The sequence below is a fragment of the Mustela erminea genome, chromosome 4 (genome assembly GCF_009829155.1).
Source record: "Mustela erminea isolate mMusErm1 chromosome 4, mMusErm1.Pri, whole genome shotgun sequence".
Lineage (NCBI taxonomy): Eukaryota > Metazoa > Chordata > Mammalia > Carnivora > Mustelidae > Mustela > Mustela erminea.
The window spans coordinates 129,286,043-130,372,463 of NC_045617.1; the positions used below are offsets into that span (position 1 = coordinate 129,286,043).

General features: G+C 42.4%; 4 protein-coding genes, 3 long non-coding RNA genes, 1 other non-coding gene and 1 pseudogene across 15 annotated transcripts; 6 read left to right on the top strand and 3 right to left on the bottom strand.

Annotated features, from left to right (window-relative positions):
- The first annotated feature begins 52,783 nt into the window (after window positions 1-52,783).
- On the top strand, window positions 52,784-52,921 carry LOC116589617. Its single transcript, XR_004285376.1, has one exon. It is a non-coding gene; the product is annotated as a small nucleolar RNA SNORA8 (small nucleolar RNA).
- A 15,124-nt stretch (window positions 52,922-68,045) lies between these two features.
- On the top strand, window positions 68,046-69,733 carry PPP1R3G (protein phosphatase 1 regulatory subunit 3G). The gene has a single exon (XM_032341014.1). The coding sequence runs from the start codon at window positions 68,068-68,070 to the stop codon at window positions 69,121-69,123; it is 1,056 nt and encodes a 351-aa protein (XP_032196905.1). The 5' UTR covers window positions 68,046-68,067; the 3' UTR covers window positions 69,124-69,733.
- A 20,290-nt stretch (window positions 69,734-90,023) lies between these two features.
- Window positions 90,024-256,940, bottom strand: LYRM4 (LYR motif containing 4). Of its 2 annotated transcripts, XM_032341016.1 has the most exons (4): window positions 256,626-256,940; window positions 211,154-211,274; window positions 197,230-197,344; window positions 90,024-90,464 (listed from the first exon to the last, which is right to left on the bottom strand). In XM_032341016.1, the coding sequence occupies exons 1-3, from the start codon at window positions 256,709-256,711 to the stop codon at window positions 197,279-197,281; spliced, it is 273 nt and encodes a 90-aa protein (XP_032196907.1). In that variant the 5' UTR covers window positions 256,712-256,940; the 3' UTR covers window positions 90,024-90,464; window positions 197,230-197,278. The 2 variants fall into 2 exon arrangements, with proteins under 2 accessions (XP_032196907.1, XP_032196906.1); XM_032341015.1 differs by lacking the exon at window positions 197,230-197,344.
- LOC116589102 lies at window positions 130,102-143,575 on the bottom strand. The gene is made up of 3 exons (XR_004285199.1): window positions 142,975-143,575; window positions 132,224-132,227; window positions 130,102-130,135 (listed from the first exon to the last, which is right to left on the bottom strand). It is a non-coding gene; the product is annotated as an uncharacterized LOC116589102 (long non-coding RNA).
- On the top strand, window positions 202,511-204,560 carry LOC116589098 (annotated as a pseudogene).
- A 336-nt stretch (window positions 256,941-257,276) lies between the features above and the next one.
- FARS2 (phenylalanyl-tRNA synthetase 2, mitochondrial) lies at window positions 257,277-780,168 on the top strand. Of its 6 annotated transcripts, none has more exons than XM_032341009.1 (8): window positions 257,277-257,659; window positions 309,930-310,016; window positions 396,782-397,416; window positions 428,823-428,982; window positions 449,802-449,933; window positions 573,826-573,986; window positions 635,851-636,002; window positions 779,869-780,168. In XM_032341009.1, exons 3-8 carry the CDS (start codon window positions 396,805-396,807, stop codon window positions 780,005-780,007), a joined length of 1,356 nt encoding a protein of 451 aa, XP_032196900.1. In that variant the 5' UTR covers window positions 257,277-257,659; window positions 309,930-310,016; window positions 396,782-396,804; the 3' UTR covers window positions 780,008-780,168. The 6 variants fall into 6 exon arrangements, with proteins under 6 accessions (XP_032196900.1, XP_032196901.1, XP_032196904.1 ...); XM_032341008.1 differs by lacking the exons at window positions 257,277-257,659; window positions 309,930-310,016 and adding exons at window positions 333,669-333,775; window positions 353,277-353,311; XM_032341010.1 differs by lacking the exon at window positions 309,930-310,016.
- Window positions 508,968-521,635, top strand: LOC116589100. Its single transcript, XR_004285198.1, has 3 exons — window positions 508,968-509,287; window positions 509,914-510,087; window positions 520,773-521,635. It is a non-coding gene; the product is annotated as an uncharacterized LOC116589100 (long non-coding RNA).
- Window positions 780,169-964,351: 184,183 nt separating the features above from the next.
- Window positions 964,352-964,754, top strand: LOC116587842. The gene is made up of 2 exons (XR_004284668.1): window positions 964,352-964,566; window positions 964,671-964,754. It is a non-coding gene; the product is annotated as an uncharacterized LOC116587842 (long non-coding RNA).
- A 1,440-nt stretch (window positions 964,755-966,194) lies between these two features.
- NRN1 (neuritin 1) lies at window positions 966,195-975,304 on the bottom strand. 2 transcript variants are annotated; one of them, XM_032341018.1, is made up of 3 exons: window positions 975,030-975,304; window positions 970,719-970,863; window positions 966,195-967,384 (listed from the first exon to the last, which is right to left on the bottom strand). In XM_032341018.1, the coding sequence occupies exons 1-3, from the start codon at window positions 975,082-975,084 to the stop codon at window positions 967,156-967,158; spliced, it is 429 nt and encodes a 142-aa protein (XP_032196909.1). In that variant the 5' UTR covers window positions 975,085-975,304; the 3' UTR covers window positions 966,195-967,155. The 2 variants fall into 2 exon arrangements, with proteins under 2 accessions (XP_032196909.1, XP_032196908.1); XM_032341017.1 differs by lacking the exon at window positions 975,030-975,304 and adding an exon at window positions 972,314-972,473.
- Between the last annotated feature and the right edge of the window lie 111,117 nt (window positions 975,305-1,086,421).

The following is a 1,086,421-nucleotide window of genomic DNA, read 5'->3' on the forward strand; positions in this document are numbered from 1 at the left end:
AGGTACTTATTTCCTCCGGCTCTCTTCAAGATTTTCTCTTTTATATTTCTGCAGGTTGAATATGATACATCTTAGTGTAGTTTTTTGATATTTTCCTGCACAATACTCTCTCAGGTTCCTGGATATGTCGTTTGTTGTTTCTCATGAATTTTGAAAAATTCTCGGCTACTATTACTTCAAATACTGCTTCTATGTCTTAGTCTCTTTCCTCTCTTCTTTTATTTCCAGTATGTTTGCATTCCACCTTTTTAAATTGTGCTGCAGTTCTTGGATGTTCTCTTCTTTTTTTCCATTCTTTGTTGTCTTTGCTTTCTAGTTTGGGAAGTTTCTATTGATGTGTATCTTGAAGTTCACAGATTTTTTTTTCCCCTGGCATGTCCAGTCCATTGATGAGCCCATCAAAAACATTCTTCATTTGTTATAGTATTTTTGATTCTAGCATTTCCATTTGATTCTTCCTCAAGCTTCCATCACTCCGCTTACACTACCCATCTGTTCTTGCATGTTGTCTACTGTTTCTATTATGACCCTTAACATATTAATCATAGTTATTTTAAATTCCTGGTCTAATAATTCCAAGACTTCTGCCATAGCTGAGTCTCGTTCTGATGCTTGCTCTGTCTCTTCAAGTTGTGTTTTTTTTTTTTCTCTTTTACCACACTTTATTATTTATTTGAAGACTGGACATGACCTGCTTGATAAGAAGACCTGAGGTAAACATGTCTTTAGTGTGAGGTTTTGCTTATCTAGCTGGGAGTTTATCTGTATTTACTCTTTGCTGAAGCTGTAGGTGTTAAAGGGTGAAATTTCCCCTGTCTCCTTGGGTTTTTTTCCTCCTCTCTTGTCTCTGGGTTTTCTTAGAGACTTCTTCAGTAAGATCTGAGGCTTGTGGGCCTTTCAGTTGTAATCTGTTACTGTGCAGGAGCCCTGCGGCTGTGCAGGGGGGAGGTGTGGAGGGAGGGGGAGTGTTCCCAGACCTAGTCTATTAGATCTCAGTTTTCAAAGAGCCTGTGCCCCGGACTGTGACCTTTACAAAGTGTTTCTCAGGCAACCACCACTCTCCCCTGCTCTTAGGTAAAACAGAGAGTTTCATGGGGCTGTTGTTGGGTATTTTCCAGGCCTCAGGTCTGTTAGACTCTGGTAAATCTCAAGGTGGTTAGGCTCTAGCAAAATACTGTTCCTTGAGGGCAGGCTTTTGTTAGCATGAATAAACTGCTCTGGCCATATTTCAGAATGACTACTTCTCCCCACCCCTCATGGAAGGCAGGAGGGAGGTTTTCTCTGATTTCCACTCTGGACACATGGTGGGGCTCCTATCCTCTGGACATAAGCTCACAAAAGTGCAGGGTCCCCTAACTAAGATAGGACAGGGTCCCTCTTAATTTCTAATTCCCAAGTTTGTGCACACTAGGCCTCCAGCAAACTGTCAATTTAAGTTTTTCTATCCCAGTACTGGCTTCAGTGGCAGCTTCTGTTCCTAGTAAGCAGTGAGCTTCAGTATTCACCGACCTCTCCAGTTTCAGAGAGAGTAATTTACTCTAGACTTTACCTCTCTGATGAATCTAACAAAAATGGCTGATTTTCCATTTTTTCAGTTTTTATCCTGTTGTAGGGACCAGAGTGACAATTCTGGCTGAAAATCAAAAGTCTCATTTCATTTTTTTAAAGCTTGCATTTCTTACAATAAATAATGATACATATTTTTTGATGCACATGTACATTCATTTCTGTTACCCCAGGAGTGAAATATCTTGGTCTCTGGATGTACTAGTTTTTAGGGCTACTGTACAATGCCAAATACAATGTAGTCCCTCTACATACATGAGACTTTCTGTTCCATTACTCACCAACACTTGGTATTGTTAGTCTTTCTAATTTTAGCTATTCTGGAGGATGTGTGAAAAATATCACTGTGATTCTATTTGGATTTACATAATCATTAAGGAAGTTGAAGACCATCTGGATACCTTGTTTTATTAATTATGTATTCAGGTCTTCAGCCCATTTTTCTATTAAACTGCATTTTTTACTGACTGATTTATAAGAGTTCATTTCCCATCCAGACACGGACAGGAGCTCTTTGTTAATTACACAGATCTACTCCCACTCTGTGAATCACTTCTTCACTAACTTAATGATAATGACATTATCCCTATCATTAGTGATATTAGTATCATTATCACTATTATTAGTATCATTATCACTATCATTAGTAATAATGATTAATGACAGAAATTCTTAAATTTTTTAAAGATTTTAGTTATTTGAGAGAGAGAAAAAGAGAGAGAGCACACACAAGGATGGGCAAGAAGAAGGAGAAGCAGGCTCCCAACTGAGCAGGAAACTCCAACATGGGGCTCAATCCCAGGATCCCAGGATCGTGACCTAAACCAAAGGCAGCCATTCAACCAACCGAGCCATCCAGGTGCCCTTGAAATTCTCAATTTGAATGTAGTCCAATTTATCAATCTCTTCTCACATAGCAGCTGCTTTTTGTGATGTTTATCTTTGCCTACCTCAAGGTCATAAAAATAATTTATCTTATTAAAGTCTTTTTTTAAAAAATTTACTTATTTACTCTTAGGGGGCAGTGAGGTGCAGAAGGAGAGGGAGAGAAAAAAATCTCAAGCAAAATCCCTACTGAGCATGGATCCCAACATGTGGCTCAATCTCACAACCCCAACATCACAACATGAGCCAAGACTAAGAGTTGGACACTCAACTGATTGAGCTATCTGGGTGCCCCTCTCACTAAAGTTAATTTTTAAATATTCCTATTTGAAGCTACTTTCTCTCTGAGTTGATTGTTGTAGATGGTATCCAATAGGTTTCAAGATTTTTCTTTTTACATCTTACTATCCAAATGATCAAGCACCATTAATTTTTCTTAATGTATTTTTTATCACTGATCTACAGGACAATTGACCCTGGAACAACACAGTTGGAACTGCGTAGGTCCACTTACATATGAATTCTTTACATTACTGTAAATCTATTTTCTCTTCCTTATAATCTTATTAGTAACATTTTCTTTGCTCTGGCTTACTTTATTGAAAAGAATACAGCATGTATTATTCATATGATATTCAAAATATGTATTAATCAATTATTCATGTTGTTGATAAAGCTTCCAGTCAACAGTAGGATATTAGTAACAAGTTTTGGGGAAGCCAAAGGTTATACATGGATTTTCAATCACATAGGGTATTGGTGTCCCTAACCCCCATGTTATTCAAGGGCCAATTGTACTTGCTTTGTCAAAGATCACATGTCCACACATGTGTGGGTTGGTCTGGGGGCTCTGATATCTTCCACTGGTCTAGTTTTTTTTCTTGTTTCTGTATTACTGCCTTAATTTCTGTAGATTTGTATTAAGTCTTTGTATCTATGGAGTAGTTTCTCTTAGTTTTTTAAATATATTTTGGATCTCTTGGCCCTTAGCATCTCATGTAAATTTTAGAATGAGACTATCAATTTCTATTTTAAAACCCTGCTGGGTTTTTTATTTTATTTATTAATTAATTTTTAGTTGGATATTATTATTTTCACAATGGTCTTTTTGTTTCTGATTTTTCCTGTTATAATTATGATGAAAGCAGGGACAGTATGTTATATAGTCTTTTAAATCTTAAACTTATCCAGCAAGAAGAAATCTCTTTTAATTAAAGTTTATAACTGGTTGTTCAAACAGATTTGTTAGCATAAACATTCAGTCAAAATTGGTAGGTGGATCTGGAGTTTCATGGGAATCTCCAAATCCCAGGAAGGACAAATGGAAATCTTGATTGTTTCCACAGAAACAAACTATGGCTGGGTTCTCAAACTCCTGGGGGGGGGGGGGGGCAGGTATAGACATATTATCCATGAGCTCAGATTTCTCAAAAATATCTTTAGATGGTAATCTTAAAAATTTACATAAGAATACTCTGGATATTTTGGATGACCTTTATTTTTATAACCAAGTTGTATAATTTCTACAGCCAAAATTATAACAAAGAAAGTCAGAGAATGATATGTAAATGTCTTTGTTTCCATATCAGGTGTCACAGATTCACGAAAAACTTACAAGCCTCACTTCACACCGTTGGCATGAAATAACTACTGATGAGGATGAGGGCTTTAAGCTGTCCTGTGTTTTGTACATCAGTCTGGTGTAGAGTAACACACCAGATTTCAATAATAATTTATGTTATTAGGGGTTTTTTTATTTGAGGATAGATTACCACAATAATAGTGAATATGCTTTCAGAAGAATCTATTCCAGTGTTACAAATTTACTAGTGTGACAAATATTTTAATTTCATTCATGATAAATGTGTTGTCCTGAGACTGACTCCAGTAACCCGCCTACCAGAACAGGCAAGAAGCTGCCCAGACCCTTCACTCTACATGTGAGTCAGTCAGTGTCCAAAGTTGAACTACCTGTCAGGTATTTGAATGTAAGAGTGGCTTCCAGGTGGAACTGACTACTGGTTCCTCTCTTAGAGGCACAAGGGGTCAGGCACATCTTTCTACAGTGAAACTGCCCTGTAGCTCAATATTCTGGGGTGCTGACCTTTGCTGTTGGGGATTACAGTACTGTCTAAATTGGGGGCAGCTAGGGTAGGACTGAGGAGGGGGTGTATCCACTCATTATGTATGATCCAAGGGTCAAAAGCAAGGAGAGCCTTTGGTTGAAGAAGCAGAGTATACAAACTGTGTCAGATACGGAAGCACAGTTGGGTGCTTCGTCACCTCAAAGGTGTAAATCCATGTCACATTTTAAATGAAGGGATATGAAAAGTGTGAGGAAAATGTCCAGGCACATAGCAAGGCTTGACTTTTGGGCTCAGTATCCTTTGTCTTGGGGAATGATGAGGTTGTCATCTGTTGGCCCTGACCAGGGGTTCGATGGTCTGGGCAACAGGGTCTCCCAAACAGGAACGTAGGTCTTTATCAGTTCTAGGGGATGAGTTGTAGATGTCAAGTTATAATTGACATGCATTACAGAAATATGCTGCTGATACTCCACTGGCAGGAGTGAGTTGAGCCCTCCCTGGTGTAGAGAGTAATAGAAAAGAGGGTCCCATTCATGCATCTGTGCTTTGTGGTTCTAATGGATCTGTTTTAAGGGAACTACTTGGTGAGCACTGATGAATCTGCTGCAGATAAAGTAAATCAGGGATGGAAATAGGACAGGGCTTTCCACACTGGCCTGGGGCTGAGTAACTCAGATGGACACCAGCTGAGCCAGTAATGAGTCTTTGTGAGGGAAACTGGTCACTGCCTGAGGTTCTCATCATACATCACTGAGTTTATGGAAGTCTATAACCAGTCAAATAATTAACATGTCTACTGCTAATTATTTGTTGAGGGTTGTTTTTTTTTTCCTTTTAGTCAGGGGAAATGAGAGTGGGGGAGGAGAAAAAGGAAGAAACCCCAATGGGCGACAAGCCCACCGATGATTAACAATATCATTGTGGCATTATTCTGACTCACAGCTTGCTTCAGGTTGGAGTTTAATTGCTGTTTGCATGTTCAAATTGCACATTTGGTTGCTTAAGGTCTTTCATAAATGCTTTAATTAGAAAACTGTGGTGCAGGACATTAGGACTTACTGTTGACCTTCACTCCACCCCTTGCCCTACACTCCACTGTTCTAAAATAATGGAAAATAGTTTGGTTGATTATATACTACTTATGTTCCAAGAGACCAGGGAATACATCTGTAGTGTTTACTGCTGTATTCCCAGGGCTTAGTCTAGTCTGCAGTTGGTTCTAAATAAATTATCAATGAACTAAATACTACTTTCCATACTGCTTTGCTTCAAACTTCTGAAATAATACTAATAATTTCTAAGTTACAGCAACTTTTGGTAAGTGATATGGGAAACTAAGGCAAAAGAAATATAGAAAAAAATTAAACTTCCTTGTAAGTTACAGTCCACTGACAAGTACTTAAGACAGGCAGAGTGACCTTCCTCCAGGAGCTCAACTGCCTCCATGCAAATACTTTGCTAAGAGCAAAAGGCAGCCTTAGCTTGAACTTAGCCTGACCCTCAGGATCCAGTAAGTCTTCTTTAACATATAAAAATACCTTTCGAAACATCCTTTATCTCTACCCCCACAAGATATATGTTAGCAATCTTCCTTCAAGCATATGGCCCCCCGATATACACCTGAAGGGTCTCATGACTAAGGGTTTACTAGATAGTAATAAATGACCTTTTCCCAACAACAGCTAGACTCCTCAAAATCCTGGAAACTTTGCTTCCAAACTTCTTACAGATTTATGCTATTCCTAAACCCCTTCCGACTTGTAGTACATAATCAGCCACTTCTCACAACCTCAGTTCAGCTCTTTCTGCCCACAGGTCTTGTCCCCATGCTTTAATAAAATCACCCTTTTCTTAAAATCGAGGATTCTTGAGGCACCCCTCAAGAATTCTTTCTTGCCCATTTGCTCCCGTTCCCCAACATTTCACATCAGTAAGCTTCATACCACTTTCCTTCGCAGTGTTACACATTTATTTTTAAAGCCAACTCCTTGGAGTGCCTGGGTGGCTTAGCCGGTTAAGTGTTCAACTCTTGATTTTGGCTCAGGTCGTGATCTCAGGGTTGTGAGTTCGAGAGCCTCATCAGGCTCTGTGCTCAGCAGGTCTGCTTGAGATTCTCCCTCTGCCCTTCCCCCCACTTGTGTGCTCTAATAAATAAATTTTTTAAAAAAGCAATAACCCTTTATTTAGATTAAGGAAAACAAATGAAAATAAGCACTTTGTTGGCCCACTCATTCAGTGTTCTAGTCATATCAGACATCCTTCATTTTCATCCAGAAGGAATTCTGATAAAAGATTCGCTGGCAATATGTTTAGACAATCCATAAATGAGATGTTCAACCAGGCTTATATAGGCCTAACCCAAACATTTAGAGCAGGTCAAAAGAAATTAGCAAAGCCAAGTCTTCTCAAAATCTGGGAGGTGATATCCTTCAGAGATCTAGACCACGGTGGATTTTGAAAGGACTCTCTTTGGAATGACCCACCTGACTTTCCAGGCTTCAGCATCTCCCTCTGTTGACTCAGAAAGGAGCTCCTGAAATAGGACCTCAGCTACCTGCACTGTGATCTCAGTTCGTGCTTCCTGAGTAAGTTCTTCTTTCCAGCTTCTCTCCGTTTTCAGATGGAAGACAGTGTGACAGGCACAGCATCCCCTGCAGGAGCTAAAACTACCCCCTCCAGCAACAAGGACTATCTGGAGCCAGTGGGACCCCCACCAGTGAATGCAAGACAGAAATGACCTGGCAAAAAAGATGGAAGACCATTCCATGCTCTTGGATCCGAAGAATAAACATTGTTAAAATGTCTCTACTGCCTTGAGTAATCTATACTTTCAATGCTATTCTGATCAAAATTCCACCGGCATTTTTCAAAGAGCTAGAGCAAACAATCCTAAAATTTATATGGAATCAGGAGAGACCCCGAATTGCTAAGGAAATGTTGAAAAAGGAAAACAAAACTGGGGGCATCATGTTGCCTGATTTCAAGCTTTACTACAAAGCTGTGATCACCAAGATAGCATGGTACTGGCATAAAAACAGACACATAGACAAATGGAACAGAGTAGAGAGCCCAGATATGGACCCTCAACTCTATGGGCAAATAATCTTCAACAAAGCAGGAAAAAATATACAGTGGTAAAAAAGACAGTCTCTTCAATAAATGGTGCTGGGAAAATTGGACAGCTATATGTAGAAGAATGAAACTCAACCATTCTCTTACACCATACACAAAGATAAACTAGAAATGGATAAAAGACCTCAACGTGAGGCAGGAAGCCATCACAATCCTAGAGGAGAACATAGGCAGTAACCTCTTTGACATTGGCCACAGCAACTTCTTTCAAGATATGTCTCCAAAGGCAAAGGAAACAAAAAAATAAATGAATTTTTGGGACTTCATCAAGATCAAAAGCTTCTGCCCAGCAAAGGAAACAGTCAACAAAACAAAGAGGCAACCCATGGAGTGGGAGAAGATATTTTCAAATGACAATGCAGACAAAGGACTGATATCCAGAATCTGTAAAGAACTACTCAAACTCAACACACACCAAACAGATAATCATGTCCAAAAAATGGGCAGAAGACATGAAGAGACACTTCTCCAATGAAGACATACAAATGGCTAACAGACTCATGAAAAAATGCTCATCATTACTAGCCATCAGGGGGATTCAAATCAAAACCACATTGAGATACCACTGTACACCAATTAGAATGGCCAAAATTAACAGGACAGTAAACAATGTGTGTTGGAGAGGATGTGGAGAAAGGGGAACCCTCTTACACTGTTGGTGGGAATGCAAGTTGGTGCAGCCACTTTGGAAAAAAGTGTGGAGATTCCTTAAGAAATTAAAAATAGAGCTACCCTATGGCCCTGAAATTGCACTACTGGTTATTTATCCCAAAGATACAGATGTAGTGAAAAGAAGGGCCATCTGTACCCCAATGTTTATAGCAGCAATGGCCACAGTCGCCAAACTGTGGAAAGAACCAAGATGCCCTTCAACGGATGAATGGATAAGGAAGATGTGGTCTATATATTATGTAGTATTATGCCTCCATCAGAAAGGATGAATACCCAAATTTTGTATCAACATGGACGGGACTGGAAGAGATTATGCTGAGTGAAATAAGTCAAGCAGAGAGAGTTAATTATTATAAGGTTTCACTTATTTGTGGAGCATAAGGAATAGCACGGAGGACATGGGGAGATGGAGAGAAGGGAGTTGGGGGAAACTGGAGGGGGAGATGAACCTTGAGAGACTATGGACTCTGAAAAACAATCTGAGGGTTTTGAAGGGGAGGGGGATGGGAGGTTGGGGGAACCAGGTGCTGGGTATTGGGGAGGGCATGTATTGCATGGAGCACTGGGTGTGGTACCTAAACAATGAATTCTGGAATACTGAAAAGAAATTAAAAATATAAATAAAAAGTTTTTTTTAAATGACCTGAACTTCACCACCCACCCACACGTATGCACCGACTTCTGTCCTGCATTCCCCTTACATAAACCTGGAAGGATCTGCAGCACTTTGGAGACAGTGTTTGCGACGCTAGTCTGCTATCCTCCAGGTGTTGGCTTCCTGGAAATAAATTCCTTTCTTACTTCACTACCTGCCTGTGGATTTTGTCAGCAGCAAGTGGTCGAGCATGGTCTGTTTAGGAACCCCAGAGCCAGCTGCAGGTCCGTTGGTGCAACCTGAGTGCATCCTATGCCCACAGGCCTTCTGAGAAAGTGGCTGTGCTTCTCACTATCCCAATTCAGGGAGGAGGTGCTGGCCCCAAGGGCTGCTAATATATGGGAGGTCTCCATTTTAGGAGTAGACTGACATGAGATCTCTGCCCAGCAAGAAGGAGAATCACTATCTTAAGCAATCAGATCCTTTCTTTGCAGGGATGTGAATTTGAGACCCTGTAGAGACCACCAGCACTTACTGATCTGGGCAGAAACGTAAAACAGGCGAGAGAAAAGTGGCAGAAGTGACCAGTCTTGACAAACCACAACAAGCTAATGTCCAGTCTTGAAAAAACAGCTGGTTGTGGAGTCCCCCAGATGCTGCTAGAGGACCAGAGCAGAGCTGTCCACAAATGACCTTCCTGCCGGGCCCAGAGCCCCATACGGAGGGTGGTCTCTGTTCCTTCCCCTCCAGTCTCCTCAGCTAACCTGGAAGAGCCTAATTAACATGCATGTAAATAAGAACTCTCTGGTTCTAAAAGTCTAGAATGACACAGAGCACAGTAAGAACTCATTAATGCAGCCCACTTGTGCCAAGTTTCTAATTACTCCATTTAGACTAATCTTAAGTTTATTTGGTCAGCAAAATTTCCTTATAGATAGCTCAAGTTAAAGAGAGGGCGGAAGAATTATTTAAAATATTTCAGAGAACAAGCTATAAGTTTAAAACTACTTTATTGAAAATGTATCACCTGAGGCTCCTGAGTGGCTCCGTTGGTTAAGCATCTGCCTTCAGCTCAGGTCATGATGCCAGGGTCCTGAGACTGAGACCCACATCAGGCTCTGCCCTCAGTGGGGAGTCTACTTGTCCCTCTCTCTCTTGCCCCTCTCTACTTGTCCCTCTCCCTCCCCCAAATTGTGCATGCACATGTGTTAGGTAGAATGAAAAAATGTTAATCTATATGCTTTATTTTTCAACAAATACTGATCCTCTTTCTGAGCCAGGCTCTATGCTAAGTATCAGAACACAGAAACACAGAATCAAGCAGATAGAGCATAGTATTGTGTGTTAATTTCTAAAATAAAATAAAATTCATTATAAAAACTATCTCAGTGTTGGTTTTTGCCACCCAAAAATATGTATGTATACACATATTCAAATACCTATATACACATATGTGTGTGTGTGGATGGACAGGTGGATGAAGGAAGGGCAGGAAGGAAGAAGGAGGGAAGGAAGGGAGAACCTTGCCCTCAAGCAGCTTAGAGCCTGGTGGGGGAGACAGACAAATGCATGAACCATTGCATCGCTGAGACAGAGGTATATGCGTGGTATGTTACAAACAGAAGAGGAGTGTCCGTCACCCTGGGCCTGGGGTCAGAGAGACTTCTGGGGACAACTGGTAAGGAGGTTGAGGATGGATCAGGTGACCAGATAGAGAGGAAAAAGAGGGCACCTCAGGCAACGACAAATAGGGGAGCTCACACGGCAGGCATAGTGGGAAGGACAGTTCATTCTCACCATCAGCAATAGCTGTGCTGTGTGAACTGAGTGCAAATGCCGAATTAGTGAATCCCGGAACACTGCTCCTAGGGAAACCCACGATTAGGTTCCTGGGAGCCTTCAGGCACAGTTTTGTCAATCAAAACCCCATGTGTGTTATGTAGATTCATGTGCCAACATCCTTGCAAAAGAAGCCTGTTTCACCAGCATTGAAAACCTGCTCTTCCACATAACACCTTTCCTCCATTATGTTTAGCAGGTGTTTCTTAAAATTCTTCTGGGGCACCTGGGTGGCTCAGTGGGTTAAGCAACCAACTCTTGATTGGCTCAGGTCAGGATCGCAGGGTCCTGGAATCAAGCCCCACGCTGGGCTCTGCACTCAGTGGGGAGTCTGCTTGAGGATTCTCTCTCCCTTTCCCTTTGCCCCTCCTGCGTGCCCTCACACACACTCACTCTCTAATAAATAAATATATTAAAAAAAATTCTTCCAGAGTCTCCAGATTTGCCTCACTTGCCTCCCATGCAAGTTTAATGCTTCTCTCACTGTATCACCTTTGAAACATGCAAGTGAGCCAGCCCTAGCTGAGAAGGGTTTAGCATTTCCCTGACCACAAATTTCTCTGGCTTTCTTCACAACACTACCCATTATGCTTTTGTTGTTGTTGTTGTTGTTGTTGTTGTTGTTAACCAACTGTTGTCTCATGAATCCACAAGTGTAGCTGTTTTTCCATCTTTTTTTACCTTCATCACCCACTAAAGATGCTGCTTTATCACTCTCTAGAATGGCCTCATGTACGAATTGGTGATTTTTTTTTTTCTGGAGGTATTGTATCACTAATTCATTGACATTGAACTCATGGCTGATGGTCTTGTAGTTCATCTGAAATGAAGTTCATCTAACACAGTACTTTCTTGATAAAGAACATCACAGCCTTCTTGCACTTAGGAAGACCAGATATCACTTTGGCCTATGCTGGGGGGCCATTTTAAACAGTGACATCACCAATAAAAAGCACAAAAACATGAAAAATGTGGCCTAAATAGGCCATGAAAAGGATACTTGTTTACGGTAAGAGCTAAAATGAAAAGCAGAGTGCCATCTGGTTCAGCCTCAGCTAGGAATGTGCACATTAAATGAGTCCATTTTTCTCCCTCTCTGCACATCTGTAAATAACTGCAAACGTGCCAGCAGTATTGATTTTGGAATTACAAATATATTGTAGAGAGTAGGCAACCGGCAAACACGGAATCCACAAATAATGCTGATAGGATGCACTGCTGGCCGAGCGGACGGAGGCTGCTGGGAGTGCAGAGGCTTGCTCTTGTCTGATCGCCATGCACTGCCACCAGAGGGTTTCAAACAAGAGAGTGACACGATCTTTGCTGTAGAAAAAGCACTTGTCTCTAAATGTGAAGAGCGGGTTGAAGAGGGGAAGACTGGAGACAGGGAGGGGATGGCTGTGCTGGCTGAGGGTGAGAGTGAATGAACTCAGCCAGGGCAGAGGTCTGGCGAGCGGGTCTGAGAGCCGTGAGAATCCCGGAGCCAGCGTTGGTTTGGGGATGAGTGGTGAGGGAGGAATGGAGGACAACCCCCAGGGTTCGGGCTTGGGCAGACGTGTCGGGTAGGGCCATGGGTGAGCTCTCTCGTCTCTTAGTCAGAGATGCTTGAGTTTAAATCCAGATTCCACCAACGCACTAGCTGTGGAGCCAATAGACGTTCTCCTTCGCTTCTCTGATCGTCAGTGTTTTCTTCTCTAGTATACAGATTCTATATAACGGGAAGATAACACCTCAGAGTTACTCTGAGATTTAAATAAGTGCTGGTGTTTTCATTTCCACTCCTACAGCAGTAAGGAAAATAGGGAAAGCAGCAGCATGTGGGGTTTGGGGAAGGAGGATCCCACGGGACACGGAAGTCGGATATGCCCGTGGGCATCCATGGACAAAAGCTACTTGATATGCTCGCAAGAGGCCGGGAGCAGAGTAGCTGGGGGACAGACATACAGATTTGGAAGTGATAAGCAGGCAGGTGGCTGCAACAACCACAGAAAATGGGTAGTTCCGCCTCAGGGGTCTGAAGACGAAGCCTGAGGAATCCCCGCACAGAGGAGAGGCTGGAAAGGAGCTCAAGAAAGAGCAGCAGGAGGAGGAAAACCAGGAGAGTGTGGGATACTAGAGGGCAGGAAGGAGAGTCCCTGACACGGAATGAGTTCAGTTAGTGTTCTGAAAGCATAAACTGAAAGTCATAAAACTGTTCAGCTGGATGGGACCCCAGAGATCTTTTAATCTAATCCACTTAGCTCTTCTGATGAAGAGAAAAAGATTCAAAGAGGTGAAGTGAGTTGCTTGAGGCCACACTATGATTTCATAGCAGGATCCCTGATGCCTAAGGAGTAATAAAACACTTTTTCTAACAAATATTCTAAAATTCAAAATTGTTCCTATTTAGTCACTCTGGACTTTTTCCCAATGTGATGAAATTAGTGAGATTTTATTGCTGTATAAGAATAACGTACTAAGATGCAGTACCGTCAACCAAACTGTATTTCATGGATCTGTTTATAGGGTACATTTTAGTAAATCATGCTCCAATGAATTTAAAAACATAAGAATATACAGTCAACTCAGCAACATGCAAAATGATGAAACTGGACCACTATCTCATACCATACTCAAAATGGATGAAAGACATAAATGTGAAAGCTGAAACCATAAAAATCCTAAAAGAGGACACAGGCAGTGAATTCTTTGACATCAACCACAGGAACTGAAGGACCCCAGGTCAGAACTATACTATAGCCTATAAGTTTTAACATTCTTTTTATAACCAGCTTATGCTAACTAATAAACTGTGTCCAGCTGACCATAGATAAGGGAGTCAGCAAGCAGCATAACAGGATAACGAATAGCAAAAAATCTGTTTAACCCAGCTGTTTCTGGCTTCTGTATAATAATGCTTCTAATGCTTTGCTAAGAAATGAAAAATTGCTTAAACCCTCGCTCGCTGTGTAATCAAATAAAGTTATACCCCCCCCTTGTTAAGAATTTCCCCTACTCCTAAGTAAAATTGATAAGGGTTGTCTCCCGTACCAAGGCCGGAGACGTGCGGTTCAGCACGTACGCTAGCTGGAGACGTGCGGTTCAGCACGTATATAGATAAAGGTTAGAAACGTGCAATTCAACACGTACCCTCTACAGTACGGTGACTGGCCAGAATGTAGGTCTTCCAAAGCCAATCCGCTAACACCAAGTATGCCTTTTTTCAAATGTTCAAATTGTCAGCCAATCAGCCCCGTCCCATCCGGGACTTGTATGTACCTGTCTATAAAAATCCTGCACCACCCCAGCCTGGTGTGCTCAGCTAGCAGGAACTGCTGGCCACCCGCAGGCGCTACTGACCACCCGCAGGCGCCTGTGTAACAATAAAGAACCTCTTGCTGTTTGCATCCTGTGGCAGTGTTGAATTCTTGGGAAAGGGGATCCGCGAGTCTTTCATTTGGAGGTCCCACCGAGATCATCGGACTCCTGCCCAAGGATCCAACCGACTCCCACCGGGAGGTAAGCTGGCCAGCATTTAAGCTTTAATAACTGTGTTTTTGTCTCCTATCTCGTGTTTTCGTCTGTCTTGCCTATACGCCTGTATAGGATTGTACAACAGCGTGCGTTGTTGCTTCGTATTTTGGGCAGCTTGAGAAGGAGTTGACGAACTCGGACTTCTCCCCTGCCACCCTGGGGGACGCCCCAGGGATTAGAGGGGCCCGCTTTTTCGGGGCCCCACAAGTATCCAAGGGATACGTTTGTTTGTCCGCCACAGGGGAGCCTCCGGGTTCCCCTGGGCGGGTTTTGTCCACCACAGGGAGACCTCGAGGCTCCCTTGGGCCGGTTGAATTTGTACTTTTGGTTCTGTACAGAAATCGCGCAGCGTCCTTCTTGTTAATTGTTTTGTGTGTCTTGCTTATTGTCCTTGGTGTTCTCTTTGACTCTAAAATGGGGCAAACAATTACTACCCCCTTAAGTCTCACTCTAGGTCACTGGAGAGATGTCCAAATTCGAGCCAACAACCTGTCGGTGGAAATTAAAAGAAGAAAATGGCAGACTCTCTGTACTTCAGAATGACCCACCCTTAATGTTGGGTGGCCCAAAGATGGGACCTTTAACATTAATGTTATTTTGCAGGTCAAAGAGCGAGTCTTCGATCAGGGACCCCAGACTAAGGGGCTTTTGCAGAATGTGTTTGCCCAAATGAGTCAGCTAGTAAACTTTCTCCTGACATATTCAATGATAATTACATAAATAAGCCTTCTTCTAGTAAACCCAGGTTGCTGGGCCATCCCTAGCAAAGGGGACTCTGGCTTTATTTCTCTCTGTTACTCCTAATAGATATGAGGGCTTCTCCCTCACTCACTTCCCATGTTAATGGCTATAACTGGAGCCAACTGGGGTTAGTCTAACTCGAGACACAGACTATAGGGAATATTCCCAAGCAGCTGCCGAAACTCTCTTTGTTTCGGGGAAGTTTCCCTGTGTTCTCTGGCTTGACTTGGACTGCCTAACCCCTCCCCCCTTGCTGAGGGGAAAGCATGGTGTCTGCTCCTCTGTTGGGCCTTATGAGCTCTAAAACCGGGAATCTTTTCTCTGCCTCCTGGCGGTGCTTTGTTTCTTCTGTTTCACCCTTACGTGTTTCTGTACCAACGTGTGTGCAGCCTGCATGACTGGCCTCTAGATCATGCACCACAGCTCCTTCTCTCTTCACTGTCAAGGAGCAAGAAGAACACCCCCTGGACCTAACACCCCCCCCCCACTGCAGATCTTCCCAACCATGTCTCAGGTAAACATTCAAAGTGGAATGGGTCCAGATGGAACGTAAATCAGTGTTGGAACTAAGTTAAGTTTGTTGGTTTAATTAAGATAAGACCTGTCTTTTAAGTTATCAGCAGTAAATGTGAAACTTCGAAGTTTTAAAATTTGTTAGCAAAGAAATAACTAAACTGATGGTTAATTGTCTGTCTCAAAGTTCTAATGGGTAATTGCTGAAGTAACTTTCAAAGTCTTTGGTAACCTAAAAGTTTTAAAGTTTTGCTTGGATGACAAATGGAATTAAATTGTGGACATCTAGGTCTTAACCAAACAGGATAAAATGCTAAGTCGTTAATTATCGGATGTAGGTTTGTGCTTTTGACTTCTTACTGCAAAGAAACTAAGAGTATTTAAATCTGTTGGTAAACGTGTTTTGCACTTTTCATAAATTTGCACTGTTTCATAAATTTGTCATCTAAAGAATTGTTAACAGTTCACAATTGGTTAATAACTAAAGGTGTTTCTAAGAATACAAAGTTCTGCTTAGTGTAACTAAGACTGATAGAAATAAAGGGAAACTGTATGTAGGAAAGTAGGAGATATGTAAGAAAGATTTAAGGAATGGGAATACATTTTGTTGAAGGTAAGGGAAGATAATTTTGTCCTAAATGAGATGGTTGTTTGGAAGGAAATGACTCAGGACAAAACCTAAATGCAAAGGAAAGTTGTAGAAGATTTGTGAACGGAAATCTTCACAAAAGAAATTTTAGATATGGTCAGGACAGACTAAAAAAAGAAAGAAAAACAGCCTCCAAGGTAATTTAGCACTCTCCTGACCTGCCTCCACACAGATTATACTTCCAAGTATAAGGGCCATTTGGCCTTGAGAGATTAAGGAAGCAGCCCAACCTTGAGGGACTGTGAAAACACCCTGTTACCATCCTCCATTGCCTGTAACCATAGAAACTCACTCTAATCTGTAAAGAGTGAAAGGGGAGACTGATCACCTCCCATTAGCCAGAGATGCCCAGAAGGGGAGGGTATCCAACCTTTTTGAATCTGAAGAGTGCTTGACTGTGTGAATGTGTCTGTATGGCTCCACCACTTCAGCTACGGAGTCTGAGTGGGCTGCACCCTGAGTCTCGCGGGGCATCATACGGCATAACGGTCATCTACTCCATGGAGTAGCCTGGTCCGGGGCTTATGCGGACAGGCCTTAGCTAAGACGCTCCTAAATTCCCATGAGGGATGGGAACAGGACAGCAGGGGAAAGATCCCACTCCCTTGTCTGCGACATCATTCATGATGGGAGGGAAACCCAGAAAACTCCTATCTTAAGACTGCACACTTAGAAATAAAATAAAAAAGGGAAAGACACTGGTATAAAAAGCTGGTTTTTTTTCTGTTTAAAAGGGGCAAAGTTTTCTTAGCTAATTGATCTGTTAAAAAGTGTAAATGGTTTTCTCTTTGCCTGCCTGGAAAATTCAGTTCCTATGTTTTGTTTTATCAGGTGTTTAACATCCCTAATTATATTTAGGCATGTGCTTCAAAACTTTCTGAGATCTTAGCAAATGTTGACAAGATTTAAATTGTAAATCTCTTTAACTCAGGCTTTTCCTTGGTATGTGAAGTTGCTCATGAAGTACTACTGAACTAGTGATAAACCTTGGGTTACATTTGGGAAAATGCTATAACTATTCTAGAGATTCTACGCATTTCTTAAAGTTTTAACGTTTTGAGAGATCATCGCTTGATACTGTAATTATGGAAATGTTATGCGTCACAGAAATAACCTGATTTCCTTGCCAGCTAAATTGTAAACTCTTGTCTCATCAGCTCTAACCATATCCATTCCGAGTTTGGTCATTTGTAATTGTTTTAATTCTCTTGTAAAATGAGTTTTATCTTAAAGGAGATTCCTATAAAGGACTTTCAGGACAAATACAGATATTTGATATACTTGAAAATCCTAAAACTGAAATGGGTAAGAATTTCCAAAACTGACTAAAGCCGCATTCACCAGAATTAGTAACATGGGACTGAATGAACTAAAAGATTATAGTGTTGTGTCTCTTAATGTTTTGTCTTATTTTAAACATTGCCGGTTCTCTCTAATGGTTGCTCTTCCAGACTAGGGATACTTTTTCTTAAGTTATCTGTAACTTATAGAGATGTATAAGTGCTCATTTGTAAAAGTGCTCAAAGCATTCAAGCTTTTCTCTCTATCTGAACCCTCTGAAACCAAAAGGTCTCAGCAAGCATTCTTCCATGGCAATCAGTCATTTGCATAAGTTCAGTAAGAATCTGTTCTCCTTGTAACAGGACACCATTGGAAACTGGTTATTTTACCAAGGCTTTGACTGGGATGTCATATTTGAAAAGACTCAGATATGACCAGACAGTTTAAAGGAACTAAGGTTGACTTTATGAAACCTGGAGCCATAAAGCCCCTTGGAACTGTTGGCCTGATACCTTGCTTACAGAGTTCCCAGCAGCCTCACCAGGTGAGTAAAGAATGTCACTCCTTGGTAGGTGCAATCTCAGAAGAGGAATTCGCCCAAATCGACAGGTATTGCAGGCATGACTGATGGCAAGTACAGGGCTTGGCTTCTGGCCCGGAGAGGCTACTAAGTTCAACCTAGAGATTCCTTATAAAAAGTTCCAGCAAAGCAGATGCTAAAAGATCTATTGATCACACTCAACGGTTCTTGCTGAGCTTATCTAAATAATTAGGCCAAGTTTGTAAAAACTGGACTTGTTTCACAAGTAAATTAGTCCTGATTTGGCTATCTCTATAAATGAGGGTTATTTTAGAGAGAAAAATTATGTTTTAGTAACACACCTTTATGGATGTTAAATTCTAGATTTGATTGTCTTTAAGCGTTTGTTTACCTAAGCTAAACAATTTGAGGTAAACTTCAGAGAAGTTACACAATAGCTCATTTAGATGATCTTCGTGCTTTTTTATTTTGTGGGGATATTAGTAGAACCCCCTCACACATGATTAAACAACTGGAAAACGGGATTGATTCCCCTACAATTGTATAACTTAACTAACACCTTATGTGTGGCTGGGATAATGAAATTGCCTAAAAGCCAGCCTATTGCACTCGATAGGATTAACTATGGACTTGTGGAGACAATGGATGACCCCACTTTCTTTATGAGTGGATTGAATGGGGGGACTCCCCTTATCTCTTGACAAGTTTTCTCACTTGCCAGTGATCCTCTGTAATCAGGATATTGTTAAGGCTGGACCACTCAAAGGTCTTCTTATTGGTTCCATCCCTTAGTCATATTTATCCTAGAGGCCACCTCTGTTGAGGTGCAATTGCAAATAGATGCTTTAGCAAAACCTAGAGCAGCCCTCATAAAGGAGCCTCAAAGCTCACTAGGGAACAGTCCCTGACTGTAATGACTTCACATCAGGTCGAGATTTGTCTTAGAAGCCAAAGGCCACCAATGGATGATGGAGGCCAACTAATTAAATATTGGGCCATACTTATAGATATGCCAGAAATAATACTTAAAATTTGTCAAACTTTAAACCTAGTTACCTATATGCCTGAACCTGACCACTGTACTTCTTTCTTTATAGAGCAAAAATGTTCAAAGGTTATTGATCTTGCTTACTCTACTTGTCCAGATTTAAGATGCATCTGTTAAAAATGTGAATGACAGTTTACTGATGACAGTAGTTTTCATAAAAAAAATAAGAAAAGCTAGGTGTGCCATAGTGCTCACTAGCACTTTGCAATTGCCAAAGCCTAAGAATAAACATTAACACTGACTCCAAATATGCTTTCCTGGTACTACATGCCCATGGAGCTATTTGGAAGGAAAGGGGATTACTACCAAGCCATAACTCCCCAATCCAATATGGGCCTAAGTTACAAAACCTTCCTTATAGCTATACTAAGGATAATATATATCAAATCTGAGATACATATCTGTGGCTTACACCCACGATTGGACGGCTCAGTCAGAAGGCAGTTTTATGCTGGGAACAAAGAAATCATATGTATGATACTTGGGCAAATAACGCACGATATCTGGGATGGCTATCACTAGAAACGTGTTCCCAAGTAATAGTACTCCAGGCTACTGACTGGTTTGCTACTGACTGGGCAAGGCGACCTGGCATTAGATGGCCAGCTCCAAACGGAACCCACTGGATATGTGGAACCAACCTGTGGCCCTGGCTTCCTCCAGGGTAGATAGGTCGCTGTACTTTAGGATTTGCCTGAATTCATGGGTGCATTACTAAAACCATTACAACCCCAGCTAATCTCCCCAACTTGAAACAAAGATGGACGCGATCTGTTTTAAATGGTATGATCACTTAGCATCCATTTTTGTTCCATCTGCAGAACTAGAGGATGTCATGTGGCATGTAAAAGCCCTTAATAAATACACTACAAAGGCACTCAATGATTCACTAAATAGCATCTCCCTACTTAATACCGAAGTGTCACAGATACACAAGGCAGTCCTACAAAATAGGATGGCCTTAGATGTCCTGACAGCAGCCCAGGATGGGACATGTGCAATTATCAAGACAGAATGTTGTGTGTACATCCCAGACTATCACAAAAATGTCACAGGACTAATAAAATATATGAATACCCAAATTAAGGCCCTACAAGATCCTTCTCTCTCTCTCAGTGAATGGTTAAGTTCCTGGTTTGAAGGAGGACTATGGCCGAATCTCCTTTTCGGGCTTCTCATTCTTATCGCCTTATTAACCTTAATATGTTGCTTTGTTCCATGTTTCTCTACTTGGTGTCGAGACTCCCATTGCTACAATGACTACACCACGACAGATGATCCTTATCGCACAGGAGGACGCCTCTTCACTGTCAGCACTGGATTCAGCTGTCTCCACCTTTCGTAACTCCCTTATACATTTCTACCCTGATCGATATTGACCCCAGTAGGTAGGGACAGCTCTACGCCCCTATTCAGCACGAAGAAGTTATAGAAGATGAGACCTTCCACCTTCAACCCCCTTAAAGATTTCAGGGTCAAAATTGTTCAGGGGGGAATGAGGGAGCAGGAGGCTGGCTGAAGATGGAGCAGGGGCTGATGCCTTGCACCCCCTCTCCACCCACTCCCTTTGGTAATATGTGTGACATTCCACAGGCACCCCTGACTGCCTTAAAAGAAGAATGTTGCTTTTATGCAGATCAAACTGGAGTAGTCAGAGAAACTATGGATAAACTCAGAGAAAGACTTGCTCAAAGAAAAAGGGATTTTCAGTCCCAGCAGGGATGGTTCGAAAACTGGTTCAACAGATCGCCTTGGCTTACTACTTTGTTGTCATCTATAACGGGCCCTCTCATCATTCTGTTATTAATTCTAACTTTTGGCCCTTGTGTCTTAAACAGGTTAGTACAATTCATTAAAGATCGCCTGTCTGTTGTTCAGACTATGGTCTTGACTCAGCAGTACCAACTACTTAAACAAGTAGAGTCCCGAAAGGACTCAGTTAAAGAACAAAATAAATGGATATAAGATTATATCCATGTTAAAGAAAAAGGGGGGAATGAAGGACCCCAGGTCAGAACTATACTATAGCCTATAAGTTTTAACATTCTTTTTATAACCAGCTTATGCTAACTAAGAAACTGTGTCCAGCTGACCATAGATAAGGGAGTCAGCAAGCAGCATAACAGGATAACGAATAGCAAAAAATCTGTTTAACCCAGCTGTTTCTGGCTTCTGTATAATAATGCTTCTAATGCTTTGCTAAGAAATGAAAAATTGCTTAAACCCTCGCTCGCTGTGTAATCAAATAAAGTTATACCCCCCCCTTGTTAAGAATTTCCCCTACTCCTAAGTAAAATTGATAAGGGTTGTCTCCCGTACCAAGGCCGGAGACGTGCGGTTCAGCACGTACGCTAGCTGGAGACGTGCGGTTCAGCACGTATATAGATAAAGGTTAGAAACGTGCAATTCAACACGTACCCTCTACAGTACGGTGACTGGCCAGAATGTAGGTCTTCCAAAGCCAATCCGCTAACACCAAGTATGCCTTTTTTCAAATGTTCAAATTGTCAGCCAATCAGCCCCGTCCCATCCGGGACTTGTATGTACCTGTCTATAAAAATCCTGCACCACCCCAGCCTGGTGTGCTCAGCTAGCAGGAACTGCTGGCCACCCGCAGGCGCTACTGACCACCCGCAGGCGCCTGTGTAACAATAAAGAACCTCTTGCTGTTTGCATCCTGTGGCAGTGTTGAATTCTTGGGTAAGGGGAGAACCTCTTTTTAGATATATCTCCTGAGACAACGGAAATAAAAGCAAAAATAAACTATTGGGATGGCATCAAATTAAAAGGCTTCTGAACAGTGAAGGAAACAATCAACAAAACTAAAAGGCAACCTACTAAATGGGGGAAGATAACTGCAAATGACAAATCCAATAAAGGATTATTATCCAAAATATATAAAGAACTTATAAAACACCCAAGAAATGAATAATCTAATTGAAAATGGGCAGAAGACATGAATAGGCATTTTTCTAAAGAAGACATACAGATGACTAACAGACACATGAAAAGATGCTCAGTGGTCACTTATCATCAGGGAGATGCAAATCCAAACTACAGTGAGATATCACCTCACACCTGTCAGAATGACTAAAATCAGTAACACAAATAACAACAGGTATTGATAAGGATATTGTTGGCAAGGACATGGTAGGAATGCAATGTAGAAAGGGTAGGAATGCAAGCTGGTGCAGCCACTGTGGAAAACAGTATGGGCGTTCCTCAAAAAGTTAAACATAGAAATACCTTATAATCCAGTAATTGCACTAATTACCCAAAGAATACAAAAACACTAATTCAAAGGGATACACACACCCCATGTTAATAGCAGCATTATGTACAATAGCCAAATTACGGAAATAACCCAAGTGTCTATTGATTGATAAATGGATAAAGATGATGTGATATACAAGGGATATTACTCAGCCAAAAAAGAATGAAATCTTACCATTTGCAGTGACATGAATGGATCTAAAGAGTATAGTATGATGCTAAGGGAAGTAGATCAGAGAAAGATAAATAACCATATGATTTCACTTGTACTGGAATTTAAGAAACTAAACAAACAAAGCAGCAGAAAAACAGAGAGAAAGGCAACCAAAAAGCATTCTTTTTTTTTTTAAAGATTTTATTTATTTATTTGACAGACAGTAGGCAGAGAGGCAGGCAGAGAGAGAGGAAGAAAAGCAGGCTCCCCGCTGAGCCAGATGCGGGGCTCGATCCCAGGACCCTGGGATCATGACCTGAGCCGAAGGCAGAGGCTTTAACCCACTGAGACACCCAGGTACCCCAAGAAGCATTCTTAATTATAGAGAATGATCAAATATTTACCAAAGGGAGGCAGGTGGGCTAAGTAGATGAAGGGATTAAGGAGTACATTTGTCATGATGAGCACCAGGTGATACATGATATTGCTGAATCCCCCTACTGCACACCTGAAACTAATATTACACTGTAGGTTAACCAACTGGAGTTTAAATAAAAACTTAACAAAAAGAAATATATGGTCAGCTAATATTCAACAAGGAAGCCAGGAATGCTCACTGAAAAAAAGACAGTCTGTTCAATAAATGGTCCTGGGATAAGTGGATGTTCATATGCAAAAGAATGAAACTGGACCCATAACATATACCACTGTCAAAAATTAACTGGAAATGGGTTAAAGACTTAAATGTATGACCTGAAACCATGAAACTCCTTGAAGAAAATACAGGACCAAACTCCTTGACTTGGGTCTCGGTCATGATTTTTTGTATTAGGCAATTAAAGCACAAGCAAAAAGGCACAGACTAAAAAATTTAAAAAGTGGGATACATTAAACTAAAAAGCTTCTGCACAGCAAAAGAGATCATCAACAAAGTGAAAAGACAACCTAGAGAATGGGAAAAGATATTTGCAAGCCATATATCTGATAAAGGGTTACTATCCAAAGCATACAGAACTCATACAGCTCAACAGCAAAAAAATAAGAAATAAAAATAAAATAAAAAAATAGGCAAAGGACCTGAACAGATATTCCTCCAAAGAAAATATACAAAAAGACAACAGGTACTTGAAAAGATGCTCAACATCTCTAATTAAAGAAATTAAAATTAAATCACAATGAGATCCTACTTTATGCCTGTTAAAGTGGCCATCATCAAAAAGACAAGAGATAACAAGTGCTGGTGAGGATGTGGAAAAGAGGGACCTATGCACTGTTGGTTAGACTGTAAATTGGTGCAGCCACTATGGAAAACAATATGGAGGATCCTCCACAAATTAAAAGTGAACTGCCCTATGATCCAGCCAAGTCCACTTCTGGGAATATATCCAAAAGAAGTGAAAATACTAACTTGAAAAGATACCTGCACCCCCATTTTTAGCATTATTTACATTAGCCAAGACCTAGAAACAAACTAAGTGTCCACTGATGGATAAATGGATAAAGAAGTAGTTGTGGTAAATTCCATACATATAATGGAATATTAGACACGAAAACAAAGAAACCGGAATATTTGTGACAATATGAATGGATCCTGAAGGCCTTACGCTAAGTAAAATAAGTCAGACAGAGAAAGACAAATACCATATGATCTCACTTACATGTGGAATCTAAAAATATAGAAACGAAAAAACAAACTCAGAGAAGCAGAGATCAGACTTGTAGTTACCAGAGGCAGGAGGTGGGGGTGGGGGGAGGATTGAAGGAAGGTGACAAACGTCCAGTTATAAGATAAAGTAGTACTATAGATATACAACATGATGACTATAGCTAACACTGCTGTACGATATACAGGAAAGCTGGTAAGAAGGTAAATCCTAAAAGTTTTCGTCACAAGAAAAAAATTTTCTCCTTTACTCTTTTTCTTTTCTTTTTCCTGTGTCTATATGAAAAGCTGAATGGTTAGCTAAACCTATTATGGTAATCATCTCACAATATAAATAAATCAAATCATCATATTGCACACCTTAACTTATACAGTGATGTATGTCAATTATTTCTCAATAAAACTGGAAAGAAAACTTGAAAGCTTAAAAACAGCAGAGGTCATAACTCATGTTGAAGATAAAACAATAGGTCCAAAATGGAGCCGCTTATGCTAAGCCCCATGTCACCAAACCAAGATGTGTAACTACAGTTTTGGCCCTCCCAGAAATGGACTCTTAAGCCAGTCAATCAGGAATTGCCTTATCAGCACTAGTTAGGCAATCTGCCTGATAGACCCCTGCCCTCCCCTAAAGGAAAGTGATCTTGCAGTAACCAGCTGTTTTTTCACCTCATATAACTTCCTTGTTCCTGTCCCCTCCTGCCTATAAAAATCTTCCATTTTGTACAGTTCCTCAGAGTTCCTTTCTATCTGCTAGAGTGGATACCGCCCAATTTATAACTGTTGAATAAAACTGGTAAGATCTTTAAAATTGACTCAGAACTGAATGAGTTTTTATCACTCAACAAACTCTACATTTTAGTTTTAATATATGTAAATTACCCCATAATAAAACTTGGTTTTAAAAACAGAGCAAACAAAAAGTTTAGACTTTTAAACTAAAAAGTAATTATTTTCTAAGTTAATTTGTACACAAGGACCTAAGGGATAGAAATATTTAAATATTGGAACTTGATCCTTCTTATGGCTTATGGCTTGATCCTTCTACCTTATTCTTTGTTTCCCTCACTATGGAGCAGGAATAATAACATCTTGCAACTGCTCATAGTTTATTAATACCTGTGAAATTCTTGAATAAAAACATTAAATACATGATAAATATTTTCTGGTAAATATTATCTAACTACATTCATAAATAATAGCATTTTATAGGCACATTAGAATTATAAATTAAAGCCCATTTGAAAATATACATAAATATATGCATATATATATACATACCAGTAGGCAAAGAAAGCCACAATTATCAATGAACAAAGACAGAAAACATCCCTTTCATATAAGATTATTTTGATCGATATAATAAAAATACCCTGTGGCTGGTATCTTTTCACTTAATTGTTTAATGTCATTTGGGCTCTGCCTAAATCATATGAAATTCGTATATTGATTCATATAAATCATATGAAACTATAACACTGGTGGCCTTTTTCTCTAGCTAATGAAGAGAAGTAGAATGATGAAATTATCCTGAAGATAAGCCATTTCGTTTATTCAAAATTTGCCTCTGGTTTAGGAATCAGGGACTATACAATAATAGAGCTTTGCATTTCTAGAGGGAATGGTGCTACAAGTCAGTTTCTCAATCTTATTAGCACTACTGAGATTTGGGCAACTGGATAATTCTTCACGGTGGCGGGGGGTGGGGCCTGTCCTGCGCATTATAGGATGTTTAGCAGCTTCCCTGGCCTCTACCCAGTAGATACCAATAATACTCCCACCCCAATGTGCGACAACCAAAACCGTCTCTAAACAGTGGTAAATGTCGCGCGGGGGGGGGGGCGGGTAGCGTGTGTGTAAAATCCACCCTCACAACCACTCCTACAAAAGCCTTTTTGTGCACAAGTGGGCTCCCTTTTAAATGCACTGAGGACATAGGTCCACAGGGGGCGGTAGGCATTTCCAAACTGTCATTTCCCATCAGTTGGGCAGATACAGCAGGCTCCAAATGCTTGGATGTCTCCACTTCCCACCCCTAGGCAGAAGCAGAGGCACAACAGGGGCTGCCTGCCTGGCACCTTGAATGAGCTGAGGTAACCACAAGTCTTGTCTGGTCACAGCACTGCCCAGATCCTCCTGGGGCTCATGCCTCACGTCCCTACACTCTGCAGCTAGGGCATCCTTTCCGGTTTTCCTCCATTCTCCAAAATCCTTATCTTAAAAGTTTCCTCTTATCATTAATTATGCTATAAACATGTTGATATTCTGTACAAACAAAAATAAGATCTTTGAGTTCTCTATTTTCATACATTAGAACTTGAAAACAAGACTAGAGGAAAGAAAGTGCAGAAAAACATAAAGAAAGTGCTACCTTAAAGCTGGGGAGGGCCTTAGCGCTGAGCTTCCAACAGTCACACCTGCTACATTTTAAGGCCTCAGTTGCTGCAGGTGGGAAATGCCTGCCATATTGGACAGCACAGACAAGGAACACTGCTGTCCCCATGCAAGTTCTTGCAGGTGGCACTGTCCCAGAGAGTACCTAGGTCACAGGCCTCATTTGATAGATGAGTAACTAAGTCCTAGAAATTGTATAAAATAATCCAGCTAAAAAGATGCTTGGCGGGCGCAGGGAGAAGAGCTTGCAATTCTGAATCTCCTGGTAGTGAGCTTGTGCCCCACGTTGGGTGTAGATATTTCCAAAATAAATAAATAAACTTGGGGGGGAAAAAAAAGTAATAATCCGGCTAAGAGAAACAGCAAGCTTGGGGCAGAGCCAAGACTGAAAATCTGATCAGTTAATTCCATTCTGCTTTCTTCCAGATGCTGCCTCAGTGTAGGTCCAAGCTTGGACTGCCCCAGGGCGTTCTGGCCTTCACGGCTTAAAAACGGGTGCGGGGGGGGGGGGGCGCCTGGGTGGCTCAGTGGGTTAAAGCCTCTGCCTACAGCTCAGGTCATGATCTCAGAGTCCTGGAATGGAGCCCCACATCGGGCTCTCTGCTCAGCGGGGAGCCTGCTTCCCTTCCTCTCTCTCTCTCTGCCTGCTTCTCTGCTGACTTGTGATGTCAAATAAATAAATAAATAAATAAATAAATAAAATCTTTAAAAACAAAACAAAACAGGTGTCAGAGGCAGAAAAACAATCCCAAATAATGAAGACAAGGGACCAACACTGTGTAAAATGCTAGTCCAGTTCAATAACTATGTGCCATATGCCCGCGGCCACCAGGAACTTGGCTCCGGACTGAATCCCTGTCGGAGTCAGAGCACAGACGAAGGTAAGCCCAGGGCCCAGCAACAGAGTAAACAAGGTGGGACAGGTGCTCAGGATGCCTAACACACACAGGCGCAAACAGGAGGACCGCCTGGGCCACTTCGGGGACTCTCAGATCAGTTCTGCTCACTCGCTAGCGGCATGGAACTTCCCCCGCCCCGCGGAGCCCACGAGGGCCTACATCCACCCGCCACGCCCAAAGGAAGTCCCGCCCCAAGGCAACACATCCGGGCCTTCACGCACATCCGCACAGCCGGGACCTTCCCAGCTCACGCACCCCTCCCATGCCACGTCTCCCACTCGTCCGTTTCTCAGGCTCTATATCTGCTGTGCTGTGTGGCCCGTCCTCAGCCTTAGTGGTTCTGGGGGCCTGAGAACCAGCCTCCTCTCGCTGTCTTTCTGTCTCACCCCCGTGCCCAGCCTCTCACCATATTCCATTCCTCTTTTTTTTAAAGTTCTAGAACCTACTCCATCCCCATTACCATCTTTGTTCTAGCTCCCGCCATCTTCTTCAGAAATTATTTTAATTTAGCTTTAATTATTTTAAAGTGTGACATTCATTCGTTTTTAGCATATTCACAAAGTTGTGCTACCATCGCCCTAGTGCAGTTCCAGAACGGTTCCCCTCCCCAGAAAGAAGTCCCACCGCCACAGCAGTCCCACAGCGGTTAACCAGCCCCCGCTCCCTCTCTTGGCCGCTCCCTGACCTCTGCTAGTCTACTTCGTGTCTCCAGAGATTTGCCTGTTACAGACATTCCATATAATGGACTCACACATTGTGTGATCTTGGGGGACTGGCTTTTTTTTTTAATTAAAGATTTAATTTATTTATTTGACAGGCAGAGATCACAAGTAGGCAGAGAGGCAGAGAGAGAGAGAAGGAAGCCGGCTCCCCGCTGAGCAGAGAGCCCCTGTGCTGGGCTCGATCCCAGGACTCTGGGATCATGACCTGAGCCGAAGGCAGAGGCTTTAACCCACTGAGCCTCCCAGGCACCCCGTGACTGGCTTCTTTAACTTAGCATGTTTTCAAGCTCCCTCCTTCCTGTAGCACCTGTCAGTACCAGTACCATATTTCTTTGTAACGGCCAAATACCCCCACTGCATGTATATCTCATATTCTGTTGTTCCTTTCGTCAGCTGGTGGATTTTAGGGTTGGTTCCACTTTGAGACTATTATGAATAGGGCCGCTATGACCGATGTTCTACAAGTTTCTGTGTGGACCCAAGGTTTCAATCCTCTGGGGTACCCCATCATCTCTCAATAATACTCGTGGGTAAACCTTGCCGTTCTCCCTGCATCCAGGCTTATCCTCTCACTTCATTCTCCAAACCAACATTAGAGTATTTTATTTATTTTTTTTAAGATTCTATTTATTTTTTTGTCAGTAGAGAGCACAAGCTGGGGGAGCAGCAGGGGAAGCAGGCAGAGGGAGAAGCAGGCTCCCTGCTGAGCAAGGAGCCGGATGCGGGATGTGATCCCAGGACTCTGGGATCATGACCTGAGCCAAAGGCAGACGTTTAACCGACTGAGCCACCCAGGCATCCCAACATTAGAGTCTTTGAAACACATAAGTCTTCTATGTGTGTAAATCAGATCATCCTGAGCCTGTTTTTAAAACCATCCAATAACTTTCCATTGTGCAGAAGAGAAAAACAAAAACCAAAAACCTCAACATGGCCTACCTCTTCAACCTCATCTCCAGGGTGAGGGTGGGCCCCAGGGTGATTGACCCCTGTTTCCCCTAACTCACTTTTAAATGTTTCTTTCTTAAGATTTTATTTATTTATTTGTGAGAGAGAGAGACAGGGGGACAGAGAGGGAGCAGCAGGCAGGCAGAGCAGGCAGAGGGAGATGCAGATTCCCCACTACTCGAGGAGCTCCATGCAGGACTTGATCCCAGGATCCTGGCTGGGATTGTGACCTGAGCTAAAGGCAGATCCTTAACTGACTGAACCATCCAGGTGTCCCTCCCCAACTCACTTTTAGGTAAATTGAGGCTACAGGGAGGGCCACCACAGCAGGAGGAGTTGTTATTGGCTTCTCTCCTGTCCCCCAGTCCTCTGCCCCGGGAGTGGGGGTGGGGGATGCTTAGACAGTGGGGATTCTCTTTTCTCCCCTCGGGCCATTCCTGAAAATCCAAGCCTCAAGATCTCAGGCTGCTAGTGCTTCAAGGAGTCTTGGGACCTTCCAGGCTGGTGATCTGTGGGCTGTGCTCTGGGAGCCCCTGGGGCTGCTGGGATACGTATCAGCAAAAAGATACTTGAGAATAAATTTATTTTTTTTATCCATTGTGATTGGTTGACATGTCTCATATGTCTCACTTATGTCTTACTTATAGTTTAAACCTCCATCTCTTTTCCTAGATGTATATTTTGTTGATATGTGGGTCATTTGTATTGTAGAGGTTCCCAAAGCCTCAATTTTGCATCTTCATTTGTTTTTCTAACACATTCCTCTGGCCTCTTTGTCTCCTGTAAATTCCTTAGACCCAGAGGTTTGGGGAGATACAGGATCTGTTTTGTTTTTGTGGTGGGGATGGGGGAGGGACAGAGGAACTTCACAGGCAGAGATGGTGGTGTTTTCTTCTACTGGGAAGATTCAGTGTCTGGTGGTCCAGCCATTAACGCTCATTGCCATGTCCTGACCCATTAGGAATTGCAAATTGGAGGTGTTCTAATTCTATTACTCCTTGTCCTTGTATTAGCTGGAATTCTTTTGTAACCCTCTTTGTTGACGGAGGAAGAAACCAAGGCTACGGCCAGCAGAACTCTTTTTTCTGCAAGCCAGCCTTGCTCGCCCCCCTCAGGAGGGAGTGTCCCTGAACGGCAGGTGGCCCTGCTTCCCTGGGATGCCTGGAGAGGCAGGTGAACCTGCAGTGGACTTCTGGGACACTGAACCAGGAAAGGGAGCCGATGAAGTACAGAAGGGTGAATGCTGGCAGGAAAAGCAGACAATGAACTTTAAATCAAAGTAGTTATAGAAGCAGGCCCAAGCTGGGGCCTGGGGCAGAGGTATGGGAAGAGGAATCCTCTCGCTAATGACTCACCAGCCAGCAGGCACAGGCAGGAAGAGCTGTCTCCAGAAATCTCATCACAGATGAGAAGAGGAGGCGGCATGTGACCCGGCTTTCAAGAAAGTTTGGTGGACAGGTCCCAGACACAAATTTAGGGGAGGGAAGGCAAGGGTGATGCGGGCAAGGACATGGAGGGGCTTTGCGAATCCTCCTCCCATCCCTTTGGGCTCCTGACCCAGCCTGAGAGCAGAGGCTGGGAGACCCAGCGGCAATTTTTCAAACCAATTAAGGAGAAGGCACTGAGGCCCCGGGAAGGCGTGCTGTCGCCCTCTCCTGAGTCAGCAGGCTCGGACCAGGACCTTTGGGGACAACATCTGAAGCCTCTAATTGATCCCCTCAGAGTTAAAAATAAAAAGTAGCAAGCAGCTAGTCTTCTGACTTTAAACTGCTGCAGGAGGGAGTCTCCTTTTCAGCAGAGGTTTTCCATCAGAGATGCCACAGGGCAGTGTCCCCGCTGGCTTGGCTGTTGGCACAGAAGCTGTGTAGATCCCTTTTCCATTTGCACCGTCTCCTTCAGGAGGCCTCCGGTCCTGAATTCATCAATTAGCCAGAAGTAAGCTCTGTCTGCCATGACAATACGACCATTCAAAGCAAAGAAGCCCAAACCTTTGGCTGAGAAAAGTCACAAAAACCCTGTGCTCCATCTTAAACCTGAAAGTCTCTCTTAGGACAGCTGAGTGAAAAGCTATGGAATAGAACAGAGAAAGTGGGTCAAACCATCCCTTTTGGTCATTTGGCAATCCGTAGGCCACACTGCCGGCTGTGAAGGCTCTACTTTTCCTCCAATTTGTCTGGCATTGTGTGCATGTTTCTTCAGGGGGAGGAAAAAGAGAGAGAGAGAGAGAGAGAGAGAGAGATTGAGATTCTATTCTCCAAGTATGAGAATCAGAATAGAAAGGTCTGGGCCTGCAGAGTTGGGAAGGGAAATGAAATCTGAGCATTCACTGTCCTTAGGAGTGATACCCAGACTTCTCTCTTTCCCAGAACATGAGAGCCAAAAATACTTTTCTGCTTTTCTATGAAAGTTGGACAGCAGCAAAATCGTCACTGACTATCGTTTATGAAAACACAGCTCAGTACAATGTAATCCATATAAACACGGGATCCCAATATGGCCCTGTCCTGGCACAGTGTTGCCTTCTAAGAAATAACAGCCTGACATAAAAGTAGGGTTGAGAGGAGTCCAAATCTGTATTTAGTCTCTTGAGGGAACTTGAAAGAGGAAACAGGTTTTAGACACAGCACAACATCTACAAAACGTTCTATTTCTTCATCTTTCTCTACCCTGGCGCCCATGCCTTCCATCAGCGCTTCCCACGGACCCTACATCTGACGCCTGGCCCATGAGGGCCCTCTCCCTCCTCCCCTTCTTCCTCTCTGGGTGTCTCTTCACTCTCTCTCTCCATTGTGCCTTTTTGGATTCCATCATTTTCTTCTTTTATTTTCTTCGCACCTGAATTCTGTACAAAATAGCCCTGAAGAACCAGGAATCTATTGGTAAGAAAGTGGGAGGTGACAGGAGGTGGAAAGGTTAACAGGTTTATATATGCAGTTTTGTGCTCTTCCTTTGTTGGATCTTTGTGAGCCTGGCCAGGCAGGAAAGCATAATTACTGTATTTCCCGAAGGAACTTTGCCTCGGCCCTGATCCCAATGCTTTTTTTCCTCCTTCCAGTTGATCAGGATTCCTGTCCGGGACTTCTGAAGACACACTCTGGGGGTTTTCAACATTTCCCTTTGCAGACCAGGGAGCAAAGATATTGGCCTAGAGGCTTAAGCCCCCCTCCTCCAGGATCCCTGTGTCTAGCAAGATGAGGGGAAGTTGCTCTTCTTTCCAGGGGCTTCTGGCCACTAAAGGACCCATGCTGTCACAACCAGAAGCAGACAAGGTGACAGTTTCATCCTCTGAAAGTCTGAGACAGCTGGAGGTGTCACCCGGTACCACCGTCCTGGGCCCTGCATCAACCATACATTCCCACAAAAACCACAACAAAGACTCTTATCCACAGCTACCCTCTCCCTCTACCTCCAGATCTACCCTGGTGCTTCCACTGGGGACCCACTACCCATGGTTTGTCCTGCCCCCTCCTCTTGGGAACTGTGAGTAGTAAACGGTCTTTTCAAAGGCCATTGTCAACTAATCTGTTGGGCTTTAGTATACCTCAAATTTTCTATTAATACACCTTGTTTGTTTGTTTGTTTGTTTTTAACAGCTAGGAAACGTCTTATCACATTACATGTCAGGGGTTCAACTTCAAGAGCATGAGGCTTACCTTCTTCATTTCAGGATTTCCATATGCACTCTGGTGCCTAGCTCTGATCTCTTGGATTTGTTCCAGGAAGTTAGCCATGGTTTCTTCCTTCTTTCCCTCCTTTCCTTTCTCAGCCCTGATTAACTTTAACAAAGTGAGAACTTCGCCCATTCGGTTTATGATGAAATCCAGGATTGATGAGCCATTCTTAGTGCTCAGGTCTCCTGGACTGACCTGACCCAGTCACTTCTGATTTTCCAAGCTAGGCTCTTGCATCTTCCTGGTAGAGGGAACACTCTAGCAGCCTGTCCAGTCTGAACACAAACACGAAGAAGTCTTTCCTTTTTATTTTATCCACCTTCCTTTGCCATTCTAGAAAAATTTCTTAACTTCTCATAAAATTATTAGTCTTTTGAGATTAGATTAAAAGTCAACTTCTAGCTGCTAATTTCATAAAGACATCAGATTGGTGACCAACTCCCATTTGTGAGTATACTCTGTTTCTATCATCAGTGCATTTTCCTGGACCTCTCCTTATTTTAGCACTGAAAGTCCAGCACCTTAGGCTTGGGAAAACCAGGTTGGTTTTTCATCTGACTTTTACACATTCTCAACTTCATGAACTTATCTAATGCTAAAAGCAGACTTTCCAAACCATATATTTGCCTTAAAATTGTGATTCCAACTCTGGTGAAGTTTCCACGTATGCCTTTGTCTTTCTGGTGGTTGTCCCAATCTGTAATGGTTTGTATCTGATCCACTTGTGTCTGGAGTGCTATAAATCCAATAATATGGCAGTGAAGACACATTCTTGGATTGGCCTACAGTGATTATTTTAATCCCAGATATAGCTGAGTACCATATCTTAGATCCAACATCTCATATGGTAAGCCTTAAAAAATGTAATTCATATAAACCTAGACATTCACATGACCCATTCTCAGTAAAGCTGTCATATTAAAAAAGCAATTCCAGTTTTATTTGCATTCTAAACACTAACATATTGCTCATTTTATCCTTATTATAATGCATCAAATAGCACAAAGTGGAAAGAGTTATGGGTACCATGGAGTTCTGCTAAGTAGTTCTGTGCCCTGGTGAAGGCAGTAAAGAGGGTATCCACCTCTGTCCCCTTCCCACTTGAGGTATCTTTTAGAGTCAGAAGGCTCCTTAAAAATCAGTCAGCATTGCTCTACCTCAGTAGTTTTCTACAAATATACATGTTTAATAAATTCTGGATGATTAAATGGCCTTGTTAAGCTCAATCTCTCAAATTCTCATTGTCTACTAACATACTTTATTTTCCATTAAAGTTATGAGCATCTGTATCCTAAGATTGGTACAGAATATAGAAGATAGGCTAAAATTTTGGTGACAGACAGATCTTGATGATTCTGTCGAAATTTTTCATATGATCACTCTTTCATGACTATCACGGTTCAACATTTAAAGACAGGCTCTAGGGGCGCCTGGGTGGCTCAGTGGGTTAAGCCGCTGCCTTCGGCTCAGGTCATGATCTCGGGGTCCTGGGATCGAGTCCCGCATCGGGCTCTCTGCTCAGCAGGGAGCCTGCTTCCCTCTCTCTCTCTGCCTGCCTCTCTGTCTACTTGTGATCTCTCTCTGTCAAATAAATAAATAAAATCTTTAAAAAAAAAAATAAAATAAAGACAGGCTCTATTCTTGACACTGTGTTTCCAAGAGTGCATTCTGAACCATCCATCATGGACCCCTACTTCACCTTGTGATTTTTTTTACATTAGGGTTCCATATGGATGGTGATGCAAGGAAGAGGGTAGCAGCCCAAGGAAGAGGGTGGGTAGGTGTGGCTGAGTAGTGTACCTCAAGGGAAGAAACCAATGCTTAAAGGAAGGTAAGTATTGGCTGGAAGGGGACAATAAGAAGGGACAGAATGTTGGTAATCCCTCTGAGCTCATGGAACTGGGGAATAAGTATGGAAGAATTAGCAGAACTTGCTCCAGAGAGCTGCAAGGACAGCAGTTCCCTCAGGGAGAGCAAGGAGATGGAGCACCCTTCAGGGAAGAAGTTGAGAAAGGAGCTGAGGACAAAGGGAGTTTCAGTTACAGGGTGAAGAAGATGTGAGTGGGCTCACTGCCGAGGAAGCTTCGAAGAAGAGCCAGCTTTGGAAGGAAGAGCAGTGCAGTGATGAAGATCTCATGGACATCACCACTGTGAGACAAGCCTGACGTTTGTCAGGACTATGAGACCTTCGCTACCACCTCTGGCCCCAGAGGACTCTTGTGTTCCTGAAGTGAGAACCTGCATCCTCCTCTGCACAGACAACATGAAACCCCTGCCCCTATGACCCAATGCTGAGAATCTGAAGATAGGCTCTTCTTTCAGGCCTGAGGGCATGGGCTAGTAGGGAGCTTGCCCTCAGAAGACCCAATCCACAGGAGGCCAACTTTTCTACCTAAGCTAGCTAATGTACACTACATGCTGTGACTGAGAGTCCCTTGCATCCTGCTATCTCCACAGAACTATCTCCAGTCAAAAGAACACAGCAGCTGAGATAAACAGTTTCAGAATGTGTAGGGCCTAATACTTAATAGCAGTAGAACCTTCAACAGGTAAGGTATTGACTGTTGTAACTCTGTTTCCTCATCTTTAACATGGGAATAATAATGACTCATTAGAGTAGTACATGGCCCCTTTAATTGAATACCTAATTTGGATCTCTTTTTCAATAAAAAATGTTTTGTTTTCATATTTTTTAAAGACTTTTTTTAATTAAAGAGAGAGAGCGTGAGAGCACAAGCAGGGGCAGGTAGAGGGAGAAGCAGGCTCTTGCTGAGCAAGGAGTCTGATGTGGGGCTCGATCCCAAGATCCTGGGATCATGACCTGAGCTGAAGACAGACGCTTAAACAACTGAGCCATCCAGGCATCTCTCAAAAGAAAAGTTTGGGTAGACCACAAGAGACTCTTAATCTCACAAAACAAACTGAGGGTCACTGCGGGGAAAGGGGTAGGGAGAAGGTGGACATTGGGGAGGGTATGTGCTATGGTGAGTGCTGTGAAGTGTGTAAGCCTGATGATGCACAGACCTGTACCCCTGGGGCTAATAATAATTATTATATGTTAATTTTTTTAAAAGTTTGGGTAGAAAAGTTTGAGATCTCTTTTCCAAAAGAAAAGTTTGAATGTAAGAAGGTGGTGAAGTAGGAAACATCCAGAGTCCCTCTCAACAACTGGACTGGCAGAATCTCTCTGATGTAACCATTTTATACCCAGGGAGTCTACTGAAGGCTTGCAACACCTAGAAGAAGGCTTAAATGGTAAGTTGTAGTTAATTTCGGTCAACTTCCACTCTTAACACAGTAGTCTCCCCCACCCATTAGGCCCCTGCTAGGCAGCCATGAATATGTTCCCGAAGAAGTTTGCACACAGCTGCAAGAGCTAGAATGGGTGAGAAGGACCCTGTCCTCTAAATAACAGGGATTGAGCTCTGATCACTGATTGCTGCTTCTGATTGCAGAGGTGCAGACACAGAGTTGGGCAACACTGTTGTAGTCTTCAGTTCCATTTCTGAAAACCCTGACTCCTCCAGTGCTTTTGGGGGGATTTAAACAGCTGGCCCCTGTTTTGGGAAGCTTTTTTCCCTCCGTGTTAGACATTTAAGGACTAAGACATTCAAAAGCAACCACATAGACATTTAAAAATAGGAATACATATACATTTACACGCATGAATTTAGAAAGTCACAACATGTACCTAGAGAAAGGCACAAGCTCGGAAAAAGAATGAGAAGACATTGGGTTTACATTTCAGGCTGACCTTTATAAAAACAAAACCAGCAAGGGAAGAATCTGATTTCCACGCTTAACACATGATAAGACTCAAATGTCCAGTGTTCAACAAAAAGAATCACAAGGCATATAAAGAAACAAGAAAATATGACACAATCAAAGGGGAAAAAAAAGTAGAGAACAGACATCATCCCTGAGAAAGACTAGATGGCTGATTTATTAGATAACGACCTTAAAACAACTGTCTTGTAGATGGTCAAAGAACTAAAAGGAGATTTGGATAGAGTCAAGAAAAATGATGTATGAACAAGACGTACATGTCAATAAAAAGATAGAAAACATAAAAGAGATTCACAAGCTGAAAACTACAAAAACTGAAATGAAAAATTCATGAAAGAGAATCAGAACAGCTTTGAGTAGGTGGAAGAAGTGGTGGACTTGAAGACAAGATCATCAACATTCTTAAGTCCAAGGAACAAAAGAAAAAAGGTTAAAGGAAAGTCAACTGAGACAGCAGGACATGTAAGATGCAATCAAGTGGACCAGCACACATGTTGTAGGAGTCTCAGAAGGAGGAGAGAGAGAAGAGAGCAAAGAGATTATTTGAAGAAGCAATGTTTGAAAACTTCCTAAATTCGATTAAAGACATGGAGATAAACATTCAAGAACCTCAAGGAATCGAAATAGAATAAATACAAGGAGACCCACAACGAGAGACATTATATTCAAACTATCAAAAGACAGAGAATCCTGTGAGTCAGTGAACAAATGTGTTTACCTGTGGGGTAGCACAGCAGCACATATACTAAAATAGGAAAAATGTGGAGAGGATTAACATGGTCCCTGTGCAAGGACGAGAGAATCTTGAAAGTAGCAAGAAAAAAGTGACTCATCCCATACTAGAGATCAATAGTTGCAGAAAAAATGGTGATGGAGAACACAGCTTCTCCATCATCCCATGAGTGATTGAACAGCTATCCACAAACAAAAACAGCTCTGGAAGACCTCTAGAGTCCACTTGGAAAGTTTAGCATTGGGACGCCTGGGTGGCTCAGTAGGTCAAGTATCTGCCTTTGGCTCAGGTCATGAACTTGGGGTCCTGGGATCAAGACCTACATGGGGCTCTTTGTGCAGTGGTCCCTTTGCCTCTCTCCCTGCTTGTGCTCTTTCTCTGTCTGACAAATAAATAAAATCTTGAAAGAAACGAAGAAAGAAAGAAAGTTAGCTTGGCAACACTGCATAACAAAAATAATGGAGAATAATCAAGAACTGCATTTGCTTGTATCATCCCATCCCCCACACTGGCATTGTGCAGCATCAGGAAGGAACTTGCCAGCTGGAAAGAGCTCCTCTCACCAAGAAGGAAGAGCAAGGTGAGCAACAAGTTTTTCCAGGCTCCTGGGGCACGGCACGAATGATCTGCTTCAGTACCACCCCAACCAGACTAGTAAACCTGAAACACACAGAGCTAGCTAGGAACAAGGAAGAAAGGCAGTGGCTTGATTAGCAGACATGCAGTGAGAGCAAATGCAGTTTAGAGAGATCTGCTCTGCAGACAAACTCAGCAAACTTTGCTACTGACAAAGCCCGGGACCTGCAGAGCTGCTACAGATCCCCTGCAGATTTTGCCAGCTTCTACCCCACAGGTAAACACATTTGTTCACTGAGGCTGGCTGATTAATTCCCTCCTCATTCCCTCCCACCCTGTCCCTGCCAGAGACATCCATCTGACAGCCATCCAAGGTCTCTGTGGCTGCAGCTGTGCAAGTATAAGATACCAGTCTCCTGAATACCGCCCCTCACCTCTCCCAGAGTCCTGGAGCTACGCCTGCAACTAACTTAGGCTTCTGCAGCTGTAGGAGCACAAGACTCTAGCCTAGACCCTCTCCCTGCTAACCCTCTCCCACTCCCTGCTGTGCCCATGCTCTGGGGTAGCCTCTCCAGGGGTGCCTCTACACATCATCAGGTTGATACCTATCATTGGCCTCTGCAACAGTGTGTGTACCCTGGGGGTGGGAATAGGGGGAGGAGAGTGTGAAGGCACAGGTGAGCATGCCAACAACCAGAGGCCTCCCACATTCTCAAGTCCAAGTAACAAAAGAAAAAAAGGTTAAAGTCAAATGAGACTGCAGGACATGTAAGGTGCAATCAAGTGGACCAGCGTACATGTTGTAGGGCCTGTGAGCCCTATCCAACTGCTTGTGGGTCTGAGCCAGGCCCTGCCTTCTTCACTGGCCAGCAAGCAGCACTGTGCCCAGCAGTTAGTCCCTTCTGCTGTGTTACCTGCATGTCCCTTTCATGGTTACTGTCACTGACCTCCACTGCAGTGTGCATGCCTGGGGGAGGATATGCAGCCACAGAAAAGCATGCTGATAATCAGGCCCAGTTTCTGGTGAGTTCATAGTTGGCCCCAGACCTTGGTATCTGCTGTGGCCCCATCACTATGTGTGTGTCTGTAACACCTTTACCACTAGCCAGGGACCTGCAGCTGAGCCCACAGCTGAGTATGTGCTCACTTATGGTTCTGGCCCACCACCGCTTCCTGCTGAGGTTCCTGGTACGTAGAAGTACTTCTGAGGACTCCAAAAGCTCTTGCAGCCCTGCAGACCCTCTGAAATTCTCACCAAGGACTATATAGTTGTTAATGTTGTAGACGCCAGTGACCTGAGCCAAAGAGACATCATGCCCCCTCAGACCCAATGTTGCCATGTATCCCCAAACGTGGCACAATGCACCATTAGACCCAGGGTCACACAGCAGAGTCCAGCATGCCCCCATCCACAGATCAAAGCTTCCCTTACTGAAATCAGTCTATAAAGTCTAGAAGAGGTGACTACTTCTCACACCTACACAAGGCTACAGGGGTCATGAAGAGTCAAGGAGCATGTCTCCACCAAAGGAATACAGTAAACTTCCAGTAATTTTCACCAAAGAAGTGGAGATGTAGGAATTGCTGAACAAAGAATTAAAAAAATCTCTTAATGCTCAGAAAACTACAAGAAAACATAGAGAAATGATTTAACAACATCAGAAAGACAAAACAAGAACAAAATAAGAAGCTCAACAAAGGGGACGCCTGGGTGGCTCAGTTGGTTAAGCAGCTGCCTTCGGCTCAGGTCATGATCCCAGCGTCCTGGGATCGAGTCCCACATCGGGCTCCTTGCTCAGCGGGGAGCCTGCTTCTCCCTCTGCCTCTGCCTGCTATTCTGTCTGCCTGTGCTCGCTCTCTCTCTCTCTGATAAATAAAATCTTTAAAAAAAAAAATAAGAAGCTCAACAAAGAGAGAGAAAACATTAAAAAGAACCAAATGTTGCAGCTGGAGAATGCAGTGACCGTACACACAAGAACAGCTGTCTATGACAAGCCCACAGCTGACAGTATCCTCAGTGGGGAAAGTCTGAGAGCTTTTCCTCTAAGACAAAAATGAGACAATGATGCTCACTCTCATCACTCTTATTCAGCATGGTACTAGAAGTCCTAGCCAGAGCAATCAGGCAAGAAACAGAAAGAGAGTCATCCAAACAGGAAAGAAAGAAGTAAAACCATTTTTGTTTGCAGATGATGTGCTATTATATAGAGAAGATCCCACAGACACCACAAAAAAAAACTCTAAAAAATGAATCAACAAATTCAGTAAAGTTTCAATATAAAAAATCAACAGACTAAAAACAGTTACATTTCTTATATGCAACTGATGAATCACTGAACCTCTACCTTTGAAACTAATAATACACTATATGTTAATTAAGTGAATTTAAATAAAATAAAAATTAAAAAAATAAAGTGAGATTGTACAAAACTGTAGCTTATGACAACAACAACAAAAAAATAGAAACAGTTGCAATTCTATACACTAACAACAAACCCTGGAAAAGAAATAAAACCACCCCATTCACAATAACATCAAAAACAATAGAACACTTAGGAAAAAAATTAACTGAGGAGGTAGAAGATCTATACCCTGAAAGGTACAAGACTTTGATGAAAGAAATTGAAGAGGACACAAGTAGAATGATATACAATATTCATGTATTAGAAGGGTTAATACTGTCTGAATGTCCATTTTACCAATGGCCATCTATAGATTCAGTACAACCCCTATCAAAATTCCAATGGCATTTCCCATAGAAATAGAAAAAACAATACTATAATTTGTGTGGATCCACAACACCTCCAAAGCAATCCTAAGAAACTAAAAGGCAACATATGGAATGGGAGAAAATATTTGCAAATCATATGCACAATGGTTACCTGGTCATGACTGGAATCCTCATCTGAGTGTCTCTACAGGGGTGGAGGGAGGAGGTGGAAACACAAGGAAATAAGTTAATCATCGTTACATAAGTGCCTTGTCCCAGGCACTATGCTTCCACATATGTTTATGATTAATTGCCATCATTCTGAGAGGTTGGTGCTACTGCGTCCATTTTGCAGACGGGGAAACTGAGGATTGAAGAATTGATTAATTTGCTCAAGATCCTAGAGTAAAGACATGGGAAACCCAAAATTCCAACTGAGTTCTGCCCTACGCCAACGCTTTGGGTCTTTTCACAGGCTTATGCCATCACCCAATCTTGAGCTTACTCTCAGTGTCAAGTCATTCAGAGTATTTCTAAACACACTTCTGATAACAGTGTTATTATAAGGCATGCCAAGGAGACAGAGGAATGATGCCTGGTTATAAGAGAGGTAGAGATAGAAAGAAGCGTAGGCAGGAGACAAGAACTGACTCGCTTTTACCATGATGAAGTCAGGGTGTCTAAGATTGTTCCAGATCTCTGCATGTTACATTGAAAGGCCAAATACAACATGTCCCTCAAGATTTGCCCCAAATGCTACCTGACCCCATGCTGTCTCCACTGTATACTCCACTTTTTAATCCCCTTGGTTCAGTTAAAAGGGTTTTATTTACCCAACTGCCGTCCCAGGACTGAATATATTCTACCTTGCCTCTTTCCACCTCTACTCCATCCAGGCAGAGATCTTTGAAGTAGGAGGAAGGGATCCTGAGCTAAGTGGGTCTCTGGTTACCACGCCAGAACCTACTCAGAAGCCCAGATTGTGGCTTCAGTTCAGGGGGCTGGAGAGAAAGCATCCAAGGGGACTTACTAAAAGGTAATTTGAAAGCCATGCAGATCCTGCCAGATGGTGTCGCACCCAAATCAGCAGTTGAAGTTTTTGGTCCCAAGGGCCTCTTTATTGTAACTATTATTGTTGTCATCATTATTGTTTTTGAAGACCATGAAGGAGCTTTTGTTTATGTGGGTTAGACCATATTTACCATAGTAGAAATCAAAACAGAAAAATCTAAAATATTGATTGATTTAAAGAAAACAATTATGTTAACATAAAAAAACTTCTTTTGTGGAAAAACCCTGTATTTTCAAAAACAAAAAGAAATTAGAAAAGCAGCACTGTTTTATATATTTTACACCTCTTTTTAGTGATGGCTTAAAGAGAAGACAGTGGGTTTGCTTATCTAGCTCTGCACTCAATCAGTTGTGATATGGACTCTGCTTGAAGCATATGAAGAAAATCCAGCCTCAACTTGATATATAGTTGAAAGAGGATAGTGTACCTTGGCTAACTGAATTTAAATAGAAAGAAAATAAGGAAAGAAAGAAGAAAGAAAGAAAGAAAGAAAGAAGAAAGAGAGAGAGGGATGAAGGAAGGAAGGAAGGAAGGAAGGAAGGAAGAGGAAAAAGTGATTTTAATAGCCTCTTTGGATGAATTAGACATTCTTCTTTGATACTACACCAAAACTCAACTAGATGTACTTTCTTTCATGTAGTTACAGTGTGGAATCTGAAACCTTGCTAATGAGCTTTCTTTTTTTCTTTTCTTTTCTTTTTTTTTTTTTTTAAGATTTTATTTATTTATTTGACAGACAGAGATCACAAGGAGGCAGAGAGGCAGGCAGAGGGCGGGGTGGGGAAAGCAGGCTCCCTGCTGAGCAGAGAGCCCCATGCGGGGCCCAATCCCAGGACCCTGAAATCATGACCTGAGCTGAAGGCAGAGGCTTAACCCACTGAGGCACCCAGGCACCCCACTAATGAGCTTTTCATACTCTGTTACATTACAATTAGGTTTATCTCGCATTTTGCAAGGATCTTTTACCCACATGTGATTTTGTAACATCACTCATTGTTGTTTGGAAAATCAGATTTCAGAATTTCTGTTTCTTCTGAAGTTCAAATTTTAAATCTGGCCACACATTCTTTCTGATGTTTTCCTTGAAATCAGAAGCTCATTTTACTGCTTCTCAAGAAAATGTCTACCAAATACCCGTGTATGTTCATAGTTTATTGGTCATTCTTTCAAGTAAAAATGTGTTGTGAGAAAAGCAGCTACTTCAACTCACAAGCCCACTATCCCTAAAGTGCTTTCCCTCAAGGCAGTCATCAAACTTAGCAGTAGAAGTGCTTTATAATTACTCCCTTTTTGTCACATAGACTATCAAAAGCCCTGTACTTAAAGGTTGAGATTTTACTGGATATTTCTGATTTTGACTGGTTTATCTAGGATATTCTTAAATGTTATGGGCATGGTTTTACCCACCATTGCTTTTGCACACCAGTGTAAATGTTCTCGAAGTGAAAAAAGGCAAACCATGTCTTAATGCTGTATAAAAATAGTTTTGACTTCAGGAATCCCCAGCCTCTCCCCTAGAGTCTAGGAACCCTTGGAGACATTAAGTTGGCTGTCCTATCCTGTAACAGTTGCTCAAGCATGGCTTGTGCTCTGTCCAACCTAGAGGGGGAGCTCAAGGCCTTCTGATCTCTTCCCCACCCCCACCCCCCTCCTCCTTCCCTGTCCACCCTCCATCCTGATTTTGGAACCAAAGGGGCCAGTACGGAAGACCCAAAGGGATCTTAGCTTTAGAGCTTAAACTTCTCTCATTTTAGACAACATCCTTCCTTCCTTTTCTACATTTAATTATTTATATGACCCCCTCCTCCTTGTCAGGTTCCAAATACAGTTCCATCTCCTTTATTGCTAATCACACAAGACCCAGTGTCTGTTTCTTAAGGGTTTCACCTCTCTGCAGAGTCCCTAGGGCTCTCTCTGCCTAGAGAGAGGAGATGGCTGGAGTTCAATGAGACCACTTGGGCCACCACTTGTCTTTGTCACATGGGTCACTAATGAAAATAGGCTCTGCCCAGCGGGACAGAGGACGCTCCCTAGATGCTGCTAGCTGTCGGTCCAGACCCACTTTCCCAACAACCTGCCCATACCCACTGTCTCCATGGGAACAGGATGCTCCAAATGCACAGCCTTTACTTCTTACCCCACACTCAGTCATCATTCTCCAAACCACAGCACCAGCACTCACAAGAGTGGACCTGGAGGAGTTTCTCTGGCACACCCTGGTCCTACCCCTACAGCATGCACACCCTCTGTCCTTGCCTTTTTTGCTTCTTGGTCTTCTGAAATCCTGTGCTTGGCTCAGCTTCAGGTACCTTTGGGGGTACTCAGTGGGCACCCACTTCCAACCTATAGACCGCACTGACGACTCTTGGCTTTGCCTGCCTCCAGAGGTTATCTTTTCCCCTCCTCTTTTGTAGTCTGCTATTATTTTTCCTATTTTATCAATGACATATTTGATTTTACAGCTCTGTATAGCCACATTATTCGAGTATATCAAATTGCCTAATGTCTGCTGTTTGTTTTCCATTTTATCTTTCTGCTTTAATTTCCTTTATTTTTTTAAGGTAAAAATGTCATGCTTCCAACTTGTTTTCCTGGATTTTCTATTAACTACTTTTAATTGAAAAAGTAATAAAAGCACATGATGAAATGGAAAATGATAGAAGGGTAAACAATGAAAAGCAAGCAAGATCTCTGGTCTGCTAATCCCTGTCTCCAGAGGCAACAGTGTTACCAGCGTCTGGTGTTTTCTTCCAGAAAGGGTCTATGCATATAACAAGCATACTCCTCCCCCTTTATTGAACCAATAGAAGCTTGCCTTTCACACAGTCTGGACCTTCGGTTTTCTTTTTAACCTCGTATCTTGGAGATTGTTTTATATCAGGATGCAAAGAGCTACCCCAATATATGTATATTGTGTGCATATATATATATATATATATATATAGCCATGAAGAAATGATGAATTTTTTTTTGTAAGATTTTATTTATTTATTTGACACAGAGACACAGCAAGAGAGGGAACAGAGCAGGGGAAGTGGGAGAGAGAGAAGCAGGCTTCCCGCTGAGTGGGGAACCCGATGCGGAGCTTGATCCCAGGACCCAGGGACCATGACCTAAGCTGAAGGGAGACGCTTAATGACGGAGCCAACCAGGCACCCCAGAAATAATGGATTTTTATACAAGCAAATTTCTTTTTATGCTTTGCAGGTAAATTCACGTATGGCTTTTTATCTGTGTTTCTTCCTTAACTCAGGTCTTCTCCTACCTAAGATTTTTTTCCCCTGTACTGTGCTTTTTTCTAGTCTCTTTTGCTTTCAATTTTGACATTAAAATTTTAAATCTCTCTGGAATTTATTTTGAGAATTAGAATCAAGGAAGATTTCTTCCCAAATAGCCAACTCCCTTTACCAGTAGTAATTTTTTATACATTTTTTAAAAAAATACTTATTCATTCGTTTTAGAGAAAGAGTGAGGGGGGAGGGTCAGAGGGTGAGGAGAATGAGGATTCCAAGCAGATCCAATGCCAAGCATGGAGCCCGATATGGGGCTTGATCCCAAGACCCCAGTCAGGACACAAGCCGAAACCAAGAGCCAGAAGTTCAGCAAACTATGCCATCCAGGCACCCCCCACCAGTAGTAGTTATTAAATGAGTTGTCTTTTCTCCACTGATGCCAAATACCACCTCCATCACATAGTTCCTATTGTTATTTGCATTTATTTCTAGGTTCTCTGTTCTGTTTTAGTGATATGTCTTTTTAGTCACATGTCAGAATCAATCTATTAAGTAAATAGCTTTAAAATCTGCTTGAACATGTGTTAGGACCAACTTCCTACTCATTCTTTTTTTCTTCTCAGAATTTTCCTGGCTATTTTCATATAAACTTTAGTATATAGTGCTCCAAAATAATTTTCATTTTTATTGGGGTCCCAGTAAATTTGTGGATTCTTTTAGGAAGAATGAATACCTCTCTACTATTGTCTCTTCCCCTTCATGGACAGAGCCCTTCTTTTCATTTATTTATGTATTCTTTCGTGTCTCTCTTTTTTTTTTTTAAAGATTTTTTAAAGACTTTGTTTATTTATTTGACCAACAGATCACAAGCAGTCAGAGAGGCAGGCAGAGAGAGAGAAGGGAGGAAGCAGGCTCCCTGCTGAGCAGAGAGCCTGATGCGGGGCTTGATCCCAGGACCCTGGGATCATGACCTGAGCTGAAGGCAGAGGCTTTAACCCACTGAGCCACCCAGGTGCCCCATCTTTTGTGTCTCTTAATAGAAATGTAGTTTCGTTCAATGTGCAAATTTGAGCTTATGTTTTTTGTTAAGTTTTTCTGTAGGTATTGTATACTTCTTGTAGCTTTTATTAAATGGAATATTTCTTCCACTAAATATTCTGTCCTCCTCGCCCTAAGTTTTTAGTTTCATTATATAAAACAGAATTAGGGTCTTTATTGTGGGGGGCATTATTTTATTTTTAACTCTTTAATATTTAATTCATTCTTAATCTTTCAATCCTATTTTTTTAAAAGATTTTATTTATTTATTTGACACACATAGAGAGAGCACAAGTAAGCAGAGTGGCAGGCAGAGGGAGAGAGAGAAACAGGTTCCATGCTGAGCAGGAAACCCAATGCGGGGCTCTGTTCCAGGACCCTGGAATCATGACCTGAGCCAAAGGCAGACGCTCAACCAACTGAGCCACCCAGGAGCCCCCAATCCTTCCCTTTTTGTGATTTAAACTTATTCCTTAGGCTTCAGCTTTTTGTCTCCTTTGTCCCAAATATGATCGATAAGCAGTTTTCTGTTTCATGTATCAACTATTACCCAATGTAGACTTTCCCATTGTCCACTAATACCCACAAACCACCTTCCACATATGACAATGAACATCTCTGTCTTCCACGTAGGCCTGACTTCAGTCAACATTTCAGTTCTGGCTGCATTGCTACCTCTGCCTGTAGATTTCCCAACTACATGAATATTTATTTCATTGTTGCCCTTAATATAAAAGAATAAACAACTCTAAAATTAAGAGGGTTAATTTTGTTAATTTTGTTAATTAAGAGGGTTAATTTTGTTGTAACACAAATGAGATAAAGACAGAATATTAGTTGTGCCCCAAACTTTTAGCTTCCTAGGCTTACATAGGTTTAACATGTGTTCATTAGAAGGGTAAGGGGTTTGTGTGTGTATGTGTGTGAGGTGATGAAAATGTTTACATATATATATATATATATATATATATATATATATACATACATACATATGTGAACTTTGCTTTGCTGCCCACCAAAAATGTATGTATGGATGGATATATATACATGTATGTATGTGTATTTATCCACACATACATGTATGTGTATATACATGTATGTATATGTATGTATATGTATGTATGTATACATGTACATACATACATACATACATACATTTTTGGTGGGCAGCAAAGCAAAGTTCACCAAGCAATAGTAAAGTTTATTGAGTGAGAGTACAAAGCTCCCCCAAGAGGGAGGGGACCCGAAAGGGTTGCCCTGATGAGAATATTCTAAAACTGGCTATGGTGATAGTTGCATGTATCGGCGAATATACCAAACACACACATTGAATTTTACACTTTAAATGGATGAATTGTATGGTACGTGAATTATATGTCAATAAAGATGTTTTCAAAACAGTAAAAGCAAATGAAAGGAGCTGTTAAAAATGTGGGAAAAAGAACATCCAAGATTATATCCATAAACCTGGGGTAGGAGTCTGGGAAATGGAGAGAATTTGAATACATGGGATGACAATTGTCATAAAAAATTCTTTTGATCCAAATGCAAGGAGTTTTTCTGAAGAGGATTTAATAGGCTTTAAAAAAAAAAAACTAATGATAGGGGTATCAGTAGTGTATTTATAGAGAAGATAAGAGTGTTGATCGGATACCGTCAAAATCCCCTGCTCAGCCTGTGCCGATTTATCCAAACTAAATCCATCTCTTGGCTTTGCCTGTGGGGCTCTCTGACTATGCTGAGAGAACCAGCTTTAAGGGAAGAATCGCTTTTCAAAAAAAGAGCTCCATTTGGATGTAATTTACATATCACACAGTTCACCCATTGTATATGATTCAAAGGTTTTCAGTATAGTCACAGATACAGGCAATCACCACCACGGTCAGTGTGAGAATGTCTTACCATCTTTTTTTTTTTTTTAAGATTTTATTTATTTATTTGAGAGCGAGACAGTGAGAGAGAGCATGAGCGAAGAGAAGGTCAGAAAGAGTAGCAGACTCCCCATGGAGCTGGGAGCCCGATGCGGGACTTGATCCCAAGACTCCAGGATCATGACCTGAGCCGAAGGCAGTCGTCCAGCCAACTGAGCCACCCAGGTGTCGCAATGTCTTACCATCTTAAAAAGAAACCTTAGGCCCTTTAGCTCTCAATCCTGCCTCTCCAGTATCACAGTCCTAAACAACCACCAATCTACTTCCTGTCTCTATGGAGTTCCCTACTTGGGGTATTTCATATATATGGAATCTTGGAATTTGTATTTGGTCTTTTGTGGTTGGCTTCTCTCATTTAGCTTATTTTCAAGGTTCACACAAGTTGTAGCATGTGTCAGAACTTTCTGTGCCCTAACAATATCCCCCTGGGTATAGATACTGTATTTTGTTAATCTAGTCACCTGTTCATGGACACTTGGGTTCCAGCAATGTGGCGGACAAGAATGATGACCATGACTCCTCTCCTGCTATCAATGCATAGATAAAGCCTGAATAAAACACACACACATCCCCATTACATATGTTGTCTCATAAAGTTGATTGTTTTAAGTTGGAGGAAAAAAAAACCCCACATACTCCCTTTCTTTTTAATACATAACCAAGTTTGGGAGAATGAACTGTAAAGCCTTGGAATCAAAAATAGAGAAAACAGAACCCAAGTGGTAGGAAGCAGCTGAAGCGGGAGTGTGGGCTGGACACCTGCAGAGGGGTTGCGGGGGTGCTGAGGGCTATAGCAGATGCCCAGGATTTCAGGGATGTGGTGCTCGGTGCATGAGTCAGACGTACTGAGAAAGTGTGACAGGTCCAGGCCATACGTGGGGGTGAGGTGGATGGGGTCTGAACGCAACACCTGCACGGTCCAAGAACTGAAGCCTGAGAAGATAATACAAAATCAGACCTGTGACCATTGACATCTCCAGAGGTGTGCACAGAAAGAAACATCATACTCTTCTGGACCATGCCCACATTTTTACCATCAACGGTTCACAGAACTCCCCCCAAAAACCATGAAAATGAGCTTGCTCACAAAGTCTTACACAAACCATTGGGAGAGATAAGCATTATTCAGAGCTGCAACACCCAGAAACGGAATGTTTATCCCATTATTGAGGACGTTGTGACATTTGTAGCTCCCTGGAAATGGAGATCTTTTATACATGTGTATCGCTCAACTGTTGGATAATTAACTCTTGTACTTTTGTATAAAAGTAAGATTTGAGTACTGATATTTTGCTCTTTTTTTTTTTTTCCTATTCTTCTGGTTTAAAAAGCTATTGCTCTAATTTCCTGATAATACTTAGTTTTCCTCAATCTCAGGACCTCTCTGTGTTTTTCTTCTCCCATCACAGTTTTATTTCATTTATAGTCTCTGTTTTAGAAAGTCCTGAGGTAAGTATGGCCAGAGGTAGGGGGCAGCACAACAGGAAGGGTTAGAAGTCTTGTTTATTCTGAGCTGCTCACCCTTTTCTATTGAAAGTTCATCCATTTGAAGGTGGTTCTTTAAAAACATAACAAAGCAAACAAAACCAAACCTGTGTTCACCACCTCCCTAGCCCAGGTGACTCTCAGGACAAAACACAGGTTCTCTGTGCAAACGGACATGAGTTCCTGGCTCCAACAGTTGATTTCTGAAGTCATGTGCTTATGGTGACACTGCACCGTTCAGAGTCTGTGAGTCCCCATGAGTAGGTAACTGCTGGATGGGGGCAAACCAAAGCCCGCTGCCACCGGGAGGGACATGGAAGGAGGAAGTTGCATGGGAAGGGACCTTGGGAAGAACCATGCGACACTGCTATCTCCATGGTCAAGGAGACCATGGAGATGGATGGCCTCTCCAACTGCTAGCTACAAACCAGCCCTCCAACGAAGGCATTTCCATCTCTCCTCTTCCATTGCCAAGAGGCACAGGAAGACTCTCTGTGGGGATTTCCCCTTCGATACAAAGCTATCCTGAGTAGCATTGTTTAAATGGAATAAGGGGGGTGGTAGGCTTAGACTTGCTTCACAATGCTATAATCTAAGAAGGCAGGGAGGCCCGTTTCATCTACCAAAGCCTTGGTCCCATGATGCAATAGTGCAGTGGGAGATGGCTGAGGCTGGGCTCTATGGCTCCACTGGACCGCCAGGGAAAGCCAGGTCCTTCCCCAGCAGCCACATTCACCAAACTTCTGTTTCCAGTCCCCATGCCTTCCCATCACGGCACCTACTTGTCCTATCTTCCTTTCCCCTCCCCCTTACTTTGTTTTTAACAAACATCATCATTCACATTCGTGTGAACATGATCCGAACCCCTCTAGAATAAAATCCCCAACAATCCCAGAACTTGGGGCTGGCTCCACTCTGTACCCCAGCACCAGCACTATGCTATCTGTTCGGTGAATGAGCAAGAAGGCTCCCAACTGTGTTACTGCACCAGATCTCATGCTGGGTACCACCGTGGACGGTGATGCGGGAGCCACCTTCCAGGGCTAGATCAAGCCTTTTACGGATGGCTCAGCTTCTCTAGGCAACACGCTCCTGGTATCCTTCCAACAGTGGGAGGGCTGTGCCCTCCAGCTGCCCCACTTTCCCCAGACCCTGAACAATCCCTTCATCTCTGTTCACACCAGCACGTTGGTAACCTGACCCAGGGACTACCATCTGCTTCCTAGGAACTGGCTGGTCACACTTTGCCTCCCAGAAAAGGAATGTGACCTGCTCAGTGGAGGCAGTGGTCCAGTGGGAGCTGCCTATCTTAGTGGTCTGAAACTCTGCAGAGAGGCTTAGAGCCACATTCTTTCAGATCTGGTGGATTCCCCATGGCCCAGAATCTCCTGGAACTTTACAGGAGCCCCTTCTCAATCTGCTTTTAGCTTTTGGGGCATGTTTTAACAATACATGCCTCTTAGGGACCTGGGGTTTAGAATATTCTCCAAGTTTTTGAACTTCTATCTGCTGGATGGAGAAAAGAAAAAAAAAATGGATAGAAATAAGAGTGACAGATGAATTATTCTTCCTACCTTGCTCACACAAGTTGCCATCCCAGCTGGCCCTGATCTGTCCTCTGGCAAATTAGAGGTGATATCTGTGTTTGCATATTTGTCTTTATTCATCTTTTAAAATTTGTTGTATTTTTAAAATAAATAATAGACTTTATTTTTAAAAAACATTTTACTTATTCAAGAGAGAGCGAGAGACAAAGCAGGAGTGGAGGGGGAGGAGTGAGGGAAGGGGAGAAACGGGCTCCTCACTGAGCTGAAGAGGGAGCTGGATGGGGGGCTCAGTCCCAGGAGTCTGGGATCATGACCCAAGCTGAAAGCAGACACCTAACTAACTGAGCCACCCAGGCATCCCTAGACTTTATTTTTTAGATCAGTTTTAGGTTTACAGAAATATTGAATGGAAAGGGTAGTTAGTTCCCACATATCCATAGCCCCCCACCCCACTTTTTCCTGTAATATTAACATCTTGCATTAATGTGGCACACTGGTAATACCTGAGAAGCCAGTATTACCACACTATTGTCATTTCAAGGCCATAGCTGACATTAAGTTTCGCTTTTGGTGTTGTACTTTGTATGGGGTTGGACAGAGGCATAATGACATCTTGCTGCTCTTACAGTATCATACAGAATAGTTTCACTGCCTTAAAAATCCTGCTTTATACATCCCGCCTCCCCCAAACCCTGGCAATCACTAATCTCTTCACTGTCTCCATAGTTTTGCCTCTTCCCATAATGCCATAGTGTCAGAATGATACAGTATGTGGCCTTTTCAAATCGGCTTCTCTCATTTAGTTTCCTTCCTGTCCTTTTGTGGCTTGATAGCTCTTTTTTTTAACTTGCTGAATAATATTCCTTTGTATAGATATACCACAGTTTTCCATTTACCTAGTAACGGACATCTTGATTGCTTTAAAGTTTTGCCTTTAAATTTATCTCTAATCATATAATTGAAACATACATATATTCATCTGAAGAAAAAATAAGCAATATAGATAAACAGTAATTTCCTTGTTAATACTCCACCTCCTTCAGGTTTAACACATTGCCACGTGCATCTTTTTAGATATTTCTTCTGTGTTTATAGACACTTATGTACATCGACTACATTAACGATCTATTGCTGTGTAATACAATTACCTCCATTTAGTAGCATAAAACCATAAACATTTACTGTTTCACAAATTTTGAGTGCTAGGAATTTGGGAGTGGTTTAGTTGGGTGGTTCTGACTCAGTTTCTCCTGAGGTTGCACTGAAGATATCATCCACTGCTACAATCATCTGAAGGCTTAGATCCATTTCCAAGGAGGTTTGCCCAGAGGATGGGCAAATTGACGTTGGCTGTTGCCCAGGGCTGTCTGAATGTTCTCACCATAGGGTGGCTGGCTTCCCTAAAGCAAGCGGTTCAAGGACAGCCCTCACTGGCTTTGATGACCCAGCTGGGAAGTGGTGCACAGTCACCTCCACAGTCTCCTACTGAGGGCGGGGAGTGGGGGGCCGGGACGTTGAATACCAGGACACGATAATCCCTGGGGGCGATTTATGGATGTGTTTTGTGACTCTTGTAGGAAACTTTATATTTGGCAAAGGGAAAAATTACAAATTTTAATCACTTTAGGCTTTACCTATGTGAAGTTAGCAGTTATTAAAACAAGTTGGGGGGGTGTGCCTGAGAGGCTCAGTCGGTTAAGCATTTGCCTTCAGCTGAGGTCATGATCCCAGGGTCCTGGGATGGATCCTGGCTCCCTGCTCAGTGGAGGAGTCGGCTTCTCCCTCTGGTTCTCCCCCACACCCCACTTCCCTCCTCCCCTCCCTCCCCTCCCCCACTCGTGCGTGCAGGCATGCACACACTCTCTAATAAATAAATAAAATCTTATCGCACTGCATGGTATCTGCCCTCAGCAGCTCATTCCTGCTGGGTGTTCAAAGGACAGTGCAATAGAAACTCAGTATCTGGCATCGTTGCTTTTCTTGGCTTCGTGCATGTTAAACCTGGTATTTTTATTGAAACAGTATTCTTAACGGTTTTTCATACTGCTCAGCTTGAGATAATTTTCAAGAGGAAGTAATGCTTCTCCTTTTCTAGGGTGTTTGAAATTGAGAACCAGGCAGATCCACACTCAGACCCTAAACAGGGCCCTGAAGTAAAGACATTGGATCCCAAAGATTACAGGTGGGGAGTTCTTAAAGTATGTCCGTATTCAAATGGAGATGCAAGAAACCCACCTGAAAGAACTTTGGAGAGACAGTGACAACTGTGGATTGATCAAGTTCTTTTTAAAAGGGCTGTTTTGAAGATTATGATTCTAACTTTGGAGGAACTATGGTGATAAGCAGTGACTGGCAGTGGAAGGAATCACATGTAAAAAACTCCTTAAATAAAAATTTATTGGCTTTAAAAATAAATAAATAAATAAAATCTTTATAAATAAATAAATAAATAAATAAGCAATCTTAAAACAACAACAACAACAATGACGACAAATCCAATGCCAGTTTGTAGCAATTTGTGTGGTGGAATTTTCACCATCATAATAATGGAATAATAAAATTACTAAATATGAGTACACAATATGAAGATGTAAAATTTGTGTGAACACTAGTTAATGCTTGGATATAGGAATATTGTAGTAATAAGTTCCACATATTTAAAATCTTCTAACAAGAACACCTTACATTTATCTTACGTGTTGGATATGCTCTAAGTTTTACTTTTTTCCCTTAAAATAAAAATCACAGTTCCTCCCACTCTGATTTACTTTAGGCTTGGGCTCATAGATAACAGATGTTTGCCTTACCATAGGGTCTACTATATCCCCACCCATTTTGTGAGGTCCCAGTTGCGGCTCCCAAGGGTTTGGAAAAGCAACACAAGTGGCTTGGGGAAGAAGCAGAGGACAGGTCAACACCTGTCGCAGCACAGGGCGAGAAACTTCCCGGACAGGAGCCACTGCTTGGCGACCCAAATGGTCAAAACTCTCCGGGCAGCACCTCCCAACCCCTCCCCACTCCCAGGGCCAGAGTTACTGTTTACTGTCCTGACTCTCACGGAGCAGCAACTATTGATCACAACTGAGTGCAAACTGCAGAGTACAACCGTGTGCTCATCCGGAAGAAAACTCACGTCAAAACATGTACTGGTGTCTCCGGATGGCAGAGGTACAAATGTTGCATGACCTCTGGCCTGATTTTTCCATGCTGCAGCCCTTATCAGTCCTATGCCCGGGATCCCCTGCAGGTCTACACTGAACACACATGAAGCCCCATGTGTGTTATTTAATCCCATGGGAAAGCAGGACTTGGGACAGAGAGAAAGTGGGGGAAGAGAAGGCTAGGGAATAGTAAATGATTCAGTAAATACGTATAATGAGTACTCACATGTAAAAAATTTTTCCTATAGCGCCTATCATCACCAGATATACTGTATATTTTGTATATGGTCTCCACTCCCAGCCAGACAGTAGAATGGGAGCTGCCCAAAGGCAAGGTTTTGTGATTGTTTTGTTGACTGCTGTATCCCTGCCACCTAGAAGGATGTCTGGCACACAATCGGCATGCAATAAATGTGTGCTAATTGAGTGAATGCACTGTGCTAGTAACAGTCATATTAGAAAACAATCATTGAAAGCAATTTGCGTGGATTATCTTCTTTAAGTAGGCATTAACATTATTCCATTTTACAGGTGAAGGAACGGTTCGGGGACATCACATAATTTGCAGAAATAGCCTCCTTATGCAGACCAAGCCTCCTATCTCACACTCCAGGATAATTATAAAAGCCAGCTAGACACAATCCCTGTGCTCCAAGCAGAGATGTGCTCGATGGAGAAAAGCTCTGAAAACAAGTCAGACCCAACCACGGCAGTAAACAGTTAAGAAGCATACCAGAGAAGCAGGCAGTAAACGCCAGGTCTGAAGGAGTAGAAAAGCGGGCACGTAGAGAAAGAAAAATGCCGAGATACTAATAGGATTATTGCGGGATGAGATTATGACTGTTTATACTTTCTGTTTCCTAATTTACCTGTATTTCCTAATTGTTCTCTAGTAAGTATCACTTCTGTATTAAGGAAAGCAATACATTTATCTTGGGAAGTTTTCCCTTACAAAGTGAAAAACCCAGGGTGCCTGGGTGGCTCAGTTGGTTAAGTGTCTGACTCTGGGTTTTGGCCCAGGTGGTGGTCTCAGGGTTGTGAGATGGATCCCCGAATTGTGCTCTGAGGTGGGTGTAGAGTCCGCTTGGGAGTCTCTTTCTCCTCTCATGCTCTCTTTCTCTTTTTTAAAAAAAAAAATTTCTAAGGCAAGTTTCTTCCTGTTTTTGCCATTTTGCTTCCCCTGTAGCATGCTCTATTACAGGTTTTTTGGATAACTTTTCTTTTCTCTTTAATATTATTTATTTATTTCTTTGACAAAGAGAGCAGAAGCAGGGTGAGGGGCAGAGAAAGAAGCAGCAGACTCCCTGCTGATCATGGAGTCCGACATGGGACTCGGTCTCAGGACCTGAGATCATGACCCGAGCCGGAAGTCAGACGCCTAACTGACTGAGCCACCCAGGTGCCCCTTGGATAACTTTTCAATGATACTCTGTATATGCAAATATATGGCAATATATTTATGGTTAAGGTTTACTTTAATATGGTTTTGAGACAAAATATTTTCAATATACATGTATTTATATATTATGTAAAATATGCTATAGAAAAATATATTAAACATTTTTTTCAAATCCATATTAAATTCAACCTTAACTTAAGGAGTCAGGAAGTACTGCTGAGGAAAGAAATGTATCTCAGATTACTTTCCAACTACTTCCAACAAGCAGGGTCAGGACTCAGGTAAGTGATATGGGCACTTGTTTTGGGCACAAAGTTTAAGGGGCATCAAAAAAACCTGAGCAATCAAGATAAATACTATTTTAATTCAATATTTCAAAAATCAAAATTATGCAAGAAATTAATGAAAAACAAAACATCAAAATGTTCGATAAAGACAAAACCAGTAAAAAGTTGGGGGGAAAATCTCAGTTGCATGGGGGCTGAAACTTACATAATTGCAGGTGTTACAGGATTTTTCCTTTAGGCCCATGGTTCTTAGTCACACTGCTTTAAAGAATGAAAAGGTAGACCAGACAGAGTGGTGGGCAGCAAAGAAAGTTTACTAAGAGAGAGCAAAGAGATAGTACAAAGCTCCCCAAGAGGGAGGGGACCTGAGAGGGTTCCCACCAGTGTTTCTAAATCTAGGGGTTTTTATGGGCTTGTTGGCAGGCTGTTTTAACCTGATTAACCCTCCATGAGCCTGTCACCCAACATAGGTTTTTGTCATCTACCTATCACATGGGAAAGTGTGGATGGTTCCTTCCAGGATGGTATAAGATCCTTTTAAGGATGGTTTCCTTTAAAGGCAGGGGGGAGGGGGCCTTGTCCCTGCTTGCCTTCCTTCCAATTATCCTTCATTATAGGGTGGTAGAGAGGGACAATTTTAGAAAATCCCCACTCAGTTTCTTTCACATAACAGCTGTAAAAGTTGTATTATAGGTTTGTGCCTACAAGTACAGGAAGCTAATAAATTCTAGTTCACATAATCACCATAAAAGAAAAATCTTCCTTTCCCCATGAGCCTCTTCCTTCAGAACATCTCACAACATGGCATCTGGCTTCTTCAGAATGTCAGCTAAGACAGAGAGCCAGAGAGTGCCAACGAAGACCTAACATGGGCGTGACATCGTATCACGAATCCGTAGGAAGGAAGCCTTGGAGTCTACCCACACTCAAGGAAAGAGATTACACAAAACTGGAGGGCATCAAAATATGTCACTTTGGCATGAGGATTATTTTGAGCTAAAGAAAATTAAGAATTAGTAGACAGAGAAAAGAGCTCTCTGCCCTCTGCCTATCTGGTTAGAAGCACAACATAAATTTCCATCTGCATAAGTGTCTTCTCTTCACCAGGAAGAGGCCAACTCTTAGACTCTAGATTCACATCAGCTGAGTCAGCACTGGAGGAATTGTATGAAAACAATACTCTCTTCTGTTAGTTTTCCCTGCACATTTACCTTCTCGGGTTTGAGACCTCTGAAAGGGTTTATCCCATTTCCTTTGTCTTGCTCTTCTCTACAGATTTATTGTTCTTTGTTAAGATGATGGTTAAGCCCAAGTTCTAACCACTAACCACCCCTGTGAGTTACTAATCACTGAGTTTCTCCCTTATGAATGAGGACTACACATGTAAATAAATTGTTGTCTTTTTTCCTGTTAATGTGTTTTTTGTCAGTTTAATTATTAGGGCCCCTAGTAGTTTAAGCATTTATTTATTTATTAGTTTAGGAGAGAGAGAGTGCGCACAAGCGGAAGAGAGGGGCAGAGGGAGAGGGAGAGAAGCTGACTCCCTGCTGAGCAGGGAGCCCAACACGAGGCTTGATCCAAGGACCCCAGGATCATGACCTGGGCTGAAGGCAGTTGCTTAACCAACTGAACTACCCAGATGCCCCAGACCTAGTAGTTTAGAATAAAATGTTCTTCTCCTTATAGCCTAAACATCAGGAGGCAGGATCTCTGGGAGCTATGTGAGAGCTGTCCATCACAGCACCATAGGACATATTCATGGGGTGCTGCTGATGCTGGCCTTGTACCTTCCTGTCACACCACTGGCTTAGTGGACAGAGTGGGCCACAGTAACATCCTAGAAGCCATTCTAACACCAGACATCTTATAATACCTTAGATAGAATATGCAAGCCATTGCACACCACCTAAACATATGCCATTAAATTGAGAGAAGTTGTGTCCTCAACTCATTTGCCCCTCACCTGGATCCCAAACTGCTACTGGACACTCCAAAACCACCTCACATGAGTGGTCTTAACTAATTGTGGTTAAAATACCTTACTCCTGCAAATTTTACAAAAGCATGACTGTGAGTACTTCGGAAGGGGTCAAAGAACACTGAAGCTTTTGGAGTTTCACTGTAAATCTGCCTCAGAGCAAAAGTCACCATTAGTGACTAGGTTGATCCAAAAAAATGTCATAAAGGTGGCAAAATTTGGAAATTGCCTTAAAGACCAGGTCACAAAGTGGAGGAGGGGGCAGGATATTCCAAGCAAGGAGAAGAGCAACAGCACTTTAAGGGAAGAAATTTTAGAAAAGTTTTCTCTAGAGCACTGGTTTCAAAATATGATGGTGACAATGATGGTGATGTTGGTGATGGTGATGATCATAGAGATGGTAAGGATGATGGTGATGGTGATGGTGGTGGTGGTGATGATGGTTATGGTGATGATGGTGATGGTGGTGGTGGTGATGATGGTTATGGTGATGATGGTGATGGTGGTAGTGGTGATGATGGTCATGGTGATGTTGGTGATTACGATGATGGTGATAATGATGACATCATTTTACTGTGGAGTTCTTTGCTCAAACAATATGGTGGGGAATGCCAATATGTAGCACAGGTAAAAGTATGTTTCTCAGCTAGATTTGGAGCAGAAGGCCTAGGGCTCTGTTGTCTCAGCTTACGTCATCCCAGAAGTCTCCTAGAAGAATTTTGCAGAACATAAGTTCTTATAGTGAATAGAGGAGAGGGGTTGGAAAAGTGGCTGGAGTCAGATTATTTCCAGGTAAGGTGTTTGAGCCATACTTGGGAAATGTATGTAGATGGTGTCAAAGCAGGGGTCAGGTAAGATTCTTCCATCAGGGCTATGCCAAAGGACTGGCAGAGGTCATGTTAGGTGAGTGACAGTGACATGGGAAAGAAAAAGATGGCCTCATATAACAAAAAGAAGAATGGGCAGAGGAATAAGACAAAGCAGCCAAAGGTAGCCAGTGAGAGGGAAAAGTCAAGTGCTATAATGAATCCAATTTTTATAGATTTTATTTAATTTATTTGCCAGGGAGAGAGAGAGAGGGAGAGAGCACAGCAGGGGGCGAGGCAGGCAGAGGGAGAGGGAGAAGCTAACTCCTTGCTGAACAGGGAGCCCGACGTGGGACTCCATCCTAGGATCGATCCTGGGATCATGACTTGGGCGGAAGGCAAACCCTTAACTAACTGAGCTACCCAGGCATCCTGAATCCAATTTTTAAATATTGAATCCTATGAATGCTTTTTAAAATATTTTTAAGATATGGCAAAATATATGTAATACCAAATTTATCTACAAGTGCTTTAAGATTTTTACTATTTAATAAAATTAAAAGATACTTGCACAAGACAAAGAATTCAAACAGTACAAGGGGATCTACAGTGAAAGTAAGTTTCCTCCCATCTCACGGCCCCAGTCCCTTAGCTCCGCTCCCCACAGACAACTTCTGTAACAGGTTTTTTCCAGAAATACACCATGCAGAAGCAAACAGATATATGTTTTGCATATATTAATTTTTTCCACATAAAACTTCCGTCCTTTGTTTTTGTTCGTTCGTATTTTCCCACTGAGCAAACTAACCACATTCGTTCTTTTGGAGGAAACTGTCGGGAAGGAGAAAACAGAATAGTGATGCTCAGAGTAACTTCCATGTGACTGGACAGAAAGCAAATAGGGAGGAAGTAGCCAAGCTCTGAAGTTAGATCTGGAGCCAAATGTTGGCTCTGCCACCTGCTCACTGATACCCTTGAGCACATTCCTTCACCTCCTTGAGCCTCATTTATTCTTTCTTTCAAAATTATTAAAATAATGTCTTCCCGTTAGGAGAGCCTGGGCTACAACCAGCCAAAACTCAATTAAACTGGTTTAAATCAAAACGATGTATTGTAAAAGGTCCAAACATAGGGTGTCATGGTTCTCAGTGGGGGAAGGGTGTTTAGAAACAAGAGTATGGATTTTTTTGGTTGTTATGCTCCTGGGGCTGCTAGTGGCATTTTGAGGGTAGGGCTCATGGATATTAAAGTCTTAAAATGTTTGCCACAGATGGTCACAGCAAAGACCTGCCCTGTTCACAAAGCCAATAGCCGCCCCAACGAGAAGCATCAACTTAGCAGCTCATGCACAAAACCATGTCAACCTTCCATTTTCCATGCTCAGTTAGCACCTCACCTCTGACTATAGTAAGATGGTTGTGACTGTTATGGGTCCAGGGCATTGAGTGAGGCTGCGTCATCTCTTGCTCTCTCTTGGGGAAAAGGAAACATCCCTTGGAAGCTTCCCCTCAGACATCCCCATCACATCTTACTGGCCAGGTCACCTGCTCATTTCCTGAACCAGTCATGGGCAGACGCTACTGTGGAGGGGGTAGAGGTAATAGGGGAAATGCGCGTGTGGGAGAAGTGGGATACCTGCTAGAAAGGAGGAAGAGGGGTGTGTGTGGAGCTGGCCAGCCACATGCCCACTACAGTCCCTCACGGGTGTCACGGACCCTATTAGGAGACTGAATCTCTGTCACATGGTGAGAAGGGAACACGTGTGCCCCTTACCTCCTCCCACAAAGAAAGAGGTCAGACTCAGTTGTTCCCTGAAACTTTCAGTTCTGTGTCACACACAGAGAAAAAAAAAGTGGGCAGGCTCTGGCAAGAAGATGGAGAGGGCAGATGAAGGGCCTTCTTCTAGAAGCTGATGGAGGCTCTGCAGAAGTAGTAGATTGGTATCAGTCCTGCACTCCTACAGTTTCGTAGGTTCACTCAGAATTGTGTCACATATACCAAGAACTTTAAGCTTTTACACATTAGTTTATGCTTGTGATCGTGACTGGAATTTACAGTCATCCAAAGCCAAGTGAGAAAAGTCATTCAATATAAGTGAGAGGACTTAAACGTGGCAGAAAACTGATATGAGAATAAAAAGTGAACTGAAACTTGAAGTGTTAATAGATAAGAAGTCAACTCAATTCTGCTGGGCTCTTTAAAATGTAATACTCAGGGGCAACTGGGTGGCTCAGTCAGTTAACTATCTGCCTTCAGCTCAGGTCATGATCCCAGGGTTGGGCTCCCTGCTCAGTGGGGAGTCTGCTTCTCCCCCCAACTTGTGTCCTTTCATTTGCTCTCTCTCTCTCTCAAATAAATAAAAATAAAATCTTTAAAATGTAATGTTTAAAACACTGTTAATGTCAGAAAAAAACCAGTTGGGTATTAAGCCAAACAGCTCTAGGAAACGTACAAATCACACTTAGAACATATTATGCAAATCATGTCAAAACCTTGATCAGAAAACATGAGTAAAACTCATTCAAAGACAGAAACCAAAGATTAAAGAATAAAAATAGAGACATCTTCCCTTAAATCTTTCGTATTAACTTCTCATCCCTTGGTTGTAGGAAGGCGGAAAGGCCCCTCTCTGACTTGGTGAGTTTGGGGGGCTTTGTTTTGAGCCAAAAGCAACATGATTTGTTTCCAGCAGGATCCCAGAGAAGGCTGCAGTGGGGTTCGGACAAGGGGCTGTGCCGCGCACATGGTAGTTCAAAACTTGGCTGAGCAGATTCTACCCTGGGTAACTAGAATTGACCCTTTCTAGGCCCCTAAGACTCCATACTTATTGTAATGGTGACCATCGCGGTGAGCTATGTGAAGACACCTGATGCTGGGAGTTTTTAACACACAGCGATGAGCAAGCGCTAGCTGCATTAGAGATCATTCCAGCCCTCGCTCTTCTGGGTGGCCGAACGGCTTTGGTTAGGCAAACCACTGGGATCTCGCTTGGCTTTATTTTCTCCACTTTTGAAGCAAGTCAGTTGTACATTAAGACCTCTCAGAGTTCCATGACCCTGTTAAAAGCCCCACATATGAGAGAAAAATGACCCAGGCAAGCAGGGTAATTTTTTTTTTTTCAAATTTATTACAGGTCCATTGCATTGCCATATTTCAGTTGTGCTGACAAAAATGGCCGCAGGCGCTCCAAAATTTGATTCTCTCAAGTTAGAGCATTTTTCTATGAAGTTTCTGTGGCTGCATTTAAGCCCCTGAAAAATCACTATGACTTTACCTTAATCAACCTACTCTCCTCCAAAATGCTAAAGAAGAGTTAGGGGAAATGTTTCTAAAGTGCTTCTGCTCTTTTCAAATCCTTTAAAAAGTATTTTTAAAACACTTTAACATATATATGGTGTCTCTATCCACTTAGATTCTGTGTTTGGGCCCAAGAATTAACCTGACAAAAGACAAATGTACAAGAGAAAAGCATAAAAAGTTTATTTCATGTTAGCAGTTTTGTGTGTACATGGAGGCCTTCATTTATAAGAAATGAGGACCAGAATAAACAGGCCTGAGAGCTTATGTACTATTTAACAAAGAACAGTAAGTCGGTGGTGGCGGGGGGCGGCTTGAGGGTTATGGAAAGACAAAGTTTTTCTTTGGGGTCTGGGCTAAGGATGATAAACTGTGGGAAAGCGACCCAGAAATACACAGGGGAAGCTAACGGAAGCTAAGAGTTCGTTTAGTGGGTTTGTTTGTCCAAATTCACCTTGGTGTCCACTCGGTCTCAAGTGATAAGAATATTTTCCTTTTCCTGGTACAGGAAACGTAGGCCCTGCTTTTAGGTAGAAAGGAGGAGGGCAGAGAGCCCTTTCTGGAGCTGCTGTTCCTCACCTCAAAATAATCAATGTACCCGCTATGCTCTGCATGCTTGTGTCCCCTCAGAATTCCTATGTTGAAATCTAACCCCATTGTGAAGGTATTAGGAGTTGGAGCTTGGGGGGGATCATCGGGTCATGAGGGGCGGCCCTTATGAAGGGGACTGAAGAAAACCCCTTTGGCCCCTCCACCACGTGAACCCTTTCCACCACAGGAGGACAGAGTGAAAAGATGCTGCCTGGGACGCAGGCTCTCCCCGGACACCAATGTGCCCGAGCCTTGATCTCGGGCTTCCTAGCCTCTGGAGCTGTGAGAAGCTCATAACCCTGTCTGTTTTTTCTTTATAGCATCCCAAACAGACCAAGACAATGGCAAGGTAGCATATTTTGGGGTGGTATGTTCTGATTGCCTTCATAGTTCATGTTATGTAAATAATATCAGCGTACTTACTGAACAGTCTAACCATCCAAAAAGGAAGCCAATGGTAATCAAGGAATGGTGTTATCTTAAGGGAAAAAAAAGATGTGTGTGATTCTGAGGCACGGTCTCCAAGGCAAAGAATCAAATGACTGTTCTTATTCCGGCTCCGTTCTGGCCTTGAGTGAAAAGTTTGAACAACTTTCCTCTTTGAGTGTCAGCTTGCACATCCGAAAAGTGAGAGTTTGAAACTAAATTCTCTTGAGTCCTTTCTAATTGGTCCTGTTCTATCACAGTTTGGTGCAATTTCGTGGACACTCTTTCATCAAAGGGAATCTAATTCCTGTCTCTTTGACCATGTTGGCATTTGTGACTCACTTCTGAGGAAGACAGTGTAGCAGAAGAGACACCAGGAGGCTTCCAAGACTAGACCAGAATGTTATGCAGCATCTCTGTCTCTCTCTCTCTGAGCCAACAACAGGTGACCAGACGGGCCCTGCAGCCACTGTGCTGGAGATCGCACAGAGATGCCTGAAGACCGCCAGGGGATCTATCCTGGCTGTCCAATCCTCCAGACCAAGCATCAGAGAAGCCCTGCCTGCCTTGCAGATTCATGCAGAAAATAATGCTGTTGTTATTTTAATAAGCAATTATGTTTGGGGGGTGAGCTGCTATGCAGCACTGGGTCGTGAGAACTGACGGTAAAGCTAGGAGCCTCTGAATGCCCGGAGTGAACATTTTAGCAGCTGAGGCATGTGGTATTTGACGTTGGACTAAACACATTTCAGTGCGGTGGACGACAATTTTGAAGTGATTTTGCAGGCTGCACCATTTTAATGACTGACTTGAGGCATCCAGATCCCTCGGTAGAGAAGACATGGGCCCTGTCTGGCATGGAAGCTGAGGGGGAAGGGAACTGGGAGCCAGAGACCACTCCCTGGGTCCTCCTTTTTCAGGAAACAAGGGAGAGGACCCCAAAGTCCCTGTGGGCCCCACGTGGGAGGCTTACCTCTCCTACTTCTGAAGTCTTCCCGTGGCTTCTAAGAAACAGAACTCTCCTGTTTCCTCCAGCCCTTCTGACTGCTCACTCTCTATCCTCTGCAGGCTCGTCCTTTTCCTCCTGGCCTTTAAATGCCCGAGGTGCTAAGAGCTCAGTCCTGGGCCCTTGTCTTCTTCTCAGCTCTGCACCTGTCTATATTTCCGTGGTGTAATAAAAATGTGTATTTGGCCTCCGTCCCCAGTCCTGACATGGAACACCTACAACCCTGCAAATTTCCTGAGAGATGGGAATGCCTTCTGTTATGAGCCCCTTTTGATCACACCTATTTAGCTAATGAGATGATTTAGGGTAGGGCCCTAGATGGCCTCAGGGTAGCCCAGGGAGGAAGAGGGGGCTGGAGATTGAGCTCTATGAAAGCTCTGGAACAATAAAGTGTAGAGAGCTTCTGGGTTGGCGAACACACTGATGTGCTGGGAAGGTAGTGTACCTGGAATGGGCTTGGAAGCTCTGAACTCCTCCCCCTACACTTTTTTTAGGTCATTGTTCCTGAGTTGTATCCTTTACAAAACTAGATAAACTGATAAATGCAAGTAAAGTGTTTTCCTGTGTGGGGAAGGAAACACTTTTCCTCTACCCTCTTAGGTTCAGTGATGAGAGCCTGCAAGTGAAACTGACAAAGACAGATGAACAGGGAAAAAGTATTTCTCTCATATGCACTTGGCACTTCACTAGAGAGAAGTGAAAACCCCAAAAACCTGTTAGGCCAAGGAGCTTATATCCCACTTTAGCAAAGGGTAATAAATTGTGGATAAGTGACAGAGGAAAAGGTGCTTGGGCTTCTAGGGGCAGTAATTGTGAGAAGGTACATATAAGGGGGAAACAAATGGAAGACAAAGGTTATTTAGTCAGGTTTATGTAGGTTACACGGTTTACTAAGTTAATGTAAACTTAAATCAGTATCTTCTCCAGGGTCATGTCTGGTGATGAAGAGAGGGAACCGCATGTAGAAGTGGATAGTTATTATGTTAATTTTACAAAGGGAAAATTATGCCCTGCTTTTAGGCAAAAAGTGAAAGAACAGAGATCTTGAGCCGGCTGTCTTTGATCAGTTTCTCAAAATAATCCTTATGATGAAGTGGCATATTTGCAATAGTGCATTCTTATCCCCTTCACCTGAGTTCTGTGAACCATTCTGGTGGATTATTGAACCCAAAAGGAGGGACTGTAGGAAAGCCCAAATTAGTACTTGACTGGCCCAAAGTATGGTGGCCTGGGGACACCATGTGTGGCTGGCATCTGAGAGAGGGCAGTCTCACAGGAGGGAGCTTTTAACCCCACAGGATCTGATACTACCTCCAGGTGGCTATAATCAGACTTCTGTTACTGGAGACCCAGGTGGGATCAAAAAGAACAGAGAATCTACTAAGCTCAAAATGCCCAAAACGGGATTCATGATCTTGCCCTCCCTCCATCCTTCTCCTCGGTGGTCCCCAGCCCCAGGGACTGCGACCACTTCTAGTAACCGCTCCTGTCCAAATCCTCAAGGCACCTCCACCCCTCCCACTTCTCCCATAAGCACGCTGTGCTGGTTTCACTCCTAAATAGCTCTCAGATATGTCTACCACACCACCATCACCACTACTCTTGTCCTAGGGATGATCACCTTTCCCTTGAAAGATGGCAATAGTTTCCTAACAGATTCGTCCATATTGCCTCTACCCCTCACAGTTTGCTCATCAACCTGTTTCCACAATGAGCTTTCAAAACTTAAATCTGGTTAGTCACACCTCTGATTCAAAACCCTTCAGTGGTTTCTCATTGCTCAAGGTCCTGCGTGGCTGGCCCCTTCCTACCCCTGCGTCCTCAGCCCTCTGCCCTTGGGCCACACAGTCTTCTTTCAGCCTCTCCCTATTCCCTCCCATGTGGGGCCTTGTGTGGGCTGAAATGTCCCCTCAGGGCCACTCCCCTTCCTCCCAGAGGCCTCCCTGACCAGGCTGCATCCTTCACAGCATCTGCTAGAGTGGCTGAGTCTGTATTTGTGTGGAGTTCTGGTTAATGTTGGTCTCCTCCAATACATTGAGGGCTCCTTGAGGGTGGAGTCCTCTAACATTTTCACCAAAGAGTAGAGTGACATGGCTGGACCCAGGCCCTGCACAACCTTGAGAATGATGCCTCCTTAGGTCCCAGTCCTTGGGCACCTCACCTTCTCCCTTCCCTGTCCCACAGTGGGCACATGCTCTGAGAGGATCACCACAGCCTCAAAATCTCTTTGAAATCCTATTTCTATCTTCCGAATAGTTTGCAATTTTGTGTTTAAGTCCATAATACATAAATGTTTACCTAAATGTAAAAATAATGTCTTCTTCCTCAAATCTTAGAATTGGTCCAGAAGGTACACCAGGATAGCTGGTGCCTCTCGGAAGCTCCCAAGTTGACATGCAATTATGGTATTCTATATGGGGTATAGTGGGACCTACCATTCCAGCAAGAGAAAGGCAGAGACCCTTCCTCATGAAGGCCATCCCCAGCCGTGGCTTCCTAGCAATGGGAGAAATCTTTCTTCTTAATCATAGGGGTTCACATGTCACCACACCTAGCTGTGAGGCCGGGGCAACGAACAATCCTTCTATGCCTTCATGTCCCATTTGTCGAGTAGAGATGATGGTCTGAGAATAAGATCGTGCTAGAGGAGTCAGTTCAAACCAGCACTCTTGATGGACAGGTGCTCCAGGAATATGAACCATTAGTATGACTACTCACTACTTTCTGCTTGCCCCCTCACCAAAATGCCTAAGGTGCTGGCCCCTTTTAATTCCCCTTCACATTCTGCCAGACAATAAGGTGTTTTAGTTACAGTGCCTCAGTTAAATGACTTGGGTAGGCTGGCTGGCTTCTTTCCTTCCTTCCTCCCTCTCTCTTTCTTTTCCTGAAATACTGGATCTACGTCTAAAAACGCCAGAATCCCTAGCTTTTTACACAAGGAACCCCACAGGTCCACACGGGTTTAGACGGAGGTCCCAAAAGGCAGACCCTAGAGCCCAGGGTCGTATGTTAGAGACACTTTAAGAAACACCGACCCCCGCGTGGGGCCCAGGACCGTTTTCACAACTCCAGGTGACCCTGACGCGCGCTCACGTTTGAGAACCACTAACTCCAACCAAGGTAAAGTCAGCCTGAAAAACAAAACCGGACAAAACCAACCCCAAAAGCCCACTCTGGAAAGTCTCCCCGGGGCCCCGGCCCGCGCTCCGTCGGCCGAGCCGCGGGTCGGCCGCCTCGCAGCCCCAGCGCGCGCCTGGGCCCCTCGCGGCGGCGGGGAGAGGCTGTGAGCGCGGCGCGGCGTCGGTCCCGCGGGGCCCCCAATCCTCGGCCCCGAGCGCGGCGGGCGGGACCGGGGGGAGGAGTGGGGACGTGCGCCCGGGACCCGCGCTAATGGCCTCCGGCAGCTCCCGACGCGGGCCCGCGTCCACTCCGCGCCGCCCGGCCCCGTCCCCGCCCCGGCCTCGGCCCCAGCCCTCCGGGCGCCGCCACCGCGGGAGCGCCGAGGCGAGCGCGCCGGGCGGGGGCTGGCTGGCGAGCGGGACTGGAGCCAGGGCGCCCTGAAGTTTGGGAAGGCAGGAAGAGAAAGCGAAGGAGGCGCGCTCAGTCCCGCCGCCTCCCGGCTCCCCCGCAGGGCAGCTTCCTTAACCGCGCGCCTGCCCCGCGGACTTCCTGGGCCGATGCGACCGCCGGGAGGAGACCGCTCCGCGACCAGCCAGAGGGCAGACCCGCCAGGCCCCGGGGGCTGACTGTACGGGCAGGAGGAAGGCGGTCGGCGTCGGCGTCCGCGAGAGCTGCGCGCCAGTTCACCCCAGGAGCTCCGGAGGCAGGACCGACGCGGGCCCCGCCGGGGTGGGCGCGAGGGAAGAGGGGGGCCCGACTTCCAGAGCCCGTCTCTCACCTTCTGCCCGAGCCTTCCGCAAACCCGCCCAGTCGCTCCGGCCCGCGCCGCCCCGCTTCCAGGTGTTCCCACGGCTCGCGCCTCCCCGCCCCGGGCCCTCCCCCGCTGCCGGCAGGTTCAATCCCCAGAGCCGGCCCCACGCCCGCATCCTCCTCCCACTCCGGCTCCGGCCGCCGCCGCTAAAACCCGAGGCTCCCGGGTAGGGACTGCCCTGTCCTCTCGGGCCCGGGGCGGGCTCTGCGCGCTCCTGCAAAGACCCAAGGTGTTAAGTCTCCAGAGGAGCCCTGAGCGGGGGGACGCGATCTGAAGCCAGGCGACGTCATGGATCCCCAGGGGACGCTAAGTTTGGAGAAACAGGGACCCGCGCTCTTGGCAGAGCCCCCGCCGGCCGAGGGGCTGCCCGCCCCGGCGGTCCTCTGTGCGGGGAGTGGCGGGGACGGTGGCGGCGGCGGCTCCTCGGAGGCCCCGAGCCTGGACGCTGAGCCCTTGTCCGCGGAGGAAGAGGCTGCCCCCCGGGAGCAGGAGGAGCCGTGGGAGTGCCGCCGCCGCCTCCCGCGTTCCTTCTCGCTGCCCGCGGACCCGATCTTGGAGGCAGCCAAGTTGCTGCAGCAGCGACAGCAGCTTGGCCTGGCGCTGGACCCGCAGGGCGGTGAGGGGGCCGAGGGCGCGCCGCACAGCCCCGGCGGCTGCTGCGCCAAGTGCAAGAAGCGGGTGCAGTTCGCCGACGCGCTGGGGCTGAGCCTGGCCAGCGTGAAGCACTTCAACGAGGCGGAGGAGCCGCAGGTGCCTCCCGCCGTGCTCTCCCGCCTCCGCAGCTTCCCCATGCGCGCCCAAGACCTAGAGCAGCTCCCGGGCCTCCTGGCCGCGGCGGCAGCGGCCGCGCCCCTCTCCGCGCCACCTCCCCGGCTTCGGCCTCTTTTCGAGCTTCCCGGGCCGGGCGCAGCCGCCGAGCGTCTGCGGCGGCAGCGTGTGTGCCTGGAGCGCGTGCAGTGCTCGGCGCCCTCAGGCGCAGAGGTGACGGGCTCTGGCCGGGTGCTCGGCTGCCCCGGGCCGAGAACCGTGGCGGTGCGCTACACCTTCACCGAGTGGCGCTCCTTTCTGGACGTGCCCGCCGAGCTACGGCCCGAGCCGGTGGAGCCACAGCCGGCAGAAGCGTCGTCGGGGGAGCCCGCGGACGCCGGGGAGGAGCCGGGAGCCGAGCGCTTCCACTTCTCGCTTTTCCTGCCCCCGGGTCTACAGCCCCAGGAGGGGGAAGACGCGCCGGGGGCCGCGGTCCACTTCGCCGTCTGCTACCGCTGCGCCCAGGGCGAGTTCTGGGACAACAACGCGGGGGCCAACTACACGCTGCGCTATGTGCGCCCTTCCGACGCGCTCTGAGCCCAAGGCTGGGGCCCAGGCAGCGAGGTGACCTGCCGGGACGTCTTTCTGAGCACCGTCCACCGGGGAAGGAGAGGAGGGAGCCGCTCAGCTGTAAACTCGCACCAGGACAGATCCTTCGAGCAAGCATCGTGAGCCCGGGCAACGCACCCAACCTCCCTGGCCCGTTTTCTCCTAGCTTAGGCCTCCCTAGGCTGCTTCTAGAATTCTCGCCCTGCGCCAGAACGCGAAGAAATTCTTGACCGAGCCGTAGCTTCCTTCAAGAAAAAGGTCCTGACCCCTGTGCACAGCTGTAAGACCTTGGCTTGGGATTTGTTCTCAACTGTAGACCTCGTGTTTTAGCCTTTGCAGCTTGCTGGAGACGCCTCGGGTCTCAGGGAACGGACAGCCGTCCTGCCTCGTCGTGCCTGCCGAGAGAAGGTGCAGGACCCGGGGCGGTCGCCGGAGCCTTCACCCAGGGTCCTGTTTCTCAGTGAAAACCGAGTGGGGCCTTGGCTGGGCTGTCCTTTTCTTTTAATTGGGATCTGGGGGATGTTTGCACAGTCTGGACATTGTTTACTGGGTCCCTGTGTACACATGTCCTTTAAAAAATAAAGGCCACTTGCACACCTTTTCTCGCTGTATTTTCTCTTCCAGCTCCTGGGGGTTTGGGGAGGTCTTGATCTTCCTCAGCTCATCGTGCTGGCCCGTTAACAATAATTAAACAACAGGATTTCCAAGTTGTTCTTCTTCAGTCTTTCCTCTCTGATGCGGAGAGGCCCAGGTTTCTGGTTCGGGGCAAAAAACATTATTTAAAACGTTTTGTAGAAAGCTTCTGTTCCCTGCCAAAAGAAGGTGCTTAGTGAGTTGAAAGAGCAGAGTAGTCTGGTCCGCTTGCTGTAAGCTGCAGGGTCGCTGACCCTCAACCCCCTTGGTGTAGGCAGAGCTCAGAATAGCTTAGCCGCTGGACTTCTCTCGGCCTTTAGCAGCAGGGCAGAGAAGCTGGGCTCTCAGGGCTGGGTGATAGGGGGGTGGGCAGAGGTGAAATGGACAGGTGTCTTTCTGTCCCCACTGGGAGCCCCAGTAGGTACTGATGACCTGACAGATGGTGAAGCGTGCCCAGCGAGTACATCAGAACCAGATAGGGGCTCTGCGGGCTGGCCTTCTTCACGCACCTGCTGATGGCCGTGGATGCCAGGATGAAGTGGCCTTGCGGTAGTAGGACAGGTGAGCATGCTGGGTAAGGGCCTGATCTTTCCCCACACCTTGTTTATCCTTTGGTAGTTTTTCTTTCTTTTGTTTTCATAGTTCCCAGCACATGTACAATCAATGCATTTTGCAGTGGTAATCTTTAAGAAAGATGGTTTCTACTGGTGCTCTAGGGGAACCAGAGTAGGCATAGCACAACCCATGGGCCTAATTCAGCTTGAAGTCTCTTCTTATAGACCCTGAGAGCTGAGAATGATTCTCGAGTTTTTAAACAGCTAGAAAAACTCAAAAGAAGAATATGGTTCTGCGACACATTAGAATTGTATGAAATTCAAATTTCAGTGTCCGTAAATAAAGCTTTATTGGAACACAAGCCGTGCACATTCATTTACCTATAATCTCCGACTGCTTTCCTGCTACAAGAGCAAAGTTGAGTAGGTGCAACAAAGACAATATGGCAAAAGCTAAAATATTTACTATCCGGTCCTTTATAGAAAGTTTGCCAGCTCCTGCTCTAGAGAAGTATTTTTTAACACTATATGCTGAAGAGTTACACTTAATAAAGCAGGTAAAGTTTTAGTAAGGTTTGTCACTTGAAATTAACCCCCGTTTTTGAGAAGTGATACTGTTTACATTACTTTCAGTAATCTTGGTTAGAGTAAACACTAAGATGCCAAATGCACAATTATTACTATACAGGGGAGGAGAATCTACTTGTCTTCTTTCATCTAAGAAATAATAATAAATCAGTACAGCTGAAATATAGCATCTATCTGAATGGACATCATAGGAACTGCCGGATGCTTCCATGCTTCAAAATGAGATGTCTTAAGCCACAACAATATTTAATTTAACTTCTGGTTTGGAGACATCGCTTTTGACTATAACAATGTTTGCCAGAGGTAATTCATTGGTTTGGGGAAAATATTTAAATAATTATTAGTGGAAAGCCATCAGAAGCTAATACATTATAATTTACACTTGGAGTAAAGCAGACTAAAAAATAGCCACGTCTGTGAAATAATAACACTTAGTTCCCATCTAGTTATAAAAAGCTTTATAACAAAAATAAGCAATGTTTAGAATTACATCATTTTTCTGTTACAAAAATAAGCAATGTCCCTTTTTGGGTTCGATATACGATTTCTTTTTTAAACAGTGCATTATTGGGGCGCCTGGGTGGTTCAGGTTAAGCCTCTGCCTTTGGCTCAGGTCATGATCTCAGGGTCCTGGGATCGAGTCCCATGTCAGGTTCTCTGCTTAGCGGGGAGCCTGCTTCCCTTCCTCTCTCTCTGCCTGCCTCTATGCTTACTTGGGATCTCTCTCTCTGTGTCAAGTAAGTAAATAAAACAAAATAAAAAATCTATAAAAAGTGCATTATTGCATAATAATACTTAGATAAATGTATTTTGTATTTTTCTTATGTGTTTAGGAACACATTTTAGCTGAAAAGTATTGATGGTGTGTGTAGCCTCCAGCACAGTTTGACATGCTAGTTCCTAGGATAACTGTGCATTATTTTGGATTGTTTGGGATTATTTAAAATTACACAAGGATGAAATTAGGAGCCCAATATCATGATCAAAATAGAGATCCCCTTGTCTGGCATTCTTTAAAACGGTAAGCCTTCAAATTTGGAATAAAAGAAGAAATGGGTTCTAAAGAAGTGTGAAGTGCAAATTTTCTATTCTTTAAAAAAAATTATTGACTTTCAAAAATGTATTTTGGAATTCAAGCAACTAATTTTAGAAGTACTTATTTCATAATATAACGAATGTCAAACATGGCTTTTAGGTGAGGAAATCTGGCTTTGCTGTCTCACAAATCGTGGAGAATAGCTTTTCTAAGGTCCAGAATTCTGTGGAATATTTGGAAAAGCCCAGTCATGTGCATGCAGTTATAGCCTTTCGAAGTACTGGGCAATCTTCTCAATGTCTATTTTATTTTATAAAGTGCTAACTTTTCATCCTAGACTGATAGCGAACATTTTGTAAGAAACTTAAGGAAGTTAAATAGGTTTTGATTTTGAAAAGGCAGTTTCAGAGGAAGGGGCAATAATCACAAGGCAAGGGAAATATTTAAGAGTATATTTCCCGAATGGAATGAAAACTCACACACTCATCATCCCCCAAAGCAAAATTCCAAAATTCATTGTTTTTTGGCAGGAATATTTACCTCAACTCAAGGAAGTGGGGGTCAGTCTGGTTGAAATGTAACAGCTGAAATATCTTGCCCAGCTCTAATGAGACTCACTTCTGCTCAGCTCATTTAATGATGTTGACCTCCACCAGAGAGGTTCCAGTCTCTTCTTTATGGGCATGTGAGCGCATGGGTCACTGGGTCAGGGCATGTTGAATGAAGCGTGTGTCCTTTTTTTTTTTTTAATTTTAAAAATTTTATTTATTTATTTGTCAGAGAAGGAGAGAGAGCACAAGCAGGAGGCACAGGAGACAGAGGGAGAAGCAGGCTCCCCGCTGAGCAAGGATCTGGTTGCAGCACTGAACCCCAGGACCCTGGGATTATGACCTGAGCCAAAGGCAGGTCATGACTGAGCCACCTGGGCATCCCAAAGCCTGTGTCCTTACCTGAAGAGTTTCAGAAACAGTGGCAGGAAACATGACAGTTTATAGGGAACAGAGTTTCCCCCTTACACCCCCAGGCGTACAAAGACTTCGCTTAGGGAGGTCAGGATCCTGCTCCAGGGAGTGGGTGCTGGGGGGCAAGAAGTCCACGGAGCTTTGGGGGACCCTGAGGCACCACTGTTCAGGGACAGCTTTCCTGCAGCGCTTGCAGGGGGTGGGGGGGCAGTTGTCATCCGAAAACCAAGGCTGCAGAGGTGGGGCATCTTTCTCTCAACCGCGGAAGAAAGCAGGCGCCCAGGGGGCTTTCGGTCTGACCACACCCTCACCTGCTGTACCCTTCCTTCTGACCTGCCTGGGGCTGAGGACTTCCCTGGTGACATGGTGGTTCCTGAGCTTGTCCACCTGTCATCTCACAGCAAAGCAGAGCCTTCTGCTCCTTTCATTTTGGGGAGTCGTAGTGTTCGTCTCTGTACGTTATCTCACGAGTTCCCCATATTGCTGCTTTCCAGCACAGCGGGTGTGCATATTTTAGTAGGACACGTTCTCCCATTCCCTGACTCAGTCGTGTTCCTTAGGAGCGTGTGGCTTGGAGCCACTTGGAGTAGTGTGATTCACATCACATGCGCTTTGTCAGGAGGGCAAGGAACAGCCTTTCAGGAGGAAACGGGATGCTTTCCTTTTCTGTGGCATCATGGCACTGAATCAAATGTGTATTTTTGATTCACGCAAGGGAGCGCAGGTTTGTAGGTTAAAGACAGCCCCGTGACGTGTGGGAACTTAATAAGCAACCCTGACAAACAGTGAGCTGTTTGCAGTCCAGCCTTTGCACAGCCAATCCCCGTGAAACCAGGGCCGGGAAGGTCTTTCCAGAGATCTGCCATGTGCTGGATGCAGTCACAGGGGCAAAGGGCTGGGAGCAGGGTGGAAACTGACAGTCCCGGCTCAGCCCAGTGACCCTGGCTTTCCCTCGGCAGAGCAGTCCTGGCCATCCTGTAGATAACAGGCGGAGCCTGAAACCCGCTGGGAGAGGCCAACCCAGATTTCTCTTCCCACTGCATAATAGAAACAGTCCGCTAGGTGATCGGCCGTGTTTTCATGTTCCTCTTCGGACTCCCTTTAGCTGATCGGGGAGACTACCGGAAGGCAGCCCTAAGTGGTCCTTGAATCCTCCAAGGTATTCGGAGCTAATTAATGAGCTTAATAACTTTGGCTCATTAGGATTTATGCTTTCTTGAATCTTTCGGATAGACTTTGTATTTGCATTTTGTGGAGTCTAGTTTTTTGACCTTGGCTGTCTCTGTGGGGACAGATCTTGGCAAGGAGAAAACAGAGTCACATTTCAGCTGAATATCGGTTTTTGAGATGGCGAAGATCAAGGGCTTACTTTTAAGATGTGCTGGTGAGATTTGCTAGTGAATCTAATAGAATACTTTAAGTCATGAGTTCAGAGCCAGTTCAACCGGGAAATCGACATATCTACAAACATCTCTGGTAAAGCAAAGGTATTTTAGACTCACACACAGACATTTAGAGAAATTAGACCAGTATAATTTCTCCTCAATTGCATTTACTCATCCCATTCTTTTTGTTGGCATTGCTCGGGTCCTTTGAAATTTGCTCCCTGAGGTCATTTCCCGAGAAGAGTCAACAGCATCCTAATGTGTCCTGAAATGGGAAATTCTGTCTGAAAATCTGAATTGAGTAAAGATGGAAAACAGGTAGATTTTGTGAACTAAGCTTGAAACATTTAATCTCTAAGTTGAAAAATTCATGAGCGCATCCTACAGATGGCTTTTCTGTAAATAGCTACACACGTGTAAGGTTGAAGAAGCTTTTACTCCAGCAGACGAGGAGTTTATGATCGCAGGAGACTAATAATTCTTCAAGGGGCCCCCTTGCAGTGCTCTCTAGAGGACATGTCCTTTCTGCTCCTTCCTCGACATCTTTCAGTAAAACATCCTTATTGTCAGGAGGCTGTTCTTGTGCAATGAAACAGGTTACACATTTTTGGAGAGAGTTAGGTTTTTTCTAATTTTACATTATTTAAAAAGAAATGTGAGTTTATATTCAGAACGGCTTAGAATAGTCTAGAACATACCATTTGCATATTCCTGTCTGGTTAAGGAGCAAATTGTGTTTTTAGGCACAGATTTTAGGCATGTTGCTGAGCTCCCAATGTGGGGCTCAATCTCAGTACCTCCAAATCATGACTTGAACCAAAGGCAACTGCTTAGCCACCTGAGCCACACAGGTGCCCCAGGCATGTTGTTTTTGATATTGTGTTTTTCAGCCAGAAAAACCCCAAAGCTGATGTGTCACTTATATCACAATTAAATTCAGACCCCAAGATTAGTGAGGTCTATTGTTTTAGGATCATAAGTCTAGACATCAAATTGAGTTTGAAGGTCCCTGAGATATCCATACATTGATATAAATGGATAATTGTGGAAATAAATGGATGTTAACTGGCAGACAAGTCCTTAACAGTGAAATACAGGACATATTCTTTTGCAAGTATTAATAATCATTTTTTTTGCAAAAATAAATACATAAATAACAGTAATAGCAGTACCTATTTAGAAAGGTTTGTGAGTAATCCCTTTGTCCCCCATTTCCCCAAATCTGAACTAGAGGTTGCTTCTGTTCCTAGATCCTGTGTTACTTGGGACTTTGCTGTTTACCATAAAGTCATTAAAAATAAATTTATGTATTGGTACAATACATGCCAGAGAAACTAGTTTTCTGGCAGAGGAAACAACAGGTTCAAAAAGTAAAAAGGTCTCCTGGGTGGCTCAGTTGGTTAAGTGTCTGTCTTTAGCTCAGGTCATGCATGATCCCAGGGTCCTGAGATCAAGTCCCGCATTGGGCTCCTTGCTCTGCGGGGAGCCTGCTTCTCCCTTTGCCTGCTGCTCCCCCTGCTTGTGCGCTCTCTCTTTGAGAAATAAATAAAATCTCAAAAATAAAAAAAAGTTGTAAAAGCGTTGTATTCTGAGGCTCAGTCCTGTCCTGCCTGGCACTGCCTACCACGGCCGAGAGCCCTGAGAAGGTGGAGGGGATGAAGCTCCTGTCTTGGGTCTCAGGCTTGGACCATGGCTTGTCCTCTCACAACCCCGGCAGGCTCTATCTGGAGCAGGCAGAAGCAGCGTGCTGATGGCCACTGTGAGGTGAAAGGCATAGCTTTTTGAGCCTTGGCTTTTGACGCTCCAGTTGGTTCAGAAGCTCTTACAAATGGAGTCTTCACGATCCAGAGAATCATGTGACAGCCAAGGGCTTCTAAAATGATTCAGCAACATTCTCTGTAGGAGATGGCGTAAGATGCAATGGCAGATGCCTGGGGAACGTGATCTGTTACGTGATGGCAGAGGTTTGGGGCTTTGGGCAGGGAGACCCAGCTGGGTGTGCAATGGCACCCTCTGTGAGGAAAGATGGACTTGGGTTTCGTGCGTCAGCCCTGAGACCAATGTTGTTAAGGCTGACTGTCGCTGCGTTGTCACTGACCCACCCGAGTCATTTCTCCAAAGTCTAAAATGCCACGTAGCTTAAGTAGGTGTGTGTCCAGAGTTCCCAAGCTTTCTAGGGATACTGCCTGTGGAGGGCTCTGACTTGCCATGGGAAGTTGGCAGGTTCCCAGCCCCATATGGGGGCAGGTGGCAGTTCTCAGAGCTAGGGGACAAAGAACCATCAACTTTGATTGGCCAGGGTCTGCCCTCTTTAGCTGAAACAAGATGGTGCCCAATGCACCTTTCTTAGCCAGACAGCAGCCGCAAGAATGGGCCACTATTTCAGAAAGTAGATTATTATGTGATCCATAGAACTTTTTTTTTTTTTTTTTTTACAGTTCTAATAATGGGAGAGAAAATAACCTCATCAGTCTCTAAAGATTTGCTTGAGAAATGTGCACCGTGGGATGTTGGGGTTGACTAACAGGTTTCTGTGAATGTGATTTTTGTTAGTGTTTATTTAAACAGAGAAGTGTAGTCAAGACACAACCTTCATCTTTCTCTCTGATTTTTTAAAGGATAGTGCTATTTTTGTAGTTTGAAAATGTCTTTTAAATTCTGAGGATTTAAAACGAAATCATTTGCTATGTTTATTTTTCTATATGTGGTGCGTCTAAAAAATGCTGAACCCAAAGTTGTATTTTGAATAAAGAACGTAAAGCAATTTGGTACTTTAAAAGCCATCATAGAGTCTGGAAACATTTTTGGTGGTGACTACTGGGACTAGAGGTGCTGTTGTTTGACAAGGCACAGGACAGCACTCCCCCAGAATAATTCTCTGGCCTAAATCCCCCTGCAGAGGTTGGAAAACTCTGAGCTCGGGGCACCTGGGTGGCTCAGTTGGTTAAGTATCTGCCTTCACCTCAGGTCATGATCTCAGGGTCCTGGGATCAAACACCGCTTCCGGCTCTCTGCTCAGCAGGGAGCCTGCTTCCCCCTCTCTCTCTGCCTGCTTCTCTGCCTGCTTGTGATCTCTCTGTCTCTCTCTCTCTCTATCAAATAAATAAATAAAATCTTTAAAAAAAAAAGGCTTTAATGTAGAAGATATTCGTAGTAGGGAAAGCTGTGCAAAAGATACAAGAGAATTCTCTGTTCTATTTCTGCATTTTCTTGGGAGATCTAGACCATTTCCAAATAAAAAGTCATAATAGTAGTAAGAGCAAAATTAAATTAAACCTTCCAAAAAAAAAAAATATCCCCACCATACCCTCCTACACTCTTCGTGGGAATGCAAGCTGATGCAACCACTCTGGAAAACAGCATGGAGGTTCCTCAAAAAGTTTAAAATAGAGCTACCCTATGACCCAGCAATTGCACTACTGGGTATTTACCCTAAAGATAAAAACATAGGGATCTGAAGGGGCACATGCACCCAAATGTTTATAGCAGCAATGTCCACAATAGCCAAACTATGGAAAGAACCTAGATGTCCATCAATAGATGAATGGATAAAGAAGATGTGGTATATATACACAATGGAATACTATGCAGCCATCAAAAGAAATGAAATCTTGCCATTTGCGATGAAGTGGATGGAACTAGAGGGTATTATGCTTAGCGAAATAAGTCAGTCGGAGAAAGACAACTATCATATGATCTCCCTGATATGAGGAAGTGGAGATGTAACGTGGGGAGTTTGGGGGGTAGGAAAAGAATAAATGAAACAAGATGGGATTGGGAGGGAGACAAACCATAAAAGACTCTTAATCTCGAAGAACAAACTGAGGATTGCTGGGGGGGGGGTCAGGAGAGGGGAGTGGGGTTATGGACATTGGGGGGTGTGTGTGCTATGTTGAGTGCTGTGAAGTGTGTAAACCTGGCAATTCACAGACCTGTACCATTGGGGCTAAAAATACATTATATGTTTATAAAAAAATTTAAAAATTAATTTTAAAAAATCCCCATCATTGAAAAGGGTATAAAGCATTGTCAGGTTCTATGCTAGTAAAATCCACGTAGATGTCAGGGTGGTAGGCATGATGTGGGAAACACACACAGGCTCCAAGGGACCCAGACCTGCATGCAGTTGATCCCAGCTCAGCTCTCTGTCTGCTTTCAAACAGGTCCCTTAACCTGTGAGTGTGAGTTTGGGGTAGTAGTTCCCGCCTAACTAGATTGTTGTGAGCACAAAGGGAAATTATTTATGAAGTACCAAGCAGACAGTTGGTTCCCTTTGATCTCTGTCAGGTGGTGTCTATTGATTTCATTCTGATGGTAAATGTTGTTTATCCTCGTAGGAAGAATAAATGAAAAGAATAATAAGAATGAAAAGAATAAATGAAACTTCCAACTTGGGAGACACATCACATCGGCTGCCACTGCACTAACCGTTTGTTTGCCGTTTGTTTCCTATTATTCACATGATGGGCTGGATATTGTGTTTATAGGTTGTTATAACATATACAACGTACCTATGTTCATCTGACTTAGATCTTTGTATTTCCTTGAGGCAGCTTCTTCAAAGATTATCCGCCCTATGTTAAGAAACTAGTCTTTGGAGGGCTTCCTGCTTGTAGACTACTGTTTGATATTGTTGAAAATCCATTCTTTGGGTCCTGTCTTGATTTTTGTGTCCACCCTCTTCTGATTTGCCTCCCTTCCCTCCACACTGTTCCATGTCAGTCCCTTTGAGACTGATTCTCCTTCTGTTTGCCGCACAGTCCTCCAGAAATCCACCGCTAACTCTTTTTTCTCTTATAAAGATGCTGCGAAGTCCACAAGAGGAAGACGGTGTATAATTCTCCTCCTCCTCTTCTTCCTCTTCTCCTCTGCCTCCTTCTCCTTCCTCTTCTTTTTTTAAGATATTTTATTTATTTATTTGACAGACAGAGATCACAAGCAGGCAGAGAAGCAGGCTCCCCGCTGAGCAGAGAGCCCGATGCGGGGCTCGATCCCAGGACCCCGAGATCATGACCTGAGCCGAAGGCAGCGGCTCAACCCACTGAGCCACCCAGGCGCCCTCCTCTTCCTCCTTCTTCTTCTTTCTTCTTTTCCTCCTTCTCCTCCTCTGCCTCCTTCTTCTTTTTAAAGTAGGCTCCTTGCCCTCTAGGGGGATTGAAGGCACAACCAAGAGTTGCATTCAAGGACTAAGCTAGCCAGGTGCCTCCTCCAGTGGCCACGCCCTTCCCGCAGTCACCTCATCGGAATCTATCCATTCTTTCATCAAGAGGCGATGCAGCCCTTCCCTCATGGCTGGCACAGCCGTGGCACTGGGATACATGGGGATGAAGACGTACAGGGGACGTGGCTCTCCGGGAGCTGGCATTCAGGACAGTGGGGCCCTTACGTGACAATTCCAAATCTACAGGCACATTCTCCGCTCTCATGCTCCCATCTTCCTTTCTTCTACAAACCCTAGCTACACTCACACACACACACACACACACACGAGGAAATGCTTTCCTCAAAAGAATCTGACCCTCAGAATCCCCGGAGTTGGTACAGCAAGAGGGTCTGGTAGGGGAGGGCTGGCGGGGGAGGGCTGGTAAGCCTTGGTGGCTCTGCCTCTGCTCCCGTCAGATGATCCTTCCTCATGGCAGAGGGTGGAGGGCAGGGAGGTCTTTGGACAAAGGCCACTGCCTCCCACAGCAGAGAGCTGCTCCTCAACCACGTGATGTCACCCCTCTTCTCACATGCATGCATGTCTAGACATCCCAGGAGTGGGCCTGTCACATTGCAGACCAATTTGGCTGTATCTACTAGAGCAGAATACACACATAACCTCTCCCCCATCAGAAGTTCCGCAGATGTATGGAAGTGCACACACGTGGACGCCAGGAGGCACATCCGAGAAAGGCAACAGCAGCGATGTAAGTCGTAGTGAAACCTCCCATCGGTGCATATGGCAGTCGCGGACAGCATGTGGAGACCTTCACAGCCCATCTGAAGCAGGGCGGATGGAGCAAGTGAGAGACTTACTGGCGCCCATGTCCCATCCCACATGTCCCCGAGACGTGCACCCCTCGAGCCCAGTTGTGGGCAGAACTTGTCAGTGGTGTCCTAACTTGTCAGCCATGTCCTCTTGCCGAAGACGATGGCTGATTTCAAGTTGGTTAGATCCCCATGGGACGTGCCAGAATCAGTTCACTCAATCCTCACAAGTATGGGCTGAGAGCTACGGAGGGGAAACACTGTATCTTCATGCCTGGTTACCCAGAGGGATTTGGCCCTCACTGGTGGGCTCTCGTGCCCTCCTCACTGCTGCCCACAGTGACCTGCTGGGTGGGTCGTGGCCATCGGGGCCACACTTTCCGGTTGTGTGAGATCCTGTCCCAGGTTCTGAGGGTGTCCCCTTTCATACCAGTGGGAGGTCACAACCTGGGCCATGTGTATTCTGCAGACTCACACTTCCCTCGTGGGAAGTGTCTCCTTGGGAATGTGGACGTATGTACCCATTTTGACTCACACATTTGCAGTGTTGTTCACTGGAGTCAGCATCAATGACAGAAGAAATTCTATTTCTACTACTATTTGACCTTCATTGTTCTTATGTTTTAAGGGGTACAGAGCTTAGACCACTGGGCCCCCTTAGAGACTCCAGCACAACTCTGGGAGAGACAATTACTCCTGTTTTATAGCTAAAGAAACTGAGTCTCGGAGAGGCTGAGTGATGTGCCCTGTGAGTAAGAGACGGAGCTTGGGTTTGAATCCAGGACAGCCTGACTCAGATCCATTGCTCTTAACCGGGTACAACCACAATAAACACAGACACAACTGTAGAAAAACAACATATCTGGAGTTCATCCGTAAGAAGGAAAGGAGAGTTTGCTTTGGGTTCTTTCCTTCCTTCTAGGTCTCCCAGGAGGGTGCAGCGCTAGACATCTAGACCTCTTAGTATCAGGACAAGAGGTCACCCTCTCTCTTCTTCCTATTGCCTGTCATCAAAGTTCCTGTCACCTACTTCTTCTGGGGGACTGGCCCAGGGACTGGGTCCCCTTCTCATTAGAGAACTTACATACCGGAAAATGTGAACTTCTTGTAGTCTTCAACACGGCCCCATAGTTCAAGAAACAGCATGAGCCAATGCTCCAAACTGTAAGTTACAGGAACTACTAGCTCAAGCCAACTTGAGCAAACAGGGGTGTTCGCTTGATGGAAATCAGGCTATGACACGAAGCTATCACGCAGTGTCCGAAGGCAGTCGGGCTTCTGCAGGGCCTGGAGCTACCAGAGTCAGGAGGGACTCTGTCTGCTTCCCCTCGCTCAGTCCTGCTGTATCCCTCTCTCCCTGCAGACTAGGGATCTCCTCCTCTCTGTCTACATGATAGATGGAAGGTGGCTTCTCCTAGGTCTGTACCTCTTGAGTTCCAGCAAATAGCCTGGATAGAAATAGAACTCTCACTCCTAAAAAAAATTTGGCCCCCTTTGGGTCCAAGAGAGTTATGCAGCCCTGTTCCATTAGCTGTGGTTGGAAGTGGGGTTGAATTATGGTGCGAGATGGCTGTCAAGAACGCCTGACTCCTGTTGGGGTCTCGGGAGACGGGCAGACACCCCAGTGTCTCTACTGCAAAAAACAGCCCAGACTAGTGTGAACTCTAGGCACAGAGTGGAGCCGTGGGGTGTATGTGTGCGGACGTGAGCTTGCCTGAAGGGAGCTGTGTCGTTGCCCTGCACCTTATTTCAGAGAGAGGCAACCCACCCGGCCAGTTTTTCAGGACCCTTATCCTTGCTTCACTCCCATTCTTTATTTTACGTATCCAATCTCTCCTCAAATGTGTCATTTGGAAATAACTTTTGGACTCACGCTTTCCTCTCTATCCAACCCACACCACTGCTAACCCCAGCCAGGACTTAGACTGCGCATCTATGTTATTGCAACAATTTCCCGGCTGTCTCCCCTCGGGGGCATTCTGCATGTCACTATGCAGTTAATCTGCTGTGTATCGCTGTTCCCTTCTGAACGGCTCCCTTTCCCACCAAATAAAACTCAGACTCCTTCGCTTAGAATTTACAGCTCAGGCAGAAGTAATTTCTCCTTTTGATCTTACCTCCCTTCCTGCATCTGGCCCTACAAGTAGGACCCTCCTAGGTAACTTAACCACGTTAGGTTTTGCTAAGGTATTTACATGTCTCAAGTACGGTGTGAGATGTGCTGTCATTGAGTATATTAAGGGAAGAATCCACAACGGGTCCACTTCTGCATCCCCTGAGGCGTCTGATACAGTTTTCAGATGAATGATAAAACAGCTGAGGTTTGCTGGCTTGTTCTGCATTGAATACGGCAGGAAAACTTTATGTGTAATTTTAACAGCAACCCTGGAAGGTAGGCAGGCAGTTAGATCCATTTCAGAGACGGGGACACAGAGGTTTCGAGAGGCTGCTTATCCGGGATCTCACTGCCAGGAAGAGACAGAGCTGGAGGATGGAAAGAAAGAAGGGCTGTCTGGGACGTCTGCGGCTTGGGGCGACCTTGCAGACCTCATGCTTACTTTGTCAATCCCAAGCTCCCACAAACCAGGATTTGCTCTCTTTTCCGGCGTGTGCTCAGTGTGTCTGCCTCACACCGTGCGCTCACGGGAAGGCTCCGCATCTTCCCAGCCCCGACCCCGCACTCACGCTCGGATCTCTGGGGTTCTCTCCAGTCCGCACTGTTGTTTTCCTCTCATCGCCAGGCTAGCCCTCGGTCATTCCCTCCTTGTTCTGCATGTGTTCAGTTGCGCTCCCCAAATAATTCTCGGGGGCAGGAACCCCCTGGCTCACGCTGGCCCACAACCTGCTTCTACCCCAAAGTTCTCACTCTTCTTTCAGTATGTTCAGGATGTTCTTTTTTAACCACGTGCCTGGTGGGAAAACATGAGCCAAGCAGGAGTCACTGCTGGTACAGTCAGAGTGAGCAGGAGGCGGAGGTCCCCTTTCTTTTTCAGCCGGCTCCAAATGTTGCTTTAGGAATCTCAGCAGCCAGCAGGAGCTCAGAGTTTTCATTTATTTATTTATATTTATTTTCATTTTTTAAAAGTAGGCTCCACTTCCAGAGTGGGGCTTGAACTCACAACCTGGAGATCAAAAGTCGTGTGCTCTACTGACTGAGCCAGCCAGGCCCTCCCAAGAAAATGTTACCAGTTCAGAAAAAAATGGAAACCCACTTATTTGGACAGCCACTGAACTGGAGGCTGAGGAGGATTCTGAGGGGTCAGGGTCTGCCTCTGGGACTTCCTTGTGCCTTTGCAGAGGGCCCAGCGGGTTGCATTGCCCAGTTTTACACCAAAGCCACATTCTCATGGACCGTGGGCTGGGCTGAAAACTATGCCCCCCCCAATTGCACTGAACCCCGATACTAGGGGGATGGGTTCTGATTTCCTGCTAATTATTCCAAAAACAAACATTCAATGGGTCTCCAGGATAGGTTCTTTCCTTTGGGTTTAACTGGAATTGCAAGATTTTACAGCTAGAAAGATTAGGAGTCGTCCTGGAATCTGACCACATTGCCTGGAAGGAGCAAAGGCCCTCGTTGGGGAATTCAGGCATTATTGCAAAATCATTTAGAGGCCCAGCTGGAGTTAGAGCCCCTCGTCCAGGTGGCATCCCCAGGACTTGGGCTGTCTGGCCCCAGTGATTAGTTTGTTTCCACCTTCCTCATTCCTCCCATCGCTCAATATTCCCCTCTTCCAAATTTTTTTTAAGAAAAAAAAAAGTTTCTTTTTTTTGTGGTCTGAGTTACTGATATATCCTCCCCACCTTGAACAAGCTTCTATTTACCAAATCCTGCAAAGAATCAGTGCTGTTAAAGTGAACTACATGCTAACATTTGGCCCCTTAGTCATCTTCAACACGTTACATGTTTGAAGCACGAGTGGAAGAGTAGCTATGGCAGATCTTGATGAGACAGATACTTGGCTTTAATATTGCGGTCTGTGATCCTACATCCTGTGTCTGCCTATATGCATCTAAGGGAAATATTCCTTTAAAAACCCAGAACCAATTATATTGTTATTAAACTGTCTCTGTATTCAAGACAGATGAAGTCACATGAATTCACTTAGTAACTGATGGGAAGTTTTTCTTTTTGTTTTCCGTAAAGATTTTATTTATTTATTTATTTATTTATTTGGGAGAGAGAACACAGGGAAGGGGAGCAGCAGAGGCAGAGGGAGAAGCAGACTCCCCGCTGAGCAGGGAGCCGGACATGGGGCTCCATCCCAGGAGCCTGAGATCATGACCTGAGCCGAAATTAGGAGTCAGACACTCAACCAACAGAGCCACTCAATTGCCCCCAATCAGAAGTTTCACTGAAATGTTTTAGAGATTAAGTGACAGCCATTTAAGTGATATTCTCAGCAGAGTAAATAAGGTTACTCTGGGACTAATGAAAAAAAAAAAAAAGAAAAGGGTCTGGTACCATCCAACATTCTAAGGACACGTATAAGGCAGTAGGAACAGACCAGCTTTAGGAAGCTGTTTTCTTCCCAAGCCCGCGGATCCCCAGAAGTCCAGTTTCTCTGGGAGGGGAGACCTGAGTGTTTTAGTGACAGACACGGCCACACTGGTCAGCACAGAAATGCTAGTCTGCGACCAGCTGGTTCAGAAAGACCCCATCACGTGCAACTCCAGCTTTATGGGTGTCTACATTTGTGTGTGGTCCCAGTTCAAGATGGCGAGACACTGACTGCGATTGCTGTTGCCATTGTGGTGTCAGTGGTCCCCTCAGGCAAAGAACACAGTCAGATTCATTGCTGCCAGTCCTCCTTCTTTGCACGTAAAACTTGGCCCTGGGGCAAAAGCAAGGTTATCCATCTTATTTCTCACATAGATCTCAACACGAGAAGCAATTTTCATGAGTGGTTCCCTGAGGTACTGATAAGGCCTGCAGAAAGATTGAAAAGCAAAGATCTTATTTGTTCTCAGAGGCGAGGGGAGCCGCTCTCTGGGAGAAGGGATGGGCAAACGGTCACAGGAAAAGTCTGCTGGGTCCTACACAAATCACTGCTTTCCCTACCAAGGTCCAGCTTTCGTCTAGATCGTTCTGTGACAACAGACCAATACTAGATTAGCAATGAGGTGTCTGCCAACTTGGGATGTGAGAAGTACAACTTCCCGTGGGTGGTTTTTTTGTTCGTAACAATGAACATCTGCATGGGCTTCCCCACCCTCATTGGTGTGACCTTACCAGACGAGTCTATTCCAACGATCTAGAAAATGTGGCCACTTCTTGTGGCTTCTGAATCACACACTGGGCTGCTGTCCTAAAGCCACCAGCAGAGTTTAATAGGTTGAACTCTTAAAATGTTCTTTGGTTCATATGATTGTGGCTCAGGTCACTATCTCAGGGTCCTGAGATTGAGGTCAGAGTCCAGCTCTGCGCTCAGCATGGGGTCTGCTTGGGATTCTCTCTTTCCTTCTCCCTCTGCCCCTCCTCCCACTGTCTCTCTCTCTTAAAAAAAAAAGAAAAAAAGATAAAGAATTGGTCATCTGGGTTCTGGCCATATTTACCAAGAAGAACTTCTTGTTCGTGACTATGGGTAAGTCCAGAAGAGTTCCCAACTCAGAGAACATCGTTCTTGGCATAGGAAATGCTTTCTCCTTCTGTGTTTTGAGTGCTTATCATTTCTTCCGCTGCTGCTATATTTGTAGCCTGGCCTCGGTACCTGTGATATCCTTCAGTCTAGAAAGCTAGTGAGCAGTCCTAAGCAGCTCATTCTGTAATAAAACATATTGGTGCATTTTCCGTGCACCAATTTGATATTTTACTGTGGATTTTAGTTGCGCTCTTAGAACCATAGTCTTAGAATATGTAGACCAACCTTCCTCCACCTTTCTAAAAATCCTGTATCACCTTTTGCAAAATATGGAAAAATTTCCCCCTACTCCTCCTGGACCCTGAGAGAATATGTATCTATAGGCTTTACCTGTAGAAGGAATATATTTATTTTACAGAGAGCTATGGGTAAAATCTCTTTTTAGCAGTCTTTTAAATTGTTTTCTTCCAGTAGATATTTTTCTTTGTTTGAAAAAACCAGAAATATTATTTTCAACCTTTGGAAGTAAGAGATAAATTGGTAGACACTAGTCTTTCTGTTTGAACTTGAGGTTGTTTGGACCTGGCAGGAGGACAAAGATTCAGACCGTGCCCACTGCTGTCTTGTCTTAGCAGGTAGCCCAACTTCTCTGCTCAGTCACCTAGGCCCCAAACCTGGGACCCTTCCTGGACTCCCCTGACACCCTCTCTGCACTTTACATTTAATCAATTACAAAGTCCTGTTGACTCCATTTTCTTTCTCTTTTTGGTCCTGTTTTGTGCTCAATGCACACACTAATGGGGGCCAGTAGCTGGCAAGCCCTTTTGTCGGTAAGACACGTGACACCTGTCCTCCGCAGGTGCTTGTGGAAAGGGCTCTACACAGGAACCCCACAGTTTCATCATTTGCCTACCTACTCTCTGGTTTGCTAGGTGGCCCTGAAAAAGACCCATTATCACTCTAGCTCTCTGTATTAGCTTGTCATTGCTCCGTAACTATCCACAAACTTGGGGCCTTAGACAATCATTTGTTCTGCATCGTTGGCCTGAGGGTTGGCTGCAGTAGACTGACCTTAGTGAGACTCAGCCGGGAGGAGTTCTTCTCAGGGTGATGTTGACTCCACTTTGCAACCGTCAGCGTCCTAGGTGACGTCGCTACCATCTCTTACCCGGATTAGTGTCCAATCTACCCCTTCCCCCACCACCTATAAAAGTCGGTCTCCGTGCGTCTCTCCCAATCTATTCCCCCATAAACTTCATCCCGCTGGAAAACTTCAACAGCTGCTTACAGCCTCAGGCCAAGGCGCCCTGGGCCCCCCACACTGTGCTCCCTGCTTTCTGACTCCTCCTTGCTCGCCAGCCACCCTGGGCTGCCTTAGTTCCTTGCACAGTGCTCGCCTCCTCCTCCCTTCCCCTCACCCCCCATTCAGGCCTTTGCATATGCTGTTCCTCCTGCCTGGAGAGCTCCTCTCCCTACCCTTTGTGCAGCCAACTCCTCATTTCATCTTCAATTTAAATCCCCCTTGCCTCAGGGAGGGCCTTCCAGACACTCCCGTCAGCTTCTAGAGGACCTTTTAATTTCACCCTTTGTAACTGTCCTCAGAGGTGTCCTTTCTCATCCACGTCCCCTGCTGGACTGTCAGCTCTGTGAAGGCAGGGGCTGCCTTGTTCACTGGTCGCCCCCCACCCCCCCAAGGAACCAGGCACCCACTGGCTCACAGTCAGTGCTGAATGAACGGAAAGACCAGCGGAAGGGGCAGCAGGGAAGGGTCCCCCAAATGACCTAGGGATGCTCAGGGTCTTGGTTTTCACACCTGCAGATGTGGGGTTTGGATGAGGTGCACTCTAATGCCAGGCAGCTCTGCCATTTTGTCATCTCTGCAGATGTCCCCCTAGCCTGTCCCCTTGGGGGGGGCAGTGTGGGTTGTACTGAGGCGCTGGAGATGTTGGATGAAGCTCTGGACGAAGGGGGTTGAGACGGGCTGCTGTTGGTGGCAGGGCGGAGGAGACGGGAAGCCAGATACGACCGACCCACGATCTTCTTTCAGTTCCAGAGTCCAGAGAACTACAGCCGTCGGAACAACATAGCCGTGCCCGTGCTCAAGGAAGCTTTCCCAGCTATGGAAGCACGGCAGCCAGACCAACCGAGTGTCATCTCTGAAGGTCTGGAGAATAGCCATTCTGGGCCAGCGGTTGCATCTCGAAGGTTAACTCATCCTGGCATTTCTCACTTGCTAAATGCTGACACAAGAAAGTCATCTCCAGACCCCAGCCCGAGTCCCTCCTTCAGAACAGCCAAGCACACTACAGGTCTGTGAGGGGGAGTGCGATGTGAGGCTCCAGTCGAGCACGGGGAGCGCTTAACAGTAGAAGCAGAGACCACTCCCACAGGCACGTCAATTCGTTCAAAGTGCCAGAGTCCACCTGGGTCCCCTGAGTTAAGGAGTGTCCAGTGCAAGGCTCTGTCTGTCTCACCTGAGCCTGCAGGACAGGCTCAAGACCGTGGATTTTATGAGATAGGATTCTTTCATGTCTTTCTATATATTCCTAATGCATAGTTATTCTTATCTGAGTCACAAAAATTAGCTGTTTACGGCTCTGAGCCTGTTTAAACCCATTTGTGGGCTTTAATTAACATAAAAGCGACCCGCTGCTCTGTCCCACAGAACAAGCTAAGTTAGCTTGGGCCACTGCCTCTGGGACTCAAATCTGGGTCTCCTCTGGAGCAGATACCCTCTGGTAACCTGACCCTTCTAGGGGAGAGGTTCAACTTGGGTTCAACTGGATTTGGGTTTCCGAGTAGCAGCAGCAGCTGCTTTAATACATGAGGTGTAAATCAGAGGTGACATCCAGGAGCTAGTCCTTGGACCATATCCACTGACGCAGAGTGGAAAAAGTGACCCAGAGATGCACATCCCAGGGTGGGTGACTGTCCCATGACAGTCAGCCGGAGGGAGACAGCACGTTTCCCACGTCACCTACATTCACTGCCGGCTCCGTGCTGTGGCGCTAACATTGTTTACCAGGGTGTGGGGTGGGGCGGGGGGTGTCGGGTCCAAGACCTACCAAGGTGCGAGTGTACAAGACTATCCATGGGCAAAACCGTTCTGAAGTTCCAAGTTGAACTGCCAACCAGGAGTACACTTGTAATCTCTTCTGAACGCACAGTCACAACAAAATTCATGCTCCGTGGGTGAGGAGGGCAGATGCGATCCCTTCGCACGGGAGGGGAAGAGGACCCAGTCTGTTCTCACTTGACTCACAGGACTCTAAGAATTAGAATGCCAGGGGCCCTGGCTCAGGGGCAGGCCCGGTGACACTGTCACAGTGGTTTTAGGATCTGGAAACGTTCACAGGAGCCTGTTCCAAACCTTAACACCTAAGTAATGAATTCACATAGTGCCGTTTACAAAGGTAAACAAGGCACTCTGACAGTATCTAGGTCCCAGATACTGGGTATTCTGGGTCCCCAGCAATCAAGTAAGTTATTTAATACCTTCTTTGTAGGCTTTTAGCTGATGTGTTTCCAAGGCGATATGCACACAAATGTCTTTATTACCTGCAACATCTTCAAAGAGCAGAGCTTCCCGAACTGACTAGACAGTAAAAACACCAGGGGGCCTAGTGATCATGCCTCCCCTCTCACTTACGGAGTCAGAATCCGAGGGCAGGGAAGTGCTCTCGGATTATAAGAAATTCCTCTTATAAAACTCTCCAATTCTGCAGGTGCTTATGGCTCTGTGAAGGGAGTTCAGGGAAGCCGGCTTTGGGAAGCAGAGCCGAGTGGCCCTTCCCCAACCTCAGCGTGGGCTGGGGGCACCCGGATGTGTTAGACTCAAATTCAAAGCACTTGGGGCGAAGCCCAAGATTCTGCATTTCCAACCAGCTCCCAGGCGGGGCTGCTGGTGCCCATCCTCAGACCACATTCAGCAGGGCCGCTAGCATCCTGTCTCCAGGTGGAGAGCTGCGGGCGGGCCCCTCTGTGGCCGCACCGGGCCCAGGTATAAATTGCGGGATGCACCCTCTACTCTTTGGTGTTGCCCTACTCCCTGCCACCCTCCAAATCTTGGGTGCCTAGACTTGCCCCCACAAAGGGAGCCTCCCTCTGGGTCCCCACGGCCCTCTGCAGGTCCTGCCGTCAGCAGGAAACGAAGGCGCATTCATCATCGGGAGCGCATCTGGCATAAAAAGGCTTCAGGAGACAATTCTGTTTATTGTCAACAAAGATGCAGAGGGTGGAGGGGCTCTACATGGGCGGTGATGATACAAAAGAGGAGTGGGGCGGAGAGCAGACACAAGAATACACAGCATTATTCGGAGTGAGCTCCAGCTCCTCGCTTGAATCAAGGAGACCCCGCCACCCTTTCTCACTAGGGCTGCAGAAGGATGGAAACTGGCCTCAGTTTATCAGCTCCTACTGGGCAGGCCGAGCAAGAGGCTATTCTAAGCTGATGGAAGAGGCCACCTGTGGTCTGGGGGAGACCCCGCCCCAAGCGCAGCATGGATGCTGAAGCTGGTCCACGGCTGCCGGTGGTGGCTGGTCCCGGCTCCCTAGGTCCGAGGCTTCTCTTGATTCTCAATGATAAGCTTGTCAGTCGAATACATTTGGCCGATGAGGACCTGAAGGCAAAGAAAAAGACTCCATTAGCTGCAAAAGATCAAAAAGAGCATTGCTAACCTTTAAATGCCAACATCTGCCATCACAGGGCTGTTCCTTGTGGGGAACTGCATCGTGGGGCCAAGTGCAGTCATGGGGTTGGCCTTTGCGAATTCCCCACACCCTCCAAATGCTACTTCCTTCACTGTGAGAACAAGTTCGCGATCCACACTCATTCTTTTTTGGCCTTTGAAATGGCACTAGCAGGCACAGCCTTGGTTCCTTGGGCTGTCCTGAGCCGGCTGAGACCATCCACCAGGCTCCTTGGCTGCTGGCTGGAGGGAGAGCCACCTGGACGTGTGCACGGCAGCTCCTCCCCAAACACAATCCCATCCTTTAGAACTGGTTCTCCCATTTGGAGAGCCTTCAGCATAAAGCAGAAACGGGTCTTGCCTGTGTTGGGCTAGAACGTGGGTTCAATTAAGGGGCTGAGGACCGTGGTCTGGCTTCTCTCACCTCTTGCCTCTTGACTTTCCCACCCTTTCCTAAGTGTCCTCTTACACGGAGTGTTTCTGCTGGTGCCCAGATGTTCCCACTGTCCCAGGTGGATGCTGTAACCATGACCGGGGCCGCCGCAGATGACTGGTCCTTCCTTGGGAACAAAGGGTCTTCACGAGTTTTCTCCAAAAGCATTTCCTAAGTGATACTTTCTTAGAACCTGGTACAACTGGTGCGGGAAGGACTTCAGAGCAGGTGGTCGCTATCTATGGGTAATTCGGGGTCTTTGCTCTCTCAGTACACGCGGGAACCTCTCAATGGTCGCAGCAGCTACCAGAGTGGCCAGGGGTCAGAATCAGGACCCTCATGTGGTCTTCCCATCTTGTTTTAATATTCTATTCTATTTTAAAAAGAGGTTTACTTGAAAGAGAGAATGCATCCAAGTGGGGGAGAGGGCGGGGCAGAGGGGGAGAGAGAGAGGATCCTCAGACTCCCCAGTGAGCTCGAATTCTGATGTGGGGCTTGATCCCAGGACTTGAGATCCTGACCTAAGACCAGACACTTAACCCACTGAGCTACCCGGGCGCACCATCTATTATTTCTTTATTTGCATATAGTTGACATATCCTGGTACACTGCTGCAGGTGTACAACATAATGATTCAAGCTTCTCTAGATCTTCTTCTAGATCTAGCTCTAGATCACAAGCGTAGCTGCCATCTGTCACCTCACAACTCTATGTTCCCAGCTGTACCTTTTATCCCCAAAACTTAGTCACTCCATCAACTGGAAGCCTGTATCTCCTGCTCTCCTTCCCCCATCCTGCCTATCCACCCCCCCCCCGACCAGCAACCATCCGTTTGTTCTCTGTATTTATAGGTCTGATTATGCTTTTTGTTTATTCATTTGTTTTGGTCTTGAGGTTTCCCATACAGGTGAAGTCATTTGGTATCTGTCTGTCCTTCTCATCTAACCCTCTACGTCCATCCCTGTCGTTGTGAATGGTGAGATCTCATCCTTTTTTACGGTTAATACTCTATTTTAAAATGACGGCCCATGAAAGGGGAAGATTTTGACACTAGTAAGGAACAGTGGTGCTCTCTCACCAGTGACACCCTGAGAGACCGCCTCAATGTTCCCATCCTCCCATGCTGCTGGTGATGTCTTCTGGCACGCACCTGTACAGAGGTGTCCCAATGGCCCGGGGGCTCTAGTAACTCAGGGCATCACGGGGATGCCAGGAGAAAGTGAAGGAAGAAAGAGGTCAGAGCCACCCAATGATGGACAAAGAAAGCCGAAGAACAGAGTGGAGATTTAAGGACATGAGGATGATTGAATAGATTACTTTCATTGCAAGTGAATTCCTTAATTTGATAAAAGAGAAAAGGGGGTGGTGATGGTGAGGAATGAGTGTTCTGCACCAGTACCAACAGAAGTCAGTGATGAGCTCTGCTCCCATGTCTTCAGCCTCCCCTCCTCCTGTCCATATAAAGAACACACATGGCTTCAGATGCAAGCGGGAAGGGTGGGTCTGGGATTCCGCGGAGCACGATCTGCATAACATAGTCATAAACCATCTTGAGGGGTGAGACTAGCTGGACGTGGTTTCATGAGGAGTGGAGCACAGAGGCTCAGCCTGGCCTCCCTTCTTGATGACCTGGAGTAGCTGTGGGATGAGCGGGAGCCAGATGCACCCTACTCCAGAGAGGGGGCCGAGAAGCAGTATTCGATACTCTGGGTATTATGTGGTTTTACTTTCAGATGCTAACCTCAACAGACAAATGGGCCCACCATCACTGCTTTTTAGAAAAAAGGCTAAAATACCAATTATTGTAAAAGGAAAAACAGAATTGTCATGTTTGGGGAGGATGTCTAGGTTAATAAAAATAATTCTATGTAACAGCTTGGGCGCCTGGGATCAAGTCCGGCCTCGGGCTCTCTGCTCAGCAGGGGGCCTGCTTCCCCCCGGCCCCCCCGTCTGCTTCTCTGCCTACTTGTGATCTCTCTCTGTCAAATAAATAAATAAAATCTTTAAAAAATAATTTTATGTAACAGCTCAAATGATTCATTTACCTGGGAACTTGGTTTATATTTCATGGATGTGGGGAGAGTTTATCAGGAGCCCCTCTTAGAAGTGTTGACAATACCATGTTCCACGAGTTTATCAGGGTTTTCTCAGGGCTCTAGTGGCAGGCAGAAGTTATGATACGGCCTAAGGAAGAACTCTTTCACACAGCTGGCAAAAAATGGAATCGGCTGCCTTGGGAGGCTGTCATGCTCTGGAAGGGGCAGAAGGTGGGGATGGAGAAGGAGTTCATGCGGACAGAGGTGGGGCAAGACGGGCTCCTTCCACAGCTCAGCCTCTGTGATGACGTATCGGGCCAGGACCCATCTCTGACACCTCTCAGAGCAGCTGGGTGGCCCCCGAGTGGCCCAGAGTCGAGCCATGTGTTCTGATGCCCTGGAAGAAAAGGTGGTCTCCTTGGTGGGCTGTCTGAAGATCCAGCAGCATTTTTACCACACCACAGAATAAACACGTCTCCTCCCACTCAATTCACTTTGTGAACACTGTGTGAACAGCCACCTTCTTGACGGATGGGCTACAACAAGGACACAGGGTTCTCTTGTCGTGCGGCCTTTTCCTCCTGTGCTCCTAAGCTTCCAGGGACAGCGTGAACAGAGTAGTGGTCCTCCTCGTCCACCGATCTAAAGGATGGAAGCTTTAGAGGGGATGGGTGCTCTCTTCAAAGAAATGCAGATATGGTATGGGGTGACTAGTTTGCAAGCAGCTCCATGTAAAAGGCTCCAAAGAAAACTGACGAGTGAAGAGTGAGGGGCGATCCAAAGAACTCAGGTTGTAGGAGCGTCATTCAAAACAAACCTTCAGAAAAATAAACCAAGACGGAAACAGAGAGGGAGGCAAACCACAAGAGACTTTTAACTCTAGGAAACGAACTGGGTTGCTGGAGGGGAGGTGGGTGGGGTGGTAACTGGGGGATGGGCACGAAGGAGGGCACGTGATGTGAAGAGCACTGGGGTTGTACGCAACTGATGAGTCTCTAAACTCTGCCTCTGAAACCAATACTATACTGTGTTTTAACGAACCGAATTTAAGTAAAAAAATTAAAAAAAAAAAAAAAGAACCAAAAAACCCACCAAAAAACAAAAAACCCTTCAAAAAGCCTATCCACCCTTTGAGATGGAGATGCCTGAAGGCTCCCTGGGTCCCCTCTGCAGAAGGGGCTCTCTGGCTCTCTCCTGGGAGCCTCTGTGCCTGGATGGGTTCCTCTGCGTGAGGCCCAGTGGCCGCTGGGGAGAAAGGCGGACTCACGTCCTACTTGTTCTGACGTAGCTGCTTTCACAGCATAGTCTGGGACAGTGCTAGGCACACAGAAAGTGCTCAGTAAGAACCTGGTAACTAAAAATGCCAGTGTCGAGCATTCCCAGTTATAACCAAGGCTCTACTGTCCACTAGTTCTAAAACCTAGATCTGTACGTAATTAGCGCAGTGCTTTGGTGGGGAGCTGCTAGTGGAATTATGGAACTGATCAAGGCAATTCAACAGAAGTAGCCACAGGACCATTTTATTGTAACAAGAATGCTCACTCGCTGTTAAGGAAAATCAAATGATTTAAATTTGGCCCAGCAGAAAGTTTAAAGCTGTAATCCAGGCCTATAAGGGATTAACTCAGAGCAATTACAGAAGATGGAAGAGAAATATTCAGTTCACCCAGGGAGGAAATATTAAAAAAGTTATCTCAACGAGAGCTACAGAGGCGAGGCAATAAATGTTTGTGCAACAGTGCTGTTGCATTTATTTTGGCTATAAAATGTGTCAGCACACACAGGGAGGGGACAGCCAGGGACGGATGCCGCGGTGCTAATGACAGAGCATGTCGCTCCTACGCTGGAGGTGAGAGGAGCCGGTCAATGAAGCGAGGAAGTCCAGTTACTGCCTTCAATTTACAGCCCTTCCAGAAGCCCCAAGGGGCTTAGCTAGCCACATCCGACTATTACCATGCATAAGTTGGTCATTAAAGCTGATCACACTTTTATTCTATAAACTTCAGGAACTGGCATTAGAGTCCATTAGAAAAATACACAGCTTATTCAACTGCAAGTAGATGGGCTGGCTGGCTGGCCTAGAAACACTTATGAGTTTGGAGACTCATTAGACAGATAACCTGCTGGGGAGGAAGGAGGATCCAAGAAAAGAAAATTTAGTCCAACGTCTCAGGTCTCCATTGGTCACTCAGCTGCCGCAATGTGCCGTGCAACGCGTCTCAATCTGACTTGGACCCAGAGGAGCTGGGCTCCATCACCAGGAGTGGAAGAGCCTTGACTACTTCCTGCCTGTTTCACGCCATTGTCAGGAGCATCCAATGCAATAGGAGACTTGAAGAAAATGTACCAATTGCCCCAGATACTTCCTGGGGCTCAATTACATTTGCTGTCTTCATGTTGCTGAGAGGATTAACTAAGAACAGTAGTGGGCATGTGGTCAGGTCTCGTTCACTGTTACTGATATACGTGGCCCGGTGCATCGCCAGTCTGCTGCCGGGAGGAGCGCTACAGGGTGTCAGATCCTGACCTCAAAGATCCTGAAGCCTCCTCACTCTCTGGCTGTAAGTGTCTACGAGTCTGTAATGGTGAAACACACCCGCACTGTGGAGAGGATGTCAGGGATGTCTGACATCACCTCCTGGCTTTGAACTTGAGCTTCCTGGGCTAGACTTGAGGACTGAAGGACCCTCTTCACCTCTGCTCTGGGCCTAGCCCCCTGTCCGGTAGGCCCATGATGCTTACCAGTGGTCTAGTATCAGGAGGTTGCCCTGGGCACTGAAAAGTTATGGGAGAGATGCTGACAACTGACTCTCCCGGAGAAGCCTAGGGAGGGACTGTCCCTGCTCTCTGCCCTCTCTCAAGATGGTAAAACCATCCAGGCAGGGATGGTTCCCTGTCCACTGAGGACAGTGACAAATCCTGCCTCTGGCATTGTAGTAACCACACCAATACGACCAATAATGATAATGCTATTACTACTAAAAAACTACAATGGTAATGATGATGAAAGGTAGCAGTCACATTTAATGAGCATTTACTGTGTACCATGCACTGTTCTTAGCATTTAATTAATTAAATCAATTAATTACAAGTATTTAATTCTTTCTATCACACAACAACTTTATGAGGAAGATACCATTATCATCATCAATTTATAGGCTTTCTACAGGCAAACCCCATCTTTGGATTTCTGCATTTGGAAGGAGTGTAATTGCTCAGATGGGCGTGCCCTTCATTTCACATATGAGAAGCCAGCATCTCAGTGGATGACACCGAAAATATGATGAGAAAAGAAAGTAGTAAGAGTTACATCAACAACAAAAACAACACACCTAGACATAACCTTAAAAAGAATGTGTAAGGCTTTAAGAGAGAAAATGATAAAACTTAAAAATATAAAAGAGTTTGGATGAAATAAGATATACCATGTTCACGGAAAGACTGAATCACATAAAAATGTCAATCTTTTGCTAAATTAATCTACGTTTAACACGATAATGAAAATCCCAATGGTTTTTGGTTTTTTTTTTGAGATATTTGAGGAAACAACTTTCAAGATTATTTGAATGAGTACAGAGTCAAAGATAAGAAAAAGTATTTTGATGAGGAAGATACTAAAGCATTTTTGAGATAAAGCTGAAACACTTGGCACTGGCCCAAGGAGAGAGAAATGAGCAGAATAAGAGTTAGAAACCAGATCTGGCCGAACAGAGGTAGTTAATACACAAAATTATACTCATGGGGGTTGGGGACTTAGCTTGAAGAGGATGTGGTAACTAGAACATTTCTTTGAAGTCTCCTATTGATCTTCACATAAATAGTATATTCCGTTCCATAATATATTTATACTTATTTTATAAAAATGATTTCCCAAGCTGTCAAGTAACTCTGGCCCTTTGGGAAGATGCACTTTATATACTCCATGCCTTTGAGTGCCTCCCGACACCCAGTTGAGAGGCATCTTTTTAATTTCCTAAGGTAGTTTACATTTGATAGGGACTTTGGAAAGTCCCCCCAAAACCTATGTACCACCAATGTAAGTGAATCTTTGATAGCAGAATTTCAGCTTTTGGTCTACTGTCCGCTTGTCCCATGGAAGGTGGGCAGGACATCTGTGCCCCTCCTCTGGCCTATAATGATGCCAGGCAGTTTCCCATGTTGCCAATGCGATTCTCCCAATGATATCCCAGTGTGGAGGGTCACTGTCACAGCCTAGCCTGAGTAGAACAGTTGCTTTAACAACCACTTTTATCATACTTGGTTTCCTAATAAGTTTTAAAAGAGGCAAACTGAAATAGGGATATATGAAATTATATATAATTCTTCTATTTAGCAGTAAGAGGTAAAATCTAAACGTTATGAATTTGGTTTTCCTCTAAAATATCACTCTTGATGCATATGCTCTTTTTCTTTCTAGAATTTCGTAGCCTAAGTTGTTTTTCAAAATGTTTTACATATAGTAACATATATTATTACTTTTGAATTTGCCATCAATTTATGAAATAGAAGAATGCCTGAAATGGCCAATGTAGATCTTTGAGAAGTCAGTCCACAATTAGGTGTACAGCAGAGAAAGAAGTCCAGTCCAAAGAATCCAGAGTGGAATCTTCTTGTGTTTCCTCTCTCCACATATGCTCCATCTCCATTCAACTCTGTGAGCCTTGAATTTTAGATACTGGATGGATATTCCTAATATGGACGGTGGTGGTGAGGACCTGACTTCTTATTTTCTCTGTGATATTCCTAGCAGAGCGGTGAACAAATTCCTATCTTCTCTAAATCCCACGTCACAATTAATACTTAGTGTGTTTCCTCCTCACTAGTAGGGACAAGAGACACCCTAGATGCAGGGCTGTGTCCTCTCATCAGTGTGACCAGATGCCTGGCTTACCCCATTGTCCCAGCATGATTATTAATAGAGCTTTCTTTCAGTCTCAAGGGTTCCCCTTTGTGATGATGAATTATATGGTTGCCCTATCTCTTGTCCACCATTGTCAGATTTCTAGGCCATTCCGTTGTTTTCCTGCATGTCTGATGTTCAGTTGAACGATTTTTAAAAAGCCCACCAAGAGACAGCCTCTTTCTTTCAAATCCCAGGCCATCAGAGTAAAGAAAATCAAACAATTGTAATGGGTCTCAGAAAACTGTGGCCTCAAAGGGTCTGAAGTGATTTCTACCAGCACACTGTCCCTTCTGCGGGAATGCGGCCCTTTTGAACAAATATACATGTAAGGCAGTGGTTCCTAACAAGACAGGGTCAGCTTCCAAGGATACACATGGCCCGGCCCCACTCATGGAGTTTCTCTTTAGGGAGGTGGGGGCGGGGTGTCTAGGCATGTCACCATTCTCTTGCATCTGACTGGCAGCCCTGAGTGAGGAAGGGGCACAAACATAATGGCATTCAGGCTCAGCATTTATTATTCATATTTAAAAATAATCAGTTTTTTTCACCCCAGTGGATGAATATTTTTCCAGAAAACAAACAAAAAACCAGGGTTGATATTTACCCGCCTGGCGCTCTTTGGGCACAGCTCTTCCAGAAGGCCATGGACGACAAGACCAGGCTGGGAGATGTCTTTGTTGCTCTGGGATGGCACAAGGCTGATGAAGGCCAGGGAAGCCTCCCACACCTGTTCCTTAGAGCTGCTGGGGGCTGGTGCATGATTTCTACCTGCTAGTCTGGACCACTGCTCAGGCAAACACTTATAAAACAGGAGAGAGGTACTAGCTGTCTTTCCACTCTATCGGGATATTTTCGCTCCCCGTGCCCGAGGCACAGCTGGCCCCGTGGGGACACTGGATACAAACGGTCTGTCAGCCACCCCTCCTCCCGGAGGCCACAGTGAAGCATTGCATAACAGGCTCTGCGAGATGAAAGCAGCCATGGCAAGCACGAAGGTTAGCGGCACTGCGACTAGGTCACCGAGCCCTTCTTGGAACGGGGCAGAACTCAGGACCCAAACACCACGTCAGAATGAAACCTGGCCCTTCCTGGGGATGGTGACAAGGGCCCAGGCAAAGCGCCAGAGACGCTGGCCTTCCTGCACTCCGCTCGCTGCACCCCAGCCCCTCAACTCAGTGCTTCAGGTCGGCCCTGCCATGGCAGCAAGACCAGAGTCCCGGCACTGCTCTAATTAGTTACAAGGTGACACAACTACCTTGACCGGCGATTCCCAGGCCGGTGCTGGGACCAGCAAGCTCCTGACCAGATGCTTACCAACGTGCTTGAGCAAGATCCCTGACAAAGTTACTAGGACCATCAGGAGTTGTTTTATCCCTTCAGGGACACCTTCTTTCAGGGTCAGCTTGGTTCAATTCTGAGTTTACTTTTTTTTTCCCTCCTTAGAGAGAGAAGGAGAGAGGGAGGGGAGGGCAGATGGAGAGAGAGAATCGTAAGCAGACTGCATGCCCAGCGTGGAGCCCGATGTGGGACTCGATTTCACAACCCGGAGATCCTGCCCTGAGCTGAAATCAAGAGTCTGATGCTTACTTGACTGAGCCACCCAGGCACCCCTTAATCCTGATTTTACATTTGCTTTAAGTAAATATAACTGGAAAGGTCAGGGTGGCAAAAAAAGGAGAGAAAGAAATACTCAGTTACACGATTACCTACCACTTCAGACAACTGTTTCTAGACACTTGCAGATCGACTGTGTTTCATTTGGTTTGTCTCTGTCACCCTCCTCAGATGGCTCACAGCACCACAGGGGTCAGACGGCCCAGAGCACGGCCGCCCACACTACTCTGTTTGATCTCACACATTCTTTACCCTGTGGGCTTCCAGGCTCTGGGAGACCACCGAGGCACCTGCCACTGGAACAGATTCTCAGTCTCCACGGTAGATCCAAAGTCAAGGCTATAGAGCCAAAGAAAAGGCTCCTGACACGGAAAAAAGTTCTACAGTATGAACCAGGAGGTACACTTGTAATTCTTTTTTGAAATTCAGGCTTGTGACGTGCGTGCATTTACTGGCTTATTTTATATATATATATATATATATATTTTTTTTTTTTTTTAGATTTTATTTATTTATTTGAGAGAAAGAGAGAGCAAGCAAGAGAGAGCACAAGCAGGGTGAAGGGTAGAGCAGAAAGCGGGCTCCCTGCTGAAGAGGGAGCCCCATTCGGGGCTCGAACTCAGGACCCTGGGATCATGACCTGAGCCGAAGGCAGATGTTTAATGACGGAGCCACCCAGGCGCCCAACTGGCTTCTTCTAAAAAACAAGGGTAAGTTTGATGCCATTTGGTGTTCAGAAGTCAGTGTCCCCAGACGAGACAATGAGCATGTCCTCCCCTCACAGAGCCAGGCTGGCCAGAACAGTTTCTGTGCAGCACTCCACACTCAGCAGCTTCTGACAGAACCCCATGGCCGCGGCAGCTGCCCTCCCTAAGAAATGATGTAAAACAAGAGAAACAAACAAGTCAAACTCCACCCTCTTCCTCCAACTTGCCCTGTGTCAAGCTCAGCGTCTTTACCAGTCAGGACACAGACCTTCCTTTCAAACAGCTGCCTTGCTTTCCTTTGCGTCCAGCCCCACAGGGACCTGCTACGTCAAGTCCAGGGACATTAAAGCAGATGACCAGCAACATGCTTACTTTCCCAGGGCTTGGGAATCTTCCGGGAATGATATTAAACCTTAAACAGCACCAGAATTAGCCATTTATCAATACATTTGATCGCAAGGCTCATATTTTCCCGTTTCTTTCTAGCATGCTGCAGGGGAGATGTGAGCACAGCTGAACAGTTTTGCTCCTGGAAGTTATTGTGGATAAGGGAGAAAGGGAAGGCCTGAAGCTACAGCCTGAAATGACACCATGAGTCTGATGAGAAGGGGGGTGAGGGGGAGTTTCTGTCTTACCAAGCCTACCTCCCCGATCCTTAGGGCTCTAGCAGGACACGGGAAACTTGCCATCAGCTGACACAGCCTCCACACTGTCCCTAAAGCCCAGTTACTGAACATATTTTCCAACTAAAAGCCCGGAAGGCCAAGAATTGCCCCCAGAAGGGCTCTACCAACTCTTCAACAGAAGCACACATGCCAGCATTGCAGCATCACCAATGCCAACGGCAAGGATGGGCATCTTTTCTTTTCTCCTGTGGCTGTGCCCACTACTGATCTCCACGATGGGACAGACAGTTCAGATTTCTGACACTTGCAAGAGAGAGATGCTGCACTGGTGGAGGAAATAACCAGTCCCGAAAGAACCTGTCGAGGGAATCAGCAGTCAGGAAGTGCACTGTGGTCTGTCTCCCAGGCAGGGGGAGAGAACCCGGCCATTGAATGGTGAACTGCGGACACCCTGCCAGCATTCAGTCGTGGCCAGGCACACAGCTCTCCTGCCCGGGTTCCACTTTCTCTTGCCACAGAGCAGGGCAGGCTGCAGCAGGCGCGACTATCTGGGTAGACCACCGTCCACCTGCCCCCTTTCAGTGCCCTCCCAGACTCCCTGGGAAGGAGACAACCAGCTCCCTGCAGCTGCAGAGCAGCCTCCCCGAGCAAACGGCCGCAGGGGAAGACACCACGTGCAAATAAATGGTGGCTTTTCTCTTAACAATATGGACTTCCTTTAAAGGTGCCCATCGTCAACTGCTAAGGGGAAAGTGCAAGGAAATTAATCTGCCTGCCCCAAGTTTGTGCCGTGGCTGATTTTAAAAAGAGCCTGTGATCATTCTCTTCCATCAGGGCCACTGCCATTCAGCCTTTTCTTTACCTTCACTTGCTTCAGTGAAATCACACTACAGCCATTTCAGGCAGACTGTGACAACCTCATACTCTGTGTAATTATTACAGCAACAACTAATTTCTGTCTAGCACTTTACAGTTAGTTCATAAGGTATCTGTACACTTTACTGGCTTGTCTGATCCTTGTACATAGAACAGACACCATCCTCTCTAATCGGTTTTTTATTTTTATTTTTTAAAGATTTTATTTACTTGAGAGACACAGTGCACAAGCTGGCAGAGAGGGAGGCAGAGGGAGAAGGAGAAGCAGGCTCCCTACTGAGCAGGGAGCCCCATGTGGGGCTTGATTCCAGGGTCCCGGGATCCTCACATGAGCTGAAGGCAGAAGTTTAATCAACTGAACCTCTCAGGTGCCCCTCAACCTCTCTGTTTTAAAGAGGCCTAGGATCTAAGGGGCAAACTAATTTATCCAACATCACAGGGTCAATACTCTGAGTTTTAGCAAAGCTCTAAATTCTATTTCTTTTCTTTTCTTTTTTTTTTAAAAGATTTTATCTATTTATTTGACAGACAGAGATCACAGGTAGGCAGAGAGGCAGGCAGAGAGAGAAGAGGAAGCAGGCTCCCTGCTGAACAGAGAGCCTGATGCGGGGCTCCATCCCAGGACCCTGGGATCGTGACCTGAGCTGAAGGCAGAGGCTTTAACCTACTGAGCCACCCAGGCGCCCCTAAATTCTATTCCTTTAAATCTCAGTGTATTCGTGAGTACAGTGTGGTTTGTTTTTTAAAACACTATTAAAAAGAAATTAAGAACAAACCACACTGTACTCACGGAATACACAGAGATTTAAAGGAATAGAAATAGAATTAGAAATAGAAAAAAAACCCCTTTAAATTAGAGATTTTAATTAGAAATATAAAAAGAGTGGGCGCCTGGATGGCTCAGTCGTTAGGTGTCTGTCTTCGGCTCAGGTCATGATCCCAGGGTCCTCGGATGGAGCCCCACATCCGTATCCCTGCTCGGCAGGAAGCCTGCTTCTCCCTCTCCCTCTGCCTGCTGCTTGTCTCCTTCTCTCACTGTCTCTCTCTCTCTGTCAAATAAATAAAATAAAATCTTAAAAAAAAAAAGAAATTTAAAAAGAGAAATAGAAAAAAATAGAAAATTAAAATAGAAAAAAATCTTTAAATTAGAAATTTTAAATTAGAAATAAATAAAAAAAACCCCACACTGTACTCATGGAATACACCAAGATTTAAAGGAATAGAAATAGAATTAGAAATAGAAAATCCCACTACTTCAAAATCACCTTTATTTTTATTTCTGCAAACTCCTTTTGTCCTGTTTACCCACGAAACAAAGTCGCTGTCTGCACCGTCCCGCACGTACTATTTGGCACTTGGCGCGACTGACCGAGAGAGTCCGGACAGCACCCGCCCCTCCAGTCACGGTTCTACATACACAGCCTTCCCAACTGTGTTTTGTAAACAGCGCGTTTCAAGAGGTCTGGGGTCAACCCCACTCCCAGTAGCCTAGCTGAAAACACAATCAGTTCTCGGCTATGGTTCTTTAACTCCCCCACCTTCTCAAACGTTTTGGAGGGAAGACTTTTTTCCTAGAAAACATATTATTACTTTGATGATTTATGTATCTTTTGCCTCTTTTTTCTGCTCTTTCCTCCCCTCTGCCTCGGTCCCTGTGCGTCTCGTTGGGCTGCAAGTATGGCTTGAGAAACGTGGGTCCCTCACGGATGGGATCTCAGAGAATTCTCTCGGTCCAGGGAAATGGAGATACCCTTTAAATAACCACGACTGCCCTAAGGCAGCCATTTAGGGAAGAATACACATTGCCTTGAGATTGGTTTCTCTGCTTGGGGGGGGGTGCGGGGGGGGGGTCTTCCCTGGCCCACATCCAGGCCAGGCTCCCCACTCCTCCCACCACGCAGGCTCACAGCCTCCGGCCGGGCCAGAGCTTCCCTAACTGCAGTGCCTGGGAGTTTGCCAGAGGGCTCTGTGCCAAGCCCCAGAGACTGACTTAGCAGATCGGGGCTGAGGCCTCGGCCCATGTTTGGAAAAGCGCTCTGTAGGCTCAGGGCCTTCTGTTCTGCCTGTTGCAGCCTCAGACACACTGTCCCGACTTTATATTTTACGCAGTTTATGTGTTTGCTCTGACGCGAGGCTGAGAGCTACTCGAAGTCAGGGGCTTTGTCTGTGCATTAGCTTCCTTCCTGTCCCCTGCGGAAGCCGCACTCTCAGAAGAGGCTGGGAGCGAGTCCTCATCACATGCCCAGTGGGAGACCTTCTGTGTCCTTGCTGTGTGGCTGGCAGAGCCACGGGAGGAGAAAGGGTGGGACCCTTGGCCCCCTACCCCCCGCCCCCAGTCCAGTGCACACAGCTGCTAGAATCTTCTCTGATCTTCTCAAGGTTGCTGGCATAGCAAACTGGTTTCTTCACTCCTACTGAATCTTCAACCCCTGGCCGAGCTCTAGGGCCTCCTCCAACTCTTCTCCGCCTTCGGAGCAAGTGGGTGGAGCCAAACACTTGATTTTGTTGCCTGAACATGGAAGCCCAGGTCTATGCAGGCAGGGTCTGAGCCCATGAAACGGTCTGGGTGCCGGCATCCCCGTGAGCCATCCCCAGTGCTCAGGAGTCTCTGCTGAACAAATGAGTGACTCCTGGGAGCAGGAGGTGCCTGGGCAAGGTCTCAGGTCAAGGCCTATTAGAGGAGGAGGAAGAGACTAGCGGTGGGAGCCGAGACCGGCAGAGGAAGGATTTCTCCTCAGGCAGTCCCTCCTCGGGAGTGCTCTTTGTGCTGTTTAGGAATGAGACCTTCTAGTTTCATTCATCTGAACGACAGAAACGTCACCATCCGAAGCAGTCAGCTGTTCCCTAGGAAGAGTGAACCTGGAAGCCCTAGAGGACCGCCCAGTGGTAAAAGCTTTCCTGTGGATATTCATTTTGACCCCCGAGTCCCAAACTTGACCTGCTGTAAGCTGCTTTCCTTGGGATTGACTTCTGATTTGCTTTTCGGTTCGAGTACGATGGCGGCTCCATTTCTGTCATCAAGGTGAAGGGACCCTCACACTGGAGTCAGCCCCGAGGACACGGCCCAGCCAGTGGGATGAGCCCCTCTTTTATTTACTTATTAATTATTTGTTTATAGATTTTTAAATTTACCTTAGAGGGGAGGGGCAGAGGGACACGGACAGGCAGAGAATGCCAAGCAGAACCCCGCTGAGTGCGGAGCCTGATGTGGGCTCGAACCCAGGATCCTGAGATCATGACTGGAGCCGAAATCCAGAGCTGGGTGCTCAACTGACTGAGCCCCCCAGGCTCCTCAACAAGCCCCTCTCTTAGAGTAGTTTGTTACCTTCCTCCTTTCCCTTCCACCCAATGTCTTAGAGTGATGTGCTCCTGGCACGTAGCTTTAGGAATCTACTACAGAGTTTACCACAAATTTAACCCTTTCAGATTTCTTTTATTTTTTGATAGGAATATCCCACTCTTGTAATGCATGATGGAAGATTACCCAGGGCTGTGAGAACACAAAGAAGAAGGTTGATAAAAGCTGTTTATGTCCTTAGCCATTGGTAGTGACCTTGACAGAGCTGGGCCACCAGCACTAAGTCATTATAACGTGGGGGAACGGAGACAAGTCCTCTGAGGCCACAAGGGGATTAACAGTGTCGCTGCTGTAAATGCTCAGTTATTTGAAGAATGTCAACAACAGGCAGATGGCCAAGGAAAATGTATAAAAAAATTAAAGCAGGGGAGCCCCTGGATGGCTCAGTTGGTCAAGTCTGACTCTTGATTTCGGCTCAGGTCATAATCTAAGGTCTTGGGATCAAGCCCTGCATCGGGCTTTGCGCTCAGTGTGGAGTCTGCTTGAGATCCTCTCTCTGCCCCTCCCCACCATGCGCTCTCTCTCTCTCTCTCATATAAATACATATTTAATAAAAATTGAAGTGAAAGTGATTTTATGTAGTAATGCCACTCCTGGGTGTATGTTCATGAAAAATGAGAACAAATGTCCATGTGGAAAGGTGTACAAGAATGTGTATGGCAGAACTATTCATAATTGCAAAAAGGTGGAAACAACCCAGTGTCCATGACGAGCAGATGGACAAAATGTTGTATATTCAAAGAGCGAATAGATGAACTGGAATATATATATATATATATTTTAAGATTTTATTTATTTGAAAGAGAGACAGTGAGAGAGAGCATGAGCGAGGACAAAGTCAGAGAGAGAAGCAGACTCCCCGTGGAGCTGGGAGCCCGATGTGGGACTTGATCCTCGGACTCCGGGATCATGACCTGAGCCGAAGGCAGTCGTCCAAGCAACTGAGCCACCCAGGCGTCCCCATGAACTGGAATATTATCTAGCCAGGTGAACCACTGACACATGCTACAACAGATGACTCCTGAAAACATTATGCCACGTGAGAGAGGCTGAAACCACACATGAAACCACACATCATCTGACTCCTTGTATACGAAATATCCAGAAGACGGAAATCCACAGAGACAGAAAGTAGGTCAGTGGTTGTCAAGTGCGTGAGTAGGAGAGACTGTGGGGTGACTCCCAGTGGGTGTGGGGTTCCTTTTTGGGGGTGCTGAAATATTCTGAAAGTAATTATGGTGATGGATATTTACGTAATGCTGAATATACTAAAAAACTTCAGAAGGGTGAATTGCACGGCATATAAATCTGAATATCTACACTAAAAGGTGTTGAAAAAGACATATGTAAAGATATGTTAAAAATGCTGTCTATAGGGGTGCCTGGGTGGCTCAGTGGGTTAAAGCCTCTGCCTTCAGCTCAGGTCATGATCTCAGAGTCCTAGACTTGAGCCCCACATCGGACTCTCTGCTCAGTAGGGAGCCTGCTTCCTTCTCTCTCTCTGCCTGCCTCTCTGCCTACTTGTGATCTCTGTCTCTGTCAAATAAATAAATGAAAATCTTAAAAAAAAAAAATGCTGTCTATACTTCTGCTAGCCTATGAGCCTCACAGCTGTTTAGCACCTGAAATATGGCTAGACCAAACTGAGATATTCTAGAAGTATAAAATATACACTGGGTTTCAATAAGGAAAAAAGAGTGCAAAAATTAACATTATTTTTTGTATTGTAGGATGAAATGACAATATTGTAGACACACCAAATTAAAGAAGATATATTAAATTAATTTTGCCAGGTTCTTCTTAATCTTGTGAATGTGGCTGCTAGAAAATTTAAAATTACACATGCAGCTTGCATTTATAGTTTGTATTATACTTCTGTAGAATAGTGCTGGTCTATATCATTTATTATTTTATTTTTTAAAGATTTTCTTTTCTTTTCTTTTTTTTTTATTTGACAGAGAGAGAGAGGCAGAGAGAGAGGGAACAGAAAAGCAGGGGGAGTGGGACAGGGAGTGGGAGAGGTAGAAGCAGGCTTCCTGCAGAGCAGGGAGCCTGATGCGGGGCTTGATCCCAGTACCCTGGGATCATGACCTGAGCCGAAGGTAGACGCTTAATGACTGAGTCACCCAGGTGTGCCTCTATATCATTCTTTAAAAAAAAAAGTTCTACTTATTTACTTATTTTTAGTGGGCTTAAAAATTGTGGTAAAATATATTTTATATATAAGTAATATACTAGCATAAATTAGGTTGTGTTAAAATGTTATCACTTTAACCCTTTTTATCTTGAAATAAATATACAGTCCCAGGGAGCTGCAAAAAGTAGTACAGGGAGGTCCTGTGTACTCTTCACTCTACTTCTCCCAAAGGCAGCTTTTTGTTTAACTATAAATAGCACAATACTAAAACCAGGAAACTGACATTTATACCTTCCATTTACATTCTTTTGGTGTTAAGACTGATCAACCCTTGCTGAGGAGAAGTCTGGGTGTGCAACAAGAAATAGTATCTTAAGGGGCCTGGGTGGCTCAGCTGGTTAAACGCCCGCTTTTGGCTCAGGTGATGATCCTGGGATCCTGGGCTTGAGCCCCGAGTCAAGTCTGCTTCTCCCTCTCCCTCGGACCCTCCTGGCTGCTCTCGCGTTCACTGGCTCTCTTTCATGCCCACTCTATCTATCTCACATGAATAAATAAATACAAAAATCTTTAAAAAAGATTATCTTAAAGTTGTTGATCCTCTGCAAAATGAACACTACTCCTGTTGGAATAAAAAAATTAAGTGGAAATTTAGATTTCTTGCTGTCTGCACAGAAATATTTCATAGAGCCTGAGGACATGACGAGGACCCGTGGTCAGATTCATATTCCAGGTGCAGGGTGCCTGCTGCCATGCCTCGCCCCGCCCTAGCTGAGGGTGCAGGAGGCCCCCTGCCCAGTCACTCAGTTACCACATAAGGGCACCTTGTGGCCTTGTAGGTACAAGTCACTTCTTAAGCTCACCCATCACGAAGGGCTAAATTAAGCTGTCAGGCTTGATCACGGCTGAGCACACTTCCTTGGGGAAAGTCAAAGTCACAAGGCTGCTCGGCTAACTGGCAGCAGATAAAAAGGAGCCACCTTCATCTTTCCCTTTTCAGGGAAAGAAATCACACCTGAAGATTTCAGAGGCCACTTTTCACAAACTGGCTGTCACGCACAAGTGTGTTTGGAGATGATGCCTCCCTCCATTCCCTCCTCACAACCGTTTTGTGACTTTGTCTTATGGGCCCTCTATTTTCTGTCTTCCTCTCTCTGTCTACACTTGATGTTCTGACACAGCTTTGGATGTAAACTACTAATGTGGGGGAAGATGATGTTCGTCCATCTTGCTTTTTACTTACACGTCTGAGGGAGGCCCCATCTCTCCAGATTCAGATGCTCCCCCAGAGAGGACGTCTGAAATTCTCTCAGACAGCCCATGCCACACTGAGCCCTGCACACCTTTCAAAGCTTGGCATGGCCTCACCAGAGCCTCGGACGTCCAGCTCACATATGTACTCGCTCAATGAAGACCTCATTCCCCCTAAGGGACTTCTCTTGGGCACTAGCAGAGAATATGTCCACATGGGTATCATCTTTAAGGGCTTAGAGGGACCAACCAGCTTCAACCGTCCTCAACCCCAGCAATGCTCCCAGGAGCTCAAGGGTCACATGTATGTATGTGGTGTGTCTCAAGACTGTGTCTATCCCATTCCTTCCTGGGGACTGGGGACAGAAGAGATAGTGGCACTGGTCTTATGGGCTCTCCAAAGGGTGACCATATGTATTAATTGCTGCTGTAACAATTTACTGCAAACTGGTAGGGCTTAAAACAACACACATTCTGGAGGCCAGAGGTCAGTTAGTTTCAGTGGGCTAAAGTCAAGGAGTCTGTAGGACTGGTTCCTTCCAGAGGTTCTAGGGGAGAATCTGGTTCTTTGTCTTGTCTTTTCCAGCTTCCAGTGGCCATCTGTATTCCTTGGCTTGTGGCCCCATCCTCTGTCTTTAAAACACATCACTCCAGTCTCTGCTCTGTTATTACATCTCCCTGTCTTCTGTAATCAAGCCTCCTTCTGCCTTCCTCTTAGAGAGACATTAATGATTACAAGTAGGGCCCATGTGAAAAACCCACATATGGTCTCATCTTAAATCAGTAACTCGATTACATCTGCAAAGCCTCCTTTCCCATAAAAGGAGGGATTGATGCAAGGGTTGACAGGTTGCAGGGATTAGGATGTGGACATCTTTCAGGGACCATTTTTGAGCCTCCCACTCCTCATTTCACGGTTTTGTTGAAAACAAACATTTTAAACTTCAACGTATCTTATTGTAGAAAACGTGAAATATAGCTCTCGGTCCATCTTTACTTTACTAGACACGCTGAAGGGAGGGAGAAGTGAGAACACAAGGCAACCTCCAAAAGGCCAAGTCAAAGAGATGTAGCACCAGGGAGACGGCAGGGCAGGGGTGGGGCCTGGGCCATGGAGGGGGAGGGAGGTTGTGCTCTAAAGGGTCTTTATTTCTAAGTCAGCTAAGTTCTTGAAATATGCTTTTCTTATAGATTATGTTCTAAATATTGATTAGGTTCCCTGCTCTCACTACATGACTAACTGAATCTGAAATCTCTCTAGTAAGCAGTACCAGAGAGTGGGACTCTGAGAACTTGGAAGCCTGAATGCGCTATGCTTCCCCTCTAGTCTCCCATCCATCCTCTGACTCTGTGGGACAGGCACAGGGCTGCTGAAACACGAAGGGCCGCTGGCGTGAGCGAGGTCTCAGTCTCAGGTGTGGGGTGCTCAGTGAGTTCACAGGACCACTCTTCCTGGAGATCATGTAGGGCCTGGAGACCAGTGCTGGGGATTCTGGGATGAGGTCTGTGGGCCTGGGGTTCTGGCCGACATCTGCCTCTCTTAAGGGAGCTCTATCAGTCAGGAGGAACTGGAAGGTCAAGGCTGGCGCTCCCTGTTCCTGAGGCTGGGATTGTCCAAGAAGACCTGGGAACAGGAAGCAGGCAGCTGCGGCCACTGCTATCCCAGCGGTCTCCTGCGGAGTAGAGAACGCTTCCCTTTTATCACTGTGGAACTGTAGCCATGGGGGCAACCTAACAGCCGGACTGGACTTCAGTGAGATGACAAAAAAAAAAAGAAGAAGAAGAAGAAGGAGGAGGAGGAGGAGGAGGAGGAGGAGGAGGAGGAGGAGGAGAAGAAAATACCCTTAAGGGAATCTAGGGGCTCGAAAGAAGAAAACGGATCCAAACTATTGCTGTCTGTAACATAAACCTGCTTGGAGAGGTGGCTGACAAGTGGGATATAGCGAGAGCGCTTAAATTCAGGACAAAACAACTAGTAAGCAAGGTACAGATGTATGAAACTTATCTATGTAGGGAAATGGATGTCTTGATGGAAAGAAAGGTACTCTTTTTCAAGTAAGAGTAACAAATTGTAAGCATCAGGCTACAGAAGGCACGGACAAGTAGAGATCCCAAATAAAAGAGGAGAAAAAGGAACGAATCGCTACTTGATAAACCACAAAAATAAGGAGGAGAAGAAGAGAAAACAAACTATAATAAATAGCAGAATGAGGTGGAAAGAATAAAATCGACCCTGTCAGCTATTATACAGACATGAATGACCTACATGGGCTAGATAACAAAACCAACACCTAACAGCAAGTGTGATAAAGACTGAAAACCAAGGAGCAAATTAAGACCAAGCAAACTCTGGAGAAGAAATACTAGTTTATATAAACAATAGACAAGGCAGAGCGGAATCTGAAATCAGTACATGAATAATGAGCAACATTTACTAAAAAGATGTACCCATGAACTCCGCACAGTATGTAGGATGGTTGCTAAGTGTACAAAACCTACACTAGCAGAAATGACAAGAGAAATTGATAAAATAATTATCAAAATCAAATAAAATTATACTGGAGGACTCTGATATTCTTTTTCCAAAACTGGAGAAAGCCAGTACATTTAAAAAGGGAACGACATGTAGGATTTGAGTCATACAGTGAGCAAACTAAATACACATAGTCGTGCCTCCAAGAATATATAAAAAAAAAGTGTCCATAAAATATTTATAAACAATGGCATTTTCAAACATTGATCAGACTTGGCCAAAGAAAAGTCTTAAAAAGTTTTCCATTTCTCAGGTTAAATTACTTTTCATTAGATTTTCAAATTAGCTGTCATGGAGTTGCCCATAGCTTTCTCTTAATGGCATATCCTTAATATGTAATCATTAAAAATGACATTATTGAAGAATATTTAATGGCCTGGAAATTATATTTGAAAGGGAAAAAAGGCAGGTATGAATCATAATTGAAAGGCAATCATTATATGTCTTGGCCTCATAACTTTATCCCTAACTTATATCTTTAAGCAGTCATGGATCCCCAGTTGATAGATCAGGATTTCCCAGCAGATCCTAAATTGTAACCTCGCTGAACCTCAGGCAAGCTTCCGTGATTGTACCCAACTCCTGTGGCTCTCAGGACACTCCCACAGGAAAGAGAGATGGCAGTTCTGCATTCGTCCCTTGAAGCCCCTGGCCTTACGGATTAAGTCTGAGGAGCACTTCGCAATACGTTAGGAAAATAACCTTTGCCGGGCATGCCCCAGGCTTAGAAGGATTAGTTGCTCACTTCAGTTTTTACATATACCTTATACTGTATATAATACTACATATATCTTATGGATGATGCATACATAGAATCAGAGAAATTGATTAGTGAATAATAAATAAATAAATAATGTAGAAATTATCTACATTTTCACAACTGGTATATGAGTTCTAGAGAGCTGCCATATTCCATTCCAGGTCTCCTGACTCCAAAATCTTTTTTTTTTTTTTTTTAAATATTTGCAACCAAGCTTTATTACTTTATATTAGAGCTATACAAGCATATTGAAGGTCAGGGCATGGAAGGGAGGACGTAGGGCCTACTTCTGGGCAGGAGATGAACCTAAAGGTTGCTGGTGAGGAGAATTTGATTCAGAGCCAAATCTGACCTTTTACAACACACATCCTTGGAATAGGCATCTTCTATTCTTTCTAATTAATGTTTTATTTTTTTTTAAGATTTTATTTATTTATTTGACAGAGAGAGAGCAAGCGCAGTAGAGGTAGAGGAAGAAGCAGACTCCCCGCTGAGCAGGGAGCTGGGCGCAGGACACGATTCCAGGACCCTGGGATCACGACCTGAGTCGAAGGCAGCTGCTTAACTGACTGAGCCACCCAGGCGTCCCTCTAATTAATATTTTAAATGGACACAACAAACACAAGAGTCCTTTAGCCACTTAGGTTGGGCTACGAAAGGCTGAGGAAGACGGAGATTTCATTTCGCAGTTTACCGTGTCGTTCTACAGGCGCACATCTCAGCCCCTCGGTTTTCAGAAATGGGAGTTTCAGATGTTCACGGAATGACACCGAGCCAAGAACAGCACCAGCCATCCATCTCCTGGATCTCCTGAAGAAGTGATCTTTGTGAAGCTCCATGGGCAGCAACGCCCCACTTGTCCAGTGTTTGTGAGTTGATTCAGATTTTGCCAAAAAAGGAAGCTGGCTGAGGCGGAGGAGAACAAGAACTCCCGGTCTGCACTCAGCCCGCTGGCAGCCCTGCCAAAGCCCCAGAGCTGGCAGCCGCTGCGGCCTGATCCACACTCACGGAAGCGAAGGAAATGGCATTTTCCTCCCTGAGGTAGGGAAGCAAGCCCTGCTGAGACTCGAGGGGATGGACGGCAGCACCAGCCATCTCCGGATTAGAACGATGACAAGACAAAGTTCACTTCCCTCCCGGACATGTCCGTGGGGCTCTCTGGCCTCTGGCTGTGAGGTTTGCTCAAGAAGTGGCCAGGACAGCACCTACGCTGGCAGGGGGTGCTCTGGGGGACGGAGCGGCTGCTGTCACGCAGTTCCCACCCCCACGGGCCACACTGCCTGCTTTATGTATCTCAGTGGCAGTTAGAAACGGAAGGCCTTTTCCTCACATTAACAAAACCCCATTATTAAATTCTCTCATATTAAAAAAACAAGGTTGAATCACTGTTTTGTACACCTGAAACGAACATAGCATTGCTGTCAACCATACTTCAATAATCCAGGTTTAAAAAAAACCCCACTCGGGCGCCTGGGTGGTTCAGTCGATTAAATGTCTTTGACTCAGGTCACGATCCCAGATCGAGTCCTGTATGGGGCTCCCAGGGAGTCTGCTTTTCTCTCTCCTGCTGCCCACCACCCCTTCCCCGGCTTGTGCTCTCTCTCTTTCAAATAAATAAATAAAATCTTAAAACAAAATAAAACAAAAACGTCACACAGGCCCATGTAAGATGATGGTTTTCTTTTCTGGTTTTCCAACATTTATTTTTCTAAAAAAAGAGAACATTTTGCGCAACTCTAAGCAGTGATTTCTGACAGCATCTGCTGAGTCTAGGAGCTGAAAAGACATAGCTATTCCCAAGAACAAGTGAACAGACTGGCACAAACTTAAATATATCACACCTCCACTACCACCTACAAAGAAGGCTTGAAACCCAGCCTCTATCAAGGATTCCAAGCCTCAGCTGTACACTGGCATCCCTTGGAGTGCATTACTGTTTGGGTCACACTTGAGAGATGAGGATTTACTTGGCCTGGGGTGTGGCTTACACTTCAGATTTATACAAAATCTGTGGTCAAATACATAACAGAAAACTTACCAGTTAAGCCACATTAAAGTGCACGTTAATGACATTTACAGTGCTGTACAACCGTGACCGCTATGGAGCGCAGAGATGGTCCACCGCCCCATACCCACTGAGTTGTTCCTCCTCTTGTCCCCCGACCCTCAGCCTGGCCCCCACTAACCCACCTGATGTCTCTGTGAATTTCCCTAGTCTGGACAGTTCATATACATGGAACCGTAAGATGTATGGACCTTGTGTCAGACTCCTTCCGCTTAGCGTGTTTTCAAGGCTCCAGGCTGAAGCACGTAACGGTATTTCATTAATTTTCCATTAACGAAATGGGTTCCATTGTATGGGTATACCATATTTTGTTTATCCATTCCTCCTCTGAAGGACAGTTGGGTTGTTTCCACCTTCTGGCTATTGTGAAGAATACTGCTACATTTGTGTAAAAGTTTTTCTTTGAACACCTGTTTCAATAATTTTGCTGCATCACATGATAACTTTATGTTTAACATATTTAGGAACGGACAAACTATTTCCACACATGTCAGGTTTTTTTTTTTTTAAAAAGCTCCCTAGGTGAATCTAACATCTAGCCAAGGTTAAGAACCTAGTGGGTTAAGATTCCACTACCAGTTTTTATACAAGGTAAGTGACAAAACAGCAAAGAAATCAGCGAAACCCAGGCGTAAGAACTTAATTTCTTCAGCAAATGAATTATAAGGAAAAACAAGCGTGCGGAAAAAAAGGATGTGGGCAGACCTCTACATTAAAGAAAATTTAAGACATATATCATCCAGAAGCTGATCTGGATCTTAAACACACAAAGTTTAAAAGATTATATTTATGAGACAGTTCAAAATTTAGATACTGTATATCTGATGATATTTAGGAATTACTGTTAATTTGTTAGGAACAATAATGTTATTACAGTTATGTTAAAAAGCACTTTTTGGATTTGTACTAAAATAAAAAATAAATATATATATGAAACACAAATTTTCTTAAAATAATATGGGAGGGCATATATTGGCCATGAGTATAAAATCACTCAAGGTGGTCAATTCAGGGAATTCATTATACTATTGTGTATACTTTTGTGTTATTTATACAATATATATATATTTTGATATATTCATATCTTTCCATAATAAAAAATTAAAAAACAAATTCATATGACCATTATGGAATACAGTATGGAACTTCCTCAAAATATTAAAATAGAACTACCATATGATCCAGCAATCCCATTACTGAGTCTATATCCGAAGGAAATAAAATCAGCATCCCAAAGAGATATGTGTACTCCCAAGTTCATTTTGGCATTATTCTAACAGCCCAGATATGGGAACAACCCAAGTGTCCATCCATAACAGGTGAAGGGATAAAGAAAGTGTGTATATAAATGAATACACACACACACACACAATGGCGTATTATTCAGCCATACAAAGAAGGAATTTCTGCCATTTGCAATTACATGGATGAAACTGGAGGACCCTATGCTAAATGAAACAAACCAGCAAAAAAAGACAAATACCGCATGATCCCACTAGTAAAAATCAAATTCACAGTAACAGAGAGAATGGTAGTTACCAAAGGCTGGGGAAAGGGTGGAGGATGGGGGTGGTCAGATACTGATCAAAGGATATAAACTTTGAGTTGTAAAATGCGTATGTTCTGGATACCTAACATACAGTATGGTGACTATAGTTAGTAACAATAGAATTTGCTGAAGAGAGTGATCTCAAGTGTTCTCGCCACACACGCGCACACCTGCGCACACACACAAAAGGGTGGATGGATATTTTAATGAGTTTGTGGTCATTACGTCCCAATTTATACATGTATCAAAATATCATGTTACACACTTCTACACATAAAATTTTTATTTGTCCAACAAAGCTCAATAAAGCCGGGGAGGGGGGATAGTAAAGAAACAAACAAAAAGTGCTAGCCATTGCAAACGAATATACGGGAAAGAATGCAACCCAATATCAGTTTGTTTAAGAAACCTCATCCCTACTTACTCTCCTCTCCAGCTAACTACACTGCCTGGGACCGTGAACCGAGTGCAGATTCTCTCCAGGTGTGGCTCTTACAGTCACGGGATTAGCTCCTTTGACGGGGTTCACTCTGGGTGCTGCAGGACTTGTCTCCTTTCCAGACAGGATTGTCTTTTACATTTTCCAGGTTAACCCACTCAAAAAAGCTTTCCTGCACTAGAATTTGAAACAAACCCAATACTGTTTTTTATTGTGGCAGAGTACACGTAACATAAAATCGGCCGTTCTCACCATTTTGAGGTGTACGCTGAATGAGCATTAAGCTCACTCCCAACGTTGTACAAATGTGGCCATCACCCATGTTAACTTTTTCATCTTCCCAAACTGAAACTCTGTCCTCATTAGACACTAACTTCCTGTTCCCCCTTACCCTGGCAACTACCCTTCTACTTTCTGTGAGGCCCTCACGTAAGTAGAAATATACAATGTTTGTCCTTCTTGGCCTGCGTTTCTTCACTGAGCATCATGTCTTCAAGGTTCCTCCCTGCGGTAGCCTGTGTCAGAAGGGCCTCCTTCTTAAGGTGGAAAAACGTTCCATTGCATGCACGGACCACTCTGTTTATCTAATCATCTGCTGATGGACACATAGGCTGCTTTCACATTTGCGGATTACGAATAATGCTGCGGTGAACACGGGTATATTGAGTCCCTGCTTTCGATTCTTTTTGGGCATATACCCAGAAATGGAACTGCCAGATCATTTGGTAATTCTATTCAATACTTCCAAAACTAAGTCGGTATTCGGGGCGTCTGGGTGGCTCAGTCAGTTAAGTGTCCTAGTCCTGATTTTGGCTTAGGTCATGATCTCAGGGTCCTGGAATGGAGCCCCGGTTTGGACTCCCTGCTCCGCCTGGAGTCTTCTTGAGATTCTCTCCCTCTCTTTCTGCCCCTGCCCCTGCTTGTGTACGTGTTCTGTCTCTAAAATAAATAAAATCTTAAAAAAAAAAATCCCAACTGCACCAATATTCTTCTAAATAATAACTTGTCTACAATTCCCTGCTACCTGTTGGGATGGGCTGGACTAGGGGTGGAGACGTGGGAAGCAGGAGAGAGAATCTATGCTGAAGAGCCTGGGGTTTGTCATGCAACAAACCTGGTTTCCGTCTTTGCTCTCCAGTCACTAGCTCTGAAACCCTGGTTATATTACGTAACCTGGGAGCCTCAGTTTCCTTACCTGCAGAATAAGATGACACCGATCTTATTACCATTAGTATTTATCATCTCTTAGCATAACGCTTAGCCCATAGCATTCAGCGAGTGGCTTCTAGTCTTTATTTCCACTTCGGTCTTCCCAGGTGTTGACTAGGCAAGGAGCACCCACATCGAGGTGAGTCCCAAGGTTCTAACCACAGCCTCTTCTAGTGGCTTACTAAACTGCCCTGGGGTAATGACACCCGTGGGAAGACTGGCTAGACTTTCTTCATTTCTTGTTGCACAGAACTCTGCACAGAAAGACCTGGTCTCTTCCTGGTGCTTCTTAACATCTTAACATAACTCACATACATCAAAGATTTCAAAATACACAGTCCCGTGGTTTTTAGTATAATGAAAGTCGTGTATCCATCAACACAATCAACTTTCATTATCCACAAAAGAAACTGTACCTAGAAGTTGTCACCCCCGCAACCTCCCAGCCTTCCCAGCTCCTGGCACCTACTTATCTACTCTCTGTCTCTACGGATTGGCCTATTCTGGCTATTTCATAAAAACGAAATCACACAGCATATGTCCTGTTGTGCCTGGCATGTATCAATGCTTCATCACTTTCTACGGCTGAGTATTCTCCACTGAATGGATATACCATATTTTATTTATCCATTCAACACAGTTGAGGAGCACTGGGTCTGTTTCCACTTTTTGGCTATCGTGAATAGCTGCTGGGGACATTCCCCGTATGCCTTTGTGTGTGGACACATGTTCTCAGTTCTCTGGAGCACAGTGTTTCGTCTTTAGAGGGCCAAAGTAGGACTGTTGCTGCCAGGATCTGTCAGGAGAGGGCCAGACCAGCAGAAATCAAACTCCCGGGGTTGGCTCCACTCCAGGACAGCCTTGGAAAGCTGTTCAAGTTTGCAGCTTGTACTCTTGCTGTGTGGATGTATCTTTTTTGAGTTCCTTCTTCTATGAACTCTAGGGAGATTTACTGTTGACTTTGCTGCTTAGCTGGTGACAGTCCTCTGTGTGCCCACCTCTCCTTAGAACCACCTTCCTTGGACATTTTCATATTCTGCATCCAATGTCCTGTTTTCCTACCTGTGTAATTAAAATGACTCAATTGTTGACCTCTTCTCAGAAAAGAATTCCTGCTCCCTCTGGGTAGCTGCCTCCATTCTAGTCACAAACTGGAGTAAGAGTTGATAGGTTTTGTCCTTGCAAGGTGCCTGAGCAGCACCAGCCAAAGTCTCTTCATCGGAATCTATTTTTTAATGCAAAAAATATTTTTTTTACATAGAAGTACAGTTGACATATACTGTTACATTAGTTTCGGGTATATATACCGTGGCTCAGCACAAGTGTAGCTAACTGTCCCCACACATGCTATTCTAACACCACGGACTATGTTCCCTATGTGGTATCTTTTTTTTAAGATTTCATTTGTTCATTTTAGACAGAGCAAGAGAGCGAGAGAGAGCACAAGCAGGGGAGGGGCAGAGGCAGAAGGAGAGGCAGACACCCTGCTGAGCAGGGAGCCCAATGCGGGACTCGATCCCAGGACCCTGGGATTATGACCTGAGCAGAAAGCAGATGTTTAAACGACTTGAGCCCCTCAGGTGCCTCTCCTATGTGGTATCTTTCATCCTTGTAACTTATTCATTCCATAACCAGAAGCCTGTACCTCTCACTCCCCTTTACCCATTTTGCTGCCTTCCCTCTGGCAACCACCAGTTTGTTCTCTGTATTTATGGATCTAGTTCTGCTTTTTTTTCTGGAGGGGGGTGTGTTTTGTTTTTTAAATTCTATTAAAATTTTTAAATAAGTGTAATTATATGGTATCTCTCTTCGTCTTATTCACTTAGCACATACCCTCTAGGTCTAACCATGGTCTCACAAATGGCAGGATCCCATTTCTTTTTTATAGATGAGTAATATTCCATTGTATATATACACATTTTTATCTATCAGTGAATACTCAGGTTGCTTCCATATCTTGGCAACTGTAAATAAATAATGCTGGAATAAACATAGGTGCATAGGGGCTCCTGGATTGCTCAGTGGGTTAAAGCCTCTGCCTTTGGCTCAGGTCATGATCTCAGGGTCCTGGGATCGAGCCCCGTATCGGGCTCTCTGCTCGGCAGGGAGCCTGCTTTCTCCTCTCTCTCTGCCTGCCTCTCTGCCTACTTGTGATCTGTCTCTGCCAAAGAAATAAATAAAATCTTAAAAAAAAAAATAAGTGCATATATCTTTCCAAATTAGTATTTTTGTTTTCTTTGGGTAAAAACCCAGTAGTGAAATTACTCGATCATATGGTAATTTTATTTTTTTTGAGGACCCTTCATACTGTTTGCCACAGTTGCTGCACTAATCTGGATTCCCACTAACACAGCACGAGGGGCCCTTTTCTCCACTTCCTCATCAATACCTGTCTCTTTGATACGAGCTATTCCGTCAAAATATATTTTTGAAGGAAGAGTAGAACATTCCTCCTGCAGTTTTGCAAATTCCAATTTCTGCTTCTCTTTCTTGTATGAGAGCAACTTGTATGAGAGAATTCTGAATTCACATTGGCTGCAGAGAAACAGTCACCTCTTCTGCATAAAATCTGACCTCTGTCAACCACGTTACTCACATATTTGAGGTGCTGCAGACTTAATTTTGCCTCTGGTCAAAGTCTACTGGGTATGGTAGCAGCTCTACAAGTTACAAAAAGGAAAAACAAGTTTGCTGTCTTCTAGGGGATGAAAAAGAAAGATTAAGAATAGATAAGGGGGGGACGCCTGGGTGGCTCAGTTGGTTAAGCGGCTGCCTTGGGCTCAGGTCATGATCCCAGCATCCTGGGATCCAGTCCCATATTGGGCTCCTTGCTCGGCAGGGAGCCTGCTTCTCCCTCTGCCTGCCTCTCTGTCTGCCTGTGCTCACTCGCTCTCTCTCCCTCTGTCTCTGACAAATAAATAAAATCTTAAAAAAAAAAAAAAGAATAGATAAGGGGCTCTGAGAAGGTATCATGAAAGTAAATTCCATGAAGATGAAAGAAAAATGCCTGCTACAATTTCATATACAGAAAAAATGATGTTAAATACCTTTCCTCGGTTAAAGAATCTGAGTCAGCAGTCACTGAGAATGAGTGTTCATTATGAGTGATTTCCAGACTATGTCACAAAAAGGCTTCTATATTTTGACATTTGTGTATTACACACAACCCAAACTCAAAACCCAGGAAAACAACCCCAAGATGCAACAGAAAACAAACCCAGTGACAGATGTGACTTTGGACTTAAGACTCAGGGCAAAAGAGAAAATATGAGAAAGGTAAGAACTAGAATTACAAGAAAGGAAAAGTTCTCTGGGATTTTGAATAGAAGCAAGTGCTAGAGATGCTTAAAAGTTAAGAGCTAAAAATGAGATTAATCCTTTAGACACAGAAATGCTGCTCTCCACAATCATGCTAATTTTCTAAAGTCTGAAAGAAATAAGTCTTTTGACAATCAAAGAAGGACTTCGAAGTGGTTGTTACGGATAAAGCCTGAAAGAGTTTAATCCCAAAGAATATTAATAGTCTTTGAGCACCTACTAAGTTCCAGGCACTTAATGGAACTGAGTATCATTCTTGTTATTGCCTTCTTAGAAAACTGGTATTAAAATCTCTGTTGTAGAGACGAAGACAGAGGCCAGGAAAGGCTGGTGAGCTGCAGAGCAGCAGCTTAGCCCTGGGCCGACAGTGGGGTTGGGGGCGGGGCACTAGCCGGCTGCCCCTGGGGAAACAGGGTCAAAGTTGAAACCGGCTCCTCACTGCGGCTCTATAAACACAGCGAAGGCGTCATAACAAGAACTTTGATCGAGGATCTACTTCGAAGTTAGGCAACAGAATATCAAGTTCAACTCACGACACAGGTCACACACTCCATATACCAAAAATACAAACTGGAGTAGGAGACTGGACAGTGTTATGTGAAAGTAAATGTTTGGTTTTGAAACAGTAGTGGTTTTCGGGCTTTTGACACTTTTGATGTAATGGTGTTTAGTATGACGCAAGATACTCTTTTAAAACGTAAAGCGTAACTAAACGTAAAATGTAACTAAAACTTGACAAGATCTGAAAAAATGGTGGGAGGAAGGGGAATTTATTAAGTAATGATGAGTATATCCTAACAATGTAGGGCTTTAGCATTCAAAATGGTCAATATATACAGGTTTAGACAAACTAGTATTTTAAACATAGTATTTTAAGGTATCTGCTGTTGTGGCCACGGACCTTCTCGATGCAGGTGGAGCTGGGCCCGGGAAAGTTACCTTGTGCTTCAACTTGATTTGTACTTGTGAACATGTAAGGCCTAGCATTTCTTACCACATCTTATCACAATTAAAACAAACATTTAAACCAAAATGTGGCCCCCTTCTTTCCTATGCTGTAAGGTAGCGGTAGGCTTTTCCTCATGCCTGTCAGCCTGTATTTAAAATACCTAGTTCTACATGGATTCAAACCTTGCTGGTCCCCACAGACATCATACCAAGAACCTCCATGTGTGATCATGATTACCTCTCGTTAAAGTTATTTTGGACTTTCTGTTTTTTGATGTAGTGTTTTCATGTCTCAAAAATCTGTACTTTTAGGAAAAGTGATTGAACATTTGTCACATCCGTGGAATTAAAAGGAAGACGGCACTGTTACCTAGGGTGCACGCATTTACATATTTTTGATCAACAGAATGATGTCGCACAGACAGTAAGGTGTACTGCCTAAGGTGCTAGGATTTTAGCCCACATCGCCTCCAACCCTGGCCCTTGTGGTGGTTAATTTTTTGTCAGTTGAAAGGGGCCAAGGGATGCGCACATCAAGCAGTATTTCTGGGGATGTCTGTGATGATGTTTCCAGATGAGACGAGCACTGGAGTTGGTGGGCTCAGTAACGAGAATGCCCTCCCAGTAATTAGGTTTGTGCTCCCCAGGAAGAATTCACCCCGGTTCCTTGACTGAGCTGGAGATGGGATCTCGTTTCACCCTCCTGTTCTCAGGCCTTCAGCCTCGGACAGAATTACACTCTGCCAGCTTTCTCGGGTCTCCTGCTTGCAGATCGAAGGACTTCTCAGCCTCTGTATGGATGTCAGCCAATTTCGCAAAGTAAATCTTTTATATCCAACTGGTTTGTTCTTCTGTTGAACCCTGACTAGTATATCCTCTGACCTCGGACACATTGCTTCGCCTCTCGGTGCCTCAGTTTTCTCCATTGTAAAATGGAGAGTTTGATGATTTCCAAGACCTATCACAAAGCCATATTGTGATTCTACCGTTCCACTCAAAGGAAAACATCTCAAATGGCCTGAGGGGGAACTTATAAACACAGGAATCCTGTAGACTCAAGTGTCCATACAGTACAGCAAAGGAACCTGGCGTCAAATACTAAAATCATGCATTTGAAAGCTGAAAAAGTTTAACTGATAATATAATAGGCCTTTTGTTTTACAGAGCAGGGAACAGCCTTTTGTTTTTTTTTTTTTTTTAGAGAGAGTGTGTGCAGGGGGGAGAGGCAGAGGGAGAGGGAATCTTAAGCAGATTCCATGCCCAGCAGGGAGCCCCACACAGGGCTCAATCTATTTCAGGATCCTGAGATCATGACCTGAGCAGAAATCAAGAGACAGATGCACAGCTGACTGTGCCCCCCGGGCGCCCCAGGGGCAGGGAACTGAAACCCCAAGGAGGCCAAGCAACCCTAGAAGGTTTCAAGACTCATGCTCAGAGCTGGCAGAAGTTCTAGAGATCATTTAACTCCGGATTCTCAAGGTGGGCAGGGGGATTACAATTTCGTTGGGAGGGGGAGGCTTAAGCAAACTTTGGCATCAAACCCCACTACTACTGAAGCATGTGTATCAGGCTACTAAAAAGCAGAATAATCACTGACTCAGAGTTCAGTGTTTGTTTTCCAGGAAAGGAAACTGAGGTCCAGACAGACTAAGATCAGGTCTAACTGCAAGCCGGAGAGAGAACCAGAACTGAAGCCAACCCATGGACCCGAGCATTCGTCTACGGTGCACCTGTCCAGCATTCCCTGAGGACCCACGACATGCTGCACTCTGGTGTTGTACATGTGCAGTGAGGAGACACATATGGCCAAAGTTGCTTTCCAATACATGACTAGATTTCAGTTCCCTCTCTTCGAATCTGGGCAGGTTCTCTGACTCCCTCGACAGATACGACCTGTGATAGTGGCAGCGACAGGGCATGGCTCCAGAGGCTAAGTCAGAAAGGCAAGCTATCTTCTGCCTGGCTCTCCCCTTTGGGCCTCCTACCCTTGGAATCCAGACACCATGCTGTGAGGAAGCCCAGAGTACATGGCGAGGGCATGGGTGCATGTTCGGGTGACCACCTCAGCTGAAAGCCGGTGCCAACCACCAGACAAGCAAGCGAGCAAGAGGATTCCAGGCACCTGCTTTTGCGCCTTCTGCCTGAGGTCGAGTCACCGCAGAACATTGTCCACAAGACACGTGCAGTCTCAGGATCTGAGTATCTCCCCCTGAAGCTGGGAGTGGCAATAAATGAAGGCTGCTGTTTTAAGCTGCTCAATTTTGATAATCTATTATGTGGTGATAGATAAGCAATACGTCAGTTCTAGAGTTTATAGCCTTCGTTAGCGTTCTCGATGCTCGTCTCTACTATTCTACCATTCCACACGGCTTTCCATAGTTCATAGTGAAAGTGAAAAGGCATCCGCTTTATAATTTTCCCCTAAATTTGCAACAAAAGCCCTTCCCCTTTAACTTAGCCTTTGTATTAGGAGAGATTGTTACCTCACAACATCTTTTTTGGGGCTATACCCATGCCCAGATTGGAAGAGCTCAGTATGCTTTTGTAACTGCCTCTTAATTTCAGTCTTTGGAACGCCTTGGCCTAAAAAGAGCACTGTCATCTCTAGCCATGGCTCCTCAGCCTGCTCGTCTGTCACAGATGCCTCACAGAACATCTGCATCGTGAATGTCCCACACTTCAGGTGGCACCTCTGTACCCCTGCTCTACCCCGAATTACCACATGGCTACCTTTTGGATATTCTCCATCCAGCCTTTCGCAAAACTTCCAGGAGCTGAGATACCAATGTATTGTTTCTGAACTGGTAAGACATCAGTGATGCCACTTCAAGTTCAGAAGGGCTCATGGCCATAACTCAGCTGTATAATTCAGATCAGTCACTTGAGAATGCTCAACTGACAACTTGTTAGCACTCCCAAAACCCATGGCTACATCGGAGGTCTTCAGTTTGGACCAGAGTTTGATGGTTGGTTGGCACACCACTGTCACACAGGGTATGAGGACTTGTTTTGAACTGGTGTCTAAAAGTTACACAATTATTTCACTACGTCTTGCACAGGTAACCAAATTTACCTTCTGGTTCTGGTGTCTCATGGCAACCTCTGGGGTAAGGTTTCTGTACTGGGAATCACGTGATCTCATGCTGATTTACGGGCAGGTCTTATTGTTGATACTAATAATTCCTACTCCTTTGATGTAACTTTGGTGATTGTGACATACAGTCGCTGAGAAGATAACAGGGTCCTATCTAAGGATAGATGGAATACTGAGTCCTCCCCCTTGAGATGCAAGCTGGCTGGGGACCTCCCAACAGAAGCCAAGGTCTCTCTCCAGCCTGTTCTGTCTGGCCTGAGTTCTAAAGTTTGCCACGGTTCTCTTCTGCAGTCCTTAAAAACAAGGCATTTCGTTTTGGGTGGGGGCAAATTTTACCCCGGAAAAACCGAGTTTCCAAAGGACTATGAAGAGGCCCAAGGAACGGAAAATAGGAGTCAGATTTCACAGCATAATAGCACAATCGACCAGCAGGTGGCAATAGAGGACTTTGCGAGCAATTCCGGCCTCTGAGTTCAGAAATGCTGGAAGGTAGCTTTTAACGGCTATTGTATAAGTGATTTATGTATTTGGATTCCGCTCAATGTTATATATGCATTACTGAATAAAACATTCACAGTGTATTTCCCACCAGCAGCTGAGCTCCAGTTCCAAGCTTCTGAGTCCTAATTCCCAAGGCTCAAAGGAGCCCCTGACATCAAATTGCTTTCCTTCCAGAATTGCTGCTCTACACCCCAGAAAAAGAAATGCTCAGGGAGAGCTGAGGGAGATCTGATGTGACCACATCATCAGAATGGCTTAGCAAGCATGTGTTAGGAAAAGCAAATGTCTGTCAGATGGTGTCCTCAAGGCAAAGCTGCCCAGGGTTTCCCTGAGCTCCACCGTTATTCCCTGGATTTCCTCCCCCTTGTTCTGCCATGCTCAGCACCACTGAACTGACAGGCTTGGACAAGACAGGGACTAGCCTCAGCATGGGCAAGGAAGAGAAATGCCTTATTTGTCAGAAATATGTCAAGTACATAAAAAAAAGTGACATTCGCACATAGGGTATTAAGTCATGGGGTTTTTCTTCCCGTCTTTTCCAGGGAGTCCCAGCTAGCCACAGCTCTGGGAACGGGGAAAGGTCTTAAGCATCCCAAACAACCCTGAGCTAGAACTGTCTGGCAACACTGGGGAAGGTGTGGGGTGCTTGGTCCCAAGGGTCTTGGGCCATTCCTGGCCATGTCTCGGCAATCCCTTCCCCTGTGGCTTCTCAGCCAGGGTTGTGCCACCAGACTTCTCAGGCCTCTGAGTCTGATGAGCTGTGACCTTTAGATGGGACACTGTAAGTGGGTACGGGCCACAGAACTGCTAACCCAAGGGGTCATTTGCCTTGATGAAGTGGCCCCCTGAGAAGGAAATACTTCTTGCTGGGAATGTGTCTGAGAGGCAGAAAGGTGGTCTCCGTCACCAGGCTTAGAGCTGGGACACGGTTCTGCAAGAAGTCCAGTGGGGCGGGCCCATTCCCGTGGTAGATGCCAACCTACCATTTCAAGAACAAGGCTAGCAAACTGGCAATTTGGCCTCAGTCACTGATATATCGTATTAGCTGAGGCCTGAAGCAAGCTTCCCCTGCTCCTTCTCATATTTGCCTCTTCTTTTGTCTCTCTACTTGAACAAAGGAAAGGAAAGGCAGTTATGATAAGTGGAGATAATATTACTCTCATTTTGCAGGAGAGGAAAATGAGGTTTCTAAAGATTAAGAAATGTGCTCAATTTCACACAACACATGGGGTGAGGAGCAAGGACCAAAACCCAGAGCCGGTCTGACAATAAAGTCAATGCTCCTCATCACCACGATGGTGAGGGCAATAGGTGTGATATTACTTTGTAACATCTCAGGCCCTCCTGCCCACAAAGGAAAAACAAGCTTCATCCAAAGGGAAGACGATAGGATTCTAGCCGTTACGAGGGGGAAGAAAAAAATCTCAGGAGACATGCTGCCAAGGAGGAGAAAAAAACATTACATTTCCTCATTGCTCATGCATATTGATATGAAATGGTATAAAATGTCAGTAAGGCCACTAACAGGTCTTTAATAAATGCTCACTACATGGGCCCTCATTTATACCTGTGGTTCCCATGTGCCGAGAGCACTGCCTGTTAAGCCTCTCTTGCTAGACCAGCCCTCTCTCCTGAGCTCCCAACCCAGCAGAGTCAGTCTCCAGTTTACTTCCAGAGTTCTTCTGTCCTTTTCCATTCCCATGGTCACTCCCCTCCCTCAGATCCGAAATTCTCTCCGGCTTAGAGTATCTCTACCTGGACACTCTGCCTCCACCCTCAACACTGTACAATTAATTTTTTTCATTACTGCAATCCCTCCAGCACATAAATTTGATACTATCCCTTCACGGCTTACAATATTCTAATATGCCCTTGCTACATAGCGGGCTTATCACGCGGCTATCCTGCCTGCCTCATTAGGCCGCGGGCTGCTGCACCACAGGCCACGCCTTCTTCCCCTGTGTGAGGCCAGCCCGTAAGCTCAGAGGCTGTGTCGTAGCATCTTCCCTCATCAGCCCGAATACACCAGTCTCTGCGGAGTCGGGATCCCTGATGAACACCTTGTCCTCCCTCCAAGAGCTCAGACCTGACTGGGAAGGGCGAGCAGGCCTATGCACTCATCTTTCCTCTCATGTCATCTTCTGAGGCAGACGCTGTTATTATTAGCGTGAAGGGTGCGATGCACATGTGAGACATGGGGATTCATCTCCGGTCAGACAGTTGGCAAAGGGAGAGCAGGGGTCCGACCCAGGTGCTTGCCCAGTCAGTCCTCTTAGGCAATACCCAGAGTGCTCGTCAAATGCGGATGCCCAGGCCCCACATGTTAAACCCACTGCGGATTAGACTGTTGGTTGCCTGCCCACAGCTGCCCCTTCTTTGGCACCTTCCCTCCCAACAAAGCTCCAGGTTGTTTAGCCCCCTGAGAGTCTCAGGCCTCGGGGGAGGCCGGTCTCGCTCTAGCTCCACGTTGAGAACCTTGACTGATCTAGGCCAGTCACTGTGGTCTCAAACTATCTGACAGGTGAACGGCTGGCAGACAACCACGTGACCCAACTCTGGCCAATGTCACGGGCTGAGGCCCTGTGGAAAAGACGTCCCTGCTCTTAGGAGAAGACAAGGCACCAGGGACTTTTCTTTTTTTACTGTTGGACATTGTCAAGCTGAAGCCAGGAGGCTTACGGGCCACTGAATTAACCCACCCAGGATTTGTTGTTATAAGAAATGGTCCTGTGGCACCTGGGTGGCTCAGTGGGTTAAGCCTCTGCCTTCGGCTCAGGTCATGATCTCAGGGTCCTGAGATCGAGCCCCGCATCGGGCTCTCTGCTCAGCAGGGAGCCTGCTTCCTCCTCTCTCTCTGCCTGCTTCTCTGCCTACTTGTGATCTCTGTCTGTCAAATAAATTAATAAAATCTTAAAAAAAAAAAAAAAAAGAAATGGTCCCAACACATTCTCATATCATGTCAGGATTTGTGGACAGAGATCACCACAGAGTCATTTTGGATCTTCACGGAAAAATGGAACAGCATGGCAGTGGACAGCACAGAGATGAAGGAATAATCTCACCACCGCTTTCTTCTCCTTCCAGAGCATGAGCCTAACCCTCACAGCCTACAAGAAGCCATGGTCAGGTATCACTGTGTGGTTTGGATATATTGGCATATATCTTTAATGTTGTTCTTAATTGAGTGACAGGTAAGCTTAGCTAAGATATTCGTGCTTGAGCCAAACTTTTTTTTTTTTTAGCAACTTAAATGTTAATTTATGTTCTATGTGAACTCCTTTTATTATCTTAATGCAACAGGGATGGGGGGATTTCCCTTTCTTTAACCAGGAAGCAAACATATGAGTCATAGTCCAGCTGATGTCCTGACATTTTAACCTGGATCTAGGGGTCATAAAGATGATAATTAAAGTGCTGATTAGGCTACTAATGAACAATCACTTCAGGTTTCCCTAAAACACCAGTAAGCAGAAGCAGGTAAGTGTCCCTTTCTCTGAGAACTGTGTTTTATTGTGAGATTATGGTTTAAATATTGGGTTATCAGTGTCTAGGAAATAGGCTGTCCCAGGTTAAGCAAAAAAAAGTCCTTGGATCTGCTTAACTGGATTTTATATGTGCTCATACAACTTCATAAATTTGTTGTATTAGTATGTAACTGTAAATATATTTGGCTGTTTTATACATGAACCCCCCTTTTATTTTTAAAGATTTTATTTATTTATTTGAGGGAGAGTAAGTGAGAGGGAGAGAATCTGAAGCAGACTCTGAGCTGAGCACAGAGCCCGACGCAGGGCTCGATCCCAGAGCCGAGAGATCATGACCTGAGCGGAAACCAAGAGTCGGATGCTTAACAGAATGATGGACTGATCCCTTTTAATCTTTGTTTGAAGGAAGACAGTAAATAGATATACAAAATCTCATAGTCCCAGAAACATCCAATGCAGAGAACTAGGATTTACTTTCTTTCCCCAATGCCCAAGTTCCTTGTGTTAGCAAGTAAAGTTAGGCACCAGTGAACAGGGTTGTGGGGGAAGACACAAAATTGTGCTGTTTCACCTCTCGTTTTTCTTGTGCTGCTGCTGAAGCCTCTTCTCCCATAAGCTCTGGAAGCTTCAGTCTCACAAATGAGTGGCGCTGATGAAGAGATGACTGCCTGCCTTCTCTTTCGTAAATCCGTTGGCACTGAGACGGCGGCAGAGACAACCTCTCTCACGGACAGAACGGTTGGCAGTGGGGAAGCCAGGGCTAGGGGCTTTTCACAGTCTAAATGCAGGAAATAGTCCCTGTCTTCCTGGAACATGCCTGCACCGTCTGCCGCCCCCACCGCTCCAGGGCCCCTGCCTTTCTCCACCCTGCCCTTAATACACCTCTCTTTATCGCCAGGGACCAGACCAAATGTCCTTGCTCCGAGAAGATACGCCTGACTGGTGCATCCCTGGTCACCCTCTCAGGACTGTAGCCCTCCTTATCAGCACTTAATGTGGTCTGTGATAGATTCACCTGTGTGATTATTTGCTTAATGCCTCTTATCAGACTGCCAGCTCCTCAGGGCAGGGGCTGCACCTGCTGTTTACCCCCCCGAGTCCCTCACTGTACAGAGAAACGATGAAGCAGAGCTGAAGGCCTCCAGAAGCCCCAGGCTCTTAGAGACCTGCAGTGGAACGCAGGAGGACTGTACAGGGCTGCTGCTGTGAGCTGTGACAGTTGGACTCCGAACTCAGGTTCTGATCTGGGTGTCTATTGGAACTGTGGCCCTGAATAAGTCACCGTATAAAACATGGATGTGAGGGGCGCCTGGGTGGCTCAGTGGGTTAAAGCCTCTGCCTTCGGCTCAGGTCATGATCCCAGGGTCCTGGGATCGAGCCCCGCATCGGAATCTTTGCTCGGCGGGGAGCCTGCTTCCCCCTCTCTCTGTGCCTGCCTCTCTGCCTACTTGTGATCTCTATCTATCAAATAAATAAATAAAATCTAAAAAAACCCCCCCAAATCAAAAAACAAACAAAAAAACCATGGATGCAAAAGTGTGAAAACTGATTAGTCATGATAGTTTTTATTTTTTTTAATTTTTATTTATTTTTTAAAAAAGATTTTATTTATTTGACAGACAGAGATCACAAGTAAGCAGAGAGAGAGAGGGAAGCAGGATCCCTGCTGAGCAGAGAGCCTGAAGTGGGACTTGATCCCAGGACCCTGAGATCATGACCTGAGCCGAAGGCAGAGGCTTAACCCACTGAGCCACCCAGGCGCTCTTTTTTTTTTTTTTTTAAATGAAACATTTTCACATTAGTTGATAGGTGATCACCTATACTCAGTGAAGAGAAGGGAGACACGGATGGACACACACACACACACACACACACACACACACACACACACACCCCTTACAGTCACCAAGAAGTCAACTCTTCTAAAACCATGCCAAGAACAATTACTGAAAATGACAGCTTCTCATTTGGAATCATTTTTCCTTTTATATGAAAGACATAATGAAATAACTACTAATTAAATCTATAAATACACATGGGGAGATTACTTTGTCATTTCTAATGCACTTCCAAATATAAAATTAAATATAAGTTTTGGATTTCTTTCAGAACTCAAGTTTCATTTCTGATTGACCTAGAATAGCTCCTTTACCAAAATTTCATTTCTGCCACAATGCTTATTTGTTATTATAAAGCTTACCTTTAAGCTTGACTTTTCGTGTTCATTATTATATTTTTAGGATTGTAGAATGACACCATGTTTCAGATAAATGATTGGGTGAGTAAAATTTAGCCAATTTAGCTCTGGATGTATGGTCCTGAATGATCATTAATAATTCAGTGAAACTTCCATTACAAAGTGTGGAATTTTCAGGTTTTTAAAAACTGTAGGTGAAAGAGGTATGACTGTGGTGATACTGAGTAATACCACAGGTATGTGTAAAATGAGGATAATGTTACAACGAGGACCTGACAGGTAACATGCCATGTGGCAAAAGCCTGCCAATGGAGAAGCAATGCAACAGAAGGCCTTCCTCTGAGGGCTCCTTCAATCCAAGACTCTTTTAGTATTTTATGGTCACTAGCTCATTAATTCTTCCAGGTCTCGGGGACACGGGTATCAAGGCCAGCAACTGGCTTGTTATCTTGGACTCTGAAGTGGAGGCCAGGCTGGTGGTGGGGGGATTAATCAAGGTCATACAGCGAGTCACAGAGCTGGGACCTCAGCCTTCCTAGAAAGTCACAGCTCAAACCAGTGGCTGGTCCTTCCTGCTCCTCCAGACAGCCTCCAGGTGCTCATGTGGGGGCAGGGTGGAGAGAACCCGAAACTGCCAAGTGACCCTCACAGCCTGATTTACTTATCTATTTGGTTATTAAATATGTCAGGATAATAAGCAATATACTAAGGTTGGTGGGAAAAGTAGACTAAAAATCTTGGTAGGTCTTATGGAAAAACAAACAACAACAACAACAACAAACAAACAAACAAACAAAAAAACGTATCCCTGACGTCTTTCATTGCCGTGAGATCAGGACATCAATGGGCTTTTTGTATGTTAAATTTAGGTGAATCTTCCCCACTGAGACGTAATTGGAAAAAATGAAAATGGAAAACTTGGAGACAATGTTCCCCTAACTTGAAATATACATATTTAGAAACGTAAGCATCAGATAGCCAATTCCACTGAAAATCAGACGTGTGCATGCACACACACAGACACACACAGTGTCTTAAATCATTCCAGGACAGGTCAACTTACTAGCAATCACTGTGCTAAGTCTGTTACTCCTAGAAGTAAAACATCAGTCACTGAAAAATAACGTAGGATGGACGTAAAGAAGGGCACCGGCCACCTGTCAAACCTTCATGCGCAGAAGCAGCTGTGCCCAGCAGCTTGCCTCTGGTCTCCCAGAGCCCTTGCTGACTTTCAGACATCCACCCTTCGTGCACGCTGCGGCAGTAAGGGGTAGTGAGAGGCAGTAACGTGCCATAGCCCATCTGCTCTACTGCGCGGATGGAAAATCCTCGCACATCATATGCAGGCTTTGTGGGAGGCGGGTGAATGTTAATGGGGATGAACCAGCACCTGTCCTGCAAAGTCACTCCAGTCCCTACCTTTACTCTCCAAGGATCCGGCGGCAAACTGATACCTCTCTGCTCTTCTTACCATTCTTTCTTTTTTGGGGGTGTCTGACTTTCCCCGATTCCAGTACCTCTTTCTTTTCTCTCTGTTTAACCAAGTCTGGGCACCTAAAGGCCATCGAACTTGGTCCCGAACCCCAGTTTTGCCATTTACTAGTTGGTTTATTTGTTTACCCTTATCTTAGCTCCTTCCTATGAAAAATGATACCCACCTCAAAGGGATGTGAAGACTGAGCTACATACAATGCCGAGCGCAGTGCCTGGTATACAGCAGGCAGTTAATAACTGTTAGCTCTCAGCATGGCTGTTCTTTCTCTGCAGCTCTCCACACAGCCACCACAAAAAGCACATGAGATACCAACTGTGCACGTGCTCTGTAAACAGGAGAGTGCCAACTCATGGCCCGAATGCGCCAGCTCTGACCATTTCCTCAAGATCTAGAGCCGAACGAATCACATATGTCTCAGGCTCACTGAAATCAGTCCTCCTCATGCCTCTCCAGTCTGCTCCTGCTCCTGGGTGTGGAAGCTCGATGACAGAACCTTCTGGGGAAGGCCACCGTATGCTCCGGCCACCGTATGCTCCGGCGCCTCCTCTCCCTTCCCTGCTTCTGACCTTCAGTCTCAGCCCGTCAGCTCAGCCCTGCATTCCTGCAGAGCTCGCCAGGCAGGCCAGCAGACTCCAGCCTCATTCCTGTTCACACGAGTACGCACCGGGATATATGACCTCTCACCTGAAGTTGGAGTAATGCCAAAATGCCTTTGCAGTAGCTCTCCAATCTTTTTTGTGCCTTCCCCACTCTGCTGCCAGTCCCTCACAGGTGTTGCTCACACGGCAGACAGCATGTGCAGGGGTTCCTACCTGCCCACTGCCTTCTCCCTCTGGTGTCCTTGCTGGAAACAGACTCCCCAGCTCACATATGCCAGTTCCGCCATCTTTAAGTCCTTGAGCGAATGGTTCCCCTACCAGAAGAGGCTCATCTTGTCCCCAAAAGTATCCAACCACTGATTTCCCTAGCATTTTATTAGAAGGCAACATGATCCAACAGAAAAAGGCTGAGCTTTGAAATCAGAAGGACTTGTTTCTGAATTGTGGCTCAACATACTAGCTGCATGACTAAGGGCGGGTTACCTATTCTCTGAATGTTTGCTCCCTTATCTATAAAATGGGATAATAATATCTACTCCCATGATTATCATGATAATTACATTAAATCTACATAAAGGTACGAGAAGAGTTCCTACGGCACATAGAGAGGCTTAATAAATATAAGTGTCTTTTTCCATGGCTTTCTTTTTTTTTAATCAAAAAAATTTTTTTTAGAATATAATTTTTTTAAGATTATTTATTTATTTATTTGACAGATAGCGATCACAAGTAGGCAGAAAGGCAGGCAGAGATAGAGAGGAGGAAGCAGGCTCCCTGCTGAGCAGAGAGCCCGATGCAGGGCTCTATCCCAGGATCCTGGGATCATGACCTGAGTGGAAGGCCTCTGCCTTCCCACTGAGCCACCCAGGTGCCCCTTTCCATGGCTTTCTCAACTGATATTTTCCCTTTCACTTTCTGGGAGACTTTTTTTTTTTTTTTTAAAGATCTTATTTATTTGACAGAGAGAGAGCATAAGCAGGGGGAGCAGGAGAGGGAGAAGCAGGCTCCCCACTGAGCCGGATGTGGGGCTCGATCTCAGGACCCCGGGATGATGACCTGAGCTGAAGGCAGACGCTTAACCAACTGAGCCATCCAGGCACCTCCACTTTCTGGCATAATTATTTGCGACACCCTTTCCTCTCCGTGGCTGGTCGGTAGGCTGCAGGGGGACAAGTCTTTGTGGGACTTCTTGTTGCATTCTCGACAGCATCCAGCATAACCCCACCCCCAAGACACAGAAGGTGATATACACAGATTTTGTGAATGAATGACAGCAGGAATGTCATATTCTTGTCAACACGAGTCACAGGAATCATTGAGTCAGAGAACTGGAAAGGACCTTAGAAATAAATCACTAACTCAATTTCATTTTACAGATGCAGAAACTACAGAACCCAGAGAAGTTCAATGACTTGCCTCCGGTTGGCATGCATGTTAACAGTGGCAGACTCTGAGCTCTGGCAGTAGGTGATGCCAAGAGCATTTCTTAGGAAAATGTTACCACCCATATAACTTATACCACTTGGGGAAACATCCGCAGGAGATAAACAACTTGTAATCTGAAAACACATCTGTAGTATCTCAGTGCCTGCCATGACAGAGTAGATTAAACAAGGAAACAGAGCTGGCTTTTAGTCATCTTTCAGCCTTCTCATCTTAAAAAAGAGAAGTATATCTCTGTGTTTCTTCTTTGGTAAGATGTGCCTTCAGAAGGCATGGATGGTGAAGTTGAGCGGGGAGGTGAAGGCAGTGTCCAGTTCCCTCCCTCTGACTGGCACTGCCACGCTGCCCCTCCTTCTGCTGGCTGTCCACTCCTGTAAGGATGCTTCCTCCTCTAGTCCTGCCTCCAGAAGGCTGTTTCCTCACTGCCTGGGCTGACTACTAGCTAATCTCCTAACCCAGCTAAAATGAACATGCCAATAGGAACTGTTCCCAGATAATGAGGTAGGAACTGCGTCCTTCTGCAGAAGGCCCTCCTCTTTGGGTCTACTCTATTAATGGCTGGGTAGGGTTTCCAGGGTAGATTAGAAGGCTAATGTAAATGTGTAGCCAGGCTGATGCTTCACCCCCTGCCTTCTAATGGTGAGCTTGCTCGTGGGTAGAGGATGCTATAAAGGGCTGATTAGACAGTAAGAGTATTTAGTGTTTTATTTACCTACAGATTATACATGTAACAACAGTGGTATGGTATGTCCTTAAAGGATACTTAAGACCTCTGGGCTTTCAGGCTCCTTAAATGAGAGGATTATTCGCCTAACTCTGCCTCTCTGTGGCCCCATGATTGTCACATTATACTGTGTTTTTCAGTTTTGCATCTGCTGTAACTTTGATAATGTGAAATACAGCTAAGACCTCAGGTTACAACACAGTGGGAGGGTGAAGAAGTTGGACGCTGGGAAAATAAGCAGAAGAGTGTTAGCTCGGGCAGCTCACTTAACCTGAAAGCCTCAGCTGCCTTCTCTGTGAAAGAGGGGATCCTCAATAACACTTATGTTATATTTCTCATGATGAGTGATAGGGACATAAAACCTAACAGTCTTGGTAACTTGTGGTTTTCAATAGGGATGCTCAGCAAAATTACCCATGTGATCTTAAAAAAACGTATTCTGATGTGTAGGCAGAACTGGGAACCACTGTTAATGGTACTCAACAAATGTGAGGAACTTCTGGTATCTCTAGAGTCATTCATGAACACTTGAATGAAATGATCACATATTCTGTGAATACTGAAAGATACAAAAGAAAGATTCTAATAATTCCAAAGGAGAAAACTGTTTGTCCTTTAGAAGTAGAAATCCCACATAAAAATGCTAAATTGCAGGAATAAAGCCTGAAAATTCCCCCTACAGGGATACACAGAATACTCTGATTTTAAAATTACTGATTCTTCCCTAAATCTGATAAAGAAAATGACTTGCTAAATGTTGTCATAAATACTGCTGCTACAATTTTTACCCAAGTTATAAAATAAACCAAAGAAAAGCCTCCTGTAAATTAGATATTCTCTATCTTTAAGCCAATAATTTTAATCAATATTAGTCTGTGAGTTTTAAATGACTTTCTCCTGAACCTCCCTGTCCCCCATCAAGTCATTATCAGAAATATTGATTTCACTCCATACATTTAATCTTACAAGTTCAAAATATATTCGTCTATTAAGTTAACATAAAAAATGTAATTCAGTAGAATTAAACAGCAGAGTGAATTCTCTATAATACCTGGAAATTGGGCCTATCTAAGGAAGATTTTTAACGTATTAGTGACACTAGCCTGCTCAGTCTCAGCCCTGGAGCAGGTGGGAAAGGAGGTTACAAAGGGGTATAACGGAGTACACAGTACTGTGTAAGACCCAAGACCAGGCTGCACACAGAGGAAACACCACTAAACAAAACTCCAACACCACTTTATAGATCTAAAAAAAATCAGTACAAATGTACAGTAACTTAACCCAAATTACATACTTAGTATTGGGGGGCATCAGAATTCAGGTCCCATTCCCCCAGGTCTGGGACTTTTTATAAATGATGTCACTCTGACAGGATGGCTGGTTGGATGGATGCAGGTTAGGAAGAAGAGTAATATGGAAACGCGGATTCTTTTCTGTTTAGATTCACTGACTTGCCTGCACTGCCTACCGTTAGACTGATTGCTAACAACACTACAGAAACACGGGACAGGTTTTCAGACTCTGACTTTACTAGGCTAATAATTAATTTCTCAGCTACTGAGATCACATACAGAATGGAAGTTCTTGATGCTGGTAAATTCTATCATTTTTCAATAACCGAGTCTCAACAGCTGTGTGTACATGTGCTTGGTAGGGCGGGGGTGGGGAGCCATACATACACATATCCTTTAATGATCACGCACTTCTGTAATCAAGATGTTGTGAAAACAATCAGAGAACTGGGATTCTAATACTGATTCTATCTGTTGTGTTAGGCCTGTTTTCTCAACAGCAAAAAGTGGATAATAGCCTCTTCTAGTTTCTCTGAAGATTAAGATGATAATGAATGGGCTTAGAAGAGCCTAAAGCATTAAACAAAGCAAAGTGGAGATTTTTGGTATGTTATAGCTTCTGTTCATACCACACACACACACACACACACGTGTATGTTATACTTCAGATGTGTCCCAAAGCATTATACATGTTCCCTGTGAAGTAAATATTGGTTGGTGCATATGGATAAGAAAAAGGGGCAGAAGGAGAAGTCTTGAGAGATCTTTGGAAGCAGGTGGGACAAATCAGATATTCTCAGTTCTCATTTCACATGGAGTTCTCCAAAGGTAACCAAACAGGTTGTTTGAAACACAGTCAGCCTGCATCTGGCAGCAGAAAGAGTGAGCAGTGGGGGGTGGGGGTGGTGAAGCAAAGAAGGGGCAACAAAGCAACGGCAAAGGTCAACTCCGGGAGCTGCCACTACATCTTGAAGGGCCTCCATCCTGAGACAGGATGGGGGAACTGCTGGGGAGCTTTGCTGAGCTGCCCCATTTCTGCAGGTGTCATTAGAATAAACCCCCATCTCAGTTCTATGCTATGCAAATGGCACTTCTGAACCTCCTATTATCTGTTTTGTATAAACAGAAAAAGCCCAACACTAGGAGATATTCTGGGTGCCCTTAGGGAGAGAAATCTTGACTGCTGCAAGGCCGTCCTGACGTCCCAGAAGTAGCCCGGCAGCTGCTCGCAAACCTCTTAAGGATTTCAAATCACAACACACATCGTGGTAATATCACAAGACCCTAACCTCCCACGGCAGCCCAATTCCACCTTGTTGAAAGAGAAAGAGGAAACACCCTGCCAGCATTTTGAATTGTGCCTTGTGAATAACACTAAACGAACGCTCAGTCTTCTTCCAGAATAATCCCCTTGAATTCAGATAAACAGCACAGAATGGCAAGTTCAAGTTCAGAGTTTGTGAGTTTTACAAAAACAGAGAAAAGTATCCTTCCATTGTCTGGAAATCATAAGGATATCTGCTCATTTATAAACAGATACTGAGTGAAAGCCAACAACATGGAGAAGCATTTTACCCTAAATCACCAAGAATAACCTAGCATGGCAGAAGTTACCATTTAATGCCTACCCTTTATGACTGGTAACTTCACTTAAATAGTCAGGGACGCCTGGGTGGCTCAGTCGGCTAAGAGTCTGCCTTTAGTTCAGGCCATGATCCCGGGGTCCTGGGACTGAGTCCTGCCTGCATCGGGCTGCTTGCTCAGCGGTCAGCCTTCTTCCCCCTCTGCTTGCTGCTCCCTCTGCCTGTGCTCTCTCTCTCTCTGGCAAATAAATAAAATCCTTAAGACAAAACAAACATTTAAGTGAATAAAGACGTAGGTATCTGCTAAGGACTATGACGCAGTATTCTGGTAATTAGTACTTTATTACCAGGCTCAGGCTGCAATTTCTCTAACACATGAAGGTAGAGATACACAGCAACTGTCTCTCACATGATTAGATATTCACAGCCAGTTAACAATATAAAATGTTCCTGGTATGAGCTCTGCAAATAGGAAGCAACTAAATGGTGTCTAAAGTTGAAAAAAAAAAAAAAAAAAAGACTACTGAAATTTTACATTTACAACATTATGTTTTAACTAAAGGAGAAATCCTGCAGCTCGCTTTAAAAATAGAAACAACACATCAAAATTCCCAGAGGTGGCATTTAGCAGTGAGATTTGGTTTTCATTTCACCTGGCTTAATAATGAAAACATGAAGGATGGCTCCCGATTTCTCCCAGATCAACATATTAATCCATTTAAAGAAATACCACAGGAGGCTGTTCCTCCTTTTCTTTAGAAGGCCGATTTAGTTTGCTCTTGCTTAAAATTGAATGTAGCTCTCAATTGCAACAGTGCCCCAGCCTGAGTGCTGTAACGTGAGCTGGATTTCAACCAAGCCTGTGGGCTAAGCCTGCACGGAGAGCACCGGGGGCTTCGGCTCCGTCAGCAGCCCCTGCTGCCACCCGTGGCATCGGAGGAAAAGGGAATACAGGCCTTTGAACAAGAGTGTCAGCACTGAACTCCAAGGCACCACAAAGTATGGCCCTCTCTGTTGACTACTATGACAGAATCAGAGAGAAAGGAAACGAAGAAAGAAGAAAAATGGTCCCCCTTTCCCCGAAGTTTTATATATACGTATGTTGGGTGTTATTTGAGTGTGATTGTGTTCATGTACATATGCATGCACTTGCACATTTTATATGTACACACATACGTGTATGCACAGATATATTTATTCATGTACACAGTCATAGACACAATATTTGTACAGTACTTATCAGTATTTCAAAGTATTTCAAGCACAAGCAAATACAAGCAGGAAAACCTCTGGCTGGTACTCTCAGCAATGAAAAATGTCATAGGGCACCTTTAATAACAATATTGTTTTCCAAAGTGCTGCCACGGAGTGAGACAAGCCGGCTCTATGGAGGGGTCTTTCCTCTGGGTCCAGCTCTTGAGGTTACGCCGGTTGATAAGAAATCTAAATGATCATTGCCACTGCCTTCGCTCGGTTGGAAGAGGGTCAAACCTGGAAGAAGCAAAGCTTTCTAGAGGCATCATTCCATCTGTCTGAGTGGGAATTTTTTAAAGGTCCATAATTATAGTGGAGTGTGGGTGGGAAGAAGGCCGTGGTACCCTCCTCGTGTAGGCAGGTTCAGAATGCTGCCCTCAGCTGGGCCACACTGGGAAGTGGGGAGCACACAGGTTCTAATGGCACTGCATGGGACAGTCACAGGAATTTTTAACAGGTCTCTGTCCAAGCAAGAGCCGTGCTGGAGACAGCAAGGCTGACAGCAGGTGTCCTAACCACCCCGGGTGACAGGTCAAGCAGGCAGGTCAGTGTGTGGTCTGGAGAGATGTGTGGGCCCGAGACACATAGTTAGGTGGTCAGCCACTCAAGTGGTCCCTGAAGAGGGTGAAGGTGAGTGGGGGTGGGGAAAGGGCAGACCATAGTAATGCAGGGACACAAGGAGATGGGTGAAGAAAGGAGCCCCCAGAGGGGACTGCCTAATGGTGGGAGAGAAGGCAGGAGAGTGGGGACATGCTGAAAACCAGGGCAAGAGAGTTTTTAAGAAAAACGGGTCACAATGGTTGAAAGTCAAGACAGATCACGGGAAGTAAAGGATGAAATTATTTTATTATATTTAATATATATTATATATATACATAAATATATATAACATATTTAATTACAACAGAGAGGTCAGTGAGGGTAGCATTGGAGCTAAAACGCTTTCAGTGGCTCCTCAGTGCCCATTAACCCACATCAGGGTCTCTCTCTCTCTCTTTTTTTTTTTTTTTTAAAGATTTTATTTATTTGTCAGAGAGAGCGAGCACAGGCAGACAGAATGGCAGGCAGAGGCAGAGGGAGAAGCAGGCTCCCTGCTGAGCAAGGAGCCTGATGTGGGACTTGATCCCAGGACGCTGGGATCATGACCTGAGCCGAAGGCAGCTGCTCAACCAACTGAGCCACCCAAGTGTCCCTTTTTTTTTTTTTTTTAAAGATTTTATTTATTTGACAGAGAACACAGTAGGCAGAGAGGCAGAGAGAGAGAGAGAGAGAGAGAGAGAGAGAGAGAAAGGGAAGCAGGCTCCCTGCTGAGCAGAGAGCCTGATGTGGGGCTTGATCCCACAACCCTGGCATAATGACCTGAGCCAAAGGCAGAGGCTTGAACCCACTAAGCCACCCGGGCGCCCCTCAGGGTCTCTCTCTTAAAGCAAAGCTGTCCTCCAGGTCTCTAACTGGCAAATCATATCTTAGGTCTTAGGTCTTCCCATCATTACATTTTGTTCAAGAATTTTCCTTAAAATTCACATCAATCTTATCAACTTCAAATCACACCTCTGCTGTAAAGTTTTATGGGACCACCTCAGTTCAAACGCTCTTGCTATTTCCTTTATAACCTAAAAGGATTTATCTTAATATTTGACAGGGCGACTATGTTAACCTAGCCATGCTCATTCAGCATGTGACTCAGAATCTGCTTTTCCTGAGGCTCATCTATTTCCCCACATCCTCATTTACCCCTTCTCCTTGGCTTTCTCCTTCTAAGCCATCATCTTTCTCTGGAATGTTCTTTCTATTTTGTGTTTTTTGTCTGCTGAAATCCCTCCTTTTTTGAGAGCGAGCAAGTGTGCACATGCGGGAGTGGGGAGTGGGTAGAGGCAGAGGAAGACAGAGAATTTTAAGCAGATCCCCTGCCGAGCCAGAGACTGACCCAGGGCTCATCTCACAATTCTGAGTTCATGACCTGAGCAGAAATCAAGAGTGGGGTGCTTAACTGACTGAGCCACCCAGGCTTTCCCTGAAAGCCCCTTTCTTTCTTTTTTTTTTTTTTTAAATTCTCATAGTAATTTTTTAAAATTTATTTTTTATTTGTTTTCAGCATAACAGTATTCCTTATTTTTTCACTACACCCAGTGCTCCATGCAGTCCATGGCCTCTATAATACCCACCACCTGGTTCCCCCAACCTCCCACTGCCCCCGCCACTTCAAACCCCTCAGATTGTTTTTCAGAGTCCACAGTCTCTCATGGTTCACCTCCCCTTCCAATTTCCCCCAACTCCCTTCTCCTCTCCATCTCCCCATGTCCTCCATGCTATTTGTTATGCTCCACAAATAGTGAAACCATATGATAATTGACTCCCTCTGCTTGACTTATTTCACTCAGCATAATCTCTTCCAGTCCCGTCCATGTTGCTACAAAAGTTGGGTATTCATCCTTTCTGATGGAGGCATAATACTCCATAGTGTATATGGACCACATCTTCCTTATCCATTCGTCTGTTGAAGGGCATCTTGGTTCTTTCCACAGTTTGGCGACCGTGGCCATTGCTGCTATAAACATTGGGGTACAGATGGCCCTTCTTTTCACTACATCTGTATCTTTGGGGTAAATACCCAGGAGTGCAATGGCAGGGTCATAGGGAAGTTCTATAAACTTCAGCATGGTTGAAGTGATCAGAAATGATCCTTTGTTTCTTTGGAACACTTTAGCTGAATGACTACTCTTTCTGCAACTTAGAACAGTAAATGGTTATTTAATTTCAGGTGTGTCCCCTTATGAACGTAATTTCCCCTCCCTCCCAATTGGATCTGAGCTCCTGAAGAAGTAGCAAACTTTGCATTTCAGCACCTGACAGATCTGGGTCCCACCCTCTCGGATTGTCGAGTAGGTTCCTTGAATCTCCATTTCTTCAAATGAAAAATGGAGGCCAAGATGCTGCCTTTGCAGGTGTGTGGTTCTCGTCCAAGTCAGGTGTGAGCAGCATCCGCTCCATGCCTGCAATCAGTGGCAATCACTGACAAGTACATACACTCCTTCCCTTTCTCCTTTCCTTCCTCTGTCTCCTAGGCAACTGGACCATAACTTAACAGAGATGAAAATGCCCCCCAAAACTATATGGAGCAGAGGACTTAGATCCGAAAAATGGGATTCCAGTAATGGATGCATTGTATTCGTAATACAGAAAGTCACAGTCTAACTTCTCTGGACTTCGGCTTTCCTTTTCTCAGACAAATGAAAAATACTGCTACTGGTCCTGTCCAACCTACTGAAAATGCTGAGAATCTGCATGGGATAATATCTATTATACATGTAAAAACTACAAGAAATTGCTAAAATTATTGAATAATCACAATATTCCAAATTATGGTTCACAGTATAGAAATTTAGGTCTTTTATTATATAACAATATCCTCATCTAATAAAGGAAAAACTATGTTAAGAGTAAGAATCAGATTAAGGGTTATAGGTTAAGATTTTATCTCTCATTTGCCCATCGGTTGGTAGAAGACATGGGTAAAGCAACAGAAGAAATATTAAAAAAAACTACTAGCTAAATAATAAATTAATAGGATTTACCTTTAAAAGTTTTCCTTTATTTACCTTTAGACTTTTCTACTGCATTTCTTCAAACTGCTGTATATAACCCATTTTCCCCCCACATCTCACAACCTTAAATAGATTATCAGATGAGTATAAAATAACCTTTGTGGTAAGCATTTGGAATAAATTATGAAATCAATTAAAGCAGTACAAATACTAAATATTAAAATATAGCGCATCAATTATTTTTGGTTACTGAAGAGGAAAGTAAATAAGATATTAATCATGAAGGAGAGCAGCTACAAAAGGCTGTATGAATTATGTAAAAATTCTAGTGATGTATTTTCATTATAGTATATCTGTATTCACAATGGCATTTAAAAAATAAAAATTTCAACAGCCACTACCACCATGTTTCTCTTTGGAAGGAGCTGCCAGGGCTTTGTGCTTTCAGGGTCCTGAGACACTGGAGTTACAATCATGAATTCTTAATCACTGTGGCGGGGCCGAGGAGCAGGCAAGAGGGAGGAGGGCCGGACGTACCAGCCGTCTAGGCCTTTCTTGTCTGCAGCAGCTGCTTCTGCTGAGCTAGCTCTGTGCGTTCATTATCTTCAGTGAGGTGCTCACGGGGTAATTAGGAAGGGAGGGAAATCTCTATCTGTAGGAAATCTCAGCATCTTCTTGGAAAGAGAGTTTAACCACTTCTTATGAGGCATCACCAGGATTCATAACCCTGGAGAAGAACCCTAAAAAGAAGAGGTCTCCCTCCTTCCAATCAAGCCAAAACACAAATGATGCAGTCCATCATCATTTGTAGCGCTTTGGGGGCAATCAAGGGAGTAAGTATTTCAGTTTTAACTGTGCCCCGGACTCAAGCACCAGCAGGGGTCACGACCTTATAGGTACATCAGAATCACCTGGGGAGCTTTTTAAAACTCCCAGGGTCCAGACTGCAACCAGAACCCCAGGTGTCAGCAAGTTTTCAGAGCCCTCCAGGTGATTCTAATTAGTATGTAGTGGGGGCAGAACGCTTTAACCGGGTCAAGTTCACACCTATTTCATTTACCTAAAAAAAAAAAAAAATTCCACTTTGAACAGTTTCCAAGCAGAGAACGTAACAGGCCTCTGCATCCTTCATCTATCCCTGCCATTTACGTGTCCCTTCATTATTTCCCTAAAGATGACACTCGTGAGCAGTAGTAGTGAACTTGATGCGGCTCTGGTTCAGGGAGGAGACGTCCACAGCTCAAAGACAGGACTGGGCTTGGCGGGGAGGGCACAGAAAGGGAGGCGATGGAGGATGAAGCAGGCGGCAGGGGAGATCTGTTTGCTTACATTTCATGGTAATGGAAAAGCTAATTTTTTTTAGGGTTATAAGTATGTGTGAAACCATCTGGTGTTTCCTGCTGTTGCATCCTTTAGATTTCGCATGTTTATATGTCCTTGGCATCAAAACATCATGAACCTAAAACAGTAATATTTAAAGGACATCATGTTTTATTGTAATTATACATATTATTGATTTTTCCTAGGCATGCTGTTTTAGAGTGTCAGTAGTAAAGAAGTAGCTGAAGTATGTCTCCTCTTGTTAAAAGTAAGGAGAAAAGGAAAAAAAAAAACAAAGAATCCCCCCCACCCATGTTAACTGGCCATCTGGATATCACCTTTTGTGAGAGTTCATATTTTTTACCCATTTTTTAGAAGCTGGTGTCACCCTTAAAAAAAATTAATTTTAGGAGTTTAGAGTTTACACAAATATATTCTGGATGTGGATCTTTTTTCAGACATTTTCGCCCATTCTGTTTTTTCATTCTCTTAATAATGGTGTTCTTGCCATCACAATTTTAACATGGCCCAATGTATTAATTTTTTTCTTTTATGGTTCATACTTTCTGTGTCCTGTTTAAGAAACCTTTGTGTACTTCAAGGCAATAAGGTTTTCTTTTGTTTTCCTCTAAATCACCCGCCCACACACTTATTTTTCCCACTTTAATCTATAATCCACTTTTATGCATGTAATGAGGAAAAGGCTAAGATTCTTTTTCCTTCCAAACAGCTATCCAATTGGCTGAACACCATTTACTGAAAAGGCTATCTATCCCTTTCCCACTGCACTGCAGTGTCATCCTTGCCATAAATCAGGTGACGGTATAGAAGTGGGTCTCTTTCTGGACTGTACGTATTCTTTTCATTGATCAGTTAGTCTAGCCTTGCACCAGTAATGCAATCTTAGTTACCAAAGCTTCTGAATAGGTTTTATATACAATAGTGGGAGTACTCTAGGTTACTTTTTTTTTTTTTAAGACTTTATTTATTTGACAGATAGCAATCACAAGTAGGCAGAGGAGCAGGCAGAGAGAGAGGAGGAAGCAGGCTCCCTGCTGAGCAGAGAGCCCGTTGCAGGGCTCGATCCCAGGACCCTGGGATCATGACCTGAGCTGAAGGTAGAGACAACCCACTGAGCCACCCAGATGCCTCTGGGTTTCTTCTTTAAGAATTCCTTGGCTAGTCTTGGTCCTTTGTATATCCATGTGAATTTTTATTTAAAGATTTGATTTGCTTATTTAATAGGAGAGAGAGAGAGAACAAGCAAGGGGTGCGGAAGGCAGAGGTAGAGGGAGAAGCACATTTCCTGCTGAGCAGGGATCCCACTGTGGGAATTGATCCCAGGACCCTGGGATCATGATCTGACCTGAAGGCAGATGTTTAACCAACTAAGCCACCCAGATAGCCCTCCAACTGCTAGTAATTTAACTGGGATTGTATTATATCTATAAAATCAACCTGGGGAACATGGACAGTTTTATAACGGGTGTTCTAATCTCTGAACATGAAATATCCCTCCATGTACAAATACATGAAAAGTGGCTCATCTTCTGGGTTATTAGAAAAATCAAAATTAAAACCACCATATATTCCCTAGACTGGTTAAAATGAAAAAAGACAGAAAACACCAAGTATTACAAAGGATGTGGAGTAACTGGAATATATATATTGCTCATGGGAGTGAGATCTGGGACATCTATTTTGGAAAACTCCTTGGCATTCTCTTCTAAAGCGGAACAGATGCAAAACCTATGACCTAGCAGTTCCATTCCTAGAATGACCATTCACTAAAAGGTAAGTACCACAATATATATACTGGCAGCGTTCAGTCCGAAACTGGAAACTACCCAAATACTCGCCAGCAGTAGGAAGGGTAAATAACTTTAGGAGCGTATTCACACAACGAAAGAACATAAAGTTCTGAGGACAAACCTTCTACACCAGCACGCAATAATACGGACAAATCTCCGACAATACTGAGGAGTAGCTGGTTCCACTCGCAGAAGGCAGCACAACAGGAGAACCAGTCTGTGGGATAAATCCCAACAGCGGTTGTCCTTGGTGGGGTACTGTGGTGAGGAACTATAAAGTCTTCTGGAGTGTTGATAATGTTCTCTTCATTGATTTGGGCTCTGAGGACATGATACCTTCAATTTACAAAAAGACAATGAGCTATACTCTTAATGACAGTGCACTGTTTATATATTTTAACAAAAAGTGTTTTTTATTTTTTTTTAAAAGATTGTATTATTTATTTGAGAGAGAGAGATCACAAGCAGGCAGAGAGGCAGGCAGAGAGAGAGGAGGAAGCAGGCTCCCTGCTGAGCAGAGAGCCAGGACCCTGAGATCATGACCTGAGCCAAAGGCAGCGGCTCAACCCACTGAGCCACCCAGGTGCCCCCACAAAAAGTGTTTTTAAAGGAATTCACAATTGGGTTTTCCATTGAAAAAAACGATTCACTTTTAAACAATTTCCTCGCCCCATCTGCCCCGCCCCGCTCCGAGGGCACTTATATGACCAAGAACCTAAAGGGAATTTTCTTTTTCTTATTCTTAAAAACAAAACAGACAAAACCAGAATAAAAAAAGGGGGAAACTATGCTCTGCAGGAGTCCCCCCCCCCCCATTGGAAATGAGTTTAAATGCAGTGCTTTTGGGAATTCTATCATTCAACTAATCATGTTGAACTCTGTGAGAATCTAATTAGAAGCATTTTCTTTACCTTCTTTAAGATGAGAAAATGGAGAAATGAAGGACAGAAGACATGGCTAGTTTTAATGAATTTGTCTTAATTCCTCATTCAGATCATTACTTATTATCCCTGCCCGTTAGAGTGATTAGCAATAGCTTTAGCCTGGACACAAGTGTATGTCTGTGTTTATTTTTCCATGATAGGCCTCTGTAATGCTCTCTTTACCCATCTTTTGTAAATCTGTTACGCTGACATCCAGTTGTCCTAATTTGTTTTTCTCTAGTTTTGTGTTGATACTGATCAGTGGATGCAATTACAGAATCCCAGGGAATTCATTTTTTAGATGTGACAAAACATAATTTCCCCCAAACTTGGCAACGAATGCTAGCTTACTTCCTTCTAGTCTATTTCTAGGAAACAGGTTACTGAGATTTGAGCCTTACATTTCTATAAACCACTAAATGAAAAGTGTAGAGTGAAACCAAGAATTACAAAGCTGAGACTGTTTAACAAAACCAGTAAAGGGAATACAATTATAATTCATGTTTTAATAGAAATACCAAAAAATGATCATAGTGAGGAAAAAAACCCTCTTGAATAACAAGTGCTACGAAAGTGCTATCTGAAGAACAGTTTGTTCTCTGTTTGTATCTACCCCAGCGCTGGTCAGACATCAAAAAAATAAGAATTTTTGGGGCGCCTGGGTGGCTCAGTGGGTTAAGCCTCTGCCTTCGGCTCGGGTCATGATACCAGAGTCCTGGGATCGAGCCCCACATTGGACTCTCTGCTCAGCAGGGAGCCCGCTTCCCCCTCTCTCTGCCTGCTTCTCTGCATACTTGTGATCTCTCTCTCCGTCAAATAATTAAATAAAATTAAAAAAAATAAGAATTTTTAAGGGACACACTATAATATCACCAAACAGATTTGTGGTAGTGTTGAGAGTTGTCTGTGGAAAATTAAAAAAAAAAAAAAAAAACCCAAACCATTTATTTCTTGTTTTTTAAAATTTTATTTTACCTTTTCAGTATTCCAAATGGAAAAACTTTTTAAAACCAACTTAAATATTGCAGTTTTCATTTAAAAAGCTTAGAAGCTCCTCAACATCATCATCTAAACAGTGCGGAGCTGAGAGGGTGACGCTTGTTTTAAAAAGCCACACCATGTGATTTTGGGGCCCAGTTTCTATGCTGAATATACCATGCAGACATTCTTCATTCTTTCCCAGGGTTTTCTTATTGCCTGTGTTGATTCTAGGGGGTGAGGTAGGACGTGCAGTAGAAAATGATGTTATATCTGAGCCACTTGTCACTTGTCCCTAATTCGTTCCAAGATATCTCTGAGAGAGTAGAAGGGAGAAAAACAAGTTCTCCGAGCCCGTAAGTGACCCACATCAGGATGAACACCCCATCAGCACCACCGAAGACTTAAGCACAGGTAAAACAAAACGGGCTTGAGTTTCCTATGCTTATTTTTGGACTTACGAGGAAAGTAGTAAGTAAGGGGCTTAGAGCGAGGAGGAATAAAATACCAGTTTTTAAGGGCTCACTTGGATGAATGAATTATTGAGAACTGGGACCATTTGTACTTGAGTGAGTATAAACTGAATTTATTTTGAGAGTCTGAGAATTATCCTTGGATATAATTTGTTATATTCAATGGAAGCAAACCCCAAAATAACCACTCCCACTCTACCTGTCCCAAACTCCCAAACCGAACGGAACACAAAACCCCTGTCATTGGAACAGCTGACTTTACAAGGAGAAAGGGAAAGGTCATCCATTTACAGAGCGCCTTGTACATACATGTTCCTCTCCATTCTTACCTGCGCATAAATCATCACAGTGAAGCGTGAGGAGTAAGTAGAATCCACAGTTGGATAAAACTCATGAACCCATAAAAATCATTTTACTATGGCATCCTGTCCCCAAAAGCTGTATCATTAGAATTTGACAAGGCGCATGGTCTACCCTGGGGACATGATTATTTCAAGATGGTACCGTAAGCAGATACATTTAACATTTAAACCTTTGTGGTAATTAAAAAAAAAAAAAAAAAAAAAAAGATCTTGGCAAAGCCAGAGAAGCAGTTTGTGAGGAGGGTCATTTCATAAATGGTGGATCAAAACAAACTGTTTGAAGATGTCATAAATATGCACAGGTATGCCTTGACTTATTCAAAAGACATATTCCAATGACTCTGCTTTCAAAACTCCAAGTCAAAGTATATTTTAAATAAACTAGAAGCAATTAAGCTTGATTATAAAAACCACATAGAGATTCTTTTCTGAATAAAGCAAAGAAGCCTTTGGTGTGTGTGTGTGTAAATTCTTGTTTTGCAGCATTAGACCCCTCAACCCCAACAAGGAGTGCCTACTTCTGTCACAACCTTTCGGGAGTGCCCCATAGTCTGAAAGATCATTTCTAACTTTGCTCTCACTCCCAGACAGCCCATGCCTGGGCTTCGACCCTTATTCATTTGACATAGACCCCTCTACCTATTAGTCAAAACATCTTCATAAGTAAAATCTTAAATTTGTCTTTGTTGTTTTAAGAGTAATACATGCACAGAAGGGCATAAAATAAAAAGGTTGCTTCCTTCTCTCTGTCCTTTGGCCCCCGTCCCCAAAGATAATCACTGCTAACAGCTTCTAACGTCAGAAAAAGTCTCATATCATGACTACACAAACGCACAGAAACACAACCATTGATCCAAAGTTCACTTTTGCTCCTTCACAGACTAGTTCCCCCACATTCTGCTCTGTGCTATCTCTTCCCCTATTAATTCCTATAACATTAATAAGTACACTGTTATGTACTGACCTCTTTCTATTTCTCAACTTGCTTCATCTCCTTTTGCTTTTTTAACAATATACCCTTATTTATCTGTAAGAGCACTTAGGACAGTGTGGGGGGCACACGATTTAAGTTATAAAAATACCTGTCCGATGAATGACTTTACATTCTGAATTTTAAGTACAATTCGCCTTCCTTTTTCTGCTGTCATGGAAAAGGCTGTTCACACACAAACAATGCCGAGTCAGATATTTCTTAATGGGCTACTCTTTGCTGGGAGGAAGCGCCTGTTTATTTGGGTTATTAGTAGCTGGGCTCTGATCCAGAAATCCATTTCTGGAGAAATAGACTGCATTTTATTTTTAGCTATGAATGGGGTATACATTTTGTTTGCTTATTTAAAATAGTTGGCTGCTCTGATAAAATAAAGCTATGGACAGAAAATAATAGATCATTGTTTCTTATATCGTATTACTGGGAAGAAAAAAAGGAAAAAAACACACTTTGTGTCAGAAAATAAGGAGGTGCTCAAAGACTAACCGGGCCACGTCAAAGGGACACAGGAACTGCATAGAAAAAGCTGTCACTGGTAAATGTGGGACAGTGTGGGCATCAAAGGAACAATGGTGGTAATGGACTACACTTTCAACAGACAATAAATTTCTAGTGATATTCAAAAAACAGGGGAAGAAGAGTTAGGGAGGAAAGAGAATGCTCTTCTGTACAGAATTGCCAGCAAGCTGGAAAATCACCCTTTGCAACCACTCGTGTAATAATTCAGGCAAGGGTCATCGCCAATGGATGCTAAAACCTGTACGAAAAGTTGCTGCAGAACAGATTATTCATGAGGCCTTAAATATCACTTATTAATTATAGGGCGAAGGGGAGATCTCAAGCAAATGAGCAAACGGAGCATCCCCAATAAACAGGGTGCCTCCTGACGTGACAAAATGAGAACCACTGGTCACTCATGTAGTATCATGTCAGAATCTAAGGACAATGAGGTGAGTCCGTGTGGCAGGACATTATCCACGACAACTGCCCGGGACTCTCCAAAACTGAAATCTCACAGAAGACACAAAAAAGGGTGAGGAGAGGAGCTGGTGGTCCAGATTTAAGGGGACAAAAGGAATAGGGTGGCCAGCGGGTGGACCCTTTATTGGATCCTGATGGGAGCCGGGAGAGGAAAGAGGATGATGGGGGAATATGGAGAAATTTGTACTGGGTTGTATTTTACGCTAATGGATCATATTAGGGCATCACTGGTAACTGTCCTGGATGTAATATTGGTCTCTTGGCTCTGTGGGAGAATGTGCTTGTTCTTAGGAGACACATGCTGAAAAACGGAGGAGCAGAGTGTCATCAGCTGCGCAAGTTACTTTCATGGGACTCAGGAAAACAGAGAGAGAATGACCATGACAGTGACAGGGAAAGGGGGAGGAGAGCAAGAGGGTGGGCAAGTCAGTGAGAGGGAGCAAATGTGGCTAATGCTAACAACCGGGGTGAAGGGTATAGGGGTTATTGCTGTATTATTTACAAAAAAAATTTTTTTTTTAAATTTTTGAAGAATTTCAACATAAATAGGAGAAAAATCAGACCAACATAATTTTGGCTCTTTTTTGCTTGAGCAACAAACTTAACCACTTAGATGACAGCAGTTAGGTCTGTTAGGTCTGTTCAGTTTGGGAATCAAAGCAGAGATAAAACTGGTCACTTTTTAAAAAGGGCACAAGGAGCCAGCTGACACATTGTAAAGGGCGTCAGCAAAGCTTATCGGACGGGGCCCATGAGAGCATCTCCAAGCAGGTGCCTCTTTTAAAAACAGAGAGTTAACAGTGGCACTGTTAATGGTGTGGCCAGCAGTATAACTTGGTAAGTGGAACAGAGCAGATAACTAACCACTGACTGGTGAAGGTCACCGGGTATCAAGTAGGAGAATTCTCAAATACGGAATCTGCAAATAAAGAGGATCAGCTCTATGAGAAACATATACCTACCTTCATTCCTACACACTACAACTACACACTACACTATTCTCCCTGAAGGTTAAAACCTCTTGTACAGCCTTGAAAGTGCTTCCTGTCTAGGGCTGCGATGCTGATTGATTTGCCTGCCTTTTCCCAACGGTGTCTCTCAGTATCCTGTAAGCCCCATAGGAAACAAACCCGGTTCTATTTTATCCTGTCACCCTGCACTCTGCGCCCGTTGTGTGACTTCTACTAGTCTACTATCTACTAGACAGATAACCAGTGTGATGCTTCTGGATAATATTAACATTTAGATCAGCGGACTGAGTGCTGGAGAAGGTCATCAAGAGGACGTGGTCACCAGCTGACCTGTGAGCCGGACCCCAGCAATCAGAGGCACCTCACCTCCTCCCCTGTCCTTGGAAAGGGTGTTTTGTCCACTGTTTCCACAGTGGGAGCGGATTTCAAGGACATCACCTTGAGAAAACAAAGTATTTTTGAGACTATCTAGATGGTATGTGACTGAATCCAGTTCAGGCCTCTCTATAACCTTTGAAGATTCTGGCAGGCAGGAAGGTACAAAGATCTGTTTCTCTGTGGCCACTCAAGATAAACCCTGTAAGTAAATCCCTTGCTTATTAAACACACCACCTACCAATCTGTAGCAGTCTGCCTCTTTCTTTGGTTTCTCCCTGCCCTTCCTGTATGGGGGCCAGTTCATGAAGCAACACTGAACAAAGCAGACTGCTTTCCATAATGTGGGTGGGCCTTATTGAATCAGTGGAAGGCCTGGCAAAAACAAAAAGGCTGGCCCTCTCCTAAGTAAGTGAGAATGCTTCCTGCCCAATAGTCTTAAAAGGAGTATCAGCTTCTATTCTGCTTTTGGATTCAAACTGACAAAAAAGACTCTTCCTGGGTCTTGAACCTACCGCCCTTTAGACTGGAACTAAACCATCAGCCCTCCTGTGTCTCCAGCCAACTCACCCTGCAGATCTTGGAACTTGCCAGCCTCCATAATCGTGAGCCAATTCCTTGTGACAAATCTCTCTCCCTTTCTCCCTCTCCCTTCTCTTTCTATACACTAAATATCCTCTTGGCTCTGTTTTTGTGGAGATCCCTGATTAATACTTTGGGCAAGGAAAAGCTCAGGCTCAATCTAAAAAGTTTCCCTCATGAGTGACTGGAAGAAGAGCGGTATGATTAACAGAAATTCGGATGCAAGGAGGTGGAACACGTTTAGAGAAAGAAATGATGAGTCTGGCTTTGGTCATGCCAAATGGGACAGTGAGATAGTCAGTTGGATAAATCCCGCAAGCAGGAAAAATGCATGAACAGATGGGCAAAGTGAAGCATGTGAACATCACATCCTATATGTTTAAAATGGTCTCCCCCAAATGCCTCAAATAAATCTTTGATAGCCGTCTGCCAAATGGAAGTCTAGAGTAGTAGAGGCAGTCTATCTGTCTTCAGAATGATTTCATTCTTGATTTCAGCACTATTTTATAACAGTCCAGTATAAAATAGACTATACGTGGAAGAGCATAAAATATTTATTAGACTGGAACCAAAACAATAAATTAACTTCATTCTTACTGGTTATGAAAGTGGTAATAATTAAAAACAGAAAAAAAACTTGAGTGCAAAAACAACGAATACTGTTATGCTGAAAATTAACAAACAAACAAAAAACTGAGAAGTACCTGTAAGCCAGAGACTGAACCACATTCAGGACAGAGGGACCGCTGGCTTTGTACATACATGTGCATTTTTCTAGGGGAGCACCAAAACTTCTTCAGCTGCACAGAGGTTCTGTGACCCAAGAAGGAATTAAATGTGAAATGGCTTTTCTCACTTTGTTCCTTTAACTACGGCCACATGAGTGGCAAGACTTCATCTCCTCTCACAGCACAGGAGCAACACAGTAGTGGAGCATCAAAAACAAACACCTTCTCCTCCCAAACTGGGCATATATAAAATCTCCATACATTGGGCATGAATTTTGACCTCTCAAGTCTATTTCCAGTTATTGATCCTAAAGGATGAGCTAGATAAGTGAACAAAGATGTATCAGTCACAAGGATGTTCGCCAGGGCATTGTTTAAAAAGTGGCACACAGGGGCGCCTGGGTGGCTCAGTGGGTTAAGCTTCTGCCCTCGGCTCAGGTCATGATCTCAGGGTCCTGGGATCGAGCCCCACATTGGGCTTTCTGCTCAGTGGGGAGCCTGTTTCCCCCTCTCTCTACTTGCCTCTTTGCCTACTTGTGATCTCTCTCTCTGTCAAATAAATAAATAAATAAATAAATAAAACCTTAAAAAAAAAAAAGTGGCACACATCTACAGGCCTAACAACAAGGGATTAGCAAAATAAATAAGGGTAGTACACTTGGTGACACCTTATGTGTCCATGTAAAAATGAGGATGCGTATTTCTAATGACTTGAAAACTGTTAATTTTAATTAGGAAATCGCAACATTATACATGATTAGTAGGAGTCCATTTAATGAAAAAATATACTGTCATATGTTATCTATCTGCAGAAGTCACACTCTGGAAGGATGTACATGAACACAATAGTGTTTCATTCAGGACATACGAATTATGAATGATTTTTCTTTCCCCCCTCAAATATTATTATAGTAACTATAGATTATCCATGTAATAAAAAATGCAATATTTCCCTTGAACTAACCTTCCCAATGGCAACAAACCCACTAATCATTCATCAACGTCATATCTGTCTCCAGCTCCTACCCGCTCGCCTTGTCAGGCAAAGCAGGAAAACACTGCTCCTTGAGAGCCCTCCATCCCTTCGGTGCCTCTGTGTGCAAGTGTGAATCACGAACGCCATCCGGCATCTTGCACTCCAAGGGCTTTTCCCAGTTCGCAGCTGACACCTCTTACTGAGAAAGACATACCAGTGCCACACAAAAATGAACAATGGGTGGGGTGTCAGGGACAATGAATGTTAAGTGAGAGCCAAGAGTTATTTTATAATCAGGAATAAATCTGCAAGTTTAAGCTTTCCACAGCCGTGATATAGCAATCAATAGCAGTTGTTATCATTTTGCTGATGCTTGTTAACCAACCGTATACACATTTTTTAAGAGTCCAGGAAGGAGGGCAAGGGGATGGGTGGGGAAGGAAAAAAAATATTTTTTTTGAGAGTCCAAAGTGATGACAAAGCAAACTCTTTTTGTGATGAAAACTCTGCCGGAGCAAAATGTGGAGATTTTATGCCATTGTCAAGGTAGGTGATGATATCCCCCGCCAGCACTGCTTTTATCAAACACAGCAGATTTATACAGAATGCTTAAATTGTTTATTATTATTATTTTAGGTTAATAGGGTAAGGAAACAACGATGAATTGGGGGAAACTGACTCAGAGGTAATCAGTTTCTAGAAGAAAGCACTGTAAATCAGAGCTTCATTGGAAGAGTCCATAAACCTCACTGTGACAGCCACACGGCCATGTGCAAATGACAGGAGGACTGCCATCTGTCTGTAACTCTAGGTTGTGGACTTCAGGAGAAGCACCGTGAGCTAACTGGCCGCATTAGGAACTCTAGTCCATGCCCAAAAGGGGCTCTATGTGATTACAGGCCTGCCTGAAAATCAAAGGTTGGCAGCGAATCTAAAAGGTAACAAGTGAAAACATGTGCTATAGACCCATGCATTCTAACACGCTGGGAAAGCATGCAGACACGGGCTGCTGTAGTGTGGAACAGCGCACAGTCCGAAGAGCAGCAATTTTCAGAGAGCCCAGAGAAAGAGCTGGGGAAAGAGCATTTCTCAACACTCTGAGCAAGAGAGAACCCGAAAACAATGACCACGTGTCCAGTAACAGCCTCTATTCCTCTCAGTTCTGTGCTAGATCCACACAGCTGCCCTGATATGTTTTGCAGAAAGCCCCTCTCCTCAAGCACACGCCACCTTGGGATTCTGACATTCTGACCCAGAGGGCAGAAAGTTCCCCTCCACACGGAGAGGACCACCAAGTCCCGGCACTCGGCCTAAAGCACCTCTTTCATCTCCCAGATACAAAGACCTGAAACGTAATGGAAAATGGGGTGCCTGGTTGGCTATGTCGGAGGGGCGAGCGACTCTAGATCTTCAGCTTGTGAGTTTGAACCCCCCACTGGGTGTAGAGATCACAACAAAACGAAACAAAACTTACCAAAAATCCACTGAAATCATTCTCATGCTCACCAAGTCCAAATACTAATGTTCTAAATTTTAAAGGGATTTGTTGAAGAACTTGGGGGATTAAAAGTACTCAAAAGTTCACAAACCGGTTGGTTATTCATGGCTTTTTAAAAATGGGCTTTTGAGGGGTGCCTGGGTGGCTCAGTGGGTTAAAGCCTCTGTCTTCGGCTCCGGTCATGATCTCCGGGTCCTGGGATCGAGCCCCGCATCGGGCTCTCTGCTCAGCGGGGAGCCTGCTTCCCCCACCCCTCTCTGCCTGCCTCTCTGCCTACTTGTGATCTCTGTCTGTTGAATAAATTAATAAAATCTTTAAAAAAAGAAAATGGGCTTTTGATAACTTTCAGAAATAATAAATCTGCCCCTTCTCCACCTTCACAGATTATACCAAATAAAGGATATGGTATTATTTCAGTAACCTACGGGGTTAGCGCCTAATTAGTGTTTCACTCCTTAAATGTGAAAAGGTAGGAACAATACCTCCCTAAGTGATGTGGAGCCAAGTTTCACAGCAGCTTCTTTACTGTCAATAAATCCATTTTCTAATTATGCACAAAGACATGTTTGTCTTTGACCCTGATTACATTAAAAAATACCAGAAGTATCATTGCTTTAATGTGCATTACAGAAACATGACTCCCTTAGTGAATCTGATCCATTAATAACATCTCTTTAACTACTAATGATTTTTGCAGACATGTAATAAAATATTTTATGGCTGTTTTGAACCATCTGCCCTTCTTTCTCAATATGAGTTTGTCAGAGATGTAGTGAAATTTCCTGTGCTTTGTGCCATTAAGTGTTCGTTACTACCAGCACACAAATTAGACACAGTCGTACTGTCGCACATGCTGTAGATGAAGTGAGGCTCTGGGCACTGCTCAACAAACCAGAACATTCTGTTTGCAAGATTCCCTTAGGCCACTCCTTGGGACAGGAAGAGCTCTAACCTATTGCGAAGCAGCACATTCAGGTATGTACCCAAGATGAGCAGAGATGGTCAATCATGAGCCAATCAGTTGCAGAACAAGAACAAACAGCTGCATTAAAATGCCACCCTTGAAAGAGTTAAATGTGACAGTTAAAAGTACAATCTCTTCTTTGAAACTGATGACAACCTATATTAACATATCTGAAATGCCACTAATTATGTTACTAAAGAGAGCACTTAAGTATGAGTGACCAAGAATACATCGGATCTAGAACATTAAGTTTTCCTCATTTATAAACTTACTATTTACCGCGTGCATATCATGAGCTAGAGACCTCTGATGGTCATGTTCTGAGCACAGACAGGGCTCAGATTTAAATAATATGCAGAAGAGAAATTCACTCTACAAAGAAGCAGGTCTTAAAAGGCATCAGCCAGCTTTCAAATGATGGTAACCTACTTTGCAAGCTGCTTTGACCAGTGAGCTGTCCTACAGCTGAGGGACAGATTCCTGCCATACCTCTTGCTGTGGAAAAAGGAGGCTGTGAGTGGACACTGGCAGCTACTGGAAGGATCTATGTCAAGGCCTTGGGGAAAAGGTCCTGGTGGCTGTTAACGTCATTTCTGGTCCCGAGCTCCAGGGTTCTGTGATGAGAGAACTGTGACTCAGTACGCAGACAGCAGAAAACCACCTCCTCTATCAGCGGACCTGGGGGTTTCCATAGCATGTGCTCAGGAAAGATTCCCTGCCACGGAAGGAGTCCCAGATACTGCTCCCTGCACCGCCCCCTCCCCCTGTCGCCATGTTAGGGTTAAGGAGGAATAAAGAGTTTCCCATAAGAAGCTGCCTCTTTAGATCTCACAATGCATTTTTTGCAAAGAGCAAGGAATGTTCTAGAGAGTATCGAAAAAGCATTAAAATTTCACCTCCATCAAGAGAAAAACAACGAATTTCACCCTGCCAGGGCACCAGTCATGTTACTAAGGAGAGTGTCACCTTTAAAATCAATTACTGTGGTTAAAATGAGGAATACATCCGTCTTTCCCCACTCATGGCTTCACCCAGAGGTGATAATGAATAGAGCCTAAGGGACTATATTGCACAGGGACCTTTTCACACAGACTCAGGTTATACAAAGGAAAATAAAGATCCTTCACTGTGCTCATCCTGTTTGGTGTTACTAGGACATTTCTTCTCAGAGGAAGGGGGTTATTTATAAACTTAGTCAATGATTAGTTCAAAGAGGGCAGGAAGAAAAATAAAGGTTTAGCTTTGGATTTCTTAAATTTCTTCTTGGTCTATTTTCCTACACTTTTATTTTGTTTTTATACTTATAATTGGTAATTCTTAAGTCCCGAATTCTAAATTGAGGTACATATATAAAGATATATTTTTCCTTCTATTTTGAACAGATATCATGCCCAGGACACGTTTAAATTCTAACCAATATTGAGAAAAGCTGAGGATATGAAATGTAAGTCAATCCTTCTTCGACTTTATACAGCTAGTCATTAAAAGTCTGTTCCTTCGCTAGTCAGGCTTAGAGACATCCCACACATAATTAATGTACTAAAATGTTGCCATTCCTATGCTAATGACAGATGGAGGAAGGATGCCTTTCACTTAGTGAGAACCTAGATTCTTTTATTTTTTTTTAAAAGATTTTATTTATTTGACAGAGAGAGAGATCACAAGTAGGCAGAGAGGCAGGCAGAGAGAGAAGTACTCTCCCCGCTGAGCAGAGAGCCCAATGTGGGGCTTGATCCCAGGACCCTGAGATCATGACCTGAGCTGAAGGCAGAGGCTTAACCCATTCAACCTACTTAATGTACCCAGGTGCCCCGAGAACCTAGATTCTTGAACAGAGGCTCTGCAAATATTACTTAAAGCAAGCAGTATTAAAAAGAGGGGTATCTAGACCCCAGCGCACAGATTTTTGTGAATAAATGTAAATGTGCGATCTTAAATATTGCTTTGCTTTATGCCCTTTATAAGAAGGGCTCAGAGCCCGTGCACAGATAATAGTATAAACCCAGATCGCAGGAAGGTCCAGAGGTCAAAAACTGGGGTCCGTGGGTTATATGCGGCCAGTACAGGTGTTTGGCTAGCCCACAGTGTGTTTTTAAAACAATGTAAGCGAATTCAAAAATCCAATTTCACAGTACAATGGAAAGATGTGGAAATACAAAGACTTCATTCTTTCCTTCATTTAGAACTAACAGCTATCCCTTTAAAATGGATGAAAGCTTTCAAGTTTTCCTCCACTTGATTTTTTAATGTGTGCTTATTCAACCTTCTCTTTCTTGCCCTGACCTAGGCATTTAAGTGGTAATGGGATAGGGGTAGCCTTTATTCTTCAGCTGGATGGTGGTGGTTGGGGGGGTGGGTGGGTAAGAGCATATAACTCTAAGGTAATATAATAGAAGAATTATAATTCTTCTGAGAATTCCAGGAAAATAAGCTGTTGTAATACTAAGAAAAAGGGGCCTGTGGCTATTTTAAAACATGGCCACAAATTTTGTGATGCTCTTACCATTGAGAATTGGGGGTCTATGTCCCCATCCCGTGAATCTGAACCTGGAACTGTTGTGACCAAAAGGATATGGCAGAAGTGATGCTATGTGTCTTTCAAGAGTAGGTCATAAAGGCCACACAGCTATGTCTTATTTTCTAGAATACTCTCCCTTGCAGTTCTTGTAGATGTTCTATTCAATAGTCCTAACAGTCCCAGCCCAGGCACCAGACCTGTGTGAAGGAGCCTCCAGGTGATTCCAACTCCTAGTGGCAAGTTATCCCCTGCAGTTGAGTGTTGCCAATGAAGGCTGACATCATGCATCAGAGTCAAACATTGTCATTGTGTACCACCAGTTCTCTATGAGTCTGTTTCTGTTTCATTTATTTTGTCCAATTTTAGAGTCCAAATATAAGTAAAATCATATGGTGTTTGTCTTTCACCGTCTGACTTACTTCACTTAGCATAATGCCCTCTAGTTCCATCCACGTCATTGCAAATAGCAAGATTTCATTCTTTCTGATGGCTGAGTAATATTCCATTACACACATATATATCGTGGTATATATCAGAAGGAATGAAATCTTGCCATTCAAAACAATGTGGATGGATGTGTGTGTATGTGTACACATACCACCTCTTCTTTATCCATTCATCTAACGAGGGATATTTACGTTGCTTCCATATCTTGGCTACTGTAAATAATGCTGCAACAAACATAAGGGTGCATGTATCTTTCCAAATCAGTGTTTTACTTTCCCTTTGGGTAAATACCCAGCAGAGGAATTACTGGATCCAGATTTGTCTTTGAAAATGAAGTTTTCATCTTTGTCTTGAAATCAAGGATAACATCAGCCGATTACCTATTTCACAGTGTTTCCAAGGTTGGGTGGATATGAATCTCAGATTCCCCAAAGTGAGAGAATGTTATTTTGCCTCCATTGGCATAGAGACAGAAGTATTACTTCCAAAACTTCCTGTATGCTTCCCCAAGTATCTCATCATTTAATTCCACATAAGCACTGTTGTTCTTAGGAATATATTTCTTTGATGCTTTACATGACACGTTTCATTTTGCTTAGGGTTGCTGGCTCTTTGAAAATACCTCAAAAATCCTCTGTTTAAATGTTCTAGATGTGGGTCTAACTTGCGAATGACAGCATGAAGGGGAACTATGGAAGCGTGCTAATACAGCCACATCATTAATAACTGAAGGAGGACTACCGAGGTCTCCCATTTCGCTGTGTGTTTAGGGGGCCGTGTGCTCTTGACAGCTGTGACTATTGCTGAAATGTAAGATTTGGCACAAAATCCCTGTATTTCACTGCTAGTTGATGTATCTTCTTAAGGCTTTCCTTAAATGGCATAGGTGATGTATTCTTAAGGATCTCAGAAAGAAGTTTTCCTGGTAATGCAATGAGAGTCAGGAATAATCACATGCTTGCTTGAAATGAAATCTCCTGACCAGAAAACTCTACCCCTGTTCTCCACTATGATTTCTTTTTAAGCACCAACTGCTTCTTTAAGAGCCTAATTCAGTGATGCACAAGCTCTCGGGTGCCAACACAATTATCACCCACATGAAGGATGCTTGTTTAATTTACCTCTCGAGCTACACTCCCATGTTGTCTTGTTATGACATGTTGTTTCTGTCCTACTGCTCTGGCTTGGGGGATATTTTACTTCAATGTTTTCTTCAATTGCTGTAGCTATGCTTATCAAATATATCCTTATGGTGCCAGGCTATTTCAATGACTTACAAAAATAAAAAATCCAACCAGAGTCATAAGATGCTCTAACTTCTGTTCGTTGAGTGGTTTGAAGGGCTAAAGAACAAGTTGTCACACTACAGTGTGTTTTCTGTCATTCCGAATAACTGAGGCCAAATGCATTTACTATTTATGATTATTTATTGTAACCATTAGGAAATGAAGATAGTCTTCAAGAAATATACGTATATGGGACCTCACCCCTTTCTTAAGACTGTCATTTTCAGAGATGATAATGTATTCCAGGGATGGTGTCTTTGTTTAAAACATTTCTGATGGGGCCCCTGGGTGGCTCAGTGGGTTAAAGCCTCTGCCTTTGGTTCAGGTCATGATCTCAGGGTCCTGGGATAGAGCCCCGCATCGGGCTCTCTGCTCAGCAGGGAGCCTGCTTCCCCCCCCCCCCCCCCCCCCGCCTGCCTCCCTGCCTACTTGTGATCTGTCAAATAAATATATAAACTCTTAGAAATTTTTTTTTCTAAAAGCCACTCCTCGCCCTGGGCTCCTGCTATACCCATGTGTGCCACCACTTTTCACTATATACTTAATTGCTCGAGAATGTATGTCTTCCTCTAAGACTGTCAGCAGCTAAGGAATAAGGACTGAAACGGTCTGTTCATTTTATATCCTTGTTGTCCCACAGAACACTTGGCAACACAGTAGGGATTCAATATTTATTGAATGAATAACTCATACATTCTTTTGCATACTGTCGGTGTTGTCAAAATTTCATCCCTTGAGGGTAGATTTACCTTTTGGAAATAGTCAAAAGTGATTCAGAGTCAAGTCTGAAGAAAGTGGCCATGATACAACTCAATTTTCTTATGTGCACTGGAAACTAAAACTGATGGCAATTCTGAAAAGGACGTTTATTGAGGTAAACAGGCAGGCCCTCAAGGCAAATGATTTAGAGTCACACTTGGATGTAGAAATTCTCATGTGTTTCTTAAAAATCATTGTTCAGGATTCTTAAGCGTAACTTTTTCAAAAAAAAAAAAAAGCTTCTAAAAGTGACTCCTTATTTTCTGCAGACATGTGTGTGTGTAGAAATGAAAAGTACAAAAATCATTTGGATCCGTGTTTCTTAAGCGGACATGTAAATATGAACAGACTTCATATACTGGCAATCTGTGTTAGTGTAAAAGGGACCAAAAATACACTTCGCTTTTCCATCTTGGCTTCCTGTTCCATTTCCTTCTCATTTCTCTACATCTCAGCCTGAGGCAAGGCACCAGTATAGGCAGAAACTGACAACCTGGCATTTTCCCTGGCTCACATCGTGGTGGTGACTGTGCACTGTGCACTGGTGTAAAGATCTTCCCCTGATGCCTGCGGTTTGCAGAACTGTGGAGAAATGCAAAAATGGGGATGGAATGAAAAGATACCCCAGGTCAACTGAGGAATGAGGAATGTCCACATAAGGCTGGGAGTGAGATCTGCTGAGGGTCGGCGTCACTGTGAGTTAGCGGGAAGCAGACAGTCTTGGCCCAATGTGATACCGTTAACCTTGACTCAGGCCTGAAGCTCAGCCTCCCTTCATACCTAGAGTTCTTTATTCAATTGCTATAAAGGCCAACTTTTTTTTTTTTTTTTTAAAGATTTTATTTATTTATTTGACAGAGAGAGATCACAGTAGGAGAGAGGAAGGGAAGAGATCACAGAGAGAGAGGAAGGGAAGCAGGCCCCCTGCTGAGCAGAGAGCCCGATGTGGGACTCGATCCCAGGACCCTGAGATCATGACCTGAGCCGAAGGCAGCGGCTTAACCCGCTGAGCCACCCAGGCGGCCCTAAAGGCCAACTTTTAATCCGAATAGATGTACTGCAAAACTGATCTAGCCAGAATTTCTTCTTAAGAAGAAGAAGAAGAAAAAAAGCAACCTGATATATAACTTACATAGAGTAAAGCATTTACATCATTAATGAATCACACGATCTTTGTTATGGTTGCAAGCCCGTCTGCTGGAGCCACCTTTTCACTGTTTCACTTTGTAGGGCTCTGCCAGGCTAAGGCTTCCTGAACACCTGTATTTCTCCATCCTGCTTCCCAGGCTCCTGCTGCTGATGCTTACGTACATGTAATTCCCTCAAAAACACAGAGGCCCCAGAGCACCCTCAGTTAGGACATGTGTATACACATGAACACTTGCCCTCATGTCTGCGTGGGCTCACTGCTTCGGAAGCAGATTGGGGAGACATTCTCCCCTTCCTTACAACGCACACACACTTCCCAACACTTACTCCACGCATCCTGAAACAAGAGGTCAGTCATGAATGTATGATATCTTACTGATCTCTGGGAGTCTCCCTTACAGAAGAGTCGGTCATGGCTCGCTGAGGCTCACACTTCAACCAACTGAAGATTTAGCTGAAATCTACGCCCAGTAACTACTCGCCCCTCATCTTTCCTTGGAATGCTTAGTGAAACACAAAATAACAACACACACTGCAGCCATCCAGGCAACGCTGCCAAGACTCTCCGAAGAGCAGACAGGGTACAGAGGGGGCTGAATGTGAGCCCAGGCCGAGGTGGAGTGTCAGGTAATTCTGGGCAACAGGAAGAAACTGGAGATCAGCGAACAAATGGGAATGAGGAAAACAGCTTTCCCCCAAGCTGCACAGTGAACTTGGAGCAAAAGTACAAGGAGCAGTGAGAGAGGGGAGCTGCCGGCCCTGCAAGGTGGCCAAGGTTGTATGGTGGCCTCATCCCAGGGCTGGCCAGCTCTTAGGATAGAGTTCTGACCCAGGTTATATGGGGAAGTCTAAGACACGAAGCTGAGAAAGAGTAAAGACTATCAACGGGATTAAAAGGTGTGATTTCTAATGAAGACTGCCTTTTCAGAGTCTTCCTCCAGAGAGGAGAAGGAATGAAGCAGCTGCCTCCACCCGAATCCTGCTTCGCTTGTCTGGAGGGGCGTGATGCCTTAGTCCCAGTGGGGAGTTGGAAGAAGTGCTACCCACATTTTGATGGCCTTACGTCTGCACTGTCATGGTTTTGAAAGACCAGTCTTTCATGCCTATATTACCTCTTCTGACCCAGACAGAAAAAGAGGAGCAGAAAGGAACAAAATGGGTGGGATGAAAGAGTTTTCCCTGGCTATCCTCCGCTGCCACAGAGGGTTAAAATAAAGTGAGTTCTTTTAAAGGAAGAGGGTTTACTGGCAGTTCAGATTCGCTGTTTCAAAGCTGAGTAAAGAATGGATTTGCAGGTGTGCACATGCACATGTGCGTGCACGGTTATACACTGTTTTAAGATTAGAAAGGGATGCATTTTCATCACTAAGAACATGCTCTTACTGACCTTCTGAGAGATGCACAACTGAAAAAAAGGGGGAGCAAATACCCCTCAACAATTCCAAGTCAGAGTCCAAGCTGGTATTATTTAGTTGTGGGAAAACATAAGATTCATCACTTCACCCACTTAATTGGAAAATTATATTCATACATTTTTATAAACCGGTGGTTAATTACACATAAAATTTATCATCTAAACCACTCAGTTCTGTGGCATTAAATACATTCTCACTGTTGTTCAACCATCGCCATCATGAACCTCTAACTTTTTCATCTTCCCAAACTGAAACTCTGAACCCATTAATTGACTCACAATTCCCCTGGCAACCATCACTCTACTTTTTTGTGTCTATGGATCTAGTTATACTAAATACCTCTGTAACTGGAGTCATATGAGACATGTCCTTTCGTGACGGGCTTATTTCACTGTATATACAGACCACATCTTGTTTATCCCTTTATCCATCAGAGGACACCTGGGTTGTTTCCACCTTATGGCTATTAGGAATCATGTTGCTGTGAACATAAAAATATCTCTTTGAGACTCTGCCTTCAATTTCTTTGAGTCTATACCCAGAAATGGAATTGCTGGATCGTACAGTTACTCTACGATTACTTTTTTTTTTCCTTTGAGGAACAACCGTACAAGGTGATTTTTGTATTATCTTACCCCATCATGCTTATAATTCACTTCTGGCTCTGGCTCTGCTTACCATTAATTCCTTACTGTGCTTAATCACAGGAGATGTGACTGTATTAGATGGAGTCTTATTATGCCAGTCACACAGGCTAATCAATTTCCTCTACTTCCAGCCACACAGCACAGTTCCTTAGGTAGAAACAAAAAAGCTAAATCTCAATACAAAACCACAAATGGTGATTCAGCTAAGAAGCAGATTGGTCTCGTGGGCTAACCTGAGAATGCTAGCGTCTTTCAGGAGATGGTCACTGAGGAAATCTGAAGAGCCTACAATCCTAGAGGTCCCAGTAGAGCCTCCAGATTGTTCTCAAGTTTTTAATCATCTGCTTACCCCACCTTCTCTGGAGCTACCGTGTATGTATGGTAGGTATACAGGGAGGTCGCCCTGAGCCTCTTCCCAAACTTGTAGCTGTTATCCTCTGACAACTTCTGTCCCTAGCTCAGTTTTCTGTCCCCTCAGTCCTCTGCCTGCATTCTCACGCTAATGACCTTCCAAACACCCTGCCTTATACCTGTCATCCTCAAGTCCGGTGATGCTTGGTATCTCCCTAACGTCACCTACCCTTGGATATGGACCTCACTGACATAGCCAAGCCCCAGACCTTGACTCAATATCCCATCCTTGTGCTTTCCTCAGTCTGTTACCCTGAGCTTGCTCCTCCTCCTCAGTGAGGTGTTTAGTTGAGCGGCCTCCCCCATTCTCATAGCCCACCCGCCCTTTCCAGCCCCACAGCTGTGCTGACCAGGTAGGGCACGGGGCCCAGTCACTGCAGTGACGCTTGAGTGGGTGCCCTTGCTTCTTCATCTGATTTCTACTGCTGCATTCTCCTTGCCAATCCCAGCTTGGCAGATGGCACTAACCTCTCTATCTGCTCCAAATGTTGCAGAACCAGGCTGATTGATCTCACTGCCAAAGTGTGTATTTGACTTTCCCTCTGTCACCTCGGTTGCACAATGATCCTTGTGTGCATTGTTAATGGCCTCCCTTTGCTTTCTTTATACCTACTCTAACAACCCTCTTCACCTCTCTTTTCAAGGCGATGCATCTCAGTGCTACAACCTGAACTGTGTACGGTTTTGCTAATTTTTTTGGAATGAGTCGAGAGCATGTAAGATGGATGAATTTTCCTGCCAAGAAAAACAAAAGCATTAAAGAAACTGTTGATATATTTGATGCCATATTACAAGTTTTTTATAATCCCAAATAGAAACCAGCTCGAAAGATGAATGACAAAGCAGGAAAAAGAAAATGTGGGCTTCCTCAACTGCTTCTTCTTTGCCTCAGATTTGTCTGACCTGTCTTTTTATCTATTCTGGTCTCTTTCTTTCCTTTTCCTAATGGTACTTGAGAATTCTTTAGGAAAACCACTTTCTCCTGAATGCGTTGGGGGCTTGCTCCATTAATTTTCTTTCTACTCTTTATTGCGTCTTCAATGATTTCTTTTGCATTAGTTTCTTCCTCTTAGTCAGCAAACATAATAAAATCTTTGCATCCTGAAAAAAACCAAACCCCCCCCCTGAAATCCTAGATGGACCCAACCTACTTATTCCCCCACTTCTCAAACAGTTCTCAGCAGTTCTGACTCTTTGCTACCGACTTGCCCTGCTGATCCTGTTCTCTCCCATTAAGCGGCTCTCAGAAATACAATGGCTTCCCAACTGCCTCTTCACAAGACAGCTTCCTGATGGGCTCTCTTAAGTAATGGACATGGCAAACAGCATGCTTGGAAACTCTGTTCTGTATGCTCTTCTCAGCTTCTTCTCTCTCTGACTGCTCCCTCTTGGCAACACAGCCCAGTGCTGGGGTTTTGCCTCTTCTCAAATGACTTCCAAACTTAGGTCTCCTGCCCTAAGTGGGCTCCGACCTCTAGGTCTGCATGTTCACTGTTGGCTGGACATACGTAGATGGTATAATGTTGGCGTGTCTGACTTGGTAGGACTCCAGGAGAACATTCCCTTCCTTCCCATGGGTCCTTTGTTCCCTAGTGCTCTGGTAGTTGTCCCACAAAGAAACAAATAAAGCACAGGAACACACAATTGCATTGATTTAAGAAATGAACTTTACCCATAAAGGGGCAGCTGGGATTGGTGCCCAGCGCCCAGACAGAATCAGGTGGCTGGTAGCTACTGCAGGTCCTGCAACCTCAAGTATTCTTTTTCCTTTGTTAATAAGACTGAGATAGGTATTAATCACTGTGACATTTCTGAAACCCGAGGATGTTGTGTAGAAATAATGGCGTCTTGAACTAAACCAACAGTGTTAATATTCTGGAAGAGGATTAGGAGTAAGGGCAGTAACTGATTTTGTAATGAGTACTTAAAAAAAAAAATTTAATTAATTAATTTGACAGAGAAAGAGAGAAAAATCAGAAGTAGGCAGAGAGGCAAGCAGAGGGAGAGGGGGAAGCAGGTTCCCCGCTGAGCAGAGAGCCTGATGTGGGGCTCGATCCCAGGACCCTGAGATCACGACCTAAGCCGAAAGCAGAAGCTTAACCCACTAAGCCACACAGGTGCCCCTGTAATAAGTACTTTTGTGTTGTTGCAGCTACTCTTTAAGATGTTTGGAGAGTTTGGGGGCACCTGGGTGGCTCAGTCAGTTAAGTGCCTGACTCTTGATTTTTGGCTGAGGTCATGATCTCAGGGTCCTGAGTTCAAGCCCCACACTGGGCTCCCTCCTAGGCATGGAGTCTACTTAAAAAAAAAAAAAAGGATGTTTGGAGAGTTTAAAACCAGCAGCTCTATTAGATTAGTAATTGTTTTTTAAATTGGTTAAGAAAATAAAATTTAGCTTTTAATCGATTCATAAGTGTTTAGTGAAGATCCACTTTGAAGTTTCAATTGTTGGATATATAAGATTAATAAATTGATCATTAAATTGAGAATAAACTTCCATGGCTGTAAGCCCCCTGGATATTAAAAGGCAATCGATATTTTAGACGTATGTCATGCATGTCTCCTTTTGTCTTAAAAGTGGTTGAGTGCCATGGCTTTACCTAGTCCAGGTGCTTAGAACCTACAAGCTCAGGCACATGTATTTTAAAAAGGTGGTCCGAGATGTGACCCTGTTTAAGAACCACTATTTAGATTCTTCCTTTAATCAGCATGGTAGACAGAGTACAGAAAGCAGTCAGATTACGAGGCACTTAAATTACTAGTCAAATCACATTTTGCTTGACAGAGATAGACCTTCTATATTCTTTAGCTGAAATGCATCAGCTTTCAAAGAGGCCATATCCTAAGAGTGGGGAATTTGTTATGTTATGGAGATACTTCTTATTAAGAAAAGATTTAGTCTGCATGTGTGTTTTATTTTTATAATCTAGCATTTGCCACATAAAGTTGTAGAAACTATAATGAAAGCGTAAATCTTCGAATTTAAGTGAGTACCTGGCACTCACATATTATTTCATTACTAAAGTCTTTTCCTCAGCTGGCTTAGTTTCCATGTAGAGAAATGTTAACCTACAGCCAGTGTGCGTTTATTTAGAAAGGCATTTGGGAACAGGGTCTCTTGCTGGCTGATCCAGAGCTTATGGGCTAATGGCTACAGGGGAAAGAGAGAAAATAAAATATGCAGCTTTGTAATTTCTGCTCTTTCTTATGATGTATAAATGAAAGGCTCCTTGTGCTTCCAATCCCTGCACAGCATTCCCCATCTGCTGCTGGGGCAGTAATCTTAAATATTGAAATGTGGGATTTTGTAGCTTTGAGTGGCCTGCATTGTTCCTTTTCAGCCTTAGTGAAAATGTTATATAGTGTCTGCCATTAAGAAACCAAATGAACAGTAGCTGTCACTATTATTATGACTATTATTATTCCTACTATTATTATCATCATTACTACATTTGGAGCTATTATTTAGTGAAGCAAAGGTTTTTTATCCAAAAGGGATTAACATGTACCAGTAGAATAATCCTACAAGATCCCAGTTGTTAAGAAATGTCCAATGTCCAGAGAATGAGTCCACTACTGAGTCAAATTCTGCTATGCATATATAATCTTCTATTGTGCGTTTCACATCAGACCTCATTTGTCTTTATTCTACACCCTAACCTTCCCCTTGTTCAGATCCACTGAACCAAGTATGTGGTACAAAAGGGGTCATTGCTCATCTTTTGGCTACATGAGTAAAATAAACAAAACAGGCAGGGAAAAGAAGCTGACCACAAGATAAGAAAGACTGGATCTTATTTAAAGCTCTGCTGGAGACCCTAAGAGTAATAAAAATCAAGCCTTATTGTCTCTTCTCGTGTATCATAAGCTTTCATGAAAGGGCCTAAGGGGTAAATCTGGTCTGTTTTCCTGTCTCCCGACTTGCCTTCATTGATGACAAATAATTTTTCATATATATTTTTGATGTCTACATTATAGGTCCTGTGTATTAAAATAAAGAGGCAAATTGAAAAAATCTAAAGCAGGATACAAATGGCGAGTGGTGTGAAATTTCACAATAAAGGGATTCAGAATTATAAAATCCCTGGGAGAGTCTCCTCTCCTTTCTCAAAAGAGCTGTCTCTTTAAGAGAAAAAAAGCTGTACTTTTCTTTCCCCCTATAGAAGGCAATAGATATTAAACAACCTAGTGTTCACACTTCTATTAGGGCTTGATTTTACTCCGAGGAGATGTTAGAATCCTACAAAAACAAAAAGGACTTGCTTGTATTTTATAAAGATCAACCATATTAACATTTTAATAAACTGATTTAAGCCATCTGGTGTTTAGAAAATGGGTCTGGTTCTCCAAAGAAAATAAACAAGATATAAATAACCCTTGAGTTCATGCTTTTTTTTTCTTAAGAAAAGGAGACTCTGGATCGTGTAGCCTGCATTAGCATTCGCTCATTCCCCACCAGCCCTGCTGGGCGCCCACTATTCTAGGTTGTCATGTTACAAAAACAAACTGCTCTTAAAGTGTTTCCAAAGGGCAATAAACAGACCATCCGCGCAGACAGCAGCACAGTGACAGGGAGCCGTGTTAGAAGGAAAGGACAAATGTGATGGTGTCGCACCTCCCGGGAAAAGGTGAAGGGTCCCTCCTTCTGGATAAAGCCCAGGTAGAGTTCCTCTCTGCAGTGTTCCTAAGCCTCTCTTCCCTTATGCCCTGGCCTTGCCCTGGCCAACTCCTGCTTGCTCCTCGGCTAGTGCTCCTGGAAGCGTCCCCTCGAACTGGGCCCTGCGCTCCCCACCTCCCACCCCACGTGTTCTGTGGTCCTTGTACCTCCTTCGCCTCATCACTCTGGTGTCCTGCACCAGGGCCTCGAGGGCCGAGTCTGTCTTAGCGCCACGGTTGTCCTAATGCCCGGGGGATTCTGGCACGAGGGACGACCGAGGGAACTCGCGTCTGTTGGTGACTGAACGGTGACTGAGCGCTGGCCCTGTGCTGAGGCTGAGGGGGACCAAAACGCTGGGTGAGGCAGGGAGACAACATGGTGGAGGGAAAGAGCACAGGCAGCTGAAGTGGCCACAATGGGGAGTTTTCTAGAGCAGAGCTTGTCTTTCTGATGGCATTGAAGCTTCTGAAGACACACTAACAGATAATGGAAAAAGAAAGGTTTTGCCTTCAAATAGGCTTGGGTTGAATTGAATACAAACACACACTAACTACTTTGTCAAAGGTGAGCTGTATAAAGCCCACAGTATGATACCTGACACAGAATGGGCTCTCAATACAGCAAAATCTAATCTTATCTAGAATACAATGTAAAACACAATACTATCAGGTCTCTGCTCATACCAAACCCAGCACCCAGCAGGAGAGACCGATCCACTTAAGTAAGTGGTCCCCTAAGGATCACATGGCTGGTAAGAGGCAGACACCTCATGGCGGTGAATGTGATCATAGGGAAAGACAGGGCCAGTCAACGGGACTGGGGCTGGCCTGGGGGTTGGGGGTTGGGAGTAAGGAGTGAGAATGCCAGTAATGCAGAAGACCTCTAGAGTGGCCCTAGGATGCCTACTTGGACAAGGGCACACACAGTATTTGTGGCCATTAGGAACCTGGTTACTTCTGCAAGAGCCGGCCTATTGTTGGGACGACAGGGGTTGAGGTGTAAAAGGAAGATGAGGAAGTGGAGCTCGTGAGTGCCAATGGCCCTGTAGAAGCAAAAGGGAAACAAGTCGGACAGGAGCTTGACACGGAAGCAAAGAAGCCAGTGTACTTGTGCGTGTGGGAAATGAGAATGTGCTTTTAAGAAGGGAGTAGTGGAGCCGGCAGAGGGGGACGGGAGGCATCTGACAATTAGTGGGATTTCAGAGGCACGAATTGTGGTCATGGACAGCAACGGAGAACTGCTAACTTGGGTAAAAAATAATGGGTGCTTCTCTATGACGTAAGAATGGAGGCGATGAAGGATTTTCTAGCCCGGTAGTTTGATTAGGACAAAAATGCCTACTTATTGGATAAATGGTACTAGGACAAGGGGATACCATTTTGGATAAAGTTAAGCTGAACCCATACCTCCATTCTTACACCAAAATAAATGCTTGATGCATTGAAAATCAGATGCTATAAAAGCACCAGAGGAAAATATGAGAGAATTTTGGAATTTGGCATGATGCAAAATTTAAAGGCAATAAAGTAAAAAGTAATTACATAGAAATTAAAATCTTCTGTACTAAAAAATGTAGTAAGGAGGGCTAAAAAATTAAATGACAAATGGGGAAAATATGTTTGTGATAAATATGACAGGAAACAATAAAACAGTGAATAAATTAACACAGAAAAGAGACAGAACTGGCTAACGTACATTAACTATCTTTCACCCACAGCTAAAGAGATACCACTTGTACAAGTTGGATTGGTAGAGAGGACAAGGTTGGATGATCTCCGGGCTAGAGAGTGAGGTGAAGATGGGGTTGCTGGGATGGCAGCCTGCTGGGCAGTGTGGGAATGCTGATGTGTGTTTTTAATGCCCACACCTTTGACTTAGCTCTACCACCTCTTAGCCTTTATTCGAAATGACGACACGGACAGGGATGTCTGCCGCTGTGTTGCTCATGATGGCAAACAGTTGAGCTCAGTGTAAATGTCCATCACTAGAGGCCCAGTTAGTTAAGTCACCACATACCCATCCTGTGGAATACTATTCTGCCATTAAAAAAGGGCAAAATATGTTATATGTTCTGATATGGGAGAATATACTAAGTGGGGAAAAAGAAGCTTGTAAAAGCATATTTTTAGTGTAATGTCATCTGTTTTAAACAGAAGAGTACACATACACATAAATTTCTGGAAGGCTACATAAGAATCTTAATGTGGGAAGTGAGATTCAGAATCTCTAGATTCTCTTTCTTCTGCTATGTTATCTTGAAAATATAGTATTTTGATTAAAAAATTTTAAGTAAAGAGATGTACATCTCTGAAAGATCAAGTTACCCAACTTGCAAATCACAGGGGGTTATTGGTTGTGTTCTACTCCCCTTCATTCTAGCATTTGACAATGATCATCATGTCAAGTAGATCCTTTGGAGCTAGGGCTCTCAGTCTGTGTGAATCCTGGGTCTCTTATTGATGACAGTGGGTACATAACTAACTGCACTAGACTTCACTTTCCTCATCTCATAGTACTGGCTGAAAGATTAAATGAGACCGTGCATGTAAATCATTTAGCATACGAAGTAAGTGCTCAATAAATGTGATCTATTATCATTATTAATAAAACTCTTTCATCTTACAGTTTGTCATTGCCCTTTTATAAATAATTCTTACTTGACTTTTGCTTTTCACTATAAAACATTACTATCCAGTCTTCATTTTGCAACAGACCCATTTTTACAGAGTTTCAGAGATATTAAGTGGTTAGCCTAAGATCACAACCTAGAGTTTAAAAGCAGATCTTCTGACTTTAAGAGTCTTCTCCCTCTTGATCATTGCTGTCTTGACCAACAAGCCATCCATGGCTCCTGGATGTTGACATGAATCAATGTTGATTGTAAAATCCTAGGCATTAGGGACCATGAAGCTCTATATTACTTCATATGATACTTTGGACAGAGAAAACCAAAGTGCTACTTACAACACAACTCTGATACGTACAACTTTCCTTAAAAAGATTTAAATAAATCTGTCTACATGATTAGCAATGATAGCACAAAATGTTCAAAAAGTCCAGAAAAGAAAAAAAATAACTCAAAAAGATGGCTAAATCACCTGTCCAAAAAAATCAATACATGTTTCATTTACTCTATGAACCTGATTATGTAGTCCCAAATCTAGGCATTTTTATTAGAGTACTACCATGTTTAATAATTCTTTACATAACAAGTTGACCTGACCTAAGGAATTTTTTTTCCTGAACTAGAAAAGTAGGCCGATATTGGCATCTTCATTTAGTAGCTAAGACAAAGAACATTTATACAATTTTCCCAAGGTCCTTCAATGATTTAAGGGCAGAAACAGATTTGAGTTCAGTCGTTTGCTTTCTAATTTGCTTCAAACACCACACACCGAGATCACACTCTCCCCTGCTTTAATTTTTTCATAGGATTTTTCTGGAATCAGTTCCGAGTTTATTTTGGAATAATAAAGTATTACCCTAAGCACACAGAGTAGACAGTACTGGAGTCTCAGTAAATTCCTAATAAGTTTCAAAATAATTGATTTCCTTGAGTTTTGTTTTTTTGTGTGTGTTTTTTAAACAGTTTGGCTCAAACTGAGAATGCATATTTTTTAAATAGCTGTAGCTTCTAAATGCTATCCTTATGTACAAATGTATTTTAACACAATGCAATTCTGCTTAGGAAAAATCCACTTAAAATTCATTTGGTATTCTGTAGTAGCACCATCTCTGTTCTAAACTATCCTAATGAGGAATCAATGAATGATGGCTCTAATAGGCTATACATTGAAAATTAATTTAATATTATTTATTTAATTGAAATCACCCAACACACACATGAATGCATGCACAGTTTAACTGACTCCCTCTGATGTGACTGAAACTCTAACCTAGAAAACACCATTTATACTTACATTCTTTTCAAAGATTTATTTAATTCTTTCAGAGAAAGAGAGAGCGAACACGTGGGAGTGTGGGAGGGGGCAGAGGGAGAAGGAGAGGGAGAATCCCAAGCAGATTCCACCTTGAGGGTGGAGTCTAACACGGGTTGTGGGATCATGACCCGAAATGAAACCATGAAACCAAGAGTCATGACACTATGAAACCAAGAGTCAACCAACTGAGTCACCCAAGTACCCCAGAAAACATCATTTAAATCAGTCCTCTTCCTCGGACATCTTGGAAGCATTTTGGGACAGACTCTTTCTTGGAACGTGATGCAGTTAGAAATCTCTATGCCACGTCTCAGCTGCCCAAAATTGAGTACTTAGAGGGAAGAAGCTGACAATGTATGTTAAAATTCCTACATTTTCATGGTGAGGTGGAAGGACAGCTATTGGTTTAAGTAACCTCAAAATCCCAATTTTCCCCCAGTCAATTCACTGGCATGTCCCAGCCTAACTGAAAGAAAGATTAAAAAATGTCTAGGTTGCAACTCCCACTGTGTGGGATGTTCCTGGTTTAGATTCCCAACAGTTAAAATCAAGGGTCCTTTATCATGGTATAGTCTAAGATCTTAAGTGAAAAAGATACATCAGAGCAGTGGATGGATCAGCCTAGGTTCTCAAATTAGTCCTCCATAGTATAAATACACTCATTTGGGAAATTTAAACCCAAGGTGCCATTCCCAAAACTGCCATAATTAGAGTTACTAGCATCTAGTTAAGGAGAACAAATGTTGAGTTATTGTTTATGGGAGGTTAAGTGTTCGTTGTACGTAGGATTACAAGAGAACCTGCAGGAACTCATTATGAATATAAAGTATCCCAACTCTACTTTCGAGAAGTGAGAATCTCAGATGTGATCGTACATATTTCTCATCAACAAATAATGGAAAAGCTCCTAACAGTCTCACAACGACTTACTAGAATTAAAGCTAGTGTTTGGAATCACGAAATGATATGAGCAGAGTAGGCCCGAGAGAGCTTCGTGGAGAATGTGGTCTTGGATAATTTTCATACTTCAATCTTGCAAACTGATTTCTGAACTGGAGCCCACAGCTTCAAGAAACCCACATATCTTACACAAAACTTTGTATGTATAGGATATATATTTCTGGGGAAAGTGTAAAGAACTTTTATCAGATATAAGGCACTGTGTTTAAAACCTGCCTCAAGACCAGACTGCTGGGAAGAAGACAGAACAGGAGGACCTGAAGCTCACCTCCTCCCAGGGATACAACTAGATAACCCTCATATCAGTGTGAATAACCCAAAAAACAACCTGAAGACTGGCAGAACAAACTCCACAAAAAAATGTAGAGAAGAGGCCACATTGAAGAGACTCAGCAGGGAGCAAGACATGTCTGCAGGGCTCGTGGTGGGAGGGAGGGAGGGGCCCCCAGGTACAAAGAGGGGAGAGAAACAGACCCCCACACCAGGAAGCCTGCACTGGGAAGGTGAATCCTGCAACATCTAGCTTTGAAAACCAGAGAGGCTGAATATCATGAGTTCTTACAACCAGTGGGACTTAAAACTTTGAATTTTTTAATATCAGCCGGCTCAGCTCTGGGAGAACAGGGAGGGGAAATGAGTCCTTGCCCTTAAAGAGACAACACAAGAAAGAGCCCACAGAGATACAGCATAAGAACAGCAGTTTGAAAAGCCAGTTGAGGATTACAGGCAGAAGAGCTATTTACTCATCTCAGAGCTGTTCTGGGGGGATTCTTCAAGGAACAAAGGAGCTAGCAGGTGCGATTTCTCTCCCCTGCTCCCCAGCAAGACACACAGGCACCTGCAGGAACCAGCTACCCAACTTGCTCTCACTGTCCCTCTCCCCACTGCTGCACTTCAGTGGATCTGTCCCTCCAACCAGGTCTTCCTCAGCCCCTATGCTGCAGGTCTGCACCCCTGGAAGGCCTGCTGTGACCAAACCTTGCAAACATTGTTCATCCAACCCTGTACGTTGCAGATCCACCTCCTCCAATACGCTCTTGGCTAGAGCCCATTCGAAGCGGTGTTCCAAGCCCGGCAGTGTGCCAGCATCCTAAAAGGGGTCAGCATCATTCCAAAGCCACTCCTGCCCCGGGGAGAGGGAAAGATAGACCCACACACCAGTCAGAGTGTGGCCCTAGCCGGGAACAACACAGGGAAAGCACCCTGCCATTTGGTGCTCTGACCTTTCACAAATACCTGGTCTGTCTCAACTCAAGACCAAGAAAGCCCCAGACTGGCCCATTAACATCACGGGAACCAAACACTGCCCACAGCAGGTAAAGAGAACCACTGCAGATGACTGGACTGAAGGAAAAAGCACAGCTACAAGAGCAGGGTGCACACAACACGTATGAGACACCCCTGAAAGTCAGGTTCCCATGAAGAGGGGACATTGCACTGCAGGGCACTACAGGACCTCTTCTTCATAAGGCCACAACTTTCAAGAGCAGGAGATGTGGCTGACTTTCCTAACACAAAGAAAAAGAGACAATCAGGAAACATTGGAATATGTATCACAGAATAGAACAGAATCAAGGCAAGAGACCTAAGCAAAATGGAGATAAGTCGTGTGTCTGATAGACAATTTAAAATAATGATCATAAAGATACTCACTGGACTTAGGTAAAGACTGGAGGACATCAGCAAGACCCTTAACAAAGAGATAAGAAAGAACCAATCAGAGATGTAGAAATAAAAAAATAGGCTAGATGGGATAAATAGTAGACTAGAGGAAGCAGAAGAATGACTCAGTGACCAGGAGGGCAGAGTAATGGAAAGTAATCGAACAGAGGAGGTGAGAGAAAAAAACTGAGCAAAAAGAGAAGAGATTTAGGGAACTCAGTGTCATCATCAAGTATCATAATAGATGTATTATACAGACCCCAGGAGAAGAGAGAGAAGGGGAGCAGAAAATTTATTTGAAGAAATAATAGCTGAAAACTTCCTGAAACTGGAGAAGGAACAGAAATCCACATCCGAGAGGCACAGATACCTCCTAACAAAATCAAGCCAAGCAGATCAACACCAAGGCACATAGTAATTAAAATGGCAAAAAGTAGTGACAGAGAATTTTAAAAGCAGAGAGAGAATGGCTTAAAAGGTGAATTCTACCAAACATTTAAGGGAGAGTCTATTCTTCTCTATTCTTCTCAAACTATTCAAAAAAATAGAAGAGGAAGGAAAACTTCCAAATTTAATCTATGAGGCTAGAATTACCCTCATAACAAAACCAGATAAAGAGTCCACAAAAAAGGAGAACTCTAGACCAATGTCTCTGATGAACAAAAATGAAAAATCCTCAACAAAATATTAGCAAACTGGTATTAAAAAAATTTAAAAAATCATTCACCACAATCATGTGGGACTTATTCGTGGGATGGAAGGGCAGTTTAGTATTTGCAAATAAATCAAGGTGATACATCACATTAACAAAGGAAAGAATAAAAACTATATGTTCATTTCAAGAGATGCAGAGAAAGCACCTGACAAAGTACATCATCCATTCATGATAAAAATTCTCAACAAAGTAGGTTTAGAAGGAACATACTTCAATGCAACAAAGGACATATATGAAAAACTCATAGCTATACCATACTCAATAGTTGAAAAAGTGAGAGCTTTTCCCCTAGGGTCAAGAAGAAGACAAGAGGTCTACTCTTACCAAATTTATTCAGCATAGTATTAGTAGTCCTAGCCACAGCAATCAGACAAGAAAAAGAAATAAAAGGCATCCAAATTGGTAAGGAAGAAGTAAAACTCTCACTATTGGCAGATGACATGATACTATATATAGGAAACTCTAAAGACTCCACCATAAAAGTACCAGAACTGATAAAGGAGTTCTGTAAGAATAAAAAATAATACACAGAAATCCACTGTATTTCTGTACACCAATAATGATGCAGCAGAAAGCAAAATTAAGAAAACAATCATATTTACAATTATAGCAAAGATAATAAAATACCTAGGAATAAATTTAACCAAGGAGGTCTGTATTCAAAAACTATAAATCACTGGTGAAAGAAACTGAAGATGACACAAACAGAAAGATAGTCTATGCTCATAGATTGAAAGAACATCTATTCTTAAAATATCCATAACTACCCAAAGCAATCTATAGATTTAATGCAATTCCTATCAAAATACTAACAGCATTTTTCATAGAACTAACACAAATAATCCTGAAATTTGTATGGAACTACACAAGACTCCAAAAAGCCAAAGCATTCCTGAAAAAGAAAAGCAAAGCTGGAGGTATTACAACTCCAGATTTCTAAGTTATATTCTAAAGCTACTGTAATCAAAAAGTATTGTACTGGCACAAAAAAAAGACACACACATCAAGGGAATAGAACAGAAAACCCAGAAATAAACCCACGATTATATGATCAATTAATCTTTGACAAAGGGGGCAAGAATAAGCAATGGAAAAAGATGGTCTCTTCAACAAATGGTGTTGGGAAAACTGGTCAGCTACAAGGATGGAATGAAACTGGACCACTTTCTAACACCACACATAAAAATAAACTCCAAATGGATTAAGGACCTAAATGTTGAGACCTGAAAAAAAAACCCTTGAAAAGAGCACAGGCAGTAATTACTCTGACATTGGCCATAGTAACATTTTTCTAGATATGTCTCCTGAGGCCATGGAAACAAAAGTGAAAATAAGCTATTGGGACTATATAAAACCAAAAACTTTTGTACGGCTGAAGAAACAATGAAACCAGAAGACAACTTAGTGAATGGGAGAATATATTTGCAAATGACATCTGATAATGGTTTAGTATTCAAAATATATAAAGAATTTTGACTCAGCATACCCAAAACAAATAATCTAATTAAAAATGGGCAGAAGACATGAACAGGCGTTTCTCCAAAGAAGATACACAGATGGCCAACAGGCACATGAAAAGATGCTCACATCACTCATCAGAGATATGCAATCAGAGCTACAGTATCACCTCACACCTGTTAGAATGGCTAAAATAAAAAAGACAAGAAACAATAAATGTTAGCGAAGATGTTGAGAAAAAGGAACTCTCATGCATTGTTTGTGGGAATGCAAATGGTGTAGCCACTGTGAAAAACAGTATGGAGGTTGCTCAGAAAATTAAAAATAGAACTACCCTATGATTTTAGTGATCGCACTAGTGGGTGTTTGCCCAAAGAATATAAAAACACTAATTCAAAAGGATACAAGCATCCCTATGTTTACAGCACCATTATTTATAATAGCCAAATTATGGAAGCAGTCCAAATGTCCATTGATAGACGAATGGATAAAGACGTGGCATATATATGCAATGCAGTATTATTCAGCCATAAAAGGAATGAAATCTTTTGCCATTTGCAACAGATAGTATATTGCTAAATGAAAGAAGTCAGTAACAGAAAGACAAATACCATGTGATTTCACTTTCACGTGGAATTTAAGAAATAAAACAAAACAAAACAAAAGACAAACCAAAAAAACCAGACTCAACTACAGAAAACAAACTGATGCTTAGCAGAGAGGAAGTGGGTAGGGGATGAGTAAAATATGTGAAGGGGAAGAAAGAGTACACTTATTATGAGAAGCACTGAGTAATGCGTAGAATTCTTAGATCACCATATTGTATGCTTAAAACAAATTTAATACTGTATGTTAACTACATTGGAATTAAAATAAAAAATAATATTTAAAAAACCTACCTCAATACCTTAAAAACCACTGATTTTAATTTTTAGGAATTTGCTTTAAGAAAACAGGGATATACATAAAGATATTTACGGCCACATTATCTGTAATAGGGGAAAAATAAAAAGAAACAAGTAAATTTTCCACATTTGGGGGATAGAATAAAAAAATCACAGTTAGGCATAAAATGGAATACTGGAAGCCATAAAAAAATCACGAGGCGAAAGAGAACTGATTCACATGAGAACTGTTCACCATACCTTATGTAAAAAGAGGTTATAAACCCAGTGTGCAGTTACGATCCCCAGAGGGGCTAGAAAGGCAAACCCGGTCTCCATTTTTATTCATGTCAGTGGTCCACGTAGGTTGAATGATCGTCACAGGCAATTCAAGGTATGATCTGAAGTCCTTCTGAGACCAGACTGACCCCCAAGCCTCTGAGTATAAACAGTAGAGGCATGTGATTCTGGGAAGAACATAGCTCCAAGATAAAAACCTCAGAATGGGTTAGTAGGAAGTATCTCCAATGAGAATTGGGTAAGGTAAAGGAGTTTGTTACACTGCAAGAATTAAAACAGACTAGCGAGAAATGTACCGGAATGTAACTTAGGTTTTATCCTCATTAAAAATACACCCTCCTCCCCCGACCCCGCCCCCCCAGTGATATGTAGGAGCAAACTAGGCGACGAGGGAATAAAGAAAAATCAACAGTTTGTAACCACTCAGTAAATAACTGATTTAGGCAAGGTACATTAATGGGTCTGAAAACCACTGGGGAAAGGTGAAAGGTTGATGGGGCACAGGTAATTTTTTAATTACAAAGAGAAACAGGATGCTTACAATGGAAATATCCGGTCAATTCCACTCTAACAAATGATCAGATTTAGCATAAACAAATAATGATACAATTGGCATTAGGGGCCTCCTGATATGATGATGCAAAGGGAGAATGTATCAAAGAAGTGTTCCTGCCAAGGTGATTACTCTGAGTGTAATAACAGAGAAATAATCTCACACATTGGTATTAGGGAATGTTCTAGACTACATTATGTTGGTATCATGAAATTTACCACAAGAAGGGCAGAGGAACTCTTCTCTGTTAAAGGAGACTTCTCTGTTAAAGAACGTGACTACAAAATGCAGTGCTTGATCCTTAAATGAATTCTGATTAGGGGAAAAAAAAACTTATAAAGGTATTATAGAACAACTGGAAAAATATGAAAACGGACTGCATATCCTATAATACGTATCAGTGTTCAATTCTGACATGTGAAAAATGTGTTGTGATAATACAGAAGAATGCCCTTGTTCTAAAATATACAATGAAGTATACAGAGGAGGTATTATGCCTATAACCTCTTTTCAAACAGTTCAGTAAGAAAAAAAAAAAAGGAAATAAAAGATAAAGGAAATACAGCAAAAAAAAAAAAAAGTCAGTACTGGTATAATTCAGTAAAGGATAAAATATTCATTATTTTACATAAATTGTTTAAGTCCAAGTAAAATAATAAATAAAAATTATTATTATATTATCAAATTATTGTTAAGAAGAAAACTATCCAGAAGAACAATATGCTACTTTCTGTTCCAAGAAAACATGCTTGGGATGCTCGTTTTAGTAGTCAGCCCATAAACTATCCTCGGTTCCTACCACAGGTATGGGGGCAATGTGAATCAACTTCTTCGAAGTTAAATTTGCAAACCTCCCATACATGTTATCAGTAAATATCACAGCCATTATAAAACTAAGATGAGATTTTTATCAAACAACAGAATGCTGGTGCACCCCCACCCCCAACATTAATAAACTAAGAAATCACATCCACTCAAAATGCAGAACTAATGAAAATCCGAGGTTTAGAAAAAGCAATGAGTGAGTCTATAATTCACTTCTTCAGAGATACCGTCTATTTCCTCGCTGAGCAGCATATTCTCCACAGGACCCTGTGAATGACTTTTAACATGCTGTCACTTCCAACTGAAGACTACCAGGGATGAGGGAGCAGAGGGGGCGTCGGGCAGAGAGAACTGTGAGGACCAGGAAGGAGGGGCCCCAGGGCAGGGTTTGGCCCCGTCATACAAAGATTCCCTTACCAGGTGAGCAGGGTTAGAAAAGTACAGACTACGGGCACTCTGTTCTCACCTCCCTGAACAAGCCCTGGATGTGTCCTGAAAAAGCACTCCTCACACTCTTCCCAATGTGACAAGTAGCAAGGGTCTATTAGAAAGAAAAGTCAAGGGTCTATTAGAAAGAAAAGTTAATGCAGACATTAAAAAAAATTCTGAGGTCCTAATCATTACTAGACTGTTGGGACAATTAGACCTTTGTACATCCCCCTCTTGGTAGAGCAGAGCATACTGCCTGTGGGGGGCTTGTCATGGCTCACATGGGAAAGTGCTCTGTGGGAGGGGCAGTACTGCTCTCTCCTGTGATCAGATCAACTCTTTCAATTGGTGCAGTTAAAAGACATTAAATCCACAAGCTATCCCCATAATGTATCCAAAGTGTGTCCAGGCATAAAAGCTTAATAATCCCCATTTGTAGTTTGGTAGACACAATAATGAAAAGCACGGCATTCCACAAGAGAAAGCCTAAAATGCAAGATCCTCGAACAAGAAAGTGAAGGGGTTGATACTACAAAAGAAACTCTGAGTGACAATACACTTTCTCCTCCTGTTGAGCAGTAAGTTCCATTTTAGCATTTCCATGTACTGCATGTGATTATTTCTCCTTAAAATGCATTTAAAGAATGTCTTAGGGGCACTTGGGTGTCTCAGTTGGTTAAATTCTGCCGTCAGTTCAGGTCATGATCTTGGGGTCCTGGGATCCAAACCCACGTCAGGCTCTCTGCTCAACAGTGGGGAGCCTGCCTCTTCCTCAGATTGCACTCGCTCGCTCGCTCTCTCACATAAACAAATAAAATTAAAAAAAAAAAAGGCCTTAATAGCTTTATAAAAGCAGTATTTCTGAAGACTATCAAGTTGGTCATTAGCCATTCCAACTGAAGACTCACATGATGGAAGGGCAGGGCTCTTCGACTCTTTCTTTCTAAAGCATGTATAGAGTAGAGAAAAATGGCCACAAGGAGATTTGGTAACATTAGCAGAAAGATTCTGTATGTAGTGTTTCTGTTCTTCCTGTTTTAGTCTTTAAAAAAAGAGGCATCGGGAATCTTAGAGAAGAGAAATGGGGAGGGGGAAGTAAAGTAGAGTTTCTTGGCTAAACTGCTAAAATGGTAGATTGAAGTTGTTTTCTAAATTACCTAACAATCTAAGTAACAAGAGATCCCGTCTATGGCTGAGAGAGACAGAAACAGATAAGGAAAGAAGACCAGTGACCATGACAATCCTCTGGCCAAAACTGGTAGTCAATCAGTGAAGGCCCTTGGAACATCTGATTATAGGATTACAGGTGCCTCAAAAGAAGCCTACTAATTAAAATCTGCATATATGGTTTGATTAGAAGGTAGAGGACAAAGGTAAGGAAATAGAAAATGGACATATAGCACCAAGATACTTGTAATTGATATTTAGACAAGAATATTTGAAATTAATGGTTTATGTTTAATTTCAGGGGCTTTAACAGAAATACAATCTGATAGTTTAAAAGGATGGTAAGCAGGGCATGAAAACCCACAGAATGTGCATGTGTGTGTATAGGTAGATGTAGTACATGTAGATATAGAAGGAGATTTATTTTAAGGAATAGCAAGTAAGGGGTAGGCTACCAGACTGGAGACTCAAGAGAGAAAAGTTGCAGCTTGAATCCAAAGGGCATCTGCTGGCAGAACCCCTTGCCCAGTGGGGGGAGCAGGTGGGGAGGTATCAGCTTTTTATTCTACTCAGACCTGTGAGTGACTGGATGAGGCCCACCCATATCACAGATGATTTACTCAAAGTCCACCATTTTAAATGTTAATCTTATCCAAAAAATACCTTTACAGAAATATCTAGAATAATGTTTGACCAAATATCTGGGCACCTTGGCCCAGCCAAGTTGACATATAAAATTAACTATCACAAAACTCTATCTCTGGGACCTAAAAAGAAGTACTTCTATCACTTACGAGTACTAAATCAGATTCCAAGGAATGCTTCTAAGGAAGGAAGCAACAAACTGGCTGCAAGGGCTAAAAGAATAAATCTGAAGTTATGAAACAAGATAAAAATTCTCAGTGAAGTAGGAATAGAGGGAAACTTCCTCAACTTGATAAAGAATATCTATAAGAAACCTAGAGCTAACATCATACTTAATAGGGAAAAACTAGGAACTTTCCCACTAAGATCAGGAACAAGGCAAGGATATTCCCCTCATCCCTCTTTTCAACACTGCACTGTAAGTCCTAGTTAATGCAATAATACAAGAAAAATAAATAAAAGGTATACGATCGAGAAGTAAGAAGTTACGAATACTAGGTGACATGTTTTATGTACAGATGTTTTCATTCACTACCCTTGATCTTTACCAAAAACCAATGAACAAACCCCCCCCAAAACCTAAGGAAAGCTACAAGATATCTGTAATTTAGTAGGATCATTGTACTGATTCCATGTAATAAAGGAATAACTAATGTACATGAAGTGATTTTCTATTTACAAAGGCTTTCACATTTATAATCTCATTTGATTCTTAAAACTTTGTATGGTAGAGGGGCTGGTATATTCATGATTAGTGGTGCCAGAGTTCAAATTCAGATCCTTTAACTCCAAATCTTGTGCTTTTTATACTATTTATGTGAATTTCTAGAGTATGCTCTTTTCTCCTGATGTACAATGAGGTATTAAAATATGAATGTAATTCTTCAATGTCAAGTTCTGACTTTCATCTTTACTACCTTCTAAGGCCTATATCTCATGATTCATAAACCTACTGAATCCAGAAAAATCACAGAATGCTCTAGAACTATACTGTTTGATATGGCAGCCACTAGCTGTAAGTGGTGATTTAAATTTAAATGAATTAAAAGTGAAAATTCAGTTCCTTAGTCACAACAGCCACATTTCAAGTGCTGAATCAATAGCCACAAGTGGCTAGTGGCTACTGTGTTAGGCAGAGCAGACATACAACATTTCTATTAGCAGAGAGAGTTCACACGAAGACTTAGAGATTAATCCATCATTTCATCCATTTCCCAGCAGAAACGACCAAGACCTAAAAGTTATGTAACCTATGCAAGATCACACAGCTCAATAGTGGAAAACGTAGGTCTCTGAACTCCAAGTTATTTGTTTTTCATTCTACAGAATAATCTTACTAGATGAAACCCAACAGATCCACATAAATCTTTATCAACTCACAGTTAGCAGATAACTAATTTCTAGGCATTCTTTTAGAACATACTGCCCCACTTTCCTTTCCAAGCTTCTAAACTCTTTGTCCCCTTTTCCCTAAAACCTTATCCAGTAAGGACCAGACAGGAGGAATTCGCTGTTCATTAATTGAGCACATATTTAATAATACGTGTTCTTTGTGCTGAAATTAACTAGAGTTGTTTTTTGTTGATCACAACTAAGGATCCTGGGGATGGGGAGGGAGAGAACACAGAGACTATCCCCCAAGCTGAAATTTGCCTCTAATTAAAAGTCAACTTCACACTCCCGATTTGGGGATTAGAGAAGAAAAGTCACCTCCTCTGGTAAAATGAAAGCACCTTGAAGGCCTGGCTCATTCCAGATTCTGAATAAATCCTGTTGAATTCATTGATAGGTTGAATATTTGATAGGGTTTTGCCTTTGAGGTAAGAGCAAAGGATGGCAATAGTAAGAAAAAAAATAGCTCCTGTCCTTCTATCAACAGGACAGACTAGTCAGCCTTCACCTTGACCCAGGCTAACAGGTACTCCCTGGTATACTGCTAGTAACGAGCATCAGCTTTATAGTTCTTAATTTTAAAATTTCTGTTCCCTGGCAAAATGATTAGTTGCTTAAAGTACTGGGTATAACCTGTAAAACTGCTCTGTTCCTTCCTCTCCAAAGTGGATATAAGACCTAGCTCATGAGCTCAAGAGAAGACTACTGCAATAAAACCGTTAACTCCCACAGAAACATTAAGGACTATCATGACTGATTTTTAAGCTGATCTTCAGCAGAGGTCAAAGTATGTCTTAATTTTCCATTCATGTGGAAAACCTTACCTCTAAGGGTAAAAACTACCCATAAATGACCACAACAGAAATAAGGAAAACATAAAAACACTGTTTCATTATTGCAATAGCTTCCGACTTTAGAAAGCTCCATTCATTTTGGTAAAACTTAGAGCGGTAGACTTCATGCTTTTTAAATCGTTTACCTCATTAGCGAAATAAGTTTATGCATGCAAATTTAACGTTATGTTTGTATTTATTTAGATGTTATCCACATGTGCTCCTGTGCTATTAAATTATGTACATTATAAAATAGACACAAAAATACACATTTAAAAAGAGGAGATAAAAATTATAAGTAGTCCCATATTTCCTTTTTGTACCTCACAGGATTGTCCTGCATAACCTCCCCACCTCACCTCACAACAGACAGTTTTAAAGTAAAGCAATGTTGGAATTGATGTTTTAATCACTGTCTGTATTATAAAGTGATTGTATTATGAAGTGTATGTATAAAGTGATTGTAATCACTTTACAGAGGGATGTCAGAATATCATAAAATCCCAGAGTGGCAAACCCCTCTCACGATGGCGTTGATCAGCTTGTGCCTGGACATCTTCAGTGATTATCAGGGAAAGGGAGGGGGTCACAATGTCAGAAACAGTTTATTCAGGAGTTGAATGGCGTTTATTGATTCATGCAGTAATTTCCTTTCTCCCTAATACAGAATATGTGTAGCATGAGGACAGGGGCGGGGACTAGATCTGGCTTATTTATTGCTGCATCCCATTGTCTAGAAAAGTGTCTCATACATAAAAATTTGCAGAATATATAAATGGTGAGTGGTTCTTTTTTTTTTTTTAAGAGACCCTTTTCTCATACCTAGTCTGGCTTTAGTAACAGCGGCATTTTTCACACTTAACTAAAGGTGCCAAGCACCTCTATCAAAAGCACTTTTCGGGGCGTCTGGGTGGCTCAGTGGGTTAAGCCCTCTGCCTTAGGCTCGGGTCATGATCTCAGGGTACTGGGATCGAGCTCCACATCAGGCTCTCTGCTTGGTGGGGAGCCTGCTTCCCCTTCTCTCTGTCTGCCTCTCTGACTACTTGTGATCTCTGTCTGTCAAATAAATAAATAAAATCTTTAAAAAAAAAAAGCACTTCACATTACTAATGCACTGAATCCTCACAACCACTTAGCTGAAGAAAAGCATGTAATGTAGGTACTGTCAAAACTCTCATCTTAGCTGAAGAAAGTGGAACACGGAGTGGTCAAACGGCTGGCCCAAGGGTGGGCACTGGTGAGTGGTTGAGTCGGGATTTGCTGAGGCCAGTGTGACTCCTGGGTCCACACTTGTAACTACGACATGCACAGAAGACAATGTCTAATCTCCTTCATGGGAAAGGCCTTCAGGTATATAAGGATAGGCCTCCTGAGCCTTTCACCTTCATCTTTTTTCTGAACAAAACATTCTGGAGTCTTCAAATACCTAACAGATGATGTGGATTCAGTCCTTCGACACCTGTGGGTCTCCTTCTCCTTAGGGAGTCCCTGAAAGGTAAAGAATCCAGCCATGGGCTCCATGGGGCTCTGGGAATGAGTCCTGGCACTGCAAAGTCACTAAGTGACTCTTTGCAAATAACTTCAGCTTACCACACCTCAGTTTCCCCCCTGGAAAAATGAGTTGATAAGAGTTCTTTTTTTGCAAGAGGGCAAACTGTCCTTTTGTTCAAATTTCTCTCCCAGGAAGAGTCTTGGCACAGTACATCACTCACAAGGGAGACACATTAGCATTCACTTGGACAGTAATGCTGAACTTTATGGGAACATATTGTACTGACCTGGGAAATAGCTTTCTTCTCTTTTCATTGGAATAATTTGGCCCTTTAACTTAATTTTATATGATGACACTGACTCAATTCTCTCTGTCTCTTGCTACACTGTTTTTCCTTCCTTATAGGAAAAAGAAATCCTCATAAAAAAATTTATAATACATCAAAATATTGATAGGAACCTTAAACCTTAATGTCTGAAGATATCTGTTGGCAGGATTTATGGCAGAAGTTCCACTGTTATAACTTGGCAATTAGGAAATATTGATAAATGCAAACACATTATTGATGTCAATTAAAAAAAGCACAAGATTGATGAGCCTCCCAGAGTGCTTTGACACAAACAGTTAGAGAGTAATGTCCATCAATACACTTCTAACCACTATAAATGCCCAGGGAAATTAGGCTGCCAGGAAACAAAGGGTGCTTTCACATTAACAGTGAGATTGTTTAAACAGATGAGCCTCTAGTCAACAGGAATATCTAACAGAACCTCAAGTAAAGTTCTACAGAAAAAAAAGAACACTTATTGGTGATTCGTGATAAGGCAGACAAGCAAAGTATTCAAGCAGAGTCAAAGATCGGGACACACACTGACTTAGCTAAAGGCTGGGCCAAGTACCTGAGTTGGTTAGACCTGATTATACAAGTGAATAGCATATACCAAGCCAGAACCTAAAGAAAAAGGTAGTTACTACGGTAGTACCTCAGAACATATTTTAATATTCCCATGTACCCTATTTTAGAGGACCCGAAAAGAGGCTTAGATTTATTTTAAATGGGCGACATAAACGATCAAGGCTCCATTCTCCATGCATAGGAAGGATTCAAGCCTGCATTACGAAGAGAATGGGAAGTACTGGGAATTTGCAGAGGAGAATTAGTTTAAGGGAAGGTAAGATAACTCATTAAGTTTTGGTCACGATGGCTTTCAAGTGCTGGTAAAACACCCAAGTGCAAATATCTACTAAACGGAGGCTAACAGTTTACATGAGAGAAAGGACCAGATACGAAGTTTCAAGGAGTAAGTGACATCAGATCTGTAAAGAATAAGGTTATAAAAAAGACTGACTGACTTTGGGGTAAGGAGGTCTATGCTTTTGAGACAGCAGCTGAGTTTTTATACGAAAGAAGGTAGAGTTAAAAAAAAAAAAACATCAACCAATACACACTATGTTAAAGAATTCTGAAAGGGGAAGCAAAAGCACATTACCCTGCTCATCTGGGAAGTTGATCTCTTCGATGAAGCTCAGGGAGGGCCTCGTGGAACACTGGAAGACAGCATTCTCATCCAGAGCTTCAGATCATCTGACTCAACCCCCGGCTGCCCAGTGCACACAGCTAAGCCACACCTAACTCCTATATACACTGTAAAATCAACAACATCTTAAACTGGTTCTCACAGAGAGGTGGGGTTTAGATCTAGAGAAGGACTGGCCTGAGGTTCATGCAGAGAAAAAACTAAAAGCAATCTTAACCTTCCCTTAAATTTTCTAAGAGCAACTAGGTCAACATTAGCTTCCCAAGTTAAATTTAAAGCTAGACCATTCCCAGCCACTGGGATGGCCACAAGTATTTGTAAGAATGTGGCAAAATTAGAACCCTTACACACTGCTGATGGTAATGTACAGTGGAACACTTACTTTGGAAAACAGGCTGGTGGCATTCCTCAGAAAGTTAAAACAGAGCTACCATGTGACCCAGCAATTCTGCTCCTAGTACATACCCAAGAGAAATGATAACATATGTCTACACTAAAATTTGTACACTAGTACTCTTAGAAGCATCATTGATAATAGCAACAAAGTGGAAATGGCCCAAATGTTCCTCAGCTGATGAATGGATAGATAAAATGTGATAAAGTCATACAATGCTATTAAAAAGGAATGAAGCATCAACACATACTATGAATGGATGAACCTTGCAAACATTACGTTAAAGAAGCCAGTCACAAAAATAACTTCCATTTACATGAATGTCCACAGTAGGTAAATCCATAGAGACATAAAGGAGATCGGTGGTTTCCAAGTGCTGGGGCAGAGTGGGTTGGGGAGAAATGGGGTCACTGATGATGTGTATATGATGTGTATGGCATTTCTTTTTGGGATGACTGAATGTTCTAAAATGACTGTGATGATGGTCACACGACTCTGTGAATATACTAAAAGCCATTGCATGGTATAGTTTAAGTGGGTGAATTTTATGATATGTGAATTAAGTCTCAATAAAGCTGTTACTTATTTTTTAAAGATTTATTTATCTGAGAGAGGGAGCATGAGCTCAGGGGGTGGAGGGTGAAGAGAGGGAGAGAGGGTGAGAAAAAGAGTGTTGCAAGGGGAGGGGCAGAGGGAGAGCGGGGATGGGCAAAGGGAGAGAGAGAATCTCAAGCGGACTCCCTGTTGATCATGGAGCCTGACCAGGGGCTCGACCTCATGACCCTGAGATCATGATCTGAGCTGAAATCAAGAGCTGGATGCTTAAATGACTGAGCCAACTATGTGCTCTTCCTTCTTTTAAAAAATATTTACTGATTTACTAGAGAGAGAGAAAGAGAGAAGAGAGAGTCAAGGCTGTTATTTAAAGAAAAAAGGCATACACTGAATGTTCTAGCAACTTAAGGAACACATGATTTAGTGAAATCTACACAATATTGGCCTTCACTAGGGAAGAACAGATTGAACTGCCAGATTTCATCAGAAAGTTTTACCAACAGGCTGAATCTTGATTGGTTCTGGAGTTGAGAAAAATCAGACTAGGAAATTTCCAGACAACACCCCGAGAAAAATTTGGTGTACCAGCAGGCCAACCCACCCCAATTTAAGCCCTGATAATCCAGTGCTAGAACATTTGGCCCGGTGCATTAGCATTTGTCACTGGGCTGGCTCCCAAAAGCTGCTGCCCTGTTCTGCTTCCACTGGTCTCTTTGCTGTTCCCATGGTGATCTATCTGAGAGGAGATGCTGAGGACAACTTGTGCATCCGAGTGCTGCGGTGTTTCACAAAAGACCAAAGTAAAGAGCACACTCCTATCAAATATCCTGAAAGGCTGAACAAATCTTACAAGTGTCTTTCTTGGTCTAGAGCTCAATTAATCTTCTTTTCTTTCCATCTATTCCCCCTGAAAGGAGAGAAGGTGTGTAACTTCCTGAATAATTTTACCTACACTTGAACTATGGCTGCTATGAAGACACGGACTCTTGAGATCTTTTTATCGCCAGGGTTTATGTGACAAGCAGAAACACAGGACGGATGAGCTACAATTTACAGGAGCAGGAAACCCTCAGCTGCACTAGATAATATCCCTCAAACAGATAATATCCCCCCAAATAACTTCTCCCTGAGATGAAGAATGCATTCCTGAGAAGATGTCTCTGCTATTCTCTTGATATTAAGCCGTGTCACTCTACTTGGTTTTTAAGAATGTTGTCTTGCACTATCAGCCGAATTCCAAAGAACTCCAACAGGTGTATGCACACTATGGAAACATATGAGATTTCCAGTTATAATAAGAGAGAGTTTCATTGTTCAATATAAAAGAGAACTTAGAGTCTGAATCTCTGTGAAAGTGTAGCAGAACGAAGATGGTCCCTGGGGCAAACGTTAATTTAGAGAGACCCAAAGATCAGTAGGTACAAAAATCAAAGACAACTTGCTGGCCTTCTGGAGTACAGGCACTCAGTGCAGGGTGACAGGTTTGTGGGGACCTGTTCAGGGGCGCAGTATCAACTCCTGGTTCTCGACCTTGGTTGCATGTTGAAATCACCTGGGGAATTTTAACACTGCTGACGCCTGAGTCCTACCTTCAGAATCTCTAATTCCATTGGCCTGGAGTGGGCTGGTCCGCGGGACTTATGAAAGCTCCAGGTGGTTCTTAATGTGTACAATCAAGACGGAGAACCATGAGCAGAAAGTGAGAAGTCCTGTCTTTGAAGACCCCACTAAAGATCAGGTAGACTTTGCTTCCCCCAGTAATAGAAGATACAAAATATAAAGTTGAGTGGAACTAAATCCCATGTGTACTGCAACATACAGGTAAAAAAATGTGTTAAACTTAAGATGAAAACTTTCTTCTTCTCAGGGAAATGTATGGTTGCTTTAAGACTGATGATAGCTTTTCTTTACAAACAGTAGAAAGTGCTTAGATAATGGAAAACTTTATCTGTGTATGGTTGCAAGTATTTGAGGTGATTAAGTAACACGGGTATTTGATAATGGAAAGTGCCAGTCTTCATTTCCTTTTAGTATCAAGGAAGGGCTACAGGCAACCTGGCAAGCCTTGGTAATATATGCCTAAAGGTCCCTCCTGTGTGCCCAAGTGCATGGACAAGCCTATGTCCTCCTTCTTGATGAGACAAAAAACTTTACATCCCTGACATGGCCTGGAAATATACCAAAGCCTCAAAAGGCCCTGAACTGTGGGGGGAGGGAGGAAGAAGTTTAATTTGCTCAAGACACAAACTATCCCTTTTCTTTGAATGAGTCATTTCACTGGTCAGATTTAATTCCCTTCTCTGCACTGCACTCAGCCCTGGGTCAGGCCTCTGGGTCTGCCTCCAAAGGGAACAATCTGTCTTTCAGATCCCGCCAGCAGTGAGGCTCGAAAAGCTCTGAGGACCTAGGGGCGCGGTGCCTCATTCTCTCTGTGTGCCTAAGGACCAGGGCATGGAGATTCAAGAGTCACAATGTTATGGGCACCTTCCCCAGAACCCCATTCCTTGATTTTGAGCACCCACTGATTTTTAGTTGAAAGGAGTTTTCAGGGGCACCTGGGTAGCTTAGTCAGTTAAGCGTCTGCGTTTGGCTTAGGTTATGATCCCGGGGTCCCGGGATGGAGGCCCACATGGGGCTCCCTGCTCAGCTGGGAGTCTGCCTCTCCCTTTCCCTCTGCCTGCCACTCCGCCCGCCATGCTCTCTCTCTGTGCCAAATAAATAAAATCTTAAAAAAAAAAAAATTACATCATTATAAAAAGGGGGAGGTTTCAAGGCTACAGAAGTGTATCTAAATCAAATTTTTATAAAATTCATTTTACTATAAATGCAATGAAAGATCGTACTGTCAGGCAACAAGGAATGGCGATAAGAGACCTCAGCTCAAATCCTGCCTTCAACCACTACGGCTAAGGAGTCTCCCTCTCCTTAACCCCTCTCTCTGTGCCTTGGTTTCCTCACTGTAAAATGAGGATGTGCTGCAGAGTAGTTGTAAATGAAATGACCCATGCCTGCAGCACGTAGCATAGAAGAAGAGATAAAAAGGGTAACCCCTGTAGTCTCCATAGTCATTGGATAACCATAACCAGAATTAATTTTTATAAATGTTCAGTCAACTTCTAGTTACATTTTTCTGGTAATCTAAATTTTCTTTCTTTCCTCTTTTAAAGATTTATTTATTCATTTATTTAGAGTAAGTGAGAGTGCATGAGCAGGTGGAGGGGCAGAGGGGTAGAATCCTCAAGCAGACTCTCCATTGAGCACAGACCTGGACATGGGGCTCACTCCCAGGACCCTGAGATCCTGACCTGAGCAGAAACCAAGAGTCAGATGTTTTACTGACTGAGCTACCCAGGTGCCCCGGTAAGCTGAATTTTCATAATGGTTTTGTTTAAACAAAGAATCCTGGCCAGGACATGATGGTTTTTGATCTTCCTACATTTCTGGGCATGTCTGAATTCACATGAAAAGAGTTCTCCCAAAAGGTAAAGGTGAATAAGTCATAATGAATTGAGAACCTTTATGTTTATAACACGTGCATTCCCGAAAGCTCTGGAGAACTGACCAGAGAGGCAAAGGGGAAGCTGGCTCATCACGCAGTATTTGGTTCCCTGGCCTTGCCTTTGATTCCCCACCTATCACGGACAGGCTGATTTCCCAGCTTCTAATTTCCTTACATATAAACAGAGGAACATGAACCTAATGCCATCCCAAGACGCTACCAAAGGAAGATGCAAGCAATGGAATAAGCATCAGACCGACTCACCAGTCTTTCATTCAGATATTTGGACAAGAATGACTTGTTCTAATAGGGCCTCTCCAGAGCAGCTACAGTAACCTCCACTCTCTTTATTTCTCCCAATCCTCCGCCCACAATATGAATAGATTGTCATAAGTTTGTATGTATGGCAGGACCACTATCTGTCTCAGAGAGAGCTATTATAATTGGTTATAGTTCTAAAAGGTTATGGTTTATGGATTAAAACTCTGCTAGCTCAGGTAAGGTTTTATACTTTGTTGATAAAGGTTATTCCAGAAATAGAATGAATGACACCAAACCACTACTAAGACACTCAAATATACATAATTTAGTCCTTTAGAATTAAAGCACAGAATTAACTTTTATCTTATTTTTTTTAATTTAATTTAATTTAATTTAAATTAATTTAAAAGAGAGAGAGAGAGCAAGTGAGCAAGCAGGGGAAGGGCAAAGGAAGAGGGAGAGCGAATCTTAAGAAGGCTGCATGCCCAGTGTGGAGTCTCACATGCGGCTTGATCCCAGGATCAAGTATGGGATCCTCTGTTCACCGTGGTACTCCCGGTACCTTGTAGTTACCATGAGCTTTCCAGTGACCCTGAGATCATGACTTAAGATGAAACCAAGAGTCAGACACTTACCTGACTGAGCCATCTGGGGGCCCCAAAGCACATAATTCATTCAGCAATATTTTCTAAGCATTATCAGTGTGTAAGGCGCTGTGGTTAAGTGTGGGGATAGACACGGTCCCTGCCCTCAAGGAAACAAGGATCAAAACCCCTATTAAATGAAGAAACCACACATGCAACTCTCATGACTCGTCCACCTCTATGAAGGTATGTGTTCCAACATGAATTCTGTCATTCATCTGTCATCACAAAACAAGTTCTTCAAATACCGATCATTCTTTTTTTTTTTTTAAGATTTTATTTATTTGACAGAGAGAGAGAGATCACAAGTAGGCAGAGAGGCAGGCAGAGAGAGAGGGAGGCAGGCTCCCTGCCGAGCAGAGAGCCTGATGCAGGGCTCGATCCCAGGACCCTGAGATCATGACCTGAGCCGAAGGCAGAGGCTTAACCCTCTGAGACACCCAGATGCCCCAATACCGACCATTCTTATTCTTAGCCCTCTCTGCCCCTACTTTGGTAGTTCGTTCCCGCGGACGCTCAATAGCGCTTAGGAATAAATATGGATTGCCTGAGATGAACATTACAGAAATCTATGGAAAATCTCCCCCAAGCTCTGTGAAGACATGCCTTGTTGATCAGGAACTGTTCTCTGTGTATGAGCGTGAATGAAAAGACAAAGGTGGAACCAAATCTTTCTACCTGTATAGTGTGCTCTGCTTGCTGGGCCCGTTAAGGGCTCCTGGTTTTGCCTTCCCATCTTCTGAATTTAAGGACAGCTTTATTTATTCAAATTAAGGCATCCCCAGTTTCCACTTGCAAATACCAACTGGCCCTACCTGCTCTTTTTATTTTCCTATAGCCTCTCCTTCATTTCATTGCCTGGTAGTCCGCAATGTGACGGGAGCATCTAAAATAAGAAAATAAGAATATGGGGACTGCATTTCCCTTTTGCCCTCCCAGTTCCATTTGGTGGATATGCTTTTATCCACATGTGATAAATATTTCATACAGAAACTGTCACTTGGAATCTAGTCTTCGCAGCTTCACTGAAACCACCGAAAAGCATTTCGGAGAGTCAGACCTATATTACAACAAGTACCATATGCCAAGAGCTTGCAGATTAGCAAAGCCTCTGGTGTCGCCACGGAGAAGAGCGGAGAACAGAGCTGCCTGAAAGAGGGACTGGCGGCAGCTCCCTTTCTGCACGTTTAGAGATCTGGAAGCAAACTGTGACACAGCTCCGTCATTTCAGCCCTTGAGATTTTAAAGAAGTATGGAAAGAAGCAAGCTGATGCACGGACGTGGGTGCAACCATCTTTCATTCATCCGAACATTCACCACGGGCCAGGCGCTCTGCTGCTTGCTTCACAGACACACTTCTCACCTCCCAACAAGGTGGGACCAGGAAAAGGAGGAGTTCCACAGGAAGTCACCTTCCTAAGTTCGGAAAGGTAGGCAGTGACCACCAGGATTTGAAACCACTCCTGATTCCCTGGACGCGTACCCTTCATGCCTCCTAGCAGGGTGGGGAAATTGGAACCGAGTTTAACAGCCTTGTCGCCTACTGTTGGAATTCACCTCACCAGATTGGCTTTTGTTTTCAGCTTCCTCTGGTAGAGCCAATACATTAATTTCCAGAAGGAGCTTCTGGCTTCCTTTCTGGTACGAGCAGTAGCCACAACCTCAGGCAAAGCAGGATACTTAGTTTGAGGGCTGAGTGCAGAGTACTAAAGGTTAACTCTATTCACGGGAGCGGCTTTGCTGATGTTAGAGGGTGTTACGTCTCCGTATTCACGAAGATGCCAGGAAGACTTCTTGTCAGAAAGGCCAAGTCTGCTGCTCTTGCCCTGAGGCCTTCTGCGTCTCCCTACCAAGCCATCATGACTCTATGAAGGATGTAATGAAAGGCTCATGATATCTACAAGGCACCGGGAGTACCACGGTGAACAAGGAAAACAGCCCTGCCTTTCTGGAAGGTCAGAGGCTAAGGGCAGACATGCCTTATGAACACACCACTGCAGTGCTTGGTGGTCCAGTGGACAAGATTTTGGCAGGCAAGGAAGGAGGAGGAAGGGCTTTCAAGGCCTCCACATGGGGAGCTGCTGAACACAGAAAGGTGTTCGCTGGGCATGTATGGTGTGTCTTGTGCTGTGTTGGTCCAATGGACACAGCAGGCCCAGCCCTCAAGGAGCCTGCCGTCTGGCAGAGGAGAGACTCGGCTGCTCCCCCAAGTCGTGACGCAATGGCAGGGCCATGCAGGCAGGACATCCAGCAGGACTGTCTGTGGGACGGGCTCTGCCTGGCACACAGACAGACAGGGGCAAGCTGTCTTCCTAACGTCCCTAAACTGCCCAGTATAGAAAAGAGCAGTCCATGTCCTATCGGGAAAAATGGACTCTGTTCTAAAACACATTTCAGTGAGAAAACTACTAGGTATTATGAAAAACATGGGTGTCTGTAAATTTCCCAGAAGGGTCTGTAAATTTCTCATTTCATAAATGAAAAAAAACACAACAAAGCACCAAGTGTGGCCATGCTCAGAACGTAGTTCAAAGCAAGAGGAACATCTGGTTTTGCTCTTTTTACTGGTCTCTTCTTCTCCATCCCATTCCTTCTTAAGGGCCTGTTGAGGCCCAGTGAGGAAAATCACTTTAGTTAAGTGAGGTGTTTACAATCTGTCAGCTGTCTGAAAGGGCAGCTTCTGTGCATGGTTCCAGGACCCCTGACCTCACCATGATTCGGGTAACGGTCCCGCCTTCACTGGTATTAAAAGCCTTTACGAAGTATAGCCAAAGGGTTTTCTCGAATCGACCCGCTGCTGGGGCCGGCAACCAAGAACAAACATTACATAACTCAGCATTACATAACCCTGTTACTCCCCCACACCCAACAAAACACGCTGTCTGCGAGCACAGGGCAGCTCGCTTTTCTTTTTAAAGTCAATTCAGTAAACGGAGGAGGTCAGTGACATAATTCGCCCTTGGTCAACATCCAACACTCCCAGGTATGTTTCTGGGACCTAACAAACGTTAGCAATTATTTTCTGAGTCAGAAGGTGTCCGGTGGGAGGGAGACCCCAGAGAGTAGCCCCCACCCGAGCCCCAGGAGGAAGGTGCCAGGAGAGGACTTGCCTGCCCACTGGCAGTGACTGTGGGCAGACCCCAGGGCTGCCGGCTCCTGGGCCCCAGCACCTGGGTTTTTACTGGGCTCCAAAGGCAAGTCCATCTTTGTGGAGGCAGTTCTGGAACATGCTCACCTACCAGTGAGACGGAATGACCTGTTGAAAAAAGCCCCAAGTCCGATCTCAATAATGCCAATTCACACACAAATTCCTGTGCCCCTGGAGATCTGGGAAACACGTGCCCCCAAGTCCTTACTTTTCATGGATGAGGCCTAAAAGGTCATGGCCTTAGGGCGGTGCTACTGCTAATTTCTGACGGACTCAGGGGGAATTCCATGTGGCCTCTGGATTGGTGCTATTTTCACTGCATTCTGGAGTTGAGATGGGTGGGAAGAAGAGATGAATTTAGGCCGCAAGAAGTGGAAATGCTTGAGGAAAAGGAAACTATTTAAAATTCTGACTTAATTGTACACAAGCATTAATTGAATAAAACTAAGATTATCATGGTGCCACATCTAAGAGAATTTTTAGAGCCTTCTTATTATTTATAATGGACCATTTCATGACATGACACCTTAATTACCAGACTGGGGAAGAGAGAAAATTTCTGACACAACATTTGGCTTTGGTATTTCAAAAACAGAGCTGGTACAAAACTAACATTAGCTTCAGAGTGGTACTCCTTGGCCTTGAGTAGAAAAATGGTGTGATGCTGATATTTTAAGAGAAATTAAAGAACATGAACAAGGCCAGAGAGGCTACTGAATAAGTGTTAGGATTTCAGGGGAAGTGTATTTGGCTCTGACCCTCTTCCCTTCTCATGGCCACGACTCCTATTATGTCTTTGCATAAAACGACAAGAGTTTTTGGACTCATAGATGTATAATTAGGAGGTCTCTGTCCAACAGCACTAATGAATCTACCCTTCATATATATACAGGTGAAACACATCAAGTTTGAAAAAATCCAACTGCAAATAGCAAGTGCTCAGGAACTGAAGGTATTTCTCGCACATGCCCTGGGCGTGCGGGATCACTGGCTCCCTGCCACCCCAGTGGATGTGGTAGAGAAACACAAATAAACGTAAATGGGGCGAGCCTGTTCCACTGCCCTGCCTAGAAGGTGTGACATTGTTCCACTGTCATCCTAGAAGAAGATCTTCTGCATAAGCATGGCTGAAATTAACTTTGATTACTTGAAAGGACAAGCCAAGCAGCAAGGCATCAAAAGGTTTCCAGGGAAGGGCACTTCAGTGATAGCTTGTCAGGAAAAGCACAGTTGGAGCTGCAACCTTCAGATCTATGGGGAAATTCTGAGCAAACACTTCTTAAATAAGGTGGCTGAACTTTAACATTTTTCAGACTGTGGTTTCTGTATTTTTTTTTTCTTCTTTTGAAGGCAGAGAGAGAAACAGAGTTTTTTGAGAGATGCTAAAGGAGATCAGCTCCTAGGGATAAACTATTCATGAGCCTACAGAAGGTAAGCTATTACCTTCTAACATGAATTCTAAATGAGCAATTAGAAAAGGAAGCCTACCTCTTGCCTTCTTCTCCCAACTCCAGTGTCTTATTTATCCCTGTTAAGATCAGACCACCCACAGTTTGATCTCTCTTCTAAGAACTGGCTGAAAGGTGAGACTAGATGTGGGCCCACCATTCCCCTAATTGTGTGTCCTTGGGGAGTTATTCCAACACTCAAAGTCTAAATTTCCTCATCTAACACATGAGGAAACCAGCATTTTCTCACAAGGCTGCTGTTAGAAACTGAGACAACTTGTTCAAACTGCTTTGTAGTGTCAGTGCGGGAAGAGGACACAATGAGCCAACACTGACAGCAAGCACACAATCATCACCAAGACCACCACCACCACCACAGACCGGCATCACCTTCATCAATATTTATCAGTAAAACCATCTCTTTACACATGCGGTCGATGAGGCAAATAAAGAAGGACCCCAAGATCACACAGTATGGTCCTACCAGAGCTGAGATTACAACTTCCACTCTTCCTATGGATCAGTGTACTTCCTGCTCCAGAGCTCATGGTATCTACGTCCACTTTAAATGCTTCAGCAACAAAAATGGTTCTTTGAGGAATTCAAGAGTGAAAAGCTCAGTAGGCTACATGGGAGAAAGATAATAAGAGTTCCCAAATGAAAACCCAAGCAAAACTTTCTATAAATAGCATTACTGTTGCCTTCCTCATGAGCTCTTCTGAACACGCAAGTATGAAAAAGAACTATTACTGTATCTTAAAAATGCAGAAAGAAAATGGAATCTTGTTTTGTACACGTCGATCGTGGAGGGGTCAAGCAAATTTAAGGCACAATTGCTGACAGGCATTTCATCTATAGGAATGCCATCAGTATTGCCCCAGACTCGAGGATTTACTGGAATTTCTAGAAAATGCAGGGAGGGAGGAAATTAGCTCAAATTCTTCATGAAGTTTTTTTTTTTTTTTTTTTTTTTTTTTTTATAGCTGCAGAAAAACTATATATTGAACAGATGAAAAAAAATGAATGTCATACATTGGCCAAGCTATAAAAGTAATCAACCCTTCTCATTTGACAGGAGTTTGGGGAATCTTTCATTCATACTGAAAGAATTCAGATATCCAAAAGATGAAGGGTTCACTCAGGGGGCAATTCTGGTCACTGTATATAAATTCATGTTGATTTCCTGAGGATTTTTATTGAAGTCCAAGACAGAGTGCTTAAATCTCCTTTGCTTCTGACTGTTTATTAGTTTTTAAATATGAAGATTGATCTTTTGATCTAATCTTAGTTGATCTATATAGGCAGGGGGAAAGTATTGCTGGGGTACCCTTTTAGAGTCCATATATTTCTGTTCTATTAAATGAACAAATAGGTGTGATCTAGAATGAAGACGAAAGGTTTGTCTCCTGAGAGTCAAAATGAGAAAGACCATCTACAAGGTCCCGATGGACTTCAAGATTCCAATCCCAACTCTGCTTCCAAAGAGCTTATAAAGTCAACTCATAATTAGATTGCATAGACTAGGTGCTTGATAAATATCTAAGGAAAGAAACTGTGCACATGGAATTACAGAATATATAGTGTCATTCGATTTATCTAACAGATCATGTTTCATGCAGCTGAGAAGCCAGCCAGGGAGCAGGGAGAAGTCAAATCAAGAAGAAACTAGCGTTAACATGAAGGTGGGGCTCGAGGAAACCACCTTAATCTTTTTCTTGCCTATCAAGTTAACGTATTATTGCTCTTGAATTGCTACTTAATTTTCTTTGAAAGAAAATGCTGTCCTCAGAGATGTGCTGTAGTACTAGTAACACATCTTCTATCAGAAAGGAAGGCTAATAGCAGAGGTTCTAGAAACATTAATAAAATAATTCAATTTTCTGACTTTACTTGTAGCAGAAAGGTTTGACCAAGAGAAAGTCCTGAAATTTATGATGGTATAAATACATAGCTGGCTTACAACTTTACTTATCTATAGCCCAAACTCTGTTGAGTTAAGATCTTAGTAAAAATTGGTCAAGGAAAGCTGAGCATAGAGTAGTTTATTTAAAAAAAAAAAATGTATTAGGTAGGTTTCTGCAAAAAAAGAAGGGGGCAGATATTTATGTGAAATGTTAAATCATGGGATTTTAGAACTGGAAGAAGCCTTAGAAATCATCATATAATCCTTTGATTTTACAGATAGGAAACTGAAGGTTCACAGATACAAATCCACTTGTTCAAGTTTCAAATGATTTAAGTTCCCCACGTTTAAATACCAATGTCTAAAGCACTTTATTTTTCCTGATTAAGGAAAAAATTGATGACCAGCTATAATTCTTTTTTTGTGTGTGTGGGAGAGGGGCAGATATTTTTTATTGTGGAGAAAAGTCCCTTAAAATTAACCATTTTAACCATTTTTAAGTATACAGTTCAATACTGCTAAATACATTCACACTGTTGTGAAAAAAGTCTTCAGAATTCTTTCAACCTGCAAAGCTGCAACTCTATACCCAGTTAACAGAAACTCCAGGACCCGGCTTCCTCCAGCGCCTGGCAACCACCACCTACAATCTGTCCTTCCGTGACCCACTTCCTTCATCCGCTTCCTTCGTTTGTGTAATGTCCTGGAGGTCCATCCATGCTGCAGCATGTGTCGGAAACTGCTTCTTTTTTTAAAGCTGACTAATATTCCATTGTAGGTATACACAGCATTTTGTTTATCTGTTGACCCACTGGTGGGACTCTGTGTTGCATCCACCCCTTGGCTATTATGAATAGTGTATATAATTCTTTTCATGTATTTTGCTTTCTCACTTTCTCTTTTTTAAAGATTTTATTTATTTATTTGAGAGAGAGAGCATGAGCACAAGGAAGGGGGAGGGGCAGAGGAAGAGGGAGAAGCAGACTCCCCGCTGAGCAGGGAGCTCAGTCTAGGACTTGAATCCAAAACCCTGGGATCATGGCCTGAACCAAAGGCAGCTGCTTAACCAACTGAGCCACCCAGGGGGCCCTCTTTTCATATATTTTCAATGTCCCTAATGTAGGAGTTGAATTTTCTTTATTCCATCAAAACAACTGTCATGTAAATCTTAGAGATTCCCCTAAACTATCAAAATGGTACTTACGCCAAAGGTATACACAAAGAGAGATAGACAGTGTGCTATTACTTTTCTTCCAAATGATCTAAAACCATCTTCCCTTTTCACAGGCTTCTTTAAAGGATGAGAACCGTGGGTAAGATATGACTTTTAATTCAAGTTCTTTTTAAAAATATTAAGATCCCATTTAATATACTTTTTTAAAGATTTTATTTATTTGAGAGAGAGAGAGAGAGAGAGAGCGAGAGAGAGTGAGCGCATGAGAAGGGGGAGGGTCAGAGCAAGAAGCAGACTCCCTGCTGAGCAGGGAGCCAGATGCTGGACTCAATCCCAGGACTCCAGGATCATGACCTGAGCTGCCGGCAGTTGCTTAACCAATTGAGCCACCCAGGTGCCCTTTAATTCACGTTTTACCCACTATTTAGGGCACTGGGATGGATGTTGCAGTGACTGACAGTGAGAGAAGACAGACATTGTTCACGAGCTTCTCATTTCACAACCAGCACTCTAAAAAAGTTACCGGTGGTCATTTCTCTTGATTGGCCACTGAAAGACTAAACCATAAAACGGCAAACAAAAGTTAAAAAAAAAAAGAGTTTCAGAGACTCCCATCTATCACCATCCAAAATGCCAATGAATTGGACAATTACTTTGCTTTTAGTGACCTACAAATAAGTAATTAAGTGTAAGCCAAGAAACACTGAAAATGTTCACATACACACAGTCAGGTTAACTAAAAGGAAGGCTTCCTGGAACATCAACCCCTTTCCTAGTATTTTTTTTTTTTAAGATTTTATTTATTTATAAGAGAGCAAGAGAGTGAGAGAGAGCATACAAGCAGGGGGAGAGGCAGGCAGAGGGAGAGGCAGGCTCCCCACTGAGCAAGGAACTCCACGTGGCACTCGATCTCGGGACTCTGGGATCATGAGCTGAGCCAAAGGCAGACGCCCAACCGACTGAGTCACCTCGGCATCCCTTCTACTATTTTTAACAGCTGCATGGAGTCTGCTCTGAATGGCTTGATACTTCTATTTGAGGTGCAGCAGTCATCTTCCCTAATTCCTCTTGTCCACCCTGATGGGCAGTTTAAAAACTCGCCCCTTTTTGATGTTCCTGATGTTCTCATCAAGGCCGCGATTTTAGCTGAAAGCAGTAGCCAACAATTTCAAGAGAAGTTTTCATTTATTTATTTTTAAAGATTTTATTTATTTATTTGACAGAGAGCGAAAAAGAGAGAGAGAGCACAAGCAGGCAGAACGGCAGGCAGAGGGAGAGGGAGAACCAGGCTCTGTGCTGAGCACGGAGCCCAATGTGGGGCTCGATCCTAGGATCCTGGGATCATTACCTGAGCTGAAGGCAGCCACTTAACTGACTGAGCCACCCGGGCGTCCCTAGATTAGTTTTTATTTTTGTTCTGACACCTTACCAAGTTAGAGAAATATATCCAGGTATTTTTTTTTTTTTTTTTCCTGCCAGGTGCTAGGAAGGATTATATAGTCCAACTTCAGCTGGCTCTTTGCCTGGCAGAGTCAAGTTGCTCTCAAGAACAAAACTATCCCAACCGTCTTTGTATAAAAGCAAATGGGAAGCTGTCTCCTTTGCCTGGCTATGCATCACCACCTAAAAATGGAATTGAATATAAATACATCTTTGGTTGGGTTATCTTCAGCTGTGCCAAATCAGATTTCCATTTCTTTGGCAATAGAAATTGGAAAGAATTACTCCAGTTCTGTATATCTTGTGTGAAAACTCACATCAGCCATGTCATTATAGAGACTAGAAATGAAGGGTATTGGAAACCTTGATCATTCTAGAAAACTAATTAAAGGAAAACTTACTGCAGCTTCTGAGAGTAAAGTTCCTTCAGGTATCCTTGAGGTGCCCTTTAAGGAAAATGAGGCCAGCAATCCCATGCCATGCAGAGACTTACACATATCTACAGTGTTTTGATGCTGCCCTTTATCTGCAATGAATGAGAAGCCCGCTTGGATCTGTCCTGTGACAAAAAAGCTGTCCATGAAGAGTCTAATTTTAGATGGGCTTTTTACGGAAATTCTCAATGACTGTTCTGATGTGTATGAGGTCACATTCTAAGAAGATGGTTCTTGGTGTCCAATGAGACAGAAGAAAGAAGCTATGAAAGTACCCAGCAATCACGTACAAAAACAAACATTTCAATGTTTGTTTGTCTTCATGAGCCTTCTTCAGTGACTGTAGCCAATGATGCAAGAAAGAAGTGGATGTTACTGACCTAACACCAGACCACTCTTCCCAGGATGAAGAAGACCCTATCTTTGGGATGGATGCCCAGCGTGCCTGTGAGCGACCCCGCTGTTCTTCACCTTCGCTAACAGACCGTTCAGTACCATCCCACCACAGGCCAACATAAAGCTCGTCATCCGCTCTGCCAGGTTTGGATTTTCCTCCTCTTATCCCACTTGACGCCTAGTACTGTCCTCTTATGGTTTTGGGTAGTCTCACCTTACCCCTAACAGCAAGAATATGTCTGTCACTGCAACCAGCCCCAAAAGCGGTCTCCACGTGAGTTCATCCAGCAGCAGGGTGACACAGGGGTCATCACTAGCAGCAGAAGCATCAGTCCCGATGTCAACCCTCATCAGATGAAAGGAGGACTCACCTGACCCTAGGACTCATTCATTGAAGCTGCTCTTTCTTGGGTCTCTCTCTGTGGAAGATTTTTTTTTTTTTTAAACAACTACTTTGATATTTACTGAAACACCAAATGGATTCTTTTGCTTTTCAGGAGATGAATACAGATGACCGCACCAAGAACCAAATGACAGGCAAGGAATTTTCTTATTCGTGCTGTACTCTGAACACCAAATACATTCAGCCATAACTGTATCTTTTTGAGAGATGGATTTCAATCTCCTATGTTATACAAATCAGTTTGAAACTTTTTTGTATAATAAACAGCAATAAAGTTACATAAATATTCAGGTAAAACTTTTTTTCTAATTAAAGAAAGAGGTAATCATTGATTCTAAAATGACAGCAACTTTTGTTTAATGTGATTTGGGGAAATATATGCAAAGAAGTTGTTTGCTCAAAACAAAACGGAAAACCCCTATCTCCCTCCACACCCCAGCCAAAAAACCAAAAAAACCGAAACAGAACAAAACAACAAGACAAAACACACCCAAAACACCCTGCACTGGCTTTAAGAACAACCTGTGTGGTATAAAACTGTTATCACTGAAAAGCTCCAAAACCTTGCTGTTACCCAGCATGTACAATCCCATACTACAGCATCAGGTGTCGTCACCCAAATACTGAAGTTGCACATGAACCTCCTTTTGTGGGATGCCTTCCTTACTTTAGTACATGTACAACCCGTCCTTGGGGGAGAGGGGAACAAACAGTATTTGGGTAGAAATTTAGTGCTAAATCTGCTAGCCTACTTAAGCTGGTGGTTGGGAACCTTTCTTTCTTTTTCTTTTTTTTTTTAAATATATATATTTTTTAAAGATTTTATTTATTTTACAGACAGAGATCACAAGTAGGAAGAGAGGCAGACAGAAAGAAAGAGAGAAGGAAATAGGCTCCCCACTGAGCAGAGAGCCCGATTTGGGGCTCGATCCCAGGACCCTGGGATGACTGGAGCCAAAGGCAGAGCCTTTAACCCACTGAGCCACCCAGGCGCCCCGGTTGGGAAACTTTCAACAGGGAATAGTTGTTCCTCTCCTAGAGATATTGGTTTTACTCAGTTAACTGTGTAAGGAAAGGGTCTATAACACACGCACATGCACTTGTGTGTACACACACACACACACACACACATCCCTTCTGTTACCCGGAGTGCTTCTTTCCGAGAACCCAGGATGGTAGCACAGCCTTCACTGGACGCACTCTGATGAACACAGAGAGCATCACACGGCTGGAAATAAATCCCAAACTCTGCAGAGATACGTGTTTTCACCGGGTTTCTAGATAAAGGTGCTACACATTTCGGCTGTAGCTGAGAATTCCTAAAATCACAATCTTAATTGGCATACTCAGGGAAATTCTGTCAAAGTACAGAAAGACGGGTCTGGCAAGGCACGCCCACTGTAGCCGGAGCTTCCCACTCTCCTCTGCTTCTTCTATATCTTTTCTCACAGACATGTGGCTGGTTAGCTAGGCAGCTAACAAAGGTGACCACTCTACATCAAAACGCTTGGAAAATACTTCTGCTTTGAAGAATACAAAATCTCTGTGACCTACACAGGGAGAGAAGGCCCGCGGGTGATGGCAATGGTCTTTAGAGGTCACCTTGAGTTGCATGAGTACAGAACATAGAAGTAGTGACACCAAATAAGGTAGGCTCTGGTTGTTTAAAATCTATAGTGGCATCACAAACTCTAATGAGGGGTGATCACTGAGAGCTATTCTAATTCATGCCTATAAATAGAAATCAAAAGGAATACCTTTAGAACAGCAAAATGGAAGAAAGAACCAAGATGAAAGCATGCTTGACCTTCTTGCTTTTCTTTCTGATATGAAAGACCCAAGGGGCCTTGTTTACTGTCTGAGGTAGAAAGTACTTAGGTACTTCTTTGCTGCCCAGATTGTGTGAGAGCTGTTAGCCCAACCCTATACACAACCCAACTTCCGTGCACCCTTTCTGGCACCATCTGGCACATACACAAAAGGCCTCTCCAACTTTTTTAAAAAAAGATTTTATTTATTTATTTGAGAGACAGAGACAGCACAAGCTGGTGGAGAGGCAGAGAAAGAGGGAGAAGCAGATTCCCCGCTGAGCAGGGAGCCCAGTGCAGGGCTGGATCCCAGGACCCTGGGATCATGACTGAGCCGAAAGCAGTAACTTAACCCACTGAGCCACACAGGTGCCCAGGGTCAAACTATCTTTACAGAACCATTTTATACGGACATAATAGGAATTTAAAGAAAGGGGGAATGATGCCTCTGCTGGTTATAGGATATGAGAGGATGTTTGTCCTTGGGAAGAAGTTAGAGACTGACAGACTGGATTATAATTTCAGCGAAGAGTTGGTCTAAGAATGTCAAAGAAAGAACAAGTGTATGCCAGGCTTCTACTGAATGGGCCATAACGATAGAGAGTGAGCAAAAGGAGTCTGACTTGCTCATAATGGAGTAAAAATGATCTGCCATGCTACTTCTTGAAATCAGAGTAATCCTTAGGAGGGTGTGAACCAAGCAGAACCCTGGGTTCTGGCTGAACCCTGACAACCCTTGGTTGCCACAGTGAAGCTGAAATCTCTCAGCGCAGTAGTGAGGACACAAAGGAAGAAGGGCCTCTGAGGAGAGGCTGCGCTGGGTTGATGTGGTCCTGACCTATCTTGGGTACAAAACTGGGGAATGACTTAAGAATATCTTTATCCTTCCATTTCTACTGACTCAGGAGTGCATGTCCTTGAACTTCTGAGTTTGCTCTAAGCTCCAGTCTGGCCATGTGGCCATGGACAAGGATCCAGCTTACACCTTGGTTTCTCTACCTCGAAAAACCAGAAGAATATCTTTGCTAAGAGACTTCTTTAAAAAACTCACATTCTTAACCGCGTGCAGTTGTATTATTAGCAGCACAGCTGATGGAAGGGACTGAAGACATGTCCATAGAAAGCCAGATCCACTTTCAAGACAGCCTAGACAGCGGGGAAGAGGTAAACAGAGTCGGAAGAGGACAAGTCGGGTGAGGGTTACACTTTGAGCACTCCCTTTACAGACCTGCATACCCAACAGCTGCAAATATGTCTAGGGGCTTTGTCATCCACAGAAAAGTGATGCTGAGATTGATGTGCATCTGAGTGGATGGTCTTTGCGTCCAAGTATCCAAGAGAAAGAGGGATCTGATAGGAAGGGTATTACAGCTCATGCCGGTTATGTCTCATTAGATTAGGGCGGGCCCCCTCAGGTTTCCACTTTCTCCTCATGATTCATTCTCTTTGAGGAGAGGTTCTGGGTGTAAGGACCTATTTAACAAGAGGCTTTCATTAAAGTTAAACTGTCCCTGCTCCCCTTCCCCCAGGGGATTTACTTAAAAACAAGTCCGGGAAGCCAGCTCCAGGTAACAAAGCTCAGATACAAGGGTGGGTCAGGCCGGGTGGAGATATCAGGTCAGTGGGGAGGGTTGCATACTGTCTCCCTAGCTACCAAGGAGTAGGGCTCCACCCCGCCTTTGGGAGCCTTTTTGGCCCCAATCCTAATCAAGTGTAATAGTCTGGTTCAAATGTCTACTAGGGTAAATTGTAATTCAGTTTGTCACCTAGCATCACTGTGGAGTTTCCTGTGTGTGTTACAATCTCATTGGTCACCTGTGTGTGGCCAGGCCCGACCACATGGCCTTCGCCCTTAAAAGCTAGTCTGCGAAGCAGAGAAGGTCACCTCTCTTGTAATAGGTGCGTCCCCGAACGTTCGGTCTGATTCTTGATGCTTGGTGAGAAATAAAGCTTTGCTTGACCTTCGCTTTATATCAGTCTAGCTCCTTTAATCACGGACCCATTATTGGGGCATAACAATGGGCAGCCAGCAAGATACCATGAGTTGGTGGCTCAGACCCCCTGCCTGAGATGTATGATCTCAGGGGCCAAATATATCTTCACACACTCCTTTGGCCCACAGAGGATTATGGAGAGTCCACCATAGGGGGGGCGTCTCTAGATACTCCTGATGACAGTAACAGCAAGTATTTACTATGTGCCAGCATCCTTCTAGGGCTTCACATGTGTTAACTTACTTGCTGCTCATCATAACCCATGAGGTTGGGCCTAGTCTCATCTGCATTTTATATCAGGCACCGAGAGGTTAAATATCTGCCTCCAGTTCCAAGTCAGAAGCCCGAGTCAGGATGTGAACACAGGCAGGCTGACCCCAGAGCCCATGCTTTGGCCAGTCAGGTACTGGTGACCATGACAGGGGAGATCCCTATCCTCACGGAGGAAGAGAGAACAGACAAGGCAATAAGTGATGTTATTTTCAGGACTGATAAATGCTGTAAAGAAAATCAAAGCAGGCTGTGGGACAGAGTGACAAAAGGAAGGCAATTTTTAGACAGCGTGGTCAGGACAGCCCTCTGCCAGAAGGTGAAATCAGAATAAAAGTCTGAGGGAAACAGGGAATCAAGCAACAGGCCTGGGGAGAGAGTACTCCAAGCAGAGGGGACCAAGCCTCCACGATGGAAACAAGCTGGGGGTGTTTCAGAGACATCAGGAAGGCATCCCAAAGTGTGAGGGAGACGAGCAATGGAGAGTCTTTGAGAGCTTCTTAAGGATTTCAGATTTTATTGCCATCATGCTATGAAGGCTCTGGAGGATTCTGAGCAGGGGTATAATCTGCTCTAATTTCCCTTTTAAAAAAATAACACTCTGGTAGTATGTGGAGAATAGATCATGCAGGCATGGGAAATCAGGGAGGCACGTCAGAAGGCTATGAGGGGGGCGCCTGGGTGGCTAGTTGTTAAGCATCTGCCTTCAGTTCAGGTCATGATCCCAGGGTCCTGGGATTGAGCCCCGCATAGGTCTCCCTGCTCAGCGGAAACCTGCTTCTCCCTCTCCCAATCCCCCTGCTTATTTTCCCTCTCCTGATGTTTCTCTGTCTCTATCAAATAAATAAATAAATAAAATCTTTAAATAATAATATAATAATAATAATAATAATAAGTACCACAAATTAAAAAAAAAAGAAGGCGGTGGCTATGAGAGCTTCCCTGGTGAAGCTTGACCGTTCTTGACCTGTAATTGACCTGTAATTGGCTAACAAATTCTCTAATGCAATAGGAATGCTTTCACTTGTCAAAACCTTTCTGAGCAGAGTTTTCAGGGCCCAAATAATCATCTGCTGCTCTCCTGGCAAAGCGCCCTGGGCCCGAAAGTAGGCAACCTGTCCCCAACTGGCAAGGAAGGTGCCTTTGCCAGGCTGTCCTGAGGAGGGCACCCTGGCTCCCACAGGTCCAGAAGTTGCAGCATTTTGAGCTGGTTTTAAATGTGGGTTCACTGGGGATGTCTGACAGTTGAGAATCTTTGTGTTCTTGAGAGGGCGGTTTTAGCATTTCAAACCAGGAGGGGACAAGATAATTACATAACAGAAGAAATGGCGGCACAAAGTACTTACAGGCTCCTTTTCTTAGCAGTTTCTACTCTGCAACTCTATGCTAAAGGATAATGCCAGTCTGTTTGGGAGATGCTTGCCAGTGTCTACATCAGAAAGTGCCAAAGAACTGAATCTGAGTTTATGTGAAATGAGGACTCAGGCTGCTTGTTTTTTCCAAGTTCCAGTGCTAAAGCATCCCATAAAATTCAACCAGTGATGCCTGCAAAATGCCATCATCCTGCAGTTTTCAAAATGAAAACTCATTTACCTGCCAGTATCAAAGTATATGCAAATACACTGATCAGTTTCTTTTTCTGACTATCCTATTATCCTTCCATGGCCTTCACTGAAGATAATTCCTAGGTTTGTCTGAATGTGGCAGTTATTCTGTGGCTAGAAAACTGGAGAACTCAAGGACGGTTATCAGAATCTGAAAAGTCATTTTAGAAGGGATTGTTTGTTTCATTACCTTGCAAGACTTTTGAATTTGACATAAAGAGAAAACTACGGTAGTTAATATTGCTTCTTTTTTGGAATTACCCAGAGTTAAGCATGAGGAAGGGTTAGGGATGTATATGTATGTATATCTACACATATATATGTCACATAGTATGACATGATTTGCTGTCAGCCGAGCTGGTATCTCCTGATGATCCTAAACAAAACTCGAGGCGGAACTGAAGGAAATGGTAAGGGATTTCCCTTCCATACTTTATAAACAACTTTACGGCAAGTAAGAGAGATAAGAAACAGAAATAGAGCTTATGGTATGACTGTTGCTAAATCAAAGAAAAATAGTGAAAAGGATGATTTTTTTTTAGAGGACGAGAAAACCAACTAAAAGCAGACTACTCGGCCTCTGACTCTCTAATTTTGCAGAAAGAGGGACATATCACACTACCCAGGAGACCATGCTGCTGCAGATGTTCTGGTCCACTTCCGGAGGAAGAGCAAAGCAAGCAGAAATCAAGGTGATCCCTGGCACTTCTACAAGACGAGACAAAAACACCTTCCAGGGTCTATTACGGGGTCAGTAGCTAAACAGCTGTGCTCTACCCCATTTGCACCTGCAGATACATCTTCCAAGTAGCAACAAAATTCAGGTTCCTCACCAACAATGGTGTCTCCAAGGAAAGGGCAACAACACCTTGAATTACGATTTTAAAAATACTAGGAAAAGTAGAACATATTTATGTTCTCTGACATATGTCAATGGATAAATGTGTAAATATATCATACAAAGGGGCATTTTTTAAAAAGTGTCATATTTAAAGGTCAGCCTTTAGTGAACAATGAGAATGCAGCCCCCAGGAAGGATGCATTCCTGAGATTCTGGAAAGCTGATATTTTCCTTTATGTTCTCCTTGAGTTCCGTAATATGGTAGGTCATCTTTCTGTGTCTATATGAGTAAGAGGAACAGTTTCATGACCCCATGGTATAAATCATAAATACCAAAAGCAGTGATGGCCAATTAAGGGGGATATGTCAAAGTTTACAGCTCTTAATGAAAGACAGTACATCATCGAACCATCTTACCTGTCGACGAATTATTCCAAGGTCTCTTTTGGCTTTATTCACTAGGGCTTGAATTTCTACAGGATCCTTTACATTCTTATTTTCTCTGAAGGCATCTCTTATCCTCCTGACAGCATAAGTTCTAAATGAATTCAAGAGAAAAAAAGAAAAAGTGTCAGCAGTCTGAAGCTATGCTTTTAAATGAAATAAAAAACCTTTCCTTACAAATTAACTGTCTGTATTCCCCTGTGGATAATCCACTTAGATCTTGGCTCTTGGGACAGGCCCATTTATTACTATTCTGGGATGACTAAGCAAACAGATTAGGGGAATAAATCCAGCACAAACAATTCACATATACAAGGCAAACTGTTACTGAATTGTTCCTCAGACTCTTGGTTCTTCAGTTATTCACGCCTGAGTTCTCTCCATTAATGTGGCTAATTGAACCTTTAATGTACAGGAACAAAGCAAGAATTAAAAAAGGTGAAACGACGTGCCACGTACTCATGCACCAAGATGGTGATCTATGCCTGACTCGGGTCAGCTCCCCAATCTTCTCCCATCTTTTAGCTGTTTATTCCTCTTTTAGAATATAACACATAAGGGTCCTACTACAGTCGAGAGTAAAGTTCATAGCAAAATGCTTTCCTCCATCTTTTTTTTTAGATTTATTTATGAGAGAGAGAAAGAAAGTGAGAGAGCGAGAGCACAGGTAGGGGGAGGGTCAACAGGAGAGACTCTTCAAGCAGACTCACAGAGTGGGGAGCCGGACATGGGACTCAATCCCACAACCCATGAGATCATGCCCCGTGCTGAAACCAAAAGTCGGATGCTTAACCAACTGAGGCCCCAGGCACCCCTGCTTTTCTCCATCTCTATAGTGCATACAAATGCACATACAAGCACATACCAATACCCCTCCCCATCAAATAAATTGCATGCAGCAAAGGACAACAGTTCAAGAGGACGGCCTTCAAATCAGACAAGCTTGGCTTTGCTCCAGGCTCCCACTGTTTGTGTGAACTTGGGCAAGATTCTTAACATAAAGCCACGTTTCCTCATCTGTCAAATGGGTATAATACTACCTACCTCTGAGGGTTACTGGGAGGATTCAGCTTTTTTTTTTTTTTTTTTTTTTTAAGATTTTATTTATTTATTTGAGAGAGAATGAAAGTGAGGGAGATCACAGAGAAGGAGAAGCAGACTCGCTGCTGAGTGGAGCGCCTGATGTGGGGCTTGATCCCAGGACCCTGGGATCGTGACCTAAGCTGAAGGCAGTCGCTTAACCGACTAAGCCATCCAGGCGCCCTGAGCAGTCAGCTTTATCACATAACTCAACCAATGAAAGCTCTTCCTAATAACTTAATGAATTAGTACTCCTTTCTCCTCACTACACAAAGTCAACTTCATCCTTCATCCTCAGGGTCATACTATGGTGTGTGGACAGATGGCAGAATGGTCTGGATAATCAAGAGTCCTTAACCTGATGTGCCCCCTACATAGTCATGGCTTTGCCCCATGCCCTCCACATGTACGCAAGACTGAAGACAAGAGAAGGAAGAATCCAAGTCAGTCACAGCAAACACCATTTTCTCCAGTCCTTTTATGTCTCAGATGGATCTGCTTTTAACTTTAAACATCAGTTAAAGAATCCCTGGGAAACTGTTAATAGCATTTACATACAGAGGCAAAGAGATGAGAAAGGGGAATATACCTTCTTTGGGAGTTGGGAACGTGTTTGGGGAGATGGATATAATTTACTGGGAAAACTTGTTTTAGAGGAGACTACTTTCATTTTAGATCAACTTCCCTAAAGTAAAAAGAAATTTTATTTTATTTTATTTTATTTTTTTTAAGATTTTTTTTTTATTTATTTATCAGAGAGAGAGAAAGAGGGAGAGAGAGCGAGCACAGGCAGACAGAATGGCGGGCAGAGGCAGAGGGAGAAGCAGGCTCCCCGCCGAGCAAGGAGCCCGATGTAGGATTCGATCCCAGGACGCGGGGATCATGACCTGAGCTGAAGGCAGCTGCTTAACCAACTGAGCCACCCAGGCATCCCAAAAAGAAATTTTAAATTAAAAACCCAAATGGCAGGTCTCCTTGTGTTTAAAAGCAAAAGTAAAATGAAATCTTGTGCCATTAAGAATTGTGACAGAGAAAGGTAGATATTTTTAGGACATAAGCCCCTGGACAGTTGCTCATCTGAAGCCTCGGTGAGCCAATGGGAGTATTTGCAGAGATGGTCCTGGGTACTCAGGATCAACCTTGGGGCAACCATGACTGGAAATGGAATCCCTAAACTAGTAGACACTATGTAACAGGGGCTCTTTCATTATGAGGACTTGGCAAGGATTTTTACTAGTAGACTTTATCAGATATTCTCCTGGATAGCTGTCAATCTAACAAGATTTTAGCCAGGAAAGCTGAAAGTAATTTCTAGGATACTTTCTTGCACAGCATGATGGTTATTAACATAATACAGTATCACTGTCCTTCCTCACACCCACCCATTCCTCAAAAGAGTTTCTTTGTCAGTGGTGATGGGAGCAGAGCAGACACCACAATTTAATTCTAACATTTTGTTCACATGTAGGACTGGTTTTGGAACAGGAATTTACCCCAGGAGTCATCCGTTGTTTTAGTTCTTCACTCAGGATGCTGCACGGGCTTTTTGGAAAAATGAAATGGTCAACAGAATTCGTTACTAAATTCATTTTTCTAGAAGCCAGTGACCAGCCCAGAATAGCTAGCAAAAAAGGGAGTACGGCTTGGAACATGAAGTCTGAAGTTCCTCTAACGTTGAAGGAAATCAGAAGATAACTTACGACCCTCAATGACTTCTATCCGCTGAGCTCAAGGTCCAGCCTTTTACAGACGGTTGTGTATTCTTGTTGCCTCCCCAGATCTCCAAAGTCCACACCTAGAGGAGCAAAGTTCTAGGTATTTGAATTAAATGTGTCTAAAGTAATCAAAAGTTGTCTTTTGATTACTGCACCTCTAACATGAATGATGTGATGATGGCTCTCTCTTCTTTTCTTGTTCCTCCTCCTCCATCGTCTAAAACATAGAGTTTTTCTTCGCCCAAGGAGGTCACTGCACTGGCTGAGAATCATACAAGTAATTACTACTGCAAGGACAATTTTTCAGTTGTATGAATAATTTTTTTTCTTAAATAGATTTTTAAATTTGGGGGGAGGAGGGGCAGAGGGAGAGGGCAAGAGAATCTTAAGCATGCTCCAAGCCCAGCACACAGCCTGTCGCGGGGCTCGATCTCACCACTCTGAGATTGTGACCTGAGCTGAAATGAAGAACTGGATGCTTAATGGACTGAGACACCCAGACACCCCAGTTGTAAGGATTCTTTCAAGTGATCCTAACTTTGTGAAGGTAATCAAATCTGCCAGAATCCTCGAATTTCACAGGAGAGGGAGATCCACCAATGTTTCGGTTCTGCCCCCGCCTAGTTTTTACCCTGTTTTTACCCTTCGCATTTTTATCCTTTGTGCTTTTTCCACCACTACAAGGGAAACCGTTTATCCTTGAACACATTCTGGCTATTGGTCTCTTGACCCTATCACTGAGCAAGAACATTCCAAAGGAAAATGTGCAGCTGCCGCACGATGCCTGCCTCAGGACGGTCCTAGGAGGAGTCAGATGCTGTTTGAAATAAGGTGTGAAAAATGAATAAATAAAAGGCAACACAACAGCAAGAGCTCCCAACTCTGAGAAAGCGACCCCATCCACAGAAACCGTAAGGCTGTGCTGCTCATACAGTCCTTCTGCCTCCACCCTCCCGAAGCCTTGCAGGGTTTCTTCATGCTTCTTCGTGCAGATTTCCATTTGGCTTTTCTACTCTACCCCAGCCTTTGCCCTCTGGTCCACCGTGAGACATCCGCGTGGACACAGGCTCTACTGAATATCCTTTCAGCTGCAAGGATCAAACTCCTGTATGGGATTCTCCCACCCATTGTAATTTCCCAGCTGCAAAATAAACCGCAGACAGTAACAGAAACTCTGCAGTGCCCGAGGTCTTGCTTTTACTCCCTCCCCGCTTCCAACGCACTCCCTAATAATCACAGTACCTAGAGGCTCACGTTGGTTGCAGCATCAAAAAGGTGCGTTTGGGAAACAAGCTGATCGAATACTGGCATCATCCTTCGTCGCCGCCTCACCCCACAATCTGGTTTCTCTGCTTACCCATCCTATTAAAAGCATTGGGGCTTTTTCCTTCCTTTCCCTACCCCACGTCAAGTATCTAGAAAACAAAACAATGTGACCTTTCTTTAGCCTCTCTGGGGCAAACTCCTTCAATGGCTTGGTAGGACATGTGTTCCATCAACTTGCTTTAACTCAAATGGGCCTTGTCTCTGAAGACAGTGCTTCCTTTATAGCCCCTATGAGAAAGCTGCTTAATTTAGCCATGTCCCTAGATTCCAAGGGACTGCGAGGAGAGTGCCAGTGTGTTCTGCAACCCTACTGCTGCTTACGGATCGTGGGTTCACCATTACACATCTTTGAGACCACGCTACTTAATGAAACCATGTTGTTTGTCCCCATGACACTGTCGGCTGCTGACTTCTTGATGTCAAGTCTCAAGATTCATCAAGGCTTAGTATCCAACAGCACTCAGTGCATACACAGGCCACTTAAAAATTTAAACTTAAACTTTAAAAATTATAATTAATAAAAATAAGATCCTTTAAAATCAATCACTTTTATAATGAGATGGATGTCAGGGCTTGCCATTTTTTACTGAGTTATCTCTGTTTGCTTTACTACTGGAGAGTTCTAGAGCAAGCTGGTGTCTTGTCTCACTCTCTTATCTATTGGTTATTTCTTCTTAGGCTACTTTGTGAGTTCATCTTATTCTGCTGCCTCTTCTATTTTGTACTCTCTAGGGCTCCCTAATGGACCTCTTTTCTTTTAAATAAAATCTCCTCCATTAATTGAATCTGTGCCCAAGGTTTACTATCATATATATATGCCACTGGCTACCAAGTCTCTCTAGTCCATGCCTGTTTTCTGAGTCCCAAATCCATATAACCCAATTAATTGCCTTTTGGACTTGCTAACACAAGACACCCACTACACCTCCTACAGCTTCTTGTACTGAACACTTTCAAACTGAAGTCACTATTCTCTTTCCTCTCTGGCCCCAGTGCCCAAATTTTCCTTTGCAGGCAGGTGCATTTTCATACAGCTAACTATCTAAGTCAGTCATTTGGGGATTCATCCTAAATTTCCTCCTTTCCCTTAACTCCTTATATTCAATTCAGCACAATATTTTATTGTTTCTACCTTTTATATCTCTTCTGAATCACCTTCCACTCCTTCAAACCTTCAGTCCTAATCTTGGTTCAGGTTCTTATCTCTCACACTAATGCAACAGCCTTGGGATTATGGCTTGTGTGATGTACAATAAAATGGATACTAACAACAAGAGAGAGAAAGCTCAAGGACCATTTGAAGGTCATGAGTACTCTGGGAGGATAACAGGGTGAGGGACAGATCAGAAAGCTTCCTTCTTATGAACGTAAGTTCTCACTAGAACATAAGCCCCACACAATAGGGACTTTTCTCCTTGTTTGCCACTGGATCTAAAGGGCCTGGCTCGGAAACCACACTCAGTAAATACTTAGGGAATAAATAAACTTCTCAAAATATCAGAGGCAATATTAAAAAGATCTTTAGGAAAAAGGCCAATAATCAATAAGGAAAACACAACAAAGAATATGAAACTGGAAAGGAAATGGAATGAAAAGCATTTGCAGCACCAAGACTGAAATAACCTGAGAGGCAGTGGTTATAAAATGTGTACTGAGAATTCACTGAAGAATTCCTATTATACAAGCACGATACTAGGGCTACAGTGGACATCAACAGGGTTTTGGACTCAGGAACTAGACAGACAGGAAATCTACAGAGAAGAAAGAGGCGGTAGAAGTCATTTAAAGTGAACATAGAAGGGCTAAGGAGAGTTTGGCGGGGGCAATGGAACAATTCTTAGCTTGACTGGGGTGGCGTTTTCACAACATCTATATTGTCAAGACACTGAAATTGTACACTTAAAATAGATGCATTTTATTTTAGCTTAATTATTTCTCAGTAGGGTGACCTTTTCTTTTTAAAAAAAGATTTATTTGAGAGAAAGAGTGCAAGTGTACGCATGAGTGGGATTGGGGAGAGAGGAAGAGGGAGAAGCAGACTCCCCACACGGCAGGGAGCCCAATGTGGGGCTCTATCCCTGGACCCTGGGATCATGACCTGAGCCAAAGGCAGATGCTTAACTGAGCCACCCAGGGGCCCCTCTCATTTGGGTGACTTTTAAGGAAAACTGAAAAAACTAAATAGTATAGGAGTTATATTTGCCCACTTTTAAGAAAAGCAAAAAGATACCACCAAAGACTTCAATGTTAGAAAAGGATTATGTACATGGTTAAAGTAGAAATTAATGCTGTACTATAGAAACCAGGACAGAGGACAAACTGGAAAATCAAATTTGAAATAGAAAAATTATGTAAGTTGATGAGAAATATGTAAGAAAAAAATTAAACTTCCGAACAGGGCAAAGGTGTATAACCTATGAATAATAAGTGTGAACAAACTGAACGGGGTAGATAATTAGAGTTATAATGGAAGAAGATGTCCCAGGAGTGATTATGAAACATTGGGAAGATTCACTGAGGTTTAACAACCAGAGTACGATGCCAAGAGACTTACTTATAAAACCCTGAACTCCAAGGTCAGAGAAAAAATACTTTAAGAAAGGATAAAGAAAGACCTTGAAGTGGGTAATAGAGAATGGAATATGGATAGGTATATACTCAGACTTCTGTTCTCAAGACTAAAAGAAAACAGCTGCTCTCCACAGTCATTTGCTGTCTTGAGGACCCAAAGGGGGAAGAAAATAATATCTACGATTGATGGCGCAAGTACCACGCTCAGGACACTGTGCTAAGTACTGGAGAGACACAATCTCATTTTATCTTCACAAACTATGGCTCAGAGAGATTCAGAACATTTAGGCCAAGATTACATGTCTAGTAAGTGGCAGAGATGGGTCCTGAACCCAGTGTGATTTTCACCTCTAAGCTATGCTTCTTCCAGAGGTCGATAAATTCCATCCAAATTCTGAAAAATACTTGGTATAAGCCAAGTAGTTAATCGTTTGAAAAGGCATTAAAAAAAATTGTCTCCTGCTTCACAAAGCTTAAAAAGATCATCTGGTCTCTCAACACTGCTTCAAGTGTTCCTACAAATAGTTCGAGCACCAAGCATGTCTTATGAGAAGTAGCTCCGGGCATTACGAGGGAAAGAGCTATTGATATAAGCAGTAAGAGTGAGTGAAATAATTGAGATTAATTGTTTTAAAAAGGTGGATAGTGATCAATAAGAAGACTTGTGGGGTGAGGAGGTGAAATTACTATCAGAAAACCTACTTCGGAGACCAAGGCTTCTTACTCTTGGGGCAGCTATAAATAAAACCTATTACATCCTTCTCTGTTAAAATCCCCTCATGGCTTCCCATTAGCTTCAGGATAAGGATCAAATGCAGAGACGGTGTACTCCTGCTCATCCCTTCTACTCCATCCAGCACCCCTTCCAGGATGGTCCACTGACTCCAGCCATATGGGAAGACTTGTAGTGTCCTCAGTCTTCTCTCCTTTGGGCCTGCTGGTCCTCCATACAAGGAATGTCCTCCCCCAGCTTGATTCCTTGGCTAACTCCTACTTGTCCTTAAAGACCTAACCCAGTTAGAAACAAATATGACAAAAGATTAATATCCTTAGCATATAAATAGCACCTATAAATTGAGTAGAAAAGACATTAGGCCTACAGTAAATAAATGAGTAAGAGTCCAGAAACAATAACTCACAAGAGAGCACAAAGAGGGACTAAATTTAGAGAGAAAAATGGACAGAGATACATGAATGTTCAGCCTCAGTCATAATCAGAGAAATGCAAATTTAAATAAGGTATGATTTCTGCCATCAAATTAGCAGAATTAAAAAAAAAAGAAGGCCTTTATATCGGGCTGGTAGGAGTTATGAACTGTACTTCCTGTGGGGAGAAGATAGCATAGTAATATGTAATAAAGTTGGTAACTCTTTATCCAGTAATTCTACTTTTAGTAACCTACAGAAATAACCCAAAGTAAGCATGAAGATGTATACTGAAAGATGTTCATTACAGAACTATTTGTGAGCATTAAAAGTAAAAACAACCCTAAATGTGTTCAATAATGGAGAAGTGGCTACATAATGAAATTATGCTTTTAAAATTAATGTTTCACAAAACTTAAAGTCCCAGGTGCAAAAGTCAGAGGTATAAAACAATATAAGGAGAAAGATCATTCTCTTTCCCAGTTCTCCTCTGTAGATGCAATCAGAGCAGTTTTTTATTAGCCTCTCAGAGGGCAGATTCTTGTTAAAACAGCTATATTTTTTTTCCCCACAAGTGGAAGCATTTTAAACATACTGAGTACCTTTAATTCTTCAATTAAAATGTATCAGTAAGCATTTCATACCAATACAAATGGAGCTGACCCATAAATGGTTTTGTCATAGTCCACTGTATGAATTAGAATTCATCTGGCCAGGCTTTCATTAAGGGATATTTAGTCACATACAATCTTGCTATTACAAACAGTGCTGTAATTAATCAATATCCTTGTTTACTGTAGCACTGCGTGTCTCTGAGATGAATTCTGAAAAATCGAACTTACAGGGCAAAGGACGTGTATTTATGATACTTAAAATGTGTATTTAAAACATTGTCCAAATTCTGTGTAGAGGTTCCACCAGAAATGTATTAGCGTGACTGTTTCCTAACACCTTTGCCACCTTTATCTAACTTTCCAATCTTTGGTCATCTAACAGGTGGAAATAGTATCTCATTTAGAAATTTTTTGTTGTTGAGGTGTAAAATGTAACATTATACTGGTTTCAGGTGTGCAATGTAATTTGATAACTGTATAACACACTGAAATGACCACCACAATAAGTCTTGGTAACATCTGTTACCATACCAAATGAACTTGAAGGACTTACCCTCCTGGCAACTTTCAAGTATGTTCTGTATTACTGACTGCAGTCAGCATGCTGTACATTACTACCCCATGACTTATTCATAACTCTAAGTTTGTGTCTCTTGAGCCTTTTCACCTGTTTTGCCTACTCCCCAACCCTTTTCCCTTCAGCAACCACCATTCTGTTCCCTGTATCTATGATTTTGCTCATGTTTTGTTCGGTCATTTGGTTTTTTAGATTCCACATGTTAAGTAAAATCATATGGTATGTCTTTCTCTGTCTGACTTATCTCCCTTACCATAATTCCCTCAAGGTTTGTCCATGTTGTCACAGAAGGTAAGAATTTTGTTCTTTTTTATGGCTGAGTAGCATTTCATTGTGTGTGTGTGTGTGTGTGTGTGTGTGTACGCACGCGTGCGCACACACCCCCTCCCCCCACATCTTCTTTGTCCATTCCTCCATTGATGGACACTTAGGTTGTTTTCATACCTTGGCTATTACAATGCTGTAAAGAACAAAGGTGGGTGCATATATCTCTCTGAATTACTGCTTTCACTTTCTTCAGATATATTCCCAGAAGTAAAATTGCTGGATCATATGGTATTTCTATTTTTAATTTTTTGAGGAAACTCCATATTGTCTTCCACATTGGCTATAACCAATTATATTCCCACTAACAGTGCATGATGATGGCTCCCCTTTTCTCCACATCTTCACCAACACTTGTTTTTTCTTTTCTTTTTGAGAATAGTCATTCCGACAGGTGTGTGGTGATATCTCATTGTGGTTTTGATTTATATTTCCCTGATGAGTAGTGATGTTGAGCATGTTTTCATGTGTCTGTTGGCCATCTGCAGGTCTTCTTTGGAAAAATGTTTATTAAGATCTTCTGCTCATTTTGGGGGAATAAAGCTGACCACCTTTTCACAAGCTTAAAGCCATTTACATTTCTGTTTATATTTTTTACCTTTTTTGAACTCAATGATTTGTCTTTTTGATTCATTTGTAAGATCTATTGTGAGAAGTTGAAATGCTCTCCCCAGTCTATCATTTGGCTTTATGATATCTGTGTATTTTTGTCACATAGAGATGTTTTAGATTTTACAGAGTCAAGTGTATAATTTTTATGTTATGGCTTCTGGGTTAATTATCATACGTATGAAAGCCTACTCTACTGTGAGATCACAAGAAAACATTCACCCATGTATTCTTGAGACTCTTCCAGGATTAATTTTTTGTTTCACTCTTTCTGGAATTTATTTTAGTGGAAGGTGTTGAATTTGAATCTAACTTTAGCCTCTAAGGTTAAGTATTTTAAAATGACGGCTATAATTACATACTCAGAATGACGTCAATTGTGGAATATATAGGCACAGAAGAACTAGAAGGAAATACAATGGCATGTTAACAGTAATTGCTTTCGGCTACTGGGGTTTATGCTTTCTAGATTATTATAATAACCACAATTTCCTCATAATTTTTAAGTTCCTAGTGACATCATCAAATCAGTAATATACTTCAAAATAAAGAAGAGTCAGCAATAGAGAAGGCTCAATTCATGGGAGAAGAGATTGGGTTTTGAATTTCTGGTGAGACCAACCAGGCTGGCAATAAATATAAAACTCAACAGTGAAGAATGAGGCACAACCAGGGTGGGGGGGGCATGTGATTGTTCAGAAGAAAGCAGTAGGATGGGAAGAGGAACTAGCTCTGGAGACACAGTAAATATTTAAGAGCAGGCAGAGAAGGTCAGAGGAGAGGCAGAAGAGAGAGGCGACAAGAGGCATTCTTTACACACAGAGAGTAAATAAGATTGCTCCAAGTCCTACAAAGGATAACACCAAGGCTGAAAAGGGCTCCAATGAAGTTTGTAGGTAGGAATTTTTTTTTAAGTTTTTTAAAGATTTTATTTATTTATTTGACAGAGAGAGAGAGAGAGAGAGAGAGATCACAAGTAAGCAGGCAGAGAGAGAGGCGGAAGCAGGCTCCCTGCGGAGCAGAGAGCCCAATGTGGGCTCGATCTCAGGACCCTGAGATCATGACCTGAGCCGAAGGCAGAGGCTTAACTCACTGAGCCACCCAGGCGCCCATAGGTAGGATGTTATTTAGTAACTTTAGCAAGAACAACATCAGCATATATTTACTGACTATAATGTAATAAATATATAGAAGAAAAGAAAACCCTTAAATTCTTGGAAATACACTCATAAATAGTAACTAAGGCTAGAAAAATTTCATTATACAATAAGAATATTTTTAGAATAATGAAAAAGATTATGCATAAAATCTCTGGAATTAGGTCAAAGCCATACTTAGATGAAAATTAATGGCTTATATAGCCTTATTAGTAATAAAATAAAAGTAGAGTTTAATATTTCTTAATATTTTTTAAAAGATTTTATTTATTTGAGAGAGAGAGAGAGAGAGGAGAGGCGCACCTGTGTGAGTGTGCAAAGGGAGGGGCAGAGGGAGAGGGAGAGAAAGAATCTCAAGCAGACTGCACTGAGCCCAACATGGGGCTCGATCTCTTGACCCTGAGATCATGACTTGAGCCAAATCGAGAGTTAGATGCTTAACTGAGTAAGCCACCCAGGTGCCCCTTTCTTAACATTTTATTAGCAAGGCAAAAGAGTATCCCATGAGAAAATAAGGAGAAAAAAAAGCTATTTTTAAAATGTGTCAAACAAATTAAAAACAAAAAAACAGTCAGGGGAAGTAGCTAAGACAAATGTGTTTATTCTTTCATGTTATGGTTTCTGGGATATACATACATTAGAAAAAAAAGTGGTGAGGAAAAGAGAGTAAGGAGGATGGGAAGTATGAGAAGAGGGGTTTAAAAGAATCATTTCAGAAAATGAGAGCATGTGTAGACTCCAGAACCTGACAACCAGAAGGGGCCTGCTGAGGTTGGAAACAGCCAGAATGGTGGTACCAACTTGCCAAACATGGTGATTCTTCTTTTTCTCCAGTTGTGTTTGGTTGCCCAGGTCGTTACGGAAAAGACAGATGTTTGAGGAAATCCGTATTTGCAGGTTTGAGAGATGAGAGTAAGAGAAGGGCAAGACAGACGGTGAGAGAGAGAGAAAAGAGAGAAAAATGCTCCAGGGCTCAAAGGAAGTGGTGTTAGGAATTTCTTCCCCCATGGCCTGAACCGCTGAAAACTCCAGTTCTTAGAACTTAGGCTATCACCCCACTCAGCAACCTTTTGGTGGGATTTAAGTCCTAATCTAAATGTCTAATAATAAACAGTCAAATAAATTACGGCAAATTAATGGACTATATTTATTAAAATAATAAATATGAAAATTATGTACAAATGAGAAAAAATATATTTGAAAAACACGATTTAAAAAAATATTTCATATAACTACAGATTTTCAGTAAGTTTCTATGGAGAATTTTTTAAAGTAACAGTCTCTTTAAAAAGAAAAAAAAAAAGCTAATAAAATAACAGCAAGCAAGAAAGGCACCACCATTCTGTAGCAGATATTCTGAACCTCAGGCCCTGGAGGAAAGGTTTACAAGCATTCTGTCTGGGTTCCCTTTTTGATGCTTAAAAACATTTAATATTTTTAACCTGTAATTCATCAAAATTGAACTTGTAATTATCACTTGGATCCTTCCTCACAGCCACTGACATTTTGTTGCAAACAAGATTTTTCAAAATGCAAACCAATTTATCAAAGTAAAGGCCACCTATAAAACTGGGGTTGGGTTTTTTGCAGTGAGGCATTTCTGCAGTGAGGCATACAGATCAAGTAGCTGGGAGGTCCTGGCTTCTCTTTTATTTGGTTTTAGATGCGGCTCTTTGGACAGCACAGTCCCACACAAGCTGACTCTAAGAGCCGGCGGCGGGGAGGCTCAGATCTGCAGTCCGTTCTTCACATATTCCTGGCCTGAAAGATGACCAGGTCCTTCATTTGTGAAGTCCTGCAACTACTCTCGTTAGGGGAAACACAAGACAATACTCAAGTTTTAACTGTCCTCACATCCACAGAACACCTTCTTATGGAACTGGTCATCTCTCTTATAAGTTAGTCCCATGGCATAAAAGGCTCTGTGTGCAGGGATACGGTTTTCTGGCTGTTTCCCCCTGCACTTACCAGAAACAAGCCTGACCTAGGACCACAAAATCAAGTTCAAGTTTTCATTATGTAATAAGGGATAAAAGTCAGGCTACCCAATACAATTTTAAAAATTTTATTTTAAATTATAGTGTGAACTAGCCAGTGTAAGACTTGACCTTTAGATGATTTAAAATTTACGGAGAATAACTATCCACAGTAAGAATATTCAATTAATTACTTCTGGATTTTCCACTGGGAGGGGGTGGGTGTAAAGCAGGAATGATGGAATCCTCCTGGTCATTAAACTCAAATGTCTTCATTAAAATTTCCTATCAGTGCTGCTACAAAGAAGCCAAATCAAATGCCTTTTATTTCATTCTTTCCTCCTGCCATCAGTCACCAGCAACAATAAATGAGCAAGGGAGGAAAGACAAGAGGGAACAGATTAGTCACCTACCTTGTGCTCAATGTATTAGTAAGGATAATTCACATACCAAAAAAAATGCAGAATGATTCTCCCTACCCCTTCTTACAATGTGTGAAGCAGCAGAATATTTGCTAGGCTATTCAGAAGCAAAGAAAAAACTACATAAAAATATTCCAAGTATATATAGTACCCAGACCCTTCCATAAGAAAACCAGAAACCAGGAGATAAGATAGGTATCAGGCCCTGGAGTCATGACCGCTAAGTACAGTCAAAATCCTGCTCAGCTTCCCCTGAGTATCCTGGCTTTGGAAAGGACAGCAAGGACAAGCTGGGTCTGTTTCCTCAGTCCCTGAACACCAGATTGAATCCAGGGTAAGAGAGGCCATTAGCTAACTTTACTTTGCTTACTTGGAGTTAAAGAGTTCTGAATGCTCTATGTAAATTTATGCAAATGAAAACATTAATCACAGCCCTAGATTTACTGACAAAATCTGGTAGCCCTTTCTCCCTTTGGAGAGCTTTAATTTTGCTTTTCATAGAGAAGAGGCATCTCTAAAGTCTTGTCTAGTCTAAAAATTCTATGAATTTAAAAATGCAATTAACCTCGATGTCTCCTGGGATGTCATAAGCAGCATGAGGCATGGAATATCATGTACCATAATAAAGGGATGGTTATTCTGATCTAGGTGCTCTATTGCCTTGAAACAAAGTTTGTTTGCTTGGCCATCTATAATACAAACAGCTTGTTACTGTATCTTTCTTCCAAGTAGGTCAAAATATTTCCATGCATTATGTAATTTATTGCCATAACATCTTTGTGAATCATCTAGTAGGTGTTTATGTGTTAGAATTTAATTTTATTATAAAGAACTTGAGGACTTTAAGACTAAAGAGAATTGAGCAAACATTTGCATTTACAAATCTGGTTGCTGCTTACCATACTGCTTTTTCACATTAATACTGACTAAATAATATTAGAACGACGCTTGCCATTTATCTGCCCAAACGACAATAAAGTATACACGGAAGGTCAAACACAAATGAAGTCTCGAAATAAACTCTGTGATGGATATAAAGCTAAGTCTCCTCATTCTGCCACAGGACTGGTGGCAATGGGCATCTTTAGCTGTGGCCATACCACATCTCTCCCTTTAGGGCAGGAGGTGGCTGAAGAAAGCTGGCCACAGGCTGTCCCTCTAATCTTCCATGTTTTGCTTACTACTTACAGCTCCTGTCCAAAGTCAAGTCTTGGCAATTCTCTTGGGATACAGAGGATTCTCAAAGGTGGTGACACTTTCTGGACACTGACGTGCATACGTTGGTTAGGAAGACATGGTATTCTAAAGATAGGCAATTACATGTTATTACACTGACAGAAGCCAAGATGATTTGCAGAAGTGTGAAGCAGTTCAGGAGAGGAATGCACTGCATGGCTAATAAAAACCCTTCACCACATGGCACTGGGCCTTTGCCTTTGGAATTTGATAGTCTTCTTCTAACTGCTTAAGTCTAAGGTCTTAGCACTGCTGCTCTTCGGATACTGACCACAGTGTGTAGACACCAGGTCTGACTGGGAAGATATGAAGGGCTTTCTGCTCCGTCACTCAGAGTTAGTACTGAAAACTCACGGATCAGAAATCTGCAACATGCTTTGATTTTGAGTTGCATGAAATTTTTATTACTTGGCCTAAACCTAAGGCTGACTTTTCAATATATATAAATGCTCAGAGCAATAAAAGCATTTGGCTTCAGTGTGGTCTGTAATTCCATGATCCAACACACCCAGCCCATAATAACAAACAGCATGTTCATAGGAGATACGGAACAATGTTTAATGTAGGGTGTACAAACTTAAATGAGTTCCACCTTCTTTACCTCCTAAAATTATAAAACTGTCCACCTTACATTAAAAGCCACACGAGTGTGATAAACTGTATTTACTTAGAACTGTCGTCGATGGATTAACAGAAAAAGAGGCCCCAAACTCTCAGCCCATGTTCAACAAACTGAGGTTTAGTTGGGAAACTTTCCTTGCAGCATTCCTTTGCAAAACATATTTCTTAGAAATAAGAAGTTCTCATGTGTATGAACAACCACAGCAGGCAGAAAACAGATGATCTAACAGATTTGGGGAGGACCTACCTTCTAATTGCCTAGTTGTGCTTTCAAGAGCCTAAAGCAGGTGAAAATCAGATCTGACAGCATTTTCCAACATGTGTTATGTGGGGGAAAAAAAAAAAAAAACAAAAAAAACCCCCTAGTAATCCCCTGGGAAGAGTTACAAAGAGTATTTGCATATTAAAGCAGTAAAGAAACCTGGAAACATGGGAAGACAAAGTTAGGCACCCAGATTCATTCACAGAACCTCTCCCCACGCCCAGTAATACACACTACATTTTGGGAAATGCTGATTTCAACAAACCTTCTACTGAGGCTGCTGCTTTCAGGTTCAACAGCTGGAGACTGAATGGGCAGGTCCCAGGCCCTCTCCAAGTCCTGCTCAGTCATCAAATACTTCTTTCGCAACAACCACTAACTGGTCCAGCACAGTGCCTACACACCAGACACAGCCTTGTTACTTTAATCATATCTTCTTCAATCCTCTAGCAACCCAGCCTAAGAAGGGCGTCAGCTGCTCTTAGGTATATGAACTCCATTATAGCAGAGATCCTCAACAGAGATCCCCAGCCCCTTCTCTCACAAAGTCCTCTGTCACATAGATCCCACAGCCAGTCCAAAGTCAGATCACAGTAGTAAAGGGGATCAGAACATTCTGTCCCCAAATATGTCACTCTGGTATTTGGTTATTTTAAATGGCAGGCAATTGAAAAATAGCAGATGCAGGAAGGGCTGTCTGTCCTTTCTGCCCAAAAGGCAGGGGATAATTTCCCACGAGAAAGATGTCCTCCCAGTACCAGTAGAGAGCAAACATTCTTATCACTGGAGATGGGGAATCTCCGTCAGGATGAGTTTACGCAAACAAGCCATACTGAAACAACCCTTATGGGGTGCCAGGGTGGTTCAGTTGGTTAAGCGTCTGCCTTTGGCTTAGGTCATGATCCCAGGATCCTGGGATCACACCCCACATTGTGTGCCCTGCCTCTCTGGGGAGCCTGCCTCTCCCTCTCCCTCGTTCTCTTCGAAATAAATGAAAAACAAAAAACAAAAAACCCTTACATTCCATTAGTTTCCTCCATATATTTCCTACTTTCCTATAATATATTACCCCCCAAAGCTACAATCCTTTTCTGTGCCTCATCTGCCTCATCACTTCTGCACAGTTTATCACCCTTTGTGAAAATGGTATTACTAGTCCTCAGGTCTAACTTCTTCTTGGGGAGCTTCATTTTTCTATATAGACATGCATATGTCCTATAAAAATGTTAACATGACGGGGCGCCTGGGTGGCTCAGTTGGTTAAGCAGCTGCCTTCGGCTCAGGTCATGATCCCAGCGTCCTGGGATCGAGTCCCACATCGGGCTCCTTGCTCGGCAGGGAGCCTGCTTCTCCCTCTGCCTCTGCCTGCCATTCTGTCTGCCTGTGCTCGCTCTCTCTCCCTCTCTCTCTCTCTCTGATGAATAAAAAAAAAATGTTAACATGAAACAGAATTTGTATGCTTTGTCTTTTGTTAATCTTTTCACAGTTTAATTTGCAGGTTCCTGGTACAGAACACAAGGATTGTCTTGTGTTTTTGCTCTGCTACAGTGGCCTGTGGGATTGCTCAGGACCGTGGACAGTTCTGGCTTGAGAAGATGCCTACAGATCGGTCACTGTAGTCCCAGGTCTTGCCTGATCAGGTTGCAATTCTACAGCTCTTTCCCTAGCTTGTCCCTTCACTCCTCCATTGAAACTAACCACTTGCTTTGCTTAAAGACGGGTAATAAAAAATTTAACTTCAATTTCAACCCCTGATTCTTAAAATGGCCTATACTATATATCCTTCTATCATGTTTAAAAAGAGTACAGAACAGTATTCTGAGAGACACCACATTCACATACCCTTCCTTACAGCATATTGCCATAGCTGTTTTGTTTTATTAATGGTTATTGTTGTTACTCTCTTACTGTGCCTAATGTATTAAATTTTATTGAAGATATATATGGATAGGAAAAAAAACTTCATGTATACTACAGGGTTCTGGGCCATCTGTGGCTTCGGGCCTCCACTGGAGGTACTGAAATGTGTCCCCCTACCATGGACAAGGGGGAACTAAAATATTGTCCTCCCTGAGCATAAGGGAAAGGGATACCTGTATGCAGATACAGAGGTCTTGATAAACAGGGAGAGCAGTCTTAAGAGACAATGGTTTTGAGCTCAAAATATTATTCTTAAAACTCAGCCTGAGAAGAAATGTTCTGAAATCGAAGTCTTGATTTTTGGTACATGTTAAGTGGCTTATAGCTCAAAATGACCCTGAAGGATAAACCATTTTTGTTATATAGGGGTTCATTTTATCACTGATTTATTTGAGTATCTCATCTAAAGTTTTGTTGTTTAAGAAAAGATGGTCCTGGGGGTACCTGGGTGGCTCAGAAGTCGTCTGCCTTCGGCTCTGCCTGTGATCCCAGGGTCCTGGGATAGAGCCCTGCATCAGGCTCCCTGCTCAGCAGGAAGCCAGCTTCTCCCTCTCCCACTTCCCCTGCTTATGTTCCCTCTCTCATCTCTCTTTCAAACAAACAAATAAAATCTTAAAAAAGAAAGAAAGAAAGAAAGAAAGGAAGAAAGAAAGATGGTCCATCGTAACAGCCTTTTAAAAAAGTCTTGAAGGGGGGGCGCCTGGGTGGCTCAGTGGGTTAAATAAAGCCTCTGCCTTCGGCTCAGGTCACTATCCCAGAATCCTGGGATTGAGCCCCACATAGGGGCTCTCTGCTCAGCAGGGAGCCTGCTTCTTCCTCTCTCTCTGCCTGCCTCTCTGTCTCCTTGTGATCTCTGTCTATCAAATAAATAAATAAAATCTTAAAAAAAAAAAAAAAAAAAGTCTTGAAGGTCCAGAACTGGAGTGGATGCAGAGCTCTTTGAGGCCTCTGGTTCTGTCCACGGCAATTCCCTCAAGGTAAAAGTGAAGCTTTCCTTTTCTATTCAGTTTAGATTTTGCCTGGGAGTGTAATTTTACTCCCTGCTGCTCAAAACATATCAAGTCTCTGACTGAAGTGAGTACTATCTCTGTAGGAATGACTGAAAGCCCAGCCCTCTATCTATTGGTTACTCAGCTCGATCTGTGGGTGGCACCAGGAATCTACAATCTTGGGTTTCTTGTGGAGCTGGCTTTATTCCCTGTGGTTTGGTGCCATTAGCCCATATTAAGAGACGCCAGAAGAGAAAACTGTCCTTTGCAATGGACCATATTTATGTTAAGAATGTTTTCCTTCACGAGAAAAATCTCTTGAGTTTTCATGCCAGAAGAGTTTTATTTCTATGCAACTGGCTGTTTGTATATCATAGACACTGACTCGCGCAACCATTCATGATCTTCTCTTTGCATAGGCTCCTGGGAAGCTCGAACCAGAGGTTGTTCCTGGCTGCCTGTTCTCAGCACCCACCTTGCTTGTTAACCTCATTTCAGGTCTCATTTTGGTTTTCCTACCCTTATGTTCCAGATTTTCTCAATAACGGCACACATACAATCTTGATTCACTGATAAAAACACACTGAAATAAGTCAGGAATAAAATTCAATGCAGTTTGTTTTCAGCTCATTTGAGAAGACATAAGGTTGCAAAACTTCTGATTTGTTAATTGAAAATTTGGAACAATAATGCTAAAAGACAGTAAGGTTCCCAGGCTAGCCCAAGGCAATTTAATATAACCCCAATACAGCAAGAGATAGTATTAAGAAAAACTACTGCCATTCAAGATAAGCTCTGTAGGGTAATTCTATATTCATGTTAAAAAAGAAACTTTTCTTATTAGAGAATTTGTATGTAAAGATGCATCACTGATTATCCAAACTCATCTAGGTACAAGATATACAAGTTAAAAGTGCAAAGAAATTCATAAGCATTTATGTAAGAGAAAGTCCAAGGGCCTTATAAATAATCCATATTTTATTCAGTCAAGTTGACTTGCTCTTTTTCCCTTATATAAACAAATAACTAAAGGTAATTTAATTCAGTGAGAGTTGTGAAGTGAATACAGATCTTTGAAGAACAATAAAATGTTAATTTTATGATCCTATTTATTTTGCTAACGCTTCTTCATGAGAGGACACAAATGCAAATTTTGACTCAGGGTCAGTTCTTAATTTTCCAGCATCAGAAAACGAAATCTATTTGAATACCTGAATTTTACAAGCAAATTCAACATATTTCATATAGATAAACATAATAATGTCTTGGACATAGTTATTCATAGGTCTAGACTAAGGTTTATATTTATTGGGCTCTCACTTAGCATTTATGCATTTGAAATCTACATAGTCAAATTTTCTTGACAAATCTTGGCTTCTAAGGGAAGAATTCCGCTTCTATGAACCCTTGGTGCTGCTTTTAAATGCATGACTTCAGAGAGTGGCACCATCGGATGTGGATTTAGAAAACCACTCTGTGAGAAGGTGAAGGATGCCTGGTAGCATTAAGAACTGGCTGTTATGAAATCCAGATGGAAACTGCTTAGGGCCAAAAAAGGCAATCACCGTGGGAACGCAAAATTTCTGCTGGTAAGAGAAATATGGGAGCGGCAATCGATGGGGCAAGAAGATGGACTATGGGTAAAATAAGGAGAAAAAGTGAAGGGATTTCCAGCTTGAGAGCTGAACACCCAGACAATGAAATGAAATGCAGGAGGGCCATGTTTGCTGGGACAGATGTGGAATCTTGTCTAGACACACTCAATTTGGTAGCATACCCAGAAGATGAAGGAAGGTTTTGCAGAGAGAAGGGTTTGCAGGAGGGGAGAAAGGATAAACTAGGGTGAATCATGAGAGCACACACAGGGTTGAAGGCACAACTGATGAGCACACTTCTGGAGGGTGTGAGGAGATCAAGATGCAAGGGAAGGGCCCTCCCATACTGAAGGAAGAGGGGTAGAGGAGGAAGAGTGTCCCAAATAGGGAGGAGACCAGGAGACAGTGAGGTCCCACATGCCAGGGAGGGAAGGAAAGAAGGAAACATGGTGGCAAATGGGCCAAAGACAAAAAAAGTAACAGAAGGAATTTGGCAAGTCAGATTGCGGCAGAATGAGGAGTAAGCTGGAGGGGACAGGAAAAGCACGTGTAGAACACTCCTACCATGAGCAGTCTATCAGGGGATCATCTGTACTCCAAAGAGCACAACCACACTGGTCTATTTTCTACAGGGTTGGCCAGTGGCTCTATTAGAGTAATGTTTTCCTATAGAAGCTGGCTGGCTGCTCTTTAAGGTTCCTTTTGGCAGAGGCTCTCAGACACCATTCTAGTCATCCCCATAAAGGAATAGATGCAGACACGGGACAAGACAAGAGCACGAGCAGACAGAAGCGTGGGAGGGAAGGTGATGATGGCAGTAGAACACTCACATCTCCACAGCTCATCACCATCAGGAAGGAACTGGGGTCTGTGGTCCAGAAACATTTCCTTCCCTTAGGGTAAATGGGGCTATGTGGTCTTGTGTCAAATGAGACTCATAGCACCACAGATTCTCTTGGGAAAATCACTGGTATGCTGTCAATCCAGCTCTGCCCAAGTTCGTCTTCACCGTGTTCTACTGTTGAAAACCTCTCCTCGTAGCGCAGTGACCTTGCCACTCTTTCTGCTCTTCTTGATTGTTCTCTTTCTGATAATATCCTGCCTCCTATCTTCCTTTCCTCTTTTATTTCTCTCCCCTTACTACTACTGGCAGAAATACTGTTTTTCATTAATACTGCTCCTTCCCCTCATTGATAGTTTGGAATATGGTATGTACCCAAGTTAATTTATTTTCAGTATATATCTATCACCCTTTGTGATAATATTGCCTTAGGGTATGTGCACACATTATGAAATATTTACTTAAGAAATCTAAAACAGCATATCAGTTGGGAGCAACTATTAAATCTATTAAAGTATCAACTGTGACATGACAATTTTAAGCATCTGTTTTATCCTCTGTCTTAAAAGGGGCACACAAAGGGGTCACCAAGCTGTTCCAAAGTGAAGGGATCCCTGGGAAATTTCCCCAGGCAGGACTATATAAACCCTCAGGAGTAGTATCCAGTGTGGGTTTTAGCTTTGTGAGCAAGGCCAATGGCAAGCAAGGACCGCCAAGACCATGAATTTGCTTAGGGATATTAAAATTATAGAGCCCAAACTCTGATGTGTACTTTGAAGTCAAGGGATGGTAAGAACAGAAAGAGACCCATGGTGATGTTGGCAGTAGCTCTCCAGTAGGGGTTTTTGGAGAGAATTTACTTTGCTCCTTTACTGCTCTGAGCTGCAGCTTCCTTAGTTGCAAACTGGGGGAAATTAAAAGGATCTGCTTCGTGGAGTTTTTATGATGGTTAAATGAGATAATGCAAGGAAGGGCCCAATATGTGTCTGGCCCATGAGAAATGTTTAAGTATAAAAAAGCTATTACTATGACCGTATTTGTAAAATGGAGTAATAATACCTATTTCACGGTGCTTCTCCGTTGAATGATACAACGCATACTCAAGTACATGATCTACGGTGCTGACACACAGCACGTGACCCATCAATGTTAATTCACTTTGGAGGCCCCCTCTCTTCTTCTTTTCCTCTAAACACTGGGGGGAAGCTCTGTGAAGATGGAACAGATATCCCTGAGGCAGTAAACAGCCTCAGTGCCAAGGACTGATTTCATTAACATTATTTTAATCAGAATTTGAATAAAATCAGTTCTCCCAATGCTTCTCACCCCTGGAATGAAACTATAATTAAGCCTCAGTAGAGTGCAGAGTTTGGTACAATGAACGTGTGTGAGACGACTGCCTCCAGTGGATCTAGAGATCCAAGTGTTGGAAGGCTTCTGCTGTAACACAGTCTTTCTAGAATGAAAACTCTGGGCAGGGCTCTGTTCAGTTTTATTCTCTGCTGTATCTCTGGTGCCCAGCAGAACGCCTGCTATACCGTGGGAGTTCAAAAAATATTTGTTAGCTGAATGGGTATGGCTCCAGGGATATGTTATATGTCAGTGCCTTTGTCAAAAAGTTACTGTCCACAAGGATCATGGAAAGGGAAGTAGGCACAGGAGGCCTCAAGGCAGCTATGGTGTTGCTGGTGGACAACTGACATACCACAAAATAATGATACATGGCATCGGTCTGACTCAGGAATAATGAGGATTCTAACAGAGCCCTCATCCTTAACAATGTCATAAAATAAAATAATCTCAACCTAAGTAAGACAAACTGAAATACTCCCAACCACATTACCACTATCTTAATTTGTCAGTGCTTCATGGATCACAAAGCCTTCACACACAAATTCTGATTTAACAATCTGCTGACCTGTTTGCACTTTTTGTTAAAGTCCCTACTATAGGCAAAGTTGGGGGGAGAGAGGAGGTTTTAAAAAAACACGAGTATGACAAGATTTCTGCTCTTCAAGGACTCAAAATATAGCGGAAACCAGCAAATCCTTCAAGGGCAAATTCTGTTAATTTCATCTGTCTGCTCTTGACACTTGACCCTGGTGTTTCACCTCAATCACAGAGTCAAAGCAGCAGGACTCCAGAGAGATTTATGACCCTGGGAGCACGGAATGAGGGTCCCGAGCCCTGCTGTCCATAGCTCCCATTCTCTTGCACATGTTAAAGACTTCAAGAATAGAAAAAAAATCAGCCAGATTCTCTTTTCTTAGGCTCCAATATTCTGAACACATTTGTCTTCAGGCTGGCAAATGAAAATATAAAGGAACTGCAAAATCAAAACAGGCTGTGCTGAAAGGTAATAACTCTTTCCTCCATCCTTAAAGAGGAAGAAAAAGATGGAAGATACAGTAAAAATAAACACTGGATTCCGTCTTATTCTTCAGGCTTAGAAGGATGCCGGGGAGACAATCCTCTGTGATCACTGTATGCCTGAAATACATGAGGTTTTCCAGGTGACTGTGGACTCAGTTAATTATTTTGGAAATACCATTATAGCCAGGAGACGACTACCTAGGTTAGTAGTAGAGGTTATGAAACAAGAAGTAATTTTTTGCATTTTGGTTATATTCAATTAATGAAAACAAAAAGGCTTATTTTCTTCTCTACTCTCTTGCACTGGTTCTTCTGACCTTTGAAAATCCTTCTCAGTGAAGCAGATGGTGGCATCTTAAGAAAACGTGTCCGTCATCCCTATCACTGACAGACATTTCTGACAACATGGACTTTTCTTCCCATATCAAGTTTTGTTCATCACCTGAGATGTCTCAGTGTTTTGGAGCATTTTTCCTTGTGTTTTTATTTTTTTAGAAGGAAAAGGAAGTGGCTTTTAAGAAACCATATGGCCCACACATCTTGCTTTCTGAATCCAGTCTACCTCTTAATGCTACAGACAGGACATCCTGATAGAGCCTGTTTCTCCATCTTGCTCGTCCTTTAGGGGACAGACCATGTCTGAAGGTTTCAGGGCACAGAGAAAATCCTGTCTGATACAGCTCATGTGTTTAGGCAGAATGTAGGAAGAAATTGTCCGAACCCCGAGATCCTCACTCTGCGGTGAGAAACCTTTCTGCCAGAGCTTGGGAAAGAAAGTTGGGGCGTGTTCTCTCTACACTCACCCAGCTTGAGCCTGAGAGGCCTCAGCAACCATCGTGACATGGACAGGCAGGCCGGTAATGACAGCACGCGCAGCTGAGGATTCCACATGGCAGACCCAGAGAGCCAGCCTCTGGCGCCAGTGGGCAGGGGAGGGCAGGCTGGTGACATGGCTTGGGACACTGCCCTAGCACTGTGTGATCATTTGTTAGTAATGGGCTTGCCTACCTGTACACCTTACAGCGATCCCAAAGAGAAAGAAATCAAGCTGGTTTCATTTGCACGAATGCATTTTAAAATATAATAGATGAATTTCTGGGCGTAAAAAAAGGTTAGATTTAAATTTGGTTGGGCAAGCCAAATGTTATCTTAAAATTCTCTGAGACTCCTCTGTATTCAGATATGTGAAGGCGGAGGAAGTTAAAGAAAACTCCATGACCATCTGCGCCCTAAACACGGTCTCTCCGGTAATTAATCCTTTCACAGATCCTTGCTAATAAGCAGTTACCTGTACACACAGCATTCACTCACACATTGCTTTTGCTTTTCCAGTGTGTTATCACTGAGAAAGCAAAGCTGACTCAAACACGGGCCCTACACTCTGGGGATGACAATATAGTGAACAAGGACAAGAGTGGGGGAGGGGATTAACATGGCAGAATTTTGCACAAAGTGTCCGGAAGACAAGGGAGGAAACACCATACATACGACCCATACATTTGCCATGTACTAGTGTATGTATTTGTGCCTGGCTGAGGTGACAGTGGTGAGCAAAACCATGCATAGTCCCTGACTTCCTGCAGCCTGCGGGCAGACCAGAGGGGCAGCTGTTGCAAAGACCATGCAGAATTACACCTGTCGTGTGGTCAAGGGGCTGAGAGAGCTTATAGTGCTGGGGTGCGCCCTGGTGGGGTCCAGGTGAGTGTGCAGGGAGGGGGACCCTAAATGTACACAGAAAGACCTTTGAGACAGAGGAACGGCATGGGTTCAAGGCAGCGGAGTATTAAGGAAGTTGAGAAAAGGGCGATGTGCAGAGAGCCTCCCAAAGAGGGAAGGTGATACAAGGCCAGAGAAGGAGGGAAACGGACCCTATGGCAAACACAGGCCACGGTAAGGATTTTGAACTTTATTAAGGGCAATGAGAAGCAACTCAAGTTTTTTTTCTGTTTCCTTTATTTTTTATTTTTATTTTTTAAGGATTTTATTTATTAGAGAGAGACAGAGAGAATGAGTTGGGGCAGAAGAGCATGGAGCTGATGTGGGGCTAGATCCCAGGACCCTGGGATCATGACCTGAGACAAGAGCAGATGCTCAACCAACTGAGCCACCCCAGAGCCCCTTTCTTTCTTCTTTTTTTTTTTTTTTAATTAATTGTTTAATAAGGAAATAGAGTGGGGCTGGGAGGTTTCAGAGAGCTTATCAAGAGTCAGCCTATTAGCCGAGTTTTGAAGGATGATTAGGGATTTGCTGTACAAAGGGAGGAAGTGTGTTTCCAACAAAGGAACACGTGTGTGATCATATGAAGGCCTAAAGCTACATGACACCATTAGGAAAATGGGAGAAGTTTGATCTGGATGAAGTGAAAAGAGACAGGAAGAGAGGAGGCAGAACACAAAGAGGGAGATATGTGAAGCTGAGAAGGACTTTTACTGCAGAAGCCATGTCAAGACCCTGCTGCATTTAGACAGGGAGAGTAGCATGGCTGGGTGGGAGCAAGTATATCTCGGAGCCCAAGTTTTGGGTTCAAATCTTGAGTGCTCCTTATAAAGTCCTTTATCCTTCAGTTGGATAAACCATGGTGCTCCTTCTGCACAGAAATCACCCACCTACCATGCTTAGCCCAGTGCCCAGCCCCCCACTCAGTGAGCTAGCCACCTGCACGTAGAGGGGACCAAGAGCAGAACATGTGTGTGGCCTCCCAGGTGAAGAGTAATGCTGAGATGGGCTAAGCTAGCAGGATGAAGAAGAGGCGATGGGCCCAAGCAGTGTCCACGCAGAATGTGGAAGAACAGAAAGCCAGGTAAAGGGAAGGAATCTTGGATGAATGCCCAGTCCCCAGCTTAGCTGGGCAGGCCTGGATGTGTGTGAGTTGCCTGCTGCATCTGGTGCTTGGGCTGGAAAAACAGACTGGTAGTAAACACCAAATCAAGGTGGCAAATGAAACTATGGATTGTGATAAAATTATAGAAGGGGTCCAAAAAGGGAAAAGAGGAAGGACCAAGCACAGGAACCTGGGAATGGATAGACCTTCAGGTACATTAGAGTCTCACAGGAAGGAGAGGTGCCAAAACTAGGTGCTGAGGCTGAATGTTCTGGTCAGGATTCTGGGGTCGCAGCAAACAGAGCCTGTGAGCAACATTCCTTCTGGTAGGCCGCCCAGCAGGGTCTGTCCTCATTTACTTAACACCTCCCGGGACTGCCTTCCTTTAGAGTTTCAAGTTCAGGGTTAAAACTTTAGGTTGCCACTAAAAGCTGGGCTTACTATTTCATGTCTCCATGGTTAGAGGTTCACCAGTCCCAAAGTCTTTTCATCCTTGATCTGAGAAGGGAAGAAACAGAACACTAACTTGAGTCCATTGTAAATCCTCAATACAGAACTGTTGAATGAATGAGAGACAACTGGACCAGGATAGAGATCAAGGGCTTGTTCTGGCTCCAGCATAGCTACAAGGAACTACATTCTCAATTAATTTAGCATTTTACTTGGTAAAGGGCAAAGGAGGTTTTAGATGAGATGCTTTGGCCTATAGAAATGATTTCTGGTTAAGACAACATCACTGTTAGAGATGAGATGCCACGGAGGGATAATTGTATAGGGAACACATTTGTATTTATTCTCAAACTGTGGATGCACAAAAGGAAATGATGAGGGCATTAAAGGAATAATTATGCTATAGAATAGTAATTGTAATGAATTGATCACATAAGTAATTTTCAACTAGGTGAAAGGGGTTGTACTAAATCCACTCAAAAACTGTCCTAGAAACAAAAGAATATAAGGCTAATAGATGCAGTAATGACATCTAATGAGCCATCTGATAAATAAAACAATTACTCTGAGAACAAATAAAATGAATTGAACATTGATGAATATTAACTGGCAAATAAAGAAAATATATGAAAGCTATATAATTAGAGAAACAATAGTGAACCAAGTGTATGTTGTGTTGCAGATTAAGTTAACATCTAGGGCCAAAGAGAGGCTTTAAAATCATGTCTGAAGCAGTGCCTCAGTGGTTACTTCAGCTCAGGTCATGATCCCAGGGTTTGGGATTGAGTCCCACATCAGCCTCCCCATGTGGTAGGGAGTTTGCTTGTCCTTCTCCCTCTGACCTTCCCCCTGCTCATGCTATCTCTCTCAAATGAATAAATTAAAAAATCTTTAAAAAATGTGTCTGAGGGGCACCTGGGTGGCTTAGTCAGTTAAATGTCAGCCTTCAGCTCAGGTCATGATCTTGGGGTCCGGAGACTGAGTCCTATGTCCGGCTCCCTGCTCAGCGAGGAGTCTGCTTCTCCCTCTCCCTCTGTGCTCTAATAAATAAATAAAATCTTAAAAAAAAAAAAAATCGCGTCTGAAACCTCCAGATACTCTCCTGAAGCTGTATCACCACACAGCAAAGTGTTCCCAGGAAACATCTTCCTTGTACCACTGAGACACTGTCCCTGATACGTAATGTTTGATTTTGAATGGTCTTTCTCCTTCCGACTTAAGTCTGAGTCATTCCCTCTAATCCAACATATTCAACCAGTCATGAAGACCAGCTAATTCTACTTTTCAGTATATCTCAAAACCAGTCTCTTCTTTCCATTCATCACCATTACTCTAGTTTGGCCTTCACCATCAGAACTGAACGGCAACAACGCCATTGCCTCCTAACTGGGCTCGGTGTCTTCAATCCGCTTCATGTTTGGGGTGATCCAGCTAAAGATGTACCTGTAGTCTACTTCAAATACCTAATGGCTTTTGCTGCCTAGCAACACGACCCAGCAGTCTGGCAGGGCACACAGGGCTGTGTCGTCTGCGGTCCCACTTCTGTGATCTGTCTACTCTCCTCTTCGCCCTCTAACATCCGTGGCACCAAACTGCTGCCAGTTCTTCAAGTCCAGCAGCAAGTACATTTTTTTTTTTTTTTTTTTTTTTAACATCTGTCCCCTCTGCTTCTGCCTATCTTCACAGCGAATTCGTACTGAATCTTTACAGCTCAGGCAGCTACCACTGCTTTCTACACCACACTCCCCTTCTGGACAGGCTATGTTGCTACCACACAGCCTTAAAATTCCCAGTGAATGTACTGTACTGCAAAGCTCCTTAGGCAAAGACCACAGTTTTGTTTATCTCTGTACCTCTAGCAGGGAGCAAAGTTTCCACCACATGGCAGGTATCCAAAGAAGGTTAGATGAATGAAGGCTCAAACCAATCTCATCACATTGAAACTATGTATTTCGGAGAGAGAGAGTTTTTTGGTTAGTGAATAAATAACCTGGCACAGAATGTGACTCCACAAGTTTAACTTGAGCTGGTTAAATTATGTTAGCTATTGCAAATTTTAATGATTTGGCAGTTGGAATGCCAGCATAAAAGATAACTATGTAGTAGCTAATTTACTTGTATCTGCTGAAACACAGAGATGACTTTGGAACACCTGTATGCTATACATTCCCCAAAGTACTACAACTTCAGCATTCTCATTTTATAGATGACATACTGGGGAATAAATGATTTATACCAAAGTCATAGGGTTCGCTGACCTTAAATTTGAAACATGTTTCCTTTTTCTTTTCTTTTCAGTAATCTCTACACCTAACATGGGGCTTGAACTCACAACCCTGAGTTCACGAGTGGTTGCTCTGGGGTGCCTGGGTGGCTCAGGTGGTGGAGCATCCGACTCTTGGTTTCGGCTCAGGTCATGATCTCAGGGTCCTGGGATCCACCCCGGGGTTGGGCTCCATACTCAGTGGAGAATCTCATTGAGATTCTCTCTCTCCCTTTGCTCCCACCTCACCAATAGACAAATATATCTTTAAAAAAGAGTGGTATGCTCTACCAGCTAAGCCCTTAGGTGCCCCTGAAACAAGTTTTCTTGATCCAAAGGCCAGGAATCTTTCCATGTCAGGATAGCCTTGCTCATGATTCTCATTCACAGAACAATGAAAACAATATTTGAAGCAAATTAGTTCAGGAAGGATACCATTAGTTCAGGAATGATAAAAGAAGAGAGAAGTTCTAGCATCAAGTCATTGCAACTTTCATTTCTCTTTTGTCATGAAAGACTTTTCTGTGAGTTATTTTTTTATTTTTTATTTTTTGGTTTAAATCTCAGAATATTTGAGGGGCGCCTGGGTGGCTCAGTGGGTTAAAGCCGCTGCCTTCGGCTCAGGTCATGGTCTCAGGGTCCTGGGATCAAGTCCCGCATCGGGCTCTCTGCTCAGCAGGGAGCCTGCTTCCCTCTCTCTCTCTCTCTGCCTGCCTCTCCATCTACTTGTGATCTCTCTCTGTCAAATAAATAAATAAAATCTTAAAAAAAAAATAAATCTCAGAATATTTGAGTTAAAAAAACCTGCTATTCTTTCAAAGACAATTCCAATAAGGAGTGGTTATAAAGCCACACAGATAACCAAGATATCACAGTGATACATTGTTATGTCATAACTTTGGAAATTCCGAATTCGCTTCTTAAAATGGGAGGGTAGAGATTACCTGAAGGAATCCTAGTCAAGGCACTCCTATTATAAACAAGTTGTATTACTTAATTTGGTTTCTGTAAAAATTTCCTAAATTGGTGAGATACCACCTAATTGAGAAAATAAATGCTAAGATATATGTAAAAATCTATTACCTGATGAAATGGGATTCAGTGTCAGGAAAGGGGCCGGAGAAGGGAAGAAATAGGAAATGAAGTACCTTCCACTCATGACAAAGTAGTCATATGCCTACTGATGCAAGTCACTAAGAGGGAGATAATTTTCTATCTATTACAGCAGTTCTCAAACTATGTTTTGTAAGTATACTTAAAAAAAAAAAAAAAAGCATTACCCTGGTAGAACAGAGTAATTTAAAGATATTTTACGGAAATCCTATTTATTTACTGCATTTTGTGGTGTAGCTTACTCCTTTATTGTCTTACAACATTCTCTACCTTAATTTTTTCTTTGCCTTTATTCTCTCATTTATTATTTTTTAATTACAATAATTATTTCATCTTACTGTATTTATTCTTAGAAGTTTTTTAAGGGGCGCCTGGGTGGCTCAGTGGGTTAAGCCGCTGCCTTCGGCTCAGGTCATGATCTCAGGGTCCTGGGATCGAGCCCCACATCGGGCTCTCTGCTCAGCAGGGAGCCTGCTTCCTCCTCTCTCTGCCTGCCTCTCTGCCTACTTGTAATCTCTATCTGTCAAATAAATAAATAAATCTTAAAAAAAAAAAAAGTGTTTTAAATGCTTTGGGGCCAAGATGAAGTACAAATAGAATAAGTGGAATCTGCAAACTCTTATAAACTAAACTCAGTAAGCCAACAATGACATGGACTTAAAAATTTTTAGCATTTCGCTCTATGGTCAAGAGTAAAAAATGTTATTTTTCCCCCTATTCAGATTGCTGAATATGTTAAGTATTTTCTTCTCAAAGTAAATTGTACAATTTTTATTTATTTTCAAAATCATTATCACTCAATATGGCAGAACTTAGCAAACAAAAAATTTTTTTTGTAATTTCAAGCATATTTAATTGTAATAAATAATCCTTTGAAGAGTCTAAGAAGCTGTTTTTCTTCAGTACAAATGAACTGTCTCTAGTTGCGGGGACCCGTAGAAAGAAGAGATCAGGTACAATAGTTCTAATACAGTGCCACAGGCTGTCCCATGAGTTCAAAAGGAGATACTCAGAATAAATTTAAGAGTAAATTTGGGAAGAACTTAGAAAATTCGAGAGTCCTCTTTTTCTCTTTTATTCCTCTCCTCCTCCTCTGTGTTTTTGCCTAGCCCGTAATAGAGAATTAAAAAAAATTTCACAGAGAGCTTTAATCTGTTTAACATTTTATAGTGAGCAAAACTCTACTTTGGCTGCTTATTACAGAAGTCTGTGGTTTCTTTGATTGCTCATAATATACACATCAATTTCAAGACTTAAAAAAGAAAACTTTTTACTGGGGGGAAAATCCCAACAATCTTGTTAAGAATGCCAAAAAGCCGCTGGACCACCCGATGTTTGTATTCTATCTACTCCGAGGCTCTAGTTCAGTAATACACATGAGTTTTTAAGAACTGTTAGGAACAAATTGGATTTGGCCATTTGTTCCATGGCCAAAGAATATTTGGCAGTTAAGGTCTTCAGTGTAGCTGTCCTGTTTTAGAAAGGGAAAGGTGCTTGGTGTTGATGCTATTCACATTAGAATTAGCACTATTCAGCTTGGCATTCTTGATCAATCAGAGGCACCTGGAGCAAAAGAGGTAGTCAGTGTCCAAAGATCTGCAACAGTGAGTTCAGAACTTGTGGAGGAAACCCTCTGCCTAGTTCCTGCTGTGTGTGCGAGCTTAAGGTTCTACATCCTCAGCTTCTATGAGAGAGAATAGACTTCTCTCTCTTTTTTTTTTTTTTTTTTTTTAAGATTTTATTTATTTATTTGACAGAGAGAGATCACAAGTAGGCAGAGAGGCAGGCAGAGAGAGAGAGGGAGGAGGAAGCAGGCTCCCTGCTGAGCAGAGAGCCCGATGTGGGACTCGATCCCAGGACCCTGAGATCATGACCTGAGCCAAAGGCAGCGGCTTAACCCACTGAGCCACCCAGGCGCCCCCTCTCTCTTTTCTAAGAGAGGACAGACTCTTCTCTCTTCCTAGAGAACAGACGACTAAATAGGAACCATTACGTAATCCATGCATTAAGACTTCAATCAGAGGCTTTAATCATGCTGCTTTCAGTGGTGTAGCAGGTAGTAATTGAGTTCTGACATTACCAACAGTTAGTAATTTACCAGTCACAAAACGAGGGACAGCTTGTTTAGCTACTTCAGCTGTAAAGAGAAATTGTGAAAGTAAGTATCTTTGGATTGATGTTTCTAAAACTTCTGAAGGCCAAGTCAGAAGATGCACAGCGTGTTGGGGAGTGGTGGGGGAGACTGCCCTGCAGGCTGGGAGGCATTCTAGTTCCCATTCTGTCATTTACCAGTTGTAAGACTTTAGTCAAGCTGTTTATCATTTCTATCCTCACCTTTGTTTGAGACCCATTTGATTACTTGCTGACTATTTCGACTGGCACTTAAAGTCACCTGTGCTGGAACTCCAAACCAGTGCTTCTGGTTCCAAGGTGCCCCTTGTGTTTTACTTCCCTGACCCCTCATTGTCTATGCCTGGAATGCTCCTCCACTCATGCCATCGTGTCCCTAGCTTCAGCAGACACTAACTGGTGGCTGGCTCACCAGTCATTCCCAACTCTTTTCTCTTTGCTGCCTTCCAACCACAGAGGCTAGAATTAACTACACCCTCACTTCCCAGCCCTATACCCAGTTAGTGGGAAAATGTAACAGAGTCCCAGTCAATGCTATAACCAGAAGTCCACTACAACGGCTCCAAGTTTACTCTCTCCTTATGAAACAAAAGCTTACTCTTTCCTGGTTGGGGCACTCTTCTTTCTGCTTCTTGCCTTGAATAAGGATATATTTGGAACTTCAATAGCCCTTTGAAACCATCAGGCATACGAATGAGAAGAAAACGAACATTCAGACACCTTGACATCATGTAGTGACTAATCAGTTTGAGCAGCTACCTACCTCTAGACTTCTCTACGTGAAAATAAACCCCTCATATACTGTGTAAAGGTCTTCTATTACTTGTAGTCAAAAGCATTCCTATTGCTATTATTAAGGTGGTGCTTATGAGGTCAGCTCCTCTACATACCTTTTCCTCCTTTGAACTTTACTGATAATTTTTTTAAAAAAGATTTTATTTATTTATTTGAGAGAGAGATAGTAAGAGAGAGCCCAGCCCTGGGATTGATCCTAGGACCCCAGAATCATGATCTGAGCTGAAAGCAGACGCTTAACCAACTGAGCCACCCAGGCGCCCCATGAACTTGACTGATAAATTTCTAATGGTACTATGAAAATTAATAAAGGGAAGTCTCATTTGAAATGTAGTGAGGAAGCCCTGGAAGGGGACCTCTGACTCACAAACTTTCCATCCAGCTTACCTCACCCTAGTGGATGGGAAGAAGTTCACTTCACTACCCCAGGAGAAAGGTTTTCTCCTTGCCCCACAACCCAGCCAAGGAGAAAATGCCAGGACCCCAACCAATGAGAAACCATCACCACCCTGAACTCTCCACTTTCATCCAACAGTCTTTTGTTCCAAGCAGCCCCTCCCAACCTCCTCTTTTTTCTCTATAATATTCTTTTCCTTTGTTCTCCAGACAGGCCTACGGTTTGACATGGCCTTCATATCCCAAATTGCAATTCCTCTGTTCCTAAACAGTCTCATTTGGCTGGTAACATAATGGGCTCTTTTGTTTTTTTAAGGTCAACAATCAGTTACCACTCTCTACCTACCATTAATGGGATATTCATTTTGATTTGCAGCTTTCACTACAAGAAGTGTAACATTCAAATATTTAATGAAGGAAGGAGTCAAGATGGTGGAGAAGTAGCAGGCTGAGACTACTTCAGGTAGCAGGAGATCAGCTAGATAGCTTATCTAAAGATTGCAAACGCTTACAAATCCATCGGCAGATCGAAGAAAAGAACAGCAATTCTAGAAACAGAAAATCAACCACTTTCTGAAAGGTAGGACTGTCAGAGAAGTGACAGGAAGATAGACCCCAAGGGGAGGGACAGGCTCCTGGCAAACAGCGGAGCAACGGAGCACAAAATCAGGACTTTTAAAAGTCTGTTCCGCTAAGGGACATCTCTCCAGAGGCTAAACCGGGGTGAAGCCAACGCGGGGTCAGCGTGGCCTCAGATCCCGCAGAGTCACAGAAGGATTGGGGGTGTCTGAATGTCGCAGAGCTTACAGGTATTAGAACGGGGAAGCCGGCAACAGAGACAGAGCCGACAGTGAGCTCACAGCTCGGGGTTACCTTGAACCGGTCGCAGGCTTGGTGAGCTCGGAGTGCAGCCGGAGGTCAGGCAGACAGGAGTTACTGTGCGGTGTTCTCTAAGGGCGCACTGAAGAGTGGGGCCCCGGGCTCTCGGCTCCTCCAGCGGGAGACCAGGAGGCCACCATTTGTATTCCCGTTCTCCGGAACTCTACGGAAAGTGCTCAGGGAACAAAAGCTCCTGAAAGCAAACCTGAGCGGATTACTCAGCCTGGCCCCTGGTAAGGGCGGTGCAATTCCGCCTGGGGCAAAGACACTTGAGAATCACTACAACAGGCCCCTCCCCCAGAAGATCAACAAGAAATCCAGCCAAGACCAAGTTCACCTACCAAGGAGTGCAGTTTCAATACCAAGGAGAACAACAGAATTCCAGAGGAGGAGAAAGCAAAGCACGGAACTCATGGCTTTCTCCCCATGATTCTTTAGTCTTGCAGGTAATTTAATTTTTTTTCTTTTTCAATTTTTTTTCCTCTTCTTCTGCTAAATTTTTTTAACTTTTACCCTTTTCTTTTTTAACGTTTTTTAACTAGGTTACCTAATATATATATATATATATATATATATATATATATATATATATATATATTTCTTTTTTATACTTTTTCTTTATTCGTTTTCTTTTTTTAATTGTTTCTTTTCTTTTCTTTCTTTCTTTCTTTTTTTTTTTTTTCTTTCTGAAACTCTTTTTATCCCCTTTTTCCCCCCCTCATGATTTGGGATCTCTTCTGATTTGGTTAAAGCATATTTTCCTGGGGTTGTTGCTACCCTTTTAGTATTTTACTTGCTCCTTCATATACTCTTATCTGGACAAAATGACAAGGCGGAAAAATTCACCACAAAAAAAAAGAACAAGAGGCAGTACCGAAGGTTAGGGACCTAATCAATACAGACATTGGTATTATGTCAGATCTAGAGTTCAGAATGACAATTCTCAAGGTTCTAGCCGGGCTTGAAAAAGGCATGGAAGATATTAGAGAAACCCTCTCAGGAGATATAAAAGCCCTTTCTGGAGAAATAAAAGAACTAAAATCTAACCAAGTTGAAATTAAAAAAGCTATTAATGAGGTGCAATAAAAAAATGGAGGCTCTCACTGCTAGGATAAATGAGGCAGAAGAAAGAATTAGCGATATAGAAGACCAAATGACAGAGAATAAAGAAGCTGAGCAAAAGAGGGACAAACAGCTACTGGACCACGAGGGGAGAATTCGAGAGATAAGTGACACCGTAAGACGAAACAACATTAGAATAATTGGGATTCCAGAAGAAGAAGAGAGGGGAGCAGAAGGTATACTGGAGAGAATTATTGGAGAGAATTTCCCCAATATGGCAAAGGGAACAAGCATCAAAATTCAGGAGGCACAGAGATCGACCCTCAAAATCAATAAGAATAGGTCCACACCCTGTCACCTAATAGTAAAATTTACAAGTCTTAGTGACAAAGAGAAAATCCTGAAAACAGTCCAGGAAAAGAAGTCTGTAACATACAATGGTAAAATTATTAGATTGGCAGCAGACTTATCCACAGAGACCTGGCAGGCCAGAAAGAGCTGGGATGATATATTCAGAGCACTAAATGAGAAAAACATGCAGCCAAGAATACTATATCCAGCTAGGCTATCATTGAAAATAGAAGGAGAGATTAAAAGCTTCCAGGACAAACAAAAACTGAAAGAAACTACAGGAAATATTGAAAGGGGTCCTCTAAGCAAAGAGAGAGCCTACAAGTGGTAGATCAGAAAGGAACAGAGACCATATAAAGTAACAGTCACCTTACAGGCAATACAATGGCACTAAATTCATATCTCTCAATAGTTACCCTGAATGTTAATGGGCTAAATGCCCCAATCAAAAGACACACGGTATCAGAATGGATAAAAAAACAAAACCCATCTATATGTTGCCTCCAAGAAACTCATTTTAAGCCCGAAGACACCTCCAGATTTAAAGTGGGGGGGGGGGGGCGCCTGGGTGGCTCAGTGGTTTAAAGCCTCTGCCTTCGGCTCAGGTCATGATCCCAGGGTCCTGGGATCGAGCCCTGCATCTGGCTCTCTGCTCGGCAGGGAGCCTGCTTCCCTTCCTCTCTCTCTGCCTGCCTCTCTGCCTACTTGTGATCTTTATCTGTCAAATAAATAAATAAATAAATGGAAAAAAAAAATAAAGTGGGGGGGGGAATTTACCATGCTAATGGACATCAGAAGAAAGCAGGAGTGGCAATCCTTATATCAGATCAATTAGATTTTAAGCCAAAGACTATAATAAGAGATGAGGAAGGACACGGTATCATACTCAAAGGGTCCGTCCAACAAGAAGATCTAACAATTTTAAATATCTATGCCCCCAACATGGGAGCAGCCAACTATATAAACCAATTAATAACAAAATCAGAGAAACACATCAACAATAATACAATAATAGTAAGGGACTTTAACACTCCCCTCACTGAAATGGACAGATCATCCAAGCAAAAGATAAACAAGTAAATAAAAGCCTTAAATGACACACTGGACCAGATGGACATCACAGATATATTCAGAACATTTCATCCCAAGGCAACAGAATACACATTCTTCTCTAGTGCACATGTAACATTCTCCAGAATAGATAACATCCTTGGTCCTAAATCGGGTCTCAACCAGTATCAAAAGATTGGAATCATTCACTGCATATTTTCAGACCACAATGCTCTGAAGCTAGAACTCAACCACAAGAGGAAGTTTGGAAAGAACCCAAATACATGGAGACTAAACAGCATCCTTCTAAAGAACGAATGGGTCAACCAGGAAATTAAAGAAGAATTGAAAAAAATCATGGAAACAAATGATAATGAAAACACAACGGTTCAAAATCTGTGGGACACAACAAAGGCAGTCCTGAGAGGAAAATATATAGCGGTACAAGCCTTTCTCAAGAAATAAGAAAGGTCTCAGGTACACAACCTAACCCTACACCTAAAGGAGCTGGAGAAAGAACAAGAAAGAAATCCTAAACCCAGCAGGAGAAGAGAAATCATAAAGATCAGAGCAGAAATCAATGAAACAGAAACCAAAAAAACAATAGAACAAATCAACGAAACTAGGAGCTGGTTCTTTGAAAGAATTAATAAAATTGATAAGCCCTTGGCCAGACTTATCAAAAAGAAAAGAGAAAGGACCCAAATAAATAAAATCATGAATGACAGAGGAGAGATCACTACTAACACAAAAGAAATACAAACAATTTTAAGAACATACTATGAGCAACTCTACGCCAATAAATTTGACAATCTGGAAGAAATGGATGCATTCCTAGAAACATATAAACTACCACAACTGAACCAGGAAGAAATAGAAAGCCTGAACAGACCCATAACCAGTAAGGAGATTGAAACAGTCATTAAAAATCTCCAAACAAACAAAAGCCCAGGGCCAGACGGCTTCCGGGGGAATTCTACCAAACATTTAAAGAAGAACTAATTCCTATTCTCCTCAAACTGTTCCAAAAAATAGAAATGGAAGGAAAACTTCCAAACTCATTTTATGAGGCCAGCATCACCTTGATCCCAAAACCAGACAAGGATCCCATCAATAAAGACAGCTATAAACCAATATCCTTGATGAACACAGATGCGAAAATCCTCACCAAAATATTAGCCAATAGGATTCAACAGTACATTAAAAGGATTATTCACCACGACCAAGTGGGATTTATTCCAGGGCTGCAAGGTTGGTTCAACATCTGCAAATCAGTCAATGTGATAAAAAACACATCAATAAAAGAAAGAACAAGAACCATATGATACTCTCAATAGATGCTGAAAAAGCATTTGACAAAGTACAGCATCCCCTCCTGATCAAAACTCTTCAAAGTGTAGGGATAGAAGGCATATACCTCAATATTATCAAAGCCATCTATGAAAAACCCACTGCAAATATCATTCTCAATGGAGAAAAACTGAAAGCTTTTCCGCTAAGGTCAGGAACACGGCAGGGATGTCCATTATCACCACTGCTATTCAACATAGTACTAGAGGTCCTAGCCTCAGCAATCAGACAACAAAAGGAAATTAAAGGCATCCAAATCGGCAAAGAAGAAGTCAAAGGATCACTCTTCACAGATGATATGATACTATATGTGGAAAACCCAAAAGAGTCCACTCCGAAACTGCTAGAACTTGTACAGGAATTCAGTAAAGTGTCACGATATAAAATCAATGCACAGAAATCAGTTGCATTTTTCTACACCAACAACAAGACAGAAGAAAGAGAAATTAAGGAGTCAATCCCATTTACAACTGCACCCAAAACCATGAGATACCTAGGAAGAAACCTAACCAAAGAGGCACAGAATCTATACTCAGAAAACTATAAAGTACTCATGAAAGAAATTGAGGAAGACACAAAGAAATGGAAAAATGTTCCATGCTCCTGGATTGGAAGAATAAATATTGTGAAAATGTCTATGCTACCTAAAGCAATCTACACATTTAATGCAATTCTTATCAAAGTACCATCCATCTTTTTCAAAGAAATGGAACAAATAATCCTAATATTTATATGGAACCAGAAAAGACCTCGAATAGCCAAAGGAATATTGAAAAAGAAAGCCAATGTTGGTGGTATCACAATTCCGGACTTCAAGCTGTATTACAAAGGTGTCATCATCAAGACAGCATGGTACTGGCACAAAAACAGGACACATAGATCAATGGAACAGAATAGAAAGCCCAGAAATAGACCCTCAACTCTATGGTCAACTAATCTTCAACAAAGCAGGAAAGAATGTCCAATGGAAAAAACCTCTTCAATAAATGAATGAGGCTGTTGGGAAATGTTGGGAAAATTGGACAGCCACATGCAGAAAAATGAAATTGGACCATTTCCTTACATCCCACACGAAAATAGACTCAAAATGGATGAAGGACCTCAATGTGAGAAAGGAATCCATCAAAATCCTTGAGGAGAACACAGGCAGCAACCTCTTTGACCTCAGCCGCAGCAACATATTCCTAGGAACATCGCCAAAGGCAAGGGAAGCAAGGGCAAAAATGAACTATTGGGATTTTATCAAGATCAAAAGCTTTTGCAGAGCAAAGGAAACAGTTAACAAAACCAAAAGACAACTGACAGAATGGGAGAAGATATTTGCAAACGACATATCAGATCAAGGACTAGTGTCCAGAATCTATAAAGAACTTAGCAAACTCAACACCCAAAGAACAAATAATCCAATCAAGAAATGGACAGAGGACATGAACAGACATTTCTGCAAAGAAGACATCCAGATGGCCAACAGACACATGAAAAAGTGCTCCGTATCACTCGGCATCAGGGAAATACAAATCAAAACCACAATGAGATATCACCTCACACCAGTCAGAATGGCTAAAATAAACAAGTCAGGAAATGACAGATGCTGGCGAGGATGCGGAGAAAGGGGAACTCTCCTACACTGTTGGTGGGAATGCAAGCTGGTGCAGCCACTCTGGAAAACAGCATGGAGGTTCCTCAAAATGTTGAAAATAGAACTGCCCTATGACCCAGCAATTGCACTACTGGGTATTTACCCTAAAGATATAAACGTAGTGATCCAAAGGGGCATGTGCACCCGAATGTTTATACCAGCAATGTCCACAACAGCCAAACTATGGAAAGAACCTAGATGTCCATCAACAGATGAATGGATCAAGAAGATGTGGTATATATACACAATGGAATACTATGCAGCCATCAAAAGAAATGAAATCTTGCCATTTGCGACAACGTGGATGGAACTAGAGCGTATCATGCTTAGCGAAATAAATCAAACGGAGAAAGACTACTGTCATATGATCTCCCTGATATGAGGAAGTGTTGATGCAATATGGGGGGTTAAGGGGGTAGGAGAAGAATAAATGAAACAAGATGGGATTGGGAGGGAGACAAACCATAAGTAACTCTTTTTTTTTTTTTTTTAAAGATTTTGTTTATTTATTTGACAGAGAGAAATCACAAGTAGATGGAGAGGCAGGCAGAGAGAGAGAGGGAAGCAGGCTCCCTGCTGAGCAGAGAGCCCGATGCGGGCCTCGATCCCAGGACCCTGAGATCATGACCTGAGCCGAAGGCAGCGGCTTAACCCACTGAGCCACCCAGGCGCCCAATAAGTAACTCTTAATCTCACAAAACAAACTGAGGGTTGCTGGGGGGAGGGTGGTTGGGAGAAGGGGGATGGGGTTATGGACATTGCAGAGGGTATGTGCTATGGTGAGTGCTGTGAAGTCTGTAAACCTGGCAATTCACAGACCTGTATCCCTGGGGATAAAAATATATTATATGTTTATAAAAAATTAAAAACCTATATATTTAATGAAGAAAGGAAGAGTTCTGATACTCAATTTGATAAGCGTTTGGGCATTATTTTTGCTTTTTCTCACATTTTGCATTATTTTTAACCTGTAAAAGGAGAAATCGCTGATAAAAATTATCTCTGAATACAATTTCATCTTACTTTTTAATAAATAATTATAAATATATACTGCATAGTTACTGTGCTAAGCACTAGGGATAAAGACCTAAAACAGAATTTCTGCTTTCAAGGAATGAATGGCAGACACAAGTATACCTACAACAGTAGTGTTTGACATGTGTAATAATAAATCTGAGCACAGTGCTGCCTTCATGTCCACTTACTTTCCACTTTATCTAGAAACTGGCTGTCAGGTAAGGCATGAATCACCTCAATTTCCCATCTTTTCTTATCTTCACCTCCTTCACCCCACTGATGAAAAAGTGTCCCTCCTCCTGTCCTAAAACCAACTGTGCTCTCAGACACAGCACTTCTCACCCCTTGTGGGTCTTCCTCTAGCAGTTATCCAAACTCCCATATCACATTACCCAGACTTCCTGGGGTGGTGGGTTGGTTTACACTCACTGTGGCTGTTTACTTCCTTCTGACTCACTTCTCAATCCCCACAATCCAGGTTTTGCCTTAACTACCTCACTAACACTGCTCAAGTAAAGGTCTCTAGAGATTTCCATACTGCCAACACCAGGGACCACATTTCCATCTTTCTTTATTGGATCTTGCTAAAACAGGTGCCCCTGACCACTTTTCCGAAACACGTGACTATGTTGACTTCTGCGACACTACTCTTCTTGCTTGTTCTCTGCTCATTTTTAGACACTACAATGTTATCCAAGTGTGGGCCAGGAGTCAGTGGGGGGTCTCTGAGACCTTTTCAGGGGATCCACCAGAAAAACTGTTTTATAATATAATACCAAGACATTTGCCAGTTCCACTCTCATTTTCTTATGAGTGTATAGTGGAATCTCCCAGAGGCTAAAGGACATGTGATACAACAACAGGCTGTAGGTAGACACAAATATAAGAATCTACCCTTTTTTTACTAAGACAAACATTAAAGAGACTTGCAAAAATGTCGAACGTCACTCGTCACTAATTTAATGGTCACTTTTCATAAAAATGTTATTTTTGTTTGTATGTAATGGGTTTATCAATTCATTTAAAAATAGGCATTTTAAGATGTTTTAGTTTTGATTTTTTAATATGATATTGATAACTATGGCACACATACACAAAGCTTTTGGGTCCTCAGTTACATTTAAGAATATAAAAGAATCCTGAGACCCTTAAGTTGGAGGACCACATTCTTAGACTGTATCTCTTGGCCTCCTTTAGTGGCTCTTCTTTGACCAACCCCTTAAATTTTGATGTTCTCTAGAACAGCATCCTTATCCCACTGATTTTGTCACCATATACTAAGATTTCTCAGTCTTGGTATGTTTAACATTTTGGGTCAGGTAATTCTTTATTATGGGGGATTCTGTGTTTAGCAGCATCCCTGGCCACTAGTATCCTCCCACCCAAACTGTGACAACAAAAATGTCTCCAGATATTGTCAGATAAAATTGTCCCCAGTTTAGAACAACCACCCTAAATGCTCTTCCTAAAAATTTTGCCTAATATCAAGACTTTTTTTTTTTTTTTTTTTTAGAGAGAGGGTGTACACATGTCAGGGTTGGGGACCAAAGTGGGAGAGGGAGAACCTTGAGCATGCTCCATGCCCACCTCAGAGCCCCAAGACATGGGGCTCCATCTCACAACCCTGAGATCATGACCTGAGCTGAAATCAAGACTTGGATGCTTAACCAACTGAGCCACAAGGTGCCTCAAGTACAAAAAGCACTTGACATGTATTAACTCATTTAAACTTCAACCTTTGAGAGGTAAATTATCTCTTTCACAAAATTTCTATTCTACGGATTAAGAAACTGCCAAACTGAGAAGTGAAATGACTCTTCCAGGGTCATACAGCAAGTAAGTGATGATGGTAACTCCAGCCCTGTTTGCTTCCCTGAGCTTTACACTCTTGTGAGTAACTGCCTTTGCTGGGCATCAGATGACCTTCACTCAAGATGTCTGAAGATGTATTCATAAGTCTTGTCATAAGACCAGCTATTTCTGTACTTCAGTCAGTTAATGGCACAACTTTATACTTAATCTTTCTGTGTCTCAGTCTCATCCTCTGTCACCCCCTGAATCACACTTAACTCTCTAGCAATTAAATAATCTTCTACAGTTTGTTGTTATCTGAGCTACTATGCTGATTCACACCTTTGACCCAATGTCATCTTCTGGGACATGTTCTTGGTTCTACCCCTGTGCATGCCCTTCACAACACTTAACACAGTTTGTGAAAATGGTTTCTATAACTGTGTCCCACTGGGGTTTGTTAAAAAAGCCATTGATGGTAGGTGCTTTGCTGAACCCAAAGCTCTCCAGGTTTTGCACACAGGGCAAATTAGTCTTCAGACAAGTTTTCGGAAGCACTGAAGTAAAATGGACCTGTTTGGATGGAGGCTGGGTTGTGGATGAGGAGAATTGGGAAAATCTTTGTCCTGAGAAGGTCATGATTGAGCTGAATCTCAAAAAAAGGATGAACTCAAGAGTGTTTAAAGGGCATTGTCCAATAGAGAGAACTTCACAAGGGAAAAGGGGCTCTTTCTGAAATTCACAAGATACAGCTTTAATACAGAAGGACATTATTTTTTAACAAGTAAGTTAATTAGAGATCATACTAGTGGGAATCTCAGGTTTTAGGTCCATGATTTCAAGAAAGTATGAAATGATTACCAGATTCCTATAGTTAATACAGTTACATGTGTTACCAGATTCCTATAGTTAATACAGTTACATGTGTGTAATAAATTTAGTTCAAAAACAACTCAATGTATAATTTGAACAATTATTTTCTAAATGTAAATTACCTTACAGTGGCTCATACAAAAACTTGTTTCCAATTTTCTGCCCACCAGTTACAACTTTGAATGGTTTTCTTGCAGTCTACTCCTGCTGACTTGGCATTTATTCACTTCATAAAAATTTTGTCTCGAATGTGGATTTCACCACCTGGCTCATAAATCATTTCCAAATACATTTTTAGTAATGAAAGAGTCCTCAGAGATTACCTAGTCCAACAAGCAAATAAGAATACTGAAGGGATGCCTGGGTGGCTCAGTTGGTTAAGCAGCTGCCTTCGGCTCAGGTCATGATCCCAGCATCCTGGGATCGAGTCCCACATCGGGCTCCTTGCTCCGCAGGGAGCCTGCTTCTCCCTCTGACTCTTCCTTCCACTCTGTCTGCCTTGGCTCGCTCTCACTCACTCTCTCTCTGACAAATAAATAAATAAAATCTTAAAAAAAAAAAAAAAAAGAATACTGAACTACTACAGTTGAGTGGCTTGTTGAAGATTACATATTACATATTCTCTGAAGACTCCTTGGTGATGTGCTTTCATATCCACTCTAGATACATATGGGATACCTAGGGTACCCTCCAGTGTGTGGCCTGTGTGCTGATTCCCAGTTCTTGTTCATTCTTAGGAAATTTAAATGACAAACTATCTTCTTCCAGACTGCAAATAACTGGTTACCACTTACTCACTTGCATATTTTGTCAGTGTCTTCAACAGACTTGAAGTTCTTGGTGCTAGGAACTTGGTTAATTTTTCGTCAAAAATTGCACCAGTATTCCTAATATTTACAAACTTTACCTTCTAAAGACAAAGTCATTAAGTAAAATTATGCTCTCCTATGAAATGTTTCTTTCAACCATTTGACTGGTCTCACTGGTAGTACTGTTTTCAAATTTACAAGATGAATACCTTTTCTATGCAGGTATCTAAAAATTAGTCATTGCTTGAGAGGTTTAATATTCTGTCCCATAACCAACGGTGTAATGAGTCTCCTTATCACAGGGCCTGCCAACTCATATATCCATTGGGAGGGTTGTGCCTATTTGATCAGACTCTGTCCTAGGTCACTCAATCCCTAGGCTGGACAGTCACCCAAAGTGAGACCTGGCATTAAATACAGATCAACGCTGAGAAGATCAGTTAGTTAGTAGGAAACACCAAATCTGAAAGGATGCAGAGAGAAAAACATTAAAATACCTACAGTAACGATGGACCAGAAGTTATAAGGAAGCAAAAAAGAAAGGAGAGGCTGTGAGGCAGACAGAAGAGATATGAAATCAATAAGGGACTCAGGAGCAAATATGAGAAGGGGGCAGGCATGAAGCAAGTTGTGTGCTACACTGAGGGACGGAAGTTTAGACACTCATTCTCCTGCCGCAAAGATCCTTTAAGCGGTATCCCATCTGAAGCGGCCAAGATAAACGTTTCCCATCCCAGAAGTTTTTGAGTTTCTTTCCTTTACAGCTCTTTGAATCTCCTTCTTACAAACCCTGTTTTCGCCCCACGCGCTCCTCAAAGCCAGTGCCCTAAGAAGCAAATGTGATTCTCGCAACTAAGAAAGCTAAGTAAGCACCTAGGATAGTGGCTAGAGCGAGGCTTCAGCTTTCGGACATGTGCTACTGGCTGCTCGCTTCCTCTACCGTCTCTTTGAATTCTAGGGCAAGTTCTATGCATGCGACACACGGATCCCAGCGTGAGCACCTGCAGCTTGCACGTCTACTCTTCTCACGGCAGAAACACACCAGTAACCACGCTCCCAGAGAACCAGGGAGTTCGACGCGGGGGAAAACATCACAAGATCTGAACGTCTCTCTGATGCAAGGAAGGGCAAGCCCGCAAGCCCACCCTCCCTTTCCCCCTCCAGGTTTCAGAGAGCCACGCTGGTGGACAGGCGCACGCTTCCCGGCGGCGGAGCCTTCGCATCCCCGTCCCGAAGTCGCCGGCGCGGGACAGGAGCTCCCCGCACCCCGGACCTCCCGGCCCCCGCCGCCCGCCGGGTCACCTGTAATTGTAGGCGCTGAAATGCTTGCTCTCTCTCAGCATCGCCCGGTACAGATCTAATACTTGTGCGCGGCTGGAGGCTGCCATTTTGGAAGGAAAAACAATAAATGGGTCCTCTTCGAGAAGGTCCCGAGTTTTAACCTAACCCACGAAACTTCAGTCTACGCAAAACCACGAACGAAATAAAAGAAAATGCGGTGTGGCTCGGTCTCGCCCGCGGGCCGGGCCTGGGCCTGGGTGAACACCGGCCCGCGCCTGGAGGCGCTGGGCGTCGCGCGCCGCTCGGGAGGCGGGCGCAGGCGGGCGCAGGCGGGCTTCGGGCAGCTTAAGGGGGAGGCGCCGACCCGGAGGCGTTCCCGTCCTCCGCCCGCGCCTCTGAGGAACCGGCGTGCAGCAGCCCTACCGGAGGGCTGAGGCGGAGATGGGGGGACGGCCGCAGGGAAAGGGCTGAGCCTGTGGAGGGGCGCAGGCCGGAGGCCCAAGCACTGAGCGCGTGCAGCCCGTCTAGGAGCGCCTTCGCGAACGGCTTGGGGTCGTAGCGCGGACACTTAGTCTCCCACCGAAGCGCCTAGTCGCACCTCCGCGAGGCCCGAGGGCGCGTTGCCAGGGTTACCGAGCGCGCCCCAGGTCGACGCTCCGCCCCCGGCCGCAGATGACCCGCCCCTTGCGCTGGGGCCGCCCTCTGCGCTGCCTGAGAGGCCGAGCGGGGTTTTCCGGGGCGCTTTTATGTTACGAGCTCTGTCTGTGGGCTCCCAGGGCCGGGCGCTTTCTGAGCGCAGGGACGGGACGCGCCGAGGGGGTCGCAGAGGCGATGAGTGAGGGACTCCCTGGTCCTCCGGCTACGCTCAGGGCGGCCTGCTAAGGGCCTCAGGAGCAAGGACCCCCTTTTTGTCAAAATGGCAGCGCCCAGCGTGCTGTGAGGGTATCTTTAAGGGAGGGGGTGCGTCGGGTAAGAGCCTTCCCCAGGAGAGTAGGCAGCGTGCCACGCTTCAGAGTTTGAAACACCCAGGTTCGGGTCTCCTGGGCGAGCGGTGGGTAAGTGCCGGCCTCCCTGCAGCGTGGGGTGCGACGCGGGCGGTCAGTCCTGGTGGTGGGGAGTTACTTGGCCACGGGATTTCCCCCCTTTTAAGGTGTTCTTTGAGCTCTGAAGGTTTTGCTTTTGAGTTTTTCAGTCCCGAAGAGTTTTGTCATCTACTGTTTACAAAAGGTGGCGTGGCGTGGGTAATTAATTGGGAAAACTTAAGGGATTTAAGGACTCTCTTCACACCCAAAGCAAGAAGCCGAGCAAGTTTTCTCTTGAAGATCTTCGTGGCTAAGTTTTCTGTCGTGGTCTTTCTCTGAAGACGTCAGCTTTCCAGAATCACCTTGTTACAGTGGTGAATAAAGTCGGTCGTTGTGATCCTTGAACGTAGGACTGGGCGCAGAGAAGCCTGAGCTAGTTGTAGTTACTGTGTTTGCAAAGCACCTGTCTTATTTTGGGACTTTCTCTGTCTGTAGTCAACTTTAGGAAGAGCCACGGTTTTTTGCTCAGAATACAGCTAGGAGTGACTTTAGACGTCAAAAGCAAATTTGCCTCAACATCCGTTCTTCTTCAGCCACTGAGTTGTGGTTGTATGTCATCTCTTTTAAGTTTACGAGGTTTTAAAATGACCCTTGCTTTATATCAAAGTCTCGTATTTTCTGGAACTTTAGGAGCAGGAAACACTTTTCTGATCTTGCTGCACTTTAATGTACTTGCAACGTGGTGTCCTTGCACCCAGATATACGTGTTAATATTACTCGTTACAGTGTAATAGCATTTTTTAAAAAGGTGGAAGAGAACATACTTTTTAAAAAAAGATTTTATTATTTATTTATTTATTTGAGAGAGCGAAAGCTAGAGAGATCACAAAGAGAGGGAGAAGCTGACTTGCTAATGAGCAGAGAGCCCCTCTCTGGGTTTGAATCCAGGAGCCCGAGATCATGACCTGAGCTGAAGGCAGAGGATTAACCGACTGAACACCCAGGCCCCTGGAGAGAACATACTATTATTATTAAACTTCCTTTTTCTCTTCTTTCTTTTTTTGTTTTGTTTTGTTTGTTTGTTTTGTTTGTTTTTAAGGTCTCCCACAAATATAAGTATCAAAATAGGGTTTTCTACAAGGTATCTGAACTTTTGTCACTCTTTTTTTTTTTTTTTAAAGATTTTTTAATTTGTCAGAGAGAGAGAGAGAGAGAACACGTGTGCGCACAAGCTGTCAGAGTGGCAGGCAGAGGGGGTGAGAAAAGCAGGCTCCCCGCTGAGCAAGGAGCTGGATCCTAGGACCCTGGGATCAGGACCGGAGCCGAAGGCAGGGGGTCTAACCTACTGAGCCACCCAGGCATCCCAAATTTTGTCACTCTTGCAGGATGCTCAGGTCATTGGGCAAGTCTTACCTCAAGGTTACTGAAAGAGATTTTAATATTTGAGCTTTTCTTGACATTACTTAAAGGTTCAAGACCAAGGGAATTGCACCTTACCGCAGAGTAAGATCTGGAGCCATTTTCTCTTAATATGCTACAGGAGTGCTAATGATATAAAATGCAACACCTGGGAAAACTACAAGAATAGAGAAAGCTATCAAGGTAAAAGGAAAAAAACCATGAAAGTTATTTTGGTTTGTTTAACAAGTGGGGGGCTTGACTGGCTCAGTTGTAGAGCATGTGACTCAATCTCAGGTTTGTGAGTTTGAGGCCAAGATTGGTTGTAGAGATTACTTAAATAAACTTAAAAAAAATTAGTAGGGCTTGCTTTATTATATATTGCTATCATCTACAAAATGAAATTGGAGTAATTATTCCTGTCTGCAGTCTTTATGTCTAATTATCAGGCAATTTAATCATTAATGTATGCAATTAATGTATCACAATGACCTTAACATCATAATCAAATAAAGCTTTTCAAAGAAACATATAAAGTTTAGTTTGTTTGGGTAGCCTAGTCATCTGTTAGTATAAAGAATAGTTGAGATTAGGAAAGTGGGAGATTCCCAGTAGATTCAATGCTGTCCTCACAAAAATACTTTTACTGTATTTGAAATAATATACCGGTATCTTGGAAATCATTGCCTTGAACAACTAATAAAAAAAATTACATTCCAAAGCTTAATTTCTATTCTTGTACATCTTTATTGCAGAGGTGACTAGTTTCAATAATAGCTCCATTTGATGTTGAAACTGGAATTGGGTCAGTACCTGAGAATTACTTATTTATATGTCCTTTAATATGCATCTATTCTGGGCTGAATATTGTTTTAGGTACTGACTAAAAGGTAGCAGTACCTACTTATTACCATCTAGGCTTCAAAATGTAAAAACTGCCTTAGTATTCACCTGTCCATACTTAAGAAATATTTATACTTCTTTACCTATGGAAAAGGATGTATTACCTTGTATTAAAGTTAGATTCCTATATTACTAATGAGCCCTTAATGCTTTTTGAAAGGAAATTTCTCCAAACATAATAAATAGTAGGACAGAAGTTTATTATCTTAGGCTTAAATATTAAAACAATGTGTAAAGAAAAATCTTGTCTAAATGACCAACTTGGCACAGTATGATTTAGAAATTAAATGTGGATCTAAATCTTTATTATGTGTAGTTGTCATTTGTTTTTATTGATCATTCTAATAGACTATGAAGCTGGAAGAGACCTTGGGTATCAATTTAAGAGGCAGAAACCGAAGGCCTCATTCTCATTCACTCATTTAGTCAACATTATTGAACATTTCCTAAGTGCCGTGTATTATCCAGGATGATGGAGTTACCATGCAGAGAGTCCTTCTCTCCAGAAATGGACAGGGAACTAGACAAACAAAATATTAATTTGTTGTGACAGGTGCTATGATAGGGATAATATTACCAGGTATCTGGGGAGTGCAGAAGAGGGCCATTCAACTAAGACTTTGATCTACGGGGAGACTTCCCATCATAGAAGGTGTTTCCACAATGAGCTAGTAACAACCAGAAGAAGAATGTGGTAAGAGCTTGTAGTGTATATTCCAAGTGTGGAGGCACGAGCGCGTATGACCCATTCAGGGAACTCTGGGAGAGGGCATGGGAGAGACCATCTATGAAACCAGACAGAGTTAGTCTGTACCTCATTCATTATAATGACATTTCTTCTGTTTTGGTGTTAAATTTATTTCTTCAGCGTTGGCTAGTTCACCCAAGTAGAACTTAACATCTGAACTATTGAAATGTAGGTTGGTTTTTCAGGTGTTGTTTTAAACCATATTTTTGATCGTCTATTCTAGGAGTGCTGAAATGCTGTTTACCTCTGCATTTAACATGGTTGACCAGCCTGGTAGATCAAGCCAATGTTCTTTTGGGTATTTGAGGGCTATACATCAAATACTGATCCCATTTTCCAAAAGTTTACAGTTTACATACAATCTCTATGTAATTAAAGTAGAAAGTACAAAGTGCTGCAGGGGAAGTACTGGGGAAGCGTTGTGCGGTCTTAGCATGGGAGGTTGCTTCCGTGGATGGTGCCTGGGCCACACCTCAGATGGACAAAGTGAATGTGGCTGATGACCAGGCTTCAGGGAAGAAATTTTTTTTTTTTAATTTTTTTTTATTACCCAGGTGATTGGTTACAGCCTGATAGAGAAACATTGATCTCTGGGCATTAGGGGGCTTTTTGGAGGTGGTAGTGTTCTTGTTGGACTTGAGAGAATTTAGGTTTGAGCTGGGCCTTGAATTACAGGAATTTGGATGTGTGGGTATGGTGGTAAGATGGTTACTGCTGAATGAAGGTTTACCCTTAGAAAGGATAAAGAAGAGAAAGTCTGAGTGAGGTTTAGGGAAAGATGATCACAGCCTAAGGAACAATGAGGGAGGGCCTTTTGAAGGAGAGAGTAGGAGAGTGCTTGAAGGTGCGTGCAGGAGATGCACCTGGAAAGGCCATCAGGGTGGACACTGAGTCCTTGTAGGAGCTCAGTTAATCCTCTGGAGACCTGATGGGAAAGAAAGCTGTTCACTGCATTTAAGGACAGAGACTCTTAGAAGTTAGATTATTGAGCTAGAGTTAAGAAGCTAGGAAGCAGGGAGGGTGTGTGGGCATTGGTCCAGGATGTGATCCATCTAGCCATGATGCTACACTGCCTCACAGATGGTCTTCAGTGGAAGCTTTAGGAGTTTGAACTATATTAATTTTTCTTGGATAATATGGGTAAACTTTAGACAGATTTGAATTTTAATTTAGTTGGATTCCCACTTATTTGTAAAAGCTAACTGGTTAGCTCCTAACAAATATTCAGAAAATCTCAAATGTTGAATTTTATACTAGCTTTTTAGTCTTTTAAGATAAATTTCATTTTTTTTTTCTTTTACCATGTCTTAGAAAAGACCTAAATTGAATAGTTTTTTTGGTTGTCTGTTCTTGTGTGCCACAGATATTATACCTCATGGGGGATTTTTGAGACTCGCCTTTCCATAGAAGCTCTTTTCAAATATACCTAAGAAAATCAGTTCTCTGAGAAAGTTAGAAAGCAGCTAGATAGTCTTACTTCATTGATTGGAGGCTAAGGGTTCCCCTACTTGTGGGCAGCAACAATAAAACTGACAATTGATTTTGTGTAAAGTGTATCAAATGTCACTTCTAGAGGATTTTTTTTTTTCAAAGATTTTATTTATTTATTCGACAGAGAGAGATCACAAGTAGGCAGAGAGGCAGGCAGAGAGAGAGAGGAGGAAGCAGGCTCCCCACCAAGGAGAGAGCCCGATGCGGGGCTCGATCCCAGAACCCTGGGATCATGACCTGAGCTGAAGGCAGAGGCTTTAACTCTCTGAGCCACCCAGGCGCCTCTAGAGGATTTTTGTAAAACAAATTCTTTGCTTTCTGAAGGAAAGAAATAATCTTTTCCTAATACAAAGCCCCACCAACATGGGAATTCTTTACAATGTGATTTATGGCAATATTCTTTTTTTTTTTTTTTTTTAAGATTTTCTTTATTTATTTGACAGACAGAGATCACAAGTAGGCAGAAAAGCAGGCAGAGAGAGAGGAGGAAGCAGGCTCCCTGCTGAGCAGAGAGCCCGATGCAGGGCTTGATCCCAGGACCCTGGGATCACGACCTGAGCCGAGGGCAGAGGCTTCAACCCACTGAGCCACCCAGGTGCCCCTATGGCGGGCTCCTATGGCAATATTCTATAGATCACCTTCATTCTTTTTCATACTAATTATAAGGGATAACTTAAAGGAATGTTTTTTTCTTGTTTGTATGTTTTTGAATGTTTGTTAATCAACTAGTGACATTGATGGTAATGACAGCTATTATTTATTCAAAGTGTATTTTCTCCTCCAGGAGCATTGCCAGCTAGTTTGCAGACATCTCATATCCATAATTCTTTTTTTTTCCCCCTAAGGATTTTGTTTATTTGTTAGAGAGAGAGAGAGCACAAGTAGGCAGAGTGGCAGGCAGAAGAAGAGGGAGAAGCAGACTCCCCACGGAGCAGGGAGCCCAATGCAGGGCTCAATCCAAGGACCCTGAGATCATGACCCGAACCGAGGGCTGCTGCTTAACCCACCGAGCCACCCAGGTGCCCCTCGTGTCTGTAATTCTTATAAAGACAAATTTGAAGCTCTGATGGACTTCTTTGAGTGGGGAGTAGTAACTGCCATCTCTTGTTTGTCCAGATTAGTTGGTCGTTTAAAGAAAACACTTAGGATCTACAGTATTGACTCTGTTTAGAAGGAAAAAACAGCCTTTGCTAATCACTGATGAAACATCAGGTCATTGTCTCCTGATATACAATACTGAGTCCTGTGATGTTGACTGTTACCTCGGAAGGCTGGTATATCTTTTGCTTTCTTTTTTTTTTTTTTAAGATTTTATTTATTTGAGAGAGAGAACACAACTGGGGGAGCGGCAGAGGTAGAGGGAAGAAGCAAGTTCCCCCCTGAACAGGGATCCTAATGTGGGGCTTGATTCCAGGACTCTAGGATCATGACCTGAGCCGAAGGCAGACACTTCAAGACTGAGCCACCAGGTGCCCCAGGATGATATATCTTTGTAAAGGAAAAATCCTGTAGTTCTTTCCTGCTCTGTGTTTCTTTCCTGTGTGTCTCCTTAACTACGCAAACAGAACATTTCACCTCTAGTCACCAGATGTGTAGGGGTTTTTACTGACACCAGAACAGTTCTCTGCAACACCAGCTGGGTGTCATACAGTTAAGCTCAAATCTGACACTACCTGAAGGTAGCACCAGATTCCATAGGTAAATAAGGGCTCATTCCTGCAAGTCTGACCTCCGTACCCTCTTACTTTACATGCCAGTTGCAAGTAGTTGGTCCCCAGGTTACCCACACCTTCTGTCCAATTTGGCTGCAAATTGGAGGTTCCCATGACCCCTCCTTTGGTTTGACTAATTTACTAGAGAGGCTCACAAAGCTCAAGGAAACACACATACCAGTTTATTAAAGACTGGATTAAGAATACAATTGAACAGCCAGGTGAAGAGAAACATAGGATGAGGTCTTAGAGGGCCCTGAGTGCAGGAGCTTCTTCCCCATGGAGCTGGGGTGCATCACCCTTCTTCTGTGGTTGCGTTAACCCACCTGGAAGCTTTGCAGACTCCATGCTATTGAGGTTTTTATGGACGCTTCCTCATGTAGGCATGATCAATTAGTAGCAACATTTCCAGCCCTTCTGTTCTCTAGAGAAGTGGGGTTGAGGGTGGGGTGGGACCAAAAAACCCAAGTGTCTAATCATGACTTAGTCTTTCTGGTGACCAGCTCCCTTCAGGAGCCTTACAGGAGTCCATCCAAAGTCACTTCTTTAGAACAAACGATGCTTCTAGTGCTCTCATCACTTAGGAATTTTCAAGCATTTTAGGATGCCCGTGTCAGGACTGGGGTCAAAGACCAAATTTCAGAACAAGAGATGCTTCTAGTATTCCTACCATTTGGAAAATTACAAGGGCTCTAGGGGACAGGAACTGAGGGCAGAGGCCAGTATGTACATATTTTCTGTTATCTTGCAATCTTTGATACTTGTCTTAGTCTGTTTGGTCTACTACAACAAAATACTATACACTGTGTAGCTTATAAGTAACAAATTTATTTCTCACAGGTTTGGAGCCAGGGAATTTCAAGACCAAGGTGCTGGTAGATTCAGTGTCTGGTGAAAGCTTACTGGTTCACAGATGGCTGCCTTTTTGCTGTGTTCTCACATGGAAGAGGCAGGGGATCTCTCCGGGCATAAGGGCACTGTTTCCATTCCTTAGGAATCCTCATGATCTAATCGCCCAAAGGCCCTGCCTCCTTATACTAACACCTTGGTTTTTAACTTAGGATTTTATTTTATGTTTTTAAGATTTTATTTATTTGTCAGAGAGAGAGAGAGAAACAAGCTCACCGCTGAGCAAGGAGCCCGATGCAGGACTCGATCCCAGACCCTGGGATCATGACCTGAGCCGAAGGCAGCAGTTTAACCTACTGAGCCACCCAGGCATCCCTAACTTAGGATTTTAATATGAATTTTGTGAGGGGGCATATGCATGTAGTCAGTTGCAGTATTATGCTGGAGAATGTTATTAACAATAGAAGCTCAACAGAATTCATGATTTCTTTGCCATTATAATGAATACTTTTATAAGATTTAATATTTCATAGCATTTTAATTTAGAAATTATCTGCTGAGCACAACTAAAGCAATTCAGCTTGGCAAACCTGTGTCCTGTATATTGTGTAATTGTGAGCTTGAGTTAACTAATAGTAGTTAAGAGTATAAAAGCCTGGCTTGTGTGAAATGGATTGCAGTAATATGGGCAGACAGCGATACAGTGTTAGCTTCAGTTAATAAAGATTGGTTTATTGGGAGAAGTATCTTTGTAAGGATTCCTGGAATTCTGGACTGCAGGGGAGAGTGAAAATGGAGAAATCATGAAATAGAACAAGACTTATCAGGCATACTCTCTTCCCTCCTTGACATTTCCAGGTATGGTCATTGTTCTCTATTTCAAGCCTTTGGGCAGTATGAAATAAGTGCCTGGGCCTGAGCATTGATGGTGTGAAGCTCTGTTAGAAATCCCATTCACACCTTGGCTTCCAGGTGCAACAAGAGCCCCTTCAGCCTCCTGAGACCGGGTTGTGATGGTAGTTATGGGGCTGCTTTCATTTGTAGAGCCCTGGTCTTCCAAGAATCGCTTATACTCCCTACTTTTTAAAGCCTCTGGGTAAACTGTCCTGGATTAATACATTTCTTAACAATAAGGTCAGTTTCACTACAATGTCCAATCTGAGTTGGAACGTCATTCTGTTAAAGGAGAGTTCATGGGTGCTGAGTTATAGTGTTTTCTGAAAATACTCTTTTGTGGTCTTGACAGCTACTTGAAAATAAAATGTTCAGTATAGATAATGTGATAGTAATTCATGCTAATCTTCCTTCTCCACAAAAACCCCCCTCTGCATCACTTTTATTTTATTAATTTTTTAAAAGTTTAATTATTTTAGTGATCTCTACACCCAACATGGGGCTTGAACTCACAATCCCAAGATGGAGAGTTTTGTGGTCTTCCAACTGAGCCAGCTAGGCATCCTTTCCCCATTCTCGCCCACCACCCCATCATTTTTAGAATAAAGTCTAAAAAAGTCTCTGTAAACTCACTAACACTGCCATATGACTCTGAGGAGCCATCGCAAATGCTGATCTGCCTGCCTGGAACATTCCACCTTTCCTAATTTGTCTGGTATGAGTTTAAGAGATTAGAGATACTTAAGGATACCTTCTCAAACTTTAAGCACCTCTTCCTCTTTTAAGCCCTCTTCATGTTTTGAGTGTTGTTTTAAACTGAGAGTGACTATAGTTGCAAGTAACAAAACCCAAGTAAATTTTGAACCAACATAATGACTTTATTGTCTTGTGAATCTTCAAAGTTCGGAAGTCAGATGGGCTTTAGAATTGAGTGATGTTGTCATTTGAGGGATGTTGTCAAAGACCTGGTTTTGTCCTTTTTCCCTCTATGTCTTGTACAATGTCAACTTTATCCTCAGGCTGGCATCCTTTCTTGGTTGAGGAAGGACACCTATGTTTCTGGGGCACTTGTTTCCAGAATGTCAGAAGAAAGAGCTGGCTGGATCAGGAGGGCCCTACAGTTCTCCCTGTTCACCTCTTTGGCCCTAATTGAGTTGTGTCCTCATCCATCTCTAACCAATGACTGCGTTTAGGGCATAGGATTACACTTAGTTTAGTTAGGTTTGAGCCCCTTGCCTAAATCCTAGAGGCAAGAATGGGGGCAGCTGTCCCCAAGGTATACAGGCTGTGGAACCTGGGGAGGGGTTGGTAGCTATGTGGGGGTACACACAATGAAACTGAAGTAGTTACCAAGAGAACGGGGACTGATTTTGGTAAAAGGCAAACAAAGTTCATTACAGCAGTCTTGCCAGAGTTCTGTATCTCTTTTTGTGATTATTTGATTACTATTTTCCTCTGTTAACAGGTTGTATGTTCTGTGAGGACAGGGACCATGTCTGGTTTTTATTACAGTTGTTTCCTCAACACTTTGCATCTAGCTTTGCATGTGCTAGATGATTAATAAATACCAATAGCTGAACGAGTGAATCGATTGTATGAGCTCTAAATAACTTACTTGTAAATATTATTGGGTGACTTCAGATAGTTTTTACACAACAGCCATGCTTCCTTTTGGCCAACAGAATAATAATTTTGTTTGAGTGGCTGTGTGCCTAGTTCCTGGAAATGAATCATAATAGTCTAAAGTAGTCATGGTGATTCCATTCCCTTTTGGCCAGATACTCAGTTTTCTACCTTTCTTATAGCCAGAAGTAGCCACAAGACACAGATCTGGGTAATGACACAAGACGAAAGGGGCGCCTGGGTGTCTCAGTTGGTTAAGCGACTGCCTTTGGCTCAGGTCATGATCTTGGAGTCCCACATCAGGCTCCCAGCTCCATGGGAAGTCTGCTTCTCCCTCTGACCTTCTCCCCGCTCATGCTTTCTCTCACACACACTCTTTCTCAAGTGAATAAGTAAGATCTTTTAAAAAAAAAAAAAGAGAGACAAGAGGAAGTTGGCTGGACGTTTTCTGAAAAAGATTTTGCTTCCTGTTAAAAGATAGGTATTCACAAGAGAGAGTTTGCTTATGCTACCTCTTCTTTCCTGCTTGGAATGCTAACGTGAGGACGAATGCTTGAAGATCAGCAGCCGTCATGCAACCATGAAAAAATCCTGCAAGAAAGGCCAAGTGAATACAAGAGATTCCAACTTAGCGCCTTGACTTTTCTGAGCTGGAACTAGGTACCTGTACCTGTAGACTTCATGATGAGTAGACAAAAATGTGTTTCTTTTAACTATTTGGACTTTCTTTTTTTTTAAAAAAGATTTTATTTATTTATTTGACAGAGATCACAAGTAGGCAGAGAAGCAGGCAGAGAGAGGGGTGGGGGAAGCAGGCTCCCCGCCAAGCTGGCTGCCCGTCATGGGGCTCGATCCCAGAAACCCAAGATCATGACCTGAGCTGAAGGCAGAGGCTTAACCCACTGAGCCACCCAGGTGCCCCAACTATTTGGACTTTCTTACAGCTCAACACATGTTGATACAATAGTACCAAAAATAGTGTTTCATTCTTTCAGCCTTGCCAAAATTTTTTATTTGGAATTTATTGCATTTGTTAATTTAAGATAATTTCTCTGCTATTTGTGAAGCTTTCGGATTTTTTCCATGTAGTTTCTTCATATAAATCTGTTATGTGCATATGGAGGCTAAGCTTTCTTTTCTTTTCTTTTTTTTTTTTTTCCACCTCAGGAATTTTGTATATCAGGGTCCCTCTCTAGAATAATCAGTCTTTTCCCATACTCTTCATTTGACTAGTGATTACATAGATTACATACATGTTCCATCTTCAGCAAGGTGTTTCCTGGCCACAGTTTAAATTATTCCATCTTAATTTTTATTATTCTTTCTTATAGCATCTTATTCTTGACCTTAACTTTTTGTTACATGAAATTATATTGCTGTGTAATTCTGAGACACTGGTTTAATGTTGACTCCTCCCATTTGAAGTTAGTTCCATGAGGGCAGGGACTAGATCTGTTTTGTCTTGTAGGCAACGTGCATGGTAAGTGCCCAGTAAACATTTGTCAGATGATTGGGTGGAAGAAAAGAAGACTGAAATCCTTAAATTTCTGCATCTTCCAGCTTCCTGCCTCATCACCACCAACAATTTTCGGCAACATGAGATGTTCAGTTCTGGCACAGAGTCTGTTAAACCTGTTTAAAGGACATTGTTCCTGTTGGTCAGACTTTCCTTTTAGATTTTATAAGGGAAGTAGGGTAGTCACTTAGCGTACGAACTGCGCAAGTTTCTTGTCAGTTTCTTTAGAAGAGTAATACATATTTTGGACACTTTTTCTTGTCTTAGGATTTTTTCTCCCCGAATTTTGCATTATCTTAAACCTTATTGGCAGTATTTTTCTAATTTGACATCAAGAGCCTCTGGTAGCAAATGTTTTTATTTTATGTTTTAGGACACCCTGGAAGCATGGAAATGATTTCCATTTCAGCAGGTTATTGTGCTTGGTTGCTAGTCAGTTAGAATCTCTGAATCTTCTTTCTAAAAAGTAGTCTCAGGAGAGGCCATGTGAATTATTGACACAAGCTATTGACTTGCGGTGGAGATGCTTTTAAATAAAATTTTTGAGTTTCAGCAGGCTGTAATCCTAGACTGTTGGTAATAGTTTTATTGTTTATAGGGAGAGTTACTCTGAACTTTTAAAAATTATTGTAAACACTGAGTATGTGAGTGACAGTAAGGGAGAAAACTTTACTAGGATTTTGTTGATTTGGTTATATTTCCCAGCTGTCACAAAGCTTTTCCATATCATTTTAGGTAAGTCACTTAATTTGACAGTTGGGTGATGATATAATCCACTTCCTAATTCAGGATGCTGTTGAGATGGTTCAAAGTGGGTGTTGTTAAGTGGTGATTCTAGGACAAGGGGCATAAAGCTGAACTGCTTTGGGGAAACAGAGTTGTGTGGTTACCCTGTTTGGTACGATAGTCTGTGATGATGATGTTACTCTCCACACCCTGGTCTTAAGACCTTGCAAAATGAGGGAGGCCTTCCTTCTGCTGACAAGGCTGTAGATTGTTTTGTTTGTGCAGAGATAGGAATTGCGAGAACCAAGATTCTGAAGCTCCTCAAAGCCTCCATTGCCCTTTTTTATTCCTTACAGGATCCCTGCATCCTTCCTGCTTTCTGTTCAGAGGCGGGATTCTTCCATTTTCTCGATTCTTCTGGATCCCCAATTTGCTGTGGTTTCATCAGCCATAGGAGATTGGAGGTGAGGGTTTGGTGCAGTGAAAGTTTTTCCACTTTAGGGTTGAGTCTCTGTGTGTGACTAGTGGGCTATACTAAGGTGTGGAGGTAAGGCAAGGGTTCTACTTCTACTGTTTTACTTAATAGGGAAACTGGGTTCATGGTTATATCTAATCATAGTCTTATTTTATGTTGTTTGGACTTCTAGACAAAAGCTCCTAAATATTAATAGGAACATAAAAAAGCAATGGGACATTTCAGAACAGGAGATTTGTGCACTTTTGGGTTTTCTTCCTCTGTTGCAGCTTTGCAGCCTGTTCCTTGGAAGGGGCCATAGTCCAGCTGTACCTGGGTTAAGATAGCTAGTCTGGAAACTCAGTCGGCCCCCACGAGAAGGAAGAAAGATCAAATGCCAGTGTGATGTGGTCCTGAGCTTCATGGCACAGATTTTCCTGAGAGTCACAGGCCATGCTTAACAGTTAGTTCTCTTTCTCTCCAGCCATTTCCATTCCTTTTTTAGGCCGTGCAAAAGACATCTGACATAACTTTCTTTTTCTTTTTTTTTTTTTTAAAGATTTTGTTTATTTGACAGAGAGAGATCACAAGTAGGCAGAGAGGCAAGCAGAGAAAGAGAAAGAGAGAGGAGGAAGCAGGCTCCCCGCCCAGCAGAGAGCCCGATGCGGGACTTGATTCCAGGACCCCGAGATCAGGATCCAGGACCCCCCAGCCGAAGGCAGAGGCTTAACCCACTGAGCCACCCCGGCAGCCCTGACATAACTTTCTTACTTGGTTCTCATACTAATTGAATGAACTAGACATTGTTACCCCAGTTTTACCAAAAACCCTGAGGCTTAAAGAACTTAAAATAAGTGGCCCCAGTTCACACAACAGATTTATATTTGAACTGTTTGTTTCCAAAATGGTTGTATTTTCCAGATTGTATCATGCCATATTGATTTGGTGGTAAAAGAGCAGCCTTGAGAAACCAGCAAATAATTTATATAGATACTTATTTTCATCCTCTGATAACACTGTATTTCATCCTCTAATAACACTAATAACACTAATAACACTGTTTTTAGCATCCTCTACAGTGTTTTATTTACCTCTGTGTGAGCTCTCATTCTCGTTGTCCCAGGGTTGGGTTATTTGGCTTTCTGTTTGGTTCTTTGCTTAAAAAAGTACAATTAGTGTGTAAATGCTTAAATAAATATGATTAGAGTGAATGATCATTACTTTGCATACAAAATGTATTCAATATTTGCTATTTGATCAGTAATTTGAGAGAATTTGTACTTTGGTTTTATATTTTGCTAGAATCTCTCTGGACCTGTTTTTTTTTCAACATTGCAGTGTCAGGTTTTTTTTTTTTCCTCCTAGAAATGCTGTACTGCAGGTTCTGCAATTTTAGAATGAGGAATATGAATTTTAAAAGATTCATGATCCTGTCCGTTAACTCAGAGCAGTGGTTTCCAGTCCATGTATAGACAAACTGTGGGATCCAGAGAAAGAAAAGGCACATGAATCCGTATGTTTCCAATGTGCTTGTTGTCTCATTTTTCAAACACATGCACATAGTATAGTGATGGGAAAAATATGCAGTGATAAAAAGCTACTGTGACTTATTAATGCTTTTAAGTAGTTTTGAGTTTTATGGTGTTAGTTGCTGAGAGAGTGGATCTTGAAAATTCATCACAAGAAAAAGTTCTTTTGTAACTATACATGAAGGTGATTGTTAACTAACTAGACTTACTGTGGTGATCATTTTGCAATATCGAATTATTATGTTGTACCTGAAACTAATGTACTGTTATATGTCAATTGTATCTCAATAAAAAAAATCAAAGTACTGTATCCCAGGCTCTTGTTATCATTAAAGGAATTAATAATTCAAAGCATTTAAAATAGGACTGGATTTATAGAAAATACTGTAGAAGATTAGCTTTTGTTATTACTGATTTTAGGGTGGAGAGCCTGGCGTGATTAGCCACTCTGAGTATAGATTTTCGTTAGGAACTAAACATCCTTTATCATTGGGTAGCCATTCATTCATTCAGTATCAATCTTTAAAAAAATATATGTCTGATCTTGTGGAGATTAGATGATTTTTCAAAGTTAAAATTTATTCTTAGACTGAAATAGGTTGGGAACCCCTGCTCTGGTCATAGTAATGCCAGAATGTGTCTGCAGTGTTAACCATTATGTTTCTGTCTCTTGCATGGCTTCAGAGCACATTCCCAAGCCCTGCATGTGGCAGAAACATGTCCTCTCATCAATCAGTGGACTTTTCACTGTCGTAGGTCAGGTCAGTCTTGGCTTCCGCTCTTAAGTAAGTAGAAGTAATCAGTCAGTTCCACCTAGTTTACCGCTAATTGCCCTCTAATTTTGTCTATGTGCTGGACACTATCTTATTAGCAGATAGATGTGAAAATAAATGATCAGATTGTACTTTGCATAGCATTCAATAAATATTAGCCAATACACTGATCATCAATTCAATGGAGTTTCTGGCTAGGGCTATAGTTTCATGATTTACTCCTGTCCCTTGATTTTCTGACATCTTTCCTCTCAAAACTGGGTTTCTTTCCTGCTGCAGGGTGCTTATGTTTGAAGCTAAGTAATGTGAATTTTAAGATGTGGATGTCTCTCTTCTGAGGGCTCAGGTTTATCCTGCCACCCTTCTGGTTCCTGGTCTGTGGCTCATCAGCTCCCATGGCCCCTGAAGGGACTAACTACTCCTGGAGTGCTTACTGAGCTGGCTGTTTTATGGGTTATCTTATCTAGTACTCATCACAGTCCTATAGAACGAGGAGACAAAAATGGTAAGTGGCCCAGTTAGGATTCACAGTTAAGCACATTTTATTGACTCAACTGCCCCCAGACTCTTAGCTTTTAAGCATTTCTCTAACTCTGCTGTTCCTGTCTTCCTGCTATTCCCTTCGCTATCAGGGCTGCACAATTGTTTATTCCCACCAGAACTTGGAATCTATGGGATGTTCCACTTTTTTATTGTGCCACACCTGTTTCATATCCTTGCTTCTTCCCTCCTTATCCAGCCAGGCTTCTTGTTCACTGCTTAATATCATCTCATTGGTCTGCTTCAGACCAGTCTAGTTCTCAGTCCTAATGATTTCCCTGCTCTGCTTTGTTGATGTGCTTTCATTAGTGGAATTGAGTAACAGTGTAAGGAAGAAACAAGGCAAGCATCTGTACACCTGGCTTCCCACTGGGTATTTTTGCCTGTGATTCAGCAATACTGCGTCTGTAACCAATGTCTGTTGAACTAGCCTGGGATATAGGTCACACACATTCCCCCCACTAGTACTTCTTGAAGATTGTGTTCAGTGGCCTAATTATTCCCTGCTTCGGCTGAAAACTTACTTCTTCCTTTACCCACTCCTTCTCCAAAGAGCCCTGTGATTGGAAAAGGCGGTGCTGTGTATATGGCTTTTTCCTCCTGCTATAGGTATCCTTTCCCCCTGAGCTAGTAACTTTACCAGGCTATTCTTGTTGATCACTGCATCGTAATTTTCCTGGAGCATGGTCTACTCTTGATTTGCAGACTCAAATATGTCTTAATTCTAGGAGGGAGGTTTTTCTGTGATGTTTTCAAATATTTTCCTGTTTTTGTTGTTGTTGTTGTTAGGAGTGCCAATAATATGAAGTAGATCTTTTGTCTTATGTGTCTTCCATTTTCTTTCTGGTCATTTTTGTATTTTTACTCATTTCAGACCTGGCCTCCCTGTCCCTGACAGGTTTTTATTCGTGTTTATTTAGCATCTTGTTACTTCTAACTCATTTTGTGTGAGTTTCGTTTTTCTCTCCTATTTCTTGAGCTATATCAACTCACTTTTTATCTTCTGTTTTGTAACCTTTTTAAAAGAAAATCTTTTGTAAATCTTCCCTGACCCTCACTAAGACTAGTTTTTATCTTATTTTTAAAGTTTATTTCTTTTTTAAAATTATAATGTATTACTTGTTTCAGGGGTAGAGGTCTGTGATTCTTTAGTCTTACACAATTCACAGCACTAACCATAGCACATGCCCTCCCTAAAGTTTATTTCTGATTCCTTGGTGTGGGGAAGCAGTTTGGTCTGAACACTTTCTTCGTTTCTTAACCCACTGAGCCACCCAGGTGCCCCTACTGTCTTTGTTTCTTAGAGCAATTTCTCTTTGGTGGACATTTTCTTTTTCTTTTCTTTATATTTTCAATTTTGTTTTCATTCATTAGTTTCTTTGGATAGTTTCTGTTTTGTTTCTTTTCTGATAGTTACTCGTGTCTGGATCAAGGCAGTTTCTCTGCCAAAGAACAGCCGCTCTGCAGCCTCAATTCAGGGCTGGTTATTTCCTTGTCTGAGCCCACTTCAGTTTTGGATGTTCTGGACAGTGTGCTTTGTGTTAAAACCTCTGTATTTTATAATGCGGTGAGTGCTGGTTCGTTTGTTTCCCTTCATCTTAGCCCTGCCTCACCATGGCAGTGACTCACAGGTAGGTTCTAGACATTAAAGATGGTTGTGTGTCTTTGCTGTTCCTTCTCCTTCCTTCAGCTCCACTTTCCCCTGAGTTCCAGGGTCATGTTTATAACACTTACATATGTCATTCTATTGCTTCACAAAGAATACTGGCCTAATTTTCTTGTAGGATAACAATCAGGACCTTTTGCTCTTTAGAATGTGACTTGGAGCTCCCTCTCTCCTGTTCATCACTACTCCCTCCTTTGCTCCCCAACACTCCTCATCCTGAGCTCCCAACTCGCTCAGGGTATTCACACTCTTACGCCGCTGCTCCTGTGCACGTGTGGTCTCTCCACAATGTGGAAATTCGCCATCGAGATCATGGGTGTCCTGGTCGATGTTTAATAAACAATGTTTATGGGAGGAGTGCCTGTCGTAGTGTTTGGCTGTGGTTGGTGTATTTATACATTTATACCCAATTTCAGGCCACTGTGAAAAAGCCACCAAATGCAGAATTGAGAAGAGATGTGCCCGGTCTTTGATGATGTTACTGAGAATTCACTCTTTGTGAAATCTTTTCTGTTCTTCTTTGTAGAGCGAGTCACCTCCTTCACAGCCCTCCAATAACCATTTAGTCTTGAGTTCTAGGTGGGAACTTCTATATCTCTCCCTCTGGTTGTCTGGGGATCTGTGAGCTCCTTGAGGGATATGACCCAATTCTTAGTTACAGTGCCAGATACTCAGTAAGCCTTTAAATAGCCACGTCAGTGTATCAGTGATACTGGTTGTAATGTTTCAGATGGGAGCATGTAGATGGATCTTTGTAGATCTGTTGTTTCTAATGAAAAAAATAAGCCAATGATGTTTGTGTATTATTTTCTTATATACCTTTATTTCTCTGTAATATGCTTTTTATTTTGGTCATGATAATAATTGTACAAAATGGCCTGTTAGTTGCAGGATTTAACAGGTGTATAAATCAAGTGGAAAACTGGATGAGATTTTTTTCCTGTTAACTATAGTTATTTATGAATTAATGTTTGTTATTTTCTTATATATGTCCTGTCTCATACTTCTTATATTGGTCATGATAATAATTGTACAAAACTGTCTAAATGTTGCTAGATTTAATAGGTCTATAAATCAAGCAGAAAACTGGCTGAGTTTTTATTTTTTCCTGTCAATCAGTTACAATTGTTTGTGAATTGATTAGACATCTCAGCTTTCCTATCATTTAGTTGTAAAAGTGTTTGATCCAGATTTCCTGTATCAGTCTTCTAATTTAGCACAGTTTGCTGCTCAGTAACCAATCATTGAGTCCCCTTTGCGACCTGGTCAGATGATGACAGCCCCAGAATTTTAAAGGGTATTACAGTTCATAGTACATAAAAGAGTAAGAAATGAGTCTATGCTATTACCATTCTTACTGTTTTTTGTCTTTAATACATTTCCATTAGTTTTAAGGTTTAGACATTGGGAATGTTGCATAGGGCATGAAGTCAGTATTTAGTAGAAATATTTTGTATCTTACCCTCTTCTCTGTCTAGTTTCCCCATTACCCCCAAAGGGAACCACTATCCAAAGATACTTTTTTTTTTTTTAAAGATTTTATTTATTTATTTGACAGAGAGAGATCACAGGTAGACAGAGAGGCAGGCAGAGAGAGAGAGAGAGAGGGAAGCGGGCTCCCTGCTGAGCAGAGAGCCTGATGCAGGCCTCTATCCCAGGACCCTGAGATGAAGGCAGTGGCTTAACCCACTGAGCCACCCAGGTGCCCCAAAGATACTTTTCTAGCGTTTTTTGATTGGCTTGTCTGTGAATTTTTGCTCTCAGGCTTTAAGAGTTGTCTGATTCATGAAGAGGAAATATTTCAGAGGCATGATTTATCAGAAACTTCATGACCAGAGATCAAAACATAGGTGGGGCAAGGGAAATAAAACCTGATTTACTGAACATTCACTTTGTGCTATGCCCTTTCCATACATTTGCATTTGCACTTTGAGTTTTTATGAGAACTCTGTCTCTGGTGGCACTTTTCCCATCTAATAGATAAATTAAGGCATACAGAGTGTGTGATTTACTGCAGTGTTGAAGCAAAAATTTCACCTAACGCCATAAGACCCTAAAGCCACAGGGGTCTGCTTGCTCTAGGATTTGGATTTCTTCTTTGCCCTTCAGCTAGGCATTCCGTTCTCCTCTGGGAATAGCGCTGAAGCAGTTGAACCATTCTTTGCTCTGACATTCAGATCCATCAATTCTGTCTTTTTCATAATTAGGCATCACTGGCAATTTTGTGAAACAAGTAAGCTATGGTCCTTCTCCACAAGTTGGCCGTGAGAGATCTTTGTTACAGGCTTCAGGAAAGTATGGACGTTGTACTATGGCTGTGAAGCTTTGAGAAATAATTTATTGAATGTGTCTTATGCGTGAGGAGATGAGCTACTGGATGCCTCTCTTCTTGATTGCCCAAGTCCCAGAGGTTGACACAGCTCTCGTTTTTGAATACCTGCTATACTGCTGTTTTACATGTAATTCATAGTAATCTTGATAGAACCCCGATGAGATGGAGTGGGTGCCAGTTAACCTCTGGGAAAAGAGGCTGAAAGAATGTCCTCAGTGGGTCAGGGCTCTACAGCTAGCTAACAGTGGAATGGGGATTCAAACTTTGGCCCATCTGTGTGTAAGCGCAGGCTCTCTCCTCTCCCATGAGCTGCCTCCCACTCATACTTGTTTCTAGGAAAGAGACTGGCATTTGAGTCATCTGAGCAAACTCAGAGGTCAGAACTGTCTTTATCTGAACTTGTTCCCCACTGGTTGTTCCCAGCTCACATTACCTGACATTGCAGATGGATAACCTCTTGGTTTTGTTAACCCACTGGTTCTCTGGCCTCATATTATGCATCTGAGAACCCTTACAAACTACCAGTATTCTCTTCCACTTACATCAAGTCCATCATAAATCCTAAGCATGGGGCCCAGTAATAATATATTTAAAAAGTGTCAGGGGTCTAATGTGTCGCCACGGTGGAGGACCATTTCATCAGCCTCAAGTCAGACAGCTGTGTGAAAGAGCAGGTGGGATCCATCCATGTTTATTGCCCCTGTGCAGGTGTGGCATTGCCATTTCTTGCCAGCACTGTGGTGGGGAAGCCCTGAATGGATGATGTAAATATGTCCTCACATCCCAGTGGTCCAGGAACAGCTTACATGACTATGGGCTAGGTGTATTCAAAGTTTCCTTTGGTAAGCCCCTTTTACAAGACGGAGAACCTAGTTTTAAGCAAAGATAAATCCTGTACTTGAATTTTGCCTCCCTTAAGCAGATTTTAGAATTGATCCTGTCCGTAATCTTGAAATACGTGACAGTTAACATTACACCAAGACTTCCTGCTGCCCCATTTAACCAGTCTTCTTGTGATATATGTGGCTTATTCTTTCAAACCCCCACAGCAGATCAATAAAGTAAAATCTGGTTTTGCATTTACAGAGACCTGAATTTATATCTTATCAGCTGTCGTTGATCTGGTTTTAGCAAAACTTTCTGTGGAAGATGTGAAAGATGTGAAGATAATTTCAAGAGTCTTCTGAGAGTGGCCAGTATTGCTTCTTACTTTTTGGTAAAATAGTTTTATTAAATGCCATTTTGACTGATCTCAGCAATTAATTAAAAATGAAATTTTCACATGAAGAGATATTTGTAATAAGAATGATTTTATGGAGAAATCGAGATAATTTAAAAAATGATTATCTAAAAGTGCTCATAGCCTTCCCAGAGCTATATGCTAGTTGAGGTTAAAATGATACAGATCATCTTTTGGAACCTAAAGCCAAAACAAAACAAAAAACAAAAACAAGAAATATGTTGGCTGCTAGGTATTTCATACAATCCAAGCCTGGGTTAAACAACCCTTGACAATTTGAGAACCTGTATGAGAATTCTCGGCCTTAGCACCTGTGGAGTTTGTGAGCTCTTGGTCTGGAGCAGAGGCTCTTGGTCTAGGCTGCACATTACAGTCTCCAGGAGCTTGTGAAACTTAATGTCAGGTCTCCTCCCACAGCGGTCAAATAAAAATCTCATGGTGGCGCCTTGACACAGATCTTTTTTAGCAGCTTTCCTGGTAATTCAATCAAGATTGAGAGCCATCGGCGCTTAGTACTGCCACCTATGGGTGTGACAGATGAAGACACAGTCATTGCCCATTACCGATTTTGGAATTTTGCAAGGCTGACCTTCTGAAATGTTTGAGGGCAAAGACCTTTTCTTATTCTGTTTCTTAGCACCTCTTCTAAGGGCACAGTAAATATTTGTAAATTAGTTTTATTTCTTTTAAAGCATTCCATATTTCAAGTTGTTCTCTTGATAAAACTGATTATTTCCCCCAGATAAGCATGGCCCTATGTGCACACATATTAAAATGAGGACACCCACCTCCCACCCCACACATACCAAAAAAACAAAATAAAACAAAACAAAACCCAAAAACAAATCCAGGAGATTTTAGGAGATTTAAAGCAAGGGAGGTCATGAAGGCCTAGTGTGTTACTGGCTGGTAGAACAGGAGGGATTCCTTCCTGATCAAGTGATGTCTGTCTGTCCAGAAACTCCCCAGGGCTTTGGGAGAACCCTGAAGAATCTCTCTGATCTGTGTATTCCTGTCTCTATAATAGGCAGCACAGGAACAAATACATGTTATTGTTATATTTTCAAATAAAATCTGTGCTTCTCAAATGCGTGCTCAGTATACTCCTAAATCAACTTTAGAATACCGTAAGGACAAAGCATTTATCCTCTTGTGATGTTTAAGCCTAATACCTACAAAAGCTACTTTGTAATTAACTTTGCCTTTTTGTTATTCATTGATCATATGGTGGCTGCAAAGCAGGATAAACGCACAGGTAGTAGATTTAGTTTAATGTAACTCAAAGCTTTTTGCATTTGTAGACAAGGGCTGGCTCACAATACTTTCTTTAGATTAACTGATATCTGTCACATGTAGATATTCAACTTTTTTGGAAGACTTCAACCAAAACATTAAATGAAGTTGTAATTAGAATTGCAAAGTGGTTTGCTATTAAAACAAGCTTATTTGACCCAGGAGGTTTTAGAATGACTGTACTTTTTAGTTACATTTTCCTTGTTTTTTAAAAATTTATTTATTTGTTTATTAAGTGTAATTGATATACAGTGTTATATTATTTTCACACATGCAGTCTAATGATTTAACAATTTGCCAGTGCTTATCAGTTACATTTTTTTTTTTAAAGATTTTATTTATTTGACAGAGAAAGATCACAAGTAGGCAGAGCAAGAGAGAGGAGGAAGCAGGCTCCCTGCCGAGCACAGAGCCCAATGCGGGACTCGATCCCAGGACCCTGAGATCATGACCTGAGCCGAAGGCAGCGGCTTAACCCACTGAGCCACCCAGGCGCCCTATCAGTTACATTTTTAAAGAGAAGGAAATAGATACCAATTCCAATTGGGTTGTCATATTTTTTTTTTTAGTTACAACAAACATCTTTTATTTACCAGAAAGGTACAAACTGGAAAGCAAAGAAAAATGTGATAAAAGTTGTTAAAGGTAAGGAATTCTGATTTCCAAATGCCTTATACATTTGTCTTTAAAGTCAGATTATTTCCCAAGTGATCTCTGTAGAGTAGAAAAGGTGCTAGCCATATTGAAGCTGAACTTTGTTTTTATGTAGTAGCACACTATCAGAAATACCATGTTTAGAAGTGGATATACTTAGGATATGAAAGATATGCGTGGACTTTTTAAATTGAATTTCTGTGTATTGGAACTTATTCATGATACAGAAGAACACTGGTGTTTTTTCCTTGCTTAGCATTATTTCAATATTTCTTTCAATAAAATCCCAGCATCACATTGTCAGTGTTTATGCCTAGACTTTCATTTTGAGGAATACCCTTGTGCCTTGCCCATTGTGGATATCTCCAAGTAATACCGAGACACAGTAGGTACTTGTGAGTTGGTATCTTGTATCCTGTTTGGACACAGTAGGTACTTGTGAGTTGGTATCTTGTATCCTGTTTGGACTAGAACCCTAATCTTTTAAAATAATTTTTCCTGGGGCACTTGGGTGGCTCAGTGGGTTAAGCCTCTACCTTCGGCTCAGGTCATGATCTCTGGGTCCTGGGATTGAGCGCTCATGGGCTCTCTGCTCAGCAGGGAGACTGCTTCCTCCTCTCTCTCTGCCTGACTCTCTGCCTACTTGTGGTATCTGTCTGTCAAATACATAAATAAAATCTTTTAAAAAAATAATTTTTCCTTAAAGTTATACTTTATGTGTAACTAATCTAAATTATAATTTAAAGTAAAGCCGCCATCAGTTGCTGACATTTTCCAGCTCTAGCAGTATGATCGTGAAGTGGGTGAAGGACTGAACCTAGCCCTGGAGTGTCCGCCTTCAGCCTGCTCTGCCGCAGCTGTGTGACCTGGGATCAGGTTACCTTTTCCTACTTAACTCTCTTCAGTCCAGAATGGAACCAAAATCGTCTGTTCTCTCCCTGCTTCTAGGGACAGTCTGTAGAGATTAGGAGTGTGTTGTCACTATTTTGTGCTATAAACTGAGTATTTGTTCCCCTCACTCCCCAGTTCCCATGTTGCAGTCCTAATTCCCAGAGTGGTGGGGCCTTTGGGAGGTGATTGGGTCATGAGGGCAGAGCCCTCATCCTTAGGATTAGTGCCTAATAAAAGGGCCCCCAGAGAGCTCTGCTGCTACTTGTGAGGGCCTGTTTAGCCAGAGCGATTCCATCGGGTTAATCAGTGATTTTGTTGTTTATGCAGTAAAACTTAAACTGACCCTGCCCCTCCCTCAGGGAACTTACTTGAAAGCAAGTTAGGGAAATCAGTCCCAGGTAACAAAGCTCAAATACAAGGGCTGGTCAGGCCAGGTGGAGACATCCAGTCAGTAAGGGCACACACTGTCTCCCTAGCTACTGAGGACTGTGGGCCCTGCCTTTTGGTTGCCAGTTCTGACCAAGGTGATAGGCTAGTTCAAATATCTACTGGGGTAAATTGTAATTCAATTGGCCACGCATGTGTGACCTAGCATTACTGTGCAGCTTTCTCTGTGTGTTACAATATCGTTGGCCACCTGTGTGTGGCCAGTCCCAACTACATGGCCTTTGCTCTATAAAAATTAGTCTGTAAGGCAGGGAGGGGTCACCTTCTCTGTAAGAGGCGACCCCAAATGGTAGGTTTGATTCTTTTAAAAAAAATTTTTTTTTTATTTAGTTGACAGACAGAGATCACAAGTGGGCAGAGAGGCAGGCAGAGAGAGAGGGAGAAGCAGGCTCCCTGCCGAGCAGAGAGCCCGATGTGGGGCTCGATCCCAGGACCCTGGGATCATGACCTGAGCCAAAGGCAGAGGCAGAGGCTTTAACCCACTGAGCCAGTGGGTAGGTTTGATTCTTGATGCTTGGTGTGAAATAAAGCTTTGCTTGACCTTTGCTTTGTATCAGTCTCGCTCCTTTGATCATGGACCTATCATTGGGGACCTTTCACTACTGTCCTATGAGGACACAGTGAAAAGATGGCTGTCTGAACCAGGAAGTGGGCTCCCAATCTGCCAGCACCTTGACCTGGGACTAGCCTCTAGGACTGTGGGAAATAAATGTCTGTTGTTTGGAAGCCACCAGGTCTATGGTATTTTGTTACAGCAGCTCCAGGTAAGCACTGCTTTGGTTTTCCGTTCAAAAAAGAGGGTTTCCAGGGAGGGCTTGGTGTCACTGCCCAGTGAACTGGGTGAACGAGGTCTGACAGGAGCGCAGGTTTTAGTGTTTTGCTTGTTTGTTTTTTGTTGTTCCTTTTTATTTGTGGATAGCTTCACATGGTATTGTAGCATATGAAGATTATGCTTTTTTCAAAATATAGTAAAATGAAGTGTTTTTACAAGGTCTTTTATTAAAAATGATAGTGGCTTACTTTATTTAAAAGAAGCTTAATTTTAATTACTGAAATGTGTTTGGGCAGAAATGTCACTATGCGATGAATGTTTTGACATGTGTGGATTTAAAATGCGTTCCTTAGCCTGATCTTCTATAACTATTCAACCTCACTGGGTTTTTCAGTTTAGTTGGCATTGGGCTTTTCTTCATTAAGGCTGAAAAAAAATCAAAACCTGATATCAGAAGGGTAATTTCCATCTTTGACTCTTAATTAATTTGGTATGAGAATGCAGTCTTTTTTTTTTCCCCCAACGCCAAGCACTTCAACTCTTTCCAGCAATAGAGGTTCTATTTTTCTCTCTCTGAAAGAAATGGGACGGGAGGGAAATTGCCTAGACAGTTTGGCTCCCATTATGTATAGAGGAAGTTAGTGCCTTTCAGCCTCCTGCAGGAGGCCTTGCATGCACTAGAGGACAGTGGCTTCAGCACCGGTTCATGTCCCTCCTGCCTTGGCTCAGCTCAGGGGTCTTGGGTAGCTCCTTGAAGGGGAACTTGTGTCATAACAAAAGCAACCTGAGACCTGCTGGTAGGGAGCCACTTGGGTTGAAAAGGTGATGAAGGTGGAGAAGACAGTGGGATGAAGAAACATGTGGAAATGGGTGAATGGGGTGCCAGGTAGAGGTGTCCCAGGCACTTAAGCGAGAGAGACCCCAAGGGGTCGCTGTTCAGAGTTCCCCCTCAGTCCTGTCTTGAAAGCCGGGGTGTTTTCACTGCCCCCACCCGAGAGCTGTCAGTGGGGCAGTGACAGTGCTGTGGTGCCCACTGCATGGCAGCTACCGTCTCCTGGGAAGAGGATTGTCCCCCAGTTAGAAGCGGGCCATTGCGGCTCCGAGTCTGCGTGGCTTGTGTGCCCTTGGCAGGAATCATGACCTCCTACCCTCAAGTGGAAGCTGCTGCACTTGTGATGACACTGTCTTGATTACCTGTGTGAATAGTGGCCTGCGAGAACACAGCTAGTTAAAATGCACGGTAGTTCAGAAACAGCGTTTAAGCCCATTTCTTCCTCTACTAAGAAGCAACAAAATTAATTGCTCTTTCTGTTCCTGCCCACTCAGAAGTTGGTGCTTCAAGAAATGAAATGACAAAAAGGCAGGTGATTTAGAGGGAGAAGGAGAAGTGCCTAGGATAATATATGGACGGTTGTCTAACTTCCCCGTTGGAATAGATTTGGGTGTCAGTTAAATGCTTTGCTTGGGGTTTCAAGTTTAATGAGACAGCTGCAAAACGCACTGAAATCAGTTTCTAGAACATGCTAAGCCCTTCCCACCTGGAAGCTTTGGTTCTTTAGTTCCCTCTATTTGGAAACTCTTTCTTTTTGAATGGTTTAATCTTTCCAATCTTGGCTTAAACATTACTTCCTCAGACAGGACTTCCCCCGGCTGCTCTTCTTTATTTAAAAATAAGGTCTCTACTCTGCTATTTTTTAGGTTTCTATTTATCTCTACTTAAATGATTAGTTTCCCTCACAGTTATCCCTGATAACCAGCACAATGCCAGTCCCATAGTAGGAGCTCAGCAGCAAACATAGGTTGAATGAATGAATGAAAATGCTGTGATTGCTTTAGAAAAAGGCACTTACTATCCAGAACTTGATTCAGTGGACATTCTGTGATGATGGAAGTGTTTTATATCTGCACTGGGGAGTGTGGCAGCCACCACCTGCCTATGGCTCTTGAGCACTTGAAATGGGGCTGGTGCAACTGAGGAACTAAATTTTTAACTGTAATTAATTTAAATTTAGGTAGCCACATGTGATTAGTGGCTGCTGTATTAGCACAGATCTAGAGGATGCGCTTTTATCAGCCTTCAACTTTTACTTACTTATTTTTAAAAAATTTTATTTGTTTATTAGAGAAAAGAGTGTGTGCATGTGTGAACCAGCATGGGGATGTGGGGAAAAGGGGTGGAGGGAAAGCGAGAAGCAGACTCCCTGCTGAGCAGGAAGTCTGGTGGCAGGGCTGATCCCAGGATGCTGGGATCATGGCCTGAGCTCAAGGCAGACTCTTAACCTACTGAGGCACCTAGGCTCCTTTGACATTTAAAAAAATTAATATTTAATACTGTCCCATTAAATAGGTGGTTTTTGAAGCTGAAAAGGCCTTCTAAAAGCAGGACATGTGCACAGTTCATTTTACTAAGTACAATGAGTGTGCTTTGTGGTTTACTTGAGATATAGAAGAGCTTATGTCCTTAGTGACATTCTGTGATTCAGTATTAAAATTACATTTTCTTATATTTTTTTTTTTTGTATTATTTCAATTGTATTACATCAGTTGGCTGGAGCCTTCATGGGGTTTAGTTTGAGGGAGGATTCGTCTCGGAATCAGGATTGGGTTTTTGCATTCAGGCCTGCTGTAAGGTTCCTTTGCCTGGCTATCAATTGTCAGCAGCTGTTACACAACAGCTGCCTTAAGACTACTCAGCATGGATCCGTCTTGGATGTTAAAGCTTTTCAAGTGGATTAAAAAGAATTTTTAATAGGATTAAAAAGAAGAAGAATTAGTGGATTAAATTTGAGTATTATATTAGTACTTTCCAAATGAAGGTAGGATTAAAGAAAGAATTATCAGGATAAACTTTACGATTAATAGATTTAAAGTACCAGATTTAAACTCATGATTAATAGACTGCTGATGTTTTATTTAAATTGTCTTTTTTATTGAAGTACAGTTGACATACAATATTGTATTAGTTTCAGGTGTGTAGCATAGTGATTCAACATTATATGCATTATGAATTGGTCACAATAAATCTACCTACCATCTGTCACCATACAAAGTTGTTACATATTATTAACTACATTCCCCATGGTGTACATTGTATTCTCGTGCCTTATTTATTTTATAACTGAGAGTTTGTACCTTTTAATCCCCTACCCCTACTTTGCCCATTCCCCCACCCACGTTCCCTGTGGCAACCACCTCATTGTTCTTGTTGTTTCTATGGGTCTATTTAGTTTGCTTATCCTTTTGTTTTCTAGATTCTGTGTGTAAGTGAAGTTGCACGCTAATTTGTCTTTCTTTGTCTGACTGATTTCACTTAGCATAATACCCTCTAGGTTCATCCAGTCACAAATGACGGGATTGCATTCTTTTTTATGGCTAATAATTCAGAAACTACATCTTCTTTATCTATCTCTCATCCATCTATCCAGGGACCTTATCCATTCACTGTTGACAGACACTTGCTTCCATAACTTGATTATTGTAAATAATATTGCAATCAATATAGGGGTGCACATGTCTTTTTGAGTCAGTGTTTTCATTTTCTTTGGGTAAATACCCAGAATTGGAATTGCTGGATTGTATTGTAGTGCTACTTTTAATTTTTTGAGGTCCTCCATACTGTTTTCCATAGTGGCTGCACCATTTTTCTTTTCCACCAACAGTTCATGAGGGATATTTTTCTCCACATCCTCATCAATACTTGTTACTTCTTATCTTTTTGATAATTGCCATCCTGAGAGGTGTGAGGTGATTTTTCACTGTGGTTTTGATTTGCGTTTCCCTGACAGTTAGTGATATTAAGGATCTTTTCATGTGTGTTGGCCATCTGTATGTCTTCTTGGAGGAATGTCCAATCAGGCCCTCTGAATTCTTTTTTTTTTCCCCTCAAATTTTTTTTTTCTCAAAATTTTTTTTTTCCTGATACTGAGTTGTGTAAGTTTTTTGTAGATTTTAGATACTAATTCCTCATCAGAATATCATTTGCAAGTATCTTCTGTTCAGTAGGTTGCTTTTTCATTTTGTTAATGGTTTCCTTTACTATGCAAAAACTTTTTAGTGTGATGTAGTCCAGCAATTTATTTTTGTTTGTGCTGTCCTTGATTAAGGAGACCTATCCAAAAAGTGCTGATCAGACTGATGTTCAAAAGCTTACTACCTATGTTTTCTTCTAGATGTTTTATGGTTCCTGGTTTTACGTTTAAGTCTTTAATCCATTTTGAATTTATTTTTTTGTGTAGGGTTTAAGAAAGTAGTCCAGTATAATTCTTTGGCATGTAGCTCTCCTATTTCCCATCACCATTTATTGATGAGATTGTCTTTTCCCTGTTATTGTCTTACCTCCTTTGTCATAGATTAATTAGACCAAATGGGTTTATTTCTGGACTCTGTTCTGTTTGTCTGTTTGTCAAAACCATACTATTTTGATTATTAGAGTTTTATAGTGCCATTCAAAATCAAAGATTGTGATACCTCCAGCTTTGCTCTTCTGTCCCAAAATTGCTTTGGTTTTGGGGGTCTTCTATAGTTTCATACAAATTTTAGGATTCTTTGTTCGAGTTCAGTGAAAAATGCTGTTGGCATTTTGATAAGAATTGCATGAATCTGTAGATTGCTTTGGGTTATATGGACATGTTAACAACTTTAATTCTTCCAATTCATGAGCAAGGTCTATCTTTCCATTTATTTGAGTCTTCTTCAGTTTCTTTCTTTCTTTTTTTTTTTTTTTTAAAGATTTTATTTATTTATTTGACAGACAGAGATCACAAGTAGGCAGAGAGGCAGTAGAGAGAGGGGGGGAAGCAGGCTCCCTCCCCGCTGAGCGGAGAGCCCCATGCCAGGCTTGATCCCAGGACCCTGGGATCATGATCTGAGCTGAAGGCAGAGGCTTTAACCCACTGAGCCACCCAGATGCCCCTCTTCTTCATTTTCTTTCATCAGGGTTTTGTAGTTTTCGTAGTATAGGTCTTTCACCTACTTGTTGAAATTTATTTCTAGGTTTTTAAATTCTTTTTGATAAACTGTAAATGGAATTTTTTAAAAAAAATTTGTCTTCCTGATAGTTCATTATTAGTGTAGAAATGTAACAGATTTCTGTATATTAATTTTGTATTCTGCAACTTTAGTGAATTCATTCTAATTGTTATTTGGTGGAGACTTTAGAAATTTTAAATGATAGTGTCATATTGACTATAAATAATGATAGTTTCATTTTTTCTTTTCCACTTTGGATGGCTACTATATCTTTTTTTTTTTCAATATTTTATTTATTTATTTGACACACACACACCCACACACACATCACAAGTAGACAGAGAGGCAGGCAGAGAGAAAGGAGGACGCAGGCTCCCTGCTGAGCAGCGAGCCCAATGCGATGTGGGGCAGGATCCCAGACCCTGAGACCATGACCTGAACCAAAGGCAGAGGCTTAACCCACTGAACCACTTATGTGCCCCCTATATCTTCTTTTTGTCTGAATGCTGTGGCTAGGACTTCTAATTCTATATTGAATGAAAATGGTAAGAGTGGGCATCCTTGTTTTGTTCCTGACCTTAGAGGAAAAGCTTTAAGCTTTTCACTATTGAGTCTGATGTTAGCTGTGGGTTTGTCGTATATGATCTTTATTATGTTGAGGTTTGTTCCCTCTCTACTCACTTTGTTGAGAGATTTTTTTTCATAAATAGATGTTGAATTTTATCAAATGCTTTTTCTATATCTTCTGAGATGATCATACAGTTTTATTTTAAAAAATTTTTTTTTATTTTTCTAAGATTTTATTTATTTGACAGAGAGAGAGAGAGAGAGCACAGGCAGGCAGAGAGGCAGACAGAGAGAGAGGGGGAAGCAGGCTTCCTGCCGAGCAGAGAGCCTGTTTCGTGGCTTGATCCCAGGATCCTGGGATCATGACCTGAGCCGAAGGCAGAGGCTTAACCACTGAGCCACCCAGGTGCCCCTAATTTTATTTTTTTTAATGTGGTATAACATTTGCATTTATTGAACCATTTTTGCACCGCTGGAATAAATCCCACTTGATCGTGGTATATGATTCTTTTAATCTATTGTTGAATTTGGTTTACTAATATTTTTTGAGGATTTTTATGGTAGTGTCTATCAAGGATATTGGTCTGTAATTTTAATTTTTTGTGGTGTCTTTGTCTGGTTTTTATAGGAGGATAATGATGGCCTCTTCTATAGAATGAGTTTGGGTATTCCTTCTTCAATTTTTTGTAGTAGTTTGAGGATATGTATTAACTCTTCTTTAACTGTTGTGATTGAATACTCCTGTAAGGCTATCTTGTCCTGGACTTTTATTTGTTGGAAATGCTTTTGTTAGTGATTTAATTTCATTACTAGTAATTTGTTCAGATTTTCTATTTCTTTTTGATTCAGTCTTGGAAGACTCTATGTTTCAAGTAACTTATTCATTTATTCTAGGTTGTCCTATATGTTAATGTTTAATTGGTTTTTGTTTTAGTTTTGTTTTTTAGAGAGAGAGAGTGTACACACATGCATGAGTACATGAAAAGGGGCAGGCGGGGAGGAGAGAGGGAATCTGAAGCAGTTTCCTTACCCAGCATGGAGCCAAAGCGGGGCTCAATTTCATGACCCTGAGATTATGATCAGCCTGAAATCAGAGTCCAACGCTTAACCAAATGAGCCACTCAGATGCCCCTAACATATAATTGTTTGTAGTAGTTACTTATGATCCTTTGTATTTCTTTGGTACTGGTTGTAACTTCTTCTTTCTACTAACTTTGGGCTTTATTTATTCTTTTTTTTTTTTTTTTTTTTCTAGTTCCTTTAAATGTAAAATTAGTCATTTGAGATCTTTGTTTCTTGAGGTGGGCCTGTATTGCTATAAACTTTCGTTTTAGTACTGCTTTTGCTGCATGCCATAGACTTTGGACTATTGTGTTTCCATTTTTATAGGTCTTAAGGTCTTTTTTTGACTTCCTGTTTGAGTTCTCCATTGATCCTTTGGTTTTTTAGTATCATGTTGCCTACCCATCGTGTGTTTTTTCCAGTTTTCTTCTTGTAATTGACTTCTAGTTTCATATCACTGTGGTCTGAAAGATCTTGATTTGATTTCAGTTTTCTTAAATTTATTGAGTCTCGTTTTGTGCCCTCACATATGATCTATCCTGGAGAATGATTTATGTGCACTTAAAAAAAACTGTGTATTCCTGCTGCTTTTGGATGGAGTACTCTGTGTGTATCTTTTAAGTCCATCTGGTTTAACTGTTGTATAATGCCACTGTTGTTACTTACTTTTCTGACTGGATGATCTATTGATGTAAGTGGGGTGTTAGAATCCCCTAATATTATTGTGTTACTGTCAATTTCTCTTTTAATATCTGTAACTTCTCTTTTCCTGTCAACATCTCTCATTATGCATCATCTATTTAGGTGCCCCTATGTTGAATGCATAGATATTTACAAATATTTTTATCCTTTTATTGTATTGACTCCTTTATTATTATGGAATGCCCATCTTTGTCTCTTATCACAGTTTTTGTTTTAAAGCTTATTTTATGTGATATGTTGCTACCCTAGATTTCTTTTCTTTTCTGTTTTCAAGGGATATCTTTGCACTTCCCTTCACTTTGAGTCTGTGTGTGTCTCTGAAGTGAGTCTCTTGTGGGCAGCATATAAGTGGGTCTTGCTTACTTATCCATTTTGTCACCCTTTGTCTTTTGATTGGAGTACTTAGTCCATTTTTATTTTAAATAATTATTTATAGATATGTATTTATTGCCATTTTGGTGGTCATTTTTTTGCTTGTTCTTTTGGTTATTTTGTTCCTTCTCTTTTTTCCCTTTTCACTTGGTGACTTTCCTTAGTGTTCTGTTTTATATTCCTTTCTCATTTTTTGTTTATCTATTATAGATTTGGTTTGTTGTTACCATGGGTTTATATATAACATTCTGCATACATAGCAGTCTATTTTAAGTTGATGGTTACTTAAGTGCAAATGTTTTTCTAACAACACTACATTTTCATATCCCCCTAAACGCCATGTTTTATGTTTTTGTCATCATTACATCTTATTTTGAATAGCCCTTGACTAATTGTTTTAAGTCTAGATCATTTTACTGCTTTTGTCTTTTATTTTCTTAATGGTTCTGTGGGGGGGGGGTTGATCTACTACCTTTACTATTTTTTTTTTTAAAGATTTTATTTATTTATTTGACAGAGAGAGTACAAGCAAGCAGAGAAGCAGGCAGAGAGAGAGGAGGGGAAGCAGGCTCCCCACTGAGCAGAGAGCCCGACTCGGGGCTCGATCCCAGGATCCTGGGACCATGACCCGAGCCAAAGGCAGAGGCTCCAACCCACTGAGCCACCCAGGCGCCCCCTTTACTATGTTTTTAACTTTACCAGTGACATTTTTCTTTCATAATTTCCTTATTTCTATTTATGGCCTTTATTGGTTTTCAATTTTAAAAAGTCCTCTAAACATTATATGAAAGATTGGATGGTGTTGATGAACTCCTTTAGCTTTTGCTTGTCTGGGAAAATCCTTATCTTTACTTTAATGCTAAGTGTTAACATTGCTTGGTAGAATATTCTCGGTTCTAAGGTTTTTCATTTCAGCACTTTGTATACAGTGTGACACTCCTTTTTGACCTGGAAAGTTTCTGTGAAAAATCAGCTGATAGTCTTATGGGACTTCTCTTATATATAACTAGTAGTTTTTTCTCTCCCTGCTTTTAAGATTCTCTTAACTGTTGACACTTTGATTATAATATGTCTTGGTGTGGGTCTCTTTGAGTTCATCTTGTTTGGGACTCTCCGCACCTCCTGGACTTGATGTTTGTCTCTTTGCCAGCTTAGGGAAATTTTCAGGCATTATTACTTCAAATAAGTTTTCTGTCCTTTTCTTTTTCTCTTCTGCTTCTGGGATCCCTGTAATGCAAATGTTAGTATGCTCAGTGTTGTCTGGAGATCCCTTAAACTCTCATTTTTCAAAAAATCCTTTTTTCTTTTTGCTTCTCCAATTGGGTGATTCCTACTACCTTGTCTTCCAGATCACTGATCTGTTCATCTGCTTCATCTAATCTGCTCTTTTCTTCCTATGTATTTTGCATTTCAGTGATGGTGTTCTTCAGCTCTGATTGACTCTTTTTTGTTTTTTTTCTTATCTCTTTGTTGAAGTTCTTCAACACTTTGTTTTTCCGTTCTTCTCCCAAGTTTGGTGACCATCTTTATGATCATTACTTTGAACTTTTTATCTGCTAGATTGCTTATCTTCATTTCATTTCGTTCTTTTTCTGAGTTTTTGTCTTGTTCTTTTGTCGGCAACATGTTCCTCCTGTTCCTCTTTTGCCTGATTCTCTGTTTGTTTCTATGTATTAGATTAATCAATTATATCTCCTTATCTTGAAGGAGTGCTGTTATACAGAAGGTGATCAGAGGGACCTAGCACCACAAAACCCCTGTGGTCAAATGAGCCAGGTGCCATAGGAGTGTCCCCTGTGTGGGCTACATGCATCCTCCTATTGTGGCTGTGTTGTATCTGGTAAGGACTTCCAGATGTGCAGGGCTTTTGAGGTCTGGCTAGGGTTGCTGTTGCCTGCTGGTGAATGGGGTTGGCTTTCGGCCCATCTGGCAGTGAGTCCCATCTGTGTGGTGGCAGATAGAGCAGGTCTCTGGTGGGCTTAACTAGAAGACCCAGGTGTGAGAGTTGTTGGTATTGTAGTTTGGGGCTGGCACCCTGGGGTGGGGGAGCTTTGGAGAGGCTTCAGTGCCAGTGGACACTATATGTTAGGTATGGTGGGGCAGGGACCACTTGGAAGGGGCCCTGGTGCTGGCTAAGGGTGCCCATGTGGAGTGTTTGGTTGTGGAGCCGCTTGGAAGGGGTTTTAGTTTGGTGGTTGGTTTGGACAGGGCCAGTCTTCAGGGAAGCACGGGACCGAGTGAGTGGTGCAAGCACTATAGATGGAGCATGTCAGGAATGGTGCTTGCCAGCAGCAGGCTGGCTAGAGATGGTAGAAAGGTAAGAAAGACTGCATCTGCCAGCATTTCTGTCCCCAGAGAAGTCACATGACCTAAAATTAGTCAGTGGATCACCTCCATGTATAACCTAGGAACTGTTCAAACTATTGTGTCTGCGCTGGGACTTGAAGTGAGATTCTGTGGGTGCCCTTGAAGAGGACGTTTTTATTGCCCTCTGGCTGTCCTGGACAGTTAGTTTTCAAAGCCAGACGTCAATGATGCGGGTCTTCCTGGTGCAGGTCCCCCCGGCCTTTGGAGCCCAGTATGGAGCTTGGACATCTCATTCCTCATGAAGGGGCTCTGTGGTTGTGATATCCCTCCCTCTTGGCGGGTACCATGAAGTGTGTTGGTTCTGACTAAATGGTGTCTCTTCCACCCCTCCCGATGTGGCTTTTTCTTTATATCTTTTTATCCTTATATATGTCCTTTGTATTCTTATATCTGAATATATTAGAATACAATTGTGATCTGTTCTGCTAGTGTTCAGTGTGTTTGCAGAGATGGTTGTTTTATATGTAGTTGTAGATTTTGCTGTGTCCATGGCAGAAGGTGAGCTCAGGATATTTGTGCTGCATCATCTTGATCCCATCTTCTAATTTCAGGTCTTGAAATTAGAAATAGAAAGAACCAGCAGTTGTATCATTTACAGTTTAAAATAAGGAATATGTTTAAAAGTCATGTTTCATGATAAATTCCTAAAAATTGTGATTATGTGTGTGTGTGTGTATAAAAAAATTTATCATTTTAATGGTTTTAAATACACAGTTCAGGGATATTAGTACTTTTATATTGTTGTGTGAGCATCACAACTATCCATTTTCTAGAACTTTTTCATCCAAAACACTATCCCCATTGAACAATTACTCCCCATTTTCCCTTTCCTCTGGCCTCTGATAGCCACTATTCCAACCTCTGTCTATATGAATTTGATGATGGATTTTTAAATTCTTTTCCAAAGTCATTGTCCAAACCAATATATAATACTGATATCAATGTGTCTATGGGGATCACCTCTTTTAAAATGACCTTGACCTAACTAAATGCCTAATTGCCATATATTGGAAATGGCAGACACTTCTCACTAAGGACCTAAATCCATCCAATTTAGTCACTGCTCCTAGCCATCACTAACCTTACTTGCTTGCCCTGAAAAAGATCATTTTTCTCATTTATAAAAATAATAACTCTGGAAAATTACTTTTAAATGACAAGTGGTAAAATTGACTTTTTTGCTTATATGTTGCCGTGTACTTGGTATTCCAAACTTTTTACATTAAGAAAGGCAAAAAGAAGCAGGGATTAGTTATTTAAAATTTTTAATATTTTCTAACTTAGAATAATGCCACTGTGAACACTGGGGTACTATGCAGAATAAGTACATCCATACTTAAGGCTTCAGGGTGGCTTTTTAGTCTTTTAATGAGCAATAAGAGTTTGGGGAGTTTAAATGGATGTGTTACCTTCACCGAATGACTTGCACCTTGTTGCTGTGGGTATATCACTGTATTCAGAAGACGAAGGAACAAAGCAGGATATCCAGGCCCAAAGAGAGGCTTATTATTGGCATATGTGCTTAGAAGAAATTAGTGGAATGGTCATATAAGGGCTGTGCTAAAAGAAACACACAGTTCTTCTGTCATATCCTCAGTGTGAATTAGGGAACATTTCCTGAGGTCAGTGGACACCAAAGGCCACCAACTGTCTTAGCTGGTGCAGGTGGGGAGGAGAGACATACGTGAGATGGGCCATTCCTGGTGGAAGTCACCACGAGAATTTAGGTTGATGGGTTGGGAAAACAACTGTAGTTCTAGTCCTTGTGAGCAGTTTCGTTCAACTGTAGTCCCTGGGAGGGGAGGGGTTTGGGCTTGTGGGGAGTACTGGGATAGGCCAAGTAGAGTCCAGGTCTTTTGAAGCTTGTTAAAGTTGTGCTTTAGAAGGGTAAGTCCAGGCATAGTACATAAGCTGTATCAGAGAAGGTCATCATTTTAGATGGAAGGTGGTTAAATGTTGTTTAATTATTTTGGAGGAAGATAATGAGGGTCTGTAAATTATGTTGATTCTGGTAGGGGTGGTTAAGAGGGCCAAAATGGCAGCAGTGCTGGAAGATAGAATTCACAGGCCTTATCAGTGGATTGAATTAAGCAGAGTAGGAAGGTCAAGAGTGATCACAAGGTCCTTAGGTTGTAATGCATATCATACAAAATTCAGAAGTATAGATGCATGTATTAGACAAGCCTCTCTTTTACAACCTCTTATATACTTTCTTATATATGTGTATATATACATAAGCTACATTTATATTTATTTTAAAATGTTAAAAATTACCCTGCACAGTAAGCAATGCCTTGTTTTTATTATTTAACTGTGTATCTTGGAGATATCTTATGTCAATACAGGTAGAACTGCCTTGTTCTTAATTTACTAAGCTAGTCCCCAATTAATAGAAATGTATTTCCTGTCTTTGGCTCTGACAAATTGTTTAGTGTAATATCTTTGTTCATGCATTATTTTGCACACATTCCAACAAGTATATCTATAGATTGAAATTACTACAAGTGGGATTGCTGAACGAAAGGATATGTGCGTTTTATACGTTGATGATATTGCTGTTGTTTTCCATAGAGTTTTTATCAGCGCTGCTTATTTCTTAGACCCTCATAATAGTATGATATCAAACAGTATAATCTTTCCCAATTTGTAGATTTAAAAAATCTAATTGTCACTTTGATTTGCATTTCTTTCTGAGTGAGATTAAGCATCTTTTTTTTTATAATTTTCAGAAACATTTGTAATTCCTTCTTGGGAAAATTTCTGTCACTAGCTGATTCCCATTTCTCTATTCAGGAGTTGGGCTTTCATGGAGCACTTATAGTGGTTTCTCATAAATAATTCTGGAGTTTTGTTGTGTTTATTGGGATGATACTAAGGCAAAAGATACTTATTCCTATTTTTTTTTTAAGAGTTTTTCTTAACTGAGGAGTCCATGTTAAATTTGTCAGATGCCTTTTGAGCATCTGGGGGGCTGATTATATGATTTTTCTCCTTTGGTAGTAGGGTAGATTGGAGGACGGATTTTCTATTTCAATTTATTCTTGTATCCTGTTCATGGCAGGCACCAACCAATCCTTTTGGCCATGGAATAGTAGTTTAGTGGTGTCTATGTTCTGCTTGTTCATGTAGTGTTTGGGATTTTTGCATACAATCCATAGTATCTTATTAATCACTAAAACAGCTTTTCAGAGATCACTGATCAGCTTCTGTGGGTTCAGTTACCTCTCACTCATGTAGACTCATTCATCTTGTTCACCTTAGTGGTGGCATTTCACACCCTTACCAATGTTTTCATCTCATCTCCTTAAAATGCTCTCCTTTCTTAGCTTCTGTGATACTAAGAGCTAAGCCATCCACTTCCTGATGAATTCTCCTCAGAGCAGAGTCTGTCTGCCCAGAGCCTCCCTCCTTGACTTTCTTTCAAGCCTGACATCAGCACTAATGTGGACCGACTGCTCACACATCACGTGACATGCTCATCTGCTTGTCCCACCATCACTACATGCTGTGTGTGTCAGAGACTCTTGCCTCACTCTCACCCCAAAACTGCTTCTCCACTTGGTACATTTGCTTCTGTTCCTTCTGACATCTCCCATTTTCATAATGATCCTGGCTCTGGCATGTACCGAGCACCTGCTGTGTGCCAGGCCCTGAGAAGCTGAGTAGCTAGGAGAGAAAATGGGAACAAGGAAGTCAGGCTCCAATGTAGATGTCCTTTTTCTAGAAACGTGATGTAATGGAGAAGAAGACAGTGTTTGAAGAGATGAAGATGTAAAGAAGTTGAGGGAAGCCTGATTTGTTTGGGAGGTGAGGAAGCAGTGAAAGGTGAGAAGCACTGGATGCAAGAATCAGAGAGGCTAATGGGAGCACTGCCTAGGAGGTAACTGATGGGATCAGCTGCCAGAAGAAGAGAGGGATGGAAGGATCCAGAGAGACTCTGGAAGGAGAAACGTCGGGTACAAAAATATGAGCCCTGGGTTAATGAAAAAGGTGGCATTTTGTTCTTGAAGAGAACAGACATTTTAACTTCTTGGAACATTTTTCTTAACGTGTCTATCTTGCCCCTGCAAGTACATTTTTTGTTGTCGTTCAGGGAAGACTGCTTTTTTGTTTCCTCTCAGCAGTTTGGTTATCAGGAGTATTGGGGCAGGTAGAGAAGGAATTACTCTCTCCCAATGCCACTCAAAGCATTTAGGCCATGTGAGCATCTCTCTCCTAGCAGTAGTAGCTGTGTATGGGGGGCAGTGAGCCACTGTGTACCCTGTGAGCTGCTCCCCCAGCCCTCCTGATGGAGGATGTCCTCCCCCAGCCCTCTGCAGAAGTCCTCACAGTCTCAGAACACTGCTCCTTTTCACCAGCTTTGTCACTCTGGTCGTTTGCCCTGATTGTTAGAAAAGTTTGTATACAGTAAATATGGTTCTTATATTTTCTTCTCTCCTCTCGGTTCCTGCTCTCGCCCACCTGCCTCAGCCATATCTGTCCCTCCTTTTGCATGATAGTATTTCAAATACTATGGTAGCTAGCCTTGTATCTCTTCTTCTCCAGGGTAATCTTGTCGTTGTTGTTCTTTTTCCCCTAAATACTTGATTTCCAGGGGCGCCTGGGTGGCTCAGTGGGTTAAGCCTCTGCCTTCAGCTCAGGTCATGATCTCAGGGTCCTGGGATCGAGCCCCACATCGGGCTCTCTGCTTCGCCGGGAGCCTGCTTCCTCCTCTCTCTCTGCCTGCCTCTCTGCCTACCTGTGATCTCTGTCAAATAAATAAATAAAATCTTTAAAAAAAATACTTGATTTCCAGATACTTTATATTCTCCTATATCTAGGAGAATATAACCTGTAATTTCTGTAAGCTTGCATTAGTACATTTTAAAAGAGAACATTGGGTTAATTATTGCCAATGAGGGTACACTACTACCTTTTCTTTTGCTTATAAATAGAATTATAATCTGATTTACTGTCTATGTTCACTTATATACAGTGCTTTTCATGAAGGTATTTAAAAGTTTATAGTTCTATTCAGAATGTAAAGTGCTTTTTCTCTACCTATGGTCCTGCCTTCTGTCACTCTGCATATGGAAAATAAGCATATGTGTATGAGTGTATGTGTACATATTATATGCATACACACATATAATAGTGTGTACAAAAGTATATAAAAATAGTATATATAATGGGACACCTGGGTGGCTCAGTCGGTTAAGCGGCTGCCTTCAGCTCAGGTCATGATCCAAGCGTCCTGGGATCGAGTCCCACATTGGGCTCCTTGCTAAGCAGGGAGCCTGCTTCTCCCTCTGCCTCTGCTGCCACTCTGCCTGCCTGTGCTCACTCGCACGCTCTCTCTCTCTCTCTCTGACAAATAAATAAAATCTTAAAAAATATATATATAAAAAATTAAAAAATAGTATATATAATTATATTTATAGTATATAACATACATAATTATACAGTTCATAAACTATATAATGATGTATAAAGCATATGTGTGTGTGTGTGTGTGTGTGTGTCTATGAGAGAGAGTGTGAGAGTGAGAGAGAGAATAGTCTCTACATGTTAAATAATTTCCAGATTAATTCTGGTACTGCTTGAGAATCTTTCAGAGTCATAGGCCCCTCTTGGGTCCCTTTGCCCCTGTGAACCCTGAGTAGGGAAAGCTGAATCTTTCAGCTAACGGGTCTTTCAGACCTAACGGGGAAGAAAGGCTGTGCTTGTGGTCTCTCGGTCTGCCTTTGTACCTTGTCTCTGTGGAGAGCTGCTTGGTAAGCTTTGGCAAGGAGGTGTCTTTGCATAAAGAACCTGACAGATTCTGTTTCTGAAATCAGCCTGCCCTAGGCATGATGTACGCCAACGGATGGGGACATTCAGTTTTCTATTCCTCTGTGCTTTTCCCACCTTCTAGCCATCCTTCCTTGTGACAAAGAATCTTCTAGAGTGGACCTGTACTCTGTCACTGCTGTTTCCTTCTTTGGAGGACTTTTATAGTATGCCACAAATTCTGTGTCAGAAAAAGCTCTGTTTGTATGAATGTTTAGATGGAAACCTTTTGTAGAAAACACATCATTGGTACAGATGGGGAATTCTTCAAGACAAGAAGCTTACCCCAGTTCATGTGCTTCCAGTCCCCTTTCTCAGTAGGTGCTTCATAGCCACACTTTTGGAAATTGTAAATCTATTTACTCTTCTGAAGGCAGGGGATAGGGAAGAGTAGCAACATGACCACAGAGCCCTCCACTTATTAGAATGTGGGACTTCTAATATGTGACCCCATTGTGGGTATCTGTTTGGTTCTCCTATAATATTTTCTTTCTTCCCAGTCTTTTCTTGTTTTGTTCTCAGAACCCTTCTTAGAATTATCAGCGAGTATCACCACATCCAAGATGTTTTTTCTCCTTGCTCGTTGGCAATGTCATAGTTTTGACTGGGTGACAAACATTTTCTCCTCCGAGTTTTGCTTTTCCATCTGTGCTGAGCCCAGTGATTGTCATATCTTGTCCAACCATCTGTCCTGAGATTTTGCTATCTTCTTTTGATGTTTCTAGTCAATAGTTTGGAGCCATTTCTTATGGTACCTTATTGTTGGCTTATTGAGGGCCAGGTTGACCTTCTGTATTGTGCTCCGAACTCTTCTCACCAATTACATTTGCCGGCAGTACAGAATTTGATGACAGCCATTCTAAGACACAGCATGACCTGTGGTTTTGAATATATGTAGCCTGATTCTCCCATTTGTGATGTCGATGGGGGGCACTGTTGCAGGTGCTGGCCATCTGTAGGCATGGGGGTCGGCTAGACAAAAGTCCTTGCTCTGGTACAACTTATGTTCTCCTCCATGGAGTTTAAGAACATACTCTTAAAAGATAGAGGAAGAAAAATTTCACTCTATTGGCTTTTAATACACAAGTGAGAGAAAATAGCACTGGTTAGTCTGTGCCATTGCTTGACTGCCTCTGATTTTAAGCAACATGCTGTTATTGGGTCTGTTTGCTTTTACATCAAAATGGTACTAATTTTAGGCAAGTTCTAAGACCAATATATGGTTAAAATTCTTTGAGCTACTTGTAGGAAGCATTCAGATGAATTTAGGGTTATTGTTATTACAGATGTAAATAAACCTCTGGTATGTATATCTGTTCCCTTCTACAGTAAATAAAACTGAGTAAAGTTGTAGTTTTACTTATATCTATATATGGTGTCCAAGTGTAATAATAGTGCTTGTTTCCCCCTACGTTGTAATAAGTAACTTTTACTGATAGATATAGGCATTGTACTAACATTTAAACATGGAAGGAGAAATTCTGACAGTATATGTAACATATAGCCTAAAATATGTAACTGTAATATGTCATCATTGTTAAGTCCCATGGAGGTAGCAAAAGTGCCAAAGTCATTCAATCTAGAGGTTGAAGTCCTAGGATGGTTAACTCTCAATATTAATATTGGAGAGTATATTTACCCCATTTGTGACATTTCTTCACAATTGACATGCACTTAGAGCTGGAGAATTTTGATGCTTCATTCATTTGAACAGCAATAATGAGTTATTCTTAAAAATGTAAGAAAATTTGGGGGCCTGGCTGGCTCAGTGGGTTAAGCCTCTGCCTTCAGCTCAGGTCATGATCTTAGGGGCCTGGGATCGAGCCCGGCATCAGGCTCTCTGCTCAGCAGGGAGCCTGCTTCGCCCCCCACCCTCTGTCTACTTGTGATCTCTCTGTCAAATAAATAAATAAAATCTTTTTTTTTAAGTAAGAAAATAAATTTATTTTTAAATTTTATTTTTAAAAAAAGTAAGAAAATAAATAAATAAATTTATGTATTTATTTTTTAAGATTTTGTTTCTTTGTCAGAGAGAGAGAGATCACAACAGGGGGAATAGCAGGCAGAGAGAGAAGCAGGGTCCTGGCTGAGCAAGGAGCCCGATGCGGGGCTCAGTCCCAGATCCTGGGATCATGACCTGAGTTGAAGGCAGTCACCTAACCAACTGAACAACCCAGGTGCCCCAAGAAAATTTAAATAAAATATTTTGATGAAACATTTGACATATTATACAAACCAAATTCAATATTTGAGTCAAAGGAGAAGGGATTATGTTTGAATTTTAATCCTTTGAAATTTGAGTATTCTATAATTTCTGCCAATGCCTTAAAGACTGGAAATGATTGGGGCGCCTGGGTGGCTCAGTGGGTTAAAGCATCTGCCTTCAGCTCAGGTCATGATCCCAGGGTCGTGGGATTGAGCCCCATATCAGGCTCTCTGATCAGCAGAGAGCCTGCTTCCTCCTCTCTCTCTCTCTGCCTGCCCCTCTGCCTACTTGTGATCTCTGTCTGTCAAATAAATAAATAAAATCTTAAAAAAAAAAAAAAAGACTGGGAATGATTGACTGCTTGTGTAGTTACCAAACCAGGCATGGATTTGAACATTAGGGAAAAAAATGGACAAAATGCTATCCCTTCATGCTTGGGTCCTTTTTAGAAACTAGTCAGAAATGCTGAAGTTTTTAAGATTGTTATTAAACACAGTTGATTCTTATGGAAAGAACCTTGGCATCCATCAACAGATGAATGGATAAAGAAGATGTGGTTTGTATATACAATGGAATACTATTTCCATCAAATGGAAATGAAATTTTGCCATTTGTGACAGCATGGATGGAACTAGAGGGTGTTATGCTTAGCGAAATACGTCTGTCGGTGAAAGACAACTATCATATGATCTCCCTGATATGAGGAAGTGGAGATGCAACATGGGGGGTTTGGGGGATAGGAAAGAATAAATGAAACAAGATGGGATCGGGAGGGAGACAAACCATAAGAGACTCTTAATATCACAAAACAAACTCGGGTGGCTGGGGGGAAGCGGGTAGGGAGAAGGTGGTAGGGTTATGGACATTGGTGAGGATATGTGCTATGGTGAATGCTGTGAAGTATGTAAATCTGGCGATTCACAGACCTGTACCCCTGGGGCTAATAATACATTGTATGTTTATAAAAAATAAAAAATTAATAAAAAAAAGCAAAAAAACCCCCACAGTTGATGCTTGGACAACATGGATTTGAAGAGCACGTATAATCCATTTATGCATGCATTTCTTATAGTATTTTAAATGTATTTTTTCTATCTTATGATTTTCTTAACATTTTTTCTTTAGCCTTATTATAAGACTACAGTATATATAACATACAAAATATGTGCTAATCAGCTGTTATCGGTAAGGCTTCCAATCAGTAATAGACTATTAGTAGTTAAGTTTTGGGGAAGTCAAAAATTATATGTGGATTTTTGACTATGGGGGGGCAATCCCCTAACCCCAGTGTTGTTCAAGGGTCAACTATAATGGTTTTCTTTTCCTAAATTTTTAATTTTTAAAAAATTTTTATTGACATATAATTTATGTTTTGTGAGATTAAGAGTCTCTTATGGTTTGTCTCCCTCCCGATCCCATCTTGTTTCATTTATTCTTTTCCTACCCCCCAACCCCCAACATTGCCTCTCAACTTCCTCATATCAGGGAGATCATATGGTAATTATCTTTCTCTGATGGACTTATTTCTCTCAGCATAATACCCTCTAGTTCCATTCACATCATTGCAAATGGCAAGATTTCTTTTCTTTTGATGGCTGCATAGTATTCCATTGTATATGTATATACCAGTTCTTCTTCTTCTTCTTCTTTTTTTAAAGATTTATTTATTTATTTATTTGACAGAGATCACAAGCAGGCTGAGAGGCAGGCAGAGAGGAAGGGAAGCAGGCTTCCTGCCGAGCAGAGAGCCTGATGCAGAGCCCGATGCGGGGCTCGATCCCAGGACCCCGGGATCCCGACCTGAGCTGAAGGCAGAGGCTTTAACTCAGTGAGCCACCCAGGCGTCCCTGTACCAGTTCTTCTTTATTCATTCATCTATTGATGTACATCTAGGTTCTTTGCATAGTTTGGCTATTGTGGATATTACTGCTGTAAACATTCGAGCGTATGTGCCCCTTTGGGTCACTACATTTGTATCTTTAGAGTAAATACCTAGTAGTGCAATTGCTGGGTCGTAGGGTAGCTCTATTTTCAATGTTTTGAGGAACATCCATGCTGTTTTCCAGAGTGGTTGCACCAGTTTGCTTTCCCACCAAAAGTGTAGGAGGGTTCCCCTTTCTCCACATCCTCGCCAGCATCTGTCATTTCCTGACTTGTTAATTTTAGCCATTCTGACTGGTGTGAGGTGGTATCTCACTGTGGTTTTGATTTGTATTTCTCTGATGCCGAGTGATGTGGAGCACTTTTTCATGTGTCTGTTGGCCATGTGGATGTCTTCTTTGCAGAAATGTCTGTGCATGTCCTCTGCCCATTTCTTGATTGGATTATTTGTTCTTTGGGTGTTGAGTTTGATAAGTTCTTTATAGATTTTGGATACTAGCCCTGTATCTGATATGTCATTTGCAAATATCTTCTCCCATTCTGTCAGTTGTCTTTTGGTTTTGTTGACTGTTTCCTTTGCCGTGCAAAAAGCTTTGGATCTTGATGAAGTCCCAGTAGTTCATTTTTACCCTTGCTTCCCTTGCCTTTGGCGATGTTCCTAGGAAGAAGTTGCTGTGGCAGAGGTCAAAGAGGTTGCTGCCTGTGTTCTCCTCAAGGATTTCGATGGACTCCTCTCTCACATTGAGGTCCTTCATCCATTTTGAGTCTATTTTCGTGTGTGGTATAAGGAAATGGTCCTGTTTCATTTTTCTGCATGTGGCTTTCCAATTTTCCCAACACCATTTGTTGAAGAGACTGTCTTCTTGCCATTGGACATTCTTTCCTGCTTTATCGAAGATTAGTTGATGATAGAGTTGAGGGTCTATATCTGGGCTATATCTGATGCCCATTAGCATGGTAAATTCTTTTCCACCCCCTCACTTTAAATCTGGAGGTGTCTTTGGGTTTAAAATGAGTTTCTTGGGCGCCTGGGTGGCTCAGTGGGTTAAGCCGCTGCCTTCGGCTCAGGTCATGATCTCAGAGTCCTGGGATCGAGTCCCGCATCGGGCTCACTGCTCAGCAGAGAGCCTGCTTCCCTCTCTCTCTCTCTCTGCCTGCCTCTCCATCTACTTGTGATTTCTCTCTGTCAAATAAATAAATAAAATCTTTAAAAATAAATAAATAAAATGAGTTTCTTGTAGGCAATATAGATGGGTTTTGTTTTTTAATCCATTCTGATACCCTGTGTCTTTTGATTGGGGCATTTAGCCTGTTTATGTTCGGGGTAACTATTGAAAGATATGAATTTAGTTCCATTTTATTGCCTATAAGGTGACTTACTGTATATTGTCTCTGTTCCTTTCTGGTCTCTACTTTTAGGCTCTCTCTTTGCTTAGAGTACCCATTTTTAGTATTTCCTGGGGGGATGGTTTGGTGTTTACAAATTCTTTTAGTTTTTTTTTTTTTTTGGTCTTGGAAGCTTTTTATCTCTCCTTCTATTTTTAATGATAGTCTAGTTGGATATAATATTCTTGGCTGCATATTTTTCTAATTTAATGCTCTTAATATATCATGCCAGTTCTTTCTAGCCTGCCAGGTTTCTGTGGATAAACTACTACCAATCTAATATTTTTACCATTATATGTTACAGACTTGTTGTCCCGGGCTGCTTTCAGGACTTTCTCTTTCTCTCTAAGACTTTTAAGTTTTATGATTAGATGACGGAGTGTGCAACTGTTTTTATTGATTTTGAGGTGGATTCTTTGTTCCTCCTGGTTTTTGATGCTTGATCCCTTTGCCATATTAGGGAAATTCTCTAGTATCAGTTGCTCTAATATACCTTCTGCCCTCTCTCTTTCTTCTTCTGGAATCCCAACTATTCTAATATTATTTTGTCTTATGGTATTACTTATCTCTCAGATTGTTTCATCGTGGTCCAGTAGTTGTTTTTATCTCTTTTGCTCAGCTTTTTTATTCTCTGTCATTTGGTCTTCTGTATCTTGAATTCTCTCTCTGCCTCATTTATGCTAAGCAGTAAGAGCCTCCATTTTTGACTGTACCTCATTAATAGCTTTTTAAAATTTCAGGTTGGTTAGATTTTAGTTCTTTTATTTCTCCAGGAAGGGCTTTTATTTCTCCAGATAGGGTTACTCTCATACCTTCCATGCCTTTTCTGAGCCCAGCTAGCACCTTGAGAATTGTCATTCTGAGCTCTAGATCTGACATATTGCCAATGTCCATATTGATTAGGACCCTAGCCTTCAGAACTGCCTCTGGTTCTTTTTTTTTGTGGTGAGTTTTTCTGTCTTGTCATTTTATCCAGATAAGAATATATGTATGAGAGACTAAAGTACTAAAAGGATGGCAAAGACCCCAGAAAAGTGTATGCTTATCAAATCAGAAGTGATCCCAAATCGGGAGGAGAAGAAAAAGGGTAAAAAGAAATTAAAAAAATTAAAATATATAAATAAAAAAATATATATTAGGCTGGCAAATAGAATAGAGCCACCCACTTGATTTTGGGTGTATTTTGGTCCTTTAGAAGAAACTACCTCCCAAAATTTTAAAGAAAGAAAAACATATATATACAAAAATAAGGGTAAAAACTATGAAGGGATGGAATATGAGTGCAAAGCAGAAAATTTAAAAGAAATCTAAAAACGGAATTGATAAAATAAGTTGGTTGGGAAAAGTAAGAAGAAAGTGGAGAGAATTTGCTCTGGCTGGAGACTAGAACAAAGCCCTGTGCTAGATTTATGTTATATTTTGATCTATTAGAAGAAATTATATCCCAAAATTTTTTAGAACAAGAACCCTGTATGCATACAAATAATAAAGTTAGATACATGAAGGATAAAACATGACTATAATAATGAAGGTTTAAAAAGATTTTTTTTAAGAAAGGTATTGTTAAGATAAACTACTTAAAAAATGTTGAAAGAGAAAAGAAGAAAAGTTAGAAAAACTCGAATAAGAAAAAAATAAAATTAAAAAAATTTAATTAACTTTGCAAGACTAAGGAATCATGGAGAGCAAGCCATGAATTCCATGCTTTGCTTTCCCTTCCTCTTGAATTCCACTGCTTTCCCTGATCAGTGAGCTTGGTGTTGGCTGGATGTTCTCGGTGATCTTCTGGAGGAAGGGCCTGTTGTACTGAGTCTCAGATGTCTTTGCCGGAGGCAGAATTGTGCTGTCCTTGCCAGGGGCCGGGCTAAGTAGTCTGCTTGGGTCTGCTCCTGGGAGTTTTTGTTCCCTGAACGCTTCCATAGAGCTCTGGAGGATGGGAATGAAAATGGTGGCCTCCTAATCTCCTCCTGGAGGATCCAAGAGCTCAGGGCTTAACTCCTCAGTGTATCCTTAGAGAAAATTGGTCACTCACTCCTGTCTCCCTCGTCTCCAGCTGTGCTTTGAGCTCACCTGGCCTGTGACTGAGTGTTTCTGTCTCTGGCACACTGTGTCATTTGGAGTCTCCAAACCCAGCAGATTCTTGCCCGCAGCTCTTCTGGCAGAGGAAGGTGGGTGTTCTTGAATCTACCACTTATGGGGTCCCTGCTCAAAGAGCAGTGGCCTGAATGTGCCACGGATCACAGTTTAAGGTAACCCCAAGCTGAGAGCTCAGTCATAGGCTCTGTCTTTATAATTGGCTTCTCCGCTTTGATACCTGTGAGCTCTGCTACACTCAGACACCCTGAATGCTTCTGTGACCCCACAGGACCTGAGACCACACTGTCCCCATGTGGGCTTCACCCCCGCTTAGCCTCTGGAGCGATGTCCCTCAAAGGAACAGACTTCTAAGTCTTTGGATTTTGCGGTCTGCTGCTCCACTGGTTGCCCAGAATCAGCCCCTCCCTCCGTGGTCTATCTTCCTGTTGCTTTGGATTCGCTTCTCTGTATGTCCTACGTTTCAGAAAGTGGTTGATCTACTGTTTCTAGCATTGCTCTTCTTCTCTTCGATGGCCTGTTGGGTTTGTTGGTGTTCGGAATGGTTTGAAAACTACCTAGCTGAACTCCTGCGACCTTATGTCATCTCAGTCTGCTACTCCTCTGCCATCTTGACTCTTTCTGAGGACTTTGGATTTTTTTTTTTTTTTTTTGTAAGTTTTAAGTAGAAGAGTGACCTTATATCACTTGTAACTTTAGATCATTTTGACAGGAGCCTGGAGAGCTGGTCAGAGCCACATGTATTGATGGGAGGTAGAGCACTGTACTTGTAAGGGAGGATGAAGGCCTGAAATAGCAGTAGTGGAGGATATGGGGGAGAGGGAGACACAAATCCTGGAGATTTAGAGTTTAGACACAGTAGGGTCTCACAGTTGTTTTTATAGCAGGAATAAAGGGGAAGGACTAAAGGATGCCTTCCATTTTTCTGGATTGAGTAATTAGGTGGTTGGTAGTATTTCCTCATATAGAAATGCACAAGCCAGTATTAGATTTTGGATGTATTGAGTTTAAGGTACCTGGGCAATGCCCAGGTGAAATCCCACATGTGTGAACTGGAGCTCATGAGGGAGACTGACAGTGGAATGCAGAGATCTGACAGACCTTGGCATAATTGAAGTCAGTGATATTCAAAAATAGATGGAACCAAGGAAGGAAAGAAGAAGAAAATAGGGCCAACGATGGGGTTGGTGACCGATAAAGGATGATTGGAGGATGTGGGTCCTTGTAGGAGACTTAGGAGGAGTGTTCAAAGAGGTAGGAGGAAGGTTAGGAGAAAGGGGAAAAATTGAGGGAAGGCACACACTTTGGAAGAGGATATGACCAATAGTGCCAAATGCTACAGATTCTTCAAATAAGATAAGCACTGAAAAGTGGCCATTGGATTGAGTATACGGCGGAGCGTTCGTGACACTACTGAAGATAGTTCCAATGGACAGAGAACCTGGAGTTCATTGGGTTGAGAAAATGAAGGTGAGGCAGGTTCAATATTTACGCCCCGGTGCCTTCTTGAGAAATAAAGAGATAAGAGAAGGGCAGAAGAGACTGTAGCCAAAAAAAAAGTTGTGGGTACTTTCTGCCTGGAATAAATTTGACCATTTTCGTATGTTGAAATAAAATACAACATAATGCTTTGGCCTAGGTGAGAAGAAAGCTCCTTTTGAAGTAGGATACAAGTGAGAAAGATGGCTGCCAATGAAGTGAAGTTTAAGTGTATGCTAGCAAAGGAGCAGGTGAGAACTGGTCATTCTGTACCTCCTCATAAAGAAAGATATGTTAATTTAAAACTAAGAGTGAGCCATGTGATTTTTATGGTGAAGAAACTAGTTTTACTGCATAGAAACTTGGGTGATTTATAAGTCTTTAAGCCCCAGTGGAGGAAAAGTTATTACTTAATAATATCATGGACATTCACTTTTATTTAAAGAATCCTGCTAGAAGACAAATTGGAAAGTCCATGTGTTGTTTGTTTTTTTTGGTCTACCAGGGGGTTGACTCAAATTATATTCCTGTCATTGGCATTTTGGAGCTTGAGGACAATAGAACTGTTACAACATGAATTTTTAGAGCCCATTTTGACCACAGTGAAGTGACTGTGGAGACTGAAGGTCAAGAGTATGATTGATTGGGTGATTACAATTCTTTTTAAAACAAATTAGAGGTGGCAGGTTTGCCACGGGCAAAAAGTACTGCAAGGAAATGAATCTCATCAGCATTTAAAACTTCTTGGATCATCAAAAAGGAGTATAATGTTCAAAATATAGACACCCCCCCCACCCCCCCACAGAGGAATGACTTGCATTAGGAATTCCCGTGTGTGATATTTTACAATGTAGTGTCTAGCCTTATTTTTCTATTAAATCATGCAGGTACTGAATTGGCTATATTTTTTAATTTTTACTTTAGGGGTTTGTACTCTAAATGTTGAATACACTTATCCCCTCAATTTATTTATTTCCTGTATGTGTCTTTATATTTGGGGTCTTCTGGATTATTGGATTTGTGATTAGTTGTGTGTGTTTGGGATTCCTGGTTTAGAAGGAGGCAGGAAGGAAGCAAGGACCAGTGTTAGGAAGGGAAGTCCAGAGGAGGGGATGAAAAATGGAGAAAGAGATGTGTGGGTGTCTTTTGTCTTGGAGTAGGGTGAGATGGTGGTTTTGGAGAACTAATTTTTCTCGGGAAACAAATATGTGTCAGACACCAAGCTGTGCATTTTCATGTATATTACAGGTTCACAGTAATCCTGGCAAGGCAGATATTGAAATTATTTGTAGTTTCAAAGAAAAAAATGAAAGAAGTTAAGAAGATATAGGAAAAGAAGTTTTTTTTTAAGAAAGATTTTATTTGTTTATTTATTAGAGAGAGAGAGAAAGAGAGAACACACGCAAGTGGGTGAGGCAGAGGGAGAGACTCTCAAGGAGGCTGTCCTGAGCACGGAGCCCAGTGCAGTGCTTAATCTCATGATCCTGAGATCATGACCTGAGCCAAAACCAAGAGTTGCTTGCTCAACTGACTGAGCCACCCAGGTGCCCCTAGAAAAGAAGTGTTTTTTTCTTTCTTTCTTTCTTTTTTTTTCCAAAGAAAAGAGCTTTTAAAAGTAAAAAAAATAAATAGTGATGATGATGACGATGATGGTGGTTGAACATTGCTTCAGTGGTTTTATTCTGATATTTTGGGGAGAGAATGTAGCCTTTGGCTGAGTCACAGAGGTTAATGTTGGCTATTAAGCTGGTTATATGGGAGCTTAGTTGGACTCTCTACTTTTGTGTATGCTTGGAAATTTTCATACTTACAGATTTTTTTAAATGATGAAGCCAGGAAGTAAAAATAGTCTATTTTGTGATAAAATGTGAAAGAATATTTACGAATAGCAGGGAGAATTTCCTTTTTTCTTCTATCAGATGTACACAGTATTATTAGCCTATAAGCCCAGAGGCAAAATTCCTAACAAACCAGTTAGGAAATGAAGACAATAAAATTATATTTTTTAAAACATGGTCATCTCAGTTTTATGTGTGAAGACTGCAGAAATTAGATGGATTCTTTATTGGATTGCAGTGGAAGTTTTGTCCCAAGGAAGGAACATTTATTCTAGAAGGAAGGCCTGAACTGGAACTGTCTCATTGAGGAAGGTATACAGCTCCAAGGGGGAGGATTGGAATCTCGTCAGTGAGCATCTGTTTCTGTAGAACACAGTAATGGGGACTGGAGGGAGCTACAAAGGCAGGAAAATAAAATAGTAGCTAATATTTATGGAGGGCTTACTCTGTGCTGGGCACTCTCTAAACACTACATATATTTCATCCTTACTACATCTCTAGAAGGTAGGGACTATTCTTTCTTATTTATTTTTATTTTTTTTTATTGTGGCAAAATGTACGAGACATAAAAATGACTATCTTAACCATTTTTTAAGTGTACAGGTCAGTGGCATTAAGTCCATCCCCATTGTTGTGTAATCCATCACCACCATCCTTCTCAGAAATTTTTCATCTTCCCAGACTGAAACTCAGCACCCATTAAACCCTAACTCCCTGTTCCTACTCCCACTCTGTCCCAAGTCCCTCGCAACCACCCTTCTCCTTTTGGTCTCTATCATTTTGACTGTTCTAGGGATCACATGTAAGTGGAATCAGACAGTGTGTGTCATTTTGTGACTGGCTTAATTCGCTCAGTGTAATGTAATCAAGGTTCTTCCATTGTAATGTGTGTCAGAAGTTCCTTCCTTATTAAGGCCGAACTATATTCCATTGTATGAACGTACCACATTTTGTCCAACTGTCTATGTACTATTGGGTTGCTTCTCTGTTTTGGCTATTGTAAATATGCTGCTACAAACATGGTGGTGAAATATGTTTGAGATCTTGTTTTCAGTTCTTTTGAGTATAGCCTCCAAAGTAAATTGCTGGCTCATATGGTAATTCTATGTTTAATATTTGTAGGAACTGCCGTACTGTCTTCTACAGCAGCTTTACCATTTTACATTTCTGTCAGCAGTGCACCAGGGTTCCAATTTCTCCAGACAGGAGGTAGGTACTATTCTTGTTTCAGTATTACAGAGGAGGAAAAGAGGTGCAGAGAGGTTAAATGGGCCCACACAGCTAACATGTACAGTCTGAATCTGATCCGTGTAGTCCGACTCAGAACCTCTGATATCCGGGAAAGATGAGGCCCAGAGAAGATTAAAGACCTGATTAAGGGCACTATAACTAATGTAGTATTGGAGTCTGGGTTCAGACCCAGGCAGCTTGCCTTCAGAGTTCATATTGTTAAACACTCTTAGATTTAGTGGTTGTTTTTTCTTTCTTTCTTTTTTTTTTTGATAAAAACGTTCTTTTAAAAAATTCAACGTTTTGTAGAAAGATACTAATTTTTGAATACTTCTATATGGTTTTCCCTGCCATTCTAAATTTATGCTTTCAACTGTTCTGTTGTTTAAAATATTATCCTAGGAAATGTGTGCAGTATGTTCGATTTTCTCTTTATTCAGATTTCTTGGGTAAAATTTGCCTTTAAATGTTTTGAATAAGCATGAATTGACTCTGGTAGAATTTTTTACGCATCCTCACTCTACCTACTCTGCCAGAAGTTTGCTGTCAAATAAAACCAAGCAAAGTGATCTCAAGCTGAATTTAAATTGGGGGAAACGTGGAGGGTATCAGTGGTAAACATCAAGGACGTTTTAAAAATTCCAGTCGAGGGAGTTTTCTGGCTCTGTCAACAGAGGATCAATAGCTAGGAAATGTACTTATGTTTTTAACCCCTTATGTTTTAAATGTGTGTTTTGTTAAGAGGGTGTGCATTCTCCCCGAGAGAGTAGTCACCAGGGGGCTTTGTGGCATTCTGAAAACAGTACCCTTCCTCTGTGCGGCCGGCTCAGCTTGGCCTCTGTGTGGGCTCATGTTCCAGCCTGTCTCTAGAGCCTCTCGTACCACTGCCAGGGAGGCACCCTGTGAAAATATAGACCCAGAGGCCTCTTGGACCCTGCTCATCCAGGCAGACCCTCTGGGTGGGCAACTCCTATACTGCCCTTTAAGCCTGGGGGTATAGGGGGGCACTGGGTATGCATGGCCTCAAGCACCTCCCCAGCTGGGTTTGGGTTTTAGACAAAGACTCCTGTCCCATTGTATCAGGGGTCCACAATCAGCTGAAATGACCTTTCTGATCTGGAAGATATTTGTAGAATAATCTTATTCAGTACTCTGTACTCCACCTAGGGAGCTTGAAAACGTAATGATGCCCGAGGCCTGCCTCCAAAGATGCTGATGTAACTGGTCTAGTGGGTGCCCTGGCCATTGGGATTTGTAAAAAACTACATAGATAATTCTAAAGTATGGTGATGGTATAAGATTGTTGCTCTAATTTCTCTTGACTACCTGGTTCTTTGGGGTCTAATTAAGATTTTTACCACTGCAGGTCGCCTGGGTGGCTCAGTTGGTTGGATGACTGCCTTTGGCTCAGGTCATGATCCTAGAGTCCCAGGATCAAGTCCTGCATTGGGCTCCCTGCTCAGCAGGGAGTCTGCTTCTCCCTCTGACCCTCCCCCTTCTCAGATAAATAAATGAAATCTTAAAAAAAAAAAGAAAAAGATTTTTACCACCACAGAAGATACAGGAGGTCTTTTCTCTGGTTGTCCCTATGAGTGGGGATTGTTGGAATATATTTCTCAAATCCAAAGGAATCTCTTCTATTTCGTTTATCTGTGGTTGAAAATTATTTCCGTATCTTTAAGGAATATGTCTTCATATTCACACAATGCTGGTTGCTGCAGAGGACAGATCGTACTTACCTTGCAGAACCTTAAGTTTAAGAATATAGAGGAAAGACAACTGTTTGTTCTCCAGGATTTCAATGCTAGCTCCAGGTCACTGAGTTCCGATTTTAAAGTGAAGACTGCAATGATGTTGGAGCTGACATTTCTGCAGTTCTGGAAGGCTTCTCATTTAGACCATCACTACCTATAGCACCTTTCCTTCTGTGATTTAAATCCTCAGCCATATCACTACTTTGGGAAATTTGACTGTATTTTTTTTTAATAATATTTTTTTATTTCTTTTCATCGTAACAGTATTTATTGTTTTTGCACCACACCCAGTGCTCCGTGCAATATGTGCCCTCCTTAATACCCACCACCTGGTTCCTCCAACCTCCCACCCCCCGCCCCTTTAGACCCCTCAGATTGTTTTTCAGAGTCCACAGTCTCTCATGGTTCATCTCCCCTTCCAATTTCCCTCAACTCCCTTCTCCTCCATGCTATTTGTTATGCTCCACAAATAAGTGAAACCATATGATAATTGACTCTCTTTGCTTGACTTATTTCACTCAGCGTAATCTCTTCCAGTCCCGTCCATGTTGCTACAAAAGTTGGATATTCATCCTTTCTGGTGGAGGCATAATACTCCATAGTGTATATGGACCACATCTTCCTTATCCATTCATCCGTTGAAGGGCATCTTGATTCTTTCCACAGTTTGGCGACTGTGGCCATTGCTGCTATAAACATTGGGGTACAGAGGGCCCTTCTTTTCACTACATCTGTATCTTTGGGGTAAATACCCAGTAGTGCAATTGAAGGGTCATAGGGAAGCTCTATTTTTAATTTTTTGAGGAATCTCCACACTGTTCTCCAAAGTGGCTACACCAACTTGCATTAAGCAACCTAGGTGAAATGGATGCATTCCTGGAAAATTATAAACTCCCAAAATTGAACCAGGAAGAAATTGACAACCTGAATAGACCGATGTCTAGTAACGAGATTGAAGCAGTGATCAAAAACCTCCCAAAAAACAAGAGCCCAGGCCCTGATGGATTCCCTGGGGAATTCTACCAAACTTTCAAAGAAGAAATAACACCTATTCTCCTGAAGCTGTTTCAAAAAACTGACTGTATCTTTGAGTAAGCCATTCAGGCTGAGGGCATCTGGTTTAGAGGAATGCTTTGTCCTAGCCCCTCCTGGGTTGTTTGAGGTTGTTTAAAAGAGTAGTGGTGGATCTGGCATCATCTTTCCCATGTCGGATTGTGGCTTCAAGATTGTTTGGTTGAAATTTCACAAAGTTCAGAGACGAGATTTGGAGTTTGGGGAAACAAATATTCTTTTTGCTTTGATTTGGTTTTAAAATGAGTATTTAGTAAAATTTTCTAACTTTGTCATTGTTTATATTCTGTGTGTTTACGAGCACTCTTGGTCAGTAGTTAAAACAGAGAGGACGTATGATTCATGGCTGTTTTCCTGCTGTGTATCTCTTAGACACCCCAGTTGAGGGTAGAAAATGTTTGAGTTACTCTAGTACTTGAGGACAAGGACTTCCTGACCCACTCCCAAACCTTTCAGATACAGGCACAGAGAAGTTTGTACATGTATATGTGTATGTATGTACACATGTACTTAGTACATGCATACATAATGTTATCTTTATTTATAATCGTACATAGCTGCTAATTCAGAGTGACATGAGGAAATTCTCTTAGGGATATCTGCCTTTTGTCCTCCTTGATTTTTTCAAAGAGAGGCACATTTGGGTTTGATCTGGCTTTCACGTTTAGATAATTTCATAATAGTTGTAGCGGCTGGACTAGGAAGGTGGCTTCCTTCTCGCATTTGTGTGGATTTCTCCTTTTAGTTAATTACCTTGGTGACAGTTGTGTGTAGAGGTGGAATGAGAGCACTGATGGGCGAGGGGACCTGATTGCTTACATCAAAGGCAACAGCATTTTGTCATTTCCGATGTCCTAGAAAATGAAGGCTGTGCCCCACCCCCTTCCCCCCGGAAGGACTTGAAGGGGCTCCTGGATCAGTTGGAATGATTTTTCTGCTCTGTACTCTCATTTGTTTTCCCTGTCTCCTTCCCTGTGATTATTCTTTGGCTGTTGACCTCCAGGGACTGATTAGTTACACGTGTTGCTCAGAAAAGGTCAAGGTTATAACATACAGCACTTAGTTTTCTGTTGCCTTAACTTAGTTTTTAAATGGAAGGGCATGGGCGCCTGGGTGGCTCAGTGGGTTGGGCCGCTGCCTTCGGCTCAGGTCATGATCTCAGGGTCCTGGGATCGAGTCCCGCATCGGGCTCTCTGCTCAGCAGGGAGCCTGCTTCCCTCTCTCTCTCTCTCTGTCTGCCTCTCTGTCTGCTTGTGATCTCTGTCTGTCAAATCAACAAATAAAATCTTTAAAAAAAAAAAAAAATAAAAATAAATAAATGGAAGGGCAACAAGGTACCAGCAAATTCTCTAAAAACATAGCCAGTAGTTTTGTGGAGGAGGTTTGGCTGGCCCCTCCTAGCTCCAGCCCAGCCCAGTGCCACCTCTGGGTCTTTCAAAGCCAGCAGCAGTCCGTCAATGATAGTTTGTGGCATCTTCCTATAGGGAATATAGACTCAAATATTATATTATGGTGATATGGGGAGGGGCCACTCTATGTAGGTTCCATTTCAGTCTGGCTAAGTGGGGCCCGATAATCTGCATTTCTGATGCACTGCCACATGATGTGGATGCTGGTCTGTGGACCACACTGGGGATAGCAAGGCTTTGCTCTAAAAAGCCTACTTAAATCTCCCCTAATGCCTAAGAGGAGCAAAGATGTTTGACTTGTCTGCTTACATGGGATAGCATATGTGCCTAGCCAAATACCTCTGGCCTAAATACTCTCATGGAGAGTCAAGGTTAAAAAAGTACCTGTTTACTAGGTGCTAGACAGAGCTCTCAGAGTTCTTTTCATATACTTGATCCTCACAACAGGCTTAGTGAGGTAGGCACTGTTATACCCCTATTTTATAGATAGGGAAACTGAGGCACAGGGGCGTTAAGTAGCTTGACCAAGGTCACATTAACTAACAAGTGAAAGAATAGGGCTTGGCATGCAGACAGTGTGGACTCAGTACCCCAACTCTGAAAGGATTGCCGTGTGCTTCCTCTAAGGTGTTACATTTGTAAGAAAGTGGAGTCAGATGATGGCTCAGAAATGAGTGTCTTGGTTTGGATATTAGGTGGTTCCAGAAGGCAGGCTGAGTACAGGTGTGTGTTTGGGATAAGGAGGGCTTAGCAGGAGAGAGTGGGTTGTGCTGTTCATGTTGAATGGCCAGGATTAGTGGATGAAGGGAAGACTGGCATGATGCTGGTACCTGAGGAACAGAAGGGCATGTGGAGCAAACTTCTATTTTAGCATTTCGATGTATCAGATACTGTGGTTTATGTTCTTTTTCTTTCCTTCTTTCTTTCTTTTTTTTTTTTTAAGGGTTTTATTTATTCAATTGACAGAGCAAGTGTACAAGTATGGGGCTGAGGAAGAGGGATAAGCAGACTCACTGCTGAGCACAGAGCCCAACTCAGGGCCTGATCCTAGGACACCAAGATCATGACCTGAACTGAAGTCAGATGCTTAACTGTCTGAGCCACCCAGAAACCCCTACATTCATTATTTCTTTTGAACCTTATAATGACCTTAAGGGGTAGGTATCAATTTTAAAGATAAGGGAACTGAGGTTTGGAGAGATTAGGTAATTTTCCCAAAGTCGACAGAGAGGAGGGGGGCATAATTTGAATTTTAAGTCATTTGCTTTGCAGCCTCCCAGGGCAGGGCCTCGGAGTAGAAATTCAGATGTAGAGACAAGGTGAGAATTTGGTTGTTGACACTGCGTTATAAAAGACGTGCTTGGCCAAGGGATGAAGGTAAGAACACAAGAGGTGCAAGGCAGGGAACCTACAGGTCTCAGTGTTGGCCATTTAAAATTGGACTTGAGTTCCCTAAGATCTCTGTGTGTGGGGACTGGTCCCCAGGTTGGACACAGGGCTGAAACTGCATGTGGGGTTAAGTGGCTCCAAGTTTAAATCAATTTCCATCTGGTGATTGATAGTGTGTTGAGATTGGATACTCTTCCTGACCTGTGTCTTTCATTCCTGAGTGAGCCCAGGAGAGGCCAGTCCTGCCCTCACTTTGACTTTCCTGGCGCCACCACAAGTGATGAGTATTTCTGTTTTCTTCCCCCATCTTTCTGATTATTACATTTCTTGCCACAGACATTCCTCATTGCTCCAAATGTGAAAATCTGAGCTTATTTACTTTAAATGATCACACAGTCTCATGTGAGCCCATATAAATCTCTTTAACAGAGAACTAACCTGATAGCATGTGTGCTGTGCCTGGGGAATTCTCTGTCTCAGGATGCTCGCAATGGAGGGAATTGAGTGGGGTTAGCTGGTGGGCACTGCTCATTTCTTGGCAATCATTGACAATATGGGACACCTCTAGGTGATTCTCCATGATGCTGTTCTCTGCACATGGCTCCCTGCCCATCATGCAATGAAAAATGCCTCTGGTTCCCTTCCTCCATGGGTCAAAGAGCAGGCTTTGCCCTCTGGTGTGGCCTCTCTCCTCTTTATCCTTATGATCAAAGGCTTGTACTCCATTTTTTACTGTTTTATTTTATTTTTTAATTTTAACTCAATTACTTAATTAGTTAATTTTCTAAAAAAGAGAGAGAGGGAGAGAGAATAGGAGAATGGAGGGGGGCAGGAGCAGAGGGCAAGGGAGAGAGAGAATCTCAAGCAGGCTCCATACCCAGTGTGGAGACTGACATGGGGCTCAGTCTCATGACCTGTGATCATGACCTCATTCAAATCAAGAGTCCAACACTTTCCTGCCTGAGCCACCCAGGCATATATATATATATATATATATAAATAATTTATTTTTATTTTTATTTATTTATTTTTATTTTTAAATTTTTTAAAATTTTTAATTTATTTTGCAGAGAGAGAAACAGAGACAGAGAGCACAAGCAGGGGGAACAGCAGAGGGAGAGGGAGAAGCAGGCTCTCCGCTGAGCAGGGAGCCTGATATGGGCCTTGATCCCAGGACCCCAGGATCATTATCCGAGCCAAAGGCAGATACTTAACTGACTGAGAGCCCTCCATTTAAAAAAAAGATTCTCTTCTGGGGCGCCTGGGTGGCTCAGTGGGTTAAGCCGCTGCCTTCGGCTCAGGTCATGATCTCAGGGTCCTGGGATCGAGTCCCGCATCGGGCTCTCTGCTCAGCAGGGAGCCTGCTTCCTCCTCTCTCTCTCTGCCTGCCTCTCTGCCTACTTGTGATCTCTCTCTGTCAAATAAATGAATAAAATCTTAAAAAAAAAAAAAAAAAAAAAAAAAAAAAAAAAAAAAAAAAAAAAAAGATTCTCTTCTAATGATAGAAGCATCAGAACTATATTATAAAAGCTAAGAAATAGAAGGAGAAAAAAACACCCCCATTCAGCATCCTAAAACAGTGATTGTTATTTCCTGAAGTGGTTTTTACATGTTTGTATCTGTTTTCTATCTGCATTCCCCATTAGTGCTATGTAATTTCCATCATTACCATTTTAATGGTTGCATAATGTTCTGTAGTATACCATTAATGATTTAGCTGTCTTGTTAACAAGTACATTGCTCCCAACTTTTCACAATTATTAATGACACTGTAAGATATATCTTTGTGCATGTGGCTATTTCCATATTTTGAATTAGATTCTTACAAGAGAGTCCCAGGTGTGGCATTATTAGGTCAAAGAGTATGAACAATTTTATGGCTCCTTAAACATATTGCCAGATTGTGGAACCAAATTACAATGTCATCACAAAGTCATTTGTTTCCCAGGTGGCTAGCCAGGGTTGGGGTTGCAGCCTCTCTCAGTAGGAAGGTGGAGGGTGTGTGTGAGAGTGTGTGCTCATGTGTGCACATACAAAACTCACTGATTCAGGTGTGTATTGATTTAAACTGCAATGACATGGGGCGCCTTGTCATTGTTAAGCATCTGCCTTTGGCTCAGGTCATGATCCCAGGGTCCTAGGCTTGAGCCCCACATTGGGTTTCCTGCTCATCGGGGATCCTGCTTCTCCTACTCCCCCTGCTTGTGTTCCCTCTGTCTCTCTCTCTTTCTCTGTCAAATAAGTAAATACAGTTAAAAAATAAATAAAAACAACAAAAACAAAACCTGCATTGACATTATGCATTGTTCTTGTTAATAGGAAGATACTAGGTGTTTTGTGCCAATATAATAATTGTTCAGTTCATTGTTTAATATCACAGTGTATTAGACAAGGAATACAGCAAGTTATATATATTTCCTGTTACTTCTGGAATTTTGAAAATGTAAAAAAATTGGCAAAGGTTAATTAGTAAGAATAGTCAGCCACTGGGACGAGGTTCTTAATGGCCCTCTCCTTTTTGAGAATGCCTAATGATTTGAGGGGAAGGTGGAATTTGAAGGCGGTCAGTAGGTCAGGCAGTAGGTCAGTAGGCTCCTCTGCTCAGGAGCTTGCCTAACCCTGGGCAGCAAAGATGCCCTTACCTGGTAACTGCAGTTTTCAAATGTGGAATTGAGTGCTTATGTTGGAGGGGCTGTGGGGAAGCTACTTTGATTAGTTAGTAATTTGTTCTAGATCATTGCTATTACAATTTCATCCAGTTCTTTGTATTTCCCATTGGGCTATAAACATTAAATACCTTACATTGGGGACTTTTTTTTTTTTTAAGATTTTTTATTTATTTATTTGACAGAGAGAGATCACAAGTAGGCAGAGAGGCAGGCAGAGAGAGAGAGGAGGAAGCAGGCTCCCTGCCGAGCAGAGAGCCCGATACGGGACTCGATCCCAGGACCCTGAGACCGTGACCTGAGCCGAAGGCAGCGGCTTAACCCACTGAGCCACCCAGGCGCCCGGGGACTGTATTTTGTAAAATCCTTCATTTTTATGCCTGTCCCCTGGATTGTCTAGCATATTGTTTTGTATCTTATGTATGTTGTAGTGGCTTTGTGTCTTCTGACTGACTGACTGACTGACTGAGGGAAATGAATGCTCTATCCAGTGGTCCCAGGAATTCTGCAAAGCCTTGTGGTTATGTAATGGGATTGGCCAGGTCTTGTGCTCCTAAGAGTGAGTGAGTGGGTGTATGTAAAATCTGCAGCCAGCCAACCTCACAGGGGTAAAGGAAGAAGAAACTTGGTGGAAAAATTACCTAAGAAAGTGGTGCTGGAAAAGATCTCTCTCTCGCTCTTTTTTTTTAAAGATTTATTTATTTTAGAAAGAGAGAGGAAGGGAAGGGGCAAAGGGGGAAGGAAAGAGAGAGAATCCTTGATCAGATTCCCCACTGAGCATGGAGCCAGATGTGGGGCTCAGTCCCAGGACCCCAAGATCATGACCTGAACGAGGATCAAGAGTCTGATGCTTAACTGACTGAGCCATCCAGGCGCCCCTGAAAAGATCTCTTGACTCTTGTGTATTACCCTCTGCATCATCTAACAGTTCCTCCTTATTTGATAGATGAAGAGATAGCCTAGGAAGGCCAAGTGGCTTCCTCAAGGTCAAACAGATTGTGGATGATGATTGGGAATTCCCTTGGGTCCCACTCTAGTGTCCTTTCCAGTACACCCTATTACTGGGTGACCCTGTTATTGGGGGTACTTGTTACCCTCATCCCCCCTTGCCCTCAACAGATCTATATTTGTATTTTTTTCCCCCATATGCCCACATTCCCTTCTCTTGTAGCTGCACAGAAATGTGTTTATAGAGGTTGTGACCTTGATGCAATAGGTCAGGTCCAGAGCTTTAGATGAGAGCCCTGATATAGTGTGGGATCAAAATTCGGTTCATACAGAATTACAGCTTTGCATTATCACCTCCGAATTTGAATTGTTAGTAACTTGTTAATTGTTAACTTGTTAATTATTATTAACTTGTTATTTCAGAGGAAGAATATTCAGTATTCATTGTGGTACATGATTGGAGTGTGTATTGGCCACAACTGTGATCCTAATAAAACTCTCATTATGATCCATATGCACAGGGTAGAGATTTAAGGTTGTCAGGGAGCATTAACGTCGAGTTTCTTGATTTCTCTTGTGTGACTGAAATCTAAACCTCAGTGTTGCATTGTCTGTGTGGTGGTTTTCCTTCCTCTCGGTAACCTCTTCCCCAAATACAACAAGCACATTTGTTGGCACAGTGTTAAGTTCTGAAGCTAAGGGCTTTAATAGTGAGGCAAGTGCCCATGGTGAATGTCAAATGGAAGAACTGAGCAGACAAAGCAGGAGGGAGGATGAACAGTCTCCTGGTCCTTTTAACAACACTGTGATATCTGTCCTGGGATTTGAATGATTTGTGAATGACTATAGCCTGCTCAGTCCGAGGTGGCTCGAGGCCTCTGGAAATTGATGTGAGCCACATCAGCTGTCAGTAGTTATAGCTACTGGGTAATCGCGTCTGGAATTTATGGGTATTTACATTTCGGAGGGCTTTGACTATGTTTCTGTAACTTTGGAGTAGAAATGTTTGTCCTTGGTATGACTGAATAGCTTATTTTATGCATGGTGCCAGGGTTTCAAACAGTCTCAGTGTGTAAACCACTTTCTCCCTGCGAGAGCACAAAGATAATCTCGTTAATCCTATCTGTAGCTAGTGGACAGGATGATTTTTGTCTGCATCCCACTAAACTAGCTCCATGCTGCCTTCTGTGCAATAACCAGTAATACGGTTACACGGTAAAAAGAAGTTAGAAGCGTCTTACCAAACTGTTGTTGATAAAGATTCTGCTACAGCTTGCTGACGTAGATACTTTTTTAACTTTGTTTGAGCTCAAAGGGATTAACTTTTTTTTTGGTGATAGGAACTATTAAGCCTTTTCTCAAAAATTTAGAAAATAAGGAAAAACTCAAAGAAAATTATCCCAAGTTCCTTCCACTTGAATGCAAGCCACATATAACATTTCAAAATTATCTTTTATTCCTTTTCTATACATAATTTTTATGTGGTTATAATTAGGTTCTTTTTAGAGAGTAAGAGAATGTGGGAGGAGGGGGCAGAGGGAAAGAGTTTTACACAGACCCTGCGCTGAGCATGGAGCCCGTCATGGGGCTCAGTCCCGTTACTGAGCATGACCTCAGCCGAAACTAAGGGTCAGATGCTTAACTGATTGCGCCACCTAGTCGCCCCTTTAATTAGGCTATTTTTGAAAACATTTTTTTGTTTGTTTCTTTTTTTTTTTTTAAAGATTTTATTTATTTATTTGACAGAGATCACAAATAGGCAGAGAGGCAGGCAGAGAAAGAGGCGGAAGCAGGTCCCCACTGAGCAGAGAGCCCGATGAGGGGCTCGATCCTAGGACCCTGAGATCATGACCTGAGCCGAAGGCAGAGGCCTAACTCACTGAGCCACCCAGGTGCCCCTTTCTTTCTTTCTACTGAACACATATGTTTTTCCTTGTATTATATCCTTTACAAAAACCTAATTTTTCATCGTTTATTGAAATATTTGCTTATTTTGTCAGTGTCTGGACCAGCGGCTCAGCCCTTTCTCGTCAGTGGATTTTGCAGTGCCCCTTAGTCATGGAGACAGACCTGAGCACATTGTCTTTCCAGTTAGTAGTGACGGGCTCCCTCTTTCCTTTGAGAGTCTTTGATTGGCACAGCTCTGATATTTTCCAATCGCAGATTATCTTCTAGTAAACTTTCTGTGCATGAAGTTTAGTATATATTTAGGATTAGTTCTTTTTTTTTTTTTTTTAAGATTTTATTTATTTATTTGAGAGAGGATGAGAGAGAGAGAGAAGAGGGAGAGGGAGAAGCAGATTCCCCACTGAGCAGGGAGTCCAGAGTGGGACTTGATCCCAGGAAGCTGGGATCAGGACCTGAGCTGAAGGCATACGCTTAACTGACTAAGCCACCCAGCCACACCTAGGCTTAGTTCTTTAGGATATTTTCCCAGAGTTGAATTGTGGTCAAAGAAGATTAAACATTTTGATGTTACACACACACACACACACACACACACACACACACAGAGTTTTATGTTGTATATTTTATGTATTATTTTCAACAAGGTGATACTAGCAATGCCTAACTAACCACAGGCTACACACTAACATTGGGTATTACTGCTATTTAAGCTTTGTTAACTTGATATGTAAGAAGTAGCATTGAGTTTTTAATTCTTTGCTTAGCAGTGGGTTTGAGCATTTTGGTGTGTATTTGTTAACGAGTTGATTTCCCGTTTTATGAATTACCTCAGCTTAGTGCTGTGGTGGGTAGGGAAGTGTGGTGCCTTTGGGAATCTTGGTGGAGTGACTATGATTAGGACATGAGGTTGCCCTGTGGACTTAATCTAGGCAGGACCCTGTTTTGAGCCTTAGCTTCTGCCTTACCTAGTGGCGGGTAAGCATTCACCCTCCCCACTTTGCTTCAAGAGATGAGAATCTTTTAAGACTGAAGTCAAGGGTTGGGGGAGGGGGGCTGGCCAGTTTAGACGGTAGAGCATGGGACTGACTCTTAGTCTTTGGGTTGTGGGATTGAGCCCCACTTTGGGTGTAGAGAGTACTGAAAAATAAAATCATTTTTAAAAAAAGGATTGAAGTAAAGGGAGAGTGTGAGATTTTAATTTTTATTAAAAAAATGGAACATGGATGTAAGAGTTTTTTCACTTTTTAAAAATAGGCCGCTACAAAACTGTTCTTCTTCCTTTAATTTTTTCCTGAGGTTATTGAGTCTCTCCTGGGCCCGGTGTTCCCTAGCTGAGGGAGCCCCGTAGTATGCGGTGGCCTCAAGGCAGAACGGGAGCACTGTGTCCTGTGAAGGTAGACAGAGCCAGGACACCTGGATGGTGACAAGAAAGATCTGGGTGAAGTCACAGAAGCAGGAAGGAGCCCAGTGATGTGGACATTTGTAGGTCCTGGAGAGTGCTGAGGGCAAGCGCTGAGGTTTGAGCTGCAGGGGTGTGGTTCTGTAGAAATGGATTGGAGGGGGACCAGGACAGGAAGCAGTAACTCCCCTGGGGTGCCAGGGTAGGCTAGGCACGAGCTGATAGGGGCTTACATGCCCCTGCATCTTAAACCATCTGTGGCAAAGGACCATATTTTTTTTATTTCTAATCTTTGTTGATGGATTTGTTTGTAAATTATGAGAAACATGAATTATTGGAAGAATGTGACAGCAGTGCCTAATTGCTCCAAAAGGATTTGTGTGCTTCCTCTCCCTTTCCGTCCTTACCTTACCACGGGCTGGCTCTGGGCATCTGCAGACCACCCCTCAGTTGTCCCGGCTCTTAACATCCAGCACTACATCAAGCACTTTCTGTGCACGGGGCAGTGGTGCGTGGTTACCATTCTCTGCCAGTGGCTGTGCTACACGCAGGAGAAACAGTGGGACGGGAAGTCAGGCCTCCGCCTTCTCAGCTTCTGTGGTCTTGCTGAATTAGGGGAGAAGTGGATGAAGGTGGGGGAGATAACTAGGGCTTACTGGTGGATGGGATGCGGAGGATGGAAGGAGGAGGGGGCGGACTGCAGGCTGACCGGCAGCAGCAGGGGCTATCTTTCAGTTCTGGAGGGTGCGAGATTCTTTTTAGCCTTGAACTGTTATATTTTAAAGAGAGGACATCCTATCTTTTTAAACAGCAAAATGATTTACATCCTGCTGCAGATTTGCAATGAATCTCCAGGGAAGAAATCTAGATGGCTGGGGACAGGGGTGGGAGGGAGCCTTACTTTTCAATATATATCTTTGTATCTTTGGAATTTTGTAGTGTTTGTATCCGCTCTCCAACAAAATATGTTTAAAAATGGGTTTTTTACAACAGCTATGGATAAATTTGAAATAAGAAATGTGAAGACTAAAAAAAAAAAAAAGGAAGAAATGTGAAAACTTATCTGATGAAACTTTAAAGCTGAAGGGATATGATAGAATGGTTAAAGGAAGAGTATAGAAAGGAAGGCTTGGTAGTAAAAGTGGTCACTTCTCTGGAAATTTGTAAACTAAGTGCTTTCCCAATTCAAAAGAGCAGTAGTATTTTTTGTTGTTGTCATTTCTCCAGAATTTCTCTGGAGAAATAAAAATGTGAGAAAAACCTGGGAAATTCTGAAAAGTATAAGAAATGAGTAGCAGTTAAGCTTATTGGATGTTAAGGTATGGCATAAAGCTAGAATTACTTAAACCCTGGACCTGGACAGTTTAAACTTCTTGCTGTGGAAGAAGAAATAGACAAACAGATCAAGGGAACAAAACAGTATCCAGAAGTAAACCTGAAATGGACCTGAAATTAGATGATGATAATGATGGTTTTCAGATTGCTGTAGAAAATATGTTTGTCCAATATAAATGTTCAGGGAAATGAGACTAAACAAAATGCATGTTTCCCCTTTCACTCTTTACACCCAAGGGAATTCCAGATCTAGATCAAAGATTTAAGTGTGAAAATATGAAATAGTACAACTATAAGAAAACAAGGGTGTACTCATTTGTAATTTCAGAATGGTGAAGACCTTTCTCTGAGCTGTATACTTGTAACACACATGGCCAAGAAAACAGTTGACAGAAAGACAAAGTTAACTATCTTAATTCTGGAAGAATTCATAGATGCAAGTAATAAAAAGACTATTAGTCCAACAGTTTGTGTGTGTGTGTGAATTGGTAGTTTAAGAGAAAATAAATAGATGCTGCTAAAAAAATAAATGAGATGTGCTGCCTTGCCGATAACAATTATTAGAAGGTAGGTCAATGAGATACTATTTTTGGACAGTTTGGCAAAAAAATAAACAAAATTCCAAGTGCCAATGAGAGTTTGGGCAAATGGAAACTTTCACCATAAAAACATGAGACCTACAGACAATATCAAAATAGAATGCCCTTTGCCCTAGAAATCCCACCTTTAAAAAATTATCTTCTATTTGAACTTAACAATGATTTGCTAAGATACGTGGCGGGGGGGGGATTCTTATCCCAGCATCATTTTTTACGATAGAAACCTGGTGACGGCGCGCCTCAGTGTGGCACCGGTCAGGTAAATCCTGGCACCCCCATGTGGCAGTGTCATCTGTAGCCACCCAGAAGGTGAGGAGACTTAGGTGCCAACAGAGCAAGCATTCCTGGGAGAGTTGCTATTCAATGGAAAACAAGATGTGGTCCTGTTTGTAGACAGATTAAATAAATCCCCACTCTCCCAGAAAGGATCCCAGGAAACATTAGCAGTTGTAGGAAAAGTGACAAAGTAACCGAGAAGGGGTTCCATCTGAATTATGTGTGTGTGCGTGTGTTGTCTGTTCTATTATTTTTAACTCAACAGGGAGTATCTGAGTATGAGATCATAGGGCTCTCTTTCTCTGAAACTCACACACATATCTACACTCCCTAATAAATGTTACTTATAAAACAAATCCTGTAACATTTTCTTTATTCATAGATTGTGATATTAGACTGAGATCAACTTACTTTGTTTATCCTGTCCTCTTCAGATACGTGAAACTCTCTTAAGATTGAGACCTTTTCAGTTTTTGATCTTGGTGGTTTAATTAACTAAGAAGAAGACCGTGAGCCTCTTTTTAATCATGGGCATGGAGAGTGGTAGAGAACCTAAAGGTTTGTTAAGTGATGGGGACTAGGGACTTCTGATTTGATCTGGCTGTCAGAAGGAAGACAAAAGGCACCCACAGACTGCTTTCTTTCATAACTATAATTTAATTTATTTCTGATCCGTAGTGATACAATATCTCCAGTGTAGCCCCATGTGAATTTACCTACTGTAGATTTCTTTGGGGGTAAAAGTTAGTTTAAATAACTTTCCATGTGTCATCGGATCTTCTGAATGTTTATGGGTTTTATGCAGTAAACATATTCATCCACAAACCAAATTTAGGTACATAAAGTTCTTGGACTACTAATGAGCTTTTTAGATGTGTGTGATGTCTGTAAATTTGAAGATAATTTAGAAAAAAGCAAATGGCTTGGGACCATCTTCTGGCAGCAATTCAGATTATGAATGAAGCTGCAGTCCTTGTGAGTGTGCCGTCCATTCAAAAGCAATGCAGTCTTATTCAAGGCATTCATGTATCCCCAGAAATTAAAGTATAAAAATTTTAATAAGAATTTCTTTTGGGCTTTGCTTGCTATTAATCTCTAAGTCTCATAACTTACATTTGTATGGTATTTTTGTGTGTATGTGTGTTTAGAGACTTTTTTCCCCCCACATTCTCACTTAGGCTTCCTAATGACCTTGGGAATTGTGTTTATTACTTGAGGATTTATTGTTTTTAGTGTTTGACAGTGGAGGGCAATATTGCCAACTTAAAAAAGACGTTAGCAATGGTGCAGAATATTATAGTACCCAGCAGGAAGAACCAAGGACATATCAAAACTTAAAGATTTGACTCATTTCTGTAGCTGCTGAGAATGTGCTCATTGAGGAGGGTTTTGAAAAATAGGGTTAATTACCAGGATATGCTAGAAAGCGTGGGGCACTTTTTTCTTGCCCCTCCCCTGCTCTGGGCTATTATTTCCTCAAGAGCCATCTCTCAAAATTTTAAGACCATGGGGCCAACTATTGGTTTCTTGTTTTTAAGGGATCCAACCTGGACTTGAATACAGAATGGAATGCGAGTGCTAGACATGCTGGAGACAAGTGTTCAACAGTGAAGGCACAGTCCCATTCCTTAGGAGCTTCCATCTGATGCTCCCTTTTGGGGATGTGTGGTTACCAAGGAGGACATGCCCCCAGAGAACTTGGTGTTTAATGGGGTTGCTGTCTAATCAATAGGCAGACCTGACACTTTGTATTCAGTGTTGTAATAGGGGAAGTACAAGTTGTCAGAGAATGTATAGGCATGGTCTTTAACCCAGATTTTGAAGAGTTCGGATAAGGAGGGGAAGAAGTGGGCGGGGAGAGAGAGAAAGAGAGAGAGAGAGAGAATTTCAAGCAGACTTCCCGCTGAGTGCAGAGCCCCACTTGGGGTTAATCCCATGACCCTGAGATTACCATCTGAGTCAAAAGCAAGAGTCAGATGCTTCACTGACTGAGCCACCCAGGCTTCCCCAGAAGATAATTTCTGATAGAGAATTTTTTAAGGACTCTATAAAGTACAGGGACCTCTTCTGGGAAATAGATTTGTACAAGACTTAGTGAGGGAGGAGTGTCCACAGGGAATAGGCTCAGCAAAGCCTTGGGTACAAGTAAGCACGAGAAAGTGCTAAAAAACAGAAAATGGTTCAACAAGGCTAGTTTGTGGCTTGGAGTTCGAGAATCTTAAGACATGAATTTGGAGAGGGAAGTGTTAGTTTCCAAAACTTTGCTGATTTTGGAATCACCTGGGAATTAAACAAAAATACTGATAACTGGCTCCCACCTCCTGGCATTGTGACTTAATTGGGATGGGGTATGCTGAGGCATTTATTTCCATGTGTAGCAAAATTTGGGAATATCCAAGACAGTTTATGAATGTCTTGTATAATCCTGCTGAGTCATAAGTATTTTATCCACAGAGACATTTTTGGCATGGAGGAGCTACTGGATGATTTTACCAGTAGAGTGACTTGATCAGACTTGTAGTTTGGAAGATCTTGCTGGTTGCTTTGGGGCAAATAGAATTAGAAAGCTGAAACTGGAAACAGGGAAACCAGTCAAGGTTTCCCTTAGATAAATGAAGGTGGCCTAATGGAACGAGTGACAGTAGGGATGGAAGGAGGCAGATGGATCCCTGAGGTACTGAAGAGATGGATTCAGAAGAACTTGTCGTGGGTGGGATGGGGGTGTGTGGGGCAAAGGGGAGTGATCATTGACTGAGGTGGGTGAGAGCAGGGAGAGCAGGGATGTTGTGGTGGAAGGGGTGGGCCTTTCCTCCATATTTCGGCAAGGATCTTGAGAACTGCTGGTTTCTCCTTCCAAGGAATAGTTGAGAAAGTCCATTAATTCTTTGCTAAGCACTGACCTCATTTGATCAACTGCCTCTAGCCTGATTTCCCTTCTGGTGGACCTTATATCTTATTCTTTGCAGTTCAAGTGGATGTCTTTTCTTTAATGATTAATGATCTTGCATATCTCAAATGCATTAAGAGATCTAGTAAGGGAGATTCTCGCCATACTTGTGATCCGTGGGAGACCTTGTGGCCACCGTGGCTCAGTGGCATCTAAAGAGCTTTAGTTTTCATAGTTGGGGAAATGTAAATTTCATTACTCTTTCATATAATTGAATTGGGGATTTATATTACCTTTCTTTTTCAAGATTTTATTTCTTTATTTGAGGAAGAGAGAGAGAGAGCGAGAGATAGAGCACAAGCAGAAGAGAGAGGGAGAAGCAGGCTCCCCACTGAGCAGGGAGCCTGACGCGGGGCTCCATTCCAGGACCCCGGGATCATGACCTGAACCGAAGGCAAATGCTTAACAACTGAGCCACCCAGGCATCCCGTGGAATTTATATTACTTTTATCTAGAAAGTTTTCAGAGAATTTTTGAGGCAAATTCTATATAGCAATCTGGATTTCTTTGAGAAAGAAATACAATCTGTGTAAAAAGTTCAGTTGTGCTCTATTTCAAGAAAATCTAATATACAAACATCTGAAATGATAAAGCTGGCAAATCGTGGGTGGAGATAATTGTTGGTTGATAATTTTGCTAATGGATTATTGGCTTTGAAAAGAAGTGCTTTAGGAATCTTTCATAATGTAAGTTTTCTATGCTCATTTAAATGACTTGAATTTTAGAAATAATATTTTGGGATAAGGAAAAGCCTGTCTGGATATTAGGTAATTAACTACTATTGTATTTGTAACGAGAACCCTGGGAAATCATTAAAAAGGGTTAAGACCCCCACATAATGCTGGACAGTGTCAGGAAAGGTGAATATTCCTTTATATATATGTGCTCTCCGACCTTTTCCCATTACTGTAGCTTTTGTGAAGAGTTGTCTCATCTCTTTCCATGCACGCAGCACCTGAAGAACCCCACAGTGAAATCAAAACTGTGTGTGACATTTTGGTCTGTTGACATGAATGTGATTCTAAAATCGTAAATTATATGTAGTGGCATTCAGTATAGATTTACCTATGTAAATAAGTTTTGAAGCCAGAAATTATAGAGTTCGATGGGAAATTCATTTCCTGGTGAGAAAAAGGAGCTAAGAGAAATTATGAGTATTATAATCTGGAAAAAAAACACTGCACAATTTGAAAAATAGTAAGATCTTAACATTAAGTATTGCAGCAAAGTAATAGCTCTCCCCGTCTTTCAAAGAAAGAATGATACACTGGCAGCAAAACATGTGTTTTCCAAAGCATCAAGATATATTATTGGCAGTGTGTTATTTTGAAAAGAATTTGTTTTTTCTCTACAGAGTAGAATGATTTTTAGAGAAGTGGGGAACAGAGGGCACCCGAATACTTAACACATTTGTGATGGGCTGGTTATAAATGCATGTTCAGAGGCAAATGACCATGATAAACAACCATACAGGAGCCTGCTTCATATGAAATGAAATCATTTGCCTCCTGCCACCTTGCATGGCATCAACAAATGAATCGTGCACGAGACGTAAAACAGCAGATACTGCTGGTGCTCGTCCTGTCATCTGCCAGGGCTTCATTATGGAGAGGGATGCTGGTGGCTCTCCAGACTAAGCTTAACTGGCAGCCTTCACTGACTAATGGAGCCATATTCGTGTTGGCTGACATCTGGTTTTAAAGTTATTTATAAAGAAAAGATCGTTGTAATCCAAACAGAGATACTTTTTAAAAAAGATTTTATTTATTTATTTGACAGAGATCACAAATAGGCAGAGAGGCAGGCAGAGAGAGAGGGGAAAGCAGGCTCCCTGCTGAGCAGAGAGCCTGACTCGGGGCTCGATCCCAGGACCCTGAGATCATGACCTGTGCCAAAGGCAGAGGCTTAACCCACTGAGCCACCCAGCTTCCCCAAACAGAGACTTTTAAATGTCAGATGTACTATGCAAAATTCATCTAGGGTGAGTGGCACCATAGGAAGAATTAGTTGCTTTTCTTAACACTTGTATGTGCTGAGGGTGTTTTTCCTGTGTGCAAATGGCATTCCATATAGCATGTTATAAACAAAATACTTGAAATAAACATAGATTTCTGTAGTTTCGAACACTGTAAATAGGACTACTGTACCACCAAAATGACACATTAATGGGACAACATGGAAAGATCTTAGATGTCCACATTCCTGTCCTCACAATGAGAAAGTAAGCTCAGCAAACTGAAAATCAATGACTCCTCTCAGATCCTTCAGGGAATCGAGGTTACAGGGTAAACTGGAGTCCCAAGAAATGGAGAGAAGAGTGCCTACCACGAATCACAGTTTATCAGAAGCAGAAGTCCTGAAGAAGAGCCCTCCTTCCCTGTCCCCCTCCCCCCACCGCCTTTTCCCCCTTCCCCCACCAGGACTGGTAAGAACAGTTAAACTGTAACAGGTGAATTGCTAGAGGCTTGGTGTGCACAAGCCTGAGAGTTCAAAACTACCAGGGCCCTGTACTGGGGCGAAGGGCTCTATGCTTTCATGAATTTTACTTCCAGGAGCCCTACCACAGTCTCAAAAATCTTGTTTCTGGCAGTGGGAAGGGGAAAGAAACCATTTTGAAATATATCCAGAGCATTTTGTTCTCCTTAACAAAAGCATGCCCTAAAGGAAACTATTTTACTAAAGTTTAACAGACCAGGAGTTTACCAGAACATAACTAACTGACTTGGGGGATGGGAAATACCCTATTCTAGCTTCTTTTATACTTTTGGTCTCACCTGAGGGGGAAAAAGAAAGGTGAGTCACACTTGAAGGTCACAGTCCAGGGACACAGTCTTCCTAGAATATCGGGACCTACTCCTAGCCCTGTAGAGGTCTTCTCTTTCTCCAACACCTTACTGCCACGTCAGTCATGGACCTGGATAATAAGAAGGATTATCAACAGCAAGACGCAGACCCTATGTAAGAGAAAGTCAAAGGCAACAGGGAAGACTGAAAAAGGGATAGTAGAAAAGTTTTTAGCCTCCTGATACCTAAAACTAACAGTAAACCCAGCCTACCTCCTAGCCAGATACACATAAAACTTCACATTGAACACCTCAGTTCCTTTAACACAATACATCATGTCTGTCTTTCAACAAAAAATTACAAGGTATGCTAAAAGGCAAAATAGTTTAAAGAGACAAGTGAAGCATCAGAATCACAGTCAGATAGGGAAGAGGTTTTTGAATGGTCAGACTGAGCATTTAAAATAGGTATAATACACGCTAAGGGTTCTAATAGAAAAAATGGACAAAATTCAGGAACATGGAGATGTAAGCAGATAGATGGAAACTCTGGGAAGAATCAAAATTAATGCTAGCAATGAGAAACACTATAACGGAAAAGAAGAATGGCTTTTGGTTCATTAGTAGACTGGACTGGGCCAAGGAAACAGTCAATGAGTTCGTAGAAACTTGTCAAGAGAAACTTTCCCAAAAGGAAAAAAAGAATAAAAAATACCAGAACAGAATGTTTAAGAGCTGTAAGACAATTAAAAGATTTAAAATATGGGAATTGGGAATACCAAAAGGAGAGGAAAGAGGAAAAGAAGAAATATTTAAAGTGATAATGGCTGAGAAATTTTCCCAGATGGATGACAGACATCAAACCACAAATTTGGGAAGCTCAGAGAACACTGTGCAGGCAAACTGCAAAAAATCTGCACTTAGATATATCATATTAAAATTGCAGAAACTTAAAGAGGAAATCTTGAGTAAAGCCAGAGGAGCTTAACACCTTACCCATGTAAGCTCAAGGATAAGACTTACATCAGATTTTATTCAGGAACCATGTAAGGAAATCAAAAAAACAACCAATCTAAAAGTCTGTACAAGCATATCTCATTTTATTGTGCTTTGCTTTACTGAATTTTGCAGATACTGTGTTTTTTGCAAATTTTAGGTTTGTGGAAATCCTGCATCAAACAAGTCTCTCAGTGCCATTTTTCCAACAGCATTTTCTCTCTTCATGTTTCTGTGTCACGTTTTGGTAATCTTCACAATATTCCAGACTTTTCCATGATTATTATATTTGTTATGGTGACTGGTGACCAGTGACCTTCGAAGTTATTCTTGTAACTATTTTGAGGTGCCACAGACTGTGCCTTTGTAAGGTGGTAAACTGAACTGACAGCTACTGTATGTGTTCTGACTGCTCCCCTCATCCAGCTGTTTCCCCATCTCCTTGGGCCTCTCTACTCCCTGAGACACAACAGTATGGAAAGTAGGCCAGTCACCCTGTCATGTCTTTGAGTGTTCAAGTGAAAGGAAAGGTGGCACATCCCTCACTTTAAATCACAAGCTAGAAATGATTAAGCTTAGTGATGAAGGCACGTCGAACTCTGAGACATTCCAAAAGCTGGGCCGCTTGCGCCAAAAAGGTAGCTAAGTTGTGAATGCAAAGGAAAAGTCTTGAAAGAAATTAAAAGTGCTACTCCAGTGAACACATGAATAAGGCGGCAAAAACAGCCCAATTACTGATACGGAGAAAGTTTCAGTGGTCTGGATGGAAGTTTAAGCCAGCCACAATTCCTTCCCTTAAGCCAAAGGCTAATCCAGACCAAGGTCCTAACTAACTCTTGTTCAGTTGTGTGAAGGCTGAGAGGCAAGGAATTTGCTGTAGAAAAGTTTGAAGTTAACAGACGGTTGTGAAGTTTAAAGAATCCATATTTGTAATATCAAAGTGCAGGGTGAAGTAGAAGCGATGAGGTTCAAACTGCAGCAGGTTATCCAGAAGATCCAGCGGAGGTCGATTCTGAATGAGAGTGGCTGCACTAAACAGCAGATTTTCAGCGTAGCTCAAACAGACTTCTGTTGGAAGAAGATGCTATCTACAGGCTTGCATAGCTAGAGAGAAGTCAGCTCCTGCCTTCAGTGCTTCAAAGGACAGGATGACTCTTTTGTTAGGGGCTGATGCAGCTGGTGACTTGAAGTTGAAGCCAGTGCTCATTTACCATTTCAGAATCCCGGACTCTTAAGAATGAGGTTAAACTATTCTGTCTGTGCTCTAAATGGAACAGCAAAGCCTGGATGGTAGCACATCTGTTGACAGCGTGGTTTACTCAATATTGAAAGCCCACTGTTGAAAGCTACTGCTCAGGAAAAAAAAAAAAAATTGCCTTCAAAATATTCCGGCTCATTTGACAATGGGCCTGGTCACCCAGGATCTCTGATGGAGATGGCCAAGGAGATGAATGTTGTTTTCACGCCTGCTAACACAATATCCATTCTGTAGCCCATGGATCAAGGAGTCATTTCAACTTTCAAGTCTTATTATTTAAGAAATATGTTTCATAAGGCTAGAGCTGCCATAGATATTTCCTCTGATGGAGCTGGACAAAGTCAGTTGAAAACTTTCTGGAAAGGAATCACCTTTCTAGATTCGGGACATTGGTGACTTATGGGAAGAGGTCAAAATTTCCAGAGGAGCAGGAGTCTGGAAGAAGTTGACTCACACCTTTATGGATGACTTTGAGGGCTCAGGACTCCAGTGGAGGAAGAAACTGCAGATGTGGTGGAAACAGCAAGAGAACTAGAATCAGAAGTGGGGCCTGAAGATGTGGCTGAACTACTGTCATCTTATGATAGACTTGAACAGATGAGGAGTTACTTCTTATGGATGAGCAAAGACCATGGTTTCCTGAGATGGCACCGACTCCCGGGGAAGATGGCGTGAAGTCTGTTGAGATGACAACAGAGGATTTAGACCATGACGTAACTTAGTTGATCAAGCAGCAGCTTGAGAGGGTGCGAGGGGGCAAGAGGGTGGACTCCAGCTTGAAAGAAGTTCCCCTGTGGTAGAATGCTATTAGACAGCATCACAAGCTACAGGGAAATTGTTCCTGAAAGGAAGGCTCAATAGGTGTAACTAACTTCATTGTTGACTTATTTCAGAAATTGCCTTCAGCAAACACCCCCGACCCCAAATGGTCAGCAGCCTTCAACGTGGAGATAAGACCCTCCACCAGCAAAGAGATTAGGACTTGCTGAATCAGAAGGTGGTCAGCATTTTTTTTTCTTCTTAGCAATAAAGTCTTTTTAAAATAGGTCACGCACATTGTTTTTTAGACGTAATGCTATTACACACTTAAGAGACTACAGTATAATGTAAACAGGGCTTCTACATGCAGTGGCAAACCCAAAAATCCATTTGACTCATTTTATTACGAGATTCACTTTTTTGTGGTAGTCTGGAACTGAACTCACAGTATCTGAGGCATGCCTGTATCAAATTATCCCGCAAGAGCGAAGTAGAAAGAAAGAATTTCTCAGACAAATAAAAATTGGAGAATCTTCCCTGTAATAAATCTTGCTGGCAAGAAGTGTTAAAAGTTTTTCCAAGAGAAGGAAAACGATACAAGTCAGAAACTTGGATGTACATAAAGATTGGAGGAAGAGGGTAGAGAAGGAATTAAGGAAGGGGCTTCTCACTTCCCTCCCCTGAGGCACTCGTGCCATGCCCGGCACCCAGCACCCTAGCCCGCACCCATGCCTAATAATACAGACACAGAGTTTTCTGGCTTGTTGGCTTAAAGAAGAGAATAACTTTCTCAACTCACAGCTGCAACCTCTGCCTTTAAAGATTACTGAAATGGTTATAGTGAGGTCTCTGGCTCATGGAAGATAGGAATTTCCAAAGACTCTGGGCAAAACTGCAAATAACAAATGAAAATATAGCGAAAGTCTTGTTCCCTTCAGCTTTATGTTTATTAATAATGCACCGTATTGTGTCTTATGCCACAGAAATTTTCGTTATGGTATCATCCTGCCCATTATTGTGGTGTCATTTTGAGATCACTCAGAGCTTAAAGAATAAAAGAATTGAATATATTAAGTGTAGGCATATGAGCTCTTTAAAAGCCAAACATTATTATAGCTTTTCAAACTGGAAATGAAAGGGCCACTGAAGCATCCTATTTGTTTTAAATTTTGATAAAGTTAATATTGATGGCTACCAACCAGATTTTTAAAAAAAATCTTTTGGGATACTCCCCATCCCTTTCTTAAAAAAAGGGTGTCCTTGAGACACATGTGAGAAAGAAGGTGCTGTGGATTATCCCCATTCATGACTGGTGCATTTCTTGCTATGACTTCATAAGGAACCATTATCTGGGAACTCCCAAGTATCTGCAGGAGGCCGGGGCTACGCCAAAGGCTTTTGGTTCTTTTACCGAAGAAGCTGATTTTTGGTGACCGGAGGGACGTTGACCACAGTTAGCTTTTTGCCTTTTTGGCTTTTGTCGCTTTTGTTTGTTCTTTCTCTCCCTCTCCCCACTGCACCACCGCCCCACCCCCGTCCCCATTCTTTTAAGTCTTTAAAATTACTCCCTTCTTAAAAAATTTTTTTACTTTTGTTTTCTTTTTAAAATTTTTTTATTTTCTCAGTTCTCTTTTTTATTTTTTTTTCCAATTTTTTTTCCTTTTTCTTGGTTAATATTGTTAGCTAGTATTGTTAGGGTTGTTAGTTACCATGCTGCTGGGCTTTGCAGCAGTCCACACTGATACAGACGTACATACTGACAGTTACCAGCTCCTTATGACCATGGTCATAAGGGCAACTTCGTCAAGGTCATGTTGACTCAGCCATTATGGGACAGAAGTGGCTGTGAAGGTCATTAATAAGAGTTGGCAGAGATTTAACAGTCTCCAGAGACTATTCCTTGAAGTTCAAAGCATGAAGGTCTTTAATTACCTTAATAATATGAAACTGTTTGAGATGTACTTGACCTACAAACACTCTACCCGGTCAGGGTGTATGCTAGCAGATGTTTGATTATCTAGTGGACCATGGCCATATGAAAAAGAGGCTTGTAACAAATTTTTCTGTGGAGTGTCCACTGTACAGTGCTGCTTCCACCAGATGTGTATTGTCCACAGGGACCTAGAGCCAGAGAACCTGCTTTTTTGATGTTGACCTTAATGTTAAGGTTGCGGACTTTGGCTTTAGTGTGATGTGTTCTCCATCGTCAATAAGCTGAATACCTTCTGTGGCAGACCCCTCTTATTCCCTGGAATTCTTCTGGAGCCATAATTATGATGCCCCTTCAGTGGATATGTAGAGTTTTGAAGTCATTCTTTTTTTGTGATGGCCCTTTGAGGGATTGGAATTCAAAGACCTGTGGAAATGGGTATTGTGTGGAATATACAACTTTTCTTTCTTCGTGTCTCTAGACACTGAAAACCTGCTTGAGAAATTCCTGATTCAGAACCACAGTGACTGAGGCATTTTAGAGGAAATCGTGAGAGACCTGTGGATAGACATGGGCCCTGAAGAGGAACTGAAGCCATACACTGAGCTCTCCCTGACTACAAGGATCCCTGGCAGCCTGGGTTAATGCTGTCCATGGGCTACAAGTGGGAAGAGATCCGCAACTCATTGATGGGCCTGAAGCGTCAAGAATTAATGACCATCTTCTGACTTTGGGCTACTAAGACACTCCAGGTGCTGGAGGACATTCCGTCATGATGAAGTCCCTGCCTACAGCTGTTCCCACCAGCAATGATGTCCTTCATCCTGTGAGGTAGAGGCTAGTGTCTCTATCAGCCCAAACAGCAGAGTACTGTCATTCCCACCTTTATTTTGTTCTCTAAGAGAGAAAATCAGTGGCATGAGGACCGGGAGTCTGGGTGGAAGGCCAGCAGAACAGCCAAAGTGACTGTAAGTCTGCCTAGTCAGGAGATGAAGACTACCACTTGAACACAACTCTCAGTTTTTACCCTGTGGTCTCCTGATCACCGCCCTGCCCCCAACCAAATACCAGCAATGGTGGTGGAGCCGTAGACTGATCTGCCTTTTCCCAGCTGTATGTATGGGGCCTGGCTGGCTCAGAAGACTTTGTCCAATGGGGGATGGAGGTGTGCAAAGTGCTGTGGGGTTGTCTCTGTGGGATTAAAGCTATCTGGCACTCCCATGGTGTTCGGGAGCATTGAGGACAAAGTAACTATGATAGTTCAGTTGATGAGTTAGCCAGGAGCCCTCTGGGGAGTGGAGAGGCCCACCCCTCTGCCTGTACCTGGTGAGACTTCAGAGATTAGACTGTACTTGGAGACTTTCGCCCTTTCCCTGCTCCTCTCCCTCCCTTCTTCTGTGGTTGGGGTGAAGGGAGATGGTTCTGTAGAAATAAACACAAATATTAATGGGTAAGCACTTAATATCTTACTTTCTGAGTTGCTTTTGATGATGGACTGTAAGTAAGGTGATTACTGATTTGAATGGGTCTCATGTGTGTTTGTCTTAGAGAATATAAGGTTGTCACTGTCTTGAGCAGATGGTACAGCAGTGATATTAACACTGATATTAACAATGATATTAACACTGACAAGTAACAGCATTTACTATTTGTTGTCCAAAGACTTTCTCTGCCTTCCTAATTCATTTTAGCCACAAGTGTCCACTTTAGCAGATTGGGAAGGGACTGCATTGGGAGGGTAAGCTGCTTACTGATAGCACAGAGGGGGTGCGAGTGGCAGAGCTCATGTCCCCAGCTAGTGCTCTCTACCCAGTATTCTGTGGCTCCCGTGGCTCAGGTCTGGGGGTGCCAGAGTCCCAGATTTGCCATTCTTTTGAGGTTGGATATACTGTGTCTCTTAAATGGGTAATTTGGTCATAGGAGAAATGGTACAAGCAGCCACTTTGTGGAGCACTTTTCAGAGCTCCTTGTGAATCCATTTGTCTGCAGTCCTTGAAGCAGGACATGGTCCTGAGCACAGATATTGCTTTGAAAATGTGAAATAAAAATGCTGGAAACACTAAGGGTGTGTGGAATTCTATCTACAGGAGGGATGGTGCCTTGTAGGCCGTTTGGCATGCAAGTTAGCCTCCTTGATGTTACAGCTTTTGGAGGAGCGTCTTCTAGCTCTAAACCTGCTCTTCTCCTGCCTCACGTCAGAAATCCTTCTGAGTTAGAGAGCAAATGTGGAGATTGAGGACTTCAGGCTGAACATCTTTTGTATATTTAAAGTTTACTTGTTGAGTTGGAAGAGACTCTCTCCCTAGCCCAGTCCCCTTCCATTAAAGTACCGATTGATGTGTCCAAGTAGTTAATGTTTTGTTAGAAGCCATAATAATATGTCTAATAAGGATTTGTTGAACAGCTGTATTTACTGGGTAGCTACCACGTGCCTGAGTCATGGAGGGCTAGAAAGGTGAGCTCACATCTCCCTGCCTGGCTTCAGCCACAGCAGCAGATCCTCTCTGTGTGTGCACCGGGCTGTTGTCCTCTCAGACTGTCCCCAGGTATAGGGCTCAGAGATCTCTTTTAGGGTTGGACCTGAGCTTTTCCCAGTCAGACTGTTTGGTGAGGCCACTGAAGAGTTCTGGAAAATTTAATGGTAGGTTTTCAGTGTCTCCTTTGCCAGAGGTGCAGCCTTTTTGTGGCACAGACTTTATTCTTGAATATGATTATTGCAGTGCCTGGTACGTAACAGTGCTCACCAGATAGTATTTTTTTCTCTTTTCTCTGCAGTGCGGTTACAAAAAAAGAACTACAGAAATTTCAGAAGAGAGCTAGAATGCTGTGTGTAGCTGAGAGGATCAGGAATGTTTTCTGGGTGAGGCCAGTAAGAGGCAAGGGTTACTTATTCATCTGATGCTGTAGTCTACCTGACACATTTCAGATATGGCTGTGCAATGAGAACATTACGGTCACAAAATACAAACAGAAATGTCTGCAATCTGTTGAGCCAAGTAAATGTTCATTCACTAATCATATAAATACAGAATTACATGGGAGACGATCTGAGTGTCCTATAGGAAAATGATGAAATAAATGATAATATGTTCTTTTGATTTAATATTATGTAGCCATTGGAATTGTTTCAACCAACTTGTAAAATGGTTGCAGTAACACTGGGTATTTAAAAAACAGAGATATAAAAGTGTTGAGTATAATCCCTCTTTTATTAAAACAATGCATGCTTGCCTGTGCATTGGGAAGTGGATTATATAGTGCATTGAGCAATGGGTATTTCTGGTGAGGTTGTGGAGCAGAGAGCCTGTTCTCATGAAAGGGTGCTGGTTTCACCAGCTAGCAGGTAGGTTTGTTTTTCCATTGTTGGCATTTACAATTGGATGATTTGCATGCTTTAAATGGGAAACTAAAGCCTTAAGGTATGTTTTTTTCTTTGTTGTTGGTTTTGGTTTTGATGGGGTGGGGAACTAAGCTAACTGTCCCCAAGGGCTCTGCAGTGGGACAAGGGAGGGTTCTGGTGGAAGCCCTCTTGCAGTGGGGCTCCTAGAAAGGTGACATCCAGGCACCAAGTTCCTGTTTGTGCTGCCCCAGCAGGGATTCCTCTTCCGCTGTCTACTGTGGGTCCTGGTTTGCTTTGGATTTTGTCTATAACTTGCGTCCAGAGGGAGATTTCCAGAAATGCTCCCGGGGATGATGTTGGGAGTTTGATTTGCAAGTGAGGATTCCTGTTCAACTGAATAATCTCCTGTATAATTAATCAAACTCTTGATTACTGTGGGTTAGTTCTATTATTCTATATGTGAAAGGTCCCATCTTCTCTAACCCCTACCAAAAATTCTTATTTTGTTTGAAAGCTTTTTCCTCAAAAGATACTGGGGCATTACTACTTTTATGAGCTTAAGACAACAGTAATTTTGTGTTTCTAGATGGGGTTTTTTGTTTTGCTTTTTAGTTTTTAAATTTTAAAAAATTTTAAAAGATTTATTTATTTGATAGAGAGACAGTGAGAGAGGGAATACAGGCAGGGGGAGTGGGAGAGGGAGAAGCAAGCTCTCCACTGAGAAGGGAGCCCAATGTGGGGCTTGATCCCAGGACACTGGGATCATGGCCTGAGCTGAAGGCAGACACTTCACCGACTGAGCCACCTAGGCATCCCTTTGTTTTATTTTTTTTTTTAAAGCATCTGTGTTTTTCGAGCTGAAAATTGAAGGTATTTATTATGGGAGGTGCTGATGATATACCCACAGGAATACAATGTAGCATATAATCCAGTTATCATAAGATGTAAAAATTCTAGAAAATTTCTCTCTAATCTGTAATCTTTTCCTTGTAAAGAAAGTGGTTCTTTATGTTCTAATACTTACTTTAAACACCCACTGGGTCATGTAATGTGAAAGGACAGGATAGTGTGTCATACAACCTTTCATGCCATCTTGGACTTAACCTGCTTTGTGCAGTAGAGGTACCAAGGCTTGGTCTTCTGAAGGTAGGTTATTTTTCTATAATGTCCTAAGAGATGGTCAAAAGACTGCCTACTGGTTTCCTTTTACCCCCCAATTACACAAGTAATGAGTTAGGCTTTTAAGTCTTATAGGCTTTTCTTTTCTTTTTTTTTTTAGACTTTGTCAGAGAGAGAGTGAGAGAGTGAGAGAGAGAATGGGAGAGAGAGCAGGAGCAGTGGGAGGGCCAGAGGGAGAAGCTGGCTCCCCGCGGAGCAAGGAGCCTGATGTGGGATTCGATTCTAGGACCCTGGGATCATGACCTAAGCTGAAGACAGAGGCTTAACCAAATGAGCCACTCAGGCGTCCCATAAATCTCAGAGACTTTTCATCAGGAGTTTCTGTTATGACGCGATTATCTAGGATGGAGAGCAGCAGTCACCCAGAGTCTTACCAAGATTTCCTGCCGGCCACGTGGAGGCCAGAGTGGAGTGACCAGGCCGGTGAAGGGCTCATTACCGCTGGGCCTTAGGGAATGTCAGGCAGGAAGCTGCCCGCCCCGAGGATTTTCGACGGCTGACCCTGGTTCTGCAGCGACAGCAGCCCTCAGTGTTCGGGGCTTTACAATTATTCAGAAAAGAGTGAGGATAATGCATATCCATTTTACCTGCTTGAAACTAATAGGCAGCTTCCTTCTGGGATTTACTCTCTGTACCAATTAATTTATAATCTATTCCACCTTCTCTTTCCCTATCTGCCAGTCACCGCTCTTTTCTGGGATAGCTGCGTGGAGGAGATGATGATTGTCTTCAAGGTGTTTGCTGCAGTTCACTGCACTGTTCTGGGAACGTGTGGCCCCTCCCACCTCTCAGCCATCGTCCCTCCCCTTTCTCAGTTCTTGTTCTGCTCCTTGCACGGTTTTTGAACTTAACTTACTGGTGAAGGAGCTTTGAGCCCTTTTGGTGGAATGAATTTCCGTTGACTGGTGTACACAGAGAGCACACTCAGGGACCCCAAACATAGGTATATGATAAACTGTGCAAACAGGGGTGGGGGAAATCTAGCTGTTTACTCGAACAGTTCAGTGTCTCAGATTCAGATGATGGAAGCCAGCCTGTCTGTCTTGGCTCACAGCCCCTGAGCTGCAGTCCTGCGTCTGGGAAGACTAGCCCAAAGGCTACAGTGTTCAGTTGAAGGGGAGTCACACTGACTTTCCACCGAGAACAGACCATGTATTTCCTTTGTCACTTCCATGCCTCGTTGGATGGCATGTGGAGAGACAGGCCATCTTGCTGCAGGGAGGCTGTTGTTAGCAAGCACCAGCCAGCATCTGGCTCCTTGTGCTTCCCATACATCTCGTGGGTACAGATCCCGAGAAATCTGAGCATTTTTCAAAAATGGCTTTTTCTTTTAAACATGTTACTTTTAATTTTGTTTCATCTTCTTATGTTGAAAACAATGTGTTTCTGTTGCTTGTCTATTCCATAGGTGTGTAGCATAGCAGTTCCTCTTGGGTATCTCATGCCCTTATAAGCTGGCAGCTCTGGGGGACATTTTAAAGTCTGTGTTTTGTTTTTCCTTTGTCAAAGGGGAGAGGGATTGCTGCCATACTGCGTGCCAGAGCACTTGAGGCAAATCTATTTCCAGCTCAAATATAGCTGCTAAAGAAATTGCCAGAGTGGTGCATTATTAATTCTTCCTTCTCTCCATCATCCGGTTGCAGGCAGGACTGGCACGATCCCACCTGCTTTGCCTGCCTCCCTGTCAGTTCCAGCCATTTCCAGCCTCCTCCAGGCTTTCGGAGTGCAAGGGACCATTCAGCTGTTGAAGAGCAGGAGCCACAAACATTTCTGGTAGTTTATCTCATGCGGCATAATCTTATAGCTCAAACAACAGCTTCCTAAAACCAACTATCAGAATATGTTGCATGTATTTTCAGTTTAGTTATGAAAAAAATTTTGTACTTGGATGGTAAGTTGGGATGATTTATGCTTAGTGATCAGATTTTTCAACTGATTATTATTTTTTTAATCACCAGAAAAAAAGAATGAAATGGAAATCACCAAATATTTCTCATATCTGCAATATATGTGATGAACAAAAGTTATAAAACAGTCATCACTGAAGTATTAAAAATGCCCAACGTTGTCAATTTAAAAAAGTACAATGGTTTAATAAAAATATATAGAAACCTTTAAACACATATAATATATCAAGGGATACATTCTGAAGCATTAATTGGCAGATTTGAAAATAACACTCAGAATACCTAATGGTAGGGAGAAAGTGTTGAGGTGCCTTCTCAGCCACTACTGAGATCATTCACAGGTTCGGTATTTTTGTTAAGCTCTGCGTCTATGTGTTTTTATGATGCAGAAAATGCATGCACATTATTTGCTCTGAAAATTACCTCCTATGTCACCCGTACATGACTGAGCAGCTCCAAAGGTGGTTGGTCCAGGACGGTTTAGCATGGCATTGTCTCAAGTGACCATCAGTGGAGAGTTTATTCTGCCCCTGCTTCTCCTTTTCTCTGCTGTGTAACTCCCTGGATTCAGGACTTGTGCTGAGCCCCGGGGCAAGCCTACGTCACTGTAACTGAAGGGATATTTATTCTAGACAGAATGATCCCTTGATTCTAGAGCAGGGACCCTGGCATGTTGTCAGGAGGAACACTTGTCATTTCCCTCAATGAAATCATTAGCATCTGGCTCAGGTCCATCCTGGCAGGTCTGCGTGAGGCCCACATGGCTGATGTCCCCAGGGCTCCATGGCTGCTTTGAATTCTTCCTGGGGGTCCTTATCCAGGACAGGTCGATTTCTCCCCCTCTAAGTGGCACCAGCAGGGACTAGAGATTGCCTGGGCTTGGGGTTGTTGAGCAAATAACCAGGTTCCTCCTTTTTTTTTTTTCATTCTTCTACTGTCTTTGTTAAGGCTTTGTGTTTGGGGACAATGGCCTTGCACTGTGCTCCCTCTAAAAACTGGGCTTAGAGCATACCAGCACATGGGAGATCTTGAGTGAGCTCTCATAGCAGCAGTGTCTCCATGTGCAAATGCCATCAGAGGCTCAGAGTAATGAGTATGGGGTGTGGACTGCCCTCTTGTAAGAGCAGCATTTTGAATGAGACCTGTTTACATATACTTTGCATCAATTTACATACCAGCCTCTGATAACTAGCTCTAAATACTCTTCTGTGACTTCAGCTAGTTAGTGCTGCTAACCACTGTGGTAGCCAGGCCTGGTATTAAGGGCATTACATACATGAAAAACTGAAAAGGCTTGTGAAAACATAATCATGAATGTAGTAAATCAGCCCGGGCCCCTCACAGATACAGGGGCTTCTTAGCCTGATTCCTTATGCTGGAGTGACAGCACATTCAACACTTTTGAGGGAGATCGTGCCTTTCTAGCACTCACCTCATTAACCCCCACCCTGGAAAAACAAGGAAGGAAAAAAAAAAAAAACCTAACTTTTTTTTTACTATCTTTCATTTAATCATCACTGTGCTAATGGTACCAGTTATTATTTCATACTTTTTCTGTTATTTGACGTGAAATCTACATAGTTCGTGAAGTTCGTTGGTGGTGAGAAGAACACATAGAAAAGGTGATGGTGAAGGTTGCCGATGGGGTTTGCGGTGTCCAACCTGTGTCCTTGCACATTCAGCTCTCAGATGAGCTTTTCCTCCTTTTCACCTTTCTCAGCCTTCATCGTGGAGTGACCAGACCACAGTCTGCCTCACTTGAGAATGGAAAGTTGGGGGGTGGGGTGAGCAGGGGGACAGGTACACCTGCACAGTCCCCTGCCTTGTGTTGATTCCCACTTTGTGGGTTCCACTGGGTGTTGATACTGATTACTGAAACAACATACTAACTCCTGGTTTGTACAGTTGACTTTTAGTAGCAGATTGGGAAGTTTTACCCCCTTCAGAGATCAGGCAGGGGATAGAAGGGATCTGTTCTTAAAGAGTAAAAAGTCCTTCAAATTCATGCTGCTCTTTGTAGGTCACCTAAAAATACTGATCTTAGTAGTTTTAGATCTTAAAATAACTAAATGTGTACCTTTCATTTTTGTTCCTGTTAAATCAGACATCCATTTATACTAGATTTCAGGATAGGATAGAATAAAATACCCACTTCTCCCTATGTTGTAAGAAAATAAATTGGGAAGAGTCTACCTATCGTTACATAGGAAGTTGTTTTAATTATAGCAAGAGACTGCTTAGTGTTTCTCACTGACCTCTTCTACCCTCAGTCCACTGTGGGCATGGTTATTTGAGAATGCGGTCTAGAGAATAATAGTGTGGTCATGCAGAGCATTCCTCTTGCCCTGTTAGTTTTGAGCATGAATGATGTAGCCGCCCCCCCTCCCCTACTTTTTCTTCATTAGGATCTGGTATTAGCCTCTTCGCTGACAATCTCATGTTAAAAAAACGTTAACAACTTGAAATTCGGGAGACCCAGCGTTTGGTTGAACCTTGCTCTCAGGAACTCCTGTGGGGGAATGTCTGCCTCAGTTTCCCAAGCCAGTGCCTCTGTTCAGTCACACCTGTGTCTACAGTTTTTATTACTCTGACTTTGTCATTTTGAAGTAAGAGCGGTGCAGTGTATTTTAGGTGTTGTGGTGCTTCCTATTTTATTTCTTTTGGCTCAGTAAGTTATTAGTTGTAGTAAGAATAGCTTCTGGGCCATTTTAGTTGTGAGCACCTTACACGCAGGTCCAAGGCCTAGATCGTTTTTCTGTGAACCTCATTGTCAGCAGTGGTTTATATAAACAGAAGTTTCTTTTCTGCAGGTAAGCCCACTTCCGTGCCCTCCTTTCCCCCACTACTGTTTTTGACATCACCTTATAAACCTTCAGCAACCAACCCCTGCTGTGGAGGGCAGCCATGGTACAGTTCACCATTCTTGGCCTTGAACTGAGGAGTTAGAGGGAGGGAACCTGTCCAGGGCTGTTTCTGTCAGGGCTGAAGGATCAGAGCACACCTTCCCTAGATGGTCCTTTATGTGGTGGGTGGGTTCGAGGGTGATGGACGGCCGTGTTTCAGCTCCACTTGGGTTTCATGCATTTTCAGTCGCTCTAATCAGCCTTTTTACTATAAAGCATGTGGAGCTGCTCCAACTCATAATGAAGTGGATAGAATTCTTTTGTAATTTGAAGTCAGCCGCCTGATGCAGTATTTTAAGAATTCTATAGCATATCGATTTCCACAATCATTCATGTGCTTTATTTCTTTTCTCCAAACGTTAGAGTGATGGTTCACAATCAAGAATGTGAGTGGAAAAAAAAAAAAGAATGTGAATGAATTCTAGAATGAACTCACTACTATCTCTTGATTGGCTGACTGCATTTTTGTCCTCCCACGTCTAAAATGCCTGTGAGCTATCTTTACTCATAAAATTTTTGATAACAAATGCATCCTTTGTTTTCCTTTCCCCCCTACTAACCAAATTTTCCAACTCTCCAGATACTGCGATCTGGATATTCTATTTAATTTGGTTGGGCACTAACTACTCAGATTCAGCTCTGACCCTGCAGATGAAGGGCTCAGCCCCACCAGATTCCCTCTTCCCTTCCGGCCCCTTCAGATGGGATCCCTATCCCAGCTTGTCACCTGTACATCTCACCAATCAGCTTTCAATCTTAGGTTCTCATTAACCCCCTCCTGAAATTCAATCATTTGCTAGATTGGCTTACAGAACCCAGGAAAGCACTTTACTTACCATTTCTGTTTTATTATAAAGGATACAATTCAGGAACAGCTAAATGGAAGAGAAGCTTAGGAGAGTGTATGGGGATGGTGCCTGTATGTTTCTTTGGAATACTAGGATCAATCATGGAATATCAAGGGTTAGATACAAGGAAGGACATAGATACAAGGAGGACTGGGGGATTAGCTGGCCACAGACTCATATTATAGTAGTTAATGGGTCAGGGAAGGGTTGAGCCTAAAGGAAGTGTGAGATCAGTATTGACAGAACTGGCCTGTGAAACAAGGTGTAGGATATAGTCTAAAAGGGCCATGGTGATTTCCAGAGAACATTTGCTGCTGCTTAGGGCCTAGTACCCACCTCTCTATACTTAACTGGTCTTAAAAGGGAGGGAGTGTTACTTACTGAACCCATTGTCTGACATTATCTGTGTAATTCATGACCTCAGAATGTGAGTGAGGGTGTATGTGAGGTTTAGTGAAAATCATCTACAATTTTTTCAGCCCTTATGTATCAGCTACTTTGGAAATTATTTTAAATACGTTATTTCATTTAATTTTCACAGAGACTGTGAAATGGATGTTCTTCATTTCCACTTTTCAGACAAGAAACCAAAGGCCTGTGAGGTCACATGATTTGCTCACATTCCAGGTTAGCTTTGGAAAGTACCAGAGCTGGGATTCAAACTCAGGACTTTGTCACTCTGGCAACCCATGATGGATACTGAGCACCTACTATGTAGCAGGCACTGGGCCAGGTACTGGAAATACAAAGAAAAATTCAACTGCCTTCACTTCAAGGATGACAACGCATCGTCTTCATCAAAATGCTAAGGAGACTCCACAATGACTTAATTAAAAGCACTGCATAAATGCATGGCATTATATTAGGTTGGCAGTGGTTTCCTGCCAATATGTGAAGCGCTAAGAATCAATAGGAAGAAGTATATGGTTGTAAAAAAAATGAGCAGAGCCATGGAAAGGCTAATTGAAAGCGTGGAATGTTAAGAAACGCACAGATTTATTTATGTAAAGTTTGGAAGATGCTACTCTAGCAGTTTCTGGCTGGTTTTGATGATTGATGATAGACCTAAAGTAGCTGAGCTATTGAGATTAACTTAAGTTGCTTTATTTAAAACCGTGCTCTCTCAGAGAATCTTAATTTTAATGTTCCCGGAGGTATATGCCTGTGTTATGTTGGGGATAAGCAGTTTTAGAGTCAGAGAGGAAATGAAGAAAACAAGGCCAATACAACATGGTTTCAACACTATTTGTCAATATATTGCCCATGATATTGTGCCAGAGCAGCTAGTGAGAATATGGGAAGGGCGAGTAGGGTAAACACTCAGGGAAAGATGGTTAGAATCAAACAAGGGAGGAGCTATAGTTAAAACATAGTGGTTCACAAGATGCCCTTCAACGGAAGAATGGATAAAGAAGATGTGGTCCATATACACTACGAGTATTATGCCTCCATCAGAAAGGATGAATACCCAACTTTTGTATCAACATGGACTGGAAGAGATTATGCTGAGTGAAATAAGTCAAGCAGAGAGAGTCAATTATCATATGGTTTCTCTTATTTGTGGAGCATAACAAATAACATGGAGGACAAGGGGAGATGGAGAGGAGAAGGGAGTTGAGGGAAATTGGAAGGGAAGGTGAACCATGAGAGACTATGGACTCTGAAAAACAATATAAGGATTTTGAAGGGGCGGGGGTGGGAGGTTGGGGGAACTAGGTGGTGGGTATTAAGGAGGGCACGGATTGCATGGAGCACTGGGTGTGGTACATAAACAATGAATTCTGTTACACTGAAAAGAAATTAAATAAAAACACACACACACACACACACACCCAAAATAAACAAAAAACCATAGTGGTTCAGTATTAATAATAGAAGAGTAGATATTAGGAGTTCTCTTTTATTAAGCAAAATGAACAATTCTTAGGGTGATAGATCAGATCAAGAATGTTGTATTGATATAGGGTTTTTACATATGACCTCTTTAATTTAATTCAAAATGCTTTTTTTTGGTTTTGTTTTGTATCAGCAACTGGTAAAATGTCGAATTGCTTAGGCATTCTTTATCACTGAGTCATTTTTTCTTTTTCTTTTTTTTTTTTTTTTTACTGCTTTGATGGAATTATCTCAATGAAATTGGAGAAAACTAAAAGATGGGCTTGGGAGCAGTCAGTATGTAAGTGGTACTATATATTTTGGTTTTACTTGAAGTGGGCTAGAAGGGAAGAAAGAAAAATTGTGTGTAGAGCTCACTCATTGTATGTTAGGCACCCAGCTAGATTCTTTTTTTTTTTTTTTTTTAAGATTTTATTTATTTATTTGCCAGATAGAGATCACAAGTAGGCAGAGGCAGGCAGAGAGAGAGAGGAGGAAGCAGGCCCCCCGCTGAGCAGAGAGCCCGATGTGGGACTCGATCCCAGGACCCTGGGATCATGACCTGAGCCGAAGGCAGAGGCTTTAACCCACTGAGCCACCCAGGCGCCCCGGCACCCAGCTAGATTCTATGTGTAGAGTCTCTCTTTCCCTCTAGGTTTAAATATTGTCTATGAATCAATCAATCTTGTATCTATATAATTTCATTTGCATAGCATTTGTAACATTTTGCAGATGAGATTTCAAAGATTAAATGACTTGCTAGTTAAGGTGGGTGCAAATTTGAACCCAGAACTTTTTCCTTCAAAACCCTTGTTTTTGCTGGAGTTTGCTGCCGTCTTGGGTTTGAAAAGATTGCAGTTATCGGCAAGATAAAACATGAAGTGAAGTTATAGCATCATTTTTTACTTCCTTTTATTTTGAGCAAAATGATGATATTAAGTAGATGTTTTTAAGAGCATCCTATAGTGCATCTAAAAAATGTCTAAGGAAAGTCCTGCCCTACTAGGGTTTTGAACCTTTTTAAAGGATATAGTCACCTAGAACCTTTCTGAATTGCTGCTCTCCATTTAGAGTTGATTTTTAGAAATTCTTTTCAGCCACTACAACTTGTAAAGCTGTCTTATTTGGCTTTTGTTTTGCTTTTCTTCTCTGCGCTGTTGGTATTTTGAGCAACCCCTAGCTAGGTATTAGACCAGTTGCATCCAACATAAAGTATTTGTTTGGACTTTGAAATCTCCCTTTATTCATCTTGTTTGTACACCGTCTGCTTCCTCTTCCCTCTACTTTCCTGGCTGCCCAGACTTCACTAATTTTTAGTCTTACCTCTTCCATGAGTGCATTCCCGGTCACCGTCTGCATTTGCTATTCTTTCTTCGGCACCTCTGTGGGACCTTATGCTGTTCTCTTATTAATCATAGGTTCTTTCATAAATGTATTTCTGTGTTTCATTGTGAATACCATGGTGCTCCAGCTTCCTACATTTTAAATTCTTTGATTTCGTGGATGGTGATTTAAACAATAGTTCTTTGCACAAAAGTCAGATTTAAAAAAAATCTTCTTAAAAATTATTTAGTGTAACTTTATTTTACTAAAACTCTTTGCAGTACAGAGATAAAATGATTTGATCATTTATGGTGCCACAAAGGATATAGGGAATGTAACACTCATAATTGGTGGTGGGGCTCCTTGGTGGGACTTGTAACTAGTGCATTGCCACTTGGGAGATCCATTAGACTGTATCCGTTCAGATGTAAAATGAATATGCCATTTGACCTTGCAGTTCAGCTTTTAGGAGTTGATTCTCAAAATGCAAGAATGTGTATGCAAACATGTGTACAAGAGGATTTTTTAAATAGATTTATTCAGTTTAACAAAATGTTGGAAAAATTGTCAATGTTCATCAACAAGGATGTGGCTGAATTAAATACATGGTGGAGCTTTCGTGTGATGGAATGTGGAACAATCTGCACCATTAAAAAGAATGAGGTAGATCTCAGTGTCCTACTTGACTTCTATGGAATATTATCAGTGTAAATTCTTAACTGGCAAGAATATGATGTAGAGCAGTATGCTAACATTTGCGTAAAAATTAAGTCTGTGGGTAGTGAACAGAAGGGCCGTCTGTACCCCAGTGTTCATAGCAGCAATGGCCACGGTCACCAAACTGTGGAAAGAGCCAAGATGCTCTTCAATGGACAAATGGATGAAGAAGATATATACAATGGAATATTATGCCTCCATCAGAAAGGATGAATACCCAACTTTTGTATCAACATGGACGGGACTGAAGGAGATTATGCTGAGTGAAATAAGTCAAGCAAAGAGAATCAGTTATCATATGGTTTCACTTGTGGAGCATAAGGAGTAACATGGAGGACATTGGGTGAGGGAGAGGAGAAGTGAGTTGGAGGAAATCAGAGGGGGAGTGTTATGCCTGAGTTTTCGCGTCTGAGAGACCACCAAGGAGCCAACACTGATGTAATCACACGAGGGTTTATTTGACAAGCTTAAGCTTGGGCCCAAGTATACCTGACACAGCGGAGAGGGACTTGGACCCCGAGGTGACATGCTTAAGCTTGGGCCCAAGTATACCCGAGGCAGTGGTGTAGGGACTTGGACCCTGAACCAGACTACAGTCAGAGTTTTTAAAGGCAGAGTAGGAGTGGACTCGTCGGTCGGTGGGTGAGGACAAAGGGAATGATGTTAGTCTCTAAGGAATTTTGGAAGCAAGGTCTTTAGGATCTTTAGGGGCTAGCTGTTGTTGGGAGAAAGGTTATTTATTACCAGTAGTAAAAATCTTCTCTTGAGACTCTTCAGATGTATATCAGTGGGTCATATGCTTTGGAATGATCACTGACACTATCTTGGAGGTTTAGAGATAAAGTTTCACATTGCTCCTATTAAGTGTCCTTGTTAGTGAGATTTAGGTTTAGAAGAAATTTAACTTTATTTACATTTCCTTCTGCCTCAGCCTGCTTCAGTTTTATGGTGGGGAGGGTGACATTAGGGCTTTGGGGAACTGAGTTATTTGCCTCTGGAAATTGGGCTATTGTTAAATCTCTAGGACATTTGTAAACCAAGGGAGACTCCTGTCTTGCAGGATTGTGATCTCTGCAAGTTAACTATTTGTTTTTCTTTTAGGGCAGCCAAGGGTAGCTGAGGAATGTAACACATACTACTGAGGGGAGGGGAGCGGGTGGAGAGGGGGTGCAAGGTGCCAGCTTTTGCTTTGTCAAGATGGCTGTACTTATGTCAGGGCTTGACTCGAGGTGGGTACAGCCTTGTTTTTCTTGGCCTCCAGAGGAAACGAACCATGAGAGACTGTGGACTCTGAGAAACAAACTGAGGGTTTTGGAGGGGAGAAGGTGGGGGTTGGGAGGGCCTGGTGGTGGGTATTAAGGAGGGCAGGTATTTCATGGAGCAATGAGTGTGCGTATAGACAATGAATCTTGGAACAATGAAAAGATAAAATTTTAAAAAAGGTTAAGTCTACGGGAGGGGGCTTTATATGTGTATGTGTGTACCTACATGTATTCAATTGTATAATACATATAAAATGTTTATAGGGAGGTACGGGAGGCAGTGGATGTTTACTTTCACTGTTTACCCTTTAATAACATTTGAATTTTATTACCATATACATGATTTATCAGTGAATAATATTAGTTTTTAAAAGTCTGATAGTACAGATTTAAAATTCCCAAGTTTATCAACTTAGCAACAATAGATGAGAATATGTATATAAAGAACTTAGTATGGTTTCAGGTATAATGAGTCATTTAGTAAGTTATATGAGCAGTGGTCATGGTGGAGATGGGGGTGGAGTTGTAATGATGATGTCAGAGCTTGACCTTGAAGAATCCCGAAGGGCAGGGCAGAGTGAATTTTCCATCTCATTATCTTACCATCACCTGGGGATCTAAGTAGTCTTAAAGGGGTGGTCTCAAGTATGGAATGTTTTATAGTTTGGTGCTTTGGTTTAACCTTATTGGTTTTTTTCTTTGTTCTCTTCTATAATATTTTCTTATTTGTTTGTTTGTTTTTTTAATGTGAAATAATTGTGAATCACTTACTATCAGGGAAGTTATTTAAAAAACTCATGTGTCCCCCCCCAGGCAAAAATAAATGATTCAGTCAGTATTTGCAGTCTTGACAGATGAGCCATGCTTGTCTTGTGGTAATGTGGAGCCCTTGTCTTTTGCCACCTAGCTCCACGTGTATATAAGCCCTACTTTGAGAAGCAAGGCTTGCTATCTACCACTTAAGATTAGGATCTGATATTGCACTTCTATGATTTCTGTGATGATGTAATGATTTCTCTGAAGTTGGTGGAACTAAATTTGGTTTCTAAGTCATGTGACCATCTCTTTGTTGCCATTTGACCTGTCAGAGCATTGGTTCCCTGGCAATGTAACCATGCTCTAGTTCTGTGTAGTGGTCCGGAATGGCTACTTCGAAATCAGCATCCTGGCTTCAGGGGTTTTTACTGCTTTAAGGGACTCATACATTTGCAAATTCCACTTCCATTTCAGTTCTTCCCCAATCTGATCCTTTGTTATGACCTAGGTGGGAAAGGGAAACTGTAGGGAGGGCAGGTAGGAAGGACAAGACAACAAATGGCCAGGGAAAGATCCATAGTTAACCAGGGGGTAACCATGTGCAGGTGCTTTGTGCTGATGTTTCTTCTTCAGAGTGCTGAGGCTCCCTGGTTTGATGGACTGTATCTGTGAAACTATAAGTAGTTTTTTTTTTAAATTTGTGCCTTGCATTTACATATTGATGTCTTTTTTTTTTTTTTTTTTTTTGCCAGTATTGAAATTCAGAATTGATTTAAGTAAATGCACACATATCATCCAGATAAAAACAATCTCAAACTGTTTCTTATGGTCAAATATAGGTAGGTGAAAATTAATGTGTTATGAACAATTAGTAATTGCAATGTAGCTCCCCCCGCCCTTTTAAAAATACTTTCCCAATGTTATTAGGTAAAGAAAAATTACATCGAGTGACTCAGGGTGTAGAAGTGTCGTGAAGGAGTTTCTCACTGTTACTTCTACAGGTTAAGTTTTGGAAAAATTATGTGGCCAGTAATAAAAAAATATTTAATATTTATCAAAGTGGAAAGTAAAACAAAGAAACCAAACTTTAACATTTGACATGTAAACATTGACCTCATTTTTATTTAGTTGTACTGCCCAATAGTAAGTGTTAGTACTTACATGTACAAGAGGCATAGTAGGGCGCCTGGGTGGCTCAGTGGGTTAAGCCGCTGCCTTCGGCTCAGGTCATGATCTCAGGGTCCTGGGATCGAGTCCCGCATCGGGCTTCCTGCTCAGCAGAGAGCCTGCTTCCCTCTCTCTCTCTCTGCCTGCCTCTCTGCCTACTTGTGATCTCTCTCTGTCAAATAAATAAATAAAATCTTTGAGAAAAAAAAAAAAAAAAAAAAAAAAAAAACAAGAGGCATAGTAGATAGTGGATAGCAATGCATTTAACTCTACTCGTTTTTTACCTTTGGCCAGATATTTGGCCTTTTACAGCGAAGAGAGAGACAGGAGATTTTATTGTTCACACTGTGCTGAACCCCAGAGGTGCTGCCCCCACTTGCTTAAGGTCTTTCTAGTGCAAACTTAGAGAAATAGTGGACCTGTTTCTTCACAGAGCTCTTGTAAGACTTAATATGAAAAACCACAGAGGCATAACTGTATTGAGCCATTAATTTTCAACTTTTTTTTCCTATCGTGTTTTATTTTTGTTTTTCAGATACTGTCTCTTTTGGGATTAAAACAGACTGAAAGGTAAGGTTGCGTTTTTGTAAGAAAGCTCAGAGTAGAGGGAAAAAAATCTTAGTTCTAAATATATCTTCAAGAGTTATAAGATAAGATAGCTTTTTCTCTGAAAGAACAAAGACATGGCAGTCTGATGGTTTTTAAAAATTTCAGAGACTTTATTTCATACCCATGTAACTGACGGCTCAGAGTCTTCAAACTATTTCTAAGATCAAAGATATTTTTTCACATATTTGAGATCTCATAAATCTATGGGCAAATAAACTATTTTCCAAAGCCCAGATTTGTTTCTGAAATAAAATATAGCTTGTGTTTTCCAGATCTGTACTTAAAATGATGCAAAGAACTATTTATGTGGAGTAGAATGTTGAAAAGGCCATCAGCATTTCAAAGAGCTGATACTCTGTCCCAGAGCTCAAGTAAACAGTGCTGGCTGTATCCTTCACTGCAGAGATTTCCCCCAATTTCTTTTCTAAACTTTCAAGTTTTTTGATATTTATAAATATCAGATGTCTTAAATTTTCATGTCAAATTTATGTGTCCTCCATTTATTTCATCCGCTTCTTTTGTAGAGCAGTCATTTCTAACCCCGGATCAAGGAATTACCAATATTTCTTCTGCTTTTGTTTGTTTTCTTTTGTTTTTAAACTTGTAACAGAACATCCCACAGAACTCTCCACACTCTGTTTAGGCATATAACATGAAGTGGAGATGAGTTCATTTTTCTCCCAAATAGTTTCTTAACACACTATTCCTTATGTAATTTATTTCTACACTGGTTTATGAGGATATATATATTAAATTTTAAAAAAGGAATCTGTTCACCGTATCGATTCTTTCACCAGTTTTCATTGTTGCTTTTTTCTTGTTATTTTTCAACAACCTTCTTGTTTACTCACTTGTTTAGTTTTTCAAATGAAGTTGGGTATTGTTTAAAGTCCTCCTAACCACTCCCATAGAAATTTCTGTTGGGAGTTACATTAAAATAATTTGGATAGAGCTGGCATTTTATACTCTTTAGTCTCCACAGTCAACATATATCACTATTTATTCTGATCTTTCATGGTTCTTTGTAGATTCTTGCAATTTGCTTCGAATTTACCTCTTTATACCCAGTAGTCCCCCCTGTTATTTACAAGGGATCTATCCTAAGACCCATAGCAGGTACCTGAAACCATAGACAATATAGATCCCTGTATATCCTATGTTTTTTTCCTCCCTGTACATACCAATGATAAAGTTTGTAAATTAGGCACAGTAACAGATTAAAAATAACTAATAATAAAATAGAATAATGATAACAGTGTAGTGTAATAGAAGTTATGTGAATGTGGTCTTTTTCTCAGAATTTCTTACTGTACTGTACTCATCCATCTTGTGATAATGTGAGATGATAAAATGCCCATGTGAGGGGCGCCTGGGTGGCCCAGTGGGTTAAGCCGCTGCCTTCGGCTCAGGTCATGATCTCAGAGTCCTGGGATCGAGTCCCGCATCGTGTTCTCTGCTCAGCGGAGAGCCTGCTTCCCTCTCTCTCTCTCTGCCTGCCTCTCCATCTACTTGTGATTTCTCTCTGTCAAATAAATAAATAAAATCTTAAAAAAAAAAAAAATGCCCATGTGAGGGGGTGGAGCGAGGGGAACCATGCAGGCACTATGACGTGGTGTTAGGTTTCTGTCCTGCTGGCAGTACGTCAGGAGGGTCACATCCTGTTCCGTGCTGACTGTGGGTAATTGGAACAGAGGAAAGTGAAACCGTGGATAAAGGGGGGACTACTTACTCATTGTTATTATAAATGATTTTTTCATTGTCACTTTATTTTCTGTTGGTTATTACTGGGATTGAAAATGCTATTGATTTTTAGGAATTTTAAGTTCATTCCCTTGAACAAACTTATTTGTTCTAATAGCTTATCAGTCGATTCATTTGAGTTTCTAGATCGATAGTTATGTTGTGGCCAATAATACTTTGGTTCCTTTTTTTCAGGAGCCCTGTTCCATTACTTCCTGTATGTTCTTGCATTGGCCGAGTCCTAAAATTAAAAAAAAAAAAGATTGGTTGTAAAGTACTTACTCTGTTAGGAATGATTTTATAACTTACCTAGAGACTGCAGGTTCCTTTCTACTGTGAGGAAAGGTTTTTCGAAATTGCCACATTTCCTTGGTAATGCATCAGTGAAATCTGTTCATATTTTGGAAGAATAATTGTAAGTTTAGAGAAAATTTGTTAAAATAGTTGCTTTGAAAACTTATTGAAAGCAGGTTTTTAAATAGATTATTATATATTTTTTTCCTTTTTACATTTCTAGGCAGAAACTTGGTGATAATTGGGAAAGAGAAATTCAGAGTTAGAAAATATGAGTGGGGCACCAGGGTCACTTAGTCAGGTGTCTGACTCTTGGTTTCGGCTCAGGTCTTAATCTCAGGGGGGACTTGAGATTCTCTCCCTCTACTCCTACACCCGCTTATACACACACACGCTCGCGCGCGCACACACACACACACACACACACTCTCTCTCTCTCTCTCTCTCTCGCAAATTAATAAATCTTAAAGAAAAACATGAGTTCAGTGGTTCTAAATTAAAATCTAACTTTTATGGATAATTGTTATAATAGATATTGACTATGTAGAAAAAATAATTTCCATTAGAGACTCAGCAGAATTATCTTTCCTTTAGTAGGCAGGTAACATTTTTTTACTAGTTTACCTGCTTTTGCGGTGTGCTGTTTTCTAGCTCACGAATTGTCTCTGCTGCCAGAAAGCTGAAACCACCTGCTCAGTTTGCTTTGGTGTGTTTCCTTCCTAACCTGGGGGTACCTTTGCCTGTATGCAGGTGTCTTCCCTCTTTTCTCCTCAGCAGTCTTTTGTGTAGCTTGTCACTTGTCTGAGAGTTCTGAATAGAATCTCCATAGAAATGGTGGGAGCTGTTCTCTGGAAGCTTCTGCAGCAGTGACTTGCCTTTCCCCTTGTTTAAGATACCTGCCTTTTCTTCCATCCACTTCGTTACCAAACCTTTCTCCTGGCAGGATTTCTCAGAAGTTCCCTTCAGTGAGGAGGCTTTCTCTGATCATTTCTGCCAGTAGTTCCTCGAGTCACAGGGCGCTTTATGCTTTCTGTGTATTTGAGACATGTTTAGAGTTTTCCACCGTGTTTCACGGCTGGGTCGCATTTCCCACAAATCCCCAGTGGTTGGCACTGCCGCTGTGTTTTGAATGAATGAGTGGGAGACTGCCTGTATTTTGGTGCTAAGTGCTCTGAAACATGCTTCTTGTAATTTTTCTACATGCTGTCCCGATCTACTAGCCTTTTCTGTATATTCTCTTTTTCTCAAAAATACTATCTTAATAACGGTCACAATACATGCTTGTTACTGTTCTTTGCTGAATATATATATATTTTTCTCAAATATATTATTTTCACAGTGATCATGGCATAGAAGCTATAATACATAAGTTGTTTTCTGGGCTTCATATGTTACTATTAAAAATGAGTGGAGGGGCTCCTGGTTGGCTCAGTGGGTTGAAGCCTCATGATCCCAGAGTCCTGGGATCAAGCCCCACATCAGGTTTTCTGCTCAGCAGGGAGCCTGCTTCCCTTCCTCTCTCTCTCTCTACCTGCCTCTCTGCCTACTTATGATCTCTGTCTGTCAAATAAGTAAATAAAAATCTTAAAAAAAAATGAGTAGAAACTAAATATTTTTTTAAATGGCTTTTCCATTAAAATGAAAAAATATTGCTCTGGAAATATACCAAAAAGACATGAAAAATGCAAGATGGTAAAAATAACAGTGTGGCCAAAGTCATGACTTTGTGGTGAGTGGCACGACTCTACTTCTCTGTCATTATTTTATATACTTTTGGGAAAAATGTATTCCATAGCCACTGTGTGTAACTTCTTAGAATCTGTCACTTAATTGGTGACAAGTTTCATCTCGGTAACAAGTTACTTAATTTTACCTATGAAAGATTCCTAACCAACTCAATCGAAGATAACTACGATGTCTCTAGTCATGGTTAATTAGATTAATAACAATATTAATAATCGCTAAATACTTAATGAGCTCCTCTGTGCCTTTCTCATTTAATCATCACAGTTAGCTAGGGTCGATCTTGAGGCTGTTTGGCTATTTATGTTGAGCCTCACTCTGTGATAAATTATCTTGCTCTGGGCAAACTAGTCAGTCACCTAGATGTCTTTTCAGATGGCCTTGCTTCTCTCAAATATCCAGGAAGAAGGTTTTGTTGGATTTGGGGTGGTGGCATGTGCTCCAGGGGGAAGACTGTATATCCTAGAAATATTCCAAACTCATTGATTAGTTTTTAATCAGTCAAGGAGCAAATTCTCACTAAGGTCAGCTTTGGGTAAAAGTTAATCCTATTGTGTGTGTGTGTGTGTGTTTATTCCTAAGGTCTCAGAATGCTTTATAGGAATTGTCACTTTTCTTCTCTGATCCTCATGATTCCTATGTAAATAAATGAATTCATTTAATTTGAAAGTCTTTTCCTTGAGAATCAAAGCCAGGAAATTCGGCATTTTACAAAATCCCTTTTCGCATACATTTCCTAATATTAGAAATTACTAGACAACCAGCAGTACCCTTTCCTTAGAGGAGAGATGGAAGTGGATCTTGGGCGTGGCTATCTGAAGCCTGTCTTGTGGTGGGCATTGGGGTCCTTCCCTGGAAGCTACCTGTTCTTTCACGTCAAGGCTGTGCCATCTTCTGTCCTTGTGTGGAGGTTGCCAAAGCTCTAAATTAATTGGATGTAGGTGGAGAAGGAGCTCTGTCTGCATGGCGGCTGAGGAGACAAAATGGAGGGAGAGATGCTTTTGGGAGTGAATTTTGGTTCCAATTTCACTTGCCTGCTGTCTGGCCATGCATACAGATTATATGTCCTGTAAGAGAAGTTTTGAGGGAAACTGTAAGAATTATCCAGGGAGATGGTAGGCGGAGTTTGGCTGTCTCCTAGTGTGGTGTTCCCACAGCCCTAATGGGATTGTGATGGTGTCACTTTTTATTTTCATATTCTTGCCTTGAGTATCTTCTACACTGACATCCTAAATTCATTTAATTTTTTGGTGGATTTTATTTTTGTCTTCAAACATGTAACCTCTACCCAGAATTATACTTTAGATACTCCAGAGTGAAAGAATTATTTGAACAAAGGCAGGCTATTTAAAACCTCTAAAAATATAGCAGGGAAGTTTCCCCCTAATTACTTAGCATCACATCACATCTTCAGACTGACAAAATTCTCTGTGCTGTTATTTTTCTGTTTCCTTTTTTAATCAATGCTAAGAGCATTTGTGATGCACTTGTTTACAATAGAAAAGGAAAATGAAGAAGCCCCTGATTTATTTTCTTTTGGAATTTGATTTTTACCGTCATATACTATTTGATTGAAATGATGTGCCCCTTTTTCACTGCCTAATTCTGTAGGATATCAAGTCCTGTGAATTGGTGATAAAATAGCCTCTAATCAGACAATCAGAAATTTCAGTTGTATTGGGAAGCTTGATTCATGTAGCTTTTATGATTTGGAGCATCTAAAGGAAGGAGAAACCATTTGCTCAACAGTGTTTATTGAATATACACCCTCTTGGTACATAATACTTAGTGTCTTAATTCAACACCCATTTATTGTCTCAGTTTCTGGAGGTGAGAAATCTAGCCACAGCTCAGGTAGGGGTTTTTTCTTCAGAGTCTTGAAAGACTGAAATTAAGGTGCCATTGGGCTACATTTTCATCTGGAACTTGGGGTCTTCATCTGAATTTGTGTGGTTGTTGTCAGAATTCAGTTCTTTGCAACTGTTGTATGGAGGCCCTTAGCTTCTAGAGGCCTCCCACAATACCCTGTCATATAACTGCCTTTGTAGGTAATTCACATTGTAGCTCTTTGATATTTTAAGGCCAGTAGGAAAGTCTTTGCTGCTTCCAGCCTCTGTCCCCAGGGAAGACCTGCACCCTTGTGGCAAGGGCTCCCTTGACTGGCCTGGATCCATTCAGGATGATCACCCTTTTGATGAACTCACAGTTAACTGATTAGGGACTATAACCACATCTGTAAAACCCTTTCACCTTTGCCATATAACATAACGTAGTCATGGAACTGATAGTCTTCATATTTGCAAATCCTGCTCATAGTCAAGAGGAAAGGATTATATAAGGATGTGGGTTATCGGGGGTCATCTTATGTTGGACAGAGATTTTGGAGCTGAGGCTATGCTAAGTTTTTAAAGGATTACTCTTGCAACTGTGTGAAAGTTGGTTGTAGGAGAATAAGGATGGAAACAGAACAGTTAGGAATCAATTGTAAAATTTCAAGTGAGAGCTACTGGTGGTTTAGATTGGGGTGCTAATGGTGGAGATAGGTAAAAAAGTTGGAATCAACATGTGTTTTAAAGATTTTGTTTATTTATTTTAGAGAGGGAGCACGTGAAGAGGTAGAGGAGCACAGGGTTGGGGGGGGCAAGAATCTTAGGCAGACTCCGTGCTGAGCGTGGAGCCTAATGCAGGGCTTGATCTCAGTACCCTGAGATCATGACCTGAGCGGAAACCAAGAGTCAGACGCTTAACCAACTGATCTGCCCAGATCATCATATGTTTTAAAGGTAGAGCTAACAAAAAAGTTGCTTATGGACTCAATAAGAAGCATGAGAAAGAAATCACATGTGATTCCAAGGTTTCTGACTTGATCCACTAGAAGGACAAAGTGAGGAAGAGCACACTGGAGGGGGCAATGCAAAATCAAGAGCTTAGCGTTGGATGTAATAGGTTTGCGTTTGGATGTAATAGGACTACTAGACATCCAGGTAGAGATGCTGAGTAGGCAGTAGGTTAGTAGGTTTGGAGTGTAGAGAAAGAGGTTTTAGCTAGGGATATAATCAGAATGTTTCAGTTTATGGATGGTATTTAAAATTGTGAGATGGATCAGATCACCTAGGGGAGTGAGTGTAGTACAAGAGGATGGCTTGAGGACTGAGTCCTGGGGCATTTCAGTGTTTAGAGGGCTGATGAGCAGGAATAAGCTAATGACCAGTAAGGAAGAGCTAGCGAGAGAGGAGAAGTCCAGGTGCTGCGCTGAGACCTAAGAGAAGAATGTGTTCCAAGAAAAAGAAGGGAACAACTTTGTCAAATGCTGCTGATTGTTCAAGAATAATGGAGGCTGAGCACTGCCATTGGGATTACTAATATAGAGGTTACTGATGATCTGGACAGGAGCTACTGTTGTGGTTGAATAAATATGCCTTGTGGGTCTAATTCCCAGAGAATGGAGCAGAGGAATTAGAGACATTAATATGTAACACTTTGGAGGTGTTCTGTGGTGCAGGAGTGGAGATTAATGGATTAGTAGCTGGAGAGAAAGATGAGACTTTTTAAAAGATAGAACATATGGCAATTTGTACGACTAGGTAAATAAGGCCTAAAATAGTTCCTTAGAAGAAAACAGTAGAAAAGACTAACTTCCTAGGCCACCAAAAGACAAAGAAGAGGGCACTGAAATTTTTAATTTTTACCTTCCACTTGTTAGTCTTATTATGACTCTGTGATATTACTGTTTTTATTTTATTTATTTAACCAAGTCAGTACATGTGAATGGAAATCTAGATAGTCATCCTCTGGCTACCTTGCAGATCTTGGCAATCCTGAGTGCTTTTTCTTGGAGGAACCATTCCATCTTCCTACTTCTTTGCCTCCTGTCTTGCAGTGAGAAGCCTGTAAATGTGTCTGAGAGTTTTGTGGTTTTTGTGGTTCAGTTTATTTACTTCTCTGATGAATTTTTGCTTATGATTCAATACTAATTTCCTTGGAAGTACTTTATTTTTAAAAAGTAGGTGAAATTAAATGTGAATTGTCTTTGACCAAGTTTTTCATGTATTAAGATCGGAGTGGAGGAACAGCCAACAGATCAGTGTTTCATTTATATCTGTCCTACGGATCTTGGAATTCTCTGCCAATAACATGAGCAATAACCAATAGTTTGTGAGGAGCCAGAGTAGATGTCACACAGCCAGTGCCATCTGCTCAGAGGAGAGAAGCCTACCAGAAGAAATATAAACATACTGCCCAGGAGGGTGGGTTTCAGTCTTTTCTCTGCCACTACAGGCTGCCATGTGCTTTCATTCACAATTTACTCCTGAGAAAGGTTTTAAAACTTCCATGTACAGAAGTTAAACATGTGGCTCTATATTGCCAGAGAACTAAAACATAAATGTGTATTTTTATGTCCAACTGTTATACAATGTCCATGTCTTTCTAGAATATTAAACTTAGGTTAACCTGAAGTGTTGATAGTTGTACAAGGTAGTGATTTTGTAGCTCATATTTGCTTCTGTCTGTAGTCATATTGTCTGCAATCTGAAATGAACTGTTAATACTGTTAGAAGTAAGGAGTTATCAGTGGTAGTTTTATAAGGGGTAGAGCAGAAACTTGTCCTTTCTTCTTTTTAACAAGGTCCTAATTACCCTGGTTCTTGTAATAAGGTATATACCTGGCCAACAGACCCGTGAAGCTCCCCACCCACCCTCTGTATTTGAGTTAGTGGAATGTTCTACTGATGCTAGTTTTCATTTAGTATTTTAGTCATCTTTCTAAAATTTTCTGTCACTGACCCTCATTGCTTGGACTGTCTTTAGACATTATGGTCTTGGTGCTGGGGACATCTGCCTTTTTCCCTTTTCCCGTTGCACGTTGAATTGGACAACTTCTGTCTTCTCAGTGGCCAGCTGACGGTGAGCCATCACTTTTATACCCTTCATTATGTCCATCTTCATTTCAGTTGTGCTGTTAGTTTCCACTCAGTTTCAGAAAAATAAGTAAATGTGACACACTTTTTAAATAATTGTACAAGTGAATGTTGCTTGGCAAAGTAGAACTGTTGGTGACTGTTCTCCACTGTGATGAAGTGGTGGAATGTGTGTGTCCTGAGGCTGATATGTGGCTCAGGAGAGGTGGTTGGATATTGTCCCCTTTAGGTATTTGAAAGCACTGATTGCATGGATGTTACGCTGTAAAGTTGTGGTGCACCCACAAATAACATTGTGATCCTTGCTGATTGTCTTCTGGGGCTGTTTTCTCTTCCGTAAGATGACCAAGTTGGTCTTTGTGGTCTTTAAGACTCTTTCCAATGTGATCACTATGATTTTACTTAAACTTTCAGATCCTTACACAGAAACAGAGTATTCTTATTTAGATATAACTTGAACAAGTTAATTTATCTTCTTTTTACTCAGACCAGCCCAGAGAAGAAAGTGGGAATTATGATGATTTATTTTTTAACTTTCTCTCTCTATTTAAGATTAAAATTTTTTTTTTACTTCTTAACTAAAATAATTGAAGGCAGCTTATAATAAGGATAACAATTTATCATACAGTATAAAAATAAAGAGGACCACATAGGGAAGTGGAAATGAAAGTGAAAAGAACCATACAAAAAATGATAAATATGGTGATTTTAGGGTTGTGGATGCCCAGTGGTGTTGAAAGGCAGAGAGACAGGCTTCCCAACAGGGAGAAAGTGAGCCAAGCTACCAAGTAGTGGTGCCAGGACCCTGCGGGGGGCTTATCCAGGGGCTGGACGGGGTCTTGGTCTCCTTAGTTTTATACCCTGTAGACTCTCATTCCTCTCCTCTTAGGACTGTGGCATCAATGTTATCACTTAAGAGTTTTGAAATGAAATTCACCTCCCCAGGCCCTTTAAAAGAAAAGAAACAGTTTACTAGGTGTAACCAACTAAAATGTGGCAGTGGTCTGTGGCAGCGGTCCTTGTCTGTGGCAGTGGTCTGGGGGTCTGATGAAGGCTGAGGCCGAGCCTTGCCCTGTTCTGGAGCGCCCTCTGCCTGCTTTGCTGGAAGCACTGGGCTGGCTCTGGCCTCCTTTCCTGAGCTCTCAATGCTTATTTCTGAGCATGTGGTCACCGACATGGATGTCAGCCTAGATTTCAGTTCACCAAACGTCACAGAAGCCATTGCGTTTTTTCATGTGGGGACCTCAAGGCGAGTGGCCTCCAGGTCCAGTTTCTCTGTGTCTGAAATCGTGATTCAGAAAGGCCACCATGGCCACTTCCTGCAGAGAGACTGGCTGTTGTGGTGGCAAGGACCTGGTTCTCTGCAGGGAGTATTTGCTGGCCGGTGCCATTGCCGCACAGGAGAGGGGACATGGAGATGACGCTGTAAGTGCTGCAGGGGGATCACAGGGGTTTGTAACAGATCCAGCTGACCTGAAGGGGGGCCCTCAGGTGGGTAACGGGGCAGGGCAGCTGTCTGGCCTTCTCCTCATGTCTCACGTGACCTGCGGTGTCCTCCTGGATACACTCTGCCTCCCTGTTCTGCTCCACTGGGAGGCCAGCTATTGGCAGCTGAGCAGGTGGCTTGGGGAGGAGGCAGTGTGTAAGAGGAGCGGGTGGTCACAGAGGCAGCACGAGTATACCCTTCTGAAGCCTCCATCTGTGTTAGAGGACTTGTTGTGCCCAATGATAGTTTCTCTTCGACCCCCCGGGACCCTGTGCGATGGGAGTGAGGGGTCTTGATCAGAACAGCTGAGATTCATCCTCATTACCCAACTCAGTGGAAAAACTGTAGCTTTGGAACATCGGAAGATGCTTACCAGTGCCCTTTTTTGGTGTGTGTTAACCGAAGCCTCATTTTCCTTTTCTACAAAATAATATCAGTCTTGGATTGTGACAGTGACTAAATGAGATAATATATATGAAGTGCCCAGTTAGTGACTCAACAAATAATAATAATGCCATTATTATTATTATAAGTATTTGTTTGTTCTTCTACCAGACGTTTAGTAAGAGATGTTAGTAAAAAGATAGGTAGCTTTTGGGGATGGTGGTCTTTGATTCCTCCATAAAGGTGAAAAATCTTAAAGGCAAGCTGCTATTTTGACATTGGAAGAATATCGGAAAGACCTAGATAAAATTGGTAGCTTGACAGGGGTACGCCGCATCCCCAGGTAGCTTCAGTTGAGAGGCATCTTGATTATCCAGAAAGATCAACTCCAGAGCTCCGCTAGACAACAGTTTACCTGCAGCTTCTCAGACACATGCATACAAAAGACGTCCACACGCTCTTTGTGCTGAATAGGTAATAGAGATTTAGAGAGGAGAGTGATTTCAGTTTAGTGTTTGAATTTTGTGTTTGAGAATAGCAGGCAATTAAATGCTGGAAAGTGGCATAGGAAAGTGGCTTGAACTTTAAAAACGTTCCTTTTCCTCTATTCTCCTACTTCACCCGGAGTTACTCACATTTATATTAATTATCTCCATAGCTCATATTAGGTTATACAATAGAATCTGAATTTCAAATAAATGTCAAAATCTGAAAATAGGCCTATAATCTTACACAGGCAACTATGAAGAAAATGGACTTTCTGTTTTTGAAGCATTTTGTCCTGTGAAGCACAGACCTTATTTTTCAAATACCTTGTCACCAGTGTAACTAGAAAATCTCATTAAATACTCCTCAGGGGTGCTGGGGATCATGGCAGGATGCGGAGTTGCAGAAGAAGGAGCAGGGGCCTGGTGGCACCTCGTGAGCCTGGGCCTGGTCTGCCTCACACTGACTCCCAAGGATGACCTGTCCCCTGGAAGTCTCTTTCCTAGCTGACCCCTGTTTCTCATCTGGAAGGTCAAGATAGCAAACCAGTGGTCTTCAGGTCTTTCAGTATTTCATTTCTACGGGGAGACATAGGAGGCCCTGCTTTGCACATCTTACCAGATATTCCTGAGAAAGATGGGTGTTTTGTTCCTTGTGGAGTCCCCTGGTTCTTGTTTGGATGAAACTCGTCATCACCTCCAGCAGTGGTTTTCTGTCTGGGTGTGCATGTGTGTGTTTCTTTGCACCATTGGTGCCTTTAAAGCTATTTGCACAAAATTCCAGTTTATTAAGTATATGAGAGTAGAGCAGCCGCTATGGGGTCATGAGGGTCAGGGTCCTTCCTGTCTAATTTTCACCCCCTGAGCCACTTTCATAGAACCCAAGGTCTGAAAACTAGACATTACAGGATGGGAGCCATGTTCTTGAGTGCACCACCGTGTGCTTGGTCTAATCCCATTTTTACTTTTGCCCACTTTTTCATTTTGTTATGAAAAATTTCATGAGCATACAGTCCAATTTCAAAAACTTTTATAATGAACCTCTGTAAAGCTACCACCTGGATTCTTCTTCTTCTTTTCCCATTTATTTATTTATTTGACAGAAAGAGAACACGAGCAGGGGGAGTGGCAGGCAGAGGGAGAGGGAGAAGCAGACTCCTTGCAGAGTATGGAAGCCTCATACAGGACTCGATCTAGGACTCTGAGATCATGACCTGAGTCGAAGGCAGTGACCTAACCAATTGAGCCACCCAGGGGCCCTTCTTTTTTTTGAATCTGTTAATTGACAATTACTACGCTCATTTTACCACATATCTGTCTGTCGCTCTGTCCATCCTCCATCCAGTACATCCTTTTTTTTTTTTTTTTTTTAACAAATTTCAAAGTAAGTTGCAGACATTCTCCAAATACATATAAAAATATAATTCTGCTTTTGAAGGCAAAATTTCCATACGGTGAAATGCATGTATGTATGTGTGTAATCCAAACGCCTGATCAAGATGCAAAACATTACTTATGTTATATACCCCAAGAAGTCTCCTCATGCCCTTTGGAAGATTAATGTTCATTCTTACTCTCCAAAGGAAGGCATTCTTTTATTTTTTTTTTAATTTTTTTTTTTTTAAAGATTTTATTTATTTATTTGACAGACAGAAATCACAAGTAGGCAGAGAGACAGAGGGAAGCAGGCTCTGCTGAGCAAAGAGCCTGATATGGGGCTCGATCCCAGAACTCTGGGAGTCATGACCTGAGCCGAAGGCAGTGGCTTTAACCCACTGAGCCACCCAGGTGCCCCGGAAGGCATTCTTTTAATTCTTTGTCCAATACAGGTTCGTTTTATCTATTGTAATACCTTACATAAAGGTAGTCTTTTGTGACTCGTTTCCTTCATTCATCATCACGTTTCTTAGACACCCATACTGTTGTGCCGTTAGTAACTTGTGTGTATGGATGTAATGGTATGTCTGTAGGATACCATGGTTTGTCCTTTCTTACACTGATGAACATCTGGGCTGTTTCTGTTTTGAAGCTGTTCTCAGTAAAGTTATAATGAATGTTTTCATACAAGTCTTTTTGAAGACATTTTCTCTTGGTTAAATAGCTAGGGTTAGAATTGTAGGGTCATAAGATAGGTGTGTGTTTAGTTCTATAAAACATTACTCTGAAGAGGTGGTATCATTTTACCCCATCCCTAACAAATATACATGAGTTTTGTTTGCTTCTCATCTTCTCCAGCAGTTGGTATTGTCTTTTATTTTTTTAATTAATTAATTATTTTAAATTTAAATTTTTATTTGTCAGTCAGAGAGAGAGAGCACAAGCAGGGGGAGCGGCAGGCAGAGTAGCAAGTTCCACTGAGTGAGGAGCCCGATGAAGGACTCGATCCCAGGACCCCGGGATTATGACTTGAGTCACAGGCAGATCCTTAGCCGACTGAATCATGCAGGCACCCCAGTGTTGTCTATCTTTTAAATTTTAGTTATTATACTGGTATAATAATAATTAATGGTAATAGTGCTAATAACTAGTATTGGTGTTTCACTAGGCTTTATTTGCATTTTCTTACTGACTGTTGATGTCAAGCACTTTTATATGTGCTTATCAGCCATTCATATATCTTCTTTGAAGTGTGTTGAAATTATTCTTTTGTTTTTAACTCAACTCTTTGTCTTTTTACTATTGAATTATAGGGACTTTTTATATATCAGAGCTTCCATATTCATGTTTTGCAAATATTTTCTCCCAGTCTTTGGCTTCCCTATTTATTTTCTTAAAGATGTCTTTTGAAGAGCAGAAAATTATAATTTTCAAAAAATTCATCTTATCAATACATTCTTTCATGATTACTGCTTTCTAATTTCCAAGAAACCTTTGTCTACTCCCAGGTTATGAAAGTATTCTCATAACATTGTCTTCTAAAAGCTTTCCGTTCAGTTGATTAGTTTTTATGTTTAGGTCTTTGATATATCTTGAATTAATTTATGTAAATGCTCTGAAGTGGTGGCTCTGCTCTTTTACCACTCCCCAACATAATCTCTGGTTTCTGGTACTCTGGCTGACTGGTTATTCTTCTAATGTCTATACATTCATGACTGTGTACTTGCATATTCTATTCTTTCTTCTCTCTCCTCCATAAATATTGAGTGTTTATAATGTGTTAGGTGTTAGGCTTAGTATTGGATATATACTATTGAACAAAATATAAATAATCCATGCCACTGTGCAGCTGGTAGTCTAGTAAGGATAAATACACACTAAGCAAATAAACACCAATGCTTTTATATTTATGTCTGTTGAAGTCTTATTTATCCTTTAAAATTCACCTTAATTGAATATTTCAAAACCAGTCAATGTAATCTACCATATCAACAGACTAAAGAAAATCATGTGGCCGTATCAGTTGATATAGAAAAAATATTTGACAAGCTCCAGTACTCATTCAAGATAAAAGCTCTCAGCAGACTAGAAATAAAGGGGAACTTTCTCAATTTGATAAAGGGCATCTATAAAAGTCCTCCAGTTGGGGTGCCTGGGTGGCTCAGTGGGTTAAGACTCTGCCTTTGGCTCAGGTAATGGTGTCAGGGTCCTAGTATTGAGCCCAGCATCAGGCTCTCTGCTCCGCGGGGAGCCTGCTTCCGCCTCTCTCTCTGCCTGCCTCTCTGCCTACTTGTGATCTCTGTCAAATAAATAAAAAATCTTAAAAAAAAAAAAAAGTCCTCCAGTTAACATCCTATTTAATGCTAAAAGACGGAATGCTTTCTCTCTAAGTTTGAGAAGAAGGCAAGGATGTCTTCTCTTTACTCTCTATTCAACTTTGTTTTGGAAATTCTAGCCACTGCAGTAAGGCAAGAACAAGAGATCAAGACATTTAGATTGGAAAAGAAGAAACAAAACTATCCCTATTTACAGATTATATGGTTGTCTCTAGACTATGCCAAAGAATCTACCAAAACCCAAACCAAACAAAACAGAATGCCCTTCTAAAACTAATAAGTGATTTCTGCGATGTCATAGGATATAATACCAACAAATAAAAATCCATCACATTTCTACACACTAGTAAAGAACATGTGGGAACCAAAATTACAAACACAAAAGTAATTACAATCATTCTTCAGAAAATGAAATATTTTGGAATATATGTAATGAAACCTGTCTTGGATCTCTATGCTAAAGATTATAAAATGTGAATTGAATGAAGTCAAAGACCTAAATAAATGCAGAGACATACTCTGCTCACAGATTGGGAGACTCAAAATAGTGAGGATGTTAGTTCTCCCTCAATTGTTCAATGCTATTATTACAAAAACCTCAGCAAAGCTTTTTTTTGGTTTGTTTTCACTTAAAGACGTCCTTGATGAAGCAGTAGAAATTATTAATCTTACTAAATATTCATCTTTGAACCACTTGTCTTAGAAATGTATATAAAAGTTTTTATTTTTGACAGTTTTAGATTTATAGAACAATTGGAAAGATAATTACCACGCATCCCATACCGGGTTTCCCCTCTTATTAACATTTTACATTAGTATGGTACATTTGATACAATTAATGAACTAGCATTGATACATTGTTATTAATTAAAGTCCATACTTTCTTCACATTTCCTTATTTTTAACCTAATATCCTCTTTCTGTTCCAGAATCTCATCCAGGGTACCATATTATATGTAGTCATCTCTGTCTTGAGCTGTACAGTTAGACTTTCCTCGATTCTTATGATCTTGACAGTTCGAAGGAGTATCTGTGAGATACTTTTAGAATGTCTCTCAGTTGAAATTTGTGGGATGTTTTTCTCAGGATTAGACTGGGGGGATGTTTTCTGGGAGAACCACCACAGTGGTAATGGCCGTTTCATCACATCATATCATGGGTTCATACTGTCAGTGTAACTTATCACTGTCAGTGTTGTCCTTCATCACCTGGCTGAGGTGGTGTTTCAGGCTTCTCCCTTGTAAAGTGACACCCTCATTCCCTTCTCTACATACTCTTTGTTTGTTTGTTTTTAACTAATAGATTTTCTTTTTTTAAAGACTTTATTTATCCATAAGAGAGAGAGAGAAAGAGAGAGTGGGCACCAGCAGGAGGAGAGACAAAGGGAGAGGGAAAAGCAGGCTCCCGCTGATCAGGGGAGCCTGACTTGGGGCTGATCCCAGGACTCTGAGATCATGACCTGAGCCCAAGGCAGGCGCTTAGCCTATGAGCCACCCAGGCGCCTCTTTGAAACCAGCAAGACTTTTTATACATAAGCTTCTTCTAAAATTTATAGGCAAAGGCACAGGTCCTAGAACAGTTAAAAATCATCCTGAAAAAGTCAGTGGAATCACTCTATTAGCTAAAGTAGGGCATATGGTATTGGTGGAGGGATAGATCCAAAATAGAGAATCTAGAAAAAAGCAATTTAATGGAAGAAGGATAACCTTTTCACAGAATGGTGCTGGAGCAATTGGACATTCATTGGCACAACAAATGGTTGCTTAATCCTCACACCTTATATAAAAATGAACTCAAAATGGGTCATGAACTTAACTGTAAAATGCAAAAACATAATTCTTTTAGAAAAAACATAGGGTTCTAGGGCTTGACAAAGACTTGGCATCTAAATTATGATTCATAAGAGAAAAAAATGGATGAATTAGATCTCATCAGAATTGGGCTTTTACTCTGCTAAAGACCCCGTTAAGAGGATGAAAATATAAATTGCAAGGCTGGAAGAAAATGCTTGTGGCCTACATATTTGGTAAAGGACCAGCATCCAACATATACAGAACTTTCAAAATTCAACAGTAAAACAGAGAAACAAAATAATAATACAGTCAGAAAATGGACAATGCCATGAATGTACATTTTACCCAAGAAGATCTACAGAAGGTAAATAAGCATACAAAAAGGTGTTCATCATCATTACTCACTAGGGAAATGCAAATTTAAACAACAATGCAATATCACTATATACCTATCAGAATGGCAAAAATAAGAAGGAGTGTGACAGCCCCAAATGGTGAGTGGGCAGAGAACCTGTATCACTTATACCTTGTTGGTAGGAAGTAAAATGTACAGCAACTCTGCAAAACAGTTGGGCAGTTTCTTACAAAACTAACCGTGTTACCCAGCAGTTACACTCTTGGGCATTTATCCCAGAGACATGAAAACATATGGTCATATAGAAATCTGTACACGAATGTTTATAGCAGCTTTTCTTGCCCCCTTTTAATAGCGAAAACATAGAAACAACCCAGCTATCCTTCAAAGGGTGAATTGTTATGTACATTCATACTATGGTATAAAGCAAAAACTCTGTTTTTTCCCTTCCTGTGTAGGGAAAAACCCAGTTCTCCCTAAGGTGTATTTCCTCTTCCTGTGTGTCTTGTCTTTTTTACCTTTACGGAGAATGTTTCTCCTCTGACACTTCTGGTCACTGAATATTTGGAGATTTTTCTCCACATCCATAAGCGGTTCTCAGATGTCAGCGAGGTGTCCCACAATTTAACTCAATTCTGTCACTCTCTACCCAGAGATAAGGTCCCACAGGTTAAGGGCTCAGTCTCATAACACATGCATATACACTTGGGAGGTCCTTTGCAAGTGTCCTCTGTGCTTCTGAGCAACTGCCTGTAAATTACAGGTTCCTTCAACCCCCTCCTCAGTTTTGATTAATTTGCTGGAGAACAGAACTCACAGAACTCAGGGAAACATTTATGTTTACTAGTTCATTAAAGGATATGATAGAGGTACAGATGAACAGCTGGATGAAGAGAAAACACAGAGTGAGGTCTGGTGGGGGTTCCTGAGCGCAGTGGCTTCTGTCTCTGTGCCATTGGGGGTGCATTACCCTTGTATTGTGGATTTGTTGAACCTGGAAGTTCTCTGAACCTTGTATTGTTAGGATTTTATGGAGGCTTCCTCACAAAGGTATGGTCAATTATTAATTCCATTTTTAGCCCTTTTCCCTCCTTGGACGTGGCAGGTAGAGAAGAATATTCCAAGCTTCTACTCAGGGCTTGGTCTTCCTGGTGACCAGCCTCCATCTGGGAGCTAATCTAGAGATGCCTCATTAGAACAAAAGCCACTCCTAGTGCTCCTACCACTCAGGAATTTGCAAGGGTTTTAGAAACCCTGTGTCAGGAATGGGGCCAAAGACCAAATATTAGAACAAGAGATTCTCCTACTGTTCTTATCACTTAAGAATTTATGAGTTTTAGGAGCTCTTTGCCGGAAGCCATGGGCAGAGAACACATATGACCACAGAATATATATTCATTCTATGATCTCACACATGGGTACTAGTTAGCAATAAAATGGAACAAAGTCTTGATACAACAACCTGGATGACTCTCTAGAGACTTATGAAAGTATGAAATATGAAATATTGAAATAATGAAAATATGCAGTCCTGGGGTGCCTGGGTGGCTCAGTCAGTTAAGCATCTGCCTTCCACTCAGGCCATTATCCCAGGGTTCTGGGATCGAGCCCCACATTGGGCTTCCTGCTCAGCAGTGAGTCTGCTTCTCCCCCCTGACCCCCCGGTTGTGTGTGCTGCTTCTCTCTCTCTGTCTGTCTCTCTTCTTCTCTGTCAAATAAATAAAACCTGAAAAACAAAAAAAGTATGCAATCCTAAGGGGCCCCATATTGTATTTATTCCTGAAATTTTAAAATTATGGGAGTGGAGTACAGACTTACTGGTTACCATGGGTGATAGAGGTCATTGGGGGAGAGTTGAGCCTGGCTGAGAAAGGGCAGCTTGAAGGCTCCACGTGTTAGAATGATCTGTGTTCTGAATGTATCAGTGTCAGTATCTTGGTTGTGATCTTGGTGCTGTGGTTTTGCCAGATGTTATCATTGGGAAAACTGTGCAGAGTCCATGGTTTCTCTCTATAGTATTTTTTTTTTTTTAAGATTTTATTCATTTATTTGACACAGAGAGAGAGAGAGATCACAAGTAGGCAGAGAGGCAGGCAGGGGGGGTGGGGAGCAGACTCCCCACTGAGCAGAGAGCCTGATGCGGGGCTTGATCCCAGGACCCTGAGACCATGACCTGAGCCAAAGACAGAGGCTCAACCCACTGAGCCACCGAGGCGCCCCTCTATAGTATTTATTATAACTATTTGTAAATCTATAATCTCAAAATTAAAAGTTTAATTTAAAAAATCACTTTAAGGGTGCCTGGGTGGCTCAGTGGGTTAAGCTGCTGCCTTCGGCTCAGGTCGAGATCTCAGGATCCTGGGATCGAGTCCCGCATCGGGCTCTCTGCTCAACAGGGAGCCTGCTTCCCTCTCTCTCTCTCTCTGCCTGCCTCTCTGTCTACTGTGATCTCTGTCTGTCAAAAAAAATAAAATCTTTAAAAAAAAAAATCACTTTAAAATCTACTTCCTTTAGAGAGCTGGGTTGTCTTCTATCCCTTTGTATATTTGACATTTACTCATTTATTAAGTTCCTACTTGTTGCCAAATTCACTGCTAGTTTCTGAAAACACAAAGAGTGAAGACAAGTCTGGATATAAATATTTGGGATTCAGAAGCATCTAAGGGTTGGGATTCAGAAGCATCTAAGGGTTGGGATCCTACCCAGGGAGGCTGTTGTAGCTTCAGAGAGCGTCAGGGCCATACTTAATTTCACTCGATTGTGTTGGATTCTAGACTGTGAACTTGAGTGGAGGGCCATCGTTTCTTCAGCTTTACACTCCCAGGACTTGCCTTCATAGGTGGGGTATATGATGCACGAGTGCAAGTATGCCTGGAGGCTTCTTGACTGCATGAGCATGGTGGGGTTCCGGATATGCTTACCCTGAAATATACCCCTTGGTATATTGAAAATCTTAAGCTAAAGGAATTTGAACAAAATGACAGAAGCAAGAAGGTCACTCTGCTTCTCCCCACCTTTTCTGAAAGCAGGAGATAAATCCCTTATATGAAAGGTACTCTCTGTACTAGGCAGAAGAATGCATTATTATCACCAGGGAGGGAATTTGGAGCCAAAAAATCTGTACAAACCTTGTTAAACTAACCCTTACCTTCTTAGTTACTTCATCATTTACTACCCCCTCCCCCTTCACAAATTGATTATTTCTCTGTCACCAAGATATAAAAGCTTCCTGCTGTGGTCCTGCTTTGGGTCTTGATTCTCTTATGAAGGCTCCCATGTACATTGTAAACATTTAATAAAATTTGCATGTTTTTCTCCTATTAATCTTTGTCATTTTAATTTTCAAACCCTGCCAGACTGTAAGGGAGTTGAGGAAAACTTTTTTCTTTCCCTACAAATGCTTTAGTTTTTATGAGGGCAGTCATAAGCTTTATGACCAAACAAAAGAATGGGATAGAAAGATGCCAAATTAATTTTTTTTTAGATTGTGGGAATGTATCTTTTCATAATAGGATGAACAGCTACTGATTGGTGGACTTGAAATCTAGCAAATGCATAAAAATCTGTTATCTCCAAAAAACCACATTTTTGATATATTTCTTGTAGTAACTCATGGAGGATATTCAGGAGCACCTTGACAGAATTTTGACAGTGATTCTCCACAAGAAACTACATTTCTCCTCTTCCCCTGGTACGGAACCTCGGTGTGTAAAAGCAGGGCAGGGGAAATCAGATGGAGGTAATTTCTCACTATGCTCTTGCAGTAGTTTTAGTTTTTCTAGGATAAGACATACATACGTCTAAAAAATATAGTATGCTATATGTATAATGTTTTAGCTGCCTTCTCGATTTTGTGATCATCACATAAAAAGTATTTTTTTTTAAAGATTTTCCATTTATTTATTTGACAGAGAAATCACAAGTAGGCAGAGAGGCAGGCAGAGAGAGAGAGGGAAGCAGGCTCCCCGCTGAGCAGAGAGCCTGATGCGGGACTCGATCCCAGGACCCTGAGATCATGACCTGAGCCGAAGGCAGCGGCTTAACCCACTGAGCCACCCAGGGGCCCCTAAAAAGTATTTTTAATTGCTGTTTTTTCTCACATCACTTGCACTGTTAAAGGATAATCAGATGCACAGTAAACATTTTAAGAGCTTATGCAAATATAGATTCGAATCAGGCAATGCCAAACTGAAAATGGTTAGGAGCATTCTATGCACAGGAGCTTGGAGAGAGGTTTTTATAGGGAAGAGGTTGAAATAAAGTAAGGAAATTATTGATTGGCTAGAGCCTACTGCGTGGTTGGCTGTTTGTGATAGGTTGTCCTTAAGTTTTGTAACCTTGAGGTGTTCATGGGCTTAGATTTTGGCTTGCTTATGTAGGCCGCTGTGGTGTTAGAGCCATCTCAGTCTACTGGCCTCTTTTTAAATTTTTATTTATTTATTATTATTATTTTTAAAGATTTTATTTGTTTATTTGAGAGAGAGAGAGAGAGAGAGAGAGAGCATGAGAAGGGGAGGGTCAGAGGGAGAAGCAGACTCCCTGCTGAGCAAAGAGCCCGATGTGGGACTCGGTCCTGAGACTCCAGGATCATGACCTGAGCCGAAGACAGCTGCTTAACCAACTGAGTCACTCAGAGGACCTACTGGCCTCTTTTTAAAATTAATTTAATAGTACCATACTTTATTTCACCAGCCTCTTAGAGCTGGGCACTGAAGTTTTTTCCAAGTGAGAATACTCAGTTTCTTGTTTTGCCCTGCTCAGTCATTTAGAGGTAGTACACTTTGGCCATCGCTATAACAAGACAAGAACACCATCTAACAGACTAAATCTCTGGCAGTAAATGTTTGAAAACAGCTTTTGTTTTCTCCCATTTATAAGGTAGGTCATCTGCTGTCATGATGGTTTTTTTTGTTTTTGTTTTTTTTGGTCAGTAACTTTGATTTCTGAGAGGAAGCCTTAAAAATAATGCTCCTCTTTCAGAAGATTAACATTGATTTTTTTCTTTTTCTTTTTTTGATTTTAATAAGTTTTAAAATTTAAATCCATATAGTTAATATACAGTGTTACATTAGTTTCAAGTGTACAATATAGTAGTTTAACCTGTACATTACTCGGTGCTCATCATGGGAAGGGGGCTCTTAGTTCTCTTTACCTATTTCACCCATCCCCCTGCTCACCTCCCCTCTGGTAATGATCACTTTGTTCTCTATAGTTAAGAGTCTGGTTCTTTCTTGTTTGTTTCTTTTTCTTTCTTTCTTTTTTTTTTTTTGTTCTTCATTTTTTTGTTTCTTAATTTCACATATGAGTGAAATCATCTGGTATTGTCTTTGACTTATTCTGCTTAACATTATACTCTAGCTCCATCCATGTTGTTGCAAATGGTAAGATTCCATTCCTTTTTGTGGTTGAATAATATTGTGTGTGTGTGTGTGTGTGTGTGTGTGTGTTTGTGTTCTTTTATCTACTGATAGACACTTGAGATGCTTCCATGATTTGGCTGTTGTAAATAGTGCTGCAATAAACATAGGGGTGCATATATCCATTCGGATCAATGTTCTTGTTTTATTTGGGTAAATATCCAGTAGTTCAATTACTAGCTTATAGAGTTTTTCTATTCTTAACTTTTTGAGGAGTTCACCTACTGTTTTTCACAGTAGCTGTATCAATTATCATTCCCACCAACAGTGCAAGAGGGTTTTTTCCCCCTCCCCATCGTGGCCAACACTTGTTTCTTGTGTTTTTGATTTAGCCATTTAGGCAGGTGTAAGGCCGTACCTTATGGTATTGATTTGCATCTCCCTGATATTGAATGATGTTGAGCATCTTTTCATGTATCTGTTGGCCTTCTGGATGTTTTCTTTGGACAAATGTCTGTTCCTGTCTTCTGTCCATATTTAAATTGGATTATTTTTTGGGGGGGGGCGTGTTGAGTCATAGCAGTTCTTTATATATTCTGGATACTAACCCCTTATCAGCTACGTCACTTGCAAATATCTTCCCCCATTCAGTAGGTTGTCTTTTAGTTGATTCTTTCCTTTGCTGTGCAGAAGCTTTTTTTTTTGATGTAGTCCCAGTAGTCTATTTTTGCTTTTGTTTCCCTTGCCTCAGGAGACTTATCTAGGCCGATGTCAAAGAAATTACTGCTTGTACTGTCTCCTAAGACTTTTTATGTTGGCAGGTCTCACATTTAGGTCTTTAATCCATTTTGAATTCATTTTTGCGTATGGTGTAAGAAAGTGGTCCAGTTTCATTCTTTTTCATGTAGCTTTCCAATTTTCCAACACAAATCATTGAAGAGACTCTTTTTCCCACTTCATATTCTTTCTTGCTTTGTCGAAGGTTAATTGACCATAAAATTATGTTTGTTTCTGGGTTTTCTGTCCTGTTTGATTGATCTGTGTGTCCGTTTTTGTGTCAGTGCCATACTGTCTTGATGACTACAGCTTTGTAGTATCACTTAAAATCTGGAAGTGTGATTCTTCCAGATTTTTCTTCTTCAGGATCATTTTGGCTATTCTAAAATCTAAAATAATTTAAGTATGTAATGCTCACTCTGCTCAAGTATTTGCTTACTGTTCTGTGGTTGGTTGTGCTTTCTTTGTGTGAAGCAAAGTCCAGGTTGGATCATGGAAAGAGCACTAGGTGACAAATAAAGGAGAAGAGAAGGCCTGCTCTGTAGTTCACCTGGTATCTGCAGGGAAGATATCTCTGGGCCTCAGTTTTCATACCTGTTAAATGCCATAATTGATCTAACTCATTTTCAAGTTCCCTCAGACTTAAAATTTTTAAGTTTCTTTTCAAATTTCAATACTTGCTTAACTAGCCACAGAGAGAACTATCCTTTCACATGTTGGAAAGGCTGTGGAAAAATGAAGCCCAAGTTAAAATGGGGAAGCCAGGCTTCTGAGCTACTCCTCTTTGCAACTTTGTACTTTTGGAAGTGAGTTCTTAGAACAGTGAATACAGACACATATTCTAGTCTAAGTGAAAGATATTTCAAATCTTAGTATGTCAACATCTCCATTATATCCAGAGATTAATTTTCTACCCATGTCATCCTTTTGATGCATAGCCAAGTCTAGGAATTGAAAGGCTATAGGAATAAAAAACTGGCCATTTCAATCTTCCTGAACTGAAACCAGGTACTTTATTCCTTAGGTCTCCACCCAGTCTTATGGATACTTAGCATTTAATTCTAATGAGCTTAATTGTTTTGCTTCTCCGATAGCTTACATCAGAGTGAAAGCCTCAATATCAGAGAGGTTGGCAGAGCTGTTAGTACTATTAGAATAGTAGTAGAGGTTCTGCTGGCCAACTGAAATCAAAGAGGCAAAAAAAAAAAAAAAAAAAAAAAGTAAAACACTAAAAAACTGGGCGATTGCAAAGAATAGCAGTGGCTTTTCCTGAAGAATGAGGGTTGTCATTGAAAAAAATTTAAATTTTATGCATAGCCTTTGTCAAAGAGTATAGTGACATTGCTGCTATGAACATTGGGGTACATATGGCCCTTCTTTTCACTACATCTGTATCTTTGGGGTAAATATCCAGTGGTGGGTATTAAGGAGGGCACGTATTGCATGGACCACTGGGTGTGGTGCATGAACAATGAACCTTGGAACACTGACAACCCCCCCCGCCCCCCCCAAAAAAACCTGAGTATAGTGAGTATTTCTGTAGCAGTGCTATTTAATGCTATTTTATCTGAGGACAGGTCATAAAATTCTGTCCCTCTTTCACACACTTTCTCACACACACACACACACCCATACACCACAAAATTCAAGAGGTTATAACACTTCGGTACAAAGGTAAGTTTTTGTGCCTCCCTCTGTCTCCCAGCCACCAGTTCTCTTTCTTGGAGCCATCTGCTCGTGGAGTATCTTAGCATTCTTGCAGTACTTATTATTCATGAGTTATTCATGGATTCTGTACTTGTGAATTTGCCTAATGGCTAACGTTTGTGACCTCAAAATCAACACTTGTGCGGCTTTCATGGTCATTTGAGGGCACGCACAGAGTGTCAACATTTTGATGCATCCATGTTTCCACCTGAGGTCCAATAAGGTAGTGCTCTGCCTTCTTATTTTGCCATGTATTTAGTGTCATGTTTTTCACAGTTTTGCGTTTGTTGTCAATGATCTTGCTGTCTAAAATGGGCCCCAAGAGCAGTGCTGAAGGGTTGTCTCGTGCGTCTAAGCTCAAGGAGGCTGTGATGTGCCTAATGGAGAAAACACTTCTTTAGATAGCTTCATTCAGCCCTGAGTTATAGTGCTGTTGGTTGTGAGTTCAATGTTAGTGAATCAACAGTGTATATTAAATAGAATGTCTTTTAACAGAAACACGCATAAAACAAGATTATGTATTGATTAGTTGACAAAAATGTGAACAGAGGCTCACAGGGAACTAACTGTATTTCCCCTAGGAGCAGTGGCTCAGTGTTCACTAATCTAGTGTTCTCACAGGTGTTATAGATCATAACTACTGTGAATAATGAGAATGGACCATGTGTATATTATTTTCGTTATTTCTATTTCATATATATTTTGCAATTTCAAGTAATTGCTTCCATGTACTAGCTAATCCTTACAAGTTAGGGAATGTACAGAGAAATGCGGAGCTGTATTTTTTTTTTACAGGGCAATGTTAGTGGAGAGCACAATGTAATCTGGACTGATTGGAACTGACTGAGGCTGATGGAACCCTCTTAAGTGGGCCTAAATTCCACTGTTCTGCCGTCTTGTCACTATATTCAGGATATGATTTAGCATGCACAGAACCGAAATAAGAAAAAAGGGTGTTTGACTTCCATCCTTTTAAATGACTCGCTAAATGAACGTCAGTGCTGTACTTTTAATTACTGTATCATTAGATGTTCTGTGGGGAGAGGGTGGCACAGAAGAAATGTCACTGCTAGTTAATGAATAGTGTCTTTTCTGAGCAGCACAGTAATAGAGAAATCTATAGCATGGGTATTCCTAATGGGGTTCACTCATTTTGACTTGGAAAAAGATTCCTTTTTTCAAGGACAAAACATTGTCCCTGTCCTCCAGTCACTTAAGATGTAGTAGACGGACTAGCAGCTCCTGAAGTGTTCAATGAATGTTGTTTTTTTTTTTATTAACATATAATTTATTATTTGTTTCAGGGGTACAGGTCTGTGATTCATTAATCTTACACAATTCACAGCACTCACTGTAGCACATGCCCTCCCCAGTGTCTGTCACTCAGCCACCTCATCCCTCCCGCCCCCCCTCCACTCCAGCAACCCTCCGTTTGTTTCCTGAGACTGAGTCTCTTATGGTTTGTCTCCCTTTTTGATTTCATCTTGTTTCATTTTCCCCTCCCTTCCCCTGTCTTGTTTCTCAAATTCCTCGTATCAGTTGGAGCATATAAGTGTCTTTCTCTGATTGACTTACTTAATTTAGCATAATACCCTCTAGTTCCATCCACATCCTTGCAAATGGCAAGATTTCATTTTTAATGGCAATGTAATATTCCTGTGTGTGTGTGTGTGTGTGTGTGTGTGTGTGTGTGTGTGTATCACATCTTCTTCATTCATTCATCTGTTGATGGGCATCTGAGCTCTTTCCATAGTTTGGCTATTGTGGACATTGCTGCTGAAGGGGTGCATATGCCCCTTCAGATCACTACATTTCTATCTTCGGGGTAAATACCCAGCAGTGCAGTTGGTGGGTTGAAGGGTAGCTTTGTTTTCATCAGCGATGTTTTATGTGCACATTGGGCAGAGAGGAGAGATGGCTCACTTGGATTTGGGGAAGTATGAAGGATATAAGACATGGTTTCACCGAGATAACATCTCTGGAATTATGAAGCATGTCAACGGGAAGGTATGTTTTGGTTTGAAAAGAAAATTACCAAGGAACTCATTAGGACTGTCTGTTGGGAAAAGCAAGGAAGGCTGGTATTTCTCAGGAAAGGTCTGGTAATGGAAGCGGCAGGGGCCATCCCGGCCCTGGAGGAGTCAGAAGGCCTGGGCTTCAATCCTGATGCTGCCGTTTAGTGCTTTCAGTTTTCAGTTGGACAAATCCGCGTGACGTTGAACAAATCAATGTATGTGTTTTTGTAGTGTTGTCCTAAGGACAAAATGAAAGAAATAATAAAAAGAAAGAAAACCCATCAGAGAGGAGGTGATGTTATGTCACTGTTTATAGGTGGAGACATATATCAGGCCAGTAGCATCTACTTAATAATTGTGGAACTTACAGCAGAGCCTTCATGTGCTGTAATTTATTCCTTTCTCCTCTACAGCCCAGACTCTAGGATTTTGTATGCAGCGACTTTATATAGAGAATCTCAAATAAAATCAATTTATTTAGAATATTTAGGAGAAAATAATTTGTAACCTGGAGGGTGTTTCTTCTATGTAGCAATAATATTTCTAATTGCCGAAAATAGTTTTTAATATGGAGTCTAGTGAGTTGATCTAAAACGGGTTTTAATTTTACTTGCCACAGCCATTCCACTTGCTAAATTATTTCTGGGTGAAAACTTTATTCTTTTTCATTAGCTGAATACTTTTTAATTGTAAAACTGTTGTGTACATGTACATTAGTAAGATCATTATACAGTTATCTTAAATGTGGAAGTTAGAGGATAATTATTCTGTCATTCTCCAAAATGTGGAATATAGCGAACCATGCTATATACCTCTCGTTACAAAGAAAAATAAATGATAACTAGTAGGTTGGTCCAAGTAGAGACAACTGCAGTTTTGATGTTTCACTTGAGTTTACGTTAGGGAGCATAAAGGATGAGTTTGGTACATTTGCTTAATAATATGTGTTTTATATTTTATATGCATGGAGAGGAGCTTTTTTTCTGGCATATTGAGGAAAGGTTCATTCATACTAGTGGGTACTGGTTACGTGATCTTATTTTAACTGACGATACTTTTCTTAAGTGAACAATAGTACAAGAGTGGTTGCAATTCCAAATATGGTGATATCTTTAGACACTTATTAACCAATCTTCATATTAATTTTGCAGCGTCTTTGGTCTGCAGTCATTCCCTCATGCATTTGTTTAATTACAGATTTTAACCTTTTGACTTAGGACAACAAAACTCATTTCTCTTGGACTTGAGTGCCGTATTTTTCCATTTGTTTTTGTGTCCATCACGAGATACTTTTCTCTTGAGTACCCCTCTATTCTTGAATAATTAAAAAGCTTCCAGTATGACAGAACATTTTCAGATCTCTCATTCTTGAAAATATGGCATTTATTAGCACAGAATGGTATTGATAGTCATTTCTCAACTGAATTTATAGTGATGAAAAGCCATCTCTTCTGAATGGGAACATTGTATAGTCAGATAATGACTGTTTTAAAATTGCTTTTCCTGCTCCTCCCTCCCTCCCCCAGACTTAATTTTAATAAAAGACATTATCTACACAAAAGGTAACTATTACAAAAGAAGACTGAAGTGTCAAGGGATTTCTTGGGCTCTCTGATTCCTATGCCCTGGCACCATCTCTCATCAGGCTTGCCCTCTCTTTGCAGCTGCCAAGTTTTCTTGCATAATTGTCTTCACAAATGGTATACTCGTTAGTATTGCAGTGGGGCCCTTGCCAGTCCATGAAAGCCATGTGCCCCAGGCAGCCAAACCCAGTGCCAATTTCTTGCTGGTGGCTTTAATCCATGCCTTAAATACGTTGTTGAAACCAATGACGGATAAATAAAAAGTCACTTAAGGTAAGAAGTACTTTCATTTATCCATGCAAGATAAGAGCATTTTTGACAGGTAAGGGGCCCTGGTGTTTGTGAGCTCTGGACTCTCTTGTATGCTGGCATGACAGCCTCCTGCCTTGGAGGTTTCCCTTTTGTCACTTCCATGTTCCAGAATCCATCAGAAAAACACATCTTGGTGACTCCTTAGAGAAAAGAGATTATTCACTTCATTCTCTTCAGTGCTGTGAAAGTGCCCAAGGTAGAAAAGCAACGTTGTTGTTATCAGTGCCTACAGTCATTTCCAGGAATTAGGCACAGCAGATGCTCTGCAAAATAATAATTGTGTCTAAATGGACAAAAATTAAGGAGAGAGTATGGGATGCTTTCAGTACAACTGTGTGTTAAAATGTTCTCCTGGGCATTTCATTTTATTGGAGATTAATGATTTCAAATACAGGGTCCATTTGAGCCTGTATTGGTTATTTTTCAGTGGGAGAGATGTACTTGTCCACAGATAATTGCTACTAGGTTCATTTGGCATGAAAACTGTGAATATTTCTATTTTAAACATCCAGGTTATTTATGTTGACTTTAACTTAGCCAGCAGGAGATACATTTTCAAGTTTATTTCCAGAGTTTGTAGAAACTGTATCTTCTGCTCTTCTGCACATCCAAGCTGGACTCGGTTTTCTTATTCTCTGTGTCTTGCGCAAACCCTTGCTGGAATAACCTTCCCAGTTATTCTGCAAGGTAGAGCTATGTAGATATGCGGCGTTGTCTCTAATGATGGCCTTTTGCATGTGGCCTTTTTCATGATAGTCTCAATCCCAGGAAGAAAGAACTCTGCCTAGAGTGACCAGCACCTGGGTGTGTATAGTTTAATTTGTCAGACCTTTGTCTTGTTTGACCATGTTTCAGTTGTGTTCTTGCGTTCTATAACAATTTGGAGAGACAGGCCACACACACATAACTTTTATGGGAGCATATTGTTATAATTGTTCTATTTTATTATCAGTTACTTCTGTTCATCTCTTAACTGGGCCTCATTTATCAGGTAAAGTTTATCACAGGTGTGTATGTGGAGGAAAAAACAGGATTTATAGGATTTGTTACTATTTGTGATTTTAGTCTTCCACTGGGTATCTTGGAACACATCCCATGAGTAAGGGCTACTAGTATATATGCATTTTACTTAGGAATGATTATTTATAAGACAGCAGAGGTAACCAGAGTAGTATTTTCCGAACAGTTTATTTCTACTTACATCAGTGGTACAAGCTCACTAATGATAAGTTGGACTGGCAGAAAAATGAAATTCTGTTGTTCCTAGTTAACTGTGCACACAGCCTTACTTTTTCAACTTATTATGGGAAATAATGTTTTTGACGTTACTTTTGCCTAACCCAGCAATGGGACATCTGTAATGGAGCCTGGTGACAAAAGAATTTTATGCCCTTAATAACCTTAAAGGTAAAAACTGCCAGTTATTTTTCCAGCAAAAGATGTGTTTGCTTGGATGTAAAAGAGAATTGTATTCCCAGTATCAACAAGCTGTGCCCAGACCGCAGGCAGGTCTGGGGAATGAATGAGAGGCAAGCTTTTTCAAGGAGAAAAGGAGTAAGTTGGGAAGGCAGTTATGAAGGGAAAGTCCATTTAAGAGTAAACTGAAAGTTCTAAGTATGGTGGCTTCTCATTGGCTGAGCTGTTGCGTTGGGGATGAGGAAAGGGTCTCTTCCTTCAGCTTCCTTCCTTCCATATGCAAGGTCATGTCTCTCACTCCGTCTGTAGTTCACGAAGAGTGGTAGGGCTCCCTACCTCCTGATTTTGTTGTAGTGAGTTTCTGTTATTAAACATGGGAAAAAATAGAGCAAAGCTGCATGCTTGCTGTAGTTAATAGATTCCTCAGTTTCCATAGCTTTCAGCACAAGAACTGTACAGTACAAGAGCTCAGCCTTAAAAGTGCTATTTACACAGTTGCTAATGCTTGCAATGAGGTCAGTTCATCAACACCACAAATGCCTGGTCCTTCCTGATTTGGGACTATAGTGATGTTTGAAACTGAACCTGCTAAGAAGACACTGAAGGAAACCATGGTGGTAATGCAAAGGTTATGTCACACTTTCTTATGCCAGAAGTTGATCACCCAGAAGAGCAATAAATTGAATAAATGCTGAATTTGATAATGTTGTACCTCCTATACGTCCCTTGAATGGTGAGGAAGTTGCTGGAATTCAGACCAGCGTGAGGAGAGTAGTGATGAGGGTGACCCCGTGAATGAAGATGTGCTAATGCGGTTGATAATAAGAAATACAGATTTGGGTTAGTCTGTATTCCCTGCACAAAGCTCCAAACCCTTGTAATTTCTAGTTGTAATTTTAACCCATAGGAGCATCTTTTGTTACATATTTAGTATTGTTCCCAGTATCAGAAAAAGCTCCAGTGCCATAAAGTGAAGTGGGTGTCTTGTTAGTCATGTAACAAACCCTTTTCTAGCACAGCTCAGTTTATCTGAATAAAGTGATTTTCAGCAAGCCCCTAGGTAACCTGAGAATGGGGGTTGATTGTCAAGGGAACTAACTAGACCTTTGAGGAGGGGAAGGGGGACTAGAGATTGAGCTCAGCCACCGTGACTGTTGATTTAACCAGTCAGGCCTGTGGAGCGAATCTTCCATAAAAACCCTGAAGGATGTAGTTGAGAGAGATTCAGGGTTGTTGATCATGTGGAGGGTGGTGTGTCCAGGGGGCATGGAAGCTCCAGCGTCTCTCCCGCAAACCTTGCTGTTGGCATCTCTTCTATCTGGCAGTTTCTGAGTTACATATTTTTATAAAAAGCCAGTAGTATAGGAAGTAAACTATTTTCCTGATTTCTGCTCTAGCAAATTAAGTAAATCTCTGATATATGACTGGTCATCACCTGGACTAGTGATTGGCATTTAAAGCATGGCGGGGTGCTGAGCTCTTAACCTGTGCTACTCACTTCTGTCTCCCAGCAGGTAGTGTCGGAATTCAGTAAATTGTAGGATACCCAGCTGATGTCTGCAGAGAACTGCAGAAGTGCTTGGTGCTGTTAGAAAACACACATCACAGCAGGTGAAAAACCTTATGAGCGCTGTGGTGAAGAGTAGGTCACAGGTCGATTCCTGGCCTTGGAGCAGGGAGATGACAGCCAGCTAGGGGGAACTCAATTGAGGAGAGCCCACTAGGACAGAAACCCACGTTAGAGAGACAGGAGACTGGAACGAGCCTTTTTAACTTCCATGTGTCAGGGCTGGCTCATCATCAGATGGCTGGATAGAGGCTGATGATTACCACAAGGACAGTAATGCTGCCATGCTTTTCTGAGATCCTCCGACTGCCTCATACAATGACCTTCATGTGAAGCATAGATATTAGCTTAGTTTGAACTAAGTTTTAGTGAAAATTGTCCTTAGAAATATTTTTTTTACTACATTACTACTATAATGTAACATTTTACCTTTAACATGTAGTAAATACTTCATTAATGTGTATAATTGAAAAGCATTTGTTTGGTATAGGATCTGGCATCAATTTCCCAGAAAATCTGAATATCTTAGTGATTGGCATTGTGACTGTGACAGTTGATTTATATCTAGGGAGAGGAAATTGGAAAGGCAGAGAAGTTCCTACATGCCAAGCAGTTCACCTGCATTGTTACAAATAATAATTGCTTAGCTGGTCACTGAATGTAATTAATTGAACTGTCTATGGCCATGTTATTTTATCCTGGCATTTCTTCTTGAAATAAGTGGGTTTAACACAGGTGTTTAAGATGGCTAGAGCCCAACTCAACAGTTATGATAATAACTCAACTTTTTCAGACTAAGAAAGTTTATTTTTTTAAAAGATTTTGTTTTCTTAAGATTTTATTTATTTAAGAGAGAGAGAGCACAAGCAGGGGGAGTGGCAGGCAGAAGGAAGAGAAGCAGGCTCCCCACCGAGCAGGGAACCTGATGTGGGGCTCTATCCCAGTGTCCCGGGATCATGACCTGAGCGGAAGGCAGATGCTTAGACACCTGAGCCACCCAGGTGCCTCTCAAAATAAGAACACTTAATTAAAAATGTAATAGATGTCTGTTTAGAAAGTTTAGAAATATAAAAATCCGAAATAGAAAATAAGGACCAGGTGTTATACCTATTAAATCTTGTTTAGTTCCTAAAGATAGTATGCGTGTATTTATAGATAGATAGTATATTTGCATAGTTAAGATCATATCATACATACAATTTTTTATCTTATTTATCACTTTATAAGTATATGGTTATATCATTAAAACCTTTGAAACCATTATAGTTTATGACTGGATAATATTTTATTTTATAGTTCTATAATTTACTTAATTTGTTGGGGGGATGTTTATGTTGTTTCTAATTTTTCTGTATTATAAATCATATTGTAATGAAACTTCTTTGTATAACTTCTGTCTTCATTTACATTATTTCCTTGTGATAAATTCGTAGAAGGGTAATTACCTTGTCAAAGGGTATGAACAGTTTTAAATCTCTTGATAGTGCTGAATTGGTTTCTGGAAAGGTTGCACCAATAACATGCTCAGTAGTAACAGAGAGAGCTGCCTTTTCAGGGACCTTTTTTTTTTTTTTTTTTTTTTTTTTTAATTCATACTACTTGTTAGGAGCATAAGCACACTCTTTTCCTAGACCTTTTATGAGTTAAAGTTAATGGAAGTTGGCCATTTCCCCACCATTATTTTAGTGGAGTAAAATGTACAAACTGTGTTGACTGAGCCACAATTCATATTTCTTGGTAGAAACTGTTTAAGTATTGTATCTGGTGGTTAATGAGATGTGCCTCATCTTTTTCAGATGGTTATGACTGTGTTTGGGTCATGTTTGCTTACCATGGCCCTTTCTGGTAAGCTAATTGTGCTCTGGAGAAATTACTAGTCCAGCAGGCTTAATGTACTGCTTAGTTTCTTTTACATACAAGACCAAGGGAGATTGAAAGGAAAGACTGTTTAAACTGTTACAGAATTCATTCATTCTAACAACAAACATTTACTTGGTATTTTGCTAGTTCTAGTCACTTGAGCTAGATTTATGGTGGTAAAGAAAGCTTACAGCGTTCTCATGTGACCTGTTGAACAATCAAAAGAATCCAAACATAGTCTGTGACCGTATAATAAGATATGTTAGGTACCTTTTTATTTTTACTTATTAATTTAACTTAATTTAATTTTTAAAATAAAATTACATAATACTCAAGATTATGTGATATAATGATTTGATACACACACACATATATGAAATGATTTCAAGAAACTAATTCACAATAGTCTCCTCACAGTTACCATTTTTTTGTGTCTAATGAGAAGTATCTGTAATCTGCTGTCTTCGTGAATTTCCAGTATTCAGTACGATATTGTAAACTGTAGTTGTCATGCCGTACATTAGATCTCTAGACTTATTCATCTTACAACTGCAATTTTGTACCTTTTGACTGACATCTTTCCATTTCCCCCTCCTCTGCATTCCTGGAAACCACTTTTCTTACTCTTTCTGCTCCTGTGTACTTGGTTCTTTTAGATTCCACATTATAGGTGAGATTTTAACTGGGCAAAAGACTAGAATGAACATTTACCTTGGAATTAGGCTGCTGGGTTGTCACCTCTGACTAACTGATTGGCTGCACATTCTTGGGAATATAGCTAACCTGTGACTTGGCTTCTTTATCTACAAAATACGACTGTTGGGCTTAATGATTTCTGTGGTGCTTTGTAGTTTTCAAAATGTTTGAATTTTTGTGAAGATTGAAATCTCTGTTTATAAGCTAAAATCCATATACTATTTTAGAAGCTTAGTTTGGGGCGCCTGGGTGGCTCAGTGGGTTAAGCCGCTGCCTTCAGCTCAGGTCATGATCTCGGGGTCCTGGGATCGAGTCCCGCATTAGGCTCTCTGCTCAGCAGGAGCCTGCTTCCTCCTCTCTCTCTCTCTGCCTGCCTCTCTGCCTACTCGTGATCTCTCTCTGTCAAATAAATAAATAAAATCTTAAAAAAAAAAAAAAAAAGAAGCTTAGTTTGTATACTAAAATGCAATCTTGGGAATCTGAGTTGATTGTTTTGGATATGGAATTCTCATTTTTCTTATATGAGGGTCTAGAGCTGCCCTGTCTAATATGGTATCTGCTAGTTGTATGTGGCCAATTTAAATAAGAATTAAGTGAAATAAAATGAAAAATGAAATCCTTCCATTGCACTGGCCAGACTTCCAATACTCAGTAAGGGTATGTGGCTGGTGTCTACTGTATTTGACAGTGTGGATACAGGATGTTCCTTTCATTGAAGAAAGTTCTGTTGGATGACATGGACCATTGTTTTTTGGTCCAAATAAGCTCTGTTTTAGTAAATAAGGATAACACTTGTATCAAAAAGGGCTGGAAAAAGTGATCCAGTATCTGTTTAAGGTGTATTGGTTGCTGTCCGCTAGGACTTCTTTTCCCTCTCATTTAGTGCGATGTCAGTTTTTCTTGAAATATTCTTGGTCCTAGTTGGAACATAGAATTGAGTACATTGATTTTGACTCTTGAAGAAAATGAACTTCAGTCTCACTTCCCTAAAGATTTCATGGTGTAAAAGTGTTAAAATGTCACTATATAATTTTGCTTATAAGTAATTGTTTTTCGAGAGTTTCAGTTTGGGATGATAAAAATGGTCCAGGGATGTACCATGGTGATGTTGCACAATAGTGCATATGTACCAGTGCCACTGAACTCAGCACTTAAAAATGATGAACTTTATGTTATGTATATTTTAACTGCACAAAACCCGATTTGCTCTAATTAGAAGGAAAATGAGCGTCTGGGTAGTATCAAAATAAAGTTGTGAGTCTATTGTACTTCTACTTCAGGAGGAAGAGTAGAGGGTTGAATTCTGTCACATCTGTCCCAGACTGGGTTTGCCCAGAAAGCAAATTCTGAGATGAAGATTAACATGCAGGATACTTTTTATGTGATGTTGCTCTTGGCATCAACAGTGGGGGTGGGAGGGGGACTGGGAAAAAGCAGGATTAGGCAGAGGGAGATCTTGAGCCTCAGCACAGTCCCAGTGAAGATCTCAGCCACCTGCATGGGAGCATGTCCGCCAGCGTTGTCCTGAAACGTACCCAGCACCCTAACAGATGCAGGCTGCTCATGGAAGGATGTGAGTGATTTTGGGCAAGGTTCTTTCTTTAATCTTTAAAGTATGTATGTATGTATGTATGTAAGTATGTATTTATTTAAGTAATCTCTCTACTCCACGTGGGGCTTGAACTCGTGACCCCAAGATCACGAGTCCCATGCTCTTTCCACTGAGCTGGCCAGGTGCCTCTCGGTGAGGCTATCTTTAAAAATGGTTGAAACCTCAGGAGCATGTGGGTGGATGAATCTTCCATTCTTGAGGGCAGATTTGGATGGTGCAGCACACTTACTCATGTAAGCCAGAAGTCTCTTTTCTGATAATCCACATTTCTGGACTATGTAAATAGAGGACCAGCAAGTAAGAGGAAAAGGGCTCTTGTGGTGTTAGGTCATTCCTACAACCACCAGTAACCAAGAAGAGAAAGAGCAGGCTCCATTCAGACTTTTCATTTCTTTTTCTGATTTGGGTTAATTATTTGTCATTGTTTATTTTTTTCTTACAAAGTTGATATAATAGCTATAAGTAAATGTCCTTTAGCATGACATAGTAATCTTTTATGTCCTCTGATCTTTAATTAGTCAAAGTAGCTTTAAATACTGTATGTTTTCATAACCTGGGATGACCAAAGAAGGAAGGAAAATATGATGGAGTGAATTAGCCCATACTACAGTGGGAGAAACCACCCCCTCGTCTTCAGAGGTACCATCATCAACAAACAAGAGCACTGAGCACTTTTTATAGGGCTCTGAGGCACTCAGTCTAAAGCCAGCAGAGTGATTTTGCCTCCTTCTGACTTTTATGGGGAAATGTATCAAAAGAAAGTCAGCACGGACTTACCTGAATAGCCTTTTAAAAAGAGTCTTGGCCTATTGCAGACATCTCAAAATGTCCTTATAAGTAATAAAGAAAAAAAGTTCATTGCATTTTTTAGTAGTGTTGACTATCTCTAGCATGTTATTTTTAAGTCATGATAGAGTGAGAGGTACATAGAGTTCTTTATATATTTAATGCATGACATTTTTATATTCATATTGTAGAACTAAAACTTTGTACCACTGACTAAAGAAACTCTTATTTATACCTTTGTTTTTGTGCTCTTTTTGCCTCCATCTTATTTCTCTTTTTCTTTCTTTTTTTTTTTTTTAAAGATTTTTATTTATTTATTTGACAGAGATCACAAGTAGGCATAGAGGCAGGCAGGGAGAGAGAGAAGGAAGCAGGCTCCCTGCTGAGCAGAGTGCCCGATGCGGGACTTGATCCCAGGACCCTGAGATCATGACCTGAGCAGAAGGCAGCGGCTTAACCCACCGAGCCACCCAGGTGCCCCTTATTTTTCTTTTTCAATGGCTTAGAGTAGAGTGGAAAAATTATGGGATTTTAAAGTTATAGACAAGGATTCGAGGCCTCTCAATTCCAGGGGAATTGAGTTATGTCATTTGTGAACCAGTATTTCTTTTTCTGTGAATTGTGACTAATAATTGTGTGTACTCCAGGAAGTGTTATTGGAATTGGTAATAAGATGCATGTGAAATTATTTTTATAAAATGTAAAGCACTTGTTATGTATTTTTTCCAAAAGCTAATATTGATTTCTTGATAAGGAGCTGTACTATTTCTCATATATGTGATTCTGACTTTAACATGATTGGCTGATCTAAAGGTAGGCCTACATTCAGTTAAGAAGGCCCCAGGGGCCCAAGAGATTGGAGTGAAGTAGGTTAAAGTTGAGTGTGCCAGGGAGATAGATTTTCTGGTATTAAGTAATATTTAGATCAATATATTTATCTCTACCAGACTCTTGGTTGGTGACTTTCTTGGATTCATACAGAACGTATATTAATTTTTACTTATTTATTTATTTTTTAAAATAGATAACCTTTGAGTCTATCTAGAAATTTCTTCTCGTGACTGCTCTCTGCTATTAGGTTGTTCCTGGATAACAGGTCACCAGTTAATATACTTCTTTTTGGCTGACTCCTGACTTTCCGGTAACCATGTCAATGCTCCTCCTTGTTCCTCTAGTGTTTCCCTACACGTTCTGAACTTACACTTTCTCCAAATCAGTTTCTTTTTTCCTTTTCAAATTTCTCATTTGTATTTATGGTTGGAGAGGGAAACATTTTCAAATTTCTCAAAATTCTCTGAATTTTTATTTTTACAAATAACTCTTAAATGAATTCCTCTGATTTTATGCATAGTGTCCTCCCCTGACCCTACTATCTAATATTCATAACTTTCATCCTGTACTATAGCATTCCTCTTTGAAAAAAAAAATCACATTTACTTGGTGAATGTTGAGATCATACACAATATTTTTCTTTTACATCTAAAGCTTTCCTTGGGAGATCAGGACCATCTATTACAAGTTCCCTCAGCTTCCCTTCCTTTAATTTCAGAAGTTTTAAATATTTTTGTTTATTCTGTCTTTGGTATCCTCCTTCTTTTTTACATCTTCATGCATTTAATAACCCATTGTAATCTGATTTCTGTCCTCACTCATCCATTGAAATTGCTCTGTTGATGGTCATCTTGTCAAATAGTTCTTTACTTTGCCCCCCACCTAATCTCTTTGTCATGTTTTATCCTGTTAGCCAATTTTTTCCCTATCCTTTCCTGTTTTTCCTTTTTCAGTTCTTCCCTCCTCTTTTATCCAGTATTATATGAAGCGCTAGACTCTGGGTATATGAAGATTAACATAAGAGAGAGAGAGAAGGGAGTGTATGTTCTACTTTCAAGAACCACATAGTCTATGGGCGCTTGGGTGGCTCACTTGGTTAAGTGTCTGCCTTTGGCTCAGGTTGTGATCCCAGGATCCTGGGATCAAGTCCCACATCAGGCCCCTGGCACGGTGGAGAGCCTGCTTCTCCCGCTCCCTCTGCCGCTCTCCCTTGTGAGAGTACTCCCTTGCTCTCCCTGTGCGCTCTCTTTCTCTCTGTCAAATAAATAAAATCTTACAAACAAAAATGAACCACATAGTCTAACAACAAGGCAGACAAATATTAATAATACAACAGGCTAAGGTTTGCACACACAGTGGCATTTAGTTTCAGAAAATACCTTGGTTTTCATCTAGAAACTCTGTGCCCCTGCCTTTGTAATATTGTACTCTTTGGTTCTCTTCTGGTTTACTCTTTATATACCCTTTGCTTAAATGGGATAACTTCTAAGATTTTGGTCTTTTGTCCATTTTTAATTTTGCTCTTACCTGCCCATGGATTTTCACATACTTTTATAATGTTAACTCTTTATTATTATTGTTTTTTAAAGATTTTATTTATAGATTTGACAGACAGAGATCACAAGTAGGCAGAGAGGCAGGCAGAGGGAGAGAGGGGAAGCAGGCTCTCTGCAGAGCAGGGAGCCCGATGCGGGGCTCGATCCCAGGACTCTGAATCATGACCTGAGCCAAAGGCAGAGAGGCTTAACCCACTGAGCCACCCAGACGCCCCTAATGTTAACTCTTTATACACATAATTTTCAGGGTCTACATTTCTACCATTAATCTCTCACTTCATTTTCAAACCCATACCTCAGACCGATTCCTAGAAATTATATGACTGTCTTCAGTCATATTTAACTTTAACCTGTCCAAAGCTGTTTCCCTCTTCAACCAGAAATACACATATGAAAATCATTTGAACAAACAAACAAAATCCATCCTGTGTTTCCTGTCTCAGTGAATAACTTTACTGTTTTCTCTGTTACCTGGTCTCTAGAATTCTCTGTGTCATTTTTAACTCTTGATTAAACTCATCTTTTACATATTGGGCATTGAGTTAAGTATATTATGAACAGGATCTAGTTTAATTCTTTTACCATGAGATATTGTTTTCTACGTCCTTATCCATGAGAAACTCGGGAGTCAGAAAGGGCAAGCCATGTGTCCAAGAGTAATACACGCCTGAGTGGCTGACTTAGGGTCACACCCACATGGGTGTCTCTGCAAAGTGTGATCTTTTGCCCTTGGTGTTGTATTGACTCCTCTCACAGCTGGTCTCACAGTCTTCTGTAACAATATTAGCATGTTTAATATCCACATTTATACTTTTGTTACTTTTAGTGGCTCTGTAATCTGCATGTATTTGTGAACTAGGAAGATATTCTTAGTAGTGTGAAGAACTGTGTACTTAGTAGTGTGAAGACAGTGAATTAAGCTAAAGCAGGGCTCAGCAAGCTTGTTCTGTACAATAAGATAGTAAGTGTTTTAGGTCTTTGTGAGCTATCCAGTCTCTGTGGCAACTGTTTAGCTCTGCCTTCATGGTAGAGAAGCTACCACAGAAATATTTAAATGAATAGGCATTCCTGCCTTTCAACAAAACTTTGTATACAAAATCAGGTCATGGGTAAGTTTGGCTTACCGTTCTTGGTTACAAAGTATTTCATTTCCACCATCCAAACTAATGGGTTTTATTTATTAATTTATTCATTCATGTATTCATTTGTGCATTTAAAATGCATTTATGTATAATCTAAATTGCTTAGGTAAGAGAGAAGAGAGGTAATTAAAGAGGTGTAATTTGAATTGAACAGTTGGGAACTATTGATTGAGAAGTACTTGAGTTGGTCAGAGTTGTGAACTTTGTTCATGGGGAGGTGTAAGAGTGTGTGCGAGTTGCATGATCTCTTTGAGTCTTAGTTTCTTTGTAATGTGTAGGAATAATGCATACCTCACAACGTTGTTGTTGAAAGTGTGAGATGGAAGCCCACCGTATAGAGGGATAGCTGCCGTCGGTCGTGTCACTGTCCCTGGTCTCTTGTGTTTTCCATATGAACTGTTTGTTTCTTTTTCTTTTTTTTTTAAGTAAATATTTTGTTTATTTATTTGAGAGAGAGAGAGAGCTTGAGTGGGGGGCAGGGAGGCAGAGGGAGATGCAGGCTCCCTGCTGAGCAGACCTCAGTCCCAGGACCCCAGGATCAAGATCTGAGTTGAAGGCAGACACTTGACCAACTGAGCCACCCAGGTGCCCGAAACGGTTTCTTATAGAGAAATTTAAGAGACAGTAAGAATGGAATCTCCTTCTCAGATGGAAGTGGGAAAGCTATCATAATCTTATTCTTGCTTTGTTATAAATGACAATAGAAAAAAGAATCCCAAATAATTGTTTTGGGTGGGGAGAAGTCATGGAGGGGAATATATGCCGGGCTGAGCAGGTAAAAAGTCTGTAAAGGAAGACAAGAAAATTAAACTTTCCTCAGTAAGCTGAGGGTGGGGTGAGGAGAACAAAGCACGGGCACGAGGATGGGCCATGTGTGTGGGAACAGGACCTAGAAGTGGGTTTGGAAGTGTGAAGGGCTGAGAACCGAGAAGGAAAAGGTAGTCAGCAACCCATGAGCAACTACACCAATGGCACCGTCCCCAGAATTCTGGACTTTGCATATAGCATATGCCTTTGGAGGAAGAGATGCTTTCTTGTGTCTTGCCAAGGGTGCTGGGCTGGGTAGCTAAAAACCTCATAGTGTGACTTCGTGTGAAGATGTGGAAGGTGGCACGAGCATATTTAAAATTCCTGTCTATTGCATTGACAAGGCACTGAACGCTGTAGATGGGAAGACAGATTTTCGTTGAAGTTCAACCAAAAACACTTTTTGAAACAACTGACAAAATAGTGCCATAGATGAATAAATCCAGGGAGTTCCTGGGTATCTTCTCTCATGATGGCAGTCTCCTGCAAAGGTGCTATGCTGAAGCTTCTAATAAGCAGTCACATACATGCACGATAATGTTAACTTGTAGCTAAATATTTTCAGTTACACTTTGGAATGGGGGCACTGTGCTGCCTTGGTACATACTCAGTATGCTTTTGATGTCACTCGGAACAATGGGATTCCCTCCTAATGCAGCTTACTATCACAAAAATAGGTGGTTTCTTAGTATGATTATAGGGCCCTCGAAGTAAAATAAGCACATGGTTGTATGCTTTAAAGTAGCCCAATAGATTAAAAAAATTCCAAAATTTTGAAGATGATTTACGTGATTTAAGTTCATAGTAAATTTTATTTTTTTTTTTTTTTGTGAACATATGGATAAAACAGCTAAAGATTTTCCCTACTGAGTCCCCCAAGTCAGCTTAAAACTTGCTTCTGTGACCCTGGGTAATGAACACGACATTCGTGGTCCTGAATCTTCCATTGTTGCTTTGTTTTAACTCTTCTGGTATTCTAGAGTTCATTCAGCTCCACCTGGCTCTTTGTCACCTGATCCGTGATGTGACCAGCCCGTATCAGATGATTGCTGAAGGGACTTTCCACTGTGACACTGATGCTCTTCTTTAATTAATTAATGTGGTGTTCTTCTTATATTAAATTGTAGACATTTTTTTAAAAAGATTTTATTTATTTGAGAGAGAGCACAAGTGATGAGGGGGCGTGCACAGAGGGAGAGGGAGAAGCAGACCCCCTGCTAAGCAGGGAGCCCTATGTTGGGCTGATCCCCAGCTCTTGGGGTCCCAGATTTATGACCTGAGCCAAAGGCAGACGCTTAACTGACTGAGCCACCCATGTACCCCAAATTCTTGGCAGGTCTATAAAAAGGATCCGGTCTATGCTCTGTCTTCTGGCTGCTCTGTATCCCTTCCCTAGTAAGTGTAGCCCTGTTCCTGGTTTACTATGCGTGCATAGTAGAAACTTGTTCTTTTATAAAGCAAAAATAGAATGGTGGGATGTTGCATTGACATTCAGTTGGAATGACACAACCAGATGTGAGGATAAAGAAGATTTGCATTTTATAAAAATAACTTCAACTGTCCATTGGTATAGTCTATCACTTTGTTCATTTTTGAAATTTATTTATTTTTAATTTTTTTATTTTAAGATTTTTATTTATTAGAGTGAGTGAGCATAATTGCGGGAGGGGCAGAGGGTGAGGGAGAAGCAGCTCCCAACTGAGTAGGGAGCCCAGTACAGGACTCGATCCCAGGACCCCAGGATCATGACCTGAGCAGAAGGCAGACGCTTTACCTATTGAGCCACCAGATACTTGGATTTTTCATTTTTATTTTTTCGTTTTTATTTTTATAAATATTAAATAAAAATCACCAGCACCCAGAGTGGTGTATTTTATTTGAAACATCAGAAAAAGTAAATGTAGTAACAATTTTATAACATTATGTAAGAACATTCTCTAATACAGTGGAATTATGTAGAAGTCATGTCTCTCAAAGGTAAACAGAACTTTGTAGTTAAGGAGGATGGCAGGCAGAAATGTGCAGGATGGATGTTTCAAATATCCCCTTTTCTAATGTATATACTCATGTGCTTCCGTTAACTAATGAGACATTGCTAGGGTCAACCAAACCCTGTCCTTTAGACGATCCTCCTAAACTTTTTGATTCAAGAATATAGTCCAAATAAAAGTAAATTATCACATTTAAAGTTTTATTCAACCTGAGGGATTCAGGACATGACATGACGTGATAAAGGAAATTTTCTTCAGACTCACGGAAGGACAGCTAGAGAATAGAGATCTAAAAGTGAGGTTCAAGGCTCTTTTGGTTTAGAGCAGTACCTATTAAGCCTCTGTCAGCAGATTTCCTTAATGGGATCTTCTGTCTGTGTGGAGGAGGCAGTGGGGGAAACAGATGTCAGTAGGACAATGGGAGGTTGGTAGGAGACACAAAGGACGAGTTTAGTTTCTACAGAGTGAAGTTTGACTTGCGCTTTGCGTGTGTGCTCTTTCCAGAATCTGTGAAAGAAGTTTCTACAATGGTTTGCTCAGCTCTCAGGAGAGTTGCCCAGGTGCATGCTTACCTGGTGAGGAAGTCCAGTAGTGTCTCCAAAGGCCATCATTGTCAGGCCTTGGGCTCGAGACCTGCTGCTTCGGAGCCTGCTGCCCGAGGAGCTCCAGGTGGCATGGTGGAGCTGCTGGGCAAATCTTATCCTCAGGATGACTATAGCAACCTCTCCCGGAAGGTCCTCTCCAAGGTCGGCAGGAATCTGCACCACCAGCAGCATCACCCGCTCTGGCTGATCAAGGAGAGGGTGAAGGAGCACTTCTACAAGCAGTATGTGGGCCGCTTCGGGACTCCGCTGTTCTCCGTCTATGATGACCTTTCTCCAGTGGTCACCACCTGGCAGAACTTTGACAGCCTGCTCATCCCAGCTGACCACCCCAGCAGGAAGAAGGGAGACAACTATTACCTGAACAGGACTCACATGCTGCGAGCACACACATCTGCACACCAGTGGGACCTGCTGCACGCCGGGCTGGATGCCTTCCTGGTGGTGGGCGATGTTTACCGGCGCGACCAGATCGACTCCCAGCACTACCCAGTGTTCCACCAGCTGGAGGGTGTCCGACTCTTCTCTAAGCATGAGGTGAGCCTTGAGACAGTTCTTACCATTGATAGCATGGACATTCTTGTTGAGGTCACTAAAGTTTATCTCAGTGATACAGGTTGTCCTTGACCTTATTTTGCCTTTGTGAATTATGCATCCTTGATGATTTCCTTTGTCCAGGCCAAGCCTCAATATTTTTTGATCAGTTTGTTGTGTTAGTACCTGTAGGAATGAGGGCTTTGGTTTTCCCTCTTCTGAGCTTAGTCTTTCAATACTGACCTGCCTTTCTCTAGCTTTCTTCATATGAATGAATAGTCAGTGGCTCAAATTTATCCTCAGGCCAGGATGGTTAAGATACAATGGTGAAACCTATGGTCAAGTTACTCCAATTCTTAGTCAGTAAAAATTAATTAAGTATTCATACTATTAGACATTAATGAATTTCTTGTACAGTAGAGGGGACTGACAGTTTATTGGCTCAGGTTAGAAACTGTGTTCTGTTCCCAAGCTCTTCACTTATCCTCCCCTCCTTTACATTTGTAGGTGTTTTATATTTTTTTCTTTGTGAGATGCCTAAGTTGTTGCTATTGCTGAAATATATGTTTGGATGCTTAGAGGTTTTTGATCAGGAAATCTGATATTCTGGTTATTCTCAAAAGCACCCAAAACCTTACGTGTTTGTTAGCTGATGATACCATAATATACTGATTTCCTAATTTCTTTTGACAAATTATGAAAATCCCTAAAAGCTTGAGTCTGTTTCTTAAAAACCTGCAATACTACTTGCCTTTCATTCATACATTTTTAAATCTCTGTTTTTATGTAAGAAACAAATGGAATAAAAGGAGGCCCAGGAAATATTTCACTTTACCCTTTCTGCACTTCTTCCCCACATATTCATCAAAGCAGGAGGAACAGTTCCCTCCCATGAACAGATGCTAAATGGGTTGTGGGACATGGAAGGGAATAGTATATGATCCCTAGGCTAAGAAGGAATCATTGTTTTGTTGTAGTGAGTGAGTCACGTTTTATGAGACAACTGTTTGCCTCAGGATGTGCTGTTTTCCTGTGGGTCTGTGATACCCCAGCAGTAGGTGAGCTTCACATGGAAAGGCCACCCACGCTGGATTGCAGAGATGCTTAAATGAGCGTTCTTACTACTTGGAATTGCTGACTGTATTCTAAGTTAGGATTAATACTATTAATCAGGGTATGGGTTTATTGGGAAATGAAAAAGAAACAAGGATAGTCAGGTCACAGCCTAGGAAATGTGACCAAGTGATAGAATGTCGCCTACAATTAATGTGCTGGAGGGGATGTATGCTAGTGAGACAGTGTCCGGGTCACGGTAGCTGGCCAGTGCTCAGTCTAGCTTCCCTCATTAAAAAATGAGAAAAGAAAGTACTCACTGATTTGTAAGCCTGAATGCCATGAAAGTGGCAGTGAGAGCTTTGACACTTACACTAGCATTTTAATGGAGGGAAAATCCAGGCTACCTTAGAAGGTGGAAAATAGGAAGAGGGGTAGGAAGCTGGCTTTATCTTGTTTCATGTTTATTTGGGATCCAGTCCAACTTAGTCATTAGTGGACATGGCTAATCTAGACTGATAATGTTACTGTATATTCTGCCTTATCGTTAAAAAAATTAAACACACACACACAAACACACACACATAACTAATAATACAGTTTGATGAGGAATTCCATGTTCATTGTTTCTCATTTGTTCCTCTTAATAAAACCCTCATGAGATCAATTGTTTCCACTTTAACCATGAGGAATCTGAAGTCCCCAAAGGCTGTCCAAGGTTACCCACTCAGTTCATTGCCCATTCTGCTGCCTTCTGTTGCTTTTTAGGGAACTGTTTTGTAAGTGGGACCTGCTTATGACCCAAATGGTTTGTTAGTTTTAAGAATGGTGTTGGGGCTTGGGATGCTTGGGTGGCTCAGTCATTAAGCATCTGCCTTTGGCTTAGGTAATGATCCCAGGGTCCTGGGATCGAGTCCCACACAGGCTCCCAGCTTGGTGGCAAGTTTGCTTCTCCCTCTGCCTGCTGCTCCCCCTGTGTGTGCTAGCTCGCTCTTTCTCTCTCTCTGACAAATAAATAAGTAAAATCTTTAAAAAAAAAAAAAAAAGAGGGCGCCTGGGTGGCTCAGTGGGTTAAGCCGCTGCCTTCGGCTCAGGTCGTGATCTCAGGGTCCTGGGATCGAGTCCCGCATCGGGCTCTCTGCTCGGCAGGGAGCCTGCTTCCTCCTCTCTCTCTCTCTCTCTGCCTGCCTCTCTGCCTACTTGTAATCTCTGTCTGTCAAATAAAATAAATAAAATCTTTAAAAAAAAAAAAAGAATGATGTTGGGGAAAGAGAGGATTTTGGTTTTGTTTTTTGTTTGTTCATTTTAGCATGGTCTCAACTAAAGTGTTGGGATTAAGTCTGACCTAATCTTTTTTTTTTTTTTTTTAAGATTTTATTTATTTATTTGACAGACAGAAATCACAAGTAGGTCAAGAGGCAGGTAGAGAGAGAGAGGAGGAAGCAGGCTCCCCGCTGAGCAGAGAGCCCGATGCGGGGCTCGATCCCAGAACCCTGGGATCATGACCTGAGCCGAAGGCAGAGGCTTTAACCCACTGAGCCACCCAGGCGCCCCAAGTCTGACCTAATCTTAACCATCAAAAAAATTTTTTTCCTTTCAGTTTATTCCCCTAGAACATGATTTTTCAGTGATTTTAATCATGTTACCTATGTAATTTAAAAATTATATTGTGTACCATACACAAAGATAAACTCAAAATAGATAAAAGACCTCAACGTGAGGCAGGAACCCATCAGAATCCTAGAGGAGAACATAGGCAGTAACCTCTTCGATATTGGCCACAGCAACTTCTTTCAAGATATGTCTCCAATGGTAAAGGAAACAAAAGCGAAAATGAATTTTTGGGACTTCATCAAAATCAAAAGCTTCTGCACAGCAAAGGAAACAGTGAACAAAACAAAGAGGCAACCGACGGAATGGGAGAAGATATTCACAAATGATAGTACAGACAAAGGGCTGATATCCAGGAACTCAACACACACAAAACAGATAATCATGTCAAAAAATGGGCAGAAGACATGAATAGGCACTTCTCCAATGAAGACATACAAATGGCTAACAGACACATGAAAAAATGTTCATCATCACTAGCCATTAGGGAGATTCAAATCAAAACCACATTGAGATACCACCTTACACCAGTTAGAATGGCCAAAATTAACAAGACAGTAAATAACGTGTGTTGGAGAGGATATGGAGAAAGGGGAACCCTCTTACACCATTGGTGGGAATGCAAGTTGGTACAGCCATTTTGGAGAACAGTGTGGAGGTTCCTCAAAAAATTAAAAATAGAGCTTCCCTGTGACCCTGCAATTGCACTACTGGGTATTTACCCCAAAGATACAGATGTAGTGAAAAGAAGGGTCATCTCTACTCCAATGTTCATAGCAGCAATGGCCAAGGTCACCAAATGGTGGAAAGAATCAAGATGCCCTTCAATAGACGAATGGATAAGGAAGATGTGGTCCATATACACTACGGAGTATTATGCCTCCATCAGAAAAGATGAATACCCAACTTTTGTAGCAACATGGACGGGACTAGAAGAGATTGTGCTGAGTGAAATAAGTCAAACAGAGAGAGTCAATTATCATATGGTTTCACTTATTTGTGGAGCATAAGAAATAACACGGAGGACATGGGGAGATGGAGAGGAGAAGGGAGTTGGGGGAAATTGGAGGGGGAAATGAACCATGAGAGACTGTGGACTCTGAAAAACAATCTAAGGGTTTTAAAGGAGCAGGGGGTAGGAGGTTGGGTGAGCCTGGTGATGGGTATTATTGAGGGCACGTGTTGCATGGAACACTGGGTGTGGTAAAATAAACAATGAATTTTGGTACCCTGAAAAGAAATTTAAAAAAATAAAATATAAAAAGTTATATTGTTATCTTTTAAAGTTCTTCTGGTACTAAATAATCTTTATAAGTATTGTTTCAATCCATATAAGGTACATTTCAACAAGAAGAAAAGTAAATACAGGGGTCTGGGTAAAAGAAACAGGGGTAAGACTAGAAATGGATGAACTGTGACAATATATATTTTAACTCTTGATTGATATTGTTTTTCTTAAAAAGATTAAGTGTATCAGCACTCACAAATCTAAATAGGCTAAATTTACCAATTATAGACATACATGACCACAGAGGGCATTTTTCAGTGAGAGAGTCCTAAACAAAATCATACCAGAGGCTGAAAATAAAGGGCAGGAAAAAGATAGGTTAAGCAAATACCAGAAGAAAGCTGGCACAGCACTATTAATATTAGACAAAATAGAATTTGTGGCAGAAATTGATAAATATGAACAAAGAGGGATAATATATCAATCACAATGCTTTATGAATCAGGAATTTTAATGTGCCCAACATCATAGCCATAATACATAAACCCAAACTGGAGAAATAAAGTTAAATTTGACAAATTCATAATCATAGTAGAAGATTTTAAATGACTTCAATAAAAAAACAGTGGCTTAAGAAAACAAAGTGAATAAATTGAGTAAAGATATAGACAACCTAAAAACATGATTAATAGGCTTGACTTATATTTATTTTTAAAGTTCTGTAACTAAACTAAAATAAAATTCTGTAACTATACAGATCTACACAGAAATTCCATACTCACAGTTGGGGGTACATAGTCACGTGGGATACTTAAAATAAGTTGTCTATGTACTGGTTGACAGCTAAAGTCTAAACAAATGTCAAAGAATCAATAACTTAAATAGAACTCTGCTTGACTAGGATGTAGTTATGTAGAAATGTCTTTGGATATTTAAAAACTCATTATAGATTCCTGGGATAAAGAGAAATATAGTAAATTGCAAATTACTTACTAATCAACAATGAAAATATTCTCTTTAAACTGCTCAGATTTGCAGGAAAATAGTCACTTTATTTTGTAGAAACTTGGTAGACCCCACTTAAATTGTCTGATCACAGTTAACATTAATAAAGCAAGATGTGTGGGATGTAGATAAAGACATACTTGTAGTACATTTAGTTTAAATATATTTAGGAAAAATTGAAAACCCTGAAAAATCAATGAATTAAGTGTCATTTTAAGGTGCTAAAGCAAACAACATTCTATTAAAAAAGTAGAAGGGAGGTGGGTTGTATATTTTTTAATAGTCCCAATTCTTACAAAACAGATACAGCAACTGGAATAGCAAAGCCCATCTCCAAGACAAGTGGGTGACAAGGTCACCCTAGGATCTTCACAAATGGCGGGAACTCACAGCTGCCAGCCAGAAGATCTGCATTGTGTCAGAAACTGAGGCCACAGAGGGAACTAGTGAGGGCTGAGGGGTGGAGAGCTTCTTCTGAGTTTCTCAAGGAACAAACTTTGGACAACCAAATTTGCTTGCAGGGCTTTGACATTTAGTGTTAGTAATAACATTGTTCACCAATGACCAGCAACATCACAAAAGGAGGGGCCAGGGCCAGATTTTCAGGTCTCCTGATAGAAGAATACAATGGCAACTCTAAAATCTGGCCCAAATACTTGATCCTGAATCTGATCAAATCTCTAGATCCACCTCCAAATTTATAGGAAGTACAGAGGACAGAGAAACATGTTAAACTCTGTCATGGAGAATTAATAAGCAAAATCCAACCTGTGGGAAATGCGACAGCATTGCTTCTCAAGATGTGATGTGCATAATGAAATAAGCAGAAAAATCAAAAGGAAGACCTTAGAAATGTTTAAGCAGCAGTGTTTAGAAATGTTCAAGCCATCATATTCAAGCACGCCATCACTGAACTTCCTTCATGGAGTAGCATGTAAACTGGTCCCAGTGTTCTAACCCGCTCCTGGCTAGTTGCATGTGCTCGATCTGTGTGGTGGTCATGCACACGAGGGCCCTGTCTCAATCTGAGACCGACTGGAAATCTTCAACTGTCCCTTCCGCATAGAGAGCTTGAGAAGCACTGCTCTGCAGGATAAATGATTCAGTTTCGTCAAATGAACTGCAAGAAAAATAAAAGGGAAATATACCTGTAGAGTAAAAGAAAGATCAAGCAATCACAATGCTTAAATCCTATCAAGAGAAACCATCTTTAAGGAAAAAAATCATTTGAAGCCATTGGAATTTGAATACTCACTGAATATCTGAATTTAAGGAGTTCTTTTATTTATTTTTTTTAAGGTATGCTTGTGGCATTATATTTTTAGAAAGTCATTTTCCTTTAGATTTACATATTGGAGTACCAGTGAGTGAAATGATCAGATGTCTGGTTTAATTCAGAATAATATGGGGCTAGGCACGTGGGGATGAATGGAAGAGGATTGGTCATGAGTTGTTAATTACTGAGACTGGGTGGGTGCTGGATACAGGAGGGATCTCTATCCTTTCTACTTTCGTGTGTGTTTGAAATTTTTCTGATAAAAGATTAAGGAAAAAGATTGAACGATGAACGCTGGGGTTAGTCAGTCAATCAGAAAACATTTGTTGAACACACACTGGGGTTCAGGTCTGTAAGATGGTATTAGACAATCACGAGATGCTCCCTGGTTTCATGTGGAAGACAGCTGTTAAGATTAAAAAACAAACAAACAGGAGGCAGAAGATGTTAATCATACAAGATTACAGTACATAAACAATGAATTTTGGAATATGGAAAAACATAAAATTAAATTAAAAAATATGGAAAAAAAGAAGATTACATTCCATACAGTAGAAGACTGAAATCAATTAAACCTGGGATTAATAGCCTCACTTCCATCATTCTGAGGTGGTTTTACATGTTTTTACCAAGTCTAAAAGACTTGTATGGTCTGTTTCAGAAAATAGAGAGACCTATCAAGCTCATTTTATGAGGTTAGACATGTTAATATACAAACTAGATGAAAAAGAAAATTTTAGAAGTTTCATTTTTATGAACATAGATGATTCCCTGTTTTAATGAACAGATATAGAATTATTACATGAAATATTTGCAAATTTAATTCACTGGTGTATTGTGTCCTACCACGTTATTATTATACATTTATTCCATCATATTATATTTAACTGATGTAAGGAGAAGAAGCATGTGATCACCTCAATAGATGTAGAAAAGTAATTTGACAGCATTTAATGTTTTATGACATAAAAAAATAGCATTTGATGACATTAGAGACTCGATAAAAACTTTTAGCAGACTAGGAATAGAAGGGAACTTTCTTTTTCTTTTACTTTTTTTTAAAAGAAGATTTTATCTAATTGAGAGAGAGAGAGTGAAAGAGAGAGCACAAGCCAGGGGGAGAGACAAAGGGAGAGGGAGAAGTAGACGCCATTGAATCGTGAGACTTGATCCCAGGATCCTGGGATGGTGACCCGAGCCGAAGGCAGATGCTTATCCGACTGAGCCACACTGGCGCCCGTAGAAGGGAACTTTCTTAAATAACATTTGTCAAGCAGTCACAGCAAAGATCATAACTGGTGAGTCATTATAAATATTTCTATCAAAATAAGCAACAATTCAGGATCACTTGCCATCACTGCTTCTATTCATCATTGTGTGGGAAGTTCTACTTTATGTAGTAAGCCAGAAAGAGAAATGGAAGGTATAAGCATTGGAAAACATGAGATTAAAGTTGCTTAATTTTATTTCATTAAAAATAAATAAATAAATAAATAAACTAATACATTATTTTATTAAAAATAAATTGTGTTATTTATTTATTTTTAAGATTTTATTTATTTGAGAGAGAGAAGAGAGAGAGAGAGCATGCATCCATGATCTTGGTGGAGGAAAGGGGCAGAGGGAGAGGAGAGAGAGACTCTTGAGCAGGCTCCCTGCTCCTGCAGACCCTGACTCAGGTATTAAGCTTACTATCCTGAGACTGGGACTTGAGCTGAAATTGAGAGTCGGACACTTAACCAACTGAGCCACCCAGGCACCCCTAAGCTATTATCTTTTTAATTAATTAATTAGTTAATAGAGAGAGAGAGTGTGAGAGAGAAAGATCACAGGCAGGGTGTGAGGTAGAAGGAGAAGGCAGACTCCCTGCTGAGCAGGGAGACTGACACGGGACTCGATCCCAGGACCCCGGGATCATGATCTGAGTGGAACTCAGGTGCTTAACTGAGCCACCCAGGTGCCTATAGTATCTTTTTTTTTTTTTTTTTTAGATTTTATTTACTTAGTTTTGAGAGAGCGAGCCAAGTGAGTGAGCACACGGGACCTCGGGGTAGGGGGAGAGGGAGAAGCAAACTCCCTGCTGAACAGGGAGCCCAAGGCGGGACTTGATCCAGGGACCCCCGGACCGTGACCCGAGCCGAAGGAAGACACTCAACCGACTCAGCCACCCAGGTCCCTTTATTTTTATTTTTAATTAATTAATTAATTTTTGAGATCTAGAAAGCACTTTAATATTCTATCCTTCTTCAAAAAGAAAATATAGAACGCTTCACAAATTTGCGTGTATACAAGGGTATTGTTTTGGTTTTAGTATATGTGCTGCCGAAGTGAGCACCCCAGGTGCCCTTTTATAGATATTTTAGAATATGCCCAAGTAACAAGTGTTCTCATTGTGTGCTAGCTCATACTTTGCCTCTCTCACTTGCTCTAGCTTTCTTTCCTTCTGTCTTTCACACCCATCCCCCCCATTGCAAATACTGTGTTTTTTGGTGGTTTTGTTTAGTTTTTCAGGTTTCTTTCTTAGATAGATTTGTTGGTGTGTGTAAGAAAAATACATGGGAATGATAAACACCAAAATCAAGACACTGATTACCTGGCAGGTGAAGGGAAGGTGAGTGATAGCAGGCATCATCGTTGTTTGCAAATAATACCAAACCTTATGAGTTTCTTTGGAGGCTAGAAGGATTTTTGAGACTAAAAAGTTTGAGCACCACTGTTCAGTTGCTTCAAAAGTAAATTTTTACTGAACATGCGAGGCATTTATTTTGCAAAGCATAGCAAATCTCATGTGTTTGGCAGACCCACCAGAGGGAGCCCATACAAATCCTGTATCTATTTAATATGATTTAAAAAAATTAATAAGTACATACCTGGACTGTGTTCAGAGAAGCTGTGTTTTCATTTTGTCCCTGGAGACGCCTTGTCTTGTTTCACCAGCTGTGCCCTGTGTGTGATTCCTGGGAATGTACTCTGCGTGCGGTGAGCACACCCTGGGGCCCTGGAGGAGGTAAGCTGCTCTGCAGTTTAGTCCTTACTCTGGGCTGCAGACTCTTTGTTTCCTCAGTGTGTCTTCATTGTCTCCATTCCCCTTCTATGACTTCCTCTGGGTCAGTTGTATCCAGAGTCTTCCTCTTATGTACACATATGTGCAAGCCGTACTTCCTCCTGAATTTAAGATTATTCATGATAAGCCTTCCTTTCTTCCTATTTCTGTCTTCAGTATTATTATTAAAAAAACTCTAATTGCTGCTTTTTTCTTTTTTTAATTTTAAGAATCCACATATCTACCTTGACTTTGTCTTCTTTGCTGGTAGTTCTCGAATTTGAGTATATTAACAAGTCCTGGTCCATGACTAAGTTTTTGTGGCTCTTACAGGAAAATTATTGATACAAGAGGAAGGTAGCAAGTTTTATAAATGTATATTTGTTTGCTTTAAAGGACACTTCCTTATCCTGAGATGATTTCTTTGCTACCTTCTTAAATATTCTTTTATGAAGTAATGGTAATGGTATTTTAAAAATGTGCCTAGATTTCCAAAATAAAGCATTGCCAGCTTTATCTTAGTTCCTAGATTTTTTTGGAATTTCCACTAACCATGAAATACAAAGTAATGTCTCATATTTCTAAGTAAATACATGTATGTCTTGATAAATGAAGACACAGTTGTATTATTGAGAAGTTGTAAATATTCTATAATTAATAGTGATTCTTGCATATTCACAGAAACAAAAGGGAATGTTTCTACAGAAGACATGAATAAAGGTATACAGAGAAGTAAGCGTTGATATAATTCGGACCACAACACATGACTGAAATACTACTTCACTCAGAGGTCCAGTTCATGTCCCATCCCATCTCAACTGCCTTCTCTTTAAAAATAATCACTGGTGGGGAGCCTGGGTGGCTCAGTGGGTTAAGCCTCTGCTTTTGGCTCAGGTCATGATCCCAGGGTCCTGGGATCAAGCCCCACATCGGGCTCTCTGCTCAGCAGGGAGCCTGCTTCCTCCTCTCTCTCTGCCTGCCTCTCTGCCTACTTGTGATCTCTGTCTGTCAAATAAATAAATAAAATCTTTAAAAAAAAATTAAAATTAAAAAAAAATAAATAATCACTGGCATTCCCCTTTCTTCCTGTAGGAGTGTGGTTGAGGGGTTCCCTCCACGGTTGTGCTCCTTGCCTGTAATTATTCAGTCTAAGTGGAGTAGATATCCTTCATTTCACACAACCCCTTTGGCATCCTTCGTGGTTCATCCTTGTTAGAAAACCACTCTCATTTATCATCAGGAAATTTCATTTTTGCTCCCTTTAATATTCTCTCCCACTTTCCAGATGGTTCATTAGAACCCTCCTGTTCTTGGGCTTCTTTTCCTGAGTTTCCCCACTGTTACTCTTGTGGTGAGCCAAAGGTAGTCTCTTTATTTCTGCTTTCTATCCTGAATCACTTTTCTACCATTCAGTGAATGACAAGGTTTTATTCTCCACCATGCGGTTACTGGGTTTCCTTAATAGCCTCATGCGGAGGGGCTTTATTGAAGGCACTTTTATTTGGCCCTGATAGATTATAGTCACCATGTTTCCCTAATCTCCTCTTTAAACTCTTTTAGGAAGGACTCCTTCTGTCAAAGACACACTTACATTGAAATGGCTTCTCTTTTTTAATATTCTTTTTCTCCACCCATGTGTTTACTTAGGTGTATCTTTTGACAGGGAAGCAAAAGGCAACTGGTCACAGCTAGGGGTCCACAGTATATTGGATTTGAGTAATACCCCTTTATTGGAGGGCAAAGGGGGTTTGAAGAGCCATTTAAAGAGAGACCAGTCTGTTTTCTGTGGCACAAGGCTTTTGCAGATAATTTGTTCTTGTTATAACAGAATAGAAACTCCATAGCTTCTCAGCCTGAAACCATGTCACTTATCTATAGCACTGGGCTTCCGGTACATCTTGCCTTGAACTTTTACCTTGTGCAAGTCTGGTTTCTTCAGCAGATTGGTTACTTCCTTAAGGGTGTCTCCTGTCCGGCCCAGGATACTGCACAGAGTACAAGTTGGTAAATGTGGTGCTTGGATGTCTCCCACCTTCTGGTCTGCCAGCCTCCACTCTGCAAAGGATGGCAACTAATGTAGTTAAGGGCATGGCAGTTCACCTGTCACCTTTCCTGACTGGGCATTTTTTAGAGCCTTCCAGAGGAGCAGGCGTATCATTCCAGGCTGGGTTGCTGGACAGAAACCACATAGTAATGCATCAGGGAAACTCAACATAAAGAATTATTAACTATAACATAGGAAATTGAGGCAGTGAGAGATTGGCTAGTAAGAAGTAAGGAGAACTCTAGAGAGCACAGAACTCACAGATAAGTGAAGAGCTGCTACCCTTAGGATTGACACTGATCCCCTAAAGAAGAGCCCTATGCCGCCACCCCCCACTGTGGCTCCCTGAATGGCACAGAGGTGGTAGTGGTTTCATGCTGGTGAAATTGCTGGGTATCCACATTCTGGAATTTGCTGGAAATCTGCAAATCTGAGGGGCCAGGAAGAGCTATTTTGAGGGTGGTGTCTTGTAGGGAGCACTCTGCATAAGGTTGCCTGGGAAGGTTCTTGGAGGAGGCAGCTGTCCACTGTGGGAGCTCCTGGGGAGCCAAGTGCTGCTGCTCACCCTGCAGGACACCTGGGATCCAGCAGGAGTCCCTTTGTAATGTGTCTTTTCAGGGACCCATACTGACAGAGCTTACTGTTTTGCTGCCGGCAAAGGAAAATTATTTGAAGGGCCCAACTCAGTTTTCACAGAGCAGTCTATGGAGGATTGATTCGTGGCTGAGGGGCAATGCACTGATAACGAGTGCACAGCTAGCTTGCTCCTTTTCCCAAATATCTAGAAGTCTTTGGGGAGTTAGTTATTCACCCAATAGTTAGGTTGATAGGGAACATTACTTTGAAGGCGGCACAGACTTTTGTCCTTGATTCTAATTTAAAATTTCTGAATATATTTTAGGTCGTGGACAAGCTATCTAGTTACTTGTTCTTAGTACACGGATGTGTAAAGGACAGAGGATATTCTGGAAGGTAAAAGTTGGAACCAGTATAGGATCCGGAGAAAACCAGATCAATATCCTCCGCATCTCATTCCTTGAAGATCTTGGGAAAATCATTATCATTTACAGTCTGCGTTTGCTGTTGGAGGTCAAGAGGACCCCATTAGGTTTTACTGAATCCACATAATTACAGTAGCAGTATTTTTTTTCTACTAGCTGAAGTGATGTGTGAAAGCAAAAATATTTCCACAGTGATATTATGCTCTTTCACAGTAGACTTCACACCTTGCTGGGGACTGCATTTCTTTGTGTGGGGCATGCTATGGAAACCTACTTCCTATGGAAAGGGTGGTGTAATTTCACATTTTTAACTTGGTACGTACCTTCCCATTACTTGGGAACGTAATGTAAGGGAGTTTTCTGTACCAGCCATCCTCAGAATCGGCTAGTAACCCGTGATACATACATCTTGAACTGTCAGTTTAAGTCTTTTTTTTTTTTTTTTAAAGATTTATTTATTTATTTGACAGAGAGAAAGAGATCACAAGTAGGCAGAGAGGCAGGCAGAGAGAGAGGGAGAAGCAGACTCCCCACTGAGAAGAGAGCCCGATGCGGGGCTTGATCCCAGAACCCTGAGATCATGACCTGAGCTGAAAGCAGAGGCTTAACCCACTGAGTCACCCAGGCTCCCCATGAACTGTCCGTTTAGATACAGAAGTCTGCTCATAGATGGAAAAGAAGATGCTCCTGCTGTTTGTCACTTTAAGTGTCTTCTTTCTGAAGCTTTGTCCTCAGGTCTTCTAATGTCATCCCCTAGACTCATCCTGGGGTAGGTCTCTGAAATTGTAAACTAATTAATATGAATGAATTTGAAAGATAAAACAGAGTTCTCTTAAACTAAATACATCATTTAAAGAAAAATGCTATTTTTCACCTATATGGAAACTTTCTATAATGTGGTATATATGATTGATAGCATTTCATCATTGCAATGATTTCTAGCCTTTTTCTTTTACCATTTGGGAATCTGCTGAGAGATTTGGATACTACACACGCAGACACACACACACACACAGGATCTTGTATGTAGTTTAAGGGGTAGGATATGCTCTTGGGCTAGGAGTTACTGTCAAGAATATAGTTCATTCTCCATGTCGATAGTCCTCAGCTTATGTGTGTAGTAAACTGGAAGAACTATTGCTCCTTATTCCCTTAGTATTTCTCTATTCCCACTTCAGTTTCTTATAATACCTCTCTTGGATCACATTGGGATCCAGGCTGGGATTATGTGTGATGGTGGATTACCTGAACAGCAGCAGAAGTTAGGTTACTTAGCCATGGGGAGACAGAGCATGCTGCCTAACTTGGGAATGACCAGATGTCAGCTATTGGAGTGATTGGAAGACCAAGGTTGAAATCAAGAGCTAATGGGGGGCACCTGGGTGGCTCAGTGGGTTAAAGCCTCTGCCTTCTGCTCAGGTCATGATCCCAGGGTCTTGGGATCGAGCCCCACGTTGGGCTCTCCGCTCCTTGGGGAGCCTGCTTTCTCCTCTCTCTCTCTGCCTGCCTCTCTGCCTACTTGTGATCTCTGTCTAATAAATAAATAAAATCTTAAAAAAAAAAAGAAATCAAGAGCTAAGAGTCAGAGGCTGTCTAGGAATAGGTGGGTGACTTGAATTCGTGTTTGGGGAAGCGAAGGAACAATTTCCTCCCATATCTAAGAGCCTTTATCTTGGGGCACAGGACGTTCCTATGTAGTGACCATTCCAGATCCAAGAAATGGAATATTTGTTTTTTGTTTAAAAGCTTGTAAGGTAGAGAGCTACCTTGAGATTGGACTCAGGTACAGAGTTGGGTGGCATGGGTCTTGTGGGGAGCAGATCTTAGCACACATCCAGTAAAAGGTGACTCTTGGAGGCCTGACGTGTGTTGGGGTTTGAATAATCATTGTATGTATCATTTAAGGTTAATGACCTGGGCTTACATCAAAATAGAAAAGGGTTTACATTACACAAATAGGAAGAATAATTTTCTCACTGTAAGAATTATGAGTGAGAGGCCATTTCAAAGGGATTTGGGGTCACCTTATCATCCAGGTGATGTTTCTAATATTTTGAGAAGATGGACCCTTAGAAAGGGGAAGGACCCTCAGTTCAGTTGCCCCAACTCTGTTACCTTTTTCTGTGCAAAAACTTGGGATAGCAATGACGTGTTATTTCTTCAGGAATTTGATGATGGGACCATGTAGATATGTATCTGTCTGCCTTGGTAATAGTGGTATAAATAATTCTTATTTGAACCAAAGTATCAAATATAATTTTAAAACCTAGCTGTTAGATTTTGATTCCATCATGCATCAATATATATTACAGCATTAGTCAACTAATCCACAATAAATATATCCATAGTGATAGGGTTAACAGTGATTCATTGTTCAAAAGCTCTACCAGTGTTTGAAATCTACAGCCTACCTAGGATACCACTATAGATTAACTAATGGTCTCCTCAGTGAATAGTGGAGATTTTGACTTTTCAGATGTATTCCAGGGCTATAAGAGCTTTTTGGCGTTGTCCTTTTATGTTAGTACTATCTGGAAACAGAACCCTAGGGTGTGTGTGTGTGTGTGTGTGTGTGTGTTTTATATAAAGTGATTTATTGCAAGGAAGTGGCTTACGTGATTATGGAGGCTGAGAAGTCAGACCACAGAGAGCCAGTGACAGAGTTCCAGTCTGAGTCCAAAGGCATGAGAAGCAGAAAAGCCAGTGGTATAAGTTCCAGTTCAAATTCACAGGTCCAAACACAGGAGAAGACTGTCATTCTGCCTCAAAGACAGTCAGGCACAGGGAAAAAATTAATTGTAACTCAGCCTTTTATTTATTCTGGCCTTCAACAGATTGGATGATCCCAGTCACATTAGAGAGTACAATCTGCTTTACTCAGCCTACAGATTCTGATGTTAATCTCATCTATAAACACTCTCATAGACATATCTGGAAATCATGGTCAACCAATATGTGGGCACTCTGTAACCCAGTCAAGTGGACACATAAAATTGACCATCACACTCTTCTTGGGCAGCCAGGGTTTGTAGTGGCACGCTGAAAGTCCCTAGTCAGTTCTCCTCAGTCCCTAATTTTGTTCTGTGGATGCCACATTTTAGTAACTCCTAGTAAACAACTTAGTCAGTTACTAGTAAATAACCTTTATTTCTAGATAAAAGTGTGAAGGTATGAAATTTTGCATTTTTTCACCCTTGAGGATTGAATAGATGACTTAAACTTTTGGGTCCTTGGAGCTTACTATGGGTCTTGGCCGCATAGATGGCAAATGTTTTTGGTAGCAGTGCTTGTTTTTCTGGAAGTATCACCTGCTTTTGAGCTGGTGTGAGGGGAGTCAAATCCATGCTCTGCAACCTACTTACTGTCTGGTGACCTTCGATAAGTGACTTAACCACTTTGAATCTCAGTTTCTTTAACTAACACAGCTACAATTCCTGAGTTGGCGTTAAAGAACTTAGCATGATTTCTGACAAGTGGGACGTGCCTGGCAAATGGTCACCACCCACCCATCCCCTTATATTATCATAAAAGTAGATGTCTGCCTTTCTGTGTTGGTTAAGTGTAGATCCAGCTGTAGGTCAACATGAATCAGGTACCTCTTGGGTCCTGCTTTTTAGATCTGATCTAGTTTTACTTTTACTTTTCTTTTCTTCTCTCTCTCTCTCTCTCTTAAAAGCACTATCTTTTCTGTTGACTGATTAGTAATATGTCTCCTGTCATCTTCCTTTACAGTAGGTGATAGAATTTAGATGGGGCCGTGGTCCTGTTATATTTCACCCACCGGCATCATGAATGAGCTGTTGAGCCACCTGGAAAAGGAAGTGGAATCTCTTTCTCTCTTTTTTATCTGTCATTATGACCTAGGAAGAGGAGGACGAGAGATCACCATGTTCAAGGTGACAGCAGAATGGATGACATTTTCTTCTCCTTTACATGGGGGTCGTCACGAGAACCAGGTTGCCAGGACAGGCTGTTTTGTATGGTTGCCATTGTTGCTTTTTGCCTCCACACGTCCAAACATTTGATCTCTTATGTAGTTTGCATACAGCTTCACGTAATTTCCTTGCTTTGATGGATTGAAGTTTCTGATGTTTTCTCTCTATAGGCTAGAGCTTGGCAGAATATTAATCTACTTCCTTTTCCCACTGGTACCCCTAGGAGAACCCCCTCAGAGAAGAAAAGTGCTGAAAAATAGACTTGTCACGATATGCTAGAGTTAATACAGGCAGGCAAAAAAGCTGACCAGATTTCCGCAATAGCCAGAAGCCTTTGGCGGTGTCTCTGGGGAGCGGGAGGTGGGGGCTGGCGGGGATAGGAGGCACTAATGATGCTCCACGGACATTGCTGCAGAGCACCGAGTCTGCGCACGCGCGGAAAACAGCTGTACGGGGTCATGTGGGCGCCTCCTTGCTGTTTTGGGGATTTCCTGACCCTGGCTTCCTGGGAACATAAGTTTTGTCACTAAGCAAGGAAGTGAATAGCCTCTGTGATACATTGAACTCGAGTTTTCTCTCATGGAGACTTCAGATAGGGGAGATTTGGAACGATTGTGTTGTTCAGTGGGGGCCTGTTTGAGTCTGCAAACGAAGGTCTAGTGTGGGGGGATTCCCTGGGAAAGCATTTGAAACTGGAGCTTCTCGTTTTGTAGAACCCCCTTGACAGCCAATATTTTGTTCAACTGCCTGGCAGAGGTTGCTTTTCAACTACCAGTGTATTTTTGTAGCATCTTTCACCGCAGAGCACTGACTGTTTCAAATCTCTTCCCATTACTCCACTGGCACTAAGTTCCATAGCAAGGAGAGGAAAGGAGATAAGCAGTAGGGAGAGAAAATAAGGTCTGCTTTTGCTGTGCAGAGCTTTAATGCCCATTCCCTCCCCATGTGCTAATCCCTGTAACTTGATTAATTGGCTTGTGGTGCATTACAGAAAGTCTAGGGAATGACAAAACTGCTTCAGCATCAATTAGCTAACACAGGAGTGGATGTCCCACAGAGACCCCAGGACAGAGTTGTATTTAACTGGGCCCTTTCAAACCCAAGTCTTCCCAAATGATGAGCAGTAGATTTCACTTCGGGCCCCGTTGTTTAAAGAAATTAAAAACTGTGGAAATTAGCAGCTGAAATTCACTTGGATGAGTCTGCTATCCCTTTAATATGTCTGTCTGTTCATCGCACTAAGACATCCCAATCCTTCCTCCAAAGTGATTTGAATACTTAATATTTGCTGAAATGCTTTAGTTGGATTTGAATAACGCAATTGAATTTGCTTGCTGCATTCAGGGGGAATGAGGGCTTGGGAGTTCCTACGGTAAGATATGCGAACGTGCTTCTTTTTAGAAGCGATTCTTACTTATTTCCCTGCCTGTGAACCAAGAATTAATGAGCAGTGGGCCTGCCAAATATATGAGGCTGTATTCATCAGAATTACAGGCTTTATCTGTCACTCTCTAGGTGACTGGCTAGTCCCTCGGGCTCAGAGGCGATCTGCTTTGTGACAGGTTTTCATTGAGCTCAGTTGGATATGGAATGCCTTTGTGTTTGGATGCCGTATGTTCTTAGGAACTACCTCAGAAACAGGATCATTTGTAAACTAAGGTCCTGACTAAGTGCTGTTCCTTTTGCCCATGGCTTGGTGAAGGAGACAGATAAATAAACTTGAAACTCAACACAGTTAGCACAGTGGAAGAGATACGGCCGAGGCGCAGAAGGAAATCTTTATCCCTGGGGTAATAATAGGAAGCTTACCAGAGAATCTTCGAGAGAAATTTGAAGTTATCCTGGCAGAGAAGGGGAGTCTGTCCCAGGTTTTGGTAGTAGCATCTTTGAAGGCACAAAGAAACATGTACTATGGGATGGCTGGAGCTTGGGAAAGTGATAAGAGGCAAAGTTGGAGAGAGGTATGAACTGCTTCCTGGAGGGCCTTCTATGTAACTTTGGAATTTGAGCTTTAGTTTAAAAGTACTAAGGAGTCTTTAATAACTTTTAAGCATGAGAGTGATGTAATCAGGTTGGCATTTTAGAAAAATAAGTCTGCAGGTTAGCCCATGGAATGGAGCAGTGTAGGTAGCATTGGACCTGAGGAGACTAGTCAGAAGATTATTTATAACCATCTGGGAGAAAACCAATGAGGGCTAAGCCAAAGAAACAACAGGAATGACAGGAGAGAAAGAATGGACTTGAAAGATGTTAAGGAGGTAGAATTTACTGGATTTGGGGGCTGCATATGGGGAAGTGAGGGAAAGGTAAAAGTATTTGATCTGCTTTCTTGGTCCCTTTCCCAGAGTTTGGGATGACAGGAGGAGAAATAGATATTGGGGTTGGGGTCAGGAGAGCTAGCCGAGTTTGGAATATGTCTAGGGGGGAGGATTTGCAGATGGCATTGTTCAGTTGGCAGGTGCTTGGATGTGTCTGCGCCCTGGCATGGTTGCCTTGGATGGAGGTGGAGATTTACGATCTGTGGCTGTAGTTGCTGCTAAGAGTTTGGCTGCAGTCATCTAGGGGAGCATAAGCAGAGTCTGAAGTGTACAAAGCTGAAAATGAGGCTTGTGGAGCACTAATATTTAGTGATAGGAAAGGTAGGAAAGGGAAGCTGTGAAGAAGACCAAGAAAGCGTGACCAGCTGTCTTGGGAAGAGGGGAGCGGTTTGTAGTAGCATGACACTGGATGAGAGAGAGCTTCGTGTCTTTCGTGGACTGTTTAAAGGGAGGAGTCGAGTATCTGTACCGAGGCGAAAGAGCCAAAAAAGAGAATAAAGGATGAGATGTGGGATGATTTCTAAGTAAGAACTTTGAGGAGGCAGAGATTGATTGGGCTAAGGTATGTTCAAATCACTGCAAGGCCTGAAGCCTGACAGAGGAAGATACTCCAGTCCACTCTACTGCCCTGCCTTCCACTCCCCTCTCTTTCCCTCCCCTCCCCCCTCCCCCCTCCTCTCCTCTCCTCTCCTTCTGTCCATCCATCCTTTCTTCCTTCCTCTCTCTCTCTCTTTTTAAACTGAGATGGACATGAAGGACTGAAGGTTGACTGCAAGGAAAATGCATTTGTAAGTGAGAATGGAGGAGCTTTTCTCTCTGATGACTTCTCTTTTTCAGTTAAGATGGAAAGGTCATCCCCCCCCCCCCCCCGCCCCCCGGCAGAAGTAGTGTAGGTGAGACAGTCACCTTCTAGGAGTGACATACCTCATTAGTTTCTGAAGTTGGCTAGAGAGAGCAGCTAATACTTTCTCCAAGGTTCCGTTCTTGACTCAGCACATGCCTGTAGAGGCAGTTCTAAATTCATCAGGTAGTTAAGGAGACATGCACAAGCACCCGCTGTGTTCAGGGGGTCAATACCATTGTGATGATGGTATTAATTCCTGAGGTTACACTGTCACGCAGAATCTTTCCTGTTGCTCCTCAGTTGGTTAGAGATCGTGGTAGCCTCGTGGTAGCCTGTCTTCTTTCACAGCAACAGTTTGGAATATTGCTGTTTGGGCATTAGTCTCACTTTAGCATGCCGATGTCGAGTCTGTGGTCCCTGTATTCAATTTTGTAATAAGCTTTTTGTTTTAGAATATTTCTAGGTTTTATAGAAAAATTGCAGACACGATGCAGAGTTCTATGTACCCCATACCCAGTTTCCTCTGTTATTGACATCTTACATTAGTATGGTATATTTGTCACAAGTAGTGGCCCTATTTTTATATATTATTACCTACATTCATTTTTGTTTATTTCCAAGCCTTCTTGCTCTGGCCTTTTCAATTATCTTTGGCAGGGGGAGGAACACTTGTCTACTGATAATTCAGAAACTTGAGATGAACAAACAGTTTGAGTGTTCTCTCTATTGTGTTTTTGGGGTTGTCTTATCTTAAACCCTACTTCTAAGGCATCTGAGTGGTGTGGTCAGTTAAGCATCTGACTCCTGGTTTCGGCTCAGGTCGTGATCCTCTGCCCTCAGTCTGGAGTGTGCTTAAGACTCCCTCTCTCTCTCTCCCTTTCCCCCATGCCTACTCTCTTTCTCCCTAATAAAAACCAAAAACAAAACTCTACTTCTTATCTCCTTGAAAAGTCATACAATTAAGGAGGTGAAGAGGTCTACAAAGAAAAATAAATATCAACTGGTATCAGTTATGTGTCTCTAATTTTGAAAATATTATCAAGTAAATACAACTTGTTAGACCAAAATCTTTTAAAAAATGGGTTCATAAGGGAGAACAAAGAGAGGTTTTTGTTGTTGTTGTAGAGATTGTGTACCATCGCCAATGGTAACAGGTCCCTATCCTCTTTGCCTGTAGATGGCACTGATTTTATACTGGCCTGTAGTTTTGAAACTACACAATTTGGAATTTAAAAAGTCTCTCTGGTCAACATTATGTCTGTGTTCACTGATGTGCTCTTTGTTTTCACCCCCTGCTCAGCAGAACACAGAACTAGAAGCCTGTCTTGGTTCCTCTAAGAGGCCCATCATAACAGAGTGATTATGAAAGGTGTGGAATTTGCTGATGATTTTGTAAGAAGGAGGAGAGCATTTGTATCATATAATCTGCACTGCAGTCATTCCAGAAAACTTCTGAATGAGCCTGTTTTCCTCTCAGGGTCCCTTTTCCTGTTATCAGTGGAGAGGTAGTGTTCTGAGCCATTCCTTGGTGTAGAATTTAGTTCTCTAGAACCCCCTTCCCAGCTCCAGGCAAGTTCAGAATCCATCAGAAAGAAATCCTCTTTGTCATGCAGAGCTGTTTAATTACTATCTTATATTCCGTGGGCACCTTTGGATTTTCACTTTCTCCACACCCCCCCCCCCCACCATTCTTATTGCCATCCCCTCCCCCCAACTGCCAAAGAATTCTCTTTACTTCTTACTCCAAGGCTATTATTTTTTTACTCCCCTGCCCGCCTCTAATTAATCTGGTAATCTTTTGAGTCAGATCCTTTCCAGTAGAGTCATACAGCTAAATGAAACAGTTTAAAAAATGTCAACTTGCAGAGCTATTTTATGATGTCATTCTGAAACAGCAAGTCCACGGCGTGAAATGACCTTTGGACGCCCTCACTGAGATCTGAAAGCTTCTCCTCCTCTCCTCTTCCTTCTCTTTGGGCGCTGCCTCCTCTCTCCTCTTTTTTTCCTTCTCCTTCTCCTTCTACTGCCTCCCTCTTTCTCTTTATGAAATTGCTGGTTTGCATAGCCTGAATTCGTAGCTATATCCTTGTTTCTCTCTGGTTCTCAGCCTTTCTACTGGAACTGTTTTATCTGGTTGTGTCACTTGGCAATACTTCCCCATGAACACAATCTTGGGTTATATGTTCACTACTTGTATGTGTTTCTTGGGCCTGCGTTTGCTCTCGTGCAGAGCAAGAATGCTGTCCCTGAAGGCTTTAAACTTCTACTCCATGACCTCAGGCAAAGGTGGACTTAGGAGCCTAGAATGAGCTGAATTGGTGGCTGATGGGTGTACCCGCTGGTCAAAACTTCAAGTGCTATTCAAATGACCTTATCATACCTGTTTTAATATTCCAATACAGAAGTGCTTTGTAAATCGAACATATTATATCTGTTTCAGATATATTTTTCCCAGTGTTGCCTTAATGCTACTAATGCAGTTTCATGTTCCAGTACTTTCTTACCTTGTTTGGATTATTTAGAGAACGAGCCTAATTTTTTCTTTGACCCTGAGGTCAGGCTCGGCTTGACACTTCTGGCAGGAAAGGTGGAATTACTTCAGCTTTAATAGGAAGCCAAAAAGCACAGCTCTCGTGCAACCCACATGCTTAACATGTCCTTGTCGGATGCCTTTGAGGGACCTTGCCTTTGTGAGCCCCCGGCCACCCCAGGGGCTCCTTGAACGAAGGTTTTTTTGGATTATTTTCTATGCTGTTTCATCTCTCAGAGTGTTATACCGTGCACAACAATATCATAAGTCTATGCCTTTTCTTTCTGGATGTTTTTTTCTGAACCACTTTTGGATTTGAGCCTTATTTCTTCTGCTTTCTCACCTCTGTGAGGATCCTTTATTTGTTAACACCGAAACCCTTCAGTTCCACCTTTCCACTACTCTTTTCATCTGGTTCTCTTCTTTCCTTTAGGGTTGAGGTAACCCGCATCAAGCTCGGGTGTCATAATAGATGCCACAGGAATGTCCATCTCCTCCCGCTCGATGCTGCCTTTGGAAGGGCATGTGGCCTCTGCCACCCGTTGCCTCCCCGTTGATGAGGCAGACCACTGTGCAGCCTCCGTTTGGTTCCAAAGCAGTGCTCCCCAAATATCTGTCCACACGGATGCACTTACACATATTCATGCATTTGAAAGGCAAACCTTAATTATATTTTGAGAGATTTGTGGGACTTCACACACTAATAATGATTTAATTAGAATAAACCGTCACTGTTTTATATAGGATGCCTGAAGCCATGTTGGTGCGTGAAATTGTGGCAGCTCCTATCTGTTACCATTTTATTTTATTTATTTTATTTTTTTTTAAGATTTTATTTATTTATTTGTCATAGAGAGGGAAGCGAGAGCAAGCACAGGCAGACAGAGTGGCAGGCAGAGGCAGAGGGAGAAGGAGAAGCAGGCTCCCTGCCAAGCAAGGAGCCCGATGTGGGACTCGATCCCAGGACGCTGGGATCATGACCTGAGCCGAAGGCAGCCGCTTAACCAACTGAGCCACCCAGGCGTCCCTGTTCCCATTTTATATTCAGTTCCTAACCCTATCCATCATACTCTGTAGATTCTTGCTACATGGAAGACAAAGAGATGACAGTAGACACACTGTCATGGGAAATTACCACGGAAACTGGAAGATGGGTCTGTGAGTCAGATTTTGGTTTGAATTTAGACTCCACCCCTTACTGTGTAAGTGGAAAGTGACTTAACTTCTCTAAGTCTCGGATTTATCTGGGAAATGGGCAATAATGAGGTTTGTGAGGATTCAGTGGAGACACAGAGTAAGTAAGGTAAGCACGCACTAAGGCAGTAAATACACTGAATGATCTAGGACTGATAGCCACCCGTAGGTAGTACAAGTAGCAGCAGCAGCAGCAAAATTTGTTGTAGGGTCATTTTATCTTTCACAGGAACTCAGAGACATGTGGGTATTTAGCATTACTATGAAAGGTAGGCTATATAGATAAAACTCTGATCATTGAAACCAATGATCATTGGATACTTTTAATTTTTTTTAAAGATTTTCCTTGTTTGAGAGAGAGAGAGAGCAAGTTGTAGAGGGAGAGGGAGAAGCAGACTCCGTGCTGAGCAGAGAGTCTGACGTGGGGCTCCATCCCAGAACCCTGAGATCATGACTTGAAGTAAAGGCAGACACTTAACTGACTGAGCCACCAAGGAGCCCCCAGTGGATATCTTTAAATGGCTGAATAGAAGAACTGCTTTAGCACCCGCAGAGCAGTCCTAAATAACTCCATCCTGCTATCATCCAAGCCCCCTGTATATGTGGCCACTTATGATTTCACGTAGATATATATTATTCTTCTGGCCATTTGCTTTTTTATTTGGTTTTTAAATGTGTGTTTAAAAATCTGGAGCATTTTGAAAAATCCCTTTGACTCTCTAAATTTTAAATTTAATTGGTTTTTGCAATCCACTTTTAGTTTTGAGCCTGATTAGAATTAATTTCTCACATTCATTCTTTTCTCATCTGTAAACAACTTGCCCTGGCTTTTGTAAGCAATTGAGGTAGTGGTGGAATTTGGTGTTCTGGGTCATTTGGGTTTGTGCAAGGACACTTAAGAAAATGTCAGAGAAATAGAAGAAATCCTAGTAGAAAAACAAATGACATAGCCCATTAATGCAGTTAATGGAAATCAAGTTTAATTTCATCAACAGTGGATATCTCTCAAACATAAAGCTAAGAGAAATGCAGCCACTTAAAGGTCCCTGCAATCAGGGGTAAGCTGAGTGTTTTGATCCTAGCGTGGTGGCTAATTGGCTCAGTGATCTTAGCTTCTGGGATCTTTCCTTCTCTGGATTTCATTTTCTTATTTGGATTTGGTTTTGTTGATCTGTAAAGTCTCTTCCAGTTCCAGTATTATATTTGCTCTAGAAATAATAGCTGATTTGTTCATATGGTTTTATTCTTCTGTGTTGTATTGTGCAGATGGCCTTACAAATTTTTGCTTTTCTTTCTTTGAGAATTTTCCAAACTCGAGTCATTAGTGTATGTTACAAGTAATTTTTGGTTATACTTCTGTTTTGTATATACTATTAGATATTAATAATTTTTAAAAAGTAGTCTTAAAGTGACTGAATTCTTTTCCTTAGCATTGTCCTAAACTCTGCTATCTCTGAAGTTATGGGTTTGATATGGGAGTGACATATTTTTCTAGTAGACAATTAAACTAATACATAACTATTAAAATAATATATTTACTTATTTATATATAAATATATATAAATATAAATATAATATATTATTTATCTCCCTAAATCTCAAAAGAATATATGCTGCTTTTGGGGAACCATTGGTGGGTTTTGGGTTTATTATGTCAAACATCCCTCCCCTAGCATTTTTGATATGTTTTTTGTACCTGCATGGACATACCGATGTTCTGATTGACCTTTTAAAACTAGATTGGCCACAGTGAATAATTGAAACCTTTAGTGCTCCAAATAGACTCCCAGAATTATGATATGCTGACTGTGAAAGCTTGGACAAGACACTCTCCACCTGTGTAAAGTGTTCATCGTGGAGTGGGAGGATTTGTGGGTGATGGTGGGGAGGTTCTTATGACAAATGGAAAGGGATAATGAATGGATGAACAAAGTGCTCTTTAAAAAATAATAATACACCTTACAAGGATGAGGTATGATTCATATTACCAACAAGAACATGAGAGTCGGAGAAGGGCACTTTCCTCCTTTGTGAGCACACACTCTGGGGCTGTCATCTTGTGGAACACCAGAGAACAGTCATGGAGCTCATTTTTCTCCTGTGCAACAACATATTTGTTGAATGTGTTAGGGAAGGACCATGACTGCTGAGACGTCCTTGAGCTTTGTGTTCTATTAAGTTGAGGGAATATTTACTTTAGTTTTTGTTTCCCTTAGTTTTGCCCCGTGAATACCAGGAAAATTACTATATTGGACTACATCTCTGACTTTAGGCTCTGAATTTCCACATGATCAAGTATCTCTTGTTTGTTTGGGTGGAAATTTGAGAAAGGATTCCATTTGTTCCTGGTAACAGTGTAATGACATTGGTGTTCCAGAATGAAGGGAACATAAAGCCAATATAATACATGTATACACAACATTACAATAAAGCCACATGGATATTACTGTTCACACAGAACCTAAATATCCAATTAAGAAATATCTAGTTGGATGGCATTGATGAGAAATGTTTTTGTTGTACCTTTTTTAAGTGACATGAAGCAGGACCATTTGTTTTTACCTCCAAGTGTCACTTTGAAATATTTGTATTGTTAATACATAAGTCAGTTTTTATTCTTTATTTATTACTATTTTTTAAAGATTTTATTTATTTATTTGACAGAGAGAGGGTGCACACAAGTAGGCAGAGAGGCAGGGTGGGGAGGAGAAAAGCAGACTCCCCACTGAGCAGAGAGTCTGACACAGGGCTTGATCCCAAGACGCTGGGATCACAACCTGAGCAGCCATTTAAGTACTGAGTCACCCAGATGTCCCCAAAGTCAGTTTAAAAAAAAATATTTTATACATTCGTTGTCCTTAAATAACAGTGGTATAAAAGGATTCTTTCTTGTATTACTCATTAATTTTCTGGCCTTTGGAGTCATTTTGACATTTGGAATGGTGCAGAAACCATATTTGATATTTGGAGTGGTGCAGGAACCATATTACATCTTCTGAAGGGGGTGATCTTCCTCTGGTGCTCTGGTTTTTGTGGTTGCCTCCTGGAGAACAATCATTTGGTAGCCTGTCTCTTGTGGTCAGTTGGTCTTGGGGTCATGGGTTTAATGGGACAGTAGCAAAGAAAGAAACAATTCTTACCTGGCTGTCCTCCTACCGCCCAGTCTTCCCTTGAATGAGGTGTATTTGTATACTTTGAAAGTTGCAGCCTTACAGTCTGGCTTCTAATCATCTGAGGTGACTGAGATCCTCCTCTTTTGGTCAGTGACTGGTGTTGCAATACCCTCAACTACTGGGAGTCATGAAGAACAAAGAAGGCTGCTTGGAAAAATCACAAAAATTTAAGAAACAGCCTAGTGCTGGGGCAGGGTTGAAGGATAAGGTTCACCTCCTACACAAGGCCACTCCAAAAACAGTTCTTTTATCTAATGCACAGAAGCCAACGAGAGAGTTTGGAAAATGAAGACACAGAGGAGTATGTTCTAGATGAAAAAACAGGATAAAACCTCAGAAAAAGATCTTAATGAAATAAGAGATAAACAATTTACCTGAGAGCGAGTTCAAAGTAATGGTCATAAAGATGCTCACAAAGTTAGGAGAACAATGCATAAATGAAGTGAGAATTTCAACAAAGAGAAAATATAGGAAAGTATTGAACAGAAATCGCAGAACTGAAGAATATAGTAACTGCACACAAAAGTTCAACAGAGGGGTCAACAGCAGATGAAGCAGAAGAAAGGATTAGGGAACTTTAGAGAACTTAAACACAGGGCAGTGGAGGAGGAGCAAAAAGAAGCTGTCCTTCAGAATTGAAGAAAAGGTAAGAAAAAGGTGGAACCATCTAAACTGGCTTTAAAATAAATGTAAAGGGACTTCCTCAAGCCGAAATAAAAAGGTGCTAATTAGTAACAGGGAAATATTAAAAAAAAAAAAAATCTCACTGTTAAAGTTAATTATGTAGTTAATTTCAGAATAATATAGTATTATAGTATTGGTGGGCTCATCACTTATAAGTCTAGTATGAAGGTTAAAACACAAAAGTAGTTATACCTATAACTACAGTAATTTGTTAATGGATACATAAGATAAAAAGATTTAAATTATGACATTAGAAACATAAATGGGGGGAGTAATAATGTAGAACTTTAGAATGTGTTCATATTTTTAAGTTGTTATCAGCTTAAAATGAAATTGTTACAACCCTCCTACATTTTATGTAAGCCTCTGGGTAACCACACAACAAAAACCTGCAGTAGATATACAAAAGATAAAGAGAAAGGATTCTAAATATACCACTAGAGAAAATCATCTAATCACAAAGGAAGAGAGCAAGAGTAAAAGAAAGGAACAAAGGAATTACAGAACCACTAACAAAATGGTAATAAGTCCATACCTATCAATGATTATTTTGAATATAAATGTAAATCTTTCAAAAGACATAGAATGGCTAAATGGATAGAAGAAAACAAGACTTGGGGCACCTGGGTGGCTCAGTCATTGAGCATCTGCCTTTGGCACAGGACGTGATCCCAAGGTCCTGGGTTGGAGCCCTGAGTTGGGCTTCCTGCTCAGTGCGAAGCCTTTTTCTCCCTCTCCCACTCCCCCTGCTTGTGTTCCCTCTTGCTGTGTCTCTCTCTGTCAAATAAATAAATCTTTTTAAAAAATATTGTGTAATGTATTATTTTATATTTAGCTTATTTTTTTCTCCACCAGATATATTTTGTTTTATTTTTTTTGCTTTTGAATTAATTTTTTCACCTTTCAGAAAGGTTCATATTTTTGTTTTAATGATAACTTTTATATTTACATCTTTTTAAATGCTCTCATTTCACTATTTTCTTACTTAACTTACTAGTTAGTTTGAAAGGTGGTCTTTAACTATTACCTATAATGTATACAGTAAGCAATGGGTATATTCCACTTGCCACCACTTGGTGCCCTCTCCCTCTTCTTCCATTATTTCTGCTTTGTTTTAGTCTAAAGTCTATAATTTTGTGCATTAATGTGTAATTCATCATTAATGTGGTGAATTTTTTTGGTTGAATATTTCCCAGTTATCTTTTGCTTGAATGAAGTTTATGCTTTGGTGAATTCTTCAAAAAAAGCCTCTTAACTATGAGATTACCATGTCCTTTTGTGTTTACAGCTTTTTCAGTAGACCTGATGTGCAAAAGCCAGTGTTGCTGGGTATAAAATTCTTGGTTCATAACTTTACCTTTCTTTTTAAAAAAAAATTATTATTATTGAGTTGCAAATGTGGCTCCATTGTTGCCCTGTTTTGTGTGTTGTTTTGAAGAATCTGATGCTAGTCTAGTTTCTTTGCTCTTCTAAGTTATTTGATCATTTTGCCTGGAGGCCTAGGGGATTTTTTCTCTTCATCTTTGAGATCTGTTAGTGTTTACCAGGATATGTCTTGTGTTTTGTCCTCCCAGGTACATTTCCTCAAGTACTTGTTTTATCTGGTACACAATAGTTCTGGTCTTGTGTTCTGTTTCTCCTTTTTCAGGGACTTCCAATTATACACATGTTATTCCTTCTTTGCATGGCTTCCATTTCTACCACTTTCTCTCTGACTCTTCTTTCTTCACTTCATTGTTCTTTTCTTGGTTGTCTTTCTGCTTTTCTTTAATGCCCAGATTAAGTCTTCACTGAGACTATGCTTTCCTGTGTACTTTATAGCTTAGACTTCCATTCTGAGATAATTTTCTTCTCTTTCCTTCTTGAGTTCAATCAACTCTTTTCATTTCTTCCTATTTTCCATACATTTTGTTATTAATTTTTGAATTTCTGACTCAAGCAGTTCTTTATACCATCAAATGCTTGTTTAAGTGTATTTAATTTAGTTTTGAAGCATTATGTTACCTTCTTCTGCTCTTGCTTCTTGACTTTGTTTTTGAAGAAAAGGGGAAAAGGCTTAGATTTTTATCAGTTGAGCTATATCGAATGGCTTTCTGATTTGGGGAGGGGCAGTAATAACTCTGGCTTTGTTTCATTTTCTCTGTTATTTATTGTGGGTTTCTGGTTGTTCAGAAGAATTTGTAGTTGTCTGGTGCCCTCTTCTGTTAGTGCAGCAAAGTGCAGAGTATGCAGTGGAATTTTTTGGTTTTTTGGGGATGTTTTTGGTGAGGTGGGGAAGGGATGATTTTTTTTAAATCCTCTAAGTTTTTAGGTTGCTTTATTTTATGGAGCTCCAGGTTTTCTCTTTTGCTTCTTTACTCTGCCCCACCCAGTTGCCAAGACATGTGTTTCATTATTTTCATCTTTTTCTCTTCCATTGTAAGGATGCCTTTTCAGGACTGACTGTCACTTTTAATTTGTCGCGCAGTCCCTGCCTTGTGGTCCCTAGTCACATCTCCTAGAATACTTGTAGGATTTTCACACTTATGGTCACTTACTCTTTCTGGTGGTGATTTTAGATCAACTTTAATACTTCACTAGTTCCCCTTTTCCTCTCTTTCCTTCAATTTTTCTTAGCTTGCCCTGGCTTACCTCAGAGGTAAAAAGTGGGATGGGAATATAATAGTTCCTTTTCTCTGGGATTTATTTAGCTTGTCTGATTCACTCACTTCCTCCCTCCCTCCCCTCCTTCCTTCCTTGTTTTTTATGTGCAGTCATTTTAAAATGTGGGCATTGTCTGTGCCATGATGAGGGCATGGTATTTAATAATTTCATTTGCTCTTTTTGTTCTTAGTTACTTTTAGAATAGGTGTTGAAAGGCATAGACTTTGGCAGCTGCATTGTCTTCAGTCTTCATTGAGCTAATTTGAGTTCTAGGATGGTAGAATCTTTTTCTGAGAAGATTTTGGTTTGATTTTGCTGGGCACTTAGAGGAACTACCAGTTTGTGATTGCCTTAGTCCATTTTCACAGTCTGAGATTCTCTCTCTTGCCCAGGTAATGTGACCCCTAACTGTAAGTCTGGACAAGAATATTGTATTCATCCTTATCATGGGTTAAGTCCTTTAGAGATGGGGATGTTTATTTGATAACCCTATTTGGTCAGACACTGTGGACTTTCACTTGAGCCTCACTTGCCATGGTAAACTGTCACAACCAGTGTTCAGCTTTTCAGTTGATATATTGGATATGTAAATATTCGCAGTGTTTCTCTCTGGCTTATGCTGGGCTTTTTTTTTTTTTTTTCTGGTTTTGTGCATGGTTGTATTACTTTTAAGTAATTCCTCTCTATTGTGTTACTTCTATGCTTTTAAAAATTTTTGTATATTTTAGTAGATTTATGAGGTCGTTTTGTTCTAATTATTTAGCCCAATATTACTAGAAACAGCCATTGACTAATTTTTTTTTATTAAAACATTAAAAAAATTATTTCATGGGATGTTTGGTGGAAAGAATGATAGATTCATTGGCTCCGTTCTCCATCTTGAGTCCTCTCCTAGCAGGTGAAGATCTACTTTGTTGTTAAAGATGGGGACACTTGGGGCACCTGGGTGGCTCAGTGGGTTAAGCCACTGCATTCGGCTCCGGTCATGATCTCAGGGTCCTGGGATCGAGTCCCGCATCGGGCTCCCTGCTCAGCAGGGAGCCTGCTTCCCTCTCTCTCTCTCTGCCTGCCTCTCTGTCTACTGTGATCTCTCTCTGTCAAATAAATAAATAAAACCTTAAAAAAAAAAAAGATGGGGACACTTTTAGTGGTAAATAGCTTATGACTAATATCAGATGGGATTAATAATGATGATTGTGGTGATAATAAAAATTTATTTAATGCAATGTGCTATGCTTTCATATTTAATTATCACAAGTCTCTTAATTTAGCATTATTATTTCTATTTTATAAATTGTTACGGAAACTTACCTAACATAACACTTGGTCTGTGTTCATCCAGATAGTAAATGGCAAAAATCTGTCTTGGGTCCTGTCCTGGGCTTTGGAAATAACAAGGTTAAGCAAAGTCTAGAGTGCTTCCTGCCTTCATGGACTTTACAGAATATAATTCTTATTACACCTTCTTATGTATCTCAGGTCACACTATAAGGACTCTGTAGGATGGTCAGGAATATAATTTTAGAGTCTGAAAGCCTGATTCACTGGTATTTGCACTAGCATTGAGGCTAATATCTCTTTTGAGGAAGTGCCTGTAAGTTAAGCCAAAGTAAAAAGAGATGAGAAAAGATCAGAATGGTGTCTTTTAATTCTCTAAGGATTCTCCATAACATGTAGCACAGTGCTAGTACAGACTAAATGAATATGATTTTCAGTATATTCATTGACTAGAAGTCTTAATGGAATTTATTTCCATACCATGTTTTTTCATGTAGGCTGGCCAGGATACTATTTTTATTTATGCATATTATTCCTCTTGTTTTACAGTTATTTGCTAGCATAAAGGATGGAGAAAGCCTACAGCTCTTTGAACAGAGTTCTCGCTCTGCCTGTAAACAAGAGACACACACCATGGAAGCCATGAAACTCGTCGAGTTTGACCTTAAGCAAACACTTACTAGGCTTGTATCACATATTTTTGGAGACGGTAGGTACTCAAATGCCTTTGCCTTTCTTTGGGAGCTTAAATATTTAACAAATAGCATCTTTCTGAAATCATTAAGGCTAGGTGTGCCTAGATTTTTTTGGGCCACATTGTGACTTAGTGGTTTTGGTCCTCCATGAGGTAGAACTTACAGATTTACTGCTTCATTTCACTTGAGGAGCAGGAGGACATGAAAATGGAATTAGCTTAAGAAAGAAAAACGATTACAACCTTTGATAAGAATGATAATGGATTAAGATCAGTGGGGAGAAAGTCTACAGGCTGATTAGTATTATTTTATTACTATGTTATCATTAGGTCAGACTTGAATGGATAGGGCAAGATTCTCACCCATGTGAGTTGGCCCAGTGGAAACTTTTGCATGTTGGCATACTGATTACTGCTATCAATAGCAAATGAATTAACAGAGAATTTCCTGGAGGAAGAACAATCTTTTTAAGACCTGGATTCTCACTTTAGTCATTTACTCTTTCTTATATCTCCAGGATGATTTTTTTGCCTGTAATGCCTCCCACCCCCTTCACTATTTCTAATTTACTTGAGACAGTGCTTTGCTTATTTTTAGAAAGATGTAAAGAGAAAGCTAGGGGATTTTTTTTTTTTTTAAATCATGACCTGTATTTTATTTTTTAACTTATTTTATTTTTTTGAAGATTTGATTTATTTATTTGACAAAGAGAGAGATAGCGAGAGAGAAAGAGAGAGAGAGAGAGAACACAATCAGGGGAGGTGGCAGGCAGAGGGAGAGGGAGAAGCAGTCTCTCCGCTGGGCAGGGAGCCCAATGTCAGGCTTGATCCCTGAACCCTGGGATGTCTAAAGGCAGACGCTTAACCGACTGAACCATCCTGGCATCCCCAGTCATGACCTGTATTTTAAAAAATGTTTAGAAGATAGAAGCCTAGCATGGTTAGGATTCTCTTTTAGTCTCTTTTTATTCTTATGAAATTTTTAAAGGAACAGCTTTACTGAGTTATAATTGATACAGAATAAGCTATACATATTTAAAATGTACAAGCTGCTAAGTTGACATTCAGTAAACTGAACACATGTACACACTTTTATGAGTTTTGACATATCTATGCACCTGTGAAACGACCAGCAGAATTAAGATAATGACCAGGTCTAATACCCACAGTATTTTCCTCCTGTTCCTTGGTGAACTCTCCTTCCTGTTCTTCTTTACATCTCTTTATCCCAGGCCATCAGTGATCTACTTTCTGTCACTATTGATTAGTTCACACCTTCTAGATTTTCATAAATGGAATCCTATGATATGTACCCTATTTTGGGGGGAGGGACTTGGCCTGTTTCACTTACTATAATTATTTTAAGATCCATCCATGTTGTAGTATGTATCAGTAGGTAGTTTCTTTTTATTGCTCAGTGGTATTCCATTCCATAGTTTGTTTATTCATCTACCCATTCATGTTTGTTTATTCATCTACTCATTGGTAGACATATGGATCATTTCTAGCATTTTGCTATTATAAGTAAAGCTATGCACATTCATGCTCAAATCCTTGTAAGGACACATGCTTTTATTTTTCTTTGGTGAATACCTAGGAGTGGAATGGCTACACCATATGGTAGTTGTATTTTAACTTTCTAAGAAACCACTTAACTATTTTCTGATGCGGTTGTACCATTTTATATTCCTTCCAATAGTGTATGAAAATTGAAGTTGCTCTACATCTTCAACACTTGTTAAGTTCAATCATTTTATTTTATTTTTATTTATTTAGTTTTTGAGAGAGAGAGAGAGAGGAGAGGAGGGGCAGAGGAAGAGGGAGAGAGAATCTTAAGCAGGCTCCATGCCCAGTGTGGAGCCTGAGGCAGGGCTTGATCTCATGACTCTGAGTTCATGACCTGAGCCAAAATCAAGAGTTAGACACATATATGAGAGTCACCCAGGACCCGTGGTCAATCATTTTAATTTTAGACATTCTAGGAGTATAGTGGTATGTCAAAGAAGCATTCAGCATATATAAAGAAGACCTCCAAATAAACAAGTGAAAATCAACCTAAGAGAGAAATGGGTGAACATTTGGTGAAGATGACAAATGGTGTAGCTAGAATGACTAATGAACATAAGAACAAATGTTCACCCTTATTAGTAACAAGGGAAAAGAAAATGAAAACCACCATGAGTTATCAATTATCATATTTCATATGTAAAAACTTACATACCTAACATTTATAAGTGTTGACAAAGATACAGAAAAATAGGATAAAATACATAGTGTTGGCCTTATGTAGGCCTCTCAGTTATCATTCCCTCAGCTGGAGCTCACCTACTACTCTTTATTTATGTCTATTTTTTTGTAACTCCAGATTTCCTACTTATGTGTGAATTCTAACTGTATTTACAAAGGTTCTTGTTCTAGTTCATTAAGCCTCCGCCTTGTTTTAGCAAGGCTTATTAGAGCATCTCAACTGCTGTATTAATGCCTTGCTAATATAATATTTAAGAAACCACTAAATAATCCTATATATTCTTTATATTCCTGTATTTTTATTTTTTTTTATTATTTTTTAAAAAATATTTATTTATTCATTTGGCAGACAGAAATCACAAGGAGGCAGAGAGGCAGACAGAGAGAGGAGAAAGCAGGCTCCCCACCGAGCAGAGAGCCCGATGCGGGACTCGATCCGACGACCCTGGGATCTTGACCTGAGCCGAAGGCAGAGGCCTTAACCCACTGAGCCACCCAGGCGTCCCAATATTCCTGTATTTTTAAAAGGAGCACATCAACTTCCTGCTAGTGTCTTTTTCCAGGGGGAAGAAAATGTTATTAGGGAGGAGGTGCAAATCAGGCTTCCCAGTGTGTTCATAGTGTTTTATGAAAATTAAAAAGAAATGAAGTTAAATATGACAAAGTGTTATGATTTCATAAAATTGAATGGTGGGTGCATGGATGTTTGCTATTTTCTATTTCTGTCTCTTGGTATGAAATATTTTGTATTGAAATGATGTATTATAATAGTAAAACAGGTTTCAGATAGAGATTGCTGGTAGGAAAATCCTATTACAGCCAGCTTTTCTTTACCTTCATGATATAAGAAAGGATCTGTGAGATTTCCAGCAGTACTATTATCATTTAACACTGGGAAGCAGGGAGATTCATGTGTTGATCAGGCCATTTTCAAGGCAGGTTAGGGTAGACGGGATGGCAATAGTGGGTGGAGAGATAGTGTTCCTTCTCCAGTAGCTTTATAAAGAGATTCAGGACCATCTGGATTTTCCCATTGTCAAACCATGGAAAGAATTGTCTTTAGAGCCCTCTCCATTTATGCCTCGCAACATATTTCTTTCTTTCTTTTTTTTTTTTTTTTTAAGATTTTGTTTATTTATTTGACACAGCGAGAGAGGGAACACAAGCTAGGGGAGTGGGAGAGTGAGAAACAGGCTCCCCGTAGAACAAGGAGCCCAGTGTGGGACTCAATCCCAGGACCCTGAGATCATGACCTGAGCCAAAGGCAGACGCTTAACAACTGAGCCACCCAGGCACCCCTTTGCAACACATTTCTATCATCAGATGATTTGCAGTTGGTGAGGTTTAGAAACTGCTGCCTTTTAGGTAAGTGAGTGGTTCTGAACAGGCAGGGAGCCTCCTTCCTTAAATGCTTAGTATTTGTGTTTCTCCTACACGGTTATTTTTCATTCTTTTCTTCTCCTGTCACCTGGTTTAGTTCTCCCAGGCCCTTTACCCTTCAACTGGATAATTCTTTATTATTTTTTGCCCCAACTGAGTAATTCTTATTTATCCTCTAGTGTCAACTCTGATGTCCACCTACCAGGAACATTTCCTCGTGCTCATGCTGAGTCCTAGAGGAGCTGCCTCTTCTGTGTGCTCATCTAAACTCTCTTTGGGGGTGGGTTTTTAGTTTTCAGAGCAGGAAGCACTATCGGATTCTGGCACATTGCGGTCATCACAATATTGAATAAGTGAGACATAATCTCTTGTTTTCAAGGAGCCGTGAATCTTGAATCCCTGTGAGAGACCGGGAAACACGAAGTGTTATGAGAGCTCAGAGGCGAGGCACCTCCTCTGAGATTTGGCACATGCCCCGGGATGGAGGATGTTAGCTGACACTATTCGTTGAGAATAAGCACACAGCAGTGCAGCATTGAGGAATAAAGAACAGAAGAGAAAGGAAGGAAATGGTCAACAGAAAAAAAACTCATGTCCACTGAGAGAGGGTGGTGTCCAATCAGAAAAATTAAAGTTCTCTTTTCTCTACTTCGGAATCTTTAACAGGTTAATTAGTGCTTTAAGCCTCAGTTTTCTTTGAACTTTTAAAAGCCAAGGTAATAATACTTGTTTCCCATGAAAATAAAATGAGATAACATATGTGAAAGGTGCTTCGTAAGGAAAAAATGTTAAATAAACAAGTAAATATGAAAAAAAGAAGGGAAGAAAAATGAGGACACGGCAATAAAAACAGAGAGCTTGTGAATAAATGTAATACAAGGAACAATAGTTATGGTTGATTTGTCTTTATTTTGTCTAAGGATATGAGATATGGCTCCCCACCAGGCTGGCACAGCAGCCAAATGGGTTTTGCTGGTCACCTTCCTGTCCCCTCTGAGCACCAGCAAATATTTTAAAAAGAAAACAATGTTCTAGACCTTGTATAGATTATAAAATCTTCCCAGGGGCCTTGAGGATTATTTTGCTGAATATGGTGCTGGATTTCCTTTATGTGATTATTTTTAATATTTGTATTTGAATAGCATTCAAAATCATGCCTTGAGGTGAAGGTTTCCAGGTAGCGAGCGGTTTTCCTTATAAAAAAACATTTCTGCAGCATATGATTTCTCTGACTGTGGTGCCTAACTTACATAATGGGCATGCTCTTGTTGAGAATCTTAACTTTTGAAGGAGCCGTGAAGTTGCAGCTTCTCTATTTCAAACATTTGCTTTATTTTAAAAATGCTATTAGCCTAGACTTTTAGTCTTCAGATTTCATTACAGATCAGAGTCGCTCTTTTATAAATCTTTGAATTCACTTTTTGTTTGTGAGACAGAGTTGCAGAGTTGTGGAATGGCATTGAAGTAAAAAACCAACTAGCTTGGAGAATACATGTTGTTCGGTGCACTAAAGTCTATCTGTGATAAAAAGCCTTTTATATTTTCTTGCCCTCCAACCATGAGATTATTTTTAACCCCATTCACACGGTAGCCAAATACCCTGAAAATCCTTTAAGACACATTCTTGCGTAACCCCGGCATATCTTTGCCGTGTGTATTGCCAGGGGAGCCGTTGCCAGGAGGGGTATGTGAGCCTGTCCCCAGGTGTGTTTACGTGTATAGACCATCTGCTAAGATGCTTCTCAGGTTGGATGCTTAGCAGGGTGGGAAGGTGCGTCAAACCCAGGTCCATCTTATGAACTACAAGGGCAAGGGGCTGTGGATCATAGGAAACAGGTGCCGTGTGCTCTCCTATAGTTCACGCTGAATCTTAACAACTCCCGCAAGACTCTTGGCTGTTTCTTCTGCACTCCGGAACAGAAGTGCCATGTTCCTACTTCAGGCATTTCAGAGGATCGTTTAACTCTTTTTTGGGGGGGCGGGGGTGCTAGTTTCTGAGCAGACCTGTCCAAGTACAAACAATCTGGGTGTCATTTAGATTAATAATAGCTTTAATTATGATAATGACAGCGCTAGAGGTTAGACATTTAACAGTGTCAAAGGCTGCACACGGATTGTTTTGTTTCGACCTGCATCTGTGATTATAATCTCCATTTTTTTTTTTTTTTAAAACAAGGGAACCTCCACACGGAACAATGCAGTGCCGTGATCACACAGCCGGGAAGTATTAAAGCCGATTTTCACCCCATTGGTCTGATTTCTGGGCCTACGTTAGAGGTTAGCTCTTTTGAAAAGATTGAAAGTTTATCATTTCAGTAATATTTCAGAGACTGTGAGGTCTAAAAAAGCCATGATCTCAAGACAAAAACAAAAACAAACAAACAAAGCAAAACTGGGCGTCTCCCTAGGCATTCTCTTGTGACTCTCCATACTCCTACTCCTATAGCTAGCTGGGGTAGAAAGCCCTCTTTGCTGCATCATACAGGGTTACATTTTAAATACCAAAGATCATTTAAAACTTCATATTCAGTCTTTCTTTACTTAGCCAATGAGCAGTAACTGCCTCAGCAGGGCTCACAATTATCCAGCGACTCATTTTATATTTGTTTTTATGGTCTAAGCCTGCTTTCCACTTTTTTGATGTTGTTGTTATTAGTATCATCTTCCTTTGTTCTTGAAAAGCAAAATTAAAAATCAGAACACACTGTTTCCTTGTGGCAATTTGTTGTTATTACAGCTGCTTTCGTTTCGGGTTTGTTTTTTTCTCCCCTGCCTCTCCAAAGCAGGTTTATTATTTTCTGCTCACATTTCAATTGCGCCAGCATCCTGAGGCTGAGCGAGGTTACCAGTTTAGAATCAGAAATAAAATAACCCTTTAGACTGTTTTCATGCTTCTGGCATTCGCTGCCATTTTTAACGTTTCTAAATTGTTTCCCCAATATTTTATATCCGATTTGGCAGATCGTTTCTTTCAGAGCAACTAAGGTGGGGGTTTAGGATTTCTAACATTTTAGTTTCACTTTCTGTCCTTCAGGATTTACAGCCCTTCTTTGGCACAGTCTTGCTAAACACTGGACTTATCATTTAGAAGACATTGGCCTCATAGCACAGTTTAGATGAGCTAGTCTGATGGAGAAACGGACTGTCATCCTCTGCTGTTGACTAGATACGTTGCCGTGGGCAGGTCAGGTCTCCTACCTTTTGTTTCAAATAAAAAAAAAAAGACCTGTGATGGCTTTTGAGGTGCATGTCCCAGGATTCCCTCCAAGGACCCTGGCTGTTGGGAGTGCAGACGGCTTCCAGCTGTCGGTTCCTTTGGGAATTGCCTCAACTGGGGATTCCCTCCTTGCTCAGGAGCATGGCTTTCCCAGGGCTGCCCACATCTAAAGACTGGTTGTGGCAGAAATAGAAGGGGCCAGCATTTGACCCACCGCCCTACCATGCCACCATGATATTAGGCCACAATGCCATGAGCCCACTATGGGGCAGTTTTGATGGGCTAAGTTCCAGAGCTGTGATGAGGTTAAGGCTTTGTTGGGCCTGATTGCAGCTCACTGACTTCCTTCTGCCCCAAACTGTTGTCACCTTCTTCCTCCGTAGTTGTTGGTATCTCCAAAATAACCTTTTTATCAACCCAGCCTACATATGGTCTCATCCAACATAAATATTCTAGGGCTCTGTATTGTGAATGTTGTCCTGGTCAAGAGCAAATCAGTTGTTGGGGCGCTTGGGTGGCTCAGTGGGTTAAGCTGCTGCCTTCGGCTCAGGTCATGATCTCGGGGTCCTGGGATCGAGTCCCGCATCGGGCTCTCTGCTCGGCAGGGAGCCTGCTTCTCTCTCTCTCTCTCTCTCTCTCTGCCTGCCTCTCTGTCTACTCGTGATCTCTCTCTGTCAAATAAATAAATAAATAAATCTTCAAAAAAGAAAAAAAGAGTAAATCAGTTGGTAATAAAGGTCCCTTGACTTCCGTATCTTTTCACATGTGTTTTTTTCTATCTATCAATACTTGTTAATATAAATTAAGTGAAAGTAGTTGAGAATAACAATTGGGTTTATAGTTGTTAATTCTACTTTGTTCCTAAAACTGAATCAAATTAAAAAAATTTTTTTAAAGATTATTTATTTATTTATTTGTCAGAGAGAGAGAGAGAGGGAGGGAGCATAAGCAGGGGTAGTGGGAAAGGGAGAAGCAGGCTTCCCACGGAGCAAGGAGCCCAATGTGGGCCCCGATCCCAGGAACCTGGTATCATGACCTGAGCCAAAGGCAGATGCTTAATGACTGAGCCACCCAGGCACCCAAATTTTAAAAAATTTAAGCATGTTACTTTGATGATTTTTAAATCCGCTTGTTTGGGCTGTCTGGTGTCTGATATGGAAAGGGTTGTGTTTCTCAGAGTACTCCTAGGAAGTTAAGTAGCAAGGCACTTTTTGCCTTTGGCCAGTGCTAAGTTGCCTGGCTGACTGGGGCTTGGATGTTTTCTAAGCAGGCTGCGCTTATAATAATTTTGGCTGGCATGGTCAACTTCTGTGAGTCTTGGAATCACTAGCTATGAAATGGGGATATGGAGTAACTAGTGTCGTATCCACTAGGAGTGTTCAGGGGAAATACGACATCACCTAGAATCCGGTGGAAAGAGACCTAAGACAGTTTTTTTTTTTTTTTTAATATGTCTGGTAAATGGAGAAAATTTATTTTATAGTTGACATTTCTGGCCAAAGAAATTGGTACAAGGAAACCTATTGGGAGAAAGCTTGAGATAGCCATGATTGAATTGAGCTGGAATATTTTTATGGAGCCTAGAAAAGTCCACAATTCTCTGATTGGACAGGGGCTAGGGAACAGGTTCCCTACTCTAGATAAGTAGGATGTTGAAATTGCTTGGGGTTTTATGTAAATGAAATAAAATTATTGGACCTTGAGGTACAGTGAAAAAAGTACTTAAAATTTTAGGGATACTATAATCAAGGTGACTAACGTGCCAGGAACTGCACCTGTTACTTAGTGTTTCTGCTTGTAGGTGGTTGATATACAGGCAACCAGGAAAACGTTAAGATTTATGGGAGAGGGAAATTTCCTTCTCTACCTTTTAGGTTCATAGAAAGCTCAAATTCTTGCTTCATTTCTTTCACTTCTTCTGTGGCCTCTCTTGTAACTCTAGCTCTGTCAGAAATGGATAATCAACACCAGTCTAGTTATCTAAACTCTGTTATCAACCGCTCTAATTCCTTTGCACCCTTGACTTTCTCTGCTTTCTTGATAAAGACCTAACCTTGAATTGATACTCAGATCAACTTTTTCTGCTTCTCCCTGGTCAGCTCACCACCAGTCTCTTTCTCAGTGATGCCAGGGCACTCCCATCTCACCTTTCCTTCCTGTTAGAGGAGAAGCTTGTCTGTTGCACTAAGAATGATCAGGTGACTAGGTGTGAACTTCATGCGTATTTGGCCTCTTGATCTCATTCTTAGATTCCTGCTCATTTTCTCTTAGAACCATGTTTCCTTAATTATATGTTCTTTCAGTGTTGATTGTTTTTTTCCTTCTTTGTTTCCTTTTGAATAGTTTCCATTACTCTGTCTTCAAGTTCAGCAATTATTTTTTTCTGCAGTGTTTAATCTGCTGTTAATTCCAGCCATTGTTCCTTTCTTATTCATTCCGGTTGTTTCAGTTAGGGTCTTTTTAATATCATTTTTGTCTCTACGTAACATTTTCAATCTTTCTCTTAACTTCTTGAACATACTGAATACTGCTATGATACATATTTCAGTGTCTTTTTTCTTTCTAGTACTTATGTTGTCTGTGTCATTTGTTATGAATCATTATTTATTTTTCTCTACATTGTTTTGTTCTTCTTTGCATGATAATGTTTTGTGGAATGCCAGGGAGTATTAATTTTACCTTGTAATGCTATCAGTATTTTTATATTCCTCATAATATTCCTGAGGTTTGTTCTGGGATTACTTAGAAATACCTTAATCCTTTGGCCCTTCTTGTTAAGTTTTGTTAGACAGGACAGTGTAGGGTTTCAGTCCACAACCAATGTAAGACCTGTTTTAATACTATAACTGATAACCCATTGATTATTAGGTTTTCTGCTTGGCTTTAGGAACTGGCAGTATTCTTGGTCCTTGTGAGCTCCCAGAATTATTCCTTCTAACCTTTTTGTATTGTTTGTTCTCTGGCCTTGGGTAGGTTCAAGTACTGACAGTATTCGGTTGAGTACTAGAGGGGTATTTTCTTTTTGCAGATCTTCATGGTTCTCTGTCTATATAGTCCTCTTCTCTCCTTCACTCTCTCCTACAAATCCTTGTTAACCCTGATTTGTCCACACTCCTAGCTCTGTCTCTTCAGCTTGGGAAAAGTTCTGGGTTTTCTGTGTTCTCTATTGGGGCAGTGTTAGGGCTCACCTCCCAGGAATCAGTTCCTTTGGTTACTTGATGTCCAGTGTCTCGTGTGGCATTTTTTTGTTTTAGTTTCTCACATGGAAGGGTAAAACTGGTTCATTATTCCATGTTGTCTGGACATGGAAGTCTTTCTTTTTCATTTGACACTGTGACTACTCCTTTTTTTAGATGTAGATTTTCCTCGACTTATGGGGTTACGTCCTGATAAACCCATTGTAAGGTAAAAATATCCCAAATAGAATATGCATTTAATATACCTACCCTGTCAAACACCAGAGCTTAGCCTAGCCTACCGTAAATGTTCTCAGAACACTTACGTTAGCCTACAGTTGGGCAAAATCATCTAGTGCAAAACTTAACTGATTAAAAAAAAAAATCTTGAGTGTCTCATGTAATTTGTTGAATGCTGCACACTGAAAAGGAAAAAACAGAATGGTTGTATGCATAGAGAATGGTTGGAAGTGTATCAGTTTATCCTTGCGATCTCATGGCTGACTGGGAGCGGCATTTTGCTGCAGTGCATGAGCCTGGGAAAAGATCAAAATTCAAAATTGGAAGTACAGGTTCTACTGAATGCATATCACTTTCACTCCATTGTAAAGTTGAAAAATCATAAGTAGAAGACCGTAAAATAAGAAAAGAAAGAAATATACCTTTTCTTATTTTTCTTATACCTCTCATCACTTACTCTTTTTGTCTTTTTTTGGCTTCTTTTTTGATGATGCTTAATGTTTCTAACAGGAATTCTTTGAAGCTGGCAGCTGACGTTTTCCTTCTCCAAGCAGAATTTGATAGGGAGATTGCTAAAATCTTAAAGTTTTGATGTTTTAGATCAGGTTTACAAAAAGATTGCCTTATGATTTTTTTTAGGACAACTCAGTGAATTGTGTTTTATCTCTTATGATATTGGAAGCATACTTATTTTAAATGTCAGGTTGTCTTTTTTTTTTTTTTAATTTTTTGAAGATTTATTTATTTATTTCAGGGTGAGGGAAGGGGCAAATTCTAAGCAAACTCCCTGTTGAGCACAGAGCCCTCCATGGGCTCAGTCTCAGGACCCTGAGATCATGAAGCTTGAGCCAAAACTGAGAGTCAAATGCTCAACCAAGTGAGCCACCCGGGCACCCCTAAAATATCAGGTTGTTTTAGAAAATTAATCTCATCTGGAGTGAATTCATGTTTGATAGTTGGTTGTGTTGGTTGGCTTACTTAGCATTAGATTTATTCATGTACTTTAGAATTTTGGTTTGCAGGTACCTATTCATAGTGGAGGATTTTTGTGTTTTTCTTCATTTCTCTGTTTTCCTCCCTCTTGTCCTCTCCTGCTTTGCTATTTCTCCCTTACATGTCTTTGCAGTTGGTTTCCGTGTAGCTCACTAGGCCTGAAATCCAGAATGGACTTAGAAAGATCTGTCAGTTGTGCTAACTAGCTCTGATTTAGGGGATGGCCGATCCAACATCTATGGCTTGGATCTCTGAGCCTATAGCTCTTCAGACCTCCTGCCCCAGGCTGTATTTGGTGAGTTTTTGTTGCTCTTGTTTTACGAGCATGGAACTTATTCCAGTCCAGCACCTGACTCTAAGCTTTTAGCTTCCCTCTGATCCCAAGCTAGTAGTACGTTATCCTTCTGAAGGCAGGCTCCTGGCTCCTTTTCCCGAGTGTTGACCCTGAGCCCTGCAGCACTGTGCTTTCTCCCCTCTCATGGTTTTGCATTTCTGTTCTGCTTCTAGCCTCTGGAAGCGTTTCTTTTACCTTTGAATGAAGATTGTTCCTTTTTGGTTTTTTCCTTTTTATCATCCCTGTTGTAATGTGTTAGAAAAACAAGGAGTCTGCTGGTGTCATCTTGGTCTTATGAGGGCCACTTTGTGTGGAAAGCCAAGTTAGTGTAGTTTTCGTTGTGTGCCGCGGTGAAGGGCAGCATAGGGCTTTATTGTCTGATACCTGGTTTTGAATTCTGGTCGTGGCATTTACTGTGTAAACTTAGATACGTAAGCTGTTGGGACCACCATTCCTTCTTCTGTGAAATGAGCATAGTAGAAGTTACTGAGCAGTGTTCATGCCAGCCTTATACCAGTGTAAGGATTAGAGATAACATGCAAAGGATTTAGCACAGCATCACAGGAAATGAACAGCAAATGCTGATTACCTTAGGAATGCAGTTTAGAAATGCTTATTTTTTTCATATTTTTATAAAAAAAGGTGAAAGATTTTAGATTATTGCCTGACTTTCAGTGACATTCAATTAAAAATCACCCATTTGGTGTTTAGTTTTTCACGTACTTTTCCTTACTGAATTGTCACCCAAATTCTGTGAGTATTCTTATTTTAAGCAGCATGGAGGCAGTGAGGGTAAGGAACTTGCTTGGCTAAAACGGTGGAGCTGGGATTTAATCCTAGACCGAGGCTCGCTCTTTCCATACATTATGACCCACATACCCTTGTCTCTTTGATCAGATTTGTGGAGGGTAGAGTGTGAGCGTTCTGTCTAGAAGGTTTGTCTGTGTACCATCCTTTGAGAATGGTTGGTGAGAAATGTTGAGGACCAAAGGGCCTGTGGCTTTTTGGCTCACCCTAAGCCAGATTGCTGTAAGCTGGCCCCTCTGCTCCCTGCATAGCCAGAAAACAGTCACTTATCCTTGTGTCTCTGACTCCATGCCCACGTTTGGAAGGAGGGGTCATTAAATTGTGCTGTGCTCCATTTTTCAACCCATTGTGAAGTCTAGAGATGATAATATCATTTTCAGATCTAAGCCCTAATCAAAAGAATGCCTCTGTCCCTTGTTCAGGGCAAGAGCCTGAAACAACATTTCACCACACCGGTCTTTCCACCAAGTGCAAGATTGTAATGATGATAATAGCTGTGTGATCAGTTACACTCTCACTGTTGGTGATAGAAAATTCTGGGTTTTTCTTTTTCCTTATTACTTTGGGAATGTCTTAGCCGAGGGAGTCATTGTGGCTGAAATAGTGCTGATAGCTTCTGCTGTATTCTGTGGAGGTCCCACACCAGAGAAGTTTATTGCCTTCTTTCTCTCTCCGAGAGGGAAAAGGTAATGTTTACTATTAACTGTGTAGTGGGACCGATTCTATTCCACTTAGCAGTCTGCAGTCCTGGACTTCAAGCGTATGTGGCTCTGTGGACACACAGGATATCATGGTGTGCTAAAGAGTCACTGTTGCCAGGTTTCTGAGGCCCTGCATGGGGAGTTTGCTGTAAGATGTGATGACTTCAGGCTGCTTGGGGGGTGGGCTTTGCGAATGGAGTCAACATTCATATTCCCACATGGCTGCCTCGAGCCATGTGGTTACTTAGTCCAGAGGATACTCTTCTTATTTGTTGGGGGAGAGACAGGAGACACAACCAGACAGCAAGGTTGAGGAACTCAGCAGGAACCTGGGAATCTTGTCCATGGTGCTCAGCTGCATGGGAGCTGCACAGGGAGGTCAACCTGGGTGGTCTTGTCTCAGCACCCAGCAGATACCCTGAATGTTCAGGCCGGACTTGAGCTCGGGTTTGACTCTTTTCCTAACTAGTTACTAGTTGTGTGTCCTTGGCCCTCTTGAAGAATATTGAGTTGATGGGAGTGCAAAATGGTACAACCCCCACAGAGGACAATATTAGAACTATAATGGTATTTCCTCTTTGGCCAGCAGGGTAGTTTGTTGCGGCAGTGTTATTCCAAGCAGTATGATGGGTATAATTCAACTATAAAGGTCTTCTTACATAAATGTGGCAGAGCCACTTGCTGGAACACTGTGCAGGAGAAAGGAAAGGAATGAGGAGGTACGTGCTGTGTGTGTTCAGGTGGAGAGGGCTCTAGAACGTATCATTAAATGAAAAAAGCCTGGTGTAGAACAGTGTGCAAGAATGCTGTCTTTTATATAAGAAAGGAGGAAAAATAAGACATCCGTGTTCATATTTGCTTGTATCTATCTGGTGATAAGAAGTTCAGGTCTAAGGGAAGGGTCCAAGAGGAGGCGGTAGGACAGGGACAGGGATGCAGTGAACCTTTAACTGATGCCTATTTTTCCCCAGTTTTATTGAGATATAACTGACATACAATGTTGTAATAGTGTAAGGGACACAAAATAATGACTTTGTGTGTGTATATATTGTGAAATGATCACCACAATAAATATATGGTCACAAAAGTTTTGTTCCCTGTGAGGTCACTGAGGCTCTATTATATAGTAAAATGTATCCTCTCACAGTATTTTGATTTTGAACCCTGTGAACATATTATCTATTAAATTTTTTTTAGAGAAGGAGGGCGGGGAGAGGCAGAGGGAGCGGGAGAAAGAAAAGCCTAAGCAGGTGCCACCCCCAGCTCGGAGCCTGACATGGTACTCAATCCCATGACTCAGAGATTGTGACCTGAGCTGAAATCAAGAGTCGGATGCTTCACTGACTGGGCCACCCAGGTGCCCCAAAGTAATTTTTTTTAAAGAAAGCTGTTAGAATAGAGAGATGTTGAGAAATCTGAAAAATAAAAGTGCCTGTATGCTGCTTGCTCTATTTTCAGTTTAATTAAACAGAGGCAGAAAAGATGGAATTGTCAAGTAACTTTGACAGTGGTGGCCAGGTAATTTCCCTAGTGAGACTGTAGTCATCAAGGATGATCTTAGTTTTTCTAAGAATTTATTTCTAGCCTTTCATCCTCTTTCTCCCCACCTTGCTTTCCTTCCTTAGATGGGAAGGAAGCTGAATGCTGTGCCAAAAGCGTCAGGAGCAGCCCTGGTTAGCAGCGCGCGACGTTCTATTTCTCAGCTTCCAACCAATGAAAAACCTGCTGAAAAATTAATGCCCCATAGCTTTTATTAATTGCATATTTGTATAGTCAGTTTAAAAAATTATCTGCTTCAGTGGAGGGAAGCTTTGATAGGATATATAAAATCACGGGTACATGTTCTAGTTTGGGCCATCAACCTTTTAAAATCCAGATTCTCAAACTTCTGGGTGGTGGGTCTGATAGCAAGGTCTCATATTTAAATATAAGGGGTATGGGAAACATAGGGAGACTCCCTCAGTGAGCCAATAAGACAGGACAGTGAACTGTATTATATGAGATCTATGATGAAGGTGGGTTGCGGGTGGGAAGGAATGACACCTGTTTAATGCTTACGGTACGTCAGGGCGGTTAAGCACTGCAACATCGAAAAGGAGACAAGGGTTGGTGGGAGGACACTCCCACACATCCCCTTTCCCTGTGTCCCTGCAATGATTTTCCAGGGATCCAGCAGTAAAGAGGCTGATATGCAAAGCAGATGAAATGCAGTGCTGCCTTTCCCATGCCCCTGGTTCCCTGTGGTTGGCCGGGACAGGTGCTACCTCACCAGAGTGGGGAGAATTAGACTTCTAGCTACCCCTCTCCTGTTTGAGCTCACAGCGCTACGCTGCAGGAATTTTCACTAATCATATCGGAGGTCCCAATTGACTTTGTGCTCTCGTCATTCCTTTTTTTTTTTTTTTTTTTAAGATTTTACTTATTTATTTGACAGAGAGATATGGTGAGAGAGGGAACACAAGCAGGGAGAGTGGGTGAGGGAGAAGCAGGCTTCCCACTGAGCAGGGAGCACCATGCCGGGTTTGATCCCAGGACCCTGGGATCATGACCTGAGCCGAAGGCAGACGCTTAACCGACCAGGCGCCCAGTGCTCTCTCTTCATTCCTACATAAAGTTAGTATCCTCATTTAGGAGAGAAAGCACAGTGAGTGTCCACATTGCCAAAGAGGATCTCTGCCTTTGAGAAAACCTGCACTCCTCTCGTAGGTTCTTTATCAAGACCCTGGTGAGATAGTCGGCATGATACACAATGGAGAGAAGAGGCAGTCTCAGAAAGGTTAATTAACCTGCCCACTGCTTCACAGGAAGAAGGTAGAAATCTGAGACTCAGATCAGGTTTGGTTTATTCTCAGGTGTTCTTTCTTCTACTTGGTTTTCAGCTAAAAGTGAAGGTGTATAATTTTTGACAGGTGCTATAGTCTCGCAGAGTTCTAAAGTAATTTTTTAAAAGCTATGAGTTTCATTTATAAATATGGTTTAGTAAATCATTAAGTCCAAACCAACCAACTAGGGAAACAAAAAACAAAATAAAAAACTTTGGCATTATTTTCCATTAGATATATAACACCTGTGCATTTAATTTCCTTCTGTCATCCCAATAAGAGATTGGGTTAATGCATGATGAATCCATATGATTTGGACATGCTTTCAAAATTTTCCTCTAGTAATATGTAACACAAAGTACATAGTCTTTAGTGGATTTTTTTTGCTGACTCCTGATACATGGCATGTGAATTAAGTCATACTAAGTTTTTAGCTGGCTATTCAGTATCACATCTTTTAATACAAGCTGTATGTCAAGATGCTTTTTCAACCCAATATATTATTAATTCTTACTATAGTTTTGAGGTTATGGGGAGAAAACAAGAAAAAAGTGTAACATAAAAATATTCAGTAAGGGGCACCTGGTGGTTCCTTTGGTTAAGTGGCTGCTTTCGGTTCATGTCATGATCTCAGCATCCTGGGATCAAGTCCCGCATCAGGCTCCCTGGTCAGCCGAGTGTCTGCTTCTCCCTCTGCCTGCCACTTGCCCTGCTCGTGCGCTCGTTGTCTCTCTCTCTCTCTGACAAATAAATAAATAAAATATTTTGAAAAAACAGTATTCAATAAATGATTCCACTGCTAGTGGTTGAAAAAAAATTAATGTGTCAATGTGACTGGAATTTAAATTGTTAGAAAATATAAAAATTATGGTGTTTTGGCAAAAACTACACATTAACTAATAGGATTTACTTTCAAATAAGGACCATGTGTGTTTGAAATAGAGCTACTGGCTTCCCCAAAACTGGCGTTTCATATATTTTTGGCTCTTGCCTGATGTTGTGGAGGAAGCAGAATTTAAGGACTGAAGTCTTTAAAGAAGTGGAAAAAAGATGATAAATGGTGTATGGATTTGGCATTCTTTGCGAGGTCATATAGATTTAAAAAGGAGACTTTTAACAAAGGATCCACAGAGGTGAAGAGGATTAAAGGTGTTCTAACCGCATTGGATGTAACTTTTGCTAATCTGTTCTCTTAGATTCGGTGATATTATTGTGAATGGGTTCTGTTCCACCAGGCAGTGATACTAATCATCTTCATGTATTCTGAAGAACTTTGGTTAACTTCCTGCCTTTCCACACTGCGGGTGGAGTTTCAGTGTGGGGCAATTACTTTCCTTGCTCCAGACAGATGCCTAAGGCCAGGACCTGAGCAAGAAGAAACCCAGGGCCGGGGTGACTGAGGTCTGAAACCAAAAAAGAGCAAGGGTTGATGCAACCAGTACACGGACATTTGATCCTAAGAATTTATGTAACATTAAAAACACTTTAATCCAAAGTATCATTTTTCTTACTTCTAGAAGTGGCCAAAACCCTTCAGTGAAAGAATGTTCCCAGAGAAGGGGCGAGATCTTCCATCCCTTTCCAGTTCATTGCTCATGCTCTGTTGACATCGTGAGCACCAGCAGTGCAGACACGTGTGTGGAGAGAGTCCTGTCTATGCAGGTTTCACTTCCCATAGACTTTATGCAGTAGGGCTTTAGTTTGAGCTTAATACAAATTAATACAAATTGAGAATAGAATTACTTTAATCAACACTTGTGATTATTTTCAGGGCTTAGTAATATCTGAAATAATCTTTCTCTCTGACTAGGCAGGGGACTTAAGGTTTTACAGGTGTGAGATATAAAGCAATATAAACTAAATTCTGTGTGGGGCGCCTGGGTGGTTCAGGCAGTTAAGCATCTGTCTTGGGCTCAGGTCCTGATCCCAGTGGTGGGATCAGTCTCCCTGCACAGCGGGGAGTCTGCTTCTCCCTCTCCTCCCCACCTGTGCTCTCTCTTACTGTCTCTGTCATTATCTCTGTCTCCCTCTCTCTCAAATAAATAAATATAATCTTAAAAAAAAAAACCAAAACCTAAATTCTGTGCATTTAACTTGTCCAAAGGAGTAAAATAAGGATATGCAAGGAATATTAATTTGTGTAGACCTCACCTAACTCTGTTCCAGTTGATTAATCATGTAAGGAGAGAATCATACTCTTAACCCTGAGCACTCATCCTGCTTTTGGTAGAATTTGATCCAAGCCATGTAAACAAAATTGGCTTTTCTAAATTGTTTTCACTAGGTGATTTGTGCTTATCTGCCAGGAGTTACAAAAAAGAGTGATAAAAATGGTTTCTCTGCTAGTCCGTCGGTACTCAGTTATAGATCCCAGTGCTTCACACATTTCTGTTGTCCAGCAGGACTGCCCTTGCAGCTTTTTAATAAAACTGTGGTGGTGGGGGGGTGCGCCTGGGTGGCTCAGTGGGTTAAGCCTCTGCCTTCGGCTCAGGTCATGATCTCGGGGTCTTGGGATTGAGGCCCCTGTTGGGCTCTCTGCTCAAGGGGTAGCCTGTTTTCCCCGCACTCTCTGCCTGCCTTTCTGCCTACTTGTGATCTCTGTCTCAAATGAATAAATAAAATCTTAAAAAAAACAAAACAAAACTATGGCAGGGGATTGTTGGTCTCAGAGATGGACCAACACACAGGTGTACTGATGCCTTTTTCCTCAGAACTTGGGGGTGAATAAGCACCTGCTTTGCACAAAGTGGCTTCTGTACAGAAAAGTCAGAGCCAATCAGGGGACCTGAAGACATTTCTCCAGTGGCCTGCAACAGGACCAGCTTTTCTCCCCCCGTTAGAAAAACTGTTGATGAAATCGATCCAGTAATAAGAAGGAGGGAGCTAGGGGCGCCTAGGTGACTCAGTCCATTAAGGATCCACCTTTGGCTCAGGTCATGATCTCAGGGTCCTGGAACCGAGCGCCAGGTGGGGCTCCCTATTTAGTGGGTAGCCTGCTTTTCCCTCTCCCTTTGCCCAATCCCCCCCCCCTCTCCTACCCTATCCACCCCCCCCCCCACACCCAGCTCATGCTCTTTCTTGAGCACAAGCACTCTCTCTTAAATAAATAAAATGTTAAAAAAAAAAAAAAGAAAACTATCGATATGTGAATCATGGGTGAATCTTAAAATCATTCTGCTGAGTGAAGGAAGCCATACCCCTCCCCCACAAAAATACATGCTGTATGATTGCATTGTTATAAAATTCTAGGAAATGCAAACTCCTTTTGTAGGGACAGAAAGGAGATCTTCAGTTGCCTAGGGATGGTGGGGGTGAGGAGAAGAGGTAGGGGCAACAGGCAGGTTGGTAGGGTTACAAAAGGGCACTAGGAAACTTTTGGGGTTGATGCTTATGTTCATTATATTGATCGTAGTGACAGTTTCATGATATATACATGTCAGCGTTTGTCAAATTTTGCACTGTTTTATGTCCAGTGTAACATTTGTTTCAGCGTATGTGTGACAAGAGGGGGAGGTATGGTATTACTCACTTGTTACGGACAGCAGGTAAGTAAGAAAATAAAGGCAACTCAAATGTTCTTAGAACAATGAAACAAAAATCTACCTTGTCCTTTGTCATCTGGGGCATAGGAAAGGCCCCCATGTTTCATAATTCTGTTCCCATGTGCTCTTTGATTCTTGAAATACCTCCTTTTGATGGGCAGGGAATTATATTTTAGTGGCCAAGAGCATGAGTTTTGGAGTCTGGCAAACTTGAGTTTGGCCTAGTCACCTGCTAGCTGTGTGCCTTTGGGCAGGACACTTGACCTATCTAATTGTCTTTTTCCTTACCTATGAAGTGGGCTGACAGAGGCATAGTAAGTCCTCAATAAATGGAAGCAATTCTTGTTATTATTTTTTTCATTTCACATTCTGATTCCCACAAGGTTTAAAATACAGATAGTCTTGGTTGAGAAAAGACAGTATTTTCAATTCATAGGAGGTCATGTTACCATGGAGAAATGGAATCAGGAGCATTGCTTAAAGAAGAGGAGAAAGATCATTACACGAAGTGAAGGGAGCGTGGGCAGGAGACCGTAGTTGATTTGTCAGCTGCCTACTTTTCTGTGTTCCTCACGGTGGGCATCTTGCTACCACGTGACCTTCTCATCTGCTTTTTCTGTTGTTAGTGACTTCTGCTCTTTGCAGGCTTTAACTTTTTAATTCACTAGTCTTTTTAGTCTTTTTTAACTTTTTAATTCACTAGTCTTTCCCTTTGTCAATTAATATCATTGTTTATGAGTGCCATGTTCAAGATTGCTTATTGAGAAATTTATTCTATCATTTACTAGTTCACTTGTTTAGAGGTGTGAATATTTGTCATTCCTCTGTAGAAAAAAATTTTGACTTTTTAGATGTTTTGCTTACACTTAGCTGATCTTATTTAATTTTGTATTAGTTCTTATAAACTTTATTTAAAAAATACATATATATACTTATGGAAGTGAAAGTTGATTAGTGTATCCTAAATTGGTCATATTGTTGATAAGTAAGTTTGCAGCATACATAGTAAAACTCCTTTTTCTTTAACTCTGAAAAGATATCATTATCACTTAAAGAACTAGCAGAATCACCTGCTTTCCCATGATCTTGACCTAATTTTTTCCCTCTGCCAGGTGTTTGCAGGGATTTGACAAGTGATTGATTTGGTTTTAGAGGGTCCCGGAGCTGCACAAAGTGTTTTTCATATTGAAAAAGACATGCCCAGTTTTTCACAAGTTTTAAGATTTATTGCCTCCCCCTTACGTTTTGCAAATGAGTTTGTTTGCTATTTATTTTACTCAGTGTCGTAATTGTCATTAGCCAAAGGGCAAGCTTGATCATAAGGAAGGATAGACTGCCTTTTAACACTATCTGTTTTTATTTGGTACCTTTGCAGGACTGGACATTAGATGGGTAGACTGCTACTTCCCTTTTACTCATCCTTCCTTTGAGATGGAGATCAACTTCCATGGAGAATGGCTAGAAGTCCTTGGCTGTGGGGTGATGGAGCAGCAACTGGTAAATTCAGGTAGAAAAGAATCCAACATTTTATTTATAGGCTCTCTTAAAAAAGACTTTCTTCTCCTTTAACTTACTTTGCATACTCATTTTCATATGCATTTACATACCCCTGTGGGGATTGCCTCACCATCTTTCTCTCCTCCTGTTGCCCTCCAGACTTATCCCTGACACTTAACTCTGGAAGAACTTAATTTCTCACATCTAATTTCACAAAGATTTCTTGTTTTTGCAGAGCTTCCTCATTACCATTTAAGTGTTGGGCTTGCACTTCCTAATTTCAAATTTGTTGATATGTTGCTTTGCAATTACCCTTAGACATTCAACGCACATCAGAGGAGTGCAGTTTGTCAACTATTTAAGAACAAGGTCAATGTATAATCCTTTTTTGTTCTTATTTCATTGATAATAGGGCCCCAGATTCAAGATATTTCCGAAACCACAACAGACTACAATATCAAAATACTCAGACCTGTAAAGTTGTGTTGTTTACTGCCCTGGTGTTGGCAGTGCTACCTGTTGGAGGTTAAGTGGGAAAATGAGGCTCTCATTATATCCGTATCTGCAGGCACTTGAGAAAGATCTTTACAGCTCTTCTCTGCAGGACCATTGCATAATAAAAATGAGTATTTCTCAACTTAATTTCAGGCTATCTTTTTTTTTTTAATCACTATCTGAATGTAATTAAAGATTATTTTTTCAGAGTATCAGTCCTCCATGGGAAGTCAGTTGGGATTGGGCATTTGAGCAGGAGCTCACTGCATAAGCAGTAAGGGGAGGGAAGCTTATGTGGACTGTACTGTGTCCCTCCTCACTTCCCAGAGTAGGACATTTGCTCTCTGGCCTTGGAGGGCAGTGGCTCTGATCACAGGGCCTCGTGCAGCTGAATGCAGAAGAACAGGCCTTCTGGATGACTAAGAAATGTGAAGAGACCATGGGTAAGGTCATGGGGTTGGAGATTAAGGATGGACTGAGACAGAAGAGATGAGTGGCCAGGAAGTACAAGATTTGTGAGACCGGAGGCCTGGCTTTCCCTTCTGGCTTATAGGTAACCTCTGTCTGCAGGGGCCTGGACTCAGCTCACAGAGGCCTTTCCATTCTGCCAAGGAAGCCTGGCGGAAGGTGTAGCACAGTGCCAGATGCTTCTTGGATGGTTTTCACTTATTTGAAGATCTGACCTAGACAAGAGGGATAGAGAGGTCGCATTATCAGGGGCTGTGAATAGAAGTTGTGAGGCTTGGACCTGGGTGTCTGTCTTAAGTTTTCTGTCATTTGACCACTGTCAAATGTGTCTTTGGACGAGTGGCTTATTAGCCCCTGTGAGTCTTCGTTTTCTCATAGGTAAATGGGCACAATGATACCTCCCTCAGAGTTTCATTATGAGGATTAATTGAGGTGATACGTGTAACATGCCTATTACCACAGGGTCTGGCACATAGTAAACCTTGATTAAAATTAATTGCTGATGTTGTTTTTAATTTTTTTCCCTCAATGGTTAGAGCCATTTATCAACAGAGAATCCCTTTAAAAAGGAAATATTTAACCAGAGACTGTTCACCTATCACAGAACTGATTTCTAACTAACTGGGACTCGATTACCTCTTTGATCTTAGTCATCTTAGTATCCATGATTCTAGTTTGAGAGATTTTAGAAGGAAAAAGAAAATTAAGAATAGTAAAAGACAACAGGACAATCAGACAGTAGGTGTGTAATACACATCTTAGTAGGAAACACAAAATATTAGAAGCAAACATGTAAGATTTAATCTCTTCCTGAGTAGGACCTAGTTCCGAATACTACTGTGGTGTTTTTGTTTATTTTGTTTCTTAGAAGATTTCGAGGAACCCAGGCTTCCTTCCAGAAGTGTGTGTTGTCAGGGGCCAGAACTGGGCTGGTCCGGGGACGGTACATGTCAGTCGTCACTGGGAATCGTGCTTCCTTCTGCCTTTTCCAGTATCCTTGATGGGTTTTTATGAGGTTTATTCATGCAGTAATTGGCCGAATACAGTTATCTGAAACAGGTTTCCAAGTCATTACTGCACATTAATGAGACTGCTGTTCTACAAATAGATCAGCCATGTCAAGTACACTTGAAGGAAATGACAAAGTGAAAGGAAAAAAAAAATAAACAAAACCAAACCAGGACATCTGAGATGCAAATATTTTTGAGAGGTTCACACTCCTGGTAGAATGTGCTTTAAGTTGGTGGGAAATTGTACAGATAAAATTGAATTTAAGTATCTTGCGAGAGAGAGAGAGACAAGAAAAGGAAGAAGAGACGATTTTGTAAAAGAAATTCTGTGTGGGCTTTGCTATTTGAACTTGAAGTTATTGTGACAGAGTTCTGCTCTGTGTTCTCAGACTTGGATATGTTTTGACATCTGGAGTTAAAATATTTTAAACTCTGTGCCTCGCAGTCACTAAACCACAGGCATTATTTGTAAGAACAGCTAATTTTCTGTTTTCTGAGTTCCTGTGGCTTTGAGAAAGGCAGACTGTGCACACCTCATCCCTCTAATTCCATTTTGCTATTCCTCCCATCTCTGCTCTGACATTTTGTTCCTTCCCAATGACCTCCCCCACGCCCCACCCCCGCCTGGTCAAATAGAACTTCCATGGGCGCCTGGTGGCTCAGTGGGTTATGCTCTCAGGATCTTGAGCTCAAGCCCTGTGCTGGGCATGGAGCCTACTTTAAAAGAAAAAAAAAATGACCTTCCAAGAAACACCAAAATGGATGTTTTTTGATCTCCTTCTTTAGAGGTCTCATAGAGGTGCAGGTAAATGTGGAAGGAACTGGAAACCAGAGAAGTCCCGATGGGATGGTGATCTAGCTGCCACACCTGAGCCCTTCCTGTAGGCCAGCGCCTCACTGAAGGCTTCACAGGCTTTCTTCTGTTTAGCTTTGAGAACAAGGCTCTGACGTAGATGCTGGCATTATCTATCCCCCTTTACAGAGCCTGAGAAATGTGCCGTGCTGTGCTACCCAGATGGTAAACTGTGTGATTTTTGAAGTGGCTAGAAATCCATTCCAAGCAAACGATTGTGTCCGACATAGAATGAAGAAATGAAACCAAATGAAACAAATGACAGCAAACCGAGCTCTCCTTGTTCTGTTTTATTCGTGACACCTATAGAAGGGCCCGGCCATCGTGTATGTTATCTCCTGTGATAGAAGGCCTTTAATTGAAAGAGTGAAATGAGATCGCTAATATGAACAGTCAGCCAAAACACCTTATTACACATTTAAGTTGACTATGGCATTGATGTAGTTTTTTGTATTTTGTTTTTCCTGGAATAAGATAAAGCTCTTCCACATGGCTTATAGAATTGTACTTTATTTCTTCTTCTTTAATTTATGGTGTCTTCACCCTTACCTTCAGACTTCTTAGATTTAGTAATTGTGATATGGGTGGTGACTCTTGCCATGATGATTTGATTCGTTTTTCCTTGAGGAGATGTTTTGAGGGCAGCACTGAGTCACGTCCCCGAACACTATACCCTTATTTCCCGTTGGGCTGACTCAGGCTGCTAATGCCTTTTCAGGTAATATATGGAACACAGACGTCTAAAAACATCGCCAGGGGTAACTGTAGGCTGTGATCATGCCAGAAAGGAATTTACCATTTATTCGGCCCTGTGAAACGTAGAAGATTGCGCATAGGCCAGGGGATAGAAAAAGCCCTGTGGTGGGAAATAACTTTTAAAAACCGGAATCTCTTTCCTTACCCTTTGTTCAAATTTAAAAGCGAGCTCTTTGGGGGAAAACTTTGTAAATATGTACATGAACAGTTTCCAGTTTTAACAGTCGCCCTTTGTTGCTGTTCATTTGCCGGTCATATTTTTCTTGAACTCCTCTAAGGCTGTAGAAAAGCAAAATAAGCGTTGTCTCTCCTTTGGGAATAGCACAGCATGCAAAGACATACAGATAAGTGATTACAATACCATGTGGTAAGTATTTGTATCAGAAGTACAGTGGGCAGCCTGGCGAGAATGGAGAGGTTGGAGAAGATTTTGCCCACGCCTTGTTCTGGTTACTACATTCAGGATGGAATGCTGGAAATATGGGTATTTGAAATGCATGGCCCGAATAAGTTAGGCACCTGTATGCAAGGAGTTGTGTACTTGATGTACTTTGCTTGGATGTCCGGGTGGTTTATCTAATGCTTCTTTTCCTACGAAAGTGAAAATCTACTTCTGGTCTCTTACTCTCATGGGTAGCCAATCTGCAGCCTCTACACACACCCGTGACATTCAGTGTAGTAATCTAAGCTGGTGAGCTTTTATTTTTTATTTATTGTATTTATTTATTTAAGCTGGTGAGCTTTTAGATGGCATCAGCCAAGATGTCTGTCTATACTAGGCATATTATTATATACAAGCAGACTTGCCATTCATCTGCTCAGCATCTTTTGTGCGTAAGACACTGTGCTAGCCAAAGAGGAAGGCATGAAAACCGTAAGATGTGACATCTACATGTAAAATGTTGAGTGTAGTAGGGAAGATGAGACTATATAATTAGAGCATGGTAACGTAAGTGCCATTCATGAGATGGAGGTCTGGTTGTAAAGCGGGAATTCTGTCCATCAGTGACATCAGTGGAGGTATCAGAGAGGACGTGGTATTTGAACTGGGCCTTAAACAGTGGTTCTCACTATGTGCCTGGTAATGACCTGGAGGGTCTACTTAAAATGTCTGTTTGCATCAGGTTCTGTGGGTCTGGAATGAGGACTGAGATGTGCATTTCAAACAAATACCCTAGCTAATTCTTGTGAATGATCAGACCTTGCTTTGAAAACCCTGTGTTTAAGTTGAGTATTTTCCCCAATTTGGGGGGTTACAATTGAACTATAATGAACTACTATGTTTAAACTATACAGTTTGATCCATTTTTTACATATGTATACACTCATGGAACCCTCACCACTATCAGGATAATAAACATTTTCATCACCAACGAGAGTTGCCTTGTGCCTTTTTGGTGATCTATCCTTCCTTCTACCCTGTTGCTGGGCAACCACTGATCTATCTCTGTCATTATAGATTAGTTTGTATATTTCAGAGTTTTATATAAGTGAAGTCATACTGTATAGTATTCTTTATATTTTGTTCCTTTCCCTGAGCATAATGATTCTGAGGTTAATCATGTAGTTGTGTGTGTTGACGGACGCCGTACGCCTCATTCATTCCTTTTTGTTGTGTTGTTTGACTGTATGGATATGCCCCAATTTGATTATCCTTTCACTTGTTGATGGACATTAAGTTGTTCCCACTTTTGGCTCTTACAAATAGAGCTGCTATGAATATTTATATAAAAGTCTTGGTGTGCCTATATTTTTCCATTTCCTTTGAGAAGAAACTTAGGAACAGAATGTTGTATAAATGTCAAATAGATCAATGTAATTGAATAGTGTTCAGCTCTTTTATGTTTACTGATATTTTTTGTTTTATTTTATTTTATTTTTTGGTCTTCATGGTCTATCAATTTCCCAGAAAAGAATGTTAACATTTTCTACTATGATTATGGACTTGTCCGTTTGCTCTTTTATTCTATCAATTTTTCTTCATGTGTTTCGAAGCTGTATCATTAGATGTATATGCTTTTATAACTCTTAAGCCTTCCGCATGAATTTCCCCTTTTATCATTATGAAATATCATCTTTATCTTTGGTACTTCTTTTTTTTCTGGAAGTCTGTTTTATTTACGTTCAAAATACGCATTCTAGCCTCATCCTCTGTTGTCAATTGCCTTCATGTTGTTATAGTACATGTATTATGTCTGCCTACGTTGAACACCTCCCCAGTCAGTGTTAAGACTTTTTGCTTTAAAAAGTCATATGCATTTTAAAAGCACAAGAGACTATAGCTTTCTGTTCTATTTACCTATAGCTGTTTCTCTGATCTTCTCTGATCTTATCTTATCTCATTCCTGAGGATGCATGTTTCCTTTTGGTATTTTTCCCATTGGTATAGAAAATTTCCCTTCGCATGTCTTATAGAACATGTGTGTTGGCAATGAATTTCTTTTTTTTTTTTTTAAATATTTTATTTATTTATTTGACAGAGAGAGATCACAAGCAGGCAGAGAGGCAGGCAGAGGGAGAGGAGGAAGCAGGCTCCCCGCTGAGCAGAGAGCCCGATGCGGGACTCGATCCCAGGACTCTGAGATCATGACCTGAGCCGAAGGCAGCGGCGCCCCGGTAATGAATTTCTTAGTGCTCCTTTATCTGAGAAGGTCTTTATATATCCTTTTATTGAAAACAGAATTCTGGATTGACAGACCTCTTCCTCAACAGTGGAAAGATGTTGTTCCATCGTCTTCTGCCTCTGCTGCTTCTGTAGAGAAACACAGAATCTTTTCAGTCAGTGTTCACCTGTATATAATGTATTGTCTTTCTTTAACTACTTTCAGGATTTTTTTCTTGATATTTGGTTTTCAGCAGCTTGATTTTGATGCATCTAGGTGTGGTTTCCTTGGCTTTTATGTGTTTTCCGTTTCATTGAGCCTGAATCTATGCATTTATGTTTTTCACCTGTTTTGGGAAGTTTCTGGTCATTATTTCTTCAGATCACTTTTCTGTCTCAATGTCTTCTTCCTTCCCTTCTAGAACTCAAATTATACCTATGTTAGATCTTTTGATTTTGTCCCAGAAGATCCCAAGACTCTGCTCACTTTTTTCTATCTTTTGCAGTTTTTCACTAAATAATTTCTGTTGATCCACGGTCACGGTCCTGTATCACTTCCACCCAGCTGCCTTGGTCATCAAAATATATTTTTAAATTTCGGATTACTATTATTAGTATTTAGTTTAAAAATTTTTGTTTTTTAACTTTATTTATTGGTTCCTATTTCTCTGCTGATTTTCCTATATTTTCATTCCTATCAGTTGTATTTTTCTTTACCTCATGGAACATAGTTACAATAATTACTTTAAAATATCTGTCTGATAGGGCGCATGGGTGGCTCAGTGGGTTAAAGCCTCTGCCTTCGGCTCAGGTCATGATCCCAAGGTCCTGGGATCGAGCCCCGCATCAGGCCCTCTGCCCAGCAGGGAGCCTGCTTCCTCCTCTCTCTCTCTGCCTGTCTCTCTGCCTACTTGTGATCTGTCTGTCAAAATAAATAAATAAAATCTTTAAAAAAAATATCTGTCTGATAGTTTCAGCATCTGGGTCACATCAAGAATGAATTCTCTTTAGAATTGATCACATTTTCTTGGCTCTTCGTCAGATAACTCTGTTATGCTGGACCTTGTAAATGGTCAATTGTGTGTACTCTGTCCTTTTTTAATCCTGTGATAACTATTGATATTTTGTTCTAGTAGAAGGTCACCTGGTGAGGTTTAGGCCTTAGTTCTGACTTGCTTCCTATGGGCAGTGATTTGGGTCTCAGTGTAAGTCTTAGCTCTGCTGATTTGTGTCCTTCCTGCGCATGTGTGCTTCGGGGGTTGGTCTGTAGCTTATGTGAATGGTTCATATCTTAGGTCAGTTTTCTTAGCCTTTGCTATGCTGGCTTTGGTCTGTGCTGTGCCTGTGTAGCTCAGGGGTAAGGCTGATACTTGTGTAGGTAGAATTAGGGCATCTGCTTCTGGGCTCTCTCCATTCCAGCTCACAGAAGCCTTTCCCTGCATACAGGACAGGTTGCTCTTTGAGTCTCAGCTGCCCGTGATGTTGTGCAGCTCTCAGCTGGGGCCCACCTTTGGGGCAAAAACATGGGAGAAACAAACAAACATGAAATTTGTCCTATGTAGGTTGTTTTTCCAAGTTTTCACTTTAAATCAAAATTTGTTTATTTACTTTTCATAGTGCTCTTTTAGTTTATGTGTGTGTATGTGTGTGTATGCGCGCGCGTGTGTGTACTTGTCCAGGAATTTAAGTTGTAGTGAGAGTGAGTCATAGAGGGCTCATACCCCCACAGTGGGACCAAACTCTAGGTTGGACTGTGAAGACACCCCAGGTACAAGGGTGGATTGCATGACAGAACCGTGTGGTGCTGGACAACTGTGGCTGGGTTGGTTCCACTTATATATTTAATCCTTCGACTTTATTTATTTTTTTAAAAAGATTTTATTTATATATTTGAGAGAGTGCTAGTGCGGGCCTGTGAGAGTGTATGCATATGTGTGTGTGCATCAGCATGGGGAGGGGCAGAGGGAGAGGGAAAGGGAAGGAATCCCAGGCCGACTCTGCCCTGAGCATGAAGCCCCATGTGGGGCTCGATCTCACGACCCTGAGATGATGACCTGAACTGAAACGAAGAGTCAATCACTTAACTGACTGAGCCATGCAGATGCCCCTAATCCATCAACTTTATTCATCAAAATTAAGCATAGCGAATTTTTAAAGTGAAACTACACTGAGATCATCTAAGGTCTGGCAAACCCTGCCCCTGCCCTTCCTCCCTCTCTCCCTCCCTGTTCTTTCTCCGTCCCTCCCTTCCTGTCCTTCATCCCCTACCTTGCCTCCCTTCTTTTAAGTCAGCTTTGGCCCTGTTCGTGCCCTTTTGGAAAAGCAAACAAATACGTATTAGCCCCATGTGCATGTGTTGCCTTGTAGTTCCTCCTAGTGACATATTTTCAAGCTGTCAGAATAGAGATGTCTGTACAAATATTTACTTAGCCTTTGTCCTTTTTCCCTTTTCAAGATGTATAAGATGGTGAGATCATTTTTCCTGACATAAAAGCCGTCTGTAATCATTGAAAAAATTAAGAAAATCAAATATAAAAAAGAAAATGAAAGCAATTCCGTTGTTACCCAGGCAAAACTTCAAAAATATGCATATATATAATTATTAACTATACCCATATGTATACATCATATGTATTTTAGAAAAATAGAACCATCTTTTGAATTTTTTTTTGTATTGTTCTTTTTCACAAGTTTGACATGAGTGTTTTTTCATATTGCCAGATATCTACCTGCATCATCATTGTGAATGGTTGCATGGCTATTGTGAATAAGTCTTTTGGGCATTTATGTATTGATAGATTGTTGGCCATAAACTGTCTTTATATGCATGTCCTTGCATATTGCCCTAGTGTTTCTCTGGGATAAGTCTGTAGAGCAGGAATTACTGTTTTTTTTCCCCTCTGAGGTTTATGATGTGTATTGCCAGATACACACTGGACCAAAAGCACCTGCATTATTTGAGAGTACCTCTGTTCCCACACCACTAACACCACTGTACACTACCAATATCTTTACTTTTTGCACATAAGAGGGGAAAATGTTGTGCTGGTGTTGTTTAAATTTCCTTTTCTCTGGTTACGAGAGTGGTAGAGTGTGTTCCAGAAGTTATGGGCTTAGTCTGTTTTCTAACAGCACTTGAAAGGATGCTAGGGCATATACTGCATCCTTTTTATTCTCCTACCTCAAACTATACCTTTATTCACATCATTGTGTTCCTAACACAGACCCTTTCTATTTTGCTGAGAACACCTAAGCCCCCTTAAGCAAACTCTCAGTTTCTCCTCTTTGCCAAAGTAGGGCGGCATTGGCTCTGGGTTCTGTGCTCACAGTCCCTTACAGTCTGAGGGGTTTGAAGTGGCGGGGGGGTGGGGGGTGGAAGGTTGGGGTACCAGGTGGTGGGTATTACAGAGGGCACGGATTGCATGGAGCACTGGGTGTGGTGAAAAAATAATGAATACTGTTATGCTGAAAATAAATAAATTAATTAAAAAATAAAAAATAAAAAAAGCATCCCACTCCACCACTTGTCCTGTTTTCCTGCTCCATCTTTTCTCTTCTAGTCATTCATTTTTAAAAACGTGTTTGTTTAAATAATTTATGGAGATGAAAGTCACATGGCACCAGATTAATATTTTAAAGTGAACAATTCAGTGACATTTAGTACATATACAGTGTTGTCCAGTCACTAGCTCTGACTCATTCTCTGGGATTTCCATTACTCCACTCCTCTTACCTGCTAAGCAGTTTTTCCCCCCTTCCCTCCCCCAAGCCCCTGACAACCATGATCATTGTTCTGTGTCTGGACTTAACTTACTATGATTCCATATAAGTGGAGTCCTACAGTATGTGACCTTCTGTGTCTGACTTCTTTTACTTAGCACAGTGTCTTGGAGATACCTCCACAGTGTACCAGATATCAGTACAGCAGTCCTTTTAATGGGTGAATATTTCCATTGGATCCATCAATCACCATTTTTTTATGCATTCATCTGTTGATGGGCATTTGGGCTCTTTCCCTATTTTGGCTATTGTATATAATGCTGCTGTGAACACGCATATACATGTATTTGAGTCATTGTTTTTAGCTTATTTGGCTATGTAACTAGGAGTGGAATTGTTGGGTCATATGATAATTCTACATTTAACTTGTTGAGGAAGTACCAAATTGTTTCCCACCGTGGCTAAGCCATTCTACAGTCCCACTAGCAATATATGAAGATTCTGTTTTTCTACTTCTTTGCCATTGCTTGTAATTTTCTGTTTGCCTGGTGGTGTTTTGTTTTATAGCCATCATAGTAGGAAGAAGAAGTACCTCATAGTGATATTGATTTTTATTTTCCTAATGACCAATAATGTTAAACATCTTTTCATATACTATTTGTGTATCATCTTTAGAAAAGTGTCTATGTAAGTTCTTTGCTCACTTTAAAGATTGGATTGTTTGTCTTTTTGTTGTGGAGTTGTGAGAGGTCTTTATATATTCTGGATACTAGACCTTTTTCAAATGAATGATTTGTAAAGATTTTCTCCAATTCTGTAGGTTGTCTTTTTGTTTCTTGATAATATCCTTTGAAGCCCCAAATTTTTAGAGTTTAATGAAGTCAGATTTATCTGTTCTTTTTCTTTTGCATCTGCTTTTGGTATCATAACTAAAACTCTATTGTCAAATCTAAGGTCAAGAAGATTTACCCTTATGTTTTCTTCTAAGAGTTTCGTGGTTTGTGCTCTTCTATTTAGGCCATTGATTCATTTTGTGTTAATTTTTGTATGCAATGTGAGGTAGAAGTCCAACTTTATTCTTTTGTGTGTGGACATCCAGTTGGTCCAGCACCATTTGTTGAAGAAACTATTCCTTCCCTGTGGAAAGCTCTTAGAAGCTCTGTCAAAAATCATTGACACCCAGGGGTGCCTGGGTGGCTCAGTTGCTGAGCCTCTGCCTTTGGCTCAGGTCATGGTCCTAGGGTCCTGGGATGGAACCCCGCATCAGGCTGCCTCCTCAGCGAGAAACCTGCTTCCATCTCTCCCACTACCCAGCTTGTATTCCATCTCTCACTGACTCTCTGTCAAATAAATAAAATTTAAAAAAAAATCATTTGACCATCGATGTGTTGGTTTATTTCTGAACTCTCAGTTCCATTCTGTTGTTCTATGTTTCTGTCCTCATCCCAGTACCATAGTGTTTTGAGTCTTGTAGCTTTGTGGTAAGTTTTAGAATTGGAAAGTGTAAGTCTTCCAACTTAGTTCTTCCTCTATTCATTGTTTACTCTTTACTGTGAACATTCTGCAGTCTATTTTTTTTTAAATGTTATTTTTTTCTTAAGATTTTTTCATTGACATATTCTATCCTTATACTTTGTCTGCTCATTTCTGTGTTTATATCTCTCTGCCTGTATTCCAATCCTTTATTTTATCTTTCAGTCCACTATCTACTGCCTCGCTTTAGAGATAGAGGACATTATGCAGTTGAAACCCCCCTCCATGTATCCCTCTTAGTATCCCTCCTTTCCTCCCTCTTGTGAGCAATCACTGTTTTGAATTTCATGTTATTACCTTGATTTTCATTATAGATTTATTATGTACATTGTAAAAAACAGGTTAACTTTCACTGGTTTTTATTATTTACAAATGGAATCATGCCATCCTCCTATGATTTTACTTTTCCATGTAGCATTGTGATGTTCATCTGTGTTGCCATATGTAGTTTTAGTTTAGTCATTTTTTTTGCTACTTAAATTCTGTTGGATGAACATGCTATAGTTTATTCATCTATTTAATGGATATTCAATTATTTCCTTTTTTTTTTTTTACTATCACAGATGCTATGGCTGAACATTCTTGTACATCTTATGTGTTTAGATATAAGAGTTTCTCTAAGTATTTTATTTAGTAGTGGATTTACTAAGTTAGTACTTATGAACATCTTTAGCTTTATTGGACATTACAAGATCGTTTCTCAGAGCAGTTGGGCCAATTTATATTGCCTTGGGACTTTGTGTGAAAGTTTTTGTTGCTGTCTGTCCTCTTCAACACTTGACCTCATTCATGTTATTTTATTGGCCTGGTGGGTTCAGAATAGTATCTCATTATCATTTTGTTTGCACTTACGTGATTACTCTAAGGTTGAACACATTTTTATGTATTTATTTGACACTTAAAGTTTTTCTTTCATTTCAGTTTGGGGCTCATTTTTCTGTTTGTCTTTTTTTTTTTTTAAATTGGTTAGGAATTCTTTATTTTGAATGCTAATCATTTGTTATTTTAATGTATTAACAATTATATTCTCTAGGTGGTTTTTCTTTCTTTTTTATTTTTAAGTTGCTCCTTCATAAGTGGAGTATATGTATTTCTTACTTGAATAACTTTAGGTTTCTTTATATAACATGATTCTCCAAAAAAGTCACTTCATCAGGGAATGTGAGTGGGTGTAAGTTGACAGGTTCCATAAAGATAACCCTTCTGCTTGTCATGCTTGATTCTGGTGGTTTAAGTCTCTGATGTTCTTGCTATATCATCTGTATTTTCAGCATGAGGATTCTAAATATTTAATAACTTCCAAAGATCTGCCTTCTCTCTCCTAATGTTCTGTCAGATTTGGTCCCACCCCCTGTGACAGTTCCTCTGGCTGGGAAGGTATGCTCTAGGATGCACTCGTTTGACTAGGGAATGTAGCTTGGAGCTTGCCTGGGGACTCCAGTAACACTCTTTGTACAGAATTTGACTTGTTTCCTGGTATATTTTTTAGTTATCTCTAGCCCTGCTTAGAATCCATGTCACCCCCTTAAACAGTTATGTTATTGTAATGAAAATAAAGGTTTTGGTAATTTGACTGAAGCTGTGGCTTGTGTACATTTCTGATGTTCTTGCAGCTGTGGTAACACGTACTCCATACTGTTTGTGGCCTTATTTCCTTTTCTTTCTCTCTCTCTCTCTCTCTCTCTCTTTTTATTGTTTAGAGAGGGAAGGAGAGAGAAAATCCTAAGCAGGCTTTACACTCAGCATGGAGCCCGACGTGGGGCTGGATCCCCCACTACCCTAAGATGATGACCTGAGCCAAAATCAAGAGATGCTTAACCGACTGAGCCACCCAGGCATCCCATTTTGTTGTTTTTGTTTTTGTTTGGGGGGCATAATTTCTATATGTAGGAGACTTTTGGATAGCTGAGAATCTGCCTTATGCAGTATTTTCAGTGTGTAAGGGCTTCTGTATTTGGCAGATATAAAGCACCTGTCATTTAATTTACCCAGCCCTTCTCCCATCAATGTGAACTTAATTTTTCCATTTTCAGCTATTTTTCTTTTTTCTGTTGTCTCTCCCATTCCTGAAACAGTAACCCCCATAGCACAATTCAACCATTAGATTTTAATGCTGATGCAATAGTTTAGAGTTTCCAAATAAGGGGGTTAGATTAAAAAGGAATGGAAATTTGGCAAGTTTAGTTTGTTGCAAATGGTCATTTCTTTCATTAGACTTCATTATTGCTCCCAGTTTGTCTCCCCTCCCTATATCCATACATTGCCCCCATGACTTTGATGCCACTTCTAACTGTGGGAGGAATAGATTTTTTCAGCCCCGTTGATTTTTTTGGCTTGGCCATGTGACTGTGTTGGCCAAAGGGATATTAGCAGATGTGATATGAAAAGGGGCTTGAAATGTACTCGATAGTTGGTTTTGCCTTTTTGGCTTCCCCCTTTTCTGATGAGATGAATGTGCATAGCCTACTGGCTCTAGAACAGGACGAAGCACATGGAATGGACCTAAGTCAACCTGGAGCTGAAGCCCAGCCTGATCTAGACTCCCTGAGCCCCAGTCAAGCCCCAGACGCACAGAGATATGGTTATGGTTGTACACCACTGAGACTGTATAGTGGTTTGTTCATCTGCAGTAGCTGACTCATAAAATGTATATTGTGGCTGTCCTGTGTATTTTTTTCTCAGTTTATGCAGGACTCATAGGTACTTAAGATTCCTCCAATACATTTCACTGGATTGACTTACTTCTTTCAAGTGTTTCTTACCACCTCCCTTTTTAACATAGTGAGAAAGATGCTCAAAAGGCTTGAGTCTTTCTACCCATCCCCTTGCCCCCGAAATTATTTCCTAGTATTTTAGTGTGTGTTGTGGTGGTTTCCTAAACCAGATGGAGATTGGGAGTGGGATTTATCTGGAAAGTTCTCCCCATGGGGTTTTTAAAAAATGCTACTGACATGTGGAGGATTGTGTGTGTGCATGTTTGTGTGTGTATATGCGTGTGCACACCTGTGTATATGTACACATTCTCATTTTAACCTTTTTACAGTTTTAGTGTTAGGTATCTGGCTTGAGTCAGTCTCAGGTAGAAAAGTCTGACAAAAAAAATCACTAGAATGTAAGCTTCATGATAGCGGGGCATTTGGCTTTTTTTTTTTTTTTTTTGTTAACCACCATTGTATTCCCAGTTCCTAGAACAATGCCTAGTACATGGTAGGCACTCACCATACATATTATAAAATTAACAATGGGTATTGAGTGGGTGGACCCCTCCTTCTTCATCCTGATGTTACCTGTTCTCTCCCTAGGCTTACTGAAACAATAAAGTGTGGAAACTGACTTTTTTCCCAGCCCGGCTCCTGGCCTTTCTGCTCTCAGCTGCTCAGTCTAGTCCCTGGATTAAAAGAAAGATACAGTGGGAAGTGCAGGGCTTCAGAGGAAAGATCTGCCTACGCAAGTACTGGCCAATTGTTACTCTGGACATTTTGGGCAGGTCCTGAGAGTCTCAGTTTCTTTATCTAGAAGCTGATGAAGAAACAGATGATATAAACTCCTTAGATTTCCTTTTAGCTCTCAGATCCTATGATTTGGCCTCTTAAACAAGCCAGAGATTTTTAATATTAATAGAACCCACAGGGATTGTGCTTTGTTTTATAGCACCACATGGAAAATTGCATAACAGCAGGACTTTGGTGTATATGGTTGATTAATCAAGTTTCTTGCCCACACCCCCTTAAAGGAACTCTCAGAGTTTAAAAAAAAAAAAAAAAGAATGCTCATATAATTGAATTTTATTTAAACTATTTATGAAACTCTTGCTTCATGGGATCACTGCAGCTTTCCAGGCAGGTAGCGATGTGCTCCTCAATGGCTCAATTTTATTTTCTCCCTTGCAAAAAGGCAATTTAGAAGTTTAGGAATTATTTATGGTACTGTGGGGATAAACACAATCTGCTAAGTTATTTTTCTTGTATCTTTTTTTTTTTTTTTTAAGGTTCATTTCTGTAGTTTAGGTTGGAAGCAGTGTCTTCATAAAATAGCCCAGGAATTTCCACGGATAAAATGAAATAATGTCATTAGGCAAAATTTATGCCAGATTTTCAAATTGTTTTTTTAAAATTGACATAATTCAGGGTTTTGTCAAATGTAACATTTCTCAAAGTGTATAACATGGAACACTGGTATTCTCAGGTGTTTCACATAAGAAAAAATTTGATATTCAACTAAGTGTGGAAATTCACGAGTTGACAAAGCCCTGTAGCTCTCTTTAGCAGAGAGCATCTCTGAGCTAGGAAGAACTAGCTTCATGCAAGGGTAGAGCAGGCAACATTTCCAAACTTAATTGATCACAGAATCTCTTTATGAAATGAACCCTATTGTGGAGTGTGTTCCAAGAAGGACACTTAAAGAAATGCTTGTCCCTTGGTTGCCTGGGGTTGTCAGCAAACTGGAAGGCTCCTAAAAGTGTGTTGGGGGAAGTAATGACAAAGTATAGTAAGATATTCTTTTAAAAATTTTACCTTGAGGAGTGTCTTCACTTGAAGGAAAGCAGCTGATGTTAACATACATAATTTAGAACATTCATTTGGCATTTTACCCTGTTTGTCTGTGGAGCCCTGGGAATTGAGAGGTTTGGGGCTTTGAAGGCATTAGGAAAGAAAAGCTCTGGAAATCCATTATTTGATACTTCCATTTATTAGAATCAGCCTTCCTTCTCTCTCTCCATTCCTTTAACAAATATTTATTAAGTATCTGAGTGGCAGGCACCATGGTAGGTGCTGCAGACAGAGAGATCATTTCTGCCTTAGAGGGATTTGCAGTCCTCTGGGAGGGACTGAGGTCATCGCCTCTGTCCATGGTGCTGTGGTAACAATTGAAGGAAGAAACCATTTCTTGAGAGAAAGGTGAGCAGGTTAGATGATCCTGGAAGACTGAGGAGATATTTTCCAAACAGAAAGAGTGGCTTGTGCAGAGACGTGCAGGATGGGAGGCAGCACTGTGTGTTCTGGGGAGAGTGGTTAGTATGGAGTACTGGTAAAACTGAAGGCATGGGAACTGAGTAGAGGAGGCAGAAAACCTCCTTGGTCATGGTCAGCTCTTGTAGGGTTTGGAGGGAATATTAAAGACCTTACATCTCACCCTTCTGCTAGTAGCAAGTGACTGAGAGATTTTTAGGTAGGAGAAAGATGTGATCAGATTTGTGTTTTAGAAATTGGCATTACTGTGGAGAGTGTGGGTTGAAGAAATGCAAGTTCAAACTCAAGGGTTCCAGGTGCATAGTTCATACTCTAGATGATGAGAGCAGTGATGAGAGCTGCTGAAGCAGTGGTAGGAGGAAGAGAAGAGGACCAGATTGGAGTGAATTTAGGAATTATTGCTAGGCTTTGTGTGCCTGGAGGTTACATTCCTAGAGTGATGAAGAGGTTATGGACTTAGGGACCAGGTAGTTCTGGTTGCACCTTTCCTAGGCATAAGTGATATACAGAATCCTTGGGCATGTTTTGCCACTGTATGCCCTCCAGAGAATAATAAGTGAATTCCATGGCCCCTACCCCCTACCTTCTATATGATCAGTTAGCTGAACCGTAAGTAAGTAGCTTTCTCATCATGGAGGCATTTTTTAAGGAGAGGAGGCAATCAGAGCCAGTTCTCCTCTGAAGTTAAACAAGCAACATTTTCTTCCTGTTTTGAAGAGAGCTTTTCTGAACTGAGTAGGCTGAGTCCAGGTGTATTTCCATTCTGGAGCGTAACTGGTTGGTGAGTAGTCTATACTGGTTGGCTGGCACAGAGACTCTGTCTCTATCTGAGCAGAACTGAATAACTCCCTGTCTTTGGGTATGGGATTTGGGGGAGGTGAGAAGTGGCTTTGGGACTTTTGAATTGATGGTGTTTAACTAAGTCAATTTTTCCTTGTCCATGGCTGGTTATTTTCTCTGTTAGCTATTGAGGGTGCTGGCCATTGGGGCTCCTCATTAATTGCACATACATTCTTTGTCAGGATCTTTGGGGTGCATGGAATAGCAGACAGGGGGGAAAGTTGGTAACATGAAAGGACAGCATTTCATAGGACTTGTTTATTCTGGTGTTTACTAGCCACTGCTGACTGGTTTCCTCAACCGTCATAGGGTAGTTATGCTTGTGTCTGCAGAAAATATCAGGGATATCTTACAATATTAGACCAGAAAGGTCTGTTTGTGAAGGGACATTTAGGGTGGGGGGGGTGGTGAGAGAGAGAGTAATTATAGTTTTCATTAGCTTCTGAAAGGGTTCTGTGACTTTAAAAAATAAGAATCACTGGTCTAGTCTAACTACCCTTATTTTGCATATGAGGAATTAGAATTGCTTAATGGGGCAATTTTAGGTATGTATAATAGAGAACCAAATGCAGGTATGATTTTGAGAGTCACTGAACAATTTCTGACTAACAATGGTTTCTGCCTTAAGGACCTTATTCAGACAAGTGCAGTTTGTTACTTGAAGGTGTCTGTTACCGAGATGGGCAAAGCATTTATTCAGTGTTTACTGAGGACAGGGTGAGGAAGGCGGGTAGCATTTGATGGAAGTGTAGATGCTTGGCAAGAGATGAATAAGGTGGAGCTCCTGTCTGCAAGGAGCTACTGGTCTAATAAGAGGTAAAATCACACACATAGCCCCAGAGACAAAGTCACCATGCCAGGTGGTAAGGAGGATTCAGGGAAGTTGTCCTGGAAGAGTTACTCTGAAGAGGTGTTCTTTCACCTTGATCTTGAAGAATGCATAGGACCTTGCCCCGGAGGAAGCAGAAATAGAAGACCTTCTAGGCAGAGGGGGCATATTCAAAGATACAGACTTTAAAGGATTTGGAGTGGTTAAGGACAGATACTTTTGATGTGATTGGAGTAGTACGTGTTGTGGGACAGATCCAGAGGGGCCTAGAGTGTGATGGGCTTTTTGGCAAAATTAAGTAGGTGGGCTTGCTAACTGCAGCAAGATGGGCTTTATTTGGGAGGGTGAGAGGATAGCGGAGTGGAAGGAGTCCTGTCCATTTACTGTGTAGTTTTATTTTTTAGGTAATACATTTTCTTGGGGTGTTGTGTGTTTAGGGTGTGTGTGTGTGTGTGTGTGTGTGTGTGTGTGTGTACTCTCTTCCACTGCTTTTGCTTCTGATTTTTCTTCTTTTTGTGTCCTTGTAGTTTTGAAATGCAACTCAAATATATATTCTTTTTTTCCTTTCTTGAATACAAGTAGTGTACTATTTTATATCTTTTTTTTTTCACTTACAGTGTACTTTAGAGATCTTTGTATGTTAGAAAGCATACTCATTTATATTCATAGCTGTCTGGTTTTCCATTGCATGTATGAGCCATAATGTTTTTAACTAGTGCTGAGTTGGTGGGCGTTTTGTATGGTTTCCAATCTTTTGATATTAGAAACAGTGTTTCAGTGGATTATTCTGTATACATGTCACATTTCACATGCAAATATCTCTATGGGATTTGTTCATTGGAGTGGAATTGCTAAGGTCAAACAGTGTATGCAGTATAAAAAAATTATAATTTTAAAATCTATATATATATATCTTTAATTTTAATTTTAGTATAGTTAACATACAATGTTATATTAGTTTCAAGGGTATAATATAGTGATTCAACAATTCCATATGTTACTCAGTGCTCCTCATAGTAGGTGTACTCTTTAATTCCCATCACCTATTTCACCGATCCCCACAGTATTTATGTTTATAGACGTCATACCTCGCAAATAGACTTGATAGATAAGCACGTCAGGCTGCCTGTTTCTTGTCTCATCTGTGATGTGTGAGAGGTACTTACTTCCTCACACCTCTGCCAACATGTGTGTGATCAAGTGTTGGGGTGTTTGCTGATCTGACACATGAAAATGGTGTCTCAAGGTCATTTTAATTTGTATTTTTTTTAAAGATTTTCATTTATTTATTTGACAGAAATCACAGGTAGGCAGAGAGGCAGGCAGAGAGAGGAGGGTAGATAGGCTCCCTCCTGAGAGCCAGGACCCTGAGATCATGGCCTGAGCTGAAGGCAGAGGGTTTAACCCACTGAAACACCAAGGTGCCCCTTAATTCACATTTCTTATGAGTAAGGGCTAAGCATCATTTCATATATGTATAAGAGACATTTTTATTTTATTTTCTATGAATAGTCATAATATCTCTTGCTCATTTTTTTCCTAATAGAGGTTTGCTTTTTTAATTTTTATTTTACTTTTTATTTTTTTTAAGATTTTATTTATTATTTGACAGAGACACAGTGAGATAGGGAACACAAGCAGTTGGGGAGAGCAAGAGAGGGAGAAGCAGACTCCCTGTTGAGCAGAGAGCCCAATGTGGGGCTCGATTCTAGACTCTGGGATCATATTTGAGCCGAAGGTAGACGCCCAGTGACTGAGCCACCCAGGCGCCCCCAACAGAGGTTTTTTAAAGTGATGAAATCATGTGATCTGGTTTAAACTGTGTTCTTGTTGTTGTTGTTGTTTTGTGAGAGAATTCCAGAACCATGAAAACTAGTGACAGGAAGACGAGATAGAAGTTGTTAATCCATGTGAGGAAAATGGTGGCCTATGTTTCAGTGGTGACAACAGAGAGGAGGGAAAGTGGATGTCAAGGATATTTCTGGGGTGAAGCAGCCATATCTGGTATGTGGATTGGAAAGGGGTGAACAGAAGGAAGATGTTGAGGGTGATCCCAGGTTTAGCCTTTGCCATTAGGCATTTTGCCTAATGCCATTTCACAAGCTGAAGACTGAGAAGAGTATGGAGATCACTCTCACACTTTGGACCTCCTAAGTCTGAGGTTCCTAGAAGACATCTAGGTGGAAATATCTCAGAGGTAGTTGGACATGACAGACTGGAAAGTGTAAGTGAGCCTCATAAGAGACTCTGGAGTCAACAGTGTTGTAAAAAGTCATGAAATTAAAATAATGTAAGAAAATCATCATAGAGAAAGGTCAAGAGATAGAAGATTGCAGAAAAATAAACATTATCTCGGGTTCCTTTATCCTTTGAATTCACTAGATGATTTCACTGGTATAGGGGACTGTTTTTTTGTGGTTCACGTCTTTATTTGTTCATCATTCATTCATTCAGCATTTACTGAACACCACATAGGGATAGAACATAAAGCTGGTGATGGCCCCTTGCCCTCATGGCGCTTACAGTCAGATGGGAAATGTGGATGGGTGAACGTGCATTTGCAGTCTGGTGTGATGCCTGTTGCGAGGAGGGGCGTGCTCGCTGCTACTTACGAGAACAAAAGAAGCTGATGTCTAGTGTGTGAGACGTGTGTGATGCTGAGAGCTGCCACCAATGTAGGGAAGCCAACAAGTGTGGCTGTGTGCAGGAGAACTTTATTTATGGACACTGACCGTCTCTTCTGATTTTCACATGGCATGAGATAGTATTCTTCTTTTGATACTTTTCGACCATTTAGAAATGTAAAATTCATTCTTAGCCTGTAGGCCATGCATAAGATAGGGCACAGGGACTAGCTTTGGCCTGCAAGCCACAGTGTGCTGATTTCTGTTCTAGGGTAGCTCAGCAGCCTGTTCAGAGGTCAAGAAGCAAGAGAGAGCATGCTGAGGCTTCTGTAGCATCCTTTTCTCAGAGGGCTTCCTTGCACTTTGGGTCTCGTTCCTCCAACCCACCCCATATGAGTCACCAGAGAGATCCTCTTGGACACCTCTTGCATTGTTTCTCTGCTTTTCTGAAAAACTTTCAGTGATTTGGGACAAAGGTCATTAAGATCATCCCCTCCTTGTCTGCTTTGTTTGCCTGAATGTCCCTTCTAGAAGAATTTGGGAAACATTTTTGCTCCACTGACAGTAATGTAGTATTTTAAGTATGATTGGGAGTGCTGTAAACATTCCAGTACTTTCTAGGTCACTGCTCATTCCTATAGATGCATACAGAGTTTGCTTTCATTCTGAGCTTTTTGCATATTTTCCGGAAAAGTTACTTTTGGATTAATTTACATATAAAAGTCCTATATTTTCATCTCATTTTTATCCTGCCACTTCAGGTATAGGGAAATAAATGAAAAAGTCTTCAAATGTTGACTTCCAAGACTTTATTACTACAGACAGCTTCATTATGTTCGTGGAAATCTAGTGTGCTTTGAAAGAATTAATCTAGCCTTACTTGCAATCTGTATATGTTTACATAGAATGAACAAACATTGCATTACGTTTCATGAAAATTCAATTATTCCTGTCTCCAGGAAACATGTTCTGCTTAGTATTTAATTCTCAAGTAAGTCAGTATTACGGCTCTTGAACTGTCATAAGAATTTGGGATTTGGAGCTCACTGCTCACTTTTATGATTCGTGGGGAAATGGTTAGTGGAGACTTTATCATTACCCTCCTGATGCTCTGTTTGGGGATATGGGCAGCATCTGTCCCAGTGGTATGGGGCTAATATGAGCAACTCTTCTTGCTAGGTTTTTCCTAGAATCAAGATAAGTAAATTTAAGGATAATACTGTGCAAGATTAATATTTTGTTTTAGAACCTCTTATATATAGAATCTATTTGGAACCCTATGAGAGTTACTCAAGCTTACCATCTTCCACAAGACTGTAACCTCCTTGAGGTTAGGAGGCATACTTAATTCATAATTGTTAGTGAGGACATGGTAAGTAGGGTTTTCAGCAGGCAGAGACAGATGACGTGGGATGGGGCATACTGTGGTCCTAGCCACTGACTGGCGTCAGGCCGAGGGCCTAGCTGCTTGGAGTCCTGGAGAAGTGATAGGTCATTGGCTGTGGCACAGGACTAAAGAGTTGAGAATAGACCAGAAAGGTAGTCTGGGACTTTACATGAAGCTGGGACTGAAGAACCACTGGAAGTTTCTAGAGGGAAATCATGTACTGAGATCAGCATAGCAGGTCAGTCCTTTCTGACCTGGCCTGGCCTTTGCCTGCCCCTGTAGCATTCTCTGCCTCTCTTGCCTATATATACTCCACGCTCTGAGGAGCTCTCGGATGTGCCCGTGTGTCTGTTTAGTATTTCCCGATGGGACACGAGGCATTCCTGGCACTCACTTGTCATACCATGGAGTCGTTTGTTTATTGCCCTGCCTGTGCTCTGTTCACAAGCTATTGAAGAGAGATCAGATTTCTTTATTTCTATGTCACCAGTGCCTCACGCACGCCTAACCGTTAGTAGGTACTCAGTGGGTATTTATCAAATGTGTGGATGGCTGAATGCATTTTGGCACCAAACCTCCACTTCTGGACTGAAAGATAGATTGGACGGAGCAGGGATGGGAGGTAGCGAGAGTGGCTTGAAGCATCATACAGTAGTAGCCTGGGAGAGAAGTGCGGAGAGCTTGAATTATATCTGTGGCGGTTGGAATTCAAGGGAGGAAATAGATTCTGGAGACCTGAGCTAGTACCCCTGACAGGCCCTGGTGATCAGTGGATGAAACTTTGAAGCATGGAGGGGAGCAGAAGTTAAAGACAGGCCCCTGACATGCACCCGATCTTGGCCCCCCCGGATGTTTGGTTGGGGGACAAGGGACCCATCCTGGGTAGGTCTCATTGGAAACCCGCTTGACCGAGGATTAATTGCCTTGGTTAGAAAAACTCTTTTCCTTGAAGGATGCACAACAGAGTGAATCATGGAGCACTAAAGCATCCTTTGCTTAATAATTTATTTAGATGTATTCATCACACATTTTCTGCAAAGGCTATGAGGTAGTGACATCTATAGATAAAGATCTATCTGGATACAACAAAAATAGAGGGGCAAAAGATAAAGGGAAAATAAGTACAGGAAACTATAAAGTGGAGTTAAGGTTGCAACAAAGTACACATTTATCCCAGTTGCTCTAAGGAGACATAGATTTGGTCCTAACTGCCTAACGGTAAAAAGGAAAGAGGGAAACATAATTAATGAATATTATCTACAGTGTCTACAAGATAAAAATGTACCCCCTTTTGCAAGGAAAGCACAATGTTCTTGACACAAAAAGCTGAGAGGAAAACACCCCTCATCTGCGAGGTACTGTCTTTAAAACAATCAAATTCATAATGTTCTTTTCTTACCAGTGTAAGAGGATTTGATCTGCTCTGTTTAATGTATAATGAAGTTAATTGTGAAAGATCTCTGTAACCTGAATGCACAGATCATTTCCAAATCCCAGTTTCTGTCTTTTGCTAATTGCTCATTTGATGAGTCAGTACTTGTCGCTCCCATGTGCCTGGCATATTGCCAGGTGCCCTGGATGGTACCAAAGTGTGCAAGATTTTCTTCAGGAGTTCACAGTCCCTGTGGGCACTCTAGGCATCCACACAGGCACAGTGTGTTAAACCTAAGAGTTGGCTAAGAAGGTAACCATCCAGGAGAGCTAGGAAAGCAGTACCTAATTCACTGTTCTACGCGAGATGAGACGTCAGATGATGTCTGTGATTGAAGATGCAGGCAGAGGGGGGCTTAGGAAGCTTTGAGAAGGAAGGATGACCTTTTCTTTCCTGTTTGTTTGTTTGTTTTAATGAGAGCCTCAGTATTTTTATGACTTAGTTTATACACTAAATTGGAAATTGAGTCATTAGTTTATTCTTTTTAACAAATTTTGAATTTTAGTGTAGTCATTAGAAACATCATGTCCCTTAATTTTTGTTTTCCTCTTTTTTTCCCCTGCAGAAGTGTGCCCATGATTTTTTTATCCATACCATCGGAGATTACTAACCATGCCCTCCATCCCATAGGTCCATGAACATGCTTTTCTCCTGTCACTTCTACATGCGGAACTCAGAATACTTACGTACTGACTTGCATTATTTTATTGCACATGGTTTGTATGGTTCTGACAACACAGACACTGGTTTCTCAAGGAATGATCTTTTGACAGGTCCTTGCTGTTATAATCTCTTTGTAATCCTTGGATTCTCAAAGCTCTGGAGATAAAATTCAAAACCCTTAGTTGCTGTGCTCCTTGGCCTGGTGCCTGCTGTGGGTCTGGTCCTGAACAGCTCTCTAGCTGTACCGAGTTCCCATCCCCTTGCTCCAGGCATTCCTCCCACACTGGCTTTTCAGATTGTCCTTCCTGCTCAGGTGCACACACGCCCTCCCTTGCTGGGACTGCCCTGGCCCAGCAGAGGACCTCGTGGAACACTGTAGCACCTGCACACTCTTCCGTGGTGGGTGTTGCCATTGCAGTGAAATGATTATGATTGTGTCTTTATTAAATGTGGCTAGCCCCACACCCAGCTCTGTAAGTGCCCTGAGGACTAGGCCTGTGTTGATGGATCGCTCACCACTGACTCACAGCATCATGTAGAACCTGCTGCAGGACTAGTGATCACAGATGCTTGGTTTTGAACTATAGTGTCATTGTGAGGTTCCCTTCTCTGGCCTTCATTCAATACTGTCTTGCTTTTCCCTCGCTTGTTATTTGTTTCTGACCCTGCGGTTGGGCCCCAAGCAGCTTTTTGATTTCAAATCTCTGCAGAGAATTCAAAAAAGCTACTCCAAAGGTAACACGAGCCAGTGTTTGCTGCCTTTCAAAACAGACACAGTTTTAGGGCCAGGGGATGATTTCTGAAGCTTGGGCGTGTGTTGGTCTCCGGGGAGCCAGTGGGGAAGGGCAGGTTGTGTGAGAGTGTTAGTAATGTCCCACGTAGTTTACTGAGCAGCTTCAAAGCAGAGTAATGGGGGTAATCTCAGAAATTCTAAGTAGTAGAGTTTAAAAGCATGGGGAGAGCGATGCTTTTATTTCATTGACCTGAAATCAGAATGTTTTCCCCATCCTGCTCCCAATTGGTTTTTATTATCTTAGTATTCTGTGTCATGGAGGTTTTAAACATTTTTAAGAATAAAATTCTTTGGAGGTGTAAAAACTGCTGCTTTCTAATTTCATTGCTCTTAATTATAGGGTATTCATTGATAATGCAAAAACCGGGGGTAATATGGGACAGTGGGGAGGAGGCCTTGGACTCAGCTTCAAGAGACCTGGAGAAGCCTTGTGGTTTCACAGCTGACTGATGAACTCCCTGGCCGACTGTGCGAAAGGAGGGGATCCTTTGACTCCTCCATGTCTCTCTTTCCTCATCTGTAAAAGGAAGAGATTAGAGATGACATTTAAGATTGTTTGTAGTCTCCATTTATACTTACTTGCATGCATCAGATTTTGTTCATTTAACAAGTGTTCCTTGCACACCTGCTATGTGCCTGCTGCTCCTCGTGGTGCTTGGGACACAGCAGAACGCAAAAGCAAACTTTCCTGCCCTCCTGGCCCTTGTGTTCTGGGAGCACTTGGGGGGTTTAATACTGTTTCACTAGTACTAGCTTATTATGGTTGTATGTGATGGGAGGAGTATGTTTGGAGGATATAGTCAGTGAAGAGAGGGCAGAGGCACTGGCCAGGCAGAACTTGAAAAGTCAGCTTCATCCTACTGTGGCAGGTGGAAATCTACCTGTCTGTTCCCCCAGGCATTTCTCAGAGTGCTGGGAAGGAGGGTCAGCAGGGAGGACAGGATGTTCCTAGTCCCTGCCCCTATTTACCCCCATATCCTGGCGAGAGCAGTACCGTACAGTGGTGAGGAAAGGGAGGCTGACAGTAGCCTACTGCCTTGGCATTGGCCTTGGCATGAGGCTTTCCCACTGTTTGACTTAAATTCCAGTTGTGACACTCCAAAAGTTCAGTGATCCTCCACTGTTTGCAAGACAAAACATAAACACCTGCTTTTCCAAGGCTTTGAACCACCCTCCTTACCTTCCCCTGTGCGTGCCCTCAGCAGTGGACGCCTGACCACTAGGAGCAGAAGCTGTTTCTCCCCTCAGACTCCCTGTGCACTTCAAAGGGAAGAGCGGCTGACTGGTGTCGATCTTCCTACCTTCGGTGCCTAACACAAGGCTGGCACGTAGGAGATCCGCAGAAGCTCCTTGTGGAGCTGTGGGCGTGTTCTCCAGTGATAATTACCATACTTTACCTCTTAGTATGGTTATTTAAGGATTTTTTTTTTTTTTAAACTTTCTAGATCCGAGCTTCTTGACTTGAAACTCTTCTTAAGCTTCAGGCTCTTCTTGACTTTAACTCTAGATCTGAGCTTCTTGTTTGTTTTGTTTATTTATTTCTTAATCCCCTGAAGCACCTGGTTCCTGGACTCATTGAATATTTAATGACCTGAAATAAACAGAATTGAATTCTTAGAAGATAGTTAAATTTGAGAGGTGGAAATGAACATATAGTTTCCTTTCCTGTTTCTCTGGGAGGAAACTGAGTCAAAGAAAAATAAATAACTCATGAATTGATGTCTTGGTCAAGGCTAAAAATTGGGGGATGGGGTGGGGGTTATACTGAGAGATCAGAAATTAAGCAGTAAAAGAGCATTATAATTTGAAAGCTTCCAAATCTCTCTCTTTAGAAGTGTTTCCTACTTTTCACACTCAGATCTGTTATGCACATTATGCACTGTTGGCTGCAAAAGCCTCCAGCTACTGAGTGATTGGCTCCGGCCTGGATGAAGCCCCCGATTCAAGGTAGGGATGAGATGTAGATCGCTCTGGCATGGCTTCCTCGTGGCTCTCACGGACCAGCTGCCCATGGCTCTGCCATGTGGGCCACGATCAGGTCCAGGGTGCAGCTTGTACGTCTACTCCTGCTGCCAGTGCCCCTGGCTGCCTTCCCATTGGCTCTGGTTCACCCGACTCTGCCTTCTGCTTCTTGGGTCTGTCTACCTTTAGTCCCTTGCAGTCATTTAGAGCATGAGGTGCCCAGGACTGGAAATGCAGTACTGGCTTGGTGGGAAAAGGGTTTTGGGCAATACTTGAGGCTCTGTCATGGCTGGGGATGTAAGAAGCCCAGGCTGGCCGGCAAAGCTGGCCTTCCTGCCCAGGGCCACGGAGCACTATTCCCTGGAAAGGGGAGCGCGCTCTTTGGCTCTTCGGCCGGCCAGCCCAGGGCCCTCTGTCATCTAGAATGTCCACGAATTCACCATTGGCAAGACCTGGAAATGACCTGGGTATCCCCTTCACACACTGTCTCCCACCCCCAAATAATGGCTAATAATAATGAATTAATAGGATAAAATCAGGATCTTGCTTTCCCTTTAGCGGTTAGAGCCATGACCCCAGGGCAGCTGTATAGCACCGAGTACTCATGCATAATGCTGAGGCCAGCACTTCCCACCAAAGCCTGCTATGTGAGGACATTTTTATTGTTTCTTCTACCTCGTCAAAATGTCTGTTTTTTCTTATTCCTAAGAATGGCAGGGAGTAAAGGATTATTTATTTCCCTTGATATTTTTCATTTCAAGAATCAACATGGGCAGATTTATGGTGTTCACAAACATGCTGGTAGCAATTTGATTGCAGGAAGAATGAAATTTCGCTTAGGCAAGTGCAAATTTATCTGTTGTGGCGAGAAGGGCCCTGCCTGTATAAATGGTACAACTCTGTCCTGAAGATAAATTTTAACAGAGATGGTAGTGGTAGTTTTTATTCTTCTTTGGTTCTCTCTGATGCTGTAGTTTGAAAATTAAAGAATGAAATGAATTCATTTGGTTCTGTGGACTCTTTCAGCTGGACGTGTTGTTTTGGAAAACTTTTGCATTGACTTTCCACCCATGCGGTTTCACAGAACTGGTGGAACCTGGTCCGTGTGGGCAGCACTGAGGATAATGTGATCCCTCTGAGAGCAGTCCGTTGACGGGTCTGTTACATAGCCCTGCACTACTTCCAAGAAAAAAAAAATGAATTAGTGTTATGTATTCCTGGAAATCATGCCTCTTGGATACTTCAGAAGCAAATTTGAATTTAGGCAATCTAATTAACCTTTAGCTCAGAATGTTGGTATTTCAACAGCTCTTTAAGATAGAGGCAGTTGCTAGTGGTTGCCTCAGACTTATTTCAAGAAACTTCATCTCTGAAAACCAATTTGTGATCTTTTATTTGATCCCCGGTATACTGAGATGTTGCCTTTGTCTCTGATCTTCTATCACTGTACTCTAGTTTTATTTGAGCTTCTTTTCTGTACTCTTGGCTCACTGTGACCCAGGCTCCTTTCCAGATGAGAGTGGGAAGCACCCAGTTGCCTGCCACCCCTGTTGGCGTGCCCAGAGCATACTGTTCCCAGGGCCCAGAGCCTACTGTTCACATCCATCTGTACCTAGAGGGCCTTGGCCTCTGGGTGATAGGGAGGATCCTTACCACTTCCTTGACTCTTTTCTTTTTCTTTTTGAAGGTTTTGTTTTGTTTTTGTTTTTGTTTTGGTCAAATTTATTAACTACACAGTTTAAAGAGTCAGTTAGTTCTACAAGTTTTAGTACAAATCCCAACCGTCCCTCAAGTGCATTTCCTCTACCAACCCCTTGGCTCCCAGCATTTCCATTTCCTCTTCCCTAGAGGCCATGTTTCAACTCTTAGAGCTGATTCTCAGACATTACTCTCTGTCGGTAACACACTCATATTTCTGCCTCTTGATTTCTTTTCATTTTAAGTTTTCTCTTTTAACTATGCAATATCCACCCTAACACTAGAACAGGTGTCCTTTGCATCTCCCAAACTTGTCTGTAGTTAGACTGTGATTTGGAATACATCAGTACTCTGTGTTAGGTTATTTTGATTATCTAAATGCTACCCAGAGGTGAGATAGGAAACTATGGTTCTCTTTTTTTTTAAAATAACTTTTCCACCTCTTTCTTTCCCCCCAGTCCTTTGCCTTGAGCAACCACCAGTCATTCTCTGTTCCCTTTATTTATGAACTTGTTTCTTTGTTATTATTTTGTTTTTGTTTTTGTTTTTATCCTGCATATAAGAGAGATCGTGTGGTATTTGTCTTTCTCTGTCTGACTCATTTCATTTAGCATAATACCCCCAAGGTCCATTCATTTTGTCACAAGTGTCAAATTTCATTCTTTTTTTACAGATGAATAATATTTCCATGTGTGTGTGTGTGTGTGTGTGTGTGTGTGTGTGTGTGTATAACACGTACCATAATTTCCTTATCCATTCATCAGCTGATGGGCACTTTGGTTGTTTCCCTATCTGGACAGGTTGACTTCTACAGCATCTTGCTGTCTATTTTTGCCATGCTCTTGGACATGCCCTGTACCTCTTCTGTATGGGATATACTGCCTCCTATATTTTCCCGAGTATTATATTATTCGGGGGTTCATTTGGAAGAGATAGAAACCACACTAGCCACTAAATAAAAATAGAGATTAGTTGCCTTCCAATTTATTGTAAGTACCAGAGGAGTGGGCTTGAGGCTGGGCCTCCAGGAATGTCCTAGAACCACGCAGCTGCCCTGACCTGTGAAGGGTCCTGCATCATCTGCCACACTGGGATGGGAAGGAGTCGGGAGGACACCCCTGGGACTGTGCACTTTAAGAATCTTCTGCTGTAGCCATAGTCTAAAGATCAGAACCTGTCCCAGCTACTGTCTCTTGATATCCTTGAAGCTGAAGATAGCTGTGCATTGGAACACTTGCAGGAAAATCCATGCTGGTGGTAAAGAGAGCCAGGCCGCAGAAGGATCACCTCATCCAGGGATTTTTAATTCCTTATCATTTATTTGTGACCATTTTTTTTGTTTTCCTCCCTGGGACTTCCTTTTTTTTTTTTTAAGTTTTACTGAGGAACAATTTACAAAGCATAAACTTACCCACTGCAAATACACAATTCGAGGATTTGTGTAGTCAATTTATAGAGTTTTGCAACCATCCCTATCATCAGCTTTTAGCACATTTCCATCATCCCCAAAAAGTTTCCTCAGGCCTATTTGCAGCCAGCCATCATTCCTACCCCCACAGCCCCAGGCAACCAGTGTTCTACTTTCTGTCTCTATAGATTTGTTTTTTCCAGACTTCTCATATAAATAGAATGGTGTAACCGTTTTGTGTGTGGCTTCTTTCACTCCGTGTTTTTTGCAGTTCGTCCTGTTAGCATGTTTCAGGACTTTGTTCCTTAGTGTTGTTGCAGTAATAGTAGTGTGTGTGTTTTATTTGTCTTCTCGCCAGTTGGTGGACATTTAGATTGTTTTTGTTGGGGGCTATTAGGAATAAAGCTTCTGTGAACTTTCATATACAAGTTTTTGTGGGGACAGATTATTTCTTTTCTGTAGATACCCAGGAGTAGAATTGCAGCGTTGTATGTGAGCTCATAATTTACCTTTTTTAAAAAAAAAAAAAATTCAGCTTAATTACTGTGTACTGTGTTACTAGTTTCAGAGGTAGTATTTAGCGATTCACCAGTTGCATACAATACCCAGTGCATGATTTACTTTTGACAAAATTGCCTAGCTGGTTTCCAGAAATGACGGTGTCATTTTATGTTTCCACCAGCAATGTCTGAGGATTCCAGTTTTTCTACATCCTACTAACATTTTGTACTGTCTTTTTGATAGTAGCTCTTTCAGTGGGTATGAAAAGGGATCGCACTATTGATTTAATTTATATTTTTCTCATGAATAATGACATTTAGCATCCTTTAGTAGTGTATATTAGCCATTTATGTATCTTCTCTGATGAAATGTTTATTCTAATATTTTGCCCATTTTTAATTGGATTGTCTTATTATTAGTTGTTAAAGTCCTTTATATAGTCAGTATAAGAACTTTATCTTATATATGATTTGCACATGTTTTATCCTAGTCTGTGGCTTGTCTTCTTATTTTCTTGGTGTATCTTTTGAAGTGGAATGCTTTTTAATTTTAGTAAAATCAAGCTTATCATTATTTTTTAGCTTTTGTGCATCATGCTTTTGGTGTACTTAAAATCATTGTACCTAAAAACTCTTTAATCCAAGTCATGAAGATTTTCTCTGATATTTTCTTCTAGAATTTTATTGTTTTATTTTTCATCTAGGTGTATGATCTATTTTGATATAAATTTTCTATATGCTGTAAGGAAAGATTCTAAGTTCATCTCTTTGAATGTGATTAGCCATTTGTCAAGAACTATTTATTGAGAAGACTGTTCCTTCTTTACTGAATTACCAGTAATTCAGCAATCTGAATTACTCATATCTCTGTTAAAAACCAAATTCTGTACCATCCAGTCTTGATTATTGTGGCTGTATAACATGTTTGAAATTGGGTAGTATAAGTTCTCAGACTTTGTTCTTTTTTTTTTTTTTTTTCCAAAATTATCTTCACCATTTTAACCCCTTTTTATTTCAATATACAGTTTAGAATAATCTTGTCAATTTTACACAAAAAAAGTCTTTTGATTTTGATAGGATTTTGATAGGAATTACATTGAATCTGTAGATCATCTTGAAGAAAATTGCATGGAGTGTCTCTCCATTTATTTGGATCAGAGATTGTCAGACCCTTTCTTAAAGGAGCAGACAGGAAGCAGTTTGTTCTTGGGGGGCCGTTCGGTCTCTGCCACCTCTGTTCATCTCTGCCATTTTGTAGTAGGGGATTAGTAGGAACTGAGCAGCGGCTGTGCTCCAGGAACATCTTATATACAGGAGGCGGGACTGTGGGCTGGAGGTTGTGGATCTGACCTGATCACATTTAATTTCTGTCACACCTCTCAGCAGTGTTTTGTAGTTTTCAGCAGACAATTGTGTACTTATTTTATGAAATATATTTCTATATATTTTATTCTTAAAGGTATTGTGAATGGAATTGTTTTCTTAATTTCATTCTCAGATTATTTATTGCTAGTAAATAGAAATCTGATTGACTTTTCTGTGTTGATCTTGTATTCTTTAACCTTGCTAAACTGGTTCATTGGTTCTAGAAGGTTCTGTGGATTCCTAGGACTTTTAAGGAACCTCGCTTGGGCCCCATATTGTGAAATTTCACATTCTGTACCTTGGGCTGGATTCACTTAAAACCATTGTGTTGAGCTGCCTTTCCTGTCATCTGTGAGAAAGCTAACAGGAATTCCTTTCTTGAATTTAGAGCGTTTATTTTGTTGCTTGTCTTTGTAAGGAAAAACAAAAAGCACAGTTATGTTATTATGTCTCTGCTGAAAATATGACAGGAAAATTTACAGCAATAATAGATGTGATAAAACTTTAATAATACAGATTATCTGTAGATTCATTTCTTGTGCCTGTGGCATAAATACACAAATAGCATTTGCAAAGTATGGTTGCTTAGGTATGTGCTATTTATGAGCAGATTTGTTTTCTAAAAAAAAATCTGGATTAAAGCATATCACACATGCCATTTTTCTGTTGCTTCTGCATGCGAAAACTGCTTTCCTGATTCTGTGTTGTAAAGTCCCCTAACAGCATGTATCAACCCTAGATTGCTTTCATTTTTCTTTTGGTTTACATTACTGACTTCCTTTTTCCACTCCTTATAATAATATCAAACTAGGAAATGCTTTTTTGAAGGGAAGGAATAGAGAAGGCTTTAATATGGTTAATAAGTTCATGCAGCCATGTTAATGTATTAAGTTAAAGGAGGTTTTGTAGGGTGTCCTAGTATAGGTAGTTCAGACTGGGCACTGTGGAGTGGTCCAGGATTCAGCCTCTGACCTGAAGCATACGTACCTTGTGCCTGTTCCCCATCTAATATGAGGGGGTGTGATAATAAATCTGGCTGTGTATGCCTCTTGGAGGCTAACTTTAGCAATTGTTCATTTGTTCATTCATTAATTTATTAACCGATTTATTAGTTTATTTAGCGACACTAAGCACCCGCTGTGTGTTAGTTCCTAACGCAAAGAAAAGTTAGCGCTGTTAAGGGATCAGGGTTCCATCTGGGATAAGATAGAAATAGTTTCTTAATACTGCCATCCTACCAAACTTGAGAGATGGACTGTGACTCAGCAGAGCAGCTGGGCTGGCAACAGCTGGTTCCACCATATGTGCCGTCCCCTCACTCTAGCAGATGGATAGGCATGACCTTGACCATTTCTCAGGGCCAGGTCTTCCAAGTCCACCAGGGCAGTCTGGGTGGAGTCACTGGGAGGCCTGGACTGTCTTTCAGGTAACCCCCAAATCTTCCTCCTTAGGGATGGATACATTATGGTGGAAAGAGCCTCCTCTCTCAGGCTCTGCTGAACCTGCCATTTTGCTTTGTCACTGTCTCCTTTCCGTTTCAGACATCCCTGCCTCATTTTATTTAATTGCCACTGATGAGAACATTCCTTCATAGTGTTCAGTTTTTTTTTCCAACTATAGATCTCCATTTTCCTCTTTGTTCCATAAGCTCTTGGAATACTGGGACCATATGTGATATTTTCAAGTAACTGCGAGATAGCAGCACCCGTTAGCTTTTCGCAAAGCTTGAAAATGGTCAAAATATACAGCAATCCCAATCCCAGAAAAGTACCTCTTTTGTAGACTCAGAACAAATAAACAACCAAAAAAACCCCCAACAACAAAAATACGACTAATTTTCAGAGAGGTCAGTGATTAATCGTGTGATTATGTGATTTAGCGTAAACACAGTAAAAGTAACAAAATGGCTGTTTTTCTAGAAAGAAGATGACTTATCTATTCTAGAGTTCTTGAAGGCACAACTAGAGGAATCAAACAAGCTTCAGTATGAAGGCTTTAGGTTAGATACGGTAGTCCCCCCTTGTCACAGTTCCACTTTCTCTGGTTTCAACTCCCTGAGGTTAACCAGGATCTTCGGATGATCCTCCTTGGATAGCAGGTCAGTAGTAGCCTAACGCCACATCACAGTGCCTGTGTCACTCGCCTCACTTCATCTCTTCACGTAGGCATTTTATCATTTCTCGTAATTTCAAACAAGAAGGGTGAGTATAGTCTAAGGAGAGATTTGAGAGAGAGACCACCCTCACATAACTTTTATCACATCATATTGTTATAATTGTTTTATTTTATTATTATTGTTGTCACTCTTACTGTACCCCATTTATAAGTTAAAGTTTATCATAGGTCTGTATATATATATATAGGACATATAAAAACATAGTGTATATAGGGTTATATATTATCCATAGTTTCAGGAGTCCATTGGGGGTTTTGAAATGTATCTCCTGCAAATAAGGGGAGAGTGCTGTCTATGTAAAGCTCCAGCCCATAGAGATTGGTAAAGATTGAAGTAAGTTACTAAGGGGATATACAACTTTTTGACTTAGTGAGTAGATCTTCTCTTTCTGGGGGCATTTTAAATATAGCTCTCCTGAAAAGAATGGATTTTGGAACATCCTCTGAAGAGACAATGCTAACCCCAAGTGTCTCAAATCTATTTATATAAGAGCAAAAGGAGGGGGGAAAAATCAGGATTTAACTACTTCATTTTTTGTAGTTGTGGTAGGTTGGAAATTGCTATGTTCTGTGTCTTTAGTGATTGCCTCAGGCCTCTGTGTTTTGAAAAAGTAGAAGCAATGAGAAGCATTTCTGAGAGAATAGAGTTAGAAAGGTGGTTGGTGTGTGCTGTGTGTGCACATGCTTCTGTTATTTGTATATTTCTTCGTTTTATGTTAACTGTCATTCATTTAAAGTTAACTTAGTCTGGGCAACCTTCTGGTCTTATCCATGGGTTATAGTTTGCTTATAATTTTGCTCATTGACTTCTCACTGAAATCAAACCAGCTTAGTGCCTTGCTTCTATGGCAGAGTGATTGTACTGGCTTCAGACTACATCCTCAGTTGATTTTCTGTTCTTACGACTTTTTAAAGAACCCTTCTAAATCTTCCCATTTGTGTGTTTCAACCCCATTAACTCTGCCTGGATGGATACACCTCTGATTCTCAACCCACTCTCATTTCAGTGTAAGCATGCCTCCGAAAAAGAGTCCTTCAGTCTTTTATATTTGTTGAGAAGTTCTTGACAAGCACGAGGAAACATCCCTCCCCCATATTTTTTCTCTTACATTGGAAGTTTTATAGTGTAAGCATCATTGGCATTTTTTATTTTTTCAGTTTTTAAAGTAAATGTCTTTATAAAGACCTCTTTATAGATATATCTATCTATCTACCTATATATTTATTTATTTATTTTTGAAAAAATACTGACTCCTGTCCAGCGCTTCCTCAGGTCTATTTTTCCATTGTAGTAGAATCACTCCTATCCTTAATTTAACCATATGTCATTAACCCTGTGGTACGTAACTCTTAGCAGGGTTTGTCTGCCCTTTTCTTTCTATCCCCTGCACACTACAAAAAGCTCATTTCTTTCTTTTTTTTTAAAGTATTTTATTTCATTTTGTTTTCTTTCTTCCTTCCTTCCTTCCTTTCTTTTTTTTTTTTTAATTTTTAATTTTTTATAAACATATATTTTTATCCCCAGGGGTACAGGTCTGTGAATCACCAGGTTTACACACTTCACAGCACTCACCAAAGCATATACCCTCCCCAATGTCCATAATCCCACCCCCTTCTCCCAAGCCCCCTCCTCCCAGCAACCCTCAGCCTTCCTTTCTTTTTTTAAGAGAGCCAGAGAGAGCTCATGAGCGGGAGGGGGGGGTGGCTGAGGGAGAGGGAGAGAGAGAATCTCAAGCAGACTCCCCACTGAGCATGGACCCCCAATGTGGAACTGTTTCATGACCCTGAGATCATGACCTGAGCCAAAATCAAGATGCTTAACTGACTGAGCCACCCGGGCACCCCCAGGAAGCTAATTCTTATGCACATCTCCTATGTAGTTCTTTCCTTTCAAAAATAATGTGTCACGTGTTGTCCCCAAATGTTCCTTCTCTATTTGCCTCTCCAACTTACAAGTGCCATTTCTTCTTCCTTTAGTCCCTTTTCCCTCTCCCATTTTCTCCCTTTAATTTCTTCTTGTCCTTAAAAATTTAACATTAGCCCTCATTTAACTTCTCATTTGCAAAGTCTTCACAGATCCTGTGTCTGATCCTTTATTTCCATTTCTGTCTCCACCCCCGTCCAAGATGGGGCGTTTCTTTGTATTTCTAAAACACCCTGTGTACCTCTCCCCAGTGCCGTTGCCATACTCCCATGCTTTCTGAGTTTCTTTTCTATATCCTCCACTAGATTTTGAGCTCCTTAAAGGCAAGAGCTACCTTAGTCAACTTTGTACCTTCAGGCTACCTCTGAAAACATAATCAGCAAATGTCTGGGGGAAGAAAGTGAGGTAGTGGGCTGTATTCCTTTTCAGAGGTTTTATTTCACTTCCGGATCACCCCAGAGGATGTGAGCCTTCGTAACGCCCTGAGGGCAGCCACCCGTCCTGAGAGCTCTTCAGGCCTGCTGGCAACACAACTCTGTTCTTAGTCAGTTCTCAAATCCGGGAGTTTGATACAAATGCAGGTCCTCCGAGATTCCAGTTGAGGCTGTGTGTGCGGTGGCCAGGATCTGTAGTCTGAAGCAGTACCCATGGTGGGATTCTGGTGCTGGGAGTTGTGAGCCACCTTCTGAGAAGCACTGGGCCCGGGAAGGGCTCACACCAGCTCACGTCTGGGTTCCCTGGCCACGAGGACATGGACACGTCAGCCTTGTGCTGCAGTGGCTTCTCTCCCAAGGACATGTAACCTTCTTGGCAGAAATGGTAAGAGGCACATGTTCCTCAGTTCATGCAATAGACATGTCCCTGAAAAGTTGAATACAGATGAAAGTTTTATAAAAGGAAAACAGGATACCAGTAATGAATTATTTTATAAGTTAAATAGTCACTCCCTAATTTATTAGTTGTTAAGATATATGTTATTAAGAATTAATTTGTTTAAATTAAATGAGATGTTTCTGTGTGTGGCTTAAGTTTTTTGACTATATGAATTTAACAATGATTCTTTCCCCCAGGTGGTTACCTTTTATTAACTAATCCTTAAATGGATACTTTAAGATTGATGTAAAAAATTTTACTGCAGTAGAGGAACTAGTTTTGAACTAGTTCCTGACTAGTTCCTGCAGTAGAGGAACTAGTTTTGAAGCTTCAGAAGCCCTAAGTTAGGGGCCCTTCCATTTCTGAGAAGTTCTGTAATCATTGCACAAGTCGTTTCTCATTATAATACTTGAGAGTCCTTGAAATCACCCCTACCCGCTTGTGAGCTAATAATATCCAAGAGGGCTTTATTTATTTATTTATTTAAGAGATTTTATTTATTTATTTGACACACAGAGAGAGACCCCAAGCAGGCAGAGGCAGGCAGAGGGGGAGTAGGAAGCAGGCTCCCTGCTGAGCAGAGAGCCCAATGCAGGGCTTGATCCCAGGACCCTGGGATCATGACCTGAGCCAAAGGCAAAGACCCAACCCACTGAGCCACCCAGGCACACCTTTTTTATTTTTTTTATTTTTTAAAGATTTTATTTATTTATTTGACAGACAGAGATCACAAGTAGGCAGAGAGGCAGGCAGAGAGAGAAAGGGAAGCAGGTTCCCTGCTGAGCAGAGAGCCCGATGCAGGGCTCAATCCCAGGACCCTGACTGAGATCATGACCTGAGCCAAAGGCAGAGGCTTAACCCACTGAGCCACCCAGAAACCCCCCAAGAGGACTTTTTAGATGCTGAACATACAGTACATCTGAGATGGTAATCAACTATTCTTTGATGATCTGTTTTCTCAGCCTTCTTTGTTAGATCCACTTCCTTCACCAGTCCATCAGAACAGAAGTTTCTGGTATTGACATTCTTATTCTCCCCCACCTGCTGCGTGCTGTAGTTGAGCAACCCAGTCTTTTCCAGTAGCTTCCAGTCTCACCTCTGGTGGCATCTAGCACATCACTGGCCCACCTTTTTCATTTCCATCACCATCTAACTACCTCCTGGCCCACCTTTTTCATTTTCAGATGATGAGAGTGAGGTCGGTAACCTGCTTTCATTTTGGAGGCTGTGAATCTTCACGTGGTGTTCTAGGCTCTTTCAATGAGATAGAATATACCAGAAGGAAAAAAAGTAACTTTACTGAATCGAAGATGGTATCATCAAGTAAATATCAGTTTCACCTTTTCTCCCTGCCTGTCTGCAGGAAGCACACATCCCCAGATGACCCTAGAGTTCCTTTATAATGGTGGTGGCTTTTGGGGCACCTGGGTGGCTCAGTGGGTTAAGCCTCTGCCTTTGGCTCAGGTCATGATCTCAGGGTCCTGGGATCGAGCCCCGCAATGGGCTCTCTGCTCAGCTCTCTTCCTCCTCTCTCTCTGCTTGCCTCTCTGCCTACTTCTGATCTCTCTCTCTCTCTCTCTCTGTGTCAAATAAATACATAAAATCTTAAAAAAAAATAGTAATAATGGTGGTGGCTTTTGAGGCCCATATGGTCATGGGCAGTTCTGTTTTCAAGACTGTGTCTGGTTTTTGGAGTCTGATTCTTAGTGTGGAGTTGACATCTGTGCTTGTAGCGCTTACTGTCTGTGTCTCTCTCTGCACCCTCACGTCCTTGGTGGGTTTCATCTTAGCTCTGCGTCCAGAGGGCAGTGTCTTCATTTTCTAGGTATCCCTGGTGCCTGGCACAGGGAAGGTCCTAGAAATATGGGCCTGGTAATCCTGAAATATACATAGTTAGTCTGACCTTAGTTAATTCTATGAATTTAACTGTAAGAACTTGGTCAGTTTATTTGAGAAGCTGTGATTTCTCACAGGTTTGTGGTTAAAGAGCAGGGCCGTGGGGGTCAATCTCCTCAGTCCTCATCTTGCTCTGCCCTGGCTATGAGGAAAACTTAGACCCCTGAGAGCCTCTTTCTGCCTCAGTTTCCTTATTTGATAAACTCAGCATGGTAATGTTAATGGTTATCTCTTAGGATTCTTAAAAGGATTATGTGTGGAAAATAGAGTATTTGTAGGTACATAACTACATTCTGATAAAGGTTAGTTTGAAAATGATAATAATGTTAGTAGTAGTAGTATTCTTATTATTAGTATATTTCTTCAGACTTCTCATTTTCCTCATCAGTGAAATAAATGGGATTGCACTAAAAGATTATTTCTACGATTTCTTATGCCTTTATCTTTTTCTGATTTTAGATATACATCTGAATGGTTGTAAGTGTTCATTGCCTTAAGAAAGTTATTGAAAGGGAGTAATAAGCCATGTTTCAAAACACTTGTTTCCGTAATATTGTGATTTACTTCCGAATTCCCTTAAATAGAATTTAATTTAGAATAGAATTCCCTTAAATAGAATTAAACACTGATACAATGTTTTTCATCCATTTTCCTTATTGAGAGACTGAGGCCAGTGGTAAAATCCTACAGTCACCAAATATTAGGGCTGAAAGGGACCTGAGGGAGCATTTCGTCCATCCTCTGCAGAAAGTCTGTGATGTTCTCAACCCAAGATTTCTGGTCACGTGTTATACACATCAAGATAAACTCCTTTAAGATCTGTAACCCTTAGTATCAGCAACATCAAAGGCAGTGATTTCCTAAGTGGTATTTCTCATCCTGGAGTGCATTGAAAAATAATATTTTTAAGCTCTGAAAGACTGTACATCTGTTTCCAAAGTTAGATTAATATTTCAGAGCGTGCCAATTAGATCTTTTTTTTCCCCTGGCTGGTAATAGAAAAAAACCTTTTTTTAGCTATATAATGAAAGGAGAATTTGTGTGATGGTGAAGTAATATAGTATCTCATTATAATAACTGAATTCCTTTCATATTCTCATCAAGCATTTCATATTTAAAGAGAGAACTATTTAAGGATAATCCATAACATTATAGAAAGAAACTCATTTTCTAAAATATAGCTTGACCAGAAATCTTTGAGTCTGTATCGGAGGGGGCCATGTCATTCATGAAATGGAATGACGTTACTTTGAGCACTAGTGTTTGATCTTCGATCTTTTTCCTATGTTTACAGAATAGATTATAGATTTCCTGCATAATTTGTAAACTATTTCACTTCCTAAGAATTAGAAAATTATCCACACTCTACAGAGGAATGATATGCCTGAGATGTTGCAGTCTGTTCCTGTTCTTAAACAGTGGATTGGAGAGAAATCCTGAGATAAGAATGAAAAGATCACTTCATTTGTCTTTGCAGGGTAATGTATGCAAGATGAGCTTGTGTAGTCCATCCCTGGTTCAGAATGATGACAGTGAAAGATCTCTGTATCTTCCAGCTACTGTATGACAGGAAGAATTTGAAAATATGTCTTCCTGACAATCTCACTTTGCTGCATTCTGGTCATTTCAAGTCTGATAGGACTCTTGCCGTTGAGAAGGGCCAGAGAGCCATGTGAATTGAATCCCTTACTCCAATGTCTTGACAGAAACCTGTCTTTAGCATTGCTCGTTCCACTCTGATCATTTCTGGGGGATCCTCGGGGGCAGTGCCATGGTCACCCTGTACTCCCCTAGCAGCTGTACGGCTTTCCTACCTGGGCCATCCCCAACTGCGGGCCCACAGAAGCTCCTTGCTGTGCAGAACTCTACTCTGTCGGAGCCCCCTCTGTCCACACCAGCTTCCAGCCCAGCCGCTCCGCCTCATTTCTCTGATCCTCTCGCACTCTTCAGACCCCTCCTCTGCTTTGCGTCCCTCCTGGCATCAGCTGACGAGGTTCAGAGGAGGGGGTGAGGAGTAGCTAATCCCGCCGCTGGATACTTTCTTGTCCTTCTCCCTGGACAGCTGCTCAGGGCTGAGAAAACCCCTCTTCCCCACTACAGCGTGTCAGAATCCAGCAGCTCACTGTTAATTGCCTCCGTAGCAACTCACAGACCATCTGCCGGCTCTGGAATTTGGGCATGTGGAGTTTTCTGGACACTGGCCCTGGTGTCCCTTCCTGGAGCTGGGCTTCTGTCAGTGACACTGACTCAGTTCAAGGGTAAACTGATGATGTCCCATTAAAAATTAAAGGTGATGAAAAAATATGTGATCTTTGCTTTCTAAAAGGATGAGGCTTGGGTGTGGTGGTGGAAATACCTAAGATAAACAGAGCTTTCATAATTTTGATTTTTCTTTAAAGGCCTTAGATTCCCTGATCAACAGCTTTTTTTGAGTCTAGTCTCCTCAGAATTGGAGTCTACCCGGTACTCTTCACTATAGCCTCAGGGTTAATTTTGGGGGTTTAGGATTGGACAGCTTGGATTTGAAGTCGAGTTTTGTTACTTGTCAGTTGTGTGACCTCACACAAGGTACCTATTCCCTGTATCTCGTTCTCCTCAACTCAGAAATGGGAATGATATTGCTACTGACCCTGAGGAGTTCAAATGTTAATAATTGACATTACAGGGAGAGCACTTACAACAGTTGCCGCCACAGAGAAACAGTTCAATGAATAGTAGATTTTAATATATTATTATTTACTGTTATTATTACCAACACCTTTCCAGCAGGAGTGAACTTTGAATAAAGAAGCAGGATCTCTGCAGAATGCTGTCCAATTTCAGCTCTCGGCTCAACTTATTTGTAGTTGAGGATGAAACTGTTTTCCATTCTCATCCGTATAATTTTTAGTTTATTATGATAACTAATAAGTAAATCTAGGCTCAAGGGTAGATTTGTTCTGTACAGTGTTATGGAGGATGGTTCTGGGTTTATTCAAACTAACCTCAGAAACAAAGTTGGAAACTAACTAGTGTTGTGAATGTTAAAAATTCCCCCCCCCCCCCGAAAAAACGAGGCTTTTTCACGTGACTTACCTAGAAAACAGAGCAGTTAATTAAGATCCTGTTGATACCCTGCTTTCTGTTCTTGTCCTGGAAGAATGTAAGCAGAAAGTAAGGTATCCCATTTTTTTTTTTTTTTTTTTTTTTGCCTTTTAATGTTTGCTCACGATGCAAAGTTGAGCACTGTGAATTTTTTTGGACCTTTTTCACCCTGCTGTAAGTAGGCTTGGGTGGCTTTGAGTCAGCTTGGTGTAAGTCTACTCCATTTGTAACAGCCAGCCTATTCTTATCTGTTTCCTCTTCCTCCTCCCTTGCACCTTTCTTCCTGCTCTTTCTTATCAGTAAATGCCTTCTAAGAGTGTAAGAATACTTGTTAGCAATAAGTGAACCCTAGTGACAGGCTTTCGGACACTAAGAGACTGACCTAGAAGCAGCAGTAGAGGGCGCTCGGCCCCTCACTTCATAATAATGGAGCCTGCACCAAGCATCTTTCACTGGAGGAGCTAAAAATGAATTGCACATATTAATTAAGTCTTGCGGAGACCTTGTTCAGTGATCCAGTGCTAAGTGCCTAAAATAAGTAGATCTTATTTTAATCTTGGGGAAACTGGGTATTAGAGGGAATTTCCTAAGATTTCGGAGGAAGAGTCAGAATCTCACTAATGATCTGGAATCTTTCTCTTGCTTTTCCCTACGGTGCCCAGTGTCCCAAATGTTCCTTCATTTAGAAAGAGCCAAAGGGAAAACCCAGGAGTTTTAATTTTCTCTTGAGTATTGCTTTAATGCAAGATATATGAGATGCATGCATTAAATAAATCAGTTATCCACAACGCTGTACCACCAGGGATTTCAAAATTAATCCTTTTCGTAAGATAGTCATTCCAGTGGCTCTTTGCTTTTGGCCAGCAAAGACCCTTAAAACATGGAAAACGAAAACTAAATAGCATTCCTGGAATCCGTGCAGGCAGATCGTATTCCGTGTGATCTTGTTCGCTCTTATTATGTGGTGATTAGAGCAGGGCTTCAATCAGCTGGAGGATTCCCCAAGGCAAGGTCTCGTCCCACCAGTGCACATGGCGTGCCCCGTCTGACACCAGGGCGACTTGAGAATTGAGCCCAGGGAAGCTGCAGTGTGGTGCAGCAGATGAGCACCAGTGGTTGCCATGGAGATCACTAATACTGCTGAAACTCAAAGAAAGGGCACTTGCCGCAGCTCAGGAGCCTGCCTGAAAATGAATGAGAAACAGGCGGAATTTAGAATAGGCGCTCAGCTAGTTGTCCCACACGGAGTTTTAATTTCCTTTGCTTTCCTTTTCCTTTTCCTTTTTCAAAGCATAGATTGAAAGCAAGGCCGTGTTCTAATGCATGCCCAGGCCCCTCCGACCTCATCACAACCTGGCATAGCCTTGGAAGAGATGTATGTTAATGATGGTGCATGACAAATAGGATTGGGGGTGGGGGCCTTGGCGAGGCACGTGCTGGCCCTTCTGGAGCCTGCTTGCTGCTTGTCACTGGGGTTTAGTAGGCACCTTGGGATTTGTCTGCAGCATATGCGCTGCTGTTAATGATTGAAAAATTACCACAACAATTAGTCACGGATCGCTAACGGCAGGGCCCCCGAATGTGATGGACAATGTGATTAAATCCATGTATGTGACAATTAACTCTCCTGCAGGTTTATCCACCAAGGAGAGTGCCCTGGGGGTGAGAGCAGAGGGGAATGGGAAGAGGAAAAAAAGGGGTAACAAAAAGGAGCTGGAGAGAGTAATGCTGCAGAATGGATCTGATACAGCTGGCACTATTGGTTTTAATCTGATCCTGAATTAATCACGGGTTGATTAATCCCAGTTTTATTGCACCTTTCTATTGCCCATTTATTTATATCTCCCTTAATTTATGGAGGCATGACTGATTAAATTCTGACCATTCCATGTTTTTTAAATTTTAAAATCGGGTCTCTCTACTTAATGTGATGTTCTAGGTGATCCAAAGTGCAATTATCTCGTAAAAGCTAAGCAGGCACCAGACATTGCATGTCATGAATCCCCTTATGTATCACAGCTGAGTAACCCAGAATAAATATTTGTTTGCTCAATATTCTGCCTAAGCAAAAAAAGAAGCCCTGTGATGTCAATCTGCTTGTTTATTTGAGTAGAAGAAATAAGAACACACACACACACACAACTTTGTTAAAGAGGAGCACAAATACAGTATATGTCACATAACATTTTGTGCATAAGAAAAACAGTGTTAATATTTGGATGAGCTGTCTGCAAATACATATTCATAGCATAAGAGTGTATTTGTAGCCCATCGATATGTTGATATGTGGGATTATTTTAACCAGTATGTATTGTTCTTATTTTGAATGCATGTTACATGTTATTTTTGATGTTACTCATATTTTATACAAGACACTGCCTTTAAATAATGTCAAGGAGGCTGTAACACAAACCAGCATAAGCAAAGCTCCGTGCTTTGTAAGTCATGAGCTTTGTATGCATGTGTGAGTTAAGAATGCCCCACTCTAATTCATGAAAGGGCATCTGAAGCTTTAGAAAACACTGGAATACATATAAATATGTGGTTTTTCTTTTTTTCAGTTTTCCTTAGGTTCATTTCATTGCTCTTGTTTAAAGTGAATTTGGTAGAAGGCTCAGTTTTTTAAAAAAATATTCACATTAAAGTGAATTATCTTTGTTACTTGCATATTTGCCTGATCTACATGGGCATACAAAGACAGAAGATCTGTGATGTGGGCAGCAGTGTCTTTCAACATGGTAGTAAAAGCAGATAATCAGCACAAGCAAAGATCTAGGGCATTGGTGACACAGCACAGATGTTGCCCTATTAGATACCCCAAGAGACCTGTGTCCCTAACTGCTAATATCACCATATTTTAGAACATCAACCAACCAAGAAACCCAGTCTTGCTGTGAATGATTTGGGAACTTCAAGATCCCCCCTTTTGCAAAATTTGTGCTTTCTCTGTCAACCCCCTGATACCCAGCCCTTCAGTTCTGCCAGAAATTTACATGAAGGTAGGAAAGCACTTCATTCATGCACCAGCCTTCATACCCACCAGACTTAAGTAACTGCATATTTCTTGAGCCAGTAACTCCTGTATTTTCTAATGGCACTCGCCACTGTCTACCTGTGTAGCTTTAATGGTCAGGACCAGCCAGCAGAGTTTATTCATTTGTTAATATAGCAACTCATATATTTACCGAACAAGTGACATATTCCAGTCAATTCCAGGCATATTCCAGATACTTGCAGTGCAGATGAAGATAGAAGATGAGGGGACTCACAAACACATGCTTTATGCTGATAATGTTGTAAAGATAAGATATATATGAAAAGAACCATATGCAAGGTCAAAATTGGCAATTGCCCACACAAGATGTGATTGTTTGCAGATGGGAGATGACTTTTCCTGGGATGTTAGAAAGCTTTGTGGTATTTGACTTGGTCTTTAAAGAGGTTCCCCAATGCACTCATAGCCAGTGGTCAAAAGGCTAGATTTCTTGGACAGTTTCTTAGAAGTATGGAAGGGATGTGTAGGATTGAAGAGGTATGTGCAAGAATGCATGTGTAGTAGTACTTAGGGCGTGACAAGGATGTGATTTGAGTGTATGATGTGGAAAGTGGAAGCTACTGCAGCCACATCATAGAGGCCCTTAAGTGCTCAGCCAAGGAGTTGGTGATTCATTTTTATAGTTGGTGAATTGAGTCTTCATCAAAGAGGATGGGAGGACATTTCATGAAGCACATGGCTTTCAGACCAGGTCATTCTCCTAACTACATCCTGAAAGTTCCCAGCGAAGCTGCGGTAGAATGGCAGCTCCCATCCAAGGCCTTGGAGGCCCTGCATGTCTAACCCCTGCCCGTTGCTCTGTCTTCATCAGACACTTTTTGCCCCCTCTCTACTGTGGTCACACTGGTTTATGTTTTCTGAATAGGCTGACCTTGCTTTTGTCTGAGTCTCTGCTCCTTACTGATTTTTTTTTTTTTTTAATCTGAAACACCCTCTTCCCCCGGGGCTTGCCATGGCTACTTCTTTCTCGTTATTCAGGTCACAGCCTGGAGAGCCCCTCTTTCACTGTTTGCCTATTTCCTAGCCCGCTGTTCCCCTCTCTACATCCTAACACTAAGTGGCTCACCAGAGTGGACACTGGCAATCACCCCCCTCATTTTATCCTCTTCCCTGGTTTGGCTCACATGGCCATTCTGACCCTTGGTAATTTAGGGGAAGGTGCTCCTCTCCCTTCTCCAAGGGTAGACCCTGATTAGGCTTGTCTTATTCATTGCAGTTCTCTTCTGATCGGTGATGGATTTAGTTGTTGGCACATGAGTCAGGGCTGGACGAATGAAATCTGGTGGGCTTCTGGGAAACTGTTTTTGCTTCTGAGAAAGTGTCTTGGGAGGAGGTGGTCTGTTCATCCTCTGGAAGTTAGAAATCCGGTGGCTATATAGAGGTTAGAGGCGGCTGGTAGAAACCTATTGCTGATGCCTTTGAGGAAAATTCTATAAAGCACACGGTGAGAGCCTATGCCTTACTTCTGGTGGCGTAGTAGAGGCAGGCCTCGATGAGAAGAATATGACCCATCAAACAGAACTTGGCAACTGACTGAGGGGTGGGATTTTCCTCCTGATATTCATACTCAGAGTTAATTGGGAGGAATAGGGGATCTAGGAGACAGAGCAGGTGCAGGGAAACAGGTAGGTGAAATTTAGAAATATAGAAGATTAAGTGCCCCTTGAAGCTCTCTCTAGCTGAGAGTTGAAAATCAGGAATGGAGATGGGCTATTTATAATCAGAAGAAAATACCTCTTTCTTTCTTTCTAGATAATTAGGCTTGGCAATTGACTCTTTTCTTTCCTAGTTAAAATGCTTAACTGAGAAACAGGGTCCATGTCTAACTCAACTTTATACGTCCAAACCCCTGGGTGTGTGCTTATCATAATACTTTGCACATGATTCCTTGAGACAAAAAAAACAAAAACAAAAACAAAAACAAGTGAAAGGTTTGACTGTGCTTTGTTCTAACAGGGCTAAGCAGAACTAGTCCTAAGATTCGTTTGATGGTCTGGGATGCATAGGAACTGGTTTCTGAGCAGTCATAAGGCACAAGCAGACCTCCTTCAGACACTATCCCATTGCGCTCATTTCTTCTTAACACTTCCCAATTTCCTGAAAAGCCCTTTGTTGGACTCACAAAAATAATTCTCACTACAGCATCTTCAAGACATGGGTTATGAACATCTTCAACAATTACGAACATGGGTTCTGGATTCAGACTACTCAAGCTTGAATCCTGTCTTACTAGCTAGTTGACCTTGGGCTAACTCCTTAACCTCTTCAAGCCTTATTAAGTATTATAAATTAATTTTTGTTTGATATAAATTACGTGTAATTATACATATTATATGCAAGTTACACATATAATTTATATATATACACAAATCACATATATGCACACACATGCAAAATTTAACATCTTTTGAGGATTAAATGAATTAATTCATATGTTTAGATAGTCTTGACCTACATAAACCACTGTGTCATTATTGACCTGGCACATGAAGGTACTCATGCCCTGTGTCTTAAAAGCCCACAGCTAATACAATCAATGGAGAAAAACTGAAAGCTTTCCCTCTATGATACAGTATAAGGTAAGGATGCTTACTTGTGCCACTTCTAGTCAACATACTTCTGATTGCTAGAGCAGTCAGACAAGAAAAAGAAATCAAAGATATCCAATTTGTGAAGGAAGAAGTAAAATTACCTCTATTTTGTAGGTGACATGATCATATATTTAGAAAACCCTAAAGAGTGCCTTGACGTGCCAGATTGATACTGACTGACATAGATAGCACTTACGAGTAATCTTAACCAAAGATGTGAAAGACTTGTATCCTGAAAGTTATTTAAAGAATGATGAATAAAATTAAGGAAGACACATATAAATGGAAAGACATTCTTTGTTCATGGATTGATAGATAGTTAGTATTGCTAAAATGTACAACCCAAAGTGAACTACAGATTCAGTGCAATCCCTTTCAAAATCCATTGGCATTCTCTCCAGAAATAGGAAAAAAAGTCCTCAAGTTTAAATGAACCACAAAGACCCTAAATGGTCACAGCAATTTTGAGCAAGAAGAACAAAGATGGAGGTATCACACTTCCTGATTCCAAACTTTATTATAATGCTACAGTAATTAAAACAGTGTGATACTGGCATAAAAACAAACAAACAAACAAACAAAACAAAAGAAAACAAAAAACCAGACCAATGAAACAGAATAGAGAGCCCAGAAATAAATCCATGACAAGGGTCAAGAATGCGGTGTGGAAGGGATAGTCTCTAGTGGATATCCACATACAGAAAATGAAGTTGGACCTTTATCTCACATGACATACAATCAATCCAAAATGGATCAAAGATTTAAACAAAGACTGGAAACTGTAAAATTATTAGAAGAAAACAGAGGGATAAAGCTCCTTCACATTGTTCTGGAAAGTGACCTTTTTTGGTTATGATACCAAAAGCACAGGTAACGAAAGCAAAAGTAGACAGTTGGAGCTACATCGAAATGAAAAGCTTCTGTACAGCACAGGAAACAATGAAAAGGCAACCTATGGATGGAAGGAAATGTTTGCAACCCACACTTCTGGTAAGTGATTAATATTCAAAGTATATAAGGAACTCCTACAACTCCATAACAAAAAAAAATGGATTAAAATAGGCAAAGGACTTGAATAGACATTTCTCAAAAAGACATAGTGGCCAACAAGTGTATGAAGAGTAGTCAACACTACTGATCATCAGGGGAATGTAAATCAAAACCACAATGAGATCTCCCCCCATACATATTAGAATGGCTAAAAGAAGAAAAGAAGAGAAGGTAAAGTAAAGGTTGGTGAGAATGCAGAGAAGAGGGAACCCTCATGTCCAGCTGGTAGGAATGTAAGTTGGTGCCGCTGTGGGAAACAGTATGAAAATTAAAAATATCAAATTACCATGGGATCCAGCATTTCCGATTCTGGGGGTATATCCAGAGGAAATGAAATCAGTATCCCCATGTTCATTGCAGCGTTTTTCGCAGGAGCTGAAATATGGAAGCAGCCTAGGTGTGGACAGTGGTCAATGTGTTGGTAAAGAAAATGTGGAATATATAGTACAACGGAGTAGTATTCAGCCTTTCAAAAGAAAGAAATCCTGACATTTGGGGCAACTTGCTAAGTGAAGTAAGCCAGACACAGAAAGACAAATACTGCCTATCTTCATTTACATTTAGAATTCAAAATACTCAAACTCCTAGAAGTAGAGAATAGAACATTGCTTGCCAGGGGCTGAGGGGAGAGAGAAATGGGGAGCTGTTGGTCAAGAGCACAAAGTTTCAATTAGGCAAGATGAGTAATTTCAGGGGATCTAATATACAGCATGGTGGCTGTCGTTAACAATATATATTATATACTTGAAATTTGCTAAGGGGGTAAATCTTAAGTGTTCTCATTGTATACACACACACACACACACACTCTCACACAGGAAACAGTAACTATGTGAGAGGATGGATATGTTCATTAGCTTTGTTGTGATCATTTCACATATATATACATGTATCAGAACATCATATTATTATATACCTACATATGTATCATTTTTGTTGTCAATTATACATTAAGTGTGGGAGGAAAAAAGGAAAGAAAAATAAAAAGGAGACATGAAAAATAATATGTGTGGGACTCTAATTGCAAGAACACAGATTACTATGGTAGCAACAGAGGCTTCAGATAATTTCATGATCTGTTCTGTGACCAGATGCTCTTTAACCTGTCTGTCCATTGTAATTTTATCCTATTGTATTTAAAATTCTAAAATGTGAGACAGAGAAATAATTTTCTAGCTGACAATAATTTATCTTTCACTTTTATGATTTTTTTTTAAGATTTTATTTGACAGAGAAATCACAAGCAGGCAGAGAGGCAGACAGAGAGAGAGGGGGAAGCAGGCTCCCTGCTGAGCAGAGAGCCCAATGTGGGGCTCGATCCCAGGACCCTGAGATCATGACCTGAACTGAAGGCAGCGGCTTAACCCACTGAGCCACCCAGGCGCCCCTCTTTTATGGTGCTTTTAAAGATTATTTTCTTGCTCTCTGATCTCAGTCTGTTTTGGAAAGAGGTGGGGAATATCACTTCCATTTCATGAGGAAAGAAGCCCAGGGATACCTTGGTTAAATGTTCTAGTTACAAGCAGCTGAAGCATGAGTAGAACCTGAGCCTTCTGTTTCCTAGCCCCTGACTGGGGTGCTCATCTGTTAATCCGTCTGTGTCACGAATGCCAAGTAGAATATCCAGGAGACTAGATAAAAGTGTTCGGGCCTTCATAGTTCTCCCACATTGACTGAGGGCTCCCAACTTACAAATGGAAAACAAACACCATCACCACTGAATTGGTTGGTTTGGGTGGCATGTAAATTAGCTCACCTAGGATAGCTTTCCTACCTTTGCCCTACATTGCTGCTACTTCAGGCTGTCTCTTGGCCTACTCTGAGCAGCTGTGAATGGCCAGGTGACTGCAGCTTCATCTACTTTTGGAGGCCATGTGGCATGGCTTTCCCAGGATTGTCCCCGTTCTCAGCGGAGGAGAGGGTGCTCAGTCCCGTGGGTGAGTAAGACAGAGTCCCAATGCTTATTCCAAGAGTAAATATTTTCATAAGCCTCCTGTCTTTTCTTGACTATAAAATATGCAAATATTATCAGTACCATCCTATATTCATATTAATTTTAATATATAAAAGCACTTGTTAAGTGTCATATAGTGAAACGTTGGCTTAAAAATTCCAGTGTGCTTAACATGTCACTCTACATTTCTTGGACACCCTTGGGGATGCCTCTTACCCAGAAGTCTGGGCTGCTGGCATGCGTTGGGCTCCTCTAGGCAGATATTTTCACATGTGACACCTTTGTCCAGGAGTTCTTATTGTAGTCCAGCATGTTGAAGTAGTTAGCATGTTGCCTATAAAATGCGATAGGCTTGTCTGCTCTTTTTCCTTGGCAAAGCTCTATTCTACCCATTCTGTTCAAAGCATTCTGTTATCTTCTTTTTTGTTTTTAAAAAATTTTTTTTAAATTTTAAAGAAGATTTTATTTATTTGAGAGAGAGAAAATGAGAGAGAGAGCATGAGAAGAGAGAGGTCAGAGGGAGAAGCAGGGAGCCTGATGTGGGACTTGATCCCGGGACTCTAGGATCATGACCCAAGCTGAAGGCAGCCGCTTAACCAACTGAGCCACCCAGGAACCCCTAAAATCAGTTATCTTCTATCCCAGTGGGGGCCACCATCAGAGAGGCAACATGATATAGGATGTTTTAGGAATATGGACCAGGGATTGAGTTATTTTTTCTCCTGGTGTCATGAAGTTTTATTCCCAGGCAGTCTCTTCTTGAAAACCCAGAACTAGAAGGTCTCCACATATTCATCTAGGTTTGTCTCCCCAGATCATAAAACCATTTCTAATATGCAGTTGTTTATCTTTTATATTTTATTCATCTTTCTGATTCCCAACTTTCCCTTTGCATAATATATCTATAAAAGTTATAGCATCTTGGAACAAATGCTGTTACAGCTCACATCTCTGCATAATAAAACAATTTCCACAGCCCTGTGCGATGACCCAGTTTAGGTGGTATTGTATTTATAAAACTCCAGGATCATTTTAAGAAGAACATTCTGATTGGAACTAATAGTCTTGACCACCTTACAACTTAATTTCAAAGGTTAATTAACAGCTTTAAGGCAGTTATGCTGAAACCTACACTGCCACACCCAAGTATACAATCTCAGGCAGACATCAGCTAGCCATCTTTTATTTTATTATCTTATTTTATTATTTTATTTTATCTTTATTTTAATTTTTTTTTTTTGAGAGAGAGAGCGAGAGAGAGAACATGAGTGGGGAGGGGCAGAGGGACAAGCAGACTCCCCACTAAGCAGGGAGTCCAACATGGGGCTCCATCCCAGGACCCTGAGATCATGACCTGAGCCAAAGACAGATGCTTAATTAACTGAGCCATCTCAGTTAATTAAGGTGCCACCTCCCCCTTTTTGGTAAGATTTTAATCAGCTAGCCATCTTGATACGCACTGTCCTAGCACAGCTCTCTGCTCCCGCGGAACAGGAGAAAGGATGACTGGCAGATTTGGGAACTAATAGTTTTTCCTCTCACATTTGTGAATGTGGCTCCTAAGCCTCTCCACTATAGTAAGCAAGCAAACGCAAGATACGTTGGCACAGTCATTCACACAGGATGTTGGGTTTTCTTGTCTTTGGCAGGTTGGCCCACCTGCCCCACCCCATCCCCATCCAGAAAAGGGAGTAGGTTGGATAAGGGCAAGGAAAGGTTTGTGCAGGATTGAAGAGAGCCAATAGTGGGGTGACTCATAGCTTAGTGGCCTCTGTTTACAGATGAGGTGATTGAAATATTGTAGGACAAATGACAGAACTGGGAACAGACCATCTCCTGGGGGCTCTGGGGCTGTGTCTCCTGAGACCCAGCTTACGGCCCCTCCTGGTACAGCACGTCAAGCACCTGGCGAAAAAGACATTGCCAAGCGCTTGAATGTTATGCTTTCACTGTTTGAGATAGGTTTTTTTTTTTAATTTCAGATTTTGCCTTTAATTTGTCTTTTTCCTGATGATGAAATCTCAGGTTTTTAACCCAGCGATATCATGTAAGCCATCAGATTAGCATTCCCTGATGCGGAAGATGGAGTTCTGGGTAGAAAGAAAGTTACGTTTATTAACTGCTTCGTTGGGCCCAAGGGGTGCCTGGGCAGTTGTTATGGCCTTGCCTGAAAACCTTCCCCGCCCTTCCATCTCTCTTTCCACTGAACTCAGTACCTACATTTATCTAACAGCAGACCGAGACCATGTAGTATATCGCATATCTGGATATCCACGAAGCGTTTGAGAAAATCTCCCCAGAGGCCCTCATGAGTAGCATGGAGAATTGTGGGCGGGGCAGACGAATAATGCATTTATCTATTTGGACAGACCTTTCCAGAGTGTAGATTATCAATTTAATATTAACCTGCAGGAATATTTATAGCGAAGCTGTGCTGAGCTGAGCCTTCAGACTTGTCTTGTTCATAATTTTTATCAATGACTGTGATGAAGACACGTTTATCAAATTGGCAGTTGACACAAGGCTGGGAGGGACAGCTAATATGATTAGTGACTTGATCTTGAGTCAAGAAAATCTTGATAATCTAAAATAATGCACCAGAAATAACTGGGTAAAAAATAGTAAAGATAAATATAAAATCTTTAAATTAGGTTTAAAAAATTAATTACACAACTCTGGAGTGGGGAGAAGGGGAGGGTGTAATTTGTCACAAATTCAATATGAGTTAATGTATGATAAGGCAGTTGAAAAGTGTAGATGATATTATAGAAGTACAGAGTGGAGTCCAGGGGAAGTATTAATGTTAAGCAGACTGCATCTGGGTTATTGTGTTGAATAATCCCTCCCTACCTGAGATGCACTAGAATTCAAACATTGCCAAATGAAATGTCCATTTTCACGTTCATGAGCTAAGTGGAAAGATTTAATTACCAAGTGAGGTATGTATTTAACTTCTGGATAAACTAAATGACTATTCCTTTGTTCTGTCCTTTGTGACTCTCTGCCACAAAGGACAGACTGCGCTCCCACCCTAAAATTAAAACCAGAGATACCGAATAGGTGTCTTCTTTGTTGACAGAAATGTTTGTCCCCCACCCTACCCTGCCCTTGTTCAACTGTGTGGTGAATTTGAAGTGTTTTAATGGTGCTCTCTGTAAAACAGGTTTCTGCAGGCTCTATAGAGGACTTTAAAAATGAAAACAGCATTGTGTGCACACACATGCTAGTCTGTTGGTTGAATCCATTTTGCAAAATTAAAAATGAAAGCCCTCTTTAAAAAATTCCCTTCTGCAGTTAGCCTGAAGCATAGTGTCTACTGGCAGCAGGAAAAGACAGTCAGTCCTTTATGCACGTCTTACACCTCCCTTTCAATTCCCATCTCTTCGCCCTGGAAAGAAAAATATTCTGGCACAAGCATCTTTTCGTCATCTCTGTTTAGAACGGGTACCACCTGCCTCCATAGCCCAGGGGAGCCCTCCGTGTGTTCCTGCCCGGGCGCACCACATGGTAACGTGGACACTGTGCCAGGCCTACTTGCTAATAGGTTGGGGAGAGCAGGAGAGCCCGCAGGGGGGAGGGGGAGTGCTGGCGCATTACAAAGCATTGAGCCACTGTCCGATGTTCATTAGCTGGGTGAGGCTGCCTGCCACGTGAGGGGGGAGCATAAAAGGCATGGGGTGTATTGCAAGCTGTCACTTGGACACAGAGGGCAAATTATAATTACCACCATGGTTTCTTCAACCTTCTTCCTCTTCTTGGGTCTCAACTAAATTCATTATTCTTAGGTTTAAGGATGGGGGGAAGGCGACTGGCTATTTGTCATCAGTAGTCCAGGATCTGTACCCCTTTGCTTGACTCTTCAAAAGAAAACAAAACAGTGATGTCATTTCCTACCACCAGTTCCACTGCCTCTCAGACTCACAGTTTTATTGGGTATCTGCTGTAGACATGCACAAGAACTTTCTTTTACATTTCTCACTGATTTCCATGATGCAGTCTTTTTTCCTTAGGAATTTAGAATTTCTGTGTCGATATTTATTCCAACAGGGATGCTTAGGTTTGTTTTTGTTTTGGGGTGCAACCCTCAATCCCGTTTTTTTGCTTCTTGGTTTCAAGTGTAAGAGGTGCATATGTCCATGGATGTCTCTAGAAGACTGTCCTTGTAAGCTCCTTCTCAGCATGAGTGAGTTCATCAAAGGGTTTCTTGAGCAAAGGTCTTGCCAGAGTGAGGAGTGGGCCTCATGAAACGGACAGAGAAGAATACTAAGGAAACACAGACTGGCTTCCTTAGAGTCCCCAAATATCTGTTTTTATTGGTAAAATGGTAAAATCCTGAGAGATTGGCAATCTCAGGATTGCCAACTTTGATCTTTTTTTGGAATCAGGTGGGAAATAAATAAAGACGTTTCAAAAATTCTACAAAGTACAAAGCTTCTCTCTCCTACATTTTTGTATTTCTGCAGTCCGTACTTGTCTTACAGTCAATATCATCTTTCATTTATTTTGGCAGTATTTGTTTCTTTCCTAATGGTAAATCAAATAATGTAACGTCGAATAATCAATGATGTCTCAGGTCTGATGAAATATAGTTTAACTGACCAGGGTGTTGTGGATTAAATGAAATAACATGGCGAATGCGGAGTTCTACAAATGTCTGTTTAATTTCACTGGGGCTGGGCCCTTTATCTTGTGCTTCATTAAAGAAGAGCATAAAGATGGATAGAGATTTGGGCTCCTCACTTCCTGTTTGATGTCTCGGCGTGCGATTCCCCCTTTCCTTCCTTCCGTTCATCGCGTGGGAGGACGGGTATTACGCATTGCTGTGCCTGGCAGTCTGCTAGGAACAGCATTTCTAGAGGTGAAGGACAGTTTTTGCCCCCAGGGGAGTTCAGAGCCTAATGGAGAAAGAGAGAGAGAGTGCACACACTTACAGGGGACTGTGATGAATACAGTGGTGGTGCTGGGGGAGCCCAGAGAAAAAGCATCCAGCTCAGTTGGAGGTGGGCAGAGCAGCAAGAGCTTTAAGGAAATAAATACTCAGGGTGAGTCCTAACGGATGATGAAGAAGTTAGCAGGGGAAGTTCACAGTTGGCATTTAATGAAATTACAGTAGGGGAAATACTCATACTTTTCCTGCTCAGGGAAGCTGCCTCACCACCTCCTGGCCCAGCCCTGGGTTCAGTCATGGCTGCGGTGGAATCCCACGAGCTGAAACTCACCTCTGCTGCCACGGCACACATTTTTACCTTCTGCCTTCGGAGCTGCACACACTCACTAGGCCCCTGTCCAAGAGCTTCCTCAAAGTGCAGGCCTCAGCTAAGGGTGACATTTCCTCCAAGTCTATCACAGGGCAGCTTTGAGATCCTACCGTGTACACTAGCAACCCCGTAGCACACCTTTGAGCCTTTCTCCTTTCATCTGTCACTCTAAATGCACCCTCGCTCCAGCTTTGGGATCAGCTCCCTCCACCAAAACCACCAGCAACAAAGTCCTTGCTTCAGGCTCTGCTTTTGGAGCTACCCAAACTAATTGACGACTGAAATGATTTCTACAGTAATTACTTAAAGCTTGCACTGAGGACATTTTTAATAGACTGTAAAACTGACTGACAGAGTGGGCCCAAGAGATGGAGCGGAGTGTGAGTGAGCCAGGAAGGCTGTTAGACAGAGGCGACCGAGAAACAGCAGATAGGAGGGAATATACACAAATGCTTCTAAGCCTTCAGTGATTTATACAGTAATACCCAATTTCAGTACGTTTAGTGCACATCATCAAGGCCAGAATCCCCCAGTGGAGAAAGGAGATATGGAAGTTTCAATTGCCAAGTAGAACTTCCAGGCAAAGATTGATTAATGATGTAATTGTCAGATCGGCAAAGGGGAGTGTGTGGAAGGAGGTGTTCAGAAATGATGATGCGTGAGTTGAATTTATGGTGCGGTGAAGGGCTTTGCTTAGTAATTACTAGAAATAGTTTGGTTAACGGTTGTGTGGCGTAGATATCCTGCCGGTCAGAAGTTAGAACAAAAGCAGATCTCTCTCCTCACCTATTTGTCTCTAATGATACTTACCTGAATATTCGGTTCTGGAATGCAGTACAGTCTAGTATAGGGTTTAGTGATGACGGCCGTGTTCTGGATGCTCTCCAGTATGGAAGCGACTAACCGCATGTCGCTCTTCAGTTTGAGCGGCACATGAATGCCAGTGAGGAACTAGATTCTTGAATATCATGTAGTTTTAATCCGCTTCAATTGAAATAGCCACATGCAGCTATTGGGTCTTCTTGGACAGTGCTGTATAGAATGGACGAAAAGGATCAAAATACCAAAGGCTCACATGTACCATACAGGAAAATCTGAGACCTATCAGTGGGCCCAGTACAAAAAAAGTCTAACTTGCCACACACTGGAAGTTCCAGAGGCAACTCAGGACCCAGGAAGCACGGTGTAGGGTGTCGGAGAGACCTGGGCTAGCTATTTCGAAGAGCATGGTGGGTTTCCAATATATCTCAGTTGTTGCTAAAAGATGGTGTCCTTCTTCGGGGGCTCTGACTCTTGAACGCTCTGCTCCTGTGGATTTTTAGCAGCCCCCCAGGCCCCCTGCAGAGAAGCTGCTCTATCCTTCCGACGCTGTTTCTGTTCCAGAAACTGGACACAGCCCCGGAGGAGCCCAGCCCCCACCTCTCCCTCTGTACCGGCTTATCGGGTAGAAGAGCAGAGACTTTTTCTCCTGAAGAGGAGAAAACCTGTGACCGTAGCTGTTCTGCCTGAATCAGTCAACGGTGTGGGATGCTCATACTCGTGCGTTTTCTTCAGCTTCCACAGAACTCTTGTTTCCTAGGGAAGCCCGTGGACTTGGAGTTGCCACTTGAGTGTAGCATTGGGCCCCTCGTGTCTCAGTTTTCTCCTTTGTGAAATGGGCATCCAGCACATGAGGCGGTTTTGAATAAAACATGAGGTAACGAATGCACAAACAGTTTGTTAAATGTGAGGTGGTATTTTGGTGGCGAACTTAATTAGGCATGTCTTAGCATTTTTTTTTGCGTTTGCTCGTGCTTGGGTCACTTGAATACTATCATGGAAAATATGACAATGCTCACATGGCATGACTTAATGCCACCCTTATACAGTTAAGATTTAAACTGGGAGACTGGGTTTAAAATCTCTTTTCCCAGGATAGTGACTTTGGTGTTAAGAGGACAGCTGTAGGACTGGAGGCTGTGGACTTTTTTTTTTTTTTAAAGACTTCATTTATTTGAAAGAGAGAGCACAAGCAGGGGGAGCAGCAGAGGAAGAGGGAGAAGCAGACTCCCAGCTGAGCAGGGAGCCTGATGGGACTCGATCCCAGGAAGCCGGGACCATGACCTGAGCTGAAGGCAGTTGCTTAACTGACTGAACACCCCAGGCGGCCCTGGACTTTTTCTATAAAACACCAGATAGTAAATATTTTAGGCTTTGTGGGCCATATGCTGTCTCTGGAGCTGCTGCTGCTTTTCTAAAACTTAGAAAGACATAAAGCATATTCTTAGCTCATGATCATGCTAAAACCGGCTGCCGGCCAGATTTAGGTTACAGCCTGTAGTTCCATGACCATGGCTCTAGAGCTGTTGTGTCCAGTCCAGTGTTACAGCCACTAGCCACTCTTCTACTGGGGCTCTTTATACGTTTCAAGTCATGGGAAATTGAATTCCTCAGTCACGTAGCACACGATTCTACCAGGCAGTGATGTGGGATCTTAATGTTGCCACTAACTAGCCTCTCAAACTTAGACTCGTTACTTACTCTTTCTTGATTCTGTTTACACAGCTGTAAAGTACAAAGTACAGCATTACCTCTCTGTAGGATGTGGTAAAGATTTAATGAATATAAAGTACTTAGCACAGGGCCTGGCCACATTTAGTCAAAGTAAACTGTTAATATTCTAAAAGTAGAGACATTTCTATTCTTGGTAATTTTAGTAAAGCTTAACTTTTTAAAGTGTTGTATTTAGAAAAAGGGATTATTATTCCTTTTTACAGGACATTTGTAAAGTACAAGATTACATTGGCTTTGGTTTTAGTACTAACCCAAAGAAAAAGTGCTTCTCTAAGTCCTGAACCATGTTACATACAGAACAGGTACATCTATCTATCTGTCTGTCTGTCTGTCTACCTATCTATGTGTGTGTGTGTCTCTCTCTCTTTTTATTTTTAACTGAAGTATAGTTGACATATAATATTAAATTAGTTTCAGGTGTACAATATAGTGATTTAACAGTTACAATACATTACAAAATGCGTACCACTCTAAGTGAATTACAGTATTATTGACCATATTCCCTAACAGGTGCCTTCTTGTCTGTCATTTCTATGACTTGTTTTCAATTTAACCTTCAATCCAGGTTAGTACTCACCCTATAGTAATTTTGTGAAAAAAATCCATGATAAATATTTGTTCAGCCTAGTGCGTGGTAGACATAAAGGTGAGTTCACAGGGGAGGATGCTCTGCAGTGAGAATTTCAGAGTAAATTATTGTTTTACTTTTGCTTATGAAAGAGTTCTAGCCAACACTGTATTGATTAGTTTCTCCTTCAATGCCAGCGTATCACTTGTTGCTGAGCAACAAGACTTCTTTTATATGTCATAATGAGCCAAATGTGATGTTAGGAGGGCAGCTTGTGGGGTCACGGACTTCTGAAGCCTGGCATTGCTTTCTTTCATTCTCCCGTGGGCAGCTGTCAGCCATATTTACGTCGCGTGAATGTATGAACAGGCCACTAAGAGCTGAGTCGTTTGCCTTTCTGTGCAAAGCCATCTCCCTCTATCCTTGCTGAAGACAGATCATGATCTTTACATGCCAATATTATCAGCTGACAGTGGTAACATTATTAGCCAGATGAAACTTTGATCAATTGAATTGTGTGATTTAGGTACCCTGTCGTATGTTTTTATGTTCTGTATACATGGTACTGTTAGCATCCTAGAAGGGTCCCAGCCCAGACAGAAATGAAGGGGATTGGATGTTGGTTTCTCACGTCCAGAGTATTGGTGATTATTACAAGAAGTTACAAAGTGCGATGTCTTTTTATAAGACAATACTCTGCTGCAGTGACCATGCTGATACAGAGAACGTGTCTTGGTTATTTGTTTCTCAATTTGCACATCAAGACATTTGTGGTTTCTTTCTTTCTTTTTTTTAAATGATTTTATTATGTTCTATTTGTCACCATACTGTACGTCATTGGTTTTTGATGTAGTGTTCCATGATTCATTGTTTGCATATAACACCCAGTGCTCCATGCAAATCGTGCCCTCAATACCCACCACTGGGCTCACCTATCTCCCCATCCCCTCCCCTCTAAAACCTTCAGTTTGTTTCCCAGAATCCATAGTCTGTCATGGTTGTCTTCCCCCTCTGAGTCCCCACCCCCCCTTCATGTTTCCCTTCCTTCTCCTAATATCCTCTGTGCTCTTCCTTATGTGGTTTCCCCTCTGGGATACGCAGTCCTGCTTGTGTGTCTGGGCCTCTGCGATCACTGCCTGGATGGATTCCTTTTTATCATGAGCAAGCTGCTGCCACAACCAAGAGGGGCCCCACCAGGATAGTTCCTGGCCTCGGGGGACAGGTGGTGTTCTCTGCCTTGTAAGCATAGTGTGGAGAAGTGCTGACTATTGACAGGTGAGAGCCAGAAATGGGGCCTCTGGTACAAGGCGCTTGAGGTGGGGTGCTGATGTTTTAGAAATAAGGTATCAGACCCGCAGTCTGGTGAAATGAGGTAAACACTGTAACCGAGTGACACTGAGTCTTAGAACAGAGTTTCTAAGAACCAATCTCAGATACTCTTTGGATCACACAGGGTAGTAATAGTAGCAGGCAGTGGGTAGTTGCTAACCTTGAGGTTTTGGCAACTCTGTGCCAAGTACCAGGGTGAAAATGTACCCCACTTACCTCCTTTGATATTTACAACAGCCCTATACCCTTGGCACTGTAGTTGCTGTTCCGTTTCACTGCTGACCAAGTGGGGCCTTAGAGAAGGTAAATCACCCAGAGTCGCACGTGTGAGTCGGTGGAGCGCTGGATTCAACACCAGCTAGTGCTGACTGTGCCCGTGCAAACATGTGGCTCTTCCTCTCTGGGCCTTGTGTCCTCCTCTGGAGAGTGACTGGTTTGACTAAACTGTTCCAAAATCCCTGCGGTCATGGACAGTCTGGAGTGGTTTTAGGAGGCCTGTGTCTTCTCCATTAGGTTCCTGGGGCGCCTGTTTTCAGTCCTGGAATGACTAGTCTTCCCTCGGTGCCCTACTTGTTTATATGAGTTGAGCTTCCTGACAGCACTTGTGCTTTCTGTCGGGCCCATGATGAGGCTCTGTAGACCCTGAATCAGTGACTTAAACTCTTATCATTCTGTGTTGACAGGGACAGTACCGATTCTGGAGAATATTCTTTCCTTGAGGCGTAGGGATAATTTCCTCGTGCGTAGGGATAATTTCTTCAGGATTTTCTTCTTCATAAGCAACTAGGTGTTAGGGTCCGCTGCATCCTGGGACAAGTGTGTTTTTTCCTATCCCTGGAGTTAATTGTTAGCTTTCATATCGGGCCCTATTTCTTTAACTGTTTCTCTGAATCCTGTCCCCATCTTCACTCAACCTCGCCCAAAACAATGGTGGTTGAATTGCTCGAGCTTCAAACACAAAAGTGCAGCTGTACGTTTGTGATGATATTCAGTTTGGTCAGGTTGTGATTCTGTTTCTTAGGAAAAACCTTTTCACTGATTTTGTTTATATTAAGTACTTAGACTTGACTGGTCTGCCAGGGCTCAAAGTGTTAGTAGATTGATGTCTACTGTTGCCCTGCCTGAATATTTCTACTGACTATGTGCTTCCATTTGATTCCGTGGACAGAGTTCTTCTGCGACTGAGATCTGATGATGCACAGTCACCGTTACAAAGCGTACATTCTGTTCACAGGCCGACGCACGCCTGAAACACAATATGTAAGAAGGTATTTTAGATGTTTGTTTGTGTGCCTTAGATCCCATTGTTCAAAGACAGCAAGTTTAGTGGCACCGAAGAGTTAGCTGTGGACTTGTGGAATTTGAGGTGCCTCTTAGAGATCTATTTTTGCTGAGTTTCAGCCATTATCTTTGGGAAAATCACCAACCCCAGCTTCTCCCACCACAGGCTCTGGTCCTTCTTTAGCTATTAAATACCTCACATTCTGTATATCCAAATCCACATCCATCAATTCTTCCTGATCTCCTCAAACACAATACGTACACACCCATTAATTTTCCTGATTCTAAAAAACTCTTTTCATGTTTTCATTCAATTCATTCAGCAAATATTTATTGAGCTTTTATGTAGCAGGCCCCTTTCTGGGCACTGGGTATACAGCAGTGAAGAGAACAGCACAAAACTATACCTCTCAGAAGCTTATAGTCTGGTCGGAACAGATAAACAACAAGGTGAACTGAGCTAAATACATTATCTGTTGCCCTAAGATTATAAGTGATGTAGTGAAAATGAAGCTGGAAAGGAAGAAAGGAAGTTTAGGTTAGAGGGGTGGGTGAGGGTATTTCAGCTTAGAATAGGACAGTCAGCAGATGCCTCACTGTGAAGGTGGTATTTGACACTTTTATGGTATCATGATCTTCCCAATTACCCAATATTTGAGGGTCTCCTTTGGTTCTCCTTTGTCTACAATCTGTTGACAGATTGAATTGGTTCAACCTGGGCAGTATGGCTTCCATCTCTTTCCTTTCCTCTGTTCATGACACCATTGCTTTTAATTCAGGGCTTTCCCCTCCTCTCCTCCACAGTTGTGTTACCTTCCAGATAAGCCCACCAGTCACTGGTCTGTTTGAAATTTGATTTTCTGATTAGTTATTATTGGCATATAAAACCATTTCTGCATTTTCTGTTTAGTAACGTATCCTCTGAGTTGAGAAGCAGACAGTAATGTCATGCATATAATAATATTCTTATTAAGGTATTTACATAAGAGAAAACACCCATTTCAAGCATGCAGTTGGATGAATTTTAGTTAGTATATACAGTTGCATAACTACCACAGTCAAGATATAGAAAGTTCCCTCACCTTAAAAGGCTTCCTCGTGGGCCTTTGTAATTGTTCTCTCTCCCTACTCCAGTTGTAAGCCATCATGGATACGTTTTCTTTTTCTTTTTTTTTTTTTTTTAAAGATTTTATTTATTTATTTGACAGAGAGAGATCACAGTAGGAGAGAGGAAGGGAAGAGATCACAGAGAGAGAGAGGGAAGCAGGCCCCCTGCTGAGCAGAGAGCCCAATGTGGGACTCGATCCCAGGACCCTGAGATCATGACCCGAGCCGAAGGCAGCGGCTTAACCCACTGAGCCACCCAGGCGCCCCATGGATACGTTTTCTGTCATGGTTTGCCTTCTCTAGAATTTCATATGGAAATGGACTCACACAGTGCATAGACTTCTGTGTTTGCTTTCTTTCACTTACAAAGTATTTGAGATTCATCCATGTTGAATATATTAATATTTTATTCTTTATAATTGCTGAGTAGTATTTCATGGAGTGGATCTATCACAATCAGTTTATCCATTCATCAGCTGATGGACATTTGGATTGTTTTCTGTTTGAGAGTATCACGTATAATGCTACTGTATGAACACCCGGGTACACATCTTTGTGTGGATACTTGTGTTGGTTTCATTTTAGTAAACAGGTCTGGACGTGAAAAAAGAGTCATTTGGTAACTGTTTAACTATATTATTTTCCAAGGTGATTTACTATTTTGTATTCCCACCAACACTGTGGTAGCCAGCCTATAAGATGAACCCCGCTGCTCCCTGCTTTCTGGGGTCCATAGCTGTATAGGGTCTCCTCCCACATTGCATCAGAATTGGTTTGCGTGATCAGTGGAATATTGCAGAAATGATGGTCTGTCCCTTCTGAGCACAGGTTATAAAATACACTGCAACTGTTACCTTGACCGGTTGCTTACTCTTTCTTGAATCTCTCACCTTGGGAGAGCTCGTTGCCATGTTGCAAGCAGCCCTATGCAGAGATCCACATAATGAGAAACTGAGGCCTTTGGCCAACAGCCTATTAGCAACTGCTACCTCCTACTAATAGCTCTATGAGTGAGCTTGGAAGTAGATAATCCAGCCCAGTTGCCTATAGCCTTGGGGGACATCATGATCACAACCTCACAGGAGACTCCAGAGTCAGAACCACTCAGCTGAGCTGCTTTTAGCTTCCTGACCATCAGAAACCCTGTGAGAGAATCAATGTTTATTGTTCCGGGCTGCTAAGTTCTTAACAATTTCTTACACAGCAGTGGATAGCAGATACAAGGACAGTGCTAATTTCTCTACATCCTCAGCAGCATTTGACATTGCCAGTCTTTTTAACCTGAGTGATTCTAGTACATGTTTGGTGGAATCGTTGTGTTTTTAATTGACATTTCTCTGATGACTAGTGATGTTGAATATCTATTCATGTTTTAAATTGCCATTTATATATCTTCTGTGAAGTGTCTGGTCCTACTTTTACCCATTTTTAAAATTGCTTGTCTTTATTATTATTTCTTTTAATCTGTCCTAAAAATCTGTTGTACCATCTCCACAGATGATAAGAATCATTTCCAGTCATGGCCTCTGTAATTGTTCCTGAGCAGAATTAAGTGAGCCTTGCAATAGTATTTCTTAGCAGCATTTTGACCATATCTGACCATACTCAGCCTTAGGCTCTCAGTCTCATTGCCTTTTCCTGGAGTCGCCTTGGGTTTATAGTCCTACACCACTGAAGCAAATTCTGTAGCCAACATCAAAACCTTTTCATATCCTAAATCCCTTCTCCTTGTCTCTTGCCAGTTATTGAGAGTTGCATAAACACAGAGCTTTTCCCCTGTCTCGTGATGCCCCCACTGCCCTTAGAATTGTTTCTTTTTTTTTTTTTTTTAAAGATTTTATTTATTTATTTGACAGACAAGTAGGTGGAGACATCACAGGCAGACACAGAGAGAGAGAGGAGGAAGAGGAAACAGGCTCCCTGCAGAGCAGAGAGCCCGATGTGGGGCTCGATCCCAGGACCCTGGGATCATGACCTGAGCCGAAGGCAGAGGCTTTATCCCACTGAGCCACCCAGGCGCCCTAGAATTGTTTCTCTTAGCATCTGCTTCATTCCACACACATGTGCAACATTCAGCATTTTCTTACCTGATTTACATTTACAATCATCCCTAATTTTTATTTCCACCACAAGCTCACCTTTTTCACTAGTCCCTTAAACACTCACTGCTTTTGTACTTTCCAGATGTCGCCATGTACTAATAATCTTATTATTATAAGAGTAGATGTACTAATCTTATTTTTTGGATTCCTTCACAGTAAGTACAGATAACAGGGAATCCTAGTAGAATGGTCTTCCATCAGATCAGCAGTGTTTTAACACCCACATGGTAAAGTTGCTGTAAAGATCTAATAAGATAGTGTCTGTCTTGACTTTCCTAACTTAAGAGGCGAGTTAAAGGATAGACTCCAAGAAAGTAAAATGCATTCTATAAACATTAATATAGTATTATTGTTTATGGCTGGCCTTGTTTAAATGGGCATTTCCTCACAGCTTTATGTTAAGCCGAGATTTTAAATTCTACCAGCAATAGAATCATATCAGCAAATATTTATTAAATATCTGCAGTGTGTCAAGCATTGTACCAGGTCTGTAAATGCCAAATGGCACTGGGCGTATTTTCTATGAATTTTAATTTATTTTCTATTCAGCAAGTATTTATTAAGCCCATGTTCTGGGCACAGTGTTAAACAGCGTTAGGTAGTAGGTAGATGAAAATGAATAGGCCAAGAATCTCAGAGCCCCAGAGCTCTCAGAGAAGCAGACATGGAGGCGAGTGGTCGCATGAGGCCAGGTTGCATGGACTGGAAATGCCTGTGCTAAGCACAGAGGCAGCTCCCCAGGAGGGTAAGGTCAGTTGTGCCTGAGGACACTGGAGAAGCTTCCTGATTGGTAACCTTGGGGCTTCTTTTTGAGGGGCTAGCAGGAGTTCACCAGATGGCGAGAGTCAGGAAAGGATGTTCTGGGCTGTGCAGGATAAGGCAATACGGAGAAATGTCTTTGAGAACTAGAGTACAAAGTGTTTCTGTATGTTCTTCTGTCCTTACTGTGGAAGGCAGGGTGCTGTTTGCATCAAAAATTGACAAGGTTTTAGAGGGACAGGACGGCATCTGATATTATTCTGTTTTATTTTTGTGACTCGCTGTTCTTTCCTTTCTCTCCGCCTTGACCCAAGTTATTTATGTTAACTTGATGAGCGTATTTGCATCTTCCTCTCCTTTTTTTTTTTTTTTTTTTGGCGATTCTTAAATGCATTTGAGGCTATGTAATTTGATTATTTCAGCGTGTTTGTTGTATAATTGGAGCCCAAATTAATGTAGCCTAAAAAGATACTTCCTTCTAACGTGATCAATTCTGTAATGCTAAACCAATTTGTTATTTCTCTCTGCAACCTTTTGCTTATGTAATTTGCTTAGTGACCATAGCCAGGTTGCACTGCGTCAGACTCAGCAAATCGCACTCCTGTCCTGTCCCCACCAGTTTAAGGGTTTTGACTTCAAAAAGTGTGCCTTTGTGGAATAAGTCTGGTGTTTGCCTCTCGTCTTCCTCTTGGGGTGGTTTCCATGGTTCACAAAACCACCCACAAATTCCTTTGTTTGGCCTTTTTCTCCTGCAGACCTATATTCTATATGCTTCTCATTTTGGAATGAGCCCCCTATCTCACTGTCTTGCTCTCTTGGTATTTCCTTACTAGTTCGTTGCTTTTCATTCTCATTTGCTTCATTTGTTCCTCATTTCTCCAGGAAGATTTTCATCATCTAGAAAGGAGGGAATCAGCATATCTTTGAGCACAGTGCTTGGTACAGAACAGTATTGAAGAACTACTTTTTTAAATGAAAGAAGGGTCTGACAAAATGTGAATAGAATAAATGGCTTTTGTCTTGTGACTAGATCACAACTGAATTAGATTGACCTTTGAGGGGAGGAATAGGCAAGATCACGTTCTCCAGGGCTGGTATTATGTCTCCAGCAGCTAGCCCTGCCAGGACACGGGGATCTGCCTTCCTGCCGCACATGATTTCACGTCTCTCAGCTTTGGTTTCCCCAGCCATGAGGTGTGGCTAAGGATATCACTTATTCTTGGTGTCATTTTGTGGATTAACAGAAATAAGGCACAGAAATTGGGATGCGTCTCACGTGACAGTTAAAGCATTATTTACAATGTTTTTGTTGTAGAGCACCAGAGGTGTAATGATCATTAAATTTCATGAAGTACAACATTATGCCACTATTCTGCTGTTCCTTGCTTTTATTTTGTCTATGGCATCAGTGACCTACCCCTCTGTATTATGAGAGTACTGATTTCATTTGAAGATACAGTGGGCAATGCCATTGACGATGACTGGAAAGCATTGCCATAGGGGGTAGTCATGGGGACTCATGTCAAACGTTGACCTTGGTCCATTGTTGGGGGCACCTCAATCCTCCCCATATCGCTTGTTTTCTCTAGGTCTTATTTTCTGTCCCACTCCCACCCTCTTTTGCACCCTCTTTTTTTCTATGATATAAGTAGCCTTTGTGGGCATAGTTTAAAGTCTCAGGTATGTACTGAAAGTCTCAAGAGTTAGTTCGAGTACTACTGTTTGAGTCAAATTTGGTTTTAAAAAGTAAAATTCTAGATTTTAGAACTCTAGCATTTTTAAATGAAGACACCTTGGTGGTCATACAGTCCAGCCATCTTAATCTCACAGATGAGGCTCAGAGCATTCCAGAAGGCTATCTGAGATTGCATAACTGCAGGACTGGAATTCTGTCTGTGTTTTCTGGTGTTCTACATCACCTTTGCTTTTAAGTGAGAGCATCACACATGGATTCCCCTGCTCTATTTCAGTGTCCTTGGCATGTTCTCATGCCCTTTGTGTCTTCCCGTTACTAGTGTGAGCGAAGTGCTTCGGTTTGCGCCATAGAGGCTTACTTCATACATTTGGGGGAGGATGGTCCTCTAGGAGATGGGCTCGCTGTTGAGTAGAGGCATGCCTGTAATCTGCTTCTCTCTCTTCCCACTGCCTGTCCTTTTGAGGGATAATCTCCTCAGTTGTATCTTTTACATTTTTTCTTCTTTATCTTTCCAGTATCTCCTTTGCCATATTGCCTGCCTGAATTCACATATTTGATGACTGAAATTTCAAACATCCGGAATGCTGAGAGGTTACATTCTTTTCCTTTTTTTCTCTCCCTCCCTCCTTTTCCCCTAGAGCTCAAGTGGTTCAAGGTATCCTAATGGTCTAAAATGTCAAAAGCAAACCAAGTTAAGAAAGAGCAATGGAAAATAACTCTATTTTCCTTCTCGTTCAGATTAATCTTTTTCTTCTTTTTGACCCTTTTAAACAAATGAACATGTTGGCCCATTTAAGGGGTAATTGCTCTTCTCTTGGGAACACGCTTCTCAAAATGACTAGCTGTGTGAGGTTATATATCCTGGGTGACAAAGGTTGGCAGGAGTGAACTTTGCTGTTTTCCTCGGTGGCCTTTGTTCTCTCCTCTCAAATAATATACTTTTTTTTCCCCCCCAACTATAGAAACTGTAGAGGTCAAAGATGTGACTCAGGTTCAACCCAGTGAAAATCGTACCCGCCTTTAATTAGAACATACATTTTTAGCTTTTGATCCCAGGTAGCGGGCCAGCTGGAAGATGTAGATTTGTCATCATTCTCTGCCTGCGTTTCATCTTCTCTTTCCTTTCCTGCACTGCCATAATTCTCTAACTTCATTGTTTCTCTCTGTGGTTCTCTCCCCTTGGTAAGCCCCTCTGCTCCCAGTGGAACCAGAAGAAATTGTACATGGGGTTTTGATATTTTGCCAACTGTTCTCTATAATTAAAAGTGAATTGGAAATGTGAACACTGCCTCTGTTCTGCCGTTGCTTCTGGGGTCTTGTCTAATAGAAACACAAAAAGGTGTAAAAAAAGAATCTAAAGGTAGAGGGAGAAAATGGAAGCAGGCTATCCAGGTTAAAAGGCTCCTAATGGAACATACACCCTAAGCTTTTGGGTTATCTATTCTCAATTTGCTCTGTTATTTGGGTCAGAAGATCATCTGTTGGGTTTTATCCATAATTAAACCAGTAGTAATGAGGTGGTGGTTCGTGCCGCTTGTGATTGGCTTGAGCCACATGAGTTACCTTGCCGGGTGAAGTAATCGAGAGCAGAAACCTACATAGAACTATTTAGAACCAAAAGAGATTTTTATTCGTTTTCATGCTCTAAGCAAGAACAGTAAATAGCACATACCTCTTGTGTCAGCTCTAGATGACTGGTGTCCTGGAGTGCGGGGCAGGGAGCTGTGCATGGGCTAGACTGGAGAGCCCGTGGAAATACTGCAGCATGGCTAGGCCCTATCTGAGTGGCTCCCCAGCCCTTCACTGTGATAGCACTTTTCCTTGAACTCCGACACTGCTGCATTGCATGCCAAGGAGACTTTAAGCTCTGCAAGGCCAGGGAGTATATCTGTCTTTTCACTGTTGCGTCTCTATCACCTTGATCTGTGCCCGACCCACTATGAAGTCTCGAGGTGTTTGATGAATGAAGGAATGAATGAAATGAGAACGTTTGAAGCAGTCCAGTTTTATTGTTTTGACTTTATTCTGCAAGTTCTGAAGTAGGTGCTTGAGGTACCTCTCTATATGGAGATAGGCTGGACATGACATTGATTTACTACGAAAACCGCAGGACACTGAACCTATGGGGAAGGAGTCAGGGGGAGTGTGAAGAGATGCCACAGACCTGTGAGCTTCCACCTCTTGCTCATTCTCCAGTAGCTCATGTTTCATCCGTAATTTCACCTTTCTGATCTCCTGCCTGCTTTTAAGTGGATATGATAGAACAGGAAAATAGCCTCCAAAATACAGCAAAGGAGAAAGGAGAGAGAAAGAGTTTTTGTTTTAATGCCATGTCACCTGGAGTAATGAGAAAATACATGTGAAGAGGGAGTTTGTTCATGCCACAGGGCCTTCCTGTGACATGTTGGGAAGCTTCCAGAACAGTTCACTCTTTCACTAATGCCACGTCCTCTATTTGTTTCTCTTAGCGCAGTGATACAGAGCATGAAGTGTTCTGTGTTTCTCTCAGGATCATGTCTTTCCTGCAGGAGCAAAGACATTCTTAAGTGAAGGCACTTTTTGGCTTAATGTTGAGTTCCTTCCGCTCCTGTCTGCACATGGGAGACAACTCACTGCTTACAGTCATCAGTGCCCCTCACTTCCCAAACGACTCTCCCAGAGCCTGTTCCCCGCCCCCACCAGCGAATTCCTCTGTGGACTTTCTTCCTAATCACTTTGGCCACACCACATAAAACTATATTTTTCTTTTCCTTTCTCTCTCTCTTTTTGGGAGTGGGAGTCGTCAATTTCATTCTCTTTAATATTCAGTTTTGAATGTGTTGCATGTTCTCTGGTTGCTCCGTGGCAGAGCCAGTTGCTCAAGTGGCTCGTTCATCACTTGTTTGTTTTTAGATGTTGGCTCTAGTGTTGGTATTATAGGAGTCAAAGATTATTAAAAGTGAAGCCTTATGAGATGTTTGGTAGTCAGAATATTTTTCAGCAAAGGAAGAGTTTTCGTGAACTTGGTGTAGGTGCTCTACCTGAAAGCTGGAGATCTAGCTTAAAGTGGATAGGAGATGTAGTAGTTTGCTAGGGCTGCTCTAAAAAAGCCCCACAAAGGGTGGCTTAAGCAGAAATTATTCCCTCACAGTTTTAGGGACTAGAAATCCAAGATCAAGATGTTACAGTGTTGGTATCTTCAGATGCTGCCTTCTCCCAAGGTCTTCCATCTGTGCCTGCATGTGTCCTAATGTCTTCTTATAGGGATGCCAGTCTTACTGGGTTGGGGTACACCTCAGTGACCTCATTTTACCTAATCTTTTTAAAGGACCCTTTCTGAAAATATAGTCACATTCTGAGGTATTGGGGGCTAGGAGTTCAACATATGAATGAGGGAGATTGCACAATTCAGCCCATCTCAGGGGGTGAATAAACTCCAATCCAGGGACTGAATAGTACTGAATGAAAATACAAGACTAAGAATAATTCCCTCACAAGATGGTACTGAGAATTAAATGAAATCTTGTGTGTGAAGATTTTGAAAACTCTCAGTCCTGACTAATAAGAATGGTAGAGTCATTATCATTGTTAGACAACCTATGACACGGAATATAATGATTGTTATGATGTAAAATGGTAGTTATTGGAAACGTCATTCAAATCCATGTGAGAAATGAAAGAGTTTGAATTTATGTTACATTTCCCAGAGTGCCAGAGAAACTAGTGCAAGCAGAAGAGGAAATCAAAATCTGGGGACAGTGGCTGGCAGTCTGCATCATTGCACCTCTGCTGAGTTTTGAACAATTATAAAGAGTGGACCTTTTTGCCAGTCCTGTTGAGAATGAAATTCTTAATGCCAGATGAAGGACAAACTAAACAGTATCTGAAATGATTGACTGTCTTGGATTAAATGTCAGGAAAAAAAAAATGAGTAAATGGAACATTGTGTTCCTTTCTTAATAATAGAAATCAAAGTGTTTCACCAAACGTTATTTTGCCCCTTCAGTTAGGAGTCTGTACTATAAATATGCTAAATAAGGTATTAATGTTGACAATGAATGCCACTAGTGTTCTTCAAACTCCTTACAGTTTTCTAAATATATCTTAAATATTTTTCTCAGTGTTGTTCTGATTAACAGCTATAGATGTAGGTGATTTTATTAATCTTAGTTTCATTTTAAGTAAAATTTTAGAAATTGTCTGCTTTAAAGATGTAATCCCTTAATTTATTGTCCTTTACCCCAAAGGGTTAATCCATTAACCTCTCATTGTAATAGGAGCTGGAACATTTGAAGCCAATGAAGTGTTTTACATTATCTTTCATTGTGAATTAAACAAATAATTTTCTATCCTCTTTCCTCAAATTGCTCTAATTTAGGGATCAGATAGCTAATTATACAGATCTGGAGCCAGTTTTGAGAGGGATAAAAATCTCTTCCAAATACATCTGCTTTGGCAGCCTGTACTGGGGACTTCTGTGGGTAGGGGGCTTCCCTGGGGGTGTTTAGGACTTAAATATTTGTTGCGTTAGGCAATTTGATGCTACTGGCAGTTTCAGGGAATGGAATTTAGGGAAAATCTTTTTTTTTTTTTTTAAAGATTTTATATATTTATTTGACAGACAGATATCACAAGTAAGCAGAGAGGCAGGCAGAGAGAGAGAGGAGGAGGAAGCAGGCTTCCTGCTGAGCAGAGAGCCCATGCAGGGCTCGATCCCAGGACCCAGAGACCATGACCCGAGCCGAAAGCAGAGGCGTTAACCCACTGAGCCACCCAGGTGCCCCAATTTAGGGCAAATCTTACAGGATAAGAAATGATTTAAAATTTTTTTTCATATTTCATAGTTCTAAATTGGAAACCCATCTTCCTCTATTAATAAGTGTGTTCTGGTTTATCTTAGAAGATGTTTTTTGGAGGTGCTAGAGATTTCGGGCTCTACTTTTTTCTTTTTGTCCTTGTCACCGGGCTTTTGGCTATTTCATTTTTCAGTCATTACTTAAGAGCACCAACGAGAGAAAAGAGATGACAAGATAGAAATCAGATCGGCCAAGGTAACTATTTGACAGCAAGAAGTCTGATTTTTCTCATGAAGCCAAAGGTGTTGAGATCTTTTGACTTTTGTGTTTCTCCTCTAGGTTTTAATGTTTGTTGGGGGAGGAATCTGTTCTTCCTGTGTCTCTAACAGCAGTGGCACATCCCTACCCGGCACTCCCTAGACCTTGTCTGACTTGATCATTGGATTAGATCTAAGATCTGCTTAGTCTTTATTGTAGTTGTTTTCACTTCCTGTGAAGAATTCATTCTTCATTTGGCTTTGTCTTGCCTACAACTTACTTGTCCAGCGCTCTTGAGAGTAGCTGTCACTGCAACTCCCAGCAGCACTTGGGTCCCTTTCCAGGGTGAACTCGTCTCCTCACAGGGAGATAGCAGCGTGAAGACGAGGTTAAGATTGCTGCATTAAGCTGAGGAAACATCTCAGTTACACTCGGCGAACTGAAACGTCAATGAACCAGGATGCTAGAAGCTTAAACGTGGCAGTTGCCTTTCCACTGAGGCAAGCGGTGCCTTTCTCTCATTGAAGAAGGGGTAAATTTTGGGAGGACTTTATCGACTATGGCTGTACCCAGCTGGGCACTGGCTGCTCTGTCACCTGGCTCTGGCCAGAGTGAACTTCAGGGAACCTGAGAGGTTGGAGCAAAGACCTTTTTTCAGAGTGAAGATTTGGGGAAGACAAAGAGGTGACGCAGACAGTGCCATACTTCCCTGGTGGCTTTTTTCGGCCAGTCAGGCTGGGTCTTTCCTCCTGGATATGAAAACTGCACTTGAGTCCTTCCAGCCTAACTCACGTGAATGGGGGCGACATGGGCAAGAAGAACAAGGGGTGAACAATGGAATTAGAAGGCTTGATTTCTAACCTCAGATCTGTCACTGCTGGGGTCTGGGACGTTGGACTAAGTCCTTTACTCCCGCTGGGACTTGACATGCTCTTTCGTAAGCCGAGTGAGTGAAATGGATGATACCTAATGGCTGCTCTTCTTGGAAGCTCCCCATAGAGTTCTCAGTGTTTGTTGGAGCTTAAACTTTGGGATCCTTTTCTCCCAGTTTGGTTCCCTTTGGCTTGGTGATGTCATCGTGTGCAGAAATAACAAACTGGCACAAAGCCATTTCTCCAGTTCTGTGCACCAGAATATCTTCGATGAGATCATATGTTGCTCTTTTGCTTTGAGAAACCAATTCTGACTCAAATAGTAGTCACTATCTACTTAAAGGCTGGGTGTAGCAGTGACCTATATTTCCTGCTCATTTCGCGTTAGTTTTCTGCTTCCCTGTGTGGCTGCTTTCCTCTCAGTGCCTTCTCTCTTGCCTCCACAGAAATGATCAGAAGGGGCATCCGGGATTTTGGCAGAAGCAAATGCCAGTTGTACCAAGCTGAGGTGGCAGTTCTGGGGGCAGTGTCCTTTGCAAAAGTGTTGTTTTATGAAGATACACTTTTTACAAGATTCTTCGCATCAGCAGTTTTGCCCACTTGACGTTGTTTAACAAGTCTGCTAAGTACCCGATCCAGCTCTCTGCACTCCACCTCTGCTGCCCTTTCCCTCCCCCCTCTTCTCCAGCCTGGAAAAATGTGTGTGGTACAGTGAGAAATTCTGGCCACTTGGGTACCGCCTTTACTTCAGCATCTTTCCAAAGAGGCTGATGTGGAGGCTGGAAAGTATTCATAGAAATGTGGCTTTTCACAAGGCTGCTAACAGCTGCCTGTGACTCTGTGGAAGCAGAATGCAGACTAAATAAGTTCTGAGGAGAAAGAACAGACAGCCTGGGGAGACGAAGGCCAGCCGAAGCAGCCAGGAGCGGAGCAGGGCCAGGCGCTGCCGGTAGAGGCTTCCCGAGGAGAGGTCTGTGCTGTTTCCTTCCAGTGTGTTCCCGCTGTAGCACAGCCAAGGGCAGGCCTGTCTGGCACCAGGTGGTGGTGAGGAGGATCCGAGGCCACTGGGGCAAAGAGCACAGACTCTAGAGTCAGAGGGACCTGGATTTCGTTTCTGAGGGGGCAACGGGCTTGGGTTATAAGCTCTAGAAATCAATTCTTTTTAACTTAAATTTACAAGGGAGGGAAGGGTTAGAATTATTCTAACCCTGCGTCATTCACAGAACTGGTGAGGCCTCAAACTGAACCCTCAAGAAGGGGAGGCACCAAGATAGCTCTAGTATCTAGGACAGCTCCTCCAAAGTGGTATCACTAGAGTGACTTGAAATAAAGCATTTTCTGTCCTTGTGACCTTTCATTCAAGATCCAAATCCTAAAGGGCGCCTGGGTGGCTCAGTCAGTTAAGCGTCTGCCTTCGGCTCAGGTCATGACCCCAGCGTCCTGGGATGGAGCCCTGTGTTGGGCTCCCTCCTCACCAGGGAGTCTGCTTCTCCCTCTGCCTCTGCCCCCGCCCTCCACTCTCGTGCTCTCTCTCTCTCTCTCTCTCTCTCTCTCAAATAAATAAATAAAGTCTTAAGGAAAAAAAAAAAAAAAAGATCCAAATCCTTAACAGACAAATGATGGGTCCTGCCCTGTACATTTTTGTGTGGAGTGGATTGGTAGAGGGCCATAGTGATTAACATAGACAAAGGTTGGCTCACCCAAAGAAAATTGGGTGACCCTTTATAAAAGAAGCAGTTAGGGTTGTTCTGCAGACTAAACCAACACATGTCTGCCTGTCCTGTAAGTGAGTCCTGCCACTCAGCATGTCACTCTCTGAATCTTGGGTCAGACTTTATACTCGGGCAATGCCTCGAGTACCTCAGCTTTGTACTAAGAAAACTGTAAGTCTGCTGAAGAAATGATACCTATTTCATATGTATGCTCACTGGGACGTTAAAAAAGGTAATACATGTAAAACTCTTTGCATGGGCCTTGTGGTCAGTAAGTAATTCATGCTGTTTAGCTCTGTTCTTTGTGTTTTCTTAGCAAAGACCTTAGTTGATGGGGTGACCCAAACACATCTCCGTTTATGCAGCATAGTCCCAGTTTTTTCCTTTATACATAACTTCCAGATTAGCATTGTCTCAGATTCGTCATGTTTAAAATAAACTGTCATTATTACTGGTTGCATTAAAATAAACCAGGATGGGCTAGGAGCATTCTGGCTGGCTCAGTTGGTTAAGCGTCCAACTCTTGATTTCAGCTCAGGTCATGATCTTGGGGTCCTGGGATTGAGCCCTGTGTTGGGCTGCTTGCTCAGTGGAGAGTCTGCTTAGAATTCTCTCCCTCTGCCCCACCCTTGCTCATACTCTCTCTCTCCTAAATAAATAAATCATCTTTAAAAAAATAAAGTCATCTGGGATGGGTTTCACAGATCTCTGCTTTGCACTTCCAGCTTGCCCCGCCCTTCCTCCAGGAGTAAGTGAGAAGCCTGTACAGTGAACACGGTTCCCAGTGAAATCTCACCAGCAATAAGCTCCCTCCTTTTCCCCAAGCCTTCCAGATGCAGCTTAAAGAACACCGCCCTATCGGATGGCAGGCAGCATGCCCTCCAGGAAACAGTGCCCTGAGACACGCGTGCTGGGCTGGGGCAGTTAGCTCCTCCCAGGCCAGAGTGGTGGTAGGAGAAGGTCTTTCAGCCAGCTGTGGTCTATCGGCCAGCTGTGCCAGGGGCCATTCCACAGCATCCAGGAGGCATGGGCCCTTAGCCCTCAGTCAGCTTGCACAGGGAGAATTGTAACAAATCATCCATTGAAATATGTGGAGGAAGGAGGCCAAGCAGTTCTGCAGTGGAGCCTCTGGGACTAAAGGCTGCAGGTCTGCAGGCTCTTGCTACCAGGGTTTGTCACACTGTCACATTGTCACATCTGAATCTATTCATTTATTTCAGTTTTTCGTAATTTTTTTTTTATCTTTCAGTTAATCCTTTGAGTAGCAATTATTCCTCCCTGTCCCCCAGAAGTACCCTTTTCAAAGGGAAAATGAATGACTAGGTTTCCATTTTTCAAGGAAGTTGTTGATATTAAATGTGTTACCTCTCAATATGTACCATTCACATTAAGGGCCGTAACAATATCACTGACTGGGAGAGAACCCAAAGAAATCAATCTGTTGAAGAATCATTTGCATCTAACCAAAAAATTTCAAAGGTGAGAATTTACACATGCAGCATTTTTACTTATTATTTTTGAAAGATAGCTTTTCATGGAGATCAAAGAACTGCTGTTCTAAGTTAATTTCACTCCTTTTGGAGTTTCAGTTTTCTTCCACGCACATTAAAAAATACAGTTGTAGTAGCACCTGGGTGGCTCAGTCGTTAAGCATCTGCCTTTGGCTCAGGTCATGATCCCAGTGTCCTGGGATCAAGCCCCGCATCAGGCTCCCAGCTTGGTGGGAAGCCTGCTTCTCCCTCTCCCACTCTCTCTGCTTGTGCTCCCTCTCTCGCTGTCTCTCTCTGTGTCAAATAAATAAATCAAATCCTATAAAATATATATATATATGATTGTAAATGTTAATATCTTGGTTCCACTAGCAAAAGAACTTTGCAGACAATTAAGTGACCATGCCAATTTTTTTTGATATACAGTGTTATATTGATTTCCGGTGTCCACATAGTGATTCATCAATTCTGTACATAACACGTAGCTTACCAAAGTAGATGTGGTCTGTCACCATACAACATTAGTACAGTATTATTGGCTATATTCCCTATGCTGTACTTCTCATCCTCATGACTAATTTTGTAACTGGAAGTTTATGCCTCCTGATCCCCTTCACCTGTTTTGCCCATTCCCCCTCCCCCCCCCCCCCGGCAACTACCAGTTTGTTCTTTTTATTTATGATTCTCTTTGTTTGTTTGTTTGTTTAGATTCCACATATATGTGAGACCGTACAGTATTTGCCTTTCTCTGGCTGACTTATTTCACTTAGCATAGTATCCTCTAGTTCCATCCATGCTGTTGCAAATGGTAAGATCTCACTCTTTTTATAACTGAGTAATATTCCACTATGTGTGTGTATGTGTGTGACATCTTCTTTATCCATTTGTCTATTAATGGGTACTTAAGTTGCTTCTGTAACTTTGCTGTTGTAAATAATGCTGCAGTGAACATGGGGATGCATGTATCTTTTCAAATTAGTGTTCTCATTTCCTTTGGATAAATACCCAGTAGCAATCACTGGATCATAGGGTAGCTCTATTCGTAACTTTTTGAGGAACCTCCATACTATTTTCCACAGTGGCTGTGCCAGTTTACATTCCCACCAACAGTGCGTGAGGGTTCTTTGTTCTCCATGTCTTCCCCAACACTTATTTCTTGTCTTTTTGATAACAGCCATTCTGACAGGTGTGAGGTGACATCTCACTCTGGTTTTGATTAGCATTTCCCTGATGATCAGTGATGTTGATGATCATGCCAATTTTATATCAGTGTCATCTCATCAGATACTTCAAGTAGAAAATTAGTTAAATTAATTCCAATAAATTTTCAGGGTTTTTTATTCCTGTCCAATTCATGAGATCAAAGGAGAGTTTTTGGAAGTTTGTTCTATTCATGGAAACACATCTGACATTATTGTACTTATGATTGCAAATCCAGTCCCAAGGTTCAACATTTATGGACCAATTATTTAGTTTTGCAAAGTTAACATATTAAAATTTTGTAGAGTACAGTGTTTTAATAAAAACAACTTACTAAATTTATAAAAATTGATCAGAAATATACTTGGATTGATTGTCAGCTATATATATGTCACTATAAAATTTTTGCAGCAAACCTGAAGTTAAATACAAAAAACACCTCGGTTTGGGAAGAACTGTCATACTTGCCATCTTTGCTGCCTGTCGTCAGTCGAATTTTAGCAGTGGCTCAGCTCTTGAAAAACTAATTTGTGTCTCCCTTTACTATTCTACAATGTTATCAAATGTATGAATCCTTTATAGCTTGGCTAGTTTTCTTTCCCCAAAATCGATTGGAAATCTTAAAGCATTCAAATAATGGAACACCAAAACATCAGCATTTGAAGCTTTTAGAGAATTGCAGTTATTAAAAACAAGGCCTAAAAACTAGAAGATACTGTAATTTAGCCTCACAAAAGGATAGCAGGGACTGAAAAGCCACATGGCAAGGGCCCAGAACTTAATTGTGAAATTCTGTAATTCTGATTTAGTCTAATTCTATCATGGAAAGGATTTCTTAATGTAACTTCTGTATTTAATTAGAATAATTTTTATGCTGTAGCACAATGGAATGAAACTGAGATGACTTGTAATATTGCATCATTTAAATTTGCCAAAACATTCAACAGAATCATAAATAGAGACAATTTCTATGAAGAGGTTGTTCTTGTTAATGTAGTTGTTAAGGACCCATATACCCTGAACGGAAGCAGAAAGGCATTTCCTTTGAATGTATTGTGGCTAAATATTTATGCTCCAATAAAAAGAATTGAAAAGATTCTCCATTTGGTAGGATTTCTTCTGAGCATATCACACACCCTCAAAGGGTATTTTAAAAAATCACAATAGGGTGGTCTTCACAGAAGAGGCCGTTGAAGGGGTCAGCAGTCTCAACTTGCACAAAACAGAGCTTTGGAGAAGATTGCAGGCAATTTCATGACTAAAGTTTAAAATACCAAGGTCGTATTGGAAACCTGTACTTTGAGAAAAATACCAGGGATAGAATTTTAAATGTATGGTTATGAAAGTCATCAAGGTTTGTAAATACATGCCAAGACCAATTACTGTTTATACTGCTTTTAAATGTTCATAAAATTAATATAAAGAGGTGTGGGTTTTTTTTGCATTAATAGTCATGAACATATTTTTTCTAGAAAAAATTTGTTTTTGGAAATAGTTTCTGAATAAAGTGATTCTGTAGATCCATCAATGTGTAAGAAAATGAGTTTGCTAACAAGTAAATGCCTCAAAAATAATATAATTTTAATTATTTCCCACATTCATTTTTATTCTCAAAAATGTGTTGGTTTGAATAATACATTATGTGGGCATTTTATTCGCTAATAGCTTTGATGAATATTTAGGATTAAAATATGGCAGAATTAAGACTGTTCAGATCCGGTTATAAAGGGTATGCTGCCTTCGAGACTCCTTGCCTTGGGGTTCCTTCACCCGTGCAGCTCTGTAGTCGAAGTTTAGTTGGACGTTAGCTGTTTTGCTTACCACACCGCCTTTCTTAATTATTAGCTCCACTCCATCTAGACTGTTGGCAGGAGTGGGCCCCCCACCTTGGCTGGGGTGATCACAATTTTAGCCCAGGAATTGCAGATTTAAGGCAACAAACAGTACAGTATCTTTCCAGTGCCAGAAGTTAGAAGCTGTGAAGCCAGGGAACATTTGATGGGATGGCCATGTGTCTCATACTTTGGACCTGAGAGTCAGCAGAGAGAAAAAGAAGAAAGTAGATACAGAATGAGAGACAGGATAATATTTAATTTCCTAGGTGGAGTTTTTCCTGAGGCTCCCCATAGGTTTCACCAGTCACCTGAACATTTTTTATAATAAATTAACCTTTTGCTATTGTAAATTCAAATTTAATTGCTGTCAGTTGTGACCAGAAGAGTCATTTTTTCCTCTCCTGGGTTTAAAACAAATTAAGAATAAGACATCTAAGCGGAGAGAGGAAACAGAATGTCAATGCGATTTCCCCTAAGCTGATTGGACAACCTGGCCTTCCATTCAAGGGGCCCACCATCCCTCCTCTCTAGTCCACCTCAGGCCATGGTAGACTTGACATAACTGATGTAGTCTCTCATCTAGCTGAGGTAGAAGCGTAGGAAAAAAGGAAATTTCCACTGTTTGGGGTCTTCTAATAGATAAGTTCCACCCTGTTCAGAAAGATGGACCAATCAGGTAACTTACTTCTTCAAGGACTCAGTAACAGGAAGAGGGGGAGGTCAGAACAGTTGCTTTACTAGAAATTTCTCTACAGATAGAAACTCAAGACCAGTAGAAACTCAAGACCACCGTAAGACTGAACCAAAACCTGATCCTAAACCCTTGAGATTAATGAACACCAGTATTCATTCATATTCATTCATTCATATGGCCACGGGACTGACTCTCCAGCCAGTCTGTAGTGTGCCAGCTGTCTTACCAGCCATGTCTTCTGTTTAGGACTGTACAAGTGCTCTCCCTGCTGGGGTCAGTGACTAGGCTTTGTTAGCTGAGCTCCAGCCCCTCCCGCCATTGCCTGAAGATTCCCACTATGTATCACTCTCCCGAAGGCCAGCATTTACAAAGGGCGTGCTAGAATCATTAATACTTGTGGATAACGTGCCTAGTGATGCCTTGGACCTGGGGAGGATCTACTTTTGGGGGGAGCAGAGCAGATTTAGCTAATAGATGAGACTACAGGTGAGAAAAGCCATCTGCTGAAGTGGTTGATCATTTAGGCATTTGTGAAAACAGCTAGATATAAAATCACTCTGAAAATTCACGAACAATAAGATAGCAGGGGCAATCTGACAGTTTCTCTGGCAATCCAGAGTCTTCACAGAGAGGGGCTAAAAGGCTAACTATATATTTAAAGACTGCCCCCCTTTCCTGGATGTGTCTACTGTAAATGGCTTTGATTTTTCAACCCAGGATTACTTTCTTCCAGTTTTGCACATTTGAGTGTGTGCACACTGCTGTTTCAGGTTTCAGATCTTTCTAAAAACTGATTCACACAGACACCTAACCTCTCCAACCCCTTTCTGCCACCTACCTTCTCTGTGAATGCAGTGGCTCACAGCCTTTCAAAGAGAAAGGTTTCAGAATTTGGCAGCAAAAAATTGATAGCACCTAACAAATTAGCAGTGTGATTGACAATAGTGGTTACTTACCTCTGCCCTGCCAGACCGGCTTTCCCATTGTTCATTGTGGTCCCACTGGCTAACATTGACTTAGAAACTGGCACACAACTTAAATGTTTGTGTTCAAAAACCATTTGGGGGTTTAAGGTGTCATCTCTAACATATATTGTACCGATTCATAAGAAAGAAGCTCTTTTTTTTTTTTCTTTAAGGCTGACATTTAGCTCCTTTTGACCTATAATGGCTACAAATGAGTTTCATCTCTTTCCTCAGCTGTTAATTTTTAGTACTTTCATTTATGTTTGAAAAAGCAGTTAGAAATGAAATTTCCCAGACAGCAGTGAGTGGGCTGGGGTAGAAGAATGGGGGTTTGCAATGATTTTAAGAGAATAATGGAAATAGCTTTCAAGAGAGGCAGGAATTGTCATTTGAGCAAACGTTGTACGTTAAGGTCATTTTCCAGTGGCTCTGCTCGGCAGTTGGTGACCTCTAGGCTAGTGGGTCAGATATTGAGAGTCATCCTGGAGCATCATGGTGGGAGTGGGGAGAAGGCTAAGGAGAGAGGGAGGAACAAAGCAAAATCAGGAAGCAAGGGAGGAGAGCTCCCAGCTTCTCTTAGGGATTTTATAGCAAGCTTATGTTATTTTGATGAAAGTACGGGAGTTCCCCAAAAAATATTTTTTATAAATATTAGCCTGTTAAAGACCTGACCATTCAATTGAGGATCTGAGACCAGAGTCTATGTCGTGGAGGAGTTTCCTTTTCTTCCCAAATTCACTATATATGGTAAGCAAGTGACAAAGAGTTTTGGGTTTTCATATGAAGATAGGGAAAATAAACAAGTCTTGGAGGTTTTAAAGCTGGGTGTAGTGCAGTTCTTACAGTTGTTATTTTTATTCATCTTATTTTTTTTTTAGTTCCTCTACTTATTAAATAGCACCACAGTCTATAGCCATACTCCAGTCCCTTCTAGGAGATAAAAGGCAAAAATGTGAAATACCTCAAAAATAGTAAAGTATGTGACATAAACCCTGAGTACCTCAAGCGTAGGTGGTCTGCATGTTGAGATCTGGTACAGTTTTGGAAACCACATCCAAGAGAGGATCTTCCCCCAGATGAATTCCTCTCAGCAAATCTTTCTTGTCTTAATTTTTTTTTTTTTAAGCCATCAGATTCTATAAGGTGAGCAGATAATTCAGCAGGAAATGAATAGGGAGTTGAGGGAATATTTAGCAGCAGAGCAGAATGGAGGAGTGGCCAGATGGGCTTTGGTGGACCGTCAGGAGAAGATCTGCTGAAGGAGATGGGAACAGTGCTGGGGCTGGGCTGCACAGAGGAGGCACAGAAGCCTGCACAGTAGGGGAGGAGAATTTAGAACTTAAAGTGTGCAAGCAGCGGGCAGGGCACCAGCCAAACAGGGCAGAGGGCAGAGGTGAGACTTGATGGCCCTTAGGAAATTGGCTTTGGTGGCAATTAAGAGCATATAAGTCTCTGGGCATGGGTTAAGAGGACTCAGTAGGTGACTGGAAGGTCAGCCTGGCAGCAGTGTTGAGGATGGGTGTGGGAGAGGGAAGATAACCCTAAACCATAACGTGGAACGAGTGTGAATCACAGTGTGATCATTGGAAACAGGGGCATTATTAAATGGAGAAGCCTTTTGGAGGAAGAAATGGCAGTGGTATCCAGTGATATTAGGAGGTGATATCTGGTGATAAATCTAAGGTGGGAATCAACAAACTTTTATGTAGAGGGTTGGAGAATAAATATTTTCATGTGTGTGGGCTGGTCTCCAGACAATAGATATGTGAGTGGTCATGGCTAAATTTGGCCTAGTGTTGCCACCCCCTTCAGGTGATGGATGGGGAAGAATTTAGCCTTAGGAGATAGAAATGGACTGTAGGCATAGACTGGTAATCTTGGTGACCAAGATTTCGTTTCTCTGAGCCAAAATTGTTATGAACGCTTTCTTCGTGAGATCCTGAACATCCAGGATTGCCTGCCTCTAGCCACTTCAACCTTATGCAGCCTAGAACTCCAGGATGACCCACTGTTCCAGCTGCACCTCTGTCTGGTGAATGGTCCCTTGCTTACGTTCTGTAGCTGATGAAATGTCACAGAGAAATCTCAGTGAGCATATTGGCAAAATGAGCTGATTGTAGTAGAACAGAACTGGCCCAGATTGTTACAATTCAGCTCAGAAAATGAGGGGCAGTCTCGAAGGGTGCAGGTATGGGGAAGGTGGGTTCTTGAGGATAAGGCAAGGCATCCTTGTGACTTCTAAGTGACTGACTTTTCCAGGCAATACATGATGAGCAAGAGAAGGATGTCAAGAGGGTAAGAAGTCAAGTTCAGTGCTGGAGCTGGAGAGCGGTGGGGCAGAAGGAGGGTGGGCAGAGCATCAGGACTGTTCTCAGAGTGTGGGTGGTTTCTTTATGTGGATACCTGCTATAGTGCACTGTTTTTTAAAAGACAGGTTAGTGGGAAGAGCATTATCCACAATACAACATCTATATATACCAACACATAACATATGTATACTCCTTGATGTGTTTATATATACACATCGTTTCTGCTTTATTTTCCTTTTACTCAAAATACATGATGTCTCCCAATTTTGTTTTCTAATTTAACGTGGAGCTCTGTCTGGTGGTGTTAACTGTAATTTTAGCTTTACATTTGGTGAGGCCTGCCAGTGCGGGGTTGGGGATTACAGACATTGTCTTCTAGATAGATGGCAGGGAAGAGCAGGAACTGCAAGTCTGACGGGGGAGGAAAGGATAGGTTGTTTGGGTCTTTTTCTTGTTGTTGTTTTGTTTTTGTTTTTGTTTTTTAACAAAGATTTTGCCTTATTTCTTTTTCTTCCTTCCCTCCCCCACCCCCCCATTCAACCATTCTGTGATGATCTGAAAACTGAAACATTCCTGTTCTGTTTTGGGGGATAGCAGATGTGTCTGTGATCACTTAGGGGAGATTCCAGTTGGTCCTTTTGCCTTCTCCCTGTGGGATACCATCCCATCCAGCTTCCTTTCCTTAAACTCTCTCTGCTCAAGCAATTTGTCCTTGTTCAGACTTCTGAGAGCATGTTCTCTAAACTTTTCTTTGACCACAGCAGAGCCTTTCTTTTCTCCTCGTCTCTAAGCTTCTGAAGGCCCCAGATGGTTGTGTGCTGGGCGAGGGCTTGCACTTTGTAGTCGAGTTGTTTGTTGGATGAATGGGAAGAACTTGAGCGGTTTGAGTGCAACGCCTGTGTCTTAGTCACCTTGGTAATCTCAGTGCCTAGTAGAGAGCTTAGCAGACTGATCAGTGTTTGCTGAATGAGTCAGTGACTACACAGATGATGAAATAAAGTGGTAAGCGTATTACATTTTTAGTAGAATGGGTTCTGAACTTTGTTCCCGTCTCCTGCCACCATCCTTGTGTCCTTTTGGGGGATTCACCACCAGAGAAGCCAAACTCACCAAAATAATATCCAGAAGAAAAAGGAGCTACTGTTTATTAATGTCTAGACAAATGTCCAGGAACCCATCCCCCGTCACTTGCCCCCCCCCCCCCCCCGCATGCCCTCTGTGCAGGATTTTTCTAATAAGCATGTTTACGATTGGAATCTGTTATGAATTCCCCTCATCAAGTCCAGTGAGGACGTGAATCTGAGCCAACATTGTTCCCTGTACCCTCCCCTGAGCTCAGAGAAGGTCCCTTTACTCTAAAGACAGAGTGGGCATGAGATCTGGAGTGGAAAGTGATGTTCTACAAGTCCATCCCAGACTGGCTGCCTTATTTACTGGTCAGAACCAATAAGAGGAGACCTAGAAGGTTGGAGGCCATAGAAAGAATAATAGTGGCCAAGATGAATAGTTTTTACATGAGAAGGGACTTAAGAAATCTTGAGACTTTCTTGCAGATGACCATGAGGAGAATAAAAGCCATTGTGCTGGTGAAAAATAACCTATGAATTATACTTAACTAACTTTTGAAATCGATATAAATCATGAAGTAGCATAAAATCATTTTGATTTCATTATGTTAATGTTAATACATTTTAATTTTCAGGTACATATGCCTAAAGGCCTCAAGGCTTTCAAACACAAAATAATCAAAAAGCTAATTAATCATAAATGGGCAACTTTCCCAAATAGCTCTAAGAACAGTCACTATTAAGAAATGATACCCTATCTGTGGACATAGAATAAAAATGCACATATAGACAAGAAACTTAATTACAAGCCGTAAAAACCAAAAAGAAAAACAGAGTCTCATTTCCTAGGCTAGGTAAATTCTCCAAATGTATTTGGGGAAAAACTGAAGATAAGGGTTATTTCAAAGATCTATGGCCCTAAATGGGCCTTTTCCCTGTTTTCCTTATTAAACTCATTCTCTTGGGCCTCTTTAGGCTATTGAATCTCGACTCATATGTCTACTGTCTAACTATTTCTTTCAGCCTTAAGAGACCTAGAAATCTGATAAGCATGCCTTTCACTCCTCCAAGTGCCTGCTGAGAACCCTAAATAGAATAGGGGCAGGTTTGGGGTCTATAAAAGGACACGGGTGAACCCTTCCCATGCACGCTGATTAATCAGAACATTTTGCCTATGTTGGTTCAACAGGTTTCACGTCCATTTAAGTGAACAGTTGGGCCCTCTTTTCTCTTTTGTGAGAATGTTTTAAGAGACAGTAGGCAAGTGCTTTGCTGTAATCCAAGCATGCTTCATCTGTGACGTTTTTGGCTTATTCACATGGTGATACAACCACAAGAGACAATGAGAATGGGTTATTAGTCAGCACTGTTAGTTTCAAGAGTCAGAAATCCAATTGAAGCAGAAAAAAAAAAAAAGGATTTCAGATGCTTACATAAGTGGGAGGTCCACGGGGTGGGCTGGCTTCTGATACAGCTGGATCCAGGTCACACAGCTAATTAGAGGTAGAGCCAGTGTTCGAATGTACTCCAGGTCCTCTGACTCCCAGGGCAATTCTGTTTCCATTACATGGTGCTACCTCATGGCCCTTCAATCAATATCAGCTGAATTAAAAGAAAAATGAAACAAGAAGGGTGTGTGTCCTCCCTCGGGTCACTCTAATAGGTTATTCTGGTTTTACTTCTCAAGACCTGTATAGTTCATGTTCTTGAAGGAAAGTAGCAAGGGCTTTGGGGCCTCTTTGGGAGGGAGAAAAATCATTGCTCTCTCCTTGCCCGTATTTCGCTTTGTGTCCTAGGCTAAGGTCAATGATTTTTCCAGTAGTCGTTTGTCCCTCCATTTGTTCTGCAAGCATTATTTAGCATTTACCAGGTTGCAGATGCTGTGCTAGGCATTTGGGATGCAGATGTGATGAAGCTATTGGTGACCGGAAACAGAGGACAATTCATGCAGAAGTTCTATAAGTGTATAAACATGAATACCTTCATTTGTTCATTCTTTTAAACAACACATGAGTGTTAAGCATGTAATAGGTGCCAGGAACCATTTTAGATATCACTGGTGGGCATAAAAGAGTAGAACATATGTGAGAAAGTACAAATAGTTCAAGTTGGCAGAAGTACAGGGTACATAATAGAAGATACAAGAACCAAGGGAAATCCCCAGTGTCAAATCTCCAGACACACTAGAGAAAACCTAGACAGGTGTGATGAAAGAGAGCATCCTGATCCGATCTTCATTCCTGGGGCTCCCATTGTAGGTGTGTAGGTTGGGTTGGAGAGGGTAGGGACTGGAGGCTGTGGGAATAGTTCCCAGGGGAACGGACAGGTAATTGTGCTAGGCAGCGGTGGTTGGGATGGAAAGAAGCTAGATTGAAGAGAGAATCCAGAGGTCAAACCCAGCAAACCTTAGTGACTCAGGTAATGTCAGGAGGAGGGAAGGAACTGAGTCAAGACAGACTCTAAGCATCTGGGTGAATGGCAGGATCATTAAGAGATTGGAACTCTGAGGAAAGGAGCAGAATTTTGTTCCTGTTGTGTTCGTCTTACCTAGAGTAGTGCCTGGCACTTGGTACAGATCCAGTAAATATTTTTTGAGTGAGTACCTGAATATAGCAGAAAGGACAATACAAAGTTTGGTGGAAATATCAGAAAGGGGATTTGTCTTCAGCCAGAAGGTCATTTGGGAGCGTGACCCCTCACCACCACCCCCCACCTGACCCCGCGACAAAGAAGTGATATTTAGCCCAAGGTTGAAAACTGGATAGGAGTTAGCCAGGGAAGGGGGGAGTAGAGCTTTGTAATACATTTGTACGTGACGCTGAAATTCCATCTAGGGCTCGCCTGTTTGTTCTGGGTGCTGCTTTAGTTCCCTCTCCATTCCTGGCTTTGCCTGTTAGCCTCTTCCATCTGTCTAGGTTGCTACTGGGTTGGCCAGGGTGAGAAGAATGATAATGGTTACCCTAGTAACTACTGTTCCTGAAGCAGTTTGTTGTCCCCATCTGTGTCAGCAGCGCTCAGCCTAGAACATAAACACAGAGTCCTTAGAGCTTGTCACTGTCTAACCCGTTACTTAAGGCCGCAGTCAGTTTCCTAGAATGAGGAAGGCTTTATAAACTATTACAAATTCTGAGAGTCAAGAAAACATGGTTCCATGAGGTGTATTTTATAGTTTTAAAAACTCCATTGATAGGTTGGATGTGATAGTTTCTCTATTTGATTCTCTATGTTTGTGTAGAGATATGAGGGCGCTTATAGGAAAACACAAAATGCAGTCATCAAGTAGGAAAAAAAATAAAAAATTAAAATACAAGTGAGGAATAGGGAAAAATATAAGATAAAGTGAATCTAGGAATGTCCCAGATGTGTTTTGATTTTAAGAAAAGTCTGTGTATTGCAAATTCACGAGTATTCAGCCAAACTCTTAAATGAAGCACAAGTAATCTGCCAACCATCTAGTTAAAACAAGTTGTGTGAATTATAATGAAATTCTTTCCAACCAAGTACACATTTTTAATGTAAGGAAATGTACTTCAGACTAACATTAAAAAGGCAAAAATATTTTTTTCACTGTTTTTAAGCGTACCGTGACTTTTTAAATTGAAGTATAATTGAAATACAGTATTGCTTTAGTTTTATGTGTATAACATAGTAATTTGACATTCGTATATGTTGCTAACCGATCACCACGACAAGTCTACACCAAGTATCCCTGTGCAGAGTTACTGCAGTGTTCTTGACTCTCTTCCCCATGCTGACCTTTACATCCCTCTGACGCTTTATTTTCTACCTGGAGCTTTGTACCTCTTGGTTCCCTTCACCCATTTCCAGACCCCACAACCTCCCCCACCTCTGGCAGCCACCACTCTGTTCTCTGTATCTCTGCATTTGGGTTTTGTTTTTTAGATTTGTTTTCGGTGAAGTCCCGTGGTATTGTTTTACTCTGTATGAATTATTTCACTTAGCATACCATCCTCTAGGTCCATCCTTGTTATTGCAATGGCAGGATTTCATTCTTTTTTTTTGAGAGAAAGAGAGAGAGCGGACATGTTTATGGTGGGTAGGACAGAAGGTGAGGGAGAGAGAGAGTTTTAAGTAGGCTCCCTGCCTAGCACAGGGTCCCCTGTGGGGTTTGATCTCATGACCCATGAGATTATGATTTGAGCTGAAATCAAGAGTTGGATGCTGAGCCACCCAGCTCCCCACTCCTTTTAGGATTTCATTCTTATTTATGACTGAGTAGTATTCGTGTGTGTGTGTGTGAGTGTGTATTACGTCTTCTTCACCCATCAGTGGACACTTATGTTGTTTCCATATCATAGCTATTGTAAATAATGTTACAATGAGCATAGGAGAACATACATCTTTTTGAATTAGTGTTTTCATTTTCTTTTTTTTTTTAATTTTTAATTTTTTATAAACATATATTTTTATCCCCAGGGGTACAGGTCTGTGAATCACCAGGTTTACACACTTCACAGCAAAGCACATTCACCAAAGCACATACCCTCCCCAATGTCCATAACCCCACCCCCCCTTCTCCCAACCACCCTCCCCCCAGCAACCCTCAGTTTGTTTTGTAAGATTAAGAGTCACTTATGGTTTGTCTCCCTCCCAATCCCATCTTGTTTCATTTATTCTTCTCCTACCCACTTAAGCCCCCATGTTGCATCACCACTTCCTCATATCAGGGAGATTTTCATTTTCTTTGGACAGGTACCTAGAAGTGGAATTGCTGGATCGTATGATAGTTCCATTTTTAATTCTTTTGCGAAGCCTCCATATTGTTTTCCAAGGTGGTTGCATGAATTTGCATTCCCACCATCAGTACACTTGGATTCTTTTTCTCCACATTCTCACCAACATTTGATATTTCTTTTCTTCTTTATAAGAGCCATTATGACAAATAATCCTAAGACTTGTATGGAACCACAAAGACCTGAAGAGCCAAAGCAATCTTGAGGAAGAACAAAGCCAGAGGTACCAGGCTCCCCGATTTCAGACTACCCCACAAAGCTGTAGTTCTCAGACAGTATGGTATTGGCATAAAAACAGACACCAGAAGTAAACCCAGGCAAAAATAGCCAATCAATTCATTATTATTAATTTGTTAATTTGACAAAGGAGGCAGCCATATACAATGGGAAAAGGTTGGCTCTTCAGTAAATGGTGCTGGGAAAACTGGGTAGCTATATTCAAAAGAATGAAACTGGACCATTTTCTACACCATCCACAAAAACTAACTCGAATTGAATGAAAGACTTGACTAAAAGACCTAGAAGAAAACATAGGCAGTAAGCTCCTTGGCATCAGCCTTAGCAATGTTTATTCGGAAAAAGACAAAAATCTTTATCATCTCAGAAATGTGGTAGCCTTGTCTTGCATAGTTATTCTATAATAGTAATTGGGAATTACCTAGTTTAATTCATTATTTAGAAAGGCTTGGCAACATTTAAAAGTATAAGCATATATGAAATCTGTTGTAAATGTCTAAAAGTTTTCAGCATGAATTTAAAATTCAGACATTCAGGGAATTCACCCCACAATTGGCTGAAACACAAGGTAATCATGCTTTCAGTTTGCAAAGTAACTATTGCTGTGAGCCACTCTGCCTGGCGAAGAGTATCTTCTCTACAAGTGATGCCAACTCTAACTCTTTCCAAATGTTCCAGTACTGTCTTACTCTGACATCCCTATATGTATAGTCAGGAGATTGAAATTGTACATCATTAATCCACCCTAAAATGGCATTAGTGGCTTTTAATTAAAGATATCATATAATACATGTGTAGGAAGGGAAATAAGTGGAACTAGTAAAATTTAAGGAGGTACACCTGACAGTAATAAAAACATTTTTTTGGTGGTTTCAGAAATAAGGTGGTGTAAGTGATCCCACTCATGGAGAATGAATGAAGCCTGCTTGAAATTCCATGATAGTCTTGTCGTTAGGAATGATGGCTCATGTAAAAAGAAAACTATAGGTCCTAGACTCACAGTGACCTTCACTGATAGAGCCATTTCTTGAAGATCTGCCAATTTTAGAAAACTTACGGGTGCTAAAATTCTGTTCAGTGTTTCGTTTTGTCTGTGTTTTTTCAACATTGATGATTTCATAAATCTTTAACCAGATTTTATACTTGGCACATCTTAAATTTAATGTATAGTTTATTGTGCTATTTTAGAATAAAAGAAGTAGCAGAAACTATTTTAAAGTGTGTTTGTATTGGGGTGCCTGGGTGGCTCAGTTGGTTAAGCATCCAGCTCTTGATCTCAGCTCAGGTCTTGATCTCAGGGTCATGAGTTCAAGCCCTGCATTGGGCTCCACGCCCACTACTTAAAAATATAAATAAATAAAATGAGTAAGTGGGTATGCATTTAGTAATTAAGTGTAATATTAATTACATTTGCCACAGTATTCAATTTCAAGGTACATGTCCTTAGAAACATAGTTTCCTAACAGTCATTATTCAGGGTAATGAAGGATGAGCTGCTGCCACCAAAAAATAACCTCAAAAAGCCCAATAACTTAGCATGACCAGAGTTTATTCCTTGCTCTGATGGGGGCTGACCCCTGCCTTTGGTAACTAACCTTGCAGTGCTGGGTTTAGGGTCAGGGGAGAGGAATACAGAGGTGGCACACCAGCTCTTAAATGCCTCACCCCCAGAAGTGACATGTGCTACTTCCTCGTTTCATTGGCCAGAATGTGTCCCATGGCCCCATGATACTGTTGCAGAACCAGAAATAACAGAGTATTTGTTGAGAGCATATTATCTGCCATGCCATCTTGAAAGGAATTGAGAGCAGTAATAACGGATTTTCAATTATACATGTGTTTTCTATTCATAGTGGATTTTAAGTACAAATTTTATTTGCTTCATGTGAATTGTTGACACCACCACATGTGCAGGTTGGTGTAATGGAAAATTACAGGGACTGGTACACATGGTTATGGCGCTAGTTTTATAAGTTTCCATTTGTCACTGTAACCCCTGCACCTCTATTCTCTTTATTGGTGAGATATACCTAGGTCATATCTCACTTTCCTTATCACTTCCAATTTTAAGTTTCTATATTTTATCCAAGCTATACTGCAGGTATACTATTTCTTTAAGTTGGCTCTGCATGGAAAGAGAACTTCTGCAGGGGTTGTGTGTGTCTGCAATACATCTTTGCAATTTTTTGTTAACCAAGGATATCTAGTTGAGCCAACTGGATATCCAACTCTTGATTTCAGCTCACATCATGATCTCATGGGTCATGAGATCAAACCCCACATGGGACCCCATGCTGGGCATGGAGCCTACTTAAAACTCTCTCTCTCCCTCATGTCAGACCATAAGAGTTTGGACCACGTGGGTCCACTTCTACACAGATTTTCTCCAACAAATACAGTGCAGTACTTTAAATCTATTTTCTTTCTCCTATGACTTTTATAATATTTTACTTTCTCTAGGTTACTTTATTGTAAGAATACAATATATAATACATGTAACATACAAAATATATGTTAATTAATTATGTTATTGGTAAGACTTCTGATCACCGATAGGCTGTTAGTAGTTAAGTTTTGGGAGTCAAAGTTATATGTGGCTTTAACCCCCACATTGTTCAAAGGTCAACTGTACAATGTTTACTTAGGAACCAGGGTTTAAACTTATAACTCTGATTTAGTGTAAACACAACTCTAAATCTTTTTAACTCAATGAAGATTTAATGATCTGCTACTGTGTACAATCATTTTATAAGGTGCTTGATATAAAAATGAATAGATCTGGTAGGATTTTGTCTGGAGGAACCAGTATTCTAGCATTGGAGACAGACATGTAGATAGCTGAATTCAGTGTACTTTGGGAAGCGTTGTGATGATGGCGTGTGCAAGAATTCATGAAGTATGAGTCTGTACTTGGTACAGCGTGGGAGGTAGGAAGGACTGGCTGAGCAGAATCTCAAAAACTGCATATGAGAAAGTTTGGAAAAAGAAGAACAAAGGCATAAAAAACAAAGCATGGTAAATAAGGAAATGTATCAAGCATTTTGTTAATGCTAGAACTGTTCTGTTCAGTATGGTAGTCACTGGCCGTATGTGACTATTGAGCATTCAAGATGTGGCTAGTTCAAATTCAGATTTGCTTTAACAGTAAAATATACACTGGGTTTCAGATACTTCATTCAAAAATGAAATGTAGGCTCTCTCATTAGTACTTACAAAATATTGATTACATTGTTGCATATACCACCTGACTATATGTTGGCTAACTGAACATAATAAAAAATAAATAAAATGTTGATTACATGATGAACTGAGCATTTTATATGTATGAGATTAAATAAAATATATTAATATAATTAATTTTACCTGTTTCTTTTGCCTTTTTTAATGTGGCTACTAGAAAATTCAATACTGCATATATGCCTTGCATTATATTTCTGTTGGACAGGGCTATTCTAGGGCATAACTTGTAAAGGAAGATGTGGCAGGAGTTGGTGATGCAGAGGGTGGGCAGGACTCAGGGTGTGGAGAGTCTTGGGTGCTGTTCTCTAAGCAGCTTACCTCTTAATTACTTAAACTGGAAAATCTTAAACAGTTGAGTCCCAAGGTCAAGTTTGCATGTCAGTTAGCTCTGGGCTGCATGGATGATGGTGTGCCAAGCTCTAGAGTGGGGGCTGGGATACTGGCCAGAAGGCTGTCACACTATCCAGGGGAACAGATAGAAGGGTTGCCTAAGGGTGGTAGCAGTGACTTTGGAGAGCACGAATTGGAGTTTCAGAGCGAAGAATCACAGGTGACTCTTGGGATTCCGTTGTGGGTGACTGGGATGGTTGTGTCACAAACTGAGATTTTGTGCATCGGGCCAGGGGCTGGGTAATAGTGAATTAAGTTTTGGAAATGCTGATGGGACTTGATTGTGGCTCATTCACAAGGTGTTCAGGTAGATGAATCTGAATCTGAACGAAAGGCAAGGCTAGGGAAATAGATTTGAACGTGATAAGGCAGTAGATAAAACAATGAGATTCTGTGTAATTACCTAGAGAGAATGTAGACCGAGAAGCATAGGAGGCAGAAATGGTTGCCTGAGAAACACCGACGTGTAAGCATGGGCCAGAAGAAAATACAGGAATAGATAGGACTCTAATTGATGCTGTAATATATGAAGATATATGCTCATAATTGATTTCAGAAAGGATAACCAATTTTATTATAATTTATGTTCAAATGTAGCATTTCTATTAATAGTGATATCAGTGTTGGGATCATGCAAGAAATACATATCTTGATGACTATTTGATGATAGTTTTTATAATTATGTAACATCTATGACTAATAATCCCTAATAAAATTAGCCTTAATTTTATTAATATTATAATGAAATAAGCTCCTAATAAAGTCTATGAATTTTGAAACAAGAGCTTTTTAGCAGTTATAATATCAGCACTTGCAGTTTTGCTGGATGTTTAAGAGATTTTCAGATTAATATGAATTGATATAATGCTTGGAAGGTATTAAAGAATCTTTTTACACAAAATAAGGGTAGTTACTTTAAGGTACAATTCTACCCATAAATTGTTGATGTCATAACCCTGCTGCATATAGTATAGCAGATGAAAAGCACTGTAGGGAAATCTGTCCAAGAAGCTATGAGTAGATGGTAACCAGCCTCTAGCCTTGAATAAGGAAGATGTTTGCTAGTACATTCACCTTGGGTGTATGAGCCGACTTGTCTGTACAAAACCTCAGAAAGCACCCATTGCAAGGGGTGAAGGTGCAACACTTCAAAAAGAAGGATGTTATGCAGCAAATTTGCTATGAGATTGGTGTTGTGGACTGAATGTTTGTTTACCCCAGATTCATATGTTGAAATCCTAATCCCCAGTGTGATGGTCTTGGGAGATACATGTAGCCTTTGAGAAGTGATTGGGCTCAGCCCTAATGAATGGCATTAAGACCCTAATGAAAGGGACCCCAGAGAACTTCCCTTGCTCCTTCTGTTACACGAGGACCACACTGAAAATGAAGACAGCCCATGAAGCAGGAAGCAGGCTCTTACCAGATGCTGAATTTGCTGGAGCTCGGTCTTGGGCTGCCCGCCTTCCAGAACGGTGAGAGATTAATGTTTGTTGTTTATAAACCACCAGTGAATGGTATTTTTGCTTTAGCAGCCTGAACTAAGGCAGTCAGCTCTAGGAAGGAAGCAGCTTTAAATCTGGCACATAGAGGCTCTTGGCGATGTTTGTCAAAGTAGTCTTAATGGAATAGTGCCCTAGAAACCAGAGCGCAGGCAACCTTGATTGCACCAGAGAGTAAATGGGAATTGAGGAAGTGGAAACAGTGGGTGTAGGCTACCCTCTCAAGAAGCTTGTCTAGAGGGGAAGAAGTCAAATAAAAGATGTAAAACAAGGTAGAAGCAGTTCATGGAAGGTTTTGATGGGAGAATTTTAAACATGTCAATTGATTGGAGAAAGGGGTCGTGATTTTGGACACTGTTTGCTGGGTGAAGCTTGGGTATAGAATGAAAATAATGCTGTTAATTTCTCCATCAATCTTGCACCTCCCATATGGCCAGACAAGGAGATCTATCTAATGAAAGAGCCACTCTGTATTCCAAGTGTCCCATTTTTTTCTCTACCATACTCTTAACAACAATATGACTCTGTGAGTAACTTTAAAACATAATGAATAAAATAAGGGTCCCATTGTGTTACCGGATTTAGTTGTCTGGTTATCAATACCATCATGGTGTTTTTGCCTTTATGTCTCAGAGGATAGATCTCAGTGTGCTGTTAATGTTGTTGACCTATGTTGAGAAGGTGCATGATTTAACTTTGAATCAGCAAATGAGATTAGGAGTGATAATTCAAGTATAGAAGTCTTAGCTATAAGGTTAGGTGACTTCCTTAAAATTCAGTTTGCTTCCTGTGAAATAGAGTGACTAAGATTGGGTTCTTCCTGCCAAACAGTCCTGATCAGCTAATTTCCCCACAATGCTAAGCCATTAGCAGATTTCAGGGGAGGTGGAGAGCGGTACTTCCTCATGACCAAAACCAGAAATGTGCCAGAGGACGCTGCTATACCCTAGGCTAAGTGAAACCCAAGGATCATGGATTTTGTTCAAAGATGAGGCCAGGTGGTGGGTATTAAGGAAGGCACGTATTGCATGGAGCCCTGGGTGTTATGTGCAGACGATGAATCATGGAACACTGCATCAAAAACTAATGATGTACTGTATGGTGACTAACAGAACATAATAATACAAAGAAAAAAAGATGAAGCATCGTGTTGGATTGGTTATTTTTAAAGAATGTTTTTATACCTAGATTTGTAAGGCCCGAATGCAGGTCCTTAAAGAGGAAGCTGTGGTTGTAGCTGGGGTCCTTAGATGCCTGTCTCCGTGGTTCTGGCTCTCACTGGGAGTGACCACATGCAGTTCAAAGTGCCTGGTTAGAAAAGTGCTTGCGTCTCTTGCTTCCTTAAGACTAAACTTGCATAGTTATTTCTTCGTATTGGGCAGTGGGTGAAAAAAGTGACCTCTTCTGTCCCCGCCCTTTCTGGACACATTCGAAAAATTATTGCTAAGAGAAATTTCAAGCATTCCCCAGAGTTTGCAGAATAATATAACACTGTTCAAATCAACAACTCAGGAAAGAAGACATTACAGATACAAGTGAGGCCCACAGCACCCCGCCTTGTCCCCGGCAGCAACATGTGAACGTCCTCTTTGTCCACCCTTTGGCCAGCATTTTTCATTGTCGGACCTAAATGTTTGCCAATTTGTTGAGTGAAGAAAAGATGAAGCCATATTCTTCAACTTATCCTTGGAGTTTCTGAGAATAGATAACACATGGAGGAAAAGTTTTCAGAGAAATACAGCCCCAAAAGGAAATTAAATATTCAATAAAAATTCATGATTAATTGATTAAAATTGAAAATGAGAAAATATCAACATATATGTATGTTAGTGAATCAGAACATTCTTTTGGACTTTGGTCACTGAATGATGGATTTGGCTGCTTCCTCCCAGGGAGTCAGGGTAGGCTTTCTTTTAACAGATATTATTTTTTATATTAATTGTGATAGCCATGTACCTGTTCTTTCCTGATAACATCATACCAGCCAGGAGCTCTGGTTATTAGAAGCTTTTGCTTTTATATGTTCTTAGGAGTTCTTAGAAATCTTTCTTTTCCTTTTGTAATTATTTTTGTTTGCTTCTCTCTCTTTTTTACTTGGAACATAAAAAGTTCTGAAATGACTGGATTCTGGAGGCTTAAGAAGATCCTGATGTTTCCTTGTCAGTTTTTGTCTAAGGTTTTGGTTTTGGTGAGGATGAGCAGTGGGGAATTTTCTGTGCATTGACATTTAGTAACCTTTGGTATTCAGAGTAATAGTTGATAGTTGACACTGAAGTTGAGAAGCAATGTTCAACATGTGACATTGATCTTGTCCTACCGGAAATAGGGGATATTGTATCAAGCTGCTGGGTGATGACTTTATGAAGGGAGAGATGGGGTCTCTTGCCTTCTCCCCTCCATCCCTTGTACTGCTTTGTACTTGGTGTTGGTAGGCACCTGGGCAGTAGTCAGGCACCTGGGCAGTAATCATTAGATGAACGCACACCAAAGTTTCCTTTATTTTCCTTCTGAAATAGAATGCCCCATCCCAAACAAAATTTGTAAAGCTGAAAAAGCCCTTCTGGATAGTGTGACCAAGACCTGAAGCTCTAGCAAGGCAAGAAATTAAAGAAGTTCTGACACAGGCAGCTAGGTGGTTGTCAGTCTTAATTATAGAGACTTCCAGAACTCATGGTTGCACAGCCTCTCCAGGGAGCCTGTTCTAGTGCCTAGTTCCTTAGATTCAAAAACTGCTTTTCTTACCTTTAGCCAAATTCTTACTTACTGAACTTTTGCATGGCAGACAAACATTGGTTTCTTAATATAGAGTGTAAGTGGTCGACTCTCCAAATGTCTCTGGAGCTTATATGAAATGTTTATAGTGAGTTAGCAAAATTATTTTTATAGGACAAGGAAAAGTGGCATTGATTTTAAGAATGGTACCATATGCAACTTTTCAGTGAATCCAGATTCCTCCAATATGTCAGAATGTTAGGGCTGATTCATAGTCAGGATAGGTTAGGTCAGGCTGTACTAACAGAGAAGTCCCCTGAAATCTCAGCGGCTTAATCCACTGAGAGTCCATAGTCCACAGAGAGTAAATGTGACGTTGACCGATGTGGAGTCCTCCATCCACATTGACAGCATCAGAACGTGACCGCCATGATCCCCGCAGCAGGGGAAGAGAGGGCTGAGGGTCTCCAAGGGCCAAACTGAGATGGGGCCCATACCCTGTCTCCCTAGATTCTGCTAGCAAGAGCATAGTCACGGGACCCTCAGTTTCTCAGCAAGGAGGATCAGGACACGTACTTGCCTTTGTTTCCAGAAAGATGAAAATGAAGCAGGGTTTTGGTTTTGACATAGCATTTTCTCCCACATAGATTATTCTTACTGGCCTAAAAAAAAAAAAATAAGATTATTCTTACTGGCCTAGATGTGAATTGACAGAGCTTGCTGATGAAAGGGACAATCTGTACCATTGTTCCAAGATAAACTCTGCCAATTTGGTCTGTCTGATTAACACATTATGATGCAGAAGTTTCATGTGCTTAGACCCGTGGAATTGTGTTTTTAGCTTTGCCAACCGATATCTTATTTTTATCTAAGTCTGTTCCCATGTCCTTCTAAATTCCCCTCCATCTGTTTTTTCTCTTATATTCCATAGTCATGGCTAAAAAATGCATTGGGTTTGCCTGAGAAGAGTGAGCAATTTTCCTGACTAAATGGATGAATTTGGGGCAAGATTTAGGAATAAGAATGAAAAAATTGCTTACGTTTAATCCATATTCTTCTATTTCCTTTTCCTATTCCCCATCATTTCTACCCAGTTTAACATTTTATGCTATTCTACTTTGGCTCAGGAGTAAAATATTTAAATACTTCAGGTATGTGTTTGTTGCCCGAGAGACATGGGGAGGTGAGAAGCAGGTATGAGAGAGAAGGAAGCACAAAGGAAGAGAGAGCTGAATGAGGCCATTTAGGAGGAGTGCAGTGGGGAGGGAAGGTTAAATCAAAATGTATTTATAACATGGCATTCAATGAGCTGGACTCGCTAGAGGTAAACCTCTAAAATAGTTTTATTTTTCACACTGGGGCCCTCAGCCAGTTCTAACTGTGCTTCCTCATTCAGAGTGAAATTTCAAGCAGATCCCGTAGCTTTCTTGGTCATTTTCAAGTGCAGTCCAGTCTGATAGCAAAGTTTCCACTTCCCTCTACTTTAAAGTCTTTTCTCTCCCTCAGCTCTGAACAGGGGCACAGGTGTGGAAGCTCGAGCCATGGTAATGGCGGAGCGGGGAGCGGGGTGAAGAGGGTTGGGTAGGGAGGACAGAAGTGAGGGGCCACAAAGGTCTTTTTACTGTTAGATTTGGAATCTGGCATGGGTGTCTTCTGTGTGTGACCACTCTCAGGATACTAGTGAACTTCTCTTGGGGATGTGTTTGTGGATTCCTTAGAGTTTTCTACTAGTGACTTGTGACTGAAGTCAAAAGGGCGATGTCCTATCTGGCTCATGGCCGGGTCCCGCCACTGGGTCACTGTATTCAGTGGTGTCTTTATGGGCTCTTTCTGCTGAGGTCACCTCACCTATTGCAGGCTATACCCATGCATTGGGTGCTTTCCAAGGTGGTGGATAGCAGCTCCTTTATGCTCAAGTGCCCAACAGGCTACAGAAAACTCCATTCTCTTCCTGTTGTCTAGCACACACTTGTTTCTCTGCTCCACGAATACAGCCTTTTCCATTCAGCCTTCAGAGCTTTTCAGGGGTGGGTGAGGGAGTCTCTGGGTCCCCAAATCCAGGTAGATACATGCCGGGTTCTCTAGATGGTTCCTTGAATCGTCCCATTTCCTTGATGGGGAGTCATTCCCTGTTTCCCCTAGGAGGGAGAAAAAGGCAGCTAGTTCTGCAGTGGAAACTCTCCACAGAGGGCATTTCTCCAGTAACACAGTGGACACTTAGCTTTTACTATTGTATCCCAGAGGTGGGGGATGAGCAGGCTTATCCCACTGTCTCCGCATATCGAGAGCGTCTTTCTTTCTTAGCCTTTGGAACCCCCACTGACAACAGGAAATATTCCACTTAACCATCTATTTCATATTCATGCTAGTGAAATAGCCACGATATCCATGCGAACCTGAGAGGATGTATTCGTATCTGATATGAACTGCTTGGTCACAGCGAAGGGTTAGTGCAAATCACAGATTCCAAGGGGAGCATGTTCATCGCTCCTCTCTGGATTTACGTCTCCACAGAACAGTGTGAGGATAAGCCTCACAGCCCCCTTTCTGCATTCTAAGCCCTTGTTGGACCTCTTTACCTCAATAACCTATTTATAAGCCACAGAGTGGCTCTATGACGTAGATACTATTTATTTTGCCCACTTTACAGATGGGAAAGTTGAGTCAGAGAGAAGTTAAATAACTTGCCCAAGGTTACCCAACTAGTAAATGATGCAGCTAGAACTAGTCTGGATCCAGAATCAGTGCTCTCAATCTGTTTAGATTAATAGTATGTGATTAAGCTAACTGCATAGGAAAAGACCATGACTTAGAGTAAGTTTTCCTTTGAGGAAGAAAGCAAGCACTTGTTAGTTGGCAGCTGCTTTCTTCACACTGGCCTGGGATCTCTGTGCACTACCAGGCCGTGGGGGCTTCTTCTGAGTGGGGCTGGAGAAAGTCTCTGAGCAGGGAATGGCCAATCAACAAGGCTTTGTGGAACACAGAGGGCCAGACTTCCATCCTGTGGGCACACTTTCATCGGGAATTTTTAGAAAAGGAGCACCTGGCCTCCACTTACTGAGAGATTTATCTCTGTTCCAACTTTCGTATTATTCCCAGCAAGCAGAATCCCACCACTGCCCAACAAGAGAAATTTCATGCCTATTTGTATACAGATGCTGTCCTGTCCCAGGAGATAGGTCTGTTCCCTGCCTGTCCTTTCTTCCCTGTCATTTTCTCAGATTCCAGAAATGTCCAGAAAAAGAAAGGGGAGGGGTAAGAGGAGGTTTCCCAAGGGAGCTCAGATTTACATTGGGAAAAAGGGCATGAAAATATCTTCATTGAGGGATCCAGTCACTACCATTTATCCCATTCAATCGTGGCCCTTTGTTAATATTGCACATAGGTATAGAAGTAATATTTGCGCGTGACTGAGTAGTTTGAACAGAGGAGGGAAGCCTGGACAAAAATGAGAGCAGAAGTCACAGAGCAGTGCACTAACTTTCCTCCGCCAAGGGAGTTTCCAGGTGTTGGGGAGGAGTTCTCAGGTTTATTAGCTTGTAAGAGTTAAACAGGACTTTGTTAGGAAGAGTTTTACCAGATGACCGTGGAGGAGAGGTCAGAGTTTTGCTTTCCACAAGTGCTCTTGCACTTGCCTCTTTTTTTAAAAACTGATTTTCGGAGGATAATTGTAGGTTGTAGATTCATATGCAATTGTAAAAACAGATCGTGTGTACATTTATCCCATTTCCACCAGCGGTAGCGTTCTGCCAGACTACAGCAGAGTTTATGTAAAACTCGGTTATTGACAGTGACACAATCCATTGATCTTGGGCAGATTTTTCCAGATGTATCTAAATTCATTTGTTCATGTGTATATTTAGTTCTATACAGTTTTATCATGTGTAGAATATTCATCTACACTAAAATGAAGATACAAAATAGTTCCATCACCATAGCGATCCTTCATGTTGTCCTTTTACGACTGTAGATCCCCCCACACACACATCTATCTGCTGTCCCTAACCCCTAGTAATCACTAATCTGTTCTCCATTTCTAAAATGGAGAAGCACCTTTGGGAATTGGCACTTCTCACAGGGTATCATTCCCCGTAGATCCAACCAGGTCGCATGGATTAGCATTACATGGTGTGTGGATACACCACAACTCATTTAACCATTCACCTGCTGAACAACCTCTGGTACACTCGCTTTTGACCTCTTGGATCATAGACAGATTGGTCATCTAGTGGTTGTTTTAACTTTATCTCATTTTATTAACATATCCATAGACCAAAAACTTCTGGAGTGACATGAAAAAAGTTCATCTGGTGTATTTTTCATACTGTTAGAGACACATTATCATGACAGCTTAGTTACTGTTGCATTCCTGCCAAACCAGTAGATGACATTTTGTAACATTCCCAGCTGTGGATACATTTCCTTACCCCATGAGTGCAGATGCCTCTGTAGGAAGGTATTAGGATGTGTTCCATGTTTTTTCAGATTTTGTAATTATCAGCTTCACACATCTGGGAGGGTCAAGCCCTGAAGCATTCCAGTGTGGACATTAGTTCCTCGCCCCCAGTCAATCCGTGATTACTTTGGCTTCTTAAGGAGTGTGCCCTCTAGTCGCAAATACTCTGTTAGACTAGAGTTAGGTTGTCATCGTCATCGTCGTATAAAGAGAACTGTGGGAGTGCAAGAGGGGGACGGAGAATAGGGAGTTAAGATTTAAAAATAAGAAGGAAAAAGTGGTTCAAAGAGCTTGCCAAGAAAGTTTTTGTTCATTTGTCCTTAAGATATTTGGGGAGAGATTGAATCAAGCTGTTTAGCTTTTTGCTCAGAAATGTTCTCTCGTATGTGATAATTAACTTGGCTTCAGCCTAGAGGTTATATAGGCTTGTGTGTTTGGGCTAACACTGAAGGATGCCTTTTCTCTGTGTGTAGAGAGTTGTTAAAGTAGATGGTCTAAAACATTGAAGACCACAGATACGTACCTTAATAATTTTTAGACTATTGGAGCAAAACAGGGAAGAAAACAGAAGCCTTTATAAGATACTCCTATTGATTTGTTTTCTTTTTGGAAAGGTCAAGGAATATTTCCACAGCAGAGGAACAACCCAATTAATATCTATCCAATAACACTCAATGATAATATTATCCAGCTTTTCTTGTATTGACAAGGGAGAATGATGCTCTAGGTTGACAGAGCACAAAAGGTAAAAGAGTTTATCTGAAAACTTGTGTCAACTCTCAGTGGAGATAATAGAAGTGTTTCTCAGTGGTTTTTTCTTTGGGAGTGGGATGCAGTGTGATTTTTTTTTGTTTGTTTTAAATGTCATCTTTTAATTATATTTTGGATAATGATGAAGAGAGATGCAATTTGGTTATGAGAGTAAATCTTAAAAGGCTCAGTGACTTTTTTATCTATTGCTTTAAACAACTCCCACTAGTAAAGATTCTTTCATTAATTGTCGTTACTTGGGAATTATGGAATTATAACAGCTGACATTTCTTTTATCATTCATATATTTAAGTGACAGTGGCATTACTTACTCTAAATTAAGTTCCTTTCATGGTTAAAAAATTACAAGTGTGACAAGAAATAGAGCACTATTAACTTTTATTTTGGAAAGCAATTTTTCTAATACAGATATGAAAGCATACTTTTTCAGAATGCAAGACAGACAAGTATTATCTTTTGGTTCTATAACAGGAAGAAATAGGTAAGTACATCCAACTTAAAACTTCAGGAATTTTAAGGTTTGAAAGGTACGCAGGTGGGTTTTCATGTTCTCCACGCTAAGAAAAGAAGAAAGTGTTCTTCTTTGGTGCTCATGTAAATACTGTAGCAAAGATGCTTTCCCTTTTGACATCAAGGTCCTGAGCCAAATTTCTCTCTTAAGTTGGAGCTGACACTTACAGGTGTCTGTGTTTCATGGCAAATGGAATCAGAGCAAGAACAGGCCACTGGTATCTCTCAGAAGGACTTTGTTGACCCTGCCATCCAAAAGACTGTCCCCTAGGGCCACAGCGCTTCTGTCATTTTGGCTCAGGGTATTTACAGAATCACTTTCCATTTCTGCACCTTTCTTCCTCAAAGACTTCTCAATTCTAGTTAGCTTTTTAGCTTGTGCCTCAGTTTTGATAACTCTTATTAATAAGGAAACTTGATATATTTGAAATAAGTAAAAACATATCTCAATTAACAACTCCGTATAGCATCTGGTGGTGTTTCCTTAGATGCCTATTATGGACGGGGCTTACCATATAAAAATTGATGTGTGAAGAGTCCACATTTAGTTGAACTTGATTAATTAATGACCACCTTAGTGCACTAAGAGTGATTCAGTTTCTTTTTAAAAAGTGTCACCTGCCAATTTTGGGAATACCTTGGTACCTGAAGCTCTCTATGCAATTTAAGCAATTATGAACAAAACACAGCAATCAAACATAAGCCACTTCTATATCAAAAATGGAAAATGTAGAAGACAAGTAAACTATTAGGAAGGCTAACTTTTGCCGAATGAAACTTCGCTGTTACTGTTGTTGTTGTTTAAGTAACCAGTGTGGGGCCTGAGCTTACCGCCCAGAGATCAAGGTGAGGGGAGGTCAAGTTTCAGACGCTCAACCGGCTGAGCCTTCTAGAAGCCCCATGAATGAAACTTTTATTTGCGATGTACTATGCAGCAGTACTTAATTCTCTTGAGTTCTACGATCTTAGATTGAAATATGGGGGAAAGGGATGGAAGATAATATAAATACTGTATTTTGACAACTAGTCAAAGGGAGATATGAGAGGTGGGATGTGAATCCTAGATTTGTTATATTGGAGTCAATATATTTAGCTTTAAAATTTTTTTTCTTATTTTATTTTTTAACTCTTTTTAAAAAAATATTTTGTTTATTTACTTGAGAAAGAGAGAGTGCAAGAGCAGGGGGAGGGATGGAGGGCAAAGCAGACTCCCCACTAAGCAGAGAGCCCAATGTGGGGTTAGTCATGGGATCATGGTCTGAGCTAAAGACAGCACTTAACCAACTGAGCCATCCAGGCATCCCAGTTTAGCTTTTAACTCTCAATAATGCTAAGCGAGGTGTGACTATTCCCTTTACATTTTCAGATGGTTCTGAATTACTCTGTACTATTGTCAGTACAACAGTTAACCAACTTAACTTCATGTTTCTGCCTCCGTATGTTTGATTTTCTCTTTCCCCCTTATTGGAAGAACTTTATCTTTTTAAACCCTGCATGTCATTTAAGACCATAGTCCTCTAAGCCTTCCAAAGCATTTTTGTTCAGCCAACCTTAAAGTAGACCCCTGCCTTCTTCGGTGATTCCAACCTAGCTTCTGTAACTCGTGCGACCTATCACTTACGTGGTCAGAGGTTTGTTCCTCTCTCTGATTTGAAAGTGTACACTGCTCGAGAGCATGAACTATGGATTACACATGCCTGGGCTCAAATTCTAGATTGAGCAACTTACTCGTTTGGCTAACCCAGTGCCATTCCCAGCCCCATTTTTCCTTGGATACAGCACAGTTGAGAGTGTAAGAAACCAGACACTCATTTTCCCAGCATCCCTCATATGTGGTGGTGGCTGACTGACACAGTTCTGGGCAGTGAAATGTAAGGAGGAGTTTAGAGGCCTTCTGAGGTAGGTTTTGCTTCCCTGTAAAGCAATAGGCCTGAGAGTCATGCCTATTAGAACTGCCCTTGCCGCCGCCACCTCCCTCTTCCCCTCTCCCTCCTTCTTCTTCCTCCTCCTCTTCTTTTTCTTCCTCTTCTTTTTTGTTAAGATTTGATTTTTTAGCAATCTCTATACCCATCTTGGCGCTCGAACTCACAACTCCAAGATCAAGATTCACATGCCCCACCGCCTGAGCCAGCCAGGCTCCCCCTACTTCCTTCTTGCCCGGACTATGATGACTACAGATGGAAAAATCTTTTTGCAGTCATGAGAGCACTATGATAAGGATGAAAACCAAACCAAGGGTGATGCAACAAAAAGAAAGAGCAAGCTTCCTTGAGAATATCCTTGAGCTGCCGTACAGAACCCGGAATCAAGCCTACATCTAGAATCCTCGTTATAGGAATGAAACATTTCTTATTTGGACCACTCATAATGAGATCTTTTGTGACTTGCAGCCAGAAGCTTTTCTAGATAGCTTTGTAATCTGGCACAAATTAGTTAAGCTCTCTAAACTTTGGTTTTCTCATCTATAAGGTGGAGCTAATGGTGGCCTAACAGGGTGGATGTGAGGATTAAAAGAGATAGTATTTTCTGACACATGGTAAGCAGACCATCTTCTTTTGGCTCCTTCCTTCATATAATATTGTTTATCAGAAAGCATGTACTGAATATTTTTGTACAAATATAAGCCACAGTAAATATCTGATGACTGAATTAAATGACTATTAAAATAAACAAGTTGAGCAGACTTTTCAAGACCAGCTACTATAGTGGCTTCCCATAGATTTGTTAACATCCAAGTAGATAGGAGAAGGAATTTACCTAATAATCCTGGTATAGCTGGTGGAGAGAAGTTTTTGGAAATTAGCTCTGGGCAACCAGATTCCTTACTACAGTAGGTTAAGAAAAATGGCTACAAATTCTAATCTTCTCCCTAATTCTTCCTTTACTCCTTAAAATGTAACTTGGCCATGTGATTTAGTTTGGCCTATAAGGATAGTGGCAAACCTGATGCAGGAAGAAGATTGTAAAGTGTTGGCACCCTGGGACTTGTTCTTTTAATGCAAGTAGGTCCCTGCAAGCCACCATGTACATAAACCTGAGCTAGCATGTTGGATGCTGAGAAAGGACAAAGGTGTCCTAGCTGACAGGCAGCCAACACCAGATATGTTAAGTGCTAAACCTAGTTGAGAATAGAAAAACCTCTTCCAGAGCCCAAAGTGCCAACCAATATTGAGCTAAATGGATAGTTTTCTTAAACTATTAAGTTTTTGCCACAAAAAATAAGTGACATAGGGTTGGTCTATATCTAACCTGATATAGGGTTAGATAGATGGGTGGTGAGTATCTCCAGATGGAATACCTAGAGAAGGAGAGAAGGGCACCATATCCCTTTTGGAGTGTTCCAGCTTGGTTCTGGAATCTGAAACTAATCCTGAAGAAGCATCAGACAGATGATCTCAAACTGACAAACATTCTATAAGACAATTGGTCAGGGTTCTCCAAAATGTCAGTGTCTTCCAGGACCAAGAGAGGCCAAGTAGCTACTCCAGGGTAAAGCTGTCTCACTAAAGAGAAATGGTACACAAATGTAGTATGTGACCCTAGATTGACTCCTGCACTGGAGGGAGAAACGCCTGGAAGGATATTCCTGGGAAAACTGACAAAATTTGAATATGAACTACAGATTAGAGAAGAGTATTATATTGGTGGGGAATTTCCTGAATTTGTTAACCATGCTATAGATACATAAAATAATATTTTTGTTCTTCAGAAATATACATGGAAGTATTATGGACGGAAGGAACTTGGTGTAAGGAGCCAACTCTGAAATGACTCAACAAAGTATTACATATAATACATATATTTATGTAATTATGAATATGTAAATAAATATAAAAATAACTGATATAGCTACTAGCACACTCTTTTGACTGAGGGAAGTTTTAGAGAGTGTGCTCACTCTTCTGCAGATTATACTTTCTTTGTGCCCAGATAAAGTGAGTTGTGACACATGAGCACCATGGAGCTTCTAAGAACAAACCAAAATCATGGTCACTAATTGTTGATAGCAAGGTACTGTATGTGTGGTGTTTGCTCCTTTAGGGTAATGACCGATGGGAATATAGAGTTCCTGTATTCTGACTTTTGACCAATGACCTGCCGTGACCAGTGTGCACCCCTAACTTGCTGACACCATTAGCTTCTTGGGCCTTCTCATTGGAGCACTTGGACTGAGACATGCTTGTCAGTTCTCTTCCTTAAGGAAGTTTATTACTAAGCATGGCTGTGCTAGCATCGTTCATGACTCAGGGGTAATACTAGCTCTCCACCAAGAGATGCCTACCTTATTGATGTAGGCTTGACTCCTGCACTTCCTGCTTGTGGACATGGCGAAAAAGAATGGCCGAGGAGAGTTATCTGGCTGTCCTCTCAGGGCCATTTTCCTTGCTTTTATTAAGGTGTAAGTCATACTTCTCTATCGGTATTCGCAGGACAAATACATGTTAGTCTTTCTGTATTTGGAGGATGAATCTCTTCTGGCATCCTTTGGTTTCATTTTTCTGGAATTTTCACGTGGTTCTTGATCCACTATCACTGGTCTTTTAGGATGTTCATAACCTTACTAAGATCCCGATTTCCATGTTTTATGGCATTGAGATGGGTGCCCTGGGTCTATACTTTTCCCACCGATGCATGATGGCTAGACTTTAGAGAAGGCAACCTAAGGCCCACATAAAAGCTGAAATTTGTTATTTGTCTTGAGTCCTGAGAGAAGGCTTCAAGAAGACCGGATTACATGCATTAAAATTATCCTTGTCTCCCCAACAGGACCTGTCTCACAAATCGCTCTATTTGGTGCTCTCCCTGTTCTTTGGTTTATCAGGATTTATGTATCTGTCAGCAAGAAGCAGAAACCATAGATAACAGTGGTTTAAGTCCTATAGACTTTTATAATTTATTTCAAAGATGAACAGGTCCTTCCTAGTGTGTAGGCTGCAGGAGTGGTTTTGGAAGGCCCAGGCTCTTTGCACTCACCCTCTCTCTTCTCAGCACAGTGGCTTTCATCAGCCAGCTGGTGGCCCTCTGGTCACGTGTTGGCTGCTGCAGCTCCAGGCATCGTATTCTCACATGTAGCATCTAATGCAAGAAGGAAGACCCATGGTTCCAAAGGACCCATATCTTGCCTTTGAGCATCCTAGAAATTTCCCTGTGCATCTCATTGTCCATGTCTTCCCCTAAATGAGTCATTGGAAAACAGGGCTCCCTCCATCCCCAGAGGTCAGTATATTGCTACCCAAACTCCAAAGAAAGCAGGATGGCTGCTGGGAAGGCAACCAGCATGGTCCACCACACCCAAATTAAAGCCTCTAGGACCAGAGAGATACAGATTCCTGGATGCAAGCCCCTGAAGGAAGCTGGAGACATCTGTACAGAAGATGTGTAGTAGACAAGGCCATTGGGAATTGCTTCACGTACTGTTGATTAGTATGTGCATCACAAACTCTTTTCTCCTTCATTCAACTACAGAAAACTGAAATTCAGGATGCAAGAAAGAAAGGAAGATAGTCCAAAGTGAGCTTTTGAGAAGGGTGTTGAAGGGTTTGTTGTTTTAAGTTTATTCAAATGCAGTCTAGCTCAGATTGTGTTAAGGACTGCTGTCTTTACAGCTTACAGAATCTGATTCCCAGTCTGCTCCACACCTTGGAAAGGTTCTTTTAAAAGAGGTCTGCCTTTGGATTGTGTGAAGGACTTATTGACAGAACTGTGTGGAACCAAAGATATATACAACTAGAGAAATTTTTCAGGCAGGAGATCGATCTTTGGACACAGCTTGAAAAGTCAATCATCCTGTGGCAAGTCTCTAAGGAATTCAGGAGTTGTAGCTGGAAAGCAGGGGATCAAGGACTGAGTCTGTGGTGGGAAGAGAAGAACTCAGAATTTATGGAGCTGTGCTGGCTTTTCTAGACCTGCCTTCGGGTGTCTGGTGTCACACTGGGATACTATGGGGCTTGTATTCTTGTGTGACTGCCAGCGTAACTAATGATCAAGGGAAGGGGACACTTTTGTCCAAGACCACTGCTAACTACTAGTCCTGTCAACTCATTCTGTATGTAATAGTCAAATTCAGTGTGAAAGGCATGTTTGGTGTGGTAGCCGGAACCCAAAATTCAGAAAAATCTGTTGATATCTTTGACCATTTACTTATGCAAATCATTCTACTCCCTTTCATGGAAAGTGGTAAAGTCCATCAGGAAATTGGCAGTTAGTTACAAAGTAGAAAGCACACAGGCATAACTAGAATTTTCTGATGGTTTGAAGTACTATGAGTGTAGCCCCTCTCTGACAATATTTAGATATTGGATACATACTTGAAGGGGAAAAACAGATTTGAGTCCCATTGTTGGTGATTTTGCTCAAATGGTATTCATTTTTTTTAAGATTTTATTTATTTATTTGTCAGAGAGACAGAGAGAGTACAGGCAGGCAGAGTGGCAGGCAGAGGCAGAGGGAGAAGCAGGCTCCCTGCGGAGCAAGGAGCCCGATGTGGGACTAGATCCCAGAACACTGGGATCTTGACCTGAGCTGAAGGCAGCCACTTAACTGACAGAGCCACCAAGGTATCCCTTAAATGGTATTAATTTTTAAGTATAGATAATAACACTAGCTCTCACATTCCCCCTAGGATCACTGTGAGGATCAAAATTAAAATAATATTGATGAAACATTTTGTAACTGATAAAGTTCTATAAAATATGAATGCTAATTGGTTGTTTCAATATTTCTTGATATATTGTTATTCTGGGGAAGTGTCAGTTCATGAAGTCAGAAAATTGCTAGAAATTAGCCCCTTTTGACAAGGAAGGAAAAACACACTTAACATAATTTAAAAAAATGTTTTTCAGTGTCGTAGTTTGAAGTTTTAATTCAGTCTTTGACTTTGCAGCAAAACATTTTGAGAGGGAACCTCAAGAGGCAGAGGATGTTTACATTCCAACAGTTAAGTCACTGAGAAACAAAATAAAATAGACAAAATATCAAAACAGAAGCCCTGTTAAGGTCCTTGGCTTCAAGGAGCTTGTGACCCAGGGGCAGCTGCACCGTATAAAGGAAGCTCAGTGATGAGCAGTGACAAAGGTTGGGATGAATGGTTAAAAGAGTCCTCTTTTCCTGTTGTTCCCTTTGTGTGTTTCAGTTCTCTCCTTTCTGAGATGTCTTTTTGAGAAATGGCATCTCTGATATCACCACTGTTAAAATATCACTTCATATTATTATAGATAAGATCTCTCACAGATTATATCATCAGAGAAAGTCACTATATTGAAAACTTCATTTAAAGTCTACTGTTCTTCACAATACTACCATTCAAATAAAACAAGTAAGTTAATGCCATCCACTCCCTTTGCAAATATCCGTGCACCTGCTTTGTGCCACACAGTCTTCTAGCCACTGGAGATGTGTTAGTGTTGAAAACCAGCAAAGATCCTGCCCTTGTGGATTACAGACTAGCAGCAGTCTGACAATAAACAATAAATAAAAGAAGTATGAAAGGTTGTAGTATCTTAGAAGATGATATTCTCTGAAGAAAACAGGGCAGAATAAGGGGGATTGGAATGTACTGGTGGAGAGGTATATAGTTTTCAAGTGGGTGGTCAGGGAGGCCTCCCTGAGAAGGTGACATTTGGTCAGAGACCTGAAACAGGTGGGGAGAAAGACCATTCCCAGTGGGCACACCTGTCTATGTAGAGGGTGCAAAGTGGAGTGTACCCGCATGTCTGCAGGGTAGGAGACGGATGGCCAGAGGAGAGGCAGTTGGCAGATAACCTTTGCAATGCTGCTCAATATTAAACAAAATTATTTTGCAGTACTTTGTATTTCATTGAAAGCTTCTTTAGAGTAGACCTTAGTTAATTACTTCTAACCTGAGCCTCATCCTAGACTGTTAAGAGCTGGAAGGAACTTGAGATGCTGTATTATTGCTGTTCTTTCATTTTATGGGAGAAGCAGCTCAGGTCCACTGAAATAATTGGCTACATAGTGGCTCAGTTGGTAAATCTTAGTGTTTGCAGAGATCGTTGTGGTAATGAGAAAAAGAAAATATTTTCTAAAAATATTGTGAAGAACATGCAGAAATTTTCTTTAAAGTTTGTAAATGTTTAGCTCCTTAAAATTTTTATTTTTATGTGGCAAAATATATACAGTATAAAATTTTCCATTTTAACCATTTCGAAGAATACAATTCACTGATATTGATTATAGCCACAATGTTGTCAACCATACTCAACAATACTGAGCAGAAACTCAGTATTCATTAAACAGTAACTCCCCATTTTCCCCTCCCTCCAGTCCCTCTAATAACCTCTAGTCTTGCTGTCTCCATGAATTTACTTATTCTAGGTATTTCTCATATGTGAAATCATACAATATGTATCCTTTTGTGTCTGGCTTCTTTCGCTTAGCATATTTTTGGGGGGGTTCATCCATGCTGTAGCAAATATTAGAACTTCATTTCCTTTTAGGGCTGAATAATACTCCATTTTCTACACATACCGTATTTGTTTATTCATTGAGTTGTTTTGACATTGAGCTGTTTTTTTAACCTTTCATCTACTGTAGATGATTCTGCTGTGAACATTGGTGCACAGTTCTCTTGAGTCCCTTTTCCAGTTTTTTTGGTATCTATATATCCATCCTTGTATCTATGTCTATAACTATATTTTGTGTATACATATATACACACACATGCATATGGATAGAGATAGATAGATCAATCTATTGAAGGGGAGAGAGAGAGAAGAATGGCTGCGTCATAAACTGACTCTACGTTTAACTTTTGGAAGAACCATCAAGCTGTTTCCCACAGCAGCTGCACCATGTTGCATTCCCAGCAGCGATGCCCAAGGGTTCCAATTTGTTCCTGTCCTTGTTGGCACTTGTTTTCTCAGTTTTTTGTTTGTTTGTTTTGTACTATAGCCAGCCTAGTATGTGTGAAGTAGTGTCTCACTGTGGTTTGGGTTTACATTGCCCTAACGACTAAGGATGTATGGAGCATCTTTTCATGTGCCTGTTGGCTATTTGTAGAACTTCTTTGGAGAAATATCTATAGAAATCTTTTGCCCATTTTTAAGTTGTGTTGTTTGTCTGTGTGCTGTTGAGTTGTAGGAGTTCTTTATATATCCTGGATAGTAAGCCCTTAATATATATAATTTGCAAATCCTTTCTCCCATATTATGTGTTATCTTTCCACTCTCCCCTCTCTTTTTTCCCATGACGTTATGTTTATTTAAATTGTTTTAAAATATTAAGCCAATGAGCTAATTAAAATTAAAATATACAGAGTTTCAACATTTGAAAGAATCTTCTTCAGAGCATTTGCTCAATATTTTTCTCAGAAATACTTGTATAGAACCCTTATATTAATGACTGTTCCAGCTAAAATTTTTACAGCATTTTTTATGTGCCTATTGATTTACATGGACTGTCTTATTTAGTCTTAATGATAGACTTATGTGGAAGGAAGTCACAATTATCTTCCCCATTTTCACAAGAGTAGTCCCTCTCTTTTTTTAATGAAGACTTTAATTTTTTAGAGCAGTTTTAGCTTCATGGCAAAACTGAGACAGAATTCTCATATACCCTCTGTACCTTACTCTGCCCCTACCCAGGGGTACTCCCCAATGATCAGAATTCCCTATGAGAGTGCTACAGTTTTTACAGTTGAAGAACCTATATTGACACATCATTATCACCCCAAATTCATTGTTTACCTCAGGGTTCAGTCTTGGGGCTGTACATCCAGTGGGTTTGGACAAATGTGTAATGACATTATCCATCATTATAGTATCATGTAGAGTATTTTCATTACCCTAAAAATTCTCTCTGCTTCTTGTGCATTGTCCACCTAAAGTGTAATTATATTATGGAACCATCTCTCTGTGGCTCAAGATCATCACATACTAGAGAGGAAGACACACAGGCTTCACTTTTCTTGGTTCAGATTAAATACTGTGTGTTTGTGGGTAGTTCTTTTTCACAGTCAACAACTGCCCGTTCTCAGCCTTCTCTCACGTTGGTGATAGGACCTCTTCTGCATGGCACAGTGATTTTTCTAGGCCTTTTGGGAGAAGGTTTGAGAAATATCTCCACCTACCCACCACCCCTAGTGCCTTCCACTGAGAGCACAGATACCCTATGCCTTCAGAGGCATGGAGTTGAGCAGTAGCAGCCAGTTTTAGTCTTTCCTCAGTGCTCTTTGTTCCCCATCATGACCATTGGCTAGCGCAGCCATTTTCTCTCTGAAATAACTCCTGCTCACAGGGTCTCTGCTTGGAAGGGCCAGACAGGAGGCTATGGGCTGAGCCTTGTGCGGTGACTTGGTTTCTCTCTTGCCAGTGCTTCTTTTTCCGCAGCTGTTGAGGCAAAGCGTGGAGAGCCATGTGCGGTAGAAGGGGACAGTTATGGGATTAGATGGCTGTAGGCTCTGAGACCCACTTAGTTTCTGCACTTTCCGACCGAAGACCTTACTGTCCTCTTTTCAGGTGCCGTTTGCCTCCCCTCCTCCTCCTCTTTTTTTTTTTTTTTTTCCCTCTTCTTTTTAATTTTCCCACCTCTGGGCTCTCATCTCACATCATTTTGTTTCTATATTTAGCTGACCTTCTTAGAATGATTTTCACCAAAAACAAAAACAATTTTTCCTGTGTCGGTGGCTCCATTCAGCACAAAGCTGTGTTAATGAGAATACTTAATTGCTTCCCATCCTGAATATTCTGTTTAATTGAGGATGTTTCTTTGTAGTCAGCCTTCTGCTTTAGGGACTCTGGTTTACTGGAACCCTCTAGTATTGGAATAGGGAAAAAACAGACTGCCTTAAAACCCTGTCAGCCCTTGAGCACCTGGCAACAAATTACCGCGAGGAGTGCCAAAGACCTGAGAATTAGACTTGCCTTGGCGGACAGTATCTCTAAGTGTCTAGTTATTTATGGTTCACTTTCTTCCATAAAGAATTGGAAGTACCATATAAAAGTATGTACAAGAGGATAAAATAAATAGTTGAGATAATCAGGACAAAGAGGAAATAAGGATAAGAAAATAAAACTGGGCCAAGAGTCACACGGAGAAATGTACCCTGAACACTTGTACAGTTATAGAGGTCACCTGCAAGGTTGGCTCTAACCTTCCATGGGCCAGACTAAGGAGAACATTATGACCAATTATGTAACTCATGGTATCGTTAAAGTGAAAAATAATCCAGTTGTTCAGGGGAAAGAAGCTTATTGCATCTTCTTAAATCTGAAATCAGTTTAGTCAATGACATCTCCTAGGGAAGACTATGTAATGTGATACGGTGATCAGCATCGTGGACAGAGACCTCTGGTGTCTTACTAATGTCCTAGTAGGAAAGCACAGTGCAGGGCGCAATTCAGAAGAATCTGTTCTAGATGGGACCAAAACAAAGTGTTTCAAAGGCAAAATTTGGTACAACTCAGCAAACAGATGCCACATCCTTTCTTGCAAATCTCCACAGTAATTGATTGTCACAAGTAGGCTTCTCCATAAGAATAATTGTGAGACTTGAGTGTGGCAAAAGTAAGCTTGAGGCCTGTTTCTGCTCCCTAACGAAGAGCTCATCCTTTACCAAGGTGGTTGGGATTCCAGGTGTTTGCTATAATGGCTCCCTCACTGCTCGTAGCCTCCGGTCCTCCCATTAGAGTCAGTCTCCTATCTTCAGAAGAGGTTCTCCACTTGTCCCCACTGACAGCGAGGTGAAACTGATGCCCCTGAATCACGTACACTGTGGATTTTTGTAGATCATGATCTTAAACTCATATATCGGTAACCTTTGAAATGTTTTCCTTAGGAATTTTTATGTAGTCAGTCATGTATCTACAAATAATGACAGTTTTACTTTTTTCTTTCCAATTGGTTAATCTGTTTTTTTGTTTTTGTTTTGCTCCCCCTTTCCGAATGGACATACTCTTGTCTTCAAGCAGGTCCTGAATGCAAAGCAACTGGTCTTTCACTGTTGAGTATTGTATTAGCTCTTGGGTTTTTTGTTTTGTTTTGTTTTTTCTTTTTTTTTTCTTTTTTTTTTTTTTTTATAAAGATTTTATTTATTTATTTGACAGAGAGAGAGATTACAAGTAGGCAGAGAGGCAGGCAGAGAGAGAGAGGAGGAAGCAGGCTCCCTGCTGAGCAGAGAGCCCGATGCGGGACTCGATCCCAGGACCCTGAGATCATGACCTGAGCCGAAGGCAGCGGCTTAACCCACTGAGCCACCCAGGCGCCCTGTTTTGTTTTTTCTGTTCTTTGTTTTTAATTTTAATTTTTTATTTTTTTAAATTAACATGTTATATATTATTAGCCCCAGGGGTACAGGTCTGTGAATTTCCAGGTGTACACACTTAACAGTACTCACCATACCACATACCTTCCCCAATATCCATAACCCCACCACCCTCTCCCTATCCCTGCCCTGGCAACCCTCAGTTTGTTTTGTGAGATTAAGAGTCTCTTATGGTTTGTCTCCCTCCCGATCCCATCTTGTTTCATTTATTCCTTTCCTACCCCCCAAACCCCCCACATTGCCTCTCAGTTTCCTCATATCAGGGAGATTGTATGATAATTGACTTATTTCGCTAAGCATAATACCCTCTAGTTCCATCCATGTCATCGCAAATGGCAAGATTTTATTTCTTTTGATGGCTACATAGTATTCCATCGTGTATATATATACCACATCTTCTTTATCCATTTATCTGTTGATGGACATCTAGGTTTTTTCCATAGTTTGGCTATTATGGACATTGCTGCTATAAACATTCAGGTGTGTGTGTCCCTTTGGATCACTACATTTGTATCATTAAGGTAAATACCCAGTAATGTGATTGCTGGGTCACAGGGTAGTCTATTTTCAACGTTTTGAGGAACCTCCATGCTGTTTTCCAGAGTGACTGTACCAGCTTGCATTCCCATCAACAGTGTAGGAATGTTCCCCTTTCTCTGCTTCCTCGCTATCATCTGTCATTTCCTGACTTGTTAATTTTAGCCATTCTGACTGGTGTGAGGTGATATTTCACTGTGGTTTTGATTTGTATTTCCCTGATGCCACGTGAAGTGGAGCACTTTTTCATGTGTCTGTTGGCCATCTAGATGTATTCTTTGCAGAAATGCCCGTTCATGTCCTCTGCCCATTTCTTGATTGGATTATTTGTTCTTTGGGTGTTGAGTTTAATAAGTTCTTTCTAGATTTTAGATACTAGTCCTTCATCTGATACGTCATTTGTGAATATCTTCTCCCATTCTGTCAGTTGTCTTTTGGTTTTGTTGACTGTTTCCTTTGCCGTGCAAAAGCTTTCGATCTTGTTGAAGTCCCAATAGTTCATTTTTGCCTTGCTTCCCTTGCGTTTGGCTATGTTTCTAGAAAGAAGTTGCTGCAGCTGAGGTCAAAGAGGTTGCTGTCTGTGTCCTCCTCAAGGATTTTGATGGATTCCTTTCTCACATTGAGGTCCTTCATCCATTTTGAGTCGATTTCCATGTGTGTTGTAAGGAAATGGTCCAGTTTCATTTTTCTGCATGCAGCTGTCCAATTTTCCCAACACCATTTGTTGAAGAGACTGTCTTTTTTCCATTGAACATTCTTTCCTGCTTTGTCAAAGATTAGTTGATAATAAAGTTGAGGGTCTATTTCTGGGCTTTCTGTTCTGTTCCATTGATCTGTGTCTGTTTTTGTGCCAGTACCATACTGTCTTGATGATGACAGCTTTGTAATAGAGCTGAAAGTCTGGCCTTGTGATGCCACCAACTTTGACTTTCTTTTTCAACATTCCTCTGGCTATTTGAAGTCTTTTCCAGTTCCATATAAATTTTAGGATTATTTGTTCCATCTCTTTGAAAAAAAATGATGGTATTTTGTTAGGGATTGCATTAAACATGTAGATTGCTTTAGGTAGCATAGACATTTTCACAATATTTGTTCTTCCAATCCATGTAGCTGTTGGTTTTTTTATTGTGTCTTTTATCAGATTAAAGAAATGCCCGGTGTTGCTTATTTGCTGAGAATTTTTATAATGAATGGAAATTAGATATTTTCAACTGCTTTTCCTGCATCTACTGAATGATCATGTGTTTTCTTTTTTAATCTGCTTTTTTGATGAATTACATTGACTGATGTTTGTATGTTGAGCCAACCTTGCATTCCTAGGATAAATCCAGTTCTGACATCATGTCCTCTTCATGAGTTCCTGGATGCAGTTTGTTAATATTTTGTTAAAGGTGATTTGTTTTCTCTGTTCATGATGCATATTGGTTTAAAGTTTGCTTTTCTTGGAATGTCTTTGGTTTTGGTATAAGGGTAATCCTCACATGAAATTTCATTATTCTCTACTTTCTGGAAGAATTAGTATTATTTCTTTCTTCACATTGTGATATAATTCATAGTAAAAGCCATCTGGTCCTCAGGTTTTCTTTGTGGGAAAGTTTTTCATTACATATTCAGTATTTTTAATTGATATAGGTTATATGTTCTTCTTAATGGGCTTTGGTAGATGAGGTGGGCTTTTTTTTGTTTGTTTTGTTTTGTTTTGTTTTTAGGAATTTGTTTATTTTGTATGGATTATTGAATAGTTGTTGAATTCATTTGTGTAAGTTTATTCATAATATTCCTTCTAGTCCCTCATTATCTTTTTAATGTCTCTAGGATCTATTTTTAGTGAGGTCCTATCCTTTGTTTCTGGCATTGTTAATTTGTATCTTCTCTTTTTTTCTTTCTTTTTTTTTTTCCTTATTAGTCTGGCTGGCAATTTATCAATCGTATTGATATTTTTTAAACAGCCTTTGGTATACATAAAGAGTGGACTATTACTCAGTCATAAAAAAGAATAAGACCCGGCCATTTGTGGCAACATGGATGGACCCAGTGGTGAAATAAGTCAAATAGAGAGAGCTTTTATCTTTTTTATGACTAAGCAATGTTCCATTCCAAAGAACCACCTATTCTTTATTCATTCATCTGTTGATGGACACTTGGGTTGCTTCCATATGTTGGCTGCTATAAATAATGCTATAATAAACATAGAGGTGCAGATATCTTTTTGAATTGTGTTTTCTTTTTTGGGGGTGGGGATTCCCAGTGGTGAAATTACTAGGTTGTATGGTATTTCTATTTCTCATCTTTTGAGGAACCTCCATACTATACTGTTTCTCACAGTGGCTGCACCAATTTACATTACCAGCAAGAGTGCATGAGCCTTCTTTTTTTCCACATCCTTGCCAGCACTTGTTATTTGTCTTTTTGATTCTAGCAAATCCCATGTGATTACATGTGGAATCTAGAAAACAAAACAAAGAAATAAACAGCAGAAACAGATCCATAAATACCGAGAACAGACGAATGGTTGCCAGCTGGAAAGGTAGTTAGAGGGTGGGCAAAACAGGTGACAAGGTGTGGGGGATGCAGGCTTCCAGTTATGGAAGAAGTCACGGGGTTAAAGACACAGCAAAGGGAATATAGTTGATGATAACTGCAATCATGTTGTATTGTGACAAATGGTAGCTTCACTTGTGGTGAGCATACCACCACATAATGGAGGTGTGGAATCATGATACTGTCTATCTGAAACTAATGTAACATTGTGTATCAACTGTGCGTCAGTTTTAAAAAATTATTTTAAACCAGCTTTTGTTGTCATCAGTTTTCACTATTGTTTTTCTCTTTATTTTGTCACTTAGGTTATCTTTATTTTTTCCTTATTTTGCTTAGTTTGGTCTTAGTTTTCTTTTTCTAGTTTTGTAAGGGAGTAGATCAATGATTTGACACTTTTCTTCTCCTCTGACATATGCCTTTAATGCTATAGGTTTTGTTTGAATCATAGCTTTAGATGCATCTCATACATTGTTATGTGTTGCATTTTAATATGTATTCATTTCGGTGCATTTCCTAATTTTTCTTGTGAGATTTTTCTTTGCGTGTTGGGCTATTTAAAAGTATGTTGTTAAATTTCCCGATATTTGGGAGTTTTTCCAGATAGTTTTATACTGTTAACTTCTGATTTATTTTCACCCTGGGGATGGGTCATTCCCTGTAAGTATTTTGAGATTTGTGTTGGAAAAGACCCATCTGCATTTGAAAAGACCATGAACTCTGTTGTTGAGCAGTGTCATGTGCATAATTTTATATGTGACAAAATTAACAACCTGGGATGTAGTGGAAATTTTTTTGAAAGTTCTTCCAACTTTTCCAGACCAGTGCTTCTCAATCTGTCTGTAACACGCTGAATACTAGTTTTTCCCTTTGTCTTTATGATTGCCTTGATGCCAAGTGATAAACAGAGATGCTAGTTTTTAACTTACAATGAAGCATTTTCCCAGTGGACCTTGCACATCAAATCTTAAGGTTTCCTGAGAAGTCAAGTTCAGATAGACTGAATGGGGATCTCTGGAACAATTTTAAGCTGCTTTTTGTGTTTTAGAAAGAGAATAAATGCAAAATAAAATTAAGAACAAATATGACTCATTCATTGTTCTACCCTTATACATGTCTAGTGGTTATGTTTTAGAAAGAGAATTGGTGGCACTAGCACAGATGGAGCAAATAGGAAGACAGACGGTGACAACTTGGGTGTTTCTTGGAAGAGCCCAGGTGAGAGATGTTTATGGAAGGCGCAAATCTGTAGCGACAATTAGACTAGAAAGAAGGGATAGTTTTGAGAGAGGTTTTAAATATAATTTAAACGTCTATATCTGAAATGAAGTAATGTTAGAGTTAAAATTTACTCCCAGGTTTCTGCCTTGAATAACTAGATGGAAGATGATCCCACTCATCGTAAAGTAGAAAAATCAGATGAAAAACAGTAGTTGGTTGGGAGAAGGAGTATTACGTAGCTTTGGCTTAGGACTGTTTGCTCTATATGTAGGATGAGCAATGCGATGAATAATGTGGGATGGCATGGCTTTAGGATGGATGTGATATTGTGACATAATTGATACTCTGGCATATACAGCGTGCTAGAATATAGGGGACTCATCTTATTTTAAGCTTAATTCCTGATCTCTCCTAAGTGAAACCTTATCTAGTCTTTATTTGCGTTTCCATAATGGGAAATGTTTACAATAAAAGGCAAACCCAGATGTTTTAACAATGTCTGGTTAGCCCTTGTTGAATAACAAACTACTTCAAAGTTAATGGCATAAGAGAGCCACCATTTTATTATTCTGTGATCACAAATTTGGGTGGCACATAGTGGGGATGGTTTGGAAATGGTGTGAGAGAACGAAAGAGACCACTCCTAGCTATAAAAGGGGGACATAGAAATCCATTTTTACTAATCATGATTATCCTGAAAGTTTAGCCCCAGTGTGACACAAGAGGAGTACTTTGTTCTTATAACCTCTTAAAAATAAACAGAAAAGACATTGCTGTATTTTACCTAGTAACAAAAATCTCTGTTGTCTGAAATATTTCTTGACACTCTTTAAGGAGGCACGTAGTGTGAAGTCTCCCCATCTCTCTCCTCCAGGTGCCCAGTTCTTTCCCACCCTCCCCCAGATTAAGAAACAAAAGAAAACAATGTCAGGCAGCTGCTGCTTTGAGTTTTTTAAATCTTTCAGAGATTCTTTATAACATGCCATTGTGTGGACATGGCCTAGTTTATTTAATCAGTTCCCTAGTGATGGACCTTGGGTTGTTTGCAGTCTTTTGCTTTTATAAGCAATACCCCAGCAAGAAGCCTTACACATTCATAATTTCCCATAAGTAGGATGCATTCCGGTAGCTAGAAGAATAAGGTGGTATATGCATCTGTAACTTTGATAGCTACTGCTGTATTCTTCTCCTTAGGTCAGTGGCTTAAAAACCCAGTTGTGAATGGAATACTATGCAGCCATCAAAAGAAATGAAATCTTGCCGTTTGTGATGATGTGGATGGAACTAGAGGGTTATCATGCTTAGTGAAATAAGTCAAGCGGAGAAAGACAACTATCATATGATGTCCCTGATATGAGAAGTGGAGATGCAACAAGGGGGGGTTAAGTGGGTAGAAGAAGAATCAATGAAACAAGATGGGATTGAGAGGGAGACCAACCATAAGTGACTCTTAATCTCACAAAACAAACTGAGGGTTGCCGGGGGGAGGCGGGTTGGGGGAAGGGGGGTGGGGTTATGGACATTGGGGAGGGTATGTGCTATGGTGAGTGCTGTGAAGTGTGTAAACTTGGCGATTCACATACCTGTACCCTGGGGGATAAAAATATATTATATGTTTATTAAATAAATAAATAAAAAGGAAAAAAAAAACCCAGTTGTGAGCCTACCAGTTACGCAGAGAGTGCTTGTGTTCCCTTGGCTTTGCTATCAAGTATAGGAATAGTTCTATTTATTTAGCTAATCTGATATGTAAAATATTTTTTTACTTTTTACTTTTTTTTTAAAGATTTTATTTATTTATTTGACAGAGAGAAATCACAAGTAGACGGAGAGGCAGGCAGAGACAGAGAGAGAGAGAGGGAAGCAGGCTCCCTGCGGAGCAGAGAGCCCAATGCGGGACTCGATCCCAGGACCCTGAGATCATGACCTGAGCCGAAGGCAGCGGCTTAACCCACTGAGCCACCCAGGCGCCCCCTTTGCATTTTTCTTAACTAAACTTTTTATTTGCTTAAAGGTAATTTTTCTTTCCATTTCTATAAATGTCTTCATAGTCTTCATCCATTTAAAAATTTAGATTGTTCGGGCACCTGGGTGGCTCAGTCAGTGGAGCATTTGGCACTCCACGCTCAGTGTGGAGTCTGCTGTAGGTTCTCTCTCTCCCTCTGCCCCTCCCCCCACACCCTCTTGCTCTCAGATAAATAAATCTTTTTTTAAAAAATTAGATTGCTGCTTTTTTTCTTACCTACTTTTAGGGCTCTTTGTTATTCTTGGTTTTGCTTTAGAATAGGGTTAAAAGAACAGAGTATGAACATTTTTAAGGATCTTGATATGTGTTGCCATGTTGTTTCCAAATTGTTGTAAAAATATATGGTGTAACCAGCAGCGATGAGGACACTAAAACCACCCACTGCAGACAGATTATGCTAGAACCATACCACCAGGACTGTAATTTTCAAAATAATCTTCTTTAAGTAGATATAAAAAGTCGATCATGATTATATTGAATTTCATGTCTTTAGTCGCCAACCGTTTTTTAAGACCTCATGTATCAGTATGAATTATTCTAAAATATTTTGCCTCACACTTTAGCTGTTCTTTTAGGCACCTGATCACAGGGTCAGGGGCTGTGCACACTTTTTTGTGACCTCACTGTGTGGTTAAATATCCCTCTCCCCTCCTCCTCACCGGAGTGTTCATTCGTACTCAGGAACAGGTGCAAGCAGCCAGCCACTCTCTTTTCTTTCATATACACCTTCTCTCCCACTACTGAGCCATTCTGTCTCTCTGTATCATTTGCTTTTGCGATCTCATTTTGGCGATTTTAATTCATTCAGCTTTTAAGCAAACCATTTGAAGAGGTTCATCTCCTGCGTGGCTTCAATTATATGTTTATCTTTGTTGTTGTTTTTTTTTAAGTAGGACACCAGGTAGGTAGGACACCAGGTAGGTAGGACAGCAGGTAGGACACCAGGTAGGTAGGACAGCAGGTAGGTAGGACAGCAGGTAGGACACCAGGTAGGACACCAGGGCAGAAATGGATCCTCTCCTCTCTTACCTGCCTCAACCTCGAACCATCTGTGTTTCCAGAAACTGCTCCTAACCATTGCATGCTGCACTGTCACCCTTTTTTTATTAAAGACATTCCTTCAGTCTGGAATTTTCTTTTACCTCGCTCCACATCCTGGATGCTTAGTCGTTTTCTTTTGCTGGGTAACAAGTTAACCTCATACCAATGGATTAAAACAACATAAATTTATTATGTCACATTTCCTTGCATCAGAAGTCCAGGTGCTGGGTCCCCTGCTCTGGGTCTTCATAGGTGGGAATCAAGGTGTCAGAAAACTATGTCCTCTTCTGGAATTCAGGGTCCTCTTCTGAGCATTTTTACACTCTTGGGAGAATTCATTTCCTTGAGATTATAAGAGTGGAGGTCCCATTTCTTGCTGATGGCCAAGGCCTCCCCCAGCTTCTAGAGGCTTCCCTCAGGGCCTAGCCACATGGCCTTCTCATTTCTGTGAACTGGTTTGCTCAGAGGGACCCGCATATAAAGTCACTGATCATTCAGTTCTTGGGGCCACCCACACTCAGAGGGAGGGAATTACATAGGGCAGGCATGTTGGGAGTGAAATCTTGAGGCTGTTTGCAGCCTTCCCAGGATCCTACTCCCCCTTAGTGTCCAGCTGAAATTATATTTCAACTTTCTGTAAACTTTTTCACGAGCCCTTTCCGTAAGCATTTTCTGGAGTATGAATTGCTCCCTTGCTTCTTCACACAGCGCTTTGTGTTTGGTCTTACTCTGCTTCAATAAGCGAAATAAACCCTTCAAGTTCATGGCATTGCCGTAATGTAAACAACACACCTTGCGTTTGGAGTGAGTGGTACTAGATAAGCATTTCACCTTGGCTTGCTTGCTCTCTGTATTGTTGAGGCAACTCTTACTAAGGGTGAGGGTTATTTTATATGAAATTGAGGGTTCTTTCTGAATATTAACAGTCCATTCTGGCATGTTTCAAACATACCTGCGCATCTAATAAGCCTTGTAGGGACAAGAGACGATCTTCTCTCTCTCCTCTGTAACCTGCACATAGTAGGGCAAATGTTCAAATCAGGGCAAACAAGGATTACTCAGAGGCAGAAACCAGGGCTTTAAAGAGCCTGGAATATAATTCTAAGTGAAACAGTATGAGAGACAGCGTGACTCCGGAGTGCTTCAGTGCGGTAAGTGACTGAGGAATGTGGGAAGCATGAGAAACGTAAGACGGGGACCCTCATGGAGGCCTCCACAGCCCCTCCCCAGTGCCTTGCCCCCGGTGGGCACTCAGCCAGTAGTACTGGTTACTTATCAGCAAGTAGCATTCACCTGTGAAGTCTTTATATTTTCTAAATCCATTTCGTTTTGTTTTCCTAATTGCAGCGGGTGCTCATGATCGGATCGGTTGGGCCTTTGGCCTAGGACTGGAAAGACTGGCCATGATCCTCTATGACATCCCTGACATCCGCCTCTTCTGGAGTGAGGATGAGCGTTTCCTGAAGCAGTTCCGTGTGTCAGATATCAACCAGCATGTGAAATTCCAGGTAAAGTGACTTGAAGAATATAATAATAACAACAACAACAGTTTTTAAGAACTGAAGTGGTCATATGTTTGAAAAGGAACTTGTGGAATTTAAAAGTCATGTGTATTTGAAAAGAAGTTTTTTTAATAAGATTTTTTATTTGAGAGAGAAAGCATGAGCAAGAGAGCGGGAGAGAACATGACCAGGGCAGAGGGATTGAGAGACAGGGAGAAGCAGACTTCCCTCTGAGCAGGGAGCCTGATATGGGACTCAATCCCAGGACCCTGGGATCATGACCCGAGCTGAAGGGAGACATTTAACTGACTGAACCACCCAGGCATTCCTTGGAAAGAAGTTTTAAATAGAGGTCTATAAAGACACAGGAGTTCATAAACCACCAGAAATAACATGCAGAAAAATAAGAGATTTATCAAGCTTTTAGTCTGAGCAGAGAACTAACTTTGGGCTTTGTTAATTACCATTATATTGTTATGAAATGGCCATCTCTGATAATACATTTCAAGTTTAGTTTTTCTGATACTAACGTAGACACATTGGCTTTCTTATGATTAGTATTTGCAGTGTGTTTTCCTTATTCATTTTCTTCTTTTTTTTTTTTTTTTTTTTAAGATTTTATTTATTTATTTGACAGGCAGAGATCACAAGTACACAGAGAGGCAGGCAGAGAGAGAGGAAGGGAAGCAGGCTCTGCGCTGAGCAGACAGCACAATGCAGGGCTCGATCCCAGGACCCTGGGATCATGACCTGAGCTGAAGGCAGAGGCTTTAACCCACTGAGCCACCCAGGCACCTCCCTTTATTTCATTTTCACTCTAGGTCCTTATATTATGTGTGCTTCTTGTAAACTGCCCAGACTTGGGTCTTTATTTAAGCTCAGATTTAACTGGAGTGTTGACTACCTCTTACAGTTACTGTAATTACATGGGAGATTCTTGGGCCTAATTCTGTCATTTTTTTATTTCTTCCCCATTTCCCCCTTCTCGTCTTTTTTTCTTCATATGGAAACTGAGGTTTTTTTTTTGCTATGTTTGTTTTTTTATTCCATTTTATTATTCCTGTTACTGCTCAGTGTCACCATTTTGTATTTTTTAAGAGATTTATTTATTATCTTAGAGAATGAGAGAGTGAGCACGAGTTCCCTGGACCCTGGATCATGACCTGAGCCGAAATTAAGAATCTGTCACTCAACCGACTGAGCCACCTAGGTGCCTCTCCATTTTGTATTGTTTAGTAGCTATTCTAGATTACAGCATGCATAATTAATCCATCACCCCTTACCATGGTGTCTGTTACACGTTACACAACTTCATGATACATTTAACATCCTTCAGTAGTGTAGTTTTCTTTACTCCTCTTGAACTTAATATTACTACTGTTATTTTATTTCTCCATGTATTATAACCCCACCGTATATCACTCTCTTGCCTCAGATGGCCAGTTGTCTATTTAAAGAGACTTGAAGCCATGTTGTTTTATATCTCCTTTGATATTTACCCCACTGGTCATCATTCCTTTCTGCCGATCTTGGTTTTTCTCTGTGATCATTTCCTTCGGTCTGGAGAACTTCCTTTAATATTTTGCTGTAATGCAGCATGAATGTTCGCAGTTTGCTTGCCTGAAAATGCCTTTGTTTCACCCTTAACTTTTAAGGGTATTTTCTACGAATACAGATATCTAGGTTGCCAGTTTGTGTGTGCACATGTGTGTACGTGTAGACACGTGTGGATGTGTGTGTGCATGTACGGACGTGTAGGTGTGTATGTGATGTGTATGCGTATGTGTGTGTTTGTGTGAGTGAATGTGTGGATTCCGTTCAGCTCTTGAAACATGTCATTTCATTGCCTTTGTCTTTGTACTACGGTTTTCAGTGGTTTGTATGATTTTCTAGTTTCCAGCTTGGGGTTTCACTGGGTTGGATTAATGTCCTTCAACCACCCTCACCTACCATCTCTTCCAACAATTCTACTCTGTCCTTCCTTTTCTTTTCAGGCAGCAACGGCACGTATATCAGACCATTTGAAATTATGCCATACTACTCTGATTCTCACATTTTTTTTTTAGCTCAATGCTTTATTTTGGATAGTTTTTATTCTCTTATCTTTGGGTTTACTAACCTTTTCTGTTTTGTTCATTTAACCATTAAGTCAATGAATTCATATTGTACTTAACAGTTCTACAATTTCTATCTGCTTCCTTTTTAGAGTTTTCATCAGTCTGGTGAATTCATCATCTTTTCACCCATTTTGTATATTTTCCCTTAAATTCTTTAACATCTTCGTAATAGTTGTTTTTAAGTACTGTCTGCCGATTCTGATCATTTTGTTATCTGTTGTTCTCCTTTTATTCTTTTTTCTTCTTTGTTATGGTCATATTTTTCCTGCTTTTCCACTGACCTCCCTTTTATATTGTGTATAAAAGAACAAAGCAGCCGAATCAGGTAGTATCTGTCCTCACAAAGCCTTGTCCTTTCCCCTGTCAGGTAGCTAAGGTGACTAGATGAGATCTCTTTGTTCTAATCGGGGGTCAAACTGGATTCTGGATTTCACCTGTGATTTCCCGTTGATGCTAAGATCTGGCTTCGCAGCAGAGTTTGGGATATGTGCATGTGAGATTCCGTCTCTCTCCTTGCCACCCACTTGCCAGCATCTTCACCCAGCAGGGCTTGTTTGCCAGGTGAAGGTATGATGAAGGGACACTGGCTGGCCATGGGGGCTCGCTGTGGGGGCTCGCCGTTCCTCCACCTCCCAGTCCGCCGTACTAGTCAGTCTCCTTGTAGCAGCCAAGTTTCTTCACCAAGACCAGGCTAGCTCTTCTGGCTACTCATGCCTGGGACAGGGTGTGTGTGGTGGTGGGGCGGGGGGGGGGGGGGGGGGGTTGAAAGCACCTATCAGTACCTGTCTGCCCCAGAAAGGCTCATCTCCCTCTGGAATTCCGCTCAATTAGACTTGTATCCAGATCTCCTCAATGTCTTGCACAACAAGATTACTAAATTTATTGTGTCTCATCATTACCGTGGGACCAATGGTTTTCTGTGACATTTTGCATCCTAACCAAAAGTGGAAAAATCTCTTACAGCTTATTCACATTTTTAGTTTCACCTTTGGTGGCCTTTAAAAAAAAAAAAAAGTCCTCCCCCTTTTTTTTAAGTAAGCTGTTTATTTTTGTTCTAGCACCAGGTCCTTCTAGATTAATTTAGAATAAAACTCCATCTAAATGATCAAATGTAAAAACCCGACTAAGGATGTAAGTTTTCCTCATTCACCTTTTCATTTCTTCAGTCATTTATTTATTTGGCAAACATTGATGGAACACAAACCAGCATTGTACAGAGCAGGGCACTCAGTGCTGGTAGGACACTCACAGATGACTAACACAGTTGGTGCCAAGTCAGTGGCTTAATTCCAGTCTTAAGTGCACTATAACTGTCATCTCTTGGGAGACACAAAGATACCCAGGGAGAGACATGTCATTTTTTGTCATTTCTTCTGCCTTCCAATTTCAAAATCAGTGCACACATACTTGCACTATAAAGTAATTTAAATTTCTGTGTTTGTGTAATAAACTTAAGAACTTCTGATGGGGCAGTTAGGATTTGATTGCTGAAAAAATACCTGTCCATAAAATACATTGTAAAGGATAGATCACAGAGAGCAGTTTCCTAATTATTCTCCTGTAATTAGTATTTATTGGTTAGATCTGCGTTAGTTCCCTACTGTTGGCATAGCAAGTTACCACAAACCTAGAGGCTTACAACAACATCCATTCTTATTTCATAGTTCCAGAAGTCAGCACTGTAAAATCAGTCTGACTGGGCTAAAGCGAAGGTGTAAGTGGGCCTGATTCCTTCCAGTGACTCAAGGGGAGAATCCGTTTCCATGCCTGGGAGAGCTTGTAGGGCTGTTCTCATTCTCGGATCATGGCTTCCCCTCATGCTGTCATTCCCCCTCTCCTTCCCTCTGTGGTCATGTCTCCTTCTCTGAAGTTTTGTCTTCTTCTTACAAGAGAAGGACTCTTGTGATTACATGAACCCACCGAAATGATTCAAGATGATCTCCACATCCTGAGATCCTTTCTTAATCACATGTGAAAAAATTCTTTCTGAGTGGAAGGGAACCTGTTCATGGCTTCCAGGCTTTAGGACGTGGACATCTTTGGGGGGCCATTATTCAGCTTAACACATAGACCTTTACCTATTCCATTTTAATCATGGCAGGTATAAGAGAGCAGATTTTGTGGTTAAATATAAGTAATGTAGACAGTTCTAGAGTGTTAGCATTTTTACCTCTTCATATGGAGTGGTCATATATATATATATCCATGACCACTATATATATATATATATATATATATAGAGAGAGAGAGAGAGAGAGAGAGGGAGAGACTCATTTTGTCACTTAATGCTGTTGGCCTGTCTTACGAAGACTACTTAACATGATCATACTACTATGCGAGACCCCTCTCCAGAGTGGAAGGGAGGACACATGAGGGGAAAGGTTGTTTGCCCCTGTGAGTTTGTGGCTTCTCTGGCTGGGGAACTCTGGGAATGTTTGGGAATTGTATTGTGTGGGGCTGGCAGGAGGCAGACATTTCTTTTCTTTCTCTCCTCTCAAACCATCCAAGATTATGTTTAGGCTCTCAGGTCTTCTAGCATCTTCCTCTGCACAGTCTCCGCGGTCTTCTAAATCCATCCGTCCATCTTGCTGGGCCGCCTCTCTTCCAGGGGCTAGCAGCGGTCTGATCTGTCTCATCCCATGGCCCCATCTATGCCACCTTTGCCCGAATACCTTCAAACCATCGTGTGCGTCTAGTAGGTAGGAAATTCACGTTATGGTATGACTTTAATTTTTGGTGTCTTTTTTACATGGTTTGAGTTCAGCGCTTTTTTGCCCGACCTTGATTGGAGCCTAAAATACACAGATGAACAGGCTGGTGGTTTCATCACCCAAGTGTCTTATTCTGCACTGGAGACCTTTGTCCTGCACTCTGGCTCCCCTGACTAGGCTTACATTCTGGCTTTCGGGCCCTTGTTGCGTGTACACCTGCCAGCTCCCCTAGGTGACATTCACGGTTTCCATGCACTGAGTTGAGTCTTCAACAATCCAAGTTTTGTTCGTCTTTGAAGTGTTCTTTAAACAGTTCCCAATCGTGACTTCAATAGTTAGTCCTATGCAGAAGAATTCTTGTTACTGAAAATCATTCATTAATCACCATGGCACATTTTATTTACAGATTTTACTTAAACACTGTGAATTCCACGTGTGTCCATAGTTGCTCATGAAGTCAGTCTCTGTTTGATGAAATAATGCAGCAGGGTTGGTTGTTCTCTTTTCTCCCAGATAAGGAGTTTTATTGGCTCTCTTCTGTGGGGACAGGCTGTATTTGTCCCTAATCCTGAATATTACCCCAAACACTAGTCACCGTAACAGGGGTAGGTGAGCATGGAGGGGCGGTGGCCTACGGGCCTCCCGGACCACACCCTGTGTAAGAGCATCATAGTAACAGTTGCACTTAGTGGCTAACACTCATTCAGGCCTCAGTCTGTTCAGTATTCTGAGTACTCACTCAGTGTTCCATATTCCAAAGACCTTATGTGCCTTGATGTAGTCCTCTTAATAACCCTCTGAGTTTAGGTATGGTTATTCTTTGCACTTTAGAGTCGGGGAAATGGTTGAGAGACAAAGCACAAGCAAGGGGGGTGAGCAGCAGGCCGAGGGAGAAGCAGGCTGCTCTCTGAGCAAGGAGCCTGATGTGGGACTCGATCCCAAGACCCTGGAATCAGGATTTAAGTTATTCTAACAGTTCCAAAAATTGGTGTACAGCTTCTAGAAAAATAAGGCATTGAGTGAAATTATCTGGTTTATTAACTTACTGATAGCAAGCTGCTTGTGTTAATACTTCTCAAACTTCAGCGTGGAAATGAGTCAACTGAGGGTCTTGTTAAAATGCAGATTCTGATTTAGTGTGGCTGACCCTGCATTTCTATGAAATTCCCAGACGATGCGTACGCTCTGGGTCCACAGACCATACTCTGAAGCTATGGAAGGATGTGGACAAACTCATCTTACTTGTCAGAGCCTCAGCAACCTCACCTGTAAAAGGAGACGATGAAGTGAGATAGTCTGACCAGGTGATTAAACTCACTGCTTTCTCCGGTGCAGTACAGATTTTGGTTTAGTATAACTGACGTGGAAAACAGAGGCAGAAGAAAAATTATCACATTTCCTTACTACTTGCAGCCTCCTGACAAGTCCTCAAAGCAGGCAGAGCCACCTTCCCTAGGAACTCAGCTGCCTTAGTGTTACTGCTTTATTAAGGGCAAAAGGCAATCTTAGCCCAACCCCAGGCTCCTGTAAATCTAAATTCACATAAAAAAATTCCTTTGGAAACTTCCTTTATCTCTGCCTCCCAAGATGCATATTGACAATCATCCCCAGCAGATAACCCCCTGGTAGATATCTGAAGGGTCTCAAATGACCTTTGCCAAACAATAGCTCATCCCCCTCAGGATCCTGGAAACTTTATTTCTAAAATACCTGAGAGGCTTACCTATGCCCATGGATCCTGTCCCTGTGCTTTCATAAAACCACCTTTTTTGCATTACAGACGTCACAAAAATTCTTTTTTGGCCATTGGCTTCGAACCCTAACATCTTTCCTACTATTACAATAAGTAGATCCATGAGTTATCATTCCTTTGAGCTAATCTTGAAACTCTTCTTTCTTCTTGCCCTGTGAATTTCAGTTGCAATGCTGTAACACTTTTGTACTTACGACCTGCCGAAGGGCTTCCTTTCTGCTTCCTTTCCTTCTCTTTCTCTTCCTTCCCTTCCATCCTTCCTCCCTCCTTCCTTCCTTTCTTCCTTTCTCTGTCTCTGCCCCTCTCTCATTCATTCATTTGTTCTTCCGTTCATTCATTCATTCCTTCTTTTGTATTTGTCCATGTGAGCGGACTGTGTGAATAAACTCATACAGTTTAAATGCATATTTAAACATTATGCGTAAGGCAGAGATTTGTTTATGTGCTTTGTTTATGAAAAGAAAACAGTAGTACTTAATTTAGGGAAATAACCAGGACTAGAGATACAGAGGATGAGGCTGGATGTGCACAGGGTGTGGTGCAGGCCTCAACAGGACAGTGACTGTCAAAGGCATCTCCAAGGTCAATCGTGGGTAGACTGCTGCGGGAAAGTGTGTCAGAGTTTGGCCTTGCTCTCCCTATAGTATGAAGCATCAGCTGGGATGCTAGGGTGTATGAAGACTGGCAGTTTCTAGAGGCCAGGGCCTGCCATTTTCCCTTATTGATGTCTTCCAGCAATCCTAGTTCAGTGGTCCATGTATTGTATGTTAATTTGTTTAATACCTTATAATACTCACCAGTTGTTGAGTGCTGTGTGCAGGCCGCTGGGCTAAATACTTTGCCAGTCTTATAACCTTCATTCATTACAATCTGATGGTGTAGGTACTATCAACTAATTTTGTTGGTGATGCAACTGAGGCAGGGAACCCCAAGTAACTCAGCCACAGGGACTGTAGTGGTAAGTGACACAGCTAGGATTTGGTCTGCTGCTGACTGCAAAGAGCTCCTGACGATAAACTCGTGAACTGTTGTCCCTCGACCAAAACACTGTTATCCAATCTGGAAGATGAAGTTGACAGTTCCTGACATCACATTGTTTCCAATCTAGAAGAAGAGATGGCTTCATCAAGAGATAATTATAAAATAATATAAAGCAAATAACAGAGCTATATATGTACATGTAGAATTTTGCTGACACCGACCAATGCATGTGGAGGTCAAAATTATCTTCTTCTTCCTTTTTTTTTAAAAATGTTTTTTTACTAGTTTAATTCTCAAAATCCCTCCATGTCTCTCCAGAATTGTATTAGGACTTGAGACTGTGATTACTTGCTAATCTCCGTGGCTTGGAATTGCTCCTAGATCTGGTTCTGCTGTCATTATCATAAATGTTGTCTGATAGAGACTTAATGCAGATTATGCAGAGTTTCTTCATCCTATTCCCAAATAAATCCAGCTGTGAGAATCCCATCAGCTTCATGGTGTTGCAGTGTTATGAATGGATCTCTGATTTTTTTCACTATTTCCATATGCATTTTTTCCCAACTCACATGTACACAGAAAACATGTATCTCTCTTTTTCTAAAACTGATGTTCACCCCAAGAGACTACAGGTAGACCTCATTTTAGTGTGCTTCGTTTTATTTTATTTCATAGATAACTGCACTTTTTATAAGATGAAGGTCTCTAGCAGCCCTGTGTCCAGTAAATCTGTTGGCTCCATTTTTCTAGTATAATTTGCTTGCTTTGTGTTTTTGTGTCACATTTTGGTACCTCTTACAATTCCACAAACTTTTTCATTATTACTGTATTTCTGAGGTGATCTCTGACCAGTGATCTTCGATGTTACTAGTACAGTTTTTTGGGGCACCACAAACCATGCTAAGTCACTGAACTTCGTTCGTGACTTTTCATTTTACATAAAAAATGTAGTGTGTCTCCTGTGTGCTCTAGCAACCAGCCAGTCCTCCATTTCTCTCCCTCTCCTCCAGTTCCCTTATGCTCTGAGACACAACAGTATTGAAATCAGACCAATTACCAACCCTACAGTGGCCTCCAGGTTTCCAAGTGAAAGGAAAACTTGCACATCTCTCACTCTCAATCAAGGGTTAGAAATGATTAAACTCAGTGAGGAAGGCATGTCGAATGGCAGCACAGGCTGAAAAGTAGGCCCTTTGCCTCGAATAGTTAGCTGAGTTGTGAGTGCAAAGAAATGTTCTCGAAGGAAATTAAGTGCCCCTCCAGTGAACACATGAATGGTAGTAAGAAAGCAAAACAGTCTGATTGCTGATAGGGAGAAAGTTTGAGTAATCCAAATGAAAGACAACCCGCTGTAACATTTCCTTAAGCCAAAGCCTAATCTAAGGCATGACTCTAACTCTCTTCAATTCTGGGAAGGCTGAGAGAGGTGAGGAAGCTGCAGAAGGAAAATCTGAAGCTAGCAGAGGTTGGTTTATGAGGTTTAAGGCAGGAAGCCATCTCTGTGACATCAGAGCTCAAGGTGAAATAGCAAGGGCTGATTGAGAAGCTGCAGCAAACCATCCAGAAGATCTCGCTAAGGTCACTAACGAAGGTGGCAGCACTAAACAGCATATGTTTAGTGTAGAACAAACAGCCTTCTATTGGAAAAAGATGCCATACAGGACTTTCATAGCTAGAGAGGAGAAGTCAATGCCTGACCTCAAAGCACAGGCCGACTCTCTTGTCCGTGGCTAATGTAGCTGGTGACTTGAAGTTGAAGCCAATGGTCACTTACTATTCCAGAAATCTGAGAGCCTTTAAGAGTTATGCTAAATCTACTCTGCTTATGCTCTATAAATGGAACAACAAAGCCTGGATGACAGCATGTCTGTTTGTATCATGGTTTACTGAATATTTTAAGCTCTGTCTTGAGACGTACTGCTCAGAAAGATCCTTTTCAAAATATGACTGCTCATTGACAATTCACCTGGTCACCCGAAGGGTGATAGATATGAACAACAAGATGTATGTACTCAGAGATATGTACAATGAGATGAATGTTGTCTTCATGCCTGCTAACATAACATCCATTCTGTACCTCATGGGTCAAGGAGTGATTTTAACTTTCACGTCTTAGTATTTAAGAAATACATTTCATAAGGTTGTAGCTGCCATTGATGGTGATTGCTCTGATGGATCTGGGCAAACTGGGCCAGTATGGAAAACATTGTGGAAAGGATTCACCATCCTGAATGCCATTAAGAACATATAAGATTTGTGGAAAATTGTCAAAAAGTCAACATGAACAGGAGTTTGGAAGAAGTTCATTCCCACCCTCATGGATGACTTTGAGAGCTGAGGACTCGACTCCAGTGGAGGAAAGAACTGCAGATGTGGTGGAAACAGCAAGAGAACTAGAATTAGAAGTGGAGCCTGAAGATGTGTCATCTCCTAGTAGACTCGAATGGATGAGGAATTGCTTCTCGTGGATAAGCAAAGATAGTGGTTTCCTGAGATGGCACCTACTCCCCGGGAAGATGCTGTGAAGACCATTGAGATGACAACAGAGGATTTAGACTGTGACATAACTTAGTTGATCAAGCAGCAACTTGAGAGGGTGTGAGGGGGTAAAAGGGGGTGAGAGGGTGGACTCCAATTTGAAAGAAGTTCCACTGTGGGTAAAATTCTATCAAATAGCATCACGTGCTACAGAGAAATCATTTGTGAAAAGAAGAGTCAATCAGTGTGGCAAACTTCACTGATGTCTTATTTTAAGAAATTGCCACAGCCACTCCAGCCTTCAGCAACCACCACCTTGTTGTTGATCGGTAGTCATTGACATGAAGGCAAGACCCTCCACCAGCAAAAAGACTACAGTTTGCTGAAAGCTCAGATGATGATTAGCAATAAAGGCATATACATATAGCAATAAGGTATATACATTGATTTTTTAAAAAGATTTTACTTATTTATTTGACAGACAGAGATCACAAGTAGGCAGAGAGGCAGGCAGAGGGGTGGGGGGAAGGAGGCTCCCCACTAAGCAGAGAGCCTGATGCAGGGCTCGATCCCAGGACCCTGGGATCATGACCTGAGCCGAAGGCAGAGGCTTAACTCTTTGAGCCACCCAGGCGCCCCTATACATTGTTTTTTTTTTTAAGACATAATGCTATTGCACATTTAATAGACCTCAGTATAGTATAAACATGACTTTTATATGCACTGGGGAACCAAAAAATTAATTTGACTTGCTGTATTGATATTTGCTTTATTAGGAACCTGTAATAGAAAGAGGTAGAGGAAGATGTGGGGAAGATGACCATCTATAGAACCTTTGGTATGTGCTCTGTAATCATTGTTGACTGCAAAATGAGGAGAGATGCAATGAATTAAAGAATGGACAAGTTTGTTTTAGGAAGCATCATAGTGCTTATATGCAAAGCGTTAGAACCTATCACAAAGTAAGTGTCTCATCCAGATTAACTAGTATTCATATTTTTACCATCACCACCACCATAACTACTACAAAACATAACTCTTCTGAGCACAGAAGCTATAGTCCTCATAATTGCTGGCCCTTCCTGCCCGTAATCTCCATCTTTAGCTTGCTTTGCCTGCATTGGTGGTATGCAACCCCACTCTTAACGATACTAGGACATTTCGTTGACCTGCAATCTGTGGAGTCCTCTGGAGAGGACGGTATTGGAAATCTGTATTGGAACCTCTATCCTCAGAAGCCTGTGGATTTATGACTGTTTTTTGGTTTTGTTAAGGCAGGATATCTCGTGATACATCTATATATTTCAAAAACTGCTACCACAGATTTCCTTTTTGTTTAAGGCGCTTTAAAAAAAAAAATTAAGAATAAGATCTTCAGTGTCTTCTTCCACAGCTCTCTTGTAGTGTAGATTAGAAGGTTGTTTATTATATGACCTTTATATGTACACACATTCAATATCCATATTACGTTTTCTTGGCTATTAACCTTGGAGATTTACAAGAACTTCCTATTTATAGACAACACATTAAACTTCAAATCTTGGCAACATCCATAAAATCTGACAAATTATGTGCAGTATATTTTAGAAATTATCTATCTGACTAGAGGTTTTGGTGTTTTTTAAAAAAGATCTTATGTATTTATTTTAGAGAGAGAGCGAGGGAGAGGGCATGCGCAGGGGTGGGGGGTTGTGGAGGAGCAGATGGAAAGGGAAAGAGAGAATCCCAAGCAGACTGCACTGAGCCTGGAGCCCAGTGTGAGGCCCGATCCCATGACCCTGAGATCATGACCTGAGCTGAAACCATGGGTCGGACCCTGAACCAACTGAGCCACCCAGGCACCCTGAGGAGGTTTTGGTATTTTTGCTTCTGGAAGCAGAGGGATCCATTTATACTATACAGAATCATCTAAACTGGATGCTAAAAGTTAAAATTTTTGAAGTTTTAGAAAAGATTTCATAATGCTTATGGCTTTCAAACTATCACATTGCACACCTTAAAATCATATACAATTTTGATTTGTCAGTTATACCTTCATAAAGCTGGAGAGAAGAAGTTAGAGTTTCAAAATGAAATCATCAGGATAGAGACCAGAAACAAGTACCATTTTGAAGGACTCGTCATAGGAAGAAAGAAAATGAGGGGTCAGTTAAACAAGAATGTCAGTAGGTTTTCTCCCCAGGTATGAATATGGGAAGTTATTGTTACAGGATATCAGTAGGGGATGCTTTTGTCTTCAACCAAGAAAAAGCCAATGCAAAATAGTTTAAATAAGAAGAACAATAGCAAGCATCCCTCAGTGATGCCAGGGCTCTAGAACCTTGAACGCTTTTCCCCCTCAGGTTGAAAGATGGCGGCAGGAGCACTGAGCATCGCCTCATACAAGATCCAGAAGCAGAAAACAGACACCTTTGTTTCCTTTTTTTTAAGTGTGAGGGAAAGTTTTCCAGAAGTCCTCAACAGTTTATTTACCTCTTTTCAAGGTAGTTGGAATGGTCTATGAAGGTAGCTTGCTGTTTTCTGATATTTATACTGAGCTCATGTCAGTAAGGCTTATTTTCTGCATTATTTCACTACCAGCAATGCTGGGTGCTTACAATTAGGCCCGAGACAATGCTGTCTCTTATTACGATAGCCATTTTATGAATGAACTGTCACTTACGGAATGGGATGATGAGGCTGCTAGAAAAGCTATTCCAGCCTAAAACCTACCTTCTGCTGGCGAATGCTTGAAATCATCCCTTAGAGTTTGACCCTTCATCAAATGTGAAATATTCCTTTTGCCTAGAACATGCTGTGGCTACTCTCCTAGGGTAACTGGTTGGGGTTCACGGGCATATGTACCTATGGAACAATTTTTCTTTATCTCAAATTGAGTATAGAAATCAGGGTCACCATGACCTGTCCAACTATATTAACTGTCTGGGCCAAAGGGGAAGAGGGCTGAAATACTAACCTCAAAGCCATTCAACCTAGGAGCAAGATCCTGGGAGTTGTCAAAGACATAGTAAGTGTTGATTGGAGCCAATTCAAATGGAAAATTAAAGGTTTATATTAATGTTCTGGGGTCCAAGTTGAAGCCACATAATTCACCTTACTAAATTCTTTAGAAAGGTAAGTGTGGTTGTTGCTGTCTTTGATTTATCTCATCCTGGGCTATAGGAAAAACAAATCTCTTCCCTGTTCCAATTAGAGGCAGGCTCTGCTCCTTCACTCAAAGGGTAAGAGGAGCATTTGGGGTCATCTGAAATGTTAGGACTTAAAGTCAGCCTGTGTTTAGATAGAGAAATGAGAATTACTTTGTGATCACATTATTTTACAGCTTTTCACACTTTGTACCGTTATGTTGGTATTCTGTATCTGTAATCTTGTGATCTTGAAAATGAAGAATGGTTAAAGTAAGCAGTAATTTATATAGTGGATGGCTTAATTATTCTTTCTATCACTTGGCCTAGTAATGAATCAAATGTTTTCTTTCAATATGAGAGAAGAATTTATTTTCTGAAGGGCCTCCCTGTGAGCTTTGTAAATGACAATTATGGACCGTAATTCACTACCGAAGATAGTGAATAAGAAATACATGACCCCTGGAGAGTCCGTTTGGCAGATTGTGAACTCCAGGTTAACTGCTCTCTGAGAGCCAGATAGCTCTTTTATATTTATTTTTATTTGTTTCTAAAATGATAAATATTCTAAACATATAAGCATATATTTCTTGATTAGATTTGCTGATAACATAGGACTATGTGCCTTCTTCCCAGCTAAACTGTTACCTCTCGCAAATATGCTACAATTTTGTCACAGATTCTTCTAGACAGTGAAAGCACCAGAAGTGCATTTGACACACCTAACCCTTCCTGATGACATTCTCTTCCTCTTCCTGCTGTCCTCCCCAGACATGGCCCCTGACTTCAGTTTGATATTGGCCATTCTCATGTTATTTTAGATATTCAAAAACAGTTCGTAGGATTGCTTCAAAATGCATATTAAGTGACCAGGATAGTTAAAAAAATAGAAATTCAGGCAGATTTTATGAGGAAATTGAGTGGATTTTAAAATGTATGTAGAAATACAGAGGGCCAGGAATGGCCAGGTAACTAAAGTGGGAGGATTCGCTTAATCTGATGTCATGTCATTTTTTTTTTCTTTTTTTTTTTTTAAAGATTTATTTATTTATTTGACAGACAGAGATCACCAGTAGGCAGAGAGGCAGGCAGAGAGAGAGAGGAGGAAGCAGGCTCCCTGCTGAGCAGAGAGCCCGATGTGGGGCTTGATCCCCGGACTCTGCGATCATGACCTGAGCCGAAGGCAGAGGCTTTAACCCACTGAGCCACCCAGGCGCCCCTGTCATGTCATTTTTAAAAGCTACCATGTGAAATTGGAGGGCAGAGGAACCGTGAGAGACTAGGGACTCTGGGAAACAAACGGGGTTTTAGAATGGAGGAGGGGAGGTTGGTGAGCCTGGTGGTGGGTATTAAGGAGGGCAGGGATTGCATGGAGCACTGGGTGTTATACACAATGAATCTTGGAACACTACATCAAAAACTAATGATGTACTATATGGTGACTAACATAACATAATAAAAAATTAAATTAAATAAAAAAAAATAAAAGCTAGCATGTGGTATTCAGGCAGCGTGGACAGAGCAGCTGGCAGGATGCCCTGAGGAACCCAGAAACACATCTCTGTACTATGCTAGACCTGTGACCAGTCCTGCACTGTGAGACAGACAGAAGGAGCCTTTTGTGCAAGTCGAACAGGGACAATTGAGTGTCCATAGGGAAAAAATGGAGCTTGACCCCAGGTTCCTAATTACTCAAAAATGAATTCCAGGGGATTTGTAAATCTAAAATTGCTTTTTGCAATTTGTTAGCTACTGACTTTGAAAGAGGCATTTTACCAGGAGTGATTCTTTGATTCTTACTGAAGTAAATTGAATTGGGGAGATTGAGCTAAATGAACTATGGTAATGTAAAACTAAAACCTAATTTGATGTCTGATCTTAAAAGTTTGAAAATGCATATTTATTTAAAGTACTCACTCTAGGGGTACCTGGGTGGCTCAGTGGGTTAAGCCTCTGCCTTCGGCTCAAGTTATGGTCTCAGGGTCCTGGGATCAAGCCCCACATCAGGCTCTCTGCTCAGCCTCAGCAGGGAGCTTGCTTCCCCCTCTCTCTCTGCCTGCTGCTCTGCCTACTTGTAATTTCTCTCTCTCTGTCAAATAAATAAATAAAATCTTTTTTAAAAAATTAAAAAATAAAGTCGTCACTCTAAGTTTTTTTGTAAAGCATTTTATCGAATAAGAGATGTTTCCCCATTTTTAGTTTGCTAAGAGCTTTTATCATAAATGACTAAAAATTTGTCAATAAATTTGATATTTATGTATTTGATATTTAGGTATTTTATATATAAAATATATATTTGGTCCATATATTTAGAAGCAATCTCATAATTTTTTGGCTTCATGCTGTTAATATAGTGACATAAAATGATTACTTTTTGCATGTTAAAGCCTTCTATTCTTGAAATAAATATGGTTGGAATATATGGCTTTTTTATATATTTCTGGATTTGATTTGCAAATATTTGTCCAGGATTTTTAAATTTGTGTTCAAGGATGAAATAGATCTGCAGTTTTCTGTTTCTTATAGTCTTGATTTTAAAATTATGCTATCCTCATAAAACTAATTCGGAAGGGTTTTTTTCTGTTCTCTGAGACAATATTTTGAAGATCAACATTCTTTCTTAAAGTGTCTGATCGAATTTACCAGTGAAGTCATCAGGGCCTGGAGTTTTCTTTGTGAGAAGTTTTTAACCACAGGTTAAATTTCTTAACACTTATTAGGTTATTCAAATTTTGTTTACTTTTAGGTCAGTTTCGAGAAATAGCATTTTTTCTAGGAATTTGTTTCATCTAACTTTCAAATAATGTATTGTCATAAAGTTGTTTGTAATTTTTTCTTATTATCCTGACTTAAGAAAATATTTTTAATTGGCGTGGCTGGGTGGGGCTCAGTCGGTTGAATGCTTCTGCCTTAGGCCCAGGTCCTGGGATTGAGCTCCACAGGGAGTCTGCTGCTCCCTCTTCCTCTCCTGCTCGCTACCCTCCCCCACTCATGCTCCCAAGTGCTCTCACTCTCTCAAATAAATAAAATCTTTAAGAAAAACTATTTTTAATTAATTAATAGTTATGCAAATTTACTAACATTTTGTCAAATTCAGTACTCATCTTTTTTTTTCCATAATGAGATTTTCTTAGGTTTTTCTTTTCTTTTTCTTTTTCTTTATTTATTTTTTAAATTTTATTTTATTTTTTCAGTGTCCTTTGAATGTTTTTTTTCTCTGAGGGGTCATAAGTGGTGAACTCTTTTGGTCTCTGTATATCTGAAAATGTCTTCCTGTCGCCCTCATTCTTGAATGCTAAGGTAGTGGGCCATAAAAGGGCAGTCATTCTCCTGTAGCACTCTGAAGCTGGTACTTCTGGCCTTTCTAAGTCTGATTTAATCAAATTCTTTTCTTTATAGGTAATATTGCCTTCACTCTTGGGTGATGTTTAAGGCATTCACTTTATGTTTGATGTCCTCCAATTCTACTAGGTTGTGTGTTAGTGTGGATTTATCTTTATTTATCCCACTTAGAACTTGAAGGATACTTTGATTCAACTCTAGAAAAATCTGCGTTATGATCTCTCTGAGTAGTGGTTCTCCTCCATACGCTTTTTACCTTGTGGAGTTTCATGTTGTTGTATGTTGGAACTTCTTAGTTACCAGCTGTGTATCTTAACTATTCTTTGATAGTTTTTATTTCTTTGTCCTTCTGTGCGCGTGAATCTCTCAGTAATTTCTACCAATTCAATAGTTTTCTCTGAGTTTTTTTTATAACTTCTATTTCCAAGATCTCTACTTACGTTTCTTCTCCAGCTTCTTGTTTTATTTCTGCCTGGTTTAATTTTCTAATTTCTTGCTTTTTCAAATGGTTGTTACTTTGTTTAGCAATTTGATTACCTTCATTATGCACATTTTGAAGGCTTTAGCTATCCTATAATATTAATTTTACCTTAAGTGAGTTCATGCTCTGGTTGTTGATTTAGTTGGTGGGGTTTATTTTTCAGTATTTCAAAGATCTGGCTTTGCAAATTCATTTTATATATATGCCTGTTCATTTTTTTCTTCATTTTTTAAAAATCACATACACTCACCCCTCCTTGTCTACTGGCCTTGTATGGTCTAGACTTGGTCCCAGTGTGTCCCACTTGATAACTGGTCTTATAATGGCATTTTAGAGTACCCACCTCTTGGTTATAATATAGTCACCAAGTTAGTGAGAGCTTTGGTTCAAAGACTGTATCTGCTTCTTTCTTTATTTGCCTAGGCCCACAGTTTCCTTTTGAGGAGGTAAATCAAAGCATGAACTCAGAACGGTTCTGAGTTCTGATGGGAAGTTGAAATGAGACCATGGGACAATAATGTATTGAACATTTAGGGTTTTTTTAATTAAATTAATTTTTTTATTAGAGTATTGTTGACATACAGTGTTACTTTAATTTCAGTGTACAGAATAGTGATCCAGGATCTCTATATACAATGCCCTGCTTACCACCAGTGCAGCCACCATCTGTCACCATACAATACCATTGACTGTATTCCCTATGCTGTGTCTTTAATTTTGTGACTTACTCATTCCATAACTGGAAGCCTGTATCTCCCACTCCTCTTATTTTACTCATTCCTCTTTCCCCTGCCCCTCTGGCAACCATCCATTTGTTCTCTGTATTTATGGGTCTGATTCTGCTTTTTGTCTGTTTATTCACTTTGTTTTTGAGATTCCACGTATAAGGTAAATCATACAGTATTTGTCTTTCTCTATCTGATTTATTTTGTTTAACATAATACCCTGGGTCCATCCACGTTGTTACAAATGGCGAGATCCCATCATTCTTTACAGCTATGTAAAATTCGTGTGTGTGTGTGTGTGCGTGTGTGTGTGTGTGTGTGTGTAGAGAGAGAGAGAGAAAGAGAGGTGACATATATATGTATCACATCTTCCTTATCCATTTTCATCTGTCGCTTCCATATCTTGGCTCTTGCAGATAATGCTCACTAAACATGGGGGTACCTGTATAACATTTAGGTTTTAGTTGCTTCTCTCCTTGTTATGTGGCATGTGTGTGTGTTTCTCCCAGTCAGCCTTTACCTCTCCCTGACAACAAACCTTTGGCAAGGCCCATTTCCAGAGATGTGCTCAGGCTCTGAGCTATTCATAATTCCATCCTTTCTTCTCCTGAACAGTCAAAGCATGCTTTTCTGCAAGTGATAACCTCCTCTTTAGTTTGTGTGTGCATCTACATGTAGCTGTATAGTATGTGTTATAAGTAACTGTTGTGGGATATATAAAATATCACTGAGTCTCTGCACTGGTGGAGGAAGTCCCATCATGCTCTCCAAGGTCATTCCATAGTCTGTGATGCTACGAAAGGAGAAGTATTTCCTTGTCTCTTCTCCTGCCCACTTCAGATTACATTGCTCCTTCTCACGTTCATTTTCACTTAATTTTACCAGCTTTAAAAAAAAAAAAAAAGTTGGTTATAGAAAGATATTATGGCTGTGCTCTAGGCCCCTATCCCTCAGAAAAGTCTTCCCAGATGGTAGAAATACCTCCAAACTGATTTTGGATTTTAAGATCCAAAAAAGAAAAAAAAAAAAAAAGTAATATGGAATTAGGAAAGGAGAACCAAGCCTTTATCTTTTTTAAAAATCATTTCCTCCAGAAACACTATTTATTGAGGAGCCCCAAGGGCACCCTCTCATTGCGGCCCTCCTTCTTTGCAGCTACCTTCTGCATGGAAGTAGAAATAGCTTCCCCCCCGGGTATTTGGTGTGGCTCCTGTCCCTGCAGTGGCCTCAGTGGCCATCAGTAAACACTGTGGATATTGAAGAATCCCTCCTCTGTTGGCTTCTAATTATTTCTGCTAACAGTGTGGAACGTAAGCCTCTCTCTGTCTCTGCCTTTCTCATTCCTTCTGTCTTTTGTCTGTCTCTGTCCTTCCATCTCTCCATCTCTGTTCCTCTCTGTCTTTTTCTAGGTGATACTTTCTCTTACTCTCTGTCCCTCTTTGAATATGCGGTGCTAATCCAAGTAAGGTTGTCAGCACAGCAAGGAGGAAATTGTCCCAGGCTGCATGAAATCCAAAGGGAATTATTTCTCTGCTATTTATTGAGACTGTAGTTGATGTATATGAAATATGACAGGATTTATCCCAAACATAAGAACCTCCTCAATTATTCTTTCTGAAAACTTTTTGAGCATCCTGTGCACAGGGCTTGGCATGGGGCCTGGCCGGGGGGCTGTGGACAGAGTCTAGTCCCTTGCCCCCGTGCTCATACACTAGTGGAGAGGACAGTAATACGAATACGTGCTTTGATGAAGGTAGGCCTTGGGAGTCCAGATGAACGGGAGGCAGTCCGGCCAGTAATGAGGGGAACGGCACTGAAGACAAAGGCCTGGACGTAACCCTTGGTCACGAGTGCCGTGACCATACATTCCATCATCCGAGTTGAGATTCGGCTCCCTTTGAGAGTTACAGGGCCTCTGTCGGTAACCACACTGCGGGCACACAGGCATAGTGGTATTGGCTGGGGCAAACTGGGTGCTGAAATACTGGGGAAAAACACGCGAGAAGCCCAGTTTCTGGCTTTTGCAGCTAGTTGGGAAATGAGGAAAAAACAGGTTGGGGGAATTGACATGATCGGAAAAAATTTAAGCTTAGGATTTATTGGCATCACCTTTGCATGCACTGCTTTTTGTTGTGGTCGTCTTTGTCATCGTTGTTCTGTTTGTTTTAATTGGTACAGGCAAGTCCCCTGCTCAGGTATGGTTGCTTTGGAGAGTGGAATTTGTGAGGCCGTGCCCAAGGGACCCCTAGAGAATAGAAGTCAGTATAGGGGAGTCAGAGCTGAGGTCTTCTGAACTGAGGCAGGGGACGACAGGTATGCATGTCATTACCAAGTGAGGTGAATTAGGTGAGCTGGCAGCAGGGTTGGTGCTGGGGAGTGGCCGCTCCGAGGACAGAGTGCCAAGACCAACAGGTGTGATACACGTGAAGCTCCCTCCAGGCAAGGGGCCACATTACCAGAAGAGCGGTGGGGATAGAAGAGGGACCGCCAGGGCAGAGGTACAGTTCTTCTATGTGCCTGCTTCACGCTCAGGAACCTTTGCCTAAGGACAGTTACAGAAACACTAACCATCATGGAAGGCCAACATTACATTATCACACACACACACACGAAAAAAATCCCAGTTGTTTTAAGCTTTTGGAGATTGCTTCTGGAATGTTTCTCTGTGGTAAGCAGAAAATATTCTTCTCTTGACCAAAGAAAAAAACTGAAAGAAAAAAAAATAGAATCAAATATCCTAATAAATGCCATCCACATCTGAATATTTGGAATATCTTCCTCATGTGTTTGTTTTGCTGGAAATGGGAGGAAGTAAGAGGAGAGGCTATCGGAAGTTGGCTTGCATTATTTCTTTAAAGCTTCAGTGGTCCTGAGTATTATGGTATGCCCCCTGAATTCCGGTGGAATGATTAAAACCATAACATCTCCTTTTTTTACTTTTGCGGACTTCAGCTTGCTTCTTTGGTATCATGTTACCATACCTTTGCATATTTTTAAGGTAATCCAGTTGCCCTCTTCCCAGATACTGCAGATTTCTAGTTTTATCGGGTTTTTTTTCCTTCTCACCCAACTTCCCAATTATCACTTTGTTAGCTGCCCACCTGCTGCACAGAAAATTGTATTCTGCCATTTAACCTTTTAAAAGAGAAAAGATAGAGTGGAAGATATACTTTGTTAATTGGCTAATTCAGCTTCAGAGAAGGTGGTCCCTGGGTGTGGAGCCTCGACATGCTTGCTAAAGGGGAGAACCTACTTATTTAATAGATTGCAGAACCAGAACAAGAAAGACCATTGACAGGTCCCTGGAATCCAGGAGAACGTCTGCACTGCCACTTGCATGTGGTCCTTTCCCAATCCAATCCGCAGAGATCAAGCCTCATGAATACACTCTTCTTTCCATCAGTTTCTACCCATTTCTTTATGGAAGGGGCACCTTCATTATTATGCCACTCTGAAATAATTCTCATTTATCGCCACATCCAGTGATTAACTAGATTTCATAGTATAGAATAAACAGATTCACTGGCTGTTTCATTTTCGGATTTCTCATGAAGATGTGGTAACTTTACACCTAAATAGTTACTCATTTATTATACTTACTTTCACATACTGTATCTATTAAAGGCAGATATGCACTCATTAGTATGTAAATTGAACTTGGACACTGAACAAATGAGGTAGAGCCTCAAACATTATTTATTGACTAATTAGTTCTATTGTAATCAGAGGAGAGCCTATAGGATTGCGTGAAACTATGAGTGGGAGGCCTGCATTAATATAAACGTGTCCGTTTCATTTTAGTCTGACTTAATGCATGCCTGTTTTGTGACATGGGAGTATAATACCTTCACTTCAAAATGGTTTAGCTATTAAATAATGATGGATAACATAATGGAAAAGATTGTTGAACCCTATGAAAAAGAAAGTCTCAGAGAAGCATGTAGAAAAGTTAACAAGAGGGCACCGTGAGCCCCTGACCCGAATTCCCCATTTGGCATTTTCAGAGATGACTGGCTCCGGAGCCCTTGGGTAGTAACACCCTTCCTACTCCCCTCACCATCTTCCGGCCACTGGCCCTGGTCACCAAGCCCCTCTGACATCTGGCTGGCGTTTTCTCTCCGCCATCCTGGGAGCAATGCCACAGTCCCTTGGCCTTGTAGGAATTGCCCAAAAAGCATTTCCACCTCAGGGATTTACTTCACAGCCACATCCAGATTATCTAACCGCTGTGCCTTTGCTGCCTAACCCATCGTACCACAGTCCTCTGTCCTTCTGTCCTTCCAACTGCTACATTTCTTTACTATTTTTTTTAAGATTTATTATGAGCGTGTGCATGCACATATGTGCATGTCGGGGGAGGGTAGAGGGAGAGGACCCTCCAGCAGACTCCCCGCTGAGCATGGATTTCTGAAGGGGGCCTCGATCTCAGAATGCTGAGATTATGACCTGAGCTGAAACCAGGAGTCGAATGCTTAACCCACTGTGCCACCCAGGTGCCCCTTGGCTCCTACATGTCTATCTCCTCCCTTTGGCCTCCCCTTTACTCTGCATCCCTTGCCTGGTCTGCCAGTGTGCCCGCATCCCCCAGGCCTCACTCTGGCTCCACCATACCCAGAATGAGCCTGTGGTCAGCTGCTCCTACTCTCCCCCACGCCCCCAACCAGCACTCTCCCATTTCTGCCAGCCTATATAGGCAGCCCCCTTATCCTATGTTAACCCCCAGATTTCCTTGATTCCTCATGTTTTTCCCATGTTGAATGTACCTTATAAAACCCTAGCAGGGCAGAACTGATTGACTCCTCTGTAAAACATTGGGGGTCCTAGATTCATGCCACAGACTTCCCCCACCCCCAGCCTTTAACAAATAATCTCATTTTATCACTGGAAAAAAGCACGGCCATCTCGCATGGGATCCCTCATCTTCCCTCTTCTCCTCTTGTGACTTTTTTTCAATTGTCCTTTATCCATCCTAGATCTGCTTGGTCAGAATCTTTCTAGATGGGATCCAGAAATCTGCTTCTTAACATGCTCCCAGTGATTCTTACAGGCCTTACCCTGTGAGGGTACAAACATCGTCTAATCACCAGACTGGTTCCCGGGACCCTAGGTTCTTCCACTTCCCAGCTATCATCCATGTATCCTGATGTTCCTGTCTTGTTTTAACACTTTAGGTAGTTCCCATTGCTTAGAGAATGGATCTTGAACTCTTTAAGCATGATGTCCAAGCTGTTTGTTCACTAACTGTCCCTCCCTATCCTGTCTCCTGCCCCTGCCTCCCTTATGACCCCTTTTTGACTTTCCAACTTTCATGGCTACATAGGACTTCTGTTCTCTGAAGTCAGTCATTTTTTGTTTCGTTGATTCCACAACTTGTTGAGTCTGTTGTGATCACTCTCTGCATTCAGCCATGGGATTTCTGACCAAGACGTAGTCCCAGCCCTGGGACGGAAGTTACCATCTTACTTTGCTCTATATCTTCTTGGCCCTACCTTCCTCGTTTCTTTTGCTGGAAACAATAGGTAATTTTTATTGAGTGCTGACCGTGGACTAAGCAATGTGCTTTAGCCAGCCCTCCCTTTTTCCCCCTTCCTCACCTATGTACCTCTGTGTGTTTGTGTATCTGTCTCTCTATATGTATGATTTTATTTACGCCCAGCCATGTGGCATAGGTACGGTTATCTCAATATCCCCATATTGCCATGAAGGCATTTGAAGTTCAGAGAGTCTTAGAGCTGATATGAGTGGACTCTGGATCTGACTCTCTGACCTCTGACTCCAGAGCTTGGACTTGCCTTCTCTGGGCTCCGCTGCTCACCCTCCAGGCCATGCTTGGACACGACACCCACTCTGTCATCCCCCTTTCCCCACACCTTACCTCCCCTCCTTTACTTTAGTTTTCCACCAAGCACTTTCTTCATTGGGTAACCATTCAACAACATTTAAGTGCCTTCCCCATACTGGGCTTCATTATAGCACTTCCCACTTTTTCCATAGTTGGTTCTGCCTTTTCTCTGCTCTGAGCTTAGGAGACCCTTAGGTGCCATGGGTCATGTCTCATTCCTTTTGTCTTCAGTACCCGGCCTGGTTCTCTTGGTGAGGCTAGCACAGTCTGTGGGCCAACAGAAGCACTCAGTAATGCTCAGTGAATGATGTAAGGGAAGCAGAGCATTTTCAGTTAAAGTCTGCTTTCCGTAATCTGTGCCTGAAAGTATCTGCCAGCGAAAATCATGGTGACAGTAGGAGAAATGCTACAGTAAAGGCTGACAAACTTTTCCCAGGAACACTTCAACAGCTGCGTTTGTATCTAAGTAGTGCCTCGGCTGATTGCATCTTATTAAAATCATTAGGACAGTATCTTCCAAGAAATAGGTGTAATGTATAGAGCAGTAATATTTGTAACAACAGAAGGCTAAGAACAACCTATACCTCCATTTAGAAGAGACTGTTTGCATAAATTTGGATGGCTTGTAAAAGAAATACAATGTCACCATGAAAAAGAATAAGGTAGCGCTCTGTATAAAAATGAAAAATAATAACTATAGCGTACTCCCACTTGGATTTCAAAAATAATAAAAATATATACCATGTGAGTATTAACAGAAAGCCTTGGAGGAATAAATAAACTCTTAGAAGTGGGTGCCTTTGGGGAGAGGAGGGGACCAAAGTTCTACGTGAAGAAGGAGACATCATTTTTATTAAATACCCTTCTATAAAGTTTGACTTATTTGCTATGTACAAGTATTACATTTTTTGGCTGTTTTATACTTGATGTGATTTTTTTGTAACTTTTTTTTTTTTTAAGATTTTATTTATTTAGTTGACACAGAGAGAGAGAGCACAAGCAGGGGGAGGGTCAGGCAGAGGGAGAATCAGGCTCCTTGCTGAGCAGGGAACCAAATGCGGGGCTTGATCCCAGGACCCTGGGATCATGATCTGAGCCAGAGGCAGACACTTCAGCTGACTGAGCCACCAAGGTTCCCCAATTTTTTGGTGACTTTTAATTGTCATATGATTTGAATTTAAGGAAGAGTTGTAAGAATAGTGCACAAAACACTCAGATGGCATGTATGCATGCCAGTTATATGTGCATATACAGTTGATCCTCATTATTTGTAGTAGTTCTGTTCTGTAAACTTGCCTTGAACACCAAGTACCAACCTGCATCTCTTGGGAGATAGGGGATCAGATTCGTACCAGCCTCTGGGCGCAACACTGTCCACAACCAATCAGTGCCTAACCTTGTTGGAACCTCGTTGTACGTGCATTTCTGCTTAAGACACCTTACTTAATATAGAGTTGATTTCTTAACATTGAGCTCATGACCAACAGCACTGTTCTCACGCCTGAACAAAGCTTAGCTAGCACATATGTTTTTTCTCCATAAGGCACATCACAGCCTTCTTGCACTTAGGAACTAGAAAACATTGTAGCCATGCACTTGGGGGCCATTTTTTTTTTAAAGATTTTATTTATTTATTTGACAGAGAGAGATCACAAGTAGGCAGAGAGGCAGGCAGAGAGAGGAGGAAACAGGCTCCCTGCTGAGCAGAGAGCCCAATGTGGGACTTGATCCCAGGACCCCGAGGTCATGACCTGAGCGGAAGGCAGCGGCTTAACCCACTGAGCCACCCAGGTGCCACTTGGGGGCCGTTTTAAACAGCAAAACCACCAACAAAAAGCACAAAAGTAGCAAAAAAAGTGGCACTAAATAGTCTTGGAAGAGGACCCTTCTTTACAGCACGAGAGCTGAAACAAGACAGCAGTGTCGCTTTGTTCAACCTCAGCTGGGAACGTGCACACTGGGCAACTCTAATATCTCACCACTGTGCTCATGTCTGCAAATTCTTGTGAAAATGCTGCAATTATTGATTTGGGGGTAAATACAGAGCCTGAATAATGAGGATGGAGCACACACACAAACACACACAGTATAATACATATATACATAGTATAATATATATAGTATCTTTATTATATTGTATTTTTTATGAGACAGGAAATGAGGATTGAATAGACTATAAAAATGTGGATACACACCCATTGTATAATACATACAAATACATAGTATAACATATGTTTAATCTTTTTTATGTTGTATCTTTTATGAGACAGAAAATGAGGATTGAATAGACTGTATAAAAATGTGTACACACACACACACACGCACACACACATATATATCTAAATGTGTGTGTGTATATATATATATATCCACCCTCTGGTTTGAGATAAGTGGCCTACACACTCCCTTTTCTTCTAAACTTTCTAAGAAAATTAATTTTCCTCCTGTATTTTCCAAGAAAATAACTTTTTCTTACATAACCACAATACAGTTAATAAAGTCAGAAAATCTCATGTTGATTCAACATCTGACCCACCCCCCATATTCAAATTTTGTCAACCTTCCCAATAATATTTTCTCTTTGTATTTTCTTCCCTTCTCAGGACCCAATGCAATTAATATTTACAGTTTGTTGTTCTCTTTGGTCACCTTTAAGTATAACATCTGAGCCTTGGTTTATGTTTCTTGACCTTGATGTTCTTTGAAAAGTACAAACAAGTTGTATAGTAATGGGCTTCAGTTTGAATCATCCAAAGATTCCTCCTGATTGGACTCAGATTGTGTGTTTTCCACAGGAATATCCCAGAAGTGATGTTTTGTTCTTTTCCATGTGTAGTAGTATTGGAAGGAGTGTGATGTCCGTTGGCCCTCATATTAGTGGTGATGGTTTTGATCACTAGGTTAAGGTAATGCCTGCCATGTTTCTCTATCAGAAAGTCATTCTTTTTCCATTTGTAAATAGTAAGTAATCTATTTATGGGGTGATACTCTGAATATCATGGGTCTCATCAAAATGTCACCCATTCATTTTTTAAATTTATTCACTTGGTTATTCATATAAAAAGGACTTGTGGCTTATTATTTCATTCAGTGAGCAATCCCTTACTCATTTTTTAAAAAATTTTGAACCTCTCCTCTTCCCAGATTGGGCCCTTCAAGCTGCCTCCTATGTCCTTTTGTTGTGTGTCTATGATTCTTAGACAACTTTTGTGTTACCGGGCTGATTGGAGGTGCCCTAGATCTTGACAGCTGGGTTCTAAGACTGGGCTTTTATAATTTGTGCATTTCACTATATGTATATTTCACCAAAAAAAGAAAAAAAAGAAAAATTGAACTCTAGTCAGTAGGGTCATACATACATACACACACACACACACACACACACACACATCATGCTATGTTTGAGTAATTCTGAACTCTCTTCTTTTTATTCTAGTTTAAGCAAGGGAGTCAGTCCAGGTTTCTCACTGTGGAAGAAAGGAAGAATAGATAAGAGGAAAGGAAAAGCAACTAGTGAACCCTGATGGTTTTTTAGCTAGTTAATATAAATCTTGTGTGCACGTGTGTGTGTTTCCCATCTCCAGCTCTGCCTACTTTGAGGACCTAGAAGCAGTAATACCGCAGTAGCATTGAACAGACCTGCTGCCCAGATTTGAGTTTCTAAATACCATTCTCCCCCAAAAGGAAGCAAGCCAAGGTTCTTTTTAGAAAAAGACTGAATCCATGGTCAGAGCAGGGAGAGTATGAAATGAGCCTGGAATATGTCATTGAACTTGATGTGATTTTATTATATATTTTTTTCTTCACCATCATCTGAAGGATTGAATTACATTTACTTTTTCTGTTAAACTGTTTCCTAAGTCTATAAGAAAGCAAGACCATGGAGCTTCTGTTAAGCATAAACCCAGAGAGCAGAATCTACTAGTATCTAGCAGTAACTTCGGAAGAAGAAAAAAATTTGATTGCACTGTATCCTCTTGAAGCTGTGAATCTTGGTTGCTGTTTCCTCAAATCTGATAACACTTCCATGACATTTATAGATATAAATAGTGGTTAAGTCCTCTGGTGGCCCAGCATCTTCTTCCTCAGCGAATTTGGTGCCAAGGTCCAGGAACAGGTATTCAGCCAGCACTCCAGCACCGCTGCTCCCCAACCTACCGATGGCAGTCCAGGCAACAGCGTGTAATCCCTGGGCAGGGGGTCCACCATCCTGGGGAGGCAAGTCTGGACTGTGGTAAGACTGTACTCAAACTCCTGCCTTTCACTCCATGCAAATGGCTGTAAGGAAGCCTGCATGCACAGGGTGGGAGAAAGTAATTTCATTACCTTTTCTGTTAAAAAAAATAAATAAAAGTTATTTAGGGGGTGCCTGGGTTGGCTCAGTTGGTTAAGTTGGTTTTGGCTCAGGTCATGATCTCAGGGTCATGAGATCGAGTCCCGTATCGGACTCTGTGCTGGGCAGGGAGTCTGCTTGAGATTCACTTTCCTTCTCCCTCTGCCCCTCCGGCTCATGCTTTCTCTGTAACAAAAATAAACAAGTCTTCTTTGTGTGTATGTATGTGTGATTGTGTGTGTGTGTGTGTGTGTGTGTGTGTGTGTGTGTGTGTTATATTAGTCACCATAAAATTCATTATTACTTTTGATGTAGTGCTCCAAGATTCGTTGTTTATGTACAACACCCAGTGCTCCCTGCAACATGTGCCCTCCTTAATACCCGCCACTAGGCCTGGGTGGCACTGTCAGTTAAGGATCTGACCCGGTTTTGGCTCAGGTCGTGATCTGAGGGTCATGAGATCGAGTCCCACACTCAGTGCAGAGTTTGTTTGAGTTTCTCTCTCCCTCTGCCCCTCACACCCATGCTCTCTGTCTCAAATAAATAAAATAAATAAATCTTTTTTAAAAACTTAAAAATTATTTAGAAGAGAGATACAGAGTAAACAAAATAATAGGAAGACATGACCTCTGGAGCCAAACTGCCTGATTAAGTCCCAATCCTACTACTTACTGGTTGGTATTTAAAAAGAAAAAAAGAAAAAATCTCTGGATTTGTTTTCTCACCTGTTCTCATCGTAAAATGGAGTATCTATTTCTACCTATAGAAATGTTGTAATGTTGTAAGGATCAATAAGTTTAATACATGTAAATCCTTAGCACAGTACTTGACATATAGTAAGTGTTGCATCAATCTTAACTATTATAGCTATAAATGACTATGTTAGTCTATTAAATAACGTATTTAAATGGATTTATTAAGTGCTTCTGTGCAAAACCGTTTGCTCCTGCCCTGTTGGTAGTTAGTGTATCCACTTTAAGGTAAGAGTAAATGTATCAAAAAAAGTCTTTTTGAGAGCTCCTCCTTTTTACGAGAATGACTTCATCCACAAAATGGAAAAATAATGAGATTGTAATGCTTTTTCTCTGAGTTCAGCAGAAGGACCAAGTTGTTTTTCCCCAAAGCCAATGTTTACTTTTGCCCATTCAAACATCTTCACATCCCGTGTGGAGGGGGTGTGTCCTTGCTGTAGCCTGTGAACGGCACCGTGCACGTCTTGTTGAAATCACCGCCGATCTCTCTGTGGTTATTTCTTTTCTGGAAACAGATACGTAATCACTGAGACAGCACCATCCCTCACTGCTAATAAAAATAAGCCTTCTATATACCTACAAACCTACTTAAAAAAATAACATTTTTTAAGAATATTGCTCTCCCGTTTGAAATCAAGTACTCATCCTATCTTCCTTTGATTTTTGTTTTTTGTTTTTCTTCCCAGCCCTTGGTTTCATATATTTTTTCTTGGCCAGAACATAAGGGCCCCTAAGCAAGAAACAGTGGCATTTCAGTTTAAGAGAGTTTGGTTTTCTGGATCGTATTATCCCCATTTTTCATTTGACAAAACTGAAGCTGCAGGGTGTATCTATATTGTAGTCCAGAATGAAAACCACACAGAAACCCAGGGGCCCTGTCCTAACAGCCCCACCTATCTAAAGCACAGGTACCCCAATGGCCATTAGCATTGTCCACAATGCAGCTCCATATATAAGCTTTTTTTTTTTTTCTAAGATTGATTTATTAGAGTGAGAGGGAGAGAGTGGGGTGGAGGAGGAGCAGAGGGAGAGGGAGAGAGAAACTTAAGCAGACTCCATGCTGAGCCTGGCCCCCCATCTCATCACCCTGAGATCAGGACCTAAGCTGAAACCAAGAGTCAGGTGCTTAACCGACTGCACCACCCAGGTACCCCATACATACATAAACTTTCTAAACTTCCATTTCCTCTGTGAAATGGGCATAATATCCCCCTTCCTCATTACATGACAGGAGTAGTTGAGAGCTTGCCTGTGAGATCCCTTTGTGTACAGGGATAGTCCTGGGCAGCGCTACAGAGATGTAAATCAGCACTAGCTTCTGGAGACCATTCTGCATGATGTGAAAACTGAGAAAGCTGTTCCCAGGGAGAGGACCTTACCCTTAGGGTTCCGGGTCATCCTCTTCTCTTCCAAATAGAGGACTGGTTGGCACATTAAGTATCTGTCAATATGAGCACTTAGTGGAGAACATAGATGGCCAGAACCCACATTTTGTTTAGTTTGAAGGATGAACAGAACCACTGGGAAAGTTGTCTATTCACTGGTTCTGGAAAGGTGTCTGTCAGTGTGCATAAAATTATTAAGTCTGGAATCAATCACAGCAGCATGGCGGAGTTGATAGGAAGCCAAACACCAACATAGGTTTTTGTTTTGAAGATTTACAGCCTGAAAGTATGCAGGATGACAGAGGGGAGGAGCTTTGCAACATTGATTATTCACCATCGATCCATTGAGAGCCTGGTGTGTCCCCAGAGGTGGGGGCAGCTCCTGCTTTAGAAAGCGTCCAGTGTGGCTAGGGAGAGAAAACCAAGGCTTGAGAAACAGTTTCAGAAACATGTGAGCCCTCTCTTGCCTAAGAGTGCAGAAGGAAGGTCGAACAAACAAACAGAAAACCAGGAGTAATTAGGGTAGGGCAGAGAAGTGGATCTCAGAAAGCCTGTATATGGGTTATATTTGGCTTTGGAGTTGAAACCCAGAAGAAGCCAGTCCTCTCTCTGTCCAGCCTGCCGTCACTGCAGCCCGAGCAGGGCCCCACAGGGGGCGCCATCTCTCAGCACGGGGTGTGCCCCTTTATAACCAGGTGTGTGCCAGAGGACCTGCTTATTTGCTCAGAGCTCTGGAACCTTCCTGCAGCTGACAGCAGCTTTGTGAAGACTGCCACTGCTGTTAATGTGGACGAGGGACAGAGAAGAAAGAAGGACATGAGGAGGAGTCCTGCCTGTGCACCTGTGGGGTGGGAGGCAGGCATGGGTGGGTGGGGGTGGTTCTCCTGAAGTTGCTGAGTGTTCACTTCCCAATGCACTTGACCGTGAGTCCAGTAAAGTACTCCCAGTTCAGACTGATTCCAGGAAGGCCACGTCAGAACCAGATGCTAATACAACTAATACGAGTAACGAATAATCTTTAGGAAGCACTAATGTGTCCGCCATCACTATGCTAAGTACTTTTCATACATTTTCTAGCATCTTTATGAAATCACCTTAAAGAAAGTACTAGGAGTATCCCCATTTTACAGATAAGGAAACTGACATTTCCGGAATGTAGTAATCTGTCCTAAGAAACACAAGTATCAGATCGAACTACCTGAAATTGCTTGTGGGGGAGTCAAGACAGTCGCTCATGAGATCAGTTTCATAGGGCTCAACACGGTCCTCTGTGGCAGACAGCCTTTGCTGCCAGGTGGCTCTGAGTGTGGGGCCGTGTACCGATGGAGAACCCCACAGCTGGGCTAACTCGATTAGGCTTCATCCACTGAAGAAAAAAACCTTTACCGAAGTTACAATTAAAAAAAAAAAAAATGTTCGCAATTATCTTTCAGCAAAATAGGTTGGTGTTTTCTGTTAAAAATGTGAGTCGCAGAATGATGAAGTTTATGACGTCATCGCTGACGCAGGAGTGTTCAGCCCTGCAGATTCTCTGTCAGTGGTTTGAGTGTTTTCAAAGCAGAGTGTCTAGAGAAGCTCAAATAGAGATGTTTGAGGCATATTAAAAGAGTGCTCAGCCGAGGCCTGATGGGGTTTAGGAAATGAATGTGCTGCTTGCCTGGTGTTTCCAGCCCTCCCTCGTTCATCATTAGACCAGTGACACCCCTTACACAAACATCTTACCAATGAATGAATGTTCCCCACACCCAATACATCATTCCCATGCTTAAAAAAAAATCCTGGTAAAAATGAAGTGGTTCAGCATGCCAAATATATCACTGCTCTTTCTCAACAATTAAGATCTGTAAACAGAATGAAATTAGAATAAAGGGTATTTCTAGCTCGTTATGTTTCCCATTCGGTCTCAGACCTCAGGAAATTTCACTTCAGGCCCCCAGTGTTTATCGAGCACCTGCTGTGTATACAGCCAGATGAGAAGCACTTGGCAGGACTTGCAGAAGAATTCTAGATGTTCAGGTCTGCCAGCTTGGTGCCTCAGTTTCCCCACTTGTAAAATGAATGAAGATGGTTCTACCTCCAGGGGATTTCATTTGTATGACAACTTAAACTCTTCCAGTGCAACATGGATGTCATTTAAATTAACAAGTCTAACTGATCAGTAACAGAAACCAGCTCGCTTACTATCTCCTATATTTACAGTTAGGGTTAGTTATTTGCTTAACAGGTCCTTATGTCATACTTTCAGGTGCTGTTCTAGGCACCTTACGTTTACATCTGTTAAACGGGTACTATCGATACCCCCATTTTACAGATGAAGAAACTGAGACCCAGAAAGGGTCACACACTGACAGGTGTGGATGTGGGCAGTCTGATTCATATGTATCAGGGATACGTGTGATAACCCAGTTTGGTCTGTCCCTAGCACAGGCAAGTAGCCCTTTTCACTGGGGAGACCTGTGTCCAGTGGGTTCTCTTTTGTGTCCCTAATGTGAGGCATTTTGAGGAAGTTACTGCTGCTGCCTCAGAGTTAAATGACTTTTTCATCTAATTTGTGCTGGAATTCAAAAGCACCAGGATGGATTTAGGGGCACCTGGGTGGTCAGTTAAGCATCTGCCTTTGGCTCAGGTCATGGTCCCAGGGTCCTGGGATTAAGCCCCAAGTCTGGATCCCTGCTCAGCCAAGAACCTGCTTCTCCCTCTGCCTGCTGCTCCCTCTGCTTGTGCTCTCTCTCGTGAATAAACAAATAAAATCTTCAGAAGCAGCAAGATAGATTTTTCCAAGAGACATCTCCATTTCTGTTTTGGGAGAGCTGCCAGGTGTAGTCCTCCCCTCCTCCCTGCCACCCCCCTGCCCCAGCTCCCTCACACGCCACCCCTTGAATGTGCAGGGAGGGTCCTGGGGCAGCCCTGAGATTCTGCCTGTGCAGGTTGAGAAGTTGGAGGGTTTCATAAACCCTTTCATCCAAGCTATAGGACAGAAATAGCAGGATTCACCAGACTTTCCCAAAAAATGGGACAATTTTTGCAACATCATTGTCTCCTCCCTCCTTCTTTGACTGTCTAAACAAACAAGAAAACCAGCAGCCATCCATTTTCCAGCTGTATCTCTAGGTGCTTATTACTCTCTGCATAGGAATTTCAGATATTTTTAAGAGGCTTTAAAGGCCTTTTTGTAATAGACTTCCTCCTCCCTGGTGTGTGTGCGTGTGTGTGTGTGTGTGTGTGTGTGTGTGTGTGTAGTATTTTAAGTGTGTCCCTTGGAGAAAGGCTGTCTTAGGTTCTGTCAGTGGCACATTTCCTTGATGGTTATTTTGTCAGCATTTTTTTTTCCCAAACCTTCCATAGATATGTATGTGCCCCCAAATAGCATGCAATGAAGAGGTCTTTGAAATAAATCTCTAAAAACAAAAGCTACTTTATTCATCATCTGTGGGGAGAGCGGCCCGTGAAGCTCATCTGTAAATGCATAATTAGAAACCAGAGGAGTGTGCTTGTGCATGTGCCTGAGCGTGGGTAGATATCGATGGTGTTAATAAAATCCTGGTTTCCAGTTCCTCCTTCTCTGATCGGAATAAGAATTAGGTTACATGGAAACTAAATGACAAGAGGCAGCAGAGAGAAGAAAAATGCATTATTTTTATTATTGTAATACCCTCTTTCCCATATTCTTTCTCATAGCAAAACATTGGTGTGGAGATATTTAGATTTGTGGGGAAAATAAATATTTATTTTTTTTTGTAGAATAAAAATAACCTTCCGTATTTCACTTTTAAAGGCAACCGTTCTTTAGGATTGGCTCCTTGATATATTAAAGACCTAGTAGTCATAACGTGACTAAGCTGCGTTATTTAGAAGCCTTGTTAGAATATATTCTCGTAAACCACCACGGTGAGGAATGGGGTTAATCAAAATGTATGGCTAACTGGGAGCTGTAGGACTTAACTAGATGACTAACGTGAAAATGACTGCTAAATAAGAAAACAAAATCCATTCAGTATAAAAACACAGTGTTTAATGAGGCCATTAACATCTGGCATTACTTTCTGGTGCGCTGCAGTGGGAGAACAGGGTAACAGGCACTTTCTTGATAACCCTTTTGACTGTTGTCAATTCACTTGTCCTCTTTGGGCTCCATTTTCTTCATCTTTTAAATGGGAATACATTGGGGGCGTCTGGGTGGCTCAGTCGGTTGAGCATCTGACTCTTGATTTTGGCTCAAGTCATGATCTCAGCGGCCTGAGATCCAGCCCCACAGGGTTGGGGGGGGGTCCTTAGTCAGCGGGGAGTCTGCTTCTCTTCTTCTCCTTCTGTCCCTCCCCAACATGCTGTCTCACACATGCTCTCTCTCTCTCTCACTCACTCACTCACTCATAAATAAATAAATAAATAAATAAATAAATCTTTAAAAAATGGAAATGCAAGGATTTCTATTTCACAAAGGCAGACCTGAAGTAAAACAGTGTCAAAATATCCTGTATGTGTAAGGTTCTTTTTTATTATCTTCCCATTATAGATGTGTTAGAATGGTTTTTAATAGAGGTGCAGATTAATAGAATCAAAGCGACAAGATGTATTCTCAGTTAAGGAGATTTCAGGTTAGCGAGGAAAAGGTGAGACGTTATTATTAGGTTTCCCTCACGTGGCTCCAGAACATGTCATGTCCACTACAACATATCCCAGACCATGTTCCTTGCAAACAGGAGGATTTCCCAGCTAAATGTGGCTTCCCTTACCTGGAGAGTCACAAAGCCCAGTAGTGTTTTAAGAGTTCTGGGAAGTCTTACAGTAAGAAACCTGAAGCTGTCATTTCCCAAGCCCTTTTGACCGGGGAACCCTTTCAAGGAAAGCACCTATTAGCATTCTTCTAACACCCGACTGGGCAGACTGCCCAGGTTCAAATCAGTTACGTGACCTTGAGCTACTTACTTGATATTCTCATTTTTAAAAAGGGGCAACAGTATTTTTTTAATGAGATAACATGTGTTTTTAATACTTATTGTTAGATGAGATAGTGCATGTGAATTATGAATGAATCCATTTAGAGGCATGTAAAACTCTGCTTTTGGAGATTGTTGAGTGGGAGCTGGGCTGGAAGCACTTATTGGCCAGTGGTCCTCTCCAATCTTTTATTCCCCATTCAGACAACTGCCAGGTCTCTTCATGATTAAGTTCTCCCCTGACTGTGAAGTGTGACCCTGAATTCTTCCCAGAGTGGTCTTATTACCGCATGTTCTTACTGTCCAGATTGCCAGTCAGCAGCTCGCACGTGCACATGGGCTAGGTGGAGTTGGGCACAAGGTAAGGGGGAGGTGGTAGGGCCTGTGGACAGAAGGGCAATGCCAGCCTCTTCCAAAGGGGGTCCAAGCCTGGTGTTGCCACATCTTAAATTTGTAAGAGATAAGTTAGAAATCCAGATGATGTAAAATTTCCTGATTTTTTTTTAAATGTAGACAAAGTATTCAGGTCAAAAATGCAAAACAACATACATTTGGTCCTTGAATTGCCAGTTTTGCAACCTCTGCATTAAAAATAAACCCACAGGTGCTGCCTCCTCCGTCCCCTGCCATCTTTCCAGCCTTTTAGCTTTGGCCTGATGTCTGTCCTTCTCCTTGCTAAGAGGAAGGGAACTTTTTTATTTTTTTTAGTTTTTTAGTTAAGCTAATGGTCATGCTTACTCCTTATTGTCCCAGGACCCTCTTTGCTTTGCGTCCTCCCTGCCCAGTTTCAGCATTCATTCACGACTGCCCCTAGATGCCAGGCTCGGTAGGTTCATTTCCACATAGTTCCTCCGGGAGCCCCTGCACAGTGCGCCCCACAGCAGCCTGGGAAGGCCCTCCCAGATCGGAGTCTGAGCTGCGCCAGCCTCATGCCCTCTGCCGTTCTCCATATTCACGCCTTCTGCAGAGCCGATCAGCTCATAAGGGGACCATTTTCTAGGAGTTAATACTCTTACCAGATTGAGCCTTTCCAGATAGTTTCTCTTGACAGTTTTAGGTTAATCTTCAAAGAGTTAGTCCTTTAAACCTACCTGGAAATCTGGCTCTCACCATCTTATCTCTGTTTGGTGTGTTTCTCTGCTTTCAGAGGTGCTGAATCTTATTCACCTTTATAATCTGTGCCTGTCACAGTGTCTGATAATAGTAAGAGGTTGGTAACGAGCCCAAGGTCTGGAGCCACTTGTCTGGTTCCCATCTCGGCTCTGCTGCTCGCTACTTCCAGTTGGATAGTTCTAGATAGTGTAGGATTACTTACTAGGTCTATAATTACAATCCTGAGCCAGCTTCTTAACCTCTGTGTGCTTCGGCCTTCTCATCATATTGAGGAGTTGGTGTGAGGATTTGTGGAAACTACCAGGGTAAGGGCAGTATCTGGCACATGGTCAGAGCTCCGTAAATATTGACTCTTGTTAATAGTGGGATTACGGAGCATCTGGCAAGAATGCAGTATGTGCTACTGGAGGAGTGAACCCCCTATGACTAGTTTGGCTTTGACAGTAATCTTCTCCAGAACTTTTATTTTGAAAACAGGGGCAGTTCTGTCGCTTTGCCCAGCAGTGTCCCGTCTTTCAGAGCCTGCTGGGTGGGTAGGCTGACTGCGGTCACCCCCACCGATGAGCAGGGCCACAGCCGTGCTCTTATGACGGCTCTGAGGGGTCACACGAAGCAAGGGGGAGCCTGCCAGCCCTGGGAACACTAGTGGTATCCTGGTAACTTCCAGACACTGAGGCTGGGCACACAGAATCAGCACAGTGTCTTATGAAAATAGATGCTAAATATATATCCTTTCAGTAAATCACTTCCAAGTAGATACTTTATTTTTCTCTGTTTTATGGATGAATATGAATCAAACAGCCTTTTGTACATCGAAACAGAACACATGCTAAAAACTGAGCAGCTCAGACATAGAAGTGAGCTGGTGTGTCTTAGCGGCCAGATGCACAAACTTCGATGTCAAGCTGACCGGATTCGAGTGCCGACTCCACCCTGAATAGCCCTGTGACTTTCCGCAGGTCACTTAAGTACTCTAAGTTACAGTTTCTCCATCTGTAAGCTTGGAAGCCAATAGTACTAACTTCTAAGGTTGTTTTTGAAGATGAAGTGTTATAATTTATGAGAGGTCCTCAGCTCAGTCCGTAGCAAGTGCTGGCACATAGTAAGTGCTCAGTCAGTGCCGGATAATACATATATTTACGGTTGACAGAGCTACTGAATTGGGTCTCAGTGTGGACAGATGGGACAGAAGAGTAGCCCATGTGTGACAAGCATCCTTCCACAGAGTGCGAGAGGCAGTAAATGGGCCACTCTCTTTGCATCGGAGCCCTCCGGGAGTGCTCCTGGAAGAGACCCATGCTGGGCCCTCCCCCGGAAAAATGTAGATTCTGTTGATTAGGGCCTCAGGCCAGAGCATGTGCTCCATGGGTCTTGAGGTCATGGCCAATGTCCGCCTGGGCAGTCCTCACCGTGGATCGCACCCCGATGTCGCCCAGCACAGAAATGTGCATTGGTTGATAAAGGACTGGTGGGGAGTGCCAGTCTTCATCACTCCATCCCTGCCTCCGAGATGGTATTCCCAGCGCGCAATCTGCTGATAGGAATTTAGGTTGGAAACGGAGCAGACACACCACTCACATTCCTCCTTTATCCCCAGTCCTCACACAGGTAGCACCTGTCCCAACAGATGAGAGTCACTGGTAGAAGTGTAGCTTTGTAAATTGTATTGATCTGGTCAGCACTTTGATTTTTTTGAGAGGGAAAAGAAAAGATTAGCTTCACTTTGTACATAGCCTAGAATGCCTGTTATGAACGTTTCTAGACCTTTCTCTTTCACTAAATTTTAAGCTCCTTTGAAGAGTGTCTATGTCTTAACTCATTTTAAATTTCTTAACAGCTGCCTTGTGTATTGTAGGCATAGAGTGAAATCCTTGGGGAATTGGATTAGCCATGAGAAATCAGTAACCAGGCATCAAGATCAAAATAAATTTGAAAATTTATTCTGGGGTCATTAAATTATCCAAATCAGCCACAGATTAAAAAAATATATATAGATATAAGAGGACAAGTACAAATGTAACATTACAGTTTCATAATAGAGCCAGACTTCTGCTTAGTGAAACTTAAGGGAAACCCTGATGTTAATGCCATTGCAACTTAGATAAAACTTCACCATCTTTTCCATTTAAACCAAACTATACATTAATTTCCTGGAATTTTGGGAAAATGCCCTACTTAAATGAAATTTAGATATCTAAAAGTTACAGGAAGAGCTATGGCCCCACAGGGGTAGAAAGGGTTAGTTAAGCCCAGGGACTGAGTGACCACAGACTAAGCGGTCAGTGTCTTATATTAGGGAGTGGTTGCACATGACAAGAAACCGTATATTGCATCTACAAGTGATATCAACTTCTCTGAGCAACTACTCAGTTAGAAACTGGGGGGAAGACCACAGACACACAAGACGTGCCTTCTGCTCCCAAGAAGCCTGCCTTCTTCCTCATAACAGGCAGTCTCGTGGCCTGCTAGCCTTGTCCACGTGGATGTCTTGAGTGAGAATCAGGTTCAACACACCAAATGTAGGTTAGCTGTTTCTCAGCCTGCGGGACTCCAAAGAACCTCAGCTATTACCTCCTGGATGTCGCTGATAGCGTATCTTTGCTGAAGACATTTTTCTCCTGCCCTGAAGTCCCCCTACCCTCCCCCACTCCTGCCCCTCTCCACCTGTCAGGCTCAGACAGCCCCTCCCTCCATGAATATCCCGCTGAGAATGATGGCTCATTGGCGTCCCATGGGTTCATACCTCAGTCCTTAAACTCCCTTACTAGAGATTTAAGTTACATATTTCTAGTAACCCATACCGACCACCCCTGTCAGCTTGCATATGTCTTGGGAAAAGGAATATTTTCCTCATCTGAATGTCTTTTGTGTGCCTTTCATGTTTCTTTGCATGTAGTGTTCAGTAAGTATTTTTGACTGAGTGAAAGAAGAAAAAAAGAAAGGCTGACAAAGGTAGGTTGATTGCTGCCCAAGTGTTTGCAGACAATGCATTTTGGAGACATTCATGTTCTTGTGTCCCTTCCTTAGCCTTTCCGAAATGTGCCATCTGTGCTTTGACTGTCTTGCATTTTTAAGAGATCCAACCTCTACTATCACTTGTACTATTTTTCAAACAGTTGAAAACAGTGGTGAGATCTAACAGTGAGAAATCCACCAACCTGCCAGCCCTAAAAGACACTCGGCCTCCACACAGACGCTTTCTTATTGGAATGATCTAGTGCCTCTGCTGGAGAGCAGAGAGGGCATCTGTCAGTCACCTGTAGGGATCCCATATTTCAACTCCCCGCAGTCAGCAGCCAAAAAAAATGTCCCCAATGTCAACGTGTCCTGCTTTGTGTCTTCCTTCACTTCCTGTTCACTCCGGGTCAGCACTCCCTTCCTGCCAGCATCTGCTCAGAGGTGGGAGGAGCCCAGAAAGGAGCCAAGGCAGGGAAGGGGCAAACAGCCTGAGGGACCCCCAGTGAGCCCCCACCCCCTACACATAGTGCAGTGCTTCTGCTCACAGCACTGCTCATGGCCCAGCCTGTTTAGTGATGACAGGCTCTTTCCTAGTCTGCCTCGGCCCTCAAGTCCTCCATCCAGCCCTCCCCTCCTCCCATCTCTGCTGTCTGCCTTATCTCCTTGTCACAACCAGAGAAAGGGGGAGCCGACCAAAGCCGGCCTGAGCACTGACATGGTTCTGGTTCATTAGCAGCACACAGACAACAAGCAAGGAGGGGCAGACAGCACAGACAGAATCCCCCCTGACAGTGAGCAAGTAACAAGTGTATCAGCTCAAGGGAAGTTCAAGGTTTTACAGCTCACTCTTCTGCCATTTCTGTTGGACGGTTCACCACGGTAGCACCTCTGGCCCTCCCCAGCCTCTGCCAACACCCTCCCCGACACAGGGAGCCCCTCGTGCCCGGCCACATAGTTATTCTCACATTTCAGGGATGACACAGCCCTCCGACTGAACCGAGGAGCCGGTGTTCCTCGCTTTCCCCCACCTTTCTCAGCCCTTCTCTCCAAAACATAAACAGATAAAGAAATTCAAAACGTTGAAAAGCCCTGCCAAGAGGAAATTGCCTCCCATCTGGTTTGTCAGATTCATGTTCTTGCGCTTTCCATAGGAACAAAGACTGTCTCCATATCACCTGTGAAGCGAGGGCAACAGGAAGGCTTGTAAACCATTGGAAGGAAAACCCGTTACGGATGGCCGCTCAGGGTAGTGGGTGGCTGGACAAGCTGGGGCTACACCCCAGACTAATGGTTCTGGAAGGGAGTCCTTGCTCCGTGCCAGACTGCAGTTCCATATATCCCCCCACCCTGTTCATCGGCCCAAAGACCTGAACCCCTCAGGCTGCACGTACCGCCATCTTGCTTGGTTCTCGTCTGACACCACTGAGTTGTATTTAGATAAAGGAAGGAGAGGAAGCTTGAAGGATCATGGATCTGGTGATCTTTTTTTCTTTGCAGGGATGGAGGTACCCGAGTCCAGGGTATAGTACGTGGAGAGTGGTTCTTTGTGGATTATTAGGAAGGAGATCTAGTTGGTACCTTTGATGTGTCCCCAAATGAGCAGAGGATCTGTGCTTCAAGAAGCAATTTTTTTATTCTCCGAGCTACTTTCAATACCCATTTTGGTTTTCATATCTTTGTTTAGACTTACGCTGCAAATCTGGTGTGATATCAGGGACCACAGACTCTTGGTAAATCTCTTTCTCTCCCTTCCTTATGTGGTTTTATCAGTCAGGGTGTAGGCAGGAGACAGAAACCACACCAGTCTGGTTTTTTTTTATTGTAAAGAATTTAATGTAACAAAACATTAGCCTTTGAGGGAGGTAACTAAAAAGCCAAAAGGAGAACACTAAAGTTTCACGGAAGTAGCCATCACAGGGAGCAGGTGCCCCTTCTAAGCTGAGAGAACAAAAGAAGTTGGCATTAATAAAATTTTAAAACATAGTCCCTGAAAGCTAAGACCCGGACCTCTGAAGAGGAAGAAGAGAAGTCATCAGGGTCCAGTGAAGCTGGTTCTGCAGGAGTTGGGAAGGCCCCACGGTGGGTTCGGCTGCTGTGTGGTCAATGTGGCGTCCTGGGGGTGCCCAAGCCCTGTTGATCGGAGGCCCGCAGGGGAAGCCAGGGTCTCCTCCTCCCCCATCCCCCCTCTCTTCTGCCTACAGAGCCCAGCCTGTCCTCACACAGCAGAGTGGGGAGGTGGGTTTGGAGCTGGGAGGTAGGAGCTTCCTAACTGGCCTGGAAGGGGGGGGAGCTGCTTCATTAGCCTAAGAGGGTCTTTCTCTCTCCTCACTATGAGCCTTAATAAAACTCAAACGTCTTGAGCTTTCTTTTTGTTTGTTCCTGTCCACTCCACGTTTGACCCCTTAGCTCTCCAGAACAGATGTGTCAAAAGGCCCTCGGTACTTCTGTGTTTTCAGCTTGTAACCCCCTCATCCTTCCACTGAAAGGGGTGTGTCCACCTATCTTTGTTGCATGTACCTGAGGGGAAGTGATGTCTCAGCCCCACCCCCCAGTCATTTGTCCTTTTCTCTGTCAGCGTTTCTCACAGGGCCCTTTTCCCCCTTTTCCTGCTTTCCCACCCCAGGAGCCCCCTCCCTGAGACCACAACCAGCTCAAGGCTGGTGAAACCAGCTACCATGGAAGAGAGCTGCCAGGCTTTCTAGTTCAGTCCCACACACGTTAGTTGTCTCCATCGTGGGCACCATGCTTAATGTATAGAGGGAGAAAATGGGGTCCCTGCCCTATGAGACCCTTTTCATCAAGTAACACAGAGAGCTATATAGACTCTTCCCAGGTTACAGACCATAGGAAGTGCCACGGCATGAAGAGGTAGTAGAAACAGTGGGATCCGAGTTCAGTCACCATTCGGCCTTGTGCAAATGAACCAGAAATGAGGCCCTAAACATTGAGTAGCTGCTGTGTGCTTTACCTACTGATGCTTTTGATTCTGGCAGCAACCAGACAAGGGGCCCCTGGCAGAATCCTTGTTTCGCAGACGGGCAATTGAGATAAAGGAACTGCCCAATGTCTCAAACACCAGTAAGAGGCAGAGCTTTGTACCAGCTGAGTGACCTCCCTCTAGGCTGTGTTTGAAGAGGAGGTAAGGTAATGGTGCCTGGTATGTGGTAGGAGCTAACTAAATGGTAGCCATTATTATGTGGTTAATTTGATGATTTAAAAAAAAAAAAAGCTTATAAAACAAAAAGAAAAGGATAGTTAATCATACCTTACCTTATATGGGATTTTGGAATTTATAAGAATTTTTAATATATATTAACCTTTTTAATCTTCATAATCATCCAGTGAGGTAAGGATATCATTCTTATTTTACCAAGGAGTTCAGTGGGGCTGAAGTATGTGCCCGAGCTTGAAAAGAATGAGGAGAAGTGGAGAGACAGCATGACCATTGTCCCCCATGTTCAGGGAGGCCCTCAGAAGGAGGGTCCCTTAGCTGGCTGTGGTATGATTTCATGGATGAATTGGCAATTTGTGGGCCATATCTGTGTTCAGACCCCCCCACCTCCACTCACTCATGACCTGTGCAGCCTCTGGTCTCTCATTTCCCCATCCGTACAACCTAGACAACCCCGTCTGCCTTACTCCACTCTGAGGATGGGTACCTAAGTGAAAACCTTGGGTCACGGACAGGAAACCAGCAGATGTAATTGTTTGGGGGAAAAGGATAAATCTCAGAAGATGCCATCGTGGCCTATCCAGTGTATGGAAACAATCTGATTCATTTTGCGTAAGGGAAATTAATCATTAATGAGTTTGGAATATTACTTCTTTGAGTGACAGTTTTACGTGCTTGTAGCCTCTGCAACATGGCATAAAATTTATTTGATGCAAGTCTGGAAAGCTTATTTTTCCAACTCTAATGTTTTGTTTAAAGTGGCATGCGACCCCGAGTCATTTTGAGTGGCACAAGTTATATCGGTGGAGGCAACACTGAGCCATCCTGGAAGTAAAGACATAGATGTGTGTGCCCCTTCTCTTGGGCATTGCGTGTGTGATCAGTGGACTCGAATATCTGGGCTCACTTGGTCCTTTTGGTTCACAATTTTGGAAGACCCGGGCCTCTGAAGAGGAAGAAGGGCAAGTTTTCCCTGCCAAACTTGGTGACACCCAGCATTTCTCAGAGGCACTTGACAATGGCCCCAGGTTCTTCGGGGTGTCTCTTGGGACTTCCTGTGGGACAGTCTGGATGGACCTCTGTGTGGGAGGTGCTAAGGGCTTTCTTTTGCAGATGAGGAAATTTGGATCCGAGAGCTTAGCAGTTTGTCCCTGGTCAGAGGGAAGCAGAACTCTGGCATTGCTGCCTTGATGCCCTGCATGACCTGTTACGGCGGCATCTTCTTCAGAAGGTGGTTGCTCATCGGCTTTCTCTACCTGTCAGCTTGGGCTTTTGACAGGACAGAAACACTTCTTCACATGCGCTCCATATTTTAGTACTTCAATGAACTTAACTTAACGAGACTTTTACTTAATGGATGGAAGTATGTGTTTTTCTCTCAGGAGGAGAGAGGTCATCTAATGACCCCCATTTCAGGCTTTCAGCCATATTTACAAAGATGGCCATGTCTCCGGCTCCACAAGGGAGTCTACCCTCTGCTCCACTGTACAAACCACATTTTGTGTGTCCCACTTCTGATGGCCTTCTTCTCCTAATGTCTGTGAGCTCCTTGGTGTCAGGGACAGTGTCTGAGCAGCCTGGTGAAGTTGTCTTGTTCTCTGTCCCCAGTTATGAGTAAATTCTTTTGCTCTTACCTGAGTGGGGGAGTCTCTCAATGGGAACCCCGTATTCACATTCCATTTACCTTCAGCTAAGGTATCACATCTACCCTCTGTGAACTTTGCTGTAGACTTTGCTAGGCTCGTTTGGATTTGGTGCAAAAGAAAATAATGCTTCACATTTGTCTCTCATGTGACGAAGCTGAACTCATTGTTTTCTTTGTTGAAATAGAGTCCAATACTAACAGCTGGAATTTTATTTTTAAATGTGGGAAAAACTATTTCTTTTTCACTTGTGAATGCCTATGGCCAATGTTTCCCTCCATTACGTAATTTGTCTAGGTAAATGACTAAGCATTGATATCCTTTTTTCCTTTAATTTTTTAAATCTAGTATTTAGATATTTGAAAATGGATATGTTTAAGCTGTGAAGTAGAATAGTACGGTGGGTGCCCTTGGAGTCAGCACCCCAGCCATGGTATCACCAGCACGTGCATCTCCTATTTTCCTCCCTGTTTCCTTCCATCTCCTGGCCACCCTTCTCCTTGCCCAGAGCAGCTATGGTGTTTTCTCTTAAAAATTTAGATGGTCACAACTTTTTATTCCCCTATTCATTTCTATCCTATGGCTGAGAGTTGTTATTAGATTCTATCCTAGAAATAACAATAGGTGCTTTTTTTAGAAGTCATTAGCCTAACCCACCTTCCTTAGACATTTCTGTTACCAAAAGGAATGAGAACACAACTTTAGACACAGGACGGCTATCTGTTGGGGTCCGTCACTGTACAGCAGTTGAGACAGTGCTAATCCTTGGGCATTATGGGAGTCAGGAAGAAATATTAAGACATGTAGTATCCAGGCATCTTGATGACCTAAAACACCAAAAGGATCTGGCCTGAAAAGATGTGTAGACAGGGATGTGGGGGAAGAAATTGGGGTGAGAAAGAAAGGAGGAAGGTCAAATCCAAGAGTCTGCGCTATAAAAGGCCTTTTGTCAGTGAGTCTCAAGTTTGATCTTTACTCCAGTTTCGAACAAGCCATGGAAATCAAACATCTAAAGTTCTTGAGGTTAATTTTTGTTTTGCCTTTTTTCCCCTGGAAATAGTCAGAAGGCCAACTCTGTATGATGTCCGGCAAGTTCAAGTTGCTTTTTCTAGCTGGTCCTTGGGTTTACCCCCTAGCATGTATAGTCCCTGGCGGACTGGAGGTTGGGGTTCTGGTACAGACTGAGGTGACATAAAATGCAGAAGAAACTGCGATCCCCCTCCCAGAGTCCATGTTCTAATTAAGCATGGACCATATTGAGGTTACATTTGGGGTTGGAGGTGAACAAACCCAGTTTCCCATTTTGTCTTTTTTCCAGGAGTCAGGAAAATGAGATGGGATGAAATGAGACCTCTGTTCACTTACTTGAGGCTAAGGAAGCGAAATACCTGTCTCCCAGTAACCATGATTTACTGGGAAAAATTATGATCTTAAAGCCGAATGTGACCTCACTTAAACTCCAGTAATTGTACAAAGCTGTGAAGATCCAGACCAGGCATTTAATGGGAGATTTAAACAATTGGGCAAAACCTTAACAAATGTTTTACCCGGGAGAGGAAAGCCCAGAGTGCAGAAGTGATGCCTGCTTCAGCAAGATTTAATTATCCAACCTGAAAATCGGAGGCCAGAGATGAAGTCTTTGATAAGTTCTGAAGATGAGGTAAAGAGGCTAACTACAAAATAGAACCCTTATTTCTTTGGTCAATAAGTTTATTTAGTCACTTACTGTTTTCATACCTTTATTGAGATATAACCCATGTGCCGCACGATTCACCCATTTAAGTTGTATGATTCCGTGGTCTTTAGTATATTGTCAGAGACATGCGACCCTCCCCACAATCGATTTTGGAACATTTTCACGTTTGTATTCTGTGTGCGGTTGGTTCTCTGCCTGAACTCTAAGCTGGTGGTCTGGGCTGCAGGCTCCTACTCCCCCTATAGTTCCTTCTTTCACTAGAAGCACCTATGATATTTTATTTGAACAAAGATTTCTGAGGCTTACTTTTTTCTTTTGTTGCTTTTAAGTCAGAAGCCATTACATTCAGGCAGGGCCTTGAGACCTTGCTGGGATCCCTAAGGTCCCACAAGAGAATGCGGGGCCCCAGCTGTCCACTCCCCACCCCTGCTTAACTGCAGTAGCAAAAGCATCTTTGTTTTTCACATGCAAATGATTTGTTTTAAGTAATGAAGATGTCTAGAGCTCTAAAGTAGATTTGAGAGGATTCAAAAGGATTCAAAATTCTGTTCCTGCTCTGAAGGAGTTCAGTAGATAGTTAAGAGGAACCGTGGTATAGATACAGGGAAAGCTAATTCAATAAAAGGCTACCCTAAAATGAGGGTTCCCCATGATCTCATTATGGAAATTCTTTGTTTTCTATGAATCTTCAACCAGGACTCAAGTTCTGTTAAAAATTAAGATATGGACCCTCAACTCTATGGTCAAATAATCTTCGACAAAACAGGAAAAAATATACAGTGGAAAAAAGACAGTCTCTTCAATAAATGCTGCTGGGAAAACTGTACAGTTATATGTAGAAGAATGAAACTCGACCATTCTCTTACACCGTACACAAAGATAAACTCAAAATGGATAAAAGACCTCAATATGAGACAAGAATCCATCAGAATCCTAGAGGAGAACATAGGCAGTAATCTCTTCGATATCAGCCACAGCAACTTCTTTCAAGATATGTCTCCAAAGGCAAAGGAAACAAAAGCGAAGATGAACTTTTGGAACTTCATCAAAATCAAAAGCTTTGAAAATTAAAAAAAAAAAAAAATAGAATAAGGGGCGCCTGGGTGGCTCAGTGGGTTAAGCCTCTTTGCACAGCAAAGGAAACAGTCAAGAAAACAAAGAGGCAACCCACGGAATGGGAGAAAATATTTGCAAATGACAGTACAGACAAAAGGTTGATATCCAGGATCTATAATGAACTCCTCAAACTCAACACACACAAAACAGACAATCATATCAAAAAATGGGCAGAAGATATGGACAGAAACTTTTCCAATAAAGACATACAAATGGCTATCAGACACATGAAAAAATGTTCATCATCACTAGCCATCAGGGAGATTCAAATTAAAACTACATTGAGATATCACCTTACACCAGTTAGAATGGCCAAAATTAGCAAGACAGGAAACAACATGTGTTGGAGAGGATGTAGAGAAAGAGAACCCTCTTACACTGTTGGTGGGAATGCAAGTTGGTGCAGCCTCTTTGGAGAACAGTGTGGAGATTCCTCAAGAAATTAAAAATAGAACTTCCCTATGACCCTGCCATTGCACTCCTGGGTATTTACCCCAAAGATACAGATGTCATGAAAAGAAGGGCCATCTGTGCAATGGCCACGGTCGCCAAACTGTGGAAAGAACCAAGATGCCCTTCAACGGATGAATGGATAAGGAAGATGTGGTCCATATACACTATGGAATATTATGCCTCCATCAGAAAGGACGAATACCCAACTTTTGTAGCAACATGGACGGGACTGAAAGAGATTATGCTGGGTGAAATAAGTCAAGCAGAGAGAGTCAATTATCATATGGTTTCACTTATTTGTGGAGCATAACAAAAAGCATGGAGGACATGGGGAGTTAGAGAGAAGGGGGTTGGGGTAAATTGGAAGGGGAGGTGAATCATGAGAGACTATGGACTCTGAAAAACAATCTGAGGGGTTTGAAGTGGCGGGGGGGTGGGAGGTCGGGGTACCAGGTGGTGGGTATTATAGAGGGCACGGATTGTATAGAGCACTGGGTGTGGTGAAAAAATAATGATACTGTTAATGCTGAAAATAAAAAAAAAAAAAAAAAGAAAAAAGAATAAGGGGTGCCTGGGTGGCTCAGTGGGTTAAGCCTCTGCCTTTGGCTCAGGTCATGATCTCAGGGTCCTGGGATTGAGCACCTTATTGGGCTCCCTGATCAGTGGAGATCATGCTTCTTCTTTCCCTCTGCTGCTCCCCCTACTTGTGTGCTCGCTCTCTCTCTCTCTCTCTCTCTCTGTCATATGAATAAATAAAACCTTAAAAAAAAAATCAAGAACAAATATGCGAAACTGAAGTTTGGAAGACGACTTCAAACTTGCTAGGTCTCATGCGGTTTCTGGGTGAAGTCACAGAACAAAAGTTGCCTGCATGGGAACTGTGCTTACCTCTGGCCAACAGAGCATTATGCTCCCGGCATTCAGCGGAATTAAGTAAGAAGAAAAACAGAATATTGGAACAAAGTGAGAAAATCTGGAACATCAAGGCAGCATGGAATCATGAGTTAGAACAACCTGAATTTGTGAAGTACTGAAACTGCCTGCCAAATTTGATAAACAGTTTTTTTAAAATTACAAAATGAATAGTTGGAATTAAAGTAGGCCTGGGAAACATTGGAATGTTAAGCAATTGATAAGGCTCGCTGTTTTTTATAGGTAAGACTGATTTTTAAGTTAATTTAGATAAGAACACAATCACATGGGCTGTAAACAGTCCAGAAGTACTTATAAATCTAGATAATTAATCTGAAAGCTTAATGAATCATTCAAAAAGGAAATGTCATGGAAGGCACCATAGGGATAAATGTTAGATTTGTTCTTATTTACATAATTATTAATTAGGCTGGATAGGCTACTTCTGAAAACCATACTAGAAACAGCCTTTTCTGTGAGCCTACAGTTTTCAATGGGAGGCCTTAGAGCATGTTAGGATCACCACCTGCCTGCCTTTGATCTTGGCTCTGCCGCTTCCTGCTGTTTGACCTTAGGGAAAGGAGCTAAGGTTTGCAAGCCACAGTTGGCAAGCCACCCACATGGACGGGAAGAGGAATAGGGTCCGTCTCATGGGATTGTGTGCTGTACGCTAACGAGCTGATGCACAGTCTTGGGCACACAGTACTCCCACCAGTGGTAACCACTAATAGTATAATTACAGTAAAAGCCAAGGGACTGCATGTTCTGATCTAGAAAGAGAAGCAGTACCTGAAAAAGCTGCAAAGTAATCCTTTGCCTAAAGTCAGCCTGGTTAAAAGCTAACTAAAAGTCACCTTGACAGTTCCAGAACTTTGGAAGAAACAGACCCTCCCCTCTTAGAGGAACTGTCAAAATGATTCTAAGCCAGAAAAAGAAAAAAAAATTGTCATAGCTTTGCCTAAAGGCAAGAAGACAGAGACTGAGTTAATAAGGATTGACTAGTACAGAAAACATGAGTAGTGGGGAACGATGATCTGTTATCCTGCTTTAGTATTGTTGAACAGAAGAGCATTTAAGAAGAAGATTCTGAGGTAGAAACACAGCGAACTGGAAAAAATGTATTATGTTGCATTACCAACTGGAAGTTAAGTTTATCTTTTTTGAGAACATTTATGAACAGGTACAGAGGGTCTAAAGAACTTTGATTTTATCATGGGATGGTAAGAAGGGAGGCTTTAAGGATCTTAACCTTGGAAGGTACACGAGGACATTTGGATTTTAAATATGGACGTGAGCCTGGAGCAAGGGGCCAGTTAGGTTGGAATAGTACTATGAAATCCAAACTCACTTTTTAGACCCCTGTCCCCACCCCAGTCACTTTGACAAGCACATGATTTATAACCAGGTGTCATGGATAAGTCACAATTGTGTATCTGCTCAACTATCCAAGTCATTGTTTTGGCTTGAAAATGACTAAGTATGTGCTTTGTGAATGTCATGTCCCATCATTTGCACTACATTTTGCTGAGGTAGGTGCTGTCTCCATTCTCTGGATAGAGAAACTGTGTTGTAAGTTCTCTCAGGCCCGTGAAGACACCAGGTGAGGCCCGGGCCTGCTGATCTGGCTGGTTCACTGCAGGGAGCCACTTCTAGATTTAGACGGTTCGCTACTCACATAAACTGTAGCCCGCTCCCTGTGGTTGTTCTTCCACATGTCAGAAAAGGATGACACGGATACAGAAGGGGTTCTGTTGGTGTCCCGGAGCTGATACAACAAGGTACCACAGAGTGGGGGACTTCTGTTGTCTCACGCTCCTGGAGCCTGGAAGTCTGAGATTATGGTGCCAGAAGGATTGGTTCCTTCTAAAGACTGTGAGAAAAAAATCTGCTCCAGCCTCCCCCTAGCTTCTGTGGTGTGCTGGCCATCGTGGGCATTCCTTGTCTCATAGAAGCGTCACCCCTGTGTCTGGAGTCATCTTCACATGGTGATCTCCCTGTGTCTGTCACTGTGCCCCAGTTCCCCTTTATGTAAGGACACCAGTCATACTGGATTAGGGCCCACCCTAATGTCCTCATTTTAACTTGATTATCTCTGTAAAGACTCTTTCTCCAAGTAAGGTTACATTCTGAGGTATGGGGGTTTAGGACTCCAACCTAATTCAGTCTGTAACAGAGTGGATGATCATAACACAAGTTGTGAAGGACCCCGTTCTGAGGAGCTGATTCTAGACTGTGACTAAGAGGTTGTATAGCCTGTGATTCTTTTGTGAGGAGGGCAGGGCAGGAAGCCTCATACCTCTTCAGAACCCAGGTGGTGATGAGAAGCTGCCTCGTGAGAGCCTCCCAAGGGGGATGAAGGGGTGAATAGGAGACAGCCTCCTAGCAGTCCTCTCTGGGAGGATCACGAAGCACCCTGCCAAGATGTATGTGGGGCTATGGTTCCTGGCTTTGTGGGGCCTAACACACAGGTTTGGCAGGGCACCCCCATGGAGCCATTCTCTCCAGGATATAGCTGAGTGTAGGGACCCAAATTTCATCTAGATCTGCCTCCCTCTGCGTGTATGCTCCCTGATGCTTGCTGTCCCCCTAGACACACCAAATTCTCTTGTCAACTGGGTTTGTTGGTATCTAGGAGTCATGAGTCAGGTTCCCCCAGAAAGCATCCTCTAAGATGGAGGTTAGCAAGCTGGAAGCTTCTTATCAGGTTCTGTGAAAATCGATCCCTGTGTTCTTCAAGGGAAGGGGTGGAAGCAGGACTGGTCAAGGGGAGAAGTTGGGCTATGATGCATTGACAGCAAAGGCCTCAGCCCACCCACAGGCAGCTCTGAAATGAGGGTGGCCCTTCAGCGTTGTCCTGAGTTGTACTAAGGAGTTTCTTAGTCCAGCCTGTAAAAAGCAGACTTTTCTTATTTCTACAAATATGACTATATCCCTAGTAGCTACTACAAGACAATGATGACTTCATGTGTGGCTTTATTATTAAGTATGCATTCCTTACAACACATTTGAATGCAAATTATACATACTTATGTGTATATAAGTCACATGGAAGTAAAGAACAATTTTGGTGTTTCTCAGTTCCCTTCATATAATAATTTCAGCTGTCTGTATTTGAACTCAGGACACGATTTTGAGTATGGGTCAAAGGTAGGGTTCTTATCTGATGCCTTGAATGACTTTTACTGGGTTTGTGAACCCTGCAGAAATCTGCGTTTGGGAAAATATGTTCTGGAGACAAAGATTTGAATCTTCATCTTCTCAGAGGGGTGTGGTGTCTCTCCCATACAGAGTGAAGAACCATTGTGTAAAGAAATACAGAGTCAACCTGGTCTTGCTTTGTAGGCTGCTCTGTACCCTGCTTCACACACACAGCTGTGACAGATGACAATCTAAAAAGAGAACATGAAAAAGGCAGGATCATGCCTTTGCCTTTTCCCCCTACAAAAGGGATATATCTGTGGACAAGAGACGAACACAAAGTGGGAAGTGAGAATGAAGACACTGTGCTCTCCAGGTTCATAAGCAGGGAAGGGAAACCAGTGGTTTGGCTCCGGCGGAGCGTCGGGACTAAAAGAGCGCTGCATAACATGCTGGGCTAGAGTGTACACGCTGCTGAAAAAAATAGGGTCAGGTGCTGGTTGTGCTCTCCTGCTCTAGAAAGGAGGCAATTATCACTGCCACAAATTGCCGCCACCGTGACCTGGAGCCCTGTAGCTTGAGTGGAGCTTTGATCCCAGGGAGAGAGCAGGACAGAGACATGGCCTCTTTTATTTTAATTTTAATTCCAGTATAGTTAACATGCAGGGTTACACTAGTTTTGATGCTGAACATTACGCAGGGCTCATCAGGTTGAGAGCGCTCTTCATCCCCATCCCCTTTTGCACCCATCCCAGTACCCGCCTCCCCTCTGGTAATCATCAGTTTGCTCTCTAGGGTTAAGAGTCTGGGCTTCTGTATCTTTTTTTGTTTGTTTCTTAAATTCCACACATGAGTGAAATCATAAGATATTAGTCTTTCTTTGACTTATTTCACTCAGCATCATACCCTCTAGATCCATCCATGCTGTTCCAAATGGCAGGATTTCAGACTTTTTAGGGCTGAGTAATATTTCATTGTATATATACCACTTCTTTGTTCATTCATCAGTTGATGGACGCAGTTGCTTCCATATCTTGGCTCTTGTAAATAATGCTACAGTAAACATAGGGGGGCATATATTGTTTTGAATTAGTGTTTTCATGTTTGGGGCAAATACCAAGTAGTGCAATTACCTGGTCACATGGTAATTTTTAATTTTTTGAGGACTCTCCATACTGTTTTCCATAGTGGCTGTACCAGTTTGCATTCCCACCAACAGTGTATGAGGCCTCCTTTTTCTCCACATTCTCACCAATACCTCTTGTTTCTTGAATTTTTTATTTTAGCCATTCTGATACGTGTGCCTTTGATTTGCATTTTCCTGATGATGAGTGGTGTTGAGCATCGTTTCATGTGTCTGTTAGCCATCAGTCTTCTGCCCCTTTTTAAATTGGATTATTTGGTTTGGGGGTACTGAGTTATATAAGTTCTTTATATATTTTAGATACTAACCCTTTATCAGGTATATCATTTGCAAATATCTTCTTTCGTGCTGTAGGTTCTCTTTTACTTTTTTTTATTGTTTCCTCTACTGTGCAGAAGCTTTTTATTTTGGTAGAGTCCCAATAGTTTATTTTTTATTTTGTTTCCCTTGCCTTAGGGGACATATCTAGAAAGATCTTGCAATGGCTGATGTCAGAGAAATTACTGCCTGTTCTCTCTTTTAGGATTTTTATGGTTTCAGGTCTCCAATGCTCCTGACCTCCAATTACGTCTCCAAGATCCTTAATCCATTTTGAGTTTGTTTTTGTGTATGATTTAAGACAGTGGTGCAGTTTCATTCTTTTGCATGTAGCTGTCCAGTTTTCCATCACCATTCATTGAAGAGATCGTCTTTTCCCCATTGCATATTCTTACCTCCTTTGCCAAAAATTAATTGGCCATATAATCATGAGATTGGGTTTGTGCTTTCTGTACTGTTCCATTGATCTATGTGTCTATTTTGAGGCATGGCCTCTTTATCGGGAACTGAGATAAGTTACCCCTATGGCATCAGCAGCGATCTCACCATTGGGTGGAAACCCAGACAGGACTACCAACTTGATTCTGGGCTAGGCATACAATACAGGAATCACAAAAATCTCTAACCAAGGAGGGGTGATTAGGGAGAAGACATTAGTGGTTGTCTCTCATATAAAATGGGTCTGCACACATAAATTCCAAACCACATAAAGAGCTCAACAACTTGAATCTGAATTCACTAGAGAGTAAAGTAAAATCAAGAAGTGTTCTTTAAAAAAAAAGGATGTCTAACATCCTTAGAGAGATCAATGGAGAATAATACCCATTAAAAAAATACAAAAGGTGGGGCGCCTGGGTGGCTCAGTGGTTAAAGCCTCTGCTTTCGGCTCAGGTCATGGTCCAAGGGATCCCTGGGATCAAGCCCCGCATCGGGCTCTCTGCTCGGCAGGAGGCCTGCTTCTCTTCCTCTCTCTCTGCCTGCCTCTCTGCCTACTTGTGATCTCTGTCTGTCAAATAAATAAATAAAATCTTTAAAAAAAAATACAAAAGGAAAAGAACAGGAAATACTGAGTAAGGGGCAAAACCAGGCAGAAATGGAGAGTAAATAGATTTGAAAAAGAAACAACTAGAAATATCAGCAATGAGTAACAGATTCATTGAAATAAAGAAGAAAAAACAGATGAGACGAGGCTCAGTTGAGAAGAGAATTAGGAAATTAAGGTATTACTGAAGAACTCACCTAGAATACAGCACAAGTATGTAAATTCATTAAAAACATGAATTAAGAGAAGATAGATTAAGAATTTCCACAATATGTGTTACTGCAGTTCCAGAAGAGAATAAAAGAGTGGCACAGAGGGAGTGGCTGGAATTTTTCCGAAGTGGGACAAAACATGAGCCCTTCAATTGTGGGCACACACTGAATGCTGAGCAGAATGAATGGAGATAAATGCCGACCATTCCTAATCCGAATCAAACTGCGGAGCATCTAGGATAAAGATAAAACTCTTCACATCTGCCAGGAAGAAAAGACAGCTTCCCTAGGAAGAAACGGCGCTGACTGACAGCAGACTTGTCATCGGCATAATGAGTCTAGAAAAATATTTTCAAAGTGCCAAGGAGAGACAATTATAAACCTGCTATTTTGTGCTCCACTAAATTATTTGTATGAGGGGATTCAGACATGTAAATACTGAGAGTTTGCCTCCCACATACTTTCACTGAAGAGACGATTAAAGGATGTTCATGTACACATACAAAAGTGCGCGGGAAGGAAGGCTGTCAAAAGCTATGAAAGGCCTATGGTTTCCCCCTGCTTGCAAGGTCACAAGGTGTCTGCCACAGTCTCCTGGCTGCTGGCAGAAGACATGAGAGGCTCCTGGGTCAGAGACAGAGGACTATTAAGGCAGCATGAGCTTCCTGTTCACATTGCTTCTCCTACACCCCCAAACCCCAAAGGGCGATGCAGAGCAGCCCAGGTCACTGCTGCTCCCAGGCTGGGCTTAGAGTGCAGCTGAAAACCATCGAGTTCTACCATCGTTTTGTTCTTGGACTATGTTTGTTTGCTTGCTTCCCTTCCATTCTTTCAAAGAGGCTGTGAGCCAGCCTGCCCTAGCTTTGCCCCTGAGGGAGACATTGTTCTTATTATCCTGGGGAAAAAAGCAAATCTTCTCTCTTCCCCCAGGAGAGACTGCCTCTGTCTTCCAAGGGTGTTTGTTGATACAAGTGGCTTATAGGTTGTGTGGAAATTCCATGGACAATTGTCTCCCAACAAAGAGGGTGAATATAAAATTAAATACAACTTTTAGCTTGAACTAATCATTGTCTTAAATAGCTGATTATTTTGTGTGTGCTTTTTAAAGGATAAAAATCCAATAGTTGGGGAGAAGAGCTGTTTAAAAAAAAAAACAAAATACAAAAACTAAGGTTTCTGTCTTATTTAAGACAGAATAGAGATCCTAAATAAATTTAGGCTTTGGATCAGTTTATAAAAGGGTATTTGTGTGTGCGCACATGTATGTGAGTATATTATGTCTATTATGTCTATTATTTCATAAAGAATAGACATATAGGGGATCCTGGGTGGCTCAGTCAGTTAAGAATCTGCCTTCAGCTCAGGTCGTGATCCCTGGTCCTGGTATTGGGCCCCATGATGGACTCACTGCTCAGCCAGGAGTCTGCTCCTTCCTCTATCTCTGGCCCTCCCCCCTCACTCATGCCGTCTCTCTCTAATATAAACAAATAAAATCTTTTAAAAAATAGACATATAATTTACAGCTTTTTATACTTAAGAGAGAAAAATATTAGACTATTTTTAAAAATTGACCAATAGAATACAAGAAAGGAGAAAAACTAGGAAAAGACATAGTTTGTGGGATATATCTAAAGAGGTATTTAGAGGAACATTTATAGCCTTAAATGCTTTTACTCAAAACTAAGAAAATCCCAAAATACATGGGTTATTTTTTCACCTAATTAAGCTGGAGGAAGAACAGAATAAAACCAATTAAGTAAGAAGAGAAATAATGAAGATAAAAGGAATTAATTAGAGCAGGGGACAAATGCAATCCACTTTTGTCTGTCTCTTTTTAAGTACCTGGCCTCTGACATTTCAGCTGCCAGTGTTCTTACCTGCAAGTCTAGAGACTTGGGTCTGAAGACATGAATGAGCCTTTTAAAGGGAAGTGGGGGCCAGTGGGAAGAGTAAAGGGATATGGATGTAAAACTTAACAAGCAAAAGTATTTCAAAGAAAAGAAAAAAGGAAGAAAACAACTTCAAAAACCAAATTTATGTGACCCAGATGGCATGGAGAATTGTCCTTTTTGGAATCATAATTATTATTTTAAAAGTCCAAACTATGCTGGAAAATTTGGGAAGTATGGACACAGACTGCATAAAGTAGTCAGTCCAACGTGAGTTCAGCTGGCATTTATTAGCTAGGCGCTGTAGTGGGTGGGGCTGGGCTACACAGGTAAACCAGACATTAATTCTGGTTCTGGAAGACAATGACGGGGACATGAACCTAGTAGGGGCATTCGATACAGTTGGAGGACTTGAAGATAGGGTGGCACATAACTCCATGATTACTCTGTCTCCCAACCCCAAACAGGAAATAAAACATTTCTTGGGTTGGAATGGTCAATAATTGGCAAAGAGGAGAGGTTTTAAAAAGGGCAAACTGTGAAAAACATTTATAGAGTCCCAGGATTACAAAGTAAGGATATTATTCCAACACCATTAGAGGTAGCCAGAATGCAATAAATGTAACGATAGGCATCTGCTCATGCTCTGCAACAAAAGACAGATTAGAACAAACAGGTTTATTAACATTTGCATCATGCATGGAACATAGAGGAGTATCAGAGAGGAGTAACTCAAAGTCTTGGTTGGTAATTGGGCTTATATAGCAGCTGAGCAAAAGAGCAATGAATTTTTAGAGAAAGTAACAAGGCAAAGAAAAGGATCTTGAGTCTCTAGAGGTGGCCAGTTGTGGAAAGGTAAATATATGGGAAACTAACAGAAGGTAAGGGCCTCTTAGTCAAATTTGGTATAGAGCTTTCTGGTGTTATCTCTGGGCTGATAAGGGTCTAGAGTTCTCTCCAGGTGATTGGTAAGGGGAGATGGGGCACCTTTGCAAATTTTTTGTCCTGCTCTTAGGCAAATTGTGTGCCTGTGTTGTGTTGGCCCCCTGAGCTGAGAGCTTTTCTTGTATCAGCTTCCTTTCAGTTGCTTTGAGCTCAGAGTAAACCTTATACCAATGTGACATGTTTGCAGGTGGCATTTTTTGCTACTCTCTGATAAGAAGGGGGATTACAGGGGTGTTTAGCATCATTATTCATGAAGAGAATAAAGACGGAGTTTGGCTGACCACACTAACGGGTGTGAGGTCAGGCCAACGCCACAAGCATGCAGAGCTCACTCAGTGCATTTGCTACAGAGCATCTTAAAGATAAAGGCAAAATCCCTGCTCAAATGCTCTCCTTTCTTCCCCAGAGTTAATCATTGTTTTGAAGTCCAGTGTAGCCTTCCCACATCTATTGTAATACAACTTGTACAATTTATCTGTAATTATTTATTAATGCCATGCTTGTTTTTTTAATATAATTTTTTATTTTTTATAAACATATATTTTTATCCCCAGGGGTACAGGTCTGTGAATCACCAGGTTTACACACTTCACAGCACTCACCAAAGCACATACCCTCCCCAATGTCCATAATCCCACCCCCTTCTCCCAAACCCCCTCCCCCCAGCAACCCTCAGTTTGTTTTGTGAGATTAAGAGTCACTTATGCGACAACATGGATGGAACTAGAGCATATCATGCTCAGTGAAGTAAGTCAAGCAGAGAAAGACAACTATCATATGATCTCCCTGATATGAAGAAGTGGTGATGCAACATGGGGGCTTAAGTGGGTAGGAGAAGAATCAATGAAACAAGATGGGATTGGGAGGGAGACATGCCATGCCCGTTTTAAAACTCCTTATAGATATGATACAATACAACTTACTTTTTTGGGAAACTCAACATACACTTTTTTATATTTTAGCCATAGTGATATATGTACCTCCAGTTCATTCACTTTAACTCTTGGATATTGCATGTCTAATGATATAAATAAAATAGTAATTATTATATAAGTACAAATAATCCTCTGTTTTTCAGGTGAAAGAACTGAAAACAGAGATAAGCAGTTTGTTCAAGTTATATAGTTAGTAAGGAAGATTCACATGATGATCACAAATTTTGCCTTGTTCCATTCCAATAGCTGTTCCTGTTTCCTCCCTTGGGTTAGGATTTATAATGTGACAGAGCAAGGGCAAGAGAGGGTATCCTTCTGTTGCTCCTGACTTTATTTTGAATGCTTTCTAAAAAAATTTAATTTTAATATGTTTGGTGTAGGTTTTCAGTAAATATCTTGGAAGGAAGGAAGTTACCTTCTATTTATAGTTTGCCAAAAAACTCTTTTTTTCTTATTTATGAATAAGTATTATATTTATCAAATGCTTCCTCTCTCTGGAAAAAAAAAAAAATCAGTGTTGTTTTTTTTCCTTACATGTTGATTGGTAGATTGTTTTTGGTTTCAGAGCATTCCAATTATTCCATAATAAACTCTACTTGGTCATTTTGTGTTCTTATGTCAATATGCTGTTTAATTGTATTTGCTGAAGTTATATTTAGGATTTTTTATGTAGGTTGTAAGGTGAAATTGGTCTACAATTTTTTTTTTCAGTTATTCTGTGATTATCCAGCTTTGGCTTAAAGTTTATAAACTCAATGAGATTAATTGATTTTTCCCTCCTTTTCTATTTCGTGAAATAGTTTGGGTGTTAAAGAGACTGCTTCACCTGAAATATTTGATAGTTATAGTATGAACCATCTAAGTCTAACACTTTTCTTTTGAGATTTGACTGATAATTCAATTTGGTACATTATCAATCAGTTTAAATTTTCTGTCTTGAGTGAAAATTATCATTTAATCAAAGTTTTCAAACTCATTGTTCTTAAGTAGTTCATAATATTGACTTGTGACTTTTAAAGTCTCTACGATAACTATAGTTTTGATCAAAAAACCCAACAAATGACAACAACAACAAAAAACAACTGCCACGAGAATTATAGAGAGGATCTCAAAAGAATAAATCAATTCATGGTTATTTGATAAAACTAATAAAATAGACATTGCTCATCTAGATCAAGAAGAGAAATGAGAAAACAAAAATAATACCAGATGCTATTTAAGACCTGTGAAAGGATTTCAGTCTAAACTGGAACTGGAAGATATGATATGGAGAATCCCACACATGCTCCCTCAGAAGAATGGAACTTGAGAATGAAGAGACTGATTCCCTGTAAATGCCTGATTTACAGAGGACTGAGATTCATCTCCTGACCAGTGAACATCTGCCAAGAACCTTTCATCATCCTCTGGCCAGTGAACTCCCTGCTTGGACTCTGGCTGGCTTGTCTTCTCTGGGCTCTCCTTCCCATTAATACAGCTGCCCCAGCCCTCAACAGACTCACATGCAGCATGCATTTTTTTTTCTAAGGATTTTATTTATTTATTTGAGAGACAGAGATCACAGTAGGCAGAGAGGCAGGCAGGAGGGAAGCAGACTCCCTGCTGAGCAGAGAGCCCCATGCAGGGCTCCATCCCAGCACCCTGGGATCATGACCTGAGCCGAAGGCAGAGACTTTAACCCACTGAGCTATCCAGGCACCCCAGCATGCATTTTCTGAATTGCACTCCTCTGCTCTTCCTTAATAATCTCAGTTTCTGGTAATTCGAGCTTGCCTCAGTTTACCTCTTCATTTAGTTTAACAGTTTTTTTTTTTTCCCCCCAGTTCTAAAATTATCTGGTTCTAAGATTGTGGATTATCAAGTTCCTACCAAATCACTTTGCCTGTCTGCCTCTTCTTTGTCATTGCATGTGGTCACTCTCTCCTTATCACAGCATAGCCAGGGATAGAGGCAAGTCTCTCTGCCTTATTTCCCTGCCATGTCCATTAGCTGGGCGGGTTGAAGAAGAAAGAACAGCTAAGCTGATTCACTGTAACATGGTCATCGCTCACACAAGGTAGCCTTGTCATGAGCCCTGGAGGAGTTCCTGCAGTGTCACGGGACCTGTGCAGGGTAAGAGAGGTTTGAGGTAAAAAGAAGATACACACCCCACCCTCAAAAACTGAAATATACTGGGAAGACAGACATTAAGTAACTACATAAATAATTGCAAGAATGAATTGTAATTGTACTATGAATTGTACTATTGAATTGTACTATGTAAGAAAAGTCCAGGCTGCTGTAGCAAGGGACTACTGAAGTTGTGGGGGTTGGAGGCGAACGTGGTAACTGAGGGGCAGAAGTAGGATAGGGAGGGTGAGAATCAGTGTCTGGAGGAAGGAGCTTAGTGTGTTCAAGAACCAAATAAGCCAGGCTGGTGTGAGCCTGGAGAACAACAGAGAGAGCTAGAACTTTTCAAGAATTGGGGACTTTATCCTAAAATAGTGGGAAGCCACTAGAAGTTTTTAATACCACCTCTGGCTAAGCATCAGGAATCCTACATTCCAATAGCCATAGGTCTGTAGTTATCTCATTTTCAAAACAGACTTTTATTTTCCCCTTCAAAGGAGTAGAAGCCACTAGGAGGTATCCCATATCTGACATATACCAATTAGTATAGTGAATGCTTCCTTTAGGTAATCCATTCCTTTAAACTTGTTATATATAATTCGTTAACTTGAACTAGTTTGCAGTACAGCAGTCTGGGCTTTTCTCCTTGGTTTTTAAAACTCTAATTTACTGTAAAATGTATCTTTTTATGTCTCGGGGACCTCTAGTCTGGCTGACAGCCTTATTTTGTTATTACCGTATTGTTGTCAGTGGGTTGCTGACACAGCTGCTCAGGTGGGCACCTGCCATGTCTGTCTTCAGAACTCAATGGTACCTCAGCTTGGGTCAACTAAAGAGGGCATTACATGCTAATTGTTGGCAATCCCAGTCTTTTATCCAAACTCCCTAAATTTCCATGTTCCTGAAGTGGCAGAAGATGTTGTCCAAGGGAAAAGCAACTGGTGCAATCACCATACTCCTATATTGTTACATTGACCCATGGGTGATTTACTACAGGATTTTGATTTTGCCGGAGGAGAGAAAAACCAAGGATGTTTTTCAGAGGCCACGGTATTTTGTCAAAAGCACCTACATAGTAGCTTTATTATGTTCATTTGAAATGTGTGTTCTGAACCGATGCATTTGTCTGACAACTTTATTGATATTTCAAGTTGAATAATCATTTTTTGTGTGAGTATTTGGTTCTTCAGAGGTTTTGCCTTTTAAAAAGTTATACTTATTCTGATCAGTGATTCACCAAAGGGTTTATAGTGGTATCAGGCTTGGTATAAACCAGTTTATAAATTTGCTTTTCTAACAGATTTATTTATACTTCAGCACATCTCCCCTGAAGACTTCATAGTTATATAAAGAACATTTTTTATTGTAACAGTAACTTACAGACCAACACCTATTATATATATATATGTGTGTGTATGTGTTTGTGTGTGTGTGTGTGTGTGTGTGTATAAGCCATGTAAACAAAGGCAATACCTTTTAAAAGTATCTAATTTTAACTGTATATCCAAAATAATGATAAGCTTGAATAAACTGGGAAAAATAGGATAAAATGGGGGAAATGGCTACATTTGTGTTTATCCATCCTTAGAGCCATTATTTGAAAAATAACTCCCAAAGTGACTACTTATCATCCCAGTCCTTTATTCTAATAATTAGAAATACTAACAAATAATGACATTACTAATTGAAATATCAATTTTGACAAGCCTTTACTTATTTCTCTATTAAAATGACTTTCTGAAAATATCACAGGAAGTTAATGAATCACTTGTTAATTAAATTTGAACTTTTCTCCTCTAGTATTCAAATGAAAAAACTGAAATATGGTATATTCAAATTGTTTTATACTAAATTGAACATTAATGGTTATATAAATATAATATATGGTAATGTTACACATGAATGTGATAAGAATCTGTAACATTCATAATGGAATTTGCTAATTTTGAATATTGGCTTATCTTTTAAGTTTATTTTGTTCCTGAAAATTCAAGTGCAGAAATAATGTTTTACCAGCATTTCCTAATTAGCCAAGTATAACTTTCTATGAAAAATTTAAACATTCTCAGGCAACTAACAAATCAATCTATCTTTTCTTCTCTTGTTTTGTTAGCCTTTTAGCAAATACCCCGCTGTGATAAATGACATCTCATTCTGGTTGCCCTCTGAGAATTATATAGAAAACGATTTCTATGACTTGGTACGGACAATTGGAGGAGACCTGGTGGAAAGAGTTGATCTGATAGACAAGTTTAAACATCCAAAGTAAGTAAAAAACTTTCTGATTTTAACCCTTTCTTGTCTCTATGTGACAAATGGCGTATGGAAATATATAATAAAATTTTGCTGAAACTCAGTGCATATGAGACAGAATGTCTCCAGAATTTATCATGAATATATAGTTTATTAGAAAAGACTTTTATATCAGTCCTTTCTGAAAATCTTTCTAAAATACAATTTTAGTCTTTCCTGCCTTAGTAAATATGTGAAACAGAATGTTTTAAAGATCTTGGAGTTTTTCAGTATTGTTTTTAGAAGTGATTTCTTACCATTATCACATCCCAGGAACAGAGGAGATGTGTCAGAAACAGGGGTTTGTGGAGAAAAAGCTGCTCTGTCAGTCTCTCAGTGAATATTTATTAACCTAATACAGCTTTTGGCCGCTAGGTCCTAGGATAAAGTTTAGTAACTTAATCAGGACCCATCTCGGTGTGGGCCTGTTTTCCCCTGGGGCGTGTGTGTGTGTGTGTGTGTGCACGCATGCGCCCTGTAGTCTTACACGAATCAGATTTGATTCTACTTTGGTTTTAGAAAAGTTTTCTTGACTTGTATCATTAAGGATTTGTTCTGATCCATTGTTCCACTCTATTTCATTCTTCCGGAATTCCACTTCTGCATAAGAAGGCTCTCCTGTATGTGACTTCTCTACCTATTACTTTCTCTCTAATGTTTTAAAACTCATTTCCACTTCATTTTGAATGCTTTTCTCATTGCTGTCTTGTCTGTCCCTTACTGTTGCCTGCAGTCTCTTCCTCCTCGCTCACATCTCATCTCCATCTTCGATTACGTTGCTTTTCCCCCTTTTATGAGCTCGGCAAGCTCACATTTCAGTTTCTTCTGTTTTCCTCTCTGAATTATTTCTGATTTGTAGTTTTACTTCATAGAGGAATTGCTTCATTTGGTTTTTAAAATTTATTGCAAGGTATTTGCCCAGCAATTTCTTACGATCCAGTGGCAACATTTTTTTCTATGACTTCTTTGTTAATAAGTTTTTCTTTCATCTTCCTTATTTTTTCCCCAGTTTTTAAATTGATGTACCTGTGGTATGCATATGCTTTGCCTTTTTGTTACTTGTATTTGAATGGCATTGGATTTTCTGAACCAGCTGTGGGCACAAAGTTGAGGTATGAGTGTGGGTGTTGACATGGCAGGGAGGGGCCAGGGTGATCGTTCATGTTAACCGTCCTCACCAATCTATGGCTTTTATCCTCTCCAGTGCCAAGAAATAACTCTTTCTTTGAATATGGCTCATTCATCTCATTGATTCCTTGTGTAGTTCTGCCTCCCGCCCCAAATCCTCTCTTCTTACAAACAGAAGATCCGCCTTTGTTTACTTCAGTTTCAGCACTTATTGGTGATAAAGACTTTGAACTTCAGATTATAACCCTCAGGTCTGAGAAATGTGTCTTTGCTGGTATTTTCGGAGAAATGCCACTGCATGTGTTTCCTTCCTTCCCATCTCATTAGCTTCTACTTGCTTTCAGCGGCTTTTGGCAGCCTTTAAATATATTTTAGAGTTTGCAGATGATGTCTCTTCCCTAACTTTCCAGAAAACAGTATATATGGAGCAGCTTGGGTTTTTGACACGATGGAAGACCCATTCAGTCTGGGTCTTTTCTGTGAGAGAAATTTCTAGGAATTTGCATGTTATAGTGAAATTCCAGTTACTTACTATTGAAGAAGAGGGAAAGTGTAGGACCAAGACTGATTATTCATTAGTAACTGAGATACCAAAAGGACATGACTTGTTATCTTTTCCCCATTGTTGTTTAATATGTAAAAAACCCATGGGAATTAAGGATTCAGAATCCATTCCTAATTTTGTACTTCTCAAGCTTTTGCTGCCTGCCATTGCCTGAGCCCTGCCTCTACTCTCATATCATCAGTGTCAAAAGATAGAGGAGTAGCCCCTTCTGGTGGGAGATGATCAGATCTTAAAGGTTGGAGAGAGCTGTAATGGCCTGGATGTGGGAATAAGTGTGGTTTTGGGTTCAGGTAAATACTAGGATTTTCGGACTGGGAAGTGATTTGTGTTGGTGAGAGTAAATGCTGAATGGGCATGCTAATTGGAGAAATTGCTGTGAGAGTGAGGTAACGTTGGAGTCCTTTGACCATGGACGTACCGGGCAGGCAGATATTCCATTAAAAAAAAAAAAAGAAAGAAAGAAATCACTGGACTGTATAGGAGTGCTCTACTGATGCAGGTCTATACACACAACCATATTCTAGTTTATGAAAGGAGAATCTGTCCAGTTGCTTCCACTGTGGACTCAGTACCACAGTATTTTTGATTGGGAACTTGAAAACAACCAACCAACCAAAAACATACTTTTTATTGGCACTGACCTTACCATTTTTAAGTGAATGTTAAACAGATATTTAAGGCCAATTATTCTGAAGCTATGCCAAATGATTAGCCTGCCCAGAGTGCACACCTGTCTCAATAAGGGCCTTTCTGTTTGGAGTAAGGTTTCTGAGGCAGAGGTTGCTAATTACCTCTCAATATCCAATCCCCCATTTAAAAAATAATGTAGCATTGATTTTTTTGTCTAAGCAGCTTGCCAGCTAAGCCTCCACTATAACTAGGTGTATCTTTGTGGCCAAGTCTAGCTAATGACCCATAAGTAGAGGTGTTTAGGTATTTCTGAAAGTTTCCCTGAAAAGTTGGGTTGAGGCTGTCCTTTTCTTTCCTGCCATTTGGATGTGAATGTAATGGCTGGTACTTCAGCACCCATTTTGGACCATGGTATGACCTTGGCAATGGAAGTTGTGTCGAGTACAACCTCGGTCTCTGGCACTGGAGTGTCAGTTCAGCCCTGGCCTTTTATGTGAGAGACAAGTATCTTGTTGAAGCCACTGGTTTTTAGATCTTTGTTACTGACAACCAAAGGTAAACTTCACTATTACAGCCCTGAGGGAAAGGATAGACTTACAGAAAGGGACACATTATTTAGTAATAGTGACTCACTGACTAAAGACCCTCAGGAAATATCTAGGGTAGGAGGGTGGCAAACCGTTTCTGTTGAGGGCCAGTTTGTAGATAGTTTTGACTTTGAGGGCCATAGGGTCTCTGCAACACCTGTGCCCTACTCTGCTATTGTAAAAGCCATGGACGAAATGAACCTAACAAACATGGCTGTGTTCCAGCAAAGCCTTAATTACAAAAACAGGTGATGGGCTAGGTTTGGCCCATAGTTTGCTGACCCCTGATATACAGGAGGGAGCCACATACAATTCTTTAACTGACCCCTGCTCATATATTCTAAAATTCTCCTCTCGGAGGTCTTTTTTCCTCGGGCACCCTGCACCCTCCTCTTCTCCTTCCAGTAAGAGTTCCTGACTTGGGTGGTGGCAAGTGGAGGGTCACCTGATCTTGTACTCATCAGTGCCTATCTGGAGTTTAGGACTTACTTATTTTCTAAATGCATAAATTAAATACTAGATTAAATATTGTTAGGTAGTCTAAAGAGCTCTGACCCTTTCTTTGCCTAACATCAAGAACTGAGAATGCTAGTAGTGCGTGAAAGACTCTTCGAAATAAACAAGTAGTTGAACAAATTATGTCTTTTTTTCTTTTTTAACAAATTAGGTGCCATGTCTTGCGAACAAGAGCAAATTCCAAGATGCCTCAGGGAGACACAACAGCTGAATAGGAACCTAATTTCATAATGATAGACAAATGGGCACATTTTTCTGGGTTACAGATAATAGTCTGTCCTGAATGGTCACAGATAACAGCTGTTCAGGTTAGAAGAAGATGACTTTTTGTTCTAGCCCATGCGGCTCAGATAGGACAGATTTAGATTGAGCTCAAGGTAGAGGCTTTCGGAAGTTAGAATTGGGGGATTTAAAAGACTTACTTGACTGGACTACAAGAAATGGTTGGTGGGGAGAATGCCCCAGGTGTCTATAGCAGGTGCTCCCTGGCCATGTCCCCAGATCAGTGCTTCTCATAGACCTCCTCCATGTTTCTGGGGCTGCTGCTCACTCCATGCATTCTGCTCAGTCATGGACATGCTTTCCTGAATCCATGAACCCAAGCCAGGTTCTGGTTGGGGCTGAGATGCTAGAGGCAAGCATCCTGAGCCATGGGCACCGAAGGCGAGTCCCACCGAAGGCGAGTCCCACCGAAGGCGAGTGCCACCGAAGGCGAGTGCCACCGAAGGCGAGTGCCAGCTCTGTTCAGGCCTCCTTGATCCAGTTAATGGTTCTGTTCTTCCTGACTAACCACTTGAATTGGAACAAATTTAGCATAGGTTGGTACCAGAGCACTTGTCGGCAGTTTTTCATGGTGTGCCGAAGAGGGACTTCACCAAGAGAGGCACTTTCTCCGTGTGGCTGGCCCCCCTTCTCAGTGGATTTGAATCGCGGGTATTACCTGCTCCTAATTGGCCACAGCATGGGGGCAGGCGTCCCTGTGGATAAGGCAGTTGGGGTGACTTCTCCTTCCTTCTTCCCTTCCTCTTGTTTTTCCTTCCTTAATCTTTTCTCCTTTCTTTCTTTCTTTCTTTCTTTCTTTCTTTCTTTCTTTCTTTCTTTCTTTCTTCCTTTTCCTTCTTTCTTTCTTTCTTTCTTTTTCTTTCTTTCTTTCTTTCTTTCGTATGTTTGCTTTTGCTTTGTCAAATTGCATCCAATAAAAACATAAAAGTTTAAAAATGAAAAGGTGGAGATTCACCCATCACGTCAACACCCTAACACCACATTTCTTCATATCGTTACATTTTCCCTGTCTTGACTTTCTTCATGTGTATGCGCCAGATGACATTTGATCCCGGAATGATGTATGCTATGTATTATCAGCCTTCTGGTCTAGAGTGGGGTTCTTCAGCCTCTCCACTACTGATATTTGGGGCCAGATAATTCTTTGTTGGGGGGGCTGTTCTGTGCACCCCAAGATGTCAGCAGTACCTCTGACCAGTCTCAACCCCTACCAGCACCTTATGATGACCAAAAATGCCTCCTGACATTGCCAGATATCCCCTGTCAGGCAAAATTGCCCTCAGTTGAGAACCACTGGGATATTATTTAGTGGAGAATTTCTTATGTCTTCTAAAAAATATTATTTCTTAAAACCATGCTTTACTTTTGTGTTCTGACCAGCAGGGAAAAGGGACAGAAGGACTTTACAAGAGGGAGGTGTTCCAGCAGGACTTCTTGTGGTTCCAAGAAACACACATGACAAAACATCAGAAAAGCTGGGCACCCCAGCTAGGCTTCAGAAAGAGCTGGAGCTAGGGCAGGGTCTGACCTTTCTGTCTCCATTGCTCTTTCTGGGGTTTGTCTACCAATTTCTGCTTCTCTGTCATGTTTTATTTCCTCATGCCCTCTCCGGCTCTCCCGTGCTTCCTGCTTTCCACCATATAGCTTGTGCTCTCTCTGTATTTGGCGGAGCTCAGAATGCCCTGCTCAGCCCCCAAGTCTAAATGACCTTCAGGTGTCAGTGCTCAGCACCATTTGCTAGCACTTTGCCCAATTCTGACATTCCCGACAAAGGAGTCTCACCGGCCTGAGATTTTCTGGCCAAGTCAGAGGTCACTGACCAGCTGGAGGACAGGTTCTCCTGGAATCAGGTGTCTGCCCTCGCTCTAATTAGCCACATGAGTCAAAGGGACAGGCCTCTGACCTTGTTTTATAGGTCGGTAGGTTTACTGTCTATATGGAGCTTTCTTTGTTTTCTCTGTAGCCTGAACTCAATAGCTTCCGACTCAGGCACTGCCATTTTCAGACTGCCTTGAACTTCACGCAGAGGCCTGTTGTAAGAATGTTAACCAATCGCTTCTCAAGTTCCTATGTTATAGGACACATTGGGCTCATTGGGACCACGTGGGTAGTAAGGGAAAAGATCCCAATTTTTGTGGGACTAAATAACGCAAGAAGAGTGAACTAGCAATAAAAAACAGAAGGTGATAATAAGGTAGGTTAAGCCTCGTGTGTGGCCTGCACAGTTTCTTGCATGTGTCTGATGCCCCACAAGCCTTCCCCATCTGAGGGGCAATGTTCAGGGCTATAGGTTCAGAGCAGGGCAGCCATTGGTCTGGGAAGATTTCCCAGGAGATGAGACAGCGAACTCTGCATGTCTGTCTCCCTTCTGCTACCTTGTGAATGAGGTGTACACAGCTCATTCTCAGTGAGTGCCTCCGAGTAGAAACCTTCAGTTCCTGTGAAAAGAACCCTGAGTTGTTATGTTCTTTTGTTTCTGGGGCAGATTCACTCAGGGCGGCCACTTTAAGACAGACGGGATTTATTTAAGAAAACGCCTGAATCAGAACAGGAAACCCATTTGGAACCAGGGCAGGTCTAAGGGCTAGAGATCTTTTGAAACCAGGTACCTCTGGCTCTATCCCTCCGCTTGCTCCTCTCAGCCAGGGACCACTCCTAAAACAGCTCAGCCCCACTTTCCAGAACACAGAACCACAGTCTGAACATTTACAACCAGAAGGGTTCATGGGACATTTTTTCAGAACTAGCCTCGTAGGTGTGGACCTCCTTCCCCCATCCCCCACCAGTCTGCTCCTCAGAGCTCTGTGTAACTGCTCCTGATGTTGACTCATTCATATCTTGTGTTCCTTATGTGCACTTAAACTTTTCCAGGCTATTCCGCTTGATGGACACTCCGTAGGGCACTATGGCATAGTCTCTCACTTCTGTCTTCCTACAGTGTTTAAATTGGAAGGAGGCTGGCTGCCTGCGTGATGCTTGGTGGATGGCTCATTGATCCTTCTTCGTTCCTTAGAGGAGCTTTTGTTAAATTGCTGGAAGTATTTTATGACCTAAAAGGTAGAGGCAATGTAGGCCAGTGGAAAGAGCTCAGAATTTAGAGGCAGAGGCCATCAGCAGAGTCTTGGCCCTTCACATCTTAGAAGTCCCATAAAGGGATTCTCTGACCTCAGTTCCTCATCTGCCAACCAAGGGTGTTAACATCAGCCAGAAATGGCAGCTGCAAAGATTAGGTGAGCCTATAGGTGTGAAATGCTTTGAAAACAGCACAGAGTTGGTTCAAAAAAAAAAAAAATTTAATAGCTATCACAGGAAAAACCAGTAACTTTCACAGTCAGCCCATCTTGCTTATTAAAGAGTAACCTCGGCACAGCCAGGAGTCTTGGATTTGGCCGCCAAATACATACAACTAGGAAGTTCTGGTCATCGCGGGAAGCAGAGTGAGACTTCATATAAAACTATCATTCTGAAATAATCCATGTTCTTCCTGAAGCTTAAGGAGTACATGTTCAATCATAAAAAAATAAAAATACTTCATAAAGTGGCATAGATGTTGGTCAGCAGAGCCGCGTCGTCAGTATGGCTGTTCTCTGGGTTCTGTATTGGGAAAATGCCATGGCTGGTGGCAGGTGCGGTGACATCTCCGGTTTACAGATCACTCCCTGGTCCTGTTTCTTGTGACAGAGCCAAAGAAGTGCAGTTATCTGAACTTAAAGCTTGGCCAGCAATGAAAAGCCAGCGACAGCTTATCTTGAGAGAGCTTGTCAGAAGTTGTGTCCCCTTGAAACTGACAGTATGCGGTACCAGGGAGCTGGCTCGGGGCGGCCAGGCCTGCTTTAGAACACTCCTGGCTGCTTTCCCTTTCTTCACTTTTATTGCAATGCTGGTGGCGTGAGTCTAAGAACTTTTATTGTTGTGGTTCAGACAGCCCAGAAAGCAATTCTAAGAACACTATTTTTAGCCTGGGTATTTGTTTTTCCCTACCTTCCTCCCTTTAGCTCCTTCCCTAAAAGCCTTCTTTTTAAAGCGGCCCAGGAGGGGTGCATTTTCTCGGGGTCACACAGAAGCCCTGCTTGCCACCAGCGTTAGACAAATTAAAACACAATTAGCTCAGCCCCCGAACGTGCCCTGTCCCCTAGCACTTCACCATTTGCTGAAGGAGCCTTTGACATTACCTTCAGCACTGACCCAGCAGGGCCCTGGGAGCAGCGTCTCGGCACAGAGCAGAGAAGGAGTGGAGAGACTGCTCGTTGACAGCCAGACAAGGAGAGGGGCCAGACGTTTAATGAGCTGGATCGTCAGTGATCTGCTGTGTGCATGCACACCTTCACGAAAATTAACCATGAAGCCGCTCTTCCCTCTTTAACTTTCAATTAGCGGTTTTCAGGGAATTCTTTGGCTATAATCTTCACTTGGCATCCCGTGCACCTTTTTGCAGCGTGGAGACTGAATGCTCTCTTTCTAAGATGCAAGGCAGAAGTAACCCACTTCCCTTGATGTTTCCCTGTCCCACCCCCGACAGAATCGATCAGATGAGAGTTAAAATGCACACCAAGGACAACCTGTGAGGGGAATCTCAGCCACAGAATTGGCAGAAATGTGATGGGGAGGGGCAGCCCCAACCCCTCATTTTGGGCAGCCAGGAGTCATGCTCTGCATCATTCTGGATCTTTAAATCTGTTATCCAGGTCACAAGGTCACTTCTTTCAACTAGCTACCACCCAAACGTGAATCCCAGAGCTGCAGTGGGAGCCTGCCTCCCACTCCCAGCTGCACCGTCCATACGGGGTCAGCGACCTTGCCCTTCACACCACACAGAGGCTTAGCCTTGACTGTACTGTGACCCTCACAGTTACTGAGGATGTCTTAGTAACCAAGAAATTTATGACTCCAAATACGGCCTGGCACTGCGCAGCCTCAGAATCTTACGCAGGACAACCTAACGGTTATCCTGATTATGGATCTTGGAGTCGAGTCTTTAAAGATGAGATTTATAAGAAAGTTTCTGAGACCTATTTGAATTTCTGAGCAGCAGAGATGGGCTCAGCAGACCTGCCGATTCCTCCGGCTCCAGCTCCAGCCAGGATGCAGCTGGGATGCACAGTGCGCGGGCCGGGTTGGTGTCCAAGTGTCCCTTGGGCTAGTTACCTTCCTTAGCTTGGTCATAACTGAGACTTAAGCTGCTGGTGTGCAAAAGCAAACAGAGACCTCTAGGGATGAGGGGTCAGCTCCAAGGGAAAGGACCAGTGGTGTTTACAGTTGGTCCAAATCGCATCCTAGATCTAGGGCCCCTTTCTTATTGGGGACATTTGGGAGGGTGCCATGCGGTCAGCAGGCCCGGTGGAAGTGGGTGGCAGAGCAGACGAGCAGTCACAGAGAAGCCGGGCTTAGGGCCGCACACAGTCTGCTGCCGCCCCAGGGCTCTGTCCTCCCCCTAGAGGTGGGGTGGATCTGGAGTCCAGATGCGGGGGTGGAATGTAAGGGATACTTAAGGTGGGAAAGCCTGGTGACCAACAGGAACTTTGATTTGTTTTTTTTTGTTGGTTTGTTTTGTTTTAACAGCCTATAGCTCCAAGGGGGAATCTACTTACTCAAGTGTCGTTTGGAGCCACAGAAAGCAGGACTATGACCAGAATTTAATCAGGTGTCTAGTGAGGACAGAGCAAGGTAGAATGTTCTGGAAGATTTACTGAGGAAGAGAAGGATACCTCAAGGCAATGTAGTGCCAGTCAGGGCATCCTGTTCCAGTGGGGCTGCTGTGGTCAAGAGAGGGCTAGTTAGACAGACACTTAGGAAATGTATTGAGGAACTTCTGTTCAGATCTCCCCAGCATGTCACCGCCACCTGCTCACGGAGACCTCAGCCTTCTGCAGAGTTCCCATCAAGTATTTCTGGAGGCCCCTAAGGGTGTCCCGCATTTGCTATGCAGACTTCCCCTGAACATGCCAGTGATTCATGGGGGACCCTGGTTTCCTCCTGGATATTGCCAGCCCTGCTGCTGCCCCAGCCGGCACACCCATGAGACTTTGGGGGGTCTTCATGGGGTCTTGCACTGTTTCAGGTTTGGGCAGAGCTGTGCCTTCCTTTGCTGGTGTGGCACCTGTCACACAGCTCTGCTTTGAGCCCCATGTCCCTTCCTACTCCGCAGAGCCCTTCCCTCGAGGCTTTTCCCCTCCAAGCAAACCCCTGCCAAAAAAGGCTCCGGGATTCCATTGCAGACCTGACTCCTGCTGAGTTCAGACCAGAATCTCTTCCTCAGAAGCAAAGTTCAGAAATGAGGACAAAATCAACAAAATGCCAGTCACCTTCTCCTCTTTTGTGAACAGAACTATTTTTGCAAGATGTCTTAATATTTCTCAGAGGAGAAAGAATACCCCACGAAAGTTTTTAGATTATGTATTTGACAGATCCGGCCACTTTTCTTGTTACCCCCTTCCTCCTGACAGGAAGTGACAATAGTAAGATGAGAAGAGAGGGAACCCTCAGTGAAAATGAAGCAGGTGAAATATTTGTGCAAGAGATGACAGCTGTGGTCTATGCATTTATGCAGAATTTTACTGGAATAATTGCTTATCCCAGCATTTATTAGATATAGTAATCTCTCCTAGCTGGTCATCTGTCTGGCAACACACATGATATCAGTGATGGTGGAATGAGCATTTCTAACACGTCTGTTCTGGCAATTTCCACGTTGCATTGTATTCATACAGTTCCCACCCCTGCACTGTGAGTTATGGCCAGCCATTGGGACTTTAACTTTCTACTCTATTTGAGGAATAAAATATAGCAGCCACTCAATAAACATATGATGAATGAATGATAAAAAGAACGAAAACCCAGGAACAACATACCGACATCATGTTTTCTCCAGCTATAACTGACATCCATTTCTCTGTAGACCAGAAAGAGACCCCACTGGGTCACATTTTGCAGATGGGTGACCAGAACCCTTTACTACCAGTCATGATGGTTTCTTACTGAGGAGAAACAGAGTAGGGGGTGAGGATGGCTCCTCAGGAACAGGAATTGGATTATAGCAAGTTGGATTCTGAGTAAACTGCTGGTTTAAAAATAGTGTTTTTGAGATTAGTGTTCACATGGAGAAAGGAAGAAAGGAAAGAGGAAAAAAAAGTACCTTTGAAGAAGATTGGTTGTATCCTCTGTAAAATATATTTTAATACTCTGAGCTCCCAGGATCAGAAAAGTGTTAGAAGTATGCAAATTGTCCATGATTACCTAAGAAACCCTCTCCTTGATTGGAAGAGCAGAAATCACAGGGCTGAAGAGAAATTCAAGGAGTCAAATTATAATGTGTTTGTGTGTATGTTTGTTTGCCACAGGTGAGGAACAAGGGAAAATTGTGAAGGAAGGTAACATGAAAGGAAGAAAAAAGCTATCTGTACAAGGAGGGCAGAGAAGCCTTAGCTCTCTTGAACGTGGGCTTTCCAAACCACTACGTACCTACGCCATGCCATTTAGAGTCGTAGGAGTAGTGGATCCCTGACATGGCTGCCAACATCCTTTTCTAACAGCAGCTTCTTCCCTCATGTGCCTGGCTCATAGGACAGCTTCCACACTGGTCCAGTGGGACTCTGTCCCCAGACCTAAGTGATTGCTTCAGGAGTACGCACCTTGTAAAGCTGGGCCAGTAGGCCTTTTCTCCATAATGTTTGGATGGAAGACGAAAAAGAGCTTAGGCTGCGAATGATATATCTAGGAGCCATCTCTGGCCACATTTCAGTGAATGTGGTGAGCAGAGAAGGAGAAGGAAACGGAAGAACAGAGATATGACATGGAGAGAAGAACTGGTGTGGTTGAGTCCTCGGTTCCATTCTGTTCTGGGACCAGCTACACTCCACCCTTCCCACAGTTCAGTTGTCCACTCCTTGCTCAGATTCCCTAAGCAAGTGTAACCCCCTGTTGTTTAAGTTGGTTTAACGTGGGTTTCCATTATTTGAGATCAAATGAGTTCTAAGACATGTAATTACAGACTTAGGGTGTTGGAAGAGGGCAGGAAGGAAGATGGTGACAGGCCAAAGTCATCAGCTTCTTTTCCAGAGAACTCTGGAGCACCAGAGAGTTGAGGCTGCAGGGGCCCTTGAGTTCCAGATGTTTCTGTTCTGATTCTGGTTCTGAATGGTTCTTTTCCTCTTAGCTAGAGTAGCTAAAACTTAATGTATCTCAAGTTGTGATTCCTTCATCCTAGCGACCATGAATATGAACACTTCCCATGGGTGTGGCACAATGCTATCTGTGATGCTTATGGTCAGAAGATATAAAAATGACTTTTAAAATGAGCTCTTGTCCTCAAGGAGCTCACAGTCTGATAGGAGGGTCAGTGCACATAGATATCTGCAATTTAATATGAGAGATGTCTTAGATAACGGATGGCACCACCATGATTTCAAGGAAGAGTAACACCTCTCTTGCCCTAAATGATCAAGAAGTGTTTACAGGTCATGGTTCAGCTAACAGGTAAGAGTTAGCTATGGAATGGGCCAAGATATTCCAGGCAGAGAAGGCCACATGCACAAAGACAGGAAGAGAGAGAGATGAAAATACTTTACTGTGCCCAGCATACAGGAAGCATGGCGGAGTGGGCGGAAATGAAGCTGGAGGGTTTGGGAGGAGCTAGATCTTAAAGGCCTTGCATTTCCTTATACACATGTGGACTTTTCTGGTAGAAAAAGTCACGTGCTAATTTAGCTGTTTTCAAATTTGGAAGTGATTATCTGTCTTGAGACTGTATTGGCCCTGGCTAAAGCCAGAGGTAGGAAAGATGGAGAAGCACATCTTAATAGCTTATCTGTATGGAGGAGATGAGTCTGATCTGAGACAGTGGCCAGGGCTTTATGGGAGAAGCTGACCAATGGGAAGGATATTTGGGAGTTGAAATCCATAAGAATGGTGGAGCCCATTGAAGAAGTGAGCATGGAGATGAAGGAATCCAATATAACCTCCAAGTCCTGAGTGGTATGACTGAGAGGACGAGAGGGCTGACCTTGAGGTAAGGGGTTAAGTTTGGGGAGCAGTGCTTTGGTGGAGATTATTTGGTTACTTTCGGTCCTCTTGAGTTTTAGGTGGGCTGCCTGGGAATGCCGACCCAAGAGCTCATGAGAGACAGGCCTAGATTAGAGTATACTGTTGGCAGTTGGCGCTCTGGTCAGAACTGAGATGCCCAGGGTGTGTCTGGAACAGGAGAAGGGGAAGGCGAAGAAAGAATGAACTCCAGGAAAGGCTTAAAGGGATGGAAGAGAAAACGAGTGAGTTGAAGGAATTAAGAAGGGTGACCCAGAAGGTCCAGGTAGAGGAGCAGAGGCTGGGTCATGAAAGCATGGAAGGTCCATCTTACACGAGCAAGATTAGAGAGTGCAGTCAAGTGACCTGCCAAGACCACATGGATTTGGCCAGTCCGAAGCCTTTAGGAGCAGGTTCAAGGACAGGAATTACTTTGGTGAATCATATTTCTTCTCCTTTCCCCCTTGTTTTGGCTTCACAAATATTTATTCCACAAATGTTAGTAATTAGAGAATACTTGATATAATGGATACATACAGAGGGTTGATGTGTTAGGGAGCAAACAAAATGTCCTAACTCTGGCACCTAGACCTGGGTCTTCATGGCTATGTGTTTGGTGATGTTGGTTTGGAATAATGTTGTGGGGAAGTTTCACTTTCCAGTCACTTACCTGTTTGTATGTTCCCTTCCCCTCCAGCTCATTTAAAGGGTGGTAGGGCAGGGGAGCCCTCTCTGAGAAGCAGGAATTATACAGGAACAAGGCTTTGAGATTAGTCTCCCGCACTCGGGTGGCCCACTTAAGATAAGCCTCATTAAATGCACTTCAGAGGAGATAGCCCAGTGTATTGAACTTAAGAAAGGACATGGCATGCCAATTAAGACCTGAAAATATGAACGGAATTTGGAATTTCAACAATACTTGGATCAGCACTTCTTAAAATGGTATGGGGGGGTCGGGGGAGAAGACTCCTTAAGGTGACGTATACTTCCCTTCGGCTGCACACAGCCTCCTGCTTCAAAGGAGGAAGCCACCCCGGGGGACAGAAGTGCAACCAAGTACAAAAAAAAAAAAAAAAAATTAGGCTTGACCTCCGCTCACCTCTCAAGGCAAAAACAGCCTCCTCAAAATGAGAGAAATAAAGCTAGGAGAAGAAGGTGTGAGGCATATATCATAAGGGAAACAGAGAGGAGTAGATTTTGATTATATTTAGAATGTTATTTTTTTTTAACCTAGATTGAATCAAGGAATACCTGTACGTTGAACTTCTTCGTTGCAGGATTCCTACTGCCAGAAAGCCTATTTAAATATGAATCCCAAATAATGTGATATCACATCTGATACAGGAATATATCTGGCAATATTAAACAGATCAAATTCTTGGGAAGACTAGTCTGAATTGAAGCTATTCTTGGCATAGTTAAAGTAAAGGAGATCAATACAGATATTCAAGATGGAAAGATCCTAATAGTTAATAGAAAACCAAAACTCAAGGTCCCTCCAACCTTCAGAGCAGAGCTGTTTCAAGTGCTTCTCAGAAAACAAATGTGTTGCGGCACCTGGGTGGCTCAGTGGGTTATGCCTCTGCCTTCGGCTCAGGTCATGATCTCAGGGTCCTGGGATCGAGTCCCGCATTGGGCTCTTGGCTCAGCAGGGAGCCTGCTTCCCCCTCTCTCTCTGCCTCCTTCTCTGCCTACTGGTGATCTCTCTCTCTGTCAAGTAAATAAATAAAATCTTAAAAAAAAAAAAAAGAAAGAAAGAAAGAAAGAAAAAGAAAACAAATGTGTCTTAGAGATTTTAGCCAGGGGCCCTTCCACATCTTCATGTACTGGAGGATCTTCCACATCTTTCCTTCCTTCCTTCTTTCTTTAAATCATGTGATCTTGTGTCCCGCCTATCCTGTCCCTCACACAGCTTTGCTCGGCCAATGGCCGGACCAGGTGGAGATTGAAATTGGATCCTATAATATAGGACCAACTTTATACATGGTAATCACACCGTTTAATTACTTTAAATAGTACTTCTAGCTAGGTTTCCTGCTTAGAGTACTACCAGGAGGATTTTTGTTCTTCTAGCTCGTGCTGTAATAGGAAAATGGCAAGGCAACTATTGTACTCCTAATTGCAAATTTGTTTAATTGAAATTACATTCAGTCATTCTGACATACTTTCAAGCAACTGTGAAAAATAGCTACTATGATCTGTTGGTATGCTGCTTTGAGTAGCTAATAATTTTAGTTGGATGGTGTTTTTAAAAGTTCCTTATTGTCAATAAACATGAAAAATAAAGTTAGAATAAAACAGCAGCAATAATTGCAAAACTTTATATTTGTGTGTAAGTTGGGCCTTGGCATTATGTTTTAAAAACCTGCTTCCCACCCCCCCAAAGAAATTCTGTTGAAATATCTGCTGAGTATATTTTGTGGAAAATAGATCTATACAGTCCATAGTGGATGTGAGGAGAAGATCTCCTCTGCTGCACTTTACCCCTGAACCCAAAGTCTCAGATTCAAGGATGTCTGACAAATCTGTTTGAAATTGGTGTCCGTGTAGATGGTGTCCCCTTGGAAGGGCTACCCTAAACTTAATTTTCTGTTGGCTTTGTTTTTTTAATCAGGTGAAATTCACACGACAAAATGAGGCATGTTTGAGTAAGCAGTTCAGTGGCATTTAGCACATTCACGGTATTGTGTGACCACCACATCTATCTGGTTATCTAGATCCAAGACATTTTCATCACCCCAAAGAAACCCCACACCCATTGCAGGGCTGCTTCCCATTCCCCATCCTTCCTTCCCCCAGCCCGGGCTGCCACCAATCTGCATTCCGCCTACGTCGTAGAAAAGGAACTCACACTGTGTATGATCCGTATGATCCATTGTGTGTGTCTGACCTCTTTCACTTAGCATGTTTGTGAGGTTCTTTTACCGTTCAGCATGTAGCAATCTTCATTCCTTTTTATGGCTGAATAATTTTCTATTCTACATATAAACTACAGTTTACCCATTCCTCCCTCAGTGGACATTTGGGTTGTTTCCGTATTTTGGCTACTGTGAATAACGCTGGTAGGAACACGTATGCAGAAGTGTTATTTGAGTCCCTGTTCTCCATTGTTTTGGGAATATACCTAGGAGTAGAGTCACTGAGTCACTTGGCGATTCTGTGTAACTTTTTTTTTTTTTAAAAGATTTTATTTATTAATTTGACAGAGAGAAATCACAAGTAGACGGAGAGGCAGCCAGAGAGGAGAGAGAGAGAGAGGGAAGCAGGCTCCCCGCTGAGCAGAGAGCCCGATGCGGGACTCGATCCCAGGACCCTGAGATCATGACCCGAGCCGAAGGCAGCGGCTTAACCCACTGAGCCACCCAGGTGCCCCTCTGTGTAACTTTCTGAGGAGCCGCCAGACTGATGGCTGTGGTGGTAAATCACTTTCCGTTCCCACCAGCCGCATCCACAGGCTTCCACTTGCATCCTCTCCGACACTTGTTCCTCCCTCCCTTCATCCATCCATCCTTCCGTCCAGTCAACCAGCCATTTGGTTTCAATTTATATTTCCGTAAAGACTAAATGATTTTTTCATCTGCTTGCTGGCCATCTGTAAATCTTAGGAGAAATGTCTATTCAAATCCTTTGCCATTTTTTTCATTGGGTTGTTTCTCCCCTTTTTTTCGGAGTTGTAAGGGTTCTTTATGTGTTCTGGATACTGGATGCCAAACTTTTTATTGCTTCTTAATCTCTTGAAAGTTAAAAATTATTTCCTTCTTTCTCCTTCCTTCTTTCCTTTCTTCCTCCTCCTCCTTTGCTTTCTTACATGCTGAAAATATTAAATTTGGGTGTTAGATATAATGGCTCTTTACGAAAAGAAAGAGATATTTAAATTAAATAAGGGAGATATTTAAATTTCTTGTGATTCAACAACCCACAGGTAAGCACTGTTTTCATTTTTATACCCTTTTCCATTCCTTTTTTTTTTCAATATATAGGACAAGCATGCATACATATATATTCAGAGAATTCTGCTTTTGTTGCAAACTATTAATTTTTTAATGCTTTGATGTGGAGAAGGTATATTTATTTACATATAATTAGCAGAGCACTTTGTTGTTTTAATGTCTAGTGAGATAGACTCTTTCATGAATTTGTTTATTATTTCAAATACCTTGCTTAAGTGTTCAAGTGCTTTGTTCACTTTTCTGTTGGGGTTTTATAAACAATAAAACATCTCAGATCAACTTGGTGTAAGCTATTTATATCCCCAGAATACTAGTCCATTTTCTCTCTTGGTTGTTATGAAGCTTTTTTCAGACTGTATCTGCGTTTTATTATTCTGTGTGGTGTTTGGGACAGAGGGATATTTTATCTTCTTTCATATTGTCACGTCTAACATTTTTTTCATTGATGCCTTCAATTGTTTTTCCATGTAAGAAGTCCTTGTCTGTCCCGTAAAGGATTATGTAAATATTTGCTTACATTTCCTCTTAAGTTGTTTATTATTTAAATTGTATTCCTGGCTCTGTCTGGAACTTAGGATGGTGTTGTGAGATGAGAGGCCCACACTTTCATTTTCCTAAACAACTAACTATCTTTCTTGATACCATTCATAAGATTAATAGTTTGCAATAAATGAATCTGTTACCAAAGACATGAAACCAATTCTCTTACTCAGTTTTTTTGAAAGACACTTAAACACAGGCTTTTAGATGAACTGGGTCATCTGTGCCTTGGTTTACATGAATTCCTATTCTTACTAAATGAGAAGCCACCATCTCATGTCAGACCAGAGTAGCCACGTAGCAGCAACCCTTAGTCCCTCTTCTGGAGGCTATGTTATAGTCCGCGGGTATGAGGAAGCAAAGCTTCCACGTGTCCTTTGTCCTGGGTAAATGCTTTTATGTCAGATTGATGAGGTTCCTGAGATTGGGGCGTGGTTTCTGTGGTTCAGTTGACCTGCAGCGCTATACAATGTAGTTGTTGCCACATTCTGTCTTATTCCATATTATGTCCCAGAAGGAATGGAAGGTCATTGCTCAGGGCTGGGAAGCCTTCATGGGCCAGTGGCTATAGCTTGGGCTTTGGAGGTTGCCCTCAGTTTAGTTCTTTTCTTTGTTGGCCTGTGGGACTTCGAGCAACTTGCTTTATCTTTCTAAACCTCAGTTTCTTTATCTTTAAAATGGGTCTAACATTAGGAACTACTTTAAAAGGTTATTTTGCAGTGCCTGGTGCGTAAGTATATAGTAAGTGTTGTTGATGGTGGTGATAATACCCTAGCGGTGAATTTCTTCTGGGAGAAACTAATAGTAATTAAATGCAAGCATTAAATACACACCAAGAACAGCAAAGCATCTAGGTTAAAAAGCTTAGTGAGTTGTACTTACTATAGTTAAGCTCATATTCAAAATAAGCATCCAGTTTCTCAAAGAAAATTTATTCCATACAATAAAATTGCTTTTTCAAGATCTTATTTTGGATATGAAGAGGGAACAGGCCCTGCGTCTCAGTGTCTCAGGGTTTTGAGTCAGGCCTGAAGTTTACACCAGGGAGTCTAAATACCAGAGGGATCCTGCACAAGGTAGACCGCACCCTGTATTCTGATTTAGAATTCGGCAAGCGGTTCATGTGCCTGATGTAAGTGAACACCAGCTAGTTACTGTCCCTGTTCATCAGATAAGGGATATCAACCATTTTTAGGAGATACCACCATTTTGCCATCATCTGTTGGTGTTTCTAGATCTGTTTCACGGCAAAATAATTTTCAAAGCACATCAACTACTAGACATCTCTTCTTAGATAATGTAGTTATATTAGTTTATAAAAAGCAATTACATTTCTTTTTGAGTTTTAAAGACATGTGATAGGTTTGTTTGGGTGTTTTGTGTTCGGTTTTGTTTGTTTGTTTTCATCAGCATTACTGTTCGGAGATATCTAATAGCATTCCAAAATTTGAAGTCATATATAAATTATACTGGGTATAGCTCCGAAAATGGCAACACTTATATGGAAGACTAAAAGTAAAAATCTCTGGGGTGCCTGGGTGGCCCAGTCAGCTAAGCATGCAGCTCTTGGTTTTAGCTCAGGCCATGATCTCAAGGTCGTGAGATCAAATCCCATATCAGGATGGTGGTATTGAGGACTGTATTGGGCTCTGCACTGGGTGTGGAACCTACTTAAAAATTAAAAACAAAACAAAGTTGCAGACATTAGTACACGTCCCCCCAAATACTTCAGTGTGCATATCATTAACTTTATCACATGAGTATGTATACTTCACATGATAGACATACTTTAGCATGCCCATCATTAAATACAAAGAAATGTAAATATCTAAACTATACATGGTTTTTACTATACAATATCTGAACTATAGTCTAAACTGAGCACTGGGGTGGCTCAGTCAGTTGAGTGTCCAGCTCTTTATCAGGTCATGATCTCAGGGTTGTGAGATTGAGCCCCAGGTCACACTCTGCACTGGGTATGGAGCCTGCTTGGGATTCTCTCTCTCCCTCTCCTTTTGCCTCTCTCCTCCACCTACCCACTTTCTTGGAAAAAAAAAAATTTTTTTTTTAAATAATATAAATAAATAGGTAGAAGTAAAAATGTCTGTGAGCCTCTCCTCTCTCCCAATCCAGAGCAGTGGGCCCTAGCATCCATGTTGTGTAGTGGGGCTTCCTCTCTACACCCTGTCCCTAGCCCCTAGTCTCAGCTGATTGGACCCAGACAGATGCTTGACCCACTACGAGAATTTACAGTTGGGGATGACAGGGATTCAGTCATTTTTTTTGACAGAACTATCTTCCACATTGTCTGTTTGCCTTGAGAAGCAAAGAGGCTCAGAATGGCAGTCTACAGAGAAGAGAGCCAGGCAGATATACAGACGGAAGTGGAGACAGGAGGCCAAGATGGAGTCTAGAGGCCAGTCAGGTCCCTTACTCTTATGGTTTCCTGGGGCCGGAAGGCCTGCCTCTCCCTGGCCGTCTGGCTCCTGAAACAAATTCCCCATCCCTGAGGAGCCAGCAGGACTCTGGGAGTAGATTTCCTTTTCTTGCCCCAGAGCCCGACAGAGGTACCCAGGAAGTCCAGCGGTTTCCTGCTTAAGAGCCTCTTTGTTAGCCTTAGTGCCAGAGTACTTTCTCTGGCACTTAGGAACTTTGCTGCCTAAATGTCTCCTTCAATCTGTGAGTTACACTTTCTGACCCACTGCGTTGGCACAAGAAGCTCCCACGTCAGAGAGAGCCCAGAGTGCCTCCCAAATCAAGAAGAGCCATGCCAGGCACCAGATGGCACGGAGAATTTCGCAAAACATATCAATAAGAAGCGAAGCCTCTTTATGAATACTTTCCATAAACCCTCTCGGTTAAAGCGAGTGAACAGGGAGACAGATAGACACATGCAGCCCTCCATCCTGGCACACAGTGGCCCAAGATACTCCCAGGAGTATGGCAAACTCACAGAGGAAGGAGAAGAATCCAGAACAGAAGGAGGAGCATCAGGTGGCCGGGTCAGACTAAGCTGTTCCTGATGAGGAGGACTAGGAAGGTACCAGTGTCCCCAGACTCGATATATCCCATCCGGTCAGTTGTTTGATGGTGTCTGAACACAAACTGGTTGAGGGCGGTGTCCAGTGGCTCAAGCCTAGCACTGTCTTTACTCAACTGACCTCATTACACCTTTGCTACGCACCTTGGGACGGGCAGTGTTGTGGGCTCCCTTTCAGATTCATAAACCAGGCAGCAGGGGTAGAGCATCTCACCCAAGGAGACAGAGCCTCTAAGTGGCAGAGCCAGCATTCCACCCCAGCAGCCTGAGCCCAGGACTTGTTCCTTCCAGACCGCCATATTGCTTCCAGCGTATGGCTTTAAATCGCTTGCCGGCCTCTTTGGTGTCTTTCTAGAGAGCCAACATGAAGGCTTCCACATTACCTTGCTAGGACTGCCCTAACAAATACCACAGATGGGGTGTTTTAAATAACAGAATTTTATTCTCTCGCCACTCTGGAGGCTAGAAGTTCAAGATCAAGGTGTCAGCAGGATTGGCTCCTTCTGTGGCCTCTCTCCTTGGCTTGTGTGTCCTCACAAGGTCTTCCTTCTGTGTGTGTCTGGTCCTAATCTCCTCCTGTTATAAGGCACCAGTCAGATTAGGGCCCACCCCATGACCTTATTTTACCTTAATCACCTGCATAAAGACCCTATCTCTAAATAAGGCCATATTGTGAGGTGCTGGAAGTTAGGACTTCAACAGATGAATTTTGGGGGACAAATTCAGCTCACAACAGCTCCTTAGAGGAGTTTTATGTATAGCTCTTGATTTTGGTCCCAGTCTGATATCTAAGGTGGGCAATGATAACAAGGAGTGCCCTTTGGAGCAGTGACTTCTGCATGGGGATGCTGCACCATATACAGGGAGAGGGAGGGTCCTGTGTGATCACTCTCCGAGGCCATAGTCTAGCACAGGACTGGAAGAGAATCATACACTTTGCTTTTGGGGGTTATAATGAAAAGAGCTAGTTCAGGGACTGAAGCTTGCTGCAAGAATATACCACTGGTAAGGGAGACATGACCCCAACCCAGTCTTCCCAGACCAGGCCTCCCTGAGAACTGACCTCTCTCGGGATGGGTACTTTTCTAACTGGCACCCAGGAAGCTCATTTCATGCCTCTGTTCTGTGTTCTCTGCACAGGGCTAGACCATGATAGTACCTCCCTCACTGGTTCCTCATGATTCTGTTTCTCTTGTGGCATATCTGACTTTCTCAGGAGAGAGGATCTGATTGGTCTGTAGAGTCACTGCCATGATGGTGGAGGGTGGTAGCTGGGGGCGGCTCTGCTGGGTAGAGCTCAAGCCACTAGTTGCTGCATGGCCAACCCCCATCCTTGGTCCAGTCTTCAGAGGCCTGCTCATGGGGCCCCAGCACATACACTTATAGGGCAGTAAGGGCAGTAGGCATTTGAGGCCTCCCATGATGCCACACATAACTGGCAGCCACGCCCACAGCAAGATAAAATCTACTTCTTAAGAGCATGTGCAATTAGGTCTATTGACACAGAAGTGACCTCCATTCTAAGGCCAGCCTCTCTGTTTGGACAGGTCACCCAGGCTCTTTGAGCCACTGGTTTCATCATCTAAAAAACTGATGTAATAACCCTCCCTTAAAAGCAGCATTCTAAGTCAAAAAGGAGTTGAAGTTCTTTAAAGTACATCCAAATAGTTTAAAGCAAGGTGATTGAATTTTTAATTTTAACACGTGTTTCTTCAGCCTTCGGTCCCAGTGCCTGTTACTGTACCTTTGTACCTCCGGTCCTGTCGTGGGAGTTATTTCATCAGAAGCCAGACTGGTGGCCTCGGTGATTATTTGAAATTTGCATGAAATGTTATACTGTTTATTCCCTGCACTTAAAGAACTTCTAAAGATTTGCGCTCATCCGGGAATCATGTCAGACATATTTGGGGTATTTGGAGGAATTTTCAGGAATGAGAAGTAGCTGCTTCTTGCTTAAATAAGGTTCCCACTTCAGTGGGTCATTTGCATAGATAGCCTGTAGGGAACCGTCGTGCCTGGGAAAGGCCACATTTTGTGAACTGGGGAATCAGATGGATCTTCCTCTCTTCTTTAATCAGCATTTGGTCTCTCTCTTTGCAAATGGGTCTGTGAGGACAGAGCCAGTGAGGGCTCTCTCTGGAGGTGTAGGGCCTAAGGATGGTACACGAGGTCCTTGGAACATTTCACTGACTGGCAGGTAAGGGCCCCTTCAGAACCAGTCTGTCACTCCCCATTAGAGATGTGGCCTGTTCCCCTCCGTGGGGCGATCTGCTGCCTGTCTGCTGCTTTAGGTCCTGGGCAGCTGGCTAGGACACAGCGTTCTTTGAAGGGTCACCTGCTTTCCACCCCTTGCTTCAGAGCTGTAGTGCCCAAGGGTCCCATGCTTTCCCAAAGGTATGCTTTCTCTCTAATCAATTCCCAATTCAAGTGGTGGGTTTCTGAATATTTTTTTTTTTTAATCATGCCCCATTTGCTAATAATCCGCTTCACTCTAGGACTATTTAACTTTTTTGTGAGGGTGTGCCTTTGAGGTCTCTTTTTCCCGTAGCCCTCTGAGGGTAATTTGTTTTCTTTCTTTCTTTCTTTCTTTCTTTCTTTCTTTCTTTCTTTCTTTCTTTCTTTCTTTCTTCTTTCCTTCCTTCCCTCCTTTCTTAAGATTTTTACTTATTTGAAGAGAGAGAGCAGGAGAGAGCATGAGTGGGGTGAGGGACAGAGGAAGAAGCAGACTCCTTGCTGAGCAGGGAGCCTTGAGCGGGGCTCGATCCTAAGACCCCAGGATCATGACCTGAGCCAAAGGCAGACACTTAATGGACTAAGCTGCCCAGGTGCCCTATGGGTGCTTTTCTTAGAGGGCGTATGTGCGTATGCGTGCGCTATCATGCACCAGCTCCATATGACAGACTATATTATGTACTGATACGTGGGGAGGACTGAGGCTCAGAGAGTCTGATTCACTGGCCTGAGCTCGCACAGCTCTTGGGTAGTCATGGCAGGCCTTAAAGGGGTCTCAGCAGTTCAGACTCTGCTTCACATGAAGAGCAGCCAAATTAAACCTGACAGTTGGCCAGGCCTCCTCCTTGGAGCACCAGAATTGTACATTTCCAGGTCAGTGTAGCAGACTTGAGGTCTGACCTGCTCACATAAGGAACAGCAGAGGTTTCGTGCCAAAGTTGCAACGGCCCAGGTTTTACGACGAAGCCCCCACTGCCCTGCTCCCAGTGCAGGCTGGAGACAGGCCAGCTTCTCTTCCTGTTGGGAGGAGTGCTAGGAGGGGAGTGAACAGCTGTTTTGGAAGATTGTCCTTATTTTCAAAACACCATTCATTTCCCTTGGGGCTCTTCTTACTCACAGTGGTGTGTCATCCCAGAATCACAGAGAGGGGAGGCAGACCAGCTGATGCCGTTCAGCAGGCTTCTCGCCTGCTACACTCACTGTCCATTGTATTCTATGTGTCAGCAGTTCTAAGGACTCTCCCAGGCTGCATGCCCTCGATGCCAAGGGCCGGTAACGAAAGTCGGGATTAATGTTAGCCCCAGGGAACTCACTCAGAACATGCTTGCTTATCCAAAATGGTTATCCGTGAGTGACTACATGTACTGAGCGTGGGTTACCAGGTATCAAAGAGTTCAAGTACAGAGGCCACCAGGCAACCTGAACAGTAAACTCAAGGCTCCCTTGGTCAGGAAACCTTTCACGACACCCGTCCTCCAGGGATAGCTGTTCATATTGGTGGCCACTCTGCCCACATGTACGTCCATCAAAAAGCCACTAGCATTTTATTATACTTTGTGTTTTCATGTGTTTCCTGCGAGACTGTAAACTCGGGGGTAGGAATGTTGTCTTACTGATTGATTACCCTCAGTACTTAGCAATCATTAGATTGGATAGTTAGTAAATATTTGTTGAATGAATAAAATCGTCTTAGCCATGGACTTACAGGAGTCCCCCCTTATCCACAGGGGGAATGTTCCAGGACCCCCAGGGAATGCCTGAAACCGTGGATAATACCAAACCCTATATATACTCTGGTTTTCCAAATGTGCACACCTGTGATAAAGCTTTATGAAGGAGGTACAGAATGAGATAAACAACAATAATCAAGTAGAACAATTATAATAATATCCTGTAATAAAAGTTCTGTCTTCGTCTCTCAAAACACCTTACCGTACTGCGCTCACCCTTGTCATGATGTGGCTTGACAAAATGCGCACACAACGAGACGTGTGGTGAGTGACATGGGTGCTGTGACGTAGTGTTAGGCTATGACTGACTTGCAAAGGATACACCAGAAGGGGGACTGTCTGCTTCCAACCGCGGCTGAGAACAGATAGCTGGGACCACGGGAAGCAAAACTGCAGATAGAGCATGGGGACGACCGTATGCCAGTCTACATACGTGCCCATGTATGTGGACCTGTGTGTGTATGGACTCCAACACGTCCATGGGTAACGTGTCATATATATATATATATATATATATATACACACACACACACACACACACACACACGAAGCAGTAGTTTCCCATTTTCGGGGGACAAGTTCATTACTGCAGAGAACTATAAACATAGAACAGTGGAGGCTTGCGCGTGAGCTGTGCTGCTCCAAGACAATCCAGCTATATTGTTCTTGGGAATATTCTCAATCCCACGTGTCTCTTTTTTTTTAAAGTCACTTGACCATTGTTTAAGCTTTCTGATCGTGTGCATGAAGGGCTAATGGTGGTTTACTCTGAGATAGAACTTAGGCTGAAAAAAATAAAACTCTTAATTTTAAACCCTTTTGGAATATCTCAAGTTATTCCTTCCCCTTTAAAACAGTAATTGAGAGCTGATATTCCGGCGTTTCCTGTCTCTGCCCTGCGTGTAGAATCTAACCCAGCACCTCAGGAAGAAGAATGGAAGGTTTTTTTAAATGTCAAAAAATAAAAATAGAACTTCCTCCTGTGCCTCTCACTCCAGCTTCTGCGGCAGACCTCGGATGCCTGCTTTCTAGGATTAGATAAGAAAGTAATTTACACAGCTGTAAACAACTCAAAAGAAGGGTGGATTTGGAACACACGGTGCCATGTCGGTGCTCACGATTGGAGTCCATTGGGCCAGTAGGGTGGGCACAGAAGGATGGGGGCTGTGGGGGGGCTCACGGGGCGCAGCAAACCTTCCACAGCCCAGTGCTGGCTTTCCGAGCTCCCTCTGGATCCTCCTGATACTCCAGCACCACGGCCATGTAGACCCAGTGCACTTCCCCTGGCCCCGGCTGGGCCCGACCCCCCCACGCTCACCATGGCACCATAAACATGGCCCCCATCCCCAGAGAGATGGGACAGAAGGGAATGAAAAGCTTGGAACATGAGATTCAGGAAGAAGCTTGATTGGCAGCTTTTTAAAGAAAGAGTTCTTTCAGATGAAGGAAATAAATCATTCCACTCTAAGAAAAACTCTTACCTCCCTTATGATCTGGCTTCACAAACACAACACGCACACAAATTTTCTTCCTGGAAGAGGGAGCAAATGGATGTGGGTGAGACGAGGAGCTGAAATAATAATCCAGCTTTGATCAAAACTCCTTGTTATAGTGTTCCCTCTGAAAATGATTTCTAATCAATGAGTGCTACCACAGAGCACCGAGGAGTAATTACCTTACATGTGTTTCACTCTGAGCTGTGATTAGAAACAAGATGTGAGATCAGAGGGGCATAAGACGAATAGAGGAAGGGAAAATCTCACATAGGAGCTGAAATGCATGGGCTGTGGGATATTTAAGGCACATGGAGGCTTGATGCAGGTAGAGATGCCCACATTCATTCTTCTGGGTGACGTTTCCCGGCTATGCTGAGGATAGCAGTGGGTAACCTGTTGCGGTAGCTTGGCACGTGCTGCCCTTACCTACAAAGACAAGGCGACCAGCTGGCTCCTGCTGAAGTGTGAGCCTTAGTTCCCAGGTGTTCTGCTGCGGGACTTGGGCACCTGCACGTGCACATTTCCCCATGGTTAGGAGCCCGTTTTCAGCATGGCCTGCTTGGCACAGTCTGCAGCCTGAGCAATTGTGGAACCTGGGCTTTATTAGTCCAACGCCAGGTGCAGGGGCCTGGTAAAGGGAATCAGACACTTGGAATAGTTCTATCAGTGAAAGAAAAGCTTAGAGGAGGCTAGGGTCAAGTGCCTGGTAGTACCACTGAGAATCTGAAGGCCCCTTGGTCTGTCGAGGAGAGAAGAGGTCTTTGGCCCAAAGTGTTTGCTGGGCATAAACTGGACCCATGATGAAGGGTTTCTGAACTCTTAAGAATATATGGTGAACATACAATGAAAACACCCGCATACTGAGAAGCAGGAATGTTCATTCTGGTGACCATCCTGCCATAGGGCAGCACTCAGGGGGAGAAGGTTCCTCATGTTTGTCAGTAAGACAGGATCCCTCCACAACGCGATCACCATTTAGCCACCGTTGGGCCTGCTCCTTCCTTTCCTTGACAGGTGCCCGTTGTGTGCACTGATTCCTTTTAACCCTCATCTTCAAATAGCTGAAAGAATGTCAGCATTTCTACACATGTGATCTTTAAAAGCCTCTCAGCATGCATAGCATGTGATTTCCTTAAAAGCATCCTTAGGTGATACCCTCCCCAGAGAAAAGCTTGGAGGGCCAAGGTTTGATCTACCAGTTTTAAACTCATTATCAGTGGTTCGTTTTATCTTACGATGTTCCTAAGGCTTCACCCTGCATTCCTCATCCCCGTAGATAATACTATAGTTTTTTAAAAATTCATATCCTTTGCAAAAGGACTGAGAGAAGCTCGAATGAGTGGCAGGTTGACTGTGGTGTCATTCTCTGCATATGTTTACAAATGGGAAGAGCTCCAAGATGATCCAGGGCTCACCTTAATGTAGACCAAGTGAACTCGCATTGACCCAGATCTTACGATTTCTGAAGAAAGTGACATGAGGCACAAAAGGAAACCTTACCAAATACCTTTGCTTTAAACACTTCACTAGTTGCCTGGGGCAAGACATCCTTTCCACCTTCAAGAATACTTAAACTCTTCCTAGGTTATTTTGGAAACCTTTCACCCAGCAGTAACTATTAGCCAACTCTGAAACAATGAAGGGCAGTCATCCTGCCTACTGGTGTGGAACTGGGGACTGGACCAGAGGGCCTTTCCCTGCTCGCAGGCAGAAGGAAAACAGCCAGAGTGTGTCTTAAGTGTCTGTGAAAAATTTGGCCAAGGCTCCGGGCCAGTGTGTCTGTTGTTATTTTAGATTTATTCAATTAGAGTCCCAAGCGAAGTAAATTGAGCTGTGTGGCGGATTTGAATATTACCTTGGAAGAGAGCATAAAGAGATTAACAAACCCTGGGGGACGAGGGAAGAAGCGTGCCAGGCTCCTCCTTCTGTCCCCACCCTCCTGCGGGGCATTCCAGGCTCATTTGTGAAGGCCCAGAATCAGAGCAGAACAGCAGACGTGCCTTTTGTTCGATGCAAGGTGGTGCTTTTCCTGCTTTCCTGGCCTCCGAAATGTCCTCCGTGTGCGTGAGCCACAGCAGACATAAAGCTGGCATGTGGGGAAGCTTTCAAATTGAGGAAGGGGGCTTCTGAGGAAGGGGAGCATTTGGGCCAGTTGAATTGTGCCTTTGTCTTGGCATTTGTGTTGTCTGGCACTGTCGGCCACATTCAGTTGACCTGGTGCTTCTCAAAATCAGCACGTGAGAAATAATGAACGCTAATTGCACAGAGGCGGGAGAAGTAAACCAGGAGCATCCTCGGCCCTGCAGTCTTTACCGCTGTGTAGCGATTGGTTGGCTGACACTTCATTCAAAGAGAGAGGCGTTTTTTTCCATGTTTTTTACTCACGGTTTAACCGAGGCACAGGAATAGGATGATGCCAAGGAGGCCATCCTGTTTTCAGGATCCAAGTGGTGTTTTTAAATAGAAGTCTTTCATGCTTCGGCAGATTGAGACGGTGATGAGTTTTCGAGTAGAATAGGAAGTTGGAACCGAGGATGGAGAGGGCGGGGCAGGGAAACACAGAGGAGAACGTTGAGGTTTTCTGGGGGGTTACTTTCGCTCTCAATGTTCTTATTCCCGTGGGCTCTCCCAGTTTGGGGATATATCTGAGGCTGCCCCTGATACCAAGGCTACAGGATTACCATGAGAATTAGAGAAGGATATATCCAGGCTGCGGTGCCTGTGCCACTCAAATCAGTGTGACCTTGGAAGAATCACTCATCTCTGAGAACCTACTCCCCACCTGTGAGATGAGGAAGTGGGGTCACGTCCTCTCTCTGTCCGCTCCAGCGTTGCCCATCAGTGGTCCGCCTCCCATGGCCTTGGGTTCTGGTCTGTGGCTCCTCTGCTCTGGAGAAGAGGAAAGGTTTTCAAAAGAATGCCTAATGGGGTTTGGATTCACAATCTGTTAAAACTGTTGTGGTTTCCCTAGCTCCTTATAGGTATTTTTATCAGAGTATACCTAGGGCGGGGAGGTGAGACCCATCACATCTCCTTTACTGTTTCTTAGTACTGAGGACCTTGAGATTTAAGAGCAGGTGGAAGACAACAGTGGCCCAGGTGCATCTTCGGCTTCGTTTTGTTGGCGGCGTTCCTCTCCCACAGTTAGGAAAAGCAGGGCGCTTCCCCGTGATCAGCCACTCTTCCCGCCTCATCCCATCCGGAGCGGGGAGTTAGACATTGGGGCTGCCCCCTTCCCCCGTCTCCTCCTTCCCTTCCCTCCTGGTAGACACCCACGTCTTATCTTCATACCCTGAGCACAGTCTTTGGCACACGATAGATAATCAGAAGGTATTTGTTCCCTGCCTGGGTTCGAAAAGTGGACCAAGAGCATGAGAAGGAATACTTGGAATTAAAACTGGAATTTAATGTAACCAACCATGTCCTAAAAATAAAATGGAACGAGCATTATAAGGAAAGATCGAGCATGCACACACTTGCCAGCCTGGGTGCTTCTCAAAATCAGCATGTGAGAAATAATTAACGCTAATTGCACGAGGTTGGAGGGGAAGTAAACCAGGAGCGTCCTCGGCCCCACGGTCTTTTCGGCTATGTAGTGATTGGTTGGCTGACACTTCATTCAAAGAGGGAGGCCACATTCAAAATGTGGGCTAGAGTTACCAAAAATGCTTTGGAGATGGATCGATCACCTCTGATTTCTGTACCTTTTTAGAAAATGTGTAACTTGCTCTATCAGACGTACTCCGATCTCTGCATTCTTCATTCAGAAAGTTAGAGCAGCTCGTCCCTTGTACTTCAAGCACCACAAACAATCGGACAAAAACAGGAGGACATCTCCTGGGGAAGAGTCAGATGGTGAAATTACTGGATTAAAAGCAGGTGAAATGCAGTCATGCGCTTTAACTTCCACAGAACAGTCAATGAATGATACCACCACATATCTGGTAACCCCAAAGAACCTTCTAGACTGTCCCTCTTTTTTGCAGCTCCTGCAGTTGGCTTGTAAGCTCACTAGAAGCTCACCTCAGTCTCTCTAGGTTGCTCCCAGCCACTAAGATGTATTATGGGCATAGAAATCTGGAGCCAGGCTGCCTGGGTTGGAATTACAGCTCTGCCCTCACTGGCTGTCATTTTACTCGTCCTGCCTCAGTTTCCTGATCTATGAAATGGGGGTAATACTAATCCCAGCTACATTCAGAGTGTGGTGAGGACTGAATTCATGTGTGTAAAGTGCCAGCCATGCCGGCTCCTGGGCTCAGGGACAGCTCTATATCTCATTGAAAACAAACAAAAACAAAAATTTGTTTTTAAGTAGTCTGAGAGACCTGGAATAAATTCAGTGCTCCTTGATAAAGTCATGGATGCTGAACTGGGATGGATTCATTAAGTTAAAGGCCAAACCTGACATTTCTTAGCACCCTCTTTTGCCAGCTCACTAAGATCTGTGCTTCATTCTGACTCAGAAATGGGACCCTCAGTGTCAACCTCGGTCCCTGCTCCCCTTCGCCGGCAAGAACATGAGCCGTCCCCAGATCTCCTGGCCGCCTGTGTGCCAGTCTGAGCGTCTAGTCCCATGTGTGCTCAAGCCCTCCCAGGGCAGCCTGTTCCTCTCCCTGACTGGGTGCTACCTGTCAGGCACTGGGGGCCTCCCTCTCCCTGCGCCCAGGGACCTCCCTCGCTGTTACTGGAGGGAGTGAGGGAGAAAAGAAACAAGGTTTTTTAGAACCAAGATTTCTGTTGAATATCCTTCATTGATCCTATTTTATAAGTTCCCAAACTCCTTACCCTCCTTTCTAATGCTTGTTTTCGTAAGCTTTGCCTTTTCCTGTTTTGTTTTGTTTTCCTATCTGTTTGTTTTCATCCTTCAAAGAATTCAAATCCTAAAGCGAGTTTTTTTTTTAACTCAGCTCCCCTTATTTGAAGTATATCATTCAAGTCCATTACTCTTTTTTACTTTCCTTTATACATGTTTTTAGTGCTATAAAAATATTATTTATTAGTATGTTTAGTGTCTGCCGGCAAACATACCCCCTTGGAGACAAGAATTTTGTATCGCTTGTGCTGTGTCCTCAGGTCTCTGACAATCCCCAGCACTTAGTAGGTACTCAATAAATTGTTGAATGAATAAATGCTATCTAAGACAACCTTGTCCTCTGTGTGTATAATGTCTGTGGGCTAATAGCCAAGGCTGGGATTTAGGAGCTCCTCATTATTGTTTTGACAGTCCTAGTACAAAATGTCTTGAAAAAATATCACCCAAGCACACCATGCCCCAATTTGTCAGAGGGTTAATTTCTGTAACTATAGTGTAGTTGGTAAATCTCCTTGATGAGTCTTGCAGAATTATGGCTGATGTGAAAAGGTATATAGTTAGCATCTGTTTATGCTGTGCATATATCTCTCATCCATGCTGTATGTATATTTTAAGAAACACTTCTTTGATGCTGTGTTTTTTTCTATTTATGTCTTCACCATGAAAATATAAATAGATCGTTTATCTCCGGTATCCTTCAAGTAGCTTGCATCATCTCACTTTTTTAAACTTTTACATAACTGAAGTTTCTATGCCCAGAATACATCTTAGTGGCTGGGAGCAACCCTAGAGACACTGAGGTGAGCTTCTAGTGAGCCCCGAGGCTTGTTGCAAGGCCCCGGAATCATGCGCGCTGGCTGCCGGGTAATTCATCCCAGCAACATCCTGTAGGGTACCTGGGTGTTGCCCTGCCTGGCACCAGACCACAGGCCCTTTACAGGTAGAGCTGATCGTTGTTCATTTTCTGTCCTCCATAAAGTATAACCCAACTTCTTGAACATAGTAGATATTTCAGTAAATCTCTCGTGAATTTGTCATGTAAACATTTTTTCTTTTTAATTGAGATACAGTTGACATAAAACATGATATTAGTTTCAAGATACAACATAATGATTTGGTATGTGGATCTGTTGCAAAATGATCACCACAGTTAAGTCTAGTTTGTGTTTTTCAGCATACGATTACAAAGTTCTTTATTGTGTGTGTATAAACATTTCTTGAATGTGATGATAATAAGAAAAATAAAATAGGACTTAGCATTTATTAACTATGTACTACTAGGTACTATGCTTAATGCTTAACATCAATATCTCACTTAAACTAATAGCTTGATAACATGACTCCTATGATGCTTGTCCTATTATGGAAGAGGAAATCAAGGCTTAGAGAACTTGTGTGGCTTTCCTAAAGTGCACACACATACTAAAGTGACAAATCTGGATTCAAACCCAAGGCTTGTGTCTCTAGAGCCTGTGCACTGATCTGCTAGCGATACAGCATAGAATGAGGGAAGCTGGTCGGGATCCTCAGGACAGGTTTGTCTTGTGGGGTCTAGGGTTGGTCATGAGGAGAAGGCCATGACTGTTGGTTAGAGACCTAAAAATATCCCTCTCTTTGACATAAAAGACCTCAGACATTTTCTGAGAAGGGTTTCTTTTTATTTTTTTTTTTTTTATTTCCCGGGAGTATTTTGATCACTGGAAAAGGTGACAGTTGGCATTCATGTTACTGGACAAAGGACCCCTCTATTGGAGCCATTCCCTTCCATGTCAGGAATGCTTTCAAACAAGGTCAGAGGGCTGAGCAAGAGCTGTGGGTAGGATTCATGGAGCAAAAGTGAGACATTTGGAACAAGGGGTGGAATGGGGTGTGGTGACTGCAGTAGGCTGAGAGGGGTCACCTGAATCTTCAAGGTCTGATGGTATTTATCCGGGCACAGATCCCAAAGTGGAACACATTCTAATAGATGGCCCCCATTGCAAGAGGCCCCATACTCCTTTGGAAAGGAGTACGCTCTCATGAAAAGGGCAGGACTTTAGGATCAGGCCCACCTGAGTTCAGGTTCTGATTTCATTTCTTACTGGTTTTGTGAGCTTCAACACATTACACACTTTCTCCTGGTACTTCACATTATCTTGCCTAAGAAGTAAGGTTAACAGACTTCTGATTAAAGATGGCAGATTCAACACAAGCATTAATCTCAGTCACCTCTCAAGATGCCATTATAGTCCTGATAAAGTTGTGTTTGTTTATTTATTGTGGCATGAATTAATTAAGGACTAAATGAATGGGAGAGGAGACATACTTTTGGAAGCCAAGAAGCAGTTGGGGAAGTGGTAGCTACTTTAATCAGACCCCAGAAAGCTGAAATCCAAGTTGGCAGTGGGGAAAACCAAGAAGCAACCCAACCTAAACTACAGTGTTTGGGCCTCAGTTGTACCAGTTCCCTTTGGAGTGGCGAGTGAGGGATGAGTGGTAAAGACAGGAAGCAGATTTTCTCCCCAGTTTCTGTGTAGTATGTACTGCTATAGCCCAGTAACCAACAAGCCTTCATCTTGAGAGAAGGCTAAAGATCTTTCTCAGGAAGATAAAGCAGAAGATCTCTAGTTTTGGGGATGAAGGGGAAGTTTACTAGCTGGGTACTGAGGACCCCCACCTTCTTCAACTACTTGCCTCCCTGAATCCTAGCCATTTGAGTTACCACCCCCATCCTTGTGGGATGATGGGAATAGCCACTGTGGGGAACTTACCAGCCCATGAGGAAAGAGCTTAATAGACTGACAGAGGTTCCCCAAGAAACAGAGCACATAAGTCACTCTCCAGTGAGCCCCTCTCCTGGTACCTCTGTTACCTTACCTAAGAAGTACAGTTAATAGACTTTTGATTAAAGGTAGCCTATTAACAAGCATTAAGCTCAGTTACCTGTCAAAATGCTATTATACTAACAGCACAGTTTTACAGTGACAGTGAGGTAAAGACCTAGCCTTCCACAAGGGGCATGCACAAACACACAGGGCTCTCAGCAGCTCTTCCTGAAATACCAGCACACATCCAAGAAGTACCAGGCATTTGCAACGTAGGACCAAAGCAAAAACAAAAGCAATAGATGCAGCTTGAAGGAACTTTAGAGTGTGGAGGGAGAAAAAAATATGAAAAAAAGAACTTGCCTCTAACATCCTCAGAGAAGTAAAAGATGCTAATGCTTTTGGAACAAAAACAAAGACTCGCTTAAAAATGGAATATTCAGAGAACAAAAGGAGCTCTTAAAAATTAGAAATGTGATAGCAGAAATGTAGAAGTCAGTAGGAGAATTGAAAACTAAAGTTGAGTCCTCCTAAAATAAAAAAGAAAATTTCGGAGAAAAACGTAAGAAAATGTGCATTTCCACATTGCAAAGACTCACTAAGTACCCAGGGCAATGAACAAAAATTAGAGTCATGCCAAGACTCTCAGGGCCTGACAGAGAGATGGAGACAAGAGAAGATCCTCAAAGCTCAGAGAGACACAGTATGAATCAGGAGTTAGAATGACATCATATATTTTGGCAGTAGCTCTAGAAACCATAAGAGCAATGCCTTCAAAAGCTTGAACAAAAATAATTTTCAACCTAGAATCTGATGTTTGGCCATACCATCCATCAAACCTCATGGTAGAAGAATGATGCCTTCAGCTAGTAGAGGACATTCCACCAAAATGAGAAGTAAGCCAAGACAAGGTAGGAGATGAAGCAGGAGACCTAACATCGGAGAGAGGCAGAGTGTCCCCAGGGTGCCAGGGAATGACCATCCCAAAGCCAGCCTAGTTATGCTGCAATCTTCCCGAAGCTGATCCATCCAGATTGGAGCAGATCAGAAGGCTCCAGGGGAGACTTTAGCAGGGTATAATAATTGAATCCTTAACAATAGCCATCATGATCACTTACATTTATTGCAAAGCCAGCATGTATCAGATACACTTCTAAGCAGACATGTATTCACAGTTACATCCTAAGAGTGGTCATTAGACAGTTGATCATTATTATCTTCCATATACAAATGAGGGAATTGAGGCACCCAGTGCTTAAATAATTAGTCTAAAGTTACATAGCCAGTAAGTGGCAAAGCTGAGATTTGAACCCAGGCAGTGCACACTCATGACCACTGCCACATGCCTTCCACCTCCCTCACAACAGGAGGAGAGTGTGGGAATGTACACGTGTGTAGCAACAACACAGATGAAAAGTCAACACAGCTATTAAAGCCAGGAAAAGCAAAAAGTTGCACAGGAGAAGAAAAGTAATCACCGTCTCTGCATTCACACATAATAGGGCGAGCCAATGAATGTCTCAACCTACCTTTACTGGGACGACGGTGGGCCATATGCCTGCGCAGAATGGCAGTGTGGGAGGAATGAGGTGTGAAAGAGCTGAGTGTTTTTCTTCTGCAATGCAGAGTTAATATATAATACCTAAAATGAAAAAGCACACAAAACTCCAAGACACAGCCATACCAGTATCTTATTTAAAGATAGAGAGAGAGATAGCGAGCCATCCTACTAGAGGAGGTGAGAGCAGGTTGCCTCCACAGAGCAGACTGCGGCAGGATTGGGTTGGGGCCTGCGGCGTTTGGGAATAAGCCCTTAGAATTCTTGGCTCTTCAAATATGTGCAAATATAACTTTGATAAAAATGAAAACTAAATTTTAGAAAGGAATACCTGGCAGGCAGGACTGTTAAAAAAAAAAATAAATTTGTTTGATCTTCCTACAAACTCAGTAAATGTTAATTGTCCTCCCTTGTTCTTCCAAGGCACCGAGTTCCTAGCACATGCAGAAATCAAAAGATTGGTGTGTGGCTCTCTTGCCTGCCCACTTTCCATCGCGCAGCTACCCTTCAGCCCTTTCATTTCTCAGTCATTAATGTTCAGTGAAGAAGAGAAAAGTAGGGAATTCTATTGACGGAGACTTTTGATCAGTACTTGTTAGCATCTCCGGCCCCTGTTGGGGCCCTGGATGCAGGCACAGCAAATGGCCAGTTCTAAGCTGGACCTAATGTGCTGAGAGAAACCTCCAGCCTTCATGGGAAGGGGCATTAAAAGCATCTCACTGTGTTCTGAGCCCCGAGCATCCAGCACATTTCCTGACTGGTGGGAATGGACAAGCTTCCCTCCAGACAGTCTGTAAGGAAATGACAGCATCAGAGATCCCGAAGGTTTCTGTTTGGACACCTCAAAGTAGGGCAAGGGGCCAGTATCTTAAAGACTGAGTTTGGGGTTTGTGTGTGTGAGGTAGAGAGAGACAAAAATGTATATATTTATAAAGCATGCCATATGCTATTTGTTCAATGCAATCTGCATTTTATTTTTATCTCTTCTTACTTCAAAGATAGGGAAAGCCTATTAGTAAATCTAGTCCTATATATATGTGTATAAATCTGTATTAGTATCAAGGCTTTTGTATTGATAAATTGACTTAAAAATTTTAAATGGACTTAAAATTGACTTAAAAATTAAAAATTGACTTAAAAATGCTTTTTGCTTCTGGAAAAGCCTAGGATATTGATTTATCACTAGGATATTAGAGAATCCTTCTTCCTATTGGGGGATCACTTCTTATTTTACACTAGTTCTTGTATAGGATAATTATGAGTTTGAATAAAAGAGTATATTGATCTACTGTGTTCTACCATGATCCAAGTGACCCCACCTCTCCAGAAAAATTGAAGAAAAGATGCTTTGCCGATTCATATCTATTAGTATTTATTGAGCACCTACTTCGTGGGAAACATGGGACTGTCTGCCACAGATACATGACAGACATGACAGGCTCAACCCTTAGCCTTTCATAGTTTGTTTTGGAGAGGGAACTCATTAAGAACTGAGTAACGGCAGCCCAAGACTGAGGAGAATAGCATATGAGAGCATCAAACAGGCCCTCGTTGCGGGGGTTCAGAGGGCAGAGATCTCATTTCCGCGACCAGGAAGAGTTCCAGTGAGTTGTCTTAAAGATTTGCCATATTGTAGTTATAAAACAAACAAATTCCAGCCTCCTTTCACTCATTCCCTTGCTCATTCCACAAATGTGAGTGCCTGCCCTATGTCAGGTGGTTCTCTGGGCAGTGAGTGTGCCTTCAGTGAATAAAACAGAGCCCCCTTCGTAGAGTACCTAGCCCAGCTGGCACCTCTTCCCTCACAGCAGCTGCTTAGGCAGACATTTGAAAAGGGTAGGTTGTATCTCCTCTGTTCTGACTCTGATTTGTGTTCTTTGACCAGAAGTTTCCTCTGTAATGTGCACGTGATGTTTAGCCTTCAGCAGGGCTGTTCTTGACTGTCTCAGGCTTTGACTGATAAGGGTGCTGTGTATAAGTACGGTGTCAACGGTGCCCTGAGTTCTTTGGTAGCTAGCATCCATGACATCACTAATAAAATGAGCAGTGCCCGTCAGCTGGCCCTTTGGCCATAGACTCAGAGTCCAGCGAGGGCCCTCAGACCTTCTGGGAGAGGAGGAACAGGCTCGCTGAAAAAAGCTGGGCTGCCCCAGCCCAGCTTGGTCATGCAAGAAGAAGAATCTTTGATGGGTCATCACAGCCTTTCCTGAACCTGCACCATGTCCGTGTGTTTCCTCTTGGCAGATCCTAGGTCAGCCCAGCCTTTCCCAGTCCTTCTCTTCAGTGGTAGCTGATCATTTCAGGAAAATAAAATCAGAATTTTAAAATTTTTTCCTGGAGTTGCTGTTTAAAATATTTATCCTTCAAACAAGGATGTTGCCTGACGGATGCATCCTTCGTGAATAATAGCTTGGGCAGCATTGGTTGCCCCTCGGCTTGGGGGAGTGTGTTTCTTCTTAGGATTAGTGGAAGGCTTGATAAGGAGAATCGTAAGACCAAAAAACTTTTCAGACCTGAAGACCTGAAACTCATGAGGGTGGAACCCAGCCGTTGTAAAGATTGTGCTGAACACATTTACGTGTTTCCTGCGCTCCTCCGTGTGTCAGAAGCCACCCACCCCACTGTGCTCGAGCCCGGGCAGTGGCTGTCTTCCCGCACCTGTCCTAATTATAATGTTTTTCTCTCACTATGTCTTCCTAGCCAAATTTTGTCTTCCTTAAACCTAATAAAGCTTGAGTTTCTACCATAGGAGCTGAGAAAACCCTCTTTCCTTACCATTTGAGTAATATTCCTTTCAACTTGATTTTTTTTTTCATTTTTTTTTGTGCCCAGAATCCTGCCTTTCACTCTGTAGTAGCTATATTCGTAACAAATTGCCACAGACTTCATGGCTTAAGACAGTAGGGCTTTATTAGCTTACAACTGTGGAGGTCAAGGACTGAAACCAGTTTAACTGGGCTGAGGTCAAGAGCTGGTTCCCTCTGGAGGCTCTGATGGGAAAATTCCCTCCGTCTTCTGGCTTCCAGAGGCCACCTGCCTCCCTTGACTCGTGGCCCCTTCCTCCCATCACCCAGATTTCTGCCTCTTGCCTCTCATCTCCTCTGACTCTGACGCTCCTGCCCCTGTCTGTCAGGATTCCTTGTGATCACATTGAGCCCACCCCACCACTCACACTCCCCACCTCACGACCCTCAACTTAATCACAGTTGCAGAGTCCCCTCTGCTTGGAAGCAAACAGGTTCCAGGGACGAGGATGCAGACATCTGTGGGGGACCATTCTTTCTCCTGCCCCTGAACAAGAGGAAATACTGAGAGAATCACGTGCTTCAGCAATCTGCTTTGTCTTTCATTTAATTCTTGCCCACTGGCCGGAGCAGTGAACTTGTAAACAAAGCCTAGACCACCAGCGTGTTTCTCCTTGAGCTTGTTCTCTGCTATAGATGTTTTAAGCATCCGGGTGGTGTTTTCCAGTGAGAATCGAAAGCTTGCGAATGGTTACCCATATTGTAGTCTTTGGTCACCCAGCAAATGTCACCTGACTGCCTTTTGATAGATACTTTATAGATACAATACAGGCACTAAAACATTACACATTTCACATATAATTCAGTAACATAAGTAGTATGTACACATTACACATTTTATTTGCATGTATTTTACATGTATTATATGTACATTATATTATATGTACAGATTGTATATTATATATGTACATTGCATTATATGTACAGGCATTTTGTATAATATGTATATAATAATATTTAAAATATATATAAAAATATGTAAAAGCCTTGAAAATTCTTTTCAGCTCTTATCCCTGAGTCCTCTTTTTGTGGGTGTATATCTCCAAAAAATAAAACATAATAGGAAGTGCCCTTTATTACTGTTCAGCTACCAGCTCCCCCTCAGCTTAGAAGTCTGATTCCTGTATCTTTTCAGGGAGAAGACTTTATCTAAATGGGGGCCGAAGAGCTTAAATCATTCTGGCCGAACCCAGATGAAGGATCGCTGGGTGCCGTGAGGGCATCTTTTCCACTCTGCTGCGCTGATCAGATTGTCCAGTCAAGCTTAGGAGAGGAAATGACATGGAAGATCAGATATGGGAAATCACTTAAATATTTGCCCTCCTTTTAGATCACTGAAGTCCACTCCATTTGCGACACAGAGGTTTTAACCAGCAAGAAGTGGGAAGGTGGCAACAGTAGCACTGGTTCTGGCGGTGGGTTGTTGTAGAGTCCTTGCCCGCGTAAATGAGGTTCTGGCGTCAAAGGGATTTTGGTTATTAGTGCTCCATTGGGATTTATATGCATTTAGCTCCATGAAGCCTGAATTGCATTAATGGTTTTTAAAAGCAGAGAATACTGAAAGGGAACACAGAGTCATCTTCAAAAACTGTGTCCAGTTTGTAACTCTGTTTTCAATAAAAGTGAACATTTTGTATGGTCAGTAGTTTGTAAAGGCCCAGTATCACTTTGTGGTTAAGAGCATGGGCTTGGAGGCCAGCTGCCTGGGTTCAGATCTTGGCTTCGCCACTTACTTGCCATGTTGCCCTAGGCAAATTGTTTAGCTTCTCTGTGCCTCCATTTCCACATCTGTGAGATGGGGGAATAATAAGAAACAGTGCCTTCCTCGGGGTTGCCGTGAAGATTATATAAATGAAGGTATAAAGGGACTTAGGACTGTCTGGCACAAAGTTAGTAAACATTGGTGGTTATTACTAAGTTATTATTACTCTGCAGAGATTGGAAGCATGAACACATTTTTACAAGATTTTCATCCCCAATAGTTACAGCCAAATATAACATGTAAATGCTTCAAGGAAGTGAACACTGAGCTATGCAAATGTATCCTTCTGGGGTCTGAGACCGTCATTTAACTACATTTATCTACAGTAATTATCTCCTCGTACACTTGTTTCTTTAAGAAATAATACATCGCCTAGCACTTTATTGTCATAGCTGTGGTGGCATTTACATTGTGTAAACTGGAGGGAAGTTGCCAAGAATTTTCCATTAATGAACTAAATTTTTCCAGAATGAGATAGATACATTGTTAGCAAAATATGTGACTGGGATGTTTGTCAGAAATTTTGGGGGGAGATGCATTTTAGGAGAAATTAAACATTTTCTTCTTCAAGATAAAACCAAGTTGTTAGATCATTTTAACCGCTTGTCAGATTGCTTGATCATCTTTTCCATAGATGCTGCTTGTAAAAAGAGTTCCTGTATGCTCATATCCTATTTCAGATTTGGGTTATTTTTTATTTGAATTACTGCCTCCTGAGCGACCAGGTTACTTGACACTGCTGTTCACCTCTGTTTTATAATTGTTCCCTATAATATTTTGCAATACATTGAGCAATTTTTATGCAAATTGCCAATATTGGACTACAGTTGCTCCTTTATCGTGATCCTTGTTAGCAATACCTGTTACGATTAGCATTATGGGAGATTTCTCATAGTCACATGTGACTTATTGTACTTAGTACGATTGCTTAGTCCTTGGCTTTCCCCAGCTTTTCTCTGCCTGTTTGGGTGTTTAATTATATATTCATCAAATGTGAGACCTGAGAGAAGGATCTTGAAGAGCATATTCTCCTACTGTGTCATTTTACTGTGGAGATTCCTAAACCCAGAGAGATAAGACTTTTCTAGCCAAGACTAATCTGCTAGTTAGAGATCTGCGACTTGATTTTGATTCATCTGGTAACTAAATTAAGGGGATTGAGAAGAGAATCACATTTACACTACATAAAGACCAAAAGGCCTGCCATCTCTTGACGAACTCACAATTTAGAGAGGTGATGGTCAGGTGAATAGATAATTACAGAATTGTCTTCTGCTTTCCAGCCCACTGCTCATTCCCCTACACTGGAGTGCCCCATGTCAGGGTGATGTACTTGTTTGGCAGATACTGTTTTAGCCCATCTACACAGTTGTAAACCAGGCAGCTTGTTTTTGATGCCTATCTTTACATTTATCCAATTCCTTCTTTTTCTATCTGAATCCTCCATCAAAAAACACTAGGAGAGGCACCTGGATGGCTCAGCTGGTTGAGCATCTGACTCTTGGTTTCGGCCTATGTCATGATCTCAGGGTTGTGAAATCAAGCCCCAAGTCAGGCTCCATGCCCAGCACAGAGCTTGCTTGAGATTCTCTCTCTCCCTCTGCCCTTCCCCTATGCTCGCTCTCAGTTGCGCTCTCTCTCTCTCTCAATGAATAAATAAATAAAACCTTAAAACACACACATACACACTCATGAGTGCCTAAGCTATGCCGGACACCAGGGTCACTTCAGTGCTACATAATTGGGAAAGAAAATCATAGTCCTTGGCTTCCAGTAATTTCTAATCCAGTTGAAGGAGAAGGCATATAAAGAATAACGTACAAAGATATGTTAAAAGAACTGTGACACAAATATGACAGGTGCACTGAAGACCGTTTCAGTCCTGCTAAATCCTCCTAAGGCTTTCACAGATATTTCATGTGTTAGTTACTAGAATGAATTTTAAAATGTATCTTCTCAGGGGCAATTACATTTTTAAATGGGTTGGAAACCTTGCTTTCCTATCTTCTCTCTCTTCCTTCTTTCCCTTTCCTTCCTCTTAGGTTGAGGAACGTGTCCAGAATGTGTCATTTCTGAAAGAGGTCTTGCTGGTAGACCTCGCTCTTGCTCCAGAATGAAGCAGCCACCTTCCTTCTTCACCCCACTCTACAAAGAGAATGCCACTTACCAATCCTGCACTCCCTCCGTCACAGTGTGGTTACCACCTTCATTCAGTGGTCCGTTCCTTCATTATGTATTTCACCTAAGTATCATTCACCTAAATGTCTACTGTGTGCCAGGCACTGTAGTTACAATAGAAAGCAAAAACAGACAGGCCTGATATTTGTGAAGAGCTTCCAGTTGAGACTAGATGGAGAAACTAAATTATAAAATTACATATAAATGTGGATGCCTGGTTGACTCGGTTGTTAAGCATCTGCCTTCAGCTCAGGTCATGATCCCAGGGTTCTGGGATTGAGCCCTGCTCATCGGGAAGCCTGCTTCTTCCTCTCCCACTCCCCCTGCTTGTGTTCCCTCTCTCCCTGTCAAATAAATAAATAAATAAAATCTTAATAAAAATTACATGTAAATGTGAAATGACAACTTGGTTAAGTGTTATCAGTATGGTGTTTTAAGAATAGCTAAACATTGGGATCAAGGTTGTGTGTGAGGTGGGAAAGAAAAGAACATTCGAAGCTGAGGAACAGTGCTGGCAAAGGTCTGGCAGGAAAAACATGATGCATCAGGGACCCAATAAGAAGGCCAGTATAGCTGAACAAAAGGGGAAATGTGATAACGAGGCAGTGGAAGTAGGTACAGCCAGACCATGCTAAGCCTTATTGGCTGTGTAGAGATGTCTCACTTTATCAAGAGTGACAGGAAGCCCCAAAATGTTTTAAACAAAGCCATTTTACATGATTTGATTTGCTTTGCAAAAAGACGTTTTCTGGCCACTCTGTGGAGAATAGATTGGAAGGGGAAAGTGGGACCACCGGACCAAGATGAGGTTATTGCCAGAGCTACACTAGAGGTGATGGTAGCTGGGACTATGGTTATGGCCAAGGGGGTGAGGGAAGTGAACAGAGCCTTCCGGAATTTGCTACTTCATTGACTGTGAGGACACATAATAGATGACACCAAGTGTCTGACTTACGGAACTGGACAGACAGTGTTGCCATTTGTTGATAAAATGGACATCAGCAGTCAAGATTTAGGTTTGAACACATCGACCTTGAAGTTCACCTGAGATGCTGAGGTAAACATGTTGCACAGGTAGTTTGAAATAGTCTGGACCCGGGAGACATGGGGACTAGAATATACATTTGTGGGTATAATCTTCATTTAGGATATAATTGATACTGAGGGTGTGGAGAAGACTGACTAGAAGAATGGAGTGAGGATAACAAGGGACTTCGGGTGAATCTGGAGGGAACTCAGGCATTCAGTGACCAGGTATAAGTTAACAAACCTGAAGAGGAATAGGCAGAGCTGGAGAAGTGAGAGAGCCAGGGCATGTGGGTTGTGGAAGCCAAGGGATGTGTGCATTTCAAGGTAATGAGGGTAGCCAACATACCGCAACACATCAGAAGACTAATGACTAACAAAAGGTCATTGTATTTAGGCTTACACCGGAGTCTTTGGTGAAGTTAGTGAACATGAGCACTCTGGGGAGGTAGAGGCAAAGTTAAAGTGGATTGAGGAAAAGGTAGGATGAGAGGAAACGGAAACAGTGAGTAGAGACAACTCAAGAGGGAAGCAGAGAGGCAAGGTTGTAGTTGGAGGGGTTGCACAGGTCAAGGAAAGTTCTGGAAGAAAGTAGTAAACTTCAGTGTGTTTAGAAGTTAACAGAAAAACACCAGGGTTGGACCCCAATATAAAGTATGGACTTAGGTGAGAAGGATGTGTCAGTGTAGGGTGCTCTGTTGTAACAAATGTAGCCTCTGTCAGGGGGCGCTGATTGTGGGGAGCAGGGAGTATATGGGAAATCTCTGCGCCTACCTCGCCATTTTACTGTGAACCCAAAACTCCTCTAAGAAATAGAGTCTATTAGAAAGTCAATAGAAAGATCCGGTAGAGAAGGAGAGAATGATTATATGCAGGAAGAAGAGAAAAAGGGGATACCGAGTGGTGCATTGTTCTTGAGAAAAGGCAGGACCTCATGGTACCCAAAGCTGAGTGAAGGAGGTGAACAGAGTTGACCTTGGAAAGGAGAGACAGACACTACCGACTTCTCAATTCAGCAATTAGAAATTGCTGGAGTTCCCACCTGAGTGGCTTCTCTTTGCTCTGTGAAGTAAGTGGGAGGGCTTTCTTGAAGATGAATGAGGAAGTGGTCAGGTCAGGGTGGTTTGAGGATAATGGAGAACATTTGAAATAGCCTGGCGGAGTGGAGAAGCCAGGCTGTGTGTGCCGGGTGCCGTGAACGGGGGTGAGTGAGCCTGCTCTCCAGAGCCTTCCTACGGGTCTCACATTACCGACACAGGCCAACCCAGCCTCCTTCCTTCTTTGGGAAGCCTTTTGCCGAACTGATCTCTTGAAGTTAGCGTGTTCAACTGGACAGAAAGCTATTTTACATTGAAGAAAGGAAAAATGTTTTTATTGTTCTGCTTAGATTTCCTAGTTGGGCTTATGTTTGACATGGACCCAGGCCACTGTAATTTTTTACAAAATTTTTACCATGGGTTATCCTGCCTCAAGATGTTTTTAAATTCACAACATTTTTCCCCCTCAATATTCTCTTCTTCTCCCGGCTCTTTATTACAGACCGTATTTTTCATTTGTTACGTGTCCCCGTTGCTTACAGTGTTATTGCTGCTGTTCTATATGCATATTATTACTTTAGTTTTGCAGGGACTTCCCTGTGAATAGCAGAATGTAATTTATGAAATATGACAATCATCGTCGTAACACCTGTGCGCTCTGTGTTAACCGCACGCCGGCAGCTACGTGCAAGTAGTTAGCCACACTGCCAGCTTCCAGAACTTGGTGCTGCCCCCTCTGGCCTTTACTGTTTGAACTGATTTAGGAGCAAGTGTATTTAGGTTAGTTGAAACATGTGTCAAGACACGTAATTCTACTTTTAGCTATTAGTCAAAATTACGATTCTAATAAAGGAATGCTAATTAGTTAACTTTCCAGGTTCTTTCGTGAGAAGCTAGCAATGTGTAACTGGCATGGCAGTGGTCAAAAGGGGAGATCCTCAGGGGAGACTGGCTAAGTCTGAATGTTGGCCACGTGTGCCCCTGGGCAGGTTATAACTTCTTTGTGCTCCCTTTTTACTTCTATATAAAAGAAGCCTAATACTACCCATCTCGTGTGATTATTATAAGGACTGAAAGAGTTAATTTACCTAAAACAATGCCTGACACATCATAAGCACTTAATAGACTCTAGCTGTGGGGCGCCTGGGTGGCTCAGTGGTTAGGCGTCTACCTTCAGCTCAGGTCATGAGCCTCGGGTCCTGGGATCGAGTCCTGCATTAGGCTCCCTGCTCAGTGGGGAGTCTGCCTCTCCCTCTCCTCCACGCCTCCTCCTTTCCCTTTGTCCCTCCCCACCACCGACTCATGCTCACATGTTCTGTCTTCTCTCGAATAAATAAATAAAGCCTTCTTAAAAAATAGAGTCTAGCTGTTATTGTAGATACTAGAATGTGCTTCCGAAGTCTCTTATCTTCTACCGCCTCCTCTTGTTGGCGGTTCTGTGTAGGAGACACTTCGTTTTCATCACATGCAGCTTTGAAATTAGGTTACTGTAGGCCCAGTTTTTCAGTGTCTCAATTAATATGACCTCTAGTAATAAGATTGTGTATTATCAATCTTAATTTATCATTGCTCATATATACAATCTGCAGTATTTATTCCCTTTGTTTTAAAGACACCCTCCCAGGGGGCCCCACATGGCTCTCAGAGACAGGGAATAGCTCCAGCCAGCCTGGTACAGATAAGAAACATACCTTTTCAGCTCTTTTAAATTATGTGGCAGAGGAATCAGATGATTGAACTTTCTAGAAAACGTTCTTCCTAAGTCTGTTTGGATGGAATCATTTGCTGTAAAGATCCAGTGTTATTCAGAGCCACTCTGCTCCCTTAATTGAAAAGCTCTGACATTGACATTGAAGGGAGATTGCCTTTGGGCCCACCAGCAGACAGCTTTCTATAGCGTCTTGTATTGTTAATGATTCAGAGAATGTTTTCCAATGAGATCAGAAGCAACCCACTAACGAAAAAGTGGAGAGAACTTAAGAGCTTAAAAGAGCAGACAAGAGGGATGTGAGAAAACCTAAAAAAAGACAAAACCTAGTGTGGAAGAAGGGGCGGGGCTAGTTCCATGGCAAATTTGTCATTCGTCCCAGCCCAGCGACTCAGAAAATTTGTTCCAGTAGGAAGAGAGGTGACAAGTAATCCTGTCGTAAAGGACGGTGAAGATGTCTCGGACATGATGTGAGGGAAGCCAGAGACAGATCTGGAGTGAATTTGGACCAGGTCCTGCCCTATAGATCTCGAGAAAAGATGACCCCAGCACTGCTGTTGTTTGCTCCCGGGCCATGTCAGTGTGTCTGCTGGGGGCACACAGGACGAGCTGTCCACGTGCTGCCGGCACCATATGCCCTGCAGGTGCTCACAGGTCCCTGCGGGAACATGGCTTTGTTCCCAGCCCAGAGCTACCGTCTTCCTCCACCTTCCTCAGCCTTCCTCAGCGGGACCCACTGCTGACAGCTCAGCCGTGGAAGTGCAGACCGAACACAAATTAAGTGGCAGTCTTGGGATTCTAAAGAAAAAGGGAAACTTTTTCATTTTAGAAATGAAAAACGTAATGTCTGCTATGTCAAGTCACTGTATGTCCCCTGAAATGGCTTCATCTCTATGCTAATTTCATACTGAAAATAGAAACTCTCCTGCACTGGAAGAGGAGAGAAGGAGCTGGAAATCAAAGATACCAGAGTGGCTAAGAGCCAAGTAGGCTCCTTCAACTCAGTCCCACTGAGAAAAGGTTGTCTAGGCTGAGCTGGTGCTCGAGACCACCAGCATTGCACTGAGGGCCACACTGGGGAACCAAGGGCATCACCTCTCACCTGGCAAATGAGCCCCCAAACCCCAGTCATGGATTCGTGAGCCCGAGAGTCTGCATGTGTCTCCTGAGTCTTCCACCAGTGATTTCCCTGGCATATCCACAGCCCCAAACTGATTTCCCCCACTTCTCTTTTAAATGAATATTAATTCCTAAAAAGCATCATCTGAAAATCACAAAGTAACCCTTAATTCCATGGCTGTAGATTCTTTGAATGAGGGACATTGTATTATGTTTAGCTCTGGACTTGTCTGCTTCTCTCAGTAGAACATGAGATGTTGAGGACGGGAACCTCATCTCTGTCCCTTTAGCACTAATGTGGGTTCTTCCTCGGAGCAGACACTTATTATATTATACACTTGTTGAATTTTATAACTATGATCTCTGGAGATTCCCAAGGGTCTATCCCCTTGTTGTTCAAGGGCAGTTGGACATTTTCACTGCTTTTTAACTGGCTTCCCACAGACACCTCTCTGTCAGTTTGGTCCTGCCAGTTCTCTTGACCTACTTTTCTGTATCCCTTTGTATATGATGATACTGGCTTTTTGTTTTATTTATGTTGTTTTAAAGAGACAATCCATAATGAAGAGGGAGTACACTTCTAAGTGTACTGGACTAAGATCAGTAGGAAAAAGTACGAGAGATTGATCTCAGCTCCATACAAGCAGCTTTCTAATGACGGGGGCTGTCTAAGAAGGACCAAGAATGTGTTCGAGCAGAAGCTGGGTGGTCACATAAGACAATGCTCACCCTGAGATTCAGCGGGCTAGGTTTCTGACTGATGACTGACCTTGAGGACCCTCTCAGCCTTACTATCTGGCTCCTCAGCTGACAGATGGCAGCGGAGGAGATGGGCAGAGGGATAGGAGGCCGTGTTGCTTGAGCCCATGGGGCCCAGCTTCGAGAATGCACAGAGAATGCTGACTGGGCAGGCATGCTGGGACCATAATGCAGCTTGTCTTCAAAGCGGGAAGAATTTCTTGGAGACTTAGTACTCACACACTCCTGAGGGATTTGAGATGAGAGTGTCAAGGAGACACAGGGGCGTGGATTTGTGTGTCCGTGGTGGTTTCTGTCTGCTTGATAATAAGGCTTTAAGCTTTATGTTTCTGTTGTATTCATTTCCCCCTCCTATTAGGATGTCTGAACCAGAAACATGCAGCCCTGGACAGGCATTTTAGTGACCTAGAATAGAGAAAAGTACATTATAAACAGTTTTGGAGACGTAAGGGACTAAAATGTGTTTAGCCATTTGGAAAGATAATGGAAATTGTGCTTCTTTCTTTTAACTACTTCCTTTGAAGTGTAACTATATAGTATTGCCTTTTTAATTCTTTCACAAAACAGGCCCTGGCAGAATTCAAGTGGTAAAGGAAAAGCTAGTCACTAGCCAGCTGCAGGGTGACAACTCAGCAGAAGGAGAGAGCTTCCTGTTTCTGCCTATGGCAGCCCCACCCTTCGGAACAGAAGGAGATGGTGACATGGCAGGGTGTCGTGAGGGATCTGGAAAGACGTGGCTGTAATTGTAGAGGCGTTGACATTGAAGAGACCCAAAAAGGAGCGGTGCATCTGGCCCCCTGGTAGGACCCAGAGGTGGAAAGGCAGGTTCATAGCCATAGAAGGTCAAGGACGCTGTACTTGAAAAGGCTCTGGTGATGATTGAATCACTGAACTCAGTTAACCCCCAGATCCCGGGTACCTCGCATGTGTTATGCTCTGAAGTAGGCACGGTGAGGTATGCAGAGAGGAATGCCATAACTCCCTCTACTAACTTAACACGTTCGTCCTAAGCGGCGGCGATTTGTTGGAAGAGCGAGAAAGAGCGAAGCACATGAATGTGCTCAGGAAACACTTGCTGGTTAACAGCCACTGCGGGTCCTGGAATGCGCGTTGAGTTGGACGACATGCCAGTGCAAATGCTCCGTGAGTGCTCTTTTCCTAACAAGACAGCAGCCCGCCCAAGTGGGCCAGGACAGTGCTGAGTCTTCCCCTGGACAGTACCAGGAGCTCCAGGCAGCTTGCTGGTGGAAAGGGCAAAAATTTAATCAATATTTAATGCCTGGTGGAGATTTGCCACGTATTATACATATGCAGTGCTAGACACTGAAGATACAAAAACAGACAAAAATAATCAAACTGCAATTAAGATCGTGACCACCAAAACCAAAATCTGGGGAGAAGAAGGAGGAGGGATCTTTTGATTTTAAAGATAGCCCCTGAAAAATAGTCAGTACCAGTCACAGAGCCAGCAGCTGAATCCATAGAATTAATAGGATGTCAGAACCAGATGACCCCTTAGATCTGTTCGAATCTGTTATTTTACAAACAGGGAAATGGAGACTCAGCGAGGAGAGGCGAAGTCATCAGCCACGTTTAGTTTGCATTTTCTTTTTGTCTGTGTTTACAGTAGGTAAATGCACCTTAACTTTTGTGGGTTGATGAAGACAGATGCTCTCTCTTCTTCAACTGTGTTGGCTGCTGGTGACCACCTCCTCGAGCAAGAGAAGCTCTTTCTGACACTGATGAGGAATTATGCCTGTGGTGTGTGAGTTTCCTGAGCTGCTGAGCTTTGTCTCCAGTCCCCTGCTTTATTGTTTCCTGGCACACGCCGCTTTCATGCCCACCATCAGAGAGTTTCTCTCCACTGTTCCTCGGCCCCACTCCTTCAGAAGTCTCTGTACACTGACAAAAAATAGTTGGTCTGAAAACAGATGAGAGGTTTTTTAAATTTGGCTTTTTTTCCCCCAAGGGATGATGTAGGGCTCAGTAGCTTCAGTTCTGTTGAATTTCACTTCTAAATGGTGATGACTTGTATATAAGATGGACTTTATTTCCTGTTTTATTTGAATTTGATACGCAGCCACATTAGCAAATATTTAATTTATGCTCGCTCTCATCCTGTTGGGCATCGGCAGCTAATGTTAATGACGCCGCACCAGTTTCAGCCTGGGAGTGACTTACCCAGATGTCTGTACGATACCGAAGCAGCCGGTCGATTGTTTCCGGCAGATAGAGAGATCAGCGGGAAAAGAACCCCCAAAACTGAACTAAATGAATTGATTTTTGAGGTAGCTTTTACTGCTTGATTCAGGCAAAACTTTTCATCTTTTATTCGTCATTTAGAAACAGCTGAAGCAAAAATGTATGGCTTCAAAGACATATCCAAGTCCGAATCCTGATTTTACCTTCTAGGTACTCTCTGCCTTGACCAAGTTACTGAACTTCTCTGGGCTTCAGGGTTTCCACTTGTAAAAATAGGGATCCTAACAGTCACTGCATAGTGTTTTCAAGAGAGTTGTGTTTAAATATTAAATCTAAGGCACCTAGCACAAGACCTGAAACAAACAAACCAATGTTAAATGTTAATTCCCATTTTGCTTAGAAAGAGTCATCCCGGACGGTTAACTTCCCTGTCTACCGCAAATGTGCCCTCCCCGTACGGTGCTGTGTGAGGAGAGAGGTGGTGGTGCTGGTGGGTCTTTCAGCTGCAATTCTGGACTTTCTGAGTTCCGCCCCACACGGTGCTTCAGAGACTCAGGGGACAGCAAAACAGAGCAGGGGGCTTTCCAGAGTGACACCTCGCTAGCTGCGAGAACCCGCAGCCCCCAGGGCTGATGCAGGCCGAGTGGCTCTGAGCTAGCACACTTCCGCCTCCTTTCGACCCACACCTGCAGGGCTCTCCATCCACCCCCACGGTCCCCAGCCTTTGAGGGGACACAGGGACAGGGTGGGCAGAAGTGAGGCTGGCTCTAAGAGGTATCAGCAACATCCCACCCCTTGTATTCAGTCCTCATTTTCATTCGTATCCAAGCATGCTTTTATTATACATTTTCTTTTGTGAGCCTCTTGAAGTCCTTTGTAGAATAAGGCAAGATAGAAAAACACGAAGCTTCAGAGATCACATATACCAATTAAACACGGTGTGTTAATAGCATGCACACAGAAATAGGGGTAACATAGACTGTGCCCCAGATGAACTCATGTAGGCAGGGCGTCCAGTGGCCAGCACCGCCCACAGGCAGTCTGGTTATCCGACAAGTCATAGTTAGGTTCTCCTTCTGGAATCACATAAATCAATAGCAAGCAAATTGACTTATAAGGAACAGGCAGCGCACCTCACTAATCATCGCAGAGATGTTCCTGCAGGAAGTCGTCTGTTTATAGGGCTGAGTCTCCTCAGCTTTTAGCTTCTGGAAAGCAGAGACCATGTCTCATTGTTCCTTATATTTACAGTACTCAGCCCACAACCGATGCATAATAAATGCATAAGGGATGAGTGGATAAGTGAGAATTTTTTAAATGGGGAGATTATTCAGAATAAATGAAGTGTAGAATATTGGAATATTTTATAAGGAATGGCAGTTTGAACAAGTTGTTATGACTCGTAGGTACTTTCAGAAACACAGACTGTTCCCCTAACCAAATGCTACTGAGGAAGATCCTGCTTTAATGGATAGATAAACATGTTTTCTCATTAGCATGCACAGCACTGACGCCCAATTTCGTGTTTGTTTTTTTTTTAAATAAACACAATTTTTAAGTGTTTCCGTGAAACTCTTCTCTAGAAAAGCTTATCATCTGATTTGCAGTGTTCATTTTCCTAGCAGGCCCTGCTCTACCGACAGTATAAAGTTTCAGCTGGGACTCTTCCCAATTATTACTAATTCTTGATGAAGACGAAATCGGGTGGTTTTACTGAATTTATATTTGCCTGAAACATTTTTATATTTGGTGTCCTTGTTGTGCCTGTCCAGGACTATACATCGAACAGCCTTCAGTGTGGGCCCGACTATATGAAAAATTTGAATGTTCACGCGCTATAATAAATAATGAGTGTCAGTGAACTCATTATGGTAAATCCTTAGGTAATTACTTTCTGCCTTAGTTAGGGGACGTATGGTAGCAAGAGCTAAAATTACTCCATCTCGAGACAAACCCTGAGGTGGCTGTTAGAGTTAAATATAATTCATTTGCAGCATGTTTATTATAGTTAAATTTAACTAATTTGGGGCCTGTTGCTGGCCAACAGCTGAGGAGGAGGAAGTTTCAGCATCCATGAGTTCCTCAGAAAGAAAAATGAGGCTCCACGACCAAGCTTTCAGAACATGACGTAAGAGCTACTCCCACTCTGTCTCCGCTCTTCCTGTCCCCAGAGTTGGATGGCTTTGTTGCTCAAAGTGGCTGGCTAATGAGCTATCCAGGCACTGAATTATGTGGCGTAGCAAGAGGTAATCGCAGCCTTAAACTGGTGTTCTGTTCAGTTCTCTGTTTCGATTCGGAACTTCCTAAAGTCCCAGGAAGAACCCTTCTATCCAAGGTCATGAAGAGACAGACAGATTTCTCTGCGAGTTAAAAGTAGGCTCCCACCTTTTACGCCCTGCTGCATCTCGAAATCACAGGGCCAGTTTGGGTGTTATTTCTCCCTAGGCATTCCAGCCTGAGAGTGTTTACTCGGGGAAAAAATGTAAAAAGAAGGACTTCTTCAAAGAACCAAAAACATGTTTACAGAGGGTCGTTTACCACTTAAAGATATTTCTGCTGAAGAAACACTTTTTAGAGTAGAATTTGTCTCGTGAGAGCTCTCCTGAGATAAATGGCTTACTCTTCCAAAGACGGTGAGGGGACACACGCACAAGAAACAGCATGCAGAGGTGAACACTTACAAGCCTTCCACTTTTGTCCAAGAATAAAAGTTAGGAATCACTGTAGGTGGACTGTTCCCCAGAAGACAGAAATAGGGCCAGGAAAGGAAACAAAATTCCAATCATCGTGAGGAATGAGGATTTGAGGAAAACATTGTCCTACTTTTTAACAAAAATACCATGTATCTACTTTGGAAACATGTGTGCCGTTCTAATCACTCAAGAGAAGGTGGCAGTTGGAGAAACTCCAGAGGAGGATGAGTGGATGGGGACAGGAGTCAGTAGGTGGCTGTAGGAGAGTTAGAAAGAGCAGAGTCTCTTCAGTGGGAAGACAAGAGGATGAAGATAGCCCCAGAGTATGTCGAGTCTAATGCCAGTTCACTGGGGTCAGGGGGTTTCCTTCACCACATCCGAAGTGCAAAGCCAATGGGGCAGGAGCACCTACCCGCCCCTGCAGCCCCCAAGACGCCACCGGGCACAGCCAACCCAGCCTCCCGAACCCCAGTCATGTCCCCACCCTTCCATCATGAACCCCAGTCATTGCCAAGGTCACTCAGCATAAGAAGGTGAGCTTTCTGACTCAAGCTGGTGTTCTTTCCACTGCACCATAGTCGCTTCCCTTGGACCCAGACCCTTTCAAAAACTACCCTTTTACATTTTGATCAGACATCCTCCAGCCATGGGAATGGTTTGCGACTCTAATGCGTGAGCTGTGATATGCAAAGTAAACTGTACAGGTTATGTAATTTCAGGGGCAGTTAACTTTTCCAGAATTCTGGTGTCAAAACGAAGATTTCATTTTGGCTATTAAAATCCAGGAAAACATAATACAGCTTTTCTGTACCTCCCCCACCATCCCCCCACCCCCTTAAAAATAGCATCTGAAGTCTCAGCGTAGCTGAGTCACTGCTTGGTGTGATTCCGGGCTGGGTCGCAACTGGACCTGTCAGAATGAGGCCACAGTGATTCATGACGGAAACCAAGTTTGGTTGCCACTGACAACATGTGTTCCTTTCTGTTTTTGGAGTTTGGCCACACCATATTTTGCCTTTGGAGTAGCAACACCTTTGCATAGTGATAGTAATAGGATGAGATGAGCCACTGCAGTGAATGCCCCCTCTGGGCCCTCCCGTTATGACACACAGAATCCCTAGCCACTCGTTAGGGGACAGCATGGGCAATTAGCATAACCAGAGACCAAGGGAGACCATGGTTGTGCAAGATGTTTGTCCCCTCTACCATTGCAGCTTCACATCAAGTCAGTCTACCAGCCGAGCGTTCCAGCACCTTCTATGTACCCCAAACAATGGAGAACAAAACATGGAAGAGCTGTGCTTCCTACCCTAAAGAAACTTGAGGCAGCATAAACCAGTGACAGCAGTAGCCCGTACTTCCCATGATGCGTCCCACAGTCTGTGTGTCTGCTTCAGACCCACTTGCCCATCGAAGGCAAAAGCCCCGTCGTGTGCTACTGCATGTGCCTGGCACAGGTTCAGGAAATCAGTCATGACTATGGAACTGGAGTGAGGTCATGGAACTGGGTCATGCCCGCAGCCCCCGCTGGCCTCCCTCTCTACTCAGGATCTAGTCGGCACACCTTCTCGGGGAGCGGATTTGAGCCCATTCCTCCAGACTTGGTGTAGGTATCCAGAGAAGGGAGAGGAGGATACCTGTCAGTAAGGATGCAGTTACAATGGTTTTAGTTCAAAAGTGGGACTTTGACAGTAAAGAATTCTGTACTCCCCCACATTTGTGTGGAACTTGGCCAAACTTATGTTAGCTGGACTTGTGCTAGCTCTTTTGAGGGGCAAATATAAGAATCATGGGTATTTCCCAAGAAATAGAGCTTCTCTGAAATGGTGTTGATGCTCGTTTCAGATAAACTCGGACTTAAGGGACATATAGAGCAGAGCTTCCCAAATAGGGCACCTTAGTGTACAGATTACACACATAGATGTGCACACAGTCATCTTCGGAGCCCCTTGGACACCTCAACATGCCTGCTGCGTGGAATGGATTCTACACATGAATAAATAGACATGGTTACAATGCATCTATACTTTGCAGAAGACTAGAAGAATATACAAGCTGTTAACTGCTTATGTCTGGATGGTAGGATTGTGGTATCTTTTAATTTTTTTACGTATCTGTCTTCATTTTTATATAATTTATATGCATTAATTACATAATTTTTTAAGTCAACCAAAACCTAACCAAAATGTTGAAGTAAGGTTTGGTGGTCCAGCCACCAAAGGTTTGGTGGTCCAGCCAAAGATTTATGTATTTATGTATGTGTTGTATTCCAACGCTGACATAGAAACCATTTGTCTTCTTTTGGGTTGGGTTGGTTTTTTTGTTTTGTTTTGTTTTGTTTTGTGTTTTTTTGGGTCATTTTTAAAATGACTATTTTCAGCTGGTGCATACTCTTGAGGAAAAAGAAAAACAAACAAACAAGAAAGAAGGAAATGGGAAAACAGGTGTCACAAATCAGAGAAATTGTTGCATGTCGACATATTCACACCATTTATTTTCTTTGCATCTACATGCCCAAATTGGTAATAGCCCAAACTTTCTCCATTTGTAAAAAGTCTCATAAGGTCAACTTCCTGTTATGTCCGAGAGCTTTATTAAGAGAAAAATCTGTTGGTCAGATGTTAGCTCCAGTGGGCCCAACTACTGGGGACAAGGATGCTTGGCCCCTGAAGCGTGTGGAAACACACCGAAGCGGTAGACAGGCTGGGAGATCTCATTTCCGCCCTCTTCCTCCCCTTACCTGCAGCCATAGGCACGGGGTGATGATTTGATGATTTTTATGTTTTGTGGCATGTTACACTGATAAAATGTGTGTGGTGGTTTCAGAACAGTTCTGTGAGTGCCTAATTTCTTTTTGCCTGGGCTCAGATTCTTCAGCAGGGGTCAGGGGCATGATATTTTACCTTTTTATCACAATGGAATGCCTGTAACCTAAATAAGATCAATATCGTTGTTCTTCTGGGAGAAGGACTATTTTCACCAGTTTTCAACATTATAAAATACTTCCCTATTTGGAACTGTGACATTTTGTACTCAGAGGGATTTTTAAGAGATTGTCCGGTCCTGGTTCTTCATTATACAAATGAAAAAGTTGAGACCAGCACAGTTGAAGGAAAAATGCCCTAAGTCCCAAGAAGTGGTTAGTGGCCACCCTGAGCCTAGTTCTCTTTTTACTACTTCTATCCTGTACTTTTTACTTAAGATTTCCCAATTATTATGGATACTTAAAATAATGTTTTCTAATCTGCATTTTTTAGGAAGAAAAGAAATAGAAAGCACAGTGCCTGGTACAACATAGGTAGTCAATAAATAGTTGGTGAAGAAGGTATTGATAAGCTTACTTATATTTACCTATTAAGTCAATAAAAAATTACAAGACATTTACAGACACAAATACATAGATTGGTAGAATAGGTAGATGACTGGGAACACACATGCCATTACCAGCTACTTATTAATAAGTATCATAAGTACTAATAACGATTATTAATTAATAAGTAGTTGGTAATGGCATGCATTCTCTCCATCAGCACAAGGGTTTAGTTACCATGTGTCCCCAGTCTCCATGGCTCTCTTCAAAGGAAGTAACTCTGGAGAGAAATGACCAGAGAGTTTAAGAGAAAGAGAAAATATACTCCTTTTCAGTGAAACCCTAGCAGTGAAACCTTCAGCAGCAGGATTGCTGAAGTCAGAAAGCCATACATACCTGTGTGCATGTGTTGTGAAATCAGTATTGTCTACAGTAACTCTTTGTTTAATTATAAAATGTGTCACCTGTCATTCCAGGTGTACCAACTATAGTGTTAAGGAGACCTGTCAGATTAGGATAAATCCTAGAGGAAACATAGTAAGAACATCACCCAGTAATTAAATATTATATCTTTATTTTGGATTTGTGCTTTCAGTTTTTTTTTTTAATTTTGCAAGAGTAACATAGAAAACATTAAAAGAAGAGCTAATCTTCACCAAATGGAGTGAAAAAATTCAAGATAAAGAAAACAAACCTGGACAAATTCATAAATCCCCTACAGAAGGGAACATTGTTTTCCTCGTGTTTTCCATTGGTTCACATACCCGGCAGGAAGTTAAATTTCATTTCCTTCTCAAATCACAGAATGTGTTTTCTTAATCACCTTCTCTACATATTGAACAACATCTTGATCATAATAGTGGCATATGCTACATTGAAACTATGGCGAAAATCATTCTTTTTCCCCCACCTAAGGGATATTTCACTTTTTTATGGAAGGAAAGAGGGATCTCCCTGATATGAGGAAGTGGTGATGCAACATGGGGAATTAAGGGGGTAGGAGAAGAATAAATGAAACAAGATGGGATTGGGAGGGAGACAAACCATAAGTGACTCTTAATCTCACAAAACAAACTGAGCGTTGCTGGGGGGAGGGGGTTTGGGAAAAGGGGGTGGGATTATGGACATTGGGGAAGGTGTGTGCTTTGGTGAGTGCTGTGAAGTGTGTAAACCTGGTGATTCACAGACCTGTACCCCTGGGGATAAAAATATATGTTTATAAAAAATAAAAAATTAAAAAAAAAAGTATAAATTAAAATAAAGATAACTACTATTAAATTTGGTTAGGCTCCTATAAAAAATAATGAAAGAGCAGTCCAAACAACCTGAATCAAGTTTGCTACAGAAAAGTTTAATTAACACACTACACTGAAGTTTGCAGGAACATTTTCTTTGTGATACGTAAAGACGTTAGTCTCACTAATCAAGGAAACTCACCTGAAGAGGACCTTACATGAATGGGGTGTTTCCATACCCACCTACTATTGGTGGGTTCATTTATTTGATTCTTCTTTTTCTCTCCTTCATTCTCATATTAGGTCCTCGTTCCTTTGATTGGATTTTGTGTTTGTTAAATACAAATAATATCATACACATTAGGCATGCTATATATCCAGAAATACGCATTTATATAATCTTCCATTTTTAAATCATGAGATGAACAGTATATTTTATTGCACATGAATCTGGTGTCCTAGTTTAGGATCTGCTTAAATTCTCAATAACATCCTCATAAAACTGTTGCAGGGAGCAAAGCTAGCCATAAGGACATTTACAATGTCACATTAAGGTAAGATGTATGCTGCGTGCCTTGTAATAATACATTAAATGATTCAGATAGGATTTTATATAGGAAAAGATCAAAGCAGTTTAGAAAATTCTGTGTGGAGCCATATTTCTGAATGTGAAAGTATCATTTTGTTTAATTATCTATTAAATTCCCCCAAACTTCATAGGACTTTGTGCTTTTACTCTTTTTAGGAAGAGAAAAATCCTTATAGTTAAACCTTATATGAATGTATGGCCCATCTTACCTTGGTGATAATGACTGCAAGATTCCCCCTCTTACTCTTGTATCATCCCATGATATTTGCTGCTTCCTGAAGTCAATATAGACTCGAGCCAAATTCAATGTTGTCTCAATATTTACCTAGTACAAAGAAAATTCCATTTGAGAAAACCACAGAGTATAGTCATTCCTGGAACAACCAAGAGATGGTTATTACTGTTGGACAAAATCACTTTGCCCTGCTTTACTTTAAGAGTGACCAAAATAGTTCTTTAAAAATCTATCTTAAATTCAGAGGCATATGTATATTCAAAGGGCCTACGTATCAAGATTGTTCCTCATTAGTTTTATGAACTGTTATTCTCTTAATTAAAAACATTGAAATGCATAACCAAAGATGATCAATTTTATATAAATTTGTGAATCAAAAGGAATTCTTACCAAACCATGTGTCATTTCCTTTTATGAACATGGTGCAAATGCTGAGAATCAAAGCAACTATAATTTAAAAGGATTGGTCCATAAGAGAGCTGTAAAGTAAGTGACATTTGTGCTCAACTATTTTTTTTTTTCATTTCCTTCTTCTTAACTCCCTTTCAACAAATTCTTTCTTCCCACCTTTGCCCTTTTACACCATATCTATTAAGAACTTGGCAATGAGCCAACATAATAAAATTCTGTTAGCCAGACTTCTCCAACAACAGAGTATTTAGGTGACCTGTTCTGAACACTTCCTAATTATTAGAGCCACAGCAAAGCGATTCAAGCGGGTGCCTTTGGTAATCAGTCCGCCTGTGTGTGAGAAGTCCTGTAGGTGCTAGGTGAATCCCTATGAGTAACATTGGCCTTGTAACACTGCTTTGGGAAATTAGCAGGGCTCCAATGAGTAGGACAGAGAGAAGTGAGCACTCATCCCAGGCAGAGGGACAAAGAAGGGGCTGTTGCCAAAGTCCAGAGTCATTGTTCCCTCCCCCATGTGCTTGTATACTGGTGTGTATACCTTTCTCATGCTTCTAGTTTTGCTTTGCACTTACTTGAAATGGTTGTTGACTTACCCATTTTGTCCGTTTGATGTTGAAATTCCCGAAGGCTGGAATTCTGTCTTGTTCCCAGCAGAAAGGGGGCATGTAGAAAAATGGGTGTAGAATGAATGTGTGAAGGAATCAGTCTGTCAGGCAATTGGTTCATTCAGGTGACACCAGGGAGAGTATGGTGACGATGTGATGATAATGAAAATTACAAACAGGGACTGGATGTGAAATACATCAAGGTAGAACTAAGAGAAAATTAAGTGAGGTACCCAGTGGTCATGCCGCCAGGGTTTTGAGCTGAACGAAAGAGAGAACCTGAAGGGCACTGGATGAAATGGGGAACTGAACAAGAGAAATTTCACGAGTGAAGTTGGCAAACATGCTTTTAGGCAAATTGAATAAAAGTTGACCAGCTGGGTGTCAAAAATCTTTTTCTCGAAGAAACAGTCTTTAAATGTGCCTCTGACACCTTCCCTTACCACACCCAACCCAAATGATTTCATATGCCCCGAAGATCTGATTTCAGATAAATTGCTTTCCAGCAGAAAAAAAACATTTTGTAGTCGTAGCAGATCTCCATCAATTCTTGAAGGTCACTATCCTTTATAGACTTGGGGGGCGGGGAGAAGGGGAAGGATCTAGAAAACCTAAGACTGGTAGACCTTGAGAAAATTCTCCCAACCCAATGGAAGCCCATCCTATAGGAGGGTAATGGCTCGCAAGGGTCAGCCCCTCAGGACTTGGCGTCCCTTAGAGGTACTAAATCCACATCAGAGAAGACACTTAAACTTGCCATCTATGTTATAAATTGTGTGCCCTGAGCCACCACTGGAGATAGCCTCTTAATATCTAAATAAATAATGTTTGAAGGAGGAGGTTCACCTCATTTTACACCTACCCACCCTTTGTGAAGGCTGCTTGGGCACTGTTTCTACTGTCTCTGGAAACTCAAACACATCTCATTCCTAATCCTTTAGAAGCACCAAGGAAGGGCCTCTTTAGCTGGGTGATAGGTAAGCTAGGAGGAAAGGAGCATGATATGTGCATGTTAAAGTCTGTGAATATGAAGAGGATATTGTAAATAATTCATTTTCAGTTTTCAGCCCCTCATTCCTCAAAGTTTGGAGTGAGCTCTCTGCATTTCCCCCTGAAAGTTCTAGCAGAGGACAAGGATGCAAAGATATCTACTATGTGTATTCTTGAGTTTTGTCCATTGTCTACCGGATATCCTAATGAATTAGGCTGCATTCTTGTCTTGACCCAAGAGTGGCGCCCCTTGGGTCAGAAGGAGTGTCAGAAACACATTGATCTGTGGTTGGAATAGTAAGCTAAGCTCTAGGAACATCCTGCCAGCGGCCTGTCCTTAGGAAATCGCCTCAGATTTTCTTGCTGGTGAAGGATGACATTCAGCAACTGACCTTCTGTGGAAATCCAGAAAACAGAGAGGAGAGAGCAAAGCTTTTACTTTCTAATATTTCCTTCAGGCTATGCTTTTTTAGGGGTGATACCCTCTATATCCTTAGAGACCATATCTGCCAGACATTAAAACTAGGTCCTCAAAATGAGTGATCACCAGCCTCTGGAATAGAGTTATAACCAAATATGCCCTCAGGTCACAAGCCTTCCCTTACCCTTGCCTTTAAAGCCCAAACAAAACTGTTCAGCTCTACATAACCGACATGCCTTGTTGAGTTTCTGCAGATCTCATGGGGTATATTTATGTCCTCCTCTAGCCTTGTTTCTGGACCTTTTCTCCATTACCCCGTTTGTCTTGGCAATACTCCACAGGTTGTTGACTTCATGCCATCGAACACTGTACCCCCTCTTATTCCTCAGGATACCCTAAATGCTGCAATGACTGGTAAGAGATTGGAAATAATGGAGAAGAAACTAAAACTGGATTTCTGTATCACAGTTGTGACAGTGGATCAGTGATTTGTCACCACAGTGAATCACTTACTGGCCATCTCTTGTCTTGTTTCTAGACTAAGAAAGCAGGAAGCAGCTGTCTCTTTAGAGGAAATTTTTCATTTCCTGGTTTCCCCCTGGCACCCGGTCTTCCCTAAATTCCCATCTCTTCGGCCTGACCCACAGAAACCCCCACAGATCGGTTCCTTTCATTACAGTCCCCCATGGAGACATCCTTTTACTTAACTACATAGAGTGGTTCAGCTTTCTCTGTTTCAACTTCCCTGTTCATGGTAATAATACTAAGTTTACTAAAATGTTTCCCCAAACTACAGAGTTCTTCTCTCTCTAAAGCAGATGTTTATCCTCAGACCCTGAGGTCTGTGGAAACAACTGCAACCAGGTATAAGTTAATGGCAATTGAAATTTGGATTTTAACAAACTCCAATGGCTACAATTACAGTGTAGCTCAGATGCTGACACTCAAGGAGGTCATTGGCAACAACTGTGTGGTCAAAGCACTTGCATGGTCCTGGACATGGTGTAAATGTAGGCCAAGGTGTGTTCAGAAAAGTTGCCTTCCCTAACAGAGAGACTTGTAACCAGAAAAATAAGACTATGAATCGGATGGTCAGAGTGGCCATGGGTTATGTAGTCATCCAAACCACTAGTGTGTCCAGATATCCTCCACCATTTTTTATCCACAGGGTCACAGAGAAAAGGATTTCGGGGAGATATCTGTATCAATGATTGAGGTGGACCCAGCTAAAGTGTTGAATGAGAATTATGGTAAACCAGGGTTAAAGAGCCAAGCGGTTCTCCCTGTATTTCTCACACAGCTACTGTCTGGTTCACTGCCCTGTCTGGTCTTTCTGCCATCATCACCACAGGCAGCTTATGTGGAAGATGATTTATTGTTACCTTTTTATGTTGCTTCTAGAAAACTCAACAGGTACTCCTAGACCCACTTGAAACTAGTGTAACATTGTTCACTGTACTTAAGTGGAAAAAAAAAATCCAAAAAACAAAAAACCTGCCCTAAGGAATTCATTTGAAAAGAATTGAAAGAGTTCTGCATGATTATTTATAAGAAAATTTGGAAACAACCTGTATGTTCCCCACAGAGAAACAAATCAATTGTGCTTTCCTCATGCGGACAAAGAACGACTTTGCACATATTCAGCTCTGTGTTATCTCAAAGAATTGTCACAGACCTTGAAGCGGGGTTCACAATATAATAGGTTTAAAGGGTAAAGAGTAGAACATGTGTTGATATCTACCTGAGGAAGATTTAGGCATCCCTAAGGGAGAGAGGCAGAAGCGCAGGTGTCATGGCGGCCAGCCCTGGCTCACAGGACGACGGGTGAATTGTACTTTCTTCTTCCTGCTTTTCCATATTCCCCCAAATTACTGCCTATTACTGTTTCCCTTGTAAACCAAGAGGGGGGAAGAGTTACTTAAAGTGGAAAAGGAAGAAAACCGCACACCTTTACAGCAGCTTACCAAGCATTTTAACAAGGCAAGATGGGAAAATCCTCAGGATATACAAGCTCTTTCTTCGCCCTCTGACTTTGGCTGATTCATCCCCCAACAAAGTGCTGACTGTTTTCTCCAAAGAGCAGAGAAACAAAATGCGCTCTGACCGGCACCTTTATTAAAGTCTTTGCAGGAGCTCCCTTACAGAGGGCCACCTCTTCTCCTCCTCCGCCTCCTCTGGTGCCTTTTCCTGAGACTGGCTGCATTTGGCCAGTGGTTGAAGTCGTTTGTTCATAAATAATTCGTGCAGTGATGTGGAGCTTTCGGACAACAATCTCCGGTTTGCTCCAATAAACTAATGCGATAAAGAGTCAGAATTCGGGCTGCTTCATGCTGGACCTCATGTGGTTGTCAGCCCTGGTCAGAATGTGGTTTGAACACATTTTCCACATTTTCTGTGGAAAGAACACTGCTGATACCACCTTGATCTGTGTGGCATCTTTATGGTCAGTGGACTTCCAGTAGCCACATGCCCCAAAGAGGCTGGGTAAATTATACAGTATGTATGTCTCCTTGATGGAATATTACAGAGTCGTTAAAAATTACAAAGACTGGGTGACAGCATCAAAATATGTTTAAAAATGTGAAATAGGAAACAAAATAGTGCCTATATATGGTTACAACAGTGTAAAAATATATTCTTGTATTGTGGAAGGAATAGAGGAAACATGGGGAAATGAAAATAATTAATTTGATGGTGGATGACAGAAATTTTTAAAATTCAGCCGTGAATGGTGACTGGACACCTACAGTACACCTGACTCCATGCCAGGCCTGTCTCTTTTTATTTTTACTTACTTTATTTTTTTTTAAGATTTTATTTATTTATTTAACAGAGAGACACAGCAAAGACACAGCAAGAGAGGGATTAGAGGCAGGGGGAGTGAAGAGAGAGAAGCAGGCTTCCTGCCGAGCAGGGAGCTCAATGCGGGGATTGATCCCAGGACTCCGGGATCACGACCTGAGCTGAAGGCAGAGGCCTAATGACTGAGCCACCCAGGCACCCCCCATCTGTTTTTAAAATGTGCTTCTTTGATATGTGAGACTAAAGAAATATAAGGGAGGGCAGTGGAATTCATCGTCATAGATGTTCCTGTGAGCAGTGTTGACTGTATCTAAAGGGGACCCTTAATAGAGCACTCTTTTCCACGCTGGATCCGGGAAGAAACTTACCCTGCTGGACTCTGATAGCTGTTTAGTCCTCCATGGGCCAGATGTGGCTTTTCTCCCATCTGCTGCGTGTTACTGTTTTACATATGCACTCAGCAGATGTGTGCCAGGTTCTGTTCAGGTGTGGGCAATACACGACGACAAGGCTTTCTCCTCACGGGGCTTGCAGGCTCTCGGGAAGGACGGTAAACAAGTTCACCGGCACTGGGGTTTCAAGTAGTGATACCAGCAGTGGAAGAAAGTAGGGTACAGAGATAGTGAAGTGGAAAGCAGTAGGTTCTTTTCAGGAGAGTCAGGGAAGATCCTGCTGAGAAAACAGGGAAGTAGAGGAGCAACTACACAAAGTCTGGAGGCGGATATGCCAAGGCACTGAGGCAGGAACAAATCTGGTATGTTTGTGAAATGAGAGGAGTTCAGAGAAGCCAGTGAGGCTGGGAACTCTGGGCCACAACACAGGAACTTTATAAGTGTGATGGCAAGTTGTTGGGTTGTTTTTTTTTTTTTTTTTTTGGTTTTGTTTTTTTGAGATTTAATACTTGAGAGAGAAAGAGAGAGTAGGGAGGGAGGGGCAGGGGGCGGGGAGAGAGAGAGAATCTTACGCAGACTCCACACGGAGCACAGAGCCTGATGTGGGGCTTGATCCCACAATCCTGAGATCATGACCTGAGCCAAAACCAAGCGTCAGATGCTTAACCGACTGAGCCACCCAGGTGCCCCTGTGATGGCGGGTTTTAAGCAATATGAACGCGTTGATCTCTTCTCGGGAGCAGACCATCAGGCAGAGGAGAAGCAGAGGACCAGCTAAGGGTTCAGTCATCCAGCTGAAAGGTCAAGGGGGCTTAACCTGGGAGGCTGGCATAGGCGTGGAGCGAGGGCCTGATCTGCAGACACAGCACGTCTGACGTGTTGACATGGGCACGAGGAGGAGTCGGGAGACAAGGATCACTCTTATGCTTGGGATTGAGTCACCAGGAAAATGGAGAGGACATTTGCTAGGAGGCAGGAGGAATAGGTTCTATTATTTCTTAGTGAAAAATTGCCTGGATCTGATCTAGGTCAGTCTGGAAGCCTCTGCTATTCCCAGAATCCCATGGCTGTGTCTTCACAGTAGGCAAAGTGTTTCACAGGACAGTGGAGAGACCTCCAGCTTAGGAGCCCGGAAACCTGAGTCTGGTCTGCCTCTAGTACAAAAGAGCAGTTGGATCTAGGACACATCATGTCTCCTCTCCAAATCACAGTTTCCTATGTATCTGCCTGGTCTGCATTTCAGATCTGTGAAGGCTGTTTAAAGTTCAACGCAGACACATAATGGTGTCAGTATGGTTACCTTCCCTTGGGTGTAGTGAGCATTTCTGTTTAGAATCATGACCTGGAGTACGTGTGAAAGCACGAGTTAACAGAGGATTGCCCCCGATATGCTGGCCGTCTTCCTCCAAACCCCCTGGTTTGGACCCCTGGCCGCCGCCCCGACCTGCACACCCATCACATGCCAAGCACTGTGCACCAGTCCCCAAAACAAAAGGCTTATTAGCAAGATCCCCTTAAGAGTGAAACAAAGGCCTTTTCTGATGTATCCCTGAGTATCCAAAAAATTAAATTTGCGTTTCGTTCTCTGAGGACTCTTGCCAGCGGAGGTGGTTGGTTTGTTTTCATTATCCCTGCCCTCCTGTGTTTGTTTCCAGGGGCCGTTTCCGTCAGCCTTACCCTAGATTAAGCCAGCCATATAAATGAGAAGCCACAACGAGAGGCTGACTTCTCCCCTCCAAGCACTGCTTAATGGGCCTAATCAGCAAACTTCTTTACTTTCTGCCTCTTAAATACCATCTTGAGAAGTCCTGGCACCTGTCACCTAAAGAGGATATCTTCTACGGTGGATGGGGAGATGGGATGGGTGTTGAAAGGAACTAATCTAAACGATTAGATGTTTTTCTTGCTAACAGGAGCCTAATTCTATTATATCTCTTAAAGACTCTATTAAGACAGGCTTCTCTGACTCCTAGTACTCTGTTTAAACTTCTAAAGTCATTCGAATTGGCCACTCACCGGCTAGGGGAAAATGTAAGCCAAAAAAAAAAAAAAAAAAAGTAAATGAGCCAGAGAACAATTTTCTTTTATGATTTCTCTTTTCAAAGTGAGGAAACTCAGGACCCTTCACCCAAAACACTGCAGGGTTCATGGAGACTGACAATGGTGAGAAGCCTGTGAACTCAAGTGACATTAAGTGAGCACAGAAGTGAGGGGGACAGTCCCCAGAGGCTGGGAGCAGGCCAGCTTCACAGCCAAGGACGGGACACATTCATTCAGAATGCAGGCTGAGAGCTAAAGGAAAGTGGTCTTATTGTTTGGGGACAAAACCAGTAGCTTTTTTTTTACTTCTGCCATTCCAGGGAAAGTTTTCTTCCTCATATATATAAAATTGCTTTTGCATAAAAGATTCATTATTTGTGAGCCAGGTACTAGAGCTGAGCTTCCCTTTTGGTTTCTGTGAACCTCGCCCTGTCTCTGCCCCAGAACTGATTTGGGTTCATAGACCCAGCGGCCGGCTACAGGACTGTTGGTCCAACCCTTCTAAGCAGTCCAGGTTGTAACGGTTGAGGTAAACAGGTAGGCCTCTTTGTAACATCCTCAAAGTCACTACTGTAATGGGGTAGTTTTCATCCAGGGCTAACTGACCTTGAAGTATCAGTACTGTGTGAAGAATGACATTTCCAGTAGCCTGTCTGGCTCTGCCATACAGAAAGTAGGGAAAACTTAGTTTGGGGAGCGATGTAAGCCGGAGTGACTCTCTGGACTGGAAAAGGCATTTTAGATTCTGCCTGTAGTGAGTAAAGTGTCTGAAGTTTTGGTTACAGGCACATGCTGTATCTGCCCTTGGACTGGCCTCTCCAGGCTGTGCCCCGGACCATAGTGAGGTCACGAACTTTTCCAGACCAAGTTTATAGTGGGTCTCTTACATCCCATTCGGGTCTAGTCGCCTTGACAGTATCTTCCCATGTGTTCAGGTAAGAAAACCTTCCCAGCCAGGTAGAACAGAGACTACTAATTAGAATGAAGAACTTCAGAATGAATATACTTCCTGTGGAACCACTCAGTAGACACTCCGATCACTTTCTGTGAGCTCGGGATTCCCATGTAAAAGGGTGAAAATGAACCTGAGCTGAATTTATAGCATCTGGAAGCCTGCCTAAGGAAGATGGGGATGCACGGGGAGGTGGGAGGTGATTCTGTCCTCCTGAGTCCCCGAGCACAAGGCCTGGGTTGTAGTGTGTACTCAGAAGATATCTGCGGAAATCAGGCAGGTTTCATATTATTGGTGATACTGGACTTGTGTCCATGAACCTTTTATGCTATTGAAATTGATCTCTACTTCATCTTTTAAAATAATAAGTAGGCATCGGGTGTATCCCTTGGCAAGTCACGTAAACTCTTTCAGACTCAAGTTTCTTTTGCCCATTGGAAGCTATTGGCTAAGCACTCTGCACCCCACCCTGAGCTGGGCACTCATTGAAGTCTCGTTCAGAATTTACTTTGATAAGGAGGTTTTTCTAAACCTTAGATGGAAATAAAATTATACATGCAGAAGCTAGTAGGCTTAAAAAAATGTAATGCTTAATGGTTAGAAAGTTTAATCTGTTTACTGCTAATGAGGCAGGGGAATGCTAAATCATTTTCCTAGTGTACCCACCGAAATCTACTGTGATAGATCCTGACATGAAGATGAATGTATCCTAATATATTGAGTTCATGCCACAGGACTATGTGGACTATGACGTGTGTGGGGCTCTATGCCTTGATGCTCGTCCAGGGGTTTTAATGTGTCATAAAGACCAACTCCATGGTACTGTGACCAGGTCTCCTGGATTGCTGCTGACTGACACAGGCTTCATGGGGATGAAGCTCTTTATTCTACCTTCTCTCCTTTTTTGCCACCGGAAGTGAAGATCCTCATAAATTCAGGTTAATCGATACTGTACTTCCTGTTTTCCATCCTGAGTTTTATTTTATACCCTGTATCAGAGAATTTGTATCTCATCCCGTTTGCAAAATAAATACTAACAGTAATAGTGGGGCACCTGGGTGGCTTGATTGGTTAAACATCTGCCTTTGGCTCAGATCATGATCTCAGGGTCCTGGGATCAAGCCCATGTCCAGCTCCCTGCTCAGCAGGGAGTCTGCTTCTCCCTCTTCCTCTGCCCCTCCCCAGCTTGTATATGCTCCTTTGCTCACACTCTGTCTGTCTCTCTCTCTCTCAAACAAATAAATAAAATCTTTAAGAATAAACTAAATTAAAATTTAAAAAAAACCAATAATAGTAAGTTAGTATTATACTCTTTGGACACAATACCATCCTATGAGTTTACTTTTCCATAGATCAGATCCAGTCTAGCATTTGTCTTTATGCTCTCAGGATAATTGGTTTTTAGCTTAAAAAGCCACAGAAACAACTGCCAAATGGTGTCACTAGAACCGATGACAGACAAAAATGCGGCATCTGAAGAGCAACTGGCAAGACGGTCTAAATATTTTCTTTTCTTTTTGGAAAACCCTCGCCAGATTTGCGCCTTCACCACTAATCTTTGAGCAGCCTGACGATTTATGGAGAATCCATCGTTTGGCGTTTACGCGGAAAGGAACAGCTGAACGGCTGCTTGCCAACATGTGGCTGTTTAGCAGGATATTAATGGGCAAGGTGGCTAATCTGTTCACATTGTTCCTGCAGACGTTTTGCAATGCTTTGGGGAATCATTTATCCTCAGCCGTCGCAAGAACGCCTGTTTTTAAGTAAACCTAGGATAAAAATCTGTTATTTATTGCCGTGTAACAAACGGCCCCCAAACTTTGTGACACAAAGCGCTGACTGTATGAGGCGCACAGGTCCTTGTCCCTGCTCTGTGATGCCAGGGCCTTGCCTGAGAAGCCTCGTAGATGGCGAGTGGCTGGACGCAGGGTGGCCTGAGGCTGGCAGTGGACACTGGCAAGGACTTGGTGGCATTAGAGCTGGAGAGCGTGAGGCCAGGCCTTTCTCGTCATGGTTGCCTCTGAATCCAAGCTCTTTATATATGGCGGCTGGTGGCTCCAAGATCCGCTATCCTGGTGAGCACTGGGAGGCCCCACTGTTCTTGTGACCTAGTCTCAGAAATCACATTGCATGACTTCTGCTACCCTCTGTTGGTGGAAACGGTCACAGAAGCCATCGGGTTTCAGGAGGAGAGGACATAGCCTGCACTTCTCAAAGGAAGAACCTTCAAGGTCACATTGGAAGAACACACGTAGGATAGAAGATGTCGTTGGTGCCACTTGAGAAATTGATTATGCCATGCTCCGTGCACAGATTTCTGTAGGAAATGAATGAATTGGGTTCTCTGGCTAAAACCCACCTGCAAATGTGTTAATAGAATATGACTGATCTTGTAGTTTTCCTGGTGGAGCCGAGATCGGGGTCGGTGGGCCTGGACCCGGAGCAATAGATCTGAGTGCTGAGTCAACAGTAGATAACCAACACGAGTATTCTCTAGGTCCTTAAAAATTAAAATTCAATCCAAAGAGCAACTGCCACTCTGAACAATTAGGTCACAACCTTAGATCTGGGCTCACTTTTTGCTTGAGTAATCATGATGTTACCGTGCTCAAAGCGTATAGGAAAAATTAAATTCCTTCTTAGAAAAATTGCTTAGGATTTGTTATTCATTAAAATAAGAAGCCTTTTAAATAATTGAGTTCTTTGAAGAAATTTTTGGTTTTCTTGATCTACTAACAGTGATAAATAAAATCAGATAAGAGAGGGAGTGTGAATGTGTAGCACATACCTTCCATCAGATGTACATACATGTTTCTCTTCGTATTATAAAGGAGATTGTCAACCTGTGTGGTGCTTATGAATTCTCCTTTAAGAGGATGATGTAAAATGCCATGCAAGTGTTTATACTTTTAATTTCTTGTTCCAATTCTGTTCCTTGCTCTGGAACAGTTTCTTCCCTTTGTTCTCATGAAAATTAAGGTAAAGATGTCACTCTTACCCAAAAGCTGTGTGCCCATGTGTCATCACTGGCTTTTGTGTGCCCATGTGTCATCACTGGTGTTTGTCCTGAGCCTTTTTGGTGACTGCAGATCCCAGAAATACCAAAAACTTTTAGATCCCAAGGTGCTGTAAGAACCATGCTAAGAATTTATTGCGTGTCGTGGGAAATGACACAGCATAGCATCACCATGGCAAGCTAGGTGCTGGGCCCCTGGACACTTTGTTGTGATCCCCAGTCCTCTCTCTGCCTCCCAGGAAACTGTGTATAGTGCTCACCCCCTAGAGCGAAGTGATGCTAGTGGCTAAAATCTAGGGGAAGCAAGGTTATCATTTATCGAACACTCCCAATGTGCTATGCACTGAATTACAGCATATGTTATTTTATTTGGTCTTCACAATAATCCTGCCAGGTAGCTTTTATTGTTGTAATTTTACAGATAAGGAAATGGAGATTCTAGGAGAATGAGTACTTTGCAGAAGGTCAGACTGTATGTAAGAAATGGAGCCAGCCTCTTCAGCTACTTTCAGTGGTTATAACAGAGGTTAAATTAGAAGCAATTCTTCCTTTCTTGGGAAATAAGCCTACTAGAAAAGTGTGCTTTTCTAGCACACTAGGAGGGATGAATTTATCCACATAAAAATGTACAGCTTCAGGGGCACCTAGGTGGCTCAGTCGTTGGGCATCTGCCTTGGGCTCAGGTCATGATCCTGCAGTTATGGGATCAAGCCCCTCATCAGGCTTCCTGCTTAGAGGGAGGCCTGCTTCTCCCTCTCCCACTCCCCCTGCTTGTATTCCTCTCTCGCTGTGTCTGCCTCTGTCAAATAAATAAATAAAATCTAAAAAAGAAGAAAAAAGTAAGACTTCTGCTCAACAAAGTGTACCAAATAATTGGATCAAGGACAGATAACAAACAGGGCTGGTGGGGGGGGGGGGTGGATTGCTACCCCATGGTATAAGACAAATTTTCTTAATGTAAGAAAGAGCTCTTACCAGTCAGCAAGAGTGAGAAATACAGACTGCTAATAAACATAAGAAAGTGTGCTCAGCCTCACTCATGATTACAGACATACAGATTCATAAATGTGACTTACACTTATTCAGTTGTTGGACTGACAAAGATCCTTAAAGTTGATGATACTCAGTGCTGTCAGATGTATAAGATAACAGGTACTATTCATCTATATGATTTGAGAAGTATGGATCAGTACAATTCTTCTGGAAGGCAGTTTTCATTATAAATACCAAAATTGAAAGTATACCTACTCTTTGACCAGAATTTACGTATCCCACAAATATCTTAATACAGGTATTTAAAGATATACATGCCAGTGTGTTCATTGTACCGTTTGATATAATGTCGTAAACTGTTCTTCAATTGAAGACTGAGTAAATAAATTTTCGAATGTTCATACTACAGAATACTAGTAGTCATAAAAAATTATACCCAACAATAGTAAAAGACAAACAAGATATATTGAGGAGCATTCTATAGATGATTTCATATTCTGTCTTTATAAACATGTATGTGTTTTTGTACATAGATAATATCTAAAAAGATACAAAGGAAACCTCTACAGTAGGAGGCTAGAACTGGAGATATCTTTTTTTTCTTCAGTTCATACCTTCTTCTGTATAATTCAGAATTTTTACTATTAGCCTATATTATTTTTATGATAAAAAATAATTTTTAAAAATCCAGTGTGGAAGACATTCATTTATTAGAAGCTATTTGCAAGATGAAGCTGATATAGGTGTGTCATCCCATGTTGACAAATAGAACTCACCCAACCATACAGAACAGATATCAATGATTTAATAAACAATAAAGGTAATAAAAATTTTTAGCAAAACTGACTAGACTCTCTTGGGAACAAATCTCTCTGGCTAGATGAGTTTTTCAGTCTCACAGAAATAAAAAGTAGTTTTGGGGACAGGACGGTTTCTGAGATGTTATCCAATTTCATATGTTTTGATGCCTTTTCTCCTACTTTACCAAAGTAACACATCCATTGTCAGAATTTGGAAAACATGAATAAGCTCAAAGACAAAAAATTAAAATTTAACATAGGCTTTATTTTTAATGGGCTGTAAATGTAGGCACAGATGACAATTATGAGATTATGTTTCAGCAAAAAGAACAAATGAATGGCTGAACTGATGGATTAGAATGAGTTTTGAAATTTCTTCTGAATTGCATTATGCGAGAGGTAAAGGAAACAGACTGATGGGTGGGGAATGGGAGGCAGTCTGAGACTCTGAGTGAAGAACTAAACGCCTTCTTTGAAAAGTACTCTCAATTCCCAGCCAAGACAGGTTCACCTTCCCCACCAAAGGGAATCCTAACCAGCATGGCAGAAAACTATGGAGATTAAAAGAATCTAACTCATTGTCCCCATGAGAAATTTGGACCCAGTTCGTTCAGTAATTTAAAAATATTTATGGAGTCCCCCATGCAATGCTCTTCCTGATAACTGTCTGACTTAATAAGTATGACTTCCAGTAAACAAAGACAAAATCATGAGTGACCACTAAAGTTGGTGATTTGCCTTTGAAGTGGATACAGATCATTATTTTAATATGGTGCTCCCACACAACCTGTTTTCCATTCATTTGCAGACTTCAAATATCTAATTTCAGGGTGAGGTTTAGCTGAGTGACATTAGAGCCCTCTGAACTGTCTTTGGTTTTGTGTGAAGTGAGAGGTCTGAAAAGCATATCGAGCTAAATCTTCAACTTAAAAGCAACAGTTTTTTTTTTTAATTAAGAAAATCGTCCAATATAATCTGAATCTTAACAATAGATTTGTGTCACGCTCTTTAGTTGAAACTCTGGATGTAGAAAACTGGCTTTGAGAGAGTTGGACTGGAATAGAGAGCAGCGGTGAAAACCGAGTGATAAGGTCTGATTCTCACTCCCCGTGATATGGGGGAACAGGGGAAGAGAGAAAAACACACTGTGGCCAAGAAGACATATTTCAGAACCATCTTTCTTTTAAGGAAAGCTTCGGGAACTTAGGAAACGCTTCTCACGTGGGGCCTTGTGAGGTCTCCCTGTGGCCCTGTGGGTCGTGTGAGTCATTAGGACCAGGCCTTCAAGAGACATCATCCCCCGCCCTGAATGGAGCTTGGATGGTTCATCAGCAGGCTTGCCAGGCACTAGGAGCCTCAGATCACCTCTTCCCCAGTAGCTGGGACTGGCCTACATGGAGCGAAACCGCTTGATCAGAGTATCAGTCAGTAGGGACTGGCCAGACTCATGTTTCAGTAACAGATAACCCAAAGATCTCTGCCACTTAACCTGGCAGAAGCGTATTTTTCACTCTGGGATCTGGGCTCTGCTCTCCCAGTTGCTACTGGGGCAGCCAGGTTGTAGAGAGGGTAGGGTGGGCATTGACCAGGGCAGGCTTGGCCCACCCCCGCCCTGCTCAACTGCAGGGGGCAGACAAGAGCAAGCCCCCATGTGCCCTGTAGGAGCAGAGAAGTAATAGGGGAACGGGAAGTGTTTTCTACAAGGAGAAGTCACAGGTGCTGACATGTTCACCGACGGTGCTCTATGCAATTACTCAGACTACCAAAGTAAACTGTAGTTTTATAGGGTCTTGTAGGTCCTTGTAGGGCCTTTGACAAGCGTACCACTTAGCAATAACCCTCTAGGTGGCATCGAGGAAGGTAGGGTTACTTCCCCTCAGTGAGCCTGCTACCAGGATTCCTTGAAACTCCCCTGTATCTATCCCTTCTCCTTCAGTAGCTTCCTTACTGGTGTCCTATCCCATTCCCTCCCCTGAAATCTCCTTATGGGAAAGGATGCTTGATGCATCTCTAGAAAGTTCAGCTCTGATCACATCACCGCCTCACAGAGGTTTTTGATGGTTTACTGTTGTCTACGGTTTTGCTCCTTAAACTAGTCCAGCAGCATCCCCTCCGGGGGTGCGGGGGGAGGGTGTCTTGTTAAAATGCAGAGTCTCGGGCCCAGCCCAGACCTACTGAATCAGAATCCGCGTCCTAACAAGATCAAGGGGATTCATGCACACATTTGGGTTTGAAGAGCACTTGTCCACTGCACTGGTTCTCAGATTTATCAGCACATTTGAATTACCTGGAGAGCTTTTAAAAATTGCTAATACCAGTTCGCAGACTTGGGGTGAGGCCTTGCACCAAGATTTTAAAAAGCTCCCAGGTGATTCTGTCCCTCAGCTGAGTTGGGGAACCACTGCTGTACAGCAATCCAAGTGACATTCACAGCCGCCATTAGCATGTCCCACACAACGTTCCCGGGGCCGTTGTCACCCTGTATTGGGGACTGCCCTCCGGATCCCCAAGTGCATTCTACACTTTACAGGAAGTGCTGTTCAGTCTGTTACCAGAAGTCACCAGGCAGCATCTGTGTCTCCCCTAAGGACCACCGCATCTAAATTTGGTCTTAAAAATGCCATGGCTACAAGTTCTAGAAATCCAAATACAGTCATTTACTCAATTGTCCACTTCGAGTATTTCCCTGATAGAATTTAAAACTCAGCTTCCCCAGATGACAGCCTGAAGTTACCTCATTATGTTACCGTGTCTCCGTTTCTGTTTTATTCTTTATTGTTTATCAAAACTGTGGTAGATAATGAGAAGACGGTGCTTGGTTTTATTTATGTCACTTTGAGGGTTGTGTACAGAGGGGTCGTTTTCAAAGTCAGGAGCAATAGCTGTGATAATCTGCTTTTAATTATTCTCACTGCTTCCACTCACTGAACTTGTGACGGGTGACATACGTGAGAGACACGGGGCTTTGGGGACAGAATCAGAGAGAGATTCTCTTTGATCCCTCCCCTAATGAAATGTGGATGGCAGACACACAGATGTCTACAAGGGTTTTCTGCCTGCCTGGCCAGCAGTTGAATAATACACCCCTGTCCCCACAGTGCCTGACAGAATTTTCCTCCTGGGTAGATTGTTTTCTTTCCCAAATGGCCCCCAAAGAGATAAGTACTTTTCTTCCTGCTTTTACATGAGCAAGGTGTTAATTTTCACCAAGAATTTTATGGGCACAGCAAGCAGCAGTTGCTTTTTCCGTGTGAACATTAAATAAGATTCAGGGTCTGAAAAGCCTCCCTCGGAGGCTCAGAAGGATCTGTGGGATTTGCTGGGCTGTGGCAGACAAATGGACTGCCAGTCTGTGACGAGCCCTGGCGGCGGGGAGGCACGGGATCTTCTAATTCATGGGGATTACCTAGGCTCTGCTCCTAGCAGCCCTGGGAGAGCTAGAGGCCCGCATGTGCCTCTCTCTGGAAGGGCCATTGGTGACACATGTGAAATCCTGGCATTAGCGGGTTCTGCCTGAGCGCGTAAGTCACCACTGCCTCTGGCGGTGAGGGGCACGTGTCAGTTGCGGAAGTGCGCAGATGAAGATTCCCGTTATCTTAGCAGGAATATAAAGCAGGACTGTGAACAGGAAGGCATGTGCTCAGCTCCTTGTATGGGCTCTTACTGGGACCAGGGACACCCCACACAGCAACTTTGGACAGGTGCAGAACAGAGGATTCTAACGACACTTCAGAAACCAGAATGTCAAGTTCTCTCTCAGTTGTTTTCAGTGCCAGTGCCAAGAACCCACGGTCAGGGTTCTGGCAATACCATTCCTTTTCTTTTCCTCTGGCTTCATCCCTAAAAGAAGAATAGGAATAAAGAAGAAATAGTCATTAAATGAAATAAGTTAAAAGCAGGGAGCAGTTAACTTTATGTCAACTTCAAGATAACATTGGTAAATAAAATGGCTAATTGAAATTCTTGGTGTGTTCTAACAAGAACTTCTTATTATTAACTTGTTTTATGCTTTAGTGGTTCCTCATGGCATATGGTTGATGCAGTTCTCTTCATTACTCATTTTTATTAACACACAATAAATATTAAAATAGATCTTGGGAGCAATAATGAGGTGAGAAATAGATGCGTGACTTGTCAAATACAAAACCAAGCGATATGTGTGTTCTGACTCCATTTTTAAATTCATATTGACTACTTTTTACCTTAGTCTAACCTTTATCTGAGTTTTGTTTTATTATATTTTTGTTCTTGACATCCCCCCGAATTAGAATTTTGCTATAAATTATGAAGTGTATCAAAACATCTGAGGCTTTTGAAAGCCAAAGGTATAGATCCCTTTTAAGTGTTTCACTAAGAGTAAGCAAAGACACAGTAACAAAAGAACTTTAACATTTTTCTCCCTGTTGGAAATTGTGTTTTATACTTTTTAATTGGGATATCAGAAATATTTTAAAGTATCCCTTTAGCGAAGTGCATACTCAACCAGATTTTCCAGTAGTATTTTTCTTCAATGTTGAAAAAAAAATAGCAAACTTTTTGGAGAGACAGTACCTGCAGAGGTAATGACATCTATTTTGATCAAGTTCAGTTAATTGGAATGTTCTGTGAAGTGTATGTTTTGATTCATTCAATATTTTTAGTAATGAAAACTAATACAGAAAACCCTTTTAGTTTCTATTCCTATTGTTTATCTTCCCATAGCAATGTGTGTACTTTCTGCCTTACTAAGTAGATAAAATTTAGCTTTAATCTTTCTTTGATAATTGAAATGTCTTTCCAGTGGGCTGCGATCACAGACACTGCTAAAACTTAGGGAAAGGCAATTCACTAATTTCATAAATTAGTTTAGGCCAGATTTTATAAACCTTTAGAAGTTTAGGAGTTTGGGGCTAAGGTTGGACTGTCTCCAAGCCATATTTAAGAAGTGTTTATTTATTAAGAAAAAAAAAATCCTTAGTCTACCATCTTCTGAAAGTGAAATGAGAGAAAATAAAGCTTGTCTGAGGATTCTGGTCTCTTGGATTTTAATTAATCAAGATTTTTGATGAACGTTTTGATTTTTCTCTTCCCTTTAATGAAGTACCATGTTCCCCAGACTCTGGGAACTAGATGCTGAGAGGTGGGCATCTAGGTGGGCCTGAGAGGTGGGCCTAAGCCAGGGGTCTCCCATGGAGAGTCCTGCCATGGACTGGTGGTTCTGGAAGGCCCAGTTGGGCTTCTCTCTTATATGCTTTCTGGGCTGTCACTGTCCTCACCGCTGCCCCTTGGGAACACCAGACACTTTTACTTAGAGGGACTTCGGCAGAACTCTTATATGTGCTGGTGTGGTTTTATGGATATTGGCTTTTCAACATTCTTGAGATCTTTTGCTTCAAGGTGAAATGAGGTCTTCTCAAGCTTGAGACTTACACAGGCAAAATGTAAAGGAAGGAAGGGAAGGAAGGGAGGGAGGGAAGAAAGAAGGAAAAGAAATTACAGAGGAACAAACTATTCTCCTTAAATTCTCATTTAATAAAATTCAGACGATTATTAAAAGCAAATGTAGCTGTCAGGTTCTGTGGCTTATGTGTCACGGTTCCAGAGAACGATGGACCTCTGGGAAGCCGTGCGAAGGCAGCTTTACATACTATGTTATGATTCTGAAGGCATACGCTTGCCTATACTCAAAAACAGCAGCTCAGTTCAACATGTTTTTGTTGACACTGCTAGCTCGTGTCGCTCAAGATCGAGTACGCGGTCTTGTAAAATAGGCTCATAGAGCCCTGGTGGTCTCTGACCAACAAACTAGTATGTCTGTTGGCAGTTGATGATCATAGAGGAAATGTGAAAGACAAACGGAGATTTTTGCAGGTATCCCATTGTATTCTCCATAATGGGTTTATGGGGGGGCACCTGGGTGGTACAGTCAGTTAGGTGTCTGACTCTTGGTTTCAGCTCAGGTCAGGATCTCAGGGTTGTGGGATCCAGCCCCCACATGGGGCTCTGCACTCAGTGTGTGTGTGTGTGGGGGGGGGGTGTCTGCCTGAGATTCTCTCTCCTTTCTCTCTCTGCCCCTCCCCCTCCACTTTCTCTCTAAAATAAAAAGAAAAATGGGCTTATAGCAGATAAACACTTTTTCCCACTACTCTGGCTGTGAGAAGTGGAATCTTCTTTTATTTGTCCAAATTTGATTTTATCTATCTCATACTCCTACCCCCACCATGCCCACCACTCCAGCGCCCCCCTCCCCGCCTCCCTCTACCGCACACCATATTGCACTAAGGCCTTGCGAAATGGAAAAGAGCACTCTTCAGCCAGATCACACTGGCCACAGCTGCGATATGCTCTGTGTCCAAGCCTGGAGTCCCTCGAAGGCAGACAGTTCCTCTGCTTCTGTGCGGAGCTGGGCACGAGAGCCTTGCACCCAGGCTCCAGAAACTTCAGCTTTCAGATGTTCAGTCCATCCTGTATCCTTGAGCTCTCCCGGAGGTCCTCCCACCCCTAGGAGATGCTATGCAGGCATGGGCTCCTGGCTTCCCAGTCTCTCAGGACTCTCCTAACCCTCTTTGCTTAATCTCTTCCAGTCCCGTCCGTGTTGCTACAAAAATTGGGTATTCATCCTTTCTGACGGAGGCATAATACTCCATAGTGTATATGGACCACATCTTCCTTATCCATTCGTCCGTTGAAGGGCATCTTGCTTCTTTCCACAGTTTGGCCACCGTGTCCATTACTGCTATAAACATTGGGATACAGATGGCCCTTCTTTTCACTACATCTGTATCTTTGGGGTAAATACCCAGGGTCATAGGGAAGCTCTATTTTTAATTTCTTGAGGAATCTCCACACCATTCTCCAAAGAGGCTGCACCAACTTGCATTCCCACCAACAGTGTAAAAGGGTTCCCCTTTCTCCACATCCTCTCCAACACATGTTGTTTCCTGTCTTGCTAATTTTGGCCATTCTAACTGGTGTAAGGTGATATCTCAATGTGGTTTTAATTTGAATCTCCCTAATGGCTAGTGATGATGAGCATTTTTTCATGTGTCTGATAGCCATTTGTATGTCTTCATCGGAGAAGTGTCTGTTCACATCTTCTGCCCATTTTTTGATATGATTATCTGTTTTGTGTGTGTTGAGTTTGAGGAGTTCTTTATAGATCCTGGCTATCAACCTTTTGTCTGTACTGTCATTTGCAAATATCTTCTACCATTCCGTGGGTTGCCTCTTTGTTTTCTTGACTGTTTCCTTTGCTGTGCAGAAGCTTTTGATTTTGATGACGTCCCAAAAGTTTATTTTCGCTTTTGTTTTCTTTGCCTTTGGAGACATATCTTGAAAGAAGTTGCTGTGGCTGATATCGAAAAGATTACTGCCTATGTTCTCCTTTAGGATTCTGATGGATTCCTGTCTCACGTTGAGGTCTTTTATCCATTTTGAGTTTATCTTTGTGTATGGTGTAAGAGAATGGTCGAGTTTCATTCTTCTACACATAGCTGTCCAGTTTTCCCAGCACCATTTATTGAAGAGACTGTCTTTTTTTCACTGTATATTTTTTCCTGTTTTGTCGAAGATTATTTGACCATAGAGTTGAGGGTCCATATCTGGGCTTTCTACTCTGTTCCATTGGTCTATGTGTTTGTTTTTATGCCAGTACCATGCTGTCTTGGTGATCACAGCTTTGTAGTGATGCTTGAAATCAGGTAACGTGATGCCCCCAGTTTTATTTTTGTTTTTCAACATTTCCTTAGCGATTCGGGGTCTCTTCTGATTCCATACAAATTTTTGGATTATTTGCTCCAGCTCTCAGTGGAATTTTGATCGGAATGGCATTAAAAGTATAGATTGCTCTAGGAAGTATAGATATTTTAACAATGTTTATTCTTCCGATCCAAGAGCATGGAATGGTCTTCCATCTTTTTGTGTCTTCTTCAATTTCTTTCATGAGTGTTCTGTAGTTCCTAAGTACAGATCCTTTACCTCTTTGGTTAGGTTTATTCCCAGGTACCTTATGGTTCTTGGTGCTATAGTAAATGGAATCAATTTTCTAATTTCCCTTTCTGTATTTTCATTGTTAGTGTATAAGAAAGCCACTGATTTCTGTACATTGACTTTGTATCCTGCCACATTACTGAATTGCTGTATAAGTTCTAGTAGTTTGGGGGTGGAGTCTTTTGGGTTTTCCGTATAAAGAATCATGTCGTCTGCAAAGAGAGAGAGTTTGACTTCTTCATTGCCAATTTGGATACCTTTTATTTCTCTTTGTTGTCTGATTGCTATTGCTAGGACTTCTAATACTATGTTGAACAAGAGTCGTGAGAGTGGGCATCCTTGTCATGTTCCTGATCTCAACGGGAAGGCTGCAAGCTCTTTGCTTTCATGGTTTGTGCTCCTTGATCTGCCTCAAACTCAGCTGCCTCCCTCCTACCCCACCAACCCCCTACCTTCCCTGGGAAACCCTGAGCCACCTTCCTTCAGTGGGCTTTAGGAACACAATGCTGGGTTCTCCTTTCTATGACTGCTAAGGATGATCAGAGTATTTAAAAAACTTTAAACACTGGTCAGATGTTTTTCTTGATACATCCTAGTGATAGGGAGTATTAAATATTTAACATATGCTACCAGGACTGTCTTCTCAGTTACTTCTCAGCTCTCCAAAGGGTGTAATTATCTACAAGTTTATTTTTGTCTCATTTACAAGTTAATCTTTACATACACTAAATTTGCCCTTTTCAATTAGTGGTTGGATCAGTGGTTCAAAATGACTCCTTGAAGTTCAAAAAAAGGGGAAAATAATGTAAATCCTAGAACTCAAATCAACATGCAAATGATAATTGTTTACAGGTTTCTACTGTGACTTTGAATTGCCTATCCACAACTGGGGTGATTTCTCAAAAGCAGCCAAAAAAGAAACCTACAAACAGGAAGTGTGATAATGAATATCTAAAATTCTGAATTTGTTTGCCCTGGAGAGCCATTCAGCCCCAGCTTTGATAGCGGTTATGGAGTCCTGGTAAATAGTTGCCTTCTGTGTAAACGCAGATGATAATGGAACTTACGTGAGAGCTGTTGTAAGGAGTCCGCGAGTGAACGTATGAGGAATGCTTACGCACACATTTACGTGCTGCCTGTGTCATGACAGCCATTACCAATATTATTAACGTAAGGCCCAGTGATCTCTCTAAGCTTACTGAGATTTTCAGACCAAACGAAAATACTCGTGTTTTTGGCACACACGTGATAAATAGGGTCATTAAACATGGAGAAGTGACCAGAACTGGAGCTGTTCTCACTCAAGAGTTGCACAAATTCGTGCAAGTTATAGTCTGGCCAAATAAACCGTAAAGTAGATAGCAAATATGTCAAAAACATGAAATGTTCAAAACATGAAATTGTCATTTTTTTTTTAAAGTCTGCAACGTTAACTATTAGGAAATCCGTATGTTTCAGCTTAACGTGCTCAGCAGAAAAAGCAGAGTGAGCCGCTGACGTGATAGCTCCCCTAAGGGACAGGGTGGGCAGCCACCCACTCGGAGTTGTCCACACTGTGGAGGACAGTTTTGCTTCATGAATGTGTCAGCAGACACCCTGCTTTGCTTTCTGCAGGAGCCCCTGAGTATATGTCCCCACACAGGGGCTGGGACGAGGGCGGGGCGGGGAGCAGGTGGAAGCAGTACTGGGTAAATTTCTCTTGTAGTTATCCCCCCAAACCCAAGCCATGAAGCAACCTCCATTATTTAGTTAATGGTTATTCCAGGCATGTTGGAGGTTGGAAGGAGTCCATTAGGATCATTAGCCATAGCACAACTACCCGGCCAGAAGGGAGGGGCTTCTAGCCAAGAAAAAGACACCCCCCACCCCTGATGTCAGGCTACGCACTGGCCATTCCTAGGGAATCACCGATCAGATGCTTCTTGTGTCTTATGCCCCCCACCCCACCCTTCACCCCACCCCTCCAGGACAACCACTCCTTGATTTCTGTCCCCATAAGTGAGTTTTTCCTTCTTTTGCACTTCATATCAATAGAATTTTTTTATCCATTTGCTCCTTGAGTTGTGAAGTAAGGGTGAAGGGAGAAGTATTTCCTGGTGACAGGGACCGTGCCGGCAGAGAGCTTCTCCATGGTTTCAAGCACTTAACAAAATCATGGAGACATAGTGAGCATTTTTGAATAGCCTGAACCTGTCGCTGAAATATTCTAGTTTTTAACTCTGAAGGTGGGATAATAGCATTTCATCAAAAATAAATAAATAAATAAAGCCAAAACTGAACTGCGGTGCAAACGGCTTGATTGCTAAAAGTTTGCATCTTTCCCTGTGTCTCTTTTTCTTTACTCACAGAGGAAAAGGAAGTCAGGAAGCTCTGAAGGTCAGAGTGGCTGACTGCATCCAAATGCTACTGTAGGGTATGAGGCAATACTTTGTAGAAAGAAAGATGATCAAAGAATAGATAGGAATCCACCCCCTGGTTTCTTCCTCTTGAATCAGGCACATTTAACCTCCTAGTTCTTGAGTGCTTTGTGATCATGGTTTTAAGATCTGACTGATTCCAGAGATAGTTTTTGGTGAGGACATTCAGGGCGACCTGTGGGTTGATCCCTATGCCTACTACCGTCTAACAGAGCCACCAAACATCTCTCCTTGGGGTAAACAGTGGTAATTGCTTTTTAGGTTTTTTAATTCTAGTAGAAACAGAGGGTACCTCTAACAGTCATGCAAATGGTTATAGTTAATATTTCTGAGACTCACTCTGGCAGATACCTTCTCAGAGCCTCACTTCCTCTAACAGTTCCCGTGGGCCAGATTGCTGTCCCCAGCATATACACTGGGGGAATGGAGGGACAGAGAGCTTAGTGACGAGGATGACAGAGCCGTGGGAAGGGAGCACTGTGCTGGGGACTCTGGGGCTGGAACTATGTCATTTCCCCTGTGTGAACAGAAACCAGAAAGGGGGTCATGGCAGGAGTCCCCCCATCCCTGAACTGAGTAGGTCCCTTGCTGCAAGGATTCATGCTAATAGCAGCCAAAAATAATACCTTCCTTAAAAATAGTTTCATGGTGGGGGTGGGGGGGGCACCCTAGTAGTTCCAGTCAGTTAAATGTTTGATTCTTGATTTCAGCTCAGGTCATGATCTCAGGGTTGTGAGATGGAACCCTGTGTTGGGTTCCACGCTCAGCAGGGAGTCTGCTTGAAGATTCTCTCTCTCCCTCTGCCTCTGCCCCCAACTCTTTCAAAAAAAAAAAAAAGTTTCCTTTTTGTTAGCCAGGATTTCTTCCATCTTTTAAAAAAGTCACTACGTAATACCTGTCCACATGTGTGATAAATGGCCCTAAAGTGGTGCTTGAATGCCAAGAAATGCTGGTCTAGCCTAAGATGTTCAGAGTTGATTTAGCTGGGCCTGGCAAGTGGTAAGAGTGGGAGCTATTTCCCACCAATGAAAATTGAAGTGCTTCAGTCTTGAAAAACTGGGGAACCTGCTCCCCCTCTTCTACTCTCCCTTGTGGTGCCCCCGTTTTATATAACCACACTACCCAGAGACTAAAGGCATCACTTGGGATGAGACAGGGACTTGTATTCTAGGGAGCCCCTTTCATAAGCCCCTCTGCTGCCTCTCTGGGTTGCCAGCCTCTCCAGTTTCTGATTGGCCTGAATGGGAGGTTCCTCTCTCTGATCCTTACCCACTTCTACAGCAGCATCAGCCCCCCTCTTCCATGACTCCTGGCACATCCTTCCACAGCTAACCTGTCTGCACAGCCTCAGGCCCCCATCTCCAGTGGCCTGCCTGAGACCCAGATCCGGATAATCCGCCTGCACTGTCGGTAAAATCTGCATCAGTGGGGCTCATTTTGTCCTTCTGACCTCTCCTCTTTCTAAATGGCGTAGGCCTCCCCGGGTCACCTAGACGTAGGACCTCCTCCTCACTTCCCCACTCCCACCTCCCACCTCCCATCCTTCCCAGCTCACGGTCATCCACCTTTTCCTCCTTCTGCCTGGATTGTCAGCCCAGGGCATGTTCTTGTTACCTTCTGTTAATGTTACTACTTGCTCAGGCTCCAACCAGCTTCCCTTTGCCAGTGTTCTGGCCTTTATCCAAACTCATCCTCCACATTGCTGTCCAACTTATCTATCCTAGAAGATAGATCTAGCAGTTTCCCTGCTGAGAGATGCACGGCGGTTCTCCTGTCTCCCTACCAAAACCCGGGTGGCTTGTTCTAATGCTCAGGGCCCTTTGGAGCTCACCTGTCTTAGTTTGTGTTGCTGTAACAAGAAACACCATACTTCCGTGGATCAAACAAGTATTTATTTCTCACAGTCCTAGAAGCTCAAAAGCCCAGATCAGGTCACCAACATGGTTGAGGTCTTGTGAGGGTCTACTCCTGGTTTCATCACATGGTAGAGAGAGAGAGAGAGAGAAGTGAGTGAGTTAGTCTTGGTCCCTTTATTTCCTTAGAGGGCACTAATCCCATCATGGGGGCTCACCCTCATGACCTCATCTAACCCTCATCTAACCTCCCAAAGTCCCACCTCCAAATACACATTGGGGTTAGGATTTCAACATGTGATAGACACATTCAAAGCATAGCACCATCATATTCTCAATGTTATTTTATTTTTTTTTATTGTCCTACTTCCGTAGTCTCTGCTCAGTCGACTCCCTGGAATGTTCCTGTTTAAGAAACACCAGTGTGTGCCTCACCTGTTGCTCATGGCTGTGTCTCTGCCTCTCCCTATATCTGCCATTTCAGCTCTCACCTATCTTTCCCTGCCCATCTCGGATGCCAGTGTTTCTTTCCCAGGCGCTCTGCCCTCTCCGTCCTCTGAACTTGTCATCCTTCGCAATTTATTCCTTGTGCGTGATCAACATGATGGCCTTCGTCCCTTCATTAGGTGACACGCTCTGTGAAGGCAGGGCCTGGATCCGGGTTTGCCATCATATCCCTCGCACATGGTAGGCCAACAGTCAATAGTTCTTGGATTAAACGTGGCCAGTGCTGTCCCCATTCCTTCAGGACCCCTCCCCATCCCACTGTGGTGTTGCTGACATCTCGGGGTCACTGGGCATGGCTGGCAGCCTACACAACCTACTTGCCATGAATGAGCCCTGAGAGCAGCCAGCGAGGTTCTTTGAATCCCAGGCCAACGTCAGCTGTCAGGTTTCCAGCAGGGAAGACTATATTTAACTTGCCTCTGAAACGAGAGCTTTGGCCACTATGCTTCCGTAGTAAGGCAGCCATCTGCTAATACTGGCCACCTTTTACCTTTCCATCTTGTTCACCATTGTTGATGACTGTGGACTGCGTTCAGCATACTCCTCCCACCCCTCTCGTGCTATTAATTCTCCTACTGTTAGAGCAGCCTTGAGATTCACCAGATGTTGCTGGGCAAGATGATGGGAATAGCAGCTACACAGAGCTTTCATGAGACGTTGAGACAGCGGGGAAATCGCCGTCTTTCCATCCATTTACAAAGCTCCCATGGTTTCCACCTGGCAGTCAGGGAGCTATAAGAAAGGCTCAGCAGACATGGCCTCGCTTTCTCCCAAGTGCTTTGAAGAACCAAAACGTTTTGCTTTGTTTTAACAAAGGCACAATCAGCCCAGGATCTTGTTAAGTGCTTGTTCCTACTTTCATTCCTTTGTATGCCCTTTTCCTGCTTTCTTTTATTAGGGACCTGCTTGATATCATCACCGTGTTGCCACATTCGCTGAAAGAAACGAATGTGTCAGCGAGGTCTCCTGTGGCCCCGCGTCTGCAGTGAGCGGCGTGGGTCTACACCACACAGGGCATGGGCTGCACTCACACAAGCAGCTTCTCCTTAGTGATGGGGGGGGCAGCCATTGTTCCAATAGTACACGAATGTGGAAAGCAAATTCAGCGTCGGAGCGTGAAGTAAGAAGCGAGCTTTCACACAGCGCCTGGACCTCTAACCCGCTCAGCAGCGGAAAACCTTGATGCCAGGACAAATTTTCCCCACCCACAGACACAGGACCTTAGGAAAGGCATAGCCACTTATCATCACATCACAGACAGCTGAGATCGTTTCCTCCGGCTCAGGCCTGCAGGCTTGCGCGGAGTCCTGCAGACACTGTGCAGGACAATCAAGACCAGAACCTAGGTCTCTTTAAGTCAAGTCTGGGCGTTTCCTGCCCTTTGAACCTTTCCAAACATAGATGCCTCCTAAGGGTAGATCGTAAAACCTCCCCCACTTCCCCAGGTAGACAGGGGCAAATGGGGGCACGTGTATAAATCTCCCTGGAAGACCTTGAAATGCTAACCTCCTCCTCTAGGGTTGCTGATCCTCTTCCGTCCACGCACCCATCCTCCCCCTGCACACCTCCCACAGCCCCCCGCCCCCGCTCCCCACCGTGTCCCAGACTCAGGAGTCCCAGGGAGGCAGGAAGCACCGTCCCTGCCCTCAAGCGCCTTCCATTCCAAAACAGAAGGCAGCACTTAGGTTGCTGGGGTGCCAAGCATACGAGCTCTAGTGAAGGGATGCATTAGCATCCAGAGAAGGGAGACACTGGCTATCAGTTCCTTATTGTCGGGAAGTTGGGGGTCAGGGCAGGACTAACAGGGAAAGTGACATCTGAGGTAAACCTTAAGAAGGACCAAGAATTCACCAGATGGAGCAGGTGCAGATGATGTTGTGGGTCGAACGACACCTCACAGGCCTGGAAGTTTACGGTGTGTTTGCAGAGCAGCGAACAACCTGGTGTGGTGGCAAGATGCCCGAGCACTAAGGTTTTGTACATTGTCTTCTAAGTAATGCGCAGTCTTTGTAGAACACTATTTTTGCTAGAAACCTCCATTCCTTAGACTGGCCCAGGATCTGGGATTTCCTTATGGTCAGAGCCTAAATCTATATATCTGTACTTAGATTGATTCTGCCCTTCTTTTCTCTTTCTCTCTTTCTCTCTCTCGCTCTTTTTTTTGCGGGGGGGGGGGCTAATTTTGCCCTATTGGGATTTGAGACCAAAGGGGCTCTGTCACTGGCCAGCCACGGTCATTTCTCAGGAGATCCCTGCATGGCCAGTTAGCTTCAGCTTGCCCCGTGGCCTCCCTAGGGTGCGGGCATTCACAGGTAGGACCCACGAAGTTATCCTGAAGGGAGTAAGGTAAAAAGAGGGGACAGTCATTGGAACTACTACAGTTTAATTTAGCAGAGATCTGGGGCGTGCTCACTGGATGCAAAGGTTCTGGACAGACAGCTGCCGCAGCTGGCTGCTCCTTGGCCTCTTTTCTACTGCCCCCACCTGTGGCTGAAGGAGGACACAGTGTGGTGGCTTTAGGTGGCAGAGAGATGACACCCTCATTCTCTGCCGCGAACTGCAGGTGGGTTTACCATTTGGGGGAGGCTGATGTGCACACTGGAAGGAAAAGTCCCTTTGCGGAACTTTGTATCTGTGTGCTAGTGAACGAGACACTGACGTCGGAAAAGGATTCTTTCCTTGGGTGTAAGGTTCCTGGATTTTAAAAATTTGTTTGCAGGGCGCCTGGGTGGCTCAGTGGGTTAAGCCGCTGCCTTCGGCTCAGGTCATGATCTCAGGGTCCTGGGATCGAGTACCGCATCGGGCTCTCTGCTCAACAGGGAGCCTGCTTCCTCCTCTCTCTCTCTCTGCCTGCCTCTCTGCCTACTTGTGATCTCTCTCTGTCAAATAAATAAATAAAATCTTTAAAAAACGATTTGTTTGCAAATCGTTGAAGCCTGTGTCACAGTTTTGGGAGTAAGGCTTGTGCTAAGGCCTGAAGGCCGTGGAATTCAGACCCAGAAGAGATGACGATTTTCTGTGCATGTCCCATAAGGATGTGTATTGTGTGCACGTGTGTGCGCACGCACGCATGCTCTGTGTCTCTCCCGCTGAGATAGTTGTGATGTAGGGAGGGCTCTGAGTAGAGCCCGGAGGCATTTTCAGCTGTAATTTTCCCTCTTCTGCCCTTGGGAGCTGAGAGGGCTTCTCAGCCCTCAGTGAGCACTCGTATTAACCAGCACTTCTCAGCTCGCAGACTGAGGGGGAGACCCTATGAAATCAGCCATTCTCCTAGGGGCTGTTAGGGCCGCTTTGACATGTGCATATCACTCAGGGGGGCTGTTTCCATTTAGAATCCTTGGGCATTGCTGACCAGTGCAGGCCCTTGTCTCCTGAAAAGAACCAGGATACCTGCCTGGTGAGGCGGCCCTCACCCCAGCAGCTGTCTCATCCTCCTGGAGCTGAGCGGGAAGGCATTTTGGCCGTCAGAGCCTCCCAGCTCCAAACTAGTTAGGTTTTACGCCTCCAGTGACCTCATATGTGGGTATAGACAGATCTGCCCTGCACATATGAGGCTGGGTGGCCAAAGCTGTGTCCCTCTCTTGTGAAGGAGATGACTCACTGCAAATCACTAGGACAGGGCTATTGAGTATCCCGGGAAGGTCTATCACAAATGGTTCTAAATGGGAACAGTTTATATACAGTGACCTTCAGAACTGCTCAGGCCAAGATGGAGGAACAGGGAGTGAATTTACCTTCCCACCTCAGACCACTAAAAATACAGGAAACAGTGGTTTGCAGACATTGGACACAAGGTGGTACAGAACGGATTCTCTGAGACGGGAAACAATAAAGGCGGTCCCTAAGTCCTCCCATCTCCCTGCTAGAGAGAGGTCCCAGGCCATGGCATAGGGTAGGGGATTCAGAAAGAGCCCAGGAGTCTCCAAGCCAAAGAGATGAAGTTAAGGAATCAGCTGGAATTCACTAGGCAGAGTCCCAGAGGGAGAACTAGCTCTGGGGGTTTGCAGAGGATTTCCCTTCAGTCCTCAGCGGGGTCCTGCTTTGCACTTGGTGTGAGGAAGCTTCTAGAGCTGAGGAAAGAACCATGGGACAGGAACAGACCGAACAACCTCTGAGCTCCTGCAGGGCAACGAATAATTTGTGTTCCCACCAGCCAAAGTAGGAGGATCCTGGGGACGATAGTCAGAAGGGTAGTCCGTCAGTGTTGGGGAAAATGGAGCCCTAGATGAAAGGCTGCCCTGGTCATGACCACCAGAGCTTAAAAGCAAGCCTACAGGCTCCTTAGAGAGATGACAGATCCTCAGACTGGGGCAGGAAATACATAACATGAGCCCAAATTATCATGTAGTGCCTGAGAAGAAGGAAGTGCTCCCAAAAGCCATGGAATTCCCTCTCCCAGTCACACAACTAGAAAGTAGCAGAGCCATGGTCCAGAATAAGGGATATCTGCCTGTAAAGGCAATACTCTTCTGCCACAACGCCTGCCTCCCCTCCAGCTCTCTGTCATCCATCCCCTCCTTTCTTTGTAATCTGGTTCCGGTACCTCTCCCTCAAATGGAGCATGGAAAAAGTGTACCTCTAGAACTCTCTCTGTCACCATCATGATGCTTCCATTCCAGTAAGCTTTCTGGAAGGAAGAGAAAGAACCAAGGGACATTGTATAACCTACTCCCTAGCTTATGCTGGTCTCCAGTGAGCGACCACAAACCTTTAAGATTCTGGGCAGTTTGGCATGATGGTGGAACTTCTGAGTTGTGGCTGGCTGTTTGGTTGGTTTCCACATATTCTCTTTGCCTTTACCTGGGAATGGACAAAATTGACAAGGAAGAAGTTAAGGTGTGTCCACAATACACGGTGAGGATACTCTGTGTTCAGAGGTAGAAGTGTTTTGGTTATAACACATCAACACATTTCTGTTTCAGTTACCAAGCCAGTAGAATCCAGAGAGACTATGCAACTAAATTGCCAGAACACTATTCATTTTAGCAAATGTTAAAACTTTGTAAATCCTAGATGTTAGAACAATAAAGTTTATTTTCAGCTCGTTCTTTTGCAGGGCATACTTGGTCACCTTACAAATGGAATGGAGGTCTGGAGAAATCGACACTTAGGAAAACAAATGTGGTACTTCAATTTATTGAAAAATGTATTGGAAAATAAATTGAAATACCACATTTATTTTCCATAATGCATAACCATCTCATACATCCGTGACCTATTAAATGTCCACACCCATTCAGCAACTCCACTTGGCTCGCTGGTCCTTGGTGAGTCAGTGGGGAAGGCGTCGCATGTCAACGAGCAGCTTTCAAGTGGAGAGAGTGCTGGGGAGCAGGGTTCTAAGATAGCTTTTGCAGGAGTTTTTGCATGTTTGGGCAGGCTGCTGCAGATGTGGGAGAGGCACCTTGACCCCATGGCCCCAGGGGGAATCTGGCCCAAGCGTGGCATGGCACCCGCCAAATTGTAGACCAGAGCACAGAGAAGAGCATAGTGCTGTCTTGCTCTAGCATGTATTTCAGAGCCATGAAATTTAGTCCATATGTTTAAATCTCTCGTTGGCTGATTGCCTCGTGCAGTTCATATGTACAGTACAACAAAATAAAAATAAAAAAATCTGTTTGGGAGCAAACTTGAATGGGAGAAAATGCTGTAGTTCTGTGCGGAGAGCATATGTGAGCATATAAATCCCATTGTGTGTGTGTGTGTCGTCTGAGCTGTGCTTTCAGAGTGCCATTTATAAAATATTTATCATAGTTTTACTGATTTAGGATCATGTAGAGCCTTTGTTATTGAAAAGGAGCCACAGCACTTTGCTAATTTAGGAGGCTATGTGGGGGTATAAAAGTGAGAACCACAGATGACTGCGTTCGAATCCAGAGGGAAAATTGGCAGTCCCGTGAACATTAGCAACAACACGCAGCCATCTCTGGGATGAGCCAGTCTTATTCCAAAGACACCATCGAAGGGAGCAGGTTTGGAGGGATCATCTGTAGGCTTTATCCTCAGTGGTTCCAGCATTTGTGACCATTGGGTGGGTCAGCCAGACCGTCTGGCACGGATTTGATTGCTGTGCCTATACTTGGTCTCCTTAGGTCTCAGTGATCCTCCCAAATCCCCATCAGCAGCCTGAAAGCAAACAAAACTCACTCACTCAAACCTTTTGAAGAATAATACCTGGTTAAGGAAAATCATAAAAATTCAGAAACCCAAAGCCACCCAGACATCAGGAAGGGCCAGGAAACCTTTTCTGAGCATCTGCTACCTGTCCATAATTACTGAGGGAGATCCTAAGAAATGGATGCTCTTGAAGGAGCTGATAGGAAAAAAATGGTCGAGAATAGTAGTAGTTAGCTGTTTACTGAACATTTCATATGTGCCAAACACTGCTCCACATGCTTGCTTTCTTTCTTTTTTTTTAATAAATTAATTTATTTATTTTCAGAAAAACAGTATTCATTATTTTTTCACCACACCCAGTGCTCCATGCAATCCGTGCCCTCCATAATACCCACCACCCGGTACCCCAACCTCCCACACCCCCGCCACTTCAAACACCTCAGATTGTTTTTCGGAGTCCATAGTCTCTCATGGTTCACCTCCCCTTCCAATTTCTCCCAACTCCATTCTCCTCTCTAACTCCCCTTGTCCTCCATGCTATTTGTTATGCTCCACAAATAAGTGAGACCATGTGATAATTGACTCTCTCTGCTTGACTTATTTCACTCAGCATAATCTCTTCCAGTCCCGTCCATGTTGATACAAAAGTTGGGTATTCATCCTTTCTGATGGAGGCATAATACTCCATAGTGTATATGGACCACATCTTCCTTATCCATTCGTCCGTTGAAGGGTATCTTGGTTCTTTCCACAGTTTGGCAACCGTGGCCATTGCTGCTATAAACATTGGGGTACAGATGGCCCTTCTTTTCACTACATCTGTATCTTTGGGGTAAATACCCAGTAGTGCAATTGCAGGGTCATAGGGAAGTTCTATTTTTAATTTCTTGAGGAGTCTCCACACTGTTCTCCAAAGAGGCTGCATCAACTTGCATTCCCACCAAGAGTGTAAAAGGGTTCCCCTTTCTCCACATCCTCTCCAACACATGTTGTTTCCTTGTCTTGCTAATTTTGGCCATTCTAACTGGTGTAAGGTGATATCTCAATGTGGTTTTAATTTGAATCTCCCTGATGGCTAGTGATGATGAGCATTTTTTCATGTGTCTGATAGCCATTTGTATGTCTTCATTGGAGAGTGTCTGTTCATATCTTCTGCCCATTTTTTGATATGATTATCTGTTTTGTGTGTGTTGAGTTTGAGGAGTTCTTTATAGATCCTGGATATCAACCTTTTGTCTGTACTGTCATTTGCAAATATCTTCTACCATTCCGTGGGTTGCCTCTTTGTTTTCGTGACTGTTTCCTTTGCTGTGCAGAAGCTTTTGATTTTGATGACGTCCCAAAAGTTTATTTTTGCTTTTGTTTCCTTTGCCTTTGGAGACATATCTTGAAAGAAGTTGCTGTGGCTGATATCGAAGAGATTACTGCCTATGTTCTCCTTTAGGATTCTGATGGATTCCTGTCTCACATTGAGGTCTTTTATCCATTTTGAGTTTATCTTTGTGTACGGTGTAAGAGAATGGTCGAGTTTCATTCTTCTACTTATAGCTGTCCAGTTTTCCCAGCACCATTTATTGAAGAGACTGTCTTTTTTCCACTGTATATTTTTTCCTGTTTGATTAATTGACCATAGAGTTGAGGGTCCATGTCCATACCACCCTGAATGCACCCGATCTCGTCTGCTCCACATGCTTTCAATGTATCAACTTCATTTAGCCCATACATACCTCTGTTACCGCCGTTTTACACTAGGAAACTGAGATTCAAAGAAGTTAAATATCTTGCCCAAGGTCATACAGCTAGTAATTGGCAGAGCCAGGATCTGACCCAGAGGGCTCGACAGTAGAGCCTACACATTTTAAAAATTCATAACACATGATCTATTGTCACCTGTATGCTTGCCCACTCTGTCCCAACAGGAATTCTTTTTTTTCTCAATGTCTAATTCAGTGGCCCTTAAGCATGTTCACAGACTACTGCATCTATCCATTTTATATTATTTTCATTACCCCGAAAAGAAATCCATCACACACACCCCCAATATAGTAACCTTCCCCACACCCAGCCCTAAGCAATCACTGAACTGCTTCTTATTTCTATAGATTTGCCTATTCTGGGCATTTTATGTACATGAACTCATATAATGTGTGGTCCCTTGTGACTGCCTTCTCTCACTTAGCCTAGTGCTTTCAAGATTGAGCCATCTGGTAGCAGATGTCAGGACTTTGTTTCTTTTTATTGCTGAATGATGATAATAATAGCAGGATGAATAAGTGTTGAGCATCTTTTCATGTACTTATTTCTATACCACCAATTCTTTTGAAGCTAATCCCATGTCATCCATCAATACCCGTATAGGTACCTATAACAAAAACAAACAAAAAGACTTTTCAAAAACTATAACCACAATATTTTAATCATTACCTTAAAAATATTTATCAAATAAACAGTCAGTATTCAGATTTTCCTGTGCCCCCTGTTTTGTACTTTCTTCTTTCAGTGGTTGGTTGAATTCAGCTCTAAACAAGGCCCATACTTGCATTTGCCTGCTACATCTCTTAGGTCTCTTTTAGTTGATATTTCCTCTCCTCCTGTTTTTTTTCGTAATTTTTATTGTTGAAGAACTTAGGCAGTTTGTCCTGTGTGGTTTCCCACATTCTAACAGTTTGTCTGTTGCATCCATGTGGTGTCATTTAACAGGTACTTCTGTCCTCTGTATTTCCTATAAACTGGTAGTTGAATCTCCAGACTTCACCAGATTTCAGTTTGATTATTTTGTGGGGAGGCAAGACTGCTTCATTGGTGGTGTTCTGTATTTCCATATATCTCTCTTTTTGTACTGTTAAGATTGAACTGTGGATTCAGGTATTGTCAGCTTAGTATATCTATGGTAGAGTTCTCCCATCAGCTTTTTACCAAATGGTTTTAACAGCCATTGGTGAGCATTGCTTAGATCCTTTATTCTTCAGGGTAACTTGCCTCCCTAATCACACTTGTCAAATGCCTCCCAAGAAGGCAACATTACTCTTTTTACCATACCCTATTTCCCTTTTGTTGCAAAAGTATGGAAATGGGGAGGTATCAGTAAATAAGGGGGCATTTTGCTTTTTCTATTAGTTGTATGAAAATTTGCTCAACTCTTCTGGGCCACATTTCCTGAGGGCAAGAACTGTCTTGTTTACCACTGGGTCCTCAATGTCCCCCTCCCCTACTGCTGGGTCCTCAATGCCCACCTCCCCAGGCCCACAGAAAGAGCTTACTATGTAGATGTTGAGTGAGTGAGTGAGTGAATATCATGTGCTCCTTACTGTATACCCTCCTCTGAAGATTTCCTGTAATGACCAGGATCAGCCATGTGTTTGCTGATAGGTGTGTAGTGGCTTCCAGGTTTTCACATGATGTCACTGATGGACAGTGAAACAGGTGAAACAGGCTGTAACTCTGGGTATACAATGGGATACATTTAGAAGATCAAATTCAAGGATGACCAATCAGAGTGCAAGCAGTTTTTCTTTTTTTCTTTTTAACCAAAACCTCTTTTATCTAACTGAACCAAAAACTGTGTGGTCTTATCCCCCCTATTTTGTGGCCCCATTTCTCTTAGAACTGAATAGCTGGTGAATGGTTAAGCCTAGTCCCACTGAGCCTGAGAAATCTGTCAGCCCAGAAAAATGTAGCTCCTTTTATTGGATTGGAAAATAAAATGTTTGCATTAAATTCTGGTTTATTAGATTCATGTTGGGTGTGTTGCAAGAACAGGGAAATTTTATTTGGAATCTTTGCTAATATTGAATCTTTGGTTCTTCTAAGCCTATGTGTCCCCTGCCCCCAGTCTTCCCACAGAAGATCACAGGAGGTTTTCTGATACCACTCGCAATGGCTGCAGAGCACATTGTTTGCGACATAGGATCCGAAATTTTTCTCCCGCCTCCCTGCTCCCCTTTTATCTACTGAATCAGTTACACTTGTCTGGAGAAAAAAATACCTGGATGCTAACCTGCGATTTTCAAAGCAGAAGACTATTATTTTAGATAGTCCGACAGCTAGGAGGGTATAATTGGTGCACTTGTTATGTGAACGTTCTCTTGGGCTTCAACACAAAGGAGAACTTTACGTAGAACTTTGGTAGAAGTTCCAGGTTATATGGCCAGCCAAGAACTGTGGCCATCACTAGTTTGTCAGTGATGTGACATTAAGAAACAAGAGTGTACGTCTTCCCAAGGTAACTCCCAAGTTCAGGTTCTGCAACCTCATGTGGCTTGTGTAAAGAGTTGTAACACAGTGTGTTTTCTTTTACACGAGATGTCTTCTAAATATGACTTTCTTTTATTGTGATGCCAACCTCCTGTAAACTCTCTCTGGCATACCACAAAAATTGCCATAGCCACAATGTCCTTCATCTCCCAGAAGCCAGAGAGTCACTTCTAAAACAGGTCCTGTGCTTTCCTATTAAAAAGTGATGTTTCAGTGGTAGTTGGGCTCCTCGTTAACACGCAGTGTAGCGAGGTCACCCACATGTTCAATGTGCAACAATTAAAAAAAAAAGAAGAAGAAAGGAAGAAACCTCAAACACAGCAGTAATACCAGTAATTAAAATTAAAGCAATTATATTTACCAAATTTAGAACTCGTTTTAAATTCTTTATCTGATGTAGGCACTTAAGAAAAAGGAAAGGATGAAAAAAAATAGTTGGGAACACGCATGGGGATTCTTTTTTTTTTTTTTTTTGAGAGAGAGAGTGGAAGAGCACAAGAAGTGGGAGCAGCAGAGGGAGAGGGAGAACTAGGCTTCCTGCTGATCAGGGAGCCTGATGTGGGGCTCAATCCCAGGACCCTGCGATCATGACCTGAGTCGAAGGCAGACTCCCAACCATCTGAGCCACCCAGGTGCTCCACATGTGGTGATTCTGAGGGAGAGTTAGGAGTGCTCCTGTCAATGGGACTTGGTGTCCCTGGCCTTCCTCTCATACTTCTGAACCATTGCAAAAGCTTTATGGAACATTCTGAAAGAGAACGGGGAGGGCAGACACAAAGAATGTGTTTTTAGTATATTCATTTAACAACATTAATCAGCTACTAGATCAGCGATTCTCAAACTTTTTAGTTTCAAGATCCCCTTTACACTTAAAAAAATATATATATTGAGGGCCCAGAGAGCTTTTGTTTTTATAGGGGTTCTATTTCTTGATGTTCACCGAATTAAAATTTATAAATGTGATATTTAAAAATATTCTATTAATTTATATAGAGATAATAAGGAAGCCATTGCATGTTAGCATACCATACTTTTAGGGGAAAAAATCATAATGAAAAGAGTGGCATTGATTTACGTGTTTTCAAATCTCTGTAAAGTCTGGCTTAGGAGAAAACAGCTGGTTTCATATCTCTGCTTCTACATTCAACTTGGTGTTCTAAGTTGTTTTGGTTGACGCATATGAAGAAAATCCAACCTTGTTAAATGCTGCTGAAAAAGGGAGAGTGTCTTAATAGCCTTTTGAGAAAATTGTGGATACTCTTTTTTGATATTATGCTGAAATTCAGCAAGTAGTAGTTTTTTCAAAGTTAGTTTCACTGAGAATTCTGAAACAATATCATTGAACTTTTTATTAGTTACACTAAAATCTGTTAGTCTGTCTTGCAACTTGAATGGGTCTTTTACAAATGCATGATTTTGTGACATCTTGGATTAGTCAATTGGAAACTATTGGTTGAGTGAGTTATTCAGCTCTTTGAATTATTGACACATTTCATTACCCAAGATCAAAAAATCACATTTATTAATATCACTACCATTCTTATCAGAAATGTCTTAAATATTGGAAAACGTTGGCAGATTCAAGTTTTCCGAAATTCAGATTTTCACTTGAAACCTTGATTTTTATCCTTGGCAAAAATTGTTCTCAGTTGGGCAGGCTCACTTCATTCATTTTTTAAAAAAATCTCTGCCATTATCTCTCAGTAGTTCATGGGGTTCCATGAAGAAACTTGCTAGTTCAGCTCATAATTCCGATGATCACAGAGGTACTTTTCAACCCCATATTTCAGTGTATAATAGATGAACATCCCGTTTAGTCACACAGAGTATCAAAAAGTCATGTACTCAAGGGCTAAGATACAATAAAGGTGACCACTTTTACTGCTCTTTCAAGTACATTCTCCCCCCCCCTCCATTTTATTGAAAAATAACTGACATACATCCTGTATTAGTTTAAGGCATACGCCATGAGGGTTTAATTTACATATATTGTGAAATGATTGTCACAGTAGGTTCAGCTAACACCCATGTTCTCATATGGATACAATAAATAAAAGAATAAAGGAAAAGGAAATTCCTCCATTTGATAAGAACTTTTAGGATTTATTTTCTTAACAACTTACCTCTATATCATGTATTAGTGTTAGTTGTGATTATCATGTTGTACATTGTATCCCTACTACTTATTTATGTTTCAACTGGAAGTTAAATCCTTGTTTAATTGACATATAATGTATTATTTGTTTCAGGGGTACAGGTCTGTGATTCATCAGTCTGACACAATTCACAGTGCTCACCACAGCACATACCCTCCCCAGTGTCCATCACCCAACCACTCCATCCAGCAACCCTCAGTTTGTTTCCTGAGATTGAGAGTCTCTTATGGTTTGTCTCCCTCTCTGGTTTCATTTGTTTCATTTTTCCCTCCCTTCCCCTATGATCCTGTCTTGTTTCTCAAATTCCTCATATCAGTGAGATCTTACAATAACTGTTTTCAAGGACATTCTTAAGTGAAACCAGGTTGTTGTTTTTCCCTGCAGGTGTGAGTTGCTAAAACATTCAATGACCACTAGTAACAGGCTGATGATATTACCATGATCTGTGTCAAGGTACCATGCATTTTATCCACTTTTGCTTTTTTGCCAACATTACGAATGTCAACACCACGAAAGTGCAAATAAACCTTATTCTTATGATATTGTTTTGACTTCATGAACCCCTGAAAGGGTCTTGGGAACCCCCAGAGGTCTATACTAGATATTCAGCTTGACCTGTACGAGCCTTTCTTCTTGTAGAGGGGGAAGAAAGAGAATTTTTTAAAAACTGAATAAGATGCTGCAACCAAAATAGAGCAGGGGTGTGAGTGAGTGGGCTGTTTGAGGTTGGGTGGTCATGAAGGGCTCCTCAGAGAAGGTAACATGGAAGGTGAAGCTTAAGAGCAGGTAGAACAGGATAGCTAGCTCAGGCTCTGCTGGAAGAATGACGAGGCACAGGAAGAGGACCATGTTGCTAAGCATAGTGAGGGAGGGAAGGTCAGTGAGGCAGTCAAGGTCCACACTGGACTGGGCTTTAGAGACCAAAGTAAGGAGCCATCTTTCATGCTGAGTTTGTTGAAGACTTGGAGGGGATTGAGCCAAGTGAAAGGGGACGGTCACCTTGTCCTTCCCGCAGGAGGTGTGTCTTCACCTCTTCCACCTCCTTTCTTCTGCAGATGACTTCATCTGGCTTTGAAATTCCAACTGCTGGTTGTAAAGTTGTGAATGTAAGTGGAAAAATCCCAAAAGATGACATATAGCACAATACTCTCTTTATACAATAAAAAGAAATTCTAAAAATATTATAGTCGTGAGAAGGCTATATAAAGAAGAGACCATGGGGACAATCAACAGAAATTCAGAACGGTGATGACCTCAGATAAGGGAGTCAGGAGGACCAGGTCAGGGAAGACCACATAGAGAGATGTAGGTCCTTGTTAAAGTTCCAGTTCTGATTTTGAGTGGTGGTTCTGTGGGCAGTTATTATCTTACCTTATCAAGAACAGATGAATGAGTGAAAGCGGGCAGACCATGAATGGGCGAGTCGCAGGAGTCCGTGGGAGCCACCGATAATGACTAACCCAAGTGTGTGCACCAGGGTTTGATATAAAAAGAAAGTACGAGTGGAAAAAATACAAATCGAATACCTTTTTCATTTCTTCGCAAACCAAAAGGCAACTTCCTAGCCCGTTCTAACCATAGCCATACAAATATCATCTCTAGCATCTGGTGAAGAAATTGTGCTTTGGGGTAAAAGTGCCTGGATTCATTCAGATCTTTGCCTCTTGCAGTACGAACTGGGCAGGCTGGACGCAGTACAGATCCCTCCAGCCGCAGTGTCTTTATCTGCAGGGTGGGGTCATAGCAGAATCCCTCTCCTTGAGCTGTTGGGAAGACGTAATAGGATCATACCCATCAAGTTCTTAGTACAAAATTTCTCAGTCATGTTTGCAGGGGTTGGGGTGAAAATTCTCGTTCATGTAAATACTCCCTGCTTCTTTCCACTTTTTTCTTTCTTTATGTAACCGGGGGGAACCAAGAAAGGAGCAGGTTTGTTTTTTGTTTTGTTTGTGAGAAAAAGGTTGTTGAATCTACTCTTAAGAATGTTTGAATTAAATTCTCTTGCCTGAGGAGGATATTTTTATCTTATATGATTGTTCTTTGAACAAGCCGTTAAAAAAAAAAAGAAGAAGAAATGGAAAGGCTCAGTGCTTTCTTCCTGAAAAGAGGCTTTGGGGCTTTAGGCCAAAATGTGGCTTGAAGGGAATTTTAGAAGCAGCCACAGCAGGTGGTCTCAGTTGTGAGGGGCCCTGCTGGTGACGGGCACACTCCCCCAGGACAGAGGGAACACCCAGCCGAGTGCTCACTGGGCTGCCCCTGTGCGGGGACCCGTAGGAGGGAGAGTGTGTGCTGGATCAGAAAGGAAGGGCCGCCCCATGGGATACGTGGGAGACCAAGGCAGGCAAGTGTACATCTCAGCCCACTTTTCCCTCAGCTGCATCATCTCAGTTCCATTTTACAGGGGTTTGGAACCTGCCAGACCTGACACCCTTTAACTGATCCTGCTGCCTCCCACTCTGGGCCATGGCATTCCACTGATCTGTTTTCTGATCCTATGCTTTTGCCTTTGCCTTGCCTTTTGTCACAGGAATGGAATCATGCAATTTGTGACTTCTTGAATCTGTTTTCTTTCAGTTAGCACGATGGCTTGGAGGTACATCCATGTTGGTTTTTCTCTTTTTATTGCCAAGTAGTATTCCATTGTGTGAATGAACCACAGTTCATGTCTGGTTTCTCACAGTTCATTTCTTGTTTCTCCATTTTCCAAATGAGAGACATTTAGATTGCTTCCAGTTTAGGGCAAATACAAATAAAGCTGCTCTAAATATTCCCATGCAGGTGTGAATGTGAACAGAAGTTGAGGTTTCTTTTTTTCTTTTTATGCTTATGGATAGCCAGTAGTTTCAGCAGCATGTTGAACAGATTCTGCCTTCTCCAGTGAATTGCCTTTTCCTGTGTTTGAGAAATCAGTCGACCATATATGTATAGGTCTCTTTGGGGTTTCCTATTCTATTCATTTTTTCTGTCTGTCTGGCCTTTCTGTAATACCACAATGGCTTGATTGCTATTGCTTTTAAATATTTTATTTATTTATTTGTTGGAGAGAGAGCAGAAGCAGAGGGAACAGCAGGCAGAGGGAGCAGCAGGCTTCCCGCTGAACAGGGAGCCTGATGCCGGACTTGATCCTAGGACCCTGGGATCAAGGTTTGAGCCAGAGATAGATGATTAACCAACTGAACCACCCAGGTGTCCCATACTATTGCTTTTATAGGAAATCTTGAAATCAAGTAGTAGTGCAAGTTCTCCGATTTTGTTTTTATACAGAATTGCTTGGGCTGTTCATTTGCTTTTCCATATGAAATTTAAAATCAGCTTGTTGATTTCTACAAAAACTTCTGCTCAGAATTTGATTGGAATTGTGAGGAATCTATATGGTAGTCTGGGAAGAATTGACATCAAAATATTGTCTTTCAGTCCATGATCATGATATATCTCATCATTTTAGATCATCTTTGATTTATTTCATCAGTGTTTATATTTTTCATCACCCATATCTGGCACTTATTTTCTGAGATTTATTCTTACATATCTCATGTTTTTTCATGCTATTGCAAATGGCACTGTTTTATTATATTTTGGTTTCCAGTTCACTGCTAGTTTATAGAAATGTAGATTTTTATAAAATACTGATTTAATGCTTACTTACTAAGTTTTTTTTAAATACTGATTTAATACTTACTTACTAAGTTTTTTTAAAATACTGATTTAATACTTACTAAGTTCTAGTAGTTTTTATTTTTTTAAAGTAGAGTCTTTAGGTTTATCTATGTGGCCAAATCATAACATTTATAAGAAATTTTATTTCTTCCTGTCCAACCCATGCCTTTATTTCTTTTTCTTGCCTTCTTCCACTGGCTAGGATCTCTAATATGATGTTTATTATTATTTATTATTAGTTTATTCTTCATGAGTTATCATTATTTGTCCTCTTGGAAAAAGTTATTTGTTCATTCATTCATTCACCAGACATTTCTTGAATATCAAGTGGCAGGTTTACATGGCTCTGTGTGGGATATAAGAAAAATACCTCTAAAATACTTAGGCTCATGTAGGAAACATAAGACAGTTTCCCAAATGAAAATAACACTAGGTAAAGAGTATAGGGTGTGCCATAGTCCCTTGGGGTCAGCCCTGGGTGGGGTTGAGAAGGAGGCAGACAGTTTTCCTGTCCCTACTCAGGGGTGTGCTCAGCTCCCTTCTGAGGTCTGTGCAGTGGATCAGAGATGCCTCTGATTGGTTCCCACTGTTGCACGTTGGCTGACATGCAGCCCAAGAGATGAGGTAGGCTTAATAATAAATAAGGACTAAAGGGGGTACCTGTTTGTTATGATTCTGGCTGGAGGGACAATTTCCAACAAACTGTACCTAAGAGAAGTGCTCAGTCAACACATTTTTCTTCCCTTCAAAAACTCAGAAACCGTAGAAGGAAGATGAAGCAGGAAGAATGCCCTCCAAGCACTGCCCCTAGGATCTGAAGGTCAGTCAGTCAGAAATACGGGATGCACTGCAACTCGAAGAGAGGGAAGAATGTGAGGTGGGAGGCAGCGGGGTGGGAATGTAGGGACTACTGAGAAGAGAGGAGTCATGTGCAGCTGTGTGCTGTGCCTTGTAGTCCTCTTCTCCTTCCCTGCATGAATCTCAGGGTCAAGGTTGGAAGTGGGTATCACAGTACATGGTTTCTGGAGATCACAGGAGGGAGAGCTGAGTGATATGGGAAGAGCAATCTTGTTGAACGGAAAAATGGGTAACAGAGGAGTAACAGAAAAATGGGTAACAGAAACAGAGGAGGACATTCAAGGCCAAGGACAGGGAAGAGGGACTAACGATTACTAGGCAAGAACAATAATACTTTAGAACCCATGCTCACGCTTTGTACCTCACGCGTGAAACAGAGCAGCAAGGGGATTGATGGGAAGGCTGCTAGAAAGCGACTCTGGAGGCAAGTTGTGTGCCTTGAGTGACAGCCTCATGGGTTGAAACTGAACTTGATAATCAGTGGGAGAGGACAAGAGAATTTTGAGCAGGGAAGGAAATGAGATCTGAATTTTGAGGGTTCCAAGGATGACCTCACCAGCCGGGCTGCCTGGGTTCAAATCCTGGCCACCAGCTGTGGAAAGAGCTGCCTATCCTTCTTGGGCCTCAGTTTCCACACCTGTAAAACGGGAATAATAGTAGATACTTGTCCAGAGCGGATACACGCAAAGCTCTTGGAATAGCGCGTGGCCTGTGGAAAAGTGCTGTAAGAGTGTGATCTTGCATTACGTTTATCAGCATTGTCATCGTTGTTATTTTAGGCACCTTAATTGGGAGGAAGGTGGGTGAATTCCAGCGGTTAAAGTCACTGCTCAGGGAAGCACACCAGACTTGAGAGGCTTGACATTAGAAGGGCTGGATGTGCTACTCCGCCCCTGCCGTGGCACCCGCTCCGGGTCCTTCCCTCTTCTCCCGCCCCACCCCTGCAGCTGAAACCCAAACAGAAACCTTGCTCTTTTTTTCTCTTTAAAAGCTTTGCCTTTCTGATCCTCACGTGGGCTAATCACACTCTGGAACCCCTTCACCAGAGCATATAATGGATGTGTGCACGCTTAGGGCTGCGTTTCCCACAGTAGACCTGGGGAGTGAATTTCAAAGCGCCTCCCTCCTGAGTCAGCAGGTCCCTTTGTGGGGGATGCAAATTTGATGTCTGGAGCCTACCATGGAGATGATAATTACAAAGACTGCGGCAAATAGGAAAATATTTAGACAATAATGTTACATGAAACAACACCAAAAATTGTGCACGCATCACAAAACTATGTGAAAACATGGATACACATTGGCAAGGACTGTAAAGAAATGCAGACATGTGACAACATTTGCGTTCAGATGGGAAGAGCATGAACACGTTAATTGCTTTTCCTTTAGTAATTCTGCAGTTGTTTCAACAATATGTAAAGAAGTTGAAAAAAGAAAGGAGGGAGCATGAGCTCCCGGCCCCCCCAACCTTGCCTAAGAGACCCCTACTGGTGAGCATCCGGTGTTGTAGCAGAGAACAGAGGCGGAAGGGTGGAGGGTGTGAGTAGTTAGCGGGACCGTAATCCGCAGAGCCGAGGACCGTTCTGCCCCATCTAGCCCCAGAATTCACCCATCTTCTCTACTTTTGGAAATTCCTAGCCAGTGGCCCCCACACCCACTCTCAGCAGCAGAGGGACCCTCCCTTCTGGGCAGACAACACTCCCCAGCGACTAGGGCCTTTCCAGAGTGACAAGGAGTGAACCTGTCACCTCCTTAGGCCATCACAGTGATGGTCTCAAGTTAAACAGACATGGTTCAGATTCTAGCTTTGTCACTGCCACGTGGACATGCTGTGACCTTAGCCTCTTTGAGCCTCCCTTTTGCCATGTGTAATATGGGATTAATAATATCTCTTGCAGTTGGCTGTTCCTAGGAGGAAGAGCATGAATGCAGTGCTTGGCACCCAGGAAATTGCTCAGTAAATAGTCTTGGCCACTATGACTGGGGAGGTTGTAGGGGTTGTTATGAGTTATTGTTAGTTTATCGGAGAGAACCACCATTCAAGGGCTAGCTCGAGGGCCGCTGCCTTCATGAGGTCAGAGCCCCTTCCTCTGCCGGGAGCTTCCTCTCTCTCCACTGGTCCCTGAAGGAGAGGAGCACCTGCTCCTTTCCCTCTGGCAACAGTGTCATTTGTATGCCCTTGGCACTTTTCAGAGGTAGCAGCATGGTACCGAGTGGCCAGAACGAAGGCAAGGTCCAGGTCAGGTACTTCATGGTGAAGATCCAAAATGCTACCCTAGCGGGGTTCAGGTCTCTGTGAAGGAAGTGCCTTCGGGGCACCTTCTGGTGTCAGTCTTGTGACTCAGGATGCATTTGAGTCTAGAACAGGCAGTGAAGGGGAGTCGTTTGAAATGAGGAGGATGTTTCCACAGCCCTCAAGTCATCCTTCCTCCGTGGTCCCCAACTCCCCTTATGTGAAGGTGGCCTCATCCATGTCGATGTGAGCCGAACATGGCCCCATGAACCCACAACGCCGCCCAGCCCTCCAGAGCAGTGGTGCTCTCACCTGTTGTCACCTTCTGCCTCCGCCACCCTCTGAGACAGCGCTCGCAACATTGCGGACACGCGGTACACATTGCTTAATGGCTGAACAAATTAGTCCGGCCAGACAAAGTGGGCCTGAAGAATTTACAGATCGCGGGCCCGAAGGATCTCATTTTCAGGTACGTTTTCGTCCAGCGCACTGGGACAACCTGGAAAAGTTCCTGGAGCTGCGGTTACATCCGCGCCTTGCCCTGTGTCCTCAGCACTTGGAAATACAACGCAAGGGGCCCCCGTAGAGAATGGTTTCTAAATGAGCTTCCTGCCTTAAGGCAAAGGTCGATGCGCCCGTGCAGAGAGTGGGGCCGCCAGGTGAACGAAGCTGTTAGTGGGGAGGTAATGTGGATGAAAGGTCGTCGGAGCGTGGCCTACTGCGGGCGCCTAATGGACGCTAAATAATTGAAAGACTAAAGTGAGAGACGGGTGAGTGCTGCACTGATGAACCTGTGATGAACTAAGGGGGTCCTAGAACATTTGCAAATTGGCCATTAATGTTTCATCAACAGTGTCTGCATCCTTTGTTCACTCTCCGCGGTAGCTGGAGTTTGCAATCCCAGGGAGGCGGCTGCATGAGAAACTGAGATAGAGGAATTATGCCAGGCCTACGATTCTACCCAATCATTTGGGTTTATTTCAAAGTAGTCTAAGAGCTGGCGATGGCCTGCTGTCCCTTACAAGTGGGCTTAGAAGGGACTCGGGTGCTTTCACGTTGTGACATTTGGAGGGGAATTGCATCTTGGCTGGGTTTTGTGGTGGTGGTTGTTGTTGTTGCTGCTTTGCCTGTGTGTAAACTGAGGTTTGCTAACTTGGAAATGACTGTTTATTGGTGATGGGGAGGGGACGAGGAGGTATAGGGAATAATAGTTCTGTTCATCTAGGGAGAATGCCTTCTTCAAAATGATTTTTTCTGTTGGCAAAACTGAGAACATACTCACATGGTCCCCTCCCTGCAGTAAGTGACAGGGAAAACACATCGTGCGCCGGGGAGAGTTAGCCCTGGCAGCGAACCGGCTTAAATCATAGGGAGAGCCTCGGCTGGCACAGTTCCCCGTACTTCGGGAGACCCTGGCTGCAGGAAGGAAATGGAGGCTCGTTTTAGAATCCCAGGGTGTCAGGTCCCTTTGTGAGCCTCCTCCCATGGTTGGGCTTTTCCAAGCAGTAACCAGGTCCTTGCCCACCTTCGTGAGCTGTACCGTTGGAAGAATTTTCTGCTGTCTGCCACTGCCCCGCCCTCCATCTGGGGACCCTGCTGTGTTGAAGCTGTCCACCCCAAAGCCGCCCAAAACCCTGCCCGAGCTCACCAGTTCTTCTTTTGCTGACTTTTGAAGGGGGTCCCCATTGTCTCCAGCCCTGAGCAGCATGCTTTTGACAGCAGCCGGCCCCGCAGTCTGTACCTAGGAAGCTGTTGGTAGGTTCAGATGGCTCTTATTTCCATATTTCACAATCGAACTGCAAAGGGCACTTAAGGGAAGCAGGCACTGAGTCTGTCCCAGGAGGAATCAGTCTTCCCACTGCGGGAAGCAGCCCAGGCAGCTGGTGCTGGTTTTGAGCGTACGTTGACCCAGCATCCTCTCAAGGTAACTGATATGAATAGCTTGTGCCAAAGGATGAATGCACCCAGAGCCCCGTCAGCCTCTGTCAGCGCCCACTGGGGCCTGTCGAGTGTCCTGGACTGTCCCCAGCACAGAGTGGAGGGCCGGGCACCCTGAGCCTGGGTTGAACCAAAGCCCCTGCCTGGCCACAGGAGTCTCCAGGTCTACCCTCTGCTCCACCAGGGGCTGGGCATGGGCTACACCCAGAGCCCAGGGCTGAGGAGACTGTGGCAGGATTATCAGAGATGGGAGCAAGGAGGCAGCGGTAGGCACACAGTCTTTGAACGGGAAGGTTGTTCAGAAAAGGTAACATGCCCCCAGCTGTATGTGTTTTTGAAAGGGGAGGTATGTGCTCATTTTACTTTTCTCCTGCAGATGTTTAAGGTATGGCCCAGTGCCCTGTATTCCTCAGCTTCTGTCTGTCTGTCCCCGGAGGGATGGGCACGTCAGTCATTCACAGGTGCCTGTGCCCTCGTTCTTTTAAGTATGAGCCATCCTCACCTTGTTTTTGTTTTCCCTCTGCTTGTTTTTGAATCACAGATTTTCTGGTATAAAATTGCTCATCAAATTCCTCTACTTACCCTCAGAAAACTTGCCTGTTTCCCGAGGGGTTGACCTGAATCCCTCTTAAGCAGGGTTTGTCAACGTTGGCACTGTGGACATTTTAGATCAGGAAAGTTCTTTGCTGTGGGGGCTGTCCTGTGCTTTGTGGGATGTTTACAGGATCCTGGCCTCTACCCACCATATGCTACGAGCAACACGCCCCCCCCACACACCAGTTGTGACAACCAAAAATGTCTCCAGACATTGCCAAATTTCCCCCGGTTAGGAACCACGGTTCTATGGGAATTATGCCAAGGCAGCCCTCCCATTTTAAACATATGCTGGTCCACATGGTGGGATGGGTTGTTCTTAGTTATTAAACTCTGTTTATTATTTCTTCATTTATTCACCTGTCTGTTTACCCATTGATCCATCCATCTGTCCATCCAGCTAACCAGCTGACAATCCACCCATGGAATAATAGTGTCTTTGGAGCTAGACCATTCTTGAATTTAAATTTTGGCTCTACTACTTACTGACTGTATGACCTTAGATTTAACTTCTCTTAACCTCAGTCTCTTCATCTGCAGAAGAGAAAACAGTTCCCAACTCATGAGATACAGAACAGGGCCGGGATTAGACTTGGCTTCATGGGGATGATGATGTTTTGGAGTTGGATAAAGACAGATGGCGGAGATTTTGAGTGGAAGGCGAAGGCCGAAAGCTAGTGAGGAGGGACTGAATTGGGACATGTTTAAAGAGCACCGAGAGGAGGAGGTATGCATCTGAGATTGCAGAATTGACTAGATTCAGAAGTGGAGGCCTCAGAAAGTGAAGAGTCTGAGATGATCTCAAGGCTTTGAGAGCATTTGGGTGCCTTGCAGAATGAGGGACTGTGATCAGAGTGATGGCAGCCAGGGAAAAGAACAGGCGTGGGAGGCCAGGAGGGCTTAGTTTGGGCTACGTTGAGTCTGAGGCCCATGGACATGCAGTCAGCTAGACGTGCTGAGCAGGTGTTGGGAAGAGGTCAGCACCCCAAGTTCTCTATGTAGAGGTGATCATTTGAGCCATGTGCTTGGACAAAGTAAAAAGCATAACCACAGAAGAGAAAAGGGCCAAGGAGAGGTTCTTTGGGAGCACCCTCATCAAGGTAAGATGGACCATATGTGGGAACAGATGAGGTTGTAAGTGAGAGCAAATCTAGAACCCGAGAAGAAGCAGTCAGAAGCTTACTAAGATTTCCAGGAGCACAAGGTCATGGAGGCTGAGGGATGTTTCAGAGAGGAAGATGTGACATGCCCAAGAAGGTCCAGATGAGTGAAGATGGAATAATAGAGCTCTGGTGGATACTGAAGGTTATCAGAGACTTTTAAATAAATAGTTACAGGAAAATGGTGTTAATGGAACCACCCCCCGCCATCCATATTTAGGAATTGAGGCAAGAAGTATAATGTTCCATTTCAAAAAGTTGTTCAGCAAAGGTGAACACCATGGGAGAGTTTCCTTTAAAAAAAAGTTTTTATGAGAGAGATATGAGCCTTTTTCAGGGAGAAAGAGAGATTGAAGATAGACAAGCTGATTAATGAGGAAACAGCATGAGATCAAAGGCACTGAATGTTTGGGGGAAGGTACTTGGAAAGAAGATGTAGATGCCTCCGTTTTCAAGACCACAGGGGAAGGAGACTGGAAAAGAGAGCATAGATCAGTCGGTCCTGAGGACAATGACTTCAGCTAACCCCAGACCTAGATCTCTTCATAAAGAAGGAGGATTTGCAGGGTCAAACTAGAAAACTTTGTCCAACTAGAACTGTTTTCCTTGGATTTATTTTCCCAAGATAAGTCATAGAGTAAGTCATTCATTATCATCAGTTAATATGTCTGAGCACAAGACCGGGGATTACAAATGAAGACTCCTTCTAAGAGCTCATAGACAGTTGACAAAAATACCCTTCACAAAGGACAGGTGATACAAAAATGTTGGCAATTTTCAGAGGTCATGAGCTAAGTCTTCACTCATTCACTCTTATGAAGTGGTCCTCTCATTACCAGTAGTTTTAATTTCCCAAATCATTGTGATTAGTAACTTTATCATGAGCTTCACATGGGTTAATTCAGCGAGTCACTCAGCTCTAGGAGGTCCTTTAGAGATGAGGCACCTGAAGAATAGCAAGGTTAAGTCACTTGCCCCACATCACACAGCCGCTAAGGGGCAGAGGTGGACTCCAGAGCCGAACAGTCTGGTTCTGCAAGCACTGGCTCCCAGACCACATGCTTGTTGTCTAGAGGGAACACTGAGGCCTGGATGGGAGCGATCCCAGGATCCTGGGAAATTCAGCTGACCTAAAAGGTGACAAACCTTGGGCATTTAGGACACTGGGATTTTTAAAAAGGCATGAAGAAAAGAAATCATAACTGAAAAGGATTTAAAAAGCTGGGAAATGAGACAGACACCAGGACCACCATGCAGAGGAAGATACCTCTCTTTCCATTTTCCTTTTCCTCCTCTCCTCCTTCCCACTCCTCCTTTCCCTTCCTCTTCTTTGCAGGTCCTCCTCTCTCATACAGCCCACAAAACTCTCTTCTTTCTCTGCTGGGTGTAGGCCCCCAGATCTTTAATACCCCACTCCCCAGATCCTCTCCAGTGCTGTCCCCTTGTGAGAGCACGGACAGGAGTTTCTCATGAGCAGTTCTACTCGTCCTACCCTTTGATGTCCTGCATGTTCTTCTATGGCTAGGGTCCAGTCCCGGGGGCAAAAGCTGGGCCATATTGTCTAGTGGAGTTCAAAGTCCTTTTGCAGTGAAATTCCGTCCCAGGCCTATGGGGCTGACACTTCGGTGAACATTGTTTGATCTCTGTCTTCTCAGACATCCTTTCTCATTAAAAATTGAAGTGATCATAAAAATAGGGCCCCTTGGTCCTTCTCAGGTGCTCAACATTTGTTAGCCACAGTTGGGAACCTTTTTCTTCTCAGTGGCCTGAAGTGATTTATCACATCATGTGTCGTCTGGGCCACCCCATGGCCTTGCTATATCAGACCCTCATGTGGCCCATGCAAACCTGGCCTGTCTTCCTACATCTTCTGGCTCCTCTTCCGCTGCCCTCCTGTGGGGTCCTGCTGACTCCATGGCTGTGACAGGCTTGCAGAGCTGCCCCTAGAACCGTGCATCCAGTTTTGCATCGCTTCCTAACATGCTTCCTTCCTCATTGGATCAGAAGCCACTTAAATACCATAGCAAACTGCTCAGCGCCAACCATGTACCAGCCCCTGTGCTTGGAGACGCAAAAGTGAACAAGCGGTTCTTACAAGTGACAGACCTCCAGTGACACAAGACATGAATGTAATGAGAGGTGCATATGCATATGGGGTGCTATAGTGATAGAGCATGTGAGCTCCCCCCGCCCCCGCCCCAGAGGGCAGGGACCACCTGGCCTACAGGTGAGGCTGGGAGAGGTTCACGGTTGAAACGACGTGCAGGTGTGCCTGACGTCATGTGGAGCAGTGGGTGCTCCACACATCAGCAGTCATTACTCTTATCTGTTCCCTTCCAACCCATTTCTCCAAGTTCCAGTATCAAGCCACACCTAGGGTATTCAGAAATGGCTCTTAATTACAGTGAAACAAATGGAGAAGTGAGTGTTGGGCCTATCAGGAGGGAATTAGAGACACTGGAGAGAAGATGCATGTTACTGGTGGTGCAGTTGGGAGGGGAGTCTGGGAAGAAGACTCTGGCTCCCACGGGCACATGACACTTTCCTCCCAGATCAGCCTTGCTCCTCGGGTCCTGGTCACTGGCCCCTAGTGAGTCTCCTCATTGTTTCGCCTGGTTTTTTCCCTCCAGAAATAGGACCTTTTCAGGGCACCTGGGTGGCTCAGTGGGTTAAAGCCTCTGCCTTTGGCTCAGGTCATGATCCCAGGGTCCTGGGATTGAGCCCAGCCTCGGGCTCTCTGCTCAGCAGGGAACCTGCTTCCCTTCCTCCCTGCCTGCCTCTCTGCCTACTTGTGATTGCTGTCTGTCAAATAAACAAATAAAATATTAAAAAAGAAAAAGAAAAGAAATAGGGTCTTTTCATTCACATAACTTTCCAAAAAGAAAAGAAAAAAAAAAAAGAAAAAAAGTCAGGAATACTCCAGAGCCTATTCCTCTTTTCACTCTTCTTTCAATTCAGATCACAGTTGCAATCATTTATCAACCTTGTCCTGTGAGCCAGTTACTGTGTGAGGCCCTAAAATACAGCCGTGGACCAGACAGTCCTATCCTTCTGTCACAGAGCTCCCTAAGCCCAGCGGCACAGACCATGAATGCCACAGGGTCCAGGCTGTCCCGCCCCACCCCGAATTCCCTACCACCTCTAACAATAAGACAGGTAGCTGGAAGGGTCTCCCATGCCTTCCCTTTTCCCAGGATGAGGTTTTGTGTGATTTTAACTTATTTGCAGACAATTAACCCTGGGGTCAAAAAAGCACACCCTTCTGCCTCTGCGGAGATTGAAAGCAGATTTTTGAAGAGAAGCAATTGCTATATAGAATTAAAAGCTTCTTGATGAATAATGCTGTCGTTATGCAGGGAGGAAATTACAGTAGCACTTTCTGCTATGTAATTAAAAAACCAAAAAAGCAAAGATGAATGAAATACCCACAAGTGAAAATGGGATTTGGTTTTCAACAGAGGAAATTGAAGCTGTGTCAGTCACATGGTTTTCATTTCCCAGTCTAAGTGAAGTGTGTCCTGAATCATTTCAAATTATAGCAGAGAATCTCATGGCACATTTTCTTTAACCTTTGTAATACCCTGGCCTAAAAAAGGAGATTTTTTTACTCTAAAAAGATGGTGGGTTTTTTTTTTTCCCCCATTCTAACCACAGACTCTCTTTCTAAAACATGAAAAGCATTTCATAGATCCGGTTGGGGTCATGATCTGTTTTAGTTCCTTTCCTCCCCACTGCCACACCCTGATTTTCACAATCACGCTCATTCTCCCATTTGTAATCTAACCCCCTCTGCTCAAGAACATATAAGATTCGTAGCCCAGAGCTGGACTTTTAATTTTTGTTTTATTTTACATTTACATTTTTATTTTATACATTATAAAAACTTCTGGAGTCTACACTGTACTTTTCAATGTGATGTTTTATCTTGGTGATGTGTCATCAAGCCTGAGAGACCGTAACTGCTATACACTGGTGGGCCCCCAGAGCAGAGGGGACTGCTGGTTCTGAAGTCAGAGAGACCCGGGTTCTACTCCTAGCCTAGTTACTTGCCATGTAACCTGTGAAATCAGTACCCTTCCTGAGCTTCATTTCCTACACATAGAGAACAGAGATTGTAATAGCCTCTTCATTAGAGTTGTAAGAAGTAAATGAATTGATAGAGTGTCTAGTTCACAAGAAATACCAGCTATTATCATTATCGTCACTCTTGTTGGAAATAACCATTGGATTCAAGAGTGCTAAATGGGTGTTCCAGCTAAGGGGTTTGGGATTACCAACACCGGTTGTAGACAGAGGGGAGGGTTCCAGTGGCAGATTTGAACATTGTCTAATTTAATTTAAACGTTGGGCAATGGAGAATATCGTCTGACAGATTCTTCTTGGAATTCTGGAAAGCTGGGCTGAAGCAGGAGGCCTATCCTAGAGGACTCACAGACCTCTTTCACATCCCCGTACCCCAGATTGCAGAGCTGTACCACTGGAGGGCAAGGGAGTAAGGTCCCACATACATGTTCTCCTGAGAATAGAAGATGTGGCTAGCTCTCCTCCTAGGCAGGGCGAAAGAGCTGGTTTTGGAATTAGGGAGTAGGCCTTGGGCCGCTGATCTTTGCACTGTGAGAAAAAGCAAGGAGAACATCAGGGAGAGCCAGATTTCCGGGGGTGCCGTCCTCACACTTAGGCTGGGTCCTAGAATTTGACCCATCAGGCTGGGGACCCTCTCCTTAGAGGAGGAGCAAGGAGAGGACAGTGATGATGCTGAGGACAAGGATGACAGCAGTGAGCACTTGCGCAGCACTTCATATGGCTGGATAATACTTTACGTGCTTTATATAAACTATCTTATTTAATCTTCATAATAACCCTTTGATATATGTATTGATGTTATGCTCACCTTCTACATAGGGAAACTGACCAAAAAATGAGGATATGTAATTAGAGCGTAGAGAGCTCCTCTATAAATAAAAGGATGGATGAATGGATGGGCAGACAGACAGACAGGTGGATAAGATACTGTATCTTTCTATAGATAGATCATTCTTCTCTTCCTCTTGTTCGCAACTGTTGGCCTCTAAAATGACCATCACAATAAGGCAAATAGCTTTGTAGAAGATTAAGCCCAGACGTGTCTCCTGGTTATTTCATAGGTTATATTAAAATGCAAAAATGATTATTAGTTATTAGTTTTAAAACAAAGGCTAGAAACATATGCTCAGTTTAGTCTTAAGGGATTTTTTTTACTATTTATACCCCTAGCTATTCATTATAAAATTGTTATCTCTCCTTGAAAGACTCAGAGAGGTTAAATAACTTACTCAAGTTCACTAAGCGAATAAGTAGCAGAACTGTAATCTACTTCCCAGTTCTCTGATTCTGTCAACTGCCATTTCCATGTTTTCCTCCCATCACCATATACTTTCTGTGAGTAGCTCACCAGATCACATCGGTGGGCTGAACCAAGGAAAATGCGGGAAGTTCAGTGGTTAAATTCATGGGTCTTTGCAGTAATAAAGCTCCTGGCCCAACGTGTGGTGCCCTCACTTTGTGCTCTCTAGTTACTTACCCTCTCTGGGCCTCCATTTCTCCTGGGGTTGTTGTGAGGATTAGATGAAATAATGATGTAAAGCATCAGTGCTAAGTGATAATTGTGGTTATAATTAATAGGATGCCATATGCCCTTGGCTATGTTCTCTCAGGAATTCTTTGCCTACTAGTAGAGTAATATCAAGTCTAAAAGGCCATTATAAACCTGAATATTGTTCTTGTATAAGTATATGACTAATGATCATAGTCAGTTAAGATAATATCCTAAACCTCCAAATTCACTCCTTGGCAAGCTGAGTCTACCTCCTACCTATTGAACCCACACTGTGGGACCAGACTCACTGTGACACCATGCTCTGAAGTGTGTCATGTTGACCTTTCAAAATCTGTAAGGAAGGTTGGGTGTCACAGTGGCCATTGATGTTCCCCTTCTAGGAGGCTGTTCTCAAGATGATTGCAAAGCTTGTTTGAACCTTTCAGAGGAGGAATGGTTAGTAGATTGCTATCTATTGCTCCATAATGAATTACCCCCAAAACAGCGTGGCTGAACACAACAGACATTTCATTCTCTCACGGTTTTTGTGGCCAGGAATTGGAGAGAGAGTGTCTTGACTGGGTGATACTGGCTCTGGGTCTGTCATGAGATTGTAGTCAAGGTATCAGGCCAGTGGGGGGATGGGGTGGCAGGGGAGGTTTATCATCTGAAGGCTTGATTGGGGCTTACTGTCTTGGCTGTGCCAGGAGACCTGGGTTCTTCCCTGGCCATTGGCCAGAAGTCATAGCTCTTGCCATGTGGCCTTTTCCACAGGGCAGCTTGTCAGCTGGCTTCCGTGAGCAGTGACCAGAGAGAGCAAGGCAGGAGCCGTGATGTGTTGCATAGTCTACCCTTGGAAGTAACACATCATCACTTCTGCCATGGTGTATGGCCATGCAGACCACCCCAGTCCAGCTGGGAGGGGACCACACAGGGTGTGAATGCCAGGAGATGGGGATCACTGGGGGCCTCTCAGAGGCTGGCTATCACAAGTGGTATATTCACATTTCTGCAAAACTAAGAGAATTGTGATTTTTTTTTATTTTTAATTTTTTTATAAATATATAATGTATTTTTATCCCCCGGGGTACAGGTCTGTGAATCGCCAGGTTTACACACTTCACAGCACTCACCAAAGCACATACCCTCCCCAATGTCCATAACCCCACCCCCCCTTCTCCCAACCCCCCTCCCCCCAGCAACCCTCAGTTTGTTTTGTGAGATTAAGAGTCACTTATGGTTTGTCTCCCTCCCAGTCCCATTTTGTTTCATTTATTCTTCTCCTACCCCCTTAATTCCCCATGTTGCATCACCACTTCCTCATATCAGGGAGATCATATGATAGTTGATCTTAATAACCATTGTCTCTAAAAAAACCAACCCAGTGGGGTAAGCAGCCTTTTAGAGGAAATCTCACATTAATTGATGATGAAATAAAAGATTAATTTATTCATCATTTGATGAATAAGTGATGAAATAAATCATGTTTATTCCAAGACACATCAGCTGACTATTTTTTGGATTATAATAAAATATAAAAAGCCCAATAATCATTTTAGTTTTGAAACAAAAGTGAGAAACATATTTCCAGTTTAACCTCAAGGGATTTTTTTTTTTAATTCTAAGTACCCCTGGCTATTTATTGTAGAGGTAGCCACAGAACTTTAAATATAGACCAGCATGAATTCAACTCTTACAAATTTAAAACCGTCAGAAGTGCCAGAACACTTATTTTTCAATCCAGAGGGGAGAATTCTATAAGAGTGGTGGCTAAATACATAGAAAACGAATTTACTGCTTTAGCATCTGTAATATGGAATACTTTGCATTCCCTCTGACTCATCTCTTTTCTGTGCCTACCATTCCCATTTGTACCTGAAGCTGGACCCTCCCTCCCCCCACCCTAAGCCAGATTATTTTGAGTGAAGATATTGATTTAAACTTACTCTGCTTTCACTTTGCCCTGCAAACTCACATAAGGAAATGAAATCAAAATTTATAGGTCCCATACATGAACAACACAGTCAAGCTCACAAGAAGGAAGATCACACAGTTAGTTCTTAGAAAGGTAAAGTTAAGCAACCAACACCTCACATATATCCACTCTAAAGCACTCATGGGGAATCCTTAAAAGCAGTAGGGAGACAGAAAGCACTTGGGAAGAAGATCCTGTGGGGAGACAGGCTAGCCTTCCTCCTTTCTGCAGGAGTGTGGGCAGGCAGGTGGTATGGGTTGGCTGACCTAACCTCATCCGTGAGTCTTTTATCCTGGGCTTAGAGGTGGCTGTGCAGCCCAGGTCTGGCCAAAGAATAAGCAGAAGTTTCTAGATGGGGTGTCCTGAAAGGCTTTGTGCTTAGGACAGCCTTTGGCCTTTTACCACGCAACCCTGCTCCCATCTATCTATCTGCAGCGGAGACGCAGCAGCCATCTTGTAACCATCAGGGAACACACACAGAGACAGCAGCCTGCTTGCTAAGGAGGGTGGAACAGAAAAAAGAAAGAGGCTGGATTCCTCATGCCATCATTGACAGCTGCTTTGGTCTGCACACCTCCAGCAGTTTTTATAATGTATTTCGGCCAGATCAGCTTTTTTTGTTCCATGCAGCTAAACCCATCAGAACTGACACCCAATGCGGCTTGGAGTTCTGTTGTTCTGCTGCAAACAGTCAAAGGAAACGGGATCCTAAAGGAAACACGAATAGAACAGGAGCCTTGAATGTACATCCCCGCAGTCTAAAGCGAGGTCAATGGATGAGTGATTCAGGAAGTGTCCAAGAATGGGGGACACAAATGGAATGCATCGTTTTCACTTAGAAGTAAAATGGCAAGGTCAGCAGAGTTTTTCCTGTTTACCAGATACAAAGTTATCTACATCATTCTAAGGAGTGTTTTTATTGCCAGAAACATCTAACTTTTATAAAAGCTTAAAGTAATTTTTTATCATTATTTCTGCAAAATGTTTTTATTAAAGGAAACACCATATGGTAACAGCAAGAAGAGTTAGTTACAAGTCACGAAGCTAGTCACAGATTTCTTTCCAACAGTTAAATTCGAAATACTTATCACAGACCCTACATTTAGAAAAAAAAAATTCAAGTTTCAAGACTCCTAAAAGTATAAAACTTTCATCAAAGGGTTGTGCATTTATTTCGTTTTGTTGTTGTTCTCGCTGTTTTTATTCTGTAGGATACAAAATCAAGTCTGGTAAGACCTAGGAGTCATATTCAAAATATTTAACCACCCACGTACAGCCTGAGCCCTGGCAGGGCAGACATCCACCCAGCCGTAGCTGCAGAGTCTCAGGACATCAGCACTTGGGAAGCCTTGGGGTGGGGGACACTGTGTGTGTGTGTGTGTGTGTGTGTGTGTGTGTGTGTGTGTGATATGCTGAAACATAGTCCATCGTATAGACCCTATTTGGTGATCATTTATGATCTAGCCACCACTGAATTGGCAAAATACTAACAGTGAGTTGTATCATGTGGTTTCCAACTTTGAAAAAGAGGACACTGGCCTGTTACTTGAATGATAATTGTGTGATAAATCCCCGCAAAGCAAAGCAGTGGGTTGGCTGTGGGACACAGTGCATGCAGGTGCACAGCTCTGTGTCAGTGTACCGTGTGTGTGGATTTGCACGACCACCACTGCTGTCTGATACAGGATGATTCCGTTGTCCTTCCAGTGTCCTCCCTCCCCCTCCCCCAACCCCAGCCACTAAGCAGCCACTAATCTGTTTTCCATCTTTATAATGTTGTCATTTGAAGAATATTATATAAATGGAATCTTGGAGTGTGTGACCTTCTGAGATTGGTTGTCTCACTCAGCCTAATGCCCTCGAGATCCAAACAAGTTGTTGCATGTATCAAGAAAACAAGAATCCTAACTTCTAGTTCAGCCATTTCCAACTTTGGCCAAGTCAGGCCCGTGGCCTATCGTGTGACCCATCCTTCCCTGGGAGGCAATAATTAAAACTAATGCAGTGTGTTGTTTTTTTTACATTTAGGGCAAATTAAAAATTGTTTAGCCAGAGGAGCTGTAGCCTCGGAACCTCAGGGTCCCTGAGAGCCTGTGCGTAGGAGGTGGATTAACTCAGTGTGAAACGTCTGCAAGACACACACGTGCTTCCCAGGCTAATACTGACCACTTCACTTTTCATGAAGGAATCCTGGAATATTGGTGGAAAACAATCCCCCTTCTAGTCCTCCTATAATCCTTGTCCAGGAGGGCTCCCCATGCTTCCACATGTTCATGTGACATTTTAGAGCCAAGGAAACAAGGGCAGCTTGATCTCAACCCAGATCTCCCAGTCCTTCAAGATTCTGGAGTAAATCCTGGCCACTCTGCTAAATGCATCACTTACAGTATTTTATTCTGTCCTTTCAGCAGCTCTACTAACTAGATGCTATTACCCCATTTCCCAGATGAAGCCACTGAGGCTTAGAAAATTAAAAACACAGAACTAGAACCTGGATTTAAAAGACCCCAGACTCCTTGCTTTGAACCACCAAACTGTGTAGTCCAGAGTGGAAAGCAGGCCAAAGAGCCCACATACACTGGCATCTTCCAGCCGTTAGGTGGGAGAGAACAGGTACCTTTTGGCCCCAGAAGCCTTGACATCTGCCCTTCAGCACCTCTTTATCTGAGGTGCGAACTTGTGAACGTGTGAATGGTTCTTGTTTATTTTTTTTTTATTTTATCTTATCTTATCTTATTTTATTTTACTTTATTTTATTTTATTTTATTTTCTCAGTGTTCCAAGATTCATTGTTTATGCACGCATTGCATGGAGCACTGGGTGTGGTGGATGGTTCTTTAAGTGGAAAGTAAGGACTGAGGGAGCTTTTGGCATGGGGGCCTAATTTGGGGGTTTAAAGAGGCTGGGATCTTTGAGGCCACTTTAGTTTTTCCCAATGAAATAAGTCAGGGGTGGAGATTTCTTCTGTAGAAGCAGAAGCTTGGCCAGGCTTTTTAATTTCGTGATTTTTAAAAAAAAAATTATTTATTTTTTAAATTTCTTTTTAGTGTTCCAGAATTCATTGTTTATGTACCACACCCAGTGCTCCATGCAACACGTGCCCTCCTTTTTTATCTATTTATTTATTTTTTATTTATTTTCAGCATAGCAGTATTCATTATTTTTTCACCACACCCAGTGCTCCATGCAATCCGTGCCCTCTATAATACCCACCACCTGGTACCCCGACCTCCCACCCCCCGCCCCTTCAAACCCCTCAAATTGTTTTTCAGAGTCCACAGTCTCTCATGGTTCACCTCCCCTTCCAATTTCCCCCAACTCCCTTCTCCTCTCTAACTCCCCATGTCCTCCATGCTATTTAATACCCACCACCAGACTCACCCAACCCCCCACCCCTTTCTCCTTCAAAACCCTCAGTTAGTTCCTCAGAGTCCACAGTCTCTCATGGTTCATCTCCCCCTCCAATTTCCCCCAGCTCACTTCTCTCCATCTCCCAATGTCCTCCATGTTATTTCTTAGGCAAAACCATATGATAACTGACTCTCTCTGCTTGACTTACTTCACACAGCATAATCTCCTCCAGTCCCATATATACCATGGAGTATTATGCCTCCATCAGAAAGGATGAATACCCAACTTTTGTATCAACATGGATGGGACTGGAAGAGATTATTTCCTTGTAACTTAACACTCACCGCTGTAAGAAAGAGCCACATCCCCATGCATCACCTGGGCCGAAAGAAACCCTCATGGAGGCTTGCCTTTTATCCCCACTAAACACACAGACCCGTAATGTGGGAAATGAGAGCAGGGGGAACAAGTGGTTGGTCTCTAACCTGGGAGGAGTAGCCCTCCTGAAGACCAGCCCTCCAGGACCTGTTGCCGGAACCACCGCTGGGTTGACACCCTCCAGCAGACGTCATCAGCGCCTCCGCCCACTCCTACATGTGACATCCTCCTCTGATCCTCCCCTTACAACCACCATGGCCATATATGGACAGACAGACAGCTCGTCCCACAGAATGGTTTCTGGCCTAGCCCCACTGAGAGACGTCTCTTTAGTGATAGGTGCCTCCATGTTCAACAGGCTCCTGGGAAGTTTCCTAGGTGTCTGTGTTTGACCTCAGCATCAGCCTCCATGTTTTTATTCTGCTTGTGACCGGAAGTGTAGTAGGTTCCGTGTAGTAGTAGCCTGGGGAAAGACAGGCTTGACTCTTCCCGTTTTAAGATTAATGAGTATCTTAGAGCCAGCTTTTTTTCCCCCAAAGTCTACTTAAAATTTCAGGTTTGCTTGCTCCTAAATCTTCGTTTATTATTTGTGAGCAAGATGCTTCCAGTGCAGGGGGGCACCTGGGGTGTTTGCTGGTGCCTCACTCTTCACAGATCCAATTTGGGGTACAAGTTTTCACCCTCCCACAACGCTGCTTTTCATCATCATCCTATCTCTTATTTTGGCCCTTCTTCCTGCATTGCTTCTCTTCCCAGATTTCTTATCCCTGTGATTCTAAACATAGTTTCCTCAAAAGAACCAAGTCAGTTAGTCTAAGGGGTAAGGATGGGGAGAAGGATGACAATTCTCAAGAATTCTAGTAGGTTGTTTTTTATTAAGCACATTTTATATTTTCCTGTTATCTATGTAATCTTCTAAGCATTAACTTCAATGAGAACTTTGCTGTGGAAAGCCTTTAGAAGAGTTGGAGACTTTTTTGTTTGTTTCTGCAAAGTTTTCTCTTTTTAATCTGGCAGAGTTTTTCTTTTGTTGTTTTGTTTGGTGGCTTGTTTGGTTGCTTGCTTGCTTTTTCTTACCCTCCCGTGGCCCTCACCACCACCTCCCCTTCTGTATTGGCCTCATGCTTCTTGCATGTCTGCAAAGAAAAGGATCTGTTTGCAGGTATTAAAAATAAGGAAAAGGATTCTGGTAATGATACTCTTAACAGGTAAACTTCCTATCCCATAGGGGTTTCTTTAAATAGAAAAAAAGAAGTCATACATAGTCTTTGGAGGAATTGGCTGTAGGTGTAAAAAAGCAGAAGTCCACAGCCTTGCTGAGAAGTAGGCTCCAGTCCTCCCGAGAGAAACTGTGCTTTTGCCTGCTGGCCAATGAGTTATCTATAGGTGCAGAAGTGTTTGGGGGGGGGGGCTGAGGGTGTATATAAGGATTATGGAGCAGGAGCAGGGTATATATCCAAAAGATCAGTAACATTATCAATGTCCTGCCTTTTAGGTTCTGTCTAGTTACTTGAGCTTTGAGGATTCTCCTGACTATAACGTAGCCCTCTTGAGAACCTTGAGCAGAGTCTTTTTGGGATTCCAATATCTTGTTAAGTGGTACCTTGCATCTCCTTTTGAAACTTCTGTTTTTCACATCTCTAAAATTCCTTTAATGGGACAGTCTTAAATTGGTGACTTTCATCCCTCATACGGATCTGTCACGCTGGAAACCACAGAACCTTCCTTTCATCTGCCCGGCCCTAAGACTGAAATCTGCATCAACAGTTCCTGTTGAGGGGACTCTCACCCCAAGCATCTGAGCGACAGATGAGGCCAAGAGCATACATTACCTTTCTTATAGTGGCAGAGAGGCTACAGTGTTCGTATTGATCTACAGAAGCACTTAATCAATGCCCCTAGTTTTGTTGTCTCTTTGCAACTGCACAAAACAGCTTGAATAGTAGAAGGTGAAAGCCTCGCTCCCTGATAACCTAATGAAAGTTTCATGGTAGCACTTCATCAGTAACAAGCCTGGCTTAGAACAAAACTGTGTTTTTCATGCTATTGTTGAAGGCTCTCGTGTGCGCTGAAATTGTTTTCATGTTGAGGGTGGCTTCATGAGGGAGATCACTGTGGAGAGATACCACGCTGTAGAGGAGGTGGAAGAGAGGACGGATGGGAGCTGGGAAAGCATACTCATGGAAACATCCTGACCTTAACGTTAGCTGTTTCACTCTCCTTCGAAAAAACAGAAAACAAATGTATTACATCAACAGGCGTTTTATAAATGTCATATTTCTACAACTACCACAATAATAGTTTCCATTCTTTGAGGGCCAATGACATGCTAGGAGCATTTTATGTATGTGTAACACTCACTCTGCATTTCTCCTCAACATCTTTCTACCCATACAGATTATATGGCAACCCTACAGTTTGGAGCATTGACCTTCCCCCCATCCTTTCCCCTCCTCCAGTTCCAGGGCAGTCCACTAACTAATCTCAGGTAATGACGGTCATTCCATTTCTTCTACCTAGTCCTAAGCCAGTGAGCGCTTGGGCCCTAACCCAGCTGGGACCAGTGATTTGCAACGGGAAGGTGTGAGATCCCTGATAGCTTCTAGGAGCATTTCCTCACACTTGAGAGAGAACCTCTGGGAGGATGTTTTCTTGTGTGTGTGAGAAGCCTCGACCCTGTTGGCTCAAGTCTGGGATGGAGCTGGCATATGTGGGAGAGAAGAGCAGGGGAAAAGGCGGGAAACCAAACCAAAGCCACCCCCATAGAACGGCCCTCTCACCTACCCTATTCCTAACAAGAGAGATTTAGTCCAACACGTCTCTGCATTCTTTGAAACTATTTGAATTGGGAATTTTGTTATCCCCAGCCATCAGCATCCAAACTGAATCATTATGTTAAAAAATTACCCATTACAGCCGTTCTCTAAGATAGGCACTGTGATGGTCTCTGTTTAAAGATGAGGAAGCAGAGGCTTTGGGGGCCGCCTCCTCAGGTCCCATGGCTAGTAAGTAGTAGAGCTGAGATGCAAACCTCCTTCTGTCTGATTCCTAAACCTGTGCTCTCCTACCCACCAACCTCCATTCATTCCTAGATCCTGGTAAGCTTTCCATAAGGAAGGGGGTTGGGCAGGAGGAAGCCCACCATTTCTTTGCTTTAGAAGCGATGTGAGTCAAGTCCAGAGTATAGGGCAAGCACTCAGGGACTTCTGCAGTGCATCTCAGAGCTCAGAAGCTGTCCTTAGTTCAAGCACAGAAAGTACCATAGGCCATTGCCCAGAAACCTCTTAGTAGGCAGCATGTTAAACGGCTTTATCTTTTTAATACAACATGCATGCAGAAAAGTGCAGCAAAACATAAATATACTATGTAATGGACAATCATAAAGAAAATACCCCCACCAAGGTCTATTTCGATTTGGCAATTAAGTGTTGGTGGCAAAGGAAATAGTGATGATCGTCTCAAGTCATTCTCCACAGCCTAGTCATGTCATTAACTTTATCTGTAGCATTTGGCACTCTAGGAAAAGAAATGGTGTTTGTGCCGTAGCCTATAACCTTTATGCCAAAATTAACATCTACAGATATATCCACAAAATGGTTTAATGGCTCCTAGAAAAGAGCCATTAAAAAAATAAATAAAAGTGAGTTTCTGAATAAGGACGAGAACAGCAATGAAGTTATTATTAGCCCCGTTCTACTTTCTGGCTCTTTGTAGCACCAAATTCTCAGGGGAAAATGGCCTCCAAAGAAATTTCCTGGAAATCCAGAGTGTGGAGTGGTGGCCAGGGCTCTCGGGAAGAGGGGGCAGCTGCCGCCCATGGCTTCACCCTTGGCTCCTCTTCTCCTGTTGGTGAGGAATTGGGCCTTTCCTTTGAGAACCAGGGCACACTCGCATTCATGGTGGGCAGTCTTAAGTAGGCACACTTCGTTGTGTGTGCCTGTGGTTTAATGATCTTTTTATTTTTCAGCAGATATCCCGCATAGATAAATACCAATTTCTGGTTGTGTGTTATCTCTTGTAATTGATTCTTTATTAGCTCTTTTCAAAGACAGTAAAATAAAACAGTCTGTTTGAGGAAGGCACAAAATGTCCATTGCTGCAAATGAAAGAATAAATAAATCAATGGGCCTTAACCACCACCTTTCATCCCAAAGTGAGCCTTCTGTGACCCTGTATGGTACAGAGTCAGAGGAGAGCACTAAGAAGAGCTCACTGCTGAAAGGAACCCCAAAAGCCTGTGATGTGGAGCCAGCCCCCAACTGGTGTGCCCTGTAATTATCAGACAGATTAATCAGGACGTCCCTCTCCAATTCATATTTCCACCCTTATTTAGAGTCTTCAATTAAAAAGACAAAAAATATCTTCCAGCCCCGATAACTCCTTTCATTATTTTAATTACTAAAGTAATCTATTTGATACCATACCTTCCCAGGCAGCCAGCAGATAATTATCTTTGTACACTGCTGAGACCAGCCCAAAGCTGGGCAGGCTTTTTTCTAGAAGTCAGAGCCCACCCTAGTGAACGAAGACAGCGGTCCTTGGGTGGTGTGTGGAAGAGGAAACACACACACACACACACACACACACACACACACACACGCACACACACCCCGTTTGTCTTCCACACCGTTGTATTTGATTTATGTGTTGACAGTGTCAGATTCTTGTCTGGTTGTCATATATTCATTTACACTTGGAGTGTAATCCAGACAGTGGCCTTCTGGGCCCCCTGTCATTGAGCTTCTGTCATTCAGAGTCCCCCAGCCAGGTAGGATGGCCGAGCACTCTGAGTTTTTTCCAAACCTCGATTCGTTGCAAAGAATCTGCCCAGGCCTGGAGCGTCAGTGATGAGTGGGCCACTCTCCAGGGTCTTTCCTTTGAGAGCTTGGTGCACTCGCAGCCACATTTGACTGGTGAGACGAGGGGCTTGGTCAGGAGGGAGGAGGAGTGTGGAGGGGATAGGGGTGCACTTGCTTAGGACAGGGCCCGGTCTTACTCATCCTTGTCCCTGCGGTGCCGGAAACAGTGCCTAGCATGGAACAGTAGTCAGTGCCACTCTCTGTTAATATGTAGTAAGCCCCTGATGTTTGCCAGGCTCAGAGACTGCAGCGGTGAACAAATTGAAGAGAAAGCACTGTCCACACGTAATTTATATTCTCTGGGGACAGATAATAAAATGAATAACATGCGTAGTATTTTATAGATTGTGGCAAGTGCTATGGGTAAAAAGCAAGGAAAAGAGATCGGTTCTAAGGCAGTTGGGTGCCTTAAGTTTGAGGGATAGATGGCACAGTGGGCACCGACCAAGAGAGGTTAGAACGGTGAGAGTGAGGGGCATCACAGGAGAGAAAATCAGAAATAAAGGGGCCAGGTCATACAGGCTTTTGTAGGCCATCGAAACAACACCGGCTTTAATTCTGAATGTAGTGAGAAGGTTTTAGAAGGTTTTGAGCAGAGGTGACATCATATGACTTAATGTTTTAACAGCATTATTTTGGCTGCTCTAAGGAAGCAAGGGGCGAAGCAGGGAGACCAGTTAGACTATTGGCATACTTCAGACAAGAGAGGGTGCTGGCTTGGATGGTCATGGTGGAGGTGGTGAGACGTGGTCAGTTCTGGATATGCTTTGAAGCTGCAGTCTGTAGGGTTTGCTTATGGGTTATCATGAGGTATGAAAGTCAGTACCATATGGTCACGTCTGCCATGTTCTCTTGGTCACACAGGTGTATGTGGAGTATGTGTGGTCTGATGTGAGAGGGGCTTACACTGGGATGTGAATACAGGTGGCGGGGATCATTGGGGACAGTCCAACAATGTGGGAAGGCGGAATGGACGCTAGAGAGGCAACCACCAGTGTCCCCTGCAATGAGGCTCAGAGAAGTTAAGCCACTTGCCAAAACTGTACAGGTGATCCTGAGAGACTATCAGATATCACTCTATTGTGAAATAACCTTTTCTTATTGATTACTGAAATATATTGAGTTATCAGCCCATTTTAGATTACTAAAATGGGCTGTTATTGAATTTGGAGATGGATTGTTCTAAAAATCTGTGGCTACACCTTCCATTTTCTCCAGTTCTGAGCTCATCCTCTTCTTTACTATTCTGGACGTTATCCTGAACTGTTTCTTAAGATCAAGAGTTTATCTGAAATGACTTCTTCAAATAGTTTCATTCAAAATCTGCCTCCTAAGCCAGTTCCATCCCCTCAAGAAGACTCCCGCTATGACCCCTCTCTCCCTCACCACCCCCCCATCCACTCCTGCCTCTGTCTTCCCAGCATGGGTGCCAGAATCCATGCCTCCCAGAGCTTTGCCTTCTCCCCCCAAGCCTTTCCCATTGGTGTTCTGGAGCTGCTTTTTTTTTACAGCTAACCCAGAGAGAAAATGACCCCTCCCCCGTTTTGAGCCAAAGAGAGAAATGTGTGTCTCAGGGACCCACACTCTTTTCTATTGAAAAGAACAGTATGTTTGGTACAAAGGACACAGCCACATAAATGCAGAGAATGTAAAGAGGAAATCATCTTGAGAGCTTCGGGAATCACAGCCCTCATGCCTGATGTGCTGTCAGAACTTGACCCTTTTCCTTACCGAGAATGGTAAGGGTCAGGCACGAGGCATCATGGTCACAGGCAAGAATCAGGGGTTAGGAGTAAAAGAGAAAATAAAAAGTACCAACCTTGATTATTCACGCATGCCAAATAATTCACGCATGCATACACTATATCATTTTGTCTTAGTAATATGACCGAGGCTCAGAGAGGTTGAACAGCTTGTTCCTGGACACACGACTAGTCACTGACAAAGCCTGAAACAGATTAAAAATAAGTTGGTTCAACTACTGCCTGCCAGTATGAAGTATTTTTCATTCACTCCTTTGGCAAATACAAATTCAGGGCTGTCTGTGTGAATCCTTGCTACTTTGCTTTTTAACTTGCCTGTGCTTAGGCTGAAACATTAATAACAGATTGGGTTTGTTGACGTTTTGAGGAGGACTGATAAATGGCATCCCTCTTCTTCGCTGAACTGAGATATCATTAAGTAGTAGATACAGGAATCAGACAGGTGAAGATCAAAATACCATGTTCATACTGACATGGTGAGATGTGAGGATATGGCTCAGAATATAGCCACAGCTGGGCTCCCGAAGTGACCTTCCCTTAAATCTACTCCCTACCTCCATGGACGGGCAGACATCCTGAGGTTGGGCTAGTGTAAAAAGGGGAGCCCTCCCTTTCTCCTCCCCTTCACACTAATCCCTCCCCTGAGGGAAGGTCCCAGGTAGAGGGCTCCCCTGTGAGACACGCCCACAGCAAATGAGAAGATCATGTGAGCTCCCTTGCAGACCCAGCCCCACACGTGGGGGGCACAGTACACACCAGACCTCTGCACCTCAACCCTCATGATGAGACAAGACTACAGTGCACTGGAAAGTGAGTCAAGCAAGACGACCTGAGGCATTTACACAGACATTGGCTCTGACGGGAGGCAAGAAATGAAAGAGAGCCAGAGATTAGCCGTATCGAGAGAGTTTCTTCAAGATGGACTTGAGCTTCTCTAAATACTAGTGGGAGGCCCAGAGAGCAGAGGGTGGCAGATCCAAGAGAGAGAAAACATCATTGTCAGACAAGCCCCTCAGAATTTGAAGGCCGTAGAATGCCCATGGTTTTGCTGGGTTTAAGCCTTCGGAAGGAGGAGGGACAGGAGAGAAAGAGAAAAGAATGGTGTGATGCTGGCGAGGTGTGGGTCTGGTGGCAGAGAATGGAAGGAGTTTCGTATTTTTGCCTGGGAAGGAAGGCACGATCATTTAAAAGGTGGCTATTCAAAGCCTCTCTTTCAACTTTCCAGCTGATCTCTAAGCATCTCTCTTGGTCAGCCCATTCTCACAGTATCGAAGTGTTCCTCACCATGTTGGATCTTGCTTTGCTAAGCACCCTATTAACTAAACCTAGAACTTTTGGCTTCCTTTTTCATACTGAGGTCAACTTCATTAACTTAAGTTAGGGGGACTTTGAGAAGTGAGGCTAGAATTCTAATACCTTATGCAGCCTTGCTTCTGGGTTTAGAGTGTGGACACTCGCTGTCTTATAAATGGTGTTTTGGAAGACAGCTCTCCATAAAAGATCCCACACCCTCTCAGTGATTTTAACTACTTGGGGAAATCATAGAAGTTGAGCCTCTTTGGTGTCGCCCTGGGAAGGAAAGCGAAGAGTGGCCCATGAAGTGACTTCAGCCAATAGCTTTGGGCTTCCGTTCTCTCGCTTACAAGGCAAATGGCATCTTCCAGCCCAGGGATCAGGTGCTGCTGTCCTGGACACTTGATGGTGGATGAGTTTAAAAAAAAAAAAAAATGCAGTAGTTCCCAGCATGCAACTGACACCTTTTTCCTATTAAGCAAAGCAAATTTAAGAATGATCCATATGTGAACTGCTTTCAGTTCTATCTTCCCCAGCATTCATTCCAGTGAGAAATCCTTTAAAAGGGAGTTAGTAAATCTAATTCCAATCACGGATCCTTCTGAAGATTCTAAAGTGGGGTATCTCCCTTCATGCCAACTCCAAATTACAAAGCAGATGAATAAATGCTCCCTTGCCTGTTTCTGGTTCGAGGGGTGAGCCTGGTGGAAGACTGGGGTGACATGCAGTGCCCCCACCCTGAGATGCCCTCAGGAAGACAGTTCACAGCCCAGAACCCCCATTCCTGGCACCCTTGTTCGATGCCCCCCTCAAGGGGGCCTTAGATGCACCACATTTGCTGCTTATTTGTGGTAAGCCGTTAATATCATAGGGAAGGATTCTGTCTTGACTTACTTCAATTAAAAAATTATTTCTCCCACCCCGGATTGTGCCCCAGTGCTCTAGCAAACGTTTCTTTTCTGTGGCATAATGGTAAATTCCTCCCACTTATCACTCTATGCATTCTGAAAGATTAAAAAAAGTCCTTCCACCAGCTCTGCCTTGGTTCCTCTTTGCAGGGTTTCCCCAAATCCATCGTGTGCCCAGTGGTGGTTTTGTGAAAGGCCAGATTCATTTAATCTCTCCGTTGTGATGTGCAAAGATCCCGAGAAAGGAAAGATCGTGATTTATATGAAACACTTGAGCTTCTTCTCTCTACCCTCCTCCTCCAAGAAGATGTCATAACCAATCCGTCAGTGCTCTGAGCTCTGTGTGTTTTCTCTCCCCTCTAAGCATCAGAGATCTGTGTCGAGTTAGAGCTAAATCATGGGACACATTTAATTAAAAGACAAATGGCAAAATAATGTTGTGGTGGATGCTTTCTAACCGTGGTCTGTTAGGTTTTAATTATGCGTCGTAAATTGTGAAAGCCAATCCACTGCGTGTCTTTGCGTGCTCTGGTTCTTTTTCGTCACAAAGAAAATGTTCTCAGCTGCTGACAGGATGGGACTTGGAGTCTGTGCAGAGCAACTTGATCTTACCCGATGGTGACTCAGCAACTTGCTGAATCCAATTAGCAGTTTTGTAGCTACTTACTCAAAAGGACCATAGTAAAGCCTGACTTCAGGCATCTCAAACTGCTGGATCTCCCAGCGAACAACCTGCTTGTTTGTAATCAACCAGTTCCCATGGCCAGGGTGCCATAGATCAGGTGCTCGGTGCCATGCTGACCTAGGAACGTGCTTCCTCCAGGGTCCCAGCTTTTCATCCATCCTTGCCTGGGACAGAGACCTAAGCATTTAGAGACTCAGAGTGAAGAGGCCAGAAATCTTAGTGACCGTCTAGTCCGTATGAAGGAACAGAGGCCTAACGATGTTAGGTGCTTGCTCAGAATTTCCCGAGTGGTTAGGGGAAAGGCTAGTATCTTAGGAACCCAAACTTCTTGATATCCTTGATACCCCAAACTTCTTGATGCTGTTTCCCGGTGCCCCACCGCCAGTTTTCTCACCCAGAACCCCATCTTAGGAAAGGGGTAGCAGGGTGTCCTGGAGAGGTCCCTGCAGACTCTGCCCCCACTAGCAGAGCAGGTGAAGCAGGCAACACAGTGGTAAGCCATTAAGTGGGCAAGTCACCCAATCCCTCTGGGTCTCAGTTTCCCTATTGTTGCCATGGGATTAATGCTGTATAAGAGAGTTTTGAAAATATCTAAGATCAGATACTCAGAGTGTATTATAAAAATACTTAGTCCTTTTTAAACAAAAGTGCCCAAAACAAAGTAACAGTTCAGCCCCCAGAATTTCCTGCAGGCCTGATTTGGGGACGTTGAGACAGAGGGAGGGTAAGAGAGAAGGAGAGAGAAAGTACATGTGTTGCATGGAAACGTTATGAATCAAAGTCACTTCTGCAAACACTGAAGAAAGCAGATGTCCAGAGGGGGCTCTGCTTTGGACATCAATTTATTTGGTTGATAACAAAGAGAAAGGGTGCTCCCTCTGGCATTTTTGCTGGAAGGCCAGAATTTATACTTCTCCCTCCATTCCAGCTATAGAGTTCTCACCGGTGTCTGCCAACAGGACACTAGATCCCTCTGCAACTTTTCTCCTTAGATACTTGTCTGTGCTTTGGGAGTTGCTGTTTCTGCCATTGGCACAGACTTATATGTAGGCCTAGAGACTAAGATAAATGAGCATCTTCTAATGATTTGTTACTGTGATCGGCTCTGGCACAGAGCTGTCAGTCATCCAGGCCTTTCTTTTGCCTCCCCTTACCTCCCCATGTTAAGACGCTTGTAGGTTTCATGGCTTTGTCTTATCTCTTGAAAAGGGAGCAGCAGATCTGTCTTTTCTCTCTGCTCTATTTTGATTTTTCCTGTGGCCAGAAGTAACTGCAGAACGTGGTTTTCAAAAACAAAACCAACTAGGCTAGAACTTCCAAATCAACTGCAGTCAACACAGCGTTTCACAGAGAGACTCACCAGCCACTCCCCTGTAGTTTTAATGAAAACCAGTAGTCCGGGTTCAGCCAGCGCCGTGGTGATGCTAACAGGGAAGCTGCTTAGACATCATGCAGCCTGAGGTGCTCAAAGGCCAGGAGCAGCATGATGGTGAGGGTATAGTACTTAGCACCTGGGGCCCAAGAAATTTCTTTTAATCTTAATGCTCTTGTTTATTTTTCTCTTCTTCTGTAAATCTAGGGACGCATAACTTTTTTATTAATCTAAATAAATGTATGTGCTGCTTACCAAACAAATTAGTTAGCAAAGGTTACAATGCTAATACTAATTATAGTAACTAGTGGTTTGTTTTGCTTTGTTTTGTTTTTAAGATTTTATTTATTTGACAGACAGATCACAGGTAGGCAGAGAGGCAGGCAGAAGGGGAAGGGGGAGCAGGCTCCCCTCTGAGCAGAGAGCCGGATGCGAGGCTCAATCCCAGGACCCTGAGATGACTATCAGAGCCAAAGGCAGAGGCCTAACCCACTGAGCCATCCAGGTGCCCCAGTAACTGGTATTTTTTTTTAATCAGGTATTTATTTTGTGTCAGGCACTGTGTTAGAATCTTTACACATACATCTATAAGATATAGTGTAGCTCCATGAAGAGGTGTTAAAAATTAGGCTTACAGAGATCCAGCAACTTTCCAGAAAGAAATCACACCCAGCATGTGCTGTCAGCAGGTCTGTGTGCCTCCCGACCATGGGCTCTCAACTCTTTAGCTGTATGGCCTCATGGGGTATTTTAGCAAGTTATCGCTTCTTTGGGAAGCCTGTGACTGATGGTTGGAATGGGAGATCGGCTTTCTGAGCTGCTTACTACAACTTAGAGCAATTATTCTGGGACTACTGTCTGAGATGGGGCTATCCCCGAACACTGTGGCATCTGAATCCTAGCTTTTAGCTGGTTGTGATCTCAGCCATCCTATTACTCTTTCTCTGAGTAATTACTAATTACTAATTCCTCTTCTTTGATCTGCTCTCTTTTGGAATTCAGTTTCCTTCCTAAATTATACCTTTCACAGGTCTTTCATGTAAGGTATTGAGCAGTAAACCTCTCATGTTGTCTCACTTTGTCTGAAAGTGTTTTGATTTTGCCATTTTTCTGGAATAACAGTTTAGCTGAGTACAATTGATACAGGTTGACATTTTGTTGGTACTATTCCATTCGCTCCTGACCTCCAGAGCTATTGAGAAGTTGACCATTTCTTGCATTATTCCTTTGTAAGTTCTGTATTTTTCCCCTCTAGTTGTTGTCAAGGTCATCTCTTTGTCCTAAGTGTTCTGCAGTTTCATTACCGTGTGTCTGGTGCAGACTTGTTTCCTTTTACCCCATTCAGAATTTACTGTGCTTCCAGAGTCCGAGGATTTCATTAATTCTGGAAGTTTCTTGCTGTTACCTTTTCAGATATTGCCTCTCTTTGTTCTCTCTCTAGTCTTCTTCTGGTCCTCATATTCTATCCTATGCTTCTTACCCTCTCTCCTGTCTTCCATTTCTGTCCTTCACTCTGCTGCCTGCTAAATAGCTCCTCAGACCTGTCTTCCAGTTTACTAATTCTTCATTTAGCTGTGTCTAATCTGTCATTTTAACCTTTCCACCCATTTTAAAATTATAACTATATTTTTCTATACATTTTTTGCATGAACCAACTCATTAAATATAAAATAAACAAAAGTAAATGGCTTTTAAATCTCACTGACAGAAAACTTGGCAAGTACTCAAAGTTTTTAGAGGTCATTGGAACTTCTCTCTCCAGAAAGGAATCTTCCTCACATTCTGAGGGGCAGATGGGAACTCCCGACAAATGATGGTATCTGGGTTAGTACCCCCCCCTCCATATAAGGATTGTTCTGCACTACAGACAATGACAGGATCTGCAGGAAGTATGGCCTTTGACACAGAATGAGTCACTGGAGAAGATGATGTTACTATTTACAAAGGATTAGCAATTCAGATCTAAGGCATTCACCTTGCCACTGATTACAAATCTCTAGGAACAGCCACCAAATCAGCCTTGAGTTTCTCACCGGTGTCTGACTATTGGCCGCCTTCAGAGGCAGTATTCACATGGTTGCTTGCATTTTTTATGTGGGGCTAGTTCTGATTTGCTATTCTCTTTTTTTAATGTTCTTTCTTATGGTTCTTTTATGTCTTTGGAGCATTTTAAAATGTTTAAATCCACTTTTAAGCATTTTAAACACTTCTCTGGTTGTTTTTGTGTCTGAAATTCTTGGGGTACTAATCATGTGTTTTTTATCTAATGACTCAGGCATATCATGGGTTATTTCCTCATGTGCTCTGTAGTTTTTGGCTGTGAGGTTGTGTTCTTTGGAGCTTTTCCTGAAGTGATCCCATGTAGCTAACCTTCTCTCCAGAGTGTTCTGCATTTTCCTCTGCCAGGTATCCTAGAGTAGCACCATTCCAGGACCAATTTTATATTGATTCCTCAGCTTGAAGATCTGAGGAATTGTATGTTTTGGATCCAAAAGCCTCTTGTGACACTGGGATTGTGATTCTCAGGGTAGACTCCTTTACATTGTTCTCAGAATCTAAGCAGAGACAAGATTCCTTTGCTCTTCTTTGTGCCAAGGATGTATTTTTCTCCTTAGTCTACTATTTTATTTGGTTGTACCAGCTTTGTGCAGGAATCCACCTTCTTGCTTCATGTGGACAAAAGCCTTCATCTCTGTTCCCATGTGGACATTAAAATATAAACTTCAGGTTACAATAACTGATACTTCTCTTTGCTCTAGGCAACTGAAGCATTAGGCACTTACTATTGCACAGGGTTTTTTTTTTCCTTTATTTTTTGTACCTGGAGATTTTCACTTGCTTTCATATGATCTATTTAGCTATCTACTTCTTTTCAAAGCCAATGTCTTTGTATGTTATCCAACACATCTGGGAGTATATAGCAGTAGGATCTTTATTTTATTCTGCCATCATTCTGGAACCTTCCTAGCTCACTACTATCTTATTCTGAGCTAGTTGGCATACATGGAAGAGACAGACATATTCTTTTTTTTAAGCACTTTTTTTTTAAGATTTTATTTATTTATTTGACAGAGAGAAATCACAAGTAGTCAGAGAGGCAGGCAGAGAGAGAGAGAGAGAGAGGAGGAAGCAGGCTCTCTGCCGAGCAGAAAGCCCGATGCGGGACTCGATCCCGGGACCCCGAGATCATGACCTGAGCCGAAGGCAGCGGCTTAACCCACTGAGCCACCCAGGTGCCCCAACAGACATATTCTTTGGTCACCTGTTCCAGCAATCTGTCCAAAACACACACTGTCCAACCCTGCACTCATTCCTTTGTCCAGAAAGAAGAAAAACTCAGCATGAAGTATGAAAGGAGGGAACCTAAAGATGTTAGCCCACACTAGTACTTTCTTCAAGGCATGAGCATGACAATGTGTCACATTGCCCTGTGAGTCCACAATTGAGGTGTCTTGATATTTTTCCTTTGAAAGTAACCCAGGGGCAGCCTTATCAAATCTTGCCTAATTATTTATTATGGACAGATTCAACTTCAGAAGACTATGTTTCCCCACAGTACACCAGAAATGTGAGCTTGATATCTTTATTTTTTTTTTTTGAAGTAAGAAAATACCAAAAAGAAAATACTTGTTTTCAGTGAGTTGGAAAATGGATAACTGTAATTCAATAATATTTTAAAATGGTTTACGGACTCTGACTCTGACTCTATTAGTACTTTCTTCAAAGTTGCTGACAGTGCTTTTTTCACATGACTTCAGTTTTTTCCTAACTGAGGGACTAGTTAAGAACAAATAGCATAGCTTCTGTTTTATTGAGGAAGAGGGGAGACCTGTAGAGGTCACTGGATTTATCCAAGTGGCAAAGATATCTAGGCCACCAAAAAAGCTATGTTGAACCAACCCACTTCCCTTGCCTGAAGCAAAATTGCTATTTTGTGGAAGTACATTTTAGGGCTATTCCTTCAAGTTTCATCAAGGGAACAGCCTTATGAAACTCACTACTGCCTTGAAAATAGTGAGACACTGGCCACTAATAGCAGTCAGTATCCCCAAACAGGATTAAAAGCATAGCTTTGGAAGCATTTGGATTATTTCAGTTGTAATCCTATGTCTTACCTACTGTTTGAGTGACCTGGGCAAGTCACTTTTAACCTCTCTGAGCTATAGTTTTCTCACCTGCAAAATAGGATAAATAATTCCCATTATGATAGGACTGTGACAAGAATTACATAGGATAATGCATGTAGACATACTAAGTGACCGATAAAACATAGCCATTATTAATGAGAAGTTCCCTGTGGGAAGCCCAACCTGAGAAATTTCTTTTAGAATATTATGTTGGGGTAAGTTTTGCTTCCCTAAAGAACTGCAGTCTTCTCTCAGGCACTATGAAATATGGAATGGATAAAGTTTTCTTTTAATTTGGTTTGCAAGTGCTAAAGCAAGTTTATTATCTCCACTAGTTCAAACGCAACCTGCAGGTCTGGGTTCTGTGTTCTCCAGGTTTGACTGGCCTCGTCAATTTCATATACTCTCTTATTCTGGCTTTGTTTGTTTTTCTTTTTCCCCCTGTATTTTCTGTGAATGATGACGGTAAAATGAAACATGAAAGTGCCTAGCACGGAGTACATAGTAGATCACTCTTCCCTTTCAAATGTTTTTTTCTTGGGGCCCCCCGGAGTGGCTCAGTCAGTTAAGTATCTGACTCTTGATTTCAGGCCAGATCATAAGCTCAGGGCTGTGAGTTTGAGCCCTGTGTTCAGCTCTGTGCTGAGCATGGAACCTGCTTAGGATTCACTCTCCTTCTCTCTCTCTCTGCCCCTCCATCCCATCCCTGCTTTCTCTCTCTAAAAAAAATAAAATAAAATGTTTTTTTCCTTTCTTCTTTCACCCTTGCTTTCTTTATACTTCCTACACTTTCTCTGCTAAGTAATATTTATTAATGAATTTATTCTTTCCCTGTTTTGTGATGAAGTCCTAGTCATATTTCTAAAAGCATCCTATAATATAATTGGTAAATAATACTCGTTACTGGGATATCCCTGGTTAAAAATAGTTAATGGTGGAGCACCTGGGTGGCTCAGTCAGTTGAGAATCCAGCTGTTGATCTCGGCTCAGCCATGATCTCAGGGTCATGAGATCGCGCATCCTATTGGGCACCCATGCTCAGTGCAGAGTCTGCTTGAGATTCTGTCTCTCCCTCTCTCTCTGCTCCTCACCTCCACTCATGCACTGCCTCTCTTTCCTTCTCTCTCTCTCTTTCTTTTTCTGTCTCAAATAAATAAATAAATCTTAAAAATAAAGGTACTGGTGCCTGCAGCAGACATTAACAGGCTGAACAAAGTGTGCCTACAACAAAAAGATGAGCAGACCTGAATGAAAAGGAAGTGAGTCCCCACATATTCTGGCCGTGGCCTTCACTAAGTCACTGCATCTGTCTGGGCCTGCACCTGGCTCTGCAGAAGGAGGTGACCACCTATCAGGATTGCCGTGTGGGTCTCAACCAATAAAACTATAAAACCATGTACTATAAAACCATGTGCATCTAAGGCTCTGGAAGCTGCATCACTTTATAATTGTTAATCTTTCTTATTGTTGCCACTGTTGCTAGTAACAAAGTATTTCAATTTTACAAAGATTGTCTGATGGCAAAGCCCAGAGCTTTCTTTAATTTTATCAATATTTGGAATTTAAACATAGTTTTCATATAGGTGTTACAGGTTCTAGGACACATATCTGTTGGTTTGGTTTCCTCATGTTAGCTCTTCAGGGGAATAGATGGTCTGGGATAATCATGTCCTTCTCTAGATGGTAAAAATAAATCCATTAGGGACGTCCATAACTGTGGTATGACTATAAAGGAGTGCACACAAACATTCCAGCAACTTCTGAGTTGTTCACTGACACTTGCACAGGACACCACTCTGATCTACCCATTTAAGTTAATTGCCCTTTTATGTAGCCTCATGGCTCCATGTACCTCTTCTTCAAGCCCAGTAGGGTAGTAGCAGTTTATATTTCTTTCTAATTCTTTGATTAATGCCTATATTTTATGCTAGACTGTGAGCTTCATGAGCTCATGTCTGTTTCGTTTTGTTTTATTCTACCATTAGGTCCTTATACCTGGCAAAATGCATGACATATATTGGATAGTCACTTCATCTGTTGGATGGATGGATGGGTGGGCAGATGTATAGACAGACATTTAATCTCAAAGACAATGATGTCCAACATTATATGTGCTGCCTCCAACGCTGACTACCAATCGTCCTGGGAGTCCCTGCCAGGGCTGTTGTGGGACAGAATCCAGCACCAGTCAAGAGAAACATAGGACGCACTTGTCAGCTTAATGTAAAGGGAATCTCGCTCTCAACCTGCACTGGGAAAGCCTGAAATGGGCATCCCCAGAAGTAATCCAGCAGAAGGCTTTTTAGAAAGTGCTCAAGCATGGGCCAGAAAATCTTTACAGTCCCATATCTTGGATTCTGTGATTCCATAAAATACGTTGCTTGTGTGATGAATCCTTAACCAAGATATCACTGCTGTACTCCAGCCTAGAATACTATGGATAGAAGAAGCTCATCCTAACAGCCAAGTCCCTATTTTGTCACTCTCTCCCTCAACCTCCCACTCACTATTTGTCAAGACATAGTACTGTTAGTTAGACCCAGAGACTCCCTCCTCAAAAACGTTTGCAAAATAACTCTAAGTCACTAGAAATGTATATAAATTTCTCTTTCCTAATACTTCCTTCATAGTTAGACACTGAGTCTTTCTTAAAGTAATTAGCACATTTCATCCATTACTCACTAAAGAAATTTATCTATACAGCGTAACACAGTTATGAGTAATTCTACTTATAAATATGGGATTGAGGATAGATCTGTAGCATACCCCCTTGGTTGGGTGGCTGTTACTATCAGATCGGTGACATGGTAAACCATAATATCTGAGCAATCCTCTATTGTTTTGGGGGAGTAAGATTTGAAGTTCGCTGAGGGCCAGACTCTAGATACAATAAAACTGCCCAGAGCAGTTAAGATATTAGAGACATGATCCTGGACTTTGTTGTTTTGGTTGATTGCTTAATGATGCATTTTCACTTGAGGCTTCTGAACCAGAACATGAGGCCCTCCTCTATAATCCCCACCCACTCTGCAGCCTCCTCCCCTACGAGTTCTGTACTATAGAAAGGTGTAGACCCATACCAGCCACTCTGAACTACTCACCTCTCCTCAATCTGTCCATGCATGTCGGTGCTTCTGTCTGTGCCTTTGCAGAAATGACCCTTCCCTATACAGGGTCAGTCACTTCCTGTACATGCTGTGACCAAAGCTGGCTTCCTGCTGTGATTGTAGCCTTCTCCCAGCAGATCATGCATCCTCTGCACACCTCTTCCCTGGACCATTTGTCCCTGAAACATACACTCAGCAATTCCGCATTGAAATTCAGGAAGAGGAAAAAGATACTGAGCGCCTCCCGGCCAGTACTTGTGTCATTTTGCCAGCTGGATGCACCCCTTGGCCTTCACCTGCAAAAATCCTAATCATACTTTAAGATCTAAATCTAATCTCATCTCCCCTCCCAATCTTTCTCACTGCTAAGCCATTTACAGTCCGTGTCATTCATTTAACATTTAGCATGAATAGCTTTGTCCTGTTGGTGTATTTCCATGTATAAATGTCTTAAACCCCAAATAGATGGTAATCTAGCCTAATCCTTCTTTTTGTATTATTTTGGGATACTTCTTCCCTCTAACACTGCCACTGAGTTGTGCACAGAGAAGCCACTCTATGAATATTGATTGATATATTGATATATTGATCAAGCAATTCGTATTTTGTATCTCCCACAATGTCTGCCTCAGCACAGGATAAATAATTACTGATCAATTGATTGAGTTGGAAATGTAGCACTTCACCTACCACAAATCTTCTGTTTTGTAACCTGACTCATCCACCAAAGTGTCAACACATTTGGGAAGCTGCCATGTAACAGTAGAGAGTTAAAGTTAGCTCTGTTGACTTTGGCTTGGCAGACTAAGCCAGGGAGAAAAATAAAACCTCTTCCAAATTTTCCACACAACCAAAAAGCACAGAGCTTTGGAAATCTGTGCAAAATGAGCCATTACTCCAAGCTGGTTAGAAGTGTGTGAGGATGGTTTGGAAAACTATGGAATAGTTGATGAGAATTATTCAAATGTGGTCAAACCTTGTTGTAGCTTTATGAGCAGGATATCATAAAAATTCATTTGTGTGAAATGCAGAGCAGCTTAGTAGCTAGATTAACAAAATCAAAATGAACCATTTGGGAGGACAGAGACCAACCATGTTACACCCTTGCAACAGTCCTGCCACATGGATAGCAATAATCGGGGGATGGGGGCTTGTTCTTGTCTTCTGTTTATTTGTTTTTAATATAAATGTGAATTCCCAACCTACATTTCTAGTAATAGTGAACTAGGTTATTTGGGTCAACCCTCCTCAAAATTTTTTTTTATTTTAATAAAATATACATAACATTGACCTTTTTCACCATTTTAAGTGTACAGTTCTGGGGCATTAGGCACATTGACACTTCTGTACAACTATCACCACCGTCCATCTCCAGGTCTTCTTTATCTTCCCAGACCCAAACTCTATCCCCATTCAACACTAACTCCTCCTCTTCCCTCCCCCAGTCCCTGGCAACCACCCTTCAACTTCCTGTCTCTGTGAGTTTTCACAACTCTAGAGACCTTATATAAGTGGAGTTCTATGATTGATCTTTTGTGTCTGGCTTGTTTCAGTTACTATGATGCCTTCAGTTCCCTCTGTGTTGTAGCATGTATCCAAGTAGGGACCCTTTTTTACAGATGGGGTGTTGAAGCTCCAATAATTCATCTGAGGTCTTTCTGTGTGGCCCAGAGTAGAGGCTCTATAATCTTCAGTTACATAAATAATAATACCAATCAGTAACTCTAAGTCTAAACTATGCTAAACCCTTAACATGTATTATTTTCATGCAGTTTCTTCAAAAAACCCTGAGTTCATTATCTGTATCTTGGAATGAGAACCTGAATCAGATTAAGAATTGGCCCGAGTTCCTCTAGCGGAGAACTCACGGCACTGGTTAGTCTCTGTCTTGGGCCTCTCCATAAAAGATTCTATTAGATGATTTCCCCAAAGCAATTATTTTCCTATGTGCATGCATGTGGAAACCAAGAACATGGGCCCCACTCCCCAGGAGGCGTGAGCATGAACTCCTTCCTCCTGAGGAGCTTGGCGTGAGACCCTCATTGGGAAGTACCAGGAGAAATTACAGGGATTGATGTGAATAAAACCCTGGGGGTGCTTTGAAACTTCCCTGAGGACTTGACAAGTGTTTGATATGAAAAAGCATTTCTTGCCGGCAAAATGTGTGTCTCTGAGGAGCTCTCGAGTTGCCAACATGCAAGCTGACTGGGAGCCGGGGTGGTAGGTGGGGAAGGCAGGTTTGAAAGCTACTCTACTCAAGCTGCACCCAGCAAGTCCCTTTTTCCCTGGCTCTGACTCTCCCTCCATCAAGGCCTGGATTGGAGTTGTCTTTCCCAAGGCAGTAACTGTCAGAGGAACCATCTGGTTTGGTTTCTTATGACTGACTCCCAGGAACAGAAATCCCTCTGGGAAGAACCACAGCAGCGACAGCAGTGAGAGACAACTCTGATGCTGGCTGGATAGGAACTGGGGGGAGGGCCCCGCTCCAAATGGCCTACCAGGGAGCCTTGGGCCTAAGACCTACTGTTCTAAGAATGAGAAAGGCTAACCTCTTCGTTCTGGAGAGTATTGGGTGGGAGTTGGGGGGAGGGTTGTTCGTGAAGAGAGGCTAAAAGGTGTCCAGAGTGTCTATTACAATTCGAGGTCTACCTTCTACAGGGAGACTTTCTTAGTGGGCTCTTTCAAGCCATAATCCAACCCATTAAGCCAACTTCCTTCCCTCTTGCTTTGATCACTAATATCACTAATGCATCTTGTGTCCACACGTCAGCCTATCTGGAAATTGCCCCAGATCGGTGCCCCCTGCTCTTTCATTCCATCCAGACTCACACATACTGCTCGCTGGCTGGCTCATTTCCTCCACATGTGCACTTACTCTAGAAACTCCTCTGTTCTCTGCACTAACTCTTGGAAAGTTAGACCCTGAAGGAGCGTCAGGCCCATTCAGTCCGGGCCTCTCACTGGAGAGGCCACATAGACATTGCTGGGGCTTGACTGGGAGCTAGGTCTCCTGCCTCCCACACCTTGTATGTTCACCACAGAAATGCTCACAACAAAGTGCCAGAGGGAAGAATCGTTTGCTAAAGGAGCATGTGAGGTGGGGAGTGCGGCATAGCTGATCTCACACGGCAAGCACCAGGCTCCTCACGGCCTTGAGGGAAATGGTTCTCCATTGGGCTCCTCTCTGGTGACAGAAGGACCTTGGCAGACCACCAGTCCCAGGATGTGAGCTGGTTGGGTCAGGATTTTCCTCACTTGCTTATCTCTGTCCAGTTCAGTGCCTAGAGCACGCTGTTTGTGGACAGACTAAAGGAATCTGTGAGGAGACCAGTGATAACCCCTTGAAGCTCAAATGTTCTCAATCTCTGTTAAAAATTCAAGCTCCAGCCAGCGACCAGCTCATTTTTGCCAATATCCCAACGCAGTGAAATCCCAGCACCAAAAAGAATGTTCGGACTCTTTCTTTAAACTCCCTTTAGTGAGATTTGCCCTCTCAAACTCATTCATGGGTCTTCTCATTTATTTTGCCGACAAGTAGAAGCCATTCGAGTACATAAGAGAGAACTTGTGTTTACCTTGAAAACTACAATTGTCCATATAGTCTCTTCTCTCCTCCAGGGAAATTTTTTCGTCCTGAAGGTTGTGCCCGTGGGAGACTGGAGGGCGGGGGGCGACAGCTTCCCAATGCCCAGCCCGCTGGGTGGGGTGGAGGGTGGACAGGAGCTGCTGCTGCAACACCCACCCCCGCGCCCCAATCCCATGCTCTTCCCGCAGCTCTCTGGATCCCCCACAGTTCCTTGGCTTTGCAGCCTGCCTTTTATAGGGCTCCTTAAGCAGGAAAGGCCTTTATTAAAAACAGTCTCTGTCCCAGGGCTTCTCAGTTATGCCTCATGTGTGGCTTGTGCCCTCCGTTAGTCACAGGGCAGAGCTAGAAAGGAAGACGGCTCACGCCATCTCGTCCTTGAGCAGGAGGATTAAAGACATTACCCTTCTCAATAGCTTGCAAACCCTGTCATTTCTTAGGGGAAGTTGGGGTAGAAGGAAGAGGCTGGGGGTGGGACAGGAAGAGAGAAGGAATATGCTGGAGCACGAGGCATGGTACTTAATACTTGGGCTCTAAAACCAAATTCCCTAGATTGTGTGTGTTTGTAATGAGGTGAAAATTAACCATTTTTAAAGTGGGCGGTTCAGGGGCATTTAGTACATTCTCAGTGCTAGGCAATCACACTACCTACCTAGTTCCAAAGCATTTCCTTCACCCCAGAACAAAGCCTCATACCCACTGTTCACCTCAAAATGGCCAGTGATCTTCCCAGCAAACCGTGTGTTTATTTGGGAATAAAAGAGAATTATAGTCCAGAACAAGCCGGCTATGACACAACCATAGGCAAGTCCCACAAATGAAAGAGAAGAAGGAGAACTTGAGAGGGATAAATTTGTCCCATTCATCCTCTTCTTTATGGGGAAGAAGGAGGAGTTGAGCGGGGTCGTTTTGGAAAAAGTCCATTGGAGAGAAGTGAGAGTTTGGGGTGATGACGGTTTCTCACTCGCCGAGTTTTTCTGACCCGCAGGTGGTGGGTCCCTTGAAGGAGATGTGATGTAAATCTTTGCCCGTGGGGGCCTGTCACTGATGACTGTTTACTGGCGAGACCCTTCTGCTGGGGTCTGTAATAACGGACACTTCTGTTGGAGTCTGTGGTTGTCACTTCTTCCTGTAACTGACATTCAGTGGTAGGGCTCCTCCTTCTAGGCTCCCCTTCTAGCCTCCCGGCCCCTTTACTAATTTATTAAGCTGTTTATGCCCATATTCCCTTCCCCCACCCTCTGGAAACCACCAGTCTGCTTTCGTCTGTATGAATTGCCCTCTTCCGGATGTTTCATGTGGATGAAATGATGCAGTACGTGGTCTGCTATACCTGGCTTCTTTCACTTGGCCTGCTTTTGGAGGTTTATCCACACTGTAGCAGGTGTCAGCACTTCATTCCTTTAAGGACTGGATAATACTCCACGGTGTGGATATACCATATTTTGTGTATCCATTCATCCACTGATGGCCACATCCCCTGTTTGACTGTTTTAAGTGGAGCTGCTGTGAAAATTCTCATACAAGTATTTGTTTGAACACGTGCTTTCAGTTCTTTTGGGTATATGCCTAGCAGTGGAGTGGCTGGGTTGTAGGGTCATTCTCTGTTTAACCCTTTGAGGTACCACCAGACTGTTTTCCACAGTGGCTCTACCATCTACATTACTGCCACATTGCCTGGTTTCAAACCCAGCCCTGCCACTTAGTAGTTGTTTCAAGTTGGGCGAGTTACTTTGAACTCCATGCCTCAGTTTCCTCATTACTATAAACAAGGACAGTAATGCTATGTACTCTGTGGGTTTTGGATGCTTCTAGGAGTGAACACTTCCAGAGGGCTTGGAATGGTGCCCAGTATGCAAGACTCACTACAGAAATGTTTCCTGCTGCTGTTACTGAGATATAGTGAGGGTCATGGCAGATATAAGACTGGGAAGTTTCTGACTAAAAAGGTCCACATTGGGTGGTACAAAAGAATCATGGGATCTCTAATTTGCATACTTGGAGTTGGCACTGAGGGCATCCCTCCTTTGAGAGAGTCTGTCTTCATACCTACTCAGTGATAAGCCACAAGATCCCTCTTCTCTGTGACTCCATGGTTCTTGTGGAGAGCCCGCTCCTCAAGGCTGAGGAAACTCATGACCAACACCAACTCCACTTCTTCCAGTTCTCCAGCAAGCACAAGGAGGGCAGGAGTGTGTCCCAACAACTAAAAGCTCCAAAAAGAAGTCCCTAGAAAACAGAGGGCCACCCGGGCAGCTCAGTCAGTTAAGCATCTAACTCTTGATTTCAGCTCAGGTTGTGATCTCAGGGTCAGGAATCCAGCTTTGCATCGGGCTCTGCACTCCGCATAGAGTCTGCTTGTCCCTCTCTCTCTGCTCCTCCCCTGGCTCATGTGTGCTCTCTCTCTCTCTCTTTCTCTCTCTCTCTCTCAAATAAATAAATGAAATCTTAAAAAAAAAAAAAAAAGGAAGTTCCTAGAAAACAAATAAAAGTAAATCTTCTCTCTCTCACCAGTAATGTAAGGAAAAGGCAAAACTGCTTGATTTTCAGCTGAATCTACTGAATTACCGTCAAATATTCTGCCAATTTTATTTCTCTCAATTTATAAAATTAATCCATATGTTTGTGATTCATTTATGCGTCACTCATCGAAATGTTTTCTAAAAGCTGTTTGAATCCCACGAATCCTGATGGGGGCCTTCTCCAAAGCACATAGAAGCAAGATGATAAATTTTTCCCATTCATCTTGGGTTGGAAATCTCGGCTTGTCGAGCAGCCATATTACCAACTCTTAAGCTAAGTAAGAGACGCCAGAGTGAACTGACGAGAACGTGTACTAATTAATAGTTGCCACCAGGATCCTCTGGCCTCACACTCGTATAGCACTTCATAATTTGCAGAGCCCTGTCACTTTCTAGATAAGTCTCTACAACCGTTTGGAGAGCTTGGTGGAGTAAGGCGCTATGCTGTTAGCTCTTTCAACAGAGAAGGAACAGAGACCAGGAAAGGTGTATGGAGGCCCAGAGATGGAGGGGCCAGTGCTAGGACCCTGTGCTCAGAAGGGGCCTCTGTGTCCCTCCCTCAGGCAGGGAATTAGAAGGGCTGGCACAGGATCCTCTTGCAGGGCTCCGTGCACCCTCCCCGCACACACAGGAAACCATCGCGCCCTTCCACGGTCCCCACGTCACTGACAATCTGGCCCCCAGATCGTGAGGCCGCACTTGTTCTCATAAATGTTTGCATCACCTTCTGGCATCTATAACTCCTCCACCCTCCTTCTCCCTCCTTAACTCATTGCTCCTCTTCCAGAACCTTCCATCTCTCAGACACTCGGGATGTTGCCGTGTCCTTTCTTGGTGACATCAGGTTGGAAGAAAAGCCTGTGTTCTGTACCCGGGGGAGGCCGGGCGGGGGCTTCCGCAGCCACCAGAGGCCTAGTGCAGGGCTCAGTGCAATCAGCCGTTGGGCTGTCCTTCTGCAGTGGACAGTCTCTTAAGGGCCCCAGCAGGGCAGGCCTTGTCCTTCCAGCAGTACTGCGTCTGCAGCACAGAGGCCTGTGGAGAAAGCCTCTTGTCCTCAGAGCATCTGTGGCTTGTCACGTGCCTCTGTGGAGACCAAGTTCTTCAAAAGTCTCCACCACCTGGTCCTTGGAAGCATGTCTGTCTGGCACTGTATGCTTTCCGTGGCCCACAGGGGTGTGAAGAGAGTGATCTCGCTCAGCCTTCGGGGACGGTCCTGGCCTTGGGACCCCAGTGTGCCTTCCACACATGATTGTTTCCTGTGCTGTGAGAAGGGTGGAGGCATACCAGCCTTGGCTCCTCACCCTGTCTGCTTCTCAGAGTCCCCTGGGGAGCCGACGGAAAACCCAGAAGCCAGACCCTGCATCCCAATTGCTGGTCCATAATCTCCAGGGCTCGAAGACCCCTAAGAAGTGCCCTTCCCCTGGGGACTTGAGTGCATCTGGGCCGGCGGGAACTTGTTTGTTCAGGTCCGTGTTCCCCTAACACCACTTCCCACGCTGCACACAAGAGGTGCAGGCTGTTGTGGCGAGTGATGTCTCCCTACCACCCGGATCCGATCCTCAGCTCCCCACTGGGGTCGGCCTGCTCGGGGCTGCCAGCACGGCTCCTGCAGGCAGCAGGCACGCCTGTCCCTCACTCACCTGCCTTTCTCTTTCGCTCCCCAGGACACACAAGACCAGCCACTGCTACCGCATCACGTACCGCCACATGGAGCGGACCCTGTCCCAGAGAGAGGTCCGGCACGTGCACCAGGCGGTGCAGGAGGCCGCGGTGCAGCTGCTGGGCGTAGAGGGCAGGTTTTGAGGCCACCGCCTGGACCAAGCTGCCGCCGCTCAAGGCTCCGGGGATTTGTGGGAGAGAAAAGGCTACTGTTAGTGGATGGGGGCATCTGTCATGTTTTGATAAGTGGGTCAGTGTTGGGACTTTCAGAAAATAAAGGATCGCTCCTAAGAAGCTGTTGACATGGTATTTGTCTTTTATTTGGGGAAAGAGGGAAAAAAGAAGCAATAATATAAGAGATCCCTCCTCTTCCTTGAAAAAGTGCTTTGCCCCTTGGTGCTCAGTGTGGTTAATTGGTCCCTAGGGTCCATTAAAGTATAAAGACCAGGCGTGATTTCTGGCCTGTCAGGCCCTTCCACCCTTGTAATGAGTGAAGACACAAAGAGACATCAGAAGCTCCGGACACCAGAAGATTGTTTGAGTCTGCTTCCATGCTTGCTTTCTTCTCTTCGTTTTCTGCTTTGCAAAGGGCAGGCTTCACACAGGGCACTAATGAAATGCCAGGGCCCCCCTCAAAAGTGAAGGCAGTCACGTGTCTGAGTGGGGCAGAATAGTTCTTGTTTTTCATAAACCCGTGGCTTGGAGCCAGGCTTCTTGGCCCAGGGCTTGGGCTCAGCTTCCTTCTGGCCCAGCAGTGAGGAAGGAAAGGAGCAAGAGCCACCCCAGAGGCTGGGAGGCCCACAGGAACCCCGTCCTTGAACGCCTGCATTCATTGCCTCACAGAAGGCCCATGCTTCCAGAGACGACCTTTAAGGAAGAATATGGGACTTTGATGTCCCCCCCTTTTCCATCCCAGGCACTTTGTAGTCTGCCGGCCTCACTCCTGACCATTTTTAATAATCAAATTCCATCCCTGGCACGATGCTGGAGGCTGATGGAGGACTGCAAGGGCTGGGATAAATATTTGATGAGGGGTGGCCATTATCAGCTAGTGGCGTGGGGGGTGGGCAGCTGCTCTCAAGGGGAAGGAATGGGCTTTCATGTCATTCTACCTTATTATTCATTTGTACTTTTCCTTTGGATTTTCGAGGAATTAAAGACGCAGCACCCCAACTTCTGCACCCAGGCTTGGACTCTAACTGCTGTCCAAGGTCCTGGGGTCCCCTGGATACAGTTCCTTAAGTGGCTAGATCCGAGTGGGAAGACACAATATGATTCATAATGTCTTCTTCAGTAGCGTTTGCTAGCAGACCATTTCTGCTCCAGCCTTAGGCTGCATTTCCAGAGGTCCTATTCATCCCCAAGACCTGTTAGGCATTGATTAATATTCTCCAATAAAACAAGTTAGGTGGGTAATACCCAGACAATCAGGGTGCCGCCCCCTGGCCTTGAGCCAGAGCAAAGATTTGTCAGATCCTGTGCTTGGTCCAAACCCTCTTCCCCGGGCCTGGAGAAGTGACATTCAGAAGGCTTCACAGAGTGCTGTTCTGAACGTCCCTCTCAATACACTATAAGGTATATCAGTTATCTAAATTGTGCAAAGGAGACACTGAGCCCTAAAGGAGTCACAGGACTTGACCAGCAATGACACCCAGGAGGTGGCCGGCCTCACGCTCAAGCCTGCTGCGTCCAGATTAGTAACCTCCATCTACACAGACATTGGTTGGTGGTAGGGTCTGTGCCTCCCTCCCTCCGGCTCCTTGGGTCTCGGTTCCATTTGGAGAATGCCAGCTGCATGGGCTCCACTCCAACGGTCTGGCACTCACGCCTAACTGCCCCACCCCAGAGCCCAGGGAGAAGCCGGCTCTTGACTTTTCATGTGGCTCCCACCAGAGAACACGTAGCGAGAAAGGAAACAATAAGAAAAGCCATTTAAGCCATAAGATGAATAGCACTTTGCAGCTCAAGAACAGAGAGCTCTGTATAAAGTCAAGCACAGTGACTAACACCAGCACCAGCACCGTGAGCCTCTGGGGTGCTCCGGTCCCTCCTTTGTATAATAGGAGTAATAATAGCACCTGTCCCGGAGAGTGCTCGCAAGGGCCTGATGAGATATCTCATGCACTCTACTTCGTGTAGAACCTGGAGCCTAACGAGCCAGCAGTAAATGACACCTGCTCTGATCGTTATTCAGGTGGGAAGAGGTAGAACTGTGCAATATTCGAATGGGAACAGATCCTGGAGGCGGGGGCATCTGGGTGGTTCAGTTGCTTGGGCGTCCAACTCTTGGTTTTAGCTCAGGTCATGACCTTGGGGTCATGGGATTGAGCCCAAGGCTGTGGAATCAAGCCCTGCTTTGGGCTCCATGCTCAGTGGGGAGTCTGCTTGGGATTCTTTCCTTCTCCCTCTAGCCCACCCCACTTTTCCTCTCAAATAAATAAATCTTAAAAAAAAAAAAAAAAAAACCTGGAGAGCAGCCATATCTCTCCCTAGATGAGTGTATATGTGAGGACACTAGCTGGTCAAGAGGACGTACCCAAGGGCATAGCTAAGTACCGTAGAGCTAGGCCTAGAACCAGGCTTTCCAGAGCCATTTTCCACACCACCATACGGAATCCGACATCTTAGCACATCTTCAGGTGTAAGGCCCATGAAAAGCCTTGACCCTCATAAGAGTCAGGAAGGCTCAGGCTAAGGTCGCAGCCGTGTCCTGGAGCTGAGGACCCAGTACCTTTGTAGCCCACACGTCCCAGATGCCAGCCGGACAGAGGTCAGCAGTCTCTGGCTACTCTGAAGTTCATGGAGATAAATTCTGTGACCAGCTGCAGCTTCAGGGGGCAGCCTTGTGGGCTCCGCAGACATTCGTCCCTTTATCCCCTCCCCACTCCTTCCTCTTCCTGCTGGTGACCCCCTGCTGACCTGATTCCCCAGCAGCCCGTCATTCTTGGAATCAACCAGTCCTCCCAATGCTGGCCCAATGTACCCAACCATGGGCTGGTGGGCTGGCAGACAAGAAACAAGAAAGGGAACCCAAAGAACACATGGCAGCTTCCAAATGGCCACACGCTGACTCTGCTTAATGAGACACCACAGTGGACACGCTGTGTCTTCTGTCCTCGTGCCTGCCAGGAGTCCACCAGTCTTCCCACTGAACACCGTCACTCAAACAGCACTTGTGGGCCAACTAGCCAGGGCCGTGGGCCCCTCCCCATCTGCAGGTCAGATACATATTTTTCCGGCGGCGGGAGGGGGCATAACAGTGGTGGTGGAGTTGACGGAGCTAACGTCGTGGTCTTCCGGGCACGATGCTCCACCTTTATTCGGCCGTTTAGAGTGGGGGGCTGCTGTTCTGTACAATAGTTGGAGCCATGGAAGGAGAAACCAAGTCCTTCCTTCATGGAATTCACATGCATCCTTACACTCCATCCGCGCAAGCCCCTGCGGCTCATCCCGTTACCATCTCAACTCCAAGGGCGAGATTAACTGTGTGCAGGGACATGTTGCAAAGCCAGCACTGGAGAAGGTAGGTCCTCCTGACTCCCAGGCCTGTGCTCGTAACGTTGCCTTCCACTTCTCCCTGTGCATCTGCCCTGGCCCTGGGATGCTGATAGTCAGGGTGCGGAATTCCTTTTGGACCCAGGCAGAGGCAACGGGCCATCATTGTGGAGACATTGCCAGCAGGGGCTTCAAGCTTCAGGACAGCGACAACAGCCAGAGACAAGCCACAGGACCTCTCAGTGAGGGGCTAGGGTCTTTGATGTAGACCCTCAGGACCAGCCACGAGTTCTATGTCAAAACTGCTAGAAGCCTGTTTTTATCCCCTGATGCTCAAAGCCTTCAATAGAATTTACACTTGTAGTCATAGCTGCTTCTGGATAGCAGGTCAGACTCAAGGTCACTGTCTGAGCTGAAGAAGTCAGCTCCTGAGTGACAGAGGAGAACCCCAAACTAAAATATCTAGGACCCTATGAGAGCAATCCATGCTCCTAGGAGGGTGTCCTAGTACGGGGGGCGGGGCAGTGGGACAGCAGGATGGGAGGTAATGTGGTTATTTCTGACCTCAAGGTCATTGATTTGGAGATTTCTGGGTGGCTTCTGTACCTAGAAATGCTATATTGCTTTAAAAGCAATCAATGGCAACCAGAAAGCCAGTGCCCAATTCAAGGGCAGGGGTTCAAGGCAGATTTCCTGTGATGTTGACTGGACCACCCTGCTCTGGGACTTTTTCTCTCCCACCCCTAAGCCCTGTGGCTGTTCCCAGGAGGAGAGCAGTGCAGGGTTGCTCCACCAGGTACAGGGCCAAGCCCGAGGCTGGGGTCTAGGTCTAAACCCAACTCTGCCCCAGACGGGTCACCGGGCATCCCCAAGACTTACCACTGCACTAACATGGAGGTGACAGTCCCTGCCCATTTTACTGCAGACTGAGTATGAAATGCACAGCTCAGCAACCAGTAAGAAAACTGGGTATAAAACTCTCAGTATTTTCTATTAGCCTCATGACCACTCTGAAAGTCATCACAGTCTGTCTACTAAGAAGTTGAAGACTTCAAACTCAAGGCCAGGACCAAGTCCTCTAGTGAGTGACTAACAGAGCTGGAATTTAAGGCCATGTTTCCAGAGGACAAACGCGCATGACCTTTCCACCGTGCAGTCGTCTGCCAAGCACGGAAGAAAGACAAGAACACTGAGACAGCACACGGCCTCCTGCAGCTGCAGCTATAAAACTCGGAGTATCCTCTGTAGCCTTCTCTCTCAAAATGAAGTCGTGTGTGTGTGTGTGTGTATGTATTTCCCTGTGGTGCTTACAAGCCTTATAGAGGGCTTGGCGTTCTCACAAAGCAAATGATGGAAGGGATGCCAGGCACTAAGTAATAAACGCAGGCATTTTAGATGGGTTACACGACAGGGATCAGTCCAGAATGAAAATTAGGGTGTTACACTCACTCTAGAGCAGTGCTTCCCAGCCCCTGATCCCTGCCACACCCTTGGCGGGTCTGGCCCCGGACGCAGGTGCACCCGGGTTTGCATACAGATCGAGGCTCGCGGGAGAGACAGCGGCACCTCGTCCTTCCCGGCCGAGAAAGGATTTCGGGATGCAAGTGTGTGAGCTTGACATTTTATAGAAGGAACTTGAGAGTCTATTTTTAACATCTTCTAACCTAGCAAGAGTGAATTATTTGAAGCCATCTATACTTTATTAGTAGTAAGAAATAACTCAGGTGCCCCAGCAACTCCAGGGGGAAAGAAAAGTCTTTTCAACAGTAATAGCTGGTTATCCACATAAGACAAAAAGAGGAGAATCTCAACCCCCTACTTCACACCACACACAAAAAATAATTCGAGATGGAGTGTAGACTTAAATGTGAAATCCAGAACTTGTCAGGCTTTAGGAAGAAAACATAAGGGACAGTCCCTGTGACCTTGAATAGGCAAAGATTTCTTAGAAAGGACACAGAAGGAACCAGTAAAGAGAAAAATGACAAACTGGACTTTTTCAAGATTTAAAACTCCCACTCTTTGAAACACATCATTAAGAGAATAAATAGGAAAACCACAGACTGGGAGGAAATATTTACAACCTAGGTTTCATAAAGACCAAAGATCCAGAATACACAAATGGTTCCTACAATTCAATAATAAGTAAAAAAAAAAAAAAACCCTTTGAACAAAATGGGTGAAGACTTGAACAAACACTTCACGAAGAGAAGATTTATAAATGGCCAAGGAGATGAAAAGGTACTCAGCCCTCTCAGCTGTCAGGAAACGGATTTCTGAAGTCACGGAGCAGACAGAACTAATCTTCAGTGGCAAACGCAGATAGATCAGAGGTGGCCTGGGCCTGGGACGTGATTGACTGAAAGGGGTACACGGGGCATTTTTAGGAGATGGAAATATTCTCTATCTTGAGAGGAGGGCAGTAACGCGGACTAATGCATTTGTCAAAACTCATCAAACCATCCACTTGAAGATCTATGCCTTTCGCTGTATGTAAATTATAGATGTACAAAAACAAAGAGAAAAACTATTATGCTGCATGTCATGACCATACGAATGCTGTGGCTTGGAAGCAGAGGAAGCCTCAGATTCTGGAACAGATGGGCAGAGAAGGTTCTAGAAGGACACGGGGGGCAAGATCACCCCAGAGTCCATGGTGCATCTGGGTGTGCAGCGAGCTCTCTGCAGGAGGCTGGCAGCACGTGCAGGCGAAGGTGGAGGAGCACGGGTGCAAGCCCAGACCTGCCCAGGACACAGGTATGAAATGAAAGGGCCCTCAGTGCTGTCTTTGGAGTGGGGGGTGCACGCAGGGGACCGGCCAGTGGACTCAGTGGCACAGAGCAGAGGGAAAAGATAGGACCCGAGGGCTGCTTGTAGAACCTCTGGTTTAGCCACGTAGCTGCTCCCCAATGTCCTTGGAGCTGGAGCAGCATGGTGATGTGAGCCACACTGCCCCCCTGCTCCAGGTGGGACGTGGAGCTTATAACAAACACGTCCCGTGCCCACCTTCCCCCCGGTGATAATCCCTCAGGATCACAGGGAAAGTGATCAGAGCACGCCCGCCTCAGGCATCAGAGCTGAGCTGTGGCTCTGCCGCTGAGTAGCTGGGTGACCCTGAGGACTTCCCGAGCCTCCAGACTCAGTTTCTGCATTTTACAAATAGGAATGCTGATCATACTCATGGCATTGTGATGGGGGTCAAATGAACTAAGGCACGAGGGGCTCTCAGTTTTCCGCACAGCGAGCTAGTATAGCTATGATGGTATTTTTCCCAAGCCCACGTTGGGAAAATGTTCTGGATTTTTCCAGAACTGTCTTGGGGCCTGTATTAGCTTCCCAGGGCTGCCCTAACTAAGTGATGGTTAGTTAGGCGATGGTTGCTCAACTCTGTGAATGTCCTAAAATCCACTGCAGTGTATGCTTTGGAAGGGAGAATTTTGTGGCATGTGAATGGTCTCTCAATAAACCTGTCATTTTTTTTTTAAATGTCAAGAATGTTGACATCTAATAAGAAAATGTTACAAATATGTATGTACCGTATGACCCAGAGATTGCGTCCCTAAAGTATCTCCTGAGAGCAATGAAAAGAGGGATCTTACTGAGTTCGGCTTGACGTGGAAACGGGCAGAAGTGACGGGCCTCTGCTGCAGCTGGGAGCCCTGTCTTCCACTCCCTCCCTGGGGTCTGGCCGCAGGGAGTCCCGCCGGCAGCTCAGCATAAGGCTTGGAGGGGATTCCACCACACATCCGGAGCAGGGCTACAGTTTTCCAGTGCCCGTGGATTTTGCAGCCTTCCGCCCCTCCTCAGGGCAGGAGGGGTGGCCCTTGACCTCCTCAGGAAGGCTCAGGGGGCCAACTCCTTAACAATGTCATGTGGGCCCCCTGAAGCATGGGCGTCGCCCAGGAGCCGGTTAGGAATGCAGGGTCCCAGGCCCCTCCCCAGACCCGCAAAATCAGAATCCGCATGTAACCAGATCCCAGGTGGCTGGTGTGAGTGCTAGATCTCAAGAAGCTTTGGGCTAGAGCGACCTCCCTTCAGAGCATGAAAGACTGAACTCATTATTAGGGCTTAACCAGGTTGCAAAGGGAGCGTGGAAGAAAATTCCAGCTCTCAGATCCTTGATGGCCCCTGTTATGCATGGCGTGTACCCAAAAAGGAGATGTTGAAGCCCTAACCCTCAGTTACTGCAGAGTGTGGCCTTATTTGGAGACAGGGTCATTGGCAATAGAACTTGTTAAGATGAGGTCATACTGGGGTAGAGTGGGCCCCGATTCAGGAGGCCCAGTGTTCCTATAGAGAGATGGCCACCTGAGGAGAGAGACACGCTGAGAGAATGCCATGTGACATGTGCCAGTAGAGGCACAGATTGGAGTTACGTAGCCCAAAGCCAAGGAACACCAAAGATAGCCGCCAAACCCCGGGAATCCGGGAAGAGGCTAGGGACGACTCTAGAGGCAACACCTCGCATGTCTGGTCTCTGGGCGCTGAGTGGAACAGCACAGCGTGACCACATCCGAGCCGGCCAGCCCCGGGGCAGAGGCAAGGAGGCCAGAGCTGTTTAGCTCTGTGAGGGAGGAGATTTCTGGTGTTTAAGCTTGCCAGTCTGAGGTACTTAGGGCAGCCCTGGGAAGCTAATACATGCCCCAAGACAGTGGGACCGACCCTCCTTCCCAACAGGACTCTGGAAAGAGGGTCACCTCACGGTTGGCCCCCCTGACTCTACCTGGGAAGGGAGCTAGGAAATGGGGGGCTGTGCTGTCTTTAGGTGGAGACAGGCCTTTAATAGAAAGAGCAACTTTCAAAAGCTCATCCCATGCGAGGTGAGTCTTCTGGATCCTCCAAGAACCCGCCCTGCGTCGGGAAGGAGCAGCAAGAATCTTAAGACTCTGCCTCACGGTCCAGCGGCGGGCGGCCGGCTGCGCTTCTGGGCTGCCGCTTTCCCCGTGGCCCCAGCCAGTGACCACTTCCCTACGTCTGCCTAGCCAGAGGGCGGCCTGCCTGTTTCAAGGGAGGTCAAGGGATCCCCAGAACCATCTTTCATCCGGTTTCATTTGTCCTTCCCCGCAGAGCCTTTGCGCCAGGCCGTTGGACAGAACCCCTCTTCCTTCTTTTTCTTTCTCCCCCTCCCACGTCTCCTCTTCTGCTCTCCCCTATCCACCTGCCCCCCACCCCCAGCCCAGCCCACCTAGAGAAGGCAGCTCTGGCCTGGATGATTCAGCCCTAGACGATGGCCATGCACCTGTGGCCCCTGCCAGAGGGAGGAACATTGGCCTCTGCTCACCTGCTCACCCACTTTGATGAGGGAAGCGGCGCCTGGCAAATCCCCACTCCCTGGCGAGGGCAGCTGTTAATTCTCCTGTCACTGTGCATTAATCACCTTCATGTCCAGGCTGGGCACAGGCAGCAGGGCCTCTTAATAGCACAGGGAGAACCAGCTCTCTGAGTTTCTCCACCCCTGTACAGACGAGCCACCAGCAGGACCCTGGGAGGGGGAACTAAGCGGCTCTGGCCTCCTTGCCTCATGCCCCGGGGCTGGCCGGCTCGGATGTGGTTACGCTGTGCTGTTCCACTCAGCGCCCAAGCCCCCCAGGGGACCTGCCTTCTCTGGCAGGCTCTGAATGGCATTCACCGTTGATTCAACTCAGACCATGGTGGTCTGTTCATTTCTGGAGCTTATGCTGTGTGGGCCTCCCGGCTGGAAATACACTGTTCACTACAGTTGCCTAAAGCACATTCTCACGATTAGGAGGATAATTCAGGCAGTTCAGCAAAGTGGTCAGGAACATGGGCTTTGGAATCAGGCGGATGCAAGTCGAAATGGGAGGTCCTTGAGCACAATGACTCTTAACCTCATGGACCACAGCCACGGGATGCGATGCTAGGCTGTTGTGAGGATTAAGTGACACAGAGCGTGGGAAAGCAGCTAGCGTGAGCAGACAAGGAAAGACAGAAAGGAAATCTGGTTGTGGGTTCAGAGAGGACCACAATCCCAACTGGAGGGCTTGTGAAGTCTGGGAGGTTTCTGGAGACAATGTCACACTTGGAGGTGTCCCAAAAGGTCTGGACCCAAAGAAACCTTAGCAATCATTTGTTCAGTGGCCCCATTTTAGAGATGAATTGCTGGGGCCCAGAGAAGTCAAATACTTGCTGTACTATCTGGATGAGTCCAGTGATCAGATATCAGAATACCCAATCTGGACTGGCTCACAGATTATCTCGGAGAATGAGAAGCCTGCAGGACACAGCTGATTCGGCGGTCTGATGCTGTCACTGAGATCCCAGGCTCTTCTCATCTTTGTATTCTGCCGATTGCAGCATATAACAGTGTCATCAACCAACATCTCTCCATACGACCTCCAAAAGTAGGAATGAAGATGGCAAAGTGTCTTAGTTTCTCTTCAGAAATTTCTTTTTAGCATAGGGAACACATTTCAGGTCTTCTCTCAAGTCTCATTGGCCAGGATTGGTTCATATGCCCACGCTCCAACATCAAGGCAACTGGGAATGGAAGTATCTAGCATTTCCAGCCTCTGTTGCAGGAAAAAGTCTCTACCAGAGAAAGGAAGGGGAGTGGGGAATGTTATTTTAAAGGAAACCAACAATGTCTCCCAGAGTGGTCCAACGTCATTCAGCTACTTGACAACCAGAAACTACAGGGACTAGAATGGAACCCATTTCTCTGGACGGCAGGCTCAGAGATGCTTCTAGATCGCTCCTGTAAGAGAGCTTGCTGCCTCTTTGATGAGCAGGGCCTTAAAAATAGAATGTGGTGAAAAACAGAGGAAAGAACACCTTGTCCCAGGCCAGGGGACTAGTTAGGCTGAAACTTGGAGTCCAGACTTCAAACAGACTGTGTTTAGAGGCCAGATCAGGCAGGGTCAGGCTGTGGAGTGTAGAGTTCAGCCTGGTTATGCTTCAACTGAGAGCTTGGCACCATTCCCACTGGGCTCCCCCCAGAACTTTCTGCCCATGAGGGGGGCCAACAACTGTTTGCGGATTAGTGAGTCACAGACATTGGCGTTCACAGCAAGAAAACTGGTCCTGCAGAACCGACTCTTGATGAAGTGTGTTCTCTCACGGCCCATGCTTTTTCTTCTAGCATTCTTGAGCTCTTTACAAACGTTCATTAATTTAAGTCCATAACTCATGGCTAGGCAGATGGCTAATATTCATTCTAACAATGAGACTATTCGCTACTAAGACAAGTAGAGGGACTGGCTCAACATCACACAGAAACCAGTGTTCTGATCCATGTTCTGATCCAGTCAAATACATGACTGTATTTGTTCTCAGGGACAGTGTGTATCACCAGAGATCAAACTGCTAAGCCCTTGGTTGCTTTCTTACGTTAAATGTCAAGATAGCAACTGTGGTTGACCTTAAGTCTTGTGGGGAGGGAGCAGCCAGGTGCAGGCAGGGCGACTGCGTGTGGCTCCTGGTGGTGGGGCCCCGGTGTTAAGAAGGATGGTGAGAGATGTACTGGAGAGGGCATGTGTCATGGCTGCCGGCCAAGAGCAGGAGAACATACTCCCGATCAGGGAAGATGGCCAGGGAAGGAGGAGGGGCTGGCCAGGAGGAGTTGGGCGGTGATCCCGGTGGGAGACAGCTGAGGGGTGGAGAGGGTTGACAGAGAGCAGAGATGGGAATGGGAGATAAAGACCTCGACCTGACCTGACGGGTCAGCTAGAACAATAGGAGAGAGCGGTGTCTATCACAGACATGGAGGACACAGCAGCGGAACGGTCTGGAGAGTGGAGGGGCTGTCCTTTGCCTTCAGGTTTTCTCAGTATAGGATCTCTTGGCTCTGACCATGCTGAGATCCTGGGGGAGGCCAGGCTCCGGGTCTGGCTTCTCTGAGAGGTCATTTCCACGAGGCCTGGCTGTCAGGGGCAAATAGAGGCCAGATCCAGAGCCCCAGGACTGGCCTAGGATACTTCCTTACCAGGCCAATGCGTTCATGGATTTTTTTTTTTTTAACCACCAAGAAACTCATTTGTGACTTTTCTCCCCAAGGGCCCCATGTTTTAAGAGATTTTCATCTGCCAAACAACTGCATTTATCAAGTAATAATTTATTCATTTTCCCATTTTTTTAAATTAATCAAAAATAGACATAACTGCCAGCCAGAGTCTCTGATCAGCAGGAGAGAACCCTTATTACCACCTTGGGTTGATTTAATTCCTGACAAAAGCAAAGAAACTTGACATTTTAGATAGCCTGAATAACCTCGTGGTGGCAAAGTGGAGGTTTTCCATTAAGCTTTGTGAAATATTCAAAACAGCTCCTGGACCCCCACCATTGAATCATGGAGACCCTGGCCACCAGGGACCCTTTTGGGAACCACTGCACCACATCAGATAGGAAGTAAGACACAGAAGGAATGTCACTCCCCAGGGTCTTGTGACTACACCGTTAAAGGGTTTGTGGCCTGGGTGGAGCCCCTACCAGCCAGGATCCTTGGACAGACTACTCCATCTCCCTGAGCCTCAGTTTTCCTGTCAGTAAGATGGGCATGAGGCCTTCGTCAGGGACCTCAGTTGCAAGCACCAGAAACAAATTCTGCTCACATCCAGCAGAAAAAAAGTGTGTTAAAAAGATGCTAAGGAAAAGAGTGGGACTGCTTCTCTGTGAGTTAAACAGAGAATTACCATATGACCCAGCCATTCCACTCCTCGGTGCATACCCCAAAGATCTGAGGACAGGTGTTCCAACAAACGCTTTTATGAGATGATTCACGACAGCCAAAGGTTGGGAACAATCCAGACGTCCTTCAGAGGGTGAATGGACGGACAAACTCTAGTCCATCCACATGATGGAACGTTCCTCAGCCACGAAGAGAATGAGGTTCCCATAACGTGCCAGAACACGGGTGAACCTTGAAAACTCTATGCTGAGGAACAGAAGCTAAGCCCAAAAGACCACTCAGTGACTCCATTCCTATGTCACATGCAGAACAGGCAGATCTGTAGAGGCAAAATGCAAATTAGTGGTTGCCAGGGGCTGGGGTGAGGACAGGGGAGGAGCAGAAAGTCACTGTGTAATGGGCATGGGGTTTCCATGTGAGGAATTGAATTCCAGAACTAGATGGTGGTGATGGTTGCACGACATCGAGAAAGTGCTTGATGCCACTGAATTGGGCAATTGAAAATGATTTGGATGGTAAATGTTATATTATGCATATTTTACCACAATAAGAAGAAAAGTCCATGCAGTGTGGCAGGGGTGGGGTGGGGGGAAGGTGCTGGGTGAAGGGCAGAGTGGCTGCGAGCCACAGCTCTACCCTCACTGTGACGACACCACCGAGTCATGGCCCTTGTGGCATGCAAGGCAGACTGGGGTGTACAGTGGCCCTGGCATCCTTCCCTTGTGCGAGTCAGCCCCTTCGAGATACGCTTGAAAGGGGGACGTTGTCCCAGACATGGGAAGGCATGTGAGAGGTGATTAGAAGGATGAGTGCACAGAGCTCATGTCTCCTTCTGAGGCAACAGAAAGCAGACAGGAAGAGCCTGGCATGTGGGGGGATGTGAGATGCCAGGAGAGAATCAGGTCACAAAGCAAACGCTGCTCTTCAAAAGGTTTGTGGTGTAAATCATCCTTTCCTGGGCGCTCTCTACCACGCCACCAGCCACAAATTCCGTATTCAGAGACAAACTGTTTCTTCACCTTTCCTATCGAGAGGCTTCCACCCTTTGAACAAGATGACAATGTCTGCTAGTCATTTATCGAGGGGACACTAATCCTTGCCGCTGGCTTTCTGTGATTTGCTTTGTGATTTAGCACAGGGGCCCGGCCACTTTAAAAGCCACCTAACAGTGAAACGGTGCCTGGGAGTGGGGTTGGCTGAGGGTGACCAGATGTTGGGTGCCTACTGTTCAGGCACGGCCCCAGGCTTGCTGTTCCCCACTCAGGTAGGGGAGATGGGATACGTGTGTTGGACAGTCTTGCTTCAAATCTCTAATACAGACTTTTCAAGAAGGAACTGGAAGCCAAAGAGACAGGATCAGGGTTAGATTTTTAAGTGCTTTTCTATTTGATACAATTTTGAACTTCCAGAGAAGTTGCAAAAACAGTGCAGGAACTCCTTCATCCCTTTACCCAGGTGCACCACCTGTTTTGGTTGATCCCATTGGCTTCATCGCTCTCCCTTCCCCACACTGCTTGTAAATACTCCGGTGGCTGGTTCTCAAGAACAGGGACAATCAGTTGTATAACCACAGCATACCTGTCCACATCTGGAAATTCTACATGGATAAATATTATTGCCTAATCCTCCGTCCATACTCACAGGTCATCATTTGTGCCACCAATATCCATTAAAGCTATCTGGGCATTCTCAAATGTTGGATTCTAGAGTAATTCCACTGTGATCAGAGGACATGTTCCCCCAAGAGTTCAACCTTCTGACATTTCCTACATCGTCTTTTTTGTAAAAATTTTAATTCCAATATAGTTCATGTAGAGTGTGTATTAGTTTCACGTGTACAACATAGTCGTTCAGCGGTCCCATATGTCACTCAAGGTTCATCATGGTACGTGTCCTCCTAATGCCCTTCACCCAGTCCGCCCATCCTCCCACCACTTCCCCTCTGGTAACCATCTGTTTGTTCTCTAGAGTTAAGAGTCTGTTTCTCAGTTTGTCTCCCGCCCAAACTTTGTTCATTTGTTTTGTTTCTTAACTTGCACATATGAGTGAAGTCATACGGTACTTATCTTTCTCTGACTCATTTCACCTAGCATTACACTCTAGCTCCGTCTGCGTCCCTGTAAATGGCAAGATTTCATTCTTTTTTATGACCGAGTAACATTCCAGTGTGTGTGTGTGTGCGCCATAGACACATCTTCTTTATCCATTCATCTATTCATAGACACTTGGGCTATTGTTATAATTTGGCTCTGGTAGATAATGCTGCAATAAACATGGGGATGTATATATCATTTCAAATTAGTGTTTTCATATTCTTTGGGTAAATACCCAGTAGAGCAATTACCGGATCATATGGTACTTCTATTTTTAATTTTTTGAGGAGCCTTCATACTTTTTTCCACAGCAGTGTACCATCCGGCACCTTCTTTTATGGCCCCTCCCCTCAGCACTCCACAACCTCCTCCTCCTCCCAGGTTCCCTGGACTCTCTCCTGAGAGCCTAGGCCTGAGCAGCTCAGAGGCCAGCTGTGGACCCTGGAGCAGTGTATATGCAGATGTTAGGGCTCCCCTCAAGGGCTCTTTCCTATCAGGCATTTCCCCCCTTTGTTTTATGGCCATTCAGGCAGCCCTTCTCCCAGCTCTGACCTCTCCACGCAGGAAGATTGAGTTTTCTCCGTAGGTTCCTCCTGCCAACCAGGGAGTATCCAGGTGAGAAACAAATGCTTGTTCTTCCCAGAGTCAGTGCCCTTCTGGTTTCTGCCTGTTCATATCCACTTTCTAGCACCTTCACATAGTGTGGTGTTTTATTTTAAGTTCTGTCCAGAGTTTATACATCAGCACGCACACACGCGCGCACACACACACACACACACATGCAATTAGGAATACATCTTGTTTATGCCCCATTCCATAATGCGTACTATCACTCTGAACAGAACAAACTTGACCCCGACATGAGGACTTTCGATTTCAGTTGGGTTTCATCTGATTGACTTATTTACTTACCTGATGAAATTATTGAATCTTTCCTTAACATGACATGAAGAGATCATTTGAGGACTTAATATAAATCACAAAAGAATTCAGTGAGGCAAACTAAACACATATGAAATAAACCAGATACCATGTGCTTAATCCTGTGAATACACTGACCAGTAATTCACTTACACCTAAATGTGTGAAGGAGGAAGATTGGCTGAAACATTTCTGCTTGTATTTTATAAAACAGTTTTCAAACATTTGACATAGTTTAGTAATATTCTAGAAAACAGCCTGCCTAGTTTGGATGGTATATTAGTTTTCTCAGGCTGCTATAACAGAGTACCACAGGCCGAGTGGCTTAAATAACAAAAATACTTTCTCTCACAGTTCTGGAGGCTGGAAGTCCCCAAGATCAGGGTGTTAGTGGGGTTGGTTCCTTCTGTGGCCTCTCTCCTTGGCTTATAGATGCCATCTTCTCCCTGGGTCCTCACACGGTCTTCCCTCTGTGTGTGTCTGTGTCCTGATCCCCCTCATCTTATGAGGACACCAGTCAGATTGCATTAAGGCCCCTCCCAGTGACCTCTTTTAACCTTGCTTACCACTTTAATGACCCTATCTCTAAATACGGTCAGCTGAGGTACTGGAGGTTAGGACTAATATGAATTTGGGGGTTGGGGGGAGACATAATTCAGCCCACAACAGAAGGACGGTCTCAGCCTCCTGCTTTTGGTGTATTGACACATAGTTTACCTCACAAAGAGTGAGGAATTGACTTGAGCTTAAGAAGGGTGGGATCCAGGTCCTAGAGAGCCACGTGCACTCTGACAAGAAAGCCAGTCAGAGGCCCTGGAGACTCAAGAGTGGACGCCTCAATCCCCATGTCCTTGTCATACCTGTGCCCCACAGAGGAGACAGGTGGGGGCATGTTGCGCCTGACAGATGTGGAGGTTGGACTTGAGATCCCCTCAGCATGTATCTCTCTGGACTGGCTCATTCTTAATTTGACCAACATCTACTTTACTCTTTATATCCAATTAAAAATATTAGCAATTACAGATATGGTAACTAATCAAATGGCACAAAAGAATCTGTGATGAAAAGACCCCACATTCCATCATTTTAATCAGTCCCTGGCAAATTTGGTAACTTGGGCGTCCTCCACATCTTCATCTTTCTCCACCTCCTCTGTCCACATGACTTTCTGTTCCTGGAAGAAAAGGCCAAACAACACAGGCAAGCGTCTCTCTAAATCCATGAGCACAAACCTCAGCAGCCCCTCAGTATGGCTGGATGCACCTACGTGTTGTGGGTCGGCACATTTCTCCCTGTCCTCAACAACCATTCCATGCTTCTCTCTCCTGGAGCTCCCACCACCCACTTCCTCCTGCGTACACTCAAGAGCTAACCTCAGTTCCCAAGTCACTTGGGACATGGAAGCAATCAGAAGAGAGGTCTTCAAGCTCCCACTTCCCTGTCTGCCCCCCGTTCATGTTGGTGTCCATACTCCCCACCAGTTTTGTAGACCAGTGTGCACATGTCTCCCAAGAAATCCTGTGTTTTTCTTGCCTATTCAGGACTTCGCTCAGGCCTTGTCCCCTCTGTCCTGCCATCTGTTTAGTAAGCCTCATGTAACCACATTTTGTCACCATTTAACCTGAGGAGGAGGAAGCCATGCTTTGAAGCCATGAGAGTTTCCTGAGGATCTCCCTCCCACGCCACTTCCGGTGTGGGATGCTAAGGAAGACTGAGAAGGGGATCCCAGAGCAGACATACTGAAGCAACCACTTTCAGCAAAAATCTATTTCCTAACTAAAAAAGCTCTTTCACTATAAACTGAAAAAAAAAAAAAGAACTTTTTGTACTTAATTTTATTTCTAGTGACTTTTTTCAATGGAAATAAAATACAAAAATTCTCTGCTGTTGGACTAAAGAAGTATAAAATTTCCAAAATATCACTTTGGGTGCATTTCAGCTTCTCCGAGCTCGTGGTCACAGTGGGCTATGGAGTAGGTTCATCTGCCCGCAGCCCAAACGGTGTCAATGTCATTTGACACCGCCCCCTCTTTGTGACACTGAATGTAAGGACATTCAGTCCTACTTTCATGCTAACATAAAAGATACGTGTTTCTCTACTACCAACAAGCCTGCATTTGGCTGTGACAAGGTGGATGTACAGGAGCTGTTTGGAGCAGACAAGACATTGGAACCCACCAGGAAGACTAGACTTTTTGCTTTGTACGTGAGGGTCATGTGACTGAGGGCTTATTTGGAAGTCAAATTCTTTTTTTTTAATTATTCTTCCAACTTTAGTTAGTTAACATGCAACGCAAAATTGGTTTCTGGAGCAGAATTCAGTGATTCATCAATTACATACAACACCCAGTGCTCGTCACAAGAGCCCTCCCTAATAGCCATCACCCATCTAGCCCATTCCCACCTGTAGCCCCTTCATTAACTCTCTTATGGCTTGTTTCCTTCTCTCCTTATTTCCCCCCTTCCCATATGCTCATCTGTTTCCTTTCTTAAATTCTACATATAAGTGAGATCCTCTGGTATTTGTTTTTCTCTGACTGACTTATTTCTGTCAGCATAATCCACTCTTGCTCCATCCATGTCATTACAAATGGCAAGATTTCTTCTCTTTTTGATGGCTGAGTGATATTCCATCGTGTATGTATACCGCATCTTCTTCATTCATTCATCACTCAACAGATATTTGGGTGCCCTCTGTAGTTTGGCTATTGCAGATAATGCTGCTATAAACATCAGGGTGCGTGTACACCTTCCCATCTGTATTTTCATATCATTTGGGTAAATACATAGTAGGGCAATTGCTGGATAGTAGGGTAGCTCTATTTTTAACCTTTTGAGGAGTCTTCATACTGCTCTCCAGAGTGGCTGTACCAGTTTGCATTCCCACCAGCAGTGTGAGAGGGTTCCCCTTTCTCTACATCCTCGCAACACCTGTTTGTTTCTTATGTTGTTAATTTTAACCATTCTGACAGGTGTGAAGTAGTCTCTCATCACGGTTTTGATTTGTTATTTCCTTGAGGTGGGTGATGTTGAGCATCTTTTCACATGTTTGTTAGCCATCTGGATGTCTTCTTTGGAAAAGTGTCTATTCATGTCTTCTGCCCATTTCTTAGCTGGAATCATTTGTTTTTTGGGTGTTGAATTTGATAAATTCTTTATAGATTTTTGGATACTAGCCCTTTATCAGATATGTCATTTGCAAATATATTTTCCCATTCCATAGGCTGCCTTTTAGTTTTGTTGATTGTTTCCTTCTCTGCACAAAAGCTTTTTATCTTGATGAAGTTCCAATAATTCATTTTTGCTTTTGTTTCCCTACCTCTGGAGATGTGTCTAGTAAGAATATGCTGCAACGAAGGTCCAAAAGATTGCTGCCTATTTTTCCCTCTAAGATTTTGATGGTTTCCTGTCTTACATTTAGGTCTGAAAGTCAATTTCAATACAAGGTTAAATTAAGTAATTTACAAATTGTGGTTGAGAATATTCACAGGCCAGTCATGGTCATAGGTATGTAAAGATGAAAGCAAAGAAGAATGACATGATCCTAACCTCATGTTGCTTACATTCTAGTGGGAAGGAAACAGAAAGATAGATAAACAGACACATAAGTCTGTATTAATGAGATGAGGCTGTGGAGAAGGGCTTAGGCCAATCTTACAGGGCTTTGTAGTCAGGTGAGGAGTCTGGATTCTAATCTCAGAGAAATGGAAAGCCCTTAGAAGGTCTGAGCAGAAGAGTGCCATGATCTCATTTATCCTTAAGAATTTTGCTCTTTGCTGCCTTGTGTAGAATGGATTGGAAGGGGTCAAAGAGGAAGTGGGAGACCAGCCAGAGGTTGCAGTCACATAAACTAGAGATCATGGTGACTGGGACCAGGGTGGGGAGAAAGGGCTTGCTGGGATGCAAAGAACAGGGGGAGAGGTGGCATCAGGGATGGTACCTGGGTTTCTTGGTTCCAGAGTGGGGGGCTGGTAGAGAAAACTGAAAGCGTACACATTTGGGGGCATATGGGAATTGACCAAGTAAAACTGCACTGAACAGATTTAAAAAGGTGAGGAAGTTTATACTCAAGAGTATTACAATAGTGGAGAAAGGTTAAATTCAACTCCAACACAACAGGGTAACAGCAATTTACAGCCAATAGGCAAGGTGAGGGGGTCAGTTAGTGGAAAATTACCAAGAGGACCTTGCTTAGGTGTCAACGATGGGGAAATTCTTGCTAAATGATTTGACAGGCTTCTTGCTATGCTGGACTCACAAACCAAGGACAAAAGATCAAGGCCAAGGAGGTTGAGAAGAAGGTTCAGAAGAGCTTGTGTACAGGATAGTCAAGGAGGGGGTCCTTGTCAATAGGAAGGACTAGGGGTTCTGTTTTGACTGTGTCAAGTTTAAGATATCTGAGAAGAGATGTCAAGTGTGTAAATCTCAAGATCGTAGGAGAGGTCTAGGCTGGTTATGGAAATTTGATTATCGTTACTAAGATGGCATTGGGAATCTACAACCTTCACCGAGCTCTCAGACCTGTGATGTAAAGTCTGATGGGCCAGTCCCAGCTGGAACTTCTAAACCCTACATGGGATAGTGAAGCACACTACACAGGTTCTAGTTTCTCCACTTCAGAGGGAGCCGGACCCAGTTATTCTCCCTCCTTATACCCGGGGTCCTTATCACTTGAAGACAGGTGAAGTCCTACTAAGGATTGGCCCCTTACGAAGAAAATTCTCATACTCTTCTAGTGTTGACAGAAAATACTTCTATTGTAACGACACTTAAATATGTGTAATTATAAAACTAAATATAAATGCTTTATGCTTATATCTATTATACAGTGATCAACCCAGAGTAAACTAACCCCAGTTTGAGAAACACTAGGGAGGGGACTCTAACATCCTTTCTGTCCTAACATGTAATGGTTTCCTGAGACTTCAGTGGGGAGACAGGGGCCATAATTGAGGCAACAAGGATAAGAGGATCAATTGGTAAATAGTGACCTAGAGATTCAAAGATTGCATGAGAGAAAGCATTAAGTAAAACAACTAGGTAAGAAAAATAAGCATTTGCCTGAAGAAACAGAAACAAAACAGGGATAAGAAGAGCAGATCTCCTGCTCAAGTGAAAAGAGATCTTGCAAATTTGAAAAAGTTCAACATTGAAACTTCCTCGGCTCACTTGGCCCCATACCTAACAGGTTTAGTTAAAAAAAAAAAAAAAAATGGGGCACCTGGGTGGCTCAGTGGGTTAAGCCTCTGCCTTTGGCTCAGGTCATGATCCCAGAGTCTTGGGATCGAGTCCCGCATCGGGCTCTCTGCTCAGCAGGGAGCCTGCTTCCTCCTCTCTCTCTCTCTCTCTGTCTGCCTCTCTGCCTACTTGTGATCTCTCTCTCTCTGTCAAAAAAATAAATAAAATCTTAAAAAAAAATTAAAGACCTTTTAGAGTAACTATGATATTGGGGAGACTGTGTGGCTCAGTCCATTAAGCATTAGACCATTGATTTTGGCTCATGGTGATGATTGAGCCCCATCTTGGGCTCCAGGATTCTCTCTTTCCCTCTCCCTCTCCTCCCTGACCTCCCAATCAAGTGCATATATGCTCTCTCTCTAATAATAATAATAATAATTACTGAAATAACTGATACTGGTTTATATCCGGAGAAGTTAAAGATGCTATTCATTTTATTCATTCCATGCTTAAAGTCACCCAGCTAAGACTATAACAAATACTATTTTGTGCATTTCCTTCTAGTTCCCTGTCCTGTGCTTATATATATGTTTTTACCTATTACATGTATATCATTGTAGTCTTTTAAAATTTAGGATTGCGAGATGTGTTTTTCTCTGTCACCAGCTATAGTAAGTTGACCGCAGAACTTATTTCTTCTATATACGACAAGTTACCTAATCCCCCTCCTACCATTTAACATGTAAGTTGCTGTCTATTTGTCACAAGTATAAAAAATGCTGCAGTGAACATCTTTAGACATACAAGCCTTTTCTAGCTTGTGCATTAGTTCATTTAGCCAGATTCTGGGTCAAAATATACTATTTTATACAAAAAATTTTTTTTCTGGTGATCTAAACAGAGACTCAAGGATAATGTAAGGAAAAAGGCAGATTTTCAACCCACACTAATGAGCAAATTTGAAAATCCTGAGGGAGAAGCAGGGCCTGTGTCACCAGGCAGAGATGGTCCTCTGAACACCGGGGTGTCTGGTGCTCATCCTTCTCAACCTTTCTCGATGCCTCCAGGCAAAGACGGCAAGTGCAGAGCAGAAGAGCAATTCAGACGTGCTCCGCTGGGATCCGCCAGGGGGGCAGGAGCTCCAGCCCGCACAGGCGCTAGTTACCAAGGCGACCTCCACATGTCCCCTCTTTTCCAGGTTACCAGTTCCGAGTCTGTGCTAGATGGTTGGATAGAATTAGTTCAAAAAAGAGAGAAAAAAGAAAATGGCTTTCAAAGACAATTTAACTGTTCACCCAAAGAACCAGCACCAAGCACAGTGCAGAGAACCTTCTGGTCCGTTCTCTTTTCTGGATGACTTCATGGTTTGATCTTTTCTCTGAGGGGAATTTATTTCCATTTTTTCTTTAATAAAACAGAACCACCAGCATGTTCCGTTGCGTCTCATTACGTACAGCCTGTGGAGTGTCGAGTGTCTCACCCACACAAGCTCACAGGGACCCCCGTGGGAAATGCACCGAGGCATAAGACAATGACTATTGAGGTCATGGAGAAACTAGGAACACAGGGTCTCAGAGTCATAGGCCTGATCCCTGGCAAGACCCCACTGCTGCCAGACTCATTATTGTGGGCATTTCAGGGCCTAAGAACACATTGCTCCCCGTCGCTCACGGAGGGCTCTACGGCCTCCAGCCACCAGGCTCCTCTCCGGATTTTCCACATCCTGCTGGCTTCTCACAGCCTGAAAAGCCAGCCTCTAGAGCATGAGAGGGGGGGTCCCTAGGTGGGTCACTGCCGGTCCTTGGGGGTGAGTTCAGGGAGTTGCGGCTTCCTCCCAAGTCCATGGTCTACGTCTTGCAGCCACAAACCGGCACCGGCCTGAGTTTGGGCTTTGGGTGAATGACACACAGAAAGAGTGGGATTCACCCCTTCACAAGGTGTGGCAAGTGTGACTCATAGTCCGCAGACCGATGACAGAAATATATATGACTTCACAGTTTCTATAATGCCTGTCTAATTCTGCACCTCCTTTAGGCAAATACAAAATATAACTGGGCTTGTTCCCAGACTTTCTCCGTCCCCAGCTCTGGGGTTTAACAAGGTGCCGCCGACTGGCCAGGGGTTGTCTATCTGGCACTTATGGGTCTGCACGCCCAGGTGTTGCCAATAGGCCCACGGACAGCATCAGGCACTGTTGGCCCCATGCCATGCCAGGGGCAAAGAGACCCACGCATCTGCCTGGGGACTTTTCAGGCTGGACACCACCCACCTCCCCTGCCATGGCACTTTCCTTTCTGGGGTCTGTTCTCTCTGAGAGGCATCCCTGGGTTTGCAGGTGGCAAAAATGGCATTTCTTCTAAACCTGGGTGATTCTTTCTTCCCTTAGGTTTCTTCAAGGTGCTCTGAATTCCTTGCCCCAAGTAATTAGGGTGTCCTGCAAAATTAAAAAAAAAAAAAATCAAAAGGACGCGACTCTGGCGGTAGAGCCTGCCTCATGCTTCCCCTACAGCATTAAGCACTGCAACTGCTGGTTTGCTTAAGTGGGGAGATGGAAGAGGCGGGCCCTGGAGGCGGGCCCTGGAGGACCGCCCCTGCCCCTCCCCCAGCATCTCGAAACAGACTCTCCACCACATTAGACTCCTTACAAAGCCTTAAGTCCTTGTGAAGAAAAAGTACTTCTCACCCACTTGTTCCGCCATCTCTCTGTAAGGTGGGGTCTGTGTCTCTTTCACAAAACGAGTGAGTCGTCCAGGATTAGCAGCTTCTACCGGCCAGATAGCACCTGCTGGGTAGGTGACACTTTCTCCAGCCGCCCTGGGGATGGGAGGTGAGCATGGACACTGGGTGGGATTTTGACTCTTGGTGCAGATGGCTGAGACTCAGTTAAGGGACAGGAGGAGAGGCAGACATGCCACCTGGCAGTGGACCCAGCTGGGAGGAGAGGGGCCCCTGGCGTGGCAGCTGCTGTGTTACTCTGTGCGCAGAGGACACTGAGGGACCTGGGGCCAGGGGTGGAGCTTGTCTCTGGGGAGGAAGGGTGCACAATGGGACGTAAGCTTGGAGCAGTCAGGAAGGAGCTGGCTGTACTCTTCCCCCACCCCCAAATTACACAAGGCATTTCAAGGATCATCTTCACACTGGGAACACAGGCATCCACTAAAGTTTCAAACCGAACTAGTGATTTATAAAAATAAAAATACACTGTAACCAACTTGGGGTTAACCCCAAAATCCAAAGATGGTTTAACGTGAAAAAAAACCTGTGAAGATAATGCATCACATTAAAATGTTAGAGACTTGTTCTAGAATGTTCATAGCAGTATTCTTTGATTTAAATAACAACAACAACAACAAAAACCCCTGGAGTCATTTAAAATGCTCATCACTAGAATGGATTCATGAATTGTGATACATTCCTATAAAGAAGTACTACTAGGCAGCAGTGAAAATGCATGAGCCAGTGTTCTATATATTAACATTAATGAAACTAAAAAATGTAATGATGAATAAGAAAAGCAAGATGCATAAGAATACATGTATTAGGGAAATACAAATCAAAACCACAACGACATACCACTTTTCTACACCAGTTAGAATGGCAAAAGTTAACAAGACAGGAAACAAGTGTTGGCGAGGATGTGGAGAAAGGGGAACCCTCTTACACTGTTGGTGGGAACGCAAACAAGCACAGCTACTTTGGAAAACAGTGTGGAAGTTCCTCAAGATGTTAAAAATAGAGCTACCCTAGGACCCTGCAATTGCACTACTGGGTATTTACTCCAAAGATACAGACGTAGTGAAAAGAAGGGCCACATGCACCCCAATGTTCATAGCAGCAATGGCCACAACAGCCTAACGGTGGAAGGAGCCAAGATGTCCTTCAACAGATGAATGGATAAAGAAGATCTGGTCCGTATATACAATGGAATATTACTCAGCCATCAGAAAGGATGAATACCCACCACTTGCATCAACATGGAAGGAACTGGAGGGGATTATGCTGAGTGAAATAAGCAGAGAAAGACAATTATCCTATGGTTTCACTCACTCACATGTGGAACACGAGGAATAGAGCAGAGGACCATAGGCGAAGGGAGGAAAAACTGAATGGGAAGAAATCAGAGAAGGAGACAAACCATGAGAGACTCTGGACTCCGGGAACCAACTGAGAGTTACAGAAGGGAGGGCGTGGGGGTTTGAGGTAACAGGGTGATGGGTATTAAGGAGGGCACGTGTGGTGACGGCCACTGGGTGTTAGACGCAACTAACGAGTTGTGAAACACTACATCAAAAACTCTATGCTGGCTAACGGAACATAATTTTAAAAAAGAATATGTGTATTGAGGATCATTTGCAATAAATGTAAAATGTGAAAAAATAATACTCTGTAACAGGTAGGAATGCACGTGTATGTAGTAACAGAATAAAAGAAAGCATGGTGATGATAAGGTCTGACTTCATGGCAGTGGCTCCTGCGTGTGCAGAGGCACACTATGCAGCCAGGAGGGACTGGTATCCCGAGAGTTTCAAGAGTATTGGTACCATTTTATGTCCCTAATCAGACAGCAGGTGCACAGAGGTTCATCGAATTATTCTACAGATATTGTGTGCATCTTAAATATTTCACAGTATTTTCAAATAAATTTTGAATTAGCCATGAAATGAAAAGCAAAAGGAAGCAATAAGGGGAAGTAGTCTCTGAATTAACTTTTGATCTTAGAAGAAGAATCAGTAAGAATCATGGTAGGAAGGAGAAAGCCATCTTAGGGTAGATAAGGCTGAGCATGCACCTTAAGCTTCAGGGGAAAAGAAAGAATATATAAAAATATGTAGGACTGATATATAAGGACATATAAAAATATATTAAAAAGAAAGAATATGTAAAAAATTACACCAACAGAGAATCAAATTTGAACTCTGAATAGTCAAATACCAGGGTAGTAAACAGCCAGCCCACACGAAGACCCTCTCAAGGCCTCAGAAGTAGAAGGCCTGTCATCCGAAGATGTCCCTATTGACCCCAGGGGAATCCGTGCTGAGCGCAGATTTTACAAGGCTCTTTCCAGAAGACAGAGGCAGGGGCATTGTCAAAGGAGGTAAATGAGAGGCAGAACCTAGAGGGGGAGAAGCCCAGAGGAAGCTGACAATTGGGAAAAGTTGGAGACCCAGGTGTTCCCACAGAGCAGAGAGACACAGTAAAGTCCCAGGCACTGGCTCATGGATGCCAAGGGATCCGCTTGCTTACTGTGGGACCTGGGGAGCAATTCTAGCAGGACAGGGAGCGGAGATCTTGGGAGGCCATCCCAGTCTGACCAGAGGGAGCACTGGACCAAGGAGCAGCTTTTAGGGGATTCAGACATAAGGCTGGATGACTGAATCAGAAGCACAGATCACAGACTGCTGTCCTTTCCATAACTGGGGGCTCAGAGGTGGGCTAGGAAGCTGGTGGCTGGTACATGCCATGGTGTTTCAAAAAAGGGGAGGAAGGATTTCAGAAAACTTCAGCAATTTCCTGCAGAGCCCATCCTCCCTCCGTCTTTTCCTTTTGTTCTTCTTTTAAATAGGCTTTATTCTTTAGAGCAGTTTTAGGTTTCCATCAAAGCCAAGAGGAAAATATAGATTCCCTGTACATGCCCCTCCCCCACATACATATGCACAGACTTCCCCACCGTCAACACCCCCCACCAGAGCGGGACCTTTGTTATGAGTGATAAATCTACACTGGCACATGAAAACCATCCAAAGTCCATAGTTGACCTTAGGCTGAGGTTCACTCTTGGAGTCGTACGTTCTGTGGGTTTCCACAAAGTGCCTTCACTAAAGTATCATACAGAGTATTTCCAACACCCCAAAATGCCTCTGTCCTCCGCTGGTTCAACCTGATCATTTTACTGTGTTCACAGTCTTCCTTTTCCAGGATGTCATAGAGTTGGAATCATAGCCTTTTCAGAATGGCTTCTTTCATGGAGTGATGTGCATTTAAGTTTCCTTCATGTCTCCTTGTAGCTTGATAGCTCATTTCTTTTCAGCACTGACTAATATTCCATTGTCTACATGTTCCAGAGTTCATCCATCCATGGGGCTACTAAAGGACATCCTGGCTGCTTCTAAGTGTTGGCTTTTGGGAAGAAAGCTGCCATAATTATCCATGTGCAGATTTGTATATGGGCATAAGTTTTCAAGTCCTTTGGGTATATTGATGATCCCCCCCTTTTCCCCCCTCTTTTTTCTCTGCTCTCTTTTCCTTCTTCCTTCCTCCTACCCTCCCTCCTTTTATTAGCACCTCCTAAATCTAGAAAACCATAGGGACTGACCATGCCCTCAGTGCTTTCCTCTTGCCGCCTTGCATAGATAGTTGCATTCCATAGCGTCATCCCAAGAAGACTCCGCAAACAGATCTCAGCCTAGGTCTCGCAACTTCAGAAACACAGAAAGGACGGCAACATGGGGACAAGACTGGAGGCAATGCTGAAGACCTGAGACCACACAGGCAGTGGCAAGAACTCAGGCAAGTGATGGGATCCAAAGAAGGCTGGCACCATGACTCTGATGGGTTGGGAATGGACGGAAGAAATGCTTTAGGGGACGGAGCTGCAGGGCTTGGTGGCTGAGCCACGTGGAGAAGGAGAGGTATGACATGGTGCTGGCTTGGGCAGCACTCTGGGTTGAGGGGGATGACACTGAGGTCAGTTCTGAACATTTAAAGCTCTAAGGGTCTATAAGATGTTTACAATGTGTGGTTAATTTTGTGTGTAGGCTCAACTTGACTGGACCTCGGGGTACCCAGATTTTGGGTCAAACATCATTCTGGGTGTGTCTGTGAGGGTGTTTCTGGATGAGAATAACATGTGACATAGTAGATTGATTAAACAGGTGGCCCTCCCTAATCTGGGTTGGCTTCATCTGATCAGCTAAGACCTGATTAGAACAAAAAGACTGAGTGAGAGGGAACTTCGCCTGCCTGATGAACTGATTGAGCGGGGGCACGGGTGTTCTTCTGCCCTCCAAGCAAAAAATCACATCACTGGCTCTCCTGCCTCCAGCTTGCCAACTACAGATCTTGGAACTTCTCCACTGCAATTATTGTGTGAACCAACTCATTATAATATATTTCTTCATACACACACATGTGTGCGTGCACACACACACTCACACGGTAGAGTGGTGGGCAGGCCAAGGGCACACCAGTCAGAGCAATGGGCATAAGCAAAGGCCAAGAGGCCAGGGAGGAGCCTGGTGTATTGGAGGAATTGGAGCCAGGGAGGATGACCAAGATACAGTTGGAGGAGTGGATACAGGTAGGACCAACCATGCAGGTTGCAGGGCCTGACATAGTGCCAACACTCAGTATCCCCCCTTAAATAGTAACAGAAGTAATAAGAGGCAATGGTGATGATGGGATATCTCCATGGATGACCATAGAAGTATACTCTTTCTGGTTTTCTATCTAAAAAGAGAGTTGTACTGGATGTAGTTTGTGTTTTTTACATGTTAACATTACTGTTTTCTTGGATATCCAGCATTCAAGGCCAACCTGCACCCCAGTGGGCCCTCAGGAGCTTGTGTGTGTATTAACTGTCTTTTATTTTCTAAATTCTGATGGTTTAACATCTTCAGAACCTGCTGACCTTGGTGGGGCTACCCCTCCCAGGGTTAGCTAATTCCCAGAGACAGCAATATCTGCTTCAGAGTTCACCTTTCAAATACAAACCAACAAGTCCAGGAGCACCCCAACCACATCCTCTATGGGCTTTCATGCTGTTGGCCACTGTCCACCTGCCCCAATCATCCCCAAGCCAGGGACCAGACAACTAGGGACAGCCCATATGTCCCAGAGCCCAGTGAATTACTTAGAATAGCCAATCCTAAGCCTGCCCACCTTGCTTTGCCTGTTCCAACCCAAGGAAACCACAATAAAGACTCTGAGCCATGTTTTTTTCCCACTAGTTCTGCTTCCTGACCAGCCCTGGTTTTTCCCCGCGTGGGGTGCAGTGTCTCCTGTGAATATCACAGACTTGTTTCTTCACGACGGTCATCTTCAGGCCTGTGTGTCTAATCGCACCCGATTAAAGCAAACCCTGGGTCCCCTTCAAACATGGGATAAACATTGTCCCCCCTTCAGCGGAAGACTACATCTGGCTCATCCCCCTGTCTCTTCTCAAACCCTCTCAGAACCTAATGCTGGGCTGGTTATGTCATGAGAACTCAAGATATGTGGCTTAATGAGCTCACCTGCCCCATTCACCAGGCTTTCCTCTTGGGTCCATCCTTCTGGTGGTCAGTCTGTGTGTCCATCTGTGACGTGGGAGGCCAGCAGCAATAGCAGTCACAAACAGCCCAGGTTGCTCTCTCTCTGAGTCAGAGTCAGGGCTCTGCTTGCTTGTGATGACAAGGAGGGTGACAGGTAAGCAGAGAGCAAGACTGAGACACAGGAAGGGGATGGGAGGGACTGCTTGAGGAGCCATCAGGTGTCTGGGGACCCCCCACCCCCCGAAGAATGGGCAGGAAGGCGGACTTGGGTAACTCTCATGCTCAGATTTCTAAAGGCAGCACATCTGGGTTCTCTTCTTTCAATTTCTGCTGAGTGATGCCCTCCACCTGGGTGGGGGAAAGATGGGCCCACTGGAAAGGTGTTCACCTGGCCTCTGCTCCTCACTTCTTTCTGTGCCTCATCTTAGGCAGGTTAAACCAGATTAAGACATGAAGTGTATTCTCCTTGGGGCAAACATACTACAGAAGGGCAAGATGGGGCAGAACCAGAAGTACCCTCTCTTTTGCTTGGTGGTATGAATAACCAAATGCAAATGCCCTCTTTTCTGACCAGCGAAGAGAGATGCCTGCATTGCCTCCCCCTGGATGTTGCAGAGTCTAAAACATGTCTGCTCTGGCCATGCACGCTCATAGCACTGGGATTCGGCCATGAAGGCTACAGGAGAAGAAGGAGGTGCTCTTGCTTCTACTGTCCATGAGTCTGAGCTCATATCTTCCCAACCAGAAGCCCCGGTCTCCACTGACCCGAGCTCATGGGGTCCCCTACCTTTCCCACGCACACCCAAGTTCCTCCTTCTCATCATGTACTCTGTCTTCAGACAGACAGACACAGAGACTGATCACTGGATGGGATAACAGAGATCGATGCCTTCACTCACTCTGCCATTCATTCATTCATTTATCCATTTTACATATCCATTCATCAATCACTATAATAAAAAAAAAGTGCCCCTTTTGCTACCTCAGGAAGTTTCCCTAACTTTCTAGCTTTTTCCGACTTACCTGCTTAACAAATAGATTAATATCCACAAGCAGATCTATATAGAATACGTGGTATTTGGTAGATGCCCCATGAGTAGTTCTTATTAATATTGGCACTTATATGCCAGACCCAGAAACACACAGATGGATTAACCCCACACTTTTCCCCAGGAAACTGACATCCTGTGAAGTCTTGTGTTTCTCTCCAGCAGAAGTCGTGGGAAAAGTCATGTTTTAGAGAGACGTGTCATGGGATGTACCCAGACTCCAGCGGTCCTGGGGCTGCACAGACAAAGGAGATTCCCAACGATTGGCCAGGCAAAGCATCCAGCTTCTGAAAGCACTCTGCCCAGAGTGAGTGTGGGCTGAACCCTGGCCCAGGGATGACTGGTCTCCCTCTTGCTGGCTCAGCCCAACCACGTCAGGCTCCTGGGCAGTTACCCCTGGCCCTTCACCCTGTGGAAACTTGGGCTTGTGTGATGGGGAGGGGAAGAGCAGGGGCCTTGGTCCCCAAAGCCTGCAGAGAGAGAACCCAAAGCATGCCAGGGGGCTGCTTGAACTCTGTGTGGAAGCCGGCGGGACTGATACAGACAAGGAGGGAGGCAGTGCTGCTTGCTGCTCTCCAAAGGAGCAAATGTTTGGGAATGAGGGTGCTGGAACAAAACTGCCTGTGCTGTTGTCCCAGCCCCTTTTCAGCTCGAGTCACACATGTGCTAAGAGGCTTTTGGCTCCAGGCAGCTGGTAGACATCGCTGGCAGCTTTGGGATCTGATAAGAGACTGTTGATTTCATTCGTGTGTGCAGTGTCGGAGATGAATTTTAACAGTTAAAATGGGGAAAGGGAAAAAAAAGAAAGAAAGAAAAAGAGAAAGCCCAAGAACATTGCCAGGATTGCAACCCTGGCTGTTTCTTTTATCAGATTTCCTGAAACTGTGAACTTCCAAAGTCAGGGGAGCCTCTTTATAAGGGCATTGCTGTCACATGGCTTCTGGGGGAGCCAAGAGGTGTTCATAGAGCAGAAGCAAAGGGAGCGGTCTGTGGGGATGGTGGGTCGTCTGGGACTGTGAGCACCACAGCCCTCCGGGCCCCTCTTTCTTCATGCAGGTGCAGTCAGTCTCCTGGGCAGGCCAGGGGCTGTCCAGACCAGCATGGCTCCCTTCTGAGGGCAGCAGCCCCAAGCAACTCCTTAGGACCTGCCCCTCCATGGGATTCCAGCATAATGGGTCGACTCCAGAACCAGGGGCTTAAAAATTATTATTAACAAAAGTCCTTTGCAAAAAGAAACGTACACCGAAGAACAGAGTTCCCTTTCTCAGGGAATTCTAATGAGAAATCTATTTTTTAAATTAAACATCAAAGGATTAGTGGTTTTTGGTAGCCACTAAGATGGGCATCATGTAACCCAAAACAGTGATTGCATCCGTGGCATGAGTGATGGACCCAGACAGCGTCTGTCACCAATTGCTCTGCGTCTTGAATTCCCTGCAAGTTGCATTGGGTTAAACACTGACCCCATGTTCCCCCAGAGGGCCAGTGGCAGATCAGGCAGATAATGATCCCTTATACTGAGAAAAGTGAAGAAGACTTCAAAGGGTTCCACCCCACCTGATCCGTACGACCCTCTAGGATGGTAGGCACCATAGACATTTGCACTGGCTTAGAGATGGGGAAGTTGAGATCTAGCGACATGAACCCACAGGGCTGTAAATGGAAGGTCTCTTGACTGCAGACCTGAAGCTCTTTCCCACCACATCCCAGTGGGAAACAGTCTAGGCTTCCTTCAAGAGTGAATGTCTCTGCCATGCACTCTGTGGCCCACATCCCAGAGCTCTGCTGGCATGACTGCTGGACAGGGGAGTATCTCAGAACTAATCCCCAGTGCCCCGGATGTGGAGCCCTAGACCGAAGTATGCCATGCATATTGAAGTCACCACATGCCGACTGGAGTGAAAAGCAGGTGCATTTCTCCTAAGCAAACAGGTGTGGAGTTGGGAATCCTCCCCTGGACAGGAGCAGAGGACAGAGGGAAACTTCCTACCCTTCTCTGTCTTTGTTCTTTCTCCCCGCTGCCTTCTATCCCTTCTCTTGCTCTGATGCTCCTGGTAGCCTCCTTGTGGCTGGAAAGTGGAAACCTCCTGGGGAATAAGGGGAAGCTGTCAGGGAAGGCCTTAGGACCAGCACCGGGCCTGGCACAGAGCTCAGAGCAGACACTCCTCAAACGCACCAGCGTGCAACACAATGGGATCTGGAAGGCGAGTCCTTGAACATTTATCACAGTAGCGATAATGAACGGAAAGAAGACTTCTGGTACACATTTACTTTCTCCTTGCCCTTGAAATTTCCTTGAAGCTATAATTATGAAATATTTGGCTCTCCCTGGGGGAAAATGTGATAGAGGAGCTCTGTGGACGGTGTCCAGAATTCATCCATGTAAAGAGCTGCTGGGACCCATGGTCAGTAAGGCCTGGGCACCCACCTGAAGGGGAAGGTCACAAAAACAATGCATCACACATCCCACCTGAGGGGAGCTACTGTGAACCCAAATCTGAAAATGTTCACGTGCTTCTTACCACTCCCTGCCAAGAAGGAGCCTGGAGATGGCTCTCAGGAGGGCAGGGGGGTGATCCTGAAGAAGGGGATGTGCTGCTGGAGACCAGACACTACAGGACTCTTAGCAGTGCGTGGCTCAAGGTCATTAGGGCTCATCCATAGCAAAGGTGCCTCCCACCAAAGCTCCAGAGCATGCTGAACTCCTACAACAAAAATGCACACTCTTATTGAAACAGTTACTTAAAAATGGGCAAAGGACTTGAAGAGACATTTCTCTAATGGCCAACAAGTGCATGAAAATAGGCTCAACGTTCCTAGTCATGAGGGTAATGTGAATTAAACCACAGTGAGATCATTTCACACCCATTAGGATGGCGAGTCTTAAAAAACAAAACAAAACAAAACAAAAAACCCAAACAGGAAAGAACAAGCTCTGGCAAGGACGTGGAGAAATGGAAACTTTTGTGCCCAGCTGGTGAGAGTGTAAAATGGTGCAGCGGCCTTAAAAACCGTATGAAGTTGGCTCAAAAAAAAAAAAAATTAAGCATAGAATTACCATGCCATCCAGCATGTCCACTTCTGGGTGTAGATCCCAAAGAAGTAAAAGCAGGGACTCAAACAGATATTTGCACACTCACATACAAAGCAGCAATATTCCCCACAGCCAAAAGGTGCAAACACCAGTGTCCAATGATGGATGAGTGGACAAAACAAACTGTGATATCCTTGCACAGTGGAATATTATTCAGCCTTTGGAAAGGAAAACATTCTGACGTGTGCCACAACAGAGGGAGCTTGGACACATGAGGCCCAGTAAAGTAACAGCTAAGCCAGCCACAAAAGGACAGATCCTATATGATTCCACTTAATGAGGTTCCTAGAATAGCCCTATTCTTAGAGACAGCCAGTAGAAGGGTGTTTGCCAGGGGGAGGGGGAGGGATGGGAGAGTTCGGGTTTACCTGGACAGAGTTTCCGTTCTGCGAAATGAAAAAGTTCCGAACGCGGAGGGTAGCGATGGTCACAGATCAGTGTGAAAATACTTAATGTCACAGAACTGTACACTTTAAAATGATTATGGTGGTACTTTTTACATTATGCGGGTTTTACCACAATTAAGAAAATAAAGAAAGCTAGGCAGAGAAGGTGGTGAGCCGTGTGGGCAGGTGGGTTAAATATGTGCCCCAGAAGTGGGAGCAGAGGAGCGGGAAAGGGAACTGGCGGAGGAAGGCTGCCGTGGGCGGGTCCTGCAGAGGCTCCTCCCACCAGGAGCCGGCACAGGTGTGCGGAGGTCCAGGATCCTCGAGGCTCGTAGGAGCCCACTTTGAAGTCTGGCCCTGGCAGACTCAGAGCAGGCCAGGGTTCCAGCACGTGTCTCCACGGCCAGGAGGGTGAGGGTACACCCTCGGTCCTGGGTCTTACAAGTCAAAGGACAGAGATAGGAATATTAGGTAGTTCGGGGGTCGGGGGCTTCTGGAGTGAGCACTGAGTCTTGGACCAGCTTCCCCCTCAGACTGAATAGAAGGCTGGAAGTTCTGTCGAAGTGAGTACTGAACTCATGGAAGCAGCTTGAGGAATTGGGAGCAGGGGAGAGTGTCTCTATCTCCGTGGGGGGCCCGTGGTCTACACTGGCGTGGCTGAAGGTATGTGGGGCAGAGCGCTGCGGGACTCAGCAGCACCCATCAAGCCAGCATCTATGATGAGGGCGGAGTTTGGAGAAGGGGCTAAAAGCAGTAAGAGCAATGCAGTCACAGTAGCTGACGTTATCCCCCATTCCGGTCCAGCTGGCCTGACCCCCTCGGGGCCCCCGGTAGAGGGTGCTGCAATGGAACTTGCAGGTGTTCCTGTCTGCTGGCTGGACCCTCTGTGCTCACTCCTGCCTGGCTTTCTGCTTCCTGTTCCCATTTCATGCAGAAATCCCACAAGTTCTAAGCCTCTTGGCCTTGACTTCTGTCTTCCCTGAACTCTTTTCCTTGGACTTCTTGGCACAATTTGATCTCCCCCGTATTGGTCCCCTCTGGCTCTTCCTGTCCTTGGCCCCAGCTCACCCGACTCTGCCCCCCTGGGTCTGCCCAGGGCACCTGCCCAGACCCTGTGTCCTGCGAAGGGGACATGGAGAAAAGCAGACAGTGGGAGGACAGGCATTCAGGACTGCCTGAGGCAAGTGGCTTCCCTGGCATTAGCCCCCACTGTCTCTGAAGTCTGGCGAGGGCCTGGAAAGGAAATGCCCTGGTGACCCAGAGTGGGCTGGGTGCAGAGGCATGACAGAGGGCAAAAACCTTCTTACAGGAGCTCGGGAGGCTGTCCAGGATGGGCTGGTGGCAAACGACCAGCAGTGCTTATATTCTTATAGAAGGCAGAAGGACAACAAGCCCAGGACCCAGGGGCAATGTCCCCAGGATACCCCCCAGGTCAGTGCTCACTCTCTAGTAACACCTGGGCCTCTGAGCCTCCGGCCATCCTCTGCCGGTGTTTCTGTCTGAGCTGGAGCAGCAGCAGACCCCATTCCACCCCTGTCGCTGTGCCCCTTCTTAGAGCAAGGCTAGAGAGCCCTAAACAAGATAATGGAGCCTTAAAACATTTAGGAAATGCAAGAGGGAAGCAGTTTCAGCTGAGTCCTGGGAGAAGATGAACCCGAGACTAGTTGTCCACACTTCAGGTATGTGAATCCACCCTGCAGCCCCCTCCAGCTCAGGATGCCCCCTGCCTGCCCACCCCACACCCCCAGCCCGCCGTCGTCGCCTCCATCACCCAAAACCATGGACAGCTCAGTGTTCCCAGAGCCAGGGTGTTGCCTTCCCCCACGTTCAAGGGCACTCCCTGGAACCAGCCCTTGCCACAGAGTCTCCACGTGCTTCCAGAAGCAACTCCTTGGCCATGGCGGTCAGGAGGGACAGGCTTTTCTTTTAAAACAAAATAAAGTACCGTGGATGTGATTTCATCTGAGAGCAAAGCAGCACCAGCTGCCACCAGCCCCGCGCTCAGAGGACATCCAAGGGCCACACGGGCTCCTTCACCTCCCTCTGACCCCCACGCTGTCTCCAGGAACCACGAGGGAGCTGAGGCTCAGCCTGCACACTGCAGAACCTCAGTCGAAAGCCCTGTGTCCTCCCAGGACGCCACCAAAGGGTTATAAGGAGGCCTCAGGGCCCCGAGCTGGACAGGTGCCTGGGGCAAGGGGTGCCTGGCCCGACTTTAGAAAAGGAAGACAAGGTGCAGGGAATAGATGTCAGAGTCTGAAATCAGAGCCACCGTGAAGGTGCCTGTCCGGGCTTGGGAACATGGGGAACTTCCCACCAAGCACAGGGAGCCCACAGAAGGAAGAGGGAGAAGCCTCTGCTTCTTTGACAGGACAACGGGAGTTCGGTGAGGGGTGGAGGAGGCCAAGCGCTATCCGCCGCGATGAAACGCAGCAGCCGGTGGTAATGAAATATTTATGAATGGGGAGACGATGCTGCATTCTGCAGTGCAGCACAGGGGAGAGCGAAGTTTCAAGAATACTGTAATAGCAAAACCCTCCATTAATTATCGGAAGCAAGCTGTAACGCCAGTTCCTATGGCAACGGGGTCCCCAATGGATTTTGTCCTTTTTTTTTTTTTTTCTAAGCTGCTCCCATTTACTGTGGTACATTGCATTTGTTTACCACCAGAGGTTTCTGCTTGTCCTTTGCAAATGAATTCATCCTGTCCTGCAGTGGCTGGAGTGGAGGCTGGCAGGCCAGGGCCCAGAGAAAGTGAAAGATTATGCAACTTTGTGCTAAGGATGTAGTTGGTATTGTGGGTACCCTCACTTTGAGGGGGAAGGTAAGGAGGGCAGGGCCAACACTGAAGGTAAGGAGTAAGGAGTGTGGGTTATTAGAGGGAAATCTATGCAGGTTGCCCCCACCCCATCCCCCCCTGCACACCCCCTCCGGCCAGCCCTGCCCCCGCCACCCCAGCCACTGCATTTGTGATCAGGCTTGCACCAGGGATGTGTCCTAGCAGCCCAGCTGGAGTCTCCATCATCAGCGAGAGTGGAATCTGATACCTGCTCATAAAGCTCTGATGGGAGAGGCTCCGAGTTAGGCAAATAACGAGAGAGTGCTATGGTTCCCAGGGAAGTCAGAGAGGCCAGCCCCTCTGGGAAAAGCAGAGTAGTCCCTCTCTGCCTGTGGCCAATTCTCCCCATTTTCCACTGTTACCCACCACTTCCCTCTCCTGCGGAAATGCAGGGGCGAGGGGTGGATGAGGCCGAGCAGTGGTGGCAGTTTGAAAGCATTTCTTGCAGCGGGGACCGGGACTGCTATTCCCTGGAAGGCTCTGGGGCCCAGTCAGAGCCATGGACAGCGGCTTCATGCACCCCCCTCCAGCCAACGAGCCGCTCTACTAACTCAATGGGGAAAGGCCATGCCACTCCTTCAGGGGAGTCAGGCTGCCACCTAGGAGGGAGAGAGCAGGCATTTCCCACTCAAGGCTGCAGCCTGGGGCTTAGGAGGGGGTCCCGTCTCTTTGGTGACCTCATGAGAGTGCTGAGGGTCCTGCTACGTAGCCCGGGGCAGGGCGCAGTGTTGGGGAGGGGGGTCTGCCTTAACTTGGAGAGAGTGCACATCTTCACATCATGAGGCGATTCCAGGCAAAAAAAAAAAAAAAAAAAAAAAATTCTACTCCAGAATTATTTTTCTGGTTTTCCTCTGCTTTCTAAGTTGCCAAAGGGATGTACAAGCTTTTGCAAGTAGAACTGGGAAGGTGCCAAAAGAGGGATTAAGCCGAAATTAGGAACGTGTGTGATTCCATTTGTGGAGTTCTACCTGGAGTGAAACCAGCCCGGCTTCCCTGGGGAGGCGCACTTCCCCCGTAGGAGGGGGTGAGCTCCGGTGAGCTCCAGAGCCAGGCGGTCCTTGGCCTTCCTCCTGTGCCATCAGTCAGTGCTCATCTTCAGGACTGATGTCCACGTACCCAGCCCACGTCCATACCTCCACAGTGCAGGTAGGGGCAGAGCGTGTGTTGAACACCTACTGTATGCCATGCACTCGCTGTGCGCTGCGGGTGTTGCCCTATCAACTCTGCAGGAGACGGCTGTCTACCTCCTTGTAGCCATAGGCAAACAGAGGCGTCTAGGAGGATAGTCACTTCCTAGGCTCTGAACCCACTCCCTCTAACCACAAAGCCTGTGCTTCCAAATGCCTCACTGGACAGCCTCTTGCTGAGAAGGGCAGGGACGGCCACTCAAGTCCAGGCCCCGGCCGGGGCCCGAGCAGCCTCTCCATCGAGATCCCGAAGCAGAGGCCTCCCGCCTGGAGGAAACATCAGAAATTCTAGTTAGGGGTTTGTATGGCCCTTTGAAATGTCAGCATTTGTGTCTGCTTTGTGATGCTTTGGTTAGCTCAGTAGCACACAAAGAGAACGTATAAATCAGTAAACATTCACATACTGGGTGTATGCCCCAAATTACATTACCAGCATCAGAAGTGAGCAAAAAAGATGGGCTCTGATGTTGGAGAGGACGACGGGCCAGAAGGGACAGCTTGCCGTGAGCTTCAGCCGTGAGCTTCACCTGTCGTGACGTCTGTCCCTCGGGACACTTCCAGACCCCACGAGACACCAATCTCCTCAGGAGTGCAGTGTGCGGCTGTACGGGGAAGAGCCCAGGGAGCAGAAAGCCCTTGTATCACCAGATGTGGGATGCCAGGTGTGCGGCTGTTTGCTGTAGCTGCTGGCCTCCCAGCCCACTGAGGGCTCACCGGGCTCGGGTCGGGGGTTGGAGGAGTGTGAGTGGGGAGCACAGCATTCCAATGTGGGGACACCCACAAACGTGGCAGCCTTTGCTGACGCATGCCCTCACTCTGTCAGGAAGCCCGAGACTCTTCCCGACTGATCGATGGGATTTCGGGGTTGGGGTGGGCATGGGTATGTGGGATGCGTACAGGTGGTCCTCACGTTCCTTGAAAGACAGAAGGGACCTCTCCTTCCTTGCTAACTGGCTTCAGAGTCTAATGTAATGCTCTGGACCTCAGTTTCCTTGTCTGTAAAATAAGATAATAAATAATCAGACCTTCTTTCCTGGGTAGTTATGAGAAGTCAAGGGAATTCCAACATCTCCCCAAACTCCCTGCAGATCTTGTGGCAACAGGAGCCTGAGATAATCACAGCCCTCGGCATACAGTAGGAGCACGTAAATGTCGGTTTTCTTCCACTCCTGGCCCCTCGCCGGCTGTGTGTGACTTCACTTTGCAATGCCTCGCTTTCTTCATTTTGAAAACAAAAAAGCACGGGTATCCTGTTTCATGGCACACGTGAAGAAGGCTTCGAGGTGTGGATGTGGGAGGGGCCTCAGACTTGACAACAAGAGGTGCATTTGTTCCGTTAAAGGGATAATCACCACCTGAGCAACCCGGAAAAAAGGCAGGAGAGAATGGTGGGTATCCTATGCTTCGGCTTCTTGTTCTTGCTGTCTGCATACCCTTGTGTGGGGATTCTGGAAATCACCAGAATCTGGAGCCTTCTGGAGCCTCAGTACAGTGGGGATAATAATAATACTTAACTCATAATAAGTGGGACAGTTAGTATGAAATACTCAGCACAGAGCTTGTCTGCAGTCGGTGTGGGGCAAATGTGGGTCGTTAGTGACAATAAACTCTCATCATTGCCATGCTGACCTTTCTAGGCTTCTATTAAGATTCTCGTTTATTTGTTACACTAGCCCTGTGAAGTTGACACTATGGTCCCCACTGCTCAGATGAGGAAACTGAGGCTTGGAGAGGCTGAGACTTCCCGAGGGTCGCACGGAGCATGGCAGTGGAGGCCCATCTCTGCTTCCCCAGCCTATGCTCTTGCACTTCTACACCAACTACATGGCCCCACGCTTCTTGGCCCTGGGCTGGCCCTGTTGCTGCAGTGTTATCCTCCTCCAGACAGCACAGTGCCAGCAGTAGGAGGCTGCGGACAGCATACAACTGGGTTCTCCAAATGGTGTGGCTCTCTGGCTGTCTTGGGGTGCCTGGGCTCCCTTAGATCACAGAACTCAATGATTCTTTCTTGCCACCCTGCTAGTGAGGCTGGCGGGAGCGGGCCAGGCAGCAGAAGAGAGGGAACCATCACTTATTGCAGACACATTGTTTCACCACAAAAGTCAGTCCTTTGACAACACCCCACCTGCCTGGAGTCCACCCCAGGCACTCACGGGAGGAAAACAACAGCCTTCTCAGGGTTTTCTTCAATGTTCTTTGATTTTCTGCTCTGAAGGAAAGACAGGACCTGGGCTGATGTGACCCCAGACAGACTAGAGCAGCTTTCAGCAGCTTTGCAGTGCCCACCCCACCTTGCAGGGCTGCTCGTAAAGCCGACACAGGACCCAGGCTGGCTGACTCTAGCCACCCTGTAGGCCCTGTGGCCCAGACTTCCCTTGTGGCCTTCTGCAGGTGTGGCCATCTGGAGCACGGCAGCGAGACTCTTTCTCTTCCTGTTTCACACCCCAGCCCTGGGATAGGCTGCGTGGGCACGAGGGAATTGCAGTATTCACATCTCCGAGTTCACATGTGTATCAAGGCTGATGCAGAAGCTTGGTGGCCCCCAAGCCCAAGAAGGGCAACTCAGCGCCGCCAAAGAACAGGGAGCATTAAAGCCCATTGCTGGGGTGCATGGGTGGCTCAGTGGGTTAAAGCCTCTGCCTTCAGCTCAGGTCATAGTCCTGGGGTCCTGGGATCGAGCCCCACATCAGGCTCTCTGCTCAGCGGGGAGCCTGCTTCCCCCCCCACTCTCTCTCTCTGCCTGCCTCTCTGCCTACTTGGGATCTGTCTGTCAAATAAATAAATAAAATCTTTAAAGCCCATTGCCTAGAGAAGGGAAGGGAAGGGAAGAGAAGAGAGGAAAGGACTTAGTCTATGTGGCCTTGTTCGAGACTCATAAAGAATGCATGGAGGCTCCCCATCTCTCTCCTAGCCCCCCAGATTTATTGGGGTATAACTGACAAAAGTTGTAAAATTGTACACATTCAAGGTACAATTTGATAGTTTCATATACGTATACATTGTGAAATGATCACTGCCCTCAAAATAATTAACATATCTGTTACCTCCGATGATTACGAATTCTACCAATCCTTTTCTTTCTGTCCCTGCCCCAGAGATCTCCTCACTGCCAGGGCTCGAAGCTCCCTCACTGGAGATGAAATTCCTTGAGCCCTGTAGGCTGGATGGACAGTATGGCCATGAGAGCATGCCTTCAGGCCCCAGAACCAAGAGAACCTGGGTTCAGATCCTCAGAGCTGGGCTGTGTGACCTTAGGGGACAGGACTGAACTTGTGTGGGGCTCAGCTCTTTTTCTGTCCCCTAGTGCTGCTGGTGGACCCACTCACATGGTTGATGGAAAGAGCAGAGGGAATTGAGCCTGTGGATGTCTGCCACATATTAATCAGTCACTTCTAATTTTTAATAATAATAATTGGAATCACTGCATAGGAACGGAAAGCCCTGGGTGACGCGCTTGGTGAGTCTCCGGTGGATGGAGCTTGCATTAGAGGGCATCCGAGCGTGGGGCCCTGCAGTAATGCAATCAGGAGAGCCCATAGCTGGAAGACAAGGAAGGGATTGGGGGTCAGGGGACATGGGGACATGCGGGAGGAATGGGGGGAGGGCCAAATCTCCCCCTTTCTAGCCTCTAGCTCTGCCTTAGGCATGTTTCAGGGCCTTCCGCTGGGGATGAAGGGAGGCAGCCAGGACTTCTTGTCCGATCTGGAGTGAAAGACACACAATCAATTTCAAGGCACCCACTCAGGCTCTGACAACCTCCGGATCACAGCTTGCCTGAGAAAGGCCTTGAAAGGCTCGCCTCTTCCGCACCTTCGTCTTGTGGAAGGCCAGGGAAGACCCCGGAAACCCAGGAAACACAAGTCTTTCCAGCAGCCACGTTTCATTTCTCAGGGGAGACCTCTGAGGGCAACGTGACCCATGTGCCTGCTGTCCCCACCCCCCAAAAACGGAGCATCCATGAAGCTGCTGACACGATTAGCCACCTGCTTTGTGTTCCTAAGAGGACACCCTGTCTGGTGGGGGACACCCCTCCCGTGATTTCCTCAGGGTAAGTTGCCCATTGGGCATTTGCTGTCTAGAGGTACCTTATTAGCCAGACGGAATCATTTATCTACTCAGGATGTAATTTTAGGGTGGGGTGCAGAAAGGATCTGCAGGTGGTGAGTTGTTGGCAGCGGGGAAGGGGGGGTCAGGGGGTGAGGAAGTGGGGGGAGGGGCACCGGGGAGAGGAGTGGGGGGAATCACCTGAGGCTTGGACTGTGCAGTGTTTCATGGGAAAATGAGTATTTCCCAGGCAGTGGCTTTTAAGTGACTATTGAAATTAAGACCTCATTGCAGCATCACATTTTTGTTAGAACATTTGCCTCTCAGAGTGAGGAAAAAAAGGGAGAGAGAGAGAGAAAAACCTGGAAAAGACACAGCCTGTCCGCTGAAACATCTGAGGACAGTGGGCTGATGGCTGCAGGGCTCTCTGGTCACCCCGAGGGCCTGAGCATCAAGAACTCGGGGTGCCCACGGGCCAGGAGGGACGCCCCACCAGGCACAGCTTCCCAGCCATCCCCCAAGCGCCAATAGAGAGCAGAGGGACAGGGCAGCTCAGGACACACAGATGGGCCTGTGCTGTCTTTCTGCTCAGGCTGGCCGGATCCCCAGGCTTCCCAGCCACAACAGCGAGGCTCTGGCCCCATCCTATTCCCTCAGTTTCCCAAGCACGGTGTCGGCTCCCTGGGACGTAAGGGGACCCCTGCGGGGTCGTGATAACAGTGTTGACTTTTGAGCTCTGAGCTCTCCCTGGGTGTGAGGCACAGTTCTGTGAGGGGGGCAGCGGGTCTGGCGGCACTGACGCTGGAGTGGGTACTGGGGGGAGCGCTCTGGGCCTGTTTGAAGGTAGTGACTGGATTCCTAAGCTTATTGTGGGAATTCTTCTGAGAGGAGACACTTGTTTTGCTCCACCTGAGGCCTGAAAACATGAGTTTGCTTCCTGAAAACTGGAGTCAGACCCCTGAGAACCCCCAACATTATCAACCAACACCTTCTCAACCAGGCTTGAATCTTGTCCCTGGGAGAAAAACCCTCTCACAAGTTGCTAGTCACTCACCTTCCTCCCCTCCGAGGCCAGGACACGGGAATGAGCACCCTGGCTTGGGCTGAATGAGGACAAACATCGAATGCCTGTGAACGTGAACTCCGTTCCTGCCCAGAAGCCGCTCCTTCAGGAGTCCTGCTCTGCAGCGGCATCTACCTGATGGAATGCTTCGAACGCTCTGTCTTGCCCTTACAACCTGAGAGCTAGAACTTGGGGATGAAGTCAGCACAGCAGACATAGTTAGTGGATGAGGGGAGTTGACTCCGGGTCTGGCCCCATTGGGGCTACATGGGAAGGTTACACTTATTGGGGTAACGCTGGGCTGAGTGCTTCCTATGCAACACCTCACTGGGTCCTTCAGACAAGCCATGAGATTGACCTCAGCATCCCCCTAATACAGATAAGGACACTGAGAATTGGAGGATACACTGTGAAGACATGGCAAAGCCGGGGCTCCGGTCTGTTCTGTCTGAATTCAGAGCACAAATGTAATAAGACAAGAACATTTTTAAGAATAGCACCATCCTCCCGGGAGACATGGTGGCTCTTGCCTGAAAAGACCCAGAGTTTCAGCTGTGGAAGCAGAGGCCCGGCGAGGCAAGGAGCCTGGCCCGGGCTTGGCACCCTGGCGTAGGGTGGGGAAGTTATCCGAAGATGGGCACACTGAGAACCACCGGCCACCACTGGCGTCCTGATGCATCCGCCCAACTCCCCAGCCAGTTACGTGGCAGGCAGGTCCTTTGGAAAGTGGGGCACAGGCCTGGCAAGTCTGGAGGGGGTGGAGAAGGAGAGGGGGAAAAGCTGGCTCAGGGCAGGGAAGGGGAAGAGGGGGGAGGGGAAGAGAAGAAAGAATTGCAAAAGCTACCAGCTTGGGACCAGCCATGGAGCCAGTGTCCGGCCATACTCTGACCATCTGTGACTGTATCAGGCGACAAGAGGCTGCGCACCAATCTGCTGCTGCTTCTACTGCCTGAGATGTGCTACGCGCCGACTCTCCTGGGTGGGGGGTTAGGTGGGGTGGATTTTCCATTTCAGTGGATGCACTGGGCAAAACACGGATTACTTGTCTCTGGCCAGGGCATCAGTGTTGCCAGGAGAAATGGGCACCTGCTGCTCCTTCCCGGGAGAGCCTTGCATATCCGGATGCACGCGGACAGCCCCCTCCGACTGTGGTGCAGCCTTTCGGGACATTACTATCCACGTGTCCCCCTCACTCTTCCCTGCTGCTGCCCAAACAATGCTGACCTGCTGCCTGCTTTTCTCTGAGCGACCTGGGCACTGGGGCATGGTCCCCTTTAGAGCTGTCATCCCTGGTAGGTCCCGTCACAAATCTCTCTAGCCTCCCCAGAGGAAAGCATCCTCCAGACGCTTCTGAAACTGCCACCTAAAACTGTGCAGGGCTTAGAGGAGTCCCTTGAGTAAAGAAAGAAAAACAGCCTGGAATGTTGTAGGGGTGGCAGGGGGAGAGTCCACCAATCAGGAGGCCCACATTCTCTTCATACCTTTTCTACCTGCATAGCTGTGTGACCTTGGGCAAGTCACTTAACTTCTCTGGGCTTGTTTCCTCATTGGTAAAATGAACACCAGATGGCCTTTAAGGTCCCGGGCAAACTGTAACTCCTTCACTCTTGCTGGGATCATGAAGCAGTTTGTGTCCCAAGAGGGAGGGAGGCATAAAGTGCAGAAAATAGTCACGGGGGGTTGGGAACCCTGAATACAGAGATCGTGGGTGTCCATACTCTTCACCACGGTGTGCTGCTTTAAACCCTGCCCTTGAGGCTGCCTTTGCTAATTTGCAGGGTGACATCAGAGCACTAGGGAGTGGTCACTTTGCTGTCCCTGGGTCTGGGCAAAGTAAGCCTGGGGAAAATTCCACTGGGGCCAGAAGAAGAAGGCTGCAGGCTGAACTTAAGATCAGTGGCTCACTTCTCCAAGCTGAGCTGTAATCGCCATGCTGGGTAGTACCGTGCCTTCCCCAGCATCTTACAGAACAGCTTTATGTCTGCGGGTGTAAGCCAGAGTGATCAATACAGGTGGAGAGTTCCCCACAGCCAGGCTGTGAGGTGAACCGTGCAGTCAAGTTGCCTGGGGGAAATTTGGGCAGCCGGCCATTGTCTATAAAAGGAGCAGCCCTGACAGTATCCGCAGGGCCCCTGCGCCCAAAGCAGACCCTCCCGGGTACTGGTCAGGCACAGCTTCCACGCTCCACCTGCCACAGAGAAGCTAGCAAAACTCTGGGGCTTCATTCCTCTCCTGAAGGGAAAGAATAGGCAGGCTCAGGGTCGGGTGACACTGTCTTGGGCCCCTCTGGGATCTGCAAAAAGCCAGAGCCTCTAAGAGGTGAGTCTCTGGGCCCTGGGATGGAGGAGGGACATCAGAGCTTCCCAGTGACGGCGAGTCAAGGATGGCCAGTCAGCCCAGGTTGTTACTTGCAGAAACAAGATAGCCACTTTGGGAAACTAAAATTGCAAAGTGAGGCTTTTCTAGAAAATCCCAGGCAGGATGGTGTGGTCATAGATTGGGTCCATCTCTTCTGAAAGATGTGGCCTTTTGGGGGATGCTTCTCAGTTTTCTCATCTGTAAAATGGGCATAGATTTGGGTGAATGGGGGTGAACTCAGGTGATGTCAGGTGCATAATTAATGCTTGCTTCATAGAGGACATGCATTTTGTCTCAGAGCTTCTTTCAGTGAGGGAGTTAGGTAAGAAATCCGCTCCAGCTGGGCACTATGTCCTCTGAAGAATCCTCAGGGCAGCTGGGCATTGAGGAAGACATGGATGGGGTGGAAAGGTGAATGGAAGATGGCCTCTGTCCTCTGGGTTTCAGTTGGAGTGGAGGGACACAGAGTCATTAGAGAATTCCAAAAACACACCATCCACTGCCATGAAGGTAAAAGACACTCCTTCAATCCTAACTCAATTCCCTATCCTTGCAGAATTAGTGAACTAGTGAAGGGGTGGGAGGGGAAAATACTCAATCCAACTGAACAGAGCTGCTGTGCTTTATTCTAGATAGCAAATATAATTCTAGAACATTCCATTGTGGCCTGAAAAATTTGTGAATTTCATCATACTTTAAAAACCTTTCCTTTTTAAAAATTGAAATTTAATACACATATACTGGAAAGTGCACATATCACAGATTGAATACACTTATGTAACCAGGACCTGGATCAGGAAATAAGACATTGTCAAACTCTAGAGGTCCCTCCTTGTGCTCCCCTCCTGTCACTTACCCCCTTAGGATAACCGCTATTCTGATTTCTAAGAACAGAAGTTAATTGTTCCAGGTTTTACTTTATTTAAAAGTATTCAAATACATTTTTTGTGTCTGTCTTCTTTTGCTTAACATTGTGTTCATCAATTCTGTCCACATTGTTGTGTGTAGTTGTGGATCCATTCTCATCACTAGATAATGTGTTGTGTGAATATATCATAACTTATTTCTATCCATTCTACCATTGATTGGCATTTGTAAAATTACCAGATATATTCTACAACAAATGGTGCTGATGGGCACATTCTATTACCTGTGTGTTGGTGGGTATATAAATATATATATATGCATATATATATGCATTTCTGTTGTGTATATACCTTAGAATAGAATCTTTGAGTCAGAGCTATGTGTATTCACTCAAATCTATGCCCATTTTACAGATGAGAAAACTGAGAAGCATCCCCCAAAAGGCCATATCTTTCAGAAGAGATGGGCTGGCACCAGGATCCAATCTATGACCACACCATCCTGCCTGGGATTTTCTAGAGAATCTTTGAGTCAGAGCTATGTGTATAGTCAGTGTTAGAAATATCCTCAAACAATTCCCTCCTCACTAGCAGGATATAGGATTTCTAGTTGCTCCACATCCTTGCCAACACTTATTATTTTCTTTGTTTTTCATTTTAGCTATGCTGGTGAGTGTCTATTGGTATTAGATCATGGTTTTAATTTGCATTTGCCTGATTAATGCAATGGAACATAATTTTCTATGTCATCAGCTATTTAGATAAATTCTTAGAGGAAATGCTTTTATAAGCATTTCGTTCATTTTTTATTTGGTTAACTGTATTATTCTTATTGATGTGTAGGAATGCTGAGGACAAGTGCTTTGAAGACAGGAGAATCCATTCACGGCATGAATAATGTTTGAATCTACATTTAGAAATCCAAATATTAGGCTTCCTTAGAAGTAAGTCACACAAAGGGGTGCCTGACTGGCTCAGTCGATAGAACTTGTGACTCTTGATCTCCAGTTGTAAGTTCAATCCCTGTGTTGGGCATTGAGATTACTTAAAAATAAAATCTTAAAAAAAAAAAAAAACCTAAATCACACAAGCACTTACAAATTGTAAGAGCGAGGTAACTCCAGGCATGGAAAAATTCAGCTTCACACCTTCCCAGCTACAAAGCACCTCTTAAGAAATAAGAGGACTGTTGCCTTTTCCTCATACATTTCACACTGGTTGGGCAAGGGGCGATGGGCAGGTTATTCCATGGGGGGAGTCAAATAAGGAGGACAGTGAGTGAAGTGGCTGGTGGGCAATGAGGAAGGACACAAGTGGGGAATTGTGGAGGATGTGTAGTCCTGTGACTGGGCCTGTTATGTAATTGGGCACATCACCATGCTCAGCAAGAAACTATGGACAGATGAAACTTCATCTGATGGGCTTGTCGAGGAAGGGAAAAATGAATGGTGGAGGGCTTATGAGTTAGATGGGCAGGTATCTGGAGAATCGGTGTCAACTCACCAAAGAAAAATGTTTTTGCTTAATTTGGGGACAATGTGAAAAGCCAAAACATAGAACAAAAGTACTTCTGGCAGCATCTACCCCCCCAGCTTAGTGCAGATGTAGTACTGGGTGTGCTTTAAGACTCTGTTAGCAAAGTCCTGGGGGTGATGCACAAGGACCCACACTTGTCCTAAGTCCATGTTTCAGAGAATGGCCCAGCTGCCAGCGTTGTGCCACCAGCCACCCTGTCACATAACTGCAGATTCTGCAGCCCTTTGATACTACTACAAAGGACTTTCTCTTTTAATTTTCATTTTACACAGTGCTATATAGATACACTTGTCCTTTGCTAAGTTAAGATGAGACCCAGGTAAAATTTTCCTGACTTTTCTTCATTCAATAAACAAATACTGAGCACCTACTGTATGCCAAGTGTCCTGCCAGAAGATAAAGAAATAGTGCAAGGTTTTGTCCTCGAGAACCTCACAATGTTGTGGAGGAAATAAAAAATTAAACAATTAATGTTGTATAAGGTAGTGGTTGTGAGACTGTTAGTGGGGCAGGGGGCCTGGCCAGTGGTTGAGGAAGGGGACAGGCCAGGGTGAGAAGTCTCGGGAAAGGCTTCCTGAAAAAGAGTTAATACTTTCAAGTCTATTTCTCCTTCACTTCGGCAAAGGGGATATGTTTGAGGAAAGTTAGGAATTCATAAAACCCCATCATGCATCAGAGCAGACGGAAAAGATTTCTAATTTTCTATCCTGTTTAAATATACCATGCTGTTATACCTGGGGTCCTCATGACTTATTTTAATGAACCTGTTTTTCCTCATTTTGAACATGAACTCAATGAAAGTTAATTAAAATGATGTAAAATGTGACCTTATGTGAATTAATTAACATTAGAAAAAATGAACTTTTTTTCTTTTCCTTCTTATTTCTTAACTAAGGAAACCCAAGAAAATGGTCACCATTTTTTAAAGATTTAGTTTATTTATTTGACAGAGAGACACAGTGAGAGAGGGAACACAAGCAGGGGAAGTGGGAGAGGGAGAGGCAGGCTCCCCGCTGAGCAGAGAGCCCCATGCAGGGCCAATCCCAGGACCCTGGGATCATAACCTGAGCCGAAGGCAGATGCTTAATGTCGGAGCCACCCTGGTGCCCCTAAAAACAGTCACCATTTCTTTACAGAGCATTGCCAAGACTCGTGGTTTTCAATGTCTTTCTCCTGCTTGCCCCCTTAAGAATGGGCAGCTGGACAATTGGGTAGGAAACTTGAGGATTTTTTGTGCTGCAATTCAGTGAATTCTCCCTCTAATGGGCAGTGGGGCTAAGATTAGGGGAATCATGAGTAAGAGGAAGGGGGAAGGATTTACAGTCAGGACGGGGGGGTGTGGGTGGAAGCTAAGAACCTACCAAGAAAGCCACCTGAGCCACTGAACATTGTGGGAGTTAGATGCTCTTTTCTGTGTTCTCTGTGATAGAGCCTATGGCAACATATCAGCTGAATCTGCTGGGATGCATTCGGCTGCAAGTAATAGAAACCCTGGTTTATCATGATTTGAACAATTCAGCAGTTTATTATCTCACATAATTAGAAGTCCAGAGGGGTGGAAGCTCCAGGTCTGGTTAATTTACCAGTTCACCAATGTCTTAAAGACCCAGGTTATTTCTGTCTTTCTACTCTGCCATCCCAAATGTTTTGGCTTATCCTCATAGATGGTTCTTCTAATGGACCCATGATGATTGTTTTGGTTTCAGGAACAATACACACACTCAACCCAAAGGCAGAAAAGCAAACATTTTTATCTTTTGTTGTTGTCGTTAAGGAGAGACTTCCCAGAAATCTCAATAACAGATTTTCTGTGTATGTCCATTGGCCAAAATTGCATCCCTGCCCATGCCTAAACCAATCATCTGGCGGGGCAATCATGCTATCATATTTAGTTTTGGACATGAACTCTCACCCCTGATTAGGGGAATGGCCTAGACTTCCCCTGAAGGACTTGGTAACTTGCATGAGGATGAACTAAGTCAGATTCTAGTAAGAAGGAAATGCGTGGTTGGCAGAACAGAAGGCAAGCAAGATGTCCACAAGAAACAAGACGTTCTCTGCTTTCTCCACGTGGAGATGAGGGACACAGCCTTGGGGATTCATGGTTTGACCCTTCAGTCATCTCATTTCTTCTCTTCAGTAGCAAGTAGTCATTAGAATCACATGAGACAAATGAGCATATTGTTGTGAAGAAACAACTTCATTACAGTGAGGATATTGGGGATGTGCCATATGTGAACAGGTTGGAAAACCCTTAGCAAAATTATGAAGTACCCAAAGCTTGAGTTCCTATGTGGGGAGCCTCTCCTTTCTGTGTCCTTCCTCCTCATCCCATATACCACCCAAGAGGCCCAGAGTTTCCATATTCTCCTTTTTGCCCCATCAAAGCCAACATTTGGGAAAACATCAAACATAGTCACCCTAACTGTACACCACAATGAACTTAGGACAAGGATTAAAAGATAGACTCGAATTCCAGCTCTGCCATTTGCGGCCTTTTAAGCATTTTGAACCTCAATTACCTCACCTACAAAATGAAAGTCATGATATTACCTGACAGGTTGTTGTTTCTGTCGTTATTACTGTTAACTGTAACAGAGCAAGCTAACTGCTCAGAGCTTGAAGATCTCCTTTAGCAGAAGTTTATTTCTCACTAACACAATGTCCATTGTGTGATTCTGGTCAGGTGGACTCTACCTTTCCGTTTTGTGTTGTCACTGTCTTCGACATGTGGACATCAAGGTTTCTGAAGGAAAGTCATGCCTACTTTCACTACCTTGACCCGGAAGCTACAACATTATTAAGAATCGATCCAAAGCGGCTGGATCCAATCTACCTAGATAGAATGCTGGAATAGAAAACTTTGCTGTAATTCTAGGAAGAGAAAAATAGGCGTGGTGATAGGTGTAGTTCATGGCATTGAACTAGGTGTAGTTCATGGCATTGAAGTACACTCAGCTACATTATTGTTTTTGCTGCTATTATCATTATGAATACAGCTCATTGAAAGGCGGTCATTTTCCAGATGTAACTATGACCCCTAATATTCACTGATGCTCACTGCCATTATCCCAGGAAGCCATTTCTGAGAGATGAGGAAACTTAAGGTTGGTTTGAGGTGTCGAGGGACCAGATGTCTGTTACTGATGAGAATCATGATGTCTGGTGATTTCTGTCTTCTCCATAATATGCAACATAGTATTGGACACAATAGGTTTGACTCTGTAACCATGGAACCTACTCCTGGCAGATGAGGTGTCCATTCTGCTCTGTCTCCTCTGGTTCCCTTCCTATTCCCATGCCCTCCCAGTTTGTTTTTACTCCATACTCCATCAGACACCTGCATCTGGAAGGTGTTTCGCTTGTGTGGACAGAGAACAGGAAGTGCCTGCAAATGTTCATCCCTCTGAGATAGCCCCTACCTAATGACAGGTGGGTAGAGCGTCTCATGGCCTCCAGACTTCCCAACTGGAGATGAGCCAGTCACCCTGCAAGCGTGGGACTTTCTTGATTTTGCATATTGTTTGGCTTCCTTCTCCCTATATTGCTTCCTCACTTCCCTCCAGGGAACACCTCCCTGCAAAATGCTTTATTTTAGAATTTCAAAAATCCCAGATCCTATTGAACCAAATAGCAGAGAGCATGTTCTGATACATCATTATTTGCCTCCTGCCTCATTTTTTACATTCATAAGTCAGAATATCAGAGAAGCAGACTTTAGTATGATATAGAATCCCTGAATGATGTAGTGACTCATAGATATTCTGTAGCAGCTCATCGGCCCACCTTTAGGGCTTCAAAGAGTTTTGAGAGATGGGGCTCCACCCACTGCCAGCTGGGTCATCTGAGAACAGAATTTAAATCAGCAGAGAGGGTCTCTACCAATCGAATTAGACTTGCTTTTCTCAACAGGATATTGTGAACTTGTAGACACTGGATTACAGAATATGAATTTCCCAAGGTGCACGCTGTAAGTGAGGTAATTTCAGCTTCATGGTGACCATCTATAGAGCCATTCCTTTCTCATCTACCCCAATGAATGGTGTTCTTGGCTCTGATTAGGAATGCCCTTGCCTCTGAATTTCTGACTTCTGCAAAATTTGGAAATATGTTTAGTAATGACCTCAAAGCAGGTACATACAAGGCACAGTGAGATATACACAAGGCTGTCCCTCAAGCCACTTGAGGAGCTTCTGTGTCCTTAATCACTGTGCTGGCTGTTGTATAGTTCCACCCATGTCCCTACAATAAGGACTTGCTATTCCAGCAATGGAATGCTGCCCAAATCTAATGACTGAGGGATGCATGTACATAATGGTCTGATCCCTCCAGACCAATCTGGAACAACTCTGAAGAGCTATTCAAGTTCCTATGGCCCCCCTGAGGTTGACCAAGGCTGTCACTGTGTTTGGTTCAATTTCTTTCTCTGCTTAATCCTCCTCCCATCCCCTCCCTTTCATAGGTGTTGACTGCTTAATCAACATTCTGTGTGAAAAACTCCATCTCAGAGCCTGCTGTCAGGGGTACCTAATCTACAACAGTCACATTTCTCTCCCTCAACAGCCATGACTCTCTCTGAGGCACCAAAGATCACAAATGTAATGGCCACTTTCAGTGCTGGACTTGCATCTCTCCTCTTGTTTTCAAGCCCTCTGGGTCAAGGACAAGAAGAGAAAACCCCAAAAGGTGCAGTCTGGAGATTGTACGGTGGGTTGCGGAACACATTTTGATGCACACAGAGGGTCAAGGGGTTTTTATGGTCTGTACAAGAAGAAGTTCCATGTTTATTCTGGACATCATCCCTGAGTGCTCCCTCTCCTTCAGCCTCACATTCAAACCCTCAGCAAGTTAGAAAGTCCTGCAGACTCTTCATTAGGATATATTTTAAATTAACCTATTCTTCTCTTTCTCCTATCCAAAGTCACAAACATCTCTTACTGGATTACAGTTCTCTTGCCTCCTTCCATTCGCTCTCCATACTAGTCAGAATAATTTTTGAATAACTGTATTTTTCATTTCTAAGATCTCTCATTAGTTCTTTTCTTAATTGCCAGCTCTTGAGTGATATCCATCTTTTCTCACTTGATATATGATACATAGATACCTTCCCTTATCTCTCTGAAGCTATTAAGTATATGGAATCAAACATTTCTGTCCTGATTACAATAGTAGCTCAGTTTCCTCAGTTTTAAGTTCTTTCTTTTGTAGAATTTGTTGATGCTTTCTTTATGGGGTTGGCCACCTTCAAACGTTTAATGTATACAGATTGTGTGAAAATCTATATTTGTACGTTTTATTAAATTACAACTTGGTGTTTGGCAGGCTACTGCGGGCATGGGTGGGAGCTGTTGTCTTGGCTTGTGCTGTGGAGAATGTTAGCAACTCCCAGCAATTGGGGAGGGGGCCTCATTGTCTCATCTGCGTGTGGGAGCTGCTCGTTGTTTCTGGGTGTTGTTAACCCCTCAGGGCTCTGCCTGGCCCTATCCCCAGCTTTCACACTGACCAGGCCCCCATTAGAGGCAGGAGCATCCCTTCTCAGGAAATCCATCCTGACCTAAACATAGCCCCGCATTCTTTTCTTTCATTGCATTGGTCACAAGTGTTCATCAAATATTTACTTGTTTATGGGTGGTCTCACCCACTAAACCATGCTCTATGAAGTCAGGGAGTAAGTCTGGTTGAGCTCTCAAGTGTGTGTATCAAGTTCTTAACACTGCCCTTAACACATATTTATTTTGAGAAATAATTATTCAATAATTGTTGTTTATATTTTCATGAAGGGTTGCATTGAAAGACAGGATTCGATTTAAACACAGTTTGAAAACAACTGCAGGAAAGGGTACTGTATCAAATGAAGAGTAAATGCTGATCCTTCTCTTTGTATTTAAATTCTGTGGGGCAGAGGAATGAGTGAGCTATAGGCCCCATATAGACCCCATGTGCAGAGGAAACTGCATCTCTACCACTGTCCTAGGCTGACTTTGGAGCCTGATTTCATCTTTCCAAGATCTGGGAGTTCATTTTTCCTCTGAACTCACAGCCTGCTGCCAGCAGAGAGAGGCAGAGCCTGCAGAAGCTGCTGCAGGACCATTAGGGGCATTGGAGGAGACTATTACATTAGTTGCTGGGTCCTGGGAGGCTCAGCAGGTAGAAAGCAGAGAGATGGAGAGAGAGAGGGCTGCATGCTGCACCATTTTCAGTCAGCTCAGGATGCAGCATCCCCACCCCATCCCCATCAGGACCACTGCACCTTCTGCACCGAGCTACCCATTCTTGTTCACAGTGGTAACAGCTGCAGTTGATAAGGGACCTTTCAGAAAACAGGATGTTAGGACACTTGAGAGGAGGAGACATTAAGCATCACAGATACTCTCCCCACCTCCTTTTTAAAGAAAAGTGAACTAGCCCAGAGCAGAGCTCTGGCCCAAGGTCACACAGGGTAAGGAGAGCTGGGGCCAGAATGCAAAGCTCCTAATCCCCAGGGCACTGGCACTGCATCGAGCTGCACTCTATTTTTCCTCCTCTCTCTTCCCCCTTTTATCTTGTCTTTCTCCTTCTTGTCCTCAGCCTCTTCTTTTCATGTCAGCCCCCACGCCTCAGCTATGCCACCAACCCCCACGCCTCCCCTATCACCATGCAATTTGCTTAACTCCATTTGGGACTAAGAAGCTTCCTGACCTCCGCCACGCAGCTATCGCCTGACCAAAGCTCCCTCTGTGGCATCAAACAGAATCTGTGAGCTGCAGAAGGAAGACCAGCAGTGGGCTTGGCTGCAGCATACACCAGCCCAGGCTCACTGATCCTCTCTGCCCAGGAATGGGACATTCATTTCACTTCCAGTGCACTGGCAAGGCTAGCCATTGTCCCATAAGCCTGGTTCTCAGACCTGATTTCCTGGCATGAGAACACTTTCAAGGTGTATATGTTTTATGTGACCACCTCAAACACTGAGTTCTGTCTTTAGCCTCTGCTATTCCCTTTCTCCCTGGTGCCACACCCCCTCCCACCTTCCCTTCCTGTTCAGCCCCCACTGTACCTGGTATGACTTCCACTCGTGTACTGGGCACTCACTGGTGTATTGCAGTGACTTGCTTTGTTCTCTGTCTCGGGTCCTCCCAGGGAGCACCCTGAGTGCAGGATCTGTCTCCAGCACCCGAGGATGCTGGTGCTGAGAAGGGCCTCGGTTATTGCTGACTTGCCTGGATCCTGGTCACCTGGAATCCACACTTGGGTGCAAAGGGGGACATAGGGGAGTAAAACTCCCCCAGCCTGACTTTTCACTTCCACTTTCTGCCCCCCAGTTGGGGGCATAGGTGACCATGTGCTACTGCTCATGCCTTATTAAATCACAACCAACCAGCTGAGCAAATTTTGGTAGGGCAGTCCCCAAGGTGGGTGTGGAGGCAAGAGGACAGCCCAGCGAGGAGGCCATGGGAGAAGCTGGGGATTCCAGAGTGACCCTCTTCTTATAGGAGCATTTTCTAGAGTGTGTCCTGTGGAACGCTGGACCCTTGATGTGCTCGGGGCGTAAAAGGCTCTGAGATCATCCAGGTTTAGGAAATGCTACTTACTTACAGACATAGCCCCCTCGAAGCTTCACGGTGCACTTTGGTGTGTTAAAAGCTCTGAGCGACCCTGTGGTGAGAAACATGAATTGTAAAACTGTGAAAACAAAAATAAATAACAGGTGGGTGTGTGTGCGTGTGCGTGTGCGTGTGCGTGCGTGCGCGAGCGCGTGTGTGTGTGTGTGTGTGTGTGTGTGTGTGCAGAAATCTCTCCGCGGACCCTGAAGTTCGGCAGGTGTCTGGGCGGGAGAGCAGGGCCTCCCCGGGCCTGTGAGGGAATGGGGGGCTGTCACGTCTTCCGTCCTCACAGACAACCCTACACATGAGGGGTGTGTTCCTCCTCCCATCTGGGCTCCGTCCTTCTCCTCTGTATTTTGTTTATGCCTATATGCAATTTCTGAAAAAAAAGAATAAATAGTTTGAGCCCCAGAAAGAGGGCTGGCCAATGAAACGCAGAGTTGGAGCATTACAGCATCAGCGAGGCCGCCCATTGGCTGGCTTGCCCTGAGGAGATGGATACAGTCCCACCCTCGCCCCCCAGCTTTCCTCCACCCCCCCATCCTCCCACCCCCGGCCTCAATGAGGACTCGAGGGGTGCTGGAAGGATCGCCATGCCCTTGGCCGTGGGCCCCCTTAGCCGTCAGCCGAGAAGACTGGCAGCTGCTGCCTGTAAGCTTGGTGAGGAGAGAGCCTGCTTCCAGCGCTGGCCTCACACTCTGCCCGATCCTGAGCTGAGCCCCACACCGTGGCATGCTGTTATCACAGGAGTGTTTATGCTCACCCTGGGACAAGCTTGCGGGGGTGTTCTCCTGCTTGAGCGAATTAACCCTTCCTTCAAAATTAGCCGAGGTCCTCTTTCCACCATAGAGCCTTCTCTGCCTGCCCCCGCCCGCATGGATCTCTTAATTTCTAAATAATTCATTCCTCTTGGCACCTACTTAAGCTGATACTTGTAGCAAATGTATTGTGGTGCAATGCCACATCCATTCCCCCCTTTCTGCCATTACATAAAACCTTCTGCACATATTCTGGAATAGAGAGTACATTCCCGATTTCCTTGCAACTAGATGTGACTGAATTCTGGCTGAGGAGGTGTTCATGTTCAACTTACAGCGACTGTCTCTAAAGGGAGGAGGTGTTTCCTTTCCTTTCCCTTCCTCTCTCCTGTTGGCTGGAATGGAGACACGCTATCTGGAGCTCAAGCAGCCAGCTTGGACCACGAGATAGCACGCTAAGGACTGTGGAGTACAAAGATGGAAGTAGCCTGGGTCCCTGATGACTTTGAAAAAACCATACCAATCCTTGACTGCCTACCCTTGTATATAAACATTTTTATATTTTATCTGGTATCTTTTGGGATATATGACTAAGGTTAGTCAGGGTTCTTTAGAAAAATAAAACCCATAGGATATGTGTGTATACACACACACACGCATATATATATATATACACACAGATGCATATATGTATATTTATCTCATATATGAAATATATGTGTATATACATATATATGTGTATATACATGTGTATATACATACGTATATACACATATATACACACATGTATATGAAATAAATATACATATATACATATACAATATATACATATATACATATACTATATATATATATATGTGTATATATATACATATATATATACACATGAGATTTGTTTGAGGAATTGCCTCACTCAATTGTAGGGCCTGACAAGTCTGAAATCTGCAGAGCCAGGGTTGAACTGATATTGTGGCTCAAGTCCAAAGGCAGCCTGCCCTCTTCCTCAGGGAACCCCAGTCTTGTCTCTAAAGGCTTTCAACTGATTGAACAAGGCCCACTTATGTTAAGGAGCATAATCTGTTTTACTCAAAGACTATTGATTTAAATTTCAATCACACCTAAAAAAAGAAAATACCTTCACAGCAACATCTACACTCGTGTTTGAACTCAAACCAGATACTATGGATGGCTCTCATGGGCTGAGTTATGTCCCTCCAAATCCCTATGTTGAAGTCCAAACCTCCTGAACCTTGGATTGTGACTGTATTTGAGGATAGGACCCCTGATGAGGTGTTTAAGTTAAAATGAGCCTGTTAGGGTGGGCTTTTATCTACTCTGACTGATGTCCTTAGAAGAGGAGATTAGGACACACAGAGAAACACCAGGGATGTGTGGGCACAGAGGGCTGACCGTGTGAGGACACAGGGAGGTGGCTGTCTGTTGGCCAAGGAGTAGACTTCAGAAGAAGCCAATCCTGCTGGCGCCTTGATCTTGGACTTCCAGCTTCCACAACCGCAAGGAAATACATTTCTGCTGTTTAATTCACCCAGTCTGTGGTGTGTTGCATGGCAGCCCAAGCAGACGAATACTTCTAACCTAGCAAGTTGACACATAAAATGAACTCTCTCAGTGGTGCTTGTTTACCTAGCCGGGGGGGTCCTTGGGAGGCAGGCCCCATGCATCCATCATTGGGGATCCTGCAGGTTTTCAGAGTATGTTAAAAAAACTTGGACTCTAGATTCTTCAATGCTGGTGAGTGATGGAAGGTGATAAGTAGGGGGTGCCATGGTCAAATTAGAATTTTAGAGGAATCTCTGTGGAACCACTGATAGGCAGAGGAGGGTTAAGACTGTACCTGGGGAGGCTGGCCTAGAAGCTTGTGTATAAGAATGGAAGAAGAATGCCACTGGGCAGTGACAGTGTTAAGGAGAGCCTTTGGCACTAGGAGTCCTGCTAGATAGAGGGGGGCGGTTCCCAGCACATACCCCGAGCATCTAGTTTGAGAATCTGGGTGGAGGACGATGCCACAAACCCAAGTAGCAAATGCCAGCCATGTTTCCCTTGGTGGTGGTGGGTGTGGGTGGGGGCAGAGGCTGACTCATTTGATTTTAGGCATGTTGAGTTGTTCTCTGTCTTGTTAGGGTGAGGCAGAAATCCAGATTGCTGTCACGTCTATCCAGCAATTAAATTTCTAAGAGTAATGACTTTCCCACCATGCTTACATGTCTCAGGTCCAAGTTTCCCAAACATGCACGGCGAACTGGTTTTTGCTCTTTTCGTTTTCATTGTCATCACAATAAGGTAAATTCCAGAAAGGGTGCAGGATCTGACCCCCTGCCACACAAGAAAAGCCCAATTTCCTAGCAGATACAGTTCACATTTTACTGGCCTGGGGCCTTTCTCTCTCTCTCTCTTTTTTTTTTTTCTTTTTAATTCAGAAGCTTTGTGCCTTCCAAATATCTGGGACTACCTTACGTGTTTGGAGGGATCTCCCCTTGGGCTGCATGGAAGTCTGACTGCTCTTCTAAGAGCAGATTCCCCCATAAAAAAAGCTTTATTTCCTCCATCTGGAAGTTTTTCCCAGGGGCCAAAACCCATCTCTGGTGAAGACCTCCCAGCAAGCAGGTACGGAGAGAGAGAAGTGGGGTCAGGAGTGACCTGGGCCTTTAGAATCCGCATTTGAATCTTTCCTTCTGACTGTGACCCTGGGCAAGTCTCTGTTAATCTCTCATTACTAAACACTTGTTCGGTGCCAGGTCCCTGAGCTTTCTGGTTATATCTGGGCCTTTGCTTCCTCATTTAACAAAACAAAGTAAATATACCAGGCAGGCAGGGATATTGTGATGCATAAAATGAAATAATAAATGTGGAAGGGTCTCTCACAGTGTCTGCCTCAGATTAGAAAGTCCATAAATATCAGGGCATTCTGCATCTGGAAGCCTTACCTTTAATTACTCTCTTTCTCTTTCTAGTTTAATAAAACAGTGGCAGCGCAGCAGGAATGAAATGCACTGCAAGGTCCTTCCTTCTAACGATTTCCTGCTGGAGGATTGTTCGCATCCTTGCTTAGTTACAAATCCCGTGCTCCTGGATCTTGACTAGAGCTCCATTCTGCCTGCCCCTGTGCATCCTGCTCTGAGGGGTTTTGCAGCTGCCTACCCTTTGGGGAACTCACATGTTCACGCAGCGGGGTCTCACCATCCCCCTGCCCCAGTATATTAGGCATGTTGGCCAGTAGGCAAGAAGTAGAGCTTGGTTAACTCTCTCGCCCAGCTGGGACCTCTAGCATCCACAGATCTATGAAGCTGTGCCCTCCACTGTGTGTGAGAGGGCTCCTTTGTGGGGAGGGTTTTGTTCTTTCTGGATTCCCAGGGGAAATGCAGAAATCTCAGGGACCTGCTATGGGGTCCTTTTGGCCTGCTCTCTGGACCGGTATGTCTGAGGACAAACCCTGTCCCTAATGGGTGTTATGCCATGCAGTGGAGCAAACCTCCTTAGGCACATCTACCTGCAAATGGGCCTCCTGAGGCCAGGTGCCAGGCTTCTGATGAAGACACTACCATTTGGATGTTTCTTTTTGCATGCACTGATGACAACCGCTGAGCATCTCCGCTTAGTGTACCTTCATGAACTAGCCGTCAAAGTTTTCCTCCATATTAGTATAGCTGCATGGGATGGTTCCCACTCCACTAGTAGAAACCCGAGCTGTTTTCCACACAGTATTCAAGAAGGCAGTGGTAATGACGCTGCTGCTAATGATGGCTGTGAACTCCACAGTAGCTCCCATGTACAGCCCTATTTGGCTTGTAAGTCTTGGCAGATCACCAATACCTCTCCCTCTTTATACTTAGTGCAGGCCAGAGATGGGTTGAGTGCCTTGCGTGCATTGTAACACTTGTTACAAGGCTGGAGGTAGGCACCATTACCATCCTGCCTTAGCTATAAGGAACCTGGAGCTCAAAGAGTTGAACCTGCCAAAGGCCATGCAGCCCAAAGTAGCAGAGCCGGCTCCCCTACCTGGATCTGTCGGTATGAACTAGCACTTCTAACCTACACACAGCACGTGCTTCTGCCGGGCAGTGGGACCCTCCCTGTCCATGGCCCTCTGCCACAAGCAGCCTGACCTCACTGCAGGCACAGCCTCTACCCAGCCAGCAGCTCTCCCTGCCAGGTCTCCTGTGGGCAGGGCTGGGAGGAAGGCGAAGCCAGCTCTCAGCTCCGCGGGGCTGCGAGGACAGAGCTGGGAGGCAGGTTGTCTATTGATTGACTGAAATTGGATTTGTTGACACAAACTGCCAGCATTTCACAGTGATGGAAGGATTGCCCACCGGCCTCATAACAAGCAGAGATTTCCCTGAGGACCAGCAGAGCTGCTGGTGTGGTTCTTTGTGAGAAGAAAGCAATTAGGAGAATGGGTGAGGTTATTAGGTCTTATTGGTTCCCTCAGTCCCTACCTATCCCGCATGCGGCTTGGCTCGTGATCTCGGGCTCCCCGGGCTACGTGCTGTGGCTTCTGCTTCCCTTGCGTAAAGTCAGGTGGGGGACAAACACAGCTTGTGTGTGCTGACTCCAAAACATATGGAGAATGCACGCACATATTCGGGTCACCAAAAGAAGCCAGCAGGTGGAAACAGCTTTAGCAGACTTAAAAAAAAAAAAATAGCATCACTGGATTATAAACATAAATCCATGAATGCACAACGCACACACGTCTCTTTCTACCTTGCTTTCTGCATCCCTTTCCATGTTGTGCTACATTAAAAACGTTCAGACTGCTCTCGTTTAAAAGACATCGTCAGGTAAGGTGATCAGCTATACCCGTCTGCAGATGGGCTGGGGAAGAAGAGGAGAGGAGGTTATATTTCCCTGGGGGGACTCTCTGCATCGTGTTAACAACTATTTATTGGGAACTAGAATATGTGCAGGAAGATGGTGAGGGGACCATGGCATATCAGAGTACGGCCACCTAGAATTTGTACACGTTATAACTGCCGAGCACTTGCACTGCTGTATTTTTGTTGTTGTGGTGGTGGTAAAACACACATCACATAACATATGCCATCTTAACGATTTTAAGTGCACTGTTCAGGGACATGAAATACCTTCATAGCATTCTGCAGCCCTTACCACCATCCATCTCTGGGAACTTTTCCATCCCAGACTGAAACTCTGTCCCTGTTAAGCACTAACTCCTGTCCAACCCTTTAGCCCCTGGCAACCACCTCTCTCCTTTCTGCCTCTGTGAACCTGACTATTCAAGGAACCTCATATGTGGAATCATGCAATATTCATCTTTCGTGATGGGCTCATTTCATTTAGCACGAAATCCTTCAGGTTCATCCACTTTGTGGCACGTCCCAGAACTTCCTTCCTTGTTAAGATGGAATAATATCCCATCGTATGTCTCCATCACATTGTGTTTCTGCCTTCATCTGTGGATGGATGGACACTTGGGTTGCTTTATGTTTTGGCTGTTGTGAATAATGCGGCTGTGAACGTGGGGGAACACCTGTATCTGTATATGTACCTGCTCAAATCCTTGCTTTCACTTATTTTGGGTGTATACCCAGAAGGGGAATTGCTGGATCATATAATAATTCGATGTTTACTTTTTTGAAGACTCGTCCTACCATTTCGCACAGCAGCTGCACCATTTTACATTCCTGCCGGCAGTGCACTGAGTTCCATTTTCTCCACATCCTCTCCGGCACTTGTAATTCTCTGTCTGTTTTGATAATAGCCATCCTAATTGGATCCAAAGTAGTATCCCATGATGATTTTGATTTGCATTTTCCTAATGATGAGGGATGTTGAGCGTCTTCTCATGTGCTTGTTGGGCCTTCATTTATCTCCTTTGGAGAAATGTCTACTCAAGTTCTTTGCCCATTCTTTTTTTAAAATTGAGTTTGTTTTGTTATTATGTTGCTTAAGTTTGATTCTTACAATGGCTAGGGCTAGAGTTATGGATGAACCCCATTTTACAGAGGAAAATGAGAATCACAGATGTTCAGAAAATTGCCCAGGGTTTTCTAGTCAGGAGCTGGAATGGAAGCAAGGGCTCTTGGCTCCCAGGTCTGTGTCTACCACCCAGTCTCCCTCATGGGGTGACACATGGTCCATGCCTTTCTGGATCTTACATTTCGCTTAGGGAATAGTCCATGATGACACAAAAGTTATGTCAAATGAAGCTTACAGATGACAAGCTTTGGGGGCATTCAGGAAAGAAGTCAGAGGACTGGGTCATTTGGGGGAGACCCGAATGGCAAGGGGAGACCAGAAGTGAACATTAAAGAACAGTGTAATAGGCAGAATAATGGTCCCCAGAGATGCCCAAGCTCTGATTCCAGGAGTTGCAACAATGAGCAGATTAGGCTGTGGGGGGATTTAGGTTGCTAATGAGGTGATTTAAGATGGGGGGATTAGCCTGGATTATCAGGTGAAGTCCTAAGGGGGGAAGCAGTCAGGAGAGTCAGGGGGATGTGAAAACGGACTCAGAGAGGCAGAGAGATGCTGTTTGAGAAAGATGCCACCAGCCACTGCTGGCTTTCAAGAGGGAGGAAGGGGCCATGAGCCAAGGCCTGTGGGTGGCGTTGAGAAGCTAGAGAGGGCAGGGAAACAATTCTCACCTAGCATCCCCAGGAGAAACGCAGCCCTGATAACACTTTGATTTTGGCCCGCTCTGACCAATTTTGGTCTTCTGCCCTCTAGAACAGTAAGAAAATAAATTTGTGTGTTTTAGGCCATTGCATTTGAGTTTGTGGTAATCTGGTACAGCAGCAATTGGAAACTAGTAGAAATAGCCAGAACTTGGTTAATCAGAGAATTGAGATGCCTGGTGTGAAGAGGGGATGGGCACAGGTTGGAGATAAGTCTTCTTCCTTGGGAAGAGGTCATGGCCAACATGCATTGAGCATGTTCTGGCCCGGTGTGAGCACGTATGCATGCATTCTCAAGAATCCTATGAGGTTGGTGCTATTATGACCGCCTTTCACGGGTGAGAAGAGGCACTATGGTGGTAACCAATGAGGCCGGAAGAGGTAGGACATGATGTGTGTGACTGCGGTAGTAATGCGGAGGATGCTGAGTGCTGTCGTGGTCCCTCTCCAGCTGAGGAGAGGCCGGGCTCTGTCCTCTCAGAGCTGGACCAGCTGCCCGCTGAGCCTGGGCATCTCTGTGGGAGGCAGTGGGGAGCCCTGCAGATCACATCCCCTGGCATCTTCAACATGCTTATTGTCTATTTCAGTTTGATAGTAAATCAAAGTAAAAGAATCATCCCTGTTCCCCCCTAACCCTGAAACCGGGCTGGCCTTGGCTCTGACTTAGCCCACTAACCACTGTACATGTGACCCCTGGCTCCAAAGCCCTTGCCTGACCAGGGCTCCAAGCCCTGGCCCTCCCTCCGTGGCTTCTCTGAGGCCAGCGTGGAATGGAGGGAGCCCCAGCTATGAGGGGCTAAGACATCGAACTTTCCCCACTGGCAAGCCCCTGCAAAGTGTCTGAAGAGTAAACTGACCTGCTCTCCCATGTTTGCCAAAGGTTAACCTGGCAGGGAGATACAGGGAGAACTGGTGGGGGCTTGTACATGAGTGTTCATACGGCGTTATTCCTGATAGCCGAAAGGTGGAAAGAATCCAAACGTCCGTCAGTTGATGAATGGGCAGGTCCACACAGTGGAATGTTACTTAGCCATGAAGAGGAAAGGATACGCTGCAAGATGAATCTTGGAGACGTGATGCTAAGTGAAAGAAGCCAGTCAGAGAAGACAACCTACGGTGTAATCCCAGGCATAGGGAGTGTTCAGAATGGGGAGCTCTGTGGAGACAGAGGGTGGAGGACTTGTTCCCGAGGGCCGTCAGGGAGAAGGAAGAGGGGGTGGGGTTTCTCTTTTACTGGTGAGGATAAATGTCTAAAAGGAACCACGGTGATATTTGCACATACCAGTAAATACAGCAAAATCCATTGGATCATAGTCTTTTTAAAAAAATTTTTTAATGATATTTAAATTCAATTAGTTAACATAGTATTGGTCGCAGAGGTAGAGTTCAGTGATTCATCAGTTGCATGGAACCCTCAGCATGGAACCCTCAGTCCATCACGTGCCCATTAAGGATTAATGCCCATCACCCAGTTATCCCTTCCCCCACCCACCTCCCCTCCAGCAACCCTCAGTTTGTTTCCCATAATTACAAGTCTCTTAATGGCTTTCTTCCCTCCGTTTTTATCTTATTTTACTTTTCCATCCCTTCCCCTATGTTCATTTGTTTTGTTTCTTAAATTCCACATATGAGTGAGATCATATGATAATTGTCTTTCTCTGACTTATTTTGCCTAGCATAATACCCTCTGGTTCCAAACACATTGTTGCAAATGGTAAGATCTCTTTCTTTTGACAGCCAACTAGTATTTCATTGCACATATGAACCAAATCTTCTTTATCCATTCATCTGTCGACAGACATCTGGGCTCTTTCCATAGTTTGCCTATTGTGGACATTGTTGCTATAAACGGGTGCAGCATTAGATTGGATTGGATCACCCTTTGTATCCTTTGGGTAACTATGAATCGTACTCTTTAAAGCGACGTTTGTATGGTACATGCATTATATCTCAGTAAAGCCGTTAGCAAAAAAAGAATCAGTAGAAGAGAAACTAAAAGCCAGCTGGCCACTCTGGGCCACACGTAGATGTGACATCCAGGGACAAGAGGATTGGGACTGTCAGCCAAGGCCAAGAGCTGGAGCTGTGGGCTGGTGCCATGCTGTCGCAGAAGCAGGTGGACAGGCAGTGGGCGCTCAGGGCCCAATGTGCCCTTACAGCCAGCCATCATGGTAGGCAAAGCTCAGACCAAACAGACCTCTGGCCACCAGTTTCCTCATTCAAAAAGCATGAGGCTGGATGTCAGCATTCTCAGCCTAAATTATACTGAAGACCTTTAGAAATCCCTGAGAGGTCCCCCATCCCAGAGTTTAGGATTAAGGGTGAGGACAGGGATTTCGGAGGAGAGAGAACTGGAGTCATAGGCACTCTGGCCGAACAGGGAAGAGGCTGTGGTCAGGTGCCCGTCAGCGGGGCCACCAGATCAGGCATAGTCTACAGCTTTCCTGGATTTAATTTTTTTTATCGTTAATTTTTAATTTTTTAATTTTAATTTTTTAAATTTCTTGTCAGTGTACTAGAATTCATTGTTTATGCACCACACCCAGTGCTCCATGCAATACGTGCCCTCCTTAATACCCGTCACCCGGCTCACCCACCTTTCTACCCCCGCTCCTTCAAAACCCTCAGATTGTTTTTCAGCGTCCATAGTCTCTCATGGCTCATTTCCCCTCCAGTTTTCCTCAACTCCCTTCTCCTCTCCATCTCCCCATGTCCTCCATGTTATTCCTTATGCTCCACAAGTAAGTGAAACCATATGATAATTGACTCTCTCTGCTTGACTTATTTCACTCAGCATAATCTCTTCCAGTCCCGTCCATGTTGGTATAAAGATTGGGTATTCATCCTTTCTGATGGAGGCATAATACTCCATAGTGTATATGGACCACATCTTCCTTATCCATTCGTCCGTTGAAGGACATCTTGGTTCTTTCCACAGTTTGGCGACCGTGGCCATTGCTGCTATAAACATTGGGGTACAGATGGCCCCTCTTTTCACTACTTCTGTATCTTTGGGGTAAATACCCAGTAGTGCAATTGCAGGGTCCTAGGGAAGCTCTATTTTTAATTTCTTAAGGAATCTCCACACTGTTTTCCAAAGTAGCTGCACCAACTTGCATTCCCACCAACAGTGTAAGAGGGTTCCCCTTTCTCCACATCCTCTCCAACACTTGTTTCTTGTCTTGTTAATTTTGGCCATTCTAACTGATGTAAGATGGTATCTCAATGTGGTTTTGATTTGAATCTCCCTGATGGCTAGTGATGATGAACTGGAGGCAGGCACAGACACAGGTCCCTGGCTGCTCTCTCAGAGAGCCTCTTTCTAGTGATTTCTGGAATTGGTGACAAGGGGAGAGGGCTCCAGATGGAAAGGGAAAAGCTACTGGCCATACCGCAGGGCCCGCCAGGGAGCAAGCTCTTGCCTCACCTTCCTGTGAGGAGGAACCAGGCTGGTGTAGAGGGAGGGACCCAAAACCAAGGGAGGCATGTACTTTATCGGATTCATGCAATCCACAAACATTGGCTAAGTGCCAGGCGCTGTTTCAGGCACTGAGAATAGAGAAGTGTATAAGGAGGACGAGGCCACTGACCCCTGAAACTTGAGTTTTAGAGCAGCAGTATCTAAACACAGGTGCAGCTCCTGGGTCCCCTGAGCCCTTGAAATGGGGCCAGTCTCAATGAGATGTGCAGGGAGAGCATGCACATCAGAACTCAACACTGAGACAAAAACGTGTAATGTTTCCCATTAATCCTTTTCTAAAAAAAAAAAAAAAAACTGATTATTTGTCGAAATAATATTCTGGGTATCTTGGGCTAGATAGAATATATCATTAAAATTAATTTCACCTGTTTCTTTCTGGCTTTTAACACGTGGCTACTGTAAAATGTAAAGTCACATACATGGCTTGTACTGTATTTCTATTGAACAGCACTGTTCCAGTGAGAGACAGGGACAATCTGTAAATAAGCAAATAAACACTCACTGTCCTATCAGGTAACGATAAATACTGTGAAGGAGAAAATGAACTTAGGGGGCGGAAGGGCTAAGGGACCTAGGGTGACCTCTTGGAGATGGTATCTGAGCAGGAACTTGAAGGCAGGGGTGGGGGTCGAGGAGCTACAGGGCAGTGTGGCTGAGGTGGAGCGAACTTGGGGAGGGGTCTTCTTGAGGGGCCGGGGGGCCTGACCCTTGAGCAGTCTCTCAGGCTGCAGTGCATGTGAACCCACAAACCGTAGTGACTGACTGGGGCCCAGGAAATGAGAGACAGTGGGGACAGAGTCACCATGAAGTGCTGAGCTCAGGAGACTGGGTGGGTGTTAGGGGTTGCTGGTTTGCCTAGTTTGGGATGGGGAGGGGGTACATGATGGATTTAGGCTTCCTACCGGCTCCTGCTGAGTCTGAGAGGCTGTCTCAAAATTCAGACAGATGCATAGTTCACAATTGGAGACAAAGTTCGGAAGCCAGGCTGGGGCAGAAAACACATATTTAGGGGACATCTGGGAGGACACCAAGGGCCTGAGAACACTGAGGGGGATGATCAATTTGTCAGATCTGGTTTGAGTCCCGACTCTGCCAGTTCCAATGACCCTGTGCTTCTTCCCCGCTGTGTGATGGGCCATAAGGCACAGAGCCTTATGCCCTCTCTCCCATTCCCTCGCCCTGAATGTGGGCTGGCCCTGGGAGCACCCCCAACCAGTGCAGTGCAGGGGAGGTTCTCTGCTGGCTCCTCTAGACCCAAAAAGAGGGGAGCAGCTGCCTCACCTCTTGGAGCCCTGAGCCCTACCTAAGAGGTTCACCTGTCCTGAGGGCGCCATGTTATGAGGAAGCCCACCTTTGCAGCTGGATGGAGAGACAGAATCGGATGCCCGAATAGCCCCCATCCATTCAAGTCATTCCTGCCAAGGCCCCAGGCACCATGGAGCAGAGGTAAGCTCTCCTTGCCCAAATTCCTGACCCACAGACGGGTGACCCAGTAGAAGAATATGTGGTTATTTTAAGCTACTAAGCTTTGTAATAAGTTTGCTATTTAGTAATAGATAAATAGAACAACACATAAAAAGGGAAAATAATAAGTATTGGGGCACCTGGGTGGCCCAGTCTGTTAAGCATCTGCATTTGGCTCAGGTCATGATCCCAGGGCCCTGGAATTGAATCCCATGTCAGGTTCCCTGCTCAGCAGGGATCCGGCTTCTCCCTCCCCCTCTGCTGCTCCCCCTGCTTGTGTTCTCTCTCTCTCTAACAAATAAATACATACAATCTTATAAAAGATAAGTATCTTATTTTTTTGATAGGAGAATTATTATGAAATTGGTAAGCACATTTTCTAGCACTAGATAGGTACTAAGTCAATGTTCTTTTTCTTTTTTAAAAAAATATTTTATTTATTTATTTGAGAGACAGCATGTGGGTGCACAATTGGGAGGAGGAAGGGGAGAAGGAGAGGGAGAAGCAGACTCCCCGCTGAACAGGGAACTCCATGTGGGGATCTGTCCCAGGACCCCCCAGCAGGATTATGACCTGAGCTAAAGGCAGTTGCTTAACTGATTGAGCCACCCAGGTGCCCCTCGATACTCCTTTTCTTTCCCTAAAGTCAAACCCTGTCTTATGTAAGTTCAGACTTGTGGAATGCCGCAGAATAAGCTGAAAGTCCTATCTTGTTTCATAGGTATTCCCTTAAATGTATGGCAATGGATCTCGTGAAATCCTAGCCTACCTCTTCTATGCTAGATGGCACATCTGCCCTTAGTTACACTGGTTTCCAGTCACATTTCCTGGTCACTTTGCCTAGAGTCTGCTCCACTGTAAAGTTCCCCTTAGGATGTGCTGCTCCTGAAAGACCACCACAAGTGTGGTAAGTACAGCACTGGACACGATGAGCACATCCCTTCCTTCCATCTGGACACAACACCCCGACCAGGCTGGCAGATCGGGGCAACACTGCGGGTTTTAGGATTCTGATTCTGTTATTTGACCTCTTGACTGTCATTTCTGGTTTCATGGTGACATACATCTGGTCAACTATACGACCCCTCTTGTATCCGAATCATGTATAAAAACACTGGACAAGACTGGGATGAGGAGAGAGCCATCTCCTCATCCAGAAGCTGACCTCACCAGAAGCTGACATTTGCTCACTAATCTGCTCCGTTGGGTGTGTTTGTTCAACCAGTTATGTGTGAATCACCCAACACTCTGTCATCCAGCCCACATTCCCCTGCATCTGTTTATGGGAAAAGCCAATCTAGCTCTTTTGAATATACTGTCTACTTTTGTTCTGTGTGATAGCTGGTGTCGTTTGCCCGAGTACATTAGGTATCAGGGTGGACGGGGGCACCTCCTGTTTTTCTCTTGTTGACACCTGTGCTGAGCAGGTGAGAAACACTTAGTGAGCCCTTGGATGGCCAGATCTTTCAGCCATACTACTCAATCAGTACACCTGCTTTCTTATCAGTCAGTATGCCTGTTCTGACCCCATAACATGTTTTTGTTCCTAATTATTTAATATGTAGGGTGTATTTTAAAAACTTGATTTTCTGTAAATTCTTCTTTTAAGTGAATCAATGACATTTAAACCAGGCTGAATCCTTAAGGGGAGGAGTACAGAGAATTATGTAAGATCAGACTTCTCTCTTCTCCTCTAGTCGAGAGCTGCTCTGTAAGGACAGGAGATAAGATACAGCTCCAAAAAGTAAGTCTTCTCGCTAAAGGATCCACAGAGAAGCTGGCCATGCTGAGAGGCAAGGTTACAGCAGACCAGGAGACCTGGGGAGTTCACAGGGACTCAGTGAGTAACAAACGTTTGTTAATGCGCTGTTTAGCCACTGATAGCAAAGATAGGAAAGCAGATTTAGCAAGGCCAAAGTAAGAGACCATTTTAGTGGTGCTAAATCTTTGTATACTTTGCTCTATTATTTAAAATATTTTATTCATTTATTTGAGCGAGAGAGAGAGAGAGCACGAGCAGGAGGAGGCAGAAGGAGAGGGAGAAGCGACTCCCTGCTGAGCAGGGAGCCTGACTCGGGACTCAATCCCAAGACCCTGACAACATGACCTATGCCGAAGGCAGATGTTTAACAGACTGAGCCACCCAGGTGCCCCTGTTTTGCTCTATTTTTACTGTGTGACTTATTTGTGGCCAATAAATGAATTTAAATGAATTTTTAAATTTATCTTTCCTCAGATGAATTAAATAGTGGTTGAGGCTATTGAGAAAATTACTTAGATTCAAACCTCTGATACTCCATTCATTAGCTCAGGTTAACTATTTAACAGCTTGAAGTCTCAGTTTTTTCATCTGTAAAATGGGGATTCTGAGTTCACAGAAGGATAAATTAGGTAAGACATGGGGAATGCTTAGAACAGTGGAGGGCACGTAGGCTTTGCTAGTTAAGTGACAACTATTACTGTTTATTTTAAAGACTCAGGATATTTCTCTTCTTGAGCCTCTAAGTATTCAAATCCTAAAGCTGTTCATTATTAGATTGAACTAGCTGCTATGCGTCTTCAAGAAATGCACACAGAGACGAATAAAGACACAATTGGGAGGAAAAGAAATTTGGAACCCTTTTAGGACATGTCCCAACCTTCAAATAGCAAACTTAAGTCATCCAAAGTCACAGAAAGATGAAGCAGATTTGTGATTTGTGGAATTGCATTATTTACACCAATAATTCTCAAATTTGAAAATATCACCGGATGGACAAGTTAAGTAAATGGAAGTTACCTGTCGAAACTCTCCCTCCCTACCAACTTCAGAAGTTTAGATTCAGTCTTAGATGGGCTTCAGAAGCCAACATTTTTTAAAAAATATTTATTTATTTATTTGAGAGAGAGAGAGAATGTGTTCAAGCAGGAGTAGGGGCAGAGGGAGAGAGAATTTCAAGCCGACTTTCTGCTGAATGTGAAGCCTGATGATCCTGAGATCATGACCTGAGCTCAAATCAAGTCAGGTGTTTAACCAGCTGAGCCACCCAGGCATCCCAGACGCCATCTGTACAAAGGAATACAGATAATTTTAACCTCCCATTCTCCTCTCCTCTTCTTTCTCACTCCTTTCTTCTTCCTTCCCCTTCTAGCCATTCATTCACTCATTCATTCATTCATTCATCTGCAGTACCTAGCATTTGTATCCCTCTTCTAAATTTATGGAATTCAGAGACCAAAAAGATCAGACAGTGTGCCCACACTGAATCCCGGCAGCTAAGAGCTAGGTGTGTGGCTTAAACCTGGCCACTAGGGGTGCCTGGGTGGCTCAGTCATTAAGCGGCTGCTTCCGGCTTGGGTCATGATCCCAGGGTCCTAGGATGGAGCCCCGCATCGGGGCTCCCTGCTCAGTAGGAAGCCTGCTTCCCCCTCTGCCACTCCACCTGCTCGTGTTCCCTCTCTCACTGTGTCTCTCTCTGTCAAATAAATAAATAAAATCTTTAAAATAAAAACAAAAACAAAGCCTGGCCACTGGATGCTCCCAGCAAGGACTTGGTGTGTGAAGTAGGAGAGGCTAGGACACCGTGAGGGTGTAGGGTTGGAAGCACTAGTGACAGAAACTGGGGTGCCCTAACGAGGTGATTCCTGAAACATGACCTTCACCAGCTACCATCTGTCATGTCTAGTTTTCCAGCCTGGCGAACCAGGCTTCCCCGGAGTGTTAGATGAGTTACTTCATAGCCTCTGAGAAATCCTTTTCTTGGTGTTTACAACCAAGAATCCTGAGTAGTTCATAGGTGGCTCAGACATAAAGTGAACAATGCATATTCTGAACATTAGTCACCTGAATTATTATACAATTAATCCCTTAATTTGACTACTAGCTATGACCAGTGATGTCATTATGGTGGTACTACTTATATTCCACCTGAGGTCTTTATAGACCTTACAATTTTAATAAATATGAGAGAGAATACCCTTCCCATATAATCTCCTCAAAGCAATTCTCAATCTTTTCATTTTAAAACATGAAGTCCATGACACTCCAGTTGTATTTTTCGTCATTCTATAATAAATGTAGTTCAGTAATGCACCATCAGTAGAATGAACGGACAAGTTTAGAGAAATACCACATTGGTTCAAGAGCATTTTCCTTTAAAAAAACAAAACAAAACAAAACAAAACTACAAAGTGGATGCACCAACTTGCATTCCTTAAGAAACTAAAAATAGAGTTACTGCCATTGCACTACTGGGTATTTACCCCAAAGATAAAACATAGTGAAAAGAAGGGCCATCTGTACCCCAGTGTTCATAGCAGTAATGGCCACAGTCGCCAAACTGTGGAAAGAACCAAGATGCCCTTCAACAGACGAGTGGATAAAGAAGATGTGGTCCATATACACAATTATGCCTCCATCAGAAAGGATGAATAGCCAACTTTTGTATCAACATGCTGAGTGAAATAAATCAAGCAGAGAGAGTCAATTATCATATGGTTTCACTTATTCACTTACTTATGGAGCATAAGGAATAACACGGAGGACATTGGGAGATGGAGAGGAGAAATGAACTGGGGGAAATTGGAGGGGGAGAAAACCATGAGAAACTGTGGATGCTGAGAAACAAACTGAGGGTTTTGGAGGGGAGGGGGATAGGGGTTAGGAGGGCCTGGTGATGAGTATTAAGGAGGGCACATATTGCATGGAGCAGTGGGTATGGTGCATAAATAGTGAATCTTGGAACACTGAAAAAATAAAATAAAGTTTAAAAAATTGAAGATAAAAGAAAATAAAGTCAAAAGTAAATTTACAAAAAATAAGTCCTTTAATCTTTTGTCATTTCTTATAGGTTCTTTATACTTATTCATTCTTAGATACTTTTTTTTTTAGATTTTTTTTTTATTTATTTGATAGAGATCACAAGTAGGCAGAGAGAGAAGGAAGCAGGCTCCATGCTGAGCAGAGAACACGATGTGGGGCTCGATCCCAGGATGCTTAGATCTTGACCTGAGCCGAAGGCAGAGGCTTTAACCCACTGAGCCACCCAGATGCCCTCATTCTTAGACACTTTATGCCTACATCTTTTTGGTTGCATTTATAAATTGTTATTTTTTATTTTGTTTTTCTTTTACTGTTAATGGCTGGTGTGCAGTTATACAGTTGACTTTTGTATATTGATTTTATATCCAATTCATGGGTTTTCTGGGGTAAACATACCACTTAGGAATTTTACCCATTTTTTTTTTTTTCAGTTTTAAATTTTTTATTTTTTATAAACATATATTTTTATCCCCGGGGGTACAGGTCTGTGAATCACCAGGTTTACACACTTCACAGCACTCACCAAAGCACAAACCCTCCCCAATGTCCATAATCCCACCCCCTTCTCCCAAACCCCCTCCCCCCAGCAACCCTCAGTTTGTTTTGTGAGATTAAGAGTCACTTATGGTTTGTCTCCCTCCCAATCCCATCTTGTTTCATTGATTCTTCTCCTACCCACTTAAGCCCCCATGTTGCATCACCACTTCCTCATATCAGGGAGATCATATGATAGTTGTCTTTCTCTGCTTGACTTATTTCACTAAGCATGATGCGCTCTAGTTCCATCCATGTTGTCACAAATGGCAAGATTTCATTTCTTTTGATGGCTGCATAGTATTCCATTGTGTATATATACCACATCTTCTTGATCCATTCATCTGTTGATGGACATCTAGGTTCTTTCCATAGTTTGGCTATTGTGGACATTGCTGCTATAAACATTCGGGTGCACGTGCCCCTTTGGATCACTACGTTTGTATCTTTAGGGTAAATACCCAATAGTGCAATTGCTGGGTCATAGGGCAGTTCTATTTTCAACATTTTGAGGAACCTCCATGCTGTTTTCCCCCATTTTGTTTTTTATTCTGTGTTCTTTATACCTTATTTTTCTGGTCTTTTTTTTTTTTTTTAAAGATTTTATTTATTTATTTGACAGACAGAGATCACAAGTAGGCAGAGAGGCAGGCAGAGAGAGAGGGAAGCAGGCTCCGCGCTGAGCAGAGAGCCCGATGCGGGCTTGATCCCAGAACCCTGGGATCATGACCTGAGCTGAAGGCAGAGGCTTAACCCACTGAGCCACCCAGGTGCCCCTATTTTTCTTGTCTTATCACACAGTGTAGAACCTTTATTAAAATGTTTAATGGAGATGGCAATGGCAAGCATCCTTGTATTATTCGATTTTAAATAAATTGTTTCTTAATATCTCACCATTTAGCACGATGTAGCATGCTACATATTTTTATATATATATATTTTTTAAGAGTCATTTTAGGGGATTGCCTGAGTGACTCAGGCATCTGACTCTTGTTCTCATCTCAGGTCTTGATCTCAGGGTCGTGAATTCAAGCCCGCCACTGGGCCTCTCACTGGCCATAGAGCCTACTTATAAAAAATCATTTTAGGAAATTTTCTGTTTCCAGTTTGCTGAGAGTATGATTATAAATCTTGAAATATTGTTGCTAATTAATTTCTAATTTAAACCTACTTAAAAGGTTGAAAAATTTTTTGGATTATTCCCTTTTCTTTTCTCCCTAAAGGCTGGAATTTTGTTTTCATAATTAGCTGCCAAGCTAATTTCACACTCATTCATTCACCCATTAAAACTTCATTAAATGCATACAACTGTGAGGTACAGAGAGGGCACAAAAGTCTACTGAGTAAGATAAGAAATACATCAGCAATCAATAGAAATTTTCCGTCAGAACTTCCTGATTCCTTCAAAGTTTAGCATCACTCTTTAGAGCCAAGGAGCTAGGGGAAAGAAATAATATACTAAAGTGACCATGAGATAATAGAAGGGAGAAAGGATTACTGCCCCATGGAGAGGCCTCTAGAAAACACCAAGGAGTAATAAAACCCGGGAGGCAAGCAGAACTTATTTGTAGAGTCATCAGCATTTAGAGCCAGAAGAGACCCCAGGGCCATTTGGTTGAACCAAATGGTGCCCTTTGGGACAGCTCTCCAGTCCCTGCTTGGATACTTCCAGCCAGGGATGGAAAGTTCCACAAGACACCCTGATGATTATTTGTCTACTGTCTGGTGTAACTGTTAGAATGATTTTTCTTAAATCGAAAGGAACTTGTGTTCTTTTCCAATGATCTTACTATGCCCTGCCTATTCACCAAAAAAACTGGTGTGTTTCTTTCCTTTTTTTTTTTTTTAAAGATTTTATTTATTTATTTGACAGACAGATCACAAGTAGGCAGAGAGGCAGGCAGAGAGAGAGGAGAAGCCGGCTCCCTGCTGAGCAGAGAGCCCAATGCAGGGCTTGATACCAAGACCCTGGGATCATGACCCAAGCCGAACGCAGAGGCTTTAACCCACTGAGCCACCCAGGCGCTCCAAAACTGGTGTGTTTCTATACGCTGGCCCTCCACAACTCCTCATGAGAAATCTTTCTTAACTGCTCACCATTCTTGCCCTGAATGCACAGCATTTGTCTCCATCTCCCCACCAGACTTAGTGCCAGAGTCACTCGAAATTCTCCACAAGTGAACCAACCAGTGGTCGGTGTCCGTGGAAGCTAACATCTTCCTGTTCTCCTCAGTTTTACCTCCTCCCCCAACTTTTCCCATTTTCATTCCCTGAATCAATCCTTGCTTTTCCCTTTCAAAACATGGGCACCTTAAAGAGACTCCTAAATGTCATTATGAATGAAAGTGGCCCAGAAGAACATACATTCATTTTTCCAGAGGGAGAATGTGATGGTCTCCAATACTCGGGAGAACAGTTCTTTATGGTGCTAAGATATTTAGGAATTTCTCCCCATAGTCCTGGGCAAGAAGTGTAGCATGGAAATAATATACAGAGTAATTCTTTACGATAAATACAATAGCGGATTTCTGTTTGTTGTAGCATTTGCCACTGCTCAGGAAATGTAAATGTCCAATATGTGTAATATCAAAATATGATACCAGAGTGGTTGTGGGGTCTTGGCTGAATCACCCACTTTCTCCAGTCCTATTTCTTTTCTTTTCTTCTTCTTCTTCTTTTTTTTTTTTTTGATTTTATTTATTTGACAGAGAGAGAGAGAGATCGATCACAAGTAGTCAGAGCAGCAGGCAGAGAGAGAAGGGGAAGCAGGCTCCCCACAGAACAGAAAGCCCGATGCGGGGCTCGATCCCAGGACCCTGGGATCATGACCTGAGCCGAAGGCAGAGGCTTAACCCACTGAGCCACCCAGGTGCCCCTCCAGTCCTATTTCTTCTTCAGCTGACTTGGTTTCCTCTCTGACTGAAAAACAGATATGGCAGTAATAATCACTTGCAAATGGACCTCCCAGGGAGAGATACACATGTTGGACCTTTGTAAACTGTGACTTGCTATGCAAATGCTCAGCATCATTGTCACCGAGAGTGTGGTTTTGGCAGATAGCAAGGGAATATTGTCAAAATAGCAAATCCAAATAAAGTGGGTACTACCTTTGTATTCTCACATTGCTCCAAATAATTTGTGCAGTATTTTTAGATACAGAAAGCTCTAGAGGCCATTAAGACTCCCAGAACAATCTGCTGAATGTCGTCTTACTTCTCACTGTTTTTCATCAAGTATGGTCACCTTCTGTCCTGCCTGGAGCATGTATATAATTTCCTATTTGGAAATGAATATCGTTTTCATCAATTATTCCATTACCTGCCCATCCCCCAACTTGTGACCTTTTCTCTTATTGATGAGAATATGTTGACACTCCAGGCGACAGAAGTTTCCCCCAAACCTAGGCTCTGCACTGAGGTCCCAGCTCCTGCTTTGATCTCTGGCCCCTGCTGCTCCCTACTTTGGCGCTCTCTGCTTCAGCCCATTTTATCTTCTGACTGCACAAGAAGAGTAAATGGTTCATATACAGGAAGACAATAATTTCTAATGTGGACCCATCCAAAGGGGCCCTAAAAGGAACATCTTAGACTTTAGAGGGTTGTAAATAATGAAGATAATTTTCCCATGTTTTATGCAAGCATAATTTTTTGGTGGTAAACAGTGAGATGATATATCTGTATATTTCCTATCCAAAACTGTATGCAATTAGCATTTGGAAGATTGTAATTATAGCTTGGTTGGGCTTTTTGTAGGTGCTAAAATTGATTTCTTGGCTGAATTATTTTGCAATAGACTTAAACCACTAATTGTACACCTAAACGAAATTGAGTGTGAACAAATCGAATAACTTTAATTTTACCTTGGATAATAATTTATTGATGCAAATAAAACCCCTTAATTAAATCTGGCATAACCAGGCCTGTAGAGGCACACATAAAGGCATTCTGTCACCCAGCTTTAGTGATTATTTTAATTTTGGAATAATGCTCTGCTATTCTTAGAGAGAATTGGGTATCTATTAAGGACTGTGGCAGTAGTTGAGTTTTTTGAGTTCAGTGCCTCTTTGAATCCCAGATGGATTTAGGATAGATCTTTTTGGAAGAAGTGCTACTCATTTTTAAATTATAATTAAATGCATCCGAAATTGAAACTTTCATTACTATTTCTGAAAATAGCCTCTTCATTCAGAAGGTTCCCAAGTCTCTCAAAACCAGAGGAAATGGGTGAAATGTGGAGAGACACTTTCATTCAGATCAATGGAAGTTAGACAGTTGATCAAAAAGAAACCATTTATATAATAGTAGTAGTTTCCTGAGGCTCTGTATAAGCACCACAAAACAGGTGGCTTAAAACAAGAGATCTTTATTATCTCACAGTCCTTAAGGCCAAAAGTCCAAATTCGAGGTGTCAACAGATCCGTGCTTGTCCCTAAATCTGTAGGGGAATCCTTCCTTTCTTCTTCTAGCTTCTGGTGCTTTGTTGGCAATCTCTGGCCTTCCATGGGGTGTGACCGGATAGCATCAATCTCTGCTTTTGTTACCCCATGGATTTTTCCTGTGTGTGTCTCCATGTGGCTGTCTTGCAGGGATACCAGCCATACTGGATCAGGACCTACTCTACTCTAGTATGACCTCATCTTAACTAATTACATCCGCAGTGACCCTATTGTCAAATAAAGACACATTCAGAGGTACTAGAGGTTAAGACTTCAACATATCTTTTCTTAGGGGGGCACAATTCAACCGGTAACAGTAAGAAAAAGTTATTGCAGCACAGTTCCAAATATCCAGTGAAGGAAGCAAGTACAAATGTTAATGAACAACTCACTGCAAATAAGAATTGCTTTATATATTTTCAACATCTTTTAAGTCCCATTAACCATGGGCCCCTTCCAATATAAAAACTATTAGCCACCTTGAGGTATGTAAAAGGATATCATAAAATGAGGGCAACTTCTTACTGTTTCCATAGATTAGGATAAGAAGGATGAGGATTTAGTTGCAGCAGGAAATCACTAAGGCAATATGCATTCATATCAAAATGGCATAGCTCTGCAATATCTTAACAGGGAATTCTGCACTGGTCTCCTTCTTTGGGATGTTTTAGAAAAGCAGGAAGTTCCTCTTTGCTAGAGATGGGGATCTATTTTCAAGTTAGTGTTTCCTTTTCTTGGGATAAATATCCAGAAGTGGAATTGCTGGATTATATGGCAGTTCTACTTCAACTTTTTTCAACAGGTGTTGATGGTTTCTTTTGCTGTAAAGAAGTTTTTTAGTGTGATAAAAAGAAAACCTACTGAATGGGAGAAAATATTAGCCAATCGTATCTGAGAAGACATTAATATCCAAAATATATGAAGAACTCATATAAACTAATAAGGAAAAAAACCCCAGGCAATCTGATTTTTAAAAAAATGGTTAAAGGTCAGAATATACATTTTCCAAAGAAGACCAAGAGGTATATGAAAAGATACATCATTATCTTTGATATGATGATGTAAAGATACATCATTATCATTATCATAACCAGCAGGTATGTGAAAAGATACATCATTAATCATCAGGGAAATGTGAACCAAAACCACAGCAGGTTAGAATGGCTACTCTCAAAAAGACAAACGGTAACAAGTGTTGGTGAGGTTGTGGAGAAAAGGGAATCCTTGTGCACTGTTGGGGGAATTACACATTGGTGGAGTTGCTGTGGAAAACAATGTGAAGGATCCTCAAAAACTTAATCAAACTACCATAGGATCCAGCAATTCCACTTTGTGATATTTATCTAAAGAAAATGAACACACTAACTGGAAAATTTATCTTCAGGACCATTTTCACTGCAGCATTATTTGCAAAAGTCAAGACATGGAAACAAATGAAGTGTCCATTGATGGGTTAAAGGATAAAGAAATTGCGGTATATAGGCACAATGGAATATTATTCAGCCATAAAAAAACCCCACAAGGAAATCTGGCCATTTGCAACAATATGCAGGGAACTTGAGGGCATCATGCTGTGAAATAAGTCAGACAGAGAAAGACAAATACCACATGAACTCACTTACGTGAAGAATCTAAGGGGAAAAAGAAAAAAAGCAAAACAACCAAGCTCATAGATACAGAGAACAAATTGGTAACTGCCAGAGGCGAGGGTTGGGAGTGGTGTGAAATGAGTGAAGGGGTCAAAAGTTATAAACTTCCAGTCATAAACAAGTCCGGAGGCATGTAATGTATGGCAAGGTGACTAGAGTTAATAATTCTGTAATGCATATGTAAAAATTGTCAGCAGTGTGTCTTGAAAGTTCTCATCACAAGAAAAAAACATTTTCTGACTATCTATGGTGGTGGATGTTAACTAGACGGACTGATCATTTTGCAATATATACAAATATCAAATCATTGTGTTGTATACCTGAAACTCATATAGTGTTATTGATCAATTATACCTCAATTCAGAAAAAGAGAGAAGGTGGCCAGATCTTAGATTTTTGTCCCTAAACCTTGTAACTAGTGTTTCCAAGCTGTAAGGAAATGTACACATATGCATCCATATACATTCTCAATGGATCTGTTTCCAGACTCCACACTGAACAGCCCTGTTTGGTCTAGCATAGTTATAGGAGCTTTGACACTAGACGGAACTGTTTGCGTCCTCTCTCCACTGTTAACCACGCTCACAACCCTGAACAAACTGCTGAAGCTTTTGGTGTCTCAGTTTCCTTGTCTGGCAAATGGGACTAAAAATGCCCATCACATGGGATTAAATGACTTAACATGTGTAAACACATGGATCCCCTCATGCATTCTACTGTGTTCTAGGCAGAGTGGGACAATCCATTCATTCTTCTCTAAATATTTATTGAGTGCACACACTGGGAAACAGTCATGGAGATTGCACTGTATGGGAGGGAGACATGCACTGAGCAAGATACTCTAAGTACTTAGTAAGTTAAGTTGTGACATGTGCTTTGGGAAAAGCCCAAAGGAGGGAAGAGAGCTGGAGAGATGTGTGGGCGGGGTGGAAAGGGGAGGAATATCACAGGCTTCTCATGATGGGATTCTTGACATTGGTGTTGGCCTTCAAGGAGCGCACAGAAGAGCACACCTCTTCAGTCCATGGTAGGTACGATTTGGCACTCGGTGGACTGTATCTGTTGTGGTTGATGATAATTCGTTTGCTATGGAGGGGAAAACATCTGAACCCAAATGTCATGTTAGCCTGTGTCACACATGTCTGGTCCCTGGTTACTGACTCCATTTACCAGCTGAAACATCAGCTGGTGATTCATAACCTCCTTAGGAGTTTCCTGGGTGAAATCAGAAACTGAGTCCTCTCCTGGGAGGGCAGGAAGAGGCTGAAGAAAACATGCAGGACACTCCAGGTTGGTAGGTAGCTGTTTTATTAAGCAAAGGGAACGTACCTATGAGGTTCATCTTGGACCGCAGCAAGATGAGTGGATCCTCACAGCTGCCCACCACATGGTAAATGTTTATGTAGAGGCTTTGACTGGGTTCAGTCCCATAGGTGACAGACAGATGCTCTCAACACTGTATCATTATCTCAAGGCTATGTACTTGGAACAGCCTCTGGGAGCAGGAAAAACAAGTAGACCCCATATTGCAAGGACAGGTAAGGGGGTGAGGAGCCTCCAGTTGCCTGGGTCCAGTTCACAGGTCTACTGGTGGTTATGTCTTCTTCATGAGCTCCCTCAACCTTCCCAGACAAATGCACACCAACTCCTGTCCTGGGGAGTTTTCTCTCTATAGCGAAGGCAGTGACAAAGGCTGGGTATTTATAGAATGGCAGACAATTGCCTTCATGCCTGCTTCTCAATGTGCACAATTTGAGAACTCGGGTAGACCCAGGTCCAGAGTGTATTAAATGCTCATTCTTTGACTGTCATAGGAGTAGAGACTTTCTAGAAAAGAAAGAAATCCATTATCTCCCCCAATGGATTGTATAGATAGTTTCAACTAAGTATTGAATAAAATAAACTAAGAACAATTGTCTGTGTTAAATTTATGATGTAGTCTATGGTTTCCATAAGGGAATAAATTATAATGGAGAGAGAAATATTTACCTGAACCAAAAGTAAGAGTCATTTATTAAGTCATTAACTGGGAGAATGGCGATGTTGAAAGTATTGTGCTAAAGAATTCATTTCTTAAACATATAAATATCATCGAGCACATAATGTAAAAGTTTTTGTTTTAACTGTTCATTTAAAAGAAGAAAAGGATCAGTTAAATAATTCTAACTTGAATAGAGTTTCACGTTAGAAAAATGGAAAACTTCCCATGGACAAAGCGACTGGGCAGACAGGTGCCAGAAGCAATGGGTCCTCCCATGAAGAGGATATTCAAACACTGCTCAGGGGCTTTCTCTGGGGGAAGCTGCCATTTATTGGATAGATAGAGAAGTAACCAAACTTTTACTTAACCTGGGGTGTCCTCCTTTGTTCTTTGTCTGTTCTCATCCTTCCCTTCTCTTTCTTGGGAACTGAGGTCACTTCCACAACCTCCAGGTAGAAGTCCCTGAATGTTCCATCACGCTCTCTTGTCTTCTCTCCACCCACCTATCACGCTAACTGTCTGAGCTGTGCCATGTTTTCCCCATTTTCCCGCCCACACAATCTTGTCTCTTCTCAGAAAGTAAGAGACAGAGCAACAGCAAGGCAGTCATCCCCAGTCATTCTTCATACCATTCTGGGCACTATCTTATGTGAAATAATTTGGTAGGACTTGAAAACTCAAACATTACTGTACTGTATTTTGCTACTGAAATTTTCCCACGCATCTGCTAGCTCTGAGTTCATGAGGCACAGACACCCTCCGCCTTCACCTGAGATTGCTTCTGGGAAATAATACAAGGATTTCTAAATATTTACTGTCTTCTCTCTTTGGAGCGATAATGTCTTAAGTAGCTCCAATTCCATCAGGAAAACAGAGGAAACCCTGAAGTTATCTAGAAGAGGATCCTATATTGACAGACCTAGATTTAGGAGGAAGGGGAAGAGGGGCAAGTTAAAATGACTTAATTCTATTTTTATGAATTAAAAAGCAATATGTTTTCATGTTGGGAGAGTAGAAATTAAAAATAGGCAAAAGAAGAAAATAAAAACTGTCAGTAATCTTACTCCAGAGGTAACAGAGTTCAATTGATAATCTTCAAGCCTTTTTTTTGTATTCATATATATACATATATATTTTCTCTTCCAAAAACAGAATCATTTTGAACATTGTTTTATAATATGTTTCTTCAATTAGGAATACATTCTGAACCTTTTCTGTCATTGCATTTCTTTCCGCACGGGATTTAGAATGACTGTTTTTCTTAGCTTCTGCTTTTCGGTCACACCCTGGATCCAATATGGTGGCAGATTCTGTTGGCTCTACCTTCAGAACAGATCCAGAATCTTGCTACTACTTCAACCGTGGTCCATGGTGCTCTTGGAATATTGCAACATCTTCCTAATAAATCTCCTCTTTTTGACCTCTTCCCTTATGTCTGCCTGAAACACTGCAGCCAGAGTGATTATTTGAAAACCTAAGTCAGATCATGCTGCTCTTCTGCCCAAACCCTCTATGGGCTTCTCCCTCCATAGACTGAACTTCAAAGTTCTTACTGGGATCAGTAAGGTCCTGCCTCACCTACCTCTTTCTCTCCTGTCCATTCCACTTCAGCCACAGCGACTTCTTTGCTGTTTCCAGAATGTGCTCCAGTGTTAGGGCCGTGCATTTTCTGTTCTTTCTTTCTGGAACACTCTAGCACGTTCTCTACCCCCATATCTGCACAACCTTTTCCCTCACCCCTCGACTTTTCTTAGATGTCGTTTTCTCAATGAGACCTTCCCTGCCTAGCCTATTTAATATCTTCGAGCTCCTACCTAAACCTTTCTTCCACACACTCTCCATCCTCTTGCTCTGCTTGATTTTTCTCCACAGCCAGTATCCCCCTTCAACATACCAAACATTATACTTTTATGAAAAAATGTGCTGTATTTGTTGTCTTTACCCAGCTGGCCCAACCCAGCATGGGGGCTTTGCAAGGCCAGGCTTTCTGTCGGTGTTGTGTACTGCATTTCTCTCACCTATAGAGTCATGCCTGGTGCAGAGTACACACTTACTAAACCTTTGCTGAATGAAGAAATAACATGCCATTAGGATATGGATGTGGACCATGATATGTCTAAGCAGTCTTTGTTGTTGGTTTTCTGGCATATCCATTTCCCTTTACTACTGTAGGTAATGCTGTGATTCATTAATCTAAGCCCTTTTGCTCATACAGTTTACTTTTTTAGAAAAAATTCTTAGAATTGAGTGTATATTTTTTACAGTTTCCAATATGCAGTGCTAATATACTTTCCAAAATCTGTACCTCAAAGAACGCTCATACCAGCAGCAGTCTGAGTCAGCGACCATTTGCCCACACCCAGGTCAGCTCTGGGTAGTACCAGGAGTCTCTCTGTGTGTGTATTCCCTGATCCAAGCAACAGCTTCTCAGCAAATACATTAAGGGTTTATGTACTTTGACACTGGGGTGAACAGAACTCATTGAACCAAAGTCTTCCAAAGACTGGAAGTCTAGAGAGTAAGTGAGGTGGTGAAAGAAAGGGAGCATTGGCAGGAAGAACGACTGTCTTGGGCTGACCCCATGAGGATGTAGCTGTGCACCTGTCCCTGCTGTTTCTGGCAACACTGAGATTATGAGAGCCACACAGATGCTTGTCTGCGTTGTTTTTCTTTTTTTAAACAGAAACTTGTAGAACTTCTATTCTGTACACAGTTCTGTGCCCAGAGTTGTTGGGATGCCAAATGTATGCTGGTCCCTCCCCCAGAGACGGCAGCAACCCATCCCAGGAGAGAAGACATGCTTGAATAACTCCAGAGTTGTCCCTGTGAAGAGATGAGCAGTACCAGACGAATGAGCAAAGAGAATCCTACAGACTGCTGTGGTCAGAAAAGGCTTTGGACAGAAGTGGCTGACGTCTCCAGAGGGTTTACTGTATGCCAGGAGCTGTTCTAAGTATTCTTAAAGTTACTGAGTGCTTACAGTGACCCTCATGGTGTAGGTACTACTTGTGTCTACATTCTAAAGAAGAGAAACCAAGGCAGAAAGAGATTATTAAATCATCTGCACAAGGTTGCAAGGGTGGAGAGTGGTAGTAACACACATGGGTTCTGGTATTCATTACTACTCACTACTCTTTGCAACCTTCTTGTTTAAGTCACTATGATTGTGTAACAAACCACTCCAGGATTAAGCACAAAGCATCCATTTCATTATGCTCATGAGCCCCATGGGTCAGGGATTTGTACGGAACACAGGGATGGCTAGTCTCTCCTCCACCACACCTGGGGCCTCACCGGGGAGGAGGCATGGCTGGCGTTCAGTCATCTAGAGGTGTCTACACTCAGAGGATGAAGCTGTCTGTCTCCTGGGGACCTCATCTGGAGCTCTGGCTGGAACACCCACATTTGGCTTCTCTGGGTGGCCTAGACCTACACACTGTGTGCTAGCCTGAGTGTACTCACACTTCTTACAGGGCAATTTAAGGCTTTAGGTGAGAGTGTCCCCACAGATAAAGTGGGAGTGGCATCACATTTTCTGACCTAGGCCTGGAAATCAGGCAGAGTCCAAGTCCACCCACATTTGACAGGAAGAAATATAAACTCCTTACTCCTTTTTTTGGTTTGTTTTTTATTATTTATTTATTTGTTTGTTTTTATTATGTTATGTTAGTCTCCATACAGTACATCATTAGTTTTTGATGTAGTTTCCCCTGATTTAGTCTGTCGTGGTTCATCTCCGCCTCTGATTCCAACCCCCCTTCATTTTTCCCTTCCTTCTCCTAATGTCCTCCATGCTATTCCTTATGTTCCACAAATGAGTGAAACCATATGGTAATTGACTTTCTCTGCTTGACTTATTTCACCCAGCATAATCTCTTCCAGTACCATCCATGTTGATACAAAAGTTGGGTACTCCTCCTTTCTGATGGGCTGAGTGATATTCCATTGTGTATATGCACCACATCTTCTTTATCCATTTGTCTGTTAAAGGGCATCTCAGCTCTTTCCACAGTTTGGGTATTGTGGACATTGCTACTGTGAACATTGGGATGGATGCATGTGACCCTTCTTTTCACTACATCTGTATCTTTGTTATAATTGCCAATACTGCAATTGCTGGTCATAAGGTAGCTCTATTTTTAGCTTCTTGAGGAATCTCCACACTGTTTTCCAAAGTGGCTTCACCAAATTGCATTCCCACCAACAGCGTAAGAGTGTTCTCCTTTCTCCACAACCTCTCCAACATTTGTTGTTTTTTTGCTTTGTCAAAGCAGGAAAAAATATCCAATGGAAAAAAGTCTCTTCAATAAATGGTGTTGGGAAAATTGGACAGTTATATACAGAAGAATGAAACTCAACCATTCTCTTACACCTTACACAAAGATAAACTCGAAATGGATAAAAGACCTCAATGTGAGGCCGGAATCCATCAAAGTTCTAGAGGAGAACACAGGCAGTAACCTCTTTGACATCAACCACAGCAACTTCTTCCAAAGGCAAGGGAGACAAAAATTAAAATGAACTTTTGGGATTTTATCAAGCTAAAAAGCTTCTGCCCAGCAAAAAACAAACAAACCCAACAAAAACAAAAACAAAAAGAAAACACACAAAAAAACCCCAAAACCAAGCAAACAAAATCACAGTCAGCAAAACAAAGAGGCAACGTATGGAATGGGAGAAGTTAGTTGCAAATGACACTACAGACAAAAGGCCGATATCCATATACACTATGGAGTATTATGCCTCCATCAGAAAGGACGAATACCCAACTTTTGTAGCAACATGGACGGGACAGGAAGAGATTATGCTGAGTGAAATAAGTCAAGCAGAGAGAGTCAATTATCATATGGTTTCACTTATTTGTGGAGCATAACAAATAGCATGGAGGACAAGGGGAGATGGAGAGGAGAAGGGAATTGAGGGAAATTGGAAGGGGAGGTGAACCATGAGAGACTATGGACTCTGAAAAACAACTTGAGGGTTCTGAAGGGGCAGAGGGTGGGAGGTTGGGGGAGCCAGGTGGTGGGTATTAGAGAGGGCACGGATTGCATGGAGCACTGGATGTGGTGAAAAAATAATGATACTGTTATGCTGAAAATAAATAAATGAAAAAAAAAAGGTCGATATCCAAGATCTATAAAGAACTTCTCAAACTCAACATCCAAAAAACAAATAATCAGGTCAAACAATGGGCAGAAGACATGAACAGACACTTCTCCAAAGAATATATACATAATAATAAACAATGAATTCTGGAACACTGAAAAGAAATTAAAAAAATACATGTAAATGGCGAATAGATACATGAAAAAATGTTCATCATCATTACCCTTCAGGGAAATTCAAATCAAAACCACAGTGAGATATCACCTTATACCAGTTAGAATGGCAAAAATAGACAAGGCAAGAAACTCCCTACTTCTTGATGGGAGAAGTGGCAAAGAATTTGCTGCCTCTGTGTGTGTGTGTGTGTGCGCACATGTAATAGATTTTACTTTTTAGAGCAGTTTTAGGTTCACAGCAAAGTTGAATGGGAAGTCCAGAAAGTTTTTATAGACCTCCTGTCCTCACATGAGCACAGCCCTCCCACCTGACTGGTGCGTTTGTTACAATTAATGAAACCTACATTGTCACGTCACTATCAATCATGAGTCTATAGTCTATATTAGAGTTCACACTTGGCATTTACATTCTGTAGGTTTGGCAAATACAAAATGACAGGCATTCACCATCATAGTATCCTGCAGAAAAGTTTTACTGCCTCCAAAATCTTCAAAATTCATTCCTTTCTTCCTCTTAACTCCTGCCAATCTCCGATCTTTTTATAGTCTCCTTAATTTTGCCTTTTCCAGGATGTCCTAGAGTTGGAATCATGCAATATGTAGACTTTCCAGATTGGGTCCTTTCACCTAGTGATATGCATATAATTTTCCTGCATGTGTTCTCATGGTTTGGTAGTTCATTTCTTTTTAGTGCTGAATAATATTACTTTGTTGGGATGTAACAGTTTATTCAACCATTCACCCACGTAAGGACATCTTGGTTGCCTCCAAGTTTTGGCAATTATGCATAATGCTGTTATAAACATTTGTGTGCAGGTTTTTGTGTGGACCAAAGTTTTCAACACCTTTGGATAAATATCAAAGAACTCTATTGCTAGATTGTATGGTAAGATAATGTTTAGTTTTATTAGAAACCACCAAGCTGTCTTTCAAAGTGGTTGTACCATTTTGCATTCTCACTAGCAATGAATGAGAGTTCCTGTTGCTTGCAGCCTTTGTAAAAACTGTCACACTTCACAAAGGATATGAAGATTGAAAAGGCCGTTGAGCTGGGGGTGAGTGAGATTCATAAGTGGACAAAAGAAAGGAGAAGAGATTCTGGGTCTGGAGTTGTGTTCTGGGAAACTATGCCACCCAGAAAGGACTTAGGCACGAGGAGCGATAAACAAATAATCCACTGATTATTCCCGTGGGGACATAGTCATTGTCCCTTGAAACTTGGATGCTGCTGCTTAGATCTTTTTGTCCCCAGCAAACTTCCTCGACAAAGCTGTTGGAGGGGTCTTTCTTTGTCTCCTTTGGTACCTGGGTAGGAGGAATCTGGTCTCACCAAGAGGGATCTGACTCTTGTCCCTGATTCCTAGAAGGTGTCCATTAAACCCTTGGAACTCCCTGAGTGATACGACAGTCTTTGTTATTCATAATGAGTCTCTTGGACTACACCTGATAGCTTGTGCTAATGGAGTAACTCGTGATGAGCCCCTCAGGCCGTGTGATAACAGCCAAAATTTCATGGAGAGGGACCTGGAATTGAGTTTAGCCATATGGGCAACCAATCAATCAATCCTGCCTATGTAATGAAGCCCCAGTAAAATCTCTGGATGCCAAAGTTTCGGGGGGGGAGGGCAGTTTCCCTGGTTGTCAGTAGTCCATACACATTGTCACATATTGATGCCGGAAGGCTGTCACCTTCTGAGGACAATGCAAGTCTTGTGTTTGGAAACCCCTGGACTCTGTCCCCTGTGAGTATTCCTCTGACTAGTTTTACCTTTCCCATGTTATAAACCATAGCCATAAGTGTAACAAATTTCAGCGAGATCTGCAGCCCTTCCAGTGAACTGTTGAAACTGAAGGTAGTTTCAGAAAAATCCCTGAATTCACAGGTGATGTCAGAAGCAAGGGTAGCCTTGGGGACTGTTCCTTCAGACTCTGCAGCTTGACAAGCTCCAGGTAAGGCCCCCTCTGCCTCTGTGCCTCCTCTAGACAACAGACAACCTTGAATTGTTCTCTATTTCAGTTGTTTCACTGTAATCCCAAGAAATGGCCATATGTTGTTGCTTATTACAGATACCAGAAATGGGTCTTAGAGGAAATAACAAAGATCTTATCTTTAGCTGTACACCTAATGGTTCATACATCATCATAGTGTGGATATAATACACACACACACACACACACACACACACACACAGTGTCTGTTATGTGCATGCAAATATGTAACGGGCAATCTGTGTGGTGTGGAAATTACACTTTGTAAAATAAAAAGGCCTTGCTCCCTGCGTTTCCCACACGGCAAGGTCATTTTTCGTGTGCCGTCAGATAGAGTATTTGTAAAATAAAGCCAGACTCTCCGGTTTGTGCTTCCTCTGGCCTTTCAGACCAAACAAATCCTTCACCTTGGCAAAGGGCCTGACAAGCATTTAGTATTAATTAATTCTTGGAAGTCTCTGGGGAGAAGGTAAGTAATCTTGGGAACTGACAAAACGGATTGTTTCATTAAGCAGGTAAACTGGTCCCCTAAGCCACTTCTACCTCCTGGGTTCTCCCTGCATGGGGCTGGCTCAAGACCACCTTCCCACCCCAACGCTTGGAGGCAGGGCGGACGAGAGCCCGGTGCGCCATGTCTGTCTCTCTCCTTTCCTTTCACTGACAGCCTCACTCCAGGCTTTTCCATTCCGGCATTTTTCCTACGTATGAAATGAATTTGACCAGTTATCTTTGATGTTCAAAAGGAGAACCCAGTGGTATCCGTTGCTGACATAGTGTAAAATTCACTTGGGTTAAATGCCTGTTGTACAGTTTCCCAGATAATGATTTTATTATTTTTGAAGTGTGCATGATGACTTTGCCGGCTGGATGGCTGTGTTTGCTTTCTTCGCTTCTGTCCCTTCTCTCCTCGTTCCCTGTAGACCCACATCCCTCAATCTAGAGGTAGGCTGAAGGCACCGACAGGGCAGGGGGAAATCCTTTGACAGACCACAGGTCTGAATTTGCACTGTCCACTGAGTGTGCAAATCACTAGAACAATGGCCCTGATAACCTTGCCATGTGTTGTGGGTTTATCACACTTAGATCCCATTGCAGAGTGGGTATGAAGAGATCGTTTCCCAGTTTCTCCAGAGGGAAGAGAATTCCCAAGTACTCTAGCTGGTGGGTCTGTGATTCTTAGCCTTGGCCTGGCTTCAGTCTCAGGGAATTACAAGTTAACACTTTGGCTAGGTCAAGGGTGAGGTAAGAATAAGGAAGAACCTTATCACAATGGCTTTGCATGGACTCTTTGTGCAGGCACATGGGTCTCATCCAGTATCAGGCGGAGGCTTCATCTCGGTCCCAAATAGGGCTTTGCACACACTAATGCTCAGTGTGTTGGATGGTACTATGATTCGCCGATATTCAGTTCTCTTCTAATTTTGGATTAGAGTTTTCCACACTTTTGTTTAGGGATGGTCAAGTGATGAGCTCCAGACAGAGACATGAGTATAGGAGTGAGGTGTGTCCCTTCTGGGATGAGATGTTTATTTGCCAGCTTGACTCACTGGCCATCCCCTCTCTTGTGGGGAACAGTGAAGCCTCACTTAGAGGTGGTGGTGTCATAAGATGATGTAAAATGAACTTTGCAGAGAACATCCCCCCATGCCCAGCCTCCATCTTGGAAGTATAGCCTGAGGGAGATAAAACCTTTTGGTGTGAGATTTTGGTAGTGTTTGCGACTGTAGCCTAGCCTTGCTTCTGGGTTGGCAAACTACTGGCCATGGGCCATATCTGGCCCTCCACCTGTGTTTGTAAATAAAGTTTTATTAGAGCATATCTATATATGTTAGCTATGTTAGATATGTTCTATTGTTCTAATATATGTTCTAATATATTATATATAATATATATAATATAATAAATAATATATATTATATATCTAATATATTAGATATGTTAGATATATATTAGAACATATCTATCTATCTCTATATATCTACCCATTCACATACATTCACTATTTTAATTTTTTATTTAAATTCAGTTTCGTTAACCTATACTGTACTACTAGTTTCATGGGTAGAATTTAGTGATCTTTCATGATGCAGTAACAGTGATGAATAGTTGTGACAGAGACAGCATGGCCTGGAAAGCAGAAAAAATTTACTATTAGCCTTTAGTGACAAGGCTAGCTAACACCTGTGTATCCTGACTGACACACTCAATGAAAGCTTTTAAATAATTAAATTGACAATATAAAAGGTGGAAGCCCAAAACTGATTCTAAAATCATGTCAGATTGTTTTGCATGATAATCAGGGCAACTTAATTGGCAGGCATATATTGAGTGCCATTAGGTGTCAGACTGGGGGAGAATGCTTTCTCCTTGGGGCCCTCTGGCTTCATGGGTGGGGGAATGTGCTCCCCTTCTTTGTAAATTTGGGAAATAAGGACTAATAGGGGAAAGGAGGCTGTGATGAGAATAAGAAAACCCAAGGACACTGCAATGGACTGAGGGATATCTCATTACTCTTTCCACAAAATTCATTCAGTAATTCACTCATCAGACATTATGTTGCCATTAACTAAAACCAGAGAAGAATAGATGGTCCAAAGAGATTTCTTTGAGGCAGTTACTATACAGTGTGATATGTGTTCGGATGGGAATGGCCCAAGTTGCCCAGGGAAGGTTCTTCCTTATTCTTACCTCACCCTTGACCTAGCCAAAGTGTTAACTTGTAATTCCCTGAGACTGAAGCCAGGCCAAGGCTAAGAATCACAGACCCACCAGCTAGAGTACTTGGGAATTCTCTTCCCTCTGGAGAAACTGGGAAACGATCTCTTCATACCCACATCGCATAGCAATTTCTAGATCCTTGCTTTAGGAGAAACCCCACCACTAGGGCTTGTAACACAAAAGACCTTTCCCCATGCATACCTGCCTCTGGCTCTTTTCATCTGATGGAAAGAAGCATCTTATTGATCCTGACAGCGCAATTGGAACTTGTGATTTTCTTTGCTGGGGGCTGTGGGGCTCTGCAGATGGGAGGGAAGGGCTGGCTAAGCTGGGTGGGAGGTAATCGAGCGGTAGATATACACAGGCAGAAATTATAATAAATGTGGGGTGCTGCAGTCTGAGGTTTTACGTGAAGTTTGCCTTTCCCACATCTGCACCTCCAACAAATTGATTTGGTACCCAGTTCCAGCCATCATCTTATTTCAAGTTCGGTTACCTAGGAAACAGAGGGCACACTGCTGGGACAGTCTGCCTGTGTCCTGTGCCGACCAAAGCTATTAGAGCACATCAACTTGGCCTCCGAGAAGCACTGAACATGGACAGTTTCTACTTCCAGCCGGGTTCTTATTTATTTATTTTACTGCTTCGGCAGCAAAATGAGTTATTGAACCGTTCGGTCCATCGATTGGGGCAGCTTCTCCCCTTCATCCCTCGGATGCCCAAAGCTCTTGGGAGCTGGTGGCAGCCCAGAGGCCTTGTGCTGATGGTGAGTTCTCAGTGGGGAAGCTAGGCAACCCCTCAGTTCCATGGGGCTGGGGAGCTGGGCTGTGACGAGGCGTGGCCCCTCCAGGAGTCTTTGAACCTACGGAGAAAGCTCTGGCAAACACACGTGCATGCAAAACTCTATACGCGGTTTAATGGAGGGACCAGATTCCCAGGCTAAATGCTTTTGATCTAAGTTTATTCTGCTGGGGATGAATGTCTTAGCTCTGAAAATAGTAAATAAGCTTTCAATGTGTCGAAGATTCAACAGTCCACTGTCCTAGAGACTATCTGACCCGAAGGAAAATTGTATTTCACGGAGCATCCTGGGGCGGTGGGTGGGGGGAGGGTCTCTGGGTCCACTTGTGTTTGCTCTAAAACTAGTGAACGTGGTGGAAACTCTATCACGGTGTCTCCAGGCCATTGTCTGTTTTTGCACAACCTGAAAACTAATAATGTTTTTTTATAGTTCTAAATGTGAAATTAAAAAAAAAAAAGACTACATTTACATTTTCAAGAGGGTGAAACAGTTGCTCAAGGAGTTGAGGGTACTGTTTCTTGATCTGAAAAGCCAAATATATATATATTTATATATATACAAATATATATAAATATAATATGTAATATATTAATATATTATATTATAATTAATATAATATATAATATAATTATATATAAATATATAAAATGTAAATGTAGTCTTTTTTTATATATACACACATATATGTATACACACACACACACACACACACACACACACACACATATATCCCATCCCTCACCCACAGCCCTCCAGCAACCCTGTTTGTTTCCCAGAGTTAAGAGTCTCTTAAGGTTTTTCTCTTTCTCTGATTTCATCTTACTTATTTCCCCCACCTTCCCCTATGATCACCTGTTCTGTTTCTTTAATTCCGCATGTGAGTGAAATTATATAATTGTCATTCTCTGATTGACTTATTTCACTTAGCATAATACCTTCTAGTTCCATCCACATCATTGCAAATGGCACGATTTCATTTTTTCACGACTGAGTGATATATATCTGATATATATATATATATATATATATCCCCCATCTTCTTTATCCATTCCTCTGTTGATGGACATCAGGGCTCTTTCCATAGTTTGGCTATTGTGGACATTGCTGTTATAAACATTGGGGTTCAGGTGCCCCTTCAGATCACTACAGTTGTATCCTATGGATAAATACCTAGTAGTGCAATTGCTGGGCCATAGGGTAGCTCTATTTTTAACTTTTGAAGGACCTTCTGTACTGTTTTCCAGAGTGGCTGCACCAGCTTGCATTCCCGCCAGCAGTGTGAGAGGGTTCCCCTTTCAGGGTAAGAGAATCTTAAGGGGCAGAGGAGAGAGAGAGTATCTTAAGCAGGCTCCATGCCCAGTGTGGGGCCCCATAAGGGGCTTGATTTCATGACTCTGAGATCATGATCTGAGCTGAAATCAAGAGTCGGAAGCTCAAATGACTAAGCCACCTGGCTCCAAGCCTAAAATATTTACTACCTAGTCCTTTAAAAAAGAAAAGCTTACCAGCCCCCACTTCCTTCCTTCCTCCTTCCCTCCCCTCCTCCCTCCCTTGTTTCAGAGGATGCAGACTCTCCTTCAGTGTGTGGGCTCTGGATCCAGAATCTGGGTCAGGTCTAGAAACTGAACAAAACTGGGGCGCTGCCCAACTCGTCCATTCTGGATTTCTTTGATTGCACAGGTACCACGCCACCCTTACTGGATGCCCATCTACGCCACCAGGGGCCCCAAGTTTTAGTAACTATTGACTTCACTCCCTGTGGGTCTGGCCTCCTGGCTGCTGGGCACTCACTTTGATAATTGCCTCCTCCTGGCTCCTGACGAGACATGCTGTGACATGGCCTCTGTTCCAGAAACTTCCCACCCCATTTCCTCCAGGTGTGCCCAGTTCATTGGCAGCATCCCCCATCAAGCCACCACAGCACCATCTCACCTGGACCTTCCTCAGCGCCTTTGGAAATAGGGTGTCTCTTGGACCCCTCCTTGGAGCATATCCCTCTGCTGAAGTTTCCCCATATGCCACAGGAATGCTGGCAGTCCTACCTCACTAAGGGCAGCTATGACTTTCCCATTACTAGCATGTCTGCGCCATTCCTGGGGACCTCCCCTGGGTGCTCCATCCTGAATCCCAGAGGACTGGTCCCAAACTGATGACATTTCCACTACCAAACCTCCTCTTCACTCAGTCACACTCAGAGTCCTGTCCCACACATACGTGCTTACCCTGCTGCTCCAGCTGGCTGGGTCCTGATGCTCTTTTGAGGATAGTCCCTCTCCTCCTCCCAGACCCAGCATGACCCTGGCTGGGGTATGTGCTGCCTTAACTGTAGTACTGGGACTTGTGCCAGAAGCGGAGGTGGGTGGACCCGGGAGGAGCATATGTTTTATGGGGGAGAGACGTCTGCACGGTTGCCCGGCAAGGGGCCAGGGAGTAGGGGCTCTTCTGTAGCCTCAGAGGGGTCAGCAGGATTGGGGCTTTCAAGATTCTCAGCAGCAGCAACCCACGTGTCCTCACCTCAGGTGGGAGGGTCCCATTATTTTCCAGCTGGGGACTGGCCTTGGCACAACAGGCATGACCTGTTTAGAAGAGTAGCCCCTCTGAAACTCTGTTGCCCTGCAGATTCTGTTCCTTCCTTTGCCTTCAGTGTCTCACTGCAGAGATAAGAGCCTCTCTCCGTGCTTCCGAGGAGGCCCTCTGGCTTTTGAACCTGGATTTCACTGCTGATATATCATTCTCGGCTTTTCTTTCTCTTTCCAAAAGTCAATCAACTTCAGCAGTAGCTACACAATTCCGTTGTCCTTACAGTAGTGATTTCTGTCATAGTTCTCAAATGCCTGGTGCATCCCTTACCACTGACATGTCATTCCATGTCAGCCCTGGTGAGAGTTGTAGCAATCCTAAGTGTCTGTCTTATGCCAGGGAGTCTGGACGCCACCTCCATCAACGACAGGTGGCAGGTGATTCTGTTCCAGTTTCTCATCGTAGTGTCTGCTTTCTCAAACCACTGCTGGTACTTACCAACTGTCACAGGCTGGTTCGCTGGGAAGCCAACTCTGAGATAAGATTATTGTGCAGAATGTTTATTAGGGAGAAGTCTGAGGAACCGCATTCATGGAAAGGTGGGGAAGGAAGCAGGCCTGGGCAGGAGAAGGTATCAAGCTGGGATACAGCTTCTATTAAGGCCTCAGGGGACTCTTTGGCGAGGATGGAGCAGAATGGTCTGTTACAGTTGCCCCAACTGGTCCTTTGTGAACCTCTTCATTGGGTGTGGCCCACCCTAGAAAGAGTGGGTGACCTTAGGCAAGGTGGCTCTTTCCAGCATAAACACTTTGACCTTTGCGGGTTGTCTTGTGGTAGCACTTCTGGCAGCTGGGGAATGTTTTTCCTGAAGGGGGTCTGGGCATCATTGCTCTGTGCACCACACCCTCGTCCGATTTCCTGGCCCCCCGTCCCAGCTTGTCTGTCTGCTGACAGCTTCCCTTGGATAGATCTCCCAATCTCTATGATCCTCAATTTCCTTAAATCAAAAAACCCCAAAAAAGGTTAAAATCAACATATGCCCATATAAGAAAAGTAAGCAAAATATGCTCAAATAGAAAGCAGAGTTACCTGTAGGCTTACCACCCAGAGTAGACGTTTCCACCCTGAGATGTGTTTCCTATCTTTTAGCTCCATATTTTCAACATAGTTGTAACTGTGTGCAATGTTCAATTTTATATTCTCATTTTCACTAAACATTATATATGAGTGTTATCACAAACTCTTTGTAAACACTAATTGCAAGGGTAAATTGTTTCCAGCTATGAAAGTAATAGCTATTCATAATAAAAATTTTTAGGAAAAGCATCCACATCTCTCCCTTTAGAAATAACTCCAATTAAACTTTTGTTGCATAGCTCTTTGGTTTTGTATTTGTGTGTTTATAAATAAAATTGGGGAATGTTTTCTACATTTTACTATTTGGGCGATGTTTTCTCACACCAATATCCAATTCTCCAGACACCAACTGGGTGTCCTACAACTCAACACAATTCTGATCCTATCTCCCCAGTGTCAGCATCAGATTCCACAGGCTTAAGGACTCAACCCACAGGACCATCTCCACTCCAGAGGCCAAGTGTAAGCCTCAAAGGAAGCCACCCAAACTTCAGACCAAATGGCCAAAAGCAAGGATTCTCACAACCCCCTCTGTAGGCTAGATAATTTGTTAGAATAGTTCACTGAACACAGGAAGGCACTTTATTTGTAGTGGTTTATTTTAAAGGGTACAAATGAACAGCCACATGAGGGGTACATAGGGCAAGGTCTGAAGGGCCCTGAGCTCATGAGCTACTGTCCCAGTTGAGATGGGGGTGCTCCACTGTCCCAGAACGTGGATGTGTTCCCTAATTTGGAAGCTTACCTCATCTCATTGTTCATGAGCTTCTATGAAGTTCAGTTTTTAATCCCACCTCCCTTCCCATAAACTCAGGTGTAACCAAAAGGGGCACCTTATGAATAACGAAAGATGATCCTATCATTGAGGAAATTCCAAGGGTTTTAGGAGCTCTGTGCCAGGAGTGGGGACCAAAGACCAAATATATTTCTTATGATGCCATAATCTTAAATCTGCTATTCTCACTTCACATCCTGAACCTCCCTACAACATATTACATATTTGCTTACACCGTCATTTTAATACCTGCAGAATATTCTACTGCGCCTATATATATACAGCATAGCTTAATTAGGCTCCTTTTTGAATATCTTTTCCCATTTTAAAATACTTTTTCTAATATAAATAATCTTCTGATGAAGATTCTTACTTGGAGATCTTTGTGTTCATCTTTGTTTATTTCCTTGGTATGAAATCTTAGAAGTAAGATTGGGCAAAATCTATGAACATTAAGTTACTTGATATCTATTCCTAAAAAAGTTGGACTCATTGGCTCCCTGTTAAAAGTGCACGCAGACACTCTGTGGGCAACGGCCATGCTTTCATAATGCTCATCAGGTTGGTCCTGGAGATACAGATTGTGGTGCCTGCCCAAGCCTTGAGTCCCTTATGAGGGAAATTGCTCAGCAGTAGTCTCTAGCAGTAGTGATGCAACCTATATCCCCGTGTTTCCATAATGTAATACCCACCCGTCCCCGGAGACTGCTCACCTATGGCAGGCAATCCACAGGCTTATCAGCACCCTACCAGACAGCCTGGGGCTTAAAGGCCAATCCCTATTTGCCGAACTGGTCAACTTCTCTCCCCTAGAAGTACTGAATGGAAACATAGATTCTGTCATTTACCCATGATGGCTTAAGTTCAAATGGAAGAAGCAATAGTGTCACGAGGGGTCAAGGCAAGTTCAAGTTGGAAAAGGAATCAGAAACTATGAATAGCATAAATTAGCAGGAACCCTGACACAAGGTAGAAGCTGTGAGGTAAAGAGACCTTTCCAGGTGGCGAACAAGGCAGTTGGTCTTGTTGCAGAACTTGGGAGTGGAGCAGAGGGGAGGAGGGGAGCACACGCTCATGGATGAAGATGAAGAGTCAGCAGAGTGAAGTTCCTTGATCTCATGCTCCTAAAGCCCCAGGACTACCTTGGAACCACTTCCTGTTCTCCCGGGGCCTGGCCAAACCCCAGTTCCTGGTCTTTGCTTGTTATTGTCATGCCTGTGATCCCGAGGACGTTTTTGTGTATCTCCTCTATCCCCACTGAGTTGAGCTTATCTCAAAGCCCAAAGAGACTAAGATAGCATGGACTGTATCATCCATGCTATGCATGCACAGATACCGTAATTTTCTTAGCTACCCATGATATGCATAGATATCATAGTTTTCTTTGCTATAACTCTCTTGGGTCTCCTAGATTGCTCACATTTTGTCATCGTTATTGATCACTTAGATGAGACCGTGATGAACATTTTTGCACATGAAACTGTGTGTGCGTGCTTGCATGGGTGTGCGTAGCACCTTTCCCTTGTTCAAGGTCACCACAGCAAGAAGTTCTTCAAAGGGCAAAAACACTGATTTTCTTTTTTTTTAAAATTAATTTATTTTTTTCAGCGTAACAGTATTCATTGTTTTTGCACCACACCCAGTGCTCCATGCAATCCGTGCCCCCTCTAATACCCACCACCTGGTTCTTCCAACCTCCCACCCCCCCACCCCTTCAAAACCCTCAGATTGTTTTTCAGAGTCCATAGCCTCTCATGGTTCACCTCCCCTTCCAATTTCCCTCAACTCCCTTCTCCTCATTAAAACAAGTTAATAGAAGACATAGAGAAACGGGATGTGTTTGTCTTTAAGTTCTCTCGAATTTCTGAAAGATCTGCTCTCTTCGGTTCTCTTCCAGAAGATTTCAAGTCTTAGGTATGCATATTCCGTTTCCTATTGAACCAAGAAAGAGAAGAAGGAATCCCCTCTCAGACACAGCATTGTTCTGGACCATATTTGCGGTATGATTTCCCTATCTCAACCCACAAACTATATTTTTCTATCACCAAACAGCCTCTTAACTCTCACCAATTAAACAACTGCCCTGGATGGAATGGGAAAGTGTCGGGCAGAAAACTTTATAATATGTGTGTGTATCTGTGTGTCTAGATCTTCACATCCTCCTGTACCTATGTCTACGCAAATGTGTGTGTGTGAAGGAGGGGATGTCCATATTTTATAAAGGAGGAGAAAGAGAGAATAAAAAAGGAAGGAAACAAAGAAGCAAGGAAGGAGGGAAGAATACAAAGATTCTCAGGACTGTTGGTCTCTCAGGACTGTGGACCTCTTAATGTCCGTCCTTGGAAGTCCCCTCTAAATTATAATTATTAATTTCAACAAGGTTTCCCGTATCCTGAAAGGATCAAGCCTGCTCAGCTCAGGGCACGACAGGGAACATACTGCTCCCGGAGAGTTTTCCTGTGGGATGGTCCCTGTATCTGCACATAACATGTTCCTGCTGTTCAGTGGGAGCTCAGTGATGCTGTTCTCACATCACTCCTTTCCTAGAGATCAAAAAAATCAAAATATCTCCAGTCACACTTGCTTTCTATATGTAGTCTTTAACTAATAGTCTCTACTCTTGTTCTTTTCCTTCATAATTGAACAAAGACTCAACCAGGTTAAGTACAATGGGTTAGGACTCACTACTTCAGTGTCGTGCAACAATTTTTGTCCTTACCTCAAATATATTAAGTGTGGGAAGGCAACAACTAGAATTTTTCCACAGTTCACCAGGTTTAGAACAGAATGGGATCCAAGCACAATCAAATTGCTCCCCTTCCCAGCCAAAGCTTACCACTACCTAAAGAATGCAATACTTCAGAAATTGAACCAATAGGCAGAACCACAGGACCCAACATCTCAGAGTGTTTGTTCACTAGCTGACACGCAGGAATGAAAAACTCTGAATCCTACAAGCTGTTCAGAGTGTTGATGTGTGTGTGGACTATGTGAAATTAGATCATAGACGGATTAGGGACAGAGAGCAATGGCCTCTTGATAAACTGACACCTGCATCAGTATGTTTGGGGATAGGCTTTTTTCAAGTAGTAAAAATAAAAAAAAATCTAATAGAGCCAGGCAATTTATGTAATATTTGTTATATAATATTATTTCTTAAAAAAAAAAAAAGAAAACCCTCCTTCGTAAAAAAGTAAGTCCTTCTCACAGTGCTCTCTGTAAAAAGACACACAAGCACCAAGTACAAGGGAAATGCCCTTGCCTGCCTGCCTGCCATCCTGTGTAACTTATAAATGCCACTGCATAAATCCTTTGTGATGCAGGTCTCTCACTGGAGCGCAGCACCTACTCTGGGACATGTGCACAGTTCCTTCTCCCTTCTGTTGAAGGCACCCTAGGAGACTTGCCTGTCCTACTTCCTCTGCACAGGTCTTCTTCGGTCTCCCAAGCAGAGGTCCCCACCTCATCGCACCATGTCTCTACTAAATGGTCCTTGTGACTTCTGGAAAACAGAGACCCAAACATCTCTGTTGCTGCAATTAGCTCCTGCCTCAGTTGCTTCCTCCTGGTGCGGGACCCCTACAAGACAATGCTTTTTATAAAGCAGCAGACATTTTCCTTGAGGCATTTTTGAGAACCATGGAGCAAAAGAGCTTTCATTTTTAAATATTATAATATAGGCCTGCTGGAGCTGCTCATTGTCACCTGTCAGGAGCCAGGCATGGTGGCAGAGAGTGGCTCAAACGGTTTGCTCATCAACTGATGAACAGGAACCAAAGTGGGTCAGCAAAAGAGCTTCATGTCCTCACCTGCTGGCTTGCATGAATTCATTTTATCCCTGTGGCATTTGCCCTAATATTATAAGCCCTGAGAGAGATGGGTTCCAATGAGTGGAGAATCTTGAGACATTCTTAGCAGAAGTTCCCCGCAATGTAGAAAGAATTCTGTTCTCTCTGTGTAATGGAGGCAACGAGGGGAGTATCATTCTTGACGGTTGACAGCGATCATCACAAAAGAAGGATTTGATTTGCAAAAGGTGCGTAAAGACAGGCAAGATCCCAGCAAGCTGGAGTTGTCTGCAGCATGCTGGCTGTCTGCTGCCCCGCTGCTTACAGACACGATCACGCTGGCATCCGTGGTATGAACTTGGGTAGCGCAATGTGGAGATTGGATCAGTCAGCACCTAGCCTCTTTCTCCTGTGCTTCTCTGCACGGCACGGCCGGAAAGCTAAAACTATGTTTCATGGTCCCTGCAGCTGGGCTTTGGGAGGTGAATCAAGCCCTCCCACTTGCAAGCTGTTAGGTATCTATTGCTAAGTAACAATAACGACTCCAAAACCTAGCTACTTAATACAGCGAACGTTTATTCTCTCTCCTAGTGCGGACGGTCTGGAATCCGGGGGGCGGGGGGTGGGGGGAGTAGCTTAGCCAGACAGTTCTGGCTCAGGATCTCTCAGGAAGCCTCAAAGTCTGCCAGGATAATTGTCTCGGAAGCTAGGGGAGGCTGCTTACATGCTCACTCACATGGTTGCTGGTATGGGCTTCACTACAAGGTTGTGAGAATGTCCTCAAGACAAGGCAACTGGTTTCCCCCAGAGTAAGGGATCTCAGAAAGGAAGACAGCAAGAGATGGAAGTCCTAAGTGTCTCCTACAACCCAGTCTTGGAAGTGACCCACAATCACTTCTGCGGGGTTCTACTAATCACACCGAACGCACCGGTACAGTGGTGGAAGGACTCCACCAGGATGTGAACACCGCAGGCAGGGACAGTTAGGGGCTGTCTTGGAGGCTGGCCATCACAGATACAGGCTAGGAGGTTCAAAAGGCGGGAGTGAAGTGGAAGCCATTTTCTTGCCTACATGGTGGCTTTTGTTAACACTCAGGTAATAGGGAGGTATTAGCTGCAGCATGTCCTGCCTCATCTTTATGGGTATTGAAGAGTATTCTAGTGACTGTGGGCCCAACTCAGCACTGTCCAGCCCGTCACCCCCAGCTTCCTGGTGGTGGCAGCATAGTTTCCTGGTCTGTGTGCTTTTTTTTTTTTTTTTTAAGATTTTATTTATTTATTTGACAGACAGAGATCACAAGTAGGCAGAGAGGTAGGCAGAGAGAGAGAGGGAGAGAGTGGGAGAGAGAAAGAGGAAGAAGCAGGCTCCCCGCTGAGCAGAAAGCCGGATGTGGGGCTCGATCCTAGAACCCTGGGATCATGACCTGAGCGAAGGCAGAGGCTTTAACCCACTGAGCCACCCAGGCGCCCCGCTGTGTGCTCCTGGGGGTGTGCTGGCAGCCATTCCTTCAGCCCTTGCAATGCATTACATCCTCTTTCCTTAAAAATAGCTGCAGTAAGGGACACCTGGTGGCTCGTCAAGTAAGCCGTCTGCCTCTTGATTTCGGCTCAGGTCATAATCCCAGGATCCTGGGATCGAGTCTCGCATAGGGCTCTCTGCTCGGCAGGGAGCCTGCTTCTCTGTCTCTCTCTGTCTGCCTCTCTGCCTACTTGTGATCTCTGTCTGTCAAATAAATGAATAAAAAAAATAGCTGCAGAAAATTCCTAGTCCTGGAAATGGACCATGACCAACACAGACGGGGATCACTCCTCTGGGTAAAAACGACAAACATGATTGTGTCTGGAGTGTTTTGAGCTTGTTACATTCACTCGTCGGACTTTACAGGTGACAGAACTGAGATGCTGCGCGGTAAGTGATCTTCACACTCACACAGGTAATGAAAAATAGAGCTGGATTCCAGAGCCATACTCTTAACCTTGTGCCACATAGGGGCCACTTAGAGGGCCACATCTTACAAAACCCTCTTTTAGAAGGACGGCAGTGGCTAAAAGCATGTAGGGGCCTGCTCACAAAGGCTGACAAGGTCTTGGGTTTCTTCATATAATCATTTTTTCTTATTTTTATGTGACATCTGGCAGGTAATAATTCACTGTCAAGAATCTCAAGCTCCAGGCAAAATACAGCAGCCAGGCTAGGAGTCAAGACCAGTGAGTAGAGAGGCCAACAGAACCATCCTCTCTAATTTCTCCTATGGACACATGAATAAGACCCTCAATGTTAGGGAGAGAATTTTTAATATTTATTGAAAAATTTTACCCAAAACCCAATTTTGTTCAGACATTGTACTGAAAAAAACCCTGACTTCTGCTCTAAGCTGAATACTACTGTCTGTATAGTGATGACAATGAAGTCACAATGAAACTGACTTACTTTCATAGCTTCCATTATGACAATCACAGGGCCTCTATTGGATCCTAGTTGGCACACAGTATTATGTCATTCTTGAAATACAGGGTTCTAGTTATGAATTCATTCAACAAGTGTTTCTTGAGCAGATACTATGCTCTGTACACTGGATATTTAAGTAGAGGATACAAATACTGATGAGTGAGGTCTTTGTTGCTACCAGGTCTTGGCTCTTTGCATGGTGTCAGAGGTATAAACAGCCAAGCCACCTGCTTTGTGCAGTTATCAGCTGTTGGGTCAGGCCCCAGGGTCAAAGGTCATTTCTCATGCATAGTTCTGAATGGAATATGGAATGTGTTCCAGGAAAGCCCGATGCAGAAAAACCTCTAAGATTTTTTTTATACAAGCAATTAGCAGGCGTTTGAGGAAAGGAGGAAAATTAAGATAACTGTGATATTCAAACTAACAATTTGCTGAGTGCTTAATGCATGCCAGAAATAAATATTTTGAAGAGATTCTCAAATTTAATCCTCATAACCACCTCATAAAACAGGTTCTATTATTGTGCTCATCCCAGAAATGGAGAAACAGAGATGGAGAGCATCAGTCATTTGGTTAAAATTATACAGCTGGTTGATCATGAGGGCAGAATTAAATTCAGGTGGGTCAGATTCCATAGGCTATGCTCTTGGTTTCCAAATCCTGGCTGGTTGGCCTAGATCACCCAAGTAAATTGCTTATATGAATTGATGCCATCTCTGGGCTTGTCCTGACCTCACTGGTAAATTCATTTACCATTATCCCTAACCCAGCCTCTGCTTTGAGGAGGTTGGGAAAAACCAAGATTTCTTTTAGTGCCTCATAATAAACATGGTAGATAAAGGATATTGTGATAATTTTTCCTTAATTATTTGGCTTTCCCCATAATAATGCAGTTAATTAAACTGGCTCCTGCAGAGCTGCTCAACTGAGACTGATAATGGAAACATAAATTGATCTTTCTGCTCTTGGGTTTTTCTGTCAAGTTCATTCATGCCTATCTACAAGGTGTTGTTTTTACCTGTATAGGTGAATTACACTTTATTCATTGAGAAGTATAGGGATTCTCAAACTATAATATACATCTAAATCTTCAAAGCAGATTCCTGGGCCTCATGTGAGATCTACTGAATTGACATCTTTAGGAAAGCAGCCCAGCAATCTGCATTTTAACTAGCATACCAGCTAAGTCCCATGAGACTTGATGAGCTGGAACCCAGTGACAAAGAAGCTTTCACGGGCACCTGGCTGGAATGTCTAATCAGCTAAGGTCATTTTGGAGAATAGTTCTGGGTCCAAGTCCTGCTTGCATCTCTTAGATGCCTTATTAGGGGAGCAAGATGTGGAATGACTGGGGATGCGGTCAGAGAGCCATATTTGGACCAGATGATGTGCAGTTGTGACACCCCAGTAATGACTGAGGAATTTCCTGGGAATGATAAGAAAAACAATTGGAGTTTTCAGCAAGGATCTACATGACTCACATTTAAAGAAGGTTCCTCTGGATGCCCTGTGGACCATAGAGAGAAGTTAGAGAAGCAGGGAGACAGATGGAAGGTCTTTCAGTACTCCCAGTAAGAAACTGGCAGCTTGGTTTGTGGTCTTAGTGTCATAGGTCTTGAGACTTTGTTGGACTTGGGATATATTCCAAAGAGATAACTGATGTGATTAACTTGATGTTATTAGATATAAGATACAAGATGAAGAATGATCACTTGATTCTTTTCATGGAGCTTATGTTTTCCTAAAATAAGGACCTTTATTAGATTGTTATTGCTGCTGCAAAAACTTACCACAAAACAAGTGGATTAAAACAATCCATTTATTGTCTTACAGTTCTGGAAGTCAGAAGTTCAAATTAAGTTGCTTTGGGCAATAGTTAAGGTATAGACTTTTCTTCTGAGGGCTGCCCGAGAGCCTTTTCCAGCTTTTTTGGGAAGCCACCTACATTTTTTTGTTCATGGTTATTCCCTCAGTCTTCAAAGCTTATCACTCAAACCCCTGCTTCCAACACCACATGTCCTATTCTCCTCCTCTGCTTCCATTGTCATATCACCTTCTGTAAGTATGGCCCTCTTGCTTCTCTCTTTTATTTTGTGCAAAACTAGAATGAACTTCTATTTATTTATTTTTATTTATTTCTCTTCAGTGTAACAGAATTCATTGTTTATGCACAACACCCAGGGCTCCATGCAATCTGTGTCCTCTCTAATACCCACCACCTGGTTCCCCCAACCTCCCACCCCGTGTCCCTTCAAAACCCTTAGATTGTTTTTCAGAGTCCATAGTCTCTCATGGTTCACCTCCCCTTCCAATTTCCCTCAACTCCCTTCTCCTAACTCCCCTTGTCCTCCATGCTATTTGTTATGCTCCACAAATAAGTGAAACCATATGATAATTGACTCTCTTTGCTTGACTGATTTCACTCAGCATAATCTCTTCCAGTCCCATCCATGTTGCTACAAAAGTTGGGTATTCATCCTTTCTGATGGAGGCATAATACTCCACAGTGTATAGTGTATATGGACCACAACTTCTAAAGACCCTTGTGATTATATTGGATCCATCTAAGTAACCCAGCATAATCTCATTCTCTCAAGATCCTTAATTTAATCATATCTGAAAAGTTCCTTTGCCATGTAAGGTAAAATATTTACAGAGTATAGAGATTAGGATGTAGAATCTTTGGGAAGTCATTATTTGGCCTATCAGAGACCCCAAAGATCTGATGAAAATAGATAAGTCACTTAATTTTCAATGGCAATGCTTTGAAATAAATTGAGCTAGGTAACAATATAAAGTGAATATTAATACACAGATGGCCAACAGACACATGAAAAGATGCTCAACATCACTAATCACCAGGGAAATACAAGGAAAACTACAATGAGATATCACCTTACACCCATCAGAATAGCTAAAATCAAACAGATAAATAATAAGTATTGGTGAGGACATGGAGAAAAAGAATCTTCATACACTATTGGCAGGAATGTAATTTGGTATGGCCCCTGTGGAAAATACTATGGACATTCCTGAAAAAATTAAAAAAAATAGAAATACTATATGATCCAATAATTCCACTACTGGGTAGATACCTAAAGAAAACTAAATCAATAATTCAAAAAGATATATGCACACTTATGTTTATTGAAGCACTATTTACAATAGTCAAAGTATGGATGCAACCCAACAGTCCATTGACAGACAGATGGATAAGAAAAATGTGGCATATATATACAAGGGAATATTATGCAGCCATGAAAAAGGATGAGCGCTTGCCTTTTGCAACACACTGAATGGACCCAAAGGGTATTGCGCAAAGTGAAATAAGTAAGAGTGAAAAAAAGTACCATACAATTTCACTCATATGCAGAATCTAAAAAAAAAACAAATGAATGAATAAACAAATAAAAAACAGAATCAAATCTATAAATTCACATAACAAACTGATGATTGTCAGAGGATAAGACGGAAGAAGGATGAGAAAAATGGATGAAGAGGAGTGAGAGATACAGGCTTCCAGTTATGAAATAAATAAGTTATGGGAATAAAATTCACAACTTAGGGAATATAGTCAATGATCTTGTAATAGCATTGCAGTGACAGATGCCAATGATAGCAGCTGCAACTGGAGAAGCTTGCAGAGCTCAGATCAGAAATGGTGAAGAGATTGGATATTTCTGGGAGAAAAGCAGTGCTCAGGTCATGGTAGGCAGTTAATAGAAAGTGATTTCTTTTTGCTTTGTAGTGTATTCCTTTTGTTTTTAAGAATAATGGGGAGGGGCGCCTGGGTGGCTCAGTGGGTTAAAGCCTCTGCCTTCGGCTCAGATCATGATCCCAGGGTTCTGGGATCGAGCACCGCATCGGGCTCTCTGCTCAGCTGGGAGACTGCTTCCTCCTCTCTCTCTCTCTGCCTGTCTCTCTGCCTACTTGTGATCTCTCTCTCTGTGAAATAAATAAAATCTTTAAAAAAAAAAAAGAATAATGGGGAACAACAGGATGTGATTTGGAGAGCCCTCTGGGCTGATGGGACAGATCTCAGAAGAAAAATAAGGCCATCGTATCAGTTACCAGCCAGAGCTCAGCCGGGAGACAGAGACGGTACTCAATATTTGAACAGAGAGAGTCAGAGAGACTTAAGGACAACAGAAAAGCCTTATATTTACCCACATTTTCCTTTCTGGCACTCTTCTTTCTTTGCGTAGATCCAAGTTTTTGTCTCGTATCATTTTCTTCACCCTGAGAAACTTCCTTACTTTGCAGTGAAACAGTGAAACTTCCTTTAATATTTTTTGTAGTAAGATCTACTGGTGATAGTCTCTCATCTGTTTGTCTGAAAAATCTTTACTCTGTCTTTATTGCTAAAAAATATTTTCACAAGAGATAGAATTCCAGTTTGGCAGATTTTTCTTTCAGAACTTTAAGGATGTCATTTGATTATCTTCTGATTTGCATGGGATCTGACAAAAAAAAATCTGTTTTAATCCCAATCTGTTCTACTCTTTCTATAAAATTTTTTTTTTAATTTTTTATTTTTTATAAACATATGTTTTTATCCCCAGGGGTACAGGTCTGTGAAACACCAGGTTTACACACTTCACAGCACTCACCAAAGCACATACCCTCCCCAATGTCCATAATCCCACCCCCTTCTCCCAAACCCCCTCCCTCCAGCAACCCTCAGTTTGTTTTGTGAGATTAAAAGTCACTTATGGTTTGTCTCCCTCCCAATCCCATCTTGTTTCATTTATTCTTCTCCTACCCACTTAAGCCCCCATGTTGCATCACCACTTCCTCCTATCAGGGAGATCATACGATAGTTGTCTTTCTCTGCTTGACTTATTTCGCTAAGCATGATACGTTCTCTTTCCATCCATGTTGTCGCAAATGGCAAGATTTCGTTTCTTTTGATGGCTGCATAGTATTCCATTGTGTATATATACCACATCTTCTTGATCCATTCATCTGTTGATGGACATCTAGATTCTTTCCATAGTTTGGCTATTGTGGACATTGCTGCTATAAACATTTGGGTGCATGTGCCCCTTCGGATCACTACGTTTGTATCCTTAGGGTAAATACCCAATAGTGCAATTGCTGGGTCATAGGGCAGTTCTATTTTCAACATTTTGAGGAACCTCCATGCTGTTTTCCAGAGTGGCTGCACCAGCTTGCATTCCCACCAACAGTGTAGGAGGGTTCCCCTTTCTCCGCATCCTCGCCAGCATCTGTCATTTCCTGACTTGTTTATTTTAGCCATTCTGACTGGTGTGAGGTGATATCTCATTGTGGTTTTGATTTGTATTTCCCTGATGCCGAGTGATATGGAGCACAATTTTTTTATTTTAAAAATAAAAGTCTTTTTTAATAAATAAAAAATAAACAAAATAAAAATAATATATATTTAAATACATAAAATAGATATAAATATTTAATATTTAAAAATATAAATATATATAAAATAAAAATAAATAAAATAAAATAAAAATAAATAAATAAATGAAAGTCTTTTTTTCTTTGGTTGATTTTACACTTGTCTTTTTTTCAGAAATTGGATTCTGACCTGCTTTGATGTCTTTCTATTTCTATTTCATTCATGTTTTCATTCAATTTGTATAATTTTCAGCTATTAGTTCTTCAGGTATATGTTTGGCACCTCCTTTACATTCTCTCTTTCTGGGCTCCAATTATAGATATGTTAGATCACTTAATATTATCTTGTGGGTCACAGAGATTTTGTTCACTTTTTTTCAGTTTCTCTCTTGCTTCTTCCCTCAGGGTCTGGCTTCATAGTGTTTTGACACTTCTCCTGGACTTATTTGGCTCTTCCCCCATTTTCCTGCATAAGATATCTCCCCTAATAAAATCATTGCACACTTAATCTTGTTTTGATGTCAGGTTCTTAAAGAATCTAGAGTAACATGGTTACTCTACTCATGGTTACAATTAGTCTATTGACTAATTATTCTCCTGGTATGTTGTCTTCCTTTAAAGAGTTTGTTGCTTAAGCAGTGAAGTTACTTGCAGACCAATTTGGTTATTTCAAAGATTGTTTTCAAGTGTTATTAGGGTGTATCTGAGTAACTTTTATTCTGGGGATAATTTAACCCTATTATTAAAGTGTGACCCTTCTGGGGTCTCTATGGAATATCCCAAGTGAGTTTTCATCTAGTTCACTTGGGCTTCTTGGAACTCAAATATCTTCTAGCCTCAAGAGTTCTTCATTTTATAGGTCTCTGACAGTCGTTCTCTGCCTAGTTTCATGGAATTTCACCGTATGCACTCCCAGAGTAGTAACAGCCAAAGACTAAAAGGGACTATTGTAAAGATTTGTGAGTCCTTTCTCTGTGCAACTTCCTTCTTCCTGGTAGTCTGCTCTGCAAATTCCATTTGTGTCAGAATTTCCAAACATCTTTGTCTCCTCAATTCAGTGAGAATAATAGACTTTTCTTGGATTCCTCTTCTTTGAGCCATGGAGTGGAGATTACCTGTAAGTAGGAAGCTGGGACAATGATAGAGAACCCCTTGTTTCTTTCTCTTCTCTAAGGGACCACTGTCCTGGGACTGGTTATTGTCCAATAAGCAATTCTCAAACAAGGTACTCCTTCATGTAGTGGAAGTAAAAAAAAAAAAAAAAAAAAAAAAAAAGGAGAGAATTTCATATATAAAGTTAACTAGTTGTGAGATGCAATGCACACTCCAAAGTAGTATGGGGGCAACTCCAGGAAGCAGCTACCAACCCTAGGGGCAATAGAACAAAGGAAAGCGGTTGGAAATATTAAAACTTAGAAACTTATACTAGTAGCCCTGGGGAACTAAAACTTCAACATCTGAGGAGATGCTGCTTCTTTGGTGTTGGTGTTGGTATCTAAGCTCAGAGGAATGCCCTATGGGCATGGAACCCAGATTTCTGGTGTTGATTGGTTGATTGGTGCTGGTGTCTTCACTGGGAGTTAAATGATATTTAATATTTGTTTCTGCAAATATTGAAAAAATTTACAAAATAGATGTAATTGCTGGTAATGGGAAGGAACTGTTGCCACATGGAGGAGAGGCATGGCTGGTGTGATTGCTCATAGAACCACATGTAGTCAGGAACAAGCTGGGAGGGGCAAGTCCTTCTCCCCCCAGTTTTTCAGTCTCCCTCTCACACCTCCTATTGGCAGAATAGAATATAAAGGAGCTGTCAGGGAGATGTATGGTTTCCAGAGCCCCATCCCCAGCATCAGAGCAGAGAAGGGTATATTTGAGAATAAGAGATAATAGCTTACTAACTAGCATAGCTACTTCCTAGTTTATGGTCTGAGCCACCAGGTGCAATGTGCTGCTGTTGCGTTACGGAAGACTGCAGGAAAGGCCAGTTCCAGCCTACTGAATCAGAATCTCCAGGAAAAACACCTGTGAATCTCCATGTTTATAGACATGGAGGTGATTCTGATCAGACACATTTAGAATAACTGTAATCTAGATCAAATTTCTCACTTAAAGATAAGCAAGTGAGAATAGCATTGAGAATCCTGAGATGAAATCTTGTGCTTATGGTCAACTGATTTTCAACAAACATGCCAAGACAATTCAATGGCAAAAGAATTTTTTTTTCCAATAAACGGTACAAGGACAACTAGATAGCCACATAATCGGCAAAAATTGACTTGAAATAGATGACAGACTTAAATGTGAGAGATAAAACTGTTGGAAGGAAATTCAGGAGGAAGTCTTCATGATTGGGGCTCAGGCAATGACTTCTTAGACATGACACCAAAAGCACAAGCAATAAAAAAAAATAGATAAATTGGTCTTCATCAAAATTAAAAACTTTTCCCATCAATGGATGAGTGGATAAACAAAATATGATGCGTACATACAATGGGATATTATTCAGCCTTAAAAAGGGAAGAGAGTCTGTCACTTGCAACAACATAGATGAACTCTAAAGACACTATGCTAAATGAAATAAGCCAGTCACAAAAGAACTATATGATTCCACTCATAGGAGGGCCCTAGAGTAGTTCAATTCATGGAGACAGAAAGAACAGTGGTTGTCAGGGACTCAGGGGAAGGGAAGAATGAGAAGTCAGTCCTTAATAGGTTTATAGTTTCAGTTTTAGAAGGTCCTGTAGGTGGATGGTGGTTTTTGTGCTTCAAACAATACCACCAAGAAAGTTAAGACATCTCCTAGAATAGGAAAAATCTTCGCAAATTATATTATCTGAAAAAGGGACGTGTGTCTAGGATGCACATAGAATGATTACAGCTCAGTAATGATAAATAACCCAATTTAAAGGGGGACAAGGGATTTGAATAGACATTTCTACAAAGAAGATACACAAATGGCCAATTACACGTGAAAAGAAGCCAAACATTATTGGTTGTTTGGGACATGCTGTCAAAACCATGGGAATATGCTTTGCACCAAGCAAAAAGACATACGAGGACCAGTGTTGGGTAAAGAGTGTTGGCAAGGATGTAAAGAAACTGGAACATTCACACACAGCTCGTGGGAATGTAAAATGGTGCACCCACTTTGGAGAACAGCTCAGAAGCTCCTCAAACCGTTAAACATGGAGTTATCACATTGCCCAGCAATTCTGCTGCCAGGAATTACATTCCAAGGAAATAAAAACACACGTCCACACTAAAACTTGTAAACAAATGTATACAACATGCACAACAGCATCATACAGAATAGCCCCAGAATGGAAATAACCTAAATCTCCATCCATGGATAAAAGGATAAAATGTGGTTTATGCCCACCATGGAACATTATTCAGGCTTTTTTTTTTTTTTTATATTCAGGCTCTAAAACAAAGTATTGATACACATGATAACGTGGATGAGCCTTGTGAACATTATGCTGAGTGAAAGAGGTCAGTCAAAGGGACCACTTATTCACTGGGTGTGGTGCATAAACAATGAATTCTGGAACACTGAAAAGAAATTAAGAAAATAAATAAAAATTAAAAAAAAAAAAAGAATGTGAGCAGTGTCCATCTTCCCCTTGGTACAGGACTAGGCTTCCAACATGTTAGAGGATCACTTAAAATAAAAAATTGGCCTGTTAAAAAAAGAAGACCACTTATTTAAGGCATAGATATGTGCACAGTAGTAATCCTATAGAAACAGACAGTAGATTAGCAGTTGCCTATGGCTGGGGATAGGGGAGGCAGAATGAGTGTTTGTAAGTACAACATTTCCTTTTGGAGTGATAAAAATGTTCTAAACTTCAACTCTGAGATGTTTGCACAACTCTAAATATACTAACAATCACTGAGTCATACACTTTAAAGTTAGGCTAATTTTATTGTATGCAAATAATATCTCAACAAAGCTGTTAAAATAAAAAGGAAACTATGAGAGCAGAGGTTTTGGTCTGTCTGATACACCCTCAGTGCTCAGAAGAGTACTGGGCAAGGGTAGTGCACTGTGGAACAGACTGTCATCTAGAATGGGGACTGTGTCACATTTTTAAATTTTTATTTTCTCCAAAACACCATTTATGGGTTTATAAAATATAAAAAAGTATTAATAAATAATTTTTTACTGAAAAACAGAAAAGAAAACAGGTTCAGAAACACTCAAGACCGTTTAGCCTGAAATAAGGGAAGTCGGTGTCCCAGTCAGGATACCCCAGTATTTCTAGTCTATTGTAAGCTAATTTATATTATATATAAGTATATAGTATATGTATATATGTGTATGTATGTGTGTGTATATACACACACATACACACACACTATGTATATGTAGTACACATATATAGTATACTATGTATATAGAGTCACCATGTATATATAATGTGGTGATCACATCCTTGATTTCTGCCATCTCACTAGTAGACTTCACGTCTGGGCTCTGCTCCCTTTTATCTGGGGATCTTGGCTAATTCCCTTAATTTCTGTGCCTGCTTCCCAATCCACAAAAATGAGAAAAATAGGCATTTTCCTGGTATTATTGTAAGGATTTGATAAAACAGTAAAATACTACTTGTCCTCAGCACCTAGTAAGTAGTCAATAAGTAATAGTCATTATAACATAATAAGTGACCAAAAGAAACTATAATTTGCACCATACATGCTATACAAGACTCTGGAATAGGCATTTTTTCCACATATGCTCCAAGGCAGCTATTTTAATTGTCATTTTTACAGGAAACGGAGATTCAGAGATGCTAAGTGAAACGCACCCAAATTAACATGACTATAACTGCTCTTCAGTGTGACTAAGCAGAGCCTTTTCATCCTAACAGCATTTATGTTCTAGACCACTAATATCCCCTTCCCTCTCAGTACCTTGTGGGTTGTGTTCAGACTAACTTATTGGTTTCCATTGCTTTGAAGTTACGTATCAAAAAATAGCACAGTTCTTCCTGTGTAACAATTGGTTTAGTCTGTATAGCTGCAACCTAATACTCCTTGGATTTAACAAAGTAAATGAATGTTTCAACCAAGACTTCCTTCAAGATCTGATTTGTTGTTGTTGTTGTTGTTTTAAAATCCCATTTTGGGACTGACTCCTTGATCTGTTTCTAGAATATCATTATAGTGTGAGGCAGAATGACTCTTGCTTATAACTGAGGTTATATGATCCCATGTGAGTGGAATATCTTGCTTTTCATTGTTTCTCCCTTCTAATATAGTACAGGTTTTCATCTTCCACGGCTCTTTAAATTGCTACCAAAAGATTCTTAAGCCAAGCTGATTTTCAACATTTTAGGAATTTCTATTACTTTTTCTGCTTTGTTATTAATAAAATGATTAAATTTGCATACTTGTTATTATCACTTTTCAAAGTATGACATAGCTTCTGTTTCTCCCTGTCCCACTTAACAGTGTAAATCCAATTATATCTTCTTCTCTCTTGGCATTGTATAATGATTTCTTTATATTGCATATTTCTTTCTTCTACCATATATCACTAACCCAGTGATTTTCTTGAGAATCAGAAGGGAGCTAAATAAAATACATAAATAAAAATAAAAATAGAAAAATACATAAAGAAAGAAATAAAACTAAAATACTTTACTTATTGGACTTTGGATTTTAGTTTTAATTATTTGAAATTGTGTTTTGTTAGCTGAAATGCAAAAGTGTGGAGGTAGAAAATGATCTCAGGATATAGCACATAGTAACCGAAACTGAAGTGATCAGGCTTCTCATGCCTTGTTATACCTTCGATAATCAAATAATTAAGCACAGACTATCTTTGACTTTGATTTTATAGTACCCTATTTTCCTTTCCATCAAGAATTCAGACACAATCCTAAGTAAAACTTATGATTAAAATATCTGGCAGCCTTACAGTTCATCTAAAAAGAACACCCATTTTGCCAGTCCCTATGAATGATATAATTATTCACAAGCCAGATATAGGTACAAAAGTGACATGATAAAATGAAAAGTGAAACCATGTGATAATTGACTGTCTCTGCTTGACTTATTTCACTCAGCATAATCTCCTCCAGTCCCGTCCATGTTGATACAAAGTTTGGGTATTCATCCTTTCTGATGGAGGCATAATACTCTATTGTATATATGGACCATGTCTTCTTCATCCATTCGTCTGTTGAAGGGCATCTTGGTTCTTTCCACAGTTTGGCAATTGTAGTAATTACTGCATTGGGGCACATATGGCCCTTCTTTTCACTACATCTGTATCTTTGGGGTAAATACTGAGTAGTGCAACTGCAGGGTTATAGGGAGGACATTAGGAGATGAACAGGAAAAGTGAATTGGGGGAAATCGGAGAGGGAGAAGAACCATGATAGACTATGGACTCTGAGAAACAAACTGGGGGTTTTGGAGGGGAGAAGGGATGGGGAGTTACGTGAGCCTGGTGGTTGGTGTTAAGGAGAGAATGTATTGCATGGAGCAATGGGTGTGGTGCATGAACAATGAATCTTGGAACACTGAAAAAAAAATAAAAAATTTTAAAAAGTGACATGGGCAAGTTGGTGCAGCCACTTTGGAGAACAGTGTGGAGATTCCTCAAGAAATTAAAAATAGAGCTTCCCTATGACCCTGCAATTGCACTACTGGGTATTTACTCCAAAGATACAGATGTCGTGAAAAGAAGGGCCATCTGTACCCTAATGTTTATAGCAGCAATGGCCACGGTTGCCAAACTGTGGAAAGAACCAAGATGCCCTTCAACGGATGAATGGATAAGGAAGATGTGGTCCATATACACTATGGAATATTATGCCTCCATCAGAAAGGATGAATACCCAACTTTTGTAGCAACATGGACGGGACTGGAAGAGATTACACTGAGTGAAATAAGTCAAGCAGAGAGAATCAATTATCATATGGTTTCACTTATTTGTGGAGCATAACAAATAACACAGAGGACAAGGGGAGAAGGAGAGGAGAAGGGAGTTGAGGGAAACTGGAAGGGGAGGTGAACCATGAGAGACTATGGATTCTGAAAAACAATCTGAGGGTTTTGAAGGGGTAGGGGGTGGGAGGTTGGGGGAACCAGGTGGTGGGTATTGGAGAGGACACAGATTACATAGAGCACTGGGTGTGGTGCAAAAATAATGAATACTGTTACGCTGAAAATAAATTTAAAAAAATGTGTAATTTAAAAATAAAAAAGAATATACACTGTTAATTAATAGCAATGAAACTTAAGACAAAAGTAAATATTCCATTAAATACACTCTAACATTTCTTAAAAAAAAAAAAAGCGAAATGGAAACTCACAGGTCTTAGAAGTGTTTGGCATCTAGGGAGCACGTCACCTACCCTAAACGAGCATTGTAGCCTTTGATTGAAAGAGCAATCCACCATACTGAAAGTTATTTTATTAATGTCTTCAGTCTTTTATTAATTAAGAGAAAAAGATGTCTGTAGGTAGAAATTAAAATGTATTCCCAGTGAAACAGTGTAACCTAGGAACATAAATGTTTCTGTCTTTTATAAATAAAGTGCTTGGATTGATGGGAGTGGAAATGCTATGTTTATGGGAAGCTGGCTTTTACAAATCCTTTGGAGATTTTCCTGATATTATCCTTATAGACAGAGACTAAAGTGTATATCAGCTGATAAAATTCAGTTGGAGAGTTTGTCTCCAGTGTTAGGCTTTAGGCTTTTGCCCTGTTCAACTTTTTTCCTCTGAGCTCTGAGTGAAGAAGGCTTACTCAGGCCACATCAGTCGGCTCTTTCAAAGGGCTAGGAAGTTGGGTTGAACTGGCATACATTTTAAGTTCAATAACCTTACATTCTCAGCACTTATCTTTCTACTGTCTTTGAATTCTACTCACTTTAGATAATTTGAGAATTTTCTGGGAAACTTTATATATACTGTTAATTTTTAAAACTCTTTAATCTTCTTAATATTTTAGAAGAATTCCAGATGCAGGACATGACTGTTGGTGAGGAAGTCCATCAAGGAGACCTCGCTGATGAGCTGTCAGTAGATTGAGAGACTCAGAGAATCTCTCTGTAGATGTGGGAGGTCACTCAGATGTTGTTTTGATACTAATGTTGGCTAATTAAATTTAAATTTAAATGACTTTAAAAAGAAGTTGTTTTGATAAATATAAAATCAGAACAAGGGGAAATGGGTTGTTAAGGAGGGTTCTTGTGGTGGGGAGGGAGTTTCACTCAAGCCTTGTCAAAATCTGAAGGCTTCCCTTGCATCTTAACAAAGAAAACCACTTGTGTAGCCATGGTATTCCAGTCTGAAAGACTCCATGCTCCCTCCCCGGGCCTTGACAGAGGAACACCTGAGTACCAACACATGCACAGTTGTTCCATTCACCGAGACCCAATATGGCAAACCATCTTGTTTGGTTAGTACTGTCTTCAGAGTCAGTAACTGAATTGATTAGGCTACAACCTCTTTTTCATCAGTTCAATTGCAGGCAACAGCTATCCCTTGGTCTTCTAGCTAGGTTGAGTGCTTCCTTGGCCTCCTCAGAACACAGTTTAGGTTGTGTCTCCCCTCCAGATGGGTGACTTTCATGCATTACATGTCAGCTTTTACTAGTTTCACTGCAAACCTGGGGGCTCTCCAGTCTAATTCCCTACCTGGTGACACTGGCAACCAGTCAATCCCAACAGAATCTTATTTGCTTGTGGGTGGAGCAGAATGTTTAGAGCAAGTAAAAATGAGCTTTCTAAAATTAAATGTTTCCAAATTTTTAAAAATCTGGGCATTTGGGATGCCCTGGGTGGCTCAGTTGGTTAAGTGCCTGTCTTCAGCTCAGGTCATGATTCCAGGGTCCTGGGATCAAATCCCCCATTGGGCTCCTTGCTCAGCGGGGAGCCTGCTTCTCCCTGTGCCTGCCATTCTTGCTGCTTGTGCTTTCTCTCTCTCTCTGACAAATAAATAAACAAAATTTTCTTTAAAAAATCTGGGCATTTAATCAGCCTAATATTTTTATCTGCTCTTCTTGTTCTTAAGGAACAAACTTTTCCTAAACACAGGCTGTCTAAAGTCCTGCTGGGTGACAACATTCTTAGACAAAGAACAATGCACTTCACAGTAACTCAGGCAGGAAGAAGCAGGGCCACCTTCTTCCTTTTCACCCAGATATGTGAGCTTCTGTTTCTACTTGGCAGCTAATTAGCATTAAACTGGGCTGAGTTCCTTATGGGTAGCCTGATGGTCTGCTTGAGATGGCCCCAGTTTATGCCCGTTGTCCTGAAATAATTATTACTCATGTTCCTTTTCCCTCTCTGAAGTGTCCCATTTTAGGTGATAAATTGTATGCTCACCCTAACTGTGACCTGTGTGGCTGTGTGGCTTCTTAATGCTAAGAGGGGCCATGTTTCCAGATAAGGAAACAAAGACAGTTAATTGGGAAGAGTAATATGATGGAGAGGCAAGGGAAAGAGGACGTATTAAAGCCTTATCTTCAGGTGGCTTGGACTTGAGCTTCCAAAACTCATCAAAGAAGATATCTAAGTCGTTAGAAACCATGTTTAGGATAAATTACCTTCAATGAAAAGACAGAAGGTAACGTGTTCCTAAGCAGGACTTCTTAGGAGCTGTCTAAGCTAAGGCTATCTAGCCTCTTCCCACCTATCTATATGAGAGCTGAACTAGCCCAAAGCCATCCCCGTTCACATAAGACACAGTGATGCAGCTCTAGCACACTGTAGGGTAGAAGGCTCAGGCTTCGCTTTGGTTGCTATTTCGATCCGACATGGCCACTGCACCATGAAGGAAAGACACGTCTGCTCAGACTCTTCTGTTGGGAAACCTCTCCCTGCCCAGGCTGGGGTGTTCCCCTCTGCCCGGTAGCCCCTGCATGTTCTCTCCCAGAGCACAGACATTCAGCACAGCATGGTCTCTCCATGTCTGGTTCCCACAGTAGACTCTGAACCACATGAGGGCAAAGACTGCTTCCTCTTCTGTAAAATGAAGATGAGTAGAGGTTATATCAACCTTAAAGCACTAACTGACAGTGAGATATGTAAAGAATTAGGCAGAGAGTTCTCTTCCTGCTTGAAACAATTTTCTCTATTTTTATCTGTCCATCAGCCACGTGGTTTCAATGGCTGGAATTGTCCCCACACCAAAATTCCAGGGTCCACAACTGTTGCTGGTAGGTGGGGGTTCTTGCATGATCTGTCTTGCGTCTTCAGATCAATTTTTATCTTTCCCTCTACTCTGTGTCTATTTTAAAAATAAAAGCTTGTAAATGCAACCTACATACAAAAATGTTTTAATAGAAGTGAATTTATATAGTGTAGAGATTTTTTTTCTTGTTATTTTCACTTGATAAAGGCAACACTTTTCTATTGACTTTTATAGGTAATAAACCTTAGCCATTATTTTTCCTTACAATCTGGTCACTTATGAGTGTTTAGACATTTAGCAGAAGACTCAGACCAGGGAGACAATTCCCTAGCATCATTAAACACGGCTGTCCATCCCACTAAACTTCATGCAACAGGCATTTATGGAATCCCACTATGTGCAAAGGGCCGTGCTAACACCCACCCAGTCGCAATGGTCCCACAGAGAGCTGTAGATTTAGGTGATGTTGTTTCCTGCCTCCATGAAGACCTCGGTACTATCTCTGTTGGCTGTTAGAATCCTGAAGAGTTAAAGCTGCCTGCAGAATGGGTCAGCCTAAAATCATTTGCACTAGGAGAATATGATTTACCAGATTTTGTGTTTATTATAGTGGATATTCACTATGCCACTCCGACTTCCCCTTCAGGACTATGGCAAATAGACCCCAAGGTGGTCTCCATGATTCCTACCCCCTGATGTCCATGCCCTATATAATATCCTCTCCCCTGGAGTGTGAGGGGCCCTGTAATGTGCTTCTAGTACACAGAATGTAGCAGAAGTAAGGGGATTTTGAGATATAATTAAGGTCCCAAATCAGTTGATTCTGAGTTAATCAAAAGAGTGAGCCCGAGTTAATCAGCTAAATTCACCTGAAATCGGCACTGACCCTGTCTGAAATGAAAGACTCCCCTTAAGGATTTCATGAGGTAAATTGGTTGTGTTGCCCTTTGCACGTGGCACGGAGGTGGATAACCTCCAGAGCTTGAGGATGGCGTCCGGGCAATAGCCAGCAAAAAGCCAGGCCCTCAGCCATACGGCCACGAGGACTTGAGTTTTGCCACCAATCTGAATGACCTTGGAAGTAGATTGTTTCTCAGCAGAGCTTCAGAAGAAAAAAACGCAAACCCGTCAACCTGTTGACTACAGCCTGTAGGACCCTGACCAGAGGACCCAGTTAAGCCATGCAAAGACTCCTGACCCATAGGAATGATGGGATGATAAATATGCTTTATTTTAAAACACTAAGTAAGGGGGGATTTGTTTCTGTGCAGCAGATGCTCTCAGTCTCCCAGCTCTCATGGTATGGGTAGCTGTGTCCCTCTCTGGGAACTATCCTCAACCAGAGATAGTCACTTCCCCCAGGCTGTGCACCCCTTTCTCCTCAAGAGCAGCCAGCTCCAATGACAGGTCAATGACTGGCCAAAGGGGCGGGGAGGCAGGGAGGCGTGAAGGCACAGCCTGCTTGCCTTGAGCTGGGACAGCGCTGAAGGACAAGCCAGAGCTCACCATGGGACTGACTGAAACTCCTGTTGTGACTGCAAGGCACTCATCCCCTCCCTATTTCTAATCCTGCTTTCTGTACTGCCCTTGGGTGTTGGCCCCAAGACCACTCCACAAAATACTTCTCTACCTCAGATCTGTTTCCAGACAGCCCAATCTAAAATGGTTATAACCATTTAAAAAAAAATAATTTATCAAGTAAGCTCTTATGCAGGACTTGAACTCACAACCCCAAGATAAAAGTCACATAGTCTATCGACTGAGCCGGGCAGGCATCAGTCTCTATTATATCACTTCTTGTCACGTGGTCTCCTCCAAAGTCTGAGAGCTAAAGGAAAAGGCAACTGAGAGAGGAACCTATGCTGGTGATCTTGTTTTAATTTGTTTTTGTTTTATAGCACAGATTCCTCTACTGCTTTTGAATAATCTTTCCTTTTTAAGATTATCGATTCTTTTTAAAAATTTATTAAGAAGGCACTGGGGTGGTCTCTAAAAGTAATTGAAGTGCATTCTTCTTATTTTACAGAATGGGGCATGGAGACTCAGGGTGTGTGTGTGTGTGTGTGTGTGTGTGTGTGTGTGTGTCCTACCCAGCTCAGTCAACAGATATTTGTCAGGACTGGAGTTGGACTCTTTGTAGGCTGTACAGAATGTACAGCCAGATGCATGGACAGTCACATCACAGCCACATGGCTTCCTTCCTGATGTGACATCACTAGTGCGGGAACTCAGTAAAGCTCTCTGGTCTGATGGCCACATATGCCTCTGCCCCTGGTGCTGCCCCACCTCTATGGAGAACTCAGCTTACTTAGCTCCTTTACTTTCTCTTGGGCTGGGAAACCGCAAGAATTCAACTTGGATCCACCACCAAAATCATTCCTTAGGATCTGGCATGTCACTGTATAGATGGAAAAAGTCACATTCTATTTTCGATTCTGCATTCAGAATAAGGAGGTTTACTTTGATTTAACAGTAATGGTCAGTAACACCTACACAGCTCTTACCATGTGCCTGGTGCTGTTTAAACAACTTAAAAAATATGAATTCAGTTAATCCTTCCAACAAACCCAGGTGGTAGCTAACATTCAGGTTATTAACAGATAAATGCCCAGAAGTGAGTTTGAGTTGTATTTAGCTTTCATTTCAGAAAAAGGGCCTGGGTTCATTAACGAATGCTTGCAAAAGACAAGTGAAACTTTTCCACATTTTCATGAAACCATGAGTTTGTTAATAATTCTTTCTCCTTTTGGAAAATAATCTCTTTTAGGTGTGGGTATTACATAAAATGCATGCCTATTCTTGACCATTCTGGTACCAATTACCAAAGTTTAAAATAGCCTAGACTCATCACCTCTTTCCCCTCTCCCTCCTCTACCCACGTTCTGATATCCCTCTGTTCCTAGACATGTCCCCTGCAAACGGAAGAGGAGATGAGCAGAAACTCACATCTGTCAGACACAGTTACCTGTTATCAGCTCTGCTAAAGACCAGGTGGGTGAAGAGCTGGAAATTAATGGGATGCCGTGTCAAGGGCATTTTACAACCCAGCCCTGTCCCTCCAGCCATGAAGACCTGGCTGCTTCCTCCAAGATCTAGGGCCTTTATACCTCTAGGGTCCAGGAGAGCATCATATATATTATCATATGATTTCCAATGGTGGGCTTTCCCTTTATCACCAAGGAGTTCCTGGAAAAAACACCAGTTTAGTTCAGTTTCACTGAGTAATTGAACACATTTGCTATCCACTGTGTATTTTTTACTTATAGTTGTTTATTGGCCACCTTCTATTGTATTGTATTGTCCTGTGTTGAATAGTGAAAAAGAATAAGTCTCCGTCTCTGCTGGTGGGGAAATATTTGGAGAGAAAATATAAACTCAACTGGACAAAATGAGAAAAATAAATGCTTTTATTGTATCTTTTTTGGATAAATTTAAAAATGCATCTGTATTTTAAAGATGTTTTATTTAGAATCACCTTCTCACCTGTTTTATTTAGAATCCCTGGTGTATTAGTTTCTTGTTGCTGTAACGCAGCACAAACTTGTGGCTTATTATATCATGCTTTGTTTTACTCTGCTCCATGGATACTGCTTTTTTTTTTTTTTTTTTTAACAAATTGAAGGTTTGCGGCAACCCTGTGTCAAGCAAATCTATCAGTGCCAGTTTTGTCCAACAACATTTGCTCACTTTCTGTCTCCATGTCACATTTTGGCAGTCCTCACAATATTTCAAACTTTTTCATGTATTACCTGTGTTATGGTGATCTGTGATCGGAGATTATGACTCACTGAAAGCTCAAATGATGGTTAGCAATTTTTTTAGCAATAAAGTATTTTTAAATTCAGGTGTCTACATAGTTTTTTAAGACAATGTTGTTGCACACTTAATAGATTGCAGTATAGTGTAAATATAATGTTTTATGCACCAGGAAACCAAAAAATTCATTAGATTTGCTTTATTGCAATGCTTGTTTTATTGCAGTGGTCTGAACTAACCTGGGATATCTCCGAGGTATGCCTGCATTGTCTTACAGTCCTGGGGATCAGAGTTCAAAAATGGGTACCAGTGGGCTAAAAGCACAGTGTGGGCAAGGCTATAGTCTTTCTGGAGGCTTTGGGGAGAATGTATTTTCTTGCCTTTTCCGACTGATAGAGGCTGCCCACCTTACTTGGCTCCTTTCGCCAACAATGACAGTCAAACCTTTCTCACACTACATCGCTATGACGCTGACTCTTCTGCTTCCTTATTCCACCTGTAAAGGACCCTTGTGATTACATTGGACCACCCAAATAATGGAGATAATCTCCTATATATTTTTAAAATATTTATTCACCTATTCTACAGAGAAAGATAGAGCGGGGGGAGGGGTGGGCAGGGAGAGAGAGAGAGAATCTCCAGCAGGCTCCACACTGAGCAAGGAGCCAGATGCAGGGCTCAATCCCACAACCCTGAGATCATGACCTGACTTAAATCAAAAGTCAGACACTTAAGTGACTGAGCCACTCAGGTGCCCCTACGTCTCCTATATCTTAAAGTCAGCCATCTTAATTCCATCTGCAACCTTAATTCTCCCTTGCCAGGCGACATAACTTTTTCACAGGTTCTGGGGATTAGAACATGGCCATCTTTAGGGCAGGGGAGGAATATTCTACCTGTCACACCCAGCATGCATGCTTTTCACAGACTGCCATGTAGATCAATGGATATTTCTATTAAAAATATAAAACAAGAGAAATAAATTAAAAGCTTATCATGTCTCAGTGCTCATTAGTGCAGGAACACACTGACCCACCGTATGATTTTGGGTGAAGATTGTCATGGACACTGTCATTGATGTCATTTATTATTCCCTCTGAAATAAGTTAGAAATGTGGTCAAAGTGACATAAAGCAAATGCTGCTGGTTTTGTGTGCTGTTAAAATGAGCATTAAATGTACTTAATTGCTAAATTACGTGGCATAGGCTACGTGTGTTTTGAGAAGAATGAATCTCTCTTCCTTGCTATTCTTCCTGGTAATTCAGCCACTTGAGATAGACAAAAGGCCCAAACTTCATCCATTTGTTCAAAGCCATCGATTCATTCAACATATATTTTAAAAGCCATCTGATGAATGCCAGTTACAGTGCTAGATGCTGGGGAAATGATGAGCAAAACCAAATATGTTCCTTGTGCTCTTAAAAATTTTAACCTGGTGAGGGTCCATATGGGAAATCCTATAAATCTTACAGTGAACCAGACTTGAAGCATCAGCAGTATTTAGGGAGTCTGAGAAGAGTGAGGAAGGAGTTTCAGGGAATAGGAGGAAAGCTGAATAAAGTCACTGTTGCAGGAACTCACTGGAGACAAGTCTCTATATTTTCATCTTTTCTGATTTCTGACTCTTTTGTTGGTTTCCATGACATTATCTTCAAGTCCATAACTCAAACTCAGGGTAGAAGTGGTGAGGAAAGTCCATTTTTCTGGGCTCAGAGGAAGAGAATCAGAAATCTCACTTTGGGGAAAAGACAACAATTGTGCTACAGCGAACAAAGGCAAAGCCTCTTGGTGCCAAGTTTGGGAAATGCTGAATGTCAAAGGGCAGCTTATGACATTTCATCAGAAAAGGACACATGAGACACACATTCCAAAGAGTTGGTACAGAATGTCGGACAGTTCAAGAGCTGAAAAGAGACTCAGAAGAGGAAACAAGAAGCATTTCCCCCCACTAGAATGTTAGCTAGTTTTTTGAAGTAAGCCTCCATAATTTTATTTGAATAGCACATCAGACCCCAAAGCCAATGTTTCATTTTGATGATTAATTACCAAGTTGTTGCATTGGTTTGAGCTCTTTTTATTGATTTTCCATTAATAATTGCTTCATAAAATGCTATATTCCTGACAAATCCATTAAAAACTAGAAATCAAAGAACCAAAACCCAACCTGATTTTTGCAAAGCTGTCAAAGACTTCAGGAAGAGAGGAAGAAGGGGACTTATTGCAAAGACCCTGACCTTGTGCTGTGCAACTGCATTGGTTAATGCTGACTGCTATAACAGCTGTTCCCCCAAATCTGAATGATTTGGTATAATGAAAGTTTATTGCTTGCTCTTGTCACAGTTCAGTGTGGTCAGTGAGCTCTGCTCCACACAGTCATTCAGGGACCCAAACTTTTTTCTGTGCAAGGCATAGCCACCTTCAACACGTGGCCTCAAGGAAACCCCGATATTCACTCACCAGTCGACAAAGGTCAATGCAGAGAGAGATTGAGAAGGCACATCTGTTTCTAACTGCCTCTGCCTGGCGGAGGTGCATCACTTCCGCTCTCTCTCTATTGACAAGAGCATGTCACATGACTCCCTGTCACTCAAGGGATCTGGGAAATATAGTAGAATTGTGAACCCAGGAAGAAAGAACCAGTGTAGCAACTACTTAGTGCTGTACTTCAGCACTCTTTCCAGATTGTCAAGTTGTTTGGCAAAAAGGAAGCCCAATTGGGATCGTTTGACTGTAGCACTTCTGGGTCAGGATCTCCTCCTCTTCATTTGTGTTTCTTGGTGTTCACACCTGGGTTTGTTGGAGAGAGTGGGGTGAGGAAGGGAGAGAGGAAGAATGACCTGAAATGTGACTCCCCCAGGCAGATATAGGACCCTTTTCACGTGATTCCACCTCTGTCTTAATCTTCACCCTCACATCCACCTGAAGAGTTTCATTCAAAAGAGGCTCTATGGAACATGGACACAAGAATCCCTGAATATTCCACTTCTGTCATTTCAGCCTTTTTAATTATGTGGCACCATGGTCCCATAAAAAAACTTGGGTTTCAGAGACAGACAGCAAATTTTTCCTCTATGACCCTACAGAACTAAGCTTACCTGTCACAGATGCTTTCTTTGCAAGTTAAGACAACACTGCCAGTAATGATTATCTAGATGTATGTGCAAGCAACAGGGTGAGGCAAACACCACCTTGCTATTCCCCTCTGCCCTGCACATGTGGTCAACATTGCTACCTGTCCTGCCTTGGAAGCAGCCTCATGGATTACAACCACTTTCTCCTCTCAGACTTTGCCACCCTGTCTGGTGGACTAGAGAGACCAGACCTGGCCCCCTTAGGCTAAATTTAGGAACATTTATTATTTGTTAATTTCTAGACTATTTAGCACAAAGCAGTACCCCTTCCAGGTGGTTATAGCTCATTGGTGCTCTCAAACAGCCTTTCTTCCTTCCTTGGACTCTACCCAGAGGCACCTTAATGAGAAGTACGAGGACCCCAGCTATTCCGAAGGGAATCTGGGCCACATTTGACTGTGGTTTCCTACTGAGCTGAAAGGAGCTTACAAGTGAAGCAGAGAAATAAATTGGCTTGTCACTGCTAACTCCCCCAAATGGTGTTCCTATTAAAATAGACCCAGCGGAGGAGACTTCTCACTTGTAATTGCCACCAATAGATCTATCACTCTACACTAGAAATTTCTACTAAACTCTAGCCCATCAGTATCACTAAACAAGGGGAAAGGAGCAAATGTATTCACGGAGGTCATCCATCAGGGTCATGTTTAGACTTCTGTTGTCAACTCGTACCACTTCCTTTTTACACTGGAGTCTTCCCTTTTACTAAGGCAGTTTGACCTCAGAGTTAATGTGCTTGCATTTCACAAACACACATGAGCTTCTTACAAGGGCCTGCCCCTCAAAAGGTATTTTCCAAGAAGTTACATGTAAGTTGGAGATTTGGCTCTATATACACAGTATATGATTGATGTGACTTTATTCAAATTATCTAACCACTTGGAACCTTTAAAATGGGAATAGTGATGCACATTTGCACCACTTTGCAGGTATTAGACAAGCATGATGACAAAACAGAGTTGGTGCCCAATAAATAGTGGCTTTCTTTTTCTCCTTTGCTTATTCCCTTGGCCTTTTCTCTCCGTTCTCTCTCTTGTCAGGAGTACTCAACCGTTTTCCAGTGACTGTGATAGAGAGCTGGACGGTAGTTGCCCAATGGAGAGGTTGTGCGCAGATGTGTATTCTATGTCAAGGCAAAGGAAGTTGAGCGTGCTCGAAGTAAAATACTTCATAAAGGAGGCAAATGCTGAAGACACTGGCAGTCTGGAGGAAGCCACATTCTGCAGGAAGCTATGCGCACACCCAAGTTCTAAAGAGCCACTAGAGGTGACCTCCAGTCCTTGCTCTTCCCTTGGCCTCTGTCATACATGGTCTTGCTTTCTCTTCTTCCTCCTTGGGCTCCTTTGACAGCTTTGCCCCCTCCCCCCAACTCTGAAGTTTACAGTTCCTCAAGACTCAGCCCTCGGCCTTTTCCGCATCTCACTTTGCATCCTGTCCCTGACCAGTCACATCCACACACAGCACTGCAGTTGCCAAGCATGTTCTGATGATTTTTAATTCACCTCTCCTCGCCTAGACATCCAGCCTATGAGCTTTAGACCCATATATCCTACTGTTCACAGAATGTCACCACTTGGGTGTCTCAGAGCTTCTGCAGATGCAACTTGGCCAAAATCAACTAGTGCTATTTCCACCTCCAGACCTGGCCCTGCTGCAGTGTTTGCTGACTTGTGAGAGGTGCCTGGAAGTATCTTGGACCTTTCTCTCCTTCCTTCCCTCCCTCCCTCTCATCACCTCCCTTCCAGACAGTCAATCAGGATCCAGCCACAAATTCCAATTCCAAAGCCACTGTGCTTTCTCATGGGGCTCCCACCAGGGCCTCTGCTTGACCTTTCACATCCACCTGGGCCCCTGGAGTCCACTCTTCAAACTCCAGATGGGAAGATCTTGTACAGGTTCCCTCTAATGCATCTGCCTCTCACCCTTCGGTATCCACTTCTTGCCCAAAACACTTCAAAGCATTCCCATTGCTCTCAGGATGAAATTCCTTGTCCCTGACATGGCTTGCAAGGACTTGCACAGGTAGGGACAAGCCCTACCTATCACTTAACTTCCTCCCTTGTCATCTTGCCCTTGTTCTGGGGGTCAGCCACACCGATAGGTCTGATTTCTTGGAATGCACCACACTTTCCCCACTTCTGGGCTTTTACCTGTGTTCTACCTCTCTTCAGGACACCCCTTGTCCCCTTCCCTGCTTTGCTTAGCTAGTTCCTGCTCAGCTGTAAGATCTCATCTTAGACGCTACCATGTTTTGTTGGTTTGAAAGCACATATTCCATAGTTTCACATCTCTCAAATTGGGGTGCATTGGCTGTCATTTGGCAGCAGTGGGACACAGTTGTCTGGGTGCATGCTAACATGGACAGCACCAGCATCAAAACCTGCAGCATGGGATGAGGGGCTTGGCAGCCACTCCTGGATACAATGCAGAGCACTCCAAACCCGCAGGAATCAAAGGACGTGGCATGGAAGGGAGGAAATTGTGGATCCTACCTGTTTAGCGAAATTTCCTGAGCAGGAGTCAAAATGTGTTAACCCTATGTTGTTGCAAATTGACTTAAAAGCTCAGCAACAATAACTTTTAGTTCTTTTATAGAGTCCCTTAAGAAATATCATATCACTGATGCTCTTAATGGCACAGAGGATGAGAATATGTGGAAAACCAGAGGCATCAACTCTGAATTGAAGGTGATTAGGAAGAAATGGACCCAACATAAACAAATTGTAAGAATTCCTTAAGAACCTATTTTGCTTTTGTTTTCTCTCCTAGCAATGCACAAAATGATAGGTAATAAAAGTCTATGTCAAATTAATGAAATAAATATTATAAGTCATGAGAAAAGCCTTCTGTCATTTTTAATTGGAAATATTATTCTTCTTTCTTAGTGCACACAGAATAATGGTGTGTCTTGCAACTGGTGACACCTTCAGTTTAATGAAATATGGTAGTTCCTAAGAACTGCCTTCACCAACACCCCCCAAATTACGTCATCCTTTTACATGCTGTCCAATATTCTGGTCCCTCCTTATATCACTAATAATGACGGCCGTAAATAGTAAATTGTCAAAATAGTCATTTAAAGTCTGCAAGACTGTAAACTCAGTATAAGAAAGAACTGCCTCCCTCAGGTGAACTGCTTGTTGCTGGAAGCTGGCAAGTCGAGGCTGCTCAAGGGTCATGTTGTTAGAATGAATGAGTCTGATGAGGACTGCTCTGGCTTCCTTTAGGTGGCCTAGAAATAGTTGTCCTAAAATGCTCTATGACACGGCCTAAGTCACAGAGCCCAGATAGAGCCCTGGGTGGGAGAGGAGAAAGGCTGTGCCGTGTGAGGCTTTCATCCCCCGTGAAAGGCACTGATAACTCCTGCAGGAACAAGTGCCTCCACAGGACCAGAGCACCCACAGCCCACAGCACAATCTGTCATCACATCCCCCTGGGCACCTTTCACGGTGCATCTGGGAATAACACAATTCCTGCCCCTGGGAATTAGGGTCTAAGAGTGGCACTCCCCAACAGTGGCAGGAGATAGCATGAAGATTGGGCAAAACTAAAGCAAACCCATGTGCATGTCCCTTCACTAGCCTCTTCCCTTCAAAAGATATTTGAGGAAAGAAATGCTTACAGAGGGCTGTCAGCCAGTGTTTCAGTGGGTGAGTGCTCGAGTTCTAAGAGGAAGGGAGGACACAGGCAGGGCTTCCCTCATGATGGCCCTTGGATAAATGCGCTGTGTTACCAAGCAGGACCTGGCGATGCTTCCAGCCTCTTGTCTGCTCTGAGACACATCTGAGAAGGAAGGTTTCCAAGAGAACCCACAGCTCTGGCTGCTGGGAGTCTTTCCTCTGAGATGCCTCCAAGCAAACAAAGCAGCGAATCTGACCGCTTTCCAGTTTTACATGTGAGGAGAAACGTTACTCTGAGACGTGTCCTGTGAGCCTGGTCTTGGAAATATAAATTCATGGAGGGAGCAGAATAACACGCGTGGATGTGGTATCCCGGATTGCAGGGAAGAGCCCCATCCCTGAGATTTCAGTGAATCGGCTCAATCCCATGGCACCTTAGAAGGAGCCCTGTGTCCTCCCCCACGCTCTCCTGGATGGAGGTGGAGGCAGGGAGAGATGGGGCTCATATTTTCCTCCCCACCTTGGCCATTGTTCCCGCTCCCCTGAATTAGTTCCTGTTCCCCTGAATTAGTTCTGAATTAGTTGCCGTTGCTCCCTGACCCATGAAAGCAGCTGCCACGTGGCACCACGAGGGCCCGGAGAGCCACACAAAAGCCCACACTCACATAAAGCCCTTCCGGAAGAGTGGGAGCTGAAGCTAGCAACTGAGAAGCAAATATCAGACACTTATCGTAGACCTCAGCCATTTCTGCAAGCTCAGCTTCTCTCAGTTTCTCACTGAGAAAAACTCGCCTTTCTCTGGCTCACAGCCCCCAGCAGGGCTCTGAGCCCTCCTTTACGTACCCAATGGGCCAAACGCTTTCTTGCTCCCCCTTCTCTCGACCCCCAGTCTCCGCCAGGGGCATAAGGGAATGCTGATACTCGCTACCCTCTGAGACACCCTTCCCTCACCTTCGAGGGCAACTTCAGCTTGAATTAGTCTGAGGTTTAAAATAATATCTTGCCTGCCCTGTTGTATGCAGGTGTGCAGATTGTAACTGGCAGAGCTGGGCAGGCCCCGAGTTTCTCTACACGATCTCTTCCTTGTGTAGATGACCAAACGGAGGCTCAGGTTTGTTGAGGTGACTTGGCCTCGGCTAGAGTGGAGGTTTCTCATCCAGTATTAGATTTGGGGTGGACTCGATGTCCGGTATGTTTTCAAGTTTCGAAGCTAGAACACAGAGTCTCAATCCACATGTTTGCCTGCAGCAGGCAGGCCATGGGAATGACTGAAGGGAGCAAGGTTGAGCATCCTCGCCTGGGGCCGTGTGCATCCTGGGGCTGAGAGAACCACAGCGTGCACGCTAGAAGATGCAGGCTCTGCTTGGTGCAAGGGGCTTTGGGCTGTGTGAGGATGCCTGCTTGCTATGTTGCAACATCTCACCTGGGATCTTCTTTCTTTTCCCCCAAGAACTAAAAATTGGGATTTAAAAAATTACACAATATTCTGTTTTTAAAAAAAGATTTTATTTATTTATTTGAGAGAGAGAGAGAGAGAGAGAGAGCATGAGAGGGGAGAAGGTCAGGAAGAAGCAGACTCCCTGTAGAGCTGGAAGCCTGACCCCGGGCTCGATCCCAGGACTCTGGGATCACAACCTGAGCCAAAGACAATCACTTAACCAACTGAGCCCCCCAGAATTAAGACACAATAAGAATATTTTTAATACACAATATTCTTAATAGCTCAAATGTAAAACAAACATGGTGCATGCCAGCTAAAGCACACCTGCGTCCAAGTTCAGTCCAGGGACAGCCAGTTCGCAACTTCTACTATAAAGAGATCTTGGTGCAAAAGGACTTCCCCAAGGGTCCCTCCCCTGAGTGCTTCTGTGTTTTTCTCCCTGAGGTCTCTCACTACTTCTTGCCCCCTCCCACATTCCCACTGCTTCGGAGCCCACTCCTCATAGTCCTCTCTCCAGATCCTGCCTCACCAAGCCCATGGGAAAGGGGCTCCCGTGGCCCTGGCGTAAAGGTCCTGACGGTCTTGCCTGGCTTTGCCTTCCGCTGAAAAAGAATCATTAAATCATCTCCTAAATTCACGGGGGATCATGCTGAAGCCAACCATAGGTCAGCCAAATGCCCTGCTTGCAGAGGAGCAATCTCAAATGGAATCACACACAAATGATGCTTGCCTTGCATAGAAGTTACCTGGATGGAAATCAAAGGTAAACAAAATAAACTTACAGCTCAGCAATAGCTTTCTTTGCATTAAGCAAGCCATGAGGTTACCTGCCCTGCTTAGCTGAAATACACAGAGTTCTTTATGAACTGCTTGCATTACGAGTGGAGTTCACGAGTGTAGCCCTCATCTCCCAGCAGATGACAGTGCCCACCTACCTGCCACCAGGCAGGTAGGCCCCACAGGTGAGGGGGCTGGGAGTGAGGCTGTGGTAGAGGCTGAAGACTGACCCGCTCAGTACCAGGAAGCAGCCTTTCCTAGAGCCACTGACAACAGAGTTCAGGCCCTGAGTAGCTAGAGCTTCTGATTTTTCAGGAGAAGTTGGAAATCTGGAGCTTTATGGGAACCCTTCAGGTAATTAACGTTTGACAACTAATTTGAATAAAAAGAAAACACCTTTCCAACCACAAAGAGCTCTTTGAAGGTTTGATTCAGCTGTGCACTGCAAGACAGCAGCCTCTAGGTTGAAAGGCGGGGCCAAGAAATGCTCAAAAGAAGGCCAGATAACTTAGCATATTGCTTCCAGCAGCTTCTGTGAAATGGCTCATCCAAGGTTTTAGATTCACATGCCGCCACGGAAGGACCCTCGGATTGATGCCTGGTTCTGGTTCTCTCTCTCTCTTTTTTAAACTAAAGCCACAGTTTTTAATGAATATTGCTTTACATCATTTTACTTTCCTCTTTATCTTTCTACCCTTATGATTTTTAATTTTTTTTATTAGTATTATGTTCAGTTAGCCGGTACACCCTTAGTTTTTGATGTAGTGTTCCACGATTTATTAGTTGTGTATAAGAGCCAGTGCTCATCACAACACGTGTCCTCTTTAATACCCACCAGCCTCTTACCCCATCCCATCACCCCCTTCCCTTCTGTAACTCTCAGCTTGTTTCCTTGAGTCCAGGGTCTCTCATGGTTTGTCGCCTTCTCTGATTTCTTCCTATTCAGTTTTCCCTCCCTTCCCCTATGGTCCTTGGCACTATTCCTTATGTTCCACATGTGAGTGAAACCATATGAAATTGTCTTCCTTTGCTTGACTTATTTCACTCGCCATAATCCCCTCCAGTTCTATCCACATCGATGCAAATGATGGGCATTCATCTTTTCTGATGGCTGAGTAATATTCCATCATATATATGAACCAGATCTCCTTTAACCATTCATCTGTTGAAGGACATTTCAGCTCCTTCCAGTTTTGGCTATTGTGCACATTGCTGCTGTGAACATTGGGGTGCACATGCCCCTTCTTTTCACTACATCTGTATCTTTGGGGTAAATACCCAGTAGTGCAATTTCAGGGTCATAGGGTAGCTCCATTTGTAATGTCTTGAGGAACCTCCATACTATTTTCTTGATTCTCTTAAACCTCATTCTAAACAGAGATACTCCATGCCACCTGCATCCTTCTGCAGCATGTGCCAGACTTGATTGGACACGGCTATGAAGAAGGAAACTGACAGGTCCCATTCATGTCCTTGGACCCCAACACACTTCATTCTCCATACAACCTGAAGAATGCCAGCAGCACACAAATTGCTCCTCCCTCCCCTCAAGCTCATCACCCTACTTACAGAGCAATGCTTTTCAAGGTTGAAGCCATTTCTTGCCGTAGGCAGACACACCAGGCAAAAGAACTACCTTCTGCCTAGAAATGATCACTGGGCATGTCCAGTGGTTGTGTTTTGCATCGTGATGTGGTTATCATTCTGTCAATCACATGAAGACAAGCCTGGTCCTTTTCCAGGAAACTAGAATAGAGTAGACAAGCCTCTGCAGCAGTAAAAGGAACTCTGCTTCTCTCTAAACTCAATGTTGCTTAATTGAACAGTGTTTATTGAGTTCCTACTTTGTGTCAGGGACTATGTTACATGGTGGCCATCCTGTTCTTGAATTTAGACTTGGACCTAGACTTGTTTTTCAGGATGCTCTTGAGTGAGGGAGGTAGTGATGGTCTTCATAGGAGAAGGAAGGAAGGAAAACTGAGTAGGCTCCAAATAGAAGGTGAGGAAGCAATTGTTTGTAAGCCAGATTATGAGCTGCTCATGATTACCTATACTTTTACATTTTCTTAAGCCAGAGCCTTTAGTAAAATTCCAGCTCTACCTTAGCCATCCTGTTGGGTATTAGTGGAAAAGTCATGTTTCCTCATTTGGGCAAGGACTTTATTTACAGGATGAGCAAGGTCCTTCCCAAGGTCATCTTGGTGGTGGTTGCAGTAATATGGAGCAACCTAGGGGAAGGTAATTTTAGGAGACTAAAACCAAGTCTCTGGAATCCAGGTCTCCACTCATGGATGGATTTTTGGTTTAGTTAATGGACTGAGAAGATGTGAGGTTTATTTTGTATTAAATCAGTTGGAAATTTCCTATGCAGAGATGAATCACTCTTATAGAAAATATCAAAAAACCATTCACCTTTTCAGCATATATGTTTTCATGCCCCCAAGTGAATTTTTCATTTCTTTCTTCCAAGTGTGCTACCCATCTCATGTTCCTAGCTCAGCTTTGTCCTCATCATTCTTGTTCATTACTCAGGCTAAACCTCAGAGCTGCAGTTAACATCTTCCTCCCTCTCCCTCACTTTTCACCTTAGCTCCTTAATACTGAATTCAAATGTTTATAGTTTTGTTGAAATGTATTTCCAGAACTAATCTTCCTTGCAACCAGAACATATTATTGGAGATATGATGAGAAGAGCATTCTTTGGTCAGTAAGTTTGGGAAGGACTGCATATTATAAACACCTCTACAGATGATCAGAGTGCATTCACATATTAAAGTCTCTGAGAAGGTCTGCAATTTAGCAACCCATTTAACTTCATCCAACACAGAATTTTCCATATATTTTCAACCACAGAACATTTATCGGCACTCTTGTTAGTATTCTACATAACAATGCTTCATTACTAATTTGGAAAATTCTGTTAGGAGTACAGTCCTGGAATGTCCCTCCCAGAAGTGCCCACTGCCCACTTCCTCTGTGATTTTCCTCTTAAGAAAATCATTGCATCAGCCTCTTAATTATTATCCCTGCTGTCAGTCTCTTCCAATTATAGCTTATTCTTTTTTTATGCATTCAAAATTATATCCTCTCAAACTACAGTTGTGATCAAGTTTCTCCTACTCAAAAATTGTATGTGCTTCCCATACTACCAACAAAATAAAGTTCTAGCTACGTAGCCTGTGTTTGTTTTCCTTTTGGGGGATCTGGTCCATACACACTGGAAAATGGCCACATCTGCCAGATGCTGAAAGTAGGTTAAGAAGAAGGTTAAGAAGTGGGTTAAGAATTATCTAAGGCCACTTGAGCCAGAGAGAGTCCAACAGAATAGTCAAGAAGAGACACCAAGATTATCCTTGAGGTCCAAAATGAAATGTGTGGGAATAATGACTAAGATTTTTCAAATATTAACGACAGACCCCATTTCAGAAGCCCAAAGTTCAGAAAACGTCCACACACCTAGGATTACTACCATGTTCAAACTACTGGAAACAAAATTACAAAGGAGAAATCTTGAGGGCAGACAGAGAAAAGACACATTACTGATAACGAAACAAACGTTGAGTATTACAGCAGATTTCTCAACAGAAGCCAAGAAGCCAGAGGCAATGGGATGACACCAGATTTCTGTATCTGGTGAAAATACCTTTCAAAAATGTAGGAAAAATAAAGGCTTCCTCAACCAAACTAAAACTGGGAGACATCATTGTCAGAAGACTTAGCTACAAGAAATGTTAAAGGAAGTCTTACAGCAGAAAGACTATGATGGCAGAGATTTGGATCTACAGAAAGAAACCAGGTTCTGCAAACAGAATAAGTTAAGAGAAAATAAATCCATTTGTCCACTGTTTTTAAACATAATAACCTGAAAGTGCTGGAGAGAAAGGAGGGAAGAACATGTGGCTTGTACTATCCAATAAGGCAGAAAAGGATGTGGCAGGGAGATGGGGGCTTCAAAGCCATGCGCACAGAGCATGAGGACTCCGTGGCAGGATTATAGCCAGAGGGCCCTGCCTCTGAACACAATTCTCCACTTTTCTATTATAGCCCTTCTTTCCAGCCTTGTTTCTCACTAATCCCCTTTCTCTACCACCCCAAGATCTCAGACACAAGGACACCTTCTTGTTGGTGATCACATGACTTTCCCTTTTCTTGGCCCTACATGGGACATTATTTCCTTCACTTCTAGCTCTACCTATTACATTCTCTTCGTTTTCCAACATTCGATGAAAATGGCACCTCATCAAGGTTTCTGTAGTCCTCCCAGCTGGGGTGGATTTCTCCCACCCCTGTCATCCAATGACAATTTTATTATAATATCTAAATTCATGGGACGTATATTGTGCTCAGGTATTTGTGTAATTTTCTCAAGCTCGTTTTAAACTCCATGAATGCAGCCACCATGATGCAGTCATTCTTGAATCCCCCTTCTTCCCATTCATTCCCTACCCAACCTGTGTCCAAGTAGGAATGATAGATGGATTCTGACATATACAAGCTCAACAAGTTTGTTGAATGAAATTAAGACTGCAGACCTTTGACTTCTTTGGTCCCATGTTCTTTGAAATAAGGTAAAGAATAAAACCAACATGAATGCAGACACAAGCGCTTTTTTTCCTCTGGGGTTTGACTTAAGCAGAGTCTGTTTTCTAAGAGCCTTTCAGGACTGGTCAAAGGTCATGACCATTCTGTCAAGGAAACTAGAGTGCTATTTAGGAACCACGGTGGACCCCCCATGAAGAGGCCCAAGTCCTTCCCACATGGTGAGGGATAAAGAAGGTTCATGGGTAGGCCAGTCCCTCCAGATCCCCAGCTCTGGGCTTACAGCCATGGTGGACATGGCATTCTTCATGTTCCTCTTCCCTGGACTGTGTCATCTCAGATACTTGGCAAGACCAAACTTCATGGGAGTGGCTCAGATTCAGCAAATATTCATTCCCAACATACGAACAAGGCAAAGTAAAGCAACAGTTAGCAGAAGAGGGGGACCTCAGGGAGGACCAGAGTCAGTGCAGGAAGGTCTTGACGACAGAGAACGAGTTGAGTTCTCAAGAATGAATGTGACTCAGTATTGACAGAAAGCTGAAGTATTCCAGAAGGTTGAGCAAAGCTTATAGGTCAGTGAGCCTGGTGTGTGGAGCAATGAGAAAAACAGGATAATAGGAACAGCTGTTCTATCATAGAAGAGTCAGAAAAAAATAGCAGTGGAAGTCAACACCCCTTGGAGTGGAAGCGTTAGGGCTTGGCGCTAATCAGGAACCAAGGAAAACCCTTGTAAAGAGGTCTGAACCTTTTCCACATGGTGAGGAATAGAGAAAGGCTAGACCATTCCCTCTAACTCCTCAGCTCCTGGGCTGGTGGCCATGGTGGACAGGGGGTTCCTCATGTGACTCTTCCCTGGACAGTGTGATCTTAGTCTCTTGGCAAGACTAAAACTTTGGTCCCTGAATGAGCTTCACCCTGTGGCCTGAACAGTGACTCACAGCTAGAATAAAATCATGAGCACATACCCCTCCAAGGAACATGTCTTAATGCTATGCAAGCTTCTATAACAAAATATCATGGACTGGGTGGACACAAACAACAGAAATTTAGGAATTTATTTCTCAAGGCTCTGGAAGTTAGAAGTCCAAGATTAGGATGCCAACAGGGTTGGGTTCTCGTGAAGGCTCCCTTCTGGTTGCAGACTTGTCTTTGGATTCTCACGTGGAAGAAGGGGATAGATATCTCTGCAGGAGTGTCTTCCAGGAGGCAGTCATGTTCTTCACGAGAGCTCTGCTCTTATGATTTAAGAACGTCCCCAAGGCCCTACCTCCTAATACCATTACCTGGTGGGGGAGGGGGGACTGGGATTTCAACGTATACCATTTTGTGAAGATAGAAACATTCGTATCAGAGCAGGGCAGGCCATCACCGCTGTAGAATTTTCAACAACTTGATATTGAAAGGAATACACACTTGTGTGGAGAAAAGAATCACAAATTATTATCTCCTCTGAATTGTTCTAGATAAGCTTTTAAAGTAAGTAGCGTCTAAATGCTTTCATCTATATCGCTCCCTCTTTGTTGCAAGAATAAGACTCAGATGATCCCTATTAAAGAGGACTTTTTCTGTAATTATTATGCGAGTGTATGCCAACTAACCCTTTTCCTTGCTATTTTGGCAAGACGCTCCATTGTTAACGTTTGCATTCTGTTAAACTGGAATCTTCCAACTCTAGTTCAGACCCCGGGGGGGCGGAGCCTCGGTGGAGGCTGACTTCTCCCGGTTCTGGATTTCAGAGATTGCAAAGATCCAGTAGGTAAACTTGTATACAATGCCTATGGATCCAAAAGTTCTATTTGGGCTATAAATGTGCCAGGAAAAAAATCCTTGGTTGTTCATTACTAGTGTGATGGCTCAAAGTACAGACCATTTTCTACCTTGATACCTTATTAAAAAGTTGGAAAATCTCTATCAGGGTGAGAAAGACAACTTTTACTTGTTCAGCGGGTGGTTTTTAAAAGCCTTAGAGATTCATTCCTAACACAGGCCTATTCAAAAGTGTCAAAGGTACTTACCATTCACCCAAACATGCAGGGAAGGCAGGAGACAGAATGTAGAAGAAATTAGAGCCTCTGGGGTTGAAGGAGGAAGTCTTCTCTTCTGGTCCTAAGGAGCCCTTCATACACGGTTGGGGGGTGATGTCAGCAGAAAGCTGCTGTCCCTCACCTCTCCACAGCCACTTACAGGGGACAGGTGAGATACAGCCTTTGATATTTCAGACATTCAAGTTCTCAACAAAAACCTTTCTTAATTCAAAGCACTTATTGTGGTTTCTATGGGACCATTATGGTTACTAATTGTTTGCCATCCCAAACCAAAAAATATAAAGCAGCTGAATATCTAGGCAATGATGCAAAAGGCCACCTGTCTCTAAACACCCAGTCTGTTTTGACTCAGGGGACAGGTGAGATGTTCAGGTTGTGTCAATGACACTGATTTCTGGGTATTTGTATTTCCCAGCTAAGGAGGAGGGGTCATGGACACTGGTCCTAGATTCGTCACGTTTACACTGCTGGTGATCTGTTAAGCCTCATCCAACTCTACATCTCTAGGCCAGCTGAGGCGACTGCCCAAGACCCCCCCTTCTCATTAGCACCTTACCAGTTTTGGTTTTGTTTCAGTTTATTCTCCAGTAAACTCAACCCTTGACTCTGATCTTTTCTCTGCCCTCCCGATGTTGGTATGTGAACTTTGGCTTTTCCTCCCACAACTTTTGCTCAGGGAGCCCTTTAGCAAACTTTCTTACTTATAAAGATAGAGGATTCCCCGCTTTAACTCTGACCTTACAGAAAACAACCTTGAACCTTAGCTTCTGGGCATCAACCCTCAAAAATGGAGGTCAACGACTATGTATGCCAGGGTAACAGAGGCAGTCCCTCTCTTTCCTTCTCCCTTCTCCGTCTTGGACAGTCTCCTTGCTTTTAGCTCACTGCTAGACTGATAATAAAATTCACAAGGAGTCTGCCAATGCTAAGAATGGCCGAACAGGGGATCCTACCTGGACTCTGGCAATGAATGCCTCTCAGATTCTAATGGACGTCATCGTTCATTTCCGCTGGTGTTGCATCCCACCAAAAGGAGAAGAGAACCTGGGTTTTGTTACGCTTTCCTTACTAATTTACCTTTATGCCGAGAAGAAATTTCATCCCAAAGGGTAATTTATTCAAAAAGCTGCGAATGTCTGGGAAGAGGTACTTCTAATGAAAGTGCCTTTTTAACCATAACTATATGGTGTCCTGACATTTATAATGAAGCCCAGAGCCAGAAATAGATTCTTTGGGAGTATGGGATGTGTCTAAACAGGTAGATTAACTCTATTCTCCTTCAACTGTGCCTCTGCCTGGAAGGAGTCTGGGGGTTTCCATGTCAGTGTGATTCAGTGGGTTTCTGGAATTGCCTTTGGTTTGCTCACGGGGCTCCCATGAGTCGTACGGCATTGGGCATACTGAGGCCACATACACATTTCTTCACAAGCAACACAGAAAAAAAAAAAAAAAAGGAGCTGCCTCCATTTCTAAGCAAGACAGGATGCTAGACCTTTCGCTATCTGCTTTACTCTTCCTTGAAATTATATTGTTTTGGTCTTTCACTTTGTGATTAAGAAAGCATTCAGTTAGCAGCTACGATGTGCTGTGCTTACGTTTGCCATTGTTCTTTAATCCACCTTGAGATCCTTGGGTAGAGAGTTGGAATGTTTCGGAATATTAATTAAAAGAAGACTTACAGGTTTTTATAGCTTGAAGAAACCACGCAGGGTCACCGAGGGGGATCGCAGGCCCTTCCTTATTCAGAGGGGAACTCTTCAGACATTTTCAGAGGGGGAAAGACTTGTGAAGTCAGTGTGAAAAAAAATCATTATATAATTTTGCTTAAAAACAGTGGTTTTCCAAATGTCTGCTAAAAAGAACATCATCCTTTGAAATCATTTGATGTAAATTGAAGGCACTAAGGTAGAGGATAATCTTTACAGTCTTCGGTGTTCTATGCAAAATCATTCAAAACACACTGAAATATCGAGGCCACAAAGCAGGGTGGGGAGAGATGGTTGGAGGATGGCCAGGCAGATATTTTGCTGGTTGAAAAGCAGCTACCACAAGCTTTAGTGCTGATGCAGGAGAGCAGTCTTCTCACCTGGGAAGGATATACGGGATGGTTTGCAGAAAAGATGGAGGAGAGAGACAGATCAATTTCACTTCTCTTGGCCGAGAGGAGGCGGTACGCAGAGGGAAAAAAATCACACGGATTATAGAGGCCATCGTTCATGCAAAGATGGCACAAGAATAGAAAATGATGGTTAACAGCCTGACCTCCAGGGGCCACGCCAGGTGTGGAGGTGGAGGGGCTCCACGGCAGAGTGTAAGCCCAGCCTGCAGGGGACAGCACTGCCCAGTTCTTAAAACCTGTAACTACAGGACCCAGAGTAACCAGATCCTCCAATATTTTTGAGAAAAGCCAGAAAACTGTATTTTGATTTGAAATCCCACTTATTTTTAAAGGTGGGTAACAGGCTTAAAACCTTTTTTAAAACATTGTCCCGAGGGCTTCTGTGAGATTTGACACTTTGCAGTCACATAGAAGAAAGTTTCATTAAGGCAGCTGAAGAAGGGAACACTGTTATTAACACAGAAGACAGAGAAATTGCAAATTGCAAGTCACTGGCAAGGGTTTTTATGAGAAAACTTCTTGAAAACCTCCGTGTTGGAGCTAAGTACTGAAAAGAATGCATATACCTCAGAAGGTTTCTCACTTCGCATCTGGAAGTTAAAACCAGAGCTATATTAAATTGTGGTTAATAATAGTCGAAGTTGAACAAGAGGTTAAATATTTCTGCTGTTACTTGAATCAGAAGTTATGCTCCCGTAGAAAATTCGTAAATGGCTGAATCATGTGTTTCCTGTTCTGTCTCTCTGTGTTCTGCATGCTTAACCCTTGGGTCCACGTGATCGTAAGTCAGGTAACCGATCACCTGGTGGCAACCCAATAGAATTTGGGGCTAACATGTAGAAAGGAATAACAAGGCCTTTTAGGGATAGCCTTTCAACCCCTAGCTTGTAAACTGATGGGAATTCTTAGTGGGACTGGAATTTTTTCCCACCTCCTACTGAGTTTGGATATTAGACCTTTTCGTTTCACAGCAATCTTGCTTGAGTAGTACGGTTATCTCCACCCTCTAGCTTGATAACCTATAATCATGAATCTTGTAGAGTTAAATAAAAGAAAACATTTCGACTCCATCCTTAGTGTGGATCATGTGTATCATGCAGGAACAGTCCTTCCTTGGAGCTCCACCTTCTCCTTCATGGGCAAAATACACGACCCTGACCTCTGGCTTTTGGCTTGGCCTTGGGATTTGCTCTAGTCAGTATCAATACAGTGTGAAAAGAGATGATGTTATCAAAGGTTGGAAAAGCATTTGCACGCTTGGGCTTGTTCTCTTGTTTCTGCCATCTTTGCGTGACATGCTTTTTCTACGTAACCACTGCTTCTTCAGCCCAGAAGGAACACGTGGAGATCCATCCCAGCCAGACCCAGCTAGATGTACAGGTGAAACAATGTGCCCAGTGTAGTTCACCCTAGAGGACCCATCCCAGCCAACTCACTGTTCTGGAGAATAAACAAAAAAAATTTTTTTTAAAGAAACTGAGTTTGGGGAGGTTATTCAGCATTATTCTATCACTAGCTAATTGGTACAATTTTTCTCACACTGAATTACGCTTTTGCCTTTTAGTTGGTCCCTACAATTTGTTTGCCTAGCTGGGGTGTAAACATTCTACTCAGTATGTGGGTAATAGATATTTTAAGGACTGGTAGGTCTGGATAGTATTCAAAGGGTCTAAGTTAAGAAATGGGTCTATTTTCAGGAAGGATACTGAAGTTCCACCTGTCACCATCAATTAAAGACCAGGTAAAGTACATTCTGGGTATCATCTTCTTAACCCTGAATTCCATCTATCCTACTATGAGCCATCCCACTGTTTCTTCTACTTCTTTTTTTTTTTTTTTTAAAGATTTTATTTATTTATTTGATAGACAGAGATCACAAGTAGGCTGAGAGGCAGGCAGAGAGAGATAGGAGGAAGCAGGCTCCCTGCTGAGCAGAGAGCCCGATGTGGGGCTCGATCCCAGGACCTTGGGATCATGACCAGAGCCGAAGGCAGAGGCTTTAACCCACTGAGCCACCCCGGTGCCCCTCTTCTACTTCTTACATATATCTCAGATGCTTGCAATGCTCTTCACTCTCATTGCCAGTAATCCTGGGCCCATTGATTATCCTGATAAGCACAACAGCCTCTACTTTGCCATCTTCCAATCCATGTCTCTTCTTGGTGTCTGCCTTCCCACCAGCTTTACAGTGCTTCCAGGCTTCCCTTTCTTCCTTTCTTTCTTTCTTTCTTTTTCTTTTCTTTCTTTTTTTTTTTTTTTTTAAGGATAACACAAGCCCCCTGTTTTGGTCTTCCAAGGCCCTTTAGGATCTGGTGCCTGCTTACCTTGCTAACCTCTCTTTCCACCTGCTCCCAGATCCTGGCCTCTGAGCCTCAGCCCTGTGGAGTTTCATAAAGATGTTACCATCTCTCTCGGCCTTCACACATCTGCTCGCAGGACACTTTCCTCCCTTTCTGTCACTGCAATTCTCATACTTACAATGGGTTTGTGAAATAGTCTGGACTCAGGAAAGTGAAAACATGAACGGATTTCTGCCCCCCCCACCGTGCTTCTCCATTAAAGTTATACTAAATTTCCCCTTTCTGCTCCATATTGAAAAATTAGGCAGATTCCATAATTATTTAACAAAATTCTGTTCTCAAAAACTTTATCCAGTGTAAAACGCTAATCCCAAATCTAATTTAAGTTCTCTTCCCTTCAGCAACAGTGGAGTTTCAGCATAAAGATCTTGGAGTGTGGGAAAAACTACAGTAACTTTGGAATAGAGATGGTGAGGTAGGTTGTCTGATGCAGTGCTCCTTCCTACACTTCTCCTCTGGGTCTCTTGGTTTTCCCAGGGGAAAGGGACATAAGGAAAGGGACAAGTGTCTCTTACTGAAATGACATTACAACCAATACCCTTAGTATAGCAGACATCCAACTGCTGATTATTTGAGGGGGGGTCCCTTGTGTAATTTTATTGGAGGCTCCTGTAGGGAATATACCTGCCATGTAGTTCCTTGATGAGGTCCAGCCTTAGACCTTTCTTCTAAGCCCCCCAATTCACAACCTTTAGACGCCTCTTCTAAGCCCCCCAATTCACAACCTTTAGACGCCTCTTCTAAGCCCCTCAATTCACAACCCTGTCGCAGAGTACACCATTGCTTCTGGAAGTGGATGATGGGGTCTTTTCATCAGTATGCTGCCTTCCTGGATGGACATTTATAATTTTATCCAAAAAATCACTCTACTGAAGTTGTGCATGAAAGAAAACTAAACGGTATCTTTAAAAAAAAAAAATAGAGGGAACATTTTGGTAAGAAGAAATGGTTTGTTAATAAATTTTCTTTCCTGTCTAAACTGGCTTTTAATAGTAATATAACTCCTGCTAATCAAATGATTAGTAAGACATTTGCCCTGATAATGTTTTAAAAGAAGGAGCAATGGTAGAATAAATTGGTTATTTCTTCCCTGCCTACAGATTGTTTTCCTGATTTCAGTTAAGAGGGATGAGCATTTTGGATTGTTTACTCTGTTTGCAAACATTCTGCAGCAGGCCTGCAGTAGGTGGGTTCTAACTCTAGCAGTCTTGCTAATCTCCAAGGCTCTGTGATTTTAGGACAGTGTATTCAAACAGCCCTGCAAATGAGTAGTCACCTAAGTAATAAGATCCCTGGTTGGGGAAGTAACATCTGGCTCTTCTGGCTCTTCGTCTCTCAGAAGCTGGCAGATAAAACAAGATACAGCAACTTTCTGGTGTTTGGTTCCACATACTATTGGAACGATACTGCTGCAAATTGCCAGACAACGAAGCCAGGTCCCGCACTTGCAGGTTGAAGATCAGGTTTATGTAAACCTCCAAGGAAGAGTGCATCTGAATTCATCTGTCCACCAAACCACCTCTTCTTTTCTTCACCCTGCCAGAGGGTGCCTCAGTTGCGTACATGCTGAGAACAGTCCCTGGGCAAGCAAAGAGCACATCAAATGTTTTCCAGACCTGGAATAGTGTGTCATTATCCTTTGGTTCCTTCGATCCTCTTAGACTCTAGAGTCTGACTTCTCAGCTTCAAATCCTAACTCTGCCACTCACGGCTTGAGCGATCTCATTGAGCCTCTGTTTCCTCATCTGTAAAAGGGTAATAATAGTAGTACCTATCTCTTAGTGTTATGGTAAGGATTAAGTGCATTGACCCAAGAGAAGCCTTTGGATCAGGGCCTGGCTCATAGAGTGCATCACATACCTGTTAGTGGTAATTATTCCTGGTGCCTCCCTGGGCTTGGTCACTTCCCATGCTTGGCCCTGATCTCTTTTCTCTTGGCTCCTGACTACCAGTCTAGGCCTGATACTTGAGTGTCAGATAAGCCTCCCCCTGGCTGACCCTCACTAGAAGCCAGAAGGCATGGAAACTCAGTGATATGTCCATTCCCAGAGGAAACTGAGACTTGCACGGTTGCGATTAGTGGCAGAGTTGAGGTTGGCTGTGTGGACCTCTGCTGAGCCTTCAGCAGGGCTGCCTCAGTTGGGTTTCTTTCTTTCTTTTTTAAACTTTATTTTATTTTTTCAGTGTTCCAAGATTCATTGTTTATGCACCACACCCATTGCTCCATGCAATACATGCCCTCCTTAATGCCCACCACCAGGCCCTTCCACCACCCCATCCCTCCCCCCTCCAAAATCCTCAGTTTGTTTCTGAGTCCACAGTATCTCATGGTTTGTCTCCCCCCTCTGATTTCCCCCAATTCACTTATCCTTTCCTTCTCCTAATGTCCTCCATGTTATTCCTTATGCTTCACAAGTAAGTGAAACCATATGATAATTGACTCTCTCTGCTTGACTTATTTCACTCAGCATAATCTCTTCCAGTCCCGTCCATGTTGATACAAAAGTTGGGTATTCATCCTTTCTGATGGAGGCATAATACTCCATTGTATATATGAACCATATCTTCTTTTTTTTTAAATTTTTTATTTTTTTATAAACATACAATGTATTTTTAGCCCCAGGGGTACAGGTCTGTGGATCGCCAGGTTTACACACTTCACAGCACTCACCATAGCACATCTTCTTTATCCATTTGTCTGTTGAAGGGCATCTTGACTGTTTACACAGTTCGGTGACTGTGGCCATTGCTGCTATGAACATTGGGGTATAGAGGGCCCTTCTGTTCACCACATCTCTGTCTTTGGGGTAAATACCCAGTAGTGCAATTGCAGGGTCATATCAGGTTTCTAATGTTCAAAGTGGTCATGGCATCTCTCTCCCTTTCATTTTTAGAAAATCAACTAATTAAATTATTTAAATATATCTTGCCTTTAAAATTAAACCATGCATAGCTGGTTGGTGTCAAAATTAGTACAATCTCAAATTGAGTGCAACTTAGCAATATTGATGAAAAATCCAATGCGTGAACTCTGAGCCAGCAATTCCCAGTTCTAGGAATTTAAACTATGTATACACTTGAAAATGTTAAGAAGTGATCAATGTACAAAGTTATTTATCATTAAAACATTGTTTTTGATGGCAGGAGATTGGAAACAAACTATATGTCCACCAAGAGGAAAGAATTTAAAATAAATTACAGTATACTTATATAATTGAAATGAATTGCAGACATTAGGAGAAAGGAGGCATCTCTTTTTGTATTGATACAGGCTGAGCTTCAAGAGGTATTGTTAAATTAAATAAATATATAATATACATTTGCTAACATGTCATAATATATCTCTGGCGGAGACTGAGTAATTGCAAGTCATCTATGAGAAGAACTGGGCTATAGGGCCAAAGAAAAGTTTTTATAGCCCTTTTTTTAACTTTTCAATATTGGAACATATAAAATGTGCTCCTTACTCACAAATAAATACTTTTTTATTTTTGTATTTTATATTTTTAATTTTATATTTTAATTAATATAATTTAATTTTATATTTTTAATGGAAATTTTATATTTTTAATGGAACCGTGTGAGAACCTAAGCTCATACCAAGTGACCATATGTGGTGGCCAGTAAAGAGAAGTCTGTTCATGACTCCGGCATTGGTCAATGACTTGGCATTGCTCAGCTCAAACATCTAGCAGCCTCGAAATTTTTGACTATTGCACAATTTTGCTTGTTAAATGTTGTTGGATTATTCACACAGCAGACCACTGGCTAGACAGAAAGCATTGGAAACTAATGGAGAAATTCAACAGCTTAATGAGAAGGATAAAGATGATATTCCAAAAACTGGCTTCTAAAGAACCCACACCAGGTCTGAAAGTTTGTATTCATCAGATCAAAATTCTTCACAACATATCAAGATGTCTCTAAGGACCTCAAAAGCAGTATTTAAAAAAACAACAACAACAACATCTGAACAATGAATTTACCCAATCGGGTTTTTCTTTTATTGAGATCTGGGGCTGGGCTTCCTCATACTGTCAAGAAGAATCTATCCAAGAATTATTCTACAAGGATATGTGGAAGAATTATTTGTGAAATAAATAAATCTCTGCTACAGATGGCCAAAAAGTAGCTCTAGGTTCTGGAGGTGAGAGGCAAATTAACTTTTGGCAACTGGGTACATCTGTTTCAATGATTTTTAATTTGGAGCTCATAGACGGAATCACTGCTTTCCTATGCTTCCAGTTCAGTTCATTCTAATATAGAGATGTCACTTATGACTGGTGGTCAGTCAGGAGGTCATCTAATTTGACCTGTTTCTGCTACTTAGGAGAATATATGCCTCTCTCTGTCACTAGATCTTAGGTGTCCAAATGGAATTCTGTCCATGTCATACAGCCTATCTTTGAAGTCATATTATCCCAAGCATATTCTCTACACTTGGCAAAAATCTATCCAGTTATTTTAATATATGATGTAAGAGCAGATGAACCAAAAGCCGCAATCTTCATTTATATAAATGTCTACTACGTACCCTGCAATGCAGTATTTGTGCTGAAGAGCTTACAAATGGTAATCTATAATTCTTTCCTTTTTGTTACCGTTCAGAAACAAAGTTACAAAATTACATAAATAAACCTATTTTGTCTATTTTAATGCTATAACTCATAGTTAAATTTCAATGTATGCCAATATACATGCAATTTTAAAATGCAGATGATTTTGTAGTTTATTTAAAATATTATTTAAAATTATTAAAAAATAAATTGCCTGATTCATTTAAAGAATGAATCACAGAATACCATTTATTTATTAAGTGAGGAAAACAGAATATTGAAGTTAAGATTACAGAAGATTGTAGTTAAAATCAAATGATTCACTCTTAGTTATTTATAAAAATATTTTTTTAGTGTAAAATCACTATTTTTTTCTTATCCTATAGGGGAAAAAAAGACACAAGGAGGTCATAAAGGAAGATTTGTCTTTTTTTAAAATTAACATATAATGCATTATTTGCTTCAGGCGTACAGGTCTGTGAATCATCAGTCTTCACCATAGCACATACCCTCCCCAATGGCCATGACCCAGCCACCCTATCCCTCCCTCCCCCTGCACCTCCCAGGAACCATTGGTTTGTTTCCTGAGATTAAGAGTCTCTTATCATTTACCTCCCTCCCCAGTCTCATCTTATTTCCTTGTTTCCCCTCCCTACTCCTCATGAGCCCCCTGCCTCTCAAATTCCTCATGTCAGAGAGATCATATGATAATTGTCTTTCTCTGATTGACTTATTTCGCTTAGCATAATACCTTCCAGTTTCTATCCATGTCATTGCAAATGGCAAGGGTCTCATTTTTGATGGCTGCATAGTATTCTATCATATATATATATGATGGAATACTATTAATATACTATTACTATTAATATTATTACTATTACTATTAATATATTATAAAATATTCCATATTTTATATATGGAACCTAGAACCTAGATGTCCATCAACAGATGAATGAATAAAGAAGATATGGTATATATGAAGATATGGTATATATATATATACAGAAAGCATTGGAAACTAATGGAGAAATTCAACAACTTGGAAACTAATTCCAATAAACATTGGAAACTAATGGAGAAATGGTTTTCCATCAACAGATAAATGGATAAAGAAGATATGGTATATACATGTATATACCATATCTTCTTTATCTATATGTGTGTATATATATAGATATATAGATATATATATAATCCATATCTTCTTTATCCATTCATCTCTTGATGGACATCTAGGTTCTTTCCCGTAGGTTGTGGACATTGCTGCTATGAACATTCAGGGGCATATGCCCCTTTGGATCACTACGTTTGTATCTTTAAGGTAAATACCCAGTGGTGCCATTGCTGGGTCATAGGGTAGCTCTATTTTCAACTTTTTGGGGAACTTCCATACTGTTTTCCAGAGTAGCTGCACCAGCTTGCATTCCCACCAACAGTGTAGGAGGGTTCCCTAAAGGAAGATTTATTGAGGTCAAAATTTTCTCTGAAAAGAATTTATATAAATCAGAAATAAAAGTGCACAGGGGAAAATGCTTCTCAAAAGAGAGAAAAAGATGTGCCCAGACACTAGTGTCCAGACGCATTCCCTCAGAGCGAATGCTTTCCCTCTCCACTCCTTCTCTCCACTCTCTTCCTTTCCCACGCCCTACCCACAGCCAAGACACAAATGATTCCCCAAAGTACCTCTTAAATTTGGTGATCTTTTAAGTTTTCATTCATCCTTCTTGATTAAATAGCATTATTACTAAGCATGCACTCTGTGTCAAAACACTGAATACTTGAGCGATAACATGAGTGACAACTGTCACTGCCATCACCCTTAAAATCCTTTTCTCTGCTAAAGAGATAAATAAGCCAGTATGTTCATTAATGAGGGGAAAGCAGAATTTGTGGCAAAAATGAGTCATCTGAAACACGATCCTTTGGATATTAGCAGATTTCATCAGAAATGACAGTTGTGTGATCAATTTCCACTCTAGTCTGCTCCAAGGAGGGGTCTGACAGGCACTCCAGAACACTTAATGCACTACCGTGGCAGGCCCTGGGTATATATGCCCATCTCTGAATTTGCAGATGGATCTTTGCCTCTGGCCATCCCACATTCCAGAATCTTTTCATGAAAAGTTGCCACACAAATGTTAACAACACTTTGTAGAAGTGCAAACCAGCTCTTAACTGGGAGCTTGGCTTATTGTTAGCTCTGTGACCATGGATGTGAGTTTTTAGAAGGCTGCATTATCTACACTTTAGCTAGAGAACAAAAACTTCCACCATGTCCTTCAGGAAAAATAGACTCAACCCTCTCTTCCTCCAAACTCATGGAACTCCAAGGGAGCAGGAATTCTGGCCCTGAAGGGAAATCTCTGTTACCCAGTAGTTAGTTGTTGTTCTTTCTGGACAAAGGGGAGCCAGGAGTAGAAAATGCATTTTGCAATTACAAAAATAACAAAAGTCTTAAAACTTTCTTTTAGAAACGGCTGTTTGCTCAGTTAATTCTTTAGGCTGTGAGTACAAACATAATCGGGGGAAATGTGAGCTAGTCCTTGGGGATTATTAGTCCTAATTCTAAGCACTTAGCAAAATGGTTTCCTTTGCGCTCAATAATCACCCCTATGAAGGCATGGGCTTCAAAACAAAATTCTACTAAATGCAGCGTGTTACCCTGGAAAAGGTCCTGGGACAGACAAAAGGCCTGGATAGTGGGAAAACTAGGACCTAAAGTCTGGAGTTTGGTTAATACTGATGATAATCTAAGATGATAGTATCCAGGGAACAGGATGAGGGATAGATGGAAACTATGGGGACTATCTTTGCAATTTTCTGAAAATCTGAAATTATTCCAAAATAAAAGTTTTGTTTAAAAAAAAGAACATGATTCTGGAGGTTGCTACTCCATTTGAAGTGTGTAGTGGGATGACCTACCCTTGACAGGGATGGAAGTGAGGCATCTTGGGATACCCATAGCCAAAGGGAAGGGACAAGACCAGCCTCTGAGCAGAGAGGTTGATGGAGGTGGACAGCTAGTCAGATTTGCTCAGGATTAGCATTTTAGAGGATTTGACTTTTTAGATCCTCTTTCCCCTCAATTACAGGATTTCAGTTTGAATGAACCAGATCAGGCGTAGCAATCCTAGCTCAGTCAGGCATGCAAGTGGGCACATTGTTGGCACATAGTAGGTTATCAATACGTGTTTGTAGAATACATGTGTTAATAGATTTTTTCTAGAGTGACATTTGATATGTGCTATTTATTACTCCTCTGTATATGCGTCTCTCAATTCCCTTTGCCTTGCTATTCTCAAGCTTTCTTCCCTGTCATTATTTTCTCTTCGAGAGCTCGGCTCAGTTCCTAGTAACCCCACTGTGGACTGCAAAGGGCCTTTTTGTGGAGGGCGTGTGAGTTAAATGCCTCTGCAGGGCTGGTGATCAGGCTACGTTGCCCCATTGTGTCACTTAGACGTACTGTGAAAGCAATGTTCCCCCTCGCTTACTTTTCGGCCGCTTTTCTAAGGAGCTGAGAGACCAAAGCAGAGAGCCAAACCCACACAGAAACAAGAGGAAATAAAGATATAATTTCAGTTGCAGGAGAAAAAAGGAAATCTGGGTCACAGAAGGCAGGTGACAACATCTGCCCATGCCTGGCTCAGAAGATTCAAGCCTCCATCCTCCAGACCACTCACACATCCCAGGTAGATAACTTGGGATCCAGAAGGTGATTCTGTGAGTCTGTCTTACTCCTTAGGAGGCGTGGTCCACTGGAAGGGGGTCCTTAACCCTGGGCTAGTTGAGAACGTGGCCCACAGTGGCTCAATAAATATGGAACCACCAGGTACTGGGAAGAAGACTGAGAAAGTCCTGCAAGGTTGTAATTCTCCAGCCGAACTCTTGGATAAATGCTTGGGAAGAGTGCTCCCTGAGCTTCTGTAGTCGGACACCGCCCTTTGCAAACAAAGGTGGTGCCACCAGCCCCTTTTAAGGAGCCTGTGAGCTGCTGCTTCTGCTGTGCTAAGGAGCAAGGGAGTCTGTGTCCTTAGTCCGACAGTACGGACCCGCTGAGGCAGTTGGAGTTCTCGATTTAAGTTTTGCTTGTTGGCAACTTTAAGACTGTATGCCCTGTTTCACCTCTTGAAGAATCCTCAATTTCATCAGAGGTAAAATGGGACTCCCTCAGGTGGCTTATCTTCTATTCCTAGCACTTTACAAATGTATTTGTTGTGTTGGGTTGGAGATTAGATATCCTATATTCATATCTTAAGCAAGACATTTCACTTTCCTGACTTCAATCATTTTTCTTCCCATAAATATTATATATATATATATAATATATATATATATTATATATTATATATATAATATATATAATATTATATATATTATATATAATATTATATATATATATATATATATAATATATATATATAATATATATATATATTTATATATCAGGATGCCTGGGTGGCTCAGTTGGTTAAGCCGCTGCCCTCGACTCATGTCATGATCCTAGGATCCTGGGATCAAGTCCCACATGGGGCTCTTTGCTCAGCAGGGAGCCTGCTTCTCTCTCTGCCTCTGCCTGCCGCTCCTGCCGCTTATGCTCTCTCTCTCTCTCTCTGACAAGTACATACATCAATAAAATTTTTTAAAAAATATATCATTTCTAGGTTGATTTATCTTTGACCTTCAACTACAGGAAGAACAAAAAAAGGTTAATCTTAAAGAAAGGCCTATTTCCATTACTTTTTAATGAAATTTATTTTAGTGTGAGATAAAAGCAAAACACAACATTCTGTGTAATACACCAATTATTGAACAATCTATTTTACATCCGTTAATGTGAGTCATCACTTGAGGCATGAATAACATTATGGAACAAATGGAATCACAGACAGAAATATCCATTACTTCCTTATTTTTCTCCTGTTCTTTTTTCCCCTCTAGTACCATATGAAATTGGGGCAACTCGCTGGTTTTACAGGTGTGTCCTGAGGATACTATACAGCGGAATAATTCACGAAAGTTCCCTAAATGTATTTTTCTTCACTGTGTTGGCCCTACTGGCCTTTAAAAATATCATTCCTTCTTCACAACTCAGATTTCAGGCACTCCAGAGAATGTGCTGGAGTCTGCCATTCCCAGACTCTCCTGCCCCAGACTTTCTCATGCTTCCCATCCCCAACCCCCGCCCAAGGTTGAAATAGCTTTTCTCCTGTCCCCATCCTGACTTTTTTTTTCTTCCTACCTGGGGAATGGTTTCAAGAGACTTCTCTCTTGTCCGTTCCTGAGCAGTCTTTTCTTGACCTCCTCCTCTGCCCACTTCGTACATTAGGAAGAATCAGGCACTTCCTTGTCTCTCTCTCCCCTCCTCTAAAATGGGACTCCCCAAGGTGGGAATATCCTGATGTTCATCATGCCACGTTACAGCTGATCATTGCCTAGTGGCCCCTCCAACAGCTGTCAGGCCCTCCAGAGGAGGGCTTTGCACCCCAGCTTTTGCACAATATCTAGCCGAGCCACTTTGAAATAAAGGACAAGGGAGCACGACTTACGATGCAGTTTGAGGGAGTGAAGATTAGGAACCGGGGAAGGTAGAAGCCCATCTTCCCAAGAGTAGCAGGGCTCATGGAGGGACATCCCCCACCCCACGCTCAAAGAGATTTGTCCACTCACCACATGACCCAGGGCTCTTTCAGGGCTTTTTGAAAGGAGCTGAGAAGCCTCTCCAAAGACATTGTCTTTTGGAGCAGAGTGGAAGAACGGTTGGGCCTCTTCCAAACTCCGATGTCAGGAGCTAAGAAAGGGGCGGCAGGTGCTGAACACGGCAAAGAGATGAAAGGCGGGCTGTGCATGCGCTTTTCCATGTGGGGCTTTCCAGAGGAAGTGTCACCGTGTGGCTCACAAACGACATGGCCTTGCCTGTCACACGGCAGCCCCAAATGGCATGTACCTAGTGACAGACGAATGTGTCAAACCACGACAGAGAGCAGCCTGGGGGAGCTTGGGGCAGCTTCAGCAGATCGGAAGTAAGACATCAAAACCGGCCCCTGCAGCTGTGGATGTTGTCCCTTCCTCTGGAGCCCGTTGTGGCTGGAACTATGGGAACCACTGTGGCAGTCCCCTCCATCCACCACAGAGGAGCCCCGAGAGAGCTTTGGGGCTTGTGACGCCCTAGTCCTAATGAGCCCAGTGATGCTGGATACCACATCCTTCAATACTGGGTCTTCTTGTCTGGAGCCACTGGGAGCTGATAGAAGGGTGAGGTGGTGGACGGGTGACTACTGCTGACTATTGCTGTCATTGTGTTTAAAGTCCCCCCACACCTGGGAGGGGCCCTACGTTAGGGCAGAAGGTGCCTTCCTAAGAGCAATTGTTATTTCTCTTATAGCAGCTAACATTAACGGAGAACACACTGCATACCAGGTACAGCCAGGCCTTACAGGATTGTGTGATTTAGTTCACACACAATAGGCTTATGGGGCAGGTGCTATCCCTGCCTCCGTTTTACAGATGAAATGACTAAGGCCTAAATTAGTTAACTAACCTGCCCATGTTCACTCAACTAATAAAGTGTTGAGGCAGGCAGTCAGACCCAGGCTTTCCCCTGATTTTCGCCAAACTATCCTTTGTCCGCCTGAGATGTGGAGAGAAAACAGGAAGCAGGGCTAAAGGGGGTTGAAGTGGGCCAGGTAATGCAGGAGTACCTAAGCAAGCCGTTTCAGAGGAAATTCTCATTCGTCCTTGACCCAGACAATAAGAAACAGACTGGGAAACTTCTCAACCCAGCTTCTCCCCCAGATCGAGTGTTTGGAGTACAGGGCTCACATAATCCTGGTTCTCTTGGCTGCCAAGTAGCACTGTCCAAACTCAAAGAAGGGGCTTGAATAACCATAGCAACGATGATATACCTTAATCTCTACCCAACAGAAAAAAGACATTTTTAAAAAGTTTTTTTAAAATTTAAAAAGAGAGAGTGCACATGAGAGAGAGAGAGAAGGAGTAGGGGCAAAGGGAGAGGGAGAGGAAGAAACAGACTCCCCGCTAAGCTAAGAGCCTGATGCAGGGCTCGATCCCAGGACCTCAAGATCATGGCCTGAGCAGAAGGCAGACACTTACTGACTGAGCCACCCAAGTGCCCCAGGAAGAAGACATTTTTATCTTAAAAAGCAACTGTTGGAATAATTTACCACAGATATTCAACTTGGGTAGCAAAAGCCAGCATAGAAATTTGGCGATTGAAATATTACCTGTTGACCACCCAGAGTCTGGAATTATAAACAAAGAGGGACTCGGGGTCAGACAGTTCAGGGCTCCTTCCAGGAGCCATCAGTGCTGAGGTCAATAGATCTGGCATCTGTCTGCACGGCTCCAAGGCTTGCCTCATCATATCCCATTGAAAGCTATAATTTCCTTTCTCTTGCACTGGCTCACTTACAATGTTAGTAAGCAATTTAAGAAGGAAATCATACTAATTTTGCTTATCCCCAAAGTGTGAAATTTTAGAAGATAGTGCCAAATGAATGATCATGTATATTTCTCAGTTTGTTCATACCTATTTTTTTTTAGTTTGTTCATTCTTAAAGACATTTCTCTGCAGTGTAAATTTCACTAAGCAAAACGGAAAATGAAAATAATTATACAATTATCTGAAAGTACCATCTTTAAATGCTGATAAGAAGAAGAAAGGGGCTTCTGTAGACTTATAAATGCAGATTTTTTTTTTGGTCCACATAAATTCTAGGCCTATTCTTCACTACCTAGAGGGTACAGAGGCCAGCTAGGATGTTGACTACAACAAAGGATAATAGTTTTTACTCATCAAGCAAGAGAAACAAAGTTGTCATTGAAGGTAGGATGAAATCTCCTCTTGGCATGAATTTGAGCCTGAAGTCAGTACATTGACTGTGAAAATTGAATGTGTTCAGTTCTATCCTTGAAAAGTCATTAATTATTCCATAAAGAACAGTATCAATGATGTGATGTATGAGACTGTATCAGATAGCTATTGCCACAAGTTCACTGGGTAACAAATAACCCCAAACTCTCTCTGGAAAACAACAGTAGGCATTTACGTATCACTCATGTGCCTGTGGGTCTGCCGCAGCCTCTCTGCCCCACGCTGGGACACCACACTAGGGCTCAGGCTGGAGGGACACTGTCTACCCAAGGTACATTCTTTCCATGGGATGGCAGATGCGCGAGAAAATGAGCCTGACATGTAAGTGTGTTTACTCTCCTTGTATCAACATTTGTTAGCATCCCACTGGCCTAAGCAAGTCAAATGCCCAAGCCCCAAATCAAGGAGCAAGGACGTTCATTTCTCACCCCACAAGGCCAAGTGTGGCTCTCTAGTACTACAACTGAGTTGTGAAGAAATAAGAAAAATATTCCAATTTACCACAGGTGCTTAAGGTATAAGATTTTTTAAAGATTTTATTTATTTATTTATTTATTTGAGAGAGAGAACATGAGATTGAGAATGAGAAGGAGGGAGAGAGAATCTGAAGCAGACTCCATGCTGAGTGCAGAGCCTGACTCAGGACTTGATCCCATGCGCTAGAGATCATGACCTAAGCTGAAACCAAGAGTGGGGCATTTAACTGACTGAGCCATTCAGGTGTCCTTATAGAATTCTAAATTTTATATAAAAAGATATGGTTCCATTCAGTCAAAGCAAGTTAAATCTATGCATGATGTCATTCCCCTATAAAGACAATATATTTATTCAGCTTTTGGGTCTCTTTCCTCATAAATACCCTCTAATGGCCAGAGAAGTGTGTCTGGGAAAACTGACTCAGCAGTCCTACAGCCTGCCCAACCTAGGCCCTCCAAAAATATCCTTCTACTAACCATTATTCCTGATTAACTGACGGGTCTCCTGCATTCCCCTCACTCCCTGGGACCCCATGCTTTGGGCTTGTCCAGGTGGGACTTTCATTTACCCCTAACAGCTAAACACCTCCTTCCCCTTCTATTCCAAGACTACCAGAATCCTGGGACTCGGGGTCACCCAGCATAGAGGTTAAATAACACAGACCTGAAAATCTTACTTTTCCCTTAAATGTTCAGTAAGGCAAAAATGGTCTAACAGTCAGGATTCATTCAGGAGGAAAGGAGACACTAAGTATTTCAAGTAGAAAGAGATTTAATCCAAAGAATCACATGACTATTGAGTAAACTGTCAGCAAATCTGGAAACGTGGAAGAACAGGAATCACAGGGAAGCTGTTACCCAGACTCCAGCTGTCAGCAGCCCCAAAGCAGGAGACTCTCAGGAGGGTGTATCAAAGCCAAGGGTAGCTTCTACCAATGCTTTCAGTGTGTGGTTTTGGGGGGTAAGAGGAAGGTGCATCCCTTCCCTCAGAGTCATAACAAATCATCTCAGCTGCCTGGCAGAGCTCTTTTCTTCTACTTTTTATTGGAAAACCTTAACTCAAACGATATGAGGAATCAAAATTGCAGACTTTTCTTCAGTAATGCAGCATACACCGTAGAAGAGATAATGCTGGGTTGACACAGACAGTGCAGAAAATATGTCACACTGTCTTCCATGTTCAACTTGAAACAGTAACCACCATCATACCACGCTTCTGCCCAACATGACAAAAGTGAAAACATACTCATCCTGTCCACACCATGAAGAAGACACAAAGTTCTAGAAGTGAACTTTTTTTCACTTTGTAATTTTTGTGTGCCCATAACATAAACTTTACCTTCTTAACCATTCTTAAGTATACAGTTCAATGATATTAGATGCATTCACATTGGTGTGCAAACATCACCACCATCCATTCCCATGACTCTTCTCAAATCTGAAACTCTATGCCTATTAAACACTAACTCCCCCTTCCCCAGTCCCTGGTAACCACGATTCTATTTTCTATCTTTATGATTTTGGCTACTTTAAGCACCCCAGAATCACACAGTATTTGTCCTTTTTGTGATTGGCTAATTTCACTGAGAATGATTTCCTCAAGGTTCATCCATGTTGTAGCCTGTGTCAGAATTTCCTTCAGGGGAAATAATTTATTATTATTTATTTAATAATTAAATTTTTAAAAAATAAATAAATTAATTAGTTATAAAGATTTTTTATTTTTGAGTCATCTTTATACCCAAAGTGGAGCTTGAACCCACGACCTTAGATTAAGAGTTGCAAGCTCTACCGAATGAGCCAGCCAGGTTCCCCACAGAGGGTGACTTTTAAAAAATTCATCCAGATAATGTCAGTTCTTGAACCTGATACACCATTTGACTTACGTTTATATTCATTTTTCCAAACTGAAGAATCATATTTACAGTGAAAATGTTGTTTTACTTGAATACTGTATTTTTTAAAAATGTACTGGAGTTATGTTGTTGTTTCAACTAGACCCAATAGAATACCAAACTGAAGTTTTTACAAGACTCATCTTTGTGGTAAAACCTGAGTAAATTCTTCATTCGGCTCTACCTAAATGAAGAAGAGAAATTCTTTTGGCATTTATTTTCTTCTTACATCGTTTGTTGCCTCAGTTCATTTATCATTTAATACTAAAGAAAGCCATATGCTTTCATTGTAAAGCCTACTGGAAAATCTTAACAACCATAAACTGTTACTCTTACCCCATCCTCTTCAGTATTAGAAGAATCTGTAACACATAGAATGTCTGTGTAATGTAAAGGAGATAATTATATATAGCCCCCATGGAAACTCAGGGATTCTTATAAAGTAAAAGTCAAGAAATTTGAATTTAGAGTCCTCTCGGATGCTAGATTCAACCATTCTTTCATGTACTCATTCACCAACAAGCACTCATTGAGAACTTACTCTGGGCCAGATGAGACTGTGTATGGGTCCTACCCACGGAGTCCTAGTCTCGTAGAGGAGCTCATGTTTAGAGTACCAAAATCGCAGAACTGCTGTATTTAAATATCACCTAGCACACAAAAATTTTTCTTCCCAAAATGAGCTAGAGGAAATTATCTATATTACCAAATAATTCTTAGCTTTTCCAAAAGAATCACCAAAGAACTCTTTCTCCCCCCCGCCACCTTTTTTTCTTTGAGAGAGAGAGCTGGTGGGGTGGGCAGAAGTGGAGGGTGGGGGAGAGAGAGAGAATGTGAAGCAGAGCCAGTGCTGAGTGTGTAGCCTGACGCTCAGGACCCTGAGATCTTGACCTGAGCTGAAACCAAGTTTCAGATGCTTAACAGACTGGGCCACCCAGGTGCCCCCAAATCACCAAAGAGCTTTTTAAAATTGGTGATGAGGTTGCAATTTCCAAAACACTCAGCTACACAGAGAAAGCCATGCTGCCAGCAGGTGGCTCTGGCAAGACCATACAATGTGCAGAATTTCTAAATGCACTTGGTCATGACGAAAAGCTCTTGGGTGTCCTCCCTCCCCCACCCCTCCACCCTCCACCACAAACTGCCTGGTTTTCAGGGGGATCCGTGGTCAGGTGACTGGATGACTACTTTTCAGAGGAGGCAAAGCCTTGAGTTCTGATGATTTTACGTTTTTTCATGAACATCTTATTAAATCAACTGTTTAACAAGAGCTTGATGTTAGTAAGTGTCATAGACTGCGGAGATACAGGTTCTGCAACATAGAGACAGGTTCCTGTTTTTTAAAAAGGACAATATTATATCCAGCAATAGTGCTGATAAATCACAGAGCCAGAGGACTCTTCAGAGAATCACTAATGTAAGTCTGGCACTTACAGTCCCTAAAGACACTAAAGTCACTTAAGACACTAAAGTCACTAAAGACAGTCTGGCAGCAGCTGTCCAGAGAGAATCACAGAAGGTTGGAGCTGCGAGACACCTTATATTTTAGGAACCGAGTCCCGGAGAAGGGAGCATTTACCTGGTGTCTGGTACTGAGTTGAAGGCTAAGTGGACCCCTGTCACAGACTACCCAGGTGACGGACCTCATACTGCAAACAGCGTCGTAGCTGGTATGCAAAGATCTTGCCAATCAGAATATTAACCATAACTGACTGCAAATGTGTTTGAAACACACCAGTGATGTCATTTTACACACCGCAGAGTTAAACGGAAATACTACAGTACTGTCTATAGGGAAAACCACTGCAATGTACAAGTTTTTAAAACAAAGCTCAGAGAAAATGTTGCTGATAGGTGCAGTGTGTAAAGCGGCAGGCATTAATATACCAATTAGGGTATAACTGTTATTATTGAGAATCCTAACAATGTAAGTTAATGGTTATGAACATGTGTTCAGGTTACACAGACGTAATTTCAAATGCAGTTTCTATTACACACCATCTTGGAAACTGGTACAGGTTAGCCTCTCTGAGGATGCCTCATGCCTCCCAGCGTCTTCCAGGCACAGCCACTGCTCCCTCTCTGCATTTGCTAGCTGAGGGATTCTAGCACGTTGTCCCTCCTCACCGGCTGCTCATTCACGAAGAAGAGACAATACCAGCCTCACAGGATCCTTATAAAGACGCAATGAGAAGACTCACGTGAAGCACCTAGCTCAGGACACTTCACAGGCAATAAACCACTATTACCTGCCCTTGTCCGGATCATTTACCCTGTTATACAATCAGATGGCTCAGAATTTAAAAACACTGAGTCTCTCTGGAAGTGTGACTGCTATTTTTACCTGTCCCTTTACAAAAGGTCACAGGTGTGTCCTGTTGGGGAGAGGGCAGCCCTGAGTCACTTCCTCCCCCACTGGGCCCGCTGGGTCACATTGGATAGGACCAGGCTGTTCACGGAGAGCTGCCCGGGCCCTGAGGACTCCTGCTCGTTGACATTCAGAAGGGTTTTCATCAAATCATGGTCCTTGCGGGAGACTGGGCTGGCGTCCCACTTCCTGAATTGCTCATGCTTCTTTACCTCCAAGCGTCCTCTCCCTGAAACTGACCACGGCTCCTCCCGAACTTAGCAATGATTAGCAGGGAGCTGGTTTGAGGCTGACATTTTTGGACTTGAAGCAAGGGATAAGACTCCTTCCTTTAAGACTTGAGAATGAGTGTACAGCTGTGGTCCACAACTGTGACTGCATATTGGAAGGACCAGAGGAGCTTAAAAATTTTGGCACCTGGGTCCCACCCCAGAGACTCTGGATCACTGGGCTGAGGCATGGCCTGGGCATTGGGCTACATTATAAACTACCCAGGTGACTTGCTATGCAGTTAAAGGTGAGAACTGATAGAAGGTAAATGCAGTTTCTCTGCCCCCACCCCATGCGGGTGTCTCTTTGGCTTGCCTTTCTCTGGCTTCCAGAACTCCCTGGTGTACTGTGACTCCACATGAGGCAAGAAATGGGAGTACTCACCAGGGTATAGAAGCTGGTGGGCCATGCCCGGGAGTCTGGGGCTGGATCTTGCTAAGCCCCTTGTTTTCAAGGGGACATTTTCAGCAGACTGGCAGCTAGCTCAGGTTTTCCTCATAGAGAATATTGTCTGGCTGCATGGGGAGAGTGCATAGGAGTGGGGATGCCTGGAGGAGGCCGGGACACCACCAAAGGCACCAGGTGAGATAACAAGAGCCTAAAACAAGGCATGGGTCACGGTGGATGGCAAAGGCATGGCGAGCAAGAAAGAGAGAGCTTCACCGTCTCTTGTCAGTGCCAGCCCAGACACCTGCCCTCTCTGTGCCAAGCCCACCCTACCCGTTGCCTCTTGGCTTGTTGGGACTTTTGTGTGCAGGCCTCAATGTCTTCACTGGGTTTTTCTTAATCAGCACAATGAGCCACAATTATTATGCTTTTGTTTGGGGCCAGACATGTGGCTAAGGACTTCTAACTTTACCATGAAGAAAACTGAGGCGTAGAGAGGTTAAGTGACCTGCCCAAGGTCACATAGCCAGTAAGAAGTAGAACTAAGTGCATGCAGGCTCCTGACTTCAACCTTAGTGTCCTGGCTCAGCCCACCACGGACACGGATATGGGGATGGGCACAAACTTCTCCAGGAGCCAGGCTGCTTGGCTCTGTTCCAGTGTTTGTGAAAAGATGGGGAAAGATGAGAGCAGGGGAACTGAGGCAGGAAGCCTTGCGTTCCAGACTCATGTGAATGGTCTGTGACCCCGGGGGGAGTCAAAGCTCTCATCACAGGAGAAGAAATTTTTTCCTTTCTTTTTTTCCCTCAGTACCAATACGAGTTGATGGATGTTTGACTAAATTTATGGTAACCATTTCACAGTATGTGCAAGAGAGATCACGATATTGTACACCTTAAGCTTACACAGTGCTATATGTCAATATCAATAAACCTGGAAAACACAAAAGTTAATGACATTATTGATAAAATCATAAAGATATAAAATGGATATTTTATGTATCTTGAATAAAATAATAGCTAAAAATAAGAAAATACTACTCATTGGTTAACTACTTTTGGAAGCCTACCCAGCTGGGGAAATAATAAAGCCAATTCCTGCCTTCTGACTCCATTTCTTCTCTGTCCCACCCCAGAGTGTGGCTCTGCCTTCCCGTTCATGACCTTGGACTACCTTTCCAAGCTTTTATTAAAGTTAATTTCATGACTTCACACCAAATGATATCCCCCCACCGACGAAGCCAAGAACATTATTCCAGAATTTCTTTCACTACATCATTATTTTCCCTTCTCTATGGGATCATTAACATCAACAAAAAATGTGTTTGTGACTTCTCTCATTAAAATTACCTATCCCTTTTTTCCCGTGTGGCTGCTGAAGGAGGAGGGCACATACTGGCACCATGAGCCATGCGGGCAAGTCGCTGGGCTCTTCAAGGTGTAACAGAGTCTGTGAAGAAAAGGTGAATGAAGGTCATCCTGATGTTTTCCAAAAATGTCTCACAGAGGACAGCTGTGATAAAATCACTAGAGGCACAGCTCATGTAACAAGCAATTAGGGAGGTGCAGAGGAAAGTTCAAGTCCATACCTACAGTGGTTAAAAATTCTTCATTGCTTGAGCACCTGGCTGGGTCAGCCAGTTAAGCGTCCAACTCTTGATTTCCAGTCAGGTCATGATCTCAGGATGGTGAGATCGAGCCCCATTTTGTCTCTGGGCTGAGCGTGGAATCTGCTTGAGATTCTCCCTCTCCCTCTGTCCATCACCCCTTACCTTTCTCTCTCTCAAAAAAAAAATAGAATCTTAATTTCCTCAAAAGCATGCAGTTGGAAGGAAAAACAAAGATGGGTTAAGAAGCCATGAACCAAAGCAGATGATGAAGATTAATATTTTATTTAATGTTGATCACCTCACAACAAGTTATGTAGAAAAACATGTTAGAATACTTTAAATTGCTGGGCAATAAAGTCTTATCTTCAAATAAAAAAAGAACCCACCTACCCTTGAACCCATTTTTTCACCAATAGCCACCAAATTCCTTAGCTTTCTTTTATAAAAAAGACTACTTACACTTGCTGTACCTGATTCTCCTCTTACTTCTTAAACATACTCTGCTCCCATCCCATTCTTGCTGCCCCTTCTTCCCTATTTAAGGATGATCCTAGCCCCATCTTACATGGCCCACCAGCAACACACACTGCCTGTCTCCACTGTCTTGTCTTTGAAGCAGCTTCTTTTCTCTTGGCTTCTAGGACTCCATGTATTTGTTCTTTCCTCACTGTTCCTTCCCAGCTTCCTCTGCTGGCTCCCCCTCTTTCCCCAATTATTTAATGTCAGGGTGCACTGGGACTCAATCCTCTTCTCTGACTGGGTATTTTCTTGACTTTAAACTATTCACATACTGATCCTCCCAACTTCCCATCTCCAGCCTGGATGTCTTGAACCCCAGACTGTGTATTGCATTCTCAGTGTCTCCCTTGAATGCTGATAAAACTGTGGTCCTACAGGAAAGCTGCACTCTTGACTGCTCCTCTAAAACCCTTTCCATCAGCAGCCGTCCCTGTCTTACTTGATGGCAATTCCATCTATACAGTTGCTTAGGCTCCATAGTCTGGACTCCTTTCTTTCACAATCCACATCCAGTCTTCCAACAAATTCTGTCCAGCTCTACCATGAAGATATATCCAGAATTTGACAACTTGCTAATACTTCCACTATTAACACTCTGCTTCTTGACATCAGGAGCTCAGGCCTAGGTCATTGTAAGTGTTTTGTGGCACAGATGGGCCAGCTGTTTGCAGAACCTGCTTCTTCTTCTTCTTCTTTTTTTTTTAAAGATTTTATTTATTTATTTGACAAACAGAGATCACAAGTAGGCAGAGAGGCAGGCAGAGAGAGGGAAGCAGGCTCCCTGCTGAGCAGAGAGCCCAATGTGGGGCTCAATCCCAGGACCCCTGGATCATGACCTGAGCTGAAAGCAGAGGCTTTAACCCACTGAGCCACCCAGGTGCCCCTCTTCTTCTTCTTCTTAGGTACACATCTGGGCTGCATTCCCCGGTCACCCTTGCAGGTAGTGTGGCCACTTGATTGAGTTCTAGCCAATGGAAGGTGATGGGAAGAGAGATGTGCCACCTCTGGGCCTGGCCAAAAAGACCTCCCAGTAGTTTGATGCACACTGGTCCATCTGCTTCTACCGTAATTTCAGTAGAACAGTTAGAGCAAGCCTTTTAGAACATTAAGTCCCAAGTCTTAAGTCAGTCCTAAGTGCTTCCCTTCCAATGCTCCCCATTCCCATCCTTCACCCCCAGTAAAAGCCAGAGTCTTGCTGCCAATGACCCATAAGGGTCTCTATGTGGGCTGCTGGGACCTTAGCCCCACCCTCTCTTCACCCCACACTCTTCATTCCACCACTCTGGCCATACTGTCCTTATGGTTCCCAAACACACCAGTCACTCACCCACTGTAGGCTTTGCTTGGATGTTCCCCTACCTAGAAACTCTCCCTAGACTAACTTCCTTAACTCCTTCAAGTATTTACTCAGTATCATCTTTTTAAGAAGGCCTACCCAGCTCAGTCTATCAAAAATCACAACCCTGTGCTAGAGCATGCCCCCTCCTGCTCTTCCCACTCTGTGTTTCCATTTCTCTGCACTGAATTGGCCATCTTTTAATACACTATACCATGTATTTATTGTTTAGCATCTTTCTCCCCCGCTGCTTGCCAGTCTTTCTGGAATGTAAACTCCACAAAGGTCAGAATATCTATATCTCTTTTGTTCAGTGATGTATCTCAACTACCTAGAAGAGTGTGAGGCACATAGTAGGTATTTAATAAATACCTGTGGACTAAATTCATGAATCCTGTAAGTTTTTTAATAGGATTATGTATATTGTTGACATAAAGGTTTTTATAGGATAGTTACTCAGCACCTACTATATGTTTGGCATTGTGGGGATACAAGCAAAGACACATTCTATTCACTATGCCCATTTTCTTACTTGCAGCACATGTCCTGACCTGTTCCAATCTTACTTCTCTAGACAAAATGGCTCTTAGCAAGAGCCTTCAACAAGGGTCCTTCAGGTTACCAGTCCTAAAAAGCATTTTCAGGTCATCATCCTAATTAGATGTTTTAGCAATTTTTGACTAACTACTCAATTTCATACTTAGAAGTACAAGACCTCTTTAACAGGGTTGCCATCAATGATTACTTTTTCATGGAAACAGTCTTGCCCTTGGCTTCCACACTCTCATGGGTGTCCTCCTACCTCCTCAGGCTGTTTCTCCCCAGCTTCTTCTGTCAGAGTGCATATTCCTCTATCCAGTCTTTAAATTATCATTTTCCTCAAAGATGAGTCGAAGCACTTTACATGTTTCAGTCAACTTATTCTGTACCCATAACTTTGACATTCTTTTGCTTATGGTCCACAAGCATATCTTCTCTGAGTTTGGGACCCACATCCAAGAGATCTATCAACATTTCCAAGGGGTTCTCAAAGTCACTACGCCCAACTTGGCCTCTCGTCTTCTCTTCCACATCTGGTCCACCAGGGTGGATGGCCATGAGAGCTGGGAGTGGTCTCGACACTCATTCTGCTCCGATGTTCCCCTTCATCCTATGGCAACAGCCACCATTCTGCCCCAAATCCACCCCCACCCATCCTTCCATAATCTATCTCCTGCAGCCACAAAGATTTTTAAAATTCAAAAATATGGCTTTTTTTTCCTCTTTAAATCCTCAGTGTCTTCCCTTTGCTTTTTAAGTAAAGACTGAGATCGTTGGTGGCCTGCAGAGCACGTAGACTTGAGTTCTGCCCACTCACCTGCTTGCCTTTCTTCCAGCCACTCCTTCCCTCCCTCCCTGCTAACCAGGACTCTCCTAGTCCTCAGTATTCCACACTCCCCATCCCTACCCCCACCAGGACTGGCACAAGCTGTTCTCTCCTAGCTGGCTCCCACCCATCCTTCACAGTGCAGTTTAAACATTACTTCCTTAGAGTGATTTCTCTGACCTTCAGAGCAGTTCTAGGCTCCCATCTGGGTCGGTGTTTGCTGTAAAAAAGCACCACAGACTGGGGGGCTTAAATAACAAAAATGTTATTTCTCACAGTCTGGAGGCTGGAAGTCCTGGATCAAGGTGCTGACAGATCTGGTGTCTGGTGAGACTCCCTTCCTGGTGTGCAGATGGCTGTCTTCTCATTGTCTCCTCACGTGGTTGAGAAGAAGAAATCATCTCCTGTGTTTCTTTTCAAAAGAGCACTAGTCCCATTCATGAGGGTTCACTCTCATGACCTAATTCCCTCCCAAAGGCCCTGCCTCCCAATATCATCCCCTGTGGGGATTTTAACATATGAACTTTGAGGGACACACATTTACTCTATAATAGCTCCATACCATACGCTCTCCTTAAACACTTTATATCACTGTTTTTCTATATACTGACACATTATTTAATGCATGGATGACCTCTTAATTCTAAGCTCCATTAGGACAACAACATACATGTTTTACTAGTCATTTAATTGCTAGCACTAACACAGTATATAGCACAGTGGAGACTCAATAAATGTTTGACGAATAAAGGAAAGAAAAAAGGAATAGGGAAGAATCTAACACTCTCAACCAAGCACACCGACTTCACTAAGCTTTGTGTGACATGGAAATGTTTTGTTACAGCAAACTCTTCTTTGTGTCCTTAGTTATGGTCTAAGTTGGAGTTACCAGAATGCACAATGGACCAGTGTCTACGGAATGCAATTTTAACACATAGTGTGGGTGTAATTTAGGCATAGATTTGTTTTTTGTTTTTTAAATTGAGAGATTTTTTATATCTAGAGATTGGGTTTATCCAGACAATGTCTAACAGATTTGCTAATCAAAATATTTATAGATACAGCTACCAACCACTAAGCTTAAATAACTTAGTATCTCTCAGTTTGGGCCAGGTTAAACACTCAAGGGCAAAAGAAAAAAGAATAAGCAATTGAGAAAAACAAATAAAATCATGTTTTCTAGAATCTTCCTTTCGTCCAACCAAGGCATGAAGTGGTTACGCATTTTAGCCCAGGAGAATGTTGAGTAGCACTCAGGCGGTGCCATGTATCCAGGATTCTGAGCAAATGGGATTCTATTTTCAGCAGAGCTTCCATTTAGAAATTTAGTCTTCCCACAAAAGAAAGGAGTGGAATATAACCTCTGTGTGGGCAGATGATGTGGAGATGTCTCAAGCAGGAACATTCAGACACAAGATTGCTCAGGGCCCCATGGAGAAATCCTTGCTCAAGGCCCCATGAGAGGCAAACATGGGGTCACCATCAAATTCTGTCTTTGAGTCTTGACTCTTAGAAAGTTGCCATAGAGTTGGTTGGCCCACAATTAAATTTCTCCAGTTTTAAATGGGCCTTTTCATTTAAGACATCCATATCTGTATGTGGAAACTTCATCTCACAAAACAAACTGAGGGTTGCTGGGGGGAGGGGGTTTGGGAGAAGGGGGTGGGATTATGGACATTGGGGAGGGTATGTGCTTTGGTGAGTGCTGTGAAGTGTGTAAACCTGGTGATTCACAGACCTGTACCCCTGGGGATAAAAATATATGTTTATAAAAAAAAAAAAAGGTTCAAATAATTGATTTTATCTGGATCTACCTGGTAGTGATAAAAGTCATATTCATTTTTTATTGTTCCCACAACAAATTACTGCAAACCTAGTGACATCAACAAATTTAGTATCTCAATGATTGCAAATGTATTATCTCACAGCTCTGTAGGTCAGAATAGTGCAGACTTTACTGGGCTCAAACCAAGGTGCTGCATCCCTTTCTGGAGGTTTTAAGGGAAATCCTTTTCCTGCTCATTCAGGTTGTTGGCAGATTCAATTCCTTATGGTTTTAAAATGGGGCCCCCATTTTCTTGCTGTCAACGGAGGGCTGTTCCCAGCTTTTAAAAGCTACTACAGTCCTTGGCTTGTGCCGTTTTTCTTCCATCTTTAAAATCTGCAGTGATAGTCAATCCTTCTTTTGCTCTGAATCTCTTCTCCTTCCCTCTTGTGTCCTTGACAGCTGCTGAGAAATCTTCTTCTCTTTTAAGGATGGGTGGGATTAGATTGGTGCCAACTGCGTAATCCAGGTATTGTATTCTGGCATAGGAGGTAGACATCTTTGGGTGTGGGAGGGCCATTGTTTTGCCTACTTCAAAAACATTCACTTGATGTAGGTGTGATGAGTGCCTAAGAGATTTTCTTTGGAACTTTGACTGAGCTCCTCTCTGAAACAAATATACCTTGTAAAGCCTCTAACCTCATGCTTCTGATATTTAAGAGCTTCAGCTATTGCTGTTTCTTGGTGAATTCCTTTATATTTTAGTAAACTCTCACAGAACATTATTACCCTCCCCACAGAGCGTTATGCAGAGGCTCGTATGATGATTTTATTCCTCTTACTCTTTTTTTTCTTAGCATCATCGACTATAATGTGACTAGCTTCCTTGTTGTATATATTTATTTTCTTTCTGTTGGGTCTTTTGGAGAGGGCCCACATCATAAAATTTCCCTATGTTTTTCAGAGAGAAAAAAGGAGTCTCCAGGAGAGGGGGGAGAGTTTTCTTATTCGCCTACTTTCTTTCCCTTGACTTTCAAATATTTATACAGTCCTTGCATCCTTATTTTTCCATAAGGACATTTTTTAAAAAGAACTCTTGTGCAATTTCCTTGCATCTTTACTTCATGCTATGAGTATAACCATAGATTTTAAAAAAATATATCCAACAAGAATACGTTTCCCATTCTAGTCACTGAATCCTTGCACAGTTGATACAAGTTAGCCATTAAGAAACTGAAATAACTGGGCTTCAAAGCAGCTAAAGTAACAAATACATTGATAAACTGACCAATTTCTGGTTGTGTAATATCCGGTGTTTAAGATCTGACATTGAAAAAGAAAAAGAATATATCTCACAGTTATCAATATCTTTAACTAATAGACCTTGAGTATTAATTCCTATTTCTGGTCATGTGCTAAATTTCCCCGTGGAGTTGCCTCTCATTTACATATGAGAAGAATGGATTGGAGGTTTTCTCTAGGGAAATGTTTAAAGTATAATGTCAAGTGAAAACGAGACCTCAAAGTAACTCATACAATGTGATTTTTAGGATATATATATTTCACAATATAATTTTTCTATAGTCTATAAGAATTAGAATACACGCACAGAAATGACAGTGGAGCAAGACAAACTGATCACAACCTTTCACTTTCCCTCCAATCCTGCATGTATTAAAATAAGAAAGCTATATTTTAAAAAGCACAAGTTTACAACAACTGAGGAAAACACAATATGAAGTCATCATCAAAAGACCAGAAATTCTGAGACATTTCTGGAAAGAAGATAGGAAATAGATGGAATCGTGTTGCTAACAGGTGTGAGCAGAAAACCACAGTCTACGACACCCAAAAAGAGGAGAGCCAATCCAGAGAAATTCCAAGATTAGAAAGAACAAATGGAAGGAGAAGGAAGGAGCCATGGGGCAGCCTTTAAAAGCAATTGATAAATCACTACAACAAAACAGAGAGGACAGTTCCAGCAACCAAACCTCCCCCAGGTTACACAGCCAATGTGTCTCTGGTTCTAGGTTGAAAACAGAACCACCCTCTGAAGAAAGTAAAACTCCTTCCATGGAGAGGGTTCTAGAGAAGCTTCCTTCGGTAGATCCCTGAGGCGATAGGAAAGCAGGGCCTGGCGGAGCTCCAGACCTCCACAACAATCGGGGAGGGAAGATGGGAAAGGCAGCTCTATCCAGGAGGGAGAGCTATCAAAGGGTTTCACCTCCACCACAACGAAAATATTACCACCTTCTCTTGTTGCCCTTGTATTTCCATTGAAAGGGTGGCATTGCCAGGTAAAGAGTGGTGCTGATTTGTTTCTCTTTTCATTGTAGGTAAGTGGCTTTCTTCTCTTTGGAGAAGTCACTGGAAAGACTCTTTCAATCTGCAACTCTTGCTTTTCCTCAGCTTGGGAAATTCTCTTAGGATTTCCTGTTGGTCTGTTCTTTCTTTCTGCAGTGCTCATTAGATGAATATATGCGCTTCTGGGTGAAGACTCCATGTCTTTTAACTTTTCTGTCATATTTTTCCTTTGATTGATTTTTTGGTTCTCCCTTCCTGGGTTCTCCCTTTCCAGATCCTTGCAAAGATGTGTTCTTACTTTGATCACCTTTGGGGGCAAATGTATCTCCATGCCTTGGGGAGTGTTGGAGAAACTGTGTAGAATGTGTATCAGAATTGTTCAACCTAGGAAGAGAAAAGGAGAGTATTTAGCTCACCAGCTTTCTATCTTCCACTGGTCAAGAGCTACTCCTAGAAAGTTAATTTTCTCACACTTACTGATTGTATATGTGTGAGTGCTGGGTGGAGCCCTCCTAAGCATCCCTCAGTCTAGAGTTAGAGAAGCCCTTAGGCAGAAAGAGTTGTGTGGTGCAGTTTCACCTGCATGAAGGTCATTGCTACACATTGCTGGACTGAAAGGTAGACTGAGAGAATGTGAGGTAGGGGGCTGTAAGAACATGTTACCAGAGGCTCTCCCAGGGAGCTCCCAAGCAGCACCCACTAGGGCCCCAGCTTAAACTTTCCTACCTTCACAGTAAATCCACATCACACAGGCACCTTGTAGACATACAAAATTGGCTACCAAATTTGGCCACCATTCTTTACTGAAATCTGTTCTTTGCCTTTGGTGTTGGCCTTTTGAAGGCCAGAGTTGAATGTCACTTACGGCATCCCTGTCCTTTTGTGTCAACAAGCATGTGAGTGCTCAGGTTATCATATGTAATCAGCAACACAAATAAGATGGATTAAACACCACTGGGTTATAGTGTCAATACCTGAATAGTCAAATAGAGGTAAGCCTTCTGGATGTAACTTAGGGTAACCAGTCTTCTTGTGGTGCTTTGCATGTTGAAATTCCATTGTCACGTGATGTGTAAATAAGCATTATTTCAAGAATAAAATACTGGGTCGCTAATGATTCCTTTGGAAACTTTGTTTTAAGTACAAAAATGATTTTGAAAAGCTTTCTAATAAACCAAGTGGACGTGCCTTGAGAGTGCACGTGTCTGAGATTCGAGGAGTGGAAGGAGGCATGACAACTAGAAGAAACACATGATCCCATATTGGATCTGACTCTGGGGAAACATGGCTAGGACATTATTGGGGCAATTTGTGAACTGGCTTCTCTCTCATTTTTACTCTCTTCCTCTAAAGTTCTTGCCTTCTCCTTTGCTGGCACCTCCAAGGTGACTATAGTCCCTAGAAGAGACTTGTTAATCATGAACAGATTTATCACAGAGGAAAAAAATGGAAGCTCAAGTAGTGCCCAGAGAAGAGGAAATTGGGAACCATGGGATGATGACAGTGCTTGATGTCATATAGCACCCAGGAAAGGAAGTTTATAAAATCTTCAGAACTCTAACAATCAACACGCTACCCACAGGAAAGAACAGGAAAGAGAAGACTGTCTGTAGACAGTCTTTTTCTTCTTTCTTTCCTACTCTTAGACATTTGAATTATGAGATTCCCTGTATTACTAACTTACGCCACATGAGGCGTTCATCCTTTGATGGCAGAAAGCCAAAACATTCTTAGAAAGTGGTTCAGAAGGGAGAGCAATAATCGTTCTCTCGGTTTGGGTTTGGAGTTCTACTAAGAGCTAACTGTCTCTAAAGTGAAGTCTACACTTTTCATCTGACTCCCTGGGAGAATGCTCCAGAACCCAGACCACAGAGCAGCAAGGGCCTTACCATCACCATATATCTAACTATCCTCAAAGTAGCACGCATGCTTACTCAATTTTCACGGTGTGACACAGAGATACTGATACTGTTTGCCTGTTCATTCACTCATTCACTCATTCATTCATACTTACTGATTCATGCATTCAGCAGTCAGGACTGAGTCTCTTCTACATTCAAAGATCTGAGTCAGGTGCTGTGGGTGTGAAAACATATACACAGGATGGGAGTTCTCAACTGTCTGGATTCATCCATTCATTCATTCACTCAGCAAATACTGACTGAGTGTCTACTCTAGACCAGGCAGTGTTCTAGAAGCTTATATCCTAATTGGGGTGGATAGTCAGCAATTAAACAAGTTCAAAATATTGTTCCACTTCATGAAGTAAATAAACACACTGTGTCTAAGTCATGTAATCATGTTATTTTGACCAGATAGGGCTTTAAATACATTATCTTGTGTAGGTTCTTTTAGCAAGATATTAAAGACAACCAAGGAAACCTGTTTCAGTCACCATGCCTGAGTTATTAAACCAGATTACCAAACACATCATGGTTCTATGGCAGTGTCCCAACTTCATCACTCTTTTCTAGCAGTTTGAGGCTAGAAAATTTTTTGTTGTGGGGGCTGTTCTGTGCATTGTAAGATGTTTAGCAGCACCCTTGGCCTTTACCTACTAGCTCCCAGAAGTACTCCTTCCCCTGATGTGACAATCAGAACAGTATGCAGACATTGCCAAAAGTCACCTGGAAGCAAAATGGGCCCTCATTAAGAACCCCTGATTAATGGAGAGAAGTGTTCTAAGTTTCAAGTAGGGATCCTGGACACGTATATCTTCTGCCTCCCCAGTGTCCTCACCGAATAATCTCAGGGGGCTTCTTTTTCTCTCTGTTCTCACTCTTTTTTCTAGTTTCTGCCCTGCAATAGGGATTTCATTTTCTTCTTCCCCTCAGCTCCCTGGTGGAGAGAGCAAGAAGAGAACTCAGGAGAAGGTGCTTTCTAAGGGGGCAGGTCCTTAGGTAGGATCTGGGAGGTGCTGTCTCAGAGACAAATTCTGCTTCCTGCCTCCTTTTGCCAAGAATCTGGAGACCCTCAGACATAGTCCAAACAAAACCCTGCATTTACTCATGCAGTCAGATGAGCTGACAACAAGCCATGAAAAAGGCTTACTTTCTACTCTTCTGGTTGGACAATTAGCTGCACTGATTTCATAATTTAAGACAAAGACCTCTTTGCTACTATACTGCACATATCTCTCGAAAAGAGAGAAGTTTTATTTTATTGAATTCTGATATGGTGGCCTATGGAGTAGCCCTGGGTTTAGAGGTGGGTTTTTCTCAGAAAAGAATGATCAGCCCAAACAGAAGGAGGCTCCTTACAGGAATTCTAGCTGGGCTAAGTGGAGAAGAGGGAGCCATCTGAGATGCTCCTTGAGCCCTGTCATGGGCTTTGAAAGAATCTAGAAGTGCTTCACAATGTCTTCAGTTACTGGGTTTCAGCAGTAATATACATTCAGGAAATTATGGGTTGAATGAACCCAGTGGGGTTTACTGTAGGACTTTACTGTAGGACTTTCTTGAGTTTTCAAAATGCAATGTAATGTAGTGACTATCAAGACTAGGAGCAAATAAATAGCATGTCACAAACTCATTTGACTATGGGAACTTCTGACGTGTTTTAATTTTGACATAGCTTCTTTCTAAAATTCTGTTCCTTTGAAACCAGGGCTGTAGGGAACTCCAGAAAGGAAAACTGTAATCCTGCTTATCTATTTGGATGTTACTCTCTGTTCATTTTCCCTCACCAGGTCTTTCCTAACATCTTTTAAAAGTGAGCTTGTTTTGTCCATGCTGTTTAATGGAAATTGAAAGATGAGTTTATGGGCTATATATTCACATTTAGGGAGTGTCACCCCAGCTCTGGCCAGAATCATTTGCTAAGTCCACGACCATCTCTGTTCCCCAATTGACCTTTGGATGCTGTAGGACTGGGATAGGGCTCAGGCCAGAATGATCTGTATTTTGAAAAATCAAACCAAACACCCCCTAGGGTACTGGGAGGTACAAGCCAAGATGGAGAAGCCACCTGGGGAGCCCGGAATGGTAGATTCTCAAGGGGAGGTGGTGGCGCCCCCCTGAGGTCATCCTGGTGGCAGCAGAAGCAGTTTTCATAGAGCTCTCAAGGGAGTAGTGAATCTTCTGGAATAAAAGTCAGGTAGATGGAAGAGATTATGTTGAATGAAATAAGTCAAGCAGAGAGAGTCAGTTATCATATGGTTTCACTTATTTGTGGAGCATAACAAATAGCATGGAGGACATGGGGAGATGGAGAGGAGAAGGGAGTAGGGGGAAATTGGAAGGGGAGGTGAACCATGAGAGACTATGGATTCTGAAAAACAATCTGTGGGTTTTGAAGGGGCGGGGGTTGGGAGGTTGGGAGAACCAGGTGGTGGGTATTGGAGAGGGCACGGATTGCATGGAGCACTGGGTGTGGTGCAAAAATAATGAATACTGTTATACTGAAAAAAAAAATAATAAAGTACCATAGAAACTTGAAAAAAAAAAAAGAAGTCAGGTAGATGAGGTCCCCTCTCGGGGAAATTCTCCCTCCATTGCCAACTCTGAAGGGCCAGCGTTTGGCTTTATTTAGGAAAGTGGCAGTTTGTTACATATTATATTATATTATATTATATTATATTATATTGAAAGAGAGATCTCTTAAAGGAATGACATTTGTTTAAAAAATAATCCTTTGAGTTATTTCTAAGATAGTATGGTTTCCCACACAGTGAATATTAATATATAAATACCACCTTATCCTTCACACTCCGTGTTTATGCCGAGGACAGCTGGACAGGGACTTTGGGCCGTGAACCATCTGGACCATTCTACTATAATCAGACATTGATTTCCAGGGGTGTTGGCTGCAGCTGGAGTGTAGTTGGCTGGTCCCCACCCACCTTTGCCCCCACTACCAAGCTCACCCAGGAGACACCAGGCCAGCCTGCCATTGCCAATTACTACCTGTGCTGGTCCCAGGGAGGCCACACCTGATTCTCTGGGGAGTGCCTACCATGTGCCAATCCATGTTACATTGAGACCTGCTTACAGTTAAAATCAAGACAGCCCAACTGAGCTGAGTAGCGGAGATAAAATCGGGATGTAGAACAGTAGAGATGCAAATGCAGGGAAGGGAGCAGAGGAGAGGCCCAGAGGCGAAGCTTAGGGCCTACAAGAGGGAGAGACCTACAGAGTATCTATCTGCCTGAGGCCTAGGGCACAGCTTTGCCCAGGGCATCAAAACTTAGGACATGCTACAATGTTAGGCAGAAATGTATTAAATGGTACAAATGTTAGTGGCCATAAGTAAAACAGCCAAACAATGTGATCATGCCTGTTTGCTAGAGAAGTTTCAAGGGAGGGTGCCTCTCACTTGCAGTGTAAGGTCAGAGAAGGTATTTCTGAATAGGTGATACTGAGCTTGAAACTAAAGGACAAGAAGGAACCTTCCATGCAAAGGTTTTGGGGGAGAGGTAGAGGAAATATTAAGTACAAATAATTAATATTAAGGCAGATAATGGTATCCAGGGCAGAGAAAGAGCTGGGAGGCAGTGGGGTCAGAGAATAAGGCAGATGTAGAGTCAACTAGGGACATGCATGTTAAGACCCAAACCCTGATGGGTACTCCCATCTCTTTGCTTTCCTTCTCTGTAGCAGACAAACATCTGACTTGATAGTGTTGCAGCACCTGCTCAGAAACCATCGTCTGTACCAGTGAGCTCTCTGAGCTCACTGGCCCTGCGCCAACCTTCTTTTTTCCATGTTGACAACTGTATTATAAGAAGACCCTAAAGATAGAAGGACAACACGGAAAAGGCTACTCTGGGGTATGTAAGTGTGAGCTTTGGAGTTACCACCTCTCTGAGCTGGATGTTTGGAGGAAAGTTTCCATCTTGCATGTGCTTTGAACAAGAAAAGATGGCTCATCTCCACTGGGGTGCAAGGCAGTGGCAGAGATGGTGGTTTTACAGTAGTTCTTTCCTTGAAAAGAAAGAAATGTATATTCTTTTTTTAAAAAAAAAGATTGTATTTATTTATTTGAAAGAGAGAGGGAGGGAGAGAGAATGTGTGGGGAGGAGAGGGGGAAGCAGGCTCCCGCTGAGCAGAAAGCCTGATGTGGGGCTCCATCCCAGGCCCCTGGGATCATGATCTGAGCCAAAGGCAGATGCTTAACCAACTGAACCACCCAGGTGCTCCAAGGATCACACATTCTTTAAAACAAGTTATTCTCCTTGAGAGCCCCAGATAATTCAATAACCATGGCCTTTCTAATTCTAAAAGAATTAATAGCTCACATTTAATAGAATCAACATTTGGACAAACTGAGTCAAAAGTTAAACTCTTAACTCAGAGATTTGGTGTCTTCATGCTTTACCTTTTGTTCCTTTGAATATTATTAACCCTTTGGCATATTTGGGGCAGAGGCATAACCAGGGATTTGTTCCCCCATTTCAGGCGAGGTGAGGAAAACACAAGGGGCAGTATAGCAGAGCGGTCAAGCACATGGCCTTGAAGCCAGGCTAGGACTTTGGGCCCCTGACTCTGCTAGTTACCATCTACGTGACTTAATTATTCCTGGATTGAGTTTGTTCCCCTGCAAAATGGATCGCAGTAGAACTGACTTCATGGAGATATGTGAGAGATAAATGAGCTAATAATTGAAAAGCAGGTACAGTAGTGCTGGGCCCATAGTGCAAGCTTGCTGTTCTTATTCACCATGCTCTTCCACAATTAATAAAAGGGCTTTGGTGTGACCGCTCTTTTGAGAAGTTTAGTTTTGAACCTATGGCTACAGAAATGTGTCTTTAAAAGATGAATGTGGGAACATCTGAATTCCTCTGACTTTCTCTAATCACAAATGACTACCGCATGTTGGACATTTTATTTTTGAGTAGAACCTCATCAACTATGCACTCCTTTATTTCCATTAACTGTTATTGTTCCCAGTGGCGAGTAATGTCTGTTGGCTCTCGGCTCTTCAGTTGTCTTATCTGTATCTTCCCTCTAGTGCCTGTGCAGGAAGCTTGAAAACTACATTTCCCAGACTCCTTTGCATACTGCTTCCTCTTTGTTTCTGTCAGTGGGAGTTTTGGTAGGAGATTGGAGGGTGGTAAGGAAAACTGAAACAAGCTTTTCCCCCTCCAACTTCTGGGGCAGTGTTTCCAGCTATGCAACAGCAGCCTGAGTGTTGAAGTGGCCATGAGCTCTGAGTAATGCCATCTTCCCTTCTGCTCCTTCAGACCTAAGTATTGTGGTGGTTTCCTACTACTAATCTTTGGATAACATTACTTCTTTTTACTCTTTCAGCCTTTCTAATGCATTTTAACCAATCTCTTATGTTAAGTTACCTCTGTTTGGGATACTTACATTGTTTTCTATTTTCTTGCTTGGACACTTACTGATTACATTTCCAAACCACTTTACGGTACCAGATTCACGGTGACAAGAATCATTGCTTGAAGTATTTAGATACTTACAACCTCCCTCAATGTATATTCTTATTCACTATACAACAGTTCATTAGATCAAGTCCTTTTTTTGGGGGGTTGCACCAAAAAAAAAAAAAAAAAAATCTTTCAAAATTCATCTGGACATAAAATGAAGGGAAGTAGCAGATGCATTTTATTGGTCATCTATTGCATCCTCAAACAGTGGCTTGACAATAGTACTCATCTGTTACCTCTCCTGGTTTCTGTGTGCAAGGAATTTAGAGCAGCTTGACTGTGTGGTCCTGGCTTGGGGTCTCCAGGAGGTTACAGTCAGATATCAGCTGGGGCTGCTGTCAACTGAAGTTTCAGCTATGGCTAGAGGATCTACTTTTGAAGGTGGCTCGGGTGGCTGGCAAGTCAGTGCTGGCTATTGGCAGGTGGATGAAGTTCCTTTCTATGTGGTCTTCTCCACAGGACTGCTAAAGTATCCCCATGGCTGGGAAACTGACTTCCTTCAAAAATGGTAATCTGGGGCACCTGGGTTGCTCAGTGGGTTAAAGCCTCTGCTTTTGGCTTGGGTCATGATCCCAGGGTCCTGGGATCGAGCCTCATATCAGGCTCTCTGCTTGGTGGGGAGCCTGCTTCCTCCTCTCTCTCTCTCTCTGCCTGCCTCTCTGCCTACTTGTGATCTCTATCTGTCAAATAAATTTAAGAAAATAGTAATCTAAGAGGTTAAAGAGGAAACTGCAATACATTTTATAACCTAGCTTTGAAAGTCACACATCATTACTTCATTTGTATTCTATTGGTCACACAGGGCCAACCCTGGTTTGTTGTGCCAAAGCAAGTATACACAGGTACATAGGAGTCTAAAATCACTGAAATTCCCACAAATCGTGGAAAGTTCTCATCTTCCAACAAGAGAACAAGAAAGTTATCAATTTCAAGAGTTCTTTAGATAAGAGGAGGGGATGAAGGGTCTTCCACATTTCCCTGCAGCCTATGAAAAACCATAACAAGCTGTAAAATGTTGAGTAACTTGTTCTGAGAGGCACGGAAAGGGTGTACAAAGGAGGAGTCACTTCTTTTTTCTTTCCACTCTCTTGTTGTGGCTGTCATTCATTAATTCCCTTTTATTCACAGTGCTATGGGCACATCTACTCCTCTGCTTCTAACCACTGGAAGGTATAGTACTCCATGGCATGCATCCAACAGTTTTATGCCTCCTTTCTCCCAGGGGTAAACCCACAGGTTGCTGGGGTGGGGGGGGGGGAGTTTCTGAGGGAAAAAAGGGATTTACAAGAAGTGCCCAGAGAAGGGTTAACATCAACAATATTTCTCTCTCTCTTTTCAAAATAAGAATGTGTGAAACAAGAGGGGCTGGAAACTCTCTTTATTCCATAAACATCTGTGCCAGGTACGGTGCTAAGCATTATGGGAGATTCAGAGATTAATGAGTTATATTCCCTGACCTCAAGAAACTTAAGGTTTTAAGACAAAACAGACCAGTAGATAGCTAATTATAATATAAAATTAACAACAAGGGGCAACCCAATAATTCTGACTTGGGGATCAGAGAAGGATTCATGAAAGGTTGAACCTGAGCAGAATCTTTTTTTTTTTTTTTTTTTAATTTATTTGACAGACAGAGATCACAAATAGGCAGAGGCAGGCAGAGAGAGGAGGAAGCAGGCTCCTCGAGGAGCAGAGAGCCCAATGTGGGGCTCTATCCTAGGACTCTAGGATCATGACCTGAGCCGAAGGCAGAGGCTTTAACCCACTGAGCTACCCAGGCACCCCTGAGCAGAATCTTGAAGATGGAGTAGATATCCCCAGGTGGACAGAAGTGAGTAGAAAAAAATAGAGTATATTTTAGACCGGAAGTGCTAAGTGAACAGAGATATAAAATAGAGGAGAGAATGTGACAGTGTAAGGAAGGGTACAGAGTTATGTGTGACTGCAGTGTATGTGGGGCCTGGAGGTCTGGGGATCTGGGGATGGGACTGGGGAGGTGAGGGAGCCTGGTAAGATGAGAGGGACCAGATCCCGGTGAGTCTTTAGTGCCACGCTGGGAGCCTGAATCACCAGCCATGATTCAGCAATGGGAAGGAAGGGAAGCTTCTTGAAGAGGGAAGTGGTATTATCAGACCCATGTAGAAAGGAGAGGAGTAATACGAGACACCAAGACCCAAATGTGTACAGCCAGCTGAAGAAATTACGGCTGTTTCAATTTTTCTCTTTTGGGGTCACCTGCAGTTGCTAATTTTCTTGCAGTGAGTGTGGATTATTGGCGAATTTTAATATAAAATACATAAAATAATTTTTTTGTATGGTAAAATAGAAACTATAAATGGGGAGAATGAAGGAAGCCAGTGAGAGTGAGAGGAAACAGTGGGGAGGCAGGAGCCTCGGTCTCCAGGGGCTCTGGAGGCCAGGGCTGCAACAGTGAGGGCAAAGCTGGCAGAGAAGGGAAGAAGAAAGCTTCATTCTCATGTTCTTCCAAATTTGCTGAGTGTCTGCCTTGGCCTTCACTACTGCAAGGGCTTGATGGAGAAATGGGTCAGTGACAAATAGATTGGACTACGGAAGGGGTTATCTTTCAGGCTACTGGATCCTGAGTATATTTGTGAGCTGAGGGGGTGGGAGACTTAGATAATGAAATACAAGATAGCAAAAAGTTCAGTAAGTAAGAGGCAAGATCTAAGAGTAAATCAGAGGGAATAAGGTCAATGTCCCAAGTACAGTGCATATGTGTGTGTATCTTAGGGAGAGTATCTGAGATAGAGAATATATGAAATAGAGGTATGTATAGTATGTAATAATGAGAATCAACGTAAGTGGGTATGCACATATTAATACATTTTGGATCTGAATATATAGCAGCTCCTGAAAATAAAGAATTGGGCAAAGCCATTTGCCCCTGCTATCTATAAAAGTATCAAGGGCTATTCAGAAAGAGGAAAAAATATACAGCACATCCTATAAACAAAGCAATTGAGGAAATGCAGTTTGCTCCCCTGCAAGAGAAGAAAACAGTGTGAGACAAAAGGCAGAAGAACTGCTGCACAGGAAAATCCCTTGCCCAGAGGCTGCTCTGTGAAAGGTGGTCAGCGCAGGATGCAAGAGGACCAAGCAGACATAAAGAGGCCCCCCTGGCACAGGGACCTGGCTTGTCACAGCCTGGACTTGGTGTTGATGGATGTGCCTCCCACACGCCCTGATGTTCTCTATCCCCTTCAAAGTTGCCTCTTTTGAAGAATTTGTGTTTGGCCAGAGTTAAATGAACCATGTGGCTTGGGAGTTTTCTCCCTGCCTAAGGGATAGAACCATTCCACGTGTTTCAGGCAAAAGCCTGAGGAGGTGTCCGGAGTACTTGAGGGTCCCAGAGCTATTTTTCACAGTGACTCGCCAAGGATCGGCAGACCCCTCTGAGCCAATGGAAAGATGGACGCTGGACCAGGCACCAGAACCGGCCCCTCTCAGTCCCTGAGTCAGGCTGGAGCTAATTATCCTTGCCTGCCCCCACCTGCTAGCTTGCTTGCTTGGTCTTGCATCTGTCTTAATCAGGAAGAGACTCCTACTGTGGCGTCTTCATGTAAACAAAGCAATTTGTGACTTGATTAACCCAGATGGACAAGTGTGTCCTTTTCTCCCTTCTCCTCTTTACTGAGTCTGGACGATGAAAGGAGTTTCCCTCCGTGTGGAGGCAATGCCCGCCGGCGGCAGATCGGGCTTGGCTTTTGCTCTTGCCACCTCCCTTCCTCTAACACCCATTGCAAGGGATTCGTTTCAGGCACCCCAGGGACACTGGGCCCGATTCCTTCTCGGCTCTCTCTGTTTGCATCATGGACAAATCAGAAATGCCACCACCATTAAAAATCAAACCCACGATTTGTCCAGGTGATAAGGTTTATAGTTAATATTAGCGGCTGTGATTTATCAGGAGACTAACTACCTGGTGATACATTTCATGAATGTACCACCAAACCATCTATCAATGTGACGATGAACTTTTCATATCTGAGCAGGCCTGTGATGGGTACGGAATCAAGGAACTCACCTGCACGTCTATTAAATTACTGGAACGCAAGAAAGCAAATAAGAGGCTCTGGCAGCTAAAAGGGGCATGAAAAGGGGGAGAAAATAATGAAAAAATTTTTATACCAACACATTATAAAACATTAACGTCATTTTTTGTTTGTTTGTCCTTTGAAATTTATTCCCTAGTGTCTTCTTTCTCTCACATATTGTTGCCTTAGGCTGAAATGAAGCTGCCATTATCCCCGTCCCCAACCCCCTCCCCCCACACTGAAAAACCCCACCCAGACAAAGAAGGGCCCTGAGCTGATTCCAGGAAACATACATCCTGAACCACTCAGGGTCTCTGAATATGTGTAAATGTAGCAGCTAAATCAGCACCATGCAAATTAGGACTTGTATTATTTCCCCATTTGCAACTATAACAAGTTACCACAAAGTTGGTGGCTTTGACCATGCAAATTTACTTTCTTCCAGGTAGTTCTATAGGTCAGAAGTCTGACAGGGTCTCACTAAAATCATGGGGCTGCATTCCTTTCTGGTGACCCTGGGGAAGAATCCTTTTCTTGCCTCTTCTAGATTCTAGAGACTGCCTGAATTCCTCCGATTTAGGGCCCTTTCTTACATCAAAGCCAACAATGGTGAGTCCAGTCCAGTCCACATCCCCTTATTCTGACTTCTTCTGCTTCTCTCTTCCACTTTTAAGGACCCCTGTGGTTAAGGACCCAATCCCCCTGAGGAATCTGAGATAATCTCCCTATCCTATTAAAGTCAGACTATTAGCCACTTACTTTCACCTGTAGCCTTAATTCCTCTTTGTCATTACATAACATATGCAAAGTTTCCAGGGATTAGGGCATAGCTTCTTCAGACTTTTCTATTATAGGACTTGAGTTTTGTGGTAGTTGTTTTTGTTTGTTTGTTTGTTTTGTTTTGTTTCTTTCATTTTGACTGGTGCTATTTCTCTTTTGGCTCAAAGTAGTAACAAATAAGCAAAGTGAAGTCCTAAATAGGTTTCTGAAACAGATTACTATTCACATTTTCAGGCAGCGGCCCCTTATTACCTGCTGATTTGGGCAAGTTAGTAACGTCTTTTCTAACCCTCTGTTTCTCATCTGTAAAATGGGGATAACACAATCTCCTACAGAAATGAATGCAGGAAATGGGATACTGTTTGCAAAGCTTTAGCATAATGCTCAGCGTGTACTAAGTGCTCAATAAAAGTAAATTAATGTAAAATACTCAATAAAAGTAAATTAATTAATTTTTTGAAGTTGGGCTGGGATACAGGCAAAGAAGAGACAGCATGTAAGCAGGGATCAGTCCTCCTCCCCACTCGCTCTGAGCTGGTCCCACCTGTAGAAACCGCTCCATCTCACTGGGCAAGGAAAAGAAATGTTCAGTTGTCGTCTCTGCTGCCCTTCCTAGGGGCTGCAATTTTCTTTTCCTTTGCTGTGTTTTTCCTTCTCTCACCTTCCCCTGCAGACAGGCCAGGGGGGTCAAAGACTTGGTACTGACCCACAGAGTAGGTTTGGTTGCAAGAATAGCTCCTAATGGAAGTGGCAGGAGCGGTGGGGGGGGGCAGCAGGTGTGGAACCCCCAGATGAGTCCCACTTCAGCCTGCCCACAATCACTCACTGAACCCGCCCCTGCAGGACCTATGGCCTCAGCTCCCAAGGCCTGTGGATTAGATTAGCATGAAATAATCAGAATTCTCCAGGACAAATTACATCTCCTTTCAGGGCCATGTGGTTGCCCAGGAGAGGGCTGCCTTCCTAGACAGAGCTCTGGTGGCTATCAGGTCCCTAAAATGGCCCAGACAACCCAGCATGGGTGCCCAGAAAGACTGGCCTTCCAGAAAGGCACCAGGTTACCTACTGGGCTGAGAAAACCAAAACTCTGTTAACTCTGTTAACATACAGAGTTGATGTTGGTGCTAGGAAACAGGTACTCTATACATGTCAGGAAAATAATCCAACAATGTTTTTTTTTCCCATTAATAGCATATATACATTTTAAAAATAAAAAATAAACACACATACGTACCTTTCTGGCCAGCAATCCAACTTTGGCAGAATCTATTCTATTGAAGAAACAAAAATAAATACTGATACATGAGGTTGTTTGAACAAGAAAACTTATTATAACAATATTTGTAGGACAACAAAAAACTTGGAAACCTTGATGTCTGTCAGTGGGTAGAGAATTAAATATAGGATGGCCATCTGCAAAATATTGTGTAACTATTTAAAAGAAAGAGTTATTTTTTTAGTTATTGATCTTAAAGGATCTGGTACAAGAGAAACATATACCATAATTTTGTTAAGATTAAAAACAACAACAACAACAACAACAACAACTTTGAGCCAGAACTTTGGGTGGTTCAGTCAATTAAACATCTGACTCTTGATTTTGGCTCAGGTCATGATCTCAGGGTCCTGAGACTGTGCTCCACATCAGGCTCTGTGCCTGAAGCCTGCTGTAGGTTCTCTCTCCCTGGGGCACCTGGGTGGCTCAGTCAGTTAAGCATCTGCTGTCTGCCTATGGCTGGGGTTATGATCCTGGACCAGAATCATGCCCCATACTGGGCTCCCTGCTCAGTGAGGAGTCTGCTTCTCCCTCTGCTTTTCACCCAGCTCTCGTGCTCTCTCTCTCACTCTCTCAAATAAATAAATAAAATAAAATAAAAATTCTCTTGCCCCTCTTTGCTGGCACTTGTGTGCGTTCTCTCTCTTTCCCTCAAGGAAAGAAAGGAAGGAAGGAAGGAAGGAACCTTGTGAATGGGTTCATGTCAATGTTTTCAGAGCCTCGGGGAAAGTATGGAAGGATACACATCAGTCTAATCACAGGGCAGGGTGGGTTAATTTGTTTTCCTTCTATGTGTTGCTTTGGTAGTTACATAAATACTTCAATGTTTCAACTTGGGAAGAGGAATTTAATATAAATACTGCCTTATAATAAATTTTCATAATATAAATAGCAGCAGAGAGAAGACGAAGAAGGGAAACTGTCAAGGAAGCTCGAAGATCAGTTCTGGGGGAACCTGGGGATTTCACGCTGGGGCTTTGTAGACAGTGAGTGAGAGCCAGGGCTGCAGGGGTGTGGCTAGAGGGTCTGCGAGCACAGTCTGTGTGGAGCCGCTGGCTTAATTCAAATTTATCTAGAGCATCCTCTAAGAAGGCCAGAGTGGGGTGGAGCGCTGAGTAGCCTCCAGCAAGAGGAATTTAAGCTGCTAGACTATGAAGAAAAACTTCCCCAAAGTATTACTGGTCATAATGAGTCTTTCTTCTAGGGGTTATTTTGAAGAATTCAGCCAGACTTATCGGATTGAGCTGGTATAGAGATGGGAGGAAGCAAAATACCGAGCGTCAGGTCAGAGGCCAGTAGTGGGAAAACGGTTTACCTACCTTATCTCATCTGAAACAAAAATGCAACCCAACAAGGTAGGTATGATTATCCCCATTTTACAAGGAGGAAATGGGGGTTGAGCAACCCATCCAAGATTATGCAGCTGGTAAGGGGTCTTTTGGCTCCGTAATCTACATTCTAAAGACCTTGTCCTACCAGGGTGAAAATCTAGATGGGAATATTACCCTTCCCCTTCACCCCATGGGGCTCAAGTGGGCAGGGCTGGGCAGGGTTTCTCTTTATTCCCAGGTTGGGGTTTGCAGCTGAGGTTCTGGGCCCCAACATCAAGGAAGAGTCCCTGACAGACGATGTTCTTCTTGGGGGAGGAGGGAACAAACTACAACATTACGCATTCCCTGATGCCCCACCTGCAGTGACTTGAGGGCACAGGGCTTGACATGTGGTGAGCCCTGGGTCTTGCTCCAGCCACACAGCCGACATCCTCACAGCCCCGTCCCCACTTTATTTTCATAGTAGAGGCAAGGGAGGAGGGAAGCAACGCTTTGCAGGGGTGAGACAAGTGGACCTTTTCTCTGGTCCCATGGGACCAGACCATAGACTGTTCCAGAGAGTGGACACCTCTAGGACTGGCGGTGTCCAGCCTGGAGCTGCCGGGGTGCAGAGCTTTGTGTGTGCGGGGCTGGGGGTGAGGGGTGGGGCGGGTAGTGGGAGAGGGAAAGAGTGTTTGGAGACCTTCCCAGAAGCAGCTTTGCCAGGATCTGAAGGAGTGCCAGGAAGGGGGGAAGGGGGTGGGAGAAAAGGAGGAAGGGGGGGAGGGGCAAGGGCTTCATCTGCTCTCAGCCATCCGAAGTCCCCAGGGATGCGCTCAGGTGCGAGGTGAGTGCTGGCGCTCCCGCCTCCACGGACTTCCCTCACGCCTGCCTAGCCCAAAGGTTCTGAGGCTCAGTGATGACCATAACCCTACCCTTGAGGCTTCAACAGCATCTCTGGGTTTACAGAAAGAGAATCTGCATGGTGGTCCTTGTGCTCATTCGTTTCTCTGAGAGTCGTGAACGAAAATCAGTCCCAATTTCTTCTCTATCCTCCGCAACTCTACCATCTCCACCTGGAAATTTCTCCATTATCTCCTTCTGTGTTTAAGGGGACTGCCTTCCCCTCTCCCCTCTGCTGATTCTATATCTGGATGTTTTCCTCATCTTCCTCTGCATCCCCATTTTCCAGGCCCTCCTTCTCTGGCCACCTCTTGGTTCCCTCTACTTCCTCCTCCCAAGGGCTCTGGAGCTGACCTCTCTAGTATTTTCATGAGGATAACCAAATATTACACTCAAGTTAACCTTTGTATCTTGGATCTACTTGGGCAGGGAGTAGAGTGAAGAAAGGTGCTTCTACAATCCCAACAAGTCCTCAGAGGCTCAGGGCCAGTGCTGGTGGGCTGCTTGGAGAGGTGCACGTTGGTATGACCATTTCCTTGGTGGACGAAACCCACTAGGATCCCCATCCCCATCTGGGTGAGGGGTGTGCGCACCCTGGTTAATATCTCCCTGAGCTGGGAACAGGGCTTACTGCTTTGCTGCTTAAAAACATCAACTAACATATGGAGATGTCATCATGATTAAACAGCAAATTATAGTCGAAGACGGCGCGATAATAATCTAAACAATCACCACAACAAGAAGAAATGTTCTCTCACGAGCCAGATGCGGCAACCTGTGTTCCTGAGACTAGCGCCCCTGCCTTCCTGGGGCTCCCCCCGCCCCCGAGCGCACTTGCTGGTAGTACCGGCCTAGGACAGGGCAAATGAGTCCCCAAAAGGGCACCGATCTTTCTCGAGGCACTGGTAGGATGATCTAGGACAGGACGGAGTGGGGGAGCGGAAGGACGTGGCGGTGGAGTGCCCTCCCTCTGGGAAGGCAGTTGGAGCCACAGGAGGACGGCGCTCCTGGAGAAGAACCTTGTTGAGAGAGCAAACGAGCCCGCGTTCCCAATCCTTCCCGCCCGTCGCCTCTGTCCCCTCCCTGAGTGTCGCCTCCTCCCAGATTTCGAAGGAGACAGATTTCCAGGTGGGAAACCCGCGCTCCTAGGGGAGGGGCATCCTCCGTGTGTCTCGGATGTCTCCCTTCCCCCAAGCCTGGGGAGAGCAATGCGTGTATTTTCCTTTGGCCAGCCAGGGGCCCAGCTGCGTGCACCGGTTCGCCCCCAGCCCTGCTTGGGAAAGATGCCGGCAGGAGGCGGCGAGCTCTCCAGGCAAGGAAAAAAAAAAAAAAAAGAGAGAGAGAGAGAGAGAGAGAGAAATGATAGAAGACCCTCCCTCTTTTCTCTGTTCTCCTCCCCCTCATTAAATAGATTCGTATTTAAAACAGGCTCAGACATTTTAATTTGAATTCCAGGGATTGCGCTTGGGTTAGAATCATCCTACCTCTACTTGGACCGAAAATAACCCCTGAAACGAAATGATCAAAACCAAACGCTATTTTGCCAAACAACCACCGTTCCCTGTGGGTGACCATTCCGCTCAGGCAGGCAGGATCTCCTTTGCTTTTGGCTGAGAATAGGGGATCGGCGGAGGAGGGGCTGGGTAGAAGGTGGCGGGTGAAAGTATTCCCAGGAGTGGCCCGGCGCGGCGCGTGCGTGAACCGGCCGCGGTAATATATGCTGCCATTAAGAATCCGGGCAGGTTCTAGCGCTCGGGGCGCAGGGACGCATGTGTTGCTGGAATTCAATCCGTGGGGGGAATGCAGATTGGGCTGCGACCTACTGGGTTTGATTTATGAACTGTTACTCTAGCGATTGTTTACACATTACATTTCAGAGCCGCCGCGCACCCTCCCGGCGGCGGCCGGCTCGCTCCGCGGCGCGGGAATCCGCCGCAGCCTCCGGGGCCTCGCCCCACCAGACCTCCATCCCCACCCCGCGGGACGCCGCCCTCCCCCCTGCAGCTCCCTCCCCCCCCCCTTCTCCTAGAAATCAGATTTCGATTTCCTTGAACCCAGAGACAGACGCCCAGTTTTCCCTCCCCCAGCCTGCTCCAGTTCCGGCGGCCTTGGACCCCGGTCTCCTCGGCCCGTGATTACTCTCGAATGTTTACCTCTCCGTAAGGCCATGCGGGGCCTATAAATAGGAGAGGTGGAAGCAGCTCGGCTGCCAGATCAATAGGGCCCCGTCTCCTCGCCATTTCAGCTGAGCTGTCTTATTAATTATGAAAGGATTCACCTGATCCCTGCCAGGGACCACAGCCTCTCCTCGGCCCCTCTGCTAGAGCCCTTAATGGCGGTTCGTTCGCAAGCTGCCTCTGGCCACCGCAGAGGAAGAGGCGAATCGTGGTTAGGACTCGGCCTGCACCGATCGTGGTTAGGGCTCCGACGCGCCTGGGGCGGGGGCCCGCAGGCTGGGCACTGGCCTTGGGTCTGCGTGTGTTTTCTCGCGCAAGCCCAACCTGCCCGAATCCTCACCTACAAAAGATCTCTGCTTTTTATTTATTGAAAATACAACGTCCTCTTTCTCTTCAAGTAAACACGATTTCAGAAAACTGGCAAAGTGACCTAGTTAAAGAGGGTCTGCTTGAAGATGACAGGTTATCTACTGGCTGGCGAACAGGTGCTTGTATACTCCAGCGTCCCGTGTCCCTACGGAAACCCCAGGCACTGGATCAAGAAAGCAGGCTTGGGGCAGGAAACAAATGACACCCCCATTTCAAACAATAACTTTTATTTTATACTTCTCTATACTTTGTAGCAAATCTTTTTTTGCTGAATTTAATTTATAATAAACTTTTTAAATTACATCTCTCTCTTTTTTTAAAATCAAGGCTCTTTTATGTCAAAATCTTTTTTTAACTATATTTTAGATTAACATTTAACACCCCCCCTTGTGATCTATACCGTTGGATATTCAGGTATTACTGTATGTGTAACAGCTAAAACAAGAGGGAAAATAAAGGCAGTGGACTTGGAAAGATGCATCGACAACAGCAGGTAAAGCTTAACCTCTCAGTGACTTTAGCAGCGATTCTTCTGGAAGCCTTTACCTAGACACCCGAGATTTCCTCAATCCCTTCCCTTTCTCCCTCCTATCCTTAAACCACAAAGCCAACAATCTGTCCTTTCACTTTCCTCGAGGAGAAATGTGCAGTGGAAATGATCAAAACAAGATACTGTGGAAGAAAGACGTGAGCGTGAATTATTCACCATATGCTTTCCTCGTGGACATCTCTCTTGAATTCATTCCCCTGGCCTTCTCCTCTCCTCTCTTTCCTATTAGGAGGAGCCCATCATTTGTCATGTATTAACATGATTAATATAGTAGGTGGCCCAGGGCCGTTCCTGAGATTCTTGTGCCAAAAAATAAAAATTAAAAATTAAAAAAAAAATGGGGTGGGTTTTCCGTTTTCTTATTTTTGTGTGAAGACGGACTAAAGCTGAGGTCCGATTTTGGCTGTGCTTGCTTGCTCACTGATTGGTAACATTTGGCAAATAAAACACAAGGAATCAAACGAAATCAAAAGGAGAATCAGGATTTCCCACAATCCTATATGAGTGTTTTCAGCATCACAGAGAATCACAACGTCCCCAAAGAACGAATGGATCTTCCTCTCGATTTCCGGGAGCATGGAGTGAATGTGGGTGGGCGCGCGGGGGGAGCCGGCCCCGCGCTCAGAAGGAAAGCCAAGTCGCTAAAGCTGCCGAGAGAGACATCAGGAGCACGGGGAGCGTCGGGAGCAGGGACCCCGCCGCCCCGTTGCCGCTGCCGCAGAGTTCGAATAAGCTGCCTTGGATGTTGAGGTTTTTGGATTCTTTTCTCAGTTTATCCCACATATCTTTCGCCCCTTCCTGGCAATCCGTAAGGGCTGTGACCGTGCAGCTGTGGAAATCCTCCCAGTATCTGGCGAGGAACAGAACAAAACGGGAGAAGCAGGTTGACTTTGGGCGCGGGGAGGACCCGGTCCTGAACCCCTCCGCCTCCTCCCCACCCCCACCGCCTCCACCCGGCGGTCTCCGCAAACCTCTGCGGGAGACACCCCCCACCTCCTCCCCAGAAGCCCGGCGCCCGGGTCGAGCTAGGTTTTCTTTCGCCAGACCTCGGCCCACCCTGGAAGCCGACGTCTGAGGGCAGAGGCCGCCCCCGGCGGCGTCTGGTTTCTCTTTCCAGCTCCCGCGCGGGCACCCGGCAGCCGGGAGCCGGGCCGCACCCGCAGCGCCGCGCTGGCACCTCGGCCTGCGCAGACAGATTGCTCGTCCTCCTCGGGGAAAGCTAGGAAAACAGTGCTAAGCCTTGCAAGCTGCCGCCCATTAATGCCTCTTAGCTTGCAAGATGGGTTACTTGCTCAGAGCAAGGCCCTCCCCTCTTGGCTTCTCACTTTCTCCTCCCCCTCGTCCCTTCTGTGTCCCACCCCCCCCCTCCTCGCTGCGGTACTCCCTCGCCTTCGCCCGCACTCTCCCTCCTCCCTTCCTTTTGTTTCCCGTTCTCCGATTTTCCCATCCCTTCATCTTCCCTTCTTTGTCTTCCTCCTTTTCCCTCCCCTCGGTTTTCCTCTGTTGAATTCCTCACTTCCTCTTCCTCCTCCTCCCCCTTCCTCTTCGGCCCTCCGTGACCCCTGGCCTCGCTCTCCACAGTCCCCGAGCTCAGATTTGGTCCGGAGACTCCTGCCTGCCTCGCCCCTCCCCGAGTCGGTGAGTGTCGGTGCCCTGGGGCCAGCCTGTAGCCACCTTCTGTTTTTGCAAATCCCAGTGCTCCCGGGCCTGCACGCTGGGTCCCTCCTCTTCTCCCCCTCCGGAGTCCTTCTTGGGCTTGGGCCCCAGAAAGCCTCCTCCCCACGGCCTTCCGGGTATGGTGTGCAGCCCCCCAGGACGGGACTCCGGTGCCGCCGCGGTACCCTCCGCCAGCCTTCCAGGGACCCCCTCTCCTCCTCTCTCCCTCTCTCCTCGCCTCTTCCCGAGGCCCCGAGCCTTCTTCCCCAGGCACTTCCTCCCCCTTGGGCTCAGCTGCTAGCCCCGCCCCCACAACCTTCAACCAACCTGTCCTTTTTCATTATTGTCCCCCTTTCTTCCGAAAACCCAAAATAGATCCCGAGACTAAATATAATTCCAACCCGTGATCGATTCCTGGGGCGCTGTCTCCTTTCGGTGCTGGGTCGATCCGTGCGTCTCGGTAACTCCGAGCTGGGCTGGCTCCCACTTCACCCGGGCCTGTAGCGCCAGGTCACTAGCGATCGCCTTCCATGCAATTTGGTTGTATTTTCTCCTATCCCTCCCTTCTGCTCGCTAGCCTGGACTGTAAGTGCGTTGAAGGCAAGCACCATGTTTGATTTATTCTTGTTTGCACGCCCACCCCATCCTCTGGCTAATAGCAAAGATATAAATGCTTGTTTAATTGCCTTGAGCTCTGTCTATTTTCTAACGACCTTTGTGAGTCTCTAATTTATGAGGACGGGGGAGCCTGGAGCACAGGGCTTCCAGGTTCCTCACTTCATAATAAACAGCAAGATTTAGAGAAACCAAGAGGCGGAGGGAAAGCTCTCTTGCTGTCATTGCACCTCCCAAAGGATGTCTAAAGCTCCTCTTTCTTTATGCATGCCCAGATGGGGACAGGACCCTCCTGGAAGAGGAGTACGGTGATAAAGGACAGATATACACAAGGTACTGAGAGGCGGTGGGTTTCAGCAGAGTGTTGAGCAACCAGAGTCATTAATGAAGTGGAAGCCCAGACCCAGCAATGGCCTCCAGCCTCTGGAAGATGGGGTGGGCAGGGGGTTGGAGGAGGATACTTCTATCCTCCAGGACCAAGTCTTGCAAAAAAATTAAAATAACTTGCAATAACTGAATTCTAGCAAATAGTAGAAGATTTGGGAGCTGATCTATATCTAACCTTTTGTCAGTCTTCATAAAGCTACATTCTTACCTTTCACCAGACATTTGGAATTAAAGTAGGTGGGTATGCAACCCAGATCAGGCTTTTGTCCCTTTTCTGATAGGAAGGTACCAGCTACCTAGGTGCTGCGGCTTTTGGTGGATATCAGGGTACTTTGCAAAATGTGTAGCAAAACTGACCCCCATTGTTTAAACAAATAAATGCTCCCTCCCTAGGAATTAGAGAAAAAAGGACTTCACTGTATACAAAGGATGGTGCAGAAAATGGTTTCATCAACCTGTGGGAGCCAAGGAATACCTCTTGCCTTGGGCTTTTTGGTAAAGACAAGAATTGGGTGAGGGGTGGGAGTTACAGCTTTTTTTTTTTTTGAAAAATAAAATAAAGTAAAATAAAATAAGTGTGTGTGTGTTTGTGTGTGTGTATTGTGTATTATAGAGGACAGAGGTACTGCTAAGGTCTGCAGTAGCTAAAATGTTGCTGGTCTACCATAGTAGGGCTCTCTGCTAGTTACCTTTTTTCCTAGTGGGAGCAGTGCTTTTCAGCCAAGCTCTGGGAAAATCCACTGTACCTGGCCAGGTACCTAGTCCTTACCTGCCTGTGGCCTGGGGATACCAAGCAAATGCAGAGAGGAAGATGGGGGGAACAAGAGGGGGCTAGCCCAGACCTCTATTAATCTGCCACAGACTCAGAAGAGATGGTCAATGGAGGCCCATGACATACTTTTCTTGGGCAAAATCATTGACACTAAACAAAATATTCTTCCAGCCTCTCTCTTAGAAAGAGAAAGAGGGACCCGCGCTCCCTAGCCTGCCCCCAAGTGTTCTTCGTGTGTAGCAGAACGGGTTTTATCAGGGGAAATGGACAAAATAAACGATTGACATTGACCTTTCCTTTATGCAAACCTGAGGTATTTCCTAAAATGCTCTGCAAACCCAAACCAACTCTTCTTCGGAGAGTACTTGGCAGTCCACTCATTCACGCACGCAGGGGGAAAAAAAAATGACGAAGACTGCCTCAAAGTAGAGCGGGGAACCGCCAGCAGTTTTCTGCCCTCGCTCTGGGTTCCAGCGCGCCTAGTGCCGGCGCCTCTGTGCCTGCGGGTGAGGAAGCGCTGGGCTGGGCCCCGCTCCCGCGTGGGAGGGTCCTCCCCTGCCCATCTCAGACCACAGGACCCCTTTGGGCAATCAGACCCAGACCCTGGCCGAGGCCTGAGGTCGAGAGCCCACAGCCCAGCACGCTCTGATTCGCGTTGGCGGGGAATTCAGAGCGCAGGCCCTCAGCCAAGCCCGCACGGACCTCAGCAGCGCCCCCCGGAACAGAAACCCAGCAGGCCAAAGTGGACACTTACGTGCACACGGTCTTGATGTTCGTCTTGTCGTCCAGGCCCTGCGGGTAGTTGGCCATGCTGTCGCCCAGCTTGAGCAAACAGTCCGAAAAGCCCTTAAAGACCGCATCGCACTTGCCCGCTGCTCTCACGGCCTGCACCAGGTACGCTGCGGGGAGGAGGGGACACTGGTCAGCAGCGTCGCGACCCCGCCCGGCAGCCCCCGAGGCCCGCCAGCCCCCGACTCGTGGCCCAGCCTCTCGGGACGCCAGTGTCAAAGGTAAATGAAAGATGTAGCCCAAGAGTGACTGACCCGCCCCAACTACAGACTTGTGCGGACCGTCTGCGCGCGAGCGGGTGCGGGAGGGGGAGGCGAGTCCATTCCTTTCCTGCAGCTCCCTCCCGCATCTCGCTCTGCATCTTTTTCTGTTTCCATCGCCCCCTCTTCTCACCTCCCCCGTCTCTTTTATTTCTCTCTTTCTCCTCACTCCCTCCTTCGTTTCCCAACACTTCCCCAGCAAGTCCGTCCTGGCTCTCGAAGTGCAATCTTGCATTTCTGAGGTGACAGAGGGGGTAACGGCAGCAGAGTGCAGGGGTGACGAAGGGGTGAGGAGGCGGGATCGCGTGGGGGCCACGGAGCTGAACCTCTGGACACGTCTTGCGAAAAAGCCTCGGGGGGGGGGCTCCCGGTGCTTGGTGGGTGCTCAGCAAACACTGCTGAATGACTAAATTAATAAAGTCTCTGGAAGCCAGCAGCAGCCATCGAAATGGGTTGTTTATTATAAATCGGACTGCCTACCGTGGGGTATGTGTTCCGAGTGAGATCGTCGCGCTCACCCTCCCCACCCCACTGGAGAAAGAGCAGCCTTGGCGTCCAGCGACTGGGCTGGGGTGACGAGTGGTCGGGGCACTCGGGGCCGGGCAGAGTACCTGTGTTGGCACAGGTACCCCGGGCTGCCTCCCGGGGGCCAGATCCGTGAAACTCTGTCCGCGGCTCAGCTCCCCACACACCCCTAAAAACCGGCCACCAATCCGCCTGCAGCGGGTGGGACCTTTTCTCTTCAGGCCCCAACCCTGAAGGCCCAGGTTGGCAGTCGACCCGGGGCTCCCGGCGTCTAGCTGCGGGTCCATTCCAGCGGGTGAGGCGGGGCGGGGGGCGGGATGGCGGCCGGGACCAGGAGAGGAAGGGAAAGGGAGGAGGGAGGTAACCCGAGCGGCTCCGAAGTCCTCTCTCCTGGCATCGGGGCGGTCAAACCCCACGGCGCCGGACTGCGGCTGACAAGGCCGTTTCTCCCCAACCCTAGGCCAACGAAACAGGCTAAACGTTCCTAGGTGCTCGGCCATAAGCACGTAGAGGGGCCAGGAGGGGAGCAAGAACCGTTGATCCACGCGGTTGGGGCTCGGGGAGCAGAGGGCAAGGCCGATCTTCTCAGAATCAAAATCGGCCTCCCAGTACCCACGACCCAGAGCGCAGGCTCCTTCCTGGGGAGGATTCTTGCCTCCAGGGCTTGTGTGTGAATGTCTCCGAAGAGGACCATACACCTCACTGCCCCCGCTACCCCCAGCCGCTGGTCCCCGAGAGTCGGGCCAGACGCAGACAAGAGGGAAGGTGACCGAACCAGCAGGCTCCGAGAGCTCTCCGTTTGCAAATTGCGGCAGGAAGAGCGAGGCGGGCCTTGCGCTTTCTAATCCGGAACGGGAAGCGCTGGGGAAGGGACTGAGGTTAACTTCGACCTCGGCTCGGGCAGATACGTAAACCTTCATGAATCTCCCTCCTCCCACCGCCGAGAAATAATAAAAACCCTTGCGACTGCAATATCAAATAGAACGCTGAGATAGAATAAACGAATCTTCGTTCTACTAGAATCGGTCACAGTGAAACCAGCCCTACACACCCTCCGCTACAACATGCCACAAATGCAGCTTTGCAGCGCCGGAACGGAGTAAAATACAGTCCCTCTTCCCCTCCCCCACCCAGTTCCCCGTCTCTCCTTACCCTTTACCTCCACCCCCAAAACTCAGTGGCAAAAAAGTAGTCCCTAAGATGCACTGCCAATATTTTAACGGGGGAACTGGGGCTCGCCGGGGGCAGGAAGCGCTCCCGTCACGTTATCTTTGCGGGAGCTGCTGGAGAAGACCCTCCACACCGCGCATGTGTGAGTGTGTGCGTGTGTAAAATAAGGAGTCGTGAAAATTTCTGTTTTTTTTTTTTTTTCAACTATAACTGCTTCGTCTCTAGTTCGCTGTGGGAGGACCGGAGCTTGCGCGCGGGACGTGTTTTGAAGCTCATGCAGCCAAACAGGTCACAGCCCGTGCGACCCTCGCTGTCCTTCCTGAACCCGGCTTCAGCGAGGCTCGGACGGGCGACCTGGGCTCCTTCCCTCTCCTCTCCGGTGTCCGCGTCTTGTGCCTTTTCCATCTGTTCATTCATTCGTTCGACCTCTCATTCATTTCAAACTTCCTCCCGCGTGTCTTCATTTGCGTTCACCATCCTCTCCATCTCCTCGTCCCTTCCCAACCCCCACTTTTGTTGCCAAATGTCAATGATTTGGGACAGCTCCCAGCCATGAATTAAAGATTGAGGCTCTGGTGCGGGAAAGGGCAGACATTCGGGAACAAACATGCTCAATTTCAATTCCACAGCCAACAAATGGTCATTTTCCGGTCGAGGTTAATGTGTTCCAAGCGTATCCCGCATGCACAATCTTTCTCTCTCTCTTTTTAAAAACCCCTCCAAAGTAAGGTTATTTCCCTCCAGGAAAACAGCCCCGAACCTGCTCCGTTTAAAACCCTATTTCAAAAATAACTGCTATATCTTGCTCTCTAAAAATTTGCAGGCTAATTGCAAAATGCCACATTCACTTACTTCCCACACTTAAGGGGTTTTCTGCAATTATAATTTTAAAATTTTATTGAATCTCTTTGCACTAATGTCAAAGATTCAGAAGAACCAGATTCAAAAAATCAAGTCAATTCTTAGAATTAAAGGAAAATGCCAACATCCTGCACACAGTCTAAAATTCCTGTAATGTTCATGCAAAAAAAATAAAAAAATAAAAACAAAACCACATACACAAAATCATGTCAAATGCATTTAAAAACACAACACTGCAAAGAATCCATTTTAATGTGTAGATAACTCCAAACCCCGTTTCCTCCACATTTCTCATGGAGAAAAAATATTTTCTGCTGCCCCATTCCCTAAAGGATCCTCCAATCCAAATACTGCAAGGGTTTGTCTGTAAAGAATGCTACAGCCTGAAATGATATGAGGCAACAATTCCCTCGGTCTCCAGAAAACCCGTTTGAAGAGTTTCTATTTTTTCTCTTGTCCATTCTATTAATAATCTACTTCACTTTCACTTTTAGGTCAGGTTAATTAATGCTCCAACCTGCATTGAAGAAGTGGGGTTTCTAGTGCTGCCTTCCATCACGTCTTCCTCATTCTGGATGGAAAAACGTGAACTTTTAAAAGCCCCCAAACAGTGTAACTAGGACTCAACATTCCTTAACATAAAATGGGGACTAAGTAAATCTGACATAATTAACCCCAAGCAAACAAAAATAACAAACCAAACGCCCAACGTGACATACAGCATACACTTCTTAACCCTTTCCTATATATAAAATTCGGATACCTATAAGGAAATGAACAGGCAAATATTCAATTCATAGAAAATGATATCCACGTATAATTGGCTGAATTCAACCTCAATAATAAGCATATTAAAATATGTACTCTGGGGTTCCCTATCATTCTCAATTTGCCACCCCCCCCCCCAGCCGGGTCTGCGGTGCCCGGTGCAAACGCTGCAGCTAGGATATGGGGGGTAGGGGGGCGGGAGAATGACAAAGTTCTAAATGCAGCAGTCTGAGCCCCGAAATATCTTTGCTTTCTGCATATAAACTTTCCATTCTAGCTGCCTAGCCATCTTGTTCCTGCATTCACCTTTCGACCCTTCAAAATAATACCTTGTCGTATCGCAGGGGCCAATGCATTGCCCCAGAACTCAGGAAACCTGGTCTAACCCGAGAAAAGGAAGCAAAAATGGATGTGCGCTTTGGGGGGAAAAAGGGGGGGGGGAAGCCCCCTTCCGAAAACGGCCAGCTGCATACATTTCCTGGCAAAGGTTTGGAGTCTCTCTCTCTCTCTTTTTTTAAGAAAAACCAACTCGGGACGCGCGAGTCCCTAGGAGCCAGTGCCCCCACCCTTGGGGGTTTGCCGGCTTCTCCGCACCCCGAGGCAGCCCCGGGCCAGTCGGTCCCCCTGGGCGCCTCGGACCCGGCCGGCTACCGCCTGCCACAATCCGCAAGCCCGGCCGGGCGGCCACTTACCTATTTGCACCGCGAGGATCAGTGAAATATATCTGCCGTTCAACTTAAGTCCCATCCTACGTTTAGTCAAACCATTTGCGACCGCAGACCTTTAAATAGTTAGTTTAGAGAACGCGGGGGAAAGCTGAAAAATAGGCATTGCCAACAAGTTCCAAGAGCGACGGAGACTTTATGCACGGGGAAGGCAGAGGGAGGAGAGAAAGAGAGGGAGCGAGGAAGAGAGAGAGAGAAAGAGAGAGAGAGAGGCTGAGAGAGAGAGAGAGAGGGGGGAAGAGCTGGGAATGGTTCACTCCATTAGGAGGGGGCGGAGGAAGTACAGCCTCACGCCCACGAGCAGGCCTGACGTGGGGGATGACACGGAATGATTTTTTTTTTTTTTAAATAAAGACACCTTGGTGGAGAATCGCCATTTATAGTCATCAGAAGCTGGAATTAATCAGATATCTCCAATTAATGTGTGATCCAAACGAATTCTCGCCTCCCGGGGGTGACCACTTCCCCGTCCCCGCGGCCACCCCCGCCTCCTCGCTGTTCCCGGGGCCCCCAAACCCCGCCTCCTCCCTGCGCGGAACAGGGGCTCCCTCTCCCCTCCCCGCCTGCAGCCGGGGAGTCCTGGCGCGCCCACTCGGTTATTTCAACTTGCTCCCCCCTCTACCATCAGCTCAAAAGAGAATCCAGCCCCCCTATCCCTACGTTGCAGTGGGGTTTAAACCAGTGCGAACCCGAGAGGGAAGACAGTTAAAGCAGTTCTATCAATTCGACATCCCCCCTCAGCCCCCTGCCTCCTGCACTTGCCTACCCTCTTTCTCTCCAACCCAGTAGCTGAGCTCTGGGCTTAGCCTAGAGCGCGTGAGCACACACTCACGCACACACTCGCGCACGCCCGCAAGCAGAGCGCCCCCGTGCCCGCCTGCTCACAGTGCACGGGAGCGCGCGCACACGCGCGGCACACGCCCAGGCCCCGGGGGTTTGGTCCGCACCCGTGGGGTCCCTGAAATGTACACCGTTTGCCCTCTGCGAATTTCACCACTTGGGACGCCCCAGCCGGCAAGAGGCCGACTCACGAGACAGCGACAACTGTTTTGGGGGACAGGAGAGCACGGAGAAACGAGCCTCTGCAAAGATGATTTTCGGATACTAGAGATTTACTAACTCTCAGAGCTTTAGGAAATTTCCTAGGCCATTGATAGAACGCGGGGCTCTTTCTGATCCCGATGCGCCTCTTGGGGTTATTTGTTGAGGATACACACACACGTACACACACGCACACACGCACATCACGTACGCACACGCACGCCCGCCTTCACATACACCTGCACTGTCTTTTGATGCTCAGGCGCAGACCCCGTGTAGACGCAGCCTGCTCTGCAACGGAGTGCTTCTGCAGCTGCGTGTGTGCTGGGTGCCAGGTGCGAACCACCACTTGAGTTAAGAATGAAAAACAAACAGGGCTATTTCCTTTCTAAAGGCCGTTAGGCTTTGGTTTCTTTCCCTTCTGCAAGAAAAGATGACTAAATCCTAGTTTTTTAAATCGAAAGCTAAAGGCAGCATCAGCCAAATTTAAGTCCCTGAAGAGAGAAAACAAAAACCAAAAGACAGAAAACAAACAAACAAACAAACAAAAACAAAAACAAAAACAAAAAAGAAAAAAGAAAAAAAAAGACACCCCCCCAAAATCTTTCAAAAATACACGGGAACATATCGAAATATTAAATAGTCAGTAGAAACGCAAACGGATTAAAGAGCTATCGAATCGGATTTACTTCTTCAGGCATCAGTGCCATCTGCGCTCCCATCTCAGGGTCCCCACACTCTCTCAGACATTTGCAGATTCAAAGTCAGAGAAAGGGGCAAAAGAAGAGGGGTGCTGTGGAGAGTGAGGGTCTGAAGGGGAGTGCGGGGTTCTGACTGCAGCACTTTGTGACGTGGAGCCTCTGCACAGGGCGGCCGCTTCCCCGCGTCCCGCGGGAGTCGCAGACTCGGAGGTGGGGGCACTGGCCCCGGCTCCGGGGGCGGAGCCATGTAGCTCCACCTCTGGTGACATCACCAGGCCGGCGGGTTGGGTGGCTGGGGGCCCGCCTTTCTAGCGTCCAGGGGCTCTGTGGCAGCCCCGGTGTTTCCTTTCCCGGTGCTCAGAGTCTCCTGGAACGTCCGACGGCGTAGGCGGGCAGGGGGCGGGGCGGGGGCCGGTGGCGAGAGGGGGGTGTCCCTCGGACCCGCCCCCGGCGCTCTCCAATGACAAGGAGGGAGGTTGGTCCGAGGGGCGGGGTCTCCAGGGAGGGGCAGCAGGCCCCACCCACAGCTCCGCCCCGCCCCTCGGGGTCCCGCGCGTTCCGCCCGCCCAGCGTTTTGCTCTCCCGCCTGCGGTTAGCAGCAGCATCCTTGCCTCTCTCGAGACTTTTGCGGAAACCCAGCTGGGGGCGCTTTAATTTTTTGCCCCTCACCTCCGTGCTTTCCTCCTGCTCACCCACAAACCGCGGATCTTCCAAAACCTCGATTTCAGAGGATGCCCTGGGATTTCCCCCCTCTCCAGGTCCCATCCCCTGTCATCCTGAACTTGGGGCGTTGGAGGTGTGGGAGGAGGCTGCGCTAAAGTACTAAATAAAGCAGAGTGAAGCGGGGTGCGGGCGGGCTGCAGCCAGCAGACCCGCGCGCCTGCGCACAGCCGCCCGCCTTGGGGCTCCCGGGTCAGTCGTCGGTGGGCGCCACCCCGGAACCTCAGCTGGCCTTTCCCTCTTCACATTCCTTGCCTGGCGTCCCAGCCTCCGTCGCTAGCGTGGGTCGCTTTGAAAGTGGAGAAGTCAGAGAGCAGAGTTAGTACTGCACGTAAGGTTGAAAGCAGATGCTAACGGTGTTTTTTTTTTGTTGTTGTTTGTTGTTTTGTTTTGCTTTTAAAATCCTTTTAAAATTACCGGTCGTTCCTTGCGAGGTTGGTTCTTTCTAGTTCCTTAATTAACGACTAATGAATTCCATGGTTGCCCACTCACGCTATTTGGAAACGTTGGGGGCGATATCTATGGTTGAAAGTGGCACTGGACAACATTTCCTCCTTTTTTTCCCCCTTTAATTCGAAAAGTCCACTGCACATATTTGAGGGATTTGAGAGGAGAGAGCGGTGAACGAGAGCGGGGAAGTCCAGATCCTCGGCCTTGCGTTGTCAGTATTGGCATGACCAGGATTGGTACCCACGCTTCTCTGGTGTCCGTTTCCTGATTTGGAAACAAAACAAAACAAAACAAAAACAAAAACAAAAACAAAAAACGGAGATGGGACTATGATGTGATTTCCAAGACTGTTTTCACCTTTGACATTTTGTGAACCGGAGGTTTTCTAGAATACAGTCGATGGGGTTGGGAGTGGGCATGTGAGACCGGGAGAATAAAGTCCCTTCAAGAATGCTTGCTGTAGGCCAACTTATTGCAAAGGGCATATTTCCTTTGGATAAACAATTTCGCTTAAAGCTAAAGAAACAAATACCGTTAAGGATAGAGGGAAAAAGTGCTTGGTGCTGTCCGGGTCTGCGTATCAAGTTGAGCCAAAGGTATCCCTGAAAGTAGGTCTGCATAATTAAGGCATAAATATGCAAAACTTTTTATCCCTAAAACTGCCAGAAAGAGACCATGTCTAAATTTAAGCCTGTTTGGCATCAACTTCTTCCCTCAGTTCAGGTTTGCTGCAGCCCTAGTCAGCAAGTGGGCATGCATATGGTACACACACAGGGGCACCTAGTATGGGCCAGACCCTGTGCTTTATGTTCTGGCATTGGCATCAGGGCAAAGCATTGAGCCAGTCCATTCCCCAACTCTCTCCACCAGTCCATCATAAGTGGATTTTCCAGAAGCTACATTTCAAAAAACATTGCTTAGAAATTATCTGCAGGAGCAGTTGTCAGGGCCACTTTGTCTTTTTGGTAAAATAAATAAATAAATTTAAAAAATCCACTGCTATATTAAAATGGATTGATCTAGCAATATATCTCTCTCATAAACTCAGCCTGTCATTTTTTTTATACCTTTGTTAAAAAGAAAACCGGAGACCCAAGGTGGAGTCACTAACCCCCAGGATGACAAACCAAGACTTAATTGCAATTTCAGCCTCTCTAGGAGTGGAATTTTAAGCAAATCAATCTGGAATTTTCTGGTCAGTACCAATTAGGAAACCTGTCACTGGGGTCTTCTCCATCCTTTCTGCACTACACCACCAAAGGCAGATGAGATAATCTGCAGGATAAGGCTTCCCACCTACCCTCCTTAATGGAAAGAGACCTTGCCGGAAATAATCCTTTATTTTCTTTTGCTAATAACTTCTTGGCCCAACCTCCTTCCTATAAAAATCTTCAATTTTATACAACTCCTCAGAGCATCTCTCAGTTTGCTAGATGGGATGCTACCTGGTTCATGACTTGCTTAATAAAGCCAATGTGATGCTCAAATTATTGAGTTGAATTTTGTTTTTTAACATCTTCAACTAAAACCTTTTATCAAAATATGAATGTATATAGCTCCTTTATTGAGAATGAGAACAACTATACCATATTTAAGCGACCATATAAATTAGGAGGGGAATGAATTTTTTATAGTGATATGTTGGTAGGGGTTCTAATAAAGATCCATTTTGGAAGGTTTGGATCTCTCTTGAGATCTGCTACTTGGTAAGGAGGTTTTTCACTCTTTAATCACTCCTCAAAATAATTAAAACTTCTGGGCTTTACATATATGGCTGACTGAGAAAGGATTTATGCAGAAACTTGGATTCTGGACGGAAATACTGTTTTTGCAATATATTGATATGATTAGCTTTCTATTTAAAACAAAATATTTCATTAAATTAATGTTGTTATTATGAAATATACACACAGAACAATGCACAAAACAAAGGTGCCCAAGCCCTTAATTTATCACACAGTGAACATTTATATGGTTCACACTCACCTCAAAACAGTCAGAACAGACATGCCAACTAAATGCAACCTTTATTGCTAGACAAGATCCTAACCTAAAAAAGTCAGAGAATTGTTGGACAGCAGAATTTCAGTATGGCCTGTGAGTTAGACATTAGTTTGTACCAATGTTAATTACCTGATTGTAGAGGTGTATGCTGATTATAGAGAAGGATGTCCTTGTTTTTCTATTGTTTGTTTTACTTTGAGAGGGGAGAGCATACATGCAGTGTTTAGGAGTGGTGAGACATCATATCTGCAACTTGTTCTCAAAAGCCTCAGAAAAGGAATGACAATAATGGGGGTAAATAAATAGCAATGGAACAAACAGTAAAAATGTTAATAATTGGAGAATCTTTGGATGATGGAGTATGGGAGTTCTTTGTACTGTTTTGGCAGTTTTTTAAGTTTGCAGTTATTTCACAGTAATAATTTACAAAAAAAATCTACGTGGGTTGAGGACTAAAATGTTGAAAACAAAGCTTTAAAATACTAAGTGAAATATATAGATTTTTTAAACCTTAAAAAAGCATGAACTGGAAAAGATTGATAAATTTGACCATAATAAATGAAAAACTTTTATTCATAAAGTCACACCATACATAAAATAAAAGAGTGAATTATAAACTCACAAAAGATGAGTATGAAAAACTAGAGAACCCAAACCATTTTTTTTTAAAAGATTTTATTTGAAAGAGAGAGACACAGTGAGAGAGGGAACACAAGCAGGGGGAGTGGGAGAGGGAGAAAAAGGCTTCGTACTGAGCAGGGAGCCTGATATGGGGCTCCATCCCAGGACTCTGGGATCATACCTGAGTCCAAGGCAGAGGGCAGATGCTTAACGACTGAGCCAACCAGGCGTCCTCCAACAATTTTTTTTTTTTTTAAGTGAGAGAGCAGGTAATCATTTCTTTCCTTTCTTTTTTTTAAAATATTAATTAATTAATTAATTAATTTTATTTTGGGGGGCGTGGAGAGAGAGAGAGAGAGAGAGAGAGAATCTCAAGCAGACTCTCCGCTGAGCATGGAGATCCACCCAGGGCTCCATCCCATGATCCTGAGATCATGACCTGAGCCGAAACCAAGTGTCAGTATGAGTGGCGCCCCTGAAACTAAATTTTTAAAAGAGTGTATGTACATAAACACATGCACACAAACTCCCTAAAATAAAAAGGAGCAAAATACATGAAGATTTCATAGATGAGAAAGCTTATGTGATTTATTCCAGGAATGCAAGCAAACTGGCTTAACATTCAGAAGACTCGGTGTCTTCAGGTCATTCACGTCCTGAGGGTTTTAAAGATTATAGGCTGATCTCACTGAGGTCGATCTCATGTTTCTGATGGCAACAGGCACACTTACAATCACTGGAAGCACCTCAGAAACAAGTAATGTTCTTCTCAGTGCACCTCATTAGAACTAACACTCCTAATGGAATGTAACACCATGTAACATGTGTTACATGTTACGTGTTACACACAGTGTAACATTAGGAGTGTAACATATATTAATCTGGATTACGCAGTCATGTTGGTGTCTGCCACGTTTCTTTTCCCAAAACTGACCATTTCCATGTTCTGTTTTGTAACTGATTAGTATTTCATGGGAAAGTGTTCTGAGATTCTGCTGATTTCCTAGTCCTCATCACACCTCCACACAAACCCTGAGCTCCATTGCCCCCCCCCCCCCGACCCCGGTCTAAATCATCCACCTCTATAGTCGTTGCCAAATGGTGATTCTCTTTCTCATTTCTTTTAATTTTATTTGGTATTTTATTGTTAAGGAAGAACTAAATTCCTTCCTTCCTTCCTTTAAATCAGTATAAACTCATGGATCCCTATTTTATTTATAGTGCTAGAATCCCTTTTTCTTATTTTAATGCCCAAATATAGCTGGTGGGAACCATTTCAAGCTGATTTTTGTGGCTTTTCAGTGTAACTTAATCATTCATTGAGAATTCTTATTTTCTGACACAAAAAGATATTCTGGGCTCATTGTGTCCTGACCCAGCCCTGGAATCAGGCATGTTTCCAAGAGCTCTGCTTTTTCAAGTTTCAAAACTGAGATCTAGGCCCTGATGGTGCCTGTTTTTGCTAGTATGTGGTTGCTTCTAAGTTTTTCAGCAGATAGAAATGGGAAATGTAGGTGTGCCTATATGTATATACACATACTTATCTGTGCACACACATCTCTAGTTCTTTATCTGTATAGTTGTACAAACATATTATAAAACTATAAGACTATGAGTTTATATTGATATTTCCAATATCGTTCCAATAATACAGGGGTCTTTCTATCCTTCCCTTTTCCATATGTACCTGAACCAATGTGTGTCCACTCCTTGGTGAGCTACAAAAGAGATGACACCATGTAGAATTGTCACACAGAATAAACTTTTCAATAAGTAAGGAGATCACAGGGAATAACTTCAAAAGCTGTGACTCCCTGGTTGGGGGCGGGGGCATGAGTGGGTTTCCTTTATTTAGGGCTAGGATAAAATTCAGAAAAGGGAGTTTTGTCATTGCAGTAGAAGTGGGCCTAAGGTCGTGCGTGTGTACTTAGGAAACATGCCTATCCATGCATTGTATGTGATGTTAACAAGGTTCGTCTTCCCTGGGCCAAGATCTTAACATTATAATGAGGTATAACTTTCAGGCACTCTGTGGTCCATCCGTGTAGGCATAAGACGGTGGTCGAGCCCAGTGTAGGCCCAGTGGAATCCTCCTGTTGTTTTCCTCTTAAGGTTAACATTCCTATGAAGAAGGGGGGTCAGGAGGGTGCTGCAGGTGAGTTCTAATTGCATTAATCCAAAGGGGCATGATTTCACATATGTGTAAATGTACTAAGCGTCTTGGCTCCCATTATCCTCAGCATCTTATTTACTTGCTCCAACAATTCACTGATTTGTTCAGCCTAACCCAGTATTTAACCACACTGGCTGTCTCCTTCAACCTGCTTAAAGCCTATTTTATATGATATCAATATAATGTGGCCAGATTTTGTTTTTAAATGCTTGATATGTCTTGTTTTCCTCATGTTTTACTTTTAATCTTGGTCTTTCCTAATACTTGAGGTCTCTCTCTCTCTCTTCTTTTGGTTTAAGTTTTTATTTGAATTCCAGGTAGTTAACATCCAGTGTGATATTAGTTCCAGGTGTGCAGCATAGTGATGCAACACTTCCATAAAACACGCGGCACTCATCACGACAATGGCACTGCTCAACCGCCACCCATTTCACCCATTCCTCCACTCCCTTCCCCTTTCCTCTGGTAACTGGGTGTATCTCTTGTAAGTATCATATATATAGATTTCTTAAAAGCCCAATTTGACAATATTTAGCTTTTAACTGATGTGTGTAATCTATTTACGTTAATTGTAAATAGTGACATCTTGAGACTCATTTCTACTATTTTTATTTTTCAGTTTATCTCATTTTCAAGTTACATTTCTTTTTAATTATTTCTTTAATATTTTGAACTGATGGAGACATAGTCTCCTAAATAAAGCAAGGCATTTAGTCCATTCTCCTATTCCTTGGTTTCCTCTTACTCCTAACACTATTATATTGATATTATATAGATTTGCAAAAAACCTTTTTATTTTTGATATAATTTTAGACTCACAAGAAGTTGCTAAAAGAGTACAGAGAGTTCTCATACAACTTTGCCCAGTTTCCACTGAGGCATGACATCTCTTGTAATCATAGCACATTCTCAAAACCAGAATATTAATTGACGTGATAAAAGTAGCTAAAGATCTTAATCAGATTTCAGTGTTTTTATATGTGCTTATTTTTTGGTAGGTATGTGTATATAATCTGTGACATTTTATGACATGTACGGATTTGTATAACACCACTGCCAGAATTCAGATACAGTTCTGACACCACAAAAGACACTTGGGTTGCCTTTTTATTTTTTTTTTTTTAAAAGATTTTATTTATTTATTTGACAGAGATCACAAGTAGGCAGAGAGGCAGGTGGGGGGGGGCAGGCTCCCTGCCAAGTAGAGAGCCCGATGCAGGACTTGATGCCAGGACCCTGAGATCATGACCTGAGCAGAAGGCAGAGGTTTAACCCACTGAGTCACCCAGGTGCCCCGCCTTTTTTTTTTTTTTTTTTTTAATAGTCATACCCCCTGTCCTCTTCCTTAACTTTTGGCATTCACTTACCTGTTTTCCATTTCTATAATTTTCTTATTTCTAGAATGTTGTATAAATGGATTGGCCTTTTTTCATTCAGTATAATTCTCTTACGAGTCATCCAGGTGGTTGGTTGTACCAATAGCTAATTTTTTTTTTATTGCTGAATAGTGTTCCATGCTATGGAGACATCCAAATTTGTTTAACTAATCGCATATTGAGGGACGTTTGGATTGTTTCCAGTTTTTGGAATTTTATTACAAATAGAGCTGGTATGAACATTTGTGTACAGATTTTCATGTAAGCATAAACTTTCATTTCTCTAGGATAAATGTCTAGGCATGTGATTGCTGGATTGTATGTCAAGTATGTGTCTGATTTTTATTTTTAAGATTATAATTAATTAATTAATTATTTAGCATGCACAGGGGCAGGGGAGGGGCAGATAATGAATCTTGGAACACTGCATCAGAAACTAATGACATCTGTTTTGTGACTAATATCACATTAAAAATATAATAATAAAAAATAAAGTAATAATAAAGAAAAACAAAAAAATAGAGGAGAGAAAGAATCTACAGCAGACTCCATACTCAGTGCAGAGCTCCATGTGGGGCTCAATCTCACGACCCTGAGATCATGACTTGAGCCCAAGAGTGGGACACTCAACTTGCTGAGCCACCCAGGCACCCCTCTCTGTCAGATTTTGAAAGAAACAGTCGGACTGATTTCAAATGGCCAGAGTATTTTACATTCTCATCGGCATGTGTGAGAGATCCTGTTTCTTTGTAAACTCACCAACAGCTGATGTCATCAGTACTTTTAATTTAGCTCTTCTAAATGTGTAGTGATGTGTAGTGATATGTCATCAGGTTTTCATTTGCAATATTCAAGTGTCTAGTCATGGTGAACATGTTGTTCCATGTTTCTTTACCATCCTATTTCTTATTTGATGAAGTTTCTGTCCAAGTCATTTTCCTATTTTCTCATTGGATTGTTTGTTTTCTAACTGTTGAGTTTAGAGATTTCTTTGCATATGAATTTCTTTGGATATGAATCCTTTGTTGAATTTGTGATTTGCAAACATTTTCTTCCAGTTGGTGGCTTATATTTTTATCCTCTGAACACAGTCTTTTGCAAAACAAAAGTTTTTAATTTTCATGAAATACAACTTATCCATTTTTTCTTTTATGGATAATGGTTTTAGGATTATGTTCAAAAAAGGAAAAAAAGGATATGTCCAAGAAATCTTCACTGAACTCTAGGTCACAAAGAACTTCTGTTATGTTCTTTCTGAGAATTTTACAGTTTTACATTTGATATTATATATAGGCTTTTAAAATACAGAATTTTAATTTTTGATTATAGATATATACTTTTCCTTTACTTTAGTCTTAGCATTTATTTTTGTTAGTTTTAAAATAACATAGTTAAGGGACTGGGTTGGGTCAGTTGCTTTAACTTCTGACCCTTGGTTTCAGCTCAGGTCATGATCGCAGGCTGCTCAAGGAGGAGTCTACTTGAGATTCTCCCTCTCTCCCTCTCCCTCTGCTCCTCCCCCTGCTTGCACTCTCTCTTTCTGAAATAAATAAATAAATAAAATCTTGAAAATAACTCAAGTGAGTTATTTAATCACCTATAATTTACCTATGTTTTGAGAATTATTTCAGTGATTTTTCCTTCATTTAAGTTATTCATCCAAGACTGTTTTCATTATGGATCTTAGTGACACATTTTGATACTTTGTGTATTTCAGTATGGATTTTTTTTTTTGCATTAGAATGGCAATGTGGCTTTTCCTTCAATATTTTAAAAATGTAACTCCACTGTCTGCTGGTATTCAGTTTTGCTGTTGGAAAATCTAGTGTCTCTCTACCTCATGTTCCTTTGAAGATAAACTGCTGTAATCTGTATACACTTTAAGATTTTTTCTTTGTCCTTGATATTTCCAGATTTCACTAAAATGTGTTCAGCTGGGCATTTTCCTTATTGTTCTTCTCTGGCACCCTGTGGCCTTTTCAATCCCAAGTCTTTCTTTCCTAATTTTTTACTTCTAGGAAACTTATCTTCATTTTCTTCTCTCCTTTAAACTATTTCTTTCTTTTTAGAACTCTTATTATCTGGATATAAGAGAGATTCTTTTTAGATTTTAACTTACTAACCTTGGGGATTTGGAGGTGGGAAGATGGGAAAATGAGTATCCGGTTAGTTAGTCCGAATCTCTTTGTCCGGCTCCTCACTAGTATAGGGTTCTGTACTGTCTTTACTTTGCTCCAGTGGATACTTGGACCACAAGTCTGAGTCACAACAGGTGAGAGGGGAGGTGTGTTTGTTCCTTTAGGAAAAACGGGGGAGAAGCCAGACTAGAATGCCAATAGTTCCTTTCCAATTTCATTCTTCCTCAGCCTTGCCAGGATTTCTGGTCCACTGGTCACAGCCACCACTCAATCATCACGTGTTTAGAACAACCTGTCACCTCAAGTTTTCTCTCTTATTTCTTCAAGGTTGACCTTGGAGCTAGGGGCTAACAGCCTTGGTTATTACCCATTTTCTCAGGATTGGGATATTTTGGTCACCTTTTGAGTATTGATTTACAGCTGAACTGTAATATAGTTAGAGACTATGCTACATGATTTAATGAAGTTTCTTGAGAAATTTTCTCTGCATATACATATATATATTCTATAATTTTTGGTTTCAATATTTTATAAATATCCATTAGACCAAGTTTTTTGATTGTGTTACTCAAATATTTCAAATTCATACTGACTTTTTATGTGTTCATTTTAAGAGTTACCAAGAGAGGTGTGTTGAAACAAATAATGATGATTTTCAGTTTGTCTGTTTTTCTTTTTAATTCAGTCAACTTTAGGTTTATAGAAGACTGTGTTATTAGATTGTTACAAATTTGATTTTTTAAATATCTTCTTAGTAATTTGAACATTTTTAAGTTTAAATTTCTTTTTAAATTAATTTAAATTAATTTAATTTAATTCAAATTAAACAATTAAATTAAAGTTTAAATTCCTTTTTAAATTTTTTTTGCCTTAAAGCCTATTTTTCCTAATATTGATATAGTAATCTATCTTTTTTTCAGGAGAATGTTTGCATGTATATCTTTTTCTATCCTTTTACTTTCAAATTACTTTTATCATTCTATTTTAGATTTCTCTTCTAAACGAAGTCTACTCTGACAATCTTAACCTTTGAACTGGAGCATTTAGTTAATTTACATTTAGTCTAACTACCAACATATTTAGTTTTAAATCTACCATCTCGGGGTGCCTGGGTGGCTCAGTGGGTTAAGCCTCTGCCTTTGGCTCAGGTCATGATCTCTGGGTCCTGGGATCAAGCTCTGCTGAGCAGGGAGCCTGCTTCCTCCTCTCTCTCTGCCTGCCCCTCTACCTACTTGTGATCTCTGTCTGTCAAATAAATAAACAAAATCTTTAAAAAAAAAAATAAATCTACCATCTCCTTATATACTTTCTATTTATCTCATGTGTGCTATGTTTCTTTTTATCTCTCTATGGTCTTCTTGTGGGTTGATTATGTTTCATTAGTTCATCTCCTCCCTTTATTATCTTAAAGATTATATACTATTTATTATGGTTCTGAATCCCTTAGAAATGCCCATATGCATGTTAAATTTATCCAAGTCTCATATAAATTATGCTATTCTTTGATAACACAAAAATTTTGAAACTTCAACTCAGTTGCTGCCTGTCTCAACTTATGTAGCACTAATTTTGTGCATTTTAATTCTCATTACTTTAAAAGTTAATGAGACATTATTGTTGTTTTGTACATCAAGCATTTGTTTATATTTGTCTACATATATATCTACAAATTTACCATTTTCATTGCTTCCTGCATTTCAGACATTCCAGCTGGTATCATTTTTTTTTTTTTTTTAGTGCAGGTGGTAAAATGACAAATTATTTCAGCTTCTGTTTGTCTGAACATTGCTTTATTTTAATTTTATTCTTAAAAGATATTTTTCCCTGGTATACAATTCTAGTTTGTCAGTTTCTTTTAGAATTTTATAAATACCTCATTATCTGCCGACTCTTGTTGTTTCTGTTGAGAAGTCATCATTTCTAATCGCTATTCTTTTGAACACAATTCGTCTTTATTTTCCAGGTGCTTAGCCCTTTCTTCTTTGTCTTTGTTTTTTGGCTTTTTTATCATGATGCACTTCCAAGTGAATTTTTAGATGGTTTGTTCTGCTTGGGCTCCTTAATACTTCTTGAATCTGTGTTTCAATGCCAATATCTCTTCATTTATTGGCTTTTTTTTTTTTTTAAGTACACATACATTAGACCTTCCTACATCTTCTATATGTTTTCCCCCTTTTCATATTTTCCCTCTTGTTTTACCATGTGTCATTTTATACATTTTCTTCTATATTCCATTTCTTAAATTCTCTCTTTTTCTGTATCTATACTGTTTTAAAATGATCCAGTAAGTTTTTCATTTCAATCATTATTCTTGAAGACAATTGTAGAAGAATTTCTAGAAGAGTCTTCTCTTTGTTTTTATTTGTTTTTTTTTTTAAAGATTTTATTTATTTATTCATGAGAGCTAGAGAAGGAGAGAAAGAGAGGCAAAGGGAGAAGGAGGCTCCCCACTGAGCAATGACTCCATCCCAGGATACCGAGATCATGACCTGAGCCAAAGGCAGATGCTTAACTAACTGAGCCATTCAAGTGCCCAAGTATTATCTTTAATAAACTTTTATTTTTAGAAATGTTTTTGTTTTGAACAGACTTATAGAAAAATTGCAAAGATAATACAGAGAGTTCCCATATACCCTACATCCAGTTTCTCCTATTCTTAACATCTTATGTAAATATGGTGATTTGTTATAATTACTAAAGTTCATACTTTATTCAGATTTCCTTTGTTTTTACCTCATGTTCTTTTGTTGTTTCAGAATCCATCCAGCATACCATATTAATTACATTTAGTTGTTATGTCTCTTTGGATCCTCATGGCCGTAGCTGTTTCTCAGGGTTTTTTTTTTTTTTTTTTTTAAAGATTCTATATATTTATTTGAGAGCTAGAGAGAGCACAAGTGGGGAGTGGAGCAGCAAAGAGAGAAGGATAAGCAGACTCTGCCCTGAGGGCAGAGCCCAATATAGAGCTCAATTCTACAACCCCAAGACTATGACCCTGAGACCATGACCAGAGCTGAACTCAAGATCTGGACACTCAGACAATTGAGCCACCAGGTGCCCCTCTTTGTTTTTGATAACTTTGATAGTTTTGAGGAATACTGGTCTGGTATTTTGTATAATATTCGTCAACTGAGATTTCTCTTATGTTTTCCTCATGACTACTCTGAGGTTAAGAGGTTTTGAGGATAGGACCGTTGGAGGTTAAGTGCCATTCTTATCACATCATATCAATGGTATACTATCAACATTGCCAAAATGGACTAAATGTTTGTGTTCCCCTCAAATTCATATGTCAAAGCTCCCAATGTGATAGTATTTGGAGATGGGACCTTTGGAAAATAATTAGGGTTAGATGAAGTCAAGAGGGAGAGGTCCTCATGATAGAATTAGTACCTTAATAAAAAGAAACACCAGAGATCTTACTCTTTCTTTCTTCTCAAGTGTGCATGAACAAGGGGTCATCTGAGCAGTCAGTAAGAGCCTTATATTCAGCAGCAAATGAGACCCAGAATTTAATTTTAAGGGTATCAGATCAACCAGAGTGAATGCATAGGCATGAACAATCTCCTTTATGAAAGTTAGGACCTTGAAAGGGGAAAAGTGGTGCCTTAACACCTGAGATGAGACATTTAGGTAGATGAGCCAAATATTTAATCTGAAATTACCCTGAACCTTCCAGAGCAGCAGAAGCATTTCCTTTCCCCATGCAGGAAGATAGAAGCCTCCCTTTGAAAACCTTAGAGATTCTGCAAAAAGCTCATCCAAGTCAGGTATATTATTCTCAATCTGTAGACCTGCTTCACTTCACTGCCTTTGGAATAATCAGCGAGGGTCAAGGTGTAGTACAACCTCAGTAGGAAATATAGTTCCTACTCCAGGACAAAAAATACACACACAAAGGAGTTACAAGACTTGGCAAATATATAACAATGTAAACTGGTGGAAGTGCGTATTGAAACTGAAACTGGATGGGGGGAAGGTGGAATATAAAGTCAGTGAGGGTGACTTTACAGCCATTGGACTCCAGCAACTAGAGATTTAAGATCTTAGCGAGGAGTCCCAGAGCCAGTGGTAATAGGCACGGGGATGGATTTATGAAGCTTGCATATACTGCTGGTCTAATTGATCGGGTTGGAGATGCCAGAACTGCTTTGGCAGAGCAGCAAGGAAGGAACCAGAAGGGTTAAGGAGGTGTGTGTATTAGAAGGGGTTTATTACATGAGATCAAAGGCCCTACAACCTCACTGTATTCTCCAGGAGAGCCCAGGGGACCTGATCGTCACTAAGGCAAATGCACTTTGGATATAAATTTTGTCTGACCTGTTCATGGTTCAAATATTTCCCCATATCTATTCTTTCCTTTCCTTTTTCTTTCTTTTTTTTTTTTTTTGACTTTGTGATGTCTTCTGCTATGGGGAAGTTTACAATTTTCAATAACTCAGATTTGTCCATATCTTCACGTTTGGTTTCTGTATTTTGTATTGCTTATAAATAACCTCCCCACCTACAGCTTATAGAACCATTAATTTTTTAGCATTGAACATAGATTTGTATCTTACATGAAAACTAATAACAGTTATGCTCACACAGAAGCTCTTTATCCTGCCATCCACTTATTCAAAATTGTCATCTTGGTTGTCTTTTCTAAAACTGACCTGATTCCATGGAAGAAATAGGCATCTCTCCCTTTTTGCGGCTTTACATTTTGCTGATCTATACATTTGCTACTCACAGTCCTACAGTGTGAGTTATATTGTACTTCTCTCCTTCTTAGCTTGATCATCTGATGGTCTTCCCCAGTGATTCCTATCATGTCTGAACAATAAAGATAACAAAGCATGTTTGGTCCACATACAGTCTTCAAAGAGGCAGGCTTTTGTTCTATAAATCACTCCAAAAACACATTTTACCTAAAAATGGGACTGTTTGAGCATAGTTTAATATTCTAATATTTAAGTTTTTGTATGCTTGGAATCTTTTATGCTGTGTGGAATGTTCTTGTCTTATTTCTTCCATTCTTTTGGGGTACAACCAACCTGGCATGACTTTTTTTTTTTTTAATTTTACTTTTTAATTTTAGTAGGCTTCACACCCAACATGGGGCTCAAACTAACAACCCTGAGATCAAGAGTTACATGTTTCACTGACTAAGCCAGTCAAGTGCTACAACTTTTTTTATTTTATTAAATTTTTAAAAAGATTTTATTTATTTATTTGAGAGAGAGAGAAAGAGAAATCACCAGGGAGAAGGGTTAGAGGGAGAAGCAGACTCCTCACTGAGCAGGGAGCCTGATGTGAAACTTGATGCCAGGACCCTGGGACCATGACCTGAGCTGAAGGCAGACACTTAACTGACTGAACCACTCAGGCACCCTAGAGTCCGCAACATTTTTTTTTTTTTTTTAAGTTAACTGTGTGCTGAAAGGTTTGTGGACATCACAGGAACATGAGTTCTGACTGTAAGCGTGTGTGAGCTCTGGCTTGAGATCTAAAATTTTCTCTTCCATCCAAACTTCCTTGCATCTGAAAAAATAAGTATATTCCTATGTTGTAAGAAAATTATAAGCAGCATATTTCAGTGACCAAAGGGAGATGTGACATAAATGTCCCTGATATAATTGTGGGTTTGCAAGACACATTCACCATGGACTCTATAGTTTCTCCTCAGTGCATCATGGATCTGTGTTCTGAGCAAAAGATTCATGGAAGCTGTACTCTCAGTGTTGAAGGGGAAAAACACTTTATTGATATTATAAAAGCCTACTAGAGACAGAAAGAAGAAAAGGGAAATTAGCACATTAATGGGGGCAATAGTAAGCAGTAAAGGAGAGTAAGACCGAGTTTCATCAAATCAGGTACTTAGATCATGCAACTTCAGGTGGAAAGCCAGGTGGAGATGGCCAGGCTGAAGTCCTAATTGAGAGGTCTGGGTGGAGTGTCCTCTGCTCAGCTGAGACTCCCAAATGACCATCCCCATCAGGGCCATATTTATTGCATGAATGACAGGGGTCTGAAGTTAAACATTTGCTTGCCTATATGCAGTCGGAGTGAGCTGCATTCCTGTGTTGTCATTCCTGTGCTTGCTTCCCCTCCTGGATTCCTTTCTGTGGGGCCAGCCCTGTCTGAGCCAGAGGGGGTCTAAGGCATGATTTGTAGCTCTTGGCATCCAGACCAGAAGGCCCAGTTCTCATCTGGATGCCAGCTAATGTCAACTAATCAGGCTCCCAAGGTCACTCATGCAGCGTGAGTCTCACAAACAACATTCTTTAGCCTGCCTGCGTTGGTGCAGGTCAGGGTGGTTGGTGACGCAGGACAAATCACGGAAACCTCCATCCCAACAGTACAATGGACTGGTGGGGCTTGGCCTCTGTAATCAAGCTTTCTGGTATGAAGACTTAAAGGATGGTTGAGCTCACAGTGCAAGCTTTTAACTAGGACTTTTTTTTTAAAAATTAAAAACAAATCATTGCACTAATAAAGTAAATAGTCATTAAGTGAGAATTATCTACTTTTATATATTTGGAATAAGATATAAATAGCATTTGGGATAAGACTTAAAGGAAAATAACAAGACAAATGAATAGACTCATCTTAAACTCAGATCTAGCTTCTTAGACATCTCCTTCCCAGCACTACCTCTGGAGAGTTCAATGATTTCCAGATTACTTTTAGATACCTTTAGAATTAGAGGCTTTTCGCTTTCAACTAGTTGTTCACAAAAATTTCTTAAATATCTAGCCCACATTGAATTATGAAATGTTGCTACCAAAGTTTTTAATTTTTGTTTCATTATCAAGGGACCTCAGTTCCCCAAGTCCCATGCTGTTTTCAGGCAGGTAGTTGCCTTTAACTTCTTAAACCCTCACTGTGGCTTACTCTGCTCAGCACATCAGGCCTGAGGTTCAACATTCACCTCCCCTAGTTCACCTCCCCTGCTACAGGACCAGACTGGCTGTTTTGGTAGAACTTATGCAATTTGGAAGCTCTTCCTTATTTATTTTAGTGGACTATGGTTTGATTCTGCCATTTTCTTTTACACCTAGGAGGTAGCAAAGTGACATTTGTAGCTTTCACTGGAGAGTGAAATCTTCACCTGCCCATCAGGAGCCTGTGGCCACAGAGGAAAGAGCAGTCACTTCCTTCAACAAAGACATTGGGTGTTGTTTCCCTTCTCTCAGAATATTCTGTCATGTGTTACTAGTTCAACCAATGCCTCTATTGGAAGTATCATTTTGTCAAATATATATTCTTTCTAACTATATATTCTGAAAAAATGTGATTCAAGAACATTGGTGATCTGAGGCTGAGCCAGTCCCGGCATGGAGCCCGGGCTGGTCACGAATTATTTTGTGAGGACGCTCGGAGGTGAGCTTGGCCAGCAGCATGGCAGCCATGACACCAGGGTCTTCTCTCCTCTCTTCACCTGGGGGTGAGACTGGGCTCCAGGGCACCCTTTATGAAAATGTTCTGCAGAAACTTCTTTTCTGTTTGTGGGTATAAGGAGGTTCTTGGTGACATACTTCGGGGAGTCACTCCACAAGCCCTGGCCAAACAGTGAATCCAGCCTCACCAATTACAACCAGTAAATTCCTGATCATAAATCATTTATTAACACAGAATGGAAAAGGTCACATTCCAGGTCACAGCCTGGAGTCAGACAGACGGACGTGAGATTTCAGTTTTGGCTTCCTTCCTAAAGTTATTTGCTGTAAAAACACGGTCAACTTACTTACTTCTCTGGATTTGAGTTTCCTGGTCTCTAAAATGGGCATGATGATATTTTCCACGTGGGAGTTGTCAAGAAGGGAAAGCATGATGTTATATTTTAAAAGCTCCCTACATGGCGTGGAATAGGGAAGGTGGTCAACTTCTCTGCCTTCTAGGCTTCAGTTTTGGACCATGGAGGGTTCTTACCCTCCTTATTCAGGGGAGGATTAGTGCAACACGTTTGGTTTCTCTACCTTGATTCCTAGTTCCTCAGAGCCTGACTTTTTAATGTCACCTCTCCAGTGTTGATCAAGTCACTGTCCTATTGGTCAGTTCTTAGCTGAGGGATGGTCCTTTTTTTTCTTTGTTTATTTCCAGGAGCCTCTGACAGGTTGGCCAGTAGTCTACCTCTGGACTGTGTATGTGAACTTGGAATCCATTATGTAGCCTGTTGATCCCTCCTTCTAGGGGCAGGTGGGTGCCCCTAGGCCCCCAGGTCTAAATTTGGAGTGGGAAGTGGCAAGCCCTGTTAGCCCACAAATTCACTCATCTTCATTATTCTAGGGTTTATTTTGAGTTGCCAAGTATTTGCCTAGATTAATGAAGTTCTTCCTTATTTTCCATCAGTTCTGTGTGTATGTGTGTACTCTGCTCAGAACCTTATCTCCTGCCTTATCTCATTGAGTGAGGTAAGTTTTGGGTGAAAAAGCAGTTTTGGGCAAATCTCAGCTGTAAGCAAAATTCTTTTGATGATTAACCTGCTTATGTGCAGTGCTAAGCAGAAGTTTCTAAGCTACTTTTCTCACAACATCAAGGGAGATAGAAGCAAGATGTAGTCAGACATGCTCAGTTTTTCCCTGTTGCTAAAGGTTGCCAGCAAACCACCAGAAGCTAGCACAGACACCTAGAACAGATTTCCCCCTGTAGTGCTCAGAAGGAACCAATGCTGCTAAAAGACCTTGATCTTGGACTTACACAGCCTTCAGAACCTTGAGACAACAAATTTCTGTCCTTGAAGCCACCCAGTCTGGGGCACTTTGTTATGGCAGCCCTTGGAACCAGTCTGAGGGGGCACATGACCCTGCTGAGGGTGGTGCTTCACTGAAGGGAATCAGGCTTAGAGCAAGAAGTGAGGCGGCTTGTGAACTGAGCTGAAGGAAGGGCTTCTTTCCTTCCCTGTGGCCAGAAAGACACTGGATTGAGGCTCTGAGGCATAGGGAAGCCTGAACGCTTCCACTTGTGGTGGAAACTCATACGTTCCTCTGACCATGGAAAGACAGGCTGGAGCAAGGCAAAGCCTATGGAGTTGAGGCTGGGAGCTGTGGTTGCATATTGTATCCTCGGTTATATATTTCATTTCCGTTCCACTACTCCATTATTTCCTTTAAAAATATCTCACTAAAGGTTTATAACGCAGTATCTGCTCTATTGTGAGAGATAATGTCCCATATTCAGGATGAAGCAGACAGGGGCTCAAGAGAAGGCAGGAAAAGAGGTACAAGGGCTGTCCTGATGCCACCGCAGGCTCAGCCAGTCCCTGACCTGTGTGTGAGAGGGGAATCTGAGGGTCATGGTCCTGGCCCATTTGAGGTGGCTCTTTGGGAAATGTTCAGAAATAGCTAGGGGAACTCTTTGGGAGTGGTTAATTGGGTAATTTCCAGCAATAAACCTTGCTACATTTAATGTGTATATAACCGAGACATAGTCAATTAATTGAGGGGATGGTGTTGCTCAGACGATGTGTAAAGAGGATGTTTCCAGGCTTAAATTTCTATTATTCTAATTAACCAAAAGTGTCACAGTGACTTCTTGTCACGAGCCACATGCTTTCTTTTGCAGGTGAGGGAAAGCCACCTTTGGACCATCAGTTGAGACAGTCACAGGCAATCTAGCGTTTGCTCAGAAACAGGGATAGACTTACAGCTGTAAGAGGTGACATCCATAGAAGGCACAGTTTTCACATCTGAAAAATCAGTGAAGGCTGCTGGTGCTGGGAGTTGGTTGATTCTTAAGATTCCTTCCAGCACTACAAATCCATGATTCTGGGAGAACAGAGGGACCAGTAGGCATTGGCCTGGCTATGCGGGATTATTTAGTTTTACAGCAATCAACCTCACACATATCAAGAGCCCAAAAGAGTGTGAGGCATTAAAGCACCATGTGTAGAACTAAAGAAGCCCTTATCGAGCATCTTCTACAAGAAAGGTGTAATCTTGGTATATGGAGATGAACAAAATGCGTGTAGATTCTGACCTCATGCTTCTTACAGTCCAGGGGGAGAGACACAGGTAAACACACCCATGAATGGTTCTGATTGTGAAAGGTGCTGTCACTTTCTCCATGTGTAAGAAGGAAGAAGCTGGAACATATGTCATGGGTGATTGTATCAGTGTCCTAGGGCTTCTATAACAGATTATCACAAACTTAGTGGCTTAAAACAGCAGAAATGTGTTGTCTCACAGTTCTGGAGAATGCAAGCCCAAAATCCAGATGTCCTACAGCCATGCTCTATCTGATGGCTTTAGAGGGAGGCTCCCTTGCCTCTCTCCCAGCTCCTGGGGGCTGCAGGTATCCTTGGCCTTCTCAGGCTTGTAGTTTCCGTCAGTTCTAGCCTGTCTTCACATGGTCATCTTCCCTTTGCTTGTGTGTCTGTGTCTTCAAGTCTCTCTCTCCTTATGGCACCAGGCACTGATTTTGGGCCACACTACTCCAGCAGGACCTTATCTTAACTTGATCATACCTGCAAAGAGGCCATACAGGACTTTATCTTAACTTGATCATACCCTTTTGGGGGACACAATTCAACCCACTCTAGTGATCATGGAAAAATTAAAACCTGTAAACTTGAGGTCTCTATCCCTTGAGGGAAGGACCTTTCAAGTGTGAGAGCCTTAAAGAGCTCACCCAGCCAGTGAAGGTGGAGTATAGTGAAGGGGACAGTGGTACAAAGTGAGTTTAGACCATGGCAGGGGCCAGATCAGGCAGCGCCTTGAAGGTCATCTTAAGGAGTTTGGATTTTATTCTAAGGGCAACTGGGTACCACTTAAAAGTCCCAAAGTAAGGCAATGCTATGGGATTGTAGAGTCATAATCTCATCTGGCCTCGATGCAGCAAAGAATCTCTATGCAGTGTTGATTGAGTGGAGCCAGAGAGGTGGCGAAGAGGCCATACAGGAGAGAGGACAGTGGTGGCCATGGATATGGAAAGAAGAGGGTTTTCTGAGACAGTAAGAGACTGAACCAACAGGACTGATTCGGATTGACTAATTTCTAACATAGGTCTTGGTCCAGAGACACAAAGTGAACTTCAAGGGCCTTGGACATTGCTTAATTCAGCTCAGCAGTTTAATTTCTATGAACGAAGTTGTATCCACATAAAGCTTTAAACCAATGCCTTTTACTAGGTGTTGACAAAAGATGGCCATCAGGTTACATCTGACCCGAGACAGCTTTTGTGCATGCTCTATAGTCACATAAAAATCTAGATTCCCAGGTGTTCTTGAAGTCTTGGAAGCTGGCAACAATGGGGCCTATAATCTTGTTTGGCCCAGTGAATTGGAGCTGAGTAATAGATCCAGCTCTAGACAGTGGGCTCTCCAACTCTTTCAGTCTACAGCTGTGTTTTGCTCTATATCCAATGTACCTTTCTTATTAACAATACCTACCTGGACCTCATGGAGCTTGAGTTTGCCCCTCTGCCTAATTATAATAAAAAGAGTGGTTCTGCTCTGAGTGACCCCTCTGCATATTTCCCTTGTGAGCTTGTGTGGCAATGGGTGGGTCCTTGAGTATTTGGGATTCAGGCTTGATGTGTTTTTCCCCAGAGACTTAAAATCTTGAACCAGAAGGATTATGGCAAATCCAAAAGCTGGCCTGAGAAATGTACACATGATGATTCAAGTATTGAATTCAACCAGTCTCTTGCTTCTTCTTTGAGTTTAGTCATTCCTCCTAGAGCTATCTGGAATCAGTCATGGAAGCCTTTCAAACTAAGGACTGTAGTTTATTCACATCATATTTTGTTTAAGAAAGCAGACAGATGTATAATATGTTTATAAAGGGATTTTCACAAACATGGTGAAATCCTAAAAAATAAAGCTTGTGTTCAACTCCCATTTTCAGGGAAATTAATCTTTGTAAGATATGGTATTTTCTCATATTATTGGAAAGACAAGGCATTTTAGTAATTATAAGTGCTTTAAAAAATTGATTTAGATGTGTTCCCCATGAACTGATGTCTAACGCACAAAATCATGAGGAACTGTAAATTGCAGAAAACTTCAGCCATGGAAACAAATGTTTTCTTAACAAAGGCTGCCCAGTCTAATATTTATTTCTTTAGTATATGACTAAAGCAAGAGTGAAATAATCTCTTACCCAGTCTTCTAGGAGCATACTGGCTGCATAGTTAAGTGAAGTTTTATGCACGGGCAAGCACCTAAAAGGAAAGTCTTGTTTCTGCTCATCAAGAAGCAACTACCATTTCTAGGATAGTCACAGAAAGGAAATTGCTATTTCCACTTACGTGTCCTCCAAACAACAATAAAATATTTATTAGCAACAAAATAAAAGGACAGACTACTCTTTAGACTCCTAGAACTTTATTGAGCTATACTCCCTGTACCCTGTGGCCTAATTGTTTGGTGTTTCGTCATAAAAAAGGATAAAATGTACCAAAACCTTGTGACAGATTGTGCCTAGTTACAATCTGCCTTGAACTGAGCCTGAAGTTGAAGGGACATTTATAGTCCCTGTAAAATAATGGTAGGGATGGCGTTTTAATGGGAAAATAGGAAGGTGGTGTTATTAATGTATGTATTTTATTGGTTTAAAGTAGAACTCCTTAATAATATTGGTGTTGGAAAATAGGGTCTGTCTCTTCGGAGTACTCTGTGTTTCTCAAGGAATAAAGTAGAATGAAGGTGGGAATGACATGATTTGACCAGTAGTTTATCCACGTTTCTGTCATTCCATGGCATCCAGTGAATTGTTGATGATGCTGTTTCAGGCTGGTGCTGATGGTGAGGAAACATCTTCCTTCCATCCTTCCCCACACCCGGATTCCCTACCTGCCTCCCCTCATATGATGCTTTAGTTATATTTTATGCATTGATGAATAAGTAAATATTAGCTATCAGGAAAACTGGTTGTGTCCTAGAAATATGTCTTAGGTAATATGTCATGAAATTGGGTCCAAGAAGCAATTTTATAATGGAGCTCACCAGTCAGGAAAAGTGCCACCTCAGGTCAGCAGGTGAGAACATTTTTATACTCATCAGCACAACATTCATGTTCATTTGACATTTAGATCAAAAGACCCACTTTGGTCAGTATAGGTTCCCTTCCCTAACAGTGGCGCTCCTGTCTAAGTCCAGGCGTTCAGGACAGCACACTTTATCAGTTTTTTTCAACTTCCTCCATGCCATCTGCATGGAGAGGGCCCAAAGAGATGACTTTGCAGCAAAATGCTCCTGTACTGCCAGGAAGTTGCTAGTATCCAAGCAAGCTGCTCAGGAAGTGGATTTTCTGCTGTCTTGTGTTCCGTGTCTGATTGAATTTAAGTGAACAAGAGATAACCAGCCATTTTTCTTCTTGAACCCTGCCTACTGGTTGCAGAAGAGCATTTGAAATTTTTTACTCAAGGCAACTAGTGTAATGTTGGAGCAGCAGATGCGGGGGGGGGGGAGGGAGGAAGGTGGTGGTGAGTGTAAGGGCATTTTTCTTTTTCAGAGCTGAAGACAGAGTTTACCTGTGCTTGGCAATGTGAGTGTATAAATGTGATGGACTCTTAAATGACATTGTGGGATGTTGGGGAAACTTGGTAAATGAGACTCTAGTACACACTCTTCTCTATTAATCAGAGATAGAAATGTTTGCCTGCTTGGCTGTAAATATTGACATTACCCTTTCTGCCCCACTACTGATGTTGCTCAGAGGCCATTACAAAATAATTGGAAAGTGGGTGCATAGCCCCCAGTCTAGGGAAATAAGATTGCTCAAACAACATGCATTTATCGTCACCCTTCTTTTTCTTTGGATCTCCTACACTGCCCAGCACTGTGAAAGATATAGAAGAATGATGTTCTTTTCTTTTCTTCCTTTTAGGATATAAAAGATTGATGGTCCCCCCTTTTTTTCTACTCTTTGTGAACATTAGAAGAAATTAGCAAATAACGAGACACAGGATGTAATTCAGGTGACAGAGACTGGGTTTAATTCAGAAAATAAAAAATTCACTATAGGCCCAGGTAGTTGGAAAGATTTTTTTCTCCTCTTTCTTGCCATTAAGTGGGTAAGATACTCATCTTCTGGGCTCAAGGGGATGTCCTGGGTACACCTCATCCTTTCACTTGTCACATTTTATAATGATTATGACTAGGGTGATTGGACATCCTGGTTTGCCCAGGTTAGTCATGATTTATGTCTGTTGTTCCAGAATAATTACTAATAGTTCCCCTTTTTACTCCCCAAAGTCCCAGTTTAGATTATAAATATAACTCAATATAAATCGAAGACCACATATCCAAGGCTTTTTTATGCTTTTGCATTCAAATAAGCACAATCTCATAACTCAAAAGAATTAAAAATATTTCTTGTGTCTCAGGAAGAATATGAAAGGTGATCTAAGTTATAACCTTCAGTGATACCCTTCAGAAGTCTAGATCCTCTCTTCCCTAAGAGCTCCTGATTAGCACTGGCTCTCTAAAGCCCTTCAAACAAAACACTTCTAACTTTCCTGACACCCAACCCACACCTTTTATTTTTGTCCTTCTTGCTTCTCGTAGCTTTTTAATTTGGGGGTGTGTGTGTGTCTATGTGGTTTCTCTTTTCTCTAATCAATCTCTTAATTCTGCCTCACAAGTCTGCTGAAGCCAGTCTGGTAAAGAAAGAGCTCTCTCTGGAGGGTAATGGAGGGAGAGAATTTGAACCGGCCAGACAAAGTTGTCTTGGGTGGACTGGGAGGGGGAGGAGGAAAGCCTGGGAAGTCTCATCGAGCCTCTCAGTGGAAAAAAAAGAATTTTATAGGCTTCCCAAAGTAGAGAAAGTTTAAGAAGAGCTCTGGAAGTCTTGGAGGGGACCATGCAGTAGAAATCCAAGGTAAGTTTGTGAAGTAGGGAGTCACCTGGTAGAAGTTATATTTTAGAATAATTTGCTAACTTCATTGTTAGTATGTTTGGTACAGTGGGTTGCATTGTGATGGATAAAGAGCATACACTACATAGAAGGAGCTCAATAAATTATGGCTAACGTCACCATCACCATCATCCTCACTGCTACCACCATCATCACTGCCACAATAGCTACTACCACCACTATTGTCATTGTCATCCCCGTCATCATCTTCATCAGTGCCATGATTTTCACCAGCATCCCCATCATCCACCAACATCCCCAACATCATCATCATCATCATCCCCATCATCCTCAACACTGCCATCATCATCATCACCATCTGCATCATTGTCATCATCATCACCACCACCTCCATCATTCTCACTCCCACCACCATTATCACCATCACAACTGCCACTATCACCACCACTGTCATCCCCATCCCCATCATCATCTGCATCACCACCATCATCATCACCACCATCATCATCATCACCACCATCATTCTCACTGTCACCACCATTATCACCACAATTGCCACTAGTACCTCCATCATCATTACCACTACCATCACCATCTTCACTGTTATTGTCACCATCATTATTCTCATCCTTGCTGCCATCATCGTCCTCATCATCAACACCATCATTACCATCTTCCATCCTCACCCTCATATCATTTTGATTATTTGGAAAATCTTGAGGCAGAGAGATAAACTGGTGGCTTATTTAAGGCAAGTATTATGGAAAGAAATAGAAAAACTTCTCTAGGAAGAAAGGAAGGACTGCGTGGTAGAAGTGGGAGTAGACATCTTTTATGGAGCTCCTTTGGGTAAAATTAGGATGAGAGAGATAATCACAGGCAAGCTGATTTTGGCTCAGCATTAATAAACTTCCTCATATTCAAATGCTCAAGTTTTAAATAGATTATCTCATGAGGAAGTGAGCCAAACAGAATCTGGATGATTATGGGCCTGGGATGTTACAGATGCTTTAACAAACATGTGGAAGAGAGGATTATTCCCTCTGAGGTCCTTTTCACCTGAAAGTTGTGAGGATTTGTAGACGTTCAGAGCATGGGTCAACTTGGTAGCAGGTGTAATGGCAAAGAACAAAGGTCATGGTCTATACCACTGGTTCTCAAATATGGGTGATTTTGTCCCCTGGGGAACACCTGGCAATATCTGGAGGTTTTTTAATTGTCAAAAGTATAGGGAGAGTGGTATTGGCATTGAGAGAAGAGAGGCCAAGAATTGTTAAAACACCCCACAATGCACAGGACAGCGCCCCAGAACAAAGAATTTTTATCTAGCTCAAATTGTTAATAGTGGCAAGGTTGGTCTATAGTTTCACAAAGCTAATAATGACTTCTTTTACTGAAGAGTAGAGAGAGTTTCTGGGTGGATAAATGTTGACTCACATTCACTGGGTAGTATTTTCCTGAGCTATGAGCAAGAAATACTGCTAAATGTGCCCTTTATGTTGTGGTTTTCACACACATATTAAAGATGTCTTCTTTTTTCTTCAAAGCTCCTTTGAAGTCGGTAAAACGGGTTAAGAATTGCAGTAGGTGATAAGGACAAACTCACTGTTGGAACTTGTTTGAAACCTAATTCTGGCTGCTCTCCAAAAGGCTCTGTGGAATGTAGTCTTATAGTTATCCTACTTCCTGGAGGATTACTGACTTCCTTGAAGGCTGAAGATGAATAAAGAGGATTCAAATTCTCAGGGTTTTCATGGTAATCTGGACATTTTCTCATTTTCTCCATGGGTCTAGGTTTACCTGAAACAATCATGGTTTGCCCATATTGTACTGGGGTGATTATTAGTAGTATCTCTTTTTCACATAAAAAGTGTCCTGACTTAGACAATAAATTGTATGGCCACCCTGCTATTAACTGGACAATGGGTATTTTGATGATGTAGTTGTTTTATTTATTTATTTATTTATATGAGTGTTCAAGAACTTTTATTAAAATATGTGAAGGGATGTGAAAATACATTATTTCTTATTTTATTTTATTTTTTCAGTGTGCATTTGCACCATTTTAAATAACATGTATTACCTATCTTTAGTGCTATCAGTTTAAAAATAACTCTTCAATAAAAGATAGCTTGATTCATTGCCATCATTACAATAGCTAATTTGAATAACATGTCCAAAATAGTGATGACTTCTGTCCTTCAAGCCGCAGTTTGGGCCACTTGCTCTTATGACCCACCACCCACATTTCTGACTTGATTCTGTAGATCATGGAGATTGAATCTGTGGCCTCAGATAAAACTAAGTAACTTGTATCAAGCCGGATGGACCTTACTCTGATCCATTGCCCAACCCACAGACACATTTCTATGAGACAAACAGACCCTCTCTAACCTTTTGCGTAACATGTTTCTAAATCACATCTATTAATTGTGATATTAACTTTTACATCCCATTTTCTTTTCTTTTTTAAGTATAAAACTTTTGACCTTAGAAGAGTTTTAGATTTACAGAAAATTTGTGAAGATGGTACAGAAAGTTACTACATACCCTTGGCCAGTTTTCCTTATTATTAACATCTTTCATTAGTATGGTTCAGCTGTCACAATTACTAAAGCAGTAGTGATACATTATTCTTTTTCTGAAACATAATTGACACACAATGTCCTACTAGTTTCAGATATAAATCATAGTGATCCTATATTTTCATACATTATAAAATGATTGCCATGGGGGCACCTGGGTGGCTCAGTGGGTTAAAACCTCTGCCTTCGGCTCAGGTCATGATCCCAGGGTCCTGGGATCAAGTCACGCATCGGGCTCCCTGCTCAGCGGGGAGCCTGCTTCCCCTCCTCTCTCTCTGCCGGCCTCTCTGCCTAGTTGTGATCTCTGTCAAGTAAATAAATTAAAAAATCTTTAAAAAACTGATTTCCGTGATGTCTGGTTACCATGTCACTATACAATATTAATTTTATTATTGATTGTATTCCCTATGCTGCACATTATATCCCCATGACTTATTTATTTTATAATTGGAAGTTTGTACCTCTTAATCCCCTTTACCCATTTCACTGACCCCTCATACTCTCTTTGATAACAAATCATTTGTTTCCTGTAATTATTTGTCTGTGTTTTGTTCTGTTTGTTTGCTTTGATTTTTTTTTTTTAGATTCCACATATTAGTAAAATCATACAGTATTTATCTTTTCTGCCTTTCTGTGTTCATCTATGCTGTCACAAATGGCAAGATTTCATTCTTTTTAATGGCTGAGTAATATTCTATTGTACATATTATCCAGTCATCTACTGATGGACACTTGGGTTGCTTCCATGTCCTGTCTCTTGTAAATAATACAGTGAACATAAGGATGCAGATATCTCTTTGAATTAGTATTTTTGTTTTCTTCCGATAAACACCCAGGAGTGGAATAGCTGAACCATAAGGTAGTTCTATTTTTAAGTTTTTGAGGAACCTCTATATTGTTTTCCAGAGTGGCTGCACCAATTTATATTCCCACCAATAGTATACGAGGGTGCCATTTTTGCTACATCCTTACCAGTGTTTGTTGTTGTTATTATTATTATTATTTGCATTTTTGATGCTAATCAATCTGCCAGCGATGAGGTGATACCTCGTCGTGGTTTTGATTTGTATTTTCCTGATGATGAGTGATGTGGAGCATCTTTCTCTTAGACCTGTTGGCCATCTGTGTGGCTCCTTTGGAAAAATCTCTACTCAAGTCCTCTGCCTATTTTTTAATCTGGTTTTCGGTGTTTTTTTTTTTTCTTTTTTGTATTAAGTTGTGTAAGTTCTTTATGTATTTTGAATACTAACTCCTTATCAGATGTACACTTGGCAAATATCTTTGCCTATCCTGCAAGTTGTCTTTTTGTTTTGTTGATGGTTTCCCTTGCTATCCAGAAGCTCTTTGGTTTGATGTAGTCCCACTACATCAAATTATTTTAGCTTTTGCACGTTTTGTCTTTTCTAGCCACTCCTCAACCACATTCCCTAAACCACTGCCCTGTCTTCAACTTTGATTCTCAGTGAGCTTATTTTGAAACACAGTTTCATTGGTATCCTGAGGAACATAAAAATGATAGATCTGATCAAGTAAATCCATATTTTACAAGTACAGTGTATAGGGTCTCATCACTGAATATTTTAAACAGAGAACAATATCTGTTCTATGAAGCTTTCTGGCCATAAAGACCACACTACTTTCTATTTGTCTAGATTATGTTTTTCCTGCATTGTACTCTTCTTTTTGGGGGAGGGAGTTGTGTGCTCAGCAGGTGCGATGTATAGTAAATCTGCTGCATACATTTATGTTACTATATAAATAATGAGCATTTCTGCATTCACAGACACTTTGATAGCCACAGTGATAATATATCTCTCTTATTTTAGAGAAAAAGATATACATAACAGTTTTACCTTGCTTCAGCAGATAAGACATATCATCTTGGCACATGACCTTATTTTTCTTCTTCTTCAAAACCATAGTGTAGTAGTTCACAAGATTATTTATAAAATATACCAATTGCTTAAAATAAAAAAAAGAAAACAAGATCTTCACCTATACTCAGTCCCAGAAATCATCCCATTTTCTCTTCCCAGTTGGTTCTCCAAATTTAGGATTTATAGGTTAAATAATTAGGACATTCTTTTCCTACTTCTTCTCTCTACCTCCTTTTGTAATACGCACTTAATGCAATGCACATGTGTAGTCAAGAGTCTGGGGCATGGGGATCCATCGTGAGTCAGAAAGATCAGACATATCACTTACTAGCTGTGTGAACACGGGCAAGTTACCTAATTTCTCTGGGACTCATTCGTCTTATTATGGTTTAGGGGATAAAAAGTTCATCTGCTCAGTTGCTGTGACAATACTCTCTAGCACCTGAAACAGAGTAACACACAAAAGAAGTCAGCAATTCTTCTTTGCGATGCTCCCCTATTTCTATGGTTGCGCATCTCATAAGTCAGTTGTCATCATCTGTTCAGATGTCTGTCCTCCTCACTAGATGGTGAGCAACTCAAGAGGAGAGGCAAGATTTATTCATTTATATAACTCCAAAGTCTAGCTTAGCAAATATTAAGCATTCGATACATATTTTCCAAATCAATAAACCAATGTAAGAATTTGGCAGTTTACAGGAGTGGCAAATTATTGTTACTGACTCTCCTTACATTCAGAAAATTCCCTCAAAAAATTCCAAACAGTGAAGTATTCAGGTTCTCTGATGACTCTGTATACAACATTTGATTTGGCTTTGGGAATAACTGCCCCTCTATTCCCTTGGGCACCAGAGGTAGTCTTTGGCTACACCTGTGGAGTAGATGCTATTGGTGTTCTGCCCACATCAGATTTCCTTGGGCTGATGCCTCCAACCCATCTTGTCTACTAACAGCACACAGCTGCACCCTTCTCTGTAGCTTCCCCCTCCATTAGCAGGTGTCCCTTGTCCACATATGTTGGGAGGTCATCCCTGCCCCCCCCGCTAGATAACCTTCTGCAGTCGATGATTGACTGATACAGGTACAAAAAAGCCTGGCCCCATTGAAACCAGACTTACACTTACCAAATCAGAATGATAATATGGTGGATCTGGTCAATTATGAGATTGTCGGTGGTGGGGCTGTTTGTCTCAGCCTTCCATCAGTGCCCACATACAGGACAAAGTCAAGACCTCTCTGAAAGGCTCTTCTTTTAAGAGCCCCATCCGACTTGAGTCTTCAGACCCATTATAACATTTGCCAGGTTTTTCCCCCCTGCTTTTTGTACTTTGTTCACATTTGGAAAACACAGGTCATATTTTAGTATTCTAGATTTGAAGGTTATTAGACTTATCAAGACTTAACAGTTTATAGGAAAGGATCAAAATGAGTTTCTCATGAATGTTTAATCATTCCTGACATTTGGCTAAGGAAAAGAATATTAACAAAAAGTAGTCTTAAAAACATTAGTCCAGAATGCCAGAATGTTCTAACTGTATCACTGACGGAAGTCCAGGTTTAAGTTATTTGCAGTATATGATCTGTTTTCCAGAATGCATGGAATATGACAATCTGGTGGAATAAGGAGACATGACAGAACTGATTTTCCAAAGACTATATTCGGGCGCCTGGGTGGCTCAGTGGGTTAAGCCGCTGCCTTCGGCTCAGGTCATGATCTCAGGGTGCTGGGATCGAGTCCCGCATGGGGCTCTCTGCTCATCAGGGAGCCTGCTTCCCTCTCTCTCTCTCTGCCTGCCTCTCTGCCTACTTGTGATCTCTCTCTGTCAAATAAATAAATAAAAATCTTAAAAAAAAAAGACTATATTCAAGTCTATCGAAACTAAACTGAGTGTATTTCCCTTCTGATGATGTCAAGATTTTGTAGTGCTTCAAGTTGGAAATTATGAACATGTTAGCATTAAATATATGCAGCAAAATAAAAATCTAACAATAGAGGTTGTTTACTTATTACAATGTGTTTAAACAGAGAGCTTGCGTGGCTCAGTTAGTTAAGCATCTGCTCGGGGCATGATCCCTAGGTCTTGGGATAGAGCCCTGAGTCGGGCTCTTAGCTCAGCAGGAAGCCGGCTTCTCACTCTGTATGTTTCTCCTTCTGCTTGTTCTCTCTCTCTCTCTCTCTCTGTGTGTGTCTGACAAATAAATAAATAAAATTTTTAAAAAATGACAGAGAGCTTGGAGTCAGTGCAGAAACTGAGTTGACTTCATCAGGTTGAATGATGGCCAGTGGGTTCCCCAAAATGGGTCCCGTCATCACACACAGTATCTCCACCCAGAAACTTCCTGTATGGTTGGTGCTGGAAATGATATTAAAGCATTCATTCGAATTCACCTATTTTATTTTGCAGATGAAGAAACTGAAGACTGGGAAATGGAGTGCCCAAAACTATACATTTTTTTTTTAACCAAGCAGTAGTTCCTTTCACTGTATCATTGAGATGGAAGGGTTGCAAGGGGCTCTTGTCGAGTCATCCTGCACCAGTGAGAGTGTGAATGGATGGGCAGCACCGGCAGAGCGATGTGGAGGGGATGTCTCCTTCCATCATCTGCGTTTTAAGAGAAAAAGGTTGTTCTATGTTGCCATGGCCGAAGACTCAAGAGGGGAAGTGAATTGTGACTCAGGCTGGCTCTAGAGACACCCAGATCCCTGTGGCAACCCTGGGTCTGACAGTAGTCCATACAGCCCATAAAAGGCTGAAAAGAAGCTGGTGTAAGGGACAGATTTGTGTTTTGAGTGTTGCCATGAACACCTCTTTGAGGGCATGTTGACTGATTCCTTCCTTTCAGTCTAAGGGGAACTTATCACATTTCAGAGATCAGGAATGGTTCAGAATTTGGATTTTTAAGGGTTTATGTACAAGGAGATGGACTATCTGGAGTGGCTCCATATGGAGAGGAGAGTGTCTTGAAGATGTGGGGAACGGGAGCTGGTTGGGATTCACAGGCCTCCGTGGGTGGGTGCTGAGCAGAGCCAAGAAGCTGGAGCGTCACGACATGTGCGACAGACCATGCAATGTTGCCTTGGACCTGCTTGTGCCCAGCTCCCCCAATGACCAAAATATTCTAGAGTGTTCAGAGATCATTAAAAGGAAGCAGAGCCAGTCAAGGGGTGAAGACTGAGGAAGATAAACATGCAGTCTAGAATGGTTTCATGTGTAGACCGAATCCAATTTTGGGGATCCCTTATCTGCGTTTGCTATCAGGGTGCTGCTGAGCGGAGTCCATATCTTAGTAGATTTGAGAAAACTACAGGAGGCTAACTGTTTGTACACCTTACATGTGTTGAAGGGGAGCTGAGAGAAGGGGCACCAGAGTAACCAATAAATGAACAACCATGACACAAACAAACAAAATCTCCCACCATCACTGCTTGAAATGGCCTCATTTTTAAAAACAACACACACAGAAGTAAACAAAATATATTCTCCCTGTGCCGTTCTCTCTCAGGAGTTATAAGCAGCTGGAGGAGAGAGGAAATAGATTGTGTTGGTAACAAAACAATTGCCCATGACATTTTCAGGACGCATGGCGTATTAGCTGAGAAATGACACAGCTGTGAGAAAACACATGCTTAATGTTTATGTTTATTTCATAAACTTATTTTTAATACTAGCAGGCAGGGGGTTTTAAAAATGACTCAGTGCCCTTCCTAGGCTCTGAAGTCACATTGCTTAAGAGTTATGGTCATCAGCCGCCAGGACAGTCACTGTCATCCCTGTAGGTGTTCCAACAGGTGGATGCGTGGTCTCAGATTCAGGAGCATGAGTCATCTTTGGTGTCTTTTCCACTCTGTCTAAAGGGAGCTGCTCCTCCAGCAGGTGCCTAACAAAAGTTGGATCAAGGGTCCTTCTCTGGATGCAACCTCCCTATCTCTCTGTAGGTAATTACCTGACATGTCTTTCTGAAGGTCTTTGAAGTGAGGGCTTTGATGTAGCCATATTGGCATTATAACCATATTTTGATAGAAAGAAAGGAGCTATGGAATTTTGGCTTTCCAGAAGTCAGCAGTGGAATGGCTACTAAGGCTGAGATGCTAAATGCATAGCTCTGGCCTCTGTTAGACCAGCAATACTCCTTAACTCCCCTCCCCACCTCACTGTGCTCACGTGATGGCTGGTGTTCACAGGTCTCATGAATTGCTATGCATATTTCTGGAATTTGATGTAGCCCCAGGAAATGTTGCAGAGAAGTAAAGCAAATAACATTACAATTTTTATAGCATTCATAAAATATATTGTATAAGCATGTGAATAATGAATCAGCCTTTTTGAGATCTCAAAACTCATGCTTTTACAAAGAAAATACAGCTTACTTAATTTTGGAAAAACAGCTGAACTTCTTAAAAGAGACTTGATGCTTCTAGGTTGTCACTCTGTAAGTAATATTAACAAGCTAGAAAGTATGTGCTATAAAGAATAGGAACAAACTTACTTCACACAAAAACTACAACAGGTAGATTTATGTTTTCAACCTACTCATTACTCTGAGTAATATTATTGCTAATTTCATTTGTATAGTTGATTTGTCTATCTTTGACTTTGAAATCACTGTTGGTAGGGGTACCTGGATGGCTCAGTCAGTTAAGTGTCCCACTCTTGGTTTCAACTCAGGTCATGATTCCGGGGTCCTGGGAGTCTCGGGCTCCCTGCTCGGTAGGGAGGCAGCTTCTCTCTCTCTGCCTCTCCCCTGCTCAAAAAGAAGGAAGGAAGGAAGGAAGGAAGGAAGGAAGGAAGGAAGGAAGGCAGGCAGGCAGGCAGGCAGGCAAGAAATAACTGTTAGCAACTGATGACCCAGCATGGTCATAGCATCCCTCTCTCATGTGCCCTGAAGATTTAGATGTACATGTCATGTTTCTTTACCCACGGCTGCATTCTTTCTTAGATCAATGGAAACATTGGGCAATTGACTATACAATCATAACTCAGAGGCACTACAAAAATGTAGAGTCTCAAAGTAAATTTTTAAAATGGAGTTAAGTCTCTCTGAAAAACAATCTGAGGGGTTTGAAGTGGCAGGGGGGTGGGAGGTTGGGGTACCAGGTGGTGGGTTTTATAGAGAGCACGGATTGCATGGAGCACTGGGTGTGGTGAAAAAATAATGAATACTGTTGTGTTGAAAATAAATAAATTAATAAAAAAATTTTAAAAATGGAGTTAAGTTTTTTGCCTTCATTATAAAAAGTAGTACGTGTATATTGCATAATTTAAATAGAAAGTGTGTAATGAAGAAAGTTAACTTCTCTAGATAAACACACCCTACAAATAAAACACTATTAAGAGTTCAGAGGTCATCATTTCAGATTTGTATGTATGTATATATGTCTCTAAGTACATATTTATATTAGAGACATATATACATAGGTGCAGATAATATTTAGATATATTTATATATGTATATACATTTTAAAGGTTTTTATTCCTGTAAAGATTTTATTTATTTATTTATTTGTCAGAAAGAGGGAGAGAGTGCACAAGCAGGGGAAGCAGCAGGCAGAGGGAGAAGCAGGTTCCCCACTGAGCAAGGAGCCCGATATGGGACTGCATCCCAGGACTTTGGGATAATGACCACCTGACCTGAAGGCAGACACTTAAACAGTGAGCCACAGAGACATCCATGTATATTTTTAACATGGGATCAGCCTGTAACTTACTTTTTAAAAAGTGTTTAATACTGAAGTATAGTTGACAGAGTGTTATATTAGTTTCAGGTGTACAATTTGGTGATTTGACAATTCTATACATTACACAGTGCCCACCATGGTGAGCATAGTTAATCAACAACACAGTATGGATAAGTCTCAATGTCAGTACAAAGAGAGCTACCCCAGCCTTTCAATCACTGTGGAGCAGAGTGGGTTGAGAAGAGTCCACTGATGTAGGCAGGAAGACAGCTACTGCAGAGCCTGGTCATAAGTCTGGATTTTACCCTAAGAGCAATGAGAAGCCATTGGAGGAATGTAATCGGAGAAGTGAAGTGATCAGTTCTTCATTCCAAGAGACCACAGTGGTTGCAGTATGAAAAGTGGGTGGAAAGGAGACAAGAACAGATCTGGGAAGGAGCGAGGGTACTGCTCTTTCCACCATGGAGATGATCGTGCCTTAGACCAGGGCGATGGTGTAAGAGGAGGTGGATGGATTCAAGATCTATTCACAAGGTGGAGTAGAACCACCCGATTCTTGACTGATCATGGGTTTGAGGGGGAGGCAGCTGTGGAGAATGTCTTGGAGGGTTCTGGCAAGCATGGTGGGCTAAATTTAGGGAGTTCTGCTTGCTGAGTGAGGGAATATTGGCAGATCACATTGGAGGAGGCAGTGGAATCACGAGTTCATTTTGACTGTCAAATTTTCAATGGCTGTGGAACATCCAAATGAAAATTTATGACTCTGGGGTACAGAGAAATGGTTTGAGTATAGTAGTCCCCCGTTATCCATAGGGCATATGTTCCAAGACCAACAGTTGATGCCTGAAACCATGGATAGGACTGAAGTCCATATATACTATGTTTTTTTCTATAGATACATACATACATAGGATAAAATTTAATTAATTAAATTTAATTTATTTAATAAAAATTAATTTATTAGGCACAACAGATTAACAACAATAACTAATAATACAATAGAATAATTATAACAATAGACTGCAATAAAAGTTATGTGAATGGGATCTCTCTCTCTCTCTCTTTAATTATCTTACTGTACTGTTTTCACCCTTCTTGTGATAATGTGAGGACATGATGATGTCAAAGGAGGGGAACGATGTAGGCATGGTGACATGGTTTTAGGCTAGTATTGACCTTCTGGCATATCATGATGACTTGAAAATCATCTGCTTCTGGATTGTAGTTGACTAGGGTAACTAAAACCATGGAAAGTAAAACCGTGGATGGCTGGGGGTGGGGGGCTTCTGTATGAGGTTGAATTGGTACTGAAGGCTAAGGAAGTAGACTCCTAGTGGAGACACTCCATAGAGAAGGTTTAGTCCCAGAAAATCCAGAGAAACCCTAGGGTTTTAAGGCTGGTGGAGGCAGCTGAGAAGCCAGGGCACCAGAAAACATGGAGACGGTAAGCTGCCTGTGGTTTTGGACCAGGTTTGGTTTTACTCGTTTTTTTTATCTCTAGTGATCACCCCGACTCCTGAGTGGGAGTGGATTCTATTACCACCGATGCTGCCAAGTATGATTTCACTTCCATCCTCACCAACATTAAGTGTCACCAATCCTACTGATTTGAAAGGCAGAAATACCTCTTCTCAGCATTTCTCTAAGGCTTTGAGCATTTTGGGGGGGTGACTTTTGGGGAGTCAGTTGCTTATTTATATATTTTGTTTGTTTTTTCTCACTAGGTGTTTCTTTTTTCCCTTTCTTTAGTTTAGAGAGCTTTATGTCCATTAAGGAGTTTAACACTTTGACACCTGGAGAACATTTCCTCCTCTGTATTTGTCGATTCAATTTGTTTAGAATATCTGTTGTGAAAAACATCTTAGTTTTTCATTATATTTATTTATGTCATTTTTGAAATCTGTGGTAGATACGTTTACATAATTCAAAAATTAAAAATAAAGACAACAAAGTTGTAGAGTGAAAAATCTTCTTCCCAATTGTAGGCCTCTCCTCCCCATTGGGTCCCCCTACTCTGAGGCAGTGACAGACACTACTACCATTAGTGTCATGTGTATTTTTCCAGAGTTTATTTTGAGTATAGAAGCAGATACAGACAGAGATGTCTATTTTTCCACCTTTTCTATATAAAAGGTAGAAAAGTATACACACCATTCTGTATCTTTTTTTTTTTAAATAGTACATCTTGGGAGTTTTTCCTGTATCTGTACACAGAGAACTTTATCACTTTCTTAAAGTTGTCCTGTCTTGATTAAGAAAGGGTTTCCATCTTTTAAAGTTGGAAAAATGAATCTGGAACACTACATCAAAAACTAATGATGCACTGTATGGTGACTAACTATAACACAATAAATACATAAAGATAAAAATAAATAAAAAAGAAAAATAATTTCTCATATTGCTTGTTTTGATAGTTCTAATTTTTACAGTATTTAATGTCTAAAAATTATTTTCATGAGCTTTGAATTTAACATTATTTCTTTTTTCAAAAAGAGATTTAATTGCCCCAACAGGTGTTTACTGAATCCTTTCCCCACTGATTTGAAATACCATCTTACCCTATAATAAATTCTTATAAATGCCTGTGTCTGTTTCCACAATCTCTATTCCATTTCACTGATTGATTTGTCTGGGCCACAACAGCATTGCACTGTTTTAATTTCTCCGGTACTGCAGTGTGTTTTGTTAACTGGTAAGACAAATATCGTCTCTTCTGAATTCTTCTCCAAAATATCCTGATTGCTTTCTTATGTTCTATTTTTTGGGTGAACTTTATAACTCATTAGTCAAGTTAAAGAAAATCTTGTTGGACGATTGGAGTTGCATCACATCTATAGATAAATTTGTGGGAAAATGACATTTAAATGTTGGCTTTCCATTTGGACCATAAAATGTCTATTGATTAAGCTCTTCTACATCTTTCAGTCAAGTTTTGTAACTGCTCTTTTCTCACTATGTGCTTTTACACTTCATAAGCTAATTTCTAGTTATTTTATGCATTTTGTGTTGCTATTGAGATGGGTGTCTCCCTCTCTCGTTGTATTACCTAACTGGTTATTTGTGGCTTAGAGTTTGCCAATGATTTTCATACATGCATCTATTTTTATTTGCTTTGGCTTTATTATAGAAAATTCCAAACATACAGAGAACTAAAGGCAACCTAAAACACATCCTTGTGCTCCCCCCCACCCAGACCCAATGGCCATGGTCTCCCAGCCAGTCTCATTTCCTCTATGGCACCTGAAGGCTCCCCACCAACTCCAAGTTATTTAGAAGCAGCTACCAGACATCACATTTCATTATATGTTGCTCAAAGATATGGACTCCTTTTTACAAAGAAGTATAGCCATAATACCATGATCACACCTAGATAATATGAACAATAATCCCTTAATATCATTAAATATCTCGTGTTTACCTTTCCCTATTGTCCTCAAATTATTTTAAAAGTTTGTTTAAATAGTATACAAATTTGTTCCAACACATAGTAATTATTTGATAAGTCATATAAATGTCTTTGAACCTATAGGTTTACCCGACCCTTTTTTTAGTTTGTTGTTGTTTTTGACCAATTCCAGTCTTTTTTCTTTTTTCCCTTTTATCTTTTTAAAGATTTTACTTATTTTATCTGGCAGAGAGAGAGAGACAGAAAGCACACAAACAGGGGGAAGGGGCAGAGGGAGAGGGAGAAGCAGGCTTTCCATGGAGCAGGGAGCCCGATGCTGGGCTTGATCCAAGGACCCTGGGATCATGACCTGAGCAGAAGGCAGCCACAACTGACTGAGCCACCCAGGCGCTCCACAAGTCTTTTTTCTATACCACTGAAACACCATGTTCTGAATTTTGTTTTCCGTTTGACTCCAATGGTGTCATTTACTGTGTTCCTCCGTTTCCTGTGTTCTTTTTTTTTTTTTTTTAAAGATTTTATTTATCTATTTGACACTCAGAGATCACAAGCAGACAGAGAGGCAGGCAGAGAGAGAGGAGGAAGCAGGATTCCTGCTGAGCAGAGAGCCCGATGTGGGGCTTGATCCCAGGACCCTGGGACCATGACCTGAGCCGAAGACAGAGGCTTTAACCTACCGAGCCACCCAGGCACCCCGGAGCTCTTTTCTTCTGATGCTGACAGACACTCACTGGTCTTCCTCTGCTTTTCTGCCCACTTGCCAATACCACACTGATCTTGTGGCTCTATTTGTCCCCACCAGCTCCTGTTTGAGCTTTCTGGGAATATCATATAGTCTAGTTTTGATCTAGATGCTGTCTGTGACTTTCTAGTTTTGCTATTTTATTTTCTGTTTTTTGTTTTGTTTTGTGGTGGTGGTGGATTCAGGGAGATTTAAAAAAAGAAAGAAAACCGCTATAATTATATTTAACAACTTGCCAAAATGTATGACTTTAAAGGTCTTTCAGCCTTCATGGATTTTTCTAGGTGGAAAAAGCACACCATCTGTTTTTTATTTTGTAGTCCCAAGAGCTTTTTTCTTGTTGTTGTTGTTGTTGTTGTTCTTGTATTTTTCCTCTGATGATCGTGTTTTGTCACCCCAAACTTCTCAAATCTCACTGAGGGTCCAATCTGGAATATTTGAGAAGTTTAGTCCTTTTTTGCTTTAATTCAGTTTTGGTGGGATCCAAGTGTTTTTGATGATTCAGATATTTTGTGTTTGTATTTTTTAAATTAAAATCTGGGTTGGTGAGTTTTGGAAGATGATATGGTCTCCATCAATAATTACCTGAATGACTGTCTGGTTTCCTGATGGGCTTCTTTTCCCTCGACCTGTTCAGCAGTGCCCTGGAATCTTCTGGCACCCGCTATCTGATGTTCCCTCAGATGGTGGCTGTAAGAACAGCTCCACAGCTGGCTTTCCTTTGGGATGAACCAGCTGGGAACAGACTGGCAGGAGAGTCCCTCATGAATGAAACGGGTAATTAGAGGGACCCATTTAAACATCATTATTGATGGCATATACAATGGTTGCTTACAATTGCTTGGTTTTGATTCTCGGCAGTTATTTCTCTAACATCCCCCTTTTTTCCTCTCTCTCTCCCCAACAATTCAGAAGGAATACGAATGTGAATAATGGCATATTAGGGGTATCTTGAATCTGCTCCAACACACACACACACACACACACACACACACACACACACACACACCAATTTATAAATGTGGCCACTATAAAAGGAAAATTATTTTAAAACCCAAGTACTTTCATAATTAAATATCACAAATGGTGTGTGATACACCTTAGAATTGATATTGATGAACCAGGAGTCTCAAAGCACACCATTTTGGGTGAAAGTCAATGATTTCATATATCACAATGCACTTCACACAACATGTTTTATATTTTGTATCATAATGACATAAATGCCATCAATTAAACAACCTTTGAGATTTTGCTGTTGAACCTGGATCTAGTCAACATTAACCAAAGGTTGTAACTTGTATAACAAAACTTGTTATTTGATTTTCTTTGAGTTTATCCAATTGGATAATCACTTGAACCTCTTTTCTTCTTCTTTTTATTTTTTTATTTTTTTTACGATTTTGAGAGAGTGAGAGAAAGAGGGAGAGAACGAGCATGGGGAGGGGCAGAGGGAGAGTGAGAACCAGATTCCCACTGTGCAGGGAGCCCAATGTCGGTCTTGATCCCAGGACTCTGAGATCATGACCTGAACCAAAGGCGGCTGCTTAACCGACTGAGCCACCCGGCTCCCCTAGGACCCCTTCTTTATTTGTGCTATGTGCACAGAGCTGAACTATGAAGAAACATCTTCATATGCCTCATGTAATGACTTTTTAGTGTGAGGAACTTTTAAGGATAATGCCCATTTTGACTGAGTACTTTACAACTGATGGCAAAGTAATGAAGTCTGTTCACTGTTCAGATAGAAAAGGCTTGGTTAGGACTACGGGCTAAGACAATGTTCCAGCTTTACCTTAGAATTATATCCTTAAATAAGGATCCATGTCATTTAGAGTATTTCAATGCCATGATAGAATGGGGGTCTAAAGATACCTTTCCAGATGTTCTCAGAGAAAGCGAGGGCATTATTTCATAAGAAAAGTGTTCCTTCTAGGTAACAAACGGATATCCAAGAGGTCCACGAGAAGGACACATTTGACCATTCTCTTTGTCTCCACTTGGACTTTCAAAGGTGGCTGAAATGAGGACATTTTATTTGCCTTTAAAGCAGACAGCATGCCAAGTGTCGTTAAAGATGGCTCTGCTCCTGAATCATTAAAGGGCAATAGAGAAGCTGCAATGAAATATGCTGTTTTCTGACATTCCGTAACATTGCCCTTCACGGCAGCTGCCAAAAGTGAGCAGCTGCTTCTTACAATCCCCTGCCATTTCCCAGCTTTGCTGAAAGAGGTCAGCTCTGTTTTCTCATTACCCATCTTTCCACCGGCTGGACATCTGGATTCCTAGTCCTCTTCTTTCCTAATTCAATATTTTCTTTACTTCATAAATGACATGGTGGACAGATTGGGCAACCTATGGCAACAAGCATTTTTAGTTTGGCCCTCAGTGACTCAGCCCCAGCGATTTAACCCAAGGAAAAAACCGAGCCCACGTGCACAAGGATCATTGTACTTTTCCACTGAGCTAAGACAGAAGAGCGTTCTTTAGAACACACAGAAAGAAAGGAAGTGAGGAAACAGAGGTTTGCCATTTCTTCCTGCCTCCCCGCCATGATTTGCAGGCATTTGACAAACATAACGCACCTAAAGAGGAAGAATAAATAGAGGGCTCACCTTTCAGTCCTTGCAAAATCTGATGTTGTCAAGCAGTTGTATTTCACTTAGAGGGGTTTTTTAACTCCGTCCATTATTACCTCTGGAAACATAAGTAACTAAACATGAGATAAAAAAAAATTCCCATTTAGATAATCTGACTTAAAGAACAGGAATATAATACCAATAGGGTGTCAAATGTCTTCATAAAACCAATTCTGAGGTGTCCAGGGACCTGCTTAAACTACGGTGGTCCAAGGTCAGCTTCTAGAAGCACTCTTGGGTTAGAAGCTTCTCCTGGGGTAGGTGTGAGGGATCCTAGACTATAGGAGGGTCTCAAAGTGGACTCAGGCTTGCTGGGATGGACTTTCAGGTCCACCCCAGTCCACTGCTGGAAAGGCCGTCATGCTCCCTAGTACTGATTTCTGCCCTCTGGTTGTTGTTTGGAATTCTAACACTGCATAGTTCTCCTTTTCAGGTAGGTTAACAGCTCAGTAAGCTATCATTATTTATGTGTGGATGAGGGAGTCAGATTTTCCTCCTGAGTGAATGTTTTCATGGAGAGGAGGATCAGGAAACAAGATTGAGAAGTATTCAATTCAGAGGAAGGTGGGAGGTGGGATGAAGAGGAAGGAGAATGAACACCACAAAATGGAAAAAGCATACCAAGTATAAGCAAATCCAACACTATAAATAAATCCCCTTTCTTATCGGTCTGCTTATGAGTAGGGTGGGTGAGAATCCACAATCAGATTCACCTGAACAATTGTGTAAGAAATTGAGATGATTGTAATCCATATATTGTTCTTTTTTTAAAGCTATTTTTTTCATTTTATTTTATTTCTTTTCAGTGTTCCAGCATTCACTGTTTATGCACCACACCCAGTGCTCCAAGCAATACGTGCCCTCCATGTTATGGAGGCACCAGCCCCAGGCTCACCCAGCCCCAGGCTCACCTAATTCCCCATCCCCCACCCCTCCAAAACACTCAGTTTGTTTCTCAGAGTCCACGGACTCTCATGGCTTTTTTTTTTTTTAAGGTTTTTATTTATTTATTTGACAGAAGAGACACAGTGAGAGAGGGAACACAAGCAGGGGATGTGGGAGAGGAAGAAGCAGGCTTCCCGCTAAGTGGAGAGACCAATGTAGGGCTCCATCCCAGGACCCTGGGATCATGACCTGAGCCGACTCAGCCACCCATAACGACTGAGCCACCCAGGCACCCCCCCCCAACCATATATGGTTCTAAGAGCTACTGGGCACAAAGGAGATAACCACACATCTCAGATAATCTGGAATGATTCAACATCTTAACTTTTCTGCCTTGATATCTCTGTCAGCACTGAAATATCTCAGATATCTTAATTTCTGAGTATGTTCTAGACCTTGGTACTGACAGTGTGGTCCGTGGATGGGCAGCATGGGTGTCACCTAAAAGCTTGCTAGCAACGGAGAACCTCAGGTCCCACACCAGACCTAATGAATGCAAATGAACACGACCCTCAGTTTGTGAATCACTATTCTAGAGCACCTCTTATAATTAGCAGTACAAAAAGTATTTGTCAAAGCAGGACCAAGTGACCTTTGTAGAGAGAGCTGGAGGAGGTCGTATTTCCTCATTACCAGAGCTGAACTCCTCCCTGACACCACCCTGAGTGGGATCCGGCTAATGTCGTTCGTTTAGCAGACATCTGGCCTCGCTGGCAAAAAGGATTAAGAGCTTGAAAAGGGAAACATCACAATATGTCTGCTACAGAGACTCTTTAGTCCTCGGATAAAGATACTTCACTCTGAATCCCAAAGCGATACCAAATATTTGATGAATTTGTTATTTTGTTGTTGTTCATAAGCAGAAAAATGACTGAGCCCATGTGGTACTGGGCAGGTGCTTTACTATGAAGTAAAGAAACTATTCCAACCCAAGAATGACTCACAGCCCCCGCAGCCTTGCCCACCAGCAGATCCAGGAACTGACTCTCCCAGTAGCTCTCACGATGACATTGATAATGTTAGGTAAGAACTATTAGAGCCCCAAGATAACATATGGTAGAACTTTTGATTTAATATAAAATGCAGAATGTGTAAAAAAAACACAAAGAATTCATTGTTCTTGGGAAATCACATACCTTCTATCTCTTAGATCATATAGTAACTCAATCCTTACAGTTTATTATTGAAGAACTGGAAAAGAAGGGTTGATTCAGTAAGTCAAATTGTGGTCAGCATCACTAATGACATACTGAAAGATTCTATCCTTCCTTCTAAGAAGTCACTGTTTTTTAAATGGAGGAAATGCCTAGGAGATGTTTTCTTTGTGAAGAGAAAAGAATTTAAAGGCAGGAGCGCATCTGGGTTTTGCCCCCAAGTAGTTCTAATGGTGTTTAGATCTGAAACCTTAAGATGAAGACATTCTCATCAAGGTGAGTCAAGAAACTTTGTCACGTGGGCCAGGACACTCTATGGTTAGAGTGACCTTCTGGGTTGCCCTGGACAGGTGTATGTCTGCTATAATATTTACTAGGCTTGCCTCTTCTTTTCCCTTCTCCCCCAACTTGGTTTGGAACTTAAATCATCAGATTTAAATAATTGCTGACTTTTTCGGTTGTAAAAGTCATTTACACATGGTTTATGAAATAAACTCCCTGTTCACTGTTGTGATCTATGTGGCCTTTCTTGAGTTGACCCCTCCGATGTCCAACACTCGCCCCAGGTTCCTGCTCTACCGAACTACTGGGTTCCCAGAATATGACATACTATATTTCTCTTTGGCTTTGTATGGGGCTCTTCTCTCTGCTGAAGGGAATTAATTTTCCCGGCATTCTGCTAGGTCCATTCTCTTTTCTTCCAGGCTCTTCTCATATCAGTCCTTCGTGAAGCCTTCCTCCGAAACTGCCATTATTTGGTGCTTTCGTTGCCCTTTGGTATGTTTGTGGAGTATGGGAAGATTGTGCTGTCAAGTCCAGAGTGCCAAACATGGTGGGCATTCAGGCGTAGTTCATGCAAGGGATAGAAGGAAGGAGGGAGAAAAAAAGAAGGGAATAAAATAAGGAAGGGGGCAAGGAGGAAAGAAGGAAGGAAGGAAGAAAACAGGTATTTTGTTGTAGAGTCAAGAGCTGCAAAGAAGAATAACTGAATTTTGGGAGTGACTTCTATATGAGACAGTGAGATTTCTCTTTAATGTTATGTCCATATTTATTTCCCCCTTGTCTTTTCCTCTTTGTTGCTTGTCACAAACCTTCAAGAAAAACCCAAAATGTCTTGTCCAGCTTTTCAGAGACAGGATGGGTAGGGAAAGCAATGAGATTGCTTATTCTACGGTGCTGCGGGGACAAGATGGGGCAGAAGGAACAGGTGAAGACATTTTTAAGGAGGGAGCAGAAAAAGCAAGGGCTGCAACTGGCACATGGAGTAAAGAGTACGGCAGGGCCCTGGCCCGGGACTGAGAAGTGCCTCAGGGGTGTCTACACAGTCACGTATCCTGTCATGTGGCTCCACCTCAAGGAAATAGGTACATTTATGATGATGCTATTTACATAAGGACAAAAATGAGTACAAGGGACTTCTTAGTCCATGAAGATCTCATTGAAAGCGTACCTGGGTGGCTCAATTGGCTAAGTGTCTGACTTCAGCTCAGGTCATGATCCTGGAGTTTCGGGAGAGAGTCCTGCATTGGTCTCCTAGCTCAGCAGGGAGTCTGCTTCTCCCCACCCCCTCTGCCCTTCCTCCTGTTCTTTCTCTCTCTCTCTCCCTCTCACTCACACTTTCTCTCAAAGAAAGAAATAAAATCTTTAAATTAAAAAAAGGTGGATACTCATAAAGAGAAGGTCTGAAGATGTCGGAGCCTTTGGTGAAATGTGTTTCTTCACTTCCTCAGGCAGTGTTTCTAACATATGGTCCAAGGACCACTATACCAGAGTCCCCTAGACTTGTTAAAATGCAGATTCTTCGATCTTTCTCCAGGCCCACTGAACCAGAGTCTCTGCAAGAAACCATGGACTCCAGACTTGCCACAGGCCCACCAGAAGGGTCTCCAGGTTCACTACAACGGGAGAACCTCTGCCCAAGGTTTTCTTGCTCCTTAGAAAGGAGCAAGCTTCTTAGGGGAGTCAACACTTTCATGTGATGGTTGACTTGTAGAGCTAAACTACCCCACAAGGCAGCCAGAGCCTTCCTAGGAAACCCGGGCAGGGGGCAAACCTCACCTCCAAGCATTGTTCTTTTTTTTGAGGAGGAGGGAATGGTCTCAAAAGGCTTTCCTTCATGTTACTGATAGGAATGGCTGCAGGGCTCTAGAAATCCCTCTCCTGTGTTTCTTTGCAGCAGAGGTTGGAATGGGACTGCCATCAACCTGACATCTTCTCTAAATTTTGCATCAAGGAGACAGGATCTGATTTTCCAGCTGGCTTACTTTGGCTGGGTGATGAACTTCCACGACAAGCTCTGCCAAGCTTCTGAAAATCTGTGTAAGGTTAACCCTGTGGGTCTTTGCCCTTGGTAGCCAGGAGACGAATCCAGGTCAGGACAAGGGGAAGACAGGGTCTCCTCGGGAAAAGGAAACATTGACACTTTCAGTGCCACAGTGGAGAATATCGTACAGTGCAATGGTATCCCCAGTGTTTTATGAATCCCTCTGCTTTCCAGCTCTCTCTCAGGGTCCATACATGTTAAATTGTACTGCGTGGAATTTTTGAAACCATTCTTATTTAATTTATTTTATTTTTTAAAAAGATTTTATTTATTTGTCAGAGAGAGAGAGCCCACAAGCAGGCAGAGTGGGAAACAGAGGCAGAGAGAGAAGCAGGTTCCCCACTGAGCAAGAAGCCCAATGCTGGACTCAATCCCAGGACCCTGGGATCATGACCTGAGCCGAAGGCAATGGCTTAACCAACTGAGCCACCCAGGTATCCTGAAACTATTCTTATTTTAGAATAACCTTTCCTATTATTTATAATCATTTCTTGGAAATTCCCTAAATCCATTCTTATTTGCAATTTTCAAGAATCCACAACAAAGATTTTATCACCAGCTCATTTGGGAGCAGATGCGTCTTTTCCGCGGGATCTCCATACTAGTCCAGAATAAATTGTTCACGATGATGATTTCTGTATTATTTGTCTACATCAGGTTACTTTTAAACCGATACTTCTCAATTTGCTTAAGGTCTCGAATTGTCCAGCTTTTGGAACACGGATGCTGTGCCTGAGTCCATATCTGTCTGGTTCTTAAAATTACATCTGATTAGTTCAAATAGCACACAATCAATTAGTTTATTTTTGGTTTCGGAATTATAGAGTCTGGATTAATTGCTTAGATAGCTCAAAGAAATTAATCAGCCAAATTTCCCTTTGCTTTGTCTACTGTCTTCCAAAGACCACAGATAGTAACACAAGTGCACTTGTGAATGTGAACAATCCTTTGAACACGAAGGATTATAACACAAAGCATAGTAAGCAAGCATCATTAAGACGTATAGCATGTGAAATGGGCATTTTTTTTTTTTTTTCTGGTATGAGCAAGAGAGGAATCACCAGACATGAAGAATCACTTAACATGAAACTTTTTAAAACTAATTAATTTTTAAAAATTTCTTTTCAGCGTAACAGAATTCATTGTTTTTTTCACCACACCCAGTGAAACTTTTTATTCTGTTGTTGACAGTCACTTGAAGGAAAGTTAAATTAACTATTTCAAGGGAGAGGTTAATCAAGTTGAATTTGATCCAGTAGAGGGCACTGTATCTCTCCTTATGTGTTATTTATGGGTGTATTATATACTATTAAATATGCCCTATATTACAACAAAATATACTAATATGACAGTATGCACCTATATGTATATTTAACATTTCTTTAGGAATTTATCTTTTCTTCGTTTTCTAAAGCACGAAGATGACTTATATATGAAAACATGGCCTTGTGGATGAAACAGACATATGAAGCATTTAAATGTAAAACACGTACTGTATTGTATATTTACCAATCCATACCAATGCATTTGTGGAGTAAGAAAAATAGGGGATTTTCTTTTCCTTTCTTTCTTCTTTTAGCAACATTGTTCTTTCTTTATTCTGGTTTTCTATTTAGCAGCATTGTTCTTGTTTGCTGCATTTTTTTCCCCCCCTCTGCAGGGAGATGCGTGTTAATTTCTGGAACCTGACTTTGATAGCTAAAAGGCCAGAATAAAGAATGCTGATTTTAAGGTGTTTTTTTTGTTTTGTTTTGTTTTGTTTTGTTTTGTTTTCCCCAGTTATGCCGGACTAAGAAGCACGGAACTGGAATGGACCAGGAAGGTCAGCTTGCTGAGCAAGGGCTGGAGATTCTCCACGATGAGAAGCTGCAGCTTTTCTCCCGGGAGCCTGTCTGTGCGCAGTGCGGTGAAACCGGCTCCTGGAGGTCCTGCTTAAGTTTCGCTACGTACCCTGTTTATTTCAAAGGGCCCCCTTGAAAACGTCATAATGAGGCATGGCGGAGGGAAGAACACTTCTCTCGTCCTTGCTCACGCTCATTGTCTCGGTGATTCTCCCTCCCGGTGCCTCGTTTCCAATCATTCATGTTCAAATGCGCCGGCTGATGAGCGAGTTGAAGCAACCAGAGTATTAAACAGCAAAGCAGTTCCTTAGAGCTGAGAACTTCGGCTTTGAAACGTAACACAGAGCAATGAGGCTTTGCAGCGCAGGGCTAATTTAGCTGCAGTGACTACCCAGGGGAAACATCCTTTCTCTCCAATTAACCTGGAACAGGCATTGCTCTCCTCATGGTAAACATTATGACTTCTAGAGAATGGGATTTCATTATTGAAGTCTTCTGAATTTCAGCCCAATTGCAAAGTGAATGTGTCTTTGTCTTTATTAAAGGAGAACTTGCCTCTTAATTTTTCTGGAAGACTTTGCTAATTCCTATTAGGAAAGCTACTGGGGCAGAAAGGACTTTAAAACCATAGCACTTTCTGAAAGTGTAAACCATAAAAGAAAATGTTGGGTGTCATTGGTCTCAATAATCTATTTAGAAATACATTATTTTACCAGAGTGCTGTGTGGAGAAGGCTGGGAAGAAAGAGGAAAGATGCAGTCTGACCTCCATGGGATTCTAGATGTTCCAGAAAGTCTGCACAAGGGTAATTTCCACACCTCCAAAAACGGCTACCTTTTTAAAAGAAGCAATTCTTCTTACTTTATCAGGACTAAAGCTTTAATTAGCTACTAATATATTTTTAACAACTGGAATCATTAATATCCATTTAAATACAGAGTCTCTATGCAAATAATTATTTACTAAATGAGTGAATTCTGGTAATGCAGAACTGAAGTAATCAGGTCTATTCTCACCTATTTGCCTTGTTGAAACTGTTTCTGCTGCAGTGAATGTCCTTCCCTCTTGACTGGGGGAAGTTAAATTCTGATTTTCTGCACTGCACTTTTTTTTTCTTTCAGCGTAACAGTATTCATTGTTTTTGCACCATACCCAGTGCTCCATGCAATATGTGCCCTCCTTAATACCCACCACCTCGCTCCCCTAACCTCCCACCCCCCCACCCCTTCAAAACCCTCAGGTTGTTTTTCAGAGTCCATAGTCTCTCATGGTTCCCTCAACTCCCTTCTCCTCTCTATCTCCCCATGTCCTCCATGTTATTTGTTATGCTTCGCCAATAAGTGAAACCATATGATAATTGACTCTCTCTGCTTGACTTATTTCACTCAGCATAATCTCTTCCAGTCCCGTCCATGTTGCTACAAAAGTTGGGTATTCATCCTTTCTGATGGAGGCATAATACTCCATAGTGTATATGGACCACATCTTCCTTATCCATTCGTCCGTTGAAGGGCATCTTGGTTCTTTCCACAGTTTGGCGACCGTGGCCATTGCTGCTATAAACATTGGGGTACAGATGGCCCTTCTTTTCACTACATCTGTATCTTTGGGGTAAATACCCAGTACTGCAATTGCAGAGTCATAGGGAAGATCTATTTTTAATTTCTTGAGGAATCTTCACACTGTTCTCCAAAGTGGCTGCACCAACTTCTGCACTGCACTTTTAAGTTTGTTGTTGTTGTTGTTGTTTTGGGTGTGTGTGTGTTTAAACAACCCAGTGTTGGCAAGGGTGTGGTGAGAAGGGCACACTGTCCACTACTGAACAGAATGTACCTGGTTTACTTCTCTCAAAACAGTCAGTATGACCCAGGAACTTACCCTTCAATAAACTTAGCATCATAAGCAACATGAGCAATGAATTAGGTACTGGCCAGTTTAATGAAATGTTATTTTTTATAATGGGTCTTGGATGGGGTAGATCTAGTCTAGTTAATGAATGGAGCATGAACTAGGTTAAGTAAACCCTGTACTGGCACCTGTTAACATCTGATTAAATGGAAACAGGCATTTTCTGAAGAAGCAGTAGAAATGGAATTAACAAAAATTATGAAAAACTTCAAATACACATAGAAGTAGAGTAATAGAATAAAATTCCATATACCTATTCCCCAGATTTAACAAGTATCAACAGTTTTCAACATTTGCTTCTATCCCTTTAGTTAATTAATTAATTAATTATTCATTTATTTTTGCTGAAATATCTCCAGGCAAATCCCACTATTCATGCCATTCATCCTTACAGACGTCAGTATGCATCTCTAAAAAATGTTATCTTATATTCATAATACCACTGTCACCTCTAACAAAGGTAGTATTTTGTTGGTACCATTTAGTACTGTTCTTAATGAAAAAAAGAATTGTTTGGGAAGGAGCGGTCAGGATCCAAAGAAAGTCCATCTGTTACATTTGGTTGTTTGGGGATAGAAGTTTTAAAGGTATTTTCATTTGGGCTTCAGATATCTACAGGCTTTTCAGCTAAATAAGGTGGATAGAGAGCAGTGGAAATGAAGTTGGAGGGAAAGATTGAAGCCACTGAGAGAGAACTTGGAGAGAATCTGGTGGTGTGTTGTCATGGGGATAGGAGGGTCTGTCCCTGTGATGTAAAATCCTTGCTTGCTTACTCTGTACCAGTTTGGAACTTCAGCAGCTGAGAAGAAGAGATTTTTTTTTTTTTTTTTTGGTGGGGAAGGGGGGCTGATTTCACAGAAGACTGTGAAGTTGTGGCACCAGTAAGATCCAGACTGTACCTGGAGGGAGCATGGCAAAGAGGTGGGGTAGGCAAAGCTGATGGCTCGGGAAAGCTTAGAGAGGGCAGAGCCCAGGAGGCAGGTGAGGCCAGTGGGTCTGTTTGAGAACATGTTTGTTGTTCTTCACTTTGGAAAGGTAATTTCACTAGACATAAAATTCTAGGTTGGTGTTTTTTTTTTTCTTTCAACTCTTTAAATGTTTCAGTCCATTCTCTAGTTTGTTTGGTTTCTGAAGAAAAGTCTATCCTTGTTCCTCCATAGGGAAGTTTTTTCCTCTGGCTTCTTTGAACATCTTCTCTGTCTTTAGTTTTCTGCAGTTTGGATATGATATGCCCATCTGTAGACTTTTTGGTAATTATCCTGCTTGGTGCCTTCTGATCTTCCTGTGTAAGGGCCTATTTAGCCAGAGCGATTCCATCTGGTTAAACAGTGATTTTGTTGTTTATACAGTACAACTTAAACTGACCCTGCTCCCCCCCTCAGGGAACTTACCCAGCCACATGGCCTTTGCTCTATAAAAGCTAGTCTGTAAGGCAGAGAGGGGTCGCCTCTTTGTAAGAGATGGCCCGGGCCAGTCGGTTTGATTCTTGATGATTGGCGCGAAATAAAGCTTTGCTTGACCTTCGCTTTGTATTAGTCTCTCTCCTTTGATCATGGACCCATTATTGGAGGACCTTTCACCTGGATCTGTGGTTTGATGTATCTCATTAATTTTAGAAAATTGCAGGCATTATTACTTCAAATATCTCTTCTGTCCCTTTCCCTTCTTTCTTCTCCTTCTTGTGTCTCCTTTACTTGTATGTTACACCTTTTGCAATTGTTTCACAGTTCTTGGATATTCTGTTCTGTTTTTTTCTTCTTTGCATTTCAGTTTTGGAAGTTCCTATGGACACACCTTCAAGCTCACTGATTCTTTTCCTGCTTGTATTATCCATGGATGAGCCCAGTAATGCATTCTTCATTTCTGTTATGGAGTATTAAAATTTCTAGCATTTCTTAGGGGTGCCTGGGTGGCTCAGGTGTTTAAGCGTCCAATTCTTGATTTCAATTCAGGTCATGATCTCAGGATCATGGAATCCAGCTTTGCATTGGGCTCCTTGCTCAGGGGGGAGTCTACTTAAGGTTCTCTCTCTTTTACTCCCTGTGCATGCCCCCGGCCCCCATTCTCTTTCTAAAATAAATAAATAAGTCTTTAAAAAAGTACAGTAAAATTTCTAGCATTTCCTTTTGTTGTTTTTAGAGTTCCCATATCCTTGTGTTATTATTTTACCATTTCCATTCTGCATTACCTGTCTGTTCTTGCAGGTGTCCACTTTTTCCATGAAAGCTCTTAGCATATCAAGCATAGTTATAGTTATTTCAAATTCCCAGTCTGATAATTCCAAAGTTTCTGCCCCGTTCGAGACTCTGTTTCAGATGCTTGCTTTGTGTCTTCAGATTGTGTTTTTTTGCCTTTCAGCATGTGTTGTAATTTTATTTTGTTGTTGTTGAAAGCTAAGCAAGATGCATCAGGTAAAAGAAACTTCGGTAAATAAGTCTTTCATGTGAGGTTTTATATTTATCTGGCAGAGAGTTAGCCTGTGTTTACTATTTGCTGCAGCTGTAGGTGGTAGGCTTACTCTCCTTCCTGTATCCCCTGGTGTCTTTGAATTTCCCTAGGGGCTTCCTCTTAAGTAGTGTTAACAAAGACAAAGTTCTTTCAACTGAACACCTGGTTGTATTCAAAGTTTTACTGATGTGGTGGCAAGGTGTGGGTTGGGGGAGGGGAAGCATCCTATAACCCCATGATTAGGTCCTCAGTTTTTTTAGCGAGCTTGTGCCTCTGGCTATGACCTTCACAATTCCTTCCCACCTCAGGTGAGACAGAAAGGCTAGAGGGACCTGGAGTTAGATAATTTGCCTTCCTCCACTTTGGTCAGACTCTGGTAAAACTCAAGCCAGTAAAGCCTTAGTAAAGTAGTTTCCCTTGAGGCCTTTGTTAAAGAGAAAAGAGTGCTTTGGGAATGCTTAAAAACAGTTATCTTTCCCCTCCCCTATCTGGAGCCTGAGGGGATTTTTCTCTGATCTTCACCTTGAGAACCTGGGTAGCTCCTGGAGATAAACCTCACAAAAGGGTGGGGGTCTCCCAGGACTTTCAAATTCTCAATTTAGTTTATACTCCTTTTCCAGTAATCAATTTTTCTTTAGTTAATTAACACATGCGTGTGTGTGTGTGTGAACATTTAAATTTCACTGCCTTAGCAAGTTGTGTTTTTTTTTGCCTTAGCAAAACTATACAATATAGTAGATCCTTGAACAATGTGGGGGTTAGAGGTCCTGACCACTTGTGCAGTCAAAATCTATGTATAAATTTGGACTCCCCACCCTCCCAAATTTAACTAGTAATAGCCTACTGTTGACTGGAAGCTTCACCAAACAGCACATATTTCATATGTTCTATGTATTATAGACTGTATTCTTACAATAAAATAAGCTAGAGAAAAGAAAATGTTATTAAGAAAATCACAAGGAGGGCACCTGGGCCTGCTCAGCGGGGAGCCTGCTTCTCCCTCTCCAGCTTCCCTGTGCTTGTGTTCCCTCTCTCACTCTCTCTCTCTGTCATAAATAAATAAAATCTTAAAAAAACAGATAATCATAAGGAAGAGGAACTACATTTATAATACTTACAATATTTATTGAAAAAAATCTTCATATAAGTGGACCCATGCAGTTCAAACCCATGGGTCAACTGTATAGTGTTAACTATAGTCACCATATCATACATTAAATCCTCAGAACTTACTCATCAGATAGCTGAAAGTTTATATCCTTTAACAACCTCTCCCTAATTCCCTCACCACCCAGACCCTGGCAACTACTTTTCATTCTGTTTCTGAGTTCAACTTTTTTTAGATTCCACATATAAGTGAAATCAATGGTATTTGTCCTTATTTCTCCAGCTTATTTCATTGAACATAAAACGCTCCGGGTCCATCCATGGAATAATTCTCTTCTTTCTCAAGGCTGAATAATATTCCACTGGGTGTGTGATATAAACACACACACACCACATCTTCCTTATCCATTCATCCACTGATGAACACTGGTTATTTCTGTATCTTGGCTGTTGTGAATAATGCTGCAGTGAACATGGAAGTGCAGATATCTCTTGATATTCTGTTCTTACTACATATATATCTATATATCTATATACACATATATATGTTATATATAAAGCTATATATATGTTATATATAATATTTGCATAATTGCTATATTATAGTCAATTATTTTTTAAAGTGTTCCCACAAGGCTCCAGCAGTGGCTTCCATTCCCAGTAAGTTGTGGTTCTTTGTATTTACTGTTTCTCTAGTTTTGGGGGCAGTAGTTTGCTCTGTGTCCTCAACTGTCTGATGGATCTAAGAAAAATAGCTGACTTTTGTTCAGCTTTTGTTTTTGTTGTGAGGGTGGGAATGATGACTTCCAAATTCTTTCTATGTTGGACCAGCAAGGCCAGTGGATTTGACATGGCAGAAGGGATTTAATGGTTGGGACCCACGGAAGCAAAAATGGGATTATTATTATATTATTATAAATATTATAGATCATCCATGGACAATTTCATGGATAAAGATGGATTTATTATGAGTATGGAGCAGGTTTAGACAAAAACAGTTGAAAATTATCATTATCTTCAACAAATATTTAACAAATGTTAAACTGGGATATAAAAAGCAATCAGGAACAATTCTTGTCTTCAGTGGGCTTAAAGTCCAGGAGATAAGAAGTCAATAGAAAAAAATAATAGAAGGGATATAGCTATGTGCTTAATTTGTCTGTGTGCCTAATGACACAGGGATACTGGGAAAGGACTTAGGCTTCAGAACTGTCTTTAAGATAGGGATTTTAATACCGTTATGAAATGTCAGGATAAAAGCATTTTTTTTTTTTTGAGTAACAAGTCTCCTTAGGCATGTTGCATCTTGATAAACCTTAGAATTTCCTTGCCATTGTAAGATGGGCAGCCAATACTTATAAAATGTTGAAAATCATATATACACTTAATGTAGATCATACACACCCAAAGTTTTTCTGTACCAAACAAATTTTGACTGAGTAAAGTATAAATTTTAATTTAAAATTGAGATTCTCCCATTCCGTGGGTTGCCTCTTTGTTTTCTTGACTGTTTCCTTTGCTGTGCAGAAGCTTTTGATTTTGATGAAGTCCCAAAAGTTCATTTTCGCTTTTGTTTCCTTTGCCTTTGGAGACATATCTTGAAAGAAGTTGCTGTGGCTAATATCGAAGAGATTACTGCCTATGTTCTTCTCTAGGATTCTGATGGATTCCTGTCTCACATTGAGGTCTTTTATCCATTTTGAGTTTATCTTTGTGTACGGTGTAAGAGAATGGTCGAGTTTATGCATATAGCTGTCCAGTTTTCCCAACACCATTTATTGAAGAGACTGTCTTTTTTCCACTGTATATTTTTTCCTGTTTTGCCGAAGATTATTTGCCCATAGCGTTGAGGGTCCATATCTGGGCTCTCTACTCTGTTCCAGGGGTCTATGTGTCTGTTTTTATGCCAGTATCATGCTGTCTTGATGATCACAGCTTTGTAGTAAAGCTTGAAATCAGGTAACATGATGCCCCAGGTTTATTTTTGTTTTTCAACATTTCCTTAGCGATTTGGGGTCTCTTCTGATTCCATACAAATTTTTGGATTATTTGCTCCAGCTCTGAAGAATACTGGCAGAATTTTGATTGGAAATGGCATTAAAAGTAGAGATTGCTCTAGGCAGTATAGACATTTCAACAATGTTTATTCTTCCGATCCAAGAGCATAGAATGGTCTTCCATCTTTTTGTGTCTTCTTCAATTTCTTTCATGGGTGTTCTGTAGTTCTTCGAGTACAGATCCTTTACCTCTTTGGTAAAAAATGTTCATCATCACTAGCCCTCAGGGAGATTCAGATTAAAACCACATTGAGATATCACCTTACACCAGTTAGAATGGTCAAAATTAGCAAGACAGGGAACAACATGTGTTGGAGGGGATGTGGAGAAAGGGGAACCCTCTTCCACTGTTGGTGGGAATGCAGGTTGGTGCAGCCTCTTTGGAGAACAGTGTGGAGATTCCTCAAGAAATTAAAAATAGATCTTCCCTAGGACCCTGCAATTGCACTCCTGGGTATTTACCCCAAAGATACAGATGTTGTGAAAAGAAGGGCCATCTGTACCCCAATGTTTATAGCAGCAATGGCTACAGTCACCAAACTGTGGAAAGAACCAAGATGCCCTTCAACAGATGAATGGATAAGGAAGGTGTGGTCCATATACACTAGGGAGTATTATGCCTCCATCAGAAAGGATGAATACCCAGCTTTTGTAGCAACATGGACGGGACTGGAAGAGATTATGCTGAGTGAAATAAGTCAAGCAGAGAGTCAATTATCATATGGTTTCACTTATTTGTGGAGCATAACAAATAGCATGGAGGACATGGAGAGTTAGAGAGGAGAAGGGAGTTGGGGGAAATTGGAAGGGGGAGGTGAACCATGAGAGACTGTGGACTCTGAAAAACAATCTGAGGGATTGAAGAGGCGAGGGATGAGAGGTTGGGGTACCAGGTGGTGGGTATTATAGAGGGCACGGATTGCATGGAGCACAGGGTGTGGTGCAAAAACAATGAATACGTTAGGATGAAAATAAATAAATAAATAAATTTAAAAGAATAAAATTGAGATTCCATTCAATAGCTTTAAATGAATCAAATCACAAAAATATTTCTGAGATATTTCAGTTTGTGGATTAAAGTCTGAGTATTCTTTTTAAAAATTCAATATCTATCTTTTTCTCATCTTTTATTTATTCTTTTTTTGTTCAACTAGACAACATATTGTGCATCACTAGTTTTTGATGTAGTGTTCATTAGTTGTGTATAACACCCAGTGCTCATCACCACATGTGCCCTCCTTAATACCCATCAATCAGTTATCCCATGCGCCTACCCCCTGCCCTTCTGTAACCCTCAGTTTGGTTCCTGAAGTCCAGAGTCTTTCATGGTTTGTCTCCCTCTCTGAGTTCTTCTTGTTCAGTGTTCCCTCCCTTACCCATAGGCCTGCAAGCTATTCCTTATATTCCACATATGAATGAAACCATATGATAATTGTCTTTCTCTGCTTGACTTACTTCACTTAGTGTAATCCCCTCCAGTTCCATCCACAGTGATGCAAATGGTGGGTTTCATTCTTTTTGATGGCTGAGTAATATTCTTAAATTACTTGTAAACTTATCGGTACTAGTCCTGGAATAACCCATTCTATTTAGTAGTTTAAAATACTAGTTTTACATGGTATCTCACATAGTAGTTTTTTTTGTAGGTACAGACGTTTTCATAAAAATATGATTTCCTTGGGTGGGTTTATTTGTTATTTGTTTATTTGTTATTTGAAAATATGACTTCCTGAAAAATAATTTCACTGCAAATATGCTTCCAGGCTTGCATTCTGTATTTTGGGTTTAACTCATTGGAGATATTTTTCCAATGTACTTTATCATCCATTAACCTAACCATCTTTTGTTTTGGGTAAAATATCTTTCTGGCTGCTTCAAAGGTGTTCCCTTTGTCTTCGGTGTCCTGCACTTTCATGACAATGTGATTAAAGCATCCATTCCCTTTTATTGATCATTCTTAATATTATTTAATCATTATAGATCTGAGGCTTGGAACCATTCAATAGTTCTGCAAAAACCTGTCATAATCTTTGTATGTATCAATTTTTTGAGTAATAACATTCTGTTGTCACTTCTGGAATTTCAAGTAGATGTAAGGTAAACCTTATCATTTTATCCTCATGTTTTCTTAATCTCTGTTTTGTATTTTTAATCTCTTAGTCTTCCTAAAGCTCATTTTGGTAGGGGTTCTTGGACTTGTCTAGTTCTGTAGTTGTATTTTCAATAAGGTGTCTATTTTTGTTTGTTATCCCTCAGTGCTATACTTCAAATTGTTCTACTGCATTTCTTTTTCTTTAATTTTAAATTAACATATAATGTATTATTAGCCCCAGGGGTACAGGTCTGTGAATTGCCAGGTTTACACACTTCACAGCACTCACCATAACACATACCTTCCCCAATATCCATAATCCAACCACTCTCTCCCTACGTCTCCCTCCCTGGCAACCCTCAGTTTGTTTTGTGAGATTAAGAGTCTCATAGTGATCTGAAGGGGCATGTGCACCCAAATGTTTATAGCAGCAATGTCCAGAATAACCAAACTATGGAAAAAACCTAGATGTACATCAACAGATGAATGGATAAAGACGATGTGGTATATATATACAATGGAATACTATGCAGCCATCAAAAGAAATGAAATCTTGCCATTTGCAACTATGTGGATGGACCTAGAGGGTATTATGCTTAGCAAAGTAAATAAATCAGAGAAAGACGATTACTGCATTCATTTTTAAGTCTTTTGGTTGTTTTAAGATCCTATATTCTTTGCTTGTATTTTTGAGCCTCAATATTATTTCTTATTTCATATGACAAATATTACATTTCAGACTAATTTTCTATTCAGAAATATTAGTGGTTTTGAGTTTGCTTTTTACTTTTATTTTTGCTGGTTTTCACTGACAGAGCTTAGTCTTTATGTATACTTCTGACAAATGGCTTTGAGCTATGAACTCATTTCCTTGGAATTTTATCTTTAGAAATTCCTTGAGGCCTACATTGAAATCACATTTCTTCATAAAGGGCTTGCTTTTATTTCTGCTAGATTCTGGAGCACTAATTATCCTAGGTTACAGTAAATTAAATTATCCTTTGAAGTTTTTTTAGATTGCACAGGTGGTATGAACTTGGTCCCCGAAACGATGTAAGGACCAACTTGTTACAACTTCTTAAGGCAATTTATTTTGCCTTATTTTTAGTACAAGAGAGTCAAGAGAAGAAAGTTTCTGGTAGACGGTTTATTTGTTCTTCACCATTCAGTGAAGCTCTAGGCCTTTGGGAGTCCTAGCTTTTTGTGGGGATTTTTCTATTTGATTCCTACTTTGGTTGGACCCTGAGTTTTTTTTTTTTTTTTTTTTTTTAATTATTTTTTATTTTTTATTTTTTATTTTTTTTAATTTCCAGCATAACAGTATTCATTATTTTTGCACCACACCCCGTGCTCCATGCAATCCGTGCCCTCTATAATACCCACCACCTGGTACCCCAACCTCCCACCCCCCGTCCCTTCAAAACCCTCAGATTGTTTTTCAGAGTCCATAGTCCCTGAGTTTTATTGCCTGTTTTCCATGATTCTTGTAGCCCTCAGAATGAAAGCACAAGATCACCAGGATCTGAAGGTCAACTTTAAGGCAAAAGCAGGTTAGGATGTTCTTCTAATCTGAGAGTCTCACTTTCACATTGACTTTTTTCCTTTGTAGATTCTTTGCCTTTTGCTTGCATGTGTGTGCATGTGCATGCTGGCTCAGTGATGAATTTACTGTTTCTTATATTTTACTGAGCTTTCATATTGTTTACCATTATATGTCCTTATTACAACCCATTTTCAGTATCTATCAAAGCAAAATTTCATTATGTCCCGTGAACTAGCAGTTCTACCTCTATAAATTTCTTTGTCAGAAATACTTGCATTTGTAAAAATATATGCATATTCTTCAGTTCAGTGCAATATGATTTGTAATAGTGAAAAATTGGAAATACTCTTTAATAACAACTCCATCCTATGGAGGAACACTGAGCAATTAAAATACATGTAAGTGTAGACCTGTACCTATTTGCATAGGATGATTGTCAAGATTTACAGTTAGGTGGAAAGAGCAAAGAAGAAAGTGCTTTTTCTCTCCTCTTATTTTTGAATTTTATTTTTAGTGTCTCAAAACATTCTTAGCAGAAGTAGTATCAGTAACACTATATGCCAAAAAATAATAGAAAATATAAATTGATCCACTGAATGCCTTTCATCTCTAAATTTCAAAGAGCATATATTATCACAACATTGAAGCATTAATAGACTAAATATTTATTATATGTATAAAAGATAAGGTTATTTTAAAATTTCAAAATAGAATATTAACTTATAAAATGCTTTTTGAAGTAAAAGCAATCTAATCCTTTCAGGATTTTTTCAAGGGTAGATAATTTCATCCATTATAATATTTTCCCTTATAGGACTCTGAGACAGTGTACCTTTCACAAAAGATTTTAATTTTTCCTGTCATCATGAGCAACTTTAAAGCAATGGAACAGAGTTATTTCTTCAGCTGGTCGTTTCTAGATTATTATTGTGAAGTCTTAATCCCCACTTTTACCCACCGGGTGTAAATAATTTTCGAGCTCGACAAATGACCTTGTAGAAGGACACAATCTATGTTCTCTAGGCAATTGTCATAAAAATAAGTGAATTATTACATAGCCCATAGGGAATTTAACAAAACACTCTGATTCAGAAAAGAGACAGAAATGGGAAAAGATTCAAAATTTTGTTTAATCATCTTTGACTAGACAAAACTGGATATCTTAACTAGATCTTCAGAACATCTGAAAATAAGGAAAAAAAAACCTTGCTGGTTTTCTATTATTATAAGAAGCCATAGAATTTTTTTTTTTTTGGAATGAGTATAAATTTGAACTAATTTATTCTTCAAAGAAAGCCATACTTTAATCATCTCTTTCTTCAGTGTGTCCTGTGCCCTGCAAAGAGTAGGATCTTGTTGAAAGCTAAGTCTGTATCTGAGTCTTACTCAGTCCTCAAGAGTGAGAGTCAAGTTATTACAAAGAGTTAACTCCAAACCCAACAGATAAAATAGAATTATGAGATAATAAGTCTATGATTTTTTATGAGTAATTTGTATAGAATAGTAGCATGGGTACATCTGTCAGGGGGCAGTCCACATTCAAAGTTTATGTTTTTAATAGTCTCTTGCTTTTGAAACAACTTGAATTCTCCCCTCCTTCCTTTCTAGGCTCTTAAAAACTGCTTATAAAAGATTGGAAATGCCGTTCCTTAGAAGTTTGAGAAAATGATCTATAAAACATTCTAAACCTGAAGTCTTTGGGGGAGATATTTCTCTTTCTCAGTATTTCCAAAGTCATTATTCTTTCTAGTTTCACCTTCTTCATGAGTCATTTTGGCAGGTTTTATTTTTGCATAAAATGGTCTGTTTTGTTATGATTCAATTTTTTTTAAATGTAGAATAGTATATTGTATACTATTATAGTTTAAAAATCTCTTTCATACCTGTGTTTTGTTTTTACTCATTTATAATTTGTGTTTTTTACAGTATAATGGCATTTTTATTTAAATCTAGGTAAGAAATGAGACATAAGTCTGTAAAGACAGAAAACTAAACATTCATGGCAGGTTATCATCCCTGGGTTGTTGGATTATAAATGATTTCTTTTTATTAATATTTTCAATACATTGTGAAAGCATCAGTTCTTTTTTAATTAGGGAAAACATAATTTTTAAATATTGGTAACATATCCTGACTATCCAGCTTTGCTTCCGACCAGTAACTTCAGTTGCATATTGTTCTGTCTTCCAGTTAATGAACATGATCATGGAGAAATGTCACTACTGTGGAAATTTAAATTATCACACATTTCTGGAGGTTAATTTGGCAATAAGCTAAAATGTGATATTGGTATACTACTTGCCTAGAAATTTCACTTCTAAAGGTTATTCTAATAAAATAATAAAACACTTGCAAAAAATATTTGTAGAAAAAAGTACATCTATAAATGGATAGAGTTAGAGTTGTGCTGTCCAGTATGGTAGCCATCAGTCATATGAGACTAGTGAGCACTTGAAATATGGCTAGTGCAAATTGAGATGTGCTATTAGTATATAATACTGACTATAATTCAAAGACAATACAGAAAATACATGTGAAGTTTCTCATTAATACTTCTTACATTGAATAGATGTTGAAATGCTAATATTTTGGACATACTGAGTTAAATAAAATACATCATTAAATTTAGTTTCACTTGGTTCTTTTGATGTGGGTACTAGAAAACTCAAACTAGCTCAAATTAGATTGTTATTGGCAGTGCTGTTAAAAGGCTTTATGCAGGTCTGACCTAAGGGGCCCCTCATCACCTTGAGGTTCTCTCAGCACTGAAGTAAGTTTAGGTGGTCTGACAGGAGGGATAAAATATTCTTTTTGCCTGTTTGATTTTTCTTATGAAAAACGTGTTGTTTTGGTATACGTCTAGGGAATTGCAAAGAAAGATGTCCTGCTGAATGTATTTTAACATGAAAAGTCAAGAATTCTCTGTCCAAATCACTAGGTGTCTCCTCTAATATCTTTCATGATGATGACATGCCATGATTTCTCATTTCTGTATCTTTCAATTACTGATATTATTGCAACAGAGTCCTAGATGTTTACTCTACCACTAATTCACATCTGGTAATGAGAAAATTATTTTTCTCAAAGGGATTTTTGCTCATTTAACTTATTCCTTAGAAAATTTGTTTCGGAAGTTTGTTTTGAATGAGAGCCTGCAGGCTCTTTATCAATCTGGCATCCATGTGGAATACCTGTTGTTTCCTAACAAAAGTTATGTGGTTATGTGATTTTATTTAAACTAAGTAAGGATTTTAAAAAAACACAAATAAACAAACAAAAAACCAAGCAAGGATTGGTAGAGCGCTATGAGTTAAAATTTTGTTGACATAGCTCTTCTCTGGATTAATCTCAATTTTTCTGTAATATTGTTTTTATAGATGGTTGCAACTAAAATGATATTTGTATGAGAGACTTCTGTCTCTGGTAATATAGTAAACTAAGGCAACCTGAAACTTTTCTTCTACAAACACCTAGAAAAAGTGGATAAAATTCTAACAAAAAAATCTTTTAAATATCTCAAAAAGGAAAAAGAAAGCCCCAGTTCTGGAAATGAGAGGAAACTAAAAATTAAGAGTGATATAGTGTGAACTGATGTTGTGATGTCCAAGGGGTGGAGTAGGAAGTGTATATTAGTTTTGTTAACCCATGTGCTTGGGTGTCATTGTCTGGGCACAAAAGATGAAGCTTGGGTCTGTCTAAGGCAGACATATGGAATTGAGGAGCCCTGATAGAATGCTAGAACTTCTGAAGAGTGGCATTTTCCATTAAAAGTGAATCAGAACAGGAAATAAAACTTGTTTGCATATAATGGGTTTAGAGTGGAAAAAATAGGTCTCTTCTGAGATTTCTAAAACCCAAGCTTGAGCATCACACAAGTTTGGGATTCCAATTTCACTACTCTTGTGGTCAGAACCGTAGGCCAAACCCAGGAAATATTAATATGAAGTTTATCCTGGGATGCTGATATCCCTAGGGTTGTATCAGAGCCAAACCCCAAATCATCCTGGAAGGGTGGAACCATAGCCCAGACCACAAGGCATTCCACAGGGAAAAGATACATTAACATGGACACTCATAAAAATTACAAAAGTTATGAGGAAATGATTCACCTTGGGCAAGAGTCAGTAGACATTGACAACAGATTTAGAATTCTCAAGAACTTAAGATCATAGAATCCCTGAAAAAGAAGACAAATTAGGTATAATAACTTAATAGTTATAATATATAATAATAACAGACATGAAAAAGCAACGGGCCCTAAAAAAAGAATAAGAATTTGAGAAAAGAACAGGCAGATCTGAAAATGTACAATTCAAGTTCTAGAACTGAAAGATATGGCCATTATACAAAACTCTTTATATATGATTAATAATTAAGAAAATTATGAGGAGAGAATTAATGAAACATACAATATTTTAAAAATTATCCAGAATACCATTTGCAATGATGTGGATGGAACTAGAGGGTATTAATGCTAAGTGAAATAAGTCAATCAGAAAAGACAAATGTTATGATTTCACTCATATGTAGAATTTAAGAAACAAAACAAATGAGCATAGGGAAAGGGAAGGAAAAATAAAATAAGACAAAATCAGAGAGGGAGACAAGTCATAATAAACTCTCAATTATAGGAAATAAACTGAGGGTTGCTGAAAGAGAGGTGGGTGGGGGGATGTGGTAATTGGGTGATGGGCATTAAGGAGGGCTTTTGAAGTAATAACATTGAGTATTATATGCAATGATAAATCTCTAAACTCTACCTCTGAAACTAATAATACACTCTATGTTAATTAATTGATTTTAAATAAATAAAATTGTTTTAAAAAGTAAATAAAATTACTCAGAATACAAAAAGAGACTAAAAGATGGAAGATATGATGGAAAAGTTAGTAGACATGGAGAATAAAACAAGGAGGTATGATGTGTCTAATAGGGTTTTAAGAAAAAAAGAATAAATAGAAAGAAACATACAACGTAATAATGATAGAAATTTTACCAGAATTGAGGAACAATAAGCCTCAGATTTAAGACATTCAATCTCACGTAGGTTAATTAAAAATGAACTCATATACAGAAACCCTGGAGTGAAATCCCATAGCAATAAAATCTAAAGAAAAATCTTAAAGCAACCAGAGAAAGTTATCTGCAAAAGAACAATAGCAGGCTGTCAACAGACTTTTCAAGAGAAAAAATAGAAGTCTGAAGTCAATTAAATAATAAATTCAAAGACAAAGGAAATAAGGGTTAACTTAAAATTCTATGCCCAGACAAACAAACACTTCAGCATGTGAATAAAATATAGATAGCTTTCAGAAAAAAACTGGGAGAGCTATAACCCATAGATCTCCATAAAATGAACTAATTCTGGGAAAGGAAAGTGCATTCAAAAGTTAGGAGTGGTATACATGAGCAATGATGAATAAACAATTTGGAAAACATAGGGTTAAATATAAACCACCTCTACTACCACAATAAAAACATATTACTAGCATGATGCTCTCTAGTTCCATGTCATTGTGAATGGCAATATTCTGTTCCTTTTTATGGCTAAGTAATATTCCATTGTATAGGTATACTACATCTTCATCCATTCAATAGTTGATGGACACTTGGGCTATTTCCATAATTTGGCTATTATACATAATACTGCTATAAATATCAGGGTGCATGTTTCCCTTTGAATTAATGTTTTTGTATTCTTTGAGTAAATACCTAATAGTAAAATTGCTGGAGGGCAAGGTAGTTCTAATATTTTCAACTTTTTGAGGAACCTCTATACTGTTTTGTGGAATGGCTGCACCAGTTTGCATTCCCACCAGCAGTCCCAGAGGGTTCCCCTTTCTCCACATTCTCACCAACACATGCTGTTTCTTGTGTTGTTGATTTTGGCCATTCTGACAGGTGTGAGGTGATATCTCATTGTAGTTTTGATTTGTATTTTCCTGATAACCAGTGATGTTGAGCAGATGTATCTGCTGGCCATCTATATGTCATCTTTGGGAAAATGTTCATGTATTCTGTTCATTTTTTAATTGGATTATTCAGCTTTTGGATATTGAGTTGTGTAAGTTCTTTATATATTTTGGATACTAACTCTTTATCAGACATGTCATTTGTGAATATCTTCTCCCATTTCATAGGTTGCCTTTTAGTTTTATTGATTGTTTCCTTCACTGTGTGGAAGCATTTTATTTTGATGAAGTTCTAATGGTTTATTTTTGCTTTTATTTCCCTTGCCTCAGGAGACATGTCTAGAAGGAAGTTTCTAGGGCCAATGTCAATGAGTTAACTTCTTGGATTCTCTAGGATTTCGTGTCTCACACCTAGGTCTTTAATCTATTTGAATTTATTTTTGTGTTTGGTGTAAGAAAGTGTTCCAGTTTCATTCTTTTGCATGTTGTTTTCCAGATTTCCCAACACCATTGTTGAAGAGACTGTCTTTTGCATTGGCTATTCTTTTCTGCTTTGTCAAAGATTAATTGATCATACAGTTGTGGGTTCATTTCTGGGATTTCTATTCTGTTCTATTGATTTATGTATCTATTTTTGTGTCAGTACCATACTGTTTTGATCACTACAGTTTTGTAATACAACTTGAGGTCCAGAATTCTGATGCCTCCAGTTTTGCTTTTCTTTTTCAAGGTTCCTTTGGCTATTTGGGGTCTTTTGTGGTTCCACACAAATTTTAGAATTTTTTGTTCTGGCTCTATGAAAAATGCTTTTGACATTTTGACAGGGAATTAATTAAATGTGTAGACAGCTTTGGGTTGTAGAGACATTTTAACTACACTTGCTCTTTCAATCCATGAGCATGGAATGTTTTTTCCATTTTATTATGTCATCTTCACAGCTCCTTACCTCTTTGGTTAGGTTTATTCTTAGGTATCTTACTGTTTTTGGTGTAATTGTAAAAAGAATTGATTCCTTAATTTTTCTTTCTGCTGCTTCATTATTGTTGTATAAGAATGCAACATTTCTGTACATTTGTATTGTATCCTGTGACTTTGCTGAATTTATTTATCACTTGTAACAGCTTTTCGGTGGAGTCTTTGTGTTTTCTCTATATACAGAGTATCATGTTATCTGCAAATAATGACAGTTTTGGTTCTTTCTTGTCAATTTGGATGTCTTTTATTTCTTTTTGTTTTCTGATTGCTGTGTGTAGGACCTCCAGTACTATGTCCAGTAATATCGGTGAGAGTGGACATCCCTGTCTTTTACCTGACCTAGAGGAAAATCTCTCAGTTTTTCTGCATTGAGGATGATATTAGCTGTGGGTTTTTCTTTATTATATTGAGGTATGTTTCCTCTAAAATGACTTTGTTGAGGGTTTTTATCAAGAATGATGCTATATTTTGTCAAACACTTTTACTGAATCTATTAAAATGATATGTGATTTTTATCTTTTATTTTATTAATGTGGCTTGATTGATTGTGAATATTGAACCATACTTGCAATCCAGGAATAAATCCCATTTGATCATGGTAAATGCTTTTTTAAAAAATGTATTGTTGGGTTCAGTTTGCTAGTATTTTACTGAGAATTTTTGCATCTATGTTCATCAGGGATATTGGCCTGTTTTTCTCTTTTTTTAGTGGAGACTTTATCTGATTTTAGTATCAGGGTAATGCTGGCATCATAGAATGAATTTGGAAGTTTTCCTTCCTTTTCTATTTTTTCCTTCCTCTGTCTATTTTTCTATAATAGGTACTAATTCTTCTTTAAATATTTGGTAGAATTCTGTGAAGTCATCTGGACCTGAACGTTTGTTTCTTGGGAGTTTTTGATTACCAAATCAATTTCTTTGCTGGTTATTAGTCTGTTCAAGTTTTCTACTTCTTCCTGAAGTACTTTCTACAACTTCAGTGTTGATAACTTGTATGTTTCTAGAAATTTATCCATTTCTTTCAGGTTGTTCAATTCGTTGGCATATATATTTTCATAATAGTATCTTATAATTGAATTGTATTTCTGTGGTGTTGGTTGTTCTTTCTCCTCTCTTGTTTGTGATTTTATTTATTTGGGTCCTTTTTTTTGTTTTTGATAAGTCTGGTTTGAGGTTTACCCATTTTATTTATTTTTTCAAAAACCAGTTCCTGGTTTTGCTGATCTTTTCTATCTTTTTTTTTTTTTGGTATTTATATAATTTATTTCTGCTCTTATCTTTATCATTTCCCCCTTTCTGCTAGCTTTTGGCTTTATTTGATGTTTCTTTTCTAGTTCCTCTAGGTGTAAGGTTAGGATATTTGAGGTATAGGATTATAGGATATTTATTTGAGATTTTTCTTGCTTCTTTAGGTAGACCTGTATTACTGTATACTTACCTTTTAGGTCTACTTTTGCCAATCTCCCAAATGTTGAATTTTCATTTCCATTTGTTTCCATATTTTAAAAAATTTATTTCTTGATCTCCTGGTTGACCCATTGTTCAGTAGCATGTTGTTTACTTTCCATGTATTTGTGGTCTTTCCAAATGTTTTCTTGTGACTGACTGCAGAGCATTGTGTTCAGAAAGGTTGCGTGGTATGATTTCAATCTTTCTGTATTTGTTGAGGCCTATTTTGTGACCTAATATGTGATCTATTCTGGAGAATGTTCCATGTGAACTTGAAAAGAATCTGTATTCTGCTATTTTAGGATGGAATGCTCTGAATACACCTGTTAAGTTCATCTGGTCTAGAGCCTCTTTCAAAACCATTGTTTCCTGGGCACCTGGGTGGTTCAGGGGGTTAAAGCCTCTGCCTTTGGCTTGGGTCATGATCCCAGGGTCTTGGGATCAAGCCCCACATCGGGCTCTCTGCTCGGCAGGGAGCCTGCTTCCTCCTCTATCTCTGTCTGCCTGCCTCTCTGCCTACTTGTATCTCTATCTGTCAAATGAATAAATAAAATCTTTAAAAAACAAACAAAAAACCAAAGCAAAACCATTGTTTCTGTGTTTATTTTCTGTTTAGATGATCTGTCCATTGTTGTAAGTGGGGTGTTAAAGTTCCATACTATTATTGTATTGTTTAGTTCCTTTATGTTTGTTTGTTTTCTATACTTAGGAGCTCCCAATGTTGGGTGTATAAATATTTACAGTTGTTATGTATTCTTGCTGGATTGTCCCCTTTATGATTATATAATGCTCTTCTTCATTTCTTTTAACAGTATTTAACAGTATTTTAAACAGTATGTCCAATGTAAGTATTGCTACTCTGCCTTTCTTTTGATATCCATTTGCATGATAAATATTTCTCCACTCCCTTACTTTCCATCTATAGGTGTCTTTAGGTCTAAAATGAGTCTTTTGTAAGCAGCCTATAGATTTTTTTTTTTTTTAAATCCATTCTGCAATTGCACTCCTGGGTATTTACCCCAAAGATACAGATGTTGTGAAAAGAAGGGCCATCTGTACCCCAATGTTTATAGCAACAATGGCCACGGTCGCCAAACTGTGGAAAGAACCAAGATGCCCTTCAACGGACGAATGGATAAGGAAGATGTGGTCCATATACACTATGGAGTATTATGCCTCCATCAGAAAGGACGAATACCCAACTTTTGTAGCAACATGGATGGGACTGGAAGAGATTATGCTGAGTGAAATAAGTCAAGCAGAGAGAGTCAATTATCATATGGTTTCACTTATTTGTGGAGCATAACAAATAGCATGGAGGACAAAGGGTGTTAGAGAGGAGAAGGGAGTTGGGGTAAATTGGAAGGGGAGGTGAACCATGAGAGACTATGGACTCTGAAAAACAATCTGAGGGGTTTGAAGTGGCGGGGGGCGGTGGGAGGTTGGGGTATCAGGTGGTGGGTATTAGAGAGGGCACAGATTGCATGGAGCACTGGGTGTGGTGAAAAAATAGTGAACACTGTTTTTCTGAAAATAAATAAATTGAAAAAATTAAAAAAAATCCATTCTGACACCCTATTTCTTTTGATTTGAGCGTTTAGTCTATTTATATTCAAATTAATTTTGATGGATATGTATTTATTGCCATTTTATTATTTGCTTTGTTGTTGTTTCTGCATAGTTTTCCGGATCCTTTCTGTTTTTGTCACTTTTGTTGTCTCCTTTGCACTCAAAGAATTCCCTTTAATTTCTTGCAGGGCTGGTTTAGAGATCATGAACCCCTTTAGTTTTCGTTTGTCTGTGAAACTCTATCTCTACTTCTATTATGAATGATAGCTTTGTCAAATAGAGTATTCTTGGCTGCAGCCTTTTCCCATTCAGCATTTTGAATATATTATGCCACTCTCTTCTGGGCTGCCAAGTTTCTGTGGAGAAATCTGCAGCTACCCTTATGGGTCTTCATTTTAAGTTAAGGACTTCTTTTGTCTTGCTGTTTTTAAGATTTTTTTCTTTATCACTATATTTTACAAATTTAATTGCAATGTGTCTTGGTGTTGGCCTGCTTTTATTGGGGGAGTTCCTTGTGCCTCCTGGATCTGGATATCTCTGTGTCATTCCCCAGATTAGGGAATTTTTCTGCTACTATTTCTTGAAATACATTTTCTGCCTCCTTTTCTCTCATTTCTTCCTCTGGGACTCCAGTGATGCATATGTTATTAAAATGGATGAAGTCATTGAGTTCCCTAAGTCATATGTTGCATAGTTCTTTTTTCTTTCTTTCATTTTCATAATTTTTCATTATTTTGTCTTTTAGGTCACTAATTCATTCCTATGCTCCTTCCAGCCTGCTGTTCATTGCATCAAGCCTGTTTCTAATCTTGTTTATTGCATTCTTCATCTGATTCTTTTTTTTTTTTTTTTAAACTCTTTATCTCTGTGCTAAGGACTTCACTGATGTCTTCTTTTCTCAAGCCCAGTGAGTATCCTTATGATTGTTGTTTCAACTTCTCTATCAGGCATGTTACTTACATCTGTTTTGCTTAGAACTCTGGCTGTGGCTTTATCTTGTTCTTTCATTTGGGATAAATTCCTCCATCTTGCACTGGGCGTGGTACATAAATAATGAATCATGGAACACTGAAAAGGTAAAATAAAATAAAAATTACTCCATCTTTGGATTTTGTCTAAGTATCTGCCTTCTTTGTGCTAGTAAGGACAGTTATGTGTCCTGCTCCTGCAATTAATGGCCTTATGAAGGAGAGGCCATGTAGTGTCCAGAGCCTAGTGCTTTAGGGAGTGTCTCTTGTGTGTGTTGCATGTGCTTTGCTGTTATGCTTTGGCTGTTAAATCCTTCAGGCCAGTCATTTGCTGAGAATTTCCTTGCCTGCTGTGGGTATTGTTTGGTCCCTGGCCTGAATGTGGTGAGTTTTAGCTAGTTGTTGTCTGGTCTGCTTGTGAAATGAGACTGGACACCAACTCTGCCAGAACTGAGGCCCTGCAGAACTCTCTGGTTGGGAGATGTGCTGTGGGCAGAGGATTGTGCTGGTATTTTTAGGGAGGGACTTGCCACACTGGAACTGAATCAATCTTGACTAAGAAGGTCAGTAACAGCAGAGAGCAGTGGGCAGGTAGGGCTTGGTGTAAGGAAGTTAGGCGGCAAGTGTTCCTGCTGAGCTGTTTCTCACTGGTGGCTCTGTGTTTATGCTGAGGGAGGGTGGGGGAGAAAAATGACACTTGCTAGCTTCTTTGATCCTGGAGAGGCGGCTCCATGAACACTACCTCTCAAGGATGTACTTTGAGAAGAGGAAATAATCTCCCCACTGTGTGCCTAGGAGCTCTTCAGATAGCTCTTTCCATGCTCTCTGCTCCTGGGTTGTTTGTCTGTCTTCTCTCCAGGAGCAGCACAGTGCCCTCTGGGCTTTATGCCAGCCAAGTCCACTGACCTTTGAAACCCTGGGCATTAAGTCCAACTGTTTGCAAGAACTCACCAAATTCAGCCCCTCATTTTCCAAGCCAATGGCTTTGGGGAAATGTTCTCCTTGTGCATTCCCCTGTGTGCTCCTCTCTCTGTCTCCTGCCCTTCTCTGTGACTGTGGCTCCCACCCCTCCATGCAGCATTCATGATTCATTTCTCCTCTAAATCATGTCTCCAAACTTCCTACCTTCTTCTATGTGGCCTCTTCTTTTCCTTTAGTTGCAGAGTTTGTTCTGTCAGCCTTCAGGTTGATTTCTGGGGTATTTGGGATGATTTGATATCTATTTTGTTATTCTCTTTGTGGGACAAGATGAGCCTAGGGTTCTCCTACTCTGGTGCCATTTTGAAAATCTTATAAAAAGGACCTTTATAGTGACTGTAAAAACTTTAAAAAGAATCATAGGATGATCTATGCCATTAAATTGAAAAATTAGTGGAAATAGACAATTTTATAGAAAAATATAATACTTCAAAACCTATTCAAGGAGACAGAGAAAATCTAAGTTTTCCTAGGACTTTTAAAAAATTTAATGAATAGTAAAAATATACTTCCCTAAAAACACTAGCCCAAACTATTTCATCAGTTATTTTTAACAAATATCAAGGTACCGATGATACTTGTTTTACACAATGTGTTCCAGAGAATTAAAAAACGAAAACAAAAAACAAACAAAACAACAAGGCAAGTTCTCTAATTTCTTTTATGAGGCTGGTATTATCTTGTTGCAAAAATTGGTCAAGGGCAATGACCAATCATGAACAAAGAAGTTATATGCAATTCTCACTCATCAACATAAAAGGAAAAATTCTTAGTAAAATATTAGTCCAAAATTGAGGAAAGGACAAATCATCTAACATTAGAGATCTAACACAATAAATCTGTCACTGTAGTTTATCACATGAGCAGATTAAAGAAGAAATTATATGGCCATCTCAATAGATGTAGGAAAAACATTTGTTAAATTTCAACAGCCATCCATGATAAGAACTGTTAATAGACTAAGAATAGAAGGCAGTTTCCTTTGAAGGTTTCTTTAGAATCAGCTGGTGATAGGATATGGATATCTGCCCTCACTGTGTCTACTGAACATTTGCTGAATTTCCTTACCAGAGTAATAAGGCCAGATACAAGAGCACAGTATATAAGGGCTGGAAAGGAAAAAGCAACTCTTTTTTTGCTCTCTCTCTCTCTCTCTCTCTCTCTTTTTTTTTTTTTGCAAATGACGTGAAGGTCCACATGGAAAATTTAAGAAACTACAGGTAAACTGGAGGAACTAGTAAGAACAATCAGCCAAGTCGTTAGATTCAGATCAATATACAGAAACCAAAAGCAGCCTCAAACAGCAGTACCAAGTGACTGACCAAGTAATCTTAAATCTTAAAAAACATACCATTTACAATATTATCTTCAGCTCTAAGGTTATCAGTAGTATAGCTATAAAAAATATGACACCTTTATAGAAAAAACTAAAAACCTTACCCTAAAACATAGCAGAAGATGTAAATAAATGTTGAAACATACCACATTCCTGGATGAGAACACAAGATTGTAAGATTTTTAATTCTCCCCAAACAATTTATAAACTCAATGCAAATCCAATAAAAATCTCACTCATCAACAGTAACATTCTCGTAAAATTTTTCATGGAACACAAAATGCTTATCCTAAAATTCATATGAACCAGTAAAGGGCTAAGAACAGTAAAAAATATTTTGAATAGTTGTAGTGCCATTGACAAAAATTCAAGCAGAGGCAATGGGAGCTGAACAAGGTAAAGGGAGGTCCAAGAGGTATGAAGATATTCCACAGCTATAATAACGACAATGGATGGTGACGTGAGGAGTGGGATAGGATTGACAAATAATGTGACAGAATAAAGAATCTAGAAACTGACTCATAAGCATCTGGTGACTTAAATGATAAATAGAGTGTTATAAATTATTAGAAAAAGGATGGATTCTTTCGTAAGCATTGCAGCTACAATGACAGTTTATATGGAAAAAAAGATGCAGTTAAATCCCTACCCTTTACTATACAGGAAAAATAAATTCCTGGTGGGTTAAAGACCAAGTGTAAAAAACAAATTATAAGCATTTTAGAAGTAAACCCAAGATATTTTTTATTTTTAGTACTTTTCTATATGCTTAGCTTATTCTATAGTTAAAAATGATTGAAGAAAAAAATAAGTGAAACAGATGCTCAGGGAATGATGCTATTTTTTGGGGGGGTAGATTTTCAGAAAATCTAAGTTGCAAACTATTTCTGATAACCATAAAATAGGCATTTTCCAATTTCCCATGGTTAAAATGGCCATGAAGGCCAAACATCAATATACTAGGCTGCTGAAGAACATTGTGTGGCTTCTCTAGCTCCTTATAAAAAAGAGGAAAATAAAACCCACTTCGTATGGTTGTGTCTTTTATGTCTTTTATGATCTTTCATGGAAAGGGGACAGGACCCCCACTCAAATATGCCTCGGTGAAGTAGAAAGCTTGGCTCAAGGGAAATCTAGGGGCAATAATAAGAAACGGGTGCTGTGCCAGACACTAGGCAAGGGCTTCACGTCCATCCACCCATTTATTCCTCACTGCAACAGTAGGTTCTGTTGCTACTCTGACCTTGCAGATGAGCGAACACACAGGGAGGTAAACACAAGAGAAACAACTTGTGTCTTCATGTTCATGGTCAAGAAAGCACTTTGCAGAGATGTCTAATATACAGATTTCTAGCACTTTTGCTTAGAGGTGGTCCAGGTGAACTCCTGTTCCGCATTTCCTATGAAAACTCCAAGGTCTGAATGGCTCACTAACACTTCGGGATGTTTGGGGGGAACCCAAGGAAGGTCTATGGTCTTAATCTGTGGTCTGTGACATGGGGCACATGTAGGTTTGGGGCATGGGGTACAAAATGGGGATCGCATGTGTGGAAGGAAGAACCCAGGGAGAAAGGGCCAGCTGGCTTCTGGGTTATACCGAAGACCTTAAGAACTTTCTCTGCCATTAGGGAGGCTCCCATGAATTTTTGAGGAGGGGTCGATGCAAGGAAAACAGGATTATGGGCATTTCAAGTGAATGTACGCCAGAAATATAACATGAGAGGGAACATTGAAGGCTGGGAGACCGGTTAACACTGCTTGCTGTGTTAGTACAACACTAGATAAAATTAGATTAAATTAGAAACCTAATTTTGTGGCCATACAAAAACCAGAAGAGATGGGCGAGAAAGACATTGTCACAGAGAAATCAGTAAAACCTGATGACTGAATGGGTGGGAATGTTAAGGATAACTGAAGTTTTCAGTTTGGGTGACTGAGAGAATGATGTCATTGGAAAGAAAAGGAAAGTTACAGTAAATAACAGGTTTTAGGGGAAAAAACAAAATTCAGTTTTAGACCAGTTGAATTCGAGATGATGGATAAGAAACTGTATCATTTAGGATTCTTAGTTGGAAGAAACCAAAACCCACTCTGATTTAGCAGCAAAGGAACTCTGTAAAGGAGCTTGGGTAGTCTGAGAATCTTCAGGGACTTTATTTAAACAGGCTCAGAAGCAACTCACCCAGGAACAGTGCCCCATCCCAAGTTGCCCCCCAGTACAGCATCTGATCCCTGGACCCTGTAGCGTGCACTGCGGATTGCCTAACATTGGGGCCTGCTTCCCTCAGCCCCAGGGCAATTGCACCAGTCAGCAGTCCCTCCAGGCTGCTTAGTTCCTCCTTCCTTATGGAGCTCAGGGCAGAGGCTGGGTTTGGCATTATAGCTCTGGGAAGGGATGTTTCTCAAGTTAGGGAAATTGAAATTTGGAGAAAATGGTATTTAGGTGTCTGGGAGAGTGAAAGAAGGGGCATGGGACAAATTAGGCAAGAGAGAATTGTCTGTGGAGTGGCATGGTGTAAGTGTGGGAGAGGGTCATAAGCCCCCAGGAAAATATCACTCTCTTTGGAATTAAGAGTTCAGCATTAGCTATCCTGGACATTCAAAACAGTTCCAGGGATGTGGCAAGCTAGTGGTGAAGAAGGAAAGGACAGTGGTGTGGTCAGATCATTTATAAACATTATAGAGAACATACACTACACAATTGTAGGCAGTGTGATTTGTGCTGTAAAATTATTTACATGCTCCATTACTGGTCCCTTATGGAGAGCTTAGCTCTAGAGTGCTGTTTAGCAATTAGCTTTATGCATTTTCCTAAATACTTAATGTTTTTTGGCCAAGGCCTGGGCAGCGAGGGGCAAGCTTTATCAATATTTGAAGTCGCTGGTTAAGTATAGAAGTTCTGCATTAGTTTCTGCTGATGTCTGCTTAACAGTAGATTGCAATCATGGCACATTAGAGACCGATTATAGGTGAGACACCTGACATGTGGATGGACAGATGAACTTTTTCAGTGCCCCCAGAACCAAGTCAAGAAGCTAGTTCTTTTGATTTCTAGGTGAGTCAGAGATTTTGTTTCAATTCAGTCAACAGGAGGCAATTAGTTCTCTTCTCTGGAATGGGCCAGAAAGGAGGTGAACAGATTCAAATCCCCAGGGTCTTTCTGTTCCACAGGTGTGTAGGATTTGGCTGGGTTGAGGTTTGGCCCCCCCATGAAGGCCAGAGTGTGGCAGAGAGGCAGTCAGCCTGAATGGGTGTGGTGTGTGATCAGCTCCCAGCTGGGAACAAATTCCTCCATTTTCTGCAATAAAAACTCAACCTATAGCAGTATGTAATCAGAAGAGACTACTGCTCATGGATCAGTACAGCCCTTTGCCAAATAGTTGGACAGTTGGTGTCTGTTTTAAGGACCTTGGGTAAATTCTAAGTTTTGAGAAGTATTAAAAGGAGGTGAAGGCATGGAAGTGGGGTTATCAGAATGCTTGGAAAGGCAGGAGGTCAGGCTGAGAGGCTGTGTGAGGGAAAGAGCTGTCTGAGTAATTGAATCATCCTGAAGGCTTATTTGTTGAAGTTTTGGGAAATGCCCTTCCTGATAAAAAGAAATAAATCCTGTGTTGTTCTAAGCTGCTGTTAATGGCTACCTGATCTGACCACCCCCACCCCCAGGTGAAAGTGATCTTTCTGTCTTTTAAATTTCTAAACTTTAATCCTATCTCTGTTTCATTTGGATCTTAAGGGTTTCTACTAAAGCCATTACATATCACATCAGGGGGCACTTTCTTAACTGGGAAGCAACAGACAAATACTAGTTATATGTGTAGTATATAAGGATGTCAAAACAGAAGAGTCTCAATTGCTGGGATTCCACACACCCACCAAACACACATTTCGGAAGTGATGCACGAGAAGATCTGTGTGGACTTGGCCAAGGAGATTTCTGAAGATCAGTTTGTCACTGTTCACTTATCTCTCTCCTTCCAGGCTATGTAGCTGGAGCTAAGAATTTAGGAAAAGAGGTTATAAATAAGGAAGCAGTATTTTTCTTCCCTGCAGCTACACAAGAGAGGCATCAAGAGAAGGCAGGAGTCTTCTGATCTTTGTCTCCTGGAGTATGTAGGACCCAGACATGGAAGGTGAAATGTGTCCTGGACTCCACCTGCCTGGTTAGGGAATGAAGAAAGATGACTCATTTGGATATGAACACCACTCACAGAGAAGCTGGGCCAAAGGTGACGTCTTTGCTTGGAAAGTAATAGTGCCCAGTGCCAGTCTAGGGGTAGTTCTCCCATTCCACCCAAGAGTTGCCTGTAGGGGTGAGAGTGACCCCAAAAGAAGGTTAGGGTTAGCAGATCCTGAGGCTGGATGAACATTCCAAGTTGCCAGGCCGTGTCCATATACAGGAAGTTGAAGTTAGAGGATTCTCCTGGGGGCGCCCATTCCTTCTATCCCCAGTCAAGTAAAATCTCTCTTATTCCTTGATCCTCCTCCCTCCCCATCTCTCCTTCCCTCCCTGACTTGGAGCAACCAGAGACAGTTTGGTGAGCGAGTGAGGGACCAAAGAATTGGCCGGCAAATAAAGGAGATGAGTACCCCTGCCGTTCTTTACCCACTTCCTCTGTGAAGCAAGACAGAGTTGGAGGCAAGGAGAAAATGGAGTATGGTGTCGTGTGATTTGGTAACAAACTAGGTGTTTGAATTACTGAAATGAGACTGTCCTATAACCGAAATCCTTTCATTGTCTGAGAGGGCCTACAGAGATGATGAATCCTGCAGATGATTTCACCCAGGGTCCTGGACAGCACTAGCCCATAGATGGATTGGAGCTGTCATTGAAGGAATAGTGGGAGGGAGGAATAAAGTTTTCTGAATGAACCCCGGAAGTGCCACTTGCTCAAGAAATGGCTTCCAAAGGGTCCTTGAGGACGGGAAATCTGTCAGATTCATCTTTATGCCTGTAGTGCTAAGAATGTATGGTTCTTAAGTGGTAGATCTTCTTGTTGAATCCTGGGTCTTGGGGCGCCTGGGTGTCCCAGTGGGTTAAGCCTCTGCCTTTGGCTCAGGTCATGATCTCAGGGTCCTGGGATCGAGGTTCGCATTGGGCTCTCTGCTCAGCGGGGAGCCTGCTTCTCCCTCTCTCTGCCTGTCTCTCTGCCTACTTGTGATCTCTGTCAAATAAATAAATAAAGTCTTAAAAAAAAAAAAAGAAACCTGGGTCTTGACCTAGAGCAGCAAAATTCTCAAAGTTGTGAAGTGCACATCAGAACTGCCTACAGGGGCACTGGGTGGTTCAGCAGGTTAAGCCTCTGCCTTCGGCTCAGGTCATGATCTCAGGGTCCTGGGATCGAGCCCCACATCGGACTCTCTGCTCAGCCAGGGGGCCTACTTGCCCCCCCCCCCACCTCCGCCTGCCTCTCTGCCTACTTGTGATCTCTCTCTCTCTCTCTGTCAAATAAATAAATAAAATCTTTAAAAATAAAATAAAATAAGATTATCTCACATTAAAAAAAAAAAGAAGAAGAAGAAGAACTGCCTGCAGGGCTTGGTAAAAAGTAGATTACTGGGCCCCATATCTAGTGTTGCTGATTCCATAGGTCCCCTGAGGTTTAGGGGAGACAGCCTCTTCATGGTCGAGTTCCCAGCTGATACCCATGCTGCTGGTCAGAGGACCACCCTTTGAAAGCACTGGCCTAAAATAAATGGTAAAGGTAGGGCAGGGCTATTCATGACCTACTTTATTCATTCACTGTTCATGAAATGTAAGGACCTATTGGGTGCTCTGTGCATGCGCAGGCTGGGCCTGGGACCACGAATTTGCCCTGTGAAGCTGTGGCATTTCCACCAGGCAGGAGGAATGAACAAGCTGAGATTAGAGAAACACTCCTCTTTCACATCAGTCTCACGCGATGGTTTTGGTTTCCTTGTTTGGCCTACTTCTAGCTGGAATTGAAGCCCTGCTTCATATTTAATAGAGGCTTTTGCTCTCCCTTCACACAATATATTGATTCTTATAATTGGGCCATTTTGCTTTTCTCAAACTACATTACCCACATTAACAGCTAGCTTAAAATGCCATTATAAAACCATACGGGTCTTAGTGGAAGAGAAAAAAGGAAATGAACTTCTCAGAGCTCCATCTCTTCCAGTAAGGCATTCCATGGATGGGGAAATTTGGCAGTGTTTGCTTTTCTGATTCTCACTGGCTACAATCCCCCAGAGCTTTCTAGGTGTCAGGCTAACTGCTTATTCAGCTTTGCCCTATAGACCCAGCATGCTCGAATGTCGTAAGGGCAGGGGTCCCCCATTTTCTTTTTCCATTCTTTACTAATAAGGCCTCTGATCTGTGAGTCTGGGCAAATATACATTGGTATACCATCCTGGGCTTTGGTCTGTTGCACTGGAAAATCAAGAGGGCTATGATTTCTATAAACTTGTAGAAATTCCCAGGTTGGCTACTGAGATCCATTGAAGTGATTCTTTATTTAATACCCTTGGGATGACTTGACCAAGGGCTCATTTGCTCATTCCAGTGCCTCCAAGCTGGATTTTTGACATTTTCATTAGTATCAGGTTTATAATATATGTGACTACTTTGATTTGAGGGCTTTCTCCATTTTTTACTACTGGTAGCCAAGTGTCATGAGGAGAGAGAAGAAAATGTCAAAGGTCTGTGGAAGGACAAAGCCTCACAAACCTAGTCTAACTGAAAGAATGCTTGCTTTTCAGGTGCTGACATACCACTAGACACAATCAAGGCCTGTATGTGTGCTTCAGTTGAACTCAATTCAGCCCATGTTTAATGAGGGCCTGCCAAGGGTAAGCCATCATGTCATCCCTGAAGGGGGTGCAAGATGGGAATTTAGTGATAAAATGTCACAATATTGGCCTTCTAGATGCTCAAGGAGGTTGCTGGTGGTTAATCTTATATATTAATTTTGCTGGGCCATGGTGCTTAGATACACAGTCAAACATTATTTGTCATGTTTCTGTGAAGGTGTATTTTGGATGAGATTAACATATAAATTGGTGAACTCTTAAGTAAAGCAGACTGCCCTCCATAATGTGGGTGGTCTTCATTCAATCAGTTGAGGTTCTGAATAGTTCCAAAGACTGACTTCCTCTAAACAAGAAGGAATTCTACAGCAGATGGCCTTTGGACTTTAACTGTAGCTTTGGCTCTTCCCTGAGTCTCCAGCATGCTGAGTTACACCACAGATTTTGAATTTGCTAGCCCCCATAACCTTGTGAGCTAATTCTTTCAAATAAATATCTTTTCTGTATATATTCATCCTGTCTATTCTGTTTCTCTGGAAAACCCTTACTAATACAGAGGTTAAGACACAGATTTGCACAAACACACGAAGCAGATTGCATCATTGGGAATACAGTGTAGGGACGGTTATATGGAACTTGTTAAGAGCCATGAAATGTGGGTGGAAGGTCCACCATGATGTGAATGGAGAGAGAATTCTTAGCAGACACCTAAGCCACGTGCAAGATCTCGTCAGGGAATAGCAGAATTGTTGCCTGGAGGACTGGCCATGAAGGAGGGTGGTGGGAGATGCAGGTGCAAATGTAATTGAGACAAATTGTGGAGGATAATAATGAGTTTAGATTTTATTCTGTATGTTAAAACTATGGAAAAAAGAAAGAAAGAGGACAGCTTTGTATTTGGGAAGAGCATTCTAATAGCATTTGGTGGGATTTATAGTAAATGGTAGGAGAGGACAATTGATGAAGAATTAGAAATTGAGGGAACAGACAGAAAATAGTTAGCTAAGAAAGCAGAAGAGAAGCCTATATTGCATAGGACCATTTTCCTGAGAAAGAGGAGAGACCAGAAATACACAAAGGAGAGAGAAAATTGAGAGAAATACACAAAGGAGTGGCACAAAGGCAGGCACACAGGTTGAGAGAGAAGGCTTACAGCAGACTTCGAGGAAGTTTTGTGTTTCAGGGGTCAAGCCATTGTTAAGGTTTCATAGTTTCTCTCCGATGAGTTTATCCTGAGCAGACTTTTCCAGGAACAGAATCTAATTGGCCAGATCTAACTTAGCAATGTTGCCGATTCTGTGTTATCCGCTGCATTTGTGTGTATGTTTATGTTCTGTGTCCTCAGAAGAGCCAAGGGATACTGTCGGATGGAAATTTTGGCTTTATAGTTCTTTCATAGCAGTTTCTCCTACAAAGCATACAGAGAAGTTGCCAGAATGAAGGCATAGCTCCTGGTGTGCAGCAGGCATCTAGTAAGTATCTGGTGAACAAAGAAACATGTATGAATGGCTCTCAGAACTGATCAGAGGATTCAGAAGTTAAACCGAGTGTTATATTTTCAAATGCTGAAATGCTAAGTGCACACATAATTGCACTTGTATGCACAGACACACACACACACTCAGACACATACACACACGCACCCACACACAATGATTTGGTGTCTGCCATTTTGAATGCCCAGGATGGCACAACCATCAGACCTTTAACATCAGGGAAATAGCTCTGGTTCTTGAGAGAGAGGTTGAAGAAATGTTTCAACAACATAGAAAGAATGAATTTACTGTTGCTTACATGAGAGATTTTCCATCTTGAATACACATTGGAATTACTCCAGGAGCTTTAAAAAGTACTGAAGCCTAGGCTCAGAATTCTTTGGAACAAAGTCTACACTGAGAATTGGGATTTCTAAAAGCTCCCTAGGTCATTTTATGTGTAGCTCAAGTTGGGAACCATTGTTTATGCCTCTGCTGTCCACTTTGGTAGCCACCATTCACATGTGGCTATTTCATACTTGATATGTGGCTAATTGGAATTGTGATGTGCTCCAAGTACAAAATACACATCAAATTTGGAAGATTGTTGAAGATGATATGAAAATAAGACCATAAAATAATATCTCATTGATTTTTATATTAACTGTGGCAGGCAGAATGATGTTCCCCCACTTGCACCCCTCCCCGCAAGGTGTCCAAGTCCTAATCCCCAGAACCTGCAAATATGTTACCTTATGTGCAAGGGGCTTAAGATTGCTCATGGAATCAAGCTTGCTAATGAGCTGACCTTAAATAGATTATCCTGAATGTCCAGGTGAGCCCAAAGTAATCACAAGGGCCCTTACATGTGAAAGAGGGAAGCAGAAGAATCAGTCTCAGAAAGACTTGACCAGCCATTGCTTTGAAAATGGCAGAGGAGCCACTGGCAAAGTAACATGAGCAGCCTCTATAAGATCCAAAAGACAAGAAAATAGGTCCCTTCCTACAGACTCCAGAAAGAAACACAGCTCTGTCAACACCTTAATTTTAACCCAGGGAGACCCATTTCTGATTTCTGATCTCCAGATAACAAACCTGTCTTGTTTTAGTCCACTACATTTGTAGTACTTTGTTTTGGCTGCAATAGAAAACAAATCTATTGGAATATTTATTTTTTCAGATTGGATTGAATAAGATATACTAATAAAATTATTTTCATCTGTCTCTCTTTACTTGTTTTTACTGTAGTTATTAGAAAATATACAGCTACCTATGTGGCTTTGCAGTATACTTCTATTGGACAGTGCTCGACCCTCTCAACATTTGGATGATATGGTGATATGAGTTCTTCTAACTACCTCTAATAAATATGACACTAGTCAACATGGGAAGAGCACTAACCTCTGTGGATATTTCCAGGCTAACTAATAATAGTTTATCTTCTCAGGACCTTTCAGAAGAGGAGAAATTGTGTCTCATGCCTGGACTGTCCAATGAATAAGTGACTATGGGTCATGTTGAGTGATAGCTTTCCATGTTTGTAGAAACTATAAAACTAGCCCAATCAAATAAATTATTAGAGTTTTTTGAGAGAAGAGAGCAGAGCTCAGTATACCCATTCACCACCAGAATGTGATTCTCTGAGTTCTCTCAACAGCAGTGCAACTGTGGTAGGAAGTTCGTGTGGAAAAAATTTGCCAACCTACCAAGACCATCACAGGCCAGACCCTTGAATGATGAGTTTGCTCTTTCTTTTCTTTTTTTTTTTTTTAAAGAGAGAGGGAACATGAGTGGTGGGGGGTGGGGCAGAGGATGAAGGATAGAGAATCTTTTTTTTTTTTTTAATTTTTTTTAAAAGATTTTATTTATTTATTTGACAGAGAGAGAGAGAGAGCACAAGGAGGGGGAAAGGCTGAGGGAGAAGGAGAAGCAGGCTCCCCGCAGAGCAGAGGAAGCCCCATGTGGGACTCGATCCCAGGACTCTGGGACCATGACCTGAGCCAAAGGCAGTGGCTTAAACGCTGAGCCACCCAGATGCCCCAAGTTTGCTCTTTGTAACAAGTGTCATTCTGGTTGCAGATAATAACTTTCACGTTTAGGTGGTTAAGATGGTTAGCAAATCTGTAAGAGGAAAAGTCAATTACAGTGTCTGGAGGAGAGAGAATAGGAGTAAAATCAGAGTAAAATAGAGGGCTAATTCCAGAAAAGCAAAAGGAGGCAGAATAGAGAGACTTCTTGAGGGGCCACAATAGGACAGGAACCACATTACTGCATTAGGGTATATGGGTCATTTCTTACCCTCAGGCTTTAAAAGAAACATAGGAGTGGTTGACACATGAAGGAAAAGAGCCTCATAATATATCGGTCTGGGTATTTTTTTTTTTTTTTTGCCATGAAATCATGTATCTTCCAAAGATATAATCTTAGAGTATTTCAGAGAAACAGTGAGCTTTCAAAATTAATGTTAGTAATTGTAGATTTGAAGTACAGGGAGTACTTGGAAAGTCTGATAACATTTGGAGCCTATTTGTGAGTCAAAGGACTTTTGTTCAACAATTAAAGAGGCCTAAAACAATTCTCAACAATGTGAAGTGTTCGTAAGACAAAATGAGCACCCCCGTGTATGTGAGGAACTTGGATGGTAGGCACCAACTTTGCAGGGTTCAGTCCGTTGGGGGCACTTAAAACGACCGCAGAGACACTGCAGTTGGGTGGAGTCCAGGAAAAGAGAAGAAACCTCTTTATTTCCCATTTGAGTGTATTCCCCCCTTGAACTCTGATCATGCTGTGTGAAACAATGAAGTGGGATGAGAGGGTTTCTGCATTTTCTCCATGGCCTCCTGCCAGTATCTAACATAGTTAATGGTACTTTATGTTTGTGGCCAACTCTTAGAAGCCACTCACAATAGGTTTTTGAACTGCCTCAAGCACCAGTAGTGACAAACTTGTTCTCCATGGGTAATAAAAGTGAGAAGGTTCCTGGGACTATCTTCTTAGGAGCTCCTTTAATGAGCAGTCACCACACCAGTTGCAGGAAATAATTGTGCTGATCTTAACCACTGTAAAGATACTTTCTCTTGTGCAGTTAAAGTTATCTGCAATAATTGAATGATTCCACTTCTAGAGACTTCTGCCCACATTTCTCCTTATTCATTTTGTATAAAATGACAGTGATGGAACTAGGCATGTATCCTCTGTGCTTTGATTCCCCAAGCTCCAAGATTCCATCCTATCCTAAAGACCTTTTACAGTCACATGGTGAGATTGAATGCTTTCTACCTTTTTATAAAAATATGTACTGTTTTTATATTTTCCCTTCCTTGTAGATAATGGGTCAATGCTTCTCACAAAGTCCATCTTTCTAGGGTCAGCTTCCTAATGGAATCAAGCCATCAGATTTTCTTCTGCCCCTTTACACCCTTCTGGGAACATCTCTCCCATTTTATAACTCACCTTTCCTGACTCTCTTTGATTCTTTTTAGGAAACTTTTAATATTCATAGAAAGTAGCAGGAATTCCACCAAGTCACTGAATTATTCCTTCACCTCAAACATTAGTCATTTTTTTTAAACATTAGTCATTTCTGAAGACAAAATTGCAACCAGTTTAGGTGGATGTGCAGTGCCTTGCTAAAAAAAGAAAGAAAGGTGAAATAATTCTGACTATTTTCTTTCTCGGGTTTTCCTCCAAACTTTTGCATGACTTACTTCCAAAACACAGAATAGACTGACTTTAATTTTCTTCAGTTGTTTCTTTTCTCTGACAATATCTTAACTTCTTACATGTATACACTTAAGGATCAAAGGTGAGAAGACAAAATACCCAGTCAAGCCATGTTATTTCATTGCATTTGATGTCAACTTCCCTGGTCTTCCTGCTTTTGTCCTTGGCTTCCTTCAGTCATTTTCAGCAGAGCAACAGGAGTGATTCTTTTAAAAGTGGAAGTCAGGTCAAAGCAGGTCAAAACTCTGCAACAGTTCTGCTGTAGGCTGAATGTTTGTATCCCCCAAAATTCAAATGTTGAAATCCTAACACCCACTTCCTAACATGGTTTTAGGAGGTGAGGCCTTTGGGAGGGGATTAGGTCACAAGGCAGAATGCTCATGGATGGCATTAGTCCTCTTTGCCCTGTGAGGACACAACAAAAATTCTGTGACCTAGAAGAGGGCCCTCACGGGATCCTGCTGTTACCCTGATCTTGGACTTCCAGCCTGTAGGACTGTAAGAAATAAATTTTTGTTGTTTATAAGCTATGTGGATTACATTATTTTGTTTCAGATGCAGCCCAAACACCCTCAGGCAAGCTTCTGACTTCAGAGGAAAAGCAAAATCCTTGGAATAGCTCTAAGAGCCTATGTGATCAGGTCCAGGGTCACCCTTTTTGACCTCAGCTACCGACTCTCCTGCTCCAACCACCTGGTTCCCTTATTGTTCTTTGTGGTAGGTACACTCCTCTCTCAAAACTTCACTCTTGCTGTTGCCTGGGCATGGAAAGCATTTACCTGAGAGATGTGCTTGGCTCACACACTTCTTCTTGTATTTACTCAAATGTTACCTCTTCATGAGGCCTGCCTTGGCTATTCCATCTAAAATCATAATAACCCACCCCACCCTCTGGCCCTCTCTCTCCCTCTTCTCTGCTTTATCTTTTGCATTTTGCTCATGGTTTCTTTTATTGTTCAGAAGCCTTTTAATTTGATGTAGTCCCATTTACAATTTTTGCTATTTATTGCTTGTGCTTTGGGTGTCATATACAAAATAAGATTAATATTGAAGACATTTTTTCCCTATGTTTTCTTCCAGGAGTTTTATGGTTTTAGGTCTTACATTTAAGTTCTTAGTCTATTTCAAAATTATTTTTGTGCCTGTGTAAGAAAGGGGTTCGGTTTCATTCTTTTGCATGTGAAGATACAGTCTTCCCAGTACCATTTATTGAGGAGACTTTCCTTTCCCATTGAGTATTCTTGGCTTTCTTGACCACATATGCATGGGTTTATTTCTGAGTTTTTGGTTTTGTTCCATTGGTCTATATGACTGTTTTTAATTCCAGTTAAATTTTTAAAATTCCAGTTACATTCCAGTCAAATACTGTTTTGATTACTATAGCTTTATAATAAAGTTTGAAATCAGGAAGCATGATGACTCTAGCTTTGTTTTTTCTCAAAATTGCTTTGGCTATTTGGGGTTTTTAATGGTTCTAAATTAATTTTAAGATTGCATTTTTCTCTCTTTGTGAAAAAGACCATTGGAATTTTGATAGGGATTACACTGAGTTTATAGATGGCTTAGGGTAGAATGGACATTTTAACAATATTAACTCTTCTGATGCATAATCAGAATATCACGAATGATCTTTCTATTTATTTGTATCTTCTTCAGTTTCTTTCATAAAGGTTTTATAGTTTTCAATGTATAAATCTTTCACTTTCTGGGTTAAACTTATTCCTAAGCATTTTATTGTTTCTGATGCTATTGTAAATGGGATTGCTTTTTTTCCTTTTCAGATGGCTCATTGTTATTATGTAGAAATGTAACTGATTTTTGTATGTTAACTTGTAACCTGAAACTTTACCAAATTCACTTATTATACTAAAAGTTGTGTGTGTGTGTGTGTGTGTGTGTGTAGTCTTTAAGATTTATTATATGCAAGATCACATCATCTGTAAACAGAAACAATTTTACTTTTTTTCTAATTTGAATAACTTTCATTTCTTTTTCTTGCCTAATTGCTCTGGCTAGGAGTTCCAATTCTAAGTTGAATACAAGTGGTGATAGTGGGTGCCTTTGTCTTGTTCCTGATCTTAGAGGAATAGCTTTCAACATTTCACCATTAGGTATGATGTTAGCTGTGGGCTTGTGTCATATATGGCCTTTGTTATGTTGACGTATGCTCCTTCTACACATAGTTTGTTGAGAGTTTTATCATGAAATGATATTGAATTTTGACAAATGCTTTTTCTGCATCTAAGATGACATATGATTTTTATTTTTCATTATTTTAAAGTGATGTATCACATTTATTGATTTGTGTATGCTGAACTACCCTTGCGTTTTGAGCATAAATCCCACTTGCTTATGATATGTAATTCTTTTTTTTAATTTTTGTGGTTTTTAATTTATTTTTTAATTTTTTTATCTTTAAAGATTTATTTATTTATCTTTATTATTTATTATCTTTATTTATTAATTATTTATTATTATTATTTATTATTATCTTCATTTATTTATTATCTTTATTTATTTATTTTTCTTTCTTTTCAGTGTAACAGTATTCATTGTTTTTGCATGATACCCAGTGCTCCATGCAATCCGTGCCCTCTCTAATACCCACCACCTGGGTATTGTTCTTTGTGGTAGGTACTACCACAAAGAACAATATTGGGGGACAAACCTCCCACCCCCGCCCCTTCAAAACCCTCAGATTGTTTTTCAGAGTCCATAGTCTTTCATGGTTCACCTCCCCTTCCAATTTCCCCCAACTCCCTTCTCCTCTCTTAACTCCCCATGTCCTCCATGCTATTTGTTATGCTCCACAAATAAGTGAAACCATATGATAATTGACTCTCTCTGCTTGACTTCTTTCACTCAGCATAATCTCTTCCAGTCCCATCCATGTTGCTACAAAAGTTGGGTATTCATCCTTTCTGATGGAGGCATAATACTCCTTAGTGTATATGGACCACACCTTCCTTATCCATTCGTCCGTTGAAGGGCATCTTGGTTCTTTCCACAGTTTGGTGACCGTGGCCATTGCTGCTATAAGCATTGGGGTACAGATGGCCCTTCTTTTCACAACATCTGTATCTTTGGGGTAAATACCCAGCAGTGCAATGGCAGGGTCATAGGGAAGCTCTATTTTTAATTTCTTGAGGAATCTCCACACTGTTCTCCAAAGAGGCTGCACCAACTTGCATTCCCACCAACAGTGTAAGAGGGTTCCCCTTTCTCCACATCCCCTCCAACACATGTTGTTTCCTGTCTTGCTAATTTTGGCCATTCTAAGTGGTGTAAGGTGATATCTCAATGTGGTTTTAATTTGAATATCCCTTATGGCTAGATGATAAATTTTTTCATGTGTCTGATAGCCATTTGTATGTCTTTATTGGAGAAGTGTCTGTTCCTATCTTCTGCCCATTTTTTGTTATGATTGTCTGTTGAGTTTGAGGAGTTCTTTATAGATCCTGGATATCAACCTTTTGTCTGTACTGTCATTTGCAAATATCTTCTCCAATTCCGTGGGTTGCCTCTTTGTTTTCTTGACTGCTTCCTTCGCTGTGCAGAAGCTTTTGATTTTGACGAAGTCCCAAAAGTTCATTTTCGCTTTTGTTTCCTTTGCCTTTGGAGACATATCTTGAAAGAAGTTGCTGTGGCTGATATCGAAGAGGTTACTGCCTATGTTCTCCTCTAGGATTGTGATATGTAATTCTTTTAATGTGCTGTTGAGTTAAATTTGCTAGTATTTTGTTGAGGATTTTTGCATCTGTATTCATCAGGAATATTGGCTTGTAGTTCTCTTTTTTTTACAGTGTCCTTACTTGACTGTGGTATCAGGCTTGATGCTAGTCTTGTCAAATGAGTTTGGGAGTTCTCCTCTTCAATTTTTTAGAATGGTTTGGAACGAACTCGTGTTAAATATTTTTTATATGTTTTGCACAACTCACCAGTGTAGCCACCTGGTTCTGGAATTTTTTGTGGGGGGGGGGGAGGATGTTTTGATTACTGATTCAATCTCTTTATTGGTGATTGGTCTGTTGGGATTTTCTATTACTCTATGATTCAGTCTTGGTAGGTGGTATGTTTCTAGGAATTTATCCATTTCTTCTATGTTGCTCAATTTTTTGGCATATAATTGTTTATAGTAGTCTTTTTTTTTTTGAGAAGATGAGAAATTTTATTAGCAATCCACCACATAGATTCTCTAATTTGTTGTAGTTATGCTAAAATTGACAGAAAGTAAAGTTACACTGTATGTTATATGAAGATTGTTCTATAATACAGTGTTTTATTTTTGGTGTCTTTTTAAAAAATTTATATTGTCATCATAAAGTTATGAATCAACTAAGCACTTGGTAAATTATAGATATCTATTTCAGTTTAGACTTCACCTAACAACAATTATTAAGAATACACTGTAGGAAATATTCTTTGAGGACTATAGTGGACTTGAAGGACCATGTTTTAGTACTTTTTTTTTAAAATTTCTTTTCAGCGTAACAGAATGCATTGTTTTTGCACCACACCCAGTGCTCCAGACAACACGTGCCCTCCATAATACCCACCACCTGGCTCCCCTAAACTCCCACTCCATCCCCTTCAAAACCCTCAGGTTGTTTTTCACAGTTCATAGTCTCTAATGGTTCATCTCCCCCTCCAATTTCCTTCAACTCCCTTCTCCTCTCCATCTCCTCATGTCCTCCGTGTTACTTATAGTAGTCTTTTATGATCCTTTTTATTTCTGTGGTATCAGTTGTAACATCTTTTTCATGTATAATTAATTTATTTCTGTCCTTTCTCTTTTTTTCTTAGTAAGTCTAGCTAAAGGTTTGTCCATTTCTTTTTCAAAAACCAATTCTTAGTTTTGTTGAACTTTTATGTTGTTTTCTATTCTCTATTTCATTCATTTCTGTTCTAACATTTGTTACCTCCTTCCTTCTGCTATCTTTAGGCTTAGTTCTTTTTCTAGTTTCCTGAGGTATAAAGTTAGATTGTTAATTGGAAATCTTCCTTTTTCTGTAACATAGGCACTTATCACTATAAACTTCCCTCTTACAACTGCTTTTGCTGCGAGCCATAAGTTTAGGTGTTGACATTTGTGTACAACTTTTTTATGGTCATATTTTAAAAATTTCTCTTGGATAAATACCTAGAAATAGAATTGCTGGTTCATCATATATACAAGTGCTTAACATTAAAAAAAATTTCCTCTGTTTTTTCCCTTAGAAGTTTTATAGTTTTAGCTTTTGCAAATAATTTTGCATTCCAAATTAATTTTGTGTATGTTGTGAGGTCTGAGTCAATGTTCATTTCTCCCCCCTTGTGGATACCCAGTGGTTCCAGCATCATTTGCTGAGAAATTCTTTCTCATTGAATTGTCTTGGTCAAAAATCAATTTATCATATAAATGTGAGTCTACTTCTGTATTCTCTTACTTCATTCCATTTATCTATATGATCATTTTTACACCAATAACTTGGTTACTATAGTTACATAGTAAGCTTTAAAATCCAGGTACATGCATGTATATTCCAACTTTATTCTCAATCAAAGTTGTTTTGGGTATTTTAGGTCTTTACATTGTCATAAAAATTTTAGAATCTGCTCTTTAATTTATACAATGATACCTGGTAGTATTTTTATTATAATTGGGTTGAATCTATAGATCAATTTAAAGATAATTAATATTTCACAACATTGAGTCTTCTAAAACATGAACACTGTATATATCTCTATTATTTGAGTCTTAAAAATTTTTCTCAGTAATGTTTTAGTTTTTAGTGTAGAAGTCTTGCACTATTATATTAAATTTATATTTACTTTGTGTTTAAATGTGATTATAAATAAAATTTTAAAATATTTGACTTCCCAAATTTTTGTTCTAGTATATAAGGATGATCTTGTATCCCATAACTTTGTTAAATTTACTTATTAGTTGTAGTAGTTTTTATGCAGCAACCTTGGGATTTTGTAGGTAGAAGTCATGTAATCTGTGAATAAAGACAATTTTACTTCCTTTTTTCTCTTTAATAATCTCTATGCCTATTATTATTATTTTTTCTCATTGTCCTGATTTGGACCTCCATTTACAATGTTGAGTAGAAGTAGTGAGAAAGAATATATTTACTTTGTTTCCAGTCATAACAGAGGAGACTTAAGTCTTTCTCCATAAAGAAAATTAACATAAAGTGTTATGTTTAGTGTGAAATTTTTTGGGTTGCGTGAAGTTCCCTACATTGTTGCTTTGCTTTTTTAAAAAAAATTTTTTTGTATGTAATGTGTCTTTTCTCTTTAGCTGCTTTTAACATTTTTTCCTCTTTATCACCAGTTATCTGCTAGGTGACTATAATGTGCTTTGGTGTGAGTTTCTTTGTTTATCCTGCTTGAGATTTGTTGAACAGCTTGAACAAGGACACAGGAATTCAGTTTTTCATCAAACATTGAAAATTTTAAACTATTATTATTTCAAATACATTTTCTGTCTTCTCTTTCTCCCCCTCTTCCTGCCTTTTTCCAGGTACTTTGTATCTTTTAGATCACTTGATGTGTTCCATATGTCATCAAGGCTCTGTTCATTTTCAGTCTTTTTTGCTTTGTGTATTTTTGTCTGAAATTTTGTGTCCTTTTTTCTGAATAGTTTCTATTGACCTGTCTACAATTGTTTAACCTATTGTCAAACAAATCTAGTGAATTTTTTTTAAAATATAGTTTTTGTTCTAGAATTTCCATTTAGTTATTTAAAAATATTTTCTAATTTTCTATTAAGATCCCTTGTTTGTTCTTTTATTATGTATATGCTTTGTTAGCATTTTTTCTTTTTAATTTTTAAAAGTTTATTTATTTATTTGTTTGTTTGAGTAATCTCTATATCCAACATGGGGCTTGAACTCATGACCCTGAGATCAAGAGTTGCATCCTCTTCCAACTGAGCCAGCCAGGCACTCCACTTTCTTAGAAGTCCTTGCCAATATTTATATTAGTTATAATGTTCTTGTCATGGTTCATTGTTATAATCATCTCTGTCATTTCTGAGTCTGTTCATATTGACTAATTTTTTTTGCCTCGTTATGGGCCATATTTTCCTGCTTCCTTGCATGTTTAGTAAATTTTAGTTGTATGATGGTTGCTACATTTTTATAGGTGCTGTTTTTTTAAAAAGTTTTTATTTAAAAGTTTTAAAGTTTTATTTAAATTCCAGTTAGTTAACTGTAGTTTCAGGTGTACAATATAGTGATTCAACACTTCCATACAGCACCAAGTGGTCATTGCAAGTGTACTCCTTAATTCTCATCACCCTCCTCCCCTGCCTTGTTTTTTGCCATCAGTTTGTTCTCTATAATTAAGAGTCTGTTTTTCAGTTTGCCCCTCCCCCCTTTTCCTTTTGCTCATTTGTTTTGTTTCTTAAATTCTGCATGAGTGAAATCATATGGTATTTGTTTTTCTCTGATTGACTTATTTCACTTAGCATAATACTTGTTAGCTCCATCCATGTCATTGCAAATTTCAAGATTTCATTCTTTTTTGTGGCTGAGTCATATTCCATATCTCACCCCCACACCCCCACACCCCCATACCCACATACCCCACACATCTTCTTTATCCATTCTAAGTCAATAGACTCTTGGACTATTTCCATAATTTGGCTGTTGTAGACGTATAGATGCTGTATTTTTGAGTGTATTTTGTTGTCTAGGTTAATAAATTTTTTAATTTATTTAATTAAATTTAAAATTTTAAAAAAATTAAAAAAAATTTTTTTTCTTATAGGCAATTTATTTTCTTAAGGATCAACTTGATTCTTTTCAGCCCAGTTTTTAAATTTTGTTAGGTTGAGTCACGAGTAATCTTTACTTCAGGACTAGATTAGCTCCATTTCTAAGGCATAGCTGTTCTGGGATTTCCACTAAAAACTTTTGGTTTTCAGCTGTCTCTTAGTCCTGGGAGGGCCCTGGTAACTAACCAGTTCATAGGTCTTGGTAGTTGTCGATTTCCTAGCAGTTGTCTTTCCTTGACCTTGTGGAGTCTCAGCTTGTGCATACACAGCTTGTTTTTTAGGGAAGGGTTCATGAGGAACCATATGCTGATTTTTGAAGCCCCTTCTTTTCACAGCTCTCTTTAATCTGCTGCCTTGTTCTACACAATTCTGACATCTCAGTAGCCTTGAATTCCAACTTCCAAGTCCTCAGCTTAGCCAACTGTTGTATTTTATTTGAGCTCAAATTTCTTGCACTAAAACCTGAAAAGAAGTTTGAGGCAGAAAACTGGAGAGATAATGGAGTTCATTGAGCTCATTTTGCTGTTTTCCTTCTCTCAAGGATCATAGTTCTGTGCTGCCAGTTATTCAACTTCTTGAAATACTTGTTTCCTAAATTTTGTCTAGGTGAAGTGCTAGTGTAGTCCAATTTCCTCCATGATCAAAAGTTGAAGTCCCTTACTAATTTTTGAAACTTGGAGTCTTTTGTTCTTACCATTCACAATAGCTTCTCTGGAAACTGTAGATCTCTTATGAGAGAAATCAAGGAAGACACAAAAATATGGGAAAACATTCCATGCTCATGAATTGAAAGGATGAATATTGTTAAAATGTTTGGGGGGTGGGAGGTTGGGGTATCAGGTGGTGGGTATTATAGAGGACATGGATTGCATGGAGCACTGGGTGTGGTGCAAAAATAATTAATAGTGTTATGCTGAAAATAAATAAAAAATAAATTTTAAAAATTATGTTATGTTAGCCATCATACAGCTCATCATATATTTTTTTATTTAAGTGTAATTTAAGCAAACAGATCTTTATGGTACTTTGTGAAATTTTTATAATTTTTGAGAGATCTTAATATATTTATCCAGTCAATTTGTTCAAGGTAATGTTTGTCTCGAAAGTAGTTCACCAACAAAATGACTAACACAATGACAAAACAATAACAAAATTTTTAGTTTTGTAATAGACTACCCCAGGTCTCAATAGTTTCAAAATTTAACTTTTCTTACTAAAATATATTTTTAAGAAAACAATTCTAAATTTTATTGTCTATGCTGATTGATTTTTTTGTAATAATTTTTGGGATATGTAATTTTATTTATTTATTTGTTTTTGTTATACTCATAGTTATACTTCATTTAATGAAAAAGGCTACAGGTTAAAATCAGCCAAGGGGAGAGGCACCTGGAGCAGAATCCAGGGGATTTCTAGCACCGACTTCTAATTGCTTCTCCCAGAAGAGTTGTAGACAGCATTAATTCTTCTCAGCAGTGATGGTTGACAGTACACATGGAATATTGCCAACCAGAGAGGATCATACAAGCCTTGGTGTCTAGAGCTTTTATAGTGGTTTGGCCATATAGATGCATTTGGACACCTATGTGACTGACCTTGATTTCCAGCCCCACTGGAAATCAAGCTGATAGCAGGTGGCCCAAAGGCCCACCATAAATAACATCGTCAAGCTATCTGTTGTGGTCCAAGGCCTTCAGATAAGAAAGACACTCTTGCCAGACAGGAAATCCCAAGGGCTTATAGATCACTTCCCAAGCTCTGAGGATGAAGACCAGACATCTCTTCAGGCAAGTTTAATTCTTCACTGAAGACTGTAGGATACATGATTTTAACAATCAAGCTGTCTTTTACTAAAGAATGCCTAATGAAATTATTTCTTATTGTAACAGGTCAATGGGAAAGATCACAGTACAAATTGAAATCAACAAATTCATCAACTGAAGCTGCCACTGACTTTCACGCATGCTCCATTGACTGTAAAATTGCATGTATTATTTACTATTCCTATCATCTTCTATTTGATTTTTATTTATCTTTATTTTTAAATTTTTGTTTCCTGGTTGTGAGTGTACTGCTTCTCATAATATTATTTCTTTATTTATTTTTGTTGTCATTTATTGTTTATCTATGTCTGACACTTATTATTTTCCTTGTGTTCCTAAAATTGATTATCATAGTTTTTTTTCCACTATAGTAATGTAAGAGTTTTTGACATTTTTGTTTGTAGTTTGGCATAATTTCAAACTTAAAGAAAACTTGAAGTACAATGCAAAAACTTTCTTTCCTTAAGCTTTTCAGTGTAAGTTGCTGATATACACCAGCACTGCCTGAACACTTTAGAATACATTTCCTTCAAACACAGGCATTTATCTATATAACTACAACAGAGCCATCAATATCACAAAATTAATATTGATGTATTGTTATTACTTAATCCTCAGATTCCATTCCAACTCTGCAATGATCCCAATAATGTACTTTATGGTAAAAGGACCATGTCTTTACAGTCCTTCAGTCTGGAGCAGTTCTTTAAACTCTCCTTGTTTTTCATGACCTAGACATTTTTGATGATTATGAACCAGTTATTTTGTAAAGTGTTCCTTTAGATACTGCTGATAGTCCTTCATGATTATATTCAGGTTATGCTTCTTTGGCAACAGTATTACAGTTGTCATGCTGTTTATGTCTCATTGAATTATATTAAATGGCGCATAACTTGGATTTTTCCTATCATTAGTGATCTGGCATCAGTCACTTGATTAAGGTGATGTCTGCCAGGTTTCTTTCAGTGTTTCTTTTTTCCTTTTGAAAATACCACACGTTCTATAGGCAAATTTGGGGAGAGTATTTAAATATGCCTTTTGTTATCAAACTTTCACTCACTAGTTTTAGAATCCATTGGTATTTCTTGATTAAATGAACTATGATGGTTATTAAATGGTTATTTTCTTTAAAAATTTTAATCATTTTATTGGGGTATTGATACATAAAAAATATGCCTATTTAGTGTATGCAACTTGATGAACTTAGAGTTTAGATAGATCAAATTATCATCACAACTGTGTCATAAGTGCATCCATCACCTCCAAAAGTTACTGTCTGTGTGATAAGATCACTTGATGTAAGTAAGGTCTACCGCCTTAGCAAATATTTAAGTATAAAATAAAGTATTATTTATTATAGGTGCTATGTTGTACAGGAGATCTCTAGGACTTACTTATTGTTGCATAAGTGAAACTTTGTATCCTTTGACAATTACCTCCCTGTTTTCCTCTCCCCTTAGGCCTTGGCAATTGCCATTCAACTCTCTGTTTCACTCTTTTGTTTTATTTTACCTTGTTTTTTTTTTTTAAAGATTTGATTTATTTAGAGAGAGCACCAGCAAGGGAAGAGGCAGAGGGAGAGGGAGAGCGAGAATCTCAAGCAGACTCCCTACTAAGAACAGAGCTTGATGCAGGGCTTGATCCCATGACTCTGAGATCATGACCTGAGTCAAAGTCAAGAGTTAGATGCTTAACTCACTGAGCCACCCAGTTGCCCACAAGTTTAACTATTTTAAAGGTTTTATTTATTTATTCAAGAGAGAGTATGTGTGAGAGAGAGATATCACATGAGTGCATGAGCAAAGGGAAAGGCAGAGGGATGAGGAGACTCCCTGCTGAGCAGAGAGCCTGATGTGGGGCTTGATCCCAGGACCCTGAGATTATGACCTGAGCAGAAGGCAGACACTTAACTGACTGAGCCACCCAGACGCCCCAAGTTTTAGATTCTTCATGTCAATAGCGTCTCACAGTATTTGTTCTTCTGTGTCCTTAGTTCACTAAGCATAATGTTTAAATGGTTATTTTCTAATTCAACTCCTCCTTTTAGGCTCATGAATTGATGGAAGATAGGCACTTTTGTTTGTTTATTCATTTACATCAGTAAGGACCCATTGTTTACTCAACTGGTTATAATCTGTTACTATTATTTATTTCAGTGCTGAAACTGTGCCAGTTTTAGTCAGTGGTTGTCCCCTCAAGCTGGCTTTTATGTCCCATTTACATTTTCTTACCATTCTTGGAGCCCTTCCTGACTTTCTGCCACAAGGTAATCCAGGCTTATCTTGTATTTTCCCCACCATAGATCTAAAGTTAGCCATTTCTTTTTCAAGAAGTTCTGGCTCCTTTCTGTGGCAAATGGTATTTGGAAACCATGATGTGTGTGTCAGGTGTGTTCATTGCTGTTAGGTGGACAAAATGAGAGAATATAAGTATGTATATTACAAATATAGTATACATATTTCTATCTACCTACTATCTCTCTTTCTCTCTATTTATCTATCATCTACCTATCTATCATCTGTCTATCAAAAGTGTGAGTTCACACCAATACTTCCAATTTTGATTCAACCTTACAGACTGTTGAACACATTCTAGTGTTTTCCCTTTTCATCTTTGTAACTATCTACAATATACTTACTTACCAGTCTCGTGCCACCAATACTGGCCTCTACCCATCCTTCCCTCTTGCTGCAAAGACATTTAACCTACCTAGCTTGGGTTCTAATATTCTGCCTTGGGCTGCCACTACCACTCTTTCCAATGAGGATGCCTTCCTTACTTTGCTTGAGGCTTTGACAACCTGCATGTGCTACCTCCCCGCCTGGTATGGATTCCACTAGCCTATGCCAGGCTGCTGCTATCACCACCTTCCCATTACATGGACACCTTCTGCACCTGGTTCTGACTCCAACAGTCTGTGTTGGGCTGATGCCATCCTCCTATGAAGATGGCTCCTCATCCTGCTTGGGATCTGATGCTGGCTGACTGCTCTCATTATCCTATCCCATGAAAACCTCTTCCTTAACCTTCAGGCTCTGACAGCCCATGTTGTGTTCCCACCATCCCCCAAATGGTACCCTCTTCATCTTGCTTCGGTTTTAATGCCCCAGGCTGGGATGTTGTCACTCCACCACCTTGCTTGGTCCCATCTAAAGGTATTTTGTTTGAAAGAAGAAAGAATGATATGAATAAGCAAGACAAATAGGAAGGCTTGAAGATTTTTTTGGTAAGATTTTATTTATTTATTTGACAGAGAGACACAGTGAAAGAGGGAACACAAACTAAGGGAGTGAGAGAGGGAGAAGCAGGTTTCCTACCGAGCAGGGAGCCTGATGTGGGGCTCGATCCCAGGGGCCTGGGATCATGACCTGAGCCAAAGGCAGATGCTTAATGACTGAGCCACCCAGGTACCCCTTGAAGAAGGTTTTTACATATTGAAACTTCTACAAGTTTTCTCTCTTTTATTTACATTTTGGCTCCCATTAGGATTCTTCCTTCTAGTCACATATGAATCTTAGTATGATCTAGAATTTTGAAAATATCTCAAAATTTATCTGGAAGTAGGGCATGAACAAGAGCAATTTGAATGCATTTTAAAACTACTCCCACGTTATACCTAGTTGTATAATTGTGTAGTCAAATTACCATTATGACATACATTATGACTTATTGGTGGATATGTGTAGGAGTTGTCACTGGAATACTTGTTTCTTCAGCCTGTTTCACTGCATCAGTGAAAAATTTCATGGTATTTCATTTGGAACTACCAGACTCTGTTAGGTTTAGGCATATCAAATTTGCTAAGATGTGATCTGATACTTTAGAATGTATAAAACATGAGTCCACATGCTGATGTAATTGCTTGTGTGATGTAATCTAAAAAAATTTGAAAATTTTATTTTATATTATTCCCCCCCAAAACAGACATCATATATTTAAAATTATATATGCTCTAATATTTAGTGTATATCTAATAGATTTTTTTTCATTTGGTATTGATAAGAAGTCAACTTATAAGTTCACTTATAAGTTAGCTTATAAGTAGCTTATAAGTACAAAGACTAGCTTCTAGCTGTTTACATCTGGAACCTTACTTCTCCCACATACTTCCAATGATGAGCACATTAAATCATAGTCATACCGTGGCATATTCCGTTCCCTACATCTTTTGTGAGGAAGAGATAGCAATATTCCTAGAAGTCATTCTTAGGTTAAGACAACCTTCAGCAAGTTCCCTACACACAATAGGGAAGTGAACAACAAAAGCGTGTCCAGCTAAATATAGAATGAATCTATTCTCAATTCACCTTTCCTTTATCTGCATCCCCCAAATCCCTGTGGATATCCCAATGCCACTTAACACAAAGGGAGGTGTGACAGGGAGAACTGCTAATTTAACTGATTGTTGTTGAAATACCTTTCCTTTTGAAAATTTTACAATATTTATGACCATATGACAATCAAGCTGGGACCCTTCCAGGGCTTTGAAATGGTATGAAGAAGCTTAAGTTTTGTTAGCTTTCTGGTCAGTCTGCCTCGGTGGGGACTGCAAGGGAGTCTTTGTTCTGTGCAGCCACATCATCTGAAATACATATGCCTTCAACCTTCATCTGATATATCCCAAGCTCTGTCACTTTATGACACCATGAGAATCTGACCTTAGCATTTTCTATTCTCAGTCCATAGCTTTTGGGAGGAATACAAAGAAACAGAACAAAAAAAGCATGTTTTTAAGGTTGCTGTAAAGGAAGAGAATTTAAGCAGTTTTATCAGGGGAATTATGAACCTGTTTAATAAATGAGCATCAAATTAAATTCAACTTACATTTACTTGAGAAATGTTACATATAAAGCATTATACAGATGATGTGGAAAACACAAAAGTTACACAAATCATATGAATTAGCCAGTCTTCCCTGGATGGCCTTACTAAATGGTTAATTAAGACTCATATAGGTTATTCAACAAGAAAGATAATTTATTTTGTAAATCAAGAAGTGTAACTTTATACTTGTAAGCCTTGTCTAGTGTCTATGTCCTTGAGATGAATACTTACCAAAGCAGATAATGAATTAGACTTTTAAGACTAAAATGATACTGCATTCTAGCAGGTAAGATATAATGAAATCGTCACTTCTGATTTATAGAGTAGACTACCTAGACCATCAGGAGATTATAAAAAAGCGTATCTTTATCGTTAAACTTTGAAATAGCTTTTCACTCATCTTTTTCACATCCTTCCTTTCTCCTCATATATAAGAAACAGAATTAAATGTAGTGGAATCAAAGGGAAATTATCATAAAAGTCAATGAAATTAGGTCCTGCTAAGAGTGACTGCATCTTTAGAGAAAAAGGCTATTTTTTTTTTAAATTTCAAAATAATTGTTTATTGTAATATTTCAAATATAAAGAAATATCTCAAAAATAAAGAAATATTTCAAATATAAAGAAATATCCACAACCCAGATTCAAATTCTGTATGTCCCTCTCTCTGATCTCTGTTAGTGGTAACCACAACCTTTAAATTGGTGTCTATACTATTCATGAATGCAGCCATATACAATGGGGTGTATTACTCTGGAAGCTCTTAAACTTTGATTAAAAGGTGTAATATATAGATTATTCTGTAACTTGCTTTCACCTAAACATTGTTTTTGAGATATTACCATGTTGACGAAGCTATCCTCATTTCTATGCAGTTGTTAGCATATATATTACCTTTTTAAAAAACCTTATGACATATTCTGAGAAAGAAAAGTTATTATCTTTATCTTAAGCTTCCTTAATATCTAAATCTATAGTTGATATTGCTTTTGTACTCATACTGCCCACGTTTCAATTTGGATCCATTTAAGGATCAGCCACAGTGAGGCCATGCATCTACTTTCATTATCCTTTCCTAGAATTCCAAAATCAAAAGGTTTTCAAAGGCACATGCAAATGAGTCAAAGTAGGGAAGGGATGCACAGGGCAGGCAGAGATGCTGCAAACCCTCCCTGAGGCCAGGAGAAGGCAAGTGAAAAGAGCTACTGAGTATCTGAGATGAAGTCTAGGAGAAGAGGCAACACTGAGTCGTGGTCAGTTCCCAGTCTGCTCAGCCCTTCCCGCCCTTTTTCAGGACTTGGTGCCAATGTATTTACTGTCAGGAGATCTGATGTCAGCACTCGGTCTTTCGAGACATAAGAAATTTCCCTTTTTCCATAGCATCATTTTTGTTAATTCAGATTTCCCTGAAAGCTTAGCTCCCATGCATTTAATGCGCTAAGAATTTGGAAATAACACACATCTATATTTCATTCTAAATGGGACATCTTTATACCTGGAATTATAGGCTTTCTCTTTCGCTGAAAATTACTTCAGAGGTGGCAAAGGGACAGACACAGGAGTGGAGTTTGAATGTCACTCTTCCCAGGGCTAGTTTCCTGTTGTCTTTTCACATGACAGACACAGAAAATGGCAATTATATCACCACCCTTAATGCTGATTCTTTACAAGACAAATAATCCCAATTTTCTATGTCTTTTAGTATGGTTCTAGATATAAAGGCTGAGACTTCATTGTTATCAGCCCAGCTCTGCTCTGTAGAAGCCTTTTTACCACCCCCTGGTGGGTAAAGTAAGAGAAACAAGATCCCTTCAGTCTAAGGCCAAAGAATGAGCAAACTGGTTAATCTGGGGGAGCAGAGGTGTGGAGGGAAGGAGGAACAATATTAAGTATACGTGGAGCTGTAAAGTGGGCGATAATTTGGTAACTCCCGTATTTAATTGTCCTGTCCCTATTTTGTAGTGCCCACCATTGGGCCCAGGCCCTTCACTGTTACATTCCTTCTCGTCTACCACTTTGGCCCACCCTTCCTACCCAAGGGTCCCCAACATTTCCCATATAAAGGAGCCTCTTTCCTGGACAACTTGGATGGAGGGTCAGCCTCCATCTCAACATACAGTGTTCAGCTGTTTTGCTCCTGACAGTTTTCCCTACCAGACCTGTCTTCTCATTCTTAGTGATCTCAAAGCTTATTCATATTCTGGATAGTGGTTAGCTTGCAATGGGTCTATGCAACACAGAGTACCACATGTTTCCCAATGAATTTATGCCTCCATACGTACGCAGTGTTTCTCGAAACTTTGACCTCCTCCAACCTGCTGATGCAGTTAACATTTTTGGAGTCTGGAATTTTATTAGTTGCTGAGTTTTTAACATCTCTTTGCTTTCGGACATTTATTTTACTTCCTTTTACTAATATCCATGGTTGTTAGTTGTAAGGCTATTGTCATTAAAAATTGGTCCTCAGGGGCTGTGGAAAAAGCCCAGGAATTCAGCTAATTAATTGGAAATTCTCTTGTCTCTTCTTGTTACTTCTACCATTTTCATTACTAACAGTCCAAGAGCATATTGTCCTTATTGATAAAAAGTTGTTTTCAAGGGCTCATTCATGAGGCCCAAGTTATGGCTTATGAGAGAGGTAACAGAATTCTTGTTTATGGACACGTGGTACAAGCATAATTCATGATAGTCGACTATCTCGGTCACAGAAAGACTGAATAACACACTGAGCTGTGTTCAATTATGGAGTTTTCATTCTCATCCCACCTTGACCCCCATTCTCTTTTATATTATTTAGGCTTCAATGCTTGGGCCACCTCTAGAAGGTAGAATGGCAAAAAGAAAAAAAATTGCCTAGAGACAAAGTGCTTTGGACTTCAAAGGCATATGGGAAGTGCTTGAATGAGAGTCACCAGAATGACAGAGTTTGTCTGGACTCTAACTTACCAGGGAGAAAAACACTCTTTCCCTAATTCGTTAGGTGGCCATTATGACCCTTCATTCATTCAACAATGGTTACTTACAGACTACTCTGTACCAAATATATAGTGATATATACACCAGAACCACAAACTTTCTTTTGTAAGTTGAAAAGTGAATGCTTGCTTAAATGGGATCTATTTTAATCATTTGAAACTGTTAGTCATTTTTGCAAAGGAAATCATCGTGATGGGTCAGCCAGATACTACAACTTCTTTCAACATTTGGTACAAATTGTCGGTGAAACCATGCCAAGACATAGCAGAGATGAAAAGAGATAATCAACTTTAAGATTAAAGGGTACTATTTTTCCACATGTTAACATATGGTCTGTCGCACAACCTCTGCTGCATTTACTGGTTTTTATACACAATGAGGTGGACCCTAGCTGAGGTAGCATGTCCTCCATGCTATTTGTTATGCTCCACAAATAAGTGAAACCATATGATAATTGACGCTCTCAGCTTGACTAATTTCACTCAGCATAATCTCTTCCAGTCCCGTCCATGTTGCTACAAAAGTTGGGTATTCATCCTTTCTGATGGAGGCATAATACTCCATAGTGTATATGGACCACATCTTCCTTATCCATTCGTCTGTTGAAGGGCATCTTGGTTCTTTCCACAGTTTGGCGACCGTGGCCATTGCTGCTATAAACATTGGGGTACAGATGGCCCTTCTTTTTACTACATCTGTATCTTTGGGGTAAATACCCAGCAGTGCAACTCCAGGGTCCTAGGGAAGTTCTATTTTTAATTTCTTGAGCAATCTCCACACTGTTCTCCAAAGAGGCTGCACCAACTTGCATTCCCACCAACAGTTTAAGAGGGTTCTCCTTTCTCCACATCACCTCCAACACATGTTGTTTCCTGTCTTGCTAATTTTGGCCATTCTAACTGGTGGTGTAAGGTGGTATCTCAATGTGGTTTTAATTTGAATCTCCCTGAGGGCTAGTGATGATGAACATTTTTTCACATGAAAAAATAGCCATTTGCATGTCTTCTTTGGAGAAGTGTCTGTTCATATCTTCTGCCCATTTTTTGACATGATTGTCTGTTTTGTGTGTGTTGAGTTTGGGGAGTTCATTATAGATCCTGGATATCAACCTTTTGTCCGTACTGTCATTTGCAAATATCTTCTCCCATTCCGTGGGTTGCCTCTTTGTTTTCTTGACTGCTTCCTTTGCTGTGCAGAAGCTTTTGATTTTGATGAAGTCCCAAAAGTTTATTTTCGCTTTTGTTTCCTTTGCCTTTGGAGACATATCTTGAAAGAAGTTGCTGTGGCTGATATCGAAGAGATTACTGCCTATGTTCTCCTCTAGGATTCTGATGGGTTCCTGTCTCATGTTGAGGTCTTTTATCCATTTTGAAGTTTATTTTTGTGTACGGTGTAAGAGAATGGTTGAGGTTCATTCTTCTACATATAGCTGTCCAGTTTTCCCAGCACCATTTATTGAAGAGACTGCCTTTTTTCCACTGTATATTTTTTCCTGTTTTGTTGAAGATTATTTGACCATAGAATTGAGGGTCCATATCTGGGCTCTCTACTCTGTTCCACTGGTCTATGGTCTGTTTTTATGCCAGTACCATGCTGTCTTGGTGACCACAGCTTTGTAGTAAAGCTTAAAATCGTGATGCCCCCAGTTTTTTGTTTTTTTTTGTTTTGTTTTGTTTTTCAACATTTCCTTAGCGATTTGGGGTCTCTTCTGATTCCATACAAATTTTTGGATTATTTGCTCCAGCTCTTTGAAAAATACCGGTGGAATTTTGATTGGAATGGCATTAAAAGTATAGATTGCTCTAGGCAGTACACAATAGAATGTATCAATGAAACTAGAAGCTGGTTTTTTGAAAGAAATCAATAATATCAATAAACCATTAGCCACACTAATCCAAAAGAAAATAGAGAAAGCCCAAATTCATAAAATTATGAATGAAAAGGGAGAGATCACAACTAACACCAAGGAAGTAGAAACAATCATCAGAAGTTATTTTCAACAGTTATATTCCAATAAACTAAGCAACCTAGATGAAATGGATGCATTCCTGGAAAGCTATAAACTCCCAAAATTGAACCAGGAGGAAATTGACAACTTGAATAGACCGATATCTAGTAATGAGATTGAAGCAATGATCAAAAACCTCCCAAAAAACAAGAGCCCAGGACCTGATGAATTCCCTGGGGAATTCTACCAAACTTTCAAAGAAGAAATCACACCTATTCTCCTGAAGCTGTTTAAAAAAATGGAAGCAGAAGGAAAATTTCCAGACTCTTTCTATGAAGCGAGCATTATCTTGATCCCCAAACCAGGAAAAAACTCTACCAAAAAGGAGAATTTCAGACCAATATCACTGATGAATATGGATGCTAAGATTCTCAACAAGATCCTAGCAAACAGGATCCAACAGCACATTAAAAATAGCACATTATCCACCATGACCAGGTGGGATTCATTCCTGGGCTACAAGGATGGTTCAACATTCACAAATCAATTGATGTGATAGAACAAATTAGTAAGAGAAGAGAGAAGAACCACATGGTCCTCTCAATTGATGCAGAAAAAGCATTTGACAAAATCCAGCATCCATTCCTGATTAAAACTCTTCAAAGTATAGGGATAGAGGGAACATTCCTGAACTTCATCAAATCTATCTATGAAAGACCCACAGCAAACATCATCTTCAATGGGAAAAAGCTTGCAGCCTTCCCGTTGAGATCAGGAACCTGACAAGGATGCCCACTCTCACCACTCTTGTTCAACATAGTATTAGAAGTCCTAGCAACAGCAATCAGACAACAAAGAGAAATACAAGGAATCCAAATTGGCAAGGAAGAAGTCAAACATTCTCTCTTCGCAGATGACATGATTCTTTATATGGAAAACCCAAAGACTCCACCCCCAAACTACTAGAACTCATACAACAATTCAGCAACGTGGCAGGATACAAAGTCAGTGTACAGAAATCAGTGGCTTTCTTATACACTAACAATGAAAATAAAGAAGGGGAAATTAGAGAATCAATTCCATTTACTATAGCACCAAGAACCATAAGATACCTGGGAATAAACCTAACCAAAGAGGTAAAGGATCTGTACTTGAGGATCTACAGAACACTCATGAAAGAAATTGAAGAAGACACAAAAAGATGGAAGACCATTCCATGCTCTTGGATTGGAAGAAGTAGAACACTTTTATATTATGTTTTCAATGTTTAGGTTATTTAGGTGAACCCGGACTTTTTTTTTTTTTTTTTTTTAGTTTACATTTCCCAGATAATAACTGTCCTTTTCTGATTAACATTGCTAATGAAGATATCATGAAATCCTATTGTTTTTCATTGTAGAGAGAGGCTTTATTTTATTGTACCTATTTTTAAATTTTATCTCAGTAATGATACTTTGTTGATTTATATGGGTTTTTAGCATTGTATACTCAATAAAGATAATTGGGATATTATTGAAGATGCCTAGCATCTCTTTTAATGATCAGATTCCTTTCTTAAAGCCATATTTTTGAATTCATAGTTATAACCAAAATAAAAGAATAATACTCATGAGCTTGGCCTTGTGTCTGTAGTAAAAGCAATGTACAAAAAATAAAGTTTTTTTGTATCATGGGTGTATCGGCCTGGACAAGTCTGGTTTGGGTAGGGGAATATTTGGTGGCAGGGTGAACTTCTCACTTGAAAATCCCCAGATGCTATAGGTGTCCTGTTTTGAAATATGGGTAACATTAGCCATCAGAAACCAGTCCCAGGAACAGTAAAGAAAAAGTAAATGATAAATATCATTAAAAGCAAGAAAATAAAGGTGTCACTATAGTAGGAAACTATTCAAAGTCCATATTAAAGGCCATAGTTTGTAATATAAGGTAATAGTCTGCTAAGCTTAGGAATTTCTCTTTTGAGGAAAAGGTATAGAGCGGCAAATCAGATTGTCCTCCACTTCCTGAGGGCTGTATAGTGCTGCTAAGCACAGGAGAGAGCAACAAGCATTCACTAGAGACTAGCTCCCAGTGTCTTCTCTCAGGGGTCTTGGGGAACCAGCTGGAATATGCCTTCTGTGGTTTGGGATGTTTTGATGAAAGACTACACAAAAATGTTACATAAAGGCTCTTGTAGATGAGAGGCTGGACAGCGGACAGCTACTCATTATGACTACTGGTGAGTAGGACACCTTTTTTTTTTTTTTAAGTCAATGCAGAATTTTTTCTACTTTTTAATTTATTTTTTTTTTCTTGAGATTAAGAGTCTCTTATCGTTTGTCTCCCTCCTGAACCCATTTTGTTTCATTTTTTCCTTTCCTACCCCTTAAACCCACACTTTGCCTCTCAAATTTGAGGACACATTTCTAAAGGGCAAGATTACTCTAGGGTCACTGCCATCAAATGGCTAATATTTGACTCAACTTTAATTGAACACTTCAGGTTTTAGGCCATTATCAGGCTTATCTGTAACCATGGCCACAAATTTCAGGTTTAGGTATAACTGATATAAAAATAAGTTATTTTATTCCATTTTGTTTCACATAGTTAGAGCCAAATCAGTGTAGACCTATGTGCAAATCAAGGGATTTTTGAATGTTCAGAGAGAAAACAACAGCATGTAAGTTCATGACCAGATACTTCTCTAGTACTTCAGTTCATGGGGATGCTGGATTTGTGGGGAAAGTAGAGGATCTGACATCGCTTTGAGGTTCTCAGTGGAATAGCCCTATATCCTAAGTCTCTGTGGGAGAGCAGTGTCACCCTCCATCCTTGTGTTCTCTCTCTCATCTTCAAGTTATCCCTAATGGCACCTAACCAAACCTCAGTGAAGCTGATGAAGATGCCAGAAAACCACAGTTTAAAAGGAAGAGCTCAAGGAACTGGCAATATTGGAACTATTAAACTTGGAAGTATACATGTTAGGTCTCTTCAGATACATGGGAGCTGCTGAGTAATGACAATCTATGCATTGTCATATATTTTTTTTTGGAAAGAAACAATGAAGTTCAAACACATAGCATTTCCTCAAAGCAGGAAGAGCATTAAGCAGTAAATCGCTCTCCTTTCTGAGATGGTTGGGCTTAGTGCTCTGTTTTTATCCTACTGTATTGCAGATAACCTCAAATCTAGTAACTTAAAACGACAACCATTTTATCATATCTCATGATTTGTGGTCAGGAACTTGAATTTGGGCAAGTCTTGGGAGAATGATTCTTCTACTTTAACTGACTGAGGTCATTTGGTGGTGGGTGGTACACACTGGTGGATGGGCTGATTTGGGGAGCCCAAGATGACTTTATTATCAAAAATGGTACCTTGATGGAGGTTGCTGCAAGGCTGAGTTCACCTACGATGGCTGATCAGAGAATTAACATGTGGCTTCTCCAGCATGGCAGTCTCAAAGTAGTTGAGCCTTATGTGGAAACTCAGACCTTACAAGGAAAGGATTTCAAGAGACAAGAACTGAAAGCCACTATTCTCCCAAGACCTGGGCCTTAGAACTTGTAACATTGTTTCTATCACATTCTTTCAGTCACAGCAATCATAGAGCCTGCCTAGAGTTGAGGGGTGGGAGGGTGGACCCCACCTTTCAATGGAAGAAGTAACAACAATTTTATGGTATTTTATAACCCATCACCTTTAGTGTAATCATTTTTATACTGTCTAACCTTGTTGTATTTTTCCACTGTCTAAACTTGCTCAAACCAAAAAGAGAAAAGGACGCTTTCTGTGTTATAGGTATTTGCTATTTACGCATAGGAAATACTCATTAGGACCCTTTGTATTTGAATTAGTTTCAGGGCCGGTGAAACATTGCTTAGATAATTACTTAAGTCCTGGAACAATGATTAGTGTGAAAACTAATAGGGTTTCATTAATTGTGTCAGCAGTAAGCTGACCAAGCATCTTTTTGAAAATGGCCATTGTCTTTGGAGGTTAAATGTTCTCAGTGTAACTCCTGGCAGTTGAGGTGAGCACAATCTCTTAGTTACTCAACTTATTGCAACAGAGCTCTTTGTTGTTTTTTTTTTTCTCATGTATTTATGTGTTTGTTTTTATAGAGTGATTTCTGAAAGACACACTCAAAAGATGTTTTTCTGATCTTTCTTTCATTCTACGGAGAGAGGAGGTAAAACTGAGTCTAAGTGGGTCAAAGTGCTGAATATGGAAGGAGTGTCTGTAGAAGCATGTGGATTTCTTGGGTACTGAGTTGCAGAAGTTGGCCTTTACATAGAAATAAGAATGACCCTAGAAATAAGATCCTGGGTCTTCATCAGTCTCTGCCAATGGTAACTACTTGGTTTCCCAAATTTCAGCCTCTAGGAATTTATCTGTCATATACCTATATCAGTCTTTGAAATAGACAACCTTGACATATTACGTTTCTCACTTTGTATTCACTTGGGCCTTGGTACATCTAATTTCCCATTCATATACCCCAACGGGGCCACACTCCCAACCTTATACCTTCCTCACTGACCTGAGTTAGACATTTCACCCCATACTCTCTTGACCTCATCCCTCCTTGACCCACCCACTATAGTTCTTAGTTTTGATCCAGTTTTTTTTTAATTAGCAGTCTTTCTTAACCTTTCTCTACAACACAGGGCAGAAGGAACAAATTCTCATTCTTGAAAGTGCTCCAACTCTGACCCATACCTGCACTTCTGTGGCTGAAATCTCTGTAGATACCATTTACAAATGATCTCATGAGTCACTATGGTGAATATGGAGAGCCCTGCCTCTTCTTGGTGGATACTGACCATCTTGCCACATCAAGCTAATTGCAGTTCCCCAGAAAGGTCATGCTCTTTCTCTTCTCTAGGCTGTTACATGAGCTCTTCTTTGTCAAATGATCTATATCTTACCTCTTGCTCTTTTTTTTTTTTTTTCATAGTTCAAGTTTGTTCTTTCTCTTTATTCCCATGGTATTCAGGGCAACTCTCTATTAACCTAGTGTCCCTATGTACCTTATCTATTTATATATCTGCCCCCTACCTCTGGATATGAGATTTTTTCTGGGTAGGGATCATGGGACTTTTCATTGTTGAATTCCCAGACTCTACGATGATGGCTAATGTTCAATAAATATTTGTTAAATTTATGTTTGCACAATTAACTAATGCATGAATGGTTAAATAGATCATTGGAATAAAAATGGATATGTGGTCGTACGGCTGGCTGGTGGACTAGTTGTCAGGAGGATGGCTTGATGGTAGAAAAGATAAATGAATGGATGGTTGGGTTGGTTGACTATTAGCTTTGTAGTAATATTGGAAGAATGTTCATAAATAAAAACCTTACATCTGGAATTTTGTGACTTTTGATTGCACAAACTCTATTTCCTTCCATATTTTTATTATAAGTTTGTACATATTTTTGTTGTTATACTGCAGCTCTATGAAGAGTCTTGAAGTTGATTTTGATTCCGTATTCTTAAAAACTTTGAGAGACAAAAGACTTAAAGACTATACAGTAAACTTATGGTGAGTGCTGTGAATTGTGTAAGACTGATGATTCACTGACCTGTAGCCCTGAAGCAAATAATACAATATATGTTAATAAAAAAATTTTAAAAAAGAATATACAGTAAACCAAGGGTTGATTTCACCACTTGCTTCTATCTGTAGCTCGAATTGCCATGATGTGTGGCTTTCTAGGCCTTTTTAGGATCTTTATCAACAGGCTGAAAATAATTATATTTATTTCTTTTACAGGGTTGATGAAGTGAATTTACTTGGAAAAATGTATTCATACAATCTCTCTCTCTCTCTGTCACTGTCTCTTTCTATCTATCTATCGCCTATCTATCTACCTATCTCATTGTCTATCATCTATCTACCTATAGTTTTGCATGTGTTGTCGTTAAGTTTTTCTCCATATATCCCCAGAAGAATCTTGTGGAAATGTAAGTATCCTTAGTCCTCTTTGGTCACTGAAGATTTGTTCAGAAGCATACAGGACTAGCAGGGGCAGAAACTAGAATTCAGAGTCTCTTTGCTTTCTGCAATTCATTGCTTGTTACCACCGTTTAAATGATTTTTAGAGCCACAGCATTATTATACAGTGTAGAATCCCAGCTGTCAGAGGGGATGGGCTGTCTCTTAGGCATGATGAATAGGTTTTATTTTGAGTGCCAACTCTAAATCAGTTGGTAATAGCTGCCTGGAGTACTGCATTGAGGAGGATTCGGAGGTCCTATCTGAACTGCAGTTTTTCTGTGATGTTACCATGAATGTAGGATCTACCATACACACTTGCTGTATATTTTCCATCTCTGTCCTAAGACCATAAAAGGTGTTTGTTACGATAGGTGTTCACACTGGCTTGTCCAATGATTCACTGTAATGATTCATGAGATCATTCATGAAAAAGTATCTACAGATATTTTGCAGTTTCTGGAAGCTGGTGTTGAACTAAATACATTTCCTCCTTTGATGAATGTGGCTAATAAAATGA

Coding starts and splice junctions, on each gene's coding strand:
- PPP1R3G (XM_032341014.1), top strand. CDS start 68,068: ATGGATCCCCAGGGGACGCTAAGTTTGGAGAAACAGGGACCCGCGCTC.
- LYRM4 (XM_032341015.1), bottom strand. CDS start 256,711: ATGGCAGCCTCCAGCCGCGCACAAGTATTAGATCTGTACCGGGCGATG. Junction 211,275..256,625: donor TTCAGCGCCTACAATTACAG/GTGACCCGGCGG, acceptor GAATTCATTTAG/AACTTATGCTGTCAGGAGGA. Junction 90,465..211,153: donor TTGGAATAATTCGTCGACAG/GTAAGATGGTTC, acceptor CTTTGCCTTCAG/GTCCTCATCGGCCAAATGTA.
- FARS2 (XM_032341009.1), top strand. CDS start 396,805: ATGGTTTGCTCAGCTCTCAGGAGAGTTGCCCAGGTGCATGCTTACCTG. Junction 428,983..449,801: donor ATCACATATTTTTGGAGACG/GTAGGTACTCAA, acceptor GTACCTTTGCAG/GACTGGACATTAGATGGGTA. Junction 449,934..573,825: donor GCAGCAACTGGTAAATTCAG/GTAGAAAAGAAT, acceptor TCCTAATTGCAG/CGGGTGCTCATGATCGGATC.
- NRN1 (XM_032341017.1), bottom strand. CDS start 972,458: ATGAAGGTTTACGTATCTGCCCGAGCCGAGGTCGAAGTTAACCTCAGT. Junction 970,864..972,313: donor AGAGCTCTCGGAGCCTGCTG/GTTCGGTCACCT, acceptor TCCTCCCCGCAG/CGTACCTGGTGCAGGCCGTG. Junction 967,385..970,718: donor AACATCAAGACCGTGTGCAC/GTAAGTGTCCAC, acceptor GTTCCTCGCCAG/ATACTGGGAGGATTTCCACA.